The sequence below is a fragment of the Bombus terrestris genome, chromosome 16 (assembly GCF_910591885.1).
Source record: "Bombus terrestris chromosome 16, iyBomTerr1.2, whole genome shotgun sequence".
Lineage (NCBI taxonomy): Eukaryota > Metazoa > Arthropoda > Insecta > Hymenoptera > Apidae > Bombus > Bombus terrestris.
This window is the reverse complement of record NC_063284.1, coordinates 728,121-1,806,537: the sequence shown is the minus strand read 5'-3', so window position 1 is coordinate 1,806,537 and position 1,078,417 is coordinate 728,121. Positions and strand designations below refer to the sequence as shown.

The 1,078,417-nt window shown below is 37.2% G+C and overlaps 24 protein-coding genes and 10 long non-coding RNA genes across 106 annotated transcripts in view; 16 read left to right on the top strand and 18 right to left on the bottom strand.

Moving 5' to 3' along the window:
- The first annotated feature begins 961 nt into the window (after positions 1-961).
- LOC125386511 lies at positions 962-10,757 on the top strand. The gene is made up of 2 exons (XR_007226742.1): positions 962-10,192; positions 10,482-10,757. It is a non-coding gene; the product is annotated as an uncharacterized LOC125386511 (long non-coding RNA).
- A 692-nt stretch (positions 10,758-11,449) lies between these two features.
- LOC100646968 (neprilysin-1) lies at positions 11,450-28,758 on the bottom strand. Of its 2 annotated transcripts, none has more exons than XM_020867225.2 (15): positions 28,609-28,758; positions 25,492-25,674; positions 24,150-24,909; positions 22,751-22,973; positions 20,689-20,727; positions 16,498-16,743; positions 15,879-16,087; positions 15,328-15,507; positions 14,714-14,925; positions 14,185-14,401; positions 13,785-13,967; positions 13,513-13,675; positions 12,802-13,118; positions 12,156-12,424; positions 11,450-11,883 (listed from the first exon to the last, which is right to left on the bottom strand). In XM_020867225.2, exons 3-15 carry the CDS (start codon positions 24,255-24,257, stop codon positions 11,880-11,882), a joined length of 2,370 nt encoding a protein of 789 aa, XP_020722884.2. In that variant the 5' UTR covers positions 24,258-24,909; positions 25,492-25,674; positions 28,609-28,758; the 3' UTR covers positions 11,450-11,879. The 2 variants fall into 2 exon arrangements, with proteins under 2 accessions (XP_020722884.2, XP_003401668.2); XM_003401620.4 differs by lacking the exon at positions 28,609-28,758 and adding an exon at positions 27,288-27,963.
- A 426-nt stretch (positions 28,759-29,184) lies between these two features.
- LOC100647202 (activated Cdc42 kinase Ack) lies at positions 29,185-45,413 on the top strand. Of its 3 annotated transcripts, XR_007226740.1 has the most exons (6): positions 30,881-31,751; positions 32,731-33,273; positions 33,948-37,079; positions 38,649-39,495; positions 40,478-40,762; positions 40,844-45,413. XR_007226740.1 is itself a non-coding variant. In XM_012317569.3 (5 exons), the coding sequence occupies exons 3-5, from the start codon at positions 32,750-32,752 to the stop codon at positions 38,746-38,748; spliced, it is 3,756 nt and encodes a 1,251-aa protein (XP_012172959.2). In that variant the 5' UTR covers positions 29,185-29,271; positions 29,384-29,592; positions 32,731-32,749; the 3' UTR covers positions 38,749-39,267. The 3 variants fall into 3 exon arrangements, 1 of the variants encoding a protein (XP_012172959.2); XM_012317569.3 differs by lacking the exons at positions 30,881-31,751; positions 40,478-40,762; positions 40,844-45,413 and adding exons at positions 29,185-29,271; positions 29,384-29,592 and having other exon boundaries at positions 38,649-39,267; XR_007226739.1 differs by having other exon boundaries at positions 40,478-45,413.
- A 1,382-nt stretch (positions 45,414-46,795) lies between these two features.
- Positions 46,796-56,411, top strand: LOC100647320. Its single transcript, XM_003401623.4, has 5 exons — positions 46,796-47,913; positions 51,368-51,537; positions 55,278-55,359; positions 55,639-55,688; positions 55,951-56,411. The coding sequence occupies exons 1-5, from the start codon at positions 47,666-47,668 to the stop codon at positions 56,112-56,114; spliced, it is 714 nt and encodes a 237-aa protein (XP_003401671.2). The 5' UTR covers positions 46,796-47,665; the 3' UTR covers positions 56,115-56,411.
- Positions 56,248-58,416, bottom strand: LOC100649120 (protein Hook homolog 1). Its single transcript, XM_012317570.3, has 5 exons — positions 57,616-58,416; positions 57,284-57,542; positions 57,011-57,168; positions 56,839-56,906; positions 56,248-56,545 (listed from the first exon to the last, which is right to left on the bottom strand). Exons 1-5 carry the CDS (start codon positions 57,682-57,684, stop codon positions 56,404-56,406), a joined length of 696 nt encoding a protein of 231 aa, XP_012172960.2. The 5' UTR covers positions 57,685-58,416; the 3' UTR covers positions 56,248-56,403.
- Positions 58,417-63,693, top strand: LOC100647520. The gene is made up of 3 exons (XM_003401625.4): positions 58,417-58,637; positions 58,893-59,057; positions 59,513-63,693. Exons 1-3 carry the CDS (start codon positions 58,526-58,528, stop codon positions 59,824-59,826), a joined length of 591 nt encoding a protein of 196 aa, XP_003401673.1. The 5' UTR covers positions 58,417-58,525; the 3' UTR covers positions 59,827-63,693.
- LOC100647641 (tumor protein p53-inducible nuclear protein 2) lies at positions 60,431-81,050 on the bottom strand. 8 transcript variants are annotated; one of them, XM_048413164.1, is made up of 6 exons: positions 79,862-80,075; positions 67,188-67,377; positions 66,220-66,261; positions 64,853-65,241; positions 64,545-64,604; positions 64,017-64,229 (listed from the first exon to the last, which is right to left on the bottom strand). In XM_048413164.1, the coding sequence occupies exons 1-5, from the start codon at positions 79,901-79,903 to the stop codon at positions 64,578-64,580; spliced, it is 690 nt and encodes a 229-aa protein (XP_048269121.1). In that variant the 5' UTR covers positions 79,904-80,075; the 3' UTR covers positions 64,017-64,229; positions 64,545-64,577. The 8 variants fall into 8 exon arrangements, with proteins under 8 accessions (XP_012172972.1, XP_003401674.1, XP_012172971.1 ...); XM_048413165.1 differs by having other exon boundaries at positions 64,220-64,287; XM_012317582.3 differs by lacking the exons at positions 64,545-64,604; positions 79,862-80,075 and adding an exon at positions 80,388-80,525 and having other exon boundaries at positions 60,431-64,229.
- On the top strand, positions 69,252-70,025 carry LOC125386513. Its single transcript, XR_007226745.1, has 2 exons — positions 69,252-69,388; positions 69,495-70,025. It is a non-coding gene; the product is annotated as an uncharacterized LOC125386513 (long non-coding RNA).
- Positions 80,904-84,742, top strand: LOC125386519. The gene is made up of 2 exons (XR_007226751.1): positions 80,904-81,018; positions 81,260-84,742. It is a non-coding gene; the product is annotated as an uncharacterized LOC125386519 (long non-coding RNA).
- A 292-nt stretch (positions 84,743-85,034) lies between these two features.
- LOC100649237 (uncharacterized protein F13E9.13, mitochondrial) lies at positions 85,035-86,968 on the bottom strand. 3 transcript variants are annotated; one of them, XM_012317589.3, is made up of 7 exons: positions 86,516-86,670; positions 86,359-86,438; positions 86,103-86,185; positions 85,892-86,032; positions 85,614-85,813; positions 85,393-85,520; positions 85,035-85,307 (listed from the first exon to the last, which is right to left on the bottom strand). In XM_012317589.3, the coding sequence occupies exons 1-7, from the start codon at positions 86,581-86,583 to the stop codon at positions 85,111-85,113; spliced, it is 897 nt and encodes a 298-aa protein (XP_012172979.1). In that variant the 5' UTR covers positions 86,584-86,670; the 3' UTR covers positions 85,035-85,110. The 3 variants fall into 3 exon arrangements, with proteins under 3 accessions (XP_012172979.1, XP_020722895.1, XP_012172980.1); XM_020867236.2 differs by having other exon boundaries at positions 86,521-86,661; XM_012317590.3 differs by lacking the exons at positions 86,359-86,438; positions 86,516-86,670 and adding an exon at positions 86,789-86,968.
- A 12,738-nt stretch (positions 86,969-99,706) lies between these two features.
- LOC105666613 lies at positions 99,707-109,758 on the bottom strand. 6 transcript variants are annotated; one of them, XR_007226741.1, is made up of 3 exons: positions 105,525-109,758; positions 102,219-105,450; positions 99,707-101,965 (listed from the first exon to the last, which is right to left on the bottom strand). XR_007226741.1 is itself a non-coding variant. In XM_048413161.1 (3 exons), exon 3 carries the CDS (start codon positions 104,236-104,238, stop codon positions 102,634-102,636), a length of 1,605 nt encoding a protein of 534 aa, XP_048269118.1. In that variant the 5' UTR covers positions 104,239-105,450; positions 105,525-107,876; positions 108,042-109,758; the 3' UTR covers positions 102,002-102,633. The 6 variants fall into 6 exon arrangements, 5 of the variants coding, with proteins under 5 accessions (XP_048269118.1, XP_048269120.1, XP_048269117.1 ...); XM_048413161.1 differs by lacking the exon at positions 99,707-101,965 and having other exon boundaries at positions 102,002-105,450; positions 105,525-107,876; positions 108,042-109,758; XM_048413163.1 differs by lacking the exon at positions 99,707-101,965 and having other exon boundaries at positions 102,002-105,450; positions 105,525-108,208; positions 108,319-109,758.
- A 2,106-nt stretch (positions 109,759-111,864) lies between these two features.
- LOC125386514 lies at positions 111,865-114,256 on the bottom strand. The gene is made up of 2 exons (XR_007226746.1): positions 112,674-114,256; positions 111,865-112,476 (listed from the first exon to the last, which is right to left on the bottom strand). It is a non-coding gene; the product is annotated as an uncharacterized LOC125386514 (long non-coding RNA).
- A 15,246-nt stretch (positions 114,257-129,502) lies between these two features.
- On the top strand, positions 129,503-489,197 carry LOC100648035 (cAMP-specific 3',5'-cyclic phosphodiesterase). Of its 19 annotated transcripts, none has more exons than XM_012317596.3 (15): positions 129,503-129,864; positions 142,868-144,966; positions 160,165-160,392; positions 404,627-404,806; positions 406,893-406,925; positions 408,545-408,565; positions 440,961-441,062; positions 443,012-443,073; positions 445,240-445,352; positions 476,727-476,820; positions 477,818-478,047; positions 484,593-484,856; positions 485,220-485,319; positions 485,505-486,154; positions 486,399-489,197. In XM_012317596.3, exons 3-15 carry the CDS (start codon positions 160,310-160,312, stop codon positions 486,450-486,452), a joined length of 1,986 nt encoding a protein of 661 aa, XP_012172986.2. In that variant the 5' UTR covers positions 129,503-129,864; positions 142,868-144,966; positions 160,165-160,309; the 3' UTR covers positions 486,453-489,197. The 19 variants fall into 19 exon arrangements, with proteins under 19 accessions (XP_012172986.2, XP_020722931.1, XP_020722930.1 ...); XM_020867272.2 differs by lacking the exons at positions 129,503-129,864; positions 142,868-144,966; positions 160,165-160,392 and adding exons at positions 233,877-234,019; positions 235,160-235,290; positions 266,181-266,527; XM_020867271.2 differs by lacking the exons at positions 129,503-129,864; positions 142,868-144,966; positions 160,165-160,392 and adding exons at positions 233,923-234,155; positions 235,160-235,290; positions 266,181-266,527.
- Positions 162,223-168,969, bottom strand: LOC110119999 (FK506-binding protein 5). The gene is made up of 5 exons (XM_048413166.1): positions 167,705-168,969; positions 165,561-167,383; positions 165,404-165,475; positions 163,015-165,125; positions 162,223-162,725 (listed from the first exon to the last, which is right to left on the bottom strand). Exons 1-4 carry the CDS (start codon positions 168,540-168,542, stop codon positions 164,199-164,201), a joined length of 3,660 nt encoding a protein of 1,219 aa, XP_048269123.1. The 5' UTR covers positions 168,543-168,969; the 3' UTR covers positions 162,223-162,725; positions 163,015-164,198.
- On the bottom strand, positions 201,504-204,517 carry LOC105666615 (fibroin heavy chain-like). Its single transcript, XM_012317597.3, has 2 exons — positions 203,717-204,517; positions 201,504-202,976 (listed from the first exon to the last, which is right to left on the bottom strand). Exons 1-2 carry the CDS (start codon positions 203,729-203,731, stop codon positions 201,867-201,869), a joined length of 1,125 nt encoding a protein of 374 aa, XP_012172987.2. The 5' UTR covers positions 203,732-204,517; the 3' UTR covers positions 201,504-201,866.
- On the bottom strand, positions 232,270-233,705 carry LOC125386517. Its single transcript, XR_007226749.1, has 3 exons — positions 233,517-233,705; positions 233,376-233,447; positions 232,270-233,299 (listed from the first exon to the last, which is right to left on the bottom strand). It is a non-coding gene; the product is annotated as an uncharacterized LOC125386517 (long non-coding RNA).
- On the top strand, positions 260,078-266,173 carry LOC125386516. The gene is made up of 3 exons (XR_007226748.1): positions 260,078-260,749; positions 265,041-265,169; positions 265,241-266,173. It is a non-coding gene; the product is annotated as an uncharacterized LOC125386516 (long non-coding RNA).
- LOC125386518 lies at positions 298,276-298,435 on the bottom strand. Its single transcript, XR_007226750.1, has 2 exons — positions 298,377-298,435; positions 298,276-298,346 (listed from the first exon to the last, which is right to left on the bottom strand). It is a non-coding gene; the product is annotated as an uncharacterized LOC125386518 (long non-coding RNA).
- On the top strand, positions 369,926-379,172 carry LOC125386515. Its single transcript, XR_007226747.1, has 4 exons — positions 369,926-370,038; positions 370,329-370,769; positions 378,333-378,382; positions 378,854-379,172. It is a non-coding gene; the product is annotated as an uncharacterized LOC125386515 (long non-coding RNA).
- On the bottom strand, positions 416,662-419,119 carry LOC125386512. 2 transcript variants are annotated; one of them, XR_007226743.1, is made up of 5 exons: positions 418,948-419,119; positions 418,772-418,869; positions 418,592-418,689; positions 418,340-418,509; positions 416,662-417,202 (listed from the first exon to the last, which is right to left on the bottom strand). It is a non-coding gene; the product is annotated as an uncharacterized LOC125386512 (long non-coding RNA). The 2 variants fall into 2 exon arrangements; XR_007226744.1 differs by lacking the exon at positions 418,592-418,689 and having other exon boundaries at positions 418,772-419,119.
- A 1,470-nt stretch (positions 489,198-490,667) lies between the features above and the next one.
- LOC100643304 lies at positions 490,668-806,870 on the bottom strand. Of its 5 annotated transcripts, XM_048413546.1 has the most exons (15): positions 806,448-806,870; positions 778,916-778,963; positions 750,862-750,956; positions 714,075-714,162; positions 683,966-684,044; positions 647,576-647,653; positions 581,659-581,797; positions 539,787-539,854; positions 539,294-539,554; positions 537,955-538,176; positions 531,943-532,171; positions 508,130-508,275; positions 505,760-506,017; positions 499,271-499,474; positions 490,668-498,022 (listed from the first exon to the last, which is right to left on the bottom strand). In XM_048413546.1, the coding sequence occupies exons 6-15, from the start codon at positions 647,643-647,645 to the stop codon at positions 497,913-497,915; spliced, it is 1,707 nt and encodes a 568-aa protein (XP_048269503.1). In that variant the 5' UTR covers positions 647,646-647,653; positions 683,966-684,044; positions 714,075-714,162; positions 750,862-750,956; positions 778,916-778,963; positions 806,448-806,870; the 3' UTR covers positions 490,668-497,912. The 5 variants fall into 5 exon arrangements, with proteins under 5 accessions (XP_048269503.1, XP_003401640.3, XP_020722873.1 ...); XM_003401592.4 differs by lacking the exon at positions 778,916-778,963; XM_020867214.2 differs by lacking the exons at positions 714,075-714,162; positions 778,916-778,963.
- On the top strand, positions 659,494-660,972 carry LOC125386599. Its single transcript, XR_007226931.1, has 3 exons — positions 659,494-659,571; positions 659,657-659,803; positions 660,242-660,972. It is a non-coding gene; the product is annotated as an uncharacterized LOC125386599 (long non-coding RNA).
- A 45,909-nt stretch (positions 806,871-852,779) lies between the features above and the next one.
- LOC100651702 (probable rRNA-processing protein EBP2 homolog) lies at positions 852,780-854,231 on the bottom strand. The gene is made up of 3 exons (XM_003401578.4): positions 853,927-854,231; positions 853,769-853,855; positions 852,780-853,669 (listed from the first exon to the last, which is right to left on the bottom strand). The coding sequence occupies exons 1-3, from the start codon at positions 854,011-854,013 to the stop codon at positions 852,866-852,868; spliced, it is 978 nt and encodes a 325-aa protein (XP_003401626.1). The 5' UTR covers positions 854,014-854,231; the 3' UTR covers positions 852,780-852,865.
- Positions 854,232-854,485: 254 nt separating this feature from the next.
- Positions 854,486-858,663, top strand: LOC100650666 (uncharacterized protein YJR142W). The gene is made up of 5 exons (XM_012317481.3): positions 854,486-854,784; positions 855,443-855,540; positions 855,630-855,834; positions 855,928-856,407; positions 856,473-858,663. The coding sequence occupies exons 1-5, from the start codon at positions 854,709-854,711 to the stop codon at positions 856,595-856,597; spliced, it is 984 nt and encodes a 327-aa protein (XP_012172871.1). The 5' UTR covers positions 854,486-854,708; the 3' UTR covers positions 856,598-858,663.
- Positions 858,664-859,233: 570 nt separating this feature from the next.
- LOC100643426 (myb-like protein X) lies at positions 859,234-922,539 on the top strand. Of its 10 annotated transcripts, XM_020867199.2 has the most exons (10): positions 859,235-859,659; positions 860,076-860,179; positions 874,231-874,698; positions 875,120-875,361; positions 892,972-893,027; positions 912,962-913,023; positions 913,233-913,356; positions 914,705-914,873; positions 915,435-916,092; positions 916,393-922,539. In XM_020867199.2, the coding sequence occupies exons 5-10, from the start codon at positions 892,994-892,996 to the stop codon at positions 920,479-920,481; spliced, it is 5,136 nt and encodes a 1,711-aa protein (XP_020722858.2). In that variant the 5' UTR covers positions 859,235-859,659; positions 860,076-860,179; positions 874,231-874,698; positions 875,120-875,361; positions 892,972-892,993; the 3' UTR covers positions 920,482-922,539. The 10 variants fall into 10 exon arrangements, with proteins under 10 accessions (XP_048269441.1, XP_048269438.1, XP_020722858.2 ...); XM_048413482.1 differs by having other exon boundaries at positions 860,132-860,179; positions 874,231-875,361; XM_048413483.1 differs by having other exon boundaries at positions 860,119-860,179; positions 874,231-875,361.
- LOC100642663 (quinone oxidoreductase-like protein 2) lies at positions 861,335-864,154 on the top strand. Its single transcript, XM_003401587.4, has 8 exons — positions 861,335-861,680; positions 862,290-862,523; positions 862,586-862,777; positions 862,876-863,057; positions 863,132-863,223; positions 863,304-863,430; positions 863,655-863,784; positions 863,883-864,154. Exons 1-8 carry the CDS (start codon positions 861,429-861,431, stop codon positions 863,907-863,909), a joined length of 1,236 nt encoding a protein of 411 aa, XP_003401635.2. The 5' UTR covers positions 861,335-861,428; the 3' UTR covers positions 863,910-864,154.
- A 395-nt stretch (positions 922,540-922,934) lies between the features above and the next one.
- LOC100649861 (MYG1 exonuclease) lies at positions 922,935-925,275 on the top strand. Of its 3 annotated transcripts, XM_012317485.3 has the most exons (7): positions 922,935-923,066; positions 923,170-923,326; positions 923,476-923,571; positions 923,645-923,878; positions 923,955-924,156; positions 924,496-924,668; positions 924,734-925,275. In XM_012317485.3, exons 2-7 carry the CDS (start codon positions 923,214-923,216, stop codon positions 924,903-924,905), a joined length of 990 nt encoding a protein of 329 aa, XP_012172875.2. In that variant the 5' UTR covers positions 922,935-923,066; positions 923,170-923,213; the 3' UTR covers positions 924,906-925,275. The 3 variants fall into 3 exon arrangements, with proteins under 3 accessions (XP_012172875.2, XP_012172874.2, XP_020722879.2); XM_012317484.3 differs by lacking the exon at positions 922,935-923,066 and having other exon boundaries at positions 923,073-923,326; XM_020867220.2 differs by lacking the exon at positions 922,935-923,066 and having other exon boundaries at positions 923,195-923,326; positions 923,407-923,571.
- On the bottom strand, positions 925,053-930,794 carry LOC100643545 (cuticle protein 18.7). 3 transcript variants are annotated; one of them, XM_048413014.1, is made up of 4 exons: positions 930,425-930,794; positions 927,301-927,498; positions 925,840-926,160; positions 925,053-925,521 (listed from the first exon to the last, which is right to left on the bottom strand). In XM_048413014.1, the coding sequence occupies exons 2-4, from the start codon at positions 927,310-927,312 to the stop codon at positions 925,324-925,326; spliced, it is 531 nt and encodes a 176-aa protein (XP_048268971.1). In that variant the 5' UTR covers positions 927,313-927,498; positions 930,425-930,794; the 3' UTR covers positions 925,053-925,323. The 3 variants fall into 3 exon arrangements, with proteins under 3 accessions (XP_048268971.1, XP_048268972.1, XP_020722880.2); XM_048413015.1 differs by having other exon boundaries at positions 927,301-927,478; XM_020867221.2 differs by lacking the exon at positions 930,425-930,794 and having other exon boundaries at positions 927,301-927,527.
- A 3,036-nt stretch (positions 930,795-933,830) lies between these two features.
- Positions 933,831-940,005, top strand: LOC100650058 (pupal cuticle protein). Its single transcript, XM_003401564.4, has 6 exons — positions 933,831-933,902; positions 934,419-934,834; positions 935,080-935,116; positions 937,797-937,844; positions 938,288-938,547; positions 938,947-940,005. The coding sequence occupies exons 1-6, from the start codon at positions 933,882-933,884 to the stop codon at positions 939,149-939,151; spliced, it is 987 nt and encodes a 328-aa protein (XP_003401612.2). The 5' UTR covers positions 933,831-933,881; the 3' UTR covers positions 939,152-940,005.
- Positions 940,006-942,667: 2,662 nt separating this feature from the next.
- On the bottom strand, positions 942,668-945,233 carry LOC100650178. The gene is made up of 3 exons (XM_003401565.4): positions 945,177-945,233; positions 944,080-944,430; positions 942,668-943,769 (listed from the first exon to the last, which is right to left on the bottom strand). The coding sequence occupies exons 1-3, from the start codon at positions 945,186-945,188 to the stop codon at positions 943,479-943,481; spliced, it is 654 nt and encodes a 217-aa protein (XP_003401613.1). The 5' UTR covers positions 945,189-945,233; the 3' UTR covers positions 942,668-943,478.
- A 3,387-nt stretch (positions 945,234-948,620) lies between these two features.
- LOC100650303 (pupal cuticle protein-like) lies at positions 948,621-953,020 on the bottom strand. The gene is made up of 4 exons (XM_003401566.4): positions 952,861-953,020; positions 951,391-951,754; positions 950,705-950,953; positions 948,621-948,841 (listed from the first exon to the last, which is right to left on the bottom strand). Exons 1-4 carry the CDS (start codon positions 952,870-952,872, stop codon positions 948,690-948,692), a joined length of 777 nt encoding a protein of 258 aa, XP_003401614.3. The 5' UTR covers positions 952,873-953,020; the 3' UTR covers positions 948,621-948,689.
- Positions 953,021-959,038: 6,018 nt separating this feature from the next.
- LOC100650420 lies at positions 959,039-961,280 on the bottom strand. The gene is made up of 2 exons (XM_003401567.4): positions 960,914-961,280; positions 959,039-960,096 (listed from the first exon to the last, which is right to left on the bottom strand). Exons 1-2 carry the CDS (start codon positions 960,998-961,000, stop codon positions 959,596-959,598), a joined length of 588 nt encoding a protein of 195 aa, XP_003401615.2. The 5' UTR covers positions 961,001-961,280; the 3' UTR covers positions 959,039-959,595.
- Positions 961,281-963,165: 1,885 nt separating this feature from the next.
- On the top strand, positions 963,166-964,542 carry LOC100650543 (cuticle protein 18.7). The gene is made up of 2 exons (XM_003401568.4): positions 963,166-963,725; positions 964,016-964,542. The coding sequence occupies exons 1-2, from the start codon at positions 963,289-963,291 to the stop codon at positions 964,440-964,442; spliced, it is 864 nt and encodes a 287-aa protein (XP_003401616.1). The 5' UTR covers positions 963,166-963,288; the 3' UTR covers positions 964,443-964,542.
- Positions 964,543-978,370: 13,828 nt separating this feature from the next.
- Positions 978,371-1,078,417, bottom strand: part of LOC100650792 (polypyrimidine tract-binding protein 2) — a 421,711-nt gene continuing 321,664 nt past the window's right edge. For 18 of the 20 annotated variants that reach the window (XM_048413316.1, XM_020867289.2, XM_048413312.1 and 15 more), the window contains 11 exons: positions 1,053,458-1,053,607; positions 1,032,084-1,032,224; positions 1,010,795-1,010,846; positions 1,007,109-1,007,167; positions 1,001,491-1,001,719; positions 999,163-999,380; positions 995,499-995,532; positions 994,110-994,202; positions 993,736-993,952; positions 993,293-993,434; positions 978,371-992,449 (listed from right to left, as the gene is read on the bottom strand). In XM_048413316.1, coding sequence (XP_048269273.1) covers positions 992,381-992,449; positions 993,293-993,434; positions 993,736-993,952; positions 994,110-994,202; positions 995,499-995,532; positions 999,163-999,380; positions 1,001,491-1,001,719; positions 1,007,109-1,007,167; positions 1,010,795-1,010,846; positions 1,032,084-1,032,224; positions 1,053,458-1,053,607 — 1,404 coding nt within the window. In that variant the 3' untranslated portion in view covers positions 978,371-992,380. The remainder of the gene's footprint in view (positions 992,450-993,292; positions 993,435-993,735; positions 993,953-994,109; positions 994,203-995,498; positions 995,533-999,162; positions 999,381-1,001,490; positions 1,001,720-1,007,108; positions 1,007,168-1,010,794; positions 1,010,847-1,032,083; positions 1,032,225-1,053,457; positions 1,053,608-1,078,417) is intronic. The other 2 variants (XM_048413313.1, XM_048413314.1) reach the window with 2 other exon arrangements.

The window sequence follows — 1,078,417 nt, the reverse complement described above, 5'->3', positions numbered from 1 at the left end:
AAAAGGCCCTGGTATTATTTTGAAAATTATAGCGTAGAAATTCTTTGTGAAATTGATCCTCGTATTATTTACTAACAAATCGAGATCTGGGATTTTTCGTATTGTACGAAACATGCTTTCCTGCGATTTTAAGAAATTTGCTCAATCAGAAAAAGAAAAAAATAATAATAATAACTAGCGAAGGCTAATTTCTAAGAAAGATCTGACATTTATTTGAAGAGAATTTATTTACGAAGTAAAATTCGTGCTTGAAATTCGAGAAGGAAAACAATTGTGGCGGTAAAACGGCAATAAGTCAGTGTTGCATAAGAATTTCATATAAGATCACTATAACAAAGTATATGCACTATCATTTCTAACAAGCGACTATAACTGCAACGATAAACGACTAACAAAATTTTCGGGGCTGCCACTACTAACACCAAAACGTACAAAAATTTTCATCACGCGTATCGACTATCAACCATTGCTGTCAACAAACCACTCGACAATTGATTTATTATAATTTATTATAAAGAAACAACAAAAGAAAAATGGAATAACATCGCTGCTAGGCGTATACGAAGAACAGTATAGTGATGGTAAAACGTGTCGAAAATGGTTGAGAACAGGATTAGAAAAATGACGCGATATGGTGAAAAAATAACTGTGTATAGTACTGATGATCGTACAAACTGTTGGAAAATTTTTTAAAACGAGTACCGTCATTGTTTGTCACTGTAGGACCTGCCCTCGTCGGATGTGCACCCGGTCGACTTACTACTACTACTACTACTACTACTACTACTACTACTACTACTACTACTGCTACTACTACTACTACTACTACTACTACTACTACTACTACTACTACTACTACTACTACTACTACTACTACTACTACTACTACTACTACTACTGCTACTACTACTACTACTACTACTACTATTACTACTACTATTACTACTATTTATTACTATTATTGCTCCTGTTACCGCTGTTATTATTATTATTATTATTATTATTATTATTATTATTATTATTATTATTATTATTAACACTTAACGCTAACATTTGTATTTGTATCACAGAGAATGCACGCGGATACACACATACACAAAGGAAGAACGCGTACACATACAAAGAAAACAAACACGTACGATCGATCGATCGCGAAAAGGTATAGTTGTCGTTGGATGATATGGTTGTCTCGATTTGAAATTTTACCTTCGAGTTTTGCGGACGAAAATACATATATCTCCGCGGTGGAACTATTAAAACGCGGTTGGTGAAATTGAAATAAAATTAAGTACGGTCGATATAATTTATAGTTGGTCTCTAATCGACAATAGTTAGCGTTCGGAGTTGTTTCAAGTTTAATATTAGGCCGCAGCTAGCCATTTTTGATTGGAGTAACATATCCGGAATAAGTATGGTTGAGAAAATGTACAACTATAGTTAATCATTAATTATAGTTACTCTAAATCGAGCGTGAAATATAGTTGAGCGCATATAATTCGATTTAAGTGACAAATTTTTTGAATAAGTGGTTTATTGAGAAGATACGTAACTATAGTTAACTATTAACTATCGTTAGACAGCCGTATCTCGGGTATGAATTATAGTTAAACATACATAATTGAATTTAGTGCGAAATTTTCTATCTGCAATAAGAAATTTAGGAAAATGTGCAACTATATTTAACTATTAACTATAGTTACTTGGAGCGTGAACTATAGTTGGGCGCGTGTAATTCGATTTAAAAGACAATTTTTTGGTATATGCGATTTATCGAAAAGACACGTAACTATAGTTAACTGTTAACCATAATTACGGTGCTCTAAATCGGGTGCAAAGTATAGTTGAGCGCATATAATTCGATTTAACAGGAAATTCTCTGCGTAGTCGCGTCATAATTTCATTAAATAAATCGAATCGCGTTATATAGATGCAAGTATAGTCGTTTCCTCGTAGTTCGAACATTTCCATCAACTATACTAATCGTTATTGTTCGTGTGTATGTGATATTTTTACCGTCGAGAGACGTTTGCGATCGGTTAACGTTTGATTTCGAACCGCGTAATCGATATTCGACGATGATTAACTATAGTTAAGAACTACTATACTAACGACTATATACCATCGATCATCGTGAGCCTTGAAAAAGTATAAAATATTTCGTCGTCGAGAACCGAAACGGATTTCACGACTATTGAAGCAAGTATATGCTGCCATTACCAACTATATTAGAAATTTTACGACAACTATACTAGCTTTTACAAAATCGAGCTACGAGCACATGCGTTTTTTCTTAGCTTGTAAATTCGTCTCTTGACTCGAATCTACGTTTTACTAGTCGTAAGAGAGAAAAGAAAGAAAACAAATTTTTAGTCCTCTCAACTATATAACTGTATCAACTCGAACTCGATCGATCGTGCTTCACACGATGTTCAAAGCTGCGTGCGCTTGTTCGATAAAAACATACGAAGAGCAAATCTCAAGCGCGTCTCGTATCTTCTACTAGCAACTATGTAACGATAATTACTATACATACTAATCGTAACGTAACGAAATTATTGTTAAACCGAGGATTCGGGGTGAGATGGTAAAAATTAAGTCGAGAGCAAGGATGGACACGTAGGATTTTGGCTATCCAATTTTTTTATCATTTTTTCTACTTTTCTTTTCATTTTTTTTTTTTTCACTTCTTATTTTCCTTTTTAAGTAGGTGTAAGCGCGTGCATCGAAACGAAACGCGAGAAAAAGGAAGCCATGGCCTGTTAGACACTCGACCGTGTCGGCCATATTGGATTGCGAGACTTTAACGAATTGGTGCTTTGGAATGTATTAGACTGAAAAAAATTATTGTTGTACGTTTTAGTAGAAAACGATAAAAGAAAAAACAAATCGCATACTAACGAAGAAAACGAGAAGAACAAACTTGACAGGAGTTCTTTTGCTCCGTATTCGATTAATAATTAGTGAAATATTATTTCTATTTGGAGCGTTTTATATATATACAATATATTATATATTCGCTAGGTTGCACACAGACAAATACAGACATGCTTACACACACACACATACACACATATACACAGACACATACACAGACACACATTTACACGGTATTTTGCGTACAGTGATGGGAATCAAATCGCCATTGTGATCGGACAGTTGTTTGTAAGAAAGCTAATTTAAGAAATTATCGATAACATCGATGATGTCGCTGATAAAGGCGCCATTTTAAAATGGCGGACATCTTCATATCGGTAAAAGAGGGATAAGAGTAAAAATTAAATTAAAATTAATGATCGAATTTGCAGGGGCACTCTGCGTAAACATTTGTGATTCTAGTAGGTTAGATTTGTTAAATTCGATTGTATTTCGAAATTCTTTTTAGAGGCGTATTCGCGTTGAAGGAAAATATTTCTCGCGGCGTTGTTCCTCATTTTCGACGCTCGAAGCGTTCCCGCGACATGTTCGAACGATTTGCGTGGAACAACTTTCGAATTTGCTTAGAGTCGACGGTTTCTTAATCTCGAAATTTTCGTGTTTTCGGCTGTAGGAATTTTTTTAATGGGACACCCGAGCCAAGAAAAGATTATGTACATAAAAAGAAAGAGGGATTTCGGTAGACGAGTGTCCTTGAAAATTGTTCGAGGTTAGGACCGCCGATTGGTGCAAAGCTTTTCCACGTCGTTGCAATTTTTTGGCGTTATTCGTGGAACGTGATAGCAATTACAAAATTATTAATTAACCTTCAACGGTCCACTGGTAAAATTTTAGTAGGCGAATTTTCGATTAGTCGAATTTTTATCGAGTTACGAATTTGTTCGTTTGTGATTAAAGAAAAGAGAGTTGTAAAAGAGGGAAAAATCATTTTCGAGGCGGATATGTTCGCGTTGCGATTCCCAACACTAACCTCACACGTGTGTATACAACATATAAACGCGCGCGCGCGAGCGCGCGAAATTAACAAAAATGGCAAGCGATACTTTGTATGTACAACAATTAGCAGTTCTGTTCGAACGGAACTGAGCGTGGACGAGTGTATGTATGCGTGTATGCGTGTGTAGAGAGTGGTTGAGATTGGACGATAGGAGAGAAAGGGACTCGGTGTGCACTCCGCCCAGAATGAACGGGAGGAAAAAGAAAAACAACGTGGAAGATGAAATATAATGGAAAAACTACTTCGTCGCGCAGGTGCAGGGAGATTTTTTGTGAATTGGCAATGCGGCGGTGCGGTTCGTCTTAATGCGCCCGTGTGCATTTAATAGAAGTTACATGACGTAGATATTTGATAGGCATGCGCGAACAACGTCCCAGTCTATCTGATTTCGCAAATTTGAAAATTTGGGAGAACGAGAAATCAGGGACTTAAAGATTTGAAAGAAATACGTGAAGATTAAATTCCCTAGATACATTATAGGTAACTAATGGAATTACAGAATAATTTGTATGCTATTGAAAATGTTTGAAATTGTGGGGAAATTTGTAACTTTCATATAATTGCAAAACGGAGAACCACAAATTAAAAAAATTGTAGAATTAAAAAATTCCAAGATCGCAAATTCCTAAAATTGTGAAGATGCAAAATTATGAAGTTACAACATTTCAAAAATTGCCAAGCAATTCTGTAATTTCGTAACATTGCTTTTAAAAATCCCGGGATTGATAACTGAAACTTACCTATAAAAGTAGTTGCAACTATATGGACTGTGGCGCCAGGAAGCCTCTTCGAATATCCGAAGAATGTAACGCCCAAAATTTCCAAAATACGAGAAAAAGAAACAAGGTTAAAAGATAGAAATTCTTCGATAGAAGAGTAATTTTCCAGGAACAATTCGGATATTCTTAACGAAGCTGGATTCCCCCATGTTCGCGCTTGTCTAGTAATTTACGCGTTCTCCGCAATGGACATGGTGGAGCCACATGTACATCAACAATATTATATTCTAACGATTACTAATTAAATAATGTACAATAATTTTAACGATTGCTAAATGATGATGAATAACGATGATAATGATGTCGATGAAGTCTTTAAGCATATAATACAGTGTTGCACGATGAAAATGATGGGAAAAAACATATGAAAGATAGCAAATGAAAAGAATGAGAGTGAATGAGAGTGAGAGGCGACGAGGAAACGCGAATCCTGAATGTATAGTTACAAAAATCGAGCGACAGATGTTAAAGACGAAACCGGACGGGAGGAGCTACGAGATAATGTATCTGTCTTTTAAAAATCGATGTGTATTTTTTGCGAGGAAACGAGGCGAGAAATATATTGGAGAAAGAACCGAAGACCGTTGTTGCCAGTTTGTGTTCCACGGGGCTGACTCCTTTTTCGAGTTAGTTGGTATCCCTGACGTTTAAATTTCTTAATAATTCGAAAAATTATCCGAAAAAACTAAAAAGATTTATGGAAATTTATTTTAGTTTTGTATAACTCTCTTAGCTTCTTTTTTTATTGAAGGTTTACAAGTATCGTGCAATTTTAACTTTATTTTTGGGTATTCTCCGAAACTACTATAGGATTACAAAATTACTGAAATTATCTTTTTGCGAAGAAATTATTTGATTTTGCTATTTGATTTCTAGGAAACCAAAAGGAAATTTGTTACTGTTTTATTTGAGATAAGTTATTTTAAAGGAATGAAATAAATGCCACGAGATCAACTCAAATAAACTTCCATCTTTTGAGCAATAGTTAATATCGAAAGTGCCCCCTAAGCAATGATTCGAGAAAGAATGGCTGAGAACCACTGGCAACGCGCGGTTGCCAAGTTGCGCCGCGCGAACAACGCTGTTATCAAGTAAGTGCGATAATTCTGTCGGTTCCCTTAAAAAATAAACAACAATCATATAACAGAGAAATATAAAAGTATTAAATCGCGAAATTAGAAGAGGAAATTACTCAAGGTTCATTGCAATTTACAAAATACCAAAAGGTTTAAGTAAAGAAAGTAAAAAAAAACACCTTCCGAAAATAACTTTGGAATCATTCGGATATAAACCGGTGTGAATAACAACTCTGTCATAGTGGTATTCTATCACAATTCAATCGTCAGAATTTTTGCACTTGCCCAAGATTTAAGAATAGAAAGAATCCAGAATTTTATGAAGAAAACTCTGAAGATCTCAGAAGATCTCCGTTTTATTCTGAACTCGAAGTGTCCCAAAACGAACGACTAAATGGAAAACAGCTTTTATTCAAAAAGGTATGTAGCTAGCTACGTACAAAATATATACAAAAATTACGAGTCAATGTTTTTGGGACGTTCTCGAATTCTATATAGTAGGAATTAAAAACGTGCAATTACGTCACGTTATACGTGTAAGAACAAACTTTTCTTGCGATGTTTAATGAAAAACACGCAAGTTCGATCTTCGAGTGGTACAAAGTTCGAGTGCACCGATTTTTTGAGAAAATGGCAAATTTTGTTTAAGGTTTGCTTGTTTCACAAATTTCATTTATTATATGCAATACTGTGAGAGTCATAACGAACGAGAAGAATGTCCCTCTTTATTTCTGATTTTGAGGGAAATCTGCCATCTTTTCTGAAACGTTAATTTTTTCAACTTGGATTTCAAAAATACACAATCTCCAAATCCAATAGAACACAAATCTTAAATTTCTTTAAGAAACAAATCTCGAGAGATTTTAAAGAAACTTCGATAAAAGGAGTTCAAGTTTTAAAAAGATGGAACTTTAAAAGGAAGCCTTTCGTCAGTTTTGACCAAGCATACAATAATTTTACAAAATCGTCCCGGAAGAGCGATTTCAAAACGAACGTGCCCCACATCCAGTACAACAATAGAGAACAGAGATAAGGAAAGAGGGCGCCGCATGATTTCCACGTTGAATTCTAACCTAAAAAACTGCACCAACAACAAAGTCTATTGAATCGTTAAAGTATATTTATTTTTCCTGGAAAAAGAAAGATCCAAGAAACGTTCAAAGTTTATTTTAATAACAGAGAGAAGGAGCGCTAGAGAAAAGAAGACGAAGCTATTTATTTTTCTTACACAGTATTGCAAAGCCTTTTCATGGGGGAAAGAGAAGCGATGGGGGGAGCGTTACATATGGCGGACGACGAGGGGCAACAATTTTATAATCGATGATTTCTCAGACGATTGGCGATACGAAGTGGCGAATGGCGATAGAAATGCGTTTATTATGTAAGAATAAGAAGGCAGGAATAAACATAAACGTAGAATGCGTGGTGTGCGAGTGAGAAGGAGAGAGACAGAGAAAATCACAGAAGCCATAGAGTTCAAAGAGAGTGCATTGTGTACATATAAAAGAAGCAGGGACGAAGAATCGCGAGACGAGCCGTGAAATACAGAGGGTAACCGAACGACACCTTTGTAAATTAGCTTTGTACATTGTATCCCCACCTCCCTTGTTTCTTTGTTTCATTGTTGCTGCATAAACCATGGAGGATGTCTGCTCACGTTGAATCCCTTATACAGGGTGATGCAAAAATCTTTATACGTAGGAAACATTTTTCTGACAGTGAAAATTATAAAGAAGAGAATGTTCGATATACAAATCAATACAAATAGAAAAATTATAATAGTAATATCGTGCGTGTGCAGACCTTTGCGTCACATTGTATACTTCGTATTTAACTCACATTCGTCCCTCATTTTCCTAAAATAATATTTTCAATTAATTTATTGGTGTCAACTTGAGTTCAGATAAATAGTTACAAATTGGAAAATTCTATTACTGTAACAATGGAATTTTTGAAAATTTAGACCGTGTTAATTTGACAGAAATAATAGAAATGCCCCGATAGTGAAAAGATGAGTAATTATAAGCTGTAAAATTCCTTGATCAGAAATGAAAGGAACAAAGCTTTCGTAAATTGACACAAGGGACGAATGGATGTTAACAATTTCCATTTAAGCAAAAAACTCGCAGGCAGAGGTATAAGTAAACATGAATATCCTTTTTAACAGAAAGAAAACAAAAAAGAAATAGTTCACCTAATTTTAAAGTCTTAATAAAAATTATTTCTCCATTAGTTTCTTTAGAGGTTAGATTCTATTGAGACGCCATGTTTGCTCGCCATCTTAATTTTCTCATATTACTCACATCCGTAGCGTTTAAAGATATATTAAATATGGACAGAAAAAAGATACGAGAAGTAGACGAAGAACTAAAATTGCTGGCAATTTCAAGGATTTTATCAATCGTAAATATATTTTATTACTTGTACATTTCCGTGAAATGACAAATCGAAATATGAATACGAAACAGGACGACGGATTTACTTTGGTACTTATTTCGCGAAAGATAAAAAATAAAAGTATCGTCTATTGTCGACGGTTTCCATCTCGTGACTCTGTTATGTATATAAATATACATATTGCATATATACATACATACGTACGTACATACATGTATATAAACATATATATTTTTCTGGGGTAAAGAGGGAGAAAGAGAAAAAAAGAAAATGGGGAAAAAAGAATAATAACTGCAAAGACGTATCCGACCTCGTGGACGCAATAAAAAAATTTCACTATAAATCGATTATGCATGGGCATCAGGGTGTAGATTAATAGGAGAAAGCGAGAGAGAAAAATGTAAAGAGATGACTATTTTTTTGAGAAAAACATTATAATAGAGAAAAACGAGAGCTTCAACGGGAAGCAAATTGGGAATTTCAATTTTATTCTTTAGTTTCTAATGTTTATTTAACAAGATATTCTGCCTGTGAGTTGAAATCAAATTCGAGAAAGCCTGAAAGAAAAACAATTTTTCATGAATTATATATGTTCCCTGATTGAACAATGAATTGTTTTGCACTAATTATACGTATACTCATAATTGCAAGATATAGAACTATATATGATTCGTGAAGTTGATAATGGCGCGAAATTTGAATGCTAATTTCAATAAAACTTTAGATTTCAATGAAGATATTGAAATAAACTTGACAAATATTAAAAGAGACACGAAATTTTCGCTAAAACAACGTGTGAGATAAATTACAGCGCCAAAGTTAAATTTCTTTCATCAGAAAATGTATTTTCTTCCTCAATATATCAGAACGAAAAAGTCTTTCTTGAATTAAATAATAATGATGGTTTGAAAATGAATGTAAAGGAGGGAAAACGTGTACATATCTCCTCCAGGTATAATCGTTATACGAAAAATAAAGAAAATAAAGAAATCACCCGTTGCATGTACATAGACCGGAAGACCGCAGGTAGCCATATTGTTATTCGCGATTAATTGGATGACTTGATCGAGTCGACTGATGTTCTTTCTCTTCTTTACTTTCTCTCACTGAACACACACTGGGCGTCCAAATAATTCCGAAAATATTAAAAAATTGGAAAATATTCTTTCGCATTTTGTATATTAATTTATTTCTCTTCCGAATAATTCTTAATTTTAAATATATTATATATACATATATTCGAATGAAATTCGAAAATTATATATATATATATAGATATAATATATTTCCTCGTGTAAAATATATAATTTAGAAATTGTATTTTCATTGTTATTAATTCATTATTTTAATCGGTACCGATACACTATTACAAATACCGATATTTTCTTTTTCTTGTTGTATCTAGCAAGCAACAGTGTGCTAGGAATAATTTCTCTCCCTTTCCTTTTTATTAATTAAATTATATTATATGTACAGATCTCTAATTTGGATTAAAGAATTCTTGTAAATTAAGAGAAGTAGTAAATGATAGAAAAACGACTCTACGGTGAGCGTCGCTGTGAGTCTGACCGGAAGTGAGAGAAAGAGAAAGAGGGAGAGCCCTCTGTCTGTTGTATATTATTTTTATTTCCACCTTTTTTACATGAAACAAAGCGAGATCGGTATTGACCGTGCTATGTATGGATGATATGTTCCAATATAGAATAAATCTTTCAACAAATACTCGGTTATTATTAAATTCCTCTCATTTTGTGAATTTTAGTAACAGAGACAATATGTATAGGAATCATAGTCAATTAATAAATTTCATTGTTTGACTAAAATGCGGAATTTACTAGTTTTCAGTATTATATCTGACCTGCAGTAATTAGAACGAGAAATTTGAAGAGGAGTGGTGGGGATGATCGAGAATGATCGAGAAACTTCGCACGCTATCAATTTCATCGAAGTCTTCGCCATAGATGGATGACTTTGGAAGAAGTTTCTGGATATTTCCCAGATATTAAATGGTGAGTAAATTATTTACATATTTTATTCATCATATTATTATCTAATTTTTCTTCTATTTCATTACAGATATGTAGCTCTATGTTATTTTGGCCGTGGTAGAAATGATTCATTTTTATTATCACATTAGTAGCTTGTTTTCACCATTATTTTGAAGACGACACAGTTAGATATTATCGCTCAATTTATATTTGTATTATATATAATAATACTCTACATACAGATTTAATTTAACTTGATTTTGTAGGTTATATTATTAATCGATTTTTTTGTTCATATTCTCTTTTACAGAAATGCACAGAGCAGTTCCATTGGAAACAACATCGAATTTTCATCGATCCTAACACGTGTAAACTAAAAAATTGCAAATATGCGAAATTTCAATGAATTATTTAAGTTACATTGATTGTTAATTCATTAGTTATTTAAGGGTACTTTGTACACTGCGGTACAATTAAGCATATTCTATGTTACTGAAGCTTCAAATATAGAAAGCTGTACATTCATCGTGTAAATTGTATGTATATTGATAAAATGATTTCAGTAAATCAGCAATAAATTGAAAAATCTGTTTTATTCATTTAGAAAGCTATTCTAAATCACATAAACTCCATTAGTGGGGCATAATGATTTTTGTGGCCATTTGTTGTATTTGCAATTGTATTTGTATTTATTTATTTATAATTTATAATGTATCGGGATACAGGATACATGGGAAATAGGTTTTAGAGTAATGGATAGTTTTACTTGTAATGTAAAGGATGGGGAATGGTGTGGAAACAGAATATGAAATATACAGGAGGATATGGAATATGGTTCAATAAATATTGCACATAGGATGTGGAAAAGACCACGTGGAAAATGTGCTACAAGATGGAAGATATGGGAAATTGGTATTAGATGTTGGGTATAGGATATGCAGTATGTGAGTAATGCAGCATGAATGAAATATTCTAAAAGATAGGAAGAGAAAATCGTTGGATTTATTACCTACCTGTGTTCCTCCTGATGAAACAAAATTCAAGCAAAATTGCAGGGAAGAAGGAAGTAGAAGATACTGTAATATATTTTAGTTACCTTTGGTTCTACCAAACGACGAATGCACTATGTAAATTTGCATAAATATTCATAGTATAATGATTATTAATCAGCAGCAGTACAAAACTCTGCCAGAAGCAATGATTGTTCCTCCAAACTCTGTCTCTAAAATTCCAATAATTTCGACTGAAGGTAAAGAGAAGGGAATTAAACGTATGATATCTATTTCATCTTGCTTTGCTCTTTAATTTGATCGAAAAGTTTATTAGACTCGTCCACGACGAGGTGAATCACACATAAAGGATTACATACACGATTAAAACGTATCTTCTATATACACGGCTTTTACTCATGAAAATTTTAGCCTGACACACGGTGGTCAGATTCTTTTCACCCTCGATGACTTCTGTTTAACTGGCACATTCTTTCATACACACGCATGCACACACTGTACTGTCAAGTATAACCCTCTTGCTGTGCTAGAAGACTCACACACAGTGAACCACGACGAAATAAAACTCTATAGTCTTTTGTGGTCCCATCGTGGTTACCAATCAATACGATGATTATAGTCTATTCAGAGCACTAGGCACCACAATTCCCAATTATAGACTCCCTTTGACCATTTTTCTTCTTTCGAAAACTCTGACATTACCTGTAATTGTTGTACAAAATAATATAAATGTAAATAGATGTAGTAAACGTATTAAAGATAAATGTTAATAACACAAAATATTTTAATTCGGTAATATGTTGAATTAAAGAAGTAACTCTATGATAAACTTGTCCATTAAAATAAATTCTTTTAGTGTACGATATTTTGATTGCAAATTGTCTCGTGCATTAAAATAGATTTTAATAATGTACAGCATTTCTTGATATTTAAATTTCAAAATCACAGGAATTCTGAGATAGGAAAGAACTCACCAAACGTTGCATTTTTTAGTCGGATTCATCGGTGAGCCTGGAGGACAATTATAGGCCCTGGCAAAGTCTTCGCTATTGGACAAAGGTCCCAAAACTCTTATAGGACCCGGTGAATGAACGCTGCTTCGTATCTTCGTCAATGCATCCTCTGGTCTCATGGATCCACACCATATTTGTGCATAGTTCAAGAAGAACAGCTGATCGTGAGTGAGATTCACACCAGGAAGCATCGGTTCTTCACCGTGTATCGACACCCACTTCTTATACGCCTGAAACGCAAAAAAAAAAAATATAGGATTCATTAAACAATTTTAAACAGAGATTTTAACAAGACAAACATACGACTCTACGTTTCATATTGCAAAAATAAATATTATTCAGTTTGCAGTAGAAATTGTAGAATGATTGGAAAGTTCAATATTTCTATTTCTTTATTTTTTCTACTGATCTTGTTGTTATTACTTTACTTACTTTATTTTATTTTGACTTTATTCTCAAGAATAATGGACATTTTATTTCCTATTTCAAAGATATGAGAAATGAGAAAAAAAAGAAGAAATATGAGAAAAAAAAGAAGAAATATGAAACAGAATAAAAAGAATATATGATAGAAACTGCAACAAATATATGCAAGAAAGTAAGTCACCCTGAATGACTGTTTAAGTCCTCCATTATCAGCGATATTCTCTCCCTGAGTCATCCTCCCATTGATATACAGATTAACTTCCTGCAGCTTGTATTGAGAGTACTGATCCACAATGCACTGGGCTCTTTTTCTGAAAGCTTCCACAGTGGCGTTGTTCCACCACTGCATCATGTTTCCATCTTTGTCAAACTGACGCCCTTTGTCATCAAAACCATGAGTAATTTCATGGCCGATTACCACTCCTATTCCACCATAGTTCAATGATTTTGGAAAATGCTGAGAGTAGAATAATGGCTGAAGAATACCAGCTGGAAAGACTGGAACAAGAAACATTGTTGCTAGTTTAATTAGAACACTCGAAATTTATTTGTCAGATTTAAATCTTATTGTCTAAAGAATACCACGTTCTAGAAATAAATTCTGAATGATTATGGGAACAGTTATTTTGATCAAGATTTAATACCACAATATTGATTTTAAGCTATGTTAATGTAATTTTAGCATATGTAAAGTATATTTCAATTAAATTCTAAATAATTTCAAGCAATATGGTATAAATAAATTGTGAAATATTTAATTTCCTGACTTTGGGGTTCATACTGTTGATACTTGACATTGTTATTTAAGAACTTGTTTTTAATTAACATCGATAGGTATAAGAAAATGAATATGAAGAATATTTCATCTTCTGTAAATAAAGGATAAACTTACCAATGTCGTTTTTATTGGGATTGTAGAAGGCATTCACGACGGCTGGCTCTGTAGACCATTTGTCTTTATCAACTGGCTTCCGTAGTTTCTCTAGATTATGATAAGCGTCATATTTCAGCACAGCCAGTACATTCTCAAGGAAATGATTCTCGGTAATGTTCAACTGTAACGTGAAAGATAAGAAACAGATCGTACGTATAAAATGAAATACCATCAGTTTCATTGGAAACTCCATTTCTTTTTCTATGCATATTTATGAAGAGATTAAGTACCATCACGTATTCCTTCGAAAGTTCCACAGGATCCTTCAGGAACTCAGGATATCCAATCCTTTCGTTCATAGAATCAGCTTTGCTTTTAGCTACAGCTCTAGTTTCGTTATCCATCCAATGATTCTCAGCCAAGAGTTCATTGAACGCTTCTCGTATCGTACGAATCATCTCGAGTGCTGTCTCCTGAAAACCAAATCATCCCATACATCTATCTAGCATCAACTAAAAATAGCATTATTTAAATTAACAAATTACCGAATAATATCAAATTAATACCATCTATATTAATTGTAAAAATTACTCAAATATTATATTAGCATTTTCGAACATTTTCGAAATTGATGTTATACCATTTAAATGAATTACCATAAAACTCTGAATTTCTATATGGGAGGATTACCTTGCTCTCGTGATTGAAATTGTCACGAATAAAAAGTGCACCCACAGCCATGCCAAGCTTTTTGTTCGTCCATTCGACACATTGGGACCATCTGTCCCTCTCGCTCAGTATGCCTAACAGAATCTTCCGAAATTCGACTCTTTTCTGCTGGTACTCGTCGATCATGTGAGGCATTATCGACATCACCAATCTCCACAATATGTAATTATGTAGCGTTCTGTAAAAATAGTTGGAAATAAGATGTAACGTTTCATCAATGTCGCAACTAATTAATTTTCATTTTGGGTGACTGTTTAGTCACCCAATTATAGTATTATAAATACATATTTATGTATTTGAAAAATTAAAAAAATAAAAAAATTAGAAATATCAGACATTCTTATTGAACTTTTTCCGGGTATAAGATAAAACATATTAATTTCATAATAGAAATAGAGATCGAAGAAAAGGCAGAATTTACTTAGAAACAAAAATTGTATAAAAATTAGAGAAGTGAACGTGTTGGAAACTTTGAACATTAACGAAATACCTGCGGTCCGTTCTTTGCACGATACGGCCCATTTGCATAAAATATGGCATGGCGTATGCCACAATCGGCTCCTCTTCTGTTATGGGTGAGTTGATAAATTCTTGAAGATACTCGCGCCATTTCAGCTGCGGAATTTCACGCTGCAGTTCGCGCAGCGTCAACTTCCGGTAAATGGCTGATGTATCGTGCCTATCAGCCTCCGCTATCGACGCCTGAAATTTTCATTAAAAATAACTCGAACCGTCAAACAAAGCAATACGACGTTCCTATAACACATATCGAATTTCTGACAAAATACGAAATTCTTCAAATAGAATTATAAATAAATATCGAATAAAACAGATGCAATTGCAGAAGAATCCCAGCAATTTAATACATCAAATTAGTCGATAAACGCATATTTTTAGCTACAGAGAAATTAAAAAAAAAAACGAGTATTTTGTACTATTTTGTAAAATTTTGTACAGCTTGCTATTTTATTATTTCGATTCTGTCCGTATCAAATGATTGTTACGAATTATACGAAGCTTTCTGTAAAGAGGTGCATTCATACATATGGAGCGATCCGATATTAATAAATTATCTGTTGTGTCTTAAATGTAACACAGGCGTACATTTGCCAACTGTTTCTCCAAATTGATCACGCGATTGAATTCTTCAGCAGCGGTTTGTGGATTAGCACCGAGCAACACGGCAACGTTCGTCATATAGCGATGATACGCCTTAAGTTGAGCCTCGCTGCTCTTCTTCAAGTAGTAGTCCCTACTTGGCAACGCCACTTGCATCTGATCCAGCTGAGGAACAATTTATAGTCGTTCGATCATTCTTCACTTGCGCAATATTGCACGAACAAAAGTAACTTCTGTTTAAATTTAAAGCACGACATCAAGTAGTTCGTGTCTTCTTAATAAACAATTTTATATGTTATTTCAGTTACTGTAAAACTCCATTTATACATAGTTAATTGTAAAAAAAAAAATGTGCATTCACAAATATGTGGACACTTTTGATCGATAAAGATCCATTATGATTGAAAACTAAAGTTGTATTCTAAATGGAGTTCCACTGTACGAATTTTATTATACAGTGCTCTAGAATGTACAACGTAAATCCAATTGTTATACTGTGCAGTCGTCGACCAAGGGACCTTACTTTGCCGGCGCACCTGGAGGATATTGGCAGAGGAGTTTTTGTCATCTGGACCGACCCACTGTTCTAGTAATACTCCCTCGTTGTATTCCCCTCGTAATCGACCTAATAAAACTTCGACGGGGTATGGCGGTGGCTTCCAGGATGGTCCAACCACCGCTGGCCAGCCGCCAAGGAATTTCAGCGTCCTCTTCAATGGCGCGTCACCGATTTTTCTTATACGAGCTGCGAAAATAAAAGACTAGAAACGCCTCCCCAGCGTGGCAACAGTTTTCTTTTCTTACTTCGACACCAAATTCAACATTATGAGAAAAGGAAGAAGAAATTCTCTTAGAGAGAGAGATAAGAAGAAAACAAATTTGTTTAATAAGAATAGAAAAAGGAAAGTGTATCCAGAGAAGAAGAGAAGGACAAAAAATTGTTCAATGAGATCAGAAAAGAAAGATGCTTCTCTACGAATAAATAGAGAAGAGAGAATTTGTTTAACGAGAACGAAAAGGATAGAGTCTTTGCAAGAAGAAAGGGAATTTTATTGGAAGGAATAATAGGAAACGAATTTTTAAGGATTGTTTTCAAATAGAATTCATGAAAATTGTTAGAAACACGCGATCGAAAAGCATTTTCGTTGTACCCACGGATGTCCATGCATGACTTGTAGAACATCTTCGCCTTCAGAGTAGCATTGTTATCGTCGGCGTTCGGTGATTCCTCCAGGATGCGTTTCAGAATCACTTGAAGCTGATTGGCCAGCACTTCGAACGTGCTGATCGAGCTTCGATCTTCTGGAATCACGTGACGACGATTCCACGTGCCACACGCGTACTGGAAGAAATTCACGCATGGTGCTGCTGTGCGATCCATCGCTGATAATAAACTGGCAGCTGAAATCGCACGGTGATTGTATCAGTGGAAAGTTAGAAATGCAACTTTTGCTTACTCTACGCTATTTTGACATCCTAACCTTCCCCTGTTTCTGACGAACAGTGATTGTGAGTGATTATGCCATGATCGTATTCGTTCAAAGCGACTACAAACACCTAAAAAATCATCATAAATTCGTAGAAATCGTCTAAGAGTGATTTTAGCGCGACTATAAGCAATTACAAGGTGACTACAATTATTCAATACGACTATCTACGATTTACGCGTGAAATTAGATATTTACGAGCGAGTCTGAAGCGATCGAGTGTTATCGTAACGTGACTATAATAGACTATAACGTAATTGCTTGCGTTCAACAAATTGCTTGTTAACACACGTGTGTATAAAATGATTGTGTATAATGCAATTAGGGTGGTTATAACGTGGCCATAAATGACCGTAATATTATATGTGCGATTATCTCTGACTACTAGTTGATGGAAGAATTATTCACGGAGAAAATTTCTATCTAAGGGACATGGAATTTTGTTTTGAAGAGAGAAAATTCATCGAAATTTTCGTAGTCACGCGTTTACGCGCGGTCATATTGACGAACACGCTGATATTAAATTCCGAAGCCGATATCGGCTGCAGTATCTTTGCGCGAGAACGTCAAATTGTTCTGTCACGGGCAGGAAATTGAATTCCAGCGATGGCAACGAGAGAGACGCGTCAAAGGTAACAAGGTGAAAGCGTTAAAAACAAAAAAGGGAAAAAACGAAGAATATAAAAGTAAACGCGAGAGAACACGAGATTAAACGTGTAGGTGAGCAATCATTTTGCCATAAAGTCGTTCTGCGCAATCTCATTTTCTGTCAACAGGTTGGTGCCGCGACTTTCTAACCTATGCGTACGATCTTTTTCACGGTATTTGACGCGTTCGCGTCTATTTCGCGAAAATTAGAAACCGTTCACTGTACGTACAGACGTGTTTTTTTATAATACATTACTGTAGTATCGTGGACAAAAGGCCTAAGATATCGGCCGAACCGTAAACAATGTCGCGAGAGCCGCGGGGCATCGTCGGGTACATCAATGTGTCGTCGGTCCTTTCGAGTGGATAGTTTCATGGAAAGGGCCTGCGTGACCCTGGCCACGGGCGTTTCGGGTCACGTGTCCGATAGGACGAGAAAAGACAAAGAGATGCTAAAGACAGTGTTAGTTGAGACGCCGGCGAGAACGAATACAGAAGGCGTACAGTGTGAGTTGAGAAGCGAGAGCGTGCGAGTGCAGAAGCCGAAAACTCTAGAGTTGTAGAGTTGCTAGCGTTGTAGAGAGATCGAGTTGTTGCGTTATAGAGTTGCGAGAGTGATTTGAGTGGAATAAGATTTTTGCAGTTTTGTTTAGTTCAAGTTGAACATTTATCGTTTTCTGTCCAATTAATCTCTGTTATTTTTATTTATCTTAATAAATAGTATTAGGAGAATTTTACAAATCGAAATTATCCTAATCGTATCCTTTTTCCGATACTACGTTACTGTAACAGTAAATTATTTTAATGGAAGATTTTTTTCCGAAAAAATTTTACTCGTTAATAACCGATGACGCATACGTACGTATACGTCGTTTCATACAACTACGATATATTTGTAACGCGTATGTTGCGCCATTATACGTATATACTAACCTTCCCATTTTTTATGAATACTTATAGATGCCACATTTTGTTAAGTTTCTAAGATAAATAAACTATACATGCACGTTCTAGAGACGAAAGTACTTGTTCCTAGATGTTAGCAGTTCGTAATATTGCTCGTCGATGTTTAAAGGTGTAATACGAATCGTTTAATCGAAACGGGTAATTTTACGGTCGATGAATGTACGACCAATCGAGCGAGGAAGATTTAACGAGGCCAAGCGTGATCTCAGAATTGATTGCACTTCCGATAAACTATCTCTAACGAGTAATAACACTGCTCTAGGGCAATTTGATATCGTGTACCAAGGATTAATTAACCTTATACTATTAAAGTAATTATTGTAAAAAATAAACGGTATTTTTTTGGCTGCTGTAAAAATTACAATGTTGGTGAGTAAACCGAGGATTGTTGTGCATTAGAAATATTTCAAAATGATCGTATTTTTGGAAGTGCTTTAACGCACTTTATTCCGCTTTATTGCAAATTTACTTGCTAAAGATTTACATTTGCACAAGCAACCTCGGCCCAGTGATAATTAACATGCACGCGAATAAAAACCTACAGTCGGGAAATGTTTTCCTAATTACGTTCAACAAACACGCAAGCTCAGACTCTTTAAACACTCGTGGTTGGCAAAGAGGCTGCTGTTTTTTAAGCAATTTTAAATTCAGGTCGAGCAACTTTTTTCTCCCTCTTCCTTCCTTTTTTTTTTCTCTCTTTGTTCACAGGGACCAACCACTACGAACCACTTCGTTACCAACCCGTGGCGCAGAGACACGGTAATTGTGAAATATTAAAAAAGAATTGGATTATATCTCGTACGAAAGCTATCTTCTGCTTCTCGAAATTTTAATTATCCTGAGAGATCGTTCGCTTCTCTTCTCCGATTTTTTTAATCTAATTCCGAATTGTTTGCGAGAGGAAACTTTGTTAATTAAAACGGGTCTCCATTTTGTTATACGGGATAATTAATAATACCCATAATTGTTCAATTAATTTCTAATAAATGAGAAGACGAATCGATTTCTCAAATTTGTCATGGTCTTCGCTAAATAAAAAGAACCACGGTAAACTAGAAAAAGAAGAATCTATCTAAATCATCGTATTACCCGTAAAAAATACTACAACCGTTTTTCGAAAGCCTACGTCTTAGAAAAAAAAAACAAAAAAAGAAAAGGAAGAAGAAAACAATTACCATGGTACGCAACTGAATTCATAGTGCATATAACTCGCTGATTAATTTTATACGAACAAACGGATCAAATAAATCGAGTGATTTCTGGCGTGATCAGGGTGATTCATTCGGCTGATAAATAAACGAAAATTCGCTCTGCCTTCCTGTGTTGCTGCGAATAAATAAGTAATCAGGAATGTGGCCGCTTGTTCTGGGATTAGCCGCGTTTCCACTGCAATTAAACCGCACGATGCCGTATCTTCAGCGGGTCGGATAGCGGATTTCCCGACAAATGAAAATGCAATCGCAGGCCAACCTCTCGGTCAGCAGGCAATTCCATTGGGAATGCTTAATCCGATTTGTAGCCGTGTGTGAGAGGAGCACGCGTTTGTCGCGGGACAAACACAATTCCTACCGACCACCAATCAGTTCTCACTGATCTGATTTCATTTACCTCCGCTCGGATATTGGCTGGTGATATTTCGCCCTGTCTATGATCGAATACCCGATCCCCCCCTCGTCCTTTTTTTCGTAGAAATTGGTTCGATATCCAGTTGGCCGTCATCCCAATTCTACGTTAATTGCGTTGGATATGAATGTTTGGAAAAAATCTGCGAGCTCTATGAATAACTAATATTTGGATACTGGCTTAATATCTGGCTTAATCTGGTCTTTAATATCTGGCTTAATCTGGTCTTTAATATCTGGCTTTTTTCAATTATCTCTTCTTTTGTTTTTTAATTATCCGGAGAATTTTTCTGTGGCTGGTATTCATGGGATTTTCTGTCGTGTTTGCAACGTAAAGAAGAATTTTTGGAAGATAGTTTTATTCAAATTTTGACATCACCTGTCCTGACGCGTTCCTCTCTTATTCAAATGTTTGGAAAAAATCTGGAAACTCTATGAATAATCAATACTTGGATACTGGCTTAATCTGGTCTTTAATATCTGACTTTTTTCAATTATCTCTTCTTTTGTTTTTTAATTATCCGGAGAATTTTTCTGTGGCTGGTATTCATGGGATTTTCTGTCGTGTTTGCAACGTAAAGAAGAATTTGTGGAAAATAGTTTTATTCAAATTTTGTCATTACCTGTTCTCACGCATTCCTCTGTCATGCAAATGTTTGGACCTGTAACAAAGAGAATATACGTCCAACTAACCACTATCATCGCAAGCGTCCAAAATTTAATCCCGTTCTAAGGGATATACAATAAAAGTTGTTTACTGTTATCAAAATGTAAATAATTCAGTGAGAATCGTGTGCACAGTGTCGAGAGGAAAGGAAGCAATTTTCCATGTCATTAATACGGACCCACAAAGCAACATTGCAACGTCAAGGAAAAACAATTTTCTGCTTCCATAAACTTTCATAAAATTTGTCGATGCTACTAAAAAATCACTATAATATTTCATTTTATCAGAAACACGGGAAATGATTAAGTAATCCTTAATGTTTGCAATGGTCTGTAATAAATCATTTATTAGAGGAAAGTATTATTATGTATATAAAAAAAAATATTTTTTCGAACCGTTTTTTAATCCAACGTTCATAGATGTCATTATAGTGATTAATTGTATCAGTGGCTATGAGGTAACACAGGCCTTTTCGAGTAGAACCTGATAACCTCGACTCGATTCGATTCGGTTGATTGATGTTCCCTTCTGACACGAGCTGTTGAACATTGAAAGTCATTTGCTGTTTCTACGTAATTTTTATGTAATTTTCTTTCCTCTCCGTGTGTAATCGTGGTTATAAATTGCAGATATCAAATCAACATTTATCAAGAAATTCCTCGAGATATCTCTACAATAGTATTTATCGATAAATCACTATATGAAAATATCTTTGTAAGGTACTAAACAATTGTCGTGGAAGTTGTGCAAAGCAAATGAAAATTGAATTTTTCCAATGACACCATACATTTTAAATCCGTTTTTTCTCTCATGTTACTGTCTCTATTGGTTATATTATTGTTTGCATTATACTGGGGAATTTCGTTAATGCTTTACTATCATGGCAGTTCACGATCTATTGGGTTGGCAACTAAGTGACACTTAGTTTCCAACCAGTAGAATACCAGTAGAATTCCAGTAGTTTCCAGTAGAATTACCATAATAAAAATTTGGTCAAGAATTTTTATCGTTAATTATTTATTAAAGCGGAGAGAACTATAATTAATTGCAATCGACTAGAGAATTCTAGTAATGAAATGCCTGGTGTGACTCTGTTGTTGAAAAAGAAACTTTTCTTATTAAGATGTAAGATTTATTTTCTTTGTATAATAAAGGAGAAAAATAGTTTCTTCGAGTAATTTCACGCGAGGACGCGCTCTTTTCCGCAATCTTCTTTTAAAAGATGTCTCATCAACTTGTAATTAAACTCTGCTGAAAGAAATTCTTGCGGGAGTCAAGATTGCAAAGAGATTTGTGCGAAAACGGTACAAACTTTTCAATGAAAGCTCCTAAGACTTTGTTCTTTGTGCTTCGACGCATTGTACCTCTGTTTTACGTTGCTTTCAAAAAAGATTTATACTTTTCTAGAATATATTACACTTCGATATACGACGTCATATCTATATTCCGCCATTTAAACCTATGTCTATATATTAACATCTAACCTATTTCGAACCATTTTTAAATATACACATTAAGCTATTTTCATACATAACTCCATGTTCAATTTTTATACTAAAATAAGATATACCAAATATAATATCTCTGCTACGCTAAACTAAAAAATAGCTTATGTAAACTCTCATCAATTTCGCTTCAATCCTCTGTAACACTAACCCAACCATTTTAACACCAATGTAACTAATTTTAATTCCGGATCAATCTACCAAGAACAGCTTAAAACCAATATATTGCAACATCTAGCCACTACACTAGCGCGCTCTATGCCACTATCTACCCTAACTCGTTCTCCGTCGCGCTCGATCAAACGCTAACTCACTCTAATTCTACGTGCAATCTTCGGATCAACTCAATAGACTCGTATTGCTATTCTTCGACACCTAGATCCCACGTCAACGCGCTTCACACCTAAATCCACGCGGAGTACAGCGTATGACAGTGGAGCTGGCCGTTGTCAGCCGCTTAATTAATCACTACCATCGGAACTAATCGTGTCATTTAGGGCTAATTCAACTTACGGGGCTCTTGCACGCATTCGCGGCTCGTGTTCAACGCCAATAGCAGTAGTATAAAAAGACAAGTGGCAAGAAGAGTGACGGCGAGCACACCGAGCAATTGCTGCCTGTTGGCTGGCCCTCTTCGTCTGATCGACGTCGCGCGCGTTATTCCGAGAGGCTTCCGATTGTTTCCTGAATGCTGCAGAACCGTCGTCGTAGTGTTTCCACGGGGACCATAAGTCACCTGTGATGGAAAAGATGTTAGACGCCTCTATTTATGATTTATGTGTCGTAGGAAATTTTGCTTTTACTTCTTTTGTGTAGGTGCGACACGAAGATTGATGAGGCTGTGATTATGGTATAGGAATGGTATAAAAATAAAACTATCCTAAAGAGGGGTATAAGGCTGTACGAGGGAATCTTTTAGTAAAGATATCTTTGTGAGATTTTGGAAGCTCGGGGAATCTTTTAGAAATACTTGGATCTCTTCCTGCGATAATTTGGAAACTTGGCAACTTTTTAAGAATTTGGAAATTTGAGAAATATTTTAGGATTGTCCGAGTGTTTTTCTTTATCAACATGGAAGCTTTGTAACTTTTTGAAAATATTTAGATCCGTCTTTTTGGGAATTTCAAAGCATTCAAAATCTTTTTGGAAAGAATACTTATTTATATTCTTGTGAAGATAAATTTTTCGTCTAATTCACGCAATGAGATTCTATTGAGCATTAAAGAACCCTTATAATAAGCTGCTATTGAAAATCGCGCCTTAAGATTCTCTTTCACACGTTTCGAACTCTCTCATAAAGGAATCGTCGTCCCAAAGAACCTCGTCAATTTCGCTTTACAAAACATCCCCACCACCACCCAGTATGTTGCCAATTATTATTCCATTCATGATTCTAATAAATAATAAGAATTCATATAAAGATTGTACTAGACCATATATTTTAATGCAACAAATACATTGGTACTGCCATTAACAAATATAAAAGAATAAATAGCTAAGATTATTGGTAGAATGGATTTTTATAGAGGAATAAAAGCGAGGGTGGTTAGGATATCTGCGAATTTGCTAATTTATGGTTGCACCGAGGATGGTATACCTGAATGATACACGTGCAGAATCAGGGAAGGTTAGGATACTCTGTGTATTCGTTAATTTATGGCTCCATTGGCGCCACGCTTGTATCAAAATATCCCCTCACAAAACAATTAACAAATCCAAATATTTGCATTCTCAAAAAATTAACAACAATGGAATAAATGAACAATACAAACCTACAAAACATTAATCCCACAAATTAGCATTCTAAGGCCACAAAATATTAACCCAACAAACCCAGCAGTCGAAAGGACGAATAATAAATCATTTTTACCAAATTACTACTTCCAACCCCTAAGCAATGAAAATTTCTTACCTGAAGGTGATTGGTGGTAGACGTCTCCTGGCCGGAACCTCCGGTTATCTCATTCTGCTCGACGATTACGCTCGCCTTCAGGTATCCGTTGTTGCCTTCAGCCTTCATCCTCCCTCTACCCGTGCTACCGAATCCCTGGATCAACTGCAGTAGCTGGACACTGAACCGAATTTCAAGCGACTATCTGTGTCAACGACCGGTGTAACGTTGGCATCGCGGCTGCTCTCGATCCGCCGCAGCCAATCGACCATTGATCGTTGCTCAACGACCACCCTTTCAAACCTTCTTTATTGTTTCAACTTGTTTATCTTTGTATTCGACACTCGAAACAGAGAAGGCTAACGATCGGTCACTTTATCAGAAGACTCCCGTGTACACTTTTATGGTATTACTTTACGATTGTGCAATTTTCCCTATTCCTTATCGACCGATGGAGAGGAAGATCTCGAACGACGATGTCTTTTTTTCTTTATCGGTTTTGATCGATGAAGATGTCGATGGTCAATTGCCAGTCCATGGTCAGGATGACGAAGAGAAGCCGAGGATTAGTTGGTTGGCTCAGGTCGGACAGCCTTTCTGTTCCGAAAGGATCTGTGACCGCTGTGCTACTGACGAGTACCACCGACACCTAGCACTCTCGCACCACCTCCGTTGTACCTGCCCCCTCCACTCGCCCTCTTCCTCACCCTCAACCCTCGATTTTGTTTACAACGAGAGTCAGGCGACAGGGGTGGGGATTCTGGGCACACCGTCGCCTTTTCTGAGGAGTTTATAGGATTTCTCGTTAGTTTTTCATGGTTCTTGATTTGTATGATTCTCGTGCTATGGTTATGGTTCCTATGGTATTTGTAAATGATAGTTTTCATCATTGTCTAATTGCCCTCTTGTCTGTAACTTTGCCTGTTTCGTGTCACTTTTATGAGAGATCTATAGAATTTGTAATTCTCGATTTTATCGATTTTTCTGGTAGTTCTGCGATTAATCAGATTCCTGAATGTGACTTATTATTCTTTGTTATTCGCATCATTTTGCGTTCTTCTACTTGTTGATTCGTGATTGCTAACTCGTGTGATAATTTCTAACTGATACTTTCTATTAATGTGATTTATTTATTTAAAAAATGATTTCCAGTCTACGTTATATGTAACAATATATGGAAACAGAAATAAACAAGTTTTTAAGAAAACATTAAAGATATAATAATAAAACCAACTAAATGATGAATCTAACTACACCCCATTCTATCGTATCAATGAAATGGTAGCCGTTTTTTATTCGATATTCAAATAATCGGCCATGGAACGTGGTATCAATGTTTCTCAAGTATCTGCAACCGTTTTACCTGGGGTGACACGGATCGTTGATCAGAGGGGTGCGTACATCGACATCGTCGTTCGCTTGCTCCACAAATTCACCCTCCTCCACGTTCCACCCCCCTTCCCTGCCCATCGTTCGGGACATTTTCGCGTTGCCAATTTTCTTTGGCTCCTTACAGAAAATCACGTTTGCCTCTCGACAAAATAGTCTGTAAATAAATAACAAATTTGTTAGTACAAATATAATTTCTAATGGCCCATTTAAACTATACTGACAATCTTCTCTTTTTTTTTTTAACAATCAAAATTATTTTTTTTTCGTTGTACTAATAATCGTGTAAGAGATAGTTTGGACAGTTTTCTTAACGAGGATATCGAGCACGGTGCTAATATATGAATAATTAATTTGAAGTTAGTCGCAAAATGAAGATACTGTCCATGCAGCTTTAGCATCGATCGATGTCTCGGTTTTTCTATTAATAAATCTAGTTTATATCAATTCATGTGATACGAAGTATGGTTATTTTAGAGTAGCCTAAGAATCTCTAAAGTATTTTAGTATTTTCTGCTTTTCTTTCTTCTCCCCGTCCTCTTTATTTCTTTCTAGCGTCGATTTATGCTAGAAAAAGTTTTACATTTTATTTTCGAGTTATTCATAGAAAAATATCGAAATTCATGAAAAAGAAAGAGACTCTTTAGAGCATCAAAAATGTACTACGAATCTCGACAAATTTGATATAGCTAAATAGTAGAATTTTTAATCCGAGAAAACCCGTGGAATGGCAGGTTTGTTCAACTGTGAAATCTTCTCGATCTATGGCTTTTTTGTTTAACACAAATCTTCGCCAGCCATACTTATCTCACTGAAACAATCTAAGAGCGACGCACTTCTTTGTCATTCTAAAATTACATAGATATATTTATTAAAATTTTTGTCAGTAAGTTTTTATTTAAAACATTTAATAATTATTTGTTTAATATTTTTGGAATTAAAAATTCTGTTTGACAATTTTTACACCTTTGCAGAATAATCTTCTATTTATAGTCCTGTACAGCGTATGAAAAATGGTCTGATTAAACTTTCAAATTATCTGGCTTTATCGAAAACAAAATGAGAGAGACGTCGTGTGCCAAATAGTGTTAAAAGCTACTTGCTAATTCAAGATGCATTCAACAAGCGGTTGATCAGGTTAACCGCGTTATTGATGAATATTTGCGATGCACTTTACCCCCGGAAAATCGAGGCGCGGTTGCGCTTCCAGTTAAGCGGTCGAACAAGCTGGGAAATTTTACGCCACAAATATTTTATTCGCAAAATAATAAATATGTAATTAACATGCTCGTTCGCATACTTTCATTCCCCGGATAAAATTAATTGAATAATTACAGAGGGTGGATTTATTACATTTAAGATGAAATTTGTTAGATTTAAAATAACATCTTTTTTCCGTAAAAAAAATTCCGAGATCTATTTTAGTCATACTAATTATAGTTTGATCCATTCAATCTCATTTTTGTAAAGAAAGAAAAAAGATAGTAAGAGGATAATATAGAAAATAAGGAAGAGTATTCTTTGGATAATAATTATTTATTATTAAATGTATAAAAAGAGGCTCGTGAAATCGAATTTTCTGAAAAACATCAGAAGACAAGAAAATTTGGAATAGAACGTTCATTCATATTTTATATCATTCTTAATTAATGTCATATTAAAATTAATACAATATATTGAGTTACGATGATCATAAATCGACGGGAACTGTACCTACGTTCGTATTAAACGAATTATTCATAAACTGTCATAACGTACATATATACGTACGTATATTATAGCAAAGGAAGTTGTTTTTTCACGTGAATTTAACCTCTCAATCATACTCTGTGTGTATGTCAAGTGGTTGGTCGTCGAAAACGTTGCGAAGTGCCTCCACTGTGAAATTCAAGCAGCTGAACGGGAGGGTGGCATGCTGAGTGCCACTCTCGTAAGCATTTCCAATTGTTTACACGATATCATGATGCAACAAGCGGCATCGCGAATTCAACGCGTTGTCCAAGCACCAATCAACACTCCGACGTCCGTTAAACACGACAACGAACAAATTAATTTACACCTTTCGAAATATCCGCCTGAAACTGCGTAGAAAAAACAAAGAAACTATCGCTGTTGAAGAACAACGACAAATTTTTGTCCAACTGCCAGATTTATCTGGTTTTACGAAAATGTCGAATCGGTATTTTACAAAAATACTAATTTTGCAACTTTATCGTAATTGACGATGGTCCTCGTATATTTCGTAATTTCTATGAAATAAATTTCGACGATAGAAAATAAACTTTGTACTTTCCTTTCTTAGCGACGGTGCAACTATTTTTAGGTTTTCGTAAATTTTTTTTTTTTTTTTTTTTCTAAAAAATAAACAGGCTTATCGTTTGTAGGCTATTTTTCCGGGCGGAAAGCCGGGAAAAAAACGCGAACACGGACGACGGTCAATGTTGGACTGCCGATAGAATTTCGGCGCGACTGCGCGAATCGACGGCGCACCTTTTCTATCTTTTTTTCGCGGACACGTCGCACGTTTTTGAACGTTTTCGAAATATATATACATCTTTGCAAGATCTTAAAATAGCCGGGGAACTTGCCACAGGGAATCGAGAATATCTGGAAACTTGTTTCGTTCGATGAATTTCTAGTTTTCTGGAGCATTCTTAATGGAATCATTTAGAGGAAATGTGCCAATTGGGGCGTGGAATTTTATGGTGTTTGATTTCAACGACGTGGCTTTGATTTACTCGTTCGTGGAACTGAAAGGGTAAATTCGACGTCTTTCTTTACATCTGACGAACTACCTTGAAAGTTACTATTTTCAAAATTGAAAAATTATTGATAATATAATTTATACAAAGGACTAAAATACCAACATAAAGTAAAGATTGGGAATTGAAATTTATGATATCAGCTTGAATCGTAAAATTAAGAAATAGGTGGAAATAAAATAACGTAATAATTGATAATAATAATTGATCGTTTCATTCAGACGAAGGGAATGACAATTATAATTGAAATAAACTAAGAATTTCGTGTACGATAAATTGGAAAAAAAAGCTCGAGGAATTGTTGAAAGAGTCTTCTTGAGATGCCTTACCAGCAAAACTGTTTCTATTTGTCTCTCCATTTATGTGGTCATTCTCTGTTGCTGTTGCTGCTGCGGCTGTGACTGCGTTTCACGAAGCTGTTGCTGGTACAAGTCGATATCAAGCATGCGCCGTCATTGTGAATTCACGTCATTATCGTAATCTTAAGGAATCATATATACGAGCCTATAATTTCCAAACTATTTACAATCTAATAACTTCATACTAAATTTCAGTAAAAAAAATGTCATTTATCATGAAAAAGATTAAATGTTTATTTCAATCGATATCCTGAATAAAAAATTTCTTCCATTTAATATCTAGAATATCTGTAATACATAATTAATTCAACCATTTTATTGTCCCTTTATTTTTCTTCTCCTATTTTCCGAACGTTAAAATGAATAATTAAAATATAAGTCCCTCGCAAATATTACTATTTACTATTTTCGTATCGATAAAACGATTGATATCTAATAAATTGTTAAATATAATTAACAAAAATAGAATTCCAATTAATAAAACCGAAAATTCGAAATTTGTATATTCTATTCTTACAAATTCCAGTCCACTACAGCTACGAGGCGCTGCAATAAGTTTGAAGGTGTTATAATAAGTTTCCCTGCTGCGGCGAGGCTCAAAATAAGGTTAGGTTCGGCGTGAAAAAGACACAGGTATAATAATGTATGCAAGATTTCATCTTGCATGCAGAGAAACGCAAGCGGCGTTGAGACGTTTTTTAAACGGTGGAACGAATTTGCAACCTGTTTTTGAATTATTGAACAGGGGTGACGCAACGTCGGGACGCGCCATGAATTCATTATGGTATACGCAAAAGGCGGTCGACTTGTCTGATGGTTAAAATGCGAGAGAGGGACTCGTTCATGGCACACGACCGATGTGGGTGGGTGACACAATAACGATAATTATCACCTTAGTAATTAGCATTGTTACCATTCGTGGCCCGTGCACCGGATCTTCGGGTCAAAAATGTGGTACGTATTATTCCCCTGCTTGAATCCATTCTGTTTGTCCCACTGAGTGTATTTATTGCACGATGACACATTAGAAATTAATAGTATTTGAATAATATTTATTATTACATGAATTATATTTTCGTTGATGTATTTTCCAATATTATGTAATTTTATGTGTATACAGCGAGGAGGTTAGGTTTTAACTAAAATTATTGGCACACAGTTGTATTTGTTATATTAATTAATTACTATTGTCACGCTTAACAATACTTTTCTCCTCAATACCTTTGCTAGATCAATAAAAATTTGATAACCATGTTACAAACTTTCATCCTTTTAATTGTAGCTTTTATCTTGTCCCATTCTTTTTCTGAATAATTCTGATGTTTATGATTTGTCATTAAAAGAAGGAAATACTCTTCTGCATGCAGCGCTTCTGAAACATCCTGTTGAAACATCGTGTCAATATCCTTTAAAAGTAAAAAGTTTCTTCTCAACTTACGCAGATATAAAATTCAAACAAATCAGATCTAAAACAAATCTTCGAACGAACTGAAGTCTTTAAAAATTCTGAAAACATCTGTAATTTTGTTATCATTATAAATAGTAGAAGTTTTGTGTCTTAGCTTCAATGTATTCCGTGAAATCTATGTTACTCAGTGCTTTTGCGCACATTATTACTGATAAGTTTGTTATCTCTGTCGATGTATATATGTCCAAGTTTTCCTTGAGAAAATGGGTTAATATTAAAGTCTAGTACTATAACGTAGTACCAGTTATCCAATTTCTTTTGATATTAAACCACTAAAACAATGGCTAATTGAGGTAAGTTTACAATAAACAAAAATAAATATACAATATTCATTAAGAATCATTTATTAAAAGTAATAAAACATAATTTCCAGTGATAATTTACTTATCGCGAATTTTATACTATACTATATTCACGAAGATCATCGATATCATATTTTTATATTTTTTACGTTATAACTTTAATTTTTCAACAAAACTAAAATTTAATTTATATACTTTCCTTTTAAAACCTCGAATCTTTTTCACAATAATTAAAACTCCATTATCCGCGAATTACGTAATTTTTTATTATAGAAAAATAACATGTTTGTACATTTCTGTCATTCTCCTGCTATCATATAAATAAAAGCTAAGAATAAAGAAAATTTACAAAGATATATCACACGCGCTGTAAATGAAAAACAAAGATAGTTTTAAGATAAGATTAAACACCCTATAATCAACGCAAGTATTTGAACATTCGCGCGCCCTTCGTGTTATAGCACCACGCTGCTCTATCTAGTAACTTTCCTTGCTCTCAAAATGTCTGTAAACTTCACTTCCAAAAATTTCCAAATAATCTTCTACTTCTCTACAAATTCTACAAACCAAAATCATTTACAAAATCTCGTGCAAACTTCTCAATTAAAATATCAAACATTCTGGTGTGTAATTTAGTGGATCGATTTCTGCAACGTGATACATGGCGCCATCTCGTCAACGAGAAGTTTGTTGCATCGTTGCATGTTCCATGGCAGTAGGCGACCCTGTGTTTTGTCAGGTAGATAGGTTGCTCGTTCCTTCTTCGAACGTGAATTTCAATTCGAAAACCCGTCAAATAAGAGGAAGTACGATGTATACAATATATAGCGGGCACCGAAACTCTTGTCGATCGTTTCGTTTAAGAATCGTCTCGGTCCAAGTGGAAAAAATCGCGCGCATGTTTTAGGTTAAACCGTACGGAGTCGGTCGAGTACATAACAATGCGCTGCGTGAGAAATTCATACGGTGAAAGTCTGTTGGACGTCGTGCAATCGGAATTCCGACGAAGCGAACGTTGTCGCGGTCTCTTCGCCGCTTTCTGACCGCCTTCCTCTTTGATCGTGCGTGCATCTCATCGTGTGCGTTTCGTTCGCGGTGCAACAACAGTCTGGTAGGGGGCAAGAGAGGGAGAGAGACAGCGAGAAACAGAGAGGGAGAAAAATGCCGAGGATGCTCGAGTGGCGATGATTCCGCTCAAATTTCGCCGCTGTCCAATTTCATATAGGATTTCCCCGCATTGCACATGCAACGAGTGACGGTAAACAGATTCACGTTCCGACGAACATACGCGCTCGCGGAATGGAAATCTAACTGCTCTCCAAACTGTTTTCCTCCATCGAAAGGTAATCGATGTTTTTACCCCCTCAGGACCATATTTATTTATCTTATTTTTCCCTTTTCTTATCTTTGAGAATCTAACATGTTTCTACTTTACTTGATGCGCTTAATCTCTTTTTTTTTAATTTATCGTAGTTCGCATTTTTTTTAAACGCATTCTTCTTATTTTTATTTTGAAATTAATTACATGAGCTCTTTTGTGTACATTTACTAATATTATTAATGAAATGTTATAAGTTATTCTTTTTAAAAAGGTTTATATAATGATAATAAATTTGGTAATGAAGTAATTAATATTCTATAAGTACCAGCTGATTGTCCTATTCAATATAAGATTGCAATAAAAATTTATAACATATCAATCAAAAAATAATTTTGCAAGAGGGTCCTAATGTTTTTATTTCTGACCTATCATAGCCTTGAATTATTTTTAAAAATAGTTTAGAAAGGCAGAGAATATACATCTTGCATGGTTGAGATTCTTTCCTATCCTGCATGAAAGCTCACCATCGTAAAAGTACTAATCTGGTACGTCTGGTGTGATCTACTATTTATGCCAGGCTTTTTTGTACGCACAAAGCAATGCATGGCATGGCATGTGCCAACAACTCTTCTCCTTGCCACTAAACATTATCTCATTTCCTGTTCAAGGAGAAGCAAAAATGAATGATAAATAATATATTTGTATCATTCTATATACCTACGTAAGCCTCTGTTACTAATTGTTTCCTGTGTATGCATTGTATGGAAATAAAAATAAACCAACTTAACATTATTGAGTAATTGTTCTTCTCCTACCACTGAATTGATCCTTGTATTAATATTGTAATTTATGAATAAATAAATCATTTCCTTGTACTATGCTTCTTTCCTTTATTTTTTATGTGCCAATTATGATAATTATATTTAGTTTCATGTTCAAGTTTATTTATTCCTTGTGTATTGACATAAACAAACACTATAATCCATTTATCTTCCTTTCAGGGTAATAGAATAATTGAACATGGCAGATGATGAGGGTACAGAATGGCTGCAAGAACTGTTGCACGATGTTCAACTTTCACAGTTTTTCACCAGAATAAGAGATGACCTACAAGTCACTCGACTACACCACTTTGACCATGTACAACCGGAAGATCTTGAACAGATAGGATTAGGAAAGCCAGGTATTAGAAGATTACTAGAAGCAGTGAAGAAAAAGAGAACTACACAATGGAAGAAAAGCTTGATGACCAAGATCAGGCCTGGAAGTAGCACAAAAAGCAATAAAAGATCTTCTCAACCAGTTGAAGGTTCCTCAGTGCTAACATGTCTTATTCAAGATAAAGATGTGACACTATCTGATAAACTGGGTGATGGTAGTTTTGGTGTAGTGAGACGTGGACAATGGACTTCTCCTTCTGGTAGGATATTACCAGTTGCTGTAAAAGTTCTAAAGGCTGATGCTCTGACTCAGCCAAATGTTATTGAAGATTTTGTGGCAGAAGTTCAAGCAATGCACACATTGGATCATCACAATCTCATTAGGTACATATCTTTGAAAATAGACTGTGAATTCTTATGTAGATTAATGTTTTTATAAACAATTAAAAAATAGAACCTAGACAAAGATTTGTTTATAATGAGTGCCATACTTGAAATATTTTATATATTAAATTTAAGGTGTAGGACGTGTTGAGTGTTATTAAAATACTCTGGTGTTTAACTTCAACAATGTTTATTTCGATGTCGAGTGCGCGTCGTTTTAGGTCGTAACGTGACGCACGTCCAGCTCAGACGATGTAGATACAGAATTGATACAAACTCGATACAGACTCGCTACGAACTAACCGTGACTATCTGTCTGACTGACTAACCGTGCGACTACCAGCGACTACCGTGAACTCCCATGAAATGCCATCAACGTCTATGAGCGGCTATCCCGAGTTTTTCCTCGTTTCCCTTTTTATAGGGTGCCGAGATCCTCGAAAGAGAGTTTCCTTCCGAGGTGGGGATGGAAAAACTCGTAGGCAATAAAACAATAAATTTTATCTTCGACGCCGCTTCGCGGGCTATGTGAACAACATGTGTGTTTCAACCCTGGAACTTTCTTTGCGGCCATGGGCCGCTACAAATGTTTAATAAATGCATAAAAATTCACAGTCTATCAATAAAGTAAATTAATTTGACAATATTAATTAAATAAATACATTTCTTTCCAGGTTATATGGAGTAGTGTTATCACAACCGATGATGATGGTGACAGAACTAGCCCCACTGGGAGCCCTGCTCGATTATCTGCGAAAACAGTGCAGTCAAATTTCAGTATTAACGTTGTGTAACTACGCTTTGCAAGTGGTCACGGGTATGGCATATTTAGAAGCGAAACGTTTTCTGCACCGCGACTTAGCTTGTAGGAACGTTCTTCTAAGTTCAGTGGACAAAGTGAAGATCGGTGATTTCGGCCTAATGCGAGCACTGCCGCAACAAGAAGACTGTTATGTGATGACTGAACATAAAAAAGTGCCGTTTCCTTGGTGTGCTCCAGAATCACTAAAAGCGCGTAAATTCAGTCACGCGTCGGATGTGTGGATGTTTGGTGTGACATTGTGGGAAATGTTAACGTTTGGTGAAGAGCCGTGGGTAGGTTTAAAAGGATCGGAGATTCTTCGAAAAATAGACAAGGATGGTGAACGATTACACGAACCAGAAGCAACACCACCAGATATGTACCAATTAATGCTTCGTTGCTGGGCTCGGGAGCCTTCAGAACGACCAACCTTCGCTTCTCTAAAATCTTCTCTCACAGGAATGGTCCCAACTGTAATGAAAGCTATCAGTCACTTCACGATGGCTGGCAAAATGACCATAGAACAGGGTGATCAGATAGTCATTTTAGACGGACGGCCGGAGAATTATTGGTGGAAGGGTCAGAACCAGCGAAGTTTTCAAATTGGGCTTTTCCCTCGTTGTTTTGTCGATCCTATGAGACGAAAACAGCGTGAAGACATCAGCAAGCCGTTGGAGAATTCTTTTATCCATACTGGCCATGGTGCACCTTTTGGTAAAAGTTGGGGTAGTCCTATTTACATCGACGACGTGTATCTTCGAAATCCTATGGAGCCACCCGATGTCGTTGGAGTAACTGTTCCTCCAGATAGTCTCGTGAAGGATAAATACTTCGGTACACCAAGATCGCGAAAACAGTTTAATTATACAAAATTACAGAATGATATCGGAGCTAGTCCTGTGAAAACGTTGAACGCCTCTGTTCCTAGTGGCAGTCAGGAGGGCAGTTTGATAGATCTGTCCCCGGAGGAAATGGTGAACACGAGTGAGGCGCAATCGGACACTGCCTGTCGACGAGTCGTCAATATCCTTGACGAGCCAATTGACGATTTGGAACGGCAACAACAGACGAGTTGGCAGGATGAGGATCCTCGAACTTATGCCAACTTCCCTGGCAACGTCGACCCGGCTTATTCAGATCCGTTCGATACTTCTTCGGTATTTATGAAGCTGCCTCATTCGAGATATTACAGTCACGTTCCATCCGACGTGAGTAGTAGGTATTTCAAGACACAAACGTATGGAAACGTGCAAAATCAGGACGTTGGCGGTAGCAGCCAGGACAGTACAAATTATTTTACACCAGAGTCCGGCTCAGATGTGAACCATTATTCCCTTAACCTGAGCAAGGAGAGTAGAAATGATAGTATCAATTTGAACGTGAACGTGGACACGGAGGAAAATAATGCATATAGTCAGAATCACTATAGTGAGATCGATAAGCCTAGTCCACCTATGGCAAATTGGTCTAATTGGCCCGAGGATATGCAAAGTGAAGCGCAGACATACGTGAATGTCTCTAGTCGGAACTTGCAGACCTCCGACGCGCCTCCTCCTCCACCTGTGGCTCCCAACGAGAGTCCTCCGAAACCAAAATCGAATCACGATTTGGCCCAAAGTTTGAATGAGCTAACAATTAATTCTTGCAATGTTTCTCCTAAAAAGTTGGACCCCACTTTCTTAGCTGAGCTGGAGAAGCATTTAGGTGAAAAGGAAGCGAGCAAGAACATGATCACCAGTCAACAGAATCCAGATTCGTCTGATCCGTATGCGTCTGTTAATAAATTACAAGATAGTACAATTCCAGCATTAAGGCCTCCACCTCAGACTATCAAACGCAAGTCTCCTCAGATGGACTATAGAAGCACCAATCTACCTAGCAAGGTTCAGAATTCGTGGCCATCGAAGAGTACGAACATACAGCAGCCTCCCAGGCCGCAGCCTGAACAACGCTTAGAAACGGCAACAGAACAGATGGTGGGTCAAATCTGGCAACAGTCTCAAGCTCAGCAGCATAGTGCCTATGGTACTGCTCAGGGTAACCTGAATCTGTTGCAAATAGCTCCTAGCAATGTGTCCAAGCCAACCTTCAACCACGCACAGAACTCGTTACCGACGGCAAACCAGGCTAGCCACTTTCCAAATCCCACATTACCAACTGGCAGTCATGGGATAACGCAGATTCAAAATGATCTTCACCAAGCACACTCCAGCAACGTTTCAAAGCCTCCAAATGTGGTGTTTTCGGAACAAGTGTACGCAGAGTTGAAACAGACTGTACCAAACCTAGACCAACTGTCTCAAAACGAGTTTAATACGCTATATAACAAGACAGTGCAGCAGAACATTCTAAGGAACTATTATGCAGCTAGTACGTCGGGTGCAGGTGATTCAGCCAGCAATCTAAGTCATAGTCACTACTTGGAGGGAGCTGCAGCCAGCTCCCAGGCTCGTTCTGGTCAGACTACGAGGAATATTTTTGGTCAAGGTCATCCCTGTGACTTTAGTCCTCACCTGAAGCAGCCTCCGGTATACAATCCTCCGCCTCCAGCAACGTGGAGTCCCATGAAATCGGTTCAAAACGATCTTGGACAAGGCCAGACTGCAATGAAGTCCAATTTAGCTAGCAATTTGGCTAACAGTCCCAATCTACTTCAGCTCACGCACACTAACCAGCCTCAAGAGGGCGCCATGACGCTGCAAGCATCCTCGACGAGATGTCTGCCTCCTCAGATGACAGAGACGGTCGTTAATACTCAATTAGCCCCCTCCACGTCCGCGTACCCCTCTGGTGTCAGCCCCCCATTGACCGCGGCCTCTCAACAGCTGGTCATGTCCCTCAACGATGAATTTCGAGCGAACAAAGTAATGAAGGTGCAGAGAGAGGCAGCTGACGCATCACAACAGGAAATACTCATCGCGCTACAGGCAACTGGCTGGGACACTAATCAAGCGGCCAAACAGATCCTGAAAGACAGGCAGGCGAAGATCGAGTCCCTTTTTAGGTAAGTTTGAAATTAATTTGAACTAGTGGTTAGATGGTTTTGCGAATTTAAGGAAATGAATGAGAAGAGAACTTCGAGAGATGCGGAGTTGAAGGATTTTTTCGAATCTATACAATTTTTATTATCTTCTGGATAGGGTTAGGTTTGGACTAAATTTTAACACCTTGCCATACTGTTACGAGTTTGAGCCAAACCTGAATATCACGAGTCAGACTCATGGTCTAATTTCATGTTAAACGTGAATATCACGAGTCTCACTCGGGTCAAGTATGAATGTATCGAATGGTGTCTTTCTTAAACACAGGCGCGGCTATCAACGCACTCAGTCGCACGATCTCATGTTTCAAGTTCCGACGTTCTGTGTCCGTCGCTTCGGCTCTTTCCCTGACCATTCGGGCGCAACGTTTGGGTTTTCGATTCTACCGAGTTAAATGGTATAGCAAGGAGTTAATTAGACGTGGATCAATTTAAAATTAAATTTGGGTTAAGTTAGTAGAATTTCTATTATATTTTGGATTCTGATATTGGTATTAGTAAAATTGCAATATTTTATCTGTCGTTTTCCTTTCTTTAACTCCTTGTTTCATGGCTTTCTCATGGATTTATATATCGTGTTACTCTAAAGCAAGACATTGAAACATTATACGTAGCTTGTGGTCAGCAGTCTTAGCGTCTTGTAGGTTGAAGACAGACTCAGCGTGTTTTCTTTTTTAATTGATCTTGCATATAAGAGTAGCTTCTATTCCTTGAATGTCATCCATAATCCACTTTATGCGTGTGATTCCTTATTATATTTCATTCGTATAAATTAAATATTATATATATTTCTTTAATCGAGTGATTTACATAATTTCCAGTATTCTGTATATTCAAACAGATCGTAACGTTTCGAAAAGAGAGGTTAGAATTTCTGCGCGTCTATCTTTTCTCTGAGAAAGTACTGTTTAATATTCCTTTCACTTTTTAACCAATTATCACGTTGATGTCAATATCTTTCGAGTATATATTTCAACTACTGCTATGCTTGCTATCTATTTATAGATCTCCCGAAATTTCTCCAAATAGATATCCACAGAAAGTTCTTGATTTTATAAGTTTCACGATTAATACGCTATAGACCAAAAGTTTGAAATCGCTGTGTATTTTAGAAATTAAATATTTATGTATTATGAAAGTACTACGTTTGTGAATTTAGTGCAGCCATAATTAAAAAACCAGCTGTACATATATTATATCAAAACATAAATAGAGTTCTATTATATTACTTCGGCTAATCCATTAAGGACCACTCGGTGACGCAAAATAAATATAGCTTATCTCATAAAGACGATCACCGTGGGCAAGGAAAGACTTTACCATTGTGCTGTAAAACCTTCGGATTTCTTCTCAATGCTAATAAGCGGAGTTCAATAATATAAATTAATGAAAAACCCTTTTTTGCATAAAATTTGTACGTTAATGAATTAACGATCGTTCAGTAACCTATTTGGATAAAATATCGTGGTTTTTCGAATTGTACAATGAAGCTGAACGTTGGGAAAATGACGCAATCAATTATTGTAATTTCAGATTGGGCTTGGCAGATCGACAACAGTGCGAGGGTGCTCTGAAGCAGACTGAATACGATGTAGATTTAGCGGCTTCCCTTTTGTTAGATCAGGTCAAATGAAGTCAGATATTAAAAGCGAGCGCGCTCTTATTGAAGATATTGTAAAGTAACTATAGCAGTAAATATAGGTATATGTATTTATAAACGATAGCCATACAATGCGTAAAACGAGGCTACGGGCTCCAAGTATAATTAATTGTCTGCTGAAAAAGACATCTTCTTAAGACTACGATACCGCGTCTCGTAAACGTAAAGCCACCCTAAAATTCCAAATTCTATAAATTCACATTTTATAGTATTAAACCGTTTATTATCTTTATTATTGTTAATTCGTGCTCTTCGTATTATTTAATAGGGCGGGGGGGGGGAACAATTTTCCACCGGAATCTTATTTTTAAAATTATTTTCACGAAAATATGAATTTGTAGAAATATTATATAGAAACAGAAATAATGTGAACATGTTCGGGCTGGTTTTATAATTACGAGATAGATAGGATATTTAAAATTTTTCGAGGCTCTATGAAAGATTATAAAATAATTTCCGTGAAGGGAATGAGTATTGATATTTTTCTACTTATTTTCTCTTTTATTTTTACTCCCCTCTTGTTTTATTACAATTTGGTGAAAACGAAGGAGCACAAGTTGCATTCCAGAAATTAGAGAAGAAATAAAGAAAAATTGCGTGAGCTACCGTAGCGAATCGTGTCTCCGAAAGTAGAAAATAAAATTGTTACTGTTGGGCCAGCGTGTAACTGCAACATCGACGCAGAATGCTTTACGACAAGAAGGATGGCTGGGGATGAAAGTAAGTTTCTTTCCTTCTCCTTCTTCTTCTTTTTTTTTTTTTTTTTTTTTTGGAGAATGTTCGAGTCACATAGTTTTTAGGATATGTGCTTCTTATCAAACAGAAAGTATATATATGATTTATATATTGTTCATTGTATTCTGTAAAAGTATTGTTCAACAGTGATTTTTTAAATGAGTAATTTTCGTAAAGCAGGAATATTTAATTAATTTCTGAAGTATTATATAAATCGATGCCCTTTATGTTAGAATACTCAAGATTTTTTTTTATGTGAACGTATTCATTGTTTGTATAAAAAAGGTTCAACGAATTTATGGACATGTTATTCATTTATGGTGTAATTTTCATGCCGTGAAAGTATTCTTCCATATTTTGAATAAATCAAATATTATAATAAATCCTGTATTTTTAAGAGGATTTAATTAGTGAAGCTAGTGAAAAGACTTGTATATCTTTATTTTAAAAAAAGAGAGTCTTCCTAACATTGTGAATGTTTATGCATTTATGGAAAATTAAAAAACTCACACGCTGTATCTAATATACAAAAATATAGACAATATAAAAAGTGAATGAGATATTCGTTACAGGAATTAAAGTATTAACTGAGATAAAGAAAAACTAATTTTCTAAAGCTGCAATCTAAATTAAGATATTTTTAAATCAATCTCCACTTCTCTCAAAGCACTAGAATTATAGAATGTTTCATAAATTTTTATACTAATTGATAATTACAAATTAAATTAAATTGAATTTAGACAAGGTCTATCAAAGTAGAGAAAATTATTTGCATGAACAATTGGAATTTAAATATTTACCCAAGTAATTTGTATAAACATTCCTCAAAGAACAAACAAAAACACATCTCTCTATATTTGCACCATAAATGAATGAAGTGGTCATAAGAGTTAAACGGTTACTATATTCGACCATTTCAGTTGGAATCTGAAGCTCTTCTCATCAACAAATTCTTCTATGCAAATAGATTCACGTGACCGCAAGTAAATCTCACAGAAGAACCATGTGTGTTCCATATAAGCTGTGTCAATTCCGTGAAAAAAATGAGAACTCTTCCATGGCCGCTGTTTCATGAATATTTATGACAGTATCACTGTGAAAGTGCTTGTAATCGCCTGACTTTTTATGATCGAATTCCACAAGAAAATCGCAGAGAAATTGCAATTGATGGTGTCATCGATGACTAGACGAAAAATTCATTTGCCGCAAGAACAATTAAATCATTCTGTTAGAGAAGAAGAATTTTAGCTTGGTAATTCTTGGACTCTCTTGCACGATAATTTCACTTAAAATAATTTAACGAATTGTACTTTAGTTTCTGTCGTTCAAACAGGGCATAATCCCCTTCTTGTACCATAATTTATTAACTGGTGGTGAATAGACAAAGGACACGTCATTTCTTTAAAGATTATATTTTCTGACGATCTAATTTTCCTTTGGTCCGCCAATTAAACAACTACAAGCTTTTGTAGATTTGCATTGCAAGGAAATTGTATAAATAAGAGTCAATTCTAAGATAAATTTTAACATGGATACTTATCTGTACATTTCAATTTATGAAGTTAATGAATGTGATCTCCTGAGAACGGCCCGGTCGTGATCTTTCGTACGTGAAACACGATATACGGATTAAAACGTGGCAAACTCTAAAATTAAGTAAAATGAAGTTGACGCTCTCGCGGCGCTAGTGTCGCTCCACTAATATCGTCATCGTGTTAATATTATTTTATACGTTTGAATAAATGAAGATTCTGCTGTATAACAAGTTTTAAGAGTTTAGCAAGGACCAATTATCATTGCAAAGAGCTTCGGGTCCAACTGACCAAAACCAGAAGCACATAGAGAATTCCTGACGGGCACAATTCTGTGCGAGCAACGTTCTGTCAATTCGAATTGCATGATCAGCACACAAAGCCAGCTTAGCCGCCAGTTGGGGCAAAAACTGTCTCCGATCTGGCATAGTTCTAGCCTTAAACGTACACATGGTTGTCGAGTAAAAGCAATGCAATCGTGGCTGACGAAAGCGTTCGAGTCCGATAGAAATACAGTGACTCACGAAAGTGTTTGCATACCTATCGTAGAAAACTTTGATATATATATATATATATATATATATATATATATATTATACATGCTATACACAGGGGTACAGTTTAGGTTGGGGTTAGGTTGGGGTTAGGTAATCATAGTAGAATCGGGCAAGGGGTGATTCTACGTGAAAAAAAAAAAAAAATAAGGAAAAATCTCGGGATAACATTTTTTCATTTTTCTTTTTCGAGAAAATCGAGTTTGAAAATTTGGTAAGTAGATTTAATTTCGGTCTGAACAAGGATAAATAATCGACATTTATCATGCTTTAAATTGCACTTGAAAATAAGACAAAAATGAAGAATACAATTGTTTTCATAGGAAACTGCATTTCCGAGAAAAATAAATTAGAAACTGTGTCGTGCGTGCTCGCGTACACGCCAGACCAATTCGTTTTCAAGTAAACGTATTCAAACGTTATTTTCTTGGAAATGAGGCATTGAACGGAAAAGTTTCGACGTATTTGCGTGTGTATAATAACCCCGTATTGATTATTTACTCATACCTGTGCTGCATGTGGTCGAGCTAAGGTACATTCGACAAATTTTCAAAGTTGATTTTTTCGGAAACGAAGCATCCAATGAAAAAATTGCATTCCATATTTTCGACTTATTTTTTCACGTAGAATCAGCCCCTGTTCGATTGTATTACGTTTCTCGTCCGACCCCGCATAATTTTGAAATTTTATTAGCATTATAACGAGAAATCGTGGTTACGTTGGTGAAGTCCGTAGTGATTTTGGAACCAATTTCCTATCTCGTTACAATGCTAATGAAATTTCAAAATCTTTCATACATGGCACGTAATGTGTACATAATATATATGGCAAGATTTCTACGAGTATTCGAATATTTTGATGAGCTGCTGTAAATGTACATGTGTATAGAAACGATTTGATACTGCATACAGGGGGGAAAGAGATTGCCAAGTAGCGAGAAGTGTTGAATTTTTGTAACTGTGATATGCATTACTAAAGGCTCTAGCGTTCAGAAATAGAAAGAAAATGAGAGAGAACGAGAAAGATTTGTTGTCCTTATTTAGAATTAGCGATATACCGACTAGGTTATACTCGTCCAATACGAGAAGTGTACATAGCCGTTTCTAGCGACTGAGTTAATATTATACGATTCCTTTTTCCCTTTTTCTTCTTTTTCTGACCAATGCGAGGTCAATTAGTTCAAAAGACGTTCGAGCGTAATTGGGACGTGTGCTTGATCGTTTCTCCTAACTTTCACTACCGTTGTATTCTTCTGTGCAGAAAGGAGTTACATATTTGGTAGATTCCTTTGATATTGATTGGTCTTTGCATTAAATTTTCAATAAATCGAAAAGTTATCGATTACTGGTTGATTTTTTTCTTTTGTTTAAAATTCAATTTGATCGAACTTGATGCTAGATTTAATCGCGCTGTATTCTTCGATTTACTTTAGATCCAATAGCATTTCTCTGTCGTCAACAAATTATAATATACTATCAGGTTTAAATTCGAAAAGATCGTTGTTCGTTCCAATTTCATGTTAAAGGATTTCGTCAGTATATGGACATTTTATCAAATACTTGTAAAATAGGGTCTATCCCTAATTTAAACTGTATAATTTAAAAAACTATTATACATTTATGAAAATTCCTTTCTGTACAGAAACAAGTTGTACAATGAAAACGGGAAACACTGTGATTGTCATACGACAAAAGCCACCCAATCCGTATTTTCCAAATTTAACCTAAAAAGTCATTATTTTTCTAAGTCAATTCGTTTTTAACAAAATAGAAAGATAATAAACGAGGAAACTATAAAAATACGACATTGGCAGAGTTTCCCATTTCCATTCCACGAACACATCTTACCCGATCGACTGACATCTCGATATAGTTCGATTATGGTGTGCACAGAGCGCGCAGGAAAATACAAAAGCGCGCTATTCCATTGCGATACCGAAAGTTCAGTCAAGATGAGATAACTCGTGTTTGAAAAATCATGCGAGATACGCTCTCTAATTAATTTCTTGAAATCGAATGTCCGACTCCTAACCTACTTTAATCCAATGTTTCCTAAAATGTACGCGGACGCTTATGTGTGTCATGGCTGCCGTTATGGATCGAAAAAAATGTTCGATACATCGCCAATAAAACGTAAATGACCTGAGATTCAGGATTTCTTTCATTTACATGGTCAATATATCATGGTTAATTAATGTTAATGGTTCACATAATTGAAGTTAGGGAAATATATAACTACCTAACCCTAAACCTTATGATGGGTCCCTAGGGTTTATAGGATTTCTATGGATTCATAGGATCTAAGCGATTCGTGGATCAGGAGATTTCTAACTAACGAGCCTTTAATCTAGAAAGTTATTGTTATATATTTTACCACTTTGACTATTATTGAACGTTGTTTGGGAAGTCTGTAGAAAAGTTTAACAAAGTTTCAAAATTTAGAAATTTAAAATTTGATAAATAAGTTTTCTTTCAAAAATTCTTCGCTGCCTACTGACTTAATCGATCATGTTTCGAAAGACCGTCTCTCTCCTCTTCTTCTAACATGAATTCTTTTAGCAGACAGCGAAAAGCAAAGACCGGATCAAATTTCATAGATCGAATTTCATGCAATTACTAGTGAATTAAATTGGCTCGGCTAAAACCCTGACGCCACCTTGATGATGCATTGCCCCTCTTACGACCAAATACTACGAAGAGATGATCAAGCAAGGAGTTAATTATCAAATATAAACTCCAACTAGAATTTACTCAAATTCATCTTAAACTTGAAAGAACACAATGAAACTTTCCAAACAACCCACCACTATAGTTGTTCAATATCAATGTTACTATAATGACTATCTTAATATTTCTCACCGTCTTTGAGCTTGCCTGGATTTCTCCATAAATACCATCGGGCTACGCAGACATTTTAAACGCCACATACACAATAATGGAGGAATCTTCCAAACGAACCTAACCTATGAAAGTACAGAATTAAGTTCAGAATAAAAGTTCAGAATTTTGAGGATTTAAGACATAAATATTCAGAAATTCTGCTCTTACCAGTTAATCGTGACAGATTAATGTTTTAATAAAAAGAAATCGTCCGAGTGCTATCGATGTATGGACTTTTACGTTGAAACAGGAAGATGGCTGATCGAAAAAGGAACAAAGACGGAAATTGTCGATGTTCGGTTGAACGCATCAAGGAAAGTAGAGGATGATTCCGGCTTTCTACCAGTTTCAGTTTTCGATAGACCGGAACCTGGTGAATGTTAGCGAGTTTGGGCGGAAAACAAGAGTATTTTGTTATGGACGCCATCATGGTACAGCTCTTCAGGGACGAATCTATTAAGGGCGGATAAAGATGATTTATTTTTATTTTTCTAAAGAAGGATTCTTACTTAAAATTGTCCAGTTTTGTATCTGTTTTATTGTTCATCGATAGCAGCAACATATGGCCAATAAAACAAAAGGGCTTTATACAATGAAGAGTACTTATTCAAAATAACGTCCATAGTAATTTTTGAAATCGTGATTGAATTTTTAAAAAGAACTTAGATATATGCACCAATGTCCCTGAAGAGACAAAATGTATCAGCTGATCGACAAAAAAAAAAAAAAAATCGAAGACATCTATTTCCCTTGATTATTTATTTGTGATTATCGAAAGGACCTTCAGTTCGACTTTGTAATTCTAATTAATTTTTATCTAGTACCCACTAATGTTCATTTGTGATCATAGCGTTATTACGTTTTACAGCTGCCTTGTGATTGATTGAACCTTCGATTGTATTAAATGTATCGATTAATTATATTTTGTATACTGATTTTATCGTCACTTTCTTTATTTTCCTTGACTGTTTTCTCTTATTAACGCGTGTTATAGACTTTACAGGCATCGTTCGCAAAAATATCCGCACTTTTAAATGCCTTAAATGCAAAGCTTTTAAATGCCTAGAAGAACAAAAGTGCTCAAAATAAATTTTCAAAGATATTGAGGGAGAGAGTGAACGAAGTGCGATATTTTACGAAGATTACTTTAAAGACCATGAATAATACATGAGACAATATTTATGTATCCTATCACGGTGATTTAAAAACTTAAAAATTATCGATTACATTAAAAATTGTACATGTCTTTAAATCTGTTTAAATCTCTTTACATCATAATCACGAACAAATAGTATACATGCTCGTAAACAATGCCTATAACTCTATCGACGCCATATTTATATTAATTTCCCGCCAAACCTAACCTAAATCGTGAGAACGAAGTACAACGAAGCCAATAAAACTAGCTCATATTATCTATAATTAGTCAAGCTTGATGAAATATTGTATTTTATTACGATAGTCTTACATGTTCAATTCTACGATCGTGTAATTAGATAATTTCTCCTCAATCATGTTAACTCCACGCGAACGCCATGTTTTTCGTAGAATCATGCCGGTAGCACGATTTAATTGACCCGCCTGAGGTATCAAGCAACAGGTATCTGTTCGCGTGTACTTCGTACGTGTAATTAAACCGCGTTGACGATCGTTTCTTGAAAAGGCTGATGAAAGTTTATTGCGTAATCATGTGGTACGCATGGGAAGTTTAAATTGCCGCTCAAAGAAATAACGAGCCACGGCAAGAACGTCGTCTCGATGGTTCTTTCGTTCGGATACATTTCAGAAGCGACATTCAGTGAATGTAGCTTGTTTAAGTTTTGATTGATTTACGGCTATGCCTTTTTGGAAACTTTAATGGAAACATTTACAGATATTCAAATAATTATTACATTAATTAATCACGAATGAATTATTCCATTAGCTTTTTTCGTTATACAGCGATTATCATCAACTTTCATTTTAGGAATTGCATGAAAACGTCTTGAAACTTTCATAATCGTTTCATCTGCTCCTTCAGAAAGATCATCCAAATTCTATGCGATTCATTCAGAAAACAAAAGAAAAAAAAGAATAGTAGAGAAGGGGTTATTATTGTGTTAGAAGAAATCTTACGAAATATAAAACTTGTTTTAGTAAGGAAAACTATTGGAAAATGTATCGTATAAAATGTAAAGCTTACGTGGTCCAAAAACACGACTATCACAATCTCGAGTAGACGAAAAACGCAATCGTATGTACGATTACAGGTGCAACGAGGCGATGCAACAGGTTCAGAAGAAGGTGGGGTAGCGCAGGCGTGAAAGTCTTTGGTTTCACTTGTATTCGAAGAGAGCTAGCTGCCGGTAGTAGAAGAGGAGTAGGAGGAGTCGAACGGATCCAGAAGCGAAATCGTGCTCGTGCCGCGCACAATGCGTCTCCTCGACCGACCGGAAACGGATAATCTCGATATCGTTACGAACACGACGCGAACGAACAGAAGTTAAATCTTCGAGACCGCCGAGTGTATAGTTTTATGGTGTTTTCGTGTGACTGACAGGTTCTTTGCTTCCTATTTCAAAAGTGTACAACTTATTTTAGCTTTCTCATGCCTTAAGTATTTTGATCAATTATTAACTAATTAGACGATTATATTGTCTATTACCTATTACGTATTACAATCTTAAAGTTGGTCATGGATTTTAAAAGAAAAATTGATATATAATCGATGTATAATAACATAAATGATATTTGGATCTAGAAGGATCGGGTATTCCACCGTTTTCATTTAAATTGACGGAATCTAATTCTTGATCTTTAGAATGAACGAGCTCTTCTATTAAGTTCAAATTTCATGTAGCTGATTTTTCATTCAACCCTGGATTTTTCCAATCTGTAGGTTCTGTTCTTTTTCTCGGTCTACGGTATCACGTTGTAACGACTATCTGAATAAAGAGTGTTCAAAATTCCCCTAGAAAATTCCATTGAATAGCGAAAACTAAACACAGACTCGAAGCAAGGAGCGGAAGCGACTTCTTCAAAGATTCCTATTCAAAATTCTTTCTCGTTTAATAACAAGGACAAGGTACAGACTGAAGATACAGGCCGAAAAGAAGAAGCCAGAATTTCTTCAAATATACCAGCGAAAATTCTGCTCAAATACAAAGACAAAATACTGAAGAAACTGAAAGGAAGAAAGCACAAGATAAGAATGCCGGTAGAGTCGTCAATATATTGGGATTCGATCGGTTCTCAGCGCTCTACTTCCGTTGGTAGCTCCGGGGATGCATACAGCTCTGGAAGTGCCAGCAGACACTATGTCGACCCGTGGGATTTGGAGAATTATGTGTACCTACGTCGACATAGTGTCGCCAATCTGGCGCAACAGATGCCGCTACATCATCGTCGACCCACCTATCGGTTATCCCAAGAGGCAGCGCCTGCTCAATCTGAATACTGGTGAGTGGTGGTGAACAAATTTCAAGAACAACCTGATAACGTTCTCATTAACCGCATTAGGGCGATGGAATTTATGCTCACTTTTTCGATCATGTTAAAGAGGGTTTTTTCCGATCATGTTAAAGAGAGTTTTTTACCGATCAAGTGTAGCACTTTAGTTTTATGATTGTTGTGTAATATTTGTCTTGTAGAGATAAGGATTTAAGTTAGTTGGTTGATAATAGGACCATTTGGTTTATAATTAAAGTATTAGAATTATATTTAGAAGATCGTGCAACAAGGTATACATTTTAATCGGAAAATTGGACAATCACGGCTGTTTCCCCTAATCTGCTGCTTCCCTCTTTACTTCCAACAGCGCACGCAAAGTGCTTAAGCGGCATTCATCTAAACACTTACCATACCCAACGCAGTGTAACTTGAGCAACCTGACGAGAAACGATACTTTCGAAAATTACCCATAAATGACCCATAAGAGACCGTGAATCTTCGCATCAGAGGACAAACAGACTAGAGATTGAAAGATCGAATAAATGTGAAACTACATACGTAGAATTTAAATCCTTATAAAAGAGACTTAATCCTTCTGATAAAATGAAAGATTCTCCTTGGTATTAATTTTTATTTCCTAGAAAAAATAAAATCGAGGATAAAATTGGAGATAACCGAGGGATAAAATTACAGCAACCTTATCCTTTGCATGGAACGATTTATAACCCTCTTCGGATTAATCTTCCATTCTCAAAATTACGTTTCTTTAACAAGGATAATTCTCGAAACACAGAACAGATACGATGATCGGTATCGCTCGCTTTCCAATTACGACACATCTATCTACGTTCCCTCTGTGTTCTAATTTACTATGCAATTCGAGAATGTTTGTATCGTTACACCATGTGGAACTGGGAATGTTAATTAATCCTGAGTGCTTGAAACCGATGAATGCCGTTAATCGAGCAGCAACGCTAGTAGTTTCAGTGTAATAAACAACTGACACTTGAAACTTGATCGGAATAAACACGTGTCGACGTAAAGAATAAAGAACGTGTAATTTTAGTTATTAGAACTGATTAGAGAACTTAAAGGATCGACAGATTAAAGAATAAAGAAAAATTCACAACGGTATATGGTAAATTGCTGAAAGTGGCGTAAACCATTGAATTCCTTCAACAGAACGCTCGCAAATAAATCATGCTCGCTGTTTAGTATAACACTCCTGATAATCCATCTTTCCACGGAATTGCGTAAAGGACCATATAATACTTCGTTTGCGAGCCTGATATTTTTCTTCTTTCTCTTCTCTTCTTTTCGTTCACAGTCTGTTTAACCCGATATATTTTTCATAAACTGGAATCTGCTCGAGACAGATGATATCAGTGGGTGCAAAGTAGGACGCTGTGTTCTTGAGCATTACTCTCGTATGGTAGTACTTATTAAACTTAACACATTGTCGCTCGATAGGGGGTAACATGATTTTCGAAAGCAATTGTTCTCTATAGCCACGCGAACACTTTTATACTTTCGACATTTGAAAGGGATACGAATAACGAAGGAAACGAAACATAACCTTAAAATTGAATGGATAATCATTGAATGGATTAGCTAATCCAAAAGAAAGTGAGGATATTTAGAATTAGGCGAATAATTGTACGATTGAAATTTTCATTATCTGTATGTTTTTTTTTTTTTTTTAATAATTACATTAAAATCGTAAAATTATGCTTAAAAATTATTGCCAAATTCTTGCGATATTGGAAAATTTAACAATTCACCGTAAGCAAACTTGGAACGAATGTTTCTAAATACGTATATCTGGACAGAAAAATTTGAAGATAGAAAGCAAAAGGTAGTTCTCGTCTAGTAAAATAAACCTTATAACACGATACAGAGACTTTTCTATTAAAAGCAACACGATTAGACGAGGATACTTCTGTGTTTATTAAACAACTAGTAATATTTTCAACACGTGTGAGAAGTTACCACAGCGAGATCAAAGAACTTCGAAAAATTTGTTCAAAGCGGGGCTACTTTATTTCTAAAGAGACAAAAAGAAAAGGGGAAAGATACGCGCGTAAAAAATTGCGCAACCAGACGTTCGAACGATCACGAGGCGCAATTACAATGGCATTTAATTGCCGGAAAGGGACACTTCCTTTAATCGTAATAGCCGTCCATTAGCGATGGAACGTGGTACATTGAACCCCGTAACGCTGTTTAAATCGATCATTCGGATCGGGTTTAGTGAAAGGCGAAATCCCTCAAGTGGTTTCGCGTTGCCTGTAATTCAGCGAAAAAACGGCGTGGCGTAGAGAACATTTCGAACAGAGATTGCTGCTGGCAAAAACTATGGCCTGCCTTAAAAAGGCAATTTCTCAGTTTGTTCTGTCGATTTATGGCTCAACTGTCTCATAACTACTGTGTAACTAGATACAGAGAATAATTGCACAGGGCGTTTCACTTTTTGATCTATAAATCTGTTTTAATTACCTTTCGAATCTTTTTTCAAACGTTTCGGAGGTCTATGCCAGTCTACTGGTTGTTTTTATTCATTTCTATTCTCAGACATCTTTGTTATTCCTATACGCTAGGTATTTCATCGTTGTCTGTCAGTTTTGAAGAGATTCGCTCGTTACGTTACTGCTACCAACTAATTTTTTCACTGTATTAGCTGAAAGAACGATCTAAATGTAAAATAAGATAGGTTGAAAATAAGCGAACGAAACGACCTTTGTATCAAACGATAAGTTAAAAAAGCTACTTTTAAGGAATATTCATCTTCCTGATACATCGATCACGTGTTATGAGCTGCATATATTTTTGTTCTATCGCCCGAAATAATAGTCTAACGAAAGAATTCGTTGCGAATTTGAAATTGGAGAAATGAAACTGCCTGTATATTGGAAGATAACCTAAAAATCAAAGTCCCTGTGTCCTTCGTATATTAAGCATAATCGATGTATTGTAATTGTCGTTGTATATTAACCATAGATGTTTGATTACGCGATTCGACTTTAGCACATTGTCTTTCGGACATGTATCATCGTCATTCGATGCAATTATAGGGTCGTACGAGACTCTGAAAATGAAAGTAGCGTAGAGCAAAAAAATTAAGAGAGCGGCTTGCGTAAAATGTTAGAGTTTAGTCGTTAGTACTTCACGGTAAAATTTTAGTCGATTAGTAACAAAAAAAATTTCCGGCGAATTATTCGACAGTTCTTGTTTTTCACAATAACCCATTGCCTGATCATTACTATCTGAATTTACTGTATGATCCATGAACCTTTGTATGGACCATGAGCGTTTGTCTTGGCAATAAGTTTAACATTGGCAAAAAGAACGCTAGAACCATCGGAAATCTTTAATGACTGTATATTTTTAGTTTTGAGATAAAAAAGAAAAGAACAAAATAAAAATTTAGCGTGCGAATGGCAAAAGTAGCTGACGAACGTTGCAGGTACTCGTCGTCGGTGAGAGAACCTGGCTACGACGCGCCTGCTTTCGTGGAAGAATTGTATTGTGGACCAGCCAGACTCACGAACAATAGTTGCTACTATCATCAGCCAATCTACGAGGACGAAGTACCGGATTACGTCGCCCCTTTTCCGGTCTACGCGCCTCTCTCCGGTAAGATTAATTGCTTTTTCCCTGACAGTCCTCGCCACCCATCAAATCGAGGCCTCTACAATGAATTAGACACGGAAACAACAGAAAATGTTTTCAGAAGGAAAGCTAGAACTCACTTCATCTAGATATACATATGTATGTAGTTCTTTGATATATAGGTTTCTTTGATAGCTTTCTTTGATAACATTATGATAACTTTCTTTGATAGTACTTTGATAGACTAACAATAAGTAATTGAAATACTACCATACACTCGTTAGTGGTATACTGTGGTCTATAACGATACTATGGTAGAATAGTCTTTGATCCATGAAAATGGTTCACTATGACACAAAAGCTTAGAATTTTCTCGTGAATTTTTGTACCCAGTCTTGTATTTATAATTACGTTATCGACTTCAACGCGTCGATTTCTAGTAACTATTTCATTTAGTTGGTTTGTACTAAATAATTTTTAGCCCAGTTTGCTTGCTATATCTTCAGATTGTCAGAGCTTTAGTGTGTTATAGAGCTACTTATCTTTGAATAAGTTCTACACCTAATTTAATTTCTATACTTTCATTTAGCGATCACTTATCTATCAAATGGTTCATTTTATTCGATGATTTACTTTGATGCATATTTTATGAGGCACAGTGATCTGGTAAGCAGTTCAGTTCTCTGATAGATAATTCTCTTTGATAGGTTGGCTTTGTATCAATCAGATCGTTGCATCAGAGAACTGTCTAGTGATTATTTATCTGATGCAGCTGTATTGTAGAACATCAACGATCTGGTTATACGATTATATAATTAGAAAATTGATACGTCTCAAAGATAGACTCGACGTTAAGTCACTTTTGACAATCTATGATCTGTGAACGTTTAGATTCTTTTGTACTCTACACGGGGGCACGTTGTATTCTGCAATTAACGCTCTTACATAACATTCTAATATTCTAAACAATGAGAATATCCAATATCAGAACTGAATCAGAATGAAACCACTAAAGAACCACGCGCAACATACATTCTACTCTGATCTGGACCTTGAAAACGGAAGTTCTAGGTCTTTAAGCAAGTCTATAATTATACTGACCCGATATTCCTGATCAGAAAACCGTGATACCTACTGATTTTCACTTGCTTTCACACAGTTCGTATTCAGTATATTGCATTTTCCGGCAATAACGTTCCTTTTTCCTCATAAAGAGTTTATGCAAGGAAGGATGTCTCACAGGAAGAAACTCATCTGAATACACATTCATTAAAGCTCTCTCAATTTTTTGCTGTTAACTTTAGAATCGACTAAACAGATGAACGACGTAGCAAGTGAACCATACGATCCATATCATTATTTCCTGCAGATTTCTCTGGCCCGATTTCCGAGTTTATCCGAGAAATATCTCCACGCCATTTATTATATATCTGTTATATTTCTCCAGTTATAGAATAAAAATTGTTCACGATTTTACGAGGTAAGCTTTTAATCAGTTTTAATGCAGAGCTCGGACGTTTTTAAAATCGAATTTCCGCGTCCTGAAATTCTACGCTGATCTGGCATATTGTAATTCAAATTTTGATTTCCAATTCTTTCTCCGATACATACTGCCTGGAAAAATAAAAACTAATAAATATGGAGCGTATGGATTTATACCAGAATCATTCTATTAAAAATCCATTATATCATATATATATATTATATATTTAATATAATGATATAATATAATTCCTTAATAAGATGAACAATTTTTAACAACACCATGTGCTATATATACGCGTATCCTGTTACATGTATGTTTATGTGTATCCTAGATTTTTCCTGCAGCAATAGAGCACGTAATTAAGCAAAATACGTAATCAAAACTGTACCTGACTATTATTAAGTGAAACTATAATTCGCCTGGTCGAAAACCACAAGTCGCGGTGAAGCGCGTTTTCTCTGTCCGATAATTGATATTCCTGCACGCAGTGAACTGGTTACGATTCAAAGAGATTATGCAATTGGCGCGTTGTATCGGCTCTGCGCGTACCAATGCGTTTGATCAAGGAACAGATTTCCGTTTCGGGTCCGGTTCAGGAATCCCATTAATGGTCGTGTTACGGCGAACTGGACCTTGCCGATGGCAACAAACCAACCGTTTCTTCCTCCTTAACCGGTGCGTGTCCATTTCTTCTTTCTTTTTTAACCCTAATACTTGTAATCTATTTTAAAATACCTGTTTACAGTATTTTAAGAAATGACATTTTTCGGTTCAATTATCATAGAGTTTATTATTCAAAGATAGGAGACCAGCTATTTTTCCATTCATAACATTCTATTTAATATCGTAATAAATCTTTTTCTGCTGTGGCCTTTTGATACTCGCAAGTGGCTGTGTCAGTTCGAATGTTTGTACCCGTTGGGTGTGTCTTGAAAGCGACTGCTAGGAATAGAATTGATTATGAGTGATTGCGCGTAGTAAGAGGCAATCGTAAATTTTCTAATCGAAAGTTGTATCGCGTGAAATCTTTGCTTTGTTCGGGGTGTTTCGTGTATGATATAACAGAAAAGTTTCGATGTACGTATCGAAAATACAGAATTTATGAACTGTGAATTCATCATGCACAATACGAGAAGAAATATTCGAAATTGTACATGCGTGTTAAATTACATACGCGTACACATATTTGGCAGATGTGTAATTTCTATGCAAATATAAACAATCGACACAATCGTCTGTGTTGATTAAAATCTCGACCATACACAACTCGTACGTGAAAATATACTGTATGCTCGTTATACGTGTTCGACGTTGCATATTGCCGCTTATTGACCGGCAAATTTTATCTCAAACATTTTGCGAGTGATAAAGATAATTGGAACGAAACGATTATGCAGAGAACGATTATTTCCGATAATACAAAAGCGCTACAGCAAACGCGTTTCGATATGCGTCGTATTTTCATAGGTGCACGCGTCACAATTTCTATCGTGCCCTAGAAAGTCCCAATGCTAAATCGTGACACGCGGCGCTAGTGTCGCATCCTCGCACGATTTCGACACGCAATTATTTTTCTGCGGCTTTCGATTGCCTCTCTGCTTTCACATGCGACTAAATGGACTCTGTGTATGTATAGAGGACTGACAATGAGAATCATAATGATATAAATCATTATTGCCCACTGTTATTTTTCTATTTTTTTGTTATCATCTTCTGGGTTTATTGTCATAAAAAATTGATTGTATATCTTTCAGGCCAGGTAGACGTACGAGGGCAGATGCTCTACAAACGTTTTCTTAACTCCATCTAAATCTTCATTTGGCTATTGCCATTTCGCTTTCTACATAATTCTTCTACCTCCTAAATCAGTATCAGTTGTCAACACCATTCCCATACCGTACCATCATCGACACAATGTCCCATTGAAACACGCATAGACAAGAAATTCTCCTTTTACCTCAAATTGTCTCTATTAGCCGACTTTGAAAAAGGAAACAGAAATTGTAAGAGGAGGTTGTTCTGACTGTCGTGCGAGTGCGTCAGAAAGTGTCTAAGCGAAATTACACGTGTCATCGCGAACGATTTCCACGTCCTCGTTCCGAATCTCGATACGAGAAAACGCAGAGGAAGGCGTCGCGTCGGTGGGCGTCGAATCCGCACGTTCCTCCGCGCCCGGTCTAACGTCAAGTCTATTAAACGAGAACACGTAACGAGTCCATGTAATCGATTTAAAAATATTTATATGGCTTTTTTCAAGTGGTCTTTAATGTCGTTTCAGAAGCGAGACACGGTGAATTCATGGAAGACCATAGGCGATTTGGACACAAATGCAAGTCTACGTCTATGGGAGAGCTTCATAGGTATTCGAATTATTATCAGTCTTGTACATTTATGGGAAACTTAAGGAATTTACAAAATATACATAATACGTAAAACTATGTAAAATATCCACATTAGTATAATCGATGTAATATCCAATGGCTGAAATTCTTAGTCGAATTTTCATTTCTTTAATTGTCTTTATAAAGACACGAAGTCTAGCTGTTATAAATGATTTTTATGTTAATAAACGATTGTTCGGCGAGTTTTATTTTCGTTCGTTTTTAGAGATCCATATGTGATTTTTTTTATTTTTCTAGATCCATGAGCGTCGACGCTAACCTTCCGCCAATGGATTCTATAGAATTAGGTAAGCAATTTCAATGATCATAGTTCTTCGTGATTTAGAGATCTGTATCAGGTATATCGATGAAACCGATGCCGTTGAAGAAAAGAAAACTACAAACTTTTATCTAGGAATTACGAAACAAATCCCAATCAAAATTTTTATTAAAATGTTTCATTTATAATCTGGAATACTGCAATTTTCCCTATCCAGACAATAGTTTGATATTTTTCAACGATTTATTTAAATGATACTTATTTCATTTCTTATTAATTTGTTTTCACAGATATACCAGATTATCGTTCTCAGCAAGAATACACATCGATGGAACAAGAGAAATACATGGTAGAAATTATTCCACCACCTCATTTGGACCTAAACACATATGGACATCTAAAAATCGATTACACGAACAGCTGGAATTCTTTGAATCGAAAAATTCGAAAATAATTGCTGATAAGATTTTTCATTTCAAAGAAAGCATTAGATTATTCTTCGGATATACCAATATATTGATACTTAGAAATATCGCCAATTATTTATGTAATATAACACAAGTATGTACTATTTAAGAAACTTAAAATCGAACCAAAAATTATTCATAGTTTAATTTACTCGAGTATACGAAAATCAGAAGCTAACTTTTCATTTAATACAAATACAGTAAATTAATGTATTTTATATCAATCGTAGTATAGTTGTGTCTCGTATGAAAAATAATAAATGCTAAATACCTATTTTAAGGAATATCTATTATAATGTCTCTGTCTTCGTGAAATAATTTCCTCTTCTTCGTAGCACAGTTTCTATTTCCAGCTTCATTGTCGTTGCGCGCCTCCAATGGCACGCTATTGATTGTTTCTATGTCCAATTCTGGCCATCTATAGTTGATATCATCGGGAATGTAAAGTCGCACGAATTTAATCTTACGAATATAATACTTAATAAAGAAAGTTGAGAAAATTTGAATATTACAAAAATGTAGCAAGAAGATGGAAATAAAATTTCCTTGTAAGTTGATTGCAATAGAAAGTTTAAGATTAACAGAAAAATTAATATTATAAATGTATAGATAAATTACGAATTACGAAATGTAATGGAACAAATTAAAACAATTCCAAAGTTATAAGAATAAAATACATATATAATTTGAACTAAAAGCTCGTAGCAATACCTAAAGAAAGACACCTTCTTTCTATTCTTTCCCAAATTCTTTGTACGTTCTCTCTTCTTAGATTCTCTCTGATTCAAAGAAAAAAAAAAGGGGGGGGGAGAAGAAACATTTGGTTCGTAAATAAAGTTGCAAATTTCGTGGATCATTCTTCAAGTAGAAAATATTAAATTACAGATGTGGAGGCCTGTTTTCCGTTCTGCAGCAACATTCTATATCTCTGTAGTTCGTCAAAGTGTTGCTGCTTTAGCAATGCGACGTTCTCGTTGTGTTTCTCTTCCTGCATCACTAATTGGGCTTTTAAAACTTCCAGTTCGTCTTGCAATTTGCATACTAAGTTGACAACGATATAACTATCATTTTATCGCCTACTTTGTTATATAAATAAAGTAAAACAAATAACCATATCGCTGATTACTTTGCTAAATAAATGAAATAATCATTTTACTTTGGTTGTTGTTTCCACCACGATCTTCCGCATTGATCAGACGCAAATGATCACACTGTTCCTTCAGCTCTTCATTTGTTTTACGAAGATCGTCCCTTTCAGTCTGCAATTTTTCAACGATTGACTTGTATCTATTTTCTAGAAGCAGATAGGTCGTGGAAAGTTTCTCCAAATTCATCTGTAACCTCTCGGAACGTGCTTTTTCTATCGACGTAGCCTCCTCTTGCATTTCACAATAAGCTTTCAACGCGAGGTACGCCTGTTGATTTTTAGAAAATTAGAAAACCGATAAATCGAAATATTGAACGAAGAGAAATGAACTTTTGTCACACGTCTCTGATTCTCGTGAATTCCTCGAGAATTCCTTGTAATTCACAACCGATATACTCTTGTTCCTCCATCTTGAAATACCTCGAATCTTGGAAGCAGCTGAGAAACTCGAATCAAAACAATTACCTTAATAGTGGAATAATTTTCATTTGGAAAATTAGAAAATAGGTTATTCGGGAATTGATATTTTTTTTTTAATATTTCTTTTGAATTGTGTGTACATTTTAAATTTTCAAGTAAACAAATTGAGTTAAATAGTGAGATTATTAAAAGGATTTGAATTTAGAATGGGCACGAACCACGTGGTTCGTGTCTGAGATTACACGATAGAATCAATCGAAGAATATTCTAATACATTGAAACGATATTAACCATATTACAATTTGTTCTAACCACTAAAAATTGTTTGAATACCATCTTACTGGTTTTCTCACTGCGTTTCATCGGATACCTTTACAATCTTCTGTTTTTCTCAATACGAATAATTCTTTGATCTAAAAAGTATCTCGTAAAAGTTTAATAAACATTTATAACTAACTGCGAATACAAAAATAAAAGGATAATGTCGAAAAGCTGGAAGGAAGACAAAATTAATAAACAATACACCGATAGATAATCGTAATGAGATAATAATTCCCGCCTAAAACATTTTATCCAATAATTATTTATTGATATATAACATGAGATAAAATAATAATTATTAAAAGCTTCCTGCGCGGATTATTCACCGACGTATAGCGTTAATAATAAAGTTCTCTCAATTAGCAAATGAACGCGTTAAAGGCCAGAGGATAACGATCGTTTTCCAATGAAGTTGTCCGCGAGCGTGTTAACGTTTCGTCTTTTTTTCTCATTTGACTTCGTACATCGTCGACAAAATGACAGGAATTCCCTCGGGGCTGAAAATATGCGATGCAATCTAAATCCACGATCACCGCCAGCCACGAGAACGAGGAAAATGAATCGATGGAAGAGTCTGTTTTCGAGCAGATATGCGACACGATATTCGTTCTGATACCAGAAGGTGTGTGCACAATTTTCTAAAAGAAAGAAAGGAGAAAAGGTTGAGGGATTTTTCTTGAAATACGGCGCTCCATGACGTTTCAGCGAGTCGTTTATTTTATGAATTTATCAGAATAAACGGAGTTCTCTAGAATGATAGCTATTTTCCATGACAGAATTTTCAATGTTTCGTTTACGAACTATATCGATTCTATATCGGTGACTGATGACTGTAAACTGGCCATAGATGCGTATTTATGATGGGGTTCTATGACAGTGCCGCGACTGAAGCAGCTGTTCCTAAGTTGGAGCCAGCTAGGCACCGAAGACAGAGTACAATTAGACGCGAAAGTGGCCAACTGGTGCTGCCCTAACAGGCGACAGCTATACAAACCTTTGCAAGAGGCGTTGGTTCGCTGGGAAACTGTACAGGACACTCAAGGTTACTTATTATCAGTACAAAACTCAACACTTCGATTCTCTCATCATTTTTCACAAATATGGTTCATGGTATTGTTACATCTGTTAATTCGAACGCTCGTTTATTACGAATAAAATATCTCGCTCTTTATTAGTATTTTTACTTCTGATATTTTCCTTGCTTTCGCTTAATTCTTTGCAAATATTTGAAAAACATTGATACCAAATAGTTGATGTATTAAATATTTACTGCAACATCCACCATTGGCAAAATAACAAAATATTCAAAATCCCTTTCTTTCCGATACATGTATACTACTTTGTGTAAATATAACCTATACGTCACGATCGTCGAATTGAAAAGAAAAAAAAAAAAGAAGAAAAAAAAATAGAAAACCTCAACCGCCTGCAACTCTCGATGAATTATCGATTCGGGCCACGATTGATTAACACATGATTATTCATGAATTATAACAGGCGCTCCCGGTTGCGAGCCAGGTATGGTCTCGTTTTCCTGTGATCCTCAACTGGAGGAGGAGTTGGTCAGCGTTATTTACAGCCTGGAACTTTTGTTCAGCAAAAATCGACGAGGCAGAGAGATCGATATGGACTACGAAATTGGTCGATGCACGGAATTAAGAAGAGAGATGTCCTTGAATCTAAACTGCGATGGAAATCTATGCTCGATTCTCGGTGCAAAAGACAGGACACCTCACTCTGTGCATAGTTGCAGCTACATAGCCGATTTTAAACGACCTGACGAAGAACTGAGCGGTTATCTGACCAATTAAGGATCGATCGTTATATTTCAGCTCATTTTCATCTCTGACGTTCTGTCTAAATTTATCGAAAATTCTCTAAATGTAGAAACACCGATCCTTTCTTTTGCGGACACCTTGTATACGGTTATTCTGGATGAATTTCTTTAATAGGAGAGACGAAGTAGTATAAAGTATAACGCAAGTGCCAACAAATATAAAGAAGCGTAGTTAACTAGAGTAGTTTGAAAAGAGGTTAGGTTTCTTTGCGATAAAGAATTATTTTTCAAGGCATAGCCAATGAAATTTTACGATGAAATTATAAATACACCGGGAAAAACTAGTTAATAAGAAACCATTCGAACGACAGCGATTTTATCGAAAATACCAGAGATAATATTTTATCAAACGAGTATTATAGTTCTGTTGATTAAAAATACAATGTATGAAATAAACTGCTAATTTATCTGGCTTACTGTAATAAAAGCGATAAATACTTGTCAAGGTAAAGATTAATTAAAAATAACTCGATTCGGATGAATCTGCTATCTAAGATAAACTAAAAGTATCTAAAAAAAATTGAAAGAAAAAGAGGAAAAGTTACTTTAGAAAATTATCAAAATAAGTTGACAATTAATTAGCGACATAAAATGTTTTATTATAACCATCGTTATACGGTCAAGGTGTACGAGCATACATTTAGATAACATGATTCAATACGATAATGAAAGATGTCATAAAATCGTATGTTAATTCTCGCCACAAAAGTCACCTTGCCTATCATCAACACTATTCATCTCGTATCAATCCTTTTTTTCGTTATCATTTTTTTCTTTTTATCATTTTCTGTTTTCTTTTCTAATACATTTATTACACAGCAGTAATGAGTTTATTCAGGACGAACACTGTTTCTTACGAGAGAAAGGTAAACGTTATGTAATACGTGTACACATGAATTAACCGCGAGAGCAAGGAACATCCTTCATAATCTCTCACTTCGTTATTCTTCGGACTATAGTTTTGTGCAGCTTGGCAAACCAACGGGAACGCAGCCCTTAATCGTTCACGACACTCATCATCTTTAATTATTATTTACAGAAACGTCATTTAAAATCAGACTGATTTCGAGTTGGATCCAATGCGGTCCCTGACTTCGGTTCCTTCGTTAATACGCCAAAAATTTGCCTCAATGAACAATGTCTAGGAGAACTTAACTTATTCCAGATCGCATCAGGCTGTTAAGTACCATAATAGCTCGCTAGATGGCGGCTACAACGCTTTAGAAGAATCTCGAGTGGGATCTGGAATAATTAAAGTCCCTTTTTTATATTTTTTTCCTTTTTCCATTTTTACATTTTTGTTTTTTTTTAGAAAAATTCACGAGTCTAGGACCACAAAGGAGGAAAGTTTCCTGTTTGAAACACGATTAGCTATTCTCCTTGCGGAGGAGAGGGTCGCTCGAGGTCGAATTCAGTTTGAATCACAGCTGTCTGACAACTATCATCCAATAGTTTGATTGGACGAGTTTCTATTGCTACTAGTTTATTTATTATTATTATTATTTTTTATTTTTTTTTTATTTTGGACGATATCCAGCTTCTAGGGCCTTGACGAAACAACTCTCGAAGAAACACTCCAGGCAGTGACTGTTCTCTAGCATTCTGTGGTTTCTTGAAACTTCAAAGACGTCTGAATTTCATTTAAACGAGATTGCTGTCGAGTTGAACGTGGTGTCGCCGGGTTTTCTTCATAGAAGAAATCATCTGAGGGGAGTTTGTATAATAGTGACGATATTGCACAATCTCGCACTGATACTTGGACACGCGAGTCTGAATTTATAAAAAGTCCAATTTTGGCGACACCAATCTCTCTCCTCGAGCTGTTTCGCTATTATGGCCGTGATACTTGTACTTGAACTCTGGCTCGTTCTTCAAGATTACATAGCACATCTGCAAGCAGACTGTTTATTTGTCTTGTCTCAACCTAACTTAGGTTTCTTGTGTTCCTTTCTTAAATTAGAAAACAGTCCGCCCTAAGCACCTTGAGGAGTTTCAAACTGACAATTATAATTCTTTTCGGGGCTCTTCTCTTGCACAATTAAATTGATATTGTTAAGCTAATGAATTCCAATTACACGTCATATTGATTACAAAAGATAGAATACAACAATTCGTTCAATTCGCTAAATACTACAACACTTACAATCCAATTACTATAAACTGTAAAAAAAATTGAGTTTAACCATGAATTTGTTCCACAGTGTTATAGCATCTATAGTCCATTACTAATGATAAACAAACGAAACCAGTAAGTAAAATTTTGTTCGCTTCGCTAAATATAATAATATTGACAGTGCAATTGTTAGTTACATTAATAACCAATTATGCAAGAGGGCCAATTGTCCGACCAGTTGCTCAGATACAAGTATCCTCAACGAGTGAGACTCGACCAATCCAGTGTCAACGAGATCCCTGGGTTCGGTCAGGACAGCTTGCACTTGCTTCATCCTTCGATCCTTCCACGAAAAGCGAATACTTTGAAACTGCGCTACAACGCGCATCAGCTATATAGAGACTGATTCTCCAGATTGAGAGAAAGAATTTTGTATTCAAGCCTTGCTTCTGTCCCTTTACGAGACACTGAATCATCTTTACTCGTCAACTTTTAGGTTTAGATTTCTATCTATGCATAACACAGGCCAAGAACTATTGACAAGACTTTTGATAATTTTCGTTGAGACGATTAGAGAGAGGAGCCAAGGCTTTCTTCCATTTTCTCTCTTCAAGACGCGTGTGTCATCCTCGTTTTCACTTTATCTAAACGGTACGCTTAGTTTAATCGATATTCAGTTGATAGTACCATACCATGTGTGCCGCTAAATAAATACGTTTATTGACGAACGTCCATCGACAAACATTTGCTACAGTCTCTTGTTTGACAGCGTTTTATTGCTTAGAGGAAAACGTGTTGCAAGTAGACTGTGGACATTTAGGCAATTTTGCGTTCTTCTTGTTTTGGGTGTTGTACAAGTGAAATGATGGAATTTAGATAGAAATTTCGCTAGTTTACCTTGGATATTCTAGATATTTTTGTATACGTGTATTCCGTTCAGTTTTGCACATTTAAATTTCATATGAATGCAGAAAAATCCGCAGTCTAATCGTGACACTTATGTTTTCAAAAAGATAAGACACCACGAAGAACAGCGACATCTATCAAATGGACGTTCTACCACTATCAGCTATCTTCGCAGCCGTTTTGAAAGGTAACGCATAAATTATACCACGTTTGTAATTATAATCAACCATTTATAGTTGATAAAATCCAGCAGAAATTAATCGTTACGTGAACCTAAAAGGTATGGTCCCGAAGTGAGGTTCTGGCCATTTAAAAGTCGCACCATCGTGAATCAGTTTATAGAAGCAGGATAGCGACGTCCATGGGATTTTCGGGGAAAATAAGATCAGGTTTCGGTTATTACACTAAAAGTTATACTCCTGTTACGCTACACAGGCGCATAAATGATTGAATGACTTAAATAAAAACTAACGAATTAAACGTACGAGTAAAAACACATTTGCCCATACTAGAGGCTAAAAATTATACACACGATTCAACTGAGTACCATACACGCGCCATTATACACGATATTCTATAGATGAGACTCTCACCGCGAACCAATAACGTTTCTCATACTTTCTTCCCTTTTATATTTTTTCTTCGCTTTTCTTCCTTTTCCACCAGCAAGATATCAAGTTCGTATCGAATATTTTTGTTCTTTTTTTTTGTTTTTTTTTTTTGCTAAGTGATATTAGTTTTTCTTCTTGATACGAACCCTTCTTGCATAGGAAATTGTTTCAGTGTTTTTGTACGCGGAGGAGCGGCTTAGCTAACATAAAACTTGATAAGAGAGGATAACCGCACTTTCACCTAATCTTCTTCGCTATTATTCCTTCTTTCTTTTGTTTTTCCACAAGATTTTTATCATTACCTTTTCTTTCTTTGTATTTCGATTAGCTTCTGTTTGTTAGTTGCTTTATGCGATTTTAGCGTTTTATGGGTTCCACCAAACAATAGATAAATAGGGGTTTTAGAAATGAATTTCTCTATTCTTATTTCTTCTCATTGTTTTTTCCATTTCTCACTGGTTTCCTCTCTTTCTTCTTATTAAATAATTGCTTTTAATCGTTATTTCAATGCAACATAGATTTTTCTGTTATATGCCTATTCGCGTTTTAGGAAGAAAGTATATGAGTACACCTTGGCCTGAGATCAAATGACTAGCATTTCCGGTTGTTGTTCGCGCCACTGTTTTGGATACGCAAGCGGTCTTGGCGGCGCGGCCGCTTGCCTTTTACGCTCAACACTTCCCTCAGCTTGTTACTTCTGTCCAGGCGACCTCTCTTCAGTGCTTGGGTAGTCCTCTTCTCGTAAACCTGCACGTAATTTTCATTGACACTCAAAACTTTCATTGAAATTGATCTTCATAATAAGCTGCAATACGGAAAATTAATTTCTTTATATTTGGAAGGATCGAGCTTTTCAGTTTTAAGTGAAAGTTAAAAGTAATCTGATATTTGAATTTTAAAATGAAATGTTTGGCTATCGACAGGTCGTTATCTCTGTTATACTTCAGCAATGGGCACTTTGGTTAAGCAGGCATATTAACTGATAATCAGCGTTGGATTTTGAAACATGAATTTTGGCGACGAGCGATGATGATAAAATAATTAGCTTCTTCTTTGTCTTACGTTTGTAAAATGTTCAGGTCTCCAGTAGAAGTTTCAAATTATACTCCACTTCGTAATGCACTATTATCAAGTACATATCATTATTCTTAGGGAACAGCGGAAAATTCGATAGTGAAGAAATAGTAGAATATAGTTTATCGTCACAACCACTTGACAATAATTTGTGATTTGTATCAGTGTAATGAATCAATATTAGTTAATTTATTAGTGTAATAAGCAGATAAGTATTCCAGGAAACTGGCGTTTATCTCGCTACAAACACCATATTCTCGCTTATAAAAAAGAAAAGAAAAGTTAACAGCAATTACCTTTTGCGCTGACCGAAGCTGAACTATCCTCTTCTCAGTGCGTACACGAGGTCTTTCGTCATGAATGTTTTGTCTACGGGTTGCTTGTTGTCCATCTTCGCTTCTGCCGGGGGCACGTTCTGGCGATGCCGGTGTTGCCGTAACCGGTGCATTGGAAGCGACGTTTGGCAGAGCATCCTCCTCGACGCTTCGCTCTTCCGGTGCGTCTGGCGTTGGCGGTGGAGTTTCAGGAGCGATCGAAGGCGCTGTGGCTCGGTAAACGGACATACTAGGATGCTCTATCAGCAGGTCCTCTAGCGGTGATGTTTCTACGTTCACGGGACCAGCCCGTGTAAAACATGCGGGTGGTGTTACATACCACGACTCCTCCAGCGCCGTCGTTCCGTCAACTGCAGGTTTTAAAGCTCGCTTATAGCATTACTTCTCCGGTGTACGCTCTGTAGATAACTTACACCGTCGGTCATAAGTATTAGGATATCTATTTCGTACAATCATTGCGAAACTCTAAGAGATTTTACTCTGTGTAGTATTTTATATTGTATAACATGTACGATACGAATGAATTAATAGATTTATAATAAAATAATCGAGAGATAAAAGCAATGGGAAACATCGAATTTACGTTTATACCACGAAGTGTCCAAATACTTATAATTGCTAGTATCTTTGTTCTGAGGGCAGACCTGAAACTGCCTTGAAGAAGTGAACTGCAATATCGATGAAAGAAACGCAACGCACTATTAAAAACTCGGTCGAGAAAAAGAAAACTATGAATGTAGTATTGAAACTTTCTCTAATTATAATCTTCGATAATATTTTCAGGTCTGCAAATACGTCTTTCGAAATTCTATTACATTGTTCTACAATGAATGTCTGTTCTACGATAAAGCATCTGACAACTAGCTTTGATAGAACTATTATTTACTTTGAGACGAAGATCTGTAAGTAAGTAGCATCCAAATTCATATAGCTTCTTCAAATGTTTAGGTTTGCTTGTCTCACAAGTTCGTATACGTGGCATATAAGAGTTGTTTGATATAAAAATGAACCGGTATGGAAAGTTGAGCAGAAAACGACATTTATTGTGTAACAACGTAATATTTTTAATCGTCACTGTTTTTTTATAGACTAGAATGTAGCTTAGGTTAGTCAGGTTGTTTGAATTCCATTTTTTTAATCATTCTCATAATAATCATATGTTTGGTTAAAAGCTATATATGATATATATTATATATATGTCGGAGTAGATTAATTTCAAATTTCTGATCAAATTTCAAAAAACCTAAGTCATTTGATTTCATTTATCTCGATATTATTTGAATTCAAGCAATCTGACTTGAAACGGATACCTAATGGAAAATGGATACCTAAAATGGAGTCGAAGAAAGTGGTGGAACTTGCTGGATTGTCTGCAATAAGGAGAGAAATTGCGAATGAATTGTTAAAAGCTAAAAATAAAAGTACACAACATCGTCAGTAGTCTGTAACACCCTGCATGCATTAAATGAAGCATTTTGCCCGTATATCATCTCTTGTTTCAACCCTTTACAAGAATGTAATTCACACTTCTTCCCTCTATACGTTTTTCATACACCTACTTTTATAAATTCTACAAAATTAACATCAAAACGTCTAACGAATGAACCTAATTATGAAAGATATAAAATACAGTGTCTATCGAAAAAGAGAAAAATCAAATTTAATAATTTTCCATACCGATAGTATTCAAACGTTTCTACGCTTAGAAGAATTATAAAAACACACACACGCTCTCTCTCTCTCCCCCCTCTCTCTCCCTCTCTCTTTCAGCAATGCAAAACTCGCACAGGCAAGCGAAATAAAAAAAAGAAAGAGAAAAAAAGAAAAGTTAAACCCCGAAACTTTGACATGCAATTCTATTTAAAGTAACAATACAAAAAAAAATAAATAACAAGGATAAAACACATTCTGCCTATTTCCCAAGCTCGACAATAACTACAGACAGACCTACCACGCTTAAAACTAGCAACCACCCTAAACAGCCTGGAAGACAAGTCAAACAAACTTCATTAGGAAAACAATCGGGCAAGAAAGGCCTCGTTATTTTCCAGCACTGGAGCATTCGCATTATTCATCGCTGTATAGTCCAAGTCATCTCATTTTACACCCGAAGGGGACAGAAAGCTTCCCTTGGCGTGTGAGAGGCAGTTGGACTGCAAGATGTGATTTCTATGTGTGTTTCATCTATATACATATATATATATGTATATGCAGATACAAAATATATATATATATATATTCGAATTTCTCGAGATCCCCTTTGGAAAGGAACGTTTATCTCGCTCGTTGAACGTACCAGCACGGTCAATGAGGATCCAGTCATCGCCCTCAATCTCCACCTGACTGAGCCTCGCTATTACTGGATGGGACTCCGGGGTTTCGTTATTGGACTCTTGTCGTGAATCCTGCGCGTCGGAGATATTACCTCCAAGTAGGTAGTTTGCCAAACTGCTCAGCATCCTGACCTTCTTCTTGCTCTTCAGTGCCTATAATAACAACGGATAACGCCTCATTTTAGAAAAATATTCGTAAAACTTGTAATGGCACCGATAGCGTAATACTGATATTCGATAATCCAAGGTCGACCGTATTTCGTATGGGCGATGAAGATTTTGGAACGTTTGGTCGGTGATATTCTTGACTAGAGACTTTTTAGAGGAAAGAATAAGATTGGTGGCTATTTGTTGGGCAATTTGAGACTGCTGAAATTTGATCATCGGCGAGTTAGGTTCGCTAAGGTTCGATCTGTTTTACTTGCACGATCTTTGGCTGCTAAAATTCTTGGTCGGAGATATTTTAGGCGAAGAGAATGGGATGTGTTGGCGATTGTTAAATAATTTTGGGATAAATGAGCTTGATTCCGCACAGTTCCGTTTACTTTATACAGTTCCGATGACGAAGATTCTGAGACCTTTGGTTGCTGAAATTCCTAGTTAGACATTTCTCAAGTAAAAGAGTGTGACATATTGGTGGTTGGTAAATATGATTAAGAGATTAATCCTGTGCACTCGAGGGGCTATTTTCGAGAGGGGAATAAGAGGCGATAGTCCCTGTTTATCTTAGATTTCGACCTCTCCAGTTGATGACAGCTCAGTATTGGTTCGTAAATAGATTTCTTAGCTCTTTTGTATCGTTTGTTATGAAGTGTGAAGTGTTACACTTTAAAATGGAGATGAAATATTTATGTTGAAATTCTTCTGAAACTATGGTTCTGACGTTAGTTCAGATTCGACGATGATGGCAGAAGTATTATAGTTTCGTAAATTTAGAAACTCAAAAAAATATGGATTTGGAAATTAATTCATATATTCTGTAAAAGAGCAAAGGAACGAAAGGCCACTTAACCACCTGCGATTTATAAGAAGTTTAGTAGACCAGTTGAGAGGAGATATTCGACAACCGCGAGATCCAGCTTCGACGTCGACTGGTAATTGCGATGAAATTCGGTTCAATGTAAAGCTCCATGTAATTTTAACAGAAACAAAAAAGGATTGTAAGGTGTGTTCTTACCACAAACAAAGCAGGAGAAAGACACGAAACAACTTATTATTGCGATATTTGTCCCGATAAACCAAGGATGCATTTTGGCAGACGTTTTATAAATTATTGTAAAAAGGGGAAAATAGAGAAAAAATATTAAACAATGATACGTTCGAAGATGTAAATATATATAGATTATTAAAACATAATGTTTCTTTAAATTAATTTTTCTATAAAATCATTTTATGTTACCTACAAGACACTCGTTACGCGCGAAATCACCTCGAGTTGCTGCTACGTCTGACCGAAAAGGCCGTCGAGTGCAAAGGGTTAAAATGGCTAAATTTGGTAAAGTTCTATGTACGTTGGTAGGATTATTTTCAACTGTACGGAACGCAGCTGCAAGTAATCGTCGGGAAATCTCGATTTTATCGGACAATGGAGCGCGTGTAGCAGAAAGTGCGTAGTAGAACGCTATCGGGCCCATGGTCACCATGTTATAATTATCGCGACGCGTATACGACAGCACGAGCATCATCAACGTTGAATTATGTAAGAAAATAGGCGATGGTTGAACAGAACCTTGCGGTACGCATGGCAAATTCCAATATTCGTCGAATCCTGATTATCTACGACCGACGTTTCTCGTATGATACCTTTAGGATCGCCAAGTGTGTATCCGCGAGGCCTTGTAATTGCCTTTATGACGGTTGCGCAATGGAAAAACGTGAGCCGCGCGTGAGAACGCTTCGCTTCCCCGCAAATGGGACACCGATGCCTGCGTTTCGTTATTTATCGAGTCGCCGCGTCACGCTGTTGCACGCGGTTTGCACGTTTCGCCAGACCACCCTTCTCCCCCTCCTCCCCGCCCCCCACCACGTTTCAAATTGTCGTTCCTTGTTCGCTTTTCTACTCGCCAGAGTAAAAAGGAGATTCCTCGAAAACGATTCTCGCGGTCGGTGTTGGATTTCGAACGAACCTGTGTTTAGTAGAAATATACCGTGTGCCTATACATAGGTTTTTCTTTTATTTATTTATTTAATTTTTATTTGTCCAGCTGGACATTCGGTCAATTTTTCTAGCTTAAATTTTCCTACCTTGCGAAAGTTTTCCTACATTTTAGAAGAGGATCAATTCATGATTGACGATTTTCACACGTCGGAGTGAAAAAAAAGATTCTTCGAGAAGGCTTCTCACGACCGATGATGAATTTTTGAACGAGTTCAATCGAATTTCTGACCTGTTTGATGGAAATATACTGTGACGGAGGATTTTATACATTTTAGAAAAAGGCTAGTTTTGGTCAACAATTTATTTGTTAATATCTCTTTGTTAACACTCAGCCAACCGAATTGGGAGATCTGCCCTCTGTGAACAACATCGCTGCGTGGCCGAAGGGGGAGATGTTCCTTTTTTGATTTTAGCAACGCGTTTTCCTTTTTTGTTTTTTTTGTTATTATTATCAGTTATTGTTTAGCTGGAATTGTTGCCAATTAATTGTGCCACTTTCACTGTTTTTATAAAGTACAGCAATTTAGTGGTGTTAAAATTAATTAAGAAGTTAAACTATCAGTTATGGCTAAATAAAGTTGTAATCGAACGATATCACACTGTAAAATAATATTAAAATGCATTGTGAATTTTTAATTTTTAATTTAAAGTCGTGTTATTTATCTTTAGTCAACTCTAATGTTCTTAATTTTACCTATATTTCTTTATACTTTTAATTTCATATTTTGTATGAACAATATGTGAAATCGTTAAATAAAATCATTATCACCAAATATAATTAACCACTTAAATAATTTTTACACTCCTTTGTTTTTTAAGTAGCGAATATTAGTCCTTGATACTTGGGAAAATGCGCGGTAGGAAACGTATAGCTCGCTGTGGCCCGCGCGGTTGGCTAAGTCTTAATATGGGAAAAGAACTAATTCATTGGAAATTTCGAGACCATATTATTGCGCGAAACTTGAATATCACAGTAGCTCTTGCGACATAATTGAATATTTCTGTAAATATGAATTTCTATCATTTAGGAAATACACCGCTTTAAGATAGTTATGCAGAATGTGGCATATAATGAGTGGTAACCATTTATTTCTATAAATAGTGGTGCCATCGAAAAAGGTTAATAGAATTCCTAACCTTTATGGACAAATGATTACGCTACTGTGGCGATAGTTAGTTATAGCAATAGTATATCACTGTAATCCGCAATATAGCAATAGCAATAGAGAATGAAGTATCGAGCTTGTGAATGATGAATTATTTTGAAAAATACGAAGAATAGGGAAAAATGTTTTAAATAAATGTTATAGATTATGAAGCAATACAAAAAGCATACTAGAAATTATTTGACCTTGAAATGACTCTATAGTGTTGCGAAAGTCACAAATGAAGTCGTACATTAAAACACTTACGAATACGAACTTGTATTTTTTACTGCATATTCTCGTAGCTGATACGAAATTGTTTAGAAAACACTGCGAGATATGAATTTTCGAACTTCACGTGTCATTTATTTCGAATAATCATGAGTTTCATGCATTTAATTAGTATAGTGACAAGCGTAATGACAGGTATAGCAGTACTAAATGCATAATATAGTAATAAAGATAGCAGGTAAAATAATTGCGTCTATTGTACAAAGTATTATAATAATACTTACAGATATCGTTTTTCCTACGTTTTATAAACACTAAAACTTTACAAACACCACTAAAAATAAAAAAAAGAAAATTGTAAACACGTCTTAAAATGTTATTATATCGAAGATAAAACGCAAACGATAGAAAGTACAGGATACAATGAAACAGATTAACGAGGACGTACCTTTAAGACTATTTCGTTACATGAACTCGGAATAGAATTAACGAGAAATTCAATTACGGTACGCGCGTGATGGATAATAACACACGATGTTTCTAACTGTGAAACAATTTTCAGTTTACGTTCGTTCACTCAAGCAACCGATACACTGACGCATACCTACTTAAACATTCCAAAAGTCCACCGATACCATAAGAGCAGATAATGCCAATCTGACGAATCAAACACAATTTAAACAAAAACTAACCCGATGACCTTTGAACGAAACTTGAAAGTCTTTGAATAAACTTTTCCTTTGTTCGCGACACAACTTTGTAATCTTTCGATAAGAGAATTAAGAACAACGTAAAAAAGAACAACGTAAAAGAGAAATATAGAAAAGTGTACGGAAGGAAGTAATTAAGATATAAAACGCGCCTCGATTGCGCATCTATTCGATGATAAGGCGAGAAATTCGATAAGATTGTGCGCGAAAGTCGCGAAGGAACGTTCGCGTCCACTCGCTACACGCGAATGATTCATGGACCAGTGAAAACGCGACCATCGAGTAAGCCTGCTTGGTCATTATCGCGGATAAACATCTGTTTTGCTAATTTCATTGCTGAACAGATAACGGATTGCGATGCAACGTGATCGACCGCTGCTCTGTGATCGCTAAACTGCAGACTTTTATGCAAATTTTTATTTTTATGAGTATCAAGTAAATGTTTGAAACTACATCGTTGTAAATTTCAATTTAACATACAGATTGCTATAAAGAGTTGCGAATTTTTTTTATAGCAACTACCTGGTAGTTGGAGCGTTAAATGCGTGTGTAAATTCCACTAAAATAAAGTTCGATGCCGAAGTTAATTAAATGCGGTTGTGCGTTCTTGTTCAACCTTGAAATCACTGCCGATCCAATTGCATCGAAATTCGCCAGGAAAAGTTGAACAGAAACGGAATACCTTCTATCAATTAAAATCCAGCCCTCATTACCGACGCATTCAAACCACCAAACCACACGATCTCGAATAACGAAATGGCAAGCAACAAAATCGATATAAAATATCCTCCATCCAATCCACCCTCTCTCAAACGGACCAAACCTCGATCGTTTCGATCCAATCTGACTTTCAGCCATTTTTTTCACGAAGCGTAATACACACCTGGTGTGAGGCGAGGATCGTATCGATTTCGAGCGTGACTCACGTGAACCGCGAGCTCACGCCAGGGAAACGCGAATTACATGGTCGAAGCACGAATTTTTTCAAGGTGCTGGTGTAAATATAAACTCGTGTCTCGACTTTCCTCGCGTCTGCATCATCGGTTATGCCACGTTCCGACACAACGTGAGTACAGCAACACGTTTCCGAGAGTTGCGTGCGCTGTGTTTTGCCACGTTCCTTAAATCTGGCAACCACATGTCATACCGTGTCGAATCACTCGGCCACGTTCGATTTACACTGTCTAAAAATGCTGAGCTATCGTTCCAAACCCTGTGCATAGCTGCAACATCTCCTGGTCGGCACAAAGATCAGAGACACCCTCGCCAACTACTTAAGAATGTTACACAGAGTATCTTATGGTATTCTACGGGGAAAGAAAATATAGAAAACATGCAAAATCGATCTTGAAGATTTGTCAAGTACCCTTGAACTTAGGCAATAATCGACTGATCATTTGACGATGCTCTTGAAGTTTCATAGCAATTATTTGAAAATCCGTGAAGACAAAGCACGCGCTGTTTACCGATGTCGCGTTGTGTCTTCATTATTGTAAGTGTCTCATCGCGTAATTATGTTAATGGAATGAGTTCAGCTTTTTGCGCTTCTGTCTACGCAGCAGATATCCTTGAATCGCATAACTTCGAATTGCAACAATCTTATGCCCATCTTTTGTTCTTTTTCTTGTTTCCTTTGTTGTTACCGTGTATCATGAGACTGGCGTAATTGTTGTTAAAAGATAAACCGATTAGGTGTTATGATATGACAGTGTCGAGTTAGCATGAATAGATATGACGCGATGGAATTCGAAAATCGAATGGAAGCGTGATCATCCATTAGCTATATGGAGGTTCATATTGTCAATCGTTGTCGTTTGCGAAATTAATCATTGTATAGTTGTACAATATATAATTGTAGTCTAGCATAATCGTATAGTGCATGTTTTCTATAATCTAACCTTGTGGATATCTTGTATAGTAGCTTTTACAGTGAATATCATATAGTCGAATATCTTTCAAATGGACCTAATGTAATTGCAGATCTTTGTAATGAATTTGGTATAATTGAGAATTGTTATAATAAATCTATTATAGTAGATACTATTACTACTACTATATAATGTCTGTAACATTGTTGAACAATGTTAAATATTAGTGTAGTCAACTATTAGTTGACACGTGTATAGTTCAACCACTACAGATATATTTCTAACATCAACGTAATACAAATATACTATAAACATACTTCAATTAGGAAAGTTGCAATAGAAAAAGTAATAAGGAAATAATAAAGACAAAGTGGTAGGGTAATAAGGAAAATAGCTAAGTTAATACAATGAATTATAGTTGCTGCGAATTAAGACGACATGGAATATGTCAAGTAATATTTCACTATAAGTAATGTCTTGTTCGTAGAATTCTATAATTAATCTAACAACGCAATCGCCACATTTCTATTATTCTATCGTTAGTTACTTTTTTCAGTCGTTTTCCGTTCTTTGTTCTCTGGCAATCTTTTCTCTTTTTTTGTTCGTCTAAAATGCGTGTTATCTTAGTTTCCTTGAATATCGCACGAATAACGAACGAGCTTCAGAACTCTGCTCGTGTTCCTCGTGAATCATAATCGGACTAATCGTACTGGTTACGGTAGAGGCTTATCGTTACGTCAGAAAAGTCGCTGATTTCATCGCTACAATTGTAACTCCCCGATATTACGACAAAACACACTGTTTCGACCCATAATCGTATCTACAAAATACAGGGATTATTGTCTCACAGAACCCTATATTGCTATGCTAACCACATATTATTGCAGAATATTAATTATAATTCTATATCTAATTCCCAGATGTGGCACCAACGAATTAATGAATCGATGTATATGGTCAATATAGGGAATTTTCACAGTGTATAAACCCACTATAATTACTACTCCGCGCTTTTTACAATACTTCTAACGAGATTATATCATACACGCTGTTATAAAATAATGATGGTTTTTGAGGTATTTGGTTCCAGAGTATTTCACATTTTTTTGCAAATAAAGTAAGATAGTAGAGTAAGAAGTAAGAAAAAGGAAAACATTTAAAGAGATACAAATGTGAAGAAGAAGAGAAGACAAAACAGGGTATATGGCACGAAGAAATAGAATTATAACTTCCTCCTGTTTCGAAATGATAATATGACGAGTCTTATCTTTCTAAAAAAAAAAAACAATTTTTTAATTAATTGATATCTACAAATTAACACGATAAGAAAGAAAACTACCTCAGGTAGTAATTAATAGTCCAACTATATGACAACACGGAGATAAACAAGTTAATCGACGTCAATACAATAATTTCTTCTCATTGAACAACGAACTATTTTTCTCAATTAACTTTCCATCGACAAAGCCTCTTTCTTGAATCTAATCTTATTGCCGACAAGAGACCTCTCTCTTAAAGACCCGGATTTAATCCCAGCAGGCATTCCTATCTATAACCACGACATAACCTCAAAGCGCTCGCAGAATCCCCTTTTCAGCAGAAAATCAAGCGAAATTAAACTGGCTAGCCGAAATTAATTCTCAATCGATTTGAAGAAGAATTGCTTTACAATCAGTCTGGAATCGTGAACCGACGCAGATCTGACAAGCTGGAATTACTCAGACGTCGAGTTAAGTAGGCGGAAGCGAATGCCACGAATATGCGAGAGCACGTAACGTCAATCTATCTAACGCGTTGCCTAACTGTTTCCGCTAATAATTCAACAGGCTCGAATCTACTAGCGCACCATTTGTTTACATCGACGATAAGATCTTTAAGCAACACGTAAAGCCTCGTTTAGATTAGCATGTTACCTGACTTTGAACAATTCGAACTCGAGCAACTTCAAAAAACCTACTTTACTAGCGTAAACTGTTAGATGCCCAGATTAATCAAGTTATTCGAATTCAAGTTACTCGAACAACTACTTTTTAACTTCAACTACTACTTACAATTAGTGTGAACGTGGCTTAAGTTAGTCTCGAAAATCCTCACACCAATAAGGAAGTTCGTAATGGGCCTGGTGGGTTGTATCAATAAATCCCCATCATCGTGACGAGATAAAAATTAATAAAATCCGTTAGGGTCACCAAGAAAGGAAAGCAAACATAATTTCTTCTTCTTGAATTTCCTTTTTATTTCATACTTTTATTATATGAAAATGTTAACAGATAGATAAAGAAGAATATTAATAATGGCAGTATCATCGAGTTGTGCTATACTGCTTCAATAGAATAGATGTAAATGAGGATACAACGCGCTAGGAATTTAATTAAGGTGAATACCCTTGAATGTCTTAGAATATTCGATTTTTTGTAGCGTAGGGCATCGATTAAAAGAAAGGATAGAGCAGAAGGTATTAAGTAAAAAATATTGCTTATTATACCGATCATATGGTATTAATGTAAATGAGGATGCCAACGCATCAGGAATTTAATTTTAATTTATTTTTCATTAATTCAACTATTATTTTGTAATTATACAATGCTGAAAATAAAATACTATTAAACTTATTTTCTTTCTTCGTGACGTAAGTTTATCAATGGAACTAATTCAATGAAGTAGATAAGTGAAAATACAACGTTTAAAGAATTATTTATTAATACATACGTATATTTTTTTTCAATTATATTATCGTTCCCTATTTGTAATTTTCAAAACCCGCAATCAGAATTAAAATATAAATAATACAAGTGTATTTTCACTATAATTCAAATAAATCGAATGACAATAATTCACATTCATTGACACTGACATAAACTGAATATTCTGAAAATATACAACATATTGGAGATTCATAAGAGAAATTACATTTTCTGCGGATTAAAGCACATCGAAAATCGAATAACGAAATCACATTTTCTGAAAATTAAAGCGGATTGGAAATTCGTAATAAAATATCTTGGATTACATATACTTTATTTTATTATATTATATACGCTTTATTAAGCCCTTGAATCGGTAATAAAATAAGTACTAATTGTATTAGGCGAATACGTTTTTAGAACCGTATAGAGATGACCTATGAATTCTAACCTAACAAATACTACACGTCAAAGTCCTTCATCGAAGCAAAAGCTGCGCTCTTTAATTGGAAGAGAACTGATCTAATTACCAATTCAGTACTAATGGGAGGCACGTACAACAAGATAACATCAAAATAAAAATTCTAATAAAATACCGTAAACTGCTGAGCCAAGCATGAACAAAGAAACTTATTGCATTAACGCTCTGTAATTCTCGTTTAAGGATCGTGAAAAGATATTTACTCAAATTTTATGATCATCTGAGTGGAAATTTCTGGAAACAAAAAATACATAAATGGAAATTTCTAATAGAAGCAGGAACAGAAATAACCTATAATCTCGTCAAAATGTTGAGTTAGCTTTAACATTAAGGTTCCCTAATCGTGTTTTTTCCAAACCATTCTAACGATCAAATAAAAATCAAGGCCGCCAGTCCTAACAAGTTATATAGAGGCGATTCAGATAAAATCAACGTTGATCCATAGAAACACTGGTTGTGTTAATAAACGTTTCACATTACGCGTAAAATCTTAGACAGGGAATATAGCCTACTAATCACCGATTCAACTCTAACGGTACCCAAACAATCGTCATAATTTACGATTCTGGCTTGTCGTTGAATCTCCTCTCTCCTTCTTTTTCCCTCTCAACGAGCACAGAGAGTGTGCCTATAACGGAGGACCGTTGTGTCGCGATCTTTCGCATCGAATCCATCTCGCTTTCCAAGAAAACCTTCAATGAACTCGGCCGTTCATTGGCTAGACACGAGAAAGCAATTCTCATGACCGACCAAATAGATCCTAACACCAGAAATACTGAAATTGGTGGATTTCGGGGATTTTTATATTCTGCAATTATTAGAAACGTACAGGCAATTTTGCAAAAATTAATATACTGTTGATAGGAAAATCCACTTGATACGAGAATCCACTTTTTCCACTTTACAAACGTAGAGGACGGTCACGTGAAAATTTCCTACACTAATTCGCTGGTGGTCAAGCAATGGATTACAAGTTAGAATTACTAGTCTTGCAGAGAAGCACTCGTAATATTATATTTAAAGTGCTATGTACGATCAAATTAAAATCCATGCTGGATTACGGATATATTATTAGGAAAAGAAAGAAACGAAATTGTCTTATACTATTAAAATCATAATCAACAGATAAGAACGTAGAAAATATTAGTATACTTGAGTAAAAGACTTATTCTCTTTGCCTCGCTCACCAGAATATTGAAACAATACTTTTGTGAGTCACAAAATTTAGTGTTTCTAGCACTTTCGTACTGTAAAATGCATTTCACAAAACATTTCCGTTTCTATTCCGGAAAATTATGTAACTCGATAGTTTACATAACAAGCGAGCACAACAAGCTCGTTGGCATGTAGCAACGAAATTGCCGATTAAAACGGGGTCAATGTGTTCTAACGCGCAACACAGAAGCTGGAACGACGCGAAGAAAAGTTTAAGACCGGGGGAAGGCGTCGATGATGCAACTCTCGAGAAGTTTTGCGAGCTTTCTAATAATACTACGCGAAGACGATCGATGGAAGGCCGAAATAGAGAAGCCGAAGGATCATTTCAGACAAAAGATGGTGTGTATGAGTCTATTCAGGTAGAGTCGGGATACCATCGCGAATGTTCGGAGTTGTTCCGACAGAATTTCAAAGAAACCTTCACCATGAACTCCATTCCACCGGATTGAAATAGACTAGGTGAAGTTTAACTGTGGTCTCGAGTTTAGACAATATCAAGGATTCTATTACGTAAATATACACAGTTTATACGAGGCTTCTAATTTTGGGACTCGTTTAGTAATTTAGTCACTGCTTGCGTCTTCTACAATTTGTTAAAAGATGAATCCTCTATATAGTTAGGTCGAAAATTCTCCCGAAACTTCAAGTTTTAATTTTTCGTCGTCGTAGAAATAAAATAAATGTAACGTAGAGTCAAGCTTTTATTGATATCGCTGACTCGTTTGTGATTCACGAAAATTTGAATGAAGCTAATAAAAAACCAGTTAGTTTTTATTTATACTTCATGCATAATTACGTAGAAGCAATTTAATAATTTTTATTTATCCGAGAAAATAAGAATACGAATTAGAATTGAGAGACTTAATCTAGCACTGAATTATAATCATCAAAGATTCAATATTATTTCAGTTGAAGTTTACATTTTTTTGCAAGCTATCAAAATTTGTTCAAAAGTGCCGGATGAGTAAAATAAAAGAAAATACTAGTTTTGAACGAAAGAAACTTTCCAAACCTAACCGAAGCTCAAATCATAACCCCAACCTACCCTAGCCAGTATCTAGTTTACAAATCTAACACAAACTCAAACTTAATCTCACTTATCTACAATCTTGACACTTTGATTTATTATTTTGTGAACGTACATAATTTTCGACCCAGAAGTTTCTTAAATCTAGGTTTTACGTTTTTTCAATTCTCCAATATTATCCATAACGTAGAAATCTATTAAAAATATTTAATATGGCCAAACGAAATGTAGCTAAATTAAACAACCTTACCCAATAATACCAATTAATTAATACCTATTACGATTACCCGTGAATCCAATAATACCAATGAAGTATTAAAATACATAAAAGAAAAAGGAAATCAAATTCCGTACGCGTCAACTCAACTTCTCATTAAATGTTATGCCATAACTTGCAAGTCCAATCACCAAAGTGAACCGCGATTTCACCTTGAATAGTTGATCACAGGCTCGATCGAAAATTCGATACCGAAACGTCGATCTAACGTTCCCATTAAGTTTGCGATATTCATACCAAGGCAGCCGTAGTGTCGCCAGTACGACGATCGTGGAACAAAGACAACCTTGCCTACGGAAAAAGACAGAGACAGCCTGAACGCATCGTAGAGCAAAAGAGTCGACATTACTATACTCTCTCCATATGCCCCCTCTCTCTCTCCCACGCTCTATCTACCGATCCCTCCCGCCAGAGCTTCCTGGCTATCCAAGTAAACAAACTCGTTCGACGAATCCAAATCTCGCGCGCACTACCGAAGAGAGGAAGAAACCGTTCTAGAGTCGTTCCTCCGTGTCGATGACGCGACCCGTGGGATAAAACGATGCATCTATATCGATATATGTATGCCAGAATAGACTCGTTTGGCTCGGATCATATGTTTGCGAACGCAGTTGCATAATCCGACGTTTAAGAATGGGTCATTTAAAAAGATACATATATACATATTAAAGGAAAGAAAAGAAAGAAAAGAAACAAATGGAAAGCATCAGTGACAACCACTGGCCCCCCGTTGCCCTTGCACTTCCAACAATCTTGCGTCGATCAACCGGTCGGTTACCAAGCGTATTACTGCCACTGCATTGTTTCGATCGAATATTCTCCCGGCTACTATACGTACATAATGTATCCGCGTCTCTGTCAGCCCCACTCGCCGCATCATTCCTCCTCCGTTTTCGTGCTCTATCACCGCGACGCGCACAAAACCACGGTTCTACATCTTCGCACTTCGATCCTGACCGCGTTGCAAGTCCGCTCTCTGTCTTCTTCTAATCACTTTCACGAACACGCGCCTCTGTACGCTATACTCGGTCGATAACGTCGGTACCGTTCGACGTCACACCGACTTAAGAATTACGTAGGCGAGTGCCGAAAAACCGAGGTTTCCGCGTGTGTATACACTCACAACCATAATACGCCCGTAGAAGAGACATGTATATGGACGTACACCAAGAGAAACGCGCGTCGAGCTGCCTCTCTGTGACAACGACCTTGATCTCGAATTCGCGCTCTATCGTGTTCTCTCTCACACCCCATTCTCTCGTTTCCTCACTCTCGCTTCGGCAAAGAGGAACAAGGAACAAGTGGGCGCATATAGAGCAGTTTTCCTTCGATGCAGTAATAACGTAGTTAAGCAGAATACCCACACAGTTACGCGCGGTGCGTCTCAAGATACTCGGCCTCCGACATATTCACGCACACGCATTCGAACTTCTGGTCAGGATCGTCCCTTCTCCCACGAAAGAACATCCCTCTTCGTTTCGTTAACTTCGTGTTCTTCGCCTCATCTCTTTTACTATCTACCTATCTCTCCCTTTCTCGAGCTTTGTTACCCCCTCCCACCCTCGTCGCACTCACTCCCACACACACAGCGGTAACACACAGCGTAGACGTGTAGCGAAGAAAAACCCGAATAAACGAACAGGCCCGCGTCAAAGGGTGGTTTCGTACGACTCGATCCTCTTTTTTCTTTTATCTCGACCATAACAAATAACTGATCATTGTCTTGCGTATTATCGGCGTTTCGCGCGATGCCCCGGGGTTTGGTTGACCCCCGCGATACGACACTGGCCAGAGAAACAAGCGACAAACGTCTATGTGTTTAGAGAAAGAAAGAGGAAGGAAGAAGAAGTGTATGAAGAGAAAAGGATCCACTCGCCTGAACAGTGTTGCGTTTGAGGAGCCGTGGTAGGAACTGCCCGTAGTAATAGTCGTCAGCTGATTTCGACTGGCTGGCTGGCTGAACAGTCAAGCCGTTGTTGAGGGGCGAGAGCCGAGGTACAACATGGTGGTGGGGACAGCCGTATAGGGGGGAAGCTTTTAAAGCAATATCAGGGTCGTACCATCGTACGACGCCCCTGTCGCATCGATCTCTTTTCTCGGTTATTTCGCAAATCTTATCTGAATTTGGAAAATTAAAAATCTGACGATTCGATAGGAAGTCATCCTAGTTCTATCTGTAATATTAAGATCTTGCTATTTATGGGAATTCTTTACTAACTATGTCTTCTTTTTATAGGCAGACTTATTCATCAGAGATATAGTTTAAAGACGATACTGTATTTTGAAAAAAATATAGGATAACATTCGAAATTGCGTGGGATGTAAGAACGCGAAATTGAAAGAACCGTAAATGCAGGAAGTGGAAAATCAATGAGGAGCTCCGTGACTTGGTTGCTGGTAGTGCAAGGCACTCGTATAAAATATCTAGCACGGTGATAATGTAATTCTTAACTGTCGTTATTTATATTACGCGAGATATAATCGTTGTCCCACCTTCAATAAGCAACCCATTTTTACGATAATAAATATCAAGTGCCGATCATAGAATTCAATTACATATATGTTAAAAAGATTTTGTTAAGAATAAGTTTCCATAGATTGAAAGAATCGAGAAACAACGCAAAACGTATTTCGGGTGATTTTTATTTTTATGCTGACCTTCATCTTGGCTGCTGAGAATTCGCACCCGGACACGTGCGAACAGCTTTAGCAACGTTAACTGACGTAACGTGAATCTTTCGTAATTTAGCGTACGTGACACGTAAGTATTTTTTTAAAGGAAGAACCCTCAGGAACCGAGAATTCGACGGGGGCCTGACGATTCATTGATTCGTCAGTGAAAACAATTCGGTAGTGAGGGAACGCTCAGCTGGGCGAACAGCTGCTGGCCGCTGTTAACGCTTGAACACTTGGAAAGCCTCATTTTTATCTAGCCTATTAAACAAATTTCCCTTTTTCCGTGAAAATTCCGTGTCTAAATTCTTTCAGGACCGAAAAGGCAAGTCCAAGAGTCCAAGTCCAAGTCTGAGAATATACTTGCGAAATGTCCCTTACCATTACTTTTCCTTGAAATAAAGTAGCTTCATTTAGCTCGTAGCGACATCGTGTTGCCTGTAGTGGCAATCATATGTAGCAGTGCTTCTCAAAATAAAGTAAAGTTAGCCAACTCGATATAAAAAAATCGATAGTCGAAACGTCAAATCCTGCTAAATGGATCTTTGATCTTTATTCTTTTGAATTGTAATAATCCTACGAGAAACTTTCTTACTTGTACATTTAGGTTATGTTTCATCTATGCTTAATATAGACATAACCTTGTCTAAACTGTAAATGTAGCTCTAATGAAATGTTGAATGTAACCATCGAATACATAATCCTTTGTTCTTTATTGTTTTAAGTCGTAATAACTCTATAATAAGATATTTCGTTCCTTTTTTTTTCTTATACAATGACTAGTTTATGTCTAGGTTATGTCTAATTTATACTCTAGTATATACCTTAATATAGATATAACTTTATCGAAACTTTAAATATAACGATGCTGTAATGTTTCCTTAAAAATCGAATAATTCCATGTAACGTTTGTTTGCTGGATTAGATGCATTCGTAAATCAAACGTAATCTTATCATTGTTTACAAATGAGTTTGAAGAGATTGTATGCGCACGTTGCTATTTCATACTGATAGCTACGTAGAACAATGTATGACGAAATTGGCGAAAAATAAGAGCAGAATGGATTTCGAAGATGGAATACAAATGAATTTTGTGGAGTGAATGGGACAAGATTGGAATACCACTTCAAACAGTGTGAACGAAACGCCTGCGCCAGTCTCCCCTGTCAATACTGTTTGGGGGATGCCTCCATTTCGCTGTTAAATTGATACGAGTCAATGCACGCCAGTAACAGACCAGGCATTAGAAACATTTTGTTTCCTACGACCCAGTATCGCCTACTCCTCTGACATTGATTTCCGGAAACCCTTATGTGCTCAAAAAATAAGCCAATCCCGAAATCTATCGATCAGACAACTTATTCCTTTAGCCTTCCGAATCTTATACTTTTGACTTCTCAAAGAAACTTTTATCATCAAATTGACTTTAAGTATGAATAAATCGTTAATTTGTAATTCCCTGGAAAATAACATTTAGAAGCGAAGACGCACTATAAATGCGTGGAAACAAATTAATGGATTTTTAATGTTCTGTTACAAGATATGTATATACGCATAGAGGGAGATAATTTAGTAGTAGGAAAACAAAATTACGATAAAAGTGTAAAAGGGGAACTTATTTGGATATTTCGTTCTTTTTAATGGAAAAATTGTTAGTACGATATCGAACGTTGCGTATGTGAGATTTGATAGCGTGCAATTAATTGAGGAAATGTCAACAATTGAAGAAAATTATTTTTTATTCATAACGAAATTTCAAAAATTTTGCAATATGAATAATTTGTACAACGTAAAATAGAGAGATGTATTCAGGATAATCTTATTAAATATCCGTCTGAGTCCCAGGAGTCGTTGTAAAAATAGGGTCGGAAAATCCCGAATAACACGATAGCGCTTGTCTCAATCGATTACGAAGAGAACCAAGCAGCGCAATAGAGCTCGTCATATTTGTTACTTATTTACCGAATGTCCAGCTGGACGAATTATAAAGTTCAAATTAAATAATAAAAAAAATATATTTGTTACTTTATGAAATATATCTATATTATTAAATATTTCAAGTTTTGTTCAATAAAAGTTATTGAGAAGATAACAATGAAATACAAAATACCGTCAGTCGTCCGTAGCGTTCAAATGTACTAGGACTGTTCGACACAAAATCTACACAACGCGATCGCGCTACGTGGCTTTCAAACTGATATAGAGGCTTATTATTATGATTTCGATTTATGATCTCTGTGAAATATATATATCTAAATATCTTGTAATTTATATATATATATATAGTTTCAGATTTGTTTCAAGCATTACCAATATAATCATAATAATTAAGTCTCATAAGAGTGGTAGTAAAATTTGAAAATATTTTATATAACACATAATATACGTATTTGTAAAGGATTTCTATAAGTTCAAATTGATGAACTACTACAAGCGTACATGTGTTTGAGACGGTTTTCTGCGAGCTAAATTATTTTATAAATGATGCGTATATATGTATATATGTTTGTGTATAAAGAGAATATTTATCAACAGTAGATGTGAACACGAGAACTGAATTTTCTTTGGCATGTTCTTTGTATCACGAGCACTGATTTCCACACTTTGGCACCTACTTACGTATATAAATTACGGTTTAATATTTGCCACGAGTTTATATCATACTAAAATAATTTTACTATTTCGAGAGCAGAAATAAAAATATCAACGAAATCACAGAACCAGAACAAGTTTATCTATGTCCATAAAATAGCCATTTAAGAACTTAATGAGTTTTAATGAATTCGTAAATTTTCTACAAAATAAGAAGATGTCACGTCAACCTTGTATCTTTTTAGTACCTTGTACCTTTATAGGGTTTCTCATTTTCTTTTCTCATTTTGGATAAATGTGCCTTGGGAATGACAATAATCACGGATAAGTAAATGTATTTAGCTTATTGTAACAGCGTCTAAAAACACGTTGGATTCAAATACGGATTTAATAAATTCAATTTTTGTACAAGTCTCATAGCGGGCGAAATAAATTTTTTATACATTATTTTTGACATTATTTAGCATTTGTCTTTGATTCTGTATTATTTTGAGAAATTTAACAACTTTGCATGAAACAACGTAATTTATAGCTGTATCATAATAAATTTGATCCTAGACCTCAGTTTGTACCCTTCCATCAAGTGTCTATTTATGCAATGTGTAGGACAGGTTTCATAAAACCGGTTACGAGTGTTTCCGTTTTATTCCGCTCATAATTAATTTTTTCAGTCATTTCTCTCAAATTTCCGATTATATAGCATTCATTTTATTAATAATAAGGAACGTAGAAAATTAACTTGTAGGTATATATACAGTATATGTTTAATTAGAATTACAAATGGATATATGATTTTTTAAATATACATTTTTAGTGTAATAATTATTGTAAGTTTTGTAGGACTTTTAATTTTTCCATAAAGCTGCTCACCTTTTCTTTATCAATTCTATTTTCCCAAGTTTCACTGATTTTAAAATGCGATCCAACAATTACGGCGTCAGAGGATAAATAATCTTTTATATTGTTTTTTGTAACGCCAGAACCAATAAGAACTGGTATTTCACTATTCTGTTTAATCTCTGTATATAGTGTGATCATCATTAAAATTGATTCATTATTAAAATTTTTATATAAATGTTACAATTTGACAAAATAAGGAACTACCTGTAAATTCTGATACATTAACTGGGTCACCGGTAGTAATCCCTGTCAGTATTATTCCATCAGCTAAGAAAAATTTTGCTGCTTTTGCTGTCTCTGATAAACTTACATCAGAAGTGATTGCATGTGAACTATAGGAAAAAAACGACACGATTTTTACATTAGACTAAAAAAAAATCAAGCAAAGAAATGAGTTTTCCTTTTCAAGTATATTAATAAATTACCTATGCTTCTTTTTAATGTCAGCAAGAATAAGAATATCATCTGCATCAATTTGTTTTCTATATCTTAACAAAGAGCCAGCACATGCATCTGTAAAGCCTTCATCTGCAATATGAGAAAAGACAAACCCTTCTGCTCTGATAAATTGAAGATTTGCTGCCTTTGCTACAGCTATGGCTTCCTTGTTACATCCTGCCAAAATCTATTTCAGTTTTTGTCTCTTCTTTAATAAGTTATAGATTTTTCTGGTATTTTATGTGATAAATTCTTTGATTCGTACCTGTATACCACAGGGTATATTTTCAGGTAATACTTTTCTTACTTCTGTGCAAATTCTGGTCATTATTGCTGTAGTTTCAGGAGTTAAATCTTTTGGCCTTACATATGGAATGTCATGCATATTTTCTACTAATATACCATCCTTAAAAGTAAATATATTATATTAATAAACCATGAAATTAATGGCAGATGAATTATGTAATTAAACTTACAATATTATATTCACTATAAATTATCGCTTCTTTTATTGCATTACTTATAATTTTTTTGGTATTACCACTATACAAAGGTGTTCCTGAAAAGCATCACTTTTCAATATCATGAGCCAATAATGTGCGAATATAAATAACAACTGAACCAAGTCATTCATTGTTCAAAAAATATTTTTCAACAACATATTTTTGCTAGATGCTGTTCTGACGAATCCTTAAGTTTTACGTATTTTTAAATCTAACGGAAATTTTATACCAGGTAATGCATCAACGTGTATCATCCCAATCACAGAACATTTCCCCTTTTTAAAAAAGTTATAGAATCGTGACATATTCCTAGAAAAGTTTTAGTTTAAAGCCACTTTCGCAAACCTTAACTTTAATCACAAATATATAATCGAATAACTATATACCGCACTTTAACTGCGTACGAAGTTTTGATTGAATAATCAGCTGTTTCGTATCGAGAGCACTGTTGCATCTTTGTTGGATATTTGAGTTTAAAAAGAGACGCAAGGACTTGTAACAGTTAATTTCTATTGATTTGATGTTCTATATTTTTCACAAAACTTACAGTATATATATTTTTAAACGAATGCTTCAATTATTTGAAGCCATTTGTAAATAAATATTTATAAATTTCAGGAAAACATAGTATAGTTAGATTAATTTTGAAGAATCTTAACCTTGGTCAGTTCTCATAATTGACGTTTCATTTCTACGTGAATCAAATCAACTTTTAAGGATTTGGATTCAGAGTAATTTATTTTCAACGTTAAAAGCATTTTTGCAATGAAATAATTTTGACACAATGTACTTTATTGTATCCGGTGTATACAAAATATATTTAATTGAAGAAACATTATTTAAATTGTTGAAATAGAAATCTAGGGAACTACAGTATGGAACATGCAAAGAATTAGTTATTTTTTACGCCATCTACAATTTTGGGCATAGTTATTGAAGATTATGTGTCGTTCATGTCGATAAAGTAAAATTTGTGATATTGGGCATTTGAATTCTATATTGCTGTATTTAGTCAATGGTCGTTGCACCTCGTTTCAGGTTGTAACATCACTGACTAAGGACAGGATAGACGTGAGATCAAATGGCACTTTGTGTCTTAGGTTCTGAAACACTTGGAAAAAGATCTGGGCGCTTCTTATATCTTCTGGAATTTGACTATGATGAGCATAAAAAACTTCACGTAAGGAAACGTATTTCGCTAGTGACTTTATTCTGTGCTCAGTTGGTATACTGAATACAAAATATAATTAAAAAATCTGTGCACTTACAAAGGTGTGCACATAATACGAAAAATGAATTGCGTGTTAAATTTATGTATTAGTTTGTGTATAACAATGAAAAGTGGCAAAGTTATCATGCAAAATACTTTCATGTGAAATACTTTTTAAGCAATAATTTTGGATTAAAGCGCTAATGTTAGTTTGTAATAATTATGATAACTATAATAATATTTTAGTAACTGTTATATCCTGAAATATTTCCCATAATTAGTATGATATGAAATTTTACAGCTTTAAACTTCTCGTTTTAATAGCGGTAGATAATAGGTAGCTTACTTTCTAACCTAACCTAATGAAACTTCAAATCGTTCGAAGTATGTCATTTAGTGCGTAAAGTTTGATGCTTGAGCGTTCGCGATAAAATGCTTAATCGAACATTAATTTTATCATTTTTATTCTTACGCTTATTCTCCCTGTGAATATTGGAATTTTAAATTAAATAGGTCGGAAGCAATATGCTATATAGCCTCTGATATAAAACTTCTTGGACCTTCAAGTGCTATCAATATAGAACTTTCAAATTCCTATCTTAGCCCTTTGCGGACTATCGCCGCTTATATGCGTTCCGTGTAAGCCATTAATTTGGTCGAGGAACTCATATATGCGTTTGGCGAAAACAACTGATAGAACCGAACTATTCATATATATGTGCCACGTGAACGCGCCGCTATGAACGAGAACTCATACACATGTTCGGCGAAAAGAAATGATAGAACCAAAAGACACATATGTGAGTAATTTTTTTATCCTGAGGAGAATCTGTGTATGTACATATATAATTATGACATCAGTCATCATGAACGAAAAGCACGTCTAAGCAGAATGTGCGCTGGCAATTTGAAATCTACTACGGTATGACTATCGCGACAGCAACTCGGCGCCACGGTACGGTTCACTTCGAACCGTCTCGTCCGCAAAGGGCTAATGAATAATGACAGAATTTTGAAATTTATATCAATTTTCCTACCTAAACACTCGTCGTTCTATCTACACAGAAGAGATGAAATATAATAAGTTATTCTTTCAATATACTCCATTATTTTCAAAATTAGCCTGATCTCTCTTTTTCCCTTTTCCTAGATCGATCATTGATTTTAATATTCCCATCTGTTTTATTATATTATATGTTACCGTATCATGTATATGAAGGTATTGTGTATATGTAACACCGAGATCTGTTTTACCCTTATTTGAAAAAGACAATGTATAATATTTAGAAATCGATAATAGGTTACCAACAGATACGAATTATCAATCTTATCGTTACACGACTTGTAACAAAGTAAACTGAATATTTCACAGTCGGTTATGTCAAAAATTATACTAACTAGATAACAAAACTTATCAAGCTCTATATAACGTAAACACTTATTCTCGAACATCCTATATGAATCTTGATAAGGTCTTTTTCTATCTTAAATCTCTTTAACATCGTTTATACCCCGACCAAGAAGTTTCTTCGTGCGGCAGTATGAGGTCGTGGCGACGCGTGACAGCGCGACGCCGCCACCTCTCGTGGTTCCCCCGTTTCGCAGGTTTTGTTGTGACCGCGGTGGCTTTGACGACAGTTGCGCGTGATTGCAGTCAAGCAGTGCGGTCTTACGGTTCGCTTCCATCGCGAACAATCGCGTGTGCCGGCCTTTCGATTGTTCTTTCGTCTCACCACCCTCGCAACGATTATTTCCAATCCCTCTGCAACTATTTCCACTCAAATTATTTCCATCTTTCTACCCATAGTTTCTCATATTTTGCCAGAAATTTTCTTCAAACCTTTTCAAACATCCTCAAGTTCAGGAAAACATATTCATCCGCATAGTGGCCTAGAAGCTTTTAATCTCTTTGAGCTTTCCGCTCAGACACGTGTTCGTGAAAACGGGGTTATGCGAGTTTTCTGCACTTGCTGAAGTTAATTTATCACAATGACACTTCGGTATAAAGTAACGCCAGATTTCCGAGTGGTTCTGCCGGAGAATTTGATGATGTTCAGACTTGGACAATGCTGGTGATGTGTCCGTGTTGAGGCCTTAGGTAACAGGGGTTTTTGCGAACATTTTTACTCTCAACAGACAGATTTTCACGTGGCTATACAACGATTTTCAGCAGCAGATTTACCTGATTGCTACGGACAGAGCTCTTTTGTCGAGTTAATAAGTGGACAGAATTCTTTTAGATATTCAATCGGTTACTGTTTGATGACCTTAATTCTAATTAGTGTCTACAGTGAGGTTTTTCGAAGTGACAAATTTTTTTTTTAAATAAACGACAGATGTAACTCGGGCCTACCCTTATGAATTATTTCAGATCCTCCTAATGACCTATTGTAGACAACGAGGTTTTTCAAATTGAGCAACTAGTTTTACAACAAAATACATCGAATGTAATTTGGTTAGGATCGATTGATTAAGATTTTTAACGGTCCTAATGGAGATTTAATCAAATCTTTTAAAGCAGGAGAACCTACGATGATCCTGATAATGATTTAACGGATAGTTAATGGATAGCGAAGTTTTTGAGGTTAGTTTGTTCAAGAACGAAAGACACTGAACTGAAATTGTTCAAACATAGCTAAAGTTCTAGAGGAGCGGTTCTGACTGTAGTCTGCAATCGAACAAAAGATAACTTGACTTCTCTATCTGAGTAACCTTTGACCATAGTTATTCTATTAAGTGTATAAGTATGTGAAGAGGAAACTGTGCGTTGAATAGAGGAACCAGTGCTGCTCTTAATTAAAGCAATCGATCAAGAAACATTGAGCAACTGAGAAGAGGATATAGGTAAATGATTACCTCGTACAATTAAAGATATATCGGTGTCTTCGTTGCAATGCGTTTCAAACATCAGCTCTTTTATAGATTTTAAAATTCACTACGCTGCTTTTGTTTCCGTTTATCGATTCTTAATCCCCTTCGAGGCAATCTGTTCCACGGTCAGAATTAATCGGTGCAATTAAAATTCTACACGATTCTGAACGTAGGATCTGATCAAGAAATTTATTCTCTGACTTTACAAACGAATTTTATTTTCATCTTTAGAAGATCGAAGTTATTCCAATCGCCGGGCTACTCTTTATTGATTCTGTGATTCTATAAACGAAACCTACTTTTCAATACTGTAGTACGTAAATACTAACGATTCACTGTATATCCGATCAATTCGTGATATTATTAAGTTTAACTTGTTGCGACGAGGACACCGGAATTTCAACTTGCCTGAATTTATTGGTTTTTGCACGCTTTTCGTCGATTTGTCGATACCTCGAAGACCTGCAATAGTCACGAAGGAACATAGTCGCGCGTTCGCCAGGCACGTCACGTTGCGAAATCTGCATTTGTCGGGCTTTCGCTGGGCCAAGTAGTTGGCCGCGGCCATCAAGCCCACAGTAAAATACCATCGTCCTATCACGTTTAAATGCTGTACCATTCTCACCACCCTTTTGTCCACGACTTTGCTTTCACTATATATTGGAAATCGTCTGGATGTTACTTTACAATTTACGTTCAATTAATATCAACTTCCTATGTTCCGCGTGTTAATTGATTAATCCTTTACCTTTATGAATCAAATTGTAATTTCAACATCTTTCTTATAAGGATTAAAACATGTCTGATAACTTTTCTCAACAATTGTAGAAATTGCAAGGTTCAGGAATATTTTCCTAATTTTCTTTGTCGTTTGTCACATCTCCGTGTGCATGTATTAAAAATATCAGATATAACCTTCCCTGTACAAATAGTCGTTCACGTGGCATTTATTTTGTCAGATATTTCACTATTTCGACTCGACGAAATTCGTAGAATCGATTAGTTCCAGCACCTTGGAATTTCCACTGATTTTTGCGTCACGTTCATTATACCAAATTCGTCTTGTTGTCTTTGCTTCACTCGTCATTCAACGTTATATTATCTAGCCAAGTTCCTCATCCGTGGGTTTTACTAGACTACGGTAGGTTAACTAGAAGCACGTTCGCTGTCGTACATTCACCTCCTGGCTCTTATTTATCACCTTTAATATGGCAAAAGTGGTTCCTTGGTTAACGTTGATTGAAGATAGAGGCTACTTGAACACGCTCTTGCGTTTAGTTGAAAGGTAATAGAATTTCTCCAATATCGAACAACTTGAAAATCACTAAATTATACATTTCCAGATACTCTTGATTCATTTGGACATTTATTAAAATTAGAACTTGTTACTTGCATTTTACTTGCAGTCTTCTGCCTACAGCCCCTGTAACTTTTATAAACAAAATTTATTAGAACCTCTAAAAATAACAGTGATGACAAAAAGAAGAAAAATAGAATGATCAAAGACACTCATTTAATTCAATCAAGTTACTATCAACTACATGACCTTCGAATCACCCTAAAAATACGTCGACATCTATCAAGCTTGCCACAAACAGAGTAAACCAACAGTTCCCCTTAAGTAACAAACGAACACGTGAATCAGCCGATTGCCAGTCGACAAGCTGGCTATCGATCGTCCTTTCAATTCTTCCTCTTCTCTCGCTCTCTCTCTCTCTCTCTCTTTCTAATCTAGGAGTATAAATGCAGAAATTTGATAGAGAAGGTTAAAAGCCACGTTACGATCTCTGCTGAATGTTTCAGAAACGCTGAAAAAATACTTGAGTATAACATACACGTTGTAGGACAAAAGAAAGCTCTAGCGACAAGTAGTACAGGAAAAAAGAGAAAAAGAAACGTTACAATTTTAGAGAAACACTTGTAATTAAGGAAAACGGTGAAATTATTAATAGACACGATATACAACACAAGCATCGTTGACGTAGCGTAGTTATTACATAGAGCCATGAATTTTTCAGACTCTCTCTCGTCAGCCATTCCATGCGAAACATCGTTAGTTTGTATCGTAATTTCGACAGATTATCTCGACGATGAATACCGACTTAAGGTAATGGGCCGACACGCGATAACAACCGAAAGATAAGAAGTAACATTTTTAGAACAAAACGAGTAACCGTCGCGTGAACAAGAATCCAGCCAGCTATCTTTAGGCCAGATTTATGCCTGCGATTTGGTTTATGTCTTGTCCGCGGTTTAAATGCCGTTTGAACTCCCTGAAACCTGTCAGTCTTTTATTAGCCAATTTCGTTTCGCCGGCACGTCAGTCTTGGAATAAATTCTTGCAAAACTTACCGATAAATCTCCCGAACGTAATTAGACCCGGAAGACCGGCAGCCTTTGCGTGGAACTTTCTGCAAAGCGAAACGAATGCAGCGCGCGTAACATTAGACGTTTGTTTACGATCGATAGGTTTTGCTCACTTTGCTCAAAAAATGGAATCAATCAATTTGTAATTATCGTTAACACCGTTTCACGCTCGTTTCAAACAAAAGAATATCTCTATAGATTTTCATCGATCGTCATTCATATGTTGGATTATTTTATATTATTCGTTTCATTGAATCTTCACCAATAGCAATATCAATACCCATCGTACCATCCTTCCATCCTTAACCTTCGCTATATTCCCTGAAAATAGCCAATTCCCTACCAAGTATCCAATTCGCAACTTGGAAAAGGCAGTTGTTCCCAACAGTCCTCATCCCTTATATTCTTCTGACGGCATTTTTCAAGTGACGAATTTCCACGAATTCACATAGATGTTGTCCTTATGAAACTGATGGAACTCCAGTTTCTGACTGGAGTTCCATCTTTTTCACCCTTGTATATACATATATATATATATATATATATATACATATGTGTTCTACCCTAGTATATACAAGACAACACGTACTCTCCTGCAAACAATACGTGTGTACGCAGCTTAAAAGCTTTCCCCGTAACAAAGAGTGGTGCTTCTGGTGCGTAGATACAGGATGGACGTTGAAGGACCTAGTCTGACCAACATAAGAGGGGTTGTCGAATAGACATCAATGTGATTGGGAGTTATAGTGGTATTACGCTATACTTAGGGTTATTCCAATTGACGAATTCTTCAGATGGGGTGAATACGACGGATCACACTGGGTTCTTTAAATTTGTATCCAAGGTCATCAGGAGGTTATGATTCTTGCCGTGCACGTTCACGAGATATGAGTATTATAAGGCAATAGCATTATACAGGTTGTCCCTAACAATCGTGGTCCAATAGAAAGGGGGTTGATTGTACTTGAAAAGTCGAGTCGAGAATATTGAATCGAGTTTTGTTCGTATTACGCTTTCTTCGCGAGGAAATCGAGTTTGCAAATTTGTCAGATATACTTAAATTTCGATCATTTGGAATTAAGTAAGGGTGAATAATTGACAGAAGGTTGTCGTGAGCGTGAAATTAAATGGACTACGTGCAATAAAAGCTTCTCGACGAATATGATAATTTGAACGATTCGTTCAAGAGGACACAGGTTGTACCATTAATCGAAGAAACAAGAGTCATCGAATTCTTGAGTCAGCACAAATTCTTTTTTTCAACGCGCGTAAATTTTATCTTTTCAAAATTAATTTATATAATACGACTCTCTCTTAACCTATAGAATCCTCCTTCAGTCGGGAAATTTCGAAGCACTTTCAACGATAGGATAGTCTATACCCACTTCAACATTATCCTACACGTGCTGTGAACTTGAAAAATAGCGAAGAAACCACACCCAGCAGCTCGCCTAGAATACACACTATAAAGAGCATCATCCATTTTCCTTCTTTTCATATGTATACTATATTTCATATCCCCAGTCAGCTACCAAGGTCTACATGTTTACACGTATCGAATTTTGTATATCTGACCCTCCAACGATATTAAAGGCATAATCGCGTAATTGTGCCATTTCTTAGCGTCCAAGAAATTTCCCTTTTGCTGTAATGTTTTATACTCAAAGGGTGTACGTAGACCTTCACGACTGACTGTATATGTAACATATTTTCTCGTTCCGGTTGGCATCGCCAAAGTGATTATTGGTCCCAGCTAGTGGCGATCAGCGTGGAAAGCCGTTATCCGCTAAAATAACAAGGATCGCTGCGTCAGCCGCTATATTTCATATTTTCGTATCTCTCCTTCTCCTATCCTATGTCTCTGTTGATGACAATCTATTGAAAGGAAATGACCTGCTGCGGGGCCAGCCTATTTCGCTAACTACGTTAGACGATATTATATCGTTCGACCATCTGAAACATCCTGGCTCGTCCTATCACTGGCTCCCGAGAGGTGTTACGAAATTAACGTGTCTCGATCATCCCTGGTTACGTTATTTTTGCCCCAAAGAAATGACGGGGTCGCTTCGTAAAACTATTCTCGGCTTTCGTCGCGTTCTTAATAGACCAGTTACTTGGCCTAAATGGCTCGAGATCAACGTATCGGGTTGGCCGAAACATGGTTATTAAGGAAAATTTTTGAGACAATTGAATTGATCCATATCGAAAGCTTTTGCATTTTTGAACTGTTTATTTCAATTGTTCATATATCGAACGAGTTAAAACTTCGCGAAATAGGTTAGGTTGGACCGCAGCGTGTCAACATTTCGATAACAATTTAGCGTTCGAAGTTTCGAGATTTTAGGATGGGTTTCAGTCTCGAATATAATAATGCGAGACTGTATGTTCTTTATGGATCAGTGTGCATTTCCTTTTTTATATGTTTTTTATACGTTTTTAGTGTCCACTATACTTCTCCCCTTTAAAGCTTGTAGCCAGTACTGAAATGCTTGTTTACGAGAACTTGGTGACCAAAAGCACAATTCTTCGAACAGCTATATTAATTATACGATGAGTCCATTAGTTTCCCTAGGGATTAATCTTTCGATGTTTCTTCCTTTGAGCCACGTTTCGAACGAAATGTTTACGAGCAAATTGTAGATTAATGATCTTTCGCAAAAATATAAATAAAAAGACGTGCACTGATTTAGTTTTTATTAGCACTCTATTTTCTTGTTATTTCTGTGTGTCGTAGAATATTATGGTGTATCACCTAGCGTTTAACGGTAGCCTTATTTTCGTGTTTCACGAGTTTCGGCTTGCGTTACCAGGTATTACTACGTAATTTACCAGTCACCTGATTACCCGAGATGCTTCATTTTTGATAAAACACAAGAGTGTTTTCCTTATACTATCCTATGTAATCTAATATACTATTCTATGTAACCAAATGTAGTACATTAGGTAACCTAACGTACTACACTTTTCTTTTTTTATACGTGAAGAAATAGTAATGGACAGCCCGTCGCTCCTCCGTGTAGCGGTGTGGTAGTGTCAGGTTTATGGACAAAAACTCCAGGAGTGTCCCAGGATTCTTTCCTACACTATGTAACCAAATGTAGTAGCATATTATGTTACCAACTGTAATACACTATGTGTCAGAATGTAGTATACTATGTAAAAGAATGTAGTGCATTATGTAATATAAAAATAAATAAAAATATGTCATGCTATATTGTATTGTTACGTCTCGTCACCGGAAGTTACTTGCTACTAACTACTCGACCGATCAACATCTTGACTTGCTAGTCGATCTTCAATTTTTTTCTTTTTTATGCGCGAGGAAGGAAAAATGTATTACGCATACCCAGCAGCCGTGTTTAATATACGTACCTCTGAGATGGCAAGATGTTTCGGCCACCTTGGAGGTTTCTGCTGCCCTCCGGAGCAGCTCCGCTCCTATGTACGCAGCAGAGGTCGTCCTCATCTCCTGCGCGAGCTCCTCGAGAACCTCGAAGACCTTTTTTTCTTCCCATGGGTCGTTTGGACGACGGCGGAATCCTCTTCCTCCGTCGTCTCCCCCGTCAGCAGACTCCCTGCCCTCTTTCTTATTGGGGAGAGGTAGAGCCTCTCTCCTTATACGTTTAACGCCTGCCTGCACAGGCTAAGGAGCCGACTTCTCTTCCCCCCTTCCTCTCGGCACTTCCTTTTTCCTCATCTCTTCCTTTCTTCGTTTTATTGAACTGCGTATCATCTGGTCCTCATCCACTCAGGTTTCTGGGGGCCACAAACTCCTGCGGAAAGGATGTCACCCCTGGTAAAGCCGCTTACCGGGGGGAGTGCCCTCGACCGCGAGGTACCCCATCATCGCATACCTCTGTTTAGGGTTAGGGGTTTTTTATAGAGGTTATAATCCTCGCGGTCCGGCCAATGAAGGGAGGACCTCCGGCTCATTGAGTCATGATTATTGGGATACGGTATTTGGGCTAAGGTTCCTCGGATCGCATTTCCGTACTATGACTCACCAGCGAGTCCATAGCCCTTGAGGGATTGGAAATTGGAAGGTAAGAGAAAGGGGAGAAATAAGAGAAAGAAGGGGAAAGTCATGAACCCCGGCCTCCTCAATAAAATGCCCCTCCCAGCCTCGCGGCCGGGACCAAATCATGTCCGTTCCCGACCCAGAGTTGTTGACGCAGGTCCGGCGGGTTATTAACCCGCGTCGTGTGGTTTCAATGCCACGATGCCACCTTGCTCTCCTCCTTGGGAAACGCGGGTTCTTAAGCCACATCGCCATCCTTGTACAGTCGGCATCTTCTTCCGGAACCATCAGTCACAGCTAGAGGAAAGAGTTGCAATAAAGGAGCAGGACAGGGGAAGGGTGTTTGGTATGGCAATTGCTCCGTTAGCCACTGGCAAGCCAGCGTTTACCAGGATCCACCGACGAGGAGGATACCAGCACCTTCGGGACCCATGCGTTGAAAATTGGAACAAAGTAAACGCACATTTAATTGTAATTGCTATATATAACTGCAACGTCACAAGACCTGTGTGACAAACTAATCGATCCTCGCACCAAACTCATCTCAACTTCGATAATCTCTCCTAAATTTGTTTACTTCGGCCAAGTCGGATTGAGAACTAATCCACCATCAACTGCGCAATCAAATTGGCCTTGCAATCTGGATCACGTCCCCCAAAATTTACTCTGATTTTCTGGCGAGGAATTTCAACTAGATATTCAACCACTTGTTGAAAGTGTTACGTTTCCGACTGCAACTACGAAGAAATTGATCCAGTCCCACGAAAATTGAGGTCGTCCCTTTCTTCTACGTATCTTCAAACCGCTTTGTTTGAAGAAGGAGGACGGAGGAATCCTGGCCAGACACTCGGCGCAGTCTTCAAACTTGATCAACTTTCTCAATGATCGTTCGTACGGAACTGAACTTTCTTATTTTCTTGCAATCTATTCAACACGCTACAAGAAGTTTTTCCTGTCTTCTTCGTTTTGTTGTCAATCTTGCACGTTTATGTAAATTGAGGTTAAGTGGATCAGTCGAATGTTCAATTGGAGGACCGATGAGGTTAGTTTGTCCTTCAGATTATTTTAAGCGGGAAATATGATAAGTAAATAGTAAATAACGCAAATTTATATCTTTTTGAAGATAATTATGGAAATGGAATCTAAATATAAATCTTGGTATTATAACGAGAATTTTCTTTTGAATATTTTTAACGTTTTTGGGTATCATTTGTGCATTTTAAACGCTATTGTATATTCGAGCTTCCCACAAATGCATAAAAATTCGTAGCCTGCTGTTTGCTCGTACATAATAAATTTTCGGTGCTTTCTAAAATTTCAAACGAAGAAATACAAATGCAGATTTCACGACATATTAAGTCGACAGGTTCAGAGGTTCGACACTTTGAAAATATTCGCGATTAGTCATAGATCATACGATTTCAGATGAAACTACCGGAAGAGGACGACAAAAGTGACCCAGCAACTACAAACTAACCAGTAATACACGTCGGCCTTTTCGTCATAGAGTGACTAAAGCTAAACTTATAAGAGTGATGTGTCTTTAAATAAATGTAATTTAAAAGTAAAATTTTCAATATTAATTAAAAAAGTAAAAGAACTCTTCAAAGAATAGTTTCATAGAATACTTTACGTTTTGATGAAAATCTTCACTAATCTTCAATAAGTGAAAACCAGTGTGTGTTTTGTAAATATTATACATTTAAAATTTTTGAAACGATTACATAAAGATTTACATAAGATTTACCAAATTTTAAAACTTCTCAGTACCTCAACAATAATGCCTAGATAACTAGATTTAAAAAGTCACTAGTTCTCCTCTTTACAATTTTTCACAAATATAGTCGAGCTTCTTCTGCGGGACCAATGCACTTGGCTTTTTCTACTTTTCACCTTTTCGGGAGTTTTCTTACTAACAACGAATTAGAAAGAGAATAAAAGCGTCAAGAAAGAGCTTAGAATTGTGATTTTCAATGGAAGAGTTGAAATAATTGTTACCGATTTAAAAATTCGTAGACAGTTCCATTCTTGACTGTAGAATTAACGGGCGAGTCGATTTGTCTTAATTTTACGGAGCTTGGAGCCAAAATAAAGAAGACTTTTAAACTGTCGCCGCGAAATTGGAAGAAACTGCGTATTTATATTTCATCAAGCTCAGAATTTTTGTCGATGAAAAATTTTACTTTTGGGATGATCACGAAAGAATCTGAAAGTTTCTAAATTGAAGAAAGAATCTGATCAGTGAAACAAAATTTCGAAATAAAGAGAAGACTAAAATTAAGATAAATATCATTAAATATAAAACATATTATAAATATATTAATATAAATATATCAAGAAATATAATTGATAGATATAAATATATTAAGAAATATCAGAAGGAAGATTCAATATGGAAGAAGGAAAATGGAACGAAGAGATGTAATTCAGCCAACGATAAGTTCTAGATAAATAAATCAATTAAACAAAATCCTAAAATTACGAAACTTCCCTAACTATGTTAATTCTACGACAGTTACATTTCAAAACTTAATTTTGCCTGGAGTCTGTGAGCAAGTTGGAAAGGAAAATAGCAGAAAAGAGAAGAAGTTATGGTCTACTGAGACATTCAGAGGATTCCTGGCAGTGCAGAGCGGAAATTCTCAAAGAGACCGTGCTTCTTGGAAAAGCAACGTTAAGATAAAACTTCCTCCGCAGTGAATCTGAAACTTGTTTTCTGCCGGGGTGTGTCTTCTTTCGCGCACTTCCAACCCTTGTGCATTCGCTGAAAAATTTTTCGAGAGAAACAAGTAACAAGGACAGAAATAGCAACAGGATTGCTGGAAAAAAAGGAAGAGAAGGAGATGATGAAGTCCGACGATAGGAAAAAGGAGATGCTTTCGAGACGGGCGTGTAGCGAAAGCGGGTCGCATCCGGGGTCTCTGGGAACCGGAAGTGGACCAGGGGGCGGCAGTGGTCATCTTTGGGGAAAGAGGAACCAGGGACGTACTTCGGCGCCTGTAGTAGGCCATGCTAAGCATCCAGCCATCATTCTCAGGACCAGGAGGAGCTGGCCTGTTGCGCCAATGCACTACAGAAGGTAGGCAACTTTTAATCAAAAATTCAATATAGTATATTTTGATTGTCTATTATCTGATATAATTGTCTATAAATAATAATATATAATAGACGATTTTATTGAAAACTGTAAAGATGTTATATATTAGAGAAAATTCTGATCATTCACAATTCTACGTTACGTTTACATTAATTACAATTAAATTGTTATTGCGACTTGAAATAACTATTAGATACGGAAATTAAATACAGGAAACGATTCAAACGATTCAGGGTTCTTATTCCGAAGAAATACTAGATATACATATGAAATTCTAATTCTAATTTCGGAAAAGTATTAGACGTAGGAAAACATTCTGATGATACAGGAGGGCTACTAGATATAAAAAAAATGTTTATGGAAATTCACATAGGAACATCGATAAATTAATTTTATAAAAAGCGTCAAAAAATTTGTCCTACGCTTTTAAAGAGATACTACTTTGGTATCGTAATCGTGATCGCGCTTCACAAACACGAAAAAAACCACGATGCAAGCAGGTCGTTTCCTCTTCGAGGAGAAGTGGAAATAACGACGAGGGTGTCGTTATTCTACACGACTGCGCGCGAATTATCTCCTTCCGCGGCAAGCGCGATAATTGTGGTCTGTTTATTAACGAAGACGGCACCGCTCGTACAATGGACCAACAAAGTGCCTTTCGTAATTCACCCTTTCTCCCTTTACTTTTATTTGCAACAAGCAAATAAGTCTTTTCACGAGAAACTCTGTTAATTAATTATTTAGGAGAATCGCTCGAGTAATTTCATTTGTCACGTATAATTTTCTTTTAACCGTTAAAGAGTATCGTATGAATTCTCCAAAGGGTAGAAAAATTGGTCCAAGTATTTATTTTGGTCTATTTAGTTTATTATTCCGTCCAGCTCTCTCAAATTTTTCAATTGCAAAAATCTATTCACGAGTATCTCACACTTGAATGTAGTTTAAATTAAGACAAATAAATTTTTTCTGAAATATTTTTGGCCTTTTATTTTCTCTCTCTTTTAACGTAGCTTGTTTTCTTTTTATGCAATTTTCTAACTACCAAATGTTGTAAATTTCAAAGAATAGTCTCATTCACAATAAATGTAATAAGTCGCAGACGTGGTGCAACCCCCCTCCCAATATTCCGATATTTTCCAATATTCCGTTTCACCTAATCATCGATTTCTTTCCTCGAGTTCGTAGTTAATGACAAACGTTCACGGTATTACGGAGATTCGAACGCTCGAATCTTGAACCAGTCAATCGATAGACTGGCAGACGTTGCCCCAGTGGGAATCCTACTGTTTCTTTCCCCCGAGCTAGTTATACTGGTTTTGTATAAAGAGGTCGCATCAGTTGATTAAGCATTGCCATTTACCTCGTCGTGCTGTAAAATTTGTCTTCTTTTTTTTTATCGTCAAACGTTTCATTTCACTCGTAAAGTTTGGACGATGTTACGTTTTCGATATGTTACGATAACTGAAATATTGAGTTATTTTGGCTATATCCGTTCCATTAAAAAATATTAGTGTTGTAACTGTTGTTACATATATAGAACGCCTAAAGGGTTGTTTTTTTTTATTTTTCATAGGTAAAATTAATATTTCTATGAAATGCCACGTCTAATGTAACACACTCTTCAAGAAATTAATATTTTCAAAATGCACGATATTCATTGCTCAAAAGATCCTTTCACGTGTGTCTGGCCACAACGACCCTTATTATTATTTATTAATTTTTATTCCATATTTATTCCACATATTCTTCAATTTTACTTGAAAGCACGAACTCTAGTCAAACAAACTATTTTCTTAATTCAGTTCTTCAATGCCAGAAGCTATCAAACACGCTTAAAATTCTTGCTCGTCGAGCGAAGGGCAATTACGACGTAGAATTTGAAGTGGAACCCCAGACCGCAGGTCAACCGATCAAAACTCGATAACTGCAGCAAGTTCATAGGGTAACGATACAATCAGCTTCCATTAAACGTGCAGTATAAGAGCATCAAACAGGACTGGGTTGAATTTGGAGTTGGAGAACGACGATGAAAACCAATTATTTATCCAGCTCACTGCGTTAAGCCACTTTCCACGTGGAAACATGGATGGGTCGTTAACACCAACGACGAGATGGTGGATAACGCAGCACGAAGGTAGAACGAATATTCACTGCGTTGACTGGGCCGAAATCGAAACTGAAATGCCAGCCTAACCTCGCGAGATTAGCCTAAGTTCTCTTCTCCGTTGTCTGCAGGCTATGACGCAACCTTTCCTCGAATTATCGGTGTTATTCTTGAGAAACGTTAAAGGAAAATTAATATACTGATGTTACAGGTCCATTTGGGATGTTTTTAATCTTTATGCAGTACATGCTGAGGAAGGTTTACAATAATCGATGGGCTTTATTAATACTTTAAGATGGAAAATCAATCCTTTTAAACGAATCTAACAAGAAAATTAAGTCCAAAATTAAGTATAATATTAGAAAGTAAATATTAAAGAAAATTAGGTATGATTATTTTAATCTAATTCACGTGTAACTTACGGAGTGCCCCGCGTCCTTCTACGAATTAATCCCGGTGCACTTCCTCCATCCTCTCGTCGAGCCAATCCTATCGATCCTATCAACTAATTGCGGAGCTAGGGGAGACCATTGCTCCCTTCCTGATCAGCTGAAATCGTCATTGGTCCCACGCCTCTTCCTCGGCGGCTCCCCGAACATCTCGGGCCGCCTGTTCGACTGCATCATCCCTCGAGTGCGGCACTCTCGGGCGTTTATATTTCCGTCTAAGTGCTGACCCCTGGAACTGCAAGGGAGGAGGTGCGGCCAGCACTCTGTACGGCTCAGCCACAACCGCTAGGGCGACCGTGCTCTCCCGGATGGTTTGGAAAAGCAAGTCTTGCGCCCGTCTCGACCGCCCTAGATTAGTTTGAAGGAGGCACATCTTGTGTCTAGTTTCCTAGATGCAAGGCTTGTTCGCAGGTGCAGGGGCAGGGATTTCTTGCGGCGAGTCTTCCTTGTTCCAGTTTTTAACCGCGGACCCATCGCTTAGTTTGCTTGCTATGAGGATGGTTTTTCTCGTTCCTTTCCTCGAAAAGGTACAAAACGATCCCCCCATCCTGTGAGTTGCCGATGCCCCACGCGACTTGCAGAGCGGACATTTTGGCTTCGCTGCAGTGCATTCTTTGGCTAAGTGTCCGGGGACGCCGCACCTATAGCATAAGTGCTCCCTGTTTTCTTTCGAGGTGCACGACTTCTTCACGTGCCCTATCTCCAGGCACCTAAAGCACTGCAAAGGTCTTTGCTCGATGGCTTCGATCTTTGCTCTTGACCTTCCGATGGTTACTTTGCCCAGCTGGATCAGTTTCCTAACTGCCTCTACTGGGCATCGCATCCACACGGACCCGAGACCGTTTTCGGAGATGCGAATTTCTCCCAGCTGGATGTCCTCCACCTTGCATCCTCCTTCCTGCGCCAAGATCTCCTTTATCTCGTCTGCGGTGGGCGAAATATCTATGTGCACCACCCTTGCTTCCGCAGTCCGGTAGGGTGTCGCCACTCGGATCAAGTCCGGGTCAAGGATCTTGGTCAGCTGTGCTGCGAGGGCGGCGGCCTTCTCCCTCTTTTGATCCTCAAGCACTTCCAATATGACCCCTCCGGTCATTGTCTTCCTCATATTTATCGACTTGATGCCGATCTTGTCTAGGTCGATGTTGTTCCTAACCGTGGCCAGCACTTCTGCGTAAGATTTATCTGTTTCTTTGTTGATCGTTATGGTTACCGCCGATGTTCGCGGACGGCGTGGAAGAGCCAGTTTCCTATTCCTTTTTTTCTTGTTCTCTGACCTTCGCTGCGGAGCTTTCCTCTTCTTCTCTATCTCCGGAGTTATTTTCTTCGATTGTCTCTTCCTGTTCTTCTTCCCTGTCGCCTTTTTCTCCACGGTCTGCCGATCCATGGCAGCCGCTTTCCCCTCTCCAGGGACTTCCCTCGGCACTTGGGGGTCTGAAACTTTAGTCTCTGTCCGTCTCGCAATCAGGCCAGAGGAGACCTCCTTTTCCCGCTCCTCACCTACTCTTGTTAGCGAGCAACAGAACTCCGTCAACATTTGCTGCATCGTGTCGAAACACCTTATATCCTCATTTCGGAGTGCCTTGTTCTCTGCTTCTAGTATCTCCAACCGTCTTTCCATCACGATCATGGGAAGTGCCCTTATTGTAACTTCAACAACGCATGTGACGATGGTTCTCGCCGCCTTCCTGAGTATTTCAGCATCCTCTTCCGCGAGGTCGCTACATTCGGCCACCATGGAGATTTCTCCCGCCCTCCGGATCATCTCCGCTTGTACGTACATAAAAGGGACCGCCTGCAGATCCTGCGCTGTAACATCGGGATTCCTGACGATACTCCACATTTTTTCGGACGTCATCGTCCCGGTTTGCAGACTCGTTATATGTTTAACGCCTGCCTGCACAGGCTCAGGAGTCGACTTCTCTTCCTCCCTTCCTCTCGTCACTTCCTTTTCCCCCCTCTTTTTGTTTTCTCGTTTTACTGGAGTGCGTATCATCTGGTCCGTACGGCCTCCATCCACCGAGGCTTCTGGGGGCCAGCGAGTCTTGCGGAAAGGATGTCGCCACCGGCAGAGCCGTTTACCGGCAGAGGGCTAATACCACCGGGGGGTCGCCAGGTGCCCCGGGGTTGACCGCTAATGACTGATGCACCCATCAGCCACCTCGCAGTGCCCTCGACTGCGAGATACCCCATCGCCGCGCACCTCTGCTTAGGGTTAGGGATTTTTTATAGAGGTTATCATCCTCACGATCCGGCCGATGAAAGCAGGACCCCCGGTCCATTGAGACATGACCAATGGAATACGGTATTTGGGCTAGGGTTCCTCGGGATCGCATTCCCGTACTGCGACTCGCTAGCGAGTCCGCAGCCCCTGAGGGATTGGACGTTGGGTGGTAAGGAAAAGAGGAAAAGTAGGAGAAAGATGGGAAAAGTCATGACCCCCCGGGCTCCTTAGTAAAATGTCTCTCCCAGCCTCGCGGCCGGGACCATATCATGTCCCTTCCCGAGCCAGAGCTGTTGACGTAGGTCCGGCGGGTAATTAACCCGCGACGACCCCCTGGTTTTTTATGCCACGATGCCACCCTGCTCTCTTCCTCGGGAAACGTGGGTTTTCAAGCCACGCCACCATCCTTGTATAGTCGACATTTTTTTCCGGAACCACCAGTCATAGTTCAAGGAAAGGATTGTGATAAAGGAGCAGGACAGAGGAAGGATATTTAGGATAGCCATTGCTCCGTTAGCCACTGGAAAGCCAGCGTTTACCAGGACCCACCGACGTGGAGGAGGAGTTGGCACTTGGCACTGGTGGGCGTGAAGAGTGCAATGCCACACCAGCATCTTTGGGGCCCATGCATTAGAACCTGGAACAAGGTTATTTTCTAAAGTGAACAATAAAGTTAACTTCGTTCTTGCTAAAGCAACGTCGTAGACATATTCCCTGGACGGTCCTCTCCGCTGCGTAAGTAGAAACAATTTCGCGTTGCCGAGGTTTACGAGGTTTACGAAGATCAGCGGCGTATCGATTTTCAAGCATACACGACCAAGTTCAGCGGCGTATTGATTTTCAAGCACACGTGACTAGGTTCAGGTTGCTAGCACGTGAGCGTGTAAACACAGGTGTATCGTAAACGCTCGGTTAAGAATTGATCGCAGGGGACGCCTCTCGTATCGCACCACATTCCCGCGATGGCCTTCCGTCAGATCGACTCTGTCATCAAAATGGTTTCCCCTCTTTATTCGACTTTTTCGAATGTCTCCCTATTTTTACAGATGAGTACTTACCGATCTGATTTCAACGGATTTCCAGTTGACATTTAATCTTAATTTCGTATGATCGTACCAATTTGGTGCTTGCCTAATTTAGAAACTTTCTTTTACACATTAGGGAATTTTAGATTCTATCGAATCTTGGTATTTCAACTTAATAGTCAAATAATAGTTTGATAATAATTAATAGTCGTCACGTGGTCGCTGTCTATGTGCGGCGCTCGTACCCACAGGTCATCTCGCGGGTGCCGCCTATTAGCGGCGCTCGAAACGAAATGGTTAATAATGAAACGCAGATCGTGTACCCTACGAATCAATTAATGGGCTTAACATTTTGACGTATAATGCTGGAATTATACTGCTATTAAAACTTCTCGATGTATACGTCGAGAGCCCTTCAAAATCATTCCATCGATATTCAGTAGTTTACGATGATTCGATGTTTTGATCTTTTAATGTCAGTTTAATCGTTCACCCCCATTTTGTTGGTAACCTTTGGGTGGAATTGCTTAATATGGTTTATAATGGGAGAAATTTGGAGACATGGTTGGCAGACGAAATAAAACATATCTGAAAAGAAATAAAACGATAAGATACGAAGAAATTCAAATTTCCCCATCATTTTATGCGAAAAATTACTTCCGCTGCGCTGTTGGTAAATTCTACAACCCTTCGTGAAAATTTGTAACGTTCTTCCTTACTGACTAGTCGATATTATAGATTCCGCATAAAGTAGCATTGACGATACATCAGAAACCTATTTTACTATCAGTCAATTTGAGCTCCATCGACGTTTTTTACATTACCTGTCTGCGGTTAAACATAACCCATTAATGTTTCTATTTCTTCTTACTTTCAGGTAAGTCGAGTAACGTGAATTTTTTGCAGTTAAATAAGGTGAGTTTGCATATGTACAGTTACTTATACTCTAGATTAAGAAAGACAATATACATTCTTCCTAATTATTTCAAGTCGTTCAAAATATTTAAAATGTTCTCAATTCTCTTGTTTATCCTTCAAATTAAGAAAGAGAATATTTTCTTATTAATTAATGAAGATCATAAACAAAATGTTTTGCAAACATCTATTATTCGTTATTGTAATTCCTCTGTTCCGTTGAACCATAGAACTTGTGCCCGTTATGTGCTAGAAAAATAAATTAATGTATCAATACTTGTATTGTAATCGTAAATCGAAGGTGAACGAATGAAACGATACGAAAGTAAGCTAGGCTTACGACATCAGTATGATAGGCTTCTTCATCGATGAAGTAATGATAAAACTATAAAATAAATGAATGTCTCAAAGACGAACGAATCAGGACTCATAATGTACATGGTCCTTTTGATTCATAAAGACATATCAAACGTACTGATAAAATTTTTCGATTTTCTACTAGGGCACCCTTGAACCAGTTTCTAGAAAAGTTAGAGTCCCTAATCAATAAACTCCAACAGATTCGATACACACATACCCCATTACGTAACTTCATAGAAGCTCCAAACAGTCAACAGTGCATCCCCCAAATACAACAATCAAAGTGACATAAATCACGTGCAGCTATTCATTCTAATAATCCCCTAATTGAAATTAATCGCTATTCATTCGTCAATGTGACTATCATACAGCAACATATCAAATGTCACCTGACAGCCTTTCAATATTATTTGCCATGGGTACTGTTCTATAGGACGTGATTTACTTCGGTGTTTAATGAATTGGCAATTCATTGGACAAGCAGTTTAGTTGGCCAGTAACGTGAAATTAGCGGTTATTGTAATAGCGAATAGAAATCGAACGACAGAGAATAATCGTTGATTAAACATTTAATATGGTCACGCTAATTAATTCCAGTGAACTTTCTGTAAGCATGTTTGGACGTTGGATCCGATAGCTGACCGTATGAACAACAAGTTCACATGTCGAACTGGTTAACTCTAGTTAAGCAAGTTTTTTTTAAATTCTTGTGTCAAAGTATTTGATCGATGCTCACCTTAGACAATTTCATTAATTTTCTCTGCCATTCTATATGTATATCCTGCGTGAAGTAGCTGGCAAAGCAGCGCACGCGAGTTGGAAAGAAATTATTATTTAGTCAATACTCGAGAAGTTTCTACGAGATTACATATTAATTCTAGTAACTGTATGATACTTGTTTGAACATCCGAGCAGCTTTATTGGCCTATAAATTTTCATGGAAGGCCTGATAGCTTCAATAGTACTAATAGTTTCAGCGATTGTTCCAGTTGCAATCTGCGATGCTTCGAATGGTCCCCATTATTCATTGTAAAAGCTTAAAGCTCTTAGTAGATGGAACAGTAAATCCTCTTACTGTCACGAAACTAATTGAGTGTATCCATATAATTCCTAATAATAATTTATAATAAAAGTAATTATTCACAGCAATACGTAATAACAATTATCTTTAAAATGACTATGCATACTAATATTCGTTCCTAGAACAAGTATCCATTATTCATACAATGATTTTCTATTATATTATAGTAATTATCTATGGCACTACACGCTTACTATTTTGGCCACCAAAAGTCAGCGAGTTTGTTTAATCCTCTAGATCCATTGATCATGTTGAAAGAACCTACGAATATTGGTCGAAGGAGCGTCACAGTTGGCTTCAAACGAATCCGTGATCAGCAGAAAGCTTTCAGCAGACTTGTCGAATAGGTTAGCCGATGTGTCTGCAATGAAGTTACGGCTTGGTATCGATTTGTTATAAGGTCAGTTATCAACCTGCTAGCAAGTAATGTGTGCGTTCCATGGGCCGACCTTTTGGTCGACCGCGCCATACCTCGAGTTACAAATCATACTGGCTTCGCTTCAAGGTGTTCGTCGGGTATAAGGGCCACAGCATCGCCGCTGCGGTGGACCGTCAGTTGGAGGTATCCCCTTGTAGCGTTCGCAGTGTGAATATCGTCTCTTCTCTCCTGAGTTTACCGGTCACCGTTTCATAGAAAATCCCCTACCCAGGGCTCTTTGTTATCTTCTTCGGTTACGAACTGCCGTCAGCTCTGGATCTTCGCCTTCGCCATTTTCTACCTGGTGCATTCCTACCTGGTTTGCCGGTACAGCAGCTTTTCTTGTTCCCTCGTTGCAGGGCCCTTAGTCCCGCGATACTTCCTTCTTAGCCGGTAGGTGTCTCTATTTTCTAGTGTGACCTTCTTCGTCCACCATGGTACGGATCTATTGTGCCATTTCTTCTTTGGAATGGCCACGTCGCAGGCTCTTAACAGGATTTCTTCGTGCTGTGCGCACAAATTTTATAGTTCACGCGGTAATACTTTGCCATGTGTTCGTATCCTTGACATTTGTAACAGCGACTGATTGCTGTATATTCCTGGACTTTGCATGCATTCTAAGAAATGAATAATTTACCTGTCAACAATTTTTCACTTACCTGGGGGTATATCTCAATTACCCAGTTGGTTTCTTCGTTGTGCTTGCGCCCCGTCCTGAAGCACAACTTCATTACTGCCGCATCTTCTTCTTTCAGCCTGTCCTGTTTCTGTTTCATGATACAGACCAGTATCACCTTCTCCGTCACGTCCCTTGGGATGTTAAATATTATCATCCGAAGCATCCGCTTGTGTGGGATGCTGGCCCAGTTTCCCATTTTCTGTAAACACTTTAAGCTCTTCCGGCTTCGTCGTTTCTACCGTTAGACCGTTACCGTTGATTTTTCTTAGTCTTCTTGCAAGACATCTTAACGACTGTCTCAAGTTTGCTGGCTTGCAGCGACTTGCTCACTGCGCACAGTATCGCGCACCCTTGATTCTTTATTTCGTCTGCGTCCTGCTCTAACTTTCCCGTGAGAAAGCCGTTCTAAAGCAGAAGCTCCCCCAGCAGGTTTCGCGTGTCCTTGAAGTGTTTCATGATTGTTGTCGTTTGCTTTTTGTTAACTTTCTTGTTTGGGTCCATGCAGAACGCCAGTACGCTCTTTTCTATTTCGCTAACCTGTTCCCTTATTTCGAGAGTTGGCCGCTCTTCTTCCTTTCCCTCCTTTTTCTCCCTATTAGTTCGCTTCTTGCTTGTCACTTTTTCCGACCTAACACGGGACTTTCCGGATGTAGCATTTGCATTTTTTGCAACTGTCGCATCTGTCACTGTTTTAGGCTTCTGCGCTTTGATTGGTTGTAGTACCACCTTTGCCTTCTACACGTGTATTCATTCGGAAAACGGTTGCCTTTCGCTAAGTCCAGCGGCGTACTGATTTGCACTCTTACGCACTATATCCAGCGATGTATCGTTTTCCAAGCATGCGCGATTAGATTCAGCGGCATATTGATTTTCAAACATACACGACCAAGTTCAGCGACGTATTGACTTTCAAGCATACGTGACTAGGTTTAAAGGCTTATTGTTCTTCACATGCGTCCCTGAACCTCGATTCTTTCGAATATCTCGCTATTTTTATAGATATGTACTTACCGATCTCAACGGATTCCAATTAAGATTTCAACGGATTTCTAGTTGATATTTAACTTCAAGTTCGTATGATTGTACCAACTTGGTGCTTGCCTAATTTAGAAACTTCCCTATGCACGTTAGGGAATTTTAGATTCTATCGAATCCTGGTACTTCAACTCGAAATCAAATAATAGTTTGACGCGGATTGTATTTGATATTTAATCTCAGTTCCTCTGATTGTACAGAGGATTGTTCAGTATTGATTTAGAGAATTTATTGTCCCTGCTAGGGAATTTTTCCATTTCCATTGGACTAGGGTCGTACAACTTCAGATGTAATAATACCTAGTGATATTTAACTTGTTTTCTGCGGTTATAGGGAGTTCGAACAAACTCAACAAAGTTCGCCAATCTAGTATACGCGGTGTAGTGTGCAGCAATATAGCTTCAAAAGATTCTACAATATTGGATTAAGACGCTATTTCTAATTTTATAAGGAAACAAACTTTCGCAACTTTTAGGTCTTATAAAGCTTCTATTGGTCGTAACTACTATATCAGATAGTCGATTATTAACCGAACAATATATTGAACTATAGGCCAAAGATGAATTATTTGTGACTGAATTATGCTGCTATTAAAACTTCTCGATGTATACATCGAGAGCAGTTCAAAATCATTCGATTCGATGTTTTGATCTTTTAGTGTCAGTTTAATCGTTCACCCCCATTTTGTTGGTAGCCTTTGGGTGGAATTGCTTGACATGGCTTATAATGGGAGAAATTTGGAGACATGGTTGGCAGACGAAATAAAACATATCTGGAAAGAAATAGAGCGATAAGATACGAAGAAATTTAAATTTCCCCATCATTTTATGTGAAAAATTACTTATGCTGCGCTGTTGGTAAATTCTAAAATTCTTTGTGAAAATTTGTAACGTTTTTCCTTACCGACTAGTCGATATTGTAGATTTCATATAAAGCAGCTTTCTATTGACGATAAATCAGAAATCTGTTTTACTATCAGACAATTAGAGCTTTATCGACGCTTTTTAGATTATCTGTCTTTGGTCAAACATAACTCATTAATTTTCTTGTTTATCCTTCAGATTAAGGAAGAGGATAAACATTTTTACTAATTAATGAGGATCATAAACAAAATGTTTCGCAAACAACTTATTAGCTTATAATAATAGACTGTTATATAGATATGAATATAGATTGAAATAACTTCAAGAAACAATATTTTTTACTCGATCTTCTTAGTTGACTTTTAACATTCAATCGTTGTAAAATAATGTTCTCCATTGTGTCATGACAAGTGCAACAATGTTAGGAATTAAACAATTAATTCTATCGTCGGTATATTATCTTAAAAAAAGATTGCGATAATGTCATTCGGGATAGATTTCACTTTGAATCCAGATTTTTTCTTCCAAGTAGAAGAATCGAGTCAGGACGAAGAAAGAATTTTCTTTGACGCTTAAACCTGCGTCATTGCAACGTATCAATTTTATTCGTGGTCTTTACATCGGCTGTAATTCTCATCGAATGTCTATGGTATAGGTTAGGTTTTACCATGAAAGCGTGCAAATAGCTTTCAGGATTAATTTGTTGGCGCAAACGAATGCCATTTTATTTGTCCACGAGCTTCAAGTGTATCGTCAAGCGCGTTCCCATGCTTCCGTAACAAAGAGATAAGCAATTTGCAGTCGCAGAGTATCCGAGTGGAAAGTTTAACAATTTCCGTAATGGCACACGCGTTTCTAGCTTCCCCTGATAATTGAACGAAATTCATTCAGCTATTTTCGAGTGGGGGGATTTAATGCGAACACATTATCTGAAATTCCCTGGCGTTATAACTAACGCAGTAATTACGGCATAGCATTTTGATTTATCAGTTTAGATGCTTTGCCAACTGAAAGTGGTGAGATTATTTGTGCTTAAGGATTTTATTTGATTTATTCACCAATTACAAAATTTGACCCATTTATGAACGCAACGGTAAATTATTATAAAATCCTGTAGATTCAATGAAATCTTGACTACGTGCCTCCTTTATTCGTTATTTGTTATATATAGCAATAATTTATTCAAATAAAATTTACGAAATTACCGATTTTATGAATCATTTTAAAGACATAAATGATCTTAACCTATTTGATGGTTCTAACAAAAACATGAAATAAGTCGTAACGTTTTTACCTTGTTATATATTAAAATTTGTTTTTCTGCTTATATTTCGCTGCTTATATCAAGCCACAACATTCTCAACTTCTTCTCATAGTTGTTTCCCTATAAATATCTGCCAGTTGACTAGTAACGTCACGGAGGCTGTTTCGAGTGGTGCGCTATCGTGAGAATTTATATTGGACGCGTTTCATTGGACATAACCTAAAATCGATAGCACGCCGGCCGTGTCATCGAGTCCCAATCGCGTTTTAGTCGAAACGGTGCAACTGCAATTCGCCGTACCCTGCGTCCCTCATGGCTCAGTTTAACCAACTTTCTTAATCGCTCGTTCCTTTTGCCCTTGCCACTGCAACTTTTAGAAGCAGAGTACGGACGATTAAGGAGTACAATTTGTAGCGAGCAAATTGAAACGATAAATGAGTGGAAAAATATGAAATGCTAGTGAATAAATACGCGTTCGTACATGGTTTAGCAAAAATGACCGGAAATTGCACATTTCTACGAAAATTTTATACCAATTTATGACGTTCTGTGAAAATAAATAAATACCTGTGAGAACCTGTTCCAAACAAATTCCAACAAATTCTCCCAACTTGAACAATCTTCCCTACCACTGTCTTAATAAAAATCGTCGTTCACCGTGCACTATTCCCTCTTCTTCGATCAATTACCAAAAATTCTTTCAAATTTTAAATTTTTCCCTCGTTGTTCCCTTAAAAACTCGTCGTTCAACTTCATCAGAAATATTCCAGTTCCTTTAAAAATTCTCGAGAACGCCATGGATTGCTCGAACGGTGGCAATCATCGTAGGTACAATGTCGCGTTGCAAAGTTGGTAAAGTCGCAGCCCAGGCAAAAGGGCGATTATTGATTGGCTGCCTGTTGCTTTTAGCCCTGCAACTGCTGCGGTTACACTGCCTCGCCATCCCCTTCGCCCTTTTGTTCCCCCGCTCCCACCAAGGGCTTCTGTAGTCCGCTAATGGATACTTTTGTCCCGTTCCCCGACTATTTGGATACTTGCGTTTCGATTTTTATTCCCTTCATCTATTGCACTCTCCTCTATACGAAACGAACAATCGTCTGAAGTTTACTCTCCAGTTGGTTCCCCCTCACTAAATTGTCTGCGTTTCTTAGATTGTTTTCGGATATAGCAGAGGATTCGCTACTGTTTGGGCTATTATTTAGAGTAGATCGATCGCGTTCTTTCGTTTCAGCGATTACGCAGTCTGCGATGGGTTGTCTGAGAGAAAAAATTGATTTTAGAGGTAAGCGAGGAGGTGGGAAGAAATTTGTAAAAAATTTGAACGTCGTGCTGGATTATTGGCAAGGTTGACGGAAGCTTTGTTACAAAGAACCTTATTTATATAGATGATAGGTTTAAAAAAGGGGGAAAGTTGGTCGCCTGGTAAATTGGGACGTTGGAGAAGTTTTGTAACGTCGAAGCGAAAATACGCCTACGTAAAAGGCGAGGAACACTATCGTTGTTCTTTGGAATATATTGGTTAACTAAGCTGGCAACTAAGTGATTGCGGATTTTCTCAATGCCACCTAATGACAAAATCCGCAATCACTTGGTTGCCAACCAAACAGAAACTGTAAAATTGCAAGAATTTGAAATACGCGAATTTTCAAGCAAGGAGTATAATCGTAACAAGACGTTTGTTTGTACAAGTAATTTGTTTGTAGAAGTCGGAAAATATAAAAATTTGGAAGTACAGTAATTTCAATGTACAGAGTACCAGAAAGATAGCTCTATCGATAACTATTTTTTAAAAATTAAATCTCAATAATTGTACAATAACTTTTAAACCGATGGTGATTACAGGTACTTGTATGCAGTACATTCGTACGTTAAAACCCAATTACACAGCTAACTATCAAATTCGAAATTGCAGTACGAGAACGAAACAGAGTAATCTCGATTTGATGGTGGAAGCTCATCCGTGTCCACTATGTTCGATCGACGTTGCTATCCACGGACGATGAAACTGTCGAAAATTCATTATTGTTACCAGCGATAAGTTATTTACGTGGCGTTGTACGCTGATTAAATCTCGTCAGATGTACCGTGCAACTGCACACGTGGCCAAGCCTCGAGGCCGTGAAAATTATTACGCTGCGGGCGAATCACTGGCTACAGTTGAATATTAAGCCGATCGGCAGTGGCCTATTTTCTGCATACATCAGATTGTTTCTATCGAATGGAAACAATTACCATTGAAATTCATCTATAATTCATCTTCGATCGTTTTTTCAATTGTTATCGTTAATACCGTCAGATGGCTAAACAGGTTTCTTCAAATTCCATCGTTTTTCTTGTTGTTATTTTATATTTGAGAGGTAGGATCTCGTTAGTTATTATTATATTATCTGGATAATAAATCCACATTTCTCGGAGCAGAAAAACCTTTATTGCACACACTTGGAAGGAACACGAACGAATGAACGAAAAGACAAGAGAAGTCTCAAAATTATCGATCAGGTCTATCGACCGTGTCTAGTAATAACTTCTAGTTACTCCTTTTGTAACTAGCCGTCAGCATATAGATGGCGAGCGAGAACTCACGTTGTTATTTTCAACATTTCTAATAATCTACGTTCGCTAAAAAATTCTATCGTCGTTCAAATTCATCCATCATTTAGATTTAATTTACAGTTCAAATCAAATCTTTTTTTAAAAATATTTTCTTAATAATTTCTCATTCAAATTCGATTATCATTCGAATTATAGTGATATCGACCATGTTCTACTACTGTCGCAGAGATTATGGAATTTTTTATATGTGTGGCGACCGATGAAATTGCTTTCTACGGGGAAAGCGCGGAGACTTGGGATTCTTTGAAATTCCAAACGTTATAGCCGATGAATTTTAACGGCGATTAAATTTAGACGAACTTTAGACTACCGATGTCAGAAACCTGACAAGTTTCCCTGGCAAAGAGAACGTATTATCCCGCGATAAAAGAAAAGATCGGTGAAAGGAATTCGCCGAGTGAAGAACGGCTGGGATAAATTCCATCAGTCGAATTCCGAGCCGAGATCCGTCCGTAATTCAGGACAGAGAGCATCACTGTTTAAAAGAGACAAAAGTTTCCCACCTATTTCCTCGTCCAGTTATCTCTTCTCACGGCACACGAGGATGAAATAGAGGCGAACGTGATCTATGAACATCCTCGAACCGATTTTCTCCAATCTTGTCGGCATACAATGGCCCTTTTCTGTAATTTCATCGCTGGAAAATCGTTTACGGGCAAGAAGACTTTGCTTGCTTAAGCGAGGGCTGATTTTGTTCGAACTGTGGAATTTTTTCAATCGGAGACTGTAAATTGTTTCTCGCCGAGAATTTTAGAATCGTTGTGAAATTAAAGAATAAGGCGAGACTAAAAAAATAAGATTAGATTGGAGGGTTGATCATTTGGTAGATTATTTCATTTATTAATTCACTACTATGTTCGAATTCTGTTTGTGGGAAAATTCAAATTTCTCTTAGAAGGAAAATAGGGAAAATGGGGAAAATTTGGGAAAAATGGGGATTATTTATTTTTAAACCTCGATTATTTATTTTTTAACGCAACGAAGAAATTCCCTTTGAACGAAACTAATTTAACAAATCTTAATACGTCAATTTGATTTTGCGATATACAGTTTGTCTGACTATAACAAGTTGAGTCTACTGATTGAACAGACAGCAGTTTTCAAACGTTCCGTCAATAAGGACATTCTTGCAGCAGTGTTTAACTTAGAAAGTACGTTTAATAGACAGTCAGGCTGTAGAGTAATAATATTAAAATTTGTTCTTGTTCCGTGTCGGAACGTTTTCGTTTCATTAACCTGGCCGAAGAATTGTCATGGAGCAAAGTTAAATTAACTCGGACCCAGAGTTTCACCGCACCTTCTTCTTTGGTATCCAAGCGGTGTTTGTGCCATGTCTTTGTTGGTGCAAACTATTAAATTGTTTCAAACGCAGCTAGTGCGTTCACCTGAGTGTCACGAAACTTGCAAAACAATATTTGTAATTTCATACATAATATTTCATTTTTGCTATTAACTTACAAATTTTATCTGATTTGGAATTAATTTTAACTCGATTAAGCAATTCAAAGAAACAAATTTATGTAGAAAACAGCTCCAAACGTCGCGGAACAGTTTCAGACTTAATCTTACCAACTTGTAAATATTCTCAAAATTAGATACATTTCTCTTTTACAGTTTGAGATACAAATGCAGCGATTTTCACAAGTTTTAAGATGCAAAACTTGTTGCTCGACATCGTCAAACATCATGCAACTGTCTAATGTTGATATTTTTCTTCATTTTCCATAACTTTAAATTCAACAGAGTATCGTAAAATTATCTTAATATGTAAATTATGTTTCAAACGTGTTCAAACGAATTTTTCAGATTTGTATAGTCGTATTTATTTGTTATATACAAACACTCTCAAACACGATAAAGTTGCTCCACACTTACATCTTCCTTCATCATCAACCAGTTACTCGACTCAGATCGTTTTGAGGTACGAAAATGTTCGTTTGAAAATGTCAAACATCACGCAACTGTTCCAAACTAATTTTTCTTCTCATCCCTTAGTCTTCGCCTAAACTCTACCTACCTTTTTCAACTGATCTTTTCCCTCAGTTTACATCCAGAACTTGAGTTCCAACTGATCCCGGAAACTTGCAAACACAAAGTTACCAATCAAACACCATCAAACATCATACAACTGTCTCAAACCTAAGTCCACTTTTATACTCGACTTATTCTGCAAGTTTGATGCGATGTAACCATCAACGAAGGTTTACCGAGGATCAACCGGAATTAATTAATTAGCAGACCGTTCGCGAATCTGTTTATCGTTCTCTGTAGACCCTCGATGATCCCTCAAAGGAAATGACCAAGGAAAAGCTCTTCAATTCCCACTCCTCGACTATCTGCTCAAGTAATTTCGCTAATCACAGTGGAGATTATTTCGCCCTGAGGCTACAACGACGTTCTATTTACCGTTTTCTCGGTATGGGAGTTTCGCAAATTTGCACAGCAGGTAGAGGAAGATGTCAACCAAACTGTCCCGTTTGAAGGATAGGCAGGTCTCGTTTGCAGGACAGACGAGAGAGAAACGTCAGAGAATGCAATGTTTGATCAGTTCCATAACCTAATGATTTACTTCCATCTCGATAGACCTGAAAGCTCTATGAACTTTTCTGGGAATCTTTACCTTTCTGCTGGGAAATTGGGGATTGACCTGTGTTTTGGTGAATGCAAATGGAATTTATGTTACAGCGAACGAACGAAATAACGAACCGAATGGCCAGATTATTTTGTTGATTGGTTTTTTTGACTGGTTTACCTTATTTTGGTTACCAGCATTAGTGTTAAAAAAGAATCGTTGAAGATTTTTGGATTTTACTTAAGTAGGCTACGATTAAAAAGTATTATACGAAACTTCTTTCGAAGATTTTTATTTTGAATTTAAATTCACTTGTATTATCCTTAAAAAAGGATTCTGTTCACACCTGTCTTTTAATCATCGGGACTTTTAAGTTTAATCTAATTAAAAATATTCTATTAAACTCTGGTTCACGTTATTATAAATTTCGTCAATAAATGGCATATTCATCCATCTCAACTTTTCTCTTCCATTGCTAGAACTTCTACCTACTTACGGATTCCACAGATCCCATTTCTACTTCCATCGATCGTTCGATGCTAAGAACTCGAAAATCTAGTTCAATCTGTAACGCGACCAATCCTTCAGGCAGTAATAAATCCACGAGCGGGCAAAACGCATCGGAACAAATTGGTAGCATCGATCGAACGCGTTTCGAATGTGGTTCTCCGTTAACGGGTGATAACTCGCGATATTAGTATGGCACAGAGGACGAAAAGCAAACCGCGCAAGCGTTCGTTCCTATATCGACCCTTGACCGTCTCTTTGGAGCATCCGTTTCATCGAATGCAGGTCTCGTTGTCTCAATTGTACGATTCACTAACGATTATGCATCGGTCGAATAGCATCTGGGACCAGGACTATGATTAGGCGCCTGAAATGTTTCGAATTGGCAGAATTATTTCGCAAAGATTCCTTTCTTCGTAATTACGCTTCTGAGAACCGAATGTTTTTTCTGGAAAAATATGTTTTCTCTTTGTCAATTACTAATAACAAAATACATAAAATATCGTCAATATTTCACTACCAGTAACAAGTAATATGAATCTTTTTTTTTGCAAGTATAAAACAAATTTATTCCGACGAGTTTGTAAAAAATTTGTTTATTGTAAAAAGTTAGTTTTCCAGAAAAAATATTTTCTTTATTGAGCGATTGAATGATTTTACGAACATCTGTAAAACGAACTTCAATGTGTTATATTTATGAAGAAATTTCCGTTCGAATTTTATTGTATAGTGCTGGCATATTGCTTGGGAACTATTTCTAAGTGGTTCTGGAAATTGTAGCTCTCTCGCTAATAATGCTTCGACCAACATTAAAGCTAGTACCGTAATCAAATGAAAAAGCGACGCATCAAACGGACTTACTGATTTACATTGACTCCTCAATAATTCATTTTAACCTACCTTGCGCGGTGCTTCTGCCTGCCATATCCATCCCTTTGTACCTTCAATGTTATCCAATAACGCATTATTAGTCAGATAACAGCGGCAGTTTTCATTTCAAGCAATGTTAACAAGCGACAGATACGCCGAATGGTCACTAAAATTGGAAATTCTTCTCTATGCTGTATCTCAGATATGTGACTTCACAAAGTGTCGCCATTGAAAGATAAAAAACCTTGAAGTTTCCCTTTTATAATGCTTTTTGAATCACGTCGATACGACGCTCCGTTCTCGAGATATCGTTGTTTAAAAAGAATTGTAATTTTTTAACAGCGCGACTAATTGCGTCCCACGCATTGTCCTGCCTCACACTAGTCACGTGATTACTTATAGTCGCGGGTTTGTAGTGTCGCTAGTAGCAACGTATGTGAAGAAGTAGATTGGGTGGATCTAGTCAGCCATTCATACACGGAACGTCGTGTCGCTCTCGTAAAGTTTGAAACGGTGTATCATGGGAATGGATTAAGGTATCGACTTGAAACAGAGTGCATTTTCAAGAGAAAGCTTTCCTCTATCCCTTGAATAGAATTTTAGTGAAAACTGCGAGGTTCTGCTGAGTGTATTTTGAGATAAAAGAGGATTAGAGTGTTATATAGAAGACTGAGAAGCGTGGCGTAGGACATTCTACTGATAATTTACATAAAACAATTTGAACATATGAAAATTTGTACAAAACGTTTATCCTTCGTTTTGGAAGACAAAGTTTTACTCTGTTGTTTCTCCATTTATCTTAGTTGAAAATTGAATATTTTATATTCATATTGAAACTATAAAATTATAGAAAGAAATCAGAAAAGTTTTTTAAACAAACAAAATATATTTTATGTTCAACATATAAAATATATATTGAATATAAAATATATAAAAGCGTCGGCTATTTTTTTTCAAGTAAAAAGAAATACAAGTGAATAGCAACCCTTAATTGCACGGTGCTTTTTTTAACTTCTTCGCGTTATTGCTTCTGTTAGATCGTAAAAGCACAATTTTCTTAGGAATCATAGCGATGAATTCGAACAGAGAGTAGTGTAGAAAAATTGCCCTACAAATGGTAGAACAGTAATGACGTACAACAGAAGGAAGAAAGAAAGCAGCTCGGCCCATTATTGCTAGACTTCCGGAGTCACTGAGCAACCGGGAAAAATCTCATCGACTTTTAAGGTGAAAAAGGGAGATGAAAAATCGCCATTACCAGCGCGAACAGAGATCTGAAGACCATGAAAGAATATAAGAAAGAGAGAAAAGAGAATTCACCTTAGAAAACTCAGATAATTTCAACTAAATTAGTCCTATATTTTTGAATCTATAGCGTGAAAAAAAGTGCAAGAAAATAATTGAATACATTTAAATATAGATAAAAGTACTGATACAAGTATTAAGAAAATGAAAACTTGTCACTAATGTAATAAAATCACAGGGTTCCCTCAAATTAAATTTTATCACATGGCCTCTTTAAATTAGAATATTCTATTTACTCAAACATGTATTACAAAATTTTCAAATTTTATATATCCAATGAATATTTTTTAGACCTTTATTACTTGAGTTAAAGTTACTCGAGTTAAAATTATAAAATTATTTAATGACTTAGTTTTTGGTTAAAAAGTGAATTCTCTCTCTCTCTCTCTCTAATGAAGTTACAAAACATAATTATATTAATTTTCATAGAAGCTCCGAGAGCTTTCAAAACAAATATATTATCATTACATAAATGGAAGAAAAATCAGAAAATAATATTTTCACAAATTGTTCAGCGATTTATTTTGTTAAATAAAACGAACAAAGAGTCGAGATACTACAATAGCTGTGATTTAAACATAGAGAACAAAGGAAATCACGTTGAATTTCAATACCTATGTATGCCTAACAGAATATCTCGAAATTGTTAAGGCTATCGAGAACACGCGAATGGTTTTATTTCCGTTATTCAGATTGAAGCGAAATTTTCCTCTCTAACAATACGATTTATTCAACTTTATACTTCATGTATTGTAATAACGACACAGTAACATTTTAACTAGCCTCTTGTTGCGTAATGAACGTTCGTTTCTTTCTTTGCAGAAAATCAATCTGCCATTACGTGAATTTGTAATCGTCCGATATAAAATAAATGTTTAACGTGCTGTTGTCGGTAATTGCTTCGCGTTCTCTGCGTCCACATTCCCTGTGTCGACGCCAACCTTGTTTTATCACACTTGAACGCACCGACGTCTCGAATCGATTGCGTGCTATTGCGGCAATTTGCAAACATTATTGCGATATTCATCCATGTTTGAATATCGCTCCATACGGTCATACGTCCAACGGTCACCGAGATGAACCTCATCGTAAAATGATGGAGAAAGCTCGGCAATTTCGGCGTTAATGCTTTAATTTACCGTTTTATCGATTTATTTTAATTTAGCGAGAATTTTTTTTTTAATGAATATAATACGACGAAATAAATATAACATGATCATGATCTTTTAATATATATGCAATCTATGTTGTTCTGTTATTATAGTTCTGTTAAATTACTTTATTTACCTTTTTAAATAATTTTTAGGATTTTTAGTTAGTAGAATATCGTACTGTTATCTCAAATTATACGCTTTCGAGAAACTGGTCTTTTTTAAAGAATCTAGGTAATTTCCCATTATCGAAAATTTACATAGAATTTTATTCTGTTATCACGAATTACACGTAATTTAATGAAGAATTACTAGGTCGAATGCAGTTTGAGCACCAACTGATATTTCGAGTATCCCATGAACCTTATGGGAACCGGATTACAAATCGAAATAGTTTTAAGTGGAGTTATATGAGATATCTCGTATCTGAATGAGCGATTCTATTTAATTTTTAAAGCACCATTATCCTACTTTATTAGGCTTTTACCCTTTTCAAAAACTGCAAATATCATCGTGAGTATAACACTTTACAAAACTATTTTACTGTACAAAATATTAATCATACGTGACAAGGGAAGCTGAAAAATATGAAAAAATATCATAATTCTATCAAGTGAAAATATATTTATCCGGGACAATGTAGAAGTAATTATCACCAGCATGATAAAGTACAAATCTTGGGTGAAGCTTGTTAAAGTTTGAAGAATCTCATTTCAAAGGAGCAGCTAAACACAATTACGTGAATATATTGTAACTCGTTGAATAAATAACGTCTAAAACGAGATAGGATGGCAACGATAGTGCATTAATTAATGCATCAGTCAAGCACGTGTTCTCAATAAGAAGCAAACTAATCATCAATCTCACTCTCCCGTTCGTTTAGTTCGCATACAGGGTGGATTCAATTACAGCTTGAGAATTTCCAATAATCCGATAGTCTATGTGTATAGTCATGAATGACTGACATCGATTTAATTCATTTTACCGTGAAATGAATACACTAATTCACTATTGTTTAAATTATCGCCTGCAATTACACGCACAAGGAATTTTCTTTTCAACAAACACAAGACATTTCAATCGATACATTCGAAATACATTAAGAAAATTAGATTTTAAATTTACCATTACGTTTGCTTACGAATAACCGAACGAAGGGCGGATGATTCGTTACGAAAAGAAAAAATCAATTATACGTTTTTCTAACAAAAGGAATCAGTTACGTATGAATAAAGAAATAATCAATGGAAAGGGAGTAAAATTCCTCTGTTCGTATTTTTCCACGATTATCACGTGAAATAGTCGTACAGTTATTTTTCCACGAAACAGTCTCGAATTTACCATGAAATTACGTCGCCAACAGCTTTCCACCAGTTTTCTCTCGAAAAAGCCTTCTATAACAATTCAGTCTTTTGCGAGAATTTACAAGAAAAACACGCGACAATACACACACGCGCACAGTGAGTATCAAAGATGCGTGCACACCTCAGAAAATTGAGATTCGTATAATATTGACTGACATTTTATCGTATCCTTATATATTTTATATCTTCCCATTCAATTTTCAATTGACACAACGTATGCGTAAGAGTCTTTGAGGAAGTTTCGTCACTTCGATATGTGTACTTGCGATCCTCGCTGCATACTCGTTGGTTACACTTGGATCCAGCGTATGAGTTCTCCTTGACAGGCTGCAGAATTTCTGCACTTGCTATTTTCGCTTTTATTTACTGTTGATCATCGGCCTGACGGCCGAGTCGCAGACGGAACGTCGGTCGATACTATTTCTGAATGGACAACACGTGCAAAGTTAAAGGGGGAAAAAAGGAAAATAAACGAAGGAAAGTTGAATTACTAAAAATTATTTAGCAATTCGCGAATTAAGGAAACGGGTAACGCGTGGAAAATTAGAAAAAAAAAAAAGAAAAGATTGGAGAACCTTCTAAAATTGTATTACTCTGAAAGAAAAATTCTGAAATAAAAATCAAATATTATCCTAATGTCATATACAAATTCTAAAATGAACGCGAGAAGTGTGAGATATGTTCTTTAAAAAAATCCAGCGTGTAACCAACGTTACATAAAAAATATATAAAACGTAAAAAACGCTCGACAAAAAATACGAAAAGATACAAAGGACATAAAAAACGTTCTCTACGAAATAAAGAAAATACTGCAAAATGGAACGAGTATAAAAAATATTGCACGTGTGAGAAGCATATTTTATGAAAAATATAAAAACATATCGTACCGGAAGAATAAAAAACATAAAAGACATAGTATAGTACAGTAAGTTCTTAATTACGCGATAGAAAGGTATTACATGGGACTTAAAAAAATATTACGTAACGAGTGTAAAATAGAATCGGAAAAAATATAAAATTGTAAAATATAAAAATATATAAAATATAAAATTTTATTCTGCAAAAGAAACAAGCAGTCGTTTATGCGATAGAAGAGGTGTCTCGATGAGGAATGCGTAATGAAGCGTTCCAGCCAGCTTTTTAATTGCTATTTACCGAGCTTTCATCCACTCCCCTCGCTCCTCCACTTGTCTAGACTTCAAAGTGTGTCCCGAAGCGCGCCCTCGAGCAGAAACGATGATTTTTCATGGAGCGTTTGTGTACTTGTTTATTCTCGTCGATTCTTCCTGTGATCATTACTTCGCAACAGTGACACTCGATCCATTCGCACCAGCGGAAAATATAGTATCTCTGTTGCTTTTGAAAAAGAACAATTGGTCGGGGCCAATTTATCGGTAACTGCGAATTCGGCGTTAAATTTATGTAAACAAATTCGAGTAAATACGTGAAGTATTCTCTGAACGATATATTTTGTACAAAACGAAATGTCTTATAAGGTGAAAGTATTTAAAAGATCAGATAAGAAGATCGAGAGGCTCAGTGGAAGAACAGCAGAGCTACGTCGTTTAAAAATTCAGACAAGTATTCATAAATATGGCAATCTTTAACAAATTTTTGCACCTAGCATCCATAACGTTCAATTCCCAACTCTAGTCAAGCTGCCAATTTTCTAAAAAAAAGTTCAAACGTCAAAATTCTCAAAATTGTACAATCCACAATGTCTAATTTCCAACCCTGAAAGGTGATCTAGGAACAAGAAGAAGGCCACAAGCTATTCCATATTATGCTTATCGAAAGTTCTGCAATCCGCAGCATCTCAAATCTTAATATAATATTGACTTAACCGACTCACCATCGTTATAGACTACAGTTTTTATAGCGAAAAAGAACCACATAAAGCTTCTAAAATATCATAAAGCAGTGTAGTGAGAAAATCAAAGTCTATGCTCTTAACTTTGGTCCAGAGGCAAAATGGCTCCACGCATGTCCTCGGAGGCGTCATTTGTCTCAATCATGTTTTTCCCCATCGACTAGCGGTGAACACGCGAACCACTCACGTGCAGTTCGCTCGCGTGTCCCATAACTCACGTCACGTGACCGGCGTGTCGCCTTAAGTAGAAATGACAGACGTAATGGCCAACCGGTAGTCCATTACCCACTTGTATGACGTACGAAATGATAGCACGGCTATCTGCCATAAAGATTGACACAATTTGCTAGGCACACGCGTATATTTCCGTCTCATCTAACCGAGAACTACCTCGAAGGACGGTCTTTTCCTTATATAACGTAACACACAATTGAAACGTGTCTTACCAACATGATCGTTGTCCGATGAACAAATCACAGATCATGGGTTCACATGTTCGTTGATATTGACGCGTTTGTTGCGTCTAGTCGATTGTTTAATTAATACTTAAAATAATTTTTTTAAGCATTTTAGTTTCCCTTCTACGTTTACAAAATCTTCAACATTTCTACTTAAGCTTCTTTTATTTTATTTTATTTTATTACGATCAATAGCTTAATATCCTTGGTATTTGATAACTTTTCTTGGTAATTTATTTGTATATTTTTAAAGTTTATTTACAGGTGAAATACAAATGTTCTTTTGAATCAGTGACATATTTAAATTCTTAAATTATATGCAAATTCGTAGAGGGAAGAAATTGTACTTTCTTCTTTTCTACTTTCTGTTTAACTATGCAAACGTAGTTTCGTTAAACGAATCGAATACGAAGTTGCTCTATTAATTAGATCGAGCAAAACGAATTAATTACCTTGGCTCACTATCGATTTTAGACCTTGGTAATTATTAAATGAACCGTGTTCAGGGGAGAATTAAATGCTGAATTTTGCATGATTTTGCCAGTAACCTCCTCATCATCAGAAAATTCGAACTGTTTTAGAAACGTGTACATTGAAGTTCCTTGTCAGGAGTTTGGCATTTTCGTAATTGATCCTGAATCATTAGCAAAATTTTGGACTTCTAGATAACCCCGTTCCAACCCTAGAAGATTGGTTTATCTTCATTATGAAAACAAAAGATCGGAACAGAAACGAAAACTTTTAATGAGTTCCAAAAATATTGTTATGCTTACAATTCATCCTTCCATTAAAATTTCAATTAAATTACAACACGTTTCTCTGCACGCTTCGCTATGGGGAGATTTAAAATTTCCAGAGAGACCAAACAGTGACACTGACTATCGAAATCATTTGAATTAATTTTGTTAGATAAGTAAAAAATTCATATTAGCTGGATTAAGTAAAATTGAATTAATTAAAAATTGTATGAAAACATTTGGCTAAATTTAAGGAAAACTAATTAATTAATATTGCAGATCGAGTGTGATTTGGTTAATTAAAAGTTGTATGAAAAAAAATTTGATTTCAAGCAAAGGAAAATGAATGAATTAATTATGAATTGTATAAGAAAATTTGATTGAAGCTGAGATATTCTTATTACGGCACTGAGATGTTAGAGACCTGCGCAATCGGGGAATTCCCAGCGTCCCAGACAAAAGGTTCACGTGGAATTTTCATGGAAGCCTGCAGTCCAAGAACGTTATGACGTTATTAGAAAATTGAATTGTGTATCGGGTTTCATAAATTCTGAACTCCTATTATTTCATTCTCCATTGCGTCACAACAAAAATCAATGAACAAATTCATCTATATCTATCTCTATATCTATACAGATGTATCTCATATAAACTTGTCCGTTGGCATTTCAAACTATCTCTTTTTCACTTAAATGAAAATCTGTCATACATCCATCAGAACTGGCATATGTATTTTCAAAAATTTCAGATAAAAATTCTTTTTTTTCATTGTATACAAGATCATAAATATTCTTTTTTCCTTTTTCTCTCTCTCTCTTTTCTAGAACAAGAAAATAAAAAACGACAGGACAGTTACATTTCCGCATTTGGTACAAAACGAAACTATCGTTTCTGCGTTTTAGATAAATCAACAATTTCGAAATAAAATAAGATATTTTTATATAACTTTTGCATTGAGTTTGTACCTTTTTTTAACTTTCTGAATATTTCGAAAAAATGTCGACTGTGTTGTATCTACGGAATCTCATGAATTTATCGACGTTCATTTTCATAATTAATTACTAACTCTATTATTTTCAATTAAATTAATGCAGAAGCACGCCACATCATTTTTTAAAAATATTTTCTTTTTATATTTTATTTCACAGTTCGTTTCATTTTCTTTCTGTCTGCACCTCTGACGCGTTCATTTACGCCACTTTTTTACATCCTCTATCCATTCCCCAACGAAATTTTCGATTATCTGACACAAAATCATCCATCTCCACGTTATTCATCTCCATGTCGTTGTTTTGCTACCTCTTCAGTTGTCCACGGATTACGACAGTCGTTGTCAGGTGCCAGCGTGGTTAACCAGAGCCATTCGTTTCCTTTTCTTCTCGCGTAACGCGGTTTATCGCCCTCATTCAGATATTTCCGGCTAGCGAGTGCTCGCACTTTACCGTCGACAACGCTCTCGAATCATAACGACAACGAGCAGATAATCTAATCCACCTTGATGCTTATTTTAGTGCATTAATACACGATTATTCTAACACAAAATTGATTTGATAATTTAACTTATACCACTTTATATGAATTGTTATAAATACAACGAGCAACTCTATTTTTCAATAAATATCACTACCAATATTATTTTTAATATTCGATTCAACCTTAATCCGTCTTGAACTTAAATAACGAAGACTTGAATTCATTATACGATTAATACGATATCAACGCATTAAACAATGTGCGTTGAATTAATTTTATAATAAACTCTCCATTCAATGTTTATTATTCTCAGTTTCTTTATTACACGTTCGTAAAAAATGATGCGTGAAGGCATAACTGAGGGAGATTTATTTTGTTTCATTTTAGTTGATCCTATTTCATCAACATTTCCGAGTATTTTATTATTGTTATAAAAATAAGAATAAAACGGGAGAGAAATTTTAGCGAGATTGAGCAAGAAAATGGTTCTCGTGTTATTAAATTGAATTCTTCCTGATTCCACTTGAATATCCAGAGTATCCTATCATTTTCTAGAAAATTGTTAACTCTTGTACTGTCCACGAAAGTTGAACTATTCGATTAATCCCTCCAAAAAATGTTCCCTTAAAAGTCATAAACCTTCTAAGCTATAAATTGACATGTCACCGTCTGTTTCTCCGTTTCTCATGAAGAGCAGCAGCGACGACGAGGACATGGTAAGCGCGTTACAGTCGCAGACAACGGGATATTTGTCTCGTGCAAAGCGGAAGTGGTGCATGAAACAGGGTAACAGGATGCTCGATGATGTTGGGCAACGTCACGGTCCTCGACAGGCCAGACAGCTCTAAATTAAACATAGATATCTGCACGGCAGCGATTCTTTAAACAAACGGCGCGCGTTGCGCTGCTAAAACGTGCAACAGAGGCAAAAACTCTGCACGTGCCAATGTTTATGTACACTACCACTTATAAGTATCTAGTCAGTTTTCTGAGTGTGTGTTGAGTTAAGAGAACGTGGAGTTGGTCCATTACGAGGGTAGCATAATTATGAAAAGCAAATTTTGGACTAGAAATTTTTCGGAAGAAATATATGGTAATTGTGTATAACAACTTAATGACTTTTTTAAATTTTTACTCCTTAAATGTGATATTTTTCTTAGTTTCCTAGAAATAACGAAGAATTTAATAGATGTAATATCTTTTCGCTTTAATCTTTCGCCCGACTATATTAATTAACTAGCCATAGAGACTACACTTTTGACTATGTCAATTAACTAGCTTTCCGTCATCATAAATTTACAAGTTTTAATTTGTTTTATTACCTTTGCTTATGTAGAGGATTTCAACTTTTAAAAAATCAGTTTAGAAAATATCATTAAATTCCTTCATCTGTAGTTTGGTAAATTATTCCCAACTAAATAGAAGATGTTAGTATTAATTTAAAACATATTAATTAATTAATTAATTTAAAATTAATTAATTTAAAAACAAATTAATTTAAAACATATAATCGAAGATCCTTTTAACCAGGAATAAATTGTTTTGGTGTAAAATTCAACTTCGGAAAATCAATTTAAAACGTATCGTTGGACTTTTCTTTACCGGTAATTTCGCGATTAAATTACATTCACTGAGATATAAGCAAATGTTCGGATAGTTTTGAACGCTGGTTGTATATTGGGGCTTGAGCGGTGGGGCTAGCATGTCTGACCTAATTTTTGCAAAACAGTCGGCGCAGAGGAACGTTAGTGCGATGCTGGCCACCAACGATGTCGTCGACATTATCCGGCACTGTTATGATCATAGCGTTAACCGGAAATTCGAGTGGAATGTTAGAAACTTTATTTAGAAAGTCTTTTACGATTAACAATCTTCCCTTCGTTTAACATTACGATTGTGATAGACATATTTTGCGGCTTTTCCTCGTGCTATTCTAAATCGAGGAATTTATCTCGAGCCTTTAATTAAAATTTACAATTCTCGCTTTAATATCTATAATTAAACTATTTTCTATCAAGCTTTATTGTACATACGTAAACATAAAAATTATTCATAAACGTCATTCTATAAATATTCCCCAAAACATCCCCTACTTACGCAGTATGATACAATCCTGACAAAAAGGGAAAAGGAAGGATAAAAAAATTACGTCATAAAAATTCTCATCTGATTCAAACAAATACAAACGAACGCACGAACAAAGTTTTAACGAATCAGCAATCCAATCGATCCCATCGCCCAATTCTAAGCTAAACCATATACGCATTGAACAGAGAATCGAACGGATCAATCGAGCGTAGGAGTTTGGCTACCAACAGGCAGAGAAAAAGAAAACAAGGAAAATGATGACGGTGGCGGCGTCGCGGTACCCCCCGGTTTTCCGGATGTTACGTTACTGTGCTACGGCGACGCCACACAGAGAATCGTTCCGTCAGTCGGGTCTCGGCCGCCGTAAACGTTAATACGACAGCGCACAAGCTCATCGTCTCGGCTCGGAAGCACCGAGCTTCCTCGCGGTACGTTCGTCACTCTACCGTCCTACCAGTTACCTCTCTATCATTTCACGAACCAAACAACCCTCTGATAATCCCTCGATCCATCCCTGTGCCAGCAAACATCGCCAATTTCCAACTAAGCTCAAGTTGTCAAATCTGTGTTGACCCCAGGTGTCGTCAAAACGTCTGGACCAGTGTCTGCGTGTCTGTGTCGGGTTGTAGACCCAGCTTCCGGTTGCACCAGGTGTCCTGCGTCAGCATCGCCGCGGTTTACTATCCGTGCACCCCTTCTGCGTGCAAAGTGGGGTGAAAGGACGCGGTAGGCGGCTATATAGCCACTCAGGTAACCTTCTGCAACGGAGAATGCGGATGCAGCCGTGATTTCTGTCTCTCTATCGAAGAGACTAGTGCGAATGAGACTGACAGATCCGTGTTTGCGGTTAGACTTTGGTTAGATTGGTCTTGGGACGTTCTTTCGTGGGCTTGCTATGATTTGTTGTAGTTTGTGGGCTTGTGGCAATTGAAGATTTAAATTTGTACTGTTTATGTGCCGTATCTGTGTTAATTTATATCTGAAGGGAACACTAAGGTTGCTATAGATAGGATTTTTGACTTGATTAAGGATTACGTAGAAACGTGGGGTTAAAAGTGACGTTTCTTCGTCGTTATCGATATTCAAGCTGTTTTCGGAGATCGTTGTTCTGGCGATAGGAACGTAGGAAACGAGGCGCACGTGGCGCCGGTATTACGCGTTCTTTCTGCACAACATCGTTCCCCATGTCAGACTGTGAACTTTCATACAAATTTCTTATCGTCTCGTCAGTTACGAATAACGAATGTTCAAAGAAAGTTCATAATTTTATCGTAAATCCGTATAAACGTGTTAATTTCCAGTAGTCTTTCGCTGTCACCGCCAAGAACGTTTCCTAACGTCTCGTATTTCTGACGAATTTTAATCTCATCTGAAAATTATTTACCACAGGCATCAACTTCTTCAAACCTTTGTCTTTTGTAATCTAAGTGTTCAAACTTTCTCGAACATTGTTCAACGCTTCGTTCTGGTTCCAGAAAAGCGTAATAGAAAACCCTATCAGACACACAGACAGCTGAACATACTCTCAAACCCAGCCAAACCACTCCAATCCTTTTCAGACTCCTTTCTTTCTTCTGTACTCGACTTCTGTATCCGATTTCTCGCCGATGTAGTGCGTGATCGTTGCGGAAATCCGCGTAGCCAACCAGTGTGGCATTTCTGTGACCAGATGTACTGGACAGGCATGTGTCCTCTGGGACTACGCGCTCTCGTACCCCGGTGAAGTAGTCAGATGAAAAACAGGCCCGAGGCAGTCAGTAAGCCAACAGAAAAATGGATCTGTTCGATTCGAAAGAGGGTTGCGCGGCCGTGTGGCTTGCTACCTGTTGTCTGCTGCCCACAGCCGCAAACTTTTCTGCGCTAACGTGCCTGGTGCGTGACGCGACCCATCGCCAACCGCTCTCTTCCTCTTGTCTGCCGATTTTGCACAGTCATTTCCGGCCTAAGGGTGTCTGTACACCACGAGGGTTGAATTTTTTGGATTCAAGAACCGGTACTTGTTGTTTTGTCACATTGACGGATGTACGATCTGTTGGACATGATAGTAGGTTTCGGATTTGCCAGGTTTCAGGTCGTTTGATAATTTTCTTGCTTCGGGGAACCAGTTAATGGCTTTTTGAACGATTTGGGCAGAGGGTGGTGGTGGGAATTACTTGTAATCGAAGCTTTGTGGTATCTGTCAGTGATTAATTGTCAAAATTGGAAGCGTATGATAGTGTTGGTATATATCATAGTAGGTATGACGCTGTATGAGGGTTCTTCCGCTTTGCAAAAGCAGATAATGGGTTTTTCAGTAATTTTTACAGAGAATTGGAGGTATTTGGAATTGGAAGTCTACAGTAACGATTGGATAGGTTGAAATTGACAATATATGCTAATATTCATGCTTACACAATAGGTCTGGGATCAATTGGAAGGAAACGTCTATGTAGTTGATACCGTGGGTATAGGTTAGTTTCGAAAAGTTGCTTGCCATTATGGGGTTTGGCCTGGATAACAGATATCTGGTATACCCGTAGGTAGCAAAAGTTTCTAGTTAAACTTTTACTATATTCCTGATAGTTTTATTATTAGTTTATTGGATTAATGTCAGTAGCCTGAAAAGTGGACTGGCAGTTGTGGAATTTGGGGTAGATAAGGGATATTTAGTACACAATGGCTGTCAGCAGTTTCTGATCAGTATGGTAATGTGGATATTATATCAGTGCGAGTAGTAAGGTTATTATATCAGCATATTTGTAATTCCATCATTATTGCAAGTAGGATTTTCTTACTATTATTACATTAGAGGTTTCGTTAATGATTTTGTTATATTTATTTGTTATAGAAGAATTTTTATTTACAAGAAATAATTTTATGTTATGTAATGCTTCACAAGATAACATTTTGTACAAAAGAATGGTAAAATGTATGGTTTTGTATAAGAAGAATTTTATTCATGATTGTATAAGTAAAAGTGGAAATATATCATAAGTGAAAAATTCCGACAGTTACTATATCTTAGAGCGAATAATTGCCCTTTGAGAATGTAAAATATTTGGTGTTAACGAACGTTAAGAGATTCTTGTGTACGTGCTTTAAAATTGATTATTAAAACGATAGAACATAAAAAAGAGCTCCAGTATTTTGGAGCTTTAAAAATTCAATCCCAACTTGCCTTTGTTCTTATGTTCGCGTCACAGTATGTGCTTATGCAAAGCTGAATACCTGACTGCCATGTGTTCAAGCAGATGGAGCTTATACAATCAAAGGATTTATTAAGCTGATCGGAACGCTTATTCCTTTCATTCCTTTTTGAAGAGAAAAAAAGCCTTTCTGTATTGATATTTATTCCATGCAATCTTTTATATTATATAATTTTTTTTTACGTTTCTCGTACTAATTTATTACTGTGAGCACATTTTGGACATCTGTCTCAAATTTAAATTATACGAATTATAAGAATGCATATAATACTTGAAATAAAATATTGCTTACAATGACCAATAGTTGAGATCAATCTTCTATTTAGATCCCATTTCTCAATTTCTTAAATTTCCAACAAATTAAGTTTAACAGCTTGAATTTGTTGTCACGCCTGTATTTTCTAATTAGAAACAAATAAAGCTGTTCGCGTATTTAACAAAGTTCCTACATTCGAATGATTAAAAAATTGTCCAAGTTGCATTTTTGAAATCCGGAAAAGTTCTTGGATTTTCATCATATCCTTTAAAGTACAACGATGAGACATCGAGAAAATAATAGGAAGCGAAACCAACGTCTGGAAGCAAAGGTGCAGCGACTCGTAGTTCGCGCGAAATAGGTTCGCTGAAGCAAGTGAAATAAAAGCGTGTCTAGTCAGCCGAATTCCGTGGGGAGTTTGTTTCCGGGACTGAAAAGTCGTGGAAACTGTGCTGCGCAACTTTCACCGTATCGGAGTATCGCGTTGTAAAATTTAATCGCTGTCTGACGAACGAAAACGGCTGTCCCCTTCGCTTTATATACTTATACAATGGCGATTTATTACCTGTCATGAGGAAATTCCAATCTTTTGTTAAGAAAATGCCAATCTTTTTCTTTCAGAGGAAATATTGCGATATCATCCTTAGATAAGAAAATTCCAATTCTTTTGTACACAGAAAACTTCGAATCTTTACGTGGAAACCTCAATTTGTCATGTAAAAAGTAGATTTTAGATATCTTCCGTTATAAATTTTATGATATTCTTTTCTTTTCTTTTAATTTGCCTAATTTGGTTGGGCTGCAAGGTGCTATTACAATTATGGTTAAATTATTTGATTTTATTCCTGTATTCCATATTTGTTATATTTATTTCATGTCCTATATTTCGTATCATATTTATTTTATTTTGTTGCATATAAATGCAACATTGGATGGAATCCTACAGTCTGCTCTATGTTCTATATTCCATTTCGTATTCCATATTCTATATTTTAAATTGTATTTAATTTTTTATTTTATATCTAACTTCATATTCCACGATACAATGCTATACGTACATTCCATTTTCATACTCTCCATAATAGGACATTAATTTACATCATAGTCTACAGAACGGAAATTAATATTAAATATCTAGCAATTATATACTCTAACGCAAATCTAACCTAACCTATCTCTTTATACTCTGCATATACCATTCCACCGAATCAGACGAAGTTTAACACGATCTAATTCAACATTTTAATTAACTTTAAGTTGACAATTAGATTTTTTAATCGAAATACTATGAAATAGAGAATCATTTTTATTCTATGATCTTCCTCAAACGTTGAAAATTGTCAAAGACCTTCGTCGTTACAAAGAAAACTGTCGATAAGCGGATTAAATGATAGTTAGAGCGTAGTGACGGCACTATTGAAGTGTTCTTTCATGGAAACGCGTGGCAAGAAAGCGGTACAAAGGCGATAACTCGACAATGCTTCTTTCCACAGGCAAATTCGTTTGGTTTCGTGTTTGAGCTGGCAAAGTTTGATTCCGTCGAATCGTGTCACACACCAGGCAATCGAATAAAGAAACAAAGAAATTGAGGGAGAAGAAGAGACGAGTTGCTTCGATTTGCTTTGATAGCATACTTTTTCGCTTTGTTGAAGTTGGAAGAAAATCCGACCTGTTTTCGGAAGTCCGTTTGGACATGTTTGTGTATACCCATGAAACTAAAATTGTATTGGAACGAGTATCTGTGGTAATGCATTTATTGGAAATTGTCCCGAGATGTAGACCAGTGGCCAAAAGTTTGGAAGCATTACATGTTTCATAAATTACAAGAACGTAGACAACAGTTAGAGGAGAATTCCTTTAGTTTGGGAAATTTGTGCCCCGAAAATTTATTAACCCAAAAAGGATCGTCCTTCATATGTGTAGCATTAATTTGCAATTGATATTGAATATTTGAGTGATTCGAAATATCTGAAATTGTAGCAGCTACATATAAACATTTCTCTATGCCAATAAGTAGAGCAGAAACGTATGTGGTCAGACGAGTACAAAAGAAATCCATTTAATAACCTCTTCTTTTTTGCTCGAACTTTATTTTCAAATTTACTTCTCTTATACCGCGATCGGTATCAAAGGATATCACCTTTCCTCTCATTCCATCACATTTTCACCATAGCCACGTTCTTTACCGTAGAAAAATATATTCGTTTCTGAGAGAGTAGAAACGAGGAGGAAAGAAAGCTCTGGGAATTCATCGTAGCTACCGCGATAAATCGCGTTTATAGCCGCACGAACGAAAAGTCCGCCTACCTCGATAAAAAAGAACTTGCTCTGCAAGCTGACTGCCTTCAGCAGCTTCCACCGTGCCTCACGCGTATTCAGCTTTTCTTTCCGTTTCATTAACGGCCGGATTTACAAAATTTATCGAATAGCAGAGGGGCAGAAGAAGGATGGGAAAGATTAAACGGAAAGCTACACAGCGTTTTAATAAAGAACGCCACGTATACGAATTAATCTATTGGACAAAAGTGATATTTATCAAATCTTTAAAAATTTCTTCCTTAATCGAGTGCTGAGAGATTCTTTATTTAAAAGTGCGTCGAAAATGTGCTGTGCAATTTTTTCGTATGGGTCTTCGTTTCGGAGAATATGGAATTTGAAAATTCGTGCAGGTTGTGACTTGCTGACAAACCACCCGATCTTCAGGCTTATTTATTTAAAAAATGAAGCGGTAAATAAGGGAATTCTATTCTACGTTTTTTGTCAACTTTTTCATGAAGAATTGATCCTTGCTGGTAGTTTTACCTGTCATTAAGTATAGCATGACAGAAATCGATTTTTACTATTTTAATAAATTTGACAACTAGAGATATTTTGAAATTTGGAATTTTTATAGCTTTATGAATTCTTAGGAACTACATAATCGTAGATATACACTCACAAATTAATTTCATATCAATGGTAATTAAAATAGATTATTTTAAAAATATTGATAACGATTAAAGACAATAGATTACATGAAAACGCAGATTTCACGAGCGAAAATAAACAAAAAGTTCATCGTTCGAGCAAATAGGCCTATTTCCTAGGTGTAGCTTACGGTGTGTGACTTCGTTATCGCACGCAGCTTCTGTCATCAATTACGAGGGGTTTGATGACTATAACCACGGGCAGTCATTGATTGTCAACGCAGACCCCCTGGCATGTGTCAATTAATTGCACCTGATCGTTAACAGTGCGATACAAAATAAAATTATCCATACCTTCAAAGGGAGCACTCAATAAATACTCCAGCTATTGTTTATTGTTGCAATTATGTAATTTATTACACTATTTTTGATACCAACAAAATTAGGGGAAATTTATTATTTATTACTACAAATAAGGATTAAGGGCAATTTTTGTAACACTAGAAATATTCCATTATTTAGAAAAGTCATAAAAACAAGATAAAATAGTACGTTTTAGACGATTAATGAATATAATTTTCTCTCTGGCATATTTTATTTAATGAAAAAAGAGATTTTAGAGAAAGGCTGCTAACGATTCTCATTCCAGCACACTTTATTCTATTGCTTGATTTTATCCTCATCTTATCTTCAGTCGCTCACTCATTGTCTTCAATCGTACGTATTTCCATTTTATATTTCTGCGGATTATTTTTATAAATCCATCTACAAAATGTATTCCACATTGCTTTGAATAAACGAACTTGAAATGCTTGAATAAATCGAGGAACGTATTTCAAGCTGGCAGTCGTACAAATTAGCAAAAGGAAAATGACAGTATGATATTATTTAATCCAGCAAAACATTTCCGCTAGCTATTTTTAAACGCAGAACACCGGGAGAACGTGAGCATCTACGTCAGAAGGAAACAAAACCGCCTCGTTTTCTGTTCAATTTATCAACGACACTTAGCTCAGTCTCGTAAGAAAGAATCGCGTATTACAGGCTTAATTGCGAGTGGCTCTTTTATCGCGAACCGTGCCGGCCACCCTGGCTTAATTAAGCAAACCTGAATAGCATTCGTGCTTTTATCAACCCACCCTTTTGTATCTTGGCAAACGTAACGCAATGAGGGAAGAAAATTGTAATAATAACAATTCTGCGATGAACGAGAGTTACACTAACACCTTATACAAACTAAAGTAGCATTAGATTAAGTTTCGGATGATAAAGCAATCTTTTCTTTCGTAAGGCAAGTTTTTCTTTGGTCTTAGGGGCAAGTTGTTCCTCTTTGATCATAAGGATATTTTTACTTGGTCTTTCATATTTGAAGAAAATTAATCTCTTTAAAATTTGTTGCTTGTGAAAGGAGAATAGGATGCCTGTCTATATACGATCCCTTTGTACTTATAATACTATATTTCGTTTTTACATTCAATTTATGTCTTTGTTATTAAATTTTGTATGTCTACTCTAAAAACTCTATTAACCATAAATTTCAAGGAAACTTCAATTTTGAAAGCAAGAGTTTAACTAAGAATAGCTTTAATATACTAATAACACTAATATGTACTAATATAATACTTGAAGAGCATGACTAAAACAGAAATATATACAGTAGAGTATTGAAAGACAGTGTTTTGTATGTCTCAGAAAGTCAGGGTATTCAATTCTCTTTTATACTAATTTGTAAGAAATTCTCTTTCATTATTGAAAGCAAAGATTCGATATGCCTGATCATATACAGTCCATTTCTACTTGCTCCACTGTATATTTTGCCTGGAACCGTGTCAGATGTTTTAATCCATTAAAAGAATAGTCTATTAACTACAGATTATTCGTATTAAGGGCCATTTAATGATGACAATTCTTTAAACTCGCTACTAATTTCATTTAGCACCTTAAAGTCTTACGAAAGATACAAAACGTTAAAATCCTTGGTAATCGAGCTCGGACATGTATTAACATTTCTCGCAGTATGGTCAAGATGAATGGACTGCAAGTAAACAGTTATACAAATTAATTAATCACATGACGTATACTTTAATCACCTATGGTATCGTATAATGCACCACCATCCTCGAAGACGAGCTCTGTAGAATGAAACACTCGGGACATCCTGTACCAATTAGCCCCATTAATTTCGAACCTTGACACTGGACCAATCAGAAGACAATTTTAACTCTAACTGACCTCTAACGTGAACTTTGACCTGAACCCTACCCTTGGACGAATGAAGCTAATTTCCCTCCCTCCAGTTTCGAGCCTGTATTTGCTGCAGGGATAAGCGAGATTATATAGAAACTAGTTGGTTTTCGAGTAAAATTGAAAATTATTTTCCTGGTTACCCGGAAAATGATTTGATATTTTTTAAGAGAGATCTCTTACTCGAATATTTCTTAATAATATTGCCGCGCGCGAATAAATTTTTTACGCGGATGAAAAAGTGGAGAAGCGAAGAAGAGTAATTTGTAATTGAATAATTGGCGAATTTCAATATTCTTGTTGATATCATTGTCTGGAATATCATTTGCGATCTTTTTTCTATTGAAGACACAGGAAGCTGTTTTTCAATGTAACAATATCCATATCTCTATTTCTTTATCGTGGGCTTTGAATGGCATCTATTATAATTTTCTTTTATATTCAGGAATTTAAATCGTTCGAGAGAAATAAATTGAAGGCAATATTGAAATATAGCGAAGTAAGTAGGGTGGGATTGTATATGATCAGACATCGTACATTTCAACGAAGGTTTCAGTTTTTTTTCATTTTTTTAGATATAACGTCAACATATGTAACACCTGAATGATATTATTCAAAATACAGTATAAATTGCAAACGAATAAAAAAATAAGTGAAAAAGTGAGAACACAGAAAATTGATAAAAAAACAAAAACAAAAACTGTATGTAACACGTAAATAGTATTAAAAATACATTAAGCGCAATAAAAATTCTAAATGAATAAAAAAAAGTGATGAATAAAACATAAAAGGTTCGTAAAAAAAGTAAAGAGGAAATAAAATAGCTTCGACCACTACATTCTACGATCCCATATACTGTTAACACTCAACACAGTTGTCGATGCTGAGAAACAAAGACAGCAATATAAATCGATGATTCGCTGGTCGACTCGCGCTTTCGTTTTAAGGAAAAATTAATCAGCAACCGGGTTCACTGGCAGATTATTGATCGTGAAAGGGCCGCAGAAGAAGGTGTCATCTAACGGCACGTAACTTGATTTCCTGTTTATTCGATACGCGGAAATCTTTAATCGGATTTCAAGGAAGATAGAGTTCTTCCTGTAAAGTAACGTTTCAGACGCAACCCCATTGGGATACTACTATACCATAAACAAATTGTTTCTGCCTCCACCGTAGAAAATCAGATACTCTTATTCAATGTTACTTTTACACCTTTACCTCTTTTCTTACGCTTCCATGGTTATACGCCATATTTTCCCGCAGAAAATTTATTGCGATGCTGCTATAAATTTTATTTTTGTATTATTAAATACTTTCTGATAAACAAAACGATCAAATGTTTATCGCTGCATTTATTTTCCAGTTATTTTATCGTGAACTTGTTGTTTTATTTATATTATATCTGCTTTATAATCTGCAGAATATTCTGAATAAATATCTTTACGGGAGCATACGGTGTCTGACTATCTACGGCATTTTTCATATCGCTATATTTCAATCTTGCTGTCAATTTATTTTTATCACGCTTTTATCAAGCTGATGGCTCTTTAAAGATCACGATAAGAAAGAAATAGGTAACAGTTTCCTCTGTTTCTAATAAAATAAAGATATGCATGATAAATTGAAAAGGAACGAGAACCGGTCTGACCATATGTAGTCTCTTTCTACTTCCACTTTCTCATTCTACTGCAATATCTTTATTAGATAATCTAGATTTTTTAATATAAATGAATGTTTTAGAGGAGACGTAACAAAATGTTCATAATGAGAAAGAAATACGTTTATTTTTACATTCAAGGAATCTATATTCCTGTCTTTCCTTCAAAACGAAGAATCAATAAACATGAATATTAATCTCGTTATTATACAGCCTAGTAGATTCTCATTGATCGTAGACGGTAACATTTTTCTTCTCTTTAAAAATCATTTAATACATTTTTAACAAATTTCACCAGTTGATTAATCGCGAGAGGAAAATAAAAGAAATTGTTTATCAATTATCGAACACGAATGTACTTTTCTCAGATGATGCAAAATTATCATGGAACATATTTTTCAACGTATCACGGCTTCATTAACTCAATACGACAGATTAAACGTTGTAAAATACTCTATTGTTCATCGTTAACCCGCTTCAAGGCCGCGTTCCCGTGTACCATAGATATTCCTCGCTTTGCGGTGAAATTTCGAGTTTCTCAGCGAATTTTCTCGACACTTGACGGTCCTCTGTCCTTTGTGGATCCAATTTCCTGGCAACTCTCTCGGCGACTTTTTTTTCCGTATTTTTTTTCCACTCAACGACAAAATTGAAGAACTTCTACGCAACGAATGGAAGGGGGAGGGTCCATAACCAATCACAGTCTAAAAAGAGCTTCCCGACCAATTTGAGGACTAATGGTTAATAAAAACCCACGCAGCTTGCGAGGAAATTAAAAATTCCAGCCTCGACCCAGTTGATTACTTCGATACCACCGCGAGTCACGCGTTTATGCTATTTTCTTAAATCGTGATTACGCCTGGCAACCTTCTTCGTGCGAATTTTCCAAGAAATCTGAAAAATGTACTTTGCTATTTTCTATTTAAATGTCGTTCTTAAGATTCAAATGAAATGCGAGAAAACGTATTGATCAGATATAATGAAATTACATTCTCTAATATGCATTATAATAATAATTAATAAAGATTGTAGTATATGTTAAATTTAGTAGCCATTATAGTAATATCATGCTATTAGGAAATAAAGATAGAGTGTAAAGATATGAATATTATTTAATGTTGAAATTTTAACGTGTCGTAAATTATATAATAAATATTGTAGGAAAGAAATACTGCAATTTTTGTAAAGATATTATTACAGGAATAGTAAATAATAAATATTACGCATGAATATCGTAATAGTAACTAAAACTTGGAAATATTATTGCAAAAGATTTTAAAAAGTATTATCATAAATAATATGTTAATTATTAATTCACTTATTCCATCTCTTAACTGTGATATTTTTATACAATAAAAATTTTTTCACTGCAAGGATCACAAACGAAAAAATATACTGTATAGTGACGGAAAATGTGGTAAATTGTAAAAGTAGAAAAGGGCCGATGGCAAATGTGGTGCGTGTAGAAAAATGCTAGTGCTACGATTGAATATGATGAAGGAGTATTTTCACGAAAACAATTTTTGTAGAAAATCAACATTTGATTTGGAATAGACAAAATTTTATTCCTTTTTATTTAGTAATTGTTTATGACTGTTGTGAATATTTCACTAAAATCAGAGGTAAAATTTGTCACTCTTCTGAAATGCGGAGAAATGATTATTTTGTTTCAACGTTTAAGACATTACAATCGTTCAATTAGTGTAACGAATATTTTTATTGAAATATTTAAAGGAAAATGGAATTTTTAAAATTTCATTCTGTTTAATTTCTCGAAACAAATGAAGCTTTTACATATGAAATAAGAATGTCTTCGCTTTAACAAAACTTTTCAAATTAAAAATGCTTGTATCTAAAATTATTTCAATTAATGCTTCAAATATTACTAATATTATAATACAAGACGTATATCAACAAATTTTGAAGATTATTTCTACCAGTAAAACAGAAAAGTTCCATTTCACTGACTGTATTGTTAGCAGGCAAAAGAGACGCGTTATATAAATCCATTCTGAAAATTATTTCTGCATACAAAACAAGGCAATCCCATTTAAACAATGAGGTCATTGCAGAACACGCAAGTTAAATAGAATAATTTTAGAGGTTATATATATGAAATAAAACAGTTTCATTTCGAACATATTATCTGTCAATCTTGTATTATTATTTACTTAAAATAATATTTCTGTAGAGGAAGCTTGATAAATTAAAATTCGACGAATCAATTCTTTTGGAAAATATGTTATTGAGAAATGATATATTCATACAGATGATTCGTTGGATTTTCATGTAATACTAAATGCTCTTTCGAGCAGGAAATCGAACCGTTCCATCCGCGAATTTGATATTAGACGACGAGAAATCGATATTCGAGAAACCTTTACCAAGATTTCGAGCATTTTCTCTAAGAAGTTTCTTAGGAAATTGAAAATCTCGCCTACGTGCGACTGAAAATATTACCAGACTATTGTAGATAATCGAAAATTTTCAGAACCGAATTAGGACGAATGTGTAACACAACAAACCAAATACGTAATTAGTTACGATTAATATTTTAATAATCAAGTAGATAGGCATCCTTGCAAAATAAAATAATCTGCAATTAATTCAAAGACCCACTAATTCACTTGAAATTCTACTAAGAACAAGAAAATGATAACAATACAAACTTCCTGATGAGTGAAGTAACTTTGTATCAGCTTTTGAAGCTTCCAAAACTTTGAAATTAACTGACTTATCAACTGCAACTCGTCTCTCACATCTCTCTCTCTCTCTCTTTACACCATGGTCATCTGACAGTGAAACTCTTTTAAAGAGCACATGCTTTCCTGTCGTTAGCGATGAGGGCTACAAGTCCTTCCGCAATCGACAATCAGTTGTTCCGTGTTCCACTGTACGAGAACACAGCAGCCATCTTCAGAAACTAGTCCAGGTCATCATCCTCCACCGATCGTCGCTTTCTACGCACATTTCGTAACCCTGTGCCAAACTAGTCGAAATAGAACGCCCTACTCTAGAGGATCTTCAAACAGATTGCTTTAGCAAATTATCTGATAGAAAGTTTCAAAGGTGATCTGATGAGAAGTCAAATAAGTCATTCTACTAAAGGGATCTAGATACCGAAAGCAAAGGAAGAGAAAGAAAGAGCACAGTGAAGCAAGCAGACTGAAAGCTGAGCTGTTGAATTAGCTGAAGAGCTCTATAGTAAAGAGGAGCAACGATTAATGAATGGTTGGTGTGGAAAGGATGAGCCTGGGAATCGATATCTAGCGTGTGACGTCTAATTGCTCCAACTGACTCAGGTTCCACCATCCCAACAGGTATTTCCTGTTCTTTCGTCGATAAAAGAGGATAACTGTAGGGGTGAGTGGTATTCGACGTGTAGTCGGTGTTAGAAGATAGTTAGGGAGCCTTTCATTCGATCCTCGTGGTGTTTGTGCGAGCTGAGGCCATTCTCGATGAGGCACAGCTAGGTCTGTCTTCACTTTGTGCTGTGTGTTCGTAGATACAGGATTCTATGTGTTAATTGGTGTCCTAGTTCACGCGCGAGGGATCATACAATTTTCTTGCATCTTACAAATCACGATCTGTGAGGAAGAGTAGCAGTTAGAAGAATATTTGGCGTCCTATGTGGATGTCAAGGAATTTAAGAAGATTGTTTTACATGAAGTTTAGACTCTCTGAAAGCCAATGTTCCTGCACTATGTTCGATAAATGAGAGTCAGATGATTAAAGATCGATCTTGGAGAAAATCTAGAAGAACTGATCTTTGAAAACGTCCAGGACATTCAGATTGGTGTACTGAAAGAAGAAGACAATTTCGTGGAGTCATAGAAGCTGTACAATATGTTCATCAGAACGGAATCACTGAAATTTTGTATGTGACTTAAGAACAAAGGCCTACAATTTAAATCTCTCTCTTCAACTTTCATACTTCGAGTTCTCGCCTTAATCGTTTGATAAAAAATTATCCGGTTACCGGGGAAGCTTGTTAGATAATCGTTAAGGAAGCTACTGGTAATTTTGTCACGTAGGGAGATCCAAACTTTCACGAAAGGTTTAAACGCTTCTAGTAACTTGCCGATAGCCCCTAAGGATCTTCAAAGAATCATCAGGAGGAAGGAATCCTGTTTACACACTTGAATCATCCATAGGAACTCCTTATCAACCCTAATCCAGAGTGGGCTGATATAGAACTATATGAACTTCCGCTTTTCGCTTGGGAGTGAAATCTGAAAATTATCTAAGATTACTAGCCTAAAAGTACGTGCGGAGGTTGGTAAGATAGCCTAAACCTTTAATTTTTAAAACAATCCAAAGTTTGATACTCCTATCAGGCACTTGGGACATTTAACAGAACCTAGATCCATCAGAGCACGTAGATTGGGTTTAATCTCAGGCTTTTATTATTACCAAGCTGAAGCTCCAATGTGTTAGGTATCTGCAAGATCAAGGACAACCTAGATCTAATTTTGTGAATCTAGGAAGAACAAAGGAATTGATATCAGATCATTTGGACTGGGTCTACCGTCAGATTGACTGGAGGTTAAATTTAACACAGCCCACTCCGATAGAGAAGAAACGAGAAATCACTTCCTTTAGCCGTCAGAAATTTCGAAGGAATCAAGATCTATTTTCATAGCTTCCAAGAAAACATAGAAACCAGCATTGGGCTACTTGAATCAGATTCAGTCTCAAATGTCTAAAGTTCAAACCGAACTTAGGCTATTATCGTGACAGCAAGAGGAATCCTCCGTGCCAGGTGTCCAGATGTCTAAAAGAAAACCAAGATTTACTATTGAAATCCTAGGAAACTCTAGAAGAGCAAAGGAATAGACATTGGATCACCTAAACTAAATCTACACTCGAGTCTCTGACACTTGAATTAGAACTAGTTCGCTCTAATTGTGACAAAACGAAAGGTTCGGACCCTTGGATCTTTAAAAACCTCAAAAGCACCTAAATCAATTTTTATAGATCCCCAGAGAGCACCCAATATTACGCCATCTGGACCAGGTCTAATCCCAGTTCCCAGAGTGACAGGACGATGTAACCCATTGAAAACGAACTAAAAATCGTTCGATATCAATCAAATAAGTGGAAAGGAGTCATTGAAGAGCCTGGTATAGCCGGCCCTGGATGTTTTGACGCTGAGTGGCGCTAGGGTGTCGAGGTGGGGGCCAGGTGTTCTTGCTGCCTGCCGTACGCCTGTGGCGGCGGGGGTAGGGGTGGTGTAACTATCTCGGGGGCCACCCCCGAGGCCAAGAAGGGCTCCACCGGCCGCAAGTGTCGCAAGTGCCGCCAAAAGCAACAGCAGCAGAGCCAGCAGCTGCTCCAAGATCATCAACAAAAGCAACAGGAGAAGGATCAGGATCAACAACAAGAACCTAAAAAGGTGTCAGTGGTACAGATCGGCAAGTTGGCGCCTCTGAGCAATCTCGACGAGGAACTGGAAGACCTAGAGAACGGAAAGGGTGCCGAACAAGGGGCGGAGGAGGAGGAGGAGGACTTCTCCAAAGAGGGTGGCACCCAACACCGCCTAAGCCCCAGGCTGCATGATATCAAAGAGGAAGACGATGAGGACGGTAGGAATACCAAGGGAAGGTGAGTGCACTGAATTTGTTGGATCGAGTGGATTCGTTGGGAAGCGTTTGCTTGGCGTTTCGTCTTATGCTCTGTGCAGATCTTTAGGTTGGTGATGTTTTGGAGGTGTCTTCGTGTTGTTTCTTAAATTTGATCCAGGATAGTTCAGTCAATTCCTCGGTCTGTCGAAGTTAGTTAAATATATTTAACGCTATTATTATCTGCAATTAATAAAAGAAATGGTACGGAGCGCAGAGATCTACCGATTTAATGAATCAATTACGTTTATTAGCTACGGACGCAAGTCCGTAATTAAATTCATCATTGTCTTATAATTTACATTAATTAACCTTATTACTTCCAGATATCGCAGTTAGTTACTTTAAATACAAGTGTAAAATTATAAGTTTCAGTTGCATATAAAATGACTTAAAAAAGAAGACGTTAATAGAAAAATTACTATAGTCTTTTATATGGAAGTTTCAAACATCTGTTGCTGCGATAACTGTTTTTAAGTAGACGAACTTTCCCTTTTGGAATATTTGTGTCTGAGACATGTGTCTCGTCTCCGTTTCAAGACTTCCTTCCAACATCTCCTATTCTACACCGATCCAACCAGAAAGAATGAAAACATTTTCCCATTTTCAGTCTGCTGACAAACATTCTACTCATTCTGTCCTTGTATAAATTACGGAAAGAGTTTGACCCATTTTTATTATGGTCAGAAGAAACTTTAAAATTAGGGTAATTAAGTTAGGTTGATCTATTATGCTGGCCTCATAATTTGGAGAAATTTTATTCTTGGAATATAGTACATTTTTATTACCGTGAGAAGGAATTTTCAGGTTAGAGTAATTAGCATTCTATTCATTATCTTACTCTTTCTATCCTTACACGAATTAGAAATACAACTTTACCAGTTTACTATAAAAGTAGCAACACGAGAGAAATTAGTTTCTTTAGTTCACGAATGTCGATCAACCGACTATCCATTATTGTCCAGGTCTCCGACTTCAATTTTTCGATGCGTAGAATCGGCGAGGAGCTCGATATATCCGGCAAATCGACGCACGTATAGCTTTAACGATCTGTCAGGTCCCAGCGGCCCAATCCAGACTCATAGCGACAAAAGCAATTCAATCTGCTACGGAATCGTGACCCTATCAGCTCCACCGATCACAATGTAGCCGTCTTTTATGTAATCGTCGTTCAGCTGGTTTCCTTCAGGGCACATCGAGTTCCTCTATCGTCTTAAAACGCGATTCTCACAATTTGCTGACACCTCGCAGCTCGTAGACTTGGAAAAAATGGTATTTTCGTATTTTCGAGATACCGCTGTGGGCTTATAAGAGTCGTAAATTCTGAAAGACATGTTTAAAGATGAATTTCTAGGTCGAGTGGGTGTCATGTTGGGAATCGCCAGAGGTCTACTATATTTTTCTTTAAAATCAAAAGTTTCTAAAGAAGAAGGATAACTTCTACAAATTTCTTTATACGTCAAAATGATCCGTTTGATTTAATACTAAAATCAATTTGGAAGTTTAGAATAGATCCAGAAACAGACCTACCCTAGTATTAAAAAAGACTTTTGAAGTACCACTTCAGGGAAAGATCTCATCATTTAGTACGATAATCACTCTACATCCCCAAAAAACTTTGATTCGAATGGTAGCTGAAAAGTTCGAAACTCTGGGATACGGATTCTAAGTCCAGAAAGGAAAAGTCGATAAATGTTTCCTTGGAAAAGTGGATTTACTCGGGGATCCGGATCAATCTAAAGTGTCTATAGTCTTGCTTCCTTTTTGTCTATTCAGTGTCATGCTATGTGGATAACCTTCCCTTCCGGCTGTTCTCATTCAATTCCCCTATTCTTTCTCGCGCGCCCTTGCTAGAAACCTCTCCCTTATCCTTCTGCTCGCGTTTACCATGCAACAAAGAGTGCTGTACGAGGGAACAGGTCGAAAATGAACGAGAAAATAGAGCATGTTGAATTACGAATGGACGGAGAATAACTATGGGTTGTCCTTAACAATTGGGAGGAGCAATGGCAGATCGATAGTGGCGCCATCCTCTTGATTTAGAGGTTAGGATATGAGAATCCCTAGAAATTAGGCAAAATTAGGAGCCTTTCTTGAGGTTCCAGTTCTTCAACTTTGTTCATTGAATATGAATTAATATAAGTATCCACAATCTGATTATGATACAGTAGTTTCTTTTATTTAATAGTATTAAACAGTAGTTTATTTCATTTAATTATCGTAAATAAAAATGGATTTTGACATTTCGCTAGTTATATTTGAGATATCAATTCGAAGAATGGAATTCTTCGAGGAGAGCGTATATTTGTGAGATATTGAATTACATATATGATAAATTATTTAATACATGATCGAAGAGTAAGATGGTGGGATTAATCTTTCAGGGGAAGAAAATGATTTACGAATTTGATGGGACGTTTATTGATAGAGGGGTCCGAGTATCGAAAATCTATTTTCCTTTGTCCGTAGATGGGTTTTCTCTCGGAAATTCGCTGTTCTCTGATAAGAATATACCTCCAGGATAGCGCTAACAGCACCATTTGTCACCGAGACTTTTACGACAACTGAAGTTTCCGGAATCTTGTGTTCTAACAAACATTTTACTAACTATATAATATATACTACTAACTATACTAACAATACATACTAACAATATATACGAATGATAATGGTGCTATTTTTAAAAAACTAGATACACTTAAGACACATTGAGAAACATTTGTAAGTACAGGAAAGTGTTACTAATTTTATATTTTATTGCCAATTTGCATTCTGTTCCTTCGTATAATTTAATTTCTCTATTCTAATTTCTTACTGCATTTCTAACACAAATCTAATAAGAGCGAAAGAAACGAAATACCAGAAGCACGTCAATATTAGGATCCATAATATATTACAAATTTCTTAACATTTATTAACAACGCTAATGATAATGATTAATTATAACGCCATCAAATACGATAACGAAACCGCTTTGAATATAGCTGCGCTTCCCTCACTGATATAATTCCTAGAATTCTCTCCTAGCTGATCCTGCGTGTCACGCCATTACCTTTGAGGGATTTAAAATTACTCCTTACCTATTCCAAGTATCTGAAATTCATCGTGAACCCAATTCCAAGCACGCTAAAAACTTCTCCCTCACAAAGGCTCCACTTATATCATTCTGTGAACTATAATCCTTTGTAAAACTATCGATAATCCCTCTTTTCTACTCGAGAAGCCTTTTAAGCAGACATAGTCTCTGGTCATCGAATTTGGTCCGCCCGCAATTCTTAAGATTCTTCAGTTTCTTACATTCTTACAGGATTTTACGCACAATGGTGAAATCTGCAAGAATAAATTCGTAAGAAATTAAAGTAGAACTTGTCATTATAGTTGCCAAACGTAAGATCCGACAAATAGACAAAAAATTCCACTAAAAACGAAGTCCAGCTCCAAGGAAGCTTTTACCCACCGGAAATAAAGTTGAGTGGCAGGGAGGAAACGTGAAAAGTCAGAATTGGAAGGAAAGGCTTGAAATTAAAGGAACTCTGTCTTTCTCTCTCTCAAGAGACAGAAGGAGGCATGCTTGGTGCTTCGATCCGGTCGTCGGATATTGTAAATTCTGCCATCACACTTCCTGCACTATCTTAACTACTTAAAATCAGGGTCCTACGTATGTTCAACTATTCAGCGTGAAATATTCTCTTCTAATAACTAGACAGACGTTTTATAACTTCGATTAACAGACTGCGTATTTTTATACAGTTTCATATATTCACAGAGAGGTCTATTAGGTCGTCCGAAAAGTTTCTTTCGTTTTATAAGGAAATAATGGATGCACAACAATTATACTATTTTATCGAATTACGTATGATCCATTTTGTTCTATCAAACTAAAGATCACAACGTTCGATAGATTAGGTTTCGTGTTTCTATAAAGATGCATCGTTGTAAAAGACGTGTCTGTGAAAGAAAGACAGTTTCCGGACAACCTAATAAAACGATGTAAGTTACAGAGGGATTTGTCTCGTCTAGTGAAAATTATGTCTCGCTATTCCACTTTCGATCTTTTATATATCTATGTAAGTCATGTGCATTCTATGAATTTTTCCACTCTTAAATTTATCGTAAATGCATAAGAATTCGATGTAGCAATCAATCAGAAATTCCTATTCCTTGGTATTTTCATCGAACGTCACCTACACAATATACGCGTGTTCATACGTGTATAGGCTCAGGAGGAAATGGCCTGTTCGATATTGCTTGCTTAGCCCTGATTATGGCGTCCCTCCCTCACTTCGTATTGACCTGCCACTAATGATGATCCGGTATCGGTTTTGCGTTAATGGTTATCGGCAACGGATATCCAGCAAAACATATTGGATTACCAAGACGTCTTGGATACAAGGTCCTCAGGAATTGGTTTAGACGAACCCATTGTCCAAGTTCTTTTAGTGGATGGAATAGATTAAAAATGCGTTAGGTTACATTAGGCATTTTTGTTGCCAGCCATTCAGCGGTTTAACGATCTTTTAATGAGATTTTAACGAGATTATTGTAATCTCATGGATTGCTGTGTTCAATGACGTGTTGGTAAATTGGTTAAATTGATTTAAATACTTTGTAGAATGTTATTGGTTACGTATCGGAGCTTGATTAAATTGATTTGAATAGTTTCTCAAATTTAGCTCGGCAATTTAACTCTGTTATGGTGTCCGTGATATGTTGCGTTAGAATAGTAGCGGAGGAATTATGGCTTTTCGTAATTTCGGCGGGAAATACGAAAAATGCACGAAGTCGAGAAATTTGATTTTATAAATGTGAAGTCAACGATAAAAATTAAGCAGGTGATCATCGATAGGATCAAAGTCAACGAAATAATTGAAAGATCTTTCTTTTAAATATCTTTGTTGATCTCTATGAAATTTCTTTTAATGATTTACGCGCCATTAACGAAATTGTAAGAATGAAAAAGCTTCTACTGGGAATTCTGTAAAAATGCGGAAAGCTACTTCCAATCTTTCGGAATGTCCTTTTTGTGTCTTTTCTTCCGTCTGTGAAGAAAAAGGATTTGGAAAATTTCAGACCGGGATGAAAGTCATGAACCTTAATCCTCTTTCGCCAAGAAGTAAATCGTGTTCTTCGTCTTTTGCCTGTGTTTAAACTTGGACCGGCAAGTCCATGGACGTGGAAAGAAATGCATTATAAATAACGATCACTTTCTTCACAGAAGTTTTTCGCCATTTTGAAACCTGGTAATATCAAGGAAATCCTCGTAATTTTCCGAAAACGCTATAGTCACGCTACCTGGAATCTTTAATATCTTTAAAAAATAGTTTGAGACTAGAGAAAATTCCTTAAAAAAACATTAATCCGATATTTACCGTATATTATATCTAATTTTGCGTTATTTATAGAATTTTAATTGAAACTTAATTTAGAGTTAAATTAGATTTTGGCCTAGATCCGAGTTCGAAATAAAAATAGAATTAAATTTGTGTTTGATTTTTGCTGAAATCTAAATTTATATTATATTATTTCTATACGCGAATATTATACATAGGAAAATACTGATATTAAAATACAAAATATATAAATAAATTAAGAGATATTTCTATAACAGAACATACTGAAATATTTTACTCTCAGCTTTCGATTTACTAACGTTTCGCTATAATTTCCATTTCTATTAAAATTTATCGAGATATTAAACTAATTATGTTAAAATATATCAAAAATAGTATTGTCTAAGCACATTACAGTTAGCCTTTGACATACTAAGAAATGTGAAATTTATGTATGATACAAGCAGGGGTATCGATCAAATTCGTGGACAAAAGGCATATCTCCAACCATCGTCTTTCACTTTACTATTTCCTGAAAGTCGCAAACAACATGTCAGAACCCGAAGGAAATTCAATAGAGTTACTGTCGGGATATCTTGAAGGAAGAAAAACCCCTGGGAGGGCCATTAACCAAAGCTGGCTTGTTTATCGATAAAACTTCCAACTCACGCGAATGATACTCATATAACACACTTTATCTAGTGCCTCAACTACTTCGCATCTCAATTATTTCACAATTTTTCTTGTCCGTTTCGCAGTTATTTTCGCAGTTACTCGATTCGTCGATAATTTTCTGCTGCAATCAAATTTCTCACGAAACATTGTTTACCGATAAATTCTTTACTCAAAAAGCTTAAAATCGCTTAATCCCGGCTAGTAGAAACCATAAATCACTTCGATACTTTAGCAGTTTGCCGAAAATCCGCGAGAACAACTGTCATAGACTAAACGAAATGCCAATCCTCATTCGGAAGCGCGATGTGTAGCGAAGTAGATTTCCCAATGGATAAACGAAGCGGAGCTATTGTCGGGCATTCGCTACCGTAAAATAAACTCAATTTCCGGCTGTTGTTGTTCCGGCGGAGTCTGGAAAAGCCAGGTTTTTCACGAAAGGAAAGTATCCGTCGATTCATGGACCTTTTCATGCGTTTACGCCGCTGGAAGAATGACGCGAGTGTGGACACATTGTTCCATACTTTTCCAGGTCTTTGACTTGCCGTTGCAGCTGTTAAACGGGCCGTGAAATGTTTCAGGCGATAAAAATGGCCGAAGGTTCCTTTCGTTTCAATCGTCGCAGCTGAAGTTGATTGGGCTGTATAATTATCGAGATCCAAGGCTAATTTAAAGTTAACATTCAGGTAGAATTTTCTGCTGTCGTATAAAAGTTAACATATCGGTTAAAATAATTGGTTAAAAAACCGGAACCGATTGGAATATCCACTTTAAGTTTAGGATTAATTGGAATCGGAATTGGCGAGGCGACGTGTGAAATGTAGTGATTTATTTGTAGAATTTTTATAGAAACCGACGAATTCTTTATGAGAAATACGGAATTTCATAAATTGTATGCGGAATTTTTGCGAAGAATAAACAATTTTTAGGAGAAACTTGAGATTCCATGAAATTTCATCAAGAATTATAGAATTTGTTTCGTGAGTCGATTAGAAATTATTTATAATCTCAGCAAAAATGACCACTTTCGTCATTCGATCTAGAATTCCTTGATTTTCCTGTTAACCAGGGATAAATGATGAATTTTTGAGGAAATTGAAATTGTAAGATTCCGAGAATCTGGGTCGAAGCTCCCCGATTCCACGAGAAATCTTATTTTGTTACGTTAAATAGAATCGTTGGAAATGTCAGACCAGGGCGATTAGCTTCATGACATTTTGCAGGGCGTGCAAGTGGTATAGTTGCCTCCACGACATGACAGAGTCTTAAATTAAATTAGCAGATTGATACAATCACGCCCAAGGTTGCGTGTAACATTCTGTCTTTTCTAATAGTATTTCAACCAAATCCAAAATACACATATTGTACTTTGCGCGTCTGTAATTGACATTTCAAATTGTAGATTCATTGCACAACACATGTTAAGTTCATTAATTTCAACGTTTCACGTATTAACCATTTGTTCACCATTAATTCTAACTTGATATTACTATTTATGATCAATTTTCAAATCCATTTCTCGATTATATTTAACGCGTTGTCACGGAGAAACATGCGTCGAAATTATTTTAAATTATCTATAAATATGTAAATAAATATAAAATTATATTAAATTACATTTATCAAAAGCAAAGAAGATACGTGATCCTATGTTAGTGATGTTGATGTACCAAAGATGTTACAATTACAATTAGAATATCCACAAAAATATTCAAAAGTAAAAAAAATATTCCAAAAAGAAAACATACAAAGTATAAAAAAGAATTTTTTACAATATAAAAAATCCCGCGAAAAGAAGAGAACAACATCAGAAGCAAAAGTATACAGGAGAGATTTCTAAATGTCTCAGGAGGGTTTACGATTTTCATATTTCTAAGATATCTTTATATTCTTTCAAGGATCATACGTCAGCAGTGTGCAAATGACAGGTTTACATGGGATAAAGTTAAACTGTAAAATTAGGGTGAAAATGTGACATGGTGCATGTGTGCTATACAGAATCGATAGGGTTATATATGTACGTAACCTATTTTATGAGATTAAACTTGGTCCTTTTCGATATCGCGCCTTCTCAGTAATTTACACCGCTATGCACTTCCATGAATTTGCTATGGGATTTCTATAAAAATTATTTATTTTTTATTTTTCAGTCATTTACTTATTTCGTTGGAATTATTTCGCTTATAAATGGAAAAGATTGAAAGATACGTTTGAAATTAATCTTCTTCTTTACGAAGTGTACATTGTGCGTTCAGTGGTATGCTTGTATAAATTTGTTATAGGAATTTAAAAAGAATTAATTATTCACTTTTTGCTATATATTTATTTTTCGTTTAACTATTGCCGTAATTTTCCAATAATGAACGTTAAATTAGAAAGTTAATCTAAAATTAATTTTCTGTATTATGGAAAGCTTTCACGAAAACTGTATAAAAGTAAATTACTCAACCAAACAAAATACGAGTCTCTTTAATATTTTTTTAACGTTTGTATTTCTCATTCATTGATTGCGTTCTGTAATTATTACTGTAATTAATTTACACTTTGGATTCCAATTACCTGATATTAACAGCCCGGTTATCAGGTAAATTTGAAACGAATTTCGTTTTACAGAGAAAAAGGGTGACACTGAAACGCGAGGAATGTCACGTTCGAAGCAATTATTGGCGTTGGAAACTCATTTTTCCAAAAATTGTAACTGAAAGGATGCAATCGAATATTTCACACATTCATTCGATCTTTTCCAGGCACACGCAACCGCGTTTACATCTCTCGTTAAACATAAAAGGGAAATTTTCCATCAGGCCAGAAATTCGAATTTCTTGAAACGCACGAAAAATACAATAAACGAGCAAAGAAAAAAAATCCGGTGTTTCGTTATCTCTTCCTCTTCGTACTATTTTATTTTCTCTTTTTCCTTTTGGAATGTGATTTTTCCACGTGCTTTACCTTCGTGCGTTCTCGTTTGAAAATACGACAACAATTCGCAACTTTTGAATCGAAACTCTTCTTGTAAATTAAATTATCAACGTCAATAGCGATTTGTTGAAATATAAAGCATGCGCTTTTATTTTTTTACAAATTCCATCATGATTTACGTTTTTCGTATCTTTTCAAAAGTATTTAATGATCCATACTAATGATGGCCTTAACATAAATGATCGAAATACGTAAATAACTCGATCATTTCTTTTTATATTCAATTTTTTGAAAAAATGAAGCGTCGTATAAAAAAAGTATTATTCTACGTTTTCCATTTAGTTTGTCACGAAGAATCGGCCTGTCATCGATTATACAACTGTCGGCCTACGTAATCAAACAAAAGTTCCCCTACTTTTGAACAGATTTGTGTATCGAATTCTTCCCTAAAGTGGATATTTTTTTCCTGGCCGTACCAACCAGTTTTTGTTCGTTGTTTAAACTTGATATGCGCGGCACGCGGTTTTTATTCACATGACGAGAAGTTTTTTAATCGTAACACCTTTCCACCGCGCTTTTATCACCGCGAGTTATTCTCATCCCCCCGTTCTTCTCGCCAAACGAATTTATATTACGCTGCCGTTTTATACAGCCGCCTTCCTAACTGCCGCGTGCCTTTTTCTATTCTTTTTTCTTTTTTCTATGCTCGGTCTAAAATTGTTCTTTCAATCGTCCGACGTAAAAAAGACGACGCAACTGCCGCTAGAAGGAAACGCGTAACGAACGTTTCCCCGCGTCTTCGTTGGAAACTCGCCTTTGGAACGACTGAGACGCTCTTTGAGGATTATTATTAAATTTCTGTCTCTCGTGAAGCTATTGAAAAATTCGCCAATGCCTTTGCAATAATTTGTTTGTGTCGCTCGTTGCCTTTAAAGCGAATTTGCTTTAAGCGAAGGGGATTCTTGAAAATATCAATTTTCCGTAGACAATGCAAGGGCAAGAGGAAAATTCAGTTCAATGATTCTTATTATCGTCGTGATTTTTTTATTACAATATTATGTAAGGGATATTATTACTGTGAGTTCGAGTTTATTGCCATGCAGAGTTCAAGTATACTAGATTTTCCAAAATTAAAAATTCCCTCGTAATAATTCATACCTATAAATAACAATCACTAGGTATTATTACTATAATTAACAATCGAGGTAAATAAATCTATAGACGGACGACCAAGACTCATCGACATTTTCGATACTCTGCAATGAATGGTAACTCTGCAAATACACGTGATCTCGATCCCTATTCCGTATAAATAATGTCGCGTATTATTAGCCAAGCTACGGCGTAGCTTTCCTTCCGCGTTATAAACTCGGTGGCTTGGTTAATTTTGAAACGAATCGCGTATAATTATCCTAGCTAGAGGTGATCGTTCACTAAAGTGGCATTCACGTCGCGTGTACAAACGTATTTGCTTCGAACGATGTCCTTCCGAGTTTGGAACACGTGTGAACGCGACTTAACGCGGCTATTTTCCTGTCATCGACGATCTCGAGTCTCGCCTATCTGTCATCTCTAGAATCGTAGCCGACAGTAAGAAATTCTCTGGAGTTGAGTTATTGGTTGACAGTTTGATGAGATTGGAAGCAAACTTGGTGCATTCGCCAATTACTCGTCTTTAGTATGTCTTTGAGGTTAGGTTAAATGGGATTTTGACTTAGAGGTTACGCTTCGGAACTCTCTCCGTTTCTGTTAAAACCAGATTCAAATTTCCTAGCCTTTCTCTGATAACTAGACGATACACCTATTTTATCACCTATCTTATCAAACATGCCATCCACCTTATTATACTTACGTACACGTTCTCTTCTAACTAACCTATCTTACATCTTAATGTTGCTTATATCCGAGCTACCTCATGCGAGGTTAGAAAATTTAAACAAAGTTTCTAATCTAATAATAGCGTAATATTCAGTATAACCAATGTATTTCCCTCGATAAACCCAAATCTTGAACTCGTATGTATCTGTTTAAGAGTGGTACTTAAATGTACGGTTTTGTAAGTTAAATAGACACAGGTGTCCGGAACACCTGGGATTCCTAACCTGACTGAACAAATCCCAGCCAGGCTACGCTATAACTTCAGTATTCCATCTACATTTCCTCGGGTGAATTCAGAATCTATGGTATCATTTCCCTCTGCATGTCAGCTCCTGCGTCATCGCGTGACTGGATGGATGACTGAATCCTGGTATTTGGGTCACACTCATCGTCAGTCGCGAGATCCACGCGGCGGTATTAGGCTAGAGTGGATTTAATAAACAGACGAGTTGATGTAGATGGACGTGGCAAATGTTGCTATCAAGTTGGAGCTTTCATGGTGTCTAAACTCACATCATAGTGTCTGGATTTTCAAGCTCTAGGAAACTGGTTCTCTATTATTTAGAATTTTCCAATTACAGTCTCTATACAGAGTTTTGATCTGTGTCACGTGTCATGTCTGTGTCGAACACGTCTTACGAGAATGGTATGAATATTATATTAACGACGTGTTAATGACCCTAATTGAGGATAGCTAAATAAAAACGTGAACGATGATCATATGATTCAGACCAAAAGTGAGACTTTTCAGGTTTGATTTGGGTTTTTAGCTCAAGATTCATAGCAATTTATTTCCTTTTTATCAGGGCCAGCAATTTAAGTTACAATGAAAGACTTCATTACCTCTGGATCAGATTATATATAGAGATGAGGGTCGCTCATTTACTATAATAGTAGATGGTTAGATCGTAAGGCTAAATGTTCACTTTTTTATTTCATTAAGTCGTAAAACCACAGTCTAAATTTTTCTATCGCAAGAAAATTTATTCTTGCGTCTTCTTTGGTGATATGAGCTAATGCACTCAAGACACTCGAGTCAGCAGAGACTCTCGTGTCTTTGCTTCACTTCGCATCGCGTTGCAACCTGTTGATGTTGCGAGCCTGCGTTGGAAGTACTAGAGAAAATCGATCGCGGTGATAGGGGAACTTTAGTCCATGACTATAACTATAAACTATTCCTACATCCAGCTAAAAACATCATGCTTCCCACTAATTATACTAAAATATAGTAGTTCCAAACTTTTGACCACCAGTTCATCTACCTTTTTATGGGGCGAGCAAAAGTGTCTAAGTGGAGAAGTCTGTAGAAAAGCTTTAGCTTAAAGTGGAAAAGTATTTCTTCCATGACACTAGATGTCCCTAGCTAAGTGTCCAAGACATTAAGAGCATCTAAAAGTTCCTTTTCCAAACAAAGTATCATCTCTTGGTTTTAGATGTCGCTATTAGGATATTCAGCAGCGATAAACTCCAAGTTTAACTAAACAATTTTTTAAACTTATTACTGCGTTCCACTTTTAGATGCCGCTGCATATGCTACGTGCCTAATGGTTCTAAACCTGTAGAAGATAAAGACTCATAAACATGTACGTTATCGGAAGAGAATTTCTCGAAAATTCCTCATTTTAATTAGGACGACTGGTACATCCTCAGAAAGCATAATATGCTTCAAAGGATTTCATCTAATCCTCGCAATAGTACTTTCTTCAGCGGTTGAATCCCTGATGCCTGATCGAAAATCAAAGCACACGCCGATAAACGTGGTTATTTGCGTCCAGGTTCGATGTTATCTCATTTACCAGTTGACAACGACGTGGCGTCGTCACCCCAGTTGAGGATGGAACGTGTCAGGTGCAACTGCACGATAATGGCGTCGAAAAGCGTCGCACAACGAGCGATATCTCAACGTCTGATGCTGTACCAAACACTCACGCGATAGTCTCGTGCTTCTATTGATGGAAATAACCGCATTAAACCAAGGGGAATATCTCGGAATGGAGATTGCTTTAGGAATTAGCGATACCAGTAACTTCAGAGGTAAACTGGTAACGTTTTAATCTTCTAACGATTATGATCTTGTACAAACACGAGCAAAGCCAACTGTCGAAAATGCACGAACTTTTGTGAGACACATTCGATCATTTTTAACATTTTTTGTACTAGTTGCACTTCCGATTGATTGGGTTTTGATTGGTGGGAATTGAATTCGAGACAGGTTCAGGAAACCGTGTAAAATTATATTTTGAAAAGTTTGCAATTTTGCTTGAAGAAGCATACAAGATGTTTGAAGATTGAATTCCCGAAATTGCCTGAAATTTGAATTCCTATTTAACCCATTTAACCAATTGCTTTAATGCAACATTTCATTCGAAATTTCTTACGATCAATTCACATTATGAAATTCTGTTAACTTTGCAACTACGAGAGAGATTCTCAAAGATTGACTTCTTCATCTACGTTGTTTCCACCATCTACGTTTTATAATTTTTGTGAGATTTAAAGAAATCAGTGTATTTATAACGCTATGATGAATTGGTTGATCCTGAAAAGTTGAATATCAAACCCTGTACAAACATGATGCCAAAATGACAGCAAAAATAGGTATACATCATCTATAGAGCAATTTGAAAAAATATAGAGCGTGTTACTGTTTAGACAGATGTCTCATTCACAAGACGATTAAGCTACAGAGATTAACGTAGACTTTTTGGCCGATGACCAAGTTTTCTGTCTCTCTTTAGAACACCATGTTGCAAAGCTTAAGAGAGAGAAGCCAGGCTGCAATGGAAATATTTACTCTTGCCGAGCGCCGGCCACGCGTGTTTATTCAAAACGTATGAAACGTGCTTGCACGTTGAATTCGATCTCGACCTCGAATAGAGTCACGTTATTAGCATGACAGATGCCGCCACTCGGGTTTATGGTGTTTACCAGCATCTGCTTGTTCTTCGAAGAGGAAATGTTGCTTCCACGACAGTTCTATCGTGTATACATTTCATGGAAGAAGAAGAAAGCTGGAGTATTTTATTAGACGCGTTGAATTCGTATAAACTTCAAACGCACAGGATCAGTTCAAGTTATGGAAGATAAGGTTAAGTTCCTAACCTTAACGACGATTGACTGAGGCAATTTCGAATACTTTTAAAGGCCAGAACTAGGTCAGATAGATGATGAGATTGCATCCCATTTCGTTTCTTCCTTATCAGAATTTCGAAAAAATAGAACATCTTCCTTGCAGTCTTTGCTGATCATCTAGACCCCTGACATTATCTCAGAGCGAGGTTAACTGTATAAATTCCTCTTCCCTGACAGTTTCGAAAAAAATTAAAGCGCGAACAAGATCTGACGTGTGAAATTTCGTCGCTGATAATTCAGAAACGATCAGTCCAGGTTAGATTAATATCCGTCGCAAAGAGTTGTTTGTACGAAACGTTTGCATAACGTGCTTAACAGCGATCGGCAGACGCAACAGAGAGTTTTCCGTGGTGTTCATGAATATTTCATGAATGTGCTGGGCACATCGATGTATTCTCGAGCACGATCCTTTAATCAACGAGGGCCTCGGTTGCATTAATACCCGGGAATCCTCTTACTTCTAAGCAAATACGATATATATATATATATATATATATATATATAGCTTGTCCGTGAATTGCTTTCACGACATTTCTGTGTTTCTTTCGTGTAAACAATTTTATCGATCCCTTGGGTTTCTTAGATCTCTTAAGGAAGAAATATACTGACAAATAGACGTTCTTCCTCTGTGTTTATCTGAAGCCTAGTTATGCAAATTTAAACTACAATATTTTTCTTCTTGCTCTTATTGGCCCCTCCTTTTATAGGGGATTTACTTTGTTGAAATTGTACTTATCGTCCATTTGACGCAAACTACACTTCGGTGTGATGAAAATAATACTGTAATTAAAAGTATCCAGAGTCAGAGTGACAAATTAGTGTCATAAAGTAATATAGTTATCAGTGGATCAATATATCACTAACAACTAACAATTTATCTAACTAATAATCGTGAACACTGTAAAGAATGTAATTCAGTTCATAAAGGTGATGTTTAATCAGTGATCTCATTATCACTAACAAGGTTTATCGCTAACTTAATTATCATTAATAGTTTATTACTAATTTCATCACGAACTAACAGCAAATATCATTTGAATACCAAATAGAGAAATCCAACCTATCCCTATCTCTCACTGATCCCAAATTACATTGGAAAGCAAAAGAAGAAGTAAATTAAAGTATCCAAAAGGGAAAGAGTCGTCGAATGGAGGAGGGCGTGATCTCTGACCAAGCAAACGTTTCCCAGACTCGCGATAGCCAAAAGCTAGACGTAAAATTGGAACTCGTTGGCGTGTGGTGATTCGTAGACCATATCAGAAGAAATCGCCGACCCCGAGTGGCGGTGGTGGCAGCAGAACGGGTTGGCGATCGCGCAGAAGCATCACCACGACAGGTGCACCGACTCACCAGCACCACGTGATCGCCAGTGCAGCTGCAACTGCACAGGCCAGGATGCAGGCCGAACAGGGCAGCATCGGTGAGCTACGGGGCTACCACAATTTTAGGTCCAGGAGACACACTCTGGCCAACGTTCGGTGAGTACGTGACTTGAGTTTGGTTTAGTTGCAGGTAAACAGTCGGATTCGAAACTTTTACTTTGGCTAATTCTTTGCCATTCGTTCGATTTAAAAGAGATTTTTAAGAGAAATTTTAGATTGCAATTTAAATTTTTAAATAAAAGTGGCATATCTGTCATTTTGATAGATTTTACATTTACCGTTTCAATTTTGGCTGATTTATTCCTGTGGTCGTAATTTGAATTGATTGCCACACTGGAACTATAAAACTCGTCGTTTCGATAGATTTTAAATTGTGTATAAAATTAATAGATTATACCTCATGGGTAGTTCACAACTTTATAAATCCAGTGTTTAATGAAATAAATTTTGGGGCTCTTATTGTGTTATAGCTTCAGTAACAACTGAGGTGAGATAATTGGGTTTGGGTTACCGGTGGTGTACCGAGCAAGCAATGGGATTTGGTGATTAAAATGCAATCACCTATAAACTGGTTTTACAGTATGATTTATATTCTGCATATTTTCTTAAAGTCTTATGTTAAAAAATTAAATATTACCAGTTTCCCTATAAAAAGCTCAGAACTTTAACTATGTAATAAACGGGTTCTTACTCTTGAAATGAAAAAAAAAAACGTTCAGAACAGATATGAAGTTTTTAAATATATGCAACGGAATATTCATTCCTTTCGTTTTTATTTTAGATATTTTTTATGATCTTATATAAAAAAAAATTTAATTCAGAAAAAATAAAAGATTATGCTGTTACATCCAAATCTTCATTTTTCTTCTTCAAATAGTTCATTTTTCTTAAGAGGCTTAAATATCGAGGAAGATTAATTAAACATTGAAATACTTTCCTAGTAAAAATGTTTAAAGTTTATAAAGATAAAATGTTATTCTAATGTCTGCCTCTCTAAATAAACATAGTATAATTATAAAACATTTTTGCTAGTGTGTACACAGCTTTATTGCGAGCTCATTTACCGATTTGACGAAGCATTTATCGAGCTTTATCGCGCTAGATAATATTTCGTTGACCTTTCGTCATGCTTTACTTGTTGCTCGCAGTATTGATTGTTTAGTCAGGCAGCCATTGAAATGCTGCCTCCAGCTAGACAGTGTCTAGCTGATTTTACAGCATCCTTTTTACAATCACAATATTCCTCACGCCTCATTTATATCAAAGAAAATGTTTCTTATTTTGCGGTGATCACCACTGACTGAAGTTGCTTTTTTCTTTACTAAATTTAGAAAATAGAATAATTGGAATGATTAAAAACAATTAATCCACGGTTAAATTGATTGAACACAAGTTAAACTTTAAGTTAACAACGGCGCATAATATAATTTTTAGGTTGCTTGAAAATAGGATCAATGAATCACTTTAACGTTTGATACTTCCTGTTTTTGATGAATCACCCGATCGAACAGAAATTCGTTTGGAACCGATTCGTTTTGGTTTGATGACAAATTGTAATTGGTTCGTGCCAACTAATCTATCTGATGTACGAGGTAACGAAATCTCGTGAATCACGAACGCGACTGAAATTCCTGCTGGGCTCCTTTTAATATCTCCTTCACTATTAATGTGCAAATCAGTGAAACCATATATTATAAAACGAAAATATTTTCCTAATCTTATGTATCACGCAGAATTTATTTATACATATGTACTTGAATGTTGATATATGTTCTTTCATTTCATTTGTAATCTGATTATCTGTATACATATATTCATTAGTAAAATTATAATGTTTTAAGGGTAGAGAAAGAAAATAATTTGTAACGTTTAAAACAATTCTTTCGCTATCAAATATTCTAGATAATCTAATAGAATAAATCAGAAGGGCTACAAGCCAATAAAATCTCCAATAGAAAAACTCAAACGCTCTGATAGACAAGCAAAATTTAATATATATGTACAGAGCGACGAATTTACATTTTGTACGATCACAAAACAATACCAAAAAATGGCACACTGGACACAGCAAATGTTTCTCTTTTTTTTTTTCTTACAGTTGGATAATCTCAAATTTAATTTTGTGCTGACTATTGATCCTATTACGCGTTGGTTCGATGAAAGGACTATCGTCCCCTGGTACAATAGTCTGGCACTATTGATTTGAAAAGAGCGCCATTCAACTGGCCACATTATTGGAAATTACATACCATTTCCTTTGTCGCATCCATCGTTGAGTCTATATTTCTGTTCAGCCAGTTAGAAGCCTCTGGTGGACGTTTCTTCGTCCGGTGAATGCGTCCAGAATGAATCATGTCCTCCTTCTATTCATCCAAGATGTTCCAGAAATCGACAAGTATTATTCCAAGTAGCGCCATCGATAGCCAATTCTGAAACATTATAAAAATGGGCCTAAATATTCTAAGTTTCTAGCAAAATAATATTATACACTTTTTGGCTATAGTAGAATAAATATAATTAATTAAATAAACAAATAAACAATAATAACCTTCTATTATATTTGCCATATGACTGGATAGACCTTTGGATTTTATACGAAATTGATAATTTAATGCAATAGTCATGTTTTGTACGAGGCCATTGAGTGTTCTAGTATTTAGGGGCAAAAATATACAACTGAGAAGTAATGCTAAATTTCGAGCCAATAATGTATCTCACCTAAACAAGTTCTTCAGCAAAATATTCTGATCCTTTTTCACTACCACTTTTTCAAAAAATGAGTTACGAAGATCAATCAGGGTCACCGCAAGAACAGTGCACCTTCTTCATAACCCCAGGCTTGGTCTCTATCAACCCGCTGCAAGCGCAGCGTACTGAATTTTGCTCGTCATCTTCTATTATCTTTGATCGATCAGTCTTGACTTTAGGAATCTTCGCCATACAACTTCGATCTGTCTTCTTTTTCATCTTCTGGTGGCAAGGCAAGCCCTTTCCAAGTTGAATTGCACAGGTACAAACCTCTTGATCCTTTGTGGGCTTCTTGGTAGTTCTTTTCAGAGGATCCTGGGCTCTCAGAACCTCCTGGAGCTTCCTCAGTTTACATTCTGGGCAAAAACTCTGGTGTTGCACTGTTTTATCAGTACTTAGGCCGATAGTCTTCTTAGGCGCTGGCACGGCTGGTATTCCTTTGAATATTGGCAATGTTGGCTGTTGTCTTACTTGAGTTTTAGGACCTTGTAACGGAGTGGGCATAGTTTTGCCACATTGACAACAGTTGCATTTGTCTTGATCTAGCTCGCCAGGCATTTTGCCATAATAAACGGACCTTAGTTCCCTTTCTGGGCCCGATTTTATTCGGGCTCCCTCAGCTCTAAGAGTTTGGAGGACAGATGAGAGAGAATGGTGAGGTGGAACTGGACCTTGAGTACCTGGAGGAACGCTACGAATTGGACTACGGGCAGGAGGTGGGCCACGAGGACCAGCAGGAGAACCTAGAAAGCCAACAGGTCCAGGAGGAACAAAACGAGGACCACGAGGACCAGGAAAAGCGCTACGAAGAATATCAGGATCCTGAACAAAAGGAGGACGATCACCAATTTCTGTTCCGCTCGCGTGGAAGGATGTGCTTTTGTGTATATGTGAGCTTCCAGTGATTGCCATAGCCGCTATTCGCTCCTTCAAAGGCTGCCTGTAATTCAACAGTTGTTCCATAGTGGCTGAATCAGGATCTATAGCTTTCGTAATAGTCACTAGTTGTGGTTGAGCTTGTCTGGTTATTCTTGGCGTCGTTTGTGTTTCGGCGTCTACGACTGTTTGTGTGATCACCTGAACAGTTTCGATTCTTGTAATTTCTGTTTGAGTGATCTCTATTTTCTTGCGGGGCTGCAAGACGAGGATTGAGATTAGATTTTGAGGATTATAAATTTTGAGGATCCATGCAGGTAAATTAGACCCGTTAGAATTGAAAAAATATTTATTTTGATACTAACCGGAGGAGGTATAAGTGGACAGGTACAGATGAGTTCTTCTTCTTCTTTTTCTTTTTCTTCTTCTGTAAGTACCTTTGGCTCCTTCCATACAGGTATTTCTTTTTCTACTAGCTCTTCTTCAACTAACTCTTCGTCTCGCTCCTCTGGTAATATCTCTACATATATTTCTTCTTCCTTAACATCCACTGGAATTTCAATTTCTTCAATCTCTTCCACTGGCACTTCTTTAATTTCCTCTTCCTCTTCAGGAACCAATTCTTCTTCTCTTTCCTCTGGTGTTTCGACTTCTATATCAATTTCATCTTTCTTCACCTTGATTTCGACTATCTCTGGAAGCTTCTCTTCTTCCTTCTCTTCGATTTCTTCTTCTGATAATTCTTCTACCATTATTTCTTCGGTTTCTTTCATTATTTCTTCTTCCTCAATCTTTTCTATTGGATCTGTATCTTTGTCTACTTCAGGAATCATTGGCATTTTCTCAAGTTCTTCTACTACTTCTTTCGGAGTTTCTTCAGGAGCAACCGGAGTACTTTCTTCCAGTTTTTGCACCACTTCTGGCATAGCGACTTTTTCTGCTTGAGGTGTCACACCAGAGATCGATGGCGTTGTTGGTGGCTCAAGAGGATACTCTGATTCAAGTTCGATCAGCCTTTCAGGTTTTTCTGGAACTTTGACTATAACTTCCTTTTCTTCTACTTCTGCCACAGCAGTCACTTCTACTTCAGCAACTTTTGGTTTCGTTTGTACTTCAATTTCTCTCTCACCAAGTTTCTCTTCGTGTATTTTCACGACTGCTTCTTCGCGAGGTCTCGGCTTCGCGACTATTTCTTTCACGTCGGTCTAGAAGGGATCACAATAATAACTTTTAATGAAGCTAAAGAAGTATTGGACATCGAACTTTTATTATAGCGAAATTGGATTATGTTTTATCGAATATGAAGTCTGTACGATTGTGATTTTTTATAATATAAAATCGAATCTAACCTAAAATACATTACAATTTTATTATTTTTAAATTAAATCATAAATAATTCTAATATAATTATAAAAAATAAATATTTTAATAAAATTGTAATTAATTGTATATTAAGTTTAAATGATAGATCTATAACACTCACTCCAGTGTACGCTGACATCATAGTAGCTAACTGATCAGCTTCCTTCTTTACATCCACACAATCAGGACATTCCTATATTTCAAAACGATCAGAAGAGTTATATATATCGAATAATTTCGCTTCTTAAACTTAATAAATATTATACTGTAAGCAGTACCGCGATTGTTGTTCGAATAGTATCCACGTCATCCTGCCATAATAACATCTCTTGTCGTGGGACCAGGACATTATCTTTGTCAATTTTTTCTTCTGGAACATCGCTTGGTGGAACATCTGTCCTTTCATCTACAAGCGGTTTTTCCTTTTCAACTATGGTAGGTTCAAGAGGGGTAGCTCTTTCGAAAGGTCTGACGTCTTCGACAGGTCTAATTTCTTCTACAGTTGTAGTGTCTTCTATAGGTATAGGCTCAACTTTCTCAGCGGGTGTAATCTCTGCGATAGGTCTAGGTTCAATTTCTTCTGTAGGAATAGGTTTAACTTCCTCAGTAGGTCTTATCTCTTCGACAGGTCTAGGTTCAATTTCTTCCGTAGAAGTAGGTTTGACTTCCTCAGCGGGTGCAATCTCTGCGATAGGTCTAGGTTCAATTTCATCTGTAGGAATAGGTTTAATTTCCTCAGTGGGTCCAATGTCCTCGACAAGTCTAATGCCTTCTGTAGGGGTAATATCTTCCACAAGTTCAATTCTCTCTGTATACTCAATGTCTTCTACAGATTCATACTTCTCAATAGCTTCTAAGTCTTCTACAGGTCTAGGTTCTTGAATAGCTTCTTCCACATCTGCAATTTCCTCAATAGCGTCGGTGTCTTCTAATGATTCATATTCCTCAGCAGAGTCAATATCTTCTACAGCCTGAGTTTCTTCAATTCTACTTTCCTCAATAACCATAGTTTCTTCGATAGTTATCTCTATTTTTGTTGAAGGGTCTTCTACTTCTTTATCCTGAACCTCAATTTCTTGTTCCTTTTCAACAGGTGGAACAGCTAGCGGTGCCCGAATTTCCTCATCCTCCGCAGTAGCTTGAGCCATCAGTTCTGCCAAATCAAACTTCCAACCATATTTTTCTAGTAACTCCTGTGGTGTAACACGATTCTCGTTCAAAGCAATCATCTCTTCCTCTGTTAGTCCAGTTTCAGAGAGCACGACATCGTTGCAAATAAAGTCCGAAGCACAGATATAGTCATCTCCATATTTATCTAGCTCCGAAAGAGATCCTATCCTTGCCAAATAATCTTGAGCTTGCTTCAGCCTCTCATCCTCATAGGCAAAATCGTCTGGATGGATCGCCATTTGAGCGTCATCCACGTCTATAAGGTCTGCTCGAACGACGCGCATGGCAGCGTCTACCATATCAGGTTTCATTTCTATGTCGACATCAACTATATCTGGTTTGGCCTCTAGATCGATGTCAACTAGCTCTACCACAGCTAGAATATCTTTGTCGACCACGTCATCCTTAACCAGGATACCCACATCGTCAACGTCTGCTAGGTCTTCAACTCTACCAACCTCTTTGTCTTTTACAGGGACTTCAACTAGTATTCCCTTCTCAAGCACATCAGCAAAATCATCATCTTTGCCTATCAAAGCCTCTATCTTGCTTATGCTCATGTATTTTTCTAATTCGCCTCTGCATGTTGCTAGCCTTTTCCTCAACTGTTCTATCACGTCTTCTAATTGACAAATTCGATTAGCCATTTGTTGATTCGCCGCTGTCTTCATGTGTAATTGTTCCTGTAAGGCACTCACGGTACTGGCTGCGTCAGCGTCCACCTTGCACCATAATTCGTCTGCTTGTTGGAGGGTCCTCATGTAAGCTTCCTCACGACTTTCCAGTTCCGCGATCTTTCTTTTCATGTACACTTCGTTTTCTGCTAGCTGTTGTAACTTTTCTAGACATTCGATATCGTTTGACTTGATGGACGCGCAGCTGGGCACTTTCTCTAACCATTTTTTCTTGCACTCTATTATTCCACATTCACCTACATGTGATTTTAATTTTAGCTTTGGACGAAGTTATGCCTACTTTGTCTCCCAATTAAAAAGAAGAGGGAGAATTTCTATTTTATTCGCACCAATGTCTAAGTTTTTTCCTTATAATAAAAGGAATTTCTTTTGTGAGATGCGTTCTTACTAGTTTCTAAAAACTCGTTTAAAGAACGATCAGGACCGGAATTTAATACTATATTTTTATATTGCATAAATAATTTTTTTCTAGGCTTTCAAATAGTTTTTAGATTTTCGTAAATAGTTTGTTTGAGTTATGCTACGTTTGAGTTTAATTCTCAACTAACCAGTTTCACATTGCCCATCATCCTCCACTTTAGCAGCAGTCTCTCTAAGCTTTTGAACCTCGGCAGTCAGTTGTTCAATCCTTAACTTAATCTCCTGTTGCAACTGCTTAGCTTCTTCCAGTCTTTTATTCCTATCTTCTAATGCAGCTTCCTTCTCGGCGCAAAGAGCCTTGGCATCCTGCATTCTTTTTTGAGCCTGTTTCCTCTCAGCCTCAACTTCCCTCACTCTACAGTCAAAGTGTCTACTAGGTGTGCTGGGGCAGTACACTTCTCCAGAAGCTGGACCTTCAAACTGTTTCTCCATGATTCGTTGAAGTCCAGGAACACAGGTACCCTGACTCATTCTCCACATGTTCCAGACCATCACAGCTGGCATGGAACACTCCAGAATATTCAATCTCTTCTTCAGATCACCTTGATGCTTCTCTAGTTCCACGTTCCTCAGCTCGCGTTTGCCGATGATCTCTCTGAATCGACGATGACACTGTCGATACATCTTGGTGGTTTTAGGGACCTTGTCTTTGCTTAATTCGTCCAAAGATGGCTTCTTGTCATTTAGGCCGATCTCTTGAGACTTTCTAAATTCTTCTTGGCTCTTCGAAAGCTTCTCTTCTTGAGGCTCTTGGATACTTCTGCTGGATTGGGCATTTGGAGAGCCTCGAGCGTTATTTCGTGCTACGGATACCACTTCTGAAGCTATCGATGGCGCATCTGATGGTGTTTTCCAATATTCTGAGGCTAGCATGTCCTCAGCAGCTTCGGATGGACTTTTAAGCGTGTGTTCGGAGATCGGTTCGCCGGATTTTGTATCTTCTTCGTCCTCCATCGCATCATCGTTGTCTGCCATAACGGCTACTTTGTGGTTGTTCGGTTTGTGGATGAGTCACGTGATGTTGTTACCTGGGTTGGTAGAATATTGGTGTTTAAGGGATGTTGGATTTTAGGATTGGAGATACTGGAATCGAAGTAAGTGGAATGTTGATGGAGTGACAAGACCTTTATGAAATTGTATTAAATTGGAGTGATGAGGAACTTTCTTGTTCTTAAGCAGAGTTCTCCTATTTTTCTATTTTCTTATCTCTAGATGTTCCAATTCCTCTATCTTCCTATTTGTTTATCTACTGAGATTTGATATTCATTTTATCATTCTAGCTATGGATGGACGTGGCTGAGTGTTTTCTAAGAATATTCGCATCGAGTGAAAGGTACATAAAAGCAGACAAAGAGATAACGTACACATATACATAGGTGAGGATAAATGCTTGTGGAAAATGCATACTCAAATAGTTGAGTTGCGAGTTGAGAATTGGAATCGGAGAGAGTTTATCAAAGTAAGAAATTCTGAGTGAGAGTTGAATTCAGAGTTTAGCCAGAAGTTAAATGGAGCGTGAGATAAACTAAATAATCAAATCATTTCTAGTGTATTATACTGGTTAAACATAATTGTTACAACTGAACAATTTTGTTTGGCGGTTTGAAATTCAACATCTCTATATTTTCGCGCATCAAAAACATGGCAATATTTAGACTGCAGATATATTTATACGTTGATGATAATTATAATTTGTAGAACATGTATAAAACTATGCCTAAATGCAACAATATGTACGATATAAAACTGTTTACTTACCTTAGAAGATAAAAATACGTTTCTCATATTTAAAGAAATGGAAATACAATATTTAAGTTAGAGGAATATAAATTCCACGAATAGATTTCTTTAAATTCTGAAAAATAATTTTCTAGCGAAGGAAATCTAAATTTACCTGACAGATGAATCTTTGTGAATTTTCTTAAGAACACGCATTATTTCAGTACGAAAATAGGGCAAGTTTCGAGCCGTCGAGCTTCATTTATGGTCTCGATTGGTTAAAGTAAGTCACATGTTGGCGAAAAACACGGGTTTAATTTTGGAGGAGATCCAAATGCGATTAACGTTTGATATTTCAGATAACCATCGCAGCAGCTTCAACAGATTCAGCGGAAATCACAATTCAATCCCGTCTACTCCATCAATTTTGTAATTTCGTTTGAACGTAGCCACAACGACATCGAGAGTCGAGAAGCTTCGTGTCGATCGATCGATTTCGTCATTCTTTTTATTGAAGTTCATGTTAAACGCCGTTAAATATATAACGAACGATAAAATGGAAAGTGCATATCAATTAGGAGGCGTTTCAAACGCGTAATTCTGCAAACGATGGCATATTTAATCGGGAGTAAATGTAATATGAAACTTCTAAGAATCATTTCTTTAATTATTGAGAATTATCGGACTGGAAATTAAAAAAAAAAGTTTTTTCATCTTGTAAGTCCATTTTCCAATTTTCTTATTTTCCAGCATCATTTTCCAATTTTCTTATTTTCCAGCATCATTTTCCAACTTTTCTTATTTTCCAGCATCATTCTCCAATTTCCTTATTTTCCAGTATCATTTCCCAATTTCCCAATTTCCCTTTCGCTCGGAATTTTTAGGAATCTTTCTTCATTCCTCGATGTTCTAAATTTCCCCAAATTTCAGACACTGTAAATATCAAACTTTTGTCACTCTAATCAATTTAAAAAAAAAATACATTTTACTTCCAAAGTTTTATAAACCCAAACTAAAGCGCAAGAGCCACTTGTCGTTATTTTCTATACGAAAATCCCTTCATAAGACCAAGCAAGTCGTAATCGATTTAGAAACGAGCTCGTTCAACTGTCATCCACGTGGCAATATTCACAGTTCTCTGGCGGTCAGACTTTTGTCTGTGAATCGTTTCCGTTTAGGGCGTCGTAAAGAAACAGTCACGTGGCAAATGGTACGTGAAATCTCGCGGGAATTCCACGCTCTGGATACTTCTCTGTGTTTCGCCTTGTGTTTTATGTTTACTGGATGACGTGTTACGATAATGGACAGTGTGTACAAGACAAAAGAACCTTGCGAGATAGTTGCAGCAATTAGGTCGAGCGGAGAAATTGTTCAAAGGGCTTTGCTGCTAAGATTCTAGGATTTTCGGACGAGAAGGTCGGAATAAAATGAATATTTGTTTGCAAAATGTTTTCCGATTTCTCAAAGTGCTTATCCAAATGACAGTTTAGAGAATAAGTTGGAGAATAATTTGTCACTTGGAAATGCGAGGAAGTTAAATTGTGCAGCAGCTCAGTTCTGGTTGCTTCTTAGCAATGCGAGGTTTTGGCTTGCAATTTCTATCTTCTTAGCCTCTGCTTTCATATTTTCACACTTTACTACTTTACCACTAACTATTTTCCTATTTTCTTGCCCCTATTTTCCCACCATCCGTTTTCCACTTTCCATATTTTCCTATTTTCTTATTTATATTTACTTATTATTTTCCCATTTTCTAAATTTTCCGCTTTTCCACGCTGCTATATTATTTCCAAAACTATCACGACAGTTATAGACATAGAAAATTGGGGATTAAGAAATAAGAAACCTTGCACGTTCCACGTTCAGATAAAACATTCCACGAAGATGGAAGGAGTTGGAAATAAGAAGATGTGCGGTTGAGTGCAGGGTTAAACATCAATTTTTTCCGACTCGGTTTACCGCAAAGGAACAACGTTAAAGGATAAACCGGCCTAAGCCCGGAAAAGCCCTGTTTTATGTCGAACCAGCCTGAAAAGGGGGTTGACCTCGCTCACCCTCTACTTTCTCCGCCGCCCTTCTTTCTGCACCTCTCGCAAAATCAATAGTATCGGTGTACCGAGTTTATCCCGCGCTATAGACGAGCCTACAACCGGCAAGTTCCGGGGAATTTTGCCAACGGGGATGATTTTAGATCAGTTATGCATGAGAGCATGGAGAATCGTACTGTCAGATATTGGTTTGTGAAAATTTCGATATCTCTGGCATGAGATCTTCAAGTTTGAATGAAATAAGGGCTTATTTCAAGTATCTTGGTTTGGTGTTTTTAGCAATATGTAATATACATCTAATACGTATTCTTTTAATGCATAAAAAATTGTTAGTCCTTATTGGACGTAATTTTGTTAGCAAAAAATATTAATTGGAACGCTTTCTGTATTTCAATAAAGTACATTGTTATAATAAACATCAGATATTCTATATTTAGTACATTAATTTTTGTAGGGTAAAGATATACAGAACGATTTTTAATAAATTTCCTTAACCTGCTATATAAATAGTTTCTAATAATATGTGGCAAATTTAATCTTTTAAATACAAAATTATCGTGGTATTTTTCAGAAATATTTTCGACTTCATCGAATCTAATTTTTCTATCGGAAATATGAGAAATATTCTGCTGAAATTGAGAACAATGAATAAGATTTCCTATAAATTAGAAACGGAGGACTTTTAATTGAGATCAGCGTTAATTGCAGAGGAAGTTTGATGCCCCGTTAATTGGCCCTATTCATCGCCAAAAGGGGAGCCAAGTTTCAAATTTGTGATTAAATAAGTTGACTCGACGACGAGACTGGACTTCCACGATGCAAACTCCGCGGATAATTATGTTCTCTTGAACATTCGTTTTGACACGTGGCTCGAACAAGATATTCAGCAGCAATTAATTAAAAGGCAGATGCTAGAAATAATTCGTTTCCTTTACGACCACGTTTTACTCCGCGAAACTTCGTAATTCTCCGTACAGTACCGGGGAATCCCCTAATAACTTTCAGAATAATTTAGACTGCAATTTATACGATTCTGAACTTATGAAAGTTTCCCTATAAATAAAAGTAGAGCTGTAAAATATTCAACTGGAGGTTGAGAAATTGATCGTGATCCGTAATTTCAATCCGAGCGTCTGTCATTCGAAACTGAACATTTACGAGGAGTTTTCAATATAATGAAAGCAGCAAGATGGTTTAGGGATTGACATTGAAATACCAGAGTAGAAGAGATTAATTGCGATTGGAAACTGATCCGAGAAATTTGTCATATCTTTCGCCTTTTTCAAATTAATGTATTAAATATAGAGAAATGGTATCTGCTGCAGAAGGTACAGGGCATTTTTCAAATAAATCTCCGTAATTTTCTGAGAACCAATTTCTTCAATACAAAACTGTCATAATATTTTTAAATAATCCTTGTAATTTATCGATCAAGAATATCTTAATGAAAAATATTCTTGGAATTTTATAAATAACTTTTATAAATGAGTTATACTATAGATAATTATGCAAATTTATATTTTTACATACACTGACAAAAAAGTAAAGCTCCGGCAAAGATATGTCCTATCTCACAATTGTTATAAAATGTATTTTATTTTTCACGTTTTATATATTTTTTTTACCAAATGTCATACCGTATACCACACACTCTCGACAATTTACATTTTCCTTCGCGTAATATAAATTCTCTGGACATTTGCTGCTCGAAATTCTCTGTAAATACATAAACAGCCGCAGTCGACTAATAATCGTCGCATTTAGCATTTTATTGCTCGTCCAGGAATTGATAACGTCCCTCAAGGAATTCTACCCCTGTTCCACCCCTTTTTCTTCAATCTCCTTTCCCGCGTCGTGTCTCCAACGATGCACCACTCTCTAATGAAATGCCCAATATAATTTTTAATACCTCCGCTCCTGTTATTTGACCTCTCATTAAATTTCGAATACCCGCGGAATGCTTCTATTTATCATTATTTCACCCCCATTAGGCAGCCTGCCTTCTGTCGATTCCACCCTCATCAAGGATGTTATCATTTACGTCATAATTGAATGGGATAACCATGGAAATCAGTTTGAAGTAATTATTTGTTGAGATCATGATAGGGATCTACAATAGGGGGTGGGGGAATATTCGTTGAATACGCGTTTTGGCTTTGTAATACGTAGGCGATGAATTTGCATGTATCTGCGGGAAGTTTGGAGATGGAAATGTACAGAGAATGTATGCAATATGCAAAAATGCTTCGAATATTCAAAGTATATATAATACACTTTGCTATATTTAATAAACAATTTTCTTCACCGAAGTTTCATTTTTTTAATTATTATCAAAAAAAAATATGAATTCGCGTAACTAACCGCAGTCCGGTAATGTGATAATCGCCACTCTGGATTCCATTTCAGATACTATGTGTTTCATAACGTGCACAAAAGTCATTATTCTGGTTACATAATTTCTCATTGGGGGGTGGAATCGAGAATTTTTATTTAATACGCCAGCTTTGCCTCTTAATGTAGGATGATAAGCTTGTCTCTTTCAACTTGAAAGTTTCAAGTTTCAAGAACTGTTTGCTTCTTAACAAGAACGTAGGAAAATATCATTCCGATTAGGCAAATTTTTATCAGGGGGTGGAGTTGATTTTCCCTTTGGAAAACGAGATTGGCAGCCCTATCAGTGTAATGTATGATAATCAGCGATGCTTTTCTTCGATTAATAAATTCTTTGGTGAACATGTTCGCGTAATATGACTGATAATATTATCCTAATTAGATGAATTTGTATCGCATGCAAATAATTGTATCATTTATTTTGACTTATTGATCTTATCGAATAATCGCGATGGTTTAATGATGTAACTAGAATTAATTAACAGAGGGTAATTCATCCCTGACGTGATGTTTCATATTGGAAGATTTTAAATCATTAAAATCGACTAATTAATTAGCTAATTATTTAAACCTAGATTCCAATGGAAGGAATCGTAACAAAAATAATCGCCCCTAATTACGAAATAATAATAAAAGATAATCCATCTTGCACGTATTTATCTTTCTTTATGGGAGCCAAAGAATACTTTGGATTTTTCTATTTCTGTTTCGTACGTTCCAATATCGATTGCAGCACTTTCGGATGACCGATGATAGCCTTTCGCTACTAGAATATCATCTATCATGAAAAGCACAAAACCAGAGATAAGGATGTTTCAATTTTGCTGATTTTTCGTGAAATGTTCTCTCGATGAAGGATCGATTAGTCCCGGTAAAACGTAGTCGTTGTGTGTCGGCCGATTTTAACGCACGCATAAAACCTTTGCCGTTAACTAATTGGAATTATGTATCCAGTTAACGATTCCCAGTGGTACGAATCGATAATTTAGGCGTCATTCGCGAAACTGAAGCTGATATCGATAGATGAAGCACGTGTGTCATTCGAGTCTCACTGAATATCAATCTGAACCGCGCAGGAGACGATTAAATATCAATTTGCCTAAAATACGAAAATTCCAGTAGTAAAAGTCAACCATTGAGGTTGAATTAAACGAATAAATCACGTTCTTGATTCTTTCGATAAATGTGCAATAAAAAATCGGATAAACCCTTGTATGTACAATCCAATTAACCACCCAGAAAGCAGTTTCCAGAAAAGATTTAATTTCAAATTGCTCGGAGCTTTCAGTAGTATAGATCAATAATTCGCGCCAGGAGCGCTCAAAATCGATTTCTATGCTTTCCTACCTCTCGATACTCGGGAGTTCTTCGCTTAATAGGCTCTCTTCAGTACTTCGAACATAGTTCCATCGAAATATTCGAGTTGACTTGCCTGCAGAGAAACGAATCGAATCAGAATGCCAACGTACGCGTTTTAGGAGTAAAGTCTTTTTCCCACGTAAGCGAAAACCATTCGTTTCCTATTATTTCAGCTATGAGAATATTTCTGTTAATTCATTTGAAACTATTGAGACACACTTTAGCATTTTTAGAGATTCGTAGGTCAGTTTTCTCCGACCGTAGTTAAATCATCGTCACGCGTTATTTTGTTATATATTAATAGTCACAATAGCAACGTTTTTACCCTTAACTATTTAAATAATTTTAAATTTTATCCTTAACTATCGTATCTAGTCCCTAAAATATTTTTAACGATCTATATCGCATAGAAAATAAATTCCACCTCAATCGCAATGACTTTATTTCGTTCGAATGACGTAGTCGCTTCAGTCAATGAAATTTTCGAAAGCGACCAATGTAGAAAATTCCAGGATAACAAAATCATACCGATAGTCGAGAACTTCCCATTACAGTCTCGTACGTTGGTATTCATCGGTCGTTACAAGTTGGAGAACGATTCTCGTGAATTTTCGCATGCACCAGAAGCAAACGAAGTTGCCCTGCATGATTGGTCGCTTAATCCTGTTTCGAAGTTCATTTCGATGGCGCCTCGCAACCGTTCCGTGAAAACCGAAGTTCAACGTGTGACTGGGTCCTTAGTTTTTCGTTAAAACAGCAGCGTAAATTTATAACATTTTAAATTCCTGACGAAATTTTGTTTCTACGTCGAGTACTGAAAACGATTTTAATGAAAACCCGGAAAAATTAGAATGTCCTATCAAAGCGTTTAATAAACGAAAGTTTAAATTTTCCAAAAATATTCGAAAATCAATGTCGACGCGAGCGGACAGTTTCGAAACAACGCGAAACTATTTACGCTCGTTTCCGAGGAGAAAAGTTTATCCAGGGGGTGGGAAACAAATTTGTCGCAACTTATTACGGTTCGTCGATCAGCCAGAACACGGCGACAGAAATATCCTCGACGATTTCTCTACCCGGCGCATTATAAAACACGCATCGCGTCGTAAATCGCGGAGCAACGATGCCGCGAGGAACGAAACGAAAGAAAAAAGAAAAAGAGAGAATACAGGGAGATCGTATTCTCCGACTGGCAATTAGAGACAACGAGCCGCCTGTGCGATAAATTAGCTGCTGAAAGCTCGAACTTTTACACATGTAGGTCGAGTATTAAATAAATGGCGAGAACGCAATTAACCTCAGAGTTCCTTCGACTTACTGTGCACCGTTTCGACTATCTGGAAAGTATTTAATTAAGCGAAGAAACCAGAGAAGTTTCTGAAGAAAAAAAATTCCAAACCAATCGTCGAGTAGATGGGTTGATACTGACTGTCTTTCTTTACGCGTCTTCTCTTTGAAGCCAGATGTGAAATATACTTTATATGAACCGTTTTATTGTACCCTCGTGTTTGTTGAGGTTGACTGATAGAGGAACGAGTGGATGAATTTGTAATGGAAAAATATATTGAAATAAGTATAGGTATAATTATAGTGTATGCTGATCCAGATCCTCGCTCTTACAGTGTTACAATACAATAGAAGAAGCTACGATAGGGAGCACGTTCATATATTTCTAGCAAAGAACATTACCAAAAAGCTAACCTCGTAACTGTAGCTGAAGGCTACAAGATACAGCAATAGAAATCTACTTATAGCTCTTTTGTTTCTAGACCTTGTAATCCAAAAGGAAATTTACATTCAACGGCACAATAATATGGACCTCTCCTTATTTAGAATATTTTTTTGATTCCCTAAATTCTATTCTCTTCGTAACAGCGGTCTCCAAGTCACGGATATACAAAAGTAAAAATGTAGAGTTTCTCTTGAAGTAATTGCTTCGATAGTGTTTATCATAATGCTTAAGTTTATACAATTAAATGACAATGTTCGTATATGTCCATACAATCATTAATTTCATGTGTATGTAATTCAAGTTATTGAGTCGTTCAAATCAAGCAACTTAGCTTTAAGACAGTGTTCGTATAATTAAATTGAAATTATTCAAGCTGAACCAGAAATATCCACTGAACTATAAAGCTTCACGAAATTATCAGCAAACGTTAACGCTAAATATTTCATCATATAGTCATCCGTCTTTCAAAACCTATAATCAATTGTAATAATTATAGCACGGCAACATTTATAATAATTATAACAAAAATAACGAAAATCATACGCTACGCCAAAAGATCTCGCTAAAATTACCAGCGATATGAGCAGCAAATAGAACGTCTAGCTATCTCTCTTTATAGTCACGATAATTTGCTTTATAGTCACGCCCGTTCTAACGATTCCTCGTTCCAAAGACCACAAACTGTCTCGTGTCACTTGGACGACCTAATCTTCATCTGCTTTCAGCCGCAACAACGTCGTTACATCGGAATTAAAACAATGGAACAGTTGTTCCCTGGCAAGTAGGTTCCCTAATGGCACGCGACGTGTTGTTTCTTGCAGCAGTCGATCCATTAGCATAGACGATTATATGAATGCGCATGAATGTGCTCCCCGCGCGGCTTCCTCCTCTTTAAAGTTGCATTGCAAATGGGATCGAACCCAGACACGCGGCGGGAATTCTGATGCTCCGTTCTGGGGTTAATACCCATAACTTTTCCAGAAAGCTCTACACACGCGATTCCCACTGTGCACACTCTCGTCTCTAATATTTGATACCGGCAGTCATGCTAATAGCGTCCCGACTGCTGCGTCGCGGCGCCGAGCGTCCCGAGATTATGTACGAACCATAGACTTCATTTCACTCCAACTTTTCATGAACCAGTACCCTTTGTTCGATGGCGTCCAATTGGAACGATGATGACTTTTTAAGGGATGCGTGAAATTTCAGATCGTAGAATTTTTAGGAAATGGTAGAAATTATTAATATGATGCAATTACTGTATTTATGCGAAGTTGGGCTCGTCTTGAATTTTAAATTTTAGAACGTTTAGGATAAGGCAGCAATTATTATTGCTACACGATTATTATATTATTATTACTTATTTAATTATGGATTTTTATGAATTTATGTAAAAGTCGATTTGATTTTTTGAGAGATGTTCGAAATTATAGATTTTAAAATCTTTATAGAAGAGAAATTGTCATTATTATTTGTTCTTGGTTATGAGTGGTACATTATAATTCTATTTACTGTCAAAGTACCAGTCGATAATAGTTCACGAGGTATAAATGATAAATACGAGGGCAAGTAAAAGTGGAACGTACATGGTCGGACATGGTTCCCACCTACATAGTGACACGACTCTTGGTTTACTTGAAAACACGTCGGAAGTAAAAGTTGCTCAATCGTAGGCAAACTATTATTCGACTGCTAATTAAATTTCTACTCTAAATACTCCAACCAAGATCGCTGGTTGAGTTAAATCTCTATTTTTAACTCTAGCCTAGTAATTTAGCACACGAGACAAATTTTCTAATTAAAACATAACGATTACCATTTCCAAGTAAATCTAGATTTTCCGTGAAAAGTAAATCAACTTTTAATCATTCGAAAAAGACGTAAATTTTTAGACCAATCTGTCCGAATCTACCCAAAAATTGATGGAAATTTAATACAAAAGTCCCTTAACCAACAACGCGACATATAATTCTTATACTAACGATTTCAAACAATGTTTTATACGTATTTCTATTTTTTCATCAATGAAAAAGCAATTTTCCATTATTTTATCAATTTCCCAATCTTTCACGACTAACTATTCGAAAATTGGGCTTCAACTTCCTGGAAATTTATTTCCTCACAAAAGGTATACGGCCGTCAATGACCCGCATCGCTGCAACGATGCATATTTCACGATGTATACGTCACTAGGCGGCCGATGACGTCACTGGTAACCTACATACTTTAAGAGAAGAAACGATTCCGATGCAGGCCTGGCCTTTATAGACAGCGGAACCTCCTCCCTGAGCAGCACGAGTCGAGACGAGTTCTCACTTAACTACACGTGCATTTAATGCTACCTGACACGTACTAACTCATCTCTAGTCACGACATCGTGCGTGAATGTTCTAGTCACGAAACCGCGCGTGAAACTTCTAGTCGTTACATTTCAAACCGCCTATTAAATGTTTCAGTTGTTCCAGGAATAATGTAAAATTAATAGGAAAAGGGGAAACGTGAGTTGAGTTTTAGTTTACGATTGATCTACTTTAAGTTTGTTCCACTTGTAGTAGAAGAAATATTTCGAACATGGTTGATAGTAATTTTCATTTTATGAATATATTTATGCTCGATATGAAATTAGGGATTTTGTAATTTTATCCATTTTGAAAGTAGGTTATTTAGTTTTCGGTTGACTGGCCTAATATAAGTTTGTTCTACTTAAAACGTGAAAAAGTATTTCGAACGCGGTTGACTCTAAATTTAGCTCCGTGAATTTTTGCGAATTTACTTTTATTTAGTTGGAAGTCGCCAGAGGAGAGATATATACTTCGCTGCAATTTCAAATAAATCGTATTAAAATATCCGTCATTTTCTTTTTCCAGCTAAAAATTTAATTTCGTTCAACTTTCAGTAAGGAAATAAAACGAATTCTATTACGGAAAGGACGTTAATTTTAATCTTCGTCGTTTTGCAATTTAATTCACCTTCGATTTCTAATTTTAATCACGACAAATAATTCTATCCTCCGATTAATCACAATATTTTACATTTAATTCGTATTTCACTATCAAGAAATTTCCATATTATATTACCATATCTTAAATTCGGTTCATATTTTACAAGCAGTTTATATATTATATATTACCATATTTTGTATATTTAATTGTTGGGAAATAAAATCGTATAATAAACCATTCACTGAAATCGCGATTTATCCGCATCAGGGGAATGCGATAGAAGGGGAACGTAGCTACGTTTAATCAGCCTGAATAGCATGGCCACGGTCTCTGCGTTTTACATTTTCAAACACGCACACGTGCATCAGCCTTTCAACTGGCCTGCCATGCTTTCCACGTTAGCAGATATACTCGTACACTAACACTCTGCCAACTGGCCAACTTGCATATAAAATTCTGAAACGAAATTTTACTGAAATATCCATAATTCATTTTCGATCCCTATCAATTTCCCATACGTAAGGTAATTTTTTTTACCTCAGAAAAGTATCTAATCAAAATATAAATTCCCAAATTTGCTTGTGTGTATGTGTGTGTATGATCTGTTATTTGTATCCCATTTTTAAAGAACAGAATTTTGGATTAAGAACAAGAGCGAGAGAATTATTTGCACGAAGCACGTAAGTAGTATAAGTCAGTCAGAAGTGAGACACGCTTCCAAGATAGCCAATAGTGCAATTTACCGGTAAATTAGACAAGAATGACACGGTTTCAATTACCGGAAAACCCCGCAAGCACAATAGTATAGAGTCAATCGATGATCCACCTTCATCGCGACTATCCAAGTCCCAATCCAATTTTCTGGTGAAATGGAAGGAAAACAAGGACGGATTAGCCGACAAACCACGACAGAACATTCTCCGCTAGGTTTTGGTTACTTAATAAAAATCAATCCAACGTTCGTGACTATGGAAAATCGAGGTGCAAAAAATTATGTAATATTTCCCATACAGAGCAAGCAAGAGGTTTATAGAATTGTTCTCCGAGCAAACGATAGATGAGAAATAAATCGACCGTGTAATTTTCGTAGCAGTATAAAACAAATGGGAAAATTGAAATTTCTTCGACTAAGAATTTCAGGATTTTTCTTCGTATTTCTTCGGCATTTCAAGAGATATTAAAAATCAAAGAATCGGGATTACGATTATAATTAAAATTTTCTATAGCTGGAAGAAAAGTGAAAGGTCAATAAATTATGCAATATTTCTTGGTTAACGTATTATTCATGAGCCTTGCGCGTCACAAAGGGACCTCCCAATAGACCATGCTTTTATCCCTTTCGACCCTAACGTTCTTCTTCGCCACCCTCTTTTTCTCGTGTCTCTTAGAAATACACGAGAAAATAACGAACACGTCCTTTACACGACAACAGAGTCGTAAAAGAAAAAAAAGAAAAATGTATTCAACTCTGCTACCTTCTCTCGATAGCGATCCACTTTCTACCCCATCGTGTTTTTCTGCTTTTCATCTTGCAAAAAAATCTCGCAAATTTGCTGCAAATCAGAAAAAAGCTGACCAAATCGAAATTTCACTACGACAGTTAGCAAACTATAGCGAGAGTGCTTCATTTATTCAAGAAGTCCATTCTATTAACCGAGTCAGTTTCGTGTAACGACGCAATTACTCGAAGTGTGATGTTGGTAAGGCGATCCAAGAACGAATGAGATAACTCTTAATCTTCCTAATAGAAAAGACGGATGGATCTGCAACCAAAGATGTTTGTTTCTTGCGATCTTACAAAGCAGATTCTTCCGTTTCTCTTCCCTTTCTACTCTTCTTATTGTTTGAAGTAAATGAAGATGACGCGGTTTTATCTCCACCCAGCATCCAATTACATTTGCGATTACAGACTCGTCTAGAAGCTGGCAAGTTAAATGTCTCCCGTTTTCTCCCCATGGACGAATTAAACGCGAGTGACAGACTAACGACAGACTGAACGTAAACGTTCTTCGTAAATGAAGTAATTATCAGTGAAGATAATAAGTTTAATTTTTAATAATAAAATTAACTTTTGTGTAATTGACAATTTCCACGAGATCTGGTTTCAAAGAACACTTTTTATGCAGTCGATGTATGTATGGGCGTATATGCTACGTTAATGGAGCTTGCGAGTAAAAAAGCATTACATCGGAAGAAATATTATTCATTTAATATCAGCATTTTTATTGAAGAGAATATAGCGGTATTAATCTTCGTATAGGATAATTAACGTTGAATTATATACACGCATTGATTAAAATTTTCAAGTAAACTTTTTCTTTAAAATGATGAAATAACGTTTGTTCATTGTGTATCATTTAATTAATATCTGTATTATTAAGCACGAATAATTGATCTCTTTTGTGATTTATCAAAAGTTCATTAACATAATGCACGTCTCTAGAAAAAAAAAGACAAAGATTCTTTTAAATTATCTCTGGAAAAAAATTCATAATTACATAAAGTTAATATCTCTTTGTGATATCCGGAGAATTGAAATACAGCTGTAATAATAAGTAATTTGCTTCTGCGTAAGGCTAGTCGTAACTTTGATTAGCATAATAGACATTTCCATAAAAAAGGCTTCCTTTATATTTATTCCGAAGAACCTTCATATTGTAAAAACTAAGCTTTTATAATATGCAAACTAAAAGGTTCGTATAAAAAACCAATGATCTTTTTCTCGTATAAAATTTACATTAATGGAAAGCTTAATTAATACCGTGTACGTATCCTTATGAAAAAATTCGCTTTTAAAGCTAATTACAGTCTATTTTAAAGGTAATAACAGTACAATTTGGAGATATCTATGTACGTAGAGGTATAACAGAATTTTTGTTTAATTCAATTACATCGCCCCGTTTTTATTTTTGTGTTTGTAGACCTTCGAAAATAAAATAACAATTCCGTGCTCGAGTTTATTTCGGTGACACGAAAAACTAGCGGCAACTCGACCCAGAAAATAAAAAAGGAAAAGGAAATAAAACAGTAGTCGAAGCACCATCGGACGTTGAAAATCGAATTTCTGTGGACGCGACGCTGTTTCAAAAGAAAACAGGGAAGAATCACACATTGTTCAAAAAGTGGTGGTTTTCGGAAAAAGATAAAAGTAGCCATATTCCAGCGTGTACAAATGATCATTTCCTCTCGGATTGAGTCACGGTAAAAATGCTATTAATATAAATAATTAAAATAATTGTAAAAAGAAAGACAATCTCTAACGGGAAAAGAATTTTCAAAGTTAAAACAGTGTTTCATATATCGAGGTATTGAAGCGTTTAAAGAGGTGTCGAAGTATCGCGAGCTTCAAACTTGATCACAAAATATATTTATACGGGGATACATTAAATATACAAATTACAATTATATACTTTATAACACAGTTGGCATTATTACATTGGATTACAATAATTTTACTAAATTGAAATTTTTCTATTGGTTAAAATACAAAGGGAAGTCTTGTAACCTCGTACAGGTAACAAACTACTTCTACTACTATTAGTATATTATATAATATATTAGTATAGAACGATGCCATCAGTAATAATTATATCCACACAGTTTTATTATTAACACAATAATATATTACATTAATAATAAATATTTTGATATTTATTAATTAATAGCAACTATATTAAATGTGTTAATGTAAAAGAAATTAAATTAAGTTATAGAAATATATGAAACATATACTTCAAATTGAAAGTATCTATACATCTAGAACTTACTATCGAAATCTCTGTAAAAGCGATGTTCAATGCTATCGTATTATATACAGAGTGACTTTTCGATTCACATTGTATCGTTTTATTTCCACATTTCGACTTCGAAAGTTTCCAGCAGCAAACAAAGACTGTTTTCCGCTCTCCAACAAATTGCTTCTCATCGAAATCCTCTCGGACAAAAAGAAACCGTGGAAACTGCACGCTAAATTTTATCCTGGTCCAGGGAATTACACAGAGAACGGTTAAAATGAAATTATACATGCAACGAACCATCGCTTGTTATTAATTACACGAGCGTGGATCCGGTGTTTGCGAGATCGCGCTTAGAATTCGTAATTTCCTGGCTTGCTGCGGTCCTGCATAAAACTAATAACGCATTCCACCATCCATTTGCTCTCATTCTCACGCGATCGATCACCGCTTTCCTATTTTATTGGTCCCCTTTCAGTGATACACTTCGTCTAATGATTCTTCCGTTTACGTTTTGCCATTTGTATTTTTGTTGCTTAAGAGAGAGAGAGAGAAAGAGAGAGAGAGATAGATTTTCAACATTGCGTTGACTTTCGTTGATTTTGCAACAACGAGGCTTCAGAGAAATTTGGTTTCTCTGATGATTAAAATTGCAATTAAAATGAACATGTTTTCTAAGTTTTGTTTGTCCCTCGAGTGGCAGTCGAATGAGATTAAAATTAAAAGGCCAAAGAGAAATATAATTGAAATTATGGAGAAAAGAATTGAGTAAAAGGGGGAAGAATTATATCTCAAGTTTCTTTCTAATTTCCAAAATGTAAGAAATATAAAGGTTGGGAAATTTAAAAGCTTGAGTATTTAAATATTTGAGAGTTCAAAGATTCTAATATTTAGAATCTCTGAATTTGAAATTTTTCAATATCAAAAGTTGTTTAATTTGAATATCTAAATATTTGAGAATCTTTTACGATTCAGGCAGAAATATTGTTGTGGAACAAAGCTTCGTCGAAGATTCTCAACGTGAAATAAATAGATTCGCACAAAGGAGCGAAACACGCGAAAGCAAGAGAAATACGTGGAACGAGTAGAAACAGTCGGTCATCAGTCAGACATCGTTTGCATTTATTTCATTCTACATTTTACGTTCGCATAATTCTGAAATCTGCTTTGAGCAAACGTTGTTAGGATTAACGAGAGCTTTAAAATCGCGCGCGAATTTAATGACAACTCGATTCTATATTCTTCCCATCTTCCGTATTGTCTTCATTAAATTCATCGTGAAATTCTGTCACAAAATTAAACCACAGGAATTATATGAATTAAATTAATAAACTGTTAAATTACTCAACTGTATACGTAATTCATAATTACGTTTATCAACTAAAATGGCACATAGATATATATTTAGCCCAAATAAAATATAATAAGATACAATTAAAGTGTTCGTAGAAATTTTTAATAATTACTTATAATTATTATTAATAATTTAATTTAAAAGTAATAAGAGCGTAATAGAATTGAAATTCATATAAAAATTCGAATAATCCGCTACTTATTTTTACAAAATGAAAAGAAAAACAAGCACGATTTTTCCTCTAAACTCGTCAACAATTCGTTTCAGATATGTTACTTTAAAGTTTCCAAAGAGTTTGTATCCCTCTTTGTGTTCGATTCCAATGGGAAACTTCAATAATGCAACGTGGAACGTGCAGTAAACTCTTGGAACCGCGTCGTGACTATTGTAAAAATCGATGTCGAACGATTCGAAAGTTTTGAAGCGTGTAACCCAAACAAGTGCTGAATATTCCACGTAAATCGCATTGCTTAATCGTACTGTGAGCTGTAAGAAGTATAGCCAGCTTCTTTTATCCCACTATCCTCAGTAATCAGATTTCGATACGATATTGCACGGCGTAATCTCGTTTAAGGGAAACGTAGAAACGATAAACGTGTTATTGTCCTACCATTCAAACAGGCAACTTTAATATTTCCTCGAAACTACATTTTTAGAACTGCTGTTTTCATCTCGAGTCTTAAACCGCTGTGTTTCACTCGTTCTACCGCGTAACGTAATGCAGGAGGAAATTTCAATGGCGTTAGAAAAAATAGGAAAATAATTTTTAATATTTAACCATTCGTACAATCAGCAAGTTACAAACAAACGTCCAAACATCTACATCTGCAAATTTAAATTTGTCGAAACTTATAAAACCTTCGCGATCGACTGCAAATCGTATTCAGACGTCTTATGGGGGACAAAGAAATTTGAGGAAAATAATTTTTAATATTTAGTCGTTCGTACAATCAGCAAGTTACAAACAAACGTCCAAACATCTACATCTGCAAATTAAAATTTGTCGAAACTTATAAAACCTTCGCGATCGACTGTAAATCGTATTCAGACCTCTTATGGGGGACAAAGAAATTTGAGGAAAATAATTTTTAATATTTAGTCGTTCGTACAATCAGCAAGTTACAAACAAACGTCCAAACATCTACATCTGCAAATTAAAATTTGTCGAAACTTATACAACCTTCGCAATCGATTGTAAATCGTATTCAGACCTCTTATGGGGGACAAAGAAATTTGAGGAAAATAATTTTTAATATTTAACCATTCGTACAATCAGCAAGTTACAAACAAACGTCCAAACATCTACATCTGCAAATTAAAATTTGTCGAAACTTATAAAACCTTCGCGATCGACTGCAAATCGTATTCAGACGTCTTATGGGGGACAAAGAAATTTGAGGAAAATAATTTTTAATATTTAGTCGTTCGTACAATCAGCAAGTTACAAACAAACGTCCAAACATCTACATCTGCAAATTAAAATTTGTCGAAACTTATAAAACCTTCGCGATCGACTGCAAATCGTATTCAGACGTCTTATGGGGGACAAAGAAATTTGAAATAAAAAAAGAAAGCGGGAAGTAACAGGTTTACCGTAGATTGGAGGAAACTTCGTTACCGGAAGAAGTGTTTCGACTTTCAAAGGATTTATTTAACTCGATAAAATATACTTGAAAAGATTTGCCGGATACGCGGAACGACCACATTTACATCATAGAGAATCCCGATGAAGAGGATGTACGTTAAGGGAAGAACGCGATTTTCCTTCCAACTGTATTTTAAAGTATAATTTTCGCTTCGGCCACGCAACCATATTATGGAAGCTAAATCTTCGACTGCTGTCTTGAAATTTTGTCCAAATACGTATACGATATACAAAATTACTTAAACTTGAACATTCAGTAACAGTGTTGGTCGTTTAAAAAATGTGAAAGCTCGTAGAAGAGCTGGGAAGGAAATTAGAGAAGTTGAAAGTGTGTCGTAAAACCTTAGGAAGGGACAGAGTCGGATGTCTTCGAAATTGAGTGAATTTCAACCCCTGAGAGTTTCATAAATTACAGAAATTCAAAACACAATAAAAAGTGCTGTTACTTGTTAACTTGGAACATTTCTGCCCTTTAGGATCTGAGAAAGAAGATTTAAGAAATTAAAACGTGTCTTAAAATGTTGGTAACTAACGTTTGAGACGCGAGAAACTGGTAAACGTTAAAAAAACCTTATTTCTTCCGGACCCTGAAAAGTTTCAAACCCCGAAGAATTGAGGAAAGAATTAGGCAAGTTCAAAGCGTGTCGTAAAATTTGACGAGAAAATATTTGAGATACGCTTAGCGGGGAAAAATCAGGCTCTTTGAAAATTATACAAAATTTCAACCCCTAAATAATAGTCGGTCGAAATTCAGTGGAATACAACGACAGAGGATTCTATTCGTTTGAAGTCTAAAAAATGTCGTTTTTATAACATGAAACAACGGCTTCACGCTGCGATATTCGGAATGAAAAAATAAACTATGCAGCAAGCAAAATATAAAAATGACGTTCGCATACGAGAAATAAAACGAACCAAAAATAAACTACGCAACTTGAAGGATAAAAATGAACGATATTTAAATGAATCTCATTGTTCGACAAGCAGGATAAAAGTTTGAAAAACAACCCCAATGACAATTTCCATCCGACCCATCTAATTGCTCGAAGAAAACATTTGTAACCGATCGAGTACAGTCTAGAACCTCCTCCAAGGAAATATTAGTGTACACCCCGTCGTTCGACGCCGAAACGTCGAAATCCGCCCCTATGAAACAGCCAAACCATTCAGCTTTCTCGATCCTGTCCCCAAGTCAGTCTGACAAGCAACCGTTCCGTTCCAGCCCCGAGCCTCAAGCCGGCCAATCGGTCAAAAATCCTGACCATGCGGGCAAAAAGCGTGGTTACAACCCCCAATTAGGGTAGCGTACACGTTTAGCAGAGGGGGTTACGTTTACGCCACGGTTAATGTTTATCATCTGACGTCACTCTTCTACGCCAGGGTTGAACGAGGTGGTGGAAACAGGACTGTGTGGTTCCTTGCACGAACAGAAGGGGATTGCTGGTCGCCATGGCGACCGTTGGTGGGGTAGTTTGGGCCAGTGGTTCTCAAGATTTTTTTTTTATAAATATTTTTATACTATCGAAATATAAATGTTAAATAGACGAGGTAGATTATTTTGCAGTTTTATTTGGTCGGTTACTTCGTTTATAAACGTGAGTTATAATGTATCGGGTCGGCAACTAAGTGATTGCGGATTTTGTCGATATCATCTTATGACAAAATCCGCAATCATTTAGTTGCCAAATCAATAGGATGGTATAGTATGGTATAGGAAGTAAAATTTGGAATTTCTAATTCGTACGAGTTTATTTTAAAGCGGTGGGTAATCAGCTGATACAAACCAGATAAGAATTTAAAATGGTAGATTGATATTAAATTAATATAAAAGCAAAGATCGTAATTTGAAGATGCGAGAGCTATTTATAAAAATAGTTCTTATCCGCAGAGAGCAATTTTTAGCGGAGAACAGTGTGTAGTTTGTTGCAGTGACTCTCTGGTCCGTTCGTAAACGATTGGAAGAAAATTGGGAAAATTTCTGTATCATTTCGAGTATTATCTTCTTTCTTATATAAATAAGAATTTTTTTAAAATGGAGATTATCGCGGTACGTTGTACGTAGAAATTATTCATATGCCAACAATTGAATATTGTATGATATTAAAGATATAAGTAGTATCGGTTGAGAATCACTGGATTAGAGGATCGATGCCGCAGTAGCGTGGCATCAGGTGGCCGGTACCCTCCCCTTTATCCCCTATTAATGTCCAACAAGTGGGGTTCCTTATGTGCCCTCGCGCTCTTAATGACTATTTACATATGTCTTTTAACGTGTTTCAAAGTTTCCGAGATTCAGAGTTCACCAAAATAATATTTTTCATTAAACAATTTCATCTAAGCCTAACCTAATCAAAAATAAAATCCTTCAATAAAAATTGTTATATATAATTCAAACGTATATATCAAAAATGACATTCCTCTTAGGTTAGATAGAAGCTTTTATCCGGAATCGACAAAATGTCAAATTTCGATCAAATTTCACAAGGGGAAGTACATCTGTCGATCCCTTCAGTTTGTTTGTGCTCTATTAGCAAAAATCCTCTCCAAGACTCTTCAAGAACCCTATCATTAGACTCGGTCATCGAGTACCTTCGACTTCTGCAAAATGGCCAACCCTCGAAATCTGTTTCGTCGAAGAAACTTACAAATTTCTGGTCGCTATTTCGATCTCGATACCGTGAAAGAGTTTTTATAATTTCGTTCTATAAATGGCTGAAAAAACTGGCTCTTAAATCTGCCTGGAGCAACCGCCCCCCATGACTCGATATGGGAAGAATATGAAGGGGTCAAGTAAATTATTCGGGCAGCTCCACTTGTTGTGTGTTGATAAGAATTCTTCGATTTTTAATATTTAAATGTTTTAATTTTACAATTTCTTCAGCACGAGGTGAATTAAATGAACTAACCATAAATTTAAATAGAAAAATACAATTATATCTACATTGTGCCTTCCTTGTAATGTTTGTTACGTTTTTTAACTTGTTGGGTTTCGATAGAACTTTTGAAAATTTTTAGATTTTTAAACCGTGTTTCTAATATTCAGATTTGTTAAGTTTGCAATTTTCCCAGGGCTGTGGCCATAAAAAAAGACAATTATCTCTACTTTGCCTCTCTTCGCAATAAAATTTAGAAGTAGCGGTATTTAATTTTCTCGCTCATTTCTCGAAAGTGTTTTCTTTTTCCTCCTTTTTCTTCAATCATCGTAAAATGTTTACCACGTGGTTACACCTTTATTCTCCCAAGAATTTCTAGAGCAAGCGCACGTTTCATATTATTTACTTCGATTCTACGTCCATTTATTCGAATCTTTTCTCGCCCCCTTTATCAAGAAAAACCCCGCGAGAACGTGTACCCCGAAATTAAACCATCCACACGATGCTTCTTCTCGTCGTTGTACTTTAAAAATTCAATTTTCATCTACCGCTCAGGCGAAGAGACGAACCGTTTCTCTGCATTTTTTGCATTTTGTATCCCATAGAAATTCGCGTGATGTACGCATGAAAATTCTCCTGCACTACTTTCCTATGAATTTCTACGTGTCTTGCATTATCTTCATCCGGAACAGAAATGGATATTTCACTTACTCTATTTTCACATCGAACTCGATTATGTTAGTCGAATCACTTTGGTTGACGTCAGTCTCGTTGTTACAGTATTTTTATAAGATTCCTTGTGGATGATTGTTTCCAGTATTTTATACTTTAAAAAAATTGCTGTAGACAGAGGCGGACAAATCTTGGAACTTCTGTAAAAATTGTTTAGTTTTGAACATCTTTTTACTTTTTGACTGTAAGCGAGAAACACTTCCTTTCCTATCAGTCACGTGAGAATTGCTATAAATACGTTTTGTAAATTTTCCTTCCAATGGATGAATTAGATGATTAGATTTCTCGATAACCATTTACTAAAAATTCTACTGTTTCATTAAACGTATAAATTTCTTCCGCATTAATCGCTTCCATTGAACAAGTAAGCTAAATGGAGCGTATCATAAAACAAAGGAAACTAACACAAGCGATACTATTTTTCTACTAAACACATAGTTCCATTTGTTGATTGTTTTCTTTCTTGATTGTCGAATAAATAAACTAAATAAACGAAGAGCGATTGTAAAAGAGAGAAATTGATTCGTTAACGCGGATTTAGATCGAAGATTTGTTCGATCATTCAGTTTTACCACGAAGATAAACGAATAATACAAAAAGGAGATCCTTTATCAGTACGTTGAATTCGAAGCGAATATGAAATACGCTCGGATGGGGAAGTCGAGGGAAATTCAACGCGATTTCCTCTGCAAATCATTCCGCAGTTTCGACATATTCCGCTTTAATATTGAATCCAGAGTCCTCTATTCCCGGGAGAAATCTCGGTCCACGTGATCTTTTCGTTTTATTGGAAAACTATTTAGAAATGTGTTGCCTCGATGTTTTAAGAATTTCGTCTAAAGTTGCTCGCCTATCCGCGAAACCACTCGCAAGCGTACGCTGTAACTCGCTGGAAAATACAACGGAAAGTTCATCGCTGAGTTTCACTCTTCTGGGAAATTCGAATTTTTCCAAATTTTCATGGACCCGGACTGCTTCGATTTCCGATAATATTTTACATTAACAGATACTTGTACATACGTATGTATCTTTCACGTTGGCAATGATATTACAATTTGCTGAATTATATTTTAAACGATCTTGTTTATTTTATTTTATTTTTAATCGTTTGCATTGTATTTTGAAAATTCTCTGTGCATGATTGTTTTAATTTTATATTTAAAAATAAATCGCTAGAAATAAAAGCCGAAAAATCTTGCGAATTTTCACTAAATTTTTTACTTTTCAAACATTTTTTTTTTTTTTTTAATATAGAGGTAATGGACTTTTATCTTGGAAATTTCGTTCGAATTTAAAGAGAAGAGAGAGGAGAAAGAGCGAGGAGAATTGACTCACTTTATTTTTCTATCTATATTTCTTATATTTATATTTCATTACATCGTGTTATATTTGTATCTCTATTCATATTAAACGTATACTTCATTACCATAAAATACCTCGAAAATTTTGTATCTCCGTTGAGAATTGTGGATTTTAATCACCGAAATAAATGTATAGCAACACTTAGATTACGCTTAGAATTGATATAAAAATAGTTTCAGATTTATTTAATATGCGATTTACAAGATTTTCTTCGATATACATTTGCGCACGTCTCGGCACTCTCTTTGTCTCATCTGTTTAGTTCTCATAGTTCCATACACTCATACTCACATATGTGCGTCACTACTACGCGGCTAATATAGTGTAGCACATAAAATTACACATATCTCAATAATCTCATGAAGAGATTAGATAAAAACTAGAGACGTAAGAATAATAAATTATTTGTAGAGATAAAAGAACTCTAACTGCTTGAAAATCAAAGTTTTACGTAAAAATTGCAGAATATTTTCCTATTTTCCTCGAATGTAGATAAGAAATTGTTTGTTTCAAGATTAACCGCTGCTTGTTTCCTGCATTCGATAGATAGAATCACATAAGCACATTCATTGCCGACGATCTGTTTTATCAAATGGCAATCGAAGGTTCTGTAGGCGATAAACCTAACCTCAATTTCGGAGAAACTCGCTAGAACCTTTTCCATCAACCTTCACCTCGGAATCCTACTAGCCTGGTCCAATTTTCGCCCCGTTATTTTTATTCCTCACACTCTGAACAATGTACAGACTGAGAAACCGCGAGATTGTTCCGTAATCCTGGTTACAAGGGTCAACGTCACGTTCGACGCAGACACGTGGTCGGAGGCAATGTGCGTCCAGAGAATCGGAAGATAGACGCACGCTTTTCGAGACTTCTTTTTTACGAAATTACACCAAAGGAAATTCTTTTTTTTAATTCTCTATCGACCAGATTTTTAGCCAATAATTCTGCTAGATATTTTTCCACAGAATTCAAGTTCCCGTTTGGTGAACACGCAGTAGGTACGCGCAAATCATGGGAGCTACAGATGATCGATGAACGTACGATCGATGTATTTAAAAAAATATATATATCTTGTTAATGAAAAGAATAAGAAAATAAAAAGTCCAGGGGACTCGGTGTATCTGTTGCAATATTAATTCGCCAGTTTACTTGGAAAAAAGTAAAAAATAAAATATTCGCGCGTGAAATTTTCTCTCTGCCGAAACTCTACCTCGAATTTTCCAAATTTTTCACACGTCTGCGTAAAGTGAATAACTCTATACAGCTTTGTCGTCGAGTTACCCGTACGCAGTATCGATTGCCAAAATTTACTATAGCCAATTCGATAATAAATACCAATCGATGTATCTAGAACTGAATACAGAGCAGAATCAATTAATTAGATTCGTTGAAAGAATTTTCTTCTATTTAGAAGACATTCGTAATTGGATGAGATCGAATGTCGTCAACAAACCAACGAAAAACTTCGCGGATATAGCTAGCTGTCTACCGGTTTTATTAAGAACGAAGGGAGTTTTTAATGAAATTTGAAATCAACGACAGCCGCGGAGTTTATTATCGCGATGTGCCCGAGTTTTACGAACAAAGGGAACCTCTGCAACTTTTCAACTCGATCGCCGATGGAAAACAATCGCTTCTCCCACTCGCCCACCTTTGGCTCGCGTAGTCCAAGTTCAACTTTGTTCCTCGGAACACCGTTTCATCTTCTTATTTGTCAGTTTCGATAGCAAATATTCTGAATTCTTTCCCATTGAATTAACAGTTCTTTTCTTTCGGATATTAAGTTAAACTTCGGCAAAAATTTCATTTCCCACGTTATAAAAATAAGCGCTGGAGGAAGGTAGACATCTAACGCAAAATTACGTGGAAAATATATGAACTATTTTCAAAAATAATATTTCTACGAGTGAAAATGATAAATGTAAAAATAAAATTGCGTCGTTAAAAAGAATTTAAATGATAAAAGTATCATGTACGTACTTTTATCATTTAAATTCTTTTTAACGACGCAATTCGTGCATAATTCGATAAACTAATATAAAACAAAAAACATTGTTCGTCTATTATTTCCTTATAAAACGAAAGAAACTTTCCGGACAACCTAATAAGTACGTACATGATACTTATTAGGTTGTCCGGAAAGTTTCTTTCGTTTTATAAGGAAATAATAGACGAACAATGTTTTTTGTTTTATATTAGTTTATCGAATTATGCACGAACGTAATAATAGAAATAAAACGAAATGGATCATACTTAATTCGATAAAATAATATAAAACAGAAATTCTTGTTCATCTATTATCACCTTACGAAACGAAAGAAACTTTTCGGACAACCTAATAGTTGCCTCGTCGGGTAACTCGTCGGATGCGAAATTTTCTTCTTTTTTCTCGCTGACTGTGCAATCGCATCGAAGCCAGCCGCACACCCTACTGCGACCGCGACCTTAACCTTAGCCAGAACCTTCACCCAAACCTCCAGCCAAAGCTCTAGTCAAACTCTTCTTAGTGTACTTAATTATACACGATTGAAATATTTGTACAAAGAGACGTATCTTTTAAAATATTTTTTTCCCAGAGATATTCCTTCGACGTATGTTTCTTTCAATATATTTGCGGTACCACTCTGATGTGTGATTCGTAATTAAAAATTTCCGGTTGACCAACGTTTTTATCTTGCATATTTTTATCCTCTGGAAACGTTATTTCTCTATCATAATTTTCCATATTCCAACTCTGTCTTTTGTTCAATTGAATATTTTTACAATACTTTTTGCGAACAATGCTTTCGTCGATCCATCGAGAATTCTAAATTTTATTATTTTCCCATCATTCCATTTCCTTTGATTTTTCTTTGACTTCCTACTATTTTCTAATCCTTTATCTATTCACCATGTACCTCGTTGCTTCTGTTTGATCCTCCTTTTGTTTCTGGCTCCCATTGTACTTGTCTGCACTCCTGTAATACCCTTTTGTCTCGTTCTTTTCTTTTTTCTTTATTCCTCCCATCCGGTACAACCAATAATATTACCATTCTTGAATATCATATTGCCAGTATCGTTTCCTTATCTTCTCTTACCTTTTTTCATGGTTTACGATACGATGGTTTTAATAAAATAATCAGTTGATAGAAATAGGAGCCTTTAGTCAGAGGTGTTGAGGTTGACTGATAGAGGAACGAGTGGATGAATTTGTAATGGAAAAATATATTGAAATAAGTATAGGTATAATTATAGTGTATGCTGATCCAGATCCTCGCTCTTACAGTGTTACAATACAATAGAAGAAGCTACGATAGGGAGCACGTTCGTATATTTCTAGCAAAAGACATTACCAAAAAGTTAACCTCGTAGCTGTAGCTGAAGGCTACAAGAAACAGCAATAGAAATCTACTTATAGCTCTTTTGTTTCTAGACCTTGTAATCCAAAAGAAAATTTACCTTCAACGGCACAATAATATGGACCTCTCCTTTTTTAGAATATTTTTTTGTTTCACTAAATTTCATTCTCTTCGTAACATCGGTGTGCAGGTCACGGATATACAAAAGTAAAGATGTAGAGCTTTTCTTCAACGAGATACACAGGTTCGACGAACTTTTCCACTTTGGGCTTCAGGTTCGATCAATTTTTAGATTAGACGTTAAAATTTCCAAAAGCTCGATGAACAGATTGCTACGTAAAGTTTACAAGTCGCTAGATTTGACATTTAGATTTGCTAAATTCCCAGGTTACGTGCATTCTGTGCACTTTTGCGCCCTAAGAATCTCTCCTGAACGCGTGAAAACTCACGACATACTACTACAAATTATGGTAGCTATCGCAGTCAACGAACATCGATATTTCTGCTCCTTTGGCATTTCTTGCGATCCTCCGCTTCCTCTCTTAGTCCTCTCTTTTCTCTTCATTTTCTACTTTGCCCTTTTGTTCTTCTTTCCCCTTGCCCTTTACACCCACCAATCGTTTCACCCTTCCGTGTGTTCCTTTTGTTTCCTCTCTCTCTCTCTCTCTGCCTCTTTATCACTGGCCTTGCTTTCGCTGTATGGTTATCCACTCGCTTCAACCCTTCCTTCTCGCCATTTTGTTCCTTCCATCTTCATTCACTCTGACTCCCCTTTCTCTGTCAGCTGTCTTTGATCACTGTCAGTGGAACACCCCCGCGTGTGCGCATCGACGTGTCCATAGTGCACGGAGTCACAGGCCGCTGTGAAACAACCCCCGACCATTGCGCTACACACAGAGAAAAGGCTGACACAGGGTTCATCAGCCGTGGCTGATCGAGCTCGCTTGTTCCATGCTTTTTTAAATGTGTAGGCGATGCTGTGAATGCATAGCCGTGGATCCAGAGACACGTGTGAGCGCGTGTGGGTTCTACCTTATGCACTGGGTGCTTCGATACTTGTCGAAGCGCAATAGGACCCTGTATAACGCGACTACTGGACTATGGCAGCTCATGGAAAATCCGTAATTTCACGAGCGTAATTATTGGCTTGGCAACTAAGTGATTGCGGATTTTGTCAATACCACCTAATGACAAAATCCGCAATCACTTAATTGCCGACCTAAGAATGAGAAAATTGGGGTTTAGATACCCTATCAAAGAAAAATATTGGTCGATTTTTCAGAGACGTTTAAAAATGTACCTTCGAACGGTAAAGTACATGTAAAATTGTACATTGGAAAATATCGTTCCGGATACACCGGGTATACATAGATCGTTCAACACGGCACGAATATGCTGTCACGTTGAGAAAGACGGGTACGGGGTTGGAAGGTGCTGCAAGTAAACCACCCCCTTGTCTTCCTTAACATGTGCACACAGTACGATGTTGTACTGTGATACGTCATGCGATAAATTGATATCAGCTAACGTTCACGCTTTAGCGGTAAGCTGCATCGGTCATTGTTATTACGTTTCCTTCTTCTTTCATTTCCCTTCAAACTTCCTTTCTACTTCGTCGTTAGTCCTACTGTTTCGTAAAATGCATATCCTTTCCTTTCTTACTTGCAATTTAATTATTTCCTAGCCGTTGAAACATCTTTGGAAGAATTCTGTTCGGAATTTTGAGTGGTCGTTGGTTTATGGCACGAACAGGTCCATTCTCTTCTTTAGGGAATTCAAGTTCAATTAGGAACCTAATGACTCCGAGGTCAGGTAAAAAGCCCCGAGAAAGGACCAGCAAGACACAAGATCTTACCAGCACAGTGTTCATAACATCACAATTTACGTTTATACAACAAGTGCAAATACAGTTCTAGATTATTCTAACACTCGATCTATTAAACCTGCTCCACCTTGAGCGTTAATTCATTCGAGGTACGCGATATCGACCGATCGGTTTGACCTGACCGGTTGTTCTTTAGTCGATAATTCGCAGCAAATTCAAATGTAACGATCGCATGTAATTAAAGTAATTAATTTAATACATAGGAAACTCTTTCCTATATCAAAATCATCAAAATGGTAAAAATTCGATTGCAAGGAAATTTGCAGCGATTCTCGTCCGATATCTCGAAGAATATCAACATCGTGAGAATTTGGCTGAAAGCATAGCCCAACTTGCGCGGTGCTTATCTCGATTAGCGATCGACAGATCGACTATTTAGTGGAAATTGCTGGGAAGATCTTCCAACGAACCGGAAGCACCTGGCACCGTGTCACGCGCGAACGAACCGCTCATGGTTAATAAGAAAAGTTGTAATTACACGGCTAAACTGAATCTCGGCCAGCTGTACGCCGTTGCACCTCGACGTCCGACACAGAGATGCAGGTGCCGTTGAGAAACTATTTAGTTGCAACCTACTGTTTCCCTGCTAATAAATCGGCCTGTTTGGTGTCAAGTTAGTCCCTCGGTAATTACAAGTTAGTTTAATTCGTTAATTAATGGTGTCTTTGTCGAGGTACGCTCGCCAAGCCTGATCTGATTACACCGGAATTGAGATTGTTCGAGTGACCGCGTTGGATCTCGATGGTGTGTCGCAGTTTCGTTAATTCTGCTTCTGCTATTCGAGAGCGAACGTTTTCGTTTAATTAATTAATCGCTGACACCCGTGTTACCTCGACGATCGAGGTCGTTCAAACAGATGGCAAACGGGGAATTTCTAGTTCTTTCTCTGCTCGTTTCGATCGCGAAATGACGATGTATTGGCGAAACAAATATTTATTTGATGTATGTTCTTTATTGATGTATTTTATTAGCGATGTTTATCGAAATTATTGGATGGGAGTTTGTAATATCGGTGAATCGAAGTTAGTACGATTCTTGGGTCGGAATTGTTAAAATTGCCGTAGATCGAAATTATTAAAATCGAAATTTAAGTATGTCTAGGTCAGTAAATAGCGTTGGTGAGTGACTAAGTTTGCGATAAAATTATTCGTCGGATATTAAGAAAATACGTTTGTCGAGTTTAAGATACGTTCAGGGAACGAAAGAGAAGCGCATAATGTTTCAGGTAGAATGTTTGAGAGTTGCAGGACAGCAGATTTTCGGCCAGTTATCGCGTTACAGAAGATAACAGGTTCTCGAATTCGATTTTGTCTTGCAAACAAAAGTCGATCAAGTATCCGCAAGTTTTAAACTTGCACGCGATCTACGTGAGATTAGAGACGAGACGGTCTCCTTCAACTTTTCATCATCAACGTAATTGACTGTGTTCGCTCGGGTTTCGCCGTTGACATTTACAGACTTTCCACGAAATAGATACGCATCTTTGTAAATGCTAGCGAACTTTCAAGATTAATTTTCGATCCCACTGCTCAAAACTAGAGCTAAAGTAAATTCGGCCAATGCTAAATTGAACGTTTCTTGAAAGTTCTTACGTAAATTTGTGAACGTCTCGTAAATTTGAAGATTAAATTTTCCGATTTTATAATACTATAGGATTTTTTTTATTCAAAAATATTAGAAATTAGGCTTTCCAATGATTTATATCCTATGTGATAAGTTTATTGATAGATGGATCTATTTATATTGGATTAAACAGGAAACGATGGTTATTTAACGTGAAGTAAATGCGCTATAGCTAAGACAGCTAAATGGATAACTCACAACTCACAACTAACAGTTCACAACTCATAACAACTCGACAACTTAATTCTAGAATCCTCGCATCTCGACTCCCAACTCACCACTCCTCGCGATTCGACCCTCAGTTAACGACGACTCGTCACGACTCGACTCTCAGGCAACGACTGGTTGGTCCTTCTTTAAGCATCCCTTTGTCTTTTCCCATAGCCCCACCATGTACGTGTTCCGCAACCGACCACGGTCATGGTCACGTAGGTCTTTTTTCCATGTAACTGTTCGATTGAAGGACCGACGACACATTGAAGTTTGCAGACCCTTTTCACCTGACGGCACTTAGGCTTTTTCACAATATTGTTCGGCCGATACTTCTTAGGCTATTTGTACCATTTGGCAACCATAGCACGATACTCGTGAGTAATTATCGGTGAGGTTTGCTTTCGAAGTAGTGGGATAAATGTTACGAGAATTGCACAAATCGATGTCTCGGGGCCGGAGATAATTTAAAATCGAGTTAAACATCTTCTAAGGGCATTGCCGACAAACTTCTGGCCTCGAGACGTTGAAAATAAGAAAAGTAAAGTTGAAAGTTGCATTTGCAAAGTTGTTTCTGTACGCTGGTTCTTGAAACGAAGATTTCATTACGCGACCAAGTTTTCTAATGGAGCCACGGACGAATTTAGATTTTGGAAAAATAAAATGACAAATAATCCAAGTTTATCCGGTCTGCGGCAAGTCAGCTGGAAGATCAGAAAGTCGATACCTACGATGGCTACAAATTTATTCACCGATTGTATACCGAGTTTCCGCAACCGCAACCGAACATGAAGTATGCAAAACCATCGACCGTCGCTTCCCACAATGGACGTTATTTCCTCGTCCTAAGAAACTGAAACTTTATATCAATAGACCGCTGACTATAAATATTTCGACAATGCTACTTGACGTGTTGAATTTTTTACCAACGTTTTTACGTAATAGCAACTCTACTAAGTTTCGTATAGTACCTTATACTTACGTCGAAATAAATAAAAAAAAAAAAAAAAAAAAAAGAAAATTAATACGATGCGTCAAAGTCGTGTGAAAATGTTAAAGAACTGAGCAGAAAATTGTCATTACCATCTAATGACAAAATTCGCCATTACTATATACTATCTACTATACTACCTACTATACTACCTACTATACTAATACTACCTACTATACTACCTACTATACTACCTACTATATTTTGCATTTTTATTATATGTGTTTTATTATACGTGTATTCTGTGTAGACTACTGCACACTGTTCCTTGCTATTCATAAACATGAATAATCTTTTCTAGAAATTACTAGACCAACAAACGAAGTAGCTGTGAAGGCGAAGGCGATATGCCCGACCACGCACGTCCCCATTCTACTTGCGCTACTTATATCTCCTTCTTCCCACGAAGTGTGATTGCGATAGATAATTCCACGAATTCGTTTTATAATAGTTCCTTCGTAATCCGCTATACCCTCGGATGGTCTTTAAATTAGAAAACATATTACTAGGAAAAATTGCAGGTGAGAGAGAGAGAGAAAGGAGGGTAAAAATTTTCATCAGCAGTTCCATCAGAACGTCGTTTACCTCGTTAACGAGGACCTGGAACTTCCTTTCCATACGTTCCGGCGTTTCCTGCTTATTTTCGAAAACTTTCTTAATCAGCAAGCGGCACTAAGCCGCGGGAGAAACCGTCTCCGGCTGAAAAAGAATTACCACGTTCCGCGCTTGCCTCGTAAATGCAGTGCGTTTCCCGGTAGTCCGGCTATGACAGTAATTATGCTACAGTCAACAGTGGGATGATTCTACGCGAGAAGGTAAATCGAAAATGCGGAATAACATATTTTTCGTACAATGCAACGTTTTGTTTTCGGGAAAATCGAATTAAAAAATTTGTCAGCAACGCGAACGATTCACAATGAAAAGATTCTGTTCCGTATTTTATACCTATTTTCTCATATGGAGTCACATCCTTGGTGACCGTGAATGAATATTTAAACATCCTGCGATAGAATCCAGAAGAACACTGAGAACTTACCACGCAAGAACAACGACACTTTTTGCGGCAATCAACGTGGTAACGGTGCCTGAAAAACGATAATTACGCGGCTTTGTGCCTGCCATTTCCGCATTTCGTCCGTGTTCTGGTTTCTATCCTTCTCGTCTCGATATCAATGGAAAAATAAGCAAGATTTGGTAGCAGATATAGTTTCAACAAGAAATCTCTTTTAGCTCGTCCTTCAACTGACAGAAAATATCCCATTTGAATGGCTGATTCGCCGAGAATTCGATTTATCTTTATGCCGACGTACTGTCCCTTGTCGCTGTTCAATTTGATTTATGTAAAATGTAGATGTTTCGTAGAATTGACGTAACAAATGACCGACCTCCTTTTCTTTTTGTTTCAGGTGAGTGCAAATTGAATCTTCTTTGTCGTTGGGTGGTTGAAAATACGTAAGTCGAACAATATCTGTTTCTTTTTTCTTAAATTGTACAATCTTTAACAGGAAGTAATTCAGTAGTAATGATAATAATATGATATTGTCATACGTTACATTTACTTATCATACGTAGATAAGTTAGAACACTGCGTTCGATATACAGCTGGTAGCTGCTGATAACTCTAGTTTCCAGCATTACCAACAGCAGCTGTCGATAAAATGTTGAGTAAAGCTGAGTAAAGCACAAGGTGAAATTATAACCGACTGCTATCTATATTTCCAATGTTGAAAAGATAGAAGCACTGGAAAATGTATCGACTGGTTTCGTTACTCCCGTGAGGTAACAACCGGGTTCGATTTTCGTCCTAGCTTCATAGAGAGGTTGGGATTCGAAACGATGACCTGATTCGTGTGGAAGCTCGGGAAGTGCTTCACGTTATAACGTGAAAGGATCGTTCCTGACGTAATCCCACCCCACATGAGCTCCGTGTTGACCAATCGGCTTGAAGAACTACCATTGTTCGTCTATACACCGATGTTTTAATATAACCTACCTTCTCCTATCATTCGGTGCAAATTTGGTACCTATACTATCTCAGCGAGCCTTTTCATTATTTCGCGATTCTATGTCACGAGAATTATAGTTTGCGATTGAAAAAACGATTCACTACCTTAGAAATTTGCAATCAATTGTTGTACAATAATATAATTTTCATTCTCATAATAATTATAATTATACGAGCATGTTAGAATAATCGTTTTAGTGAAGAGGTTGATCAACAACGCCATACTTTAAGTATCATACAAAAATATAATTTTATCAAAGTGTACAAAAATATAAAGATTATCGCAAGCTCTAGAAAAGGGATTTACATGAATACCGCCAACTGTACAGTATGCCTTTGCTCGATCCATCAGTTCAGTGTTTCTTTATAATGATCGTACTGGCTCCTCCTAGTGCCCCACCCCCAAGAGAACCAGCTCCCAGAGTAGCTCCTCCTAAAGCACCAGACGAAGCGTATCCATACCCAGCTCCGTATCCAGCTCCAAGATTAGCAGTCAACCCCTGAGTGCCAATTCCAGAGCCAAGACTGGTTCCAAGTCCGGAACCAAGCCCAGAACTCAATCCAGATCCTAAACCAACTCCAGGAGAGATGCTAATAGAGCCAAGGCCAGCACCTAGACCAGAGCCCAATCCTGACCCATATCCAGCACTGAGGCCTGAGGAGCCAAGACTGGAACCTAAGCTAGATCCGTAACTAGAGGTTAGGCCATATCCGTAGCTCGATCCCAGGCCTGATCCGTAACTGGAGGTCAAGCCAGACCCGTAGCTGGATCCCAAACCAGTATTCAACCCTCCGCTGAAGCCACTGAGACCACCAGTGATACCCGAATTCAAACCAGAGCCGAGGCCACTAGTGACTCCAGAAGTCAGACCAGATCCTCCGATAGATCCTGAAGATACAGGTATCAAGACAGACACAGGAACAGGTTGAGGGATAGAGATAGGTTGCGGGATTGAGACTGGCACTCTAACAGCCTGAGAAATGCCTGTGGACCTATGGAGTGTCAGTGCGGTTTGTTGAGGCGTGCGAAGTGACGTTTCCCTGACGAGAGGCAGATTTTGTCTCACGTACCAGGGACCTGGGACAGGCCTGGGCACTGGATAGGGTTGGGGAATTACGACTGGCACTTGTTGGGCGATAGTGCGAATCCCACCTTCAGTTGGAGCCCCGTTTAACCCTGCAGATAGTCCTCCAGTCAGGCTCCCTGACAGAGGTCCAACTAGGCCACCGTTAAGAGAGCCTTGTAATCCTGGAAGTCCACTCGAGAGGCTTCCAGCCAGTCCTCCTGATAATCCTCCAGTGTATCCTCCCGAAATTCCGCCATAGGTAGTACTATAACCCAGGTCTACGCCTCCTGATGATCCTCCAAGTCCTCCTGTGCCTAGAAGAACGCCTCTCTTCGACTTCTCTGGCTTTCCTGATTCAACTCCGCTAGCAATAGTGGCGGGCACCAAAAGGCAGAACTACACGAATAATTTTTAAGGTTTGAATTTTTCATGAAGACTGCTCTTCTATGGATTAGAAAGTGAGTTAAGTTCAAGAAGGAAAAGGAAGTAGTGTCGGTCCTTTTAGAAATGGATCTTTGGAACTTGAAAAGCTGATAGTTTAAAATTCAGGAGTAGTGAAGTTTCAATGAAGACAGGTATCGATTTCTTGAGTTTGCCAGGGTGTTAAATGCAATTGCGGCCGCTGTGCGAATATCGCCCAAGAAATGTTGAAAATGAACTGCGAAATGTTGAATAGAGTAAAATTTTCAGATACTTTGTAATGCAAAATTGATGTTTTCAAATATTTAATTACTGTGTGAGTATAATTTTGAGTGTCTGTAATATGAAATTAGTATTCTCTCGAATATTTCATATTAATTTCGTATAATTATAATTTCGTGTATTTGTAACGTAAAATTATTGCTTTTTCAAAGATTTTATATTCCATTTTGCACAATAAAACTTTTGTATATTTGTGATATCAAATTATTAAATTTTGTATCCATCTTTATATTAATTTTACTGAGTAACATTCGACAGCACAATTCCAATGTTGCCACTTTGTATTTGCAAAAGACACTGAGCTGTTCTGCACAATTACAAGGTCTAACTCAAACAACTAAAAATTTCTGGTAGCCTCGCAAGTCGTTTTAAAGTTTCGTCCACGTAAAATATCAGAGTCTAAGAAATTCACTAAAGAATATCTTTCTACTTACTATGAACGTCTTCATAGTTGCTTGTCTCGTAAGTACAGCTTCGAATGTGCCATCATTCGGTCCAGGTCCCTGTTTTATACAGGTAGATACAATCACTTTCACTGAATACGCGATCGTTCACGCCCTGATCAGAGTACTCTCCATCGAATTTTTCTGTCAACGTTTCATCCGATCTCTTTGATCCGCGATACAACCGCAGTCGTTGGAAACAGAGCGATTCCGCGTTACACGCACATCACCGTAATTCTTCGCCTACTTCTGATCAGTTTCTGGATCGTATCGCATGTCGTGCACGCGTAATGCTCCCGCTATCATATCTCACGCGCGTCTTTTGTAATCAGGAAGCGAATTTACGGATTTTTTTTTAAGGTTAGGTCAGAACCGTTGGCTACTGGAATTATTGGCGCTGAGATCGCACGAGTGTTTAAAAAGCTTTGTGAAGGTTATTTGAGAGTTGCGATAGTACTTTTTGGTGATTTTCGTACTCGGGAAAAAATATCATGGAAAACTTTTGGTATTCGTGGAAAATTCTGAGACAGATGGGGGAAAGTAAAAGTTTTATGAGTCTGTCTATTTTAAAAAGTATAAAGCGTGTGATGTATTCTGAAATTACTGTACGGTAACGCGAGAGTACAGTAAATATCACTGAAATTTTTATTTTAGAGAATTTAAATAATAAAATTACCGTTCCAGAAAATGTATTCAATTTTATATTAACTTTAATAATTCGAGTCCGTCTCAGGTTTAACAGTATATGCTGCAGAAAAAATAGGAATAGTAGAAAACAACTAAACGAAAGTCATACATATTTCGCAAACAGCATTTCTACATCCCTTTATTTCGAAAATAAATTCCACGATAAATTAACATATCAAATACAACACGTGCAATATAGGTGCATGTATAGAAATGTGCTCTATCTGTATGATGAAAGGTAACCAAGAATATTTAATTAACGAGGGCGATAAACATGACCGATTTTCCAAATGGTTACATCTTGTACACGTTCATTACGAGGGATAAAAATTCTGGTTCTGGTAAAAGGTGTAATAAATGTCTTCGCGGATGACGATTAATAATAAGCGTGACTTTATGAAAGGCGGAGCCTTCGCTGGAAATAACTGGACAATCGAAATGCAGCGCCTCGAGTGAGGTAGATATAGAGAGACAAAAATCGAATCTGCATCAAGCGTATCTGATACAAAGTATCGAATCATGATTTCGAATTCGAAAGGCAACTCCTAACAAATAAACGATTCTTCGTTTATATTTCCGCGTTGGAACTGCTTTGCACAAGACTTTAATTGATGCAATTTACTTCAACTTTATATTACAGATAAATCTAATCTTCGGACAGATTAATTTATGAAAATTGTCTTTCACAAAAATATTATTTCTGTTGAAACTGACAACGCGAGTACGCGCTCGCCATCTATGTGCAGACGCGCCAGTTACAATAAATAGTAACTAGAAGATAGTTCTAGATACAATCGATAGGTTTAAGATATTCTTTTGTTTTTATCCCTAGTCCATGTAAAAAAGTGCAATAAAAGTTTTTAGGCTCAGAATGATGTGATAGATTTATCCAAAGAATAAAATGATAGCTATTGTGATTCTACCTCTAAATAGAGAAATAACAACAGTTTCATTATATGAAATATCGATGATTTACGATGAACTGTACGGAATATAGAAAATATACATTTTCATAGCTTTAGGAACACACCAATTTTTTTGGTTTTCACATTTTTCATGTCTAAATCAAGTATGCGAGTAAGAAAGTGAGAGCTGGGTTTTTCATGTTATTTAAGGATATGTAGGGTCCCTTTTGGGACGTGGCTGCGAAGATATGCAGACAATCTAACCCAGGCTATTCCTCATCCCGGAAACTACCTCGCCAAGAACCCGATACCATACTGTGCAAAATTTCAACGACACGGTATGAAGAGGGTCACTTTATATTCATCGCATATGCTCTCACGTCAAGCTACATCTTATTCAAATCCCTACAGTTTCTGCTATTATCTAAATACACGTAGAGATCTACGTTTTCCCACGGATTTATAATTTCCAGATGAAATTGGGAAATGGTGACACTTGTCAGGAATGTTTTCTAACCTTTCCGTAATTTGTCGAATTTTTCTTTCAATTTTTGCTATTTTTCTTTCGTCGATTAAATGATAATTGGATTAAAATTCTGATCTGATACGAAGTTATACACGTGAGAAAATTGAGTTGGAATTCTAATTTATATCAGGTCGTCCGAAAAGTTTCTTTCGTTTTATAAGGAAATAATGGATGCATAACAATTATATTATTTTATCGAATCACATATGATCCATTTTGTTCTATCAAACTAAAGATCACAACGTTCGACAGATTAGGTTTTATGTTCGTATAAAGATGCATCGTTGTGAAAAACGGGTTTGTAAAAGAAACACACTTTTTGGACAAACTAATAGTTTGGTTTTCCAAATCGGGGATTGTCAAAGATCAATTAGATTAGTTTCAGATTGTATTTGCAAGAAAAATGCATGCGTTTGATACATATGTATATTTACTTAGGCAATAACTTTAAGTATCTCTATACATATTTATCAGAAATGCATAAAAATCGCCGAGTAGCGAGTCGCAATTGGTCGATACGCAATACTACTTGCGCAATTGCATCGTGTGTAATGACTTCCTGCTAACATTGTGAACGTTGCGATTCATGGTGTTGGTGGGAACAATTATTTGTGTACTATGAAACTCGAAACTATTCTATCAACTACTCAGCAGACTCGTCTAATGAAAAAGTTACTTCGTAAGATCGATTCCTGCAGCCTAAATTATTTCTGCAAAATTACAATTTTTCAGGGAAATTAATTATTCCTGAGTGCTTCTACGTGGGAACTTATATATATAACGTGCTTTTGCTGTAATAACCTCGCGCGATGTACGTTGTGCTGAGATATCTATGTTCTTATTTCTAGGGAAATTAATATTTAAAAGACAATTTCTGCAATAATAAAGATAGTTGCCAACCCAATAAATCATTTTTCAGTTTCTCTTTGGCAGTTTAATTAGCGCGATCGTAAATACTTTGACACAGAAGTTCGATTATATAACACGAAGGTTCTCCTTGGTAATTAATTTGACCAGAAAATTTCGGCACTCAGACGCGATATGAAAGAGAGGAAGGATCGAACGAACGTGGAAACTGAGGTTCTGGCAATTTTTTCTCGCGCGCCGAGCTATTTGACGATTGTCAGAGTCATTGATCTTCTACGTGGGAATAAATTTATCTTTCGGACAAGTATGAATCGAAGTTGGTGCGGAGAGAATTTGAAAAGCAGAACGGATGTGTCCGTCGTCGATAAATTGGGTCACGTGAAGTTTTTAAAGGTGTGCGCTTTCTTTCGTGTAGTTACATTATATGCAAATCTTGATTTAAATACATCGGTAGTTTTAAAAACATCGTAACAGTTAACAAATAGTCTGTCTGTAACAAACGATCGTTTACTATCGTTATTAATACGTGATTCGAACCGTGATTTACAAAGCCAATAATTTTTTCAGGAGATCATGGAAAACAGCATTCTTTCGTCTATAAAGAAAACATGAAAAGAGCGAGAAACGATTCGTGCTAAAACATCTCGACCGAAATATGAATTAAAAAGAAAATATTTCTGCTCTTGAAACGGAGCATGAACAAAAAATGACTGTAGATTGTGTTTATGTAATGTTAATTAATTAATTACGTAATTAGTCGATCGTATACAAGATTCCAATACTTTTTTTTTTAAGAAATTACTTTTATACACGGGATGTATGATTGGAGCGATCAAGGACGATTAACTGGACGCTATCGAGTAATTAAAAATTTCGTCATGAATGGCAATTAAAAGTGCTATAGAGAGTGTAATTCTGTTGGACGGCTGTTTCACAGTGGATGCATTGGTTATCAGGCCTGGTTTTGTTTCCCACTCCGTTAAAATCTCATTTCGAGGACGTCGATCAATTTAACGCGGGCAATAGAGACGTTGAACCTATTATCTCACACTAGCTTGGGTAACTCGACTTTGCAAGATCATCGATTTTCGTTAATCCATTCTCAAGTGACTACGAATCCATCGCACAATGAATTTACCAATTCGATGAAACGGTCTTTAAGAGAATGAAACTTTCATGGTAATATTTTGAGCAATATACGATCGATGTTCGAAGAGATTATTCATTGGAATCAAAATATAAATTTCATTTTATCTCTAATCCTAGTCAATTGCAATCTGGCTCTAATTATAGTTCGATCATTTTTCCTCACATTCTTCTAACCATTTTTCTAACAATTATAATTAATAATTAATTTGGTGAGAAAATGGAATTAAATTTTTTTTATACTTTCTATACGAATGATACATTTGACCATTCGATACTTTCGATTCTGTACACGTCTTATTTTATCTCGTGTATTTTTTTTAATTGTAGAAACGAAGTTTTAAGGGAGAGAAGTTTTAATTGGACTTGGACATTTTTTGTTTCGTGCTGTGACGCTTTTTATTTTTATTCGTTAGTGCAGCGAGAGACGTCTGAAAAAGCGTTTTTAGATTTAATTGGAAAAAGTTCAACAATCTCGAGATTATAGAAAACAAAAACGCTCGTAGTCAATGGAAATAATATTCGTTCCACAAAGCTTACAATTTTCATGCCTCTTTTTTCATAAATGTTGCCGAACCAACGATTCACAAAACGAGTTGGTTACAAACATTATCGCGCGATACACTTCGGTGTTTTTTAATAGTAAACTAAAAATTTCTCAGCATATCAAATAAATATAGAATACTCGATTATTTAGCCATTAAATTGAACTCTCGAACGTAGAGAAAATAATTTAACGACATGTTTAAACAATCGATCTGGTTCAAATACGCAAACCCAAATTTCTACATTCGCTTTGACATTTTTATTCACAAAAATACAAGCAGCGTTGCTCGTTTCACGAAATTCTTTGCATAGAGGAAAGCAAGGTGAATGCTCAGAGGGAACGTTCAAACAAAAGCTAAAAAACCGGAGCATAGAGAGTTACGTAACATGCAGAAGCGTACTCGATACGTATCAAAAAGGTATCGACAAAAAGGCAATGGTAGTTGGAAATAAAACCTGACGATTTCTATCGACATCCTTATTGAAACCAATTTGGATACGAAAAAAATAAGTTGCTTCTTTTTTCTTAAACAACATGTAACATTACAATTTCATTTATTTCTTCTTTTTCCACTTTATTATATTTTCAAAAAACTTTCCCTTGCTTTTATTAAATTATTAAACATTCGTTAATTCATTAAGAAGCATCGAATTGTATTTCGTGATAAAGTTTATAATTGGTTCGTTTTATGTATCACCGTGTTATCGTGTTTTATTCTACAGAACGAGAGCATTTATGATTATTGATTAAAAAATGCTTTTTTTTTTTAAATATCGTATCATTGAAATCAGAGTTTCTACGCGTTATTTTTATTTATTTAGAAATATTACTGATTTAATTCACAGTTAAATCGTTTGTTTGAAATTACAATTGAAATAAAAAGTATAGAATGAAATTTTTTGGTGAAAAGCCTCGTCCTAAAAATTCGACGGCTTCCTTGCATGCAAGAAAGATCATTGTTCTATATTTGGTATGAACGTGAAAAGCGAAACGTTTCGTTGTTAACATTGTTAGATGATATGTTTCGAGAAACGCGCGAACAGTCGCACGGACAGGTTTTCCCCCGATTATTTTAGAATGTCCAGAACGTCATAGGTGACAGAATAATTTACGGTATCGCGATCATCATTCATATTTACGATAGCCTGTGCATTTCGAACGATATTCCTCGTGGACATCTGCCAACTTGCTCTACCAAGATAGCCGATGCGTAATTATGTCTGTTGGAATCGTCGTCTCGTATTTATGCTCGCGAAATATCAACGAGCTGACGATGTCAAGTTTTTAACGATCCTTATGATCGATTTGATCGGCGGGAAATTCGTTTCGAACTGCAGTGAACATTTTCACCGCAGATTATGGCAACGATGTAACACGTTTGAAATGTTTAACACTCGGTGAAATAATTTTGGCCTCTGTAAAATTACATTTGAAATTGTATCATTTGTGTACACATGTTACATAATTAAGTGTACTAAACGTATTTAAATGTGTAATGGTTTTAGTCAATTTAAACGTTAAATATTGGAAATATTAATATTTTAATACTAATACTAATAATAATGAATGTAATTCATGAGTGAAATATAGAGATGAACTGTCGAAGTGAATAATAATCGACGGAATATTATATCGAAATGAGAGCAGAAATGTTTGCATTCTTCGTTTATAACGTAAAAGACTGGGTTCACCAAAATGTTAGGTGGACAGAGAAAACATAAAAGATTCAATCGGATTGAAATCTCATATTGGGAAACGCTTTGAATTCGAAACATTTGTTTGAACGTTGATAGTTATGAAAAAGTCGGTATTAAAACAGAGGGAAAATGGAAAATTTATTAAATTTCTATATTAATCACTTCACTGACACTGAATATTGAATTTAAAAAAATTGTAATTATTTCTTACATCTATTAAATTCAACCATTTAACATACACTATCCTTTATTTGTCCAAAGGAACGTCCAACTTTTTATACAAAAGGTCAAAGCTAGCCAACGAAATGAAAGCTTCGCAAAGTCAAAGTTATACATTTTTGCAAAAATACGCTTCATTCTTTCGAAAAACCTACGAAAGCTTTTCAGCTATGATACGATACGTGAAGGAAGACGAATGAAAACAAACCTGTCTCGATAAAACAATCGTTCGATTCGATTACTGGTCCGGCGACACACGAATGTCGCTGTCTTCGTCAGAATCGCGCAGGATCACGTGTGTACGTGGAAGAATTTCGCGATTTCCACCGCGATCTCTTTGAATTATGGTAGCAGGGGGCCGCGAGGACACGTGTCCCTCTGATCGACGCCATTAGATCTGTGGTAAAGAGGCAAGAGAGCACAGAGATGCAGCGGTATCGGTAGCCTAACCTTCTCGATCGTGATGTCAGTCGAGGCCAGAGCCAGCTACATGACCACTTGCGCTTCGGAGACCGATGGTTCGTCATGATCTTTAATTCCCTAGAATGTTCGCAGCTTCCCTTCGTTTGGCAAATTAACAATAATCTTTAAATAAAAATGAAGATTCGATAGGAATGTAATTCGCGTATGATGTGGTAGAAACATATTAAAAAATTCTCGACTTAATAGACCAAAAGCAATCTCGGAATAAAGAGGTTTCGTAGAAATTTAATTTTTCCTTTAATAAATCAAAGGAGGTATTGTGAAATAAAAGAGGTTGAGGAAAATATAATTCTTCGTTTATATGGTAGAAGCATAGTGTACTAGGAACTTCTGGGTTTAATAGGACAAAAGCAATCCTGGAGCAGAAAAGAAAATTTGAAAAGGAAGATGGAATTGGTATTTAATGCGATAGAAATATTTAATATACAGTGTATATTAAAAATGATCGATACTATGAGCAATGGAGTTTCAAAGAATATCTTTTTATTTAATTTCGAGAAGGAAAAATTCCTGAAAATAATTTTTTTTTTCTTTTTGAGAAATCCCTTGATGATCTAGGAAAAGAGTATTTAAGACAAATTCCGTGTCTGACAAAATGAAAATTCAACGACATAGAGATATAAAGTCAAAGATGATTGATTTCGCTGGTAGAGTTTCCTGGCAGGAAGAAGTTTAACGAGCGGCATGGTTTTGGTGGCATTAATCATAGTCAAGGCTTCGTTTAGAAATGATCTATGTGGAAACTAACGGGTTCATAGAACAGTCGTTAGTATACTGTGATGAGCACATGAATGGGCATTGGCTCAATGTACCAGTCATAGTATAAAATATCATCAACTAATTAAATATCATATTTCATACCATACAAAATTTAATATATTTATTTTGGTTCCGAAATTATAATAAAATTGTAAACGAATTGGGAACCAATTAATTGGTAAATTTCTTATGTATTAGCAATATAGTCAATTTATTCTTTATCATAACAACGTTAACAATGGAAAAGTGATCAAAAAGCGAAAATTTCACTCAACATAATTTACAAGCCACACTGTAATCTTCTTTCCCGCATATCAGACGGAGATTACGAGACGTCCAGTGAAGGAGCAATCCGTGACATGCAAGGGAAGCAAATTAAAGAGATCCTGCCAAGGAATCTAAGGAAGATCGGTTCAGACTGTGACTACGAAGCAGAGAATCCGAGACCTAGGGAAGAAAAGTCATCGGAGAAGTCGTCTTGCAATCAAGAAGCAGTCTTAGCATCCAGAATTTTGTCCAAGTCAGAATCAATGCCAGTGTTAAAAAGCACCAGCTCGTCCAAAGAGGAGAACGAAGAAGAAAGCTCAACCATGATGTCAGAGTCTTCCTTAGCACGTCAAAGGAAAATGAAGATGATCGTAACTCGAATTAATCCAGAATTATCGTCGGCTTCCAACCAGACCAGCTCAACCGATACTTTTGTGATGGAGATGATCGATGAAAATTACGAGTCCAAGAAGCTAGAGTCGAAAATCGTGCTACCTATGCTCCAGGTGATTATTCATCAAAACAGAACCAATGAAATAATTTTTCATACTTGGGGTTTAAATCCTTTTATAGACTTTCCTGGCTATTTTCTATTTTTCATAAAACTTCATCAGCATCCCATATCACGTCGCCCATATTGTTATAAATATTAACTCTGTGAAAGACGTTACAAACTTTATTTTTCTTCTAATTATATCTCTCTTTGATCTAATCCTCCGCTATTTTCCTATTCCACCCTTGTTAAAGGACAAAGATGAATGTTGGTAAGAAAAAAAAAAAGAAAGAAAAAAGCGAATGAGGGAGGATACCCTTGTAAGTCACAAGACAGTGAGAGTATAATGGCAAAAAAAGAAAGAGGGAGATTACGTTAAAGGGCGTATAGATACGGCCGTACGTCTCTGATGAACAGTCTAGTCGATATATATACAGGGTGAAACAAAATTCGTGATATGTATGAGATCACGAAGATATTATGATGCAAGATAAAATGAAAATCAAGAATGATGAAATTATTTTGCAAGTTTCATTTTCAAATTATTTTTGATTTTCATATTATGTTGGACCAAAGGATCTTCCTGACCTCGTCTGTACCACAAATTTCATCTCACCCTGTAGAGATCTCACTAAGTAGGGATTCCATGATACGAAAAAGTGGCAAACAAGAAATAATCTTAACTGGCCAATCCATTTGGCTTCCACTCCAATTACTCAGTCTTCTAGAGACTTAATATCACAAAATTAGAATCTACATGTTTTTCTTTCTACATCAATCCCAAATAATCCTATCCTGCTCAGAACATCAGCAACGATTCACCAAGTTGTACCAAGGAAGTGACATTCTTCGAATTACCAGAGGAGATATCTTCTAAAGAATTCGAACAAGAAAGAAAAAGCAGCAGATGCTCGGGCGGAATAGGGTCCACTACCAAAGAACCAAAGAATTCTAGAAACACGCAAGGAAACGACGATCTGATAGGCATCGCCGAGAATCCTCATCCTTCTATCAAATCTTTTTACTTTCCCCCAATTCCAGAAAAGGGGCATTCTTGTTTACATCATCCGAGGCAGCAGCCTCGAATTACCAAGGACATGGACGCAATTCTTAAGATAGATGGCGAACTAGGTCCCCTCCAGCACCAACTCAATGAAATTAGTGGGAAGTTCCGAGCCCTGAATCTCAATGTCCCGTCTCTGCCAAGGCAGAGTCATTATTGTCAGTACACGCCATCAACTGACATGTCTGGGTACTATCTGCGCAGAACAGAGACTTTTGGTCAGGACTCCAAAGGAAATGAGGTCATTCGTCTGATGGGTCAATATCAAAGCAATAAAAACTACACTACGCTAGGACCTGCCACAAAGACCAAAGAGACTCTTCTGACTCAGGATTCCTTCTCTATGAGAGAACCTATCAGCAGGAACATTAGCTTCACAAATGAAGACTCGTATTCGTTGATGGCTCCTCGAGTCCGTTCGTCTAAACACGTTGAAAAGAATGTATCAACCATAGTCAGCGATTGGCGAATAGAAGATAATAATAACTACGCCTCTGTGAGAAATTCTTACGCTAACTTTGGGGGCCCAGTAGACAAGGATCCATCTGGATCATTAATCCCATCTGTCAGCAGTTCTTGCTACAGACCTTACAGAAACGAGGCCTTTGATTATCACAAACCACACTCTTCTAAGTACTATGACGAGTCAGAATTTAATAAATCCAAGAAAGAGTTTGCGAAAAAGAATGAGACAAAACTAGATTCTAGTAGAACAACGGATCATAGATGCCAAAATGTGACTAAGAGATTGGACAAAATGGCACAAGCAGGGACGTCAGGGGTTGGATGTGGATCTGGGAAACTAATTAGAACTTTGGATGCCTCAACTGTTACTTCTGGGCCCGATCTACGTGTCATAAGTGTCAATACCTCTGTAGAAGAACGCTATACATATGGAAAAGTTGTAGGTGAGAGTTCGTATAATGAAGGAACAAGTAGAACATTTCAGCATTCCAACAACGAGTCTAACAGCAGCCTCATTAGGCCCCAGGATCAGAGTATCTTAGCTTCTGTGATGGTTATCGGGTCTGAAGGAAGCGGTAGAACTCGCTACGTAAATCGCAGTCGCGTTAGTAGTCAGGTCTCACTAGTAGTCTCGAAAAAGGACCAAGATTCGATGACGACTATTCTAGATCGTAGACAAAATGAATCTTCAGGGAAGCAGATGAAGAAACAACTTCGAGCTTCGAATGCTATTGACCAAAAATCGATAGAAACTCTGGTAAAATCTTCAGAATCGATAAATAATAGCAAGGCTGATACACTGAAAAATCTATCCGGCATAAAAATGGCTAAGACAGATGAAAAAGTGGTGATCGTGCCAATCCTGTTCACAAATGGCATCCCAGAGCCTCCGAGGACTCCTCTATTCCATTTTAACAAGTCCAGATGTCATTTGTCAAAAACGAATCACCATTTGACGAAGCTAGAAAGCAGACCATCCTCCATAACCCAGAATAGCGTGTACTCGGGCAACAGTCTGGAATCTTCAACAATGGAGTACTTAAATTTGGATCAAAAACTGGCAAATAAGAATAGTGGGATGTCAATGTCCTGTGTCAGTCGGTCTGGTTCATATTCGCGTTGCAGAAATCCTTCACATTTGTCGAACAATACGAAAAGTTTGTCCGACCGTCATCATAGTAGGGGTAGACATAGCCATTCGAGCAAGGCACAGTCTGATCCAACGAGGAGAGTAAGGAAGAAGGCTATTCAGGGAATGATGAGCTCGCCAGAGGAATTTCTTTGTGATACCTGAATATTTGATGTGGTTCGATTGATTGGAACATGGTGGTCATGTCGCCTCTATGGTTGTGCTCTAAGGATTATGGTTGAAGTAAGAGGTTCAAGTTTCATAATGGAATCATAATATCTCTAGAGTCACGAATTTGGATCAAAGTGTCGTTTCTGGAATTTTGGAATTCACGTTTAACCTTTTCTTGGGGGGAAAGGGTTGTCTCTGGCTCTGCAGATTCTTTTTAACTCTCTTTGATATTCGGGCTAATGGACCGGAAGACGCATTTTTGGGACGGTGTTTTGTGCAGTGACGTAGCTTCGACTATTGTCTTTTTGTCCTTTATTGTAGATAAGCTCGCGGCGTCTCTTGTATACAGTTTTTATTCAAGTAAATATAAATATTATACACGAATATGAATCTTTATTTTAATAATAAAATTATCGATGAGTATGATGATGCAAACCTTGTGAAAACAAACTCTTGTTTATATACATTCTATGAAAAATCTATAAGATTTCATAAAAATCTCTAAAATTGTACAAACATTTATTTTTTTTAAATTTCTATATCATTTTCGTATAATTATTGACTCACTCAATTAGCGATTCAAGAAAAATGAATATATTTTGTAGTTTATTTATAATAACGCCTGGTTTACACATATCTATGGATATATGCAAAAATTATGTAGAAATATACAGAACAGGTGCACGTAATATGAAAAAATATTCAAAATATCTAAAAGAAACTAATCACTGTGAATCTATTTCAGTTTTTTAATTGAGTTTCGAAAAATATGAATTTACATAAATATTCGCACTTAATTAGTAACAAATTCTCAGGCTCCTTTTGACGTATGAAATAAAACGATTTGTATTATTCCATAAGAATATGAAAAAAAGGAAAAGCTGGCGTTTCTAATGTCAAATAATCGTTGCAAAATGGCGTAAGAAGTTTTCACAGTCCCCGCTAAAACTAGTATCTAGTTATACGAACGGTGTCACTGACGTAGGAATCCTGGAGTGATAAGTGGACAATCAGAAGCCAGATCACAAGTACACCGAATCCATGTTGGTAAACCGGTTTCCCGTCGAAGGAAATCTGTTTGACATGGCGTTTCGCGGATCGTTGCTAACTCATGCATGTGAAACCCTGACCGATTGTGAATCGAGGCTGATCACCAATTGGCCAACTGTTGCATAGTTTTCCAGTAAACCCTTGCTTATACTTAATTCTCTGCATCAAACTCAGAATCAGTTGAATCATCAAATCTACATTTCTTTTTTAATTCAATTTTGTACTTTTTTCTATCGTGACGCATACGAGTATACTTGGAATTTTTCAGTAGTATTTACTGGTGTAAAGGAATTAAATAGATACAAAGATCCAGTCAAGTGGACTAAACGTTCAAACATTATGCAAAGATTTAGGCGAAGCTTCAAGAAACTGTAAATATTTCAGCAAAGTGAACAGCTTAACGACTTAATAGCTGCTTATTCTTATTAAGATGTGTGAATTAAATTAAAAGAGAGACGGAACGAGCGAAGCAATAACCAGACGGCAAACGAGATCATAATTAACGAAAATGCGATCAAGCGAAGGTCTTTCGAGAATTGGCCGATAAATCATTGGCGTTGAGACATCCCAGATAAATTTTGGGAACGATTGCCCGACCTTGCCACGCGATCAATGCGTTCTGTTGCACCCGTGACAAAATGGAGTAAGGACAGTTTGTTCGACACCTGTATAAACGCGATAGTTGGTCCCCAAGTGTAGGTACAGAAGTTCTTTGAATAATTTCTTCAATACTGATTTCTTTATCAGGTTGTTAAAGTTTTCACAGACGCTTGCGCTGTTTTTTTTTCCATTCTAGAAAATTGTGAAACTTTGTAGCGAATTTTTTATATGTCAATGAACATATCACCTGGAAACACGTGGCTCTTTTTGCAGAAATTACTTAGCCGCTGTAACGACTCCGTAATTAATACAGTCGTTCTCAAGGATTACCGATCAGGATACGATCAGATCAATTACAGAGAAACGCAAAAATTTCTGGGCATCGACTATTCAAATGTAAATGTAGATCGACACGCAACAGATTCCATCTAATGAACACTGACACGACAGGTGACGGTATTTAGCATTAAAAATACTGGGATTTCCGCTTGGTCTTCCCAACTATGTATTACTTTTTTGTTCCATGAAAGAAACATCGAAGGTTAATCTACTATCATCCAACGAAATTTCAATTCTCGTAAATATGCCCATTTTATCGAATGACATTTATTTAAGAATAGACTTACAATCTGGCGATCTTATCATAGGTTCACAACGACAAGAAATTTCAGTCGCAATTAATTTCATTTGCTCCTGCACCGAGAGGTCACGAATAATTCCAACTATTAGCGAAAACAATAACGATTTGCTGAAAATTTGTTAACCATCTTGACCCAATTGTCGACGTTGCTGCGACGTTGGTTAATGCGACGTCGTTTATGGACAGTCGATATGCCCGCAAGAACGCGCGATAAACGCGTTCCTGGCCGCGTCCCAAATAATTTGTCTTGTCACTAGCACTTTAGTTTGTATTTACAGTGTCAAAGCGCCGTTGTCCGGTTGTTCACTCGCGGCACACGCAAATGGCCTTCGATTGCCAACGGACCTAACTTTCGGCATTGTGCTGCGGACAAGCGCCGACAATGGCACGCGTGTCTGCTTTTCGAGCTGCGTCACTATGCAACCTCGTGCTGGCTTGTTTTCATTCCACGCCAGCCATCTCTCACCGCCATTATTTTTATCAAAGCCAGAGTAGCCATTGATCGCGCATTCCATCCAGTAATTGAGTATTTATCGACGTCAGTCTTTGGCAATAACGCTTTGTGTACTGAATTCGTGCTCTGATCATTTCAGAACGATTAATTGGCATTTGGCGTTTTAAATTTAAAAAAGCAAAAGCAAATTCAGAGAATTAAGAAAATTAGAAAATTATTACAGGGAATTGTTTAATTATTAATGCCATTATGATGGATTATTGGACTGTCGGATATGTCGTAGGATGAGATTATTTTCTACGTCAATGGATTGTTGATGCTGTCGCAGAAAATGATTGGATCGTTGATACTTTTGTTCAGAGACTTGTTCAGAAAATCGAAACTGACAGGTGGAAATTGATGGATTATTGAGGTAGAAATTGGAGCAATTAAAATATTATTCTTACACCTTGTCACACGTCTAATTTGTTTGTTAGAAATCAAAAATTGTATTCTTCGTATGTAGAAACTTCTGTGTTTCTTCGTATTGATAAGAGGGAATATTTTTTTACTGATAACATGCACGAGTTTCCTCTTGTTAATAGGAAAACAACAAATTCTTATTTTAAAATACGGAACTGCACGCCGTAACTACTTCTCCAGCTGTTCCAAGCAACAACCGTATCCAATTTTTCTCAAACTGATGAGGAAAATAAACGAAGTAAAGGATTTCGTTCAGGAAATAGATTGCTATAGTGAAAAATGAAACTGTGTGCGCGTGTGTGTACACAAGTTCTCCAATTTGTCCAATTCATTCGCGCGATGGTTTGGAATTTTGTCAACTAATGAAAGAACGAGTAAATAAAGTACACGTTTCGCGTATTTACGCTATTAAAAACAAATCCTTTATTCTTTCTACGCTGTGCGAAGCAAAATATGTAACAATTGTTTATCGTACTCAAACAATTTCAATTTCACATTATTTATCACCTTCATTCGATCCTTATTTACCATTAATTTAGTGGTGGATAAAATAGAGAAAAAATATTAGTAAAAAATACTCAATGTTATATATTGGAATTTTAAAAGGAAAGGTGATAAGCTGGTATCAAAAATTAGATGGTAAAATTATGAAAAGGTGCAACTATCGTATAAATAATAAGACCCAAGATTAATTCACCAATTACACACAGGTTAAAGGAACCAGTATAATTTAACCACGAAATGTAAAACTACCTCGTACAACCTAGCCGAAGAAAAATCCAAGAAAATTATCATAATGTGCTCATTTTTCTGGCATTTTCTTCCCTAATTTCACCTGCGGCAAACATGCTCCATAATACACGCCCACACTTGCCTTATCTACTAACAATACACCATTACATAACTCGTGCTTCTAATCTATACAATCTGCCCGATTCTTCGGTAATCTCCTAATAACTAGACCGATTTACGTAACGACGAAGGAGAGGAGTGGGAAAAAAGGAGAAAAGTTGCTGTGAAAAATTTCATCGAAGGCGGAGCATCGATTGCGGTTTTCATCGCGGTAAAACGTTATTTACCATCGTATCACCATCGCTTCGTGTTTCGCTATCGAAACGCGTTATCGACATGCCCACACATACGCGAATACACAATCAAAACCGCAAATACTTTGCCCCGAAACGAAAGAGCGGCAGAATCACTGGTTCGGATTCTTGATGGAGAACTGGAATGCCAGCGATTCGCGAATACAGAGGCGGATAAATTACCGGATCGTTCCACGATGAAACGATAACGTAACATCGTGTCTTTCGCGGTCTGTGGTCCATGGAATTTCCGTCCATTCTTCGCGTCGATCAACGTTCTTTAATTGTACGTGAAACGTTGCCAAGGAATATTTGGCTTGGAGGATGAATTAGGACGAGTTCGCATCGTGTGTTTCATTGAGAATTCCCGCAATGTTGAATGAAATCTTTTATTCTCTCCTGTGACACATTCTTTTTTATGAGTTTCTATATTTTTACACGATTTCGCAAATAAGTCGTAGTATCACTTCCGATGAGAATATTTTAATCCTGGACGAAAATTGTGATTTACAAAGCAATTGGAGTAATACTTCGAACGAGAATTTTTCAATTTTAGTGGAAAATCGTGGTCCAAAGATATCTATTCAAATCTGCAGAAGAATCAGAGTACTTTCTTCCATGAAGAATTTCTTTTATTTCGGATAAAATTCGTGGCTTGAAAATTTGTCCTAGTTTGGATGAGATATCGGAGTACATTGCACGGATAAGAATTATCGTATAAAAATTGTAAAATAAATACTGGGAAGTTAAATCTACAGAAATTACGAAATGCCAGAAATGGGATATATATATATATATATAGGTGTGATTAAACCATCGCGAGTAAACTAAACATGAAACGAACAGTCATTTTCAACCAGCGTGGTTTCGATTTAACGCGAAACACGATGAAACTTCAAAGAATCAATCTAATCCGCTTTCAATCAAATCCATTTTCCTGGTCTCAAAAAGTCATAGTTAATGTTCGTGGGCGTGATACGGTAGACTAATTAATTTCCCCGAATTTTCCAGCTTTCCATCGAAACGAGGAATCATTAAAAATCGATGCTCCATTATTGCAAGCTCGTGACATGCAGATTAACAGGAAAACCTAACAAAATCCTATAATTCCCCGAATAATTTATTCTTCCTTTTTCCTATAATATATCCTATAATACTTTTAAAAATATTTTCTCTTCCTTTTTATAAAATATAGGTTCGGAGAAAAATTAAATGTTTAATCAATTCTATGCCATAGAATATCGTGTATTATTTTATTTCAATTAATTTGCTAACAACTGAATAATTAAAAGAATGAAATCATAATGAGAAAGATAGACAAAATTTGGTTAGCTCTGTTTTCGTAACGTAGGTGCATCGCTGTGCGCTATCGAAAACGATTTAAACGATGGATATTGAAATTCGAAACAACACACGAAATTCCATTACGTACAAAATTACTCCATTAATTTCAGGCGAACGGGGCAAAACGTTGAAACACAATTACTTCAACGCTGAATTAGTAAGCGTTCGACCTCGTCGATCATTCTGCGGAGGAGATTGATTCGTTTCAAAATGAAACTTCTCTCTGCTTTTTGATTCTGATGCTACATGGAAGAAATCGTTTCCGGCACTATTGTAGAACGAGGCTTTATCATCCACTTTCTTCCTATTTTCTTCTACAATTGCGATTTCATGAGATGTATTTTATAAATACATTTCTCAAATTGTAACGCGTTCGATACTATTGTCGCGTACTTAATTTTTGTGCATAATTTCTTAAAATTCAAAAGTAGGAAATAGTGTCTTTTTAGTACAAGGGGACCGATATGAATTTATTTGTAAAATTAATTTTATTATATATGTCGGGCTGGCGTTAAGATTAGAGTTAGGGTTAAGGGCGTGAAACGAATCCCTATTGACACTAGACGCGATCATTATGCAATAGAGGAGATATTTACTAGTGCAAATATGACTATGATGGAATTGGACAAGTAATCGCGATAATTAGATACTCGAGAAGCTAATGACAATGATCCTAGGCTCAATAACGAATCCACGGTCAACGGGATGACGAACTCTACTCTTCTTTAGCGTCTAAGTTGTACTCAATGTTAATGCATGGGGTAATCACTACGTATCTGAGAGTTACTTGAATCGTCGTCGAGATCGTACGGGAGAGTGACTCTCCGTCTCGATGATGCCGTCGAGGAAAACTATAATGGGTGTGTCTAAGGACGTGAGATCCTCGGATTCGTCAAAGAAAGCTTTCGTTCCAAAGGTGAGGGAAATTAGCGCTGTTGCTAATTGGTCGATCTCCATATCGGCGTTTAAAAAGAGATGCTGGCCGCCCTTGAGGGAAGGTTGTTAACGGGGAGCATCGTTCGTGGAAGAATTGGTTTCTCCTATCTTCCCGTAGTTGCAACAAAGACTGCTTGTCTATTTGAAGGACTTTGCTTGACTAACTCTTAAGATTTATAGCGGGTCCTCACGTTAGCTAAACATATACTGCGGAGGTATGTTGACATCTGGCGATCATCTTACCCGGAGGATAGAATCTGCGTGTGGCGAGTCACGGGAGAGAAACCATTGAAATATTTACTGCCGCGTGTCGCTACGACTATTTCTTTTAAGGAGAGGTATAGAGTTACTCTGTGCCTTTGTTAGATAAAATGTTCATCCCTTCGACCGCGGCTACGTTCGGCGACTGATTGTCGCCTCGAGCCCAAGCTCATGATCATAAATCTCGAACAATCGGAGCGGCATTTGTTTAATCTAAATTACAACGTTACGGTATTCCCGCGAATCCAAGGAGGTGTTCCGGTGTTCTTTCATCTCCGACATATATATTATACATACTTTATGTATAATAATAATAATAATTATTATTATTTCAATATAATTTCCTGATGTAAAGAGACAAGGTGATTAGTTTACTTGTTCAGTAATTAATTTCGATTTTGTAGAGTAATTTTTCGAAAAATTATATCGAAGAATATAGTTAATATTATGTATAAAAAATTATATTTTCTAAAGTCATATTACAAACGTCGTACAACAAAATTATAAAATACCAAATCTCTCGACTTAATATTCAAGTACCTGAAAATTGAGGAGATCGTATCGCGACAAGTATTATGGAATTTTGTTCTGAGCATGTCAGAAGGACAAGAGCTGCTCATTATCCCGTGTTAAAATCCAGAAAGGAAGAGGATCTTCTCGCAATCGTTTCGAACTCTTTAACGAGACGGCAGAATCACAGCGCAGCTGTCCAGTCGGTGGAAATTCGAAACACGGTCTATCAGGTGAATCATTAAAATCCTTTTGTGGAGAGATTCACAGAGCGAGGTCCTCGTCGAGCAAAGGACGAATCTCTGTGGTTGTTCGCGATGCAATTTCCTTGCACCTTCTTCTCCACTGACTCGTGTGTGCGCTCTTTCCACAGACAATCCCGTACAGACGCTACCTTTTCTGAATTTTTGCTCTCGTCCGAGTGTAAAATCGTTTCTTTTTCCTTTATTTTCCCCAAATAATTGCTCTCCGTCCACGTCTTCCTTTTAACTATTGTTGCGTTTCTCCGAACCTTGTACTCGATTCTCTGCTCTTTCAAAGATAAAAGCCATCTTATCTGCGAATTTATTAAGTAAAAATTTACAATTTAAGCTTGAAATTTCAAGTTGGAATTTTCGTTAAATTCTTGTTTCCCGAAGCTCGACATTTTTATCTATTTCACCTGCAATGCTTCAAAATTTTGAACAATCGATATTCTCGTATATTTATTCAGAGTATCGTATAATTTTAGAAAAGACAGTGTGTTATATTAACAAAAAAAGTATGATCCTATAATACTATAAAAATAATAATAATTAATACAATAATTAATATCTATATAATTTTGGAGAAGATGCTATTCTGCTGGCAAAGTATGAATCCTATCTTACAATAAATAATTATTTTTCAACGTGGACAAATAAATTTGTTGGAAGGTGGAAGGAACACGATTTCTCAAAGTGTGACCGAAAATTTTTGTGAAACTCGAGACCGATATTATTGGATCGCTAATGAAATGCAGTGGTCCGAATATTTATAGACCTCCAAAATTATTCGATCAACGGGTCTGCCAAGTGTAAAGTATTCGCAGAAATTAGTTGAGTCGGCGAGCGTTATTTGTCACCAACCACGATGACACGATAAAACGCGAAGTCACGGTTTTCGCTATTCAAATTTTGCATTACAAACTGAGCCTACAGCACAAACTGAGTCGAGTGCTCGTATGTGACTGCCACGTAATAACAACGAACATTTTCCACGGTTCTCAGATATTTCTCTACTTAAACGTGTTTTCAGATGTAGAACGAATTTTGTGTTACAACAGTTCCGTAACTCAATTTGCTTCATTATAATTTATAATCAAAACAGAAATTGAAATTTTTGCTCTCTTTCGCAGAATAAAGTTGGGATCTCGAGTGAAAGTTTGAAAAGTGCCATATTTTGCGCCGAATATCATATTACGCGTATTATTACTATAAAAAGAGTCATATTTTATGCTAATTATTTTTACTTCGCCTAAAATTGCAAATACGACGTCACATGGTAATTGAGTGAAAATTATTAACAATTGCAGAAGTTGCTCGATAGGAAATATATTTTGGACAACAGGCCGATGACGTTTAACGAGATCTTTTACGACCTGAAACCCAAGTGCCGTCGAAGCTTAGCGAGAAAAATTCCGACAAGTGTAAAGTTCGAACTTCTGGTCTAATCAAATTTCATTTTTTTGTATCCATTCTGTTTCTTTCAAAATTCAAAGTTCTACGAAAGAAGTATCCTATTTCCTCTTCTATCAGCCATCTTCAAAGCAATTCTCACGTATTTGTTTCACACTGAGTTTCGTGTTTCGAGTTTTGACACGGAGTCACGTCGACATTTATGAAATTTTCACGTAAACGCAGCGATGAGTGTCGAAAAGTTTTGAAGCGATGCCAATCGCGGAATTTCGCGATCGCCACGTTTCACATTTGTGTCGCGAATTTTCTTAATAGCGGCACGTGTTGGCATATTCATTAATTTTTGATATTGCGAGAGAGAAACAGATGAAATTCTGTTAGAATGGCTTCGCTGCAATCGAAATAAATATTTTCGAAATTGGGGAAAATCATTTCTAGATAACGTGTTCTTCTGCCAAAAACCCACGAATATAACGTGAATTATTAAACAGTACGCGTGAATAAGTATTATTTATTAAAAAATAAGTATCATAACAACGATTAATATCGTGAAATCTGTGCGATAAAACTCACAAAACGTTGTACATTTAACGCAACGTTACAGGAAAGCAGGCAGCGAATAATTTTATTCTTTCGTTTGTCGATTCGATTGAAACGAATAAAACGGTGCAAACAGTTTGTTGAACGTACGGATAAAAGCAGCTAATTTGGATATCGGCGAAATTGTGTAGGGGCAGAGGAGGGAGCGGAAATGTATGAACTCGTCCCAGTCTGCCTCGTTTGTTCGTCGAAAATAATATTATATCTTGTTTGCGAATGAAATAAATCCGAATAAAGTCGAATCGCGTGACGAGGTCTCATCAGATTAAACGAGCTTGCCGAGTAAAGTCGCGGCTTAAATTTTTATTTGAATTTTGTCGCTTCAGAAACGAGAACAATTTAATATAACGGTCTGTAGATGTTATAGGTAGACGAGGAATTGGCAAATCGGCACAAGTTTTTAATCAAGGAAGCTTTAAAGAACTTTCTTTCCCCTCGGAATTTGAATTCCAAATTCAAGCGTTATTTTTAACTTCATTTTCATTAACTTCAGATTCCCCATAGAGCTTCCATTCTCGTGGTAACTTGCTCATTTTCTTGATACTGGTCGACGATGTAAAGTAATTCGCAAATTGCGAATAAAACAGTGACGGATGAAACAAAAATCAGAAATCTGAATTCTGGTTACTTTTGTACTGCAAATTTTTTCCCATATCGGCGATAGTGACTTATCCTCTGGTATATATCATCATAAATACAACATATGTTATACTTATTCACTGCTCTTATTAAATACATATTAATTTTGTAAAACTATCGAGCCTTTTATACTGCTCGTTTTATTTCTTTTATCGCACGAAGAAAGAAATTTAAAGAAACTTCAGAATTTTAGCAAATGCTGGCCTGTACGCGAACGTTGGCTTCTACGTTGTCTGCGATGTGCTCGTAATGCAATTAACGCAGCGCAGACGCTTAATCCTATTGAGCCGTAACGTTCAGTTAAACAGCGACTGGTTGGTCAGGTATCGACTACGTATCATTTTTTCTTCCAGTAAGAACGGAAAGATCGTTAACGACTCGTCTCCGATCTTCTTGAAACTTTCTAGGCAGCTAAAAATAGTGGGGTCTAAAGTTTTATCTAAACCGGACCGTTCGTGACTCTCCCTTGCTTGCAGACAGTTTCGTGATTGTTGCGTGTGTGTTCAACAGCTGTTGCCTCGTGTGTACACGTAACATCACACCGTAATTATGCTGTCTTGCGATTCGATAAACGCGTCCACGCCTCGAGTGAAAAGAATAACACGACACGTGGCGGTTTTAATAGCTTTAGCATCTACAGACGATTTTAAATTGTTAATTATATTGTAAATTAACGAAGTAGGTGTTATAACGAAGGAACGTTAGTCGCGTGTCAGAATCATTTCTGGTTTTAAGCGATTTAATCAGGGCGATGCTGAGGGCAGAATTTTTGACTTCTTGAATTTTTGATCGAGTGGCTGAATTTGGCTGAGTGAGTTGATTAAATGGCGCTGATATGATGAATGTTGAATGGCGAAATGGAAATGTTGAACTTTGCAAGAGACCGGAATACTATTTTCTCTATCATATTAATAAAAGACGCGTGTTGTTAATGGATTGCTAATAGAAAGGTTTGATTTTCCTGCATTTTAACGTGCAAATTTAATCGTACCATTTTTCTTATTGCGACTATAAAAAGTTATGCGAGTGAACGAACTACTTGAACGACGAAGGTGAGTGAACTTGAGCTCTTTAATATGAACGACGAGTGTTTCAGATGATACAGACGAGATCCAGAGGCACCGTGTGCGATTGCCATTCGATTTCACGTAAAATATGCGTCCGAATAAATTCTTAGAATCCACGCAGGGTACCGTTAATCGTGGTAACGTGTTTGGATTACGTTAATTTCTAAATCAACTTTTATTTGAACCGACTAAAATATCTCCAACGATTTCTGAACGATTCATCGAGTTACTATAGAGTTCTTTTTTGAAAATTTCATTTAATAACAAAAGATTAATCTTTTCACTTTTAAATAACGTTTACTTACTTTCTATGTTATCCTTTACAAATGATGGCTCAAATAAATCTGTTAAATTACGGTTTAAATTACTCTGTAAACAGTATTAAGCGTTAAACGTGTTTAATGTTGGTTTTGGTTTCTTCGGTCAATAGGCGTCCTAAAATAAGATTATACTAAGAGGATACTGAAAATATGCTTTAAATATCCGCATCTCATCCTCTCGTTTAATTCCGAATAAGCCCCCTTAATAAGCCCCCCTTTTAAACAGACAGAATATTATTCTCCTTCGATAAATTATTATTTATAAATTGTTCGTAAATGCATAAAAATCCGCACCTTAATGATCGAATGGTTCTGTGAGCTAGTGTATGTCGCGTGGCGAATATTCAAGGGATATTAAGAAGTCGATCGACGATAAAAAATGATAAAAGCGTACAGAAGAGAGAGAATTACGTGACATGTTTTCAAATACGTACTCGCCATGCGTAGCGACCACATTCTTTGGTGCGTGACGCCGAATTTATCAGCGTGACTCCTGTTCCTCGCAACTATCGTCACGGTGCTTGAACGTGCCCACTAATCACTATGATAATACCTCTCCTGTGATAAATTTCCATACTTACGCGGTGCACTTCGTCCAGACATTTGCTCGCAGGCATACTAATTCCAGTCCTTTGTAGATTCCGCTCCTTTAATTTCTCATTAGTCAAATATTTATCTTTGGCATAAATGACTTGTCCCATTATAAAGACGTTCGTAATGTGTTACGGATTTTTATGCAATTTCACGAGGAATTTTGCTAAGTGAACCGTATTAATAAAATCGACTCGTTGAAAGACTCGTTACGCAAGGCTGAAACATTCTGAGCTTGTGAGCAAAGCGAGAATCTGTAAATAACGATATAAGAAATTTTGCATATTCTATTTTGAGATGATCTTAACGCGAATTACCGGTAGAGTCATTACTTCGTGACAAACAGTTTATAAAATGCAAAGATCGAATAAAAGCCACGAGTTATCACGAAATACTGTTTTTAAAGCATGGTTTAATCGCTTAAATTTAAATAGCAGGAAAAATTCAGAGCTGCCAAGAGAAAATTGCGATTTAAATCCCATGATAATTTGGAATAATCGAAATGAACTGAAAAATAAAATAAAATGAAACATATGCATTTTAACGAGTGAACCTCGCGATTCAATTCAAATACTCGTTTTATCCAGTGAAAGTCCCGCCCAAGTCTCGAACTTCTTTCATTATATCCAAGTTTCTAACATGTTAATGTAAAAATCGGGAAATGTTTCGTGATAGAACGTGCACGTTTAATTGCACAACGCGTCTGTTACGTACTGACGAGGAATGCAATTCATCGCGCAGCTGTCTACGTTGCAACTAGTAACGTTAATTAAACGATTTTGACGATGAAACGTAGGCGCCAGTGCGCTGAAATATTTGCAAATGCAACACGGCCAGTAGCAACGAGCCGTCAGAAATTATTAAGCTCATCCTCCATCGCCGAGTGAATCTTCGAATCCACCAAATCCTTTTCCAAGTCGCTTTTGAGCGATCTTAATTTTGAAACTTCGACTCTCATTTTCTAGTTTCACAGCAATAGATTCTGTTTCCAATATTCATCAACTAGACTATAATATTTTCCAACAAGTTTCTAATTTTGTTCCGTTAAATCCAATTACCTTTAATTTCAATTACCAACGAGTCAACATACCCTGAAGAAATATTCCAAATTCGGCAAGAACGTTAAGAGCCGTAGTAAATTACGACCAATTAATTACGTAATCTAGAATAACAAGTTTCCTTTATGGATGATCCAGCACGTAGGAGGAAACAACTATAAATTTTCAATTCCAGCTGATCAATCTAATGACTCGACGATTCTCGTTGACATCGGAAATTCTAATCCCTGTGATCGACAACATCACTGTCTATATCTCATCACGTCAGTGAACTGCTGTATATAACGCTCCTTTTCATGTCAAATATAATTCAATAATAAAAAGAGGAGAGAAATTAATACTCGAAGATCGTCGAAAGCTTTTAAGCAATAAATTGTCTGTTTGATCGACAGGAAAGATTGAAAGAGGAAATCGCATACGATTGGCACGAACGCAGAGCCAAAGGGGGAACAAATCGCGAGAACATCGGGGAAAAGCCCTGCTTCAAACTCGCAGAAAAGTATTCGAATCTTTTCTTTGGAAAGAGCTGCTGGCAACTTTTGATTCGCCGAAGTTTCCCTGGCGAGAGTTCTGCATCCTACGAGCAGATTTTTTCGTTTGCCCGCGAGACATGCGAATTTTCATCGAAACGGAACACCTTTCCAGAAACCTCGCTTTCTATCTGCAATTTTTTACCTGTGTTTCGAAAGAAGATAAAAAGCCGATAATCGATCTTTTCTTTTTATATTTTCAGACAGTCACGGATACTTTATACTTCCATTTGATACAAAATGCCAGTAAAATATAATATTCAATTCTACGAATTTTTTCTACATTTTCACATTTAAAAACTACACGTAATAAATTTAAATCATTCGTACGCTTCAAAATTAATAATAAATGCCAGCAACTATCATCTTTATATTTCGAATTGTAATCAACGAGTTTTGATCCACGGAATTATTCTAAAATCGATAACTTCATCTAACAATTACTTAACTCTGTCCAATCGTAATTTCTAGGGGCATTGATCTCCTCGATATCGCAATACCGGGAAATACCTGGACGTTAACCGGAAAGAGTTAACATAACGATAAAATGAAATTATAATTCTCTTCCACATTTTGTAGAATTAATCGAACGAGCATCTTCTTGAGAATATTTCTTTCTTCAAATCGCGTGTCCCATCTCTCGTTATTGGTTATGTGTCTAGTGATGTCTTTCTATCGGAGGAATGATCATGTATCGGACGATAATTGTACGACGTCGATTATTGGATCACGAGAAATGCTCGAGGCGTTAGAATCACGTGTATCTCATTATACATCGACCGCTGTCCCCGTTAGATGAAGACGGACGTCAAGAAACATTAATGATACACGACATAATCAATGGCTACAGGATGTGGAACATGTTTATTAGGAGTATATCAGCTCCAGAATATTCCCTAGAATACTACATCATCGAAATTAGCATTACGTTATGCGAAAGAAAATGGTCGCAGGAAAAACTGAAAGAGTTTGTTGTATAATTTATGTTGTTGCATGAATAATTGAATTTTATTTCTTTTCTAGTAAATATTGCCTGCTAAGAACATTTCTATAGATCAATAATTTTATGTTGATATTTATAAGATATTTACGTTGCAACTTTACGTTACACTGCAAAGTTTACGCAATAAATATTTCTATATTGCAAATTTCATGTTAATAATTCTAATATCCAGCACAAATTTCGTACTAGAATTATTATGATCGTAGCATCAGTACTTAAATATTTGATACGGAAAGTAATTTTTCATGAATCAATAATTACCAATAATGAGTTACGAGATATTACTAAATCTATAGACAGTAAGTACACATGTTTGCATATCCTCAAGAGCAAACCTCGATCACTTTATCTCATTTTCTGTTTTTCAGTATTCGCTTCTGGTTGACGAAATTTTTCTAGCGAAACTATTCAAACAAATCACTTAGACATATGTAGAAAAAAACTACAAATAGAGTTAAGGCAAAATTCGAATGCAAATATTTTTCAGGATAAAAAAATAGATTTAATATTATTCCATTGGTGTGTATTTTTATATTGCGTTTATCCAGTGCCAAAAATATTCGATTTTTTTCGGCTCAAAAATGAAATAAAAAGAAATCGTCAAATTTCGCGAATCGTATTTCGAAACACAAATTCTTTTCGCTTTATTTTTCTTTTATTCTGGTGTTCTTCGAATATCCACGTGTTTCTTTTTGAGAAAAAAAATTGTTTTATGTGATCAACAATGCATTTAATATTTTGTGTAAAAACAATCCGTTCATTGTTACACCGCGGTCGAATTCTATTATCCGACTGAATTAAATTATCCGAGTTTGATATAAAAGTCTAAAGATTGTTTTTGTTTCTTTTTTGTTGCGACAGAAACTCGCGCGAGAACTGAGAAATTTGCGATATTTTTCATGTCAATAGATGGACTACACTCTAGAAATAACTCACTGGGTTAGGAAAATGAAAACGAAGGCTATTTTCCTTCGATGGGACCGGTAGTACGAGAAAGATTCTCCGATTCTTCCAGGGAAAGTTACAATATATTACGTTACAAATAGAAAATTTATTGGATAAAGTGTTGCTTTGTGGAGTTCAAGAAATACCTCGATATTTCCAAATAAATTCTCGCGTCTCGCTCTTTAGTTTTTGTCATTTTATATAGAAAAATATATGATATAAAATAACAATCCTTTTTAGATAACAAAAATCACTTAAATCTTTAAATTTAGGATTCGTAAATCTTATCGCTGAATTTTTATATTTGCATCTCATTTAAATTAACGCATTAGAGAGTACCAGATATCTAATATTCAATAAAATTAACTAAATTCGTATCCAATGTTTACTATTCAAATCTAGATTTGTTAATCTTAATATACGTAAGATAGGTTTCTAAAACATAGTCCTGAATAATACCGAAGAATATTATTAGAGGAAACATTTAACAAAAGAAAAATTTATAACGCAGAAATATTATTTCCTTCTGTCAGTTTTCTTTCTATCCGGAAAAGGTGGGTTTCTATGTGTTCTTCGTGTTTCTAGAGCAAGGAAATATAGATGTATTTTTTTGGTCGTCGTTGATGGATTGAATAAAATGGAAAATATCGAACGGCCAATGACATTATTCGTTATTTCTTCTCTGTTGTTTCGTTGTCCCTTCTCTGTTTTTTTTCCATTTGCTACACAGATGAACGAATGAGAAGACCTTAAAGTATTTTCGCTACATTCCCCGCCAACTGTTCGCGCGTATGAAGCAAATAATGCTGAACTTCGCGAAAAATAAAAAAATAATAGTTCATCGAAACGCACAGAATTATTTTTATACCGTGATATTTTGATCTCATTCAATATCAGATTGATTTACAATATCTCGCCACTTTGAAAACAGGAAAGACTATTTTTTATGTGAAATAAGTTTTCTCGAGGAAATATATAAAATTAAAGAATGTGAAAACGAAATGATTGATGAACCTGAAGAACGAACCTCGATAAACTAAGAAATTTTATTCCACAAGTTTCCGCTAGGAAAAGTGAATTAAGCGACAACCGAAGAGTCGAAAATCAGAGGAAATATTGTTTATTAAAAAGAAATTATATTATCCTACCGTTTTCTTTAGAGAATCAAATGAATGGAATATAAAATGTGGAGCAATAAAGTAATAAATGTGGAAGAGAAATAATGTGTTTTTTATTTTTAAATTTTAGAGGGACTGAGAGACTGGAAATATTGGAGGAAGTATACGTATATTATACTGTAATTTATATTTATATTTAGTATTACTTCAACATTTTATTACGATATTATTTTTTGCTACTTTCATCGTTATATTTCTTTCTATATTGGTAGAGCCATTAAAAGTATTTTGATAAAAAATATGCTTTGAATTTTATGTAATAATTAAATGGAGATGTTTATGCAGATTTTTATAAAGAAGTGAAATCTAAATGAGAATTTATTTCACTTATTAAATTATAATTATAGATTGTAACATGCCCTTTATTTTGAATAATTATATATTTTTTCATTCCATGTATTCTTGCACTTTTAATAATAACAAACATTGGTTGACAATGTCTTGTACTAATGAATGAAGATGAAATAATTCATTCATAATGTTAATATTATCCTCCAACCTATTTAAATACTATCTATCTATTATGACAAACAATAGAATAATAAGATAAAATGATAAAAGCAATAAAATGATTCATTTACAATACTAATATCTTTCATTTATTTATTATAATTGCAAACAATATTAATGCAATATCAACTTGCTGAAAGGTTCAGTATATTATAATTCTAATAATGTTCTCACGATTGACCTGTACTACTTACCACCTGAACCACTCAATTATCCATCAATTACTCGACTAACACCTAACCTACTATCACCCGTTACGGTATTTCTACTCTATGCATACAACTACATAAGACTAAATCAATCTAATTCGTTACATACAACAGATCACGAAAATTATACGAAAACTTTTGAAATTTTATTAGTACGAACTTTCATTACAATAAATGTTCAAATATTTTCATATTTAATTGTATATCATCTCGATCGATTGTATTACAGTAACGTTAGTAATTGAATTCTGATTCCAACTATCTATTTATCTAATTATCGCATAGTTCTACTTTTCACTCTCTCCACTCCAGAGAACATGTAGAAATAATTAATTAAACAAAATAAATATTCCTATAAAAAGAGAAAGAATCTTACCTTGTTACACTTCCCACTTTCTCTACTCGACTCTTCTCATTCTCTTTCTCTTTCTCTCTCTACTGCATTTTTCCATCACTTGCGCACCACACAGTGCGCAGAAACGGTTAACGAAATCAACCAAACACTGCAAAAAAAAAAAAAATAAAAAGATATATTCTGCTATCCAACAATTTATTTACCAAATCATTCCATAATCTTACCTTGTCACTTTTTTTACTACACTCTTCCATCACTTGCATACCGGATAGCACAAAAAAGCAATTAATCAACCACTGCAAAAGAGTTAAAAAAGATGTTCTCCTATCCAATGACCTATTCATCAAATTATTCCATAATCTTACCATTTTTCCCACTTCATTATTTCATCACTTACACGCAACACGCACAAGGAGAAACAATTAACAAACCTTTCAAACATCACTACGAAAAGGAAAAGAAATATTCGAAGGGGTTAAGATGAAGCGCGCCCGATAAATTGAAAGCGTTCGACTCGCGGCGTTCGACTCGCGACGTTCGGACTCGTGCGGCTTCGTGTGAGGTCGGCCGAGATCGGGCAGGGCCGAGTGAGCCAGGTAGCGCCGCAGCGCGGGTAGTTTTCGTGCCTAGCTGCTTTAGCTGCTCGTTGTCTGGATTGTGTGTTCGTCGTGCTTGTGTTCGGCGGTGGGTGAATTCGCGCGAAAAGCACGCGCCTCGAAGAACGTGCTTTGCTTTCATTCATCTGTCGGCGGTTATCCGCGTATCTCACCAAGAAACGACGAAAAATCGGCCCGGCGATACGCGTCGTCTCTTCTCCTCACTCTTCAACTCTTCTTCCTTTCTCGTGCTACACGGCGGCCTCTCGACGGTTAGTCAGTCAGTCAGTCAGCCAGTCGTATTCAGTGCCGGTAGATGCGCTCGTTGTGCGCTCATGCTACGTCCTGCGCTCGAAAAATTACTCGCTGCGCGTGTCCAGCTATAATCGAGACAATTCGAATTCATATGTGAGTCGTATATCTTTCAATATTTCTCGTTCGATCTCTACATCAATCGAGACTATCAGATTGGTCCATTAGCTCGCGCAGTTTTTCGTAAATCGTGGAAACTGAAAATTCTTCGTGTGCTTTCATTCATTCTTTGATTAGAGAGTTTTCTTGTTTCTTTACAGTAATTAATCTGTGAGTTGTATGCTTCTTGTGAATGTGAAAATTTTTACTTCTTCACTATGTACTATGTATTACAATTGTCGCGAAAATGTTCAGTTTTACGTATGAAGAATTTGGTTATTTTTTCTCACAAGCAAGTTCATATGTCGAGTTTTGTTTGTTTTGCGAATCGTGAACCGTAGAGCTTCTCCATTGTGTATTTTCATTCACTGCTTTTGAATTCCTTGCGCCAAGAGGTTCTCGTGTTTCTCTTTTTCAACATGAACCGGTGTATATGTCGTTACAGAAGACATCTTTATTGACATGTCGATATAAAGCTTGGTATTTCACTGTTAATCTACAGGAAGGAAGTAAATGTTATCGAACAATGTATAACACATCGGATAGGAAAATTTTGTGAGATAAATTAAATTTGTATGAATCGTACAATATACAGTACGATATAAAAATATGGTATTATCGATTAGTAATAAAAATTCGCCATTAATAAGTTTCGTTCGACTCGTATGAACTGTGCAACACATAAATCGATTTGAACATGACATTATCGATTAACGTAAAAAATTTGATTTTATGACATACTTTCAACTTCCGATGAAGTTATTTGCTAATAACCGAAATTCGTTTAACTTTCATATTTACAGATTATTTATGATTCCGTAAAAGAAACAAGGCCTATCTACAAGAGTTTCGTAAAAAGAAGCCGTGGATCGTATTGTAGTAAATAGAGAATAGTCAATTCGCATATGAACTTTGAGTGTCTCGATTATGCGTAAGTGAATCGCGTCGTTCATCGCTCGCGTTGGGATTTTCTCGCGTTCTAACCTTATTTCTTTATCTAGTGGTGATTCGAATCGCGGTCTCGACGTGTTTTTGTGCGTTAGTGCGTGTGTGAGTGTAGCGTGTCCTATTTATATTGCAGTGTGCGTTGATACACAACGCACGTCTAATTAAGGGAGAAATTGCAGATCATGTGAGTACGGAAATTTCGACTTTATTCTCATATTTTATTTTGAACAGAACGCACGCGAGACACTTTTTTTTGAATGGCTCGTTCGACGTACTGAACTCGTAGCTTATGTTATTCTTCGTGAAAGATTAAACGCAACTTCTAATGTTTTGGTTTTGATCGAAGCGAACTGTATTATCAAAACAAAGTCTGTTTACCAGTATAACACGTAGTAATTTGAAACGAATCTGAAAGTCATCTCAAACATGTAATATATGTGTTAAAGACCGTAACTTGTGAAATACGGTTTAGTAACAATTTTTACAAAAAGAATTTTACTCGAAATTAATTTAAAATCAATCTGTAAATGTATATACGCAGAAGTTACTGGACATTATCGTAAATATATATCTAGTAAAAAAAATTGGTATAAATTAGTATAAATTATCTTGGAATAGAGTTTACACTTTGGTCAAGTTTTTTTGGTACCTTTGTTACCAAGTAAGTCTTTGGCTTTATCACGGAAACTGTTTAATATTCCTATAATATTCGTCAAAGTTTATTTTAAATTTGGAATGATTATAGTTACATACTCTTCTTACAAAGCAATGAGAAATTCATTCTAAGTGACTCACATATATATTTGTATACTGACTATAGAAAATTTTTATGAATATATTATGCGTGTTGTACAAAACAGTTTGAAATTGCATTACCAGCACTATAATACGATACCACTATCATGATTGGTCTCAAATTTCACTAATATACTCATGATAGTCCTGTCTTATTACTGTGCTAATGGCAAATGTATAACACACATGGCAGAAAAGAAAATTTAAAATGTAAAATTTAAAATTTTAAAATTAAAAATTTTAAATTTTAAAATTCAAAATTTAAAATTTTGAAATTCAAAATTCAAAATTTAAAATTTTGAAATTCAAAATTCAAAATTTAAAATTTTGAAATCCAAAATTCAAAATTTAAAATTTTGAAATTCAAAATTCAAAATTTAAAATTTTGAAATTCAAAATTCAAAATTTAAAATTTTGAAATTCAAAATTCAAAATTTAAAATTTTGAAATTCAAAATTCAAAATTTAAAATTTTGAAATTCAAAATTCAAAATTTAAAATTTTGAAATTCAAAATTCAAAATTTAAAATTTTGAAATTCAAAATTTAAAATTTTAAAATTCAAAATTCAAAATTCAAAATTTAAAATTTTGAAATTCAAAATTCAAAATTCAAAATTTAAAATTTTGAAATTCAAAATTCAAAATTTAAAATTTTGAAATTCAAAATTCAAAATTTAAAATTTTGAAATTCAAAATTCAAAATTTAAAATTTTGAAATTCAAAATTAAAAATTTAAAATTTTGAAATTCAAAATTAAAAATTTAAAATTTTGAAATTCAAAATTAAAAATTTAAAATTTTGAAATTCAAAATTAAAAATTCTAAAATTCAAAATTCAAAATTAAAAATTTAAAATTTTAAAATTCAAAATTTAAAATTTAAAATTTTAAAAATTTGAAATTGATGTAATTATGAATTTTATTTGAACTAGAAATTTTTTACTCTATATAAATTTGTATTTTATATCATTTTTATTTTATTTTAATTTAATTTAATTTATATTTAATTTCTCGTTTACTTCTAATTGCTCTGTAAAGTTATACTATCTTTTTGTACTTTATATTTTATACATTTTCTTTTGTCCGCTATTGTATATTGATGAAAGGTTTTTCTAGCTGTTCGAATATTTTTGTGATCCACTGTATCTCCTAGTTTTTGCTCTCTATCATGTAGTTTTCTTAGCCTCGGTCTCGTTCGATCACAACAAACATGAAACGTCGTACTTTTCACCAGCGGATGGTAAATACGAGAAAAAGGGAATAAGTTGCATATGCTACGCGGTTTTTTATACGAAAGCGACGAGGAATAATAATTCATACGCGGTTGCGTAACTTTCCCACGGCTTGTCACTTGTCATATCTTTACAAATGTCAAATATCGCACATTATAGAGACGTTATCGTTATGTATAGAAAAAGGCAATTTCGATGTTACAGATATGCCAAATATAACGATATAACAAAAACATTTGCATGAAAAAAATTTTCTTGTAAAATCCTATTTAAATACGTAAAAAATAAACAATTCTCTAGCAGATCTTTTCGTAGCATATAATTTTGAAATTTACAAAAGTTCATCTATCGTAAATCAGGATTATTAATTACCTGTATAACAAAAATTAGGACATGTTTTCAGCAAAATCACATCGAAATGTACGACATTAAATATATAAATTGCTGGATTATAACCAAAACGATCTACTTTCGTTGGACTATTTGCTCTTTCTCAGAAAACAAACATTGCAGTATCTTTAATATTTGTTCAATATATTTCGATTTCCTTAAACAAATTATCCATGATATTACATATCTCTGTGTTTGTATTTATAATTATTGTGTTGGAAGAAAATTATGTTCAATTAAACTCTAACTAAATCAGTTGTAGACCTTCTAAAAATAATTAAGATTTATAATAAGATAAGAAATAAAGAATCGCGTTTTTCTTTCCTACAAATTTATACAGAGTTTATACAAATTTATACGAGAAATTATTATCTATGCTAACGCTTCTGTTCATCAACAAAGAACATTTTAATTTATAATTTAAAGCGGTGTTTGTGTCGATATGGTTTTATAGTACGTATCATATATAATTTATATAATTTAGTTGTGCATTTACACCAAGAGCCTTCTCTTTGCACTGCGTATCTCCAACAAGTGTCTTGCGTGCGTGCTTTTCCATTAAGATTTAAAATTGTTAAAAATACGCTACCGCTCACAAGTATTTCGAGAATTACTACTCTACTTGAAAGTAAAGTCTACTTAATCATAAATTATAAAGTAAATAATCATAAAAATGAAATGTATTAGTAGAGAAATTATAAAGATCATGCAATTATAAATTAATCGTTAATTGAAAGCTACCTCGAATCAAAGAGCTCGTAAGTGCTACCGTGAATTATTAATTCATCGTTAATTCCTATACGTTTTGGATAAATTCAAATTTCGTTACCATAAATCGACAGAAACGTCGAAATACTTATGAACGGCTGATGTACGTATAATGTAAGTTAGGTTAGAATAATGATATCAATGCTGTGTGTCACGTAATCGCAAAACTTCAACAAGAACTGCTACATAATTATTTGAACTTGAAAGAAAACCGGAAGTACCTATACGGAGTATACTGAATAATGGAAATATGTAAAGAGCGATGACAAGGTAAACATTAGCTTCTTTTGTCTAGTGCGAATATAATACTTGTTCTGTTTCCGTTCTTTTAACATTAATAATAGCGTCCGAAACAAAGTGTGGATAACTAATTAATTATAACTTTGTTCGGTAAGTGGATATTTTTTATAGTATTCTGTCGAATCATATCGCTGAGATCAGATAGTATTCAGAAGGCAACGTATAATTGAGTTTTCCTTGAAAATTTTAGATTAGTGATATTTCTATATACATTAGAAGTTTTACATTATAAATATTTCTACGCTACGATCTTTACATTAGAGGTATTTTTATGTCGTAAACTTTGTACTGGAGATATTTTTCTCTCGTAAAGTTTGCATTGAAAATGTCTTTACGTTGTAAATTTTTCAATAAAAATACTTCTCGTATTGAAAATTTTGCTCTAAAAATATAGCGAAGGATGTTTCTATATTGCAATAATTTGTAATAATTTCATATTTGGAATATTTCTGTATTGCAATAGTCAGTCATAATCTCATACTTTTACATATTACAAATTTCCTATTAAAAATATTTCTATGATGGAAATTTTACATAAAAGGTATCTTTATAGCAACGATTTCGTATATTTGATATATTGCAGTGTTCATGTTAAAAATACCTTCGTGTTATAGACGTTATATTAGAAACATTTTCGTGCTGAAAATTTAATATTATTTCATAATATTTATTTCATCAAAATCTCCATATTAGAAAAACTCTGCATCAGAAAAGCTTGCATTTAATTCGAATTAGTAATACCGTTTCATATTAGAATCTCTATTTTAATTAACTTCGTCGTGAGGAGTCAAATACGTAACATCAAAAGCAGAGCAAACCAAAGTTTATCTTCCTCTGTTAATCTCTCTGCTCTTCTACAAACCTAATATTCGTTTAGTTCTCCCACTGTGTATAATAACATTTGAAACAAAGTGAGAATAATTAATTGCCATTAACCTCGTTCATTTGTTAGACTCGTTTGCTATAGCAAGACTGCTATTGCGAGAAGCTTGTACGAGATTGTTTGAAGTTATGAAGAGGATGTGTTGTGTTCTCGGAGACGAAGTCCTTTCGATAACTTTCCCTTGTTATCCGCGTTTCCGATCTCCTCGCCTGCAAACTTATATTTCTCCGGCTGTTTTCATTTTTCTGCAATTTTCTTCAAATTTATACTATTCTATCTTTAGTTTCGAAACTTCCTAAATAAGTGAAACATCAGTTTGCTCTTTCCTTCTAATTAGTTAAGTTTGTTATTAAACAAATCGTGATTCATGCTTTTTAATCAAAAGACGGCTCAGGAATAGAACATTCGTGTACTATAACTAATCTAATAATATCGTATATTATAATTAATACAATACAACACAAATATATTTGCCTGGAACCATTATTTGCGATAAATTAATCAGTTGATCCAGAATTACTGTTGCATTAATTTTCTATGTAAACCACGGCCGATTAGCATTAACACAACAGGCGATATTACGAGCCAAAATTATGCGAATATCTGCGAATTTCTGTATTAACGAGACAACCATACCGGGTAGAATTTTGACGATTATACAAATTCATAGAAACATGTCAATTACCTACATAGATTCGTTGTTAACGGAATGTTAAAATCTAGTTTGAAGATTTGCCAACTACTTAAATTTGTCTAATTGCAGATTGGATTAAATTTAAATTTCTCCATTTAAGGCATCGTTCTCAAGAAAATAAAATTGCTCCAGTGCACCAGCGCGGTACATTTTTAAATTCATTTCTCTGGAAAACTAAGCGTCTTACAAAAAAATTTTATTCTGCATTTTTTACCCATTTTCACATGCAGAACAAGCCCCCGTCGATTAGTTTCTCTTGTTCAGTCCGGGATTAACCAAGTTTAAGCATACTCGACGAATCTTCAAGCTCGATTTTCTAAAAAATATCAGGCTCCGGACGAAAAAAAGACCTTCTACATTTTCCACTTACTTTTCCATGTAGGTTTGCTTCCATTTCGGTTTATCAGTTCGGTAACATCCTGTGTTACGGTATATAAAATTCACGTGACAGGTAATATGTTAATGAAACTGGAAGCGATTTCTTTCACCATGTGTCGCAGGAGATTATGGTTGGAGACACGAAATCGTGAATTACATAAGCTCGTTGGATTTCGATGGACCGTCGAATTAGAAAAAAATGCCAGTTCGTGACTCTTGTTAGTAATCGATTCGTTACGTAACCACGGCTAAAGGCTGCGTCTGCCCGTTCACTCCATTTGTCGATCATCCAGTTCGCTCTTACTTGGAAATTTGCTCGAGCTTCTTCTACCGGAACTGTTGAAAAAGCTCAATTTGTTCCAGTGATTGAATATTTTTTGATAAAAATAAGTTAAGAGAGGTTCGTGCTGAAAATTTCAGGACTTTTTCTTGAATTTTCATGGCATTTGAGAAAGTCTTATTGCGCTATCCCGACCTTGGAATTGAGGGAAATTTTATGACAAGCTATTTTGTATTGGTTTCGAACGATCGTTGGAGGTTTTAGGGGAAATTTGTAGGCTGAATGGGAAATCAAGTTTCTCTAAGATTTTTCTACGGCTCGAGGAATAGTTTTCGCAAATTTCTGATCAGATATAGAAATTTTCTTTCGACTATGTTGTTTTGGAATATTTTTCATATTTGAGAACAAAATTTTCTCGAACCTTACCACAGAGATTATTCTTATACTTTTGACGAAATTTTATGCGAATTCTGTATTTTCCCCGAACAAAGATATATAACCGATATATCCAAATCGGAATTGTACGTCACACTTTCGAAGCCAAAAACGATACGCGCGAAGCGTATTATCCTGACTCTTAAATTAGTAAACAACTTTGAACCTAACTTCAACTGAAAGTCGTAAAAATGGAAAATACACAATTACCATAAATTTCAGGGTTGCCAGGGAATTATAATAAATCTTAGTTTTCCATTCTCTTCCTGAACGGTGATCCCAGCTCGTAACATAAGTTGTCCAGTAACTTTCAATCGATTTAGCCTCGAAGATACGCAGAATTCTCAACACATGTTGTGCTATCGCTGAAAATTGTTCGAGTATTTTTCTCGTCACCTGTTTTCTCGCCTGTTAGTGGTATTTCTGTTTGATTCGTGTTAATGCGACTGCATCGAGCATGCAACACATCGGAATTGTCTGTCAATATGTTCGACAACCACTTCAAACTTACTCGTATTTGGCACGAAAAGCTTAGTTTCTCGTGAAACGATCCTTCACGAATCATTATTCGTATTTTCATCGATCGTAAATCGCTACTATTTCGTATTAGATAGTAATCAACGTTCTAATATTAATACAATCAATATTGGTTTTGTATTAATACCTAATATTATAATATTCGTCAAATTAACATTAATTTAATGACGATTCGTAGATATTAATTGATAATTAATTTTACAAATCACCGATGTTTGTTTTTCACCGATAGGTTAAGTAAATATAGTCTAGTAACTTATTCTCGTATTCTAGGGAATTCCTTTTAATTTCCTGCTCGCTTTTCTGTCGATCTTTCGAATATATCGCGCGCCGAGGTCTCTGTGATTTCCCAAGATGAAATTCTAGATATTGCTTGGTAATTGAATGGATTTTTTTTATTTCTTCGTACGTACTAGCTATTGAAGCAGGATAGAGGCATGGAATCTCTTCTCGAATGATAGATTCAGGTCATGTTTCGTGATTGATCTTCTGTTTGAAGGAGTTCCCCTTGCACCTTCCCTTTAAAAATTGAATTATGTAAATGGAATATATATCGAATACGTAGATATCAATTATATCGGGACGCTATTTTCATTGCTTATTTTCTGTTCATGTTGCCCAATGACCAAAATGTATCTCCTCATTCAAATAATATTAATTCAAGTTTATATCGTTACTCTGATTATACAGACAGAAATAGATCAAAGTGCAAGTGTTAGTTTTCATAGTGCAAGGAATTTTATAATAAAAAAACATTATTTTCGTCGATCTTTTTTTTACCTTGAAACCCAGCATCGCACGTAGTTGAATTTAACTTCACTTGCGTTTTCGTACGATATAAAAAAATATTTTGCCCCTGTAGTACACTGCAAACAATTGGCAAACGACCCACGTAAACACAGCAGTCTGCAACTTTCCAATTTCAACGAATTTATAACTTTTTAATGGTCGAAGGTTCAAAGGTAAATTAATTCCAGTCAACTTTTTCAGTACTTGACATTTAATTTTTATATCGTAGAATGTCGAATTATGGAAGATGTCAGAAATGGTTGCGTCGAATAATACAATAATATTCAAAGAATATTTTTAGTTCCCACTACTCGACATACGGAAACATATAATCGTCGTACATTCTAGTTAAATAACTTTGAGTTATTAGTATTTTCAGTTGGCAAGCATCGAAACTATAACTTGCATCTCAGCATGATACACTCAGCTTCCGTGAGATATTTGCGTATGTTTCGCTAAGGCGCGCTGCATTCTACGTGAGAATAGCTCTATATGAAGGAGTAGGCGAATGAATATGAAAAGCCGGTAGGGTTTTAACCATTCGTTGACCAAAGAACGAAATACTGTTAGTCTTTCTAATGCTCAACCAACTGACGTTCATCTAGTTTCCACTAGGAAAGCGTTTTAGGTTTTAATGGTGGCCACGTTGAAACTGTCGTTTAATGATTTAGGACACCGGTCTGCCCACTGAGACACGGAAGTTTACTTTACAGTACCGTGTCTTTGATGGATTTATTTCTAATCTGATTCCCAAGTATATTTAATTACTCGAGCGTAGAAATATTAAATCTGGCCTGGATTTTTTTACCAATATTAATCGAAATGTTCACAAGTTCTCAACTTTTGAGAATGTTGAAATATTTCTATTCTCTGTCACGATTTTTTATTCGCCAGTATTTTTCTATTTCTCCGATGTTTCAGTATTCTCAGTATCTTAACTTTGGTACGTTTCCTGATATTTTTCTAATCGACATTTCGAATATTAATTTACCCTCGAGTAGTGTTTTACATGCAATTATTAATATATTGAACAATATTATTAAAATAAAACGTTTCTTAATGACAACACTAGACAAGTTTTCATCGTCGAAATAATGCAACATCCGGTTATAGTAATATTTATCGTAAACCGAATAATTGTTCGTAGTTATTGAAAATTTCAATTGTCAAAATGTACCACCAAGCTTGAAATATGAATTCCGGATAATCTCTTGGGAATGCACACGTGCAAAATTGATTTGGTACTTGTGACGGAAGCACGTGATGGTTCCCTTACGTGGGTATATCGTCTGGGGATTTCCATGTCAAAGGGAGACGCCATGTAAATCTTGTACGGCAAGGACTTTTGTATTTATTGAATGTGTCGAAACACGCTGTCGACGACAAACGGTTAACAGAGAGTCGCTTCTTCTCGCGTTTTAAGGTCGTCATAAATATTAATCCAGGCTTTTGTAGAAATTTTTCCGTCTGCAGTCCTCGAGCGTCGTTTACTTTCTTCTAAATTCACGCGAAATTCAGATCTACTGACATTGCCAATCCTTCAATAACAAAGTAGTTGCTCGATTCGATATTTCATCGTGACTTGAAAGCAAACAGATGTTGTATTTGCTCTCTTCAAAATTTTGCAAGTATATTTCACATTTTAGGATTAGAGATTATATCTCTTTACGAGTTAGAGAATTTCTACGACGACAGATAAATTACAAATAATTTAAAATTATAAAAGGAAGACACGTAAATCCTCGTCCATAATGTTACAGGACTAAGAAAATAGTTTCCAATAAGAAGGAAAAAATGTTCCTCAAGCAACGAATGCATATTTTCTAAATAAAAACCAGCCTTCTATCTTATCAACGCACTCATCCATATAAATCACTTTTGCAACAAGGAAATCTGGTATCTGTGTAACATAAATCAGCCAAGAACATAATCGTTCGTTGCAACAGGGTTGATCATCGAGAGATCTCGAATCGACAACGATGTATCGTCAGGCGCAACAATGTACCGTTGCGTATTATGTTTTCAATCGATTGCACGTCGCTTCGTCCCTGAACTATGGACTTCAGTGCAAGTTGAAAGCGAGTGTATCGCAGTAACAAAGTTTTCAACGACAAAGTAGATATTTTTAATACATACGATCCCTCGTGGACTCGTGCATCTCGCAAACGCGCACCGCCGTTATTTCCCGAGTTTTATTTATCGTTTTAAAACGGTACGCTCATATATTATCTCGATTCTATCAATAAATAATGTTTCTACTAATCTCTAAACCTTGTATCTTTTATCACACAATTGCTCGTGTATATGATATTAATGTTCGTGAAGTTGCCGAATAGCTGCCGCCTCGCCGATTCCGACACCCGTGAAATATATCGAAGTCGTCATTTTGACAAACTTTTTCCTCTACATACACAACATACATGGTCGATTTTAGTTTTCCGTCTACGTGTATTTCCTTCTTGTGTTTTATTCAAAATTGTCCGAATTATGTCTACGTTGATGTATTCGCTTCATCATAGTATCTATCGCAACTGTGTTAATAGTACGAAGCACGAAAAGAGAAGAATCGTTTATGGAAACAAAAATTCCTAACAGGCCTGAAATAAAATATTAAAATGTACATGTATCTCAATGTCACTCCATATAAAGTAATATATCACGATGGTACATTATATTAAATAACATATTTCAGTGTCACCCTGTATAAAATAATATAGTTCGGTATACGAGATATACCCTAGCAGTTTGCTATATAAAATATCGCGTTATTTCAAATACGACAGTCCTCGTCTATTTTCGTCAATGCTTTTCGTTCGGCTCGTTCATTGAAAACAGCCTTTACGCTGTTCGTGTCTACAATCGTATGTTTCACGTTTCTTTCTCTTTCTTCGCTACACCGTGAAACTACTATTTTCTTTTTTTTTTTTTCACGAGGTTTTTGTTCGCAACTTTCTGCCATGGTATTATTCATTCGCATGCGCGAATTCGTCGCACGAAAGAATCGCTTCTGGGCTCTCCCTCTCTCTTTCCCTCTTTGTTTTACCAACGAATTGGATCAGATCACGTTTTCGGCACCTATGGCTTCTTTTCCTGGAGCTTCTGTAGCTGTACAAACACTTGTTTCGCTGGTAGAATCTAAGGAAGGACGGTTCTACGTGAAAAAATAAATTGAAGAGCTTTTCTTCATTTAACTTACAAAAGTTTCCAATTTTCTTCGTTTATCTAGAAAGATTGTTAAAAGTTCGCCTGAATGTTTGCTAATTCACAGAGCATGAGGAAAATTCCTATTTTAATTTCTACCAGGATATAAATATTTCTATCACGAACACGTATGAATAATTTTGTAGTATTGCACGGTTCCGAGGGAAAATCGATTTCCTTGGAAGAAGAAGGTGTATCCAGTCAAAGTGGAAACCCGAAAGCTGACGTATCGTGTACGGTGTACACGTTTGATCGATAGTTAGCCGCCAAGGGTGACATGTGGTTTACCAGCACAATGCTCGAGCATATCACGGCTCAACACCGTCCAGGATGTGGATAATGCGAGTGTACGGGTAGATTTGATGCCGATAGTAGACGTGTTGCTTCTATCCCTCGTCTAATTAGTCCTTTAGTCAACTTTGTCCGATCTTCGTGTCGTTATCTTGATCCTGTAGCTTAACAATGGGAATCTAACCTTCCTTGCGTACATTGACGCAATTATAGTACACTTTCTACAAAATAGTTCAACAATTGGGAATTTCCTATGAGAAAAATAACTAAAATATTTGTATTGTTCCACTTTTTTCTTCGTTGAAGAAACACTTATTCGATCAAAATATTTTTCATTAAGATGAATACACTCAGCTTTCTCGTTTTATCGAATACTAACACTTCATCGGCTTTTTGTCGCCGACAATCTTTCTCATTATTTGAGCAGTAATTTGTTATTTAGTACTAAGGTAACTTGCTCAGTTGCGTTGCTTTGCAAGCTCCCGCAGTTCTATACCAATTTGAAGAACGTACAAAAAGAATGGTATTGCAGAGTCTAAACCGAAACAGAGCCGGCGCCAGGGAGAATCTGCGCCTGAGCTGTCGGTCGAAAGCGCTAAGATACTTCGCCTTTTACTTGCCAATTCGAAAGAAATATCACAGAATGCGTTTGAATAAGCATCAAGTTTGAAGAAAACGAGAACGAACTTATTATACCGAACATAGTACATTCGTCGAGTTGTACATTCTCCGATCTTTTGTTTACTTTTCACAAGCAAGGGCTATTCGCAGGAAGAGCTGAATTTTTGAAATCTACACGAGAATTCAGCTGGGAGTAGAAGCACGACTTTGCAAGCTATGGGAGTTGGAAAATCGTAATCTGGATATCGCGTTCGTCGTGTTTTCTAAACTAATAATGGAAAGCCGAGGCGAGATTTCATAACTGCGGATTATCTGATCGTTTTACGCTCGCTGGCAGTAAGTGAATAAACGCATACGTGATCGCAATACGATCCTCGGGGACCGACGATAAATTAACGCGGACCGGTTTTAGACGACTTGAGAACTCGGCCTTCCGATCCTCCTGCCAGTTGCACCAATTCGTTTCGCAGATTTATCTGCCAACCGACTCTCCTTTTTTCCTTGCTGATATATCTTTTTCTTTCTTCATCTTTCCTTTGTCGAATTATCTGCCTTTGCTCGACCAGGTCCTAATTTATCGCCGCGTAAACTGGGACGCCGTGTGTTCGTAGGCCGTCGTTCGAGTGGATCTTTCATAATTATTTCGCGACCAAGTAGCGTTATCACCTACTCGAGCTGACGAAAGGAATAAATAGGTGAAACTAAAGAAAGAACGCGAACACAGGTCTTAATGATCTGTAATTTCTAAAACGAAACTTTTTCTTTTCTGTGCGATTGTTTTATTGTACGTAGAACTACTAACAGTAGAATTATTTGATACAAGATTGTAATAATTTTAGGTAGAAATGCTTCTATATAATTCCTTAATTGTATTTTTTGCAACTATTTTACGTAGAATTATTAATCGTGGAATTATCAATGATAGAGCTATTGGATAAAAGAATGGTATATACTATATAATTTTTAATTAATGGACGACTAAATATACCAAATGTTATTGCAAAATTGACTAGATAGACGCAAGCTATAGTCAGTCTATGATTAACATAGTTGAACTTGTATTTGTACAAACTGTTTGCTAATAGTATGCGGAGAACTTGTCCTAACTATCGTACGACTTCGCGTTACATCATCGTCTTCGACGAATGAATTATATATCGTTTCTGATCTCGATTACATTGGTAACTCGTCTTTCAGGCGAATCTAATTATCGTAAACGACAATTGCCATCGCTTATTCTACCAGTCACAAGCCAGAGAGCTAATTTTCATAGCGCGCGAAGAGGTTATTGTCCAGCAGCTGTGTTTTTATTCCTGTCGTTTAGTCGTTCAGTTTCTCTCTCAATGACAATCCTCGGACGGGCCGTAAAATTTTATTCGACTTTATCTCTATAAATCAACGCGAGAGATATACCGCGTCAATCGACAAAAGGAAAGAGGAACGTGTCCTCAAATATGGAAAAAATATTGGTGAAATATAATGCACGCTGAACGTGCATCTCGAAAGTGACATAACTCAAACAGGTTTTTAAGAAAAGACGAGAAACTATTTGGAATCTTACGAACAAAATTATTCTTTTTACTAACTAAATTATTTACGTAACTTTGGCGACAAGCGTAGATTCTAGAAAAGAATGATTATTTTTGTAATTTTCCCTCGTTCCTTTTACGTTCTTCTAACGTAGAAGCAAATTATTCTCAGTCGTGACACTTTCTATTATGCAGTTAGAACGGTAAATAAGTGGCCGAGTAAGTGGTTGGACTTGGATTCGCGAGCAGGAAGCGCGGTCGTCGTAGATTATAATTTTGTTTTGATCGCTGGAGAATTTTTATACTCTCTCGGTGTCTGGCCATTGACTGGATCTACTTAAGAATGTCTGGTTCGCTGCGCCTGTTCCTACTTATACCGTCATTACTGGCAACCTGCGTCATGAACTTTAAATAAAAGGAAATTTTACCTGTTCGATTTTGCCTAATTTTTATTTCATTATTCTCGGTTACATTATTTGATCTATCTCTTCGAAATATAAATATTTCAATCGATTGGTATTAGGTAAAAGTTTCTTTCGTTTTATAAAGAAATAATAGACGCACAATGTTTTTTTATCTTTTAATTATGCACGAATATAATAATAGAAATAAAACGAAATGGATCACATCTAATTCAATAAAATAATATAAAATAAAAATTATTGTTCATCTATTATCACCTTATGAAACGAAAGACACTTTTCGCACAACTTAATATTTAAGATCAACGATTCGAAAGAATGCACTGCTCTAAGCAGAATTTTTCTGTTCGACGAATGCAAAGCGTGAAAGAAGAGACAGCAGATGGATTCGTGTTAAGAAAGGACGCGAGACAGGACGAAATATAGGTAGTCACGTATTTAACATAGAAGCTGCTTTTATCACGCTCATTTGCCAAAGATTTCATTCCTCGCTGAACGCCGTTGAACCTTTTATGGTTCCGTGATATTCCAAGCGTGCAGCTCGAATTCCAGCGAAAGGAAAGCAACAGGAACTCGATCTGGCAAACGATTATCGCGTTGGCCGTAACGTGACAATGAGAATCGTTAATACGTTTGTCACACACGGTGGCTCATAAAAATATTCGAACGTTTATCAATGAAATTGTTCACCAATGCGTTATATATCTACGTTATACGAAACTGTTGGTTTATGCATTTAAACAGGAAATTTGAAAATGCAAAATTGCACGGTGTCCAAAAGTGTCCGAAGTATGGTGCTTTTTATAATATTTGCCAGATGAAATAATTTTCTACCGAGGTTCTACCCCTTTAATTATATTCACAGAAATATAAATTCACGAAAATATTCGCAATTCAATCGAAACGCAAACATTTGGAAATGTATGTAGAAGTTGCGGGACACTTATTGCAAATATACACTGAGTGAAAAGTTAGTATATGCATAGTAGTCTTAAACATACAATTAGCGTTAAAGATAGTCTTGCTACATATTGTGGCTTATTAATATAGCGAATAGTTGGTAGCGAATAATTGTTTGTTAATGATAATTGACTGTTCAAGCACTTGACGATCTCCGCGAATCTATGCTTCCAATAAATAGTTTCTGACTTCTACGTACATTTTCAAATTCTTCTCAAATTTTGCCAATGTGACTGCAATAGTCGTGTTTCGTTTTAGTGCCATTGAAATTTCACAATGTTTTGTATAATATATATATATCGAGTCAGCGTTGGGGTTGGGGGCGTTTAACGAACAGAATTTGACAATTAACCGCGACGATTAGATACTCGAGGTGCTAATGACAATAACCTTAGGTTCAATAACGAATACACGGTCAACGGGATAGCAAATGCGCTTACTTCTCCAAAGTCCAAGTGGAACTGAACTTACTTGTCCACAGACCAGGTGGAATTGAACTTACTTGTCCAAAGTTCAAGTGGAACTCAACTTACTTGTCCACAGTCCAAGTGGAACTCAACTTCTATCCCTTTCTATGTACCTCTCTGTACCCTCTGGGTCGACTATATTTTTAAGGAGAACTATACAACTACGTGATACCTCTGTTAGTTGAAAACGTCCATTCCGTGACCGTGGCTACGTTTAGCGACCAGATTCGAGCCCAAGCCTACTGTCATAAATCTCGGGCAAACATACTCGGGTTATATTATTTAAGTACAGTTATAATAAAAATCCTAGGCTAAAGAATTGGGGATTTTCCCAAAAATTCCAAAGGAAAGGTCCCGATGTTCTTTCATCTCCGACATATAAATATAAAATATTCTTAGGAGTGTGCGAATACCTCCATGTGCCGGTGTATGCTCAGTGATAAACATAATAAGATCTGCATCTGAACTCATTAAGGAAGAGATATTCTTTATCGGCTTTGTCTCGCGAAACGATCTCGCAACCGGGAACTCTTATTGTCTAATTAGATTTTTAGTCGTCCTGCTCCTTTCTTTTCACGGTTATTCCAACAATTTCTCGCGATTATTCGCAAAAGCTTCTGGGAAAGAACGTATTCAGTTTGCGGGTGATGTCGTTCTTTGTTAAGATTAATCATGTCGGGTCGAATTAAACGGCTGGCTGGTTACGTACAGGGTGATCACGTTTTAATGAATTAACATTCTTTTCGGAGTAAACTGTGAGAGTGTAGAAACGACGGAAGAGAATAGCGTTTTATTTGTTTTATACTCCACATAGCGGAATATGTAAATTTTTTAACATCCTTTATACCTTAGTTTTTGGTAAAAGGGGGGCGAATTTTCATTTTGTCGATTCTCATGCACGCCAGCCCCAAGTTTTTATTTAGACTGCATTTTTGCTTTTAATAAAAATCCCGCAATCTCGAATTTTATTTAAAAAACAGGACGATTTTCAATTTTTTTTACTCGCCATACGTACGTAATTTTCCGTCAAATCGCTTTTCTGCCAAATGTTTGTGAAATTTGCATGTTTCATAAAAAATCGTGCGTATTTTCCCACTGATATCTACTCACCGTTGAAACAAGAATTTTTAAGGTGAAATATCGTGTTTCTCGATGCGGTGTCGTAACATTTCGTCGAAAATGTAATACTTCGCCAAAATTTGTAGTTCTTCGCCGAAAATTCACAATTTCTGTCGATAATGTATATTCATCGTTAAAAGACGATTTTTCATGATTAACACGTTACATGGTTTACGAACGTTAATGGGCAACGCTGGTAATGATAGCAACTAATTCGAAACTGTGAATGAAGCGAACCACGACCGCGACATATTAGCATAATACAGATAGATGGCGGACGCAACGGTGCAATTATATGCAATTAGGTTCGTCGATTAATAGTGATCGATACAGAATGGATTACCGTAATTATGCTTGATTATATACACTCCTGTACTGTGATCGATGTTTCCTCACTGGCCCATGTTAACTTGTATACTTGTTTTTCCACGTCTCGATAATTTACTCACGATCGACTAAGCTGGATAATTATTTAACAATTATTTAAGGATAATTACATTCGTTAGAGAAATTTCATCGATTTTACGCTTCGAGGGATGTTATTATAGCCCGTGAGAATCGCACTCGTTCGACTGCGTGAGTTTACGTATTTGATGAAAAGCTGCTTTTTGCGCGATAACAACGGCGCTGCGTCCCAATTCCTCAGTTTCGGAACGCTGATGCAGAAATTGCGAAAAAGAGAAAAATCTCCCCTCGTTCTTGTAACTTTTCAGGTAATTTTTCAATGACAGCGATATTACTCGGCTGCCTGTGAGCCTGTTCCAACGAATAAACGTAAAAAAAGAGCAGCTTCCCTTTATTAACCTAGAGCAAAAACGTAGAAATGAAGATTTATATAAAAGACGTCAAAGCTTTTAAGGGAATATTTAAAAGTCACGAAAAAGGCACGATTTCGTGTCACCTTTTTATCGAACGAACATCACAGTTTACATCGATCTGATAGAAAGACGAAAAGAAATAAAGATCGTCTTTATTAGTCTTGCTTGCTATAAATGATTGTATACCTATACGTTTTTCAGATTCCAGGTAGATTTGTTTCAGTTTACTATCCACAAAATTGGAAGTAATTTAGCATGAAATCGTTGAATCGATAGAATCCTTGAGCCAATAAGCCTGAAACTGTAGAGGATTTTTGACTGCCGAGACGAACATCGTGCAACAGAGAAAGGAGCATTGGTTCTTATTGAAATAGGTGTAATTTTGTGTGCTACACTAGATTAGCCGCGTAGTAGTGACACATATATGAGTATGAGTGTGTGCAAGTATGTCTCGTAAAACAGATGAGACAAAGAGAGTGCTGAGACGCGTGCAAATGTATATCGACGAAGAAATCTGACTAAATAAATCTGAAACTATTTTCATATCAATTCTAAGTGTAATCTAAATGTTCCTATACATTTATTTCGGCGATTAAGATCCACAATTCTCAACAGTTATCCATCACGATAATGACTGGAACTGATACAAAGTATAGAAAGGTACATTGGATTTCGTTATTGTACGACGTTTGCTCGCTCGATCAAGCTCAGCCTTCCATTCAATTCCTTTTAATATTATTGCATGGAAATTCCAATTACTTAAGATCGCTCGATTTCCAAGACTACTTTCTGGAACCAGACTAGTTCATTGCACGTATGGTGTTCCTGGCAGGAGACAAATACAACGCGACGATAGAACGATTTATTTTTCCAAGTGACCTATTCATCGAGGAATTTTTACGCTGCGCGCTGCATTGGTCGGAAAACGTGGTAATTGGACGAAGTTGAAGTGTATTAGTACGCATTTCATTGCTGCCAGCAAATAGAGAGCATCAGTTTTCGATCATTTCCACTGCAATCTTCATAGATTTCATTTCACTGCTTTTGAAGTTCGATCGTCTACGCGTCTGGTACTTGCAGCACAGTAAACGTTAAACGTAAATAGTAACACGTTGTCACAGTGTAATCCGCTGCATCCGCTGGTATCTACAGCTACAGCGTTCTTCTAAGAGCCTTCGAAGTTGATTCCAGCTGCTCTTAGTAATATCAAAATTCTGCAAATACCCTGAGAAATGCAGAAACCAAATGCTTTCGACGCCTGGCTCAAGACTTCCGTCAAGCGTCGAATCTAAGAACACAGGCCGAAGACGATCGATGCTTGGTTTTTGGGTTTGCTCGCAATTTTCCAGTCGGTTGAACAACGAAACGTTTCTTTGGATCAAGTTTAGGGTATCAGAGGAGAGGAAGGCGATGCTCGAGATAGTCTTGAGCCAGGAACGCTGTGCACAGTAAACGAGAAACAATAAGACGCCTCTTGGAACTATCTTCCCTTTTTGCCAACAAAGGACGAACGATTTCTCGCGAGTCGGTGGGAAATGGCCCATTGTAGTCCACGTCCGGGCCATTCCTAGTAAAAAGCAAACGCAGATGATTCGCAGGAAATTCCTTTTATTTCCGTCAATCGACGAAGCGCGAATTCGACAGGAAAAAATAAAGAAATTCATTTGACAAGGATGGAATAATGACACGTCATTGTAGAAGAATTTCATTGACAGTTGGTGTCGCAGTTGCCCATTGTCGTGCTAAATACATCTTTCTTCATTTTATTTCAATTGTCTAAGGTCGCATCAACCATTCGCGTGGATTGTTAATGATTCAAGGCCGAGGTTTACACTTCCTAGCATGTTTTATATCTAAATTCTTGTTTATTTACAACTTTCGCAACGACCGATGATATTGTGGTATCGTGGACGAAAGGCCTAAGAGATCTCGGGCCAACTATAAACAATGTCGCGAGGAAGCCTAAGTGCCGACAGGCCCAACAATGTATCGTCGGTCCTTCGATCGAATAGTTTCGTGGAAAAGCCTGGCCACCAGCGGTTGCGGAACACGTGCGTGCTGGGGCTAAGACAAAAGACAAAGGGATGCTAAGGAACAAAGACGAATTAACAGTGTTAGTTGAGAAGTCAGTCAGTTGCTAGCGTCAGGTAAAATTCGTGATAAAAAAGGAATAGCTTAACTCGACTGTCCTTTTGTATTTTTATATGCTTTTATTCGCAAAAGTGGTTAAGTATAATATTACAATGAAGTAGCGATGTTCAGAGCATTAAAATAGTTGCTCAAATCGCGGCCAAGACTGTACCCAAGACTAGTCTCGTGATCGAATGCTCGCAGTTTTATATGTTGAGTCTGTAGGACAATTCCTCAATAGGGGCAAGGAAAGGATCCTGAGTGCCCTACGTGATGGGGAAAATTTGGTGTTGGGCCATGTGCAAAGGTAAGGTCAAAGTCTGAAGGTTCATTAACAGGTAGTGTGGAATGACGTGGATTTGGCTATGGTCGCTGTAGCGTTGTGGAAAGAGCGTGATCCGCGTGAGAGAGAGCGTTGGATCCGTGGTTACGAGAGTTGCAAATTAATTATCTAATTGTCTTAATTATAATACGTTATTGTGATTAGTTCACGTTAAACAACCATAGTTTCCTGTTTAACCAACATCTGCTTAATCCATTTATTGCAAATAAACTATAATTGTAGTAAAGATCCTACGATATACTTCACTGTCAGGTGCATTTTGTGCAGTTCGCAGATTGTATTCTTCGTTGAGGAGATATTGGTGGCTGAGAATGTAAAATGTGCTCTTCATTATCGAAATTTTGGATAGGAAAGTCGATAGGTGGGAGGAAGATTAGAAATCGATCGATCGTAGGGTCTCGAACGATCCATTTCTACAACGTAAATTGCTTCGCCCGTTGTAGCTGAATAATTCAGGGGATATACTTGTTACTCGACGAAGGTCGACTGACGAAGTTGCGTGAAGTTGGTATAATTTATCCGCCGAAATCGATTGCAATTTAACGTGGCTGCGAAACTTCTCGATTGAATCGTAAATAAAGGCGGAAAGTCTGAAAATATCGAAAAGAGAATATTTCGACTGCGAAACTTTCCACCGCGAGCAGAGAAGAGTGAAACTGAATTTTCTTTCGCTCGAAATAAGCTACGATTCAGCTTTTCGCCGATAATATGGAAAACGCGCATCGGGGGAATAGAAAAATTCGGGGCTAAAGATGGACAGCCTTTAGTTTTGCCTAAAGATACTATAATACTTTCTCAGATGTTCCCTTCGCTTATACTTGGCAAAAATAGGAAAAAGTAGAAAAAGGAGGATGTACAAAATTCTTAAACCTTTTCAAAAGTTTCTAATCGTCTCAATGAAATTTTATATTTAGAAAACCACCCTCGCTAAGAGCTTAACTTAACAAACAAGCTCCAATTAAACCAGTTTGGTTTCCTTTAAAAATACACTTAAAACGTAATTACACTTAGAAGTAACTTTAAACTGCACACTCTTTGTGCATAATAAGAGACGTTCGCAGAACGAGCTGATAACGTATCAGGTCCGAGTGACGTCAAAAACCTGTCTATTAAATCGACTTCCAACTCGCTATAGCCATAACCATTCCTCGAACTTGATATTTTCCACGAAGCACCGTAAAAGTGAAAAAAGTAAAAGGAAACAACGCGATCGTCTATCGGCTTTAAACGTCGAAATTGAAACGACAGAGTTCGCCAGCGGGAAACAGATCTCCACGGTGGCCTGTAATTACGCGTCGCGTATTCCGTCGCGGACTGTTCCTTCCTGAACAGAGAAACAAAAGGAGAAGATGCCAGGGGCGGAAGAAAGAAAGGAGGAAAAGAAAAAACGATAAAAAGGAGAGTTATTAAGCCGAGAGTATAGACCGCGTTTTCTCTGCTAGCCAAGACGAAGGAAGGTGTCAGAGCAATGAATGCAGGCGATTCACACGATGCACCAGGCGTATACAACGTTGACGAGTTTCTAGCTTCTCTTATACTTTGATTAGTGGCATCGTTGGCCTCGACCAAAGAAACTTCCCACTCGGTTGGAGAGCGTCTTAACGTTCACGTTTTCGATGGTCGATCGCGAGATTTTCGCGAATCTTTGAAGGTCCGTGAAGATCGAAGTTCTTCCTGAAACGTGAGAATATTTATTTATTTATTTATCTACTCATTCTATCGGCGAAAAACCCTATTAGTAATAGGAAGAGAAAAGATACGCGACTGAGTAAATAATCAATAATTATGAGGTGATGTTAGATGTAAGTGCCCAAGAAATACTCTCGATATTCAACAAAAAAGTTTATCAAACAATTAACAGTCAAGATGAACACTCAGATGAAAAGAAAAATAAAATGTAAAGAAATAAAAAGAGAATCTATTTTTGAACACTTGGTTTACGCTAATTACGATTTGGTTCTGAGCTCCAGCCGTGAGTTTCCAAGACTGAAGCTCGTACAATTTGACTTTCGGTGGGATTTGTTTATTTTTCTTTGTCATCCCTCAATATCCCCACTATCCACGCGTTTGTTAGGCGTCCGCGACCGTTGCCACGCACGCCTTCTTCTTGAACATTCGGCCGAAGGACCGTAGGGATATCGATGATACATTGGCCATGTCGGCCTTACGCTTCGATGGTGTAACGTAAAATTGACACTTGGATTGTAAGAGAGAAGAAGACTGACTCGTAACCCAACTCTTACTTTTCTTTTATCGAATTTTATTATAAATTTAGCACTTACAAGAATAGAATGACACTGAACCGGAGAAAGGGGGGCTGTACAAGAACAGGAACTAGAACAAGAACTGGCCGAGCTGGGTGAAGTCTCGGCTTATATGCGTTTTGGTTTGAGGATGTTGAGGGGCTCGGTGTAGGTTATGATGTGGAAAAGTGTCCGAAGCTCGGGGGTCGATGTCTTATCTCTGATGTAGATTGAGATGTGATTGATGTCACAATGGCATAGCGCTTTGTGTCGCGAAGCTGTCGAAAAGTTCCGTCGTCCAGTGCCTCCACAATTATAGTAATGTGGTATCGTGGAAAGATTGCCTAAGAAATGTCGGGTGAACCATAAACAATGTTGCGAGAAAGTCTAAGTGCCAACAGGCCAAAAAGGGTCTGGAAACTTCAATGTGTCGTCGGTCCTTCGGTCGAATAGTTAGGCGGAAAAAGCCTATGTGACCATGACCGTGGTCGGCTGCGGAACACGTGCGTGGTGGGACTATGAGGAAAAACAAGGGGATGCTGAAGGGAGGAATACGAATTAACAGGCAGTCGTGAGTTGAGAAGTCAGTGTTGTCAGGGTTGTCAAGAAGGGTGTGGTCAGCGTGAAAATAGAGCGTTGGAACCGTTGTGACGAGACGAGTGAGTGACGAATGATGACTGCGTGCATATAGACTGACGGAGCATCGTGCTTGATTTTGTGTTGACGTGAACGATATTGAAACAAATCATACTGTCACCAAACCTACTAGCGTTATATATTTTCCCATAATAATTGCTAGGAACCTGGTAGTGAAAAGTAATTCTGGCTTGAGTACTTAAGTAATTAAATAGTACTTAAATAGACACTTAAATACCGAGAGTCGCTAGCTAACAAAATGAAAAGAAAGAAACAACGAGACGTACAAGATTTAAAGCGACATAGGAGATCGTAGGAGTTTAAGTAAGCGAGATGATGGCAGAATAAAGATCGATAGATGTATGTGCACTATGCCATGCAGTATCGTACGGTCGAGGCAGCTAAAACAACTACGCAATGTACGATTCTATTTGCCGAATGTCCAGCTGGACAAATTGTAAAGTACAAATTAAATAATAATAAAAAAAATATACGATTATGTTCGACTCATAATAGTTCAGAATTATTCAAGTACAAATAGTATTTAGTATACTTTCTGCAATATTACTAGAATATTTAGCGAACGAAACAAATTTTTAAGTTTCGTGGATTTCTCGTATAATACGATTCATTCGCAATTCACCATAGACAAATTCGCAGAAATCGCTGAATTTGTATTGGGCGCCTCTTAAAAATATCTTCCTTGGTATATTTAGCATATTTCGATCGATTAGAGTATTTTAGAATTTTTTATTATTTAGTTTGTACTTTACAATTTGTCCAACTGGACATTTGGTAAATTTTTCTAACTTAATTGCTAAATAACGTGTGAATGGCTACCCCCAGCGGGAGATATCATCTTTGAGATTTTAGTATTAGGACATAATTCATAGGAAGACTTTTTGGAGTAAGCTTATGGTTTCTCCTAAAGAATTGTTGTTACTGTACCTGTTCATTTAGAGTACTTGAAGATATTTTAGCGTATCACAATATCTGTTGTTAGAATACTTAGTTAAAAATACTACAGAATATAATATGTATATTTAGACCAAGGTTAGGTTTTAAACGCTGTCCTTGGCGAAAACCACTGTATGTACCTGTTTGTACAATTATGGAATCCTAAATATAAGTATTTGGCAACGTTATGTCATGTTAATATAACTAAAAATCTCGAGATTTGCCAACTAAATATTTTTAATACGTTTCTATTACGCCTCTGTTTCAAAGCAACTTCTTTTCCCATTTTAAAAGTCCGTTTAATTTTCGAACTCGATTCTCCGAACATTAACATCACTTCGCACGAGAAAAATTCCTGAAATATGTAGATCCAGTGATTCGTAAACTGAATATTCGATCGTGTTTTCGAAATACGAAGGAGAAATGAGGTTTAGCAAAGTGGCGTGCTTGAAATTTACAAGCAAAGCAGATTCGACCGAGAAAAACATATCAGCATGGAATAACAACAGCTGTAATAAAAGATGAGAGAATTTGGCGCTGGAATTTTGAGAGACACAAGATGAATTTTGATATCTCGCTGCGTGTCGCGGTTTCAGTTTACCTGCAGTTGATTTGCCGCTATTTTGAAATGTCATTGCGATATCGTAGATATATGTCAGATACATATTCCTATTTCAAACTTCTTTCCAAGCGTTTTTATATGTTTGAAATGCTAGAAAGTGACATTTTTCTTCGTGCATTTATCTCCAGAAAATTATTAAAAATTTGATTTATTCATATTAGATTTAAATTCGATGGAAAAATTGAAATTTGTATATTTGAAAGTTTCTCTTTTATAACTTGTAGATTTTTACTCAGAAGTTAACCTTCTTTGAATTAATAAAATTAATTTACAATATGTTTGTAGCTACATAGCAGCTAAATATTATTTTCATCAATATGTAATTGATATAGATACATTTCTAGACATTTAAAAAAAATAATAATTTATGAAAAAAATGATTCATGTATCGATATAATATAATCGATACATAAGAATCAGATCTCGATCGAATAGTAGATCGTATCTTGAAACTTAGCTCACGTTATACTCGGAGATAAAGACATTTTCGGGGCTTCGATAATTTTCTAAAGAAGCTTATTCCACTAGCTTGTTCGATCTAAATACGTTTGACTGTGAATGTAGTAACTTTTCTTCAACAACTAGGACCATTGAATTAATCATAAGTACGCAAAGCAATTACTTGCACTTCAATGAAAACAAGGGGACAACGATATCACACAGCTACGGTTCTAACTAGGAAATACGGCTAACTGAGCTTCTGTTTGATAATTTGTATGTACAATATGCGATATATGCCTGTGCAATTGTGGCGAGCATTCAAAATTGCCGTATAAACGCGGCACCCAATAATTAATTGCTATTGGTAGCTTTGTTTCTCACCAAAATTATAGATCTCGGATTAAAATGTAGCAATTTATTAACAAAATTATACGCGAAAATATTTGAAACTTTGCCGAAGGGAAATCATAGGAATTTTAGAATTTCTAAAATTCCAAATTTCAAGAAAGCATCGTTTAAAAAATATAATTATTAATCTTCTACAAAAGCTACGGGTAAAACTATTTCGAATTTTTTCGTTTCACGTTTTATATAAATTGTTAGAAAGTACGATAGAATAAAAAATTATAGCCTAAAATTGCGTTAGAAAAATACCTGATGATGAATATCTGTTGAAAAGATGATTCCTGGCGTCTTAAGATATTTCGTGGAAACGCGATTCGTCAAGAAGACCAGGGAAAATTGTATATCCGCGGCATAGACACGAAATATTTATTAATACGAAACGTAGCAATTCGCTAGGGACAAGTGGGACAAGATACTCATCGAGTAACAGTCCGCGCGGCCGTGTCGGATCGCGAGACAGCATTATGACATTCCATTTCTCTGGTAACGAACATTAATTGAACATCAAAATTGGAACCGCGAGCAACGAAATTGTATAATCGAATTACGGAATTCCCTCACTGGTAACATGATTCGTGGGAAAGAGGAAAAAGTCTCGCTCGGATTAGTATCGTACCTACACCGGTTACGTCATTCGTATGCAAGTTTTGTTAATTGCTTCATTAAAACACAACTTTTAAACGTTATCAATAACATCCTGTTGTTCGTGCTATAATTGGAAGGAGGACGACGATTATAAATGCAAAAACGAGTGGAAAACATTGAATAAAACTGTTTTGTACGAGACCTTTTTTTTTAATCTCGTGTTTTACGTCACGCGCGTCTTTGAAGTTGAAGTTTATTAGTGCAGAGTCGTGGTGGATAGCTATTCTTCGTCGCAGTTGCTCGCCGGCTCGTTGGGGACTGCCGCCACATCCGGATCGTGCTCGGTAATTTACATCGACGCTTAAAAAGCAAAGGTAAAAGCCGATCCCTCGCGGGAAAGCCGCGTGTCGCGTAGGCTCAGGTGTCTTCTTTTCGTTGCGTGTTGTACTCTTTTAATATTGTATTTAATACGAGCTTAGTATGCCGCAAGTGTCGCTGATAAGTTGGTTCAGTGTTGGTGATAAGCTAGGAGTTCGTCCAGTTGTGCGAAGCCTCGTTTTCGAGAGAATTCCCTTCGAATATTTTAATTTTGTCATTCAAGGTTCGTAGACGTGGAAATAAAATACAGAGCATTCTACCGAATTGATACCACGGCTGATATCCGATGACCAATAATATTTAAAATAACGTTTTTAATAACGTTTAATTCCAATATTCTGTGCACAAATAGTTCAAATGAATAATTTTTCAAATAATCGATTAACGTTTCATACGATACGTATCTGTTGATTCCGCAAGTATATAGTAAATAATTGCTTTTGATCGCTAGTCTGCCATTCGTTCATATATTTCACCAATATTCATCTATCGATACTATAAATCGAGCAAAGTTTCCATACGAGCGACAGTGTACGTACCTATTGGCTTGGCAACTAAGTGATCGCGGATTTTGTCAATAGAACCTGATGACAGGTTCCGCAATCACTTAGTTGCCAACCCAATAGAATTCCAATCGTTATATTACGCAAAATCTTCACAATACATTGGATCCTCGATCCTACAAGACGCGTTAGCGAGTCAGAGTTTCAATTTCTTGGAAAGTAGCACTTCGTTGAAGAGATGGTACGTACGTACGTACGTGGACGATTAATTATATCGAAGCCCTGTAATTGCAGCGCGCTCTTCAATTACTGACCTCATCGAACCCTCTCTGCATCGTTTCCCCATCGACGAAATGGTCGAGACCGCGTTGTGTTCGCTCGACTCGTGCTTTGTACGTCTCCGGTCTACGAAATGAAGCCCAGAGGGCGTAATCGACACACTTTGTGCTCTGGTAATTTGATGATCCGCGCGAAACCTCGTAAGGATCAGCGATCCTTTTCTTGACAGGCCAATGGCTGCTGTTCTCTGTGCTAGCGCTCTTAGTTTTCATCGATAAATTATGCTCGTTAACCTGCCGCTAATTACACGCTAAACTCCTCCGTTTTCATTAAGCGGCCACCCCTGTAATCTTGGCGAATTTCACTTTGATCGGTGACTCGAACGACCCATCCACTGGACGAGTGAAAAATTTATCAAAAGGCTGTCTTATCCGCTGCACTAGTTTCGCTTTTAATCCTCTGCGTCGCTACGTGATTTCGAACGTCTCGTAAAAACGTTGCAATTCTGTTGGCCTGTCACATTCAAATTCCACTGGTGCGCGTAGCGTTGGTTAAGTAAACGCGCGTTAAAATAATTTTTATTACTTAACGAGGTTGAGGGAAGATATTAGCGACGTTTCATTGAAATTGTTGGAAGACAGGAGACTATTTTTTTCTAATTTGTATAATTCTGAATGATTAATTTAACATTCTTCATGCTAAATAGAGAGATACGTCAATTCCAGTAACTGAACGAACCGCTTGTCATAATCCTTCACTATGCAATCCCCTGTCTGAAAGTTGCGGAGAAATCTCTCTGGACATCTTGAAAGTCACGCACTAAACGTAACTGTTTTTAACCAACCGTACCACGAGATACTCTGCCTCGTCTTATCGAAATTCCCCGGAGAATCCCGTCAAACGACACGACCAATCCGCTTTCTACGGCGCAACCGAAGTTCCAAGCGAAAATTTTGTCAGCCAGTTTCGCAGCTCCCAATACAGTTAAATTTCACGTACGAGAAACTTCCGCAAACTGTCCTCAACGTTCCCAGGTTTCATCTCCGAGTCAAGAAAATCCCATTGCCGATCTTTGGACGCAGGATCTTGGGATTTGTGTCTCAGGCGCGTGTTTCGCGTTTCTGTATTTCCACAGAGCCGCTTGCATTTCTTTAAAGTTGCGTGGGATGGATACCGCGAGACACTGAGAAATAAATAATACACAGGGTGTATCGTGAAACGTTGGCATCCATTTCAGCGATAGACAACAGGCACAAAAGCAATAAAAAAATTGGTACGAACGCGTGCTCTTTACAGCCTCGTTGCAAAGTTATAGCCATTTTTGTCTTTCAATAATCCACAACTGTTTACTTTCATAAAAGATGCTCGAAATGGCTAGCCTCGGCCTGCATGCAGTTCTCGTATAAAAGAATTTCGCAAACTTACAAAATTTCCAGGTGCGTATGATAGCACAGATCGAGGTAGCCATTTCGGGCACCTTCTGCGAAGAAAGTTGCCGATTATTGAAACATAAAAGTGGCCATAAATTTGAAACAAGCTCAGATAGAGCACGTGTCCGCGATTCTCTCTAATCTCAAAGTAGGTTCGATATGTTACGACACACCCTGTATCGTTTAGATGTAAGTCCAATCATCGCGGAAGTTTTAGATGTTAAAGTAACATAGTGCTAGAATTTTGGAGCGTTTCATAACTGGATTAGGAATTTTTTATGCCTTTATGGGAAATTCCTAAATGCAAAAATACACTTTTTAAAAATGTATATAATATAAAAAATATATGAAACTAAATAGCTGCTTGTCCACACTCTGTTTGCTTTTATGACAACTTACGTCTATTAGCCTCTGTTGGAACAGCCTTTGGCAGTCGAATCTCGAAAAATATGTGCTTCAGTTATTTTTATTATAAAACTATAAAATTGCATTTGTGCACAGTCTATAGTATTAGACGAGTGGACAGAGTTTTTATGCAAATCTATATTTTTATAAACTAATTCAGGAAGCACAACTAGAAAGACAATTGAAAGTAATTAAGAAATGATAATTGTACATACACGAAGATATTAAAATATTACGGTCTGCATAATTTTTCAATTGTCCCACTGGACGACAGGATAAAGAATACTTAATTAGGGAAGTTAACGTGCAGGCTGATCTCGAAGAGGCCGAATTATTCGATGACCTATTTGCATCGACACCGTGTCACGGTCGATCAAACGTTTCTAGATGACTTGTGCTTTCGGTTAAGTATAGTCGACGGCGATCTTTCGACGTCCACGATCCCCTCACCGTGAAATTAAACGCGTCGAATCAAGGACGCCAATGCATCCCCCTTTTTCTTTGTCAGAAGCGCGCCTGTTCCTCTGCTTTTCTTTCATTGCAATTTTTTCCAACGTTCCACTAGAATTCTGTTCCGCAAAAAAAGAGGTTAAAATGGATGATTCTGGTCTTTAGTTTGGTTCTGGTAAACGATAGTTCCTCTTTGCTCGGATCTAATCGAGTTTTTTTAGTCGCTCGAAGCGCCATTAAACTCTCGTCCAGATGTAATTATTTGGGGGAAACCTGGCTGCGGGAAATAGAAAGAATTTCGTGTTTTGAAAATAAAAGGAAAAATTCAGCTAATGCCTCTCTTGTTCAAAAGGTTAACGAAAATTCCTAGGAATTGCCAGTTTGATTGAAATTATTGTTACGAATGATTCGTCGTGATCTCGAAGTGTCAAGTGGAATGTAATTTTTATAAACGATACATGCAAGCTGCGCTTTCAGGGAACAAAATTTTCTCCTCTCTTCGATGCTTTTAATATCGGACACTCGAGCCACGCTTTTAGAATTAAAAACACATTTCTTTTAATAACAAAAAGTAACAAACATTTCCATTATATGATGAAGAATATTTCATTTCTGCTTTTCCATTTCCCACGCCAATAACTTCTTTTTTTCTTGCCTGCTGTGTCGAATTTTAAAATCGCAGCAGTTCAGCCTTCGAATCGCCTTTCTAACAATAAGACCAGAAACACGAAAATAATAAAATTTTCAATTTCAGATATAGAACATTTTTATTTCTCTTCTTTATACGCTTGTTTACTTTTTTATAGGATCTCACATTGAAATTATCGCGATTTATCTCTCGAGCCACGATCCTGTAACTAAATAACAAATTGTTCTCGATTTCCTCGTGCAGTGGAAACTCGATACGTTCGACTAAACGTCAGCATTAATGTATCATGCACGCTATTGAACTGGCAATTGAAAAGCAAAGTATCGTCGCTTGTTACAGCGTAGTTATGCAAATCTCGCGTGAGCACGTTCATTACTGACGTTTTAACGTGGGCAAAAACGTGTTTCGATCATCCGCGAGAGTCTAATATGCAAGGAGAATCGAGATTCGTTCGTTAGGAGACGCTGGACACGGTTTTGTGTTGCAATAAATAATTTCTCTTTGCATCTGACGTTAACGAGCGCTTGTCCGTCTGTTTAATAGTTATCTGGTGTTTCAATGATGTTTGTAGGAGGAATAATCGTTAGGGACAAGAACGAGTTGCCTTCTGATGTAACGATCTTGTTTTGACGGAACTGCGTAGTCGGAGGGAAACAGAATGAGAAAGAAGTTGGGAATTGTCTGGAAGAACATTTCGCAAGTAGACAAATAACGCTATAAAGGTATCGCGTTTTAGCAAAAGTTCGAACAAATTTTGTGTCTCACTTTCAGGCCAATTAAATATAAAATACAGCGTCGATTAAAAATTATTACGAAGAAATTTTCGCATGGAAGATGGTGCGTAGAGACTTGACTTTCAGCGAAACAGCGAAAGAATTGAGCGAAATTATAGGAAACAAGAGAAACGATCAATTTCAACAAATGGTTATGGAAACTATTTCTGGAAAAATAGACGACGAAAACGCGATGAAACGTGACACACAGCACTGGTAACCAGCAGGAAGAAAGGACTGGCATAAATTTATGCCGAGTCAGCTGGTGAATTGAAAGAGTTCCTTTTAACCCTTTGTGAGATGATGAAATTACGTGACCTGTCGAACTCTTCCTATAGCGCGTCTTTGAAGACAGAAAGAGATTGTCACCAAGAGATTGACTGTCAAAATTATCTCTAATTTGATTAAATTTCAGAAGAAAATCCACGATTCGTACACATTGCAATAATTTAATACGACAGTCGGAATTTCCTGAAAATTCTCCACTCAAAATCCTCCGTGTACATAAATTTCCCCTTTTCTTCGTAAAATGATAGTAACAAAATATTCAAATACATATACAATGTCTCACTTCCCACTCTCAGTTACCTCATATCCATTTTTACGAAGTTCTAAGAAAAGCTCTGAAATCATCTTGGCAAACAATAATTTCAACGTTTCTTCTGCCTCAAAAAAGCACCTTCTACTTTTATCTTCGATAAAATTACCGGACATTCTGTAAAATGTGACACTTTCACGAAAAGAATCGGCATAGTGTGTGGCCTATTAAAAATTAATCGACGCCTTTCAATTTATCACCACGGCATGGAAATCCTGGAAATCCTGAAAATCGCCGTAGATCCATCGTTCTAAATTTCGAACAAATCTCTTACAAAGGGTTAAAGACTCGTAACGTCGGTCAGGTTCACCGTTGAAAACGTCGCGTTTACGATGCGCAGCTTCTCCTGACCGGATGCCAGACGAAACGACGGGCATCCTTTGCGCAGAGATCAGCCATGTCTGTTTCGTAGCGAATCGCAAGTTCGCAGCCGAGGTTCCTGTGCTAGCCGACGTGAGATTACATGAGTGATGCTTGCTCGAAGAGTCGTAAAGGACGACGAAGAGATCGCGTTCTGGTGACGTAACGCGAGACACGCCGGAACATGAGCAACCTACAGGTACCGGAGCTTCGGCTTCCGGCCGGCGATGGCGGTGGTTCGACCGGGTCAAACAATAAAGGCACCGCGCCTCTGTTGCTAGTTCCCCAGACCAACGTGCCCAGAAGGAGGCATTCGTGGATATGCGGGTGAGTTTCTTTGGGAATTTTAATTTTCCAGACTTTCGATTTTCCGCTCTAGATTTCACTCGTGAGATCGATATTTGCGTAATTATTTTTTGGTAATTCCGCGGATCTATTAATTGGTTCTTGTAGGTAATTAAATGAAATATTTTCGTGATTCGTAGATTGGTCTTCTATTGGATAACGTTCTTTCCTTTCGATGTATAAAATCTGCAAATTCTGTCTTGCAACTCACGTTACGAAGACATAAAAGAAAAATATTTCTTTTGTCGATATCACCAGTCGTTTGAAAAGATTCTATCGTACATACGTTCTGGAAAAATACACCATTCGCATAAAATCATCGACAGAAAGAATACCAATGCTTTTGAATCACTGGAATCGTCAGAATCGTCGATACGAACACCTCGACCGTACATTGCCCGATTATTATGCAGATCTTTCGAGTCTGAGGCCGAGGTAAACGGTTTCCTCTGCGTCTGTCAAGGGAAATTGGATTTGTGAGACCCTAGAACGAAAAGAATTCTATAGAGACCGATCGAAGTTCCCTTAGAAATTCCTGATTTCAGTCCTGAATACATAATCCCTCGAAAATGAATGCTTATGACCAAATTATCAATTTTCTGCTTTTCGTGACTCCTATACGAGCTTAGGAAAGTATCGCAACACTCGCCATAGATAAGCTTTAGATTAGAAAATTTGTGATTAATAGGCCGAAACAACAGAGAAACTTCGATAGGCGAAAAGCATCGCAAGCCAGCGAGCAATTCTCGAGGTTAGGATAAATCGTCGGTGACATGCGTATGGTAGTTACAGAGCATTAAAACGTCGTTTCGAGGCAATTAAAGCGGGATTTAATCGAAACTGTGCATAGCAGGCTGCAGTGGAATTAGTTGAAATTATGCGAACTTCTGCACCACTTGAAGTTAACGATACAAGTTTCCATGTATACTATGGTCTTTTAAACGCTATAGGCATGTATAACAATCTTTTTGCACTTTGGAAAATTGTTTCTTGACTCTAGCATTTTCTCCTAACCTACGTTAATTTAATTTTCGGTCTTTGAGTTAATTTTCGAGCTGTCTAATTTTAGAGGGTGGCTTCATCCCTTAAATTCGAGTGTTGGCATGATTGAAAGGAAGAACGTATATGACATTTTCGGTTGTTATCGTAGCGAAAGTTTTATTCAAAGGAAAGTCAGTCCTTTCCTTTCAAGCAACGAACCAATTCCATCCTTTCGTTACTGTAAATTCACTCTATCTATCCGCTTTGATCGCGGTTAGAGTTAAGTCATTGAATTTCCTTTTCTGTGCGCCACCACTTTTCCTCCCACCAAGATTAATTAACAGCCCGATCCCTTTTCCATCAATCGCACGAACCTCATTAAAACTCCACAAGCAAATCTATTAACCCAAAAGCCATCGACTTCTACAGAGGAAAGAAGATCAAAAAGAAGATCAAAAAGAAGACGCTTTGACTTTTCAACGGCCACCTAATTATTTGCGTATTTGTATTAATAAAATAATAGAATTAAGAGAGAAGAGAGGACGAGTTGAAGAATAGTCGCGTTTCCAGCTGAATTTCAGTCTCAAAATTTCATTGAACCTAGCGAAAATGTATGCATCGGCTCGCCACGACCGGAAACCTACTTTTCAGATTAATTCCGAGACGAAATACGTACAGCGGTCCGCGAAAGTATCCGAAAATATATCTCATTATGAAAGACATTGGCTTTCGCCAATATTTTGTATAATAATAAATTACTGGTCAGTAATTACGGTTAATTATTGAAAATACTTCGACTATATCGACGGTGAATTATTACAACGATTTATCACAAAATAACGTTGTGGAACTGCGCGATGTTTGGAAAATTTTAGCAATTTTTTAAAACTCCGTAGATCCTAAGTAATTACAAGAATATTTCAATTTATGACGAATGTCGTTTGAGAAGTAATTTCTATATTTGTATAATCGTATCGGAAGATTTTACCCGAGAAGACAATTTTCTTTTTGTCGAACTGTTGAAATGGCACTCCATTTACTGTTCGATCGTTAAAAATGAAACTGAATCTCGGAAGTGCAACACGGTTCGCAATTAACAAGGAAAGAGAACGAAGAGATTGTCGTGTTAGCTGTTTCCTCTTGACGGAAAACGGCCATCTTTTTTCCTGCTGCAACATTCGCTAAGCTCGATAAGGCTTTTTGTCGCGTCCTTTCCTTTTCTTCTCTCCTTTTCCTTGTTTCCATTGCCATTTCCTCGAGACAAGCAGCGAGACAAGCAAATCCTCGATAAGGCGATTAGAGATTCTGGAACACAGTCTTTGGTCTCCGTTTGCCGGGCAAAAAGAAAACTAGCGAGAACCACGCTACTTAGCTTCCAGAAGAATGCTATTACCGGTAAGACGATCGTCATTATAAATCTCTAATGCGGATGTTGGTTATCATCTCGCTCGATGTTGCAAGCTGATTACAGTTGCCATTGCCAAATGCGAATTTCTACAAAAAAGCAAACAGCGTTCGTTATCAGTTTTTTTAAACGTTTATTTGGCGATAACTTTTTGTTTCGAAGGGCAGGCTAACGAAAATCCTGGGTAGACAGACGTGGATAAATCGTGGATGATCATAGCCCACCTAAAAATCAATGAAAACGTTCATGGAACGCTGGAGTTAAATTTTGAAAAATTGTCACTTGATGGTAACATATTTTTTGGAGGCTGGACAAACGAAAACTGTGGGTGGACAAATGTAGACAAATCATGGACTATCGTGGTCCATATGGAAATTAACGCAAGAGTCCACGATACGCTGATGTTAAATATTTTTAAATGTCCATTTCGAGATAACATTTTTTCGAAGGCTGAACAAATGAAAATTCTGGACAAATCGTCGACATTCGTAAAATAACGTGAAAATAAAAATCAATGAAAATATTCATGGGACGTTGGCTTCAGATTGATTAAAATTTTTGATGACTTTTCTTCGAAGGATGGACGAATGAAAATTCTGGACGGACAAATCGTGGGTGAAAAAATTAAATTAATTGAAATCCTGTGAAAAAGATAGCGAAGCATTGATTTCACTTTGTAGTTGTTCATTTGTTATTTCAATCCTTATAATCATGAAGAAATTTCAAAAGCTTCTGATAATTTCAGATCAAACCATAGATTCGTCCCACAGTAGCAAATTTCACAAATTTTCGATAATTAATCATTTTATATCAAATGATAAATTCATCAGTTTCTGTATCTCGAAAATTTCACGAACGTTCGATAATTTCAAATCCAATCATAAAATCATTAATTTCTACAATTCTCCTAGCAGACTGCACAAATTTTCAATAATTTCAAATCCAATCATGAATCCATTAATTCTCGCATCGCGGGGAATCCTATAAAATCCTATAAATGTTCGATAATTTTACTTCATATCACAAACGCACAAATAAAGAAAAGAATGTCAAAAGTCAGTAACAATAAACTTCTTCCTCGGCGCCAAATTGATTCCGCTGATAAAGAACGCACGAGCATGATCCAATCTGATATTAGCCAAGTATTAATTCTCCGCTCGTCTGACGAATCAGTGTAGATCCATGGAAGGATCGAGGAAAGACAAGGCAGGTCTCAGACGCGTGAACAGAATTCTAAAAGGGATAGAGCGCGCGTGACGCCTTTGAGGCATGCGTCGCTGTGTTTCTGCAAACAAATTCCCATTAATATACGGCACACGCGTCTACGTGGTCCCTTCGAAGCCCACAAACTTTGCCAAACAGTCGCCACAGACGATTTTAAGAGCCAAAACCAAGTAGAAAGAGCATAGTTTATGCTCGTAGGTGGCCTTTGATCCTTTTAGACCAGGATGTTTGTTGGATTACGATTATCCTGACGATGGTAATGATAATATCATAAGCGTGTGGCACGTGTTTGTGATACAGATAGGATGTTTATTACGAATTTGGTTTGACGTTTGAATTGAAATTAATAAAATAGTTACTCTTCATAGTGAGCAGCGATGACGATATCTCTGATTCGAGTTTTGATTTGTTGCGTGGTAGAGAGGCTTTGTATTTTCTATCGACTTGAAGTTTGTGAATGGAAAAATAATAATTGAGATTTTGAAAGCTCGATGTTGCTTAATGTTAGCAGAGAATTAATAACCGATCTTGTTATAAGCAAATTTCATTATAAACGTGCAAGGTACGTAAATAACAAGCATAATGTATTACGTATTACGATGGAGTCGGTGTATCGTTAAAGGAAAAAAAAATCGTTGGATATACAACACGATATTTATTAAGGTAAAAATGAAAATTATATCATATATTGTACGTAATTCAATTTATTTGTTTGTTTCGTTTTGCGAGTGTTGCGAGTGTAGGTCATGAAGAAATAAAATAGCCGAGGACTATAAATTCAGGAACTAATTAGGCGCTGTCGGGATAATAAATCTAAAGCAAAGAAGATGCTATTTAACGTTTCAGAAATTATTTTAAAAGGTGGCCAAATTTTACTAAATTACGTTATTCGTAAAATTTCAAAGTTATATTACCAAACATTCAAATTCTACAAAATTCAAAATTATTAATTCAATTTATTGAACTAAAATATTTATTAAAAAAAAATGCTTATTTGAGCCCCCGTACAAGCGAAGAAAGTTAAAAAATTATTAAACAAATAGCTCGATCACGTCTACGCTTACAAAAAGCATAATTAGTTTTCCAGAGTTAGCCACGTTGCCATTTACTGACATCACAGGCTTATTAAGTTGAAGTAAAATTAATTTCCTCGTCCGATCCGCGGATAGAATCGTCTCGTTCTACTTCCGGTTGAAAACGCGGTCCAAGGGATCGTTCTACTTTCCGGACAAATTAATTAACAATTTTAAACTGTGTTAAATTTGACCTGTGTTAAAGTACACGGACGTCTTGCTAGGAACAAACATCGAAGTTTGCTCGTTGCACGCCACTGAACTTCCGTTCAAGTTTATGACTTCTCAGTGCGTTCACTTTTTGCTCTCCTCCCATTCCTCTTGGAAAAACAAGTCGTAACAACCTTCCATTAACTTCTGATCGAGCCAGTTAGTTTCTTATATAAACGTAAAGTATCCACGTGTGCGAACTTATCAATTTTTCTGAGTTTCTTTCTTTCTGCAAGGAAAATAGAAAAAGTGGAAAATTTCCAAGGACATTGGAAGTTCTTGTTTAATTTCTTATTTTCTATATTCATGGAATAATCATCGTCAGCTATATCTCGAACATCGTACTCGCGTTTCTTTAAATTTGTTGAACAGTTTGTCTCAGTTTTGTCCATTTAAGGCTATTAGACGCTTTTATAATTTTTAAATATTTTTTAAACTTATTAGGTAATTGTTGTCGGCTTTGCGAATTGTCAGAGAATTTTTCATAAATATATTTTCGTTCTTCTAAAACCACGAGACAATTTGGTTCTCGTTACTATTTGTTAATGCTTATTTTTAATTTATGAAACAATTATTTTGCTCTTTATTTTAAGCCTGCTGCTGTGTTAAGTATCTTCCTCCTTCGAATTATTTTATTTATAAAAGGCACGAAATACACAGCGGATAAAAAGATTCAATCGAACGATAAAAATATTCAATAGCAAACCAAAGACTGTGCATATAGAACCAAAGAGGACGAGAGAATCTTCCTCAGCTCCTTTTGTTAAAGTTGTTGAAACATTTTCCTGAGCTTTGTTTCTTTTTTTTTCATGCTGTTACACTATTCAAGTCATTTTCTTCTTTCTCTTAATCAAACAGTATTTAATTAATTACCGAAGCAGGTGCAACGGTGTAAATATTATAGTTGGGACGATATCATTATCGACTATAAACTTGTAGCTAAAATAGTTCTTGAAATCGCCATACTGGCACGGTAAAGTCTGGTCGAGGTTAAATCCTCGTTAGCACGCGCCAACGAGGCAATTAATTTCGACTGATCGCGCGTTTGATTCATCGATAGTAATGGAATTGCCTGCAAATCTATCGGGTTCCATCAAAATTCGTATAGAGTTTAATGGATGTCGTTCGATACCTATAGGTTGAAACAAAAGCGATTATTAACGAGAACTTACGCTCTGTTGGATAATAAAGAAGTTTTTGCCTATTATCTTCGATCTGCGCGATTACTACGCCGTCGTTTTATTCCTGATCAATGTTGAAGATATACTTCGTTAATTAATCGAGATTATCATACCACTGTGTGTGTGTGTGTGTGTGTGATAAGTATGTATAAAAATCTGTGTATTGTATGTAACCGATGTGTTAGCATTAAGTTGCAAATTCTCAGTTAAATATGGCACAAAATACTAAATTTCTTAAACGTTCAGATTTTTTAACTTTCGAATTACTTATGAAAATAAGGGCGATGATAAATATTGCCTTTGGATTTGAATTTTAAATTTAGATATTTGAAGCTTAGATCGGCGATAAGTGACCAAATCTTCATCCTAAATGTCTCAATAAGTATCTCGAGACGTTTCTTATTTTTTTTTTATTTAATATTCGTTGTGTTCATTTCAACAGAAAGGAAATTGCTCTAGCAATATTTATGGAATTATTTTCAGTGAAAATTCTATGGTTACTGTGTGTTTGATTGCGTTGTAAGTGTTAGTTAGGCGAGCACGGTGAGAAATGTGAAAGGACATCGTTGAAGTTCTTTTTCTGGAAAGTTTCCTCGATATCGGAACTATCGATTTTCATAATTCTTCTTTTTCTCTTCTCGAGTATACCTCCTCCGTGAATATTGTTTATGTTAGTACAACATAATCCGTTCTATAAACGCGTTGTTTGATAATAACTACACGGCGGCATAAAAATCAGATAAATATAGTGCAGATTATAGAAGATCTTCCGGCAAATTATTAAATCACTGTACGCGGCCGATACGACGAAGAATATTTAATTAATCCTTTAAATAAAGATCAAAGAAACAGATCTTTCAAACTAAAATCAGAAACATCGTTTGACGATGCCCGACAAAAACAGGCTGTCTGGAAAGGATCACTTTGTAACAAGAAACACGACATAATCGGTTTAACCATCAAAGAACGTATTTATATTGAAACGTTGGATACAAAATGGACCAGGAATGGAAAATTCAATTTTCTTATTGAAAAACCAATTTAAAGTCTTAATAGAAGATAGTACAAGAAGCAATCTAAAGAGTAAGCAAACCCAGTAAAAACCATCGCTGTTCAACGTAAGAAAACTTACGCACAAATTTCCAGGCGTTTGTTGTTGTTGGACTATCAAACCGATTAGACGTATCGTCGCTCTCGAGTATCTTTCTGCGTATTGTACACTTATCGCTGTGCTGTGTATGCGGTGTGCGAAACGAAAGCTTCGTAAACCAGGTTCGTAGACTAGAATCGTAGACTAGAATCGTGAACCAGATTCGTGGACCAGATTCGTAGACCAGATTCGTAGACCAGATTCGTAGACCAGATACGTGGACCAGATTCGTAGACCAATTTCGTAGGCCAGATTCGTGGACCAAAAGCTATGCACGTTCGCGCGTTTCACAGTGCGGCATCTGGACGAGGATCCAGGACAAAAATCAAAATTCACTGGCCACGTTGGCAAGCCACGCTCGCGGAGATTCGCAGATCAAGTTCGTAGACCAGGTTCGTAGATGAGGTTCGTAGATCAGGTTTGTAGACCAGGTTCGTAGATCACGTGCACAGGACACGTTCGCGTGTTTCACAACGCAGCGCTGGCTCGGTTGAACTATTTTAGATATTTATTTCTTTGACTAACCCCACACTGTGACGTTTAAATAAATAGCATCGATTCTGAAAGCAGTCTTTCCACTTTTTCACAAATATTATGCAGAAACCATTCATCCTCCTTTGTATTTCGTCAGACACTGTGCTGACGTTTACACGTGACATAGAACAGAGTTCTTGTGCAACTTTTCAATTTTTCTTGCAACGAGCCTGGTCGGAGATTCACTCTTCAATGGATTTTATTAAAAAGATAAAGAGCCATCTGGTGCAATATCCTTCTGATACTGAAAAGCCAAAATTACAGAATGGCTTTTTTTTCTAAATTGCTCCTTGAAGAAAGAAAGGAATCTTGAAATTGGAAATTAAAATTATACGCATCGTTGCTCAAATTCCTCGTACTTCAGACGTCACAGACACTCCTTAACAAGAATTAACAAACAAGAATGTACAGCGAATGAGTGAGCTAATTTTCAAGCGATTTGGTTTCGATGTACAAACGATTATTACTAATTCTCTGACGATTTTTGATTTGAAATTACTTACAGGCTGACGATATCATCGAATAATATAAAATCAAAGTCCAGCAACAATTATTTCGATTTTTGTTCAGTGTACGCGTTTAAATGCGTAAAACGCATCGGCCACAAAGAAGTCATCGTCGCTGAAGCACCCCTGATGGTTCATACATGTATAGAAAATAAAGAAAGATGAAAAAAAATAGCTGCTGCACGAGCAGCAACCCTTGAAGGAGACCTTTGAGCGGATGCCACGCGGAGAAAGAAGCGAGTGCCTCCCTCGGTCACGTTCCAGCCAGCTGGCTGCAACGAAATTGAATTTCCGATCCCTATTGCCTGTTCCGCGATTAAAGATCTGTATCGATCATCATCGATCATTCTCAGTCACGCTTGGCTTGTTAAAATTTGTATTCCCTGTTTCTTTATCAATCTTGCGTGGTTTACGTGATTTATAAAATAGATTTGACATTATCGAGGCTTTCGAAAGCAAATTTAATGTTTTTTTTGGGTTTAATTGTGAGAAAACGTCTTGTATGTAAACAGGTTTAAGAATTGGAGAATTTTGTAGATTTTTATAACGTTTAGCAACTTAGAAGGTGTTGAGAATTTTAATAATTTTAACAACTCCGACCGTGTGATAATTTCTTGAATTCTGTGAGATTTTTTATTATTAGAAAGCGTTTTGAATCATTTTCTGATTTTTATCTTCAACAATTTTATCTTTAACTTCAGTGAATTTTAACTAATTTGGTTTTGCAGTATATTTTTTGAAGTAGAACATTTAGAAGGCTTTTTCAATTTGATACAATTTTTGATATAAGTGTATTTTGATGTTTCTGAATGTTCAGTGTATATATATATGTACGTAGTTTTTAATGTTTTTCTTCTCGTTCCACTTTAGATTTGGAGATTAAAAATTTTATTTGCCTTTCATTAGGCTATACTTTGAAATATATTTAATAAAATACCTCTGCAAGAATTTCGAAATATTCCGTAGAACAAAGAAGTGAAATTTACACAGAACCAGATACATAGCATGAAACTTCTCTTTACCAAACTGCTTTAAAACTTCCCTCTCTTGAATTTCTGTTTCACTGTTTCTTCTTCGAACAACGTCATGCAACCGCGCCATTGATTTTTCTTTTTTTGTTATTTTATATATTACTCTTGGTGTGATAAATTCTCTAATCCACAAAGAATAGTTCGTAAAATGAAATATCTTTCCAGTTTTCTTCTTTATCATCCTTCTCATCTTTCTTACCTTTCGTCTTATTTCATAACGAAAAGTCTCTTAATTTTCTCAGTTTTATCTTCGATCAATACCATTTTGGAAATTTCGCCTCATCTTTATATCTTTCAATGAACTTTTAATTTTACGAGATATATCTTTAGTACGGAATATCACGGCGACTTTTATCCTTCTCTTTTATATTTCCTACGTTATTTAATTTTTTTTATTAACTTTCTTAATTTTACAAAATACATATAGCACGATGTGGTACTATGTTCGTAGTAGTAGCGTAGTATTATTGGAGCGTTTAAAATTATTTTCGTTCTCGTTAGACGTACCTTTGAAAACGAGCAATTACACGCTTTTGATTGACGGGATTAATTACCGTTCTCTTTTTACCAGACGATTAACCTATATCATATTTCATGATGCTGAGCTTTCATTTCCATTTCTATTATGTATCCTCTCTGTAGCATCAGCTTTCCATTGCTTGCTCTATATAAATATTTCGTTGCTAAAACGTTACTCGATATTCCCCTTTGGTTTGCATTTTTTACGAATGAACTCGTGGGTTCACGTGATATTGTCCTGACAAATCAGAAACACTCGCGTGGAAATTATCATTTTGTGGAAGATTACGATTCAAATATTAAGTCTGAAATATTATTACATAAATAAATTGACATGTGGTGGTGGGGAAGGAAAATCTGTAAAGAGATTTCAGAGACGTGATGTTTATACGATAAATGTTAGTCAATTAAAATTGTTTACCCTCATTCGCGAAGCTCGAAGAAAATGTAATTTAAATATTAATCTTAGAAAGCAAAGAAGATCGGCTGAAAAAATTTGCCACCGAAAGCAAAAAAAAAAGCAAAAAGTTTGCCGAAGAAATATTAAGGAAATTACCAAGGAAAATTAATCTCCGCGTTCTTTAGCTTAAAAATTGCAAAAAATTGAATTATAGTCCTCAAAGAAAAATTAGAAAACTGCATTAAACCCCAATTTTTTAATTTTCAGATCATAAAATCTGATTAAAGCGAAAACGAAATTTGTAAAGTTTTAATGATTTCGAATCACGGTTAATCGTGTCTAATTATACGCTATAAAATCTGCCATAAAGTTTAGCCGTGTAAAGTCTACCTTATTTACGATTGTGTGGGAAAGCTTGCCAGGAGAGAGTTGATCTATTTCAAGAGGCACATACAACGCTGCAAAAAACTTTTTCTCAATGCTATTTTTTCACTTCTGCATTATCGCTTATATATAATAACATAATATAATACAATACAATGTAATGTAATATATATTGTATATTTTTAAATGGAATGATCCATATATTTTTATCCTTCAATTTTTTTGATTTTCTATACGGAAGAGTAAAGTTACTTGCGTCTGAAAATGTTTTTTTAAAAAGATACTTCGACATTAATTTTGTTAAACTTGGCGTGTGAAAGACAATGAAAGTCGCAAAGTGATACTCTTCTCTTTACGTCTTCATTGCCTTCTGACACACTACGTTCGATGAAATTAAAATATACAAATATTAACGATACTAATAATACTAATAATTTCATATTCTGAAATGAAACAAAACTAAAGATACATCAGACAAAAATTGTCTCCTTCCAAAGTTCGGAGAGAACTCAATTTCCCCTTAAGATCCCCTTACAATTATGTACAATATAATTATATATAAACGTATACATAAATGTCAGTCTTAATACATTTCCATTCAACTTTGGACACAATCGAAGGTTTATTGGAAATATCGAAGAAGCAACGCGTGAAACGCGTTTGAGTCTAAAATTATTCACGGTGCTGTATAATAACAATCAACGCGAATTAATAAGCGAACAGCACCCGATTCTATCGAGGATCTTGATGTCTATCACTCTGTGATTCGCGTGCCATCGAGATACGATCGAGAGTGTCGGAGGATGGGATAGAATGGAAGTCGAGAGAGTTTTAGAACGGTCCTCGAACCAGGGTAAATAGGAGGATATACACTTGCCCTCAATCCTTCCTCTTAAACTCGGACGGAGGATCCGTTTCAACTTGTTTATCTGTGTATTTCCGACCGTGGCTTCGCGTACGGCCACATCTCCAGAAACTCGAGAAGTTCCGGTTCAACTGTCGTTTATTATCTCGTCGTTTCGCTGGCTGTGTTCCTTTCGCGGTTACCTCGATGATGGGATCTTTTATTCTCTTGTAACGACAGCGTCTAATTGTCTTGTTACTTCGCTGCTCCCATGCCGGTATAATTGCCACGTTATACGACAGAAATTAACATTTATTTTCTTTCCGTAGTTTCTTGGTCTGTTACGTGTCTTGCTGTTTCTTGCGAAGTAGATATGATTTTTCATAGGATCTGTTACGTCCGGTGACTCTCTACGGTCCACGCGTCCACCAGTTGTGCACATAGAATTAAGCGGATGGCAATGATCCTAAACATAAAACGAGGTCTTTTGATTTACCGTTAAGGCTGGTAAGTGGCATAAAACATCTTCGATTCAGGAGGCTCCTTATGGTTATTGCTCCATCAGGTAAAAATTGGAGAAACGAGTTTTCCCATGTTTCCCGGGATTCTACACGCAAGCGACCAGTGGTGGGGCGATCACCACCGAGTAAGTGTTTTCCTTTGCAACAGCATCGTCACCGGACTTTACTGGATCTACAACTTTAGAACAGTCAACATCTCTTTACCGAGTTTCCACCCTTCAATCATTCACCTGCTTCTTTTATACCTTACGCAACAGCGTAACTATCTTCTCTACAAAGTTGTTAGAAATATATATGATAACCTGTTAACCTCAGTGTTATATTAATTAAACCGCCTCTATCATCCTAACCGAAATAGGAGATCGATCTGTTCGTGGCGTCGATTATTCTAATCGTAACGAGAATTTACGACTCCCATTGACGAGCTTCCTCGCGATCGTGGCTCTCCGCGACTGGTCGAATAAACAGGATCGTCGATGGAATTTGGAGAAATCGTAGAACTTTAATTAAGGTGAAGCAATGGTGGAATCTTTAAGTACCTTTGCGAAAAGAAACATGCGAACGATTTGGCGTAATGTCGTAAAACATACTGAAAATTGCGACACAGGATGCAGCGTAATATCCTAAAACAGAATTCCGAATTTCAGTGAACGAGGGAACACGAATGAGGGATTTGTTAATGATTTTTATGAACAGGATTCAGGAATTTGTGGGTGTTGAAGTGAAAATGTTGAAATTCGTTAAACGACGATAGAATTTCAGAAGATTCGTGGAATTTTCGCTCGTCATTGCAGCAGCGCAGTCATTTGTTAGACTCGTTGTATAATTCTGGGAAATCGTTAGCGTTGGTGTGAAATTGTGCGAATTGTACGAGATTCTTGAAAACTTGGAGCAGAATTTCACATGCTTTCCACGGTTCTTCGAATTGAACATGCGACTAAAATTATGCAAGACCTTGCAGGAGACTTTGATATTACGTGAAATTACGCCGAGCCACCAAAAACATCTCAAAAGATTCCAAAGAAAAGTTTCCACCTTTGAAACCGTGAAAATAAGACTGGAAATTCCAAATAGCTGAGAGACGTGGCGTCTTCGCGAGAAGACCCGATGGAACGTTGCAGAAGCTCTAGAATCGAGCGTCTATAAGACGAGATGATGAAATCCGGCGAATATCGATTTCACCATGGTCTATTCGTCATCTTTGCGTTTATTCTACACCTTCCGGCGACACTCGTTGGATATCAGAACCGCGAGAATCAAAATCGTTTATCGCCATATCACTGCGATGCCAGAGTCGTTGGTTCTTTTCAAAAGACTTCCTCGGAAAAATAATATATGATTCTGCAAGTTGGTGGAAATGGAAACTTGTTGGCTGTAGAGTATACGTTACGTTGGTACTGCGGAAGGAAATGATTTTTATTTTCCACTTTAGTTTCATGGCAAGTTGAAAGGTCTTTGCGAGATTGCACCAACAAGTGTAAATCTTTGTAAATAGAAAAAACAAATAGTATTCCTTTGTCCATGTTTGTGCAATAAAAATTTTCGTTTGTTCATCCTGGAAAAAAAAGCTACGAATCATGGTTGTTCCATTTTCTATATCTTTCAACTGTTTTTCACGTGTAGAAATCCTGCAGAGGATTTTGTACGTGAACATTTTAGGGAAACGTAATATTTAGAGGGAATTAGCCTTATAGTTAAAGAGGCCAACAAAATTTCAATTAAACGATTTAAATTCAGCATTGTGAAAATTAAATACAATTTTTTTAAGTATCATTACGTAGGTATTAGCTGCTCGTAAATGTCCTGTGTCGTGCTGGGAATTGGTACCAATTTTATTTTTTGATACGTACGAGAAGAGACGGTTTTTAGCAAGTAGGCCAATTACATTTAGGCCAGTCTCGCATAATTCAGCAGCTGCATATTCGTAATAACATATTCCCTTGTCATGAAAAAAAGGTACTAGCTACTCCTAATTTGTGGAAGATTATAAAACACAAAGAGTTTTGGTAAATATGTTTGCACTGTGTTGGATGGGTCTGAGCTTTTTGTGTATACGTGTGTGAGCTTCAAAATTAAAAATGTTAATTTTAGGTTCTTTATGCATATAAATTGCACATTATTTTGTACGAGAATATTTCTGTGTACTAATATATTCTGAAATATTCTGTAATTCAATATAGAATATTAGAAAATATATTGGCAAATGAAGATTCTAAATAATTAAAACACGTAGAGGAATAATTTATGAAATTAAACATAGCCAAAATTCGATATTTAGCATTTGGTACGAATATGCTAATGTAACAGTTTTATGTAGAGTTTAGAAATGAAAAGAAATTCTTAATATACCTTGATCCTGATTTAATAATCTTGATTAAAATTAAAATTAAAAGTCGATCTTCTTATAGCATACTAAAGAGGTGAATTATGACACCAATTCTCATATGAATTTTTCTTTCTGTTGCAGGTGAGTCCTTTTATACGCTTTCTATTATTGTCGCCTCGCAGTGTGAGTAAAGTGCTACAATTTACACTTTTCGTTTTTAATATCTCACCGCTTTTAAGCTTGCCGACATTCAAACGAATTTACAAAGAGCATAAAGCTCTTGCTTTCCCTGGCAACCGGAAAATTGCTCCGCTTACCACGTTAATTTTCGCCTGCCAAATACCACAAACTTGTGTTTCCTTTTCATATGCGAAGAAAAGGGAACGTCGAAGAAATTCAATTACGCGCGATATGTGCGGTTCACTGGGAGATTTCCTCGATTAGGAGAAAATATTGCACGTATATGAAACATGATATATGCGATATATAAACGTGACTTTCCATAGAAATATTTTAAAACCCTTTCTACCAAAATCTTTAAATTGTTGGACATTTTTTACATATTTTTCATATAGTTGTAAATTGATCGATATTCACGGATCCTGACTAAATTGACACGTTGTATATACTTGACTCGCGTTTTTACATATTTGACTATACACCTTTATATTTATCGTTTACTAAAAAAAAAAATACATCTATACAACGAAAAAATTATAAAAATCAATCAATAGGTACTAACCATAGCGACACCCGGTATGCAACGACGCGCCCCGGAGGTCAAGAACACCGCGTTGTTTTATGAACATGATATTTATAGTCGTTGGTGGTTCGTTCCTCGTGTCCCACGTTTCACTCGCCGCGATAAGATAAAAAAGCATCGCACAACGTCGAATTTTAATTCAGCGCCGTGTCGATCGGGATAACCAAGACCGCTGTGATAACGATAAAACGAATACCTTGTAAATCTGCCGATCTTTCTCCGGTCGCGATTCAAGACACAAATGTTGCTTCGAGCTTACTGGAGCACATAAAATCAATAGGCAGCAGAGAAATCAAGATTTCAAGGTTATTAGAATTCCTAGATCTGAGTTACTTTTACTAGATCAGAAGCTAAACCGTGAAAGTCCCTAGAAACTTTTCTACGTTATTACGATGAATAAGGTTAAGCTACATTTTTGGAATGAAAATTCAATCTCGATTCGAGTGACAAAAATCCCTATAATTGTCCTAGATCGCTCGAGATCAACGTTACTATAAAAACTGAGACTATTACGATATTATTAGGTCGTCCGAAAAGTTTCTTTCGTTTTATGAGGAAATAATAGACGCACAACGTTCTTTGTTTTATATTATTTTGTCGAATTACGTACGATAAATTTTATTCTCTCGAGATAAACACCGTGACATTTCACAGACTTGCTTTCACGTTTGTACGAAGGTTCATTGTTGTAAAAAATACGTTTGAGAAAGAAAGACACTTTCCGGACAACCTAATATAATTCCTAGACACAATTTAGTTTTGCTGAACTAGAATGCAGGTCTATTAGAAACCGCGAAAATTCCTAGACTCGTGGCATCTCGTAGCACACATGGCACGCGTTTCTGGCATCCAATTTCTGAGTGCAAGAATGGATTCAGCAGGAGAATTGCATCGGTGGCACGTCGAGGGGGACACGTACTCGAAATGCAACCGACTTACAGATGAAAACAGAATGCAAAGCTACCGAGGAGAGGCCTGTGGTGGTCCTCAGGGATCGATACGAACCGTTGCCCGCTGCTGCACAGAATTGCACGTGCAGCAGTAGGCGACAGCCCAGTTTCTCCGCTTCCAAAATTCTGAAATCTTAGAACGTGTTCGTTACAACCCCCGTATTTTCAGCTTATTCGAATTTCCATAGATTCTGAAGCAGAACACGTTTGATATTTCAGAGAAATTCTTTCGTTTTACATTTACCAGGATTTTTCAATAACCGAACGAAGTCTTGGGGTAAATTTTTGAACTTGTATGTTATCGGCGACGAATAAATAATAACAACGTCGATTTCTACGTTAATAAATTTCTGATAAATTCCAAAGTTTTTGAATCAAGAAGCAGAGGAATTGCTCCTAAATTTAGGATTTGAACGGCTCAGATAAAAATATTGCATAACATTTCCAGAATCTTTTTTGTTGATTTCTGAAATTATGAAATTTTTACTCATTGGAATCCTGAGGCAGAAAATGAAGATTTTGACAAGTCCAATACTTAGCAATTATAGACGAATATTTTCATTTGCCAAGAATTTTCTAGCAATGGATTAAGGTTTTCTTCTTCAGGTTAGGAGTTTGGTTGACTGAAATGACAGTGTAGGATGAAATTGATACAATCTTTTTGTTCATTTTCGCAATTATATCGCTTGGAACTGGATTAAAACTAACATTAATTAATTTGATATCGGTTTAATATGTTTAAATCGTTTTATTATCATAGAATCGGGCGTACGAATAAACAGTTTTAGAGGACTAGCAATTAGTCTTGTTTGTTCTACGCTCGGCAGGCAGTTTCTCGGTTTCGGCGTGCAATTTGTCAAGAATCGAAGAGATTACACGGTGCAGATGGAGTTAGGCGGATAGCCACGACAATTTTCAAAACGAATGATTTACCGCGGCTTTCCAACTGAAATATAATCAAAACTACTCGTTGGAAATTCGCGTTGCCACGCGGGCTAACCATTCCAACTTCGAAATCCAATCGAAATCTCGTATCGATAATAATTTAAATCGCTGTATCTACATTCCAGCCTTATTTCCATTTTATTATTTTGCTAATTGAAACGATAAATTAAATTGTGCTTTTAGAATTCTCTGATTTTATATGAAATTTTATAAAGTGCATTATTATTATTATTGTTGTCGTTATTGCCACAGACTTTCATTTCTATCTTTATCACCAGTAATTAACGTCACGTTGTTCTACATGAAAGTATGTTATCCTACTTCTCTAGTTACCAGGGAAATTGTCCTAATTCTCATCGAACTCTGTACGAAATAGTCGAGATTTTTTACATCCTCCTCGGTGTTTTCTAATTTGTCTGCTGTTTCTATTTTTGCGTATATTTTTGATTTAGGTTCGCTATACATTCAGCGCTGTTCCAGGATTCTTTCGACTAATCCTGCTTTCTTTTCTGTCACATAGTTCTTCGCTCATGTATCACCGCACTCCACTGACTCTGCTGCTGATTTTCCATCGTTTTCTTCCTACCTGTCCTATTCGCGCTTCTTCTTCCAATTTTATTGGCAGACTAGTTTCTATAAGATGCGCGTATAGCGTTCTCTGTTTACTCCATTTAGCCGTTTTGGCTGTTTGTATTGGAAACGCGTCATTTCTTCAAATGCATTTGCCTGCTCTTTTAATCGCAACAAAGATAAGAATGCCAGTTTCACAACAATTGCAGCTACGCGATGAAAATTGAAAAATTCGGAGTAACAGCGCAATAGTGAGAAATCGATCGGACGATCGCGCAAAAATAGGACACGTATAATCATTTTTTCCCCCAGGAGTGGGAAAGGTCGCGCTTGCCAACCGGCCGGCATTCATTATCGTTGATTTGCATCCGCGAATGGCGAACTACGCGGAAGAAATCGCGGTTGCCATTGTTATCGTTACGTCATCGCGACGCTTCACTAACATTTCTCGACTTGCTCCATCTAACCGTTTAACGCGTTCACTGTCACGCCAGTTCTACGTATTTTCATATATTTCTGTAACGTTTGACTTTACGTCGTATTCGCGCCAAGTCATTCGCATCGTTGCATATTTTTCAAATCAATGGACACTCTCGATGAATGACTGCGATGAATTTTACAGTGAATAATCGATGCGCCTTTAAACGACCAAGTTTATTCTTCGTAATCGGGTCATTTCGAATTTCATTGAAATACTTCGAACGAATGTTAAAACGCATCAGATCGTCTATCATCGACGTGCACTTTAATGTGCAATTTTAAAAAAGAAATTTCAAGTAAGAAGAGTTTTATGAATCAAGAAGAAGTAATTTTAAGGAAGAGGTGGTTACCATAATAAACGTATTACGCTCTTACCTTGATTCTCTCGTCGTGTATGTTTCGATAACGATAGAAAATTCTTTCCTCGTTCGCTGATCTCGGTTCTTTTCTATCCATTTAGCGCGTTACTGAGAGCATTCGTTCTATTGGGTTGGCAACTAAGTGATCGCGGATTTTGTCAGTACCACCTAAAGATAAAATCCGCAGTCGCTTAGTTGCCAATCCAATAATTAACCAAAACTTCCAGATTATTATTATTATTCGTACCAAATACGATTGAAAATTGAGAACAATCACAGAGGCGTATAAATAATTCTAAAGAAATTTAGATGTATCAAAAGTATTAACGTTAAAATTATTCAAAGTTCCAAGTGTCGTTCGTACGACAAACGAGAGAAAAGAAGGTAAAAATGAGAAATTAAATTAAAGGAAAATATGAGAGAGAAACGAAATGAGATAAAATCCAGAGGAAACACACGTGTTCCATCTCGGTCTTCGCAGATGATTATCGTCTTTGCCGAGTCTTTGTCCACGTGTTGCCGGCATGATTAGTGTCATGGTTGCAAGCTAGTTCTGGATTCTTTTGTCCTGGCCGTGTGTAAACTTCGAGTCTTTCCTCTGCCGTCGCCACGCTTATTTCTCGGTTATTTTTAACGCTTTCCTTAAGCAACTTGCAACCTATCCTTTGTCTCACTGTTCCATTGTCCCGACGATCATTGTGCCTGCTGCCTATATCCATCGTGTCGGTAGATCGGCGAGTTACAAGCTCCCGTCACACGCTTTTTACCGTATCGTTTCCATTATTCTCTCACGTTCGTTACATCCTGGTTGTCATTGTTGCGTCCAACCACTTTCCACGTTCTTCATCCCCCTTTGTTTTAATATCGTGCGCCGCGATTACCCTGTTAACTAACGAAGACGAGTTTTGTTACCTCGCTCGTACTATCGATATATCTGACACGATAAGTTCCTCGTTTAGAATTCTTTCTGTTTTTTTTTAAATTCGAATTCAAATTCCTTCGAACTCGATTCAAGTAGAATTCTAATTTTTATTCTCGCATGTACCGTCGAACGTAGTTTATGATTTTTGCTACGTCGTCGTAAATGTTAAATATCATTCTCGATTCATCGTTGCAGATTTTAATCCATACAACTTGTTCATGTAGATCATAGAGCCGTTAAGAACTTTTAGAAACTAAAAGGAACTAGATCTCTAATTTGGACGAAGACCAAGATTGCTATGTTGTCGTTAAAAACATAGCGATTCGGATTCGGGTTTATAGATTTCGGATAGGGAATGAAACCAAGGCACAAGATTCAGTTCCTCTATATTATAACGAGTCCTGTATTCTAGTTGCTCTTTATACCTTTTATATCTCGTATATCGCGTGCATTTTAAATTTCCACAGATCCGATCCAACGAATTTTTAATTAGTTTTCTTCGCATCTCAACTGATCGTATTCGTAAGAAAATTCTGCCCTATATTTGGTGCAAAAATTGGACGAAATTCTCGGTGATGTTTCGCCAGTCGATTATAGGAAATCAATCGAAATTCCTATTTCCGTGGCAGTAGTCCTCGGAATGGTTCGCCTAATTATACGGTGGCCGCGTCGTTCTATTCGCCAACAGGTCGGATAGTAACCTTCGACTTGGATCGGAAAAGCTAGGCCTAGGCCAAGTGCCGGCTACTAACGAGCGCACAGAGTTCCCGCGAGCTTCGGAGCTTCCGCCGCGCCTCCTGTGGCGAGACAAATCGGGAACTTGACCTATAAAAGCTCCACGATGAACCACGGCTCGTGATGCACGCGAGAATTCAGCCACCGAGTTTCACACTCGATAGAGGTTCCGTGCGTTTCAGCCTGTGCAATATCATCGTTTCTTGTGTATTTTAAGATTACTATAAGGATAGCCAGCTATCGATTATTGTGGTTAGATAGCTTGGAACTTTCGCGTGAAACCGCCGGGGCAATTTATATCTCAGCATTAGGAACATTTTTCTGGAATTTGACTGTTTTAAGATGCATCGGGGTATTTGCTATGACTTTGGAAGCTTTTCCTATTTCTGTACATCGATGTTCAATTTTAAAATACCCCAGGGTATCTGTTATGATCATGGCAGTGTCTTTTATTCCCATATTTTGATGTTCAATTTCAAAGTATGTCGGATTATTTATTATGATTTTGGAAGATTTCTATCTTTGCATATTTTGACGTCCAATTTAAAAATACCCCAGGGTATCTGTTATAATTATAGGAGTCTCTTTCATTCCGATATTTTGATGTTCAATTTCAAAGTATCTCGGATTATTTATTATTATTTTGGAAGATTTTTATCTTTGCATATTTCGACGTCCAATTTAAAAATACCCCAGGGTATCTGTTATAATTATGGGAGTGTCTTTTATTCCGATATTTTGATGTTAAATTTCAAAGTATCTCGGATTACTTATTATGATTTTGGAAGATTTTTATCTTTGGATATTTCCATGTCCAATTTAAAAATACCCCAGGGTATCTGTTATAATTATGGGAGTCTCTTTTATTCCGATATTTTGATGTTCAATCTAAAGGTGCCTTAGGCCATTTATTATAATTATGGAGGTCTCTTTTATTCCGATATCTTGATGTTCAATTTGAAAGTACCTTAGGCTATTTATTACAATTTTGAAAGATTTGTTCTATTTCGATGCTTTTTGACATTCAATTTAAATGCTATAATATGTATCGTAATAGAGCAACGCAATATATTTTTTGGACGATATAAATCGTTTGAAATTTAAATATCGTATTATAAAAACTAAATATAGGAAATATAGGAAATATTCTAAAAAGAACGCGAAATGTTGACCCGTTTTCTGCTGTGAACTTGGCGATAAAGCGTTCTTCAAGGTGGTCACGCAAAAAGCAAGTTTGAAAACTCTGAAATTAATTTGGCGTTACTACGCGCTCTTCTTTACCGCGATATAGACCTGATGAGCACTTGGAATTCATTTTCATCCTAGCAAGATTGTTATTAATTGTCGAAGTTCCAGAGTTTTCGTTTGAAACTAACATCCTTCAACAAAATTTCGTATAATTACAATTTACAGTGTTAGGGCAATTTATTAAGAAATGATCGAGGTAACAAAGAAGGAGAAGGAAAATTTACTTAAATTATAAATGGATTTTATAATTTCTACGGGAATTTGTTCGTTCAACGCCCTTCGCTATGAAATCAATTTCCTCTTCCAATATTCTAACTTTCTTAAGATGTAATCGAATTCGTCCCACTCAACTTTCTTTTACGTTTTAAGTGTCTGATTCTTGAGATTTGCTCTTTCCAAATGAATTCGATTAACTGAAAAATCGCTTGAAATTGTACTGTTCTTGAGTAAAATAACGGAGATACAGATGTCACGATTGAAGCTTAAAAATTGAAACTTTGAGAATTTAAGTGGAAACGCCACGAGCATTAACGATTTTAATTTCTTTCCAATTTTAAAAATCCCTTTCCTATAAAAGAAATACTACTCGAATAGAGTTTAATTCTCGAGCCCGGAAATCTAGAAACCCGGTACAACAAAACACTGAAATTTCTTACACAAGCAACTATGGTCCTTCAAGCCTAATCGCAAAAATTTTACCAAAAATACCATCAAAATCCAAAACCAACAAAAATAATCTTCTCTCCCAATGAAATATAAATTACCTTTTAATTTAATCATCCTAAATTCTTTCACAATCACGAGAATCGTTCCTTCAACCCTTTACGCATGCACAATTGTCTTCTTTTTCCATGAAAAATGGCAAAAGTTTGGGCTACAATGCGTATGGTAAGCATCGATTGCGAATCAAAATGCAATTTTAGCCGGCTAAAATTTGATTGTGTAGCGGCGCAGTGGCGCTTTGACAACCGGTGATATCGACCGCCCCCGAAATGTGTCCTGGCCATCCCCACTCTGTGCCCCGTGACGCCGATTAACTACCCCCTTGGTCGAGCATCCCCGATATTACAACTTCGGCCTTAAACCGACGTCTTTTTTTCGCCACCCGGAAGAAGATTACCCGGTCTTTCTCATTGAAACTTCGAAGGATGCAACGAGGTGGTAATTTCTTCGCGAGGATCGAACGGGATTACGGAGAAATTGAATGGATTAGGTCGAGAATGTTGCGGAATAGCATTTTTTTTAAACGAGTTTGAAGGAGTTTCTGGGAATAATTTAGAATTTACTGTAACGCTTTCCTTTTTGAAGAAGATAAGTTAAAGATAAGTTGCGGTGGTTTTTAAGAGAAGGTTGAAAATTGAATTGAGAATGTATGCAGAATATGAATTTTTGTAAGTTTCCACGAACTTTCGGGAATCATTTAGAATTCACTCTGATGGCTTTCTTCTTGAAGAAGAAGTAGAGACAAATTGGGGTGATTTTTGCTAGGAAGGACCGAAAAGTAGGTTGACAACGTTATAGGATCCGAACTTTTGCGAGCAAGTTTGAAGGAATTTTCGAAAATAATTTAGAATTCTCTTCTTAAAGAAAAGCTAAAGATAAATTGGTAGTCGTAGCGGTAGTCTTTGAACAACGGCTGAAAAATAGCTTCGAATTCTTGTAGAATATGATCGTCTGTAGAGTTTTCGTAAGTGAACGAAGAAAAGTAGGAATAATTTACCGATGTCTGTTTTCCAAGAAGAAATAAAAATAAATCGCTGTATAGTCGGCCCTTACAGCTTCGCTTCATCGATAGAATCTTTCGTAGAAGCAAAACGAAAAAAAAGAATCTTCCTATTGCTCGGCTCACTGTATTATTCAAATTTCATCCAATCGGAGTTCCTCCTACCAAAGCATTTATTTTCTACTCAATTTCGCTAGATATTCCAGTTTCCTTGAACAAGATAGTAGAAATTCGGGTGTATCGTCATTGAGAATGGTAGTTTCTTCCATTCCATCTGCCAACGTAGTCACGTTTCCTGGATTTCGTGGCCGGCAGGGCGTTAAAGGGGAGCAGCCAGCCCTTATCAGCGATGCATTCGAATGCAGCGAGCTTGAAGAAGCGAACTCGAGTCCACCCTCTTGCCAGCCTGGGAAATATCCACCGACTCTCGTCGACTGTTCGAGGTTCAACGAATCGACCAACACGGGAAACCACTAGCCATTATGCAAATCGTACATTCTGATGAAAGTTGCGCGCTCTCTATAGAGACATGTAGATCCAGTAGGATCACATGGAAGACGATGTTGTACCGATGGACTTGCTCGCATATTCTTTAAAAAGTAGATTTTGGTTATTCGAGTATGTGTTTTATATTCTCCGATGTAAATAGCAGCTTCGCTTCTACCAGATGAGATCAGTTTTTAGGACGAAAATGTTGTTTAAAGTAATCTTCCGTTAGGAAGCCATTCCATTTATTTATGGCTATTGCATAAAATTGATCAAACATATTCCATTTATTCGTTTTTCATTTATAAAACAATATAGTGGTAATTAGAAAAAGACGACGTTAATTTTGATCTTAGTTCCTGAATTTATATAAACTTGCACTTTTACGGAAAAAGCCAGCAGACTTTCATCCCTTGGTTGACTCCAATGAATATTCATTCACGTACAGTTAGTCAAACGTTCAAGCTGCGACACGTTAGCGCGCAGTATTCAGAAGCATCTAAATATTAATGTAGAGCATTTAATAGCGCTCACGCGTATAATAATCACAGAGCGCTCAACCATTATGTAAGTAATCCTCTAAAACGTTTTCAGCCGACTAACCTGCAAATTCCACCACATTCTACGAATATTCACACGCGCATCATTCACCGTATGAGCTGCCAAATACAAGCGTAGAGCATTCAAAGGTCTGCAAATATGAGCGCGCATCAGCCAAACATCGCGAAACTGGATAAAGCAATTTCTAGCACGCAGCTAGAATCGAACGCGTTCGCGCTTCCGTATATCGGGACACAGCGTTCAAAAGCGCTGAAATATTAATTCATAGTATTTAACAGCACTTAAACACCATCGCGCGACGCTGGTCGATCGCAAACCGCTTAAAACGATTTCGCTTCGCTAACGTGCAAATTTCATTACTTCCAACGAATATTCACACATACGTAATTCACTGTATAAGCTTGGAAACACGAACGCGTACCATTGAAAAGCCCGCAAACATCAATATACAGGAGCCAAAGGAAGCCAAAAGCGCTTAAACATTCTCGAGCCAGTTGAAACAGCTTGCGCAGATAGATAGCTGAACTTGGTCCCTTGCTAGGAATATTCACACACAATTAACCAAACGTTTGAGCTTCCAGTACTAAACTCATAGCAATTATTTCGTAGGATGCAACCTGGCGATGTTTGCCCGGCGCGTTAGCGCGCGCTTCCTTCGTTCGTGGAAACGAATCGAACCGGGTAAAGTCAGCGCGAGCAAATACCGTCAGCCCTTCCTTCTGCGTCACCATTCGGCCTTCATTTGCATCCTAATGTTCGCGAACAGTCGTGAAGTGCCTCGGAATCCAAACCGTTTGCCTTTCCTTTTGGCGGCGAGCTGTTTCGCGAGGCCACTCGCCTGGAAAAATTCCTCGTGGAAAATGTCTCGTCCCTCTTACCCCGAGCTCGCTTGCAACCAGTTTCTGGTGTCGTTTCCAAGGTGAATCAGGCACCCGAAAGATAATTTTGTTTCTTACGGATGGTTGATTCCCGGGGTTGCGGAGTAGATTTTCGGGTCGTTCGTGGTATACGATGGTTGTTGTGAATTATGGGCGAGGGGTGCCCGATTTGAGAGAGATTTTCGTGGAAATTGGACTTTTTTTATTCGCCGAGAAGTGCTATCTGTCGAGGATTTTATTGGCGAAATTTTATTTGCATTATTGAGAAATACACGAGCTTTGGAAGATGCTTTTTTTTAATGAAAGTTAAATACGTTTCAGTATATTGTTTTTTATTTGGATTAAATTTAATTGGAATTTTTTCGACCGAACGTTTGTTGATTATGCGTGTGTTTTGAAGAAGCCTCCGTTACTTTTTAATCGGATAAAACTCGTTTTTAAATTGTTTTTTTAATTGGAACGAGAAGAAAGGAACGAGAAAGAATAGTTTTTCAAAAGAGAGAATCTTCTATCGATATTTTAGAGGCTCGATGCCGATTATCCGCACGGCAGTAGAATACCACCGTATCGTGTCAGACAGTTCATCTCGAATCTACCGATGGCGCCACACGATCGTCCCAGAATTACCGACATCAGATTTTAGTTAACGCACGCAAGATTCTCAATTCGCGACTTATCCCCGAACGAACTTTTCTCACAAAAAGCAAGATACTTTAACATTGAAAATTCATATTTCTCATAAAATTGCAAATTATCAAAAACTCTCTATATACGACGTCGCAATGTAATTTTCTCGATAATTTATCTCGGCGATCATTTTTCATCAATAACGAAGATTTATATTCTACTTTGAACAGAAATGTTCTATTTTGAATCCGGTGATCTTCGCAACTTGCATCGCCATTTTCAAAAAGAGCCCCCTCAACGCTTTGCAAGTTCAATTTAATTCCCATCTCTGGTAATCAGCGGTTGCAAATTTTTCCCGATAGACTGGAACGTCCTAAGAAAGTTCCTGCATGAATTATACATTGGTTGGCAAACTTTCGGAACAGTCGACTAATCGCGCTTCGTATTACCTTGGTCCCTCCATGGCGCGATTATAACACGTTCCGTATTTTTTTCTTTCTCGCGTGTCGGCCATAAGTTTCGCATAATTCGTCGGACGAGAGTAAGAAATACAGGCGAATCTTATTTTTGTCTACGTTTTGTTATTTCGAAAAATGGGTCAATCTTTTGCCTAATTTACGTCCATGCGTATTACCGTTCAAAAGCTACGTTGCAAAATATCGGGCGCGGTTCTCGCGACAAGGCTGTGCCCCACATACCGAGTTTTTCGACACGAATTTAGAATTATTCTACGACACGCGTAATTATAGAACTTTTATCTCGGCGATTCGTTAGAATCGTCGAGCTTTTATTTCGACGAGTTTGTTGGAATTTCTCGTTTCCAGCGTTTTATCACGCTTGCTTTATCTATTTGTCTTTTCTCCAAAATTGAAACGTTCCCTGTCGCTCTTTTCTTTCTCTATTTTTGGAAGATTCACGGAGATACAATAATTGTTGTAGAAAAAAAGATATTGAAGAGATTGGTTTGTAAATGACCGCGATTAATCAAAGATACCACGATGTTACTCTCTATAGTATTTCATGCATCGAAATTGGAAAATACAGAGTTCAGAGGGTGAAATGTCACGTTCGTTCGTCGTTCGGCAGAGGAACCATAGTTTGTTTCTATTTTTACTGTCACTATAATTCAGTTTTTACGAGACAGGATCGGCGATATTTCTTACTTAAATACCAGCCTTTTCCTGAAATATATATATATATTTTTTAAATTCATATTTCTAAAAAAAAACAACTAGGAATTCCTAACATTTAGTTACGAGGAACTGCCTTGAAAAAAATAGAACTATCTGTCATTGTCTCGACCACACTTTTTACGTAAACGTACAAAAGCACTTGCTAGCGCTGTTGCGAAAATACTTTGTATTTTACTCAATATTTGTAAGTACTTGGGAAACGTTTCTCCTTAATAGCTTTCAGTATCAACACCGAAAAAGAAATTCTCCGATTAAACAGTTCGTTCGCGACCATAATGGTACACAGCTGTTCTCTTTTTCGCTCTTCCTGTGGACCTGTTTTTACAATCGCGAGGAAATTGTTACCACCGCTTAATGCTTCGTTTAATTAATCGTATTCCCTTGTGAAAAGTTCCATGACACGTTTCTTTTTCGCTGCTTATTTTTCGCTACCACTAGACAATAATTTCGTTTGTTAGAGGAAATTCTTGTTAAACGGGTGGATCATTTGCGACCCCAAATGTAAATTAGAAATAGCAGAGCAAATCGACGAGGAGAAAAGAAAATTTAGACGTTAAAGCTTCTCTAAAGATCTGTAGAAAATCCTTTAAAATATCTCTTAACGAAACGAACATTTTTCTTGGTTCGAAAAAAATTTCCACGAATCGATGAAAACTTCGCGGTTAAATAGCTTCCATAATTAGATAAAAAAATTCCTAAAAGCATCCTTAAAGACAGCTGTATCCCGATGTAAAACATCAAAATGTTAAATTGCAGAAATTTAACGATCCAAAATTTAACAAGTATCGTTAATAATCCCGTACCATAAAAATTTTTTAATTTTAAAACATTCGCTTTAGGGAAGACGTAATCCATTAGTACACTTCTGTATTATATTCGAAATTGCAATGCACGGAAGACAGATGGAATAAAGAAATAAACATTTACATACATACATACATACCGTAATTACTAAAAATCCAACGTTATTATTATGCTAATATATTCACGTATAAAATTGTTGCAAAGAAGATTTTTAAAAAAGCAGCTGTTCATCGATGCAAAATATCAAAGTAGAAAATTGTAGAAATTTTGCGAAACTGCAAATCTAGCAATTGCCATAAAGAATGTCACACCACGAATGCATATACATCTGCCATAATTACTAGAAATCCAACATTATAGCCAATATATTTAGGTCAATATTTAGGCCAATATTTAGGCCAATATTTAGGCCAATATTTAGGCCAACATTTAGGCCAAGAGGCGCGAAAGAGTTCGTGAAATCTCTTTTCCAAGTTCTAAAAATTCGCGAAAGAGTCCTTTGAGAAAAAGCTTCTGTCTCGTTGTACGTAAAATACGAAAATACAAGATTGTAAATAAATGTGAAGAACGTGGGAAAAGGGAAGATTGAGAGTCACGAGGGGCCATTTTGTTTGCGGCGATCGCGAACGTGACCAGCTGGCTGTTCCGCGTTATGTTTAGAATCGCCTTGATCGTCATCAGGTCGCCGATTATTTATTGTAAACAAGAAATTCTGCGCCGCGACGTATAAATCGTGGGTGCGCCCAGGGGCCAATTATAATGGCCCGTATTTCGGGAACCGTGGTGGCCAACTTCTCGTCGCTATCTCGGCTTTTTCTACTTGCCAGCCACGTGTCTGACGCAATGTGAATCGTAACCTGTTATAATCTGGCCGCAGGACGCTCGCCAACTGGATCGCTATTAGTATAACGAAGAAGGAAAGGACCATCTGGCTACTCGGCTTCCGGCTATCAAACTGTGAACATTTCGAACTGGCACATTTTTTAAATAGAAAAGATATTTTGGAACCAGGTGTTCTAAATTTATCTAAGAAATTTGTTATTTCTTTAGTTTGCTAATTTTCGCTTTCGGAGTCAAATTTCCGGCAATCGAAATTCGGAACTTCAAAATGGGACATCTTGAATTCACAAAAAAAAAAAAAAAAATGTATTTAAGGCGGAAGTATTTTTCGACTCGCTTGAAATGTATTCCTTTCCCCGATATATTTCGCGGACTTTTAATTTGACAATACAGCGCTGCTCAAATGTTTAAATTTAAATTTCCCTAATCTTTTTTGTATCTGAAGTTGATATATCGAAGGCTATATAACACGAGCTAATATGGAGTTTAATCAAATTCTCAGTTGACACGTATTTGTGTTTTTGAACTCGGAATGCGAATGAAAAGTTGTAAATATGAAAGAAGTATTTCACAATATTTTACATCAAACTTAGTAAACGGATTTTGTATCAACACTGTTCTTTAACGTAAGACGTAGTTAACATCCTGATGAGTAATAAATCTATTAAAACAAAGTCTATTATTAAACAACCCATAAATCACGCACCTACACATAAATATATGTACATAGCGAAGACGCAGTCAGAGAGTGGACGAAACGATTTTTAGTTGCCATTTCTACCGTGACTTGGCTTCGGCTATTGAATGGTTGGCGCGGAATATTCCTCCGTCTCGAACATCCAAAATTCTTTGACTATTCTAAAATTGTCTTGGACAATTCGACGATCGTCATTACGAATCGTCCAGTGTTCCAGAACGTCGCAACGTTTCCTCTCATCTTCGATTTTCAACGTTTCCAGCGCGGGAAATGGAGTAATTTCGAAAACTACAAGTTTTTGATAGGAACAAGAATCTCTGGAACGACAAAACTTTGTAGCAAGCTCTTTGACGTAGAATAACCTCTTCTAGCTTCTATTAAAATTCCAATTTATCCTTTGTATCTAATTTTTACTCACTTCTATGTATTATATTATAATAACGCGTCTAATAATCTTTTTCTGAAAGAAAAAATTTCATAGCAAACTTTTTACCTATTTTTTCCACGTACAATTACTTTCTTTATGCAACTTCCAGCGTATCTAAATCTTTCATCTAAATCTAATTTAAAAAATCTTGTTATCCGAAAGAAGAAACGTTATTCTAACTTTTCCACTTATACTTTAATTTATAATTCATCTCGTATATTTAGTGGCAATTTTAACGATATATCAAAATAAAAATCATCGGGAAAGAGAATAAATAGGACGAGAAACGATTTGTTAAATCACTGTCCCTGGCACAGAGTTTACCAGGGATTAATCGCCACTTGTCACGATATTGGCGTATATTTTGTAAACGTTTCGTTCTCCTTTCGTCGAGCAACACGTGTCTGTAGAGGTAAAAGCGCGAAGATCACGACGTTTGGACGTTTGAATCGTCCCACATGCCGTTGATCGCGATATCTCGCCACGTGTTCGATCGATCATGCGTACGGAAGGACAGTTGAAACAGTTATGCGACAGTCACACTGTATTTCTGCCAAATAAAATATCTAGCGACCACAATTTTATTTTGCTCCATTGAGACACGAATTTTGGAAATTTCTGTAGCACCCTGTGCAATTTCAACTTTCTAAAATTTCTAATTAATCTTCTTTAGAGGAATTCTGAAGGTTTTCTGTCATTTCGTGAATTTTTAGATATTCGTGTCTTTAATATAGCTTCCAAATCTAGCGCGCTTTAAAATTTATCGAACAAACGTCCGTAAATAAAACTTCGAAAACAAATGAATGGAATAAATAAATAAATTTACTTGTTTCTTCTTAAGTTACAAGTGTTGAGAAGAGAAGATTTCTAAAGTTTGGGATAGACTGTTCCGCTGAAGTTCGATTCGAAGTGGCTTTAGAATTTGGTTGCGTCGCCTTGGAAATTTCAGAGACGCGTGGAAGAAAAATTCATCCTGGTGACGTTGCTACGAGTGATAAATTGGGCCTCGGTGATGTTTGGCCGTGCCAACGACTGTATAAAAAATGTCACGTCGCAAAATTTTTGTCAGTGGTGGTCAATTCTGTTAGTTGGACTACGAAGCAATTTAATCTCCTGAATTCCCTCGAAATTTAATCGAGTTTTCTATTTATTTGACATTCTATTTATTTTAAAACTTTCATCTGAAATTTTCATTCGAAAATGAAAGTCGTACGTGTGGAAATTTGAACATAGCTGAGAAGAAAGATTGAGAATATTGTGTTTGTAGGAGAAAAGATTTTTGTTCGGGACTGTGGTTCTGAAAATGACGGAATGTCGTGGTGAGTTCGAAGGGAGGATTCCTCGTTTTCGCGCAATTTTCACAATTTCCCACGACGAGGACCAGATCCTCGAACAAACGACGTTCGTACGCGAGAAAAGCGACGCTGTTGAAAATAATCCGACTCGCTCTATAAATACAATTCAGTCTTGTGCGGTGCGTCGCGAAGTTCGGATGCTTATCTGTCGTATGTGTTCGGTGTTCCTGCGGTGATTTCCGGCGCTGATAAGGAAATGTAAGACGTCAGAAGTCGTGATCGTTGCTGTGAAGCCTCTGTTTCTTTATTTCGGTTCGCAAGTCTACCGAAGGATCTTCTTCGTGCTGGTTGATTAATGTTTTCAGTTGAGTGTAGCACCGCGACGTTTGTAGTGTTGAGTTGGTGAATCGTTAAGCGAAGGATCCGTAAGATCTTCGTTTTGTGAAAATTTGATTTCGGTGTCAAATTCCAATTCGATTATTTCTCCAACTACGAATCCTAAAACCCAATTATATGGAGAAACAGAGTTCCCATTTGTCTGATCCTTTGCTCTAAATAATCTCCTAAATCCTTGTTTGTTAAATCTCCTACATAGTATAGTTTAAATCCCATAATGACATTTATTGAAATCTGTATATTCCACTCACTAACCCGATTAATTTGTGAAAAATCAATTCCAAAGCTTGTTAAACGCAGTAGAACACAAATTCCACAAACTCGTTCCAATTATAATTCTCCACTTTAAATCCCCCAATCCCTCGACCTCTATTTATTAAAGCTTCTACTTTAAATAGGTTGTACCTTTAAAAAATTCACTGAAATTTACGAACACGCGATCCATCTTCCTGCAACCTCGCTGTTTATCGAAGAATCGACTCCAAACTCTGCCAAACACATCAAAGCCGAAATTCCAGTTTACGTGATTTCATCGTCCTCGGCTCTTCCATTCCTATTTTCCCACGAAATCAACCGAAAACCTTCTCATTTCAAGAATCAAACCTCGTCAAACCTTGTCAAACCTCGTCAAACCTCGTCAAACCTCGTCAAACCTTGTCAAATCTGGTCAAACCTGGTCAAACTTGGTCAAACACTGGTCCAGCAGCATCTACTAGGTCGTAAGACTTCGCTATGAAGAATCTGCAGAAAATAGCCGCTGAAAGGATCCTTCTCGAAGCTAGGAGATCTTAAAGGACCAATTGGAGGATTCGTGGAGGACAAGTGTTAGGATGGAAAGGCTGAGTATCGCCGAATCATTGCGCAGGAAAGATAAGAGAAGGCGCAGGGGTTGGACGGTGGTTGTTGGCAATGAAATACGGTGAGTAGAGCATAAATCAACGATGTTGCAGCTTTTCTCAGCCGTTTCGTATCAAGATCAGGGAACTGCTCTCTGGAGAGTTGAACAGCTACTTCCGTGCTTCGCAATTGCCGCGCTGATATCTTTATTACGAACAGCTAGAAATTATTGCGTTCGTGTTAGGGATACTAATACGAAGCCAAGAAAATTTCAGATCGTTATTTCTGCGCCTCTGTTTGTGTTTTTGTCGTGTGACGAGTTGGTTTTATTATGTTTGTCACGTACGAGATCGTATTATGTTTTGACTGAAAAATTGTCTTAAATCACAAAGAATCGACAAATCTTCGATGTTTCCTTGCATACTTTGATACGCTGTAATTATTATTTTTTAATCGCAACAGCATTGACAACTGTTATTATTTGATCTATTCGTCTTGAATTTATCGTGGAACAGTAAGAATACGTCACATGAGATAATATTCTCCGGATATCCTAAAGCGTAGCTGATAGTGTTACAGAAATTCTGAAGAGACCACAGAATTCCAAAGTAGAAAAGCGTTAATTTAGGACGCAGGGAACCGGAAGTTTGTGAAGCGGGAAACCGCATGTTTCTCAAGTAGCAAGTCCCTTGAATAAGAATTCGTACGGTTTGGTCTCGACGTTGTATTTTGTGTGAACAAATTAAGATTAAATTTTGATGAATTTAATTACGAGAGTTTGCTCGAAAGTCTTGTACTCTGTAAAATTGATTTGCAGATTCCTATCGCACGAACGTCGGTAACGCGATTTCCAGTCCCGTTGGTTGGTAAATTTTGACTCGGACGGCGGTGCCACCTTCGGCTGTGTTTCGAAAGCTGCCTGGACTTTACGAAACTCGTAGATCAATATCACGCTTGATAATCCGCCATCTTTCTGAAATTCCATCCTCTACTTCCTCAAAACCAAGCCAAAAATCTCTGAAAACTGTCCGATCTCACGTATCACGTCACTCGACGTTCTTCTCCAATTTAAAGAAATATCGTCGAATTTCGAAGGAAGAATGATCCAAACGCGATATCCTTTTGCATTTTTCACAGACCATGCGCTCTTTGCTTTTACACTTTTGATAATAGAAGTTCGTCGTATTTAACTACAGACGATTCTAAATAATTCTACGTAAACCGAGAACTATATTTATAGGTAGAAAGAAAAATCATGTGAGCGTAACTATGAATAAGTTAACCGAGTAATTATAGATTTCTGCAGATGCAGCGAAACCAGCACTGTAATTATAGACAAACTAGGAATCATAATTGTACCGTTAAATAAACCAGCAATTACATAACTACGGCTAGAAATAAACTTCAATTCGCTACAAGTATCTATAGGCATACTGGGAATTTTAGTTACATAGATTTCTCTACATATATGCCAATATGTATACTATGTGTGCTAAAACCAGTTCTGTAATTATCGATAAACTAGAATCTATAATTCTACCAATAAATGAAGCCGAAACTGCAAACTACGTAACTGCGATTGCGAATAAACTTCAAATAAGTACAAATGACTTTAGACATATTGGAAATTTTAGCTGTCTGTATAATCAAAACAGATGTCATTATAGAAACTATAAATAAACTAAAAGCTACGACTGTAATTACAAATAAGTGAAATAACTATACAATAGTTAGTATAGCTGTGCTGAGAGGTATAACTGTGATAAGTTTGAAATTTAAATTATAACAAATTACAACAGTTAACTGTGGCTAATCTAAAAACCATATTGGTGACTTTTGAAACCATTTTGAAAATACAAATTCCAAAAGTTACAATAAAATAAATTGTCAATAATTTCCGATTAACTTGTAGTAAATTTCCAATTAACAGAAGTTAAATGAGACGCGTAGAATTGTACAGGTATCGCTCAGGAATTTATAGTTATCAATTGCTTGGAATAAATGTAATGGCCCTCGTAAGTGGAATGAGCGCGTATCTGGTCAGACGCAGCATATATTACTCAATGCTCCACTTTTAAACTTTCCATCCAATTATCTTCAGCTCACGTTTCCATTAAAAAATATACCGTTTACAAAGCTGCTTGCTTGAAAATTCCAACGTTCATTTTTCTTTAACTCTGCAATCGGACTTGTCTCGATTTAATTCCCCCGCAGATTTCTCTTTCGGATTTAACGATCCTGTGAATTATCGAAATATGAGAAATTTATCATTAAGCTTCGCATCGTTCTCGCTTTTCTTTATCGCATTTGTAGAACAATTTCTAAAGCTTTGCAGCTGAAAATTTCATATGAAATTGGATATTGTTGATTTTTCTTTTTGCCGCGATACAATGAAATTCCGTACGTAACTTCGAATAATCCGAAATCCTCGTGATTTCGTTCTCTTCTTTTCTCAACTAGCAATTATTAGCTTTTTCTTTCTTATTTTCTTAATACTTTAAGATTAATTAGGTTACAAAACATTGTTCTTTTTCGCTTTTTCTCGTTTTCGTCGTTTTTAAATATTTCCTAAATACTTTGTTAATATTTGAATATTTAACGTTGGTCGTCTATTTATTATATTATAAATAGAATTAAACATTATAGAATCAAATGTTAACCTTGAAATGAACCGAAACTTTTCGATGGGTTCGTATTTTATAAAATTTTATAAAATTTTATACAACGAAATGTAAGATAGATCAAATAGAATTAAATATCATAATTCACGCCGTGTTCATCCGGTGATCCAATAATACTAATTAAAAGTTTCAGTTAATCATTCCACGTTCGGTTTCACAAAATTTCGATTATTGAATATAATGGAATATTATTTAATTAACTGGCCGATATTTCAAGAGTAAAACAATTTAGAAATGCAAGCGTTGTATAGTTGAGACATAATCATTCTCCTATCTCATTCGCGCTTCTATTTAACTAAAATATCTGCAATGCTTCAGTCTGTTGTAAGCTACGCCGAGAATGCCAGCCTCTAAAACGCTATCTCGCGCACGACGCAAATTTAAAGCTCGAATTAATGGCACCGTGTGACCCTTTATTAAATCTTCGTCGTTGTAAACGCCACGCGAACGTACCACCAACAAATCCATTTGTACATTGCAAATAGCTTTGTTTGATTTTTAAATCTGTTTTCCGATACAATTTCCCTTTGGGGGAACAAAAAGATTTCATACTTGACGATTAAATCATCTGAAATCTTTCCAGGAGAAACGAAATTCTCTTCTCTTTTCACGATGAAAGAGGAGAACGAGTTAATTTTTCTACAACATAAAATTCTTTTATCTTCTCAAAAGTAATATAACGTTACCTCATTATAAGGATGATGATTAATTGTTCGTGGAAAAATGCTACCACTTCCTGATATCTTCAATTATACTTTTTCGTTCTCCCTACGCGATGATGAAGTTTTATTAAAGTCTATAGGAAACACCGGTAACGTATTACTCATGACAGTTAATGGGCTGCAGGCTATTCAATTTTTCATCAGCCGCGTAAATGGCGGAGGAGTTGGAACGGCTTCGTACAGTTGATGAAAGTTTCTAGTGTGAGGCGTTGTTTCCAATTTTTCTCGATATCCACGTGCAGACTATTTAAAAGTCAATTGATCGGCTCGACTTTTCAAGAACCTCGTCTTGCGTGTCACAGATAATAATGTTCGAGGTTCGTTCACAAACCAACCAATTTCGGTATTTAGATTAGTTTCAATCCCTCGCGTGACTCGGAATTTTCCCACGATTTACAGGAAATTACCGTCGTTCGATCACAAGATGGAAAATAGATTTCGTTAAATGAAAATAAAAATTTGAAAGGAAAATATCCCTTTCTCTCCATTTATATCTCGTCGAAATACGTTTTACCAAGATAAAATTGATTCTACGTTTCTCTTGCAACGGAGACTTTTGAGTTTAAGTAGAACGTATCCGTATCTGATCGGACGCAGAATATCGTTTAAATCACGGCAAGTGGAAGAAATCGCAACGAGTGCAACGGAAACGGAAATAACAGAGTCGTAACAAACTGAATATACGACAAATGATGAACCAGTTCCAAACTTTCGTTTCGATATTGTGTTGACTTTAAAGGCCAACCAGGCTGATCTGAATTTCCTTTTTCGCTTTTCACGGTTTCTGCCCGCGCCATCTAACCGACTAGTTGAAACAACAGTGGCGTATTACCAATCTGAGTCAGCCAATATTTACATGGTGCGCAGCATCCATTGTCAGTCCGAATACTTTCCGCACTTTCGATATTTGCGCAACTCATACTCGCGAGGCCTCGAATTCTTCGCTCGCGTATACAGTAGAAACAGAATATCCTTTGAAATTCTATTCGCTTGCATCTACGTGTTTATCGAACGCAAATAACAGATATATTATTGCCATGACGGAGCATATTGCGAATCAATGAGTTTTTAACGGAGAGTAAGAAGTTAATCGACGAACGACGAACAGTAGTCGATCGAGATAGGCAATGGTGAGAAATGTGATAACTGTGAATGGGAAAAACTTAATTTCACCGACTTATTTAATCGTACAATTTGACTAGATTAAATTTACATTCGTTGAATTTTTGTAATTTATTGGTATAGAATTGGATATAAAACGATGTCTTCTGTTTTCGAAATTTTGCTTTACGTCTAGATTTTATTAAAAATTATTCTAATTTCTAGAAAAGACAGGTAACTAAATTTGTAGAAAATTGTCTTTTATCAGGGTATTTAGAAGAGAATCGTTCTTTTGCTGATATGAGAAAGTTTATTAAAGTCACTATCACAGATTCAAGATATATTTATATAATGGTAACAGGATATTAAAAGAATAATGGTATACCGGATCCATTAAAGATTTCTGTAACGTTTCAAATAGATTTATTGCGAAAGTTTTCAATTCCTTGGGACAGTATCCCCTTATTTCTTGAAAGAAAAATCCTTTTACGTTCTTTCACTGTCAACTGTATTTTCCTTTTCTGCGTAAGGATAAGGCTTTATCGAATATACTGTCAAAAATAAGAAATATATTCAATCAGCTGTGTGTACCAGTAATGCAACAAAATTATGAAGCATTATTAAATATAATAAAACAGAAATTAACATTTGTTGGAATATTTAAGAAAAACTTTTTGCGAGTTTCTTCAATACCCGTTGGTAACTTCCATTGGGACGTTGGATCAATTTTATATTGAAAAAATTTTCGTTCATAAAGTTCTAAAAGGAACTTTCAAGAATCTTCGAAGATTCTTTCACAACTTTTGAAAATCTTTTGAAGATTCTCTAAAGGTTTCAAGAATCTTTTATAAGAGAAAAATCTAAGAAATGTTACGGAAAATTGCAGACATCTGTTCTCTGACTATATCCAACTCCAAGTATCAATGTTTAATTTTATTCCTTACAAATTTTATCAAAATGTATTTTACAAACTTCCACGGTAATCTTTTCAATCTTTTCTCTGCAAACGAAGACTTTTGTATTTAAGCAGAATATACCTGTATCTGGCCAGGCTCTCAAAAGTTCCAATTATTTTCGCATTTTAATGAGCCAGTTCGTCGAATCGACCTACAATAATTAAAATCCTTTATATTCCACCATCTATCGAAAGCTTAACGCAGTCAAACAATCCCACGTGACCTAACCTGAATATAACCTCAACCTAACCTGAACATAACCTCAACCTAACCTGAACATAACTTCAACCTAACCTGAACATAACCCCAACCTAACCTGAACATAATTTCAACCTAACCTGAACATAACTTCAACCTAACCTGAACATAACCCCAACCTAACCTGAACATAATTTCAACCTAACCTGAACATAACTTCAACCTAACCTGAACATAACTTCAACCTAACCTGAACATAACTTCGACCTAAGCTGAACATAACCTCGACCTAACCTGAACATAATCTCAATCTAACCTAGTTACACGAAGGAAATTTTTAATTTCCTACACGTTCCATTGAATCAGTTCACGGTTGCTAAATTTCACCTTATTTCACAGTTTCACTCGATATTAGTGCGACTGTGCGGAAATTTGCCGATGAACTTTCAGCGAACGTCGCTCGGTATTCTCGTTTGATTAGGATTTGCCATTCGAATTTTCGAAGAGGCATCCCTTTTACCCCTTTCATTCACGACCTTAATTACATATCAGCAGGCTAATTGATTTATCGATTAGCCTACGCTCGTCTGGGAAAGTTACAGACACGTTTCAATGCTTCCGGGTAAATCCAGTTTGTTGTTGTTATCGGTAACCAATGAGTTAACGTTCCAGGCTATTTTCCTCCGATATCGCTTTACTTCCTACAGTTTCGTATTATCCCATTTTTGGCAATTTGAATAACTTTTATTTCATTTTTTATTGGAAATGTATAAGCGTAGAGAAAATGTAGAAATTGTTAGGTTTCGATATGTCGAAAATCGTTCCTCTATTTTTATTAGACCGATCGTGGTTATTTTTTCTGATAGAAAGATTTTCATTTCATTTTTATTGGAATTGTATCAATGTCCGCCTATTTTTTTTTACTGAAAATATAAAAGAAAATGCAGTAACACATGGATCTTTGTTCAGATTTTAGTGAAAATGTATAAACGCAAAAAAATATAGAAATTCGTATATTTTTGCATCGAGACAACTTTTCTTCATTTTTATTAGACACTCCTTCATTTGTTTCCGGTTTCTAGAAGAATATTTAATTTCTTTCGTTTTATTACTACGCAGAGTGGTCGTATATAATAAAATTGCATTTGTAAAAGTTCTTTTACAATTTTCGGTACCTAGAGAAGCATCGTCCAATTTTCATTTCCACGAAATCGTACATTCGTCGATGTACCTGCGTTCAAATTTTCTACTCATCGTATATTTTCATTATTTCAGGTGTTGCTACTGTGTCTTGTTTGAATTATGCTTTTGGTATTTCTCATTACTTTAATTTCTCGCAAGTTTTAATATCCGTTATGGAAACCAGATGTAATTTTTTAATTTTGATAAAATTCGTTATAAATGCATATTCCCTTCATTCACTTACTGCCTTGTAAAATGGTTAATTAAATGAACCTGCGTATTAAACTTTTCATCGGTGCACTATGCAACCTTCCATCAACATGTAAACTAATTGCTTTGAACGTGCGACTGAATATATTTCTCGAGCAGTATCATCCTTTACCACAGAATAATCTCGTTTTTGTCTTTGACGTTACTGTATATTCCGTTCTATTAACTTAATTAACGAAATCTAATTCAATTACTAAATTTGACTAATATGTACATCGATATCGAGGATAATGATACTATTATTATCATTATTATTATTATTATTATATTAGTAGAAGTTTCTCAAATATACCAATAAATATTTTTTATTATTACTCGACTATAGTTAGGAAGGTCGTTTTGAATATTTTTGACCAGATTTGGTAGTTCAACAAAACCTGTTTAATTTTTATTCGACGTTTAATGGAACTTCATTTCCGTCTCCTTTCTCTCTTTCGATTCTTTAATTAGCCGTGGAAGCTAATTGGAGCAACATTATCCAATTTCTTCTTCTTTCTGGGAATATCGATATAAATTTGCAGAATATTTGCGAAAAGCACACCGTCTCCTCCAAATAAAATTCGTATTTTCATGAACATTGCCAAGTGGATGATAAATTGGTTCCTAAACAGATATAATGATCTCTTTAATTGATCACGATGGAATTGTATTTGTATTCAGAATCAATCGGTGAGGACAGAGAAAATTAAAATGAGAAATTAATCGTCGAACTCTATGGACAAAAATCAAACGGAAGGACCTCCGATAAGGCGCAATGAAAATTCGAATTGGCGTTATCCGAATTGGCATCTCTTTGATAAAAAACGGAAAGGCGAAGAGTTATCTGACAAATTAATCCTCGCCTCGCCCTGTTAGAATGAGTTGAGATTTTCCGCGATGACGTGTTTCACGTAGATAACGCTCGATCGCGCGTGCAGAAACTGGCGTGTCAAGGATCTCTATAAATAATGCCGGTATCGTACGAATTCGTGAAGACGATATATTTTTATTCGATACGTATTCGATTGAACGCAACGTGATTGCATTTCCTTATATTTACCTACGGTATACACTTCCGCTCTAAAAATTGTTCGATGATTATCATGTTTGCTCTGAAGCTTGAAAAAATTATATTATTCGACTCGATACGCTGCGTGAAGAATTTAAAAAGCATAAGGAATTAATACATCGTCGGTTACATTAAACAATTTTTTGACCTAACGTCGTGCTTGTAACGATGTTGTCGACGCAGAGCAGTTCATCGGTCTATTTTAGAATTAAAAAAAGTTGCAAAATCGTTGGAGAATACTTTGCCAGAGAGACAGGGAAGCCAGACAGAGAGCAACCAGGTTTGCGTTAGCGATCCAGAATTATCAATTTTCCACGCGTCCGCGCTCATAACAATCTACCTCCGTGATAAAGCCATCAACAGTCGCTTATCTATCGCGGAGGCCAACAAACAAGTTGTCTAAGCTAGTCACATACAGTCCCCTGGCGATTAGAACGGTCGAACAGTTCCAAAGATAAACGTCGTTTCACCAACCGACTCTCCTCGAGGGCAGAATTAACTCGAATCGAGTTTACGTGACAAACATAACCTCAAACTTAACGGCGAAATGATTCCTTCGTTCTTTTTCTATCTTCGGAGCTTCTACACCAGAGCTAGATCTAGACTAGATCTAGCTCTTTGTCAAACTGGGTCGCACGTTCGACGATTTTGGTTAAAACGTCTTTACGTTGCTTATCGTTGGCTAAATATAGCGTAGATAATGATGTTACTATAGTGGCTCCATCTACAATTGCCATTAGGTAGAGTTACGTCATATGCACTTTCTGCAATTGTCCTCTCTATCGTTGCTGTCATTCCTGTCATTTCTTATTCTGCGCAGATAAGAAACAGATTAGTTGGACCCGGTTTGACGCAGAATATGAAGTCGTTGTTGTTGTTGTACGATGTTTGATAGACTTGTGCAATAAAGCATCACGTATATTCTGTCTGGAAGTTCTTTCCGACGTGGGTTGCGACGTTGAAGCTAACGCGACTAAGCATCACTTGTATCGTCGCTGTTGATAGCGCAAGTAGGTAGCAAGGAGGAGCACAGAATGAGAAGATCAGTCTGGCATATCCGCAGCATAATTTCGTTCGAGTCTTCTGTCAGATACGTGTGAGGTGGTTTGTATAATGTCAGAATTTAGGCTGTTAAGACAGCGCGTAAAGTGTGTAATATGAGAGACTAGATATAGTGTCCTGCGTTATTAGGGTACCTGTGAAAGCCACTGAGAATATGAAGCAGCGATATGATCTCATTTAGATATGGCGACCAATGTAATCAAATGCGACCCAATCAGACTCTCGTTCCTTTGCCTAGTTAGCTTTTTATCTCGGTACAGTACAATCTATACAATCTGTTCTAATCTGAAGATTAGAACCCACTCGTGCTCTGCATCAACTTTCCAAGAAGTCTACGGAAGACTCGTAGCGGCACTCGACAGCAAAACTTTCCAACGGCTTCTGTCCCGTGGCTTGCCTGGACGACGGCAGCGCTGTGGTCGGCGTAATTGGTTACGAAAGCTCCAGATCCAGGTTCGAATCCCGACACTCATAGTCCTATTTTTGATGATTCCTAAATGAGAAGAAGGGAGCCGTCCGGATGGTTGGAAGAAAATCCCCTAACCCGGATGAAGACAAAAATCTTATACACCAGCTGTACCTATCACGACCGACCCATCCACCTCAGACTAAAAGGGAAATTGAATTGGGTCTTCCCTCTTCTTTGATCTGCCCTCTACCACACTGGTCTTATTATACAGATACGATCGTTTTGTTAGTTCATAGTTAGTCTTTAGGTTGGTTTATCGCCGGTCTTTGTCGGTTTAAGAATTTAGGAATAGGGACATTGGAAGCATCCAAATAGCGTTCTCATAATCCTGGATATACACGGAATAATGGTGGCAACTGATTGTGATTTTGATGGATGACAGTTCGGTTTGGAACACAACCAACGATACTTCGTAATAACTTGGATGAGACCACTCGATGTCTATTTGAGTCCGATCATTCTCTGTCGGTTCGATTACCGTGCTGATGTCATAAATTCAAATGTGGCCCACTTGACGTCAGTATTCACTCAAAATCATCCAACAGATATCCAATTCAAATTTATCACGGTAAAATCATTGCCTATAAGAGCCAGGTTTCGATATGATTAATAGGTGCAATCGCTTTGAAACGAATAGTTATAGGAGTTTCGTGAGAAGAACCGTCGGAATTGTAGTCGGATAGAACATCTCAGCATTTGCATTTTTCCAGCGCGTAATGAAAATTCTTTTCCGAAGGGTGTTAAGGGTTAAGGAAATTCGTAGCGATGAACAGCTTTGAGAATTTTTTGGTAAATCGACAGTTAACTGTAAAGTCGATTGGAATTTATTTGAATTAATCTTCGATTTGAAAATTGTTTTAATTACACGTCGACTCGAAAATTATTTCACAGATTTGGGTGTACGATTCGGCTAGTAATATTACTGGATTCGTGGCTTTCGTTGGATGTTCCAAACGATAAGAAGCTTCGTTAGCATCGGTAGTTAATTACAAGACAGAGATATTTGATAAATTTACAGACAGATATTTCATGGATTGAAAATTAATGGACGTGGAAGTGTAAAGTTTCGACGATAATATTATTGTAATTACGAGTTTAATGTGAAGTTTTCAAATGAACCGAGTACTCGAAAGCATAATGATGGATAATTGGGAAAGGAGAATTTCTGGTAAATTGAGAGAAAGGTGTCGCACGGATTCGAAATTAATGGATCTGAAGGCAAAGTTCCGCAAATACGGCTATTAGTATTCTGGTTTTATACTATATCGCAACTTCTCTGATAAATGGAGCAATACGAAGCTTATCAGCAGCGATGGATAAGTATGCGAGGAAAAGTTTTCGAAAGACAGGCGTAACATGGATTCCGATTTAACAGATCCAATCGCAAGCAAATAAAATTATTTTTTCGCTCAGCAAGTAGAATCATTGGGATCGTGGCTTTGCTTTCGATTAAAAGTCCTACCATAGATGAAATTTTTAATGATCTGTGCACAAATGTAAAAGACGTTCAAGTTGCTAACAAATAACCACGAAGCTCTGGATTATTAACATTGGGATTATCGAGTTTATGGTTAATTCTGTGACAAACAAAGTGCTAAGAAGCTTATGGCTATCGCTAAATAATATTTCCCGGTACTAGTGATAATTCTGTGACCCAGTTCGCAATAAGAGGTTAAAAAGCAGCAAACGCGAATGGTTTGGAAAATCACAAGATTACCAGACATTACAAAACAGAAGTCGGACGCTCTGACAACACGTTTCTCAGATTATGACTTTATGGTTTAATGAATAATTCATACGAATGACTGCAGTGAGCAACCTATTAGGAGGATGTTTAGGAGGATGGATGTAAAAGTTGAGAGTAAATATCCTTGAGATAATAGCTGTGTATTTCGCGTATTAATAATTTATTAGCAACCTTGCTTATGCTCCTTCGCAAAAATAAATAAATTCGCTAGAGTAATTTGAATGTTCTTCGAAACAACGTTATACGTACTGCGATATAAAATAGTCCGATGTGAAACACAGAGAAAATTACTGTTATCGAGAAATTTCCTCAATTTCAAATATCTGAAAATTGCCACAAAGTTGGCAAGCTCGATCGAAAATTTTGAAAATAATACCGAAGCACTCGCAGTGGCTCGTGGTTGTTTGAAAGCGAACATTTTACATCATGATCGTCACCACTAGAAAGTCATCGGTTTTCAGTTACGAAAGAAGGCAAAGAATTAAAATTCACGAATCGAGAAAATGCGAAAATGCGCGATACGAAAGTCGGTGCATTTACACGATCTTTGTATTAATCGAACAATTGCTCCGAATCTGACAATCGAAGTTAAAGAAGGCGGGTTTTCATCGATGTCGCGCTGGGAAATGTGGAAAATATTGGAGGACCGTAAAGTGGCGCGCGTTGAAAGCCAGACAGCTGAAAATAATATCCGATTACACGGACGTAAATGAAAAATCGAATGGCGTGCATGCGAGTAAATCTGTTTTTCGTGAAGCGTATGAAATATTCAAGGGAATCAAGTTAGCGCGCGTAAAACTACGCCGTAGAACGGCGAATAGATGAAACGAGATTAAAACCGAAGTTCAAACATTATTTGCCAATGCGAACTTTGAATTTAACGCATTTTTGGCCGATTAATTAAATCAAATTAACGAAATGTCGATCTCCTGTATAACGCGCTATCGATCACACGACACTAAAAATAAATTTGAGATCGAAGTACGGTAAATAATATTGCGAAACGTACTGAAACCGCGGAATTCCAACTCGGTTGTTTGAAATGGCGAAATTAAAAGTTACGAAACTCTACCGGTATAAAACTTAAAAAGTTAGAAACTTCTTCAATGATCAAACCAAGCGAGCACGAAGCTCCAATTTAATTACTCGAAAAGACACAGAATCAAAAGCTATCGAGATGTTGCAATCTAAAAATTAACGGCTGTAAAATTCTTCCACCGGGTTTGAACGAGTCACGGAGTTGCAATCTGAAAATCAGAAATGGCGGAAATTTTCAATTTCATATTGCCGTTCCATTTCTGAAAGCAACGGAGATCCGAAAATCAAAGGACTGCGTTAGCCCGTAGGCGAATGAACGAACGCGCAGAAGGAGAAGCTGGGGGGATTGTTATACACGGTCGTACGAAAATATTGCGAGATACGGTAAATATTTGCTTTCTAGTCGGATACAAGGTAGACAGGTGGATTCGCGTAAAGTGCAGTCGCATTTTGGAAGCAAGCCATCCACCGCATCTTTAACTTGGGCCGACTAAGCCGTCCCCCGGCGGCATAGCGGAATCACAAAGTCGAAAGTATCGAGATATATATAATTTTCTGTGCTACACTATATTAGCCGCGTAATAGCGACACACGTATGCGAATATGAGCGTGTGGAAGTACGTGTGTCTCGAAAAACAGACGAATGTAACTGTTTCGTTGGCAGTTTGATACGGGAAATGGCGATGCTGAGACGCATGCAAATGTACATCGACGAAGATCCTGGCAATCGTTTATTAAATAAATCTATGACTATTTTAATATAAATTCTAAGCGTAACCTCAGCGTTCCTTTACTTTTATTTCGCCAATTAAGATGCACAATTGTCAGGAGAAAGCTACCATGGCAATGAATCCTCGTACACTCTGTGATATCAGTGTACAGCAGTGGAATTTCGCTGGATGGCCATTTTCATAGCGAGCTCTAATGCATCTGCGAGAAACTGTCAAAATATTTACGAAATGATAAATTTCAACACGGTGAACCGCTTCCGACTACTTTTAGAAACGATTTACGAACATCGTTCGAACTTTACGTGAACATACTCGTGTATTTTGAAGTAGAAAATATTTAGATTGAAACAACGTAAATATATTTATATAAAAGTTTATTGATTCGTGCAGTTTGGTCGAAAATTGTCACCACGTAATAGCATTGATATTCGATATTTATGAATATTAGGTTGGCAACTAAGTGATTGCTAAGTAACAATTTGTAAGAAATTCACCCTAATTTTAATGAATTATGTATTGTTCATTACTAGCATATATTATTGATAATTATATAATTTACTATAAATTAATTAATTTATTATAACATAATTACAATAATTAAATAAATTATTATATTATTGACAAAAAAGAAATGTTTCTAAGAAGTTAACAAATTTTTCCCACATAATAATCTTTCACAAGAAAAATTAGCAATTTCTGAGTACATAATTCCGACAAATGAGAACTTCTTCCGTACGATTGCCAAATAATTATCGATTATCTCGTATTAAAATTTTGTCCACGTTTCTCATCGTATTTCTATTTCATGAATTTCGTCTTCCGTGGATGTAGATGACATTCCTTTGAAGGAAGGACGGTGGTGGCGAACTGGTGTGTCCAGAACGTCCAAACGTCACAGGAAATAAAACTGGAATTTCATGCGGAAAGGAATATTGCGAAGGTGATGGTGGAAACGGAATCCATGCGATCAAACGATCGATCTTTTCCTTTTTTCCCGGATACCATTATTTATTTGATAGAGTCCAAAAGAGAGTTCATATTCCTTTGGAAACATGAAAGTCGATAAACGTACATTTTTCCATATTTATATCTCTTCTAACATCTATCAAAAAACATAATATATAACCTTCTGGTGAATTGTTTCTTATCAAACGTCCAGTTATTATCAGGTTTGTAGTGTAACACCGATAGAATTGTTGAAAATAATTCGATTCCAGAATACTGGAATTATTTACAATTTTCAATTTAGTATGGAAACGAAGTTTTGGTAAAGTTTTTAAAAAGTGACGTTTCTTTCCAACATTTTTTAAAAGAAATCGATTGTTAAACGACGGAAGCAGAATTTTTGCGATATACAGGAGAAATAATTCAACATCTTGGATCTTATGCTACAGATATACGGAAGACTCACGAAACGCAATTTTCTGAACCTTCGTGAACTTTGAGATGAGAGAAATCGCTGTTCTCTTTGAAGCAATGACCGTAAAGAATACATATTTCCTAGCAGAAAGAGCAACTCTATATTCCCTTCTGAAACTGCCTGATACGCAGCCAACAATAATATCCCTCTGTATTTCGATTTATCAGATCTTTTTGCTCACTTTTGTCGAAAGACAGCTCTACATGGAAAGAACTGCCTTAACCTCTTGCTACGTGTTTCTCCATTCAAAAATTAAAAAAAAAATTTCTCATGTTCGATAGCAAGAAGAAAAAAATTTCTTTTTCTTTGGAAAAATATTTTCTTCAGAATCGCGGATGTTTTTGCACGTACTTGAAAAGAAAAATTTTTTAATGTTTCCCTCTCTTTCGGGAAAACTTGTTCTGCCCATATGTCAAAGAAATGTTTTTTCCTCGTTCAATAGAAAAATACAACAAATTCTTTCTTCTTCGGATAAAGAGTTTCTTGTCTGAAATTATAGAAACTTTCCTTGAAAATGCCTTCCCTCTTTGGAAAAAGTCTTTCCATTCAAAAATGGAAAAAATTCATTCTCTTATTTGCTTCTCACTGATATTAAATATTTTGCATTCAAATATTATAGCGTTCAATTGCTATATTCAACGCTAATAATTCAGATGAAATTTTATTAGCATTGTCAAAAAATAGGATTAAATTTCGTTTAAAAAATCATCGGCAGCTGAAGCTGAACTTTGACCTAAATTCACCCGGTGATGGTGATTCGAAATTGAAAAGCATCGGGTTGATGAATGACTGAATCATATTTCATAATTGGTGAACTATAATTGATGGAACGGGTCCATTGTGAAAAGTTTCACAGGCAGTTACATTCGCATTTCTCATTCGCCGACTCTGTTATCAAAATCCTAAGCGAAGCTATATTTAATGCATGAACCTATTAGGCTATACAATGGCGATTTAGGGGAAAAGATAGCTTGCTGAAATGTATAATCGACGTTAAACTCTCATTTTGTATCGTCAACAGTTTTCATAAAAGTCTTTTGCACTTTAAGCTTTTATTTAGAATTATTATTTAGAATTTCGACTGGTAAATCGAGATTGCATCGAATAATGGTTTAACCAATTAGGCAAATGTTAAGCGTAGTCACAAAATTTCCAATCTCGACAATCATCGATAATCAAAATTAGCTGGATGTAAAGATCAAGTGAATATCTTCGTTGTTTTTGAACCACCCTGTACAATGGAATATGTGGAGACTGCAATTTAACAATTTGGAAAAAACATTTAACTTTACATGCTTTTTCAAATCGAGTTCCCAAAAAATTAGGTGTTATCAGGTTGTTATCATTATTTTTGAACCACCCTGTACAATGGAAAGTGTGGAGACTTCAATTTAGCAACTTGGAAGAAATTGACCCTAATTTTAACGTATTATGTTGTATATTATGTGGAAACACGACAAAAGGGAATTTTTATTATTAATAATTGATAAAAAAGAAATGTTTCTAAGATGTTAATGTTAACAATTTAAATGGTATAAAAAGCTTCACTCTAAAATTCCCATCTAGGAAATACTTTACCCACAGGATATATCCTGTGTATATGTATATACCGCATATATAGTAACATAGAAACTCGAAGAAGAAGTCGTTTGAAACACATGGATTTCCAAAAACAGCCGCAAGGTACCAAGGAACGGACCAGGTCGTTTCAACCACATCGACCAAATAAAAACGACAATCGCCGCTCTCTTTCCTTGCTTGTCGTAAAAGCAGCTTCGATCCAGGAAAGGCCAGCGATCTGACCGCTCCTAAATCTCGTTTCCTCGCGAGATTAAATGTCCCTTGGGCCTACAAGCATCATAGTTTTGCTCGTCGAAAGCAGAAGAGGAGAATGTGACTACAGTTCCTTTTTTCGAGTTTATGGGAAAAAAGAATTTTTTCGTTTTGTAAAACTCCTTGGAGAGAAGAATTTTTCCTTTTCTGAAACTTCTATTTATACAAAGGAATTCAATTACGCATACTACATACCGTCATCGAAGACAAAGGATCGGTTTTCAACTACTCTAATCCGAAATTCTATATCTCTTCCCAAATTTCATCCATTCGAAGCTATTCTTCGCTCGAATTCACCTTTGTCAAAAATACAAGTCTCGTGCCCCTTAATCTCACTTCCTCCACCAAATTACAAATCTTGAACTTTGAAACTTGGATGTCTTCGAAGTCACACGAAAATACCTACAGCTTTGTGCTAACCTCGTTCCAACTCACTTGCAACAAAAACAGAGCACCCTCTTCTCAACTTCTCCGAACACAAAATCCCAATTTTCGCGTTAGCTTGTATTTGGATCCATTCATCGAAAGCACAAGCCCAAGCCTTAAAATCTGGTTTCCTGGTCCAAATCTCAAACCACGGAGACCTGGACTTCCTTTTCTAAACAACACGATAACGTCTATGTACACATTGCCATCCTAACCAACTTCAAAGTCCCATTCTTCGATGGTATTCTTCGTTTGGCTGCTGTTTGGTCAGAAACACAAGTTTTACACTCCGTCAACAGCCCTAAAATCTCTTTTCTCGGACCGAATCTCAAGCCATAGGAACCTGGACGTCATCTTCTAAACAACACAATGACACGTCTATCGCCAACTTGGAGATTTCATTTCACGTTTCGAACTCTATCCATCATCCTCTGCATAACCTCGCCAGTTCCACGCTCTTGTGTCCATCCCTTTAGCCAAACTTCCTATCATAAGTCAGTACCAAAGGAAACGCGTGTCGCTTGGCTGACAGTGGTCGCTACTCCGAGCGGAAGAGCGCGGTGTCGAGCGAGCGAGAAAGAGAGAGAGAGAGAGAGAGAGAGAGAGAGAGAGCATGCTCACAGCGGTGGTCTGGGTTCGCAGGAGAGTAGCTCGACGACGCTCACTCAGTGCGACAGCACGCGCGACCTCGACCGGACCAGCGTGGCTGATCCAAAGATCGTTTCGCGCCGTGAATCATTGCTCGCGCGCGGCAATGAGACATTCCGTGCCATCTGAACTTTGTTTCTCAATCAAAGGGAATTTCTACGCTTGTCATCTCGGACTTTCGACTCTGTCCTCTCTACCGAGGCTACTTAGGAAGATTTAAAACAAATTGGAGGTGAGACGAACTATTTTACGAAGAGGAAGAGTCCTTTGAACTGACTCATTGGCGTGGAAACTGATCAATACGTGTTCTGGATCATTGTTGAGGCACGTTCTGTGATCCTCTAAGGGAATTGGAGTTGGGAAATGCTGGGAATTATTGTACGGATTTAAGGATTTATCGTGACACTGCTGTTAGATCGTGTTTGAGGAAGTTTGACGGGGTTTGAGTGGGTCTTTTTCCCGGAGAAATGGTTTCTGTTTGCAGTCGGATGGAGAAGCTTGGTTCGAGTATTGTAACGACTGGACGCAGTGGGTAGAAGCAATCTTGAACGTAATGGAAGTAACTGGATGTTAATTCAAGAGGAGATGTTAATTCGAGAGGTTGGTGAGAGGAGTAATGGGATTTGAAGATCTCGACTAGAGTGGAAACGAAAATTGTCGCAGTCCAGAGAAAGAGTCGCTGGTTAATGATACGTGTTGTTTATGCAGTTGCGCTCATGGAGGATGAGAAACGAGAAATGGAAAAGATAGGAAATGAAAATAGGATGGAGCAATGGTAGCACGGTTTGGAGAAAATAGGAAATGGAGAATAAAGAAAATGGGAAAGGTAAAATATACAGATGGAGAATCGAAGCGGGAAAAGGAAGATATAGAAAACGGAAACGTAATATCAAAGAAAACTTGCAAATGAAAGTAGAGAAGTGCAAAGAAAGGATCATAGAGAATGGGAAATGAAATACAATAGAAGGAAGAAATTGAAAAGTGAAATTAGACGATAGGAAAAGTAAGAAAGCAAGTAGAAATTTCAAGAAGAAGAAATAGAAAATTATAAACTGGAAAATAGAAAACGAGGAACTCCAAGGATTAAAAATAAAACTAGACCGCTACACTTGACTTTTAGCCGTCATATACTTAGCCTAGTAATGAGTCATCAAGACACTATCACTCTCGTTATGCTTTAAAGCTCGTTTTCTGCACCGAGAAATATCATTTCAAGAGACTTTCAAAACATGAAAAATTTCACATTGCGCTAACGAATGTTTCCTCGCAACGGGTTTAAATAATTTTCGAAACATATTTAACTCAAGATCACGTTAATTGAAACTCGATAAGATGATTCGAAGTGCTTATGGAGAATGGTCTTCGATTCGGAAATTTCAAGAATCCAAGCGGATTTCAATACGACCGGACTTCTGATTGGACGGAGAAAGATTAATGGACCTTGGAAAAGGATCTAAAGACTCGTTACGTCGAAATTCCTAGTTCAGAATTATTTAAAAAAATCACAAACGGTCAAGATAAAAAGTGGCAAATTCCATACATAGAATTTCTTGAAAGCTTCCGTACAGAACGTCTTGGATTTCATATTGAGAGTACTTAATAGCAAGGCTACAAAAGTTTGCGTAATTCACTACGAGTAGAGAGCCTAAATCACTATGAAAGCTTCCACGCCATCAAAGGGCTCTTTCTCACGACGATTTATCATGAAATCAACAGGAAGAACGATCCCCATCTTTTGGAGTACCGGCAGTTGCCGTATCGCGTCGTCGTATGAGGTTAAGTGCGCGTTCGATTCTCGTAAACCAAGGAATCGATCGCTAGGAATTATGACGAATCATCAGTTCCCGGGCCATCCAGCTTTTTCCCTCTCCATTATCGATTGTTGAACACACTACACTCGGAAGTATCTATGAATATTTATACAAATTCATAGTTTTAAAAAGTCACGTAGTTTAATTGTATTTAATCATTAATTCAATATTAATTCATACATCTAATTATAATTTAAGAAACACACGGAACGTCGTATAATTGGCAAGTTTTCAAACTGTATGAAAAGCTTTGTTCCATATTTCGATCTACCAACTTGTAGTTTCATTCTAACTTTTCTATTTTGTATTATTTATTCAAACTTTTATATGCACACATACATTATTATTTTTCTATTATTTACATTCTGTGTTTCTTTATCCCCAATTTTACTTGCATATTTTCCATTTATTTTCTTCGCTCTTTTACGATCGCTGTCTCGCCTTATGATTACCGGGATCCTGTATACCACAGCGCGCTATGTGTATTCCATGCACTTTGAAACTTTCGCGATGCCCATAAATGCGTGGAAATTCTAGTTACGCGTTTGAGGATCCACGCGTGTTTTCGCTGCCGTTGTTTGAGAAAATCGCGGAAGCCCAGCGAGTTGGAATGGAATAGTTCTAGCGATATTTCGGGAAGTTTGGATTTCAGGCTAAACGCTTCTATATAATCCGAGAGCGTTCTAGAGTGACCACCGCTGTGCCGATGAGTTTTCCAGCTTTTTCGATTTACTGCGCTCTGTGGCCAACTTGGGTTCGTTTGTTCGCAATGGCAGTTGTGTGTAATTTGATAGAGTTTCGACAGATTGCTGGGTTCCTTTGGATTTACGTGCGAACGTTGGGAAACGAACTGGAATAACTCGGATACTGTGAGATTGGAAATGGATTGCCGAGTGAATCGCACATTTATACATTTAAATGGATTCGTATTTAATTGACAATCGAAAAGTGTAATGATATAAGTCGCGATGACCGCGATATACGTGATTTGTACAGAAACTCAGTTTTATTAGATTCTTTTTATCATCGAAGATAGATATTGACTTGACAGAGTTAAGTCGAGGGTCTCATACTAAATGGGCAAAATATTGGGTACTTAGAATTGAACATGTAAGTGATAATCAGGGCTGGATACTTAAATACTAATTCGGGTGCGATATTTAAGTAGCAATTGACGAATGAAAGCTGTGGCAAGAAATCAATGATTGGAAAAGGTACTAGGTTTTTGAATCCTGTTTTCCTGTTTGATAATAGATAGTGAATTAGGTAATTGAACTAAAATTTGGAAAATTATTTTTCAATCCATATAAGATTAGTCTCAGGAAATTGAGCCAAACAGTTACTTTCTGCTGAAAATTGTTGGTATGGTCTCCGAATGATTTACGGAAGTGGGTGTGGAAATAGAGCGTGGAATAAACGTCTGTTCGTGAAAATATATTCAGCAGTTTGAATTAGTGCTCCTGTCAATCTAAATTACCGTTCTTTCAAAGCAATCAATCCATAGCTCATAAATATACCAGTTTAAATTATTATCAAGTTCGTTGCACTTAAATATTTTAATGTCAAACACGAGCCATCCTTCTCAAACTATTGACGATTACTTGCTTCAAACCTAAAACAGTTTAGGACAATTTAAGCGCCAAAGACTTTGGTAAATTTTCAACGCATTCCAATAAAATCAATTTTATTTGTTACTCCAGAGTAGCTTTTAACGCTGCAGTCGAAATTTTAACAGTTTTAAATTTAATCTCAGACCAAATCTTCTCCAAATAATAAATGTGAACTGAGTTCACCATGTGAAGAGGGAATTTCTAATTTTGAATCTAATTCAAGAATTTCTAAATATACATGTTACATGATTTAGAATGGATAATGTACACTGGGATACACCGTGGAAATTTATCTAGAAAGAGTTTCTGATTTTTAAACCAAGCGAAACATCTTCAAACAGAAGATTAGTTGCAGTTTCTTAAAAAGATAAAACTTGCAGGCTTAAACTTGCATTCGTCAGCTAATTTAAAATTCAACAGTCAAGTTGAAAGTCTGCTCGTAATATATTGCAACCCTGAATTCGTTAAGAAGTACGAAAGAAATACACATAGCACTGCGCGAAAGTCTTCTGTTTCAATAATAGCTCACGAATCTATCGCGATCGGACAGAAATAAATTACAAACTCGGTGTCGTAAAATTTCTCGTAATCTGTACGACGTAATAGGATATAACAATTTCACTTGCCTGTCTTTATGGTGAATTTACCAACATTATTTATTAACAAATATTGCTTAATATTATCCCAAAATAACACGAGGATTACAGGTCAACGTAATAAATCCACAAAAGAAACTGAACTAAGGTTACAACGTAATCCACAAATACACAAGTATCGGTATACTTATGAATATAGCATACCGGGTACCGTAGCATATGAATATAACATTTGATCGGAAAAAGATGGGACACTCTACCATGTGCATCATATTTATTCTCGAAGCAAAGCATTTTCATTTGATAGATGATCGTAAGATTCCTTCGTAGTAGATAATATCTTGCAACAGCAGCTGTAGAACGGAGAGAAAAAATCGATGTGGAAATCTTCTTACACAAGGGACGAGTGCGTTCGTCAAAGGATTGAAAGAGATAGCTGGTGTCGCCTTCATTGTTATACCACTCCACCATCAACCGGCATTCCACTTTATTCGTCTCTCCTTTTCTGTCGTCACACCGACACAACAGTTAACGATGCTATAGACAAGGCGGACTGCTTTTCCAGCTGTACAAACATGATACATGATAAAGAGCTAAAGAAACACGTTTCTTCCACGTTGTTACCGATTCTGAAGGTTTCTCGATTTCGATCTAACCTCCGTTCCACTTTGAGCTTTAATATCGAACAGTGTGGAAATGTGACCGCGGAATGAAAGTTTCATGAACAATTTCGAATTGCTGTATTTATGGTACATTCTAATGAACCTTAATTCATCTTAATTCAAATCGTCTCAATATTCAGTTAATAGGAATTTTTATTGTTACCAGGTGTGGTAGAGATCAAGACTGATCAATTCTCTCTGTTGGAATGTTTAGAATATTCTACATTTAAAATACATTTAAAATAGAATCGAATAATTATTATAAATTATAGAATGAAATATTTGAAGTATTTATTTTCGGTTGTTTTGATTATTAACTCTCTTATACGCTATTTAATTAACTTAATAGTCGATATTTTACAGCAGGATTTTTCCATTAGTTTAGAGTCATTTGAAAGTATGATACGTTTTGCCAGCAAATGTTGCTGCGTTCCATCGTATTTCACCTGATAATCCACATTCTTAAAAGTACTTTGGCCCAGTTACATGTTTATACAGCTGCACGATTCTTCCCGAGTGAATCCGTCTAAGCAATTCCACGCCGAAACTATTTTGTTTGGCGTTTAATGCCTGTTGTACAACTTGAAGAATATTTAAACCCAATCTGAGCATGGAACTGGCTCAAACAATTTGCACGAATACTTCACTAACTCACCTAACAATATTCTTAGCTAGTATTGCGAAATTTAAAAGACATGGCACTCTGACAGCATTCTAATGATCGTTTTAAAAAGCAAATTAAACGAAGGACGCCTTTGTAAGAATCTCATTACCACGCGAAAGAAGAGATTAACATAAAACTGAATAACTTAATTCCAAGTGTAGTCTAAATAGATAAATAATCACGTTCTAAGTAAGATGCGACATGAATTCTAAATAAATAAATAATCAAATACTCGATAAAATACGAGATAAATTCTACAGGAATATATTTGCTTGTTATATTAGGTATATAACGTATGATAAACGATATAGAAAATATGAAAATAATGTGTAATTATATTAGCCTACTTGACTATTCCACGAAAGAATATACATGATACAAAAATAAACGTGTTTAAAATAAATTCTACGAGACCGCGTTTAGTTGTTACACGAAGAGAATGAACAAATGTTACTTCAGAAAAAATTTCGACGCCAGAAAGACATCTGCGGAGAGAAGCTAGTTATGCACGAGAGTAGACTAATCATATTTTACACGCAAGATAACAGGATTTTTTTTCATTTTCGCGTTCGAGGAGATAGTAGAGATTCCCTGGGTTCTCGTATTTTCACATCACGTTTCTATGTCAACCATGTCATACGGATGCCTGTTTCCGTTGAAAAGTCGCAGTTCCAGCGAATATTTATCAGAGCAATGAAACATAGATGAAGCATAGAGATTCTAATTTAATAAATAGAATGTTACAAATGAGAAATATGCAACCGTTCTGCCGGTATCACACAGTTGTTCGTGATTTTTCCATGCGTACCTACCTGTGACTTGATCTCTAAAAATATTCCCAACGCTTTTGAATTTTGCTTCCCTTTGACAGCTGTTCTTTAAGGTCACACCATTTGGAAAAACTTTCGATCTTTTAATCCATTAGAAAATTTGTCACGTGTTGAAGTAACGAGTAACTTCCGGGACCAAACTAGATCCTCGAACTCCTATCCTTTAGAAAGAATAAAGTCACTAGAGAGTCAGAGTTAGATATCCGTCGTGGAAAAGGTCGTATTCGAAAAGAAGGCACGCTCGCGACAGCCAACAAGTAACGGATACTTGCCGATCAAAACTGGACCCTCAACCTGTTATTTCCTAGGAAGAAAAAAAAGGTCCCTAGAGAAGAGGAGTTCAGTGTCTCAAACACTTGGCCCAACCCTCGATTCAGACAGCCAAAATCTCGAGCATGTGAGTGCCAGAAAAAGCACAGAAGCCATCTCCTCTGCCAAGATTTCGCTCTGCTTCATCGCTAGTGAACGCAATTCGAAGCTTCGATCGGCTTTTTTCAACATTTCCGCGCAGCTGTTGCGTTTCACACCGATCGTTCCACATTTCACGCGTTCCCACGCCACGCCGCCTACTGTTCCACTGTCAACGACGTTAAAACGTCGACACGGGTCAACATTCGAGCGCGTCTCTTCGCTCGAGTTCCTCTTTCGTTCGCGGTGACGAATTAGTAAGCGTCGCACTTGCGGCGCTGGCCACCGAAATAGAAGGGTCTTGATCAGCTCGACTAGGGAATTCGAGGAATTTTCGATGCTGAAGACGATTCGCTACGAATATTTTTGTCTTCGATGTCAGGCTTCAGCGGTATTTCGTTATTTCGAATATCATAATCGAATGCCTTTGAAGAATATTTCAATGGATTATAATTAAACATATTATTATAATATCACAATTGGTACAGTAGTACCAAACGTTTAATAATTTGACGAAAATGAGATATATTTCGACAACATTTAGGTAAAATGTATTTATTCACGGTACATTCGATCGACGTTTGAACAGGAAATATTTGAAGAATATTCACGTACGATATATCGTGTTGGCAACCACGTGATTGCGGATTTTGTCATTAGCGGTATTGACAAAATCCGCAATCACTTGGTTGCCAACCCAATAGTTGGTTTCTTAATAAAATTTACTTGAACAATACACATGTTGTCTATTAACCATTGATTTATGATACCCAGGAAAATGGCTTGTTAAACAATTCAAAACCTTGTTTGTTTGCTATCCCCTCTGCTTTTTCTCGTTATTCGTTGGAATAATAGGAGTCGATGTTCATAGAACCGAAGACATCTGTGCTTTTTGTTTATGTCGTTTCCTCGTAGCGTCGATGCGTTCCATTTTTAACGCATGGAATTTGTTCTGAATGCGGACGAACGTTCGTTTGTCAGTTAATTGATCTATAGTTGTGCTCGATCGGTTAACGTGTTTGTTTAAAAAATTGGCATTCGCACGACAAACCACGTGCATGAAGTTTCACGTAGCTCGAACCTCAGTTCAGAAACTCAGTCACGAGATTGCGCATCTAAAATTAAAAATTCAATATTAACTGTCGCAAAATACATTTAATCTACCCTGAAAAGATAATATGCTTTAAAAATTAATTACACAGACTATAGAACGATCTAATTACTTATACGAAACGGAATTATTCGTCGTCAATCTCGTTGAAATTGAATTAACCGAGAATAATTAACACCAAGCAAAAGTAATAATTTATCGCGAAGAGTATCATACGAAACGTATGATTTGCGTGCATGAAAAATTCACCAGCAAGAACGACGCGTGCGAGTCGTAACGAAGCTGGCAGGTTCTTGTTTCTTTAATTGTTAAATACCGTTTTTACACTTTAGCGTACTTTTAAGAAAGTAGAAAGAGAAAGATAAACAGTAAAAAAAAAAAGACAGGAAAAATTGAGCTCTCGCGTGATGGTAACTTTTTCATCTATCTGTCACGGATCTGTGCTAATGGACGTTGATTCGTGTTTGCCGCTTGTATCGACCAAACGAGCCAGTAGAATACGATGATCGTGGTCAGACGATGCTATTCGCGTACAGTTGATAAGGGGGACGCCGGAAATGGGGCATCTTACGATTGCTGTTGATCGATTGCTCCGTTGGTTTACTATTTAGCGTTTTTCGCAATACAGCGACGCAATGAGTCGTGGACGAACGATTAGGTTTGTGGAAGGTCGCATTTAGTTGCTTGACAATCTTCTAATTTCTCTTTTGGAAGAGATATTACGAGATTTTATTTCTGAAATTTGTCGTTTGTGAGAGATTTTATTTTTCTTCCAACGCGAGGGAAAATGTTAAGATCTCGCTGGTTTGCGAAGGTTTGAAGAGGATTCTGAACATTGTAGCTATGTACTGGTAGATTTCTGTTTCGAGAAATAATTTTATGGATTGTAGAATTTATTTTTTTGAATATAAAATATCAGGTGACTGAAGTTCGACACCTAATCGTGGATTTTATTGATTTGCAAAGGTTTGCAGAAGATTGTAGATGTTATTAATCATCGAAAAATCTTGCTTTTTGACATTTGTTCGTCAATGAAAGTTTCTAGAAATTCTCTATTCTTTCGCTATAACGTTTAAACTATATCTAGCGAATAAACGTTTCCAATTACCGGAAAACGCATCTTGAGGCGGGCAATTGCCGCCAACTGCTTCTACCACACACCAAAATAACAGCGAATGTGTCGTCAAAGCACGGTAATGGAGTCATTAGCCTATTAGTCGAGAAGATAATTCACTTCTCTCACAAATTTGATACTAAGCACTTTGCGGTGCCACGAAACCGGTTTCTCCTGTTCCTAAATACAACTCGATATGTCTTTCTATACTTAGTCCATAGTTGTGTAGAAAATGGGCGAACAATTATTTGCCAACTAACCACCACGTATCATTTCGAAAAGCCGAATTACGCCAAGAAACGTGACGTGAAAAATGATTATCCCCGATGACCTTGCACAGACTGGGGAAATTTTGCAACAGAACTTTAAATGATTGCATCTGTCGACGGTGGATAACGTTACAATGCGACTGGTCCCTTGAAATTTATCTCGGGAAATAATAACGTAAAATTGGAATTGAGCGCTTTTACGTTATTTATTAATTTATATTGCAATACGCGAGAACGATTGATTCTTATACGTGATGACGATTACGAAAACGATGGATTGCGAAAAATCTAAAATTTGAAGTTCTATCGAATTTGTAATTTATTTTACGTTATGTCGATGCATGCTACAATAATATGCGAGAAATTTTGCAAAGAAAATATTTGGCTTAAATCACGTACGTAATCACTGGCAGAACGAGAATGTTAAAAATAAATATGACAGGAAATGAAATTAATGAAACAAGAAATTCGAAATTCTTTGCCACAAACATTTACTTTTCTTATCAAAAAATGTTATCTAGAATACGCTAAATGATTCAAGAATCTGATTCACGAACATTCTTGCTAATTAATTTATTACAATTTCTAGAAATCAAGACGCATTGTTCTCCGCGTAAATTGAAATCTTTGCCTGTAATATACCAAATAAATTCGAACGAAACAAATGCGATTTAACTCGGAGGAATTAAAAATGGCATTATCAGTCGAGTCCTTTCGAAATCAGTTTTTAAACTTACCCATTAATTTCTCCTTCATCGAGAGAAAAGAAACAGCCGCTCTTTCCATATTGGAAAACCCCGGCCCATTATCAATTTCAAGCGCAAAAATCGCGAATCCTCGATCCGCGAATTCCTCTCGTTATTCGTATTTTAATCCAATTATCGTGCGTGCAATCTTGTTCTTTTTTCCAGCCATTTCTGCCTCTCGTGCGTTTCAATTATTCGCCGGAGTAGGGAGGGAGGGAGAGCTTTCAATGCCATTGAAATCTCTCAAAACGAAAAAACCAATACAAGATTATTCAAACCTAACGCAGTACCAGGTGGTTGCATCGATTTGGAAGTTTTTGAAAATTTTACCTTAAAATCTCAAATCCTTATTTCGTGTAAAATTATGCGGTACGCCACTCGTGTCCGTAACCTGCCTCGGAAATTATTTCCAACTCCGATCTATAACAATATAATTTAAAACATCGACCATCGTCGACTATAACTTCTCCGGAATGTTAAGTTGCGAGGAATTTACATCGCGCAAAGTCGAGCGTCCGTATCTGTTGCAAAATTTCGTTCGTTGGATGCCAGATAACCAACATGCATGGAACGGCAATGGAAGCCACGCGAAAGTCACTAATTTCCCTTTTAAGACCGACGAATATTTGCCAATTGGTTCGAACATATCTACGACGTGTTGTAATTCGACGAGCCAATTCCGTGCAACGTGGACAAACTATCTCCTTGAACCCAGAAAACGCTGTCGCCCGGGGCTAATTCGTGCTCGTTGCTCGACCAAATACAAACTAGTTGCAGAGAATTGTACAGGCTTGTTTGTATTTTAAGGGAGCCTATGGCTCTGGTTTCCATTTCCAGCAACTTGGAAAAATTGCCACTGTCGAAACTGCAGTGTACTGTATCTGCTCGCCTTGAACTACCGTTGATTAAACTTTTAAAAAGCTTCTCATAGTATTTGAGAAATAGAAAAAAGGTTGTATTCGTTTGAAAGTTTTCTTTTAATTAGAGGGGAATTAATGAAATACGCAGTTAGGTTTTTATTTTTGTCGAGGAGCATTTTAACAATTGTAGAACGGCGTTTGCTCGGCGAACTTAGCTTTGTGTTGCTTTCCTTTTTGTAATATTTATTTTGCAGTTTCTCTTGTATTTTCAGTTAAAAGGACTGGTGGATAGAATCGAGGAATCTTGTTAACGGTTCTATTAAAATATTTCCTGAAAATATTTCCCCCCATTTTATCCCTTTTTCTGCTGTTCTAATAAATTGATTGCGATTAGCATATGTTTCATCCAATACAAATTCCATTCTATTTAAGAGCACAGTTTCACGAAGAACATTTTTATCAAACGCTTTGCCTGCTGTCTCCTAGTTTTCATTCCTAAATTTCCTAATTTATTCTAATCTTAACTCTGCCTCTATGTTTCTTTCTCAGGCATAGTAAATTAGCAGCGGTCCTAATTTTTCTTGCAGCATCTTATAATCCGTATAAGCGGTAGACTCCGTTTGTAGAGAAAAGTATTTTTAGAGATCAGACGAGACAATTCGCTCGTATCCTTTTTAAAATTATAGTATAATGATGTTTGATAAAGGAAATAGCCTAAACCAACGAGTGAGGTGGGAAGAAACAGGTAAAAGGCTGCGGGAGAAAGGATGAAAATGGAACAATGAGCTAGAAGGCTACAGTTTGAATTATGCAAAATGCTATAGCCGTTTTCTGCGAGTTAGGACGCACTCGTGTCGGTCGATCGTATTGTGGACATTCTATTGTCGTCCTACTCGTGATATCAGTTTGATATCGTTTCTACAGGACTAGATAGAGGGCACTATTTCATATCGTAAGGATTAGATAGAAACCATTATTTCATATCACAAGTATCTTAAGCACACGATACTAGCTTGCAGTGTATAATTCTCAATGAATTTCTCAATTGAATTTTATTCTAATTGTAGAAGTACGAACATATCGTTTTAATTCGATAGTTCTTGCAAAATATGATACAATTTCTGTTTCATTTTTGTAGTACATATATTTGTAGAATGGCATGAGATTATGTAGAATGTGATCCTACATTTTAAGTATGCGATACTTGACTTCTAGCGTGTAATACTAAAAGAATTTTTTAGTTGAATTTTATTTGAAATATTGAGGTAGATCCCCTTTGAATAATATTTAGAGAATATGATTACCTTAGTAGATCAACATGATTTTTAAATGTTTAAAACGTCAAACTTTTTTCAAAGACACTCCTACACCATTTTTTACAATATTTGTCTTTCTCTTTGATCAATTTTGATTCATTTTTACGTAATGCGAAACGGTGGACGTGTAATTAAAGAGTTTTATGAGAATTCATTGGAACGTTTAACGAGCTCCGTGTCTATGTGATTAACGAATTCAACCACGCTTGTACGTCAGCTAAACGATAAGCTTTTTTCTCCGAAATGGCAAATCCGTACTCGCCTATCGCAATTTCTCCAATTTTTCGTGAGATTTTTTATTTCCCTAAATAAGTAAGAGCGACAGTTATATCGAATTTACTCTGCGAAATGATTGAAATTTTGTTAAAAACTTTATCGTACGTCATTATGTATTTACGAAACACAGAAAGTGCCATAACGAAAGAAACTTTGCTTCTTATAATTGCAGAATACAGAAATTAACTTTGAAAGATTGTTTGCAGAAAAATGAAAGCATTCGGTTGAAATTAAAAAAAACGTTGGTACGAGAGTTTGGCTATTAAATATTTAAGAATACGACTGTTTAAAATTAGAAATAAAGTAAATTACAGCTCAGAATCTTTTTCTCAATTAGACTTTCCAACTAGACTTTGTCGAACAATGTAAACGTTATTTTTCCATATAGAATTACAATGCATTCTTATAAATTCATTTAATTTAACTTTCTTACCATTCGCATTTACTAAAGGTTACACGTGTCTTTGATAAAAAGAATGAACATTGTAAACTTTATAAAGGTACGAGCGTTACAGACAAAAATGTTACTTTAACGAGTTGATATTTCGTATTCTGCGTGTAGTATTCAAGGTAGTATTGCTTTCACAATGAACGAATGCGTCCTTTGTTAAAATAACACGTAACGGGAACAATGTTCACGTTAAATAATCTAATTATATGGATGTTCCATCCTTTTGAATAAAATTGTGGGATGATTACTTTGTAAAGGGGGATGCTGGGAAAAATTGGAGGATTAAGTATTTCGAAATAAAATTCCAGTATTTTTCGTGCAACAGAAAATAATATGTCAAATCTTGTGTGGAAAATTTTCATGAAAAGGTAAAAAATATTCCCACAGGCTTACACGGTATTTTCATCGAACATTTTGTCGAATATTTTCATTATTATTTGTTTATAATACTAGCATCGATACTGACTTACAATGGTATTTTGGAAAAATTAAAAAATTTCGAGGGAAACAAAAACTTTCAAACTTTTGAATTTCCATATGCATAGAGTTTTTTAATTTCACAACGATCAAACTTTTACACTGAAATTAGTAGCTTAAAAGACTCTAAAAGATACCCGGAAAGTTACAAATATCCTATTTTACGGATCTCTGGAACATTCTAATTTATTTCCACAGATTGATGTTCAAAATAAAAAGAATTTTTCTTAAAATTACACGTTCGATGGAAAGTGGCAGCATCTTTAGAATAAACAAATGGTTTATCTCTAGCGAAACGTTGCAGGAGAATCGACGAATTAAGTCGATCGATATCGGTCGTTGTCGATTGTACGAGAAGCTTGGATTGGCCGTGTTTCATCCTCGATGCTCGCATCATTTCCCCCGCGAAACGTGAAAAATAGCCAATGCTGTTCGATGCCTGTGGAACGATTTATTTTACCACGCCACGTGAAATGGACGAACTCCTAATTCTGACGCAGTAAGCGTGAAACTGTGTAATTTAATACTATTCACGCTTGACTGCTAATTAATTTGACACTTGATATCATTATTAGTTATGTTATCAAATATCTTCTTTTCGTATCAGTAATATTTACTTTTGTGTAACTCGATACCATGATTACTACTGATACTCGACTAATAATTATTTATCTCACTTGATACTATCGTCCGATTAAATTGCAACAAACTTTTTTCACTTCACGAAGCTGCTATTACATTTTACACGACACGATGTCACCTTTTATTTCTTACTATGTTCGCTTGCATGTAATTTAATGCCATTGATACTTGATATTTGATACTCGATATCGTTACTTTGCTAAATTCTTTGCTCTAAAATTGAAGAATTAGAATTTTGTGATTTTCTAAAAATTGCAGAATATTTCAATTGCAAGAGGCAATCATCGAATTTATCATCAACATGTACATATCTGCAAACACAATTAGGAGTGCTTCATTGCTGAATGCTTCATTCCGAATTTATTAAGGCAATTACCCATAAATCAAGGTTAGTCGCAGCTAAACGAATTTCCAGGAAAATAAATTGAATTCCACACGTACAAATCAATTTATGACAATCGCGAACGAATCGTTTAATAATTCCTTCATAAACGAAGTAACAACGAATATCGAATGGAGCAAGTAAATTAACACGAAGATTAAAGCAATTAGGTGAAGCCCTTGGAGCAAACAAATAGAATTAAAAAAATTAGCTTCTGTTCGTTATAATACGAAGGGAGTAAAAGAGCTCGAGTTATGGGTCGCATAGAAATCACTCATAAATAAATTAAACGGGTAGTTTAAGTCAACTCTCGAGGGATTCCCCGAGCAGCAGACAACGTTCCCTGAAAAAAAAAAAATAGATTTTCTCGCGGGAGTTTTCGCTGGAAAATTCTCTCGTACAAAAAGGTTGCGTTCGTGATTGGAAATTGTTGGTCTTTCTCTTTCTCTCTCTCTCTCTCTCTCTCTCTCTCTCTCCTCGCATCGCTCGAGAAATCCACAATCTCTTCTTTACACAAGAAGCTCGCTAAACGATACTATCGAACTCTCGATGGGAAACCTTTTGATTTTATTTTGCCAATCTTCCTTCCAACGTTTCGTTTTGTCTATTTATTTGTTCTTGAATTGAGAAATTCTTCCTCGCTCCTGCGAACGTATGTTTCGAAATCTTTTTCGTTTAGTTTATAGGGGAGATAGGTGTTTTCGAAACATTTCGAGTTACGAGTTCGTCGATGAGATGGTCGTGAAATTAAGAAATTGAGAAATGAAAGATTCGCAATAAGAAATTTTGTATAACGTAGTACACGAGTTGCCAGGATTAACTCGTAATAATTGTAAATTATTCAGTTAGCAAAGATTTAATTGTGAACTGTAATTTAATTTCTTTCTGCCTCGATAATTATTATCTCAGACGCGATCGTTATTTATGGAGTTTCGAGAATCTTGCTCGACTTTATGACCTTTCTTAATCATCTCACTTATTAGTGCTAATTAAGAGAAATTTTTCATAGGAGAGAGAAAGTTTACTGGAAGATAATATTATAATATCTTGATCCACTGAAATATAAGCAGTACGACGAATCTTCATTAATAATTATACTTATTGTACAATAATTTTCATCGTCGATCAATGTGCATTCTAGGTATTAATGATACGTGCCATTAAAAAGTAACGAAAATATAAAATATCCAAACTTGTCAAATAAAATTATAAGAACCGAACAGAGAGACATAGAGCACCAAAATTTAGTATAAGTATACGAAATTCTGACATTCTCTAATTCTATCTTTTTTTCTTTTTCTTTTTATCAATTTCACAAAAGGTAGATGAGAACATGAAAAATGTTAGTACTTTGAAAGAGTAAAAAAATATGGGAAGAAGAAACGAGCTAATTAATTTAATAATTTATCGAGATAACGCGATCGTTAAACACCCTATTTATAAGCAAGATAATTATTGAAGTGTCGGGAGACTTGAAGTTTGGCAAAACCAAAGTTGCTGCAGCTTCGATGGCAATTTAAACTTTAATATCATGGAAGCTTCCAATTAACTACGGGTCCTGCATGCTCGAGTCAACTCGGCAGTTCGATTGGCTGTTCCAAGCAGCGCGAATTCGCTAAATAATTTAATATTTGTTCGATTATCGAATCTCCATGTTGCGACACATTCCAATCAAATTAGACGACAGATGGATCGTATCAAAAGACAAATGATTTTAGGGGTCATTTTTTTATCACAGACTGTTTTTCTCACATCCATGATTTTGCATCTGAGAGATTATAATTTAGTTGAGAAAGTTCTTAACGAGTCATTCTCCTTTGAAACTGTGGAAGCTTTCTTCGTTTTATGCGGAAAGATTGCGAAAGCTCCTTTCCTTGTGACGCAAGAAGCATGTTTCTCTTGGTTGTCAAGAAAATCGATGTCTCTTGACAGTTCTGTTAAAATTCGTGTGTCTAAAACTTTGTGAGAATTTTCCTGAAGTTACGCGAATTTTTATATCCTTTTACAACTGTAAAATATATATAAACATGATTAAAATCCGAAATCTCTGTAAATTATTTCCAAACTTATGTTTGAAAAGGTTGAGATTTCCTTTTCAATTGTTTTCATGGCCTTGCGACCAAATATCTATAAATTTTTATATCAAACCGAATCAAAACGAAAATTTATTTCCAAAATTCTGATAATCCTGCTGTTAATTGTCGTACGAAATTTGAGTAAAAATCATGTATTCGTAAATATTATATATTAAATACATCAATTGTGAATATTACAGACACGTGGAGATAGTGCGAATTACGTATTTTACACCCGTCTCTGGAGGATTTCCGAGAATTTTATCGAAACTGTCGCCGTAATTCACCTGCAACCGTAACAAACGAGCGTGTGCCGAATTTCCTCTAGCGTTTCACTCGCGAAAAGCGATTATTTACGATCGATAAATTCTTTTTTCCGGTGGAAAACTGCATTTCAAGCGGCGATACACGATTGACGGAAACTTTTAATAAAATTCGTCACCATGAAAATTCACGGTATCTCGTCTGAAATGCAAATAACGACGGTACATATTCATGCACGACTTGTTTATTTTTCAAGAACGTGCGCCATGTAATAGGGAATTTCGATTCTAAATGTTTCGTTTAACGAGCACTCTCGATCGTGGCGAACAATTGAGGATCGTTGGAATGCAAACAGTTGCTTTCATTTTCGAATATATAACGTTTTTATGTAATCATACGAATTTGAAGATTGAAGTATTTCTGATCGAAGATTAAGGAAGGTTAAGAAATTAAGAAATATAAAAATAGTAACAAAATTACTACTTTCCTGGATTAATAATTTTCCAATGATTAGTTGGGGAAATGGGAAATGATTCCGAGAGATTTTTTTATGGAAAATTATAAATTATATATTATGTGTTATACAAAAATGCCTAATTATAAATTAGGATTAAAATTTCGGATTATTAACTATTATTGTCAAAAAAAGAAGAAGGACAAGAAGAGAGGTGACAAAACACTTACTTAGACGCATCCGAATTGATATTAAAGTTAGAATGTCTCGCCATAACGTGAGCAACGACTCGGGCAAACTTCGAATATGGCCTTTATCATCTCCGGGGTCCAGTAAAGTTAATGCTACGCTTCGGGTGTCGAGTCGCAGCGCGAAGGTCCAGAAGGGAATGGGAAATCACCGATCAACCAATGAAACTCGAAACTATCGCCGCATTTCCTCTCTACGCTTTCTATTGAATATTCCTTAATTTTATAAATTCTAGAATTTGGCTTGGTACTCGCTGATCGATGGAACTTGGATACTACGCTACTGTTTCTTTTCTAAGAACTATTTATATAATTTTGGGAACTAAAGTAGGTCATGTTAGGTGGAGGTTGGAGATCAAGCAAGTTTGCCAGATGACGAGATGTGATATAGATGTTTAGATCCGCGTCGCGATCAAAATTCCTGTCCCTTTCCTAAAAGAAATATTGCGTAGGAAATACTCGTTGAAAGATGTATCGAAACTTTGCTAAAAATCCCCACAGAAATTCTTCCTCCTTTGCCAACGAAATAATTTTTCAAAAAGGCATCAACACCTCTTTATATTAAAATTCATATTAAAATATGCGTTGCCACCTTGCTAAAAATCATGGCAGAAATTCTTTCCTTTGTTTTTCAAGAAAATATTCATTCAAAAGATCATTGACACCTCGGATCTCAATCAAAATCCCTTTTGTCATGGAAATATTCCCTGAAAAATTCATCGACGACGATATCAAAAAAGAGTCTTTGATTTCTTTTCGATCTCGTCTAGCTATTCCTGCCATAAATTCTCTCCAAAATCTACGACTTAACCCATGAACATCACTATCCAAAATTCCACATTAATCAAAATTCCAAAATAATGATGATCCAAACGCTTATGACTGTCGATTCTTTGATTTATGTTAGGTCTGTGCAAGTATAGTAATAAGCAAAACAGCCCTTAAATACTTTATGCAGCCACTCTCTAGACACAGCCAGAGAGTCCAATTCCCTAAAAGCTCCGGATGATATACTTTCCACGATTATTTCAATAAGTTTGACAGCGAAAGCTGAAATCTGCTAGCGCACGCCGCACAATGTGCACAGTAGCGTGAATTACTAAACGGCAATGATCAAGTGGCGCGTGCAGAGCGGATCGCGTCTGCTTGGATCGATGGATACAGCTGGCTTGCAATAACGTGTATTATCAGAGCGGTTCACAGTCGACGAAGTCTAGCTTTGACCTACAACTCTGGCAATCTGGCTAGAATCCGACCTGGCCTATGAAATCCCCTAAATTATCCGAAAACTAATCGCTGAGAGGAGAAGCTATCGCGTGGGAATTCGTCTTTAACGGTAAAGGCCAGAGAAACTGGAACACTTTCGATGAGCACGCTGCAAGTGCTAGCTGACTGAACGCCTGACCCACGCAGTCGTGATCTAATTCTCTGATAGCGTCGATAATAGTACCATAGGCCTCTGAGTCGGTCTTCCGTGACGTTGGATTAGTTGGTCTTCTTTCTTGCGATTTTGATTCTCTTTTTGCTTTCCATTCTTCCCTCTGTCGAAGCGCACCTGTACCTTTGCGAGGTCTTGGCGGGTGTCACAATTAGGAGTTGGACTTTTATGTGTCGGATCTGTTCTTTCGGGCTTTACAATTTTTACACTAATTGGCTTCCGTAGTTTAGTTTTCATCCTTTTTTTATCTTTTGTCGAAGCTCGCCAGTTTTTTTACGAGTCTCGACGAGATTCAATGCGTAGAATCTATTCTTTCCAGCTTCCACATTTTTAGACTAATTGGCTTTCGTATTTTGATTTTCATTACCTTTTCTGCCTTTCGTTGCAGCGCATCGGGGTCTCTTCACGAGTGTTTCAATCGGCGGTTATATTTTTATGCCTAGGACTTGTTCTCTCGAGCTTCACGATTTTTCGATTAATCGTTTCTTCTTTCTTCTGATTTTGATTGTTTTCTTTTTCCCTCCTATGCTTCTCTTTCTTCGATTATATTTTTCTTCCATCGATATAAACTCGCTCATAATATTAAACAACGTCGAGTGGGTGGCTTAGCGTAAAACTTTTTTATTACTCGGATTAAGGGAAGTGTAACTAAATGTCGACACGATAAATCGTGTGAAACGACGTGGGTGGGTGGTTCCTCGCTCCTTAAAACATTAAATTGGCAAAGGTCGAGTTGTAGAGCTCTCAAGCAATCGAACGAAAGAATTCTGGCACGTTTCCCTGCTATCGGGAAATTTTCAACGATTGTTAAAAATTATCTATTAATATTATCTTTATTTATAGCCTCCTCCTTTCGACTGTTTTTTAATTATGCAAATCTATCTGTTAGATTATCAAACTATAATACGATTTCTTTTTTATTTATAATATCTCACGAGATAACAAAATAATAAACATTATTCATCGAAATGGTGAAAATAACTATTCGAATATTTCACAAGTTAGTATTCTATCGTATTTCAACTGAGATATTCCGTTTATATAGAACGATGATTGGACTGGATCCACGTAAACGAAGAAATGCGCAGATTTTCATTAAAAAAGAGCTGTGCAATACTGCCATAATGTTCGTGAAAGGACTATAATCCTCGAAAGATAATTCCTTTTCAACCATTCGTCTTTTTCCTTCGATCCAATTCAAATATTTATATTTTCAAGAATTTATCATTCTGTCGTCGCTTTATTCCTGCAACATGATAGTAACATGACCGTTGACCTGGAAGGTGCTCCATTAATTATGTTTTGTCGGAAACACCCTGGGAGACAACTGCGGCAACGTCTCAGGAAATATTCGCCTGAATGATATTCGAGAGTCGATATGAGTCACAGCGTATATTACGTGTATGAAAATATAATAGCAATCGAACAATCTCACGTTAATTGTCATGTTTTTTAATGTCACGTTTCAGAAAACTGTTTGCTTTGTCTTAAAGGCATTTCCAGAGAATGGACGAATTATCAATCCGTTCGATAAAATTGAAATACACGTGAATATATAAAATCGTCGAGCACACTTGCGTCGATTATAAATATAATTGGCAATAAACGAAGTCCGAATGTAATTGAGATTCTTCGTCTCCATGAACTTTTCATCCTCTTGTTGCAACCTCGAATGAGCGTGGAGGATAATTAATTGGAGCGGAATGCGGAGATTGCTTACCGAGCAATGTTGGCAAAGGGAAAAAGATATCGGGAAAAACGGTACAGCCACGAGAAATTAGATCGTTTGTTGAGTTTACAACAAAGAACTATTCTGTAGATTCTGTTTCAGGAATTAAAAGCTTCTGACTCGATCATTGACATTGAGGTTAGGATTGGGTATTGAGTAAAGTATCGTAGTTGAGTACTCTGGTAAAAACTAAAAGGAAAGCCTCGGGACGTTGAAGCTGAATTAACGTGAATTACGAGCGCAATAAAAATTGTAATATCTAACGAGAAAAATATATTTTGATTTATCGAATTGTTCATTAAAAGAACGTGGCCAGAATGTGTGCACTAAAAGACTATATAGAAACCATAGAGCATTCTTCAAAGAGCATTGTAAAAATGATACGAAAAGGGGAATACGATAATCTGACAATTCCCTATAAAAGATTCCCCTAACATACTAAATCACCGAATCACTTGGGGTTCGCGAACTCGCGCCAATGTTCATGCTACCATAGTATCTATTAATAAGCATCATTCGATCCTCGAAACGACTCATCCTAAAGCTGTTGAAAATAAATTTAGAAACGTGCTCCAGGCGATCATCTCCCACAGAGGATGGGTCCAAGAATATATGAAACGGTGTCCCTTAATATCGAACGCATTCCCCTGGCAATCGTTGCCTAAATTAAACGCCATTTGCGTCGCAAAGCGAGAGGCGTCCGAGCACACATCTATTGTCCGTATTGTTCGTGTTGGGGACCATCTGTGCAGACGTATCCTATTTCCAAATGCAGTTGCGTGAATTAATCACGCGTCGCTAATTCGATCTGAACAATTTCTCTCTTAATTTCAATGGCGAGTTGTTTCGTCCTCTGGCTCTGATTTCGTTTCGTCTACGGATGAAATTCGATCTCAACTCGAGTTATAATGGCGAGTAGAAGAAACTCTGAAAATTGATACGCTATGAACTTTAGTCATTTTTAGCTATCAACTTTCCTTTATCCGTCATTTTATCTGTCGTTTTGTTGGATATTATTGCTGGAATTTTTTAATGTTTATGCGTGCCGAGTTTGAAATTATCGACGTACCAGTGTCGACAATTGAGTTTTATGGTCGACGACTATATTATATTTTGAGATGTATAGTCGATGACTATACGGTTCATACGATGAGGGACTTAAAAATTCTTAATAGGTTTTGCGTCCGTGAATGCTTCGCATTAATTTTAAAGTGGTTAATTGAGACCTTGACAGGGTTGTTCCATTTTCAGGACGACGATTATCATTCTTGAGGAGAGCGGGGTAGGTTTTACGAGTGGGACGGTTTTGACCTGTTTCGAAAATGAGGTAGCCTCTTTCACACACACGTTCGCGAACTACGTGGTTCTTAGTTTTTGAATTAAATTAATTGGTGTTAAATGGTGAATTGAATTAATTGGTGTTAAAGTGACATCGAACGATAAAATCATTAGTATATCATCTCATCTCGTGCTTGTTAAATGTATTACCAGAGAATCAATTAATTTTCGATAAACAATATTCCACATACTTACAATTCTCCCTTCGATCAATTTCAATAACGATCGTTCGAGCCTTCAATGCCAGTCTCGTTCCAAATGAAACGTTGTGTTTGCAAACCAGCATGAAATTAACTTAATAATGTAACGATATTGAAACATCGAATTCCAAAACAACGACCCATTTCAACTTGAAAAACCACAGCAACCACGTAGCCTGTCTATGGATCGCCGTAATTGGCAATATTTGCAAGCAACAGTTTTTGTAGAATCTAGTTTCAAAAATTTAAAACCGTTTAATTCCCCACTATTCTTTCAAACTCGAGATCGATAGCGCAGTGTGCGACTCTCTCCAGAGAAAAAAAGCTTGAAACTGGATTTTACAGGGATCGATTAACCTAATGCCACTTCAGGCAATTCGGCTGATCGTTTAAAGTGAGATATTAGATTGTTGCCGTCGTAAAATTGTGGCAATCGCGTTAACGCGCTCGCTAGAATCGATGCTAACGACGATTGGATCAACCGGTGATGCGAGACGGATCGATCTTCCGTTCCCAGGCTCTCATCCATGCGACTTTTCATAGCTGCACGAAAGTGGAACGAAAAAGTACGAAAGGGTGATGTTTCATGGAAAATTGATCGCTAGTACAAAATAGTCAAAGGTAGAGGAACCTGATACTGTTTCCTGCTATAGGTATGATCCACTGGTGCTTCAGTTTCAGAGGATTTTTGATCTGCGATAATTAAATTTTTGTAGATTTGATGATATTTGAGAATCAATCGCTTGTTTCCATATTATTCTAATCTTATTTAAATTTAGGCTATTGGGTCGAATAAATTATTCGTTCATTCAGCTAACAAATTAAAAAACTTTAATGACAGTCTTAGAAAAATCGAAATATACCTGCATTGAATATTTAGCAAATTAATCACACGAAAGTAAATTACTATCGATGTGTATAGCTATGATGCGTATCATCGTAAAATCTGTTGTACAATAATAGAACATAATCAACTTCATCAAGGTCTGCTTGATAACTTGAACTCGAAATATCGCTAGTAGTTAATGAACGATCTGAAATTAGATGAGAGAAACATGCTCATCCATAACGATTCGTACCTGGATATAGGCTCACGCGAAAGCATGCTAATCCTTGAGAGCCAAACGTTTCTGGGTTAATCTATCGGGTTATCTAGTCGATAGTAGAGCTATGATAAACCTATTTGGTTATAGTCGATCCAGATTCAAATAGTTCGCTAAATCTCCCGTCGCAACTATTCCAAATGCTGTATTACAGAAACCATCAGTTTTCGTTCAAAATTAAATTCAATTAAATTAAGTTGTAACGATAAAATGGTAGAAACTATAATCTTCCATTTTAAATTAAATTCGATTGAATTTCAAATATAAAATATCTGATACATTCTAGTTGAAGATTGAATTTAATTAAATGCAAAATGATAGAAATCAAAAAATTCCAAGGTGACTAATGGTACTCCAAAAGAAAAGACCCGAAAGCCCAATGACACTAAAAGACACAGGTCTTAACTCTTTCAGCTTCCCAGTTAGACGCCGAACGAGACATCGTAAGAGACAGAAATAGGCTCGAGCCGTATCGTGGCTACCGTGATTCTCATTGTGATGATTCGGGAAACCCAACAGGGATCAAGATACGGTCATCCGTGACCCGAACTACGAGATTATCAGCGCTGTTTCGGCCCAAACCCACTCAATCTGCCTATGCCATTTAAAATCCTCTCCAATCCTCTCCTATAAACCATTTCTACTTCCGCATCAACCTGTGTGTTACCCAGAAACTCTAAAAAATGGATGATGACGACACAGATGAGAAACGAGAATCTCTAACCTTGGTCAACAAGTTGTCTCACAAAGAATCAGAAAGCAAGCTCCTATTGTCTTCGAAATCTATATCCAGAAACAGGTTCGAAGCAAGACATCAAAAGGGCTCCACGGAAGATTCTGACACCATGGACGGTGCCTCCGATAATAAAGTGGAGAATATCTCAAAAGATGAGGACACCTCAGAGCCCCTAGTGACCGATGAAAAGGGTACCAGGATCTCAGACAGACATTGTCATTCCCTGGACGTTCCAGAGGAAGCAGAGTCTCTTCTGATGACTCGACAGCAGGCTATTACGAGGACCAGCCTAAGAGTGGGCGAGGGAGGGAGCAAAATATCCAGGTTTCCTGAGAACAGATCTGCTTGTCTAGGTCTGTTCCATCGAAGCCCTCAGTCTTCGTCGAGTCAGGAGGATTACGAACCCGAAGTGAAGAGTCTGTCCAAGATTCAGAAACAACAACAGCATCTTCTAACCACAGGGAGTGAGACTCAGATGACAGTTCGATCTATGGAGAGTCTTAGAACCTCGAGGAACTTTCTGAGCGCGGATGAGCGATACATAGAGGATTCTAAGAGCTTGGAGTCTCTGTCACTGTCTTCAGAGTCTCACGTGACAAGTTCCAAGAGTCATTACAGGAGCTTCTTGACATCTTCTAGCAGTGACGTTAGGAGGATCATGACTGTTGAGTCAAAGAGTAGCGACGATCTTCATAGAGAGGAGAGTCTAAATGCCGAAGTTAGACGTGGTCTGTTTGCCAATACTGGGCTGGAGAGAAAAATCCCGCAGCATCTTAGTTTACCACCGCCTTCCAATGTGTTTTCTCTGACCAGTCCAGGTGGCAGCGACAGGAAGATTACCATTTTGAGTCCATATTCGCCGATTCAATCTATGGAATTCCAGTTTTCCGCGCAAACGCTGAAGAGTAGACGCAAGAAGGCGATCGTTTTGCCGAGGTTGGTCTTACCCAGAAGCGAATCCGACGTATTCCTAGAGTGAGTAGTAAGATAATACATAGATTGAGCGTTAATGAGTTGTTGTCAAGATGTGGGGCAATCAGAATGTGAAATTTGGGTTTATTGTTATATTTGATGTTATGAGTAAATGGTGTTTCGTTGCGCTTTTTGTATTTTAAGATCCGTGAAGGCTAATGTTTCTTATAATGCTTAATTACGTTGGCTATCGTCTATTGGTTTTAGGGGGAAATTGAAAATTCCAAGTTTGATAGGAATCTTAAAAAATGTTGCTATATGAGATTATAAAAATTTGTGAAACTTTGGTATTTGAGATATTTGAATATCGAATATTTGATGTGGAATTGCGAAAATTTAAAGATTTACATTTTGAGATAGAAATCCTATTAAATACCTAACTTAGTCAAACAAGATTCAGACGTCTATAGTAGTTTCCTAGATATTACAAAGCACTCAGCCATCCTAAGTAAGCTTCACATATTCAACCCATCCAGGTGAAGGAAGCAAGTCAGACTTCGCCTACCTAGTAAAGAGATAAACAAATGAGTCTTGGGCTTCTAGCCGCGTAAGCTTTCCAAGCTCTAATCTAACGTTACCACTAATTAACACTTGAGTAAGAGTTCATTATGGAGGAAAGTTTATACATGACCCTTTTAGTGTTACCATTTCAAAGGATCAGCTTTTAGCCGCTTCTCTGATCAAGGGCTGCATCCTTTGCATAGAGAAACAACTCGATGTTTCGAATCAATTCGATCCTAGAATAAAGCTAATTTCGTTGCGCGTAAATAGAATCGAGGAAACGTTGTGCAAGGATTAAATTTCAGCTTCAGCTGGATACAGATCTCTTTCATTTGTGAATATTTTGCATAGCTTCATGGAATACTCTGAACAGTGTTTTCTTCATTCATTCCTGATTTAATTCGTGTCTTTAACAATTTTAGGATAGTATGATTTCAAATATATCGCAATTTAGATCAGCCTATGAAAATACACAAGTTTTAAATTACACATATCACTTTCGTATATAAAAAATCGTATTTTTTGAAGAAACATTGTAATGGAATATTATCATCATATGTATTTTTCTATTTTTAACAGAAAAGTAATCTGTCATAAAGATAATATAGTGTACCGACTATAAGACAGTAATTAGATGTAATTATAATGTGAGTATCAAACATAATAACTGCAAGACTATAATCAAGTGACTTTAAAATATAGTATAGAGTGTAGTAACGAAAACAAGGAATCTAAAAATCATCATTTCAATAGATTTACCACAATTCTAATTTTAGAATAGAATTAAAAATAATGGAAGCGTAGATAGAGTTTCTATTGTACTAGAAACATTCATGATGACATTGTGAGATCGTGGTGATTAGGTCGAATATTTGTTCGTGTCACGACATCGTGGCCGGCCATTTCCACTGATCGCACGCTTTCGAGTCGAGCAATTCCGAAGATTGGCTATGTTAACAGATTGATTTGATTCGACGTCGCTACACGAATCCCCGTTTTGCTGGCCCAGTTTCCGCTTTCAATAAGAGCATTCGCCTACTTTTAGAGAGAATTGATTATTTATATATGATAATAATAGAAGTCAACTATAATATTCCTTTATGATCTTTATTTTCTTGCATTTGAAATGAATACGAATTTAATTTAAAAATTAATTTCATCGAAATACATCTTTATTACTGTCTGTATGGAAATTTTAATATTTATCCGAATAAAAAGTTAATTTGACCGAATGAAACTTCGAAATGCGCAAAATACAGGATTTAATGAGAAACAAAATGAATGTTCATTTGTAAAGGTCATGTTGTTTATTCGAAAAATAATTCCTTCCGTTATTGTTAAACGACTCGGTTGGTGAACGAGAGGAAAAAGTACGGAATAATATTAATTATTCATTTTGACTTCGAGGAATTGGAGTACGCAACAATTACCCGCTGATTATAATATAAAGCATTTTCATTAATTATTTACAGCCGGTGGAAGTATTGATTATGCGGTTGTTTGTTTCATTAATCATGAGAACACGCAGATTCATCAACAAAGCGACATATATAGTGCGATTAGTAGAATCACGTTAATTACACGGAATCGGTTATAAACGCCAAATAATATGCAGCAAATTAATAGAAAGTAACGAAATTTCGTAAAATTGTGTCAATTTGAACGATGAGAGTGGATTTTGATATTTCCATTGGTATACGGTCAGTAATTTGTATAAATTTCATTTACATACAGCTTTCACTCAGCCAGAATTTCAATAAGGCGAAGGAGATTGTCAGAAACTAACCAAATTTCATCTCAATTTAAACGGTAAAATAAATACAAGAGAAATTTGAAATGTCCTCTGAAACGTATTCGACATATTATATTTTCAAAAATTTCATTTCGGTATTAGTCGACATTAATCTTATCACGTGGTACGTAGGAAATAAATAAAAATCAATAGAACTTCGTGTCAATTTTAAGTAGAAAATAAATCTAAATCTCAATCCGATTCCTCAGACTCATTAAAATCTCACGTTCTTTTCCGTCTGATATTACAGATACGCAAAAGTCAACGAAAACTTTTTTGACACTATCGAAAGTGTGAAAATCTTCCCTTCAAAATGCTTTTTGAATCATGTCGATACGACGCTCCGTTCTTCGGATATCGTCGTTTAAAGACAAGTCTAATTTTTCATACCAACTGTGTGCGTTTCGCTCCAACACACTTGGACCTCTCGTTCGCACTCACACACCGACCCGTTCCGTTATAGTCAGGCGTGCGCTGGTCAGTGACAGTCGTTGAGTCAGCGGGTTTATTGCTAGTAGCAACTTACGCGTTTCCAGGAAAATCTACGTTGCGCCGACATAGTCACGCCGCACTAAACATCGTAGGAATTTAAAGGCCAGTATCTCGGAAACGAATTGAGATATCGACGTGAAACAAAGCACGTTTTCAAGGGTAAGCTTTAGGCTACTCGCTGAATTTAATTGTCCAAGGCATACTTGCCCCCTTCTAGATATATTTTCAAGTCAAATTTGATTAACGTGCTACCTGAACGTATGTTAGGAGCGCTTCAATTAATGAGTAATTAAAGTTCATTAATGTTCATCAAAAATATATAAAATATTCAAAGTAGGGTATTTACTGTAATGTTTGGTAAACGAAACAAATTTTTATGTAAATTCCATTTCTTTAGCTATATTCATAGAAATATCCTTATAATAAAATAAAAATCTTATTGATTAGACTTTGTATGAATATAGAGGGTATTGAGAACGTTTCAATACGTGTTACTTTAAGATGAATTTGAAGTTTTTTAAATGACTGAAATGGGCATTTGCGATTTCTTAAACATTCGAAAATGAAAAATTTCAGAAATTCGATAATTTCGAAGTTAGAAGATGGGAATTTGAAACTTGATGACCTTTCATGGTCCACGTTTCGAATTCTCATGTATTACTGGTGCATCTATTGGCGAATGGTTCGACCTGAATTTAACAGGGAATAATATATCATTCTGTAGTAGGATTGGGGATGGACAGCTATCAGAAAGGTGTGATGGGGATTCCGCTAGAGGTATCCGTGTATCGAATTCGTGAACAATCGATTGCCGTGGCGTTCTGTTTGTTTCTGGAACGAGCTTTCGTCGCACAGATACCCATAGAATTAATTTCCAACGGTAATCGCGTTATAGCGGGTCAACAGGCGATCGTTAATTATCCTGCCCCGATGCAACTTCAATTTCGAGTGAAGCCAACCATAGTTCCAACATCAATTATTTACGTTATTCCAAGCTTTCGAATTTTAGTTTGAAATTTTAGTAAATATTCGGGTGTTCTTCGAGTACCTCGAGCTATTCGAAGCTCGCAAGCTTTAATTTTTAACTTTTTACCATTCGAAGCTTCGGAGTTCTAAACCTGAATACTCTACAATTTTCTATAATAATTGGCATTTTTTTAAATTATCATCCGAGGACTGGAAAATCAATTTTCTGAATTATAGCAAATTCGGCAAAATCGGCAAAGCCGATCGAATGTCCGACCATTATCGGTTTATATTACTGTCAATGGAAGCTTCTGTATGTTTTTGCAGCAGGATCATAGAATCGCAAAGGAAGTAACGTTTAATAACATTACAGATTTTTATAGAAATATGTCTGAACATATTGAGTCGTTCCACTGTCATTAAATTCTGTATTATAATTGTATTGAAGGGGGCTGCTTTACCTACTTCTTCGACGACCCACTTATGCTTATGACTAAATCGCATATTTATGCATTTATGACAACTGTAAATATGGATAAATGTGGAAGAATGTCCACAAATGCAAAAGTAAATGAAGCGTCAAGAGCAAAATGGATTTACTTGCCGCATTTACAAACAAAACGTACTTTGAAATATTAAAATGTTTCTGCTGATGAAAAGCATACTTTTGTTTATTGAAATTCTTCGTCAATGCCTTCGTCAGTGAACACGTGATCTTTCATAAATACTGATTTAATTTGGAATCTAATTAATACATCGGAAAAGCTACATTTTCCAGTTTCTATATTTGCATGCCACTCTTTTGAAAACACTTTGCTTTGCTTGGTAAACAACTGGTTCACAGTTGCTTATATTGAGTTGGCGATTAAGTGATTGCGGATATTGTCATTAAGTGGTATTGACAAAAGCCGCAATCACTCAATTAGCAACCCAATATTTTTGAGAAACAATGCAATATTGTTTCGAGCATGTAAAGTTGATTACACTTGCGTTTGAGATAGGTTCACGGGAATGAAAAGAGGAGGATGTGGTGTTCAGCTTGCAGACGTCTGTAAGGCGCGATCGATTCGAAGTGTGCACGAACGATAATTGTTTTCGATGTGTCACGCGTCATTTCGTGTCACGCTGACAGCTTTTCGACATTGCGATTCTAATTTGAAGAAAACGATCATCGATTTGCTGTCATACTTCGAGGATAAAACATAGAAGAGAAGTTCTGTATGTACGTAAAGAGGGAATGGAAATCTTCTTCAAGAAAATTTCTTTTAACCGAGAAAAACGAGAAAATTCAAAGCGCCGGAAAATCAGAAATTTGATCATTCGTATCTACGCATGAAAATTCAGGAATTACAAATTTCAGAACCTTAAAAATATGGAAGTTTCGATAATTAAAATTAAATTTTACGCTTTGAAAATTTCAAGGCTTGAAAATTTGAGCACATTGTAAAAGGTATTTTACAAATGGATATTCATCCGGGTACTTGAATTACAATGTTTGGTTAATCGACTCGGATGGTAATTGTTTGTGACGTCGGACACACTGTTGATCACACATCTCTGCTTCCATGTGTCGGGCATACACGTCGCGTTTCAACAGTTTCTGCTTGATTTGAGGTTTCCAGAGTGTACAGTAGCAGAAACAGTGATCACGAATGCGTGTCAGTCAACATTTCATTCTCCACATGACGTTTCTCTGTCAAAATTGTTCACTTATTCAATTTTATACACCTTTGAAACTTTATTAGAAATCTGAACTCTACGTATTTGTGAATTTTTTGAAAGTGGCATTATCAGCATTTATGTAGTCAGCCGAAGCATCCGCGTGGTGCCTTTAGCGAAATTCAACTATCAGTCCCCTCAATCTTTTACGCTCGAATACACAGTTTCTATTCGGGCGAGCAAATCTTCCTCTTGTTTCCGTTTCAGTTGCACGCCGATGGTAATTCGTCGCGCAAACATATTTCGAACCAACACGTGTACATCATAGTACAAGATATAACCAGTTGTTCCGCCGGTAACTCAATTAGATCGCGTTGTTTGTCCAGTATGGACGGTTATGCTAGGAACCGATTCTAGAAATATAAATAAAATATTCTTCTTCTTTTTGGTTCCGCCAGCTGCGACGATTATTACTGGTTAGAAGTTTGATTTAGAAATTAGCAGAATCTTTCAAAGGTGAAAGTATAGGAACTTGAGATTTATTATTAAATAACATCTACATCTTTGATCTATTCTATGTATATTTTATTTTCGTTCCTTGGAATTTGTGATCTGAAATTGGCAGCATTTTTAGGAATTGTTTTATTCTTCTAAAACGTTTGATTTAAAAATATGTACTTATAGAAGCCTAAAAACTTATAAATTTCTTTAAAAATTGATTAAAACATTTATGAGACGAGTTCATGACACGCCTAGTAACTTTCTCGTGGCGCCAGCGTCGAAGAACGTTCGCACTAACAAATCCAAGTACTCTTTAGATAATGTACTATCTTGTGTGGATAACACAGAATACAAGAATCTGATTTACCGACGTAAAATTTCACTAGATCGGAGTTTCACGCTGGAAAATGTAGTGGCAGCACCGAAAATCCAACAGGAAATCGATAAGTAGATCTGGATGAGTCTCCCTTGCTGTTTCAGTGGTAAAGTAGTTCCATTTAGGTTTACTACTAGTTACAAAGTTTCCTCGTTTCAGTGGAAGTATATATCTTCGTTATTGTGCAGTCGTAAACTGAAGATATACAAGATTGAGTAAATATTACGATGGTCCTGTCTCAGATTCATAGCTTAATAAAAGTAGTTGATATTGTTCCTTACAATTATTTATTCTTTTAGAAAATTTTGTAATTTTTAATTGTTTCAATATTTTATCAGGAAAGTTTAAATGAAGATAACATCGTTACTTTTCTATGAATGCAAGATTTTCTGAAATTACGTATGATTTAGTTCGAATTAAAATTCTCTACATTTCTAAGAAAGTATTTGTCCAAATGTTTCATTCTTTCTTTCCCATATTTTAACAAATTTCATGAAATCAAAGCTTCTCCTTGATTTGTGGTATTTAGAAAAATAAAATTCCCTAGAACTTGTTTAATCCTTGGAATTCAAACAATTTTTTCCAAATTGTCAATAAATCTTCTCTGGAATTGGTCGAGGAATTGAAAACAAAATTTCCTAAAATCTGCCTACACGATAGAAAGGCAAACAATTTTCTTGATAATTCGAATCGCTCGACAAGTTGCAAGGTACCAATAAATTGTTATTAATCGACGTATAAGATTTCGTAATACACGAAATTCGATCTCCGCTATCGGTTTTCATAACTAGGAGGGAAAATGGTATCGATTTTCTTGGACCGATTCCGGAGTTCATCTTCACCAGATCCCATTACACGATTGCTCGAGCTTGTCGTATTACATAGTGCAGCTCGAAATGGCTCTCCCACTTCAGGTGAAGTTTCAGGGACATCACGGCCGCTTTCACGAGTGTCCAAGATGTTTTTCTCGAGGTTAAAAGCTTGGTTCGAGTATCTGCCCTCGCCTCGAAGACGGCAAGAGCTGAAAAATATAGATTCGATCAGGTCCCCAGGGTGAGATTTAACGTAATGGAAGTAACTCGAGTTAAATTGTCGACTCGATAGCTTTCTACTCGTCCTATGGCTTCCCACGATACACGCTTGATTTACGTTCATGTGCATTTCGTGACGTTCCTAGGGAATTTTGTTCTTAGAAACGTAAACGCATTTAAGTCAAACTCGATCAAATTGTTGAACACCTTCCTTGAACTTTTCTATGGTGTATAGTATGGAAGTCGTTGTATCAAAATTCAAAAAATTCATTCAATTATTGGAATTTATGTTGCGATTAAATATATAAGGTTTATTTTTTTAATTATAAATTATATTACGATGGATTTAACCGTAAATAAATCTGCGTAAGGAATTTAACTCAGAGAAAAATCTGTCGAATTTTGGGGATATTAAATTCGCAGGATTATGAGAAGAAATATTTTAATAAAACGTAGAAAATTCATATTCGTGATGTCTCTAGGAATGAGAAATGGGTATGGATTTGTAGAATCAGTCTGTAAAATTAATCATAAAGTTAATTATAACGACTATAATTTATCGAATAAATTCATAATTCTGTGATGGAGCAAGAGACGATAATGAGTGGCCAGAACCTGTAAAGTAATAATTCACGAAACGTCTATTGGAAATCGTTCGCAGCAGCTATAATTCACCTAAAATATCTTGAGAAGTCACTTTGTCTCTAAATTCCTAAGTGATGCACTTACGTCAATTGGTATTCTATATTTTACGTCGTAAAATACCGATTCCTCGTTATGCGTCGCTTTCTCTGTATAACTCGAAAAATTACCGCAATGGAAGCGGAATGCTAGAAGAAAAAATGGTCTTAGTGGCGGTTGGATACATCGGGCGGCGTCAGAGTATTGTTAACCTTTAGCTTTTCCCGCGTAACACGGCCAGCATGATTTCTTCCGTGATACTAATAGTTAGCGTGCGTAGAGTCAATATTGCAACTGAAATCGTTGACGTAGGTAACCTACCACCTTCGCCTCGTTTTCTGTCCACGGTGTTCATAACCATGACACCGTGTTCGTTACGCGGGTCATGGTTTCCCACCTATCACGTGCAGCGGATCTAGTGATTTTTCTGTTCTTCCCAACATAACGTCGTTTCTCGCGTGTCCGAATTAAAACATGTTTAATGATAGGGAACACGAGGAAGATTTATTGTCTTGTGGGTTTTAGGAATCGTGCAGAGAAGATTAGATAGTTTTCCCGGTAATCGATAGATGGAGCGCGTTTACGGAAGGAGTTTAGTTTATAGGTTATTACCGAGTTGAACGTTAATTGGGATAATTTTGTTAGGAATGTGAATGTTGAATAGTTGGACTTTGCTGTTTGAATAATTAGTCAATTTAGCGTTTAGTGGTTGCTTATATGAATATATGGTTATCTGGATTATTATGTCCTCCGTTAGGTATTTGATTGTTTAATATTCGATTTGGTAGCCATGGAATTCTTTAAATATTCGATTACTCGAGGGTTCTAGTATTTGGACATCGATTACTTGCACGTTTGGCTATTTAAGTGATCAAATATCAATTTGAAAATTCCCTTATTTCAGTTCTTTAGCCTTTTTAGGTATTTAATTTTTGGAAAATTTATTGTTGAATATGGAGAATAGGTGGAACAGAATTTTCATTGCAAAGTTCTTCTATTATTTGGATAGTTGAAAGACCACAGCATCCGCTCGGAGGGTCACGGTACTGCCGCCGCATTCTCTTTCCATTGATTTTGAACACCGTGGGTGTGTCACTGAACACGTGGTCCCTCGGAGTACGCTAGAAAATGTTCAACCTATTTTGTTCAATGGAACCTAGTTTTGATAACTAGGTTACGTTAGCTCGCAATTTACGACCGATTATTGTTTTCGTTAAAATTATTCTTTGCCTACGTGATTGTTCAAGTATTTGTGTATTATTAAGTAAAATCAATATTCTAGAAAATTACGCGAAACAAATTTCAAAGAATCACTTATTCGGTAAAATGAATCTAATTATTTATTCTATCGTACTATATAATGATGTTGCATAATGATGTTGCGTTAAAAAGAAGACAAAGGAATTTTTTTGTATAGATTGGAAGTTCCAAGAACACGTATAACAAATAACGAATAATAATCAATGTAATATAGGACAAAGTGCTCAGCTGTGAACCCAATAGAATTTTGCTAAACGTAACTTTAAACAAGTCAAACGAAATAGGAACAAAACACGTGGAAATTCTCGTGAAACGAGCAAGCTCGTTGAAACTTCCCCTTCCGAACATTGTACGCGCCTAACTTTCATTTACGCGCGTTTCTGCAATTCTCGGCGTTAACCATGTTGCACTAGTAATTCACTTGCGCCATAAGCCTAACGAAACGAAGAAATTATAGAAGGAAAATCCGTGCCACGAAAATACTTCGTTTCCTACTTTTATGCTATTATTGTAATTTTATTATATTCTAGCATTTTAATTTTCGTTTATTTTTCGTCTGTTCCGAGTAATAGATGTTTTAATTACGATGATATTTAATTAAATTTACAGTAGTGCTTCTTCATTTTTATCGAAGGATTTTTATTAATTTTTATTGAGACGTTTGAGAAAAATAAGTAGATTTCAATTTCGTATAGAACCACTGCATCCCAAATTTTAGCCTCCACATGCTCGATTCAGAAAAACCACCCTATGTCTGTCTTTTCAATTTTCTCTAAAGAGCTTGCAGTCTAAATTTAACAAAGACTCCAAAATTTATCTCTAATTAATAGAAAAGGAAACACCCTTCGTTTCAGCAAACTTCCAATTTCTAGTAGGAAAATTAGCTGCACACAAAATTGCACTAAATACCTCAGGGTAGCTGTACGGTTCACGAGTACCGTCCTTCGTTTCAATAAACTTTTCGGCTTCCAAAAATCCAGCACTTGCATATTCGAGAAAATACGGAACTCTCAATTTACAAGGAAGATTCTTTGCTTCGATAAACTCGATGCTACAGAGACCGTACTTGCGTGAAAATTTCAAGAAAACTTTCTTTCTTCGATCTCCTTCTAATCCCGCCAAACCAGCCGTTTTTTACTCTCGCCCTTTATGAAGCAACCAAGGAAGCGTAGAGGGAAAATCAAGAAACAGAAAGCTTTCCGATACCTTTTCCTCCCAGAAGATAGCTGCAACGAGTCGCCGAAAATCCCCAAGCCACAAAAATCAACCTTCCTTTCGATAGCTTTCAATCTACTGCAAAAGCTTGTACGTGCATCCAAATTTCAAGGAAACCTGCAGCTTCTCCTTTAATCTCCCTTTCCGAACGCCGTTTTTAGTCTCATCCCTTACGAAGCAGCCTTCGAGGTAAAGCGGAAGCAAAGTCGAGAACCGGCAGGCTGACCGACCTGAGGCTTTTCCTCCCACAAGTTACAACTGTGCTGGAAATTGCAACAAATCGATAAAACTCTATTCTCAATTCACAAAAGCCAACCTTCCTTTCGATAGACTTCGATTACCAGCGAAGGCCTCGTATGCGTGTAAATCCCAAGGAATCCTCCAGCTTCCCCACTCTTTTTTATTCTCACCGCTTACGAAGCAACCAAGGGAACGCGAGGACAAACTCGAGAAACATCAGGTTTTGGATCCAGTAGACCTAGAGATCTACCCTTGGTCCATAAATATCAGCCTTCCTTTCAAAAGACTTGAATTTCCTACCAAAGTCTCGTAAATGCATCCAAATGTCAGCGAAACTTTCTTTCTGCGCTGTTTTTTCTTCTCAACCCTTACGAGGCAACCTTGAAGGCAACGCGGAAGCAAACTCGAGAACCAAAAGACCCCGCGAACCGAGGTTCGGCCTCGCCAGGAGGCAGAGAACGTGCAGCTCTCCTCCCGGACGTCTCAACGATCCCACCCCCTCCCTATTAACGGCGTGGTCGTTTTCGGCGGCTTGGAGGCGCTGCCATCGCCTTTTTCTCTCTCGCTCTGTTCGACGCGAATCTCCACCCTCTCCCCTCGCCGTCACATCATCCCCTTGGAAGTTTACATTTTCGCGGGCACGTTGCTGGTAGCCGCGTCTCTTCATCCTTGCGTGTCGCTTCCGCCCTCTTCATCCTGTTCTTTAGAGTTTGGCCAGTTTCCACTGACGATCTTCCACCCTCCGTGTCGAACAACCGCGAATTCTTCGCCCTTGACCGTGTTTGACAGTCGTCTGTTCCGTGGTTGGTAGTGTGGCTGGTGTTTAGTGGTGTCTGGACCACAGTGCGTCACGTGAGTCGCTTTTTTTCGACGCGTTCCAGGGCTGGAAGGGACGAAAAGCGTCCACGTGCTGACTCTCCGATGACAGTGACAGTGTAAATGTGGATTTCCAGGGATTTGAAATTGGAAATCGAAGGTCGACGTTCATGCACGAGTTTGATGAAAGACACTTTGCTGATAGATCGGATATATGGTGAATTTCGGGCGACCAATTGGCCGTTTGAATTTGGTGGGTCGCGGACATGATCCTGTCGCTGGGTCAACGAATCTTATGAGAAATTGGAGATGGAGATTGGCGAAGAATTTTGAGACAATAGATTCTAACGACGAATGGAGTCCGTGGTGGATCTGAGACGAGGAATCGCCAGTTCGTATTTGATGGCGACGCGAAACTTACAACTTGAGAGTTGATGAATAAGTTTCAAGAGATTCTTCGCAGATAATTGGAATCTCTGATGGATTTGAAACAAGCAACCGTTATTTTGAATGGACAATTTGGGTTCTATGATGAATTTGAAACGACACGATGATGATTCAAATTTCAATGCAAGGCTAATAAACCTTATGAATAATTAAAGATCGAGATCGACGAACAAGTGCGAAGCAAAAGTCTCGAATGCTAAATTAATCTACAACCAACTGTCCAGTTCAACTTGATGATAAATCGAAAAGGGGATGATCGGAATCGAAGGATGAAATTCCAACGATGAATCGCGTCTGTAAATTGTTATTTGATAAATTTCGATTTCGTCCGCGTTGCCATTTGCATTTCGGTTTTCATTTGAAGGTGAAGAAATGAAGATGGGACGAGGGTGGAAGCGTGTTGTAAGGGAGGGGGGCGGGTTTAGTTTCTAACGGTGGTTTTTCATAGCGGTGAGTCGAGAAGTGGTGAATTTTCGAAAGGAATCGAGTGTCGAGGGTGGAAGTGAAATATATTCGGATGGGGTGAAGATAAGACTCTGGTGGGTTGATGTTAGGGTGGGTGACTCTGAATTTGAAATACCCGATTGGTGTTTGGTTATGGGGGATTGAAAATTGAGATCGATTCTTGGCAGACTGATAAGGAAGTGAAGCAGTGTTTGGTTATGGAGGATTGAATATCGAAGATGACGATACAGATCCTGCCGATAAACTAAATTTCTGCTGGATTTATGGCGTGGAATGGTCAATTTCAGGTTTATGGTAAACTAGGAAAATCTCGACGGTGAATCTGTTAAGATGCTGGAAATTAAAGTTTTCACGGATAAGTTTGAAAGCGGAGAATCCGATGAATCGTGAAATTGATAAATTAAATCTACGACGAACGAAAAATAAGAAATTGAATTTTCTGCTGAATTTTGGAGAGCCTCGTAGTAATTCAGATTCTAATTCTAAGTTAATGAACATTAAAAAAAAAAAAAAATTGAAGATCGAAATCTTGGTAGATGTTCAACAACAATTTGAATCTCTGGTGAATTTGAGACAATGAATTGCCATCTAGTATGAGAAATTTGAAGTCAGCTTTTCAAAACATTTTGTCATTTAGAGCTTAATGCTAAATTAAAGCATGTTGTGAGAAATTAAACATTGAAATTTGAAGGAAGAGACTCCAATAATAAGTTTAGTCTCTGAATTAACGTTAAGATAGCAAATTGCTATTTGAGAGCAGAGATTTGAATTTGATGGTTAATTTAGAATGGCTTGGTGATTTAGATTCTAATGTTAAGTTAATGAATCCTGAACGGGTCCAACGCGTCTAACATAGAATTAATTTAGAGAGATTGAAATTTGAATGCAACACCTATTTCAATGGGTCTTTAATGCTAACAATTGTAGCAATTAGTGAGTTTTTGACGAATTGCAAACGGTGCCAATTAATTGATGTAATAATACAGGATTTAATTTTGAGAATTAGAAATTTGAGAAGGATTTTCAGCAGAATACTTGTTTGCGTGAATCTCCGATTTCACGTAAGTGGATTAAACCAATGTACAATACATTATTTAGCGCGAGGAATTAGTCGAAGCAACGAGTCTGCAGTTAACACTGGAATCTCAAGTTTCACTTGAGAGTAATTTTCAGCAGAATATTTTTTTAACAAGATTTAAGAAGGCCTCGAGTTTTATCATAGCGAATCTTCATTGAGTAATAATTAAGAGCAACGATTACTAGAGAAGAAAATATATTTCTTAATATTGATAAAATATATCTGCATATAATTCTAAAGATATAAGGAAAATTTATATAAGAAAATAGCAATTATTAACGTTAAAGACCACCAAGAGGCATCAACTCTGCAGTCACTTGTCAAAATTCAAGAATTTCATAAGAATCAAAATTTTCCAATCATCGACAAGATAAAGAAAATAGTCAATGAAGCTGCTCCAAAGCTTTAATAAAGGTTTTTAGCAAGTCCGGAAACTTCCATTGATCAATCATTGCCAAATACCAATTAACGTTAACGATTAACTAGAACATCGACTCGGCAACCACTTGCCGAAATTCAAGAAGAATCGCATAAAAATCCCGGTTTTCCAATAGTCGACAAAATCACCAATAAACTCAACGAAGATTTCCCGGCAGTTTGAAGAAAGCTGTGAGCGAATCCTCAAATAGTAATCTCCGCTAATACCAACTTTTCATCTTAATGCTAATTGATGACGTTAGTACTAATTAATCGAGGCAGCAGATCCTCAAATAATCCCATAGAAGCTACGTTGAAGGGAGAGTTTGAGCCGAACATCGACGCAGACAGGCTACCTTTTCGAGATCCATCTTGGTCACGGCACGAAAAGGATCAGCAGGACTCTGTGAATTGGAAGGATCTCGTGTGTAATCCGACAATCTTGCTGAAAGCTCGTGAGGTCGAATGCACGTCGCTGGAAGATACAGTTTCCCTCTGCCTCTTTCTCATTGCTTCTTTTTCATTCGTTTCACCCGTCGACGTGTTTCCCGGTGTTGGAAAACATCGACGAAATTAACATCCGGATAATTGAAGCTGAAGAGGCCACGCTAATTAGCCACTTAATTCCACTCGATTCGTACTGTAATTTCGGGCGAGACGAAAATGGGACAATAGTGGTGTACCGATGATATATTTAAGAGATTATTTTAAGGAAATTTGGAAAAAGCAGCGGGAAATCGAGGAAATCTCGATTACCTGAAACTGAAATCTTTTAGTGGAATAGGAAATTATCGAGGAAACAGAAGATAAACGAACGATATATTCGAGAAGAAACTCGGACGTTGATAAAATTGAATTAATATTCGACAGACTTTTGATGCAATAACAGATAGCAACTGTTCCGCTAGACCTTTGAAAATTTATGAAATATAAATGTAGAGAAATTTGATTAAAACCGAGGGATAAGGAAATATCGATCCTTTTTAACGGAGAAAGAAATCGGAAGTTTATAAAAATCAATCGGAGAATTTTGCAAGAATGTTCAACGAAACGAAGAAGATTGATCCGAAAGAAATCGACGTACGAAGAAAGACAGAGTGTTCCTCGGAAGTGTAGCTAACTTTAGTCACAAAAAAGAAAGCAATTCAATCGTGTTGTAACGAATATTAACGATAGTTAAGAAAACTGAGATTGTGCTATGAGCAATTTCCGCAAGATGTTATCGTACCAAAGCTGCTTACTTTATCGTTACACTTAGTACAACTGGGACCCAACATGACCAAACGAATAAAGACAACAATAAATCATCTGCGTCGCTTCTGTCGTATTTTTAAATAACCTTCGTACAGTGTTCCACCTTAGTCGTAACAAAGTATTTCCTAAAAAACACTCGCCAGGACCAAGAAACTTGTCGGCATAAATCCGACTTAGACCTAAAACCAATTAACCTCCAATTAATCAGAACAACGAATCTTCGAATCGATCATCGAACGAATGAAAAATCTTTAAACGTCTCGTCGATGAAGACATCGTTATACGACCGAACACCGGGATTCCAAGAAGAAGACTGAGAAATTCTGGAAAATAGTGATTTAAGAGCGTCTTTAAGAGCGTGCTTTTGGCCAAATTGCGAGAATGCATGGTCACTTGGCGTTGAAGAAGAGGAAGAATATTCGTGTTGAGAAATTGTCAAATGTTTGGCTGTTGGAACGTGACGTAGACTTCTGGAAGAGGTGAAGCCAGGAAGCTTGGCTACGGAGGATGGGTCAGGACTGGTGTGCACGTAGAAGGAAACGTTCCAGCAGCGGTTGCTGCCCCTGTGGGCCACGTGTTCATCCCTCAAGTAGGTTAGTGAGAGACAGACCTAGACTTTTCGTGTCTATGAATGTGTTTGACACTTCTGTCAACGGTCCAAGTGTGAACTTAGTAATATGTTTGATATTTTGCATAATCGTTCGAAGAAATGTTAGCCTTTGCAAAGATTTATCGGTATATTTGAGGTTACATTTGTTGGTTGTAAACTTCTTAGGCATTTTGCATCGGGATTTTAGGATTCGGTTCTCGGATGAGAATAGAACTTAGGTTCTAGGTGTTGCGACACATGCTTTGCACGATCAAGTTCGAGACTTAATTATTGTATTTCAGGTGGACAAGGATTTGGTTTGTAAGATTAAACAGAAACAGTGGAATTTATTTCCTAAAATGTAGAACGGTGGATTTGACTTTTTAAGCGATTAGATCGATATCCGAATTTATTCTTCGCGTAGATTAAAGCCGATTGAAACGATGTGATATGACATAAATATTTAGAATTGTTTAATGGAAAGATAAAAGTGGAGGATTAATTACTCGGAAACTTCGTATGCGTGTGTGTTTTTTAAGATGGTCAGAACATCGTACCTCGTCTTTAAAACGACAGAATCAATTATCGTTTGAAATAGACTGTCATGAATTTTTTCAAGACCCTTCGAGATTGGAATTTATTTTTTGAAGTAGATGAGCATTTGAAGCTTCCTCGCGAAGGTCAAGCATCTTTCATAGTCAGTGATAACGCGCCCTGATAAATGGAAGGGAATTTCGAGGGTTCTTTTCGTCTGTTCGTTAAGCTTAGGTATTTTATGAATATTCGCCGAGGGTTTTTAGAAATCTATGGTCCATGAAGCTTGGCCGAGTAACCAATGTTTATAAAAAATATTCAAAGCGAAAGAAATCTGAGGCATCTATCTAAACTTTGATTTTCGTTTTTCCTGTTGCTGCGATGATTAATCGCTGACAGTTATCACGTTGAACATTTTCACACAGTTAGAATCCGGAGCTAGTTGACGCTGAATTATGAATTACAGTCAGTTCGTGACAGCTTGTTGCTTTGTTTTTTTCTAGAGAATGTCACGACAATTCCATCAAGAGATGCACGAAAGTGATAAACGAGTAAAGCTCAATCGGAGATGGTCTCAAAGTAGTAAAAAAAATGAAGTTCTCCAGTGGACAAATTGTTTCTCTTTCTCCTGTTAACACGTGTTTTCTTTCAACTTTGAATCGACTTAGGCTTCCGATCTTTTCTCCTTTTTCTTTTGAGGAATGTTACGTGAATCGTATGTCGAGTAAAATTCCTATAAAATCAACGAAACTGGAAAGATCGTGTATAATCGTTAAACGATAAAAACATTCCAAAGTTTCGAAAAATTTCACCGAAAAATCTCTCTGAATCGGATCGTCAATTATCATGTGCCTGAACTTTGCCTATTTCCTGGGATCTGTTCCCGAAAGGGCGTGCAAAAATTGATCACGTTCACGGTCAAATTCACGATCGTAAGTGCAGATCATCTTCGCTGTCTTGCTCCGTGGCTGCTCGAAATTCTCTGGAATATTACTTCCTGGAGTCGTGACGCCTCGTCAGAGAAGTGCCACGATATTCGTGAGCAGAATCGTTCATGAGCTTTGCTTATTTCACGATGGCCCTTTAATTCTCGGAATTTCGTCGCGAATTCTAGGCCAGCATATTCCGCGAACGAATGTCGTTTATTCAATTCTCTCAATTTCCGATCTCCAAGAAATATATCGTCCAGCTTCTCTCCATTTTTCGCCTTTTTCTAAATTTATTTCCTCGGCTTCAGTGAATTTTAAATGTTCCCTCCTTATGTAAATATTATTCTTACGAAAATAGTACATCGTATACTCCGATGCATAATATGTGTGATCATCTGATATAAAATAATATACTGCGCGCAATTTTTGTTATCAAAGATGAAAGAATACTCTGTTCTTCGAACAAAAATGTGCCACCTCGTTCAATGAGAACAAGGAATTTTTTCTCGCGTTAAATATAATAAATCGAGCTTCTTCTTTAAACTATAATTTCCAACTATCGCATGGAAAAGAAAGTAGAATAGTTGTTCCGATGCTTTCCTCGAAATTTGTTTCCTTTGAAGAAAAATTACTCGCTGGCTTGCGCTTTCACGTTGCAAAGTCACTCGTCGCTCCTTTGAATCCGCGAAATGTGTTACGAACGCGGAAAATCTCGCCAACTTCTTCAAAATTTGATATTCGCTTCGTTCTATTGAAAAAAAAAGAAAAGAAAAGAAAAAAAACAACGAAAGAAAAATTCTAAATAAATCAGTGGTAGCCCTCAACTCGTAGATGAAAAGTACGTAGACTATTAATTTCTCTCGTTGACCTTGACATTTTCTGTAACCAGCGAGTAGAAGGAAAGTAGAATGAGGCGGTACGCGGCCAGACAACTATTTCCCTCGTGCATTCCCACTTTCATTCTTATTTAGATATTAGAATATTCTTCTGATATCTGATCTGCAATAAATAACAGAAATAATTCTATCTTTCTTTCATTTCCAACTGGTTGATTTACTTTTATAAAATATTGTAAACATTAGTATTTTATCCACGACAAATAGTTTCTATTTTTCTTTAATCTAATGTTGTCTGCAATCTTTTAAAAATCACTATTCTTTAATTTGCTTCCCCTTTGGAATATTTCATAGGATATTTATATTATACATATCTTATATACAAAAATTTATGTTGTTGAATACTTTGCAGGATAATTTTTCGTTTCTTTCTTTATGGTGATAAATAGTCGATTAAATTATTATTCAAATATGCACTTCGTTTAGTCTACGTTGCGTATAAATTGGCAATAAATTGTTAATGACAAAAGTATATAGGTTCTTTAGAAATAAAATTTCAAAGTTCCTATAAATAATTTTCAAAAATATTGAAATACATCGTGCCGGACTTCTATCATCATAAATTCTCATGGAAAAAGTTTTACAAGAATAAAAAGGGTATGTTGATATTAAAATTGTTGGTAGTCGAAAGAAAATACAATTGTTACAAATCTGTCATTCCGTTTTCTGCCATCGACTCTCACGAAGTATTTCATTCATAAAACGATTAATAATTTATGTCGATGGAGAAACAAATTTGAATTTGATCGTTTAAAAACGCCTTCAATCTGAATGATTCAGTTAGGATGAAAAAGAAACTAGGCCTCTACCAAACTAACTTACAAATATTTCATTAAAACTTTCATTATTAAAATTTCTACCTCGCCATTGGAGTGCTGCAAACAATCGTGCGAAACGAGATCGCAGAAAATTCTAATTAACCAGCGGCAAACTTGTGAAAATTGTTATTTCACCATTTGGGATCTCCTCGTGTGGTTAAAAGGAAAAAAGAAAAATACTCGCGTCTACGACTACTCGCGTTCCAAAAAATCTGACCAAGTAAATCTCGAGAAGAAAGCACGAAATGAGATTGTAAGTTGTGAAAATGAATCATCAGCACTGAAGAGAGAGAGGGGGGGAGAGAGAGAGAGTAACTGTTACAGTTTATGAAAGAAAATGAGAAATCGTGGATCTCGCGTTCAGATCCTTGTTCGAAGAAAGTTACTGAAATTGGAATCTTGAAAAGGGAACTGAAGAAATGCTCGTTAATTGAATTTAATCTCAGCTGTGCGTCGTACTTTCGTTGAAAGAAAAACAGTGAAGATGTCATTTTTAGAAAACTGCTTTCTTTCTCAGATTTCCACCACCGTCTGGATATTATTCTTCGTCGTTTTATTGGTAGATTTAACGGCGAACGCGAGGATACATAATGCGATATTCTGTCGTTTATTTAGCTTTCTGTGATTTTTGCAAATGCCACGAAAGTTATTTTTCTCTTATTTTCTATTATTTTATTTCGCTCGTTTTTCGAGTATACAATTGTTCAAGCGTCGCGGATATCAATCTTAACAATTAGGCTTTTCACGTGTAATCTAAGGAAGAAAGGAGCACGTTCTTTCAAATTTCGAAACAAAATCTCCCTTTTGCAGCAATTACACGAAAATTTTGGCAATGTTCCTTAATGACAATTCACATTCTCGCTCTAAGTAATTCTTAACAAAATATTTTGAGTATTCATAAAAAAATACCGACTCTCTTAATAATCCAATTCATCCAAAAACAAAGACAAATTTCTAAACTTTCCAAATCTTGCTGCAAATCAAACGAAATATCTTCTCGATAAAAAAACCAAATCGAAGGCATAGAAAAACATCATGAAAATCCTCGTCAAAATTCATATTTTTCCAGGATAAATAATTTTAGTAAAATATGAGGAATATCTTGAAGAAGATCGATGTTTTGAAATGTAAATTGAAAAAGAGCGACTCGCACGACCGGAAATTGATGTTTTCGAGGATGAATAGGGTGAAGGGCTAGAAGATCGATTGTCACGCGCGATTTAAGGCGTACAGCTTTTTCTTGGCCGTTCTTTTGGAATTTTTGTAGGGCGTTGAGTTTATCTCTTGACACGCTTGCGGCGAAAATTAATTAAGCAACGGGATTAATGAACACCGGGAACATTCTTGAATTTTTCTTTCGCATAATCCGCTTGATAGCGTGCCCCCGAAACTAATTTACTAGAAAATAAACAATATTTAAGAAGTTGAACCATTTCAATGGAAAATCCAAGTCATCGAAGAAAGAAAAAAGGGAAGTTTATTTTCATCGAATAGAAATTTTGTCCACTTTTTGCGATACGTGGCTCGATATTAAAATCACCTTTGCATTTCTGAATGTGTCATTGTTGGTTTTTTTTGTTGGCGACGAAAATGAAGAAAAATGATCTGAGTAATTTCAGCAGAGTTTTTTTTTTTGTCGATCTAACACGCGAAGAGAAAAGCAGCGTTGAATATGCACTTTATCGACTGCAATTTTATTCGCAATCGTTTCCTCAGATATATGGCAAACAAGATGATAAACGACACGATCTTTGAAACATTAAATGTCATTGCCATAAACACGCTAAAGGGTGCTAAAATATTACTGGCATTACTCAAGTACTTTTTTATGCTTTTCGAATTTATGCTGTATACATTAAACAGGATTCTACTCATCAAAAATTTAACAACATTCCATTCCTAGCGTAGAAATGTCCCGTTCGACTCAATAATAGAAACGATAGAATTCTTTTTTGTTAAATCAAGTATCCCTGGCTAAAGAGAGCGACAGTAGAATAAGTCGATATAAGTCAGACACCCGGATGATTCTCCAAACATCTTCATAAATACAGAATATTATTTTTAAGCAGTGACGTTGGAAGGTTAAAAAGACGGTAAAATGAGCTGACTTATAATTTATAAAATCAAAAATTTACTTAGAAAAATGAATTTTCTAACGCTTTGAAAGATACAAAATAAACTGATAGCATCGTTATGTTGTGATTTCTAACTCATTAAATTTTATTAATACCGTTAGTTGAATTAATGGAAAAAGCCTGAATATCAAAGTGTTCAAAATTCACACAATTCTAGGGATTTCGAAAATCCACGACAATGAGAAAACATTATGTTCGGAAAGTATGAACATCGTATCGCTGGTAACAATTCGTGAATGTGAAATTTTATAATACAAAAATAATAATAATACAAAGTTTGGGACGATTTGCAAGGCTGACGAACAATCGTATCGGCGAAGGACCTGTCAGAAGTTGAGCCGAGCCTCGCGCGAATTTTACGAACGAAAGCTGTAATGGGAGACCGAAATAGGAGGAAGAAAAGTCGATAAAAGGAACGTTGTTGGCGGAAGAGTCTCGCATCTCCTGGTCCACTCGAGTCGATTCGAACAGTTCTGTTCAATTTTTACTCCCCTCCACTCTCCTTTCTTGTCTACTTGGATTCAAGCATTCGCGAGCAAACTCTCGATCGACATTTCCGTTTGCGAAAAAAATGTGCTTTTCGATGTTATTTGCACGTTTTAAAAATCTCCTGAGATTTCGTGATTTCCTCGAAAAGAAAGGTCCATTCAGAATTTTTTGGAGATTTTGCGAATACATCGTACCGCGATATAGAAAATACTATATTATTGATTTAAATTATGAATTATATTTATTTCATTTTTTATCAACATACCACGCGAAGGTATAAATTAATTAAAAATATTTGCATAATATCATCCTAAGATACGAATTAACTTTTGTACGCACATTAGCCAGATTCTTTGGTTAAAAATAATTTCCTAAAACGCAATCGTACTCTTTACAACAAAATTCACACTCTCAAATATCAATATCGCATCCCCACCGTGCGACATAAGGCAAGATAATTGCCCGTTACCGAAAAAATCTAATTTCGCCTGGTAACTGCAACCCGCGTCACATCTCTCGAGAAATCGTGGGAGGGAGCGAGACGATGAAACGCAAAGAGAGGGAGAGAAGAGTAGGGGAGTGGGGAGAATGCTGAAATATCGTCGACTAATCAAAAATTTAATTAATAGACCGCGGGAGTCGGCTATTACTGATATTTCCTCGACTCGCTACCCCCCACCACTGTTGCAAGCGTAGCTTCTATCCCCACCATTGGTCGAACTGATCGATGCCGTGGTGTTGGAGGCTGGCTGGGGCCAGTGACGTAATCAACAACCTCTAGCCCCCTGGTTTGACGTCACCGATGCCCTGAAATGCGCGTGGCCAGGTGCGTATCAGGGAATCTCTGCAGCCGCCCCTCCGTGGCTCTGTTTCGACCACTTAACCCCCGATCCCTGAGACTCGCGCTTTTTCCCCCCTTCTTTCATCCTTTCTTTCTTCAATCGTCAGCCTCGCTCGCCTCGATCTCGCTCGTTCTGTGACGCGCGGCCGGCCGGCGTATATACGTCCAGAAAAGTGGAACGTGTCACGGCACGCTAATGCGAATGAGTTAAAACTAGCCAGTCATTAGGAGGTGTTAAGATGATTATTCGGGCTGTTTTGGTAGATGCAAGGAGCTTAAGTAGGTTGGTTTAGGAATTAGAAGCAGGTGGGTTTTGGTTGCAGTGTAAATACAGTAAATACGCTTCATGAATTTCTGGTAGGTTAAAGCCAGATAGGCATCAGTGGCTGTTTGTGGCTGGGATGATAGCGGAAATCTCGGGATAGACGTGGAAAATTTGGTTAAGAGGTTTAAATATTAGAATGAGGAGAACTTTGGTTGCCGCTAGCTTCTGATAACAGTAGTTCGGCTGCTGAAATAATTCTTAGGATCTGCTGAGTAGATGTGGAAAAATTGCTTAAGGGAGTTGGAAGTTGAAAGTGGATTTTCGAAAGATCTTTTTTCCAGCACGCTTTTGTAATCGATTTGGTCAACGAGAAGTTTAGTAGGGAGTTAATGTAGGGAGCTTTGGTAGGTGGCGCGAGATTATCTTGTGTTTGCTAAGCTGACGTGTTGCTTCGATAATAAAGTGGATTAAGGTTGTTTTGATATTGATGTTGTTTGTTATGTGCAGATCGTTTATTGAATGTTGATTTAAGGATTTTTATTAGACTATCGTCATGAAGTCTTTATTCTGTGTTAACACAGTTTTCTTCAATCTATATGGATTACCATCTATAATGCTACTGTTTGTCTTGTATAACGATATTGACGATGGTCAACAGTCGTTAATCTAGGAATTTTTTCAGCCCTGACAGAAGCTGTTTGTTTCGCTTGATCTACTATTAAATTTATTAACTTAAAGAGTTCTCTGTTAATGTTATTTCAATGTTTATTGATGTTATTTTTCTTCGATTATTACAAATTGTTACAGAAAAAGGTTTTAAAATGTTCAAACGGTACATCTCACTATAGAAACCTTCTTTATCTACACTTCACCGTTTCCTACTTTATCTTCATAGTAATATTTAAAATCATTCTTTATCGAAAGAGTGCTTCATTTACGATGTTCTTTTTATGAACGTTTTCTTTGTAACTTATTTGATCCCATTTTAAAACATCTTCATTTTACTGTCTTACTGAATCTTCGTTCATTAATCGAACCAATTAAGTATTCTTATTACAGGAAGACATTAGGATAGCAAAATTTCTTGGAACAGTTTCTCAAACTATTTATGAAGTTTTATTATTTATATTTCGCTAGTAAAGAAGTTTCTTCCCTCTTATCTTGGTACAGACACCTTATTTATAAGCAAGTTAAAGAAAAACGTGATCGTCTCGAAGGCAAAACTTTTGATTTATCGCTTCGAGTGCAGACGAAATGTAGGTCGCGCTGCCTCATTCGCTACCTCCCCATCACTATGAGGCACCATTGTACTCTTCATTCGATAACACGCGGTTCTCTTTAGAAATTGCACGTCAAGTTCATAGTAGCTACTTTTCTCCTAACGAAAGCAGACAATCGGGTTTAGAAAGAAGAAAATGTTTTATTTATTAATATCGATAAGAACTAAGCTAAGAAATAAGTTGCTTTTGCATGCAAATTCTTATATAATAGAAAATTTCTGCAATAATGAATTTCAATAAACATTAAATTTCCTCGCAATATATTTATCCATTCTTCAATAGAAAAATATCTCGCTCTATAATGAAATGATTATTTTTAACGAAAATCATCTTAAATGCATATTTATCCTATCCCACTCACCAAAGATTCCACGAGAAATACCGTTAAGGAAGGGAACGATCTCGCCAATCGTTAACAACTATTGATTTGCCCATTAAGTGACACCAATTTATCTACTGTATCACGCGGAACGCTCCAAATTACTAGTACAATGAAAAATGGAAGACAGGGTTAGCTGTTGTGACGTTGATCGTGTGACACAATTTTCTTTCATTAAAATATTATTATTCAAACGCTGCTTCAACAGGCTCTACGTATATAATGCGTGTCTAATGCATGTAGGCAATGTACATGTACACTATTACACTATTACAAAATTAAATTTATTTCCTATTGTAATTTTAATTAATTTTTACAATTGTTATCGTTACATTTTTACAATTGTTATTATTTACAATTGATATTACCTTCAAATGTAGAGCACGATTATAATATCAATTTATCAATTTTGACTTCCAAAATAGCTACGAATGCTCGTAATAATCTTTTCCAATAAGAAAATCTATTTTTTAATAATATTCTTTCACATGTATTGTATAGACATACGTATTTACGTCTAATTGAGCTTTTGAACGGTAGCGTACGTGTATACGTATACATGTAGAATAAGGCGCCAGTGATAAGCATATACGATGACGTGCAATAAAATAGTAAGACGATGATAATTCGTGATGTAAAGCTTGTATAATGAACGTAACATTTCGTACGAATAAATCGTCCCTCTGCTTATTTATGTCCACGCATGAATATTTCATAAAAAGGGACCTTTTGTTGAAAATACAATCCGTGACCTGTAACGTTTTTCGAAGTGACACATTGCGTTGCTTGATGCTTGCTGCATTGCTTGCATGACTTTCTATTATTACTCCGTCCCTTTGGTCGCTAGAATAGTCATTCCAGTCATTTCGATGTATTTCAAAGATTAGCAGAAATTATTATTTCAATTATAGGATTTAATCGGTATTTAAGACTCTCGATTCATGTTTTATGACTTGTATGATCACTAGCGGACGATGTGTTTGCTCGTTGCATGCAATATATTGTACACGTGACATAAATTTAACAGCGCAATAGGTAATAAGACAATTTGTTAATCACTTAACGTGGATCTGTTTGATCTATGTTAAATTTTCTGTTTTACCCTATTATCACCCTTATCTTGGAAATCCTCTTTTCCTGTTTTATCGATATTGTCGATAAATATGAAATTCGATTCGAATTTTTGCTAACATTCGTATAGCCGCTATTGCGCTGTTGTGACTCATTAATGTTTATTCATGAAACGAGGTATTAATCATGTGATTCATTCTTTGTTTCAGGTAAGTCGTTATTATGGTTGCATTAAGTACCGGCGCAGTTCCTTCCACGTGGTCATTTCGAGTTTACGTAAGCAGCGGTAATGGTGAGGACAAATTTTCAGTATCAGTTATTTGAGACCAGATGCCACTGTGGACCTCTTAAGGATTTAAAGAAGGAAACATTCGAATTTCTATATTTCCAAACCATCAAAATTTTCCAAATTTCTCCATCTTCCGAATATCGACATTTTCAGTTTTTCAAATTTCCGTCCAGATGGTATACGATGTTTCTTACGTCTCTGATCGGAACGGACTAGAAGAGAAGGAAAACGTAGAATTCGTTTTCCTCGAGTAATACGAACTGAACAAGCGCTCGTACGCCAAACTATGTTTGCCAAACTATCGTCGACCACGATCAAATCTGATTTGCACACACACGAGATATCGTGTGACTGGTTACGAAAAAAGAATCGGTTTTGTGCAACACGCGGCGAACCAACTACCTTGGCTCGTTGATTCGCGTACGAAAAACCGTTTACTCGGGAATATGTAATTAAAAATGTTGCTTGTTTTGGACACCAATTCACGGCCTGCTTTTATTAAATATTCGAATAAAATGTATTTCTATTGAAAGATCATTTGACATACGATATCGTTAAAACGCACTTCTTTGATATAAATACAAATACAAATAGAAATTTGATATAATAAAATACAAATGGTAAAATGGAAAGTAATAAATCGAGAGTATCGTTGGTGACATAGTGTAGAGGATAATTGGAAGGAGAGAAACAGAAGTATTTTTGAAATTCTTGATTCTTTTATTCTATCGTGACACGAAACGTAAAAATACGATTTTACGGAGAAATTTGTATCATTGGCGTGTTCTAAAGATATTTAAAAATCAATAGGTGGCCATGAATAGATAATCGACGACGTTAATGGTAGGAAGATGTTTAACTATGATAATTTCAATTTAATATGTATACAAATATACATCGTATTTTGTTTAAATTCTGGAATTCATCAAAATCTTATCGAGACAAAATTCTATTAATTGTATATAAACATCGGTAATTATTAACACTTGATAATAATTACGATAACAGTCTAAAAACTAATTATACCAAAAATATTATAAAATAATAAAACAATGAGCATACGTATTAAGATAAATAAATATAAGAAGAAAAGTAATATTAGAAAATTAGAAACGAATCTTTGGAAAGACCAGGGCGCTTCGATCGGCAGATACGGGCCTGGTGCCTCGCATTTAAAGCGCGCGAAGATATCGCAAGACAATCGATTTCTTTCCTTCTCACTCTCGCTGACAAATTCTCGACAGTTTCGCTCCGAGCCACCTCTTAGTTTGTCCTCGTCCTCGCGTCGACAGTGCCTCGTAACTCGTAAGTCATAATGCAGATTGATCTACTTTCGTTTCGAAATCGAGCGACCGTCAATTACGATCATCCAAACGTGAACACGCATCTTCTTGCTAAAGTCCATCTCGCTTGCGATTAGCATTTTCCTCGTGCATATTCAGAGTGCAACAGTTATCGCGCGAATATAAAATGAATATCATGTTCCGGTAACTTTTTTGATGATTATGTTCGCGGAAGTTTTAGATTGTTTGAGATTGTCGTTTCATTCGAGGTGGAAAAGTAGATTCTACGAGTGGAGTGAGTGCAGTGAAATAAAAATACCTCGAACAATGACAGTAGTGTTGTGACGAATGACTGTGGGGAATAATTGTTTTTCGAGGAGACTTTATGAATATGTTGGAAGTTATGATTGAAACGAATAATCGAGGTAATATCGAATTTCTCAACTGAGTGGAAATTTTGGAACCTAACCTTCATCTTATTGTCAGATTTGAAAGAAAGGAATGGCTACTTGCCATCACTAGAAATTTTTGTGGTTATGAACGAGGTTAATTTGCTAGAATATTAACAATAATGGCGAAGACAATAAATCTTAGAATCAGTTGATGAATTTAATCTTCACTTTAGATTAGAAAAAAGGCGAAGATTATTATTTGTAGAACTTTGTAGTTATAAAACTAACCAAAAAGATAATAATAATGATAATCGTAAGACATGTTGTAAAAGTAACAAAAATATGACAATTATAATCATAGTACGTCCAAATTTTCCATTTTACTAAATATTTCCGATTTTTCGAATACTTCGATTCGATACGGAATTTTTAAAAATTAAAGGGACGTTAAATTAATGGGTTATTAGCAAAGTACACGGTTATATATTTTAAATGTTCATTGAAGAAGAAATTAATAATAAATCCAATGCAAATTATATTTATCGATTTTCCATCTCTATATAAATATTTGATTTCCAGTTTTTATCAAAACATAATTATAACGCACATAAAGTTTTTATTGGCATCGTTACTTATTATTCATTATTAACATAATGGACAAACGGAGACGATTTAATATCGTCGTAAATGTTCATATCCCTTCGTTATAATAATAACGCATTTTGTTAATAACCCTCGTGACCATTTTACCAAACGACCCACGTAACGTCAAATTAATTCGAGATATCCGAGTATTGGTGAAAATGATCGTTAAACCCTCACGAAACTTGCCATTAATATTATCGAGATAAAATAAAGGAAAGAGGATATAGAAACAGAAAGTCTTATCGGAAATTGAGAAATACCGAGGAACATTTAATTGAACTTATCGTAACAGGTATATTACTTAATCGATTTTCAAAATTCTCCAAATTTTACAATACGATGCGATGGATAATATAATCCTGAAAAATATGAAAAATAACTAGAAAGTAATAAAAATTATAGCGAAAGGCGATGCTGGTAAACATTCGATAGATTAGAAAATAATTGTATAATACTTGTTACGTTATAGAATAATTAAATAATATTCGATACTTTGGGAAATAATTAAATGATATTTAATAGATTAAACAAACCTTCCTTTAGCCACGTGTTCATAAAAACGTACATTTGCATAAATCTCCATAGTCCAGTTATTAATTAATTCGCTCAAAACTACACACACACACAAATAATAAGCAAACTAATTCCGATTCAAAGCACGTCATCGTACTTTTTAATTAACAATTTCGACGATAGCGTAAGAGATCGAAAGAAAGACTGAAAAATTGCAACGATCGATTGCTGCAAAGTAGAACGGTCGTCGGTGGAATCGTAGAAAGTCGAGAGCAGAAAGATAAGCTTGGTTTCCGGCGTCGAGGCGTGCAACAAGAGGCGCGTGTGCTTGCGCCGGAGGTTGCGTCGCGGCGCCTAGCGTCGCGTGATCATGAACGCGTGTCGTATGCGCTTAGTTCGCCTCGATTCACGTGTTGGTGCGGTCGTGAAACGTGTTCTCGCCATTTCCGTTCTCTACCCATTCCAATTGTTCACTCGCGCGCTGTCCTTTGTCTATTGACACACAAGTTGCAATTCTCTTAACTGTAAATTTTACTTTTCCAAATTTTCGTCTCCTTTACAATTTTTAAATAAGGACTCGACTGATCTTCGTCTTTACCAGGTTTCCCTCTCAACGTACCGTTTCATTTAATTGTTTATACACGTTGTCGATATTTTTCAGATTCCTTTTTGGACCTTCGGAATCGATTTTGGTTATTTTTCGAAGATTTTGGAAACGCAATTGAGACCGTTTCTCTTAGATTGCGCATATCTTCGAAATTCGTTTTTAATTTATTTTAATCGTTTTCCTATTATTCTCATCTTCAAGTGGAAATGCTTCTTCTTTAAGAGCTGTGAATATTTTCGAAATTCTTTGTTTCTGTATGGGTTTTCTAAACTAAATTTTGAGCTCTTTGCCCACATAGATTTTCTGACGTTGCATTCTTCTTTTAATAATTTACACGTCACAATCCGCACCTTCGAGAGTTTTTATTTTATCTCAATTGTCCCAATTTATCAAACTAAGTCGGCAATTCTATATTAAATAAAATTTTCTTCCGCTAAATTGAAACGTGCGAAAAAGAGACAGATCCTGTGAATATCTTCGCTAATTAATTAGAAGATATTATAAATTAACGATCCAACAATCTTCAGTAACTAATCAATAAGATTTAAAAAGTGATAGATAAACACTATGATATGAAAATGTGTATCGAGTCAGTTATGTGAGTCGAATATCGAGTTTCTGTTCAATTAGTGAAACAAGTATACATTGCGTAACGTGATGATGACCAGTCGTCGTAAACGAGATTGTAACAAAAAATTCTTTGTGCTCTGACGTAATACTGACGTTTACTTTCGCTCTGGTAATTTATTACCATACACTAAGACTCGTTAGAATCGATTTCATTGTTCTCTTCTACAAATATATTCGTTGGTTCGTTTTTCCCGATTATAATAAATATCATTCATTTTTCATTCTGACTAGACAGATATGGAAAATAGTTAATGCGTTATCGTCGGAGAATTAAAATTCACGTCTAGCGCAATAATGAAATTTTAATGCGATAATTAACGATTTTCTCAACGCTGATATCTCACGTGACTCGGAAATATTTCCTTTTTTCGCTGTGCATTGCTGTTGGAACGATTACAAACAAAGAGGATACGTTACTAGACATTATTTATTATTTTTTCAAATATTTTTTATTGCGTACAACGGAATAAGTAAAAAATACCTGATCAATAAAAATGGACGATTTTAAACACGCGATCTCGCTTCACAAAGCCAAGCAAATTGAAACAAAGAAACCTTTTGTTCATTTCCGGGTCGAAACACAAAATATCGCGAATATTTGATTTTTACAACTTCGTAACTAACCTTCCGATTGTCATTGGACAATAACTTGTCGCACGTCGAATTATCGGAGATCGCATTCGCTAAAAATGATCCGATCGGATCAGCTGCAAATGCAAGGACCAGTTTATACAAAAAATAATACAGAAGGGCGAATAACATTTCGACTAGAATTCGAAACACATGAAATCACTTTGCCAATATAGAAATACCAAAACAACGATTCCGCGATTCATTGTTTCAATGAACAACGATATATCGAGGCTGTGTAAAATAAAATAGAAAAAGCGGCGGAGATTTTTAATTGAAATTCAAAGCGCGTAAAATCGCTCTACGTTGCTAAACTGAAAAAAGATTAGAAAAAGGATCTTTTATCTATACTTTAACGAGGCATTTCAGTATTCGTTATTTCAAACAATGGACAAAATTTGAAACGAAAGATGTAAATCACGGTATACCAAACTCGAGATCGTCTTAGCAAACTAAATGAAAATAACAAATTCTTTTGTGTATATTTTCAATGAAAACATCAATTATTGAGAACATTCGTCTCTCTCTCGTTAACGTTTCCGTGAAAATGTTCCATGAAACTGGATCGCGAGTCGACGAGCCCTCGTTTCTGCTCGTAAATTTGCAACCATATAAACAGTTCGCGGCTTGATCGGATGTTTATCAGCCCGACGTTAATTTTGCTTGAGTGTGGTTCACGTGAACGAGAGAGGAAGGTCGTGGCCACGAGCCTGGTCGTTTTATCAAACGCTCGTTAAGTTCATTGAAAATTCAGCCGCTTACACCGTTAGCTACCATTGATGACGAAATGACGATTCTTGTTTTACCGAGATCTTGCAATTTTAATTACATCTTCCTTGGGTATGAAATTATTCTTTCCAACATTTTCGACTCAATTATGTTTCTCCAACTTATTAAATAAATCATCGGGGCAATTTTTATGAAATACGAAAGACAAGTCTGCGTTGGTACGAATGATTTTCCGCTTCGATTATCTGTGTTCGCTGAAACGGTTTCTATTTGCAAAAAGTCGAGTAAAATTGAAATATAAAAATTCAAGAATCGTAACAGAGTTAAATCCACACCCTTTTACTGTCTTCTGCAAGTCTCTTAAAAATCTACCATTTTCGTTCTTTCTTCCCATCGTCCCAGTTCTTCTCTTCGTTATCTATCCTTGCAAAGAGAGAAAGAGAGAGAGAGAGAGAGAGCCACTGAAACTAGATCGATCCAGCAACCCCTGAAATCGATAACCCACGCACGATTCCAGTGTTCCACGCTAGACAACCCGTTTTCACCCGGGTACTTGTTGAGCGTGGAATTCCAATTCTCGTAATGGATTCCATCGATCGCCGGGAATATCGAGGGACCCATTGAAAAATCCCTGTCGCAGTTGACCACCGTTTCTCGCTCTCTGCACGCGAATTTAGAATGAAGGGCTTCATATTCGGTGGTTGCAGTGGGTTGGAAGGTGCACCGATGATGCACTCCAGCTACGCGACTGCCTTTTTAAGCAAATCATAGGGGGAGTTTGCACGGGTCGAAGCGAAATGTGCGAGTTGCTGAAGAAATCGATAGGGAGGGGTATGAATTTTGTATGAGCTCGCAGAGAGGAATGTTAGTTGCGTCTTGCGACGTACGACATTTGACGTACTGTGCTCGGTTAGATGAAAAATGCTGTTGGATTTACAGAGATTCTTTTTCTTTTTTTTTTTTTTTTTTTTTGATATTACAGATACGTCGGTTTGACGATATTTTTAACATTTTAGATGTCTCTCGTAGATATTTGTATTTTGTTATTTGCTCTGTTATTCGTATTTACTCTGGTTTAGTTATTTACTTTCGGGATTATTCGTAATAGTTCGGTGGAATGGAGAGAATTGATTCGAACTTATCGGAATAATAGAAAGCTCGTAGAAGGCAACGTATTATTTCTGTTTGATTTTCGATAATAGAACTCGCGGTTCTACACTTGCGTGCAACTGAAAGCCTTCAAAATCGCAAATTTCTATATCCGTGTCTCGGAGGAAAGACCGGAAAAATTAAAGCCGCGGGCGAGTGCTTCACAAATATTAATACTCTGTCTGAGATATCCAGCGTGGAAAACTCTCCGGCAAAAAGGATGACGTCATGCGATTACGCTTGCACCGGATACTTACGGTCAATATTTAGCGATCGAGTCACGGTTCGTTTAAGCCTAGAACAAAGAATCTTCGCCGAATGCCGAGGCTAATTTAAAAGAACCCGCGGCCCCGTGCACGCGATTTAATCGTCCACGATTGATCGACGACAATTGGACGAAACCTATTGAATTGTGTGCAGAACAAGAATCGAAGAGTTTCATCGTGAATTTACAAGTGGAAGATTGATATCCTCTGTTCTTCAAGATTCTCTGAAAGATTCTCTCGGGATGCGTTTCATTTCGAGGAATAATTAGAAAATAAGTAGGTTACCGATGTACTATCGTTTTTCTGCAAGCCTAACGAAACAAATTGAAATTTATTTCATCCACTGAATACTACGCCAAGTACATTCTTTATTAGAACTAATAGAAAGACAAAACTGTTCGAATAAAGGAATTTTCGGACAGTGGAACAGTCGCGTTTGTTCAAATAGATACGGACTAAGATGAATGGAGGAATTTGTAAATTAAATTTATATAATTTGTAATTAAAAACGCGCGAGCCACGAAGATACTACACTGCTCTCTCGCGATGCATGGAATATGCGTCTGTCGTTCGATCTTCCCATCAAATCACGTGCAAACAGTTAATCGAGAAAGTTGAGCGTGGCTTTCTCAGATTTGCACCCTTTAATCCTCGCGCAGTCCCGTAATGGGTCGTTTTGGATTCACTTGGTATGCTCCTCGTTTTCGTAGCACTTTCGTGTGTGATTCTCTGCATACATAATGCGATATTTCCAATTCTAATGATGGCTTTATTGAAAAACTATATAGGAATAGTAATCAGTAGCTTTTTACTTATTATTTTTCGATAAATCGTAGGTACGAATAAATTAAAAACGAAACATAAATGAACAGTGTTTATTCTGCACAGTTATAATATAACAGATACAATGCAAATACATAGATCCTGCTGCAATGTAAATACAATGATTTTTGATTGATCAACGATACATGACGTTGACAAATATCACATTGGGTCAATATAATCCCGCGATGGTAAAACTGGGTCAGAAAATTGCCCTTACGAATCTCCATTATATTCCAATCACGAATAAAATTAATACGCGTACTTTCGAATCAAGGAGAACTGCCGCCTATTTGATGTTCTTACTTAAGCTGATCAATGGCTTTATTAGTTGGCCGCAACTTCTGTCGTTGATACATTTTTATGCCCACTCAAGGTCGCCGAGTTGTGTGCGTCCTTTTCATTCGATTTATTACTTGACAAGAATATTAGGCAACTTCGATCTCTTTCATCCAGTCTGTATTACAGCGAACATCTTCCATGTACGTTCAAACTTCTTTTGCCACAATTTTCGTGTAAATTAAAGCGTTTCAACTGGTCCCGTCTTCAGGTTCCTATCTTTCTACGCTAGTTTCCCATTTAGAAGAATTTTTCCGCTAAACTGTAATCATTTTCTCAACGTAAGTAACAACATAGAGTTACGTTCCTTTTGTACTTTGAACCATCGACGACCTTTTTCCATTGGCGCGAATGCTCGGACGCGAGGAACCACCTCTCCGTTGCCATTTTCGTTTGCTGTTTCCATTTGTATAAAATCGTCGTTATTATCGCCTTTGTCGCGACGAAACCATTGCATTGCATCAGTATATGTACGGTTTCTCCACTGTTGCCAGCATCTGAGCAATCTACGTGCTTTAGATAACTTTCAATATCACGTTCTTGGTTTCTAATCCGTCCGCCATCCTCGTGGCTTTCCCAACATCGCGTATTTTCCCTAATCCTGTCGCACTTACGATATTTTGTTTCGGTAGCTAGAACGCTGTTAGAATTTCAGAATTCACTCGATCGAGTGAAAAAAAGAACACACTGTGTACGATGTATACACGATGGAATATTTGAAACGAAAAAAGGCACCCGTTGCTGGGAAATATTATATTCGGATAAGGTAGGCTGTACCGTACCGTACGTTAGGTTTCTCGTGCTGTTTGGAATTTTAAATGTGCTATTAAACGCAGAAAAATTCACAGTCCAGTTGTCAACAGTCGATTAGATCACGTGGTCTCTTTCTTCCGTACGATAAATTATTCCGGCGAAAAAATTGTCGCTAGCTTGGATCCCTTGCAAAAAAAAAAAGAAAAAGAGAAAAATGAACTGACCGATCTAACTTTAAAAATCGTATCCCCAGAAGAACCAAATCAGTGTTCCATGTGCGACGCATCGTTTGACATTGTAAAAAATATCGAAGCAATACACGAACACGACTGGAACGTATTATGACAAAATTACGATATAAATTCGCTATATATGTTGACCCGTAGCTTTTACGATCTGAAGATAAATCGAGAGTTCAATCGTAAAGAACGAACCGCAATAGTCTGGATAAGATGAAGAAGACACGCTTAATTGACACACATGTACAATAATGTACACACTGGAAAATATCATTGAAAACGTGACATCTGCAATGTGATACTATCAATCACCCACACTGCCTCGCATAGTCGTAAAGCGCCCTATGTACAACGCAGACAGGAAAAAGCGTAACGTCGACGATAATCTTAAATACATACTCGCATTGATCTCGTTCCAACAAAAGATTATTAACTGACTAAGTCGTCGATAGCCGGCTTTAACAAAACAGTTTCAAATAAAATAAACAATAAGAGTAATAATCTCGCACCGTTACGAGGAAGGATTATCGATATAAATTTGTTGCAGATACATTCCTCCACCAATTAGAGTCTCGTGAAAATCTTATTTATTATCTCTCGATAGTTTAGTCGATAGAAAACAATTTTGACGCTTTTGTTTATTTACGTGCAGCACTGTGCTGTATCCTACGTATTATTATTATTATTATTATTATTTTAATTATTATTAGTTGCGTGACGACTGAAAGGCTGGTTTTCCAGACATGAGAACTAAAAACGAAACAAAAAGAACATTCGAACTTGTTTTCATTCTTCTCGTTCGTAAATCCGATTTAATTACGTTCAAAAACAGTTCTCCGCTTCCACCGCGAAAAACGTACTTTTCCCAGTCGTATCGCGTTCTTCGCAAGGATGCGATTTCTTTCTACATTCGTTTTTCTTTATGAATCGTAACGGTTCGCGGATTTAAGAGTCGTACGCAGTTTCTGGCGTTTCTGTGGTAGACCGCACCTCGCCGTGTAACCACCTGCTGTCGGCAACCGTTGATTTGAGTCAGTTCATTGTTAACTGCGAAGAAATATCCAAATTCGGTAATAGATATAACGTAAGAATTAACAATCACCAAAATCTGCTAGTTACTCAATTACTTGACCCGACAGATCAGATCCGCAGGCTAAAAAGACATTACCCTTTAGATTTGAACGTTAGATTCAGCTAGAATCAAACATACGATAATCATACGAATAATTTATTTATAATTCTCAATGAGAATTGATTGTAAATTACTCCCAAATAAAAAAAAAAAAAAATAAAAATTATAGACAGCAGTGCCGCAAGAATCGTTCTCGTCGTACTCCTTAATCCCTCAGCGATAACCTCCATACGTTGCAGAGACTGTCGTTTCTTCACAGTGCATCGGCGTCGTCTACACCGTATGAATTCTGTTTTTCTCTTATTTTATGTTTTCCCTCCTCTGTGATCCATACATTTGCAAACATGTACATTTCGCGGAATTTTATAAATTATTAGAAAGAAAAAAAAATTAGCTTATTTTTCTGAAAATACGAGATTAATCTGAGAGGCGCTATTGTTTGTTTCCTGGATATCGTTGCTCTTTGCGAACATTTTCGAGCTTCTCCAGGCCTACATTTTGTGGAATTTTAGAACTGGAAAAAATGAAAAGAACCCAATTTCGCCGAAAATATAAAATAGTAAATCAGAAAATGTCTGTAGATTAGAGAGACGCTATTGGTCGTCTTTATAAATGTCTCGTTTCTTGAACGTCAAGTTTCATGGAATTTTGCAATTACCAAAATGGTCCGATATAACGTGCCAGTGACTACGGAAAAGTGTCTCACTCGAGTGAAATATTTTTCATGTCAAAATTCGTTGCATATCATTGTGACGTAGATTGATAAAATATAAAATAAATTAAAAAGTCAACTGCTTCAAGTTTTACATTTACATCGTTTTTCTAATTATCAGCACATATTTTCCTGAAAATACCAGTCTGTTTAGAAGGATTATTTCCTGTTCTGTTATCTTCTTTGTGGAGATTTCGATCCGAAAGGACCAAGAATCGTTCAGGAGGCGTCTCTGAGCGCGTAATCGACTCCGCAGAGGGTGTCTGACGCTTCTTTGTAGGTGTCTTGTTAATAATAGCACGGCAGAAATGTCACGGACGGTGACATTCCTATTGTGCAGGCCAATATACAGGAATCAGCTTATATCCTACATGAACGCCTCGACTGGTCAAATCATTCATCCGTCAGATCGAGGTTCATGGTGATTCGTGATCTTACGATAGTTCGATCGAACTTGCGCTATCTAATATTTTTAGAATTTGTAAATTTAATCGCCGTTGCTATTATCGTTAAATAATAAATTCATAAATTTTTATTTGTTGCGTGAAATGTACACAAATGTACGCGTACGCTATCTTGCTGATAATTATTATTGGATCATCGTGATGCAAGTTTCGTAGTTGCATTCAGTGTGTACAGCTATTGTATTCTATTGTACGACGGCATAATACTATAGTGTGGCGCTATACTACTCCCAAATTATTGCACATCGCTGTATATTAATTTATTACACGAGTACTATATTATATTCTCTAGTATTTTGTCTACTGTGCTCTTCGGTGTTATATTTTGCCGCGATGTACTTTATTTTACTGTTTTAGTATTTTATTTTACTACTCCATCCCCATTCCTACTTCTCTCTATTCTGTTTTCTTTCCACTATCCTACTATCTTGCCACAGAACAAAAGATTACCTTGCCAGACGTTTCAACGTAGACACAGAGTATATAGGTACATATGAAAGTACATAGGTAGAGAATCGACAACCATAAGCACGTGTCCTTCGCGGTTTCCTGCGGTTTTTCAATGAAGAGAATGAAAAACGCGGACACGCGTTTCCCTCGCTGTCGTCAGATATCAAACAATAAATATTGTTCTTGAATCATATCGAACAGCTCTTGTTCTAAATCCGACGAATAAATGGATCGCGTTATCAAGTTGTCTTTATTTCATTCGTATCTCTTTTCTCGAACCATTTAGGCAAAGTAGAATCGAAGCCACGGGATTGTTCAAATTATTTCCCATTTTAAAACAATTGCTTGCATTTCGATATTTCGATCAGTTTTCGATGAAAGAGTTCAGGAATTAAAATAGATGGAAGATTTGGCTTAAAAAATGATCAAAGTTGAATTTCCTCTATGAATCGCTTCGCATCTCTAATTTAGAGAAAAAAGAGTATACGTAATTTAAATTCATGGTCAGGTTTTCGTAAATTTTAAAATCGCTCTGCCTTCCTTTTAACGCGCGTTACGATACGAATGAAATTTTCATCTAACGCTTGAATCTCACTGGAACGACGATTAAATACATCAGCGATAGATGAAATAATATTACGAGGTGAAATGTAACGCGAAAAAGCACATGGTGAGAGAATGGTTTTTTAGTTGCACGAATTTCGTTGAAGCACACTCGACAGGATCGTCCTCGTCATAAAAGTTCATTAAAATTTGCAAATTCCGGCGAGACTGTTCTCTCGACGAGACGATTGCATCGTGTTAGTCGATTATTTGGAAAATATATTTTCCTAGCGTGGACCTTTTCCTCTTAATTGGAGACACCTTATTCCCGGTTACGTAACAATCAACGTTCTGCATTAATTACAATAATTCGTGCGGCCTTAATGGGGACTGAGCAAGACTCTGTGAAATGAATTTTATAGAAATACGCAGCGCTCGTATTGCGGATTTTCTGGACGAAGAATTAGACCGTCATTTGGTCTTAAAATCGCGAGGACCGAAGAAATTTTCCAGATCATCAAATATGCATTATTGATAGGTATATTCGATGGAGGAAGAATTTTTGTGTGTTTTCGTGAAACGGACAGAGATGTTTCAGAGCAAACATTTGTCATGAAGAATCGCACGAAAGGATGTTAACTTTCGGTCCGGAGAGAGGAAATAGCTCGACATGTGTTTGTCGAAGGCAAACGTGAGAGGGAAATCGTGAGTTGTAATATTCAGTCTTCTATTCCGATGAATTTCACATACAAGGTCGATAATACTATAAAACGCTTCATCTTTAACAATAAAGGGGAAGAAATATTTTATGGCTCTGTGCATCTCTGAATTTATAAATTAATTTTAATAATATCCGTATACCTCGACCTCGGAGAAATTCGAAAAATGAAATCATCATCTTTCGTAGATTACAGCGGCGGAGATCGAATTAGAAACAAACACTTTTGTCGTGGGAAGTAAGAAAATAAAAATTCATCGTTGAAACAGGGATTAGGAAATTTTCAAAAGCGTTGCTAGATCCTCCACGATATTTCTCAATTTCTATCTTTCGCTAATGAAAATTCCATTTCCAAAGCTTCCATACTCGACGAACCAAAGTTAAAACAACCAATTCATCCAACGATCCACTATAACCATAAACAAATTCAATTTTTCGCGACAGAAAACTTGCATCGATCTTGCTCGAACCTCTTCCAAAACTGAATTTCAATTACGAAGAACCCAAAAGCAACTATCCACCCTGGATCGTAGTAATCGATCGTTAACGATCGATCAATACGTCGACGAACTTCGAAAACTCGCTGGCATAAAATTACCAAACTTGCAAGATAAATATCGTGATAATAAAAATATGAAATAAAGCCGGGAGAAATTGCTGAGAGAAAAGAGTGCAGGTGATGGTGAAGATAATGAAATTGAAAAGTGATCGTGAAAGGTGAAATAGAGACGGTGAACGATCGATGTGTTTGATAGACGAACTTGAACGGGGGCAATGATCGAACACGATGATCGTCTTCTTCTTCTTCGTGTGGATGATGGTCAGGTCGCAGGAACAGGAGGACCCGAAGGAAGACTCGCGAAGAGATTCGACTGTGAAGGATAACCGCGATTGTGACGATTCGAGACGTGATTCGAAAGAACCGGCGATTATTGGCCTTACATCGTATGTTGACAAGCGTAGATATCGTCTTCGGCGACATTCGCGTCGATACTACGTCGATCGTAAGAAGAGGTGAGTGGATTTGTCGGATGCGGTTGATGATCGCGGAAATGTCGATGAAAAATGATAAAGCGATCAAATATTAATTGAATATTTGAGACATTCGAATAGATGAATCTGGTATTCTGAAAGATTAGAATGTTAGAATGTAGATAGTGAAAAAATATTTTGGGTGTTAATAAGAGAGGATGAGCCGATTAAATAGTAAAATATTGGGAATATTAGAATAAGTGAATCTAATATTCATTGATACTGTATTATGTAACTAATACTATTATTATTAATACAAAAGGGTTAGAATATTAGAATATAGATAATGAAAAATATTTTAGATGTTGATAAAAGGAAGACGAGCTAGTTAAATATTGGTAGATAAGATGTTTAAAATATCAGAAATTATTTGAAAATATACAAAGCTTGACAAAAGTATCCAGAGTTAAAAAAGCGTATCTATAACCATTGCTTAAATCAGGTCAATGCTGCCAGGTAGCAGAAAAGTAGTTTATCTATATTTATATTAAGTAAGAGAACCGTATAAAGAAACCAGGGATATAACAGTTTGTACAATTTCAGACGACATACGTGAAGTCGATACCTATTTGTAAAATAATTAAAAATTATGTTTTTCAAAACCACCTTTTGACCAGACACATCTATTTGAATTTTGAAATTATAGAATACGTATTACACAGAATAATAATTTTATTAACAGAGGTCTGCCACTTGATTCTTTAGATCTCATTGTCTAAAGAAAAACCCTACGCATTAACGTGCGATTAAAGTGTAAATATACAGGAGGAATTAATTGATAAAAATTAAAATATCAATATTTCATCCTCTTGTCTCGTGCAAAGCAACAGCTCTCGTCTAGATTCTAATGGACTCGCATCGTGTGGCAGGTAAGCGCCACCGAGCTTGTGCATCGATTATATTAGCATTAGCATTAGCATTAGCATTAAGGCCAGTAAGTGAATCGGATTTAATATACTTCGTTGGATATAATCTTAAAGGGTTACTAGGTAGGCCCCGGCTTATTTCCAATGGACTGCTCGCGTAAAGTTGTGCAAGGATCATCAGGATTATTGCCTCTAGCGGAAATACCATATTTTGATTTTCCTAGTGACATGCGATTAAGCGGTCCGCCACCTGTGTCCGCTGATTGGCCGACTGTCTTCTTCTCTTCTTTTTCTCGTCATTATACAACTTTTAATTATACAAAGTTCTGGTTATGCAACTTCTGATTGCATGAGATTGTGATTATACAATTGCTGATTGTACAAATTTCTTTCCTATTACCGAGCACAATGCGTTCAATTATTTCCGACAAATACATCAAATAAACGAGATACGTGAAATATTCTCTTGGCTGTAACTTATGGCTAGACTACTCGATATCGGAATTATTGAATTATTGGAATATCGGAGTAAACTATACTCGAAATTCTTAGAGTCATCTATAACCGGACGGTAGTAGGAAACTGGGAAAAATTGTATCGTTCGAAGAAACGAGAAATTAAAGATCCATTTGATCGATCAATCACCGTGGAACAATAATAAGAGAAGTCAAAGTGGGGATTTGAAGGAAGAGGCAGCAGTTGACGCTATATTGGAACGTAGTGGCCTCGAGGAAGACTTCTCACGTGAATTCTTCCTCTGTTTTACGTTCTGTTCGACGAGTTTTTCCACGGGTTTCGCCAGTGCAGGAACGAGTTCTTGACACAAATCTGGCGACCCTGAAGAGCGTGTAGGTGATAAACACCCTTAACAACCGCACGGCACGCCAGCCCCTCTCGTGATCGATAACGAGCTTTCACCCCGACCTTTTCAACTTCTCGCGATTTCTGATCGGTTTTTAACACATAACTAGTGGACTTTGCCGAGTTTCAAGAATTTTCCATTTTTTTAATACTTTGGAAAGTACGCAACACGGCGTTCTGTAACGTTCACAAATACAAAAAGACAACAGAAAATGAGAACAAATTGATATAAAATTATGGAATTTCAAACTGAAATGAGGACGAAATTTTGTAAAGGCTTTTGTATAGACGAGAATAGAGTAGATTAATTTATTACTTTGTAATTGTTTTTGCGATTGGTAGATTGAAATAAAATCGCTAAACGAAGAATTAGAATTAGAATTGGAAGAAGGAGTTTTGCGAAAATTGGAGAATCAAAGTATACAAATTTGCGATACTCGGACCAACATATTATATGCTTGCTTAGTATTTTGCAATTACTCCAACTATTTGATGGCGATTATTTTAAACATTATTTCATCGACAATTATTTTGCATATTATTCCCGTGGCAATTATTCTGAACATTATTTTGATAACAAGTTGAGTTCGAATAATAGTTCGAATGTTATTTCGAACGATATTTTGATATTCCAAAGTTACAGTGTTTCTTCGAATTCAGATTCGAAGAGGGAGAATGCAAGTCGCTGGTGAGAAAATAGATTCAAAATTGATGGATGGGTAATTTCACGGAGGGAAAGGACCCACAGCCTAGATTCAAGCTGAATGGTCGTAGGTGTGGCACGTCCACTGTCAATATAATTTTCCATTAAGCGAGCTGAATGGAAAGCTCGATTATGCCTGTAAAATTAGGTCGGCAATGACTATAGGGAGGATTTATTACGATCTATGTGGTCCTGTATCGTGTAAAATTAAACAAACGGCATCTCAGGCAATATGAACGAAGAGAATTAATATTATCGTGCCAAGAATAGAATTATTAAAATATTTCGCTTAAATATATATATATATATATACACACATACATTTCGATCAATTATTATGATAATTTATTATGAATTATTTTATTTTAATTTATCGCAACTTGTATTTGTATTTTACACGATAAAAGCCATTAAAAATTGACTAAGTGGTTCAAGGCGAGAATAAGATCGACAATACTGATTTTATCTCGATATGGAGGCGGAAAGTTTTATATTTTTCTTTGGATCTAGCTTCTATCATGGCGATATTATCGCACTTCCGCATCGAGATTATGGTTCAAAAGAGCGTAGGTACCTCGTTACGAGACTCTGTTGTAAATAGAACATTCAATTCGACGAATTATCAGGATTGTAAAATGTAGATCTGTTTTAGTGTGAGGCAAATAGGAGATAGGAACAATTACGACGTTCTTATTGCCACTGAAAATTCACTAGGATTTAATCACAGTTATCAAGCTGTTAAGTTGATAACTTATCCTAGAGGAATTAGAGCGCGTTCACTTTTTAATTCCATGCAGTTATTTCTGGTTAATCCGTGTTTACAAATATTACACATAAGAATCAAGCGATTAATAATACACGTAATGAGATATATTACTAATAAATATAACAAAAGCAGACTTAAAAAGTCTACAAGGATTATTTCTGTACAGTGTAATCTAAACTTGTGATTAAAACAATCGAAAATAGATGGAAAAATGTAAGGACGTACATAATTGCTATCGCGACAAAGGTAAAATATTCTTTCCTACAAAATTCGTGAATTATAATTATAATATAACAAAGTGGAAAGATGTAATAATTATTTTATTAGCGGAACAGAATGTTGAAACGTTAGCTGGTACTGTATCTCGAATTTCAATAAATATGCTTTGAGCAAGATTACCGGTCTTGTATACTCATAACAAGGTCTCTAAATTATTCACCGGCATAGCTTTCAATTAAACATCACCTGCAGCAATTCCTTCTACTTACAGAACGTATCGCTAGACGATACATGTTTACAGACCCTCGTAAAATTTTACTACTGAGATGTTTGAAGCCTTAAAATCATAACAGGATATTGCATGGAAGTATAAAATCTCCAAACAGTATGGCTGCCAGCCTGCAATCTATAGCACATGTATATAAATAAAGTTACTAAGCCAGCTGAAAACTCTATTTAGAGGAACGTGTTCAACTTTACCAGGCAAAATCTGTACACGAGACACAACAGACGATGAGCCGGCACCATGTTCCCAGCTACATAAACCCTATAACGCAAAGTTTCAACCTGGCAAACCTTCTAAAATCCCGACTGATTCGATACATGTCTTGTAGGTTTACAGAGCAAGTATAGCCGTGATAAACACAAAAGTTGGGATTTACGATCGCCATAACGTCTCGTTATTTTTGGTGGTTATGCGTGTCCGCTTGTAACCGCTCTGTCGCTATCGATTTTTCGTCGACGGTAGCGCTGGAAACGTCACAGCTTTCGCGATTTCCTCCACCTGCACTTTTTCTTTACTTTTTTTTTTACTACGGTTTCTTTGGATTAAACGACCTGCAAAATTTTATGTTCTTTCTTCCTGGAAATAACCTCTATTCCCTCGCCTTTCGAACGTATGATTACAAATGGGGTATTTTAAGTGCAATATCTTGGCTTCATTTTTTGCCATACGGAAAATTGGAATTTTTTTTTTGTAAGTAAATTTGCTGTTGTAATAAAATTAACGAGGGGTGAGCGATAAATGGTTGAGGTGAAATTTTAAATACGATTTTAATTCCGTACAAAATCGATCTTTTTCTCTCTTTGACGGAGTTGCGTATTGGAAAATTTGTGATGTTTGGGGAATTTTTGTAGTCTTCCAGACAAAAGAAGAATTTTCGTTCGGTAGAATGCCAGCTTTCCTAATACAGCATCGAACATCGGGAAACTTGGACTTTTTGGAAGTTTTTTCCTCGTACGGTATTGAAAAGAAAGAAACTTTTAGGCGTTTTGGGACGAAATAAGAATTTTTATTAGGTATAAAGACAACTTTTCCGACATATGAATATGGAACTGGATATGAAACTTGAAATTTTGAAGGGGCAATCTTTCAAGTTTGTCAAATTAATTTTGAAAATCCAAGAACGTAGCAAACTGAGGCGAAGACAATCAATTTTTCAAATTTACCGGTGTTTAACTTTATCAGAAAAATAATTTACCACTATTTAACCTATTGTATTCGTTCTACAGCTAAAATTATTTTCCAATATTTAAAAATATTCTCCATCTTTTATCCACAAAAAAAAAGATCCTAAAACTAAGTGATCCGTTAAAACTGATCTTTACGACTACCTAAAAAATTCTACTTCCGCAAGAAAATTTCAATAAAAAAGGTATTAAAAGTTACAGGTAAAAAGAATTGAAAGATATTAAATCGTATTAAACGATTCGGAAACTTGCGCGTTAAAAATTATTTATCCTCGTTGAAGGTTATTATTTCACGAAAAATACATAAAAATAATAAATTTAGTTCTCTGCTGACATTAATAAACTTTTCGAGATGATCTACCGCTATACGTATATACTATAAGAAGGAAAAGCAAGGCGTAGAGTTTCATAGTAACAGGAAGTTCGTGTTTCCTGGAGCTTAAAAAACGATTTTTTTCCTCGGTCGGACAACAGCTACGAGACGATTCTCATAATTCTTGGGTTATTAACTAATAAAAGGTCTGCGACAGCACGGCACACGAGGTTGTGTAATGAATTTCATAATTCCGGCACAAGGATTTTCCATGGCGCGCAATTAGGCGAGCGTGACATGTTCATTTCCTAAGCGATTGGCTCCCTGCCTCTTCTTTCCAAGATTTCTTCGAGTCGTAACTGTCGTCTGTGTGTCTGGTTTCAATGAGCCTCGAAAGTACAGACTGCATCATTGTTCTCCGGTGACGTCAATCGGAACGTGAAACGTTTTCTTGTAATATTACTCGATTCTTAAGGCAGGCTTAGATGTGTCGAAAAACGAAGAGACGTACGATTTTTAAGGAAACGAAGATTTTTAGACACTTTTTTACTTTACTTTATTAGCATTTTATTATGTAGAACATAGTGGTAATTTTATGTTTTATTATATGGGATTTAGGTAACGTGGGTAATTTTGGGCAAATATAAATTTTAATTTTTGCTTCAGCGCATGGGTTATGGTTATAAATTACAGTTTCAGACTATAGCCATAGGGTGGTTATATTCTGCTATATAGAATTTTTGTTTTATAATTACAGTAATTTTAGATCTAGGTTGTAGTAATATTGTTACATTCTGTTATATAAAATCTACACTTTGGCCAACAGAAGTAACTTGTTTTTATATTAAAGATCGCACTTGTCTAAAATTCGAAGAAATTTAACGGTTGAAAGTTGCATATGAAAATTGCAACTTTACAAAATTTATCTAAGAAAAACAGTAACAGTAGAAAATAAAATCTTAGTTGCTTCTTACAAAACGAAAAATTCTATTTTACTTTTCTAAATAAAATAAACCAACATTTATCAAAGAAAGAGCAATGAAACGAGATTTCCTTGAACTCGTAACACAGGCAAAAAATCTAGTTGGACAGAAAACTAATGAAAACTAGTTTCATAAAGGGAAATAAGAATCGCTAGCCGAGAAGATGTAGAACTCTGATCCTACTTTTCGCGAACAACGACGAATGTAGCGGACCGTGGACCGTTGTGAGATCTCTATTCAAGGGAATTGCCACCAATCTTCATTGATGCATTTAAGTTTATGGCTCGTGCCAATTCGTGTCAACTGGCCTGACAACGCGTGGGACGTAAATTACACCTTGTCACTTCTTACAGGAAATTCTTTCGACGTCGATGCCACGAATCTTTTTGCCACGAATTTTCGTTGCTCGAGGAAAGCTTCGCTTTTTGGTTTATCAGAGATAGCTTCGCGATCGTTCGAACAAACATACTCCTCGATATTGTAACAATAAAGCTGATTTATTGCCTGGATTCTTCTCTTTCATGGTGTCGCTTCTATCAACTTTTTTCTATTACGAATTGTTTCGCGAACGAGTAATTCATCTCTCCGATTGATACATCGTGGAAAACTCGTGACACGGTTCATCCCAAAAATGTCTCCCTTCCGTCTGAGAATATTATTCCCTATAAATTTGAAATTTGTATTATTTTCAGGAATTTTGATCGTCAGCTTTGACTGACGATTTGTTTGCAAATTTTCTATACTTCGTATCCCCAGGTTTAAACGATCATTTCTGTGTAATATAATTTAGACAATTCTTTATTAATATGTCAGAAGGAAATTTTAAATAGTATGCTTGTCGTTTCATTATGCGAGGATGGAATTTAATCAACTTTCGCGTCGCTTGTATTTTAAGCTCAGCTTATTTATAATTTATGTAGAATTTCTATTGCTATTTTGAGAAATTATTTATCATACGTTCGATATCAGCAAATTTTAAATCATATCTTTGTTGTATAGATATTATACCTATCTTTACTCATCGAAAGCTGTACTTTGCAAATTTTCCACAACTTCCATATCTTTTTCAAGCATCTGATAATTTCTGCACGTAATAATCTAAGAAATTCTTATTTCCGCAAATTTTCCACACTCGGAGTATTAATTCTCGAAAAATGTCTTGCAGCTCTCTGCTTCCGAATCCTCGAAGGAGCTTAAAAGTAAGCGTTTCATGAATTCGCAAATCCTCCCTTCTCCTTAAACTTCCTCCCACTCCTTTGTTTTCCCCATAAACTTGCTGTATTCCCGACAGGATCCTCGATCCACTTATTTCGAAACGATCCCAGTCATTAGTCCTGCTTTTATTCCGCTTCTCGCTTCGAAAGTACAAACTTGGAAGTTGGTTCATTTGTAGGACGCCGTGAGACGACCAAACGAATGGCCGCCCATAAGAAACTCGCCCCATAAGAATATCTCGCCGGTGTCTGTTCGCGAGACAACCGAGCCTCTGCTGTTGTATTTTACGTCCGGTTCTCGGGTTTGCAGCAAATGAAACGCGAAAAAGTTGCTCGTTAAGCCGGACTCGTTCTAAGAATATCCGTTTGAATTAAATGGACGCGCGACGACGCGAACAATTTTAATTTTATGTGGCAGTAGCACCATCGCACGAAAATTTCCCTTCTCTAATTCTGACGCTCTATCAGAAATATAGAAAATTGTTTTTCGACGTTCAAATTATTATCCGATACCTGTGCGTTCGTGTAGCTTGCAATTCAAGTCACAGAGTTGCTTTTATCGAAGAATTTGCCCGCATTCTCACGAGCGGCCAATTTATCGATACGATGAATTTGCCATCGTATGTTTCTGTGTTCGTTTATTCAAAACACTGCAGGTTGTGTAAATGAAATTTGAAAATCGTGCCTTGTTTCCCAAATTTCCTAAGCGTAATACGTTTTTCTCGAGCGAATGTTCAATTTGCTTCACCCATGGGGATATTTAAAATAAACGCGGAACATATCGGAAGGTAAATTCGTAAAAGTATCGACAGAAATTAAAATCACCAAACAATGTCACATTTTCCGATACAATTTCCTCTTCGTCGAACTACTACGTAGCTTGGAGCATGCAAGTTCGAGAAGCAAGCGAAGTACGAAAATAAAATAATAACGCTAATAACATCGATCGTGTGATTCGATGGCAAACAATTTGTTTTTAGGATCAATATTTAAAACGTGACTTTATTAACACAGTATCAACACAGAACGTAGGAGGAAAATGCATGTGGTAAAACGAACTCAGCTAAAAACAAGATAAATAACCGAGACACATGATTGTATATGAAAAAGTAGGAAATTAAATTTGCTATGGAAATTAAATTTGCTAGCAAGTGAAACACGTAAAAACGTCGCATCGAAGTTAATGTAAACGAACGATGGACAAGTAAACTGGATATCGAGCAAATAAAGCGATTTAAATTCGTCGCGTGAAAAAATGTGTATCATTTGCATTTAAACAACTCGCTTATCTATTGTTTATCGTCACGATAGTGTTTAAATATAATCGACAAACTAGATTCTTATCGCTGCTGCATGCATGATTAGATAGTTCACAATCTACTTTTAATCTCAATCCTATTGGCCAATATTTATATAACAAATAGTAAAAATTAAATAATACAGAGCCGACCATTTTTCCATTCACGAAGATATAAATAAAATTTCTGGCTTCTGATACAGACGGATGGAATTTTGTCAAACGTAAGAATTTTTTAAAAACTATTAGCCATCGATAAGATGAAACAAACGAGTTCAAAAATTTGTACAGAGAAAAAGAAATTGTACGATCTACGATCAGTGAATGCTTTCATAACGAATAAATAAAATTATCGATTATTTATATTAATATCATCGTTTTAATTAATATTTCTTCTCTCTTGATCTTTTTCCAGAACGTAAAAATTCGCTAAAAGTTAGCAATTTCCAGCAAAATCCAATAAGCCGAAACCCAATTATAAAGTTATTATAAAGCCCAATAATTCCGCATTAACAGAAAAAAGTGCGTGAATCACAGTGTACGTTTTCTGATTGAATAAATAAAGCGACCGTTCAATCCAATTCGTTAACGTACACAATGCATGTTTTAATTAAAAATTGTATCGTTTCTTCGTGTCGCTTTAAAATCGTTTTAATAAACACGATAATTCGTTTGAACGCATAGATCATCAACGAAATCTAATAAAAAGATAATTCGAATTTTTGGTAACAATAAAGTCATATAGAATATGCGAATATTGTAATGGATATGATTTTGCGTTTGCACAGGTACATTGTGAAAGAAATTTTGTCCCAGTTGTGGCGTATCTTTGGAAAATATGTCAGCGTCTAAAAAATGATAAAAATGAAGAATAACAGGTTAATGTGGAGGAAAATATGAAAATGTAGTTCTTCGAACACTTTGAATTATATGGAAAATAAATGTAGAAATGAATTCACGATCCGATAACTGTATCATATCGACATGGTATGATACATTGGTCCTTAGCACGTCGAGGGCAACGGTGATCATCGATGAGCCACGTCATTAAATTTTTTAGACAGATTAAAATAAGATAAATCCCATGGACTAAGAAATTGTCTACGATTTACTTGTTTAGATAACAATGAACGTCGCACAAAGGCAATATAATATTTTGCAGAAGCTGAAAGTTAAATTCTACTGTGTATTTAAAAAAAAGAATACTCGATATTAGCATCAAATATTCGAACGTCAGGCTGAAAAGTTTTCTGTAACGCGAATGACTCAGATAACATTGTCAGAAAAATGTGCGCAAATGCACAAAGCAATATATTTTTTCAAAGGTCATAGTGTAGTATATTGAAAAGAATAATGATTATTTAGTAGCAAATATCTAAATTTTAAACTAAAGGATTTTTCTATAATGTGAATGACTTAGATAAGATAACATTGTCGTAACATTGTAAAATAGAAGTGCGCAAATGTAATATGTCGCGCAAGTTAAATGTTATGATGTAGTATGTTTGAAAAAAATTATGATTATTAGTATGACATATTGGAATATCGGACTAGAGAATTTTCTCCAACGTCAATCATTTAAATAACATTATCGTAATATCGTTAGAAAAAAGTGCGCATGTATAACGTAATATTTTACGAACGTTAAATATTACGATGTAGTGTATTTAAAATAAATATTGAATATTCTAATTTTGGGCTAAAAATGTTCTACAATATCAATGGCTTAGATAACATTATCAGAACATTATGAGAAAAAGAAGAGCGCAGATGTAATATTTTATAAAAATGAAGTATTACAGCATAGCGTGTTTCGATCTATTGCGGTAGCCGAGGAAAAATCTATAAAATTCGCCTGGCAATCAACCTGTTAATATTATAAAACGACTCGTAGTATGGGCTAGCTACCTAAAACCTTCTGCTGCCCGCTTATCAGCGGTCTACGACAAAAAAGAAAACTATGGCAATATGTACAATATTTGCCGGAGCGTAGTCGCATCACGCAGGTACACGCTGACTGGATCAGCGTATAAGCAACAGCTCGAGGCATGGCTGCCGTCAGTTCACAGTCGGCACGCGACCAAAGAGGATCGTTGCTGACGATTATGCGCGAGTGATGTGTCCTTGGTGCAGGACACGCGCCAGGACCACAGAAATTGCCTGTTTGTAATCTGAAATTGAATAACCGTGTCAGTTAACTGGGGATACGCGTAACAGTCGGGTCGAAAGGCTGTTGTGTGTTTGAAACAGACGTAGAAAATTCGTGAAAGTTAAGATTGTTTGAACGTGTGTCGAATTCTGCTATAATTTCGCCTTTTCAAATATTCCCACGGTTCTTGTGATTTGATAACAAAGTTTCAGTGCGTTTGAAGTGGCTTGGTGACGGTTTGGAGGAGTTTGTAATCTCAGATACGATAATCGTGTCAGTTCAGTGCTTCAAACGCACGTAGAATATTCGCGACAGTTAAAATTCTTTCAGCGTGCGTCAAACTTTCCTATCTTTCCGCTTTTTAGATTCTCGCAGCTCCAGACGTTTCATCGTGTCTCTGGTTTTCATGGAGTTTCAGTGCGTTTGAAGTGATTCGAAGAAGACCGGCGAAGATTTGGAATAGATTGACGAATAAGGGGATTAGAGTTTCTTTCACGGGTTCGAGGTATTGTAGAGTTTAGATTCAAGGTTTTCAAACGCCCTTCCGAATTTTCGTTTCTAGCTCTTAGTCATGGTTGAGTTAAAGCTTCGAGGAGTTTATGGTATTTGAAAGAAGGTTTCGAGGTTCTTGTTTGAAAAAGTATCGAATTTGCGGATATTTTTATGATTCGAATATACCACAATTTATAAAAATATAATGTGTCGTAGAAGTTGGAAAATCGAAAGTTTTATACTTTCTTATTCTATACTCTTATATTGTTTAACGAGCATAATTGGATATTTTACTCCAGCCGGTACTCGGATACGATGATTTAAAATCGATCTTGAAAGTGGAAACTGCAATTCGAACATCCCAATGGGTCCAATTTGAAACGTTATGCCAATTTCGTAGAAAACTCTAAATCATCAGTCTCGAATAAAATACCTTTACCTCAAATAAAAATTCAACGATATTTTCAATAAATCTCTGCTATCAGGTATTTTAGAAAATATTTTCCAAGATTTCTAGGTTTCCCAGAACTAATAACGACTGATTCGAAAGTTTCCTCTGGTTTTCGATGATTGGCAGTCTCTTGAATCGACAACTACGATTTAAACAGAGATTAGGACAGAGAAAATGACGAATAAATATTTTTGTTCCGCGTTTCAATCATACGTCGGTCACAACACGTTGTTGTGTGATGATCTTACGAGGCTAGGAAGATAGCGAAGACACTACAAACTGTAGGAAAAACCGGTTGAACGTTCTGAAAATTGGAATAAATAATCTTTCTGCTGGCTAGTCATGGTTTCATTTAAAGTTGATAAATATTCTTTTTTTAAATTAAAGTACTCTTTAACGGAAAAATCGTTGCTTGAAAAATTATTATGTATTCGTTCTTTGTCTTATTTTAATTTCATTATTTTCTATTTTAAAATAATCGTGTTTTAGAAACTTTATAAAGATTCCATGAAACTAAAATTATTCCTACTTTTTGAACTTATAGCTTTAATAACTTGAAACTTATATAGCCTTGATAAATTCTCCACTTATTTTTATTCTTGTTACTTGCAAATATCTTCAACGTCGTCTGCTTCAATGAAACTGCAAATACGTTTTAATTAAACACCACTTAACCAAACGATAAAAAGCCATGGACGTGATATTCATCCTGAAAGGAGGAAAAATGGTCGTTAAAAAATTCGACGCTGATTCGATAGAGATCCGGCAGTAGAAATTTACAGTCTCTCGTGAAAGCGGTGTTTCCTCGTTATCAGGAGGCTTGTGTCGATAGATGTCCGTATCTATGCAAACATTCGTCACTGATCGAAGCATATGAAACCCGGAACGTATCGGTGTCGCGATTATCGATCAGGTTTCTCATGTAATTTCCGATCGTGGCGCGTGTCTACACACCAGCCAATTTGTTTCTCACAATTATTTCGTTCCCATCGACAGGAAAATAGTTACAGCTCCGTTTCCTTCGATCGAATAATCGACGAACAAATTTTAGAGACATAATTTCGTCGTTGATTTAACTTATTCTATTTAAAATTTCATTTCCATTCGTCGAAGATGATGCAAATCAAATTTTGGACCAACAGGCAAATTGTTATTCGGCATAGTTTAGTCAGTTTCCATTCGTACAACGATCTCTTCGCTTGAAACTATGTCTTCGTTGATTGAACGTTTTCAATTTCTTTAATTCGTGGACAAAAATAAAAATTAAGTTAACATAGTATACGCATTAACAGATTTATTTTAATTTTCCAAAATACTACATAAAACAATTTCAATTTTCAATTTCAAATTTCAAATTTCAAGACAGATTTTTAGAAAATTATTGAACAGTCTCTGAGACAGTTCATCCAGGAATTTATTGTTTCTAATTTATTTACAGAATTCTTCGTAGAGTTGATTTTTGTTAGTCGAAGATTTAAATATATTTTTCAATGCGATACGATGTTTAGTTATTATCGATAATTTATTGTTACATCGATGTAGATGATTTCTTGATTGGATCGGACACAGTACCAATTATCTACCGACAGGTTTTGTTCCCTGATAATTATTCGAAAATCAACCTGGACAGTGATTAATCGACGTTTGATTAAAGGGCAAAATTAGATCTCCGAGGATTATTCTCGTGTAATACTCTTAGAAACCTCTTCCACGAATAGAAACAAATAATTAAACGCGATTCTGATTGAAATAAAATTCCATCCACTCCCTCCACCTCTCCGCATTGGTGTTGGTGTATCTCATTTGAGGTGTTACCGTATAAATTGGGTATTTCATTTAGCGTGGTAACGTTTCTGTCGAGAAAACACTGTGTAAATTGGATTTTACGAGGGATAGATGCAGCACGTTTCGTAAGTGGGAAATATTTTTCGAATGGATTGGAAAGTTTATGGAAGACGTGACGTGGATGTAAATTGACAGAACGCGATGTAATATTTTTGTTAAGTTTCTAACGACGATTTATCGTAGGATTTTGTAGAAAAGATTGTAAGCTAAATATGTCAGTGGTATTTAAACATTAGAGTCTTAACAATTTTGAAAAAAATGAAAAAGTTTAGGTATATTTCAGGTTATTCGTTTAGAAATGAATCACGTAATTTGGTCACATTATTCGGTCTATTTAAAAATCAAGTCTCTGCTCAACTTTGCTCTCGATAGAAAGCCGATCTTCTACCATAAACATTTTGATTCGAGAACGAAACTAAAAATTCCAAAACGGAGCTATAATTGAAGAGTAATCCGATCTTTCGTTTTCCTGAAAGTTCCCGAAAAAGAAACAGCGTTAAATTTCTGCTGCGAAATTTATACCTGATATCAACGCTGAACCAGAATTCAATTCTTTATCTGTAATTAACGATATCGACATAGAAAAATAATGCAATTTTTCGCGTTTCTCGGTGGAAACTGGCGTTAAATCTTCCGGAAAAATTTATAGCATTAAACATCGCAGAATATCCTCGAATTTATAATGTCTCTGGTTTCTCCATCGCCATTAAAATCGCCGCGAAAAATAAATGTAAAGTGAAAAAGTAGAACGAAAGAATCGAAACTAATCGTTGGCAAAAATTTCCAAAAACCCACGCAGAGAAGAGGATGATTTGTACTCGCGGACCATTGAAAGACGGTTAAAAGCGCCATGACTTGCTCCAAGTCTCTCATTTCCCCTTGCTAACAGCTTCAAACGCGAACTTATCGAGAGCAAAGGTGGATGAGTTGCCGCGATGTCGACGCGTAAAACGAGGATTTCCATGGAAATGGAAAAAGTTCCAGGTGGCTTGAACTCTGGGTGTTTAAATTTGGAACGTCTTCATGGGAGGTCGTGGCAGATTAACTGTGAACCGTTGATGGATAAACGGGTATCCCGTTGGGATATGAAACATGCCGCATTAAAATTAGAAAGTCTGTTTCATTGGCCATCGTAAGTTATAAGATATATGGTTATATGACTTAGTTCTGCACGGTCTATGAATAACTTCTTTAGGCGGCGTCGGTGTACCGCAAGTTTTAATACGTTTCACAGGGCCTAACAATTTTTCTGCGTAGAAATATCTCGCAGAATATGCATTTTTATGGATATTTATTAAAATTAGCATTTTTTTTTTTTTTGATAAATATATCTTTAGATTCTTCTTATACGTAGGATTTAACGTCGCTTCAACTGCAGCGTAACAGCTGCTTATTGTCAGCGTCGACAATGTGAGCAACGAGAGTACTACAACTTAGATTTTCCTAAATAGCGAGACGTCTTTCAGCGTGGAAGAAACGCTTGATATTTGATCTTTATCGCAGAGATTTTCGTTCAAAGATTCTTTGATCTGGTATTTGTTGCCAGAGTAATTGTATTTCTAGCAATGTGGAAGGATGTGTTTGACAATAATTTGACAAACGCAGGTTTCGCAGTTTGCTGGGTTAGATCTTGAGATTGGATATACATGTGCGAGTTTTTCTGGGAAACCTGTGACCAATTCCAAGTCCGTTTGATACAACTTGGTCGTCGACGATCGATGTTCTTCGTAACTAGGTTCTGGTAACTTGTTAGAAAATTGTTCGTTGATTTCCAGCGCGTATGGAACGTACTTTGTCGTAAAGTGTGTTTTGTTTTACGCGAAAGAAATTTTTCCGCCGCGTGTTTCTAAGCTTTGGTTCATGGAAAACATCTTGCATCGGAAAATTTTCAGTTTCGCGCAAACCTTTGCATATTGTTCATACATATGGAAATGGGAAAATAAGAGAACTTTCCTCCAATTTATTTAACTTTAAATGTAAATGTGAAAAGTTTTTAGTACAACCTTAATATTGGAAAAGAGAGACATCTAAAAATAGGAGAGTAATAAACGAATCTGCAAAGTATGTCAATTTTAGCTTTTCAATGCGAAAGTCTTCTACCGATATCGCGAAAAAAGAAACATCAATATTCGATTAAACTCCGATCCAGCTTACCAACCGGGCCGACCACAAAGGTAGTAAAATATAATAAAATGATTAAAAAATCCCAGAAATACTCCGAGGGGATGGTTTAATGCAGAAAGGACCCACTCATAATGAAAAAGGGACGAAATCGAATTTCCCGAATATCTTCCCACGAATTATTCTCGCGTTACCGTTCGCTAACTTTCTATTAAACCAATATATTTCATTTGAGATATCTTTCAGTCAATCCATGTTACCAAATCCTATTTTATAATATCGTAGTTGCTCGATGATGTTCGAGCGCATTATTTGTTAATAACCGTGGCGCAGGTAGTAAAATAGTAGAAAGAAAATTCTTATTTTGAAAGCCAACGAATACTTATACAGCTTGGATCGCGCAATCGTTTCGGGTTGTAACTCCGTTACCAGCGTAGTTGCAGAAGAATGTCGAAAGAGAAAGACGAATGGTCCAAAAAGTAATACATTTTTTAAAAACTGCAATGACGCTTGTGCAATCTACGATTGCATTATTTCCAGAAATTGAAATGTACACTTTTTTGTACAGACAGATGTCTGCCGTCGCTCTACGTGGAAAATCATCGCGGTGAAGTGGTGAAAAAATAATTGGTTACGGAGATATTTAAAAAAGCACGTCCTTGTCGAAGAAACAATCGCGTGGTCCATGCTGTATATTCGTCGGATATCAATGTCAAGCTTATATCTGAGTTTGATTTATTTACAGAGAGACGACTTGTTTCTGGGTTAGTCTAGGGAAGGTAATTGAAAGTTGGTAATAGTTTCACTTGAAAAGGAACGAGATATTTGCTTTTGTTTTTTAAGCTACAGGAAGCTTATGTTTTTGCTTCAAACTGACGTTAGATTCGAGTTTGAAAATTGTAACCCGACCAATTTTCTTAATTTTAACCAAACGATAAACATATTTCGGAAGGATCGCGTTTGGTATAAACGAAATACATGAAAGATCGCATAAATTTGACACAAAGTAGCTGCTCTACGCTTTGAAAATTCTTTCTTGGAGAACGAATATTCCCTCGGGAAGCGGTTTGTCCCTCGATGAAAACCGGCAGTATGATATTTACGCGCGGCAGCGCCTTGAAACTCACGACGAGCTCTTTTTTATAGTCCACGGGAGTTACCGAAACCGTGACATGAAAGATGCATATACGTTTCGCAGTTTCCCTTTGCCCCTTTTTTCTTTCGCCATTTGTAACAGTCTTTCTACGAATTTTACGTTGCGTGAAATATTTCACACAGTATGCGAGCGTCGCTTGGGAATTACAAGAAGAGAACTCCTCACGCCCATCTATATTTCCTCTTTCCACGTTTCCAATTTCTCTGATCGAATTTCGCGCGCTAACAGCGCGCGTTGATACCGACCTATGGACTGCGCACGTTTGTGCAAACTTGATATCGAGGGCTTTGGTAAAAATTGATAATTAATAACTTGTAATTGAGATTGGTAGGTTAGTTGGAAGCCGATACGAAGATTACGACGAGGAGAGAAATATATTTTAGGGGAAATTCGGCCTCGAAACTTAATACCGAAAACAAATTTGATTCTATGAAAGTCGATGATGGCTGGTAGCTAAGATTGGCTGTTGTGCCGATCAAAAATTACATAGTACGATGGTTCTTTAGGGAAGAAGTATATTTTCGTATTGCGTATTGACAGAAATTAGGAGAAATTGGATTTTCGATAGTCGCAGTTACACATTTAAACAAATATTGGTTTCATAAAGAACACTTGGATGCTTTTAGTATCTGCGAAAACAGGCAACGTTTGGTAGTTGCAGCGTTAAATTCCTCTGTTTTAAAACATACAGCGGCGGCCAATTTTAGAAAATTGATTTATTCGAGAAAAACGATTAGACGCGTTCAGAATTTATTCTGCTGTTATATCCATTTGAAAGTTCATTAGAGAGAAATATAAATTTTAAACCTCCTTCTGTCCGTCACTGTACTTTTCCTTGTTTTTCGCGTCTTTATCAAAATATATAAATCAACGAGCGACACATTTAGAGCTGCAATTATTGGTGACATCATTCCTCCGACATTGTTTTCTTCTACTTTACGATACCGCGCGTTATCACACTCGTTAATTAAATATCCGAACAATTGTTTTCGTCTATACTTCCATATTGAAATTACGTCTCGGCGTTTGGCTTTATTTTCAATCGGAATCTACCATTCTGCTTACGTAAAAGAGAGGGACGATTTTGAAGTTTTGGAAAATTTGATAAATGACACATCCTCTCGGTTGAAGAAACAAGAGGCCGTAGGATTTTTCTTCTTCTCCCTCGTCTAACAACTTGTTGTTCCCTTTATTTTTGCCACGCGCGCGATTTGAATTTAAAATTGGTGAAATATTTCTTCCTTGCCTGGTGTTTTGGATTACTCTACCTTTTTCCACGGAATTTATCAACTTCCCGTCTTTCAATGAGATTCCTTTGTCGAGGAGTAAATTTTGATAAGCTTGATATATGCCTATAGTCTCCTTATGAAAGAGATTTTAATTCGTGATACGAGAAAAATAAATTCTATGCGGTATTTTTACTTTGCCATGAGATTCTACGGTCAAAATACATTTTTCTGTTCAAAACATTTCATAGCGTTCGAAAATACGGAATTCATCGTGGATATATAAGTGGCGTATTTTAAAAGAAATATATTTATGACAATGGCTGTTTGATTTATTCTCTATCCGAAAGAATTCGTTCAATTTGAAGGTAAAATAGAAGATGTATATAGTTTTACATTACAAAAAATAAATACCAAATATTTACTTAAAACGTTAGAAGCCTTCTTGATTGTCAAAAGATGAAAATGTAAAAATTTGTGGGGCACAACAGTGTCGATAACATTAAAAAAACGAATTGATAGAATACTATCAAAATAATAGAATAAAAAGTATCGATATCGTAAATATACGAATGGCGTAATTAGAAAAGAAAGTATGGAGGCTCTACTGGAATAAAAAAATTGGAAAAACAAGTCCATAGAATGAAATTGATTTGTCTATTTTTCTATCCACCCCTATTCTCTCATGCAAACGTTGGAAGTCATTAAACGAGCAAACAGTCGTATGAAAAAAAAATTCCGTTTCAAGTGTTCCCTATAGACGCTAGGCGATATAAAATCGTTCGTGGACAAACGTATAGGCGTCGTAATATCTTTTTACGACTGTTCGATAAATCGAAATCGACGTCCAGTGAATTTTCGTCGCACGGTTTTACCAGAAGGGACGAAGCAATTTCGCGTTGAACGTGTACCGTTCGATTAGCTTCGTTTTCTGTTTCTGTCTCGCTCCCGACTTCCGTGACACTTGGCCGTCTTTTTCGCCGAGGCCAATTAAAGTAAATCGCGAATTTTGTTAAGTGGTCGCAGTACTCTTGGCAATTAGTTCGGATTAGAGCAAACGAATATTCGTTTCAGCGAAGCGTCGTTTCCTTGGATGTCGACGTTTCTTTTTTTCTTTTTTACAAAATTGAAGAACCGTCGATTTTTTTTTAGGAAATTTGTTAGGAAACAAGGATGGAATAATAAATGACGTTTTGGACGAATCTTTGGACGATTATTAGCCAAAACTTTATCATCGAATAAATGACGAAAACTTCGTCTATTCCGATATCTCTTGTTTTCCTTGGAATACCGGAAGAATGTCCACTTCTAATTCTAGAAAATTGCTTCCTTTTGGAAGAATATGCGTTTGAGACGATAACATCCAAAGGAAACTAGATCAACTCGAATATTACTGTCACAGAATGGCCGATGAAAGTTTTATTTACTGCTGTATAATTCTATTTTTCGGGAAATTGGTCGGGCAAATGGATTATGTGGAATATTTTCTTGCGACGTAGTAACATTTTTAGAACACAAGTACAAGTTTGATAAGAAGTTGAAACACGAAAGGTATTTATATAATGGCAAGAACGTTCCAACGTTGCTCGATAGAATATTTTCTCGCTTTTTGTTCTCCGAGTCGGGGAGAAAATTGTAAATATCCTTCGAATTCCTTCGTAGTTTCAATTAGACGCACGAAGAATCCACGCGAATAGACAAAGGCAGTGCACAAAGCCTCTATAAGAAGATGATAAACTTGCCACTTGTTTTTCACTGAACTAAGAAACAGAATTCATTAACAAGAGTCTCGAAACCTTCTCAGAAAGCCACTTCGAAAGGGCGAAGCAAACCTAAAAGCTCGTCATAAAGAAGCAGAAAGGGCTCGATAAAACTCAGGGAAACTTTTCAAATTAACTTCAGCGAACGAAACTCTTCCTTCGATTCATCGAGGTCAGACAAAATTCTTGGACAAGAACAACAGCTGTAAAACGGAAGGAAAACAGTGCTGTATATACATGGAAAGTCAGGAAAATGTAATAAGCGGAAAAAGTGTTTAAAACTGACGAGCATAGAGTGATGATTTAGGCGAGAGAAATTATATTATTTATGGAAAAAGGATCTTTCGTTAGATTGTAAGCTCAAGATGAATGATTATCCTATTTTCGTGCCATGCGACGTGTCCTTGAAATTGGCGCGCCGAGATTCTGGCACGATGAAAGTGACGCTTCCGCTTACTTCGTTCAGAAGACACAGCGGTTGCGTGTCCATGTTATCCAGGGCGAAAACTCATCCAAAATTGGTCTACGTCGCTGTTCCGTAAGTTTCGAAACGATTTAACCTATTATTTATCAAGAAAAATTGTCTTCTTCAAAGAAATGACCGTCATTGCGTTATTCATCAAACTATTGTACTTATGGTATTGCATAAATGATGCGTTCGATATCGTGTTTAATATTTCAAATGTTTTTTATCTTCGATTTCTGTCTTTCCGCGGAAGAGAAGAATATTTAGAAAAGGAATATAATTTAGAAAGAAACATTGGCCAGATATTTTGGCATTACATCGACAGCAAAAAAAAAAAAAAAGAAAGAAACAATTTTTGGGAATGCTGTTATGGACAGTGAGTAGCAGAGACAGTGACGAAAATGAGATTTTAGAACCGATATACAGTACGCGCAAAAAGAGAGGGAGAGGGAAATTGGCTAGGTATTTTGGCATCGTTATTCGTAATTAAAACAATATAATTGAAGCTGATGCATGAAACGTGTGTATCGGTGAACAAACGCGAAATTCATTTGTACCGCGTTAGAAAGTTCAGTTAAAGACCTGATCTTTTGGCCTTTGCTGGCGAAAGAATCCATTAGGAAATGAGCTGGAAATAATGAGCAGACCAATGATCCCTTTTAATTAGTCGTAAAGCGATCTAAGAGCATGGTAGAGAATAGAAACTATACGAGCAATTAACCTAATCGAGAACGATTCGTGATCGAAGGAGATTCAAATCGTAGTTTCACCCAACGATCGTTACATTTAACTATCGACCATGATAAATTACTTCTGGTACTCTGTACACATATTTATCCGTATATCGAACCAACCGGATAAATCTGAAACAATTAAAATTGAAACAACAACTCGTTCGAACAATCAAAACGAAACCGCGAAAGATAGAGAATTACTCGCGTTAATTAAAACCACGACAAATAATGGAATAAGATGAGAGAAGAAGAAAATACTGTTTCACATTGATACGTTACATATAGAGTCATTCGAGTTTGAGCTTTACGTCACAATGCACTTGCCACGCCAATCGATAGCGTTGCTTTTAACCATTACTCAATGTGTTTTACATAACGTGTTACGGGTGCGGCAGCCGCGAAACGGAAGTGGCTTTTAATCACTTTTTTATTGGCGGCCCTGCTCGAAAAACCAATATTAGCTGTTGAGGCTTGGCCGTGCCGTAGATAAACGCCAAGATTGTCCCGATAGCTCGATCATGAGTTTGCCCAGGCAAGCATTCCTCGCAACAGGTCTTCTCTCAGCTGGTTCATGTCTAGAAACAATCTCTTTGAAGATTTCTTTTTATAGAATTTTTCCGTCTATAGGACATGCTACAAAGTAATGAAATGTTCGGAGGAATTTTTAATAATTGTTATCGTGGCATGCGATTTAAATTTTCGTGCTTTTACGACGAATTATAACGAAACATTTATCGCTCCGCAGATTCTGATCTTTTTATTAGTTTATTTAAAGCGTTATTAGCGATGATTTGGTTAATGTTGTCTTTAAGACGTCTGAAACGTAATATAAGGCAGTCAAGTGTGTATTTAGATTGAAATACGAGAGTTAAACGTTGAAAGATTGGAGAGCAAGTAGAGTCTGGCGTTAAGTAGAATTGTCCGGTCGTGGCCAGACACATACTCTGTATCATATGGATTTGTAAATTGCACGGACGAGTTTTAAAATTCTCTTCACTGGTTTTTCAAGATCCATAACGATAGCATGGATTATCTAATGTTAACAAATATTCTTCGAATATTCAACTTAACTTCAATTGTTAAATATTACATGGAATTGATATTGATAATCATACAACCTTGGAAATTTCTTCCTTTCTTCTTAATTCTGTGTACAATGTTACATTAACTGACAAATTTCATTTCCTTTTATTTTATTCGTCGAATAAATTTGAAGAAATCGTAGAAATTCGTTTTCCAAGGGATTTAAATAAAATTATTAACGCTTCGTTCAATTAATAAACTACTTTTCGCTTAAAAATTGAAACGTCGAACATAATTACAATTTCCCCATTTAAATAAATCAGATTACAATTACACGAAAAGTTCACGAACTTACGTAACTCTTATTTAATAAAAATAACAACAACTTGGCCGTTAAAAAGAATTCGGAGTGAAACGATATGAAGCAAGGGACGCTTATTGGCGTTCTCTTTCTCTGGACATTATTTAGCGATTGAATAGCAAGGCCGTGGAATTAATCGTAGCTTACATAATGACACGTAATGACGATTATCGAGAGCAGGAAGACGAGACGTGGTTTCTGGTCAACACCGACGATCATGAGAACGAAAAAATGTTAATCAAGCTATTTAGTTAATTAGGCCCGTCTAACGAGCAAATTGATAACGATCACGCCGATTACTATAACGGATAATTATTTCATGACACGTTCAGGCGCGGTTTGTCTGAGAAGATCGCAACTAGATTCATCTCCACGAATTTTCATTTCGTTGCGTGTAATTTCAATTTCGATTAAAATCGCCATCCACGCGTTTTGAATTGTTAATCAGCTGCTCTCTGTATAATTTTTTTCTCCGTCTAGTTACGCTGTCTAGAATTTTAAGAGACGCTTCCACACTCTGGTAGTTTGATAACAGATGCGAAACGAACGAATTTTCCTCGAATTTTCGTCGTGCGAAGTTTCTGAGAAATTTAAATTAATTTCACAACGCGCTTTTCGATTCGTCCTCCAATTCCAGTTTTGTATCTTTTTTTGGTAAAACGTTCAACCTCCTCGATATACACGTTTGGAATTAACTTTTACTTTCCAATCTCATCGACCAATTTTCATAAATTCGCTTTCTTACAAACAAAGTGGACGACAGGACGTGAAAAATGTGTATCCGTCTAACGCGTAGCTTAACCAGGTACATTTGTCGAACGTAGCCCGAGGAAAATTAAATTCGATGCCTGTCGGGGGTGCAAGGAGACACCATCGTTGCTATAACGAAGATATTCGACCAGTATACTTTAAAAGCTATTTATATCGGCGATATGCAACGACGAAGATGTGTTGTTCTTAGAAGCTTCGTAACTTGCTGAAAATTATAATAGAAGTTTGTTGTGAAGGTTGTGCTTGAAGACAAAGTGTATACAGTCTGACTTGAACACTGTATGTTAATTATTTTCTATGTTGGGTAAAATAATTGATGAACTTTTCGTAACAGGATATTCTCATTTAAAATAGCGTGTTTTCATTCTATTTATTTTAATTTAGATAGTTTCTGGCAACAAATAAGATGTTATCGTTCAATTTTGATTAAATGTCGAAGACGATTCTACTTTATTAATTGAAAATATTTCAGAAGAAACATGTACAGTTGTTAATTTAATCTTTCAAATAATATTACGAATTTATTCATCTGCCGAAGCTTCAAATTTTTAATTTTATGTCATTGCAAATTCCTCAAAAGTCAGTTAACCGAATCGAATACATTAGATAAAAATTACACGATAAAATGTTCGTGAAATAAAAGGAAAAAGTGTGTTTGCGAATTGTTAAAAATTATCCCTTAAAATTTACATAAAGTAAAAGGAAAATATGCTTAAGGATCGTTTTCTTTTCTGTTAACAGTTTCGACGTGGGAAATGGAAGCTCAAAGGCAGACAGCGCTACGGGCGACAATGCATCGCAGAATCCAAGTTTGGTGCTGCAACAGCCACAACGACGAGAAAGCTTCCTGTATCGCAGCGACAGCGACTTCGACATGTCACCAAAGTCGATGTCTCGGAACAGTTCGATCGCGAGCGAAAGGTGAGCCTATGAAACTATGCTTCTGCTTTAGGTCCTTATCTCGACTCGAGGAAAACATTTTTTATTTTTTAATCTTTTTCTCTGTGTCGGGATAACGGAGATCTAACCTTGTAAATAATGAATTGGGAATGTCGGATTGTTGATACGGTGTTCGGTTTGTGATCGTGATTGTTCAGCTTCGATCAGATAAATTTTCGATCTAATGGAAACTGCAGACCTCGTTATGTAAATTGTATTGCAGTAGAAATGGTCGGTTATGGTCAGACACTGGATACTGTGCATTTTGATTGGACGAAATAAAGCAGAATTTTTATATTTTTAGTAACAAATGAGTTCGTTGTATAATCGCAATTTTCAGAGCTTTGGAAACTCGAGTAAATTATTTGTAAATCGTTTAATTTGGTGTAGAAGGTATTTGCTTTCGTGAGTTTGCATTTAAATATCTTGAAAGAAGTATTAATAATAGCTAGAGTTAAATAACGGAGCATCAAAAACTTCTAAACTCATTTGGTACTTCATCCGATAGAGAAATAATGTTTTGTCCAGAATTAATTATGTATTTACACTGATTGACGTATTGAAGTAATCTGGCGATTGGCGCGCGGTCGCGCAAAATTCCTAATTACTGGTTATTCAACGGCAAACTATAGCTGGTAATGAAACGAACTTGGTATAATTTACGCCCACGTGAATTACGAATTCCTCTTGACACGATGCCGTTAATGAAGTCATTTGTAAACACGACCGTGATAATTGGCCTGTTGTAACGTAATGCGCCGCCTGTTCATGAATAATTGAACGGAATTAGATATCGAACGTTGGATTTGCCTGTATCCACTATTATTTTATCGATTGATTAAACTATGTAACTCTCTTAATCGTCAGAATCAAACACTGTCCTGGGATTAATTGTACGAAGCAACTTTGTACAACTTGAATCTGCATTATCGGCTATTCAAACTTTATTGTACCGACTGTAAATGTAACTTTAATTATGCCGGTAATGTAGATCGTGCCGATAATCATAGTTTCAGATGCGATTGACTGAATTTATCGACAATGATAAAGTAGGAATCGTGTTGTTTTCATGGTTATGCCATGCTGAGAGCGTCGTGAGTATTTTAACGAACCGACGACTGGTTCGTCGATATTGTGAAGTATCTTACGAGCGGTATATCGAGAGAAAGGATAAGACAAATACATACGGTAGTCAATTTGTTGAATATCTGACCATGATCACGTTAATTCTACTGCCTCCACGATAAAAATTTCTTGCCTTACAAATTTTTATATCCAACCACGCATGTGTGAAACGTGTCTTGCATTCGAAAAGAGTTCACTTAACAGAATTATCGCTATAATCAGGAATAAAATCCTACATAGAGATCTTTATTCTTCCGCAATTCTGGTTTTTGAAGATAAGTAATCGAATGATGCATCCTATCACAGCGTATTCGTGCCAATATTGTTTAATGATTGTGCAAGAACAGTCTGCGATCTCTCTTCTTCTTATGTGTAGCTTGATAAAATATCGTAGCTTTCTATGGTGTTGATGCTTAACACATGTTTCTATCTTCTATTTTTTACTATATATCACTTGTTTGTAGTCTTTGTATATAAAATTGCAGCAAGGTTGTGAAAATATATTGCAAATGTATTGCAATAAAAAGAAATATACTCCCCGCTCTGTTAAACAAAAATGAAAATCCTGAAAAACTATACTGCGTGGAAAAATCGATAGAAAATATAGTACCTGTAAATTGTAAAAATTTCTATATACAAATTTTTACATTACGATTCATTTCTACGAAAAAACGAATAAACTTATAAAAATTTGGAAAGATATTCGTACAGAAATTTTTAAGTTGGTAGTTTTTCGCCTTCCAAAGATTATTTTCCACAATATAATCGATCGTAAAGGTAATAAAAATTCTTTCAGAGATACTTTATCTTTTTATTCCGAGTATTCACGCCTTGTTGCACGCAACGGAAAAGAATCTATTTCTTTTCTTTTTTCTTTTTAAATCGCAATGAACGGGTGCGGGGTGTGATAATGCGAATCATATTTGTGATCCTTGGGTTGCAGATACAAAGAAGCAGAGGTTGTTATGGAGCGACCGTATGTACACGATCCTATTATATATTATATATCAGTTTCTCTCGTTTCACTTCACATATACATCTAGCCACAGAAACACACTTACAAAACTAATCGACACCCCTCGCCACGATAATTACGATCGCTATTAAATCGATTCGATTCGATTCGATTCGCTGCCTCTTTAACCGCTTCCTTTTTCTCTTTCTCTGTCGCACACATATAGCGAACGAAACAGGGGTTGGCTAAAGTGCATGGAACCGTTCGCTATCCGAAAGAAAAGAGAAAAAGGAAAAGAGAAAAAAAGAAATTCTGCCATATACATATATAATTTTGGAGCTGAGTAGTTCAGTTACCTGTTGAGTTACTTTGTGGCGTGCTTTCAGTCGATTTTTCTTTGCCATCATTTTTGCTTTCCTTTCAATAATTTCGTAGATTAGAATCGCGATCTGTTGTGCAGGAAATAATCAGTCCATTCGCTAAATAATTCTCACTGTTATCTTAACTATTTTTTTTTTTTTTTTTTTTACTTTCAACCGTATCAAATAATTTTTTAAAAAATATTTAAGTTGTATCTTTTTTTAATTTTGTACACTATAATTAAAGAGCGAAGGTATGTTACAAAGTCTAGGAGGAAAAACGTCATGTTGTTAACATAATCGTTAACCTAATGCAATGTTTTTTTTCGAATATTTTGCAAACTATACGGAGTAGGAAAATAACTTTCCAATAAAAGTTGTCTATTTTTTAATAACAAATTTAACTACGCAAACTGTTTCTCGAAATATTCTCTCTTTTTTTTTTTTCTCAAATAAGAAAAGATATAAATCTCCAACGTAATCTTCAGTTTTATTATAACACACGAAAATTTGCAACTTTATCTGCTCTAGAATTTCAATATTTCAAGATTCGTATCTAAATTTTCAACATTCGTGGAACGGTTCCTTTCTGCATAACACGATCCAATTATCATTATTTTCCGTTGTAACAATTTTTTGAGAAAACATTAATTATAGGTTGTTCAAAGTAGAAACACGCAATTAGCCATCGTTTGAAGTAACAGCGATCGATTTCAGATTTCTTATTGGACGTTTAGATCTCTGTTCTCTTTTGTTCCGTTTTTCGGTTTCTGGGAAAGATTAAACCCCGGGGAGTAGTTGCGTTGTAAATGGATTTCTCGCGAAGGCACATGGCAGAATTGCGCTAATAAAATCGATGCTTACGAACACGCGCGGATACACGAGACGATACACGTGCATTGTTCCACATTTTCCCTCCTATTTTGTATCACGATAAACAAATAGCAGAAAGGAATAAAAGGGAAAATTACACCTACACAGCCAAACGAATTCCCCGATGAACGAGTTTGAAAATAATTGGCGTATATCGATTCTACGGATACTTTAATCTTCCTCCTTTTTAACTTTTTGTTTCATTGTTCGTCGTTCTGTACGGGAAAAAAGGTTGTAAAAAAAAAGAGGGAAAAATTTGGTAGTGGAATTTTTGGAAAAGTAACAAGTAGAGATAAACGTAGGGATGAGAGTGGAATTGTTTAGGCTGCGTTTATTAACGTAACTAATTAACGGCATGCGACGATTATAGTAGAAGGTTCTCGAATAAAAACGAATTGTCATTTTCAGGGTTTCAACAGATCCCAGTAGGTAAGTCGCATTATTACGTAATTTCAGTATGCAGTATGCTGCAACCAATGGTTTGATGGTGCAAACTGTACACCTGAAAATGGATGACTTTTTTTTTCAAGACACGTGGATTTTTTAAATATATCGGGACATCCCATGAGTAATGCGATCTTTGGACTTTCGGCTGCAAATAAATAATTACCTCTCGACGATTAACAGGTTGTGAGCTTTCCTGTATTTTTTTTTTTTTTTTTTTTATAATTCACCATCTTTCTCTAACAACTTTGAGCTTGATTAGAGAAGAAATTCTAGAGAAAGAAAATACGTATATCTTTTCAAATAATAATTGTTTCATAGATTATTCGTGCCTGAGAGGACGTATATTTTTGAAACATAACCGTGTCAAGGAATATTTTTCTATCGGATTTTCTGCAGGATTTTTTAAACGTTTATCGTTATAAATAAATAAACAAAGGGCTGGCGATTGTTTGTTTTATAAACATTATAATCATACTACTTTGGCATTTAAGAAAATAATCGAGGTACAAGCTGACTGTAATATATTCTTTATAGGTCACTTTCTTATCCGAGCTTCCAAGTTTCCGTTTTATTGGAACCCTATAATCTTCTCTGTCTATCTCTTAGTAGACTGAAAGACAACTTCGATAGCTATCATAATACACTTTTTTCCAAGGATACACCTTCAGACAAAAGGACACGGAGGCAAAATGTAGGAGGATGAGGTTAAAAAAAGGAATTTACCGGAGCTTAAAGGATCGTCATTGAAGTTGGGCGGCGAATGCGGGGGAGGGGGGTGGAAACTATTATCGAACTTTCAAAGAATTTCCTATCTAAATTCTGGAAAATTTGTCTTCTTAATCTTTCACAAAGTAGTTAACATTGTTCCTTAGTTTTTTTAAATAATAAAATCGTCGTTCCTTAATTAACGAGATTGTCGTTTCTTAAATAACGAAATCGTCGTCCTTTGCTCGATAAAATTATCGTTTGTTTCAATAATTGAGTAATATTAATTCTTCCATTTACTTACACAGAATTATGCGATCAAAATTCAGTATTGAAAAAATACAAACTTCAAAAATTGTTGACCTCTTGAAAAAAAAAGAAAAAAAAAATGCAATTAATTGTACTCGACAATTAGGAACATTTATTAGAGTAAATAAGGAAAAATAGAAGACGAAAGTCTGTTTCCTGAGGAATATTTATGAAACGTGTATATGAAAAGTAAATTCGGAACGTTGTTTAAAAGCTGGAGAGAGACGAAACACCGATAAAATTCGATATTAATCGAGACAGTATCACGGATACCCAGGGCTGTAAATATTTTCACGGTGCATCGAGTGCAGCAGCGAGTGCATCGCGTGTAAATATTTTTATCTCGACGAGAGCAAACAGCGTGCCGAGTGTTCGCTTCGCTCCATCTGTCGTAGCCGGATTATCGCCACTCTCGTGTCCAGTTTCGCGGAAGAATTTGCATCGTTCGTGCATTTTTTTAATTTTTCGGAAGTTAGATCTCCTCGTTTTATCGCTCCAGTTTTTAAACATTGGCTTTTTCCTCCTTAACCATTTCGATCGCGTTACGTTGTTACACATTGGCTGTCATAATTTAGTCACGTTATTAACCGGTCGTATCAGTTTCTTACAATTTAGACGCGTCATATATTTTCCTAATGTCAAAATCCGCGATCACTTGGTTGCCGATCCAACAAAATTAGGCTAACACGATGGAGAAGCGATTAGCTTGAAAGATACTTCAACTTTGATTCCGTGGGACATGAAAAACAAGAAGAGTGACGCAGCGCGTCATTATTTATGAGTTTGTTTCAAGATGGTGCTGTTAACGGCAAAGTCCACGGAATCAAAGTTAAAATGTCTTCTAAACCGATCAGTGTCGAACCACGTTAGCCTGATACATTTTTTCGTAGAACGACGAGAGGATTCGAAGAAAGTAGCGCTGGGGAAAATCCGCGCGCCAAGAGAATATTATCTGGAGCGCGTAGTTCCCTTTCGACCATTCGTCTTCTAGCTGTTTCATTTTTCCTGGATTTTGTGGCATCGTAAAATCTTCTTCCAACGTTCCTGACAAACCCTGAGTTTTTCAATTGATAAGCGCGGGATTTTTTCAATTGCTGGCAATGCTTCGTTCTTAGGCGAGCAGTTTCAGATTGCGGAGAAACGAAATTTTACGAAGTGCACAGGTCAAAGCGGGAAAGTTGCGAGGATATTGACGCGATGTTGACGAGATTTCATGGCGAACAATAGGAAGAGGAAAGGCGCGCGTTAATTACGGGCGCGCAAAATACTCGAGAGACGAGATGTTTACGAGGCTGTCGCGAGCAATTACGCTTTAACAGCCGCCATGAAAGAACCGTCTTCTGCTTCGTTTCTGCGCTTTTACGTAACATCAATTTTCGTGACGAGTTATAGTCTTCCTTCGTAGTCTTCCAAAGCCCAGGCAACCGTCTGAAATTTCCATCCTCATTCTCCATCGGAATATTTCATAGCGATTTTTATCCGTAAATAACCTGTGTCTCGATCGAACTTTTTCTTCTTCTTATTTCTTTTCTTCTTTGTTTTCTTTTTCGTTGTAATTTGCAACCACTAAAGCGTATTAAAGTTTAACTAATTAGGTCGACTGCTGCGAACCATTAATTAACCAGTATGCGGAGGTCGCGGTTCACCTAGCAGATACGCGTGAGAAATCTTTTTATAAATATTTTTTAAACCACGTGCATTGTATAGCTGTGTAAGCAAAGTAGTATACCAAGTCTAAATCGTGGCAGATTAAATTGATTTATCATGTATTTATCATTCAGCCACGTTTTTCTATACCGTATGTCACTGTTTAACCGGCGAGGTTGCAACACTTGCAAAAATACGAATGTTACGAAAAGATATTTCGGATAGAAGTTGTATGGTATCGAGAGGCACGTACTCTGCTTTTATCTGCTTCAGTTTTCAACCATTTTGGAACGTCCTGCAAACGCGATATTCGAATTTTCAAACGCGAAGCTCCATTTTTTCTGAAGGAAGAGGAGGGGCTAAGGTTAATTCGTACAAAAATAAGGCATGTTTTTGTGAATTATTTGTGACGATACAGTTAAAATCTCTTTATTAAAACCAATAGTACATCGAAGTATGACATTCAAAGAATATTGTATAAAATTTTCACGGAGAAATATTAAAAAATACAGCAATGGCAGCAATTATTCGGACGTGTCTTCTTGCACGAATTAACCTTAGCCTCCCCTTAAATATTCGCACGTTCTCGAAACGCTGGAAACTCGTAACGCGTGAACTTTAGAATTCGATGGTGCGCTATGAAAGACGTTTTTCATAACGCTAGCACTGCTGTAACATCGCCGATAGCGCAAGGTTGTAATTTTCTGATGTTTCCAGAAGTCGTTTCGAGTCGTTCGCTGTATCGCCCTGTCGAGTTTAAATCGATAGCGGATCGCTGCGAAAGACACAAGTTCGTAGCGTTTGAACGTCGACTATCGGAGTATCTGATAAAATGTGGTAGTATCCATTGGAAAATCATAATGTCGCGTTTACGAGAGTTTCAAAATCGTTGCAAGGTGAAACAGATAAAAGCGCCATACCAGTCCCCATCTTTATCATACGACTTTCGTCTCGTTTCGTACATTTTTTCGTATTTTCGTTTAAACAGCACATGCTGCACATCTACCGAATAAAACGGAGCGAACAGTGAATGATAAATTTTTGTCGAGAAAGTCCTTGTAAACGTGCCTCCCTCGGCTAGACAATTTGTTTATTCATCGTGAACTGTTTCGTGGTTTCCTATAATGACGGCAATCAGGCTGGATGAGCTTGGTTAATCACTACGTTGAGCAGAACCTTGTGACAATTTAATAGCATTGTTGACAATATTGCGTTGCTGTAGATTGATAATGAAACGTGTACGTTTCTATAAATAGTGTGCTATCGAATAACATATAATTAAATTGATTAACAGGAGGAGAAAATTCTCGTAGCTATCATTTCAGAAATTATTTTAATATCGTCTGATGTAGCGCACATACGTAGAGAAATATTTCCTTCTCTTAAATTGACATTTATTTCCAGCATTCTTTCCACATTTTTATGAGAATGTTTCACGCGTTCTATAAAATATTTCCATTTTGTTACCTGTCTGAACATATATTTTAATCAAAGCGACGAGAACAGTTGGAAGCATATTAAGCTCAGAATTTGATAAAAATTAAGAGGAATTAAAGAAATTTTCCCGGGTATCTCGATGTACGTTCGATGGATCGCGTAGTTTGAATTCAATTTCGAAGATAAAATATGTAGGCCGTGAATCGAACAGTTTGAATTATTTAGCATTTGCTATAGGTTGGTACTTACGTAAGTACTTAAGTTTCATACTTGGAATAGACATTGTCGAATGTTCGAATATAGCAACAAATATTCGATGTAAGTTCGAGAGATCGCAAGTATCGTGCAGCTGTAGAAGAAAAGCTTCGTAGAATTGCCGCAACACGCGCGTAAAATGTTTTGCTTTTCGACTTGGAGAAAATTGAAACGTAGTTCAAGTCTAACGCAGCAGGGAAAACAGCGTTTAATTTGAATTCAAAGCCGTTTTACTGACACTACACGTTAGCATAAATGGCGTAAAACAACAAATTATAAAATTACAAATACGCCTGTAATTTATTCAAAGTAGGAGAGAAAAAAAAAACAGATTTAATACAAACGAAAAGCAAGCATACAAGTTGGTAATTTACATGAGATGTTCTTTGCGTTTCTCCTTTTTCTCTTTCAAAATTGTCTCCAACTATTACCAGATATTTTTTTTTTAACTTTTATTCTTAATTTTTAATTCCTTTATTATATAATATAAAAGAACGTTCATTTGGAAAAATCTCAGAATTTTTCCCAGTCAAGTATAGATTAAGAAAAGTTATTTTCCACGCGTTAACGAGTCACAGGTTGCTTTCAAATGTTAGGAACGTGAGCGTGCAACGTGGCTGTAGCTGAATTCCTTCCGGAAAATCAATATTGACCAATGGACGATGGGAAAACAGCGATTGGACACGTTCGAGCGGCCACTATACGCTGCGCGATTTATTTTCAAACTACGTTTGCATAATATCCACGTTTTCGAAACCGATTTCGATCGATCAACGATCGGTGATTGTCGCTAATTCGCTTTTGGCCAAACGCGTTTGAACGCTAAATTTCCGAATGCTTTTCGAGATTAGGTCAGACAAAAGTGATAAAGTATCCATTTTTTAAACGAAATTCATACACAATATTTTTGCAAGATCGTTTTAAATATTAAAATAATTGCATCTACAACGTGCTCGTTATTTTTGAATTTTTCAACACTTTTGCACGATGCTCGAATAATTGCATTTAAAACATTGTTATTGTTAGATTTTTCTTCTTGAGATTTTGATGCGACTTCTGCGAAAGAGATAAAATGTTAATTTCTTACGTGAAATTTCCTTAACAAAGAATATTTCTTTTTTTGAACGCGTTAGATATTAAAATAGCTGCGTCTAAGACATTATCGTTAGATTATTTATTATTATTAGATTTATTCAAAGGTATCTGGGGTCTGTGATTTTTAGAAAAAAAAAAATGTAAATTTTTCCAATGAAATTTCCTGCGAATATATTTCCTTAACAAGATATTGATCGCTAAAGTAACTTCATTTGTAATATCTATATTTTCGGGTTTACAACGATTCGACCCAACTCTAATCATCTTCCAAATTGTCATTGAAATTGTCAACCTAACCGAAACCCAAACTGTGATGAGTGAAGAGAACAATACCTTGGAAATGGACAAGTTCATTACGACGAAACCACAGCTGTCAATTTCCCAGGATTGCGAATGATGTTTTCAGTTCGACCTTGAGAACAACTATTCGCTCATCGTGATGGCGGTTTTACGGTCCAGAGAGTTACAGTCGAAGAATCCGTGGAATTGAGGCCGATTGACGCGTTCATTAAAATAACGACCAGCCAGTTTCTGCGTCAAGACAAGTGTCATTTGTGAATAGAGGTAGACGCGTGTGTGTATCGTACGTGGTAATCACTGTGGCGGGAATTAATGTCCGCCAGTACAGTCGTTTCCGTTCTCCGTGAACGACCAGAACAGCTGGTCAACGATCAGCATTGCGCGTTCTCGCGAAATCAATGTCGTTGCGCGACTTTTCAAAGATTTTACGCCACTTTTACAGCCACTTGTAATTTATTGCCACTTGTTTGCTTGTTGTTTCTCGTAACACGTATTTATTCCTGGTCTCTTGAAATCTTTACGCGACGTTTATTTTATTTGAAAAATATCTTCCGATTATTTTATTAATTTAGCGTAAGGTGTTCTCGTGTTATTTCAATTTAGCGTGAAACATTTTGAGTAATTATTTTTATTAATAACGGTGTGATCTGCTGTCGGATTAATTCGATTTAACGTAAAGTGTTTGCGAATTATCTTCATTGAACGTAAAGTGTCATGGGATTGATTTTGCCCGAGAGTAAATTATTTTCGGACTGGTTTATCTTAGAGCGGATTATTTCGGGATTGGTTTATTTCAGTGTGAATTATTCTCAGACTATTTTTATTCCTGGTGATGTATTTTAAGGTTATTCCAATTCAGTGTGATTTATTTTCGGACTAACTTGGATCCAGCGTCAAGTATTTCTGGATTATTTCCATTTAGCGTTAAGCATCTTGGAATTTTGATTATCTTGAACTATTCCGGGATCGATTTATATTTATATTAATTAATGTTAATTTAGCCCGAAGTATATCGGGATTAATTTAATTTCCTGTAAAATAACTTAATCTTGTGCTGGTTTGTTTTGCTGTGAAATTAATTTCTTTTAAAATATGTGAAATCTTCTACGCTGAAGTATGTCGTTTCATTTCGCAAGTTTTGCAGCTAGTTTCATCAGGAATCGAACGACGTCCTGGTACATCCCGGCCCGTAAATATTTCAAATGTCATTCCTTGTCGCGATTATTTTCAACGAACACGACAGAGCAATTTAAACTTTGAATTAGAAATACAAAAATCAAAAATAATATATTTAATAAAAAAAAAAAAATTTTTTTTTAAGGACTAAAACCAGCTTGCAAGGACGAATCAAATTAATTAGGCTAATGTATTATTCGTGCATAATTGTTAGCTCGTGTTTCGATCACAAAATAACCATTAACCGTTCTTTGGAATAAATTGTTCGACCGTTATTGCCAGTTCGACAAATGCGTCCTACAAAATTAGAAAAATGCAATGAGATCTCATTTAAATATATTATGTATCAAGAGGCTCGTTTACCACACAAGTAAGTCATTTCCATTCGCGAGTGTTTCTCAAACGTTTCAATTTGTATCGTTCCTCGTGATTCTGTTTCTCGAGTGTCATTTCCGCTTAAGTCGACGCAGCAGAACTCACCGATTAACGTTCGCGGCCAGCCGTAATTCGTAAATGGAGACAATGAAATATTTAACGTGGGTAAATAAAAAGATTCTAAGAGAGCGAGAGGAAGAGGAGAAAATGCGAAGAAGCGAGAGAAGACGAGAAAGCTGGGACCAGGAGACAAACGTAGCAAAATATGAAATGCGCGAGGAGAAGTTGGGAAAGTTAAAAAAAGGGGAATAAAGCGGGAAAGTAAAAGGTGTGTCAGGGAAGGTTACAAAAGGCTACGTTAAATTGCTGTTTTAATTTCCAATTATAAAGTAATTGTTCTTTGGAATAAATTCTGACGTTGTAATGCCTGTGGAATGAGTAAATTATGGCAATTTATCGTACGAATTTCTTAGAATTTCTAGAAACGAAAATCAAACATCGATCAGTGCTAACTGTCGTACAATGAGAAGAATGAAAATCAATTTTGTGAAATATTCGAAATATAGTCGAGAGGATAGATCGTGTTGGATCGATGATTTAATTGCAAATTATGACAGCGATAATTATACTTTGGATTAAATTTCTTCGAATTTTTGGAAACGAAAAAGATCGATAAAAATAATGACCGGAATTAACCGTTGCACAATAAGAAAAATGGAAATTAATTTTGCGAAATATTGCAAACACAAAGTACGGAATGACTATTAAGAAATATTATATTCTGATTTATGAAGATTTATTCTTCCGATTTATTATTCTAATTTATGATCAGATGGGACTCAAGTTGAAACAAAGTATAAATTACTTCGTGTTATCAAGTATTTCTTCAAATATATCTGTACATATCGAGTTACTGATTGTTGGATCAAACGTTTTTTCAAGAAATTCCATGTTTTTATACATCCTGCTCGTTCCTCGTAAGCTATCGAGTGATCATCTACGTTTATCTTGGCGTCTGCTCGTCACGTTTTCTCGTACGAAGCTCGTTTATTCATCTCCTTTACTTTTCCCATTTACAGAAGACGGCGAACAAACGTAGAAGGTTGGTTTAGTGTCCGGTTTGAAATATTATCTTCCTTATTCTTCGCTTTCGATTATTTTCGGCAATAATCGATAGTCCGTCTATAATTTCCAATCTTTTTCTCCATTTATTCGCCAACAGAAAGTCATCGACTTTGAACCGTATAATTCGAGCTTGAAATATTTTAACGTTTATACCGCGTTCTTCGAAACTTAGACTCACGTTTCGCAACGAACTTCCTGCGATAAATTTTCTTGCCATTTAGAATTTAAAGAGAGTTAGAGGAATTTTTATTATGATTCGACAATTTTGTAGGAACATTTGGAACGAAAAGAAGGATTTGTATAAATTAATTAGAAAATAGATTACTCCTTTTCTTTTTGGCATGCAAAATAATTATCGTCCTTCTTTACGCTCTCAAAGTAATCTGCTTCCCATATCCGATGCATCTAGCCTTACAAACAGATCGACGAATGAATAAACATTTTTTAATTACCTTTAACGATCGATAATCGAACGTGAAAATAAATTCAACGTCATTTGCAACTGGCAAATTTTTACCTACTTTCTCTTTAGCGTCTTTGTGCCGCTTATCAGGTAATTTTTTAAATTTAATTATTTATTTGTTTATTTCTCTTCCGTTTAATATTCTACAAGGGACTTTAGGAACGCTGGACGAGCCAACAGGTTTGATTTCCGTGGCTTTAGTTCTGAAATCCAATTGCTCTCGTCTAAAATTGGTGTTTTTATACAGAAATGATGTTTCTTGGTAAATCGAGGCTTTCCGAGGGATTCCCCCATTTCTGTCCCAAGAAGATTTCTTCTTCGCCCATTTCGCAGTATTTTTACGTTTTTCCCTCAGCTTCGTCCACTTTGCTGCTTTCACGATTTTCCCTAACTCTCTGAGAATTCTTCGTTACAATAATACGACACCACAGTGCACATACACTTAACTTTTACTCTATTCAGCTTTATTTTCTTTCTCTTCGACAACTTCCCTCCATATTTTACACGTCCTTGGAGGCGAAACAGTTACGTCAAGAATAAGAACGCGATAAATGTTCATGTCCATGTTAAAAATGTCAACGAGAACTTGCTTATCGTTATACAGTACACACTGCGATAGAAATTCTCCTAAAGTCCCTTGTAGAATAGTAAAACGGAACAGAAATAAATAAATAATTAAATTTTTTAAAGTCATCTGATAAACGGCACAAAGATACTAAAGAAAAAGTAACAAAAATTTGCCAGTTACAAATGACGTTGAATTTATTTTCACGTTCGATTATCGATCGTTAAAGGTAGTTAAAATATTCATTTTTGATAACTCCGTCTTTCACAACCTCGATAAATTACAGTGCAAGTTATTACGTTACCGTAGTTGCTATTGGAAACCCATCTCCAAAAGATTCATCCTATGTACAGTTTAACACACATCGTTGACGCCTACAGTCATAATAAGAGTAGTCCAACATGTTCTTCTTCAATCGTTTCTTCTTCAAAATTTCAACGAATCATAGTCCAAGCCATTACGTTACTCTGGCCACTGTGAAAAAGAAAACCACGTTTCTACGAGATTAATACATAGCATAGTCTAAGACATGTCACCGAAACTTGTAGTTACATACTATTCCATAATAAAAATCGTCCAACATGTTCCTTTCCAATCGTTTCTTCTTTCAAATTTCAACGAATCATAGTCCAAGCCATTACGTTACTCTGGCCACTGTGAAAAAGAAAACCACGTTTCTACGAGATTAATACATAGCATAATCTAAGACATGTCACCGAAACTTGTAGTTACATACTATTCCATAATAAAAATCGTCCAACATGTTCCTTTTCAATCGTTTCTTCTTTCAAATCTCAAGGAATCATAGTCCAAGCCATTATGTTACTCTGGCCACTGTGAAAAAGAAAACCACGTTTCTACGAGATTAATACATAGCATAGTCTAATACATGTCACCGAAATTTATAGTTACATAGATTCCACGATAGAAATTGTCCAGCATGTTCATTCGCAACATCTTTCTTCCTTCAAGCTTCAACAAAGCATATACGAAGTTATAGGTAACCGTAGTCATTGTGAAAAATTGGTCTCGAGAAGTTTGATACGCAGACTCAAACGCGTACACGATACTGTAGCTGCTCGAGTTTTACCAGGATGATAAAAAAGATTCCATGAGTAAAAGATCAAACGAAAGGCAGAACCAAAGAGTGGGAGAAAGAGGGACAGACACGAGTGGAGGTTGGCGGCGCGCAAGTTTCCCGCGCAAATCGCGCCCCTTCCCCTAAGCCTGGCGGTGAAATCTCGGCGAAAGCAGATCAGCCTGGCCAGTTGGACGTCGCGACGAACACGAGGTATCCGACGACGCCAGTGCACCCAGCGTTCCCGTCACGTGAATCAAACGCTCCGTTTCCGCTTCCTGTGTACGCGTAACGCGCCTCGATACGACGTTCGATTGACCGATCAAGCGCGTTCGATAGATCCGCGCCACGTACAGTCGTCCTTGAAACTGTCCCTGCTGCTTTGGATCGCGCGAACGACGCAGTTTCCAATTGATTTTCAACCGCCTTCCAAGCAACCTCGCGGTCATTCCGTGATCAACGAGCCTGACAGGGACACGGTTGATCGTGCAGCGAGGCTCGCTAACGTTCACGTTGCGTGATGGTGTGATCTTTTTCTTACGGTGGTGTTTTGGTTGCGACGCGTGAAAGATGAAGATGGGGGATTTCGGGGATTTCGGGATTTGGGAAATGGGTTCCTAACACGATCTTTTCGGTTTCCGAGGTCGTGTTACGTCGTATTTATGGGATTTGATAACGCGAACTGAATCTAGGTTTGAGGATTTTGTATTTTTTTCTTTTTCCTTTTTCTCCTTCGTAGCAAGGACGGGAATGACGTTCTATGGCAGAATCGGGCATCGAGAAAGATTGATCTTTAATTTGATTTTCAGTGACTTTGGAGTGTCGTGTTTATGGAGTTTGATAACGCCAACTGGATTTCAATTGGCAGATTCTTCGTTCTTTTGTTTGTAGAAAGGGCGAGAATAGTCTCGTAGATGAAAGCTAGCAATTAGCGGAGTAGAGGAGATTGATTTTTCTCGTGGTTCTCGTGATTTCAAAGATCTTGCTGATGATATCTATACATGATCGAAAAGATTCGGATAATGGAGATTGGATCTAGGTTATTCGAGAATCTCCAATCTTCTTTTTATAGGAAACGTGGGAATGATTGTGTGGACCAAACTAGAAATATAGGTTTCTCATTTTTGGGATATTAAAAATTGTGTTATACTATTTACGGGAGTTTGATGACGTGGACTGGATTTACGCTGTTTGAACAATTATTCAAAGAAATTTGATTTGATTTTCCTGATTTTGAAGGTTGTATCACGATATCCGTAGGAATAAATTTAGATCGTTCGAAGATCTGCAATTTTTCATACGAAGAACGAAGACGGTGTTGTATTTTGCAACGCATCGTCGCGTTATTTCAGAACGTTCAAGTCGTTATTTATAAATTGAGCAGGCTATCTACAAATGTGCTATAGTTTATTTGGAATGATGTTTGGCGGACTATAATACCATTGACTACTTCTTCGAGATTAGCTCAGGTTTTTTGGTATCAATGATCATCGAGTATTACATAATTATGAAAACATTGGTCAAGAAACGATTAGAAAATTAACATTCGTGACATTAATATACTATAGAATATTATGCTACTACAGACATGAGAAATTTGATCGTCTGATAATTACCAATTGGAAATCCCTATTTGTAGAGATTGATCAGTCAATCAATCATAATTGGAGATGTACCGTTTGTACAGACCGAATGGCGTAGATGTGAACGTAATATCGTTGGATCGACATTTGACGAAATTTACCGTTTTCAGAATTACCGAACGCATCCTAGTTCGGATCTCTTTCTGTATGTGAATCGATGAACGCTATAACGATGGAATTTACTTTATATTCTCGCGAACCTGTGCAATCAACACATTCGTTAATTACAATATCTTGCCGTTGGTAATATTTGGTAATTTAATATTTAATTAATTTACATAGAGTTACTTCGATTTAATTCAACGAATTCAAATTTTTGGGAAATTTCTTCGAACGTAGAAACGAGATATCCTTCGTTTCGCACGTTTGTTGGTAACATAATATTATGGAAAATGTTCCGGTATTTATCATCCGAAATTTCGTCATTTATTCTCACGTCTTATAGAACCGACGCTCGATTTACGCTTTAAATGTCTTTTATAGTTTCTACATATGCTTTCAGATCTTTTGCAAACATCATGTTGGTGTTTCGTAACGGTGCTAGCAAAATTTCAAAACGCGGAACTATAATGCACATAATACGTTCGTAAATGTATACGAGTGTTGCGACACTTTCTCGAATCTCTGTATCTAATACATCGATAAAATTCAGGTCGTGCAGCGTATCTACGTAGATGTTGGAAATAAAATTTTCAGCGAGACGATTGGCCAATACCTGTTGGAAACGAAACGGCCATAGAACAGAGTAGAATATCGTTGCTGGAAAAACATATGCGGAACAATGGTCTAAATTCGAGGGAACGGCGGATTTTCGCAATAGCCAAACAGGTTTCATAAATATGCAACGAACGCGACCTGAAACAGCGTTGAATATTTATATACATATGCGTGGTGTTCTTTCTTTCTTTCTCGTTCGAATTGGTATCAAATATGCATTCGCTGCACGCGCATTAACATTCATATCTGTCGTTACATAAATCGAGAGAGAGAGAGAGAGAGAGAAAAGAAATAAAACTAGCGCTACGTGGAGTGAGAAAATACAGCGAAAGGTTAAAAACATCGTTAAACGTACATAAATAATGAAAGGTATAACGCGCCGAGTTAAACTTTCGCAAAATTCACACGTTATGAAGCATTGAGAGAGATCGAACGTACAGTGGCTACAAACAGAATTTTTATGCGTGTACTTAGTCTCCCATCAAGCGTTTTTCTTCCTATTGGTTCAGATTTTTGTACAAATTTAAGATTCAAGATGCAAATATCTGTTACATTCTTCTAATTTATTTAATTTATTACAATTGGATCGGACTAATTGGTATGTAAATGAAATAATAGCGATATGTAATAATATAGCGTAACGATGATATTGTAGCGATACTATAATAGCATTCAGTGATATAAACGTTAATTTTGTAGCCATCATATACGCAGAATCGAAAAATAACATCTCATTTCGATGGCTGGACATTGAAAGATGATTCGCGTAGATTTCGAAGCTTTCAGGATTATTAAACAGAAATTTCGCAAGGTTTATGGGAATATGTGCTGTATTTTTGGAATTTCCGACACGATCTGCGTAATAAATGCTTTCGCAGATGGCACGGATTTAATATCAAAGCTCTTTCGAATTATTCTAACCCAGTTCTCAATTTTTCGTGTAAATTCCACCGACGGAATTTTTTTTGTTATTTTATCCTATGCTTTCGAATGAATTTTAGATTTTACGAACTTTTCCATACCGCAATTTCGATGTTTTGAAAAGCTGCGACAAGGTTGCTGTTGAAATCGCTCCGATTCGGGCAAGATATCGTCTAGTTTCGTAAAATTGTACGAGGCTTTGCGAAAGTTAATCGCATCGTCTTTAAAACAGCGCGCAAGTTTTTATAATTGCGCGCAGCTCTGAATATCTCGTTGAAATTGTGCAAAATCTGACATAATTTCCTCAATTTTCACACAAATCGAGGAAATGAAGCGCGGGCGCGCGCGTGTGAAATTCTACGTAATTTTGACACGTTTGGCACGGTGCTGTAAAATTTTCTAGCTATTTCTGTGAATTTCTATAAATTTTTAGGAAATTTTAAGAAAATCCTCCAAATTTCTGCGAAATATTCAGACATTTTATATCTTTACGAAATTCTACAGATTGCTTGGAAATTTTAAGTAATTTCGTCAAATCCCGCCAACTTTTGTGCTTCCATAAAATTCTAAGAATTTCGATAAAATTTCCCGTAATTTCACAAAGTCGTGGCAAGGTAATCAAACTTGAGGCAGATATTGCCAAATTCCGTGAAAATCTTCCACTATTTCATCTAGTTTCGTGCAATTATACCCGACTTTTGCCTGACATTCCAAGAAGTCCACGAAAATTCTGTGTCATCTGCGTTAAAGCATTCCAACGGGCTCGATCTCGATTGATCGTCGGAACGCGGATACGAGTGCTGGTGCTTTATGGTCGTACGACTGGTTAGACCAGGTCGTCAATTCCGGTCGAAATTAATCGACGGCCATGGAATCCGTGTACGTTGGTGAAAATATAACGTAGCCGTCAACTGCATCAGGTTCGATACGTTGCGAAATTCGCCTGGCCACTCGGTATAATTACACTTTACGATTCTTTCTGTGACATTTCCTGCTTTGCGGATCAAATATAATTCGCAGCTAGTTCTTTCGAGCAAAAAATTCATTTTTCCTCGAAATTTCTATAATTTTCGTGGGATTTTTCATCGAGCAGCTTTCGATAAGCTCTTTGATCGACCTTATCGAAATCCTTTTTTCCTTTCAATGAATTTTTCACAGTTTGTTAATTTCTTGCGATTTCGACGTTCATTTTCGGATCGGCTTCAAATTTGATTAACGTAATAATAACAGTCCGGTCTCACTACAGCGCTAATGAAATTTCCAAATGTTTTATGTAACGCAGAAAATATGGTCATAAACGTTGTCCATGTGTCCAAATATTGTACGGTGAAATTCAGGTATCGTACGTCACAGTAGGTCATGAAAATAAATGAGAGGAGCAGAGATGTACCGGGTTATTGAATGCTATTGGGTTATTAAATTACTGCTGTTGATGAATGGGAAGGGGAATTTTATTAGATTGCGAAATCGTGCGACAGAGTTGCTGATTTAAGCGAGTATCTTTGGTTAAATTGCTGAATTAATTACGATCGAGTATAGATAAAGGAAGAATTAAAGGGACCAAGATTTTTGTCACAAAATCTGCATGTATTTTAAACTAGTTCATCTTTTTATTGCCAAGGACGAAACTCGAAAATTTAATATACTCGATAATGATATCTCAAATTTCATTTATGAGCAGAGAGATAATTGTTGACGAGCGAAAATGATTTCAGGAAAAGTTTTATCGAGATCGGTCGATAAATAACAGGAAGTTGGTTGTGAATCATTTTTGATTGGCGCAAGTGGAAAAATATATTCATACTGTGCACTTTTCGGTAGCTCGAATTTATCATGATAAAGCAAAATTACGTTGGCGCACTGACCAGAAAAGCACGCGTGTTAAACTACAAAAAGCAATGAAAAATTCGTGTAGAATCGTGCTCGTTTGTCAATGTTGCCCTGATTCTCGGTTTCCTTAGGAATATGTGAACAATACATACGATTTCTTTCTCTTTCTTAGCAGTAGACGAAAAACGTTTCGTCATCGGCCTAATTTTCATCGCAACGATCGATATTTTTCAAGCGTTCGAGAAACCTATGAGTTTAATTGCAAAGTTAATTCGAAAATAACGCCAAAGTCAAATAAAAATGCAATTTCGTGAAAAGTAGCAAATATGTTACAATCTTTACGTTACGATTATCGATATTTTGGAAAGATCGAACAAAAGTACAATTTTATACGTTGATACGTTAAAAAGTTGCTATCTCATAAAACACGCGAAACGTACAAATTATATCTTTTTCGCGAGAAATAATTATTCGTCTCTCTCGCCTCGTAAAAAGTGGGAAAAATAAGAAAGACAACGATCGTACGAGACAGTTCGATTTTAGATATTTCAGGAGAACGCTAGCTTCGATCCAATACACGAAGCTTCACGGCGAAGATGGTGATGAAATTGGTATAGGAACAGGTTTCAGTATCTCGAAGCATTATCAGCCTGTGTTCAGAGCACTCTTGCGGTACTCGAATCCCCCTAATCTCTCGCTCCCCTATCAGATTTATCGTGCGTTAGGCGAGTCGTTTATCGGTCGACCGTGGCGTCAAGTTAACGACAACGTCGTGTTTCGTCACTGTTCCCAGCTTGAATGTTCTCACGACTGACCATAGTTCGTGGTTAAGTTGATTCGTGAGTCATTTCACTTAACGGCGAAGTTACAATTTTTCTTAATTAATTAAGCGTTTGAACGAGTGTTCCAATGAAGTTTCAAACGAACTTCTCAACCGGTTTCTTCCGTCTATTCTGTTGCAGATTTCTGTAATTTATCGACTTTGTATCTTTCTCGCTCAGCTCTATGTTAAGCGGAACGTTTATTAAAATTGCGATTGAATTTTCCAACGAGGTTTTCGAATAACCTGTTTTCTCGGTCTACGTTCCATCGAATTCTTCGGTAAACGTTGAATCTTCGACATAATCTTCGGATAAATTGCAGATCGGTGTTTTTGTTTAAGTCGTTGGTGAATCGTGGCTTGAAAATTCCGTCGAATTTTACAAAATTCTACAAGATTGCTACGAATTAAGCAACAATTCTTCTAATTCTACCCGATTTATCACGCGTCCCTTATTTCCCTTTACAAAATTCCAAGAAATCGTCCTACGAATTTTCCACCAAATTTTTGCTCCCAATCGTTTCCCCGGCAAATATTTCCGCGGAAGCAACGAGTTGATCGATGGATCCATTTTGTAAGTTCGCGATGGCTGATACGAGCCATTGAATCGGATTAAAGGATAATCGAACTGTCGAAACTTTGGTACTGCTTCTCTGGTGTTTAAACGGAAAACGCCGATACGCAAGTTTGACCTAATTTTCTATAACAAAATGTGTCTGCTTGACGAGAGACGGCAAAGTGAGAAAGATGATGTAAGAGAAGCTTATGGTTTCAACTACGGACGGTCTAAGCGAAGACTCGAAATGAAACTTTCGATAGGTTTACGCGATTCGATTCGAAATTAACTCGAGGAAAGATCGTACGTTTTCTCAAATTTATTTCGTGATATTAGATACGACGTTGGAGTAAATTATTATAATATCGTTATATTATTAAATTATTAGCATTCTATTGTTGGTATATATTTTATTTCAGTATATAGCGTTTCAATGGCAATTTAATCTAGAAAGGAAGAAATTTGGCATTTTCTCAAATTTCTTGCACAATCGTGCGATATCTTAGCTACATAAACGAGTGAAACGTTATCAGAATGGTTAAGGTTAAGAGCTGATATCAGAAAGATTTCGGCGCGTGCACGTTTATCGTGTTTTAGGATACTCGAAGTTCGTATTTAAAAGACAGATTTCGTATCATTTTGGCAGATAAGAATTGTGAAATTACGAATTAATTCGCTTCTTTTCTGGACGCGATATTCGACGAGAAAAAATTTGCAACACGTCACCACGGAAATTTGGAAACTTTGAAAATTTAAGAAATGGCCAGTTTGATGATTCAACAACTTAATTATTTATTAGCGAGATGATCGGAAGTGTTGGAAAAATGATGCCTGCTCTTGGACTATTGTACATTTTCTATATACTTGATTTTTTATGGTATTTCAATTTTCTTTCGCGAATATAACATATATTCGAATAATATTCATTCGAGTATCATTTGTGGATAATGAGAATTCTATGTTAGATAAATTTTCGAAGCTCTGGCTGGCCGCGAAATACTAATAGATCATGCTCATTATGTAATTCTAGTTGGCGGCGATATAACTTCACAAAGCACCTGACCCACTGTTGCTTCCTGCTACATACTTGTTGGCAATTCTTGAGTAAATATCCAAGAAAATATTGCTTCCGTTTCTCGAATTAGAATTTTACCTAATTTCTGAATTTCATTAGCTCTTCTCTAATTTAGAAACGACAACATTCTGTTCGCTATATTTCCTACGTATTTCGTTGCGACCACGATAATTAAATAATCATTTATACATCAAATTTGCTTTGCTATACTCGCTATCAATTTTTCTATCGACACCAATAATTATACTTGAGCGAATATTTTTAATAATCACTATATCTATTGCAAGAATAAAATTAATTTTATCGGTCACCGTAACGTCAGCGAAAATATCTTGCAAAATTCAAGAACACATCTTTCTTTTCGTTAAACCTATTTTACATTAGTTTAAAAAAAAGGACAATTGAAGAGCCATTTAATTCATTTAAATTCGTTCGATTCGTTTCGTTGATTCAAAAGAGAAAAGAAAGAAAAATGGATTCAGAAGTATCATTATGAGTGTCGTGTACCTCTGAATAATCGGAAATAGGTTTAAACGCGTTTGTAGACCGATATCGAACGATCGTGAAAAATAGTCTGAGAAGATTCCTTTTGAATTACGTCAATACTGAGAAAGGTCAGCCTTCTCTTGTTCTCTCGCTGGTTTCCCTTGGATGCAGAAAGAAACGCGTTACGAGATGATTTTGTAATCGAACGAACCGTAGCGGAAGCCTCGATTCCTTCTTACTGGCGATCCAGCAACCGGCTCCTCGAGGACAGCCGATTGCGTTACGAATTCCTTACGTAAAGAATTTCGTGGCCAATCCTTGAATCGTATTAAGACGGTCTTTTATTTCATTTCGAAATTTATCTGTCGTGTCTTACTTGCTGCTTGATTATCGCCGCGAATAACTTGATTCATTTAATTCGAGTTTCCGGAGAGTTGACACTTTCTTAGTAATTATGATATTCAGCGATGGAAATACCGTAATATTTATATCATCGATTACCGATACTCACAGAATTCTTTTCCGCGAGAAAACAGAGGAAGGAAGACGAAAGGAGAGAGAATTTTTAGAAAAAATTGGTAACAATGTACGGACAGATATAACGGAAGGTTACGTGAGTTATCTTTGCGAAGGAAATCGACAGATTTATTGAACGAAAGGCGAATGCATTTTTGCTGACTGAGCAATTTCGGGTGTTTTGATGGATAGCTTTAAAAAAGCCGAAGGGAAAATGGAAGACGATTTTGGGCGAAATTGATGACTTCTATGGAGGAATAAATGTAAATAAATATTTGTGAGAAAAAAACAGCTGATAAAAATTAATGGATCGTAAAATGATGATTGTTTGATAAATAGTTGAGAAGAAGGAAAAATAAACAACAGACTAAAGACAATAGAGAAATACAAAAACGATGTTGTTCTAGTTTTCATTATTTCGTCTGAAAAGACTTGTAATCTTCAGACCGTTAAATCAGAATTGTTTAAAAAACAACGTTTCTTATGTATTTCTACAAACGTATCTGTTTTCCGAGTAAGATTGACGGATATTAATTGAACGTCGTGCCGTTGAAACCGATTGAAAAGGCTATTGAAAATTTCCTACTCTTTGATCGTAAACATCGGCTTCGATGGAAGTAAAACATTTTCACTTTAATTTACTCGCTTTAGCCCGACCTCTTTATAAAAATTCAACGAATTGCTCTTTTCCATTTTTACGTTCTCTCGTAAATAAAAGTGAAACACTTCCACTTTAATTTATTCGCTCTATCTCGACCTCACCGATTCCCTGGAAATTACCGCGTGTGTAATAATTCGATTAATTACTCCCTTTGATTTTTATGTTCTTTCATAAATTTCAAAAGGCTCGCGCGTGTTCAATCTGTCTATTGAAAGGGCCAGGCGTTTTATCCGTTAGCTGTTCACACCGCGCGAAATTTCCATGAAAATAGACGCGTACTGCACGTATAACACATACACGCGAATTCACAGGCCACTGAATTAATGGTATCCAACAGAGCTTCGATCATTGAAATCGCTGTATCGTGCAGCTCCATATAGACGATACCATTGAAAAGTTTATCCACAGATTTTTCATAGAAATAGCTGCGTATATGTATAAATATTTATGAAGTTTGCTTTTATTAACGTGTATTGTCTATAACGGTAACTTTTTTATTGTAACAAAATTCCCATTCATTCAGAATCGTCTATTTTTGTTTTGCTTCGTTGAAAGAAAAATGATAATAATTGCGTCTGAATCTTCTTAAGCGCGTACGAATCGAATGTAAATTAAATTTGCATACGATAAGTAAATATACGATAAGTTGAAGAATAAAAATGTTGTTATTCGATGTTAAAATTTTGTTGATCCATCGATCGATGATTCCGTGTTTACGCGAGTTCGTTGCTTACGCTGGTTTCTATTCTCGATTTATTTTTTTCGAAATTCCTCTCGAATCTTCCTCGAAAACAAATGCACTGGGTAACATCGTTGAATACCGGTTTTCCTTGGCCATCGGAAGTTAATTTTATCGTATGTGAAACCAGTTGCTGGAATGCGCTGTATATCGTTGTCTGTTTACGTGTACATTTCCGACAGTTTGATAAAAAAGTATCGACCAGCTCGAGACCATCGGCTGTTTAACTTTAGCAGGCTATTGTCGATGAAATTAGGCCTTCGTGCATTATCGAAGAAGCAAGAAATTAATGTTCATTTCGCAAGCTACTCGCTCGTTATTGTTATACGAGTCCATCGTTATATTTTCCAATTTCTTCCCAACGAGAGAAATTCTTTTAATCGAATACAATTTTCGGCAATACGAAACTTTATTCAGAAATAATATAAATCTTAGGGAATCTGCTGTTTTACAGCAACTAACTTACGATAACTTCGTTTATGAGAAATTTCAATCTGCAGAAACGCTCGTAATTTACATAATGTTTCAATTTTCCACTCGCCATCCCATTTTACCGGGAAAAACTTGACGCCACCCGAGTTACACAGAGAAAATAGTACGTAGATGTGAATTTGCGTAAACATCGACGGTTTAATAAGAACTGTTCAAAGTATAGTGAGTTGGAAGCATATACTCTTGCACGTTGCAACCTTACACCTTAAATGCGTAAACATCCATAGTTCAACCAGCGATACTTTCTTTCACGTAACAAATACAATATTCCGCATCGCGATGGAATCAAACATAATCAAAGTTTGGCCGAACTATCTGTTCGACTATCTCTACGGCGAGGCTCTGTTCCGAATTGGAAATAAGGCAGAACAAAGAAAGTTTGTCCCTTCGTACAATACGAACGCCGCGCGCGATATTTATCGGCTTCTCCGGTTTCACCGAAACACGCAGCTCCCGTTGAGAATACGATACTCTTCTGCGTCGTCGTTGTTACACGTCACAAAACTACGGAAGCTTTGACATTCGTTCTAGAATATCAGAGCGAAGAGAAGATACCACTTTGTCGTGTCATAAATGTCACTTTCTTCGTTTAAATTGTAAACGTGACTTCGATTTTCTGTTTATTCAACGGTATTTAAATTTATTATCAACTCCGCGGATATATCGTAAGGAAGAAAAAATAAATTCCGCCTGATTTAAAAAGGTTTTCGTTTCGCACAAACTTTCATCGTACTTTTAATTTCGTATTTCAATTTCATTTACTGCTTCATCTTAACTTTTTATTTTCCAAATTCCGCGCAGCAAAGTTTTAAATCACGGTTGGTGCACCATAATAATCTCTTTGAAACCCTCTGCTGGATTTTTTTTTTAGGAAGAGTATCTCATCGTTAAAGTTGACGATTTACAAGGCAGTTTGTTTAATTTAAAAGCTGAAAATTCTTGATTTATCGCAGACAATATGCGAACGTATTTCGTTTTCAAAATTGCTACTTGCATGGCGAAGGACCTTCGTTAAATTTAGGAATCGAAAGCTGGCGAATGACAACGTTTCGATTTAGTATCGCAGCATCGTTTGAGAGATAACGAGACTCTTTGCCAACAAAGCTTTGGATTAATTAGTTTCATTTAGTCAAGCTGTCCCAGTTAGCCCGTCAGGACGCTGCTGCAAGATTGCCTCGTTGTTCGCTAATGAATAAATATTTCGTTAAAAATCATAGAAAACTCTGATAGATAATTTTCATTGCGTCAAATCGATGGAATTATCGTCGTAACATTGAACGTATTGAGTGAATTGTTTGTAACTTTAATTATCGTAAAAAGTAACAATTCTTAAAGGTTTCAGCAATAAATCCCAATTTCCCAATCCCTCTTAAGATTATCATAGGAGATAAAAATTCCTAAGGTTTTGAAGAATTTTCTGAAAATTTCCAAAGTTCGTTTAGCTCTTCGCAAGTATCGTAATATTTACGAATGGATATCAAGTAGCAATATATAAGTAAAAGGAGAAGGCAAGAAGATAACTGGTTCGTTGGAATTGCGATTTGATAGCAAAAAAAAGAAAGGAGTGAAACTATCTGCCTCATAAATCATAAATCGCGGATACAATGAATAAACAACAAAGAGAAAAGAGATACGTTGCTTTGTGTACAAGATAGTTTGAGAAAGGCAACTGGCTCGTTGCAAACGCGATTCGATAGCGGCAAAGGGGACTAAATTGCCTCGTTTCCATAGAAGTAGAGCGGCCGGATGATTTCCAAATGACGGCAATTTCATTGACAATCTGAAATTCAGACGATACGCAATTTGTAGAAGCGCCGCAGCGCCCGCTCGTCTTTTCAAGAGACTAGCTTTTGAAATTCAATCGTTCTAATGAAGTCTCCGCGTGAGTAAACAAAAATTCAAGCCGCTCTTCGTTTGCTACCTCTTGCCTGAATAACAAGAAGATTGAACCTGATTTCGTTTCAGCGTTTGTTCCACCTTTCTTTTCTCTTCCTTCGACTGTTTCGTATTTGGTCTTCGTTCGATGCGTCGTTAAATAGAACGATGTTCTGTCTGGTCCGCAATTGTTGCCAAGTTTCGATCGTTACAAGTTGCTGTTTAGGAAACGGTATCCTACGGGATTGAAAACCTTTCTTCATCGTCGTCATGCTGATGATGAGCAAGTTTTGGTGCTGATCGAGCAAACTTTGGTTTTAGGTCGATTAAAGGAGTTTAGAGGACAGATTGTTCCTAGTAATTGCAGGAAATGTAGGTGTTTCCATGGTTTGTCCGATGACTATTTTGTGAGTTTTGTAGATACAGCGTGGAATGTCCTCGTTAAAAGAAGATTCTGATAGTTTTGTTAAAAACACGTTCAGTTCGGCAATTTTCAACAAATAAGTTTTAAACAGTAGGATCTCCTTCGGAAGAGAAGGCTAAAAATTGCTTTAGTCCTCTTTAAAAGAGCGAGGATTATGCTTCTGCTAAAAAGTTAGAATGCCACGGTTGCCGTAAGAGTTCATATTTCACTGATATTTAGTTTCAACAAGAATTCCATAGTTAGAAGATTGCTTCAGCTTTCTTTAAAAAAGAAACACGGCTCTGCTGAAAAGTTAGAGTGCTAAAAGTTACCGTAACAGCTCATTTCTTACGAATAAACAATCTTAGCTACGAAGTAGAACTGAAACTTCAATCTCAGTCTTAGTTCTCTGGCCAGTAGTTCTATAGGATTTAAAATAACATTGGGGTGCGAAAATAAAAAATGCACGCTGCAACGTTATTAAGTCTTTCATACCTTTCGTAGCAGGTGTTTCGACATCTTGAGAATTACTACGATTCAGACAATTCAGTGATATTCTCTGTGAGAACTGTGTCTGTGAAAGTGTATAGTCAACCATGAATCGTCAATGACGTGCCAAGTGAATTTAAAAGAACATCTACGAAATAAAAGTTCGATCAACAAGTGCATCACCACACAGGCCTCGCTATAAAGTGTTCTTCGCAGACTTTGCAATACAAGTAATTCCCCGATTGAATAACTAAAAAAGGGAATCGAGAATAGGAACACATTAAACCAAATGTATATAACACGTTAAACCTTAAACTAACTTCACGTGCCAAAACCGACTGTGTCTCTTAATTCAGCCACGGTAATCAGACTGTGTGTCCCCTAACGATCCCATCATCGATTCAACCCACTGTACCTCAAGAACGAAAGCTCCCACAGTTAAAGACACCTACGAAGAGCCAAGATTTACATCCATGAGGACGTACGCCGCCTAATTATACCACTTCGATCATCTATAACCACTTTCTGAAGCGACCGTAAGACTATTTACCACCTGCAATGATCCAAAACGGAAGAGCCCAAGCGCGCACCGAGTTGATATGTGGTTGAAGGCGTACAGCAAGAGGATCTAACGATGTCTGGGTCTAGTGGAGGCTTAATGGACTCCCCGACGTCCACTGGTGGCCTAAAAAGATGTGGCGGTGGAATGAGTTCCCCGTCCTTGGCCGGTGGAGGGGTTATAACGGTGTCTGCAGGACTTCCCCGCACTCGATCTGCTTGCGCTCTCCGGATGCGACCGTCCAGGAAGGCTGTGTTCTGGGAACAGTGCCTCGAGTCATCGCCCAAGAGAGATTTGTAAGTGGACGATGATTATCACAGCCGCTAACCTGTCGAATCGAGATCGATGTTCGAAATAGAAGCTTCTAGAGACACTCTAGAGACTTTCTAGAATCTACGTAAATAGCCGTTGATGAGCAGACTGTGGATTCTAGGGATATTATGGGACTTTCAGAAGACTCTCTAGAGTCGATGTAAATCATCCCTGACGATTACCGATTTTTACACATTTATGGTAAATTCGAAGGTACACAACGGTATATCCACATTGTATTGAAGTATAGAAAATATCAAAAATATACTACTTAATAGTATGAATATAACTAGTTAAAATTACGTATCGAGGATTTTAATGCTATTCATACTCTTGAATAGTGTAAGCACGAGGAAGTTTAGGAAATTGTTGAATATGGTTTGGTCATTTTTGCCACTAATATACTGTTGGGAGATTAGACGTGCTTAGCTTTTGAAATTATGTACGTCATGAAACTGAGTTTAGAGACTGTAATGGCAGAACTAATATTATTAATTTTCTTGCAGTACACGAGGCATTTAAGCTTTGGAAGGATTTAGCCGATGATGGGCGAAAGAGGATGAGATAAATTATAAATTTGTTGATTTTTGAGATTTATTATTCAGTTGGTAGAGTTTAGTTCCCTGAAAGATACAGTTGCAGAAAATTTAGTCTATAGATTATTATAAATAAGCCAAAGTGCTTAGTAGGAAGTTTTCTTTCTAGAAATTCGATCTAGGGACTTTGCAAAGCGTAGTAAATTCTAGGAAACTGAGCTAGGCAATGTTGTCTATGAATTAATATTACTAATCGAATACTTGACGCGAAACGCAATTCAAAATAATCCCTAAATAGACAAATCTATAGAAATGCTAAAAAAATCACGAAATTGATTGACTTACGATCCTGTTAAAAACCTGATTGTGTGCAAATGATTCCGTGAATCGAGATTAGAAAGCTCGATCAGAGATTCTAATTGTCTTTTACTTGTTTCTTAACTATCCATAGTAAAATGAATGTCTCAATGTGAATAAAACGATTCAAACGGTCGCAAAATGAGACACAATCCAAGAAGATTTTTCAAAGAACACACTTAGGTAAAGATTCCGAGTTATCTATGAGGATTTACTATATTTTTTCGGATTCATTCGTTGATCCAGATTAAGTCACATAGATCGATCAATATCGGAAACGTTTATTTATCGATGATCGAAAGTTAACCTAACGAAAACGCGATCGATTTTTCGCAATTAACTGCTTCATAATTCGCATTAACTCGCGGATAACGAGACACTGATGAACGATCGTTGGAAGACGATTAAACTTGATCCAATTTTGATTAACGACTCTTGAAGGCTGATTGGATTATAATTGACGCTAATTTTTCATCCAAAATGTTACAAACGATATTCACACGAAGTTTACTCGATTAGATAAATCGATAATGCCACGGCGATAAAGATACTCAATTTCTCGCGATCATAATCGCTGTTATCTTAACAGATGTTTTGGAAAGCACGAGTTAAATGTAATTTTATGGTATAAAACAACGCGTTTACATTATGCAAGAAATATTGATTGCGATCAATGTTACTTAGATAGCGCTTTATCGATTTTTCTAATACACAAATTGAATTTCCAACGAAATCAAATATTATTTTAATTATTTAATTAAAATATTATTTTAATAAATTTGATTTCGTTGGAAATTCAATTTGTGTATTAGAAAAATCGATAGATAAAATAATATTTTAATAAATTTTAAATTTATTTTAAATTTTAAATTTTAAATATATTTATTAAAATAATATTTTAATAAATTTTAAATTTATTTTAAATTTTAAATTTATTTTAAATTTTAAATTTTAAATATATTTTAATAAATTTGATTTCGTTGGAAATTCAATTTGTGTATTAGAAAAATCGATAGATAAAATAATATTTTAATAAATTTTAAATTTATTTTAAATTTTAAATTTTAAATATATTTATTAAAATAATATTTTAATAAATTTTAAATTTATTTTAAATTTTAAATTTTAAATTTATTTTAAATTTTAAATTTTAAATTTATTTTAAATTTTAAATTTTAAATTTATTTTAAATTTTAAATTTTAAATATATTTTAATAAATTTGATTTCGTTGGAAATTCAATTTGTGTATTAGAAAAATCGATAGATAAAATAATATTTTAATAAATTTTAAATTTATTTTAAATTTTAAATTTTAAATATATTTATTAAAATAATATTTTAATAAATTTTAAATTTATTTTAAACTTTAAATTTTAAATTTATTTTAAATTTTAAATTTTAAATATATTTTAAAATATTTATAATAATTTTAAATATATATTATAATTTTAAATATATATATATAATTTTAAATATATATTAAAATATTATTTTAATAAATTTTAATGAAAATCATCTTGTCGATTAAGATGTTATTTTGAAATCTTTGAGTTGTATTTTTTCATACTTATTAAATAACAACATAGTTTTTGGACAATAAGGACACGCAGGATCGGGTGCAAAATTTTCGAAATTACGCAAAAACGGATTGAAATAATTGGCTAATGTTCAAAGAATCGATTCACGAATGCTTACTAGTCGCTCGCTTATCGGACTGATGTATCTGCATAATGAATTAGGCGAATGACTGTCACGTATGATACATAAATCTGCGCGTTGGAAGTAAGCCAGAAGCTCATTCAAATTTGCATGATCTTGCCTTTCTAAATCTATTTCGTTTCCGTTTGTTTGCAAAATAAATAAATTCAAAATATGAAAACAATTTTGTAAATATTTGTACATTGCCAAAATTATCAGTCTTCTACGATATTCTTAGCGCAATGAAGTTGATCAATTTCTGCAAAGTCAAATTTTAATGAATTTTGAACGCACAGTGGCGATTGATGATTTAAACAGTTTTATTCGAATACAGTTTAATCTTAGGGAAAGTCTTCCTCTTCATTTGTCCTGAATGAAATGGAAATTGCGACTGATTCGTTAATCACGCTTCCATTAAAACCAACTTCATTGTGCAATCGAATTATTGTCTTCGATTAATCAAACGCTATCATTCGAAAATGAGATTTTCACCTGCGCAGAATTAAAACCGGGTTGAATCCTTTTTCTTCTACGACTCTAATTTGAAAGACGAGAACAGTGCTTAATCGAGGTGAAATAATATTTCTAATTCTAATTTTTCTCTCTCTTTATCAGTCGAATATAAGATAATAATTTTTTCAATTACCTTAATTCTTAAAAAATATATTTAGAATATTTTTAGAAATTCTATATAATACTTTACACCGATTCCATTTATATTGACACGATCATTAAAATATATTTATACATTTATTCTAAAATAATTTATAGAATTTACTATGCATTAATTTATTTTATTTCGAAACGAAACTTCGATTTACCTTAAATTAATTACAAAGGTGAAGAGAGTTGTTCGAAGCTTACGTAACGGAACAGCTTGGCTCGTCCGTCAATCGTATTTCTTAGATTCGAATCAGAAAGTAATTTCACCTCGCCGATCTGGTGATACAACATCGACAAATGATACGTTACTCAGAAAGGAAGAAAAAAATTGCAATGTAAACATGGCGATTATCTTTTGCAGAAAAATAATAATAAAAATATTCACGCATGTACTCTATAAGAGTACTCTACGTAACATAATATATAGAGAGTATTTTTGAAAAATTGCAATTACAGTCTGAAGTATTTTTATGTAATATATATTTAAGAAAAATTTATTCTTCAATTTCTTTCTCTTGGTTTTAACTTTTTTTTCGATATTCTTAGAACAAGAATTTCCTACATGGAAAATAATCTGTTGTAAACAGTTTTAATCAGAGATTCACGAGGAAAATGAAGATAGGAAAGACGCTGCAAGCGTCCAAGTGTGGTTCACTATGAAACATGCCTTTTTGTAGAATGACCCAGTTGAGACTCTTTTTAAAAAAAACGATTTTTTTTGCTTCTTTTTCGGCACTTTGCTGCTTCCTGCTCTCTCTTGTTTCTCATTGCCCACATTTTTTGCTTCTGACCTCTTCTTCTATTTCTTTTTTCGAAAATGTGCCCGCCCTCGAAATTTCACTATTTTCTAAATTTCCAGCGTTTACGGGACAAGTAAAATAAAAATATAAGATGAATGAAAAATGGTTTTGGACGTGAACAAAGGAGGTTTTTAAATATATCCATGTACAGCAAAAAGTGGAGCAAAAATTTATGTATACGTATATGTATACGCATATGTATACGTTTCAATTCAAACAGCATCTCCCACTGTAAAAATGTTCATTCTAGAATTTCCACTGTACAACAACCTTGCGACCTGAGAGTAACCTTTTAACAAGAAAAACCCCAAAACCAGCAAATTCAAAAAGTTATAAAGCTTGGGGGATATGTAGAGGATATATAGATACGTTTTACGCACTCTGTTTTGCCACCCAAATTCACTCTAAGTAGGTGAAATTGACCCCTGAAGATCCGGCTGTAACATTGATAAATTCTCTACCAAACGAGAGTAATAATTAAAAGAAGTAACTTTTGCCTGAGAACTTTTTCCCCATCTCTCACAGGCAACGAGTTACGACCTGAAATGGGAAAATAGCTGGGTCTTCAGGGATCTGTTTCATCCCCTTGGAGGAAATTTGGTCGGCGAAAGAAAATTGCGTAATACATGTCTATATATCCTCTACAGATCCCTAAAGTTTCATAACGTTCGGGGACCTTCCCTTGTAATTAAAAAACAAACTTGCAGAGAAGAACTAGTCAGAATGCAGGGGAAGCTAGATAGAATATTCACAGCGATCTAATCCAACCTAACCTTTGCTAGCTTCTGTCCAGCATTTACAAACATCAAAAATCGTTTCTGTGGAAAAGGCACGGCCGGTATTTACCATGCTGAGCAGTCGTGGCACGCGTTGACCCAGAAACCATCCCCTGGTCTCATCAATTTCGCGAGCCTGGCACCGATTCAGCCGCTCGAATCGAATAAATACGGATAAGCCTGGGGATTCTTGCCACGGATCGAGGCGTTTCTGGTCTACTTTTAATGGCCAGCTTCGAAAAATCCAAACAGCAGGTCGTTTACGTGACGCGATTCCCTTTGTTCGAGGGTGGATTCAGCGAGGCTTGGGCCAAGATCTTATGGATCTCTCTCTCGGAGTCTTTAGCAGAGGGGTGTTTAGTGGCAACCCAGTTTCTTCTGGATTGCACAGATTGAGTTGATCGATGTTCGCGTTGGAATATCTTCTGGTTCGGCTACTTTGACGAGGGGCGCTTTAACATGGAAAACTTTGTAATCCTGACGAGATTGAGCTTATGTTCTGGGATCAGATGGCGATTGCTGTGGTTATTGGACTGGGGATCCTACGCTGGTTTGAAGGGAATCTTTGAATAACGTGGTCAATTGGTTCCACGTTGTTGTACGTTATCCAATATACATTGAATGTGCTTACGCGTATGAATAGATTTGGATAATACGATGAAGATAAAAAGATGTTTGAATATTATTATACTAGTTCCCGAGGAAAAGTTCATCGTTGCTCTATGAATATCTCCGACGATTCTGTAAATCAATTTGAATTTTGATTATTGCGTCGGGGATGCCACGTTGGTCCGAAGAAAATCTTTCAAGCACGTGATCGATTAGTTGAGTTATGTGTGTATCCTCATGTTGATCGTTTGTTACACATTATTGAATACTTTAAATGTTCTTACGCGAGCAAATAGATTTTAGAGTATAAAATGACGAAGATAAAATTGAAAAATAAAATAGTAGCATTTAAACAAAATTTTGTCGAATATTTTAATTGATTCTTACATATCAATTTAGAGTTTCGTTAGATTTCTTTGAATCTTCTATCTATCACGTTGCAAGCTTTTTTAGTGAAGATTATTACCCGTATAATTAATAATTAGTTATTTTCTTGTAACTGAGTTGGATTTATAATGGTTTATTTGATTGAAAAACATTCAGTTGATCAATCTTTCGTTGACTCGATGGGTGGTAGTAATTAAAAATCGAGTCAACGCTGGAAAACCATCCAATCCAAATAAAATAAACGTTTCTCTTAAGTAAATTTAATTATATTGCCGGTTCAATTTAATTTTTACCACACGTTCATCGAGAACGAGCTGTGTAAAAATTGTTATATCAACCCCTACGATTTTCCATTGGAAATTTTACATTTATCAATGTAGCAGTAAACAATCTTCTATTCTATATCTGATAACAATTCAATCGTTAATACAGCATGTTATATCTGAAAAATCCGAGATATTTTATACGTTTTATATATCGTACAGTATTCTTTCGTATTGCGTGTATTCCAAAATTGTTTGCACGTAAAATTTTCCATAAATTCATAAACATCCGTTAAAATCAGCTTAACTGTTTGCTAATCCAACATTTAAATAGTAATTATTAATCGGTGATATGCTTATAAAATAATAATCCAATACTTAAACAGTAATTATTAAAATCAATAACATAATCATAAATTAATAATCGAATATTCCAACAATAATTGCGAAAGGAAGAGATTGTCAAGGTATCCTGTTTACGAGATTCCTGGATTGTAATCGAGCTTAGGCTCGATCAATTAATCCGTGAATATCGATGACGCTTTTAGCATTAGTGCTATGAAGCTTAAACGATCCACCGATGATTTGACCTGTGCCCTTCGAAGGGGTGTAATTTTCGCTGGGAAAAGCGTGAAGTAATTGACGCGCGTGTACGTGTTCGCGCGTAGGAAGGCGCGTGATTTAATTAATGGAAGTTCCGCGAGAGACCTGCCGCTTTGGAAATCGAGAACGCGGCGATGAACGATGGCGATGGTGTTTCGACGGGGACTGAAAATAGATTTTACCATCGTTAACGTGTGTATAATTAATTAGTCGCTACTCTTTTCTAACTTCCATACTGCAACAAAGTGTGATATAAACAAACCAGTAAATAAAAAATCAATGAAATCGTTCGTCCACAGCAATATTACGAAGCTTCGTTCAGATTGAAAATTGAGAAAGTGTAATTTATTAGTTACGAATTAACAAATTACAAGAGACGATAGTATTCGTTTGATCTCTCGCGATCTCGTTTCGTAATTTTTGAAATTTCAGAAATTACAAGAAACATGTTCTTGTTCTTTTTATTCCATTCCTACTTAACATTGTACCAATTCTTAGTTTGATATAAAAATATACAACGATCGCATTCATGGGAAATAACACACTAAATGATATTTTCGTTGGATTTATTGAAATTCGTTGGTCGAAAGTCAATATTTTCGTTGAATTTTTTAAATTTCGTAAAAACAAAAACATATAGAGTTGAAAGAGTAATTTGATAGCAACAAATAGTTCCTTCTCAGACAAAATTCCTATCAAGAACTATTTATCAAATTAGATATTCCGAAATATGCTATTAGAAACTACGATGATACAAAATATCGGTGTAATATAATTACGTTATACTAATAGAATAACGTAATTGATTTTATACGAATATCATGAAATATTTAAACGGTGAATTAAATTGCAAATGATGTAATAGGATTGGTGTACAGTTTGAAACCAGAAATACGCCACGCATGCATGAGTTTAGAGTGCAGCTTTTGGAAACAAGAAGCAATGCCGTTGAGTTCATTGCAAGCTGAACGTTAGCCATTAATCCTCCTTTCACTGTATACTAGGCTTCGGATATCGATGAAACGTAAAAAGTTGATTTTATTTCTGTTTGATCTTACAGCCATGGCGAGGAATATATCGTCACACCTTTCGCGCAGATTCTCGCCTCCCTGCGATCCGTCAGGTACAACCTCCTGTTGCTCACGGATGCGTTCACGAACCGGTAAGTATTTTGTTTCATAAATAAAAAATACCACATTTCTTTCCTTTTATTTATTTAACGATAATGATTGCGAATACAGCGGTATGAAAAAGTTTTTGAAACTTTTCTTCGTGTTACAGAAGAAAAGAAACGTTCGTGTTACAAAGAAATATACATAGTACATAACATATCACGAACATGATATATCAAGATTGTAGTGCTTCGCCTTTTTTCGCGAGCGAATATTAATATTTGTATTTTTTCCCATTTTTCATTATTTTAAGTGTACTTCGCGTTTTCTTGTATTTCATATTTTATATTTTCCCTGACAACAATAGAGACGATTTACTTTATACTTGCACTGTACAACAGAAAATTAGCCTGCATGAAAAATAGAATTTTTTCCGATTTTGAATCGACCAACAATATGACGTCGAGTCGTTTCCGAAAATTTGTTCGCGCTTTGTTAACGAACAGTTATGCTTTGTTTGGTATTTCTCTGCAAGTTCAAAAGTACCGTGTTTTTCACGATAATATTCAATCGTTAACAGAATTCTCTACAACGAACTGGTGGCACATGCAGATTTTTCTACAGTTACTATTCCTTTTCATATGAATTTTCATTATAGATATCGCTTATAGAGGAAATAGAAATAAATAATTTTCAGTCATTTGTCACTTACACTTTGTTATTTACGAGAAATGTCCATTTATCGTAGCATAAAGAAAGGTTTTGGGCAAACTTTTTCACGTTACCGTAACTCCGAATAACGTAAATAACATAAAACACGAAATAAGAAAAAGGTTTTCGTTTCCCTAGCGTGGTAAACCTTTAATCCTCGATGTTTTCTGAATTCACTTTGATTTCCGCTTTTCTTCTCAGCTCATTTTTTCTTCTTTGTCTTTACTTTTCTTCCCGATTTCGAGCATCCATCTTATACCCTCGCCTTTTCTCCCCATAATCGCTTCTTCCTTTGTATCTCTTTATTCCTCCCATATGTGCTGTCGCGATTCTTCTTTACCTTCGCCTGATCTACATATAAATGGAAAAGTTATTGAAATAATAAAGATATTCGATGGAATAGAATATCTTCCGCGATATTCGTTTCAGCGATCGAAATTTATCGATAAATGGGAAAATGCGAACTGAAAAGTATAACAAGCTAATACGACAACAAATGTAATAGGAAATTCATATAAAGACAGGTGACGGATAATACGTACACGCGCACGTGTATCAGTTGTCGGTATTAAATGTTAAAACTGAGCGACCCGGATTTAAAGGGAGAATAAATCAACGAAATCGTTGAAATTATAAAACAATAAGAATATCTGGATAGGAAAATTTCAGATAACGCGTGCACAGTATTGTGGAAAGGTCTTATTGTTGCATCACCTACGTTTGTTTGCCTCGTAATCGTCATGGAATAATTATATCTTCTCGAAACATCTAAAAAATCAGATTGCGAATTTTATCTTGGAATTTTGGACCATTCAATTTTATTCGATTGGACGCTGAACTTGGAATTTTTAATTCCACGGAATCATACAAGCATCGTGATAATTATACAGAATTACGATTAACGTAATTTGGTAGACCGAATTTTAGAATTAACGTGGACTTGTCAGAATTGATTTTATCGTTTATTCAAATTATAATCAACCGAATTGTATATAGAATTGTACAAATTTTAATAGACGATATATAATTTATGAAACAGAAAATTATGGTCGAGATATAAAATATCATACATTTGGTTCATGAAATATTGGTGAATTCAATTTTCATACGTTTATCGATAAATTTCGATTAATTCCACGTACATTACGCAAAAATCGTATTGATTAAAACTTATTAAATTTCATATTTCGATAATATACGGTTCATAATTTGCACGTTATATTTCTATGTTCTTCTTGTTGTTGATGAAACTCGTTGTTAACGATATTTTCTGGTACTTTGTCTACAGAATACGAAGGAACAGCGAGCAGGCGGGCAGCTCATCACAGCAACAAGGTCAAACGCTAGGGGGTAAGAATCATTTTGATATTCACCAAGAATCTTTCATCGACGTCAAAATCCCTCATTTTGTTTAACATTTTGTTTATGATGTTTGTTCTAAAAGCAATCAGCCGTAAGAGAATCGAAGCGTTTAGGAAACACTATCATGCAAAAAGACACAGATGGAGAAAAAGAAATTTCATTAAACATATTATATCGATGCTGGATAAAATATGAATGAAGAATATTTCGACTGTTTTAAACAACCGTCGTTCTACAGTTCAAATAAGATAATATTTTAAACAGAAAGTACAATTCTGACGAATCAAATATTTTTATTTCAATAAAATCTGAAATTTAATTCAATTTAATTATAAATTTTCTAATCGTTTTTTAAAAAATACTTATTAAATAATTATTGAAATATTTTCACTCTGCGTTATAAATGGTATTTATAAAATATTATAAATACTTCTTGACAATGAAAATAGACTAAAAAGACAATTAATGTCACAATTCACGAATCCGTAGTATTTGCAAACTAAATTTATCATCTTTTTAAGTACAGCTACTCGCATCGTTCAAAGTTTTCATCGCTTAGAATTTATTTAGCCCGGTATCTAACTTTTTCCAAGAACAAAATCCTATGGTTAACAACATAGAATGTTTAAAAATCAGTTGTAACTAACTGGCCTGTACGAAGGCCCAATTACCTTTCATATTTCTAAAATTCATTCAGATCAAGCTCATTAAAATCCAAGTTTAATTATCCTTGCTGCCAGTGGAAATGGCTTTCGAGATAGAAAAGCAGAATCTTTCTCATCCGAAGAGTAAAATATTCACGTGACAACGCGACTATTCGATGAAATGACGTTTGTCTGCCTTAGAAAATGAGATTTCTCGAAATTGCTATTGAAGTCCGGCCCTCGCTCTATCTTTTACGTTTCAGCTGCGTTCGTCGTCTGACGTCAATTCACTTTTCCCTTTTGTTCTTCCGATTGATCTCTTCTACGCTTCATTTATGCAACCTTTCATCTTTAGCGAGGTTCGCACGTTTATTTCATCATCTACATACAACGTTCTCCACCCACATTGGATATTTCATAATTCCTGCACGAGTGTTTCGTGTCTTTTTGTTTCCACGATGCTCGTTTCATCTACTTCGTTTCGTTTCTGTCACGATGCCTGTGAAAAAGAAGCAGGAATCTCATTGTCGTGCGATTCTTGGAACAAGAATTTTTCTGAGAAATTAGATTCGGCGATGAGAATGCTTTTGAGGGCGTTCTATTTATTTCTGTTTATCAGGAAACTGAGGCAGACAAAGATTTTCTATTTTATCCAGATTTTATTAAGATTTAGTGAAATTCTTTGTGTAGGAACATGAAAGACAATGGATTTATGTTCGATATATTAATATTTTTCACGTGGAATATTTTTGCACAGAATATCCTTATATGGAATGTTGTCGTACGCAATATTCTTAAATTAACAGTATCTTTTTTATAAAATATTTTGATTTGCAATATTTTCATATAAAATTCCTTGTAAGAGGAATATTTTTCTATAGAATATTTCCACGTGGAATATTTCTGTATAAAATATTCTCTTAATATATTTTTGTCCAGAATATCTTTCAAGTGGTGTATTCTTGCATGAAATATTTTCTTAACGGCATACTTTTGCATACAGTATCTTCAAACAGAATATTGTTTCATAATTCCACACAATGGAATATTTTTATATGAATTCCGTATTTATGAAACATTTTTCCATACGATACCTTTTTACACGAAGTTTTCAGAGAAACATTTTTAGAGAAATGCAAAATTAAACGAGAAACACATCCCAATTAAATTAAACGAAAAAAGAAAACCAAATAAAAGAAACATTGCTAAAAAAAAAAAGAAAAATGAACTTCTATCAAAAGAAAGAAATCAAAAAGTGTATCATTTCCCTGTAAAACAGCTACTATCTCTAACAGGTCAAATTTGCTCCTCAAATCCAATCAACCAGACTCTCGTGCACTTCTTGTTCAACTGTATCCGAGGAAAAGTCCGTCGAGGCTTAAAGAGGCTCGTTTTCTCGCCTCTTCGCAAGCCGACGATTAACTTCACAGAAATCTTATCGTGTCGCAGGAAGCTCTCTGTCACTTCCTCCGTTCCTCTGTGGTACTAAAGTCTTTTTTTCTGGTTTCAGACGAGGAATACGCAAAAACAGCCGCAGATACGATGTACGAGCTAGACTGGTGCCTGAAGCAGCTGGAAACTATTCGGACGCATCAGTCCGTATCAGACATGGCCTCAACGAAGGTAAGACCCACTCACTTCCTTTCTTTCTCGCGTGGACACGCTCGATTTGCGGTGAATCGTCGCTGGATCGAGTTCACTGCACTCTAAGGAGGCTGTCACACTTTTGGTACAATTGTGAGCAAATGATTTGGCACTGCGATCGCCATTATTCGAATGGTTTCAAGCACTTAGTGTGTTAGACACGTTGATCTTGTTGTAGTATTCGAATTTTTATTTTATCCGAATCACGCTCTCGTTTTAACAAATAAAATAAACACTTTTCATAAATATCTAGCAAAATATTCGGACGAAAAATTGTACGTATCGGTAATTCGTAAGATTACTTGGTTTTTTCTCTGAAAATTTAAGAAATGATGGAACTGATGATTTGATCATTGAGCATCGAGAGTAATTTTAGAGTGGGTCGAAGGTGATCAAAATGAAAAAATGTTCGATTTAGAAACGTTAATTTCGTTTGATAAAAATAATTGAATTGCGTGGTTTCTGATTGCGAGGAATTTTATGACTGGAGATTTTCGTACAAGTTAACTAAACTAAATTTGATGGACGTTGTCTTTTGTTCAGTCATCTATAAATTAGGATTAGTCTGCAAGATTCTGTGGAATTTTGCGAGATAGTTGATTTTTAGCTGGCTCTCCTCAAATACCTGAAACATTAATCAATGAAAATTCTTCGAAATTACTAAATTTCTAGAACCAGTAGACTAGTTTTAATTATCATTACTCTGAAGTTGGTGACACGTTTACAATTTACAATCAGATAAGGTTTCTCAGATTGTAATCAAAGTTGTTAATCAATTCCTTCCGAGTAACCGAAGATATTAACTAAGAAATTAACTCTTCTTTAGCCAAGCTTGTTTTCCACATAATTTTATAAATTTAGCCACGGAAGTAAGGAAAGTTATCATCGCTCAAAATACAAAAGACGTTTCAATAATATTTCGATACTATCTCTGTCAAACTATACAGACAAAAACAATGTCTGATAAATCTTCTGCCACGATCTTTCGAATAATAGTTCTTCTAATCAATTTTTCATCCTGGTTACGGGAATTTTCAATTTCCTGTCCTTCGTAAAAAGTAAAATAACCACCAGACAACCAGATGACTCTTACTTCCTATTTCTTTTTTTCTATGTGCTTGAACACTCGAATCTTGGTTTCTCTGAAGCAGATGTTTTCACTTTAAATAAATCCAAAAACGAGCTCTGCTGATTCGATTTCGTTACAATTTACAGTTTAATAGAAATCGAGTAAAATTATTTTTTATCAAAAAATCTACGCGTCCGTCATGCTAATGGAAGAATATGAGACGACAAACGTATCAATTTTTACGGAATTTTAAATGAAAGTCACAGCGAAAGAAAGTGGCAGGATAAAACGCGATATGAAAATGAGTAAAAAGATAGAAATCGTTTCGTAGGATAATAATCTGCATGCTCGAGGCGAGATAATCGAGATTTTATGATTCGCTGGAATTATGGCTGTTCTAATCTTCCTTCTTCGAACTCGACGATATAAAGCGAGCAGCATGTGAATAATCAAGTTTAATAGCACACTCGAGGTTTGCGAACCTATTTAATTCAGTGGAATGCTCCCTTCCGCGTAATTGAGATTTAAACGGGGGAGGAATCTCGCGTTTTCCGCGAAAACGTCAGTTTGATTATCGAATCATCTATTTCCAACAAAATATTTGCCTGCAATGTAAATAATATAATATAATATATATATATATATTTCTTTCAATGAAATATTTTCTAAAATATCATCTAAAACACTGCGTAAAATATTATTTTATTCTAGAATAAAACTAAACTGATTGGTACTTTCCACATATTTTAAAGATCTAAAGAAATACTTACAGAATTTTAAATAATTTTTCTACAAAATATTAATAGCATTTAATTCGTCCAGAAGAGAAATATTAACTGGTACTAATATTCTATTTTACCATTCTGATTTATCATTCGATATCTTTAGTGATATTGCACAATCATCTTTCATCGGATCATAAAAACATTTACTTGTTTTTATAGTGCTAAAAAAATGGAAAGATTTGCAACGTAGGATACTGTGGACAAAAAGTGGGGAACTCATTGAATTTAATTTGTTGGGCATTTACGGTACACGTCGATGGAAAAAAACTGCTAGGAAATTCCGATCTTTCGATATAACGTTGCGCAATTAATTACACCTCAAAGTCGACACGTTTTTCTTGTTAATCATGAGCTATTACCTGTCAATATGAGGCACACCGACTCATATTATACCTCGTCGATGGAATGAAATCAGAATTCTAGTAGATTCTCGGTTATTCTACGCCAATACACATAAACTCAATGAATTTGTCCTTTACAGCAAAGAAAAATTTCACTTTCAATTTCTAACTTTCAAGAGATTTCTCAAGTGACACGTTCCATTCCAAACATCTTCAAACCTGTTCAAACGATTTTTATAACACGCTATTCTCGCCAATTTTCTATCGTTCAACATATTGGCTGGCAAACGAGGAAATCGACCTCGATCAAGTCGCTGAACACGGATGTCCTCACTTTCCTGACGAACCTGATTTATTGCCGCCCGCTTGCTCGGGATTCTTGGAAAGCGGAATTTTGACCGTGCAACCTCGACTTCCTTCCGTAGGAGCTTTCCTTGGGCTGCCACACCGAGGAAATTCTCGTAAATTCGCGCATCACGTACTCAGGTCAAGGTATACAGTCGGTCAAAAATATCGGGACACCTAACGTTTATTGCGAAACGGTGAAATTTCAGAATTTTACAGAATTTCGAACGCAGAACTTTCTAAGTCGTAGAGAAAAATATCTTGCAAAACGTAACAAATTTTTACTTACCTAAAATTGTAAAAACATAAGAAAAGGAGAAACGGAATCTAAGAACAGATTTTATTTCTCGAAGGATTTGAATAGAACGAGTTGCAAGCGATTTTCTTCGCATGTGCCACTCAATCGTACGCCTAATTTCTCCGCGTTTATTGACACACGTATTCGAAAAGGACGTTTACGATTTGTTGTTACGGCCTCGAAGAAAATTCGTGGTAATTCGTTCACTCCTCTGCTCGATTTTGACCGATAATCACACAGTTCGATCCCCGGGAATTCATTGTCGCATAATCGCGCATCAGTTTCACGGTCACGGCGATTGACAAAGCGTGGATGTCATTGATATGTCACTTACTAGGCCATGCTGAACGTGTCAGCGAATTTCGCAAATTTTTCAGCCATTTACGTATCAGTTTGTCGTCCCCTTTGATTCCATTTTTATCTCCGTCGCTCCAATTTGCTAGGAGTAGTTTAAACAGTTATTTGGATATTTAAACAAACTAGTTAATTGAGCACAAACGTACAGAAAGATATTGCTTTCGAAAGGGCTTGTTCGAGGTTCGATTTAGAATTTGATGAAGTTCGAATTGGATGAATTTCGTGAATGGCAAACGCCATTCTTGAAAATACCAAATATTTTGTTTTCAGTCTCTGACTGAAAATATGAAAACTTGCACAGATAACGAGTTGTAGTCGATTATGTAAGAATGATATTTTCGACTCGCCATTTTCCTTATCTTTGATATATAAACAATTTACCTACATATCTCTGAACGAGGTAACTAACAAATTCGAACAAACAAACCTATTTCTCTTTATTACGCCGTTATTCGAAAGCTGGCAGAGTTTAATATTTCAAGAGTAACTGAACGAGGTACACAAAACTTATTTTACTAAAATTCTATAGAACAACGTATTCCCTGCTGTGTACCATTTAGTGAACTATGGTAGACTCAACCAATTATGTAAACTGATCACGCTGGGTCTACACATCGTAATGAAACTAGGGAAATATCGTTGAAATAAAAAATACAAATTGGTAATATGTTTGCTGGCAAATAAAAATACAGGTGGGGAAGAAGGCAAAGATGTGAGTAAAGGTTCAAATAAAAACCCTCAATGGGTGTTTGATAGCTAACAAAATTGCAGAACAGGAAGAAATTAAATTAATATAAAACTTGGATGCGTTTGTTAGCCACTGGAAATTCGGATAAGAGAAAAAATCGAAAGTCTATTCCATAATCAATAAAAATTGGAACACGTAATAATTACAAAACAAAAAATTGGAAAAAAAAGCGAAGGAACTGAAAATGCTCGTACGAGCTTTCGATGCCTCGAAAAATTCGACGAAAATCTAGAAAAATAGACAAAATTGAGAAATACTCTTCACGTACAACGGATTGAAAGTTGATCAACTTTAAGAACTCTGCAACTCGTTTGATATCCAATAGAAACTCCAAACTGGACAGAAACTGAAGATATAAACGGTCGATGTGCACCGAATAGAAATCTCCAAAAACCCGAGGAATTGAAAACTTGTTTTTGCTAGCCAATAACTTAAAATTTTATTACCAGAAAAATATCTCCAGTACTTTTGATAAAAATGTGAAAACTGAACGAAAGCAGAAAAATATAAACTTCCAATGGTCTACCCAACAATATATCCCAAAGATAGGAAAAATTTACAAATCGTTCGATATCCAGCAAAAGTGTGAAAACGAGAGAGAAAAGAAATAAAAACGGCACGAACGAGAATGCCTGCCAAGGAGCTGCAGTTTCTTATCTTATCGGCTTGAGAGTGCAGTCGCTTCATATAGACGTAGAATTCGAATGGTGGCAAGAGCGAACGAGTTTCTCGCGTGACTCAAGGGCCGCCCTTGCTGTTTTGGGCTTTTTCTGCCGTAAAAAAAAAAATCGATCGATCCGAATCAATTGACCTACATCGTGCCTCGTCATTATTAGGCAAAGCGCGAGCCGGCCAACATGCAGCCCGGTTTACATGTGCGTACGAGCTATGAATGTCGAGCAGGTGGCTGTCGTGTTTTATTTAGAAGCCTCTCATAGCCGTTCAACTCCACTTTTTCTTATATCTTCGGCTCACTGAAACTGAGTAGATTCTGTTTTGTACGAGCCAGTCAGCGTTGGATTTATTTCTATGGTTATGGCGTGTAGAATGTTGCGGAAGAGGTTATGTAGCGCGAATAATGCTATCGCGAGAGTAGATGGCGTTATAAACGGTAGTAGGTATTTCCGATGTTTCTTTTTTAAATTGAAATATCTATAGATGAGGTCTTTTTTAAATAGTTGTAGAATTATTTTTAGGTATTTTTCATACTTGTGTAAATCGAATTCTTTCTTTTTCTTTACATTTTCATTTTTTGTACTTTCGATGTCTGCTGAGACGGACTTTTGTCTTGTTTTTGAATATTTTCACAATTATTCTTACGTATCTCGAAACACTTGTGTAGTTGGAATAAAAGTAAACAAGTCATTATATCGCAGCAATAAAAATAAATAAAAAATAAAAAAAATGAAGCTAGTTTAATAATATATAGGCTAATTATTAAGATTGATCTGATAGTAACATATAGTAGCATTTCTTTCTTAATTTTCTACGAAAAAAAAATGTCCGATTTCTCCTCCATGGAGGTAGTAATGCTACATTTAATTATATAAAAACGATCGTAGTGTGATAAAAAAATCGCATATAAAATTGATTGATTATCTTCGATCCTATTAACGATTTTAATCACTGTCCATAAACATCTCGGCTATGATAAAAACTATTCATTATATAAATTATCTCTCCATCTTTGTTCACAAATAGCATCGTTTAAAGTTACGCTTGAATAAACAACGATAAAAAAATATTTAACTTTTTCTTTCATAGAAATAATATCATAAAGAAACTACGTGTTTTTATACATTTATGAGAAACTTCAAAGTATAATAACACGCAAATGTACAGATATAAAAATGTTTGCAAAAATGTAGGAAATATTCAAAGTATAATATTAGATGATACATATTTAACAAAGCTTTGGTAATATAATAATAATTCTCTCCATCCTTTTAATTCTTATTCATAAAGATATGAATTTGTATGTCAAAAGAAGATTCTTCGCTGAAATTAAATGATTTCAGTGGTTGCATAATATGATTAATGAACACAACATTCCAGATACTCTTTTATTGACCTTTACTACTTGTTTGGATCCATTGGCTAAGTAACATAATACTTATACTACTTGAATATATATATATATATATATATATATTTATCTTTAGTATTTGCAAAACAAATTGAACCATTCATACAGTAGAAAGCTTTCAACTATTTCGTAAATTATATATCGAAACTTCGAATCGTCTGACATTGAAATTCATTAATTAAATCTACTAAACTTTGTAATAACGTAGTATACAAATGGCGGAGGGTCGAGGAAATTTGGTGATTACAAAGAATCGCGGGAGCAAAGGTAATAAAGACTAAAAGGGCACGACGACAATGGCGCCACTTGGCTAGACGCCAATCTCGTAGATTTTCTGGCGAATTCGGCGAACACTCTCGTTTGTCTTGTCGAATTTATGCGGAGAATGGATTCCAACTAATCCGTCTAACTGTTATTTGTTCTTCATCGAAGTTAGCAACATTTGTCACCGACTGAGATCGTTCCAGGCATCTTAATACGTTTCCGAAAATTATTCCACGTGAGACTTGTATTTCTCGATAAATATGCTAATAATATAATACAGTCGAATAACTGAAATAACTGAACTGAATAAGTGGAAGTAAAGTTTGGAAATATGGAACAACGATTCAAGGAATAAATGATAAAAAAGTAAAGATCTTGTGTGAGATAAGACTTCGTCAATTTAGCCAAATTGTAGTAGTTCTGTGACCGATTATGACATTGTTATGTAACACCATTTGGTCATGGATCAGTTGTACGATTACGAGAATCTAATCAGTCTGGCCTTGTTGCTGACGTCTGTATTAATTTCCCAATTAAACGTGCTATATAATATTTTAATCGAAGTTTTTGAAGATCGAGTTATCATGGTGCCGACACAAATTACAGTGAGATTTACATAAATTATGTAAATACAGTTATCTCGTTTCTCGATGTAATTAAATTTCCATGAAAAAATAATATCCCTAAAATTGAAATTACATTTATTTTTCTCTAACACCAATATATTAATGGAACCTCGATATTTCGAATATTTATAAAACAAATTTATTTCCCTATCGGTGACAAATTTTTAATCAAAATTTGTTTCGTGAATATTCTAGAAATATATTACAAAAATTTTCCACACAATTTCTCTCCATTTTTCTCTACCACTGTCTCTGAGATTAACTTAGAGAAAAAGAGTGGAAATGGGGAAAAAAAATCAATTTTCTTTACCCTCCAGACGAAGGCTTTGCTTCCAAGGCCATCACGCTTTAATACGTTTCTCCGTGTAGGGTTGTACATTGTCTGTGCTATGTTTCCCCTTAAATCACGCTCGTATTGATTACACAATGCCTTTTTTAAGCTGCTCTGATGAGCAGCTGGTCATGAAACAATGACACGAATCGATAAATACGGATAGTATTTAATAAAAATACGCGAAGCTTTATGTAAGCAACCAGCCTCAGTAACCACGTCACAAGCCACTGCTATTTCACCCCTGTGCGGATGACATGGTCGCCTTTCACGAGGTTCGATCAGACCTCGACAACCTCGTAACACGTGACGTAGTACGCTATGTATTTAATATTATGATCGATGCACTTCGATTGGAATAATTGGGGATGAATAACGAAGGAGGTTGTGACTTTTTACACCACTTTCCGACCTTTTAATTTTTAATTAAATTTTCATTTCTTAGTCTTTTAATTCTTCGATCTTGAACCTTATAATTTTTATTGCATCATTTTAAATTTTCTAAATCCTTAGTCTTTGTATTTTTTAATTATATTATCAATTCCTCGTATCCTTGATTTTTACGTTCTTTCACTCTACTACCGCTTAATTTTCATTTTTCGATATTTCACTTTTGAACTAAATAGTTGTGAAATAGAGGCTATTGATTTGCAATTTGTTTACCGCTGTTCAAGTTATTAATTAATTTATTAGCGTCCATTATGATAAATTATGCATTTATTCTATATTAACTGAACCGTATCTCGTGGTTATTTTTACCTTCTCGTATTTTATACTGAAATTTTGTAAAACTATTACTGAAAAGTGTTAAAATTATTGAAAAATGTATCCTTTAGGCGTAGCTGTAACAGTATTCCTTTTCCTTAACCTACTTACAAGACTTCGATTTTTAATAAATCATTCTCCCTCCCATAACCTTACGAATTGTTTCTCACAATTTCCAGAAACGTGATGTTAAGATCTCGAAACTCACCGAACGTAAAATTCGTGTCTTCCGTGTTACTCAATTTGAACTACGCCTCATGAATTTCTGAACGCTTGAATTCCTAGAATTTGACTCCGCGTTCCGGGAAATTACGTCGGAATTGTCCTAATGTATTTCCAGTTTCCTGGAAAGCAATTTAAGATGACTATAAACCAGGCAACGTTTGTTTAATCTTTTCCCCTAGTTTGTTGAAAGTGCCCGGTTGCACAGAACATACCGCTATATTTTTCTTTCACATACATAAAACGTAGATATGCGTCGCAAAACGCAACTTCGTAACTGTCGTGATTTCCTGATTCGTTGACGCTATGTCGTCACAGAAATATTGCATAAATAGCTGCATTATGGGCAATCGTGGCTGACTATTATCTTTGGAATATTATCTTTGGAATTTTTATTCTAATAGCTTTATTGTAGTTGGATGATGAAAAGGTGAGCTTCTTTAGTCATTAATGACTGCATTCTTGAGTTAGCAAAGATTATTATTCACGGTTATTTATACAGTTGGTTAGTGTTACAACTATTTGTTTGGTTGCCATTAAACTTCTCAGGATTGAATTTATTAAAGTCAGACAATGATAAATGCAAGTAATTTACTCTTTGTAAGATTATTTATTTAAAATCTGAAAACTTTGTTTCAAGGGAAAATCTAAAAATAAATGACTAATAACAGTGTGTAAATGAGGATATTCGAAACAATAACGATATTAATTCATGATCTAATTACTACTTGTACATGCGCAGAAATTAATTAAATGGTGCAGCTAACAACGGAATATATGAATGAAATTAAAGGATTACAGGATAATTAGCGGAAATTAAATGGACAATGAATTTCGCGACCGAAATTGTGGGGAACAGTTACATTGTTACAATCTGTTCCACTGAAATATTAAATCAAACAGCGTCAGCCATTTAGAAATTCCATCTTTTAATATACTTTGTTGTTTTAGAAATAGTTTGACATTGATTTCAGCATTTTTCATGAATTTATTTAACATTTCACGATGAAAAATTACCTTCGAAAAATGTTTAATTAAATGAGACATTAAATTATGGAATATAAAGTTTGAACTAATCCTGTTCAAATGCCTGGGAGAACTTCTGAATTCTTTTTTATGGAACTAATTATTCCACGCCTGAAATTTAGCTTGGCAAAGGTATTAATTATTCATGAAGAATTAATAAGATTTCTACAAAGGAAGACTTTGATGATATTGAATCGAATATGGGAAACTGTTTTAAGTTATTTACATAAATCGATATTCCTTTCCCATGGATAAATAGTCGGAGAAATATTTATTTTTAGAAATATATATCCTTCAAACGACCATGCTTAAGATACTTTATTTAGGTCGCATTTATTTGCCTTATTTAAGAAGAATTTACGTATCTTTAAATAGAATGTTTTCTTAATTTTTAGAAAATTGAGTGCTTCATCAGAATTTTAAAATTCTGTAAACTTTCGATATTCATAATTTTTGTATATAATTTCTAGATTAGTTAAATCCATATTAAATTGCAAATTCTGTCCATCTATTTTCTTCGTTAATGTAGTAAACGTTACCTAACAATAATTTCTGATGTACGAAAAGATTATTAATATTCGAAATGGATTTATAACCAAAATTTGCCAGTCAGATATATATTCTCGGATTTAACTTAAACAAACGTTCTTTTCTCGTTGCACGATGTATGTGATTGCTTTCCAGAATTTTTTCTTTTTTCTCGTTCTTTTTCGTTCCCAATTCGATTTCCGTGCACGTGTCAGATTGTTTTGGGCGATCAAAAAAAAAAAAAGAAATAATAATAATAAATAAAAGAAAAATGAGGAATGTGAACTTCATGGAAACACTCGATGAATACGTCGGTTCGTCGAAAACATTATTTTCTTCTGCTACACCGGATGTGGCTGTTGGATAATCATCGATCTCAAACGGCATCCTCTCGCGAGCTGAGTTCTTGAAAAAAGCTCCGACTAATTTAAAAATCTCGTATTTTTAAATCTTTATTGAACACGCGAAAAGTGGAAAAGCTATAAATCGAGATAATAAAAATGAAAATAAAATTGGAAATTTTTCAAATAGAAAAATTTATCGCCCGCTTGATTATAATGAAAAGAGGTCAGAAAAATAAATTCTTAGAATTTCGATATTAGAAAATATCTATTAAATAATGCCTGTGTATAGAATTTATACAAAATAATTTATTCGGATAAAATAATATATCGTATCTATGCGTTACATCATTTGTATCATGAAACAAAATAATTTCATCCGCGTTTCAATGAATCTGTATAAATATCCTCGAGCCGATTCCTCAAAAGACGACCACAATTACCCCTTCCACTCCTCTTTGACGCTGGCCATTAAGTCTTCCAACCCTTGTTTTGCTAGCTGACCGCGAATTCTCCGTAGTATGATGCGTAGCTTTCAACTGACATTCTAATGTGTGAAACTAAAGAAATATAAATGTTTCAATATTTTAAAATACCAACGAAATAAAATAATTTCACCCGCGTTTCAATGAATCCGTATAAAAATTCTCGAGCCGATTCCTCAAGAGACGATCACGATCACCCTTGTAGCAGCTGTATATACAGCTGTATATAATTGGAAAAAAACTTAATTGGAAACGAACGATTATTCGTATTATTCGAATAATTCTCCAATCGCTATTTGAATAAATATAGAAAATAGCTTGTTACGGATAACAAATAATAATTATACCGCAGATAAGACATTCGACCGATATGAATTCATTTCGATAATTGTGAAATAAATATTTACTCGAAACAATTTGAACAATGCTTAAGTCTGGAACAGAGACAGCAACAAAATAGACTCTCTGCATCATCGTCATCGTTATTATCATCCTACTCGCATTCAGATTTCACAAGTGTCTTGTTCGTCAGTTTTCTAGACGATAATAAAATTAGTTGATAATATTAAGACTCGAAGCTAATAAAGAAACTGATCAAATAACTTACCTTCAACGTTATACAAGCAAGCACTCTTTGTACATGAGTATAAAATCTCGTGACCGAGAAAGACCACAATTAATGACGTATTATTGAAACAATCGCGTTCTCATAAATGGCAATCTCGCGCTGACGTTGTTCGTTTCAAGTATGTAATTCTATTCTTGCACGGTGTTGCAGCACTTCTTGGTAAAGATATTATGGTGTCTCGTATTAAGCGCATGTCTCATATTAAGTGTCGTTGCTTCATTGATTAAATTCCATTCAACAATGCAATAACAATGATTTCTAATATCTCAGTAACAATCGAACCATTAAAATTCTTCAAATTCCATCCAACTCCGAAATGACAAAATGTCCATTACAAGCATCGATTAATCCAGTTTAAAGCGAAAAGAAGAAAACGGGAAATACCATTTGTCCGAAATACGATTTGACGATCTGGCTAATTGCCTTGAAATATCAAAAAATCCATTCAAATAGAAAGTTGGAGAAGTTTCCATCGTAAACTTCGATTAACTTGTTTTCAAATGAGAAATTTATCGTGTTTATGGCATCCAGGAGAGAATGCTTCGATCGACCATAGGCGGATTTCGAGACGACTAGATAAGAACAATAGCAAATACACGCACCGTGACGTAAAAGTTGTTTGACGTACGCGAACGTTTGCTTTTAGATAGGTTAATCGACAAAACAAATTACCTGCGATTATGGCAACGAACATGGCTTAAGTCTTAAGCGTATGAAAAACAAAGTTCTACATTGTATACTTGCTCTAATTTGTCTTTAATAGGTAACTCATAGAATACGGGCTTTTATGCAAATTAATTTTTTATAGACACAACGGCTAAGATAAAATCTAAACAGAAATTACGTGTAACATACGCAATATACGCATAAAAAGTATCTATAAATGTTCCAATACTTTCGTGAGCTTGTAAATTTAATAATAATAAAAAAAAGACAACTAAAAGAGCACTTTCGATAACATGGAACTGATTATTGAATTTTAAAATTACTTGTCAAGATTTTGGTCTTTGTGGTCTTTGGTCTTGTGGTCTTTGGTTATTGACACATACGATATTTATTGTTTTGTTTGTATAATTTATCTACAAAATGTAGATAAATACGATTATACGAAATGCAATGAATTTTTATATGTTCTTGCGATATATATAGCTTGACGATGATTGATTATGTTTGGGTGACTACAATGGAAAATTATCATTGACAATTCTGACCAATATCTATTTCTGGAATATTCGTTTATAAATAAACATTATTTAGAGGAAACGAGGAAGATAAAAAGACGAATTAATATGGATTAAGGAATTATGAAGATATAAATTAACACGACAATGTACGAAATCATATAGAATTGTTGACATCTAAAATTGCGAATATTAAGAATCGCGAAGCCTCCGGATGTTATTCTAATTAATTATTCTATTCTAAGTATTCTAATTATTCGTATATTTAATTAATGTGATACTTGAAATTCTGCAGAAATCCAAGCGTGGAAAATTCTTTTATTCATTCGTCGATCTCTGTGGAAGATAAAAATATTTTTGTTTCAATTGAATTAATTGATTTCATTAATTTCATTAATTTTTAATTCCACAAGGCAGGGCACAAGAGAATCTTTTGTAGACTCAGCCATTTCTGCTCGAGATAGATATAATGAAGAATTATAAACATAACTCGTAGTGCAAAAATTTGCTTCGTCTAGTCATTTTTTTTTCTTTTTTCTAAAGATAAAGGAAACAAAGGCATAGCGGAAATTAATCTCGAAGATAATCCATTTACTCTGCTCTAGATAAAAGTAATTAAGTAAAGAACGTGTTGTACCTTTATATAATCATCTTTTTTTGATTAGAAATTCTACAAACGTAAAAATTCCTTTGTCTGATTATTCTCAAGCTAAAACGAAAAAGATATAATGGAAATTAATCCTGATGAGTATGAACGAGCATCTTGCTCTCGCTTCTAGCCACAAATACGAGTGAAAAATATATGTATGTGCATATTTTTCATCAAAAGGAACCATTATCTATTTAAAGAAAGAAAAGAATATTTATCACTTTCATTAAACGATTTTATTTCAAGAATATTTCCCTGTACATAACGAAACATCGCAATAAAGACTCGCCTTAAATTGGGAAATATATTTCGAACGTTAATTAATCTACCACAGAATATCTTGCTTTATTAGCAAGGAAGCCTAATATTGTTCTCGTTACTCGTGTTACACTGTTTCATCAATTAACTATATTTAATTAACATAGTAATTGGAGTACCGCATGCGTCGCTAATTGGAGTGTATAAGCTTACTTCGATATAATTCCTGGACGATAACTAATTAGCCATTTCTTTCGGATAATTGATTTTCAATTGCATCGAACCGTAATACCACAGAAGGCCGGCGTCAGAAGCTGATTTTCAGTCGTACGATGTTCTATTTTTGCTTGAATGATGTTTCTTTGAAAACAAAGAATATCCGATTTATCTTGGAAATCTTTTTCAATCATTGCAATTGAACAGAACAAAGGTTTCTCAATAAAATTACGATCGGTGATACTTTTATCGAAAATCATATTGTTAGTTTTCTCGTATCGTTATTAAAATATACAGGGTGTTTCGGATTTCATTCGACATACTGTACCAGCATGTTTATGAGACCATTTTGAGCAAAGAATGTCATATACATCGGTCGATTCGTCTTTGTTTTCGAGATAGGAGAGAGAAAGTGGTATAAACCATAGGTAATCAGTTGCGTTCAATCTACTTAGCTTTTAACGACGATCATTTATTTTAAACTATTTTTCATACTGATTTATATTAGTTCTCTGCGAAACATAACGACGATCGTTTATTTTAAGCCATTTTTTACATCGATTTATACTGGTTCAGCGTAAAAGATCAGTGTGAAAGAAATGGACGACCAAAGGAAAATGAGATCTGCGCAAAGTTTAGAGAAACTTATGCTTGTTAAATTGAATTTTAACTGGTAATTTTAATTACCAATAGAAAGTCCAATAAACGTAAGTGTGCATTGAACGACAAGCTTTTTGGAAACTGGCGCCGTTGCAAATTATTGCCATCGAAATGCTGAACAACTTCTGTTCTAGTTTGATATTAGTTAGTAATTTAAGCCGAAAGTTATACTATTCGTAGTGATGAAACATAAACTCGAAAGCCGGAAATCTAATCCAAAGCAAAACATATTTTCCTCGTCGATAACTACTATGTGCTATCGAAATAGAATTTCTCCCACCGATAACTGTTACGAGCTACCGAAATAAGTTTCCCTTATCGATAATGGTTATCAAGAATGAAAAAAGATTTCTCGTTCGCCTATAGTTATCACTTGTCACTAAAAAAAAATTTTAAGCAAGAAAATACTTGTTATTCCACAACTCTTTCCATTTTGATCGCGACAGTTACGTTCCGTGAAAATAAAAGTCTAAACTTCTAGAAACTGAAATCGCTGTCGATCGAAGAAACTAAATGTCCGTGGCGATCGAAAATATATAATTACGCAACGTGAGAATAATATACAACAGGTTGACAAGCGTCTTTATCCGATAACGCATTCGCGAAACGCAATAAGTCATTGTGTAAAACGTACGTTAAAAAGAAAATGAAAGAAAGCGGATAATATTGACATCATCGATTAGTCTACTAATCGGTTGGACATGCTCCAGATGAAATTTCGTATCTCGTGACACTCGCCTCGTTAATGCTCCGTGTAACTCGTGTCAACAACAATTTTTTCAACGCTCGTCCACTTCGTGGATGTTCAGAAGAAATTTGCATCTTATATCTTGCTCGTTTGCCATCTTGTCTCGTTGATTCATTGATCCTTCGCGTGTTGTTGTTATGGAAGACTGCTGCGCCTTATTTTCATATTTCGTTTTACAATTTGTCTGGCGTACATCGTCTCATCGCCGATTGTTTAGTAGGAAATGAATTTAGTTATTGGAATTATACACTGGAATTGATAGAATTATTATTCCAGGGCTAGAACGATTAGAATGTTAAAAATCGAGTTCAAATTATTGGTGTTATCGGGGTTGAGAATAATTTTTTTGAAGAATTAGAAATCGAATTGGAATTTCTTCGGCGTATATCCTAAAATGGTTCGTATGTCCGAAATTGTAAAATCAAAGAACGTAGTAATCGAAATACCGAACATACAAGATCAACTTTCACGAATCTTTAGAAACAATCAAAAATCTGAATCGTCAACATCGAGTGGCAGCATGGCCTTCGTCTGAATCTTCTACAATCAGTCTGCAAGCATAATGAACATTGTGCAGACGCGGAGAACCGTGACAGAGAAAACAAGCGATTCGATAGTCGATAACAAAGCAAAGAACCGCGTCTCTCGCCGCTTATCTGCTGCAAGAAGAAACGAAAGTTATTTCCGGCCTCGACCCTCGTGCATCCAACATTGATACATAATTTGTCGTTTCCGAACCTTCGTTTCTTTTCTCGTTTCTCTTCTTACCGCGTGTTCGATCGAACGTACATACCAGGTGTCCCGTTTTCATCCATCCACGAAAATATCTCCTAAACTGTACGTCGTTCGAAGAAAATTGTTTCAGAGGTGAGATCTTGAAATCTCGAAGACACGTCCATTTAAATAAGATTTCTGTCCATTGGAAGACGTTTGCCCCGAGACGAAATAAGTTTCGTTCGAAAAAGTGTTTCGAATAGTATAATTACGATTAGATATAGAATTAACCCAAGCAGCGATCGTAAGAAGCAACTGGACGTCATGCGAGATAAAAGGAGTACAAAAATAAATAAATATAGTTTGGGAGATATTATGTATTACGTCAGAAAACAGTGAAATGTACAGTGTAATGTAGGAGATATTTGCCTGGATCGATTAAAACGGGACTCCCTGCGTGTTCTATTATTTGTTTGCCAAAAATCTAAGGGTGGTCATGGCGGCGCCCCAAATTATTGAAATAGCGTCATCGTTGGAAGAGTATTTACTTTTGTTTCTTTGATCTTTAATTCTTCTCTTTCTTTTTTGTCAAGATTCGAGATCGTTTGATTTTCTGTAATAGTAGCGCAATTTTGCGATTTTTCAGAAGCGTATATATTTATCTAATTCTTCAGGACTCGAGCGATTCTTAGTTTTCATGAATAAATCACTGTCAAGCGTAATTGCTGCGACGCTTGCTGTCTTGTTCGTCCTTTTAAATTTTGCTATCGAACCGCACAAGTTCAAAAATACACTGATTGCCTCAGCAGCATTACTCGGAACTTTAGTAAGATAATTGAATCGTGGCGCTATGTGCGTCAATGGCAGCGAACGCGCTAATAAAAATTTAGGACAATTTAAAGCTGTCGATATTTTTTAACAACATTAAAGGTATAACATATGTTAGAGGCTCTGTAATTGAATCAGAATTGTAAACACGACGAAAATATTATATTTACTCCTTTCGATCTTATCGAAGATATTGGATTTTTGAAATTGTATTTGCCGAGGGAATTACTGTCAATTATTGTTTATGCAGAACGAGAAAGTAAAAGACGTTCCTTGAAAATTGCTACGTGAAATAATAAAACGGTGTTGATGTTCAGAGTTGTAATTAAACAGATGCAAATAGTACAGACGTCTACGAATACCGAGCAAGAATCATCGTACATTTACGCACGTGGCCTTTCCAAAGGCCACCAATGCCACTTAGGCAGACGAAAGAAAACTCGTGATTTGAAATAATAATCGTACTCGCGATTTAATAGCAAAATGAATGTTATTTTTCACGCGGTTAATCGCCGCAGGGAATTGAAGTTCTTCGAGAGCCTTGTAGCGAAACACGTAAGTTTATTTGGGGTGTCTGAGGACGAGCGAGAAGACCGGAAGTGGACCACTGCTGGCGTCAGTACGCCATTGACGCCTCTTCCCTTTTATTGGCTCCTTACTTTCGCATTTCGCTGCTTCGATCAAATTTCCTACCATCTCATTGCGTCAAATGCAATCCATGTTTTATTCATTTCTTTTTTTAATATAACGAGGAATTAATTTTTCTAATTAATTTTCATAAGGGGAATACCGCGAATAAAATTAAGATTTTCTTCTGCAGTTGAAAATATCGATGTAAATTCGGTCTGTTCGGTTCTTCTTTTATCTTATCGGCTGTTAAATTAAAATTCTTCCGAATTTTGTCTATTTTATATCTCCTTTGGACGCAGAACGACGAGTCGACGAATTTACAAATTAGTCGCGCGAAATATACGCGCGAGAAACGTACGAACAAAAAGATTGCCATCGTATTATTAAATGCACAGGAAAGGAAAAGTGGCGACGTAATTAATTTTGATACGCAGAGAACGTACGACGCAACTCGTTTCGACAAACATATCCTGAAATGAAGCAGTTTAATTAATTTCCATAGAGGAATATTTTTCTCAATTTTTCATTATACGTGGAAATGTTGACGCAATTAAAATATATTTAAAATACGAAATATATAGTTAAAATAAGTTTGAGAATTCTACTGAAATATACAAAATGAAACAGAACATTTGTAACTCTTGTCGGGATATAAAATTGTTTTAAAAAATAGGTATCTCCGTGGACGTGAATTTTATCGAAAATTGAAAGTTCAGTTGAAAATGAAGACGTGATTTAATCGTCGTTCCCATTTACCAGCATGCAGACGATACGATTCAAGCGGAACGAACGAGAAATAATTGGGAGGAAAATTATCTGTCTGTCCGTTAGATTGTGGCGGTTCGCATTTAGAGATATCGCCTACTGTACTTGTAGTATGCGTGCGCAATGTCACGTACACCCATGGTTCAACCCTAACTGTTGGTTTTGCATACGAAGACGAGAAATCGTCATCTGCCTTTCACTCGTAACTTTTACAAATTGAAGCGTGTTTCTACGATATACAATTTCTAATGATATTTCTTATCTTTATAACGTAATTGATCATTTATGAAACAATATAAATGTACGATATAGGAATATTATTAAAATTAATATAGTTGAAAAGAATCAACCCCGTTCTTAATAAGAATATTTCAAATTTTTCATCTGCCTTATTTTGAAAAAAGTTACGCCTTTTACCGTTTGCATTTCTAATTGTACGAAAAAGAACATGTTATGTTAAAAACATCATTTCCGATAGAAATAAAAATATTATCAGCACTCTGAGAGAACCAGAAACAGACTCATCTTGATAACTTGTTTCTCGATTGCTCGCTTCCTAATCAGGAAAGAAGAAACACACCCACGAATTTACGAGTGTCACAAAACGATAAATTGATCGAATTTGGTGGTTCAAAATAGGCGATCCTTTTCGCCGAAATCTCCGGTTGACTCACCTCGAATTAGCAGCGCAGTGGACAAACAAATTTGACTGTTTGTGGATCTTAGGAAGATTCGTAGCGATGATATCAGTGGCCAGGAAAAGTGGTCACCCGGTTTACGGAATCGCTATCGCTTCGCTCGAATTCGAATATAAATTTCGCTGCCTGAGTCAACGTTCGAACGTGCTTTTTTCGTTGAGAAAACTACGCGAGAAAAAAGAAAGACAGTGCGTTGTAACGTAAAACGCCTGAGTAGAGAACAATCGGATTCGAGCGAAGAAGCGGTCATAGTCCATTTCGAATCGAAATTCGATTTCACATTAAAGTTATAAATGTTCATTTCTAGTTAAAAGAATATCATGCTAATATCGTAGGCATAAGAAAAGATATTTTCCATAAAAATGTCATTTTTTATTTTAAAGAATCATAAGAGGAATTTTCTGATTTGTGTATAATACTAATCGTGTTTTCTTACAATTAATACAGTGCAAATTATTACATGTAACTTGTGGATAACTTTATTAATTAACAAGTACAAACTCTACTCTCAGAAGAATTTGTTTTTATATAGAAATATAGATATACCACTGTACTGTACACGCTAGGACAGATAGGTACTAATTAATAGAAAAAAGTCAATCTATATTTTAAAAAATAATAATAGAAACATAATATAGTAATTAAGAGACCGATATAAGAATATAGTGTAACGTAAGAAATTAGAAATAAGAATCTAACAATCTGCTAGTAGTATGTTATGCACCTAAAATACAAATAAATTTATTATCATTATTATTAAATACAATTGCATTGACTCTACATTCATTTGTATAGGAATTTTCGTAAAATTCCATTTTTATGAAATATAGAAAAAAAGAGGGTATTTCGGTGGAGTATATTTACGATAGCAATTGTTTGAACGCGTTGAATTCCCAATAAAAAGGATGTTTCGAGGTATCCGTATTTCCAAAAAATGTTACAGTGTATTGGTCAGATATGATATGATTTAACGGGATTCCCTTAAATCCAATTATAAGCACACAGATTCTCTTATGCTGAGAACAATAGCCGAAAATATGCACAAGAGAAGCGTTTGCCTCATCTTTACTATTATTATCCGTTCTTCGAGCTATTACTAATATTAGACGTGAGGACGCTGTCGTTGAAAATCGAGTGCTTCTTGGTAGGTTTAAAAAGACATTTGCCAAGATATTGGGTCACATGAGTTCCTGTCATATGATTTTTCATCGCGAGAATAAAACGACAGAGAATAATAAGTTGTCAAATTTTATTATCGTTAGATGCTTTGGGAAGAAGAATCATAATTTTTATTATCTTCTACTTGAATTCTATCTAGCGTCATTATTTTTGCGACAAAAGTAATGAGAAGTTATTTTTTCTAATTTGTGAAAATTGTCGTTGTCATTGAAATTATGTAAATATTGGAAAATTGAATATCGTTTTCTTTAGAATTTTCGATTCTACTTTCCGATATCTTTTGATGACCTATCACGCAGTGATTTTTAGATTTCATCTTAAATCACGAAACATTCGCAGTTCTTGCAAACGAGTAAAACAAAATTCGGAGAATTCGTAGCTCAGAATTTCTATTTTTTAAATCTAAAAAGAAACTCGTCGTTCCGGTCAATACGATTTCTTATTTTCAGTTCGGCTTTACGAATACAAAATTTCTCCAATGTAAACGGTGTTTATATTTTAATTCCTCGCAATAAATCTTCGTCGTTCATTCCCGTAAAAAAAAAAAAAAAAAAAATACTTCAAATTTATGTTCCCGTTATGTTCCCTACCCTAACCCCGATATACTGTATGTTTCAAATACGTCCAACCACTACTTCTATTTCATTCAAGAGATTAGATGCACTCATTTGCATTTTATATATTCCTTCCGCAAATTTGAAATTTACTCGAATTTATATAAATATATGTTTGAAATTTAAAGATTTCTTTGGATTTGTCCGCACACTAGTAAAATAAATTACAAAATCGCAGACGGTTAATTGCTATTTTATCAAGTAGAATATCAACTTTGAATTTTGGCAGGATTTTTTCGAAAATCAGCATCGAACAAGTTGTACAGCTGGACGTACGTAACTGAATAAACGCGTATTAACATCACGATCGATGCTTCAGTGTTTTGTAACAGCTGCTGTATTGCGATATTCTGTGCCTGAAACAAAATAAAATAAAATATTCCTAGTGTCTGCATCGTGTAACGCAACTTACGAGTTGTTTGATCCTTTTGAAAAAACAACACGTTCCAAGAAATATCGAGTACTTCAACTAGAACTTATTATATTATCATACATACATAGTATTATACGATATATAGAATATATAATACTTTAAGCTTCTTTGAGAATTGTAAACATCGTTGTACAGTCTGAAATGCTAATAACTTTGAGATCGATCCGACTTAAAATAAATAGATAAAGGAGAAAACAATCTTTTTATATCGTAAAATAGCATTATACAAGAGTTATAACATGTACGATCGGTAAAAGTGATAGTTTTTACGGAAATATATCAAAAATGTAAATTAATGTTTCTTGGGATTATTGCATATTTATGAATATTTCAAGGCGATTTCGAAAAATCTTGGGCTGCCTTGGCTACGACTTGTTACCTGAGGCTATGATTCGATTTATAGAGTTGATATTATTTTAGTTATCTGTTTAGGGACATCATAATGTTTCCAGGTATAGAGTGCTGTTTATTCAACTAATTACTGAGTTGAACTGCACCCTCTTGCAATTGAAACTATGACATCCTCGATTTCTGGAATTCTTCTATACGATTTTTGCGGAATATTTATCATACATTGTATAATTTAATCAAAGCAAATAATCAAATGAAAAAGACTTGTTTGTTTAAATACTTTTATAGTACATTTATGGCTCGTAACGAGACTTGTTATTTATTAGAAATGAAAGAAGAAAGACAATGATCGTCGATAAGCTGGTGAATAATTCAAATTTTCTATAAATTCTGCAGAAAATGAAAAGTTACTGAAACATTTCGAAGTAAACTTGCTACGTAAAATATCTGTAATTTTTGTATAGAGAGAAAGAAATAATATTATAAAACAAATAACCGTTAAACGAAACGGTTTAAGGCTTTTACAAGAATCAAGTACTTGGTAGATGTCCAAATTCGGCCAATAAAGTGCGCGCCCCAGTTGATGCGTTTTATAGAAGGTACGTTCCGGCCACTTAACGGTGCCTCATGATCCTTCAAGCTCGATTACAACGCCTCACGCACTACTCGATTTTAATAGAACAGAATTTAGTACAGTAGATAATTTACATATTGAAAACAGTTACATTTTCTTCGTGTGTAATTATTAGTTGTGACTCATAAGTAATACAATTAGATGAGTCATTAACGGGCAGCCATTCGTCATTACATTCATTATATTAACAAATTTCCCCAATAATACTGTTTCGTTATAATCCACTTACTTGTAAGAATCGTATTACGTGGTTTCTTTTTATAAATCATCGCGAAATTCCACATTTTCATGAAAATTCATATGTTTTCTTTTTTTCAATTCTATAGCGCCAGGTATCGTACGGATAAATATTTTACATAGTTTTTCACGTCACGTGCGTTCCGTGAAACTTTGCATTTTCGTATTTCCTATAAATGCGCATGAGAATCCCCAGTATATTCGTCACATTAGCCGCTTAAAATCTTCGAGTTTATCAATACCATTAGCAACGACGGTGTCTCTCAGATGATAAGGCTAATAAAATTTCAAAATGTATGACGCATAGTATATTCGTAAAGAGCTGCAAATGCACGAATACTTTGGTGAGTCAGAGAGTAGCATGTAAATTATTGTGCAAGACAATCTGAATGATAAAACCCTTTTCTGTGATCACGATTCATAATAATCAAGCATCTTCTATCAGCGATCTTTATATTACAAAGTTTTCTTCTTTCATTCGTTACGAACGTATAATTTAACTTTTACAATTTACTTTTATATCGTGCAAATTCTGTTTAATTCGATCCAAACTCATTTGATGTTTGATCAAGACTCGGTCTTTGGGAAATGGAAACTAAAAGTGGCCACGAACGTTGATCATAAAAATACGAACCGGCATAACAATTTACAGTCTACTCATAATACACAGAATCTAAGCATTCCTCTCGCCGAACTTCAACTATAACTCGTAACTTCCGTCGGAGCGATTCACAGGTCGTGTTTCTCCCCACTATGGCGCGCAACAAACGCAGAACTTTGGCCCAGATAAATAGCTGGCAGCCGGGAATCAGGCACGTAGACCACGCTTTGCAGTCGAGCGACGTTCACGCTACTCGTAAACGTGCTCCGAGGCGCAGTGTAATCGAAACGCTATTCTGTATTCCTTACGTTTGAACATAGAACACGTGCTAGTCGCGACAGTTCGCGTTATCCATAAAAGATCGTGAATATTTCTCGCAAATTTCGTGAAACATAATTTCCACGCTATCGACGGAAGCACGTGCTTATTCTGACTAAAGTTTTGGTGAAAGACAATTTTAAATAGAACTTTGACAAGTTTCGTAGAAAGATTAGAAAGAAGGTGACTGACCAAGCTGAATTTTGGCTTGCGAAACGCTGCTTCGAAGAAAATTCGTCCAGAAGTGCATACAACGGTTGGTTGTGATCGACCAAATTGAACTTTGACCTGTGGAAAATTGCTCTAAAATTTCCTTGGAAATTTGACGGAAATTTGACCTCATCGGAAAGTGCGTAAGATAATCGTGATCGACGAGGTTGAACTTTGTCTTGTGACCAATTTTTGTCTGGTGCTATTTTCAAGACATCTAAAGACTGTTTTAATTAAACGTATTTTGAAATAATTGTTCGTTGAACAAGAAGACTTTGTAGTGTAACAATTGGTGAAAGAAGTATTATAGAAAGCGTGATACTTTCGTAAGAAGAATAAAGAAGAGACGAAAGTGAAAGGATTATCACGAGACAACCAAAGAAGTATTAGAGTACCTGAATTTCGGTTAGGGAGATCGTATCGAGTTGGGTAAATCGTTGTCAGAGAAGGTAGAAGCTATAAAAAAGAAGATGGTTCAACAAACGAACACTGAGTTTGCAGTTGGAAACGTGGACGAGTACGTCAGGTATTTTAATTACCTGAGAGCCCTGGCAGATATCACAGCCATGGCTAGCATCATAGCCGTTCAGGTAATTTAATATTTTAGAAAATTTAAGCAGAGTCAGCAATATAACTATGGAAATAATTTGCTAGAAATTAAACAGGATTTTTAATTGGCCACGAAAATTGTGGTCCTTTAAGAAGTCGTACAATTTTATGGTAGAATCTTATTATAAAATTATTGAATTTAATGTATATTTTCTATTATTATAGCGTCATATTATAGTACTTTACTATAGATTCCTGTTTGTGCTATAATAAAATAGTACCACAGAAAATTTGGAGATTTTGAACTTAGCTTGGGCGTCTGATATTGTTATGAGAATGATTCGATTGAAATTATGAATATTTCAAATGATTTATCATTGATATTCCGTAAGAGACAATAAAATGAAGATTCGAGGTGTAAAGTCTTTAGATCGCTCTTAATTGAACATGTTTACCGAAAGATGATTTAACGATTAGACTGTTGTTGAAGGTTTTGTATTATCACATCAATTATATTGCGATAAGATAAACATTTTTGGTTGTAAGTTTAAGCAGACTTTTGATATCCATTACATGATAATTTAATTAAAGATTCCACTCGTTTTTCGTTTATTCTCTGAAACTTCTGTAAAAAACGATGAAATGAAAATTCTAGGTATTTTGAAGCACTTGCGAGATGATAATTTTGTAGTATTTCGATATAATTTCTAATTATTTTCGACCACTCTACGATAAATAATAAACTGGTTAGTTCAAACGATCAATTTTTTCTCAATGCATAGCTATGATTAGCGGTAATTATAATACTGATAATTGAGTGTCCAAATAATTTCATGAACAATTCTATATATTTATAATATATCTAAATAAATATTTGGCAATTCGAACTGAAACGTGATTTATCATCTCGATATTGTTCGAATTACATTCATTCTTCCAGAATTACCTTCGTTCTTTGACTATCTTTAAATCATATCTGACAGATGAAAAGAAAGAGAATTTATCACGCCGAGGTTCTTATTCGACAATAATTCATAGATATAGTAGCAGCTCGTTATAGTAGCAACTTTTGTCTGATTTTGATCGATGAGATCAAAGAGTTGTAGATATATCACAGTCAATTAGGTTCATTTCTTAACTTTCTAAAAGAATACTATGAGCACTCCTGATTACGAAACCTTGTTTCGGTGGGACTTTGATTCCATAAGCGTCGGTCAACTTTAATTTCTAGATAAAATGGTATATTAGATACATCGTTTAATTCTCGTATAAGAACAATTAGAATTATCAGAATATTAAATAATCAGAATTATTAGAATAACAATTAGAATTATCGTTGATATAAATAAAATTGGCTTTAAAGTTTCTAAAAAGTTTGTTAATAAAAATTTAATCACGAAAGGATGATAATTCCCATCGACGGAATAATTCTCCATAAAATACAATTTTTATCTCGATTTAATTCGTATTCGTACGGCACGCTGATACACTGGTATCGACTCTTTTATTGGCCAACGTGTTGTTGGTCGTACGTGATCGGACCCTTCGTAGAAGTAATTGAAATTTCTCTAAAGAATTTTAATACGAAGTACGTTAAAAATATGTTCATTTTAGTAAAATGAATTTATTATAAATGTATATAATCTATATCACTATTCACAAATAGGGATATGCTTCCTATTATCCATATTAGGTATGCTTTTATTGCTATTATACATATGGTAACAAGTATATGTATACTAAATCTAAAGGATTAATTGTTAATTCAACACAAATTTTATAACAGTGATCGATGGTATTATAGTATTTATTATTTATTAGAAGCATAAGGGTATTTACTTCTTATTGGAAAAATTAGAAATTTTTTATTGGAATGAGAAATTTTGATCTTAAATCATTCTTTAATAAATTCACAATAAAGATTTGACTCGACTCGAAAATATTAGAATGGGAAGTACTTTCTATATTATTTTCAACGAAGAATATTCCATGGCTGTTTGTGGAAATTTTCAGAATCAAGAATCAGCGAAAGTATGAGGATTAATATTCGCGATACAGAGGGTATCACGCCACTGTGTGGATTTAGGAATCTCCGAAATCTCGAACCTCGTGGCATATGTCGATGCGTGGGGATTAATGTCTCGTTTTAACGATCGATATCTGGACGAGTCTCAAGGCTCTTCAATGCCGCGGAACCAGGGCAAGGTGGCGAGAAAAATGTCGATCCATCGACGTCGTCGCCTCTTCCGCGACTTCTAACCCCAAGCAATTCATGCTACCCTTTTCTTCGTACGTCTAATTGTGAAATCTTATCATTCTCTGCTAAAATCTTTACCTTAACTGCTGATGATGTTTTAGAAAGATCCAATTAAAGTTCCAAGATTTAGGGACTTGATAAAGTAATAGGTATCCTAACTATAATAAATCTACTAAATATAGAAACGTAGAAAAATGTTCTCAGAAATTATTGGCATAAATGTTTCCGTTATTTGTTTATTTTTAATAATTCTCTTCCAATAAAACTACCAAACGAAACCAACTTCTCTTGCAAAGATTACTATCCAAAGCTAACATAAAGGTAATATATAAAGAATTGCGATAAATACTTTCAATCGTATCTCCTGGAAAAGTATTTGAAGTTTACTCTAAAATTGCAATAATGCATGTACGATTAACGAATATAATAATTGAAACGAATAGTTACGAGTTTTAAAGCGCCGCTTATTGAGATCCAATAATCCCTGTTTTAAATGTCCATTTAAATGTGCCATCGCATATGCTGCGCATTTAATAAAAAAGCTCTCGAACAAAAGTATACTGGGAGAAGAAACGTCTGAATGAGACAGCCATTCTTCAACGAAGGATCCGAAAAACGATGAATAACGATCTTCCGCTTGACGTCACAAATTTGCGTACAAAGGGAACCGGGCAAGCGAAACTCGGCTGAGAAACGATGAAGCAGCAACCACGTATCGTCGAATCGGTAGTAAAATATCGACAATCGTATCCCTTTTAATGGAACGAGTCACATGGTCGATGAAACTTTCTGCGAAGCCAGAATCAATCGATTTATCTTCATCTACGTGCTGGTTGAATCTTGTTTTCCTACCAGATAGGTATCAGTCAGCGTTTTATCTATCTTATGCCAGTATTTACAAAAATACATCGCAACGGATTAGACTTTTTTATCGGCCATTCGAGCATTATCGCCCTAACTCGACCGACAAACGCGTAATTTTTCTACGAAACGGGGGTCGCAGGAGAGAATGACTTTTGATTGGAGTATAAAGCAAGGAAATCGGCGCACTCCAGACGGATTTCAAGATACCGAGTAAAAATAACGTGGTCACGAGGAGATGATCGATCGATTCGGACTAAGATCGCTTTGTTTCTCCTTTTTTGAAGCTTCGTGTCTTTGTTCTATCAGAAGGAATTTCGTAGAGTGGTGCTAGTTGGGTTTAGTTGGGATTTTCTAAAAAAGTTTGGATTATTTTCAGGCCAATATGGGATATTATCGTTTTATCGAGAAATACGATGTTGAGCAGGTTAGTTTCGTTAGGAACATTCGTCAAGTGGAATTACATATAAATTTTTAGAGAAGTCAGTGTCAAGAAGAAAGCTTAATTTTATGGAATGTATTATAGAAACGAAATGAGGATCAAGTGATCTACTTGACAAAACGTTTACCAAAATTGTTCTTCTTGGCATATCTGGAGGAAGAAAAATTCAAAAAAAAAGAAAAAAGAAAGGAAACGTTTAAGAACATGACTGATAAGTGTTATCAATCGACTTACAGGATATTTAAGGTAGATGTGTCATGGGTCGTGTAATCAGAACATTTAATTAATTTTTAATACTTCATAAGTAGCTAATAAATAATAAAAGAAGAATGCTTGTTTGAAATCCAAATATGATGAACTCATATTTATTTTTATTTCGCAATAATACCTAAAATTCAACAATTTCTCAACGCTACTTTCTTGATACATTAATACTTTTAACGATCCTTGTTTTTGTAACCGAAATATTCTTTTAGCTAGTCAAGTATCAGATAAATGAAATAATTTTCACGGGATAAAACTTTAACGTTATATTTTAAATAGAAATATTCTATTTTTGATCATTCGAAGGAAATATATTTCGAGATCGATCTTACATCGAGTACTCGATCCTTTAAGCTCATTTATTATTTATATTGTCCAAATTCAATTATCATAGATTGTCAAAAATTTCTAAAACTCTTAGGTATGAATCGATTATCTTCTTGGCATTAATATTAAATCCACGTATCGTGATTATCTTTTATAAATAGATCGAGAAATGGCGAAAATCTTGTATCGATATTGCGTGATATTTTTCTTCTTAATTCCACAAATCGTTCATGAAATGAAATCATAGAATTCGAATAAGATTTTATTAGAAAAATTTAATTAATCGCACAATTTTACGCAATTTAGCCGCATTATCAACTTAACAATTTATAATCGATTGCAGAGAAATCACACGAATCTCCTCCTACATCTTATACTTCACTCAGCTAAAAAGTCCGCTGGATTCTCTTAAATCTTCGTTGACGCACAATAAAGATAATTATTAGAGTAAATTTCTTACAAATTGCACGGCTTAGTACTTTTCCAATGACTCAATCTTAGAAGTTTCCGATCTTTAGCAATCGTTCGATTTTAGATAGGACAAAGTGTTGTCACCTGAAAGATAAGAAATCCCCCGTGGGAATTTACCAGGAAAATCGAAGAAACAGCAATGAAATAGCCACGGTTGGAACACGTCACGATAAATAGGCGTTTTAACGCCTTGCGACTTAACTAAACAATTATCCCTGAGAACGGATTTCATTCAGAAATTATGTCACTGATTAAATATATCGTAGATGTTTTATTCATATTTTGGAATATACATCATAATATTTTCAAATATTTTTAGATACATCTCTTATAAAACGAACATATTTAGCCTGACTATTTTAATTAAGTATTTACGTGCATATAGCTAAGCATGTTCCTTGGTTCCAGTATTTATGAAACGCTATAGTTAAAAACAGAGGAAAGTGTTTCACAGCTCCTTCGATTAACCATTTATACTGTTCTATAGTTGAAAAACAGATTCTACATATTCAATAAATATTAACAATTTAAAAAATTCATTAAATTAAAATAAAATTAAAAGGATGCTTTAAATCTTAGTTTTATAAATATTAACTTTGAGACAGAAATGAAGGAATATTGAAAATACTACTTTTTACCCTAAACGTGGATAGTTCCCAATTCAATTTTCTTTACACTGAACCTGAAATATTCAATTGTTACGCATTCCTCACCTATCTCAACATTACATAACGACAAAAACAAATGACGCGGCCAGCGTTTCGAGAAAATAAATGGGAAATAAATTATCGCGAAGTTTCGAAAAATTCACACGATAATATATCGGTGACGTAGCTTGTCAACGGATATCGCGAATCGATGAACTCGATTATGAACTTTATCGGGCAATTACAGAGCCCGACATATGGCCAACAGATTATCCGCGCGAGATTAATCCCAGCAACGATAATCGATAATCTTATCTGTGATTTAACCAACGATTTAACTAAACGTTATAATTATTATTAATTGCATAATACGTTATGCGATTAGCTTATCTATGTAAAACTAAACAGTGGTATGTTTAAATTGATATTTCTGTTGTCTTCGATTGAGATATTCGTGATATTATTCTTCTTGGTATATTCGATGTAATTGAGTTATTAATTGTTAAGTTCCATAGTTCTGCGATATTTCTTTTTTCGCTGGCATTTGAGCCTAGTTTATTTATAATTATTACGGTGTCGTTGATGAACGAGGAATAGTCGTCTTCTTTTTGGAAACCGGTATTAACAGATGTGTGCTTTTTTATGATGGATACATAGGCAGCCAAGTATGAGAGAAAGGTCGTTCGATAATTTATTCTGCGTAGTTAATGCTCAATGACCTAATTAACTTCTGAGGAAGTTTCCTTCCATCGATTAGTTCAGCTTTTTCAGAGACTATAGGAAATTAAGTTCTCGAAATTTAGAATTACTAGCTTTACCATGAATTAAAATTGAAAGATTAAATCGAACATTGCAAAAAAAAAAAAAAAGAAGATGAAAGCAAATCGAATGAATTTCACCGAATCGAAACAAAGCAAAATTTCTCCAGGTCAAATCCAACTATGTCCCGACAATAAAATCAAACTAAATCGAGCCAAGCCAAACAAAAAAGATCTTCATACGTCAAATTAAATCAAAATCATCAAATGACACAAGTTGGAACAATGAAAAAGTCCCTTCAAACCTAATCAAACCGACCGTAACTTCTTCAAACTAAAAGACAATTATTTGTATTAAAGTTTATGAAAGAAACTATCTCAAATGAGAAAATTAGAAAAGCACGCATTATAGTAATGTCGAGATTTATGAAAGAAACTCCAAAGAAATTCTTTCAAACCCAATCAAACCGACGTAACTTCCTGCAACTCTGAAACAAGCTTTCGCTTAATGAACGCACGATATATCACATGCAGTATCATAAAAAATGTTATACTTATCTCTGTATAAATCTTCAGAAGGCTCAAATATCCTCTGAAAACAACGTTCCCTTACGATATCTCTTCTCGCAAAGAAACTCATTCACCGATCACGCTATCACACGACGAGCACGCGATAGCTGGAAAAGCCAGTAAACAAAATCGTACAAATCCTTCCAAGGTGCATCTTGTTTCTCGAAACAGACGACTCGATAACAGGTCAGTCCACCTATCTCTCCATTCTTCGTCACATTTGCATCAACAAGAATCATAATCGTCGTAATCATTCAAACGGATGAGAAGACAATCTTCTGGCAAGTGGCAATAAAGCCCAGACGAACTGATAACGTACGTCGTGACACAAACAACGATGCAATTCATCTTTTTGAGAATGCTGTGTCGTTTGCAACTGATTCTACCATAGGGTGGTACATGCACACGTCGCTTATCTGTGTCGAAATTTCATTCGAGACACGCAAATATTATAAATTTCGCGAGATAAGGGATAGTTTCAGGCAATCGGGATGGAGGATGTTGATTTTGTTGGCTTTGTTCGATTAATTTTCGATCGGCTACGCTTTTTTTACGTTGCCAGAGACATTCTTTGGCTTATCGGCGAAAATTTATGATTTTCTTCACGAATGGACTGAAATCGATTGCGAAAATCGTATGAAAGGGATGTATAATGTAAAACGTGGATATTATGTCAAAAAGAAATGTACACAATCTTTGAAATATTTTAACGTTAAGTGTCTTTTTAGAGGAAATTTAATTTAAGAGGATTTTAGAGGAAATCTAGGAACAATTCGTTCCTTAACACACGTTGTTTCAAAATCGCTGTGAATTTTTAATTTATGCGAATCGTCCTGAATTTCAAATGTTCCCTTTATCATGAATTTTACATTTCTCTGAATTCTGTTTAGTCAAGAAAATTTCTGACGGTTTTGTATTAACAAATCGATGAAAAATTTGATGAAATATCGATATAAATAATGTAATAAATATTGTATCGAACAATTATTTGATGAAAAGGGCAGCTGACTAAATATTACTGTATTTTTCTGATTACAGTTTAAACGAATGTTAAACAAGGAACTGTCACATTTCTCAGAATCGTCCAAATCCGGTAACCAGATATCGGAATATATCTGCAACACCTTCCTCGGTAAGTTGAAAGTTAAAATCCACCTTTGCAAACCTCATAACTTCATTTTCATAAACTTACATCTTTAACGAGACTCTTTACGATGATTAAAAGAGGTGGAAGGAATTGTATTCTTTGTCTGCAACGAAATACGAAACGGTCGTGAAACTATAAGAAAAAGATAATTCGCGATTTTATCGAGGTCGACGCCAGGAGCAGATTTACCAGGGACAATGAGAGCAACGTAGGCTCTTACGCATTAAGAGCCCTTGAAACACCGTAAACGCGCGCATGTTTCACGATCATTCATCCCGTTAACGCTCTCTTTGTCTCTGCTTGCTCGTCAAACGAGGAATCGGAATTTTTAATTACTCAAACTGCCTTACACGTCGATGCAAACGCGACTTACACCCTTTTTCTCGGCGCAATTTAGAAAATCCAGCTCTATTTACGAATTAATTGGTAAATTATAAAATGTTAGTCATTTTTTAATTTACCAATTTATCCGCACACGATAGTTTCTCAGGATTCAGAATTACGCGTTGCTTCGTATCAAAGACTATTCCTATTTCTCACACAACTTTCCAAGTCACGCGAAACCACCGGAAACTTCTTCCAACTAAATCGAACCAAGTTATCAAAATTAGATTAAACCAAGTCCTTCGACCAAATAGAATCAAATCGAACTGAATCGTAGCAATAGAAGGCAGCAGATCAAATCAGATCCAAGCAGAACCACATCTTCCAAAGCGTATAAATCGAATAATGAAAAACCTTGCAAAGCGAATCAAACAAGCGTCGCTTTAAACTTTAACAAATCTGATAAAACGCCAACAGATTTCTGTATACTATTTACCTCTCTATACTATCTTTTTTTCTTGATAAATCTTCTATACTTTATTATATGCTACTTGCATAATACATGCTATATATCATATATATCTCAATTTTTCATATATTCTTACTACCTTATCCTATATAACTGTTACAATAATAAAATAATAAAATGTTATAATAGATAAACAACAAGATGTAGATATACCGTCTCTACCAACCGACGAGGACTCGTCAGCTACCGGAGGTGCAGATAAAAAGGAGGCGAAGAAGAAGGACCGCGTGCAAAAAGGCCCAGCTTCCATGTCACACATAAGCGGCGTAAAACGACCCCTCACACACACGAACAGCTTCACCGGGGAACGTGTGCCGCTTCATGGTGTCGAGACACCTCACGAGGAAGAACTCGGCGAGGTAAGAAAGTTGTCTTGTTTTGCGATTATGCATTATCCCGACGAACCAGGAAATAGTCGAACGAGACGTGTTTTAATCGAGAGTTCGCTTGTTCAAAATCAAATTCACTCGTTTAGGATTAATCTGCAGGAAGATTAGCTAAAATCTACACAATGTTTCCGCGTGCTTGGCGTCATTCTTTTTAAAATCTCACCGTATCCCACGGGAAAGTGTTCGATTTTCAACTATATTTATTTCTAAAAGATCATCGATCCCCGATAATGTGAAATTGGCAACGTTTAGTTTGAAGATGCGAATTTAGAAAGAAAGATGGCTTTATTTCTACCGAGTATGTTTTAATTCTTGTTGTTGTTTCGTAGTGTTTTTCAATGACTTTTTTAACATCGAATAGTATAATTAGTATGTGGCGAGGAAGTTTCCTGCAAAGTAATTATTAATCTAAAGTGGAACTATGGCTCGGTACTAATCGATAATTGTACACTGTAAGAGTTGTTCCATGGATTTGCAAAATAGAGGATCCGTATTGCGTTCAAGTAACAAGTCACGAAGTAGCGTCTTTTAATTTCATCTCGTTCAGCCTTTCTCCAAGCTCTGGCAGCTTCTAGCTCGCTTATAGTTAGCCGTATGAGAAATTTGTTCAGTAAAGGAAAGTTATCTCTTCTGTTATACGTTTGTTACGTCATTTTTCTTGCAAGTTGACCGCCGTGGGCCAACTAGTTAACTATAAAAATCGCAAATAGAAAATGAAGAGAACGCCGCGTTACCAGTTATCGTGAAATATGGCTTACGATATTCACAGTAATAGAAAAATCGTAGCTATCGAGAAAAGCAAACGCTTTTATTTTAATTGATGAAGCGAAATGACAGTCGATGAGACAAGATCTCAGAATTTCCTGGTAATCTCCTCACGTTTGCACTTGTCCAATGAATCATCCAAGTTATTGATAACTATCTGTACTGTTAAGTAACCACTTGGCCGATATGATTCAGGTGGAATTGCATAAGTGGTTCCCAGAACGCGAAACAAGAGTCGCGAAAGCGAAATTAATTAACGGTACTCTACACTTTCTACTCATCCGGAAGACCTCGATTACGAATTCAGTGTCCCTTGTGCAAGTGTCGCGTTCGAACAAAACACTTGCACAACCGGTTTCAAAGTCTAATTGCAAGAGTTGGAAGTCGCATGAGAAACTTCCTGTAAACCAAGTGTCTGGTCGAATATCATAAATAGTATCAGCGATTGCTGAGTATTTGTAAAGTAAAATTAAGCAGCTATTTCGCCGAGAGAAATAATTTAAGGAGAAACACATTTCTAAACTAATCTCGAGATGGATTTCTCTTCAATGTCGGTCCTAACTTCATTTCCAAATTAATGCTTCAAAATGAATTAATCGAGAATCGAGAAGATCGTGATAAGAGATTTTCAAAGTTTGATATCCTTTTACGGAAACAAGTTCTCCGTTTCAGAAACGAGTTCGTTGCACGTTTGACGAATCGTAGAGAATTTTTCGACGATCTCCATTGTTGAAGCATGTCCGAACCTCGGGACAACCTCATAATTCTTGACCAAGATCAGAGAAACCGCCTTTAAATCCGCGTTAATTAAATTTTCACAAGACACGATCACCGAGTCTCGGTCTCTACATTCTCCAGACCATAAATCGGATCACGTAGCTTGCTATACCGCTCAGCTTCGCTGGTTTCATGGTTAGTTCCACGCCCCTTGTCTAATTATTAATCATGCTAGACGCCAGTCAGGAACACGTGTAATCTCTGACACAATTCGAAGACTGTGACCGTCTATTCTACGCTTAGCAATCTAAGTTTTGCATGTAGTTGTAAAACGTCTTCTTCTTTTCTTTTCATCGAGCTACTTTGATCACAGACACGTGTTTTATATTTTCATACTAGAGGTACCTTGGGAGCTTTTATCGAGTCAGGAGATATGGCACATCTTTCGTAACTTAATTTTTGATCGTACGTTCGTCCCTTCGGTGTAGTTTCTTAGACGCTTGGATACTTTAGTTATATAGTAGTGATACAATTCTTTTTAGGCTGGAGATTTACATAGAATCGTGTCAAGTTTAGAATAAAAAATGTAAAACTGTGGTTTCGCGATATGGTTAGCGAAAGTTTTTTTCGTATTTTGTTTCTTTAACGTTGATTTATTTATCTATCAACTTCAGACTTCAGAAGTTTCAACAGAATGAAAATCTTCGTTGCAATAACCGTGACGTAACATAATTTCCTTTTAGACTGTGCTTCGTGCTAACTGTTCACGCTGACTGAATTTGAACGAGACATGTTCGTTTAAGTAAAAGGCTAGTAACAGATTCTTCGAGTTTTTATGTAATAGAATTGTTCTGTCTCGGGACGCGAAACACTTATGTCACGATTATGTATCCCTGGAATTTCCGACTCTGACACTTGTTCAGATTTCCACAGGCTTCGCGTTTTCTACGGATGCCGTTTCTGTCTACAGTTTCGTATTCTTCCCTTTATGCGTTATTCGATTAAAATTGCAGAAAACGTGGATAGAAATATGAGTAGGAAAATTCCTGATAATTGATCTTCGAATTTTATTTTATTTTATTTATCTCTATTAATAGAAAAGTATTTTTGCGCCGAAATTTTCAATTACCAAATCCTAGAACGAAATTGTAGGAAATTTTCCGGAATATGAAACTCAAGGAAAATATCGCACCGAATGAAACGATTCTTTGTCCCTCTCGTTTCCTTATCCTTATCACATTACACGTGTCTATTAGCATAAGTTTCACGGAGGAGTCTATAAATCTAGGAAACTTCCAGCGTCGAGAGCAACGGCCTCGACTTTTCAATATTTACCTTGTTTCTCAATTAACAGGGAGTAAACATAGCGCTAAGGACGAGAATAGTTGGCAACATTTATAGGGAAAATCCATTTCCAAATACGTAACCGTTAGAGCACCGTGCACGTTTTTAAATCTTCTTTTATGCTGGTCCGTGTCGCGTGAAATCGGCTGAAAAATCGATTAAACGTTGGTAAACATGTCTACGTGATCTTTTTATGGAATTTTCGAACAGCTTTCTCTTTTTACTACAATCCTCATTTACATTTAAACTTATCCTTATTTATTTGTACTGGAATTATCGTTGATACTTTATCGAACAACTACGAACTTACGAAAATTTTTAATGAAATAGAATCGTTCACTACTACCATGGTGACTATCCAAATTTTGTTGTTCAGTTTTGTTCGTCATAATTTTTTCCATTTTCTTTTTGAGTATTAGGTTGTCCGAAAAGTTTCTTTCGTTTTATATGGAAATAATGGACGCACAATGTTTTTTGTTTTATATCAGTTTATTGAATTATGCACGAACATAGTGATAGAAATATAACGAAATAGATGATACCTAATTCGATAAAATAATAAAACGATGAAACGAAAGAAACTTTTCGGACAACCTAATATATACTAGTCGAGGCAATTGAAACGCAGCTAATTAAAAGCTTCCACAGGGAAAAAGAACTTTATCTCGTCTATGAAAATAAAATAGATATAAAACAGCGCGACGAACCTCTATTTCTCCTATTTTATTAACAATTTATTTACACCGCCATGCCGAGCGTACTTGATGCATCGTGAGACTGATAACCGTGAGATTTCGATTCTTCGAAAGGCCAATGCTGACTATATTTACGATCATGTGCACGAAACAGCATACGTACGTCGATGAAAAATTTGGGACGAGGTCGCTAGCCTACGATAACCTGATTTCTTCGATTCCTTATCGGTATCATTATCGTCGTTTCACCTTAATTAGCGAGACACCGCTAAAGAATTTTTCACGAGGCTGGATCGCATCTAATTTGAATATAGGAACTTCTTTGTTCCTAGTGAAAATACAAACGGTCTTTTGAAGATTTTCTGGCAATTTTGTTATTCTTCGAGGGTACATTTATTTAGAAACTTCCTTTGCTTTATTTTATTATTAACGGTTAATCTGGAATAAAATAGTTTGAAAAGATTCAAAGTAAACAGAAATTCGAAATATCGATAGAATTGCAATTATATTGATTATTGTAATTTCAATAATACGTAAAATTTGCAAATCCACCCTGGCGATTGATTAAACATTTCATTTAAATTTGTTACCAAGATGCACACGTAGAAGCTGTGATTATTACTATAAGTATAGTTGTAAATTTATATTTACATTTCGTAAACGTATTTTATCCTTTTGTTTCGTTAATAATGGCTCGATTTAGAGAATTTGGCAGACGTGTACGAGAAAGTTTCATATGCAGTTTCATTTCACGCACAATTATTTATCCGGTCTGCATCTTGTTAGCGATTTTAAGAGTTCCGCGAGTTTCCATGTAAATTCGTTTCATAATCCTGGTTTATTTACAAAGATGTTAGCTTATTTTCAAACCGATAGAATTCGCTTTTCTCTAAAATAATTCCAAGCTGCAAACTACCAACTGCTCGTAGTTTTATTGTTTCTACGTATCATCGTGAATTTTAGCTATTTTAAATTTCCGAAACAATCAAACTATACGAGAACTACGTACGGAATTAAAGAGACGAGAATTAACAAGAAAAATTCCATTCAAGTCGTTTGACTCTCGGTTCAACAAACATAACGTTACAACATTCATTGATCTTCGTATTTAGCCTTCGTCTCTATTCATAGAATCCGCCTAGCTTGAATCAGTTTCGTGAATTATAGTAAATATGCGTGAACCCGATTGTAGTCTGCGTTTCTCCAAATTCATTCAGAGAACAATCGAAAATAGAATTTGGTTTTGCATAATCGATGCAAATCCTCGTTCCTGGCGAGGAGAGTAGCTACGACTTTCACATAATCAGCTACCGCTTTGTATGCTGATGAGACGCTTCCTGAGTCTGAAAAAACTTCTTCGTTTCCGGTGCAACACGCCTTACGAGGCTTCAGGGTCCGCCGGTTTTTATTTCATATGGAAACGATAGACTGGAACCTGAAAAAAGATAATTTCTTTAGTTATTTTACATATGACAATAATATACAGTTAATTAGATTTCACTAACTGTCCTCTATCGAAAAAAGAAAGAGTAAAAGATACGTAGAATTAAGAGATTAGAATTTAGACTTAGAATTAGGCGTAGAATTCTATGACAGATTAAAATTGTATTATAATTTTCACTTTGCTTTACATCCTTTTTTATATAATTATCTCTTCGCACAGTTGTATATTCATTCTTCATGATTTTTATTATACTTCAGATAGATTTTGGATTTTAACGAATTAACCGTAATATAATAAAATTGTACAGCGTCACACAGGATTAGAATCGTTTGCGAGTAATAATAAAAATAAACTGAACTGGCAAAAATAGATAATATTATTTAATATCGTATATACGAAAAATATGAAAATATTATCTGATCAATTAGTCGACTAAAACGTCATTTCGATAATAATGCCGAATTTTACGAGGCCTTAGAATCGTCCCTGAACCCACACGTTCTGATTCAGAGTCGTGAAATGCTTTCGAACTCCTTATTTGGCCCGCTACGCTGGCCACTGCCTGTTTGTTTTGAGAAAACACGGCTAGATACGATTCAGAAAAAGTTTAAATTAATCATGGTCGATTTCGCCGGGCCTGTGTTAAAATTTACGGCGTTCAGTTCGAATCGTAATAAACAATTTGCAGTTCGAGTGTTTTAACTGATCAGTTTAATTTCAGGTTCGCGATTGATACGTTGCACGTAGATAGGTAAATGGTTTATAAAAATAATAATTAGTGGTGCGTGGAAGTTGATAGTTTCTATGAAGAATTTTAGAAAGATTATATTATTTCTTCAATTTCGTGGTTACGTACATATGTTCAGGGCCACGGTTGGACATGAGTTAACCGTGAACACGTTAATTAGCGTTAAATAAGGAACTTTCCATTCATTAACAATTTCTTCGCCAGTTCGGTAAACGATTAAAAACCTTCTAAAATCGCGTGCCGGTGCTAAGTATGTTGCATGAGCAATATTGCGAATTGTGCCGCCGAAAAACTGTCTAAAAGATTAATTGTTCCAGCCGGATAACAAACAGAGAGTTTACGTTTCTCGAGAAAATAAACTATCTTAAGAATTTCAGCAAATAAAACAAACGGTAAATAATTTTAGCGAAGAAACATGACTTGGTACAAAATCATAAAAATCGATCTATCCGATTCTCTGGTGTTCTAATAGTCTTCTTCAGGTTTGGAGTTAAGGACCACGGTCTGACATTAGAATTAGAACGTTATAATAATATGTAATGATCTCCTGCCAAGAAATTCAGTTTAGAATAAAATTAAAAATTCCATTCTCTGATATATAACGTAGGAAAATAATTAATTCGGTAAAGACACCGTCGTCATTCTAAAAATCCCTCAAAACCTTCGCATCTAGCAAATAGACCTAAACCTACTCTCGGTTAACACAGGTCTGGTTTGTCGCCGTAAATCTTTACAAATCTCGTATTCTCTATTTTATAATTATTGTAAACTAATTGGTAATAATTCGATTTAATCATTACAGGCTCTATTAAGCATCAACACATGGGGCATCGACATCTTCCGGCTAGGCGATCTGAGCAACAATAGGCCATTGACCTGTATCACGTACACAATCTTCAAAAGCCGTGATTTGTTCAAGGCAATGTGCATACTGCCCCAGACGTTCCTCAACTACATGACGACCCTCGAGGATCACTACGTCAAGGAGAATCCTTTCCACAATAGTCTACACGCGGCTGATGTGACCCAGTCCACCCACATTCTGCTCAGCACGCCCGCGCTCGAGGTTAATATATATATATATTCATTCATCGTTCTATTCAATTTCACAATTCTAAATGTGTGCCAGAGAACAACGCAATAGCCTTTCTTCCTTTGGGAAACGATTCTATACGTGTAATTCAAGATCCTTTCTCTAGTGAGAATAATTGCCTTTATAGCTGTATGGTCTTTTAGAAGAAGAATTTTACAGTTGGATAATTACACGTTTAAATTGACGTCTTCTCCTGATGTGTTTGATTGTATCGTTATATAGTATGCCAGCGTGTTTGGGATTCGCGTTAATTAATATTCTCTAAGCTTGGATTGATATCCAATTAACGCGCAGCAATACTGGTCAGCTAATTGAAGCTGGTTTGTCTAATTACAGTCCGTTTTCACACCATTGGAAATCGCAGCTGCCCTGTTTGCCGCAGCCATTCACGACGTAGATCATCCTGGACTGACCAACCAGTTCCTGGTTAATATCGGTAAGTGTGTTTTTCATGGAAGCTCAGAGAATTTTTTCTTTGGTATAGAATTTTTATACTAAGCGAAGTCTTCACACCATCATCAATGATTCGCTCCTCGATACTCTTTTAATGTAATATATGTAACATTAATCTTGACAAAGTAGTATCTTAGCAAATGTTAACCTTAATTTTCTCCTTTTTAGGCTCCGAGCTCGCTCTCATGTACAATGATGAATCCGTTCTGGAGAACCATCATCTGGCAGTGGCGTTCAAATTGCTCCAGAACGAGTGCTGTGACATACTCCGCAACTTGACGAAGAAGCAACGCCGGATCTTCAGAAAGATGACCATTGATATAGTTTTGTCCACGGATATGTCCAAACACATGACTTTGCTAGCAGAGTTGAAGACCACGGTGGAAACCAAAATAGTTGCTGGCTCTGGCGTTCTCGTATTGAAAACGTACAGTGATCGAATAATGGTTATAGCAAACGCAGTACACTGCTCTGATCTATCAAATCCCACGAAACCATTATTCTTATATCGACAATGGGTCCAACGGTTGATGGAGGAGTTATTCCGTCAGGGAGATCGAGAACGCGAAAGAAAAATGGTGATTAGCCCAATGTGCGACAGATACAATCCCACCGTGGAGAAGTCGCAGGTCGGCTTCATAGACTACATTGTCCATCCTCTTTGGGAAACTTGGGCAGAATTGGTTTATCCCGGTGCTCGGGATATTCTGGATAACCTAGAGGAGAATCGAGACTGGTATCATTCCATGATCCCTCCGTCACCACCGTCCAACGATCAACAGAAGAACGAACAACAGTCCGATAATATACACTTCCAGGTAAGCATCGTCTCAAGGCTCTTTGCCAAATTTTTAAAAGAGGAGTTCTCAAGTTGTTCGATTCTTTAGTTTCTTTGGATAGTCTGTGCTCTCTTGATATATAAATAGACTCTGTACTCTCTTGATAGACAGATTAGACTCCGTAGACTTGCTGATCGTGGTTTCTAAATTCTCTTGAGCTTTTTAATTTATGTAGCTAATAAAACCTCGTGAAACTTATCCAATCAACTTATTGACTCTTCAGGTGACACTGGAAGAGGACTATACCATTGACACGGAGGAGACCGCTGGAATGTGACTGAGATTCGCGGGTATTTGCAAGAAGCTCCACGAGAAGGTGCAGCAGACCTGGTGGCGCGTGCGTCAGTAATCATTAGCTCGCTGCCACTGACTAAATGTCTATGTGTCTATCTATATTCCTTTTTGGCCAAGCTCCACTCCCCGGAACAGTGGAAGAAACCTTGTCTCAACAGGAGAGACAGGACAAAGAGAAAAGGAAAGAGTGAGAGAAAGAAAAACGATTAAGTGGAAAAGGAACGTCTAGTCGCCGCTAGTTCAGACCTCGACAAATAAACTCGGGGTCTTTCCTGACGTGTCAGAAGAGAATAAAGATCAGCCAGGAAAGAAATTTGGAAGATGGAGGACAACCCACATTGACGCGATCGTTTTGCTCAGACGCTGACGCGTCTCAGCTATGGGCAACGGTCCTAAATCGCTTCGTCTCGACTAATTCGAGACGTGACGACAGCGTCCACGATGAACCATCCTCGATAGAAAGACAGAGAGGAGCATCGTCGTCGTTACCATTGTCGCTTTTCTCCCTTCCCATAGTCGTCGTTCGATCGGCCCCAGATTGGCGCGTCTCTGGCTCGAATATGGAGGGCACGAATCTCTTCACCAAGTACCTGTACATTACCCAGGTGGACCGATCACGGTAAAGACTATCACCGTGTCTTTATTAGGTTCCCTTTATTATCGTAATATATAGAACGAGAACATGAAAAACGACGCAACTCGAGGAAATCCCGAAGGAAATATCTCATCTCGCCTCAGTGGTAGGATCCTATCTTGACATATCAATTTCACGGTACAAGCAGCTCCGATCGCGATATTCCAACGATCCGGAGGATCTCCTACGCAGCCAGCTGATCCTCGATTGGTTATTGAAGAAATTGAACGTCTACGTTGGACCGTTTATTCCAATTTCGGCCAAATTGGCTATGTGGCTGCGGTAGAGACCAGATTCGATAATTTTACAAAAGAATTAAAGTTGAATGGTTAAAAGGTTTGAGAAAGAGAAAGGTATAGTGATCGACAGAGAGGGTCAGGGGCATACATACGTACCTACACAGAAGACACGCGATCGTTTTTAACCAAAGAGTATTGTTAGTCACTTCGTCGTTCGAGAAACGAACTCTTTTTCTTCATTCAGGATAAATAAGAAAAAATGAATTATAAATCGTGAACAAACAGCGAGACATCATCGCGCGTTCTAGCTTGTAGCGATGGTAGATTACTTAGGGGACTCAGCGAGGTGGAGAATTAAATTAGTTAGAACTTTGCAACTCGATGTGTTTACGAAACCGAGACTAAGAATAAAAAAAAAGAAAAAGAGAAAAGGTATTAAAAAAAATAATAATAATAAATGGAAATAAAATGAAATAACGAACTACTCTCTCGCTTGGATGTCTGTGAATCGCTCAAACTCAAGGATCCATGCTCGATCTCAAGTCGGGCGTCGATTCTCTTCGCTCTCTTTCTCGAAGCATCGCGATCTTTCATCGAAATTCAACTGGTATATATACACAGACATATATACATATATTTTTTTTGTAAAAAATCCTTTTTGGGCCTTGTGTTTTTTACGATGCATTTATTTTCTCCTTTTTGATATATGCCTAACTGAACAAAGAAAACAAATTTATCGTGTCGATAAAACGACGAGGAAATCAATCGTGATAATGTTTTCACGTATTCGACTTTCTGACGAGAAAATAGCGGCCAAGGAAAAATGACCGATACGCGTCAATTGCTCGAGAAAGAGGCGAATACTTGTATCTGTGTCCGTAGGCAGTGAATCTAGTGAGTGTTTTTTGGTGCTGTGCACCAAGCTTAGATCATTAAGAGTAATTTACGTAAGGCTACGAGTACACGACTAGATATTAAGCTGAGAAATTAATGTATAAACGAAAAGAATGGAAACAAAAAAAAAACCTAAATGTTCTTTAGGACGTAAGCGAACCAAGTAACTAATGATAATTAAATATTTAACAACGAGAAGAAGACGATGAGAATTAATCGAAATAAAAAAATAAAACAAAAAAAAAAAAACAAAAAAAGAATTGACATGACGCTGTTCCATTTTGGGATCCCTCCGACAATGTTCCGCTCGAAAGACGATAAACAGATTTTGGACATTGCGAAGATCGTGAGATTCGAGTGAGAACGACCGATCGAACGACGGGAAAAAATAATTACAAAATATCTACGCGTATAATTTTTTGCCGATTTCTCCGATTTTCTCCGTTTGCCTTGTGGTGACCTTGATATGTAACATATAGATTTAATTCCATGGTTTTCTCTAGAATTGTTGTACATATTTTTTCCTTTCTTTTTTCATGGGTTCTGCGACGAACCAAAGATAATATTTCCCTATAGTAAGCTCCCTCTCGTGACTAATGACGAATGTTTTTGTAACGTGGAATACAAGCGACAACCGCGTTCATGATGATATTTTCCTCATCGAATGAATATGTGTGCTTGTTATTGTGTATTTAACGATTTTACCGACCCACAATGGTGATGACGATGACTATTATTGTATCATGCGGCATGGTCACGATGATGAAACGTTGAATGATCGCGAGAGATGAAATAGGGGTAACAAAAATGAATTAGAAAGGAAAAAAAAGATGGCAAAAAAATTTATAAAATAAGAACTAAATACTATGTGTTTGATTGCTGGACAGTTAAATGAACATGTATTTATCGGTGTAATCCTCGTATAAGATATATGTGTAATAAAACATATTTATTGTCGGAATTTGTTGTTTGCCTTTTTTATTATCCTCCACATTTTTATTTTCTTTGGTTTATATTATTTTAAAGAATCCTTTGCGTTAAGAATCCTATCCGTCAAAATATATTCCACCAACTACCACCGCCTCTGCCGATCAAACAACCCAACTACGCGCACATTCCCTGGGGTATTTGGTGAGAAAAGGAAAGCAGGTGTTCAAAGGCGATTTAAAAAACGAGCGGCAAAACACTGCAGCGTATCACGGGCACGTATAAGTGTTTGATCGTCGTTTTCAGATGAGAAAGGTTACTTCAGCGTCAACGAACGAACTACGGAACCAGATTATTGTGAAATTACACAATCGAACAAATTAGTCTATAGAAAATTATGGATTCATTGCAAAATTGTAAACTTAGAAACTGAACGGAGCAAAATATTTTGCAATCCAACAAAGCGTATAATCATTTTAAATCCTACAAACATCAACAATCCGCGAATCCTTGCTTTCTAATCCCCGTAAATTTTTAAGGTACAAATTGTAAAAATGAAGAACAGATTCAACAAAATAGATAAGTATCAGTAGGTATTGTTAGACATTAGTGAGTACTGTAGGTAGGTATTGATAAGTATTAGGAGAACAAAATAGCGCAAGAGGTATTTGGAACCTTTCGACGTTCCTGCAAAGGACGTCGTTATCTGAAAGCATCCGAGAAAGAAATTTGTCGACCAAAATAGCGATTTTGTAACAGGAGAACATTACGTAGTACAGGAGGTAGCACTATCTCGATAATTCTTGGAATTAGGCATCTTTCCTCGGAATTTCCGAAAACTATTTCGTTGTCCTTCTTTACACGGGTCTGTTTTAGATTTCGTACTAGCTTAACTACTTCCTAACTTCATTTTTTACTTCTTTTGTAGGTTTTTGTAGGATTGGATAGCGAAAAGGATAAGCAACAAGATTGTAAAATGCTGTCGAGATACTCTGATCTATTGAAACTCTTACTAAATATATTTTTTATGATTGTTCTGCAATACAGAAACTTAATTTTTATTCTATTGTATAACCATTTCCACGAAAGCTGTTGCTGCTGGTTGATATTGAGTACTGTTGTTTACTGCCGGTTGCTATTGGTTGCTACTGGCTGCCTATTGTACCCTCGTTGTTGTTCTGCAATCAATATGAAAAAAAGTAATTTATTTCAAACAGTTAATCGAACTTTGAAGCAATTTTTCTACTTTTTCGTCCTTAATCCATCGAATGAACATTTCTACTCCCACCGTGCACTCGTATATTTCTTCCGCCAAAAACATCGGAGAAGAAATGTGCATACGATGGAGGCTCTTGTACTTGTGCAAATTTTTTGCCTAACTTTTTTAACATTGCATCGGCGATCTGTCTACTTATCCGTGAAAATACATATACTGATAAATTACTATAGAACACGTACCTATTAGTATGTAAATTAGGGTAAGGTATAAATGAAACCATCAGCCTGTCGCTTAATTATTTGTAAATATATTATTAAGTAACATCTATAATATAGTAATGAAAAACCATTTACATTAATAAGTATCGTCGTAATAGTTCATGTATGTGAGTGTCAATGTGTCAATGTATAATTTCTGCATTTTCCATTCATCGATCCAATAGGCGGCACGCCATTGGTCGCGCAAAGAGTCACGTGGCTTTCGCCATAAAGCGGAACATTTCGAAACTCGAAATTCGAAAGGTCGTAAAATTCTCATTTTCGAGAATACGGAGCGCATAAAACGCTCTATACGTCATCTCATTTCATTCTCCTTTTTATTACACGTTTCGTAAAGTTCAGTTGAGGGTGAAATCCACCCCTTTCCACGCCTAACCTCTAACATCATGGTTCGAGATAAAGCTGGTATCTCTATTTCTTTTTCATTTTTTTCGCATTTTTTCTTCTTTTTTCTTTTCGTTCGGTAAAAAAATGTATCAGGCGTCCTTTACGCGTGGCTATCCTTAACCTAGCGTGGTTAGTACGGGTATATCGAGATGGTTGCCGTCTCGATCGAGATCTCGAAACTCAAATTCCCCCTATTCAAATTGATTTCCATGAGATTTTTAGGTTCTCCTTCGCCTCTTCGAAGAGTTTCGTCGATTTGTCTTTTCTTTTTCTTTTTATGCGTTTTAGTCGTTTGAAGATTGGATTTAGAATTATCTATCAAAAGTTACAATTAACCTCAAACTTGTTTTTAAAAATCGACGAAGTAAAAATGAAGGCGTAATTCGATATACGTAATAGATTTAAAGGAAATTTGTTTTGAGATTCGTTTGAATTCGTTTTAAATTCATTTGATTAGAGGAGTGTTTGTAATGACTGGGCGTAGTCGTCGCAGTGACTACGATTGTCACCACACTATACTATATAATAACCATAGGAGTCACAATAATTACTATAGTACAGTGCAGATTACATGTAGTGACTATAGGCAGTGGCTTATAGTCACAAGCTACTTTTTAGCTCTTACATTGAATGTGCTGTGATTTGAATGAATTTCGAATTTTCTCGACCGAGAGTTGCTGAAGGTTTCTTCTCCAATTCATTCAATTTACAAAATTGAAATTACCATGTAAATTACTAAGACTAGAGACGGTAGTAGTCGTTGTGTTTCGTTCTACAGGCAGTAACGTGTGCGCGCGACGAGGGTAGGGAACGAATCGCTTCAATTTAGTGCATTTTCCTTGTTTTTTTTTTTCTTTTTTAGTTAAACTTTTACGCTTTGGTGATAGGGGAAGATTTTTTTTAACTCTAAAAAAAGAAATTCATTTTTTTGGCAGTAGCTAGTAATATTTGGTGATAAGGGAAGATTTCTTTTAACTCTAAAAAAAGACATTCATTTTTTGGCAGTAGCCAGTAATATCATCGAATCTCTTCGCTATCGAAGAAGTTTAATAAAGTTTCATCGAAACTTGAAGACATATGAATTTCTTTTGTTGCATGGTGCATCGTGAACATTTTAACGTGCGCAATTAAACGTTCGGCTATTTTTCACGAAATATGTTTCGTGAATTTGATGAAATAAAGTATGGGAGATGTTAAAATTTGTTAATCAAGAGATATTATTTCCTTAAGTTTAAATATTCAGAATCGACGATGTCTTTCCTTTTTTAAATTGTTCAATCTTTGATCCTATCACCTTGAAAATTGTCCGGATCGTGTTCGTTCGCTTTCGAAATCGCGTTTCCCACTACGCACCTCCGCAAGTACCTGTCTTTCGAATCCTCGTTACGATATAAACATTATTTTACATCATCGAAGGAACGCGGGTACATTCCCATAGTATTCGCCTCGGAACAGAAGCATTATTTCATCGAACGTGCCTCTCTCTGTCACCTAGAAATCATTTCTCATACTCGATGCAATTTTAAATACGTCGAGAAACATGATACCTAAACGATATTCACAAAAGATTGCATTATTTCTACATAATTAAAAATTGGAAATGAATTATCGAAGTAAGAAATTAAATTTTCCGGAGACTTGCTTTAAAATGTTTCGAGAACGTTGTTAAACGTTAATTTTTGTATTACAAAGTTTGGACTCTAATTAGAATTGTTTAATTAATTCGCCTTAAGATTGTTACGTACGAAACGATGTTTCCTTAAAATTTATTTCGGTTTAAAGCAAGTTCACAATGTCTACGAAAAAATTCCATTTCTTAATAGTCACTATAGTCAACTTCACATTGGACAGAAAAGATCATCCACTGCCAGCTTTCACTCGATAAGAAAAAAAAAAAAAAAAAAAGAAAAGGAAAAGAACAGAAATATGACGATGGAAGTGACGACAGATTGAGAAAAGTTTGTTCATCGATGAAACACGAGGAGGCCCAACGAGTCAGCACTCGTAGGCTATTTTTTCAATAACTTCACAACAATAAAAACATAGTATATATATAATATATTCTTCCATATTTATATTTATATTTTTATATTTATAATATAATTTATATTTAAATATTTTTTTTCTTGTATATAACTATTTAACCTTCGATATAAATACCCTGAAATCTACACTCTCTCATTCTATATAAAACCGAATTCTTCGCAAATCTATCCAATTGTTCCTTTTTCTCTCTTCGTCACCACATCTTCCTTCGTTTCATATTTTTCTTGCGGAAAAATGTTCTTTTTCCCTTTCCTAATTTCTTCAATGTTGTCACTTCTCATTTTTATTTTTCGCTCCTTCTACGTGAAAAATCGTTAAACCTACTATTTACAGGAAAACTCATCCCTTTCTTTTCCCGTTTTCCCTTTTTCTTTCTCGCGAAGAAATAAAAGACTGGAACTGTGTTTCTCTGACGACTGGGAGGATAAAAAATGACGGAACAAGCCGCGTTTTGATTTTTTTTTTTTTTTTCTAGCTAGAAATATGGGATGATGCTTGACCTATCGGTTCGCCGAGCTTTTAATCGATTTTCAGAGTTTCGAGTGTCTTATACGCAGCAACAGCGATCCGGCATTGTTTGCTGTAATTATTGAAACATTTCGATGCTTTTGTGTCTAAATATTATGATATATGTAGAAACCAAAATTGTGTAAGTCCCCAATTTTATTCGGAATCGTAGAAGAAGATATAACTTTATTCAGATCCGGATTTTATTTCAAATTGTATAAAAGATTTATTAATAATTTTAAGATTAGTAATTTATCAATAATTAAAGCTTGTTATTCTTGTCGTCTATCATCTTGGAATTGACTAGAGTAGTTAAACAAACGTAAAATGATTCATATAGAATAAAGTTTCAAGTTATTACAAATTATATTAAATTCGTAACTATACGAAGCTTATTTTATTCAAGATATACTATACGAATCTTTAAATTAGTACATATAGTATAGGTAAGCCTTAGGTTATGTCTAAGACTAATTAAAATTAAGTTGGAGTAAAATGAACCTTAATCAGAGATTAGAACTAAGCTAACAAATTAGGTATATTCTACGGTTCGATTAATAATAGTAATTAACACAGGTAATCATAAATTAATTTTTAATTACATACATAAGATCAGTTGAATTTTGATTCAAGAATTTCCAAATAATAAACTTAATTTAATCTATATCGACCAAAACTAATCGGTTCTAAAAGAATAAGTAAACGACAACAAATTTTTCAAACACAGTTAAACGGCACTATATCATAAAACTCGATCGTCAAATGTATCACAAAATTTTATAGACCTTTCATGCGCTCTTAGATACTATAATGACGAATTTATAAAAACTTTCACAGTTCTTAATAGAACCATACAATCCTTATGATAATTATATATATTATATATATATATATTAATTAATATTATATAACACAGTATACAGTGAATTAGACATAACAAAGACATCAAAAAGCATCGAGATGCCTCGATTAGTATAAAACCTGTACGCCTAGACACTGGCAACCCGCTCTACTCGCTTGTTTCCATTCATTCGGGGGAAGTCCTCCCTTTCTTTCTCTTTTCTTCTATCTACCTAATAGTTTACAAGTTTATAGCCAACATCGAATTGTCCTCGAGTATTTATATATATTTATATATATATGTATACATAACGTATGTATAATATTTATAATATTTATATCCCGTATTTATATCTGTATTTATAGTATGTATATCCAACTATCCAAGTATGTATAGCGAATCGACTAAATTTACGCGATCATAGTACTGCCCCTTATCTCTTTCCTTCGTTCGCATAGTTATTGGCAGGCCCTTATTTAAAATAGCTCCAGGTGAAAAATATCTGTACTTTGTCGAGATTTTGGATCTTTGCGTATTACATTTGTTTCATTTCAATGTTTTTAAAGTTGCTTCAGTATCGGTATAGTTCCGTTTGTTTCGTCTACTTGGTTTCATAAGTTAGGAAGTTGATGAGATAATTGATTATCTAACGCTACTTAGCAGCTTCTCCGAGTTCCTTGTTCGAATTCTCTCGATTTATCGATATGTCGTGGTTCTCTTAATAATCCCTTGTCCGTGACCGAGTCAATCCTTTTATTGCTCTGGAGTTTATTATTTTAATATTTGAACGTTTTTTTTGACTTTCAAGTTATTAATTTTTTCTATGGATTGAACACTTTCAGGTGTTCATTGCATAATTTTTCATAGTTTTTTCATTTCTTCCAATATTTTCCAATATTTGAGTATCTTCATTCTTCCCATATGACAAATTATACATGTAAAGGGCGAGGAAAAATTTTCTTTCGTTATTTCTCTTTATAACTCATAAACATCGTTGATTCGATTAAAAGTATCAAATATTTGACTTATAGGAAAAAAATTAATCCGTTCCAAAGCAACAAATGGACTGAGTAGTCACTATACCGTAACCTTTCCTTCACTCAGTTTCGTATGATCTCTCTTGCTAAGTCAATCCTTGTCATCGACTCTTAAATTCACGATCTCCACTTTACATTGCATAAAACACAATGGTTTCGCAATTTTCATTATTTCCATTGATCGGATTATGTATATAGACTCAGTATTAAATCTAATTTAAATCTAACGCAAATTAAATTTCATACTTGAATAGAAACTTACACAAATATATATATATAACTGATTAAATTATAAATTTAATGCAAATTGTAAATCCAATAACATAAATCTGCTTAAATTTAAATGTCATGTATCGATATCTAAAGAAATTAATTCTAAATTAAAAATAAAAAAAAATATACTCATTAAATCTATTTTAATCATAAATGAAACAAAATCCATTCAATCCGTTCAAACTCATTTTCGTTTTAAGAGTCGACCAAGGGTAGAAATTCGTAAACCAGAGGATCAGGTAAATCGGATCAGATCGGATCAGGAAAAATTCCCACAGTCCGCCTGTATTCTCCTAGTAACAGTGTTACATTATTTTTCGGCGTGTCTTACGATCCAAAGTCGCCTAATCACCCATACATTAGGGGTAATTCACGAGTGAAAGCCGAGGGGTGGCAAGAACTGAAAGAAAACCACGCGAAAGAAGCCACAGAAGAAGAGAGAAGTCCACATTTACACCTTCGTTCTAGCTCTCACGACGACACAATAATCGTAATAATGGCAGTAATAATAATAATAATCGTTCTGAGCAGCCATTGGTACTCGTGACGCAGCGAAAAACCTGTTTCTTCGCCATTTTCCTTTCTCTTCGTTATTTTGAAATTTCTACACTCGTACACACGCATACATATCCACGCATACGTCAGAAAAATTTTCTTTCTTTCTCTCTTTCTCTCTCTTTTCGCTCGAGTGCAGTGGAACTTTAATTAAAACGCGTACGATTACAGCTGAAACGTTCCTGTTCCGAGCAAATACACGTTTTCTGTTCGACCTGGAGAACAGCACGCACCACTTCGAACATGGCGGACACGTCCTGGACCTAAATAAGTGTCATAAGTTTCTCGTTCTCTCTCACACTCGCTTCTTTCTGTTTTCTCTCGTTTCTTCCTTTTTTTTTTGTTTTTCTCTTTTTATTTTCTCGGATCTTCGTTTTGCTATCTGGTTCTTTCTCACTCACAAACACGTGGGCTAGTATCACCACTCAGAACGCACACAATATTGGCCCCAGCACCCTTTAGTTCTCGTTTTTTTTCGATATTTTTAGCGGTTAGGATTTTTTGCAATTCCTTTTTGTCCTTTTTTTTCGGCGTTTCTGCTGTACGTGCTTTTTTTTTAAATTGGAATCGCGCGATGCGTTGCACGTTGCATTCGGCCAGGGAGGTTGCTAATTAGCGAGGTAAATTGCGGGGAATCGGGTTGCTTGGGAAATTTAACGATCGAGATTTTTGAAATTCGAAAGTTTTACGTGTACTTCGATATTGCTAGGCAAATCGAAAGATTGATTGGAATGAAATATTTGGGCAAATTTGAAAATATCGAAATAAATTGAAATTCGAATATTATGCAGTTTAAAAAAGAAATTATACCAGTGGACAATAATTAATAATTTTACCCATCTACGGATAGGAAAATAATCTAGAAATAACACGCTTAACAGCATTTTCACCGATCGACGAATAAAAGAACGCAAATAATCCAGTAAACTCTACATAGACAAATAAAAGAAAGGTTTAAAAAAGAGAAGAAAGACACAAATTCAGCCAAAAGCAATTACTCTGAAAACCTCCCAAGATCCCATCACCCAATTCGGCCATATAAAGAAAACATGCTCGTTTGCAGAAGGGTTCGGTTCTCCCTGACCCTTAAAAGAAGACAATACTTTCCGAAGCGACTACTCCAATAAAACCGAAGCTTCCTTAAGTGAATTTTATATACATGTACACATATCTGTATGTACATCGAAGGTTTGATCCAAGGATCCGCCATGTTCCAAGCAACGATTAGGTTCTCTAACAAACTTCTTTTTCTCTCCTCTCCTATCTCATTTTTTCTGTCGCGCTCTCTTCTCTGCACGACTCGCACCCACGGACACTTACACGCTATTTACGCTTGATTATTTAGGTTACTTTCTCCCGACACGCATTCCGTGTTCATTCCTTCGTTCGTAAATCGTTCCGCTTAATATATATATATACTTTGTATTTATATATATATATATTTTTTTACTTTGTATTTATATATTTATATTTATATTTATATATATAGAGATTTTTTTTCTTTTTGTTGTTGCTGTTTGTAGTTGCTGTACCGACGACTCGAGTTTTGTGTAGTAGGTTGGTACTACACAGCCGTCACGTGGCCTAGTTCCTTCACTCAGTGGTATCACCTCGCGATGTATCTGCCGAACAAGGTGCCCAGTACTGCCAAGATGTAAACCGAGGCGGAAATCCGGAAGGTCCACGACGTGGCCGTCGAGATGTCGCCGCATTGCGCTGGAAAAATTTGTTTCTGGTTAGTTTCGGTTGGTACTGATGCGCAGGGATTAAATATGGAATATTTTTGGTTCAAGCTTTAGAGAAATTTTAGGCTTTTCAATTTTTCAAGCTATTTACATAGTTAACAAATTTTTTTTTTTATTTTTCGATGATTCAACTGGTACGGATTCTGTTTCAATTTATACAGTTTTTAAATATTGAAATTTTTCAGCATTTTTTATTATTTGATGTTTCAACTAGAAATCTTTTTTTAATCTTCTAATTCTTCTATCGCTTGATTTATTGAAGTGTCAATTCCAGATTTTCCCGATTCCAGAACGTTCCAATTCTCTTACAATCATATTTGTAACTTTCTAATCTTTCAACTTAACAATTTTTTGTGTCCCTAATATATCAAGTTTTTAATTTTTTAGTTTCACAATTTTTCAATAATCAAATCTCCATCTGCCAATCTTATTATTCTGTGGAACAATTAATTTCCCCTAGAAATCCCTAATTCCCCAGAATCTCTACCTCCTCATCGATACCGTCTCAATTGGATCCAATTTGAAAGATAAAGTGAATCAGCCGTTTAATTAGCACGTGGAGTGACTAGGCGATTCGGACAATACGATCAGTGTCATGGTTGAGACGCGATAATCAGGAACGTCGCTGACAATGCTCACTGTACGACGTGAGGTTGACCTGCCACGATACTGCACGACCATGAGAGGTCCTCGGACAGGAAACAAGATGAACCCGTCACTGAATGTTCGCAACTTCCAGTCGCCATGACAGATATTCAATTTCCTTATTTCCCGATCCTTCAATTTTTTCCAATTTCCCAATACGTTCCGAATTTATATATTTTTTAGTACTTATGATGCATCTAACTTTCTGTAATTTTCAAAATCTTTATAATTTTTCAAATTTCCGATTTCCAAATCGTTTAATTTCTCCTATTTATAACTTCCTAAGTTCCGAAGCTTCCAATTTTCTAATTTTCCAGTTTTCCAATGTTTCATACGTTTAATTTCCTAATTTCCCAAGTTAACAACTTTCTAACGACTTACTTTCCCCATTTTTCGTACTTCGAGTCTGCTAACTTCTTGAGATTATAATTTTTCAAGTTCTTCGTTATTTACGCATTAAATTTCCCAACTTCACATGTTCCTGCCTTCCTAATTTCCTTGAAGCTACGATGTACTTGATGTCCTAATGGAAATTTGCGACGTGATAATAAGGAACATGGGTGATAATGCTTACCATACGACGTGAGGTTGACCTGCCATGAAACTACATGACGATGAGAAGCCCTCGGACAGGAAGCAAGATGGCCCGTCACCGAGAGCTCGCGACTTCCTGTCGCCGCTGCAGAAGCACTGTAAACGAGACAGTATCTTCCTTTCTCGGTGCTCGCTACCAAATAGGCTGTGTCGTTCTCGATCCAAGTTCCATGGCACGAATATTCTGAAACAATCCATTTTTCACTCACGCACTACTTGTTATCGTTGTATAGATAATTAAAATTGAGATGATTAATTCCAAAAATTACATCAAATATCAATCGAGAATATTCTATAGGTAACATTAACTTTGTTGGAAACTCTACTTAATTCTTTTTTATTTACAAATTAGATATTTTATCATTTTTAAATTTTCAGTTGAAATTGGGCAGCTAGTTCATTGACAAAGTTATTTACCACGTATTTCAGAACATTATTTCATTGTATACCGAGAATAAAACACGCTTCTTCAATATTAAATGTTCAACTGTGAATAATAATTAACGTTAGAGTCACTGGAAAATAAAAACCTTCAGGTTTCCAAATTTAAAATTCTACTCGTAGAGTCTGTACGCCCCGCTGACGTATATAGAGATTAATTTGTTATAAGATTTCAAGCTAGATTAGAGTTTAAACTACGCAATAATAAATAGTAATATAATTTCCATAGAACGCATAAAACTCGAAACCATTTGAACCGCGACATCAAGCCACAAAGACATCATTATTGGCTGCATGAATCCCTCCGTCAAGGAAACACGCTGTAGCATAATATTTAATTATGCTTGGAGCAATCGAAGAACAGGACAAAACGAAGAAAGTGGAATATAAAAAACGATCGAGCGAATGGTTATAGCATGGAAATATTACGTCAGCCGGTAATGTGACCTCATTATCGAGAATCGAAGTATAAAAGCACGATTTCCGAGTAGTTTATCGGTTTCGAACTGTTAAAAGAGAGTAAGAGGGAAAGAAAGGATTCTAGTAGCAACGGAGGAACGTTTATCGTTCTAACGAAAGTACTGAATGGGTAATCACCCATGCAACGATTTTAAGTGTTCGATTTCGTTCACCTTAAGGGTCGTTTCACGACCGAGTTACAAGCTCGACTAAACGGGGAGCGAGCGAAGGTGGAATGAGCGGAGGAAGGTGAAAGGGGAAAGATAAAAATGGGAGCGATTGAAACGAGCCACCGTAAAAGAAGGAGCAGGTTTAACGTTCGTGAAAAGGGAATTAAATTATCCACGACGACTAACGCTGGCTAAGACCGTTCAATTATGATCAACTATGCGCAATTAGAATTCCTTCGATTATTAAATTTTTACGGTACTCGAGCCTGTATATTCGCTCAGGCAGGCATGGTGGCCCCAAGAAATTGTATATTTCGTCATGTTTAATAGTGACCGATTATTCTTCGAGTGGGTTAAAGACAAACTTGCAACGAATCGTTTGATAATTGTTATAGGAAATTGATTATCGATAATTATTTTAATACAATCCATTCTTATCTTTATCTGAAATTCAAGATATTATGTTTCGTGAGGTTTAATGATAGGTGGTGGTTTTCTGAATTGGTTGAAGGTAAATTCTATGTTGAGTAGCCTCATAATTGCAATAGATAATTGGTTACTGATATATAATGGTTTGATATCGATCCACCAATAACATTTTAATATGATTTACTGGCTTAATAAGCTCATTCACTTCTCACTAATGTCTACATCTCAAAGAATATTACAGAAATTGTTTAAAAATTGTAAAATTACGCGTATTTGAATATTTTTAATAAAAAGTTATAGAGAAATATAATAATTAAGATACTTCTTGATTATATAAATAGATGTCATATAAAAATGCCAACATGAAAACAGGATTGAACTTATTATCCAACTTAATATTTTCCAATGACTAAAACTCTTGAAATATTTTTCTATCGCGTAACAGTGAAGATATATTTCTGGAAATTGACAAAGTATCTAAAATTGTTTCATACGACTTCGAATTAACTTGGACGTGTTCAAGGCTGAATCGTTTCGAAGTAATCCTTGAGAAATGGTCCTTGAATGTAGGATGTTCGACAGGGAGACGCGGCTTTTAGAGAAGAGAAAAGGTCGAGTTTCTCTGTGTGTTTGGAGTTTTCGAGAAAGGCGCGAACAGGGACGAAATAAACGAAAGCCGTAAATCGCTTCGACACGTCGATATCTGGCGTGTTGTCTCGGCCCGATACCTTATCGAGACTGCAAGATAGAAAGATGAGAATTTACAGCGTCCGCGCGACAGTTCGCGTCGGCTGAAAACGGAAATAAACAACGGGAAAATTCAGCGACAGAAAGAAGCTACGCCTTTCACCAAATATGCTTTCAAAAGGGATAAAAATCGGAGACGTCAGTCTCCGTGCTCATCTCTGATCCGCAAATGCCGATAAATTCTCTGTTCGATTGCTTCTTTGCATTTAAACGACGTTCAAAAATTGTTTCTCCTGTTCCTTTTCCTTAAGAACAAATATCGTACAGAGCATACAATCTTCCAGCATGAGAATTTCCGATGAATAAAAGATGTAAAATGACAATCAAATATGTTTAGAATGTTAAGTAGTCTTGAAGAAAGATTTTGAAAAAGTTGCATTGAATTTTTAGTCACGTTACGTCTTATTTCATTTATTCTTAGAACAGCGCGTAATTTCACTTAATATATATATTGTACGTTTTTAAATGTACGTGTAAAAGTTGTGATAAAGCTTGTTAAACAGTGTACAATTTTCCTCTAACTTCACTCGGTGCCAAATTACCGTATAATTTATCCTGATCATTGGAATCAACTCCTATTATTTACTGAAATATTTCATTTCAATCTTAAACGCACCAACAAATTATATTTTTTTTAATTTATTCGATAAATATATCCTTACACAACTGACATCATTCTTCTCCAAGATATTTGATAATCTTAGCAAAGATTCTAGAAAATAATCCACCTAAACTAAGGTTCCTTATCTAAAGAAATTCTATCGTATTCTCTGGCTCTATTTTTCTTCAGAATCCTGGAATTTTCTCTGAAAAGTATCCTGGAGAGATAGAGTATAACGCGTTCTTGAAAACGTACTTTGTTTGAAGTCGATAGCTCAATTCGTTCCCGAGATACAAGGCTTGAAAGTTCGAGCGCTTAAAATAGAAGATGGCGGCGCCTGGTAGCTTTGGTGATTCACTTCATTCCGAGCAACTGCATATCTTGATGCTAGGAATGATAAAAAACATTGCTGACTCAATGTCTCTCACTGACCACACCACGCGTGGTGGGAAAGGGATAGGTCGGTGACCGAGTGTGATAAAGATGGAGATAGCGAAATATTAAAAAATTACTCTTCTATTTACACGATGATATCTCAGGAACGGAGCGTCGTATCGACACGATTCAAAAAGCATTTCAAAGGGAAGACCTTACCGCTTCTGAAGATATTAATTAAAATCTGCAGGGACGATGTGGATTCGTGTCACAGAGCAAAGAAAACTGCAATCTTTTAATCTCACTTTAGGGCTTTGGGTTTATACTAATTTGACTTGGAGTGAATGTTATTGCTTTCAGATGATTAATATGCTGGTACAGCATTGAAATGAGTACAATAACAAGTAATATTAACTTCCATATCTCTGTTAAACATGACGATAAATTATTAGGTAATAAATTATCTATTGTAAGACAGAAATGAATTGCAATCTTTTTACACGATTATGTGGTAACAAATAACGAGTAAATGATTCTAATGAAAAGTGTAGCAGTATTAAACAGTATAGAATTTAATTTTTCAAAATTGCAATTCTTAACCTCTATTTTTAAAGTACATGTAGGAAAAACTTGTTAGTATCACTTTTTGAACTTTCACAGATGATTAAATCTCAAGTATTTCGCTTCATCCTAACTTCCCCTACTTCATCTTTTTACCTCTGCTTCAATAATCACACTGCTGCCGAACTTCCCATCGATAGTATACACCAGACGGATTGACTCTCTACACCACAGTTCTCTAATTGCGAAACTAGCACATTACAAGCTAGAGCTGATCTCCCAAGTTTCTGAAACCTAAACTAAAACCTAATCGAACTCGGGTCCGTTTCTAGCCGCAAGAATATCAATCTTCGACCTGAAAATCTATCTTCCACTAGACAAACTCGCAAAGAAGATCAAAGATTACGATCAAAAGATATTACAGATGTTAGGTTCGCATCGTGATTCTTAATCCACAAAAACGCGACGATTCACGAAAGGAAGAGAGAGTTGCAGTGACGTTTCGGTATCAGGAATTATTTTAGCATGGAGCAGAGCGTTGACATAACCGAGGATTTAGCCGGTCGAGCCTCGTATCTTACGACTGTCGACAAGGGGATTGCGTTCCAGGCTGCAGCACCACCCCTCTGTAGACGCGGAACGCGAATTGGTCATTAAGACTTCGTACAAACAGCGATCTTAGCTCCCAGACCCAGAGAGAACATCTCGAAACGTCTCCAGCCAGGCTTCTGGTAACGATCGTTAATTACATCCATTTCCAACGTAGTATTTGTCCGTGTTGGGATTAGAATCTTGTCAAGATTCGTTGTTTAGAATATTTTATTTGGTTATGGTGTGATAGTTGAGATCTAGAGACTTATGTTCTGTATTGTATATTTATAATAATCAATTAAAACCCAATTATAACGAATCAAAATCATTATGATAAAATTGAACCAATCTGAGAACGTTATCAGATGAAATCTAACTATTCGGTCAAGCTATGATCTATTGTATAACTCTTCTCTAACATAATATTTTATGTAGAGAACTTTCAGTTTATCTAAACAACTCCTACTGCTTCATTTAACATTTCATGAATAGAAATCTTCCTGCAATCTAACATTACCACAACAGTGGTATTACATCTGTTTCATCCATTGTGCTACTCCAAAGGTAGCAATTAGCTAGGGAATTTTAGATGTCCCTAAACAATCCTTCAAGAACTAGCTCTAAGACCTACTTCTCTCAATATAACTGTTCAAAGTAACACACGAGCCCTTCCCCTTACATGTCATCAAATAACAGATCCCACAATAATCTCCTATTCCCTACCTCAAACTCTCAGAAGCCCCTAATCTCGAAATTCATTAATTCGATAAAATCAGACCATTATTGTTCGAAGCAGGCAGTGACAGGTTCTCTCCGCAGCTATTCCTGAACGGTCGGTTCTATTTCAAACTCCATTTATTATTCCTAACCTCAAAACCCCTTAACCTCAAAATTCATTGGTTCGATAGAATCAGTCTATCATCGCTCGAGCCAAGCAACGACAAGCTTTCTCCGCGACTATTCCTGAAAAGTCGTGCAACCAGTCGGCTCTATCTCCAGCCCAGCCCAGCCAGAGTCCCGGAAGCCTCGAAGCTTGGCGCTGCATCTATCTTTCAACGCGAGCGGATCCGCGCGCACAGGCACGCGCCATAAACACATACAGCCGAATAAAGCTACAAACTTTGCACATAAGCAAGCGTGGAGCCACGGCAACCGTCACGCCGCTGACTTCTCCGCAAACTAACTATCGCCACTTGCGATAACTTCACCCCTTCGAAGGGCGAAGAAGGGACGGAAGAGGCTCGAGGTAAATGGGGAAGCGACGAAGACGCGTCTCTTCACGATGGGGGGATAACTCGGCCCTGGTGCGGGTAATCCGATAAGATGTTCCTGTTGAAGCTGCCTCCATCCTACGAGGATTCACTCGACCCCCCATGGCGATGCTCCCTGCGAGCACAGTCGATTCTCCAGTGCGAGATACAGGTAAGACGGATGTCAATAGAGACGTGGATGCCTGTAAGAGATGTTTCTTCCGTAGTTTTTGAAGAAAGAGAAGTTGCTGACTCTCTGATAGACCTTTCGAGAACATTGTAACGAGCAGATTGTGAATTACGGTCATACCAAATGTACAGGACGCACATGATATGGGAAAGTATATAGAATATCCAAAATATAGTATTCTTTATGACATTGAGTCGATAAATCAATTTTTATTCAAGATTCAGCTTTTTAATTATATCTGTGAGAATATGAATTTGTACATGTTCCGTTCGTAATCTGATAAATGATTTTGAGTTGTGAGGTTGCATATAGAGATACGTGTCGGAATTTTTGACTAGAACCAAGGATGACTTAGACTGAATCCAAATTTAAGCTGAACCGAATCTAAAATGGAACCCAAATCTAGTTCAAACATAACATAAATTGAACCCAAAGTTAATCCAAACATAACCTAAATTGAACCCAGAGCTAATCCAAACATTACATAAATTGAATCCAAATTTAATTCGAACTTGGCATAAACTGAATCAAAATCTAACTTGATCTTTATTAAACGAACTGAAGATCAGCCAGAAGACCACTAGAAATTCGCGAATAGATAAAGATAAAAATCAATAGGAGTAGTAAAGGAGAAAATTACAACAAGAGATCTTACCTGGTGGTGTTTCGTCGTTGCACGATGTAGCAAACTCCATACGATCCGGCGTCTTGCAACCGATATCTAGTCGATAGCGACACCGTCCTGGATAAGGTGTCGATGTGACCCTGACATCTTGAACCTCAGCAGCGTTGACCATTGGTTCACCATCCATGCCCAATATGTTCTCCGCTTTGTCACCATTGTGATTATGTAGCACAGACACAATTTTGTAACGGCCAAGGTTGGGGCACTGCTTGGTAATTGGGTCTGGTGCTGGAAAAAATTTATCGATTTCAATTTTCTGCTTCTTGGAGCTTCCATTGCTGTTTGTTACGTTAACTGACTTATCTTACTGACTTGCTACTTAACCGAACAACATACGCAAATTGTTCCAATCAATTTTACTCTACTCGCTATTTTTGTAGCTGGCATCTATGTTTGCCAGATTAACTAGAGTACATGAATCGAGTTCATTTACTTTAGTCGAGGTTAGATTATGTGGAGGAAAATATTGTGTTTACAATGGCAGAAATATTTGGCCACCTGACTTGGAAAACAAGTTAAAGTATAGAAACTGATTCATTCATTTCCGGCGGAATCAGCCAAGATAGTTCCTAAAATCGTCTCCGTGTAGAAGAATGGGGACGTAGACGCAAACATCGTCGAGACGAAAACGCGGTTGGCACAAAGAGGAAGTTGCAAACGACGGCAGCTTAACAATCGATTCGCCAGCGACTCCTTTACGATCGTGCAAAAGGATCATATGCCGAATCCGTCGTAAACTCAACCCTCGACGGAAGGCAGCACAGTTTCTATTTAAGCCGATTACGCGATTCTATAACACTGACGAAGACAGGGGTCGTTCCCAAGGACGCGGAATTTATCGTGACGCCATTCAACCCACGTCTAGACCTTCGCCCGAAATTACACCTCCATCGTGTTTACCTTCGTTTGTCCTCCGAATTTTACACACCACTCTTATTAAGTCTGATCTATTTATTGTTCAAATGGAAAATTAGAAATTGTAGCTAGGGAATTACGAATCTATTTAGACAAGCTTTGACGTTTCATCTAAAATTTCATTCATACCAACTTTTCTATAATTCAATACAAGAAAATTATTGACTTTTTTTGTATTAACATCGTCTGTTGTTTTAAACCAAAGTTGTTAGCAATTAGGCACAGGGAATTTCATTATGCTTGGCTAGAGTTAAATTTTGTCGAAAATTTCAAATGTGTCTAATTGAAATATGCTTAGGTCACGAATGAAAATTCCCAGTTTTACGATAACAATAAAATGGAAATTTTCAAAAGTAAATAATAGGAACAATAAATACATTTACCATGTATTAAATCAAGTTCCCCGATATTACGAAACCTCGATAAAACAACAATAAAAAATTGGAAAATACCAAATTTGTCTTTCTTTGTAAAACCGGGCGCTTATTTAGCAATTTCAGTAGAAGAGGGACATTTATCCTGGCCGGAAACGTAGCCAGCCATTGTTAAGACGTTATTTATCGATACACGTGTAAAGCATAGGAGGGGAATAGCACGAATTCTCGCGAAATAATTTCATCGTGTTTCAAGAGTGCTCCATTTGGAATGCGATATCTTCCCGCGCTTACTGTCATATTTTATATCCTTCCTAGTTCCCTTTTGTTTCTATTCCCCTCCTCCCCCTTTTTGTCTATCCTTTATACCCTTTTTTTTTATTTTGTCTTTTGTTTTATTATTTTTTCTCTGGCAAGTTTCGACAGTGAAATATCACTTTTAATTCTAGCAGTCGGCGTTTTTATTTTTCAAGCTCAGCAAAACGAGAAACTGCGACCGTGAGCAACGCGTTTCCCCGTGTCCGAAGTCGCAGCCGTAATTAATATCCTGTTCGATCTGTCAATTAGGAGAAACTAGGCTCTCGCCGATAAATAGAAATTTCGATTTCTCGGAAAAAATCAACAGGTCCGACTTTTTTCCAAAAAAAAAATTCGACGAGAACTTTCACGTTGATGAATGAACGAATGTTAACGAACGTTTCCTCTGTACTACATAATCATTGGAAAATTTTTGAGTACTTTCCAATAAAAAGTCATCCAACCTCTATCGAGGTTTCAAATACTTGAAATATTTGATTAGAAGAAGGTTTAAAAAATGAAGCTCAGATAATGATCGTATAGTATAAATTTTCAAAATTTCTTCAAGGTTTTTTAATTATATTGTCGCTTGCAAAGACTCGTACCAAGAAAATGGTAACAAATAGAAGAAAAATAGTAATTATACAGAAACTTATTTGTAAAGAAAGTGTCGAAGATAGCGGCAGTCAACGCGAGTAAATGTCGGGAGGCGTTCACACGGCTGAGTGTTAATAAATGATCGTAATTGACTTACTAATGAACGTCGTGTACGGCGTTGAGTGGGAGTTGAACGTACTCGAGTTGCACACGTCGTCGGGCTGCTGGCTCCATTCCGACAGTTGCAATTCTATTATGTGGCTATCCCTTCTGTGAAACATCAGGCACACATAGCCATTCGTGCTGTAAAAGAAACAAATCTTTGGTCAGTATGACAGGAATATATATTACGATGTATTATTACATTAATTAATAATATAATATAATACAACTATAACATGATTAATATACTCCTAACGGTATAATATGAAACTAACGGAAATATGAAAAGAAACAGATTTTTCTGTGGATGCGATTTTTTAATGAACAATGCACACTGCCCATTTAGCGGGATTTTATATTTTTCCATTTGAAAAATGATAAAAAAAAAAAATTATTCTCAAAAGCGTACAGAATATAAAATTAGAAATCCAGAATTGTACTTTGCCTAATAACTACCTAACGACTTATCTTAAATATAATTTTCCTGTCCTAATAACTTAACTAGAACCTTCCTGCTGGCTAAAGCAACCCCTATTCAAACTAGGGGGGGGACGCAAGTGAAATTTACCAACTCACAGGAGGAAATTAAAAAAAGGGAAACTGGAAACAAAGCTCGAGTACCAGTGGCGCTCACAATATCGCCGTAATAAAATTACAAGTTAATATAACCCTGGAGGCCACGAATCTGTAAATGGCGGGGGCAGGGGGTTGTTTCATGAAAACGAGACACGTATAATAATCGAGCCAGTAAGCCGTAAAAGCCGGCGGTGGACGACAACGGGGGGAGAAATCGGGGGTGGGGATGAAGAGAGGAAAGAAGCGAATGGCCAGAGGTGGAAAACAAGGGTAAAGGATCTTAAATCTCAGGCTACTTCCGTGGCCGGGCCAGGATTAAGATTTTATTTTATCAGGACGTTTCTTAACGGGGTTGCGTTAACTTTAAGCGTAATCCCTTTACGGCTCGGTCCCCCCTTTTACGACGGAACGGTGAAATCTGTACTCGCAGCGAGTTCATAACGCGAGACATGCGTTTGGTTCTGCGCTTGTTTATTCCGTGCCTTTGTTTAAATGTGGAGAAGTTAAAATTGGCGGAGGGGAAGCTTGGAAATGATTAAAAGGATCAAATTGAATTATTTAATATTTAATAGATTATTTAAAGACGAGCCTTATTATAAGCAACTTCAAACTAAACCGATTTAAAACTTTGATTAATGTAAACTGACCTTACATTGATCAAAGAATCAACAAATTTCCATAAATAAGTCATTTTAATAAAAGCAATCTACGAAAAATCCGGTCTTTAGCCATATTTCTCCCAGCCAAAACTACAAATTCCTTCAGCTCTATTTCTCAAAACTCTGCGAGCCTGGCAAAGTTCATCCGCGCACTATCCAAAGAGTATTCTCTTTCAGTTGTTTTATTCAAAGCTTCATCAAACGCGTTCACTTTGTTACAGAGGCGAAGAAGAGGGCGTTAGGTACTCTCGGCTTGCGAGTAACTGCATTTTCCTTACGACCGGCAGCACCATGAAAACGGACATAAAGTGGCGCGTATCGGTACCCAGTAGCACATGAAACTGGTGGCTCGCGATCGAGAACACGTCCCGGATTTTCGGCTTTATATTCCCGACTTCGTTCCTACGGCCGCGTTCCCGTGGATTATTGTCATGGCGACAGATCGTCTTCCGGTTCGTCCACTATACTTCCGTGCGTATGTTAGGAAAACGGGTTTCGGATGATGATCGCGGTCCATTGATTTCTTCTCACCTTTTATTGAGTTTCGCTCGTTGAGTAGCAGCCAGGGGAATACGGAATTTGCGAATCGCTCTTCGAGAGCCGTTTCACCAATGCGATATTGGTGACGGGTTTTCGGTTTCGTTTTATGGCTCGATAACCTAGATTCGTGTAGGATTATTCTCGGGCATAAATTCCATTTATGAGCTTTCCTACGAAATTGTTCTAAATATTTGATATCGAATAAAAATTGTGTTGTTGGTCGGAACTTTGTTGATGTTTCTTCCATATGAAATATTAAATATCTGTAAACGTCAATAGAAGATTTCAATTTTTTGATAATATATTGCATAGGAAAGCTAGGTTATTTTAAATTTGATCCCGAGGTAACTATTTTTTAATAAAATTACATTATATACGAAATACAATTTGATGTAAATTGTGTAGCTCATAAATTTGTTTTCTATTAATTTAATTAACTTTATTATTAACATTAATTTTTATCGTAGAATACATCGATATATCGAAGGATATTCATAATTTTTGGTACGCAATCATTAAAATAGAAGATTTTTTTAAGAGTTCGCCTGGAATAAAACGTAAACACGAAGAAGTGGAGGACGCTGGAAGAAAAGTCAATTTAATTAATCGAGTTGCCAAGACGGCCATTTACATTCTAGCTTCCTAGAGTGTATCTAGGTAAGTCTCGAACGGTGTTACCACTCCCCAGGGTGCAATGGCGGCTTCTTACGGGCTTGTGTACATTTTCAAGCCTCTCCTCGAGTAGCAAGCACGAGTGTAACGGGATATAATCCCGTTTTCGCTACCTTTCGTGACTACACTTTGCGCTTTTCGCCTCCTGAGGCCTTCAATACTACCGGATTCCAAAAATTTGCGCGAATCATCGGCAGCCATATTGATATTAACTGCTCCAATATTCAATTTTGAGGTTATCTTCGATAAAGAAATTTTTTCTACGCGAATTGAGCGAATAGAGAACATGGAATAATTATTCTGGAACATTTTAATCAGTTAAGTCAGTCAATTAAAGTAATTTAAAATAATTCGGAAGAAGAAAGGAGGAAATTACTTTCGACGAGATTTTTCTGGGAATCTCGAGCACGGCAATTAATAATACTTTGCTTTAATTAATTAACTCGGTTATTTCGAGTAGCTCGCGTTAACAACGAAGTTTGAACCACCGGAAATTACAATCCACAAACTCCCCCGGTGACTTCATCCCTTATTCGACTCAGTAATCAAACTTGGCTTGCAGGTTAAAAAATTCAAGGCAAATTACTGGAGAAAGGTAAAAAATCTCCAGGAAGGAGAAGAGAATTTGAATCGTTGAAAGAATCGAATCTGCGATCTGAAAATTCGTGTCCGGATTTTTATTTGCTTTCGAATTGTATAAAAGAAATGTTTTATCTTCAAATTTTCCTGATCGAACGATGGAATAGAAATCTCTAAGAAAGATTATGAACATTGGAAAACTCGAAATTACAACCCTCCGAACTCGCATCCAATCTTTATTTACCTTCGAATGTCTGGGAAAAAGGATTCGAAAATTAGTACCGTGATAAAACACGAATAAACCGCACGAGTAAAATTTCTTCCCCTTGATAACGCTCTTTCGAACAAGCAATTCCCATAAAGAAACCACTCCCGATCGTAGCAACAACGATTCCAATAATTTTTTTTTCGCTCGCGGGAGCCTCGTAAAAACGGAGGTAAAAATGGTGGGCGAATTCAATCGAAAAACGTCAGCCAAAAATGAAATAAAATTCCCTCTCCCCTGCCCTGCCCCAGTCGCATATTGTCGTCGTTCCAGCGGGCCTTAAGGAGGTTACCAGATGCAGAAAATCGTCCACGGCTCTTTTCCCGTGGCATCTCCAGTTTCCAATCTAATTTATGTCTGGTCGTTAGACGATTCAATGAAAGGAGCACGCTTATGCGGCCAATTTGACGTGCACCCTTTCCACCTGAGGGCCTTCCACCCTTCTGCAACTCATCGTTCCATCTGTTTTCCTCTCCTCTGGTCTCCTATTTCCTCCAGATGCTCCTCTTCGCCAAGTTCTTCCATTTTCTCCGCTCTATTTTCCTCTCCTAGTTCTCTTTTTAATTGGAGATTTTACTGTTCAATGTTGGTATGTGAATTTTGGTGGTTCTTTTAGGTTAGGTTTTATTTCAGGTTAAATTATTTCATTCCTTTTTAGTTGGTGGATTTGTTAGGTTAGGATTATTTTATATATCGTTTTATTGGATTACCGAAGATTACTTTTCGAGGAGGAAAGTTCGTTACTCAAGTTTATACCTCGTTCAAGCAAAATTCGATATCTCTTATATTTGATATTTGTAGGTCTGATGTAATTAATATTTCATATCTTATCATTCGATATTCGATTATTTGATAGATTTAATATTCGTTGTTTCTTACGTTTGGTATTCGTTACGTGATAAATTTGATATTTGTTACTATTCATCAGCTCACCGCATAATATTTAGTACGATATCCACCAAAAGGAAAAGATCCACGCACCACCATAACAAGAGCAATTTACCAGCGCGCAGCGTACCCTTTTATCTCTTCTTATTCTCCATTCTGTACCTTCATTTCCCATCATCGACGTTCACCCCACTAACCCTACGAATGCCTTTCTTCTGGTCGTAGCTAACTATCTTCGTGACGAAGATGCATCAAACAGTGTGCTCCGTGGAGCGTGGCTCACGCGATATCCGGCAGATACTGCGGCCGCAACCGCAGCCGCAGGCTCGCTGATCGCAACCCTCCACGCAGTAATATCGAAACAAACGAGTCCAGGACAGGGAAGACCGTGGAAGATAAGCTGGAATCGGTATGAGACGACTATGGCTCGGTTATTGTTCAGTTACTGACGGTTATTATATCATATTACTTCTTGTGAATTAGGATGGGGACTAATTAGGGATGTTGAAAGCAGTTAAAAGGATGCTCTCTCGCATTTTCTTTTTTAGGAGATTTTAATTTTAAAAGGGAAACTACCGTTTTGATGGTGACAACAGGTGCTCATTTTTTGAACAGATTACGCTCATTATACAGGGCGTTTCATAGCACGTGAACAATTTCTACGAAGATAAGGCGTCCCAAATCATTGTAACACAAATGTAACTATAACTTTGGAACATGGTCAATTAGAAACCTTTATCATTATTTTAGTATCCCGTGCCCAATCCTCAAATAGGTCCTACATTTTATAAAACACCTTGTACGAAAAATAGAAACGTGGACTGTCCGCTTATTAAATTTCTTACAATTTCATATAGTTTATAGGAATAAGTATACATTGTTATATCTGAATTAAACAGACCCTGAAATATATATTTGTTATCTCTTAGAAAAACTTCAAAGCTTCGATACATATCCACCTCTTCTGAACCATCCTGTAGGATTCTAAGAAACGAATAATCCAATCAACGAAATTTCCCAATTGCACGAAATAAATCAAACTCTACGATCACTATTCGTAACAATACCTAAACGAGTTCCTTATCCACTATCCTTCTACATTACACTACAGTAACATTCCTTTTTTTCTTCTCACGATATCACCGTACTGGCCGCGTTTCTGTTTCGACAGGCAGCCGCGCCATAAATTCCCGTTTAAGCTTGCCCAGGAAAGCATCGTTGGGAACGCGGCTTGTTAAATCACGGAGGACGGGCCGCGCGTCGTGGCATCGCGATGCATTTTCAGGCCAGGCTCAGAAACTAATTGTAAACAGCGAAATAAATCTCGCGAAGGGGGTGGCACGCGCAAAAACTAGCCGCCCCGAGACGGAATAATGATAACAAACAACGGCCACGAGGAAGAGATTAGAGAAGCTGGTGCCGCGTAAATATGCCCCGGAGAGATTTATGAAAAATAATATTGGCCAGCGATCGGCTTCAGGCTCTGTGAACCACCTGAAAGAGCGCGCAAGATCCCATTTCCTGTAATTCGATTATTCCTGATTTAGGAGAGTTTACTTGTTTTGCTTTAAGCATGATAAAGCCTTACACGATAATTAATTGTGGAGTCCATAACTTGAAAAGTATAGCGTTTGGTTCATTTTCATTGAGTGAAATTGAAATGTATTTTTGGATCCTACTATAGTAATTCCATTATTTTTGGTTCAGTAGAATATTTGTTACGCTACACTGAAGTTACAGAGAACTGTAACATTTTATCTTATCTGATATGCAACAAGTGTAGCTACAGACTGTCCCAAAACCTCCCCAACGAACCTCAACTGTGACAAAATCTGCTGTGCGTACACCTATAGGTTCTTTCAGAACTTATCCATCAAACTTCAATAACCTATCGAGAAAAGCTGCATGTACACCCATGATAAAAGTATTCAAATATTACTATGTTACACAAAACCCATATACTTGGATGAACTCAAGAATACTTCCCAGGTAATAACCTAACCTTAAAAGCAACAAGTGTACTTATAGGTTGCCTCAAAACTTTTCCCTCAAATTTTCTCCAAATACACGAAAAAGATTCCATAAAATCTTGTCACCGTAACTCTATAAATCGAGAAACCAATTTCTATAATTTATTCACAAACGCAACAAGTGTACCTACAGGTTGTTTCAAGAGTACCCAAGTTATCGGAACCCAAAAATCGCTGCAAAAAGACCTGTAGGCAAGGAGCTATAAACTGAAAGACGTGAACGGAGCCATACATCGCCGGTAAACGGCACGTTCGACGATGATTTCAGCACAGGAACCTGTGCAGCGTGGCCTCGCTTCCGGTCGCTAGATCACCGGTCAACGAGCAATTTTCCGGTCGATTGACCACCGAAACGTCCAACTTCCAGCCAAGTCGATCTCCGCCGACAGGAAGAGACACGCTTGTTTACCCCGTGACTCTCACTCTCTACATACGTTCGTTCCTTAACCCCATTCCACTAGCCGAGGGGTGGACGTGTCCTCCGTATATTACCGGCCAACTACGTGACTCGAATCTTTTACGGTGAATTTCGAGGGTGGTTAGCTATTTCCAGGGACACGCGGTTCGCGTTCAGTGAAACCGTCGATCTTTTTCTCTCCGAGTCGAGGCTGAGAAGGGGTGAGTGTCAACGACAGGGGCGTGTTTACGTTGGGTCATTGGCGGACGAGGGATGAGGGTTTGTTTTGAGAGGATCGAAAATACGGTGGGTGGTCGTTAAAGGGAAATTGGAATTTTAGGTGTTTTACGGGGTGGCTTTAAGTGACACAGATAAGTAATTATCGAAAGTGACGTTATGTTTCTTTAGTATGAGCTCCTTTGGATCATTTTTGTAATATTAATTACATATAATAAAATGAGCAGATAGATGGCAGATCTTGAATGTACAAGAAGTTTTATTTAGGAAGGTTCTACTGATATAATGGGGTGTTTTACGAGACTATCATTAGGTAGATTCTAATGACATTATGGGGATTTTTGTGTTACGACAGGTTTTTTAAATTCATCAGGAATCTAAATTGTCCTCGTTTTCTTTTCTGACTGGAGTACATTAAATAAATAACTAAAGGAATGATTTTAAAATCGTTTAGATTTCTAGATATTACTGGATCACTTTTATTTTCATTTTATCTTGAAACGTGGAATTGAAATTTGATAAATCAATCGTCGGAAATGCATATTTTATTTCATTTAAAAATTCAGTTGAATGTTATCAAAAGGTGTATGCAACGTTTATGGTCCTCTCAAAATTTTAACTGGCACAGCCAGCATATTTTAGAAATTCCTACTCTATATTCTATTTCCTGTTGAAATAACTGTAACCATACTTCTCGCAGACGTATAGTATCTCTCTGAGGAAATGAAGACGTTCGATGCATACATGAATTTGTTGAAGTAAAACGCGACCACAATACTGTCTCAAGGAAAGAATAAGAAGAATTGCGACAAAATTTGAAATGAAGCGAAATAGAACAGCACTCGACAAAATATGACATGGAAAGATAAAAATAAAGCGATACCAGGCTAAAAGAATAACAAGATTAATTTTTATGTAGTAGAAGAAAAACAATTGTAATCTAAAAAGAAACGTAAAACTCTTATTAAATTCTAATAAAAAATACAAATTAAATCCTTCACTTTGATAGCCGTTTTCATTCCTTTGATACAAACAATTGTCAGTAAGAAATAGAATTTTTATGGAATATTTTCTTCTATATTTTCAATAAAACGAACGTGTATCTTTTGCAACATTTTATATGTAGTTTTCCAAGCTCTGAAGACTATTTTCACCTCTTCGATAAGGATAACTAATAATATTAAGGAAAAGTACGTGTAAAATATCATTTTGACAATTTTTCCTATTTCAATTTCATTCAAATCTTTGCGTGTGTCTTTTTATAAAATTTTTTAACGATGCTCTAATTCTCAAGCTACAGGCTCCCATCCTAATAATCACAGAACCGACTTCATCCCTTCGTTCTCGAAACGGTTCGAATAATTTTCGCTGGTTAACCGAGCTATCTGGAATGTTTCCCGATAGAACAGCCTGGAAAACCCGACGAAGCTGGATATAATCCTCGATCCCACGAATGTCCAACATTCCGTCAGGTATTCGCTGAAATCGACTAGCAGCGCTGCCAACACCGAGTACAGACCGAAATTATCCTTATTACTGAATGATACCATTCCATTTGGGGATGCTGACGAATCTCTAATGACGAGGTATGAGCTCCTACAATATAAACTCGTATGACTGATATGTTTAAGGCTCTCCAGAGAAAATTCAAACCTACACGTCTATCCAACCTGTTTCTCAAAATTCAAATGTTCTAAATTTACTTAAATATTTTCATACAGGTTATATGATATAAATAAATTTATTTATCATAATATTAGTAAAAACTATCATTTCAAAAGCGGTATATATATTCAAAAATGCATACTGCATATAGTGGAACATTCTTGAAAATAGCCCTTAAGTATTCCCTAGGGTTCTAGGGACATTTTGCGATATATTGCAGTATATTAAAAGGTTTAATGGTATGAACCGGTTTCCTTAATTTTAATAACATAAAAGTGAGAAAGGAAAGACGAGAGATATCGGAGGAAAAACGAGATGCCCGGGGAATAAAAGGCGAGAGCACGCAAATATTGAAAAATGGAAGCTGCTGAGATGAAAAACATGGAGGAGCCGGCTACATAGAAAATATTGAAAAGTACAGCGCGCACGAAAATAAATACAGAGTACACACAATGGATAGCAAAACAACAAAAAATAGGAAAAAAAAGGGAAAATATACACATACACGTATGCGCGGGAAAAACAAAGAGGGAAACAGAATAGGGGGATGAGAAAAGCTATAAAGCAGAGAATTGCAAAATAGAAGCTGGCATATTGCGAGTATTAAAGAACCCGAAACAAGGGCCGAAGGATCGAAAGCAGAACGTGTTTAAAAAAGAACTAGATAATGTTGTAACAACTTGGGGGAAACTAAAAAATGAAAAGATAAGAAAACCCGTAATATTTTGCAACAAAAGAATACAAACTAAATATCGATGTATCCCGTTTCTTTCTTGCAATTTCACATGAAATCGATGCTGTAAAGTCGACTAAAATAAGAATCACTAGATGACAAAAAAAGAAAAAGAAGAAATGAACGACAATGGTGGCTCTGATGCCCCGTATTCCACTCCAAGATTGAACACACGTATCGGAATACGATATATCGATCGAATTAGAACGTCTCCCCACCGTTTTCCCTAGTTCCAATTAAAAATAATAACGCAGTATTATTATTATTATTATTATTATTATTATTATTATTATTATTATCATACATGTTACAAAGCCAGTGGGATAATGATACCGCTGCAAACAAGTAATTGTTCAGAAGACGAAAAAAGAAGAAATATAATCTTAGATCGGAAGTCTGTTCATTTATTGGTCGATCATTTTTAGTACCGTATTGACGATAATAATGTGATCATTTTTGTAATACGATAAGTGTGTCAATTAATAGATTGGTAATCTTGTTACTTTTCATAAAAGCTGCTTTGTGTATGCATATCATAAGGATGATTATTGGACTGATACGAAACAATGAGTTAAAACGGAAACAGAGATGAAAGTCGGGTCAACCAAAGTGAAAATCAAACGCGTCGATGGTTGCATCCACGGCTTCTGCATAGGTTTCAAAGACGAAAATGCAAAGATGAAAATAGCGAAATGGCTTCTGTACATGCCTGACTTTGCAGCAACTTTTCTATAGATAAATTACTAGATAGTGATATTTTGCAGACGGCGTTGATGCTAAGGAAATTGCACGTCAAGTGGCGACCTTCAATGCGTGATCCGTAATCTAAAAATTATATTCTATTCGAATATTATATTGAATTAAATTTTACGAAAGCTTTCAAACACTTGTAAATGTATTTTATGAATTTATTATTATAACAATATATGTAAATATATATGTATGTATATATGTAGTTCAAATATATTATTGTTCTCTTATCATTTATGAGTTTTATATTGCTTTGGGTAAAAACAATGGCAATTTAAAGAATCTTAAGTAAGAAAAGTCTTGCGTCGCCATGGTTTGACATCCATTGGCGACATCTACGCTTCTTTACGTATTCTTTGTTCTTTTATAGCGTTGTCGCTGTTTTTTTAATGTTCGGTTAAGTCAGGATATTTTCTGAGAATTATTCTCTCTTGGACACTTTTCCACTAGGAAGATTAGAAGCTTGATGAATACCTAGGAAAAAGTGGATGCTATAAGAGCGAGTTATGGGTTCATAAAAAAATGCCCCAGATGAAATTGGGTTGATTGCAGAGAGAAAGACCATTTCTTAGCATGATACTAACAGCAAAGTATTATTTGCCGAGAAGAAGTGTAACGAAGGTGAAATAAAATTTACTAGATTGAAAGACTAGAATATGAATAAATGACAAGAGTAATTTCTTTTGTACATTTACCTATTCCGATGAAAAAGTTTCATTTTTTGCAGTTGGTTCATAAAAAGTCAGTTACGGTTATCGTTACGTTTCATTGTAAAAATGACATTTGTCACGACAATTAACCTAATAACTGATAAAATCCAGCATGGATTATCTTCCAAGTTTAGAACAGCGCAACAAACTAGTGAATTTTTCTTCTAATCTCCCTCTTTTACGATAAAAACTACATTTATCATGCAATAGCGTCATTAGTTGATAAAATCTAATATGAATTACTATCCTAACCTAAAAATGTCACTAAACAACACGGAAACAAATGATCTTTCCATCTAATCTCCTTTTCTAGTGCAAAAACGACATTTATCATGCAATAATCTAATTAGTCGATAAGATCTGGCGTGGATTACTATTCTAACCTAAAACGAAATCATCGAATCAATTATTTTACTACAAGAATCCAGATATTGAACCAACACCCTAACCTAAAACACTACCTAAACATCACCCACTTTAAACAACCGGTCCACTGAATTTCCATGTAATCCGCGCTCCGCCCCAGAAAACGCAATCGCAACTTCACGTAGAAACAAAAAAAAAAAAAAAAAAAAAAAAACGTTTCGACGAAAGGGTAGAGCGATGTGTCACTCACACATGTCCTCACCAAAATACTCAGCCAACAATCGCCCATTCCACTATCCTCCTCCAGCAACCTGCAATCGCGTTTATCCGTGAAACTATCGTTTTTCCGTTGAAAAGCCTGTCCCCGAAATCGTCTGATTTTTGCCGGAGCAATCTATTTACACGAACGAAAAGCGGTCAGTGTCGGTGGAACCGGCTGTTTTTTTCGCCGGCCAATCATCGTTACCTGCGCGAACGCATCTGGCCGACGTGACTGCCCATCAAAAGCGTTCTTTGAGGCAGCACGGTTGCAATAAAACCCTTCAGGGTTGTCGAGTGGTAGTCGCGATCTAATAACCAGCCGGCGTTTCCCTGGTTTTTTAAAACGCTGCAGGACGATCCAACTCGAGAGCGAGAGCTGGCTAGCCGGCTTCGACAGTTTCAAACGCAGCACCGCCGCATATACAATACATACACCTCGTGCACTCGATCAAAGCTTCTTTTTATGCATTTCACCCCGGTCCATTGAATCAAAAGCAAGGAGGATGGGGGCGCGAGTTATGAGTCAGCTGGACCGTAAATAGTCCTCTCTTTGTCGTTTCGGGGCGAAACATCTACGAAATTAAACGGGGGCGGAGTGTGTGTATGTGTGTATGGTGACACGTAGCTTTTTAAGCATAATTGAGCATGTGTCTGATGCAAACAGGCGCGATTTCCTCGTTCCACTTTGTTTCATATCGTACTATAGGGATTTTGTTTCTCTCGGCCCCCTCCCCTTTGTTCGTTGTTACTGCTCCTCTTTTCTTTTTTAGTTTCTCCGCGTTTCGTTGGATTCGCCGGTGTTTTTGTAGGGTGCCTCGATATATATCCGGCGGCTTTGTAGCCTCGCGTTCCAAGTATCCGGCACAGGCTCTGCCGTTGGCGTTCATCGATTTATGAATTCGTCCGCGATACCCGAGCGTAGATGTTTTTTCGCGGCAAGCGTGATATCGGCGAGAATAATGTATGGTTGGCGACACTGTCGCGCGTTACCGCGGAGATAAATGTTAGAAAATGGCGGAAGCGAAGGGTCGGGATAGAGTGCGGTCTCTGTGCTTGATCGGTTCATATAATATTGCGAGTGGTCTTTTACTTACTTGAAAAAAGAAATTTCTACGTAGAAAGTATTCAAACGAAAAGCTTCTCGAATATTAAAGAGCAAATGAAGATCGTCACTCTCTGTACAACTTTTGCACAAAATACCCTATAAAAATAGCATTTTGCGTAAACACCCACGATCAGAAAGTAACTAGATATTCCCTAGAACCACGCAGCTCTATTGGTATTATCGTGGATTCGGATGGAAGCGAACGTAAACAAGAATTTGTTCTCGATATTGAGAGTAATTGTACGTAGACAGTGACATTCATCAGGCAAGGGTTCTTCCGCTACTTTTTGCGTGGCAAATCCAACGGAATTCTCTCATTACCACAAATGAATTACCTGCCAGCAACTTTGCCACGATTGCAAATTTCTCAAAGGGATTTATTCTCGCGGTTTCCGCTGGTTACCGCGCTGTTCCTTTTTATTATTCCGTGTACGCGACCTTAATGGCCCTCTGACGCGAAGAAAGAGAAGTAAAATACGAGAGGAAGGGAAAGGTGGCGCTTCTCATTGTTAGAAATCAGCTTGCACGTTTCCCTTCAGGCGATCCTATAAAAATATATAGCGATCGTAAAAGCATTTGAAAGAAGCTCGCGATTATCTGTTTACTCGTCAACTCGTTTCCCCCTGTTCTTTCTTTGCAACACGTTCTTATCGTCGACGTAGTTGCGTCTCGAAAATCTTTAATGATTCGCCGCTTTAAGAAATAATCTTGTCCCATTGTTGTTGGTTTGTTAAGTGCTCAAGTAATTTTCTTCCGCACGAGTTCTACGTTTTTGTGCTTTTAGCTTTTAACTAGCACGAGTGATTAATATGCAATTGAAAAAATATTCTATCGCTATGAAACGAAGCTTCTTTCGTAACCAATAGTCGGCTTGTCCATAAATATTAAAAATTGCAGAAACTTGTTTTTCGTCCTTCTCCATAAGATGAAAGAACTATCCAAGTGCGAAAGAAAAATAACAAAAATATAAAATTGTGTAAAAATGAAAAAAAAAGAAAAGAACCACTAAAAGAATCATAGAATTGTATAACTATTAAAGCGATCTTCGTTTGTAACCGGTAATTACCTTAGCCATCAATGCCCTAAAGGATTTCAAAAAACCCATCTCTCTTTTCCATGTAACAAAGAGCGAAAAAGTATTCAATTACAAAGCAAGCTACGAAAATGGGGAAAAATAGAAAAATAAGCGCTAGAAGGTTTGAAAAAGAAAATATCGTTATAGGTACTATTAAACCGACCATCGATACCTCAGAAAATGTCGAAAATCCTTTCATTCTTCTCCATAGAAGCCAAACACTACCAAACTATAAAAAAGGGAAACTAGGAAAATATATAGAGTATAGAAAAATGTATAATAACGTGTAAAACCGTGGGAAAGTTTTGGGAATAAAAAGAACAAGATTTACGAGGGAAACAACACGTTTATCCTGGTTGTCTGAAGGCGGGGGCGGGACCGGAAGTCGGCGTGGTACACGTAACAACGTCGAAAGCGGCCTCTCCGAGAAATAGATTCCCGTTTCGTGGCCGCGTCGAATCGAACGAAAGTTTTATGCAGCGCACGATGCTCGTCGACTCGATATACAGTCGCGATAAGAACGTTTCTCGCCGATAAGAACGCGTCTCCCTCCTGTTGCACCAGCCACAGGGCTCGAACCAACGGGTTCGCGATCGAGTCTGCCATATCGATATCTCGCCCCGGGAATATTTATACTGGCTGACCTCACGTTGCCTCTTTTAATTCAATAACCTCGACACACGGCCGGGAAAATGATCAAAATCTTTCAACTACGATTTCACATGTTATTTTTCGATCTTTGTTAATAGGTCGTGGATATCGATGGAAATTCAGATTTTTATGATAAAGAACGTGGCAGAGGTTCGTTTTCACCTATTGACTACTATAACGAATATATTCCATTTCATATATATTCGCGCATTCTGTGCATTTCTGTATTTTTAAATTAATTTATCTTTATTAGACGTATTTTTCAAATCGCCATCGTTGTTCAAGATTCATGGCGTAAGAGTGACTCCGTCGATAAAAATTCCACATAGAATATGAAATTGGCAATTTTCGAAAAACTCGTGAACCGGAAATTTCTTTCATACTGGAAATGAGAATTTCTGCGTGAGATTATTAATTTTAAGACATTTTCATGATCAAACTCGACACACCGTGTAATCTCATAATTAATTTATGTTTGGAATATGTTTTTCGTCTTATTTATCGATGCGCGTAAAAAATAAAATTGTTTTATTACAGAGAAAGAAATTTTGAATTGCAAAACAGTTAATCATTTTATTATATTTAAAAAGCGAATTGCCATCGTTTCGATGGAAATTTTATAACATGCATATATAATTCTAGAGTATAATCATTTTATGGGGCTAGTCGTGCGAATAACCAATAAATTGTTTATGCGATTGCATGAATTACAGATCAAAAATCAATTTCAATAATGTCTAACTTCATCCCCTGGTATATTAAGATGAAAATTACGCAAAATTCATTTTTAATATTAAAATTAAAAATTTTATATAAATTTCTATCGTTCCTAGAAAACAATTTTTGGGAGCTCATCGAATCTTTTATCGTATTCTATGAAATCTTAAGAAGATGATCTACATCCATTCTATGATATTTACAATGCGTTTGAATTTTTAAAAAACAGATTGAGGAGAAACGTCTTGAAATGTTCTTCTTATAGAGAAGTCCTTGATAATATTTTATCATACGAAAGAAATTGAATTAATTTATTCTGGGACGATAGAAATATGCCGAGATGAGAAGAAAATATCAATTTTCATGACACGAACACTCTTCTTTAAATGATTATATAAGATTCATTCAAAAAGAAAAGGAAACGTCAGAAATATTTAGATTTGAGGAAGAAATTATTTAATGTTATTAATAATTTTAATAATTAAGTAGTATATGATAACAATAAAAAAGTTCGAATCAACAAACTGCTACGTTTCATTGTTATTTAATAAAATAAACTATAAATAGTATACCAAAGTTCTACTTTAAAAAATGTCAAAGAATTCCAAACGCTAATTTTACTAAATATTCAAATTCCCTCAACGCTAAATTTCATTCCCATCTTTCACTCCAAATTCCAAAATTTCACCTCGATTCGATTATCCCATCTCTGAAGAAATCTCCCTAAATAACACTCCCTTTTCAACACTAAAAGACACCCGAAAACAGTGTTCCACTCGTCCCTATTTAAATGGAGCGGGCAAAACGAAAGGCAGAAGCAGTTTGCAGCAAACGGAGGAACCGATTCAACAAAGTCTCCCGCGACGAGATTCGGTGGCCATAGAAACGAAAGCTCCTTTGTACACAGCGTTGCGAAGGAATGCTATTCTCTGTTAGGGACAGGGAACAACGATCATAAATATCGCGAAGGAAGGAGATGGTCGAGTTGAATATCGATCGTGGCGGTCGCGTACAATGGCCGTCCGAATATTTATCAACGCACAGTCGTATCCGCATCCGTACCACACGAGAAACTCACTAGGCCCTGTGTCTCTTCTAACAATTGCATGCTGCTCCAGAGGTTCATCGTTCCAGTTGCTCCTGGGACTATTTGTAAAATGATTGTGGACGAAAAGGGGCTGCGAAATGTACAGCTTCGTACCTTCGGAATTTTAGTACTTGAATATTTGAACTTGGCGCCCCAACTAAGGGTTCATCGATGTTGGAACGACGTGTAGAATGACTATGGAAAAATAGGGCCGAGAAAAATAAGTTTAGTGCCCTTAGATTTTGACGGTTTGAGAATTTGAGTATCTGAGAATTTGGGAAGTTGATAATTTGGGAATTTGAGCTACCCCTGGGACAATTCGTAAAATGTGGGAAAGCTAGGGGTAAGAAATAAGTTTAGAGTCTTCAGAATCTCTGAGAATCTGGTCCAAGTACTACAAGCATTCGAATACTTTTGTGAGTCTATTGGACATAAACATCTTTATATCCAATACCTTTCAACCTCTTCAAACCTTCAAACCTTCTCAAGCAGCTCGCCGTTTCAACTTTGCCCTAAATCCATAATAAAACTAAAAGTTGATAAGGCTTGTCCAAGTTGTCAAGAGAAGAACAACTAAATGCACCTGGCCATCCCGAACAGACTACAAGCAGTACGTACTTCATTAACGTCAAGCATTTTGCATAAATTACGGTCCAGGCTCGTAGCGGAGAATCGATCGATAACTATAGCCAATAAAAGATCGATAAATCTTCCAGCGGAGGATTCAGAATCGAGACGAACGACGTTGGAAAGAGTTTGAAAGAAAAAAAAAAGTGAATTTGCAATAATTTACCGCGAGGATATCGCGCTGCATCCTGGCGGTTATTATATACAGGAGTGGGGGTGAAGCTGGCGTGACGGGAAACCATTTTTCAGGGGCGTCGTGGCGGGAATACTTAGCAACTGGCTGACGTTTTAATCGATCTGTAAATAGCCCCGTTTTCGAGACATCGCGGTAATTACCGAGCCGCGACCACGACAGCCTTCGACGTCCACCTGAGACACATCATAGCGGATCGAGCGAAGCTTTAGGGTAGAAGACTTAAGTTTGGGTTAATGGAGAAAGTTTTTGTCGAAGGTAAACTGATCGGCGATTGTTGCTTTACCATTCTTCGCGAATAGGATGAATTATGTTATTTTATGCAAAAGACGAAGGATTTGTAAGATTGCCTTAGTCTGTCTAATGTCATTTCAAATATTTAACATTAACATTGAAATACTCACTCAAACAGAGTAATACTCAGACACTGAAACATAACTCAAATCGTAATTCAAGCATAGTTCAGTTGATATAAGTCAGATATGCTAATACTCAAATAGTAACATAAATACATTAATATTCAAATACCAATGCACATAAAATATACTAACACTGAAATACTAATACGACCTCAAAATAGTAACTTACTAACTTGAGTATTACATCAAACAATAATTTAAAAGACGCTGATATTCAAGTAGTAGTAATACTTAAATATTGACTTAAATACTTGGTCTTATTGAGAAATTCTTGAAATTTCAATTTCATGAGACTTTTCATTTCTAAAAATTGATCGATCTTCGATTGAACAACCTTTAATCATCGAAATTCATAAGACCACTATACAAAATACAGTATTCGTGTATTGAAAAGCTGTGCAATGTACACTTGCACGATTGCAGAAGTAGCAGTAAAATTTCTTGAAACGGAAACCTAGTGAACACGACGAATGTACCTGGGTATCGGTGTTCATCCCCCTCTGAAAGGAGTAGCGGGGGTGAAAGTGGATCAGTAGGGTTGAATAGAGGTCCGAGCAGTGAATGGGTGCCTATAGAGTGCAGTGTTTCGAGGGAAAAGCCCAGGGGCTGGCATTTAAATAGCTCGAAAAACAGGGTTAAGTCGAGTTGCGATTAAACAAACTAAATACATCTCTCGTGAAGCATGCCTTTTTATTTACGTTTGCTTTTCGCGACATTTTATGTGAGCCTATAGTCGTGTCCGATTGATCATTCGTGAAAAGAAGAACATTTTTCTTAAGAATTTTATCAATTGGTTGAAGCAAGGGGCTGAAAGATTAAAATTTTCCGAAGAATCGGGAAAGAATTTTGGCAGTAAAAATGAAGATAGAAATTGAGAAACCTTTAGGAGGCTTTATCGCAATTTGATTGATATTTTACATAAAAGAATCAGTTTTTAAAAAGTTATATGGAGTAAATGAAAAGTTAGTTGAAAAATTGAAATTTTATAAAAAATTGAAGAAAGCATTTTGAAGGAAAAAATTTAGATAAAAATTGAAAAATTGCTACAAGCCTTTTGTACCGTTTAATCGACTTTTCATGAAAAAACAACAATCTTTTAAAAGGATTATACCCAACAATGAAAAATTTAGTCTAGAACTTAAAATTTTGGAAAGAATCGAAAGAAATACTCAAGTCCAAGTAAAAAATTGGAAACTCTTTGGAAAAATATGCTCGTATTCAATCTTCTCAGTGTATTTCAGTTTCCAATATTGAATCAATTTCATAACAAGGTTATATCGATTAATTAAAAATTCAATCAAAAGATTGTAACATTATGAATGATTGAAAGGAGTTCCAAAATATTAATTCCATAAAATTACACAAGCTAAAATTACCGGACGAATAATTATCGAACTCGGTAAAAAAGTAAATATTCTTAATACATTAAACCAAAGATCGAAGTACGAACGAAATTGAAAATATTCCAACTGATATATAAAACTGTGCAAAGGGATGAAAACGCGAGTTGTGTTTAATTTGATGAAAACTCGTCGTAAGGAAGAGGTTCGTTTGAGTTCCATTACAGTTTAAACGTGAAAGAAAATTTTATCCCGATACAAGTTAACAGTCGAACAAATTTCATCTCTCTTTTTTTTAATTATATTCCTCAAGTATATATTCGTTCGATGTTTAATTAATTCCGCGTACGATTAATTGAAATAATGATGTTTGCATTACGTAAAATCGTTGATAGCATAGGGATGGGGGAATTAATTATGCGCGTTACAGTCGAATTAATTGTGTTGTATAATGAGTAACGATTTACGATATGAATAAATCATTATTGAGAGAGAGGGAGAGGGAGAGAGAGGGAGAGGGAGAGAGAGAGAAAGAGAGAGAGAGAGAGGAATATTAAAAGAGGAACAGAATTATCAACTTTCATTCGGTTGGTATTTGTCTTCGTTTGATCAAGTGAATATTCTGTTCGGAATTGTATACCGATATTAGTGTTCATTGTGCTTTAATTATACAATATTTCCCGGGTTCAATTCACATGGCGTAACATCTTTCGTTTTAAATAATTTATCTCTTGGTATTTGCTATGTTCAAAGAATTTTATACAGTAATTTTGTGTGTAAGATAGCAAAAAGTTGTATTAGTTAATTAATAATATATTCTTTTCGCGATAAATTTTGACTAATTTATAGAAAAATCTTTTTCTCAATTATTCATTTCGTTGACTTTATTCCTTGCTATTTGATAGGTTTAAATAATTTCAAAGAGTAATTTTATTTAAGAACAGATATAAACAGATCTACGTCAATTTTCCTAAGTTTATTTTAATATCAATTTTATCACACCGCAATAATCTAAATTTTTCCATTTAAAAAAGTTTCCAATCTTTTTCTCTAACCGCACATCAAAAAAAAAAAGAGAAAAAAAAATATACTGAAATCGCAATATGATTAAACATTTATATCGATATTTATTTTATTCATAGGAGTTTTATCAATTTTCTAAATTTACTCGAATAACAATTTACCAAATACAAGAAATTACTTTTTATATAAAAGAAAGACGATATGGAAAAATGCATTTTCTTTAATATTACTTCGGAGCAATTTTTTCGACGAGTTTCAAAAGACCCGTCAGTATTTCTGCGTACAAATCAATCTAAACTCGGAAAAAATCGACTGCAAACATTCCCAATAAAGTGCGCACAATACTTTTCATTCGCGATTTTCGGGGCACTCGAACCGGCAGCAAAATAAAATCTGGCGCGACTCCACCCTGGTGAAAAAAAGCCCACTTTCCCGGTAGCTTCCATCGTGGTGGCGGTCCCTGGAACTCAATTTTTCACATCAACACCCATCTGCAGCCTTTTTTCCACGGTACGACTCGATCGAATCCAGTCGCAGCCTAATTACCATCAATTCCCCTGCACTCAGCCGGTCGTAACAGGCGGTCTAATTCAATTTTACATCACTTACAACAATGCAGCCATTCCATTCATCGTTATAGATCGTTCGTTTCGATCCTCCATTTAATAAGCCGCGAGACAAAAGGAGATACGATATTGTGATGTTGACTCTGGATTTTAATTAACAGCCACGATGATTTATATAGGTTACTGTCGTTCAATTCCAATATTTCGACTTCAATGTCTACACTTCAACATTGATTTATATACTACCTGAATCCTAACGTTCAGACAAAATAATATAGTAGTGGAATATACTAGTAATTCAAATACTAGTAGTCCGGTGCTAACTCAAATACTATTACCCAGATACTTAAATATTAAATATACTACCAATTCAAATATTACTAGTCAAATGTTCGCGTACTAATCGAATACCGGTGTCATGAATTTTCATCCATCAAGTTTGAATCTTGGCTCACAAACTATGAATTCTATAGGCTCGAGGACTTGTTAAAGATATTCCATTTCAGTCTACAAATAACTTCTGGTCTAACAAATTTCCAGTACTGAATAAAAAGCGTCGATTATTTAATACCTGGATCCTTCATCGTCGATTGTTCGTTCGTTTCGATTGCCCAGCCATTTAATAAGCTTCGAAACAAAAGGAGACGCGACATATTCGGTCGACTGTGAGCGAGTCTCATCCCTCTGAAATCCTGTCAGCCATCGCTCGAACGGATCCAGACACCGGATTTTCCCCTTCTTATTTCGCGGCCTGATCTCTCCTCGCGCTTTAATATGCCCGCGATTACGCGCCAGCTCGCGACTTTATTAGAGAACCGTGCGAGAGTTTCTTCCGGCACTTTTCAAGGCCATCCTTTTATATCCCACGCGCTGTTCTCCCGCGAATTCATATTTTTCGCAGGAGGGAAGATGAGAAAGAGGATTTCGATGGAATATTGCTGTGATCCGGAGTTCGTTGCCTCGAAATAGTTTGATATTGTGGCAAATTGTCGAGATATAGAAGTTTCGGGGATTTCAAAATGAGACGCCTTTGCGGTTGTCTTTGAAAACGAACGAGCGAGTATCGTAAAAATCTTTGGATTGAAAATTTTAACGGAATTTTGGCGGACCTTCGATTTTCTAAAAAAAATTCACGGCGTAGAATTTTAAGAAAGTATTTCATTACACAGAAAATATGAAAGTTTTGGGGTAGTCTGAAATTGTTTTCAGGACCCTGGAATGGGATGTTTCGGGATTGGTCGTGAAAATAAAGGGCTGGGTATAGTGAAAATCTTTGGCTTGGGAGTTTTAGTGGATTTTTCGTTTTCCGGAAGCATTCAGAACGTAGAATTGTAGGAGAATATTTCAAAGACGTGAAAATTTTGGTCTGTTCCGAGTTTGAAGCTGCTTCGGGAAACTTGAAATGGAGTTCTTAGATTGATTGTGAATTTTAGACGCTGAATACTGGCAAAGTCTTTTAATTCGAGGTTCTAGTAGAATGTTTAGTTTCTGAAAATGTTCTTTAGAATGAATTGTTAATTTCAGAAATATGAATGTATCTCATTTGCAAGTATACGTATAGAATAGAACACAATTGTCCGGTTCGATGGAAATTTAATTTGCTATCTGATTAAGGAGAATTGATTTCCATCTACTAATAGAGTTGTTTCCCGGCAGTAGTTTCTCAAAGTAGAGGTGCAGGGATAATCTCCGGATGCTCGAGGAATTTCCAGCATTAAGTTTTTCGACGTGAAGGAAGGAGGAAAGAAAAGAAGAGGGAGAAGACTAATTCACGGCTTGAACAGAACCGATGTCTGACCATATACGGTTCTTTACTACTCGCTGCTCCTATATATGACCTACTTACCAGAACAAACTCGAACATGGGTTTTTGTTTCAATCGAGACTCGCCATTTATCCTCACCTAAAGCTTCGAGAACGCGTTTTTCAACTTTCATTGGAAATTTACTATCTATCCTCACTTAAAGCTTAAAGAACCAATTTTTCAACTTTTATTCCAAATTTACCATATATATTCTCACTTAGGGTTTAGACAAAGTACCTTCCAACTTTTATATAACATTATTCCAATTGATTTTGATATTGAAACTTTAAAGAGCGAGTTTCAGGCGAAATTTGAATTTGTTCCTTCGATAGATTTGGAGAATTTTATTTATGAATCATCTGTTGGAACTTTGAGGAAGAAGTTTTAGACGAAATTTGAATTTGCTCAAGTTTCTTTCAGTAGGCTCCTGGAAGAACTTGGTTTACGAATTTTCAGAGGATTAAACAAATTTTACTTGTTGCAATTTTAAGGAAGAAGCGTTCAATGAAATTCGAATTTGTTAAAATACGAAGTACGATGAAAAATTCGCTATGAAAATTTGACTGACACGATCAGAAGATTCGAAGAATTTCACTCAAGAGGAGACTCAATTCGACCAACGCTACGAATCGATTTCGCATAGACTAGAACTAACGCACCATACAGAGAAACATTGATCGAATAAAGATGGAAATTATCGATTCGAGTCTAAACCCAACCTTAATCCATCAAAAAGGACAAATTCACTAAAAAAAAAAAGAACATGATATACAATACAAAAAGAAAAAGAGAAACAACAGAAAGAATGTAAAGAGAAACGAGAGATCTAATTTTCTGGTGCGCTCATTTCAACGAAAACAGCAACTGGATCCGGAAATAATGGGACACCCGTTAGACGGGACAGGGCACGGACGATTAAAAGCGATATGTTACGTGGCGCGAACACGGTTGCACAGTACTTGAACGAGAAGAGAGTGGTTGAGTGCAGGGTCACATATATTGACATTCCGACACGTGTACCAGCCGAACCGTAGGATCTCTGTTTAATCCGACGCAAGCTGTTTATTTATGCGCGCACGAGCGTCTTCGGTATGCGATGAAAGGATTATCGCGACATACCGTCATAATTACACGCCGTGCCAGCAACCTCGACACCGATGCTTTTGTCTGTGAACGCTTTGTTGCGTTTGTTTGTTGCTACAGCCGGAACAACCATGACGATACCTCTTCCGGATGAATGCTTTTCACGTCTCTTTCGTATTTTGTTACTCGTTGTGTTTCACTGTTCGTTGCGTTGTTTGTGCATTTTATTTTCCATTTCAACTCTTTCACGGTGTATCATAGCTTAGTAGAACGCTATAAATTTCACGTCTTAACCATTATCGAATTAACGATGCAATATATCTCAGAGTGACTTTTAGAGAGCTAGCAGATTGTTATAATTTTTCTGATATTTGCGTTACATTACCATGTACGATTCCATGATAAATTGGACTACACGTTCCACTTCGAATATTACGATCAATCTGTTGCTGTCGTGAAGTTGGAGCAAATCGTAGACTACTATGGGATCGATAGACCAAGCACACACACAGACAATTCTACATCATCGCATTACTTTGATAAAAAGAAGAGTTCACCCGTTAGACTATAGACTATGCTTCCGGATTTCTATATTCTACACGACCTTCTTATGAATATTATGCGTTGGACTTTAGACTTTGGGTCCTAGTTGATGAATCCCACGTTATTGATCCGAGCCATGAGTGCCAAATTATGAATCCTAAATTCTATTTTGTCAATCAGGCTTCAGAACCTCAAATTCTGGATCTTTTGTAACTTTTAATAACGAGCTGACGACTGAGAGACTTACCAATCGAGGGTAGCCTTGGCGACGTACTGCACCTGATTCTCTCTGTCAGGATGCTCATGACGATCGTTAAGAGGGACTACGGAGTGACACACGAGACGAGTCTCCTGTCGATTTACAATCGTTAGATTGTAAGGTGACGCCTGTAGTCGAGATGCTATCGGATCCAGAGCCACCCACAATTTATTGTCCACCACCCATGATGGATAGGAGCAACGTTCAGTTGAATTTTCTGGAAAGAAAGGAGCGATACCTTGTCAGAAAATTGTTACGTGTTATTTCTGTTGTGCATCATTTACCAATTCGTCAATTTCATTGTTTGACAGTCATTGGCCGATAATAAAATTTACTAATTTTATTAACATCGTACAAAAATTCCAAATTATATCGAATAAACGTAACCTAAGAATTGAAGTAAAACGCAGTTAGACGTCGAAAGACGCGATGGATACTTTACTTCTCGAAATAATACAACTCTGTCGCTAACACGGTTATTCCTTGGCTATTCTCGAAGCGTATAATGCAACTAGAAACTCATTCCAAGCTCTTCAAGTTGGCCAAGCAAGTCTTCCCTCTCCGATAAACGAGCTACACCTAAACTGCGTTCTCCTTCTTTCCTTTATATCATAATCTTTGCACTTTTTTATCATTGAACTGTTACAAATTGAATTACACGACTGTCGAGTCTATCCAGAATTGAATAGCAGACGAACAGCTAGAATTTTAATTTTCCATTTGCACTGGCCCAATTACGAAACGAGCCGACTAATTAAAAATATTATTCCATGGCGCGGGGAGATCGAATAATTTCCAAGTTGCTCGAATAGCCTGTTAATTCGTTATTGTTACGAAGTTACGCAACATAGTTAAGAGAACGATAGTTTGGAATTTTGCTGACAGAATTTCAACGGAAATTGAACGAATTAAAGCTTCTAATGACTGTAAACTTTCTTTTTCAACCTCGTAACAAGATTTCAACTCCTCGAATTTTTATATTTATTGTATTTCGTATATTTTACAGAATAGTATCCGTAATTCAATAACGTTTTCATAGTACATGTTTGATTTTTCGTACGCAACACGGTAAAAGAATTGGTATCTTCTGATAAAAGTAAGACAAAAGAAATTTTACGTGTACTTCCAAATAATTCGACAGACGATTCTATAATTTATTTCTGGTAATTAGTTTGCCATTTGTTTCTACACTCACGATACATTCGCGTACTGTCGTGTATTTTAATTTTGCTCTCGTTTTAACAAATAAATTTGTTGATATCCCGAGGAAATCACGTACCAATAACGATCCTTCGAGATATTTTTGAATATTACAGGCATGCGACTAAGTCGAAAATAACCGAAGGAACACGGAAAAACGAGGGTTCGAGTAGAATCGGAGAAAATTGTTAATCAAGACACTTTTCAGATGGAAGTTTTAAAAATAATTACATTCGACAAATGGAAATGAAGAGAAACGTGGATATTACTGGATTTCAGTAGTACGGGTCGGTATATGGTGAGACATGCATAGGTGCGTCATATAATTTCATACGAATCACTGTTTATTTTAAATACAGCACAAAGTAACGCAGATCCAACATATCGAATATAAAATCTTCTTTCATTTTCATCAAAGCATTTCATTTTATAATGAAAATTACAAAATAATCCATTTTGCGACAGGGTTTTTAAACATTCGTAAGTCTCTCTCATTTTACGCTTTCGTTCCTCTCGTTTCAGTAAAATTCTATATTTCCAAATTGCTTCTTCGCAAAATCGCAAACAATTGCATCTTTATTGTTATTCCGCGATAAAAATGGTAAGATACATCATTACACGACGTTGCTTCTAAATATTTGTAATTGTTATCCCTTGTCATATTTTAATATCAATTTTTAACTGAAAATTACACATTCATAAACTCCGTATTTAATTTCGTCCGAGCATTGCATATTGTAATAAAAAATTGTAGAAAAAATTTATTTCGCGTTAAATCTTCTAAAAATTCATTCTTACGTTCTCGCTTTAATTTTCCATTGAAAATTATGCGAACGTCTCGACGAATAAAAAACGAATGAGAAATTTGTGAAATAAGAATGAGAAAATGGAATCATACGTGACAATTTTTAATGATAATTCGGCGAGACAGTGGGAGAACATGCGTGTCCCATCGAGGTATCGATCGCCTTTCAGCGGAGGCGTCCTGTACGCCACATACTTCGACGCCTGTGCATTTTTAACGGTCCATTAATTCGCACACAGTGATTGATAGCTGTGAGCAGTCGACCATCGACGCGATAACTGTTTGTAGGCGACCTGGACTCGCGTTTACGTTGGATTATTGCATTCCTTTGGATTATCGCTATTATCCTACCTACGAACTTACTTTTTCTTCTGTTCCTTTCTTTCGTCTAACATAAATCATAAATTTATATTTATTATTTTGCTACTTATTTCTATATTCGAGTATTTCATTAAACAAATTTTCAGTATAATTACCAAATGAGTTATTATACATAAAATCTATAACACAATTAGTATTATGATATAATTGTTATGCCAAAAATGAAAATTAAAAAATACGAAGCAAGTAACAAAACAGATTTCCATACAATGTGCCATAATCATATAATAAGAACCTTCGCTCGCTCTAAATGCAAATTATGCGTATCGATTTTTCGTTAAATCAATTATCATAAAATCCTGTTACCTCGTCACGAGTCTAACATTTTTTATCGCGATTCTGGACACGTAAAACCGACAGGCAAAGTGAATTTAGCCCGTCGCCTATTATTTCCCACGAGACGGGAAGAACGTCTTTTTTCCGTTTTTTATAGAAAGCTGTTCAATCATATTGTAAATAATATCGGTGCACGCCTCCCAGTTCACCATTTTATGGTGGTGGTTTTCCTTTTTATATTTGGTCTTGGAGCATGGTAGAACATGGACGGGGACGATCCTTGATTTGCATCGAACCGCAATCTCTTCTCTCGAGGAGAACGAAATGAATTCGAGACGGAATAAAAAAGGAAATATCTCGAAGGGACCGTAAATACCTTGGAACAATATTGAAACTTGAAAGTAACTCAGTGTAACGTGGAAAGTTTCTGTTTGGAGATTTTTCTTGCCGCTTTTTTATCGTCACTTTGTTTGCTGCGTATGTGTAGGATGCAGAATAGAAGGAATTTAGACGTTGTTTTCACGTAAAATAATTGAACATACGATTTGTGCTTTTAGGAAACATATTCCATTTCCATTGTTCCGAAACTTTCTTTTTAACTCAAATTAGCAATCTCTCTTATTAATGTCATTTTGTGTAAAAGCAAATTGGTTCGTGGCTCGTAATTTTACGTACCGGAATTATAACTTTTATTAAATCTTGCTAATTATTCTATTTAAAGCGCCGGTGGTACACCAAAACTTAAATGAAACCGATAAACATTCTTTTAATTCAAATTTTTATTTCAAAGATTGCCACGTTGCGTACTACTTTCTATGAAAATCGATTCGTGTTACGTTTAAGACAACTCCCTGCAGAAAGAATATAATTATTAAAATTAAAGAATAACATCGTGTCATTTTATATCTCGATCATTTTTCGTTTTATTACCTGCACCAAGTTATTCATCCGTGAATCGAACAGTTTAGTCAATTATCGTATTAAATCAATTTCTGTTTCAACATGCTCGGTTCGAAATTCGGGATGTTTTGTTAGAAAAGGGGAAAAATTTCGAAATTTCGAGCAAACGATTCGAGCGTTTAAGCAGCTTAGCAATTTTTCCACGCCTCTATTGCAACATTGGCTCGGGTGTTTCGTTAACCCCATTCCCTGGCGTTTCCATTTAAACTTTCCAGAAGGCAGATTAGTCCCTGGGATCTGCAACCCGCTTCCCTCGATCTCGTTGCTATCCTATGGCCGCGATTTGGTTCGGTTGAAACTCGAAAATGGCTCAAATATGTGTAAAAACAAAAAACGCGTTCGATTAATAAAGAAATAATCGCGAGTGCAAATTGCCAGCTACGCCGTGTATAATACTTCTTTCTGCATAAGGCAGCATTTTTAAAGCTACAGAATTTTTTATAGAGACTGAACTGAATTTTATTAAAGGCACTGTACATAACAAAATTTGCCTCCATTTTTATCCTTAATTAAAATACCCAAATAAGGAGGTTATAATCGTACAAATAAATAATTAAATATAACGCAGTATATATTACAATGTTAAACATTAAATCAATTTACTAAGTTTGTTAAATCAATTTGTTAAATTTGGAACAATATTCTGGAACTGTGTGCTATATTATTGTTCAGAAAATATCTGGAAATAAATCCTGGCCAGTGGCAGGATCGCGCAATCAGTCATGTATCCGGGAAATTCAACTGGAAGCGGTTTACCGCAAAACCAGCAACAAGATCATCTCCATCTAATACAACTGTCTACTCGTATCCACGTTCATAGCTTCACAGGATACGAGGAACGGTGTATTTAAACCGAAACTGGGACAATGAACCGAACAGGCCGATCGACGATGATGATCCGCTCCACTCTGACCGAAGATTGATAAATTAAAATGGTAATGAACGGTCGAGCTATACGATGAACCTCCAAGAATTTCATTTTAGATGTCAGAACGTTGAAATGTTCTTTCACTTCGCGAAGAACATTATAATAATTCCTTTCGTAGCAAACTTTTAACGAAAGAGATGGTTTGTTTATTTTTTTAAATCTTTTAACGATAAAGAGACTTTTAACGATAAAAAACCACGGTTGGATGAAAAATTGCCTAAAAGAATATTTGGACAACGAGACAGAAATTCAAGGACGGGAACCATCGAGCGTTAAGAAAATTTTTGACGATAGAAACTCACGATTAGATGGAAAACTATCCGGAGAATATAGGAATCTTTAATCTGCGCCTAGCTTTATCAAAAAACGGGACAAAAATGTAGAAACACGACCTATAAAGCCTATACAACGTAGCCACGCAAGGAATTCGGTTTCAGAGCGGAGACTTTTAACCTCTCAGCAAGAATTTGCGGTAAAATTCCAGGCTAGGCCGATCAAAGATTCGCGGTTGCAGGTAAAATCAATCCCAAGAATGTTGAGAGAGGATCGAACGATGCTGGTGATCGCCTCAATTTGGTTAACCATGGCTGCAGAGGGCAGAATCATCGCAATCTAGCAAGGCTACGTGCAGTTATGCGATACCATGGAATACCCCAAGTAGTTGACGTCGACCGCCGCGCCAGTGTGCCGATAACACGCGGCCCAAGAATCCGATCTGGTGTCTATGGACACCGTCATAGTTTACGTTCTTCGTGCCCTGGTGCTATCGGTACCCGCGGTTTTCCCCGCGCCAAGACGCACGATCATCAGTTAACGATAACGTCAATGTGCCAACAATTTGCCCGCAGGATCGCTCCTTTTCACCTGGCCACACTGTGGTAGTGTACGTGTCACTTCGTATATGTTCGGTTACGTGGATGTTGGAAGAGGTTTGATGTGCATGGAATTGGTTATCAGCGAATCGGACAGAGGCAAATTAACTTTTATGAAACGAATGTTCGAAGGGTTTTGTGGAAATGATAATATTACCATTTTAAGTGATTTTTAAATATTGGTCATAGACCTTTTCCAACTATGGTATCAGGTTGGTTACCGAGTACTGTTGTAGAGATTATTTTATGAATAGGGATCTTGGCGTTGACAGTTAGAGGATATTGGAAACCTAATAGTGACATTATAGGGATATTTTATGAGACTGGTTTTAAGTTGGGAATTAATTTCCCCTTCTGTAGATTGCTTCGTGAGTGGGCTTTCTCCTACAAATAATGGTACATTAGGCTAGTTTACAATTGAAAATTTAATAGTGATATTATAGGAACATTTCGTAAGAGTGGTTTTAATTTGTCAGCTAAGTGTATTTTAGTAGCGAAAAATTTGGTACTGGCGTACTAGAGATTATTTTGTAAGTATCGGGATTTTTTGTATATAAACTTTGTTTATAAGCACTTACTCTGTTTCATCTTGAACGTCTTGGCAGCCTCCTTAACGCTGATCAAGCCAGTACAAGAGGCATCCTCACTTTGCGCCAAATTCCACGAATTGTTCGAAGTTTGTTCATAGATGAAGCATCTATAGCTGTCCTCGTCGCTAGTTTTCCGCGGAGCGTGCAACCTCGCCACTAAATTGTGCGTGCTACTTTCCTTCCACGTGGCTAGGCACTCCAGTTCCACATCTTCAAACAAAATCAAACGTTACGTTTAATTAGGTATACATTACTTTACTTCAATTACAAATCTTAACTCGCAAACCTTTTTAAGATAAAAGTGAAACCAAAATTCTAATTATCAAATCTCTGCCAAATAGGATTTCTGCAGAATTGTTTCCTAATTTATTCAAACGTGATCAAACTTCGTCAAACCTTAATTCGAAACACCATTAAACTACCCAATAATGAAAGAAATAATACTTTTAAGCTATTTAAGACGATTTTACGTCAAATCCTAACCTACAGCAATACTTCAAAGCTACCAAGAAAAAAAGAAAATGATGTTTTATTTTTGTTTCAAGGCACTCAATGTCCTTGCATAAATTTCGGTCATCGAATAAAAATCCTCATCGTTGAATCATGAATCTTCTGACCACCATTAGCTTCCCCCAATTACACCACGATGCATAATGATTCCAATTACGAGGAAGGCTAAATCGTCCGCGGAGAAAATTATGGACGGAAATATTCTAACCGTTAATAAACCGCACCGTAGCCGCGTAGAATGAATTATAGCGGCACGAGCGTTTTCCCTTGGTATAATAATCGCGGAAAATCGGTCGGACAAGGGGTAGCAGCAACAAATGGTAATTGACAGGGCCGTTAATCATTCGCCGGAAGTTCCACTGACCGTCACAGATTCTCTTCCACTGCGTGTCGTGTTAATTAACGTCGTCATTGGGTATTTCTCGGTGCATGAAGAAAAATTACCGTTTTTCGCATGAAATTACCTGATGGACAAATATTGGAGATATTTATCTTACCTTTTTCGAAATTTTTTCTTGAAAAAGTATATTTATTTGCAGAAGAATACAGAAAAGAAGATATCGTCGAACAGACCGTGAATATTCACGACTGTTATATCGAATATAACACGACTAAAGAGTGGCTTGAAACTATAGATGTTATGAGTACTTTATTTTGTATATTCTGTATATTTCTCACTGTTATGGAAATTTTCAATATTTTTATACGTTTCAATTTTCTACGAACGTGTATTTTTTATTCATAGCACTGTATAGGGATAAATTTACGAAATCTAAATTTTCCAAGTACAGTCAGAAGAGCTATAAAGTATACTCACCGACGCTCTCGGATGACAGCACATTGGCACACGCCTGGTAGCGGAAAAGCAATCGCGATTCTTGAGTGCAGGTTTCTGCCGCTGATAACGGCGATTTACACTCCCCTTCGCCATGACTATAAGTGAATTCTAGGGGCCCCTTAAATGGACAGGGCATGGGAGCTGCCCCCGTGCGAAATAGGGAAATTAATATGGCATCGCTTCTCAACTCGCTGCATATGAATGGCAAAGTAGGTTTTGGCGACGCTGTGATGCAATATGCTGAAAAAGAAGAATCGACGAGGAGAATTAACATTTTTCATTTCCTTCCCTTTTCTCTGTCTACATTGTTCCCTGTCTTTCAAATATTAATTAACGTTCTCGTTATTGGAAATGAAACGTACAAGTGAAATTGTTTGGAACATTGTTTTCGACAGCTAAACAATTTCCGCAGACGTTTAAAATACGCGTTTAAAATCGATTAAAGCAGGTATCCATAACGTGCGAGACTTACTTTCTTTATACTGAAGAACATTCGGATGCTTCATATGCATGACGATGCACCTATAGCAATCTATCTCTCTGTAACAAAGAAAAAGAAAATTCTGTTATTATAAGATCGAATGATAAGACAAATAAAGAAGAAATAACTCTCTTTCCTATTCTACGTTTTACACCAAATAAAACGCTACGACAGACAACAAAGTTCTCCTAAACGATTTCGTTTAAGGAAAAGGAAATATCCAAACGCCGTTGCGATCAAACAAACTCCTTCGAACACTTGGTGCATTCAGAAAACACAACATCTCAAACTTCTTTCTAACGTAACAGAGATCGCTCTTAAATACACTCACATCTGAGAAAATCTGCAAGAAAAGATAAAACGAAGCGTACCAACACACGCGATTCCTAGGCATTTGTACACGATGAAAAGACAAAGTTCAGGGCGCAATAGAGACAAGGGCGGTTAGATAGAGGGTGGAAAAGGGATGACTGGTCCAAGAGGGGGCAAGTAGTATCACGTAGCTACTTAAAACTTTTCGAGCTTGTCTTGTGTCCCTACTAGTTGCCACCTTGCTTACTTAGCTCTGCTTCGCAACTTCTACCTTCCACTGTAGTCTCTTTCTCTTCCTGCCTCTCCCTTGCTTCCTGTTTCCCACCCCTTACATCCTCCTCAGCTTCCTGCTGGCTGGGAGGATGAAGTTTACCTTCGTTTCTGGCTACCTCTTGTACTTCTTATCGAACGTCCATATTTTTCTTTTTGGATGACATTTCTTTTGACGTAATTGATTCTTCGTTATTTTTAGCTCGAAAGAGGTCTGATTAATGATGTGACCATGCTCGCGTAATTTGCAGCATTTAGTAACATTTATAATGTATAAAGAACAAAGAATACAAAATAAGATTAAATAATGTAACCTAACTGAAATTCAAACTACTACGATAACACGTAGCATAAGAATATCAACGAGGAAGTTAAAATGAAAATCTCACAAAATGCTTAAAATTCAGCTTAAATAAAATAAAAGGCACCAGGATACTCCCAGGAAACTGGAAATTAGCAATTCTATTCATTGCCTACCCAAACTTTAATTTAACCAAAATTTAAAAATCTTCTGTACTTATCTAATGGAACAGACCAAATTTCTTCGCGCGTGCACAAAATTCGTCCGAAACAACGCTGCACGTTCTTTCTGTTATTATTTCCTTTTCCACGAAAGAACCTTACGCTCATTTGTATCTTGTACATTTGTACGTCTGTTTATCGACAGTTGCTCGTTATTTAAGCCTCGAGATGGTCTCAAAGCGCGAGATCAATGCGAGCAAGCATAAAAGCAGACTCGAAAGATAAATATATATGCGTGAAACGCACGCATCAGCGAGTTCAGACGTTTCGCAACGCGAATAGCTAGCCATTCGTACACTTCGAACGCGGTTCATGGTTCATAAAAGGGAGGACGGAGATGCGTGTGTGCTAGTCTCTGACGTTTATAAATCGACTGTTCCCAAGAATATCGTCTGGAACTTGGCCGTAACTTTAAGATACACTAATGGATGTTTTTCTTGCATTAAGTTGCACGCTTTTGGTAGCAAAGCCTTGCAAGCTCGTGTAGAATGTTATTGGATTATTATAAAATAGAGTTTTTGTTAGGAAATCAGTACGAATACAATACTATTTGCAATTGATAATTAACAATTTCTATATTTCAGTTGTTATTTATTCTACCGTATTATCGGATATTTTTGTCCCAATGTATTTTATCGCGTATGCCTGCTTTTCATTTCTTTTTGTGTTCATTCCCCTATCAAATAAAATACTCCTTTTTCTCTTACTTATTAAAACATAAATAAACTGAGTTTATTGTAAACTACGGTGTACACGTGGGAATATTTTCCAATTTCCTCTCAAAGCAAAACAGTTCTCGATTAATTTTCTAAAATCTGCCCCTCGAAAAGTATAAACTAAATTAAAAATTTGTTCGAAAGAAAAAAGCCAGAAAATTCGAAATTTCCCATCAAGGCAGAAGAATACTCGGTCGATTAACTTTCTAAAATGGAAAGCAACTAGCCTCTCCAAGGTCTGAAAGGCGTCTCTTGGAGCTGTTTCGATGGAAGAACACCCTCGTCCAAGTTTTCCACGTTGGCCTGTACATGCAGCCGATCTACAATTCGAAAGTTGTCCAAGTTTGTATGCATGTCAACGAAGCCGCGGACACGGTATCCGAGAGCGGTTTCTCGTGATCGCATTTGGAGTAACTATCAGGCAACCGGAAGCGAAGGGAACGCTCTCTGCCCTTCAGCTCGTGAACCGCAAACGGCTCGGAGTTAAACGCGCCGAACCCGACCGCTTTTGTCGACCCAACTCGACCACTCTCGCAACTTTTACCCAACCCCTTTCATGTTTCGTCCGTTTTTTTCATTTTTTCTTCTTCTTTTTTCATGCTGGCTAAGGCGACGAATTTTTACTTCTTTTTTTTTTGAGGGAAGTTTAAATGTACCGATATTGTTGTCAGAAATGTTGTTTGGATGTTTGATACAATGTTCCGAGCGTAATTTTTAGCGATCGCAGTTATTGATATTTTAATGCACGATGTTTTTGGAAGATTTACAATTTGAGTGTATCCGTTGAGTCGTTAGTTTCGTATTGTTTTAATATCGTATAATGTTATTACGTTATATTGTAATTTTCTTTTCTATATTTTATAATGTATAATAATGGATATTGTACAATGTTACATTTTCAGAATTTTCACTGCCAGAAATTTTATGGTAAATGTTACAGTGAATATTTTTTCGATATAGGAACGCTAAAATTTAATGCACGAATTGGGAAAATTGATTTACACGATGAATTGATTGAACGAAATGTCCTAGGAAATTGAAAAAATTAATGGCCGAGATTGAAGTTGGGCTGGGTAAAAAGATTCGCTGAAATAACAGATTTCGAAAGATTGAAAAGTTCCCCGACGAACATTTCGAAGAATTCGGAAGTTCCGGGACGAAAAATTTGGGAGAGTCGAAACTTTAGAATGGAAAATACTAAAAGATGGAAATATTTCGAAATATTTAGAAGCTTGATGAAATGACAAATTTCAAGTAGTTGGAGGAACGAAAGAACCGATATGGATTATTCTAAGCAAAATAACGATACCAAAAAAAAAAAAAAAAAAAAATTACACATGCACTATCCAATACTCAAAATGCCTCGTATCAATTAAATTTCGGTTTCGAAAAATTGCAATAAAATTTCTAAAAGTACGCTCTTCTCATCGACTGGCTCAAAACGTCGAAAAATACTTCAATTTCTACGAGTGGGGTCGTTGAAAAATCCAACTCGTTAGCCCATAAACGCTTTCCGATCTGGCAGCTGCGACGTGCTCTCAGGATCGATTCTACAACTTCCGGATTATTGCCACGACAACTCGGACGTTTTATCGTTTCTCGATGATCCGAAGAGTTTCGCGGCGATCCTTTAAAGCTCGGTGCCACATCGTCCGATCGTTCTGTTCTCTGTATCGTTTGAGACGCAACGTCGAATCGGCCACTTTTACGACCTCCACGATACTCACCAATGATCATTGTTATCGCTTACTTTTATTTGTTTGTTCCATTCGAGGGTCGAATTGAAAAACGCAATCAGACTAGTGCCGAAATAGCGGAGCATTGTGGACAAGAAGACTTTTAAAAGTTATGTTGTTTGGATTGTTAAGTCGATAGTTATACCATCGATAAAACGTGTTTGATGACTGTGTTTAAGTAGTCGTACAAATGGCAGTACTAAGATTCTTATCGCAGACTAAGGATTTATCAAGGAAAATCCTAGAAAATAATCCTAACCTAAGCTTAAGTGACGTTTAATGACTATCCTCAAGCGGCTGTAAAAATTACTAGATTCTGTCATCCTAGATTACGAATTTCTCAAAAAGATGTCTGTAAAGTAACCTAAACCTAACCTAACCTAAATCACCAAAAGCGTAAACCAATCCTAACCTAAACATAAATGATGACTCATGACTATGTTCAAATGAATGTATAGATGATAGTAATAGGTTTTTAGGATACATAGTAGTAGATAGATAAATGATTTGTCAAGGGGAGCCCTGAGGAGAAACTCTAACCTAAATATAAGTTATATTTGATGACTATGTTCGAACGTAATATAAGCAAATCACGCTTGAAAGCGGGTAAGAATCGAAGCAAGGCGCAAAATACTTAAACGATACGAGACCACCCAGATTCTATATTTAGATAACAGGTTCGATTCCTTGAATTATGAATATGTAGTTCCACCCTGAATCATGATATTTTGTCTCAGAAATTTGGAATCTAAATAAAGTTTCTCGCATCTCCAAAGATACCAGGCTATCTTCAAATGCCTCTATATCAGCATAACTATATCTTCCGTAAAGTGTACCTCGAATAACACCAAAATTTAACAATGTCCTTTCATTATCCCCTTCATTTCTACTTTATCTCCAATTAACCCACTCACCATTGAAACTCCGAATGTCCTCAAATATTCGCTGCTATACTTCATGAACAGCTTAATAGGCCAATATACGAGACCATGAAACAGTTATAAATCCTAACCTATTCACGTGATTCGACTGCGAAATCCAAAGACGTAAACGTTACGACTGTGAAGGGTTAATACGTGTGTAAAACGAAAGTAGGTCTCTTAACAAGGGAGAGGGAGGGGGAAGTACAGAAAGGGGTGAGACTGGAAGAATTTCATCCATAGGTTATTACGAGAACACGTTCTTCTATCGTGGTGTGAGAGTTGATGAGAATGTTGATTAAATGTTTCAGCGAAGTTTCGCCAGGGAACCACTCCAATTACACGGAAGTTCCATCGGCGGACACGGTGGCTGTAAGTGAATCCCGACGGCCTCGAATCGAAAGTGATACCGTAATTGAAAAAGAAACGAATGTAAGGGCCGTGGACCCATCGCGGATATCCAATCCGAATTTTAATTTCACGCTCGCCACACGTGTCCACCGAACGTATTACCACTGTACTCTCGTTATTCGAGTTTTTCAAATTTTTATTTCAATGGCCAATAGAAATTCTAAAGTTATCTCGGAAACCATAACGAATTCTAAAAAGTTTCAGACCATCGAATAAATCCGGAGAAGCAAACAACTGTTTGAAAAAAAAGTTCACCAATGAAATATCTATCTGAAGAATCTACGAACAAATAAAATAACCTTCTATAGATTGAAATGAATTGGCAAGCTACCGTCAGCATCATAGGAAACGATTCCAAATGAACAAGTAATAATTTTAAAAAGCAACCTAGGTCCATCTAAATTAAACCTTTGTTTCGCGGGTTCTAGAAACTGATAAAAGAATTCTTTTCGAAATACCAGTAAAATCTAACGTTATCTTATAAAAACTGTGAAAAAAAAATTGTTTCGAAGGATTAAAATGGTCAACAAATAAATTCCGAACGAAAACGGTGGTACACGAAGGGAGGAGAAAAGCGTTTTTCATCGAACAATTTTCGCGCTGTGGCTACTCTTGCTCGTAGTTATCAGTCTGTCGATAACGCCGTTGTCATTACTCGTAGATTGCAACGGGAGGACAGAGAATGAGCTGTCTCAGCGCGATCGTCGTGATTTATTTATGCGATCGCATCGAAAAAACAAGAGGACGAGTTTTTCGTTCGTTGACCTGCTCGTCGAAATAATTTATCGTCGATTATTTATTGTATTATCGTTCTTTTCTTTCTCTCTCTCTCTCTCTCTCTCTCTCTTTTTGTTGCCTAACGCTCAACTGGTAAAATTGAGTTCTCTAAACAATGGACGATGTTTCATAAATCTTCTTGTCTCTGTTACAATAATAAAGTCATGGTTTACGATTTATTTGTTAATTTGGAACAATTTTTTATTGTTCCCGGGATAACTCGGAAATTTGTTTGGATTTGTAAAGTTTATTATTTTGCAAATTCGACAGACATTAAGGAAATCAAAATTTTATAATTTCCTGAAGTTATGTTTCGAGTTTCTGAATTAAAAAATCCCAACAAAACAAACGAATCGTCGCCAAACGAAAAATTAACTGAGAAATATAACATTTTTAATAGTTTTTGAAAAAATTTCAGTTAATATCGCCCGTGTTAGGTATTAAAAAAAAAAAAAAAGAAAAAAACACCGTTTCGTTTTATCATCAAACGATCGCTAATTCATCGTCCCTGGCTAAACGCATTTCACGGAATGCTCACGAATCGCATAAATCTCGCGGTTGCGTTCGTAATGCGTTTAAAAATGATTCATTGCAATGCCCGCAGTTTCGGAAACAAGCAGCATTTGTAACCAACGACACGTTCTCCTTTCCACGCTGGAAAAAAATCGTCGTAACTTTTTCATGTTCTAAATTTTTCATTTGTAATTCGACGTTGGAACCAAAAACAGCCACTTTTTATTTAGGTCGCATTTGCGTTGGATAAAATGTTCTGGAAAATCTACAAATTAAATTCTTCGCGTTTGATCAGAATTGAAAAGAAATTTAGGCATACTAATGGTACTGATAAAATTTGAAATTCGATGAAATAGGCTACCCTAAATAATATAAAAGGTTATAACTTTAATTTGACTGAACAAGCACTTGAAACAATCGCAGGATTGCAAGACAAACAATTTCAGTTTCCAGAAAACACCGTGAGCGATAAAAATGTTAAAGGAAAGAAAGCTGAGAAACTAAGAAGACGAAAATTAAAATTTGAAACTTCTTTCTAACCTACAACTTTAATAGATTTGTCAAAGATGAAGTTTCCAGAAGATTAAGAGCACTAAAATTTATATTTAAAACTTAACCCGCAACTTTAATAAATTTATCAACGTTTATCAAAGTTTCTGCGAAATTAAGAAAAATACCGCTCTAAGTGAAACGAAAACTATGAGAGCACATACGGGAAAGTTCGAAAAAGAACTGAAACGAAGGTAAAGCCATAACGCATTAATTATATTTCCCTGGTTCCGACGCGTGGGCTATTCTTCTTTTTCCACCCCTGTAATGGGACGCGGCAGACGAAGCGTATTTATCTCCGCGTTAAGAGAAATCGGCCATGTCAAGTCGAGTATTCGCATTTTAACGAGAGCCTCCGTTAAAGTCACCTCGTCACGGCCACTCGATAATTCCGATGCCTAGTCGAAGCACGTGGATTAATAACGCGCCACGAGAACCAGCCATAGAACGAGCTCCGTTCCTTATATCCAACTCCCTTAACCCAAACCCTTCTCCTCCTTTTTCCTCCTCCTGCAACTTATTAACAACGACCCCATCGAGCGTAAACCAGAATTCCGGAGTTACCGATGAATGAGCTATAATTGATGAGCACCTTGGTCCTCTGAGAACGACGGGGTGAATCTGGGGTAGCTGATTGTTATGCGGTGTTCTCTGAAAAATTTTATATCGAGTGTTTCATCAGTGAAGATGAGCGAATGATTTGTATCTGTGTGTAGATTGGATTATTTTGAAATAACTTCTAATTAAATCTCGTCGAATCTTTCCTTCGCCATCTTCACTCAATTCGCCCTAATTAAGTAATTAAACGAGCCAAATTTCTCAACAAATTATCCTTATTCTTTTTTCCTCTAAATCCTCGTCATTCATATAATTTTCTTAAAATCTTTCGTTTCATTAAATTGTTTATTAGTACCCAAACAAAATTTCATAAACAGTTCATAAAACGTTCCACAGACGGTTATCGTTAAAAATAATTTATTACAAACATCAAGCCTCGCATACTCCATTCTGCAAATATCTATCGTTAGAAACAATTTGCTACAAAGATTCCCTGCCTGTCTCTTTCGAAATCTTTGTCCCACCTTCAACAATCGATTTACCCCAATTACCAATCACGATTCAAACAATTCTTCTCCAGTCTTGAAATCCCACAACCATCGACGATCTAAAATTTTCTTTCTCTCGATAAGCCCAAAGCCTGTTCCCACTGGGCGACAACACGATAAAAGGGGTAGCAGGATATAGAAAAAAAAAGCGTTGGGCTCGTTGTTGGGCGGACATGATCAGCGGCAGGCCGGTTGTTTGTATTGTCTAATAGCCGGATGGCGTGCAAGGGTGAGTTTCACCCCTTCCTGTCGAATGGCGGCCGCCACCATCTCGTTCTCGGACATGGTTTATTGATTCCTCCGCTGCGTAAATACGCACGCCACTCCGTGGTCCCTGCTAACGACGCCCATGAGGGCGTCGCGACGCGGACTGCGGCTAACGGCCACGAATTATCGTACACGATCGCTTCCACCGTGCTGACCCCGGTTTTTTTCCGACGGTTTTGTTGCTTCCTCTGTGATCCACCGACGATGGCTCCAACCACGTGAAAAGGGAAATCGAGGGTGGAATTTTTTAGTAAATCTTGTTGATGGCTTTCGAGGGGTTGGTTTTAGGACGCTTTGAGAAGGTTGAGAGAATTTTTGTGAAAGATCTCGAGGTTGATTAACGATAAATAAAGGGGACTTGACCCGCTTTGCTTCATTTAAGCGACTCTGAAATTGTAAAGGGTTTTAAAAAATTGTACATGAAGGTACGTATGGTGTGTTTGATTGTATATTGTCCATATCTGCTTATTTCGATAATATTGTTCATTTTGTTGTATTTTATTCACGTATCATAGAAATGAAAGACATCTAAAAGAATTGTTCAGAAAAATATATGCTTATTGGATACATCGCGCGGTACGTCTGACCACATACTGATTGCATCTCCTTGTTCCGGCAATTTCGTCTATATTTAGAACCCGTTGGAATTTTCATTGTATGAAGTTTCGAAGACACGATGACTGGGAATTTTTGCGGAAATTGGAAGAAGAATACATGGGTTTTAATAAATTATGCTGCTGACTTGCTCCAAAAATATACGTGTAATGTTAGAATTATCTACAATCCGCCCGTCAATTTCAACGTTGAAATTGAAATTGTTAATTTTATTATAATTTAAGAATGATGACGCGGAAAATTGGCGGGAATCGAGACGTTGTTTAAATATTTGTAATAGAATATTGAAATGGAATATTTGTCTTTGCGTATCTTTGGCCGCCGCGAAACGCTATTTACGCATATCTGTTCAGCTATGGATAATAATTTCACAGTATTATTCATGCAAGACAAAACATTTAAATATAATTATACATACCAATCTGTCGTGGATTATGCTTTGAACTTAATTCCGGTAAATATTAATTGATCAATGATGTTATAAAATAATATACATATATCGTCGATAATCATATTGCAATTTCATCAGCAACGTTTACCGAATTCAAGTCAAATTATTCATAATCAATTATTAACGATCCATTTGTCGCATTTACCTCGCTCAAATGTTAATAAAATCGTAATTAAACTGAAACTTTAAAATATAGTCATCAAACATTCTTTCTTCAATTTTGTAAAAATTAAAAATGTGATACACCGCGATTACGGAACTCTTCATAAATCCACAAAATAAAATAATCATTATACGTCAAAAAGTAAAACCCTAAGATATCACATGGTAAAATGAAATAATCCCAAGATAACTTTTAATAAATCCTACTTTTAATTTTTTACTTTAAATAACCATAAATCACGATAGAATTAGCCATGACCATTTTACCATGCATATCTCATTTCAAATTAAATAAATCATTTTAGATTTATCTTTCCCAGACACATAGCGCATACAAATTCGGCAAGAAATATGTAAAAAACTGCAAGTTTTTTCGAAAAACTTTATCCCACCGAATCTTCCTCTTTTTGATTGGTTAATCCATAGGCGTCGGCGAATCTATCTTCGGGCGAGCGTGTACGCACAGAGGGCGATCGTTCTCGTCGGATTACGCGAAGCGCACGCACGCTCCTCGACGCTCGAGCTAAAGCCGGCGAGCTTAAACTTAGGTGGCAGCCAATCACGGCCGGTGAACCGCCACAAAGCCGAGGATTTGTGCTCGAATTAAATTTTAAGCGAGCGCGCAAAGCCCGCCGGGTATCGCGAGCGATCCGCGCGCTGATGGCGCTGATCCGCGTCTGGCTAACCAAATGCGCAATCCAAACCACTGAAAAACTCCACTGTTTCCACTCAATCAAATTGTTTCTTTTGAAAGTCGTGACTAATACGGCGTGTCAGAGTATTTTTCCCTTTTTTATCTTTTTAATACTTTTTGCTTTGAAAAAAAAAAATGGGAAGAACAGCGATCATATTAGGTTGCGTGCAAATTTTTTGTATAAATTCGAGTTTCTATGAATCATAGAATTTGGTCATTGACGATCGCCCTATGTTTAAAATTAATTAACAGAAACGGGACATATTAATTTCAAAGTTATTATCTCGATCAATAAATGCTCGATAATAATTAGACTGTGAAATGAAATTGCACATAATGCAATTAGTAATATTTTTAAAATGCTATTTAGATATTATCAATTATTGTATAATAATATATATTGTATAATAATAATATATAGCAGAGTGACAATGCTACCAAATGAATTAAAATTAGTTCTACGAAATTATAGCGGGGAAAACGAAATTGCGCGGAGCTGTTTCTTTGTACGGAGATGAAAAAAGGAAATTCGAAAAAGTGATAAATATTCTGTGAACATAATTCGCTATAATCCACCCTACTACCCAGTTACTCCAGTTGATTCACAAGACGAATACCATCCTCTTGTTACGATAAATTTAATCCAACTTTTTCCGGCAGCTTAGGTGATCTAAATTTGTCACTGAAAATTTGTCTCGTCAAAAAAGTGGTAGAAAGAAAGAAAAAGGCATAGACAGAAAGAGAGAGTGAGAGAGAGAGAGAGAGAGAAACAAAAGACGAAGGTGGCAGAGGGTAGCCATGGTCCAGGGGCAAAAGATACGAGCGGAAAAGGTTGGGAATATCGAGCGTGAGCATTATCGGAGAAACTCACGGAAAGAAATAATCCAGTAACAGAATCGTGAATCTCTGACTTCCACGGCGACTCCATCGTGCAAACTTTTGCACGGTAGTTTACGATGTTATCGAAAGTTTCGGGATCTGCTACGAACTAGGAAACGGAATGTGAACCGCGTCGATCAACGGCCAGACATTTTGCTTTTCCGGAAAGTTACCGCGGGTCGTGCAGCTTTTTATATTTTCCTTTGCAATTTTCAGTAGAGAAATTATTAACTTGGATTAAATTATATTAAGATGTGTCTCGGATATAGCGATATAGAGAATGAAACGAAAGTTCTGCTGTTATTACAGTGCATCTGTGTTACGAGGAATTCAGTTTTTTTAATGTTACTAGGTTGGTAGAATCGTTAAAAATTGAATGTTATCGAATATCTTTAGATTACGCTAATCGTATGTGTTATAATATCACAACATGAAGAATAAATTAGACACTATCGTTATTGCTGTTAGTACGAGTCAGTTTTAATAAGACATTAGATTATTGAAATTACTAAGATTCTTAACATATTCGACGATTTGCTCTACTTTTCTGTATCGTATCGTGAAATTCTTTCCCAACTTCCTAATTGAATATCTTGTTTAACATCGATCGTTATATTGGAATTTAGAGAAGCAATGGTTTATGTACTGTTAGTAACTATAACATAAGCAGTTGATAGTACCGCAGAAAAGTGATTGTCGTAGCTCATGCTTTCGAGAATCTCGCACGTTCGATACATAATTCGCTGGGTTTCCTGCCCGGAGCAGCATTCCGGATGGTTGAACTCTATCTCGATATTGTATCGAAGCGGCTTATGCATTACCTTGCTGCCCCTCGATTTACGGTAAACCGGAATATTTTACTAGAGAATGGTGAACCGAAGACACGGCGAAATTCCCTAGAAATTCGCCCACTCACGCGTACTTTCGAATCTAAACAACTGCTGGAAGATCTATGTTGTTATTATCAACAAACGATATGAGGCAAAATTATTTTTCGATGCACTGCAAAAACTTTCGAAACTCTCTCTTGATTCTGTTTCTGTAAATTTTCATGATATACGAACTCTGTTATCTTTATAGTTTTTCCGAGATTGTAAAAAAACGTTGTTAAAGAACGCGGGGCAACGAATTACTCGTTTTAATCCGCGCAGAGATTCGTGACGCGTTTAATGCGAAACGCAATAGTTTGCTCGACTGCGTGCACAGCTCCAATCGAACTCTGTTACCCCTACTCCTGCCCCACCCTTACTCGAGGCGAAATGCAGCGCGATTATATCCTTCGAGGGAAATTGTTGCTGAAATGATTTAAAGTAAAGCGCAATGGAGCGCGCACGAACTGTTCCCGGCGATTATTCAATTCCTGAAATTCCCTCCCCGCGCACAGAATACCCAGACTTTCCGTGTTTCGTGTTTCGTGTTTTAAGAACGGCCGTTTCGCAGTTCCTGACGTTCTACGTTCCCTTCAACTAAGCACCGAACAATTATATTTAATAAACTGAAACAATTATACGTTATATATAGACGACGTGTTTTTATGCAAATTTATGTTTTTATGAATGCAACGAAAGGAAGTAAAGAACTCGGATAGAGAATTGTTTTACCTATTGTATATTATAAATGCCACTACTATATTCTGGATATTTTGTATATTTTTTGTAAATTATTTGCATTCCGTGTATTTTTCATATTTTCTTTCTGATAAATTCATAAAAATCCACAGTCTGGTTACGTTAATGATTTATCTAACTGTCTGCACTCTTCAATAGCTATGGAAAGTAATAAAACATCAGAAAAGTCGATTCCATAAACGGTAATCATTACTTTTTTCAGATCTGCCCTGAAGAAACGAACTGGATTATTCACGAAATGTCAAAATGCTGCTGACAACGCTATTGAAACTCAAGGAATCACAAATATGAAGCTATTGCAATTATTAGCACGTGAAAGTTTTCAGCTCACGTGCACAACAACGACATCTGCAAATAATATTTCAAACTACTTTCTAACCTACACACAATTTCACGTGGCACAACGTGATCAAAAAATGGCATCGGATTTAAGGCTGGAGCCTGGAGACTGAACATGGTTTAAAACAAGATTCAACGTTAAAGATTAAAGGTTTTGCAAATGGAATCGCGCGATATTCCCGCTTTGAAAATCTGGCGGTTCTCGCGCAGTGCATTATTGACGGTCGAGCCGTAAGCCGACCAGGGGGATCTGTCCCGCTTCCTGGCGTGCTCTTTAAAGTGTTAACAAATTGAACAACATGGAATTTTGACCGGACAACCGACCGCGTGTTTGTTTGCAGGCTTTTTCTGGTTGGCTGATGCTGAATCTTTGACGGAAATTCGTTTGTTCGCTCCCGTATTCCCCGGCAATATTGAGCCAAAATGCTCGATCCAACCGCTGTCCGCTTTGGCGGATCAATATTGATGAACTGACTGTTGGATGGGCTTTGTTTAATGAAACGAGACTGCTCTGATTCTTTTGGTGAATTGTTTTAATCGCCAACGGGAGTTTCGAGTGGTGTGTCGAATTTTAGAGTTTGTACATGATGGACTGTTAGCTACGAGGGATTCTCCTATACTGTGTTTAGAAATATGCACATGTTCCTTATACCAATTTTGAGGTTAGGGATCTTTCCATTCGGAACTCACTGCTTTGTTCGCATGACGCTTTTCGGCTGTGATTTTGTCAGAGATTCAAATTTTCATGAAACACTTTGACGAAGTATTCTGTACTAGTAAGATACTTGAAGTTTCAAAGATTCAAGGAAAGGGAAGATTAAATAAATATTATCGAGGTGGTGTGCCTCCTTAATACCTAAAAGAACAATTTTGGCAAATCAATTAATTTACCCTTCCTTGTTAAAACGTAACAAAATCTACAATATTTTTTGGACTTTCTTAAAAATTCTAATAAATCATACGAACAAAACAATAATAGATTAAATCCACGCTTAAAGCAAAAAGATCCTGGAAAATGCTCGAAATCGAGGTTCGAAAAATCTAGAAAAAAAATATTCTAGCAACAAAACCGATCATCCAATAGAGCGGGGAGAATGGCGAAAGTTTCGTCGGACATTTATCGCGCAAGTAAAAACCGAAGGGAGGGCGGGAGGGGCGGTATGCGAACCGATCATTTTTCGTCGGAAAAACAAACGGTGGAAATTCGGATCCGGATACGCGAATCGAATCAGTTGTATCACATATTTGCGCGTTCGCCGCGCGAAACTATCTGAATTATTTCGATTTCACGTACGAGAGCCTTTGTAACGCGATAGGTTTTCGATGTTACAGCGCCGCCTGCGGCCGCGGCATCGAGTTTCCGAATTCCCTGCGCGTGTGTCCGCTGTTTTCCTCCCGTGTGGCCTCGATTGCCGAAATGAAATCGACGCTGACCGATGCAGAAGTTCGACTAGTGGTTTTTTTTTGTTGAGCTGATGAAAGAGGTGTGGGCGTGAAATATGAACCTGATTTCAGAAATCTACCGTAAACTCAGATACCAGGGAAATTGTGGTTTGATTATGTCATTTATGGGCATGTTTGCCAGTTTTTCTTAGTTAGATTCTAAGTTGGACTTGTTTAGGATCGACAGATAAAATGCTACGTACAAATTATTTATGATGTTATTTATGGGAGAAAAACATTCGATGTAATAGTATTAAATTTACGTATAGTTTCATCAAAATAGAGAAATACATCGTCAACCGTTTTTTCAAATTGGAAAATATTTATGAAAGCGCAAAAAACGTATCGTCAATTGCTTTACGGAAATATAAAAACTATGTTATCGATTGTTTTGTCGAAATATAAAAAACATATTTTAAATTGCTTTTTCAAAATACGAAATGTAGGTATTGTCAATTGTTCTATCAATGTAAAAAAAAACACAAACATATTGACCATAGTTGTTTTGTTAAAATATAAAAAGTTATATCTAATAGCTAAAATTTTATAAATTAATGGTTTAAATAACATAAATTAATAGCTTGAATGTTATAAATTAATTGGCTTATATGTTATAAATTAATAGCTTGAATGTTATAAATTAGTGGCTTAAACGTTATAAATTAATAGCTTAAACATCATAAATTAATCGCTCAAATGTTATTAATTAATAGTCTAAATGTTATAAATAGCTGAGATCATTTGGATATAATAAATTAATAATTCATTTGTTATGAATTACTTGTTTAGTTGCTACAAATTAATGATCGAATTGCTAATAAGTGAGTGAATATTTTCTTTCGATGTTCACGTTACGAGAGGTCAAGCAAAAATGAGTTCTCGCGTGAGTAGAATGTTCCTTATATACAAAGTGACATACCCTTCTTGACTAGATTGATCAAAAGTTGACGACTTTTGTGATGAATAATTTAAATATTATAAATTAATGTAGTAAATAATTGAGAAATCCTACTTTCAACTTTTATATTATTCGCTATAAAAATTTCATAAAGTCGCAGAAAATTTCCGCCAGTTTTATTAAAAATACGGAATCCCCTTCAAAATGCTTTTTGAATTACGTCGATACGATGTTCCGTTCTCGAGATATCGTCGTACAAGGAACACCATAATTTTTTAATATTTCGCTAACTCGATCCTTGTCGCACACTCGGATGTCTCACTCGTACGTATACACAGGCATGCCATGTCTCCACCACGCGCATGCTATTCACTGGCAGTCGCCGAGTCACGGTTTTTTTTACTATTCCCAGTACCAACATACGCATTTCCGGGAAAAGTGGGTCATGACGACTACTATGGACGCTAGCATGTTGTATTTCAAACGGTGAAACTTTAAAACATCGTATCTTGAAAACGAATCAAGTTATCGACATGAAATAAGTTGCATTATGGAGAGAACTCTTTCTTCTGTCTTATGTGTATGTTTTTAAGCGAAAATTCCGAGTTATGGTGGTGGTGTTTTATATCGAAACTTCGTGTCATATAACTGAAAAACATCGCGTAATTGCTTAACTCGATTTCCACGTGATTCGATAATTTTTCTCAACAGTTACGTTTCACAACTAATTAGCTTCATTATTCCAAATTTTCTTAAAGGAGAGTATCTGCAATTTCTTCTAAAATAGTCGATGGACCGAGAAACTGTCCGAGTCATTTCAGCGATATCTCGAGCTTCGTCCAAATACTAAATTTGTGCTCCCAGCAATTCTCATCTCACTCTTTGCAAATTTTGACTAGTGCAAGACTATCGCAGAAATATTGCATAAATTTTCCGTACTCCCAAAAATCTTTCTTCTCAATCAACGAATGTCTCGAGTCTCCATTCTCATCTCTTCACAAAACTTCGTTTCATTGCTCCGGAGCCATTCAAAGTTCCCAAATCGAAGCGACATCTTTAGAATCCAGCGGAACGCGTTAAAAATTCTCAAACGAACCGCATTTACGATTTTTCTTTCGAGTATTCGGAACGGCAACCGCATTACCGGCCATGCTTCCGGCCAGTACGCGTCCCCGACGATCCGATTATCGATCTTTTTCTCACGGACACGCAACACGCTCGGATCGTAATTCGTTTACCAGAACCTGTGAGAGGGAGATAGACGGCGGCGCAAGGCTTGACGAGAATTTCGCGCGCCCTTTTTTTTCGTGTCGGCCATTTTCTACGCGGAAAAGGGAGCGGAACGAAGAAACGCTCGACGCTAATGGAGAACGTTCGAACGCGGTCGGGAAAATAAGCAGCGAGAAGATCCTTGCGGCAGGATGCGTTTGCATTGAAACGTCGAACCAGGGCTGCTCTGCTGCTTTCTTTTTGTCTATCTTCGCCTCACTCTTTCTCTGTCTCTCTCTGTCTCTCTCTCTCTCCTTCTTTCTCTTCCTCCTTTTCCCTTTTTCTCCTTCCGCGTGTTCTCACTGAAAACTCCCGGGGAAAATCGACACTGAGCGATGTGAAAGCTCGCGAGAACGCGTAAAGGCGAACGCTTCTAACCGGAGCCGCGTCTATTTTCCAAATTTCCAGCCTCGATCGTTCCCCGTGTTCCTTTAAGTCCTTCAATGCACACAGAGCTCGTGGTTGCTCGTGAAAAGAGGAAAGGCAGCGTGCGCTTTTTTTCGCGGGCTTTTCAAATCTTCCGAAGCTTCCGGTCCTCCGTGAAGATTTAGGTTTTAGTCTTCCTATTTTTGTTTCTTTCTTTTTTTTTTTAGGAGGACAGGGAGAAGATTGGAGCGTGAGTCACGATGAAATTGTAATTTTTGGAAATACCATGGCGAACAAGAGAAAGTTTATAATATAGAAAGCCATAATTAGGATACACCATAATTTTACAAAATGCATTTACGTCTAATAAGAGCAACGAATAAATATGCTACACGAATAAATATGCTATACAAAATAAATGACTGCTACCAGTATGGTGCAATATTAGTATAGTGCAAAAGTTACTATAAGTCATAGTGTGTCAATTTTAAACTATTTTATCTTTCGCTATAGGAGTCTAATGGCGTGTATGGAGAACATAGGACCATCTGAATTTTAAACACTCGAATCAATAACAATCCGACACTTTAGAATCTGAGTAACGCGAAGTATATTTCCATGTTAATAAGTGAAACAACTTCGTGCGGAAACTTCGTGTTACGTGATTTCCGTAGCGAACGAGCGATGTGATTTCTTTGTTATACGAGAGAATTTGTCGATGTTTGTTGTAATATTATCTCGTCCCAGCAGCGTGAAACTTTCCGGCAATTTCGACCAGTTAGCCAGGAGGTTTTGTAACGAGTTGCGCCGAGAGAATATAATAAAACTCGGGGCCAGAATTATCCATCGTCGAAGGTGGAGAAAAGGAGGGGTTTTTAATTAGGATCCCATCAGGGACTCCTCGACCTCGTTAATAGATTCTTTTTTTCCGGTCGAAACTTTAAAACCAGATAACAACGCCACGAAACGGGGGCGTCTTCAAATTTGCATAGGGACAGTAACCACTGGTTACGCCGGGCAAGACATATTGTACGGTTATTTCGTATTTAAAAGCCCCCTTTTCCAACTACAAAAGCCGACTTATACGATTTAACCGGTTTTATTCGACGGCTTAATAAAGTTGGAACGTGGCTCGTTGAAGTTGCGTGTCCTGAAAATTAAATGCGACGGAAATCATGTGCAGCTCAGATTTCTCCTGTCACACTTGGTTTTTATAGAGATTTTCGTACTGAATTAGCACTAGGACAACCAATCCACTATGTGTTCCTACTATGCTATGTACGAAGATTATAATTGAAATAGTATGCTACGAGAATAAAATAGGAATATTAATAACTTCATTTGAAAGTGACACAGTTCTCGTACAAGGATTAATAAATTTTCCCATTTTCCGAGAAACATAAGAAATCCAATAGAATTTCTAGACTAATAAATTTTCAATATTTTGCAATTATCAACTAATACATTCAATCAAACAATACATTCGAACAAAGCTACTAAATATTAAAAATAAAAGTTCACAATTTAAGTTCACTTTGAACTTAAATTAACCTAAATTAACGATCAAATATAAAAGATCTCAAACATTGAAGCAACATCGAAGAATTGCTTGATCTCTTAAAAATTCCGGGCCTTGTTTCTGCCAAAAATATCGTACGTTTCAACATTCTCAAAATTCAGTCAGGCAAGGGAGAACTTCTCCATACTCCGATTATTATTTGGTTAATGGTTCGATAATTGCGTAGGAAGGTAACGACGATGCTATTAGTTTCAATTAGCCACAACCTTTAAGGTGAAAGAAGGAATTGAAAATGTAAATTACATCGGCAGTCTTCTGACCCGGCGTGGAAGTTTAGCGTTTCAACGGTGTACGAAAGATTTCAGGCATTCCGGCAGCTCAAATGCGCGAGCAGAGGCTGGGGATGGTCGGCAAAAGGAAAATACTTTTGATATTTCCCCGAGACCTCGATAATGAAATCCTACAAAAGACTTGAAATTGAATATTTTCTTTGTATAACGGGCTTTAAGCGTTCCGACGTTCTGAAAGTTAACAGATCCTCGTTGCCCGGGAAGTTTCTAACGAACGCGTCCGCGATATCGACCCGAATTCCTTTTCTTCTAAATTCCATCGCAGCGCGCCCGGTCTTTCTGTCTTAAGTGTCTTTGATGAAAGCTTCTCAGGGCTCTCGAACGTCTTGTTTAAGGCAATCTTGATGGTAACGCGCGTAGGAAGTTGTCGGCAACGTGAGATTAATTTTACATTTATGCGTCTGACCAGGCAACGTGTTATACTACTTGAATGCTTATAACGTAGGTGATTAATAGACCGGCATTGTTTGTTTATTTATGAGAATTTAAATATACGTAGGGAAATGCAGAGAAATTTATACGTCTGGCCGTGCAGGTTATTATACTACTTGGACGTAATTAATAGACTGCCAGTGTTCGTTCTGGGGAAATTTAAATGTACGAAAATGCACGGAAATATTTGGAATCTTCGAAGTAAAATGTTTGGAGGATTGAAACGAAGTTTTATTTCTGTTTTTCATTTCGTCAGGTTTGCTTCTAGAAATATGAATCTGTATAAGGAAGCGCCGAGTAGTAGTTAAATAAAGAATCTTAAATATGTCTAAACTGCTACGATGTTATTCTCCTTGGACATCTATCTCGTATTTAATACGCTATGGATATATATATGTTTGAAAGTAAAGTAAAGAAAATGCGCAATATTTAACGTGAAATACTTGTTATAATATTTGAAAGACGATTCAAAGCTTTATTACTTGGACAGTCCTGATGTAATTAATGGAGTGCCCGGGTGTTTATGTAGTTATGAGAGAAATATCCAAAATGTTTAAAGTAGAGTATTCTTTATAATATTAAGGAAAGTTGAAACGTTTTAAACGACAGAAAATCTAGTTATTATTCCATTAATGCAGCAGGAAATTCTCGAAAATTTGTCTTCTATACAAACATCGTCAAACCAATTAAATTCTCGCAGAACTATAATTTTCCATCGAGAACTCGACTAACTGAAAGTTCGACATGTCCCGTTAAATTTCAAATAATCTGCGTTGCATCTTCGAACTTCATCAAACTGATAAAAAAAGAAAAATACCGAATAAATTCTATACAATGGAACTATCGAGCCAAAGAACAGCATTAAACTGCGTCAAACCATCTTAATTCCCAGCAAACCCTAGCTCTTCACCTGCGATCGACGAACGAAACTTGCAGCTCGGGACATTCGTCATAATTATTTTCCTTCAACTTCCTCTCAACTTCCTCGACTAATTAATCAACCTTAATCCCATTATCATGTCTCGTTTCTGAGCCAAACAGAGACAGACAAAGACAGGGGAAAAGAAGGTCTCTGGAGGAGGGGAAATCGGATATCGCGTTTCCAGGATTCCGAAAACGGAGAGTCTGAAAGCACGAACGACGTTGCCCTTTAATTCAGAAACACCGGTCTGATGCTCGATCACGTGTCGATGACGAACGCTGAAAGTGGTTTAATCCATGTCGTTTGTCGTCGCCGCGCACAACGAAAAGGAAAGTCGTGTAGCGAGCGCGAAGACACGTTGCCGGAAAATCTGATATACATTCGCTCTCGTTTTTCCACGCGTAGACAGCTTTTTCCATGGATTTGGTGGGGTTGGCTGTGGGGAGAAGGGTTTTCACGGGGAATATTAGTCTCCTTGGGGAAAATGAAGAGGAAATTCGGACCGGGGGAGAGTGCTTCGCGAAATTATTGGATTTCTCCGTAGTCGGTTGTGGCGAAGTGTGTATCTCCTCCCATTTTTCGTAGAAGAGGACCAATTTTTTTCGGAAAGTACAGTGGCTCGTGACAATATCCGAACATTTTACCAATGGTTCTTTTTACTGTCGAGAATTTTGCTGTCGAAAAAAAAACTATCAATCCTATTGTAAAATCACAAACGGCAAGACAAAATTTCCGAACATTTCTACCCTTCTAAAATTCACAAACAAAAGGATAAAATCTAATCGACGTATTTACGATATAAAACCTGTAATATATATTTTTCTTTAAAATATTGTTCAATTTTAAAATAATAAATATCAATAATAAAAAAAAATACAAAAAGGGTGAACAAAGTATTAGAGGAAATTGTGCAATCGAGCATCAGAGGATTGAAACACGGAGAATAAAACGTGTTTTCGAGCGGATTACTGCTACCGACAATTTCAATTAATTCGCCAGATAGCTAAAAACATCTTCAATCAACGTGTTCCCGGCGGCGAGAGTAGCGCAAAAGATTCCACGGCTTGTGAGCGGATAATTAAACAATTGACTGGAAAAGGGGGATGCTCAACAAATTCCCATCGTACGCGTCTCCACCCCCAGGGGCCGTCGATATCATCCACGATGATCGACGATGCACCCCTGACCACATGAACGAACAACGCAAATAAGGAAGAGAAAAGACGTGAAAAAAAGAGGCAGCTGGAAAATCAACCGCCTGGAGGCGTCGAAAATATTTTCAACCCCTAAACCATTTCACTGTGTAATTGTCCGTTGCATAAAACTGCTAAACAACATTTTTGATAATATATCACAGACATTTAAAAATTCTAGTTATTTGGCGATTAATTGTTTTATTAAAATTTTATATTTGAAAGTTTTAGTGTTTAGATTACTGGAGGTTTATTAACGGTCGATTTTCATAGGAAATTTAAAATTATTACCAAATTTATGTTTATTATTAATTTATACATTTTCATAAATTTATCACTACTAATTATTCACTGTCGGTATGATAATGCGTATAAATCATTTTGAAACACATTTTCATTTATACGCACCTGGAATGAGAATCCTATTTTCGAATATATGTTAATATCCTAGCAGTTATTTCGAAACGAGAGGACTATATTGAATTTTATCGTGGTTATGTTATTCCAGAATGAACAATGCGAAAACCACAACAATCCTCGAAATAACTCACCATTAACAATGCTTGGAAAGTTGATACCAATCTAATAATAACTGATACTTCCCAAAATTCGGTCACTATTTAAACATAAAACATTGGTATTGTGTACTAAGCCGATCGTATTACCCGGGCACAATACCTATGGTTATTTAAACTGCGTTTTATATATCTGATCAATCATACACAATTTCGAAAACGAATTTACGCTGTACATATTTATGTTGTTATCACTAACCTACGGATTTCATATTTTTATGGAGAAAACTAAAGAAATGGAGCCTGCATAGTAATCACTTTGGATATTTTATATATTTTTGTATGTTACATGCAACCCGTGGGTTTCCACATCTCTAAATTTATCATAAATGCATAAAGCCCGCAATCTAGTTATCACAAATTCCACCTTCCGGAATAAAAATATTTCTATCGTGTAAAATCCTCAATATCTCGATATCATTGTCGATCAATCAATATAAAACATCGTTACTGTTATCTTCAATAATTTCAAGAATTTCTGTACTCCAATATACCTTGAAAATCTAAGAAAGGACAAAAAGATTAATTTATATTTCAACTCATAAATGTTGTGATAAAAAGCTTTGAAATTGCCAATTTATGTATAATACGTGCAGACAATTTAAATTTATATTAAAATTATTTTTATGTATCCTTTTACTTTATTTGTTTTTTCTTTATTCTTCATAATCCATCAATTCGATTTACAATCCAACTCTTTTACAAAATCCAAAAAATTCCCGAGGGGGAGGGAGATAAAAAACAATGCCTAATAAAAAAGCATTAAGCCCGATAATAGCCTGGAATCACGGGCCACATGTTCCAAAGGCCACTTATTAAATCGTCGCAGCCGAGGCTCGTAAACACATTTTCCACCCCCGATGCGGGGGTTTGGGTCCCGTATCGTGCGGTCAGCGACGAGAAAACTGCCATCATTTCATTACAGCTCAACCGAGTTATTCAGGGACCAACGACCCCGATCGAACCTCAGCCTCTCCAACTCCCTGTACATCCACCCTCCCAATCTATCCCCCCTCAATCGCAATCATCATAAACAATTACCCACGAGCGTAACAAAAATACCACCGAGTGTATCGTGGCTTTATATCCTCTACCAGAGTACGCAGGGTGTTTCAAAATAGAAAAAAGCTGTGAATATACATAGGCTCACGTAGGAAAATATTCGAGCACATTGTATATATTACACGCACATTGAACGCTTGTATCATTGTGTGCTATACGAAACATTTTAACATTTCAGTAGTACAATATATGATATATATGTCAGTAGTATAACTATAATAGCTATAGTATACAGTAGGCTGTAAATATTTTAAACTGTAAATAAATTTATATTTTTATGAACACAACAAAAAAAAAAAAGAAGGAAACCTAATGCCCATTAGATATCATAACGTGTACTATGTTTAAACTTTGAGTATCTCATATATTTTTGCATATTACGTGCAATTCTATATTTTATAATGTATGTATATATATATATATACATTTTTCGACATATCTTTTAACATAAATTTACCTGCGCTCGAATCGTACCACCATTCCAGAAGCATACTGTATATTTCATCGGTGACGGTAGGGGTTGGCGACGACAGGGATGGTCACAATAATCGCAACGTTATTTCACGCTTTCATTCGGCCGTTTAACGCAATTCCAGGAGCGTATGCGTGGTCACGATCGCCCCCGTTCGTTGATCTCCCACATCGTTCCGTTTCCACGCCGGGGACGCGTACACAAGGGGTTGATTTCAAGGGGTGGGTACGCGTTTGTTGCTGTTTGGTCGGTGTTTTAGAGAAGAGAACGGGATCGTGGGTTTGTAATCGGTTGGGGGAAACTCGATAACAGTCGGATAGTCTTTGTAGATCGTGAAATTTGATCGCTACGGTGTTGGATTTGGTTTCTCATCTTTTTTTTTTTTGCTATCGTTTTTCTATAGTCGATGTTTCTGTACTATGAAGTCTCCGAATGTTTGAAATATTCGTCGGAAATAAATACAAAAAGAATATTTTATTTCGTGTTAATAGAATAGAAAGTACATCTCCACTTTCTTTCGTAAAACTTGCAAAAACACAAGAATCGGTTCCTTTACCTAACAAACTTAATAAAATTCACAAAACGATGACTTCTATCTTAGCAGAACGATATTCCTCTTTTTTATGAGAGTCCGGCAAACAGTTAAGAAGAAGACAAAACGGATGAAAATAAAGAAAGAATAAAGGAAAGTGGAATATATAGAGGAAGGAGAGAGATGGAGGCAAGAGGAACGAAGATACCCTGGGGACACTGACAAGAAAAAATAGATTGCGGAAGAGAAGAACAACAGGATGGATTATGGCAACCGAGGAAAAACTGAGAAACACGAAAATGTTATCAAAATAAAATGCAATTACAGTAGCTGCGTTATCCTGACTAACCTGCACCAGTCTTTAATCCGAACCTTGGTTAAAAACTGAGGATTATTTTTGAAGCTACGAACCTTTTTTGGATTTTTACATCTAAAAACAAAATTGGATATAAACATTGATAAATATTCCGATACTTTATAGAAACACATGTAATTTTTATACACATTCCTTTCTTCTAATTTTAACCGCAAAGTCATCGCCATCCCAATTATTTAATTTCTTAATTCTAATTCCCAAATTATCGCCATCCTGATCTTTTTGATGTTTCAAATTCCCAATTCTAAAATCATTATTACCATAATTTCCTAACATTAAAACTATCGTTATCTAATTTTCCAATTTCCTACTTTCCAAAACCCAGGACCATTATCATTAAACTCTCTCTCTGATTCCAATCCCATGCAACATCAGTATCCTCTCGTTGAACCTCGAAACATCAAAACTCATGCACCGGGTACCTCTAAATCCCGGTACACCAGAAATTCTCTTATCCGAAAAATACAATTGCCGAATGGAACAGTGGAGGTCAGTGGGTGGAAACTGCTTCGGGAGAGTAGGCGCATCGCTGAGAACCACGGGAAGAAACACAGTGGAAATCCCGGGCAAGAGAAGCAGAGAAGAGACCAATGGCTGATGCATTGTTGCTTTTCCCTGGCGGTGTTTGCAGTGGCGCTGCATTGTTGCGCGCATCCCTCATCCTCCCTTTCATCCGGCACATGGCCAGTATACTCGTGGGAGCGGCGCACATCTCATATTAGCCGCTTAATTGTCTCTATTTGTCGAGGCTCTGGACTCCGACAATTCGCCATTGAGCAGACTAGGCCTCGAGGCGAGAAGGGTCCATGAAGTTTGGTCCAGAGCTACATTGGCTCACGAAAGTATTTAGACACTTGCCATAGAAAACTTTTGTGCCTGTATCCTACGTGTTATACGAAACGTTTTACTCAGAATCTGCTTACAGTAAAAATTCACACACGCCTCTCGATCTTTATCACGACTATTCCAAACTAATTCCCACGAAAATTTGGAGAACTGATAACAAAATTCTAGCCTGTTGTTTCAATTATCGAAATTTTATAATTTCTCGAACATTTCTCACAGCCAGAGAAACATCGGATTGGACACTGTCAAATTTCGTTTGTTCGTAATATCGACTGATGTCGAATCGAATTGATTACACTTTTATAAAATATTATTGACAACCAATTGTAAGGAAAATTCAGTAATATTCTTCTTTTTATTTCTTGATCTTCGTGCTTGTGCAATCTGAAATTAGTTTAATGGTGTTGTAGAGGGCTGATGTTTGATTTGAGTAGGGTCCCCGATGGGGTGTTTTTGATATTTCTGAGAGGAGTTTGATAGCTTCTGCTGGGAACTCGCGCAGGTTGCGGGTGACGTGTTATGGAATATTTGAAGAGGCTGATTTTCGTTGGTCCCGCACAACTCGAACGTCTGTGCGATGTGATAAAAAATGTTAATTGAACAAGACGAAGCCGGTGAACTTTCTATTTGCTTCGTAATAATTCTAACAATTAACATAAATAAATATTTAAAGCCATCTTCGTCAATTCCTTTAAATTTTAAGATCGACCCAATCTTTCTTCTACTGTTCGGTGCAATTTTTCTATTTTTAAATTTACTATGTCTACTATACACTTATACTTATTTAATCATTATCGTTCGACGATGTATTCGCCAATTATTAAACTTTTTAATAAATTCCTAGCTAACCTGAGATTAACTTAACATCAAGAATCGAATCTCTTCGTTCGAAACAGTTTGGTAAGAACACTACACGATCCAAAGTTTCGTTACGCCGTTAGATTGTTCGTTGAACGTCGGATATCGAACAACCACGATGAAAAGAGTTCATTAACAACACAAAGTCTCTCTTCAGGATAATAACGCGAGCGTGGTCCTATTCGCTCGGTGATTGATGTTCTTTCTGTCGTGGTGCACAGGGAGAAAAAGTTATAACGCTTCAAAGCAACAGGTCAAACTACATTTAATTCACCGCAGTGCTATGTCTCGTAAACTGGATAGCCCCTTCGAAGAAAATAATCCTTCGGAGCCGACTATTTTGAAACGCCTTCGCAATTTACCAGATACGTTGTCTCGAAACGAGACGATTAAAACGTGGCTTGGTCCACGAGAGGGCTTTCATATTTTCTGATTGAATGGGAAACGTAGTTTCTCACTACGTGGCTTTTCATCTCTGAGAAACCATGAATTTTTAAATAATTCGATTGCGGATAAACAACGGTGACTCGCGAAGATATTCGGATGCTTGTATATAGAAAATTGTTAATTACCGATAGAACGAACGTTTAATATTAAATAAAATACAAATATTGGATTGAAATTGCCAAGACATAATAAACGCGATCGATCGCTCATCATCGAGCCATCAATTCGTCCTCTTCGAAACTGATTTCGTTCGTTAAACAATTCTATCCGTCTTCTTTACAGAACTTGCATTTTCTATCCGGCTATCAATTATCAAAACGAACGTTTGTTCCATTTCTTGCGGATGCCCGTTTTCTTCAGGGAATTTCCGCGACGAGAATAATCGTCCGTAACGGCAGACGGAACAACGAAGATAATTCCCCGAACTTTACCCTTCCACAAGCTTTTTTCTCGCGTCTATGATGAACCACCAGGGTTGGCAAGGAAACTGCCTGTAATTACCCTCACCCTCTGTGCACATTTTTCTACCTCGTAACAACGATATCTCTTTGGTCACAAGAAACTCGCCGCTGTACAGCAATAAACGCGATTACTAAATAGTTAGAGAACAAATATAACAGTCCTCATCCTTCAGTTTCTATTATTTTTCGATATCGATCTTCAAGTAATAAAATAACGTTAATTCGATGGCTATTCGACATTTGGAAAAATCGTTTCAAGATCAATTTGTTCAATGGCGAGATGTCGATGGATGACGAATGCTCGATGAGACAGTTGATCGATTAGGTGGGTGTTTCGATGACCGAACTCGGTCGACCAGTTCACGTAAACCTCGATAACTCTCTGTTCCTCTTTTCCATGGCTGGATCCTCGGTAGTTCAGGTTCCTTTTATTTATTCATGCTCTGGTGACGACACGCGGCACCGCACGGCGGCCATTTTCATGGCTCAAAAGCGGACAAAGAAGAAGCGCGCGAGAGAAGAAATTAAGGTCGTGACCCGTGGTTGAAACTTTCAGCTGGCTCTCGCGATTCTCTACCTGCTCTTTAATCTCGCCCTATTCAAGGAACAGGCGCGCCGACAATTTATTTTAATCAGCCGGCCAACCGGTTATATTCCCTTTCTGCTCCTAATGTTCTCGTTTAATGGCTGGCTTAATTTTTATTTCGATCTAGCCCGATACTATGAGGATAACATCCGCGCCATCTAGGTCATAGATCGTGATTTAGATGATCGTACCGATTGCAAGCCCTGTTACTAATCGTTGGATCTTTAGAGTTGCGCTGGAAATCGAATCTGAATCGTTTTCGAAATTCTTAAGTTACTGGGATTGCAAATTTCAAGCTCTTGATACACGCAATTCTACATTACGGAAATTTGAGATTGTACATTCTTAAGACTTCGTATCGCGAATTTTGAAAATTTAGAGTCTCAAACTTTCGAGATTGTAAACTGTTGTTTCAGACTCGTTTAATTATTATCGGGTTTTACTTGTTTAGATTGGCAGGTTTACATAAAAATTGAATCTGGGTCAGTGTAAAAATTTCACACGTTGAACATTTCACAGCCCAGTTCTGGCTAAAATCCTCCAATTTAAAATCTTCAGCAAGAGCTAAAAATTACTTTCACGATATAGGTCGACCTATTCTTGGAAATACTAACCTGAAATAATTACCGACAAACGTCCCCAAGGGTCGATAATGTTCAAATTTTTATTAAACTGAAAATAAATTTATAAAAATTCATACTTTAGTAATAACTAATCTGGCGTGATTTTCGTTTGAAATGTAAATTTATAATTGAACGAGTATGATCTTCTATAATAAGTTATAGGAACATTGTCTAGGTAATAGGAGAAAAAAATATTCCGATAAAGTGAAGCGGGACTGTATAACTTTCGAAGGGGTGGTTTCTAGAATACTAAATGACACCGAATGGTTTTTGCAAGGTGGAGAAAAGTTTCTTTCAGTGAAGAATTTTTCATATAGGTAGACCACAGAGACACTGGTTTTAGCGGAGAATTAAATTTTTACGAACATGTACTACCACTTTGCAACGTTATTATCAAGTTGGTTATAAAAGTCTCTGAATAATCTGCGTTAAAAAAACATCTACCCTTGTCAAATTTTCCTCCTACGTACATAGAATATGTGTCTTTTGAAAACTTAAATTCACTAAAATAGTTACGTATAATAGTCATGATATAAATTGGTAAATTTAAAGGCACCGAACCAATTTACGCGTCTAACGAATTAACAAATTTGTCACGATGACGATAATTCCTCCCACCTGTCCTAAACCAGAAATTAGATCATTTAAACAGTCAACTAAATCGCAGATTTCGAACAAAATCTTACTTCTGCGAGAACCAAGCTCCCCGCAATTTCCCCTAAAAAGCAGCAAAACTTTCAGTGTCCTCGTTTCCCCAATGAAACACCTTGGAAAACACGTTCAGCAGCATCACGAAAACGTTCGTGACGAAATTATCGAGACAGCCCGGCGCGTTTTCAGGCGATCCGCTTGTTCAGGCTCGCAAGTCTCGCCTCGTGCCGCGAGACAATGAACAATGGGACGAGCAGATTCGCATAGCTGAACGCCTCGGTGAGGATCCGCGAAAGATGGAATTCGAGGCGTTCGCTAGGCAGCCACAAAAGAGGGAGGAGCGGAAGAAGCTATTTACCAGCGGCGGCGTCGCGAGCCATCTACTCGGTGAGAAAGCACCGAGTTATAGGTTCTAGGGGTTGGAGGGGCCAGGAGACGGATAAGAAACGAGCGGTGAGATACAGAGTAACGACCGGCATGCTGAATCTGAGTTTCGATTTCTTTCTCTCGGAGAGATCCTTTAATTCCATCGCGATACTTCCTATCCTATCTTTATTTTGCTTTTTATTTAGTCTCCGTAGACTTGGAATAAAATGGTTGAAGAGAGCAGTCCTGGTAGTAGTATTGGTAGATGAGAGTTGTCGGCTGTAATAGTTGGATTTCAAACAATTTCGTGTTGTTTGACGGCGCTTAATGGCTATCGTTTGGAGATCGCGTATTAGTCTTGATTATATCAACTGTCTGATTTTAAGAAAATCTTCGGAAATGTACGTCTTCGTAAGCTTGAAGATTTCCTGAACAATTCAATCTCTCATACGATTGGCGAACTGTTGGGCGTAATAGTTGGATTTGTCACAATTCGATGCTGTTTGATGAAGTTTGATAGCGTTCGATGCCTACGGAGGTCTATGAGTGTTGCAGGTTAGATTGTTGCAGTTTATGCGGTCGTTTTGCTTACTATCGTCCATTAGTGTTTGTTATACCGTCTAATTTTTAGAAAATCATGAAAAATGTAATTTCTCGTAAGTTTGAAGACTTCATCGACTCAGTTTCTCACGAACCTGTATCAGGTTCTTCGAATCTGAGATTCGTTCGTTCATTACACTCAAAGCAAGCAAGAGATTCGCAGTTCATCCCTCAACGCGTCAAATCCCGGTCACCGAAAGCATTCAATGCTATCAGGATCTCATCTGGTCGACTGACAAATCCATAATAAAGTATATCCATCACCAGTCGGCGTCAGCCATCGCCATTACCCTTTCCAGAGTGGTAGGAGGCACGGTTGGAGGTCGAAATAATTCCCGGAAGTAACGCGCGTCGACGGACAGATAAACTTTCCCTCCAATTCGAATCCAATCAGCGGATCGTCTGTCGATCGCGTAGCTACGTCGTCGCCGAGGGGAAATCCAGGATATTATTCATGTGCCGGCGACATGTGGCCCCGTGGTCAATGCGGAGGCAATATAACTTTTTTTTCATCTTTCTCTTTCTCTCTCTTTCTCTCTCATTTCGTCGAGTCCATATTCCGACATCGTTCGTACGGCTCCGCGGTCGGGTCTCTTGCGACACGACGGTTCTTTATTAGCTCCTATTTTTTGTTATAATGAAGGCGGGAAAATTTTTCATGCCGCGGCTTGAGGATTGAGACTCTGTGGCCGGAACGTTCCGAGCGTGGTGATGAGCTTCGGATTTGTGGATGAGTTTCTCTTGGTGAAACGAATTCTGGTCGATAGAGTAATTTTGTCAAAGTAAAATTGTTCGAATCTTGTATCTTTTTTTAATAATTATTGTTAGGAAAAGTGGTTTTAGTTTGCAGTCTTAGCTTTAGTAAGCTTCTTTGGGCGAAGGAAATTCTGGTTGATGAAGTGATTTTGTAAAAGTAGAATTGTGCGAGTTTTATGGTTCTCTTTACTTCTTTAATAGTTATCGTTAGGAAACTGGTTGTAGTCGTGGTGAATTGCGTTGATTCGAACTTTGTTTCTGATAACTCGAAGCTACATTTCGATCCAAACTATTGAATTTCCTTTAAAAAATATTGTTGTAACTGTAAAGTATAATTCGTTGCTTACAGGAATATCATCTTGAGAATAAATTATTTAAAAATTCAGATTTCATACGAATCACAAATTGCGTGGATAATAGGGAATTTTACGTGCTCTTTGTATTGAAGAAATATGTATAACTCTGATTGGTCGATGAATACATTCATAGAATATATATAATAATTACACACAAGTACTTGTTGCATCGTATTTGTGTGTCACAAACTTCTATATTTTATTGATTTTCGTTTGCATAATTGTACTCTCAATTTCATAGTATTCGTTCGATTCTATATTGCTTTCATACGTAAAATAGATATGCAATTTGTCTCGTAAATCAGAATTTGAATGGGAACTAGGAACATTTCCCTCTGTCACGTTAAAAAGCTACGCTTTTTATCGCTTAAAGCAACGTTATGATTTCCTCAAGAATACTTGGCAGAATATGCAGATCTATTCAAATACAAGACAGAGAAATTTTGCATTAAGCATCGCAATTTGCTCCTCGTAGGGGAATATCGTTTGCATAAATCACGCGTTGCGATTTTGGAAAACAAGTTCCGGCGTTCGATTAATTTCAACACCTCCTTCCTCTGCTCGCCTGCGAGTTATGCTTCGAAACAATTTTTCCTTCTTTTTTTTCTCTGCACACATTTTCATCGTTCCCCGTACAATACCGTTGCGAATTATTTTTCGATTCATTCGCGATTCGTCGATAAAACAAACTGCCGAAAGCTACTAAAATTGATTTATTTCGGTACACGTCTGGAAAAATATTCAAACGCGCCGCTGGAAATTTATCTAAAAATTATCCGACCTTCGTCTTTCCTTCGAACAATCAACTACCATTTTTCTATACCGTTTTGTGCATCGTTCTTTTATTCTCGAAATACAGCAGTGCGACAAAATCTATTTTCATTCATTGTAAGAATATAATATAGTCGTCGTTTTTAAAAGATGAATTATTACTTCGATACATTTTGTAACAGGTTAATTTTTTGACAGCAATAAAATTGCACAGACGATAAATGTAATATAAAAAACTCTTCATTTCCAGTTTCAATTTAAAATACATTTTTCCTGATATAAAATAAAAAACCATGCATATTAATTTATCGACAATGGTGGAATTTGCAAAGTGGAAAATAAAAACAGAATAATTAAACTTACACGTCACACCCTCGATATATCGAACTAAATTGGAAATATTTTCAGCGACCACGATAGCGCATCAAATTTCTCCCAACGAATAATAACACGAATTTTATATAAAGAATGAAAATAAAAGCTATCAGGCTTTGGAAAATGACAATTAGAATATACGAAGATCTAACATACACTATGTCTCGGTAATTACGATGTGATCCAAAAAATGGTAACACGATATGGGAATAAGCAAATCGAAGATACAAAGCAAAATCTTTACTCTATAGTTTCGATTTAATTTATCACGTAAAATCACTCTCTTTGTCGATTGAACAATGATTATTGGGACACACTGTGCAGTATAATTTATGAATTTTAAACGGTTATTTTATGGAAATCGGATGATTAAGCTGTTCGATGATTTCTAGCTGAAAACGACGTCATAATAAAGAAGCAGGGAGGGGGAATAATAAAATTTTCGCTACAACGAGACACGTAATTGGCAACGAGGTGTTACAAATAAATAAAATAGATAAAAAAATATTGAAATAAAGCATTGTTTAAAAAAGGACCAGCGTAAATGTTGTTGTTTTGATACTCGAGCGAGTAAATTATTCGTTGATAGTGAATGTGGGTCTCGATAAATAATTTCTCTTACGCACGATAGAAATCGTAGAAATCTGATAATTATTTTTTTCCCACCACTCGTTTAACAACGTGAATATGGCGCGCGATTTATTGTGTAATATTAGTACGAAATTCTCTGTATTTATTGAAATACGTTCCATTAAATTTCAATCAATTTTTTCACGCACACACATGCACGGGTGGAATGCGTTTTTCATTAAAGTTCGGTGTATTCAGTTTCATTTTGGAATGCAAAGGACTCGAGTAGAATTTTAATGTTTTAATTATTTGGTAATTTCATTCCGTTTCGAAATTGTTTTTCAGATGCTTCCGTGAGATTTTTTGAATTTAATCCTGCAATAATCAAGCATCTTTCTACGAATGTCATTTTTCTGTCATTTGTAATTAGTTTCAAAAATATTGTAACAATCGATTCGTCCAATTATTATATTTTTTAATTAGAGATTTCCTAAAATGAAAGCTGGCTGTTAAACAGTGGCCATTTTTGGACCTCTTAACGAACGAAACATTCTCGTAGGATATTTAAATGTATTATAAATGTCTAAGTTTCTGGGATTGCAAATTTGAATATACCTGGAATTTCAAATTCCAAACCTTTGATATATAAAATTCTACATTATGGAAATTTGAGGTCGTCAATTTTTGAGACCTCATATTTCAAATTTTGGAAATTTGGAATCCCATGTTGTTGAGATCCTAAATGGTATTCTAAGCTCATTTGGTAATTATTGGTTGTTACATGTTTAGGTTACTAAATTCGCATAAAAATGATCATCCGGATCAATCTAAAAATTTCTCACGTTTAATATTTCACGATGGAAATTGTAACGCAGCTACAGAGTAATTATTCATCTACATCGACGTAATAATTCTTCGGAAATTCTGCTGATACGTCGATCAAAGTTTGAAAGCGAGCAAATCCAAAGTACCAGCAGATTATTGCTATATGAGAACAATAGTCAGCAGCAAGTACTTGTGGTACTTTGGATTCGCTCGGTTCCAAACTTCAATCGCGTTACCAGCTAAATTTCTAAAAGAATTATTTCGTAGATGCATCGGTGTTTGAAATTCTTTCTAATTTTTCAACTCTGCCATCGCATTTCGGATAAATGCAAACGACATTTGTCGCAAGGTTCAAAAATGTCCATTTTTTAAACATCCTTCTTTCAAAGAAATCTAATGGCCGTTAAAAGATAAAGTTCATCGACCTAACAGAGAAGAAATCATCGAGCCAGGAATCACGTCCATGTCGGCCATTCTATTAGACGACACTGGCTCTGCTAAGTGTAACGTAATCTCGGTACCTGAGCATCGCGACGCCTCGTTAACGACGCCACGAGATAATCGATATCCACCTACGGAACAGAGCATCTATCGGATCCTGGCCAGAGCTTTTGAGACTGCGTTCGAGATGAATCGACCCTCGAGTGCTGGCAACTGATTTTAATGCCTACTTTGACCAAACCAACTATAGACTGTGTAGAGTTACCTTTGCTTCTAAGATTTAGAATATTCAAACTTCACTAACCAATAATACTGAATATCATGAATACCTGTTGCCAGTTTCTTTTTTTATTATTAACAAGCTACAGGATTGAATATTGTTGCTACCGTGAAGTGTTATGAATTTTTCAAACCTGATCATTTTTATAGAATTTTTATATATCATTTAGTAATTTCATTGTTAACAGCAACAGCGGAGTTTTATATTATTGCCAGTGTGAATTTTGATGAATTTTCCAAATTTAATCGAGGCAAGAACGTATGCGATTCTTTGTCAATTTCAAAAAATTAAAATCCACAAGAATTGTGACAAATGTAATTATCGTAAACCGTAAACCAAAAATGGAATCGTAATTCGTAAAAATTTTTCTATAACGCAAATGATTCTCATATAATCACAATAATCAGCTGATAAATCTATAATATTATCACGATATAAATTTCAAATTTGCAAATGTTTTTGAGTTACGTACGCGAACGCGACATTACTCGTGAAATGGACTGATATATTGCTGTTGCAAACGAATTTTAACCTTATTTTAATTGGAAAAGAGAGCAGAAATCCTTTTACTTGTGCCAACTTGCACTTGCGGCTAGTTCCGTGAGAAACGAGAAACTTCTTGGTGATTAAAATCAAACGGTAAAATTGGCCGGCCACCGAAAGGGGAGGAGGCAATCCCGAATTTTCTAAACGTTTTCCACCGATTCGATTCCGCGTCCCGGAAGTCCACTCGAACTCTGATTAACTCCCGGGCGCAATCAATTATCGAGTCGAGCTAACAAATCGTCGAGTTCCCAGGAAGTTTCGCCGTATTAAAATCTGATATCGAGTCGATGTTGCCGAACGACATCCTTCTCACCGTGAAATTTTATTATTATCGTCATTTATCGTTATTTGTCAAATCGCTGGAAAATATATGACCGACGTTCACGTTCACGATCGTTATTTTTCTCGTACTTCAAACTCTGCAAAAAGCACGCGTCGTGATTTATTTCTCCACGACACACTGATTTTTGTTAGAAATTATTTTCTAGTATTTTATTACGTCGTGAACAATAATCTACTATGAATTTCGAGAGTAATTATTTTTTTTTCTATCGTTGTGCGAATTATTAATATCAATAAATCGTTGTTCGAAGATCAAGAAATAAAATGGATTATTAAATAGCGATTATTGCATACGTAAATTGTTACGATCACGTTCACGATTCCGTGTCTGCTACAATCTTTGTATTTTTTCAATTTTCTGATCGTATTGTAACATTGCTTGATATTACTAATCAGTAGAGTTTTTATTTACTATAGAACTAATTATAGCCTACAAAAGCTAGTTGAATAGCTCATAAAAGATAAAAATGCTGAAACGTTCAATCGTGCAATTACAGGGGCGACCACCCGCAGTCGAAATAATTTGAGTTTGTTAAATCACGGCAATTGGTTTTTACGTTGCACGGTATAGCGTCATCAAGTCATTGAGACAAGATTTTTCCTGGGTGGGTGGATAATTGGTAAATAGCCCTCTATTTCTCAATTATTCCGTATCAGCGGTGCTCACGCTGCGCCGCATTAGAAATAACGAGATTATTATCATTAACGTTCTGATTGGATTAATGGACCCTCGAAGTCGCCGTTCTGCCATTGCCTCTTTAAATGTTTACCGTTCGCTCCGTGAAAATGACGATCGCGATTGCGAATTAAACCAGCTCAGCCATTTCCCGTAACCTGATATTTGCTGACATAATAAAGAAAATATTATTAGGGGAATAACTGGTTTGTTCAAACTAAAGAACAAAGTACTTTGATTTATTTTATTTAGAGTTTATCGTATATTTATATTTATCGATAGTCCTGCCGTATCATTGAAAATGTGGTGGAAGAATTTTATTTCGAAGCTTTTATTGTGCTATTTTCAAGTGATTTGATGAAACCTAAACTATCGAATAAACTTAAAATATTCCTTGTGAAGAACTTTATCTTACTTTCGTGATTGTTTCGTCGTGATTTAACTGTTTCAAATTAAATGCATTAATAGTTTATTAGATGCACTATATTGTACATTAAACTTTATATAAAAAGTTTATACATTAAACGCCATATTAAACGCATCTAATAGTTAGTTAAATGCACTAATAAGTAAGTACTATTGCCTACAGAATAGACTACTTTATCCGAAATAAGAATTCAACTTAGTTAATTCTCTCTACAAATTCAATTTGTACAAAGAAACTTGAGAAATTCGAGTACTTAGTAATAAATGAATCGCTTTATCTCTTCTGAGCTTAAATACAAATACTAGATTTGCCCTTATCTTAGAATTTGTCAAGAACACGTATCAAACAAACATTCAATTGTTCTGTCCCCCACTAATATCAACCCCAAGTAGAAGTTCACCCTATTCGATTCATCCCTACGAGCCATTTGACAGAAAAATTTCCCTCCCACAAAGCAGTCGTCAAAAAACTATATAAGACGTTCAAACACACGTAAACACGAGACAGCATAAGAAAATCAGGAAACCTAAAAAGCGCATTAACAAATCAATTAGAATGTGCCAAAGGAGTAGCCAAACGTTGAAGTAACCCCAGTGATCCGTAAGTTCGTTTGGCTGACCTCTTCTCATCACTTTTTGCCGCTCGAATCAAAGAATCTTAATGGTAATGCCGTCGATTGGCCCATTTACCAGCTCCACCGTGCTCAGATTTCGCCACGCGAAAGGACATCCCTTCGACCCTCCTTTCTCCAACCTCTCTATCTTCTTCTTCTTCGTCGTTTCTCATCTTTTTTTTCTTCCTCTTGGCTTCTCTTTTTTTGCTTTCTCGCCAGGCCACGTTCTCGAAAAGAGGAGCTCGCTGATTGGAAGGCTAATCACGCGCTGCTCTCCATTACATTAATTAAAACTTAACTCTCAACTTCGCCCGGTTACCAAGGCTATCTTGTCCGCCTGCAACATTCTCCGGCTCTTTCAAGCCGCGACGCTCGTTTTGTCCCCGTGTCAGTGGTTGTCAACTTTCGTCGAACGTTCGCGTGTCAATAAGGGGACAGCATGCTGGTTCGTTGAGTTATGGCACGGTTTTAGGGAAATTGTCGAGTTGCACGTTTGATCGAGTTTCGTTCTCGAGGTTAGACATCGTGGCGTGGGTCGCGGTGATCTAAGTTTGAAATTGATATCGGAACGTTCGCTTGAGAATGTTTAACACTCGAGTAATCGCGAATGCGTTATGCACTTTTGAGAAGAAACTGCGCATTTTGAATCATTGGACGAGGTAGTTGTATATTAATATAGGATATCTTTTGCTTTTTGGATCTCGTTCAATTTTGTATTTATGAATTTTCAATCTTCGAGTATCAAACTGCACATCTTTCGGCTTTCGATCATACAAACGTTCAAAGTCTGAATTTTCAGATTTTTAAACAGGCCACTTTCTTTATGTTCGTTATTCCAGTCTTTTAATTCACCTAATATTAAATAATCGAGTTCCTTAATTTGCAAAGTTTCAGCTAGTTGAATAATGAGCTTTAGTGCTTTGCAAAATTCCAAATACTTTAATTTCCTATCACATTGGATTTCTTTAATTATTATTGAATTATCTAATAATGCAATTTCTCTTGATGTCCAATTCCCTCGCGATAGTGATTATCCCACGTTCTAATTTTCCAATTATCAGAATTCCTAATCCGAATATTCCAGATCCTCGATTTCCTAATTTTCTAGTTCCCTAAATTTCCTAGCACAGAGCCTCGGAAATACTAACAATTTGCTAATTTTTCATTTACCAAACTTTCTCAATTTTCATACAAAAGCCTAATTTCCCTTTAGAAATTTAATACGCTCGTAAATTGTCCACTATTTCAGTAATAAACTGTGATAAATTAATTTTATGGCGAGAAAAGTAACTGGAAAGTGAATTTGTCGCATTGTAGTAAATTTATACTGTTGCACCGAAGACGTATTTTCTCAACGCCATTAAGTATACGAGTGCATCGATCGATATTTCTACTTGAACGCCTGTCTGACTCTAAACGCCCATTTCTACTGCTCGTCCCTTTACCAGATGTAAGATACTAATATAAACTACTTACGTTTCCTCTTGTGTAAATTTGAAACTGACGATTATTTAATATATTCTTAAATTAACAGTACGTCAGCATTTTATCATTCTACTTCGCTTCACTATGAAATTAAGCTAAATGTTTTTAATGGAAACGAAGAAAAAGAAAGATACTTGTAATGGATGAAATATTAGTACGAATGGAATTATATATAATAAAATTGGCTATGAAGGTACATGAAAAATTGTTTTAAAGGTCTTAACATATCAGTTTTCCGGATTTCAATGAAATTTTCAATTTCTATATTTCTCATCTTTCTAAAAAATTTGCTAATTACTCTTATTAAGATACTGTTGTCACCAGTCGTTTTACAGTTCTTAAAATCACGTTGGTTTAGGAATCTAAAAGAGTATCACAGCTCGGTAAATTCGTATCCTAATAATTTACAATATCTTCATTGAATTTCCAAATACGTCTTAAAATATCAATTTTATTTCGATCGCCGGTTAAAAATCAGGAATTAAATTAGACAAAGTAATTTCGAACAAACTTTCGTTCGATTCGTCGATGGAAAGAAAAAGTACAAAGGGGAACTGGGTAAAATCGAGCCTCGAGTATCGAACCGGAGAGACTGACGCTTCCGGTGCAACCCGCTGACCTTCCGCCACGCTTTTCCTGCGTTTTACACGGCCGACGCTCGACGAAACGCCAAAAATTAAGCGCCCCAACGCTGTACACGCGTTCTCTGTTGTAATCCTCGTGAAAGTTTTTCCCGCTTTGCTTTCTCGACGTTTTCAACTGGCAACGGGCATTTATGATTTTTCCCCAAAGCTGTACTAACACTGAGATTTACATTTCGTAGTATTTAGGTTAATTTCCCCCATTTAAACATTATCGTACCGGTAACGTGATTCCTTGGTTTGCAGAAAATCTGCTCTTTTCTCTTTGAACGTGTAACAGTCTTCTTGAAATAATCTTTTAGAATAATAGAGAGAAAATTATTTAATGCGATAAATTATGAAAAATGGTAATGTTCTATATTCTATACTACACAATGTTCTACATATCTCACATTCTATATTATACGTGCAATAGAGTGCGTTGTCTATATCTCAAATTTTACGAAAAATTCAAAATCCAGATTAAAATTTTCTCTTAAAAAGTAGAAAAACGTTGCGATAGAAAGATCTATGAAACAGTGACCTACTTGAACATAAGAAAGCTAAAACTTCGAACACCAAGACGCCGTAAAATCGAGGAACAAGATAGGCAAAAAAGGAGAGAGAACTACGGAGAACAGGACCAAAGAACGACAAGGGAATTAAGATCCTGAGGAATTTCAGAAGAACCGCCATTTTGCTGGATTTTCGCGGTTCCTGACGATGGCTGATCCTTCGTCGTACGGCGCCATCTATTCCGGGACAACGAGTAACGATACCCGGCCAAATAGAATTTTCGCAAAGTGCACGAAATGATCTCGCTAACCTTCTCTTTCCCCTCATTCTTCTTCGGCGCGGATATTAAGGTCACTCAGGAATATAAGAATCTCACAGAGAGAGGGAAAAGATAAAACGAAACGGAATAAAGGATCCTCATCTTGGGTCGCGTCTTATCGTTGATTATACTACTTTGCCCCGGAGTTTCATCGTCCCGCAGCCTTCCAGGGTTTCACGCGCTAAGAGAGCAAATAAACGAAATTCTGATAAACAATTTCGGAATATTTCACTGGGGTCCGCCTCGAACCGCGACCGCAAACCGCGTTTCCGACTTGAAATTTAAACGGTCAGGAAAATGAAAAGACATTTAATATCAAACGAAACGATACGTAATACTAATGGCGGAATGAAATTACGAAATGTCGAAGACGTATCGTTTGGGGCACAAGGGGCTGATTTTTATCGGCACTGACGATGGAATCAATTACTGTGAGTTCGAAATTGTATAAACGGCAATCTTTGGTAACCCGTGTCAGGTTTCGAATAATTTATTCTTTCGATTAATTTTGAAGAACTATTGCTTGTAAACAATTTTTAATTGCATTCGTAAAATCTTTCGTATTCCGTGATATTTGCCTTCTTGAAATTACGGAAGCTAATTAAATTCGCTACTTCTTTTCAAATTTTAATTATAAATGTTATAAGAAAATGTTGCTCTTAACTAATGTCCTCCCTTCATCGATGGAATTATATAATGGATAACAACTAAAACATAACAACTAAAAATATTCCTACTCTTTAGATTCCACTCCAATGCAAATGTCAGAAAAGCCTACGAATCCTGAATTTATAACATCTTCCTATTTTATGAACCCTTTTCTTTGAATTTCGCCTTCTTAACTTTCTACGTTCTGAAATAGCGATCGCTGGGAAAAATTCTCTAGAATTTTCTGTATGCGTTCTTCTTATACGTTCTTAAAAATTTCCCGGAATTCTCTGGTATCGAGTGAGGTTTTCTAATGTCTGAAGCGGAAATTCTCGTCTCTGGCCCGGAAGAAAAAGAAATTTCTATGCGAGGAGGAGGCACTCTTTCCCTGGCGGTAGCAGCTTATCGGTGATCGTCGCGGCTTAAAGGCGACGTTGAACGAAGCGCGCCCTGAGCTTCAACGCGATACCGGCGAGGACAGAAAGCGGCGACGCGCGTAGATACTGTCTGCTCGTACGACAGCGAACGCTCTCTCCGCGAAATTGGATCCTGGTCGTGGCGTAAGTTGCGGATAACGAGTGCTTGGATTTCGGGATTGGTGTATGTGGAATCGATAGTCGAACCGTGGAACCCACTCACTTCTCTACATTTCGCAACCAGATATTTTTCAATCAAATCCACTGGATTTTTCCGTATAGTAACGTGACACGATATGTGGAACAATTTTGTTAAGTCTTTTTTCTGCTACTAATAAAGATTTCGATTTACGAAGCATGCGACAACTTGCAAAATGACAAAGATAATTCCACAAAAATTATACCGTTATACTTCTTCAAACATTTTTAAACACATATAAAGAATTTCAAGTTCTTCGAGTTACAATTGTCTACAAAATTTGTATGCAATAAGTCAATTAAAAATGATGCCACCAAATGGAAAACTTCGAGAATAGTTCTCATTCCTTGACGGTAAAATATCACTATCGAATAAAGATGTTTCGTCAAACGTCTCCAAACTTCATTCGACCCTCTTCAACTCTTGACAAACCTCCAGTAAACCCAAATTACCCGCTGCCTGACAGTAAAATATTAAAAGAATTTCGCGTAAAGATACAATACATCCTCAAAAATTTTGAAATCTCATCCAACCTGAACTCCTAATAAACCTCCCCAGAGATACCTCTCGTTCTCTGACAGGAAAATATTAACATCCATCATAATATCGTGATACACACGAGTTCTTGGATCATCCCCTCCCAGTTAACCTGGAACCCTTCCGCCGCGGAATTTCGCCGGAGAAACGTTTTATACCGTGCTGTCGGTTGGCACGTCGCCTGGAGCGCTTTGTCGGAGGGTCCGGCCAACGAAGGGTGCAGTTAATTAATAAAAGCTCGGTGGCAGAGGGTCGGGGGTGGTGTCGGGGGCTGACGCGGATAAAGGGACGCGAAATACGATCCGTGCATCGCTTCATATCGACGGCCGCCTGTCGATACCTAGCCAAACGTTCGTACACGCGCGTACACACACACAGACACACGAGGCAGACTATATCTCACTTGCAATTCAAACGAGAGAGAGACTCACGTGTCCTGAATGAGGAACTTGTCGTCTTTGGTCTCGATGCAGCGGCCCTTGCTGGTCATCATGGACCCGTTCACAGTCACCAGCCCCTCGATCCCCGATTGAAACCAATGGCCGTTCCACTGCGCCGGAAACTCGCAACCTGCAACACACACATGCCGAAATATACACACCTGGTCGGGGGAGTTTTACATTTTTTTCATATGGCCAACAGTCGATAAATAAAAGCGCGGGATATAATCTGGCCTCGAGAATATGCAAACAGCAGGATAGTAGGAAGAGATGGAAGAAGAGATGAAAGGACAGACTGTTATAGAGTGATAGGGTCTTCTGTGAGAGAGATTCGGAAGGTGGTTAAATACCGTTGGGTTTGGCTGTTACTGTTTCTTGGTTTTTATTGACCAGTTCTCCTTTGTGTGTGATATATAAGATCAGTTAGATCATTGGGTTATTACTGTTACTACAACTGTCGATTTTTATACATTTGTAAGAAATTGAAAGACGCGAAAACGTGTAAAATTCAGATAATACGCAAAACTGATCAGTGAAAGGAATTCCTGTTTAGGTTCCATTTCTTTCACGATATTTATAAAAGAATGAATCACGGAAATCTTTCTTATTTGAAAAATAAGCGTTGTCTGCTTGTCATAGTATGTTATGAGCATGTATGAGAAGCTTTGTTTTGTCAAGTTTCGATCCTTGAATTTTTATGTCCTAATATCGTTTTCATCTCATCGCAGGAAAACACTTTTAACGTTTCAGGAAAAAATCTTCATGTGTACAACAAGAAAAAGGTATACATATATAATATTTTTCTCCTGTGATCCTCAAATGATATTTTCAAATCCTCGAGAATGGACGACGCTCAATCTGTGACTTCCAATTTCATTACAATATAATATTTCGCGGTACGTTTATCAACAATAAAACGTAATATCCAAACGTAATGAAGTCGATTGTTCGTTCACGGGCTATTATACGGAGAATTAATACGGAATAGGGTGAAACAAAGAGTTAATGCAACGAAATATTCTACACCATCCAATTTTTTTATTGCGTGTTATGCTGTTTGCATATCTAAATAATGAGGTAAAAATTTAAATACTGTAAAATGAATCTCTTCCAGCCATTCGCGGTTAATAAATTAATTGCCATTATTAATGTGCTGCCATAGAAAAGGCAAGAATAATAATTATTCTGAATATCTGCATATAATACATAATTGCATGTGCCTTTCATATGCAGGGGAATAATTTAATAATATAAAATAATGTATACCGTAAGAAAATATTTCTTCCTTTATTTCTACGATAAACCAACTATAGGAACAAACTATAAGAATCATTATGTCTCACTGTACGTCGCTACGATAATTTGAAAAATAAAATCACAGTAATTCAATATCTCGCCAATCTTTTAAATCAAACACGTGTTGCAAAGAACAAGCAAGTGTCCATATAGTTTTTTATATTACATAAATATCAATTGGATAAATAAGAAAGATCCGCGCTATAGCCTTCATTAGGAGTCACGAAACGAAAATTATTAAAACGGAAGTCGTTACATCCTCCTGCCCTCGTCGACAGTACGAGGAATTATCCTTACCTCGCGGTGTCCTTTTAAGCTGGCTGCCGCCGAAAGGACCAGCGGAACGGTAATTAATTAGTAATTATATCAGAACGGGGGAAAAGCGGGAGCAGCGTCGAAACTCACCTCGATAACTTTGCTTTCTGACCTAACTCTAATTTCTGCTAATTATATCGTGGCCGTGTCTGCTTGCCTTCTCGCGACTTTCACTACTACCACGAGGACTATCGGGCGCGACAGCGGTAGTTTTACAGGGTTGGTTAGGTTAGTTACCTCTGCAGACTATCGTTTCCTTCTATTTCTTTTATGTGCTTTCTTTTAGGAGGGAACTGTCGTGTGATGGGGTGGGATCTTTATTCGTGGGTTGAAGTTGAAAGAGATTAGGGGTGAAACAGAAGGTTGTTTCGGGGGATTTTTATGGCGTGGATTGATCGGTTGCTACAGGATTAGGAATTGTTTATTGGATTTTGAGTATTATGCTGCGTTTTGTTTTCACGTTTAGGAAATTTTTTTGAATTATGTTAAAAGCAAATTCTGTTCAAGACTATTTGTATGGTGATTTCTAACAGGTTATTGAATAACAATGGTCGAAGGAATGCGGAAAAAATAATGCAAAGTTCGTGGAACAATCGTGTAGGAATTGGGTAATGTTTATTGGATTCCAATTATCTTTATGATTCATTAATATACTTATTATACCACATTAATTTTTTTTCAACAATTCTGGCAACTTTCTTCGTACTTCTGTGTCGATTTTGCTTAACGTTTAAGAACTAACCGAAAATATTATTCATAACTCCAAGAAGATTAATAGTTAGTTCTATATATAGTATATACCGCCCTATGAAATTCAGATTTCAGAAAAACACGATTTCCATTTAACCTCGAAAAACCTTTCCTATATCTCAACCTTCTATAAAAACCAGTTCAATCATCGAAAAATCAGCCTTGCCCGAAAAAGTGCCATTCACTCAATCTCCACCTCGAAGACAGTTCGAACGTCGAAAGAAACGACTCGAAAAAAGGCATAAAAACCTAGCGACATCGGAAGGGAGGGATAGCCGCGGAGATGCTCTCAAGAAAATACACGTCGTAAGAGCAGCGACGTTATAAAGCAATGACGATAATGGCCGTGGAAAGCGCGGCACGGTTCGCTGAACGCCAGAACCAAACCTTCCTCCTCATTCTGGGCGAGACGCATCGCCTAGTACATTTAAACAATTGCAGCGAATTTTCAGGCTGGCCATGGTCAATAAGTTTCTGGAAGAATGAGAAATTCGCAAAGTATGACACGATTATCATGTTTCTATCGACATTAAACTAACCTAACCTCACTCTGCAATTTCTGTGTTAAACGGCTATTTTCTCATATCATACTGGAAGAAGCCAATCTCTTAAATCAGCTCTTTCAACTCTATAACATCACTCGGAATAAAAACTGGGTAAAGAAGAAAGAAGTTTGTGGATGTAATTGAACCTAACCTCGCTTTTCAGCCTTAACTGGACTTGCATGTATATTTATGCATGTGCATCGTATATGCATTTCTATACATTTATACATTTTCTATACATTTTCGCAAATGGTTCCCCATAAATGCGTAAAAATTCACAATCTACTCGTAACAAGTTTCCCACTAATGTATAAAAATCCGTAATATAATCGTAACAAATTTCAGACAATTATACAGAATTATTGGGCATAAACGGGATTTTCACAAACATTGAAAGACAGAATGACCAAAATCAGTAGTTTCTAGTAAGAACAAAGATAATCCCATTGGAACATTCTCAGAATATTTCGGACATCCCGCTTGGCGACTGTCTTGTAAAAATGGAGAATCTCCTTAGGCAGATCGGATTATCCGGCAATCGATACCGTTTCCACAGTCGTGTTGTCTACTTGTAGCGAAGGATTACAAGTTGAAGACGTGGCGATTAAACATTGTTTCGTCCGTGCCGTGGTATTTTGCATTTAATAAGTCCGAGTGTTTCGAAATCCTGCCAGCCGGATGGAATCTCCTCACGATTTCTCGAAACGTAATCCAACCTTTTCCTTTTCTCTCTTGTCTGCCTTTGTGTTTCTCTGTTTCCGTCTACGCGTTTTTCTTAGCGCGATTACTTCGAGGTTATTGCACCAGTAGGAACACCGGGAATGTAGTTCTCGAATGGTGGTAAGCGTGCATCAAGACGATTCAAGGAATGGAGGTTTTGGACTGGTTCTGTGGTCTGTTCTGAGTTCTGCGAGAGTTGGGACGAGGGAATATCGGGATGGGTGAAATTGTTCGGCCTCGGATGAATTTTTAGAGATGCCGAAGCGTCGTTTGATGCTTTCGCAAGCTGCAAGGCGATTAGGATAGATATATCTGGGCTGGGATGTTGAGGTTAGGATGCTAAGAGGAATAAATTTATTAACACGATGGTCAGGTATTCTTATAAAGTGAAAAGTGGTTAAATATATAATACAATACCAAATTGTCCCTCTAAAAGTAAAGACAAAATGTCGAATAAAAGAAAACCATACGATTAATGAAACTTGGATTCCCTTTGTCCCTCACTTTAGATTCATTCTACGAAATGGTGTTCCGGAAACTCATCCTACAACAGAGCTGCTTTAATCCTCTCTTATTTCCCCATAATTGTTTGCTCGCGGTGCGTTCTTTATAGCGAGGATCACGACAGGCGCGTTGACAGTGCGTGTTTCGTAGTTTTTAAAACGAACTGCTCCCCGTTGAACAGATGTACCGAGTGTCCCGTAATTGCCAGACCCAGAGGGCTCGTAAAGTCGTAGGCGGTGCATGCGACCCAATGTTTTGCGTCGAGAAGTTAGGTTGGGACATTCCTGGAAGATGTTACGAGCTGCTTGTTAATTTTCGGCACGTGATACGATCGTCTTTTTCGTGGAAATTGACTCCCTCTGAATACAGTTTAATGAAAGGGTATTCGTTGATTTCCTGATCAGCGTAAAGCATAATGCCTACGAGTCTCGAAACAGGTAATTGGAAGGGATAATATTTTATGCTCCTTGTAATTTTAATTTTAATTCTAGGGTTTTGAAATTTTGTATTATATTTGACCAGTTGCGAATTATTATTACGAATTCTCACAAAACTTGTATCACTCTGTACAAAAGTTCTTTTAAGAAAATTTATACGCTAATATAACTACCCAACACTATCCAGATCCCATCAAAATCTGTTCAGAATCCGCAAAAAACTACCACAGCGAATGCACAGAGAATCTATTTTACCGATCCAGCGGCGATCTTCCACTAGTCTAACTTTCTTCATATTAAAACACAGTGGAGTCTGGTGCAGCCCGTAAATCACTGCGGGAAAGCATGGAGAAGGTTGCGGAGCATGTGGCAGCGAGTCGCCAGACGAATCAATCGCTCGTCAGAGGGCTTAAAAAATAGATTATCGAAGGTGGTCCAGTCTGGAAATTACCGGAACTCCGGCAAACGATTGGAAACTCTACCGGCCAACGATTTCCAGATTAGGGCTCCATTTACGCGGCAGGTTAATTCGATTTTTATGTAGCGAGACCGTGGAAGCGTCTCCGCGCGGGGGTGGATGATCGAGGTTTCAGCCCGGGGAATAACTTGATTAAAATAATCTATCACCCTGGCGGGTGACAAGGGTGATTGGCTATCCGAGTTAAATATGATGGAGCGGCCACTTTTCCATACACATACACATCGACACCGTACAATCGGAGACCTGGTGACCACCCCTTTCCCTGGTCTCGCGCTATCTTCCTCTATCGTGTCGTCTCTCAGTATCGACAGAGGCAAATTGATTGGTAATATGTGGCCACTGGCCGTCCGCCTATCTCCGTGACATTTACCAACGGAAATGCCTCGTTTTTCCGATATCCGAACCCGAAAGAGCCGTTGAAAGGGCTTTTACTGGAGGAAATGAATATTACACCGGTGTAGCTGGCGTAACTGGCCAACGGGAACTCGGGTTCTGATATTACAGTCGCCCCGCTGCAACGAGAGACTAGCGGCAGTCAACAGCTCCGGCCTCTAGATCAACCTGAACGTATGAGATTCGAGATCCGGAGAGACGCGTGTTTCCCTGCGATGTCGTTGCGAGGCTATGGTCCGTTTGATCTGTAATCGACACTGGTTTCCTTGGAAATTCTGGTTCGATAGGTTGATTCATTCAGAGAAGTATTTTTTAAAATAGAGTCGAAGAATAAAAGCAACGATGATTGGACGAAGAATGGCGACAGTAAATGGATGTGACTGGATCGTTTTGCCGAATTTACATGATAAGAGGTTAAGAGGGAAAGAGATCATAGGAGGAATCATGAATTATTTTAGACATGTCTGGTAGTTTCTTAGCGGAGATTCGTTCGATGAAGAATGTGCAGAATTATTAACGAGGATGATGCGAATATTATCCGGGTCATTATGAATGGATTACTCTGTTAAAGTCACATCATAAGAAGTTATTAGAGGGGAATATGATGAATTACTTTATACGCGTGTATGTCACTGTCGCAGCAAACGAGCGGTACGATATTCGCTGTGTAACGTGAACCACGTGGTCAGTTAGCCGGAAGCATACGGCCCGATCGATTCTCAACGATAGACGGGCGCGTTAAGAGGGTCGAGCCCCCAACATTGTCACGAGCATCTCAACGAGGATGATTGGCACGTTCATCTTTGATACGTCGGCCCGTCGATCGAATTCAGACACGCCACCTAATTCCTATATATCTGTATCCGACGCTGTCACTCATACTGTTTTCCACGTTCTGTGGATCTGTCGCGTTGCCTCGCGCCCCAAGCCTCGACCGGTGAACTCTGAACTGCACTTGGTCCGCGGAACTCACAATTAGCTAATGATCCCGCCTCTTGCACCATTCGTCACTCTCGAAAGCGCGTGTTTTCAGATTCACGGGAGACCCTTTTTCGCGATGGAGGAATTGCCTCGCCTGGTTCTCTCTCTTGAGCTTTTTCTTCCCTTCCCCTTTTTACCGTCGATAGAATACGTCAGGGTGGAATATAGGTCGCGCGAGAAGCCGTGTTTCGGTTTCACCGATGGAACCAAGTGGTCCGTGGCGTCGTGTTTTAATTTGACAGAATTTTTTGTCTACCTCTGCGCTTGAGTTTCTTTTAGCAATAGTCCAAGGGTTCGACACGCGGCTACTTCTTTCTCGGTATTTCGGCGATTCAAAGAAGATCTTTGCTTTCGTCGATTGCGGACAGCTCTTCAGTTTTTTAAATACGCGTGTAACACCTTGTGGTCGTCCGTTGATTAAAAAATCGATTCGATCCGTTTCCCCTTCCATTCGTTGTATTTTACATTCTTAAGAATTACAAGCGATAGAAATATTTTGTAAGTTTGATTTTTAATTTGACAGAATTTCTCAATTTCTATTTTTGTAGCTTCTTTCAATAATATCTGGACCTGTCGACGTGTGTTTTGAACGAAATTTCAGGACAATAAATGCTTGCTGCTGCTACTTTTTCTTCCTTTTATTCTCACAAATCGTCATGTTATATTTTACTTCAGAAATGACTTAGTTATATATTTCATTCGAGTTATTTGCTGGAAAGGGCGGATATACGTAAGTTAATGAAAATTGCTGTTTCAACTTCGTTTAAACCTGTTTTAAACCTTTTAACGTCCGGGTCTAAAACTGCAGTATAAAATAGTTAAATTAGAAGACCGCTTGTTTAACAGTTCAAACTTTGTTTAACTCGAAACCCACTTTCTTTCATTATCCATATTCTTTACGTTTCTCCAAATATTTAAACATCATTTTCGTGTATAATTTAACAGAAGGGGAGGAAGAACACCGTCATCCAAGTAATTATTTCACGTTCTCAAAGCCCTAAAGAATTTCATTAAAACGTTGATTCATTATAGCTCGATATATCGCCCCAATAACGGACGTTGATAACACAGAAAAATTAAAAACGAGTTCAAATATTCGTTACACCTCCTGTATCAATTTCACCAAAAAGTGGAACATTCATTACGTATCTGTAATTCGTTCTAACGAACAATAAAATCCTTTTATTTATCGCAACGAGCGTATACAGAATCGAAGCTAACCTAACAGTACAAAACACTTTTCCATCGTTCTATGATTTAACGTAGAATTTTTATTTGTTTAGAATATTTTAGAATATTTAAGAAAATATTGTGCAAGTTTGTCAGAATGCAATGTAAGGTCCAAAAACATTTTCAAATAAACAATTTATAATTTAAAAGAGGGAGACAATATGAAAATTATTTGATAAGTTTTCCAGAAATGTACAACATTGCTGTATTTTCCATTAACTTACATTTTATTCTACTTGTCCCTCTAAAATTCTTTTGAAACACAGAAAACTTTCGCTCAATCCACAAACTATCTCTTCCCCCATATCTATACTACTAAATCGAGAGAAGACACGATCACAGTGCATATAATTCATTGGAAAAGAAAACCATACGTTCGTCAACGCAACGACCATGGAACACGCCCATGGAAAAAAGGGGAAAAGGGAAAAAAGCAGGCCGATCGGCGTGTTTACAAAGTAATTACATAGCCATCGGCACACACCGTTCAACAGACGCGCAAACAGCCCCAAATGGATTTTCCATGGGTGCAAAAACGCGAGGCAAAAATCCCGCATCCGCTTCGAATCGCGCGTTCAACTATTTAATCTGTACACACGATACGACCCAGAAAAAGCCAACGCAGCTTTCAAACTCGAAACCGAGGAACTATGTATCGATTTGTGAAAATAAGGCACCCTAGAGTTTCTACCCATCGAATTAGAGCAACGTACAAAAATTTCACTTTTCACGTTTATCAACCTATACAGAGACTTTGTAGTTCCCTAAAGCTCGGTTCAGCGATCCAAAAATTGCCGTTTACCACGATTTTGGAGCGAAATATCTTCTTCCCAGCCTTTTAGCGAATTCAACATTTTTGTTCAGAAAAAAAATTTCTCTCCATTTTTAGCTATTTTACATCAGGATATTCCACTTTAATAGTAAAGTGACAAAGAACTAAAAAAAATAAAGAAAAATATATTTATCGCGTCTTTTCTTCGATCTTTCTATCTATTGGTCCTATGGAATCACTTTTATCGTGTCATAGTAATAAATTAATAACGCAGAATACAATGTTATTTTTTATTTGTAATTCCGCGATTACGATAAATTACGTTCTATCAGAAACCAGCAAGTGTTTTACTTCACTTTCGTGCAACGATGTATGTAAGGGAGAGAAGTTTTTCGTTTAGAGAGAAACTGAAGTCTGGCATTTTCTAAATTGAGATAGAGAAGCGCCGTGACGATTTCGTAGCGTTTCTTCTTCGTTTCTTCGCGTCTCGTACTCGCTGAGCGAAACTCACCCCTCGCGAGATGCTTTCTTCCCTATTCCGGTACTCCACGCGCTACCGATCCGATTCGTTTCGTCGGAAATTAAATACACAGCCGAGCATCCCTTCTCTGGTAACCACACCCTGCTACTTGTTGAGGCTGCGTCTAAGAAATGTTTATTTCGTCGGATGGAATACGTGGGCGAGCCACGATTCAGGCACAAGCTCTACTTTAGAATGAAAATATTTTAGTCGATTTCAGTCCAATAACAATAGAAAAATTGTAATAAATTGTACGAGTCCCCTTATGTTTTATGTCAGAAAACAAATTTTCTACTAAATTCATAAAAATTTAAAGATAAAGCCACATAAATCGTGCAGATTCTATGGGTCATTCAAAAAACTTTGTGTGAAAGCAAACGTAATGCAATTTACGAGTTTACGAATTATGATATTCTTTGTATTATGGAATATCCCAGCAGTACATATATTTAGCGAAAGATCAATGTACAGCATGAATAGACATCCTAAATATATAAAAAGTGACTAGCAGCACATTTTAGCGCAACGTATTGAAGATTCTGTTGTACTGTTATCGAAGATTCGTGAAAATATTGTCATTTTAAAATGGGAAACTATTTTCGTAAATATTAGAAAGCACGTTGCCTCTCTGCTTACTAATTTCTTTTTGATTCAAAGCAAAGTCGAGGATTAATATCCCAAGACTCTTTCAGACTTCACTCCTCCCATCGAGTCTCTCTTATTTGAATATAGACGAGGGTTAATTTTCCTGTCTTTCCATTGAAACAAGTCATTTTAGTAAACGAGATTATAACAGAGCAATTACTCGCGCCAAGCCTTTCCTAACAATAAGAAAAGGATCTTCAAAAACTTCAAATTCGATTCTAAAACCTGATTCGACGAAGAGAACTATTTTACAGGAACCAGCAATTATCGAGCCATCAGGCTCGAAACAACGCCGCGACACTAATTAAAACGCCAAAAGGAAGGCCACGCTTTGACAAACAACGTACCCAACCCCCTTTCAGGTTCATTAAACGTTCCGCCATTTAGCAGCAATGCCGAGGAATTTATTAGACCAGCCAGCCTCGATCGTCTGGCTCGATGGAAAAACGAGAACGGCTAATTATTTGCCCTCCCTTGGCCCCTGTCGATCGTGTCACGCACAAACCACCCCCTAGACCCTTCACCCTTTCTCTGTTCACCAACTCACGCGCGAATTTTGCGGAAATAATAAGGCTTCGGGCGATTTTCCTTTGCCACATTCTATTCTCTTTATATTCTCTTTTTTATTTTATTCTCCGACGAAACAAAAAAATGAGACAAAGGACAGCAATTTTCCACCGATCGATGTTTAATATTTGTCGTTTTGGATACTCAAAATTAATAACCACGACGTAAATTAAGTTCTAATTTATTTCAATAGTATCCGACATTGTATTTTATTTAAGCTTCATTTGAAACGAAAGAAACAAGTTCTGTTTACGGAGAATTCCAAGTTTTATTTTTCGTTAAACGTGAGTAAGTTTTTATATTAATATGGAAAAGTTGCCATTTCATTTCGGAGATATATAAGCTTCTATATCAATATAGAAAAGTTTCTGTTTCCCTTCAAATATATACACTCTATATTGATATAGAAAAGTTCCTGTTTCGTTTCAATTACACACCCTATCGAAACTTTAGTTACTAAGTGCCCCATAGAAGCCAGAAATTAAAAAAAAAAAGACGGAAAAATTTTCTCTAGCCGTTTTATTTCCCAAAAAGACACGGTGGATCGTCAAGAAGAGGGGGTGGCTCGGGGTGGGCGTTTTCAATATCTGCTGTATTTCCGGCAGCATCGTTTCTACCCCTCTGGATATCTGGCAAGGGTAACATTGTACGCACCCCGTCACTACATTTTAATATTTCGGTATTCAATGATACCCCCTCGTCCGTTACTCGCGACCCACCCCCTTCGCTAAAACGCACGCAGATGTGCTCAACTTGTATGAAGAGTTTAAATGTGATATGTGGTGAATTTCAAGGGAACTAATTGGGTCTCTTAATGGTGGAGGTTTGTGGGAGGGGGTGATTGAATCATGAAGTGGGAAAGCGTATGTGATTTTAGGGGTGAAAAATGTGTATCTGAGGGAGGATATTGATGGATGGCGTGCTGTATGCTTTTTCCTTTTATTTTAAAACAGAAACATACGTATTGAACAGATTATACACCACTGAGTTAACTTAAGGTAGACAAAGTTGAACTTATTGAATGGTTCATGGAAATTTTAATGCATAATTGCTATTATTATTATTAGTATTTTGTCTAATATGACGTTAAAGATATTGTTTCATCTATTCTTTATATTATATTTTTATTATAATATATAACAAACAATAATAATAGAATTACCCTTACGAAAAAGGATAATAAAACAAATTCGAGGAAGGATTTATCAAATCCATTGGACAAAAAGAAAGTCTGTGAAGTTATCTTTTAAAGTAACAGAGGCGAACGATTTCGTAGGGCGCAGAGGGTCGTGAGGGATTCAGGCGACGTTGTAACGGGAGGATAATCGCATTGCTGATTAATTCGTGGACGGTTTTGGATATGCCTGTTTCGATACGAATCACAATGGATTGTATCAAAGGGAATTATCAAAGAGACGAAACGAGCCTGCACAGCGAAATTAATTCCTCCGACTAACCTTTATTTACAGAAATCGGAAGATGATGGGACGCCATTAGAGAAACCACGAGGTCACAATGAGAAAACGATATTACTAAAATTTCGACTAAACTGTTGATATTTTTACGAGTTTTTTATTAATAATTCAACAGAATTTTCGTATGCTTTTCTCGTTCTGTTAAATGTAGCAATTTATATGAGTAGTACTTTAAGCGAAAATACGAATGTTCGCAGTATAACCCTCTTTAAACGATGAAAAAGAATCTTTATTGCAATCTCGATCACTTAACGGATCAATTAAAAGAGCACGTTGCTCGTCATTAACATAATTAGCGGCAATTAATGCGCGTAATGGTAGAAGGAAGGTGGAAAAAAAATAAAAGCAGAATGGAAATTTCATTGCTGTATCGCGCGATCGTTCCTCCAAGTAATCACTTTACCTTCTATTCAATTTCGTTCTAGTAATTCCAAATAACACGCTCGAAAATTATACGACGACACTACGTTCAAAGAATCCATACTCAACTACAGCCTAACAATATACAGTTAGTGTAAGCATTAAACGCTTCAATGTTCAACATTTGAAATATATTAATATTCGTCCTTCTTGTGCATTGTGTTAATAGATTCGCCACTTTATAAAATCTGCATAAGAAGTTGACAATTAACTTCACCTGTCCATCGTCCATCAAACATCTGTCATCCAAGAATTCCGAGCAAAGTTTGAGTCTCACTGGCGGTCGTTATATAAAATTGTCGAGCGAGCACGGGGAATTCGGAAAGGGAAAGGAAGCAAGCTAACCCGGGCCAGCCCAGCCTCTCGCTTTATAATGCACCCCTCTCCCATAACTGTATATTTCACGGATTCACCGACTAACGCGGCCAGAGAATCCCAGCACAGGCGTATTCAAATGCTTCCACTCCCTCGAATTGTGCGTTGAAACGTGAATTATACGCGCCTCGTGTGATACTTCGACGGGATTTCCTGCGGATTCCGCGCGAGACTTCCCCATAAACGCGTGCCCCTTGCTTGCCACCCGACTAGCAATATCGTTCTTTCGATGGAGAAGCATTTTTTAGCTGGACCTGTTGGGCTTTCGAGTCGAGATTTTGTCCGATGGCTCCATAATATTACGAGTTTTTACGATACGATGTCACGGCGCTGTGTATATCGGGGACTTTTATGAATTTGAGGTTAGGATCATAAGAAAATTTAGGGGATTGGGGAAATTCAAATACGATTTAATCTCCACCTACACCCAAAACTTCTATCGCGACTTTCAGCATGCCAGAAAAAGAAACATCAAAAAGAGACCCAATCGAACTGAATATCGATAACGTTCCCTCAAAGGAAAAGCTCTCGACCAAGCTTTTACCATGAAGTGATCCTCGAATGCCTATTTAGAGATCATCAACGCATTCCAGATTCATGACAAATTATCTCCACTTACCCTTCGCTTACACCTAAACTTCTGTTACCACTTTTAACCACAAAAAAAGAAAAGAAACACGGAAAGACAAATCCAACAAAAAGCAATATTAATAGTTGTGCCTGCAAAGAGAAGACTCAACCAGCCTTCCACCACGAAGCAATCCTCAAACAGTCGGAGAAAGTCTAAACCAGCCAACAGGCACCTTGGTCAAACAAAACCACACAGAATAGGAGAATCGACATAGGTCGTCCAAACATGGTGGAACGTGATATTCCTCGACGAGGCTTGGAAATCCATCGGCAACTTTCATTAAGCCTCGCGTATTAGCGCCTCGCCACGGGGCAGGGTCGTGGTTATAAATAACAATAAGGGCCCGTGCGGACGGCAAACATCGTAAAACCTTTGGTAAACACAGGGGTGGCTTTGGTCCTGGGAGGAATAAGTTCAGACGTTCAGACCAAGGGGGTGGCGACGCGCCATGAGACCACAGAGTCTGGGATATCGCTTCGTGGCCGGAATACACCGAGCTGGAACAGCGTGCACATGTTGAAATACGAATTGGGAAGCGTGCTTCGTCGCGACTCGCCGGGATATTCCGATTTAGGAGGGGGCCAAATATACGCTGGTTGCATGGCACGGCTGCTTTATGGGGAAACTCCAGGGAAAATGGGTTTGCGCCGGTAGCTGCCGGCGACTCGTGTCAATGGGAGATTGAGATTGATGATTCCGCTGTTTATAATTGACGCTGTGTACTTTACGGCGGGGATAGACAGAAACTAGATGGTCTGCACCTATGAAAGCTAGGGGTTTATTTTGTGGTGCTGAATTTTATGGGTAGGGCAAAATGTGCTCGTTTTCTGACGACCTACTGAGCAGAATTTGGCAAGAGAGGACATTTGGACAGATTTTTAAGGAATTCTTATTTTAGTTACAAGGGATTTCGAATATCTGATTTTAAAATTCCATTAAATGTTAGTGACGACTGTCAGAACATTCACTTTCAGTCTGAAACTCGACCAAACCCAAAATCTCGCAATCCTAACTTCGTCAGTCCTCATCCTCGCTAGACCCGTCCAAACAACACATCCTCCTGTCTTTCAACCCAAGTTTCACGAAGATCCACGAAGGTTTCATAACATCTTTCGAGTTACACTGCTGTTTAAAATTATTAAAATCGTAACAGGAGCTAGGGAACAACCCTGGTCCATCATAAACGAGACCAAGACACAGGCAATAACCTGGCCAGCCGAGCTCTTCCAGTTTTTTACGACATCGTGGATCGTAACAGAGGACCGGAGGAGTAGTGACAGGATCAAGTACGTCGCAGGGAAACTCGGAACTCGAACACTGAAATATACACGGCTATTATTATTATATATATAGCAATATCTTTGTATCTTTGTAGAAAAAGAGATCATTCGATTTATCATTTAATATAATTTATGTTTTATATATACACAGATATGGTCTAGCGATCGATATGGTCGAGTTATCTTTATGCATAAATAACAATATATATGAAAAACGTTCCGTCAAAAATAGGCTGGTGTTCACTGCTGAGAATTATCTTGATCCCATCGCTAGACCAGGCTATTTTTACGATTGATCGTTTCATCGGATCACGAGGATCGCCATGGGGAGCCTGTTTACGATGCACGCAACGCAACGACCAGAAGAGTATCGACTGTTCCGCTAATTTATGTGCAGGCTGTGCATACGCGCGCATGTTTACACTAGTTCCGCGGCACTCACCGGCTAGATGCCGGAAACACTGACGGGATTATCGATTAGGCACTGGTGAATATGAGTGGCGCCCAGTTCAAGCGACAATCGAGCCATCCCGTGTCCCGGAAGCCGATGAAAAGTCGAAACCTAGCCGATGCTCATTCGTGATAACGTAAACTCTCCATTATTAACAGATTATTTGCCGAGATACGGGGTTAGATCGTTGATCGAACACGAGTTTCAGGAGTTTATTAAGGGGGGATTAGCGTTTCTGATCGGTGCTTTCATCAGAAAGTCGTTAGTTAGTTGTTTAATAGCACCTAGTAGCTAGGTGTAGCAGTAGTTAGTGCTTAATAATTGGCACTGATTTCGAATACATGATCGTCAAACGCGAGGCAAAGTATGGGTTACCGAAGATCTGTTATAAAATTCGAGGATAGAATGATTTACTATTGTTAACATTACAATGCGCTTTCGTAATTTTTGTAAATTTTACGAAGGATTAAGTTTCTACTAGTAGTAGTAGCTTTGTAATTTTTAATATTGCAATGTGATTTTCTAATTTTTGAGAATATCGACAGGAACAGGATTGGATAGTCGATCTTCAAATCAAACAGCAATCACCTAATAATTTATTAGAACTTATCTACGCTAACAGTAATTAATACGTAATTGATATGTTAATTTAGGCAATACCATCAGTGGGGCTTATAGTAATTACTCTGACATAATTATGTTAATAATTAGACGACATAAACCATGAATTATTGCAAGCGAAGAAAATTTATTATTGCTCCTGATCGGATTGTCAATGTTCGTGCAAATTTCTAGATAAAAGTTTGTATCATTCATCGAATGTTATAAGGAATATTATACTTTGAATATTTTATATATTCTCCCACATATGCATTCGCTTTAAATTTCTCACAAATGCATGAACATCTGCAGTCCATTGGGAAACTGCAATTTTAAAGGAAATTCTACAGGTCTCCGCTTTTGGTGAATTTGTAGATGAGAAAATTGACTAGGAAAAAGAAATTTCAAGTCTTGGCAGTACTCGTTGAAGATTAATACATCAAAGAACAGAAAATAGAGTTGGCAGAACTAATTCAAAAGTTTCGAAAAATGCGATGAAGACACGGCTTGAAACGTGGTAACACCTTCGACAAGTTCTCCTAATCCTTTGGAGCAGCACGCACGCAAGTTGCCTCGGCTCGGTCGTGGCACGAAATCGGATAATTTCGCGTCTGTTTCTGCGGCAACAACGGCGGCAACTTGTTCGAAGCGTGTCAGACGCGTATCCCAGGATGGGAAAGCGGAATAGTGGTTTTGCTTTTGTTTAAAAATAAATCGGCTTCTCACGTTCGCGAGTCGCATAAATTTTGGTCTCCTTTGAAAATTAACGTTTAACGATATCACGGAATATTCCACGAAGACTAATGTACTCCAGAAAAGCTACGGAGATCTTAGTCCGGTTGACAGAATTGGAATTTGAGCAATATTCCAAAACGACGATCATTTTTTAATTAGAGTTCGTAGAATCGATAAAACGAATTATATTGGATTATTTTCCTAATTCTATTGGTTTCTTAAATCATAGAACATTTTTCGAATCTTGTTTTCGTTCTTGTACTTATATAAAAACTAAAGCATTTATTCCGCGAATTATTTCGAAGAAATTTTTTAACGATTTTTAAATACGCAAACAATTTGTTTTCTTTCTCTAATAAATTTCCCCTAATACTCTACATATAATAAATATAATAAATAAAATATAATACATAATCCGGGAACAGCAGGACACGTAATGCCCGTGAATTAAAATTATAGTTTCGAATTCCATGTAACACGCAGCATTAACTGTCCTAACTAAATTACGATCGTATTTAATTTTCACTGTTTCGTCTAATAATATAAACTATGGGTTCCTCGGAAATAGCCCAGGATCAAAGCGTTCACGTTATTATAATATAATTAATTCACGGGCAAGCAAACACGTAGAAAACTTCGAATTGAAAATTCACAATCGAATAAATCAACGCAAACAATTTGTTGTTTGTTACAAAGAACGATCGTGAATAGACAAAGTAGTCACTGAGGCGTTAATTTGCCTGAATTAGAGTCCGTATCTTGTTATAGTGCGTTTGCTATCCCTTTATTAAGGGATGCAAAGGCGCGTCCTGCCGCAACATCCACTTGGTTAATTTGGTTAAGCCAAGTTCACTGTTCGTACGCGGTCGACATTTATAATATTCACTTTATGGTTGTGCGTTCGCGAAGTTCTTGCACGTGTTATCGCGACGGGAATACCGAATGATTCCTCGCTCGGCTGCCATTTTGAATTCTCCAAATGCAATTTCAACAGTGCACCGTTCGACGTGTAACAGAAGTGCTTCATAGAAAATTCGCAGAAATCACAAAAGTATTTGAACAGTCAATTATTCGTTGTATTAATAAATGTCAATATTCGGCTGGTCTATATCGGCTCACGTTTTAGATATAGCACGTGCAAGCAAATTTAATTCTTTATGTCGTTTGCTTCAGCCAAAGTTCATGAAAAACAGCTCAAATATCATTTACATTGTGAAAGCATAAAGTTGCGGCTTAATTTCAGTAACATGACAACGCAAAATTATTATACCCAAAATACATTGATTAAAATGTGAATTCTTAATTTTAATAAATTGAGAACACAAAATTATTATTAAACGCAGCAATCGAGACAATTGCCAGTTTCAACGCTCCAATTATAAATTCTTTCATAAATTTTAATCGAAATGCACCGAAGACACTTAGAAACCTATGAATAAAGATTAAGAAAATTTGACTCGCAACCTCATCAGTTGGAAAACAGAGAATCTCCTCGAGAATTTTATTTCTCCAACAAAACGCAATGATGCAAAAAGCGTCGTACCCAACCCCGAATTAACTTGACCTAGCCCATGCCAAACGAAGTAACTCGAAAAATTAGAAATTTGGCTGCCAACCTCGCTAACCGGAAAACAAAGAAACTTCTCGAGAATTTCATTCTCCATTCAAGCACATAGCACAATGGGCGCAAAAAATAATAATTGCTGCTCACTGAAACGAGGTATAGATTTCTGCGTGTTCACGTTGGCTTTAGAGCGGTGTTTTCCTTCTATTTTTTTTTTTTTTTTTTTTTCACGTAGACCAGTCGGGACGATTGTAAATTAATGCGACTAAAACAGCGGCAGCTCGGTAATTGAAACGCATGGAAAATTTCGTCTGGCCGTCGAATAAATTAATTAATACCTCGGTAAAAACGTGGCTTCTGGTTCGCCGTGCGATGCCGAAATATAACCGGCTCTCAAAAAAAAAAAAAAAAGGGGGAGGGGAAGGGGTTTGAAAAAAGTAGAATGGGGAAGTGATCGTTGCTAGATAAATTCCACAATTATACACACGCTCCGCTGTATTCAAGCGAAAATAATATTCGCGATTTCGTTGTCCCCCTGCGGATTTTTATTACCCTCTGCGGGATTAAACGACGCGTTTCTGTGTTTACACGTGCACGCGCCGGAAAAAATGTCCGTTTTTTATGGACCGCCGTCACAATAGGAGGGATGAGGGTGTAAATATCCGTGCGATTATTTTGCCGACGAAATATGGAATTTTGATGCGATTATCTTTATCGCGTTCGTCTGCTTGGCTAGGGTTAGGTTAAATGAAACGTGTGTACTCTTGGGTGGTAGGATATATAGGGTGCTTTGTATAACGTAGCACTGCAAACTACAAGATGATTCTATGGACAAAAATTAATCGAAAATGTAGAATGCGGATATTTCTGAAAAAAGGCTTTTCGTTTCTGAGACGATTGCTTCTCAATATTTCTCGAAAACGAAGCGCCTTATGAGACACCTGAATCATCCTATTGCTGATTATACCACAATTGCTGAAACATCCTATACAATTTACATTATCCTGTTATGTGCATCAAAAGACGTAAGAGAATAAAATTAGATATTAAGATACCACTTTAGTTTGTAGAAATATTTCGTTGAATTGCTATAAACATTCCAGTTTTACCAACCTCCAACTGCCAATTTCCCGCAGTCAAACCTTCTCAACGATTATGACGAGCAATTTAGTTTACGTTATTGAGTTACTCAACGTAACGCCGGCCGTTTGAATCAATCAAAGGGGCGCGTAATCGAGAAACAAACGGTGCCACCGGCGTAGCTAGGTCCGCTGATATTACGTCGGATTTCGTTTTAATTCAGCCGCGAACGAACAGCTTTATTGGACCGTAAACGTAACGCGAGGCGCGATCACCAATTACATCGGCGGGAGTTTCTTGGTATAAAGCCGGTGGGCCACGATGAAGCTCGCGTATATGGCCGATGCCGCTCATATCCGCGAGATTAAGGCGGATTTAACGAGCTCGTTAATCTATTAGCAACGCCATCGTCCAGGGCGATTCGAGGGCTGTGCGCGTTTCCACGAAACACGGAGACACGCTCCGGGCCATTCCCTCGTTTCACCGCTGAAAACTCGGAGATGTTTCGTGCAGCATAGTCGAATAACGTTCTTGGAGAAACCATGAAGCGAACGTCGTACATTATCTCGATCTTACCTTTCATGCGATATATTTGCACAGTGAAATACCGTTTTAATTTTAATTATGCAAGTCCGTAGCAGGTATTGAACGATATTAGTCTATCTTTTTATAACGATATAAAGGTATAACAGTACATATTTAGCATCCTATATTTTACTTCTTCTTCTTGGTAAGAGCGTAATAAGTTAATTAATATAAAAATTTGATGCCAACGAGATTGCTTCAGTTAATTGCCTTTATTACAATACCTCAGAGTTTAAGTTTGTACGTAGACTTTCGTGGGTGACTACGGGTTTTCTTAATAATCGAGAGTTTCAGGATTCCATTCGAGATATACGAATAATTATCTCAATATAATATACGCTACCTACCGGTTATTATAGAAACATCTACATATTTCAAGCAACATAAATATCCTTTATTTTGCAGCCATATTTCACTAAAAGTATCGTCTTTCGCCGACGGTGGAATAACGAAGCTACTAAAAATTGCTAAATTGCTCTAAAGAGACAAAATATTATTCAACTAAAGTGAAAATTCCTATCGACGATTATTTCCTCGGAAGACCAACATTTTACTGGGATCTCTTAAATATTCACATCGTGGGAAAAGCACGGCAATAAATTACAGTTAGCCGCGGCCGGTGGCCCCAGTATGTTTCTTCCATTTCTCTTGCCTGTTTGCTCGCGAAAGACAAGCCAGGCATCGCGAGAGGACAACAGGCAGAGCGAAAAGAAGAAAATGGAGGGCGGGGATTTGAATCGTTCGTCCTGCGAGTTTCATGCACTTAGCCGGGCGGGGATCGCGTGGCGATCGATGCGTCTGCTGCGAATTTATGCGAGGAAAGATGCACTGCACGCAGCGAGAGAGAGATTAGAATGCATAAACAGATCGATGTACAACGGAGAGCAAAGTGGAGGGAAAAGGTAACGAGAAAAAGGGAAGCGCGAGACCAGGTTAAATTTAAATTCTTCGAGAATGAATGGCTACAAGGGAAGAAGAAGAGAAAGAGAAGAAAGAGCGCCCGAATCGAAATGGAATATAGAAGGTATTGTAATGCATTGTATTATAAAAAATATCAAGAGAGGGAAGAACGAAGAACGAAGTTATTTTAACCCTTAAAGGAAACATTCAAGTGTGAAATTCTTCTTTCTATATCTTCTCACGCGTTTTGCCACCCTCTTTTTCCACTTAAATAAGCTTCTTTCTTTGTGCCACGGCGTCAAGTTTTCTTTCAGAAATCAAATGGAACTTGGCTTTTGTGCCACGTTATTTTCTAACTATGTGCAATTTTGAGAGATGGAAGTTGCCAGAGAAAATAAATAAATTGTTAAAGCTTAATATTTGAGATAGCTGCTTTCGAAAATTTGTATCGATTTTACGGTTCAAAATGACTGAAAGACGATACGATTGTATAAAATATTCTATTATAGTACTTTATTTATCTTATTATATCTACATATATAATAAAATAATAAAATAGAATATTTTATACAATCGTATCGTTTACAAGTCGTTTTGAATCATATATATCATTTGAATAAACATTTCTTTAAAAAGTAGGACACTATGGCTGTACAATATTTTATTATTACGTATCCACTTGAAATATTCGGTATAAAACATTTTTAATTAAAAGAGAAAGGAATTTCAAGCACCAGATAAATTTATACAACATATTTTAAAATACAATATCGTCACAAAACATTATATGAATAAATTATTTATAGATATTCTATTTTCTATTCAGTGTGCTAAAAACTTGAAGTCGAATCCGACGAAAGTCATCAAAGTTCGTGCCTTTTGAATGGAAGGAGTCATTAAAACTCTAGTTCTTCAATTAAACAGATTCTAAGTGTTTGCCCTATTTCGCATCAGGGATTTTGAATTGAAGCAAAAAAGAAAGAAATTACTTGGTCAAAGAAAAGCAGCGGCTAAATCTAGAATCGTCTATAATTAAAAAATTGCCTTATTATTCAGGAAAAATGTTCTACATTAATTTTTAATCTTTACAATAATTTACGTACACGTATAAATGTCTCCTATATAAATTAATTAATAAATAACATCTGATATTCGACTGAATCGTATATTCAATCGCGTTTTATACCAAATTCCATGGTAATTAATGATCTACTTTGAATAGAGTTAATTTCATGAGAATATTAGAGAATGCTTATCAACTTAAAATTATGAGGAATTAAATATTGAACAATTATATTGAAAGTCTTCCGCGAAAAATATTTCATGGTTTTAGAAAAGTCTAATATCAGTAAAAAATGTATTATTAGTAAGGATTATTAATTAATTCTTCACTATCTCCGTGGGGATTTATTATTTAATTTTAGTCTAGCGTGTCTCAGTATTTCGTTTTATTAAAATCACAATAAAATATTTTCATAAAATCTTATCCAATTCTATTCACTGTTAATACTTTCATTTTCAAGTACTCTAATCTACTTTGCAATATTTTATTATCACTGTACAAAGTCCGAGTTCGACCTATAACTACAGTCTAAAATATTTTACAATACGTTATGACCCATATACGTTATAACCCAATAACAATTAATTTTCATCGTACCTAACCTCAACTGATACCTGTCGAACATAAACTAAACAAACATTTCTGTGATACGCAGAACCACTACCTAAATTAAAAAATTCAAAACATTTACCGAAAACGACTCAGCCAGTATTCCTTTTCGAACATGCGAATCAATCGACGATTAATCTTTATTCTGTTCGACCTAACCTAGTTTCGAATCATATTTACACCGTTAGCAACTTTACAACGTTGGAAACCGACATAGAAAAGACGACCAAGCCGGTATTCTTCTTAGGAACAACAAATAAATGATAAATCATAAATCCGAGCATCCGTTCGTCGGTGTAATGGCTCGCGATTAGTTTCAGCTGGTTTTTTCCGACAGTTTTCGACGCGCACTGAACGCGGCCTAACCGCAAATCGAACGGTCGATCGATCTAGCCGCAATAACGAGCAGCCACCGCTTGGACCCGTGGCTGGACCAACGCAAATCGTTCGATCCTGGTAACGAACTCGGCCTGGCAATCGCCTTAATCAAGTTTACAGGATAACGGGTAAACGCACGGTTAATCCCACGGTTGGTCCTCTATAAAATGGTGGCGCGTGTGTTGCCAACGTACGTGGATCTGATCCAACGATACGCCGCGCGATGGTTCCGCTTATGAAAAACCGTATTACTCACGATGGCAACATGAAAGCGAACGCGTTTTCCCTGCGTCCACTTCCGGAGGACACCGGTTCGAGCACCGACCAACGATCGATGTCCATTTGCCCGGCTTCCGATTGATATTCGATGGAACCGGTTTTTAGCATTGGAGACGATGTATAGAGCGCCACAAAATATGTGGCAGATAATTTATACAGTCGATTCTAAATATCAAAACGATGAGAGAAATTCGTGTATGAAAATGGTGTTTCATGTTTTTTTCAGAAGTTACACTTATAATTATATTACGTTCTGTGCTAGAAATATAAGGTGTCTTGATAATCCTAGTACTATACAATCTACGCGAAGGAAAAGACAGGAATGAATGTAGGGAATTTTGTGTTTTTGTCTTCCTAAGTTACTTTAGTAAGATGAAAAGATGGAGTTTAGAAACGGATGAAAAGTATCTTTGAGCCTATAAATATTTCTCTCGCATATTTTGCGCCACCCTGTATAGAATGAAGCTGAGGGATGGGCTTAGAGGGATTGGCTGCACTGGTTGCGAGATTGGCGGAGGTGCTTTTACTAGATACTCCTCTTTCCTCCGGTGGAGAGGCTCGTCCGAATATTCTTCGATGTGTTTGATTAAATGTTACGAGCGAAATGGGTCGAGAGTTGTCGAGAAGGTTTTAGAGAAATTTGGAAGATTTCTAAATGAAAGTTTCAATGGGTCTATTTTTAATCCTTCGGGTTCCATATTGTACTTTGAAACATTATACGCTATAGAATGGTCTTTAAATTTTTACTCTGGATAATAATTATTATACCGCAGATGTTTATGCACCAACGAGAAGAATATAAATGCAAAAATAATACAACATCCTAAAATGTATAAAAGTAACGTCTGGTAAGTCGCACTTTCTTCAGCTATGTTTATCAAAATTTTAATTTCCACAAATATCGAACTCTAACAATTGTAAATTACATAAATTTTCATGTCATATGCGTACATTTGAAATTTCCTTATCTATATTCTCTCCGCTATAAGGCTAGTCATCAATTTCTGTAGAGATCTAATTCTAATTGAATGTTTCTTTCAAGCTTATCCTACTCAATCTTGGAAATCATTTTTATCCAATACTCTACCTAGTACTTCCCTTTGATTAGACGAGAAGATAATGGAAGCGATCAGTCGATCCCTATGGGATTTCGAGCGTCTATATACAGGGTGACACATGACAAATGACTCAGAAATGTTAGTAGAGAGAGTTTACACGCGTGGAAACAGGAACGAAGCCAATCATTAAATTTTTATTCTACTTTCAGACGATTTGCACCCCAGCGAGCATGGCCGAGTCTAATGATGATGCATAGAGGAACATGGGGGTTAGGAACACCAGGGTGTCGTCCTAGGGGATTAAATGGGAACGTCCGAATATAAGAATATTGGACTTGTGCTTTATTTATTGTATTGGGACTTTAGGGTCTCGAGGTTAGAATGCTTTGCTCCCTTTTTTATGATGTAGATTTTAAAGAGGTTTCCGTTTCCTGTTATTTTAGTGAAATATGAGATTAAGCAGAGGAATTTATAGCTTTAGTTATTTTAATGAAATACGGAATTAGGTCAGGAATTGTTTTCCTTAACTATTGTAGTCGAATATAGGATTCGAAAAATTGTTAATTCTTGGAGTGGAAATCGTTCTTTTTTAATTGTTTTAATTGAACGCAGAATCAAATATAACGATGTTATATTTTTAGATATAGGGATTCTCCTTTTTCTGTTATTTTCGAAATACAGAAATAAAGGTAAGAATGGCTTTTTGTTATGAAAACGTTCCCTTCTTATAATTATTATTCGTATATTTCGTAAAAGCAGAAAAAATCGTGTATATTTGAAGAAGATATTTTAACAAAGAACTTTTGTTACAAAACTTTTTTGCAACTTTTTCTCTACGAGTTTGTTTTACTAAAATACAGAATGAAACGTAGAAACGCGTCACATTTTTTAATACAAAAATTTCTTTTCTTCTTGTTTCTTTCATATAATTATTATTCGTCAAGATTCACGAATTGTTCATATAAAAATAAATATAAATAATGTTTATCTGTACGTCAAACGCTACACTTTGATGTAGCAAAATATTCATCTTAAATTTCATGAAATTCAAATAAATATAAATTATTATTTGAAATTTAATTATATAAAAAGAAGAAAAGATCGCTTTATTCTGACATTTACTATGGAACCTTAACGAAATCTGTTTCACCGTAAAAACATTTCGTTAAACGCCGTGAAAACGAATTCGAGATCATTTCACGGGCTCGATCACCGGTAGCCACACTGATGCAATTTCGAATTGGCTGTTTCCTGCTTAATTATCATGCTGCTTATGGATCGGTGATTCGTATGTTTTCGCGCATTTACAAAATGCAATTTTGAAATGCACACGACAAAGTAAATAACCGCTGTGTGACCGTGTAAAAGGCACCTGCTTCCTAGTCTCGTTTAATCCCATTTATTTAATCGCGAATCGATTCGATTTAATTCGACGCGTGTTGAAGGGTAGGGAATATTGTACTGTTGTTATTAGACGAAAATGAACACGCGAAGAATTGACCCTGGATATGGAAATTTACGTGAATTAAATGTAAAGAAACTCCAAGTGAAATTAAACTCCGTTATAAATGAGTTTCACGTCTCTGTAGTTTCACGAAACCCTCATTTTTTGATAAAATCATTGAATAAATTTGTAGAAAGAGAAATCACTACTATTTTAACCTAATTTTAAGTACCCGTACATTTCCACAAATTGTTCTCCGCAAACGTAAAAAAATGTCACCACTAAATACAATGAAATCATCGATGCATGACGTCGCTTATCGACGAAAGTCGTATTTAAAGGATGAATTGAAGATTTAGCATTTTTTCTTTCTCTGATTGTAAACAAAAAAGAATGTGTAATAAATAAGTAAGAAAAGGTATAATGTTCAGACTTTTCAATTGTATAACCTGTAAAACCATTTTTAAAACCAAAAACCAACCTATCTTCCGCATGAAACATATCAAAAGACGATTCTTCGTTTAAACTCGTTCCCCGCACAAACCAACAGCCAATGAAACCGGTAACCACGTGAAAAAAAACCTGACCATACAAAAGACCTTTCATATCCGAAACCTGTATCACCTTTTACCACCAATCTCTTGCAGAAAGCCACAAGAGGAATACCGCAAAGGATACAGGTGTACGAGAGGAGAAACCAATAACGTATGAATCGCAAACGACGAAAAAAAAAATGAGAACAAGTAACCGAGCTCTAATAAGAGTTGCCAGCAGCAATTTTCTAGGTTGAAGTTGCAACACAGGTTTCAGCCACGTCTTCGGTCTCACAGATAATGGTTAGCGATGGGTTCAGGCAGGCAAAATAGTGGATGATGGTTTTGTATGCGAGCATTGACCGACTGGATTCAAACTCTCTATAAGTTCGCAGAGTTTCGACAAAAAGCAGCCGTAGACTCGAACCAAAAGGCAACAGATTCGAACTACCTATGAGGGAGGCCTTACTAACGATCGAAACTTGCCATATTTCTGTAAAATCAACGACGTGGCCTCGTTTTATTACTCGACGTACGATTTTGAAATAATTTTGTTTTTGAGTAAAGTTTCCTTAAATTAATTTTGTTGTAGGAAGAGTTAATGGGTAAACAATTTGGGAAATATTTCTAAGAACATTGCTGTTGAGGTTATTCGGTATATAAAGAGAGAAAAACGCGTGGATAAAGTGTAAGATACAAAGTATATATTTGACTTAATAATGAAATACAGGAATACAATTTGAGCTGGTCCAGATCCGCACGCTAGCAGTGTTACTTTATGACTGAAAACCCCGAAGCCAACGTCGCCTGTCTACTGTTTATGGTCTGCCTCCCTGCTATTCTTTTGTCTATATGCTGTCGATGGCTTCAGCGCTTGAGAAAGCTAAAAGGACCAGATGTGGAGTTTTCCTAGAAGTGGTGACCACTTCAACAATTGCAAAATGTTGGCACTCAACAAACATAAATTAATAATAAATATTATTAATCTGACGCCTGATATTAATTATGTATATTTTATTCCTTCAAACGGTATATGAATATGTTAATTATTTACTTGTGATTGAATATCGTCTGGAATTATTGAGGTTAGAGTAAACACATTCGAATTTAGTACCTTATTCGACACTAATTATTGCGCCTGCAATTCTTAATTATCGTCAATTCCCCTCGATTCCATTCATCCTATCCGATCGAATTCACCGATAAACGAACAAAGGACAGCGTTATCAGGCTGAAAAATTAATTAAACCATCGAGGCATGGACGATTAAATTTCACAATATTTAAATCCATACATCTATGAACACTACCTTGAGCGAAGCGAAAAACAGGGAAAATAAAATGAAATAAAAGAGGAGATAAAATATCAGCCACAACGGAATCCCCTATTAGGTAGCCATCAAACAAAACAGCGGTTAACTTTTATATTTTCTTTAATTAAATTCCAAATTATACAAATATTAAATACCTAACTCTGCTAAACTATACATTTGATGAATTCCGTATACTTTGAAGAAAGTTCAAATTTGATTTATGCACGTACTTGATAATGTAGCGTACGAAAAAGACATGCAGTTTGGTAATTAACGAGCTTTGCTGTTCATATATCAAATTCGCTCGCGTTTCTCAATTCTATTAAAAGACCGAAAGACTTTTGAGAACTTTGAGTGATCGTAATTCTATCTTTGATCGAGTATATTCAACGATGGACGAAGAATCGAGAAAGGAAGCGGTCAAACGAGCAAATAAAGGTCTTTTCACACGGGTGCATCGACATGATACGTAGGGCTTTTAATTTTAATAATGCCGGCAAATTAATTGGATATCGCTGGCGCAGTGGCGTGCCAATGACAGCTCGTACGCAATTTCCGCGTACGCAACACACCCCTCTTGCTGTTTCGCGACGTTCAGCAGCTTGTATGTACGACAATTACGTCGCATTACAGGCTTTAATGGTCGCTAAATTCACTGGCACTGGGTCTACGGTCGACTGACGTCTGGCGACGGTGAAACTACTCAACCTGCACCCTGATCAGATACTATCAGATACTAGATGTTTATATAGAACATTCGAAACTATTCAATTTCTTGTAGAAAGTTTACACTGTGTAATCGGAGCAGATCATAGTTTCAGAATCAATGGAAATGTAAAACGAAATTCTATTAGAAGAAGTTAAATGAGTTTCAATAGCGGATCACGCGTTATGAAAATGTTCAGATCATTTTTAATTCAACCTCGATTCGATTAGTTTCATTTTCTGAATGGAAATTACAATTACGTATTTGAAATTTTACATTCGGTAAGAAACTGAACGAAACTATAGACTATCTTGAACGAAACGCGAACTTTCTGGAAAAATTAGAACCGTTAATTGTTTATTCGTTGCTGCGTGTCTGCGATTGGAATTATTGACTTGTGCGGTGTTCTGTGTAAAATATCACGGGTAAATTATGGTAAAACTGTGCTACGTGAACAACCGTATTTATTATAAAATGGACACGAGAATGAAGGGAAGATGAATATCGAGGAGAAAGAAATTGGGGAGGCAGTGATTTCAGTGTGTATCAATAACGGGTAAACATATTTAACACGGGACGATATTTTCTCGATAAAATATTGCCCCGAGTGGCTGTCGATAAACGACGGAAAGAGGAACTCCGTGAGCTCGTATTTCCCTGTGCCCCTCAGGAAATTACGCTCCTTTCTACCAATTTCAAACCCCCTACCCCCCTGCGACACCCCGTGTGTCCGGTAGTCGATTCAAGAGCAACGTTGCCAGAGAAAATAACGCTGTCATCGCGAATATCCGACTAACAATAGAAGTCAGACAGCTCGGATAAATCATATTTCGACCAGAAGGTCGATACGTAGGAGTGCTCAATTCCGATCGGTTGAAAAGCAAACTTTCCATCATCAGTTCTGTCTTTTTGATTGGATATCTTCTTCCTTTCTATCTTTTTTTCCCCCCTTTTAAACAAACGGGATCGAGTTCGATGAATTTTAATATTTTAAATTATTCTCCCGATATTCTCTGATAGAATGAAATTACTGAATAGACATTAACATAACTTTAATTAAGGCAGAAATTGAACGAGAATCCGAACAATTAATAATTTGTAACGATTCCTGAGAAATTTGTATGTGTTTCGTACACATTTCCCAAGCATAATTTGCGAAATTAACCAAACAAAACGAAATACATATAATCTTTTCACCTGTTAACTAATGTCCTCGATCGTAGTACGATATAATAAACTCGCTACAAATTCGCCAAAGTATCTGAATACCTCTGACCCATAGTAAATGCAATATTGCCTACAACCATGGTAAGGGAAAATGCAAGGTGTAAAAGGAATTCGTAAATATTTGTACAATATAGACAAAAAATTAGGTATCTGCATAATTTACGAAATTAAGCGGGAAAAGGCGAAATATACGTAGTCTTTTCAACCACCTGTGAATCGAATACTTCGATTACGGTAAAATACGACACAGGATCAACGCAATCTCGTCTCCAACTTCTTCGAACGCCCCTTCAATCCCTCTCAATACTACATTTTCTCATCTGCAACTAAAAGCTCATGCTGATTCATAAATCTCTTGGAAAGCGTAGCCCGATTTCCACTCATTTTTGAATAAAGAATCGTCGCGCGGAAAAACCACGGCCGAAACACGAAACACTTGGTGAAAGCCGTGCAAACGAGGCACTCTCCGCGAACAGAAATGGAAACAGGTTTCTTCCTGTGGTCGAACAAAAGCCAAACCCGATCATCTTTTAATCGTAGCCAGCTAAAAGGGAAACAGATGTCGTGTACGATCCTTCTTTTGGCCACCTTAATTGCTGGCGAATCTTTTAATCCTTTGCTGGCTTTTTCAAACGCGCGCCATGGTTCAATGCCCCGTTTCCAATTACCTCGTTACGCGTCCTATCAAACGGACGTTGAAAACGTTGAACAGCAGGTTCCAACTATGTCGAATTACAAGCTTCGTCGAGCTGAAAAGAGAGAGGGACCGGCCTATTGGCTTCTGGCCTACATTCGTTGGTCCACGGGAAACGGTTTCATGAAAATCAGCCATGAAAGGGCCGCTCGAACGATAGTGTCGTCGCTGGCTTAAAAGAGAGGCGACCTGATGTGAAAGCTCAGTCACGTGCGAATGTAATTTCCAGATAATCGTAGACGAGGCTTTGGCAGATCTTAAGTCGGGACGATATGACGTGTCGCGACAAAGAGGGAAGGGTACAGAGAAATGATTTCCGTAAGGAACAACTATGACGTTGGTTGTGGCTTTTTTCGGTGTCTTTGATGTCTTCTTTTCAAAAGAAACGTCTTGTTGTTTGGGAAAATATTGACGAGATTTAAGCAGAGTTTGAAATGAGAAAGAAATATGTAAAATAGCCTTGTATCTTTCCTCTATCTTTTAGCCTTACGCTTACCTTGAACCCTATTTCTATTCTTAACTTTACCCCTATCTACAACCCCACCTCTATTTTCAACATCAACCCTACTTTGAACAGCATCCCTATTTTAAAGCTTATATGTACGTGAACCACGTTTTACAGAGTCCTATTGTGTTTGAGATTCTATTTTGGGCTCAGGGAACAAGTTAAGAACATCGTTCGTATGACATATCATATTTATTATATTAGGTTGTCCAAAAAGTATCTTTCTTTCGCAAACACGTTTTTTACAACGATACACCTTCGTACAAACGTGAAAGCAAGTCTGTGAAATGTAATAAAATGAAATACAACAGAAAACGTTGTGCGTCTATTATTTGTTCATAAAACGAAAGAAACTTTTCGGACAACCTAATATTTATTATTATATCTAATATATTGTGTTACTATATATGTATATTATATTTAAATTGTGTTATCATATACGTATATTACATTTAACTTATATCGTGCTATTAACTATAAAATGGCTGCTATTATCATTACTGTACATTTATAATATAAAATTATTTTTCTGTATCTTTCGCTGCGTAGACGAATATCGTTACCGTTGCTGTGGCGTCGTTCCATTACAATCACAAACCGATCGAAGTACACCGAACACGAGTCACGTAAACAATAGACGAGACGGAATCATGTTTATGTCACGTTCGTCTCCCGAAACGTCGCTCTAATCCTCACGTGTCGAAAACCGAAACGTAACTACCTGATCTCTCTTCTGATTTCCGCCTATAATGAAATGGCGAAGGAGTGGGTATATTGTAATACTCTGTGCAAGTTTCAGATTAAATTGTTAATTTTCTCATGGTTTCGTATTACTTTCATTATTATCGTTATTTTGTTTACTGTTATTTTAAACAATTATTTTTCTTACTATTTGAAACGATTCAAGCTTGTGTGATACGCGGTATAGAAAATATAACGTGTGATTCTTATTCAGTCATAAAGATTTCCAGTTCAGTAATAAATCACAAGTCTGATTCCGGAAACTGCAAGTTAAAATAGCGAAATTAGAGAAGTTAAAATTAAGATGAAATTATATTATAAGAGAGAGAGAGAGAGAGAGAGAAATAGACAATCTGCTTTTATTGAATCAGAACTAATAATTTCTACCAGAAATATAACTCAATCTTTATTATATTTTAATTTATAATAATAATTTAATTATGGAGACGTGGATTACAATTGTGAATAATATTATAACTATCATAGCTAAACTGCATAATATGACACATAATATGAACAAATATATAAAATATTCAAAGCACAGTGCTTTTTATAATAGTTGTAATAATTGTAATTACAAAGTACTATGCTTTAGATATTTTGTATATTTTCGCATATTGTAAGAACTTCGTATTTCTCGTAGCATAAAAAATCCGCAAGCTAAGAAATTAAAGTTTAAGAGCTGCTGCTATTCCAATTCGATCAAGTCTTCAGTTCCTCCAAAAAATCAGAAGAAACCTCACGACAGGCTGGGCCGAAGAACACAGTGACCGAGAACTCCATGGTTCGACTTGATAAATTTAACGTAGCGTAAAAAATAATTAATCAACCAATCATGCGATTTGCATAATATATTCACAATAAATATTTGTGCAATAATTCCTTCGAAAGTAGACGTCTTAACCCGAAATCCTACATCTTGAAGCTTCCAAAATATCGTAGCAAGGCCTGAGGATCTCCATCTCAACATCGCAAACCCATCGAAAGCGTCCAACTCCTGGATGAAACATCTCGACAGACACGCGTCAGGTATCGTCAGAATCGAGGGCAGGGGATGCTGCGAAGGCTCCGGTTCGAAAGTTCATCCCACTCTTGTCATCCCCGTTAATAGTTTAAAAGGGCTGGGAGCTGCTTTCATCGCGACAGACGTTCGCCATCCACCCTTATTCTGCCCGTCCTCGAGTTTTCGTTCCCTGGCCAGTCGAATGAATAAATAGAATGAATTTAATTTCCCTCTTAAGGCGTACATTCAACGCTGAGAGGCCAGATAGCCAGGTTGTACCGACGTCTGTCGTAAATACCGGCTTTGAATAGGGGATCCACGGGTGCCTGTTCGAAAAATCATACGGAAAATCATGGCAGAAGGGGGTTGAAAAACACGATAATGCCATTAACAGCGAGCGAGGGCCTCGTGGTTTAACCTGGCGAATTTATCGTAACTTAAGAACAATTAATGCGCAACTTTTGACGCATTGTTTCGACTGTTCGTGGGTGGCATCCGGCAGAATGCTGTTTTCCATCCTACCCCCGCGGTTTTCGTGCCCCCCGCTGCGTTGTTCCCCGCCGCTGTCTATTGTTTGCCCTGTTCCCCGAGCTCTTTTCGCCGTGCTGGCAATTTACAGTGCCACTTCCCCGCCAGCAGACAACGTTTATTGCCACTCCTTTCTGCACTGGAATTTTCGTACTGCGGAGCTCCATTCTTTTTTTCTTTTTTCGGCTTCCCGCTGTTTTTGAACTTTTTATCGTTAACAAGTTGGACATCTAGGATATATGAAGAATAAATAAATAAAACAAGGAGCAATATCTTCTGTTTACAGAGTTCACTATGTAAGAGGACAGTTGAGCCACTTACTTGTCCAGTTGGTTGACCTCGTAAAACGAGAAATAGAGAAAATCAAAGAAATCTAAGAAACGCCACAACTATCACGCTACAATGAAAATTTGCCTAAATGTTTTATATATAAATCAAATCGAAGTAGATATATCTATATAGTTATATCGCTGTTTTGATAATAATCAGTATTAACTTTGGTAAAAATACCTGTATGTTCTCGGTAATTGCAAAGAACGAAGTTCTGAAATCCGTTGTTTCGGCGGATTTCGTAACTCTAGTCTTAAAATAAGCATCGATCAAAGTGTTTCGGCGTAAAAGGTACGTAAAAGATATTACCTTATAGAAGAAATATAATGGAATATATAAAAAATAGGTATCAGCAACAGTAGCACACATTACAAAAGAGGGAGGGGCGTAAAAATGGACGCGTGCACGCGTGCGTTCAACACGTGTCGAAGAGGACACGCGACAGTTGACGCTAAAGTGCATACGGATCACGGATCAGAGGGTCGGCTGGGTCGATCGATGGATACAGGTGAATAGATTTACCCGGCCACACGTGCCGCGTGAAAGCGCCGGCCGTGAAGTGGAATCAAGTGGTATGAGGTCGAAAGTAGTCAGACATAAAGGTACGGCGACCTGAGCCCAAGAACGAATCCATCTTTCCTTCAAGTACAGCTCGAGATATAAGTTAGGAGATTTTGTAGAAAATTTCTGGTCCACGCGTAAACGAAATTTTATATTATCAAGATAATAAGATTATATTGATTAATTAAGATAACTTGAAAATCAATCGATAGAGTACTAAAGTAGAATTCTTTTAAGATTTAAAGTCAATCCTTATAATATTTCACAAAATCTTTCATCGAATCTGATGGAAAGTGGGTACAGTCTTTAAAATGACTTGGGCTGGCTAGAAATTTAAATGAAAGTACTTGAGATTGAGATAAGATTGAAAGGAAGTACGAAGATTGAATTTAAGTTGTCTACTAAAATAAAAATCTAAATTTCCATTCAAAACACTTCGAATCTTCCTAAATTCTATCATCCGCTCTATGATATTAAAAATAAAAGAATAATTACAGTAATAAATAGAAAATAGATAAGAAATGAAAATAATAACAAAAACAATTTGGTGGTAAACCATACAGCGTTAAACTTTAAATAGTTTATTGCTATTCTAGGCTATGTCCATCTTAATCCCAGACAAAACACGTTCAGCCTGTTTTTGCGAAAATAGAGAGACAAAACGAGACATGGCATCGTATAGCCTGGCAGTCCTAAATTATTTTCCCGCAGGAGCGAAAATTATTCATGGCCAAGCAGAAATCTTGGACCTCGTGATTTCACCCTGTCTTTCGAGCCCTTTCCCTTGTTTTGCTTTTAATGTTCTTTGCATTCGCCGCTTCATGTTCTTCGGCTCGTTAACCATTGCCACAAGTTACGTTGCTTCTTTCTATTTTGTCGCTAGCTAGACGTCCGGTTGAATTATTAACCACGTAAGCCTCCAACGAGCGTGTTTGAAGTTGCACTAGTTTGGGCATTAACGTTTGAGCTTGATGGGCAGCTTTCGTTTAAATGTGGTCAAAATATAAATCATACAAACTCCTCTTCTCTGCCATGCGATACAAAAGAAACAAACCAAATTTTAAGTTCACCCAAGATCAGCATAACGAGAACCACAAGTATACAAAGGTGAAACAAAACGTGCATCGTCATAAAAATTCCCAATCTTCTTCGAATTTTCTACTAAAATAGAACTTCCATTTCCCCCTTCTCCGAAGAAATTAGAAATGAGATTCTAATCCTACCCAAGACAACTAAAACCATAACTCACCAGACCTACAACCAAATCATTATCATCACCGCGGCTCCTGATCCTCTTAGAAATTTCAAAATCTCAAAATCTTGGTCCAGAACAATGAAAATTCCATTATCTTCTCTTTTTGTTTAACAGAAAAATCTGATAATATCTACCAAGTACGATTTAATATAAAAATTCCGGTGCCAAAGGGACCGTACAACGAATTCATAAAGTGAAAACTACTTATATACGTAGAATATTCTCTGTGACAGCCGATAGTGCCCTCTGAAAACTAATAGGATTCAGAAGCAGAAATGGCGAGCTTTTCATCCAGGATGCGCGTGTAACAAGCCGTGCCTGCCTCGATGTCCGCTCGAACGTTTACATGACACGAAAGCCGGGATTACAAATGGGCGCAGAAAGGTATTCCCGTTCAGCACGAATCCTCGAAAACACAACATCAGGGACGTAGCAATAATTGAACGGCTGTATTATCGCGTATTACGCTGCGGCGACTTGTCGACCATTCCCTTTACGTGTTTTTAATGGACTGGTCCCATTAAATTTTTCTGCCATGACGATCGATGATCGATGGCTGCCTGTTGATGAAGTTTCCGCCCTCTCTCGCCTCTGTCCTCGGTTAAATTTTAAACAATCGTCGAATGATTCGAGAGATACAATCTCTGATCAGCTAATTAGGGCCGCGTATAAAAATTTCACTTTTTTAATTACGATACTGCTATTGCGAATAACAAATTGTTTTTGGCCATCGAAATTATTATTCGATACGTAGACGGCCGCGTATGTGGTGATTAATTTGTCAATATATAATTCATCACAGAGTTACATTCATCGAAGAACATGCCTGTATCCTCGTGTGTAAAATCAGTTCAACGTCATTAAAGATGTTTGGTTACTTGCTTAAATTAATCGTGCACTCAGCCGCTCAGCCTCGTGATCGCCGCGTTACGATTTGGATTCGAAAGTTTTTTCCAAAATTTAAGATGTTTTGTAAAATAATGAAGTTATAACCTAGGCAAAGGAAATATAAATGTATGTGTATAACATGTTAACAAAAAGTGTACGTGAATAAATTTATATTAGTTTAAAAAAAAAAGAATCATAACTCAATCGTAACTATATGGCAATTGGCATAAACTTTTACGTTCGTAATAAAAGAGCTAAGAAAACTTGCGATGCATGACGAGACAGTTGAAAGATTTTCGACAAAAGTATCCTGTATACTATATATAACACAACGTTTACTGTTTGCAATGGAAGCAAATTAGTCAGCGTTGAAATAAATTTTTGTTCCACACACGTACTGTGTTATCACATATCGAGTGTTTTCCCTTTTCTTTGAAAACAATTTCCACGTACGAATCAATTCTGGCTGGGCGATGCAGGCAAAAATAGACGATCAACGACAAATCCGTTTTTAAAATTTCGCTCATGCACATCCGATCTTCATCTCGAAAACATTCGAACACCGTACTCGGTATCTCAAAAAGCAAAACGAGAAAAAAAAGAAACACAAAATAAAACAAAAAACAGAGAAAAAAGCACCAACAACTGGCCGAACAAATCACGCTTCAGGATTCTAGTGATTTCCATCAATCGATAGGCAAGTTGCATCTCTGTGGAAAACGCCGAAAAAAGAAACAAAGGGGACGAAAAACAAGACTAGAATAAGCCGTGGAATTTTCCGACAAAAGTTTACACGTAATTGAAAATCGAATACCGATATGCGTATCTATACAGATATATCGGAAAGCTGCGTGTTATTAGCCTAATCAAAACATACATACATCATTATTTCAAACATTGTTTAAAGTGACGAAAATATTTAAAATAATTATGCAACATATTTAAATAGTGTTACAAATAATCATTCGTAATATCGAGATATTCTAAAATATAAATGATAATTATTCAAACTATAATTAATTATTTATATGTATAAATTGTATAGTAAGATGATAAAATTATATTGGAATTGTTTCAATATAAGTTTCTTAGTAACGTAAAACATTGATTTGGTGACATATAGGTACATGTATGGAAAAGTTTTTTTTCAAATAACATCACGCAGCAACAGATGTGATTCCAGTGAAATTTATTACGTTTCACGAAAGTGACGTATGTGACGTAAACTGAAATTTTTTATCCACAGCGTACAATTTATTCTTCTATTTATCCCAACGCGTGTTTACTGTAATTTCAGTAATTGTAATATTTCCTCATTCCAGGTTAAACGAAGTCGAAATTCGAGAAAATGGAAATTTGTGTTTAGCTTGTTAGGGAATTCGCGAATCGAGTGAACTACGAATTTACAACGTGAATCCGTACTCCTCAACGCGAACGCACAGACACATTATTAACTTCATTCGATCTACGAGTCCAATATCACGAAAGATCCTCATTGCACAACATGAAAATTCATGATATAAATTTGTTTAGAATGTAGACAAAGGTCTAAAAAATATTTCTCCTAACATCGAATTAAGCGCCTTTTTATAAAATAAAGATCATACCCATGTACAAAGAACTAGAGCAACAAAATGAAACGAAACACCAACGAGATAAATATTTTAATTGGTTATTTCATAGCAAAGCAGGGTATTTCATCGGAAACGTAAATTTAGCGAACCTTATAAGCAAAATGAAACGCGTAAATATTCCCTTACCTTCTTTGTAGAGATTAAAATAGTGACAAGCGGAATTCTCTGTTACAAATTATAATAAGTGAAAAATTTTCCCGGCTCATGATATAGATTTTTGTATTTCCTCAAAAACCCGACCAACCGTATCGGCAGAAATTTAGAAAGAAATAGAAGAAAGGGGAAGAGTTGGTATAATATTTTCCTGTTAGTTAAAAGATCTATCTGCAAAGAGAATGTTTATGAAATACAGAATTAACTTTCGACGTTCGAACCTACCTTCACGAAGCATCTAAAAAGTAAATCACCAAAGAAATTTATTAACCTGATTCTCAGAATTATAATAAACAAGTTGTTACGAAATAAAAGGGAATGAAAGATCGTAATCTGGAATTGATCTAAGCTTAGTTCGAACCTAACCTCAAAAAGATCCAAAAACGAGAATTCTAACCTCCTAGAAGACTATGGAGCACAGCATCGAACCGTTGTTCACGTGGGCAAGACAAAACGAGAAGCGGCAGGGCGACGATTCCAATCGATGCTCGGCAAAATGCAAATCATGCTTCGGGATTTTCGCGATTTTCGTCGAGCAGACAACCACGAGGAAGACAAAACGGCGAAAAAAAAAGAGAGAGAATAGTGGTGGGTACAGGCCGATGGTGTCTGCCAGGCAGACGCGATATCACGGAACAACGGTGCACACACATTGTGGCCAAGCTGGCTCGTTATTGTTTCATGCTGCAAAATATCGCGTTCTATTTACGCGCCGCTGCTGGCCACGTTGAAAATTCGTTGGTCCGCGGGATAACGTGCCTGTCATGCCATCCATCTTACATAGAACAGGGTTAACCATATGGAATGGTTACGTGGTAATTGGTGTGAGAACGTTTGATGACGTTTAATTTCGTTTAGACTCACAATATGTAGATTCCTTGGGGAGGAAAAAGTGGAAAATTAATTCATAGGTTAGAAACGAAATACAAATGGGGTTTGAGGTTAGATCGGAAAGATTTGACGGAAAGGTCGGAAAGGTTTCTTAAATATCGTAAAATTAATTCTTGGATTAACGATAATAATAAATTGGCTAAAATTATTATGACGTAGTAGCTAGCGGGCGGTGTTGTATCGAGAGCGTTTCAACAAATTTCATTTAATTTACGTTTACAATATAAGTAGATCATTCTCTTTTTCTGTGAAAATTGAAAAGTTACTCGATAATTTATGTTTAGATTAAGTATGTCACAAGAGAGGGAGCTGGTTTCGGTACCTTCCCTGAAACTATATCTCGTTTCCATCAGAAAGAAAGAAAAGACATTGCCGAACGATTTCATCGAAGAAACTAATTTCGTTAAAAATTCACGTCCCTGGAAAATGGGAATCGTGGAAATAAACGAAGGGATAAGAACGACATTGCGAAAATAGCGTCGAATGCGATCCACGGCGAGAGGCAGAAAAGTTGGCGAAGGAAGCGGGCTATTTATAAGACGGAAGTGGCACGGCCAATTTGAAAACAGCAGGAAAGTGTGGCCTGGACTCGTTGGAAACTTCTCGAGAAGTTCCGCCGGATTCACCTCATAATTCAGGGGCTGGATATTCTTGCAGTCGTCTCGTATTTTCATCGAGCCTCAAAACCGCCGCGAATATAAATTTTCACCTATTCGCCGACTTCGACGAGACATCAGGTCGTTAAAAATGATGAAATGTCGGTGTAAAAGTAGTTAAACGCCTCGAAATGGACAAGTTTTCATACTTGCAATGTTGAGGACCTAAAAACACATTAGAAAGTATATTCTATGCTTTCTACTTTTATTTGCGATTTATTTTTTATTTTAATGAAATTTTATATTTTTAACTTTTTTATTTACGGTCTTAAGACCTCCGTTATTTGTAGTAAGCTGTTTTGCGGAATAATAAATGGATGGTAATAAATTATAATAAATGACTATTATTAAATGCACAAAGTTGTATATGGGAAATACGTAACTTTAACTAAATAAACGTTTATAAAAGAACGTTTTTAAATTCCTCGCGAGTGATGTTTTTAATTTTGGCAAATGTATAGGACGTTTATTCACGTTGGAAATTGCCAAAAGTCTAGATTTAATGGAAAAAGTAGAAAACGAATGTGGAGAAGAAGTCATTCGAATTTTTCCATCGAATATTTTCATTTTTATTCACTATTTTATTTTTGCAAATTAAATTTCATGGACACGCATTTTCATTAATATAAAGCACTGGATTTCCAAGGAGCGTATATCGGTTATCAACGTGCGTTTATTAAAGTCCAACGACGATAAAAATTGGTAGCAGTATAAATTCTTGCTATCCCTGTTGCTCGTTATATTAGTTTATTTTTTTCAAGGTTATACATTTCTATTTCGTCCATTACAACATTCGTTTGCCTCGGTCCGAAACGAAGTTTGCTACGTTATAAATTCTTATTTCACTGTATACAATGCTTCGTTTCTCTGACTTGACATACGAAATTTGTCTAATTATTCCATCTAGATGTCAGCTAGTTAATTACTCCATCTAAATGAATCACCTCGCCTTCCATTGACTCTAACCTCGACCGCTTCTCTTAATCATCATCTAACTCCTTTACTTATCAAGCGACTAATTTTACAGATAACATAAGTGTCTAACTTAACCCCTTTTTATTTTTCAAAATATATTGAAAAATTCGAAATTTCCTGTGTTTTTATCTTTTAAATAAAATTACATTGCACGAAGAAAAGATTGAAAAATGTTGAAAATTCTGAGTGGCCTTAATTCGATATCAGGGACTGCGAATCGACAAGATGAATTATTAAACGCCAATTCGAAACGTTTCTTCGGTAAAGTACCATTTCACGAAGGTTGGATGAGAATTTTCCATTTTGTTCCCCCCACGAACTCACAGTAACTCGAAATTAAATATTCATAATTAACATCCGCGAGTACGAGAGCGTATAGGGTGGGCGAACAAACAAGCAAGGGACGGGCATTTGATCAAAAAGTCAGCCTCTTTCTCTGTTTTCCATGTCAGGCTGCGCGTCTCCGGCTGAAACAGGAAGCAAGGGTCCCTGCTATCGTTTGCTCATGTTAACGAGACCCTTAATTATGTTTACAATCTACGGCGAATAAACTGTTCGTTATTAATGGAGGTCAAACCAGGGTCTAACGACGATGCGACCGTGTTGCAGGTTACGACGCACTCGCATAATATTTGCCTACGGAAGAACGAACCCGCTTTCGTCGAACTCTGACATTTTTTTCCCCTTGTACTCTCGCATGATCTTTCGTGGATTCGCCTGGAAAATTGCATTCGTCGAGCGGTAAATGAAGCTTCTACGAGAATTTTTAGCAGACATCGGAGAAAGGCCATGTAAGCAACGTTAGGTTACGTTACATAGCAAGCTGAGCTTAGATCGTAGGTTAGAATAATTTGTGAGGAGTAATTTTTGAAATATGATTAATTTTCAATCCCGAATGGGTGTGATATATCTCGAAAGATGGATATCTTTATACCTAACGTCTGAACCTCGACTATCATTAATTTCAGTATTAATTGAGTTTGCTATTTCTACGATAAATCTCAACAAAAATATCTATATGCTCAAGGTCGTAATATTTATAAAAGATCGATTGCCCGGACTGTACTTTCATCCCTTAATTTTTTAACGAAGATGAATTAAAATTATTACAGATACTCTCTGATTTCTTCGTAAAGTAGCAACCACCGTCGACCAGCGAATAAACAAAGAAGTTGCTGCAATATAATTAAAAGCTATATTCCACTTCTGAAACGTAATTAAATATAACATTCCAATTTCTTAACGGTGCTTCAAAGAATTTCAATCTTCGGAATACAGTTACCCGGCTTTCGTCTTCGGCATTAAAATTCCTCCGTTATAAACTTCGAAAAGAGCAATACCTTCATCAAACAAACATTAACAATTGAACAAATATTTCTCCAACGATTCTACGGATCCACTAAAATCCTTTTTAGGAAGATTATTTCTATAATGTAGAAAAGAAGGAACAAGATACAAGACCGCTTCTACGATATAAAAGAGAAAATGAAATTACTTAGAGCCAGATGAATGGAAAAGTCATTTTTCATTCTAGGATCGTCTATGCTCACAATTAATATAACTCTCTCTCAGGAACAAATTTCTTGCGCAGGAAAGAAAGGAAGGAAGAAAGTGGTAGACACTCGAGGGAACGCTAATTAAAATCGCGAAACAATCGAACTCAATGCGAAGCCATTTTTCTCAATCAGGAATGAGGGGAAAGAGGCGATCGTGCCGCCATCAACGGAGGTAGCGCGCCTCGTAATTTCATTAAGTCCACTTTAAAACGATCTTAATTCCAGATTACAGACCCGCTTTGGAAAATTCGCGGAATTTCCAGAAAGACGTAGACGTTAATCGATCCTTCAACGCGGCACAAAGGCGCCATTTGTCTCGAGATATTTCATTCCGGAAACGAGTCGAATTCTTTGCGAAAATTTTACATCGAATTTAGTCAAATCTTTTTCATCTTTTAGTAGATTTTAACGTTGCGTTAATTACGCTCAAAGTCAAATGAGATTTTTTCAGCGAAATATTACACGTCTGTCCAATAAGTAATATAAAAATAGTATGTAATTTTATAATAATATAATTATAGTCTTTGATGTAATTATAACAAAAGAGATAGAATTATTTTATATCATTTTTAAAAGATTTTATGGAAAAATCTGATGCCCGATATTTTACTGAAATAAAATCATATTATCTTTTGTGTTACGGTAATATTATTCTGCAAAAGTAATTCCTTTGATAAATAAGGGCCTGGATTATTAATGAAAATTTGAGTTTGATAGGTTTTTCTTAACCCAAGGGGTGAGAGAGAAAAGGAAAGAACAAAGTTTATGTTAATTTGGTAGATTTATAAATAAAGTAATGCCTCGTGATCGACGAGCAGGGCTTTCCTCGTCAGCGCTTTCGGTATAAATTTGAATATTAATTTATGACTGCTTTCTGAAAAAATGAATGAACCGACAGCACCCTATAAATATTCAAGTAACCTCATTCTTCATTCTTCCATAAAGCAGAAGGCTTCCAGCTGTTAACAATAAATAAATAAGCACGTGTTCGACGTAATATTTTTTCCCATATTCCGTCTCTGTACGCTTTATGGAGAAGCTCGGCTGTAATCTGCAGTTACGTAATTTATAAAATTAAGACGCGTTTTATGTTTCAAAGAATTCCAATTTTCATTTATTATCGCTCATTTGATCGTTTTAACGTCTCGTTGGATTTATGAATTTACTGGGAATTTTTTATCCATATTTCAAATTCTATTTTCGTTGTTCTCTGCATTTTTCAGGGTTTCTGAAACTACAAATGCTTCTGTTTTCTGTCGCTTCTTCTCTCTTCAAATTCTTTGACACTTTGCATTTCGCGTAAGAATTGATTTCGTATCATTTACAGATCCTTCATCTACTCGGCTCTACGAACCACGAGGTTTCTCTTAATTCCCCGATGTTTCGTAAAACATTCGGAATTTATCTCGAATTTTTTATAAATATTTTCATCTTACTATTCTCCACATTTTCTACCGTTCTATTTCTTCTACGAGGTAACGATTTCCCTCCATTTTTCTCATTCTTCCTCCACCTCGAATTTTCTGACACGTAATAGAATTTTCGAAATTTGCCCTAGAATTTTCATTAATTTTTCATCTCTGTTTCTACAAAGAAATAGCTTTCTTTCATTCCCCTATCATACCACCCTCTAAAAATCTTAATTTCTCTTTCTAGAGCCCCATTCTCTTCCTTTGTCTTCATTTTCGCCCTTTCACCGACCTGGTCGTCGTCCCACCTCCCTTTCTTCCCTTCTTTCCTCACTTTCCTACTCCGCAGTTGCATCTGCGGTGTTCCCAACTCCTGATAGGTCCAGCCTCGTCCCTTCGAAGCTGCAGGATGAACAACAACGCACGATTTCCGGCTGAACCCCGTCTCGGTTCCATTACCGCGCGCGTATTATTTCACATCAAACGACGCGATGCAAAATAGCGGAGCGGCGGAGATTCCGTCGGGCTCCGCGTTGAATAATTAGACGCGGTTTTGACTTGCAAAAAACGCGGCACACACACACACGCAGGGACCGAGTCACGTCACGTGATACACTCGCAAGAGCAAAGTAGACACGTGGAGATGGCACACCGGCTATTCTGCCCGCCACCTTCGTCCACGGAAAATCTAATTATCCCTTTCGGAGAAGCTGATAATGCGCCTGGACACGTTAGAGGCACCGGAGTAGGTTGGAAGAAGCGAGAGGAAGAAGAGGTGTTTTGGTATTTGACGCGATACGAGCTTAAGGGAATGATGTATTGTTACTATAGCGCAAGAAACTGGTGTAGTATTTATTGTAATAGAATGGACATGATATGGTGTTGATTGGTAGCTTTAAGAATTGTGTTAGTACTGAAAGCGTAGTCTGTAGAATTATAACGATATAATATGATGAACGCGCGGTTAAAGAGTACAAGAAGATAATGTGAGCTCAAGAGATCGATGTATCGTTTCATTGACTGCAGAGTATAAGAGACTGGTGCGATACTTATTGCAGTAGAAGAAGCTGACATTGTGATTGATTGTTAAATAAAACTGATTTACTATTGTTAGGAAGATGATACATTTACACTGTACGTGTGAATGAGTGTGTAAGCGTCAGAGGGCGTCCAGGCCTTAGTTGGGACAAAAGACGATTGGCAGTCGTTAGAAGCATCTGCATAAGCCTGCGTGCGAGTAGGTTTTCGAGGTCTTCAAAGTATAAGATTTATATGTAACTGTTGTGTGTTAAATGAAGGAAATTATTTGTATTTCCGAATCTCTTCTACATCTTTACAACCATACCGAACGTACATACAGGATTGTAATTGAACAATATGAGGAGAGTATAATTAAAAACTACAGGAACTGAAAAATGTTCGTGGCAGTATGAATTTAAGAGCCTGATCCATCGTTAATTGCGTTGTATAGAAAGTTGACATAATATTTGCATACTAGAAAATTAATCTAACTTACCATAGGAGTTCTATAAGCAAACAGCACATTTCGTTACATATCGCGCCACTAATAACTACATTATACCTTCACCTCTGTAATAATAGTATTACAATGCGAAGCAAACGTACAACTAGGCTTAAAACAAGAACCAAGTATAACCTACATATTAGTCGTACCTAACCTACACAACTCCTAACGATACTGCTGCAAACCCAGTGAACGGTTGAAACAACCTAGAAGTTTCGATCGAACGACCGAAATATGGAAAATGGAAAAAGAAGAAAATGACGAAACACCGGGACGAGAGGAAGGAACGCGCAGCCTGTTCAGAAGCACCGTCTCACGGACGAAGAAAACGAGACGACGGGGACCGGAGTAAAGCGAAAGAATATAGGAAACGAAGTTAAACACAAAGAGGATGGGGAGGCCGAGACAAGGGGAATGAGAGAAGAGACAAGGAGGAGTTCCAAAGAATCCGAGAATGGACCGCAGAAGAGGAAGTCGAGAATCTGGCCGACGCGAAATCCGTTGGTTTGCGCACAAATTGGATGTTATCTCTCGGCAGCTGGGGACAGAGGGCCACACAAAGGCAACCGGCAAGTCGGTTGCTGTGTAACACACGGTTAACGCACACAGCCACGATCCAGATATTCGAAAGCTTCTGAACGAGAAGCTCCAACGATCCCAGCCATCGAAGTCCAGAAGGAGATTTAACCGTGGAACCGTGTGCTGTAATACTTAGTACACGATTTCGGATTTTCACCGGTTGGTTTACATCTTCTGTAACAGAGATCGCTAACAGGATCTCCTCGAATTCGCCTGCACACTGTAAATACACATTTAGCGTATATCTTTTAAATAGACGTTTGTGTATGGCGCTGGAATTGTGTTAGACCTTTTGTACGACGATAATAAAAAGTACTGCGACATAAACATCTATTCCAATAAAGCGTTTCTTCTTATTCAATTCTACGTTTTATTTTCATAGCATCAAGCTTCTGTAGTCGTACGAAAGTACTACCAAGGAATACGAAATTTAATATACTTGTGTCTAATTAACTCCTTGACTCGTTGTATGCTTTTATCATTAACAACGCGTGTGTACTACCACGGCGAATAAAACTAATCGCTCGAGGGCAAGGAATCGATTAGAATCTAAAAGCTGTAATAGATACGATGGTGTATCGATACTATTTTTAGCCACTGCATATATTCTAAATTGTTGCAATTACGATATTAAAGTTTTGTATTCTCTTTCCAAACAGTCTATAGATTGCACACAGCGTTTCAATCAGACTATCATTGCTCTACACGATCAAATACACTGTTATTTTCACGATACCCTATTAAACCATCTAAAATCAGCAGCATCTGAACCAATCGCAAAGAAAGCGAAACGATCGCATCATCGACGCTTCGTTATCGATACGCGACGCGTCCGCCATTGAAGACTCCTCTCGTCGAACACAAATGTACAATGCAAACGGCCATGCACAATACTAAGTGGAATTCTCTTTGATGTCTCTCGATATCCTCCAGGACTTCTCTGTTCTGTGGACCTATGCACGGGATTACCCACTCGTCTTCTGATTTCGATGGACGCCTCTCTAGAGCCGTCCCATTCATCGACGGAGAAAGATAGGAAATAAAAAAGCGAACGCGCGAGAAAGACAGAGATAGAGATGGAAATCGCGTCTCGACGCCAATCGAACCTTTCTCCTTTATCTTCATCGGTCGCGCGTGTTTTATTGTGCCGGCAAACAAATCGTTCTGCGAGAAATTATTTCATTTAGCTTTGGTCCTCGAAGGAAGAAAATTCCCGGGAAACGGGTACGTGTGCACACGATGCCCTTTGAGCCGTTTTATTGCATCCATTTCGTAGCGAGACAGTTTTGAGCGGATTCCGCGTCTTTCTCCATTTGAATTTTCTCCGAACGAGCTTCTTTCGATCCCGGATTCCATCCTTCCTTGTCACGATCAATTGGAACCGTGTTTATTGCCGTTCCACCGAGTCTTGATCTTTCTTTGAGGTTAGGTTCGGATTGGCTTTCATGCTCACGTAATACTGTAAGACGCGCCAGTTTTAATTTAGACTGCAGACGATTTTAGTAAATCGAATTCAAATTTAGTTTTATTGTTATCTTGCATAGCAACTTGATTTTCAAATTAATTTTTTTGGTAAATGTGAACGTGTATTTCCATGGTGAATTTTGTAAATGTATTAATTTAGTAAATAATATTTCAAAGAAATAAAAATATTTTAATGTTTTTATATTGAAACACTAAAAAATTCTTTCTTCCCGCTATGTACATCTAGTAAATCGTCTAAACTATGATCCTATCGCTTCAAAATAACATTAAATCAATAACAAAAACATTTTGACATTATACTTATGTAGAGATACTCTGTATAACGAAGCGTGAAACTTTGAATCTTCGCATTTATTGTCTCGTTCGAACAATGAAACAACCGTCATCAAATGAAATTACGCGAATCAAAGGAAGAGGAATTCCCAAGCAGCTCGGTGTTCGTGAAACCGCGAAATAACCGCGTTGAACGAATTCGAGCTCTTTATTTCATCGGTGATCGCGGACAGTTTAATAAAATTCCGTCGGGGAACATTCGAACGCGAAATCAGGCGGAGGGAGAGAAGATCCATGGAGGGGATCAAAATAAAAAAAAAGAGAGAGAGAGAGAGAGAAGCGGAAATGGTATTATGGAACGCAGAAATTCGCGCCTCGTCGATCCGAATTACAGCTTACGGTCGATTTTAACGATCCATCGAAGCAGCTGCGGCAAATCGAGCTTCCTCGTGCCACGGATTCTCCGCTGGCTGCCTATGTCCGAGGGGGATGATTGTTTGAGAACTGTAAGGGGTGGGGAAGAAATGGAAGGGTTGCAGGTGGAGGCTTAAGCTCGCTCTTGCCGCTGGAAGATTGGCGAACTTCTCGGCGCGAATTTAATTGCGAAATGTATTTCGCTTGATTATTTTTTAACCGTAATCCACGCGATAGTTCTGCAAATTTAAATTCAATTTAAATAATAAATTATCTCTCATCTATAGTTGAACATTCGCGATAGCCAAACAAACCACTATATTGGCTGAGAAACGGCGAAAAATAAAAATCAATATATTACTGCAATTAAAAATTTGTAAAAATTACAAATTGGAATTCGCGTTTTCCCAAAATGGTCTCGTTTTTGAGACAATCAGTCCTAAATATTGACGAGAATAGCGCTATACATGCATAGATAGCGCAAAATATTTCGAGATCGATTTTTTCATAAACGACGCATCTTACGCAAAGACATCTTTTCACATTTTCGTCTTGGCTTTCCGAGACCATAAACTACCCATCCCTTGTATTTAACTATACCAAACAAAATCGTAAAGAATCCAAGCGCAATAAAAGTTGACGAAGATCATCTATCCTTTGGCTTTTTTTATTGCTCCGAGAGGCTAATAAAAAGCAATAATAAAAATCCTGCTTGGCAATTTCATATGAGAATCCAACATAATAATAAAGGATCACGTAAAGGACCACGACTTCATATCGGGATGAAAAGCGAACGGCGAACCGTAGGAAAACACGCAGCAAAGCAATCATGACGTTTCATCAGACCAACGAGAGTAGCGAATCATTCCGCACGTCGGGTCTGCCAAACAAGCACAAAAGAGGGTATCGAGAGATCTCGAGCTGCATCGGAAGATATCGAAGGAGGGCAAAGAGGATCCGCGTTTTCCCATTGTGTATCGAGATGTAACCACGCACCCTCGTCGTCCCGTGCATCCGCCTACGAGAGTCATCAAGATGTTTATCCGTTTATAAGGGCCACCATCCGAATATTTATTCGCCCAGAGCTTGGTCTATCTTTAGTTTTAACGCACCACCGTTAAGTCCTCTTGTCTGGATTTATTAGTCCATGGAAATCTGTCTTTAAATCTGCCTTTTTTTTTCTGTCTACCAGTGATAGATTCCTGGAATTTATTCTGACATATTTATCGCTGCCTTTTCATTCATTTTTCATCTTTCTATATCTGCAAATTAATAATTCATTCCAACTTCTTCAAATTTGTCGAATTTTCAAAATTTATCTGTAATTCTTCGTGCGCAATTACATCTAAAGAAATTTTAATTAATTTCTTCGAAGTCGGATTTAACTTGGTATTTGATTTAATCTGTTTCACATTTAGTTTAAGCTTCAAGTTTTATTTCACGTTAAGTTAAGTTGAAGAATCTTGCCGATCGAATGCGGGTTAAAGGATCTCACTGGAAAGTTTCATCCTCGCTGTAACGACGTAAAAATGTCTAAACAGCGAAGAAATTGAGAACTATCGATTTTACAAGAGGAAACATGATTTGAAGGGCTGAAAGGGTTGAACGAATTAATTGCAACGCTGCCTTGAATTCTCGGCAACAATTCAGGCAGCCGGTTTCTTAAGAATTTGGCACGGATATCTTTCTCAGGAAACGTACATTGTTCCCTCCAGTGAAAGGGAGGGAATATAAAGTGCCCACCCGGCTCCCATTTAAGTTGTTTTCGAGCTTCAACTCCGGGAAAACACGAAATTTGGTCGTGTGAAAGCAATTCCAGGGAATATCGTATTTAACCTGGTCGGGGCGTCCCTTTCACAGGATATCCCGTAATTTTTCTCGCTAAGAAGAAACCCGCGTAAGACACTCCCTCCGATGTTTCTTCCACATAATCGCGGCTAATTTTTCACTTATACGACTTTTTCTTCTTGACTCTGTTTTTATTTCTCTTCTTTTTCCTTTTTTTTTAAATACAACTCAGTAATCTATGAATATTCAAGAGGATTAAATAGACATGTATTTCGCCTTTTTATTGAATTATCAGAACTATAGAAGCTCAATAGCATTTCAATAAAGTGGTCTTTTCATTGATTTTTATTGGTTTAGATGTACAATCTTTACATTTTTACCGTGAGGTTTTCTATTTTCCATTTAGCCTTTTTTGGTTTATTTTTGCTCAGCATTTTGTCATTTATAGCTCTTGGCAATCTACTGATATGGACAGATCAAGATTAATTACTAATAGATGTTAGGCTAATAATAAAGCTATACAAAAGAAATACAGAACACTGCATTATATTACTCCAATTTAAACCACACACAATAACCCAAATACGTCGATGTCGATGGAATATAGTTCAAGCAGCACGCACTTCACCGCACAGCCTTTAAACTCGCCGATCAATCGACAACACTCCGCGTCGCACGTTGGAATGAAAGGGTTAAAAACTACGGCGGAGCTGAACGACCCTCCCGAATCCGACAGGCAGCAATAATTACGAGGTTCTCGGTGAAAAATCATCAAGGGCAAGTGGAAAGCCGTGGAATGAATGGAATCCAGGTCGTTTTGTCATCGATAATCCATAAAGCGGAACGACGACGTGGCACGGTATCAAGGCGTCATTGAATAGGGGGGGGGGGGCGCCAGTGAATCGAAAGGATCGCCAAGACCTATTATGCGATTGCTCATTATTGTTTTACGATCCTGGCAAGCCATCCAGCCAGTTCCATGGGTTGTGCAGCCGATAATAAAATCAAAGTACCCCTTGATACCGGTTGATTCTTTCATCAGAGGGTAGAAAGAGGGGAGGGCTGAGTCTTGAAAGCTTACGATGGAGTGGGTAATTACACGCCGGCTGGACGTGTTAATTTTAGGCGGAGCTGTCGACTTCTGTCCTTCTTGAACGTGGTTCCCTCGCAGCTTTTTGTTTCCGGCGCTTGGCGGTTGGTTTTTGGGATTCCGGTCGCGTGGTTGGGGTCCGTGGTAATTATTCGAAGGGTCGGACGTGGTGAGAAAGACAAGCTCCTGGTCGGCTTTTCGGCAATAATTATTTTTATCGTGAATCATCTGCGCACAATTGGACTAATATAACGCTTATTACTTATTTTTGTATATTATTATACTTAGTTTCGCTAATATTGATATTAGCGTTGGTGTACATTAATAACGTATTTACATATCGATACGAATGAACGAAATAGCAGATTATTTATTTATTATTGTTATAATAAATGCAGGATGAGGCTTCAATTATCTGTTTTTTTTTTAACTAATTGGTAAATTATTTCGTCTGAAAATTATTCCATCAAACAAATCTTCTGGGCCCAGTTGGTTGGATGCATATATTAAAGAATTTCTTGTGTATGAAGTTTCAAGAGTTGGAAGCAATTGTGCCAGCAGGTAGTTCGGTGATGTATTATCTTCGTAATTTCATGAGGAAAGCTAGTGAATTTAATAGAAGGCTATTAGTGTCTTTAGTGCGACCTCAGCTTGCGAATTCCATTCAGCTTTCAGCAGTAACGGTATCTTGGAAGCATTTCCGCCGCTATCTAGTGGCCATTTTGCTGCGGCAGTCATTAGGTGTTGCACCGTTACATGGTCACGAGACTGGCGTTAAGATAATCCAAGTACCTACTGCCACCTGGCAATTAATTTCTTGTATTTCTGGAAGCTTTGCTAGTTCGATGCATCCGTTTTGCTAATAGCATACACTAATCCACTTAGCGAGGATCTTTAGTAACCTGCTTGCTGGCCCGATTTTCATTTGTACTTGAAAATCTTTGTTGCTCACTGAATATTGCGCAATGAGCATTTGATACTGGACACTAAGTATTAGATATTAAATATTGGATACTAGATACTAAATATCTGATACTGAAAACTAGGCATTAGAGCTTTGATTCTGGACATTGCATACTCTGACAGACACTGGACATTGCATAATTAATGTTAGAAACTACATAATATTAACAATGATGGATACTGTAGGATACTAAGACGTTACATACTGAATACTAAACGATATATAATGAATACTGAACACCGAATACCAGATCATTATACACTATATTACATACTCGTTGCTGGATAATATTCGATATTAGATACTTAATCTATAATAGACAGGTGGCCAGCAATCTCACAAAAGTTTCTTCCTTCGTTTGATACAAACCAATATAAAAGGGACGATCTATTACACGATAGAGTAATGTCGATAAGAGGGAGAGGGAGAGAGAGAAACTGTTATAACGATACTTATCCCTAAACAAGCTGTAACGACTATGTGGCTAGAAGCTTCCAGTAATATTCCAAAAACGTCTCTGCCCATGGTAGTAGTTTCGATATACTAATCGTTATACATCGTGACATTACACGACCGCGAAGCCAGCGTTAAGATAACCCACGAATTCTCATGGATAAGTGGCCTTCTAACATCGAAAATATCCAACCGATCTATGTCTCTTCGCGTGCACGCACGCACATAAGCACTTTCCAATTATTGATGGGATCCGAAACACTTCGTATTCGAAAATATTCCAATACGATTCGATACCTAAAACTCTCGAAGATCATAATTGCCTTCGAAGTCTCGAAAATCTTGACAGACCTGGAAGACTTAGATATAGATAGGTCTTGAAAGCTCGATCAATTCCATCACTTCTATCCAAGCAAATTCACTGCGAATTTCATTCACATGAAATAATTGGAGAAAGTCTGGGAAGTTCGGACTATCATAAATGCGAGACTTTCAGAGAGATTTTCGAGGAGCTTGGATTCATGTTCGAAGTGATTCGAATTTGTCGCCATATGTGTAATACTAGTTTCGATTCCACGCCACAAGGTAGGAGTTTTAATCGTATACAGAGGGTGCACGTGTAACCAGGCTGTGGAGCGAATCCTTCCTACCGGTTTTACGTCAGCCACGTAAATATATAAATATGCATCGTACAAACCGAGCTTGTCGTCAAAAGTTTACCTGTGCCGTGATCATGAAACGAGCCGACTCGCAACAGCCAATTGGAACAAGGAACGCTGGCGAACTCGTTATGCTTAAGAAATTTTGCTGTGGTTTTGATTTTTCTCTGCTTCGAGAAGCTTTAGTTCAGAATGATCTTTATTATTCTGAAACTTTTTTCAAGTTATATAAAATATAAAAATGGCACTTCAATAGGAAGATCCCGAGGACCAGCAACGGATATAAAATTCTTTCGTTAAAATGCACGCTAGATGCATGTTCTCGTTCAGTTGCGTATTTATATTCACGGTTCACGGGGTGGTTTTGGCCGTTGATAACGCGGCTTATCCACGCTCAGCCAGCATAATATACTTTTCGCCATTACGCAGCTTAACGGTGAATCCGATGATGGGGGCCACGTCGACAGGCTTTTTAATATTTGAAAAGTTTATTATGGCGTCGGGGAATGGCGTTTACGCTGCATTTATCAGTGATTCGTCAGGCTTGTGCACGCGTGTCTATTTTCGCCCCATTGAATCGAACGACTCTAGCCGCAAATTCGCAGATTTACTATTTTCAAATGATTTCATTCCAATAACTGAATAAAATTATTCTTCGCGTTTGAAGCTAATTTTGTGTAAAAATATATGGATATTTGTTCATCAACTTGGATAACTCATAAAATTCAAACGAACGTAATAATACTCATCTTAATTTCAGTTTTAATCTGTGAAATGTGCACTGCAATATCATAATACTGAGTAATCAGGTACAATGCCGAGTAATCTCCCTTTTGAATGCAAGCATTCTTTTACAGAATTTATTTTATCTCCTTCTAGAATTAATAATAATAAAAATAATTTTAATATATTTAATGTGATAATTTCATAATAGTAGATTTGTAATACTAATAAAGCTGCAAAATGTTGCAACATAAATATAACGAAATAATTCTGTTATTAACAAAATCCGTAGTAGTAACAATAATAAAGTGAAACATTAGTAACAACTATAGTGCACAAATGGTTTTAGTAATGGAAATTCTCGTGAAAGACAAAGACACATAAAAAAATCAATACTTTCGTTAATTCTAATAATCAATAAATTAAAATCATTCTCTGGCCAAATGAAACCATTAACCTCGTATAATAAACACAAAGTTAACTACGGCAAGCAGATGGTAACCACAGTATAGTTAACCTACGTTTTAAAATCCTCTACTACCTACAATCTCAAAGATATTGAAACGAACCTTTGAGGACACGTACTTTTTGGAACGTGGAATAAATTAAGCTCAATTATTTCTTCCCAAAGTATATTTCTCCAGAAATAAAATACGGGAAAAATCGTAAATTTGAGGAAATTTCGATTCACGATTGCGTGTGTCCAACCGAGTCGTGCGGTAGAATTTTTGGTTTCGTTAAAAGCAGCATTTTTCCATCGTCTCTTGGCTTCAGCTTTTTGCAGGTTAGCGACACTCGATCGATTTCCCGGTGAAATTCCAGGGAACTTCAGGAATTGTTAATGTATCGCTGCCTTTGAGAGTCGGTCGTTTTTAATGTTTCAGTTTTCGTTGAAATTCCGAATTGCTGGTTATTCGTCTCTCTCGAGGCCGAAGAATTATTCAAGTTTTTCGAGAGTTTTTAATGGTTCGCCTGTTTCGCCTCAAAGTGAGCCGGTATTTCCAGGAATTTCTTCCTTCGTCCGATCCGGCAGGTTAGAATTCATGAATGCTGCTCGACTGGTAAACCACCCGAAATTTATCAGCGTATAAAAATTCGTAAAGAACCAAGAACGCGGCAACTACCGTCGACTATTTGCTATTTCCTTTTATATTACCCTCGCAAATTACCTAACCTATAAACAACGCGGAAGCTTTTCACCACTCGAATTTTCAGTATACATATATCGAGGAAACAAATTGCTATGCGTACTAACGAATTTGGGTTAGGTTGAAAGAAATATAGGTTACAATTTTCAACATTCAGAACGATTAATATGGGTGCCATCTGCTCTATACACCAACTCTAACTGTAGAGTTTCAATAAATGCAATAGAAAACAAAGAATAAAATAAAATATTAGTTTCCATTAAATTTTAGGTTAGGAGTAGTTTGGATTAACTGATTCGAGTTATATATTATACATATTAAATTAATTATAATTATATATACAGGCATTAAAGGAAAGTGTAGACAAGTTTCATTTACAAACGAATTCCTAAAGAACCTAACCTCTTTTCAAATAGAAAATTTAGACAGGAAATATAGTTTAGAACTCTAATAGACACCAGCGCCATCTACGTTACCAATATCCCGAATTTCCTTGCAAAATAGCGAAGAAACACGTAGAACGGATGTTATTGAAAGAAAGAAGAGTCTGAGCGTCGACGATCAGCTAATTAGGATGAAAAAGCAAGTTCGACAGGGTGGAGAGAGGGCGCGAGGCTAGGATCTTCGCTTCAAATTTCCAAGTGCACACATCGCTAACTAGGTTACGTAATACAATTAGCGCCTCCGCTAATTTCTCAGCGCCGACTAGGCAACCCAGCCAGGATGGTAGTTCACTATTAATGGGCAAATACAAAGCGTCGACTATCTGGGACGGCTGTTCTCTCTCCTCCCCTAACCTTCTCTCAGCCTCTCCTATCAGCAGAGACAGTGTTCCAGCACGGTTTACACGTGAAATTGCGCTCGCGCACGCGTCTCACGATGCGTTCGCCCCGCGTGCACTTACGTTCACGAGGAAAACTATTAAGAAGTGGGCGTGACTCCGTGGAAGGGACGCGAATCGATGTAATTACTGGAATAGTGTTGGTTGTTTGACGTTTAATTGGAGCATCCACGGCTGAGTTTTTGTTTATTCTACGGCGAATTATTGGTTCCAGAGTATTTACGCTGGCGTTCGGCCGCTTTCAAAGGCTGGCTTGAGGATAATTGCCTCTAATTGAAACTTTATGCATCGGGGACTTTCGAAGTCGCACAACTTTCAGATTGCTGATCGCAATAAGTTTATATCGGTGCCTTTATGAAGCAGAAATGTCTGCAGGCTATACAGGGTGTCTTGTGATATGTGGAACTCATTTTAAACATTAATTCTATGCCTGGAAATAATGAAAAAAGTTTATACAAATATACATCCTGCCTATCCTTAGATGTGACTAGTTTCGCGTTCTTTTATTTTAGATCTAATTGGCCGTTTTGCATTTCCAGACAAGCTTGGAGATATCGTGTCTTTATCTAGTCACTAGGCATTTCTAACAATAAATCGTGATCCCTTATGTTTCAATAATAAATTTATTCGCATATATAGAAACACCAGTTTATTGATTCAAAATATAGAATTTAATAAATACAGTTGCTCGTCCACTACCGAAAACGATCATGTATCATTTATATTCCCAACTCATTTCAAACCAGGCCAATTTTTCCCAGCCACGTTACAAACTACCCTTGCCACGCTTTTAGAGAAGAGAAACGCGTCCTCACGGAAAACGAATAATAATAGCAACAGTAAAATAAAAAGGAGCAAAACGACGGCGAAAAAAAAAGAGGAAAAAAGATGCAAGTCCAACGAAGCGAAATACCGTACCGCTGCTGTTGAAGGCTCAGCGCCGACCGAGTTTTTCAGCGTGGCATTACCGATTTATATTTTATATATAAATCGCCGGATTTACCGTCGGATATGTGCGTTTTTAGTGTATATCCTTGCAGCGAGAATGCACTCCGTCAAACGTTCCCTCGCTCGGGAGAAACATGGAAAAACGTGGCCCGTATTTTCCGCCTTTCTGTTTTTCACCAATCCCATCCTCTGCTCTTTCCTAGCATCCCTGCCGTTTTTCGTTCCCCGCGCTCTGTTTCTCCGTGCTTTTTGCCGTGAAGGGTGCAAAAGCAGCAACGGGGATGGAAAGTGTTTCAGGTGAGTGGAGTCGAAGCGCAAAAGAGGGTGTGAGCGGTGATCGGTGAACTTTTTACAAGGTTTAGACTTTTATTAAATCGCGAACACACACACACACACAGTTCGAACCAAATAATGGTTTCTACTTGTCTCATGGCTGAAAGTTTGCCTAGACGTTGTCAGGAAATAATCGCTAATGTTGGACGTTGGACACGTTGTTAATTAAGCGCGTACTAGTTTTTTCTTAATGTACTTTCGATCCGTACAAAATTTTTTACAGAAACAATTGATTTTCATAGAGATATCCCGACCATGCTCTTGTGAAACAGACTGTATATAAGTGTCGTAATTAGACAGCAGATTTTTATGCGTGTATAGGGAATTTGAAATTGCAAAATTGCACAGTGTGTACATAACATGAAAAGGTATGCAAAATATCCAAAGTACAGTAATCTTCTGTTATACTTGATGGGTAAAATTATCAACCACCGAGATTCTACTTTTAATGATATTCCAAAAAATATGAATTTGCATAAAAATTGGGAATTGAGTTATATTAACGTGCACGTACCTTTTGTAGCTATTCTAGGATCTAGAAGTAACGATATGTGCCTCAGAAACGATCTCAGCTGCCATGGAGTCAACCTTCCTTCGAGGAAACTCGGAACTCTCTCATCTCGTACACGACCTTCAACCTAACCTAGCATGCGATCGAAAATTTTCCAATTATCTGAGTAAACGCAGATGGCGCGTCGCTCGCGAGATCATGGCGTGCAAAATTAATCGGATCGGCTCTCGTTCGTTTTCGCTCCGCTCGAAGCGGTCCGAGAAATCTTTTTGCGCGACCCGGGAAAGGGTGAGAAGGAGGAAAAGAAAAGGGAACGATATGTTTCTTTCTTTCTCCGGCGTTCCAGAGGGATCCACGCGCAGGGTTAATCAGAGTCGAGGTAAACAAGCGTACGACCAGCTCGCCTGGTAATTAGTAAGGTCCGTTAAAGTGGATTCCGACACTAGCGCCGCAAAAAAGGAGCGACACGAGGACGATTAAAAGCCTGCTCGACTTGGCGCTCCCTTTTTCGTGTTTCGTCCCCACTGCTGATCTTCGTTTTCAATTCTGATGACAGCGTTTCACAGAAACCATGTTATTCGCGTTTTAATTGGTTTTATTGGCTCCTCGTTTATTTTGAATTTGGTGACCCTCGGTTATTTGGCGTATTGTTAGAAGAAGTGTGATTGGAGTGGATGAAAAATTGAAATGCTCTGACGTAATATTGTATGTAGTCTGTTTTTAGAGAAAATTGGCAATTGGGCAGGTGGATGTTATAGATTTCATTTTTAAAACTCGGAGTGAATTCTATGTTCGAAATGGGTTTGATGTTTTTGTAAAAGATTAATCGGTAGGTTGATATTGTAGGGGTTTTGTTCGAAATATTTTTTTCTATACTACATATATGTATTATATTAACTATATATATTAACAACTATATAACGAAATGTTATTTAAAAGGAATCAGAGGATTGTCATCACTTTGATCTTTTCCTCCATTCCTTGTATCTACTGTCTTTTTTACTAATTTTATCAGAGATATTTTTCAGTATCAATGTGGTTTCGAAATATCTCAGTTTCTAGAACCGAGATCTATCTCTCTGCTACCACAAATCCACTAAAGTGTCAGGATACTTATGAGGGATGAAATACGCCGTAAAAGAAACAGGATCCAATCTTCTTTCATTCTATGTCTGTCTACGAAATTTCAAGGTATACTACCAGACAATTATTACCCTCGTCCAAGGCAGTTGGACTGAAAAGACTACAAGCGAGGATCGCTGTTGAAAATCGCTTCAGAAGCTGTTCATTCACGGGCAAGGCCGCTCTCTCTTAATTCCCTTCGAGATATCCCGTCTCGTCGAGCGAAAGAAATCCGATTAGCAGGCCGCGGCGGTGCCCCTGAGCCCGTGAATCATAAAAATACACGGGATTACAAAGGGGCTGATGATTATCAACGGGGGAGCGCCGAGGATGTTTCACCTGGCTGCACCTTATCTCTCGTACACGTGTTCTCTCGTAACCAAAACTGGATTCCACGGATCAAGTGTATTTTACCATTACCTTTATTATTGTTTTATGCTATTTGTTGAATATTAAAGTGTACCGTAGTCTATACTAAAGTACATCGTTAGTTTATGGCAGCCTATAACTATAATCAATATAATAATAAATATAATAATAAATAACAAATAACTAATATACTGGACTAACTAATAATCTAGACTATATTACGTTATAGTGACATACTATATTTGATCTCAATAAAATTATACGATCTGCAAGCAGAGAATGAGTCCGAACGATACGTGGAGGGAGGTCGTGACTACGACTCCTCGTGTCCACCCTCTGATTCTTGGTTTCACACTCGGTCGAGCGGGAAAAGGAGAGGATGACAGGGTGACGAGGCTGGATGAGGCCTAGTCGTGCGTGCAACCCTACATTGTTTGCATTCAGAACTGTTCGAATGACGTTGAACAGAGATAGAGGATGGCAATCCGTGTGAATTATCTTTGGAAATGGTTAGAAAAGCGTCTTCTTGGTTTGGGAACGATGATCATAAAACATCTTTATTCTAGAAATATTAGAGAAAAGTCGTCGTGCCGTGGTCTTAACGTCAGTAATAATTATTTAATCTGTGTACGAAGACAATAGTAGAATCTATGTTTTAGAAACTTTCACGTTCAAAGAGTTGGAGCTTCTCAAGACAAACACATTATCCACCAACGTCACGCCTTCCTCTCAATTTATACAACTCGGTCCACAAAAACGGAGAATCGCGTAAAAGAGGGAAGAAAGGAGGTCGCTAAATCTTCATAGTGTTTCAATTACCTAATTGAATTCTCCCGCGTGCCAAGTCGGTCGCCATCGTGGCGTGAGCCAACTGGCTTCCTCGTAGGTTAAAACACGAGTAAACATTTTTAATTTGCCCGACACTATTAAAAGGTAAATAGAAAAATAAGAAATGAAATTTGCGTATGTTTTCGTTGAAAGTTTCGATTCCATCGCACGTTACGTTTATCATCGCTATAAGAATATTTGGTCGCCTTTGGTCGCCTTGAATGAAGTATCATAAAAGCTGCGATGGTGAAAATTTATAAAAAAAAAAAAAAAAAAAAAAAAACAGACAACAACAACAAACACAGAGGAGCCTAAAAATTGGAAGTCGAGTTTACAATATCTTCTGAAAATATTTTATATATATACCCAAACACTCGCAATCTCTAACCCAAACTGCTCAGACGCAAAAGATCAACTGAAATATCGAAGCCTAAAGTTGGAAGTCGGGCAGCTTCCAAAAACATTTCACGAATGTATCAAAAAAAAAGTGAATCAAAAAATGAATCAAGCACGAGTATCCAAGCCTAGAAATCGGAAGTCGTGTCTGCAACACCTCTCGAAAAAAAGATCTCTCTACAAGAGCGATTATCTCGCAACCCATCGCTATCATTGCCTCACAAGCCATTAACCAAAAACGTCGGGCACCAAGGATCGTCCGCGTGTAACGTTAATTCCGGAGGGGCACACATACGCGCGCATGGATGTACACTTTCGTTGGAAAGTTACAAAACCGCCAGAATCAGGGACGAGGTACGAACGAATTCAACGTTCCGCTTCGGGCCATCGTCTCTCTCTCTCTCTCTCTCTCTTTCCCTCATTCCTTTTTCATCCTGTCTTTCTCCTTCTCTGGTCCCTTTCCACGGCCCCGGCAACGGTCTGTAAACGTGCATTTTCATCGTCGCAAAATTAGTTCTCTTCCGATGAAAAAGCTTACTTCTATCGGGGAAGAGAGCGCGCGTGCAACCCCCCTTTTTTCCCCTGTGTAGATTGCTTCAAAGCAAATACTCGCCCTGACCCCTCGCCCCTCGCTCTCAAGGTATGGCCCCGCGAGGAAATTACGGGAACCGGAGGTAAATCTAACGAATTTCCATTGTAACGCGATGCAGCCAGCCAGCCTGCAGGCTTCATCTTGATTTTTCGAGACAACGCCAGACTCTTTCAGCCGTGGATGCTGTATATCGATCCGGTTACCGACCATGGGTCTCTTGTGTTTTCCCGCTGTGATTCCTTCGTCTGTTGCACGTAGGTGCACGCGTGTGAAAATTTGATCGAGGGATCGATAGGAACGCGATAGGAATTGGATCAAATAGTGAAGATTATGTGCGGATTTTCATGCTTTTATGAGAAATCTCTAACACTTCTAAAACCGATGTAATATGCGCAAATGTACAACAAGCATGAATTTCTTCAAACGTTCATTCAGTGATTCTGATGGAATCATTGCAATTCAGGAATGCGTATATTTATAAGAAATTACAAAACAGTGGCTCAAGACAGCAAATTCCTATAAAGTCAGTAATCGAAGAGACGTTTTTATTCCTGCATCCAAACCAAAAGACTGAAAACCGTGTTCGACATTCTCGCCCATAGCCATCCTTTAACAGCAAGTCGAACATAGACTAACATACAACAACCATGAAATCCCCCAATTATTTCTCTAACGATCGCGGTGGAATCTTCTGCAGCGGCGATCGAATTATTTGTTAGAGCGTCTCGCAAAGCGAAGAAGGCTCAACTCCTCAGAGTAGGAGAGAAAAAGGTCAACAGTTAGTTCCAGTAGGATCGTGTCGCGCAACCACGTCGTCGACAACGGTCTTTACATCATTGTCCCACGGGAATCCATACCATTAACGAGTTTCGAGCTTCTTACTTTCCATCCGCTGAACTCTCGGGGCGATCCTCTGAAGTGTCGCCTAGGCGATGTGCTTCAATCGACAAAGACGGCTTCCGCGAGGCTCGAACCTGCCAATTAAGGTAGTTATCAAATTCAATGGCTCAAAGGGAATCGCTGATCACGGGAACTGAATATAACCAGGGACATCAGGACGCCAGGACTTGCTAACCTTTTTTACGCTGTGTCGTCTTTTAGCCTGTTCCACTTGGAAGATCGATGTAAGAAGCTTCGAGCTTCTTGGATCGCGCCTTATAAACGACTCGGAAGTCGTTTGTGCTTGTCGTCATTAAAACAGCCTTTGCCTTCGTCTGATCGCTTCTTCAGACGTTTAGCGTACTTGCCGATGCTTCGAAGTGTGGGCTTTTCGCTGCTTGGCAATACAAGGAGTGAGGAGAAAAAATGATTGGAGGATACTCTTAATACAAAGTTATTACGACAGTCTTGTGTACAAAGTGTGCTCGCAAGGATGATATAATTTGCAAGAGGATGAGTTCAGATCTCTCCTCGATGAATTTCTGAGCAACACAACGTAATAATTAATGTTATTGCTAACAACTTGTGTCCCAACACGGTGAGGCTACCTTTTCTGATAAAACGTTCGAAAAACAAAAATTCTTTCTTGGAACAAGAAAAAAAGAGAGAAAGAGAAAGAAGAAAGCGGCAAGAGCTTCAGATAGTAGAAAGAGTCAACTTGATAATATTTTCAGATAGCCACGTCTCATTTTCAGAAACTGGAACGCCTAAACTAACCTTCGTATTATGAAGTGCAACGAAAGAAGAGAATTGGTCAAGCGTTTAAAGTGTCCTCCTTTGACGTCGTTTTGTTAACCAATGGCGATCGTTCGTTGAAAATTCTCCAAGCGACCGTGATTGTCATCGACGCGTGAAAAATATGTAAGGGGTTGAAAGTTACTGGCAACAATGGACTTGGAACAGAGTCCCAGCGTCATTGTTCTCCTGACGGCCATTAACAAGTTCGTAGCTACTTAGCCGACGTCCGCTAGTTTGCAAAGCGATGGCGCTTCAATCGAGAAGCGGCAGTCTTTCCATGTCATCAATTAGCTGGAAAATACCGTGGCACGTCAAAAAGTGAATCATTAACGATTGCAGTGTTCCCTGGAATACTGAGGTGGCCTGTTCTTTTCCAATGTTAGCCTGTTCCTCTCGGTTCAACTTGGTCCTCCTCATATTTGTCTTTCTTGTTTCTTCCTTTCAGACATTATTTATTCAAAGATCAATAGTTTCTACAATCTATGTGACGATTATTATTTTCGGACTGTCTATTGTTTTCATCATCTTTTTCATTTTAAATCCCCAAAGAGTCCCTTTTCAGAAAAAATGTAAAGATTCCTTATATTTAAATCTATCTATATGTTCCTTTTCGAATCTATATTTCTAGGGATCGTCGTTTTTCTTCTCAGCCTTCATTTACTAAATCCTTAAACTCCTCTCTAGATGCGTTTTTACGAAGACGAAGGCTGGATTCGAAACAATTACTCCTCGCAGAGGGTGACAGATGGGTCGATAGCCTTTCCCTGCGTTCTGGCACGCGTTCCAAGTCATGTTCCCCAACCCTTCTACACTCGATTCGCCACTTGTCCGACGGTATGCGACTCGTTTAACGTCGTACAGGCAAATCTTCGTGACAATCCCTTCGTGTTCATCGGTCTGGCAATTCACAACGCGGTCCCCAGACACGCGGACACTGTTCTCAGGGCCAAAGTGCAATCACCCTCTGCTAGGTTGCTAGAGGGGCAAAGGAACCGCATCGGAGAACTCGACGAGACTTTCCCCTTTCGACTTAATTGGCGGCTTCGAGACTAACGGCGCCGGCCGTCTACGTCGATTGAAGTGCCGCTTTGGCCACGTTCGTCGACTAAGAAGCTGGAAACTCGTTAATGGTCCTCGCGAAACAATCGATCGTCCCTCCGGATCTCGCTCATTTCCTTTTTTCTTTTGTTTTCGAATGGCTACGCGAATTGACGAATTCTTTTGGATAAAATGGAGATTCTAATGGACATGGCCTCTATCGAAATTGTAATTCGATTTCTAAAAAGTTCAGCTTTCTTATCGGCAGCTTTCTCGCTCTCGTTTCGTTCATTCGCAGCAATATTTGCGTTATTTTCTAATAAATCGCCACGTACATCAGTTCTGTTTGTCACGATTATACAAAAAAGGTTTAGCAAATTCAGGTTTCAATAGAAATTGATAAATGGACCAAATACTGTGGGCAGAAGAACAACGAAACGTGTGCGGTTAGTTAGTCCGATGGCGAGTTACGTATGCGCTAGCTAATTGCGGCGATTAGGTACATAAGTAGCTAGAGGACTAGACTTGGAAGTGGGTCAACATGTTTCAGTTCCGTGAGTGTCAAAAACCGAGTACCCATAGTTTGAAAACCGTCTGGGCTACGTAATAGTTTACGAAGATGCTACGCTATAGTGATTCTGTAGATTACGTATAGATATTTAGGTAAGGGTCAGTTAGGTTTCAAAATTTGTGCAAGGTACCATTAGGGGCGAAGAGTATTTTAAATTATAATCGAGTTTGGCTAAATTTTTAAGACACGGATAATACATAGTCAAAGTTTAAGAATTCACAAAGCAGAGGAAAAGTTGGTTGAAAATATGATTAATCAGAAACGTATAACAACCAATATGATGCTTGATATTTACCATAAATGATTTTACGAAATATCCAAGACTGTATAATTTAATAAAAGGCACTTTCCAACCATCTGTTAGAAGCTTAAGCGAGACTTAATATGACTAACAGACTCTTACGAGCGAACTAAATAAGTTTCACATGAAACTATGTTGCCTAGCTGCTGCACTGGAATCAGCCACTTTTAACGATAGTAATAAGCTACGCTAAGGAATTTATTACACGCGCGACCAGCAGATATAGCATATTCCTAATGGTGCATAATGTCCCGGAACGAGATCGTAATCCAGATGAAGATTACCATTTCGACCATTCAGAACAATTTCGTCTACTATACGATTACGATCCTTTAAGCTGTTTATTACCGAAGTTAGCAGCGGCCGGGAAATATTTACGCGCTTCCGGCTTATCTCTTACAGTTCTTTTACGGTCCATTCACATGCAAATTAGCCGTATAGCACTAGAATACTACGTAACGATAGGAATTCGACGTTCCTTTGCTTAATGTCTACCAATCGATCAATCGACCGATCACTACCCAGTTTTCCTTCTACTGCTTTAGTTACGAACTTCCCAAGTCACTTTTCCTACTTTTACGTTAGCACATTTCAGGATCGATATTTAAACCAAGAGCCAATTTTAATATCTCTTCCAATTTATTTGGATTGTTTCTAAAAATATTTTTAGCTGTTTCTATTTATTCTAGTATTCTACTTTCATATTATTTCCGATCTATTCTAGGGCCTATACTGTATTCTCGTGATCTCTAAAATTTGTATAAACGAGCTCGTGCTTCCCCGAACTTCCACAAATTATTTTTACAATACAATCGTAATCACATTATGACATTTTTAGATATACATTTCATAAGCTCTGACAACTTTTGTACAGATCGAATGACGTCTCTCCCAACTATTTTTAGATGTTTTTACAAAATAGAATAGTTACATAACCTCGATAAAACAAACTCAAATTTCCTAACTTCTATCCAGCCCTAAAAGGTCACCATTCGATGATTAATTACGCAAGGAATAAAAGCAATAAGAACAACATGTTCTCCTGCTTTGGTATTTCCTCCAGAACAGAAGGGACGCGAAGTATAATAATTTATCCGAACACGTGGTGCCTGCATGAGGACAGGATTAAAGCACCGTACACACAGTGCGAGGCTTGTTTCCGCTGCGAATATAGAAATGCAGCAGGTTGCATGATACACCGTTGCGAAGATCGCTATTATGAAGCTCCCATATTCCAAATTCTTATAAATTTAACACCTTCATATTCCAACTTCTCATAGTTGGAAACTTGCACATTCGAAATGTCTTAAACTAGAAATTAAATAGAAAGTAGGTGGAAAGTGCACAGCTTATAATTTGTCACTTGTCTAATATCCTATTTTATAACTAAACATTTTATAATTAATATATTAACTAATATACCATTATATAGTATTTATTATAAATATTATATAATATCGCACTAGTTAAATTCTGAGGCAAGAAGAGGCAGACCTCGAGTTATGCAATGAGGTATGAAAGTATCATTGTATGCAGAATGCTCAAAGATCCTCAGTTGACTGTGCGTTAGCTCTAAAGGAATGATCCATGCCAGCCCGCTATATTTCCTCAACTATAGCATCTCATACAAATATAGCAACTCATCCTGTCCTGGTGTTATTCTCGCGAACGTTTCACGCCAGACTCCGTGCAACAAGGGGTGGATTAAGGTCTTTTGCGCTCCGTCCACAGTCGGACCAGGCTAATAGAAAGAGGAAAGTGGATCCAATTCGACTGTTTTTCTGGCCTGGATGCCCCGTTTTCACGGCTCGTTGCACGAAACTGAGGGGTGGCATGGCGTGGCGTTCTGTTTGCACCCTTCCATGCACCCCCTTTACGAACTGTCGATCGACGGGATGATTTACGATGCTATAATAGCGGCCGGAAATCGTGGCGCCGGTTTTACCGTCCGGTTCAACCCTTTGACGACTTGTGATGCGGTCGAGAACATTTATTAACGAGTAACTTTCCTCGAGTGATCGTCTTGTTACAGTTTTTCCAATTTGGGGATGTTGAAGAGGAGAGATTTATGGATCGCTAGAAAGTGTGTTTTTCGGTGAATCGAAGGTTTTCGGGGGTTTCACAAGAGCATTGGTCCAACGTGGCGATTCCACGTTATGGGACTATAGTACAATATTCTGGTTTTCATGTTTCGTGTATAATAAATAGAGTGTGAATTTCAAGTAGACGTATTATTTGTAAATTAGGAACTTGTCTCTTTTTTCTACCAGAAATTATTATTTCAAATTTATTATACTATCATTTTAAGAACGTCGACCGGAGCGTCGAAGAGCGTGCAACTTTTAGAATTTCCAATATTTGTTTGTCTCGCAAGAAAAATTGTTCTGCTTTTAAAATTCATCATAAATTGTTCAATAGATCGTGAATTTTGTAGGTTAAATGACGAAATAGGGGGTCTATTTCGAGGATAATGGAGTTGAGTATGAAAAAGGAGCTGTACGCTAATTTATTCCCCGATGGCAGCAAGAAAGGTATTCATCGGCCTGTCACACGGTCGATGCGCGGAATAACAAGATGATTGCGGACGATATAATTTATTCCGCGATTACAGGATAAGAAACAGCAAGAATAACCACTTACAGGCATGCGATGCACCAAGGATGCACGAATGCGGCAGCAGAAAGCAAGTCAGCACTAATGGCCACTTCATCTTCGAATCTGAAACAGTAAAAATAGAAAGAATCAGGTCAGAGATCGTCTAATATATTAATAACAACTCCTTAAAGTCTCTCTCGACGTAATTTTAAATTTGTATTATTAGCTCAGAATTTAGAATGTACATGGAGACAGATACAAGAGTCTGGTCGTTATACAATTTGGTAACTTACTCTGGAATTTTTCTTTCCTTTGCAAAAAAGAAGATATAAAAATGCGTCCTACTTTCAAACAAACATTCAACATTCCAAAATACACTTTCATGATTAATTTTATTTTAAAACGCCGGAAGTCGTTAGAAATGTCCTCGCTTTAATTAATAATGTTCGCTTCGATCTCGTCAGATTTGTCTTCCCAAATTTTTGTAAACACAAACCTCAAGATTCCTGCGATTGCATCAATAGCTAATATTACATATTGAGAATGTAGCAGCTAAGTTTCAGATACTTAAGAGCTCAGAAACTCAATTACAAACTGTCTTCCCAAGGAAAAATAGTCCATCACCGAATTTCCAATCGTCTGATGCATCGAATGCTCGGCACAGGGGTCATTATCCAGTTTCTGTCGAGCGAAAGAATGACCAGTGGAACAGTTTTGGCTGGCGTGGGCCTTCCCCTAATTGCAGGCCATCGATGTTTGGAAACGAACACGGTGGTTCACATTAAATCGCCACGAGTGTGCTGTTTCTCAGACTTTCGTGAGGGGTTGTTGAATAAACCGTACATCCTAGATAAGTATAGAAGGCCAAAGCTTGATATTAGGCTGAACGTCTGCTCAGCTCTCTCCACTCTATTTTTCTGTCATTTCGAATCGATCAGCTCGCCTAACTGCTTCCGCAGTTAGGCTCCAGCAATGGAAGGCTTTTTATAAGCGACGTTAATGTCTAGGACGTGTTTCTTGGGAATAGGTAATTAGAAAGGGGAATTTCAGACGTTTGCCTTCGGGGCACGAGGCGATTGGCAATCGCGATGAGGTTAGGGGACTGCGTAGGTGGCGCTACTTACGATTTTCGATCAGTTACGGTTAGTTTATCGACGCGTATAATTTATTAATAGTCTCAGTGATCCTTACATTTCTATATTTCTATGTTAGTTCGATTTTGGCAGACAACAACATTTTTTTAAAGATTTAAAAAGATATTTAGATAAATTAACCTCGTCATTTTATCGCACGTGTTAGCGGTTACATCTTACAATTATACAATTAAGACAAACTTAATAAGTCATACAATATCATTAATAGGGTGTAGAAAGAAACTTTTTGTAAATTGTCTGAGCAGCTCGAGTTCGAAGTCATCAAACGAAATAAATCAGGCGAGCTCTCTCGGCCCAATTTCAAAGTCCTAGAAGCAGGCAATGGAACAGGGGTATCGTTCGTAGGAATCCAATTCAATGCAATCGAGCGAGAGCGACGCGAAACAATTCGCGACGATGGAAGGGAGATCAATGTTTCAGGAATATCGAACCGGAGGGTAGCCATAAATTCGCCATCTCCTCGAGATCCTTGGAAACCGCGTCACGAACAAACAGTTCCGTCGCGTCCGTGGCGCATCTTCCATCTGATCTTCCTTCCTTTTGTATTGAGAGAAGAAAAAAGACGCTAGCAACGAGGACATGGAGAGAAAGCACGAAGCTAATATCTACGGGCAAGCTTTTATTTTTCTTTATTAGCTGGATATCATGAACGACCTATCGACGGTGTCTGGTATCTGGCAAATTCTATTCTCGGCTCACATTCTTTCGTGTGTGACTCGCGAAGAAATATATGTGTTAAAAAATACGAATTTGCACAAATATCTGCAGCCTGCTAGTAATATTCACGTCTGTTTCATTCTCTGCATCTCCTATAACCAACATGAGCTTGACTTCTCTCTCTAATTTCCGAAAAGAAAGAAAACATCAACCCCATCCTTACGTTCGAAAGTCCGAATTATACTAATCACATCGACACCCATCCTGCCCACTATCTCCCACCTAATCAACCCCTCTATATTTGCCCCAATCTCTAAAAAAGAATCCACCAGTTTCCAAGAACAATACCAGAAGATCAGCCAGAGGGAGAGCAGAGGGCTATTCTCGGCAAAACATTGCTCGCAGAACACAACGCAGTGGAGGAGAAAAGGACAGTGTCATCACCGGGAACAGCACAAAGAGACGCGGCTAAGTGGAAGAGAGTCCGGTAATTTGCTTTCACCGCGAAGAATAAAAAGGGGGACGGACGATCAGTGGGCGGATTAAGGAACGCTGAGATTTTCGAAGGAGCGGAAGCTAGCAACGCGGAAACCGGACGTCGAGCAAGGTCTTCCCTTGCTCGTAAGGACAGAAACGGACGGGAGGAGAGTGGAGCTAATATCCTGCAGGAAGAGGAGTCTTTATTTTTCTTTATTAGCCCGGCAACAATGGCGGAGTACGCGCGCCAGTGTCAATGGTCTGGCTTTTCGCAAGCTCGAGCAAGCCTGCGAGCCAACCAAGCGAATAGGACGAGGCCGCATCTGCGGATTCCCCCAGCCAGGGTGGTTCCCCGTCGTCTGCGTCAGAGGAACACATAGCTAGTGGCTACAAGCTGGAAAAGAGTTATGGCAGACCCGGGGAACACGGAGTGGAATGATATTAAAAAACCGAGGGAGGAATTGCGTGGCTTCCACGACACTGTATCACCCGTCGAATTAATGTTGCAGTAAGGACACCTGCTTGTGGCGGATCAGACGCGGGATGACTGTTCTTTGCGATAAACAGCTGGGTCTTCGTATATCTGATTCTGCTTGGATTTTGTGGTTGAATAGTTTTCAGGTGATTAAGGATAAGTCAGGAGATTCGTGAAACCAGTTTGCTATTTAGTTGGATTTTGTGTTTCTATGCTTCTGGAATATTTGCCAGTAACCGAGGATGTTTATTAGATGAATCGTATACACAGATGGATTTTTGGTTAACTGTTCTTTGAAGCTAAACAGCTGCGCCTTGGTATATCTGACGATGGTTGAATTCTGTATCTACATAGATTTTGTGTTTGTATGGTTTTAAGATGTTTGAGGATAACTGAGAAAATCCGAAAATGAAAAACACTCTCGCTCCAAGAGAGTCTCTGAAAAGTGTCCATATCAGAGTCAACGCACCGAGCGTTATCTGTAATCAATAGCATCGCGTCTCACAGTGGCAAAGGATGATCCCAGAGCGTCGCAAAACGAGAAACGCGAGGATCGTGTACATAAGGACGCGAAGGCGTACGTCGTGAAGACCAAGTCGGAGCAGAAAATACAGTACAAAGAGAAAAAAACTGAAAGAGGGAAACAGGGAAAGCGCGGCTCCCAAAGTACGCAGGATAGAAAAAAAGAAAGAACTGAGAAATGGAGGCAGGCGACGAGGAGAAGGAAAGAAAAAGAAGCTGGACGATGCCAGTTAGAAGAGAAACAGACCAAGGAAAGAAGAGAAACATCGCCTAGAGCGTCTCTTCGTGCATCCCCGTGCTGTCTGCCCCTGGTGACTAGGCAACCAACCTCGCTACGACGCTCTTCGGAACTCTTGTTGGTTTCTTCCCTCTTGAACTCTACCTGCTGGCTCCTTTAAACAGCCGTGTGACGCTGTCAGCCACCGTATTACATTCCGTACGCGCTCACACGGTGTTCCCTTAGCGCCTACATGTGTAACAGTCGTTCCAGCCATAGGTGCATCCTAATAGTATGGTCTTTTTTTACCAAATATAGGATTTTTAAGGGGGACGTATGAAACACTGTTTATTTCTTGAAGGAATTTTATACAATGACGAATAGACTGTCGAATTTTAGATATTTACGAGGAATTTAAAATTCCCAAGGAGACGAAAACCAAACAAAATAAGAAGGAAATTTCAGTAACACTTTTGCTATTGATTGACAATTGCTAAATTAAAAAAACTGCTCCGCTGTAAATAATAGAAACTTATCATATTGCTCTCCTATAGTATTCAGATACCATCAATCGTAAAAACAACGAACTGATGATATCTCATCCGATAAATTTAATTCCGTTGCCTTGAGAGATTTGAAAATCGTGATCTCATTTGCATGCATGCACACGGAAAGAAATGCGTTGGAATACGAATCCATTTGTACGGCATCCTGAGGGACGCGATACCGAATAACACGATCCCCTGTGTCGACAACCCCATAATCCAGCCATATACTGTGCGTGCCGTTGCCCGCAGTCTGCGTTATGATACGCGTCGGATTATGTACGCGGCTTAATGTCCCTGCTGACATGGTCGATCGTTGTAACGACTTCACCAATGTTACTACACTTGAGATTGAAACATTCCAAAGAAAATAATAGTAAGCTGTATCTAAGAATTACTAGATTGCAGAAGGTAGATCAGTGTCCCAATATTAACGTAACGAGTCAAATTCGATCCTAAAATTCGTAAAAGTTTCTAATGGATAGGCGAGCTTAATTACATCAAATATTTTCGAATTTGGAGATTCCACCGTGAAGATAAAGAATTCTGCAGCTTGCAGAGTAAAATTCCATTCCTTTCGTAGATGTTACATTTGATGTCACTTATTGCAATAATTTCGTCTGCCATAAATTCGTGCCAAATTTAATGTTAGAACGACAAATACATTATCTTATTCTGCTTCTCTTCAAAATATACAAATTTAAATAAAATTCGGTATTGTATACCAGTTTAAAGAGAGGCAGAGTTTTATGTAATATTTCGTAGCACAAGAAATTCTCGCGTTTCGGATTTAATATAACGTTCATCGCATTGTTGAACTTACCCCTTCGAGGAGTAAAATTTAGCCTCGCAAACCTGCACATTTAAAATTTATTACACAAGTCGAGAATGTCTGACGTGGGTGGGCAGGGGGTGGCCGAGGGCGGTGGTAGACTCGAGGAATTTGTAATTTAAAGCAAAGTAAATTCCGCGTAAACGCCAGTTTATAATTCTAAATAACTCTCTCTGTACAATCGATGTTAATTCGCGAATAAAATCTAATTAACAACAATGTGCCCCGCTCATCTCCTGAATCACGATATTTTTATTTCATTTTTCCTTTATCTAATTATGAAATTAAACAAACCAATAAAACGACGTAGATCACGACAATGCAAAATGTTGGACAACTTAAAAGATTGGGTCAAATCTTTTATTGTCGCCAACAGATATCTCGATAAAATCACGTTACAGTAAGCTCAGTTAGGCATAAAACGAATGAAATATTACAAATGAATTTTACAAATAAATTTTACAAATTAGAAATCCTCTTGTACCTTCATAAAATTCACTAATATTATTAATTGATCAATTACTGTGCTAAAGGACTCGGATCTGGTAAATTGGCATGTCCATTGGAGATCTGGCATTAATAACACAAGAACTGCAGATGTTACTAGATCCATAAACCTCGCTAGACCTCTCCACGTCATAACTGATACAAAGTACCAATACATACAAGCTGTTAATCCCAGCAACAGCTAAGAAATCTCATCCACGTCATAAATCCACTTAAGGGCCAGGCTCAATCCTCGGTAAAGCCCTATTCCAGTCATAAATTCGCCGATAGCTGGCTGGCTCATGCATCATTAGGGAAATTTCGCGATCAACGGCTAACGCCACCGGGCAACCGATTACACTAGTTTCACTTCCCAATCAACTAATTCACGATTGCTTCTAAACGGTCCAAAAATATAATAGCCATTAAAAATATTAACAGGAAGCTTATAATGTATCAAACTTTTCTTGGTATTGTATTCTTCAGTCCTTTAACGCTATGAACTCATATATGAGATTTGAAAAATTATTAAATATACTATGCATTATGCATTGAGTCTGTTAGGCAAAGTAGGAATATTTAGTTATTCTTTATTATTTTCTGCTATTAGAAATAGTTTTATTTCGATATATGCCCTTTATTAAAATTTTTATTTTTTGAAATATTCTTGTTTCTAAACGCTGCAGTGAAAGCCTTCGACGGGAACAGAGATTCTAGTTTGAAAACGATATCGGGACGAAATAGCACGCTTCGATGATGGCCCTGCTTGATTTCACTTTTTTTCGTCCCATGAAAACGCGACGAGATATTTCCACGACACGAAAATTTCGCCAATAACATCGAATTCGCGACGTCATGTCACCGTGAAATCATTACAGCTGGTGATCGTTAAAATTAATGGACTCCTGCGTCCCGTGCTATATTCCCATCGTTAATGAGACGTACCCGTGACAGGAAATAAACGATCGAGCATACCTACCCATCGAAATGTTATTAAATTCGGTTCGCTTCTCCGCGTGATACTTTCGAATCAACGATTCATTAACAATTATAGTAGCAGTCTTACTTTTTATGGTCATAGACGATTTATGGTCATTTAAGATACAGATTTTCAGTTTTATAGAGATACTTTTTGAAGTTTGAATACATGAAGTTTTGAAATGTCAAAATTCGAAATATGAAACATAACAATTTTTGTAGAATATAAAATATACTTCCATTTTCGAGTTCTACTCTTCCATCTGTGTTTATGAGGAAACAAATTTACATAAACATCACACAAATTTCACGCGATCATATTTGTCTTTCACCCTCCGCCCCCCGCAGCCTCAAAAAAAAAAAAAAAAAAAAAATAAAAGGAAACTAGAAGTTCCGGCTGTATCGCACAGGAACAACTCGGCTTATTTTCTCGGTACCACGTTCGCATGCATCGTGTACAGATTGAAATCCAACGAGGCATCGATCGAGACGCGACGAAATTCCACGGAACGGAGTCGATGCCACGCACGGGGAAACCTGGCTGCTCCTGCGAGCAGAAATACCACCGTGGAATCCTGCATTTTTTCTCGTCAGACATGGGGCATAGCTGGATTAACAATTAATCTCCGCTCTCGAAAATCTATCTTCTGCAAGGAGCACAAGAAACATTTTTCTCGCGTGTAAACGACGATGTTTCATGACCTTGGTCACGTGATCTGTGTAAAACAACGGCGTCGTAGTAGGTTTCCTTTGATCGGATGACTTTATGACACAGGATGATCACTTTAGAGTAAGTTTAGAATTTTCACCAGTGAACTTATTCGTCTGTAACAACCAAATTTATTATTTTATTTACTGCAACCTTGATGAATGATTAAAAGCTTGATTTTTTAATTTCCGACGAATAGCTTCAATACCGATTCGAATTTACTACTAAAATGTTTATAGCTTTTTAAAACAAGAATTTTCAACTAGATATCGACGGAAGAACAGACGGTGGAACGATTTATTTCCGCTTTTACGATTCGTTACGTTCTACAATCGACTAAAGAAACCTGTAAATACACGAACCAATGAAGTATAAAGCATAGGCCACTACACTATACACAAAATGTAAGAGAAGTAGGAAGAAGTAAAGAAAAACAAATGGAATTTCTTGAATAGGAAGTCGGATGATGCCGGTGATTCAAAAGCACGAAGTGCAATATTTTATCGTCGTCACGTTTCCTACTGGCCCTTGTACACGTGTAAATAATTCACGTTACAGTTACGTATGTGCTTCGCTCTTTTCTTTAGCACTTTTCCTAAAATTATTGTACGATATTTTAGGGATTATATAGTTTCACAGACCGAACAACTTTTTTATATCAGTATCGTCTAACTTTAAATTTAATTATTTAATTTATATAATTATATTATTCGTGGATGGAGTAAAAAATGTAATTCAAACAACTTGAATAATAAATTGTACGAGGCAAAGGAAACGGAAAATGATATAACACGGTAGAAGGAAGGAAGCAAATCATGCTAGATACGAAGCTCGATTTGCGCTAACAGCCAAACTGCAGCTTAGTCAAATATTGCTCAATGGCTTTCAAATGAGCCAATGCATAGCCCCGTTCACGTTCCAATCATGTACAACGCGTTGAATAATATTTGTCGTTGTAGTATGAATGAGGCATCCATGTAAATAGTCGGAACGAAATTACATTTGAATAATAAATTTTCCGCCGGAATAAATTTTTCTGCAAATATTTTTATTCCTGTCTCGAACTGGCACACTATACGACCCAGACGATGCTATAGACACGAAGGAAATCTTTAACCTATAAATATTATAATCCGCCTCTCCAGGCCTCTTAAAATATTCTTAACAAGCCTTGCAATTCATTTCGCAAAATGCTCATTCCTTTCTGGAGCATTGATTTATAAATAAAAGGGAAGAATGGAAAAGAGGAGAAGAGGAGAAAATATAAGAAAAGTCCGTTGCCCTAGGACCAATTACGAGCGAAACCTTGACAATCGCTGTCAAAAGAGAGCGTAATCCTCAGAAACGTTCAAACGAGCAGCGTTTCACCAACGACGCCATAAATTAATGCGCGACAGAACGGGGCGACTTCCCCCGAAAAAGCTCCAAAAAATAACAAAGAAAAATGGAACAAAAAAGAGAAGCGATCCAGTTATTCTCCACGGGGCCGGAAATTTCCGGAAACACGAATTTTCATTGTGCCCCGAGCGGAGGTATCCGGAAACGATAACAACGAGCCACATAACCGTGCGGATAAACAATAGTCGACAAACAACGGGCGAGAATTCTGCATTTCAGGGGCTCATCGTGGCCCGCCAATAATGGACGCCCGAACGGGACACGTTTCTACGTTGAAACAACTCTGCAAGCCCATCGGGATCAGGAGGAGTGGAAGAGTGGCGCACTCGCTACAAGATACGCTTCTATGCTTCACGATGCCGAGGTGGGAATATTTTTCGTGGCACTTGCTGTTTTTTCCCCAAGGGATACGTTCCAACGTTCGGTGTGAGATTTGAGATTTTTATGTGGAAAGGAGCTTTTTGGGTAGGAAAACTTGGATTTTAAGGTTAGGTTTGCATAACAGATACGCAGCCACGCTTTTATGAATATTAGCATAGGTACTAAAAAAATTTTTGCACAAATTTGTTAATAACGTAATTTTTAAGAACTGTTCTAATTTTTCTTCACAGATAATCGTTCGTATCTCTCAATGAGAGAGAAACTTTGAATTAAAAGAAATTCGGAGGTTAGACCTGTGTAACACGTACACAAGTATTAAGATACGTAAGGTAGGTAAGGTAAAAAGATGATTATGGAATTGTCCAAACTTGTACAAATTATTGGTCGATTTGGAAGACTAAATATTTTAATATTAATTCTTTTTTTCTCTCTTTTATATCGGTATGTTTCTGATAGATACGATTGTCACATACCTAGCCATAACTAGTTCTAAGAAAAGTACATTTAAAATTTCGAGAAACTATAATCGGTATGTGGCGTATCGATATAGTTAGGCACTAATATATTATATTATAATAACAATAACGTCAGCACGGCTCGTTCCTCATCCGTCCATCTCTGTTTATCACGAACCAGCGGCCGATTCTGATTAAACCGAATACCCATAATGGAGCCTACATGTGTAATCCTAGGCTGGGTTTATAAAAACGTCCTGGCGCACGCTGCCGTAGGAAACGGGGGAAAAGCGTGCAGACTCGTTAACTGATAATCGATAATCCTCATCCGCCTGGTCGGTCCACCTTTCCCTCCCTTTTCCCCTCCATGTTGAACGTACAACAACGGACAGAAAATATCGACGCGATCCAGTGAGTATTGTGCAAGCGATATTAAAGCTTTTCCACGGAACTCAGTGAACTTTTCGCGGCAAGCAGACTGTTGTAAATCGACGTAGGCAGAGGTCTGCGCCAACCTCGACGCTGGCCAAATAGAACAAAGGATATCGAATGTGTCGAGCGACAAAGCAGCGCCACGACGGTGGATCATGCGAACCATCCGCTTGGCTAATCACAATGGAGCCAGAGGTAATATCGTGTTACTTATCCGACCGTGTTCTTCACCGGTATTTATTCTGATGAGTCTGGTTATCCCTGTTTGAGTAGCAATTTTAGACAGAATGATGATTAACGTATTAAATTTAATATTACTAAAATGGTGCTACAGTAACCTGCGAACATATTTAAACACATTCTAGAGAACTTTTACGTGTATAACACGCGTGTCATACGATATATTTTGAAATTTCGTTAGCAATGTAACGAGACACGGCTGTCGTGATCATGTCGATGAAATTTGCAACCAATCTGAATATACAAATTACACTATATCTGTTATAAAATTAGATTTTGCGAAATATTAGCATACAGCATGAATAGCATATCTCAGGCATTGTAATTTCCAAACCTTCCACGCTGAAAAGTCAATTTTCCTCTTTTATCCTTTACGCTATCTATCGCTCGAAATCTGCAGGTTATTAAATTTATCGAAAATTTCATGAATTTCTATATGTGCAACGATAGGGTGAATTTTCAAACCTACAATGATATTTTAAATTTCCAGACCTTGCGATAATACAGTATATCCACATCCGCAAAATTACTGATTCGCTGGAAACTTAATAAAAATTTCATATTTAAAGATTTTATTTCCATCTAAATTGCCGCCTAGTATCTAACCATGATCTTCGATGTCACTGATATGGAATCAGACATTTCTTGAATTTTCAATTCATCTAGGTTGAAATTGAAGCAAGACGCCGGTTGGAAGTCGTCATCGTGCATTAAAAAAGAGAGGGAGGAAAGAACGCAGAGGTAAAAATGTCGGAGGTAGTTGGTATTCCTACCGGAGATGTTTTCGTTAAGTTCCACCTTCATTTCTGTAAAACGTTTGCAGCACGTGAATACTTGCTTTCAGGCGTATTGTACAACTCTTAACCGCAACTAGGTCAGAGCAAACGTATATGCTGGATACTTTAATCTTTTATGTGATTGTTACGGGAATACTTGTGCTTCCCTATGTAGTTCCTCTTTGCATAGTTAACAACCTTCTCGGCAGGCACACGCGTACGCGTAAGCTTTTCTCACGAGAACTGAACAATCCCTATTGTAATTAGTGGCAATATTTTCTAATTAATGAAGTAGGACGGACTATTAATTCGGGAATTTTTTGACTCGTTTAAAAATTTTCATTTCAGGAATTACGCGAGTTTCAAGAGATTATGATAGAATTATACAGGGAAATATAAATATTTGTAATTAATGAAATTTTAACAGGAAAAAAAAAGGAAATTCTTTAGATGCTCTTAGAATTTCAAGGCATTTTAGGTATTATCTGGTGCAAGTTTCAAAAGATTATAAATATTTCACCATTTAACTTTCTGAATTATGCAAACTACGACTAATGATGCTTCATTTTCATATCAAATTTTTAATAAACCGTATCATGGTGTAAAAATATATCATTTTTAATTTATGGTATTCTTTCCACGTTGATATAAGAGAATTCCACTTTTTCCATTTCTGTAAGCCGTTGAACAAGATTAAAGATTTGCCAGAATATCTTTCCAAGCGAATATTAAATTCTCTCTTCTATGTTAACCATCTGAATTAATAATAATTCTAATAATACAATTTTCGTACTACGCGATATTACCACTTCATTTTCCAATCCACTCCAATTAACTACCATATCAATTTAAAATTAGAAACATTACCATCTATATTATACCTCTTTATAATCGAACGATAATGTTAATCAACAACCTCGTTTTCATTGTTTCAATCCTATTTCTACAATATGTTTCTATGTTTCATATTCATTTCCTTAATTTTCCAATGATTTCATTCGAAACGTTCATTAATCCTCATAGTTCTATTGTAGCTGAATATCATTCATGTTCTTTTATAAGAGCTGCTATAGTGGAACTCCATTTATCTGAACATGCCGAGGAACAAACAGTTTATATAATCGGAGTTCATATAATACGGGCTCTCCAATTATCCCCACTACCTAATTATTGTTCGCATAATAGGAGCTCATGTTCAGATAAGTGAACTTAAGCAACAAAAGCTTAGTCTGCCATTGACGAGAATAGAGTTCTGCTGTATTGTACTTTTACAACCAAGGACCAAAAAAGGACACGAGTACATCCAGGTAATTTACTTTAGCTCGATATTACAATCCCTGAACAAACTTGCAACTCTGTCTCTGAGTCGTCGCCGGTATCTACGGTGTCTAGATTAGAACTTCATCGTGATGAGGAATGTCTCGACGTCTCGGGAATTAGGAAACCTTCGGATCAGGATCAGCGAAATGGCCAGGTGACCGGTTTTGCTACACGCGTCCATCCCCCGAGGGCAACCCCTGAATTTTCGTTTTTCCGCCGGTAAGCTCGATTATTCGTGTAACGTTGCATTGTTCTCGCCCAAAAGTGTAATACGGGCCGCGGAATCCAGCCTCGGGATTACGCGGTTTCTCCTGCTGCATTTCGAAAGACGACCTGTGCCATTTTGCTTTCTGTTGCACGCTTGCCAATGAGAAATCCCAGATCACAGAGCGTAATTATCGCTGCAATGCGCGCAGCGTTACGAGAGTTTCGTTACACGCACGTCTTCGCTCGACGGTGTATCAACAGGGTGGAACGTGGAATTAGACAAGTTGAAAGAGAAAGTGGTGCAAGATTTTGATTGTATGCATGAGTGTTGTAGAAAGGAAGCTTAATAATAAGGTTGAACTCTGCGAGTTCATAGTATCTTTTCGTTTCATTCTTCTTCTTCCTTTTACGTTTTTCTTTGCTCAAAATACTTTTCTCGATTTTATTTAGATCGAACAGCCGACAGAATTGATCGAATAAACAACGAATAGACCCAGAACCTATACGTTGGAAACACACCTGTCCTGCATCAATGGCCACATCTTACCAATGTTATGAAAGCCTGAAACCAACACGTGACAAAGGTATCGCGACGATTCTACATTGTATATCAATGACAATTTGCTTTATTACACCGGTGACGCTGATAGCTAATCGGCCTCGTACACAACTGCCTATCTACGCGACGATGTATCGTGGGCTTGTCACTGCGTCGTTACTTGCACGACTACAGGAATTATTTAACGTGGAACACGAGGCTTTCGCTTCGTAGATAACGCTTGGCGATACGAAATCGGCGTTCAACTATGTTTCTCGTGCTGATTCCGGCCAACATTTTTGATAAATGCTCGACAGCGTCAGCCAGGGAAACGTAGCCGATTGAATTACAGAGAGTAATCTGTAGAGACACAGATGGTCGTGTAAGAGGGGACAGAAGTTCGTGTTGAATGAGATTAGTACCTCGAATAGCGCTACTTGAAATATTCAGAGAGGAAAAATGAACATTAATGACGGTGTGTTGCGATAGTGATGTAGGTTGATGTTAGGGAGCTTGATAATAAGACGGTCATCGGTTTCGTGGAACTTTGATAAAAGGTTACTTTATTTTCCTCTGTGTGTATGTATATATATAAAATTTGGCGTCGATGTTGCTAGCTAAATATTTTACATAATGGTTATTCGTAATTAGAACAATTAAGATTTAATATTTTTTAATAGTTTCATAATAGATTCCTTTCAAACTTACCGATGATTTGAAATTTTTCTATAAAAAAGTTTCAAATGATTATTTTGGGTCCCTATACTATTTATTGATATTTTAATACTTTTTACTACATTATTATTTTTTCATATGAAACACGAAGAAGTAAGAAATTCATATTTTCTACGACTCTTATAACGTTACATTTACTTATTCGCTTTACATGTAAACGTATATGAAATTAGAAAGTACGCTGGTTTATTGGAAAATAAAATCCACCTCGCGTTACACAAGCTAATTCCCATTTGTAATATTCGCTAAAAATTAGGAACAAACTAAAAGCTCGAAGGATGCATTTTTCTCGAGGTGCCTATTTGTCCCAACAAATGCACGCTGCACTCAAGACAGAATATAAACGTAACGCGTGGAATTCATTAGGGCGCGGCTAGCTCAATTTTCTTCTAAACGTGACTTACTTAAGCCACTTTAAAGACAATTGCCGCAACCGAGTGCGAAAGATACGCGTTTTAGACCTCTCGTGCTTAATTGTACCCGCTCGAAATTAAAACCTCCCCCCACCAACGACCCACTCTCCTCGCAACGCCACTATTTTTCATGTAACCTCTCCCTATTTTTATCCATTACGCCGTGTTAGAGGCAACGAGAATTCCACGTTAAAGCACCTACAAAGCGTTTCCTTGTATCGTACACACGGCCCGATTAATTAACCGAAATTAATTAAAACGCGCACGATAATGCGCGCCCCCGCTACAACCGGCAAAATTAAAACGCTTCGCCACCCTAATTCCCTTTTCGACTTTTGGCTTGGTAGAATACGATAGCCCATGTCTATTACACTCTTCTTCGTTGTTTAGTTCTACTTGTTCGGTTTACGAGATGCAAATTTGATCTTTCTTCATCTTTGTGCTCGGAATTTGTGAATTTTCCGATTTTTAATTCGACAACTTTCATAATTTTCTAGTTCGCGATTCTTTAATTCCTGAGTATGCGAACCTTTTTAATCCTGAATTGACAAGCATAGTTTTGAATTTGTAAATTTGAAATCTACGAATTCTCGAATTACTGGAATTCTGGAATTTCGAACGTCTAAACATTAAATTTGCGGATTTTCGTAACTCCGAATTTCTCGAACCTTCGATATTTTCCGATCTTCGAGTTCTTAATCTTTCGAATCGCTAAATTTTCGAACTTTCGTACGTTTCACCATTCGAGTCCTCTAAACTTTGATCCTTCCACTTGCTGTATTCTTGAATCCTCCAATCTTTCAAACTTTATATTTGTAGATTCCTGAATCTTTCAGTTCTTGCCACTTCAAACTCATAAATTTTGTACATCCTCGTGTCTCCACGTGAAAACGAAAATACTAAAAAGATCCTTCAGCGAAAACGCCAATGTACTAATTACACGCGTCATCGTCATTACAATGTAACTCGCGCAACTATTGGTTGTTGACACGACTGCTAATCGATATTCAAAGCGAGTTCCCTCGAAAACTACGGGAACGTGCACTCGACTCGAACAGGGGCAGAGGGTGGAATCACTTCCTCCTCGACTTCGGCGTCGCATCGATTAAGTCGTACGAGTGGCAGCGTAGTGGCCTGATATTCAACCAGAACTAAAGGATTCTTCGGATCGAGATCAATTAAACAAATTAATCGAGCACATCTCGAGCTGATAAGTGTCGTTCGCGATACGTCTTCATTGCCGGTAGAAGGGCGCGTCTGATCGATGCGAACTAATTTGTCTTTTCCCTTACTCTCTTCGACTCTCTCTTGTTCGAATAACGTCTTTCCTCTTCTAGCTTCTACCTATAGACCTTTCTCGACGTGACAGATCCGAGAGTCTGGCTCCATTCCGTCTTCAAGTAATACCGGGATTAAGGATAAGTAACTTCGGCTGAAGTGCAATGGAAACTTTGCGGGTAACCTTACGTTCGTTGCCATCCCAGGCGTGCTCCTGATTCCGGAAAATATTTCGCGTCTCGGCTCCATACCGCTACCCTTTTCATAGTAACGCGATATTAACCTATTTGCCGTGCAACGTTATTAAGAGTGGAGATACTTATTTTTTATACGTCTGTTTAATTGGTTATTTCCAAGGGAGTATAATTGAAGGCAAAGATCTGGGATAATCTTTTTCAGGGACGAATATTATTAAGGATAAACCAAGATCTGTTTTTACATATTTGTTCTTTTCATCTTTGAATGATAAATACTGTTAAAGACAGAGGAAAGTAATTTTTTGATCGAAAAGGGGTAAATAATTAACCGGTTGTATTTAAGGGAATATTATTCGGTACAGAAACAGATAATTAGTCTTTTCATTTTTTAAGGATAAATATCGTTAATTATTAATTTTTGGTGATCGAACCATTATTAATGATAGAACATTTTACTATATATTTGTTCGTTTTATTTCCTGCAGCTGAGTATACAAGAATTAAATTGTGTTTCCAATATCCAATTTATAATGACTTTATAATTATTAACGCCTTATAATTGAACGTGTTTAACGTACTTAATATTGGAATAGTAGTAGGGTTTTTATTGGTTAGTTTGCATCCGACAATGGATCTTATCTAACAATGATAATCCAGAGCTTTGTTTAGACAATATTATTGTTTCGATAGGGAACAATGAGTTCCTGTAATTGTCTTGGTATTGATAGTAATCTACTGACTGTTGCAATATGATAATATGGGGTCAAGTGTATGTGCAACCTATACAATACACGTCCCATATATGCTATCTCTAACTTAAGTACCTTAACTCATTAGCTACTACAGTCTTCGTGTAGAAATCATACAATGATATTTATTCGCGCTTTGCGCAATCTAACGTGCAATTTTGCAAATTTACAACATTCACAGCATCGAACATATGCATCTGATATACAAATTCTTTCGCAAAACTGAGCCTAACATAGAATTAACGTAGAATTTTGAACATTCAAAAGTTCCATCAACAGATGTTGATGCCAGCGTTGGATAAAATTATAGACGGTATTGCTTGAAATTAATTCCACCGGGAAGCTGTTTAAACTGGTATCCGAAGGGAATTAATACGATAGAAAATATAATATCGGTTAAAACTATGGAGAGATTGATTTTAATGCTTGACAGCGAAAAGCAAACGAAAGCTTCTCGAATCGGAAACTAGTATAGTTCCCTGTACGTCATAAACTTTACACAGTTGACATAATAATATTTGCCGACAATGAGCAGCGCGAGCAGTTCAGAAACCGGAGTATTATCCCGAGCCAGCATTGTTAACATCACTGTCACGTGTCCATTATCACGATCATTGTTTCCATTCCATATTATTCCCACTATACCCTCATCATTATTACCATGGCGTCGCTATCCACATCGTATATTACATCTTTGAAATCCTGAACCAGCTCCTTTTTAATCCTGTCTCTATCTGGCATCTAATATTAGCTAATCTAATACTAGGATTTAAATATCCAATTATTTTAACGGTTCATTGAACTCATTAAAATTCGACCGATGGTTTGCCATAATGTTATACGTTGAGGTTGACCGATAGAAGAACGAGTGGATGAATTTGCAATAGAAAAATATATCGAAATAAATAAAGGTATAAGTATAGTGTATAGTGTATACCGATCCAGATCCTCACTCTTACAGTGTTACAATACAATAGAAGAACGTTCATATATTCCTAACAAAGGACATTACCAAAAAAGTTAACCTCGTAGCGCTAGCTAAAGGCTACAAGAAACAGCAATAGAAATCTACTCATAGCTCTTTTGTTTCCAGACCTTGTAATCTAAAACATAACTTATATTCAAGGGCACAATGATATATGGACCTCTCCTTATTTCGAACTTTTTATTTCACTAAATTCTATTCTCTTCGTAACAGCGGTCTCCAGGTCACGGATATACAAAAGTAAAGATGTAGAGTTCTTCTTGAAGTAATTACTTCAACATTATAAATTCATCAACTTCTTTATAGTTCGTACAATCGTAAAGTCAAGATGAAAGAAATAATCAGGAAGAAAATATCAAAGATATCGATACCAAATATATTTTTGAAAATATCAAATTTCTTTACACTTTCCTCGCACCAAGATATTATTATATATATTATTTTATTACAATAAATCGTTATTAAATATAAAAATATAGCGATCTAACTGCATCAATGGCGCACTTAATATCCTACACCGAGTCAAATCTCAAAGTAACCAGAACACTCACGAGTCTAACGCACTCCCATTAGACGTCCCTCTATTCTTCCACTATCACTCCATCATCCCTTCAGACAGACCGAAACTCCTCGACTATTTCCTCTTTAACCCTTCTTACCCGCGAAAAGCATCCCTTTCGACATCGCCAGCATTTTTCCATCATCTTCAGCTCCCTCAAACCCCTGAAGAGAGGACAGGGGTAGCATTAATCCGAACGATCTAACTCACAAGACCTTCCACTCCTGCCAGAAAAAGGGCCATGTAATGATACACCATCGTATATATATCTTTCGATTCAAACAAACGGCTTGCATACAGCTGAGCTGCCTCCACGTAATTAATAATATTCCTAATAATATTTTCTATTTCCTTTTAACTTCTTGTGACCGCATACGATTAGTATCAACAACGATATATTAACCTTTCGAGACGAATTATTTTCTGACCATGAACAAGATAATGTAATGCCTTGTATTCTCTTAATAATTCACCAATAAAACTGTTCATTAACGAACAATGTTCTGTATTATTATCATATCCTGCAAAAGTTCCTATCCCTAGTATCTGTCCCTAAACACGCCTGAATATGGTAAGCAACATTCGAGTAACATAAGACACATTGTCGACTGGGGCTACCAATGTGTCAAGGCTTTGCAACGCAAAACACATATTTTTCCGACGGTTTGGCGCGAGAATAATTGATCGAGGTATTTATTGCCGCGGGATGAGACACGTCGGGTAATTCGAGAGCCGCCATCGTTGCGGATCCTATTCACACGGCAACCCGCCAGCCAGCGCCTCACGAGTGGTTGCAGCTCTGAAGCGTCCGCAACTGACAGATAGAAAGAGAGAGAGCGAGAGAGAGAGAGGAAGAGGGAGAGAGTTTCGCGCGCGGTTCCACGTTCGAATCCGCGCCGATACGCGTCCGTCACGCGGAGGAATCCGCCTCTGAGCGAGCAGACCAAGGGGGTGAGACGAAAATGTCTGAGGGGCGAGGCTCGTAACGCGACCCCGTGTCGCTTCAGCCAGTGTCAATTCCATGGTGTGTGTCTACGTACGCAAGCGATGACACCTAACCCTGTTGTCTATGGTGCTGCCTCTTGTTCGGGAGGGTTTGATGGACGGGTTCGATCGGATGAATACGTGATTTAGTTCTTTCTTTTTTTGATTTTGTTGTTTTATGGCATACTGGCAATTAGGCGGTTGAATAATTATTACAAGATATGTTTCTTTCATTTGTTTTATGGACTGTTGGGAATTAAGGGGCTAAGTAATTGTTGCGCAGTTGAATTGAACGAAGTTATAAAAGCAATTGTGAAAGAAGCTACGGATTATTTTTTAATGAAAAATATAACGGAAACGACAATGAAAAGAATTGCGAGATACTTGATCTCCTTCTTTCTTCTTATGATTTTGTTGCTTTATAGAGTGCCGGGGTTGAAGCTATTGTAATCTATAAGATGTATAAAAGCGTCCACTTGAAATATTCTAAAATACACGAAATTCCCAGCTCTTGTTCCACACAATAAACTCTCATCAACGAAGAAATAAACTCTGACCAAATTCTTGACAACGTGCCTCCCTTTGTCTCTCGCCTGCATCAAGATCGATATGGGGGCTCTGCTAGAAAAATTAGGATTACGTCCAAGGTCAGGCAGTAAGAATCCCTCACCAGGGATCATTCCCAAGGGGTTAGGGTGGTCGGGAGGGCTGGAACGAGGGCAATGGATACAAGGACCCGGTAAGTGTTGTCTGGTCGATCACTTCCGTCCTTTCGACGAAGCGTGACCAGTTGCTTGGCAACCACCGGTCACCCTAACGTTACTTTCACACCGAGACAGCAGGGAGCTTAATGGATACATATTGATAACATTTATGAGCCTTCCAAGCTTCGCTACAGCTCTATCGGGTCTTCTTCAGTGGGATACAACGAATGTTTTGAGTAAGAACGATTCAAATACACGGCCGTCCCAAACCGATGATATCGGTTTAATTGGTAATTGATCTAGTAATCTGTGTTCTTTGATAGATTATATAGGTTCTTCTTAGACGTTTAAAAGTTCGGATAATTGAGAAAAGCGTACTAGACGTGATATTTATTTACGAGCGGGCATACGTATAGCAAACTCGCATTCATCGCTAACCATAGCTTAACTGATTCAATGACGTATCGTCGTGCGAACGTTTTCGGAGTCGGCCGCGTAAAAATAACCTTTATTACGTTATGTAATCATTTAGTAAAAGCAATTCCGCTAAAAGCCTGGGGTAGCCTCCGTCGTCTGCTTTTGCATAACCACGACACAGCTCGACGTCCCCTCCCTTCATCATTCTCCTTCTCCATTCCCTTCCTTTGGTTTAGCAGCAATTACTGTCTCTCTGTTTTTCGAGTCTCACGCTCAAGATAATAAGCGTTACGGCAGCGGCCAAAAGGAACTTCTTAATCTTACGACGGCAGTCTTGGCTGCAGATTTCAAATTGAAAGTTTACAAGGGACCCGTACCCACCTTTTTGCCCCGTGGACACGCTTCGAATTAACTTAATTAACTCTACGGACGACACTGAAAACTAGCGTCGTAAGATAGAGGGACAACGGTTAAGATAGGTTGGGTTACAAAACGGGAAAGACAGGTCTTTGGAACTATTCACGCGTTCAACACGCTTTTGCGATTGTTTCACAGTCGGAGATTAACTGGTGCCCGTTTCTCATCGGTGACTGGGTCGTTTGTTAGCCCCCAACCAGAGTGGCGAGTTGATCTGTTACGAGAGAAGCTGATGGATCCTCTCTAAACGATACTCGACTCTGGACTCTAAACTTTTTGAAAGCGGCTGGCACGGCGAGTTAAGTGGTAGAATGGAGATATCTTTGTTTTGCAATAATCAGAATCAAAATTCAGATTTCCTATTTGGTCCGTTTCTGTTACTATCTGATGAACCAATTGGGCTTCTAACAGGAATGCTTATTAGTATATCTTTCTCCAAGAAGAAAACGTTATACAGTTTCTAGGAATCTGGGTTTGGTGGATTTGTAATAACAGTATGTGAATTTTGTCAAACTTTACGAATTACTTTCCTAGAGAGTTGGCAGACTGTGAATGTAAATTATTCGTTGAAAATTTGCAATTAGTAACAAATTTAAGGTTTCTAGCATCTTCGAAGGGTATCAGGTGATCGATAGCCAGTTTTACAAACAATTGTCTCGTAACATAATACTTCTGCTTATGGCCAGTTAGTACACATAGAGCATATAAACTTTATCAGACGCAACAATCCTTATAGATAACGACGGCGAGAATTCGCGTCATCCATGAGTTTCAGAGTCAACAAGTTCAAAGTCCAACAGGGAACAATCCAAAGGTTGCCGCCATTCTCGGGTCCGAGTAACTCTAATATCGCGCAAGTTCGAAAATTACAGAAGTTCCGCAAGTTCGAGTACTTCATTCAGAAGCTCAAGAAATTCCGAAGGTTTTACCGTAGCCGTGAATCTTAAACTACCCTGATCTTACCTCCTACGAACTTTATAGAGAACTAAGCTTACAAATAACCGTGGAATATTGTCTCAAAACGCTCCAATCAGATCTATCTCGTCACAGTTACTGTTGGACACGTTGTAACAACGGATGCAGAGCTTACAAACAACACCGTACGCTTGATTCGAATATTTTTCTTCTCTCTTCGATTCAACCAGATGGATTTTAAATTTATTCGTAAAAGTGTGATCGTAAAAGCGACAGTCCATGGTCTGACTAGCTTTCATCCATTCTAGAAATCCAAAGTCTACCAATCACACTTCGTATACCTTTAAAAGAGTACGCCAATCAGAAATCTAAAACTAAATGACCAAGGAGCGACGCTCTAAAGTCTAGCCGGATCTTCATAATCAATGTTTCAGATACCACGGCTAGAAATAAAGTGGCAGACCAGGCAGGCAGCTGGTCAATGACACGGATGGGGTACTGCCGTTGCAGCGTAAACACAAATAACAGGATTATTAATTCAGCAGCGGACTGGAGCACACGTTACGCGTCGTTTGCGTGGTCATTAGGCACACAACGAGTGCGGATCGATCGAGCCACTCTACGTGTATACTAGCCGCAATTACTCCACCGTTATATTAGCTACTCTGTCCTGATAGATTACTGGACAAACCAGCAAGTCGATCCCTTCAAGATTCGATAATGATTTATGGCCATTCAATCTTCTTCCTTTCTTTCCCTTCCTTGGGTTCGTTCTTCGATCTCCTCCGAAGCGTGACTTTGTTGGCTGTCATGGGCGCGATATATGTCCGTGTCATTTTCGATGCTTCACGATAACTGTTCGCAATCAGGATAAAGTGCGTGATGTCTCTGGGGTTAGAAGTTGGACTGTGATGCTTTTTGGGGTTGCTTTCTCGGCGAATCTTCGTGTCGTGATTGATGTGGGAAGCAACAGATGTAGTTTGCGATAGTTTTGCAGAATTCTATTTAACGAAGATTAGGTATTTATCAGAGCTGCATCAAATGATGCACGAGATTGCGAATGGTTTCAATTTTGATAAAACGTGGTGCGGTGTTCTAAAATCCAACTAAGTGAAATAAATTCTACTGGAAAAAGTTCGTCGTTCGCAAATTCCACCAACTGCCAAAGTAGTCCGGCGAAAGATAAAGCTGCACGATCCATCCTAGCTGGTTATACTCGAAAATGGTTACTGGTCAGGTGTTTACGGATACTGAACTAGTTTCATGAAAAATCGAACCTGGCCGTACACGAAACGCGGGAGAACAGCGTAAGAAACCGGTCTATTTCCTGGTGGCCCACTTCACGTGCAAGGAACCCATTTTCGAAAGTGACTAATCCATAAAAATGCATTTCTCTCGGCACAAAGGATGGATGCCCTGGTATTCATACTTGCATCAGCGACGTCAAAAAGATTAATGCCCCGCTCGCGGTGAGGATAGCGCCGTTTTTTTTTTTCTTCCTTTTCCGCCCTCTTCTCTCTCCTAACTCCTTTATTTTTTTTAATGTAAAGGATAGGAGAAAACTGGCATCCAGAAAAAAAGCACTCTCCACCGCGAAGAAATTACATTCTCGTCTCTCGTTCTCGCGGATTTCTTCTTCGTTTGCATAAAAATCTTGATAACAAAATATTGTAACCCGTATTTTCTGCCTGTACGTACAATCTTGCTAGTCCTCTTCCCGTGTTTTCAGACGGCGAGACTGAAAAACAGCGATGAGCTGAAGCACGTCGCAAATACAAGAACAGAATATAACAGTCGTGCTATAATTTTCAAACTACAGCGAAACTTCATTATATTTTATAAGCAGCTGAGCATTCTTACGCGTTTATGAAAAATTTTAAATACACAGAATGAATATAATACATAAACAATATGTATATAAAATAACCAAAGTACAATACCTTTTATTCGTGATATATATTATATTGGTATTTTATTATTAATATGTAATAAATGTCACAATCGTCTACCAAAGTATTTCTAATTAATTATATCAAATTCCTTTAATTATATTCGTCATAATGCACAAATTTCCGCGATCTACCGACTAATATTTGAACTCTATCAAGTAAATCTTAGATACTGAATTTGATTCGGATTTATAAGTGGATAATGCACATGATCCCATCGCTATGAAAAAAGGCTGGTTCTTTCTGCCTCTTCCTCTGAGGCGAGAAATTCCGCTGCAACCCTTGATGGATGTTTCAGGGGATATTTCCATGGACCACGTTTAAATTTCTCATCTGCGAAGGGACTAATGTCAAAATGTGTTTCAGCTGACGAAGGTAGGGCTTTTTTCGAGGAGAAATCGCCAGACCGAGGACAGAAATTAAGATTTCTGCCCGTCTCCTTCCCAAATTATATTTCAGAACTTGCCTCCCTGTATCCCTACGGCGAAGAATTATCGATATTATGTTATTCATAATTTTAGAAGAAATTCTCACGAAATAGAGTTTTAAGTAGTGTAGACTCTTATAGACTAAAAGTTGGAAAATTTAAGATTGCGTGTTTGAATATTAAAAGCCTGAAATTTCGACGATGATCGAAAAGGAATATAAATTATCCCAAAAGGGCCCAGAAAGTATCAACTTTAACCAAATGTACAAACTAAACTAACCTTCTTTCTATCAGACTATTCGCAAACTAAAATTCCAAGTAGTACAGGTCCTTGATAAATCCACCGCAATAAAAGCTCAGAGAATAAGCATTTACAATTTGAACGTTGAAAACTTCAACTGTTGACGATAATTCGTGGAAGAAAGATATAAATTACTTCAAAGATAAGTGGGAAAGATATCGAGTTTCAGCAAATTTCGCTCGTGAACTAAAATTTTAAGTAGTATAGACACGCCATTGATCAGCCAACGCCAAAAAACGAGGGAAACCTTTATATTTCTCGTGGATATTTAAATTTCCCAGAGTCTGCAGAAACATTCTGCTCATTATGAATATTTATCTCGGCGATAGCGGAAATATAGGGTCGCTTTCTCATCACTGAAGGGGGATCATTGTCATCCTCTCAAAGTTAACAGCGAATAACAGAGAAAGAGAGAAAGAGAGACAGAGAGAGAGAACGGCGGATCGCTTTTCAGAGGAAATTGCGTGCCGTTTTTCAGCGGAGCCCTTATGAAATTTAAAAAACACCTTTCGTTCGTTATGCACTGAACAAGCCCGACACAGTCGGCACTCTCAAAAATATACGATGACCTCTCTCACTCTTTCTCTCTCTCTCTCTCTCTTTCTCTCACTCTCTTACTCTCGCGCCCTTCCTCATGAATATTTAAACTGGATATTAAAGGCGCACAATCACCGCGACTCCGACCACCTCCAGTCTCGAATTTCGAGACAATCGATCTCGAAAGTTCTTTATTCGTTAGCTGTGCGAAACGAAGAGCATTTCTGTAAGCTGATGGAGAAAAGAGTGTCGCAAGCTCCGAGAGGTAAGCTAATGTCTTCGCACGACGAATTTTCCAAACAAATAGGAAAAAGGTGAGGTAGGAAAATATAATATAAATATAATATAGGAAAATATAATATAAGGACAATATCGTTAATTTTATCATCGTTTCTATTGGAAGTTTATTGGTTCCTGATACTAAAAAAAAGAAGAATAGAGCGCAAAACGCAGACTCGCTATTAGGATATCGATTTCAGAGGGTGTGACATAAAACAGTAGACCGGTCGGAATGGAATTTCGGCACTGGTTACACGTCAGGACGGCGCGCGGACGTGTCAAAAACGTGGACAAGGAACAAACGCGTGGAACGAAGATTTGCTTTTAAGCCTGACGCGCATGGAACGCGTGGCTCGTCGCATTAGACATTAGTCAGCCGTGTTTATTCTGCCTCTAGAACTTGTTCGCGCTGTTGCAGCAGTGGTACGCCGACGTGGCCTAAAATTAGATTTCATAGGGACAATGGACCTCTCTCTGTACGGTACCTGTCAGTCACTGCACGACAAATGACCTGACGAGATCTGGAGCAACGATACGTCGAAGAAGCGCTCTTCGTTGCGAGCTGTTGCGTACAATCGATTCTTAAAGAGCTATGGTCTTTCGAAGAATTCAATATCGGAATTATGCGAATAATATGCAAAGAACATTCTGAGTATCGTTTAATATGTGCTTAGAACGTAATTAAAAATTTAACGAGTTTCGAATCTAGCAATAAAAGACAATAAAAAGAATTGCTTCTGAGAAACAGATAAAGTTCGTCAGCTTTCGACACTGAATTACGGGACAGACTGCAAGATCAGAAGTTAATTATCCATTAACCCACCTTTTCCGAATTTAAATTCAATTAAAAATAACTCCCAACAGTCGGAATCTACGAATCTCGTTTAGAGATCTACTTAAACTCGTCCAAAAAGTTCAATGTAGATCTGATCTACTCGAATCTACAAGATTTAGGTAAATCTAGATCCACTTAAACTCTTCGGAAAATACGAGAAACCGCACAGGAATCAGCAATTTTGGCGAAATTGTCAGATCGATAACAATATGCAAAATGCTTCTTCTTGCATAATGAAATGAATAGTTTCGCATTATAAAACATTTCTACTTTACATAGTAAATATATCAACATACAAAATCATTGGAAACTTCCTCAACAATCCGATAATTAATTTCCATCACGAAATCCATTGTCCGCGACAATTCACTGCATCAATCATCAACTCCTTTTAACCTATTTCCACCTCGCCGGGACACTTTCTTCGTCTCTTCTTACAAAACATCCGTGGAAACTCCAGATATCCATCATGCTCTTCGCTTTTCTTTTTTGGCGGAAAAAGGTGAGCCATTAAAGGCCCTGGGTGACGATCTGTCGCGAGAAACGGTAACGATGCGTGGCTGATTCATAATCGTAGAAAGAAACGTGGAAGAAACGCGAACTAACAGTCGAAGAAACGTAACGCGTTCAGCCGGGATGGCCTGGCCCCTTGAAAACGCAACCCGGCTACACGAGTGCTCGTAAAAAACTTCCCCTTGAATCATCCTGGCCGCAGTTTCGCAACAACTCTCGTTACGATGTCGCCCCTGTACTAAAGTGGAGACCGTCTGCTCGAGCCAGCAGACGTTCTCCTTGTTATTACCACGAGGAGGTAAAAATAACGTCGGTCAGCTTCTTTCAAACTCGTGTCCCGGCTGATGCGAATATTTGCCTCCTTTCAAGGGATTTCGCCGTTTCTGGCATTAATTTGGGAAAACGTTACCGGTTGATTAAAGACGCTGATAACGGACCCGAAGGATGACATTTAATTATTCGTGATGGACGAAAGAGATTTTTACACGCTTTGATCCTGTGCAGAATCAAAATTTAATATTGAAACGAAATTGGCTCAGAGTCTAGTTGGGCACTGTACTCGGGTTAGTTTCAAGGGACGTTAAACGACGATTAGAGACACGAAAAGAAGAAATTATGTACGAAATTGTACATTAGATGTAAATATTTACAATAAAAATATATATCATCTTATAGCAGAAAGGGTGGCAAGGTAAGAAGCGTAGAAACCATTGTTCTATCACGTTCCCACGCATAACTAAAATTCTATTGTCTCCAGCATTCCCACACGATCTTAACCAAACCTCCAGGGTATTCAAATCTCAACCACTTTACTTGTCTCAGAAAAATCCACTGAAATCCCACTAAAATCCACCCGGGACAACCTGTACACATCAGAAACTCGAACCACTGGTCCAGCGCACCTGGGGACCGATCAGAAGGATCGATAACGAAGGCCTACAGAGCTGCAAGCGTCCAGCTCGTAAACGTCTGGAACCACGAATGCTTCTGATTCACGAGCTCGGCAGAGGATCGGTACACGGTAGGCCAGGGCGACGCGTCGCTGGCTTGGAGCGGTTGCAAATTGAAGAAAGCAATATCAGGGGCCGGCTTTAATACCTCTCAGTCAGCTATCCTGGGAGGAACCCTCGCGGCCCGGTTAATCCGGAGTCAGCTGCCGGAAAGGAATGGAAGCCATTTCGGTAGGCCGTGGCTGATATCCGCCACCTGGCAATATTTCAACGATCCAGCCAGGCTACCAAGGGATAACGGACCTACTCTTTGTCCGTGGTAATGGCGGAACCGACGATTCCGCCACCGGGCAATTAGAGACGATCTTCCAGGGGCGCTCTCTCTTTCTCTGCAGGAGGGCATCCCTGTTGCGAGAGGGATTGCGCCTGAACAGCGCGTTGAATTGGCCTTGGAAAAAAGTGGTCGAAGAAGGGGAACGACTAGCTGCAGGGAGAATTAGGTGTTTCAGTCGAAGATGTTAGGGTTTGAGGTGCAACCCTGTCTGGCGAGCGTCTGACGCTGGGTTTGGGGACTACAGTGATTGTCTCTTTCTTCGTACTTTGCATACGATAGTTTTTGAATGATTTTTAGTAAAGCATTTTAACTTGTTAACACCGCCACTTTCATATTATCAATTTTAAGCAATATTTGTAGCAATCGTACATACCTGTAAGTACAGAATTAGAAGAGCATTTTATTTCAACATCCAGCGGCCTCTAGGGAGGTCTAATTTCTATGAAAATGAGATTTGAGCTTGTAGAAAGGATATCCTGTTATAATTTTCTAAAGTTACCAACTTTTTTTGTAGAAGAAGTTAGCCTAAAAAGAAAGCAAATAATTTTAACTCGAAAGTTTGAATATGGAATGTAATATTTGAAAGTACAGCGAAAGTTGATCATCGCATAACCTCAAATAGTAGATACGACATAGACAAGTAGGACTTGGAAGAAGCGATTATGCAAACGAGACTTTGAGAGAACGATTGTAATGTTGATTCAGTGTCGAACAAACAGTGGAAGGAAATTTTTAGCCGATGATCGAAATCTAAAGAACAGTTGAAGCCGTGCCAGCTGTCGAATATCGTGGCCACGCTAGCCAAGTAGTTTTATTTCTCTTCGGCACCTGCTCTCCAACTTACCAGCCATTCAGTTTTTCGTCGGGACTCTAACTACTCGCTCGTTCGAAAGCCCGTCGAAAGAAATACTCTCGTCCGATACTTTCAAATCGAAACTTCTTTTCCCCAGGAATTGAAAATCTACCGTTTCTGTTTCACTACGATCGAATTTACTCGAATCGGTGCCACGCCCCACTGGTACACTCTGTTTCTTTTATTTCAAAGTTACCCTCCATTTATTTTCTTTTAAAGCTATATCCTAAACGTAAAGTCTTCCTACCATTTTTGAAACGAAAAACAGTTTCGATATATACCAAACGTATAGAATGGAAAAGAACTAAGATAAAACAAAGACTCCTGCTTAAAATACAATTAATTTTCCATTTCACTCTACTAATAAAACCGTATCAAATCATAAACTTTCTTTCTAAACCTTCGACAAATGGCACTATGTTTAACATAACCTATACAGCCATTGATCTACGTACACATCCAAAGACGAACGATCCAAAAAGCATAGCAACTAGTATTTTCGTTGAGTAACGACAAACGTTCGTTAACACGACAGGAACCACGAGCCAAAAGTCACGTTTCCCGCGGTTATGCGCCTCCAACGTTCGCATAACCTCACTCTAACCTGTCTGTCTCGTAGCTGATTCGCCATGTTCGATGCAACGCGACAAAACATCTCGCGAGGAGAGGAACGGCTGGGGACACGGAGACAGCTTATTTACCCTCTAAGAGGCGAAGAACGAGAGCTGAAAGAGAAAGATGCCGGGAGCAAAGTTTTAATTGTAAGGCCGTCCTTCCACCGCTTCCTTGGTCCAAGGGATTCCGAGACTACTTTGACGCAGGACGAATGGTATTTGATTAAAGGAAGCGGAGGAATACCGATGATATTAAAATTTAATTGGCGTCGAGTCGAGCGGACGAAATACAAATTCGGGCGCCCGGCCTTTGTTCGAATTTACCCTTTCCAGCAGCGCCTTTTGTTCCGATCCGATGCCTCCTGCTTTCAGTTTTCCGTCTCTTGCAAGAGGATTTCTTATTTTGCTTCTACGGGAAAAGAATACCGCCATGACATGTATCGTATCTAAGATTAACTACCCAAGTTAATTCACAGACATCATCGATGAATATATTACGTGTGCCGTACGAAACGTTTTGAAATTCTTTTAGCACTGCGAAGAAAATCAAAGATGAATGTATTACTAGAGAAATACCGAAGAGGTAGTGAAAATTTTTAATAATATTTTCTTCAAGAGAAATTGAACGACTATAAAGGTATGAATAATAGAAGAATGTAAATAAGTTGGAAAGTGCAGCTATATTAATCTATATTAATAGGAACGAATATTAATAAAGAAATATCGAAAAAATACCAAGTATCTCGGAAAATATTTTTTCGAAGGAAGAATGGAAGGAAGTAATTCGCGATGGACAACGGTTGCACCGAACGAACTGAGTGAAAAGCACTCGATAACAGGGATATCCAGAATTCCGGAAGCGGAGGTTGGCTTCGACGGAAGGAAAGCTCGTGTCATCCTTGTCCCTCTTCCCATCGGAACGTCGTTCTTTGGCCCCTCTATTGCTTTCACAGCGAAATTTCCCACGTGCTTGATCACGTCTCAGATTTCGTTGCGTCGTTATCATTTTCTCGATATTTTTTCTCGTTTTTTCTCTTCTCTCTCGTTCTCCGTTCCATGGCTTTCCTTTTTTTTCTACCCTCGTCTCCTTTGCCATAGGGGAGGATTCAGAATGTCAGCAATGTTCGACGAAAGTGGACGCTCGGTGCGTGTGTTATTGGATACCTTCTAGGATACCTTTTTCACGACGAGCTGCAGTGTCGAGGAATAAATTGATTGAAATTCTTCTGCCCCTGTGAAATATCCTGGCGACGTCTTTTATTTAAAAATTTGCTACTTCCCTAGAGAAATATGGAGGATTCTCTTGTTCCTGTTGGAATTCGGTTTACGAAATCAACAGGAGAAATAAACAAGTGACTTGCAGAAGAATGACGATGTGTTGACAACGATTATTTAGGGAACATTATTTAACGAATACAGAAGAAAATCAGAACGAGTTACGTTTTTAATTTTTTACGGAAGAAGGATTAAAAATTGAATGGGTTGTTTCACGTGTCATGAAAATTATTTGGTTTTCAAGTTTATATCCAAGATAAATGCATCGAGTGTATTGAAGAGCAGAAACTTCAACGCCCAAAATGCCTCAAACCACGTCAAAGACACGTCAATCCATCTAATCCCGCCACTGATCCACTCACCAAGATTGAATCTCTGAAGTTCTCAAAGACCCACATCCGAATCAATGTTCCGTTCATATGTATACCTTGGCGAATAAAATCTACCCTTATTCGCATAATTACACCCCTTTACTGCTCAACTATTGTTTAAAGATTGTTGAAATTTAACAAAGAGTTTATTCAATTTTATTTTTAATACGGTAAAATAAAATTAGCTCGCTGTGTTTCACGTTTATGTTTATCTTAACTTTTATACCGGCGCCGAAAATATACGGCAATCAACCCCGTATTCAGCCCTTTAGTCCACGTCAGACTCTAAGTACGAAGCGTATTAATATTTCAAGAAGTTTTATTATATTTACACTAGGAAATAAACAGACCATTAAAAGAAATATGGAAATAGGTATGTAGGTAGCCAGTTACGCTAAAGTTAACCAATAAAACCAAAGTTTCCACCCTCATTCCCATAATTTCAATCTCCTTCCTTCGTCCACTACTTCTGTAACGAAATTTACGTTATGCCTGGTCACGTTTCGGAGACACATTGCCATGATTCCCGTGTCTCCAGACTCACCCCTTTCCCCTACGCCACGACTTCACTCACCCCTCGTTTTAAGAGGAGTCACTCTCATCAACGGCGAGCCCTCGAACCAAGAGATGCGCCTCAGCGGCCACGTAGCTCTGTTTCATCCCCTCCATCATTCAGCGAGTACATTATGCAACGAGGGTGCTTGTCGAGGCAAGGGTGCTTTCCGGTAAAACACGACCAGGGGTGTCTAAGGTCGAGCCAATCGCCGACTCGAAAACATTTCTTGGCCGTCGAGCAACGTTAGAGCCCGTTAAAAGTTAGATTAGTCTAAGTAGCTTGAAAGCCCTAATGACTAAACGACAAAAAGAAAAACGGGGATTCGAGAGGGTGAGAAGAGGACTAGGAACCAGGCTAAGTAGTTCTTTGCCATGATTTGGGTCAGAACCCCTGACCTAGCCGAGGTTTTGTTCCGTCAGTGTACGCGGGGTCGAAGAAATAACGTTTCCAGCGTGAAAATTAGGCTGGTTGAATGGGGTTCAGACCGATGGGCCATTGTCAACCATGTTTTCATTGTGATCGCCGTTTTTCGAGCAGGTGAATTTAGTCGAGGTGTTCCCGAGGTGTGACAGTTTTCACAGAGTACGATAGTTTCAGATACTTGAGGATTTTGAAGTTCATGAAAGAGTAATCGTGGTTTTATTATTATTATTTGATAGATTTCGTGTTACCGGTGTTTATGGCACGTCCATTTCAGTATCGTTTTATCTTAAATAATCTTAACTAACACTCTGAATCTCACATATTTGGCAAACATGCATCCATCCGTCAGCAGATGGCAAAAATCATTCCAGACAACCTAATCAGCCGAAACGTTCCAGTTGGAATTGCCTAGTCAGCTCGAGGCACACGCGAGCAGTCGAAAGAAAGCTGTCCTGACCCTCGGCCAAGTCTGATAAGAGATAAATTACAAGACACGAGAGAACGAAACGTGGCCGTAACTCGCAACGAAATCTAGCGGCCAGCACCATAATCTACGCCAGATACGACACCACGTGGTAGTACTACTTCCCTGTCTACTACTCGATCCCTAGCCGTATGTATGTATAAATCTACCTTGGACAAAAACGTTGCCAGGCAGACGTATCTATAGGGTGGTCAAAAAGTCCACAATCAAACTTATCAGAAGAGACAAAAATTTATTGAGAAGGTAGATCCATCTACTATTTCCCTCTCTCAATCCTCTCTGACGACATTTCTCAGTCTTTCAATAAGACGTAGAAGCATGAACGAATTTTTCACACAATAGCAGAGTTTATAGTAATTATTCTTTTAGTACGTATCGGTTTCCAAAAATACATGTTATCGTGATATCCTATAACAACTTTAACGCAACGTCTCGATCAAATTAAGAGACGCGAGTGAAAAGTGACAACGTTTCGTACGTGTCCCTAGGTAAATGACCAGCAACTGAAATTTGATCTTAACTTCTTGAAACACTCTGTAGGTACACGTACGTAGTATTACGACTGTATTCGCGTCTACGCTATCGAGCAATGAAGAGAAAGCCCGTCTAAGCCCCGGCTAAACACGGCAGAATGTCTATAACTCTCAGAACTCGTCCGTCTCGAATTAACCTCTCTCAATTAAGACAATGGTCCCCGGGTCCCCCGGACATCCTCTTCTCATCGAAGCGAGAATAGAGCAGCCAGAAGGGAAGGATCTCAGAGGTTCTCAGAACTAAGTGTCTCTGCAGCTCCTGGTTCTATGTATATTTATATGGAAAACTCGAGAACACGACGAGGGCGGCGAGAGGAGCGAGGAGAGACGAAGGTCTGCAGAAACGGAGGAAGGATTGCCAGCATTCGGTCTGAGCTACGTGGACAGCTGCTTAGAAGAGAAATGAGAAAGTTTTCTCCCTAAGAGTGGAGAAAACGGTGTTATCTTTTGTCACTCAAGTGTTCTGATTCTGATGTTTGTTGGAAGACGAATCTCCGTTTCTCTGTTCAATAGATTTAATGTTTGGATACTTGATAGATCTTAGGAATTTCTGTGATATATATTTTAGGCTAACACGATCATGGATTCTAGATTCGATGATATGGATCGTATCAAATATATTATGAAAATAGATAAATAAAATTAAAATCTCTCTTCCCCCTAATACAGTTGAAAATAACTTTAAAGAAATATTCTAATAGGAATCGTTCTGTTCTATACACAAACATTTTCCAACCAATTCGTTGATAAAATTCATTTCAAGCACAATCGAAAGATCCTGTATCGATTCGACGGATATAGTGGAACAATTTTAAATTACGAATAATTCCTCGATAAAAGTCAAAGAATTCTGAATTCATTCCCCGATAAAAGTCGAGTAATTCTAAATTATTTCTCCGATAAAAGTCATTCGAACATAATCAAACAATCCGAAAGTAGTTGCCTGAGATAATTGCCTAATAAAGAAATCATTCCAAGTGGTTATAAATTTAAAGCTACCAGCACACCAAAAATACCAAGTCTGGCCGGATTCTTTATTCGTCACGAAACATGGTCACCAGTTATCGATCAGTGAGTGGAAGCAGTCGACGAACGGAACAACACCGTGTCACGGACGTACGGAGGCACTTGGAAAACGCGATACTGGAATTCAGTAGCGTCGCGATGAGAACCGGAAGGAGGAACGTCAATACTGCTGTCTCCCTTCTACATTTAGGTGATCGCTTCGTCTCGAAGGAGCACTCTCGCTTTCAGTCAAGACAACCAGACTTATCGATTAATCGGCCAGATAGACGCGGCTCTCGGATTCAGAATCGGCACCAGGATTCGATCTGGTCGCGTTTATCTTGCCGCGGAGCGGATAACAGCCTCGGCAAGTTCGTCGTTCAACGGAACATCCGGCCAGGAAATGAATCGTTCCGCGAGGAAACACGACGAATGTTCCAGTGGCTGAAGGGAAACGCGGTTCCACTTTGAGGTTGGGATGGATAGAGAACTCGAGAATTTCTGGTGACTTGGGATCGTTCAATTGTGTTAGGATGCTGATTTATATTACTTTCGAAATTCGTTCGAAACACGATCCGTATCGTAAAGGCCAATCCGTAATTAAACAATCCTTGATCGAAGTAAGTAAAGATCTTCTTAGTTATAGAAAAAATTCAGTGAGTTGGTTCTTGCGAATTTGAATCGTGCAATGTGATAAATGAAACTCGGATTCTTTAAACGTTGAGTCGAAAAATGTGATGAATGAAATACTCGTTAAATTTGAATTTTCATCGTAAAATATGCAATGCACGGTCGATTAATTCTCATCTCGGTATCGAAATTAAAGGCTTCATTATTACCGTAAATCATGAATTTCGACAGAGTGAAACAATTACGAAAAGCTTGGTATAAAGACAAGCAATATAAATTTCCGCGATGAAAAATGAGCCCGCACGGCAACGAGTAGAAAGCCCTTTAATAGAAAGCTCAATAGCCTGTGTGTCATGGCACCGATTTCCATATTCGATACGGACCGCGCGATTTTAAGAGCCGGCTTAAATTATTTCACATAAGCCCCCGCACCGCTATGTCCACAGCGAATTTGTCATAAGCCAATGTAAATTCGATGTAAAATCAAGATATATGTTTCGCGCTTCAGTAAATGGATCACATGATAATATCGCGATATAAATGTGGTACAAACGAAAATCCATGATGTCGAAAAGATTACAACGTCGATAAGAGTAGATCTTTTTCGTCTAAATTTGTGCGACTGGCTCAAAAAAGTATTTGGACGCTTAATATAGAAGAGTGTAAAATTTTTTAAAGATTTCGATGTACAAATTCTGACGTGTAATTCATAAGTTTCTGGTCATAGATTTTAAATTTAATTTTGATATTTACATTTGGCATTCTCCTAAATTTTAATCTACGGATTTTGGTTTTCCTCTTTTCACCGTACTAATTCTTAACCTTTGCATCGATTTGACATTAAGAAAGAAACTAAATTACGAAAACTGAGAAACGAGCGAAGGAATGAAATATTTTGTGATGTAAATGAGCCGCCTAACTGCGTACTACGCCACTTGATAAAACATTACCTAAACACCAAATTGCTCAAATGACGACTAACATAGCCTGGCGCCACCTAACAATCCTCGGTAATCTATTTTCCAATCTATCGAGAAAATTACTCGACCAACACGGCCGAGATCCCATCGAAATAGTAATCTACGTAAAAATGAATTCGTTGAAAGTCAGACTTTCTCTCTCTCTTTCTCTTTGCATAGCGGAAACGTTTCAGCGAAACGGAGCCAGGTTCGCGATCATTTCCGGCGTCTATTCGGTGGCTGGTACTCGGGCGCGTATGAAGAATCGTATTTAAAATTCATTTCCCCTTAACGGCCGTTTAATCAGTTCGTACCCTGGCCGCCCCCTCCCTTTGTCTTTGCCATTAAATTATGTTCTTTCTCTTCTCTCCACCCATGCAAAATGGGAAATGTGCAAGGTAGCCAGAGGGTTCTAATGGGGGAGGAGTCAAAGTGTTTCTTTGAGAGAAATAAATAAACCCGGCAATGGATTCAGAAGAGAGCTATCCATTTCACGGGGGATCGAGCCTCCCTTTCTAAATCACTTTTATCTCTAATTTCGAAATAATTTCGCCGGGCGCAACCATTGTCTGTGTTGCTCCAGGCGAACGGATACTCCTCGGGGCTAGAAAAAGTTTTAATCCGTCGCTTCGTTCAATATGGCTTCTTCTGTACTTCCGGTTGCCCGGGAATAGAGGTTACGTCAGGTTAATCTGCGCTTTCTTCGTCGCCTTATATTGGATCGCGCCGAGATAACGGACCGTTTAAGTGGAGTTTGATGAACTGAAATATTAGACCTTAAATGCATAGCGTTTTTGTATCAGTGTATTTTCCATACACTACCACGTACAGGTTTCGCGTGTATTTTCATGAAGTTGGAATTTTATTAAATAAATGGCGTGTTCACCGTGATGTTTCGTTGTTTTTTATAGAACTAGAATTTCAGTAAATAACGTGTACGCAGTGTTTCTGCATGTATTGGCAACAGGTTTTCCTGTTTATGTTAAAAATATCTCTTAACGAGACGTATTGTAGCAATTTCACAACAATCGCAGACATTTTTCCAAATAAAATATAGAAAATACGAAATGGATTTTTCAATCTATTTTCCTGTTACACGTAAGACATTTTTTATACGCTTTTTTATATTTGGAAAAATTATGCATTTAGAAATGAGAATAGAAAGGAATTAATTTTCAAATTTTAGTTATCTGATTCTTCGATAAAGGTTCTAAACTTATTTGAAGCATAACAGTGCTTTATTAAATGTCTGTATACGACATTTAATAAAGAGAATCTCTTTAAATTATTATGTACATTGCAAAGAATCTTTTTAAATTATCCACATTACAGCGAATATTTCTCTTTTCAAATTATCATTTTCAAGATGTTGAACTTGACTTTATGCCGCAATTTAACAAAATGTCGCGAAATATATCTGAAATGAGAATTTCATCTAAGGGAAATTTAACTCACCGCTTGTAGCACTGCACTCTAGTTTTCTCCAGATGTCGCGTCCACCCTGAAATCACCGCATTTTACACACTGGTGTACTCTGCAACATAAAAGAATATCCAGTTAAAAACCTTCTGCCCTAACGATCTTGGCATTTTTCGAAATGTTTCATCGATTAAACAAATCTGTCGCGAGAGTATATCTTAGCGATAAAGATTTATCAACCGATAAGTATCGTAGTGTCTTTCTTGAGTCGCTTTATAGTCTTGCCACGATCGTACCAGTATCGTAGCAGGACATACGTAACGACGATAACCAGACAGTCTCAGGAATTTCGCAACGTAGGAAAATAATTTGACTAGTAAGCGAAAATCCAGGTCGTATCTCGCGTTTCGAACTCTGGTAAGTAGCTCCGACATCGGACCAGCACGTTTCGTCGTGTATGGCCGCTGTAGCGATATGTATCTACGTTTAAGTACTTTCAATTTCCGCTAAGGTACGCCAGGAATAAATATGTTTATCGACGTTCCTCGGTTATCCTCGTATTTTGTTACAATGCACGATACTGTGCCACGATATTTGGAAATTGTGTCGCGACAGGAGGCACAAATATAGAGGGGCAATAAATTTCAGGTTAAGAAGGATCATTTCTAAAACGAACCACGAATATCTGCCGCTATAAATGACTTTACAACTTAAATTCGAAATTCGACCACGCTCCTTGAAGCTTTGTATCAAATTTGTTCCGATACAGGTTTCTAACGATACAATTAAATGGAAGCCTAATTACAATGATCACTGAAATTCTCAATTACAAGGAAGAACAGAATCGTTGCAGTTCGATCTATCCTTAATTTTCTCATGCAAACACGCGTTGCCAAAAATTGGAAAATGTCCACATACTTTGAAACTGTACCGTATTTTCTCGATGTCACGCGTCGTTCTATCAATAATCACTTGCTGGAAATACCAAGATTTATTGAACTTGGCGTATATATTGTTTGCGATGGTAGTATCATGTACAGCTGTTCGAGCAGGTATCAGGCGAACCAGACCAAAATCTCAATACGAGTACACACGTGCAAACAGACGATCGCAAAATCCTAGCTCGAGGATACGATGTTCTCGAGAAGACGGAAAGGTCTTGTGGACATTCGCACACAAGAGCCAGCAATCGACACATGTTCGCGAGAAACGGTGCACCAGCCGAGAGAACCATACACCTAGTCAGTCGATTCTTCGGTGTAATATCTGCAGCCCGGTCTGCAAACAAACTTGCTTCTGTCTCTTCGCGCGAAACACTTTCTTTAGGTTACCGTGTACTGTACACTTGTATGACAGAGCGTGCTTTAAATTTGATAAAATATCGACGAGAGAAGCCAAGTTAGGGAAGAGTTGTTTCGTTCAAGAGCGTAGGTTGTGAAGGTGGTATTGTGAAGTCGAAGTTGAAGTCAAGTTGAGTACTAAGTAGATTTTTGGAGAAGAATGGTTCGAGTGGATTGGTCAAACAATTCTAAATTCTAAATTATGTATGAAAATGATAATTAGAAATCCATATTATATCATCGACCCAGGGCTGGCGAGCACAATAAGCTAACAAACAATTGAATTACCAATTACCTATTTAGCATCCACAATGGTGAAACAATCATCTGAATTTACGGGACTAGGAATACAAATTATATTTAATGAACAAATTTCGAGATAAATGAATATCATATGCGATAGAATAATTTTATACAGTTGCAGGACGAGTTACAAAATTATATAAATTGACAATTTAATCCTTAACAAATTATTTCCCATTTTCTTTGTCGTTCGAAGCTACCAACAGTTTCAAAATAATGATGATTTTCAAAACCATCCGAAATTCTTCGATAATATTAGAATTCGAAACGGTATCGATCGCAGAAGCACTACATAAATTTTCTATTATTTATTGCTAAAGCTTTACGTCACGTTAAAATATTTCACTGATAATTACGATTATCAACGAATGACAATAAATCGTGACACTACATCCACCGAAATTTTTCTCTCCTACATAGCATATCCATTCCCTGCCAAATTAATTCGTCGTATTAGAAGCTTGCATAAACGCGTTGTAGCCCACTGAAAGCATAACGATGTAACGGGAAGCCATTTAATCTTTCGCGGTCAAATATGTTTCCCCTCGTTCCGCGTTCGTTGATCTACATTGATTTGAAATATTAAAACGTTTGTCGTCGGCGCGAAAGCGATGCTGTGGTCATCGTGAAATGTGACAACGTGCTATCCACGATCATTTAACGTTTCGTGATTCGATATATACGTATATATACGTATGTATGTATATATACACTGGCCTTTCTTTTCACGTTTTCGTTTTACGATTCGAATTAATTGGAAATGTTGAAATAACGTTAGCTCTCGGTTCGGGGATTTTTAATGAACAACGTTTAATCGCGATTAAATGAGCATTGAAATTTGCTTATTCATAAAATTGCGAATATACGAAATTGGATGTCTAGGTTACCATTTTACAGATTGAGTCTACCTACAAATTTAAATTGGTTTTAAAGCGTATAGATTTGTTGTAAATTGCATAAAATTTTCAACTTACATACGAAAAATTAAAGTTAAATTCGCAAGCCTGAAATTGGCGAACGCTGTTATTAGATTAAATACGACACGTGTTAAAATTCGGATTAGTCCTGGTCTACGATAGACTGTTCTCCTGTCCAGTTTAAGTCTGGGTTAAACACTGTTAATCCTAGATTAGCGCAAGCTTAAGATGCGTTATGTCCAGATTAGATTTGCACTATGTTCGAATTAATCTATTCTCCGTTTAGTATAGACGCGAAATTAGATTATGTTGTGTTTAGATTATCGATATAGTATATGTGTGAATTAAATCTAAATTAATTCTCGACGTATGATTCAATTTAAACAAATTTTGCGTATAAGTACCATTTCGGTTCGCATACATAATATATAGAATAACTATATTATTTAATTGTCTATTTATTATTACTTACGTCCCTATATTTTATCCCAAAGAACACAATAAGCAAGCTTAGCATCGTGAAAGCAATTTCTACGAATTTTTGGTACATTCGGTATATTTCTAATCTTCTCTCCGATTCCAATATCGCTGGCCTACAAAATAGCGGAGAAAAACGATCTTCTTAAAGAAACTGGACACGCAGAGGGTGCACTTTCAGCAATTTTGTTTACGGCAGAGAGATCGAACGAGTGTCTCGTGCTTGGAAATTACTGTTTGCCTATAGTTTATTCGAACACCAGCAAATAAAAGTATACGTAATGTCCGTTCGTAAAAGATTCATAGGGGGCGAGCGATTGGTCCCAAGGAACCCGTTGAGACAGAGAAACCACCCTCATAGGAGGCGATCTTTTAAACGTAGAATGAAAGTGTACGTAAAGCAAACCTGCCAACCGATCGACCTCATAAAAATCGATAGATGTTGCTAAAAATCACACGTTGTTATTTATGGCGTACAGTGAATCGCACGACCCAACTTACGAATAATATAATTTCTTATATATTCTTTCTAAATTGCAGTAAAGCTAAAAGTACTTTTCAATTTCATAATTTTACGCCTTCCCCGGCACGAATTCTTCGAAATATTTTATGCATGCTTCTAAAATATTATACTTACTCAATTTCTCGTCACAGAAGAAGAAAGTTTTATGAAATCGCGAATAAACGGTAGTACTTGTAATAAATGAGACAGATTAAGTTGAATATTCCAGCTAAAGACCAACATTTTTCTTTTTTTCTTCATGAACGTCGCGTTATTAGAAAAAGACAGTCTCCGCTGCTAATCAGAATTTTAAATTTTACAAAGGGTCAAAGAGATGATATACAACGATTGAGATATGCAACCAAGAACAATATTTGTCGCAACAGCAATTCGCTATTTATTGGGAATATGTGTAAGGAATAATCCTCTTGCGATATCGAGAAACACAATCTGTCGACGATCAAAACGGTACGAGCATTCTAAAGGACTGTAGCATTATTACTTTATTGCAGTGCCGGTTAGCTTTATCATTTTGCCGTTCCATTGTCACCAAACAATTCATCCGCAACGGTAATTAGTTCTTAGTTCCTCTGTTTGAATGGAAAACTGTAATCAATCGTGCTTTTGTTTCTTGCCAGCAAAGGAAAATCCGGTTATAAGGGGTTAACAATACGAACGCTGAAAATATTGCACATTTCGAAGGCTATTTCCGCTATGAAAGCGGGAATAAAAACACGAATAAACAGAAAATCTTGGTGTATTTTAGAATCGTAACGAGCGTAGAAGAAGCTCCTCTTTCTAAAAGAGAAAGATTTCTACTTCGATTTACAGAAACGTAGCGTTTTCAATGAGCGTAATAATAGACTATACGCCGCTAAATATACCGAACACGTCGTACGCTTTTCATAAACTACACGTTTCAAATAAATCACGGGATGCCAAATAAACCAGAAACGTCCATTAACCTAATATCTTATTTCACTTTCCCCGATAACTCAAAAGACTCGCTCAATGTGTTACCCTCATCAGCTCCTAAATCCAGTAACGTCATTCTGTTTGCCAAAAAGAGCAGAAAAAAAAGAACTTCCAAACGTCAAATCGTAAATCTCCAACGATCTCCACCCCCTTAGCACTAATCTTGCCCAAAGTGTGAGCAGAACAAAGTATCGGGATCGCACATCGTTCCAGACCCAAGAGACCTAAATTCGTGGCCGAATCGAAAGAACCCGAAAGATCTCCGATTCAATTTCACCAGTGACACACTGTCGCCTGTCTTGTCCACCATCCAGAGAACCTTAGAACCGAGTCCCCACGAGGTTAACCCTGAACGATGACCATCGAGCTCCGGACTATTCCTTGTTAGGCCAGAGATAGCTAACGCGCGGCAGTTGTAACGTTTGCTTGGCGTGGACAAAAAGATCGAGCCTGCAGGCATTTGGCAAACGAGGCCTGTGCGAGTCGCGACGCTGGCCACCGTGGCACACGATCCTTCCTGCAGTGAAATTGATGGCCAGGATAGAAGTTTAGTGGCCGTCTATATATCTCGAGCGAAGGAGCCAGGAAAAAGACTGAAATAGGGGCGCCAGAAGAGGTCGCGCCCTATAAGTCTTCAGGATTGTAATGTTGGTAACAGTGCTGTGGAAGATGTATGTAGAAGAGAGAAGGAAGAAGGGACGCACGAAGGTTCGACGAATCTCAAAGTATAGAAATTAATGATTTTGTTTCTTCGATAAAAAGGATTCCTAATGATTTTTCTATTAATAGTAAAATGAAAGTCTATCGAGACTTTTATCTATCTGCCACCGCAATATCCCTGAACGTAATTTCACCGTAGACCACCATCCAATCGCTATATTCACGTAGAAACAGCAGTTTCACAGAGATTGCAGTTACCAAGAAGATGCTAGCGCAAATGTCCAGGAATATTTCAGTCTTTAGAAATTTCGATTCTAATAAAATATTCTTTTCTATTAATAGAATATAAAGGAATCACTTAAACGAAGATCATCGAAATCGTAATATCCTCGAACATAAACGTGGCTAAAATATCACGCTCTTCGACAATTGCACAGTGATGTCATCGTCAACAGCCTATCAAGAACGCCATAAATTGTAAACAACGTAACATATTTTACTCTTCAATTTGCAACCTTTGAGAACTCTAAATCCTAAGTGAAAACATGGAAGCATTCTTTTCTACCGATAACATGGAAAAGAATTATTGAAAATCACCGAGACCACAATATCCCTGAACGTAATATCACCATACAGCATCAGACATGTTCGTCCTTTCTGCAGCGATCCGCAACCACCATAACCGATAGCTACGCGGTCCGAGGCTATTGAATAACATTCGCAAGGCATCGTGGAACGCACTGGGAATTACCCATGTGTATTCACCGGATGGCTGGTACTCCGTGTTCACGTCTGTCCACACTGGTTCTCGAGACGTCGGCCGCTTTCAAGGGCGATTTCATGCGACGGCGATTTAAGATCTCCCTCTAGTGGACGATCTCGCGTTCCTCCTTTTGCTCACGAACGCGAACACCCATAGAGATTCGGGATTACCGCGAACAGGAGAGCGGTCTGGGTTTTTCTCGATGACCGAGCATCGACCACGACTTTCCTCCCCATTTCGTCCTCCCTTTTACCTCTTCTCACGCGTACACTACCTTTCAAAAGTATCTGGACATTCACTCACGTTTAAGAAAGTGTAATTTTCTTGCTAATGGTTATTTACTCGTTTAACAGTTATACGAACATGCTATGAAATACGATACTGTAGAGTCTGTGAAACGGTTTTGTTCGATTTGAGGAGAAAACAAAATTAAAGATTATTGAAATTGTCGATTATTTTCAAACCACTGTCATGTTCTCGATGGTTTATGCAATTATTAATTTTTTATAGTTGAAGTATACGTATGATGGGAAAGTAATAGTTGCGGGTGTGATTTTGAGGTTAGAATTGAAAGATGTTTTGTAATTCTTTCTTACATACTAATAATTAAAGAACAAAGTCTCAGCCGGAATTTTTATTGTTCATTTTCGTTTTATTTTGTTTGGTAGAAACGTCTCGCCGTGAAATATCCTTTATATTGTCAGCCGTTAGGTTAGAAATAGAAACGACAACGAAACGAACTGCAACATGCGCCGCAATTACCGTACCTAACCTCGAATAAATCAAATCCAAGCCTTCCCAAGTTCACGAATAAATCCTAACCTAATTTTCACACAGCGTACACCAAGAACAAAACTAACAGACCAGCTTTCACATACTCCGTAGATTCACTGCTCTCATAAATTCCATTCAACGAACGAGGAAGAGAAAAAAAAAAGGAAAAAGGAAAAGCAAAGCAAAGACCCTCTAGTCAGCAATCTGGTATTCAAATATATCATAAATTTCAGCTATTTACAAAGAGGAAACAGTATCCACTGCACGATAGATTAACAGTTCCCATTTCATGTGTATTTATAGTGGCTCACAAGTATTTAACTTAAAGAAACGTAAAACTTATAGAAATATTTAACGAATCTATCGTGTCTGATAAAAAACCACTGAAAATTTCCTTTGCAATTTATGTCGCCCTTTTCACAAATATATGTACAGTAATACACCGTTTGTTTTCTGAACGATTGGACATTGATTATCCATTCAATTACCGAATCTACCAAATTCATAAAAAGTGAAGTTAATCGCTTTAATTTCTGAAAAGCTCGATTTGATTGACGATATAAATTATTTAAACGAGATATATACTTTGACGATTATCTATTAGAATTGCAAGAGCTTGAATGAAAATTGGATGGAAAAAGGTTTCCAGGAGATAAATAACGATCCGATAGCGACGCTTAATCACACAACTCATTTCCCGCTTTTATCCTTCATAATTTCGTTTTCGGCGAAAAAAAAAAATAGCATTCGCCACCATTTTACGGATACTTCAACCACGACGAAACGTCATAATTATGCCCATTACCGGAGTATTCGTAGGATGGTCGAGCGGACAGGTTAAATGAATCGAAATTATTTTATTTTAAACAAATATTTCGGCTCATTAAGCGCCGCGATATATTTTACATAATGTCATTATACGTCAGGCCACGGCAAAACGTTCTCGTGGCGAGTTTATTTCCGTGCAAACAAGTCATCGCTAATTCTCCCGGCGACCATGCAGCCCGATTTCCCATAAGAATTACACGTGAAATATATTAATGCGCGTCGCGACACGCGTTGCCCAGTTAATGAATACGTATCGTCCACATTTTCCAGATAGACTGACGAATTCGCTAAGTACGTGAAAACAGGACTATTGATAGCTGTCCTTGGTTGAAAAATTTCCCTCGTTTCTACGCGTTCGAGGCGTTCGTGGCGATATAGTGACTCGTAAAAGTATCGGAATATTTATTAAGGAAATGTAAGAAAGATGGATAAAATTTCAAACCGCAGAAAAATGAGTAATTAAGAAGAATACGATCTGTATTTCACGGGAGCATCAAAAAGCGTCCGTTTAAAAAAATCATGTTGCACGAAATGCACACAGTAGTGATTAAATAACTCAATGTCGTCGGTGGCCAAATAAATGGAATTCGATTAAATTTTCCACAGAGTACCGATAGGATCTTCCGTATCGAATTTTCATATTTTCTTTAATTGAAAGCCGCGTTGGTGTGCCATTTAAAATTCATATCGGTCTGCTCGAAATACCGCGTTTTATAATCTCTCCAATGGCAATCTAATTATTATTGAAGCATTAAAAGTCACGAAAAACGAGCAGCGATATCAACAATCCAGGCCAAAATAAAGCTAAATTTGCATAAAACGATCGATCGATTAGATGCAAACAGTAAAAGTAGCAAACATTTCCGACTAGGTACATCTTCCGCTTTAATAAACTTTTCATCGTATTATACAGACATATAGCCATGTTTGTGTATTATACTATTCGATATTACCTACCAATAATACTTGAAACGTAATGTTGGATATCACTTTCCGAGTATAAAGTGCGAATACGAAGCGGAATATTTATCCGGTCCGAAATGTTTACACGTGCCCGTGGCTCACATAACGAGATCGTTCGGCACCGATGCAATCGAAACGATTGACTGCTTTAAAACCAGCGATCCTCTAGAGTCCTGACTAGACAGCCCGTTTCGTTAGACGATGCATTAGGTGTGCCTGTCCTCGCGGCCCTACCAGATATTCCTGCGCTTCCGATCTCCGTGGCTTCCGTGCGATCGTAAATCCTTCCACCGCGGCCGAAAGACGCCGTGTACGTCGACACGTAGACCCCGTTGCTCGAGGTACGACCCTCCAGCGTCCGGTTTATCTTGGAAATGTCCGCAGGCTGCCGGAAAGACTCGTAACCCCGGCATTGCGTTACGTCGAAGAAGATAAAAGGTTCTTGACGGTAAGTCGCGCGGAACGTGCCGCTGTAAAGAGGTTAGCTTTTATGGACGGCGAATGGTCGGTCTTTAACTCGTTTCGAAACGCTAGAGTATGAGGGCAGAGTAGTCTGATGGAGTAAGGGATGAAGACGTAGAGTATGGAGTGGAAGAATTTCGATTTATTTTCGACTTGGTTCTAGAGTGATGTTTATTCGAGTTTTACGTTGGTGTCTAGTTGAAGACATTTTTAGGTTATGCTGGTACGAGTTTGGTTTATTTTTCACTTGGTTTCAGTAGTAGTTCACTACTACTACCGGCGGTATGTGGAATCGAATTATTGGGAATCTCATTTATTCTTCTATTCAAAATTCCATTCCCCTTTGGATCGTGAAAATTCGACCGGGCCAATCTGGTATTTGTTCTGGCTATGGGAAGAATATAAATTGGAAATCTTTCTCGCGTAGTCTATAGTTTTTACAACTTATGTTAGTTATGATGTTAGTTATACACTAATGGTCAGACGTTTGAAATCGCCATGTCCTTGGCAAAGTTCAACAGTATAAAAGATCATCTTGTAATGCTGTTTCTTCAGAAAGATCATAAAATACATTATAATCTGAGGAAAATTGTCATTCATATTTCTAGAATTAATTTCGAACTGCTCGAAGGGTTTCCAAATTATAATCCTAAATTTTCCCTCAAGGACCAAACGTTGAATGTAACGATAGAAACGAAATGAAGAATTTTTTCGCTCAATTTGTTGTAAATTGCCTCGTGAATATCAATTTCTGGTATTTTTCATGCTTATACGAGATTTCAGAGGATATTCGAGAGAGATTGATGTGTTGTAAATCCACAACGTGACCCAATTGCACGCTTCGGGTCAGTTTTGCATAGTGGAAGCTATAGGTCACTTGATAAGCAAACACTGACGAAACTTGCACGTTACGGGACATTTTAGGTACCGTGCCATCGATCATGTCGCCGCCTTCCCCATGGGACATTGTAGATTATAGATAATCTACGTATATTATAGTTAGATGGCCCACCTGAAACTTTGGAAAATATTTCTATCGTTGGAAACTAGGCCTAACTTGGACCAAACTTAGATCTCTCTTCCTACATACAATACTAAACTTCGATAACACCCGTGAGTAACATCTAACGTTTATTATAAACAGAAATTGCTGTCCATCTGAAGAACGTTCTATCGCTTAACAAATCTCTCAGAAATTTAAAGAAGAACCATATTCCAACCCTCACAAGCCTCGCTAAATCACCAATTCCACCCATTAACCTCGGTGCAGCCTCGAGCACCAAACCCAATTTTCCAGAAATATTGCAAAACAATATTCAGCCATCTTCCAACATCTCTTAATCATCGATTCACCTAGTTCAGCCTAGCTAAACAACCGTTTGGAGCGCTTCACCGCCACCGAAGACATGGAATATCGGGTGGGCGACGTCGCCTCGCGTTGACTCGACGAAAAAACGTCGCTGGAGGAGTCGTATGAAAATTCAATAGCGCCGATTCGAGTGGAGACACCCTGTTCAAGCTCGAGGAAGTTGGAGGTGTCGAAGCGTGAGTACCGGCAGCTTGTCGACTCGTAGAGCAGTCGGTTGGATGAAGATCGATCGGGAAAACGAGGGGCAGGAGGAGGGCCACGTCGTCGGTTTGGATGCCTCGGTGAGAAGAAGCAGAAAGGGGTTGGCAAGGGGTGTGAGGATGTTAGAGGTGGCAGAGCACCGCGTCTTAATAGCGCTAGTGGCGTCCTGGCGTAGAAAAGGGGGATGACGTTCCAGAGGACTGGGGTAGAATCCAGCCAGCCCCGGTCACGCCAATATTACTTACCACCCCGGGAGAACGATAACTTAATTGATGCACGAACGACGTTAGCACTCGTTGCCGTCACGCGGAGCGACTGTGAATTTTCACGGGAATATTTATTTGTCGAAGCTGTCTGGTTCGCCAATTTCCTGACGAAGGTTTCGCTTTTTCCGGGGCTTGGACTTTACGGAGTTGACCCTGTTTCGTTTTCGTGCAAAGGTATACTTCAGGATCTTCGTTTTGTCTTATTTTATCGATGTTGCTCCTTGGTTAGAGGATTTCGTCGTGAAGATTTTAGCATCTTTCGGGAGTTGGATGTCTTTCAGCAGTTGGTTTCATGTTATACTAAAGAATAGTCGAGGATCTTGGTTTCGTCTTATTTTATTCACGTTTCTCCTTGGTTGAAGGATTTTGATGTCTTTTGGCGGGGCTGGATGTCTTCAAGTTTACTTTATTTCATTCTGTTCGAAAAATTGGTCCGAGAATTTTATCGTAAAGCTTCTGATATTTCTGCGGCCTCGAATCTTTTCAATCTAGTCGTATCCTTAAAATAGCCCTTTTCTATAATATGCGAAGAATTTCGTGGACGACTAATTCTCTTTTTTGCTCAATTAAAATCCCCTAAAATGAACCATTAACTCGGCGGCCAATCCCTTAAACCGAAATAATGCATTACAGGCCAAAATGTATCGATCACCATTTTTAATCTCTCTTATATATAGCATAGATACCACAGAGAGCCTACATGCATGTTAATGAACGTTAAATGTATATTAATCGCGACAGCCGTGTAATATTCGGCTATGAGACGACTGAAAGCTATTATCGATCACGTTATCGGTGCAGTTTTAAAGGATTTTCTCGTCGGCCGAACGGTCGCAACGGATGCAAGATTAGCATTATTGACCGAAACACGTTGGCAACGTTGGCCTGGCTTCATGATTTCGAATTTCCACTCCGCAGAAGACGCATCGTCGCCGGGAGAGTTCGCGCGTTCACTGGAACACGAATAATGCTGTCTCGACAGGCAACGATAAATTGCCTCGAGTGTCGAACCCGGAATATTCATCTTTTCCACCTAGTGGAGTATTTTTCCTCGGCAGGTCACACGGTTTAACCTCTCCCTCTGTTTCCGTATTTTACTGCTCAATGGAATCCTCTAACCCGTTCTAGACACCCGGTCTTATTTTAATACGACCCATAAAACTCTGGTCTGTCGATTATTCTTCCTTTCTTTTTTTTCTTTTTTTTTTTTTTTTGCTGTTTTTATGAGACATTCATTTCGCTTTTCGCGCATATTTGCGAGATGTTGTCTTGTCGAGAGGTTCCACGGTGTCGATGATGTGTGTATATTCTTGGTTAAGACGCAGGTAGTGCGTGATTGATCAAGGATATCATTACTTTTAATTAATTATCGCAAAATTATTTTGCACGATCGAAGATTTACATGTACGTATCTATTTAGCAAGAAAATTAAACGAGAAAAATAGAATTAACAAATTTCTATTCTTTTCCTTTTTTACCGACATACTTTAATACCAATTCTACTAACATCTATATAGAAACTTCAGTGACGTAGCATTAAAGCAAGAGCTTTCATCTAATCGAAATCGTTGCTGACGGGTGTCTCTGAATCCAGCTCCACCCGCGCATAATTTCGTCAACAGCCGATGCCATGTCGCAGGGACGGTGTATTAACGTCAAATGACGTTTCCCTCCCCAAACGTTCGAAATTATGCACGCGTATACGCCTGACATCCTAAACCAACCGATTTTTTCTAATTTCTTCGGCAATTTGCCGCAGTAAAATGACATTTATGATTGCCGATGTTGGGTACGGAAATAGTAGCAATAAAGTTTCATTGCTCTTCGTATCCATCGAACGGAGCCCAGCATTTACATCGACATTTAACGACTTGTGAGAACTTTAGCGGAAGTGATGAAAGAATTCACGAAATTTCCCAGTTACTGCCACAACTTTTAATCTCCGTGAAAATGTTCCAACTGTATCACAAACGGCTATCCGTTAGCCTAATTTTGTAAAATAAATTCGCGGGTATGGAGGAACTTTTCACGTCAAAATCCAAATTGTCAGAATGGAGCGCTGAATTTATGAGAGGGTGGAAAGGGTTAACACGAGCCAGAGCTCAGCTATGCCGTTCAATTATCATGCCTGGCGCATCATGAAACATGCAAGGCATCGTGCTTGCGGCACCAAACAGATTGCCGCTGTTCCACTACGCTATAATTAATTTAACAATCGTCATAGTCATCGTAAAAAATGTTCCTAGCTGTCTCCTTCTCTCAACGATATCCCCGTTATAACAAAACGTCTGTTAATAATCCGAACTAATAGACAGACAACGGTGTCTCGATGAAAGAACCTTGCCACGATAGAGCAACAAGTATCAATTATTATCTGTTTTCGCACGAGATATTCTTTCTAATTCACTATGAAGCGAGAGAGGAAGGGTCATCCGTGGGCCTAAAAATTGCCCAAGATGTGAAAAAGTGGCGCGCATTGTACTCCGTGAAATAAAATAGAAATCGTGAACCGCGAGCGGAAAAAAATCGCGAAAAGCTTAAAAGTCAGGCGTGTTGTTTTCGATAGAGTAAAAAAGAAAGCGTCGACCATGAGCCCAGAAAATTCTGAAAATCTCGGAAACTCGCGCGCATTGTACTCTGTGGAATGAAAAAGAAAGCGTCAACCGTGAGCCCAAAAAATTCCGCAAACCTAAAAGTCACGCGTGTTATTTTCCACGAAATAAAAAAGGAAGCGTGGACCACGGGCCTTAAAAATTCCGAGAACCTAAAAGCGACGCGTGTGTTCTCTATGAAGTAAGAGAGGAAGCGCAAACCGCGGGGCAACTCGAACTCGAAAGCGAATGGAAAGGGAGAAAGTTGAATGCAGTTGCACTGATACCCTGTCCGTGGCTGAGCGTCGCGGGCGTGGGTGGATGGGTGAGTTGTTGGGAAGAGTGGCGAGGCAGTTTCCAGGCGACAGGGACGTGCGGAGGGGAAGGGTCAGGGGTTGATGAACAGTTTGCTCGGCGACGCACGTTGTGGCTGTCGGCTGTCGGAGCCACGCTGCCGCTACATAGAAGAGGAAGAGATAAATTGGGGGTGGAAGACGCGACTGTAAGGAGAAAGGGAAAGTAGCGGAGCATGGTGAGACACGGAGAAGCAACTACGAAGAAGGATACAGGGTTCTGCGGGATGTAAGGCTGGTTCTCGAAGCTGCGCCGTGTCCTTTTGGTTAAAGAAAAATTGCGGTACCACAGGGATGGTACGAGTTTCGGGATATCGATATTTATTGCGAATTTATACTATTTTTTCAGCTGCGTTCAAACAAATATCTCGTAGAATTGAATATGAATAAATGAATGGAAAGGATCTAGGTATGGCATATTTCATCTCTTATTGAAATTTAAGATTTTGAAAAATTCATTCGCCGCCTAAAACCATCCTCGCTTAAAGTCCGAATTAATTAAAGTGGCAATCGCAATTTTGAATTTGTATACGCTTGAAAACGTAGGATCAGGAGAGGCAACTAAAGAGGAATAAATAAACGTAGGAACAGCAGAAAATAACGAGGACGTATAACAATCAATATTCGAGCCACGAAGAAAACACGGGTTCTTTTACTCTGATTGGTTGAAGTTACTGCACACGACACGAGCCACGGGATTAGAAGTAGCGTCGTTAATAAAAATTATACCACGAGCTGGCTTCTGCATAATTCATGGAGGCTAGCAACGCACCGTGAATACGTATCGCTGATTATGCCCTGGGAAATATTTTGATTATAATGCGATTAACGTTGTTTATCGATTGATTCGTCCCTGCAGTCTGCTCGCTGTTATCACCAAGGGAGAAAAAGGATCGTCGAGATGAAACTTAAAAGGCAGGAAGTTTATCTTCCGAGGCAAACCTCGGGTGCCGATCCTTTTAGTTTTCAGGCAACTTTTTTAAAACGTTCCTCAACTTCTCGGCGTATGGCTCAAGGGGGAACAAGGGATCTTCTTCGACAACTTTGCGAGGTAAATTTCTATGGGCCACCGACGATCTATCGTTAAACAACACTTTTTATGTCAAGGCGATCGATCTTCGATCGATGGATTAGGCTAGCTCGTTAGGATACAAGATTTAATTTACAAAGATTTTAATTTTTAGAATGTTTTTCAAGGGTATTTCGGGAAAATTATATCCAGATAATTTTCATTTCTCTTAAATCTTTAAAGTTTTGGGTATTTTTAGGAAAATTGCATTCAAGTCATACTAAAAGGATTAAAAACAGATTTCTCTTCCACATGTAATATCTTTTTCTATTAAAAAACGGTTGCACCGAAAGAGCTTCGAATTTTCATCTATTACAAATCCCTAACAAACAATTTCACAAACATTTCAAGAAAATTAAATCGAAGCAATTTCAAATAGATCAAACAGAGATCTGCTTTTACCAAAAAACAGTTAAAAGAGAGAAAGATAGAGAGAGAATTTTAACCTTTGCCAATATCGCCAGCAAATAACTTCGTACTCCGCAGAATAAAACATATCCGTAAAAACTGCGTCAAATATTTTTTTCCAAATTCCGCTGGGAACGTACCATCTTCTTTTATTTAAAATCAAATTCCCGAATACTGGGAAAAAACCTTTGCTTCTCCATTTCCACGTTTCAGGCCATAGAATATTCTAAACCTGCAGTGCTCACGTACCCATGGAGAAAAATAGTTTCAGAATTAAAAGAAAAAAGGGGTAGAGTGAGAGAGAGAGAGAGAGAGAGAGAGGGAGAGAGAGAGTGTGTGTGAGAGAGAGAGAGAGAGAAGGAAGCCAGAAAAAGAATTCCAAGTGCCCTTAAAAGAGGAGCACTCGTGCGTGAAAACGTTTCCCCGCGATCGCATTGATCCTGGTTGGATATCACGCCATCGACTTTAATGAACGAAGAAGGCGTGAAACGGACCATCGTTCCAGTATTTAAAAAATCCGCTACTGCGTGAGGGTGTGCAGCGCGCAGCTATATTAGTAGAGGAGGGAAACGGGAGAAACGTGGAACCGGAAGTAGACGAGAAATTGAAGCCGCGCTCCTCCAGCGTCGACAGATTATCGTTAAGACAATTTCGCCGTAATGAATATCACGGTCGCATTTGTGTCAACGATAAATTGAAACGCGGAACGAGCAGAAATAAAAGCCAGCCAGTCGTCTATGAAAGCAGCGCGGGAACAACGATTAATGGAACCCTTTGATGTCATTAAATGGCTCGAATGATCGCCGAGTGTGGGATTTTTAAACAGCGCAGCGCGATGGAGAATAACAAGTTTCATTCTGACGGTGTTCAAACGAAAAGCTAGTTCTTTAATAATCGTGTTTCCTTGTTTTCTGTACCTTGTTCTTAACGCCGTTTTCCTATATCGTGTTACGTAAGAATCCTTCGTAATATCAACGTAGGTTTATGGAAATGGTGCAAATTATCGCCGGAGTCTTACGTACGAATTTGTTGCGATTTTCATGATGTTTCAATTCGAGCAACCCTTCCATTTCGTTGCATTCCGATAAATTCCAAAGATGATTTCATTCTGTGAGCGAAAGAATGAAAAAGAATCGAATGATTTTAAAAGTACAATTCTACGCATTGTAATTCCGTAGAACTCAATCTCGGAACAACGCAACGAAATTGCATGGGACTAAGAAAAAATTAACAAGTGGTGTCACCTAGTTCTTTTAGTTCTCCCCTGGACACTATTACAAAAAACTTACGCTCTGGTATAAAAGAGATCCTCTCTCTTAATTAATCTTTTCTTTATGAATATGATACCTCTTATTACAAGGTTCGTACAAAAACATTACTCTAGACATTCGTAATTAAAAGAACGCCAAAACCCTCCTGCAAGAAATCCAATTTAAAACTTCTAGATTACATGTACTAAGTACTATATAGCATCCTACTCCTGCATAAAGCAACAAACAGACGTCAACAATAATTAAAGGAGCTCAAAAGCCTCGAATAAAAATTCTAATCTTGAATTCTAATATCACGCTAACTACACATTAACTATATACAACATTGCTGTCCAGTAGGTTTATGTACCAGATTCTACTCTTCTATAAAGCAACAAATTTCAATAGTCGTCCCTTTTATCATCCACTCTCACATTCATCTAAATTCAATTTCTCCGAAACGCTTGAAGAGACAGACGAGACCCGCCATTAAATCCAACTCCGTTCGCGTCCACTCTAAGGTCTACGATAACGCTAAATTTCCTTCGAACGTGGCGCCACCTATTCTGGTCGCGCCGTTACCAGCGCAACCGATAGTTAGCACGTGCACGGCGGGAAGAAGACGCCAGGCGCCCGCGAGAACAGATAATCTCTGTTTATCTTGTAATTCCCCGGTAACGCCATTAAACCGTCCGAACGTTGGCCACGTTGCCGGCTTAAATCTTTGTCTTCGCGCTGCAAGACGAAATGCAGGGGTGCTGTTCGCAAGCGTAATTGAATCGACCGCCCCTTAAACCCCGATAAATCTAGCCGAGAAAAGAGACACGTGAGTGTGTGTGTGTGTATGTTTGTCCGCGTCTGATCGTGTAGAAGCGGGTGTCACGCGACAGCTGCGATCCCATCAATCGACCTGACGCCACACCGACGCGAGAAAACATAGACGAGAAATCCGTTTGTCGTTGTTCCATCGAAAAGTAGGGCGATCGATATATTTGCGCGATTTTCGAATTTTATCGCCACGCTTACACGTTACGCGAGAAATACGCGACTGATAGCGGTATGGAGGTTGAAACGTGAGCTGAACGTTACCGCCAAAGTCTTTGGAGACCAGTCATTTTGCCGGGGATTGGATATATGGAATGGCGAGTATAGGCAGGTAGACGATTGCTGGAATTGGATCCTTCGAGTGATGTAGTCTTCATACGTGTTGAGTGTTATTTTTGCTATTTTACGGCTTGGAATCGTTGATTTCCGTTCTCGATATAGCAGAAGCTAGGATCATAGGTATCTAGAATATTCGAAGGGCTAGAATTATCGATATCCATGTATAAAACTCGAAAAGGTAGGTCTCAAATAATAGGCTACGGCACATTTGAAATATTGTGTGGAAAAGCGGGTCTTCGTTCGATTATTGTCGTCTGTATCTTGTCGACGTTACGATAAAATAATCTCGTTTCTATCTACATGTAATAATTAAACCACGAGCGTTCGTAATTTGTTGTACGTTCTCGGACCGGTTGCAACTTTTGTCAGCATAATCAGAACAGCCGTGTCTCATCGCAGTTCTAACGAAGTTCCAATGTGTTTCGTAAAATACGCGCGTGGTATTTGTAAAAGTTTCACGCGGTAAATGTTCGAGTACTTCCACCGACTATCGTACGCAATTTCCTATGATTCTCGCGAACTATACAGTTGGAAACAGGTGCCAATTAGTGGCCACCTGAGAGCAACGTAGATCAGCACACGGCGTACCTGGTGACGGGTTTGATCGCGAATCGCTATCTCAGGCACACGCTACTCTCCCCCCGCAGGCTCGCGGTCCGGAAAATTGATCGGAAGCCGCTCTACCATTTAATTGCCGCCGATTATTCGTGCTCCAGTTTGCCACGTCACCGACAGACAGGGACGCGAGCATTATGCGGCTTTCAGGACACCCGACTGACCGGTGGAAAGATATTGCTCCGCTGTTTCATTGGCGTTTAATTAATTCACTAATTAAGCCCTGTCGATCCGCTGCTCGGTTACCTTGTCCTCTGAACACCGTCTATCGGAGGCTACCATTGGAAACGATACTTATTGTGCGTGCTCTCACCGTTTCGATTGACGTCATCCACTTCGCAATTGTTTCATTTGTCAATGATGAATTGGGTGGTTGATAAACGCTGTGTGATTTTCTTGTTAGTAATTCGCGTTTATCCGAACAACGTTGTTCGGAAATAGGGGGTCAGTTTGATCTAATTAGACTCTAATTAGATGCAAGTAGATTCTTTCATCTATTAGGAATTTTTTAAGTATTCCTAATAGAACAAATATCTATAGAAGAGAATTCTGGCAATTAAAAATGTTTAAGTTTTCATCAATTAGTCAGGCAGACGATTCATCGTACAGCGAGGTAACTGGTTTGTCAGAGAAAAATTGCAGAGTCTAAATTCGATCGTAACACATACAGATTGTTTATAACCACACGACAGACGCGTGAATAACAGCGAATGAATCGAGTTGCCTGACGAGAACAGATTCATCATCAACTAAAACATGAAACGATCATCCCACCGACAAGACTCATAATCTGCTCTCTTATTAAGTTACCATTGAATAAAATCAACGAGGAACACGCAATCTTCCCAGACCACTGGCTGCGAATTAATCGATGAATCTGGCTGGCAGTAGCAGCAGATTAGCCGCCGCGAAATGAAACCGAACCGCCGCATTAGCCGATGCCAATAGTGGGATAACTGGAACGAAGGCGGAAGAATAACGCGGTTGAAATCTCGTTGCATCGTTAATAGGCCGCGATTATCTTCCCAGTAGAGATCTCCACGTTCCTCTACGCAGAATATCGTAGCCGTATTGGAAGAATATTTTCTACCTTCGTTGAAAACAGAGTCGAGCGCCCTTCGTTTCAAACGAAAATAACAAATATTAGACTGTTCAGGGAGCTCGTAGCGAAATTTCAGAGAAATTCAGCATCTTGTTAAATTTTGTGAAAAACGTAATATTTGACTCTTTCGAGGACCAACAATTTTATGGATTTTCGATTGTTCAAACACTTTTAAATAAATTTACTGACACCCGAGCCAAATCTACGACGAACAAATAGCGAAAATTGGGAAAACTTAGTAAACTGCATAATTGGAAATTTTTATACTTCGATATTGTTTGAATAAATATTTGCTTCGACAATTTCGTGCAATTCTGATCGAGGAGCCACAGAAGCGATCAAAGCACTAATTTCACAGAATCGCCGTGGATAATTGGCGTTGCAAGAGAGCGTACGGTAAACACTGAAACAAGTATGGACTGGACCAGTGTCTATTCATTCGTCGTAACGTTATTAAAGCAGTTCACGACATGCTGTTACTTAACAGCGAGTTATAGTCAATAATTCGGAGGAGATCATTAGGCGGCAATTATACGGTTCGGCTGATCGAGATAATAGCCGTGGCGATGTTGAATGGGATCGAACGACGCTGTCGAGTTGTTGTAATGTTAATAATTAGCATGGCGGGGCGAGGGGATGGCGAGGGGAATTTCGACGCTCGATTTTCAACATCGGAGTCTCTACGTTTCTAGCGTGTCAAGGGGCATATCGTTTAATTGGACGATGTTTGCGATATGCTTACGAGTTTCAATGGCATAGTCGTCATTTTGCAGGTTAATTTAGTCGTACTGTAGCTTTGAAGCGGGAATTTTTAGATTAGGTTCCGATCTATCCGAGTACAGATTATTTAGATTCCTAGAAATCCTTCTTATACTATGGCATTCTTCGTAAAAATGTTGCGTATACTTTGAAGAAACGCACAGATAATAAAAAAAATTGCTTATTCTTCGAATTCTTCATTCTGGATTTTTCATAATTTGATTATGCTATTAAAAGATTGAAAAATGCCTCTACTATATAACCATTGTTATATAAATATCGTTACTACCTTTAATTGTTTTAACCGATACAAAGGAGATCGATATTCTCATCAAATGACAGTTTGGCCAAAAATTCGAGATCTCGGAACGAAACGAAGGAAAAGATTTTTGAAAAATTGATTATCACTTTGAATTATTAATTCCCTTCGACGAAAGCCATATCTCTGAGATAATTAGAGCTGGCACGAATACATGACTACGACGAGGCGACGTTTCCCGGAATAAATCGCGATGGCGAACTGGTTCGTGACGCGACTCAATGAACAGCAATGATACAAAAATTAAAACGGAATTAACGCGATACCGGCGTAATTTAATAGCAGAGAACCGGCACGCTTAATCCGTTATCGGTGTTATTTGGTAGGGAAAGAGGGAATTATACGGAAGAATTCCAGTTGCGAGCGCGTACATCCACTCGCACGCTAATTTACAGGCGACTGGCATTCGCGTGCATGATTACGCTTTATCAGAACTGCCAGTGATGTACAAGTTACTCGTGTTTCTGTCGGTTAAAACATGTTCGACAACGATACCTCTCCAGGGAATAAACATTGTGCTTCGTAGAGTTGTGAAATCTCCAGAACAAGGTTACAAGATACGCGAGAAAATTGGTCGAGATTATACAGCAGGTTTTTAGAGAACTATTTACGATTCACTATGACAAATGTTGATGGATATAGATCGGAGGGGAATTTGAAAGAATTTAATCAACATTTTGGTAAAGGGCTAATATTTATATTAACGACGTTATAATTTATCGTTGACGATGTTCTATAACTCTCGAGAGATACAAATTGAGAGAAAAATTGGGGAATTCTTATCGTACGAATCGTTTGTCCCTCGACGAACTTAGATAAATGAAGTTCTACTGGATCAATCTCCGACTCATAAAGCTAAGGAATTGCAATAAATTTATTTTTAACATTTACTCGAACGGCGTGCGAAAATTTATTATACAGCTGTACTCAGTTGATACACGAGCCATATCTAATTACGACGTCGACGATCTAATTATGTAACACGATAACTACTCAACGTGTGTTCGAATAATGGAACGTTAATTAAGGAGGTGATCAATGGTGTTGAAAAGCATTAAGTTACCTTACGGATCGATATTCCTGATACCAATACTTGGGACAGATTCTAGAAACTAATTCGAGTCAATTTTACGAACGATTAAGAATTCCATATTTACGTATTAAGAATAAAATACAAGTTTGAAAATGAAAACCTGAACGCTTCTATAAATATTACTTCGGTAAAAGGACCATAACCCCGATAGAAAAAAAGACTTTCGGTCTTGAAACTTGGGCAGCCATCAAAGTTGGCTCTGACAAATAGATTAATCGAACGCGGTCCAGCAGGCCCGAAAAGAAAGAAAACAATGAACTCGGACATAACCAACCGCGTGCTCGATTTAACGAGCGCCTGTGTTTATCTTGGAAAGACGATTTCTCATCGAACGTTCCAACTTCGCTCCTAAAACTACAATTTTTGTCGGAACTTTGGCTTTCCTCTCGATGAACTCTGGATAGCAACAGAACGTTCCTCCAAGTAACTCAATAGCTGTCCTGACATGAACTCTATGAGAATAACAAATTTTTCATCGACTATTTGACTTTTGCCCAATGGAAAAATGGTACGCGAATATTATCTTCGAAGAATAAAAATAAAGTAAGCGCAACTTTCTCAAATCAATAGTTTTCGGAACTGCTGTATCGTAAACTGTGTTCTAGACTCGTCTATCAAACAGCAAAATTTTCTTGCTCGGTACCACTTTTCTTTCGACACCATTTTATCTACATCGCCAGGTATTACCTTCTACAGAGACAACTACCATACACATAGTCAAACCAACTGGTCAATCATTCCTCAGCCATAACACTTTGTCCTCGTCTTCGACTCTCACGCTTCCTACGACCCACTCCTACTTCAAAGCGAGGAATCGAAGCAGCTCAAAGAAAATCTCGCTCGGCGTATCCCCAACGGAGAACAAGCCAGCCATAATGGATTCACCCCTCGACAAAGGTGGCAAACACGCGTACAGTGAAATAAGACACAGAAGAAGGAAGGAGACTGAAGAAAAAAACGTGAGGAGATTCGATTTTGGTGGATTCCTTTATTTGCTCCGCTTAAAAGGCGCGTTTTGCCTCCCTAAGTCGTCGAATACCTCGCATTTGTTTGTGCTAACAAGAGGAACAGCCTTATTCAATTTTTAGGCTGAGGGCAATAGTCACCAGACGGCGCTGACATCGGCCATCTCATAGGCCAATACTAATCTAATTAGTTGCTATTAATCTACGTAACTTCGAACTTGCATTGCTATTTTCTTATCGTAGTACTCGTTGGTTCTCCGTTTCATCGCAGAAGCGAAGAAGAATTAACATTGCCCTCGAAAGACAATAGTATCCTTCAACCTCCCTCCCCGGAACTCGTCTCTAGCCGAATCAATCAGGCTGTTCATCGCTGAATACTGACCTAACCTCGGTTCATCAAAAACCAGGAAGAACCCCGTATCTCGTTCCGAGTGCAGCGAGTGGAAAACGAGTCGTCCGGTTCGTTCCAGAGTCAGGTCTCCGAAATTAGCCTGACAGAAGCTCGAGGAAGGGTGAAATTCAAAAAGCAGCCGGCAATTCCAGCTGCTGCTGCACGTACACGACGAGGACGACGCGGAGACGACTGCAGCTCGCATTACCTAGCCCCTTTCTCCGACCATTACCGGGGACATTAACGCTGCCGGCGGTTGTAGCAGCCTGGAAAAAACAATAGGTATTCCCAGGACACTTGTCCGCCGCTGTCATACCTGTCCATTGTTCGCCAGCGCCGTCTCGCGACGCTACTACCGCGCACGGCCTAAGAATTCGACTAGGAGGCTCTTCCTCTTATTAGTTGGAACAATGGGGTATTCGACGACCCACGTGTCACTTCCAGTTATTTCAGAGATACTTCGAAAGGAATATAGTAATTGAAAACCAAGGATAAAGAATTCGATAAGTTACATCTCCTGTCTTTTGTAGAAATGCACTTTTAAAATTGAATATGTCAATTCTACTAATTTCATTCGTCTTGCCATTTGATTTTCAAACTAAATATGACTTTTGCCGTTCTTTTGAACACTTGAGGATATCAAGAACATCAGTTACATAGTATCGTAATATTCCATTGATTAAAAGATTAACTTTCGAATTATTTCACCAATTGGTTACAATCAGTTTTCGTCGTTCTCATCGTTTCTCAAACGTTTCCCTCTGAGAGTAATATTTAAGACATCTTTAGAGATTTTCTAAAGATGGTGAAACAATTGCACGATAGAATTAAGCCGCTGATAAGGTGTACAGGAAGTTGAGCGAAACTGCAGGGGAAAAGAATTCCGTGCGGAAGTATCGGGCTTTTGAAATTCGTCAGGATATTGAATAAGTGGAATCTGTTTGGGGAGGTTAATTTTGATGATGTCCGAAGTTTTTATTGGAAAAGTTGGCAGCACGGGAATTTTGTTACGAACTAATATCTGAGGTATTCGTGTAAGCTCCCGTCGGAATGAACCGCGGGATAACTTTGTTTCTGAAATGATTTAGCCTTCGGTTGCCTTTCGTCGCTCTACATTCGCTGTAATTTTACGAAAATGCATCATTTTTCTTTCCTTTCGGTTATCTGTCTGCACGATCCTTCGAATTCTCCCTTTATAAACATTATGTTATACATTTTATTTTTATTCGATTCTACGTTTGTACCTTGTTGTTCTATATTTTGTTTTTTAAACAAAAAGAAATTGGCTTCTGGCCACTTACAGCTTAAACAATTGGATTTTCTATGCTACCTAATTCTACCCACAGATCGTTAACAATTCCCTTCAATTTTGCACTCGAACAGCTAAAACAATTAAAAATTCCATCTGCTTTCTATTTTCTTTTTACAGCCTCAAAACTTCGAACCTAATATCAGATTTCCAACTTGAAAGACACGAAACTACCAACTAGTTTCTCAGAAACCTGTTGCAGACATGACGACAGAATATCAGACTCTAAATAACGGCCTCCCCAAAAGAATGTACCAAAGGAACGTGTTAATTACTGTTGAAGACGTCTCGAAACCATCAAGTAGAGGATGCTCGAAAGTTTAAAAAAAGATAGAGGGGAAAGCCGTCTTAACTACTGACGATGACAGTCTGAAGATTGGTCGGTGAGCAGGAGAAAAAATTCAAAAAGCCTGAAGGAATCCTCGTCAGGAGCCCGATTCTATTTGAGGATGTACGCGTCGTTAGCCTGCGGTTCTTTAAAATGTGACGACAATCTGCTCGGCTCTTTAAAATGCAAACCGTGCGACATAACTATCTACTTGTGGGAGTCAGACACGGAGAAAAACGGGCAGTCACAGAGAAGAAAAAATAAAAAACGCGACTGCGTTTCAGCGGATCACCGTTGGATACTCGCGCGTGTATTTTTATTCCAACTGGGTCAACGCACTTTCTGCCAGCCTGTCAGTCTTGGCTTTTTTATTATTTCTTTGACACCAGGTCGAAATTGGTTAAAATTCAATTATCACCTGAATTGGTCCTTTCGGTTTGAATATCTTTAGAATCATCTAGATTATATATATATATCTTTAATTATCTTATTTTATTTCTAGATTCCTAATAGGTCGGGATATATTTTTTTAATATATTCGTATTAATATTTTTACCTAGATATATTTTACTAGATTTACGTGCACCCTAGAATACGTGACTAAATTTGCCGCTGTGTTTATCAGTGTAACAATTACGCTACTCGAGCCTCGATAACAATAGGGAAAAATCTATGGAATTGGATAATCTGCACGATTACTCCTGGAATCCCTAACTCAATATCCGCCATTTAATCCGGCTAAATTGAACTTTAAACTGGAAAAATCAACCTTCACAATTTAAAAACAAATTGACGCTATTAACGATGAAAATTTACTCGGTGTTTTCCAATTTCCACGGCAATTTCTAAAAATAAAAACCCTACCATCGATTCACAATTCCAATTAAACGAATCCTGCGCGCCGACCAGCTGAAAATATCCCGGTTTAACGTCTCTTTAGCTGCTATTTCTCCGGAAACGTTAAGCAGAAACCGTAAAAAACGTGACTGAATTTATTTTGCACGGACATTGTTCGAAACCGCTAACTCGCCACGCCTTTGAACTGCGTCGTGTTGCCACGATTTTTCATCTAGAGACCTCGCCTCGTTTTATTGAGTATAAATTAAGTACTCATAACGGCGGCACACTATACAATTCGGCCGATAAAACGTTTCGAAACTTCGAGCGAAACGAACTTCGCTGTTTTACGGTTACCCCAAGGCCTTCAGATATGTCGACAACAGGTGACGATGGTCAGCCTGGTCTTGTTGTTGAACTTAATTGCGTTACGCTGAGACGACCATTTTAATTGTTTTCTCATTTTTCTTTAAAATTAGTTTGGTAATGAAACTTTAACGCTTGATGAATTTTCATATTTCTATGGAAATATCTGTATCTTAGATTCAATAAATGTAATATCGAATTTTCAAATATCCCATAGATGATACAACCTTGCACGAACGTAAAGAGTCTGACAGAGATTAATCGTTTTCTTGATACTTTAAATTAATTATCACGTTCCATACGAAACCAACAGCTGTTCTAATATTTATGACTAGGGTTGTGCATACTACAATACAGCTTCAGCTCCCTTTTCCCTTTTGCCAACGGCAGAAACGCTCTTCCATTAGAAATTCGAGCGAATCGAAACTCTTCCATACGATTTCGATTACCTTCCATTCAGGAACTAGGATCGTCAGTGGAAGATCAACGACTAGAACACACGGTGAATCATGTTCCATTCGCGAACTGGGTCGACGATTATCCTGTTACACGTAACCGGTGGTAAAGCAGGTGGCTGCATTACCACGCTCAGGAGATTCCATGGAATCGCGGCCAAATCGAGTAGAATACTTTCAATCGGTTACCCTAGTCTATTCCCCGGAGCGATTTCTACGAGGCTTCTCCATTGTTGACCTAAATCCTGGTGTATATGTGCAACGAGAACCAGCCAGTAGTTTCCCTTCTACCCAATTTCTTCGTTTCCGGTTAGTCTGCACCAGCTACCGGATGGAAACGCGACTGTTATCAGGAATTTACAAGGATTACCTTCTGTGTACGCAGCTTCTCTTCTATTGACATTCTCTTTGCTCCGATCGAGAAAACTAAAATGTTACGGAAAATTTTGCTGCGTGTTGGGCTCACGTTAGTCCAGTTTGGCAGTTAGTTCTGGCTACTGTGTAACGCTGCCGCTGTTAATGGGATCCAAAGCGATTCGACCAGTGAGTACTTTAGTATTCAGGATTAAAAGTGTTTTCGAGTTGGGCGACTTGAAAAAAAACTTTGGTACATTCTTTTGCCCGAGCTTTGGATTTTTCAGTTTCCTAACTTTTACATCGAAGCTTGAATTAATTGTGTTTTCAATCATTGAAAGAGGAACGAAGTTTTAGTAATTTAAAGAACGAGCGGGAGACTTCTGCGTTATGCTAAATGTTTTGCGATCCGACGACGAAGAAAATTAATCTTGGCGAACGTTTGAAGCGCTCCGAAATTAATGAGAATCGGAAAATTGAATTTGAAATACAACACCAGCGAGGGTAAGGTTTCGTCGGGTACTTGAATTGTCCGTTAATAAGGGCACACCGTAATTTTCCTTCTGATTAAAATGTCCTTTTTCACTAAGATTTTTAAAAGTATCTATTATCCATGAGAATAACAACGAATGATCACCGTACATTTATGTATAAAACCAATAAACAACAATTATTTCAAAATGAACTCGGGAGAATTCTTAATAAAATTAAGATAAGGATAAAAATTAGTAGATAAATGAGGACAAACAAATTATCAATTAAATTCTATATTGATTGATACTATTCTCTTTACCAATATCTTACCACTGCAATGATTGTGTTCAACTTGCCCAAAAACGCGATACTAGCGCCATGTGGGCGTTAACTAGTGTCGTATAGTTACCACTGCTAAATTTACATTCGGCAGAGTATTTGCAACTCGCTATATTTCAAAAATTAATTATATTTTTCTATAAGCATAAGCTAAACAGAACTCTGAGTTGTCACAGTGTGGACAAAAATCAATAACAATCTTCATTTAACTCCTTAATCCCTACTCTCACATGAGACCTCTAACTTCTCTCGACAGAAACCCAATTCCCCCTCGATAAATCCTAAGACTCTTTATTCCCATCCATTCCAGGCTGAAAATCCGGCGTGAGTAAATGATAAAACGATAGCTGCTGGTAGAAAGAAATACGATGCTCCAGGCAACATCCAAAATTCAGCTCCTGACCGTCAGCCAGGAAACGCGGAGACGAACAATGGGTTAGGATGAGACGTTGGATAGGATAGAAAAACATCACGCGGCTCATTGCCGGGAGATTTGGCGGAAAGCGGGCTGAGATTGCCGGGAAATCCTCGGGAACATTACCGAATCGGTACGCGTGGTCGCGTGCGAGTTACACGGCCGCACGGAGGAAAACAAAGAAGAAAGGGATCCTATGAATTCGTGAGTGACTTCGGATATCACGTTCCCCGGCGTCTGCCAGACATTTCCTTCGGGCTTCCTGTGTGCATACGCGCGCGGGCGCGTTTACATCCCTTATGCGTTATACAGGGTGTCTCTCTACGAAGCACGTTTTCTTCGTCTTGAATGTTGGATAAAGTTTTTCGAAAAATTCCTAGCGCCAGATTTCGAAGCTGTCTAAGCACCCCATGATTGTTATCGAACTGAATAGAATACGTTACTGACGTTGCTGAATATTTATAAGAACGAAGAAGAAGAATAATTATACGATAAAATAACCCAAAGTAGGAAGCTGGTTTAAATGTTTAACTATTCTTTAGTAAAACATTGAAATATTTGTCGCAAAAAAAGGCGATATGGGAATATAAAAATTGGAGTAATGTTAGTATTTCCTGATCATTTTGAACGTTTGATCCAAAATTTGGTCGTAAATAATAATTAATTAAATTGCATCACGTGTATTTAATACGAATGACCTATCTAGAATGTCATTGCAGAATCGGATATAGAAAGTATGCGCCGTGTTGGTTCAGATTATGGATTACCCGTGGTAATCAATGGTACTGTAATTAGTAAATAATTAACTTAATAGGAAACCTAATCTGGTCTACAATTTAGCACCAACTGGTTCGTTTAATAATTAGTTAACCTAATTTTATCGTTATTCACTCTCTTCTATGCACAATAACAAAACCTATTAAATAACGAGAGACTAAGTGTATTCACAAAGAACTATCGATATAAAATATTTAAATGAAGTTCTCGTTCCAAAATGCTCACCTCTTTCACGATAATTTATCAATTAGTGGATTTAAAAGGTACCAAACCTGCTTTGGAAATTTTACAGAAAATTTTCATTTATCGAAACGAAAGCAAAATTGAAATATTAAAATTCGGAAGAAGACTTTTTAAACCTTCTCGATATAACGATTTCAGTTCAAACTAATAAATATAAGACAATTTTTAACGACAGAACAGAAAACACAATTGGATGAAGAGTGAACTGAATAACAGCAATGAAATTGAAACGCAAGACGAGAACAAAGAATCATAGGGCAATAAGGTTTGAAGGCAGCAACCAGGATGCAGAATTTACCAAGGAGGCCTGGTTCCTTGCTTGAAAGGGCTAGGAAAATTTCAACGGTGGGAAAGATATGAATTTTCATCGGGAAGTCGGACGATAAATTTCCCGTACTCTCGCGACGCTTGCCCATTATGTAGATAATCGCGCGACAGAATTTACGTTCCGTGATGCCGCGACTTTGTAGACACGGCCAACGAAAACGAAATCGCGGTGTGGAATACATTTGCGGCGACCTCGCGTTTCTAAAACTCACCTTATCCATACATATATGGTAGCCCAAAAATACCCAACGTTTCGTTCAATTTAAAAATAGAAAAAAAGGAACAGGGACTAAATTAAGAAAAAATGTATAAACTGCGTAAAGTGTACATATATCACCGTTTAATTTCGTCCTCCCAAAATTTGTTCTATCTTAAGCATTTTCAAAGAAATTGCAGCCGTCCATTTGCATGTACACCCTGTAGTCATTCTTAATATAAAACGCATTCCTAATTTGTCTGACTCTAGTCGTTTTTAATAATGAAAGAGTTAATGACATCTAAACAGACGCACACCTAGAGACTTGTTTAAATTTAATACAAACAAGTGCCAGGAAAATTTATTCGCAAAACAGGTACGCTCTTTTGCCTGGTCTAACCTAGTTTCATGTCGTTCAAGAAGTCGCACCGCCCCATTGTGCAACTGAAAACGCCCATGAACATTTTCTTTCTCCTCGGTTCTTTGTTTGTCGTAATACCTGACTGTGAGCAGCGAAAACAGAAGGAAAAAGAACGAGACCGAACAATTATAGCTTCGGCATTTCGCGACTGGCGAACGATAGAGTAAGCAATTACACGATGCATTTTTTCCTATTTTTCTCCTCTACTTTTTGAAATTTCGCGGTACGCTGAAAATAGGATGATCCACGTGACACGGTAAAAAGGAGCGTTTGTTTCGCAACGTTTCGAAAACTTTAGTTGCATTTTCGAAACAATGGGCAATGTTTCATGAGAAATTAAACTGTGAGATTCGTCGAATTTCAAAGAAATTCTGAGAGTCCCCTTGGGTTTGAATTACTATTGGAAAATGTTCTCTGGTACTTACGTTCCACAGGATGGTTAGTCGATCGTTCAGGCGAACATGTTTGAGGTTAGGATCGCGTTACGAAGAGATCAACGTTCATTGGTTTCTTCTGAAATTGGAAGAAAAGAGCTGTATTAATTAAATACGTTTTATACTTTAGAAATCAATGAATACGTTGTTGTAAATTATGTGCTCAAAAAGAAAATGAACCTTTTAAGATTAAGTTTAGCGATAAATTAAACTCAAACGCATCTTCTCGCAATGTATTTACCAAAGTAATTCTCATTTGGAATACATTTAAAAGTGAGGCGCACTAAAGACGAGAATAAGGCTAAGGAACTGGTAGAAGCGACAATTGGTAATTTAATTATATAGATGGCCGGGAAATAAAAATTCTTACCAGAGAAGCAAAACGTCTCCAGTGTTTCTAATTCAGGGAATACTCTGTGGTGGAGTCGGTGTTTCAGTTTCTTACGCGAGTAATTTTCATAAAAACACTAATTCCGATGGAAACCTTGAGATTTTATGAAAGTCCAGCTTTGGCCAATTCCGGGCCATAGTTGATTTTACTCTTTTCTCTTAACGGCAGCCCAATATCCGTCGGAAGTTTCTCAAAGAGCAATCCGCCCCCGTGAGGAAGGACTTAAGCGAAAAAAATTCCCTTTTCGCACTGATAAAAAGAAAACTCGTTGATAAGCAGCGACTAGCCTAGTTTCACGTGTACACAAACCTTCTACTTCATATTTATTCTAGTTTACCATCTTTGTAAGGCAACAAAAAATTAATTCCCCACAGTGGGTTATTTATGATTTGAGATGAATCTTAAACTAGATGGATCTTAAACTAGATGCAGGATTTGCCTATTTAAAATTATTGATTTTTTCTAATTAATTTCGAGTAATTAACCCGGATATGTTTATCACACGCTCACAAGAATAATACAAAGTTAATAATAACTTTATTTCGTTACAGTAAAATTTTTTTTATAAAATTTACATAGTTTCTCTAAAATTGTAATAAATTTCGTATGAATTACTAAAAAAAAATGTTTTTGTCTCTGCATATATTCACCAATGCTTTTGTTTGCTTGTTTTACATAAATAAAAGCTATCCTTTTAAAAGTTGTACGAAAAATTTTGTGGCTGACTGTATACGTACTACAACTACTATTTATATGCATCTTTCATTCTCGTTGTTTCAGCCAGCGCGCGTTATTTTAAGGAAGCTACGTACACGTACACACACACACTAGAGAACGCGAAACAAAAATCACTAGACGTTGCAGATGCATAGAGGCAGGCGCGAGACATACGACGCCCATGAAACTTCGATGACGACTGAGTTCGCTCACGATTTCAAGGGTGTGTAGACTCATAATTTATAGCTCTGTAGTGGGAATACCGCGAAATCATTCAACGAACAAATACGCCTTTGTCGAGTAGGCAGAAATGCAGAACGTTTAGATAAAAATAATTAAAATTCAAGGCTAATAAAAGATAACGAATGATATTGTTTCTGCCTATTAGTGATTTTAAAAATCGCTCGATCATTGTTTAGTAACCTGAATTCGTGTCTGGCCTGGCGTTACTGTAACGAGGCTATTTATTGGATTTATCATTTTGGATGATGGATTCAATTTCTGTGTAATTATTTATTAATACATTAATCTTGTGTACTTATTATTACATGAAATATATTAGCGTACCTCATTAGCACTTTTAATTTTTATTTAATAATAAATATATTAATATGATAATATACGTAAAGGAAAAATTGATGTTTCAAAAATCTGTCAGCTTTGATCAATTTGTCAATTCAAATATTTGACTAAAAATGCATGTATAAAATTCCGTGAAAATAAGTTTTTCTAAGAAATATTAACAATCTCTAATAGTATTATTATAGGAGAAGACCTGGTATTTTTTAAACAAATATTTTTCTGCCGATATTTGATTTAAGAAGGAAAGTATACAGTATAATTCAACAAAGTTTCAAGTACTTAAAAGATCGATACTAGCTGCGATCAATCTTCCGCACGTTACTAATCAGCAAATCTACGATTTATTCCATTAGGAGCTGTTGCGATGAAATTGCCCTTCTTTCCAACTCATCCCTCGGAAAATCACCCTGAACAAGTTCAGTAGTTGCCGGGCAAGCATGCAGAGTGCGAGAAACGAGCGGAAATCAGCGCAGCCAAGACCAGTTACAAGCGTTATTCCTTAATTGCACCGTTGAATGCAAGAAGGGCCCCCCCCAGTGTCGGATGTTAGTTTCCATAAAAGTGTCCCTGAGCGAAGTTATATGTTCTTGTAACATCGTTTAATGTATTTAAAAATCCAATATTTCCTCTTTATAACTTCTAACGAATTAATTACAATAGTACTTTAATCTCTCCGATTCATTTTCGTACAAATTAAACATAACCTATAATCTAACGATACTGGTTCAGATTTAAACTACAATTGTAAATCATTCATTTGTTTATTCAGTTACCACAACGTGGTAAAGAATATTAGAAATCTTACTATAATAAAAGATCTTGGAGAATCATTGATGTACAAAAACCATGTTTTATTTGAAAATGACAATTCCAATTGAAAGTACTTTGTCAAAGCTTAAACACTGTTCTTTTTATTCACCGATGACAAAATTAAAGTCATCGGCAAGCTAAAGTTTTTGGTTCGCGCTAAATCTTCAACTTTGTGAGTGATTGTCCTTTCTCAATAACGTTATTTTCTAACGCCGCTTTGAGAGATTTCTCGCGAGGAAGAAACAATTTTCCACGAACAAAGGGCGCGTCGAAGGTCTCGCAGACGCCATTACGGTGCGTCGATGCGTGCCACCCGCCATTTTGTTCATCGAGAATTCATGAAAGCTTGCGTGTCGCGTTCAGACTACACTCAGGATGCACATTGTTCCCACGAACACGGGATGAAATTTCGTTACAACTTTCGTTGAGCACGTTCCAGGCGATTTTATTAGTTGGAATTAAAATGGCTGACGCTAGCCACGCGCGCGGAAGCGAGTTTTGATGAGCGGATCGATTGATGAGCCCCGGCTCTGATGTTTGGACGTGCTGTTTGCCAAATTGTGTGCACGTTTTTGAAATTAGGCGAGTTTGTTTGTGCCATCGAATGGACGATCGAAGCACAGATACGTGGAAACCAACGTGAACGTTCCAATGTAAGAAGGATGTGATATTTCTGCTTGACGCTTTCGACAATCCAAATATCCTTCTTCATTTCCCGGACATCGCTTAAAATTATACAATACATATACAATTTTTTCTTATGAAAAACACATAGGTACACGAAACATTCGTTTTTCATTGCTAGATTTTCATCTAGAAAAGACGCCTGCAGAAATCGACTAAAAAAGTTACAGGACCTACTTAAACTCAGTATTTGGGTCAGAACAGCGCAAACAGCGGCCATGTCGGATCCAGGTGGCGCTAGTTTGATATCTTCGAACTCGAATCTTTTTAAGATTGTTTGATGATAAATTAAAGGTAGTGTGTTAACGTGTTTCTCGCTGGAACTTCAGATTTTCGGTCCTTTCTGAACTCTCGTTAGGCTGGTTTAGTTAGTCTCTTTGTGGATCATTGAAGTTCAGCGATGGGTCGAGAGACTCGACTAATTTTCAACTGCGAGACGTTGCCCCTGGCGTTCAATTAACGAGCCTTTCTTCGATACAAGCAACTCGTGATCAGAGAATCGACGTGAATCCTCCCCTCGTGAGGTGTACACGCGTTCTAATTATTACCCTCGTTGGTACGCTGATGTACTGTTTTGTTCAGGTTGTTTGGTAAATCGAAGCTCAACCTGGATACTTAAGAAAATTGATACTTGTGTGTCTTGGTCCTTCGCTGCTTGTGTCTGTCGATCATTTGCGAACAAATTCCCTGTCATTTGCTCTATTTTCTTAATCGGAATATGAAAATTTGTTGAAAGAGCTAAGTTATTACGAGAGATTGTTATTAAAACACTGATAAGCCGAACATTTCTGGCAACCGCAGGGGTTCTCAACTTAAAAAAAAGCTGCGAAACGTTGAAAATTTTGGTGGCCCCAGTTCGATGACCAGACCCTGGACCAGTTCTGGTCCTAACATCGAAAAACGACACAACGCGTCTTATCCAATCCAACACAAAGATTCGTGGCATTTTACTAAGGATCTGTAGATGACAGCGATTGCACGCGAAATAACAATGCACGCGGACAGATATAGCATCGTTTCGACGTAACGTAATCAGGAAAACACACCTGGGGAACAGAAGGGGCTTTTATTCGATATAATACGATCGATCGACATAATTGGGATGGGGGGAGTCAGTCTGCCGTAAATCCAGCGGGCGGATTAGCGAGCGTGGCGTTACGACATATGTACGCGTGCAATATTTAAGCCTCGTTAAACGCATAATTTCAAATCGGCCGTGGGCTTCGCGTCATATGTTATTGATAACCGGGGCCGCGAACGCGCGGCTCTCTGTTGAATAATGCGCGGATTACGCGGTCTAAACTAAAGCAAACGTCGAATAATTAACAAGACACCCTGGCTCGCTTTGAAAGGCCGACACGAGAGCTCCTGGCGGACCCGCGAGCGTTACGCTTCGGCCTCATTAACTATACAACTCCCAGTCTCTTTGACGCGGCGCGAAGAGATTGATGAGCCCGGGCTCCGACCGATTAGAGGCAGTGATTAAGAAACCTGGCCTCTTCGGTTTGTGTTTGCGCGTGCGTGTGAGCTCCTGCTTTCCCGGATTTAAGTTTTTTGTTGCTTTAATGCTTCCGCCAGGTTCGAGCTGATCTCAGTTTGAGGATTAATAAAGAGGATAGATTTATAGGTTGATTAACTTTGATTATAATGGCTCTTAGAAAGCGGGTCTTTCAATTGTTCATCATTATGGCATCCGAATATCGTCAGTAACCTGCGTTCTACTATTTTATAAAGACACATTAGGACCAGTGTCGACCAATTACGATAAGATGAAACAACGATAAAGGGAAAAAAACGATCAACTGATTAAATTTCTACATTTTTACCTGAAAGAGCTTCCAACAGATTACCAACTTAACAGGAGCCTGACTAACTTGCGAGTTCATTTACGAGACACTCTTAATGGAGGAAATTTTAAAGGAACAGAAATACCCGAAACGACTTGGTTTTCCCTTTATTATATTTATTCGTACATTTCCACGTCGAGTAAAAGAGCTGGAGAGTAATAAAGACACTCGGTAATGAAGAGCAAAGATGAAAGGGGAAAAGAATTTTTCCCAGAGTCGTTCTCAGCTCCCTTTTACTTTCATTTTCGCGGCGACTGTAATTTGCCCCTTTCAGAGCCGAACCTCGATGGCTTTTACGACGCTCGATATGACCGGTTTTACGATTCTGCGTCGGGCGATGAGCAAGCAAGGGTGGTAGGGGTGCAGGAATCGGTATTGTGAGCCGTTAAACTGCGAACGAGCCGAACGTAGGTGTCTTAAAGGGAAATCAGATAATTGAATAACGGTCAGATACAAAATTTCTACACCGGAGCTTTTACGAGCCCAATATATGTGTCCTAGGGAATTTCACGCCCATACGTTGCTGGTATGTTCCCGCCGCTTACCTCTTATCGAATAATCTCAAAGATTCATAAAAGTCTGACCGTATAAAGAAACTTTAAGTTACGGTATATAGCTACCGTATTGTAGTTTTAATCTTGTAATTAAAAATTAATTGATAAATTTAATGTGCGAACTTTGGGGAATGTTCTGATTCATGTTTGTTTCAGAGCTCGAAGCTTTTGGAATATAGAAAGAAGCGTGGAATATGGTTTCAATTTCCAGAAGCTCGATATTTCTTGCTGTAGAATCCCCAACACATAGAGAAAAGTCACTAGTAGATTACAGTTTCAATTTGTCGATTCGATATTCACCTCAAACTCCCAATATAACCTAACTACATGCAGAAAAATGGCCAGAATACTCATCGACTCGCCATTTCTAAATCTGAACCTTTAAACGCTGCCAAATATACCGAGAAAAATAACTAGACTACACTTTTAGTAGCGAAACCCGCTTCGAAACAAATTTGGAAACTACCAAGCCCCTAATCAAAGACGCAGCATCCTGTATCGCTTCTCCCTCCTCTCGTTCCAAAAAAAAGAGAAGAAAAAAGTAAAAAAGAGAAGTATATCGACAATTTCAATTTCCAGACTCGCGATCAAAGAAACATTCGTCGACGAGGTCGCGGGGCTTTGATGTCGTCCACGTGCAGCGCGACAATTTCGCAGTTAGCCCGCGAGCCCCGTCGATCGCGACGATGACAAGAGTTATTTTCTGTCTGACAGGTGTCGGTGGAGCGTCGATCGGTTTTTAAAGCTCGCTACACGAGAGAAGGGCCAATTGAACAGACGCTGCGTGTAACGCGCCCGAGGACAAATATACCGGACGTTATTTTGCATATAGAAAAATATACGCATGCGTACACAGTAACACGCACGCATACACAGTAATACACACGCCGAGATGTATGCAACAACAAAAAATCTGTGGTCCAATACCGAGAACGATCAAACCGATGGACTGGCAAATATTTTTCGCGGACGTCGGTTTTATCTCGGCCACCCAGCGATTTTTATTGAGACGATATTTCATTCGTCAAGTGTGTATTCTACGAAGAATAATTTGTACAGTTTAATAATCCATCTATAATTTTTTCTCCAGTTGTTTGCCTCGTTAGAATATTATCTCCTTACAGTGAGGAGATTAGGAAAATTACCATATTTATGCTTGGGTTGTTAGATACTCCTCTATCACTCCTAACCTCAAAAACTCAACCCGCACATATCTGGCCCTCGAAACTCGTACAACTCGCAACAAATAAACCTGGAAACTAACTCTCGTACCTGCATTATCCTCTCCTCAAAGTCTATCAAGATTCCCAAGCTGTGTCGTAACAACGCTCGTTGCCCTCTCATCTCTCGTACAGCGGATCGATTATATCGCGGCGGTTCCATCGCTCGCAGTACGTACTAAGAACGCGTGCACATATACGTAAAACCGCAAGGAGCAACTAAGCTCCCTGAGCTCGCGAGACTTCGTGACGAGCGGCCATTCCTCTACTATTTTAGGGTTACAAGTTCCGGCGTAGATCGCGCGGATAAGCTCCTGCGGACTTATTTATGGATCGAATCCGCGAGATTTCCGGGAAAGCTCATTTACCTAGGCCTCCTCTTTGCTTGCTCATCCAGGCCTTTGATAGAACGCCGGCCCACCTCACTGATGAAATATTATCGATAATCGGGGGCCTCAAAGAACGGTTTCTCTGCTCGCGCGACAGACCGCGTGGACACGCGATGCTTGGTGTAATTTGATGCGTCTGTGGACTTCTGTCGACTTTTATGCATGCGTCTGGATGTTGCGATGCGCTAGGTGTAGGTGTTTTGAGAGAATTTCGACTGTTGGATGGAGAAATGTAGCTTGAAACTGGAGATTTTAGGGAGATTGGGAAATTATCACCACGTTTTGTGTCTGGTAAAATATTACGAAAGGAACGTAAATTAATCCTCTTTTATATTAGAAATATTTTTACATCCGCGATACGTGTATACGTGTTGCTTGAAGGTTAAGATAACATCTTGAAATAGGCTGATAGAAATTAAGATTGGGTAAAATAAACTGTTGAAACTTGTTGACAGAAATTACTCAAATTTTCATATCGTAATCTGAATTATAAAAATTCAAGATTAGAATTTCATTCTGAATTAAGTTGAATCTTATCTTTCTATAAATACACAAAATTTCCAATATTACATCATAATTTGTGCTGCAACAATTCCAGTGTTTTCACATATAGCATAAAGGACAATTCGTGGTGGAAAATTTAATAGAAGTTGTGGTTCGTTAGATACCGTGTAAAGACTAGAATATAAGCATAACGCAAATGGAAAAGACAGTGTGTTATGGTCACGTTGCCTCGTTTCTATCTGGCGTATCGTATCCACCTACAAACCAATCCGGTTGCCACAATGGGGTCGGCTCTATAGCAACCAGGACGTTTCCTTGTGATTTCAGTGATACGGAGTTTTCTTGATGAGTTCCATGCAAACGCGACCGTTCTCGTCGTGTCCCGACGAATTCAATATGCTCGTACATCGATACGCGGTGTATGGCTGGGGCGCGCATAATCCACGAGGTACTCCAACTTTAATGGGGCGAATCTCGAAAACGCGTGCTCTTTTGATCGATAGCGACGTTGCAACGTTTCAATATACTCGTTGGAATAAAGTCCACAAATCACACAGACGATTCATCGCGAGCAACTTTTTGAGGTTAGAGTTTATTTTATTATAGGGAACTCTGATTCGATTCGTAATGCATGTTTATTATTTATTAACAATGTTAACAAATCAGGAGACTGATTCGTTGTAAAGAAATTGTTTTAACCACGCCACCGTACTAAAATATGAATCAATAATACGCACAAATTTCGTTCACTAACCTAACCTACCCAGTTCCTTCGCTACGATTCTTTTCCATCAAGCTTCAATTTTCGATTCTAAGTTCGCTCTTCGCCAATAAAAAAATAACGTAGATTTTCAAGATTATTTTCCTACTATTTTACAAACCATAAATCGGCAAACATCTCACTCTCGATCCTAAATTTGTATCGTGCCAATAAAAATTACATAAACTTTCAGAATTATTTTTCAACAATATCCTAACCTATAAAAACCATCAATCTGAAATCATTTCATCCCAGTGAACATTCAATCAATAATTCGCCGATAAATTTCGTTCACATACCTCCTCATCCCCGTCCAATTCCTTTCCACCAATCCTCTTGTATTCCCACAAAAAGCCGGAATTCGTGCCGTCGTCGATTCACGCGATGCCCATTCACGAAAAGCGGCGTGTCCAGCTGGGCCTCGCTCCCCTATAGAGAGGCTTAACATAAGCAAGCACGACGTGCATTCGTCGTCAGGTGTCAGGAACGCGTTTCTCATGGCCGCGTTTCTCGTCGGCTACCTTTGTGGAAACGTCCATGTCGCATACCAGCACGCGTCACGTGACGCGGGCCGAATTCCCAGCAAATGGTCGAGGCAGACGTAAGACACAGAGGCCCGCTAGAAAATAACGTTGCCCCGACGAGACCGAGACAAATGGCAGATCGATGCCATCGTCATTTACGTCGACTCGCTGAATGTGGTGGTAGGACGACGCTGAAACTGTGTGTCAGGGGTTGTCGACACCAGCCAGAAACCACCCCTTTTCCGGCGACACTTATTGTTAGTGAAAATTCGCCACAAGCTGCCGCCACTACTACTCTATATCTTTCTCACCACTGTATCCTACATACGTGGGGTTGGATTTAAATTTTAATGAGTCGCGGTTCGAGCACCTGTTTTCTGGGTTAATACGAATGGAAAGGCTGCTGCTCTCGCTCTGATCCTCCCAGCTCTCGGAGGAATTTTAGCTGGTTTTTGAAGGTTTAGAGCAATTGCTTTTTGATTGTTGGTTTCATGTACATGCAAGTTATTTTGTTGGAAATGAGAAACGAGTGTAATTGCAAAGGAGTTAAGATTATTAATATCGTGAAAGGATATTGCAGACAGTTAATAAGTTCTATATATAGGAAATTAAATATGTTAATATATATCGAGTAAATAAAACGGAAAGAACTGAGAAATCTAAACAACCGTCAAAAGCGAGATCCTAAAAGATGATTATAAAAAATTGAAAAACTATCTTTACGAAACCATTAATGAACGGCCTTAGTCTCGCCATATACCCATAAAACGAATAATACAATCGCAGCCCGATAATTATACCGGCGTATTATCATTCTCACTTTCACCGTCAAACCTTCCTCGCAATCTTCTGGGTACGGGTAAATAATTAAAAACCTAACTAAAGAAAATGCAAATAAACCAGCGCAAAGGATCTCAGAGCTGAGCAGAGCGAGTTGGTTCGTCAATGAGAGGGCAGCACTGTCGAGGGTTGCATTAAGCGGGAAAAAACTTGTGGCCCTTGTTATCACGGTCGTTACCACGATAATATCGCCTTGTTCCACGTACAGTTACATGGGACACGACGATATTTGCCCTGGCAGGCTGCATGCAACGTGCCTGCCTGTTACATGGTTACAACAATGGCGACCAGCCCGCTAACGAGGGAACCGTAGTCCGACACCTGACCTGAAGTTTCACTCTTCCGTAATCATCATTTGGCCTTGAAGCAATAGAACTATATATCGCCAATCCGGTAATATAATAACGTAACTGGAAATTCTAGCGTTAAATACGCGTTCTTCATCCTCTTCGAACTTTTCAAACATTACCTTAACAATTATGTTTTAGCTTCCACAAGCCTTGCGCAATTTATCAGCTATCTTTAAGAAACTTTCATCTTCGTCCTTAACAAGTTATCTTTATTTTTAAACACGCCAGACTAAAGTTCTCCCATTTAACCGTAAGATAAAATAAAAATTGGGAAATCGATAAAAATATTTTTGCCGTGTTTTTCTCCTGTGATCCTCGTATACCAGGTCAGAAATAACGAAGGATAACTGTTATTTGATTCAGTTTGCCTCGCTGAAAATCCGTCTAGTTGCTCACGGATTCCGCGGCGATTCTACCTCTCCCACCAAACTGTTTCATGGAGTTTCCATGGCGTAATGAAACGCGGAATGTGAGCGGATCGTCAGCCTTTGAAGGAACGATTTCGAGGATTGTTCCGCCCCCCTTTTCCGCGTCTGGATGCCCACACTCGTTTATCCAGCCGGATTATTTTGTCGGAATGCTTCATCGTCTGTTGAATTGACGGAATGCTGTCTGGTCTGAAGACCGGCCGTATTTTATTAGATTCAACACCAAGGGGACGTGTTTGCCTATTGGTCAGTGGTGAGATGGTTCGTGGACTGTGGTCGAAGCGTTCGTGCCGGAAGACGATGCGTATGTATTTATGGAAAATGTAAAAATGTAAAAAGTTAAACACTTTTTTTTATTAACTAGTAATAGTAACGATTCTTGATTCTAACTCTATCTAATTAAAGAAAAGCTCGCAACAGAATTTTTGCAAAAAGTATTATCGACTATCTTACGTCGAAGAGAAGAAGACCTATGGTCCCGTTCCGACCGTTTCCTCCTTTCGATGAAAGCCCAGCTGGCTTTTCAGCCGAATTTATGAATAATAAGTACGGCTTCAAAGAGTCCACGCGTGATCCGAACTTAATGACGATGCTGCGGAGGTGGAGTTGATAGAGATCGCGTATTAATCTGAGAACTTGCTGGTTGGTCACACTTTCCGAGAACGTAAACAAAAGGAGAATTCCAGTTTGCGGCTTATCACGGCCCCGGTGTGGCGGGATAAATATAAACAGCTTGTAATAATACCAGCTCGTGCTAGGAGAGCAGGATGAATTCGTCGATGCTCTTAAGCTTCCAGCTGCCAGAGGATTCCATTAACTGAGAGGACTAATTTAAATAGAATAATAGAGATGACTCTTCTCGATGCGTTTTGTTAGATTCAATCGTTAATTGTTCGTTCCTTGTTACATGACTGGATTTCTTCATAGATTTAAATTATATTATATATTGTCGAATCTCGAAAGATTTATACGCAACGAAATTTGGGTTAAAATAAATAAAATATAACGTGACGAAATAAAAATTTGTTTAATAATTGTATTTAATAATTAGGAGAACAGATTAAAAAGCTTTAATCGTAAATTCATTGGTGCGAAGAAACAATCGTAAATGCGTAAAGTAATCCTCTATTGTCTACCCAATGTCGACTCGCAAGTATCTCGGCTTTCAATAGCTGCAGGGAGTTAGAAGCTGAGGTTATTGATCTAAAAAGTAGAAGGGTCGAAACTGTATTTGACAAACGTACCATAAAGGGATCACATTCAATCAATATCCGTGACGTTGTGTGCACACAGCGTTTGTATTTACGTAAGATGGATGGCGTGAACATCAGGACGGAATCCCAGAGGATCCGCCAGTTAAGATACAAGAACACAATGATACTTGCGTGATCGTTCCCTATATACATTTCATCTGATCGAACACGATTCTCCAGACAATCGAACTTTTAGTTAATACTGAGATTGAAACGATTATTGGCGTTCTCGACTTACTTCTAAATTTCAATTAGTCAGAAATAACATGGTCGCAATCTATCCATAAGTCCACCGCTTTTTCGCAGATACGTAAATTTTGTTTAAAAATTAGAAACTTTTTTCGCACATCGTTGACGTATGTACGTATGAAACTTAAAATTTGCACATACGCGACTGTTCCGTTATTCCATCGGCGAATGACAGATACGATCGAAAATGATGTATCTAACTGTTTCTCTCGTAAACTATTCGACTATTAGCGAGAAACGAACGTTATCAGAAGAAGAATCAGCAGACATGGTGGACAGAATCGTAAATGGGCTGACCAAATGCGACACTGGACGGATAAAGCGGTCTGGTGGCGCTAGTTGCGTCCTCGGCGCGTTTTGAGGGTTGTCTGTACAATTGCGGTTAATTACTAGCATATTCATGCACACGATACACGCTCCTTAGTCGGTGGGAACGGTGTGCACGACGTGCCTACTAATCCGGCGCGCAGATGCAACCGTAATTCGTTAGTTGCTCGGGGCACGTCCATCGAATTAGCGCCAAGCTTAATTAAATCGTCCAGATAAACAACTTCTCTTCATGCTGGACGGCCATGCGCGAACTGTCTTTATTTGGCCGATATTCAACCCCCTTTTTTCACCGCTGATTTTATTCCATCAATGGAATTATGTTTCTAAGTTCCTTTGGTTTTCCATACAAAGTGCGCCGCTGTTGCCATGGCGCTTAAGCTGATTTTAATACAATGGGCTGGCGAAGAAATATTTTGTACCAAAGTTGGTCGTTCGAGTTTCATTCGAATATTGCGTAACAATAATTTCAGAAAACTGTCACAGACGAAAAAATTATATGCTACATTTCTCGCTCATATTGCTCGCTTCTACGATATTTTTGAAACGAACCTCTATATAATCGATATTTTCGATATAGAATAACCGATGCGAAGGGAATACTCCTATGGTCGATTAAATAACAAATTTTGAAGTATTTCACCAGTTGTTGCTAGCCTTTAATGCGAAGCCGATTATTCGATTATCGTCCGTGTAATAACTAATTAATTAGCCAGGCTGTGCACCGTCCGACAATAAGCCAATAATTTATGACGAATCGCTGACACGAAATGCGTTCACGTTCTAATTTTTCATCGATCAAATTATCGATGACACGCCGTCCATCAATTCGATTTTAATTCCCATCGAATTAAATTAACACTGCTGCTATCTTTGGAGCCACGCCCTTTGTGCTTAAATATTCTGTTTCCATGAAATTAGAAGACAATTTCTCTTCTTTCCATTTTCCTCTCAAAATTACAACTAAAATTATAATTTTGATATCTCTGAAACAAAAACAAAAACAAAAAAACTTTGACAATTTTGGGCTGTCTGAATTTGATGACCAAAAGCTATATATACTACGTGGCTCACATACACACACGCACACACAGACCGAGGTTTCTGGTCTCAATTATTTCAGACTTCTGTCAATTCTCCCGTTTAAATGTCTCGAAACATGTAAAGTTTGACGGTTGTCCGATTTTACGACCTCGTTATGTCGAAAAGGCAGGCAAACCCGAATGTGGAGGCACGTGGCCGTCATTACCATCCACACGATGCCATTGCTTTTTTTCCCCTCTTTCCGCTAACCGCATGTCAACGGTCGGCGGAGATTGATCGAGGGATCTCGAAATTGAAACAGAAATATTCGAATCTCTTTGCTCCCGGTCACACAAGCGTCTGCCATGCATATTTCAGGCACGGGCAAGCGAAAAGAGAATAGCATTACGCATATTCGTGTGTCTCTCGTCCGACAGACGAGAATGGAAGCCAGAAATAGACGCGAGAACGTCTCCTGTCGACGTGGAAGCCCCGAGAGTTGTATCGGCACTGTTTGGACACTCTCTCGACAGATTGAAATTTCATTTCGACGGAATTCCGATGGATATTGGCTCAGCGCGATCAGATCGATTTCCAAGTGGATTTACGACTGTTTGAAAAATGTTCGTCGCCGATGGAAGAGGATTTTATAATTTTTGCCGAAGGCGCTGCCACTCGGGGTTAGCGTTCGATACGTGAGCGATTCTAACGGCGATCGCAACACTCTTTTTCTATACTTTAACGTATTATACCATTATATCCGCGTGATATTATTTTTCCGATCGTTTTAAATGATCTTAAATATGAAAACAATTTCTATACGAGAATCGTTCGTCTGTAACGTACCTGACACGAACCATCATTCCCTAAACGTACTTTCTTCTCGAATAATCTAAAGATATAAAGCACGATAGCTGAGATAGATGAGAAAAATTGCATCGCTTAATTATATACGACAAAATGTTGTTTAATTTTAGATTCGATTTGAAGCTGGTTCCCAAATTTCCTAAATGAAAAAGTTATTCATAAACTAGCATATTCGCATTATACACGGAGTCTCGCACATACGATTAAAAACACGTTCGCGGTTCAACGACCCGTTTAAACCTCCTCATCCGCGATTCGGCCGCGTGATGTTTATGCATCTTCGTGTACGATATTCAAGATATATGCACGCATACATGCAAATCAGCCAGGACTTTCACGTATCCACGTGAGAGAGAGGACGTGCGTTGCCGGAAGCACACTATTGCCCCCTGGTTGCATACAATATGCGCCATTACGTTATGCACATGTATGCATGCGTACACAGGTGCATCGACTGTCCACCGATCGAATCCACTTCCATCCACCAGGTTTATAAGATACCACCGCCACGATTATATGCAAATAACCGATATCACGAAATTTAACCAAAATTCCTGGTCGATCAACCAAAGGATTCAAAGACCCTAGCTTCGAAAATCTACGCTCGTGGTTCGCCATATTAACTTTAGAATGATACGCGTAAAACGAGACACGATAAGGAGAATGATTTCATAGACGTAGAAGTTGGAATGATCGTTCGCTTCTCGTATCTTCTTTTATTAAGCGTTTCAAGCGGCAATGAAGGTTTATTTTAGGTTGTACGAGTGGTACTTGAAATATCGTCGATCTTGGATCAGATCCAGAAGTTAGTGCGAACAGATTGTACGAATTAAGTGCGAGTGGAGATTCTACTAGACGAGGAAATGTATCTCAGGCTATTCAAAATTTTGGTATCGTACGCCGAGGGTCGATAGCGATTTGTTCTGCTTATCGTGACACGTAACCGAAACAGGGGCTAAACGTCGCGGAGCGTGGCCGCTGATTGATCCGTCAAACTTCGGCACAAAGGGCTGCATTCGCGTCACGTCGCCGCTCGAAAAAAGAAGGAGCGCGAAGGGAAGAGGCGGGCCGTCGCCGTGAAAACTTAAAGTCGACGCAACAATGGCTTTTTGTCAGCCTACCACGACCCGCGTAAAAACGATACCGGCTGGCTCTCAAGAGCCTACACACCACTCTGCCTCTTCATCCCCTAGCAAGATCAAGCGAGGACCGATCCACCCAGGTATCGGCGCGTCCAACACGTGACTTCAACTTCTTCGTCGTCTTTTTCTTCGCTATTGTGCATTTGGGTCAACCCTTTCGACGACAGTTCCGTCTGCGCCTCCCTTTCTTCGAAAGAGACGATGCTCGCCATTTTTCTGGCCGTATGAAAGGCCACTCGAACTCCCTGTGGCTTCTTTGTGGTTCGGCACAGGTAAGAGGCTCGTCTTAATTTCCTCATTGAAAGATAGACTCTCTCAAGACTTGTCTCTCCTTTCGTGTACATTCCTCGCGAGGATCTTGGCTTTGTTCGATGACAGGAGAATTTAGTTTTGAGAATTTTTCATCGTGGTTGGTTTGAGTTGGGAGATTTAAAGAAATAGTTACATAGATGTGTCTGAATTTCCTTTTCTCGTGATTTTTGGAAGTAACCGTATACTTCTGGTTTCTGAAGGTTCGATTAATTTTACTTAACGATGCGAACATTTGGTTTCGAAGTGATTTTTGGACTTTTCTGACTGTGTATAATTCCTCAAACTGATCCTCCATCGATATCGTTGGACCAACGATAGTTAAGATTAGATTTAGGTTGCTTAATTTTACGATATTTCATTCCGTTCTATTTTATATTTTATGTGGGACAAAAGTTTCGTTCGTCGTTTAAATCTCGATCGAAATTACACGAATACGTCAATTATTGTCATTGCACACAGCAAATTTGACGGTACTTAATTAACCAATAATTAGCTATATTAAATTTAATAAACACGCCGTCCCCAATCAACAAGTTATCAGCAGTACATTCGTTATAACAGATTGATGATTTTATTCTTCCTCAGATTGGTCAATGTTTCCAATATACAATTTAGACATTAAATCGGACCATTTATAAAACACCACCGGAATAACACGATTATCCAATTGAACTTCGATTCAGTGAGGAAGATTTTTTTTGGAAAAATTAGTTCTATTTTTGTCGAAAAGTTTGGAAACTTTGTACCAAAAGAGAGCGAAAAAATTTCCCCGTTGGAAACGGTTAATACGATCGATGAAACATCGATACAACGATGGCACAATACTTCGTTGCCATTGTTTTCGTGCTTCCATAGTGAAACGCTCGAATTCGATTGAAGACCTGACTGTACCGAGATCGATTATTATAGCTGGCAGTTGGCCCCGATAACTGCCGACGATTTCATTTCTCTCGATCTATCGCAACAGTTTATCCCCTGTGTCCGAAACTTTCTTCGTTCTCATCAGCTTCGTGTTGCAAAATGTTTTTATTCCGCCATTTCCTAAGTCGGACACGATCATCTTCGTTTCTCAATTAAAATACTTTATAACTGTCAATTATAAATATATAATTATATATAATTTCCTGGCTAGTTGCGCGATCCTTCTAAATTTGAATTGTTTTACTTTTTAAGCTGATCAATTTTAGGTTCGACGATTTCAATTTCCCGCTCGAGCAAAGATCGAAAAGTTATTTCACTTATATCAAATTTCATCGGCAAATAAATTTGTCCAAGTATTCGAATTCATATGTAATACGATAAATCGAATAAAATCTGACAAATACAATAGAAAATCTGCTGAAAATCTACCAAACAGGCTGAAAAACGTATTTCACGAATATACGTGCGAATTATAAAATATAAAATTTTGTTTCGCTAATCCGCGACACGAACAAGTACATTTTTCATGCGGAACAATTCTCGGCGACGACAAGGAAATGCGACAGTATCGATAACTAACAGCAGCACGTGCGCGCGCGTGCACAAGGGGTGGAAGTTGCATTAACAAAGCCGAGCGACAAGCGGACGAGGAATTTTATCCCACGCACGAATTACGGGCCGCCGTTGCACTCGTTTACAAGCATTCATTGTCGAAATGTCATTTCGCGAGAATTGTGCCGCGACACGTGCGCGCGGACCTCCCTCTCGCAAAATTCCGCTCGAAGAATGGATTCGCGCCAAGTAAAAATACGCGATCACGCGGCCCTGCCCCTCCATCGAATTACGCGCCATCCTGCATTTTTCTATTTTTTATTATTTCTTTCTTTTTTTTTTCATTACAACTACATGGCAAAATTACGATGCTATTGATCGGAAATTCCGAAGGTCGATAGTTTTTTCAGGCTGCCGCTTTATGCTGTGTTTCTGCATACTGTGAAGTTGAAGTTTCCCTAGTGGTTTGTGATACGTGTGTGGAATGGTGATTTTGAGATACAATTAGCGAAGTAAAATTTTCTGCGCGAAAAGTTACAGTCGGTAGTATTAGTAAATATTAATTTATCTTTGATTTTGCAATATGACAATGCGCGATGTTAAACAATACACGAATTAATACTTGTATAGTTTTCCAAAGTTTTCCTGATGTTTTCCATACATCAGAAGTAAAATAAAAATTTCGCGCTAGAAACTAGGAGGCACAACCAATGCACAAATGTGAACACGTCCAGGCAAGGTAACCTGTTCGCAGGATAAATTTCGCCATACAGGACGTGGAAACACGGAAGGATCTACAAATATGGGTCAACGTATTCCTGTAGCTAGCCAAGATTTATTTGAGTGCGGTGAATTAGTAAAATATTTACGTTGCTTGTGAGTCGGGCTTGCTGTGAAAATGGAACTAGCGTGTAGCGATTGTGAACATTCGTTTCCCTAGGTTATGGATCATCGGATCTATTGGTAAGCGGGTGAACGGCGCGACAACGAACTTAATTACGTCGTAATTAAGACACTTTTCCTGCATCGTTAATTAACGTTATCTCGATAATGCGTGGCAACTATATGGATTTTCGAGTGACTTTGAAACAATGGCGACGAAAGGGAACAGTTGACAGCATGTCGATGAATTGTACTTGAGATTGTATCACAGAGATGCCATGGAAGGGGTAGAAGGTATTGTATTTACTGAATATAATATTAATTAATAAAGAGGGTGAATTGAATTAATACGCACAGGTATTTAATTAATATCAAGTTTTCGATTGCTATAAACGGAATAATTGATGTAAATTACTGAAAATCCTCAACCATGTTTCGAGTAATTGGAAATTATAACGCTCCTGTAAGTTTTCGATATCATATTCTTCTGTATCGTTCGTGGAACCTGCATGAAAACCAAATTCTCTTTGTTTAACCATAGGACCATCGCCAACAATAAGCACTAAAAAAGGTGCTCATGAAACAAATCGATACAAAGGATTTGGGTGGGAGGGGGGTTTGAAAGTAATAAAATATACTTTATATTCGTAACATCGTTAATTATCCTGCATCAAAAGACAAGTTTTTAATCGATTGACTGATTCTACAGTTGCTAACGCCAGGTGGAATTCCTTTGTCCTGGAACGTGCGAATATACGGAGAAAGCGAGAAGATATATCGGTGAATGGTTTCTATGGAGGTTGAACATGTATTTTGCTGGCATTTAGTATGGAAATAGTTAGGATAGTAAAGCCGATAAAGAGACCGCCATGTTGCCAAGCATTAATTAACGTCTTCGAACAAGACGTCAAGTCAGATGTACCAGAAACTCTGGGATTCCGGCGAGCCTTAAGCGTATTTCGGGAATAAAGGTCATTAATCCTGATTTGTGCATCAAACCGAGAAATGTCTTACGAGACAGAAGCGCAGACAGTCAGGCTCCGATTTCGATGAAACTTTGTGGGCTTGAAGAACGGCCAAAAATGCTAGACACGTATTCCTTTTTTAATAACGGCTACGTCCCTGATTCAACGGCCAAGAAGCAGTTCCCGGATAGCCGTTATACAGTGGGAAGTTCGCGAACTTGGATTGGAAGGAAATTGTATGGTGAGATGTATCCGGCTTGGAAAGTCATACGTCGAGAGGTTTATCTGACTGAAAGTTTTAGGGAGAACGGGGGTTATAGGTGTCTGGACACTTTGGACTTGCGATTTCCAGTAACGATACGTGCAAGTCAGTCAAACGGATGATATTACTAAAGCGTATAAACGAACAGAACGCTGCATTTCCGAGCAGCATTACGAACCAGAAGAAAAATTAAATACTCGGACTACTAATTACGATTAGAGGCAAAGATGGGTGCAAAGATGCGCGAAAATATTTTTATCCGAAGCCATTTGCAAATTTACAGTTGAGCTTATTTCACCAGGCCTTCAGGATGTATCATAAATCCTTCGAACCAGCGTAGTATTCCCCTGTCGTTACAGCGAGTCCGTGGGTACAATCGTCCCCCTTAACGACCGGAATTTCTTCGGCAGTAATTAAACGAATTATCAGTCTGGAACGTCGCCACGAGCCGCCATTAGACGTTCACGAAATTCCTGGCTGCTGTGAAAAGTGGGATGGCGCGAGAATTCTTGCCATCGGCTCGCTTGACAAAAGCCCTGACCATTTCTTTCTGCTTCTTTCCGCTCCCCCAACCCACTCTTTGACGCCGTGACACCGCGTCGCCGCGAAAATGCGGTTCATTACGTTCCCCTGGAAAAACTGGGGGAGAACTGCTGTCACAGTTTCGTCACGAGAAGGAGTTCGCTCGTTGGAGAATCGTTCGTTGGTCGGAGAGACGGTGACAAATTGGAGCGACATCGACTTGACGAGCGTTGCTGCTTGCTAACGTGACTAGCGATGGGCTTAAGCGTGTACAGTACCGCTCGCAAGTACGTGGACACATTTAACAGAAACGTTATTATTCCAACGTTACAAATAGGAGGACTAAGGACCTTCCATTCTTGTCATACGACGTAATTTACTGTGAAAAGTTAACGTGCAATAAGAATATCGACATCTGTAAGTGTGAAATATTATGCGGCAGTTTTATTATTTAAGGAGATCGTTATTTTTAACTCGTTTGAGTGTCAAACTATATATACTACCGTGATTCTAGTAATAACATTTAACAGATTGTGTATTTCACACGTTGAACTTGATCCCATCACTGAACGTAATCTGCCCTGAAACAGATAAAATCGTATTCTTGCACTTCGTACACCCTGGGGTCGCGTGGATGCGACGCTACGATTATTCGTATTGGTTTTACTAAAGCGGCGATGCAGACGGTGCTACCCGCCACAAAAATTTATTTGGATTCCTCAACACGAGCGGGCTACCATGTGGGATTCCTTTTGAAAAACTAGGGGCCGGCTTTAAGAGATCTAAACGATGCTTCATGCGTGATTACGGAGGACTCTAGGGATTTCATATGAACGTTTGTTACTGGTTTCATTGTGGTACCGCACCAATTTTTCTACGGACTCTGGCGTTTAGCAGAATCTGTGTAATTGCCACTGGGAATCTGCTATTTTTCTGGCATAGATAATTATATAACCGCCACTCTAGGTCCATTATCTCCTTTTAAACGTCTGTAAAAACACAGGATCCATAGAATACAAAGCAAAAATCTATGGTCCACTGATATAGGTCCATCATTCGAAGTCCAATAATGCTAAATTAAAACTCAGAGTTCAAAGCACACGTTTGGAATTCTGAATCTAATTTGTGCTGCTTTCTCGATTCGTTCAAACAGTAATTAATGCTTACAGTGCTTCTATCTGTAAATGAAAATCAGTTATCAGTTTTTTCTTACTGTTGGAAGCCTGAACAAAGCGCAGTGTACGACCCTAATACATCAGTCAGTGACAATACTTCACAGATTAATTCACGGCCTCGCCATATCATGACCCACATTACACGTTGACAATTTATCACTAAAAGTGGAACATGTCCTGATATTTTCCATTTGCATAGCGTCCGAATCTATGGAAGAGTCTCCGGTACACTAGGGTCGATTTGCATGAACAAACAGCGCTAAACAAAAGACCGGAGCAAAGAATGCCAATCAATAGCGAACGAACGGTTTTGGCTTTAAAATATACAGAAGCAGGCCCGAGGGGTTCGATGGTAGGGATTTATGGAACCGTGCTCATCCCCGCAGTCGGCGTTAATAAAGTTTCGCCGGAGAAACGAAGCACGGGCGTGTTTTGAATCCGTCCAGGAGAATTTCGTGCGGGGCTCGCCTTTTTTGGCTTACGCCCGGCTCCGTAACGAGCGCCCCCTTCGCGGAAGAATTCACCAAGGGGAATCCGTAGCGCGAATTTTAATTAGCGCCGACCGCTCCAACTAAGGATATGAAAAGTAGATCTACTTTTTAGGGCGTTTTCGAGGATCTCGTCTGGAGAATTCTAATTGACACACGCCGCCAAGTCAAAGCGGACATAATACAAGTCCAACCAACTCCATGCCCTTATGCGAATAATTATTTCGTTAATCTCCTGTGCGATGCAAATGATTTCGAATCGTGAAAACATCGAGATTGCACCTACAGCGCATATCGGTCAAAGTTGAATCGTAAAGGATCTAAAGGATCTGATAAAGTATTTTGGGATTTTAAGTTTCACGAAATTCGACTTCGCCAAAGATATCGAGCGTGCTCGATCTCTTAAAGTCAATATTAACTATGTCTTAAATTAACATTGTGATTAAGGCCCATTTATGCACATGCATAATACAATATATGGATAAACTATTCGGTAAAAATTTGCGTATACTTTAATTTCGATACGCACGATCCGAAACTGTTTACCGATTCGACCGATATTCCAAGAACGAATATAATTTTGGATCGTAATAGCATCGAGGCTTAGTGTTAACAACGACAGCATGTAATTTATACTGTTGTTCGGGATACTAACGAGGAGCGAACGACCGCGGCAAACAGCGTTTCGCATAAATATATTCGAATGACAAAATCGTCGTCGAGCTATTTCCACCCTGCGGGTAGGATCATCGGTGTTTATCCGACTCAACCGGACTAAACCGACGTGTCCAAACGGAAACCATGTAACGAACGATTTCAGCGCGCGCTCCTCGATGACTTATGGAACTTATTCATTAGGCGAATTTATTGCAATCCAATCGGAATCCTGTTTACGGTGTTCACTGGCGGAATCGGCTTGTTTAGTTAAATTACCCATCCCACGATAACGTCCTCGATGACGGAGTGGCTGTGAGAGATAAATGAACACTACGATCCTACGATTCGATAAGATAACCGTGCGCTGTGTCTCTTGGCGCCAATAGACACTCTTTCCGACGAAACTGCTAAATTCTGTTTGAAATTGAATAACAATTTAAACTAATAAATTACCAATGGCAAAGGAATTCTCCATGGGGTGCCTGTTCCGTGCAATAGCAAAATTTATCTTTAGTGAAAACTTTTGGAATCTGACGATACACGAACGAAAAAATAAATATTACGAAATAAATATTACGACGGTCGGTCATTCTTCGAAATGGAAATTGGTAAATGCCGTTTGCGATCGAATAATGTCTTAATTATCGAATTAGCAATTAGTTAGCGCGTGCTGGTGGAATCTCAAAAGAGATACAGCGTTCGATACTCGTGTCTTTATTCGTCTTCGGTGTTTATCTATACCAATCAATTTTGACGCAAATACACAGCCATGTTTGTCAAAAGTTGCAGCTTCTGGAGTTCTGTTTGAGTTTCCTTTAGCATCTGCAGCAAGTTACGTTCAGTTCAATTGTAAATAGTTACGATACACGCTCAAATAGCGTAACGATCCATTAGAAAGAAAACCGTATACAGCGGGATCCAAAAACCAAAATAAACGGGAATAAAATATCTTAAGCTTTCTTATCTTAATATATCTTTAGCCTAAATACCATAAATAAATACTATATCTCCTTACATCGACAATTTCTCGATAATTCGGAGCAGAACTGCTGTATTATATGTAAGAAATACCACGGATTTTCCGAACAATTTAATATTTGTTTCATACAAATCGATTCGTCGTAAACATTAACTAAACATCAACAGTTGTCTTGGATATTGCAATGCAAAGCAGAACCAATATTGCATCAACGTTGTTTGGAATATTAATTGATACCTAATTATACTATATGATTTGCATTCGATTTTGACGAATTGTTCGACAATACAGTTTATACAATAAACACGAAAATGTTATTTAGGACCGTGATTGGTACTGTACAATAATACACGCGTATATAATCAATATGAATATATTGTTTGAAACTCGGCTGGATACTGCGATACAATGTGCAATCAATATAGCAACAGCATGTAGATCTTTGATTGATATCGCAATACTATGTACAATCAACCTGAGAGTACCTGCTCAGAACTCCGATTGATATTGTAATGCAACCTGTGATCAATATCAACCTATTATTCCAACGTCTCGTTCAAATTGTAAAATATTACGCGGCTAATATTTTCGCGTTAACAAGCGTATTCGTGGAAAAGCATATAGCCAAGTCGTAAAATTGAACAGCGAAAATATATAACGATCGCGAAATATGCATGACATATTTACAGAGTCGATTTTACGTATGAAAATGACGGAGAAAGTTGGCGTGTAAAAAGATGTCGTTCGAAGCTTAATCTTTCGCTTATAAACAACAGTATATTTTAAGCTAATAGCGTTTGAGACTTTGTAACTAAATAAGAAGACTCTTCGGAGCTTTCTAGATATCTGAAGTAATTTTTCAGCAGACGTTTGATTAATTACTAATTGACCAATGGGCCGACGAGTAATTAACCGATGACGGACAACTAATTAACTGACGCAGTAAATCCATTGTATTTCGTGGTATAATGGTGGATACGTATAACGTGAAATGCTTATAGGGTGTTCGTGAAAGTGAGATCAACTTTCAGAGGTATGCAACGTTTAATTAACAAGACAATATTTTTTACGAGAAATCATTGGATAACACAAGGGTGCAGGAATCAGGATTTTTAAATAAAAAAGACAGAGATCACAAAGTTACTTAATCAACGGCAAAAGTATTATTAGAACGTTCCAAAGTCCCATTGCTTCGTTTTTCAGCAATCACGGCATCGCCTAAAGCGAAAGGTGCTACTAGAAAATCTTGGAAAAGCGAGTCACCGGAACGCCAGACGCCATAACGATCATCCCCTAAAAGCTGGAGGGTGAACAAAGCCGAGGAAAGAGTTAAGGGAGTCGACAGCCCCGGCTTCGATTCCTTTTTGCTCCGAGAACCTACCTCCAAGAGTCACGAGATAACATCTCGCTGCTATGTTGATGGGGCAGGACACGAGTCGACCCGTTCCGCTCGAAAACGAAGTCTCGAGATCGAGTCTACCCTATATCTCTCTTACCCTCTTGCTCTCTCATCTGCCAGCCAGCAACGACAGGATCCGCTCGAAGCAAGATTGAATCTGCACAGTCCGGTTAAAAGGAGAGCACCAGCCTTCGGGCTAAAATGTCGTGGCTCTATGAAAGACGATTTTAAGCGGAAAAGTTGGCACAATTTCGCAATTGGAATCTTCTAAAATTAGGCACACGGCGTGCAGATCTACGAATGTAGCATTATCGCTGGCGTTGTAGACGTTCGCGACTTTCCAATCGTGTCGTTATCCCATCGGGCCAACGAATCGCAGAATATTTTACCAAAATCAGCGAGCAGAGAAAAAAGGAGACAACTGGCTGGAGAAATTGAGAAGGGAAAGAGACGGGTGAACGAAGAAATTGAAGAGGAAAAGAAACCACTGGACGATGAGAGAAGGAGACAGGTTGTAGAGGGTTGTAGCCTGAAAACGGGAGAGTTGCAGAAGCGTCGGGGAAAGGAGGTCAACGACGTCCTTAAGGATTTCGACGAAGGGGTCCAGGAGAGCCGGGAATACCATCGTCGTGCCACGTTATCCCGTGAAGTATGGCGGGTAGGCGGGGATGGGACGGAGACATCGAGGAAAAAGAAGCAGGAGTGGTTCTCTCCCTTGGTCCGGGTGGAAAAGCATCCTTCGACGGACCACGAGTACCTGGTCTCCCGCGGGATCTGACGCTGACCGAGAGCCAGAAATGGAAGAGAAAAGACGAGCCACCGGCTAAAGCGACACGGGAGTTGCCGGGCAGAAGCGGAATGGGAATGAGTTGGATTTCTTCGACGAACCGTCACTCCGTGGATGCTCCGCCGTTCTGGGGAATTTCGTGATGCGCTCGCCGTTGAAAACAGTTCAACGTGAGCCAAGGTGAAGCTACGGATAGAGTTGGGAGTTGGGTTGTATCGAGGAGATGTGAAAAATAGAAGGATAGTCAGAAAGCAGGAAGATTGGAAACAACCGTAGCAGCTTGATCCTTGATTCTTGGTTCTGTTGGAAGCTGTTGAAGAGTGCAGGGTTAAGAGAAAAGCGTTACACGATATAGCACAGGAGACTGCCACTTCGATCTTGGTGAAACGGAGAATCGCAGATGAGCTGAATAAGTTTTGGTAGCTGCATCTGTTACCACAAGCTGATTAATCCAAGATCAATGACGATACGAAGAAACCAGAGGACTAGGCCGATGGAGAAGAGAACTATCATTTAAACGTAACAAGTGGTATTTTTGGTGGTCGAATCTGAGGAGCGAACGAGTCGAAAGTCGATAGATGAAACGAAACAATTGGAGGATTATATCGGATGTAGAGAAGAACTATGAATAAATGGAAAGAGTCCGAGAAAGCAGTACTGAAAACTGATTCCAGAGGGAAAGTTACCCGGGGCAGGTTGACAAGAAAGGCAACATCGTTAGCGTCGAATGCAAATCTCGTCTGGGGGAAAAGGAATCCAGGGCATGTCGTTTGATCGAAGCAAGGGCCAGCCGCGACTGGAAAGAAAACGGAGGATGAAAGCCGCGGCCAGTAGACACCCCGATAGAGCCCGCAGATAGCAGCGGGGAAATACCGTGATGGAAATGAAGATAGTGGCGGGCAAAGAAGACGGGCAAAAGCGACGAGGGACTACGAGTAGCCGAGGATCCCGCGGGATCTGACGCTGACCGAAAGCCAGAAATAGAAGAGAAGAGAAAAGACGGAAAAAAGAGGGAAGAAGGCTAAAGCGACGTTATAAAGTAATGGAGAATAGCACCGTTACGTTGTTCCCGTGAAAAACGTATTCCAATCTCTGCTGTCGTTCTTAATTCGCCGGATTAAATCCTAGCGTAACGTACAACCCGATAGAAACATGGCCTAAGGCACTTTCCAATCCAAAAGAAAAGGCTTCTGCGAGAAGTTTGCTATTCGACTAGAAATTTTTTTATGATAGTTGTATGCTGATATACACAGGCTCGTCAAAGTATTCGAACGCTTATGGACAGTCTTTATGGATATACAATGGTTGCGAGAAATATTTATACACACTCTTATTTCTCAATAAAGCTTTGTGGAACAAATGACAAGTTGTTGATTAGTTAACGGATTGATTGAGGATTACTGTCTAATATCCAGAGGTTTATAAGAGAACAGAAGAATTCTCGAAGCAACACATATCCATGCGGTTGCAAGTTCATGAAACAATAACTTGATGCAGCGGAAGCACTCTACTTGCTCGAATAAACGAAGCTGTGCATGTGTAAATCTAGGTCATCGGAGGTCTTGCAGGTAAATTACAAATACAAAGATTTAAAGGGCTATGCTTGGCTTTCGCTTGGTATCCTTCCGCCAAATGTTCAAGATCGGCACACAACGCCCAAAGGTATCCTAGAATTCTAATTTCCCCATACAATCCTCAGGGGTGTCCTGGCATTCTAATTACATTACAATAATCTAATTTCTACCGCAAGAAAGGGTTTCATTTTAACAGAGAAACTAAATTCTCCATCTGAATTCAGCTTGTACTTCTTTTAAATTGACTTTCTCGTAATATTCAGAGGCACTGGTCTGAAATTATTACTAAAGTAATCATTGTAAGGTCTATTTAAGAGTAAAAAAAGCAAACTAGGATCGATCGTTAATACTCGTCGGTGTTTCGTAATAGCCGATTGACGTCTTATAGCGTAACACGTGTTAGTAAAAACTGAATGAATCGACCTTTCGTCAAAAACCTTTATTTCCATCGAACGAAGAAATTTCAAGGCAAATCGTCGAAACCGGTACAAAGACACTCGTACGTAACCTTCCCTAAAATCCCTATTTTCCGAGATTCTAAGAAAAAGCCGAGACAATGTTGGCCAACAGACCAAGGAGGCACAGGACGACGTCTGGTCCTGTGAAAAGACTGAATAATTTACCGGTGTGAACTGGATTCCGTGGTACAAGTTGCCAACTCCGCCCCGACATTTTGCAGGGGCTGGCGCATCGTTAAAAGCGATATTTCCTAAGTATAGAGTAACTTTCTCCTTTGATACTGTCGGATTATGCTCGCGGCCGGTGAACGTTCGCGGTTCGCGAACTTTTTCAACCTGGCCGAAACGAAGTTCAAGATGAAACCACTCGTAGAACACGCTCGGCTAATCCAAATAATCGGCCGTGCATGCGGCACGCTCGTTCGTGGAATATCGATTAACCACCGACACCCAGTCGACTCGGTTCTTTTGATCGTCCAAACGACTACGTTTGCGGACACAGGACAGGTTTGTTTCCTGCGACGTGTTCCAGATTCTACCGCTTCCTGTTGCATAATCACGGCCTGTTCAAACTTTATTTAACCTTTTTCGGATGATTTGGGGATTTCAGTGGTCTGCTAGTTGCGAGAAGTTTTTATGCGCCGTTAAAATTACTAGAACAGTCCAAGTAACGCGTCCTTTTTCATGGAAATTTTGTGAAATATTACACAACGGTGTGTGTTTGCCTGTTTGAATGACTTTTTGTAAAATACGTGTATGAAGCTTTTCCCTTGGAATTACATGTTCTTTCGTGTATCTTACATTTTGGTTTATTTGGTACCAGTTTTTATATATTTAAAAAAAGAATCATTTACGCGTATGTTCGTTGAAACAAAATATTTCTCTACGTATATTCTGAAATATTCTGTGTAAAGTGTGATATTTCATTAAAGCTTCCTACTAATTGCAATGTTCAATTAAAATATCTCGTGTGCGTTGTATTTATGTTTGCCGTTTAATTAAATGGAAAACTGTCTCGAATTAAAAGAACTCCGATAGAAATATCTGTTTGAATTACTCCAACTTCTCTATATTTCTAACTACCATCTATTCAGAAGAAGTAACGTGGAATTAAGGGTAAAGGAAGAGTCATTTATTCAAGCTAACACGAGTCGCAGGAGCGGTCGAGTTGACGATCGATCTATGACGAAAGAGATCCATTTCTCCTTAAACCGCGGACATCGCTGGAATTTCCATCCGACTGGATCGATGGAATTGTGTGTTTGACACGGAGTGTTTAATCTTTCCAACCGGCGAGTTTAATGTCGTCGTAGCGTGCTTTCTCTTAACGTCGACTTTCAAGGCGATTCGATTTGATCCGTTCTAGTGGAATTTTTCTTCGTCTCCCGCAACGATTTGTAGCTTTGTTCGATCTTTCATAGGTACGCTAAATTCAATAGCTCTTGAACCAGTGATAAATTCAAATCTATTCGTCTATGACGAAATAATTTACTCTTTTGTTCTCTTCTCCACAAGCTACGATAGTAACGATATTACTTTTAACACTTAGCCAACCGAATAGGGAGGTCACCCCTCTGTGAAGAACATCGCTGCGTGACCGAACGGGGAGATCTCCTTTTTGATTTTACCAACCCGTTTTTCTTTTTTTTTTTTTTTTTTTTTGTTATTATCAGTTATCGTTTACCTGGAATCGTTGCCAATTAGTCGCGCCACTTTTTCTGCTTTTATAAAGTACAGTATATAATAAAATACAGCGATCTAGTGGTGTTGGAATTAATTAAAAAGTTACACTATCAGTTATGACTAAGTAAAGTTATAATCGAACGATACCACATTGTAAAAAAGTATTAAAATGCATATTTCTGCTCATCTTTAATGTTTCTAATTTTACCTACATTTCTTTATACTTTCGATATATACTTTTAACTTGATGTTTTGTACAAACAATATGTGAAATGGTTATATAAAATCGTTACCGTGAAATGTAATTCACCACCTAAATAATTTTTAAACTTCTCTGTTTTTTAAGCAGTGAACATTGGTCCTCGATACCTGGAAAAATGCGCGGTGGACAGGTTGGCTTGTCCGAGCGCGGTGGAAACGTACAGCTCGCTACTGGCGTGCGCGGTTGGCTAAGTGTTAAATTCGTAAGAAGATTCAATTTTGTATAAACGAAGAAACTGGTACAACATGTTACGAGAAAACTGTTGAAGGAGAGACAGGTGCATTAAGGAGGTGGAAAATTCGCGCCGGTTAATCGAAGGAACAGTTCGCGTCCGAAATCGACCCTAACTGGAGGCAGCGAAGCGACGAGCCCCGAGAGTCGCATTAACACTCTTAACACAGCCTCTCTATCGTGGCTAATGGAGGTCCCCGGTTTCGAGTACGCTGCTCTATGGGCGTGCTACTTAACCTGTACCTATCTGCGATTACCATGAGAGAAGGTACGAACGAGCATCCATTCGGGATGAACATGCAACCGGCAACAGTCGAACGTTCGCTCCATGGCTAATTTCTTCGTGATATTTCATTGTGTCGACGAATTTGCTTGTTGTCCAAGATTACAGTTCACAAAGACTACACTTCGTTTTGACTCACCAAGAATTTTTACCAATTGGATTTTACAAAAACGTTGAGAATACTCGATGTTTAACGCTGTGACAGCATCGAAGGACAAAGAACTCAGAATCGAAGCAAATTTGACTCGACGTTAGAAGCTCGGAAGATGCTGTTTCAAACGGAACAAAAGCGTGCTCTACTTTAATTTCACACAAACTTTGAAAACGTCGAACGTTCGATAGTTCCATAGTGTCGAGGGACAAAGAATTGAGAATCTTTAAGGTTTTTAGAAGGTCTGCAAGAGCTGGGATATTTTCGCGAAATCTCAGTCGTCGACTTTAGTTTTCCCTCGCCGCCGGATCCCTCTGACATAATTAAATATTGCATGAGTTCCTGTTAGTGCTGCTCCGCCAGTCTTCCGCTCTGAAGATTAATATTTCACGGAAGCAGGAGGCCACCTCGCGAGAAAAACACTTGGCAAAAATGACGACGTGCCCGCTTGGAAATTCCACCTGACTCGCTTCTTTTTATTCGATAAAGACGAGTCCTTGTACGCGCGGCTTCACAACCATGGAACCAGCTCGAAAACCATCGTGGCTAAGGGGAGAGAAGAAAAAAAAATAAAGAAGAAAATATTTAATGTTCCTAAGGAGTAGAAAACCGAAACAAGCTCAAGTTGCGGAAGAAGGTGAACGCGTGGAACGCTTCAGAAGTTTGTAAGACGTTTTAAGTTGCTACTCCCGCTTGCTATATTGGCTAATTTATAGCGTTTCCAAGTACTAGCTGGCTATAACCGAAGTTGTTCGTTGAATAGCTAGAAAACTGTGTTACGATAGCGAGTTGCTTCATTCCGCTAGACAAATTATCGAGAATCGAGGGGCCAGAAAATGCCGTAATATCGTAAATTTGTAAAACACATTTTAGCTGATATAATTTCCCCAAGCCGTTTGATACTAAATCGTAATAAAAGTGTAATAAAAAAAGAAGAAGAAAAAAAAGAAATTACATCTGAAATTGTTCCAAGATTCTTTCAGTGTGATCGAAAGGTTGGACAATGGGCTTAAAAATAATCCTCGTTTTAGTACGAGGAAAAGTCGTGATTAACGACACGCCATATACGACGAATTCCTGCATTTCACAGAGAACTCGAGCTCGCTGTACGTTTTAGTTCCATGGACAGAGAAAAATCGAGGGCCGTTCGAGAAAAATAGTATCGTCGTTCGATGTGGTTGCACCGAGTGTTTCCAGGAAAATGCAAATTTGAGTCGTAAGAAATAAGATTCGTCTTACCGTGTCTTGCCTTGTTCAATTTCAGTGATAAGTCGAACTTTCGAGGAGAAAACTGACCTTTCCTTGCCTCTCGGGCTCTTCGAGAGTTTTCCACGATCTCTATTATATCGCACACTGAATCAAATATCTAAAATTCCTATTGTCTCTGCGCTTTCTACGGTCTGCTCAAAAAATAAACGGAACAGCTAAAAATGTCAGTTTGATCGTTACTTAAGGCCATCGTTAAAACACAAGCCTGGTGCTATCGAAGCAATTCAAAGTCGAAAATCTGATACCACTGTCGTCCGTATCGCTTCCTAGCTATTATTCAAATCTCTCGCTGCAACTTTTAATGACTGTAGAAAATTACTGGATCGTTCGACAGCGTCCAGTGGCGGTCAAATGGGCGCGAGAACCCAACGCCAGCCGGTGCACACCGTGAAAAAGAGTAAGCCCCGTTAATAGGATTACACCATGTCCAGCGACAGATTTCCACTAGATATTCAACTGGCCGGCAGCTTCAATATTTGACAATTCGAATTAACGTTCCTACGATTCCCTGCTATCGATTCGGGTCTCGCGAACTCCCTGTTTTATATAATCCACATAGTCGTTGCTGAAAATCCATCGAGCATTTGTCATAAACCGCTACATCGAAGCTTTTCCACGATCAATCTCTGGCGTGTCGCGCGTAGTCTAACGGCTGTATCGTTATAGTCGTTATAGTCGTTATAGTCATATATTAGAAGACGTAAGACATACGAGGATGGTCTGATGCAACGATAGACGGTAGTTTGTCTGGGCGAATCAGATAACAAACGAAACAAAGAAACAGGGCTGCGGATATTTATGCAAATCCATGTTTTTACCAATATAATTTATAAACTGGCACTTGAATGGAAAATACTACAGTACGGATATTTTATACGTCTTTTTGCATTATAAATGTGCACTCAACGAATACAAAAACATTTTCATCTTCAAATTCCTCCATAAATGTATAACGATGTACGATCTACCGATGAAAATGTGTAGTTGGGGTTGTTCAGAAGCCACATAAAACTTTCCTACGATAAATGTTCAAACGCAATTTCAATCAATAATAAAAGTTCCATTTTATCTTATCTTGGCAATTCTATAAGAGTAGCTGATCCTATGACGCTATAACCAATCAAACTCGCATTCCTTCCGGTAGCCAGCTTCTTATCTCTGCACACAGTATCCAGGTTATCCGTGTTTGTATCGTGCACCGTCGGAAGGAGTCATAGATCTTCGCGGCCTCCCCCGAGAGATTCGCCCTCTTACGTGGCCTTTTCTTCGCCGTAAATCTCACGGTTCGCTTTCAGTCTGGATTGCCTCGCCGGACGCGGAACCACCGTCGTCTAATTAGCTTTCTGTCCAATTAAGGCCACCCTAAACGATCCTGGCAAGGCAAGGAAATCAGGCTGACACCTTGGCACATCGTGTAATAGCGTTTCTTCGTTTGCAACCATCGACTGACAAAAATATGATATTTTTCCAAAGATTCCGTTACGTGAAAGTTTCGCCTTAGGATCTGTCGAACGCACAGCGTTTCCATGTTCCACTGCAGGATCATCTTTTTCAATTTCAATCTTCTCGGAAGGTGATTGTTGCGCGAGAAACAGCTATCCCACACCTTTGACCTGTTATCCAGCAGTAAAATCTGCAGACGTTAATCTAATTATTCGATCGGAGCTATAAATTTGATTCTTTTTTATTTATTTCGATTCGAATATAGCGCGAGCTCGCTTTAATGGATGAAACTTCGAAAATTCACGTTTAAAATTTAATTCGCGGACAGGCTTAAAGGAATAGGTCGGATTTATCACCGCTGAATAAAATATGAACCGTTTCAGAATATCATACATCGTGAATAATTTCGCGATTTTCTTACGTACATGCAGAACCGATCGTCAGAATCAATTTATCATGCCTATTTCTGTAGAGAATAAAAGTGTCTTTCGAGAAACGACTGCCACTATTTCTCAAAATCTACGCTCTAATCCTTTTCTGACTTTCTACTTTCAAATTCCCGGTATCGTTATAATTATCAAAATATTTAATCATTTCACTCTGCTTATCCTTTCGCTGAATCTTCGCGTTACTTTGCAGTCATCTTTTGAAAGCGGCTTATCTTCTACATCAGTATTCATCCTTTGATCATCTACTGAACCTGAAGATAACCTTCACTTGCTCGGCAAGTAAAATCTAGGTTCAAAATAGTGAGAAATCTTGATTCAGACTACCTAACTTGCATGCAAAATTTCGCCTACCAGGCTATCTTAACCCAATTGAACTCCTACCCTTCAGAGACCCCAAATGTCCATATACTACCAAAAAGCGCTATTCATGCCTTGTCTTTATCTTCATTTTTTCACACAGAATCACATCCTTCCTTTTCACGCTATGATTATCAAGTCACCCTATATAGCAACAGCTTCCTCAGCTACGGTTAAGAATAATTCGATCCGCCGATATTTCCATCGCTGCACCCTCACGACCGGCAGAAAGTCACAACAAACCTGGTCTGACCATTAATTCCCAAAAAAGTATCACTGTTCCCCGAACAGCTCGAGACCTGACCAAATAAACACCGGTGAACCGTACATTGTCAATAAAAGTAGAAAAATAACCTCAATATTCGGACAAGCTGCAGAACATGTTACCATTGTTCAACCAGGATGCACACACGATCGCTAGACTACGTGTTCTAGCTGATGGGTGAAAAGAGGGTAGGCTATCATACTCTGTCTGGCTGGCACGTAAAACAAAATGAAAAATCGAATCTCGATTAGACCGATCCTGCTGGCAGGCTGCATCGCCTCTACCGTGCCACTTCACTCATCGTTCACATTTCCTCCCCTGAATCCTTCTTATTCGCGGCATTATCATAATGCCATCGGCCGCTACGTGACAGGAAAGACGTATTATCGTGGCTCGTTCTGCTTTCCCGATCCTTCTCGCGAGCTTATCGTCCCTTTGCCTTAAAACGAATGCGAATTAGCCGTGCTACTTCGTTATTCCCTCAACAACGGTCACTTTCTCCGATGGAACAGCCATTGGATCGCGTTATATCGAGAATAAAATTGGGAAAATTTGATCGGCGTAGTTGCAGTACAATAGTTTAACGTTATTGACACAGAAAATAATTGTGTCTGTAAAATAACGAAATAATTCGTCCGGATGGATATCGAACGAGAGGAATTGAAAATTCGACGGAAAGGCGACAGCAGAAAATAAAACAATATTATTTGCGGAAGGTGACGTAATAGCGTGGAGTCTGAAAAAGTTGTACCACCCACTGTATACGCGAGAGGTATCATTTATACACGACTGAGGGACCCTTCGAGCAAGTGTAGGTAGTTGTCGAAAACTTTGTTTGAAACGTTAGTACACGCAAACGCTCCCTTTGCGTACCACGCTTGCTGCCAGATGAACTGCTACAACTTGGAAAACCTGTCCCACTCGGTGTTTCCATTTTCAAGCCCCGAATCCTTGAAATACATGCTTTCGTAAAACAGGATTAAAAGAGACTAAGACAGTAAGGATTACCTAAAAGGAGTTGCAAACGAGATATCTTTAATTCTTAACTGATTCTGTAGAGGAAAAAGAGAAGCCAAAATTCTTCGTAACGCTAAAAATATTAATTTGTCGACTGACATTCGTTATTAAAACCTGCTTTATGCGCTACTTACCAACTACCATCCCCCAATAAATTTGCAAACCTAACTGTTACCTCGCAATAAACTTCGGAACCTAACCACTACCACCAACCCACAAACTTCATAAGCTTTTCCTAACCACCCAGTACATATTAGCCACGTTACATTAAACCAAGACGAATAGCAGCGAGAGGTGGCAGGCTTACATCGGTAGTTGCAAGAATTTTCAAAGAGTTTCCTCTCGGTAACGTCTAAACGCGTTGAATTCCTGTCGGCAGCTCCCGCAGGAACGAGAAAGGAAGCCGATGGTTGGCAGAACGCCAGACGACACCTCCAACTTCTTTCTTTCGCTTGTATTCTACACACACCAACTTGACGCCAACACGCGCACCGACTTGATACTAACAGTGGACGGTTTCTCTCCATCCAACAGAAAGAGAGGGGGAGAGAGAGAGAGAGAGAGAGCAAGTAATAATCCTAACTCGCGGGTTAGCCAGGCTTAATTAGAACAGGGGTTAGTGGCTGGCTGGTTATAGTCGCGGCTCCACTATTCGATACTGGCCACCTCTCTTCATTTTCCAGCCTTCCGACAGTGGAAGAAGCGGCTGTCTTGGTAACGAACGACCAGCCTGCAACTGATAACCCGCGAACCGTTATTGCGCCAAAGTTAGTGTTCTAATATATAACGTTCGTGGATGATGGACGTGGTTTAAGGTGTACATTTCGTAGAACGTAATGGGCGAGCCAAAATTCGCTTGGCGAGACAGTATACGTACAGCTACGCTTTCGCCCGAATGTCTTAGGACACCTGTTCTCTTTACGATACGAGGTTGTAACGAAACGTCGATACAAGTACATGATAATTCGCGTAAAAATATCAGAACGTTATCCAATCTTTGGATGTGACTGAAATTCAACTTCTCTGACGATAGCGTCGATGAAGTGTGGAAGCTTTGTTCGATATTTTAAAGAAATTCAATTTTGATGGTCACGAGTCTTCAGCCCCTGTGTCCAAGAAACAAAGCACTCGAGAAAAAGGAGCAGAAAGTGGAAGAGGAAGAAGGAAGAGAATAGGATCCAAACAACGGAACCGGGACAAAACTGCGAGACAGCACGGATGAAGAAGCAGCTTGACCAGAAAGGAACAGTCGAAACCAAGATAGACGTCTTGGAAAGACTTGGGGGAAAAAAGGAGATTGGAGAAAACTGGTGTCGTCTATTGAACGAATGCAAAAGAAAGTGGATCCTGGCTTGGTAGAGTGAACGATTCTCCTCCAATTGGGTAACAATGGCGCGAGAGTGTAGCCGAGTCGATCAATCGGTCTTTTTGCGACTCGTCGAAACGCGCAGCGATCGGATGGCGTCCGATAAAACGACCTGACACGCTCTCGAGCTTCGCGGCAAAAATGACCAGACACAAAGGAGGATCCTTTGTGCGCCTAGCGCAGACACGGGCGACGAATCTGACAAGGGGAGACAGCCGACACAAAGCGTGTTCTTTCGCGCTGGTAATAACTGCGCGCTCGCAAATTTCCACCATGCAACCCCTGCTGTGTGTTACATGACCTGCTTTCCGATGTTTTTATAACATTTCCGCGGGGGTCAGTATGTTGCACGAGTTTCGGGGCAATTCGATGGCAGAGTCGGATTAGCTCTTTGGAATTTTGGAATTCAAATTCAGGGGAACTCGATACGTTTGGTGATGGCAAAGCCACTATTATAGTTTGGATAAAGCGTAGCTTGAGCTTAGATGATGATTTTCTTAGAGATTTTTTTAGTAAGAATATAAGTTTTCGCGAAATATAAGGACTTTTATTTATATCAGTATTGGGAATCTTCCTGGAAGCCAAGTGTAAAGAGAAAATTCACTTACCTGTTTCGAAACGTTGCTCTCGGTGCAGCTTCAGCAATTATGACAGACAGCTGCAATACGCAAGGAGCCATAACACACCATGCTATCCTTTATTTCTGAAACAAAAGAAATCGAAGACTCCGTTACAATTGAATCCAGTGTTACAAGCCTCTGCTACAAAACTTCCTATCTTCCTTTAATAAACGAAGAACCTACTCAACCTATTTCTAACTCCGATCTCTCGCACAGAACATCTACTATCTTACACTCAGAATCTTCGAACAACGTCTACTATCGGATCGACCTATCAATTACCACGATAGGCTATTCTCTCCTCCAACGACACCTGAAGTCTAACCTAAATATTACCAAATCACTCGTCTTTCTCCAGACAATCGATAGACCTAACTGAAAATCAAGGAGAAGTTCGTTTTCCATTTGGACGAACCAAGTGAAACGATGGCGATAATAGATAATAGGTCTGCCATTTTTCAGTCTATTCTTCTTATACGAAGTTTCAAGAACTTTCAGATGCCAACAGTGTCACGGTCCTGGTTTAGACAGCAACTAGAATTCCACAGAACGTTTAAACATCTCGAGAAGACGAAGACCGCGAGTCAACATCAAAGGAGACGCGTCGGTTCGAAACGGCTCGCGGATAGTAGAAACAAAAGGCGTTAAGAGGGAACAGGATGGAACAGAGAGCTCCGCCTAGTTTTTAAAGGGGTTAAGCGGGCCACGGTCCGACTACGGTGTCGCAGTTGAACGAACCCCGCCACTTTGGCGGGTCAGCTGATCCGCTTTGCGGTTTTACGGCTTCGAGACTACGCGATAACAATAAAGTGAACTCGTTCTTTGTCGCTCGCCAACCTATGAAATAACACGATGAAAATAAATAAGTGCAGATCTTGAGCCATTGACGAACCAGAAAAGTGTACTGTGTATTTTCGCAAACGACGAGTGTTTCTTCGTGTTTAATTTCGAGTAATGGCGCAATACTTTTAACGTACATAAAGCGTATGTTTACGAGGCATTTGTGGTATTAAACAGAGGCACGTAGGCGTAGAAATTAGTAGGATTCGCGGTTACCCATTTGACGCAAGTTACATATTTTTCAACGCAGACTAGCTGACCTGCTTTCGTTTCGTTCTGTTACGTCCAGCTTTCCTCCTTCCGCGCTTATCTTTCTCGTTTTCCCCTCTGTTGTTGTCCGCGGAATGCGCCTCGAATGCATGTTCCCAAGTTCGCGTGATTTTTCATCCCCCATTGCGACTATTGATTACTCTGCCTTTAGTTCCGCGCCTTTTTTTCGCTCGCTCGCCTGTTTGGCCGCGATTGGGTTTGAAAAATGGGTGAGTGGAAACTGGTAGAACATTGCATCTACCTAGAATCGCTTTCTTGGAAAAGCATTTGTCTACACTTTCTTGACGCATCATCCATTTATTGCCATCCTTTTCAATAACAATGAAATTTCAGATAACCAGGTACTTTGATAAAATACGTAACCTTTGAAAAGTTTCGAAGCTTTCCGGGTGCATCGAAATTAGAAACACAGCCACTTTTTTAAGATATCGCTATCGATCTCCAGGCAGAACACAGACTGTTTTCACAAAGCAAGCAACTCGAAATCGACAGTCAGAAATGCCCATCGAAAGTCTGATGGAACGTGCCGTTGTTTCTTTTTTCCTACGCCGATTCTTTATGCTCTCTTTTTCCCTTCCTCGAATACTGCAATCTCCGTTTAAAAAACAAGCAAATATCATACTATAATCCCGAACGAACAGCTTGACAAAACGTCGCCTGATTTAAGCACATGAAAAAATACAACAACTCATTGCAGGCGAAAGACAAAGCGCTTATCATATAAAAACACGTGATTTAGCTAACGCGCAGAAATCTCGACGATTCACAGGCATAATCTGAAGAAAGCAAGGTGACAGGGTTATCCTCGATGGACTAATACCACACGCGTTCTACCTGTCCGTGTTGGCGAAAAAATTTCGCTTAATTTTCTACTTGGCGGCGGAAAAAAGCAGCGCGTAGCGCGTACAAGGGTGGAAAAGGCGAAAGGAATGCCGCGACGGCAGAAATGGACGAGCGAGATGAGCCGAGCTACCAGCTACAGGTACTAATTGCTTTAACGAGCAGTGGGTGCGGCCGCTTCTATAAAATTTTCTCTGTGACGTTCCAAGGCGCCAGGCCAGCTGCAAGCCCGACCCATCCTGGCCGCGAGTAAAAGATGGCCAGGCTGGATGAAAAAGAGGCATGTGAAGGACGAGAGTGGTATGGGATGGTTGAAAGACTGGAAAGATAAGAAAGACCGTGAACGCTATGGTGAAAATGGGATTGTTCGAACAGATGTAAGCACTGGAGGGTTAAAGATTGATTTTTGCGGATGAATCTGTCGTTGAGGGTTCCACGAGTCTGGTCATAACAAAGATAATAGCCATGTGTCTATAATGTCAGGGGTCAGGGGCACTGATTCTTTAGGTAAATCAGACATTTTATGGTTTATTAGTATATTCAAGAGTTCTGATTATCCTGGCTTCGAATATGAGTAGGTTCGTCCATATTCATTTTTGTTAAAACATTTGTTTTTCCTCTTTCGTTTAATTAATAAAATATCTTAATCGCCGGTAGTGCCAATGCTTGCTTGAAACGTCTAATTCGAAACTCCACAAACATCAGATTGCCAATTCGTCTACGACTTTAACAAGCTGTATCATCTCGCAGCAGACTTTACCAGGACCGATTCCAAAGTATCCAATCGCAACGTGGTCATCCTTGACGTGGAAACGAATTTTCCACGCTTCCAGTCGTTTTTCCATCGATGCCTTTCAACCTTCAGTCAAGCAGAATTAACCTGGGTCAACGTAGCAGCTGCATTAAATCCGTTGGCCCTGAGCTTCGTAACGCGGTCGTCGACGCTCAGAGTGCATTACTATTAGCAAGCTGAGGCAAGAAGGAAGAGAATGACGCCTAATGGTCATACAAGCCCGGTCTCTGGACTTCTCTGTCGAATTTCCAGCTCTTCTATCAGCGTTGCTCTGCTCCTTTTTTTGAACTAGCCTGCTTCGCTCGTGCTTGCCTTTCCAACCCCGCTTCCATCTCTTCCCGCTTTTTCGTCTTCATGCTATCGTCATTTTCTTCCTCCGTCTGTTTTTCTTCTCCTCTCCCTCCAAGCCCCGTTTTTATCCAGGCCACATTTCATACTCGCCAATTTTTTATTCCTCGCCACCTGTTATTTCTCTCTTCCTCTCCCTTCCTCTTTGTTCAGTTTCGTTATTCTTCGCCATGCTATTTTTGTTGCCCCGCGTTTTTACCACCGATGTTTAGTCTCCCATGTTCGCCCCTGTGTTCCGTCTGTTTTTACGAACGTACTCCGCGTTCCTTTTTCAAATTCCCGCTTCGTGCACTGTTCAGTGATATTTTATCCGTTGGGAAAAGCACAAAGCTTTTAATTTATCGAAATCATTCGGCCGGTAGGATTTGCTGACTTCGTTTTACGTGGTTTGACTTTTAGGCAAAGTGTTTGACAAATTGCAAGATATACGTAGAAAATGGTGTTTGCGAGAATATCTCTTTCCGCTTTTCGATCTATGAAAACGGTCAATGTGGCTTCTGAACTGCTCGATTAACTGCGATTTGTACGATAAAGTTATTTAATTAAATTCTCATCCTCGGGTTTCTTTAAAAGGAACGTATTTCGCGATTAACCGCTCGGAAACGAGGCAGCAGCACGGTTTTGAATTATTTAAACAGAGATAAATCCCCGTTGGTCGTTCGCTTGTCATCTTCACAAAAGAGCTCACGCACACGCTTGCTCGCGGAACTGAAAGCGACTCACTCCCAAGAAGAATTCCTCGTTTTGCCTTCTGTTTCTCATTTCCCTCCTTTCTACTCCCGTAACTCTCCCTTTCTTCTTATATAAGCCGATCCCAGCCAGAGGATATACGAACACCATAAAGCAGATCACAATGGCGTCCCTATCACCATCACGTGGTGTAATAACGAATCATGATGGCGGTGGCGTTTCAATCAGCTGATTTGGCACGCGTGCCTCTCTCCTATCTTCGTTACGATCGGAACAGCCTCTGTGAATTATTGAACAATGCTGCAACAACCGGCTCAACAATTTCTAGGAATTTCTCTGACCGAGAGAAACACGGAACTTGAAGATTCGTGTTTCGTTTCGGGTAAATTTAACTTTTGCGAAAAATTTTAATTAGGGTGGACGTGCATTTTTGTTACCTCTTTTATTTTCATATTGCATTATTAATATTATTCTATCGAAATTTCCCTTCGTATAAATTTTCAAGAATTTAGGAAATTTAGGAAATCTTCCAGATCGAAGATATCGAAAAGAAACGATAAAATTCCAGAGATCGAGAAATCTAACAATTCTTATGAATATTTCAAGTAATACCCAAGAATTATTCCATAAAAATTTTTCAAGATGGAATCCGAATAGCTGGTTCAGAAGAAATTCTTCGCGCGTCAGAAACCGAAGATTTCAAAGAGAAATCGTACAATCGTAGAAACCGAAAAATCTAAAAATCCTTATAAATATTCGAACCAGCCGTCACGAGCTATTCCACCAAACCTTTCCAAGATAAATTCAAGATATCTCGTTGCAAAGAAATTTTTCAAATGAAAGAACCTTACAGATCAAAGATTTGAAAGAAAAATCATCGGAACGAGGAAAGAACAATGTGAAAAAAGCGAAGAAACGAGCTGCTCGTTGAGCAAGACCGAACGGGGAACCGGCAAGTGTATCCATCATGGCACATCGATAATATTGTGGCAGTTGCTTGTTATTGGGGCCAACGTCGGGTTTCAATCGGCTGATTCGCGCTACCCACGCCATCGTCTGTTATCGATTTCGACACAAACACCGCGCAGATACGTTAACGGTCTCGTTTCTGCTAATGGACGCGCAGCACGTGTTTCGTCTGCGCTCATTATCATCCGAAACGCGCCGCGCAATAACCCCAGCACTCGTTAGTAAGGTCAGAGCGCATTAATTGGCAGACCTGAGATCCCAGGAAATGACGTAGAAGATTCTGATCGAGAACCATGTTCTACCTTGGACCTGGTACGATTGCTGCTGAAGGTTTCATCCAAATAATGATATATTCAACGATGTCGCAAGTATTGAGAAGTGAAGTTTCTATAAATTTCTACGAATCTGTAAATCTGTAAATTTCAAGGAAATTGATCATTTTGTCTGCCCGGAAGAGTTCCGCAGTAAACTTGTTCCAATTTTCCATTCCATTTCCAAGAGAATTCCATTAAAAATGTTTGGTTCGTTAGTGGAAAGTGTGGCACTCTGTGAGTCGGAAATTTGGAGGTGGCAAAGGGATGAAAGGGTAGACGGAATCGATAGAAAATATACGAAGCGAATCTTGGGCCTGTACAGAGGCATTGTATCGTAATGGAAATTGAATCGACAATCCGCAAGAAGAAAAGCACCCAAAACACGTCTGCAAACATCTTAAAACAGGGGTCATGTGACAATCGAATTTGCCCGACGAAGAAAAGGACAAGATTGGAAGAAGCAGGGGGTGGTCTCTAGTTAGAGTGACTATTTACGCCATTAGCCGTCTAACCACAGCGAGGGGGGACCGGGAACGGTGGCTTTGTGTTATTCAGTCGGGTACCGAGCCACGTTCAGCTTAAATGGCCTCTTCCGCTCTTTCTCCATCCCCCTGGCTTGATAGAGGCCTTTTAAAAGCCACGGGGGTGAGAAAGAGGCCTGGCTGCGCGCTGCACAAGGTCTGCTCGCGTGCACGTGCAACCAAACTCCCTATACTTCCGATAAAGCGTGCGTTCAACGATCGCGACCGAGTAATAAATAATGCGATCAGAATGTTCGGCTGTTGTTCTTCTGTTTGACTAGAATAGGGTGATTTTGAGGGGCGCGTTGCGGGGGGTTGAACGAGTGTTTCGGTCAGAATTGAGGTTAAAGGGAATACGTCTGCGGCTAACGTGTTTGCTGATCGTGGGATTAGGCTCCTGCAGGCGTTTAAGCGGAAGGGTTGTCGCTTCGCTTCCTGTTTTGCTTCCGACTTTCATCGAGATGGAAATAAAGGGGCGTTTTAAGAAGTTGCATTAACCTGTAACCGTCTCTGATCCATATAGAAACTTTTACGATCACTATATTTATACCTTTTATGATATTTTTAACGTATAAAACAATTCTCTAGCAGAGTTCTAGTAAGCGTATAAATTTCTGCATAAATATCCGGTGTCCAATAATTACGCAACCGTTGAAATGCTACTTCCATCGATCGAGCCCATGAAAGAGGAAACAATCGAAGGAACAACGAGCTCCCAGTGGGCCAGAACTTGAGAAAACGGTTTCATCGGTGACTCGAAAAATAATATATCGATGCCACCTCCGCGGTGGTGACAGCCACATACGAGGTTCAGTCTCGCGAGAGTTAGCTGGGCAAACGTCGACGGTGTTTTCGCGATCGGTCGAACGTGGTTTCAGACTCTACGCCCGAGTTTCCACGCAACATTCGGAAGAAACTTACGGACAGCGGAACATCGATATCGACGGGGAACTGTTAAGTTTCACTGAAGGGAAACAGTGGAAAGCTACGCTACACCCAGGGACCGAAGATTCGCTTTATGGCCTTTCGGTGCAATTTGAATCCAGGGAAGAACGTTTGAACGAAGCGATTTCGCGGCGTACAGACGAGCTGACAGCTGAGCAAATGGCTGTTACAGTTATAGCTGGACAGGAATATATGAATTCCTGAGGGACAGTCGTTTATGGTGTTCCTTCTTTGAAGAATGGCCGGACGTCTCTGAAGTTACCAGCCTGGTTGCCGCCCGCTAAGGGGCGGGTCTGAATGTTTGGGGGGCTGCAAATGGACGTCTAATTAGGTATGGAATTGGATTTTTGGGTTCAAACGATGCTTTGCTTTGGTAGGAACGCGTTTAATGAAAATGTGATATAATTAGAATTCATATACTATTGACAAAGCTTGAGGTGCAGATCGTGCTTTAAACGATGTTTATGCAAATTCATATTTTGTTAGAAATAGTTGACTGGACGCGGTAATTATTAAAATATTTCTCAGCTATAATATAAATACTAACAAGTATCGGATACTTGACAAGAAACCTATTTCATTAAAAGAATGACGTAATCCGAGTAGTAATTATAAACGAGCTGTTTTTCTCTATCATCTTTAAATCCCTTGAAATATTTCAAACCCCATCAACGTTTATATTAAAAAGACCAAAAGATAGTTTAATTACACGCAAGGCAAATTGTGGTTCAAATTTCCCTGCTCTCGATAAGAGACTCAAACAACCTTCCATTACCGGCAGAAATATAATCGAAACTACTTTCAATAACAAACTTGGAAAGGCGGTTCGTCGTAAGCTGGCATTAAAATCTGTTTTCCCGCCTCGTATCGCAGATCTTCACATTTAAAAATCGCGTGCAGATCCAGGCCAGCGTGCAGCCGCGATTCCACCGCCCCTAACGATCCGTTATTACTTTGATAAAGTACATAAACATACCGCCAGAGGGCTGGCCGCAGCTTTTTTACTCCCACCATCGCCCTAGAATGAAACATAACCTCAAAAAACGCGAATAATCGCATTTCTGCGCTGAATCGTCGTTCTTTTGATCGATAAATGCGTTTCTTTTGTTCCCGCGAAGCAACGAATATCGTCCAACGAATATGAAGAATTTTTTGAATTTTCACCTGCATCGATAAATGATCACAAGCTTCGTTTCTTTTTAAATATATATAAAATGTTCTTATTTCGCATTTGGCGGAGAATGACGAAATACTTCAGCGAATGACAAAAATGTCGTTTCTCGTTAACGATGTTCAACGATTTAGCGTGGCTATAAATCAATCCACTTCATGGGGATTTTTAGGTTTTCTAATGGGCAGGTGGTAGCATTGGTCAGGCAGTTCGTCGATTATGGCCCCGTTATGACGTCTATTTTCCTCGTACCGTGCTGTCGGTTTCTAGGAGGACGCTAATAAAAAAGTTTCGCTTGTTGAAAAAGTTTGACTCGCAAGAGATGTTCCGCGTGTTCATTTGGGATGTTCTGCGGATTGAATTCGCTTTGAATACTTTGTTACAACTTCCCTGAGAGCTGGCTTGTGATGGGAATAATTAGAGACTACATGTTCTTCAGGAAACGACGCGTATAAAACACAAAGCTATCGAGCTTTACGCGTAAAAAAGAGAAACGGGTAAAGATACTAATTTCTTTCAATCATCGAACCTTCGTACACCGAATAATAAAACCAAAAAATGCAATTTTTAATTGTAGAAAGCTGGGACAAGGGAGTTGTTTTCCTCTTCCTGGGATTACTGAACCCTTTAGCTTCTCCTGGGTCGATTCACAGTGGCGAATGGACGACGACAGAGACAGAAATATAATTGTTTGCAAACTAATCTGTCCCGGTGGCGAGTTAAACGACACGCATACGTGCACACATGTGCAGACAAGCCAACACACCATACCGTAGCAACGGCGGGAGTGCCAACTACAGAATCGGGACAAGGGATCATAGCCCGGCAACTGAACACGCCATATCGCGGCGCGGATGATGGCAGGCGCACAATTAAAATTTACTGTCGCATAACCACGTCTATCCGTTTCTAGCTTGCGCGCAATTGCGTTTCACTTCACATACGGAAGATCTTGGCCTCAAACATTTTCTAGATAGATAAATTTCGTTATTGACATAACCCGCGTAAACTCCAGGTATTCAGGTAAGTCCAAAAATGAACAAGATGTATATCTTTCTTTAATCGTGGTGCACATCATCAAAGTTTACTATGATAAATATACAATTTATGCGAGTCACCGTACATAATAAAATAAAATCCATTAAAATGTCATTCTGCCTCTGTCATTCCAAAGACTATTCTTAAATTTCGAACGTATCTACGTGCATCTCAAGTTCAGATCGAGAGAAACGACACTTTCACGCATGAGGAAGAAGCAAACAGATAGACCGAGCTCGCGGGCTAAATTAATTAAACCCGGTAGGCTGCACGAGCGTTTCAATTGACTGACGTCCAACTAATTTTCGATGAATTCCTCGTTGTTGCATGCGCGTTCCTCGGCTGATGTTAATAACGCCGCGCGTTTCCGAACATTCCCTGACTGCGTATAATGATAACCATTTCGTTCTACACGCACACATACACACATACACACGCAATAGAGAGAGAAAGAGAGTGTGGTTCGAACAGTTGCGAACAATTTGAATAATGAAAGTTGAAACGACTGAGTCTGGGAGCGCCACGGCCAAATAAAAATGCCGTTTCGTCGAGCCTCGAGATTTCGAATTTACGAAATTACGCCGGTATGGGCAGTTTTGGCTGAGTTTCAATTTCAACCGGCGGCCACACGAAATAATTTCATTGCTGTTCCCGCTGGTTTTATTGCTCGGTGACATCCGGTTGATAATACGTGGGGGCCATCTAGTAAAAGTGTGACAATTTGCTGCGGATAGGTTATATTTGCTGGAATGTCCGAGGTGATGACTGTAGGATGATGGTAGGACGCGACATTAGAGTAGGAATGCGTGTGTTTTAGGTTCAGAGACCGTTTGTTTAGGCAAAGGTAGCGGAAGCTTGCCCTGTCGAGCGGAAATGCTAGATAGAAGCTATCGCCAGATATATAGAAGCTGGTGTTCGCTGTTCGCGGAAATCGACGAAGTCGTTAGTGAAATTGCGTTATACTGTACGACAAATTTTGATAAAAATATCCACATAAACGAACGGTGGATAATTTCAGAAATTCCAATTCCGTTATAACGTAAATTCAAATTGATTCTAAGTCCTAATATGATCAGAACAAACGAGTCTCGTTGCGGTGCTAATGAAATTTCACTGTGTCCGTTGAAATACTTTTATGAACCGGTGTATACGCAATTTCATTACACTGTGTACGGGGAAAAATTAATCAGCAAATATAGCGGCAACATCAACCACGCAGCGTCTTCTGATAATCTAAGGATCCCTGGATGATACCGATATCGCAATTCCTGCTGGTTCACGTTCCCTTTCGCGTTATGCGATCTGATATCGAGTAATCTTACGAGCACGAGACTAGGTAATATGACATTCACGAGACACGTGACTAATGCAATAACACGTGCTGGAGGGGAGAGCATCGGTATGAAAGCTTCTGGAAACTACATGCTAATTACACGGAAATTAGAATTTAGATTAGCCGAATGCTATTTCTGACGCAGCAGCCGCTGTTTCGCGGGCCAATTAGCTTGAGCGAATTCCACGCCAGGGAAAATTCAATGTTAATGCCAGCCCCCGCTGCAAATTTCGCCTGTCTGCGCTACTTAGTTTTATTTAGAACGGAACGAGGGGAAGTCAAGATGGCACTGACATTGAAATCGTTTCGAGAGATGACAAAAAGAAAAGTATTTCGTAGCAGAAATTTATTCGTCTTCGTACAGCAGTTAAAAACCTTGGTGCTTTGAAAAATTCTAACGTCCGGATGATTGTATAACTTTAATTAATGTAGCGTAGTTAAAATTAAAATGTCACACGGTAATATCCAAGTTACCGTGACCAATCCTAATCCCGTGAAATAGAATAGTCAAGAAATTATAGTAATTAGCCACACATAATCAAGAATTAGGTTCGACTGAAACTAGGTTGAGATTAGGTCACTATCGAAATCTGTGCAGTAAGACAACGTTGGTAAATGTCGAATTTGGTTAAACCCAGTTATGTTTAGATTAAACCAAAATGGCTAGAAATTGGCCCCCTGCATTAGACTACACGAAACGAAGCTCACATTAGACTACACGAAACGAAGCTCACATTAGACCAAGATCAGTGCGAATTGGGACAAAGTTCGCGTTTCTACGATCAAGTTAGCTATGAATTAGCTGAATGTTTCAGAATTTCGGTCGGTGAAACGATAGTAATTTTTGATAGGCCCGTGTGGATTAATGTTAAACTAGATGAGGTTAGAACTAACGTCTAAGTGTATATTAAGCTAATAAGAAAGTTAGGATAGACCGACACAGTGAACTAAGTCGGAATTAATATTAAGTCTGTGATAAGTTCTACTAAGTTAATATTAGGTTAACACCACAGTTTGAATTTACGAGGAACAAAGGTTGTATCAGTGGATATTGCAGCTACGTAGCCAATTTAACTAATTATACTTATTGTTAGATTCAATATAAAGTTTCGTTATGCACTAAAATCTACGATAATAAAACCTCTACCATTCTGCTATTATAATGGCCTGTCAACGTAAATATAAAACGTAGCATAGAACGTGTAATTATTCGCTACCGATTCCTCGTATGTTTGCAATAAATATCTCGCAATTTCTATATACGTTTTCAGATGGAATTCAAACTTTACCAATATAGTTATCCGAATTGTGTTTCATCGTTATGCTAATGAAATTCAAAATGTTTCGTACAAAGCTCATACAACATAGATATAAAATTTTCTGTGATGGATGTTACACGATAATTACACACAAAATCCGAAACTCGCCCGAGAACATTTGCATTGAATAAAAACGCAACTCGTTACTCGCTTGGAAACCAATTCCACTGTAACAACAAGCCATAGCCAGTGAAATTACCTCTTTCATCGGGTCTCGCGAGAAAAACGAAGAACAATCATGAAATCTCTCTCGCGCTGTAAAACAGAAAAAAGAAGGCAGATAACGAGAGGAAAGAAGACGAAAGGAAAATAGCATTTTACGGGGCTAAACGTTTTCCATCGTCGGGACGAGCGCGTTGATTCTGGCGCTCGCGCGCCCGCGCACGGGAACAAAGGCGAGATTTCAGGAAATTTGCGCGCGCGCAAAGCTATCGCACAGAGAATCCCAGAAGTTTGTTTCGCTGCTTAGAATATTTCAAGCTTCGTGAAAGGGGCAGGATATGTCTCTTTCTTTTTCATCGTGTGCCACGAGAAGCCAGGAATTAAATGCGGCGAGCGTTTCGCGACCACCCTCGTTTTTCATCCCTCCAACCCCTTTGCGCTCGCGCTGTCCCTTTCCGCGCAGCCTGCCTTTCTTTCTTTCTCCCCGGCCTTTTCTAGCCGACTCTCGTATTTAGGAAATTGCTAGCTCGGCTGCTCGAGTAATCGAGTGTTATTTTAAGAGCGAGAGCAATTAACGCTCTCACCGGTTACCCATGCAGCGAGCGTAATTCTGCCAGGGGGATCGCGAATATTTTTAACCGACTGCTCGGCCGCCACAGAACGAGGTAAGAATTTCCTCGACGATCTTGTTGCACGGGTAAACGCGTACACTGCAACTCATAAATATGGAAAACTTTGTTCGATTCAATATTAGACAGAATATTAGCAGAATTAATGGCAAACTAAAGACCAGAAGCGATATTTGCTATCTTCTCGTGGAATCGTTCCTTGGATTTCCTTGGATTACTATAGGATTGTTTTATTCATCGTTTGATAATCGTCTCAAAGTTAAATCGCTCTTCGTTAGTTGGCTGTCTTTGTACAATTTATGCAGCGGTTTTGGCGTTTCCCGTTAAAGCACTTGCCCCGGTCATGGATTAGCGGTTCTTCCTGCTAGCAAATTTATGCATTCATCTAGAAGCCCCCTTTGAAGAATCTCAACATCGCGTTCAGCGCGTTTTATCTGACCTCATCTTCAACATCGATTAGTAAACTTTCATAGAAACGCACTGTTACGTTTATCAAAAGTTACGACACAGTGAATATTATACGCGAATATTTACATACGCGCGAATATGGAGAAAGATTAATGCGTGGCGGATTTTAACGTATGAAAATATCCAGAGTATCATAAAAGTCCATTTTACAAGTAGCTAATCTATCGAAGATTCTGCCGTTAGAAGCAACTGTCGAATCGATCGTAAAATCGAGGATTTCTCCAATCTTCGATGCGTTCGTCAAAGAAAGGGAAACACAGGTGCAACTACTGCGACACTGTTCTCAACCGATCTCACCTTTGAAAATTTTTGCACCGACTTAACGCATGGTTCAACGTTTAACAAAAACCCCGTAGCGATCTCCCAAGGAGGAACAATTATTCTTGGAACAAAGGGTGCCAGGGGGCCTCTAGCAACGATCATAACGCGATGAAAGAGCATTCGTGGAACTTGCTTGGTCAGGCTAAAAACAAACAGCAGCCAGTTGGACAATAAAAAGCAGAAGCCAGACAGCTCGCAAGAAGCGTGTTAAGCGGTTGTCCTCGAGCAGACCCGTGCCATAAAATGGCACAGGCTATGGAGAATTAACAAGGCGCGCCCGAGTGCGCGAGTGGTTGCACTTCGCGCCTTCGTAGGCCGCCTTTTCACGAGCTAGGCTTTTACCAGGGCGGCACAGTCGAACGGTGACGATTTTTAGATGGCCCTCGACGCGAGCGCTTCCTCGCCTTAATTAACTAATTACACCGCGCCGGACAGCGACGAGGCGTGCGAGTACTTGCTTTTTCCAGCTGTCTTCTGACAGACTACTATCTCTCCTTCTGCCTCTGTCAGCTGCCAAAATGAAACTTGCGGGTAGTGCGTTTTTAGATATACTTTTGCGAGTTGGCGATTGATAGGGCAGATTGCACGGTAATTCAAGCTGTTAGCGTGGATCGTTGAAATTTTAGAATTGAAATTTTTGATAACGTCGAGAAATGAAACGGTAAACGAAATTTGCACTTTTTTCCGGCAACGTTTTGAAACGAAATGTTCGCGTTGCATAGTATCAGCTTTTTGTAACCGTACACGTACTACTACATGACACGAAATTTAATATTTTTTGAACCTAGCCAATTAATATAAATACAGTGGTGTACAAATATTTCTCGCAGCTGCCGTGTGCATTCCACTCGTACATAACCTCGAAATTAAATCCGTACAACCACGACGGATACTCTTGGACTAGTTTAGCAATTTTCTTGAATCGCTCGTTACAGATTACGTTGTAGGGTTAAAATACGAGTGTCGAAATCGGCCAAACTAGCCATACACAAAGGAGATGGAGCAAAAACTAACCTAGAAGTCGTTTGTCGCGTGGTGCGCGTTTTCGGGATTTCAGCGGTGACCGAAACCGATAATCATTTAATCGGGTCGCTGCTATAATAGTCCATTGCTTACAGAATTTTGCCTTTTCCGTGTGCTGGTCTGGCTCTGGGTGTCGTTCGTCGCGAAAATAGCGGAAATGTTGGGAAACGAACGGTAATGGCTCGTAAAGTGGGCTGCGATTATCAGGATTTATGAGAACGTCGCGTTTTAACCCTGCCAAAATCTCGTTGTTATCCTTTGTACCCGCGGCGTTTTTCTTCCTGGTTGCAATTAAAAATGGCACGGTTTTTAAGTGTCCCATTTCGCTACTAATTCTCCCTCTCTGTAAAACCGTGCTGTTTCTCGCTCGTAAATTTCGAAATTCTCGCATGTGTTACCGTATCGCGTAATAAACCCTAGATCCCGGCATTATCTTGGTTTGCTCATTTGTTCGTCCTTCTTTTGGGCAGATTGCGATGATACGTGTTTTTCGTTTAATACATCAATTTTTTGATATTACTACCGAATGTACAAACTGTTTTAGTTAATCGAAAAAAGCGTTAATTTCGTGTGAAAAGATAAATCGAATACAGGGAATAAAATTTTTAATTTGAAGGAAATTGACTTAAGCGAGATATGAATTTGCATAAAAATCTGCAGTTAATTAATATTCCTTGTTCAATCTTTGCGTGTATTGTTCATTCAACGATCTCCTCTTTCGCTCTTCGCATTGTCTCGTTACCCTTCTTCCTCATCGTCCCCTCGTGAAACACTCGTGAACCATTCCTGACACAAAGCCTCTGGGAAGCGCCAATGGAAACCTGGCGGCAGCGATTAAAGCGATTGATAAACAGAGGCGTCTAAATGAACGTCGTGCGTTCACGAACGATGCCATCTCCTCGATTTCGACTCGATTTGAGTTCCGTTGTTCGGCAGATACAACGCCTAAGGACCCAGCAACCGGGCGAGCAACGACGCCCAGAGCGCAGCGTCTTCAATATGGCGCTTTCAATTTTCTCCATTTAGCTTCCAACGAAGAGATGACCCACGCCAGAGGGCGGCATAGAGGAAGTCCTTGACACAGACGTGCCTTTCCTCGCCACTTCCACTTTCAGCGCCAATTTATCAAACGGTCGGCGATCGATGTTTTCATCAAATTTTTCCCTTCGTCGATTCGATAATTTGAATTACTTTTAATTTGAAATTTGTAATTTGTAATTGTAATTGATTTGTAATTTGATTTGAATTACTCTTTTATTTATATAGAGATATATCTAAAAGTAAATACCGAAAAATATATTGTATACATGTTTTAAGAAAAGTCAGAAATTATGAAGCGATATGATGACGTTTAAATATTGTTAAATTTGTGTAAAAGTTTGAAAACGGTCAATTTGACCGGCGCTTATAGGTTTAGTCTTAATATCCCGTACGAATTCTTAATCGTGTTCATAAAACCATGAATTCATACAAGTATTTGTTGTAACGAATGAAATATTTTTCAGACAATCTAGTTTAGGTTTGAAATTCTAACGCTTCTAAGACTAATTTTAAGGATTCTCCCAACGATTTATTCTATTTTTATCGAGCTAAATGTATATACGCTATTTTCAAATGCATCCCTTGTCTCGTAATTGCCCTATCTTATCACACACATTGGCTGCTATCTCAAGCTCCATCACACCCAATAAATTCCAATCAATCATCCAGCCAAAGAACCTATCTACCTGCTAGTGTTTCTCGAGACTAGCCACGCAAAGATTCGCGCATCCAAGCTCATAAAATCGTCCCTAACGATTACCACTCGTTAGGATCCTCGTCGATTTCCTCCGACAATGAGTAAAAGATAGATTACCGACCAGACATCGATCTAGCAGTATTAATAAAATAACAACAGAGCATGAAACCGATGGAGGGACGTCGATGGGGGGATGCTTTCAATTTTCTCCATTTAGGCCATAATGAAGGACCAGTCTATGTGGAAGGGTGACGCGAAGAAAACGAGGGTAACCAGCCGGGGAACCCCTCGAGATTCTGAGGTCTGGCCTGACGCGAGCAGCCAGTTTCCAGTGCGCTATTTCGCGCGACAGAACTTATCTAATATAGCCGCGTCCTCCCTCGCGTCACGAACAAACCGAGAGAGCTCTGTAGCGGGATTCCTGCTCCCTTTATGCCACGCAGTCGCACTTTGCCGAACTTGGTACGCGCTAAGACCCCCGACCCACAAAGTGGAAAGCCGTCGCGAATATAAAATAACTCTCTCTCTCTCTCTCTCTCTCTCTCTTCGTGGTCCTTTTGGCAATATTACACGGGAATTCGGGAAGTGAATTCTAAGCAGATCGATCCTTCTTAATTTTTTAACGCTAGAGAAGTTGTGTCTGGTCCTTGAGACGGGCCGAAGGCGCTGTGGTAGACTTTGTGGCGGGAATTATGAACCAAAGATAATCTTTAACACATGGAAATGTCCATTTCAGCGAACATTATGTTTGACTGCGAAAAATTAGATAGAAAACTGACTAAACATTGAGACACGATGAGTCTTACAACAAATTAACTGCCTATAAATTAATTTCCTTGCTATTTTGAACCTTCCTTTCAAAATTTTCCGTCTACATTTATTTCCTTCCCTTTCTCCTGTCATACAGCTCTTTTTGAAAGTTTGCTTTGCAAGCTGAGGCAATTTTGAATTTGCTACTTCTTGAGATCTCGGAGATCTTGGTGAATATAGGTTCCAATATTTTCGTCGCGCGATAGCTCGTGACAATAATTCTCTCGATTGTATCAGAAAATCCGCACAAAAATGCAAACATTGAAACGGACTATCACTCTTCAACGTCCCCAATCTCAATCGTCAATATGTCCTTTCCGAGAACTGATTATCTGCAGGTCACAAAATCCTACGTGAAACACGGCGAGCCAGGTGACTATTTCGCTAAATCTGAAAAAATTGCTTCCGCCTTGGGGGAAAGGGTCATATGCGTGCTCGCCTTTATATATGGTTCGCGTACCATGTCTAAACTCGGATTTAAAACGCGATACATCACGGTTGGAGTTAAGAGTCGGAATTAAAATCTCGATAACGAATCACCCACCATTCCTATATCTCTCATATCGCATAAATTTAGTTGGAGCTCGTTGTCGCTTGCATGTCACTAAGAATTAATTACCACTAGACGTTCAAGCGTAGAAATTCTTAGTGAAAGCTGCCGTTTTTATTGTCAAAGAATTTTCATGGAATTTGTGATTAATCGTAAAGCTACTTTGAAATTGAAAAGCGAATTTTGTCTGTGGGTTTAATTATTGGTACATACATATCAAATAATATGGTATAAATAATATTAATAAAATAGAGTTTGGTTTAAAATGATAAAATTAATTTAAAAATTTTGAATTAATAATCGATCGTAATCGCAAGATTCTGATTCGAATTTGTTGAATTCTCAAATATCAATTCGACGATTCTCAAGGAGCACTTTTTCCAAGTAAGAGAGATGACAAAGAGTGGATATTAATTGGCATAGCGTATAATCGAAGAACAGACAGGGAAAATGAAATTATTTGCTACTTAACACATTTCCTTTGATGGCCATCGAATTACCATGAGGAAGTCAAAGCAGGTGTAGACGATATAATCCATGGCGCGTTAAAAAAGAAATTTTCAAAAGAGGATTTCTATCTTGAAAGCGACATAAGAACCCTCGATCCTTAGTCCCGATCTTTCCCAAAGAAGGGGATAATTTTCTACCGCATCTGGTTAGCAACTGCATCTTTCCAATCTCTATTCATCCCGATTTTACCGTCACTTGTTACAGCCTCGTCCTAACCACATTTCGTCTTATCCATTTTGCGTCTTTAATTAAACGCTACTTGTCGATATCTCATCGATATTCTCGATACAGTAAACCATTAATAAAATTACCCAAATACCCAAGATATTTACCTCAACATTCGTCCATCTATTAAAAACACGAACAATCGTATCGTTTGAACAATCGATCGTCAAAAATCCCCGCACTAAGCCAAACACCCGAAATGTTTTCCTCAACGTCCGCCAATCGGTTGAAAAGATCAACAACCATTTCCTATCTAACCGTGAAAAAAGAAAATCAATTTGTATCGCAAGGGAGCAAACGATCCTAACCCTTTCCCAAAAAGCGGTAAACCCAGTAAGGAAAGCGACGTAATCAGATAGAGCAGCCAGTGGAGGTGGTAGCAGGTGAAATTACAAGAGGGATATCGCTGTTCGAATTTGCCGGATCATCAAACAACTTGTCTAATACCGTTGTCCTGGCTGGTGGCCCTCACCCTGCAACGCGACAATCTAAATCTCGCCCCTTCGGGGGATCAGATTTCCCCGTGTGCAGTTCAATGCCAGCTGGAATCAGGGCGGATGAAAGGACAACGGCATTTGGGGAAGACTCGGTTCATTTGCTTCCGAAGCTACCTGCTCTCTCTCTCTCTTCGTACTCTCTCTCTCGGTTCGATTCCCTAACCCATCGTTCTCTCGAGCCCCAACCTCCTATTCGTTCGACTTAACTTCCGCTTATACCGGCGGAGTTTGACTTGTTTGACGCGCTATCGATTGCGCCCCGGCAACGTTGCTCATTAGTAGCGAGTAATTGCCTCCACGAGTGCCCTTGACGCAAATGTATAAGGGAGAGAGAAAGAGAGGAAGAGAGGAGTGCTACTTGTTCCCCGGGGCATGTTTACGCGAATCAATTAACCGTCGATTAAGTCTTTCTTTCGGGAACGTTTCAGAGAGTCACGCACCGCTCAAGGATCTATGAACCGTGATTAGTCGTTCGTGACTGTTTCTTCTGGGCCAGGGGAGTGGCTTATGTTTGGCTGGGTTCGAATCGCTTTCCCTAGATTCTTAAACACCACCATGTCGACGATCTGCCGAGTACCAATTTACAAGAGTATTAATTTCAATGACTCGATACGAAGAAGAGATAACTCTGCGAGTTATTGAGGTTAACACCTAAAGCAATCGAATAGAAGTGAAACTGTCTAAGAATATACAAGTTGAATGTCAACCCACTAATAACATCACGTTCCCAATAAATTGCATGAGAACACGCATTGGGAGTGTGTCACTTGATTAAGTTGGATTAGATGAGACGCTGGAGACCAATCGAGGGGACAGAAGATTTCAGTAGCAGAAACTACCGCTGAAACTACCGGCCTGATGAATCATGCCATGAACGGTCGCCACTTTTACGATTCGGCCACGCGTCCTACCTATCGTCGCGTTAAATATATACGTGATAAATCTAACCTCGTCAATTACACGTGTCTATTCTCCTTCTTTATCTCGTCTTACAAGATTCGATCTCGTTATTTCTAGTTGATCGTTAAATTTATAAGTTTATGCATTTAATGGGACGCGTGACTTAAACACGCTCGATGTTTAACATTATTCCAGCAGAGCTATCGCGATCAAATCGTAAGATTATTTTGACGATTAAAAAGGAGCAACAAATGCAGAAATATCCGTAATCTACTTATTGTCAATGATGTTTTTATAAGACAATCTTAAAATTTATTAAGGGGCTAGGAGAGACGTATGTCGTTAATCATCTGGAAATCAGGTTCTGATTACTCCAAGCTAGTGAAAAGGGATCGAGCCAGCAGAAAGGAGTGTCCAGGGGTGGGATTTAATAAAAGATTGCCCTCTGGGTCAACGAAGGTTATGTCCTTTCGGCTAGCCTGGGCTTAGTCCCGCGATAAGAGCAAGGTTTAGAGACGATATACTATAGTAAGCCTGTTTTTCGATGGATCTTTCCACCCTGTAGCTCTGGGAAATCGCGTTTACCCTCGTTATCCTCGAAGCCACGGAAATGTTTCGGGGACGTACACGTTTATTTCGGAACTGGAGTGGCAAAGTCTGTGGTTAGAACGAGGAATTGTCGGAGGAGGTATGCAGGTTAACTCTGATTAACCCCCGTGTTATACGAAGCTGTTTCACTCCAACTGAACGTCTAAATAATACGCCGAATGTTTCACTCGACTTCGATATCCAAATTAATAAAAAAAAATTATCCAACTTATACGTTCGTAAAGCTACTTTATGTAAAATTTGCTACATATCTCATATAAGGTGCAATAACACGGAATAAAATTTTATACAGGCTAAAATGGTCCATTGACTGATCGAAACGATTTTTGATTAAATCGCGATACCAAATGACACGAATTAGATTAGGTCGCGACTTGGGATCGTTCGAAGTATGACAGAACCCTGCGAGATCTAACGAATCGTCGAACAATTCAAAAACTGTTCCAATCAAGGCTGTTTCACCCCTTGGTCCACTGATTGGACAGATTGCTGATTCGATCGCGATTTTAAATGACACAGTTTAGGTCAGATTCGTTTAAAGCACGTCTGGAAGCGAGAGGTCGGATAAATCGTCGAATAATTCGGAAGTTGTTTGAATAGCCGGCGATCCCCAGACGAAGTTTCCCTTCCCAGGACAGTGCAACCAGTCGATCTTAATTTTCCATCCGCCTGAACAGGGTGTTAAATAGCTTGGGACTCGTTGTGCCAGCGGAGGTTTAATTGAAGTAACTTGGTGTTTACGCAGCGACGTAATCCCTCGCCTCCGGCGTGATTTCGTTCGTCTTCCGCTACTTCTCGCTCACAATCCTTATGTACTATCCTTTTTTCTAACTATCTGTTGCTTTCGAGTGCCGAGCTTAGCGTCGGATTATTGTTAAAAGCAGCTTGCTGCGTCTCCGCTCTTCCTCTAGTCTTCTAATTAAATGGAAGAAACAGAGACTTTAGCATAGAATAGGGGAAAGGGCGGTGCGTTCTACCCGGAACTTGCTAGTGGACTCGCCGATATAGAAGACACTGTACAGCATCTAACGTGTATCTTAAACGCGGGATAGCGAAAACCAGCTCGGAGATTACGTACAGTCGCTCGCGATACTGTTTGAACGCTTACGATAGAAAATTTTTGCACCGATATATTATCTGCGTTAAAAATATATAACAAACGTGTGTAAAACTTTCTGGAGTATTACGAACCATATTTATAACGAGTCACGGCCATCGCGGTTGCAATACTAAAATTTAAAATTCATCCGAAAATGTAGATAAAAATTATAAGCGCGCGCGTATTGCAAACGTAGACGTATATCCGATAAAAAATTATTATATACGCGCAATAGTACGAGCGGCTGTCTCGAACATACACCGTTATAATATTATAAATTGATGGACAATCGGCAGGAATCTAACAAACAGTGCAACAGATGCAAATTACGTTATCTAATCCGTCGTAATCTGTGATGGTTTCTATCTCCGCACACTTTCGTCGCCGAGAATAATTACGCTAAAATGGAAGAAGCGAACGGATAGCAGCAGTAGCGATTCCTTCTGATTTTTCATTCCTCTTTGATATCAGCTATAACGTGTGTGCGAAGGAGAAGATCGTGGAAAGCGCGATACGAAGTTCCAGATCGAGACGAAGCTCGGATGAATTACGCAGAGAACTTGCCTTCCGGTTTATTACAGGGTTTAACTCCCTTTGCGGATGTAATCTGAACTTCATTATTTAAAATTCAACGTGGTGCAGCGATTGCATTCTAGCGCGGAACGACCTTATGAAAGATTCAGGCCAGGGTCGCGGCGGCAGAAATTGACCGACATAAATTATTTCAATATCTTGCGACCTACGGTGTCGCGGACCCAGCGGCTACCTTCCTTCCGGAATAACCTTTACAATTTTAAGTGTTCCGAACGTCCAGCGCCGCGTTGGCCGTTCGCGTACACCGTAGACCAACGAGGAAGGAGCTCGCCCGTCGAAAGACTGACAAATTTACTGCCAGTTGATTTACGAAGTTTGAGATTCCGAACGTGTTAAAATAAGAACCGTGTCGGAAACACGTGTCTCGCGAGAAGGATGGCGACTTGAAATAAGAGACGCTTTTTTACGATTTCTACTTCATGTAATCTGTGTTGGATTTTTCTATTAAAAGATAAGGCAGAAGGAGCGACGCACAAAGCTATTCGAATACTTTTCCTAGTTGTCCTTTACAAGTACACCAGATTATTATCCTTTATACGCATACTTTGTGGAAAATTTACGAACGCTAAAGTGCCACACTACCAGTAGCAAAGTATTACTTTGTCCGGATCGCGACTATTGCATACCGTCTTTCGAAAAATAAAGAAAAATCCTGAATATCCGACGGATAAACTTTATCGTGCTATTAATCTTTGAATCCTTTATTACCGATAACCAGATAATCTAACGTCAACCGTTGCTAAAGGCTAGTAAGAACAACTTCGAAAACATGGTGCACGTAGTAATCAACGAGTGTCCCAAGCGTATTTCCGCTTGATTTCCAAGCGTTCACTTGCTCCGATCGCCAGTTTCCGGAATCTGGAAAACCGTTGCCCCGAAATGTCGTCTATACAAACGTACTTCAAGATGGAGAGGTTGGAACTGCTATTCGACCGTCTTTCTCTGCACGCCACCTTCTTCCGGTTCGCGGAACTTCCCTTGTAAAATCACTGCGAAGATTTCATTAAGCGAACGTTTACTCGTCATCTGTCCCGGGATAATGAAGCTTTCTGGTGACAAGCCGGCGAGCAAGAGGCAGAGAAACAGGGCCACAGAGACAGAGAGAGAGAGGGAGAGGGAGAGAGAGAAAGAGAAATAGAGAACGCTGAAAGAGAGCGGAAGGATAACAAGAAGCCCGACGAAATGAGAGAATTTACCGGCGGTGTTGCAGGCCGCGCGGAAACCGCAGAATTCCAGCACAGCTCTGGAAATTTCGTTTAGCTAGCGGCGTGATTTAAGAACAGTCTGTCCTCGTAGATTATTCGCCGGTGATCATCAACACTGGTTGTTTGTCATCTTTATTGCGTTAATCAAGATACATTGGAATATTACTTTTATTATGACGTTTTCTAGAATACAATGAGTCACATTCAGGCATCGTAACAGTAATAACTCAAATTTCAGAAGATCGCGGTATAACGAGAAAATTTTCTTGATTACTGGCAACTATCGTCGAGAATAGAATTCTTTTTTGTTGCTGAGAACCATTGTGCGAGTCGGAATATTTTTGGTCATTTCCCGTTATCGTCAATTTTGATTAACGTCACTGGTAATTGATATCCAGAGGAGAAACGCCAAAACCGAACTCTCAATTTTTATATGTAACTTTCTAAACATCAAGGATACGATTGCGCGGGTGTATCGAACAAAAATACACCAGATCATCCAGAGGAACGAACGCAAATAAGAGCAACAAAATGCCTAGGAAGAAATTTGTTAAAAGGCAGGAATCGGATCGGACAAGCAAGAGGAGATCTCGTATTCCAAGTTTACGATAAAAGGAACAAGCCAACCCACGCAGCGGAGAAACGTCTCGGTCATTCACAACAGCCAGCTGAAAATCACGTCACGATACACGTGTTCTCGCACCATTCCGCTTGCTTTATGACTGTCGCGTTCTTGTAGAAGCGTGAAAAACACGAATTCGAAGCTGTGCTCGCCTCGACGCGCCCTCCCGTTTCCGTTCTTGCTTTTTTTTTCCTCTGGGCACACGGTTTTTCACGGCGACTCGGGCGCCCCCGCGAACCTCGTAACTAGCATACACGTCAGGAACGCGGTCGTTCGACGAGATTAATCACTTTCAACCACGAACTTCACCATCCTAGTTAAATGATCCCAGTTAGAGTTGATTCGTGACTTTTATGGTCTCGGGTTACCATCGTCCAATTGGTCTTTACGACTGGGATGTATGGTGTTTTAAAGAGTTTCGAAGCCATAATTGGAAGAATCAAGCAACGATGTAGTTGTTTAGAGTTGAGAGAAAGTTTGAAAGAAGACGAAAGTGAGAAAGTTGAAACAGAGCAGAGTCGAATAATTAAATAAGTAAAATGTTTAATGCGATGTAAGTACTGGATGAGTTAGCAACGTTTCGTAGATTATTTTTCCTGCTTTTCGTATTCGTTTCTTATATTATTTAAATCGGAGATTAACGTTGCAAAGCGTTTCATAGTACTTGAGTTTCATGCCATTGGTTTACGTTTGTTAATCTACGTTTAACGAGAGTGTAGTATTTTAACATAATATTTGCCAATAACGGATAGTTTGAAAAATAATTTTTCGAAATTTTCATTCTGATGTTACATATTAAAACAATTTCTGCCACTTTCTCTATTATTGTGAATTTTCATTGCCAATATTTCACCGTGACAAATCAACCAACGCCTGTTATTTATGCTTACGAAGTCGCGTAGTTCACCGACGCACGTATCCACGGCATAAACTAGTTAAAGTAGTATTTCCGTGGACCAATGGTATTAAAACTCGGAAATACAAGGGACTTTTCTTGATCCTTCGTGCGTCACGCGAGCCATGTAACAACGAGTTTTTACACCATATGCAAATATGCTGGTCGGCCTCAACTTTTAATTGTGCGCGGGTGCTGTTCTCTCGACTCGGCTGCGTCGTTAAACGGGACAAGGCGCGACATTAATGAAATGCAAATTGCCGTGAACACCAGCTTTCGAAGAATTCTGGATAGGATGAATGGCGTTGATGCTGTTGAACCGTTTACGAAAACGGAAACATGGTGTTATACCAGAAGGATTAATTTAGGGCCATGGATTAATTGGAAGGTTAAACAGTAGCGTAAGTCGATTCGCTGGCATTTTTCGTAAAACAGTGCTCTGCGTTCACTGTTCTAAAAGCTTCGTCATATTTTTTTAAGTCATGAAAACGTACCATGACTTTGGAATATAATCCAATTGGATTAAGTATCTTTTCTTAGCTCACCGACTGCTCGTATATTAACTAAATAACGGATGAGAATGAAATTTATCTCTTAAATAATCCTTTGATTATCCTATCCCTCGTAAGTTAAACGCAAAGTTCCTATTTCCCATTTTTCTATCATCGTGACTTTCTTCCTTGCCATAACAAACTTCTTCAAAATCGAATGCTCGACCTCGGAAACCAGCCACCAACGCAACCATTAATCGCTTTGCCAAATAAGAGCCTCGTCACCTAAAAGTCCCCCAGCAATTCGCAGCTCGCGGCATCCCCGTGGCGCACCTGCACCCCATTAATCCCCAGCCATTAAACGTCACTTCTACACGCAGAATGTTCATGGAGGTAGGAGCAGGAGGCCGGAAATCGTGCATGCTGGAAGCTGGCAATTTATTAAAAGCGCATCCTCATTGTCACCGAATCTGCTGACAGTGCCCATCCAAGACGACTGCCTCGTACTCTAATGCGCGTTATTATCCATTCTCACATGTACATATAATCACCAATTCACGCGAACTGGCTGTATTATCTTTCAAAGGTGTCTGAACGGTCGATTATTTTCGAAAATGTAATTAAGATGATACTAAACGATGCGAAAGTCTTTGTCTTCGGATTCTCCAATTTTCTTCTTCACCCGCTGAATATTCTAATTACCTTTATCTTGTATATTCGATATTCGTACTCAGCACGTTCTATACATTTTTCCACCTTTTAAATGTCTACAAATGTATCAAGTCACAACGTACTATAGTTTAATTATATCTTTGTCGAAATTGATTTTTAAAAACCGATACGCAACGACTAATTTATTCGTCGTTAATTTGCATGTGACTGCACTTTGCTTCGATTTGAAAATGCCATTTCCACGGATCGAGCAGAACGGCCAAATACTTGCGAACATTAATGTACATACACGCGTATAGAGAAATGCACACTCGACTAGTGTACGTCTATAGATTTACAGGCGGGCAAATACACAGACTCTCGTGTGCAACAGAGGACACACGCCGCTTGAATCCTGATGGGGACAGCCGAGCAGTTTGCGCTGGTTATTCGCGCGTCTACGTGTACCTGCGTAAGCATGTACGTGTGGACATAAAGGAGCGTGTCTGCTTGCAGACTAATCGCATCTAATGAGCCGCACCCCGTCAGCGCAGATTAAAGCCACCGGTTACAACGCGGTTAAATGGCCTCCTCTGGCGTTCCAGCCGCGGAAAAAACCACCCCCGTTCGGGGAATTATTGTTTCACGCGGACTGGACTGTCTTCTTTCCTCTTTTTGTCCCCTTTTTGTGCCAACAGAGCGGTCTGTGGATATGGCGAACGAAGAGCGTGAGATAGAAACAAGTAACGCGGCTATACCGGCTTACGAAAGTATTGGAGCACTTGTAGACACACCTTTTGAATATCAATATACTCGCAATACTTTCCGACCATCATTATATAACTGACATAGTTGAAAATAAATTATGTGAAAATATGTACAGAAATTAAACGCTTAAGATAAACACCTAGATAATTGCAAATCTCTATGGATCATTGAACGATTCCAGTATATTAAACTTAATTTTGTCAATACCCATGTAGGTCAATAACGATGGAGATTTTATGAGGAATGTCCGTAGCCGTATTTTATTTCAATTTTATTGGAAACTGAGTTTCTTCGGAATAACGTTAACACAATATTTCATTTTCAGTACATCACTGAACCTAACTCTCAATTATTTCTTCAAGAGAAGCCACCTTACGCAATTCCAAATAGTTCGATTTAATGAATTTCCAAAAAAAAAGAAAAAAAAAAGAATAATCAATATAACCGAATAATTCCAGAATATGAAAACCCGACAGTTTGTGAATTATAATCGGGCAAAAATATTGAACGTTCAACTGGCAAAAAAAAAGGGAAGGAAGAGAATGCATAGGGAACACGATTTGTAACGCTTTTACGATTCTCCCTTTTCCTGCCAATTTTCTTTATCTCCGGTGGCGTTCGCTGGTGCGGCTTATTTAAATTTTCACCGGGCATGAAAGGGTGGCCGGTGTTTGCGTCGAACATTAAAAACACACGGCCGGCCACACGCCGTCTGATTAATCGCCGGGGAAACGTATTAAAAATACATTAGCACGCTGGCTGGAATATTGCCCGTACTGTAGCCCCTACCTGTTCGTTGTTGCACCGATATACAAACGATTCGAATCTCGTTACGCGGCCGGAAACCGCCTCGTTCGACGTTAGAACACGTCGATTAAACGGCAACGCCAATCAATACTCGAATTTCAGCCCGGAAATTTGATTAAATGACGGGAAAAAGTACTCCACCTTCGCTGTGGAGTTTATATCCTTTATATCCTTTTCGCAGTGGTTACGTTTTTACTTGTCCTTACATAATCTTTTCTTTCAATTGGTAGAATAGATATTTTTGGAGCTTTTTTACTTTTTTTCTTTTTTTCTTTTGGATGCTGACTTTGTATAAAAATATGTCGAGTATAGACTTGAAAAAGAACTGAGAATAATTCTAACATCGCGAAAAATGTAAACCGGAAGAATAAAAACCCTTAAACGCTATACATCGTGTTTCCTTTAAGACGTTTTCTAATCGATAAATAAATTTTCTCTAGTGGCTGCTTCGAACTCGCGGTAAGAATCTATCCCTACGCAAAATGGAACGATTCGATCGCTGAATCGGGTCGAACCAGGTAGTCAAAGATCAGTTAAAACCAGTTTTAAAGACTCTTTCAGGATCCCCATGTCAGAATTATCCCCCATAGAAACTTAATCCCGATGGCCGCCTATTTACCTCGGTCAATGGCCATCTGGAAACCTCACACGCCGTATAATCTACTGCAACGTTCAATCTTCCACTTTTTCTCATTGATATTCAAATTCTAACCTCTAGCTGCTTCATAATCGCGAGTGACTCATCGAGGTAACCTTCGATGATCCGTAGAACGTCATCTGGACCAAATATATTAGGTCGTAACACATGTAATGCTCGTTCGAATGCTTCAAATTCTTTATTACAAGATTACAATTCTTTATTACATTCTATTTTATAATCTATTTATCAAATATAATCGAACAATCAGGTACTCCGTAATTCATAGAATTTGATTCTTTGCTCAATATCGTATCTCTGATGTACACTCGCGTGTGACAACTTGCAACGGTACCAATTCGTAACTCGCGACTCTTAGAATTTCGCTAATAATACTACTAACGTTAAAAGATTAATTCGAGGAAACGAACATTTCATACCTTACAGCCCGATACAATGGTGGCTTAATTATGGCTCCAATGACTCACCTGAAACAAAAAATGAGAGAAAGCATAATACCGCAACTGCAAATGGAAACGTAAAATGAACACGTAGTAGGAAGTTTCTTTCCACGCATGCTCGAACATACACGAACAAACACTAACACACGCATAGGTAGACAGTTTCAGAGGGACGTTTTGCGTCCGTTCGACGCGCGGTTTCTGAGATGTTCGCCGAGTAAATGGCAGCAGCTTTCATGCAGACGCGCCTTCAATCCCGGCTCTGCCACAGCCTTCAGTTGTAAGCCACACACATTCTTTGTTAAGGATAGCGAGGTCATTCCTTTCCCAGTAAAACTCTGGCATAAAAGGGAGGTTAGGAATGCGTATGGCAGGTTCGAGAAAAAGAGGAGGAGAATAGAAAGACCGGGTGAAGTTTCGTGGACCGGGGATAGTAGCCTTTTCATGCTGTCAGCCAGCTACGGGATAATTGTTGCTTTCAGGCATTTTAAATGGGGAAGTGACTACTGTAAAATGAATTCGAAGCGGTTGTATCAGTCTCTGAATTTACGCCAACGTTTGTCAGCATTTCAATTCATGAATTTTTCGCTCATCCTCGTAATATTCGATGAAATTTCATTAACCAGCACGTTTGTGCTTGTCGAACGTATGTTTGAATAAATAGAACTATGTACGTGTTCGTCATCTTTGAATTCAGAGTTGTTAGAGTTACCTTCATTCGGGTTTTTAATTTGTTTTATCGACGCGTACGTTTCATGTGAAATTAGATTTGGATAAATTGATCCACGTATGTACATCGCTATTATTTAAGAACTCACGGTAACGCATCATCGACATTTTTATCCGAATTCTTAACGCTAGAAAGTATATTTAATTGCTGGTGGCAATTAACAACACGACGTGATAGTGGTACGGTGGTTAAAGAATGTACAAAACCTCTCGTTCAAATCCAATACCACGACAGGTAAAGCTGTCTTGTAAATTCAAGTTTGTCAAGGTAGAAAAATGCCAGGTCGTTTCTATTAATTCCACGGTTTTGAAGGGCACCGGCGATGGGTTTGTTTTAACACGAAGCCAATTTATCTTTCATCTTTGCCAAGGTTTCTTTCATCTTTCCCAGTCTCCTCTTTGATCCGTATGACAAGTTTCTATTAGCTTTATGGCACACAATACGCCCGTAAATCCTATTAACAGCCTTTCAGATTTATCCTCCATGCGTGTTTCGCGATAGATATTGGCCGTCCTTCGGTTCAAAGGCCAGGCGAATATCGATCCAATATTAAAGAAAACGATTATCGAACCTTTACTCTTGATTTTCGATGCTTTTTATCGGAGGAAAGTCGAGCATAGAATCATAAGGTTTCGTGTAAGCTTAAATTTATAATAGTTCGGCTCGCAGGGTCTAAGAACAAAGGAAAAACGAAGCGAACGGAACAGGGAATGATGAAAGATTAATAAAGCAAAGCAGGCGCCTATATTAAATGACTGTGTACACTTAATCATCCTCGGCAAACTTCCGCGGACATCGAACATTTACGACAGGAAATTACGGGCCGATTTATGGACTGATCTGATCGAATTAATTATCGAGTCTGTTCTCGTACACCTCTAAAAATTGAACGTCAATCCCTCGGGTCTGCATGGCGAAACGACTCTTCCATCGATTAATATCGTTTCGCTTATATCGAACGATAATTCACTGAAATATTTATCCGTCCGCTACAAGTAATACATCTCCAACGATATACATTACAATTTGCAATAATCCCCGTGTCTCTAGAATCAAGTACACGCTGTTCAATTTACTGTTTTCTAATTTTCTTGTTTCGCTCTTCGTTTCTTCCTCCACCTTTCGTCAAAAAATTTCATATATCGAAGAGTACAGGGGACACTCGAAGCTGACAAATTCGATTTATTCGTTACATAAAACAACTTTACGCCCAGCGGGCATCCGCTGCAGGAAGTAACAGATAGAAAGACAGGAAACTTTAGCGAAGAACGTTTCCGAACAGTTTAAACAAGAGTCCGAATCGATTCTCGAAGGGAACTCGCGATCCTTCCATTACACGTTCCATCGTTTCTATTTACCAAAATTGTGTCACGGTAAATATGTGAGCTCCATGCTCTCTACGTACACACAGCGGGGAATATTAGTTCTACAACTTGCCGCGATATTGAAACGTTTCCGGTCGCGAGTTCGCGTTTATGCAAAAGCTCGGAGTTGCGGCTGAAACGAACTTTCGGACGCGCGGATGCGAAATGAAAGAATCCTACCTCGCGTCGGATCTCCGAGAATCTCCTGGATTCTCGAGGAAACGACCGCAGGAGTCGATATAAAAATCTGGTACGGAGAAATCTGGCCGAAACCACCAATCGAAGAAACTCTGATAAAGTATTCGCGAGGACCTTTCGCTTTACTTTGATTATTAACCGTTTGAAACAAAAGATGCGAACAAAGATGCGAAAAGATAAATTTCGAACATCGTGATCGTCGAATACCGACGAATCGAAGAAGAGGATTAAGGTAATAACACATCAAAGTGGAAAATAATAAAGTGACTGGAGGAATTTTAACGGAACGTGTAAGCAAAGGTAAAGCGGCATCAGAAATTACGATTCTGAAGCGTGGCGGAAGTGCAAAGTGTAAAACGGGGTTGGAACAAGGTCCCAGATGCAATAAGAACAAGCCCCTTACAATCCAAGAGTCACGTACGTTACAACTTCGTACTGGGAGCAAATAAAACGTCAGCTAGACGCGAAACCATGGGTAGACGCAGCCTCGAATGAAGTACAAAATCCAGGGGGCCAGATCTAACACGAATAGAGAGAAGGGTGATAACGAACTAACAGATTACCAAACTTCCTAATATCATTACCAAACTTCTGAATATTGCAATGAATACAAAGCTCCCAGTCGATATTTACGTCCCACGCACGCTTGCGAGCCACGTATGATGTTGTAGCCGTACAACAGACTCTATGCAGCAGTTGTATGCGAATATAATAAACGATCGACGTAAAGCGTTATAGTCGATGCAATTAGAATCAAAGTCGGACCAAGAACACGATCGTAGGTTTTCGACAAACAATATCGAAGACACATGTACAAATAGAACAGGGGTCGACTAAGAGATCGCACTTAAGAATCGGAAGCGTTCTCCCAGGCAAAGTGGATTAGGGCGATTACAGGCTGAACTTAATTAGGGACTGGCACATAAATAACGCGCCAGGCGTCAAGAATACCAGACACACGGCAACCTTCCGTCGTGCGCCTTTAATCCTGTCGACGTAATACCGAGCTAATTGTGAAATGTGTCCCGGCTGAAGACAGCACCGGAAAAACTCCCTCGCCGTCCACTCTCCCTCTCTCTCTTTCTCTCTCATTCTCTCTCGTTCTTTTCCCTCTTCCTTTTAGGATTATCCCAACCGACGATTTACGATGACAAATCCGCGACGAGTGTTTCTAGGACCTTCGTTTTTGCGTGTACGTGTGCACTGGTACAATGGAAGAACCGGCTGACACACATAACCTCCTCCATCCGTAGAAGGTTGTTCATGGACCCATTGAATCATCCGGCGTCAGCCGGAGAAAATTCTATGCATCTTTGAGCGAGGAGGTTCACCAGTCCTTCCCTAGCTGATGCACGAGAGAGAGAATTTTTTCTGTATGGCCTTTCTTCCTCCCTTTTCCTGTTTTCATAGTGGCAGAGTGTTTGGTGTTCAGGGATGGGCGAGATTGGTCGTTGGGTGTTGTAAATTGCGACGCTTGTTCGAGATGGCAAGATGTTTCAACTGCTCCGAGGTTGTATCATTTAACCCAATCAATAGGAGAGCAAAGAATTATCGATTTAAGTAACGAATCTTGGAAATTATTTGAACGACACAATGTGAAAATTGTAGCTTTGGAAACGATCAAGAATCCTACAGTACCAAATCTTATGATCCATGACCGATCCACAACTCGTTTAATTTTCTAGTATACAAATTCAACGATAGCCAAATTCCTTGATTCAACGAGTCCCTTGTCTTTTGAATCCACCCTTGATTTAACGTAACAAAATTTAAAAAATAACAAAGTTTTACAATTTCTCGCTCCTAGTAAACTTGGCCATTCTGTGTCATTCCCCTAACATCATCCTAACATCATACATCAAAGGAAATGACAGTCGATCCCAAATACAAGCTGAGCCATCAAATAGATTTCAATTTTTGCTCACCTATAGATACCATTGGGGAGATGCTCGAAATTTTCGAGATCCATAATGGTACCAACATGAAAACCACCTACACACCGCATAATGAATTCGATGTGAGCAACGATAGCGTTGTTAGAGGAGCAACGACAGCAGGAAACTGACAGTATCTGTGGAATGCGATTCAGTAAGGACAATGGTCCGCGTTAAAACGGCCCGTATAGATAACCTGGTGGCCTGGTTGAACGTAACGTGTACACGCGTACCACGTAACGACGCGAGAAATCGATACGCCGCGAGAAGAGTGCATGGCCCGAGACACACGAGATACCTGCAACGCCACGGCTTGTTTGCCATTGCGAGCCGTGGTCAGAGGACTTGCTGATAAAACCGGTTTACCGGCCTGCGCCGAGTAAATAATTGGTTAAATAATTGGCCCAACCGTGCCCTGTCATTAACTCTGCTACAGCTCGGAGCTGCTCTCGGTTTCGAGTCTATTTGGAGCCTAGCCTGGCTCCTGTTTTCGCAAACTCGAAAGATTGTGGTTGTTCGCGAGACTGAGGACTTTGGATCAGATTTTCGGGTAGTTGAAGTTTGGCAATGTTTAGTGTTTTAGTCTGCTAGTACGTAACATTCGTACGTCGTCGGATAACTTTTGAGAAGATTCGTTTATGCGTAGATTTTGAAAAATATGTTAAGATCATGTATGTGTATATACTCACTATATACTCTTCGTTTTACAACGTTCTCTTAGACCGTAGGTTATTACGTTAGCGAACGATATACTCGTAACCCGATCGTTCGATCGTTCAAACAAATCAATTCTTCAAATAATGTATTCTCCAATGAGTTTGGATAATCGAAGTTCGAGGAAAGTTTAGCTACAGCAGGGAGCAACCTAACTTCCCTAACGAAGTCAAGTATGTACCTTCTCCGGTCTTCCGGTTCACTGGAACAAAAACAAGTTCTGGTCGTTCCCAACTTATCTTTCCACGACACAATTTCTAAATATATCCTGATAGTGTAGCCTTCGTTAGCGGATCGCTTAATTAAAATTTAAGAAACGGATAAATTTGCGTAGTCCAGTTAATTGGAGGTTTAATTGTTTCGAACTTTGCTCGATCGATCGTAATTAATTGCTTAGGAGGAACGAGTCTTTTCTTTTTTAACCATTTGTTAATATTTCATTCTTACATATTTGTCTTCAAATACTTTTTACTTTGATATTGGAACTCACAGTTGCAAACACAAATCACCGTGTATCAGGTGTTTCACTAAAATCGAACATCGAAGGCTATTTTTCCAGCACTATTCTAAGATCATTGACATTTTTACCGCGATAATATCCGTTGTTTGTAACACGACATTGTAATAGAAATAATCACCTGATTAGCTTCGTTAACAGAACGGCAGGCAAACATCCACGTAACCTATAAAACCAGTAAAACGAAAGAGTCTCCTAATTCCTGGTAATCCGATGGCGGACAGAGTGAAAAATACGAAGAAAAGAGAAAAGAACAATCGTTCCCTTGCTGAAGAACGGGTGCAGCAAGTTCCAAACTTGGGTAAACGTTGCTCGGGACACGGGACAAAAGGAAGCAGCGGAAAAATAAATTTAAATGCCCCAACGTGTCCGTGCAATGTAAGAAGCGACGTTGCGTGGATTTCCATATGCAACGGCGTGCAGTTTAGAGAATAGCAACGTGTAGACACTTTGTACACAGGCACAGACACGGAAGGGACTAAAAGCGTTACGGCGGATAAGTGACACCGGGGGAAAAAAGGGCGAAAGGGAGCGTTTTAAGCGCTCAAGTGCGCGGATACGGACTTGCATCGGTTGCACACCAACGTTCTACAACGGGATATTGTTTCCGACAACTGCGCCGAAATCGCCTGCACGCTCGTGTAATTGGCATCGGTTAGAATTTGTTATTTTTCATAAATTCTAGAGGGAGCCACACGCGACAGATGATATTCGCAGCAATATCGTCAATCCGTTTCGATCTTCGTGAGGTGTCGCGTGATCAATATTTTTGACGATATACAGGTTGCCTTCAAAACGTCACGCAGTATATATTACTTTACACTATATGTGAAGTCCATTGAATTTTTACCGTGTATCGTACTTTATTGTATATTTTGTGTAGTATTTTCAACTGTGCTAGAAGCTAGAAGAAGAGCGAGCGCAGCCGTAACAATTTTGTTTTACAGAACGCTACGTGAAAAGCAACCAATGGATAGAACAATGCATTAGAAGTCGGGAACAAATGTTCGCGTATAAATTTATTGAAGGAAAAACGCGAATTTGTTAGTTGGAACGAATCCATTCCAATTACTTTAATAGGAATTGGAGCGCGTTTCAACAGATCTATAAAACAGTAGGAGGTTTCTTTAAAAAATCGCAAACAAAAGTTCTTTGAATCGGCACTGTGAATACTGATTAAAAATATTAGATTTCGACTGCACACAGACATGTAGAATTCCTTTCGTTTTTCCTTTTAATTATTCGTTGTTACGTTGACGAGCGTATTTTCTATAAAAATTACGACAACTTTCCACCGCGTTTCTTTCTTGTTTTTATATTTACTATACATGTCACCTGGTGTACGGTTCGAAAGCTTTTGTAGTGGATAGAGGATAAAACTTAAACAACGATCTATGGATCTTTAGATCGGGTGAAGTGTGTGTGTAAAGACGGCTGGCGGGGACAGCGGTGATGCCCTAGATAGAGGGCAGCACGGGTTAAAACGAAAAAAGAGACGAGGATAGTGTGAGCGTGATTATAAAAGCAATCGATAATAACAAGCAGAAAAGAACCACGTCGAATTTCACGTTAGCCAAGGAAGCGTTAGATAAATTTATCAACAGTGGAATTTTTTCTAATGATTAACAACGACGAAGAGCGAGTAATTGGGATTGCATACAGGGTGATAAAAATTGATCTAAGAACTTGGAAACTTATAAATCTTCACTGAGAGAATTCGATTCCCTTACGATTTATTTTAAAGCGAACGTTTCTGTTCGTATTATTTAATTTTATAATTGTTATGCACGAGAAAAGATAGTAAAAATCAAACTTCCCTTACGAACATCCTCGAACGTTCCTCTCTACAAAAGGAATAATCTTAGCACGACTATTACAAGAATGTAACTGAACTATTGTCTGAAACAATTGACAAACGCGTGCACCGTAAAAATCAAGAAATTTCGAGGGACGTTTTAAGGAGAAAGAGAGTGCGTGTGCGTGTGTGTGTGTGTGTGTGTGTGTGTGTAGTGGCGCGCGCGAGCGCAGTCGCTTTACATAATATCTTTGCCATTGTAAAATGCAAAGTACCGCACGAGTCTCGCTGAGCCAGCTTTTCCTTTCGCCGCGTTCGCACTCGGCGTGCAGAGTGCAGAGTGTGTTCGCGCGACGAGGATGAGAAGAAGCATGGAGACAGAGGAGAAGAAGAGAGTAGAAAGGAAGGAGAGGATGCCTCGAAAGCAAGTTTTTGTCTTCTCATGTAAATCGCTACGTAGACGGGCCGATTGAGGGCTTAAGCACATATTTTTGTATTCCCTTCTTAAGGCGAACCGATCCCGTTCGCCTCGAGTGGAAATCGATATACGCTGTAACGTAGACACGGATAAAGAGGAGTTTCGTGGGCTGGAGAAATTGTTTCCAAGCCGCGGATATAATTTTACGATGGCGTCGTGTAAACGCGAATGGCAAAACGATTCTAAGAAATTCTCTATATTAAGATGGATTTGTAGGTTAGGTCGGATTTAGGCGAATGCGTCGAGCTAGCTACGTGTAGATCTATGGATAAGGAAAACAAATGTTAGGTTCTCGCGATCCGATCGAGTTACACCGATGATGTGTGTCATCTATAGGCTTTGTTATCCCTTTGACAGTTTTCTATCCATGCGATGAACCACGTCAGAGTTATTGCACACATATATGTATAGTCATACGAGTTCCATATTATGTACCATTTTAATTCGAATTCAATTGAAAATTCTTGATAAATCCAAATTCAATCGTACGAATGCGCTCAGGATTCGTTCCTAGAAAAGCTGAGGAGAAATCTATAGCGCGATACGTTTATTCCAAGATCATTGAAGCAAGCGAAGCAAGGATGTTAGATATTATCGTGAAAAATTAGGCAGCTGTTTGAACCGAACCTAGCTTAATTTAAGTTTAACCCACTCTAAGGCTACCTAATCCAGCAGGATCCGGCACAATGTATGACTATTTCAATCTAGCTCAACATAATGTTGAAACGATTCGACCTAACCTAACCTGAAACAGAATAGATCCTAGCTAATCTAACCAGTTTCGAGATTAATCCAGATTAATCCGATTTAATTCACTACTGATCGGGTTTAATCTACTTTGTTCTACGATAACCAGGCCTAATCCAATTCTATTGATATATCAGATATTTAATACATGCAATTCGTACAAAATATACTTAACCTCTATTTATTATACAAACTCGATCCGCACAAGCGAGACGCTATTCGGATCTCATTCGTTTCTAACTGAAATTTGATTTATAGACTGTTTCGCGTAACCGGACATTTGGAATAGTCGAAAGAAGAAATAACTCGAGTAATTTCACGTAATCGATCGAAAGTTTGACATCGCTGTGTATTTTATGGAATGAAAAAATTTAAAAAGGAAGTTGGATGAAAATTATTTTACTTTTTTAGCTACGAAAATTATTCTAAAAAGAGGAAGATAAAAATTCAATTGGAACACGAATACTGTGCAAACCCAATCCCAGGACCTTCGTCTAAAAATCTCTGTTACCTCGCCACATTATCATGATCGCTTCCCATCTGGTCACGTTCCATTAGTCGGTGCTCATTTTCATGGAAACGCGTTCTAAAGAATAGATCGAATAATAATAATAATCTATTTCATTTAACCCGTAAAATTTAACGAATTCGCGGAGCAAGAGAATTTGAATATCCTACGGGGAAGAATGTTTTCTGTAAAGCCCGAAGCTACACGATTCTACGCGAGTTTTGCCAATATTTCTTCGTGGCTCACAAGTGTCAGCAGTATTGCGAAACACATTCCATAGTATTCCTGCGAGTTATGCCTGTATCTGCCAGTAACACACGATCTCGTAAATTTAGCGGATCTGTAACCGTTATTTGATACACTTCCAACTTGATAAACTTCTATGAAACAGAAAAAATAGTCTATAGGCTTGCGGTAAATTCAACGATCGAGCCTCGTTCGTCTATCGATCGAATTTCCGCCGTAACAAAAGAAAATACTCGTTCGAAGCGATTTATTTTGCAAGATGGCTTTGTAAGCTCGATATTTCGAATATATGTATATATTGCTTCGGGAAATGTATAGTACAGTTTTTTTTTTTTTTTACCAGTTTTATCGAGTGGAATGAAACGATATATCTTGGAGCTTTGCGCAGTACCATGATTATTCTTCCGGCTAACACGGATGTCTTGCTTCCCTTTGCGAAATTGGCCAGTAAGAACTTTCTTTTGTACAGTAATTTAATAACTCGGCAGTAGCTTCAACTATCTAGCTATCGTACGAATGACCCGCCAACTTCAAATCCATTCAGAGAAGAAACTCGAGTAATTAACAATTAAAGAAACTCCTCGATCGTTAATATAACGCGTAACGAGCGTCGATGCTATCGTATAAAGATTCAACGCGCCAAATAAAAATCCACAGCTTTTACTGAGTCTATTTTTCTGACAACACTACCGTACTTATTCTCTCTTTTGCAAATGTCTGCGCGCGTTTCAAAGTTCCAGTATCACCGACGAAACACCCTTCCGACAAACATTCGCGAGGAACCGCGAGATACGATCATCGGGCATGCCGGACGCGTGAAAGATTAATGGCGTCGGGACGGGCGCGCCGTCGATGGGATTAAAAAATTTAACGAACCAGCCGACGACAAGCGACACGAGTTGCACAATACCGAGCTAACTCGCTCCGCTTCCTCCCTCTCGACTCTCTTGGCCCAGAATAATAACGTTAACCGACGATATTATACTCGACCGTAGAGTTTCCGCGGATTCGCTTGTTTTCGCATTTCCGTGACTCTTTAGGAACGCGGAAACGTTCGCAATTTGAAGCTCGGTCGACACGACCAGGCACCTGCTATTTTCATACACCGACAATTAACCGGTGTACGCGTAGCTAATCTGGCTGCACGATCGATATGAAATTTCCTGGCTCGCTGGAAAAATTCCTACATCCGTCTACCAGGTGTCTTTCGCCTGTCACCGCGAGCTTCCGCTTGTTAACGCGATTTTCCTCGTCCCGTGTGATTAATGGATACGTTCGCTCGCTTCCTTGCAAGTCCATGTACAACAAATACATTCAACGCGTGCCTTTTATGTGGATTTTTCTACATGACTTGAATTTAACGTGGTTATCTTAATATCAGGTATTCTAAATAGAATTTTATTATATCAAACGCTCGAACTTATATCAAGTAATTGCGTAAATACAATAAATACACTCGATGGTAAAATAAATTTAACAAACCCAGCGAAACTCTTCTTCCATTCGTTCTAAATCTGTAAGAGCGCTAAACGTCGAAAATCTACAACACTGAAATATATATTAAAAAGCGAACTCTTTCGTCCTTACATATTCTGTGGAAAGATCCGCCTCTGCCACTTACACGCGTCATTCGTCGCTTCAGCACCCCAATTACAAAGTATCCGAGCTGCGAGCCAAAAATGTACGAAATAGAAATTCCTCGCGTCTCGAATCCCCTGTAACACCCATATTTCGCAGCTTACAGAAAATTCTACACCGTCGACGGGAAAATCGGCAGCTCGGTTCCCGCCAGAAAGTGAAATTCCTCGTAAACCGCGATTTGCTTACATCGAATTTGTACGGGGACACCGTGTATAAGTCGCGTATTTCTTGGGAAACGAGGGGCTGGAGGATTCGAAGAGGTGCTCCGTCGCGATCGTATTTCACACTTTGGGGCAACGAGTGCGGCCACATTTTCGGTCAGCCATGTTCCGCGGGTTCGCTGCCGTGTGTTGGTCGAAAGGTCCCGAAGGAAACGTTTACGGCCAAGTTAACGGCTAATCCTGGCCATAGTTACAGTCATTAGGTCCAGCTTAAAGCGACGTTATTGCTTACATTAGTTACCAACTGTTCCAACCGCTTGACTCCTCCCGTGTACCGATGTTCGATTTAATTACCAACGCTGTTTGTCAAACGGCTCTCTCCACCATTGTTGTCGCTTTGGGAATTTTATTTCGCTTTCGTAGAATGGATGGTGAAATTGGATCGAGATCGGGGATTTTTACCAAATTGAATGCGTGGAGAATTTGTTGGAATCCTTGGGGGAAATTACAGTATGGTGGGAATTTTAGAGGCTGGCGTTGGAGAATGTTTCGGATTTCGCGTTTATGTCGCTGGTAGGTTTTCGTTCCAGACTTTTATTGAATTTGTTTTCTTCGTTTGGAAAGTTTGTCGAATCGACCATGGAATTTGGAATTTCCACGAATTAACACGGTGGAATGGAAATATGGCGAAGACTGTAAGACTTAAGTTTTCGAGCTTGGAAACTTGATATAAAACTAGAAAAGTGCGCTACGGACAAACTTGAAACATTGTCGACATTGTTGATCAATGTGAAATTAATCCTAATGATCCACGTACAACGCGCACATACGCGGATATAAGTGGCAGATCGATGCTTTGAACATCAAAGTCAAACTCGGCAAGACTGTAAAATGAACAAGAATTAATTACTGGATCGTTTCTGGAAACAAACGGGGTTAATCAATCCCATTTGAAAGGATCCTCGAGAAGACGCGTGCAACAGAGGCGGATCGATAATCGCGACTTCGAATTCAATTTTCAGCAGCTCCTCCATTTACGACCACTTCTCCACTGTTTGCCAACAATGACCGATTACACTGGCATTTCGATGACCAATTGTGGGTCAAAAGGTCAACCAGCTTACACTCCACATTCGTACGCTTCAGCCAACTTGTGTGCCTATACATGTGCACGTGTGTGTGTGTGTGTGTGTGCGAGCGAGTATCTATGTAGAGAGAAGATATCAGGCAACCAACGTTCCAGAAAGGCATACACAACTACCCAGCAGAGAATAACTCATTTTGAATTTACAGATTAGGCGATGAATCGAGCCGGATTTATGGCGTTTGACGGCCGCCTATTCGAACCAGAGATGCGACTAATCAGGATGATTTGAGTCGTATTATACGACGTATGAAATATAACGACGAAATTTCTCTCGTTGTTTGACGAGAGATACGAAAGCGGATAAAACGATCAACACGTTTGGTTTTGCGATAATAATAATGGAAGATTATCGCAAATATTACATAGAAAGGTAATTCGATTTTTTTTTTTTAATTGGATTCAGGGAAATTCATTGCCAAATTAATTAGTTGGTGAACTTTTTGATCGAACGAAAGCAAAAGTCAGTAAGGATAGAATTTATCGCTTATCCTGCGTTACATTGGCCTGTTATGAGAATACCGAACCATTCGACGAAATTTTCAGCTATTCCATTAAACAAATTTCAATTGTTAATTTTAATTGCGATGTAAATGGTTTGTTCCCTAGTGAATTCGTGATTTATGTGAAAGAAAATAATTGTTTTCCTACTGTGTGTTCGCGATAATAATTAAGAGAAATAAATCCTACACGAAAATAAATAAAAATGAACTAAGAGAAACGCGATAGCGATCAGTAACAAGTGAAAGGAAAAGATTCGTTATATTTCATCGTCATAAATCACTTTTAGGATAAACCATTTATTTTGAAATTAAAATTCAAATCATTCAAGGTTTTAAAAAATACTATTCTATAACGCGTTGTATACCTTGCACGAATATGAAATAATATAATTATACACATGTATAATTAATCAAGCGAGTCACTGCATTGAAATTATTTAATCAGCGGATTAATTTGTAAATTTCCTCGGCTAAATCCTCTATGTTATAATCCGCGAGCGAGCAGAATCTAAAAAATGTTTTCCAGGCACATCTTCAAAGTTTACTCGGCAAAGAATGTCTGATAAGAGAGGCTGGCACGCGATATTTCTCACAAGACTGTTTCTGAAGTTTCAATTTCATACATTCTCTCCTTTCACAGAATATTCCTGTATCTCTCGAGTTTTACTTCCTTTCTGTCTGATATTTATTTAGAACTTTTCCTTCTTACTAAATTCTACCATTGTTCTACACCTCTCAGACCATTCAACCGTCTAGCATTTACTCTAAAATGATTTAAGAAGAACGTGACTGTATTCGAATATCTCGTTATCATCAGGAAATACCTTCTTCTGTCGTAAATTCTAGTCTAAGGTATTAGATAGTTCTCGCGAAAGAAGAAGAGTTATCGAATAGATATAAATTTTCATCGCTTGATTTTTTAAACGATCATTAACGAAATATACAGACGCAAGAAGTTGCTTTAAAAATCAAATTACGTAAATCGAAATATGTTTGTGAACGTGTGCAAGCCACTTCTGCAGCTGATCGTACACCCGAAAACGATGAAAAGCAATTTTCTCTATCGATTTCGTGTTATCTAGTCACCTCTACGAAGGAGCTGAAAATGACCACGTTACGTTTCAAGGCAAACCTGTAAACGTCCTGCCATGGGTCCTGTTACTGAGTGTTTCAACATTTTCGATAAGTTTGTTCTGTTTGCAAAATTCATTGCGTCTCATAAACGAAGACATACGAACATTTTCCTTTCTTTTCTACAACCGACTCCCGAAGTGCGTCCCACGTGTGACTGAATCGCGTAATACTTAAAAAAAAAAAAAAAACACCGGCGGTTTACGAAAATTCGGAAATAAAGTAACAAGTACGAAACAAATTTGGGGACAGAACTTTTCGATCGAACTAATAGACTGGTGGTTACTCGATTATACGTCGTGCACCGAGCTGATACGTAATCCTACTCATCGAGTACGACGCCACTCGTCGGAAGAATCCACTTACGAGTGGTCGATCGGTCCGGCGTTTCAAAATTAACGCTAATCTAGGATCAGACCTAGCTTATAAAGCGCTGTCGAGATTTCGTCGGGGGAAAAAACGATCGTTACCGGTTCGCCTAATTGGACGGCGACGACTACTCCATCGAACAATTCGCTCTCGCTCGATTATTCCATCTCGTGGTTCCCAATGCCGTCATATTTCAGCATCCAGATTGATCGCCTCTTTTAGTTTCGTTCGTACGAAGAGATTTGTTGGATAGCCTCGAAATTGCAGTCGAAATTGACCAGTTACCTTTTTTATTGTTATTTTTTCTTTTTTTCGAAAAATAGTACACGTGTTTTTAATCATTGTGGGCGAATTTTTCATTTAAAAAATAATTTAGTATCTCTTTTGTCGTGAAAAATATTTATATTTCCGATGTCAGGCGTAAAAAACCGTGCATACGCGTTAATCGTTTTGGGACTTTGGAATGAACGATTTGGGAGACGATTATCCCGAAGAATATTAGTATTTTTGATGACAGAGGAAAAGAGATATGGAATTCTCGATTTTTACAGCCGATTTTAATATTCGTATCTCGTCTCTGTTTGGTACTTTTATTTATGTTTGTACGCGGTAATGTACGAAATTATTCCGATTTTCAACGAGAAGTATCTGGTTGAATGCGACTCCTGAAAAATTTTAATCGTTCGCGAAAGTTCAAATTTTCAATGTTGATACGATACGCTATACGTAAAATGATCTACAGAAAGATGAAAGCATTTATTTCAAAAAAGGTTTACGAAATTGATACACACGGTGAAATCGAATACCTGATACGTCGCATCGTGATATTTCATATTTATGTCTAACCATTTATTCGTAAATTAATATTATTATGCTGTGAAATGTAATATTCGCAAGCTGTGACAGATATTTAAAGAACGTATAGTGTTTTAAACAAAAATATATCTAAACCGTATAAACAAAAGGTAATGTCAATGAAAAACAATCGTCAAACCGTTAATTACACGATGTAGACGTTAAAATATAAAATATATATCCTTTTATCTCTCAAAATCAACAACGCAATCCAATTTCACAATCCAAAGAGTACCGTGGAAAGAATATTTGCTCGAGTCTCACTCGCTCTAATGCTTCTTACAACAGCAAGCAATAATTTTAAAACCGAATCTGCCCCATTATCGGGCTATTATATTCTCCAATATATTAGTACCAAAGGAAGATAAATAAGAGGTAGAAGAGAAAAATATTATTTCCAACGAATGGAATCGAACTGCTCGCGTGTAAAATTGACTTTAGCGACAATTCCAGCTAATACCCTATCTGTCACTAATATGTCGTCGCGTACGGTTCCATGCAGCCTCGAGCGTCTTACCGTGCTGATTGCTTCGAAGAGAAAGCGAGAGAAAAAGGAAGAGAAATTTTACTATTTAGGAAACCGTGTTCCTAATATCGAGGGAACCGTATGTTATCGATACCGAATCATTTATCGGCCATTACGATACTTGCACGGGGCATTACGCAAATGACCGACCTTTTTGCTTCTCCAAGCCCGTCGCAAAACCGGAAACAAAAGGAATACGTAAACCGGATCATACGTGAATTTCTAATTGAATATTCCGTGAATTTTTTTACGTTCAATGGCTCACGATAGAAAACTTTTATATACAATATCGGGGGCAGAATTAAGTGGACAGGTAGAGGAAGTTTCGTTAAATAACGCTTGTATATACAAAAAAGTAAATTTTAATTGCAATTACTTGCCACGAAAATTTGGCAAACGTTTCCTCGTTTCTTTGCTGATGCTTAAAACAATTGAGAATTTGAAAAACTTGCTGGAACATAAAAGAAACTTTCAAGTGGCTGTAATTTATTAAGGTATTTGCAACGCGGATTGACTTTCTTGCAATTCCTTTGAAATTTTCACCATGGCTTACTTTATACATTATCTATACGTTGTTCAATTTCAAACAGAGTGCAGCCTTACCGAAACGGAGATATTCATCTTGTAAGTTGAAACTTTTAACACGTAATCCCTATAGAAAGCCGGAGGGAAAATGACTTTTTGATTAATTACGGAAAACCCCTTCTTACAAAGTTGTGAAAAAACTAATACATGTAAAATGGCTAGAGGGTTCGTTTTAAAGGAAGAATCTCCAGCTCCGCCCTCGCCGTTTTCGGATAAATATAACGTGAAATATGTCTAGTATTGGTAATATCGACGTCCAAAATGTCGTATATCACAATGCGAAATTTCTGTCTATTTCCGAATTGTTTGTTAGTCTGCGCGCGTGCAAGGCACAAACAGCCAAGAAATTTCTAAAGAGAGAATCTCAAACATACGGGAAGAATATGGTTTTCGAGTCTCAACGTGTTTTGCTTCTGAGAAATATCGTAACGCTACAAATATCTTATGGTGAGGAAAGCTTAAATAAAAAATCGTAAAATATATATCGTAATTATTTTAAAGTTAAAGTTATTTAATAGTCACGCTCTAGGGGTGTAAATACGAAAGGATCGGGGGAAACGAGCTTCTTTCAATATGAAATATTGCGGGCTGCTTCAAACAGTTGGACTGTAAAATTTAATAGCTTTGGCTTGTTTTTTCACTGTACGTATGGAACCAAAGCCAAAGTACAATTTACGAGAGCGGTGCAGTATCGATGGTCAAAATAGATTCATCGATAGCTCCGACAGTCAAAATAAATTTGCGCTCCGCAATACGCTTTCAAACTTCGGCCGAATGAAAAAAAATGTTCATGCTCGCGTGCGTTTAAACCCCGCGCTTAATTTCGCCGCGCAACTTTTCACTTTCGTCCAATTAGAGGCTTTCACGGATCTCTTGACCCTGAGTCATCCTTTTCGTCCAAGTAATTAATTTATATGCTCGCGTTATTTGTTTTACAGAGATTTAGATCGGATAAAAGACGAAACTTACACTCGTCTTGTAAAAAGTAACGTCGAGATTACAAATTCCTCCTTCTTTTCAAGGAATTTTGCCTTCTAACTTCAAGGTGTAAATAACTTTACAGGTAGTATCGTTTCTTTTACGAAAAGATTAAAGAAGGACTGGCTGCTCGATAATGGCATTTCCAAAAATAATTTTCGATAAATCTATTTCCTCCGCTATATATTACAATTACTATGCTTTGGACGTTTTATGTATCTTTAGATGCTCTGTGTCTTCCGTGCATTCTCGCCCCTTCAAATTTTCCACAGATGCAGCACGTCCAACCTGAGTACCCTAAATTCTCATGCAAGAGAGGCGTATTCAAAAATCATTTGCATCATACCACAAAAAAATAAAAAGAAAATTCACTTTCAACGGTCTCCTTGGCGATCGATTACCCATCGACCGGGTGCACGGGGCGGAAAACGCGGAATTAATCGACGGACTGGCCGTGTACGAGTTCAAAGAGGCGCGCGGTTCGACCATACGCCAGACTCTGGTAATTGGGTTTTCGCAGCGGGTTCGCATTTTCCATCGAACGGACGCAACAGTTGAGATTTTCAGCCTGCGAGAAAGACGCCTATAGCGAAAGAAAGACAGAGACTCCGTGCTACTGTAAAGAGAGATAGAAAAAATCTTGCGTTCTCGAATTCCGACTGACTGATTGACACGGGAATCTCGCGAGAGCTCGAGCCCTCTCATCGTCGGCTACCTTCGGCTCCACTTACATTCCAGCCAGATTGCATTGTACCTTGTACCCAAAGGAGCTCGTCGAGAATTTTCCCCTCGCGACTCGTCAAACATCGCCGCGTTAACAATAGTTTATAATCCCCGCGAAGCTCGCGTTTCGAATTGCACCGGATGAACGTCGATACTCGACTTTCGTTTCTGCAGTCGTGGATAATCCAGTGAATATATTCTAAATCAATTTTGTTCCTTCCGGAAGGAAGGCTACGAAGGATTTACGCAACTCTTTTTCGTTACGTATGCGCGAGGAAAACTGTTTCTTCGATTAATAATTCAATGACTACGCTTTCCGTTTATGTTTAGTCGGTGACTGAAATGATAAGTGTGAGAATGTACAGGGTGTTCTCTAGTTATTCGTACAATTAGAAATGGAATTGTGTTATATATAAAATGAATTAAAATCAAAAACAAGTTACAGAGAAGTGGACTACGTTGAATAGAATGGACCGAAGAATGTTTCGATCGCTAAAATTTAATGGAAACTTTGACCAAATATCGATCTAATGAAAAAGCTGGTACCTATGATCCAAGCTTAACCTACTTCGGTAAATATACACGTCGCCCATCTTTCATGAGAATCTACAACATTTTTCTTTGCTCGATATATAATCGGATTAGTGAAAAATCGTTGACGCGAATGCCGCGAAGCTGGAAAATAGCAACAATGGTGACAGAAAACAGGACGCGAAATTGATTGGCGAGATCATCTGAAAGCCGCAAATAAAACGGTCTTAATTAAAGGATTTTTCATTTCGACGAGTGACAAAATGAACAATATCTCTGTACGGAAAAACCAGACAGTGGAAAGAGCTAAAAATAATCGAGTCGGAAAAACAGAGTCGAAAGAGTAGCGACGGCTCGTATCTGCACGGCCAAATTATCTCGAGAGGAAATTGTTGGAATTCAGCATTTCCGTCTCGAAATACCGAAACGCCAAAACACCAAAACGTTGGATACGTAGACGATGATCGATCCTAACGGCAAAGAGATTACGATCGAAGCCAATTTGCACTTTCCGCCGACCGCATCTTCCGGATCACGATAATGTTACACTTCGCAGCTCGGATAAAACGAAAATGGTAAGTACACCTGTGTCGTCATTCATACGCGACCATACGCGCCATTTCGTTCTTTGCACTCGTATCCAAACAGCCCATAATCGCGATTTATCCGGTGTCGATCGGTATTACGATCTGATACCAGACCATGTGTATCGTCACCGTACGTACAGTGTGTCTCAGGATGTCTCAGTATTCGTACAACTTGTAAAATCGAAAATAGAGAGGGCAATTTTTTCAGTTCTCCTTTTTTGCAAAGTTGCATAATCTGGTGACAGATTTCTAACAAATTAGTAATAAACTGAGCAATAAATAAACCTAGCGACAATAAGAACAAGTTTGGTATCAATCGAAGCTAGTAACAAACTCGGTAACAAATAGAAAGATCCAATCGACCGAATAATCCATTTTCAAAATACAAACGATTCTGTCAAAATTCTTCTTGCCAAAATTCTCAAATTAAATTAACATCTCGCATAGTAACGTGCAAATTATGCAAAAAAATCTTTCAGCGAGGTTTCTACCTTGGCAACAGGAGCTCCACAGGGCCTAATTCGAAGCAGATCCGCGTTACAGCTGTCGTTTCTCCTGCTTTTTGCGAAACTGCTCGCACGCAGTTGGATATATCGTTGTCTGGCACAAAGCGTAGCAAGAAACCAGACACCCTGTGGATCTCACGACTCGCGTAACCTATCCAGCCGTGTGTGCACACACGCAGGTAGATATCTCGTGTCCCGAGTAAAACGGAAACCGAGCTGGCAGACATTGACCCCGCGAACCGGAGCCACGGATATATTATGCAGAAAATTGCCGACGAAAGAAATCCGCGAAAGACGAGGACAGGGATTGAAGTGAGGTCGAAATCCGGATACGAAAATAATATAGTCAAATCCTGTCCACCATATATGTACGTGGACTGCGCACGCAACTACGATGGAATATAAAAGCACGGATAAAGTAGCCTAACTTGAATTTCACGTTGAAAGTGCGAAATTTTTCGCTGTGAATGCATTTTTAGTCGTTTCCCTGGGCCCTGTTAATTACTATTCAGCCTTATTCGCAGTTTTGTTAAGGTTATTACGATTTTGGCTTATTTTAGGGAAATTTTCGGGAACGTAGTAACGAGCCGCTGTTTCGTATTGTACGAGTGAAATAATAAAATTAGTAAAATTTGTTCGTCGTTGCTGTCGTTTGCCAGAAATCTCGCTTCTAATAAAAAATAATTATCGGAACTTTGATGGCTGGTGATCATAGCCCGGCAGTGGTCCGCGTTGTTTCCGTAGCATCCATTCGAGAGATAAAGTCATCCGTCGGACCAGCCTCGCGTCGTAGCACGCGCAGGATTTGCAATTGTGCGGCGCCACCGTCGCGAGAAGCAAGGTTGCAGACATTGACCCCCGGAGACCGGAGGGAGGCTGATGTTTTGGGGAAGGTCGAGCAGAAGGGGAAAGGGTGGCTAAAACTGGAGGGAGTGGAATCCAAGCCTTTCTCTTCGGCCAGCGAAATTTCCCTCTGCCTCCGCTTTTCTTTGCCCTTGCGAGCCTCTCTTCCGCCGCTAGACCACTCCAACCCGGCTCTTCTCTACGAATCTTTCTCTTTCCGTTCATCCAGCTTTTTTCTCTATTGCCTTCATCTCAACGCGCGTTTTCTCTGTCAAGTACCCTACACACGTTGAGACCTAACTTAACGTAGGTTTCGAGGTTAAGTCTCGTGTGCGACGGTCTCAGCTATCGTGTCTAACAATGTTATTATTCCAGGATTACTGGAGATTTTCTAGCCTTTTCCCGTGTCTAATCACATTCTATAATCGACATTTGTTTCTCAGTTGCTAATAAAAAATTACTTCGATTTGAAATCTTTTTGCGTCCTATGAGAATTTTATCTTTTCGCGACGCAGCCACTTTCGAGTCTGCACCCCTATTCCCAGTAAGATATCATTAGCGAAAGTTAAAAATCTAAAATTTTATTATTCGCTCCAAATTACTAGATTTCAATCCTTAACTACTTTTAAGAGTAACTTATAACCTCGCCCAATAAAATATCCGTATTTAGCGATTCATCCTGTTTCATTAAGGACGTTAATGATGGTCGCGAGTCATCGTACAGGTAGAGACCATACGGCTGGTTAATTTAGCCGTCGCTTAATGTATGCATCACTGTTGATATTATTAAAGTTGGGGCCGGACGTGTATTCAATTGGCAACCGATATGTGTGTATTATCTGTGTGTGTGTGTGCGTGCATGCGTGTCAGGGTGCAAGAGAATGGGAGAGGTGCAAGGAAATGAGAGGCGTGCGGGTTGTATCGACTCGTGGGTACGGCTGCTTCGTTTACGCGGAATTTAATACCGGCCCCGTTGTTATTAGCGGATTTATTATTCAAAAGTGCCGGCAAATGGAGATTGAACGCCACGTAGCTCGCTCTGGGTAAATCAGCCGACGAAATACTTCTCTCGTCATTCCCCCTCCCCTCTCCTCGATTCCCCGCTCTGTTTTCCGCGACCTCAGAATCTGATCATTTTCTTCCATTCTTTTTTGACAAGGGTGGTTCCTTCCGTGCCAGGAATCGTAATTTTTATGCGTTTTACATCACGCGAAGTGATCACCCTCGACAGAGGGTGCCACTCAAGTTTCGTAGGGGATGAAGAATTTTAGGTGGGAATTAACGAAGATGGAACTGGGGAAACTTTCACTCTATTCTTGGTCTTTTATGTTTTTACGGGTTTGAGGTTTCTTTCGAGACTGGTGTGTTGCGGATAGAGGTCGTTGAATAATGGAATTTGTCTTCTAAACTTTGCGCTAGGCTTGTATCAAGCGTACAAGTGGCCATAATAGACGAAACTAGGATTATTTCAGCCAAGTAAAGTAATTTGCTTTGTCATTTATGTTGGATACAGAAAGGTTTAGTTTTGGATAAATTTCAGGTCCGAAATTTTTTATATATTTAGTCTAATATGTAATAGATCGATAATTATTCGCGTTTAGTGCAACATCGTATATTTGTTGAAGGAGTAATTAATTTATTACGAGATAAAATGCTTCACAACGGAGAATGCATTTGTATTCTGGTGCAAACATTTTTATTGGAAATTAATATCGAAGATAGGGGAACAGAAAATCAAAGGAAGCCGAGTAATTAATGGCACGGAAACACAGGCAACTTTTCAGTTCCAATTAAAACACCGCCGCTTCGCGAATCGCGATACAGAAATGAAAAACAAATTATTTTTTAATTAATACGTGTATTGGCCCCTGCTGTCTCCTATTAACGACGTATATAAATTTCATCCAATAACAAGAATGAACCCAATATTATCCTCCTCTATATTTTCCTTTCTTTCACAGCTACATGTAAGTCAGAAAACGTTATTTCGTCCGAAAATTTTGAAATATTTTCCAATACTTTTGTTCTGTTAACCTTTGAGAAGTAAAAATCGAAAATATTCAAAACTTTTTTAACAGAGTAAACGAAGATTTTTTGACAGTTTTGACTAGAGCAACGAAATAATTCGCAAAAGTATTTCGATAAAAGAAACGCGTAGTTCGAAATATCAATGGTTGTAATTTTAGTTTATTTTTAGAGATCTAGAAGATTGAAAATTTCGTGAAGCGAATAAGAGAAAATTGAGTTTCGTTTGCCTCGATGAAGCTATTTGCAAAAAATATTACGAGATCTTTTGTACGATGTTTAAAAATATCTTTGCGAATAATTTATCTATTGCGAAGATTTAAAAGAGCGGAAATATTAAAAATTTTCTATGGAATTTTACAAAAAGAAACGATTTACTTTTATTTTATTTTCTCAATTAATAACTAAGCAACTCTTAAGCGAACTTTTCCACGAAATATTTGACCGAATATTCCGAAAAACATCGAGAAATACTTGGACCGAAATAATACTACGAACATACTACGAACGAATAAAATCTCAAGTATAGAAAATATCAAGTACAGAAAAAGATTTAAAGAAAGTCCTTATATCCGAAAAGTTTGCCAAATTATTTTTACAAAAATTCATTCGTACATACTTCGATCACAAGAGTAGAACGATCAACTAATTTGTAAAATATCTCAATTTGCGAATTTTCTTTCTAAATCTCCGCTTTATCCTTGCAACAAGATTTACGAATACCGATAACTTTTAATTCGTGACTTGTAAAATTTTGACTAACGATATGAGGTCGATCATGCAAGAGAACTCGGATATAAAAATATGACTTGCCATTTATCAGATCTGCAATGTTTAAAAAAAAAAAAAATTCAATTACGACCAACGCATCGAGGCAATCTTTCGAAACATTCGAGACACGCCAACTGGAACGAAGAAAGATCGAGATATCGTTCTGAAACATGCCACAGGATTAAACAAATACAATCCAGAAAACATCGACAACGCACCGTCCTACAAATACCTCTTTCTACATATGTATATCGATGTTTTAAGAATTGCGATCAACGAACAATTCACGATGAATATTAATAAATGCTAATGTTTCTCGACAGCTAATTTCGCCACACGAAGCTTCTCTCTCGCAACGATCAGCATTCACGCTACATCGAGCGTTTCTAGAAAGTGGGGATGAAAGTAGGGGATGAAAGGGGTGAAAGAGGTCTTGTCGTTCGGTGTTCCCATGAAAATTTCTGGAAAAGCTGAATTCGTAACGAAAGTTCATTCCGGCGACCGGAAACGTTAGCCAGCTTTCCTCGCATTTCCTTTTCCATATTTTCTTTTCGGCTGGTTTCTGTAATAAACGTCGTCTCGATTCTCACGCACCATCTCCAAGCCCACCAAAAGATGTTGGAAATTTTTGATAAATTTCGATCCTCTGTCATATATCACAAAATGGTTTGATACTTGTAGCACGAGCGGAAAATGGCGATTCCTTGTGGGAAATTAACTTTTGCAAATACGTACATAGATACGACGTTTATGGGAGGACTTAAAAATCGCCTCGTGATCAACGTAAATAATAATAACTTTTCGGTTCTCTTTCAACATACTTTCGCAGAAACTCTAGTAGCCCGTAATTAGTACCATGATTACGTACTTCCTTTGACATCGCTATTTCTCTCTATTTTTAACTAAAATTTACCACCGCATTCGCCCCTTAAAATTTTCTGTACCGAGTCATCCATCCTGTTCCAAATTCCCAATTAAGAAGCCCTACTTTCCTCCAACAGAAAAAAATCCTCAAATACGATCGCACTGTAATTCGTTTGCGAATAGGCTACACACGCTAACACGAGAACTAGCTATTCAACGGACATTCGGTGGATCCTGTGGCAATCACAAACGAAGAGGCCTTTGCTCTGGCGAAAACCGAAACCGATGCCAGTAGGAAATCTCACAAAGGTAGTTAGTAACCCAGACAGCCAGACAGACAGATGAGAGAAAGATAGGAAGAGGAATAGAGGGTAGGAAACGTTGCATCGTTTGGATTGAACCGGATGGCTTTAGTTCCGTACAAGTAAGATCTAATGAAGCAATTCAAACTGTAACCACAGACCGCTTCAAAGTTTTGAGAAATGCCGCAGCGCGCACGGGGCGGCCAGTACATTACCGGCCTGGTAATATCAGCCATACCGATGCCACAACTCGCCTATATCTCGGCGAACTATGCTTCGCCGAGGTTCGACTGCACACGCGGCGCCCACGAACACGCTCGAAACATTAGCGTTCATCGACTCTCGGCGATAGAACCACTACCAAACCCGGCGTAAGTATCACCCCGTTTCATAATTAGTGCTCCCCTTAGAACAATAACGTTGCTGGTTAACGAGCTCGGAATCGACGTAGCGGCTCACGACCGAGTAAATCTATCCGCGTATCACGAGCTCCAAAGCCAATCCGTTTTCTGCGAATGCTTTTATAATTCGAGAAATTTCGGATTCCATGGAGAATAAATATTAAAAAGAAGAAGAAGAAAAAAAAAATTAGTATTTGCGATGTCAGAGCTAGAGCGGTTCTTGAGACTTAAAGTAGGGTGCGACGGACCCTAAGGATCATGATACAACGATTATTATTGGCTCGAGTAAGTGTAACAGGTGTATTTCAGAGCCCAAGTTTGGGTGGAAGAGTGTTTTTCCATAATACTGAATACTGATTACGTTAAATCGTCAAGTTGCCACCCCTATTTTCCGACATTCAAAGACAAATTGTCGGTAGGTATTTTAATAGGCGTGTGACGTCATCGATCTTATATATTGAGAGAAAAATAAGCTCGGTGATAGAATGCAACCAACTCCCAGAATTATACAAGATTAATAGGTTAATTCGAACGAAGGTAACGGAGGTATCTCGCGATTCGATTTCGCGGAAAAGGCAATATTAACTGTTAAATGTCTCGCAATATTGAATAAGCATGTACATCGTTCGTGTGAAAGACATTTATACAATATCGTTAACTTCTTTCTTGTGTTTTCAAAGAAAAATAGACTGGTTACGTTGCTAAATATGGCCTCGGAACTCGAAGATACGACGAAGTTTCGATATGACAATAGAAAGGAAAAACACCTAGTACGCTCGATCGTTGCGTAGATTTTATGTATTTCAAGGAAAATAGTGTTTGCAATTCACGAAGTTTGTCCTGCAGCTCGAAGTAGAATGCAACGTACTGTATACAAGAATAACTATAGCACGGTCTTCGATTTACACGAAGGCAGCAAACGTTATTTTAAGATTCAAATTTTTGCGACAAAGTTATTCTACGATTACATACGCGCGTAGTCCTCCCTACATTCTGCGTATTCCAACAAATGTAGGCTGGTTAGCGTTTACGGATTCAAACGTAGCTGCGTAGGCTTGATGATGCTTCAAGTACAGTGCAGTGAACGGTGTAAAGCAACCCTTAATTCGAGCAAGGGTAGCAAGAATCTTTTACGATCTTTTTTGCGTAAAAAGTTGTTTCACGGTAATAAATGAAATATATTAATATCAACCCCTTGCCCTATAAGCTTTTTTATGGTCGCTACATAAAATTACATAACAAGCATTAAAATAACCTATTTTACAAATTTATTTCATTTAAGCTAACGTAAGAAAGGAAGTAGTAAATAGAATTTATATTATAATCGTTTAAATAAATAGTATATGTAATAATTACGAAATACAAATAATTATTTAAACAAAAGTGTATTCCTACAGCAACTAACGTCGTTATTTTATGTTTCATTTTAGAAACTTAATACCAAATATTATAATACATATCTATATATCTATATATTTCGATTTTATAAGTCGAGGCGAAAATTTGAAATTGAAAATTCGAGTGAAATAAAGTTCTTGTACATACTGGTTGGAGAATAATCTATCACGAGCCCGAGCCGATATTTTAAGACAAAAGAGGATAGAAAGGAGCGAAGGAGAATGGAAGAGTCTGCGGCTATCAATGAAATTTTGCCGAAAAGTTGTAATAGTGTCTGAGGGCTCGATTTACGTACATTCTACGTGAATTTGGAGAGTAAACAACAATGCTTGGATCGAATGGAGTTCAAGGGCCGTCGCGAAGGTTAAAGCTATTGCACCGCTGGAATTAAGCGTTCTGATTAAGAAGGCTGACGACAACAATCGCCTCTGTCGATGAAACGAACGTAGTAATTGGGCACTACGATTGTTCTCTAATTAATCGCTTCCTAAACTCCTACGTCCCTGATACTCATTTAAAAACTTGATCTTTTAAATTGTTAACTATCCAGCCTGTGAAACGTTTCCTCGATCGTCCGAGAAATTATTGTGTAAATTCCTCTCAATCTTTTAACACGATAATCGCCGAACGAAATTACGAAAAGTGTGACAATTTCAATTACTCGACGCTTCGAGTTGCACATTTCCCGAATTATCTCTCTCGAGAAATAAGTCGTTCAACGGTATTACAACGTATACAATTACTACAATATACGTACATAAATTCCTAATTTTTATTTAATTAATTATCCGAGCGAGTGTGCCTATTTCAAAAATTTGTAAATACGTTAACATAATCGCGCTGCACAATTTTTTCCTACACTGTAGCCGCCGCCGTTCGGTAAACATTCTTGAGCTTTTTTTCAGATTCGGGATAGCTTTATGTACGAGTACGACGACGTTATAGTTGTATTCGTACCGCGACGCGCTCATACGCCTCGCGTTTCAATTTGTAAACAGAGGAAATTAGAGGTAAAAAAGGAACTCGGCTTACAATTAGTTATGCAAGAGGCACGAAAACAACGCATATATCTATCGTCATATCCGTACATAAAACTGATTCAAACGCAATCTACATCGCGATAAAAAGACATCAACAGTATGTTTATGAGTACAAAATAAAACCGAGCGACGTTTATACGTACAGAAACAAGTTATTTAAGATCGCGATACTGACAACACGTTTGATGATCATCAAAGTCGGTGAACGGTCGCTTGTCGAAATAACAATCGCCAATTTTCATTCAATCGCGTCATTTAAAATATCTAAATCGAATATCTCGATTCGCGTTTTCCCTAAAAACGTGCCGACGCGTGATGTGCTTTCATACGAAAAGCACTATAGACACCGTGCGTGTTGCATTCATCAGAATCGTTAAAAATCATGAATAAACTTACCTAACTGCAGTTGGTGCTTCCCAGCGTTGTCCACCACACGATCCTTTCGAATCGTACACCTCGATGTCCTAAATGTCACCACCGAATAAAACCAAAGACAACAAGTTTGCTCCAAAACAAAAAGAAAAAGGAAAATGAATAGAAATGATCGTAGCACACACAACACCTTTCGCGATGAGTATATTTTGTAATAATATCGAGACGCCTCGAAATCCAAGGGTTTTTGTTCGCACCACGAGAAAATATGGTCCTGTGTAACGAGTGAACACGCGTGTATAGCCGACACGCCACGTTTACGAGAGCAACGTCGTGTACGAGGAAACTTTATCGAGTCGCGTTTACATCTCGTCGCTAGCGCGGCTCGAAACGACGAGGATCGAATCGCGGTTCGCCGATAACTGGCGACGACGCCGGGTCGGAGACTCGGCAGGCAACGCGACCAACCCTGTGTGCAGCGCACGCGTGTTACCTCCGACGCGCCATATCCCCACCCCTCGATGTCACAATGCTTCGGGAGAGGCAACGTCCGCGACAAAGAACGCGCAGAGTGCCTTTTCGGGCGCAGTTTTTCGAAAAGTGCCATCGGAATTTAACTGTTCGTAGTTAATTAATATCGTCTGATCGCACCTTAACCACTCGCCTTACGATGCGATTCGTGACGCCAAGGTGACAAAGTGGACGCGCAGAAAATTGCCGCTGCCCGGCAGAATTTCTCAAAAAGCGACCCACCATTGTTGGTAGGTGATTTTAAGTAGGAAATTTATCGTTTTTGTTCTTTGAAAGAACAGGGAAATTAGTTGTTGTAATATACGTATGAAATATGAATAAATAAAGATGGATAGGATAGCAACATTTAATCCCTACGAAAATTCAACGTAAAAAAGTTGAAAGTTCGTCTCTAAAGACACGATTGGTTATGTATAAACCAGGATACAATGTAGGGATTGAAACAAGAAAGGGGTAAACCAATATCACAGCTTGAACAATGATATCTTGTTTCCTTGTCACGCTTTTTTTTTCACCTACCTTTTGCGCCATAAACGATGCATTGTTTTTGTAGAATTCCTTTTGTTCAACTCGGTAATAGAATTCGCGCAACGTGTTCTTTCAGTACACGTATAATGTAACGAGCTATTAATAACGATATAAAGCAATGATTGGTCGTTTATCCATCGGAAGATCGTGAAGCAGTCTTAAAAATTCAGTTTGAAAAATATATTTCATGAATCAGCCGACCTTTGTCTTCGCCAAAAGATACATATACTACACCAACTTTTCGAATATTCGAAAGATTCGATTTCTTAATCTCCAGGAGGAAAGTGTCGTGTTTCGAGACATTTGCGAAAAAGCAACGGATAGAAAAGATAACTGGGTGTAATAGTAGCGTAACTTCAATGACATAGCGATATTTTATACGGGACTTTTATCATGGCGAACGAGGACTGGCACTGAAGAGTTACAACCGCGGGACGCTCTTGTTCTAACATTTATATTGCTCCATGGTAATTGTCTTTTTAACTTTCGCGCAATAGCGGAGTTCACAAGGCGACAAGAGGGGACGCTGCAATTTCGCTGGTCGGTCTGCGAGGTTGCCGAACAGGTTTAAACATTTCCTGATGGTTGACTATCTGGGAGCTTAGAGAGACCGCTTAAAACTCGACTGACGCGTGTCAATGACGTGTCTTATTGCGATACCATTTTTAAGCCTAAAATACTCGAGTCTAGAAATTAAGTCACGATAAAGTATAATTTTGTAACCGTAAATGAAATCGTCGTTGTTATTGTTATTATCATCATCATTGTTCGTACGCTTCGATAAATTTCCTAAGGTTGGAAAATCGATCGTGTTCGGTAGATTTAGTAGACGGCAGGCGTCCGACGATATTTAAGAAAGGCCCGATTCATCGGGGCACGTAGACGCGCTAAGAGGCTTCAACAGCACGCCAATTTCTCCTTAAAGGTGTCTACTGTGCATTGAGAATTCCCGATTGAGTTTGCGAACACGTTTGCACAGGCGAGCACGCCGAAAGTAAGTTTAAAGAAACGCTACCAGGGAGAACTTCCTTCGATAGTCTAGCTCTGCCGCTATAAAGTCGACCTAATAACGCTTTTTAGACACACGCATAACTCCTCACTAGAATTTTATAACATCTTTTACGAGCCACCGTGGCCGGCTGCTATTACCAACCAGACCAACCAAACTTTATTCGCGAGCATCCCAAAGTGTCGTACGAATTTTAATATTCCAACGTTTATCCTAAACGCGTTCGCGTTACTCTCATTCTTCGTACAGATTCGCTGTACCGTGATTCGTCATATCATTACAAAGTTAAACTTCTGAGAAACAAAAAATATAGGAAAATAAAGAAACTTAAACTCATACGATTACTCTAGTTAGACGTTTTCATAATTTTCCGAATTCTCAGGTTCTCTGATCGTCTACTAAATATGCGAGTGAAATTGCTAATTACGAAGACAGGGTGTATTAACATCTTTCTTTCACGTTTTTCCCTATTTTCGTAGTTTTTCTTTCAAAGTTATAAATACGGTGGCGCACGCGTTTACACTAACGGTTTGTTCTGGGCCAGTTAATAATCGGGCAAAGGCTGACGAGGCACTCATTTAACCGTTCTAATTCGCGAATATTGCACATGCACAGGGAACTTTAATCGGTTCGGTGGTTCATGTAACACACCGTCGATTGTATTAGAAATTTATTGTACTAGGGATGTTTAATGCGATTCATCGGTATCAGCAAATTAGTATGGAAGCTCTGGGATATGATTAATACCTGACTCAAATTTCATGCAAGCCGCTAATACAGCCCGTGTATATTAATATCGCCCGTTCTGTGCAAAGTGTCGCAATCTGCTTTCCCCCTGGCACCATGAAAATCGTCGTAATTGTCTTTACAAGATCCTACGTGTGCAATCAGCAACAAGTTCGTACAGCAACTTTGATGCAATATCCAATCGTCCGATAAAACGAACATTTATATCTTTTTTAATTATATTTTATGTTTCACGATGCCCGGAGTCACTGCATCGCGATTCTAACTATAAAATGGTTTTTCGTCTATTATCGTAAGAACGTAATGCGTTTTTCGAAGATATGGAAACACGTCGCAGCATGCAGGAATTATAACTGGACTGCGAATTTTATGCATCTATGGGAACTTTTAAGATACAAAACTACACGAGACGCGCATAATGTAAAGAGAAAAACGTATAAAGAATATAGAAAGCGTAGTACGTTTTATAATATCCCACAGATTTATAAAAATATAGATTTGCGGATAAGTCAGAACGTTCTTGATCTTTCTTTGCTCTTGGAGAAGATCGTGTCTTGGTCGAAATTCAAATTACATGTATACTGATAAATCGACGCGTAGGTACGGCGGCGGGTTGCGAAATAACAAGAACGTATGCAGGCATTATCAGCGCAATTTTCCATGCTCGGTGCGTTGAAGTATCGCTTCTAGATGTCGTTAAGTCGAGTTATCTGTACACGAATAATTCCATGCCGGGGCCGCGGCACATCGGTGCACTACATTCCCCTATCTCCGTTGTGCACACTATGCCGCCACGTGTACACGACAGAATGGAAATGCTCGTGGATACACACGACCCCCCGTGTACACCCCCGTTCATAAGTATTTGGACATTTACGAAAAATTGAGCGAATTCCAGCGATCGATAAAAAACGATTAAACTCGTAAAAAATTTAAAGCTTCGTGATAAAAACGATCCTGGCCAAATTTTCCCACCTTTTTAGATAGTAACGCGTTTTGACAGTCGGATGTAACGCTCGCAATACAGCCGCTTTGACATTGTAAAACACGATTTTATATCCTAGTTTATCGTCAGACTGTGAATTTTTGTGAAAATTTATATTTTTCGAAACGTATTAAGAAAAGTAGAAGTTTGGTGAAAAATCGTTTTACGTTACCGAGTATCATAGAAATGTATCGTTATATTATCATAAATATCAGTAATCCATTAATAATTTGCTCTAACTCTCGCAAAACAAAGTTTCTACCAACTTCCATCGTATACTTGCAATCGTTATTTAACGCGAGTGAAAAATCCTGATCGATCAATCGTTTACTTGATAATGTAGATGGAATATCGCGTTTCATACGATACGAGTAAACGTGCTAATACTTATGAACGCGTGTGTACATGTACAAGGATGCATAGAGGTTGGAGATATCTTATGGAAGCCGGCTCGTATGGCCCACCCCCTATCTGGGATCGCTACTTATGGCTAGACACGATCTCGCGACGCTTCTCCATTTTTCTCCGATAACCTCCATACCCCGTGCTCTAATAAATTCCGATTTGGGTCATCGACACGTCGATGGGACACGGATGAGAACCGCTGTAAAGACAGAAAGCACGTTTTCCAGACATCTAGACAAATAGTGAAATGTGTCTCGCGGATCCTTAACATACAACGGCTACAAAATAACTTGAAATTTTTAAATAGCGCTTTCTAAGCTATTTGTTTTAATTAAATATATTAAATAGGATACTTTCTAGGAACTAAAACTAATTCGATTAGGTTTTGAGAATTTTGCATTATTCCATAAAAAATTTACAAATTGAACATTTCGAACGAACACTGTAGCGATCATTGTGTTGTACAGGAAGGATGATATCAGTGACATTAGCAAAGAGTAATATATATGGAACATTGTTTCAAAATCCCGATAAAATTCGATAAAAATTGTATATTTTTTAAGATATACTTTTCTGCTCTTTTAAGTTTCTCGAGCTAGGAGCATGTTGATATTCTTGTTGAATTTTTATTTGAACATGGTTTTTCACGTAAAACCGCACACGCTACGCAAAAAATCGAAGGGTTGTAGACATTTCAAACCCATCAAAAAATAATATATTTTATCGAAACTTTTATTACCAGCGGTTATCTCCAAGTACTTGTACGTGAAATAAATTTTTCTACTTTCCTAAAAAAATATGTAAATATACGTTAAAAATAAATATGCGTATACGAAAATACGACATAAAACCCATTTTACACAAAGAAGACGACGTTTCTTAATGCAAGCAGGAAAGAGTTACACGAATGGTACATTGGATCGGTAACCAAGAAAACAAAAATTCCCTAGCGGAAGAATTGTTCTCGCGTTGTTGATGAAGATCTCCCGAAGGAAAATCCAAGTGCAATTCAAAATGTAAAAGAAAAAAACAATCGAAGAAACAAACGGACGAAAATTTGTGCAACATGGAAGCTAATAAAATTACCCTGAAATCGTGAAGAGCACCAGGCGCGAGTCAAAGCGGCCGATTTCCATCAGGAATATATTTGTACGCAAACAAGCTATCGCGATATAAATCAAGTAGCTTCGCTTCGTAGCCGGATTTTCCTCGGGCCGAAAACGCGAAGGCCGAGCTTTCTAGCCGGCAGAGATCGAGGAAAGGAGAACGAAAAAAGATCAAAAGGGATGGATAGAAATAATAAAAAAAGGAAGAGGAAGAAGAAATAGAGGATGAGGAGGAGGGATGAAGTGGAGGAGGGGAGGGCAGATTGGATCGATGGAATGACGACCCGTTTCCGCTCAAGCGGATTTCCACGGCGTTATTTTCGCGATAGTCGCGAGCTGGTTAACTCGCCCATGTTCGCGGCACGACAGAATGCATGCTCAAAGCGCAGAAACAAGCCTGCGGACAAGCGCAGCCAGCCTTCCACCCACCCCTGCAACGTGATCATCCTCTTTTTCTCTGTTCTCTCTCGTTCGCCACCCTTCTCCTCCTGCTAACGTAGGACAACCCCGGTAGCGATGGGATCAAGCATATTCCAAGTAGCTTCGAAGCCAACTATAGTTGCATTTGCTGAGTACTTGAAAGAAGAAGCAATGATGTAGTTTTAACTACAGTCGAATCTATAGTGGCTACAAAAAGCAAGTACTACAGCGCACCATATAGCTATTCGATTAGATCCAAGTATGTTCTTCGTATCGCTTGCGTATAATGCAACTACAAACACGTAATACTGTAATCGGTATACGGATGAGTATTTGGAAGAAATTTGTATTATTCGTCTTCGGAGCGTTTCATTGGAAAAGACGACTATGTGCAGATACTTTCTGGTAGCCACTCTCTTGTAGAAACAACTTCGAACTTGGTACAATGGCAGTACCCGACCATTCAACGAGGACCATCGAAAATTTTCCTCTTCTAGATCAAAGACAAAACCCAATAATCGTCGAAGGTTTTGAAAATATCATACTAATTTCTCATTCCAGCGATCCTTCGTTCCCGATTCGCTAGTGTCGTGATATTTATGAAAGATGTACATACCGAACTTGATGCCATCGTTAAAGCTACCCCTCGATTTCCTTTCTATGACGTGGCTAGGAAATGGGAAAACGAAATGAAGCGTGAATAATTATGTATCGCGTCTAATGGTTTATGGGTTTGCGAGAGGGCTATCATATCAAAACCCTTTTAAGCAGGGTGGGTTAGAAGGGGGAAGGTTTTGGAGTCAAAGGTGCTTCCTTCGTTTTACCAAGCTATCCAACAGCCGTGATCAAACGATTCATGAGGGACTTGGTGTATAACGATTTTTCGACGCAAGCTTATGTCGTGAGACGAAATGGTTTTAAGATGGAACGAGACGTGGTGATATCGCCACTGATGAAAGTCTTCCGACGGATTCGTTTAGTAAAAATGGAAAAGAGAATCGTGGATAGATATTTTCTCTGTTTATAAAATTTTGGTTACATCGATCGAGTGATTTTTCACGAATCTCGTCACCTTCGGTGGAAATACTCTGTTTTATATCTATCTTAGATATGTGCCGTAATTCGTGTCGTTTACTCGAGATAAACAAACTTGCGGGAATACGTCATTTGAGAATGTAATATCAGTCGCGTGTATTTGTATAATGAAATTAAGAAACGTAGATATTTCTACAGCAAAGCATCGATGGATATGTTCTTTCATTTCCATACACGCAAATTGCAATTAATCCGCGTCGTTTGTGTGCCCCATCGCGTGGCGAAAGGGACGGTTAAACGTCGGTCTCCTTCGCCAAATCTATTTGTAATCGAACGATCGACGAGAGAGAAAAGAGGAGAAAAAAGAGGAGTAATGTTACTCTGTCAGAGGAAAAGGGCAAAGGACAGGCCGGTTACTATGTAAATGAAAATAATAATTGCAAAATACGGGACGGTGCCAGGGGCCGGAAGTTTCTCTGTATATAGAGCCGCAGACGGATTTTATAATCGCTCATTGAAATGGATCGGAGCAAGTTTTCCGCTGTCAAGCAGCGCGGTTGCCCTTTTGCGCCGTTGAATCTAATTACCGGAACGTCAGTTTTACCAACTTTTCCGCGTTTTGCATCTTCGGATTATATCTCGCCAAGCTCCCGTTATAATGACCCTCGAACAGCCTATAAAGGCAACCACCTTCTGAAAAGATAATTCATTTAACTTTTCGCCATGATAATGGACCCGTTGCCCACTTCCGACTCTCGGTTCAGACGATGCAGTTGATTGTGCGTCGCGTTCAAAATTTCTGAAGCTCCGTAATTGCCTGGCTACTGACGCATTTTCAGGAATAGAGTGAAATGGAAGAAGGGTCGTTCGAGCATTTTATGTATTCGGAATTCCGGAAGATTTCGTAGAAACTGATCGACTTTCGTTTACTTCGGTCGGAATCATATTTCTGATCTTGTCGACTGATCATACGTCATTGTTTTCTATTCTATTTGCTACCGGGATAACTGGAGTTATGCCAAACAACAGTATGTACATCTTTCTTTCAACGCTGCACACGTATAGACCTGTAACTCCTAGAGACGTTAAATATTTTTGTCTGGAAAAAATGTTACGTAGCCGAGTACAACTCACGCAGATGTGCTTGTCGTATTTCTTAATTATCGATCTTTAATACGTGATAAATGTAACGATTTCTTCGTATAAGTATTAACTTTGATATTTCATCGAAATTCGTCGATCGAAGCTTCGATATTCAAAGAACGTCGATTTTTCAAATATCAACAATAACCGACTGGGTATTATCGCACGACACGAAGTGACACCGGCACGTTCGAACACGAAAGCAATTAATTTATCCGTTTTTCCAGGAGGCGAGACCAGAGGGGTTGGAAACTCGAGCATCCTTCGCTTGTTCTCACGGTGTTCGACAAACTATCACCGAAGAAGTTTTAAAGCTGACCGAAAGCACCGACACCGGCAGACGAATGGCTAGCGACTTTTCTCAAACTTCCTCGGCTGCTATGCATGGCCGCCACTTTGCTAATAAAACGAAAAAAAACATAGTTCTACGTGTTTTATCAGAATGTCGCCGATCATCGAATTTCTCGACTTATTTTTCACATTTATAGACGGCTATTATTAGGGACGGAAATTCCTACACGAACGTGCTTCACGGTGTTTGGTACAAAAATTTTGCACTTTTGAAACTTTCGGTTTAGCAATAAAAGGAAAAATTGGATTATGGAAAATTTAAAAGCGCGACGATCCACAAGATACAGAAAATAAGCAATAATATATACGATATCGACATAACGTAACACAGTAATAAGTATGTCATACATTGTTATTATCGTTATTATTATTAATTATATTATTATTATTGGTTGCACATACACATAGCAAATAAAAATATAGTTCATACATAATACAAATATAAACAGCGCGTATAGCTGAATGTAAAAATTTCTAAAAATATTACGGTAACGTTATAATATTTAACGAACGAAGTGAATCCTTACCTAATTTAAACCTAATCTATTATGCGTTATACAAGCAGATAAATTAATCTGCACCAACATCCCAATGATATTCTACGATATCTTGAAACGATAATCAGTATCATTAAGGAAGAAGTCTACCGTGGCAAAATGGTATCCTACGAAAAATAGACAAATGTCGGGGCAATTTTAACCAACGACATCCATTTCACGATCATTTTCTCCCAACGAAATAACTCGCTACCACTCCGAATATACTGGAAAGAATTCGGTCACAGGTCCCATTCAATATAACTTCCCAACTACCAAGGCTTCTCAACGCGAAGACAACTCGGTGGACGAACGATTCTGTATGTGGCGGAACTAACAACGAGCGATTTACGGCATCTAGGATCAGTTTGCGACAGTAAAATCGGCGAGGATGCCGAAGGAAGGAGCTGGCGAGACGTCAGACGAGATTTAAAAAGTCGTCGCGTAGTGACCTCGCACGCTCGTGGACAAATCGCCCGTGAAATGGAGAAATTCGCGAGGAAAATCCACGCCTTCGTCCACGGAATACCTTATGGTTGAATCTTGTTAACATCCGGACGTAGACGAATACGATGCAACAATAGGATGCGCGATGCGAATCGGATACCGTGCATTTTTACATGTATCTGCAACGGGAGACGCGATCGATATCAATTGATCTCGAAAGAACAGTTATCCGATACCGAGCGCAACGGTTGAAATGCGGGTCTTTAACCCTCGACCGGGTCATAGATGACTCTAACGGGATCGGTCAGGTTTGGGTTACGCGGAAGAAACCACTGTGAAATCCGGTATTTCACCATGGAATCTATTCTCGGATATTTTTCAATTAAAGATAATACATAGAGCCGTTAATAAGCGAACTTTTCGTTGGGCAGGAGCGTTTGAGCTAGCGAGAATCCTTAACTAATCTTTGGAAAACTACGGTTGAAACTGATAAAAGTAAAAATTTGGAAGTGAAATCTTCCGCTTCCTAATTAAGAGTAAAGTATGGATGAATTTATTCTTTGCCTCGATGTTCGAATAAAGAAGACTGGTAAAGTGGAAGTTAAATTGGAAGGGAAATTACAACAAAATCGAACTAGCCCAACCTTTCGCGTCTTAAGATATTTTCCTCCTGAGAATTAGTCCAAGTCGAAATTAAAAATACAAATATCGATAAACCGATCCTCCGTCATAAAATAGTCACCTAACGAAAACTCTAACAAAAGAATGTCGGTGCGAACCAAAATGACACAGTGGAAGAAACTTATTGAAACGTAAAACCACGGATAGGTGGTGCGATCAGGGAAGATCAGATAGGGGTGGCGGACAAAGGTGGAGACGAAGGAAAAGCCATCCGTCTGCGAGGAGGGCTGACATTCAGCGACGAAGGATGACCAAGGTTGTACAAATGAAGGACCTTCCACTGTACGGGCCGGTAGCGTGGATAAAGCTGAAGGATCGATGCGAAACCACCCCATCCCCACTACCCGTTGGACTCCGTTGGAACACACGCAAGCGCAGCGATGTCAGAACCGTGTTTATTATACATGCTTTATGAACGGGCATACACGCGTGTAGCGCCACTCGCAAAAAGCAATTTGTTCCTACCTGCGTACTTACACTTTGTTCGAGCAGGGCCGTGCGTTCCTCCAGGCGCCTCCGAAGGCCATGCGCCACGGCTCGCCAACATTTCAAAGCATTTTACGCGAGAATTTTCGAGAAATCGATATTACTCTTTTGCATTTTGGCGAGAGTTTATTCGAAATTTAGGATAGTTGCACGATGAAAGGTGTAATGTAAAGATTTGTTAGCGTAAAGTAAAAATTATTATGTACGGATACATAGTACAATATTGCATATCGCGCTAGTGATACTACTAGCATGGTATCGGTACAATAGCATCGTACTAACAGCAACGAAACGTATTATACGAGTAATTAAATCCAATCACATTAAATTTCATATATATTTCAATTTTCTACATCGAGAAACTTCTTCGTGCGTGATATAAGGAATAAATAAATATTATACCAGTGAGAAAATATAAATTACGTGGTTAAATACGAAATATTAGACGTTAATTGCAAGCTGATAGATTCGTAATTTCTTCTTCGATTTTGTATCAAGTGGGTTGAGCTTAAAAGAGTGAAACAGGATATCCGACTGGTTCTAGAAACGAATCGCATACAAGGTTGAAGATGTAGAAACGCGAAGTAAACTGCTATATTATTACCGCTTTTTATTAGTCACGTTTCCGAAGCTCACTAATTTAGAGAGACGTTCAAACGTCGAACAGAAAGTTTCAAAGAAGTTCCTGTTAACAAGCTCCGCCTAGTGTTTCCTGATTTCTTGCTTCCGCGCATTTACAAAGGTTTCAACCTCGTGGAAGAACATTAGTACATTCTATTTCGGTGTTGCGCGCTCGTATATAGTCGACCCTATGAAATATCGACGGCCCGTGGAAAATGTAATGGACCTTAAGTAAACTGAAACCTGCACAGACTGTTCGCGGAAATAGTCATTGTTCTATTACCTTGGTACTCTTTTTTCTCTTCTTTTAAATAATTCAAATAAAGTATTAATTTACCATTAACGAACCATTAATAATATTTTGTTGGTATTTTGTATGTATACCTTTGGATATTTTAACATTGAGATATATTTACTTATCGAATATCGGAAAATTCTGATATTTGGATACCTTGATATTCAAATATCCATTAGAGTATTCAAATATTCAATTTTTTAGGTATAAAATTTATCATAGGCCGGTACTTTAATGCACGATTGCTTAGCCGTTGATAATTGATTCAGAAGGTACGAATCTATTGCGGAAATTGCAGATCTCTTAATAGAATTTTCATATTCTCCCTTTTTTATCCTATATCTTCGTTTAACTACGTTCCCATTTTCCCCGTGGTCATTATCAAAGAAAATAAATGCACGCGTGCATTCGAAGATGAAATTGAAGATGAAAAATCGTGGGCCGCTGCAGGGAAAATCCGTTTCACTTCGAAAGAACTTTAAAATACCGCAGAACTTTTCCAGTCTCGTGTATACCGATTTAACAGAGATGGATATTTAAATTATGAAAAGATAAACTTGAAACGTAAGAAGCACCCCGAGTTCAACAAAGAATCTGGGTAAACTTACAAATTTCAACTTTAAATCCGTTTTTTCGTACCGATGAGTTGAGAGATGGAGTTTTGCCGATCGAGTAATAAACTTTTCTATAGAACATTATTAATAAATAATTTATTTGGAGAACCCGGTAAAAGAGAACGGATATCGGCACGAATTAATCGCAATATAAAATACGATATAAATAACTTGGAAAGCGTGTCCTTTCGAACGAATGTAGCTTAAATAGCCATAAATCAAGGTGGTAAAGGCCGATTTATTATATAACAAACACGTAGCGCCGTGAAAAGCTTCAGAAGCTACGCTTTTAATTAATAACCCATTAAGCCTCCGATAGCGATATATTTATTTCTATTTTTTCAAGAGGGCTGCAACCCCCATAAATCCCTGCGCCCCCAACACCTCCCTCGCAAATGACTCTCTTCCCATGGCAATTCGAAAACCCATTAAATTTCAAGTTAATCCTGCAGCCTCCCGGGACGATATTAGACTGTCAGTGTAACGTGTATAATGGACGACGGCCACCGACGACGAATATACCGTCCTGTATCCTTCATCGTCCACGAAGAACCAGACGAGCACACATCTCCCGCTTCTGTATTTATTTTAGTATCGTAGAATCTGTATCACGAACGAATTTTGCAAATTTTCCGTTCAATTTGAACAAGGATTAAGTAAATTTTCTGCATATTTATAATTTCGAGAATTTTTTAATATTTATACAGTAATTTAGTAACAGTAGTGGTAGTAGTAGTTTATCGCCTTCCCTGTGGGGTTACGAGACTTCCTCTCTACATCTTAACCACGCTTTAAAACACAACTCTATATAAAACAAAGAGCAAGAAGAATGCACGCTCTACATAAACTTTACGCCATACAAAATCAGATACGGTTAACCAAACGAAGCGAGAAACTTGCGAAAAGAATGATGACACGTAAAATCGTGTAGCATACATTTTATACGTATATACAATTTGAAGAAGAATTTTGCAATTTTCGTTGTCATTTCGTATCGAATAAAAATCCTTCTTACAAATGTAACCTTCTTGCATTTTGCATAACCTACATCACCACCAATTTGTCACGATTATCAACCTCTGCCACCGCAATTTCCCCACAAACTTATGCCGTGACAGGCACAAATGTCCAATTACACCGAACCAGTTTCTATTATAACCAAATTCTTTCAGGTACAATGAACAATGCATTACCAAGATACCATTTCCACAAAAAAGAAAAAAAAAATACCAAGCAAGCAACCCTCTGCACTCGCACACATTCTACGAGTATCACGGTGTTTTTGCGAGTTTGATATCGCAGGAAGAAGCCGCCGCGGGCGGGTTAGATAACGACGAGTGGTATCGGCACTTTTTTCGAAGTTTAATAAATTCATTTTTACAAATAAAGAACCGTCGATCTGACGAGCCTCTGTAGAGGGGTAAAGGGAGGGATGGAAAATACCGCGTGTCGATCGATAAAGCGAGAGAGTACCCTTGTTCGGAAACGTCGAACGCATAATACGAGCGAAATAAAACAGAAATATCCCTCCTTCTATCGAAAAAAAAGAAAACAGAAAAATACGAAAAATTGAAAGAAACGTATACAAGGTGTTAAACTGTATGTAGCTTGGGAAACGAGCCTGAAACAACGCTTCTCTATTTAAACTTTTGCCAGTGTCTGGATGTCTGCAGTCTCTGTGCTATTTTTCTTCTCCGTCACTTTTCTAGTTGCAACACGGTATCACGAATAGCAAATTGTTCTTGGTTAACCAAAATACTATTGAAAATATAAAATTAAACTGTTTGCGATTTGAAAAATAAGCCTCAAACGACGTTTCGATATCAAGAATCATAACGTAAAAATATCGTTTCCTCTTTTCCTAACACCCTGTAGATAGAAAAAAGAATGAACGAGGTAGATAGGGGGGAGGGGGGTGTTTCGCACATCCCAACAAGTTAGTTAAATTAAACGAGGAACTTCGATATTTCGTTTCATCTGGTTGTAGCGGCGGAAAAAAACGTGTACGCCGGTCGTTTGTGCTCGTTTGAGCTCGCTCGCGTGTGTTTGACCGGAACAAGCGAATCGTTCTCGGTGAAAAAAAAATCGTTCGATGATGATTGTCCCAATTAAACAAGCTGGCCGACTGCTTGGAGCACGCGTGGGAAAAGAGGGAAAAAAATTATTTAACACTTAACACGCGGTAGTAATCGGAGAATAACGCGCGTAGTTGAGTTTTTAAGCGCCGGAAACGACGCCATTTTCCCTAGCGAGGCGAGACGCGGTATCGAGTTCGTAAGCGTCGATGGTAAACGAATGATCGTGGTATACGGTTTCGTGGAATGAGAATGCGAGGTTAATTACCGGGCTAGACGAAAATTCGTGCAGAATTAAGCCCAGGCTATGCGATATTATATAGACACATAATACGTCGTAATGTCTGCGCATAGCAAAGTTATATTCGGAAATGAGAAAGAAAAATAATGTGTTATAGTTAGGCCAGCGACGTTTGCGTAGATTTATATTTTCGCGAAGAAAAGAGAAGAGATGGAAGTTAAATAAAGATTTGTCGAAGCTAGCGGAATGTTACGATGAATATTTCACCCTGGATATTTTTGCGTACCACGTGCATTTTGTTGCTTTATTGCATATTACGAGCGGAATTCCGAATTTGTCGTTTTTATGATTTACAACATGCACGTAACTACTTGTAGAACAATTTTGTCAGATAATTCAGATTATTTCAACGACCCTCAAGAACGAACCAAATCAATCGAACCGTATTAGAGTTTTTTTAAGGACACTAACGACAGGCGACACGTTATGATCGTTTGCACGGATTCGTTTCCCTCTGTTTAGTACAGCGGTGGATATCACCGTGACCAGCAACAACGAGAAAGTAATAACCGCAGCGGGCGAAATGACAAATTCGCCGCAAATATTGCAGGGGACGCGGTATGCATCGTAAATCTGTGTTATGGGTATAATGCAGGTCATGAAACGATTTCCATCGTTGGCAACTGGTAAGACGCGAAAGAGTTTCGTCGTTTGCAACGGCATGGAAACAGTCAAGAAATCCTTTTCGCTGTAAATCTGAAACGTTAACGCTCTCGAGAATGGTGCAAACATGCGCGCGCGATTATTCCTATATTTATTGAAAATGGCGAAGAAGATAGTCGTTCGATTCTCACGTACATATATAGAATGAACGTGGCGTTGGATTTCTTTGTAGACCCCTTGGAAAATGTTTACTCGATATTCTCTTTCAGTCTTTCTCTCGTTTCTCCAGTGAACTTAAATTAAATTCGCTGTTTTAGATTTCTTTTAAAGCTTAAAGGAAATTAGATTCCTTTTATATATTTTCAAGATAATAATACGTGTAATATACAAATCCTGACAACTTTTACAACGCACATATGACTCCGTTGAAAATCTCGTTAAAATAACGTAATTAAAAATTGCAAGCGAAAGTCTTTATTGTCGAATCATAAGAAAGAATGAAACGCGTTGCACCGCCTTCGACCTATCTTAACCTCGAGCAACGCGATCCTTTCAAACAAACCGTGGTTGGACTGAAATCTATGTCACCGACAATCTCGCAACAAAAATCTCAAAAATCACGCTTCCCTTGTGTGTTTCAATAACTTGACCGCACTTCGAGCCACAGAACGCCGCGCGTAAAGCTGTTATTTCGCTAAAACGAATCGTAAACTTGCACGAGGACAAAGGAGCAACTCGTTACTCCGTTTTAATGATCCACTCTCATTTTTCTAACACATTCTCCAGAAAATTCCACTTATTCCTCAGATGTTAGACATTTTTATTTCACTCTCCGTGCTTTTTCATTAATTCTTTTCTTTCTTTTTTTCCCTACTCTCGTCTACTACATGTTTCTAGGCACGTGTTTTTGAGGAAAACCGCCATAAAGTTGGCGACGACGAGTTTCCAAGTTGTTACGTTGAACGTTGCGGAGGAAAGTTGTTTTGCGATAACCGTGTATGTAAATTGGCAACGCTCTTAGTCGTGCCGAGTTACTCAGTCTGTCAAAGGCGAAGATTGCAGATATCGAGGGTGAAAGGGAGACAGAGCACGGGAGTCCTCCAACCTTAGACGATTGGCGGGAAACTCGATTCGTTAAAAGTTAGCGGCTAGAAAATTTTGATTCCTCGCATACAACTAGCGAATCTATGTTGCCCTACTTATACATATATTTCACATTCCCTCCGATCTACGTGCGCCGAATCAGCTAACCCTGAGACATATCGATGAAACTTTTCATCTGTGTATTTTGGTTCAAGTTCGGCTGTTTCTATTTAGAAAACTGCCAGGAAATCGGCGACTTTTTAAACGTTTTGTAATATGAAATTAGAAATCTCCTTTTTGTCGTTGTTACGAACCTCGAGACGAATTAGTGAAAATTTCAAAGGCGAATGATCAACGAAAGTTTCGAATCCGCTGACGTTAGTTTCTCTTGGACGAAATTACCGCGGTATAGTGTATGAGCTGTGGCGAGAGTCTTAGCCACGTCTACAAGTCAGCTGGAAATATCGTTCTCTGAGGATGAAAAGACCCGGCACCTTTGTGCCTCTGGCAGAATGCATGGATTACACAGGCATATCGACACGACTGTGGCATGCGATTGAACGCTGCCACTGTGCTCCATTCGATATGTGATCTCTGCCGCGTCGTTGTGGATACGTACGTGCATAATTGATAGACGTGCCTGCAATCAGTGTATACAGTATACGCGATCTATACGGATGATCTTCAAGGGTCTCGATTTTCATCCCACATAATCCAGGAATTCTGTACCTTTGAAGTCCACCGTTTTGAAGAAACGTTTCATCCATTCTACGGCCGTTGGTTTCTAGAAATTATTCTCGAGAATCTTGAGCAATGGAACTTGCGGGAATTTCTCGAATAATTAAACTAAACGAAGTATTGCTACGAAAGGAGATAGACTCGCGAGATCGAAGAGAAACCATAAACCGTACCCGAGGACTCTGCCTAACATTGAAATTTTCACTTAAACTTCTATTTCTGTCAGATAAGAGAATTCTTCGTACCGTTCCTATTTTCCTATAAAGAAGCGAATAAAGTGGTTCCATACGTTATCCACTCCGCAGAGGAACGAAAGATCCTTCATTATAGCCGGCAGCGTAACCTAAAGTGAAGTAACCATTTAAATTTCCATTTCCATCAAATAAAAGAATTCCACGCGCTATTTCGATTTTCCCACGAAAGAACGTAACAAAGAAACGTGCCGCTTCGAAACTAAGTTGCAGAGACGTAACAACACGCCCAGCTAGATTCCATCAGCATCGAGCCAACTCAATTGCACGTTTTCCATTAGCGGCCGCGACGTCTAGCAATCTAATAAGTAAAGTATTAGCGAGACGACAGTCGGCGAAGTTCGAGTAGAAATTTCTTGCCGTGCCACCGTTAACCATTCAATTATTATCATAATTGTTCTTATTGCCGCGCAAAACAGATCCACGGAGCGTTGCCACGCCAGTATACCGGTATTCCAGGCGACGTGTCCTGTATAGGCCCGCGCTCAAACTTGCATTACCGTGCTCAAGCGCGGAACGTTTCGCAACAGCGCACTTCTACCTAACACACTGATACGTGACACGCCGTCTGTGCACAGCCTGCCTCGTACAGTAACCTGCAAAACTTTTGGATACCGTCTTGGCACCGAACCATTCTGAAGGGGACACGTGGTGTCGCTGCTTTGTTTCGGGATTACCCGGCATGCTAGGGACTTTCTGGGGACTTTGGTGAATTACCATCAGGGGCAATATGAGTTACTTAAACATATCGTTTTCCGTGATCCCAGTAAGAGTCGGTTTAATTTATTGCGATTAGACTGTGTGTGAGAATTTACATCCTTATGGATACGACCAGAAAAATAAGCGCGTATAATTGAAAATTAGGATAGGTTTGTACAGATATCTACGATCGTAAGTTTCGGATTTGATGAAGATGTAATTTGAATTTATCTCGTGATAAAATTATATCGTCGTTTGATTCATTTTAAAGAGAAACGATCACCTATCGCTGATTTATCTGTTTTCTCCGTGTGTTATTTTGCTAAAAAGGAATTCCTTCGTGGTTTACTAATGCAGGTCGTTTATCTAGCGAGGCTGCGTGTAATCTGTCTAATGGTTCACTGCACTTGTAACGCTTTAATTTTGTTTTAAAAGTTTATAACAGATTGTTATTATTCTGAGATCTTTTCATCATTCTTATTATATCTTATTATCCATTTGCTTTTATATTTTTATTTATTTTTCCAATTGACTCTTAGAACTAACACGAAAATTTATGTATAAGAATTATGTTTGTATTACGTAGTATTCTATCTTTCGAAACGATATAAAACACTTCTTTTATATTTTCATTGATCTACGATGTGTATAAGCTGAAAATTAAACGTTCTCGATGTTTCTATAAAATGTTGCAGATGCATTTGATAGAAGAGTCCTTTATAGTGTAACCTGATTACACGGCGCGTGATACCTATTTTTTTGAAAATTCAATTAAAATAAAAGCAATTTTCTCTGACGTATATTGACGCGGCCATGACAACGTCCTGGTTCAAACATGATCGAGTGCTCCTATGATTACTTGTCTCTGGCTCCAATCATACATATCAGTCATACCTTGATACTATATCCCATTCTGACTTTTGGTATAGTCAATATTCGTAAAAAAATCACTTTTTTTTTACATACGTATCATTTTTAATAAAAGCTTTAAAATTTCTAGAACGAAATTTCGCTGTTGATATTTATTAAAATTACAACATTTTAAAAGAGTCGAGAACAATTCCGCGGGACAAAATATTCTTAAATTTCCGCTACATTACTTCTCAAGTAAAGAAAAATCGCTATTTCGCATATTATTATTTCAATTAAAGAAATTTCGAAGATTCAGCTTTAAACGAGTAAATTGAATCTTTCACGTAGGTTCATAAAATAGATTCCATATTTCTCCGGATCATCTTTCAACCTGTTTGCTCTATTTCTCGACCTCCTGTACCCACTTATGGTTCCCACATAAAATATTAATTTCGAAATATTAGAAGCTTTATGAATGTCTAACGAGCCTCCGAGCTTCGCAGACATTTGACAGACGCGGAACGATAGTGACATTTTAAATTCATCGATATTCGTTGACTTTAATTGAGTTAAACTTGTGAATTATTTGTGACCATCCAAGAACGTATATTTAGTTGGAAGATATATATAGACGCGGCTGTATATTAAAAACATCGAAACGCTTTGCACAACCTATCGGTTCGACGAAAGGACAGAAGAAATAAGGGTAACGATTCTCGACAAAGTTTTCAAGCCGTTTTTTCCGCATCATCGAGGCACGAGCGATTTTCAGACAACTTTTCAACTCCCTTAACGCTTCCCCCATCGTTATCCTGGTCCCATTCTTCCCAACCGACACAAGGGATCGATGCAGATCGAGGGTAACAGCGATACCTCCTACCATCGTCCTCCACTTCATCAAATTAACAAGAATCCCGGGAACTTACGATTCGCGAAACGAAGCAGCTGCACTTTGCAAAATAGTTGTACGGCGCGCGATATCCGCTCGAGCTTGCAAGCTGTACGATTAAACTTTTTCCGTATGCGAGAGGACGTATCGGAGGGGGTCATTAAGGATCATTAATATCCTTCTGAGAATTTATTTTCCGTTCCTGAGACATTTTGCACCTGTAAACGCTAGATATGTCTTGGTTTGTTGCGGTCTGGTTTGCTAATTTTATAACAACGTCTGTTGCGCGATGGAAGGAATTTGTACGATTCGGAAACTCGTTGGTTCGAAAACGTTTCATTTCAGTAGGATTAAGATCGTATTATTGGAAGATGCGAGATAATTGTACAAAGTACTCGGTCCGTATAATTTTATCTCGACGTGGTCGATAGTTGACAGAAGAAAATTAATTTGAACCCATTATCGTTAGCCCGTTATATTCAAGTTTCGTGTACTAATATCTCTAAATAACAGTAATTTCTTCTAGCTTCGCTTAATCATATGCAAAGTTAGTGTCTCCGATTTATTCAACTCGGCAGAAATTTTTCTAAATACGGTCGTTTCTTTTCGTCTTATCCCTTATCGCTCGATATAGGATATCCGAAGCAATTGCCTCGGCTGTATGTGTCGTTCAAGCTTCATCAAACGCGACGACACGTGAACACGTCAAAGCCATAAAGCTGCACAAAACGGAAAGACAATCATACGAAGATGATTAAAGCGAACTGACGGAGGATGTCGTCGGTATATGGAGCAGACCAGCGGTCGGCTGTTGTTTTATTCAAGAAACTGAATATTGAAACGAAAGTCAATATCGGGTTGGTCCGCTTTCAGGGAGGATGCGTCGATATCCGCGGGCGGGCTCGACGAACGTGCCCGGAAACGTCTGGACGGATGGGCACATCCGATTCGCGTTTCGTCGTGGCAAACAAGCCGAGATGGATAGAGCGAGATAGGCGGGCGAGTGCGACAGCAATAGATAGAGTAGCAAATTACTCGAGTGTCTAATTGATCGGGCGTCTATCGTTCGCGATTACCACGGCGTCACTCAGTTGGCGTCTAATGGCCGCGTGGCGACGCTATCGTTGGAAATTACGCGCGTCTGCAACGCGCCTCGTTCGTTCGACGCTGTTTGCGTTCGCGCCGTTCCACGAACGACACATTAGTTTGCCCTCCTGGAAATTCCTTTCAATATTGATCCCCCACGAACCGGTTGATACTCCCGCGACGTGTGTGTACACGTTATTTGACGAGATATTAATGGACGACTGGATGACCCGTGTCTTGATAAGGTTTAATGCCGAGGCGATCGATTCCGGGAACAGAATAGGTGGTCTCGTTTCGAGCACTGCCAAATGAGCACCTGCTTCCAATTTGCCAGGTGGAATTGGGAGCCGAGGGAAGGTTAAGCGTGAGGTATGACCGAGGAGGTTAGGAGGACCGTGTGATGTTCGTGTGATGTGTGTTTTGAGTTTAGGTATCGAGTAGCTGGTTAGAGAAGGTAATTCTGGGTTCACTGTCCTGGTTATCGTCGTTAAGTTTGTATCACGATGTTTATTACGCTTTGTGATTACTCAAGATCTAAATCTACGTAGAATTTATGGAAGTTTTCTTACGGGTATATTGGGTATTCTTAAACAAACACAGGTAATTTGTAGTTTATCGGAATTTACGTATTATCATATCGCGTATCTAAAAAGTACGAAAACATAACAAAATCCATTTAGACATTTTTCTAACTGTTGCTTTAACTACGGTATTGCAGTTATAACCAAGCCCCGGATCTTACTACGGACACGGTATAGGAAACATTGGGTACGTCACTGGAGAAACGTTTGAAGCCAAAAAATGTCGCCTCTCGATTCGTAGACGCGCTTCAGAGCCATGGCTGACGAACTATTTTCACGGGTGTATGACGCGAGATTTCACGGTTCTGAATTTTGACCAGGCTGAAGGAAGATATATCCCTTGCATCGTTTATGACGGCTTTCTGATTCCGAGATGAGTGTACGTGGGACGCATAAGATAGGCTCTAGCCGTGGCAAATCTGCACGTGACCCTAATACGGGTTACCGCGTCGCCCGGATTCGCGCGTTCGCTGCCTCGCCACAGCCTCTGTATATAGACGATTCTCGTGTACGTGCACGCGTTTATCCATCTGCATCACGTGTGTAACCCCCGCGTTTACAGAAACAACTTTATCCACTTTTCCGCGCGCTGCTGACCAAGCTGTAACCTCTAAGCCCAGCCACTCGATGCGACCTTTTGATTTTCCTGACCCCCTTTATCGTCAGCCTGGTCGGACCGCTTTGCTTCCAAGCTATGGCGGTTTGCTTTTGTTTGAAGGCAACCGGAGTGATTGAGTTCAGAGCGAATGGTAAGCAGATGGAGAACGTGTACGGAACAGTAATTTCCCAAACGTTCGCAAAGGTTTAAGGTGGAATTTTTATTTTGTCGTGTTTTTAATATTTGTCTGCTCTGTTCTAGTATTCCAGTGTCCGCACACCTTGTCGTAGCCCCTTAACAGCGTATCGTTTTATTCTTCGTCTAACATGGAAAAGAACATCAACCCTTTACATCCTATCCAACACCACTCGAGCCACGATTGGACTTCACCCCTTCCCCGAAATCCTCCGTAAAATCAGAACGGACAAACGAACGAAGCTGCCAATGTATCGATCACCCACACGCTACTCCATTTCACTACCATGCGAACGGAGAGTAAAACGCACATACTGGGTGGGAGATGGTTCGCTGATGGAGAACAGTGTGCACACACGCCGAGTTTCGGAAAGGTCGCCGAAAATTGCAGCCGCTCGCTTAATTTGAAAGCTCTTCGGCAAGTTCTTAACGCGTAATTACGCCCTTGTCCCGATTTTCAAATGCGCTGACATTAAGCGTATGCGGAGCTCGCAAACGACCAGCTCGTAAGGGGCGAGGGTGGCGGAGGAATCGTCAACCCCCTTACGTTCTGTTTGTCGTTCGACGTACCGTAGGTGGTAGCTCTGACGATTACTCGCGTATTTCACTCGATCTCCGCTCTGTTGAGCTTGAACGCTTTGCTAGAAAGCGTAAATTGGACTGTAGTGCGAAAAACAAAAATGGAGACTCGGCTCGTGATATCGATTACGAGTTATACTGGTATTTAACTTTTTCCCCCTTTTTCTGCTTTAGATAATTATGACGATCAATTCGAGGGGAGAATATTCTAGATCGACTTTCGGAAGATCTCGGTAAATAAAAATTATTATTTTCGTTAAAAGAAGAATAATTTCTTGCTGTTTAGAGATTTATTACGAAAACGTAGGCTACCGCAGGCACCCTATTGTATGCAATGTAACGAAGGTTCAGTATGCCAAATAGCATATTATTTTGTATTATTTTGTATTAGATGCTATTAATCGGTAATTACCACCGCACATCAATAATTACCACCAGATGACGTTAGTAACATTTAATTAACTCCATGTATCTGCCAATAATAGTAATCGGGTGATGACAATCGTGTAAATTCCTCTAAACCCGTTACGTACAAAATATAATAAACATTTAATATTCTATTTTTATTCCATTTTCATATAGCGTTGTTTGTGTAATATTCTGACACTTGATACGCAACATTTTTGATAAAATAACCATTTCAATACATTCAAACATTCAAAAACATTCTCTTCGAATTTGAAAAATATATCAGTATTGAACAGCTACAAAATACGAGAAAGATTTAGCAAATATTTCGTATAATAGCTTTCCGAATTTATTACACCGAGTATTCTCGATATCATTAGCTACATAATACCGTAGAAAATGAAATTACCAACCCCCACGATAAAAGTCATCGAAAATCGTCGATACCGCAAACTATACTCTGGAAATCGGGGAAAGTATAGCTATGAATATTACAGAGAAAATAAAATATAAGAAAGACTCATTATTCGTTAGAAATAATCCTACGCGAAATAACAACGTATTAATTTTCCTATCCTCGCATTCGCCTGTAACATCGAGCATGTAATATCGAAAAGGAGGAGGGGAATGGAACGAGAAAGGGGGATTGCTCTGTGTCGATCCTTCCGCGGGGGATGGAAATTCAGTTGGACGTGCAATCGGTGAATTTCAGACGCGCTCGCTGCTCGGCCAAATTGCCGCCGATACGGAAATATCGGATTGACGCATGAATTGCGTGCACGCGCCCCCTGTCCATCGTTCGATTATATATTTATACGCGCGGCATTCGATTACACGGCCACTCGTACCCGTTCGGACGTTATAATTTTAACGAATGTTAAATAGCCGATTTTCTCGCGCGCGCGCGCCGATGTCGGCTAAATATTCATACGACATGTTCGCGGACATTGAACACGAGAAAGATTTGTACAAACTACGATTTTATGCGATTCAGGCAACAAATCGTTTAGTCCTTGTTTTATGATTCGTTGTATATACATAGCGAAGAGCGTAAGCGAAACAACGTTAACAGATTTTGTGCAAATTATTTTTTATTACTACGAAGAAATAACGGATAGAAGATATTATATTCTATATATATAGGCGTCTCATCAGTTATGGAATATTCTATTTATACTTGTTACTGGAATAAATTCTCAAAACTAGCCATCTATCGTTTGAAAAATTGATCGCTTGATACAATAAGAAATGTAAAATATATTCTACAGGTTCCAAGTTCACCTTGAATACGTGTCTGACTAGTTATCGTATATGCAAGTGCAAAAAGGAGTCCTAATTAACATTAGAATAAATATAGTTCCAAATCCTAATTATCTGTCATTTGAAAAACATTATCACTTAAAACAATAAGAAATTTAGAATATGCTCTACAGCGACTGACTTTTAAATAACTGTCCGACTATTTATAGCGTACTCTACTGTAGACGAAGTGTCTGAGCTTCTGATTGCATTGTAGTTCTAAAGCTACCTTGTCTAATTTCATATTTAATTCACTGACAATTAATTCATAGGCTGAAATTGACAAAGCGGTATCCAACTTTGTCATGTACAAGTTAAACTAGTCAGTACCGACAAGTTAAAGTTAAATATGTGTTATTTATTCTAGTCTTTTAGACACCAATCACGTATTCTGCTACTAAAAATGAGATATCGTTTCGGAGATTAGAATTAATCAACATTTCAACAAATCAATTAATAACGAAGGCTACCAGATATTCGTTCAAGAAGATTACCGAGTCTCTGTCTATAAATTTTTATACAGAATGATATTCTTATATAATCGTGTTAATTGGAAACCAACCGACGAGGATATTTAAAGACTTTAAATAATAGATGCGTTTCATGTTTCTTCTTATATTCTTACGATTCGAAACAAATAAAAATACATTGATGATTTCGTGTGTCACGAAAGGTGAGTGTGACACGAAAATTATTAATCAAAAATAATTAATCAATTTCCAATTTTCCATCTACGTTTTTGTTCAAAATTCAATCAATATTCCATTTAATCAAATCACAATATTCGGAGTACTTTTTATCACAGGAGACCATTGTAAAAAGGAAAATGTTAAAAATAAAACGGCTCGTAACGAAATAATTTTTATTGCGTTCTAAAGAAGAAATAATATTAGAAAATCGGCTTTTTAAAAAATTCTGACAAGGTACCAAGTAATAAACAGAGTTCCGTAGTTCGTTTCACGTTAATTGAGAAACTTTAATTACGTAATGATATTTTTAGTCGTTTGTCATCGGAATTTCATAACGTTTGAACGCGTCCGGGTATTTTTAATGGCGCTTTCACCGACGCGAGGAATGTTCTTCGGAAATGAAGTTTCGCACAATACGTCCAAATCATATAATTTTGTAGAGTAAAAAATTGAAATTGAAATTTTACATTTGGCATCGTCCTCTAACGATCGTATACCGTTCCACCTTATTAAAACTTTTTATCCCCGAGGCTGCTTTAAAATATCCCCAAGCGTGCACCGTGAAATATTCTTTGTGCTCGGGAATATGTAACCGAGGTTAACGCGAAAACAAATGCGAGAAACGAAAAAGGTATTCGGCATACACGCGAAAATAATAACCATTTTTCACATCTATTTAAAATATTTCAAGAGAATATTCAGTAATAGTTAAATATTTCTTTTGCGTTTGTTAGATACTACGTATTATATAAATTTTTCATGGAAATGTTTCAAAATTTGTATCTTAAATATTTTATACGCATAAATTGTACGCGTATTAGTCCTATAGTATATTCTATATAATTTTACGAAGCATTCAGGCAGAAATACAGTCAGCCACGAGTTAACGCATAATTCTTACATAGAAAATATTCTTAAAATGTACCACTGTTTATTCAGCCTCCTGTTTATTAAGAAAAAAAAAAGTAAAATCGTAGAAGCTACAGGTTTATATTTAACAGAATTTTCGAAGACTAAGGAGCACGCGATTTATTTTGAAGAAATTAAAGTATAGAATTAATAATAACTTACAGACTAAACTAAAACGACAACTACCACTAAGAAACAGACATCAGAGATATTCCTCGAATAATTATTCCATTTCCTATACCTTTCGAAAGATCCTGACGAAAGAACATCCTGACGAACGCGATACTTGTAATCGACATAGTAGGACGAAATAATACGAGTAAGACGAAAGCTCGTTACAAGAGGCATGCAAGAACAGAATGGAACAAGTCGCGAATATCATGGCATAAACTAGCTCGTCTGACGGCGACTTTAAAATCAGTTGATACGAAACCACCTGGATAGGTGAAACGCCCATGGGACACCGTGGATCCTCGAGACGCATCCTCGAACCACCACACTTCGTCCCACGTGACTCTATGCTTTTCCGTTCGGATACGAAAAGCCGCGCTGGAAAATGTTGGATATCGCTACCGGCGTTTTTGATCGTGTAGAAAATCAAGATCTCGCGAATCGACCGCCCAAGGGCTCCTCTCGATAATTTCACACTGAGAGGAAATGTGTTCTCGGGTCACGGGGATCTTGGACGGACACGTTGGTGAGGTTAGGTTAGGTTTAAAAGTGCAAGGTGAGTCGGATGATTCGACCTGATTCTAAGTTTCAAGTTTTGAACGAGGAAAAGGTTCTCACAGCGGTAAGGAAAGGTTTTTCCGATTTTGAAAGGATAGTTTCAAGCAATTTGTTTGAATATGGATTTTTATATTTTAATGGACGCGTCGCTTTGATCTGTTAAACAGCACGGCAAAAGTTATTGTTTTCGGATATAATTATTCGTTGATTTTTTACTCTTCGATAACGGCAGAAGTTTCTCTGCAATTTATTTAAAATAATAACACGAAGAGATAAATTGAAATGGAACCTTCGTTAATGTGAATTAATAGAGTTGATTAAATTTGTTCGATTTGCGTAACAGAGTGTACTTATCGGAGTGAGCAATTTTTTAAAAGAGAGAGAACGTTCGGTTCTATGGTGTATCGCGAGGAAAATTTATTTGCCATAAAAATTTGCTTTACTATTGCCGCGAAAACATATTTTACTACTCGACTGTTCCCCGCTATAAATCTCCCTAACGTTACAGTCGCGTTTTTTCTTTTTTTATTTTTGTCATAATTTCGAAGGAGCATTCTCCAGTCTGTACCCATCCAGCTTCATTATTTATCACGTTTACATCCTTACCAGTGATTCTCAATTCTATCGTAACCACGAATCCAACGAACTACTACGTTCTCTCTGATTTTAAAATTCCCTAAAATTCGATAGCACTGACTTTACACAGGCATTTATGCATGTAACGTGAATCTTTAGACATTTCCTTTAGAAATTTCCTACGAACGTACAAAAATCCCCAGTCTGCTTCCTGTCCTCTATCCTCAAACGTAAATTCACGGAGTATCAATAATTACGTACGTCACCTCATCAATTAAACCCGATTCATTAGGCTAAAGACAGCAGCCGGAAAGGGTTGGGAATCCTCTTAGAGCGGGGGAGGCTATCGGGCAAATTTCTTGGATCACGCAACGGAGGAGTATCTAAATTTCCAGACTCCCGCCCCGTCTCCTTTCTTCGCCCTCTCTTTCTGTCTCGTCTTAGAACTCACCCCCGGTGTCCGTGTAACTAACTTTCGTCTTTAAAGTCTGCGAGTGTGTACATTAAGGTCTTTGTACGTAAGACTCGTGGCTCTCTCCTCTTTGCCTCTACCGCCCTCTCCGCTCCACGTCACGATCTTAGCTCTTCTCGTGCATCTTGCATCAGTTCTCCTCTTGAAGAGGGAAGGTCGACCACCGCCGGTTGATACCGTGGTACTTCCTAATTAACTCTCTGGATTTCCCTGCACGCCTCCGTAGCACTGTCATTATCCTCGCGCCTAGCTGGAAACTGAGTGTTGCTTACACATCGACCGTCTGATACTACGACTCTGAATGGATGTGAACCGTTGCTCGATCCGTTTCGTACAAATATCGTAAAAGATACGGGGCTTTGGCTTCTGGGTTAGGTTTCATTTAAAAGGTTTTTGGTTAAGTTAAGTGTTTCGACGATGGATTCTATATACTGGAATATTTTATATACGCTATGATACAGTGGCAAGCAGAAGCGAGTTTAAAATTGAGACTCGTGTATATACGAGCGTAAGTAATATTTGTGTCGAACACTTTTTCGAAACGCTCGTCTATCGCGTTATATCGAATCACGTTAGACACTCGTTTCTTTCGTTCGTTATAATCCAGTTTCGTTAAATTACAGCATCCTTTCCGTTTTACTGTACGCTGTAACTCCGTTTAGTTCCGTTTACACTGTAACTCAACGTGTTGACGATGGTTCTGTATAGAATATTTTATACACTGTACGTATGATATCTCGATTCGACTCGGATTTACAACGTTCTTGCCAATCGAGCTTTTCAACGGTGGTTCGTATATTTTTGATCGTGTATTTACACCTCTATAGATTTTTGTATGGGAATTTTCGATCGTTGCATAGAACGCGATTAAAAATTTCGATTTTCCGCTCGAAGCAAGTTTTTCCACGGACGAATATCATCTGTTACTTCCAAGCAAATATGGTTAACCTGTTGGCCGTTTTCAGCTTGTAAAATATTTAAAAAAGAGAAATCGCGCGGAGATTTCTCGGCGAACACGCGCCATTGCACCGCGTTTTTAATTCTTCGGCAAACCTGCTCCGTTTAATCAACGATGATTCTTTTCGAAAAGTCGTTGTTCAGCAATAAGTGTGTGTCTTAAAGACCATTTCAGAAATACTTTATTCGATAATACTGCGGTCTAACGCGTATTAACATAAAACTATAATGAGCTTCGATCGTTCTAATTTATTTTTAATCCTTCCGTCCCTGCTTAATCTACTAAAATTCCAAAAATAAATATAGCCGCCGTTTAAATCGACTTCAAGATTAAACACGATGCTTACGATCACTTTCACGATTATTACACGGCAAACACAAAAGGTCACGCTCCAGGACCCCATCCTTTCAAGCAAAACAATCTCAACTTAGCCCAATTTCGTCTGTCCTAAAAAACAACAGGCAGAAAAAGCTCATTACACCTGTCCTAAGATATTAAAAGCCCGGTGTTGCGAACTCCTCCTCGAAAAACAAAGAAAAACACACCCTATCCTCGTTCAAATCTCATTTAGCCGAAAAGACTGGCAGAACAGTGTCGGCATCGGAACTCTCCTTTCGGAGAGTTTTCCTTAATGGCGGCAAATTCATCAATGGCATGAAACTCGAGGACCGAACAACAGAAACAACACAAGTTTCTAGCTAGTATGCCTGACAATCAGTGGAAACGGGTCGAAGAAGCGCAATCCAGCTTAATTTGCAACGAAAACGAAACGTTTCCATGAAAACGAAAAGAGACAGAGTTCGGAGTTGGAGATTGAAAATCAGCAAAGTTGCTTTCATTAGCCTTTCCTGTCGGACTCCGCGGGGCTTTCGTCGAACAAAGTGCTCGAGTTTTAATCACACCTATGCCAGCGAAGAGGAAAAACCGAGTACACGATCGTTTACCAACCCGCATGTACACAGTTCGATCGAAAGACACGAGTTTATTATTCATGCATGAATCCGAGACTCGATTGCTACCCTAAAGGGCCGGTGCCTGTTGTCACTAACGCTGCCCTCTTTAGTCAAAATGTCCTATCTAGCGGAGTTCCGCGTGTCCTTCTCTTCTTCCAAGGCTAGAAAACGGATAATTATTCACAGGATAGGATTACAGAAGGCGAATATAGTAAGCCAGGTTTTTCATGTTTTGCAGAGAGATTTTTGTTACACCGGATGGAAGAGAATTTAATTTAGTACTGAAAAATTTGTAAGTTCCAGCAGAAAATAGTAATCGATTATCGTTCTTTTATTCCTCTTGCCATTAAATACAGTTCCACGTCCAGTCTATTCAGAATAGAAATTGAGTTTGAACGTGACAATTACAAGACAAAATCACGATCGCGTTCTCTAACCAACGATTCGTTCTTTCGAGAGTAAGATACTACTGGGAACTTCTTGCTTCGGCCAATAGCGTTTTGTTTCACGGGAACAGTGGTAGACCCCGTTTATGGCATTTAACACAGGGGGCTGGAATTCAACGTGACCCAGATCTGTCACCGAGCAGCTGTTCATGAAATACTAAGAGCTTGGTACGCTTGATTATTTACATATCATATACTGGAATGGCGGTCTGTTCTGTCGGCTAGTTTAATCAAATATTAAATTCGATCGTGCACCGTTGTTAAATAGAATAAATCATGAAACTGAATGACTAGACATAATTCGGATTCATTCAACCGGAAATCGTACCAAACCAAAAACTATCGCTCAATGAAAAGTTATTCCACTTATAGCTGCTTCGCGATACACATCTCAAATATTATTTTATTTCGACTTAAGCGTCAGCTGTGCGTAGATCGTCAAGAATATGTTAATGAGAAGACGATATTATCATTAGGCCCGCGCCGATAGTGTACATAAGCTTTCGTGATTGTTCGATAACGCGGTGGGCTTGGACTCTTTCCCTGGTACGTAACATCGTGTCGAATCGTACGAACGTATTTGTGATTGCGACTGCTTATCGGCCGAGACGTGTATGCGAGAAATTTTCTATCATTACGGGGCGTGTCTACGAGTGAAAATATACCCTTTGGCAAACGGAACGGACATTTGTCGGTTTTTACGTGGAAAAAATTTCGTCGATAACTTGATAACACGGTATTCCTTCTCCCGTGATACCGTCGAAATGTACGATCATTAAGTTTGGAGAAATTTCAGAGTCAGACGAAATTTCGTTGCTCTATCAAAACTTGTATTTTATTTATCTTCGTATAATCATACGCAACGTATTGGTAAAGTTAAGAACTAAACGAAATAATACTCGAGATACACATGTTACATCGTGAAACAGCTATAGCTGGAATAATCTTTCACTGAGTAATAGTTTTGTCTAGTACAGTTCCTAGTTGGATGAATCTGAATTCTATTTAGTCTCTCGCTATCGTATCGTCTTTGAAAAGAAGCAGCTCACACAAGAATGGCCTAATATTTATTATCATGATTGCATAAAACATTAAAGGGCGAATAAATCGGCCAGTGCCCTGGTCGTTTCGACAAAAAAGAAAATCAGAAACTCTTGAGGTATATTAAAGTTTTACGAGAGCAGTTAAATTATGAGTGTCTACGGAGATTCTGAAAGCGTTCGGGGATCTTTAATTTCGAGTAAAAGGCGACCTTTTCATAATTTTCCGAGCATGTAAAAATATGAAACATGGAAACTGGACCTTCTTCGTTAAAATTTAATTCTTCCGTTTTTCCTCTACCAAGATGTTACCTTTAGCGACCTATCGAACTGCACGAGATTTTGTCAAACTTCAACGAATTAAAAATTTTGATAGTTTAATAAAAATTTATACATGATTCTTATTGCGTTACGAACTTTGTCCTATTCCTTCTACTTCTCTGATACAAGTTGTATACTGTAGTCGTCGGTGGTTCTAGCGTTAAGATAAAACGTTATTTTTCACCAAATTTTAGGAGCTCTCGGGGTTCTCCAATTTCCATAACTGTCTACAATTCCAGCAAAAAGGCAAAGTATCAAATTAAAATCCCCTGAAACCTTGATACCATATATCTCTAACCGACGAGCACCGCCATCACGCCATCTACGCGCCTAAATTATTAAATTCCCCGAAAAGTCCGTGTCCATGAACACCATCAGGCGTGCCAACAATTTAGGAAACTGCCTAAAATTCTGGCAACGACGTCTCAAACATTCGTATAAAACGGAAAGACGATCCCAATCGAATTTTCAGGAACTTTTTAAGGCCGTGTTCGCGGCCGAAATAGAAATATGCGGGGAAACACGCGAAGAAAGGTTAATTCTGCATGAAGCGGTAACCTTGCGAGATAAAAGTGTACTTTCGACGGAATTCATGTTTGAAAAGGGGTCGAGAAGGTTTAGACGTGCAACATACGGGAATTCGGAAAGTTGTCGGCATGTCGCTTTAAAGGAACAATTTCGTAAATCAACCGACTCGTGAGAAGTTCGCACCCTTATCTATTCGACTGGTGGTCCACTTTCGACCCCGTGGAACCCCTTAACCGTCTCATCCACGGTCTCTGAAGGACCATACGGCTCGAACATGCGAGGGTGAATTTTTTCCCGTCGCTACGTGCGACGAAAAGTGAAACGTCGAGGCGCCTTCTTCGAAGCTTGGAAATCGTCGGCCAGGTCCGATAAACCAGGCACCGTCTCGATTACAGCCTATCGGTGCTCGAAGATGTCCATGCTAGTTTGTGTTTTCCGCCAATTTTCTCGATAGAATCTTATGACTGGGAAGCTTTTTTATAATTACAGTTTTGCGAGAAATTCGAGAAATCGTTATACGAAATAAAGGATTAGGGAAGTTTCGTTTGTAATTATTGAAACAAGAAGTTAATGGAGTTTTGTCGTGTATATATCGCTTCATTTTGGAAAATTTCTCAGCGAAAACGGTACAGCATCTAAACAATCCCGACAAAAGGATGACCCATAGAGTGAAGACGCGATGATGGAAAAATACTGTGCTGGATTTGGGAGCTATATAAACGTGAAGACCGAGTTTCACAGTGGTTTAACGAGAATGAAATATATTTCCATTTTTGAAGTAATTTTCAGAAGTTCGAGGGTAAATTAACGCGACAAGTTTCCGGGCTGAACTTTAGAAACACACAGCGTGACTTAAAATACGATACCATATTTCAAACTCAAAGATAATTCTAACAAACGTTAGATTTGTCATATAGTATAACTACTACTTCTTTCTCTCTCCCCCTCCCCTGGAAAACTACAGAAAAATCACATTACCTGGCCCTTATACTCTCGTACGCTTAAAATTACAAAATTTGACAAAAATTTTATACAACAATAGATATATCAAAATATTGAATACGTTAAATATTCCCAAAATTCGTTTCCACCAATGGAATTTTCAGAATGGAATATTTCCAAGACTCGCTTGATTGTGAATTCAATCGTTCGCGAGAATCTAATTTTACAGGGAACACGCGATTCCAATTTTACAGTTAAAGAATACCAGACGTGAACTTCGATCTTAAGGGTCGCGAATATGTCAGCAGTGCATTCCCGGTCTAATTTAAATAATGACCCAAAGCAAAAAGAGTCAGACAGTCTCGTTTTAATCGACCTGCCGTCATTTGTTGTCCCGCTATTTTCACAAGTGGGTTATCGCGAAAGGTCCTTGCACGTACACATGTATACGATGGGATGCTGCAATGGGCAAGTTGATGAATTAAACCGCAGGATCTTAATTAAGGAATGATATTCTCGAAACGAAGTCCTCGTTTGTGAACGACGCATAAACGTCGACGTTAGCGTTCCTGGGACAGAAAATGCGTTGATTACTGAGAACGTCGCGTTTCTGCCAGACAATCAGCTATCGAGTGTCGTTCCTATTTAGAATATCCTTTTTGAATAACTACACGGATTGGAGAATTATCGATTAAGAAGTTGATAGAAACGGCATTTTACGTGAGATTTTATACAGACGGTTCAGTGTAGTCTGCAGCTATATATAAAAATAGAAATAGACTCTATCGTATGCATCACTGGATGGATAATGTCAATCACTCGTAACTAGTCAGCGATAAAAATATGAGAAATTCGAAAAAAGATCGTACTTTTGCAGTCTAACTATTCTAATGTCTAGTTAACCACGTCCAATTGCACAAATTATCCAAAATAATCCCGCCAATCGCCTGAAATAGCCAAAACTGGAAAAAAATGTTGTCAGGAATAGTACAGTCGATCCAATTATCTATGTCAGCCAAGGTATGTGCAAAATTTGCAACTAATTCACGTTTCTATAATTGAACCACGTCAAGCACCTTAAAACTATTTCCAATCATGAATCAATAATACGTTTTATTTCGTTCGGTGGAAATTGGAATTTATTTATTTAAACGCTCTACAAACCTGACAGAAACGACATGAAAATTACTGTTTGCGCAAAAGTTCGCAAAACTGAAACGAAGACTCAGGGTTCCCTTAACCAACAATTCCCAACCATATTGATGATGAGAGCGCCATCTCGGATGCTCGACTCTAATCAATTTCGTCGTTTACGAGAAGCGAATTAAAAGGGATTTCCCTCTTCCTTTACAAAAAGGTAGCGCTTGAAAGCACTGTAGAGAAGGCGGAAACTGAGCAAAAACTGGATAATATTCTCTTGCATACTCGTTGAACGCATCGATTCGGTCTCGCGGGACCCAAAGCTTTGCTGATCAACTTTCACGTCCGCTCGTTTCGCGTGGAATTACCAAACGTAATATCGCCGGTGCCGTTTTATTCTTTGCGGCGTAATCAAGTCGCGAGCGTCGCTCAAAGGACGCGCAATAAAAGAAATCAAATATCAATACGGCGTGTCTCGAAAGAAATGAACAGTGAGAAAGCTGGAGACGCGCCGGTAACAGACCCGGAAATTGTACAGTAGCCACTGCAGTCACGTCCCTGAAATGTGCTCTTTGTTAACGGCTTCCTGCTCTTAATAAACTCGATATTAATCGTTGCCCTTCCTTCTTCTTTTTCGTTGTTCTTCTCTTTTCTTTTCTTTTCTTTTCTTTTTTGTAGCTGCTCGCTCTTTTCCGCCTCTTTTCCCCTCCTTATTAGCACGCTGGGCAAATACTTGAAACGTATCCGGCTCCTTTTCCTGGTTATTAAGCGGACGTTGGCTAGACCGGACGTGTTTGCTGCGAACTCTCATTATACCATTCCCGGGATACACGATTTCTTCATGGATTTTTGAGTAGTTTTATAGGCGAGGGTGGTCGAGAGATGATTCGTGTAAATTAAATTCATGGAAAAGTGGATCGAGTGTTTTAGAAAACTTTAGACGAATAGCTCGATTTTAACTTGATTTATCGATGGTTTTTGTAATTCGAGTTAATCGAAAAGAGACGTTTGAAAATTCAATTGTTTTTTCAATGTCTGCGTATTTTTTCAATCGGGCTGGTTATTTCTTCGCAGATATTTTTTCCCGAATTATTTGCTGATCTCGCTGCAAGTTAAAATCCAAGTCTTGAATTTTAATGTTATACACTATATTACTTGTGATTCGTAAATTTATTATTTCAAAGCTAGAATTTGAAACATCTTTTTATAACTGCATAAAGGCAGTGACGAACAATCGAGCGTAAGTAGAGTAATTCGTTAATGTTAAATAAGAAAATTGTATATTTGAAAATTCTAGATTATGAATTTACGGATTCTTTGAGAGACGAAAATAAAAGTTCGGTCGCTGTAAGCGATAAAACGGATCGATGAGATCCGCGCACAAACAAATTGCGAAGGACATTGTCGAGCTTTCGATGAATTCGTGAAACATTAAAAATCGAGTGGTGTTTTCCGTCAAAACTTTTCAATATTCGTAAAATATTGCATCCTCGTCCATCTCGATACCCACTTCAACACTTTTCACTTCGTTTGAACGCGTGCCCGAATATTGTTCGAAATATCTAAAAATACGTCGATATCATCGATGATACTCGTTCTTTTTTCTCTTCTTTCGTTCGGATACGTAGTATTGCATTTCGAGTGGATCCAACTTTGAACCGAGATCATCTAAAATATCCCCAAAAATAAGTACGTATTTGACGAGAAATTTAACGTCGAATACAAAAAATAACTACTGGTTTATTCCTTGAAAAAAGGAATTGATATCGAAAGATTCGATACAAAGAGAGTTTGAGACAATGACTTTAATATCTCTGTGAAATATCTAAAAAATATAAAAACTCAAGTATGTTTATTCGTGTCTCTTGCATGAAAAAGAAGGTTCAACTTCCATTCCACTCTCAATCTGGAACCTTCGAGTGTGTGATGCATCGTCTAATCGTGTAATCGGAATATTAAATCTTCATAAACATTCGTCACACTCTAGAAACGCGACATACGACAGGATTTGATCGTCATAGGAATTTTTACCGCGCAAAAGGTTATGTCCCATTAAATATAAAACGGGTATAACATGCCTGTGAAATCGATTTCCCTGGTGAAGAGGACTTGGTCGATTCAGAGATCATCGTATCGCGTCGAGCACGTCGGGGAAGCCCTCGATACGCCGCCATGGCACGCAACAGTCATAATAGGGAAGAACACAAAACACGTAAGCGTGTGAAAGTCCCTAGAAAAAGGATTTTCCGCTGCACGCTCCTCCGTATGTGAGAAATGCCTCGCAATTCGCGTCTCTACGGACGAGAACGTGGAGGGTCTATCGATATCTTTTCTCTCCTATTGAAAAATTTCTTCAAAGCAAATTCGATCTACCGTGAGATATTTTTTATTCAAATAAATCCTTCATATTTATTCAGAAATTCGATTTCTACGGACGTTATTCGTCGTTTATCATACTACAACTGATCCTACATGATTGTAATACCATTCGTAATATAATACTATTATAATATACATACATAAAAGTGTACTTTGCTAAAAACAAAAAGACTTACAATATTTTGACGAGTTTTTACTGTATTGATAAACACTTTGCATATTTTGTTTATCAAGAGCTTAAATATTTGAAGCAACATAGGTTCCAATTTTTGAATCGGAGAGTTTTACAAAGAGCTTGATGCCCCGGAGATTTTTGAAATAAATATTTAAAATAATATGGAAGGTAGAAAATAGCTTCTGTCTGTTTAAAGTAATGCCAATTTAAATACTCGTTAATTTTGAAACGACGTCGCGCGAATATTTGAAAATGGATGGGATCCACGTGGAAAGGGGTACAGATTTCCCGCACGATGGGGAATAAATAACAACTAATAGTCTTTCTATGGCGAGGTGAAAATTTCAACCGGGCGCGCCGGTATTCAAGCTTTATCGGCAGAATTTAAATTTCCAGCTTTTAAAGGCAGCTCACCGGATTTTAATTGGAGATATTTAAATTCCAGCTTGCAAGGATAAGTTAAAACTGCATGTGTAAGTAAAAATATTCTTTCATCTATATTCCGTGAGCGAGAAGGATTCTTCGTTTAAATATTTAAAACCTCCGATAGGACACATATCGTTCGACAGAGTGAAAATCGAATCCCATCGATTCCGACCACGAGAGAATGAACCTACATCTATCAATATGAAAATAATTCATTAAGAATATAAAGGTCATAGCAGAGACATTTTTTATCGACATTTGTATTTCCCTCAACGTGTATATTCCAATTCAGACTGGCACAAACTTGACTACAAACTTGATTAAGTAATAACGTAATATTCTTTTTGAATAATTTAATTTTAACGTATACACACGCTCCATTTAATAACACTATAAAATAACAGTGTCGAGAATTTTCTAAAATACTTTCCCCGCTTAAAAAATCAATTAACGACAATCCATAAGAATTATTTTTGTTGCAAACAACTTAACAAAAAACAAAATTTCACATACAGAAGAATTCTCTTTGGTAGATATCTTTCTATAAATAGACAAACCAGAAATAAACAAGCTCAAAATATAATTAGTAAAAGTGATATAATTTTCTGTCGAACGACCACGTCAGAGCCCGGAGACTCGCGTTTCTCCAGATCTATCTTAGGACCAAGGAATAATATTAATTATATAATTTCGAAACGTTCCTGATGTTGAAACTTGTTTGAAAGTTTCTGTCCTTCGTATCGAAGTATGGTATCGCTTCGAATGGTACAGTTCGACTCGATACAGAGTTTTCCATTATCTATTGCGGAAAGAGGTCAACATCGTCGGATCTTCCAAACGTGGTCAACGCTAATGAAGAGGACAGCGCGAACGATACTGATTGCATACACCAAAATGTTTGTATTTCTCTGACTGACGCGGGTAGAAAAGCGAGAAGCGTGAACGAAAACGGTTATATGTCAACTTCCGACGAGAAACGTTCGATATAACAAATGGCAGCTCCGTCAAAGTTTTGAGGTTAGGCCGAACGAATACGTGTTTGAATTGAAACCTCGGGATTTCTGTTTGCCGACGCGAGGATTGTTTCATTAATTTCGATCGAATATCAAAAAGTTAATTATAATTAGTTTCGCTAAAGAATTAATTTTCGATGAAATAAATATTTTATGTTTTCCTTTTCTAATAAATGAGAAAATCAATGATTGTAAAAAATCATTCTTTCTTCAGCAAAGAAAGATTTAAACATATTTATTAGCGAATTGTAAGATTTGTAAATAACCAAGTATCGTATCACGATAATATCGTTCACCTTGATCGAACAAAATATCGCAGAAAAACCTGTACACAAGCAAGCTACTCTTCTTGTAAAGAAGAAAAAGAACTTGTTCCAACATAAACAAATGGAAAGCAAGAGACTAAGAACAGCAACCACTTAGAAATCACACAGACATGATCTCTGAAACGTCTCTCGATACCTTGCAAGGATCCTAGGGATCCCTAGACTAGCCAGGGCGAAACTGTAGGCATTGTGCATACATACAAATGACCCGCATAAAAATGTCATGCCGCTTCTCAGGGAAAACAGTCGAGTAGCTCTATTCCGCGGGTCTCGCTGACAAATACGTGCTCGCGAATAGGTCGCGTCATATTCAGGGAAAATAAAGCGTGGCCGGGACTCTCCGTTCGCGTATATCGCTTATTGGTATGCCACTGACACGCCAGTCCAATTTCGTTACCGACGTCTGCGAATCGCTGAATATCATCTGCTCCATTGAAATTCCGCTATAGCCGTGAGACGCGATATCGCATTTGTCTCCCTGACTGCGTTACCTAAACGATCGCGTTTTGCACCAGCGGCCCTTATCCCGCCTACCAACGCGAACGTGAGCACGTATCGATCACGTGCATCCAGTGTTTTTCTATCTAGAAATCCATTCACAAAACCGATAATCGATCCCTTCGATCATCACGAAGATTTAGGCAAACCTTCGAATTAATCCACTTTCATATATGGATGTCGCTACAGCGCGTTTAAAACGAGCAAACGAGCAAATGATCTTTCGAACAAAATAACGCAAATAATTTCATACTTTTACTCTCTTCATAGCCTTGCTTTCGCCATGAATTTTACTTTGTCAAATAATGCTCTGTTAAATTTGCAACGTTGTAAAGAAAATAACCAAGTACCTAGTTATTTATGGGTTATTGTATACATTGTTACGTACTCTAGTTGATCTTGGTTGTATTTAGTTACACGCTCCGGTTGGTCTGGTTGCATCTCGTTATACGATCTCGTTGGTTCAGTTACATGTAGTTACATGGACCTACTTACTTGCAGGAACGAAGTTGATAATAGCGAATTCAATTGTCATTTAGCAAATTGAAGAAGAACGAATCTGGGCCAGGGAAAATATCGCAAGGGGCAAAAAGTGATTCAAATTATGTATTATTTTCTTTTCTAAGAGGAAGTTTAGATACGAATAGTCGGATTTTCGGGTTGCACAAGTGCTTGCAAAAAGTAATGAGGATTTTCTAAAGGATTAGTAAATTTTTGGGTTAGAGAAATTCATTTATGAAATTTTTTCGGTCACAGAGCTTTTTGCGAGGGAGTACAAAAGATTTTAAATTACACATATATTTATAAAAAATGGCAAACTTTTTAAAGTTAGTTTTATAAATGGTGGCAAAGTATTATCTCGCTACAAATAGTAGACGTAAAAGATAATTTCAAAAGGAAATTCAGCTAAATGGACAATTGTAATTATCTCGAAAATAGACAGAATTTTTACAATAAATTGTTCGATTGTTCTTTATCCTACCTTTAATCTGCCAATTATTTGTATTTGAGAAATTTGTATTTAAGAAACGTAGGAATTTGTTGATTTTGAATTAAGATTGCAAGAATTCAGGATGAAGAATTACTTCCAGAGATTCTGCACATCCACGATTTTAATCTGTCAACCAATTAGCCGACATAGATTAAACCAATTAGATTCGTGCTTCGTAGCCTGCGACTGTAATTATTGCTATGAAGAATTGCAGAAATTTCAGTATGAAAAACTTTCGAAAATTTACATAAAGATTATCGTTTCTTTACTCTAACAACTTTAATGTTTCTTGATGAACGAAATATTTAATGTAATTTTTGAATTGTTGTTTGAAAACATTATATTTAAAAATATCCAACGTAAGTTTTAAATTATTCGTACCTTTATAAACAAAAATTTTTATATTATAAATTAATAGTCTTAAATCCTCAAAAGTGATAAATTAATTTTTAGGGCTAGAAATTGAATAATTTAATATGCACGCACATTATGGAGGTTCGATTGCCATTATCCTCGATTAGGGACACGGCTAACCTTTATATTATCCGAAGAACATCGAAGCGATTACGCGTTGCGCTTTGTTTGTATCTATTATAACATTCACGTTGTTCAAATAACACGTGTCGTGTAACACGCCACAGGATGCATAATAACTGCAAACAGCAATTATTCTGGCGAATTGGTCACATGTTTCTCGTGTGAATGATTGGATAGAATCTTCCACCAATAGTTCACGTTTTCACTGGAAACAATCTAATTCTAACTGATTCGATGTGTTATTGAGATACATATCCAGATACGATCATCGATAGTTGGACAAATTTGTGTCATTTCGTATATTTTAACTTGAATGCATCCACAAAATTCAACAGAATAAAACATTTGTTATACGATACAACATAATGCCAAACCAAGCTCTACGTTGAATAAAAATTGAATAGAATCCTTCTTTAAGAAATTACGAATCTTTCTGACTATCAGCCTGGACTTAAAATTTCCATACACCGTATCACACGCCTCTCCCCTCCCGCCAAAAAGAAATAAAATAAGATAAAATTAAACAACGACGGCATTAAGAAAAAGATGTAACGAAATTCTATTCTCGGAGGAATGCGTAGTTAAAACTTCGTAAGCTTTTCAAAGTTAGAAAAACCCCTGTCTGAAATTTCTCGTACAATGGCAAATTCTCTTGATTACATACGAATGAACCTCCGCGCATCGAATCATGCCAGAACGAAAAAAGAAGAACATCAAGGACAAAAGAATTCGACAAAACCTATATATTAATCGCGACACATTATGCAAACCCCACTCCAAACTCTCGTCTGCCTCCCTCCCCCTGAAAACCTGAGATGGCATCTTGGCAGAGGAAGCATTAGACCAGGTAATAGCCCTTACCATCGGCAGCCCGTAGGCCGATCAACCCCCGTGTGTTTTCGTGCGCCGACAGCGAGCGGAATCATTGCGAATTCTCGTAATTCCCTCCCGTCCGTAAAAGGGTGGTTTCGCGGGTGTGTGGGGGTGTGCGGGGACACGGCCAGGGTGGTAGGCGCCTCTCTTTCCTACGGCACGCTCGAAGCACCCAGGGGCAATTGAAACTCACGGCCATTTACTGCATTTCAATAATGGTTTCCCATCCCTCCTCTTCGCGTTTCTCTCCCTCTGCACCCCCGTGGGCACCCAACGCCCGTGGCCGCGTACGTGCAACACAGTAGAGCTCGGTTGCTGCTCCACACCCGCTCACAGTCGATTTACCGTGAGCTTTATGGAACACACCGGGGGCAGAAGTAACCAACGGCTAACTATCTCGTCTATGGACGACTGTATTATTCGATGCGGCCCCTAACATAGCCACGTGCCGACGTGAGCACCGTTTTATGCTTCCGGGAAAAGTCGTTCCGTGTGAATGGCTGTATTTGTGTTTGCGTGTGTTTGGCCTCGTATGAGGGACGTAGGCTGGTGGAAAAGATGGGAAATACGTACTGCGACTGCCTCGTCTTTGGTTTACAGAAAATTTGAAAGCGTGGGCTTGGAAATATTTAAGAGTTGTTGAGTCATGTGCAGGGCAATTTGTCGTTTAGAGTGATTTTTAAAATAACTTTGATCGTACTTGAAATCGGACATATCGGATAATTTAACATTCTGACAATGAATCGTTTAAACAAAAGAATAAGATTAAGTCGTAAGCAAAAAATAAATCTTTTCCATTCTCCATTGTTATCGCCACGTGTTTGCTAAACAGAACCGTACACGGATATGTAGATTCCCAGTAGAAGTGAAATATTCCACCGAACTCGTATGGATGGCAGCTCAAACTTAACTAAATCACTACTCGACCGAGTTATTTGATCCATGTGTGCAAACCAGTTGACTAAACTACTCCAACTAAGCTTTCGGTTGCGTCTAAACCGGATTAGCCTCCCAATGATCCTTCGGAAGATTCATTCTTACCGCGTGCAATGTTTTCTATGCAAATTTAATTCTTCTTTGTTTTCTCGATTCAATATTTAGACGGTGTAGTTTTTTCATAGAATAAAAATTGACAAAGAAAAAAAAAAGACAAAGTTTTGATATTGATATTAACAATAATAATGTCTTCCTAAAGGCAGTCGTTATAAATTTACATTATTTCGCGAAAATCTTCATTGATTACGTAAACACGATACAAACTCGAAACTTCGTTTAGTCATCTCTTAGAATCAAAAGCGTTTTAAGCAATCGTTAACGACATCCGAAACGAAGTTGAAAATTCAAGAAATGAAATAACTTCGTGCAATCTAAACTTTTAATCAACGTTACAGTTCAGGACACTGACAAGTTTCGTTGGATTACAAAGTAACCCGGTAAACAACTTCCATTTTGAACATTTTAAGCACACAATTGTACATTTCATAATTGTATATGAGATAGAAAGAGACAAAACACGAATTGGAAAAGAAAAGAGCAGAAAAAATTGACTTTAAAGCGTTAATAAAAATCTCTGTTTAATCCATCTTCTTTTTTTCTATTCGTCTCAACCATAAAAGGGTTCGTCGAATCCATTTTCGTCGGATAAAGTCTATCATGTCGAGCAGAGATATCTGAAAAATGTTTTATATCCTTCAACGCACCGAATACATCGAACGCCCTACTATTTTCATGCTAAAATCCACGTTTCGATTTCGTTATATCGTTTCCGACTTATCGACATTCGTCTTCTGTTTCGTTCGTTGCAAACGCGGTTCACGTACTTTGGTTTTATAATATTAAGATTTTAAGAAACTTTATCATGCATGTATAATTTAGCGGAGACCGAACATATTTGAAATTTAGAAAATTCAGAAGTAAGATTAAAAACGCCAAACTTTAAAGATCCAACGCCTTTAAATTCAAAGGTAAGAACAGTCGAAACTTGAGAAATTCAAAGCTGTAGAAATTAGAAATTCTGAAAATTCAGAGCGTAGATGATCCAAAAACTTCAAATTTCCTAATTCCAAGAACTTAATATATAAATTCTACGTTAAAAATCCCAAGATCCGGCAGATTTCCAATTCTAAATTTCTAGAGATCGCACGAAACTCTCCAAAAGATTCGACAATTCTTACGTTGAAAACATCCACTCAAATTCCCAAACGTCCATTAACGATCAAAAATACCTTGTTCCAATTACTAAGTGACATTGCTAAAAAAAAAAAACACATGCTCCAATTTATCAACCGCTCCATCGATTAGAACCACCCGTGTTTCCATGCTGCGCACTAGACGAAGGTCTAAATAATTGAGATGGATATTTTATCGTTGTCCTGTCAGGTTTCCATGAGCACGGGAACGCCGTGGTAGGTCGACGTAGCGAGCGAAACAGAACGGGAGATAGAGGGAGTGTACGGATTCGGTGAAATTTGAAATCGAACAAAATTGCCCGAAGGCAACGGCGAAACAAATTTCACCCATTAGCAGCCGACGCGACGGAGGATACATGTCACGCCGCGGTTGTCATCAATACAAATATCTGCGCGAGATACCTGTCCATATTCTCGTGGTCCAGCCATGGAATCGTGTATACGGTTCCATACATGGAAAAACCTCACGAATTTGTTCGATGAAATTCGTACATGCTAACTGTATCCCAGCTATGAATACCGCGAACATGATCGCGTTAACCGAGTACGTCTAAAAACTGGACGATTCACCGGTCCCGATAGGGGAAGCTGTTCGTTTGCGGCGATGTTTCCTAACCTCTCTAACATTCCGATTCTGTCTTATGAAAGATAATAACTTGTCTTGCGGGCCTGTCTATTATTTGGATAAAAGGATAGTTTCAATAAAGCGTTTTTTCAGCTTTGATGAGTTAAATAGCAAGATGAGTTAAAGCTGTCTTATTATTGCTTTAGAACTGCATTGAAGAATAAATATGTTACTATACATTGGCCGAATTATTTTGCAACACGGTAACCGAAATCGTTATGTTCGGGTCATAAAAGAGCCTACAGCATACTATTCTAGGATTAAGAATGAAAATCATGGAAGAAAGAACCTATGGAACGGTGCGTACCACTTGAGTAATTGTTAGGAATGCGTGGGAGGGAATAAAAATGGGGATCTCCCTCTAAAACAGCTGTTACCTGGAGAGCGGATTCCCAGGGCTCTCGTGTCTGCGCTGGACACAGAAGCGGAGGACACAGCGCGAGAGTGCTCCTGGATTTAAATACAATAACCCGGGGCTATTGTAAAAAATATACACGGCCACGTGCACGTGGCTGCACACCAATGGCCCAGCCTTATGCATGCGGCTCGATCGCTGGTATTTCCACTCGCCAAATAACAAGTATACACTCGGAACCCAATCAAGCGTGTTATCCCATATTCCACTGACCATCCATCCCATCGATCCTCGAGGATCCATCGCATCGACGATCCCATATGTGCGCGTCATCCTGCATTTTCAGAAATTAATCGATCGATTTTTCAAATAATTTTCTGTCTTTGTCTGAGTAACTAAATTTATTACTCTATCTCTATAAAGTTTCCAGACATCTGCATAGAGTAACTTAGAATACACTTATTATAGAACTGAACTAAAATTCATATTAAGATAATTCATTCTTATAGTAACGATGTTAATTATACGTCTTTATATTATACATCTATCATATATGAGTTTATTATTCATATTATTCTTATTTCATTGAGTAAGATTAGTAACTCGCAGTCAATATAATTTAGCATTTTTCTTTTTTACTATATACTTTCGAATTTTATATGAATGGAGGGGGGAATTCATTTGTTATGCAAAGTTATCTAGAAATTTGATAAGGGTAGCTTTTTTTTGTTATAAGCTTCTGAATTTTAAATGTACACACATGAATATAAGATGAGGTTAAATCATCATTAGCTACGTATGGTAGCGAATCAAGCCAACGATCGCTAAAGGAAAGGGGAACGTGTGTACATACGTATCTCTACGCGAGTGCAAACGTGGCCGCGCATGTAATATGCGGTGTAATCGCATTCCTATGCATGTAACAAACCCTGTAGATACAGTGGATTGTCTAATGGACGACACATGTTAAATATTCCGCCGGTATCGATACCATAGGGAGATTACTCTGATCCACGTGTTTCGTGTCGCTATCATTCGACCGCATCCTTCGCGATTTTTCATAACATAATGGGGCATTAACGTATTGAACGGGTCGAGCACCAAATATTGGAGAGTCACTTTGTAGATTAAGCGATCCATCATGCGACCACTCCTGCCGTTGTTTTATGTACCATTCGTTCATTTTATTTAGTTATTTCTCTTCTGTACTTGCGTGTGATAAAACTTAATCGAAACTTTTACGCTCAAACTCCTCGATATACGTTATGTTTGTTTTACGTTATCAGATTAATCTAATCGGAGATAATTTTTTAATAAAGATTTTTCAAATAATGATATATATGTTCCAAGTAATGATTACCTTTTCTAATTCAACTATTATAACATTTTTAAGCATATTCCAAACAAGATACTATTTATATTGGAATATCCTATTGGATTTCATTCATTCAAATATTTCCTAATATCTAACTTTAGCAATAGAATGACAAACTAAAAATATGATATAAATAAAAAATAAATTACAAAAAGTACGAGGATTTGAAGATGAAGCAAGGAAATCGCTATAATTGAAGGAACAACATCTTTGCGTTGCGTGTACACACTCACGGCTACTATTATCAGCGACAATGAGAAAGAATTCCTTTTTATATAGGAGTTCGTGAAAGGTACGAGTGATAAGAACCACAATAGTCGGCGGGGCGTTTCTGTTTGGCCGGTGTATATTTTTCCAACGCCCATAGAAATATTCTACGGATACATATAAAACGCAATAGCAAACTCGAGAACGTCGGTATCGATGATGCTTCGGGGCTGTACGCGTTTGATTGAGCACGAAACAGTGTGCTAGCTAACTTGAAAAAGATCTCTGAAAAGGGAAAAAGATTTTCTCGCTTTACACGTCTTTACGTAATCCCTTCTTTGCATACGTTTCGGTGCTTTCACGCTCGATACGTTTGAACGTAGTTACGTATGCGACAAAAATTCTTTTGTCGAGGCCAGTTTGCAATTGTTCATTGCTGTCTGTTGAACGAGATCCCAGAAATATTTCGATAAAAAGGTAAGAAATAATAATAAAAAGTATCTCGAGTCATTTATTACGCAAAAGTTTATTATTTTACAAATACGTGGCTTAAGTCAATTAGTCATATAAAACATATTACATAAAGTTTGTTTCTATTGTCTCCTCTTCTTTGCTTTCATCTGTATTCTACGACTTTTCCCTAATCTCTGTTTAGGCTTCCCCCCTTTGCCCCCTTTATTCTTCAAATCTTTTCCTGGCTTCGAAGGCCTTCTATATTCTGAAACATCCGCAGAGCTTGCCCTCGTGTTCTTCTTACTGCCACGTTTCTTCCCACCAAAACCATATTTAGCATCCCTCATTTTTCTCTTTGCTGCTACCTTCTGATTCACTGTTTTACCTTGAGGTTTCTTTTTGTCATCTAAGAAATCCAAGTCTTTTCTCACACCCTTGCGATATTTTTTAACCTCCTCTAATAATTTTCTCTTTTCTGCGTGTTTTTTCAGAGTTGCTTCTATTTGCATTTGCTTTCCTACTTTCCTCTGTTGTCTCAGTTGCCTGACCTTCTCTGACCTTTGTGCTATTATTTGCTGTCTCATTAAGTTTTGTCTAACCTTTTGCATATGAGTATCTGATTTTGCCATTTCAGCAAAATAATCATCGGGTCTGGTTGTTGGAATACCAAGCTTTTTCAATCGTGCGATTGCATCCATAACAGCACCCTGTGCTTGTCTGTGAAACATTGTTTCCCTGCGAAAGTCATTCAGAACAGGATCTTCAGCTGGTTCATACTGTGGTAACTTCTTATTCCCTTGTAACTGTTTAGAACGCCTTACTTCCTGTTCCTGCATTTGTAATGCCAATTCTGGTGCTAAAGGTGCTGGCGCATTAACCATGTCTAACCTTTCGATCCATGGCAAATCCAGTTTAAATTTCTCTAGTTTGTTTTTTATAAGGTTCTACAAATAATGTCAATTATAAGGATAATATTTTTGCCATTTTCTTAACAAAGTTAATCGATTAAGTTACATTTAAGAATTAATTATCTTTATACTCACAACACAGTTTTTGTGTTCTCTTTTTTGTTTCTCAATTACAACATTCAAACCTGGTTTCAACAAACCCTTCGCATAAGCTTCTTGTAACTATACACGTGAAAAAAAGAAAGGTTAGAAAAAGATTATGATAAATATTTTGATATATAAGTTGTATTTACTTCTTCGTCTGATGAATTGTATTCCGAATCCGATTCAGAAGACGCTTGCGCTTCTTCGGTGTGCAATACAACCTTCTTCACTTTCATTTTTTATGTTAAATTTAATAAATACACAAATTTACGACTTTGACACAATACGCATGTGTACGCCTTTAGCGCAATCTAGTGGAAATACAGGGTTATGTTTCGGCCATTATACTTAAACGATAAGCAAGCTTCTTAAACTGTTCTCAAATATAATTAAAATGAAATATTAAAAATTGTTCCGTTTACTCCTCCCAATAATTACTCTTATGTGCATATTAAAAATTGTAAACCTCCTCGTTTCTTTTTTGTGTCATAAAAAATTTTGATATCATGATATTATTTCGGTTTTACTATAAATAATTCTATTTAAATTTAAAATATAAATTGCATATATAAAATTGTATCCTTAAAAAGTGCACAAAGTTCAATATCCAATAAAAAGAAATTGCGTACAATTTCTAAATCAATTCAACCAATTACAGATCATATACTCCATTAACTATTGTTTGCTATCGCAATAAAAGAGGTATATTGTATGTTATAAGTTACATAAGAAGTAGAATCTGATATCTTATCTCTGAATCTATGAAAAGATACAGAAGAAAAAATAAAAGTAGTTGGAATGAATCGCGTTGGCAATTTCAGTCTAGACTGTACCTCTCGATGTGCAGAAATCCCGTGAGACTCGCGTCTGATATATACCATACTCTATGCTAGGATTTTTTGTCACAGCTGGCTAACGACAGCGAAACATAATGACGGATAGTGATAAGAAACCAATGTCACGTTTATTGAAGCTGGCCAACAAATTCAACTGCTTCTACCTGTCAGGTAAGCAAAATCGTTTCATATAAGGGCACCTCGCCTCTCTGTATGCCTCCTGCACGATTTTGTAATGATTAGCGTATAGAAATTCGTAGCTTTCCGTCCTGTCTACTAAGATATTGATTTCGAGTCTCTTGTGTATTCTTTCTCGTATTTTTAGCGAACTAATAGGAATTGTGCCTATCTTCCCCGGAGATCATAAATGATTTTCATGCAATTCGCTACAATAATTTTTCCTACCATTATATATATATCTTTGATTCTCCCTACTTTTCTCATAATAAATATTTTGAGTATTGTTGCTATATGTATATTTATCAATGTAGATACCAAGGATGTGTATCGTATATCTTTATGAGGTGATCTATATTATAATCTGTTTCTTGTACAATTTAAACAGATCTGTAAATAGAATGTAGAATGTATATTGATGAATATTTGTGAGATTCTATTGTTATTCTTTCTTTTCTTCCAGGTTCAAGTTATAATAGGATTATTATGTTACTATATTATGTTTTTGTATTGACAAACACGTTTAATTTTCAGTTTTAATGTTTTTATTTCCTATTTCTTTCGTTTATTGCTTATATTTTATATCTAAATTCTAATTTTATTCTATAATGTCAATAATTGGATTAATGAAATAATTCACGATACTTTTTAGGTTTTCACGCAGGTGAATGCAGAGCCTTTGTTGTTGATGGGCAACAAATTGGCCTTGTGCGTCCAGATGTAATGAAGGAATTGTTGAATTATCCACAGGTAACTCTGCATATTGAATTATAATAGATAATATATCTATCAACATGTTTATATAATTTTATCATATCTATCTTAAATATTTTTCATAGGTATTTCAAGTACATCCTGAGTATGTGCAATTGAATCCAGCATTCAGAGAATATGCAGAGAGAAGTGCTAGAGTTGAAGAAGTTCTGAGAGAATGGCGTGCAGGTGGGAAGTTTATAGCATTAAGAGGATGGAGAGAAGAGTGCTATGAAGTACGTGCAGAATTCAATACCCCACCACTGTTCAAAATGGACCGGTCTGCTACATGTATGTAGGCTAATTACAATCTTACTAACATCTTTATCTATCTGACTAGACTTGTTTAACATAATTCTTTACTTAAAAATTATTGTCCTATAGGCTTGTTTGGAATTCGCAAATATGGAGTTGACATTAATGGATACGTTATGGATCCTGTAAAAGGTTTATCAATATGGTTGCAAAAGCGTAGCCCAAACAAGCAGACTTGGCCTGGCTATTGGGATAACATGGTGAGTGGTGGGTTGAGCGTTGGCTATGGAATTAATGAAACTGCTATAAAAGAGGCTGGAGAAGAAGCCAGCATTCCTAATAATCTTATTGCAAAACTAAAGAGTGCCGGATGTGTATCTCTGTTTTTTGAAAGTGAAAGGGGTCTGTTCCCCAACACTGAGTTTGTATACGACCTTGAGCTACCACCAGATTTTGTACCAAGTAACAATGATGGAGAGGTAGAGACTTTTGAATTGCTTCCAGTTAACGAATGTTTAGAAAGGATACTGTCTTCGCATTTTAAAACCACGTCGGTGCCAGTCGCGCTTGACTTTTTAATTAGACACGGATATATCACAGCGGAAAACGGTGAGTATACTTTATGACAATAAACAATTACAGCGTCAAGTAATTAAAACTTCTTTCTGTTGCAGAGCCTAATTTTATAGAAATCGTGGAATTGCTTCATATACCTCTGCAAACCATTTATAATCACCCACAAAAAAAGTGTAAAATAGCCGCAAATGGTGAAGCAATCGAATCATTAGACAGAATTTAAGTTTAATTAGTCTTTAATTTAATTTCGCGTTTAAAATTAATCGAACCGAGCGGAGTTGGAATTTTTGTGATTTCTTTGTATTTGATCAATTTTTTGCAAACTTTATAGTAAGGAAAAGAAAAAAGAAAATGGTGCAGATTTATATACGTAAGACTTGCAAAATCATTAGAAGACACTAAATAATAGTTTAAATATTTCTAGAATTGATTTGAAGGATTTTTATGAAATTCAAACTAACTCTTGTTTCCACAATATTGGAAAAGGAAAAAAAAAGATATGTTATTTCAATAGATATATTGTCATAACATTTTTACTCATAAATATATTATTATTCCTTTTGTTATAACTTGAGTAGTTTTTATATACAATAACGATGAAAGTATCAGGTAAAGACGATTTTTTGATGACTTATACGAAAGACATACATAGGGATGTAAACGTAGCCATTATTAACTCAGCGAGAGTTTCATAGGGAATGAATTCTAATTTATTGGGGATTTATTGATATATAACAACTTTGTAAAATTGGCACAATACAAAGAGATAATTTACGAAATGATCTTTAAGCGAATTCATTCATCATCGTTATTTAAAAAGAAAGAAAATCACGCTACATCTTCCTCTGATTTCTACCAAACCATCGAACTGAATTTTTGCACAAGAACGAACGAAGGAGTTTTCACCGACCGTACGAGTAATAATCTAGACGTGTGACAACTTTTGATATACATCGATGTCAAATTAGAAGTATTATTCATACAGCATTCCAGAAGCATAGATTAAGTTTTCAGTTTCTAAGCAAGCAAGGAAATGGGAAAACGAAAGAGTAACAATAGCTTTTTCTAACGTTTGTAATAGAATTTTTGTACTAAAAAAAACGAACTTGTACACCTAACAACAACAATGAGTGCGCATAAAGTAAGAATGCAGTAATATGCTAATATTTTGCGTAGGATGTAAGATGAAATTCATTCACAGTATTATGAATGTGAATGCACAGTATACTATTTGATATGTTTAGAGTAAAAATGAAAAAAATGAAGAAAAAAACAAAAAGAAAAACATTTGTAGACGAATTATGTCGACGTATGTGTTCGTATACTATCAACTATGCTACCAACGAGAAAGACCCAGCATTTTCACTTGAACAACGTTTATTGGAAAGGGGAACAAAAGTGTTCGTATATTGTTTATTGTATGTAATATGTAGGTAGATTTTTTAATTCTCAACAATGATTGGTACCAAGGTTCTGATCAAGTGATATTATTAGATTGTGAAGAATAGTGATTGTATAAACGGCAAACGCAATCCTAGAAGCATCACTTTTTATCTTTTGTCTGAATGTTTTCAATGTGATATTTATTGCTCATTATACTTATTTGGCGACAGTTAATTTATGTATTTACCATTTTGTTCATTTAATGCACAGAATGACTAGTGTTCTTGCTTTGAAAGTATATTAACTATTATCAAGTATTTTTATAAGTTATTGTATTTAAATAATGCTTTATACCGCTTGCATTGCGTATGCCCTTAAATTAAGAGATTTTTTATACTGAAACTAGTTTCTACAAGATGAAGAGTCATTAGGTATGTTAAATTCAATATATAAATCGTTGTTGTAGATTCGACATTATTATAATTGCGTTTATGGATAAGCATTCTGAATATCTTTTTTAAGGAACTTTTCTACCAAGACCGATATTAAGCAGGATATCCACTGTGACTTATATTATGTTAAATGTATTTGCTTCTTTTCGTTGCTTTTATTTCAATCCACTTAACTAGATGACAGTAAGTGAGATCCGTACTGCTTAAGCGTACTCTAACTTTAATTTAGTCCTTATTCGAACTAACCTGATGTGTTTAAATGAGTTCGCTATTTTTATAATCATGTACTAGTCATACTCGTCATCGCCCTATTATTTTTAATCCGATCATTAAACCTATGACTATATTTGTTTTTAAGTGGAACTAACATTTTTGTGATAGATATGAGTACGGCTGGCCATACTGTTTAATGCATGACTTAATATTTGTCAATGAATAAATTTAATCAAACTTACAATGTCATCGTTTCTATCTTCCTATCTTTCACTCTATTTTCTTCCCTGTAAATCCGACTTGATTAACATACAGGTACATTATATGCTTTTTATGTTACTTTTATTTTAAGCATTCATTAACTAAAATTCAAATGTAAAGTGAAATATATTTACATATATTTCTGTTCATTGCATAAATGTTGCACTTAATTCTCATAGTTTTTTGTAGATATTGAATTACTATGAACTCTGTTATAAGGTATCATCATGGAACAATCATTTAAAATACTAATTGAAAAAGGAGAATCAGTTGCAATGACCTATTAGCTCAATAAATAAAGTTAAATGCTTTGTACTCTATCATTCTATCCTTTTTACATGACCAATAAAACTATACTGTAATTCGTTAAAAAGAATACTTGGGGGCAAGTAATAAATCTTTTTTATAAAATGTTTAAATATTTTTAAATTCCAAGGAGTTAAGTTAATTAATATGTTACTCGGAAAATAATTTTAGAATGAAATATGAACGGAAAAAACAAAAATGTTTCTTTGCTGCTTTAAAATGTAAAAAAATTTTTATTACATTTTTCTACATATTTAATTTCATAAAGTAATCATCGTCTGATATAGTAAAGATATAGCAGTTTCCGGTACAGTTATGTTTCGAAAACTTGGACAACAGAAAGATTTTCCAGCGAGAAAGCAATAACAAATGACCAGGCTAGTGGGGATGCTCGAAAAAGTAAAAATAAAAAAATTGTGCTAGAAACCCCTGGTGGGGAGGCTTGACTTTGTCAGAAGAAACAAAAATCGACCAAATCACTACCCTTTTGAACATCAGTGGGGCAACAGTCCTGTGACTACTCTCTACTACACGCTTCTACATACTTCCTGTTGAAGTTTGGCGTTATTTCCAAACTTTTCATTTATTTCCAGTTAAACCCTATTTCTAAATCCAGTGACTAAATCAAACGAAATAAGTGCGTCGTGTGAAGTGTTATTTTGTTTATTAGGTATGGTGAACAAGTATCATAATTCAGCTATTTTTCGAAAGGCAATTGCGTTTGTAAACATTATTTTTGTTTATTCGCTACGATTTTGTCAGTTTTATACTAACGGAACGCATCGAGGTTGCGTCATATTGCGAAACTTTTCATTTTCTCTTTTAGTTATTTTACGTGGAATTCGGTAATTGTATTGAATTTTTTGTTAGTCTAGAAATTTCAAGATTTACGAAAATTCGTATAATGGAAAAGATTTAGTTTATGAATATTTTAATCATTTCCTATGTTGTTATAAATTCGTAATTTTTTTTTACTATGATACAAGAACGCAAAAAGTGAGAATTTTTTAATTAGTAATGTGTTAAGTTAAAATTATCATATTTCTACTTTCTTTTAATTCATTTGCGTTCTCTTCTATTTCATAGTAGATTTTTAACTATGGATTCTACGACGTTTTCACTGAAACAGTCTCCTTTAACAGCCTCGGAAATTTCATCAAAATTTGGATCCTTCATACATTTGGCGATAGGTGAGTTATTAGTTATATTACATATACTTCCATTCTATACATATTCTTATACATATATTCTATATCTCTCTATTATTTTGTATAAAAATTACATAATATAAAATCCTCATACTATTTAAAAAAAATATATATATATTATAATAAATAGGCTGCGAATGTTTCTGCAAATTCATATTTTTACATACATATAACTAATGTATAACTAACTATAATTTATATAAATACAACTAACTAATAAAAAGATATAACTAAAAAGATTGAACATAGATAAAAATTTGTTTTATCTATTGTATATCATAATAAGTACTTTGCTTTAGATAATTCATGTATTTATAAATGTATGAAGATTCGCAATCTAATAATAAATACACAGAATCCAAAGGAGGACATATTGAATTAACGTTTCGTACCATACGAATTTCGTTATCTATAATCCAGATCGTGTGAGTCATAGGTGTCCCATCCAGAATATTTATTATAATAATAAATAAGTAGTGTTCCACAGTGTTTACGAAAATTATCATTTTCCGAAAAAAGGCCTAACATACGACATATTTCGATGTACGTATTATATATTGAGAGATTATATCAGAAAGCATTTCATAATTTGACTTTATCTTACAACTAAAAATATTATACATAAAATATATATATTAAACAACCTAAACAAGAAGGTTGTTACTCACGAATGACTCACACGATACGAAGCATATTGAACAATTAATATAATTAATAAAGAAAGTCCAATAATTTGATAGCGTAGATATATTCCATAATATTCCATATTCCAGCGCATAATATTCCATATTTGAATAATGGCGATGCGATGGAAGAAATTTTCTATCACTGACCTTTTTCAAATATTGTGGTCTAGAAATAGTTGAAAGCTGGAAATCGGGAAAATTATGTGGTCCAGGATCATCACTCCTCGATTCAATCACGACACATTAGCACTAAATAGTTTTATCACATTAATTTTTCAGTTATTAGACAACACTTTGAACGAAACGGTGGTTGAAATCGCGACGGCCGACATTTAACTGCGGAAGATTTGAATTTTTTTCATAAAAAATTCAAAATATCGATACAGAGGCGTTTCAGTTCGATTTTACCGCTTCATCGATATTTAAACTTTAGAATTCGATATTAAATTGGCGTCGCGCATGCGCACTCGTACTTCGTAAAGTTCTGCGTGGGTGCTATTTTTGCGTCTCGAATAACAGTTTGAATTTTCTTAGAAAAATAGAAGATGTCGGTGGTGATGGGGAGAAAAATCTTCGCGAATTTTTGTGGCAGTCATTTGAAGAAATTGTCGACGCGTACGAAAATTGTTAGGTTTGGTTCTGTCGCGAATGACAAGTCTGTTAACCTAGAAGAGAATGCGAAAAGTGGCATCCCGGCTTCTGAACATGGCAGAATTTCTGCCGCTGTTTTGAAGAAATTTTCCGAGCCCTTCGTTTTAGAAAACATTGATCCGCCTAAAATATTACAAGCTAATGAAGTAAGTTTGTCATGTAAAGATTAACATTTTCAAAGATATAAAAATATTTCTGTTATATTTTCATGTACTTTCAATTTTCTGTTTTAATAATTCAATTGATTATTTGATTCTAATATTCTGAATTGTAAAATGTTTTGTATATTTCATAATACAATGTACATAATGTTAACATTATTTGTATAATTAACGAGTGGGAATTTTATACACACAATGAGAAAGAAAAGGTATAAAATCTTTTCTTGTTGTTAATTTATTTCAGAAAAAATGGTTTAGGCATGATAGTTCCATAATAAACAATTTTGAGTTACATTTGTAAATTATGATTGAACTATATTTAAGCTACATTTATACTTTCTAACTGAGAAAGAAATAATGATATCGTACCTCTATGCACTATTAGCAAATTATATATTAGTTTTTATTGTAAAGTTTGGGTAATTAATAAACAAAAGTAATTTAGTATTTTATCTTAATTCTTTTTGTAACTATTCTATAAATATTCTTGTAAATATTCTATGTAGAATATATAGTGCCTTATATCTTTTTGTATGTAATTCATTGGTATAAATTAATAGAATATTCAAGCTTGTAGCATCTTTGCATTGGCAGGTTCTTGTGGATGTTCAGTATTGTGCACTCAATGCATCAGATGCATTATTGACAAAAAATATGTATACATTTGAACCAACTTTGCCCATGGTTCTTGGTTATGAGTTTGTTGGAAAATTAATTCAAGTTGGGGAAGAAGCTAAAGGACAAGGTTATAGGGTTGGGGATAAAATTATTGCTCTTAACAAAGACCGTTATGGAGGTTTAGCAGAACAGTGCATAGCGGATGTTAATGTAAGCTAGTTTCTTTTGCTTAATTGCTTATGTTTGTATTTCACTATATCAGAGACTTGTAGGATATCTGGAAAGTACCATCGGAGGTGAAGTCTGTTGATGCAGTGAGTTTACTAGATGATTATATTACAGCTTTAATCGCATTAGAAAGAAAGGTTAGCATTCAAGAAGAAGATATGATATTAATTAACGTGGGTTTAAGTGGCATTGGATTAGCTGCAGTTGATCTTGCAACAAATGTATTCAAAGCTCAGGTTAGATTTCTTTCTGGCAATAAAACTTTACAAACACAAACATGGATAGGTAATTCTCATTTTAAGTGAGTAGTTGTCTACGATGACTATTAATTCAGGTAATTAGTGTTTCTGCTACTGAAGATGGGGCAGCTCTTGCTAGAGAGAAAGGTGTGCTTGCGTCTTTTAAATATAAAGATAAAACATTATTGAAACAAATCGAAGAGATAGCCGCAGATAATGATATTAAAGAAATCTTTGATGACACAGATGGTGAATATTTTAAAAAAGTGTTAAATTGGTAAGTTTAAGGAGAAATGATTCTCATGCAAGGTCAAGTTAAAAGCAATGTTAGAAACTGTGTTGTATTTCTAGTTTTACTAATATTTACAAAGATGAAACTACCATAAAAGATATGTTGCGTGATGATAATTTTGCAGTTGTGTTACATCACCTGTCCCGTGAAGGTACATAAGTGCTTTAGAAATAGCGTTAATTATTTAAATTAAGTAGGCCAGTTTATTAAATATTAGTTTTTATTATAAAGGGAGAGTAATAATCGCTGGTTCAGCAGTAACTGTAGAAACTAGTGACTCTGATACGCAAAAGAATGGCTTTTCCGTTAGTGGATTCAACTTGAGGCAATATAGGAAGAAGAAGCCTGAGTCATATCGGTATAATAACTTTAAACTAAAATGTCCCATAAATTTTGTTCTTTAAAGAATCATTCAAAACCATTATCGAATTATGATAAAAATGATAATTACTATAAATTATCAGCTACAATAGGAACTGTTTTTAATTCATAAAATTATTAACAAAATTTGTAGGACAGTTTAGCGCTTAGGTTTAAGTCTTTTCAAAGTAGTTTATTTTAATTTTATATTTCTTTAACTAGACAAGCAGGGGATGATATTTTACAATTTATCGACGATGGTCTAATTAAACCAACTTGTTCATTAACAGTTGGATTACCAAAAGTAAATGATGCATTGGACTTTATTCTTAACAGTAAATCTGCAGGAAAAGTGAGTGTGAAACATCCAGTAGTTTAGCTAGTTATTGTGATTCATAATCTATGAATAAATATAAATCCATATAACATAAAAAATTATTAATTTTACAGGTTATTATCAATATGAAAGATAGGTAGGTTTAGCTCAAACGAATAAATTAATGAAAAAATTTGCGTCGCTATAAATAATGAATATCTATTAAAAATACGTGCAAAACTATTATACACTTTATCAAATATAAATAACACTGGAAATTTGAATTAAAGCTATATTTAAGGATTAATTAAGTACATTAAGCTTTTCATTTACTGCATAAAAATTATATTAAAAATAAATTGACTGTATCTTTTGTATAATATCTTTGAATAAATATCTTTTATTTCACGATGGTTGGAAATGAGGAGAGTAGTACCCTTGTTCTATTCGTTTTCCAAAACACGCTTCCATACAAATTTATGATAACAGTTTTCTTGTTCTACAATCATCCCTTTTTTTACAACCATTCCTCCTGTCTTGTTGTATGGAACTATATGTATAGTGTCAATGTTATTCCATCTTGCAGTGACAAAGAAGGGTTTAGGGCTGAAATTAAAAATTATATATATGCGATACAAGAATTATAGCTTCTTCTTACATTACATGTAACTAAATCAATAATAGATAAGAAAACCTTTGACTTGAAGCATTTTAAAAAATAAAAAGTGAAAATTATACAATAGTGGTTTAGAATATTTTCGTACTAGATGATTGTTCACGGAAATTCGTTCGGTTGTGAGACAACAGAAAACTGCACGCATACGATTGTTCTCAGGTAACCGTGCCATACTAACAACTCGGTTGCGGTCATTATCGGTTGCCCAACGCTCCTTTATCGAAACTGGAGCGTTTTGTTGCCGTGCTACCGACGAAAGGAAGCCCGGAGTAAAAGTCCTGAGAACGGTCCTTCGTGAAATCGTCGATTCTAAATATGTTCCCTCTAATGGTAGCGAAGAATTTTGTTCGGTTTTTTTTTGTCAGTTCGCCTGGAACAGGCGATGAAAGGTGACTATTCTTTTGTAATACGCGTAATAAGGGTGAACACGTATCTTGATCTTAAATTATGAGACTATTATCGGTACTCGGAGAATAATGAACCACGATTGGTAGGAATTCCTCGACCTTTTTGTTCTGGGATATTTAGCACGGATACAAAAATGTAGAATATGCAGAAAATGGATCTCGGGGAGCACGAACGTATGTATCATTACCTTGGATATGTCATCCGTTTATAGGAATACTTCATTTCATGTTATCTTTCTCTTTGCATGTTTAGAATGCAATCAATATCTTTAATTTAGAAAATAAATTGCACTTGTTTAGTTCAGCCTTTTTTTTGTTTAGTTTGGATAAATATAAGTATTGTTAAGAAATCGCGAATAGTTCAGAAACTAAGTCCACTATCTGAAATGTAGGTGTGCTGTTCGAAAGGACTGTCCTTTCGTTTTAGATTTCGTTCACCACGGGGGTCGAACGACGACAGGATTGTCAGACGTGTTGATTAATTGATAACAATGATTTAGGATAGTGAAACGTGGCGTGGGTGCTCTAGAATGCGTGAAGTGGATGACCTAATATGGTCAGCCCTCAAGCGAAGTCCTTGCAAAATTGTCTCACCCATGCCGGGCAGTCTAAGGTCTCAACAAACTTTCTCGGAAACTTTTTGTTGCAAATAACACATCTAATTGTATTTCATATTTTTGTACTCTTTCTAGTTGCTATGTAACTATTAGCTTTGACACTTACCGTTTGACATTAACTTAGCACTTGAAGGTGTAAAATAAGAGGCGACATTACTTGTGAAATAACGTGATATAAAGGTCAATTAAACCGCCCTGGTATTATAAATCACGTAGAATTGTAACAAGGTTCAAGGTAGTCATGATAATGGTATGGGTGTGGTGATTTTAAAATTCGATTCAAATTCGAAAATTTCGTCAGCAATTTCTTTTTTTCTTACGTCTGATTTTTCTCCTAATTAGTTTACTTTTTGTGGCTGTCTTTTTTGGTGTGTTATAATTATAACAATGTTGCTCTGGTTGGTTTGAGATTTAAGCAGATCGAAGCCGGATTTTTAACGAAGGGAATCGCTTTTTTGTTACGTGAACTGCAAGCTGTTGTTTTATGGCTCCGAGTTTTTTGTTAATCAGTCGTGCTTTACGGTGATAGCTTTCGTGACAATGAACAGATTTTTGTACCTAATGGAATCTTTTTTAATCAGGACAGGTTCTGGATGTTTCGTGAAAAACTGTCGCCAATATCTGAGTCATAGCTGTTTGCCTTCGATCTCTGAGTCCAGTTGTTGTTTATCCTTTTTAATCCTCAATTCGGTAAAATCAATAAAACTCAATTACACTCTATACGAAAATCTCCGAAACGGCTGAAAACTAGCAAATTAATCGTTTAATTTAATTCATCTGTCGTGTTACGCCGCGTGTCCGAGCTATCAGATACGCGATCTTTCAATTAACCAGCCTCTGGAAAGAGAATCCGCGGTCGATCTGCTTGCCAGATGTCGAAGGCAGAGGAGAAATAAACGGTTCTCGCGTAAATCGAAAGAACAAGTTACATAATAAAACACATCGAGCGCAAAAAGTCACGGTTTCTCGGTACTTTCGCGCTGGAACACGCTTTTCTTTCGTTTTTTTCTCTCCCTTCTAAAGTGACTCGACGCTTTGCTCAACGAGCCTTTTATTATCTCACGCGCGTGCCCTCCGAAATTCTCGCTTATCCTATAAATGATCGCAAAATGGCGCAATCGAGCGCCGAAAATGGCGCCGTTCTACCGATTACTGACGTAATTCTCTTCATTCATTGGTATATTTAGTCCAATACACTGCATCTCGCAACTGCAACATCGCTCGAAACCTTCAATTTTTGCATATTATTCGATTCAATTTTAATAATTGTTAAATCCAACTTAATGTACTATACTCTTCTAGATAATTGCAAGCGAATGGAACAGGCCGTGGTCCTCGAATTACGATCTCATAGAAAAATTGCAATTTTGTGACTACAAAATGATAACTGACAACTGATCATTTTGAGTCCATGAAACTTATTTTATTTCAATTATTTTTAGGATGGTTTTGTAGTTATGAGACGCATTGTACGGTTTGTATGGACATCGATACGTCAATTTTTCGTGCAATGAAGCGTTACATTGAAACGTACCAGTCGTGATTAATTGGCCCGATGGGAGGATTAATTTTAGGTTAGGTCTTTTGTGAAAGGATACGATTTCAGGATGATAAATCGTGAATTTAATGCCGTTTGCTCGGTCTGGAAACTTACGTTCCGCGCGGGTCTGTTCGCGACTACGGAGAGGAAATTAATGGGTTCGCGTTTCTACGATCTGTATGAAGTAGCGAAGTGTAGGAAGAGGAGAACTACGTTGGGTAACTGGCTCTTAGGTAATCCGCCGCGGATCTATTTCAGTAATTGTCAAATTTGGTTGATGATTTATGTTTATTATCGGCAAATGAACGAATCTTCTTCCTCGATTTCCATTACTAAGTCATTAAGAGATGAGTTTAAATTTCAAATTCTTTTCCTTATACGAATATCACATTGAAAATAGTATGGTATGTTTATTTTTATTAATTTTTCCTGGATATCTAAAAGTTCAATAAATATCACATTTTAAGTCGTATCCAACGCGGTTATTTTTCTTCTTTCTTGTATGAAGTTCAAAGATTGTATTTTAATTTAACCAAAAGTATAATATTTGGTCAGGCCGTTGTCTATGTAACACTATCAAAATGATTATTATCGAATAATGGTGCAAAGTATCTTTTATTTGTTGGATACTAATTCTCCAAACTCAATTCAAAACTAAAAAGGAAGCTACCACACAAATTCATCTTATGAACCCTATGCGAGAATTAATACAGAAGAATTAATATGAATTCTAGGAATTAATACCAAGTTATTTAAACCGCCATTAATTATCTTGACAATATTTCAGGAAAATAAATAGGCAAATGAAGTCGTCAGACCCGTTTGTGTCGTTTGAACGATTCTCTTTCTGTGAATCAGGGGAATTAATCTGTCAGACGATCGTTAGATCGATCGCGGATCTCGACAACAGCTTGCAAAACAGGAACGAGATCCGCTGTATCTGCAGAGACCGAGGCTAGTTATACGTGGCGCGAAACGAGTGGGAGAGCCCCTTACGACAGTCACATATCCGCGTGGCAGTTACGCGGCATTTGTCGCTCTGTCTACGAGAACGATAAAAGGAAATGGCCTCTGGTATCGCCTATCTGTACAATCACTCTTGGGAGCCACGGTTCACCTAGATATGCTAATACGATTAGAAAAGAGCAAGGGACATTTGCAAGGCCTTTTCCTCCGGAGCCAACCGGTAAATTGCTCGACACTGTGATACTATAGGCCACACGTGCGCCATCGCGTTTTCAGCGCAGATTATTTCGTATTTGTTGAAATTATCAATCCCTCGATGCGTTTGCACGCAATCATTTTCGTTTTAAACGTATCTTTAAATTTCAATATTTAACAAGGACGGAGAGAGAGAGAGAGAGAGAGAGAGTCGACGTAGTAAGAAATTATCTATTATTTGTAAATTTGTGGTGCAGAATATATATAGATTCAATGTAATTTTTATAGAAAGTGGATAATGCTTCCAGCTGAATATTTTTCTGGAACTTAAAAAGAATCGAAATCAGAATTGGAGTTAAAAATTTAAAACTTTCTCTCAATTCTAAATATTCTATTCTCTACGATAATTTACGAAATTCTCTTATCTCGACTGGAATGCTAGGATATCAATCATAGCGACAAAAACGCGTGATTACACTTCGTCTTTACTTTCACATTTTCCTAATTCGTACCTGTCTTGGTAATATAAAAGAAGAAAATGCTGCGCGAATATCTGGCTAATTGTAAATCAGTTTGCCTTCACATTGGAGAAAAATCGGTCGACCAACACGTAATCACTGATGCAACGTTGCGATAAAAGGGGGAGAGAGTGGCCAGCGACATTTAGAGGATTTTTCTCGACGGAAGCGTTTCAGTTCGATAATTATCAAAGGTTAACTGCTCGGCGATTCGCGTGCGCCGTCTGTAAATTGCATTTTAAACTCGTCGTTCGATCGATCGTACTTTCGTTCGAACAAACCCCGTGATTGAAGAAACTTTTAGTTTCATTTGTTGTTTATTCGCGAATATGTGCGCATACGTTTATGCGTGATTTAATTCGTCGCACGTATTCAATGTTAGCCTCTTCGACTAAATTGCAAAACGCACTTGCGTAAGCAAATGACTGCGTCGTTCTATCGATCAAATTTTTGATGCGTGTTATTGGCGAAGAGATAATTTAACGAAAGAGCACGAGCAAACAACGAGAAGCATCCAAATTATAAAATATCGATAAAAGAGATCTGTCGTTTATTCCAAACAATTATATTTCTCGGGAAGAGATCCTGACAGAAATCCTAACTTTGTATGCAAATTGCAAAATTGGAAAACGCCGGTCTCCCCCATAAAACGGCTTATTCCCGGCGAATTAATTCTTATTCGAACGGAACGAAGGGTTGAGGCGAAAATTGCGGGTGTCCGTGGTAATTATGAACGGTTTTCTATGGGTCAACTATATTTGTAGGCAGGCCAGCCGATAATAAAGTTACGACAGAGAATGGCGTTAATATTATGCAAAGACCATGGCTTGTCTGGTATTGTTGTGGCAGTCAGTTCTGGTAGCACGTAGATAACCAGCCTGACAATGGCGGCCTCTGTTACGTGGCATTGTGAAATGATAACACTTTCATCGGCCACGACGACGTTCATTAATCAATCGCTCTGATGACATTGAAATTTCACGCGGAGCGTGTAGTACAACGCTTTTGATGATTTAATTGAAACTAGAAACGTTTTAATTTGGTTTGCGTTAACTTGTACCTTTCTCTTGTTAGAGCCGATGAATCGACAATAATCGATCATTGGTGTCTGGCGAGTGGGAGATTAGTCTGGGATTTAACTTAATTGAGTTATTTGTTAGTATGAAATTCGTTTAATCCGGCGATCAAAAATTAGTTACGATAGATTAGTTTTTACAAAGTATAAATTTGGCATTGTATATTCCTATAATTAATTACTATGATCGTTAGTTTGACTTATGTAGATCGTTCCTTAGTATATTTAAATACGGAATTCGTAATTAACGATTATAAATCAATTTAGAGTTAGGATGATTCTCAGTCTACGAGTAGAAACTTGGTGTTCCTGAGTCACCGTACGTACGTTCTTTAAGATGGATGACAATCCTGTCGATCCACGGTTCGTCAGGCCGGTCCGCGAAAGAGTCACATACTAATAACTGGAGCAAAGCGTTGTGTAAGCAGTGGGTGGCCGCCTTTCTCTGCCAGTTGCCAGCTTTAATACGATCGTCGTATGCCAGAACACCGATTTCTGCAGCCACCAAGGATCGAATTCTTTTTACACTATGGACATTAGCCGAGTTAAGATCGGCTTTGTGTAATAATTAGAACGGCCACGCCACTCGATATTTTAATTACGTTACAGTCGTCTTAATTTGGCTTGATCACGGTGTCGACAGATCTCCAGGAAAGTTGATAACACCGATGAAATAATATCACAATATTAACACGCTTCTGAAATAAATCACACAATTGATAGAATAATGACGGGCAATTTTAGATCCTGAATAATTATGAGTTATTATCTTCTCTTTCTCAGTGATCGAAGGTGTTACATGTTTTTTTTTTCTTTTTTTAGTTTACGTATCCCGAGATTTGTTTGCTTTTTTATAACTGCGGATGCAATTGCGAAATGGAGTTTCTTTGTGTCGATTGATTCGATCGCGTTATGCAAAGAAGATCGGTTCAGAAAAATTAAAGTTTCATAAATGATCGTAATTGGATTTTGCACCTTAGAATTAAAATTCTTATCCGATCAGTTTAATTCTTATATCGTTAAGAAATTAAGAATTTCCTGAATAATTTGAAGATCGTTGGTCGATCGATCGATCTCTACCAGGATCGATAATAGACACGCTCGAGATCCGCCTTTACCCACGCTCTTATTCCCTTGTGATCTTTCCGATCCGTCCGATGCACAGATGCATCTTTGACCAATTACGAAAGAATTCAGTTTCCATTCCTATAAAACCTTTCACTTCCTTGATCGAGCATTCATAAATTTCATTATCGTGCGAAGATTTACATCGATTAGGATTTAACAATAAAAACCGACCAGTTTTTCTTTCCGTTGGCCTTCGCTCAGTCGTATTTCATTAAAGGTACGTTACAGCAAGTTGGATTTCGTGTCTGTGACATTCCACATATAGAATATCGATTATTTCCAAGAGAGATTCCGAATTGGCATAAATTTAGACTAGCATAGAGCAGCTACGAATATTCGCGAAGAAAATAAAAAATGCGGTTAATATCTCCACCGAATTTCTTATGTATTTTGGAAAATAAAAGGTGCTAAAACCCACAGAATACGCGTGATATGGACAAATACGTAAAATATCCAAACTGTAACACCCGTTACAACGTTTAATAGGCGAAGCAATTCTCTACCCGAATTCCATTTATTAAATTTATTATATTCATCAAAATATAAATCGTTGCATAAATATCCCCGCTGTCTAGTTACGAATAGACATGATCTTTGTGCATTTGTTTTCTTGAACGTGCCGAAACGTAGGAGATACATATAATATACAGAAATGTGTAAAATACTCAGAGTATTCGTTATAATATTTAGCCGATCAGACAAATTTCTATTTAGGTTCCATTTCCATAGTTGCGTTCGTAAAAATACAAATTTTTACGAATATCCACAGTTTAATTATGAGATATTGCGTGCTTATTAAGCAATGTAGCTTTGTCCAAAAATGGTCAAGAGGCGGTAGCTTTCGAATCGATCGGTCAGAATTGACGGAAAGCCGGCTGACTTCGCCGGCGGAGGTGAATTCGAACGGCGCGAATTGAAACAAGAGGTAACGAGTGAATTGTCGCGAAGGCCATCCAGCTCACTTTTCCCTCGCACTTTTCTCAGCTGATTCTGGGGGCTCTCGTTGCGGCACTCTCTTTCTCTCCGCCTTCCTGTCTGTTCTATTTTCGTGTCGTTCTCGTACAACAGCAAGGGGAAAAGTAGGAATTCCAACCCGCTATCTCAATGCCGTGCGATCGAATTTTTTTCTTCGTCGCCCGAGAGCCTTTGTTCTTCGGTCAATCAATCATACGCATTGCGTATGCGTTCGCGACTGTAGAACGGTACAATCCGATAATGTTAACGAAGCTTTCTTATCATTTGGAAAATTGCAATTTCTTAGAATTTTAATTCGTTTGTTTCGTCGCCGATTTCTTTACGCGCAGATTAATCAGAAGATTGCTAATTCGATAGCTTCGTTATTATACAGTAGAAACACGTAATTTCAAATACGAAACCGTAGCATATGGGTTTTGTTAGGCAATAAAGGTACAAAGTTCGATAGAACTTTTAATTTCAAGGCCCAACAATTCGAATTACCACATCTGTCAGGTAAGCAAGGAATAAAAAGATCACTGTGACGTCTGGACCACGCCCACCCACTATAATTGACGATTTCGTTAATACATTTCAGAGCTGATTAATCTATATCTCAATTGCTCTCGATCCCTCAAGGTAGCTCCGTGTAGAAAGTTTCCAAGCAGAGGAGATATCGATTCGAGCACGAAATTACAGTCCCAAAATCACGCTTCACGAATACTTGGAGCCTGTTTTCATATACAGAGGCTTTCCAAAGTACTTGAACACTTATAGTTCACATTTAGCTTTTAAACTACCCCTATTCCGAATTACGATACTCTCGATGCGATATTCATGCCACGATCAACATTTATTTCACGTAGAAAAGTCATTCCGATCATACGTTAACGTCACGATAATGAAATTTCATACTTTTATCGTGAATCTTCCTAACGTCGAATATGGCTGTTACATTTAGACGAGAAAGTTGGAATATCTCGCGAGCCATTTGAAAGTTATATGATAACAAAAAGAGACATTATGTGGTATAAATAATTTTTGCGTGGGTAAAATGATGGGGAAGATTTTAAGATCAAACTGACTGTTTTAAATGAGACCCTACATTTTTTATCCATGATATAGTGGGTGCCGAGACGAAAACGACCCGCTATATCGTATCATTTCATGCTGTATAATGTTTCATGAAATCTGCGATTGAACGTACAACGGCTAAATCCTATGCGGCTGCAAGTATCGACGAAGTTTCAGAAAGTTTCGGAAAAATTTTCTATGGTTACGTATTTGAATACTTTCATGAGCCATTGTACATGCAAGTTACAGGATGTTACGCTGCGTTACAGGGCGATACATTAATCTGCTTACTGGCCTTTCTCTTCTTTCACCTCGTTATGCATCGAGCATGTGGTTTGCGCGTGACAAATTAGTTAACGATTTTTGGCAACATTTATCACAGTGAAAATTCCAATTTTAATACGAGGAAAATGATTTTATTCTCTTCTCGTGATTTATTATTGACTTTACAATTTTTCATTTATTTTTACACGTAGAAAATTTGTCTTCCTTTTGAGAATTCGATCTTGATCGATAATTACCTTCCATCGCAGCGGATGCAGATACAGTTCCTTTCAAGTTAATGTATTCTTTTTATTCCAAGGTTAATGTTCTAACAAGTCGAGGTGTTAGAATTGCACTCTGCTGCGTTTATATCGAATAACGAGTTCCTTTTACGTTTCTCCATATTCACGAAAGAAAATATTATTTTTATTGCAGTTGAATTTGGATAATATTTCTCGAAACTACGAAGAAACTACGTTCATAATCAACTATGAAAGATTATACTACTATTCCTATTCAAGCGAAACGATGATTCTAAAAATTGTGAAAAAGTACTTTCGTAATGAAATAAGGATCGTTAAAAATATCATTAAATAAATACGATGTTATGACGTACATATGATGGATAGAATAATTATTTTATTTTGACTTATATATAATATCTAATTTATTTCGTAATGAATTAAAGGACTAATTTACGATTATTTGTGACAATCAATAATGTGTCTTGATATTTTTATTAAAAATCTACTTAGTACTTAATACAATCCTTTTCCATCCTTGAATAATGTTATCCTAACTTTTTTGTCATTTTGTCAATTATTATTTTAGGTGCTTAGAAATTGAGCCACAATGTTTGTGCAAATACTTATCGCAGCCGTTATGCATCAGATCAATTTTGGATCGCTTATCAACTGTCGATGGCAATTCGACACTTTGTGTAATCTTCGCGTGGATCGCGAAAAATGACCATTTTCGATCCGTGAAAGTTGGAGAAGTTGCGCTTTAAAAAAATACCTGAAAAATGCCTATACTCTAAAGAAACTTGCCAATTTTCTTAACCCACAGACGAGAGCCCGATGGACGTCGAAAGCCCCGTTTCCAAAGCGTCCGAATAATTTTTCCTGGCTGTCCACCGTATCCTTGGACTCGGTTTCCCCTCCACTCTGGACCGAGTGACAGAGCCGCGTAGAGAGGGAGAGAACGAGCGGGCCTGTCCTCAGCGCAACAGAGAAACTCGACCAAACCAGCCGAGCAGGAGAGAGAAGGAACAGATTTCGAGCTGACAGGAGGGATAAGAAAGCCATGCACGTACTCGGTTTCCAGTGGAACGACGACTTTAGTCTGACGACCGCTTCCACCGAGCGAGGTTGACAAATCTTCGACGTGTGTTCTTCACCCGTGTGTGTTCCCTCGTGCACTCGAAACCTTGAATTTCCCGCGTTCCCTTCCTCATTCTCATCTACCTCCAACCCCATTCACCAGTGCTCTTACCGTTCTCCGTTAATTCTGAAAAAGACTCTTGAAAAGTGATAGGTAATAAATGGTCCACGTAATATTATGGTCTATGATACCAAGAAATCAAGCTTCGTCTTTTAACGAAATCATCGTCTTTTTTCTAAAATACATGGAATCGACCGTAGCTCGCAAGACACTCTAGTTGCTAGAGTCTTGATCCAGAGTCGGCCTCCAGGTGTTTGGAAACCGATCGTGGCACGTGCCGCAGTAGGAATTCGTGACTCGAAGAAATAATCGTCGACGTGTTCTGTGCAATCGCGGTTATTTTCGTGTCTGCGGAGAAAGAAAGAGAGAGAGAGAGAGAGAGAGAGAGAGCGAGCGAGAGCGAAAGAGAGAGAGAGGAAGAGAGAGAGAAAGAGAGAGAGAAAGAGTGAAAGGGGAGGGGGAGAAAGTGTTTACTCGTGACGATACTCAGGTGAATAGAAGGTAAAATATCCAGGGACGGATCACAGAGGTTTGGATGGTGTTTCGAGGATCGATTACGGGGATGAGGGACTCGCGGGTGTCACAGAATGACTCGTGCACGTTGTGAGGGAGTCCGGTGCGGTAACATGCGCGAGATCCTGCGTGCTTCCAAGGGCAGATAGCTCGTTCTGTCGAGGAGAACATCCCCAGGGAGAACAACAGCTGAAAGAACCCTAGAAGATCCTGAAGGATTGAGAGTCGCGCGGGACACCTCAGGTTCGTCGATTTTCCTTTTCATTCAGAATTTTCACCTTGATTTTAACAACTTAATTAATGGAATAACCAATTTTTAATGGATATGCTACATGTAGCGATACTTTAAAGAAGCTTAACTAATACCTTATAAATATATGATAGGAATTTTTTGCTCTGCTATTTTTTTTACTCGTAATATCGGTTTAAAGTCGTTAAAATATCGCTTTTGGACCATACAATGAAGAATCTATGTGATAACTCTTACATAACGGTGTATATGCATTTAGCGATCGTAATAATAGAAATTCGTTACCTTGATAGATTTTCCCTGTTTTGAATTATAAAAGAGAAGTCTGTAATCTACAATTTGTAACTTCGTTATTATTGTCTCAAAACGGAGCTTAGGCTTGGCTAATTACTAGATGAGTAATCGATTACTGGGATTCGTTCGTACATTAGTCAGGGTTGAGTAACTTTCTGAACGATTTTCTTCCATTTCTTTCGTCCAGAACACCTGGATCTCAACGCAAAAGGCTTTCGAAAATAGTGTCCGTGATCTTAAATCTTGATTGCTACCATTACGAACACCTGAGCATTGTAATACAACGGTATTTATAGACAAGCGAGTTATTAATGTGCGTCCCTACTTATGGTAATTTGTACATAGAAATCCATTAGACTTCAAAATTAGTATAATCATTAGTTATCCATACACTGGCAGGAATAATGGAGAAAAATGGTTTAAATAATGGACTTAGATCGATCAGTAAAATTTTCATCGTTACACCTTTAAATGACTGGAATATACTCATAATAGCTTCCAGGTATTTCCAAATTGCGTTGTTCGTGTAATTTATCGTTTGTTGGTGACGTCAACATGCTTGACATTTTTGGGATACTTCGTTTGACATTTTTTGGTAGGACAATATTTTTAATTGTCGCTAATAACCGAATTAGATATGTATAATAATTCTTACGTGTTTCATCGCGATCATCTGAAATGAAATTATCTATAAATCTCGATACTATCAAATATCGTGATAGGTATTTAATGGGCCATTAAGTTTCCCAAATTAACACATTGGTCCCATAAACATCCACAGACACTCAACGTCGTTCTTTCCAATCATCATTACTTCGCTTCGTCACAAGCATTCCCATAAAATACTTCATAAATTCTCTGTACCAAAGAGTAATCTAAACACCACCTACGTACTGATAATATTCAATACTTAATGATTTATAGAAATTTCTGAATCACCACACGAGTCCTACAATAAGCTATAGATGTGTAGTATGAAAAATTTCAATTATTGTTATCTCATTTTTTCGCAAGCTTCCCCATAAAACGTTTCATCAATCTCGATCAGTCTCGCGTAAAACACACAATAGCCTACAAAAATTTTGAAATTACCACACAGATCCCAGAATCGATTACGAAAAGTCAGTATTACCTTTCTATCCATCATCGCTTCATTTCCTTGTTACGATAATGCTCGACACACAGTAGCTTACAAAAATTTCTAAATTACTATGCGGATCCCATAAGGAATTTCCACTTATCATTGATTCACTTCCTCGCAGACTTCGTTACAAAACAGTCCACAAATCTCGACACACGTCCATTAGAACACCATATTGCCAATATACTGGAACAGCTGAATGCTTCCTGAAGTATCAGAACTTAAACCAATTACCAGTAGTACCCACTATAAATTTAACGCCACATCTCTAAATTACCACGTTTGAATCTAACAGAAGCCGACATTAGTGCAGATTTTTCATAGGGAAGTACCAAGCAATCAGTTACACCACGTTGCTCTAGAAGTGATCTCTAGCGAGATCGTGTTTGCATAAATCCTGTTTCGATCGGTAAAAAGGACACGTTAAGTTAACGCGGAACTGTCTCTGGACTTTGCCTCTGCTTACTCGAGAATCGAGATCGCATTAGTTTAACGATGACGCCAATCGAAGCGTTGTAATGCAATGACCAAAAGTAAGAATTTTTAATACCAGCAAAGGAAATGTATTTTTCTTAATCTTGTCATTTATCTATACTACTTCTAATAATTCTAATAAAGACTTCTTCTTCGTTTATGCTACTTACTTTCTCACGTATTTTCCGTATTAATGTCTTTGATGCAAATACACGATCGCTTTAATCGTCGCTACCTGTAGTGTCAATTTATCGACGCGTGCGTCAGGATAGCGCCGTCTGACGGGGATTTTTTCGCGAGTAGGCTACGCTTGTCAGGTTAGCCACCTGTTGCGCAAGGGAATCCCCTCTACGGCCAGCGGTGTGGAATCTTCATTTTTGTCTAGCGAGCTGCGACGGCGGCGTGGCATTAAGAAAGCGTGCCTCCGCGGTGTCACTGATTGATGACCACGCGAAGACAATTCAACGAGCATCTCCCCTTCCTGGAGCCGTGAAATGAGAGACGCCACGCGCAAATCAAAGTCGATGACGTCGGCTCTTTCAGGGGAATTTATTTGGAAACAGCAATTAGAAACTTCTCTTCTTTTATTCTTCTGGTTCTTAGAGTTGAACGAATAGGATGAAAGCTCGATAGCTGCGATGGGTTTCCTTTGTTTTGAATGAACGTTAGGAGATTCTTTTATCTAGGTGTGCTTGTAGTAGTATTTTAGTGGTATGTTTAGCAGTATATTTTAATGACATTTTCTTGATTAACCTGTTATCTTAAATTAAATTATCTTGTATCGACGTTCCTCGACTGAGTCGAATCTTTACTCAATGAACAAAAGTTCATCCCACTTTGATCCTGTTTTGACTTTTAAAATTTCATTTACCTAATTTGTAAAGAAATAGAGGAAAGGCTGAACGAAAGTAACGACAGCCACGGATAAGTGATTAAAATCGATTTATTTCGGAAGTGTGCGATTTCTAGGCAATGTATAATCGAGGAAAACGCTCAGTCGATTTCTATAGTCGTCATGCTAGTCGTTTACATCCCGTAGATTTATTCGCGTATTTAGAACGGGGCATCGACATTGCCTTCGATAGCGAAGATAATACGCGAGCTGCTTTGATTTATGGTACCTTACCATGAAGTGAAACGGAACCACTAGATTTCTCGTTGTTAGATAACGTCGTAAGCAGGAATGCTTTCTTACTTGCGCCGCGAGAAACGCGATCTGGATTGCAAATCGCTTGTAATAAATCTCGCGAATCAATAACAAATAGAGCTGCTGATCGATGTTTCATTGGAATGTCCGATATCAAAGCCATTGTAAACACACTTATTAACACGCTTGACGAATTTTTGCAATTTTTTTATATCAGATAATTAATTATTTTAATGATAATTATAGCATATCGATTTACCACTTTGGCCTTCAAAAGTTAATCGTTGAAATATTGGAAAGTTTCGAAATTCCAAGGGTCGAGGTCATTGTCATCGAGGATCGAATCAGTGACTGGATCTCGCGAGGCTTCTCGCCGATCATCGTCCTCTTGTTCTTTTCTTTTGCCTTCTTTCCGCCGCCTGCTCGAGCGAAACAAGAAAAAGAATGGAATCACTGGCAGCTGGTGCTTTCTACCAATTAGAAACCAGCGATAGCGGATCGCCGCGAACAATTCTCGATTTTTTTAGCCTACATCGTGAAACGTCTATTTAAATGCCATACATCCTAGTGGATCACTGGATCTTTACGAGGAAAATCCTGTTACAATTTTTCCAGCAGGCAAGTTTATTGCCTCGCCTACGATCCAAGGATCGGTTCGTTGTCATAAGGAATTATGGCAGTATTTTATCCAAACTGGTTTTATGTGTTTCGTTTCGTTTTCTCAATAGATAATTGGCTTTCATTTAAAAATGTAATTAGATAGAAGGTCGATCAGTAGAAATGTACATACAATACATGCAAGGAGAAAAGTAAAAGCGAATGATATAAAAATCGATCGATAATTGTATTTTGATGATCTTGTATTATAATAATATTATTATTGGTGATATAAAGCGTACAAGGAACAGATATAGTAAATAGAACGACGATAGTGAAATTTCTGCAGTGATACAGCTAGCATGACCCGTGATTGTTGTGACCCGCACACGCTGGTTCAGACCAGAACTATAATGGTTCCTGCGCGTAGAAAATTATAGTAATTTGATATCAGTAATTTTGGTAATAATACTGCTAGTATTCAATAATAACGCTATAACGATATTATTAACAAGGATTAAGCTCGACGTAATCTCTGCGTGTCGCAAAAGGCGCTTGAAAGAGAAAACCTATGAGAATGAGCCACGAAAAGAGAGTTAACAAATTTTCATGAATTCTATTAAAGCCTTAATAGTAGCTACAATTCCTTGAACTGGAAAGTAATTTCTCGATAATACGAAAATTTTGTCATCGAAGATTTTTAGTCCAATCTATGACGTATAGTGATTTGCCAGAGTGCATATTAAACTAAAAAGGGACGAAAATTGAATATTATTCATGTTTCTAATCATCAAATGCTTTCGGATAATGGTTAGCTCAACGGGATAGCTTTCGATTTATCGGTGATTACCCATTTCATATCTCGCGCCATATACCCGCGTGTATTTGGTTTCTTTTGTGACTGGCGGAACACAATGAACCACGTAATCGAAGGGATAGCGTAAATTCCATTGTTCGCCGTTTCAATTTATGCGGTTCAATTCGACACAATAATTTATTGTTCGGGCTGTGAATGAACGCCTTTCTCCGGCTGGACCACACTCGTAGAACCGGTTTAGAACCGTGAATCGTCTGTTGAATTATCGAACGATCCGCCATAGGAGAAACGATTTTCATTAATGAAAACCGTTTCTGGATATCGTACAGTCCAATTAATGAGCTTTCTCATGAATTTATACTGGTCTCGTTTTAAAGATGAATATTGCTCGTGTTAAAATCCTATCGATCCCAGACGCTAATGATTTACATTTAATTATCGCGTGCTGATTATAGTCTTGAGAATTCTTATGGTTATTTATGCTTCCTCAATTGGTATATTGGTAAAATGTCCAAAGTACGGTGCTTTCTACGGTACTTGGAAAAACACTTTTCTTACGAGCCTGCACTTTTTAAATTATGCTCTCGGCAACACGAATTTGCATAAATATCCGCACTCTAACTACTCTAATTACTGCGAGAAACGACTAATAATAGGAATTCCGACGACAGAAAAGAAATTACGATAGTTGCAAAGATATTCCATTAAAAAAAAAAAGTTACTGTGGTCACGTCAATCTGCTTTCAATAGAAAATTGCTTGTGTCGATTTAAAAAAATTATTCATGCTTAATAATCGCTATCAACACTAGTAACATTAGTAACAGTCGTTGCAATATAATAGCGATAGAAATTTCTCCCTAAACAAACAGCGTCGTTAATTTCATCCTAACGATGAAAAAGTGGCACGCGACAATTTTAGAAAACCGCGTGAAAAGATTGGACAACAAATGGCTGACATTTCACTGTGCCAGTCAGTTACATAAAGCTCGCTGTGTGTTTCCGAATCGAAACAGAGAAACTTGGACTATCGAGTAGGATATTGCCATTGCGGCGCGGCAACAAGAAGACCAGAACCGCCAGAAGCGATAGTTGCTGGACAACCGGGTAACCAGTTAGCTTTCGTTTTCGATAACCACTTGTTCAAATGTCTGCATTCTTTCTAAAGGTCGGTAATCGTGCGTAAGACCGCCAACCGTGAACGAGAAAAATGGTCGATATCAATCGATAAACCCTATTTATTTTCTACATTTTCGGTCATAATTATCTACTCGAGCCTGATCTACTTTATATTCTACTTTCTTTTTGCAATTGCACGCTGTGCGCTTGATACGTATAAAATAATCGAGACTGTTTGATAAATTCTATCTATCCTCCGTCCTTTTGGAATTACGTGTTCCGCGGTTGGATACTTATCACAGTTAACTCTTGTAGCAACTTGTTTAGTTAATGTATGGGAATCATGCAAAATGTAAAATAATTTGTTGCTTGCGGAGATATAGTGATTAGAGGGTAGAAAATTGCTGGATTTCGTGCAGTGTCATTACTAGAGCTTTTCATATATGAAGATCGTCGAAGGACTATTTTATTTTATCGCATTGATAAGGATTATAATTTTTCGAAGTCTTTGAATTATAAATTCTATTTGATAAAATCTCGAGCGATCTACATAATAGCATATAGCAAATATTTCAAGCTTCTCGTCTGGCTGGATATTACGTAAAACACGACTCGAAACAGGATTTCTTGGGTAATCGAAAGAAATAAAAAATATAAGGCGCGCGTACTCGAAGTAATATGCAAATGCGCGGATTCGAGAACGACGGTTTTACTCTTTGCTCTGCTTTCATCGTAATTCGCGTCTTAGATAATACGGCGAAAAATACCAAGTTTTGTCACTCGCCGAGTTATCCGCGAATCGCAAGCCATCCAGCAACTATTGATTACCCGGCGATGACGATCGACGCGTATCGATTTCACATTTCCTCGCGAGACATCGTCGCTTCTCCTTCGGAAAAACGCGTAACGTGAAAAGGAAAGCTGGAAAAATCGATTGAAAAAATTGAATTTGTCATTCGATGTGTAAAAGATGATTTAGAATTTTATTGAAAAATAATCAATACAGAAAATTGTATTATAGGGCTTACTTAATTGCTTTTCAGATTTAAACGAATCTTTTGTAGAAATTTTGCATTGGAATTAATATTTATAATTCTTTGGTTCTCACTTCGAATTCTCCCACTTTTCAATAACAAATTCCTAAAATATTATTAATCTACAAATAGTAAAATATTTTAAAAATTCCTTCTATCACAAAATCACTAATATTCGCGAATATTTTCTTCCTCGTAGTTATTCGTGTTCGCAATTCTTCGACCAGACGATGAATTCACGCTATCCAATATCGTGAGAGTTTTCCACAATGCACTTAGAAAGTGTACAAAAAGTGCTGCATTCCTTTTTTTCCCGCTTTTCTTGTTCTATCCGCTCGCGATCGATAACTCTCTAACGATAATCGATACCGTGTTACGTAAGTCGGTTTTTACTCGGCAAAATGTATTGTGGCACTTTCCCGAATGTATCGTATTACGGAAAGAACGGTTCGCACTGTGCATTCCATGATTTTACCCCTTTTCTTCTTCGTTCTCGAAACCGCAGTTAGAAAAAACTTCTTCCTTTACACTTCATTACCGCCACTTATATAAATATTCGAAATCAACGGGTTTTGAACGATAATTTTATCGTATGGTTGGCTAATTGCTGTTATATAATTGTATAAATTATTACATAATTATATAAATACACGTGATCCAAATGAGTAATATAGTTCGCGATTTTGAAATCTTGCATACCTAGTTTTAGTGAAATTTTATTTGTCTTTCTTACCGAAGCAAAATTCATGCATGCAAGATGAAATACTTGAGCTGGAGATTATTCCATGTACAAAAATGAGTCGAGAATATGGAATAATGTTTTCTCGATGGAAATCTCGTTTTTTGTGAAAACCAAGTTTGAAAATTTGCCAGATATGCGTTTACTTGGTTAACTTGCGATATTTCAGATCCAATTTTCTCGAAAACGTAGCTCCAACTAATTTACCATTGTTAATTTATCGCTAGAAGTTGTGAGAAAATCTTTCACGAAACATTCAAAGATTAAATCAATCATCCGTGCAAGCGTGAACGTGGCTTGAGCTACTTCGAGGACAGCGAAACGTGCAGCGTGAATCAGGCATTACAAAATGCAATGTCCGGCCTTGTACCTCTGCTTTTCATCTGGATTCACTCGTAAGCTTTTTTTTCCGAGTTTCAACTCTCAGATTGACTTTCAACAGCTGAGGCACAGTTTCACCATCGTTACGCCTGCTCGATTCAATAAAGCCGTCAAAGAAAATGGAAAACGTCAAAGTCCTCGGTGAATCTACTTGAGACTGAATCGTACCAAACGCGTTAATAGAGGAGCGTTTCAACGAAGATTAACGGAGACTGACGATTTCGTTTTTCTTACTAGCTCGAGTATTATGTTTTTCTAACAAAGTTCTAGTTCTCTACGGATGGTCTCTGAGAGTAAACAGCTTTCTCTTGGGAAGACATGTAACGATATTTTAATTCGTGAAATGCAATCCTTTTGAAAATGTCGGGTCGAAAATGTGGAATAAGTTTTCTCGCAGCAGGTTTCGTCTTCGAGAAAATTGATTTCTAAAATGACCGTGGCTATCGTTATTACGAACTGATTATAAATTATAATTTTCTACAATAATATATGTATGTACTATATTTTCCGTCACATGATTTATTTATAGAAAATATAACGATCTTTTGCGGTCGAAACTTGCAATTATCTCACGTTTAACCGCTTCGTGTACCAATCTTGAATCAGTTAATCTCAAAATTGAGCTGTTAACCTTTATAACGAATAAGGAGGTACGAAAATTACAGTGGGAAAGACTGATTTGTAATGCAAATGAGACGCCAATAGCGATCGAGACCCGATCAGATTTTCTGTTTAATCGTTCAATCTCGTTTCTAACGCGATATCTCTTTTACGGAGACATCTGTGTTCTATTCGATGTTAATAGATTCGGTAGATGTTTCGCGATTCGAAGATAGCTGGGTGAATTCATTTCTCGTTTACTATATAGAGTGTCTTGCTGAGATTAAGTATCTCCGATACTTTCACTGCTATTGAAACTATTGAAAAAAGTTTGTTCGCACAAGATTATCTTGAAGAGCGATCTAAGGCCACTGATATCCTTTGCATAGTAATAATATATTTTCTATCGTTTTATAAGAAATTTATAGTTTATGATAAAAAAATGTTATCCATAAGAAAATTTTGAAAATTATTAACATGGTTTTACGTTATCCTATTTTATCGTCGATAACAATGAAAATAATTTAGATGTTCGATTTCAATGAGATACCCTGTGTATACACCGGTACGCTACAGTAACTCCATCCTCCGCTACGAGGATTTCATTTCCTCTGTTGTCGATTTCGAACGAATTCCCTTGGCTGGTCGATCTAATCTGACAAAATAGACATTGACAGAAATACGATGGGAATCGAAGAAGCTTCTTCTCATTCGATCATTCATGAGAGTATTTCTATTAAGCGCACGGTACCGTGAAGCTGCTGGTTTGAAAAAATACAACGACTGTGCATTTAACGATGAAAAATTACATTCTTTATTGCGAAAACAACGGTGTACATGGGTACTATAATAAAACAAAATTTTGTACATTTTGCAAACCAGCTATGGAATCAGCCAACCGTCGTCCAAACCTTAATCTTAACTTTGGCGAAGGCTTAGGGTATCGACATTTGGAGGGTTGATTTTACCCCTTCAACTTGAGTTAAAAGTGCTTGCAGCTAAAAAAGTTAGCTGTTAGTTGCGTTAGCACAGCAGAAGCGTGAAATTCGTTAAACTTTCAAATAGCCAAAATGCAGTACCATTTCTTGCTAAAGGTTCGAAGCCTAAAGTTTCTGTACGGTCTGCAATACATTTTGTGGCTCTGTGACGATCATGGCCAGATTACATAACCGCGAGGTTCCTCTAGGAGGAACATAAGATTTGAGGATTATGAAGTTAAAGTCTCTTGACCCCAGAATGCTTCGTAACTATCCTGCAACTTCTGATTCGTCTGGTTAAGCGTTCTTATTCATCGGTCAATTAGCAATTCCAAGATCAGCGAAATGAAATTGGAAGCAGAAGACGGTAAAGTATGGAATAGAAGAAAGGAAAAAGCGAGCCGGGTACTGAACAACTCTGTCTATTACACACGACCTCGTTTACACCGGCATTACGTGGGCGTGCAGTACTTTGTAACAACATGTAAACGTCGCCGAAACGATCGAACGTGTTTCGGCTACAGTCGTAAAGAGAAATTTACAGTATCGTATGAGAGTTCGATATTCTTTACGATTGACATCATCGATCCGGCCTTTTCAAAAAGGAGAAAGTGACTCTGTAATCGTTTTGAGAATTCATGTCGAGGTAACGCCCAATATCAGTAAAAATCCAATCCCTCAAACCCTATTAAGACACAATTAGGACACTAAAAATCCAATATTTTCTCCATATCGAAAGATCATACACAGGTATTTACATATCAACCCGTTGACGTACGATTTAATTGAGATTAGCTGGTCATTGCATATGTACTTTGTATTACAATATCATTCGCATTATTTCTATACATTTCTATTACTATCACGATACCGTGTAATATGTAGGATCAACTAAAATACGTAGTAATTACTTTGAATTCTAATTTACACGTATGGTGAAACATACATGTGAAAAAGGAGAATATTTCATTTACTGATAGACCAATCTAATTAGTAAAATTTGCAACGCACCAAAACAGTTGACTTTGATCTACGTTGAACAGATTTGTAGCAGGATTTGTTTACCTATTTCGTTGTCGAATGCATCGAAATGCGATCGAAGCGTGCCGCGACACTTCTAACGAATTCTAATGAATTCCTCGAAAGTGTCTGGCGAAACGACGGACGATCGATTTATAGCCTGTTCAATTTTCACACGTGCATAGTAAAATAAACGAGGTTCGAAGTCTCGTAATAATAAAAATATTCGATTCTATGGTGACATGGTTATGCGATCATGGTGAATTATAATAACGTTCGGTTCGATTGGGAAAAATGTTGCAAGATCGAAAGTGTAAATAAGTTTATTTATCACGGTGCGAGCAGAAAATTGACATTTCACGGAGTCTAACATCGGGCGGTAGCTTTCGCAACCGTTTCGTAATCATTTATTCTGTTTTATTAAAGACGCGCATTAAATATGGATAACGTTACGCTGTGTGCGATCGCCCGATAGCGAATTTATTGTAACACGGAAACGCGGCGAGATATAAATGATCGGTTAACGTGGTTCGCTGATGTGGTCCTAGTGACTCACCGTGGAAGTGTAATTTCATTTCTTCGACGTTTTACATCGTAGCGATTAGAATTCTGAGTTACGGTTGGTGGTCTGTGCTTTAGATTAAATTATTCATTGCAGAAAACCTTTAACGATAAGTATATCTGGTTATGTAGATGGCGATATAATAAAAATATTACGAACCGATGGATTTAAGAATTCGAGAATTTCTGAATTAAAGCGATTAGAAATTCAGGTATCTTTTTGACCAGGTATATTTTGAAATTCAGGTAGGTACATGGATTTATGTTCTTTGGAAACCATGTATTTTTTAATTTGGATATCTAGAAATTCGAAAACCTGATACTTTTCGAATTCAGACGCATAAACCAAGAGCTAGGAATTTAAATATCCTGGGACCAAATGTCTTTGGAATTTAGGCATTTTGAAATTCAGGTACGTAGCTCGGAATTTAGATACCGCGCAAATTAAAATTCTGCGAAGCGAACCAAGAATTCTAAATTAAAAATTTTCAAACAACCCCCTGAATTTGAAACTTGCAAAGAACTAAGAAAACCAAGAGTTCAAAAATCTAATCGCACCATACACCGAAGCAGCGGATAAACAGACGAAATTATTATTCGAAACAGGATCGATTTATCCCGTTCTTTGTGTGTTAACAAACCCGCAGAGTCCTGCCGAATTTCATTTGCTGAAAATATCGTCGCTCGAATTCCTCGACAGCGAGCATTTTGAAAGTGTAATAAGGCACACGCGAGTTAACCGTATGAAGGTATCGGCGCTACGATCAACAAATCGGCCATTTAAGAGCGATCGAATGGAGAACGGAGATTTGTTTTGTATGTGTAACAATTTACATAATCTGAGTCTGCAATCGCTGGTCTAGCTGGTCTAGCTTCGATCAAACGTAAGGGGAAAGCCGAAAGTCTCGTTACAATCGTTCATTTTTCTTTTCGTTGGCTCTTGCACATGGTGTAAGTATAACGCGCAGAGCTGTGTATGGAAATAGTTACATTATCGTAATGCAATTTCTCTTGTCGTTACGTATTTTATATCTCATTGTTCCTTTACGATTGACATCACTTTAGAGCTTTCTTGTACAGTATTGTCTCGTTGACAAATATTTCTGTTGTAGGTTTTTGAAAGTTTAATAAGTTAGGTACTTAGAGATTTAAATGGACTAGAAATATTTGGAATTCAGGTAGTGCGAATTGGGATTTAAGGACTTTGATATCTTGGTAACTTAAATACGATAATATTTGGGAATTTAAATGGATTAGGATTATTTGAAATTCAATCATTTTGGAAATTTGGATTTTGAGGCCTCCAATATGTTAGTAACTTAAATAATTGGAACTAGGATGTCTTGGATATTTGAATATCGGAAACTCAATTCTTTATAACTTGATTTATTATTCAGAAACGACTTAAGGACTTATACCGGCCCTTTTATTGTTAATGTTATTATTTCCTTGGATTCTCAGAAGTTAAATTGTATAAAAATATCATAGCTGAATAAAGAAATTTATGTCGTTCAAAAATATGGTTTTATTTTTATTTTCTAGAACGTTTATACATATTCAATCGATGATCCAGATCTCCTCGCTTTCAACGTATTCGTTCTACGTGCAATGCGGTGAATCAGCTCGAAGGATGGCTGGTTGAGAGCAGAGCGAATCTCCATTCTCTTTCTCGCATCGCGTTGGTCTACGATTGCCGATTTCGTAGCACGATTCCACCTTCCTCGGACGTTACGTTTCAATTCGAGACGATTTTATGGAAAGTGAAAGCAAACGCAGCATCGTTTGCCAGTGATCAATTAGTCTTTGTCTAAATCGTACGATTCCCACGATGCGGGAGAGCAACTAGTCCACTTCGAGATTGAACGAATGTCGATCTAAATAGCCCATTGCAATTCTAAATATCTTTCGTCATAGAAATGCTGTTATAATACTAAATAGTTTCTTAATATTCTATGGTCGATGAATTTTGCAAAACGCGGATAATTTAGGGATCCAAATATTTGGCATTCAGATAGTTTGGGAATTTTGCTATTTTTAAATCTCAAATATTTGGATGCTTTGGAAATTAGAATATTTTAAGCTGTCAAATCTTTGAAATTCAAATAGCATTGGAATACATATATTTTATTTTGATTTTGAATTTTGATGGTCTGATTGATTAAAATATTTTAGGCTTTCGAAAGCAAATTCCTAAAAGAAAATTTACCTAACAGAGATTTAACGTTTAAATATCCAAGATTATATTTATATTTAGTACTCTGGTCGATTCATTTTCTATCCGGGAATACATTGGGCAGAATTTCATCCACGCGACTATTCATCCTTCTTTCTTACAACTTTACGTAACCAGTTAATTATCGCTGAGTCGATCGACTCTTCGTCGTGTTCTTCTTGCCTAATCGATCGCTATCGCGACGATCCTCGGTCAAAAACATGAAAAGTCGAGCGCGCAGCTTTCTTTCTAGCCCTGAAGGAACACCTGTGTCCTCGGTTTATGTAAAAGCGCAACGATTGAACGAGCTATCGATGGAGAAAATCTTTCTAGAGCACACGGAATCCACTCGGGGATACATAAATCAGCCTCGAGATCGAGAGTTGCGAATCGAGGATTCTAGATCCGCGGATGAATGGATCGTGGACTACTTCTGTTTTCTTCGCTTCAACGTAAATTATAGTAAATAGCCAGCAAATAATATAAGAAGATCAACGTATAATAGAATCGTTTTTCGTTAGAAAAATAAAATTGGAGAAACGAAAGTGACCGTAGTAGAACACAGCAATGCAAAGATCAAGTAAATGATTTGGTTCCTAATCTTGTATGTCCCAATTTTCTATTTCCTAATTTTCAATTTAACGATTAAGTCGTAACTCACGTTACGCGTCAACGACACCTGTCTTTGTCTTGAGAAAAAAAATCTTTCTTCGTAAAAAGCGTAAAAATTTGCAAACGTTTCCTCGAATAAATTAACATTTCACCATTCCATGGCTATTTCAATCTCGACCATATTACAATATTCATAACAGCGTCGTTAAGTGTCAAGGTAACGGCAACGGAGGATTTATTTGCCAACGAATGATTTAAGATCCTCCTCGAGCGCATCCTCGACTTTCTAAAACGATCGATCGACTTTGTCCCGGCACACAGAGTCATCACGAACTCGCCCTCGCTACGTTTCGAAGAAAACGATTTTCCCGAGACGATTGAACGCGTTACGTTATAGTCGAGTGGAACAATCCCTTTTCTGAACGGAGAACGGTCCTCGTTTCCGCTCGTAGATCGATCGACCGGATATTGCCGGCCTCGCGTGTCGATCCTCGTCCTCCGTGATCTAGATCCTCCGGTGCATTCAGACATTGTCCCCGTGGATTCGTGCAGCTCGATTTCGGTCTTCGACTTTCTAATGCGAATTTCAAGTTTCCAAGCACTTTGTACGATTGGATGCTATTTGATTCAAAATGGATTTAGGTCAGATTAGATTAGCTTAAATTAAATCAAGTTAAATAGATTAGGGTTAAATGAGACCCATAATCAATTACGAAACGACCTGCTTAGAGGTTCTTTACGCGAATTCACCTGCACATAATACAGTCGTCGCTCGTCAAGTAGCCTTTCCAGACGTCCTTGAATTTTCTACTTTTAAAAATAGAAAGGGAAAAGCAGAAAGAAATATTTACTCAGTACGGACATTTTTACATATTTCTTCTCTTTGATCCTTACTGAAATAGTAAGTAGCTATGTAACAGTAAAAATGACTGGAAAGTACTATACTTTATATATTCCTAGCTAACTGTATCAGCAAACAAGCTTGATATCGTTGGAAAGTGTTTGATCCTTTACCAGGTCTAGTGAAATTACAGCGAGTGAAAGAAGCAAGGTTTTTTAGTTTATTTAAGTAAAGTCCCGTTCTCAGGTGTGAAATATACAGTGCACAGGAATTATATAAACTGCGGTGTGGAACTTTGAAGTAAGATTTGATCAAAAACTGTTAAGTAACTCAAGGAAGAATATCGTAAAACCGGCAGATGTAAATCATTGTTCATTGTAATGAACTTTTATGTAAGATAATTTGCTTTATTTACGGTGGTGTTTACGGAGGCAAAAAATTAAATTCCATTTTTTTTTTTTTTTTTATATAAGACGAAAAATGATCATTATACATAAGCAATACCAAAAATTCGTTGTACGAAAGCTTACCCGACGAATAAAAAGAGTGTAAAATCGTTTGTAATGAGAAAAGTAACCATATGATTATCTGGCAAGTATCCAAAGGCGTGGCATCGATCGTTTTTAAACTGTACAACGTTCGCGATACAGAATCGGGGAAAGTCGTTCGCCATGGAAACGAGTCACGGCCGATGTGCCGGTTTTACGTAAGGTGAAAATCGCCTTTAAGGCGAAAGAGGATCGCCATGGATGCAAAGGAGAGAAAGAAACCGAGCAACCATGCATACGATCATATCTTGCATGAATCACAATTTTCACATAACTGCACATTTCCATTTCTCCCTGGAACAACGTAAACGATTCTTTAAGCTCGTGTATATTTACTCAAAATCTATCAAATTCCTACATTCGCGTTACTCCTTTGTCCTAAGAGGACGACAAACTAACGAACATTATGTTACATTTTTCAAAGAAAAGGTTCCCATAAAACTTCCATATAAAAACTATTGTATATAGAAAATCTATGAAAAGTTTTTTCATTAATATCGAAAAAACAAAATCCCGCAAGTCCATCGACTTCCTACGTTGCTGTTGCTTCTTCGTCCTTAGAAAACGACGAATTACCAAACAGTATGTTACGTTTGATATTAAAAAGCTCGTTTCTCAGAGTTTATCAAATTTTTAGATTCTTGGTTCCACGAGGTCGCGGTACATGAAATTCCCGACGAGTCCTCGACGAATGGTTACGGTACAGGAGACGAAAGAGCACGGCTCATCAGGAATTGTACGCACGTTAATGGCGGCCGTGTTCCTCGATTTCGTATTCACAACGAGGGCCGCGATCGACCAAGACGTCGGTGGACGTTTTCGTGACGCGCTAAGCGAAACAAAATACCACAATCGGGTGGTTCATTCCTATTACAAGATCTGACGAAACTTTACTTGACTTTGTTGCTCTCGCTGGATCCCTCCATTCTTCGTTTTCAATGTTCCTTTCCCACATTTATTCAATGACGATCATTTCGTGGAATTTATTTATTACTCGTTCGAGCGCTACGTCAATTGTAAGGCAAATCGGAGTTATCAATAGGTGTAGTTATCGATGCATTTGACGATGTTTGACATCGTTGGATCTTCAAGGTTTTCGAAAAATGAAATGGATCGAATTATACGTATATGAACGTAAGCTTTAACGATAGAAGTAAGATTAATGATAATTTTGTACTATGAAAAGGATGAGACGGGACGAACTACATATATAGAGCATCGAATCAATTTTGACGTAAGATAGGAAGAGATTATTAATTGGCTCGGTACTTAAGCGAGGATCGCGAAAACGGGGAAAAGAAGTCTGCTGTGCCAGAAACAATTCCGTTGGCCGTTTCGTGGCTTGCAAAGAGGCACCGTTACCCGCTCGTGTTCCTACGTGCTCGACCTGAATTAATTCCGCTGCAACGCGGCCATTGTGCTCCGACGAGGACTTTCGAGTGCGCCACCGTTGATCCACTGCACATGTTCGAATTTTATCGATCCGGATGATCGAAGCTCTGACTTCCACTGGCTTCGTTTAACCCGCTAGACGAAATTTCTTTTCTACTCTAAATTTCCTAGTAGTTTGGTACTCTTGTATAGTTTTTTATTTGATCCTGTTTGAAAAAGTTTGAATCCTATTTGATAAAGTTTGGAGTAGTTTGAAGTAGTGGCATGTTAGATTTCGGAGTTTGAACGAGTTTGAGAATTGATTTAGGTGTGCTGAATGGCTGATGGATTATAAAGTTGGTACTTATCTGTAAGCGCTCGATATATGTTCTCTTTTTCTCTTTCACTGTATTTCATCGAGAATAAAGAGCATTTATTAACATTGACAAATCTTTCAAAACGACTACTCGATCGCTGTTAAGAGAACTTCGCTAAATTATGTGTTTCGCGGATAGATTGCCCAAGAACAGTACAATCGCCACAATTATCCGCGCATTTCACGTACGATCGGCTTAAACGTGGTCTTTCATAAGACTAATTGCTTTTAATTGATCGAACGGACGCAATCGTCGGGCAGAATCGAGGGATCGATCAGAAAATTCCCGCTTTTCAAGACTGACGAATGATAGATGGCAATAATGCAACGCTAAGAGATGCTAATTGCGGCTAAATTGCACGAAGGCGTACAAGAATCTCTGAACAAAGTAAATTCATTCCTATCCGCTCGGAAACTTTACGTATTCTCTCTTGAACCTGACCAGTGCATCTTTGAAACGTGTATTTTCATCTATGCTATCGCAGATCTCAATCTCTTCTCTATTTGAAAGAATAATTTCTAAATAAACCTTTCAAATAATGTCACACTTACTATATGATAAATAATATCAATTGACGTTATGTTATTTATTATAAAATAAATTCGATAAATTTGTAGAATCAATAGTAATGCATTTTAAAATGTGATATAATAATAATAATAATAATACCGTGAGAAAGTAAAATAAAATAAAATTTTTGCCAGAAATTTAATCGCTAACCACGAAAAATTCTTCTGTTTCAGGCTGAAGGAATTGATCGTAGCCATGAACCTCGCGCTGCATGGATTTTTGTTGCAAGGTGAGTCTCGTCAACCTAATTCTCTCCTATCATCTCCGGTATCGACCTAATTTACCGATACGAAATATTCGAAAGAAAGATGTTACCGTCGATTTGTCAGCGACGAATTTAGTGGAAATTTCGAATAAAATTCAACTCCCCTCGCGAATCAATCGTTGCCTCGGTTGCACGCATGTGCTCGAAATAATGGAATGCAATATGGTGCATCGCGGGAACAATGCATCCGAGGAGGAATACGCAGCCTCGAGAATCGAGGGTTGACCTAACTCAACTTGCCTCGTTGCATACGAGGTCCTCGAAAGTCGGAGGGAAACCGAACAATGCGTGGAGGAAGCGCAAATGGCATGCAACTGGCTGCATGGAGTGCATGCACTGCATCCTTCTGTACTTTATCGCTCTACTACCTTTCATTTTCTTTTTCTTTTCTCTTTTTCACTACGTTCATGCGTACGAAAGTTAAATTTCAGCGCCAATACCATCCATTAAATTAAATTTTGTTCTGAATTTACGTTAATTTTTACATTTAATCGGCGGAAATAAGATACGTAAAATTGTAAAATATTTGCCAATGTCTCAGAAATTCAAGTAATTTTAATCAACATGTCCAATTAATGATCGCACTGATCGATCCTAGTTGGTAGTCGCAAGGGAGAGAAATGAAGAAACTAATAGCAGGTTCTTGAGCAATTAGCGTTGCCTGGACAGAATGGCGTATGTGTGCACCGAAACTATTCGCGATTCTTCCGCCGTACGAGATTCTCTCCTTTCCTCCCATCGGCACGATTCATTCGCGATTCTCGTATCGTGGCCGACGTACGGTCTCGTGTTTACGTTCACGTAGGAAACACCTTGACTCGACACGAAAACCCAGTTAGCATCGCGATACACCATCTACACGCGAAGACGTGCCTCGTGATATCTACCACCGATTAGACACGTTTTTTAAATAATTTAATTACTTTGGTAAAATTTTTGATTACGTCAAATTTGCTTTGTTCCTTTTTTATTTTGCATCAAATATTGAATTATACTTGTAGGATCAATGAGTTTCTCTTTTTAATATACGGGTTACTACGTCGTATTATTCTTTCACTCTTACATTTGAAAACTCAAACCTATACATCTGTTACGTATATCATTTTTTCCAGAAAAATTCTCGATAATATAGTTTAAACAAAATACTCCGAAACCGAATTCCTCTCTAAACGAAAATACGTACTTCTCAGTCATCCTCCCACGTTGTTTGCTAAAAAAAAAATCCCAGTGTGGTATAATATACACGCCTTAAAACCAAATCAAAGGCTTACTATTCTCCACGAGAAACATTCGAGACTCTCGACAAGGCTTACAAGGAGGAAGATACATAAGTCGATTCACCGGAGACGGACGCAAAGGATTTTCTGGGAAGACAGGAGGATGTACGAGCCGCAATAAAATCGCAAACAAGTGGACGTACACTAGCGTTCAAAAGTTTAGAATTTCCACGCGTTCTATTGAACCAGCAATTACCTTAACAGCTTTAATACCTCGGAAAATTCTTCGGTGAAGGATATTTTGGGACAAAGTTCTTAGAGCTCTGTCTTCGAATTTCACTATCTCAGAAAATTCTTTGGTAAAAGATACGTTGAAGAATTCTTTGAACAAACAAACTTTCTCGAGGTAATAAAATTACCAGGCGGTCCAACATGCCTACAGATTCTGTTCTAATTTCCTAGTTATTGATTTATCGTTAACTTTTGTACAAATTTGACAATATTCGAATACTGTTACTTCGAGTCGACTTATGAACAGTAGTGTATACGAACGTCCCACGTGGTTCGACCGCGATGCATACGTTTCACGGACGGATGTCCCACGAGGCTGCATTCCTTGCCCGATGCAACTTCCATTTAGCTCCTACGTGAATGTAAATACGCTTGTACAAAGGTGGATTCGCACGTTTCGCGGCTGGTGGTCCAGAGACGCGGCTATTCCAACACGAAAATGGCGAATGTAATGAATACAAAGCCTGCCGTTTGCGTCCAGACCAGGAATTTTATGTATCGTTCCTCGGGGATGGCTTGTTTCAGTGTTCGAAGCTTTGACTACACGTATCCCGCATTTCTCGACAATGCAATTAGAGTAGAGTTTCTCGTGTTGAGATTAGCAATGTCTATGGAGATTGGAATTTAGGTACTTTAGTCGTTTCAGGTATTTTGCTTTAGCTTTTAGATATTTTAGTCGAAAAATTACTCTGGAAAATATCAAAATGCACATGTCATTGTAACATGCGTACATTGTAGGGAATGACATGAAATCGCTTTAGACAAATACTCGCTTCGTCATTAAGAGAGAATATTTAAAGAAGAGAGAATCAATCGCTTCATGGGAGATAGATTAATTTGAAATCGATAATTTCGTAAAAATTTCAATTTACACTGTCGTAAGACTTTCTTGAAGCGTCCCACGGTTGCATTTCTACCGAAAGACGAGCGAAAACCGCCCCCGCGGTTACTACATAAATGCAATAATCAATGAGTCATTCGTTGTCTACGAAACTCACGACTGCTTGCCTTTTATTGGCCATCTGTTCGACCTGTTTTAAGGCCGTTCGTACGTTTTCTCGTTACGATGCTCTCGTTCTGCGTAGATTGATCATCTTCTTAGGACGATGTCCTTAGATATGTATATAATTGCAAATACATTGACAACATTTGGAGCAAGTTTGCAAATGAAGTGGCAGCCAGCCACTCGATCAACGAGATTTCAGACTGTTCACGATTCTGTCAAGGAGATTTTAAAGGAAATCACACAGTGACCGACAAAGTATCGAATAAATTAGCAAACAGATCGACTGGATTAGAAACGAAGTCGTAACTCGATCTAGGGAATCAACTGGAAAGCTATCAAAGAGATATCCAACATGGTTATAGGTTGACGTATATTTCTGAGAATACAGTTGCAAATTGTCAATGCAGTAAGGTTCAGCGAGTAAAAACTCGCAGTGATTAATGGATTCGTGGTTAGTGAAATTCAGTAATGGATTTCTAATCGTAAAATAGATCAACTCTTGTTTTGAAACAGACTCTGATTTCGAAATTAGTTTGGAAGCCTAATGATATTTGAGATTGTATCACGACCATGCTTATAGTAGCGAAGAATTATTTTACACCAATAGTCAACGAATCTAAACGATATATTTATTTTACCTCGTCTTAAGTTCCTTTTTCCAAATTGAACACCGCATAAGAGTACTAAAATTGCAATAACAAATGTTCAATTCTATTATCATGGAGAAAAGAAGTATTCATCGATCGAAAAGAAAATGTCGATACACTGTTCGTTTAGCATTTCAAAGCGGAGTTATGATGCATTTTCCTTGGTTTGGAAAAGGCGGAAATAGACTGGTATCTTTTCGATCGTTCGAAAAATATTCTTCCGCATTGTTCACGCTTCTGCCTGGAAGCGGCGTGCCACGCAACCCGGTTCGTTCACCATCGGGCAGGGACTTTCTTCTCTCGATCGCGATACGCCGCGATCAACGGTGCTCGTTTCCATGCGTGGCGTCAACGCGGCGCACGCCCTCGCATCGTAAACGTACAAATGATTCAACCATTTGCGAATGATTCATTCGCGACGTTGTTCGCAAATTCGTGCTGTCCATCATTCTCCTGTCTGCTTCATTTCGCTCACCATTTTCATACTTATCGAATGGTGCAGCGAAAATTATAGCGGTATAAGAGATTTTGAGAATTCGTACCTTCTATTCCTTGGATATTTTAACTTTTAAATGCATGTAATTGAAATTTAATCAGACTGCGGATATCGCGAATTCGATATAAATTCGACGTAACAAACTCATTTCAACAAGTTCAGTTTTATAGATCCAATTCCATGAGTTCTACTTTATAAATTTGATTCAAGAAATGTAACGTATCATATTCACTTTCTAGATTCAATATTATAGACTCAATCTTACAAAATAGCTTTTGAAACATCCAGTTTAATAAATATAATTTATAAAATTCAACTTATAATTCTTCGAGTACAACTAAAGAAATGTGATCAAACAATATTCCTTAAATGGTTAAACATTCGTTACGTAAGTAGACATTATTGCAAAGTATACATTTCATTAAACTTCCTTCTATTCGCCGTCTTACCTACGAATCTGATTATTTACACGCAAAAAATAATAATTTTAATTAAAGAATATTTGATAGTAGCAAAAATTAGCTAGTTTACTGATGCACTATAGCTGTATGTGTTAATATAAACGGAGCTCTACTTCTTCTTCTCCTATAGAATCTCCTACTTAGGATTATATAATCACGCATAATGTGCGGCCATTAATCGAAAGGTCGTCAAAATTGCGACCCCGGTCGCGGGTAACAGGCCTAGAAAGTCCAGAGAATTGTCCAGTCACTCTATAAATAACCAGCACGCCGCATATTAGCAGAATTTTGCATAACGACTCGAGCGAACGAAATAATTGACTTTCGCTTTTGCGGAGCCATGCTGACTTTACCTGCACGCGATCATAATACCGTCAAGTATAATCGCATTACAATGGAGTATCGATTGACCGTCTAATTAGAGGATCGAAGTAAAGTTTAATAATCAATCGTTAGGCTTTGAGATATGAACTTCAATGTCTGCTAAAATCGCTTCGTAGCTCGTTGAACTTGTTAAACGCGACTTTTAGGTTAAGTTTCATAAGGTGATTCACATATACGAAGAACATACAGAACGACTATGACGAGTATATTATTTTTGTTTAATTAGGGAATCGATGTGAAGTTTAATTACTTATTAGGCTTTGATACATAAAGTACAGTGTCTGTTGAAATTATTGGTTCGTAGCTCATTGAACTTGTCAACTTTGGTTTTTAGGTTAGATTTTATAGGGCGATTCATATATATGAAGCTTACACAGGATTAATATAGTAAGTTTGTTTTCGTTGATTTTGTGAAATGGAAAAATTTTCGTATTTTTTGTATTTGTCCGCTTGATATTTCCAGAATTACTTTCTCCGCGATCGTTCGATAGATATAAATCAGATTATCTGGATAGGCGTTTAATTAAGTAAAATGGTACAGGAGCCTTTTTCAATGATAGATCGGCCTCGAAATACGATCCTGTAACGATCTTCGTCGGCGTACTTAGTTAACCTAACAGATTCACTTCCTTGCCAATTAGACGCGACACGATTTAACGCTTATGAATTTCGCAAATGCTATCCGCTTGTAAAAGTTAATCGTTGCAATCTAGACACACTTATCTTAATACCGAAATCTGACTTTAAAATTCTGTATATTGATACGTATAATCTTTCACATCGGTGGTATTTCTTGATCTTACGCGTGTACAAATCTATCTGAACGGAAAGTTAAAACGATTATCCTATTAACAAAATTATTCTACTCATAAATACTAAACTAGCGATTATCCTATTAACAAATCCTGGACTATTAATTATTCTGTTAATGAAGTTATTCTATCAACAAATCTCAGACTATCAATTATTCTATTAATAAGATTATTCTTTAATTATACATCTACTAATAAATCCTCAACCATTAATTACTTTACTAATAAAACTCTTGAAAGATCTTCAAAATCTCGTAAAGTCCTCTTAATCTTATTCTAACACTTACAATATCGAAGATTTAGAAATTACCAATCACGTTTAGTAATTATATCACGTCTTAGTAATTATATATTTTAAATTAATTTGGTCAATCTTTCTAAAGATAAAGCAATGTAAGTAGTACATATATATAGTGTCTTTTATGAGCAGCCGCGTATTTTCTGGAATCTCGTTCGGTTGAGCACACTTTTCTCGACTTTTCTCGTCCCCACCTCGAGCACAGTTGGCTATCCTGTTCTCGCCACCTGGTTGTCTGACTTTTCTTCTTACGTAACCGCGTAACTGCGGCGCAAGGATGCGGTTAGACCTTTCGAAGCGTGTCTCTGGCCGATGTCACGTAAGACGCGAGTCAGTCAGTCACGATCTTAATTTCACTCTCTCACGTTGTCGAATAATGCCCATCATTATGCATCTATGCGATTGTATTTCGGAAATTTTGTCGAGAAACGGATCTTCCACATTTTTGTATCTTTTTTTCATTCTTGAGGTTTTCTTTCAAATTATTTGATAAAGAAATTAAAATTGAGTACATGAATGCATGTACCTAATTTCTGTGTCAAATAATACAACATTGTATCACGTAAATGCATGCATTTAATTCTTGTATCGAGTAATTCGAAGAAAGCCTGAACCATTTGGATCATTTCTAAGTGGAAGAACTGTAGTTTCTTCTTTTAGATCCTTGTATGTTATTCTTAGCATTCCAAGACATGATTAACTAATGCGTCCTTATGATACTTTCGGTATTGTTTCATGACCCACTGTGTGCACGTTACCATTTTACTGACGTAGGTAATTGAAGTTTTTATAACAATGACGGCCAATATTTTGTCATAAATTTATAATGAAATTAGAGAAATTTTCTGAAATATTCTCTACTCTGGGTTAATGAGAGCCGTTAACAAGTTTATAAAGACATAAAATAGGATCGCAAAAAGAACTTCTAAATACTTAAAAATGAATCATACTACACAGCTTCTCCTTTCTACCGATAAGCAGATCGAAATAAAATCATAAATCAATGAAAACCAACTCGTCTTAATGAAATCGAAATTCCTTCGAAGAAATCAAGCGACGACTGTTTTTCCAGGCAAACAATTTCTGGGCTGCGTGCCTGTAATCGTGCGCAATTATATAGACTGTTAAACATGGCCGTGTTCTTAGGGGAAGCACGAAAGTCGCCATGTTGTTATCAATGCCTCGTTCTAATAAAGTGTACGAACCGTGGCGAGGAATGTTTGGAAAAAAATGAAAGCAAAGCGTGAAGGGGGAATAATTCAACGGCGTTTTACCGGAACAATTTCTACGAATTAAAACCGTTTTAAATATTCTCGTGGAGGAGAAAATTCCGATTGGGCAATATATAGGTTAAGTGGAAATGTTGAAATTCCCTAGACGATCGTGAGACTAATTATGAAACTATTTGGGGAAAGGTTTGATATATCGCAGTTTGTTTAATTACACTTAGTTCAGCTGGAAAATTAATTCGATTAATTTAATTTTCAAATCAATTACTTACATCAGAATTGTGTCTTATTAAATTCTAAATAAGAACAAATTGCAAATGCATACATACATTACGCATTTTGTGTTCGAAATATTGAGACATAAAAGAGCTATTTATATAAAAGTCGACGCCGAGAAAAATACCCTCGTCGCTGAATAAATAAAGCAACAATTGCGTGACATTGAAGAGCTAATAAAATGGGATTACAAATTCACTGGTGAAATACGCAAACTATAAAATATCAAGCACGTATCGCACACTTCACCGTGCAATACATACCACATAAATAATGCATCGTCGCTCTGTCTTTTACCTTGATCGTCTCTCGATCTTTTATCTTCGGCGATATATATTATACAATAATCTCCAGTTTACTCACTTTGCTCCATAAATACGCTATAAAATACTCGCATATGTTTTTCCACCAACCAATCGAGTTTTTCTTCGTCCATTATTTTTTATGGACAAATTTTTATTCGAAATATTCTCTTTCTATGAATTTTATTACCGTTGAAATTTTCTTTTGATTACTTTTGGATTTTTACATCCAAGTGGAATATAGAGATTATGTTTGTATAAGTTTGCTTTGATCGTGTCGGATTTTGCGAATCGTCATCTTGTGGAATTTTTTTTTATCTCAGTTCCACTGAACCAAGGAGAATTCGTACGCGTAAAATCAGTGGAGGAGAAAATTTTATGTTTAGAAATCGTGGAAAAATTGTGCTAAGATATCCTTGGAAAATTGTGATAGGAGTGTTTTCATAAAAAGTACAGAATTATTTTATATTACTCTTCTAGCAAAGTAGAGTAGTCAACTGCAATCAACTAGCAATTAACGATTAACAACAACAATTACGAATAACAATTCGGTTACTAAAGAATCAAATGACCATGGAAATATAAGTTTACATCGATATAAATTTAAATATAAATTAAAACAAATCACTTCAGTATAAATCGCGATAAATCACATTAAAACTCTGACAATGCCTTCACATTTTTTAATCCAAGCTATGTCTCAACAATTTAACTTTTCTCCCTCGGATTTTCAGTAGTTGTTACATAATTTCTCTCCATTCACGAACATCACTTTTCTCGAAGTTGCAAATACCGTAATACGAAACGAGAAATTCTGCGCGATCTCCTAATTAATTCTAATTAATAGTCACCCGAGAGAGAGAGAACACAATGGCGCGTTTCATCCGAAGCAATTGAAGTTCGTCTGACGACCTTTCGTCGTCTCCACGTTCGAGTTTCGCCTTGCTGCATTGTCTACCATCAAAGAAAAATCCAGTCAGTTTTCATTTAGACTACTGCGTAATTAAACCAGACATGCAACAGAGAGATATCGGAGATTCCTTCGATAGTCTGTGTGAACAAAATCCCAGACGAGAACTAAATAATTTCGAAGAGTTCTTAAAAGATTTTTCAAAGAATAATCGCACCTGACTCATTTCAGCTAGAATATTTTCTCTTCGATTAAAGATAAAGCGAGCCACCTTATCTTCAACCATTTCGGAAAGTAGAAATTTTGTAATCGACTTTTTTCTGGCTTTTTGGTACGCATGCTTCATTGTACAGCGGCTTCTTATTGTTGTATACTAATGTATACTGTATACTGGTCGAGGCCCAGTGGCCATTCAGTGAAAATAGAAGTCGTCGAAAACGCCCACGTGGCGATCCTGCAGATCCTTTCACGTGGATTTTTACGCGACAAGCGCAACCAACCGAATCGCGCTACCGGCGACAGCCTTTTCCCTTCTCGAGGAAAAGTTGTTCACCGACTGGTGTTTTCGCATGATTTCCTGTGACCAATCTTCTATTAGATAACTATATAGATGCAGAGTCGGTGATAGATTTGATAGGCGGAGGTTTGACCCTTTCGTGCTTTCACAATAGAAATATATCGCGTACATTGTTATTCTTATAACGATTTTGAATTTTTCATTTTACGATATCTTTCGCAATATTAATTATGCGATCTCTCTGTGGTTACAGCGTTACGTAATGCTTGTGAAAGATTTAATTTAGGATAAGAATGGAGTCTGGATTGTTGGAAAAATTTAATTTTAATTTCAAACATATGATATAATATTTAAGATACACGTATTGTACAATATCTATGAGATGATATCCACGACAAGCTTAACGTTTCTCAACCTAATGCTATCGTCAATTAAAATGTTCCGTTACGAAGAACAAAGCACGCGTGACAGAGGAAGATTTCTTGAGGATTCACGTGACTATCGGCAGTATCCACGGGAGTGACATTTATTGTGAATGACGTCCGCTTCCTTGACTCATTCATCTCTCTGCTCCTCAATGAAACTCCCTCGTGCTTCGTACGCGCTTGCGTGAGTAGACACGTGTTCCTGTGTACGCGCGGCGATGACGACATGTGTCAGAAAAGTCGGAATCAGAGCCATGAATCACACCTACATTATGAAAAATAAAGTCGACCGTGTCAAATAAAAAATGACGAAACAAATGTTCTCTGTTAATATTGCAGAAATTCATCAAAGACGCCTGTTCCTCGTCTTTCTTCTTCATTTAGTGTTGCTCGTAGTACCTACTGCAACAATGTTTGATCTCATCTGTTAATTTCTTAAAAATTCTAACTAAAAGAGTGTACGTACTCCTAATTCTAACTTATCTGATAATTGTAATAATTTCTTAATAAATTTTCAAATATCGAAATGAGCAAATAAAGAAATATTTGATCAAGAGATCTATGCACGTTAAATTTCCAATATCCGCTAAAAATAAATAAAATATTCTTAATCAGTGTAGCAGAAATTTCCCAAAAATATAATTATCTCCATTTTCTGACAATATCCGCAGCTCGCAACGTTGACAGTTTGACAACCGTAAGTCTGAATACGCGGCGATCCGAGGATACTTGTCGTGTCTTGTGGATAATCGGGAACTTCCGTTTCCTGCGCCGGCCCTCGAATAGCAATGACTCGGTTCTCGCCTCTTTCTTGCTTTCTTGCGCATAATGAACCAGCACGCACCGTCGCACGCCAGCACGTAATCCAGAAACCCACGGAAACGCGGCCCGGGAACGCCGCGTCCGCATCGAAACCGGAAGTCGAGACACCAGTTACTAGTTACACTGGTTCGCCGCTTTACTGCTCCACGCTTCTCTTCTCTTGCACTGTAAACACACTGTTTTGCTGCTATTCTGCGTCGTAAGTTTCTAGAGAGCGATTCGGATTTGCATCGCGCTTTAAATGAAAGTAAAGTCGGGCAAGTTGGACAGACATCTTGGTGCGAGCTGGAAAATTATTGGATTTGGTACTTTTATTTACGAGATGTCTTTTGATATTCGAATATGATGATATGTTATCACGTTTAAAAATTTTAGGATAGTTTTATAATTTATGCAACACATTGTATAAGCTATTTTTTCGAAAAGCTCATCAAACTACTTGAAATCATTCTATGCCATATACAAATTCTTATTTGCGATGATACAAAACAATGTTTCAGCCAAAAGTTGTACGATATCGAGGAGGGCATACTGTGCTCTCCAAATACGTTTTAAAACGTCCAAGTGCGACAAGAAAAAATTGATAAAGGCACAATACGTCTCTCTCGACGCCATACACCTTTTGTCGAAAACATTTCTCAGTATCGTGACGAATAAGCGAGTAATTAAGGATGGTAGAGTTGAACGCCACACTCCGTACAATACTCTGAAGATAATTCAATTTTTAAAATTAGCGAAAAATGTAAAATTTCATAAACACACTATACGAATACACGCATCTGTGATACAAGTATCGCTCGTCAACGTATGCAAACGTATACCAGCAGGATACCAGGTTTACTCGCGGCGATCGCACGGTACACGCGTTACGAAACCCGGTAAGCTGGCAGCTCGGCGGATTTTCACGTATCCGCGACGGAACGCGTGCAAAGATCGATAGATCGCGGCCCTACTCCGATGGAATACGCGTGTTTGCGCCGCTGCAAGTGCAGGTAGATCGGTTAAATCGAGATCGGCACGTTCCACCGTTGAAATAAATCGATCCGCTCGATAACCGCGCCGCTTTCGTTTATGAACTCCCTCGAGCGGTGTTCCTCTGGATATTAGAAACCGGTATGGCAACGATTTTGTTCTTTTTCTTCTGTTCTGATGCGTATAGTACTTTTATGATCTCGGTACAGCGGAATTCGTGTTCCAGCGAAATTCTTCGTCCTACGTGCACAGGCTTGTCATTTTTCTCAGTTTTTCCGTGACTTCTCGTATGTCGTTCCAAGTAAAGAATTTCATGGACCGATAGGTGATATTGGGCAAAAAGACGCGACGAAACTGTGAAATAAGCTTTTGCTCTGGAAGCCTCGGTTTTCGGGAAAATCCAGGTTAAACATTTCTGGATAATCATTTGGAATTTCTTTTTAAATATAGTTTTTACATTGTCTTATTCCGGTTTAATAGCATCTTAATAACTATACTTTGAAGCTGTACTTGCTCTTTCGTCGTAGATTTTCTCTTTTGACCAGTATCTTTACTCTTTCCATTAATCGAGATACCAATGATTTAGGATATCAGAATAGTTTAGAAAACGCATATGTTAACGAAGAAATTCCATTGTTTCTGAAACGTGGCTCGTACTTTTGATCCTACTATTTGACCTGGATTGACATTGTCTGCCTACTCCGTCGAACAAGAACGCCGGTCTGATTGTCCGGACACATAATTATGCTAATAAATTCTATTTATAGTAGGCGATATACCGCGGAAAGTTCTTTCTTAAGTGACAAGATGAACGAAAACATGTGAGACAATTTAGAACGGTTGAGTTCCTATTGTTCTCTTTTCCGTATTAAAGTGGAACTAGGAAGGATCACGGTATTTGATGAAATTAAAGAAATTATATTTTTATGCACAAATTTATATCGAACGATAGCGAAGCCTTTGTTAAGTAATCGTGTTTACAAAAGTTGCGTTTTTACATTAATTCTGAAGTGTTCAGAGAGTAAACAATTTCATAGCATACCATTTTGAAAATATTGAATAATCTTGAATATTTTTTAAGAATACGATTACGAACTATATTTTATCGATACGTCATTAAAATTCCATGATAAATCAAAACATATTCAAACATTGTGAATATTCTAAAATTCCAAAAATTCGAATCGTTCCAACTGGTACCAAAACACGTTTCGACACCAAAGAAAGAGATCTCTGCGAGAAGCGTGAAGGAGAGGACCCATCCGGGATCATCCAGACTGTTAAATATTTATGAGGACGTTCGAGCATTATCCGAATTCTCATCCTTTGTAAACTTTCACCCGGCTGTGCTCTCGCTTTTTTCCTTGTCGTTGAAACACCGAGAAATATTGATGTATTAGAAACCTGAGAGTCGCCGGGCACAGCACCAGAGAGACTTTCTACATCGGCGACAAGTCATCTTGGCCACCTGTTAAATATTTATTCTTCGCTGACTGCCGGGAAACGCAAGTGCGAACAATGGATCTGATAGCATAGGATCGGATCTTACAATTAGTTATGCATGATGTTGCTAGGGAAAAGCGACATGTTATCATTAGGCATGTCACTAGACCGCGAATATTTATGCGAAAATTCATATTTTCACGAATATAGCAAATATCATACTTTGGATATTCTCTGTAGTTTGAAATATATTTGAAACATTGTATTTCAAGAACTTCTGCCAGCATAAAGCATAAAATTATTCACGTTAAATTTAAGTTATCTTCCAATATTGATATCGGAGAACTGTAATTGTACGTTCTGAAACGAAATAATCGCCAAGTTCCGGAGATTTTGGAAAGAGAAATTTAATTTTGCTTTCTAAAAAGTTCTCCGCATATCGTGTGATTAATGAGGATAAATTATAACTGACGAAAAGAAGAGACTTATGAAATTCGAATTAGTTCTATAATTTCAAAACAGTTATCGCCCTCTTTTTCGATAATGTAATTGCCATCTTCCGCGGTGTTCGGGAAGAAAAAAGTTAAATTTCACTTTCTAAAACGTATACGGTCAGGAGGAAGTAACGTTTGCCAAAAAGAATAGAGCATTTTAAATTTTTTAATTAGACAGAAGTTGCAAAGTGAATTTGCTGTCGACGGATATTGAAAGGAGGAGAAATGAGGAACAAAGGGGAACGAGAAGGAAATAAAGATGCTTTGTTCTCTGGATGGGATGATTATGCTAACATTTAAGGTCGAAGGAAGAGGTGTTATATAACTGATCATATTTGTGTGTGTAAATTTATACCGACCTATGGAGATTCGTAAATTTCGAGGTTGCGTAAAGGAATCTTTTCCTTGTGCATCCAGATTACAAATTTCAGGAACCGTATTTAAATATCGTGACGAATCTTTGCGAAACGTAGTCGCGCCAATCGGACGAGTGTTTTATGTAACAATTACACGTGAACCCTGTTTTTTTCGTTGCTCTATTTACGCGAACGACGCGTCACGATACCATAATCGTAGAAAGCGCTGACGTATCGACCAAATTACCAGCTTCTCGTTCTTTTACCACCGCGGCCCGATTTTGCAACGATTCTCTGCTCACCTTCACTTTTATCCTCGTGGATTTTGTTCTTTTTCTTCCTCGGTCTTGTCCTTTTTTCGTCGGAAACCTCTATTTTTACTTGTCTCGTTTCGTGCAGCTTCAACAGGTGATCCATTTAACGCCATTCTTTGGGCTCGTTCAAGATCATGAATTTTTGGTCGAAGCTAAATCGGATGAAATACTTGTTGCATTTATTAAACGAATTGTTTCCGAGTTATTTATAATAATTACCAATTTCATTTTTCTTCTTCCATCGTTTCTCACAACCCTGTAAAATTTGTTAAATACAAAAAGAATAAAATTATTAAATATAAAACTGATAAGTAACAGTGCATGGTTCGAGAAAGCCTGTTAGTTTGTCAAGCGTTGGTACAATGGTACGTAGTGTGGAGTGTATTTCCTGGATCGGTAGATCGTCGACACCGGTCGTTCATTATCGATGTTTGTTCGGTAATCGCGGATATTTGGTATAAAAGCAGGCTGTACGCGCGATCGACGAGGTGAAAGGTGCTCTTCTTACGTGATTTTACAATACACCCGCGTGCCAGCGTGCCCTTTCGACTCTAATAGACTCAGCTGACTTTCAGCCGATCGAGCCGCTTCCTCCTGCGGAGCGTCCTCGAGAGAACGTCTTTCGAGGTTACAAGGACTTTTTAAGTCTTTTAAGACAGCTTTAAATCTGGAGTTTACAGCGAGAAGTATCGAAAATTATTTTTTCGTGTAATATAATTATTGTGAATGAATTATGTATCGCGGATTTTTCTGTTTAATTTCGTTGAAAAAGCTGAATCACCCATTTATTTTCGAAGAATTAAGAATAAAATAGCACGAAATCGGGATTAACAGAGAGGAGTCGGTAAATTGAATCGTTTTTTCTCCACTCGATCAACTACAACGAGCCATTAATTCGAGTATAATTAGAGAACCGTGCGTTCCAGTTATACCAACAATACAGATGACGGCTCCATGAATAACAGTAACTTTATCAAATAAATCGAATCAATTTCAATCGCAAGCTAAAGAATCAAACACGAAGCTAATTTATAAAAATGGAAATCTAAAAAGGAAAGGAAAGAATCTAAAAAGGAGAATGTATACAAAGTAACGAAATAAATTTCAAAATATACGGAATTGAACTTTCCGTGAAATGGAAGTGGCGCATCTTTCCTCTAATCGAATTCGAAAGAAAGAAAAGGTATTCGCGAAACGGAACAAGGTGAACGAAGAGGAGACCAAAGAAGAAACCGAGACCCGATTATCGCAACAGTTACAGCCATTACCGTGATATTACCGTTACAGTAGCGTCTCTAAGACGTTACTACATCTAGCAACAATGTTGCTCAATGTTGCTCATCTCTCGAACGCTCTCGACTCTGCTCGCGATTCGTTTTAACGAAGCTGCGACTTTTCCGACCTGAACAATCTTTCACTTTAAATAATTATTTACAACAATTTTTCTTTTCTTCCCTCTTCACTTTTTATTTCCTGATCTTTCTGTTTTAGTCGAACAATCTATTTTTATGTTCTGAAAATTATTGGAATAATTATCTTCTATTTCTCTTTTTCTTTTTTTATATTGTCCTCTTGATCTTTCTATTCTCTGTCATTTTTCTTTTTTAAAGCTTTGTTCGTTTCTTAAAAATTTCCGACTTAAGCTAAAGAGGACCAACACTGCGAATAACAGTTGTACAAAAGTATCGAGCAAGTGCTGATCGACCTGTTAATTCGGTAGTCAGTCCTAAACAGGCCTTTCCTCTGCCACTTTGCCAATTCTCGTTTCTCAAGATTTAATTGTCCCATTGTAGATCTTCGGATCGCCACAGGTACTAATTGTACTTTTGTTCGTTTGATAATTCGTGGGAAATTCAATTGTTTCCAGCGGGCACGATTCCTAATAATTGCTCGAATCGCACGTTCTCGAATCGATCGATTCCACTATAAAATTCGATAATTCGTTCTGCAAATTATCGCCAATTTTTCTTTGATAATTCTTGTTGCGAATTATTTTAGCAGTAGATAATAGAAGAAATGAAAATTTTCATTGACATTTTTGTAATTTCTCTTACGAATGAGATAAGCAATAAAAGTGGGACAATTTCATGGAAATTTATGATAATTATTAGTAAATAATTAAATTCATATCAGGAATCCTAATGAACTATAATTGCATAGGAGAAAAGAATTCCCATGATTATCATGCGCTTGCCGCTATATTTCTCCGGCGTTATTTTAATTATAGTATGAATCGAGTGGCTCGTTTTTATAAATTGGGGCTCGTTAAACAAACGGAAGTCGTTTGTACACCCACACGCTGGAAACTTTAGCCGAACGAATTTCCCATAGCGCGAGCTGCACCGAGCATTCGGAAAATTAAACAGAATAATTTGCATGAGTTTGCGTAATCACCGATTTAAGATTATTACTCTTCGTCCTGAGGAAGTTATTGCATTTTCTTTTCTCGCATTTCTGAGACAGTCTACGAGATAATTGAGAGAAAATAAAATAATGTACTTGGCTGTTTTAAACTTCTTTCTGCAAGATTACAACGTACAACGAGACATACAAAAAGAAGAAAAAAAAGAAACGAAGCATCGATGAAAGGAATTATTGCACGGGTAGGAAATTAGGAAATTAAGTTTTAGCTTTAAGGAATAAACGAAGATAGAAGCAGAATGTAACATTCTAGTAAAATTATCTGAAAAATAAATTCATACTTGAAAATAAACGAATAAACGGCTGAATAGGTAAAATAGACAAATCGAAGCAAATTAATAAATTATTACGCAAGATACAATTTGTACATACGTAATATGCTATAGATATTATACTAATGAAATATGGCAGCACACGTGCCCCTTAATATCCCGAGCATGTCTAACATCCTGGACGAAGGCATCGGACTGTCAAGAACTTGTCCCGCGAAGATGAGCATTGGGTCGGCCAGTTGGCAGATCTAAATGTCACGAGATTCACACAGGCGTTACATGCTGAAGGGATTATATCACTGCCTCGTTCAACGATGCTACCGCATAACGAAAGATAAACAAAGATAGAAACATTACTCATCAGCAATGACGAGAAACAAACTAGGAGCAAAAAGAGTCGAAGAACTGTTCATTAGCGTTCATACGTATGCAAGTTTCGATTCGCCCTGCTGCGATCCACGAAATTTCATTCGCCATCTCACCAAAGTCTTCGGCATGAAATTCGAACGGAAAACGACGCACGTCGATAACAATCCCTTTACAGTTTTCTCAAAGTTAAGAAGCTGTCTAGAGAGAGGAGTAGAGAAAAGAGTAGAAGCCGAAAGAAACAGGCAGCTGTAGCATCGGGCACGTACACGTTTCGATTAACGAAATTAGCAACTGGAATCTGCATGGCAAATAAGTTACGCGAACCGGGAATTATGAAAGACGTTGATGACGCGAGCGATAACGATCCTCCGATTCCTGATTCGTCCTCGTTACGTCAAATTATTTATGGACAAATGGACTACGTTTAGACGGTGAAATCACGTTTGGAAATGTCTTGCTGCCTCGACGACGAAACGATGAGTGGCGTTCTCGGCAAGTGGAGCGTGTGATCTTGCTTATTTCCGATGATATTCGTGATCGACGATACCGATGATTGCAGGGCGTTTGGAGAAGTTCGAGGAACCCCCTTTCGAATATTCAAAATTTCTCTTAATTGTTGATAACAATGTGGATTGTTGATAACAATCTATGAAGAACGAGTACAACTAGAAGAAGGAAATTGAAATTTTGTCCGAATTATGGAAAATTTATCAAAGTTCTTGCTTGACGCCCTAAAATTTCTTCTCGAGGAATGCATTAACCTTTCACCTAGGTATTTCTGATTATGTCACGTGACTACAGTTTCCGTCTATTTCGCCGTAGGCAATGTCATCAATAACTCCGCGCAGCTTTCTAGAGATGAAAGAACGATCATTGAGTTTACGGGCGAGAGTCTGGGAAAAATATCTACTTTACGCCCGTTTTCGCATCGTGCTAATGTTTCGTCACTGTCCGATAGCTTAATAAATACCTCCATATATCCAGAATTATCGATTCTAAAAATTCTAATCTCATTTAATTCATTGTTAGTTAAAATTTGAAATTGTGCGCGTAGAATATTTAGCGGCACAATTAGAAAATTAATAACACGTTTTATTTTATTACCAAACAAAAAAAAAAAATTTCTTTAGTTGCGTTATTAGAGTAGTATATTTTGTGTTACGAACAGGTTTGTAATATCTGGAATAAAAGCTTCGTTAAACAAGTGGATCAATGACATACTTCGCAGTGAATTGGAAAATATGTGTCGAAATGGATGTATCATATACAGTATAATTGGATATATTGTGTGGAAGGTTTTGAAAGGGAAAGGTTGAAGAAATGGAAAGCGTGTGGCCCCGCATGGCGGAATTCCATCGTAGAAACCAAAATTCGATGAATCGTTCCTGCAATATAAATAACGTTACGATAGAAAGTCTAAAGTTATGTATTTTTTCTTTCTTCCGTAGAAAAATATTTATTGTCAACTTTTATTATAAATATAAATGTAGATATAAATATTATAAATATTAAAAATATTAATTATTATTAAATTGACGAATTTTAAGAATTTTCTCAATTTTCCAAGTTCTTAAAATTGTTGAATCCTTAATTTTTTGAATCGGGAATACGTGAATATTCGTTTCTATAAATTCTCGAAAAATTCTAAAAATTATTGAAATACAATGTTTCTCAATTTTAGTAACGTTAATATAACACAAATGAAACATTGGATCGCGACTCTGCTGTAATTTTTTTAATGATTTCTAATCAAGTTTCTTCAATTTCTCCTTGCATCAGAAGCATTCATCGTTATACGCATGCACGCTGCTACCTTCTTCTGAAGATTCTGGACACTCGATATGCTTGGAATAACGAGAAATAATCGTAAAGCGAAGTTAACTTTAAACGTGTTTAGTATAAAATAAAATTATATTTCATTGCATTTTGACGATTTTATAATAAATTTATTTTAATAACTCTCGTGTTGAACGTCAGCAAGTGAAACTTGCAGGCAGTACACAGCAATATAATTGGTCAATTTGCCATGCAGATTATTTTCTTGGTAATCAATGAAACATTGAATGCTGTAGGTAAAGATGGATAAAGATCTTTATTTTAATTAATCAACTACCGCTTACGATTAAAGTTTACGGTTAATTTAGTCGAGTGATGAAATTATTAATCGCTAATTAAAAACGTCGATCATCGAGCGTAAATTAATTCAAGGTTAATTTTTTCGAAATTTGAGTCTCGAAGCTTGAATCTGGACGACATTATACATAATTAAATTCTGAGAACGTGCGTGTTCGCCCGATCTTGATCGCGATATCTTCGGCAACCGACTGCAGCTTTGCAAAAGACCTCGATCACGAATATTAGATTCGCGAGAGATCGACAGGATCCGGGGACGTATCTGATTGGATGGCCCGCATGCACACCGGATGACCTCGGCCTACAACTGACCACTCGATCGTCGATCGATTCTCTACGCTGCGACATTCTATTTTATTTAATAATCATTTTTCCGACTCCGACTCTGCCAGCACCGATCGAAACCAATGCCCTGATCGGATCCGGTAACAAGTGGTTCTGAAATCAGCTCTTTTCTCTGCGTTTCCTATAATATAAATGTAAACAGTAATTGCCTGGAAATAGTGGTTCTTGTACCTCAAAATATGCAGAATTTCAGCAAACATATGGAAAATTGTAATTTCCAATTTAAAAACTTGTTGTTCTCTATTGGGTATATCGTACATGAGTCTGAGATTATTGTAGAACGATTTACATAATAGATGTTAGTATTTGCTAGATATAGATGGAATTTTTTAAAGAAACAAGTATAGGAAATTAGAGAGCAACGACCTAGGTGCATGTCGATAGTTGCTTATAATTATAACCGTAACTGGTGTAACAGGGTCTCCGAGTAGAAAAGTTACGCAAACGCATAAATTAGTCCAGTAAATTATTATCCTCGTGCCGAACATGTAGCCTTTTATTTTATTTCATTTTTCTTTGTCGAATGAAAAATTATTTTCCCTTTCGCGCGACACTTTTACTCTCGAATTTTTCCCCTTTTTTCTTTCTTTCCTTCTTTCCTTCTTTCATACGCTCCGCTATTGCGAACGTATGGATTGCTTTAGAATATTATTAACGATAGCTCGTGATTGGCTGGTTTGTTGCAGTTTTATCGTCGATCATCAACCTCCAGCATGGCTCCTTGTTATGCAGCGCGGGGGAACCTGGCGTGAGTATTCAGATATTTTTAATAACCTCGTTAGAATACCTTTCGCGTTACAGTATACGTTTATCGCGTTTTCAGTTGGAAATTATTTTCAAAAATTTCGAGCCCCAATGAATTCTGGAATGAATTTTTTAAATTGATCGTACAATACTGTCTTTGGGGTTAATCGTGATCACATGTTTTATAGTAATCATGTTTTGTTATCTCGCAAGTATTTGGACTTCGACAACCTGCCAGAGACGAATTTCTCGTGTCAGGGGAAGGTGATCGGTGGATACTACGCGGATGTTGAAGCCGGATGTCAGATGTTTCACGTTTGCACCATCGGTCAAAAAGGTAATTCAGCGATATTTCTGCAGTCGCTTCTATAACTTTCAATTTCCCAATTTCTCAAAATAGCAAAATAGTACGATCCCTCGCCAAGTATAATATTCGACAAAGATCTTAAATACTAAACGGATGGACAAAATGCATTTATTTAAAAATATATCCCTCGTATTTTAATACTTTACCACCTATTTCAAATAGACCTAACAAATATTTCATTATTCTAAATTAAGCCTACAAAAGTTATCTTATTTTCTCAGCTTAAATTAGATTACACCGAGAAAGCTAATTAATTAATTCGAATGGCTTCCCTACTTCGTCAATTTCCCGCAAAAAGGACTGCAACCGACGTTGAATTCGTTCGAGCGCGCATCGATTAATTCGAAACAGACTCCTCAGGGGATCGATCGATCGATCGATCGTAATTTGCTTCTTAATTTAATTCTTATCGTTAATTTGTTATCGCGACAATTAGAAACCGATAATTAAGTTAACGCCAGGCAGGGAACGAGACTCGTAAACGCGAGACAAATCGATCGATCGATCGTACGATCGAAGGACCGCGAGAGGCCCGCCTCGGGGGCCTGGCAAACGTCTGATCCAAGTTTTGTAATCGATCGAGAGATCACTCGGAAGAGAATGTCACGGTCGTCGAGGAACGTTTACTGACCTAAGTCGAGAACGTCTGGCTTCGACTCGTCACGAGGAATCGTGTAGATCGTCTAACCTTTTAAATATCTTCGTTAGACGTGACGTATCTTTTTTCCTTTTTCATTTTTTCCCTATTGTCTCAACTTTTTAATCTTCCATGGATGATTTCAATTTTAAATTTTGGAATCTTTCGTGTAATTTGTAGGAACGTTTTGCTATACAGTTTTTCTTCCAATAAGTTTATTTATAGAAATTTTGTATCTTCTCGAAGTATGCAAGTTTCTTTTATAAAACTGGTACCTTCTTGATGTATCATTTTTTCATAAAAAGCTTTATTATGTAATGTTCTTTATAATATTTGTATTTTTTTTACCGAAACTTTGTACTTTTTTGGTATAGTCCTTTTTATAAATCTGTATTGTATAATATCTTCTTATGTACACGCACACGCATAACAATTTTCTACCTTGTGCAACGTAATTCTTTCTAAATAAATCTATTTCCTAATGCAAATTTCAGTAGGCGGATAATGTTTATTAAACCATATTTACTTTGTTTAATATATTTAAGACTGAATTTGCTTCATAAATTACTGCGGTAATTGAAATTTCGATTGAATTTTCGAATAATGTGGGACGTATGGACGTTTCGAGAACCGTGACCCAGAAGAGCATCCCCGAATAATGATCCTGTCCTTCACCATGAGACTTGGTTTCAGACGAGATTATGGACATAAAGTTCCTCTGTCTGAATGGAACCGTCTTCGATCAGGAAACCAGGGTTTGCGAGAGAGTGGACGAGGTCGATTGCAGCAAGAGCGAGCGATTCTACAACTTGAACTTGGAACTCTATGGAAACAACGCAGTCACTCTCAGGTATGTTAATAAATTCACGTATGAACCATACAAAATCACCTACCAATTATATATTCATCTCTCGTAATCCGACTCGCCATATCTATTTTTCCATCAAAAGAATGCAACATCCCCCCCCCCCGCTAATCTGCTTTCGCGAAAGGACACATTGGCTGAAAATAATTATTGTAGCGGCTCGGTTCACCTGTCGCGTACGAAATGTTTGCCTGTCTAGACGTTCACCTATGCTAGATGTGATTTCGAAAGGACCAAAGGTGCATTAGTTCGCATAACTGCCGGTTTTGCTTACGTAGTGGCGCGATACAGGATCGATAGGTGTGGTGATTGCGTGTATCGACGATTTTTTGATTGATCACGTCTTACTGGCTGCCTGTTGCGGTCATTTCCTATGTAGCGCGCTATCTTTAGAAACACCGTCTCTTTTCAATACCTGAAACGCCTTTCCATGCTGAAATTTCCAATTTCCAAAGCGACGAATCACGATTCTCGACTTTGAACGCCTCCTCTAAAAAAAAGTCTAACCCGATCAAGTGAATTTCTGAATGCTATTTTTATTCGCAGTTTACACGAAAATAGCGAGGACGACATCGATCCATCGGACCCCATAGACGACCACCAACGCAGCACTTCAGCGCGACCAACTACAACAACCACAACGTCCACTACAACCTCGAAACCAAGTAAACCCTCCACTACGCCATCCTCCGGTTCTTTTTCCCACCCCACGGGCTATCCACAACACTTCCAGCCGCAACCACCATTTCCTCAGGTTCACACGAGTCAATCAAAGTCTCTCTACGACGACAAAAATAGCGGCTACCATCACCAGTATATTTTCCACAATGGAGAGAGGAATAATAATCAACAGGCGACTTCGTATCAACTGTTTAGCAATCAAGGAGTCAGTTCCACCACTGTTCAGCCACCTCAGGTGCATCAGATCAGATTCAGCTCGACTGCAAGTCCGCAGATTATTCACAACGAACCATCGACGGCGTCGCCACTGTTTCACGCTACATCTTCCACCATTCAGACATTATTGAATAGCAATGGAAATAGTCCAGCGTTGATAAATCCTATCTTTCACAATCATGGGATTGCTAGTACCACGGAGCAGTTTATTCATAGTAATAATCCTAGGGAGACTTCGGATTACAGGGAGAGTGGGGTGCAGAGTATCAGGCCGTTGGAGGTTGTTCAGTCGAGCAATAAGGGACAGGTAACTTTGCACTGAATTGACTTTCTCTTTCCTAGTTTTTTCTTTTTATCATACGAGGCGTTCCGTAGTTCGTGATACAAGTCGGATCAGGCAGACTCTATGATTCTATGACTCTATGATAAGACGAAAATTAAGGATAATAAAACTGGGGGCTCATTTTCAGGGAAATAGAGTTTAAACACTTTCCTAAAATAGAATAGGATAGATACCCTTTCCCAAGAACAATAATATTGTAATTAATTCACCTGATTTTACGATCTTATATCATTTGTCCGATACAAATTCTACATATTGTTCCAGGTCTCAAAGTTAACGATATCGCCAGTGCCAACGCCGGAGCCCTCACGCTCAGTGCAAGCGAAGACGAGCAGCCAGAGCTCTCAACAACCAAGGATCTCAGGCAACTTCCTTCCTACCCCATCTTCCGATGAAACTACAGTGAGATCCTTCTATCCAACCCCACGAACATCTTCGAAACCTTCGCAGACCTCTCAATCCCCTAATGATCAAGTCACTCAGCACATACACGTGTTGCCGCCTGTACAGATCCCTCAACTAAAACCTCATCAAATCACCATCAACTTACCACCTCCAGATCTTCAAAGAATAGTTCAGAATCCATCATCCTTGCTACCTTCTCAATCTAGAGTAATTGTAACAGCCAAAGCGAGTGTTAGCGACGAATCTGGTAGACCATTAAATACAACGCAATTAGTCACTCTTCCCTTGCCAACGATCCCAGCCAGTTATGATGATTATAAAGAGGGAGACGAGTCCTTTGATCCATTCTATAGAGACGTTCCTAAAATCAGAAACAGCAGAAGAATCTCTGAAGAATCTAGAAGAGTTTTGAGATCTAAAAGATCTGTTAGTCAGACCAAGAATTCCATGGTTTCTTTTGTCTATGCTGGGCATTCTAAACGAAAACGTGATGGACAGGTGACAGGTGCGAATAAGAAAGATACAGAAAATAAAAGTCAGGATTTCACTTCGATTAAGGAAAGTCTAATGAGATTTAGGGATATTCTCTTTGGAGAAGACTTCACTGAGGACACTATAAGAAGTGTCTTTGAGGGAAGTAGGCTTCAAGGACTTGGTTCTGATAACGAGAAGAACAATTCAAAGAGAGATTCGTTAGAAGATTTAGAGACAAAGGCTTCTAAAAATTTTAAAGCGAGGGATTATGAAGAAGACGATGTTAAAGAGAAGGAAGATGAAGAGACGGAAGATGAAGAGACGGAAGATGAGGAGACGGAAGATGAGGAGACGGAAGATGAGGAGACGGAAGATGAGGAGACGGAAGACGAAGGATCGGAAGACGAAGGGAGGGAAGATGAAGAGACGAAAGATGAAGAGAAGGAAGATGAAGAAAATAAAACTAAGCAGTCAGACGGATTAGAAGTTCCTTTGGAAATAGATACTAGGGAGTCTGATGCTGAAGAATACATTGACACCGATGAGGAAAAGGATGCTATGTCAAATTTGAAGAATGTTGACTCAGATTTGGAGGATATCGAAGTGGAAACTCATGAGACTGAGAAAGATGAATATGTAGATTTTTCTGATATGAAAGATAAGCCTAATGATGAAACTAAATCAGACTCTAAACCAAGAAAGCCAGAAAATACGTTAGATGTCGTTATTCTTGATCCAGGCGAGTACACGAAGCTGAAATCCAAGGACGAAGAAGAATTTTTAAATACAACTGAAGAGGAGCAAGTTTCTACACAGACTCCAATTCTGTCTTCGACTGAAGAAATCATTGGAGCAACGACAGAAGGAGATTCAGTGGATAAACAGTCTAAATTGCAAGAAAGCGACAGTGGAAAGATTCTAGAAGAAGAAAAAAAGGAAGAGAAGCCTAGTATAGAACCCAAACCAAACATGAGAAGGATAAGTTCCAAGATCAGAGCTAGAGGAAAGATTTCTTCCAAGAGAAAGGAAGCTAAAGTTGAAAATAACGTGCCTGTTGGATTACTCGATGATAAAGTTCCTGATCAAAAAGTAGAGACAACGACAATAGTGAATTCTGAGGGTGAGCAGATTGACAAGCACATATTCAACGAACCAGAGTCACAGACCTCGAAAGATGTCGATATCAGAGCTGTGAATAATCATGGAGGCAACTTGAAGAAACTTCAAACTGGTAAAGACCACAGTACAGGAAAAGACAATCGGAAGAGTGAGGCTAACGAATATGAGACTCTAGAGAAACAATCTAGAACTTTGGAAAAGGATGAAGGAAACGTCGAGATTTTGGAAGATGAGGAGAAAACAACTGTTCCAAGCTTGGACGAAAAACAAATTGAAGAGAAGAGAAAGGTCGAAGAAGAGTTTGACGAAGAAGTGGAGCAGCCTGAAACTCCTAAGAAAGATCCTTCTATAGAAGAAATGAGCTATTATAAAGAAGAATCTTCAATAGAGCACGAATCTATGGAAGATGAATCAACCACAGTCTTTAGCAATGAAGATTCTCAGAATGACCAGCAAGAAATGGCTAAAAATTCTCGTAAAGGAAAGATTATGAAGTTTGAGAACTTTTCAAAGGAAGTGTCTTCTCATAGGCAAGTTAAGAACAGGAAAAATGAAAATGAGAAAGAGGAAGGAAAAGAATCTGGTGAATTTTCGACGATGAAGAACGAAGAGATGAATTCTGAGGAAGCTTCCATAGAACAGTACGACTCTACCGAAGCATTCTATGAAAATACTTATGAAATGAGTACAGACGATGAGTACAACGATCCTGGTAGCTCCGAAAACGCCACTATTTCCTCGGAACATGTGACTTCGGAACATGTGGCTTCTGAAGAAATTCCAAGTTCTAAAGAAGAGACTCTTGAAGAACACGAAGACGACGAATCTGTTTTGAGTGACCAGGAAGAAAGTACGGAAGGAGTTCTTAAATTCACTGATGAGTTGCCTAAAGATAAAAAGGAGGACGTACTAGAAACAAAAAGACCCTCAGAATCTGTCGAGAATATAGCTCACGATTATGTAGATGACAATTATGAACCAGATAACTATAAAGAACACGGATCTTCAGACTCTAACAGTCTAAGTGCAGAGAAAATTCGTAAAGATATGTTGGCTGATGATAAAATAGAGGATGCCAAGCAAGAGAATGAGGAAGACAAGCCAGAAACTACCACAGAGCCTCAGAAAGATCAGGATGTGGAGACTGAGAGTCCAAAGGAGTCCATTACGGAGAAGATAGATTTGCAGACGACAACAGCCACAACAAGTACTACTACAAGTACAAGTACTACAACTACCACCGCTCGTCCCATGCCTCCAAAATTGTTCAAGCCAATCACTGCTAGAAAGAATTACAATTACATTCCTCCAACGACGACTCCGAATCCTGTAATTATCAAACCTAGACTGAGTTTGTTGAATCCCAAGCCAGCAAAGCCACCTAAATCCTACAACGAGCTGGCACCCAAACCGGTGATCAGGAAGTTCACTTTATTAGCTCGGAAGCCAACTACTACTATGGCTATCACGACGAATATGGACGAGAATTGGACCGAAACAGTGGAAGCAATGACCACAGATGTATCGACGACTACTACTGAAGCTAGCAGGAGCGAAGAGAATATATTAGAGAGCAAATTGAAGCCCCTAAACGAATCAGAAGAGAAGATGCATGCTCCTACGAAGAGCAAAAACGACCAGGACTCCAGTTCAAGCGAACAAAAGTCACCAACAAACGTAAAACAAGATCAAGAAGAAAATTTCACGCCCTATCCTGTTTCTAGACTGTCAACTCTTGCCTCTACCGTTGAGAAATCCTCGAAGGAAACCGAGTCTACTAGCACAGAGTTTGAGAAATCAACTAGTCCTAAGAGTTTCACCTTAGTGGATTTAGAAATTGTTAGTACGACAACTTTACCGATCGGTCTGACGTCCATTGAGTCTCATCATCCCGAAGAATCACCCTCGACTACTGTTAGATCAACCATAGAGGAAGAAACCACGCTTGCTTCGTCTGGCAAAATCATGGAACAGAATTTGGAGAGTAAAACGACAGAGGGACCTGTCACTTTGACAGTTTCCGAGGCAATCGCTATTTCAGGAACCACGACTAAGCGAACTGAAACGGTGGAATCGACCACGATGAGATCTCTAAGTCGAAACTCGGCGATGTTGAGGAGGCAGGGTGGTTTTAATTGCTTGGAGAAGCAGATGTATCGTTTCTATGGTGACAATAGAGACTGCAGACTGTTTCACTATTGCTCTCCTGGGTTCACTTCAAGGCAGGTGCTTGATTTTCGATTCGTGTGTGAAGAAGGCACTGTGTTTGACGAGGAGAGCCAAAGCTGTCGCCACAACGCTAGGAATAAGGATTGTTTGAAAAGGGAGTGGTTAAGAGGAGAATCAGGATTTTGATTTGTTTCTCCTCTCTTTGTGGCTGCTGGCAACGTTGATTTTGGTAATTGGTGAATCCCCTCCCTTAGTGTATATTTATGTATATTGTTAATAGGTAAGATTCCGGAGAAGAGGGCGGCGCCTCTTCCCCTCAACATTTGCCATAATCCCTGTACATGACGATGATGGATTCACACTTATTAAAATTAATATGCTCGAGGTAGTTCGAACAAGCAGCTCACGGAGAAGATAGATTTTAAGGGAATTTATTGTTGGAATGACAGTGCTAGAACCTACTTTTTAGAATTCGTTGTTTTTATGCGGTGAATGGTAACACGATTGCGTTTCCTTTCATCGAAATAAGTGATGTACAGAAAGTAAAGAATAGAGAGCGAGGAAATGTACTCTGAAGTAGCCTTCAGCAACCAATTGATTCAATATTAGTTATAGCTTCGTCGATAAAGCAGAACAGTCATTGATGATCGATAAAGTAGATTAACTGATCGATAAAGTAAAATAGCCATTGATAAAAGTAGAACTGTTTGGTTGATACATACTTGGGCAGATAGCAAAGCTTCCAAAAAAAAAAACCATATGTAATCTAGAAATTAAGAACACTGCTGTGTCCAAATTCTAAATTGTATAAATAACCATAGTTTGCACTGTCATTAACCAACACGAAAACACGAGCAAGTTTCCTAAATATCTTCGTTCAAAGAAAAATATCAGAATCTTGCTCGTATCAATTTATAGAACTTGATAGTCAGACAACAGCCCCTGTCTACTTCCTTTAGTCAAAAGAGCGAATCACGTCTGTTCCTACGTTGCATCGATGGTTTTTACGATACAGTCATCGATGGAGTATTCCCTCTAGCGATACAGCAATAAATCTAACGCGCATTGCTCAACAAATTACGAACGAACGTTCGTATCGGCTGGCTAGATGCAACTGCATGAGTAGATTAACAAGGATGTACAGTAAGAAATAAAGAAAAGAATTTTGAGAAATACTCGAATCGTCATGTCGATAAAATAATTTCTTAGAAAGATCGACGTGTTTTTGCGAATTTATTTAAATCCGTCGACCCATCGATCTTCGTTCCCCTTAGCAGAAATATGGCCCCTTGAACCGAAATTCCTAATACTAGTAAATAGACTGAGGATTTTTATGCATTTATTCGAAATTTAAAGATACAAAAATATACGAATAATCAACCGTTTAAATACTTTTATCTAAACATTAAATATCACGTACATTCTATGTATATTTCCAGCTCTGTTTTAAACTTCTCCAATACAATCTAATATAACGAAATTTCAAAATGTTTTGTATCACACATACAATATATTCATAAAAGGTTTTTATAACTGATCGAATACATTCATGAGCTATTCTTTTAGTTCATAAAAATCATGAACTTGCGTAAATATCCACAGTCTACAAATAAATGTATAAATAGACTCCGCATACACATATGTATATCATAAATATATATATTTTTACATGTGAATTTATCCCGTTACAATTTTAGCGATTTTTTAGATAGGTAATCGCGATCGATAAGTGTGTAGAACGTTTAAAATATGGTTTCAAAGCGTGTACATTCGATGGTTTCTGTAAATATCTTGTGTCCCTCTGTAGAGTAACACGTTATCGATGTAAGAAGCCTTATACTGTGTTAATAATAATTGTGTACTACGTGCAATCTCTTGTTCGTCCATCTGCACGATAAGTTTTTTTATTCTTTATTTATTTTTATCGATTTAGAACGTTTAGTTAATTGTTTTCTTTTCTCTTCCCTTTGATGTTCTCATATCGAGAGTGGCAACAAGATTTTTTTCCATTTTTATTTAGTATTGATCGCACCACGATTAATCCAATCTTCGTTCCTAAATATGTCGATTATTCAATGATGGAGGAGGTAGCCCGAAATAATTGAATTTGATGAAATGTGTAATTTCGTATAATTAAATAACGATTGTAAATATAGTCATCTATCAAACCACGATATCGTAATATTACTGTAGCTTAAAATAATAAAACACGTGAGAAATTATCTGTTTTCATATACCATGTCACCAAGAGAGATATATTTATTTTCCAATCTGCTAGTGAAATATTAATAAATACCTTTCGCAATTTCTTTGAATCCATTAAAATACCAGATTATACCTTTGTTCTAATAAGTGTGTAATGAACATATTTACACGAATAATATTTATATTATCAATATTATAATACTATAAATATCAATATTTATTTAGTAAAATATCTAATTCTACAAAAAATATTTTTTCCACGTAATAATACACATTTTTTCCCAAATAAATATATAAATAATGTGTATCTGAATACTAATAACAATAAAGCACATGTATCATTCACTTGGAGTATGTAGTTTTAAATGTCTTATTATAGTAAACACGTGCGTACGCAAGCGTAGTATGTGTAGTTTCTGATTGGTTAAGAGTAACGCAAGTAGCCTCTGATTGGTTGACACATAGTATTGTCCTTTTAATTGATAATCGATTCAGAATCGCATGTACACGTGCGAAATTAGAGAAACAGGATTCTATTGTGTATCACGAGTATTGTTTACATCACGGTGAGAATATAATTTAATTATTGACGTGATTAGTGCTTGAATATGATTAAGTATATCTCTGGAATAATTCCGCGACTCTTTACGAAGCTATCTGTTCCACCAGGCAATATAACCTATACGCTAACAACATCGCAGAAATTCGTGACAATGGCTAAAAACGTGAAAATCGGAACACACGATGGCACATTTCATTGTGACGAAGCTCTTGCTTGCTTCATGTTGAAAACGCTACCCAGATATAAGGATGCAGTTATAGTGAGGTAAGATAATAGAGCTATTTAGTGTAATCAGATTTTCTTATGGAGTTAGATGGGGCAATTTGAAATGAGAATGTTATTAGGAATGAGAAGTATGCAGGAACAATTAAAGGAGAGAGTTAATTAATATAGAGTATTGAATGTACTTGTAGATCACGCGATATGAATATTTTAGATACATGTGATATTGTGGTCGATGTTGGTGGAGAGTATAATCCCTCCAAGCATCGTTACGATCATCATATGAGGTATGACCTGTTTTTTAATCATTTTGGTATAAAGCTAATAACATAGAGTTCATTCCTTTAATTTATGAGTCAGAGATTTCAACGAGTCAATAAGCACAGTAATAAAGAAACCAGGTTACGATTGGACAATGAAACTGAGTAGTGCTGGTTTGATTTATTGCCATTTTGGCCATGAGATTATCAAGCATTTGATTCCACAAGCAAATGATAGCGACGTAGAATTGATTTTTAAACATATTTATGATACATTGATTAAAGAAGTCGATGGTATAGATAATGGAGTTCTCATGTTCAACGAGGAACCTGTGTAAGTGTCCAATACTATTGTTGCACAGTTAAGGTATCGTTATATCAAATTACTTACAGTATATTGTCCATTTTAGATATCGTATCGTAACAGACTTATCATCTCGTGTGAAATACTTAAATCCTGAATGGAATAGCAAGGATATTAATGTCGATAGTCAATTTTTGAAGGCAGTTGAATTAACTGGTCAGGAATTAGTGCAACATATTAATTATGCTGCATATGTTTGGTTGCCTGCTAGGTCTATCGTGCAGGAAGCTATTGACAAACGCTTTGAGGTGAATAAAACAAGGACTTTACAACTTATCAGTGTGTACCACTTTGTAATTAATAATTGCACTATTAGAGATATTGTAACAAATCATTGTGCATCTTCGAGGCGACATTTGCATAGATTTGAATAGAATAACATTCTGTTTGAATAGAGTTCAAGCATTAGAATACATGGCCATTGTTAGTTGCATAAAAATGTATCATAGGCATTTCCTTACTGCGATATTATGCAAGAGAAGGTTCCTTTCTCTCTTATATGTTAACATAAAAATATATCCTACCAAGCCTTTCTGTTATACAATTTAAAAACATGTTCAAAGAAAAGCTATGATAAATATTTGCAGGTAGACCCTAGTGGCGAAATTATAGAATTATTACAATTTGTACCATGGTCTCAGCATCTTTATGCGATAGAAAAGGAACAAAATGTACAGCCACCATTAAAATTTGTAATTTTTAGTAGTGATAACTATAGGGTTCGAGGCATACCTGTGGAACCTAACAGTTTTGTATGCAGGTATTTATTCGAATGACAACTTGATTATTTTTGAAGCTTTTAACGTACATTCTATGATTTTGTAGGCTGTCTTTGCCAGAACCTTGGGGAGGTTTGCGCGATGAGAAGCTTGTAAGCGTCTCTGGAATCAAAGATGCTGTTTTTGTCCATTCAAAACGATTCGTCGGTGGCCATCTAACCAGAGAAGGAGCGATAACGATGGCACGCAAAGCTCTTGAGCTAGGGAAAGCTGTTTAATAATAAATCAAATTAGGAACAATTACATTTTAAGATTTCGATTGATCGAACGTAAATTCAGTATTTTATATCACGTTTTACTATATCACCTACTTAAAACAGGTTGAAAGTATTTTAAGAGCGAAGACAATGCACAAAAATAAATAATATTTTGTGAACAGGTTATTTATTATGCGGATCCATCGTATTGGGTCATACAAAAATAGCACGATACTTTTGCTGCCTTATTTCACACATATAACATTCAGTTGCAATTTTTACGGCATTTAGTAAAAAAAATCCAGAACAAAGGCAGACGATCATTTTACAGAATTATTCGTCCATTTCATATTCAAATAGTCCAAATATTGAATAAATTGACAAAAAATTATTTTAGAGTCGCGTCGTTATCCTTCCCAAATATTCCTCTCAGTGGCAATCAGAGATTTCCAACAGTTTTTGCGGCCGCGTCAGCGTGTGCTGCAAAATGAGCTACCTTCGCTCGAACAACTTCCGGAGTGTCCACTACTCTACCATCAGGACCAAGGGGAGCACCATATCCAAATCCATAAGCATAAGGTGTTGAGGCGTAAGCCAGGGCACCGTATGGGTAGAGTCCTAGATTCTTCGCAGCCTCCTTCAACATAAAAAAATGATGAAAAGTCAAATATTAATAATACTATACATTCTTCGGCTTGAAACGAAACATTTACTTTATTAGTAAATGAAGAGAATATATTTGTAAAAAAAAAAAGAAAAACAATGTAAGATTCTGCTCTTATTCTCACGAGTGTTTAAAAATTCCTTTGCAAATTTAAAATGTTTCTAAAGAAGAGGAAAGAAAATTTTTAAGTACAGATCCTTGAACTTTTTCAAGGACTTTCTTATCCATTAAAACCAAAAACACTGAGTCGTTGATTTTCCAGATTTTAAAAAACTAATTGCTCTTAATTACCAACGCGTGAGCAGTCAAGTGAGCAGCTTTCGCCTGCGCGACCTCAGGTGTATCAACGACACGACCATCGGCGCCTATAGGCGCACCAAGTGCAGGTGCATAAACACGTAACAGAGCCGGCACGTGAGCATAGCTGAGTGTGTTCCTGGCCGCTTCGTACGCCTGAGTCGCGAGGTGCGCTGCTTTCGCCTGTGCCACTTCCGGCGTGTCCAAAACGTGGCCGTCGTAGGCTAATGGCACTCTGAGGTAGCTGTAAGGTATCACTGGAGCCACGTATCCGGGCTCTGCGATGACCAGGGTGCAGATTGTAGCGAAGATGATCTGCAATTTGTAAAAGTACTTTGACATTTTATTCTGTTAATCGAGAAAAATACAAATTTTAGTTTGTTAACTGCAATTTTTATAATTGTAACTGTAATTTAATATTAATTAGGTCAGAGTTTGAAAGAGCAAGGTTGATGGAAATGGAGTTATGGTGGAAAATGAGTTCAGTGAAGCGTATCTTTGCGTGTGAGGCAACGCGTATTTTTCAAAAACTCCAAGCATTATTAGGAATAGAATAACGAACAGCAAAGAAGGTTCCCTGTAGTTGAATTAATTCGGTGGGATGTGATTTTTGGAATTTGTTAGCGTTTAATAGTTTGAAGCATAGTAGAGATAATTAGGTAAGAGGCGTTAGAAAAACAAGTTAGTGAAAAAGTGTGATGAAGCGTGGAAAGAATTTTTTTATGGTTGGTTTGACGACTGAGCAGGCATACGAATTGCAACTATTCATATAAAGAGGCTCCTGTTAGAACGTGGGATGTTAGTATGTCAATGACGAAGAAACCTAGTGACACGGAAAAACTCGGTTAGTTATTAATAAGTAACGATTGCAGATTCCTTTTTTTCGATTTTCATGGTCAAAAAACTAATTGCATTCTAATACGTAACAACTTTTTATAGTAATTAATATTCAGTATATCGATTTTTCTAGTAATAATTGTAATTTTGCAGCAATAACAATTTAATTTCTCTATTCGTTTAATTTAATTCAGAAAAATTGTGTGTACCTAAATTATCGTTAATAATAGTGAGAAAACGGTCTCGTTTCTAATTATCTAATAACAGATAAATAATCATTATATTTTAATAATATTTTAACTATCAACGTTCCAAAGTCAATAATCGATTTCTAGATCTATACAAGCTATCAAATTTTACAAAGAAAGATTTCTAAATCTACAAAGAGCTATTCGTCTCTACGATAGTCAAAATCAAACACGTACACGATACTTGACCGATCAATCTTGCCCTAATTAACCAATTTTAAATTAACGTAAATTCAAGAATCATTTAACGAATTATTTTCTTCTCACAGCGGCCTAATCTGAACTACCACTTGTGCAATATCCTTTGAAAACACCCTCACCAATCGTACTGCCATGACAAAAAGGAAAATCCCTGGATATCCATACTCACTATCGTTTTCATGGTTAGTCACGTGGAAAAACGCTGCTGGTAGGTTGAATGTGAATTTTCCAACCAGTACTCGCCCTAAAGTATCAACGGTGATGTGCTGCCCTGTCGAGCCACGGTGTCTCCTTTTATATAGGTGAATCTGGTAGGGAGTCGTCGACCCGTAGGAGGGGACCACACCCTGGGAAGCAATTGGTACACCTAAAGTGGTGACATTGACATTACTCTCTGGTCTGTCCGTCTCTTGTCTGCTCGTCTTTCAAAAGGATCTCTCGAGGTCAGGTGCAACTGGTGAACTTCCTCCTTGGAGTCGAACAAAAATTGCCAACCATTCTCTTTTCTTATAAATGGTACGTTCGTTGTCCCAAGAAACTGATATGTTGGGCGAATAGCGATAATTTATATTATTAGATGGCGAATCCTTGTACAAACTCATAACGTAGTTTCCCAATATAATTAGAAAAATAGAACTTAAACAGGAAATTCTATATATATTTATTCTATTATATTTCTATATATATTCCATATATATTCCATATATAGAATTCTATATATATTCGTACATCTCCAAATTTGATTTTTCACCGAATGTTTGATGTGGTTAAATTTGTGACGATTCGTAGGAGGTTTAGTGTTTGTTATGTTTCTTGTCAAGTACAATTAAATATTGTAACTTTTACTCTGAATGGATTTTTGTATCTGTATCTTTGAACGTTTTAGAAAAAAGGTAATTTTTCATTCGATCGCAAAATACATAAAGTAGTGCTTTTGATTTTATAAGGGGTGAGTAACAGTTACTCTATTTTTTGTACTTGTATTATTAATCGATATAAGTAAAGTATTTCAAGTATTACGCGTAGGTACTGTAGCCACTAGAGTACTCTCATTTATGTGGAAAATTTCGATAAAATACTCACGTGGTATTAAGTATTCTACTTAAGTAAAATTATCTTTTGTGTATTTTGCGAGTGAAAAGAAACAATTGGAGAATTTATACTTATGCTTTATCTTTACTTTTACGGCTTGTTCGCTGCTGTACGTTTTGAATAATTGGTTTTATCAATTCCATGGGTTATAAAGCATAAATTAATTTATAAACTATTTAGTACGGTGTTTTCAATACAAGCCGAGGGTAAGATATGATTCTTTTGATATTTATAAGTCACTAAATATAGCTATTAAGAAAGTTGTAAAGTGAGTCGTTGAAGGGCTAATTGAGAATTCATGGGTAGGTGACAGTAGTTTAAGCATTTACCAAGGTAATACACTTTAAGTAAAAATGACTGAAGGATACAAATAATTAAGTTACATTTCACTTTAAGAAAATGAATATTTCATTCTTTAATTTGAGAATATTTCATATTTGACAAATGTTTCGATACTTCGAACATTAAATTGATCGATTCGATACTTCCTTAAAAGAAAGTATTTGCATATGTAGAATTAAAAAAGTTTGCCTTTGTAAAAGAATTTTTGAGTCATCACTTTAAAGAACTTTCTAGACTATTATATTCTATAGCCTAATTTTATAATCCCTGGTAAGAAAATTGGAGAATCGTTATTTTAGGATCCTCTATCTTAGAGTATCGATCTATTCTATGTATATTCACGGAATACTAATTTTATCGATAAATCCAAGTTTCGTACGATTTTTCAAATTTTCTCAATTTTCCCAGTTTTCCCAATTTCCGAAATGTAATGTTCTATTATATTTCAGTCAGCGTCGTAAATTTTCACACGTTCGCGTAACACTTCGTAAAATGTAATCCATACATTATTCTGAAATAAATCAAATGATAGCAATAATAATACAGATAATAATCGATAATCGAGAGATACAAATTTTCGATCGAAGATGGGCGGGAAAATGTAAATAATGGAAGATCGCGTGCGATGTCGTAATCGAATCAATATCTCGATTATTATTCCGAGAATCAAGAGTACAACCTTGATGCGTAAACCACGGATTCAGGGAAAGAACAGGGACGAAATGCAATTAAATGGGAAGAAGGGATAAAAGCAGAAGGAGTAGGAAAGGTAACTGATACGTTGATCAAGACGAAGGTCGTCCCGCGTCCTCGGAATAAACAATCGTACGTGATTGGAATGAAACCTTTCTTACCAATAAAATAAAAGAAAAAAAAAAAAAGAAAAGTGGAAAGATCGTAAAAAAGACATGTGTAAAATATTGGTTTGCTTTCGAAGTTGTATCTCTGTTTCTCTGACTGATTCTAGCGTAATGAAGTTATTGAAAATTTGCATGGTGTTTTATGTAGCATTAACGAGCGTGTGAAAGAAGAAATTGAATTTTGGAAGATTTTATTGCTCAAATTTAGTACTAGCGAAGTTAACTTTTCTTAGTAATTGCGTAGTAGATGCTTGATATTGAAAATTGCAACTTTTTCGATGACATAATGTTTCCAAATTCAATGTCCAATATCGAACATCGAATGATAGAATATAAAACACAACGTCAAACAGAACTAAAACGTTCGATAGAATTTTTACGATACAGGCTTGAGATATAAAATAAGATCTCTAGAAAACTAGCATCAATGTATAAAATATTCTTACATAAACCCATCCAAAGTTATGTAAATTTGCCGCGATCGATCTAGTCTGAAAAACTGCAACCTACAGTACTAAAAAAAAAACGCAAGAAACATACGAGACACGAGACAATGAAATCAGCAAAAAATCAATCCGTGCAACGACGCCGTATTGAAAAAGTGATTGCGCGATTCGCGTGAATTTCATAGCCAAACAATTCTGTTTTGCATAATAGACATTTTTCTATGGTCACGCACGTACGCTTTCGATCACGCATATAAAGTTCCTTTTTTCTTTTTTTTTTTTTCGATCATAGCTCTCCGATAACAACTAAACTATCGATTGTTACAAAACTATTTAAGTAATTTTAAATTTGTTTTAGTGATATGTATCTCAGGTATTTTTGTAATGTTTCGTTTTAAGACTGAAAAGGTATAGCAAATATTCACCGCTTTTGTTCGAAAAACTCTTTAACTCTAACGTAACCAAATCTCATAATAAAAATGAATACTGCAAGTATGGAACATGCAGAAAATATTCCAATTAATAAATAATTTTAAGCATTTTAAACACTCACCGCTATTCCGCACGAAAGGAAGACGCAGCGTTCAGAAAATGCGGAGAAAATCGCGTAGATCGCGTAGTATGTGGCGTGGGCGGCGCAGTAATGCATAGATGGATAGATACGTCGAACAAAAGCCCTTTCCACGGGATTCCAGGGGCTCTCGTCACGCGGCATTGTTTTTAATCAGCGGCTATCCACGCCAACCAGTTAAGGGTCTCGCTAAACGTTCGTCGTGGTGCCATTAATTGGCACGCTGTGCTCGTTGTGTGGGCGGTGGCGCCTGATTCAGCCGAGAAGAACGGGAAGGAAGCGTAAACGTAATAACATACACGTTATGCGAATATTACGCCAGGTTTGGTGTCATTCGACCGAGGCCATGTGCAAATCGTGCATTGCTTTGGAGATTCGCGAAGAATTAAATTTGACAAATCGTACGATAGTTCGATGGTTGCGATAAATTTCACTGACGGGTACTGTAACAAAATACTTCCATCGAACGTTCAAAAAGTTCCAATATTTCCACTTGTAAGGAAATACATTCTGGAAAATCAAGAAAATTCAAAACAAACTGCCATCGAAATCCAAGCTGTAGCCAAATGACGCGAATCAATGCGCGATAGCGAAAGAATTTATCGAAGCCTTCGTTGGAATCCGAGGGAGAACGTGACTTCCTCCTTCCTGATCCAGGATCATTCTCGAACACTATGGGACGATTAGGCGTGTCACTAACCCGCTACACATTTGCCTGGACGAGGCCAGGGACGGTTGTCGACAGGGAATGCCTGTTGCACGTATCGAGCATCGACATTCACTCGATTATTTACGCTGCTCTGCATCCAGTAGCGCATGTCATAAAACGCGGACTAAACTTCGTTTCGATTGGCATTCAGACATGACAAGAAACTCGAAAAAGCGCGATGATCTTTTTTGTATCTGCATCTATTTCGAATAGTAAATAACAAGTTATTTAGTTTTTGCCACGTTATGTAATAGTAATCGAGGAATTCGGTTGTCAGGGAATATCGAAGAAAGGTGTATCTTGGATCCGATGAGGTTTTGTAGGTGAATAAAAAGTGGGCAGGTAATTGGACTTTTTAACAATCACATTGGAATGTCGTTTCAGGATATTTAGGAATTACATTGGAATATTTAGTATTTCTTCAAATTGATTTATATAGAAAAATTGCGAATTTCAATAGAAATTTTAATTAGTTACTTGAGAAACTAGTCTAAATTTCCCATTTTCGTTAGTGTCTGTGTGTTGATATCGGTTGTTATTAATATTAGGTATTTTATCGACATGAACCAATGATTCAATTAGAATAGAGCTTCGAAAGACAGAGATAACCGCTTCCCTTGATGGTTTATTGATCCTTGCCCCTATGGCTTGTCATATCGCTGTACTCTATTGATGGAATATAATAATACCGTGATTACAATGATTGATAGGTTCAGATAGAGCCACTAGGATAATCCACGTTAAGTGGCGAATGCGTGCTGCGTGTTGCTGATAGAATAATCTCGTTAAAGCTGGATTTTAACTTAATCTCTCGAGGGGTTTTAACCTGTGACTGCAACGCACACATTTCGTTGTCGAATTATGTAGATATTTGGAAAAATCATATTTCAACATTTCTCTAAATAATAAAAATGAACAAAGGATATTAAAATGGACAAATAAAGGAGGAAAATTCAGAAAAATCTACCAAAAACAGTTCAGATAATTATAGAGTTGGAATCTCGCTCTCAATTCTCTTCCTGCTCTCGTTTTAATCGAGTTATTGACATTGACGCGAGATCATTAATATTACGTTAATCACGGTTGCGTATCAATATCGATTACTCAAGCAAGCGTCGCTGGTTGGAAATTTCTTCGTCATGGTTTCTCGAATTCTTTCGTCCCCCGGCAATCGTGCGTGAAATATCTGGTTTACACAGAATCTCGGTATCAATTACTCAACAACGATATTTCTACGATCGTTTCGACCAACGACTACCGTTCGCGACAATTCTATTTTTACGAGACATAAATTATATATCATTTTCATATACATAGCGTTTTTTTTTATTTACCTATATCTTTCTCTTTTCTACATTAATTTGCGTATTATTCCATTAATTCCATAATTAGTGAAAATAAATTCGTGTGGAATTGTTTGATAAATTTAAATGAAATTTATAATTTGAGAAATCTTTTACACAGAAAAACTACGCGATAACATTCGCACAGAAAAATAGTCAGCCGAAAGTGATCGCTGATAATAACTACTGTAGCATAATAACAAAGTAATAATTTATTGCACAAACCTATAATGTATTATAGCAACAGAAAAGATATTTTTACTTGTACTTGTCCATATCAGAATTGAATTGCACGCTGATCAGTCAAGTCCCATGGCTTACGCCATTTTCATTGGTAGCAGGCCACGAATAATCAGTGGAAAATGATTCCATCGTAATGAACTTGTCCCAATTAGGCTGTGGACGCTCGTTAGAAATGATTGTTCGAGCACTGGATGTCATTGTTCTGCGTTTCGCAAAGCATAATTGCCCGAGGGCTTATTAAGAACTCGGGCGTAGCGATACGTGATGGAATCTCGCAGAATTTGCATCGAACGCCACGTTCGAGGATCTCTCGATTCGTTATTGACCATAAGCACCGTGTAAAGTTAGCGAACAGAGAAATTTGGCCCCATGCAAGATGGATAAAGTGGTCCAAGTGGTTCTGTATTGCGTAAGGAAGTGGATAGTTATATTTATGCGTAAATTGTTATTATTGAACCAAAGCTTACCCCAAAACACAAGTTAATCTGTCGTCCTTCAATTTTTCATGCTTCTCCGTCGAGTCACCTTTCTGTAAACTATGAAAATGCAACATCGACTACTTAAAATATCTCGAGAATCCCAAGATCCAAGTAAATCCGTCGTTCTTCGATTCTTCGTATTTTTCCATCAAGCGACCCCCGTTTAAATCGCGAGAACCAACCCCAATTAATACAAAATTCCATTTGATTTCATAAACCCCGACCAATGAAAAGATTCCATATGACCAACCCTGACCAACATAAATTTTCGATTTAACCAGCCCTAGTCACGCAAAATTCTCAACAGACCAACCCTAATTTCTCTTTCGATCGCTATGGATCTCTCCGGTCAGAAATTGACGCAACAAATCTTATCCCATCCATTTCTTCTATTGCTGTTGATTTCTTCTGCCGATCTCTGTATCGGTTCGCTGTCGATCGATCGTACGACTCTCTTTTCCCGCGTTGCCAAACAGAAATGTCTCTCCCCACCCATTATTATGTGAAAATCAAGCGGAACGCGTGCGTGTGCGCGCGCGGATATTTCACGTACACCGGCGTGTCCGCTTGTTTAGCTGTTCTAAGTGGGCGCCCGTATTGTTCCACGACTATATAAGGTGTACCACGGACCGTTCGACCAGCAGAAAAGCATCAGGTCGTGGATCATGGCTAACATGAGGCTCCTCGTGAGTAACGACCATAACATTACACGTTTCGTAGAGTTTCGAGTGGCAGGTGACAGTTTGTAGATTACTATCGTATTGTCGTTGGTGCACTGCGGATGTTTAGGCATCTATGGGCAAATAAAAGTATTTGATTCGTTGCGATACTTAGAGGATGAAGCTGTTTCAGTTTCACTCCTTTGATCTTGCTGTAAAAGACGTGAATTTTTATTGACATCCGCAGTCTAGCTATGGCGTTTCGTTCGAAGTTGAGAAATTCGCGAAGATATTAAGATCAAGCTTGGTTTCGATAGACGACGATCAGATTCAATTGATTTTTCCGCGCAAAACTATCGTGTCCCTTGTCGTAATCTTAAAAATGATGCACTCGTATCTTATCGGCCAAGATGAACAACACTTGGAATAAACATAAATTTACAATTACGAAGCGTATTTTCTTCTCAAATAATCGAATCACTCTGATATTAACGTTTCTTCGCTTTTCTTCTTTGCATCTTCAAATATTTTCTTTCGTTTCAGCTTCCTTTCTCGTGTCTCGTCCTCTCGGCGTCCGCCATTCCAGGCTACACGGCCTACGGGGCAGCGTACCACGGTCCTCCAGCACCCCTGGCTCACGATGGAAGGGTGGTCGACACACCGGAAGTGGCTCACGCCAAGGCGGCTCACCTAGCAGCTCACGCAGCCGAAGCTGCCAAAGCTGCTCCGCTCGGCTACGGCGATTATTCTGATGGAAAATACGAAGACTACAGCGGCAACTACGTAGCCGCGACTCAGAACATCTACCACGGTCCGCCCGCACCCTTGGCTCACGATGGAAGAGTAATCGATACACCGGAAGTGGCGCACGCCAAGGCTGCGCATTTGGCAGCTCACGCTGAACAAATTTCGAAGATCGCTCACCTCGCTTACGCTGACCCTTACCCGCAGCCACATTGGTGATAATGGAAAATGAGTCGCTATAATCGGCGCCACTGATGACAGAATTGTTGAAATTTCTTGGAAAAAACAGCAAGGGATGGGAGAAATTTGAGAAAATTGTAGAATATTTGTAATATGTCATTTTTCTGCGGATCAATTGGTATTTCTGGGTCTTACTTTACACTCTGTTATCGGTGTGCATTTTTGGGAGTTCTGTTGATGGAATTGTTTATAATAGTCCAATTTTTGTAACCTTGTAAAGGGGTTGTGTATCATATAATGGAAGGGAGGGTTCTTTTGTAAGGTAGATGTAGATCGTGCATTGCAAGGAGGATGTTTTGTTATGTTGGTGAAATATTTTCATTAAAGATTGCAAGTATTTAACGGATATTTTATCTTTATTGTATTTTCTATCTAATCCTGTTTCCCTTTTATACCTTGATGTGCTATGAAATTTGCATTTTTCTCCTGGTTATTGCGTTGATTTGTTCCTTTACCTACAAATCATAAATCAATGCCGGAATAGATTATCCGTTTCGTAGATGGTGTCTGTGCACTCTTGTCATTTCAGTCAAATGTCCACGAATTTATGAGTAATATATAGAAGATGAAAACAATCTGGTGTGTATCGTAAATGAATTCTTGAAGTAACTATACCTACTGTACTTAGGAAGAACTCAAATTCTTTTAGCATATGATAACGTAAAGATATACTATTGCAGAGTGCAAAACAGGAATAGACAAATAAAAGTCAGTTTACAGCTAGCCACAGCCAGCTGGTATCTTTCATCCGACTTATATGAGTCTTCAAACTGCCTTAAACTTAGAGACTTCGACCCTTCGTTAATTTGCCAAATCTTTTGCCCCAGTGATCGCAAGACGATACGTTGTTTACTTTGATATCCTGCTGAATTTTATGCTTTCGTTGCACTTCTTTCGCCAATCGTTACATATTTCGTACGAATAAAATTGTATAAAATACATAAATATATTTTACAAATAAGATGATATTGTAAATGAAAGTAAATTAGAAATAAGAGTAATTTGCAAATATAACATATTTGCCAAATGTTACATACTGGTTGCCAATAAGATGTATCAAAATACATGTGAATTACTACGTATTATTACTTGGTAAGCTTTGTTACGGTTCAAAACAGAAGCGGATCTTATTAAACCATTCACCCACGTATAAAATACACACTTTATTCAAAATCTCAGTTTCATAGACGAATATAAATAATTTTTAAAAAGAACTCGCGGATACGTAACATTATAATTTGCTTTCGTTTAGAATGTGAAGCAAATGTTATTAATTAGGGTAGACCGAGATGAATCGGACTGTAAAAACGGTAAAACAGATTTTAATAAAAATTTGTATATGGAAACATTTTTCGCAATGATCTAAGAAAACAATATAATTCGTTTTCACTTGCAATAATAAGCAATTACCAGGTGTTGTCTATTATGAAATAATTAAATTTATAACAAGCTCCCTCTCTCTCTCTCTCTGATTTTGATTTAATTATATACTGTGTAAGAAACTGGTGTTCGGCATGGCACGTCCCGACCACGTTTGTCTGTCGTTATCAAAGCGTTGGCGACAAGCTCGCGCAGTTCCGCTCAGGTCAGCACGCGAACAATGCGCGATGGTGGTCTTTGAACCGGCACCAACTGTCGCAACTCGGTTCGTTATTTCAAAAGAAAGAAAGAAAGGGAGAAAAAAGCTTGGAGTAAAGAACCCAATGCACCGGTTGTGACGCCGCGTGACAACACGCGGGATCGTAAGAGGTGGGTGAACACGGAATGGGCGACGATCGATGGAATTTGTTTCGTCCACTTGCTGTGGGCACACGATGAAATATCGCTCGGAGGATATAGAGAGTGAAATGCTTCTGAAACACGTTGTCGCCTCGTGTTACGTACCTATGCAAATTATACCTGTTTTTGTAATTACCCATTCCGCCATTCTTTGGAAATTAGGATAGAAATATCTTTCAGATTTTCCGATTTCCCGTGAGATATTAAGAAACTATTCGTGGATATAGAAGAGACAGAAAGCACGAGGAAACCAGAATATTACAGAACGTTGCAATGCTAAAATAATTTTACAAAATTAATTTTTGTTCATTTCTTGACGATTAAAGAACATTTCGATTTTATAACGAAAAATGCAGAATACGGTTCGTGATAAAAAAAAGTTAAATAATAGCGGAACAAATTTCTTGGAGACGAGAATTCTTTAGATTCGTCTACGCAAATTCAAAGTAAATGCTTGAAAATGATACTCTACGATTCTCGACGTGTATCTTCCTATGCGGGCGTTGGAGTCTCCAATTCATTTGTAGCCGTAACTTTCGTGCTTGTGCAGGCGTCTAAGTCTCCACAGTCAGATTCAATAGAGTTCTCATTACCACCTTTTTCGCTGTTCCCCAAGCTTCCAAAGATATTGAAAAAATTGTGCGATACTTATCAATATCCTCGCTACATTATACAGTCGTTTAATTTGTTCGATTATTACATCAAATATTTGAAACTTTTTTCGATAAAAATAAAGGAAAATTTTTACATCAATCTAATAATAAGATTAATTCAACTATACAACAATCGTAAGCAATGAAATTAATAAATTTTTAAATGACATATTCCATGAATTTGGTTCCCACTTTATTGAAAATGTATCGAGAACGTTGTGACTGCATCCGCGATGACGTGCGTGTCCACGTCTCGCGCATAGCGTCGCGTCGAGGCAAGTTTTATTCCTGACGAGGTTACGGGACACACGGTGTCATTGTTAATGGCTGGTAAATGTTACAGAGCTGGGCAAGGCAACGTTTAAAGCAGAGCATTTTTCTGGGTGTGGTTGTATACCCCGTTGTGGCGCACGGGGTGGGGCACGCGACGACGCCCTGTACCCCTATAAATTCGACGATAGCAGATTGTGGAAGTCATAATGCGGATCACAAGCTCTGTCGATAGTCGCTGGATCGACCTGCGCTGAGCTTCGACAACATGTTCCGATATATCGTGAGTATTACCTAATTTTTTATCTTTATTTTTAGTTGATTTTCTGGTGAAAATAATTTTGGAAGGCTCGAATGTTTTTCCGATTGCTTTTCGATAGGTTTGAGCATTCGCTTTTTGGTTTGTCTGTTTCATTGAAATTTTACGTTTTACACCTGCACTTTGTTTCTTACAGGAACTTTTCTTTTGAAAAATACGTATGTGTGTTTTTGGTTGGAATCATCGTGGAAAGTGATTATTTTTTGTACGCTTTTTCGAATAGACTCGGATATATTTTTGAGGCTTTGTTTCATCTTTTCTTTTTTAACGCAATTTGCGTTCCTTTCTTTTTCCTTTCTTTCAGAGAATTATTTTGTTAGAGGGAATTTAGATAGTACATGTTTCTTAGGGTAAAAAATCAAAATAAAAATATATGTATTCTATAAGTGAACTTCGCTTTCTTTCAGATTCTGGTTTCTATTATTTCGAGCGTGGCCTACTGTACGCCACAGTGGTACGGAGGAGCCTATGGTGGCCACGCGGCTCCAGCCCCATTAGGAGCAGATGGACGAGTCGTAGATACTCCAGAAGTTGCTCAATTGAAAGCAGCTCATTTAGCTGCTTTGGCTGATGCAAATGCGAGGGCACCCAAGGGACCTGGTGTTGCCGGTCCTTACCCCGGCCCTGCTGGTTCCTACGCACCTGGAGGCTATGCTCCGCATTACAGGTTTTGCATATTGTCTCATAGAACAGGAATTTCTCTCTCTCTTTCTATATATATACATATATATAAAAATATATATATATATATATTCTCAACTATTAGGAAAAGGAAGTAGGAAGAGAGTGAAAAAATTCAGATATTCTTGTTACTGGTCATTTTAAAATTGGAATTTTCTATAGAAATCAAACTTTAGTTGGAATACCATAGTATTGCTTTATTGTACGAATAAATATGTGCTTGATATACATATTATAATATACATATTCTACTTTGCACTAAGTGCAATTATTTAAGTAAAATTAAAATTATTTTAAAGTTTCAAGTTTCATTCAACTCTTGTTCCTTGTTACATTGTCTTGTCCTACGTACTATTATTATTAAGAAAATTAATTTATATTCCAGTGGACCACCAGCCCCTCTCGGACCAGACGGCCGCGTGGTAGACACACCGGAAGTGCAGCAAGCAAAGGCAGTCCATTTCTCCTTATACAATGCGGAGGCTCAAAAAGCTCCAGCCGGTCCAGCTGCTCCTAATCCGTCATGGAATCCTGCGGGTGCTCCCTGGAATCCCTCCTGGAATGCTGGGAACAATTGGAATCACTATTAAACTGGCGTTGATCGCCGCAGAAGAAGAATCAAGCTGACAGAAAATATTCACATTCGTCCATTGTTATCGATGATTCGAGAGAATTGAAAAAAATCCCCTCGAGTCATCGAATTTCAACTACCTCCAACAAGTTTTTTCCTCGACAATCAACGAAATATTTCTCTCGGAATTTTTCTGTAACGTCTTCCGTATCCTGAAGCTTTCTTCCTTCTAGCTGTCTCCCTTTTCTGTGATTCTGTGTTTCATCTACCTCTTGATTGTCTGTTTTTCGCTCGGATCTCAACGAATTTGAATATCGTTAAAAATTAGAAATTATCGACTCATCAGATCATATTACAGAGACGATAAGTTTGCTTAATAGAATTTCATACAAGTTTCGTACATTTTTAATACAATTAAATGCAAGTTAAAAATTGTTGTTGAACTTTGAAAAATGATGTATGCAAATGTGCACGGAAAGCGAAATCGACACGTGTGTTTATCGTCGAATGGAAATGAAATAACGGTGGTCTGTACCGTTACAGATATTATCGAGATAAAAATGTCCTCTTGTCACATTCCTCTTCAAGGTGATCTCTTCATCGCTTTCGCACTCGTTAGTCAAGGAAAGTTTGCGTTTGCGGGAGAATTAACCTTTGCACATGAACTTTGCACAATTCATAGATATTATTCAATGCTATCGTGTTTTCCTTCCCTTTTTTTAAATAATTACAGCGATACATATACATTTGTAAATTATCGTGCGTGTACATAACGGAGAAACGATTGTAACATGAATGAAACGAATAAAATGCAGCGAAATGTTTTGCTGAGACAAGCAAGATTAAAAAATCGCTCTTCTTAATTGCAAGAAATTTTAATTGCGTTTTAAAATGCGTTATATTTTTTAATTGTGTTTCACTTTCTGATATATTAATCGATTTCTCGAATATCTTGGAAAGTCAAATTAATTGAACTAGTCGTGACTATAAATCATAAAAACAATCATTAAGTTGTAAGAGAGTTACCAATTTATGCAAACGATCATTCAATAATGAAACAGTTATGAAATTATAAAACAGTGATCGAATTATTAAAACGACGATTAAAGATTAAAATAAGAGTAATCTAAGGGGAATTGAAATTATTAACAAGGATTGAAATGTAATATTTCGTTGTTTTAAAAGAAAAAGATATTTACAGAATGCAGTGGTATGTCATTGGGCAATAATTAGCCATAAAATTGTTCATAAAATAGTCAAACGATGGTAGACGGTTAAGAACTGTTTAAAGTTGTACGACACTGACATAATCGAATATATAATCAGAGAACAGGCACGTGTGGTCGACTAACATGCCCGTGACACGAATCAGATTGATTCGTGCTCGACTCAGAACACGCGGCAGAGAAAACGAGTTAGAGTTTGAGCGACTACACGCAAATCTGATTGCACAGTGAAGTCCAACACGTGTACACGGGCGTGAAAAGGACGCAATGTCGATTAGTTTATTCAGGGCACTAAAGGCAAACTTATGGGCACTGCAACCAGGATGCAAAGCGATTTACTAGTTTTTAGACGAACATATATGACTTAGATAGAAAATTAAAATATTTTATTGGCGTACGCTATTTTTTTAATGTAGAACTCCACTAGAACTAGAATCAATAAAAAAGATCCAATCAAATTCAACCTAAGATCCGCGCAAAAAGAAGATGATCGAAAAATTCTTAAAAGTACCAAGGCTCCACTTTGATATCTCTAAACTTTCACAAACCAAATTAGATTCTTCGCAATCGAAATCCGAAATCCAAGCAAGTAGAAGCTCAAGTCCGAGAATTTTATAATCGTTAAACTGCACCAAAACTACTCAAAGCTAAGTCAAGATTTTTACGAAATAATTCAATTCTCCGTGACAAAGCTCCAGGTTTGAACTAAACTTAACATAAAATAGAAATCAGCGTGACCAAGTAAAATAGATTCAAAATTTTCAAATCCAAGTAAATTTAGCTCAATTTTACTTTAAATCCACAAAATCGCATAAAAAGAACGCTCTCCCGTTACAATAACTTTAAATCGACCATTCGCATATACCAAACCCAACCAATTTTCATTTGCATTTCCACAAACCAATCGTACTCCCTCCAACGTCTCGAAACTCACATCAACCTCGTAAATCCACCTCCAACTCTCACCTTAGCACCCTATTATCGTTTTATACGATCGCAGGTGCACCTCAACGACCCTATCGATATAAATCCCATTAAGGAACAACACGGTGGCAATTTTTCTGCCCCTAAATCCTAATGCATACCTCGTCAAGCTCGATCAAACACGTCCTTGCTGGTGCCAGCGTCTAGGATACACGTTAGCCGAGTCACGGACAGAACCGGTTCCATGGTGTCTGCTGGATAAGTGCAAGGCGAAGTGTGCCGGTAGCAGACACCGTTCGTGGATTCGTTTTCTAGATCTGGATCGGCATCGTTATCGCAGTGATCGCGCGTAATTGACTGTTTAAACACGATGGATATTGAAATCGAGACTTGGCTGCATAAGGAAGTGAACGTTTGGGGCGTGGAAGGTCGAGATTTCCTGTTCCCCCGACCAGGTAGCTGGCGAGGAGATTAGACGATTGTTCGGAAGGATGGATTTTTAATAGATTGTGTGCGAACATAGTGGTGAATTACGGGTCACTGGGCATCGAGTTAAGTTTAGATGACAGTAAATAGTTTGGCGAGATTGTTAGAACGGTGGAATGTTTTTAATCGATTAAGCAGTGAAAAATTGTGCACATGTATTCGATATTACCGAAGGAATGTAGTGGCTCGCGAATGTATTTAAACGTTTTAAGAATCTTTCTTTCGTGAACATATTACGCGTACGTGTATTATAAACGCTAAAGTTTAAAAAGAATTTAAAGACATATTCATATATTGTTCGAGGTTTCAAAGCTTTGATGCACATCTCTCGTACGTCTCTCTGTCTCTGTCTACTTTTTAAAATTCATAATAAGAAAAGAAATCTAATTTTTTTGAATATATCACGTGGGCACACCGTGCTCTTATTCTGTCATCCCACGCCATACTGTGCCGGATTACTCATGCTCGAATGTAGGTAAATAAGCGAGCAGGTAGGCGTCGTCCAATGAGAAATGGAAAGGAAGAGCGCTCCCAGCTTGACCTGTATGCATCTTGCGTAATGTAAATTCTAGACGATAAGAGTTCCCTGACATTAACCGGAATTCAGTTATATATTATTACGATATCGAGTTCTGTGAACTTTATGAAACCGGGTGGAGCCCATTGTTTAAATTCAGTTTTACGCGTGTTATTGCGCGAAAGTATTGACTAAATTGCGAATTATATCTGATGTACTTTCATTTTTATCGTCGATCGTGGATTCCGTAGAGTTTGGAGGAGAAAAATTGTTTTCAGTTTGATATTAATTAATTATATTCCCTACTCTATGTTTTACGTTAATACATATTCTAATTTGAGGAAAGAAAGGAGAAAAAAACGGAGAATAGACAACATTAGAATCGTATCGATATTTTATTTCACAGGAAAGATAATAAAAAATACAGAATACACTTTGGTGGTAAGAAAGAGATTTTCTAATCAACATAAAATTCATTTCACATAAGTATCTTAACGTCTACGACTATCATAAGTTATTACCATTAGCTTAGAATCTAGACATTATTAAAATCACCTATCGTTAATCATTAGTAACAATCATATGGCAATAAAATTCGAATTGCAGCAATGGCAATGTGAGATAAAAAGAAATCGTTATTTCATATAAAATGATTCATTTTAATTAATATTACGTATAGGTAAGGTTGAGTGTGTGCATCGGTAACATTATTTACAAAAAGTGCGTAGGCTGTTTTCGTTGTCAAACTGCCGAACAAACGAAAATCAAAGTCCAAAACGATGTTAAATGTAAAAAATCAGGTACAATACAAACAGTGCTCTCATTGCTGCGAAAAGTTACATTGTGTGCGATTCTCGTAGAACGAATGCGTACAGTTTGACAGAAAGTCGAACGATTTGAGAAGAAAATAGAGTGACACGCGCAATTTTCTTGACTCGAGTACAGTACATGTATATAATTTCAAAATATATTCGATAAAATTAATCCTACTAAATTTCTCATCATCCTTAGCTTGATACAGAAATGTAAAAATTCGGTTTCAAAATATTACAACTCTTTGAAGAACGGAGTATTGCATTTTTTCATCATTCTTAATTTTAAACAAAAATACCAAAGTTAATCGTTTAACGTATCGTACATGCCCGTTCAGCCAAATCTCACGGAATAAACGAAAAGAGATCGTATTTTATTCGTCAGTAGTAAAGATCGTTTTGCGTTGAAAGCGCTACAGCGCGAGCATGCGCCTTCATGTGAGCCTCTCGTGCCCTCATTACTTCCGGTGTGTCTATCACGCGGCCATCCGGTCCCAGGGGAGCCAGTGGTCCCCGATAACCTATCGTTGGCGTGTGTTTATACGTCAATCCGATAGGAGCAAGGTAAACCAAATTTTTTCGTCCGTCAAAGACGTCGAATTCATAAAATTCGGATGCCTTTGAGGCTGCTCTCGCATGCGTTGCTACATGCGGGATTTTTGCTTCTGTCATCTTGAAAATTAGAGCAAGGTTTGTATGTAGAAATTGATAATTAGTAATCTAGGAGTTTTTGTGACTTTTTCGTTTGAGAAAAAATTGAAATTTTAGAATTTTTTAAAGTTATGTATAATATATAAACGTAACGAAATAAATAATTCGAAATTCAGCATTAAATTAAAAATTCTTCTATTCGTAATTTTTCGGCTTTTAAAATTCTGAAATTAAAATTTCTCCAGCGATACATATTAGATAAAAATTTCTTCCGTTCGTTATTTCTAGTTTCTTTAAATTCTCAAAATTGATAATAAATAATTTAATTTACCTGAGGTATATTGCAAGTCTTACAGGTTTCCATGGCACGCCCGTCATTCTCCAAAGGCATGAACGTCCTCTGTCTTTGTCGTTTCTGCATAATAACCTCCATGGGGTCCACCATCCGAGGCATGTACATTTCGTTGTTTTCGTACGTTTCGTAATCGTTCTGAGCTTTTCTTAATCTGGCTATCGTTTCAGCGTGCAACGCTAGATGGGCAGCTCTTGCATGGGCCACTTCCGGCGTGTCCATCACCATCCCATCGCTGGTTAACGGCGCCGGTGGACCTCTGTATTGATAGTACTCTCTCTGTTCGTAAGTCTTGGCGATCGTTGACGCCACTAATGCGGCCAGAATTATCTGAAAAAGTCGATCGAAAAGAAGACGAACGATCAAGTTGCATTCTGTAAAATTTTTCCCCACAATTGCACCTCACAGTGCGTCAAAAGTATTGGAAATTAGATTTGAAGATTAGAATTGAAAACTAAAGAAGCATTGGCTTGGAAATATATAGAAGGTAAGGCATACTGATTTAATTTAATTTATAAAAATACTTGATATCTTACAGTAATTTGGAATTTAATTTTTCAAAGTGAAACAAAGATAACTTTGATTGTTCATTGACGTTCCTTTTTTCAATTAATTTAATAAGCTCGAAATAGTTTCCTAGGTTACCTCCTTTTACTGAGATTACAATATCTTTCCAATTAAATTTTAAATTGGTTCCTCTCAAATTGAGATTACGATTCAAGTTCTAGTATAGATTATGCCAGATTTATTACAGATATTAGTTTCGGTTGAATCTCGATAGAATTTCCAATGATAATTTATCTAAGCTCGATTAGAAGCGAAGTTCGACGAACACTTTGTAACTAAAGCTTCATTTAGGATATTGATTTTCTAATGGATGAAATCTGATCTTGATTTTGTGCAAAATTAAATGTACCCGTAAATGCCAATGGAATCTTGAAACTTCGTTAAAATCTCAATGACTGTTTAAGTTTTACGACTTCTATGACTAATCAATCTTTTTCCGACTTCGTTTTTTCAATCAACGTTCAACGACAGCAACGAAACAACTTTTTCCTGGACGAAATCACACTTACGAGCAAGCTCATGCTGCTGGACACCACCGGCCACGAAACGAACGTCTCGATTACGAGTGTGGCTGGTTCGATCGAACGATCTAGCTTTTATAGCGTCGCGGCGTCGATCATGTGAGTAAACCACGTTACGATGATCAACACCTGACATGAAAAACGATACCTTAATTGTTTTCTTGCTAATGATATAATGATATAAACGTGAACGGCGATCCCGCTAGATGCGTTTGCGTGGAAGCTAAAGCTGTTGAAAGTTGCGGTGAATTATTGAAGAAGTAAAGTGTTGTAGTGTCACTGACGAGGCAGAAGTTGGGGCGTATTATTCTTTTACCGTGTATAATTTTGGAACTTTTAATTTCGAAATATTTGGTGTAGAAATCTGCTGGTTTTGGAATATTTTTATTCCGACATATTTAATCTTGGAACTATTTAATCATGAAAAATTTAATTTTGAATTGTTTAATCACGCAATATTTAATTCTAGAATATTTAGTTGTGGTATAATTTAACGTTGGAATATTTAGCTTCCTCTCTCTTCGTCCCTTACTGTTTCTTCCCTCATTCAAATATTTTAAATATTCCAAACTTCGAAATTCCCGTTCGTCGCACATAACAAGTCCTCCGTATAGATAAACAAGGAAGTGAAAAATTGCATGTTCTATCGTTGAAAAAAGATGATCAAGTTTTAAAGCCGTCCTCAAACGTCCCTGATGTTTCTTCTCAACTTTTCGAGGCCAGTTCTCACGAGTTACAATCTCAACCCCTTCGCCGCGACTTAGGCAGAACTTTTCTGTGGTTTTCGACACATGCCCGATTCACGGACGACTGGACGGGATCATAGATCCTCCTAGTGATCCAGTGATCCTTTCAAGGCAGTCCTCTATCAACAATGAGCTCCTGTTTCCTTATAAACAGTGGCCCAGATTACACTTTGACCATCGATGTCCATTTAAACCATCGCACAATAAATGAATTTCTGTATTATCTGCTAAAATATTGAAATATTCATTTGCCTATAAAATATTTACTGAATATTAAATTTAATTTAAAACAAATTAAAATTTTTCTTATAATGTATTATATATATAACATTTATAGATATATTAATTATATTTTAATTACAATTTTCTATGTTCTTTTTCTGAAAATAAATGAATTGTTGAAATGAAGACAAAAATGTTATATATATTATGTTTTATATACAGTATATATAAATGTTACACATATGTTAATAAAATAACAAATAGAATAAGAGAAAAAGTAACAAGTGGTAATAATCTTGCACTGATGATAAGATAAATCAGTGTTCACACAAAATTGTTTGCCATGCAACGGTTCATTCTTGTAATTACGCATTACACGAGCAGGTAAATTAGAATGCTGACCTCGTTTGGTTAATTAACGTCGATTCAGATTCCCTGTTTACACTGTAACACGATATAGTTCGGTCGATAACTTCAAGAAACAGTTGCGCAAACTTTTACGCAAACAGGGTCCTCTAACAAGTAACGCGTGATTAGATCGCGCTTGATTAAAATTCATCGATAATATCAAATTCGTCTATCTTCCTACCGTATAAATAATAAAGTTCCTTCTGACTTTCCAACTATAATCACAAAATATAAATAATAATCACATCTCGCCAAATTATTGCAAAATTACTGAAATCTATTTTATGTATAATTATTTCAAATTACAATTAATGATTCAATTGCCAGTCAATGTATCCACGTACTCGATTCGAACAAGTTACAATTCTCGACCTTTTCGACAGCGACGAATCACGATGCTTGAGTTTGTTCAGGAGGAACGACTCCACGTTCCTCGATAGGTTTCTTCTCACGTGTTTCGTACGCCGATGTGACCTATGTCGCAAGGATTACGATCTGAAGGCAGTTCGTAACCAGCTGGTAATCGTATTTCGACAAAATTTCTCGTTATTTCTTCGTAAAGTTATCTGGCTCCCGATTATTAGTCAATTGGTCATGAATTTAGAGATTTATTTACTATCATTCCCTTTTAGCGACGTTTCACTCGAGTATATCTTAAAGATAAATAAATAGATAAATTTATACAGTAATCATAATCGATGAACGAATGAATTTTGATGAATTGCGATAAAACGCCAAAATGGATCAAAATAGGGTGCCAGATTTATTGGTGAGAATTCAACGAGCGATGTGAAAGTCTGGATCAGTTCTTTGAGAAGCCGCCAACGCCACAAAACTCACATTCTCGTTGATCAACCAACTACATCGTGCTTTTATTCTAATGGCGAAACTTTTTTGGGCGATCGCTTCTTTTCGCGTGAAATCGTGCGTGCAAAGAGATCGCAATTCTACGAGGCAATCGTTACGATAATGTCTGACAGAAAATCTGAACAATCGTCCGATATCTCCGCGAATTTTAATCAAAATCGCGACATTTTGAAATGTTTGTCTTTTCTATTTCTTCTTACTTTTGCCTGGCCAGTAATAATCGATAACAGTAATAATAATAATATAAATGAAATAAATGTGAAATGGCCATGAAGACACGTTCTCGCTAACCCGGGATCGAGGTGAGGAGATCTTTCTGATTCTTGGATTACGTTAACCGCAATGCATAGCGAAATCGAATGTAGGTTAACTCGTGGTTTCTGACGACTAAATAATACTCTTTGGTCATTCGTTCGGCGCATTGGCTTGGCCGCTTCTTGGCCAAGAACTGCGCGTTAACCTATATCATACAAATTCATTAAATATCTGAAATGCAAGAGCTGATTTTTTTAATCGTATTACAGCAAAAGCTGACTGTTTCCATTAAGTGATAAATGTAAATTAATAATATATAGTTTCTAGAATTGGATAGTTAATTAAATTGTTCAATTAATAATTACTATAATATATATTTTGTAAGTAATGGAATTTTAGATAACGAAAGAAAGAAGTCGTTATCGTTTGCGGTAAAAATATTCGCAACTGAGTGAGTCGTTTCTATAGAAAAATTGTATAGGTAAATTGTTTTACGATAAAACTTGAAACTAAACCGGCAGAAGCACTAGAATTTTCTGATATTTTTAACTATATTCAGTTTCCTAGAAAAGCAAAACACAGGTTTCTCGAAAAATAATTTTAAAAGGCTTCCCCAAAACTTCGAAAAACTTAAAAACTTTTAACTTCAATCTTATTAAAAAGAAAAAAAAATAGATAGAACAAGCAAATAATAGTAATCCATTAAAAATAATTTTAAGGAACATTCCTTAAACTTGGAAATGTTTAGGAATCTGTCAACATCTGTTATTAATATTCGTCAATTCCTTTTCTCTCCGAAAAAAAAGTAAAAACCAAAGTCGACTAGAAGCAACTTAAGGAAATTTCTCTGATAAGGTGGAAAAAGATAAAATAAATAGAAACGAAGGAACGAAGGAAAGGGAATAAGAATGACAAGTTTAAGAAAAAAAGGAGGGGAAGTAATTTATTTGCCTAAATTATGTACAGATACGTCGTGATTATGAATTTAGTAAGCACCGAATTGTTACGATTGGTAGTTCTGGGATTGGAAAGCAGGCGTGCCGAACGTATGTTGACCTTGAGCAGGATATGAAGGTACTGCGCCAGGAAATACTTGTGCAGCAGGAGCACCATATTGAGCGTTGTATGGAGCTGGAGCTGCTGGACCAGCATAAACTGAAAGGAAGTAAGAAACAATGCAATTATCTATTACCGATTCTTGATCTGGTGAAAAATTTGAAAGAAACCTGTTTATTTCTCTTTTCTATGGACAGAGACAAGTTATTAGAAACTTGTAGATCCGATAATTTCTGATCGATTCTATTATTATTCCGATAAAATAAAAATAATTATTCAAAAATGATAATAATTAGTAGTCAGTAAGTCGTCCAAATAAATATTATAATGCTTTACCATATTCCTCGATGAGGTTGAGGAGGAATAGAAAGTATCGATTTTTACCATTACGCCGTATATCTGCAGTTGTCGATCTTCTAATTAAAAGGTGCAAATTATAGCAACCAAGGCTTAAAAAATCGATCAAGGTGACGTGTCAAGGAAGCTTAAAATTCCTTTTCGTGATTTATTCACACGAGCCACTTAATCAGTTCCAATTTGCTTTAGGATTGGCAGTCGAATGAATCGGGACAAGAGGAACCGGTTCCTGTCTGACCTTTCCCCTTCGTTATTAATGATGCAAGCGTCCATTTAAAGAGATCGAGACAATAAAAATGGTTTATTTAAAAATAGCTCGTTGCTTTCTAATTCTCGTTAGTTCAATCTGTCGCGTGGTTCTTTCTCTCCTTGGAAAAAGAAAAATATGGCGCTCGATTAGTTCATCATCTTCGACGTCAGTTATTCGTTACAAAGTACCAGTTTCGAATAACTAGAGTGAAACTCGTTCCTGACCTACGACGTCGTTGTTTGATATTCCAGAAGAGAAATGGCCGGGTCACGATTATATTCGTAACGATTAGTGGCCATACAGGCCATTCTCACAGGAACAATCGAACGATTAACTTGTTGAGCAATCAGTTGGTTCTTACGTTGCATCAGGGTGTTACGAACGTATTTATAACTGGTCAGAGTTCAGTCGTTCTTGACTGTAGATATTCCTCGACTTGATTTGCAGAAAATATTACATCATCGAAATTGTATCGATGCTACGATAGAAAAAATTCTTGTTGGAATTATTGGAAACAGACTTTTGTAAGTAAGAAATTTTCTAATAACTATATTTTTGCTCTGTCCTGCTTTATAATTCTTAACAAATTAATGAATTATTCATTTGTGAATCAAATTATTCTAATTCTCTAGATTAAACGTTAGGAAATTAGATTAAAAATTATTCTGTTTCGCAATACTCATTATTTTATCCTATCACTGGCACATTTTCTTTAATGTATGTATCACGTTTAACGTTGCGTTATTTCAATATATCAGATACATTATTACCCGATCCTTATACAAGCTATTTCATACAAGAATCGTTATCATTTTTGTTCAAGCATATTTAACATTATGTGTATCCTAAATTCTCACGTTACGTTCAAATATTTTACATAAAGGTCTGACTTAAATAATTGGCAAATTAATCTACCATTTATGTATATTAAACTAGTTATTTCTTATTTGAACAGTGCCACTACTTCAATCACATTATATCAGATACCTTCGATATACTTCACTGGGTATTGTATAAGGATTAATGCTTTGTAATGAACGAACAGAAAATGAGAATGCTACAAATATTGAAAAGATTTACGATAAGAAGACTATAGAATATTATAATAAAGGAACTTCGGAGTTATTATGCGCGTGTTGAAGTGTATCTGTAATAAATTAGTAAATAGAAAACGTTCAGATTTTAAGGAAGAATATTTTCAATAAAGAAGAGCACCTTGAAACGAAAGAAAACATAGACCAACAATTAAAAATAGTTTCCAGTTATCTGTTTTTAGTTTCCACGACAATCTTGTCCAATTATACTCCAAATATATCGGATTGCTCCTCAAACAGAATCCCTCAGAGTGAACGTACCTTGGCCTTGCACTTCCGGTTTGTATTCCTGCGCGAATTTATACGCCCTTGCTTCGGCCTCGGCCAGTTCCGCCAACCTGGCGGCCTTAAGAGCAGCCACTTCCGGCGTATCGATTACGGTTCCATCCTCAGCTAGAGGCGCTGGAACAAACCTAGCGGCTTTCACATTCGGAGAGAAACTTTGTTGGCCAATGAGGTTCGTGTTTCCGGTATAATATGACTGGTAGGGGTTATGCGGTGGTGCTGGAACTGGAATTTGTATGATTGGTTTTGTCAGTATACGTAATTAATAAAATTTAAAAATGAGAGAAATGTGGTTAAAACTTATTCGAAATATTAAAAATACTGGAACTGAAGTTTTTATGGTTGACTTTTTGAGTGTACAGTTTACAAATTTGAGAAATAAGGGGGTTTTCTTTGAGATTTATTAGGAATATTAAGGATATTCAGTACATATTTGATAATGTTGATAAAATGGAAATTTTTACTTGTGATTTTTTACTTAACACCGTTGTCTTTTCCGGTCCATATACCCAATAGATGTTACCAGAATTTATTAGATATTTGATTCGGCTATTCAGTGTAATTTTTATACCTTTTGTATATTCAATACTTTTTATGAACAAATGCTTCAAAAAGGGATGATGAGAGCGAGCAGGACAGCAGAATTAATATAAATATTTTACCTGGGGCAGGTTGATGATAGTTCGGCGCAGGAGGCTGACAATTCTGCCTTTTGCAAATGGATTGTATAGGTAGCGACGCGGGAACGATATGCGGCTGGGTCGGTACTTGACCGTATTCAGACGATTGGGGTTGATTCTCGCTCTCTTCCGCCGCTCTAGCCACTGCTCTGGCGAATTCCGCAAAGTGTGCAGCCTTCGCTTGAGCGACTTCTGGCGTGTCGATCACGTTCCCATCTTGGCCAACCGGTGCTGGAGGCGCGAACCTTTGAGGTCCTGGCTGAGGGTGGACCTGGGGCTCGACGAAAGAGGGTGGTGCGCCGAGGAAACCGGCTCTGCAGCTGGCTACCGTAACAATTAAGACGATCTAGAATGAAATAGGGATGTTAAGAAGGTACAAAAAGAAATTGCGAAATGATTAATAAAATAAAATAAATTTTTGCACTAATTTATATTTTTGTGGATACAACAAAGTGAGATTTTCTAATTAATTCGACAGATTAAGTTATATCATATTAGGGATGTATACGAGTTGAGAATTTTTAATTAAGTACGATCTTCTGTCCTCGTTTTAGTACTTGGATAGAAAGCATGTTTAGGTATAATGATTTCCCTCTATACATTTCGCTATATACAGGACAAAATTGTCCTTCCATGGATCTAAATAAGGTTTGAAGCGCGATCGTCTAGTCTTCGTCTAGATTTCAACATTGTTGATTCATGAAATGAAAGTTAAAAATTTTGAAATTCAACACTTACGAATTTAGTGATTTTCAAATTTTCAAGTGAGCAATTTACAATTTGATAATGTTGTAGTACAGATAGAATTCAACCTCCCTGATCTCGACGATTTTTTAATACGTGGTGGGGGGCATAATTTTGATCAACTTTCTCCTACCTATGTTACTGGCGGTCGGCCTTAGTTTTCGGGACATTTGCGAAAAACTGTCGCTACTATTACAGAGAATACTACGTAGATTTTAGCGTCTATGGCATCGTACGCTTCTGTGTTAGTTACCAATGGCTGGCTAAATATTTCGTTTTATTTTTTGTGAATATTTCGGTAACTAAAAAGCGTGTTCAACCCCTATGTGTATAAGAAAAAGTCGTTCAAAATATTCATTTCTACAACATCAGAAGATCATCGAGATCCGGAGGATAGTCGGTCCTGCTACAGTTTCCCCAAATTACAAACAAACTAAATTCTAAATACAATTAATTTAACGAAATCTTCAAGCATACCTAACGAAATTTGCCATTCCCTAAGAGAAATTGAAAAAAATTTTATTACAAAAGCCACTCCAAAAATCTTCAAAAACCCCTCTTTAACATGTCTATAAACCCCAAACCCATTCTAGCTCCTATCGTATCTCTAAGCTCCGCGTGAGCCTCTACCGACCTGATCTACCCCAACCTTTCACTTTCCTTTGTTCTTCACGTCGTCCTATCCACTCACGCAAGCAGGACACTCACCAATCCTCTCATAGTATCTTTCTCTCTAAAATCCTTCTGAGCTTGTTTCCTCTTTTTTTGAAAGCGCTGCTGGTGACCAGTACTCGCTTGTTTCCGCTGCAGCCACGGTTAACCCGGCCCGGCCCGACGTTTTGTGTTCCTGGTGAACGGCTGTTGGTAGCATTTATAGCGGTGATCATCCGCCCCCTCCTACGTGGACCACGATTGGCCACGATCTGGAGGGAGCCAAGGAGGTGATCGGCTAACCCACGTAGCCTGGGAAGCGCGCCAGGAAAAAGGATACTCCCTCCCTTCGGTAACCGGCTGGCAGGACCTTGGCATTTCAACGGGGTCCATGCACTCCTGTACCGGAAGGATGGGACCCGAGGTACTACGGGGTTCCTGAAGAAGGTTTTGGCTAGGTCTGTGTCAGGAGGTGACAGGGCAGCTGTGGATTGAATTGCGATAAAGGATCAAAGACTCGGAGATTATAAATAAATATCAAGTTCGTAGATCGTTTCTTATCATGGCAAGCTTTAGTTGGTTGGAGTGAAGTGTATTGGACAGTGCAGTCAATTTGAGATTTGGATTCAGATGCAGGGGTTTTGGAATTTGGTATTAGGTAAAGATTTCGATATAGATTCTTTAATTGTGGAAAGCTTTAGTTGGAATAAAGTGGAATTGAGAGTGGATTAAATTTGGGATTTGAAGCGATGATTTGAAATTAGATTAGAATTGATATACATACATAAAAGAATATTTATGGACACTACTTCGATATTCGGTAGAATTGGAAGATTCAGTGGTTAAGTATGATCACTTAGAAGTGACTTAGAAGTGGCTTGCCGATGCGTATCGAATTAAATAAAATTGGACTGGTTGGAAGAGCTAAAGGATTTTGTGAGTGGGAAAAATATACACATAGTGTCTAGATACTGAATTATTAAGAGCGTGGGATTGGTAGAGGTATAGAATTATAGCTTCAAAGATCAGTAGGGTTACTTAGGTATACAATTTGTAAGGAGGAGATCACCGAAGGCATTAAAGCCGTAGGAGTATAAAAGGTTTCAAAATGTTATCACAAAAGTACAAAAAGAAATTTTGTTTTCTTATTTTTTTAAGATTTCACAGTTTCTTCTATAATTCCACGATATTTTGAGAGATCGTAGAATTTTTGAATTAAACAAATGGAGTTAGTAAAATGTTTCAGGAAAAATACAGTTAACAAAATTATTCACTTATGATATTATAAAATCGTCCCTAGCTAAGCGCGTAAGTTACAGTTTAACAAATTTTCTAGCATTGTTGTAAAGTGCTAAACTAAAGTACCCGAGACATCGTCTAATTTGCGAACAGAATGCAATGAGAAGGTAGACAACAACTACGTTTCTGGTAATCAGGGACCTGAGAAACCTCGTGAGATTCGTACATCACATGAGAAGCAGGTTACGTCGTGATAGAGGAAGTTACATCCGAGACACTTTTCTTTCTAATTACATATGGGAAATAATTGTATGTTCGCACTTATGAGAAGATGCTTAATGTAATAATCATAGTACAATGTCTATATTTCCTTTCTCTCTAAAATATAAAGTTCTTTCATATCTAAATTTATTAAAAATTCGAAATTAATTTATACTATTCTCTGTATTTCAATATTTATCAAATAACTTTTTCTCTTAATTATAAATTGTAAAAATTTTACTTAGAGAGTATATTATCAAGGGTTTTGCGAATTCTAATAATTTCAGTCATTTTTTAAAGCAGTAATGGACAAGTTCATTAAGCCGTCGTTTATCACGTATGAAATAAAACTTGTCAAGATCTCTCTCCATTTTGTTTTATTTCTCCTCTCGCTCAGTATTTCGTTGTCCTTTAAAACAAAGCGGTGCATGGGAGTGTTAAACGACTTACCAACCCTGAACGAACGAAGGACTCGAGGCTGAAGGACACTCTGCAGCAAGAATGCATTCCTTCAATATTTTTGCATCGCTCTCGAAGTATGATTATAGTGTACGAAGACAGATCGTTCGATCAAAGAAATCGATTCGTATGAAAAATTCGTGTCATGCCTGGCAGAGGTGTTATGATTAATTAACACAGGTATTAACAAGAACATTAACGAGTATGTTATATATCTGATTTATTATTAGTCGTGATTTTTTGATTTATTGATTTATCGTGACTTACTGTTCCGACACATGTTGAACTTTGTATTATTCCAAGAGTAGAAGTATCGAATTTTTTTCATAATTTAATTAATAACTGTATAATAATAATTTATAAACATTATATATACATGTGTACAAATGAAGTACCAAAAATATAAAATTATATTTCATTCGTTCCATTCTCGAGATTGTGAATAAATAACGAGCCAACCAGATTGTCAAATTAAATCTACGATTTCTACATTGATCATTTCAATAGCTACCTGTTTTAAGCGATATCAATACAATGAAGCAGATCATCGATGAAATGTAGATACATAATTAAAATTCGTGCAATTCATCAATTACGGCTGTCCATAGTCAAATAACTTACGAGACATTAAAAAAATTAATCTTTCGTGACATCAAGCGATTAATGTAACAGAGAGAAACATTCTTTGTTCGAGTCATAATTTATTGAACGACAACTATCTCGATTTAATAATGTTTATTTGAATCGTTGAATATTGTAAGACTTCTTAAGACATCTCTTGTAAGAATCAATGTATATTTTAACAATTATGAATAATCAAAATTTTTCTATTTGTTCAAATAAAAATTGTTTCTGCCAACATCTATGTAACAAAATATTCGAACTTTATATTCAATCAATATTTCTCATAATGTTCTAATAACTTTAAGAAATCAATTAATGTAATTGATTGAACCAAATGTCGAAAGAAACAATCAAATAAGCGTCAAAGGCAAGAAAATAACTACGAGGACTGTTTTGTCACCCTATTGCATGTGTAATTGGGAAATCGCGAATATTTGCTTGTCCAGGTGTCACAATCATCGAAGACAATTTTCAATTGGCGAAATAACAATTGTAAAAACGATTTTGTAACTGCGTACGAGTAATATTAGAAAGCCGGCGTGTTCCCTTTTTTCTCAATCGATTGGGAGAAACCCTTTGATATTACACCACGGATCAATTTTTCAATTACTGCATTGCAGTCATCTCTTGAAAATATTTCGTTATCAACACGGGTCAGAGATTACGAGAAAGAAAATTTGTCAAAGTTTGTTCGGTATCTTTGTCTTATAAAATTATTTTTCAATTATCGAAATTAGTCAGAAAAAAGTACATTATGAAAAAGAAGGCAATTTTTTTAAATATTTCCAGCAAAAGTTTTTCAAACGTTGATTAGCATTTTTTGTAGATGTAATAAAATTTTTAAGTGGGCGTTCTAAATTTGTAAATGTCACATTTTTATATGAAATTATTTCTCAACAATTAAAATTAGTCACCGACTATGAAAAAGGGCATAAATTTTTTTTACATTTTCAGAGGAGATAGTTAAAATTTTATTACAATGATAAACGAATGGAAGTAATTTAGATAGGTAAGAGAGTAAACTCTAAAAATGATCAATTTTTATTTTAGTTTTGACGGAATATTTGCTTCAGGAATTTTTATTATACGAACAAAATGAAATATTTTATCGCTATTTAATTAATCTAGAAACTCATTAAGATCATCTACTTAATTTATGTACATATTGTGTCCGACACATTTGTACTTAATTAAAAGTCATTAAGAACGCATTGTGTACCTAAAAAAAAGCGAGATAGTCGCTTTAATCTTTTTCTCCCGAATTCCAAGGTCGCTTTATCCTAAGATAACTAACCTTTAACGAATTAAATATGAAATGTAATTTATTATATCAGAAATAAAAGATTTTTTTTCATTCCTAAGAGAAATTCATAAAAAGTAGAAATTAAGTAACAAATTCCTAGAATTACTTTAATAATTATTTATTATTAAACAAATTTTACAGTCGAAACTCTTAGAAGTTTTATATGTAGAACGCTAAAAAATTTAGAAAATTTTAAATCTTCTTTTATTTATAATCGTATGTTTTTGTCTGTGACAATGTTTTTAAAATGATCGGGGAAATTATTGGACCAATGGATTCAGTAAATAACCAGTCCTCTTTCGATCGAGATAAGCTATCGTAATAGTCTCTTTTTAGAGGCACGCCCCGTGATTGAGGAACAAACTCGTTGACCGTGAATATCGTAATTTTCGTGACTTTGAAGCGAGTATTACTCGAAGGACACTGAACTCTTTCCGAGGTTCTCTGGAGCCGGAAGTCTATTGTGTGTTTATCTTAACCAAAAAACATAACATTTTCTAACAACTTCATTACCGTATTTACTTACTTTCTAATTCGTTTAAGTACGATTATATAATACTTTAAAGTATCACAAAATTATTAGCATCAGTGTATTATACGTGTAATTACAATATTATTATATACTATTAACTAAATTTACCTAACTAAATAGAAGTTATGATTAAGAAACTTGCCGATTTATTCTACGATTTCTAAAGGTTTATATTTCTGAACAAATCGGAACACGATAGTGAGCTTCGTGGCTGCCATCGTAAGAACATGTCGTTGTTATAGTCTCTTGATAATAGTGATCGAATTTATTTCTACGTCTCGGAGCGTGCACTTACGTGGACAATACTCTTCGTGGGCGCAGGAAAAGGCTCGAGTAGCGACCTTGACTGCCTCGTATTCCTCGATATCCTGACGAAGGAACGGCGTGAAACAGCGGTTCCCAAACGAAGGGTGAGAAATACATGGAAAATGTATGCGCAGTATTACTTAGCTTTCGACAAAGCTGCGTGTCGATATTCACTGAATTTATGATCATTTCTGTCCGATATATCATCCGAGAATTTTAGTTTGGAAATTTTTGTAGCATAAAATTGTGCATGATAATGTTACTACATACAGCATGTTTCTAGGCTATAACTCTGTCCCAGGAGGAAAATTTTACACCGTTTAACGCGATTCATGTACTCTTCCTTTGAAAGGAGCCCTATAATCTTTTATAAACCATTCGATGCGTTCTTTGAATTCTTCACGAAAACGTATTAAGATAGGTGGGATACAGAGTGTCTAGTTTAAAAGATATTTCAATTTTAGTTTCAAATTTAGAATATGAAAGGCAAAGAAAACGTAGACACAAGCACATCGTCCTCCGCTTTTCCTTGTTTCTCATATTGATATTGCTAATATTTTTAAGTGGTATGTGAATAAAGTTGCGTACTGTAAATAGCTGAGGAAGAAACAAATTTAATTAGAATTTGATAAGAATATTGAAGATACTGAGACGCTACTCCATTCCTTACCTATCTTATTTCATTTCCTCAGTCTTTCGTTGTGTATCCCATTTCTAATACGCACAAATCAAAATTGACACTCCACATCCACGCATTATACTGCGTAACGCATCCGATTACCAAATTAGACGATAGAGAAAACAATTAAAATACCCACAAAAGTATTTTTCCCACAGAATATAATTTCTAGCCCACAACTTTCCTACGCCTGCTTAAAAATAGCGCCTGCCACAAAATGAAATTCGATGGCAAACAAATTTCCCATTGTGGGTATTGTGGGAAAATTGCGGGTAACAAATTTCATTTTACATTTAATGCAAAAGGTAATCCGTCGACTTAAAATATATTTTTTCAATTTATATGGAACTTGTGATGTTTGGGGTATGGAAAACGGGTTTGAGAAATTGGTAGGATGATCTTTAAATGAGGAGCAAAGGAAATGAGTTATACGATTTGGAACATAACGTAAATCTTAGTCATAGGATGTGGGAAAAGGAATGTGGAAAATGTGCAATAGAATAAAGTACGCTAGGTGCATATGGAATAGAGACGTGGTGTCGTGGTTAGGATGGTAGATGTGGGTTAGGGATACTGGGATATAGGAGTGAAGATAGGAAATATAAAATTACCTTACCTTGTTAAGTATTGGAGGTATTGGAGTATTGGTAGTGGGATTTATGATACAAGATGTAGGATATGAGATACGGAACGTAAAAGATGGGGTAGAGTAGGGAAAAGAGGGAAAGATATAACACGACTATGCAAAAGACACATTTATTTTAAATAAATGAATAAAGATTTATCATCCATTTAGAGCATTATTTTCAAAAAGTAATAAACTTTATACACATACCCATTACTTAAGTACCGTTCGGTTGAGCTTTTTTTCATTAACATTTTATTAATTGATTTTATAATTAATTATTTCTCATATAAGTATAAATAAAAAATAACCAGTCCATCGACGTATAATTTTTAAGAGGCGATATTTTATTTAAAATTCTATACGTAATAGATTAATCGTCGTATGTCGAAGAAATAACGATCTCAAACAATTACAACACCAAATATATAAGAAAATCCATTGATAAAATATTCCTACCCCTTACGTATCATCATATTTCATCCCTTAATGAAATATATAAAACAAATTTACTCGATGAATTACATAAGCATAACTTCTCGAAAAGTTTACAAATTTAACCAAAACCCATTGAACATCAAAGTAGCAAATTCCAGATCAAAGTGAAGGAAAGAACAAGCGAAAGATGCTAAAAATTCCATGTGATGATCATTATATTCTTAAATATCGCTTTATTTAATCAGCTTACAATTATGTACAAAAAATGAGTGTTCCACGTAACCAACATCGCCACAAAAGACAATCCAGTCAGTCATGTCCTGTCCTTATATCAAAACCTTTTGAATAACTGGTGCAGAGTATGTGGACAAAACCACAGGAAGCTCCAAATTTCCTTTCGATGCTTGTTCAGCAGCATGTTCAAGTTTCTCGTTGATGTGAGCAGCAGCGTGTTCCGCTTTGGCTAAAGCGACTTCCGGTGTGTCGACAACGCGGCCATCGGGTCCTAGAGGAGCTGGAGGAACGATTTTGGCTGCAACAGCCACAGGTTGCAGGCTACTGGTGATTACAGGTCCTGTGTAAGCGATCAAATCAGCAGATTTGAACGCTTCGTTAGCCAAAGTGATTCTTTCGTTGATGTGGGCTGCTGCGTGTTCTGCTTTTGCGAGAGTCACTTCCGGAGTGTCTACGACTCGGCCATCTAGACCGATGGGTGCACCAGGTACTAGTTTGGTGATGGTAACAGGCGACGCTAGAGCTGCTACCTGTGGCGCCAGCAGAAGGCCTGGACGCGCGTATACTGCTGCCAACACGGCGGAGAGAACAATCTGGAATTGAAAAAGTTGCCGATTCTTACTACTTGAAATAATATTATATCGCAGTGTGAAATACACGATTGTTTTGACTATGAGTGTTTTAGGATTTCTAGGGTCGCAAGGATTTTATTTGACTTTGAATTTGATAATATCATACGCATATATTCAAATTTAAAAATTTCCGAGTTTAAACAACTTACGAATATATTCAAAAGTAGACAATTCTAATATTGTTACAGTAAACATAATAAATATTATATCTGTCGATTAGAAAATTAATTCTTAATTAAATTTACTGATTGCTAAAAATATATGTTTCAATTTTTTCACATGTATTTATTATTGTATACTATTGTATTTAGCGTGGAATTTACACACTGATCAATTAAACCCAAGAATAATGAGAGTCGAAGGTGGGTATACATTTCGGAGACGTGAAATTTACTCGACAAGAGACGAAAAAAGTGTCAAACATAAATTGAAAATTGATCGAAAACATATAAAATACGTAGGAACACGAATTAATAGTAAAAACCACGATATATATCACGGAATATATCTTTGTAAACCGTGTACTCATTTTTGACTCTAACAAATATATTAAATTTCGTATTATTTAACGATACTTATATACTCGTACAAAAATTTGTCACCGCGAGATTAAGATTTAGAACCTGATAGAAGAACGTTTCGGTATTGTCGTAGGCACACGTATCTTTACAAAGTGTCTTCTCAAACAGCTCGAGATAGAAGAAACAAAGAGAAGCAGAAAATCTACACGAGTAACCAAGAAAAAGCAAGGCTGAACGATCGCCGAGAAAACACTCACCAGGGTCTTCATCTCGTGAAACAAACGTGGCTCCTTGCGCGCTATCCGAGGTACAGTACTCGCCAAGGTGCCTTGGTCCGGTCTCATGGTGTCCACTTCGTCCCCTCGTCTTTATATAGCACCTGGGAGAAAAGGTTTCGCTCCATGGGGCACGTGTTCATCGCTGGGAGAACGCGTGGATGGGAGACGCCCTGTCCAATAAAATCAACTATACCTGACATTGACATTCGTCCTGATCGACATCCGATTGGAATTCGTCTTTCTCTATTCCATGACCCTCGAATCGTTGATCGAACCACTTCCAACGTTCCTTTCTTCCTTTTCTCAATTTTTTTTTACGTTTTTTTCTTCTTTTAATGGATTAGGTGAACTTCTTAAGGAATTGTTGCGAGATTTCCTACTTCAGTGGCCTTCGAGTTTCTTTGATAATTTAAAATGAAATGCGTAGGGGAATTTTAATTAACTTTTTGTTGGTTTGAAAGAGAAATTTAGGTTTAAGGATCGTTGTCTGGTTTAATGGATTCGGAATTTTTAAACTGTTGAGACAGATTGTTAAAGCGGATAAGACAGTTTAATTATGGTTTTGTTTGTTACGTTTGAAAGGAAGATTGAATCGGTGGATTTTTATTTAAATTAACGAGTTTGAGATATCTTAATCGTCTGTTTGTTTCTGTTTGAGATTTTTCGTTTGGTATCGCGTGAATTGCATTTATTTGTTTATTAGGAAGATAGGGAGAGTTCAAAATGCACAAGAAATACCCAAAAACTGAAAACTGAAAGTAGAACTTGTTATAATATTTTGGAAATAAAACAAATTTCTCTTTGGTTTCTATCGTTTTACTCGTGTTCGTGAAAATATCAAATAATTATAGTATCACTGTATTAAATATTAAATAATTTTGTAATACCTTTAATAAAATAAAATTTGATCATTTTCCACGGTTACCAATTTTATGAATTTTTGATTACATTTTGTTGGTTGCGTTGATCATTATCAGATATTGATGTGTCAGGTTGAAATGGAGTAGAATTTTTTTGTACCACAAGAGATTACTGGCGCTATGTGTAATAAGAAATAATATGTTGCAAGTGATTGTAAAAAACTATGTTTCAGTGTCACGTTTCAGGTAGAAGCTCGTAGATCATTATGTAACGTATTGTGTATACGGGTTGAGAAATTTCGTCTCGAGTATATTCGACACAGTGTGTTTCTTTATTAATTGATAACTTATTGATTATTAATTATAATGATAAAACATGAATTGTTACTGATTATCAATTATAAAACATGTTTATTCTACTTCATTATTTTGAACGATTGAATATCGAGTAAATATTAATCATAAAATTAAAAAATTGTGCGTTAAAAAAATTATAAGAAAGGTTTGAAATAATCTCTCAATTAAAGTACATATCGGTTCCTAAAGTTAATATTTATGCGACGATAATATGGTAATATCATGCCAATGCTATAGATAGTATTACAGCTCCATTTTATTATACGTTTCGATACCACATCGCTACGTTATACCCTCATTATTGTAACAATATTAATTTACTACAAAATGCAGTGGTTAAGTTTCATGAATTATTTTACCTTTAAAATTATGTAAAAGGAATAAACAATCTCGAGAACAATGTCAAAGACGTTAAAAAATAAAGAAAAGTAAAAAGTAATTCACTAATCGAGCACGTAAACCTTTCATCACAGCTTGTTCCAATTACGAAAACAAAGAAATAATATTTTCAATGTAACTCCCCCGAACTCACCATAAAATCCACGCGTAGCAAGAGTCCATTACACGGATAAAAAAAATCATGCTACGTGATGCAACCTGGCGACAGCTTATCGCCGATACACCGATAGTCGAGGGACGGTTACGCGATCGTCGGCCTTCGCCAACATCGCCCTTGGTGTCCATGGCCAGGCTAGGCGCGGAGAGATGACTACGGGATCGGGTGTCTTCCCGCGCTAGTGAGAGAGCCACGAAAATGGAGAGCCCATCATTTTTTCTCGGCTACGACGGCGGAGCAATCCGCCCGCAGAGCCTGTTACTCGTTTTACAAACACGCTTACCTTGCCCCGGAGGGGAACGGAAACAGTCTGCGCCCAGTGGTCCAGATCCATCGTCTCGAAAAATCCACCCTATTCGTTACGTGATCTATAATGCCAACTATACAACTATACCGATCTAACAGCTATAAAAGCCGATCTAGGACGACGCGTCTCATAGTCTCGAGCGCGTCCAACGATCTCCTAACGGTCCAGTCGAAACGATCGATCAGACAACTCGACTTGTCGCCGATCCCTTCTTGAAACTAGCCGGCACTCGGAAGCCTCTGAACCTCTGAAACACCATAAAGCGACGATCGTCATGGGACCAGTCTCCGGTTTGCTATTGGCAGGCCTGGTTTCTGCGGCCCTGGCCAAGCCGGGACTCCTGTCCGCGCCCCTGATCGCCACTTTAACCCCTGCAGCTCCTGTCGGACCGGATGGCCGGGTCCTAGACACGCCAGAAGTTGCTGTTGCCAAGGCGGAACACGCGGCTGCTCACCTCAACGAGAGATTGAAGCTTGCTGACGAGGCTGCCAGGTCAGGAGCAGGCCTGCAACAGGTTCAGGTTAAACAATCTTCGCTGTTGATTGCTTCACCAAACGTTTTGGTACCTGGCGCTCCACTTGGACCTGATGGCAGGGTGGTGGACACCCCAGAAGTCGCTGTCGCCAAGGCTGCGCACGCCGCCGCTCAGGTTAACGAGAGAATTAATTTGGCAAACGAGGCGGCCAGGTCTGTCGCTGCGGATCTTAACAGGTGAATTTGGGGTGGGGGTTGACGGACGATTCTTTTCCAATTTTGACGGGCAATTTTCTTGGGGATTGGAGATTAGAGAGGTTTTGACTTTTTGGAAATTTTAAAAGATGATTTTTCTAGGAATTGGAAGTTAGAAAAATGTTTAGGATTATCTGACTAAGGAAGGTTTTTGATGGGAGTTTAAAGATTTGTTTTCGATGTTTTAGAAATTACTTTGGAGTTTGGGTTATCACGTAAACTTCAGATCCCATCTTAAAACAATTATCTCGAACGAAAAGTCCTTCTTTCAGACCACTGGTTCCTCTGGTAGCCAGCGGTATAGTGGCCCCAGTGGTGCAAGCAGCAACAGTAGGTCCCGACGGAAGGGTGCAAGACACTCTAGAGGTAGCAGCAGCAAAAGCAGCCCACGCAGCAGCTCAGATCAACGAGAGGATTAACCTGGCGAACGAGGCGGTGAGATCATCGGGGACGATAGTCGCTGCTGCTCCAGGAACAGTGACCGTACCATTAGTAGCCAGCAACGCAGTGGTGGTCCCTGGTGCACCCATTGGCCCGGACGGAAGAGTGCAGGACACGCCGGAAGTGGCTGTGGCGAAAGTCGCCCATGCAACCGCTCATCTTAACGAGAAATTGAACCTGGCCACAGAGGCTGCCAAATCTGCCGATGTTCTCGCTGTTGCTGGCCCTGCCCTCGCCTATGGACGGCTCGTCTATTAAAAATCTGATCGTCATTTAACACGTTCACCGTGTCCACGCGTAGATTTGGTAAAAACAATCACGAGCAATCGCAAATTTCTGAAAAAGCATCATAATTAGATTGCGGATTTTTATGCAAATTCATATTTGCGAGAATATAATTTAAAAAATGGAATATTTTTGCAACAAACTTAAAGAAGCGCTATACTTAAAAAATATTATTTTTTAAAAAGATATATAATACGTTATAATGTGCATTCACAAATTTTATGAAGTTCTACGCTTTCTAATTTGCCGTAAATGCATAAAAATCCACGATCTATTCATAACAATTCATACAGAGCATATTGCGTAAACGTAAAGTTTAGCAGACACATACAGCTTTTCCTATGGAAATTATGTGTTTAGAGGATAATGTATCACACGTACTTAGCAGTGAACGTGTTAAATCAAAATAAAATGGAGGACCACTCGTGAATAATTAGCGGATAAGTATCATAGTTGACAGTAAAGAGGGAAACATAGCGCATGGATCGAACGATTTACAATTACCGGTGTTCTCTGCGACATATTTTTCTTGTTTCGTTAATTCTAGATTCGTTATAATTAGTTGGCTTTACGGTTTGTTATTCGGTTATGTCATTCTCTCATGTATGCGTTTTGGGCTATGGAAATTGACGTTCTGGTCATTTGTTGCTTTTTCGTTTAATGTGCTCTTTCGATGTTGATTGATTTTCGAGGGTGGTGAGATTGTTAAAACTGCCATAACGGGGATGAACGACGATTGTAGACTGGATTAATAAAGAGAATTTCGAAGAAGTTTAAATTCTTGTTTTAATCGAATCCAAGTTCTGTCTTTAATGTTAAGTTACGTTTCAGAGTTCTGACTTTAAATTCATCAATTTTGATCCGAGAGTACAGAAAACATAAAAACTATACGGATATTTGTTATACGATACGTAGAGATTTAAACGCAAACAATAATTGATAGTAATGGCATAAACAATTAAAAATTGCTTCTTACGTTTCAACTGGCACTAAATTCGCCGTCTGTTCGACAAAAAGAAAGAGAAAAAAAATTCCAGCATCCAGTTTCATTCTGTCACGATAGACGAGGGGAATCGATACATATTAATGTCGCGGCGATTTTGAAGTAGAATGCGTTCGTCACGTCAGGATCGATTGCAACGAATTTGGGTCGAGGATAGTATGCAAATAGCTAGACTGAACGATTATAGAGGAAGAGACGAGCATACAGGTGTAACGGAGCCAACGACTTTCTACAAGGCGATAGCGCTTATAGCAAACAAACAAAATTTCTATAAAACAGTTTTGTAAAATGTTGCAAATGTTTAAGTTCTATTTCTGTTTCGACAGGATTTGGCTTCCAGGTATTTTCAAAAGTATAATTTTTGTAATGGCTATAAAATTATACATTTATATCGGTACCTGCGATTATAGTTTCAATGTGGTAATTGTATAACGAATTTATTAAATAAAAAATTGCGATATATGTATGTATATATACATAAATTATTTAGAAAATAGAAAACATTGAAATTTTGTGTAATTGGCAAAATCCCGATTGTCCAAACAAACGTAATCCAACATTTATGGAACAGGTGTCCAATTATAGCATGTAAAATGGCACTCATTACCGTAAAACACGTTTTCGATATGCATATAAAATAAATTGTTCGCGAACCAGTTAACAGGAGGCTGCACAGCTAAAGAACGTATCAGGTTTACTAATGAGATGCAATTACTGAGATTTTGCGATACTTCCACGCACAAAATTACTATTCTTTCGCAACAACACTGTTATGCACTTTATGATTTCATTAACTTTTTTCTTCGTACGTTAATGTCGAAGACTATTAACCGGATGTTTCCTTTTGCGTATACATGAGATGAAATTTCTAATAGGCTATCTCTTGAAACTTGATAAAAATTCTGTTTCTCCCATTTAGTCTCGTTGTTGCAAACGGAATTTATGAAAACATTTCTATTCTATTCCTTTTATCGATGTAATTCCTTTGTTATTACAGATGTCCCACTTTTGTTAATTTGGAATTACAGATATTATTTCGCTGCCTAACGATCTTTTCGCTATTAATAGTATGAGTAAAGTTTATATTAAATAAAGAATACATTACACGTTCATTGCGTAAAAACAAATACGTAAACGTTATTCCAGAGACAAAATATTATCGAGAAAACATCATAGAATTTTCAACTTGCGAATTGCGCTCTACACAATCCACGCACGTTACAACGCACCATACCATACCGTAGTTCGTATATTTTATATCTTTTGCGTACCGTATTCTATTCATTTTTACGTCTTCAAATTTCCCATAAATGCGTGAAGAACCTACCCGCAACAGTGCCAGTAAAAATCGAAAATGTTTCGCATAACACGCCTAACGTATTCGCGAAAGTCATCTACAGGCTTTATCTACTTTCCTAAGCCTGCGTAACGTCATAAAAATTCCTTATCCAGGTATTATTTTGTAAAACGGCGTGAATGGAAGATTCTTGGCAGATCTCTGCGGCGAGGCGACCGTGAAGATCGTACATATTAGGGCATAGCTGGGTGTTCAGGTTTCTAACCGAGAAAAAAATACTTGGTGAAAATGTTCAAGAGCCGGATTCCAGGCGGTAAAGTCCTTGAGGACAGGCGTGACCAGTTTCATGCACCTCCGATCCTCGCGTTTCCGCGACCCGAGCTGGTAACACCCTCGAGGCTCGCGTGTTTTCTATATAAAGTGGCGGATGCGTGAGCGAAATTTAAAAGAACTCGAATCGAATCGCCATGAACAGCGTATACGTAAGGAAGAACGTGTGATTGCGTGGGTGAATGGAACGGTGGTTGCTTTGCTCGCTTTACGGCCAAGTGGGCTGGTCTTACGGGGTTGCAGCAGTGTTTCTCAAGCTTTGGGTTGCTCGCAGATGTTATTTTGATCGTGGTTTCGGATTAGTTTCTTGTTACGTAATATGTTTATAAATTACACTGATTTCACGTTATACAGTGATTTTTGAGTTGGGTAACTCGTGTGCTGGATCTTTTGCAGTGGATTCTTGTATTTAATAATCGGATTTAATAATCGAATCGAGTAATAAGTTCGTTCTTTCACCAGTGTCTATTAGCTCGAACAATGTTATAATAATCGTTTAAAGGTGGTAAATAAATATACGCTTATTTTATTCTTACTGTATTAAATATATAAATTTACGAAGAAACGGGATGGAAATCTATAGAAAAATCTATAAGGCACTCTTTGACTGAATACAATTTTATTTGAAAGTAATTTGATTTGCTCTTTCAAGAAAATGTGAGTGAACGTATTGCTCGACCTGATAGGGAAGTTTAAACGTGATTAATAGAATTTTGTTCGTGGTCTGGCTATTACCACTATTAGTGCGATTGTCGTAATACGATGGTACGAAATAAGAATTAATTGCTTGTTGTGAAATTATGAAAATCGTTGAATAATCTGTGTTCAGGTCCTTCTTTTCTCTTGTTCTCTCGTTTCTTTCGGCTTGGCCAAGCCGACTGCACCTATCCTGGGGTATCAGGACAGTTACGGCCAGTACAGTTTTGGCTATAGTGCTCCAGGCTCTGCAAGGTCGGAAATCAGAACGTTGAATGGCGAAACACGAGGTGTTTACAGTTACGTCGATGACGCAGGCTTTATTCAAACAACCCAGTACACTGCTGACAGTAAAAATGGTTTCCGGGTGGCGGCTACCAATTTACCCCAGGCGCCACTTCCGGTAAGAATTAAGGGTATCGTAGGAACATATAACAGTAGGTAATAACACGAATATGTTACAATTCTGTGTACGTAATAATTTTTTGACGTATTACTAATACTTGGTACTATTAATTAATCTATTTATTAACTAATTTAACTTGTAAATATTTGTTACTATTAAAGATATTCAGTGTGTTATTAATACTTGATATTATTATCAATTTTTGATGTAATATTATTAATATTTTATACTATTAGCTGCTTGATACTACTTACATTTAAGGGGATTAACTATCAGATATTACTAGGATCTGAATATTAATCATCAATTAGTTGGTATTACTAACATTTGATATGTTTTCGATAATTTTCGTTCAATTTTATTAATTACGATTCTCTCAGGCACAAAACACGCAAGGCGTGTTCTTGGCTCGAACTGCAGCTCCTCAAATATCTGAAAAAGCGCAGGAAGAATATAAAATAGGGGAAAAGAATGTATTTTTGCAAGGATTGCAACAATTAGAGAGGAAGACTATCGAGTCGAATGAAAAAGAGCAATCGCAAACGAACATAGTATGATTAACTTTTATTAATACTACCAACAATTTTTTTAAAACTAACTAATTTATATTATACGCGTATTTTTAATGAGTCAGATGGAGTCTGAAGGGCAATCGTCGCAGAATAAAAACGCTGAGATTTCAGTCAAATCAGCGACCAGTCCAACGACGTCCAAAATAATCAAACAGACCGCGGTACCTGTCTTCCAAATTTCCCAAGGAAATCTCTTGATTGATCCATACTCTATACGAGCACCAATAAACGTCGAAGGTAAATACCTTACACACTTTTTGCAAAATTACATTTTCTGTAATTAAGCATAGCAGAAATAAACAAATGTTTAATAACAAACCATAAACAAGCTCTTACACAAATAACTTAATCCATTTTTTTATAACTCAATCGATAAATTATGGTTCTCGTTAAGATTGCACGTTTATAGGCACCAGAAACGAAAAGTAAGAACGAACCAATTACTTTCTTTCCTCATTAAAGAATCTCGAAATCAGATTAAGGCGTAAGAATATACCGAGCAGATATTTTATTCCTCGCGAAGGTCATTCTGGTTCCGGTGCCAATGATCTTTCAAGATCACTCTGTCATCAGCCTTTAATTACACTTTCACATTTTTCTCGATCCACAATGTTCCTTTTGTTGTTAAAGAAGACGCATATCGAAGTAAATTCCAATCAAAACCAACTTCTTAGTATATTTACATAATAAAGATTTACGCATTTGAAAAGAATTAAAAAATTAATTAAGTAATCGAAGATTTTTCCATTTGTCACAGGTTCTTCCAACACTTCTGCGAGCGCTGCTTCAAAGATCAACGAACAGTCTGTTCAAAATAGCCAACAGACTAACACGAAAGAATTGCCTGCGTCAATGAAGGAACAAGCAGAATCAGAAAAACACGATAAATCAACCGATCTACCCAAAGATGTAATCGCACCTCTTAACATTCTACCTCTGAGTTCAAATTATCAACCTACTCTTATCAAATATTCTGCTATTCCCACTCTTCATTATGTTGTTTACAGCATATAATTATACGTATCGTAATACGAGATTTTATTTTTTCTATATTTTGATTGATATTTTCATGTTTGAAGTATTAATAAAGCATCTGAAATAAAGAAATAGTCGCTTGCGTTTTTTTATTTAAATTCCACAAATTTTCAGAATTTATTCCTCGTATCGAACAGATGTCAAGTCACTAAGTTATTCGCGACATATGTTTATATTTACAAAGATATTTTTATTCGTGGTATGCAGGAAAAGAATTAGTCGGGCGATACTTGTACATTTGTCAATTTATTTTTATTCTTCTTTACAAAATAATGCCGGCTGCCATAGGACAATGAAACGTAGGAATACACGATGCATATATAATTCATGTCAATAATTAATATCGATCGAAAATTAACTCTAACATTCTCCATCGTCCTCTTCGTCATCCGCCATCGTCGGTTTCCCCATAGAAAATATGTATCACGCTTATAAAAAACAGTTGAATCGTTGAAATACAATTTAAATCATTATTATCATCCCTTCGTTCGTCATTATGAAGAAACTTAATCTAACTTAGTAAAAGGCCTCCGTTAATTAACAATACATCATCATTATACTTTGTGTTGATCTCGCAAAAAGCTTACGATAAAGAAAACCTATGTATGTACACGTATCGATTGAAAGTGGCGAATAAAAATGAAAATTATCTGGTTAATCTATGAAAAGGAGGAAAAAGTATAATTCTTTCTTAGACAACTATAAATATTTTTGTTCGCTTAATTATCATATAATGTATACAGTCTACTTTGCAGCTTCTTGTTGGCTGTAAATTGTTTATCAATTATTTCGAAGAGAAGAGGGATACGAAATAATGGGAAAACGATGAGAATTTAATTAAGAAATAAAGTCTTTAACGGCCACCGTAAAGAATGTTGGAATGGAAAGATGCTGGAATTATTTGAGAAGCACAGAACAACCCTTTTCAATTTGTCGTGCACGATAGTTCGAATTTTCGATCAATTAATCCCCCGCAACATCTCTTTGCAATTAGCCAATTCTAATTTAATTTTTATTTCATTCAATCTTAATTTCATTCATTGTACTCGCATCTGAGCTGGTGATAACTTTTGTGTCTTTTATTTTCAACGTCTTTTATTATCCCCTGAATACTAACTTCGATTAATACTGAAAAAAAACACCGTTCAAACACGATCGATAGATCTCGTCCTCTTCTAATAACCTCGACTCTATGCAAAATCTTAATCGCTATTAACCATTAAATATAATGATGATTAACCCGACAATAATTAGAGGCGTAAGATCAGACGTTCACGTCGGTAATAACGAGGGCTAAATTTCCCATTGCTATAATCCATATACTATAATCTCGTTTAAAAATTGTAATAATTCATATATTCAACGGAAATATTTGCTTTATCGCTAATAATCGGTAATGGTAATGAATTATTAATAATAGTAATAAAATGACGCAAATGTCCCCTGTGTCACTCGTTTCTTTTTTTTTCTTTTTTCATACCCCGCCGTTGCCACAATCGCAATATACGTCAACACGTCCCCCTATACATATAATATAAATCTAAATATTAATATATATATATATTTTATAATATTCATATTTATATATATATAACATATTCGTCCTAAAACTGCGCGTTGTTTACGCGCGATTAAATCTGATTAGCAATGCTTTTAAACACCACCTCTCTCAACCCTTCACTTTCCATCCCTTTCTCTTTCTTTCTACTGTTTCTCTTTCTCATTTTCGATTCTATGGAACGTGAACTTCTCCTTTTGGTAAATAAAGGAATTTTATTTCCTCGTTATTCTGATTAGAAGACATAAATAATTTAACAAAGCCAGGAAAAATAATTTCAATCTTGATATGTAGTATTCAGTTAATGGGGTTTTGGTAGCTTTGTTAAATTATTGATTAAGTAGCTTGTATATCTTTGTTTATACCGACAGTCTTATTAAATATTCTTCTTAAAGAATACCGACCAATTTTCTTAACGAAGACAACAAGAATTTTCCTGTATAAATAATTACGTACGTTTTCGTTTATAGATGCATACAAATGAATTCCAAAATCTGTAGTACAAAAATCATTGTAGGAAATTCTACGTGAAATTTATAAGAAACTGTAATAACAAATGTTATTCTCAGAAAAGCTTCTATCTTTTGTTATTATAGAGAATTTTAATTTTTATTATCGAATAACTTTCTTATTATGTACCGAATACTTGTTGACGTTCCATAGAACTCGAATATCCATACAATGTTTCCATCTTGCATTTTTGTAGAGGGTGGAAAGTGAACGAATTTGGAGAATGAAAGAAATACTGCTGGATCGAGGAGTATTTTACTCAATGTGCTCCCCTCTATTGCCGCACAGCTCTAGATTTTTCAACTAATTTCACAATGTACTCGACAGTTTGATATATTGATGCTTCGACAACTTCTCCCCATCTTTTCTTCTTCTTTCTATTTTTTTTATTCGAATTCGAACTTTTCACTGTGAGTTAACCCTATCGCTTTCTCCCTCCTACAACCTTCGAACTCTCTCTTTTCTGTTTTAGTAACGTGGGCGGTATTATCTTGAAACGTCAACGAAAGAATTCACACTGAGCTATTTTTCGTCCGATTCGTATAATAGCTTTCTTTTTTCCATTTTTCCCTCTTTTTTATTTCTGATGATCGGAAGTTACAATGATTCGATCGATTTCGCTTGGGCTATGAATCTCTAGTTATTTCAGACAAATTTTGTGGAATCGCGCAAGAAAAGATTCGAAAATTACGAAGATATTGTTGTCGACAGCCAATATTACTGAAATTCTCTTTTTTCTTTTAAGATTTGAAGAATCCAATCCTTCGTATTTTAGTTATTCAGCCCAGGACGAAAAATGGCTCGACGAATATTTATACGGCTCTCCTCTTCGATCTTTAATTACAGGCTAATAATTCGCGAAACTACGTCGATTTACCTTAGCGGCGATAAAACATTATACAACGTTTCTTAATAATCTTTTTTCTTTTTTTCTTTTATCCTCGTATAATATATGTTGCTGTGTATCGTGTATGTGTATGTGCGTGTGTCGATGTGTGCACGAGTATATCGAATAAAAATTGTATAGTTTACGACAGCTTCCTTCTTCCTTTATCTTTGACCCTCGGAATTATTATTTAAATCATGTTACATAGCCAATAATTATCTATATGTAAATTTAATACGATGATTTTCGAGTGATCGAAATAAAATGAATATCACTTAGAAGTAAGAAATAGAAAATAGAAAATGTGTTTAAATGCACTTATATTACAATGTTTGTCAACTGATTGTCGATATTGTAAAATTTCTAACGATATTAGTACGGTACTCTACGGTAATTTTGTAAATTTATAACATTAGCAAATAATGTTTCATCTCAAATTTAGTAATTCTACCATATTATAATATCATGTAGTAATTAGACTATAATAATAATAATAATACGGTAATTATACTACATCAGTACATTATATCAGTATAGTATAACGTAGCATATACTTAATAATAATTCCAAGTATCAAACAGTTTTCCTCGTCGAAGTACGATTATGTATTTTTTCGAAGAGATACATCGTTTTTCTTGGAGAACGTTCAGCATTGACTCTCGTAGCGTCGTTAATCGTATATATCTATACAATACTGTTTATATCGAATAATCTTAAGATCGAGACTAATTACCATCAGCGACGAGTTGTCCAACGTTAAACGATAGAATTACGAACAATTGACTTTTTATCGTCCCTATATTATATATTATAGTGTTCAGACGCACGTCTCGAAGAGACGAATTTTCGATATTATAGAAATAGAACGATGCATTCTTTCTTTCTTCGTCCATCATTCACGCTGCAGCTTCATTTTCTCGGAAAGATACGAGTCTTTATCGAGATTTCTTAATAGTGTACTTTTTCTTTTTTGTTGCTTCGTTCTCTGTATACTCGAGTTTTCGAAAATTTTCTACGAGAAAAATGGGACATCTTTTTTTAAAGAGTTTTTCACGATATATATATAATTAGTTATAGATCGAGAAAGTTAAGCGTATTTGGGATTTTCGGCGCAACGATGCACAAACTCGTTCAAAGTTATTTTCTCAAAATAGATTTTGAGAAATATTACGATAAAAAAATATTATTATTGTTTCTAGGGAAAAATACTAATTTCCAAATTTATTTTCGCGTAGATTAAATTAAATTAGATTACAAATTTTAGTTGGCGAAGATATCATAAAAATGTTGCAATTTTAGTAATTTCACGTTTCTATTAAAAGGAGTTTATACATCGTTTCTTGAAAGAAAATCGATAGAACACCATACACAGAGAACAGGAATATTCGGAGAGAAAAACGTCGACATTATTCCAATTTCACGATTAACAAATTGTTTTTCGTAATTGTACAACTGTACTGTATTACTGTCGATGCTCCGGCAATGCATTGTCAAATTTCGACCAGAATCCTTCAAGTTTATACTTTTCTAATTTCAGTAAGATTGGGGTAATGCAAGTTCTATAATGCGATAATCAGTTAATTAATCCTAAATCATCATAATTTTCAAGTTAATAAACAAATAACAAATTATTATTAATTATCGGTAAAACTATAATACCTTTTAATCGTCAATCATATTCGTCGAATAACACGTAATCTAAGATAAAAGAAAAAGACACGTTATTCTAAGAAAAATACCTGTATCTTTAAAAATAAGAAAATTCAAGGGAAATAAATTTTCCGAGATAGTAACTTAAGAAAATTGAGTCAGATTAATCAATTATCGCACGCTATATCTACGAATACTTTACAATTAATTACCGTAACACTATCAATACGCTTTTACAAGGAATTATCGTCGAATATTAAACATTATCTATAATTAGTACTATCATTATTATCATAGTTATCGATTAACGTTAACGATACTAATATTTTCTTAACGATATTTCTCGATTTTACTAGAATTTTCATTTTTACCATTTCTATTCTACGGAATCGAGTTTCACTTTTGCAAACGCTCTGAAAATTTCGGAAATTTCTTTCGACAACACGCTCCTCTTATCACAGATAAGATTTATGATAGCTCACGTCGCGTTTGCAACCGATCGATCGAAATTTGCCAATGCACTATTCCCTCGATCGGATCGAAGCTTATCAGAGAAAAGAATCGATCAGGACCCCATTTTTTTTTTTTTCATCGAATTGTTTGTAACAAAATTCGTGATATCGATAAATCGATCTACTTTCAAGTTTGGTTTAATGCAGGACAATGTTGCGATTGAATCGTGTCGAGGAATTGTAAGAAAGACACTTTATAATTGATGTTCTTAGGCCTTGTTCAAATCCTGACATTTTTCCATATTTCACGAAATTATTTTAGAAAAATGAAAAGTTCCAATTTTGTCAGAAATTATAGTTTGATTTGATTTTCCGATTTGTTCTGTTTTTATTCTCTAATCAAACACATTGTTGAAATTTTTTTTATTGTCAATGCAACACGAATATTATATTTTTAATAATGGACAAATAATTTGTTATTCGTAATATTCCTTTCTTAGAATGAATTTTATAATAATTCCAACGAGGCTGTTTGAAACAGAACAATTGGATTTCGTAAAATACAATTTGAGCCTGTTTGTCCGTGTTTGTACATGTGTTTGACAGATTTGGCATAATGGTGTACGGAGGACAGCATCATGCAAAAGATTTCTTATTGAGAAATTATAGTCATCGTCGATTCGGCCAAACCTTCCATCGTTCGCGTAATTTTTCAATACTCTTTAACTAATTACCGTCCCATTCTACCTTTCTTCTACCAACAACAAGCAACAAAATACTACCACACTTCACATTCCGAATTAGAAATTTTAAGACAATAATATCCACCAAAAACCTCCGATTAACAAACACAATAGCAAGAAGCTCTATTAAACCCGATTTTGTCCAAGTCTAATTTATCGCTGTCTCGCTCGCACACGCTGATCAATGATAGTGCTTTCTTTTACGTACTGAACAATATATATTACATCGAACAAATTATATTTATTATCGACGAAATTTTCAATTGAATCTTTCGAATGTGCATAACATTGATCATATGAATTTTGATAATTCGCTTTTTTATCGAAACGATGGAAAGTGCAATAACGAATCAGCAATGACACGGGCAATAAAAATGGCCCAGTGAATGTTCACGTGCTGAGAAGATCGAAGCTTCGAGTGAGAGTAGCAGCAAAGTAAAAATAGAGGAATTTCTGCAAAATGGAACCTTCCTTCAAAAAACTGAATCATCCAATTTCAAAATTACGCATATTGTGCAATTTTCCTAGAAAATAAGGTGAACGAATTCTTTTTCTTCTTTTTCGAAGGTCGAGCTTCCCTTTTGCTGTAATAATTGCGAAAAATGACAACAGTAGTAGCGATAGTAGGCCGTTCGTGAGTTGACGAAGAGGAGGAAGACGACGATAGGCAGTAGAGTAGTGAAATGGTCGATGATCGGTTTTCGAGCTGGAAGAAAAGTTAGTGGAAACAGAAAAGGCGCGAACAACACACCGTTCAGACAAGTGAAAAGAAAAGCGAAGAATCGTAATAGCAACTTTAATTTCACAATTTGTCGATCTTTTCTAATCTTTCGATATCGATAATTAAACGTTTGAAAATCTTTTTAACTAATAAACATGGTATTTTAGTAATATTTTAAAAATGAATAAGATTAACGTTATAAAAATATTTAAAGAAAAAGGACTTGATATATTCACGATGATAAATTAATATAAAAATTATACTAATATGAAATTAATTATATGAATTTTATTAATTAAAATTAATATAAAATTTGATATTCGGCTTGAATTTTTCTTATACTATTCGATTTTGATATACTAAAAGAATATTTTGATAAAACGGTGAAGCGGTCCATGACGTGGTTTGCCTTCTCTCTTCATTCAAATCTCTTCCTTTTTCTTTTCGTGACAGAGTTCATGCTGGAGATGAAAACTTTCAGAAGATAGAAAAAGGAAATGGTAGATGTATATACATCGAGTAATTACAGTGTACGTACTACTACACATGTATATAGAATATATAGTATATAGATAGAGCTACAGATAGAATACCATATCGTGAAGCTTGAAATTATAAAGTGCTATTAAGTGGAAAATTTCTTGTACACTATATCTGTGTTTCCTTTTTCCTCTGATTTTTCATTTCATCTGAGAAAAAAGCTTCGGAGTCTCATAAAAATTCAAGACCAGCAAATTACGACTGATATTTTCGATCGGAAAAACGAATATGGCCCTCGTGCTGCTCGATTCTCAGAAAAAGGATTTTATGGGATGGATTTTAGAGAAATTCTATCGAACAGAGAATCGAGCAACGCTTGATTGGATTTGGAAAACGATGAGTTTCGTCTGTTTGAAGGCGGAACTCGCAGAATTGTTATTATTATTTTTCTCTTTTTTCGTTTCTTGTTTGCGCTGCATTTTGGATTTGTTTAATTGAATTTCGGTGGAATTTAATATGTCTCGCGATGGATGGTCCGCGATTGTTAAATTGAAACTTTTCAACGAAATAGAAATGTTTCTTCTTTTTCGTTTTCTGAAAAAGAATACGGGTATGTGTGTTTCTGGAATCCGACACATTAAATTGAATTTTCATCCTTTGAAAAATAAATTTTCAGTCACATGGATGTAAAACTGGAATTTAAAAAAGTTAACTTAATTTGTAGAATTCTTTAGGCTACTCTTTGAACCTTATATATTATATAATTTAGAATTCTAAGCATCTGTTTATACCATTTATAACAAATATCTTACTTCGCTACGTAGCCCAATTATATTTTAGCTTCAAATGGACCATTAAAATTTTCTAAATCGAATGATCAAAATTTTTAAACAATTTACCCAACATTGATTTTAAAGGCAGACAGAAAAGATAGAGACAGAACAGCGTGTCAAGGTTTTAGAAGAAAGACTACTTTGTTAGAAAGAAACATCGAATAACAGGCAAAATAAAATATTGAAATTCGAAGAAAAAATGCTGACACGTCGTCTCGGTGCCATCTTTTCCTTTCATTCCATTGGAATGTCACGAATGATCGATAATTGATTATCGATCATTTGCGATGTTCGATCTAAAAAAAAAAAAAAAGTGAAATAGAATTAGCGTGGATAATTAGTGAAGTGAAAAGTGATCGAAAGCGTAAGAAGTTTCTCATAAAAAATGGTCTCTATATTGAAAAGAATTTTTATTATCACATTTTAGTAAATGATATTTCCTTCAAATAGTCAATAATTTTCATTAATTTTTAACGATTGCCAATTTTTAAATCTCCAATAATTCTATTAATCATCGATACTAAATTTTGGAAATAATGTTATACGGAAAGCAACCCCTCGTTTGTGATATAACCTTTCTATTTAAATATCTTTTATATTTCTAGATTTTTAGAAGCAAAATCAGAGACCCATTTCATAGAAGCTCCTTACGCCTCGACTTAAAGATTAAAATATAGTTTTAAATAGAAACAAAGGAGAAGGGGTAGGTAGTAGCTGGATACACAGAAAGAACACAAAAAACGGACAGGTTTATTTATCTTTTCCATTCATTGTTGCTTTTTTTTTCTCTTGACAAATCGGCTATATTTTGTATATGTAAATTACCCGCTCGCTAGCAATCATATTCCCTCATCTGTGCTTGCTTTATCTTTATCGCGTTTAAACCTCTATCCCTTTTCATTATAAACTTTCCTTCCCTTAAATTCGACTCACTCGATTGCTCGTTTCATTTCGTTTTCTTTTTCTTTTCCTTTTTCTTTTTCCAAGACGAGAAAACCGTGATTGGATGGTGGGATGGGGGATGAAGATTAGAGAAAAAAGAACTGACACTCGCGTGTTACAAACGAGAACGGTGTGGAGAATCAAAAGTACGAAATTATAATTCGTATAATATAAAAATTAAAATTTTGTTTAATATTTATATTATATCGATAGGGATAGCGAGAAAGGAGAAAAAGTAAAAGTTGTGATTTTTCTTTAAATTACAATCGTTCATCGCGAGTATAGTAACAAAGAAAAGCAAAACGAACAAACAATGGAACACCGAAGTGGTCGTGAAAGAATCACCCCTTTGACGTGTTCTCGTCGACTATTCACACCCTTTGCGTCCCTCCATTCGATTATCGCTTTTTATATTTCGATACAAAAGTTCCCAGGGGTTTACAGAGAGGTATTCTTCGGAAGAATACTAGATTGAGGCCGCTGCGGAGTGGAACGGAATTTAGGGCTTGCAAAGGGTGAAAGAGTTGCATTATATTTTGTGTGGAAATTATTTTTACGGACTTCGAGGACAATGGTTTTCAAATTTTGGATATTTTTATGGGACCTGCGTCCTTGAAGCGGCTTCTTAAATAGTATCGACTGAAATTTTAATTTCGAAATTACTGAAAATCATTTTAAAGAACATCGACAATGTCTATTTCGAGATTGTAGATAATTTGTCAAAAAATCGTGTGAAACTCGCGTCCTCGAAGTGCTGGAAGTTTCGTTTTGCTTATTCTTTAATCAGAATCAACCGAAACTTAATTTTAATTTAATTAAGTTCCAATTGTTAAAAATTAATAAAAAAAAAAAAAAACACTTCGGGGGTATTGGTTTGCAAATTTTTTAGTCCTCGAAGTATTGAAAATTTCGTCGACGGAAATTTAGGGGTGGTAACCATAGGCGAAGATAATAGAGCGCTACTAGTAGTAATAGTAGATGGATCGATAAGTGGATAGCAAGATAAATAGTACAGTAGTAATAATAGTTGTAGTGATAGTTATAGTAATAGTGATAGTAATAGTAATAGTCGAAACGATAAATACAGTTGTAATAGTAGTAGTAGTAGTAGTAGTAGTAGTAGTAGTAGTAGTAGTAGTAGTAGTAGTAGTAGTAGTAGTAATAGCAGCAGTAGTAGTAGTGGTAGTAGTAGCAGTAATAGTAGTAGATTGATGTAGCAGTATAGTTAAAGTAGTAGTAATAATAGTAATAGTCATAGACGATAGATGCAACGGTAGCACGCAGTAGTATTCGACGCGATAGTTATAGATATAGGAGTAATAGTAGTAGAAGCAATAGTGATAGTATAGTAATTATAGTGTTAGTAATAGTTATAGACGATAGATAGATACAGCGATGATATTGGTAGTAATAGTAATTGGTGACAGATAATTGCAGCAGTAGTAGTAGCGATAGCGATAGATATAATAGATGTAGTGTTAGTAATAGATAGATATGGTATTAGTAATGATAGGTGTAGTAATAGTAATAGTCACAGACGATAGTTAATAGTAGTAACAGCAATAGTGATAGTAGTAGTAGTTATAGTGTTAGTAATAGTAATAGTTGTGGATGATAGATATAGTAGTAGCAGTACCAATACCAGTAATAGTCATAAGAATAGTAGTACAGTACAGTACAGTATAGTATAGTATAGTATAGTATAGTATAGTAATAGTAATAGTAATAGTAATAGTATAGACGATATAGTAAGAGTAATAATGATAAGAGTAAGAAGTACAGTATAAAGGTATACGATACACGTATTAAGATAGTGAGAGAGAGAGGAGGACACAGAAAAATGAGAAAGTCAGAAAAAGAGAGTATAGTGTGACTACTAGAAAAGTTACAAGCCAGACAGTAAGAAACAACGAACAAATAAATCAGAAGTAGAAGAAGGAGGAGGAGGAGGAGAAGGAGGAGAAGAAGAAGAAGAAGAAGAAGAAGAAGTAGAAGAGAAGAAGAAGCTGAAGAAGAGAAATAATTCGAAAGGGTGAGAGGGGGTGAGAGATCACACAGAGAAAACAATAAGAAGATGGTATGAGGGGGAGGGGGAATCGTAGCGCCGAAAAGAGTTAAGAAAAACAGGAAAGATGAAGTGTGTGATTGGCGAGCCTGACAACTAAAAAATTGGAGACCTTTTCCCTTCCTCCTTAATTTCGCTTTTATATCATTTCTTTCTTTTTTGTTTACGAAAAACTGAACCAATCGAAAAAACGCTCGATCTTACAAGAAAAAAAAATCGTTTCTTGCGTGTCCGTGTGTATACAGATTTCGTATGTGTTCGTAAGTGTATATGTATACGTGTATCGCGTGTGTTCCTTAATGAACTCTTTATTTCCTTTCTCTTTCCTAATTCGCTTGCAGTTATGTTTTACATAAATTCTAGTATTTTTCGTTCGCTCGTTTAAAAAACTAAGCTCGTGCGTCGCAATAGTCGATATAGCCTAAGAGTTATAGAATTAAAAATAATCAAGTAAAAAAAAAAAAGAGAAAACAAAAAATAGTATGATAGCTAACAGTAGTATAGTAGTGATATAGTAAATAGTAGTAGAGGGTACGAACTAGGGAATATCAATGACAATGTTAAGGAGTAATTAAATGGGTAATTAGCGCTAGCATTAATTATAATAATAGTGAATAGGTAATAATAATAGTAATCTTAATAAAAAACGAACGCGTGGCGATTAAAGAGAGATAGTCAATTAATTAATAGCGACGACGAAACTGTCGTATGCGTGTGTTGTCTCTGTTCGTATTCGTTTAGACGATAAAAAAAATAGGCTACATAGGTTAATTATTCTTAAAAAAGAAACAAAAGAAGGTTGAACATCAGATGAGAACATCAGATAAGAAAGGAAGAAAATATATATATGTATATATATAATAAAATTAATATATATATATATATCATATATATGTGTATATATATATATATAACAAAATTGATATATATATATATTTATATAGAGATATATATATATATTTATATTTATATATATAAGTATAATGTATTTGTTCAAAGGCGACGTGAACGCAACGCATCAATAATAGCGGAAATCAACGAATCTACAATATGCTCTGCTTCGGGCAAGTTGTAGGGAATCGCGAAACACGTGACCCGGAAGTGACCATATTAATTTTCACTTAAGTGAGCATTTCCTATTTTTTAAAAAATCTTTTCTGTTGAAGAACGATAGCCGTATTTTCGTTCGTCCCCCTCTCTGACGAAATTCCATTTTCTACTCTTGAATATTTCCACGTACAATTTTTCCATTTTATTTTTCAATTTATTTTTCGTTTTATTCATTTATGTAGAAAATATTCGACGAGTCTCGAGGGAGAAATACGTAGTTTCATTCAAAAGAAAAATTCGTTCGCAACTTTCGGGTTGCGTGAATCGCGAGTATTTTTCGAGGATATTTTTTTACGGGGCGTAAATGTGCTTGTGTGTGTGTGTGCGGGGATGGCTCCGTTCGGTAATCGAGGTATAAAAATCCGTAAATAGTAAATCGTGTATAATAATAAATCGTGTCGTGCCGAAAGAAGACACGTGGAAGAGCGATCGTAAACGTGTCCCATACTTACTATCGGTTTTCTTTTCGGAGTCAACTCGATTCGTATGGTTGTGTGCGTCTCTGATTGGCCTCTCTGTGTGTGTGTGTGTGTGTGTGTGCGCGCGCGCGCACGCGCGCGCCTATGTACGTGTATTGTGTGTTCAAATACGAAGAAACGCGAACGTGAACGTGAACATGCGAACGCAATTCTGATAAATGCTTCGCGTAGATCGTCGATCGTCGTCGAGAAACATTTGTTAAAAATTCAACCATTTTATGTGATTTATTTAATTCTACTTTTGTTAATTCGATTTTTTTTTTCTTTTTTGAGATTTTTATTTTTGGTATTTTCTTAGAATTTCTAGGTATCTTAATTTTTATTGTGTTGAGTTTTTGGAAGTTTCTAAGTCTCGACAGTCTAAGTCTTGAATAGAAAATGATTGTCGTCGATTGTTTAACCTTCCTCGGGTTCTTTTTCCCAGGGTTTCTGAGTTTCCCAGGGCTTCGAAATTCGCAATTTGAGGCGGAAAGAGCATTGTGGAATTTCAAAATACTTTGAAATTTTTGTTGAAATGTCTATATAGAGAAAATACTAGACAGTACTAGATATAGAATATCAATAACAGTTGTCAATATTTAAAGTACCTGTACAACATCATTAAAATCAACAGTCTTAAATATCAGAAAATAATATTTGTCCAGAACACTAAGAGTGTAATAACAAAAACTCGTAACTTAAGTGAAACTTAATTCTCTTACTTAGAATAATTATTTAAAATTTGTATTTCCTTGGCAAAGTAGTGTAAAACGATCCACATTTCCAATTCCACTCACAAAATTGTCAATCCTTCGAATCTCAATCAAACAAACATTCTACAATCCGCTGTGCTACTTCCAAAACAGATGTCTAAAAAAATAGATATCACGATCCATAAAAAATCTACCTCTATCATGCAAGTCACACATGACACATTTAGAAGTTCGTTTCTTGAATAAAAACACAACTAAAAAACCCATCTTACTATTTTTTCTTGATTACGGTTTCACGGATAGGATTCGACGACGATCGATCGACGAGAAAACGAGTTTTCTTGGCTGCCTCTGCTTTCGTCCCTGGACTGGGTATCGATCGCTAAATCTCCTGATCCAATTCTCCCTAATAAGAAAACTTACTACGAAACAGCTTAACCTTTAAAACAGCCGCTCGGACAAATCCACGGAATAATCCACCGCGGCATCTTACTATGTGTATATTCCTGTGTACAAAAAAGCAAAAATTGATTTGTCTTACGAGCTGATTGTGACTTGCAACGCAATTCCTGGCCCACGATTCCGATTCCCTTGATCGTTTCTCTAGTGTACTTTTCCATCTCGTCTAAAAGAAATCTTTTCTTACCAATCTAAATTCTAATAAAATTATCGATCTTCCATTGTTTCTATCTGTAACATATTCACAATTTCCACTTCGATTCTCAGTTAACGATTCCAAAAAGAGCAGAAGAATTTCTAACAACACCAATATAAAAAAAAAGAAACTGAACACGCAACCAACCAAAAGAAAACGCAAAAAAGTGGCGCGACGAAAGAGAACTCCCACGGTCGTAACAAAAAGGCTAGAAGAGTGCTCGAGGAAAAAGAAGTAGAAGAGAATACTGGAAGAAGTCCAGCGGATACTAGAAACAACAGTTGCTGAAAAACAGTAGCAGCTTTTACCGTTTCAGAAATTCCCTTATAATCATCCGTGTATTTCCTTTCCATTCTTTTTCTTCTTTCCTTCATTTTTTTTCCATTTTCTTTTTTTTTTTTCTTTAAATATTTGTTTCCTCCCCTCGAGAATTATCGATACAGAGAGTCGAGTGATTGTCGAGTTCAACTATACATTATAGTACTCGTTAAGATCTGGAGGCTTAATTAGAAAGGGGCAAGGGATGGGGGGCTACTACACAAGTCTAACACGCTACATCGTGTGTACACTGTGTACGTATGTGTATGTTTATGCATGTATGCGTTTGCCTGTGTTTTTTTTCATCATTATACGTGTCTCACGATTTTTTGTTTCTTTTTAAATCATTTTTTTTTATTATTTCTGTGTTTTCGTCCACTTAACAACTACCTTTAGATAATCCTAATGTTCTGTCTCGCGACTGAACGCTCCCATCCTAGTCGGTAAAGAAGATCGTCAATATTATTTTTCCCTATATTTATTCTTTCTTCTCTTTTGTTTCTGTTTGTTGCTGTTCGAAATTCGATTCGATGGGGTCGTCGAGAAACTCTTTCGTGTTAATTAATTAGGCTTAATTTTCCAGCTTTCTCTTCCCAGTTTTCCTTTCGCGTTTTTCCGCTTTCTTTTTTTTATATATCGCTTTTTTGGCAATCATATCGACGTCACAACGACTATAACGACCAGCTAACGACCGATAGAAGTCCGGCTTAATCGAGGCCCGTACGAGAGAAGCGACATTTCACGTCGTCTCGTCACGAAGCCTCCTAATGTCTATTACAGCGGCCGTAGAAGAGAAAAGCGGACAAAAAGATCGCAGAATCACTCAACAGGCACACCAGAACGTCTATCATCCTGATCGATTTCTCATCGAGGCGCCGCTATGCCATGAATAACAAAAAAGAGAAACGACAACAACTTTGGAGCGATCCCAAAGTACAACATTATTTTTCTACGAAAAAGCGCGAATTTTTTTATTATAGATTTAACATTGATATGTCAGCGACTTTATAAGAATTTGAAAATTTACAAAGAATAAGGAGTACGAGAAAATTCAGATACTTTTGAATCGATCGTCGACCACGTGTGTCTCTTTTCAGCTGATAGCGTTCCTCTTTCATTGAATTCGTGTAACAGCCATATAACAGCATATGGAGAAAAGCTTGCTCGAACATCGTGAGAAGCGTCCCTTCACTATCTGTGTCTGTTCGTTGGAGGTCCGAGCGAACAGCTGGCCCTGGTTCCCTTTTAGTTGTATCGTGAACGACGCCTAAGGCCCTGATTAGGCAAGCAAACTATCCTGAACTTTCAACGAGGATACACGCACGTAAATTCCTTCATACGCGTCTTTCGGATATTCCCTGGATTCGTTCATTCGTTCCATTACATTCGCTCTGTCCCTTTTTCATATTTACTTTCGTTCGTTCTTTCTTTCGGTTTGTCGTGCTCAAATCTCATCGTGTCTCTAATATATATATATATTATATATATGTATATGTACCGCGTGTGTTACGACAGATTCGTAATAGATTAACTCTTCTCTGCTCAATTTATCCATTAAACCGTTAACGTCGATAATCCTAGTTCCTTATCAGTTATTAATAAAATATAGATTATTGGGATGCAGCTGCTGCGCACTTTTGGACACACTTGTTACATTGCGATATATCAAATATATATATATGTATTGTATAGGTTTCCATGTGTATTTGAACGTGTGGTTTGAGTACCGTTTGAATGTTTTTGATCCGTATTTCAGGGTGTAAACGGTGTTTGAGGATGTTTGAACGTGCATGCACGGCGTGTACACGTGCGATGGTTTGTCCGTGTTTCGTGTGAGGGTGTTCGCGATCGGTGTGGGTATACATACGTGCCTCTTCTTTAATTATTTATACTCCTAATAACCTCTGTAGGCTAAGCTTCGTCTACTGCGTGGCTCGAACCAGACCCCGAATTTCCTTGGTCCGAACAGGTTTTTGCTTTCAATGGATTTTCTCTTTGTGTGTTTAACGTTGGAAGTTTCGCTTCAAATTTCGAGCACCCTGGATCTCCTTCTTAATGACTAACTTGGCATTTCACATCCTGATTGCTGTTAACCTATTGGGGCTTTGATGCTGGCTGTTTGACCATCGTTTTTGCTAAAGTTTGAAAATCTTTATATTTAGACTTGTAGATAGGGTCTAACATTTTCAATAACCATTTGTTGAGTTCGAAACATTTCAATTTGATTATAGGAATAAATTAATTGAACGAGCAGTTAGATTTTAGATTTATATTATTAGACGTTGATTTTATTTATTTCGTATTATTTCTTCTATGGTAAAACGAGTAACGTGGATACTTTGTCAAATCTTTAAATATGTTCTGTAAATTTCGTGAAACATACAATTTGCAATTCGACTGCAACTTATTTGAACCTAAAAGGAGGTATCACTTTTATAAAAATATCGTACAACCTGTGCGATTCTATAATGATTGGATAAAAATATTCGATTTGTCAATGATGCTATGATATATTAATCTGAAATAGTATACTAATATCATAATGTTATGTATTAATAGCACAATAACATTATAGTCTAATAATAAAATACTATATTAATAAGAGTATGCTATCTTAACAAATGTCACTGAATAATGAAATTTGTTATTTGTAACAGCACAAACAAAAACACTTGCATCTTTACCCTCTGAATAACTTTCCACCGAGGTTATCAAATTCCACGGTTAAAACAGCAGAAGGAGAGCGCAGGGTGTACAGTTAGCCGGGATCTCTTCAACCATTACGCAACCGTATCTAAACTTTCGTCCCGATCGAGATCTTCATCGAGATCTTCGTCATTATTTGGTCTCTTTCGTTTCTATCTCTCTGTTTCTCATTTTCTATTCATATAAAAATACGTCGTCTATATGAGGAAGTCGCGGGCGAACGCGCGTCGAATAATCTGTATACATAATATATTTGAACGGCTCACGTAGAAATTTCGCAAACGAGCTTTCTTATCAATTTCTTTCTTATCAATTCTCCACAATATTTTGTTTGAACTTGGTCTGAAGAAATTTCGGAGCCTGAATATTTGCGACACCATGTAGCGAGTGCTGGCTATCCCAACCCTCACCTCGGCCCCCCTCAACCCAGCTAGTGATAATACTCCATATGTCTGAACCCTCTACAGGGTGTGTTTGTTCCTCAAGGAAATCAATTAACCCTTTCAAACCCCCGCAAATTATGTCAAACACAGAAGTATTCAAAATTGAACAAATACGTTTGAACCAATATTGCATAATTCTAAAAACTTTCGAGAAAATGAAATATATTTTAAAACAAAATTTTCAGTTAATTTTTCAGGCTATTAAAAAGAAGAAAGACGAAATTGAGGAAAAGAGCTACATAACGTTGTGCTATATGATACGAACACCCTGTAGACACCCACAGAATTCATAACAATCTCTTAAAACTTTTACTACTGTCCTCTAAAACGGAAATCGAGCTTTCTTCCCCTCTGATTCCGGAGAAACCAGGCAAAAAAACGAGGAAATCATTGTCATTGCGTGCTTTCAACGTCCGAAAGAATCAGTGAACGAGTTTTAACAGTGATGGAGGAGTAGCATGTTTGGGTTTCACGCCGAAAGAGCTCGAACGTCGTCAGGACGTGCTTCAAACATTGTCAAACGGGATCAAAATCCTTTAAACAAAGGAAGAAAACAGCAAACGTCCGAGAAGAAATAATTCGAACTCGTTCAGCGTAGACCAACATGTATGAATGCATAGGTTTCTGTCAATGTGTACATGTGTGAGCGTGTTTGAACGGGAATGTGTTCAGAAATTCCTCGAGAACGCTAGTAAAATGAACGGAGAATGTAACGCCTGCGACGGAGCGTGTTTTTATTTGCTTTTTCATTTTCTCTTTTTTTTTTTTTTTTTTTGAAAATTGCTCCGTCGCTGTAGCGACTCGTTTACACAGGCTTTTCAGGTACGCTTGCAAACATTGTGCTGGGAATACTATTGTGCGCCAGGCCCTCGATCGATCATTTCGCGCGGGAACATCCAGAGGACCGACAGTTTTGTGCGCTTGCGACTGGACCAGCCGCGAATCGATTGAAAGAGCCCGTTTTTCTTTGTTTATAGATTTTCAATACTTGAATGAAACGATAAACACATGCTAAAACTGCGAGGCAACTCAAGAGCGAAGCTGACGCTCAGATATTGCAGATTGTCAAGGAAGAACGTACATGAAAAATTTTGTTAACCGAAAATTTGATTTTATTCAAATAAAAGATCGGTATATTGTAGAGAATTAATGTGGATTATTTCTCTGTAACTTTAAATAATAAAATATTTCATTCTAAATTAATGAATATCAAATTTACATTTGTGAATGAATAGTGGTAATTGGAATGATTGATTTTTCCATAATATTCTGTCAATTAATTAAAAATATTTACAAAATTGTATTCTTTTCGTATACTATACTGAATGCGTTCCAATTTTCTCTTATGTTACAAAAACTGAAGTTTCGTTATTAAAAGTTTAATACTACTTCATACCACAAACAAAAAATGTTTTTGCAGTTCCCAGTAGTTTATATTAAAAATTCCGAACCAATAATCTACACTAAAACGTAAGAAGACTATTACTAATTAATCCAATTATTATTATGTACGATTTATTTAATTCTAAAGAAAGAAAATACGGATATCCTTAATTTTAGTCCCCTCCACAATAGTTTCCGTACCCTATTACGTGTTTCGAAAATATATTAATATATCTAAAATTACTTAAACCAACCCAAATAAAAATTTCAGATACTGTCCAAAGTATATCATCAACGGTTTCCATATCTTACCAACCATTTCAAAAATATACCGATTCACCCGGAACCAGTAGATCCTTGAAATCAACTTAAATATAGAAAACCACTTAAAACAATTAACAAACATCCTCCTGAACGTCAGCATCGAGTCGAATACCAGAACCAAGCCCGTTCTGAGGAAGCCAAGAATTAGAAAAAAGAAAAGAAGAGGATATGCCAACCAAAGTCTCATAAAAACCTAAACTCTAGCCTGTATTCGTGTACAGCCAGTATATCATCGACGCGAAACGAGTTCAGATGCGTCCAGGATAGGATCTATAAATGCAGTCATCGGATTAAACAATGTAAATACATCAGAGATTCGAAAGACAGATCATAATAGATGCAAAGACTGGCCCCTTCGCTCATGCCGGCTACTCGCTACGTCTCTAACATGATTGGTCAAATTCTTCCCTCTCCACGAACCTCATCCAACGCCTTCCAATCACGATCGTTACATCTTTCAAGAAAGTTCACTATCAATTCGCTAGAGATTCTCTTCAAAGGCGTAGGATCGACGTTCGATCGTGAGGAACATCAGCTGGCTCGTCGAGAGACCCATCCCCTAGAGTCAACAGCTAGCCTACTTTGGCACAAACAACACTGCCCGGGCCGGCACTCGCTTTGTAATATATATTTTTTTTTGTAGTTTTCTCGTTTTTTCATTATGCTTCGTCCGCCACACTCACTCCAGCCGCTTTTTGGATCAGTCACACTCGCGGAACAGGCTCTCTCACTCGCTCTCATCAGCCAGTAACGTCACGTTCATCTCTCTTCTTATACACACACACATACACACACGAACACGCACGCACATACACACACAATCTCTTTTTCTCTCTCTCTCTCTCTCTCTCGCTACCTTTCTACGATTGATATATGTATATTAATAAGATTTAATTGACTCCAACAGAACGTCGGTTAGACAAAAATCGACGGGGCCCGGGAACGAGTTGCGACGCCCCTGAATCAAAGCCAAGATGGCGCTATCTGTTTCAAACAGCCAGTGGCGTCGCAACCACTTTCCTCTTCCTGGCCCAACCTTTTATCACGACTCTACGATACTACTGATAATCTGCGCTCCTTGACACGAGGATTCGATCTCGCTAATATCGCGCGCCACTCTCTGATCTTCTCTTTTGTGTAGTGTATATTTGTGTATAATTTGTGTATATAAGTCGTGACAAATTTCATCGTCAGGACTCTCTCCCCTTTCGAGCCTCCCTCCTCGTGATACCTCTACGATATTAATTTGTTACGCTCTGCGGACTATAGGCTACTTAGGTGTGTACCATTATAGCGTTTCTATGTTTCTGTCTGTTCATGTATGTGTATGTTTGCGTGTGCGTGTGTGTGTGTAGAAGTGTTTCTCTTATAATCTTATTATCTTACACGACACTAGCGCATCTTAACAACACAACAGACCAGCCCTACGAAAAAAGATGCCCCTCTCTCTGAGTGCTCTCTGGTCAGATCGGTTCGTTCTACGTCGCCTGCGGGCGCGTTTCTTCAAGAAAAAAAAAAGGAATGCTCGGTGATCAGGAACTAATCGTCGACCGGACCTAAACACGAGCCTGAACCACGCGACGAGCTCGCTCTACTTATCGCTCTGTGATCTGTTTTCTTTTTTTCTTTTTTTTTTTTGTTCTTTTTCTTTATATATTTTTATCCCTTAAACGGAGTCAAAGAATCGCGATTCGTCGCGCGATGGAACCGCTCTCTGCCGGAGCAATCCCGAACCAGCGAAAATATACCAGCTCGCGAAACACATGCGCGTGCCTCTCTAATTAGCGATATGTTCAACGGTCCTTCATCCACCCTCGTCAATGATACTTAACGACGGCGCGTTTTGTCTCCTCCTCAGCCTTACTTATACGATTAAGAATCTACGCAATCCTAAGCACCTATCAGCTAAGAAAACCTGCATCTGAATGTCTCTGCGTTTTTCTGTGTTACCTATATGTGTATTGTTCGTGTACGTGTATATATGCGTATGTTTACGTGTCTTTATGTGTTTATACGTGTGATTAATACTTATTATATATAATATATATCGTGTGTTGAACATACAAATTATAAAAATACCACCTGCAACGACAGTGCGCCGCTCCGCCACGTGTGGGCAGTCGCGTCGCGAGCCAGCCGTATTATACGTCTACGTGTACGCGTTCGAATCCAGCTCTCTCTCTGGATACTTTGAATACTGAAAGGGACTTTCTTTCTATTTTTTTTAGAAAAGTCAGAACGAAACAAAAGGGGGATGGTGTGTCGTGTCTGGACCACGAGGACGGCGACACGTGGCGGAGGAGACATCGAGAAATGATCGTCCCCTGTCCCTAAATCGATCCGACAATAATCGGCTCGCGTGTTTGGATCGGCCCCGGGGCAGAGGGCGCGAGTGTAGCACCTCGCGAAAGCTGCAAAGGGTCCCGTGACAATTAGCCTTAAACGACTAATCTGGCTTGGTACGCGCGCTACTTTCAAAGTCGATCTCCCTCGTTCTCGCTTCGATCGTACTCCATTTCCTTTATTTTTTTTTCTTTTTTTTTTTTTTTAATTTTTAGATTTTCATTTGATCGGATCCTTCATCGACGAAGCTTTTTAGTTATTTTGTTTCAGCGCGTTCGAGACAGATTCTCGCGACGGTTAAAAGGTAGATGTGATATAATATTTATATATATATATCTATATATATTGAACGTAATTTTTTCTCTTCTTTCAGCACACACACACACGCAGATCCTGCGTGCACACGTGTGGTTATTTGCGGGTCATATAACGCGCGAGGCTCGCCGCCAGAGCGCGTCACCCTTGTAAAATATATCATATATATATATAGATTTATGTGTATATAGAATATACCTTAATGCTCGAAAAATTGTTCTTAACTCTGTACAAGAACCCAATCGGCCCTTTTTCTTACTTCTCACCGAGCCCCTCCGTTTCCTTTTTTTCTTTTTCGTTAAAAACCTAGTCTCTCCCTCCTCCCTTTCTGAATAACATACACCTATCACGCAAAACACACTCTTCCTGTGTCTCTCCTCTCTCTTTTTCTCTCAATGTAAGATCGATCCTGGCTTTCTCCTTATCTCTGGCCTCGTGAAAGCCAGCAGTAGTGTATGATTACTTTCTTAATATTTTCTCTTTCAAACACAACCCTCCCTTTCGCTGTTTCGCAGCCCTAATCCTTTTTTATCTTCGTGTATTTAGTTTTTTTGTTTTGTATCTTTTTTTAATCTGTGTGTGTGTGTATGTGTGTGTGTATGCGCGTGTGTATGTGTATGCATGTATGGAGATAACGAATCGTGTCTGTCTGTACGCTGTTCGAAAATGGTCTTAGAGACGGTCTGTCAAGAAAAATAGAAATGCACCGCACACGATCGTTAGCTCGTGCGCGTTTTGTATGTCCGCTTCGCAGAGGAAGCTTTGTTCCTTCGTTTCCCAGGTAAGATCCAGAGGTTGGCCAGCCAATGGCGTCGCGGTAATGGGACCAGCGACTGACCGCACACTCAGCGAGGATCATCATCATCGCTTGCTATCATCATCAGTCGTACACTGAGCCGGGTATCCAAAAGGGGACTAGGGCGTAGGGCTGGTACCACTGCCGGTTGCATATTTGTGACTCTTGTTAGATGTTGCTCTTGGAAAATGACACTCTCAGGTGGTTGGATTCGCTCAGTTGGTAGTTGTGCATTTTCTGCGAAAAAAAGAAAACGGAACAGTTTGGGTTAGCATGATTTTTAAATAAAATAGGTTAACACGTTTAATACCGCGTGGACTATCGGTGATCCACGGTGGACTTTTCATTTAGATTATCGTAGTTTGTGTAAAAGAAAAATCGATCATGAAATGCTTCAGAATATAATCAGTCGATGTATAGCTGTCATGTATTGTGCAATTATAATACTACTCACGGTCCATACGATTTGAATGAAGAGTCAAAACGAAAATGGTTCTTTTACCGTTTAACGTGTTAAGTAGGCCATTTGAAAAGTCTCGTAATGGTAATATCGAACAGCTTCGGATGATAGTATTCTTAACATCCAACGTAATAATATTACGAGCAAAGCTGAAGGTACTAGTAACGTCATATTTAACAATAAATAACTGGTTGGCTTCGGTGAAGAAACACGAATGAAACGCGTGGAAAATGACGAACAATTATTATTTTATAACGAGTTTTGAAACATTGTAATTTCGCACAAACATAGATTTGTTATGTATAATTTCGCGCAATTGTAACAGAGGCGAACATCAGGAACCAGTGACTAAACTAATTACGCCACTGATGAATTTTCATCGAATAAACAATAATAAATGGACTATACATTCACGAGCAACGTCGTCAACATGAAACAAAACGAAAACTGCAAGTATATTCGAGCTAACTATTAAATTAATCAACTTTCGAGTTCTAGATTTTACATTTTAAAGTCGGATAGAAATGTTAGAATCGAACGAAATTAAAAATTTCAAATATTAAATTCTCGACAATAATTTAAGCTCGTAACGAATTTAAAAAAAGGCAATTAAAACTTACGATCAAAGCAGCTACGGCGTCGTCCATGCTGGGCATCTGTATGAGCGCCATTTTTCTGTCTTTTGGGAAGAACTTGAACGCCTTCACGGTGAAGCCATTTTTGGTGAACGCATCCCTGATCTCGTCTTCAGTCACAGTTGTACTAAACACATGCCAAAAATATTTCACTGTCTTATATAATATTACAATCATATTTATTAATTTACGATACTATATATTGAATTATTTAATAGCGCATATTTATACGTAATATTCTAATATTTGATTATTAATCCTAGGTACATAATATTTTAACTATCAAATATCGGAACATTGAATTATCCAATATAGAAATATTAAGGAATCTAATTCAAAAAAATTAATTACGTAGCGTTATATTTTGTATCATACATTAGCTTTTAATTGCAGAAAAACAAGGATAAATTTGAAAACAATTTACTTACGGAATATTCGATAAATGCAGAGTGGAGCTCGGTGGATAGATATTCTGATAGTTCTTAGAGCCCGGTTTCTTGAACCGATGAAGAGGACTATTGGTATAATCTTTCGTCAATCCAGCGTCTGGTTGGCCCTCCTTTGGTAACTGTACCGTCTGATGTTTGCTCAGCATTACCTTGATCTGCTTGCCAAATACTCGCAATTTGTCCATGTGTGTCAATGCTGTGATTTTAAACAAATTGTCAGTACATTTCTCACCACTTTCATTTTAGTATTATCTTGAATTTTCTAAATTTTCTCCATTTACAAATATCGAAATTCTTTACTTTCGACAGTTTAATAATTCTCGATACTACGTAAATTATTAAAGAAAAATTACCTAAGTGCGCCTGATGCGGTTCGGCCATTTGAATCAGTGCCGAGTCCTTCTTGTTGTAGAGAATCTTCACACGCTGAACATCCCCGTAAACGCCTACATGCACAACACGCAACACATCGTTTTAATCAGTCCGATCTCGTTATCAAATTACGAGCGTCTAATCATTATCGAGTTTTCGAAGACGAAACGGGACAGTAATATAATAATAATCGGTAATAATAATCGATCGAGAACGGGGTACGATCGGACAAGATCTGGGACATGCAAATAGGCAACCGGTTCAGCCACCGATTTTATTCAAAGCTCGTGCTAAATGTTTCTTATAAAATTTTATTCGTATGCAAGTTTGTTTTATCTTTTTACACAGAAGTTTTATAAAAATTTAAGTACTACGGTAGTCTCATAACAATTATAGTTCTATAGAAGTTTTATAAAAATTTTGTAAAAATAAAATTTCTAAAAATAAAATTTTACTTTGAAGAATGAAACTCTTTCAGGCTCGGCTGAATTAAACATTATATAAAATGGCTGAACCGTTTGGCCCGCGAGAAGTGAGCTCCTATGGAGATATTACGATAAAATAAGCGAAAGCTTATGTAATATTAAAAAAGGTGTCTGGAACTGATATTAATAAAATATTAATGAAACAATTTAGAAGAGATGCTTGGAAATAGAGAACGTGAAAAAAACGGTGTTGCTGATGAGAATCGAACAATGATCATGGGGGTCGTGGTGGGTGGGCGGGGGTGAAAATATCGATGAATGAGATTGCGAATAAGAACAGTTATAGCGAATAAATAAAATAATAAAATAATAAATCAATAGAATTGAAGATCGGTAAGAGACGAATAAAAATAAATAAAATAATACCAAGAAAATTCACAGAGGTGAGTAAAATAATAAAAATAAAATTAAAATTAAAAAAAAAACAATAAAAGGAAAGAATAAAATAAAAATCATAAGTACACGTGACGAGGAGAGTGATATAATGATTTAAATTTTCCACAAAAATACTTTTTCTCAAAAGACCAGCAAAAATATAAAAATGTCAGAAATTAACAAAATAATCATGACGTACGATCGATGATTATAGACTATATACATATATATTCTCTGTTCGTGTTCCCATGTATCACATATGTAAGAAAATTTTGTAAAAAAAAACAAACAAATAAATAAACAAAGGAAAATATTATTATTAACATTTAATTTTATTTGTTCACTCTCCAAAAATGCTCACAGTTACTACTGATCCATGTAAAAACACGTCTAAGGAATGTCACTGTGTAAAGTGTGTTTGTGTGTTGCGTATGTGTCAATGTATTCCGCGAGTGTAAATATAATAATTAATAATGTAATATAATTAATAATATAAATGTGGAGACGTACCAAACAGGGTAAAGAGAGCGTCAGGCGTGACCATCTACACAGAGAACAGACAGAGTCCAGTCAGTAGTCAGCGAGTATAATAGGATTCAAATGTATAGTGTTGGCACGCGCACAAGTTTCGCTGGCCTCACGTGTATACGGGCCACTTTTGGACCTTACAGATCTTCCAGATCATTTACTGACTTTGAAGAATATATCTGACCAAATCGTGTCACTATGACGAATCTTCATAAAAACATAAAATTTCAAATCTAATACAATTTGAACAAATTGTAGAAATTTTACTTTTGAATTTTTTTTTTTTTTTTTTGAATTTGAATTTTTATTCAAGTGGATTCTTATCGAATTCAAGCTTTGTCTAATTTGGATTTTTGGAGATTTTTTATTATTACCGAAATCAATCTCCATTTCATTCAATTCTTATATACTTCGATTTTTATAAAATCCAGTTTTCAATTTACAATGGAATACATTTTTTCTAATTCAAACATATAATATAATTCTACGACTTTTATGTAATTATTTTCGGTACTTTCAGAAATGCAAACTTTTTATCGAAGTAATTTTTAACCCCGTAGATCATCTTCTGACAATTTAAAGAATAAAAAGTAAAAAATATGAAATTCTTTCTATCTTCTGATTGAATTCTAAGGAGCATCCAAAAATTTCACCGATTAGAAGGAAAAGAAATTTTTCTAAAAGAATCTCGGAATCACAGTGACCACAATTTGTATTAAAAAAAAAAAAAAGCAGATACAGAATGAAAGTCAGCGAAAGGGCTGGAATTTCTTTTTACAGTCGATTTTCCTGCGGTCGCAATCGAAAGAGGAGAGAACAGGAGAGAACAGAGAGAGACACAGAAAGACTTAGAGAAGCAGAGAAACAGCGGGACCTTCTCGTCAATATGAATCCCTCGCGGTTCTTATCGTTTCTCGATACAGTGATATCACGTGGGGTTAAAGAGAAAAAAAAAAAAACATTTAAAGGAAGAATATCGCAAAAATATGTATATGGATAGACCACACTATTGTCACAGAGGTCACACAGTTAAAAAAGCATGTCTTTCGAATTAATTCACCTTCTACTAATAAACTTTATTCACGGAATAACGTGTTACATTATGTTACATATAGCTTTTTGTATTTTTTGAAAAAGTAATGTTTTTCACCTGTGTCACTTTTGAAACAAAAGGGTGATATGTATTCAATCATCCACAAAAGTTTTCGTACACCCTGTAGGAAGGCTATTTTTATTCCAATAAAATAGTAAAAAAATTGCATTACAAATATCGTTGTAATATGTTATATTCTATCATTAATAAATGTTAAGAAATGTGAATAATAAGGAAAAATATTGGACGGCATTGTACTATGTTTTATATATATAAATAAAAATTGCCTTTTTACAAGGTACAAAAAAGTTTGCGCGGTAGACTGTATTTATATATAAAAGAGAGAGGATGATAGACATAGTAAAAAAAAACACTTGATCGTTTGCTCGCCAGAGGGAAAAGACACTCGGTTTGGAAGCTTGTGCGCGCGGCGCAACGATAGTAGTACACATAGTTATAGTACAGTAGTGACAATAGTTGCAGCTGCGAAGTGTGACGTTGACATACAGTTTCTTTGTAAGGCGCCTTTCATTTCCACGTGGGCCAATCTTTTAGTATCTAGTACTAATAATTCTACTAGTAGAAAAATTGCAGCGGTACTACTAGACACTAGTAGTCAGTATGTAGTACTGCTACAATAAACAATACTAGTAGATAGTGTATAAGTATAAATACTGGTATGCAGCAATACTAGTAGATACTAGTGTATACTTTATACTTTAGTAGGCACACGCTTATATGGACTGGGAAGTTCGGAAATTTATATTCCTTTCATTAAACTGAAAGAGTTTGAGGAAATATTAGCTTGAGTATGAAAATAGGCAAATTTGATGTGGCGTAGATATAGCAGAATTTTATTATAGAAAGATTTATTGCAAGAGAAGTGAATTTAGATGATGAGGGAATCATGATAAAATAGAAATTCGAAACTTTGCAAAGTTAAAACTTCTAGATTAGTATTTTCAATGTAAAATTGTACTAAAATTTTCATTTCACGCGTTTATCTTAACATTTACGATTTCCACATAATTTTCAGAAACAAAAGACGCCTCGCCGGAAGTAACGTTGCGATTAACAACGTCACGAATTACTCAGGACAGAGGATGATAACGTTCGGAACGATATCTATATATGTATTTCGAAAATATGAGGGGTGGCGGGGGGGGGGGGGGTAAAAAAGGTAAGATAAGAAGGGACGTGACGCAAAGAGGGCACATACGCATCGAGAACTCGATTTATTTTACTTGTCGAAGCCGATACTCTATTCAAAGATTAACAAAAATTTATTTAAAAATAAAAATGTTCGCTTATAAATGCAAAAATATAATCGATTATATTTGAAGATACATTCAAAAACGCTCGACAAGGAAAATTCGAGTCCAGGGATGGAGAAACTGCTAGAGTTGCCTACGTAGCACTACATTATAATTATATCGTTGTATTTAGGTGAATTTTTAGTAGATAAGTACATACCTAAGCCATTTTCGTGTACATAGACAGACGCTGAGAGAAACGAAGAATGTAAAATGAAAATGTCTTCTCTTTTAACCTTGATGTAATTAAAAATTGAATTTGAAAATCAATTTGAATTGAATTTTAAAAATCGAAAAATAAAAATTGGAAATTCACAAAAATTATATTCCTTGATTTAATATAAATTATAAAACATCAACATTTTTACCTTTGTCATTAAATTTTATTTTCGCTATATTATTATATCTATATACTATATTATTTATATTAATAGAATGAAATTGAGCAAAGGAAATATATTTCCAGCTTATTGAGGAAAATTATAGAAAATAATTTACCAATGATTACAAACTGGTGTATCGTGGAATTATGTTATCAATTGCAATTCATTTGTAGAGAAATCTAATGGTCCATTTCTCTCAGCGTTAAGTGAAAATCATCCTAATTGAAAGCGTACAGTACGTCGATCACAATTTGCGTGTTTTATTAATGTTTATTTTGCTCAATATGTGACAACGTTCTATACGCTTTAGCGGCGTTCCGTTGACAAGGCGCGAAGAAAAATTCTATCCCATTAATTCAATGAAATTTCGTGAAAATATAAGAAAAAAAGCAAAAGCAATAATAAAGATTCAGCAAAATCTTTTTTATTTATATTGGAAGTGCCGATAATCACTATTTAATTCTATGCTTCAATAAAAATGATTATTAATTTATGTATATAACAAATTATGAATAATTTTCCCAATAAAATTAAAAGAATAAAAATATCCACACATTACAGTATGAATAATAATATCAAATAATAAATCATAATTCTCTTCAATAGTATGAAAAGAACGAATATTCACATACTTTAATGAGCTTCGCAATATTTTATGAGCAACTCGAAATTAATCACCAATTAAATGAAAAAGAAAAAGAAAAACAAATTTTCCTCAAATATTTCCAATTTTTTCTTACGCTCCTTGATATTTTAATTCTTCCAACAGTAATTTTTCTTCGTGCCTCTTCTTGAATCTCCATGTCCTCGACCACGTCACAGAACAATTTCATCGAGTACCATGAAAAACCACTCACCTCTTCGTTGAGATTGCTGACGAGCAGGACCGCGGAAGTTTGCGCGTTTGTAGGGACGCGTACTCCAAGACCAGCTGCACCCAGAGGGAACCCACCTAAGCCAGCCAATCCGCCGGTAGGTGGGACCCCGTTGTATGGGCCCGCTAAGGGCGAGGGTAGACCGTGCATGGCCGCAAAGGGCGTGGGCAGCACACCCGGTGCCCCTGCAATGGACTCTACTTCAGGAAATTTACAAGCTATAGTTAGCACCGTTTCTCTAATTGGAATTTGTGGCGATGGACCAATGGTGGGTGTACTAGCGGAAGAATCGACTTGCTGCTGAGGGAACTCGAGGTCACGCGAGACAGAATCGAGCGGACCTATACATGGGCTGACGAAATTATTCCAATACTTATGGATACTTTTTATGAATAAATTTGACTCGCGACGTTATAAGACTCGACTATCGAGATTTGGAACAAATATAGAAATAGATGTAGATACAACAATTTTTTAAATCATTATTGTGGAATTTATCTGAAGTTTATTTCGGCTACAAACATGTACCTTTCGAGAAATTTGTTTATTTGGTAAATTCGGGAAATTAGTATCGTTCTCTGAGTACGAACAATGGAGTATCGTATTGAAAGAATAAAAAACATCTTGCTTTCGTTTGATACCAAACCACAAATGACAATGACAATTTAGGGAAAATTTGAATAATTTTAATTTGTACTCAGTGTGTTATTACATAAGATATAGGATGCACAGAACAAAATTAAAATATCCCGAAAGTAAATGAAAAATAGTAAATGCCGGAGTCTGTCAATTTTTTGAAACTTCACATGCCAAGTCGATTCTTTCGCCAAACGAAAATTTTCTTTTATGTATTTGTGGGACTCTGTGGGATGCGATATAGGGAACCCTTCGATTTCGTAAACTTTCGACGTTGAAGATTGTTTAGATTTTAAAATAATCCGAAATTGTTAAAATCGAAGGATTACCTGTACTTCTCTCATAATAAAATACAATTTCAACAAGAAACAAATTCAGGAGGTAAAACTATGTTAGTTGATACAACATTAACAAAATTCTTTAGGCATCTCAACGTGATCTGACAAAGAAGCTCTTAAATCTGAAACCTTCCTAGGTACTTTCATATAACTTATACTAGACTGCACAATTTAGAAACTTAGCGAACAATCCCTTTAAACTTTAACAATTTCGCACCTTCACTGTCTTTTAACGCTCAAAATCTTTTAACTCAACTATTTAAATCTACATAGTATCATCTGCATAGTATCTCTAATAAAAATCTTCGAACACGCTCCAAATTCCAATCGCCTCTATAGAGCAAAAAGAAACAAATTATTACAAGTTTCAAAACGAACCCTCATTTATACTACTATGATGAAAAGATGAATCCAATAAAATTCAAGAAGAAATACAATGAAATAACAAAACAATCGAGAATGTAGAAACAGGAGGAAAGATCGATGATAGGTAATCGTCAGGCTGTATCGATCAGCAGTGGCGTTGCAGCGTAATTAATTAATTTACCCCAGGAAATAATACTGTCTAACCGCGTGCAATTCGATCCCCCACGGAAATGAAACTGAAAACGAGCGGCAAATTGGAAACGGACCGATCGACTCGATATAACAATTTATCATAAACCGCGGGCGAGACACGCTATTAATATAATTAATTCTAATGGACTGGACCGTTCTGGATACACGGGACTAATTGATCGATCGATTTTTATGGGTTCCCTTGACGATCGATGTCGGTGTGACAACTTTATTAGAGCACTGGGTGTACATAGGGATGCATAACATGTAATGTGTTATTGGGTTTTTTATGGTTATCGATTGTTTTCGATTTTCGAATTTTGATAACGTCGTTTCAAAGTATTTAATTTCTATATTCTCTAACGTTCGAACTTCTCAAATTTCATCACCCCGGACATTCAAAAAAGTAACAGTAAAAATAATCTAATGTACTAATACTTTATATAGCTAGTTTTACCTCCTGAATATTAAATTAAGTATAATAGAAATCAAACATAAAAAATACTTAATAATTAATTTCATTTCAAAGAAATAAAGAAAACAAAAATAATAGAAAAGCTGTATCAAAAGATATCACGAATTAAAAGCAAACTGTTAAAAATAATATCAAAAAAAAAAAATAATAATAATAAACCAGATTGAAATTTAAATAAAGCAACTTATTTTACCCCTTTGTTTTTATTTTTCTACGAAAATCCGAATTATTCCAAACAGCGTATCCATGAACTATCTTTCTTACTATTTTCATAAAAATTCTATAAAAATTCACGGTTCTCACCGGGTATTCTTGCGCGAGGCTGCGATCCAGCGCCCATTAACAACTGTGGAAGAAGCTCGCCGCCCAAAGCAAGAGAAGCCGCGTCCAAATTCGCGTCACCAGTTGGCAGAGACGGATTGGTATAGTCTCTCGACTTGTCATTGTTATACTTCACGTTCAAGTTCTGCATCTTGCTATAGTCGATGCGCAACGTGCAACAGGAATTATAGATGTTCTGACCCTCCAGCGACTGAAACAGAAATGAATAATAAAAACGTTAGCTGGAATGTTAGATCTTATGAAAGGAATATTATATACAGTTATGGTCAGTATTTAGCCCCCTGAGTATTTTATACTGAATTTAATTTTTTATAATTTCTCATTTATAGTATCGATTAAGTCGAGAGTTTATATTAAAGAATTACAATGGCCTGATATTAAGCGAGACACGTAGAATTAGCACGTGTAGTTAATAAACTTCAAGGACGCATTTCCAACCATAATCGCAGCCCATACTTCGTGTAATTGTAGAGCCAACTCCCAGTGCTGTTGGACTCTACCAGCATCCACCAATTACGCTAATTAGACCCTCCAACCCTTATTCGAATTACCACAAAACACAAAATCCAGTCAGGCCTTGCCTCCAGTGGAAACCGATATTCCACCGAAATGATTCGAGGGAAACCACGCGTGCCTCGTTCGCGTTCATTCTTCACTTTTCACCGCGAATAAATCGTCTGGCCAAAATCTACGCTAGAAAAATACTTCCGAGGATATATGGCGGCCCGCTACAGCTCGTTTCGAATCAATCGCTCGCCCAAGGTCGTTCACTGCTAATTCCTAATCCTCCTCCCACTAATTAATCAGTTAGCGTGCTTGTAGCATACCGGTTTTAATCGTCGCTCGCTCAATGCCACTGTACCAACCGAAGAAAGGACAATGCTAATCATAGGCAGCGCGTTCATACATTTATATCAACGTCAAGCTACTTGTGTAACTCTAGTTAAAGATTACAAGAAACAATTTTTATATCTTTCACTCTTTCTACTCGCTCTCTTCACTCTGAATACTCTAGAAACAATTCTAATAATTATCAATCTAAATAATACTTGAGAAGTGTATCACGAGTACGGTCATCGCCTAATGCTTCGAAATAAAGGTATAAGTTGGCGAAAAGGATGGTCAGAGGAGTAGATCCACGCCAGGGTGAATAGCTGTACGTAGGCAAACCGGTAATTATGTATGAAATTCATTAGCCCGTGTAAATATGGCCGGCGGAGAGATACAGCGAAGCGTGTACACGCGTGCATGCTGCAACAATGCACACGCAGGTCAAACACCATGGCCTCCGTCGAGCAGGGTTTGCTCTAGTCTACGCCTACGCGGAGAGTCGAACGCGTGCATACGTAATTAGACTGCGTCTTTCCAGCCCTGCAACTGCATTAGACCAGCTAGCTAACATTGTTATTAATAGGGCTGAAACGCGTTGAAAGGGCTAGCTTGCTGTTATCGTTATCCCTGCCTTGGCTCTATCCTAACTTGCCCGAATCATTATGGAAACGATGATTTCGGGATCTAATGAGTCGTTGGCTCGATGAGCCGGACTTTGGAATTTTGGAATTTTAACGTCAGGTGTTGTTTAATATTTGTTGCTTGCCATCGTTGATTGGCGTCAGGTTGGCGTTAGTATCTTAGTATTTATGGGAGTTACTGTCCGAATATTTTGAAATAATCGGAATTAAGTACGAGTTTGTTACGTGAATTTAAATATTTCTTCCTATGGGTTTGAGGTAGGTTTGTATTGGTTTGATGTTGATTGTGAGCTTGATGTGTCGAAACCTTGGTATGCAATATTCTTTGTTGTATTAATCCATTAATGCCTGTTATACTCACAGAAATACGCCCGATATATACCATCATAGTAATTCCACAATGGGCAAACATCAAATGAACCTTAATAGGACAATATCTTATCACGCAAAGAATAACGAGAGACAAAAAGTTCCATTTAACTCTATTATTACTCGTTTTTCTAAATATATGAATTCGTATAAATGTCGCAGTATACTCATCGCCAATCCGTCCACTTCCAAATACATTCCCCGGTGTTTGTTCTATAAACACAATTACGTTAATTTGCATTAATTCGACGGCAGAAGAATTAGTTTCGATTATTGCCATGGCCGGGCTAGCAAAAGCGCGCGTCGCGTTTAATTAATTGGCTGCGCGACAGGATAAATTTCAAACTGATTAGTCGGTCGGAAGGAAAATCGGGCGGAAAAATTCAATTGAAAAATATTCCGAGACTCTTGAACGCGAACGCGGAACTGCGCATAATACCAGACGCAATATTCCACGTCCTTCCTCTTTTTTTATCGTTTCTTTTTCTCTTTCTGTATGCCATCACACGGCGTAGCGAAATGGCAGGCTTCTATGACGTACAAAGAATACGTAATCTGGGTTAACAAAGTTGGTCGGATATCTGCAATGAAATTATTTTAATATCGTGCCCTGTCGCTCGAACGAATGGTATTAAGCTTTGAAAATAGTTTCGAAACTGAAAGGAGGGGGCAAACTTTCCGAAAGAGGCTCGATGTGCTGTTTTTTATTTCGTCGTTCCTCTTTCTCTCGTGAATTTCGAGACGCGATTATGGAGAATAACGGCCCTACATATAATGGTGTAATGCATAATACTAAAATTAATATACTATATTATACGTTATAACAAAATAATAATTTATATACTGTATAGCAATATAATATTCATCGTTCATTGGAATAAATTTGTGTATAATAGTAAGAATAAAAACACTAATTTTCCAACAAAATCTTCATTTCTGATAAAGAAGATTATACAGAAGATAGCAGATGATCTTCTAATTTCTGTAGCGAAATATTGAAAGGTGAAACACTTTTGTGATTACAATCGTATAGGAGTAAGAAACAAAAATGAAATAATTCACAGGCGATATATAGGGTTAAACAAATAAACGAGAGATTCGGAAAAAGACTAAAATATTGTAGATTCACGTTTCAGTGACCAATGTTTCATGGAACTCCATTAAACGAAGGGAGGGAAAAAGAACTGGCGAGTGTAGCACGAAGAGAGCACAGATGTCTCCGTTTCTGCCAGCCAGATTTTCTATCCAGGAGAATTTCAACGCGATTATTTGCATTTGCCCCGGACGGTGATGTAATTGCCTGCCGCGAAACGTATTTCGCCGCGTTCAATTAATATTTACGGTCCGCGAGCGAGTTCAAACAACCGGGATTATAATATCATCGCTGGATTAAGAGCACGCCGATGTTTCCGAGTTATGAGACTATAGACGTGGAAGATTGCCGAGGGCTCGTGTGTGTTTAACGCGGACTGTTTGCAAATGTGTGCTACGCACTTTGTATTTTATCGTTGGAATCGCGATCGAAGAATAATAGAATAGTTGACTTTAAGTTGCAATAAAGAATTCAGTATCTACATCGTACCGCATTTTACAGTAAGAAAACAATAATTTTTGAAAAGTTATCAAAAATCATTTCGTTCCTGTTTAAATTCCAGTATTTTACAATAAATCGTTGGACTATTTTTATATTGTTGCCCGCACGAAGAAGATGTTAAGTTCCATTAAATTATTATTATCATTAAAAATATATTATTTACTTCATTTTAGTTTCTTTTCGAGAGAAATTGGAAGGAAGAGAGAATGATAAACACGATCGAAAGAGCAGCTTAGAGGGCCGACATAGAATTCCATTTAGTTTGAAAGCAAAGCCAGCTCCCTATAAAATGGAAAATTATACAGAATAACATTTTTCTTCGATTGACTTTAGAATCCCATAAACTCCGATCGATCGGAACTTGTTGATAGAAACCGGGGACTTATATCTAAGAGGATTGCGGTGAAAAAACAAACTCGAAAAAACGGGGAAACAGAGAATAAGGGTTCGTGAAAACAGTAAAAGTCCTTCGGCTACGACTGGAACTCTTAAAATATCCCTGAGTACCAAGATTTTTTTAATTTAATTCACGAGCAACTTTCTCAATGAAATTTATCGAGAAATTTCTATCCTCTTCTATCATAAAATTATGAGGATTTTCTCGAGAGACTAGGCTATGAATCTCTGACAAATGTGTTAAAATAATCTCTTAATTATTATGAAATACTAGAACGTATAGAAATATGACTACAGATTTATGAATTTCGAACAGATATATCATAAAATTCAAACAAGAACTATATAGTATAGCGAATATAAGTAAAATAAAGCAAAGTATAAAGTATAGATGGTATATCGGAATATGAATGAATACTATTGTATATCCAAAAGAATTTATTCATTTGTTTAGATAAATATTTCAATCCGCTCCAAACCACTCGAAATCTCCTCGAAACTACCAAACGGGAGAAAAGGTCCAGACGTTAATTAACCTAAAAATCAGGATTCGAAAATCAACGTGGAATCGAATAGAGCCAAATGAAAAAAAAAAGACAAGGACTAGAAAAATATCGAAAAATTCGGTTGCTTTGATATCGAAGCTGGCGGATAATTCTGGAAATAACGCGACAACCGCGTCGAGCAAGCGTGTTGCAGCTTAATTTTGGCCGCGAAAAGGGAACATTTATTACAGGAAACGTCGACTGGTAACCGGCTTTCGCGAATTTCCACTCGTCGAGTGGTCGAATTAGCGTTCGTTAACGAGCAGATTCGCGACGAAAATTCCAAGCCAGAAATCGCGGCGAGGACTCGGCGGATTCCTTGCTAAGAAGCGAGGCTACGTTGCTGGTTTTTGGAACGTGGTTGAGGTTAGATGGATTGTCCGAGGGAGAAGAGGTTTCCTCCGGGTGAATATTTCTTTGATTAAAATACAGTGGGATTTAAAAGTGAGCATATATGTAGATCTTAGACGAACGAAAATGCAAAAACTCTCACGTATATGTTGCATAAAGTGGCACGAGTGTTGCATAAAATTCATCGAAAAAATATAGAACAAGAACACCAACCAAGGAGCCTACGTTGCGTTAAGAGAGAAGACGTATCAATTAAAATATCTTGAAATATGCTATTTCGTTGGAAATATGTCATTTTTCCCTTTTACTATGCAGCAACAAATATTATCATCAGTCATATAGGATTCAAGTGAAAAACTTGTAATAAAATGACATACATACGAATACTAGTTGCAGAAATAAATTAAAAATATTAAAATATATGGTTTGAAGCTCCGAAATAGGAGCTGAAAAAAACAGAATCATATTTAACCACATATATTTAAAAATATATAAAACTAAGAGGACACTTTAAAATATAAAAAAAAAACATACAAAAAAATAAAAAAACAGTACTCCAACGCAACGCATTTTCTTTCTGATAAAAACAAGACTGGGGAGGAGATTAAAATTTACATTATTTGCCTCATGGCACCTGGACCTTCTAATGGATGACACTTCCGTTGGTATTCCACGAAAAATGTCGATCTGTCCCACGAGAGGACAAGGATAAACTGTGGCTGTAGGAGAAACACTGGTCTCCAGACTCGAGAAACGAAGAAGAAAAACGGAGAGAGAGGAAAAAGAGGGAACACAGAGAGAGGGTTGGATTTTTGCGTGCGTTTCGGCGGAAAAGTTTAAGTGGATACTCACCAGTTTGGCGGTTTGCGCCGACAGCATGTCCGCGTACTGTATTAGTGCCTGGAAAGTGTCTGAAACAAAGAGAAAAATATTTTGTTAGATTGGGTTACGAAAACTGTTAACTGATTCGTTCGGAAATTACGGAAAATAAAATATTAAAGCGCTACTTTGTGTACAGTGGGTGATGAATTTCAATATTTAGAGAATATACTACGTATGTGTACTTACGAAATATTTTAATAGAATTATTACGTTATGAATCGATTATGAATTATGATTTATATATCATCTGGTGAATATATTACGTACGTAACGTGAAATAGTTTGAAATATCAGTGGTGTAATGAGAAGTAAGCATAAAAAGAGTTAAAGAAACTAAAAATTTGTTAAATAGAAAAATATATGTTCTACGATATGAAAGTTCCAACAATCCTCTTAAAATGAAAATGGTAGGAAAAATACGTAGCAAAACAGGGATTATCGTTCGATTTTCGAAACCAAATGCCGTTCTCACGGTGGTTTGCGCCGGTGAAAATTAAATAAAGCCGAAATTAAATGGAAATAAAGGGAGATCTCACTGGATTCGTGGTAATATGTTGTGACACCGGTCACTTTTTCCCCTCTATGGAACAGAATTTTTATTATCTTCCCGATCTCACCCCTGTCGCACGATCAAATAACGATGGAAATTGAATAACGTTGCTACCGGCGAAAAACTCGATCCCGTTATTGCATTATATCGCTAATAAAACGTTTTCCCATGTATTTTTCGCGCTTTTTCCAACTTTTGTCGGCGAACCAAAGGTGATATTAAGGGTATAAATATTCGTATGTAATGCGCGAAGATCTGAAATAAAATGCAGATCGACTACGATTATTGTTCCATAGAGTTTTCTGCTATTTTCTTTGCTTTCTTATTTCCATCGACTTTTTTTTTTTTATCTAATTCTTACAAATACGATAAACGATGTTTTATTTACAAAGGATGTGACTTTTAATAGCATTAAGTTTCACACCAAAACCATTAATTTCATTTAAGTGTCCATCGATATTTTCTTCAAACACCCCGCAACATCTCCACCATATCTTCCCATCCAGAGAACAGCTAGAAATATCTGTTCCAGCGTTAAAAAACAATATCGACACCGAATCGTCTTGGCGACAATTGGTCAAGGATAGCCAAAAGACGTTCAATCAATGGACGCTCGATCGAACAAAAGGTGGCTGTTGTTCGCGATTGAAAGGGATGCGACAGTTTCAAAGAGCCAGGCTTTGAGACAAATAGCGGTTGATTGGCGAAATCACGGAGCCACGGGCCCTAAATTAAAGCGAAGACGCACTCACTGTCCAATTAAAGTTCGATTCGGTCAAGTGGCTATTCGTTCGTTCGATTTCCATACTCTCTATTCGACTCTCTCTATTTTATTTTATTTCATTATTTTTCTCTATTTTATTATTCCACTTTTCTATTCACATGTTTCTCTTTCTCTTTAGTTTCTTTCCCCTTATTTTGTATTTCGTTCCGATGATAATTAGTTGTTTGATTTTTGGGTTATTAGTAGATCGTAGCCGGTGGTTATGTAAATTATTTGTACAGAAAATTGCTAATTTGATATTCAGAAATTTCGAAATTCAGAAATTTGTCTTACTGCCAGATTTTACTTGAAATATAAAATAAAAGATTAATAATTTTATCATTTAAAAAAGTATTATACGATATCAGCGATATCGAAACAAAGCTAATCAATGTGCAAAGCATTTTATTTATAATTTAATGTTTAAAATTCATAGCTCAACATTGTTTTTATCTTGCACACGCTTCGCGTGTTTGGTCGTTAAAAAATCTACGTGAAATAATATTCGTAAGAAATAGAAACCTACAGATTAAAAATTTCGAAGGTCGAAGCATAGAGATTGATAGTTGGACTCTCGAAAAATGTCTCAATATAAAATTTCTCCAATCGAAACTTCGTTCAGAGAGAGTCGAATATATCTATTGAAAATTTACGAATCGGAAGTTTTCCAATCGGAACTTTGTATAAATCGGACATTCGAAAATTCCATTTTTCCTGTCACGTAAGTACGAATAACGAACAGAAAAAAACAAACGGCATAGTCTAACGAATTCCCGCTTTTCTGTTCGCCAAACAAAACCTTTAAAGAAACAGAAAAGACAAGGAAACAAGGTAGAATTTCAGAAGCAAGGCACTTGGTGTTCGGTGTTCCTCGACGTTGCGAGCCGACTGCCTCGAATTAAAGACATACGCGCGGTTCTTTTCTTTCTCGCAGCTCCTTTCCACGGAGAACACCTCAGGCTGATCGGGAGATTCCCATTTTTTATTTCACTCCGTTTGAAACGCTTTTCCGGAACGGAATCGAATCCCCCTATAACAACTGGTTTCAATTGCTTGCTTTCTTCGTGTCTTCTACTCGAAAATTAAATAATCCAGCCCACGGCCGATTTTTCCGTTCTGTTTATTCCCTATAGCATGTTTCAATAAAGTGATTTGCAATCGTACGAGTGAATTCAGATATCAGATATTTTCAATACATTGGCTATTAATAAAAATAGTGTTCGATCGTAGTTGTGTCGTGGTTGCAATACGAAGTATACTAGTATACTTGTAAGATTACTTGGTAGTATCATAATGAGTAAATAGATGCATTCGATAACGTTAAAATAAACAGAAAGAAACCTGTTCTGCTCTTCTCGTCAAGTTTTCTTTCCTTTCTCCTTTTCTTGTATTTTCTAATGTCGAAGGAACTCTGCAGAAATACAACAGAAGGAAGTACGAATCGATGTTACAAAAGTGTAGGAATATCTATTTGCCTTTCTATAATTGTCACCCGCGGAAATATATCAGGAGCAAAAAGGGAAGGCTGCCACGTCGCAAAATAAAATACTCGAGACTTTTGCTGTCTGAACCGACATGAATTTGTAACGCATTTTTACCGTGAGCGAAGTGAACTCTTTCTACGTATATAACGGGCGTGCAATACGAATGCTCTGTCTTGAACCAAACGTAAGATGTATATTTTGCTGCCTCGTACAATTTTAGTAATTAATTTATCAGGTGTAACGTAACAGAATGGAAAAGATCGTATTTGCTTTTTGTTTCCTATTTCGAAAATACATTTTTAGAGAGATTAGCAGGGTAGACGCATTTGAAACACCCGTTAGATTCGAGTACAACACTGAAAGTACTAACAGCGTCGACGTCGTCGGGCCAGGATACACTTCAAGTGTACACTGAAGTACTAAAGTGCCATGGCGTGTCTGCCAGCAAGAGTGGCGTCTATACAGGGTGGTCCAGTAGCTATTGCACTGGAGGAGGAAAACAAGAGCCACTTCGAAACGTTCGAAACGCTACGGTCTTTCCCCACTGCAGTCTATCTCCTTCGAGATAAACGCGAAAAGTTTCGGTGGGTATTTGTGAAAGTCTTTCTATGTAACAGTCCCGTCAAAATTTGGCAAGAAAATTCATCGGTGTTGAATAGAAGACCGGGTAAAAATTGGTTAAAGATTTAACGAATCGTATATACATTCTTTTGGATTTTAATGGATAAGATAAACCGTGGCGAAGTTTTTCAAGATCTCGTAAAAATTCTCCAAGTATTGAAACACTAAGGTGTTATATTTAGTTAGAAAGTATTAATTGCATAACTGTAAAGTATAAATTTCATAGAATGCTACTTACTGTTTTTTGTGAAGGTGACGATCTTGAGGACCTTGCCGAAACGTGTGAATATCTGCAACAAAAATGAAAATACGAAATTAGTGAAATTTTTAGTTAATTCAACGCGAAATAGAGAACTTGCCATGTACAAGATAAATTCGGAAACGATCGATATGTAATCCAATTATGATTTCCAACATGATCGTTCTACCAGGTAGTTAAGTTAATAATTCCGATACTCAAACGCGAACTCGTTAGTTTCGCAAATTAAACCAGGATTTTATTTATTATACGAAATACTCTCGATATGATGGAGAATTCACGATTCTTCACACATAGATGCACATTCCATGCATTTTATTTTTTAATTGGAAAACTTCGATACCACAGATATTTCGCGACACATTTGAGAAATTTTGTAAATTCGCGCTATTGTAAATAAATCAACTACGTATCTCGATATTAAATATTGAACAGGTGCGTTTAATTAATTAACGTCACTTTTGCCCGCGTCCCGATGATCGACAAACTCTTCTCAAAGCAAATAAGCTAATAATACCAAATACGCTATAAGAATATTACAATTTTTGTAATCTACGCATGAAATTAATTTGGCTATACAGGATGTGACAAAATTCTTTGACGCAGACTAAATCGTTAGATGAACAGAGTCTTATTTCATTTGTAATATCTCAATTGAAACAAAGGAGGAGGAAATATGAGATAATTACGTAGTAAAGTATGGAGAGATTAATGTAAATGTTGAGGGTTCCTACCCCATCGTTAAGGTAATTAAAAGCTTCTGATTCGCAGAAATTTTACGCTTTGGCTGGGCCTCGAATTTTATCCGACTCGAAAAAACGAAATTCATTAATTAATCCCTTGATTCTATTCTTCGTTCTCACACCCAGCATAATTAGAATATCGAATTATCTTCATTTTCATAGTCCGAAATGCTTACGGAAGCACATTTGTTTTTAAATAATTTATTTACCTTTGGTTGGTCTCTAAATAAATCCGAACAAATAAATTTAAATATCATTATCGTTCTAATTTCCCGAACAATTTTTTCTCAATTTGAAAGACAATTTCTCATTATTAAAACCTGTGGAAAGACTCGAATCAATAACCAAACTAATTTTCAACCATACAGGTCATCACGTGTAACAAAGCACCTATCTTCTCGTTTCGCTATTAAACCTCCAATTCTCATATAGTTGGCCAAAATCGTTAAAAGCGTAATCGAGTAGATTCAAAAATGGTTATCGCAGCTTGGAGCAACGAAACAAAGCGTGTGCAGGCGAAAATTGTGCTTCCAGCCGCGGACTGATAATCGCGATCAACGCGAAATCGTCGTCATTGTCATACATTTCGTCGGTCGAGTAGACCAGGCGATCGTATTAATAATACCAGGACCAATATTTGCCTTGGTCCATGGACTTGCGATCACCTGCGCCAATTCCCACTGAATCATCGTATAGAGTTGCCACTGGTTGCTCCGTTCTCTTGTTATTGCGGAGCTTGTGACAAGAAAATTACCGGAGATGGGATAATTATGTCTTATTGATGTTATTCCAGCGATAGTTAATATTGTTACTTGATATTGATATTTTAATAGATTGTTCGTGTTGGATGATAATTTAGTTTTCTTAGCTCGTTGAGCGTATGTTTCGATTCATAATTTCTCTAATATTATTTGATCTTTTAATTTCTACATTTTCACAATAAATTTTTATACAGCTGGGCATTACAGTTTTAAGTGAAATCTAAATTAAAAATATAATACGATAGTACGACGAACCTAAAATTACAAGAACATCAAACAGTGACTTTCGTGGACCGTAAAAAATAATTAATGTTCGTATCTCGGGAATTTTAAACGAAAAGAATTTTTTACACACTGGGATTTAAATATTCGGCGGATTTAAAATTGCAAGAAATATACGAGGTTCGCATTGGTAAAATTCGTAACACGAAAATTATAGTAACCATGACTTTGTACAAATATTAAATTGCGATGAAGAATTTAAAAATGCACAATAAATAATACTTATAAACATATATAAAAATCGTATATATGTATTAAATTTTGCGAATAAACGTCTCCTCATTTAATATAAAATTCTAGCTCGTACATTCCCGAAGTTATTATCTGATATAACTGGTGGTTTTTATGAAATTTAAATTTTAATGATGTAAACGTAACAGTACGTTTCAATGAGAATTTTTTAACGAGCCACTCGTTTCTCCTAATATCGGATAAATCATGACCAATTAGCGTATGTACAAAAAAGAGAAGAAAAAAAGACGAAAAAGACGCATCCATATATTCTTCGTATTAAAACAGTCGGTATAACAGTAAAATCATCATCCTTGTACGATATTCGATAAAAATAATTAGACGATCGATCATCCGATCAAATTACCATTAGTCCACAAATAAAAAAATTACTCGGTATTCTAAAAGATCTGATAACAAATACGATATGTTTACAGACACATACTGGAATATTATATTATATACATGTCTCGGTAATTAATCGGATATGCTTAATCCCGAAGATTGTGTCAAAATTTTTCTAGATGAAAAGAACGGTATTGATTTGTAATCAAAATTCTGAATAAAAATATTGTACAAGATAATTTTCGTCGCAAGTACATAATTTTGATTGTATAATTTTTCTTAATTTTTGTAATTAGACTGCGTTTATCGGAAACTGAAAGTTGCGGAAAAGGACAAAATACGTATAACATAGATAAAAATCATAGTATAACTCGCTATGATATCTAGAGGGTGAAACAAATCTCTGTGTAGATTCCATTTCTTTAATTACGTCTATAAATACCAAGTTACATAAAAGTTTACAGTCTATTCATAGCCAACTGCATCGTCAATCTTCATCAAAGAGCCATAAGCTCTAAAAATAAACTACGTATGAAACCACCCCCGTATCCACCGTAAAATCCACTGTAAAAGCACTACTACACCTGCAAAAAAATGTCTCTCTCGAATGAATCCCCACAGTGAAATATTTTTAGCGACGGATTATACTCGTCAAACTATTATACTAAATACTGTGGCGCGCGGTTGATATACTGTGCATACGTCACGCAAGAAACGGCCTGAGAAACGTCTCTGATTTAGCTCTGTTTTAAAGAGTTCGTCCTCGTTTTAACCGCGGCACGCTCTAAAGCTCGGATAATTAGATTTTTCGCGTAAACAACAAAAGGATCGTCCAGCGTATTTTTATCCATCCGGCCGCGAAACAGCCGTGAAAACGGAAACGGAAAAGAGGAGAATGTAACGGACGATACGAGGGACCCGGCTTCGTGGCCGCAATTAAAATTTTAATCTCTGTCTCAGGGATAATAACTGCACCGTTATCGTGCTCGATTAAGCACACAGTCTCTCACGAGATGCAATCTCTGTCGGTTGTATCGTGAAAAATCCGCGTGACACGTACGTGGAACTAAGGAAATATTTGTGTATTTAAATAATTTTGCTAAGGATTTTTTCATTATTTAATTTTCTCGTTCGCAATTTACAAAATAACTCCACTGCCTTCGAAGGTCCCTGTTACTCAAATTTCCAATTCTAAATTTTTCCTCCAACTTTACTTGATGCTACTGACGGTATAATCATCCACAAGAATAAGGATAATCTCCTTATTCAGATTATCACATTCTTGGGGGGGAAAAAAATGAAAAAAGGGGAAAAGAATCACATAGTTCTAATATTCAGTAATACCAGAAATATTAGTAGTACTCATTCTAGAAAATAATCTTCTCGCCACTATAATAAAAAGTAGTAGTAGTAGTATTTCATTGTACAAGTGTGTAATACCATCAGTAAATAACTGAATCTCATAAAAATGCATGGCACCGAGTTGACGCCAGAAATATCTGCAAATGTGAATGGGAATAGCGCGACGGAGGGGCTGGATTCGTATAACTGGGGAGAGAGCTAGCTAATGCAAGCAGTGTCACGCGTTTTAGTTCTCATCGAATATTCAACATCGGCGTTGTGACGGCTGAATGAAGAATTTATATTTTTCGTCGTCGCTACGATAAACCCGCCGCGTTTGAAAATAAAGAGGATGGTGAATGAAAATGGGAGGGAACGAGAAGAAGGGCTGTGACAGCGATGTACTTAAAAGAGTCGCATCGGTGCGCTAATCGGCCCTTTTCGATTCAGTATAATATCCTCGTTCCGTCTTTTAGACTTGTCAATTGCAGCTGCCGTTTTCATTAACTTACTAACCCACTGATTTATTAACTCATTTACATACCAATTTACTAACTTGCTAACATACTAATTTTAACATCAGAGACTAATCAAAATTTTTCATCTGTTACATATAATGGAATAAACGAAATCGACTGTTTTTTCTATTGCGAATTCGTGAAAAACTGGAAATGCAGCAAACCAAGAGATGAATAAACAAAGGAGGCTAAAAGCACAGGGAAAAAGCAAAAAGTGATCCGAAATCAATGGAAATTCTCTGCGTCCTTTCTGAACCATTCGGCCGCTAATTATTTAAACTCGACCCTTATTTTCTGCGAACGAGCCGTCGGGAAAGCAATCCCCTTCCATTCCCTCGTTGGCGGATTCCGCGAAATTAACCAGAAAATGAACAGAAACAGTACGCAGAGGCGTGTAAAGCGTCGCTAATAACAATAAAAATTGCTACTTTCCACAGACAGATGCTCATTATCGTTAACACTCGCGCTGCTCACGGAAATGGCCCGTTTTTAGGGTAATTGCGTCCAGATTCGAACTTACTCCCCCGAGAGTGAAACGAGTGTTTAACATTTATTCGATTTTAATCAGTGCCGGTTTTATCGAACAATATTATCCGACTTTACCACGACTAATTTAATCAAATTACGAGGAAAGCGTGCTTTCCTTTGTTGTGGTTATTACGAATTATCATTTGCACGGGATTATAAATAATAATATTAAGCGTAATCTTTGATATATTTAAAGCTGAAGTTGTTTAAACCTTGTACCGTGAAGTTTTCATTAAATAATTTTGATAATAACGTAGAACATGGAAAAAGGACTTACGATACCTGTATATTCAGGTATAAATATGTAAATCCGTGGTACGCATGTATATTAATCGATATATACGAATTTTATTTCTTTACGAATATTGAATATCCAAATAACGTGGTATATATTGTGGTGATGTTATTCCACCGTTTAAAAATTCTAACAATTTCATTCTTCAGAAAATATCAATTTCAATGGAAAATTTTAACCTGATTATACTTGCCAGAAACCATTAATAACGATATTAATAACTCATTAATAACAATATCATGTATATCGCCTTTAATCTCTTTAAGCCAACTAAAGCAAATTCTAGTATCAATTACGTAGACAACAAAACACTACCATCGTTTCTCCATTACAAATTTTTAAACGATTATACCCACCAAAGATTCCCCATTGACGACAATATTAACTAAAACCTCCATGAAATCCGATTAAAAAGATAACAAATTTAAGGTCCGATAACTTTGCAAAGGATGATCAGAGATCGATCGAACGATGAAGCCCATACTTCAAGATGCCATTTGGTTCACCCCGATTGGACTTTCGGTTTCTAAAATATCGTCGTTGGAAGCGAAATCTAATTTTTCTGGTTTCGCTATCGCTGTCCCGATCTCTCACTCGCACCAACGCACTAACCTATCGCAAGCGAGTCACGTGCGCGCTACTCAATGACACCCGTTGAATCAGCGAGTTTTTACTACTACTAGTAACAAGTACTCACTTCCAGGAAAGAATGTGGGGCATACCGTTGACTGGTATCACTGTGTCCTAGAGCTAAACTTTGCAAGCCCGTATCTTAGGAACGCATGGATATCGACTTGAAACAAGGTGCATTTTCAAGAAGATGGTTTCCTTTTGAGAAGATTTTCGGGAGGAATTTTAAAATACTTTGTAGTATTCGTATTTCGTGATTAAATTTTGAATTGGATAGGTTTAGATCGTTTCTTTGAGAATTTTAGAATATTAGAAGTTGGAATGATCTGATCTGTGACATAGAAATCTGAATACAAGAGAAATCTTTAGTGATTATGTAAGTATGGGAATTAAGAAAGTATTATTATGCAAATATGTCTAAAATGTTCAAAGCAGTGAGTTTATTATAGTATCTCATAGGTGAGGTATAATATCAAAATCTAAAAGAGTAACGAATCAAATCCTCGGCAAATCAATTTTGCCACTCAACGAACCTTCGTTCGAATCATTAAAAAATATCCAATTAAATACTTCGTCGCACGATCACCAAGACAAAGAAATCTATTAATCTAACGATCTAACGATTTGACGTAATAATTAAAAAGAAACGGTGCTTTTTCCAAAGTTCGTATAACAAACGAACGATAATTCCTCGCAGCATAAACGCCCCGGGATAAAGCAAGCAACGTAATTAACGAAAATCGAGCCGGTTGCAATCCCCGTGTGCACTCCGATTCCGATTGCATTTTCGAATTCCGTAGAATCGATGACGTTTCTTTCGCCAGCGGCCACGATTCGCGCGCGGTTTTGTTTAATTATTGCCGACGGTTATTTCGTCTGCTCGCCGCGGTTATTTCGGCTATCAGTGACGGGCAATTTGCCCGTTTGCGTTTTTCAACCGGCTCCTGGCTACCTCTTTCTCTGTCCAGCCCCATAGTTCGATTCGTTCGGTTTTGATCGCGGCGACGAAACTATGATCGCGAATTAATGGAAGGAAAATTCGTATCGTTTTGGCGGACGAGATTTCTATTAACAGTCTCGATACGACGCGGCGCAAATTGCATTTGCCAACTCTGTTTTCGAAGAAGGGAACGACGAATCCCAGTGAATATTGCTCGCAATTGTTTCTCAGTGCCCCGGAAAAATAGTTTCATTGGTCTAATGTAAAAAATTAAAGGAGTTATTAAAGTTTTTTTATTTTTCTCCTAAGTACGAAGAAACGATCATTTTATTGGTAATAATTTAGGACGAATATAAAACTGTTAACCTTTTGCTGTGGACGTTCAACTATCGATTAGTATTGAAAACGATGTGGACGATAACTTTGAATTAGTATCGATAGCGATACGGAAAGAGCAACGAAACTTTTGTAGTAGATCTATCTGACTACGATTACTCGCAGAAGTTTGTATATGTCCAATGAAAAAGATAGTTTTTATTATTTTTTATACCCTTTATTGGCCGGTTGCTCAAGTAGTATATTGACTACCTTCTTCTTCTTAACTACTTATCTAAGTGGTCTGTTAATTAAATACAATACTTATAAAGAATCTACTACTTACTACCTTAACATATTATTGAAATATGTAGCAATTTTTTAGTCTTCTGCTACGACATGTTTACGAAAGAAACGTATAAAAAGATAGATGATAATTAAAAGACTTTCGACGAGAGAAAGAAGTCTTCAGAAATCATTTAAATATCGATTCCCGACGCAATTATTGGCAACTCGAATCGCGAGAATATCGGCAAAATCGCGCTCGAAACGCGCTCTCTTTTTACCCTCCCTTTCGATGGTAAAAATTACGCTGTTGTCGTTCGAACGGCTGTACTCTTTCTCGAACGCGCCAGCCTTTGAACAGCTTGATTTCCCGCGGGATTTTTCGTTGAAAACTTGCTCGAGTACGGCCGCAGGATCGAAAGTATCGACGTGAGCGATACGGCGATTGAATCCCAGCCGTGGGCATAATTTATTCCCCCGAAAATGGGAAATTTATACGCGTTAGTATCCCTAATATTTTATTTGCCATAATTTTTCCAATATTTTTCACCCTTTCCGTAATTCGGTTTGATATAATTATGTTTTTACAACTCGGTATTTAATTACATATCCCGCGATTTGATTATACATTTATACATTTTTAAAGGAAGCTAATAAAATTACGTCTTCTACTATAAAGGATACTTTTCGAATCAATACAAATGATATTTTATTGGCGAAATTAATGTCGCGAGAAAAATATTTGTAAAAGGAAATTGGAACAGCTTAATGTTAGAAAGTTTTGACACAGTTTCAAAGAAAAAGTTATAGAAGTTTTTCAACAATTTTATACAATTTTATGGCAGAAACCGGCATGACTATGATTAAAACGAGTGACATAATTTATTTAAAACGAAATGAAGCGGGATGAGGGATTAATTAACGCGGAGAAAAGTTTGGCTTCCTCCTATCGTACTTTAAAAGCAGAATTAGTTAATAAATTAGTACTATTATAAATTCTGAATATAAAAGAGTATAGTCAATATGAAAAGTATCATTATACGTTATATAATACTTAAAAGTATGATATTACAATATCTAACGCAACCAGAACAAAATTCGAACAGCGTAACACATTCTGCGAATTAAAAATGAAAGAAAGTTTCAGGCTCGATATTATTCGTCTAACAAATTTATACACGCGGCGTCGTAAAAAAACTTGTATCCTTGATATAGCCACGATTGAAGGGGGCGGCGTAATTTTTTAAATTATACCTCGTTTTTTGATTTGTCAATATTTACGAAAGGAACTGCAGGTTGATTAAACATTTATTCGCATCACGACGTTGAACGTATCGTTTTTCAGCAACAAAACGTATTACATATCGCTTGTTTGATAGCGGGACATAAAAACGGAGCGAAACAGAGGGGTGGAAATGGAAATGAGAGGATAAAAAATTCAACGGCAATCCGCGGTTTCGTTTAATTAAAATACAGGCAACCGGGCATGATTTTTTTTCAATAAATATCCACCGCCGCGGACCGCGCTTCTATCGCGTTTGACGTCACTTGGAAACTACGCTTAACACGTAATGTATTTGTTATTGCCGCGTTTTAATACTTAACGCGATATCGTCCGCCTTCTCTCGTTTCCTGCCATCTTCAATTTTTCCTCTTTTCATATTTTTCGCTTAAAATACTTCCTTCTTTCCCTTTTTTACAGTATCGATATGCAATTTTTGAATCCTGAATGGGAATTGCTTTCTGAATACGAAGATCGTCGTTATTCGTATTATACGTGACGTTGCTTCAGTGCAATGATTTTATCGACTTTCCCAAATAATTTCATCCACTTCACTGCAAAAGTATAGAAAGGTATTGACTCTGAAATTACAAAATAAAATAACGCCATAGATAATATATCACGGAATCATCAACTGACAAAAATTCTCGAAACTCAAATGTTTTCTCCTTTCCTCCGTTCACGTACCGCATCAATTTCCAAAACTCGGTATATCCCCAACCAAACCGCGGAGAATTCAACTCTGACAAAATTAATGGTATTACCGAAAAACCAAAGGCGTTAGAATCACCGTCTACCAATTTACACAGCAAGTTTAAGGTCGATACCTAGAAAGTTTTCTCATCGAGGTGGCAGGTCTCGATTCAACTGCAAACTCGAGCGAAAAATTCTTAAACGACCCCACAACCCCTCCCATTACCTCGGCGACAGAAGTCCATTTCGGTGGCTGCAAGAGGCCGGTCTAGTAGAAATGACGACACAATGAAAGAGCTGATAATAAACCATCCCCGGCTATATTCTCGGCGAATTATATTCCGTCGGTTCTATCGAAAAATTCAATGGACTTTGGACAATGGACGAAAGCTATGGATGATACGAAAAAATGTTTGAAACAAATGTTGTGCAATTCTTAGGGGTACGCGTATCATACCGATATTTATTTTCCCTCGCGATGATCTGGGAAAGCACCGGGGGATCTAGGAAATCACGATTATATTTTCAAATGGAAACTACATTTTTATATTCCATATTCGTGTAACCGACATCAAAACATTTTCAAAACGCTACTTACTTGTATTTTTTGCATAAACCACTATCGAGATATTAAACGACAAAATTGACATGCCAGCGGCATTGGCGTCATCCGACGAACACGTCAGCCGTTCTACATCACGATGGCTCTAAAAAGTGCCGATTCCACGTGTACTAAATAGTATTCCGAAAATAGCTAGTCGCTTGTCCTTCTACACGTTCATCATTTAAAAGTTTTGATATCAGCTAGAATAATAAGGACTAAAAAAGATGTAATTACCATTTCAAAACATAACTATGATCGTCACAGCACTTTTCAAGATCATCGCAAGATAAAGTAAATACGCGGTATGATACGCGATCCTCGAAATGATACAATATTTGTTTCGAACATTTTTTCCTATCTTCTATAGTTTTCGAGTTATTTACGCGTCTCCAGGTAAAACGAATACACTGTATAACAGCGATGGTTCGTTATGAACATCTAGGCGTCTTCAACTAAATACTAATTGAGAATATCAACGATTGTATCCCATCGCCAATGTTAAATACAACGAACAATGAATTTATTTAAATTCCTCTGAAATACTCCTATTTTCCGGTTTTGTAAATACATGAATTATTATCCGCAAATAAACTAAATGATAACGACGACAATTATGGGGCAAAACGATGTAAAAAGGCCGAGCGAACGTTGCAAAATGGCTAGCAATAAAAAGAGCACGACACGTGCTCGTAATTAAACACAATCACGTGTACCTCTGTGACAAAACATTTTCCAATAAACTTTCACTTTCGATGCTTTTCAATTAACCGACCTTTTCACCGTGCAAAAATTCCTCTCCGTTACGCGTCTCGTTATATAAAAAAAAAAAAAACCATTCCGTCAAGCTATATTTCCCTCCAAGTTCGAATTTCTGCTCAACGAGACTATCAACGGTTGATTGGCATAACTTTCGATCATTTAAAAAAATTCTACGAATTTTTTATGATTTATGCGAGCGTTTTTGGATCCAAGCTGTCGAATTTTTTAGGAAAAGTTAAGAGAAGAGGAAAAATTAAAAGATCGGATATTGGAGATTATTATTCGATCGTAATAGAGAGAAATTGGAAATGTATTAAATGTATTAAAATACAAAATAATTAAACGGTTGTACTAGTAGTAATATTTCGCCAAACAGAATATTATAAAGGAGCATTCAGTTACTATATTATTGTAAGAGTTATTATGACTCACAAATGAAAAAATATGATCAACGAAAAAATAACACTAACAATTCACAGCCATTCAGCTTCCGAATGAAATATTGTATTTCACAATTTTCCATTCGTTTATTTTCCACCTTTACCATGTTATTTGTATCCATTACAGAACACGCGGGAAAAATTCAGTCTTCTATTGTAACCAATCAACATTCAATTTCTCCAATTTTCCCAACAAATTTTAGGCTGCATCTGAACGTTTAATAAACATTTCCTGCATCCACGTACGAAGAGAGCGACTATTTTCAATATTTCTCCAGTGAAATTAATATCGAATTTTGTGTCAAATATTCTTTAAAAAAAAATATCCAGGCTCTGAAACTAATATTCGCTATGGAAAAATGAGAAAAATATTTAGAAAACTAGAAAATGTAGGAAATAGGAAAAAAATTAAAAATTGTATAAAAGAGGGACGTTAAAAAAAAAAAAGAAAAATGTATATAAAAATCGCTCTTCATTTGGATGATTGTTCCATGCTGGCAACAGTATGTTTGCCCGTTGATTGTCAAATCACGTCACTGTCAACGTGGTCAAAATAGAGAACAGCAATCGCTTCTGTCGAATATCGATGAGAATCGATTCGTGGTATATGTAGTGTGAAAGCGGCATTAAAGCCGCTGATGTAATTCGAGCACGTTTCACGTAACACACAGATGTTTAAACGTCTAAATAATCTCCTTAAAACGTAATCTCTATTCTATGATGTTATTTAATCCAGAAATTATTTATTCCATTTTAAATGCAGATATTTTATGTTACAAAACGTTTTAAAGATACTGTATACGTTACACATTAATATATCCTATATGAAATTAATACTAATATAAAACAAACTTTCAAATATACCAATGCACCTTCATCGAACGCAAAACCAACCCTTACTATTAATTTCTTCTACATAAAATAAAGTGGTCTGCCCCAACTTTTGAATACACCTGTACGATCAATCTCGCAAAACACAAAATCCACAATTTCTACTATATGTTCCTATATAAGGTAAAACTCTGAACTTTTGAACCCCCCAAAAAAAGAAAAGAAAAAAAAGACGAAATCTTCCCTTATTATTATACTTTTTGCTATATAAAATAAAACTCCAAACCTTTAAATGGGTGTGTATACATATATACATATATATATATATATATAAAAAATAGGGAACGAACCCTTCGTACTCACTAATTTACCCGTAACACCGCGACAACAACCATAACACGAAGGAAGAGAGTTCATTCGTTTATTCCGTGGAAATGATGGTCGTTCATCGGTCTCCAGGGAATCACCTACGTTCGTTGCCAGCCATAGCAAACGTCGACCCTTTCATGGTCACCGTGGCACGCATCGTCGACAGAGGGGTCGCATTGTACATATTGATTGATGTAACAGTTATTAATTCGCGTTCTCGATTATCGACGCGTCTGCGACCGTCTCTCTCTCCCTCTCCCTCCTCCCGTCATTGCTAATGCAATAACGAACAATAATAGTAACGTAATTTCGGCCATATCCGCGTCGACGATCCGACATTATTCGCGCTTGATGTACACGTGATCGAAACTACGCGAGTAAATTTGGATCCCGGTCGAATTTTACATTTATGATTATATATCAGTTGTATATTGACAATGTGAAAATATAAACTGCTTTTCTGGTTCTAATATAGTAACTGTACTTTATTATACTGTAAAATTTCAAAACGTACACCCTTCTTTCCCTTTTCATAGTTTCATGAAGTTTTACGGGACTTGTCCGTCATGACAATATAGAAATAAACAACAATCCAAAAAGCCTTGGGTATACAAATAATTTTTAATTTACTTCTAATCTAACTTAAACAAATTTAAGGTACATTTAATATGATTTATTATACCTACGTATGTGGATACGTCAGATACTAATCATTTTAACTATGTACAATGGCATTTTAAAAATTCAGATTTTCTTTATCGAATTTTTCATATCTTCATAAATCTTTCTCGTGCAAAATAATCTAAAAATTAATTAACAAGATTTCTTTTATCTGTCAGATTAAGAAACATTTCTAACTTATACCAATCGACAGTTTTCTACAAATATATTTATTCATATATATTACTGCTTCGTGAAATATTTCTATAATGAACCAGTATATAATTTCCATAACTCCCGCGGCTATAATTAAAACAACAAATCCTCGAAATGAATACTGAATCTGTAATAAACACTCCTATATAACAAAATAGCATATTACACGAGGCAGACGGTTGAATGAAATAATTCATAATCCCATCGCAATAACCATCCACGTGCGTTAAACAAATTTTTAATCCACGATAGTTATTAAAAATCATACATCATAACAAAATATGAATTTAACGCAGCATATGAAAAAATAATCTCGATGATCGATCGATACACGTGTAAAGATGCATAAATCACAAATTCTCACTGCTTCGTGAAATTTATCTGAATAATAGAATCTTGAATCGCAAAGAATTCGTATTGAAAATTAAACGTTGCAATGGCAACATAAAATTTCGCTTTCTGTTTTGTAATTAGTATATAAGCATCTCTATAAAAGCGTACTGTAGAAAATTAGATCTGTTACTAAATATAAATATATAGATAAACCTATCAACAACCCCTGAAACTCAGCCCACCCTCCACTTCGATATTAATCAAAATATAACGAAAAACACTCGACAACCCTAATTTCCACTCCAAAAAGACACCGAACCGTTCCATCCAACGCTGCTTTAATAAGACGAGATTTAAAGTGTCCCAGGTGTCCAAGCTACCCCGTACACCCCATCCACTTTCCCTTCTCAAAATTTCCTCTTCCTTTCTTCCACGGAATAAGTCACGAAAAAGACAAGGAACAAAAAACAAAAAAAAAATAAAAAAGATGGAAAAGGAGAAATCGCTCGCCATTTGAAGCAACTACGCGCGTAAACGTCAAAAGACCGGCATTTACGTTTCCTGAAGGAGCGTTTTTCAACACAGGACGTTGAGGAACGTGTTCAGAGAGAAATTACAGGGAGGAAACGACCGGTTTCGAGGATGCCATGCCGCTTTTACGAGCCTCCATCCAACGACCGTATGTATAATCCGATTTACGAACTCGCGGCCTGCCTCTATTTCTGCTTACTTTCCCTTCGTTCCTTTCTCTCTCTCTCCCCCCCCCCCCTCTTTTCCTTTCCGCCCTACCTTCTTACGTGTCTTGTAACCCCCATGTAGCACCGAGGGTGGTTTTTCACGGTTAGCTGCGGTGTAACCGATCGTCTCTTCGTGGCTGATGGCTTTTTTACTTCCCCTGTTTCCCTTTTCCACCGACGAATGAACGAACGATTAAGGCCTGGTTTTACTTCGTCGTTTTTTGAGAGATCTAGTTTGTCTTCTTTATTTTTATTTATTATTTCATTTGTAGAGATCCAGTTTCTCCGTTTAGTTTTTATTTATTCTTACTATTTTTACAGAAATTATTTCCTACTCTTAATTTTTGTTTATCATTATCTTATACAGATCCATGCTCTCTCTTTGATTTTGCACGTTAATTACTACCCTTAAAGTATTTAAATTATGCAGCGTGTTCGTAATAAAGTCTAGATACATTTTTGAGAAAAACATTTATTAAGAATGCATCGAAATTTTACAGTCAGCCTGTGTTTCAAATATTATTTTGTTACTAAATGTTTTTTATTTAGACGAAAATGGTCCCTGATGTGATTTCAAAGATCACGAAATCGGTTACGCGTGCCTACCCTTGTAATAATCAAGGTGCCTAATCAAGGAACAAGACGAAGAAAGAGTAGCCTGTCGAAGTGACGTCACGAAAACTTGATAATGCAGTGAGACGCTATTACTCAGCGTCTTAAAATTTCTAATGATCCGTGAAGTTAACGAAACGTATCCTATCGAGAGGCCATTGATCGCAGAAACTTTTAACGACCCTCCTGTTTTTATCGTCGATTACTCTGCTTCGCCTTGAAGACCGTGAATTCTACGATTATGGGCGTTGTTCACTTTTTCATTCTTCAGAGTGATGAGGATCGTAGTTGATAAAATTTTTTGCGAAATAATTTGCTGGATGTTAAATATCTGTACCAAGAATTTCCTCCAATTATCAAAGCGATATATATAATCGACTTCATTCTTACTTAGCAAATTGCAATTGGTTAATAAAGTAAGAAAAATCTAGGCAGACCATTAAGATACAAATATTAATATTAATTTGAATCGATTATTCGAATATAAATATTACGACCAAGCATATTTCTCAGACTTCCTCACCGTTATTAAATTTCTCGCGTTTCAACTCCACGGATAACCATCTCCTCTCTTGAATTCCCGATGTTTCAATATTTGCAGATTTCTTTGCAGTTGTTCTGCATCGATTTCATTTAAATCGCGAGGATTACGTGCCGCGGGCAAGGAATTGCAGTCGAGGCAGCTACGCGACTCGCGCAAAATTCCGACAGCTTTGCCACTCCTCGCATTTGCTATTTTGTAATTTCATGTAACTTACCTAGTCGTTACATGCGATTTACAATTTCTCGTATTTTCCGTGATTTTTGAAAGTTATAATACAATTTATTACACGCAATTTATACATTTTTCTGCACGAAGCATACAAATCTCCATCAATAATCTGCTCCATTCGTATTTGATTACTACTAATCAGGAATTACATTATGAATAATGCACCAGAATGATCCATTAAATTACGAGTAATATTAAGCTAATGTGAAAGCAACACCGTCGTATTAACTAATCTCGATTACCTACCACTATCAAGCCGCTATGAAACGATATGGATAAAACATAAAATCTAATAAAATTCATAAATCACGTACCACTTATAAACATGTATATTAATGTATAATACGCCAAAATACGCCAAGTAGAGTACTGGTTGTGATATTTAATAAGTATATAAAACAAATTTCTGCTTAGGCTCTGTTTCTTTACTTGCGTTTATATCAATACGAATTTCCATAAACATCCCCAATCTAATTACAAAGGATAGAAATCTATTTTATGCTTTTCAACTTTTAAAGGCCATCGTACGTGGAATCTGATCACGTAGAAATTTTGTTACAATAACCGTAGTATTATAAAATCAGCTCGATTCTCTATTCAATTTTTGTCCAAACAGAGATTCACAAATTAGATAGCGCGAAACACCACGAAACTTCGAAATAGCTGTTACAGGTCTTGGTTACTATATAATGCACATTGTAGCGAACAAAGGCAGCGGAATAGCACTTCCGGTCAGCAGGCAGAACCGACTTAGCGTGATGGCCGGCAGCTAATCTTTCGAAGCGATCGCGATGCGTGTAAATTCGGCGTTGAAATCGCCGCGTAAGCCTACTTACGCGGCCAAACAACGGCCAATGCCAGGGTCTGTAATCCAGCCGTGTTTTCTAGTCAGTCCATTATCGGCTTACCACCTTTCTGCTACTCTCTACTCCTACCAAAATCCCGTGCATCAAGTCACCGCGCGAAATCTTCTCGAATCTCTCGGATCTTCCTTCGATTCCAGAATGCATCTGATCTTTGAGAATTCTCGACTTTCGTAGAAATTATTTAATAATACAGCAAATGTCAAAACTTCGTAATTGTAGACTGTACATTTTTATGAAAATTCGTGGTTTTATAAACACAAGCTGGCTGCTAATCTTTGACAACTTTCGGGTTTCATATAGAATTATTTAATGGTACAATAAATTTCAAATATTTGTAATTAGATTGCGAGTGTTTACGGAAATTCATGCTTCTATAAACACGATCTAGCTAATCTTTGAAGATTTTCGGCTTTGATAGAAACGTGAAAATTTCAAACTTTTGCAATTGGGAAACCTTAAAAATTTCAAACCTCCTTAATACGAATGTTCATGAAAATTCATAGCTTTCTAAATACAAACTATCTCGCCTTAAAGAATTGGAAGATTTCTGGCAAATGCTTAAGAAAACACGAAATAAATCTCTATTACCCTAAGCCCTATATTATTCGCAAAAAAGCGTGGAAAGCAAGGAAGAAACGCTTTTTACACTTTCCGTTTTTCGTCGCCCCGTGATCTCGCGAAACTTCTTTCAAACTAGCCCTACAAGCCACCCAACACGTTCTTCTTCTTTTTATTCCTGTTCTTCCTTTTTTCCCTTAACCTGTATCCAACAGAAAGAATGGTCCAAGCCATGTTTAGCATACCGTAACCACGGTTAGCATTACGTATGAAAACACGCGACATTCAGCCGGAAAGAAGCCCCCAATTTCCGGATTCGTGGGCCATGACGCAACCAACCTCCGAAAAATCCACGGAACTCTCTCCAAAACGGAAATAGCAGCGATTATCGCATTCAACGGCTTCTAAAGGGGACTCGTTGAAGGGAAATTACTAAACATATCCAAATGCATGAATTACACGCGACTAATAAACAAGTAAAATAATCCAACGATAAAAATATTTCTGTTACCTTCGATACGTACATTCGTGAAATCATATACGAATTCTTTCGCTTGTTCTTATTAACAGGTATTCAATTTCACGTTCGAATAATTGGAGATTCTATTCCCCGGCCTTTATTTCTCACTCAAAATCATTCTAGTACATATATTTTTTATAACAATAAAATAAAACCGTCTGTACTATTTCACTTTCCTATCGATTCTTTGTTTCCATTTTGCCTTATTTTAACAAAAAGCCCGCTGTTACAATAGGTATTGTCTTACGTTTCCTTCTTTTTTCCTTTTTTTTTTTTCTAAACTTTGATTGCGATCAGCACATTCCCCCCCACAGTGAATCATTCTTTTGTTATCTCTTACTTTTTATCGTTCTTTTTCCCTTTTTACTCTTTTTGCCACGGCGCGAATTTTCTATTTTTTCGTGTCGAAATATCGATAGAAGAAAAAAAAAGCGGAGGAAAAGTTTAGATGGACGCAGTTGTGCACGATACTGATGAAGATTGGTTGCATTCCTTTCGAGATCGATCCCACATGTCAACGCGGTGAAAAAGTGTTATAGGGAAACGGCAGTTTCTCGTAAGCAAAAATTGGTGAAATATCGCGCCGATTTTTTTCAATTTCGATGTTCCCTATCGTACTTCGCTCCTCGAGTATTTCGGTAATAAACTACGACGTATTTATCAAGGAATTTGTCACATGTTTGGTTAACCTTTCGTTGAAGCGTTACATTTATCATAAATTTATTACAAGAAGTAGGTGCGCGCATATATTCGGTGCACGATTTATCAAATATTTGTCGAAAAAACTTTGTAACTGATTGTTAACCAGGATAGTTTCTTACGTTTATTTACCGTAACGAAAATAAGAAATTGTGTATCCACTTTGAGAAGCAGAATTTTCTAACGCAGAGAATCTGACGATTTAATTAAAACTCGAAAAATTTTAAAATTTATAGTTAGTGCTGATACCTTGTAATATTTTTTAAGAAATTGACAGGATTTGAGTAAACCACCTATGCATATTTTATAGCGATCTATATAGGATATAAGTATATTCTGTACAATTGTTATGCTTGACACTAACACTTTCCATTTTCACAATTTCTACGACGTGTAAAATCTCAACCGAAACAACTGTGCGATGATGTAATGACTTCGATGATATAAAATCTTTTTATTTCAGCAACGACAGTCGCAACAATAGTGGCGATAATGTCGCGATAATTTTAATCGACTCGTTAATCGAGCGTCGCGGAACGCCAATTAATCGTTCACGAGAATCGGTTTCTATGTACCCGATACAAGCAAATTAATTCAATAACAACGCGGCTGCATAATTCCCGCGTATCGTTAATTGCTATTCGTAATTCTGTAAATATGTAATCTGGCGGGGGAAGTCGTTTCCTTATTACGAATTGGTAATCCAAAATTGGTGCGACGGACCATGTGACGCGATAGCTCCACACAATTGCCTGTTTCAATGACTTTGCATTATGCCAATCAATCGCTCGTTTTCGTCCTGCTTAGTCGAGAGAATTATATGTTAAATTAGAATTACATTTGAAACGCTGATGGAACCTGTGTCACGCATAACACTGTGATATACAATACGTGTACCTGTGTAGCGACAGCTTCTGAAACACTTCAAGTCACCTGAAATCTGTATACACAGGATGATCCGTAATTCACGATACGAATAGGATCAAGGATGATCGTATGGCTCAAAACGAGGCGAAAACGAAGAATAATAATATTGCATAGGAGATTTCGGTTTCTGACAAAACTGAGTCCGAAATTTTGCCAGAAAGAAAAAATAATGGAGGATGCGATGAATCGGAGAACTATTAAATTATAATTATTTCTGGCATTTGATAGAATTTAAAAGGACAAAAATTCAGGAACAGTATGGAGAAAATAAATTAACCGCCTTTATGCGAAATGAATCAGAATTATTATAAAACGTAGCGTAAATTTGCGAAAATAGTGGATTAAGCGGGTGAAAAGGGACGAACTAACAGAGAATATTTGCTGGGAAGTTGTTCACGTTCGGCTGCAGTGGAAATCCGGATATTTTGAACGGAACGCTTGCCTGGTAACATGCTTCCATAAATTCACGTTTCAGATTTCGAACTCATATTATACTCTTCAAAAATACGTATTGTGATATAGGAATATGTTCCTGTCTTTTCTTCTATCTTTTTTTTTTGCAGTCATATAAAAGTACATATTTTAGTTTGTTAAAATTTTGCAGATTTATTACGCCATTATGAAATAATTTTCTTCGGTTTAACGATCCCTATAGAGAATAATATATAAATGTTTTTATAAATGTATCCAGAAACTTCCGTCTACTGTTTATACCTATTCTATTAATCTTCTAAATTATAATTGAATTCGAGCCAAAATCTAAAAAATCACGATAGTCAATTTTATTGTCAAAAAGTAAGCAATTAACGTCGAATATCATAACAAGCTGTAATTTTAAAGGAGGAATTTTAAAGAAGGAAATTGACAAGAATCTTAAAAAATTTGGCAAAACACTGCTTACTGAACCAATAACAAATAGTTTATAATACAAACATTTCCTACATAACCGATCGTCCATCTTGTCCTATTATTCAACAAAATGGCGACAAACTCGGTGGAAAATCAAATTATGGATAATAAGCGTGACAAACGAGACTCGAAATAGTGGAAGATCGGAGGTTGGTCGAATTCTAGCGAAACGGTAAATGTTCCGCCACCTAACGCGGATTGTTTAATATTCCATTAACGAAAACGAGGCGAAAAATCTAGCGAGCTCGCGGCGGACGAAATATGCCGCGGTCCTCTTCCATTGTAATCCACGCGCTCGTCGGCGAAAGAAGAAAATATCCGATTAATCGGGAATCGAATTCGCCGGATACGCCGCGAAATCCGATTAATTTCCCATCTCCTGCATTATTCCCAACGATTTCGACCGTTTTTACCACGCGTGCCTGATCCCTAGTATAGCTGTTGTTTTCAAATAAATTTCGCGTTCGCGTACTCGGTCGTTCGTCGACCCCCTCTCCAATGCTTTGAAGATGAATAGCTTGTAATCTGTGGTGTAACTCGGAATTTCATAATTATTCCGTAGATTTTTGGCGAATTTTTTAGGAATGATGTACAAAAAGGAATTTTTTTTCTAATATACTTGGATCTTCTTATAAAATATCAGGAGATCTTTTAAGTTATTCACAGGTAAAATAAATATGTACGATAGTTGAGTTGATTGAAATTTAGCAATTTTTTTTTTTAGCAATTATTTGGCTTTTTCAGGCTTTTTTTAGATTGCTTTTTGTTTTTTGTAAATCGCTGTAAAACGTTGCAAAGCTATCTGGTAAAACTCTATGAAGTACAGACTTTTGGATTTACATCGCCGGTGTTCACGGTGCAAATAATCTATTATGTATTTTGTAACTCGAGAATTGGGACGCGTTGTTTAAATCTGTTACCTTCCTTTGAGAAGATTCAGCGAATCTTTTACAATGTTTTAAAAGTTTCAATTCTCTTTAATTCTACTGGACACAGATTTTTAAATATATAGATCTGTCAAATTCTACGAAAGTCACTAGTAGCCTGCATTATACGATATAAATTGCGTTTCACAAATTCTTCCAAAATTATTTACCGAACTTTTACAGAGCTGGGAAAATATATTAGCGAAATGTCCATAACCTATAAAACTTACAAATTATCGAGTCTTGGCAACGATAAGAAATACAACACGATTAATCACTCCTAAGCGTTAAAGTTACCGAGAAATTAATCGATAGTCGGCGAAACAGAAGTCGTAACTTACCTGATAGAGGACGTCCAAGGAAATTGGGTAGACCATCTGCTCGACGATGACTCTGAGAACGGTATTGGGCCCCCCTTGGGTTTCTGCTTGCGTCTGGGCCACCTGGTTCTGTCCAGGAAGCGTAACTTGGTTGTTCGAGTTCTGTAACAAACGAGAAAAACAACGACAGTTAGTTATCTATTCACTTGACAACGTGGAAGAAACTTTTTTCAACGAGTCTTTCATTTTTCTTCTCCAACAGTTGACTGGGACTTTAGATTTGAGACTGCGGTAATTATGACGAGACTTTTGTTTAAAAAGTAGGAAACTTGAGTGGTGGTAAAAGTCTGTTAGAAGAACAAAAGCGGGCAGATTTAATTTGTATCAAATAACTTTTGTTTACAACTTTATGAAAATTACGAAATTGTGAAACATTATTTTGCAAGAACTATTTTTACACGAGAGATATGGCGTATACGTAAAACGTTATTGGGATAAAATTTGATTAATGTTATTTGAAGTATTTTGAAATACTCGAAATAAATGTGAACGATATTTGTAAAAATTTTATTAGCGATTATTTAATTCGTTTCGTTTAAAAAAAGAAGTATTAAGTATATTTTGACATCATCGAATGCTCGTGTTTTCAGTAAAACGAGATATGTATCTATTCGTGAAAACGAAAATATATATAAAAATTCCGATCAACATTTCCAACTCGATTCAAATTGCAACTTGATTATTAATTGAAATGCAAAACACAAATACACAGGAGATCTCGCTGATTTTCAATTTCTCACATAAATAAATAATAAACACAGCTTTTACGAATTTTAACTTCCAGTGATACGTTTCGAAAATAAATATAAATTATTAAATATCCGACAAAATGTAATATAATTCTCTAAAAGATTTAACCGGAGGACACTAATTAATATTGCTTTATGCTGCAACAATATAAAAATTGTTTCTTTATTTTCTGAGACATCAAAGAGGATCAAAACCCCATGGCCGTCATCAGGTGTTGCCATGGAACGAACTTTGCCAACGATTAGCATAAAATGCAAAAGAAATGCGGCACATTAAATTCACGATGGAGATTAAAACGCGGCATGGAAGCCCGACGGCACCGGAAGTGTCGAGAAAGAGGAACTTGTTACCGAGTTAGTCGCTGGACTGACGTGGAATCGATCCAGTCATTCGAGATAAGCTTTCAAAATGGTTTTTAACAATCCACAGGACTGCGAAGAATCGAAAGAGAATGCGGAATATATAAAACTCTTCCACGTTTCGTGCAATTACAATTTTTGTCTACTTTAAGATTGACTAAACGTAAAGCCTTTTCCATTTCCATTTAACTAGAATTTTTCAACTTCTTCATTTCATAAAGTTAATTCGCTGGTTCTTTAATTCCACTGAACTACTTTAAAGAGCCTTTTCGTTTTAACCGGAATAAGACTACGCTCGAATGACACACGCGTACATACCGGAAAATAGTCCTGTTAAATGTGACATCTGCGATATGAGACCATCGATCACTCGCATAATCGTAGTGCCCTATATATGATACAACGAAGAAAGGGAAAAATATAACGTCCACAATAATCTTAAGTAATAACAGCTTCACATCGACCCAGTTCCAGCAAAAGATTATCAACTTCTCCAAAGAAACGAAGATATGGAACAGAATTTAACAAGCCATCGAATATGAGAAATCGCTAATGACCATGGTAACTTTAAACGAAATAAATAACAATAGTAACCTTTTCGCTGAAAAAGTCAGTCAAAAATCTTCTGAAAACCAATTGGTACGTAAAATTTTCGGACAGAGGAGCGCGAGACGCACGTAGATAATTCGACGCGACAAAGTTGAACAGAAACTTCCTTCCGGGACAGCGAATTTCCGGTAGTTTTGAAGTCTGTGCCATTTATGGCCGTCGTTGGTCACGTAGACCGTTGGTGTAAAATTAGAATGACCACAGGGGTATAAGGACGACCGACGTGTCGAAGTATTTTTATGAAGCAACACGGGTATGAAATTACGGGAAATTCAACGGCGTGCAGGTCGTAAACCGGATAAAATAAAATTAACTAATAAAAACGGGAAACTCTGTCGATGTCTTCGTAACTAGATCTTCCAAGTTCATGATATTTTACTTCGTATAACGATGCCAATTTTTCCTCCGTGGATTTACTGTTATTGAATATTAAAGCTGATTTTTATTTCGGCTTGATGTCACGTGAACTCTTCGGCGGATTTTTTCTTTAAATTGCCCTCGAATCGCGTACAAATGCATGCAAATAACACGAATGTTTGTTCAACAGTTCGATTACGGTGAATTTTGAATTCCTATTTTAATCGAATTCTTTTTCGATAATTAAAATACTTTTACTACAGAAAGATACTTTTATAAAATTGTTTCTTTATCAAACAATAGAATCGATGCTACTGAATTTTTCAACTGTACCATGTTGGCAAACACATTTTTCGAGATTATCCGCGGATACAGAAAAAAATAAAGTTCACGCGTCACAGGAGCGTATTTTCATCCATTTGCGTCATCCACGTTCAAATGAAAGTAAACAGGTTGTGTACATCGACAAAATAAAATACGTGGACCAATTACTTCGATCCCCGCAGCACGTTTCAGCGGAGGCACGAGAGTTTGAAAAATGAAAATCAATATGCGACAGGAAATTAACGCAGTTTGTCGCGAATCTAGACGCGAATCAAAGCACTTTGGTTATTTAATCCGACGATTTTTTTCAACAAGATTCAAAACTTAACTAATGTACCCTCCGAAAAATGGAGAAACGCGGAGAAAGGATTTCTCCTTCGAGTATTGCCACTTATCAGGATCCACAGAGCGAATAAAAAATAATTACAGAGCGCGTGTCCAACGATGTCCGAGTTTAACAAAAGTTAAAAAGTTTAACAAAAGCTCGCAAAGTTTCATCAAACAGATATAACAATAGTAGTTGCAAAGTTTAACAATCGCGCGGCGATCTAAATAAAACATTCACTGGGTGGAATTCCAGAGTCGTTACATGGTAATCAAGATGAACGGATGAAGAAACACGATCATCCAGATTCACGACGGACCACGTTACAGGGACGCGGAGATAAAACGCGAGTAGACGGGATACAATTGCGACGACAACGGTTTACGAAGCTGCAACGATACGCGGTAACGCGAGCTTTTCATTCCCAAACATACGTACTATGTTCCACGAGTAATTTCCGGTTATCTTTCTTTACGATTCCGCGCTGGCGCTTATACCTCGGCTCTGTTCTTCTCTCTGACCAAGATCTGACTGATCGAGAAATCTCCGAATACAATGTTCACGCTTTATGCACCAATGCTTAATCTCGCCCCTTGAATCCTAACCGTGTAATCCTGTGCAAGTTTTGCTCTTACGAAAGGTCTAAAAATATCGACGTCAAATTTGTTGTGTGCCATACAAAATATTCCCGAGTTGTGGTGTACGACAGAAATGATCTCTGACTCTAAACCTCCATATATTACACAAAGAACTTTCGATTCTCGGTAAATACTTGCGCGTAAACCGAAACTTGACATTTGAATCGCCAATTGAAATTCAAAGAATTCAGGATTACCAACTAAAATTCGTGGAACCCATCACTATCGAGTAAAGTTTGAAGAGTCGTTCAAAGCACCATCAACTATTGTACAATACACATAAACAGCATCAAGCCCATTAAAATATAACCTCGCTTGTCTGAAAGCACCCGACGCACAAGAGAAACCATGAAATATTTGCACAACCAACGAACACTCTTTGCTTTCGCAACATTTCCAAGTTTGCATCGAATAATCCTGCTTACGGCGTCTAAAACAAAATTCCCAACTTTTTCACTGCGCCATCAACTATTCAAGGACTAAAATAACTTCTTAAACAGCGAACGACGCGTCGTTAACAGTCTTTGGATCGAAGTGCCATGGCAATAATAATTTCAGTCGTTTCATCGGTGCAAAGTGTTTTCCGATGAAAACTACACGTTGTGTTGCAGGATATTCAGTTTCACGTCATAAACTCGCGTTTGCCGAATAATGGCGAGTCCGACGAGTTTTGTTAGGATGGATTAAAACTTTCATCGACCAAGTAAATGTGTTTTGCGCGATGGTTTTTCGGCAACTGTGGAGAGAATCGGTTTAATGGTTCGACCGGTGGAAGTGAATTTTGATTTTCATGGTACGTTAAAGGAAGATTAGAGTACTTTTTATCCGGTTTTCAGTGGGCTCTGTACGTATTTATGTAGAATTTTGTGAATTTTTTAAAACCTAAAACATTTTTCCTCGCGAACTTCTACTCTATTGCGGAAGAATAATTTTGTGTTTGTGCATGAGAATGAGACACGAAATATCCTTTTCTTTAAAACAATTAATCGAAACAGAAGAATAGATTTCTCAGAAACTCGTCGATATTAGAGAAAATTATTTTCCATTTTAGTTTATCTTATAAAACATCCTTTTTTGTTGACAATAAAATCGATATTTCCATTTCAATTCGAGTTGAATCTGATCGAAAATCGATTTCATTAGAAACTCTCAAGTTTACTGGTCGAAATACGGTGATAAAACCCGGAGGAAATTAAATCTGATGTAAGAGGGTGAATTTTCGCAGGCGCACAATGCTTTTCCATTTCTTTGCCTGGAAATTCCTTCGATTTCGCGTGCCTCCTTGGAAGATCTACGAGTCTGATGGGATTCTTTTGAAAAAAAGGAGGAAACGTGGAGAAGGGAACCCTGGGATCAAATTTACGGCGAACACGCACGAGAATTTATCGGTTGCTAATTGCAGAAACGAAAGCGAAAGCCGAATGAGCGAAAATTACCGTGGAACCTTAAATTTCGGGATCCTCTGGAATTTTCTGATCGCCGTGAATAGAAAAATTCGTATAATTTCTCGTGCGTATTTAATTAGTAAATAAAAATCCATACCGACATATTGTTCAAAAGGAAGAGGAATAATTAATCATAACACGAAGCGATGAATTTTTCAGACAGACGATAAAATACAATAATTAATTCTTCTCTAAAAGAAGGGGAGATCGACAAACGGATAATGAATTGAAATCAAGCTTTTTTCCGCAGAAAGAAGGTCAATTAATAAATAAGTAGCGCGTTCAAGTTACAAACTTTCTTCGAAAAAGGAAGAAAAAGAAAGGTCTCAGTCGACGAACGATACATTAAAATCACTGAATCAACCGCAGCAATAAACCAAACGCACCTGGAAAAAATTTATTCTACTTTGAATAAAATTACACGAACTTAGCCCTGAATTAAATTTCAATGCAACGAAATTCTATGACGCTGCTTAAACCCAAAGAATAAGAAGGACGAAGCATTTACCCTATCATTTTGACCCAAATTTCTGCAAAAGGAAATCACGTGAATTCGCGCGTTCTCGAACGCGAAAATATTCTTAGAACGTTACTTCGTATCGTTTTCTCATCCGGCGAACAAACTTTCGAAAGAAAATGAGAGAGGGGGAAAAGAAGCGAGGGTTTGCTTCTGCCGAGGAAGCTTCAAAGAAACGCGCACTTCTCGCCGCTTAAAAAGATGCAGATGGTTTAATTATACTGAATGTCGATAATAAAGTCGCCAGCTGCGAGCTGGAAAGGCTCAATTAAACTTGTACCTTAATTTCTGGACGGAGGTCGATGGAGGGTGGAGATAAGAAGAAAATCGTGGCCACTGAAAGAAATGTAAAACAGCTGGAGAGAGAGAGAGAAAGAGAAAGAGGAACGGTGGAAAATGAAAGAAGTGGGGAAAAGGGAGACGAGTTAGCGAAACGCGCGGCGAAGGTGCTAAATAAACAAAAGGGAAGGGTGGAATTTTAAATGAGGCAGAATTAGAGAGATGCAGTTGATCGATAGAGAAAAAAAGGGAAAGAAGTGTTTCGATTTTAGGGACGAAATTACGAAAGGCATATTGAATAGAATTCGGATGAGATTTTAATCGAAAGAATTAAAAAATTAGAAACGTTTAAAGGTGGAATGGACGCATTCTAAATTTCGTTCCACGTTCGTCTAAATTTAATTTTGATGATATTCGGTAGACGAAGATGTTAGCCATCAGGGGATGTTTATGCACAATTCTGATTACCACGAATTTCATCGGAAACGTCCAAATCTTAGCAAAAAGAATTTTTCAAATAAGCGAAACCAATTGTCCAACAAAATTTACGATTTTATTCGATGCACAAAGGTATTCGCGAACCGTTGCATCGAAATACGAATCGCGATATTCATGGGTGAATCGAGCGATTCTGCGAGGTTGGCGATCGTTTTCAGAGATTGCAGCCACCAAAACAACCGTTCTGAATGCAAGTTTAACGTATTATTGTTGCCCGACACAATAGACGCGTCCGTTGTTTCCGAGTCGCTCTTGTAAATCGTGCTTAATGATAGATGAACGCGGATGCGCTGGTGCCTGAAGGAATTGCCCCGGAGTTTCGGCCAATTTATAATTCCGAAACTTTTAACCCAGTTTTTGCTTGCAACTTCCTGAAAATTTCCCATTTGTACATTGTGTTTTTACAACGGACGTGTCCTCGTGTTTTCTGAACCGTGACAGCCTTTTTAAACGAGAATACAATTTATTTGAGTTCGATTTCGCTTGGTAAATTGTTATTAAAGAACGTAATTAGTGGAGGAATAATTTATACACGTATGTATAAGTATGTATAAGTAAGTGAAAGAACCGCGAAGGCGTAACGAAGGTATAATGATCCAGATTCAATCTTGCAGCTTCACGGAAAAATTAGAAACTTCCATTTCTACGAAATTCAATTAAAACTAGCTATCGTTAAAAGGAAAATTTAAACAATATACGCTACTTTGAAGAAACGCGAAACATTCCAAGGAATTCTCAGAAGCGACCGTATAAAAGAATAGTTTTCAATCTTAAAATAAAATACATTTCACGGAAAAATTAATCAAATTTCCATTTTTACAAAATTCAATTAAAACTACCTGTCGCGAAAACGTAAATGGAAAGTAAAAGAAAAATTCAAATAATGTAGCCTAGTCTAGCTTACAATGAAAAGTTTAAATGGAAAATCGACAAAATCATGGAATGATAGAAACACATCATTTTTTGATATTTTAATACGCGAGACTAAGGAAGGAGCGAGCACGCGAGTTACAAGTCGAAATAATCCAAGAACTTTCGACGAGCAATCTTGCCTCGGCGGAGACCGTTACTTTGACTATGCACTCGAATGGAGCAGCTTTCAACAGGCGAAATAACTACTCTAAAGGGTAGTTTCCAACCCCTTCTGATGGTTCGTCCCTGAACTAACCGTAAGTGCTCGGACTGAGAACATTACCATAACATACCACGCTACTTGTTGCAACTGATATAGTCCGATCCTTTTACTTCTGCACTCGGATCCAAAGAGTATAGCGCGATTGAAAGCTTTTATATCCTCGTTCGACCGCGATAACGAGGGTCGAGGGTTCCTTATATATGCAGCAAGCTTTCTTATAGGTCGCAGTAAAGTAAATATACCCAAATAGCATCTTTTGCAATTTCTCTGTTATTTCAGAAGAAATTATTTAGTATTCCGTGTTATCAATATTATTGATATCCCAAAATACCAACACACAAATTTTCCTCTTTACATTTTATTTTTTAGAAAACTATTCTGTTTATTTTTGAACGAAAAATTAGTCGAGAAAGTTTTGACTATTTTTTCAGGAAAAATCGTCCAATTTTTTTCTTTCTTTTTCATTCGAAAAATGAAATCCATATTGCTTTGTGCGCTCTAAATAAAAATGTATCTCTCTGTCCAAATAAAAATGTCCTTTTCTAAACAAAAATTAAATGTCTAAAAATATTACTGATTGGATAAAGAGGATCGGTATAAATCAAGTTAACGGTAAATAACAGTCATAGCATGCGATCCAAGAATGCACGTAAGACTCTATAAACCTGGAACAAGTCTCTAGAATATTAATCAGGATCCGAAGATTCGAAATAGATCTCTTTCGATTCTTTCTGTTTCCTCGCAATCTTTCCGGAATTGTCAGAGTAGATAACATACAATTGCACAGTATCTCCGCATTTCTCAAATTTGATGTTTATTCGCGTCCGGAACCGGCCAATTCTCGTATTTCCTCACGGTGCACCCCAGTTTCTTACGCTTTTCCATATCTCAACGTTTCTAGGGTATCCACTATTTCCAGTTGTGTTCCTATATTTCACAAATCCTCGATTTCTCTTCGTTTCCTATCCAACATGCCGCTGCACTGTCTTATACATGCCGCAAATCCCTTGGATCTTTATTACAGTTGTGCTCCCGTATTTTTGTCATTTTCGTTGAAGCATTCTCGGATTTTTATTTGATCCTTTGGTTGGTTTACAGTGAAGGATGTTCCATCGAGGGTCTTTCTTCGACTGCTTTAGGAATCGCGGAGATTACCGTGTACACTGACTCGCGAAAGTATTCACTTCCCATATTTGCTGCCCATAGGAAATTTATCTTCACATCGTACGTATCGCATACAACATTTTACAATTTCATTAGCACTGCAACGAGCCATGATCGTGTTGGTCCACTTTCGACACAGTGTGTAAGTGTATTGTACATGCGAAAGGAAAAATAACTACGAAGAACAAAAGTCGAATCCAATTAATAATTCTACTCGTCGCACCGGTCCCTTTCACAGCGAAAACCCCAAACGCGTTCCAACATCGACCCTTCGAAGCACGAAAAGAAACAAAGAGCACGAAAAGGAATTCGCAAATTCACCCGGTGATACATTATTCCCCGAGTTAACAAAGATAAACGACGAAGAAAGGCGAACGTGAAAGACGAAGAGATAGGGAGAAGCAGCTCGTCGAGTGACCTCATGATCCACATTCGCGGAAAACGTTTCGACGTAGCGAAGAGCAACCCCGCAGCTCGTCGTCCGGTTAAATATACATCGATGGAGAGCACGCCGCGGGATGTGGTTCTTTCGAGAATGGTAACGGACCAAATAATAGAAGCCGCGACGATAAATAACAATGCTGGTGGCGTTCTATCAGTTGCTCGACTTTTCAACCCTCCAAGGCTATTGCAGTTTTTTGAAAACAAAACCGAGGTTAATTCCATAACTGGACCGTCGCTCGAGTTTCACAATTTTTGGAAAAGATCGGTTCGTTTGAAACATTTTCGCGGCATCGATGTTCGGTTTCGAAAATTAATAGCACGTACCGATGTAAAATATCACGCGTGACAGTATTGGCGTGATTTCCTTTCGTGAGAATGTTTAAAGGTTAACGGGGGTTGAAAGAATGTAATAAATATAATAAAGCCTCGTAGCTGGAGTTTTATAACTAACCATTGACCACTAAGACAACGAAGAATGTTTATGTATAAAATTCTTCAAGTTGTAAGCCATTTAGTTTTACGCTGGACATAGCGTTAATGGTGTGTTGCATAATTGGTGCTTCGTAATCGTTAATTTCGTGTATCGGAGGTAATTCTGGATGCTGAAGTTGTGAAGTTGAAATTGAAGTTTGTTGGAAATTTTGGATAGCGTGTCTCATGTTTCGAGTAGAATTTGTGGAATATTGGGGATGAGTTGGTATTATAAGTTAAAGGATTAATCCTACTATGGAGTTAATTCTACAACGAGGTTAATTCCGCAACCTTTTACTTTCAAGGGAATGGAATTTTCTAAAAAATGTAAAATTCCGCTAGAACCTATTTTCTAAGACTCGAGACCAAGGCTCGATTCCACTCTGTAAATCAACAATTTCTGATTAAAAAGGGAAACAAATTCGCTTCGATCGATCTGGAAAAACAAAAACGAACCGAGAAATGCCAAGCGTCGGAACAGTTTCAAACATTCTCCGTTCAATTTCCCGGTGTACGATTTCGTGCGAGGCTTTCCCGTTTGTTCGTCGAATCCGAAATATTTAAACGGTTGTTTCCGCCGGCGGAGAAATGGCGAACGGCGTACGCGCCGCGAAAAGAAAATGAAGGAATTAAGAATTAACACGATGGAAAGACGGTATAACGGAGAAAGTCTGTAGGAAATTGCAAGTCTGTTCTACCCGCCTCGAGGAACCTGCGATTTGTTTGCCAAACGAGCGAGCATCCTGAGCCCGCCAACTCCCTCTCTGTTATCCTGAACGAAGCACAGGGTGCTCTCCGAGTGGGTGCCACCGAATCGACGAAAGATGGTTGTTGGAAGTTTCAATGAGGGTGGGACGGGAGAGGGGGGCGCCCTGATGAAAAATTCGTACGCTGCCTCAGGAATTTGTTTTGGCAAGCCTGTCTTAGGATCCTAATATCTGATTCAGGATCATTTGTCTAGGAACGTAGAGGCAGGGGCCAGTAAAAGTGAATTGGTCTGAGAAGTGAATTTTTACTTGTATCGTATAACATGTTTTAGAGATGAAGACTTGATTAAGAAAGGCTATGAAGGCTTCGAGGGATGAAGAGTGGATTTTTCTTGGATCCTGAAGAGTGACTTATATTCTAAAGAATGACGATGTGAAACGTGAATCGAGAGATTCCGAAGATTTAGAAACATCAAAACATATCGATCGTGAATTCTGAACTAAGAATGTCAAACTACCAAGGAATATTACTCGTATCCGATGTTTATTCTCCTAGTTTTCCAGATGTAATCTCCCAATTTTACGATAAAGAATTATCATAACGCTATCATTCTCTTACAATCCAGATTCGCTCCGCAAAACCAATAGAAGAATCAAAAGAATCGCGAATTGAGAATTTCTAAAATCAGAAATTGTATTTCTAATACAGGCAAAAAGTGAAAAACCGCGTAAAGTAATTTCCGAGCACCCTTCAAGCTAAAACCAAGCCCCGCCAACTAGAGTTTAGTGGAAATACTCACCATACAACTTCATCTCCATAAATCTGGCAAAAATATCACGGAGGAAACAGGAAGAACAAGGAAGGTGGCGGTATTTCGTCAGAAAAAGAAGCCTGCCTGTCCAACTTTGCATTTCGCTTAGCACTCTGATCGCGGAAATAGCATCGGGGACGTAAAAGAGAGCGAGAGGCCCCGTGCAGTTAGGCAGAAAGAGAAAAACGAGCTGGGCGGAAACAGGCCGAGAAGACTGATTATTCTGGCTGCAGAAGAGTTCGTCTGGCTGCCTAGCCACTCCATCATTTTGACGGCCGCGGATCCCTCTCGTAATATTGTCCAATGAACGCGCTCCTTTATCCTCAACGAATGAGGTAGCAGCATTAAAAGCGAAAACGAGGGAAAGGGACGGTTGACTGCCGAAAAACAGCCTGGCGATGGAATCCAGCGATCCTTTGGTGGCCTCGCGGAGAGAGAAAAAAGCCGGAAGTCGATGGAATTGCACGTGATCCAAGTCGATGATCCGACCATCGATCTCTCAAGGATACGAATCTTCGGTTTTGAACGTTCGCTATAAAGCCTCGATGATGCTTGTTTCCTGCGAGCTTAAAGTGTCTTTCCTGACTTCTTTATTTTTCCTTTCCTTTGTTTAGTTAATAGTAACGTAGTTGGCTTCTTTTTCCTTTATTTTAAATGCAAACGAACGACGTTCATGTCTCTCCGAAGTCAAAGTTATATCGTAGGTACAGTTAAAGTTACTTAAATATAGCAGTAAGTACAGATATACTTCCAAGTAGCAATTATACGAAGAATATTTGCCAATTTGTTAACAACCAGTCATTCTAACGCCATATTAGACATCATCGCTATCGCTAATCCAACACCAACGTAAAGAATCCATCTCGCGTCCACTTCCATCCATGCAGATATAGGAACTTGACAGATATAAAATCTATAACCTTAACTACCGACACAAAAATCGATCAAATAGACGTACGACGATTGAATCGAATATGGCCGTCGGAATTCTTTAATTGGGTACGCAATCACGATTCCATTTAGGCGAGCGGCGTTTAGCTTCTCGTTTCACGATTTTAATCGCACGAGCAGCAAGCGATGTGCATCATCATTCCTCGCGTTTCAGGTTGGCTACGTGAGAAATCCAAACACCAGTCCCCGTTCTTTCAGCCAGTCGGGTTCCATTTTCCGGCCGCAACTCGTTCACGTTATCCATTTTACTCATATTTCATCCCCCCGGCAACGTCGAAATGGGGCGAAAAAAAAAAAATATCAAACGAGTATCTCGCCTCGTATTGCCAGTCCTTTCACCCCGGCGACAGCTCTCGTCTTTTCACGAGATCGCAAGAATCACTTCCTTTTTATCACCTTTTACTCTGTATAATACTTTATACACTATACTAGTACCGATTATAAATTGTTATTTAGTAGATACTTTATATCGGCATATTAATTATATTATAGTTCTCAGAAAATTGCTACTGAAGAAATTTGTTTGGAGGAATTAAGATGGAGAGATATGTAAATTGTTCTTTTTTAAATTATGACGATGATTCAGTAACGATGGTGTATTTCCAATATATTCGTGTAATACAAATTTTTGATGTATTTCAACAACCCTATGCTATTTGATTGTTTGAGCTAATTATTGATATTTTGTTAAATATTTGGATCAGTTATGGCTATACGTTTGTTTCATACATTGATATTTGCTTGGTTCGGCATTATTTACTATAGATTATTTAATTACCTTCTCCCAGCCCACATAAAACAGTCAGTCTTCCAACTGGCGGAACAGCCATGGTGAACAGACGTCATTTTCCATAAACACGATATCTGCACGCGTATTTCACCGATCGATACGCCGGATACAAGTTTGCCACATTGTTACTCCGAATTCCGTCTGAAATGCCAAGGAGCCACGTGGAAACGGCGAGAAAGGGGTTGGAGGGTGGTTATGCCACCAAGATGGCGTAATATTTTTAATGGAGGGTGTCTTGGGTGATCTACGACGCGCTGCATTGTCTCTGCGAGACACCTCGCGCATTCTTCTCACACTCTACCTTTTCTCCCGCCCTTTTCCACCGCCAGCCGCTCCTTTTCCTATTTCTGGATGTATTTTCTGGAAATCTTTCGGGATCTTGGAATTTTTGGATGTTCCTAGTAGTAGTTGCAATATTTGGCAATATTTTGTAAAAGTTACGACTTCTGACGTTCCTTGAATGGTTAGTGAAAATTGTGATTGCTTGGAATTTTTAGTCGCGTTCAATTTCAAGAGTTTGCAGTTTTTGATATATCATGGAGGTCGAAGGATACCTTTCAAACGTTGTAAAAGTAAGCTGGTGTAGAAAATGTAATTTAACTAGTATGCTCAACTAGTATCATTAGGCCACAGTTGACTACGATGAAGCGAGTTTCTATTGGGTTGCTTATCTTTTTCGTATTCTGTATTTCACAAGATTTTATTTGCCATTATTGTCATATTTGTTATTAATAGAAATAAAAATGTTTTTATAAACCTAAGCTAGCAGTGAGAATATTTATCGCTATTTTTTGACGTGGTATTATACGGTTTAAGACGTCCGTTGCAAGTTTTCCTCGCAAACCAGCAAGTGTTAAAGGCGAACGTTGTCGTCAACGCGTACACAGGCATGGCACTGACGTAAGTTGGGCATTGTTTTCAACGTCAACAAGGAAACGGCTTGCTCGCGTGTTCATGCACTGAATAATTGATACCAGACTATAAACTGTCCTGTCATTCTGTACGGTATCTTAGAACGTGCTGAATTTTGCCTTCGACTAAATTTTTATCTTCTATGCTCGCACTACGAAGCTGAAAATACCGTTGCTTATCTTCTTTGAACTTTCATCGGTTGGTTAATTCCAAATAAAGCCATTAAAATATTCTCTTTTCGCCATAAAGATCGCTAAATCCAGTCGTCGGTTTCTGGTTTCTCCTTTACGCATCGAATTTCCTTCTCGACGCCGTCAGTTCGGAAACTTTCGCGTCCATTTTTGCTCGTGGTTAAAAGGAATAAGAGAGAGAGAGAGAGAAGAGGTCAGAGGAACCGCGGCCGGTATAAGGTAGAATTATGTCACGGCTTTACGCGGGACACTTTTTATGGGGCTTCGTAAAGGCCGGCGAAACTTTCCTTCTCGGTAAAACCATTAGCCAGGCCCGTATATTCTCGTCACAAAGGCGAGCCGGTCCTCCGCCTCTCTCAGGCTATTGGAAACAGGTGTCTAAGCCGTGTCGCGAGGAAAGAATCCCCTGTGTCGTGTGGCGATGCGTCAACCGAGTGTCATTCTTTGTGCACAGCCTCGCTGGGATCTTGATTAAAAAGAGGAAACGCGAGCAGTCTGTAGTGTGAGTTTAATTATGGCAGAGGCGAGGTGGAAATATTTATAAATAGCGCGTACTTATGCTTATTTAATGGTTATAAATAAAGGGCGAGAGGAAACTAGTATCTAGTAGTTACTGTTTACTTCGCTATTTAGTACTTGTTATTTACTATTTGATACTTAGTATCTACTACCTGCTAGATATTTAGTGCTTAGTAGTTACAACATGGTACTGATATTACGTTAATGAACTGACGTGAAATAAGCAAACTACTACGACATGGCAGAATCTTCCCATAGAAAGGACTAGCTAAATCTGTCGCTACTATATAACGAAACAAACTAAAAAAGATGCGCACAAAATCTCACGAAATTTTCTAAATACCCACTCTGAATTTCGTTTCCGAATCTTTCAAACTGTAATTCAATTTATGAACATTTATATCAAGGCGATGCCAATACAACATATGTAATGATGTTGGAGGATCGGATCGATACAGCTTGAAGACATGCTGATCACTGATAACTTATCAATTCATTTTCTCCCTGAAGAAAATAAGATGGAGACAAACATCCGTTGGGACGAGAGCCTGTAAATTAATTACTATAGAATGCAAGGGTGCTTTGTCGCATGGTATCTTTATTAAACGAGTTCAGAGGCGAGCTTCACTCGCGCCTCTTTTACTTAACCGACATATTAGCCCCAGGGGCGGTCAATGTATTAACCGTGCCTCACTCAATTCTTTTCTCTAGCACCAACCAACGAAATCCCCTCGTTTCACGCTTTTGTTTATGCAACAAGGGGCCACGAAACTTGATATTGCAGAGATTACATGTTCAACTCGCCCGTGGAGACTTAACAGGGAATTTGTGGTGTTGCTCGCTGAAATATGCACAGGATATACTAAAACTATGGGCTTTTTTAAAGCCACTCTTAAGTCTTGTATATACTTGTAATTATATGACGAAGCTTGTAATACTTACATTCGAACTGTTTTACTATACTCGGATACGTATAGTAAGCAAATTTTAAGGAAAAATCTTTTTTAAGGCAATGGTATAAAAATGGTAGAAATGTAGATATGATATTAACATCCAAGTATCTAGTATCGAGGTACTAATAAACTGCATTAAGCAGATAATTTTTAAATTAAATTACATTCTGTTAAAAATAAGCGATAGAGTCCACGAGCGATAGTTTCGAATGCACAGTGTAGGGAAGCCAATCGAAGTTTCCTATTTACAATACATGTACGAAACAAATGCCTGCTTTCTAAAAATCACGGGCCACCGGAAATTCAGAATGAAATACCGCCGATAGTCCGGCATTCCGGCGAGTTCCTTGCACACGCCTTGGACAAGTCCGTTGCTTTATTCTTCCGATGCACTTTATGTGGCTAAAATACTTCGCATTCGTGGAAATTTCCGCTCGAACGACACCGGGAAAAGTGGTTTCCAGAAATTCTCCGGCGTCTGTCCACGCGTGACTGCGTTTAATTTCGAGCTTCGTTCGGGGAAAAAACGACCACCTGATCGAACCTCCGACTGCATCATAGAGAATCGAACGTAGAGAAACCGTGGGAATTTTCTTCAATTGTTCTCGACCAACGAATTCCACGATTCTACGAAAAAGTGTATTATATTTCACGCGTGGAGTAATTTTCGAAATGATTTATTCTAAAATCGAACGTCGACTTCGTTCCTCAAGATTCCTGAGAACGTAGAATAGAATAAATATTGTATAAATTACGTTGTTTCGCATGATCTTAACATTGTTATTAATTTACTAATATCGTTCAATATACGAAAGGAGTGTGGCCCTTGAATCAGGACTACATAGAGGAGGATCATCTTGACTTCTGAGAGCTTAAATTGAATATCAAACTTCGACAAAGTGAAATTTCGTGTGCACCAACCCAATAACGAACAACCCTCTAAAATACATCCTAATTTTCAGCTGAATCTGACAAAATTCGCAAAAATCGCTACCGGGAATCTTCCTGTAGCTTCGAGAATTTTCTGTTTCGTCCAAGACAGATGCAAATCGAGTTCCGTAAAGGGCCGGATGAAGAAGGTCTGATTTTCTTCTCGCGCAGCCGCCCCCGTAAAGGGTCGAATGATTTCTCGCTGAGCATCCTCGTGACAAACGACGCCGAGGAAAGCAATCGCCGTGAAAGCCTCGCTTGCATGCACGTGCGGTTCTTGATGTTGGCCAGCTTGTACAACATCGCTTGACCAGCGTGTTTCATGGCCCTCGTGAAAGGAAACGTTCCAGAAGCTCTGACGCTCTGCCGATCGTTGTGGGTTTGTAAGAATTTTATAAAGACACGTAGACAGGATATAATTGGGGTTACAAGGATCTATAATCCACCAATTGGATTATGAAGGATATTTTGTTTTATGTTCATTATCGGACTCTGGGTTTGACAGTTGTAATAGCAAAAATTACGAAAGATTTGTTTCTTCGTGTGGTTTTTCTAGATTGATGACGAGTTAGAGAAGCAAAAATTGTCGAAAAATTAACAATTTTTAACATTTTACGTAATTTGTGTTCATCGATAATCATTTATTTCGTAGAAAAGAAATTTAAATTCTCACACAAAAACACCTTATCAGGAAAGAAGGAAAAACATATAACAAGTCGATAGAATCGGAAAATATTCCAATACTAGTTTTCGATGTCCACAAAAAGAAAGAAAAAAGAAAGAAAAAAAAGAAAAAAGCAACGCAGAAGTTGCTCGCCCTCGAAACTTCGCCTATAACCTACTTCCACGCGATTTATGATTCAACGATGCCTGAAACTTATCATCTCCTCAACAAGACTATAAATCTATAGGAGAATGTAGGTAGGTACTTTTGAAAAATCGAAAAGTTGTCATTCGATGGGAAATTTCAGGGTTGATCTATCTGGTCGATCGATCGAGCCACGATCGAAAACGTAGTTATTATTAATAAGCAGCCAGGATAAATTGTGGCATAGGGGGTGTCCCGAGTTTCTCGATGACACGCAGTCCCCAGGCGAAGTTGCCGGCAGTTATCAAACTGTTCTTTCCTCCCCAATGATCCGGCAACTTGCTGGAAACGGACACCGATTCCGAGGGGAATGACAGGTTTAGCGATCAGCTGTGTAGACAAGCGACAAATAAGGATAATGACTTTTGTATATGCAGTCACAAGTACGCTGACTCGTCCAAGTATTTGGACACTTACTAGTACTTTCCATATACATATATGTTAAATGATACTAACTAGAAATCTTAAACATTCCTTTCTGATGCCTTCTTTCCTCAATAGTAGGTATATATCGTAGTTTCCAATATTAAATATTAAATACTAAATACTAAAATATAGAGTTTCAAATTCTAATAGTTTCTACATTAAAAAAAAGTTACTTAATCCAAGAAATTATTTCATAGGGATAATTATACAATAATATTCCTGAAGTTTTTTATGCAGAAAGCTCTCAACTAACTCACTAACATGATAAAAAAGGTTTGTAATATTCTCCAACTATTTTATTAAATTTGCCAGATATTCATCATGAGATTTATTTTCAAATTTTCCAAATTTCAAATTCTCTCTCAATTATAAATATTTATATCAGGGTTTATTCAATGTATCATCGTAAACCACCATATTCTTTTTCCGTCCCAAGATGTATTAAAACTATTCTTGATTAAAAAAGAAAAACGGAGGACAGAGAAGGGAGAAAAGAGGAAAGCTCGTATTTCCGCGCCCGTGCGGCGGCGAAGAAAACTTTCGTAATTAATAAGTAATTTCCTCGCTTTATGGCGGAGAGAAAACTGTCATAAAAAGTTGGCCCGCTCGTTTCTTTCTCCCCGTGGCAAAAACAATACAAATAAATATCGAGGATATCGGCGGCGTATTTCATCGCCAACTAATTCCCCGCGATCCTCCCTGCCAGATACGCTTCTCCAAACGTGTGAATGCTATCGATTACCGGGCACGTAATTAATTTCGTTTCCTAGATTGCGATTTTTCTGTTTGAAAGTTAAGGCGTTGAAAAACAATCGAAAGTCACGTTTGCGGTATATACAGAGTGTCATATAATTGCTGATATAGCCAATCAAAGTTCTAGGTGAAAAAACGAATAAAAGATTTAGACGAATATTTGCCCATTTTGAAAGTTCGTTTCTGAGAAAAAAATCAGTGAAAAATTTCAGTGTATTTAACTGCTTTTTCATAACAAATTTCAATAATTATTTATATGTATTTATTACATTCGATAATTAATGGGCAAAATTAATATACATTAAAACGAAATGTTAAACATTTATAATTGTTTAATTAGAAATTTTATTAATCCCGAGTCAGAGAAAAACAGAAATGGCAATTAAAATACGAGAATGTAAACTCTTTCTGGTACAAGCAATTTAGTCCACTTTAAACATTATAAAAATAACGACCGATTAAAAATAAATACTGTTTTATTGATCGAAGAAATATTTGTGAATTAACATTCAACAAACAAATGCAAACGAGATTTCATCGATATCCATCGAAAACCAGCTAATTTATTCGAATTTTGAACCTTCGTCCTATTTAAGCCCGCGTTTGACAAATGATACGCTTACACTACTTGATTAATGCTTCCTTCGTTCAAACCAATTGAAAGGCTTGTAACAAAATCAATTCGTATAAAATTTTTTGATTTCTTTTTACATAACGGTAAATTTTAATAGATTCGAGTGAAATTCACAAAATGATGGAACGCAAAATGACGGAAAGTAAACGATTTATACTAGTGAAAAATTGCAAGTTCCACGTTCTACGCTCATTATATTCTTCTGCAAAAAGATAAAAATCGGCAAGAGTTATTTTCGTCACGAGCCCTGCAAATATTTATCAATCTCCAAATATGAAACCACAGGTGACTGATTTTCAAAAATGACACGATACGATTGTCCACTGTCGGAAAAATCGTTGGAAAATCGGAAAGTTTCGGTACGAACGAAACAAACCGATGCGAAACAATGGAGGAGGCGAGGCTTTCGCATGTTGCAAGTGGATTTGTTTTCCATGGCACACGTGTGTACAGGAAAATCGAGCTCGTAGAGAAGTACAATTGACGCGGCTGACTGTTTGAACCGGCAAATTCAAGAGTAGCTGAAGTGGGGAATTTTATTACCGGTAACAAATCGAAAGAAAGAAACGAAAGGACAAAAGAACCGGAGAAAAACACCGGGGTTTGGTTTACATTCGACGAATAGCTCGCACAGCAGCTGACATATCGAGCATTTCCTTTTTTTTCCCCACGTCTTTTATATCTCGTTTCCGTTCTTTTAACGTAAAAGAGAGAACTGAAAGGTACTTTCAAAATTGATTCCGTTGGAAAGTTTCGATGGAAGTAATTATTTCAGAATTTTAGAGTTTCGTCGAAAATCGTTGTCAAGTTGAATGCCCGACGACATCTGACAATTTATTCTGTTAAAAATTAAATTCTGTTAATTATCAAATTATTTCCCGAGTATCCACGAATATCATCAAATCAACAAAATCTTCGAAGAAATCAGCAAACATTTCTTCGCGTTTGATAGAAACTTTCCCAGTGGAGTACAATACTAAATTATACCGAATAGCCAAGGATCCATGACCACAATGTGTCCAGCAAAAGGATGACAGCGGCAGAGAGAAAGAGGGATATGTGTAAGAGACACCTAACACTTGCAAAGACAATGTCCATTGGACTGAGAATAGAGCGGAAACATAATCAACAAGATGGAGTCCGTTGCCCTAGGGATTGTTCATAAATTATGGACGCGTTAATTGTAATGGAGTTCCCAAACCGAACTGTTTATTGACTTTGCGCCGTTGATGGACCTTTGTATCATGTATTTTGCCGGGAATTTCGAATATCTTGCGACGATGTTTCACAAGTTTAATTTACATCATATTTTATTATTATTTATTTCTAAGAATTAAAATACTGTCTTTCGGATTGAATTCGTTCACCGAATATTCTTGTGCGTCTTGTCGAGAATGTTGTACATCTTGTACTGTTATTTTAGCAGTTTCATTTATATCATATTTTGCGGATCAAAGAAGAAGTTAATATTTCAAGATTGCAAGTTTCTTCGGGCTTTCTTTGAAGATACTTCGCAGAAAGATACGCGTGTAGATGCTTTCTTCGTCCATTACACACAACATGCAACCACAATCACAGAGTACTGAAAATCTATCTTTGGATCGAAATAGACGCTCATTGCGCCAAAGATTTGTAACATAGCCCACAACCTGATCAAATAATGTACCTACGTAGGAAAGAAAACTTTTCAACGATTCTCGAGTCATAAGGTAATAGATAAAAAAGACGTTGCGTCTTATAGCATATGCGACATGCTCGCGCCTAAATTCGAGCCACGATCTCTACCTGCTGGTACTTAATGATAAAACTAAAAAGGAGGATCGGAGGATCTCGGATAAAAAGGCTCTCGTATTCTTTGATATAGGTATGGCGACAACAGCTGGCGCGAACACAGTTCTCGCGCATAAGCATTTTAAATGCGGCCATGTTCTGTACTTTAGATGCATTAAAAGTTAAAAAAACTGTCAATACCGGTTATTTTGAACGCTGTCCTCTGCTAAAAATGTATGTAACGCAAATGGTGTAGTCGGCGCGAGCGGAACCGCGGATGCAGCTAGTATTATATACAACGAAACGACATGTTTCAGAATTACTATCATTACCACGATCGTTATTATATTCGGAATGAATTTATTTGCGCAGAAAATACGAGAACAGTGCATCTGTTTCGATTTTGATAATATTGAAATTGTTTGTGGGTCGAGTTCATGCTTCGATTATCGATATCTTCGCTGGTGTATCTCCCCGGAAGCGCATAATCGAAGCTTTATGCGACAATGTCGGACCAGGATCTCCTCTCAAAGGCTGCTAACGCGTTTTCGAGATTCAAATTGCCCCTCCGTCTACCCCTACATCCCTCGAACGATATTACTCGATGAACGTGATTAATTAACGTGTCTCATTCGTACGGTGTAAAAGGGTTTTGGGAGAATTTTACGCGATCGTGAGAACTACGACAGCAGTAAAAAAGAATTTATGGCGACTGGGAAATTGCTTATCTCGAACGTTATTGTAGTTCTATATAGTGTAGAATTCGTAAAAGAAAATTCTATAGCGAAGAGTCCAAGTACTCACCGCATTGTTGGTGTGCGTTTGATCGGTTTTGAGTTCTCTATGGTTGCTGAATTGAACGTAAACTGCCCTGCCACGGAGCTGAGCCATACACGAGGCATAGTAATTTACCATCGTCGCAGCAGCATTTTCATCTGCCATTTCCAGGAATGCCTGCAACAGAAAATCACCAGAATATGGTTAGAAAAATCTATTAGATCAGAAAATTTAACTAGGACGATCGCTTTTTTATACATAAGTGATTTATCGTAATGATCTTTTGCCATCTGAAAACATCATTTCCCAAACATTCTATAACACATTCCATACAAGAATTGCAGTTTGCAAATCTGAGACATCTTGAGAATGCCAGAACAGAAATAAGAAAAGGAATTCCACTTTCGTGGACGATTTCAATATGGTCGAAGGTAAAATCGTGAAACGACGCGTTTTGAGATCCAAAAGAGAGGTTAGCTCGTCGCGCAATTCAAATATTAATGCAGAATTATCTCTGTAATTGAATTTCCGCGTATTCTTCGTCGATGTTACCTAATTTCCACTCGAAATTCCCTCCTGGTCACGGAATAAAACTTAAATATTTGCCGGGAACAATAAAAACTATTTTGCAAGGCAATTAAACGTCAACAATTCGATTGCATCGTCTTTTAAATATGTTTTTAATACGATAATGGGGCAGGAACGACTTCGAGTCAACGACCATACTGTCCTTAACAAAAAAATCTTAACAAAATTGAGAAACAATAGCAAATTACCTTAGAACATTTTAATATCATATTATTTCTTCAATTTTACTAAAATTTCGGAAATTTAACAACTAATAACTGTATATTGAACTCTACCGACTTCGATGTAGATTATGTAAAAAAATTATACCATAATTTTAATCTAGCGTGAAATAGAAATGTTAAAAGTAAAATTTAATTGAAATTAAATTAAAAGAATTTAGTTTTTAAGCCAAAATTTGTAATAATTTTGATGGTAAATGAATGTTGAAATTATAACGATGGATCAAAGGAAGAAATTCTGATATTGCACTGATAATTATGATACAATTAATAGAAGTGTAATGATTAATTGTAGAATGGATATACTAATAATGGGAAATTTAATTGGAAGAGATGTTTATGCTAGGTAAATTGTTATTCATTCGAAATTCTATACCGCCTGTCCTGCGTATCATTTTGAATAGAATAATTAGATTTATTTATCTAGAGAAGATTGAAGTTTATTTAAACATACAATTTTTCTATCTCTCGTCATATACGAGATACCAAAAATATTCATGCTGTATAAATAAGAATTTATTTATAATGCATATCTTAAATACCTCTTAATTATAGAAATGGGACAGAGTTTCTTTTCCATCGTACAAACGAAAGGAGTGGCAAAGTCAGTAATATTTCAAGATCTGTATGGAATGCAAGTTGCAGTATACCGCTTAAGTAACGCGAAGGGAAAAAAAGTAGGCAGGTTGTAAATTCCCTTCATGGGGCAACTACCGAAGAAAGTATGTTTCTGAAAATGATAAATAATTAATTGCACTTGGTTGGCAGAAGTGCCTTAAGAGATATCGATTTCTCGTTAAAACGTCTCAAAGGACACTTTTTCATTCTTCTCTTCCCTCCACCTTTAAGCGTTCTATATTTTTTCCCTCGAAACGAGGCATTCTCCTTTGAGCTCGCTGGAAAATCGAGAACAAGGGATACTTTTTAGAAAGAAAGAAGAATAAAAAAAAAATTCGTGAAAAATTAATTTTTCCGTAGAACCTATTCAGAGAAGCTTCCATGAAGATATAAATTCGTTCTACTTGCCGCGGAATGTAAAAATTAATATGAGAATATTTATAAACAACGAAAATAAATATAATAAAAATAATTCACGATTATATCGACAGATCGATTATCGACAGATTATATATCGAAAGATTATTGGGATAATAATTTCAAGATTTTAAAATTGAAACTGAAATTTCAACAGACAATTAATTTGAATGAAAAATAAAATTTAAACTAAATATTGGTTAAAATTAAGATCGAATTTTAAATAGAAAATTAGCCGAGTTTAAAAACAAAATTGAAAATTAAATTAAAATAAAATTACATACAAGCTGATCCAAATTAACATTACGATAATGTTACTTAAATATCGATAGCCTTTTAAACAATTCCATAATACTCCTCGCAATACTTCTCAAAATATTCATAAAACTCCTATTTTGCTCCTTTACTTATCTACATAAAAATATCTATATCCGAATATTCGATTCATCTTTCCAAAAATGTTCTCACAAATCAACCTCCTCTATTAAAAAGCAAAAAAAAAAAAATCACTCTACCTCTCCATGGAATAATAATTTCTTTCGCCGCCCTTAAAAGAAAAGAAATGGAAAAGGGAGGAGGAAGAAGAGGAGAAAAATCTGTCGAACGATCCAGAGAGCAAATTCGAGATTCCAGGTCGATTCGCGGAGGGAAAAGGGAGAAACAGCTATGTGCTTGGAAGGCATTTTTACATTTGCCTCGAAGCACAGCCGCCGCCATAATGGAATATCTGAAGTTCAGCTCGGGTAAACACACTTGGGACACGAGGAAATTCAGCGGAAAAGAAGCAGGATGAAAAGGAAAACAGCCCGTTTTCCTTTTTTTTTTTTTTTTTTTTTTTTTTTTTTTTTAGAAAAAGCGGCACACACAACGAAAGCTTTCATTTCAATTACGCCATCCCATTAAAAACCATGTACAGCTTCGATTGTTAAAAGAGTATTTCTCTTCTTTCTCATTTTCTATTAATTCTTGCATTTCACTTGCACTTGTTCCCTTTTGTTCGTTTGCGAATATTTAGAATTTAATTATTTTATTCATTTCATATCTTACTCTGTTTAACTAGAATCCAAAATATCTTTTTAACATAGACCTGACATTCTGTTTTTGAGCACATAATAATACGAGATCGATTCGTAAATGTTATTCAGTTATCAAACTTTAAATTACTAATTACAGGCTGTACATCTAATTTCGCACGCGAAGCAATTCCCTTTTTCCCTTCTTTCGTAATTCTTTGAAACTTTGAAATTTTATTTCGCTCTCGTTTCCCCTGTTTTCCTTTTTATTCCGTCCGTTCTCGGTTTCTCGACGTCTTTTTCTCCACATCCCTTATATTTTTCTTTCGCCAGGCTTTTGCTTCTCCTTGCCTGTCAGTCTACTTTTAATGAATTTCTAGTCTGAAAACTATATTATAAAGACAAGAGTGAAACGTTCCCCGTTCCTGACGATTCTCTGAATTTTCATGTAATTCCTCGAAATAAATTCTTGTATTACTGGCGTGACTATCTAAAAATCTATGTATTTAATACAAGAAAAGAAACGATACAAAATAAATAGTTACTCATGAATTATAAACGTAGTTCTGCCCGGCTTGAGAAAAAAATTAAGAAATAAGATTTTCGAATGATCGAAAGAATGGCAGTCGCGTTTCACCGCGTTTACAAAGGGAGAACAGCTCGAGGAGCTTGAATACTTAAAGCGTACCAACCGGAATTTAATAAAGAGAATCCGCTGTTGAAGATCGACAACAGGAATGCGGGAATTATTTTATTATTACATTCTGTTGCGTTCTTGAAAAATATTCGTCGATTCGAAATGCGGTTCATGAACGAAGTCTCAAACGTATGTATATATTTATACTACCAAGTAGGAATAAGAAAACCAAAATCTCTCAAGGTCCGAAAGGGTAAATCAAATCAATAAATGAAAATTGAGTCTCGAACATTTTGATCGCGAGAAACTTATTTTATGAGCGTTTGAATCATTGAATCAATCTTGAACAAATTTTCCGACCCTATTCTGCTTTAAAAAAAAATGTTCGATTGAAACAAATATTTTTTGCCATTAAGATTAATTGTATAACCCAATTTACCCAATTATTCGTCCCATATGCAGAGGAATTATTTTATTCAAAAGAATTCACGCAAGAAAAGCGGCTCGACCGAGCTACAGTAACGTGAAACAGCTTCGCTCGTTCGCTTTAATTCTAACGCGCGATTCCCATTAAACGAGTCGCAAAATCCGATCAAAGAAAGTCCCGGAAACTTGCAACAACTGAAATTAACGACATCGAACTATTAAATTTCTGCAAACTCTCGCTGCGACTACGTAAACAGGGAAATGAGGCGAGGCGGAGGAGCGAAGGTGTTTTAGAGAAACACGGAATTGCAACGGGACGACGATCACGCACAGGCCTCGGAAGGAAAACGAGACACCGGCATGATTGCTCTCTCTTCCATTGCAACTCGGATTTTCTCGAGAACCCGACGAAACGGCTCCGATTGTCTCGGTTAGGGTAATGCGAAATCTCGATCCTCATTTTGCATCAGAATTTTCTCATTTTGAATCAGAAATGTAAAAAAACATAGGAAAGAATTTTCCAGCCCCTGTTTAAAAAAGCTCCATTAGAAATAAAAGATTTCCACCCCCTTTGAACCATTTTCTTATCTAAAAATAAAAACATTCCACTTTGTCATTCCCAAGACAAATGTGAAAATCCAACGCCCTTTCAAACATATCCGCATAATACCCCTGTCAACTAAAGACAAAAAAAAAAGGCAGAAATAGGAAAAAAAGAAGGAGAATTGTGAAAAGTCATAGAAGGGGCTTCGTTAGAGAGATTTCCGGATGCGGGAAAAACGAGGGTAAATCGAATTTTGCGGGACGAACGATCATTCATTCGCATTTCCATGGGGTTAGTCATCGCCCTGCGAGAAGTACGACGGGGGAATAATATCGTCGGCAGTACGAGAACACCACCAGTCCTGAATTTAACCCCGTTAACTCCGTTTCGAGGCGCTAATGACGCATAGAGCCGCGCAATTGGGTTTTCGTTTGGAACGCGGGCCGAGCGCGCGGATTTCTCGCGAGGACTGGACAGGACACACGCTCGCGTGTCCTAATGTCGAACCGTGCTCGGCAATTGTTACACCCTTGATTGCCGTGAAAATGATCTATTCACCTGGAAATGAACGCGCAGTCGGCCTCGAAAGTTCCGGCGATTTGGTTGACACTTAACCTTGCTACGAATTTTTATATTTCGATCTTGCTTGTCTTTTAGCGTGTAAAAAGAATTTGTAACGTTCTCGATTGTGGTCAAGTTTCACAACAGGTCAATGTTTAAATAGAGAAACCCGATTTTCAGTGAGATTAAAGCTTAATTTGTCATCGTTTGTTCAATTAGAAATACAAAAAGGCAAAAAATAGATAAGACACCGTCCGAACCTAGCGAATAAATACCCAACGATAGCCAGCTTGCAGTCGTCCCGGAATAACGACGTATTCGATTCAGAACAAGCCTATTGATAATACAACGATAATGCAAAATACGAGAGAAATTAAAATAAAAGCACGGTAGCCCATTGAAGACGACAGAGGAGGAAAAGAAAAAAATGAATATTGAAAGTCATCATACACCGAAGGATACAAGAAAAAAAGAGTACTTAAATGTTAAAATTCCACTGAAGGCAATAAGAACAATATAGCTCAACCGAGGCTAGCTGAGAAAAAACATTTTACCACAAAGAAAAAGCATACGAGAAAATAATGTAGAAAGGGAATTATGCGCATTGCGCAACAGGTACAAAGAGGAAAATGTAAAGCACAAGTTATTAGAATATAGTCATAGGCAGTGCATCTGAAGGGAAAAGTAACGATGAACGAATTGCTGATAGTGAAATTCGAGAACTATTCTACGATATTTAAAAGCAATAAAGTTAAGGACATTTTTCAGTAATTACGATAAAGAATTACATACATACATATATACATATATATTAAAAAAGGGGGGGGCTCAGTTAAAGATAAGAAAGAAACTAAAAAATTCTTGATACGTCGTCTGAATCTCGCAAATAAATAAATATGAACAAATATCCAACATTGGCAAACTTGTAATTGCCCCAACAGGGTGAACAAAAGTTTCCCCGAAAATAAATAGAATGTAGCGAATTTCAAGAAAACCATCGTGGAAGGGTAATACGGAGACGAGGTTACGACAGTGGTCGCGTGTAAAGAGCCGTTTTCTCGATCTTAAGATCCCGTCCAGCCCAGACGAATCGTGATCCCTGGATTACCACGCGTAACCCACCCCCAATGGCGGCGGGGCAATCTTCTCTCGCCGCCTGTGTTCGCCCTATGTCGCCCATAAAGACGTTATTGGATCGAATTCCCGTGCCACGCCGTAAACAATCGCCCTGCTGGTGTGTTCTACACAGAATACAGCCTGTATGTCGTTCCGATGGACACGCGACACCGTCAATGGGGCGACTCGGCCATTCTTGGCGCTTGGATAGTGGACGCTGCGAGATTTCAGAAATTCTTCCCGATTTCTAATGAAAATAGTTTATTTGCAGATTATTTGAAACGTTACTGTGAGAGATTTAAGGGCTGTTTTAATACCAAAACTATTATGATTGGCTTTCGCTATTTCGTATAACGTTTAGTTCATTTGCAACTTCTTTGAAACGTTACTGTAGCAAATTGATTATTGTAGGGTTCTTTTAATATTAAAATCAGAGTTAAGGATTCTTTTTAAAATTTCGAAAATTCGTTGGCTCTCGTGTTTCATAGCAGTGCCAATGAAATTTCCAAACGTTTTATGTAACACATACGATATGGACACGAAAATTTTCTACGATAAATATCCAAATACTTTCGTGAGCCAATGTACGCTTCGATACAAGAAAGTTCGATATAATTTTCGCCCGGAGGCGAAAGAAAATTCGCGAGAAAAATAGAAAAGTGTAGTCTTGGGAATGTACAATCATCGGAAGAATGGGTGGCATGACGATAATCGTAGAGGCGTGGATATCCCTCGCGGTAACCAAGCCCATTACAAGGGTAGAGACCGCGTTTATGGCCTCGTAAATCAACTAGAGGGGGTGGCCATCGAGCGATTATTATTTTGTGGATACACCCGCCTCTCTGTCTCCCTCTCTTTCTTTGTACATACGCTACCCGTGAGAAGTTAGGAATCACCTGGTTTAAGAGCTACTGTGGACCGTTAATCATTGTGGTTTATGAATTTTCGAACCAAGCCCTTAGTATAAAATAGAAATTGTCCAAGGGTTTCTTTTAACAGAAAATTGTCAAATTATCTCGTAGCGCCTACCTAGTACTATTATCTCTCAACAACTTTAGATAATTCAGCAGAAAGATTCGGTCTTTAGACGCTAATAAAAATTCTTACAACTAGTTTTTAGCTTTATCAGATAGCCACTTTTCTTGTTAAGCTCTGTGAAATCATAGATTCGTGCTATTTTAGTATCCATAATTTTAGTTGGAAAATAAATCTCTGAAGAAAACTGTTACACTTGCATTGAGAAATTGTTGTCCCTATTCTTAATATTAACTTCGATAAACTGGCAAAATGTTTCATTCGCAATTACGAATTTAATGCTCGAAGTAAACAACGCAAGAAACACTTCGCTCGGATTACCAATAATTTTCCGTATCTGCGTCATTTTACCAATTCTAAAAATGTTGAAAAATTCACACGCACCATAACGTAAAAATCATTTCAAACGAGACTCGACGTTTCCAGCAGATCTCTGATCCCTCCGAGTTCGTAGAATGGAAAAATGGAAGAATGGCAAATATAAGGACACGTGTAACACACCTACACGGTCTTATACACGTATACAAATGCGATGGAAGTTTCGCAGGACAGGTCGTCCCAAAGGATCAAGGAGAAAAGCCGCTTCTGTCCTCGAACGGAAACCAGCGGAAGAAGAAAGAGGGTCAAAAGAACAGGATCATCCTTCTCTTTTTCTCTCCTATTTCTCTGTTTTTCTTTCGGCCCATGGAGGAGAGAGTCTTCTTTTCTGGACGCTCGATCAAAATTTATTCACGCGCAGCAAAATTCTCCGCGGACTTCCGGCTCTCCCTCGGAAGCAGCGATATTTCTCGACACTGTCTCCCACCGTTCCCCCCGTGAAATATATTTTCTGATTCTTATATGGCGGGGCTGACGGTTTTATTACGATTGATCTTCTGCATGCAGATTTTCTTTTACCTGTTTAGATGGATTTCTCTTAAACAATTTTTTGATCATTTACAAAGTTGTAATTCTTAATCGTTCGAAAATATAGAAACACTCGTTTTACGTTTTTTTCTTCGTACATTTTCCATCTTCGCAGAAAATTCACAATAACAAAATAAAGATATCTAATTGTCCACAACTTTAAACGATGGCCTCATCTACCAACGCGTACACAAACACTTTTTTAACAATCTTAATAAACGACCTAAACTATCAAAAACCTATCAAAACCTATCAAACTGCCCCTCCTTTATTTCAAACAAAAACTCTTCATCGCTTATGAAAAAAGCACCAAACGTAACGTAAGGGTAATTACGAAACACCAAATTTCCAACGATCTTAAGCAACCACACCATAATTAGTCAACCCACTTCGCAAACTCAGCTCAACCCAAGCTCTTCCAAATAAAAAGTATCGTCATCTTCAAACCCAAACCTGACCCCCTCCGCTCCGTTCGTATTTCCGCGATTGATGAAAACCGTAAGCGTCCGGGTGGCAAACTACCCCCACCATCCTCTCCACGAAGAGTAAGAAGCCGAGTTATTTCTGATTTAAATAAACTCGGAGGATCTCGTCTCGACGATTCGAACGAGGAGAGCCAAGGCTTGTTTGCTCGTCGACGGAGTCACAGGGGCTGATAGTGGGGGAGCCGGAGCATGAATGTAATTTATCCGGGCTATAAGGGATGCGAAACGACTACGTTTGAACTCCTCCATCCCCTTTACTGCCTCTTTCCTCCTCCATCTTTCCACCGTGCATCCCTCCAACTCCTTTTTTCTCCGTTTAAACGAGAAACGCTGCACACAGAGGGAAATATCAAGGGTTGGGCGGCCGTGGGGGTTGTTAAGGTAGAAGCTCCGGTGAATCAAAGAAATATTATATCATTAATACAGACCCCAGGGTGCAATGGCGCCGAGTGTCTGCGCCGAGTTTCTCTTACCCTCTCACCCTTCTCGGACCAACCCCCTTTCAACTCCCCACCAGAGGGTCAAAAGAGGAAAAAGAGGTTTCGAATATATATCTTCATAATTTGACGCGGCTTATGTACCGAGCGTAACCATTGTTTACGGCTTATAGGCTCGCTAGATGGGGCTCGTGCTTTATGGCGTGTGCGAGGAATCGAAACAAACTCGTGGATCGAGAAATAGTTTTTTTATAAGCTGTTGAACAGCGTTCTTAACGCTTGCATTGCATTTTTACATTTTTGCATTTTTAATGCTGCGATTTGAAGCGTTGTCTGGTGCTTCTCGTCGCGACGATGAAAATATTTTCCTCCATAAAATTTTTCAATAAATCTATTCGACGTTATTTGTCACAAATGAAACAGAATCACCTAGTATTTAAAATATTGTAATCCACTAGCATCCGTATCGCCGTTCCAAGAATCTAGCAACCAAAATTCGAACGTGTTTAGACAATAATCTTCAATTTTCACCCGAATTTATAGTTTTGAATTTTTGACAGCTGTCCTGCGCCAAATTTTCATCAGAACCGCTCATATTCAACCACTCTATAAATTCTCTAAATCCTGATAAAATCAATAACAAGCAGAACATGTTTAAAGTAATATAAAAAGATGACAAAACGGAAAAAGAAATTCCGAAAAATTATAATAATAGACAAAGTTCGATCGATTGAGACATTAATATATACACTTTTATTTCCCTTTGGAATAAATTCGTTCAGTTTTCCTCGGTTTTCTCGATCGGAACGGGAGATCGGATTTTCACCCAAAAAATTAATAAACACCCGAAAGGCTAAGAGGATTACCTCGGTTTCGGTTAAAGCTCGTGTTTCCACGAGTCTACAATGACGCATGCACACGGCCGGTTCTCACGGCCGCAACAAAACTTGATATAAACCCCCCACCCTGTCCCTTCTGATGCATTATGGTTTTCGCCGGACGAAGCTGCTTATAATAAATCATTCGGACCTCCTGAATGTTACTTCCCTCCCGGAGTATGCCTCAAATGAACAAAAGGGATCTCGTGGTCGCGTGATTCAGCTCCGAATGATGAATCTACGCGTCTCGTCTCGTTTCCTTGAATAATAATTAGTCAGATGGTATTTAAAGACTCTCTTAATTTTGCAACGATTAATTTAATTGAATTTTTCTTCCTTTCGTATTTATCTTTGTAGATGCAATTAGATTGTTCGTTATTTAGATAGGTGAATCTTAATCTTCGAATTTTTATTGCCACTTAAGTCTTTACCATTATTCAACAGAGTTTTGTAAAAGAGTGAGAAAGTTACAAACACAAAAATACGTCGAATGCACTCAATGTGCAAAAACATACAAAATATCCAAATTAGGGCTAGTAGCTGTTTAAAAAAAGTCCAATTCGAGACAAAAGCTCCAGCTCCAGTGACCAAGTACCACATTATAATAACCTTGGAACGCACACGTTCAGTTGCTCGCCAACTATCCCCTATTTTCCACCCAATGGCCATATACATATATATGTATATAGAGAATACGCAACGAAGCAAACTATAGTCTGCTATACATTGCACGTTGGAGCGTTTTTCGCCCGAGCGGTTCGCGTAATAATTTTCCACGGTACCGGAAGCGAGGTTCCTGCAGGTTAAGCTCTGATATCCATGCATTCTCGAGGGACACGTGGCTGGCTCCATTGGTTCGATTAATTAATTAGCACCCATTATCGAGTTTCAAGAGCGAGTCGAGAGTCCGCGCCGCGGCTCTGTGTGTTTTCCGTACCCTCGAGGAAGCAGACGGCTGAGCTGGTCCGGAAACGAGCCAGAACCTCAGGGAACATCCACGTTACGAACACATATTACGATATAGGGCGAAACGATCGGTCGGTTAACATTTTTATTTATTTCTGAGTCTACGAGATGTTTCAGAAATTAATGGCCAAATTCTACTCTCCCTAACGAACAGAGATTCGAAGAATAGTATTTTATTCTCTGTAGCAGCGGCTCCTAAAACTTTCTGACCCGCGTAACACTTGGCAACCAATTTTCCTAAACTGTGCCCACCGGTATGAGAGAAACATCGTAAACGCCAAGCAGTTGAAGCGCCGCCAACTCAGTAGACGAGTATGCTTGCTGTATTTTGCATTTTTCAATCTCTTTACCACGACCGTAAAATAATAATCACGAGAGATTCTAAAAACTATGAAAAAATGTGGGTTGCGCGAACAACATCCTTTGAGATAAAAGTTATTGATTGGAAAATTGCAATCAAAATCGTGAGTGAAATTATTTGCATCAAAAAGTTGAATAATATACGGCAACGGGCTAATCAATCGAGAATCGATGAATGCATTGTCCATAACAAGTATTTCGATCATTGTTTTGTAATTATCGCGAAACTTCCTCAATTCACGGTTTGGTAGATTCGGAATATTGAATCACCTAATGGTTGTTTCTGTTTCTCTGAACTCGGTGAATGGACTAATAGCGTTGCATCGTCTACCGAACTTTCAGCTAACAATTCCCTTCGATAACTTCTCGTTTTAGTCGCAAATTCATACCTCGTGTATTTCAAAAAATCAATCACGGCCATCGATAAAATCTTCTATTTATTTTAGTATATAGGAATTTTAGATTTCACTCGAGTAAAACAGGAAATTTATTAAAAATAATAAAAACATAAATCATAAACGTAAGTGTACACATTCCTTAGTTTACTCTGATAGGAACGATATCGCACATGTTGATTCTACGCCATAGATGAAGAAATTAATTAAACATTGAACAAAAGAAATGACAAGCCAATGAACAATTTCAATTACGGAATAATACAATCTTTCTCTCTTTGTAATCATCATTAAATTGCTTCTCCAGAGCCAATATGCAATAATAAAATTGATATCCCATTTGTCAAACTTTACGCAACACCAAAAATAAACGTGCTAATAACGGAGTGCAACTTGCTACTATTAACTTGTCATCGATTTATGCACCTCTAAAATTCACATTTTATCTATATATTTGTTCACGGAAACAAATCCCTTGGTATATAATGTGAAGAAAGAGGATAAATAGACGAAGCATACGTTATGAAGTATATACGTAGATATAAATTACAAGAAAAAATAAACATAAAATTTAGACGCGTGTACCTATAGCAAGCGTATTAAAGAGTAATATTAAAGAGTGAATCATGGAGCTGACCGAATACATCAATCCTCGAATGTACAGCGTTAGTATGGATAGCTGCGCGATTTACGCGATTAAAGTAGCCATATACCGTACACCGTTGCCCAGAATGGAGCAAATTGAAATTCCTCCAACTTTCAAAAGGATATCTTACCTACCAGAAGGATATACATACCTACCTAACATAAAAAATCCGAGATATTAGATGTATCTACCTAATATAAAAAGAAGAAACAGGTGTACACGACGAGGAATTTGTCGAGGAGGCTTCGAAAATCCAAGTAGCAAACCCAAACGGCTGCAAGTAGGGATGGAAAAGTTTGGTGGGTGAACTTTTCGCGAATAGATCGCGAGAGAAGTGAAAAACGTAACTAGCAACGGGGACAACGCGCGACACATACACACACACATACAATTCATTCCTTTGGGAGTAGCGAAAGAGGGAAAATACCGGCCCGCGGTTGGCCAATGGGAATCGAAGCCGCAGAAAAGCCCCTGTGAAAACTCTTGGCCGACCTCTCCGCCCGGTTACTTCCACCCTCGGAGCAACAACCCCCGACTTTCTGTAATTTCCTCTTTCTTTTCGTCTTCATCGCGGCTTCCCTCGTGGGGAAAAAAAGTCGCCTGCAAGCCGAAAAGCCGATCGCGTGCCTCTTTCGTCCCAGACTTTTCGGACTTTTCATGGGATGCTCGCTGCTGTGGGATGGGTCTGTGGTTTGTTTGGGTATACTTTGGTTTATAGGTATGTAGTATGGTTTTTTGCGTGTATTATTAAGTTAGTTGTAGGATTAATGGATAATGTAATGGATATTGCCAAATATTTGATAAAAATTATCAAGTAATATGATGAAATATATATGAATGGTCGAGGCTCGAAAATTCAGTGCGCTTCTGTATGTATACCTATTATACGTATAGGTTTTCTAGTATGTACGCTATAATTTTATGAAGCTTGAAGAAATCGGAACTATCGTTATCACTCGTAGCAGTAGGATATATTAGGGAAATATTTCTTTCGTTTTTTATTTGTATGGCGAAGCCCGTAAGATTGCCATTATCTTAATATATTTTTACATCTTGATAAAACGTTACTTGTAAGTTACTGTATGTAAATCTTTTTAATAATATAGTGATTGTACAATTTTTATACATTATTCCGCTGCATAGTTCTTAATGGGTTTACGACGAGACGTGCGGAGGGAATTGAAATGGATAATCAAAAAATTTCCTCGAATGCGACGGCACTGCACGATTTTCCATGAAGCTAGTTAAAAAGAATTCGAGTCCCTCGAGTATCTTCCGGCAAATCGAAACGCGGATAAAGTTCCCCTGCATTAGAAAAATTTGTTTTCGTTCGTTTTAATCAGACAGTGTTAGAAACCAGCGGATCAATTTTCAACATGGATTTTCAACTCTCCAAAGTTGAGTAAAGTATATCGAAAAAGTTCAAAGTCCCAAATGATTCCACCAAGGTTTTATTTTATAATAGATTGACGGTATGTCGATAAAATAAGCTGTAAGCCCGTACATTTTTACGAAGGCAATAGAACGCTACGTTGATGGATATTAATAACTAAATATTATAATTATCATAGCAAACCTAAGTATCACGACAAACGATCTTTTCTGTCTTCTTATTCGTTGAAAGAATATGGCGCAGAAATTGCATGGCAAATTTAAAATTTATTAAAAAATTTCAAATTACATCAAAATATCTTAAATTCAGATTTGCAGTCGAGAGATTCATACCCTTTGCCTACGCTGTCTTTGACTTCACAGTCTCCCTACATTTCTACATCGGCTATACGTGTTTGGCGGGCCAATCTCGACCAGGGGCCAACTTTTCAATTTTCCGTCGGTCGATTTCGTTGCACAGAGTAGCTGGGAACACGTGTGCCGTGTGATTCGTGTGTGAGCCTCGCTCAATTTCCTCGGTGACGAGCCGGCCGACTACCTGTAGACGAGCCGATTTATCACGGCCTATAATTGAACGGAAGCAATTTATTAATCGGCCTCGCGCGGCTATATGATCGATCCTACGCCATTGCGCGATTCTTTCATTCAAAAACTCTATTCCAAGGCCCTGAATGCAGATCCTGACCCAGCTTTCACGTTTTTATGCAAGCTTCGGCCAAGAGTTATGGGTTAAGGGACCGAGGACGTGGACCTTTCTAGTTCTTTTTAATTAGTTCTCTACTTTTCTTTCTCTTCCGGAAATATTGGAATTGTTGTTTTATTTCCTCGAGATATTTCGAGCAACATAATTTACGAGAAGAAAATAACATTCTGGGGATTTCTAAATTAAAAATGGATAAAAAAAGAATACCGGGGAGAAATGTTTCACCGTTAATGGAAGTTTGCAGAGTGAACAGAGATAAAGAACTGACGCGAGCAAAAATGTTGGAAAATCTTGAATGAAACTGTCAATCAATTTTGAGCACATCAAGCAGACAGAGAGTAAACACATTGTACGATATACGAATAAAGCGCGATTGTTTTCCTGGGCAAACATTTTTAATTAAAGCAAAATTTGAGAATTTTACTTCCGGATACTTAACTGTACTTTTATATTTGTATTATAATAATAGTAATTATTCAAAAGTTCGAACGATTCGACAGGTGGTCTCTTCTTTATTGTAATCCTCTGAAAATCCATTCAAACGGCATAATATTTGTCCCGGAAAATTTCAAATTAACGAAATTGAAGCTAATTCGCAATCGACTCAATTCTCGAAACTACTCCACGTGAGTTTATTTTTGGCGATCGTATCGGCTCCAAAGATCGACTTGTACGGCTTGACAAAATTATTTCCGGTTGACCGGACGAAAATTCACCACGACGCGACGAGTTAAACGACAGGATCAATGCCGAGGTTAGACCGAGCCAGGTCTTAAGCGAGTTACTTTAATCCAATAGCAAACAGGATGAGATCCGATTAAGCCGCGTTAGCCGGCTATTTCCAGCGATACCGACGCACCGGATCGTCTTCATTTTCTAACAGCTTCCTCCACCTCCGCGTTAACGTCAACGTTATAGCTTCTAATTCGCACAATATCTGGCGAATGTTTCTAAAAATTAGAAGCTACCTCGGAAGTTAAATTGGTTGGACGAAAGTTTGCTGGTGTTTGTTGAGATTCCGTTTATTGTAATCAATAGAACATTCTGACGAGTCTGTGGTTGAAAACCTTTTATCTACGTATACGAACAATAAGTTCATTTGCCTTTGCTATACCAGTTATTTACCAGAACTAATAAAATTTCACTAAGATATAATTCTTATTGTATAATCTTCTTCGCTAACTTATTAAAAATTAATTAATATTTCCTCTTCAGAACCATTCTCATAATATAAATAGTAGGACACGCTGAAACGATCCGTCTAATTAATCGATCGAACGCGAAGAATTACGTCCACTTTTGCAGCGTCACAGACATCTGTCATTTCATAACCGACGCTCAACGAGTTCATTCAACTCGACAGTGAAGAAGTTCATTCACGTCTGGCTACTATTGCGATATTAGACGGCTCTGAAGGGGCTTCTACCAACTTTACATCTAATTTACGTAGAATTATAGCCACAGAGTTAATCACCAATCTCTCTCCCTCTTTCTCTTTTTCTCTATATTTCTTAACGTGGGAAATAATTTTGGTGTAAAAGTAATTAACGGTCGAGGATGGATCATTTTCCTTCGCAATGAATAAATTCACTAATTATTCTAATGATCCTAATTTCCTAAATCGAAAAAAACATATTTGCAATAATTCTTATTTTTCAACTAAACTGTAAACTGATAGATTCTTTAAAAAAAAGGAAACGTACTTCAAATATATTTTATTTGTAAATGTTATTATATATGTATTTGTAAATGTATTTCTGTATAGAATTACCCGGAAGAAAATAATTGTACAATTATATAAATAGGTAGCTAACAAAATTACAGATAGTGGATCTGTTAAATATCGTAGAAAAGTATAAATAACATGCTAGCGAGAGTAAGGAGGTCGCAAGAACGACGATGCCGCATAAAAAGCCATTAACCCGGCCGATTAACCGCATTAATCACCAATTAAACGTGACTCTTCCGGGTTAATGATCAACGATCGTGAGCAACTTCTTGCACAATGAGTTTTCAGATAAATTCGCCACGCAGAAGTGATGAAAGTGCTAAACAACTGTATAATCCCGCAAAATCTCGATTCATTAGTTAGAGAGGAATAACCTTTTTTAGCGAATGCCAACACGGATCGATTAGTGCATTAGATAATACATGGTTCCACCTTTTTCCATAAGAAAATAGTTCCATATTTTCAACTTTCAAATGAGATTTCTAATTACATTTCCCGTCCATATTGACACATCATCTAACATTCATAAAATTCACGCAATTAAGCGCATGAAATTCTCAATCAGCTCGTAATTTCAAACTTACTTTCAAAATACGTTTTAACTTAAAACAATTTGATTGAAATCAAGATTTTTTTAGCAAGCAAAAAATATTTTTGTAAGATCGTTATTAAATTTTGTAATGATGGGAGAAATAGAAATCGTCGAGTTACGAAGATTACAAAATTCTGAAATAAAATTTCCTTAAAAACAACAGCTAAATTATTTTTATAACTACAAAACCAATCTTAGAATCTCAAAGATCTTCTTAATTAAAACTTTCTCGTGTCATCATAAAGAATCAACCAAACTTTTATGTCTCTTCTTCCATAAAACGCGAACTAGTTCAGAAACGGAAAGAAAGAAAAGAAGAAAAAAAAGGAAAGAGAAAAATGGAAGAATCTGTCTACTTCGGCGTGAGATCGGTAAAAATGTTCATTTCCGCGGGAATTTCGTATGGCGGCCGGAAGTGACCCTGATAAACGGTATTAAACGTTCCAACGCGTGCTTTGAGAGGTCTGAAAACGGTTTTCAGTGCTTCCGCAGCGTGATTCCACGCTCTTATTTGAATTTTCAAGCCCCGGTTCTCTGATAACGACATTCTAAATTCTCCAAATCTTTTCGTACCGGAAGTAGTGGTCATCAAGCTCGACTAAACGTCGCATAAATTATCTTTCTGCGCCTGTATATCTTTTAAACCTTTATTATGATCCTGAATGTAAAAATCGATATATCCTAATTTCTTTCCTTTATTATAGTCACGATTTCTGATTCAGAAACATTATGATGCAATGGCCATTTTACGTTTTCTCGAAGATACACCGTCAAGGGAGCGCTATATTAAGCCATTGCAATTCGTTCTAGTTTCTGACGGACGGAAATTAAGAAAAGAAAAACGCCCTGCCCCGATTGATTTCGTAGAGGATCTTTCCATAAGCTGGATTCTGAATTTCAACCGAACGTACCGATGTTACTGGTCTGAGCGGAAGAGAGAAATCTTAATTCGAGTATAAAACGGAACTTCTCGTTCTGGAGTAAGAAACAATTATTTAGAAAGAGAGAAAATGACCGGGCAAAGAATTCTATTTCTAGAAAGGTAATTTGATTTTTCCATTTGACAAGGGAATGAATGATCGGAAAAGCTACATTGAAGGGATCGTAAAATTAATAGCGTTCCGTGGAAACGCTAAATAATAACGTCGAACGCCTACACCCGCTGCTTTTAATTGCAACAAATCTCGTTATTCAGTTTTTCCTTTTGTCAAGGAAAATAATTAACAATTAGACACAGACCGTTGCTTAAGGCAATTACAGAATTAATAGCGTTCATGGTGGAATAATAAGTTCGGAGTAGGGAACAATGTAGTTACAAAACAAAACCATCACAGGCCATAAACCTCCACTTTCATCTCTTAAAACGAGCCTTAATCCTTCTCTCTGGCATACGAAAATCGCCTTAAGAACCGCACAAAGACGGATATAACAGAGTCGTAAAATACGACGGCACGATCTAATTCACGCCTCATAAAATTAAAAAAAAAAGAGAGAGAGAGAGAGAGAGAAGAAAAGAAAGCGGGAGAGAAATAAAAAGAGAAGACAATAGAGAAACAAAGAGAAAGAAACGGTCGCGCCTCATAAACCGTAATTCCCAGCAATACGAGAAGGAAAACGTGGACAAAACAGGAATTTCCTCGATTATACCGCAAGGACGTTGATTTCAAAACGAGTCTGCTGCGCGCGAAATTTAAAAAGCCGACATGTTTTTTTAAATTCATATGATTTCACAGAATTCGTGACTTTTGTTACGCAATATAGAATACGATATCAGACACGCAATAACATCTTCATTGGCGAAATAACACTTTGAGCATGAACATGTGTGACAACATTTTAAACTTGAGAAAGATGCTATACATGCCGACGAAATAAAATTTTCTACGGTATTATACACGAAACGTAACAAAGGGGAACCATGTAATAATATGATACAAGCCTGGCACGAAAATCCGGAGACAAAACCGAGCGTAAACAGCAAAATTCAGCAACTTCTTGAAAAATAAACAAGCGATGAATTACCAAAATTAAAAGCATCCAAAAACACGGCACGCCATGTCGTTCCAGCCTAAGTATTCTTCTCATTCTGTGTCTTAAACAAACGTAAATCTAAAGCGTCGAGTGTACAGTAAAGCTGTACAGCCTACTATTGAATTTATCAATCGCATTACGAAGTACAACGATGAGATTTAAAAATGAAATTTTCGACGAAAGCTGTGGCGCAGCGAGTCGACAGCGTCGAGAAAGTGGAATTTTCAATTCTTTAATATTCGCTCCATTTTCGTCACGCGTTGTTACTTCGTTGCTAAAAGAATAATAAATAAAGAAAGAAATAATAAGAGAGGAAAGAAGATCGAAGAAATATTTTTGTTGGATGGAAAGGAAGAACTTATGGGGGTTGGAGAATGTCAGGGTAAGTAGGTCGTGAATCACAGAGGTATGGGGTTGATATTCAGATGAACGAGCTTGTTACACGCGATACACCGTGGAAATCGATAGGTGCACGCAGCCAGCCCATCCTTCGATGCAATTTTTCCTCACCCCTTTTTGCGTAATGGGAATTTAATATTAATTCGATACGTCTGTTTGATAATCTAGCGATACAATTCTAAGGAATTTTCTCGTATTTTCATTTCTTCTGTTCTTTTAAAAATATCAATTCAATTACGAAAATATCATTCCCCATACCTTCTGGTATTTTTACGCATGATTATTATTAAATGTTATAAAGATTAACATAAAAAATTCTCAAATCGAGTTTCCTTCGAAATATCCAAGAAATGTTCCCTATTAATATTAACATGTTGCGCGTAATAACTCGAATAATAAAAAATATATTTTACAGAAATCGGCGAAAAATTCTATTAAATAAAAAATAGCATTACAAGCGTTTAATTACTCGTAAGACAAAAACTAAAAAATTTCACGACTTTGTCAGTTTCTCAACGTTCTCTGCCTTCGACAATCCCTAAGCTTCATCGATGATTCGTTCCAATAATCGACGAAAGGTACACAAGAAGATTCGCTATAGAAACTATAAACTGTAAATAAAGAGAGAGGAAGAAAATGGAGATATAATAATTAGGGAAGGAATCGAGGAGTCGCAGAAAGTTGTGCTCGCGTTTTGCCAACAAAACCCTCTGCTTCGTCTGTTTTCATTCCTGTTCACTTCGAGGCATCCAACCCTCCACCCTTACGAACGTTTGACCGATCGTTTAAGCAGTTTAAGCGGTCTGTGCCAAGTTTAATCGAATTTAAATTGAATTTAAAATGCTAATATAGAGAAGCACGGTGTTTCGATGCTCACGTTTTATCATATACTTCGCGTTCTCTCGCATAGAAGTATCCCTCCGTCGCGAAACGTTTCCATATTTACCGTTCCCTCTACCTTTTATCCTCGTTTTGCTCCACTCTCCTTCTGGCTTGTTCTTTTCATTCGTTTTCTTTCAAATACAATTTACATTTCTCATGCGATGTATAATTTTTGCGTAATTTATTCTCTTTATTGTGTCTATTTATTTTAGTACGTGACTTTCTACCTTTTATAATTTGTATGCTTACATTTTTATTATATCGTACCTTTTGTATCACTCATATCGTATAACCTGTGTATGCTATGGTCGTACTTTGATGCGTTTCACAATAGAAATACGTCGATGATTTCTACGAAAGTAAATAAAATCGCTCATTTACTCAGGAATAAATCGCGTTCGTTTTACAAACTTTATTCGACGAAACTTCGTCGTGTCGCGTTATAAACGAATTTCTCTTTGCGGATTTTCATTCGGAAGAAGCGATAAGTGGTTTCCGAGTTGGAGAAAATTTTGTTTTCACCGAGTTAAATTTATTGCGCCAGAAGAATTAGATTTTGCAGGAATACAGTGAAATTTCGTTAGGTAGAATGTTCCAAAATGTGTAACGCAAACTGGAAGAAACTAATTTATCTCGGCGAAATATAGAGCCGGAAATTAATTTCACTTATTTGGAAGAGTTACATTCGTGATTGTTCAATTCCATTATGAATTTTTTCCTCGCGTACGAATGTGTTTCTTTCGCTTCCGTGTGGCGAAATCATCGTTTCAAAGTTGATATTAATGAAAACAAGAAATTCGATATTTCATCAACGTGTTTCGTCATAAAATCGTAAAGAAATTTGAAGGGAAAAAGGTAGATCAGGTAGAACAGGTAGATCGAAGTGAGAACAAAATTCATGCGGAAACTTTACATGTAATCGATGATCGGAACCATAGTAACCGCGATACCCATCGGGAAAACAAATACAATTATGTTGAAAATAGAAAACAATACACATCGAGCTTTTTTCTTCTTCCAGCGCTTGCTGTGTCACAATTACTCAACAAGAACAAAATTAAAATCTGACAAGAAAATAAGTCAAATTATGAACGAGGCTCTTTCAACGGAATAATTCAGAAATTGTGGTATATTTCAACACCACGAGCAAGTTGTTAATCGCACGTGAAGCAGTTACAACTTATACATTTAATAACAAAAACGAGGCAACGAAATGGAAGATTACTTCGTTTCAGTTAGCCGCGTTAAACTTAGTAACGCGAGTTAATATTAAACCACGTAAATAGAGCGGGAGATTCTTCGGCCTGATACAGAGCACGAAACAAGCGGAATAATGCGAGAGGTTCGGCTTTGTGCCGCAACACGTCGCAGAACTGCCATTAAATATGTTTGAACTTGAAGCAAGAATTTCTCTTCGTTAAATTCTATCTTCGAATAAAAGGAGAACGAACATAAGAAGAAAAGGAAATGTCCAAAAGATAGCGCGAAAAAATTCCAGAATCTAAAGTAAATTTATTAAGCGTGTAAATATTTTTCCACTCTCTTCACAGCTCGAAAGATATCGTCACAACGCTAAAACGTCGTTTGCCGTAACAATCGTGCGTTTACCTGGACTTGTCAGATTTTCCATAAGAATCAACAAAGATGTGTTTATTATATCTATTTCGACCATCTTCACCGGCATTAACACATCACCCTAAACATACATTAGCTCGTGAAATACATTATAACGTAGTAGATTTCTGAAATCGTTGATAACATAAAGTAATCTCTAAGTATTTACGCATAACATACTTCGCGAGTATTCAAAGGTAATATATTCTATAAGCGCTCAGATACTTTCGTAACTTGCTAATCCTAAAATCAACTAAACCCAAAAATGCACCTGCCATTCATCCTACGCAAATTCATCCCAGTCAAAGATCAAGTCAAACAGCAGTCGTACACACCGAAGCATCGCTTCTCCGCGTATCCAAAATTTCGTGGAAAATCCCCCTCAGCCAAATTAGTCTTTCTCTACCGAAAGGACCGCGGACTGAAGATATAGCAAACGCGAGAACGATATCGAGAATTCAGAAGGCCTGGCGGGTCCGCGGAATCAGACAAAGAGGCCGACCGGCCGTTCCGGTAACCAACTTAACCGGAAACTTCGAATCAAAGCAAACACAGGGAAAGTGCCCGCGGGGGCCAGTTCGTCGGTTCATCGTGAAACTCGATTTACTATCCAGCACACCACCGCCAGCGTTTTCGCCCCTCCTCTATCGGATCCAAGAGGGGTGCGCTTTGATGCAACACAGCCCAAGCACCACCCTCATTGTCGTGTTGCAACAATGCGAGCTTACAGTCAGTTTGCGTGTAATTGGGAAGCCTGTTAGCCCCATGAGCTAGCGAGTGCACGATAATGATGAGAGTTTCCTGGCTGATCGAGTTACTTGAATTGTCTTAGACGAGGCTTTGGACGACAAGCTTGTACTTTGGAGAGATCGAGAGCCTGGTGAAAACGGGAATAATTCGTTTTTCGGGGTTTCGTGAAGGTTTACGCGTGATTCTGGCGTGATTCTGGCAGGATTCTGCAGAAATACGATTACCCACAGTGGAGAAACGCAAAAGAAGGAATGACCTATGGGGATTATATAACGATTATTGAAAAAATGTTAGATGTTGGTCGTAAAAATAGCTTTTGAAATCTTTTTCAAAATACCGATACAAATAGAAATGTAAAAGAAAAAGAAAAAATGCTCTGTTCCGAAAGTTGTCCTCGCTTATACTATTTTATTTGAGAGTATCAGAACTTACAACTTTGAAATGAATCTTATCGAATACTGACGCCGTCAAATTGAATAAATAAACGAAATACCATATTAATAGTGGGAAAATACAGAAAAAGATAAGAGTGGGGAGAAATTTGAGTTATCCAAGTTTGCTAGAATCCTGATTACGGATATTTAATGCATGTTAACGGAAACGTGAACGTTGTACGCAGGCGGAACGCGTGTAGAGCGGTCAGTACAACAGGTACGATAATGCGTGCTCTCGGTTTGTTTATACCGGGGGGGATTAAAATAATGCATCGATGCATCGGTCCGCCGCATTGAGCCAGATGAAGAGATTTAGCCGAAGCGCAAATTACATACGCATTAACGTGGGAAATATACCGTGGCCGAGGGTATGCATAAGCCACGATAAACGCATGTGCGTATATGCGTGCTCTTTGTTCAAAGGAGCGAGTAACGGGATTCGATGATTTCCTGTGATCGAGTGTGTCCACCAGTACGCGTCAACTGTCTCCAAGAATTTATGGATAACGCGGAACAAGGTGATTTATGTATCGTGACGCGATATTATACCTTTTTCGGTGATATGGTGAACTGTGAAAGTTTTTGATTAGAGTGGAATTTTGTTATACCGATGAGAGTAAGGAATCGATGAAAAACAGCGTCTTTAATTTCACGGCGTTACATCGCGTTGAGGTTAAAAATCTTTGTCTTTTTTTTTGTTTTTACTTATGGTTTATATATTATGTATAGTAGTATTTATGTATCATCGAAACTTATATAACAGAATAAAGAGTTCTTTCAATTTTATATCATTTTTCTTTATAAAAAAGATAATCCAAAAATCTCCGGAAACATGCGCTATATTTTATTTCAGTAACTGAGACAAAGAGCATTCCGATTATCTTTACAGTATTAATAAATCAGTTTGTATAAAACAACCTGCACGATATAACCCAAAAATAATTGAAAAAAATATTTAAATTCAGTAACGCTGCAAAACCCAAACAAAAATTAATTTCACTCAGTGAAATAAATTAAAAGATCCTATTTACTGTGTAAATGTTATATCCTATCAAATATTAGATTATATTTCTCAAATACTGGATCCTCGATCAAACCACGCCACAGTAACTCGAAGCAACTACAAAATGCGACCTCTACGTAACAAAATCGAGATGTTCGCCATCTTTCAGTAACGTTACATCGTTGTAATTGAAACACGTTGATTTAGCGATGCGTTTTCATTTAGGCAAACCTTCCGCCGGAAAATTACGCGTGTCCAGGATGAATGCAATCCTCCGCTAGGTCGAATATTTCGGTTTGGAACGATACGTTCCGCGGGATTATTTGTCGCTTCCTACGCGCGTTACACGCGATTCGGGATAAATTAATATTAATCGCCGTTAAACATACCGTTTATAGTTCGCTACGATTACTGACTCGTTGAATATGATTTTCGAATGACTTCTCGAATGACTAAAGAGTAGAATGTTTGTACGCTACTGGCGAAATTATGGTATTACAAAGTAGAAAATATATTTGTAGAATTTTCAGGAATACCGAGTTATTCGTTGAGTAAAGCATAGGAGGAGATAGCGAAAACGATGAACGTATTACGGATACCCGTACAATTTTATATCTTTCATTTAACCGAAGAAATAAAATCTAAATAAATTTTGGTACTATTACGCAGGGTTCGTTAATATTTTGAACCAGATTCGTGGAAATTTAGGTTTCTCGTGTCTGTACATATGTATGAGCAATTCTGTAGTTAGGTGGAAGACTGTTTTTACTTGCGGTTCTTTTGTTAAATCTGTAGTTGCGGAGAAGCGTTTTAAGTGGAAGGAAAATTTTTCTGAATGGCAGCTTGCACAAAATTTCCTTTTTCTCTCTGACAAACTAGGTTACGAAGTTGGTATTCCGTGAAAAGGAGAGTAACTGTATGAGCTGTCGGCGTTGAAATGCGAAATTTTGAAGCAGGTTTACATTAATTTTAATTATCCTAATTCGCTGAGAAAAAGTTTGGAAAGCGTAGCAAGTACCATCTCCCCTTTTTCTACTAAATAATTAATATTAATAACAGCGAAACCAATTCCACTTCTGGAAATGCAACATTAGTATTGTAGAGATAATTAAATAAATGATAAATAATAAATAAATATACAGATGAGCTCGTGCTACTGAGTCAAGATATAGATTCAATATAACAAAGGGAAGAGAAAAATGTTATAAT

What these genes read in the sequence shown, in the direction of transcription:
- LOC100646968 (XM_020867225.2), bottom strand. Translation starts at nt 24,257, where the DNA reads ATGAAGGCTGAAGGCAACAACGGATACCTGAAGGCGAGCGTAATCGTC. An exon ending in AGAGGAATGCGTGAGAACAG is followed by an intron (nt 16,744 to 20,688) that starts GTAATGACAAAA and finishes GTGCGATTTCAG; the next exon opens with CTGCCAGTTTATTATCAGCG. An exon ending in CAAGTCATGCATGGACATCC is followed by an intron (nt 16,088 to 16,497) that starts GTGGGTACAACG and finishes TTATTTTCGCAG; the next exon opens with CTCGTATAAGAAAAATCGGT.
- LOC100647202 (XM_012317569.3), top strand. Translation starts at nt 32,750, where the DNA reads ATGGCAGATGATGAGGGTACAGAATGGCTGCAAGAACTGTTGCACGAT. An exon ending in GATCATCACAATCTCATTAG is followed by an intron (nt 33,274 to 33,947) that starts GTACATATCTTT and finishes ATTTCTTTCCAG; the next exon opens with GTTATATGGAGTAGTGTTAT. An exon ending in AAGATCGAGTCCCTTTTTAG is followed by an intron (nt 37,080 to 38,648) that starts GTAAGTTTGAAA and finishes TTGTAATTTCAG; the next exon opens with ATTGGGCTTGGCAGATCGAC.
- LOC100647320 (XM_003401623.4), top strand. Translation starts at nt 47,666, where the DNA reads ATGCCGGTAGAGTCGTCAATATATTGGGATTCGATCGGTTCTCAGCGC. An exon ending in TCTATGGGAGAGCTTCATAG is followed by an intron (nt 55,360 to 55,638) that starts GTATTCGAATTA and finishes TTATTTTTCTAG; the next exon opens with ATCCATGAGCGTCGACGCTA. An exon ending in AATGGATTCTATAGAATTAG is followed by an intron (nt 55,689 to 55,950) that starts GTAAGCAATTTC and finishes TTGTTTTCACAG; the next exon opens with ATATACCAGATTATCGTTCT.
- LOC100649120 (XM_012317570.3), bottom strand. Translation starts at nt 57,684, where the DNA reads ATGGAGGAACAAGAGTATATCGGTTGTGAATTACAAGGAATTCTCGAG. An exon ending in TGGTGGAAACAACAACCAAA is followed by an intron (nt 57,169 to 57,283) that starts GTAAAATGATTA and finishes TTGTCAACTTAG; the next exon opens with TATGCAAATTGCAAGACGAA. An exon ending in GAAAACAGGCCTCCACATCT is followed by an intron (nt 56,907 to 57,010) that starts GTAATTTAATAT and finishes TCTTTGAATCAG; the next exon opens with AGAGAATCTAAGAAGAGAGA.
- LOC100647520 (XM_003401625.4), top strand. Translation starts at nt 58,526, where the DNA reads ATGCAATCTAAATCCACGATCACCGCCAGCCACGAGAACGAGGAAAAT. An exon ending in ATTCGTTCTGATACCAGAAG is followed by an intron (nt 58,638 to 58,892) that starts GTGTGTGCACAA and finishes GTTCTATGACAG; the next exon opens with TGCCGCGACTGAAGCAGCTG. An exon ending in AACTGTACAGGACACTCAAG is followed by an intron (nt 59,058 to 59,512) that starts GTTACTTATTAT and finishes GAATTATAACAG; the next exon opens with GCGCTCCCGGTTGCGAGCCA.
- LOC100647641 (XM_003401626.4), bottom strand. Translation starts at nt 79,903, where the DNA reads ATGATGCGGCGAGTGGGGCTGACAGAGACGCGGATACATTAT. An exon ending in GATCCTCATTGACCGTGCTG is followed by an intron (nt 66,262 to 67,187) that starts GTACGTTCAACG and finishes TCCTTATTGCAG; the next exon opens with ACAATCCAGCAAGTTCCACC. An exon ending in TTTCTTCGACTCCATTTTAG is followed by an intron (nt 65,242 to 66,219) that starts GTATCCATTTTC and finishes TAAAACCTGCAG; the next exon opens with TTGACGGAACGACGGCGCTG.
- LOC100649237 (XM_012317589.3), bottom strand. Translation starts at nt 86,583, where the DNA reads ATGCAACAGTGCTCTCGATACGAAACAGCTGATTATTCAATCAAAACT. An exon ending in TCGTACGCAGTTAAAGTGCG is followed by an intron (nt 86,439 to 86,515) that starts GTATATAGTTAT and finishes AAACTTTTCTAG; the next exon opens with GAATATGTCACGATTCTATA. An exon ending in GACATTAAAAAGAAGCATAG is followed by an intron (nt 85,521 to 85,613) that starts GTAATTTATTAA and finishes TTTTTCCTATAG; the next exon opens with TTCACATGCAATCACTTCTG.
- LOC105666613 (XM_048413159.1), bottom strand. Translation starts at nt 104,238, where the DNA reads ATGATACGCACTCCAGTAAAACGAGAAAACAAAAAGAGGGGGGAAAAG.
- LOC110119999 (XM_048413166.1), bottom strand. Translation starts at nt 168,542, where the DNA reads ATGGCAGACAACGATGATGCGATGGAGGACGAAGAAGATACAAAATCC. An exon ending in AGTGGAGGATGATGGGCAAT is followed by an intron (nt 167,384 to 167,704) that starts GTGAAACTGGTT and finishes AATCACATGTAG; the next exon opens with GTGAATGTGGAATAATAGAG. An exon ending in TGATGTCAGCGTACACTGGA is followed by an intron (nt 165,126 to 165,403) that starts GTGAGTGTTATA and finishes GATCCCTTCTAG; the next exon opens with ACCGACGTGAAAGAAATAGT.
- LOC100648035 (XM_003401629.4), top strand. Translation starts at nt 339,860, where the DNA reads ATGGATGATGACGACACAGATGAGAAACGAGAATCTCTAACCTTGGTC. An exon ending in GAATCCGACGTATTCCTAGA is followed by an intron (nt 340,888 to 404,626) that starts GTGAGTAGTAAG and finishes TTCTGTTAACAG; the next exon opens with TTTCGACGTGGGAAATGGAA. An exon ending in CCGATAATATACACTTCCAG is followed by an intron (nt 486,155 to 486,398) that starts GTAAGCATCGTC and finishes TTGACTCTTCAG; the next exon opens with GTGACACTGGAAGAGGACTA.
- LOC100643304 (XM_048413546.1), bottom strand. Translation starts at nt 647,645, where the DNA reads ATGAAGTGGCCATTAGTGCTGACTTGCTTTCTGCTGCCGCATTCGTGC. An exon ending in AAGTTCCTCATTCAGGACAC is followed by an intron (nt 539,855 to 581,658) that starts GTGAGTCTCTCT and finishes TCTTTGTTACAG; the next exon opens with AGAGATAGATTGCTATAGGT. An exon ending in TGTTCTTCAGTATAAAGAAA is followed by an intron (nt 539,555 to 539,786) that starts GTAAGTCTCGCA and finishes CTTCTTTTTCAG; the next exon opens with CATATTGCATCACAGCGTCG.
- LOC100651702 (XM_003401578.4), bottom strand. Translation starts at nt 854,013, where the DNA reads ATGAAAGTGAAGAAGGTTGTATTGCACACCGAAGAAGCGCAAGCGTCT. An exon ending in ACAATTCATCAGACGAAGAA is followed by an intron (nt 853,856 to 853,926) that starts GTAAATACAACT and finishes TCACGTGTATAG; the next exon opens with TTACAAGAAGCTTATGCGAA. An exon ending in GAGAACACAAAAACTGTGTT is followed by an intron (nt 853,670 to 853,768) that starts GTGAGTATAAAG and finishes CATTATTTGTAG; the next exon opens with AACCTTATAAAAAACAAACT.
- LOC100650666 (XM_012317481.3), top strand. Translation starts at nt 854,709, where the DNA reads ATGACGGATAGTGATAAGAAACCAATGTCACGTTTATTGAAGCTGGCC. An exon ending in CAACTGCTTCTACCTGTCAG is followed by an intron (nt 854,785 to 855,442) that starts GTAAGCAAAATC and finishes GATACTTTTTAG; the next exon opens with GTTTTCACGCAGGTGAATGC. An exon ending in AATTGTTGAATTATCCACAG is followed by an intron (nt 855,541 to 855,629) that starts GTAACTCTGCAT and finishes TATTTTTCATAG; the next exon opens with GTATTTCAAGTACATCCTGA.
- LOC100642663 (XM_003401587.4), top strand. Translation starts at nt 861,429, where the DNA reads ATGTCGGTGGTGATGGGGAGAAAAATCTTCGCGAATTTTTGTGGCAGT. An exon ending in AAATATTACAAGCTAATGAA is followed by an intron (nt 861,681 to 862,289) that starts GTAAGTTTGTCA and finishes TTGCATTGGCAG; the next exon opens with GTTCTTGTGGATGTTCAGTA. An exon ending in AGTGCATAGCGGATGTTAAT is followed by an intron (nt 862,524 to 862,585) that starts GTAAGCTAGTTT and finishes AGAGACTTGTAG; the next exon opens with GATATCTGGAAAGTACCATC.
- LOC100643426 (XM_048413484.1), top strand. Translation starts at nt 892,994, where the DNA reads ATGAACCTCGCGCTGCATGGATTTTTGTTGCAAG. An exon ending in GCAGCGCGGGGGAACCTGGC is followed by an intron (nt 913,024 to 913,232) that starts GTGAGTATTCAG and finishes TTATCTCGCAAG; the next exon opens with TATTTGGACTTCGACAACCT. An exon ending in AGTCGAGCAATAAGGGACAG is followed by an intron (nt 916,093 to 916,392) that starts GTAACTTTGCAC and finishes ATATTGTTCCAG; the next exon opens with GTCTCAAAGTTAACGATATC.
- LOC100649861 (XM_012317484.3), top strand. Translation starts at nt 923,109, where the DNA reads ATGATTAAGTATATCTCTGGAATAATTCCGCGACTCTTTACGAAGCTA. An exon ending in AAGGATGCAGTTATAGTGAG is followed by an intron (nt 923,327 to 923,475) that starts GTAAGATAATAG and finishes ATGTACTTGTAG; the next exon opens with ATCACGCGATATGAATATTT. An exon ending in ATGTTCAACGAGGAACCTGT is followed by an intron (nt 923,879 to 923,954) that starts GTAAGTGTCCAA and finishes TGTCCATTTTAG; the next exon opens with ATATCGTATCGTAACAGACT.
- LOC100643545 (XM_048413014.1), bottom strand. An exon ending in ACTTGACTGCTCACGCGTTG is followed by an intron (nt 925,522 to 925,839) that starts GTAATTAAGAGC and finishes TTTATGTTGAAG; the next exon opens with GAGGCTGCGAAGAATCTAGG.
- LOC100650058 (XM_003401564.4), top strand. Translation starts at nt 933,882, where the DNA reads ATGGCTAACATGAGGCTCCTC. An exon ending in TGGCTAACATGAGGCTCCTC is followed by an intron (nt 933,903 to 934,418) that starts GTGAGTAACGAC and finishes CTTTCGTTTCAG; the next exon opens with CTTCCTTTCTCGTGTCTCGT. An exon ending in ACAACATGTTCCGATATATC is followed by an intron (nt 937,845 to 938,287) that starts GTGAGTATTACC and finishes GCTTTCTTTCAG; the next exon opens with ATTCTGGTTTCTATTATTTC.
- LOC100650178 (XM_003401565.4), bottom strand. An exon ending in AGACTTGCAATATACCTCAG is followed by an intron (nt 943,770 to 944,079) that starts GTAAATTAAATT and finishes CTAATTTTCAAG; the next exon opens with ATGACAGAAGCAAAAATCCC.
- LOC100650303 (XM_003401566.4), bottom strand. An exon ending in CTATCATCAACCTGCCCCAG is followed by an intron (nt 950,954 to 951,390) that starts GTAAAATATTTA and finishes TACAAATTCCAG; the next exon opens with TTCCAGCACCACCGCATAAC. An exon ending in ACCGGAAGTGCAAGGCCAAG is followed by an intron (nt 948,842 to 950,704) that starts GTACGTTCACTC and finishes ACTTCCTTTCAG; the next exon opens with TTTATGCTGGTCCAGCAGCT.
- LOC100650420 (XM_003401567.4), bottom strand. Translation starts at nt 961,000, where the DNA reads ATGAGACCGGACCAAGGCACCTTGGCGAGTACTGTACCTCGGATAGCG. An exon ending in TTCACGAGATGAAGACCCTG is followed by an intron (nt 960,097 to 960,913) that starts GTGAGTGTTTTC and finishes TTTCAATTCCAG; the next exon opens with ATTGTTCTCTCCGCCGTGTT.
- LOC100650543 (XM_003401568.4), top strand. Translation starts at nt 963,289, where the DNA reads ATGGGACCAGTCTCCGGTTTGCTATTGGCAGGCCTGGTTTCTGCGGCC. An exon ending in GTCGCTGCGGATCTTAACAG is followed by an intron (nt 963,726 to 964,015) that starts GTGAATTTGGGG and finishes TCCTTCTTTCAG; the next exon opens with ACCACTGGTTCCTCTGGTAG.